This window comes from Gopherus flavomarginatus, chromosome 15 (genome assembly GCF_025201925.1).
Source record: "Gopherus flavomarginatus isolate rGopFla2 chromosome 15, rGopFla2.mat.asm, whole genome shotgun sequence".
NCBI lineage: Eukaryota > Metazoa > Chordata > Testudines > Testudinidae > Gopherus > Gopherus flavomarginatus.
The window spans coordinates 16,652,509-17,805,941 of NC_066631.1; the positions used below are offsets into that span (position 1 = coordinate 16,652,509).

General features: G+C 42.4%; 10 protein-coding genes and 1 non-coding gene across 50 annotated transcripts; 7 read left to right on the top strand and 4 right to left on the bottom strand.

Annotated features, from left to right (window-relative positions):
- Nucleotides 1–61,629: 61,629 nt before the first annotated feature.
- On the top strand, nucleotides 61,630–80,710 carry TBX1 (T-box transcription factor 1). The gene is made up of 8 exons (XM_050924197.1): nucleotides 61,630–61,869; nucleotides 63,567–63,942; nucleotides 69,763–69,864; nucleotides 72,610–72,781; nucleotides 73,751–73,906; nucleotides 76,767–76,834; nucleotides 77,081–77,181; nucleotides 80,240–80,710. The coding sequence occupies exons 1-8, from the start codon at nucleotides 61,683–61,685 to the stop codon at nucleotides 80,647–80,649; spliced, it is 1,572 nt and encodes a 523-aa protein (XP_050780154.1). The 5' UTR covers nucleotides 61,630–61,682; the 3' UTR covers nucleotides 80,650–80,710.
- Nucleotides 80,711–97,032: 16,322 nt separating this feature from the next.
- Nucleotides 97,033–153,771, bottom strand: GNB1L (G protein subunit beta 1 like). 10 transcript variants are annotated; one of them, XM_050924190.1, is made up of 10 exons: nucleotides 153,648–153,771; nucleotides 131,314–131,397; nucleotides 129,983–130,044; nucleotides 123,183–123,320; nucleotides 122,783–122,908; nucleotides 119,585–119,747; nucleotides 110,718–110,816; nucleotides 104,084–104,299; nucleotides 98,664–98,831; nucleotides 97,033–97,121 (listed from the first exon to the last, which is right to left on the bottom strand). In XM_050924190.1, exons 4-10 carry the CDS (start codon nucleotides 123,296–123,298, stop codon nucleotides 97,098–97,100), a joined length of 912 nt encoding a protein of 303 aa, XP_050780147.1. In that variant the 5' UTR covers nucleotides 123,299–123,320; nucleotides 129,983–130,044; nucleotides 131,314–131,397; nucleotides 153,648–153,771; the 3' UTR covers nucleotides 97,033–97,097. The 10 variants fall into 10 exon arrangements, with proteins under 10 accessions (XP_050780147.1, XP_050780146.1, XP_050780141.1 ...); XM_050924189.1 differs by having other exon boundaries at nucleotides 97,033–97,127; XM_050924184.1 differs by lacking the exon at nucleotides 97,033–97,121 and adding an exon at nucleotides 125,587–125,674 and having other exon boundaries at nucleotides 97,444–98,831.
- A 41,767-nt stretch (nucleotides 153,772–195,538) lies between these two features.
- On the bottom strand, nucleotides 195,539–247,849 carry TXNRD2 (thioredoxin reductase 2). The gene is made up of 17 exons (XM_050924175.1): nucleotides 247,761–247,849; nucleotides 246,007–246,072; nucleotides 245,107–245,163; nucleotides 244,408–244,552; nucleotides 244,005–244,079; nucleotides 242,254–242,332; nucleotides 241,219–241,281; nucleotides 236,661–236,731; nucleotides 227,299–227,318; nucleotides 226,815–226,906; nucleotides 223,423–223,597; nucleotides 211,185–211,321; nucleotides 205,171–205,266; nucleotides 204,817–204,909; nucleotides 202,973–203,044; nucleotides 200,988–201,085; nucleotides 195,539–198,257 (listed from the first exon to the last, which is right to left on the bottom strand). Exons 1-17 carry the CDS (start codon nucleotides 247,834–247,836, stop codon nucleotides 198,134–198,136), a joined length of 1,539 nt encoding a protein of 512 aa, XP_050780132.1. The 5' UTR covers nucleotides 247,837–247,849; the 3' UTR covers nucleotides 195,539–198,133.
- A 97-nt stretch (nucleotides 247,850–247,946) lies between these two features.
- On the top strand, nucleotides 247,947–281,416 carry COMT (catechol-O-methyltransferase). 4 transcript variants are annotated; one of them, XM_050924192.1, is made up of 5 exons: nucleotides 247,947–248,039; nucleotides 270,483–270,765; nucleotides 275,398–275,591; nucleotides 277,784–277,915; nucleotides 280,640–281,416. In XM_050924192.1, the coding sequence occupies exons 2-5, from the start codon at nucleotides 270,483–270,485 to the stop codon at nucleotides 280,817–280,819; spliced, it is 789 nt and encodes a 262-aa protein (XP_050780149.1). In that variant the 5' UTR covers nucleotides 247,947–248,039; the 3' UTR covers nucleotides 280,820–281,416. The 4 variants fall into 4 exon arrangements, with proteins under 4 accessions (XP_050780149.1, XP_050780151.1, XP_050780150.1 ...); XM_050924194.1 differs by lacking the exon at nucleotides 247,947–248,039 and adding an exon at nucleotides 251,182–251,271; XM_050924193.1 differs by lacking the exon at nucleotides 247,947–248,039 and adding an exon at nucleotides 255,118–255,277.
- Nucleotides 281,417–291,953: 10,537 nt separating this feature from the next.
- ARVCF (ARVCF delta catenin family member) lies at nucleotides 291,954–749,293 on the bottom strand. 11 transcript variants are annotated; one of them, XM_050924166.1, is made up of 24 exons: nucleotides 749,195–749,293; nucleotides 748,838–748,880; nucleotides 711,202–711,273; nucleotides 660,854–660,906; nucleotides 555,330–555,417; nucleotides 539,521–539,622; nucleotides 532,730–532,974; nucleotides 425,724–425,882; nucleotides 413,061–413,665; nucleotides 400,232–400,731; nucleotides 390,602–390,785; nucleotides 360,987–361,104; nucleotides 359,603–359,774; nucleotides 356,907–356,924; nucleotides 350,225–350,296; nucleotides 312,416–312,543; nucleotides 310,280–310,430; nucleotides 308,823–309,015; nucleotides 307,718–307,829; nucleotides 305,981–306,071; nucleotides 304,880–304,933; nucleotides 299,308–299,399; nucleotides 296,333–296,446; nucleotides 291,954–293,610 (listed from the first exon to the last, which is right to left on the bottom strand). In XM_050924166.1, exons 7-23 carry the CDS (start codon nucleotides 532,943–532,945, stop codon nucleotides 296,345–296,347), a joined length of 2,967 nt encoding a protein of 988 aa, XP_050780123.1. In that variant the 5' UTR covers nucleotides 532,946–532,974; nucleotides 539,521–539,622; nucleotides 555,330–555,417; nucleotides 660,854–660,906; nucleotides 711,202–711,273; nucleotides 748,838–748,880; nucleotides 749,195–749,293; the 3' UTR covers nucleotides 291,954–293,610; nucleotides 296,333–296,344. The 11 variants fall into 11 exon arrangements, with proteins under 11 accessions (XP_050780123.1, XP_050780122.1, XP_050780121.1 ...); XM_050924165.1 differs by having other exon boundaries at nucleotides 748,838–748,884; XM_050924164.1 differs by lacking the exon at nucleotides 749,195–749,293 and adding an exon at nucleotides 555,996–556,056 and having other exon boundaries at nucleotides 748,838–749,131.
- Nucleotides 749,294–754,274: 4,981 nt separating this feature from the next.
- On the top strand, nucleotides 754,275–837,813 carry TANGO2 (transport and golgi organization 2 homolog). Of its 5 annotated transcripts, none has more exons than XM_050924112.1 (10): nucleotides 754,350–754,366; nucleotides 774,561–774,758; nucleotides 777,181–777,300; nucleotides 787,719–787,807; nucleotides 791,779–791,898; nucleotides 792,695–792,809; nucleotides 819,316–819,386; nucleotides 822,895–823,048; nucleotides 825,908–826,012; nucleotides 833,384–837,813. In XM_050924112.1, exons 3-10 carry the CDS (start codon nucleotides 777,245–777,247, stop codon nucleotides 833,502–833,504), a joined length of 831 nt encoding a protein of 276 aa, XP_050780069.1. In that variant the 5' UTR covers nucleotides 754,350–754,366; nucleotides 774,561–774,758; nucleotides 777,181–777,244; the 3' UTR covers nucleotides 833,505–837,813. The 5 variants fall into 5 exon arrangements, with proteins under 5 accessions (XP_050780070.1, XP_050780069.1, XP_050780073.1 ...); XM_050924115.1 differs by lacking the exon at nucleotides 754,350–754,366 and adding an exon at nucleotides 775,792–775,879; XM_050924113.1 differs by lacking the exon at nucleotides 774,561–774,758 and having other exon boundaries at nucleotides 754,275–754,366.
- A 27,037-nt stretch (nucleotides 837,814–864,850) lies between these two features.
- Nucleotides 864,851–907,207, top strand: DGCR8 (DGCR8 microprocessor complex subunit). Of its 3 annotated transcripts, none has more exons than XM_050924099.1 (14): nucleotides 864,851–865,023; nucleotides 873,912–874,921; nucleotides 875,449–875,608; nucleotides 877,948–878,090; nucleotides 880,211–880,493; nucleotides 885,611–885,808; nucleotides 891,752–891,853; nucleotides 894,736–894,834; nucleotides 896,989–897,071; nucleotides 899,994–900,094; nucleotides 900,665–900,771; nucleotides 901,005–901,132; nucleotides 901,642–901,755; nucleotides 903,279–907,207. In XM_050924099.1, exons 2-14 carry the CDS (start codon nucleotides 874,199–874,201, stop codon nucleotides 903,360–903,362), a joined length of 2,325 nt encoding a protein of 774 aa, XP_050780056.1. In that variant the 5' UTR covers nucleotides 864,851–865,023; nucleotides 873,912–874,198; the 3' UTR covers nucleotides 903,363–907,207. The 3 variants fall into 3 exon arrangements, with proteins under 3 accessions (XP_050780056.1, XP_050780055.1, XP_050780057.1); XM_050924098.1 differs by having other exon boundaries at nucleotides 864,851–864,986; XM_050924100.1 differs by lacking the exon at nucleotides 894,736–894,834 and having other exon boundaries at nucleotides 864,851–864,986.
- On the bottom strand, nucleotides 880,517–930,151 carry TRMT2A (tRNA methyltransferase 2 homolog A). Of its 7 annotated transcripts, XR_007769505.1 has the most exons (13): nucleotides 929,775–929,984; nucleotides 928,426–929,055; nucleotides 927,096–927,204; nucleotides 926,302–926,483; nucleotides 924,238–924,352; nucleotides 923,536–923,651; nucleotides 922,464–922,584; nucleotides 917,603–917,725; nucleotides 916,241–916,316; nucleotides 914,997–915,113; nucleotides 914,698–914,794; nucleotides 908,324–908,423; nucleotides 880,517–880,626 (listed from the first exon to the last, which is right to left on the bottom strand). XR_007769505.1 is itself a non-coding variant. In XM_050924107.1 (12 exons), exons 1-12 carry the CDS (start codon nucleotides 929,783–929,785, stop codon nucleotides 908,420–908,422), a joined length of 1,701 nt encoding a protein of 566 aa, XP_050780064.1. In that variant the 5' UTR covers nucleotides 929,786–929,984; the 3' UTR covers nucleotides 906,607–908,419. The 7 variants fall into 7 exon arrangements, 6 of the variants coding, with proteins under 6 accessions (XP_050780064.1, XP_050780065.1, XP_050780063.1 ...); XM_050924107.1 differs by lacking the exon at nucleotides 880,517–880,626 and having other exon boundaries at nucleotides 906,607–908,423; XM_050924108.1 differs by lacking the exons at nucleotides 880,517–880,626; nucleotides 908,324–908,423; nucleotides 929,775–929,984 and adding exons at nucleotides 913,419–914,352; nucleotides 930,031–930,151 and having other exon boundaries at nucleotides 922,473–922,584.
- On the top strand, nucleotides 930,151–945,898 carry RANBP1 (RAN binding protein 1). 4 transcript variants are annotated; one of them, XM_050924120.1, is made up of 6 exons: nucleotides 930,151–930,563; nucleotides 935,403–935,539; nucleotides 937,406–937,563; nucleotides 938,470–938,598; nucleotides 941,943–942,008; nucleotides 943,203–945,898. In XM_050924120.1, exons 1-6 carry the CDS (start codon nucleotides 930,549–930,551, stop codon nucleotides 943,328–943,330), a joined length of 633 nt encoding a protein of 210 aa, XP_050780077.1. In that variant the 5' UTR covers nucleotides 930,151–930,548; the 3' UTR covers nucleotides 943,331–945,898. The 4 variants fall into 4 exon arrangements, with proteins under 4 accessions (XP_050780077.1, XP_050780078.1, XP_050780075.1 ...); XM_050924121.1 differs by having other exon boundaries at nucleotides 943,206–945,898; XM_050924118.1 differs by lacking the exon at nucleotides 930,151–930,563 and adding an exon at nucleotides 931,385–931,572.
- On the top strand, nucleotides 942,148–942,274 carry LOC127035097 (small nucleolar RNA SNORA77). The gene has a single exon (XR_007769573.1). It is a non-coding gene; the product is annotated as a small nucleolar RNA SNORA77 (small nucleolar RNA).
- A 6,229-nt stretch (nucleotides 945,899–952,127) lies between the features above and the next one.
- On the top strand, nucleotides 952,128–1,139,278 carry ZDHHC8 (zinc finger DHHC-type palmitoyltransferase 8). Of its 3 annotated transcripts, XR_007769504.1 has the most exons (13): nucleotides 952,128–952,435; nucleotides 1,092,358–1,092,479; nucleotides 1,099,182–1,099,339; nucleotides 1,102,630–1,102,802; nucleotides 1,105,197–1,105,299; nucleotides 1,109,981–1,110,072; nucleotides 1,112,021–1,112,153; nucleotides 1,113,135–1,113,252; nucleotides 1,114,156–1,114,265; nucleotides 1,117,154–1,118,190; nucleotides 1,125,578–1,126,509; nucleotides 1,132,341–1,133,457; nucleotides 1,134,539–1,139,278. XR_007769504.1 is itself a non-coding variant. In XM_050924096.1 (11 exons), the coding sequence occupies exons 1-11, from the start codon at nucleotides 952,332–952,334 to the stop codon at nucleotides 1,125,759–1,125,761; spliced, it is 2,334 nt and encodes a 777-aa protein (XP_050780053.1). In that variant the 5' UTR covers nucleotides 952,128–952,331; the 3' UTR covers nucleotides 1,125,762–1,133,565. The 3 variants fall into 3 exon arrangements, 2 of the variants coding, with proteins under 2 accessions (XP_050780053.1, XP_050780054.1); XM_050924096.1 differs by lacking the exon at nucleotides 1,134,539–1,139,278 and having other exon boundaries at nucleotides 1,125,578–1,133,565; XM_050924097.1 differs by lacking the exons at nucleotides 952,128–952,435; nucleotides 1,132,341–1,133,457; nucleotides 1,134,539–1,139,278 and adding an exon at nucleotides 1,017,761–1,017,864 and having other exon boundaries at nucleotides 1,125,578–1,129,970.
- The last annotated feature ends 14,155 nt before the right edge of the window (nucleotides 1,139,279–1,153,433 follow it).

Consider the following 1,153,433-nt stretch of genomic DNA (forward strand, 5'->3'; position numbering starts at 1 on the left):
TCTCTACGTGCCTAAAACCCTTTTGAAAATGGGGCTCAGTCTCCTAAAGGTACATCTTCAAATGTTACCCATAGTGTGGAATAGGCAGAAGGACAGGCCCTCAGATGAGGTAAATCAATGGCTTCAATGGAGCTATGTTGATTTACACCAGCTACGGACCTGGCTCAGCCTACAAAATATGCCAAGAAGAGAGGTAATGGGCTTGTTATTGTTCGTGCGATAAAACAATCTGTGATTCACGGTCAGCACAGCTAAAATATGTTCCTTTATCACATTTCCAATCTACACACATTACAGGAGCCTGCCAATGTACCAGAGGCCTAGACGTGCCCTTAAAACAAATTCTCCTCAAACCGCCTGCAACCAGCCTCCCCCACCCCTCCTCAGCCTTGATGAGGCTTTGAATAACCATCTGTGGCGGCTGAGCTGTTAATGGGGAAATCAGTCAGGCTCAGATTCACTGCAGCCTGACTCACATTTCCATCAACAGATGCATTCTGCTGCTAAGTCCCTGAGCATCAGGCAGATTTTGTGTGTGCTGCTGCTCGGCTCACACATAGCAGAGCGATGCCACACAGGGGTGCTAAAACTTCTCGTATAATGCATCGTTTTGCAAACCCCATTGTTCAGTCAGAGTTTTCTTGTGCATTTCGAGGCCTGATCCAGCACGAGTCAGAGCTGTCTGCATGGGGCCAGTGGGAACTTTCACAGCAATGTCATTCCCATACCTTTCATGTATTTCCCTTAAACATCTTTCTGCGCCGTCTCCGCAGCCTGGCCTCTCTGACGTTCCCTAGCACACGAAACACCAAGAGCTCATTTTTTCAGTTAAAAAAAGAAACTCAAGCAGCTTCCAACTTGGCTTTTCACAGAATAGCCGAATCCTAGAGGGCCAAAGATCAGTACAGGACAGGAGATGGGGCATTAAAAGTCACCAAGGCAGCTTTCTGAATAAAGGTAGATCTTCCACAATCCCTTAAAGGGACTCGGTCAAAGCCAAATAGGGCAAGGAAAGGTTTTGTCCAGCCTTAAAGGGTTAATAATCAAACAGGAAATGTCCTCTAGATTGTAAATATCGCTAGGTATAATATTAGACTAGATTTAAAAGATTCCATTACTACAAAATGTTTTAAATTGAGCCATTCTTTTGCAGATGGCTCAATCTGTCTCAAGCAATAAGCTCATGTTAACCTTAACTACAGTGGTGCTACCCCTCCACTGTCTGTCTCTCTCTGTCTAGGAACGTCTATGGCCCTTATCACTATAGCATCTGAGCACCTCACAGTCATTAATGGATTTTATCCTCCCATCTTCCTGGCCCTTACTTTCTTCTCATTGCTAAGTGCTGTTCTCCAAGATGAACCTGTTGCTGCTAATGGACCTTGACAACAGAGACACAGAATATAAATGTACAAAGAGGCATAATGCACAAACCCACAGGAACTAAACTCGCTGATTTGCAAAAGGGGACAAAATAGGAAGGGAGAAAACGGTTATTTTTAAGCTGCATACGCAGCAATGCAAACAATGGAGATTTTTTAAAATCCTAGACAAGTAGCAATAAATAAAACCCAAAGCACAACTACTTGCCTGGGGATCTGAATGTCCCAGGAGATTTGTAGTGAGCTCTGGAGCCTTTCACCTCTTGGGCTCTAGTTCAAATATTAAATCCAGCCCCGCTCAGTAGCTACCATGCAATCGATGGCTGCTCAGTAGCCTGAATGAAATGGGTAGGTGGTCTCCATTTAGCGCCTGGAAGCACAGACTTTAAAAAAAGATTCTTACAGTGCAAAAACAGCTGTACAGCTATCTATCAATCTATTCATGGTGTCCACCACCGAAGTGTCTGAATGTACCAATTCTGAGATCTGATATCATTCCATTAGTTCCCAATTCAGCAAAGCATGTGTTCAAGTGTTATGCTGAATCAGGGCTTTAGTAACTCTTAGGGCTGTTGATTAATCACAGTTAACTCGCGCGATTAACCAAAAAAAATTGTGATTAATTGCACTATTAAACAATAGCATATCCATTGAAAATTATTAATTAATTTTCGGATGTTTTTCTGCTAGGGCTGTCAAGTGATTAAAAAAATTAATCGTGCTTAATTGCATTGTTAAAGAATAATAGAATACCATTTATTTAAATATTCGTGGGCGTTTTCTACATTTTCAAACATATTGATTTCAGTTACCACACAGAATACAAAGTGTACAGTGCTCATTTGATATTATTTTTATTACAGATATGTGCACTGTAAAAAACAAAAGAAATAGTATTTTTCAATTCACCTCATACAAATAATGTAGTGCGATTTCTGTATCATGAAAGTTGAACTTACAAATGTAGAATTATGTACAACAAAAATAACTGCACTCAAAAATAAAATGATGTAAAACTGTAGAGCCTACAGGTCCACTCAGGGTACGTCTACACTACAGCATAATTTCGAATTAACTAAAACCGGTTTTATAATATCGATATTATAAAGTCGATTTTATGCGTCCACACTAGGGCACATTAATTCGGCGGTGTGCCTCCATGGTCCTAGGCTAGCGTCGATTTCTGGAGCGGTGCACTGTGAGTAGCTACTGTAAAAGAATGAGGCCAATAATGTCGATTTGCATCCACACTAACCCTAAATCGATATAGTAATATCGATTTTAGCGTTACTCCTCTCGTTGGGGAGGAGTACAGAAATTGATTTTAAGAGCCCTTAAAATTGATTTAAAGTGCATTGTAGTGTGGACGGGTATAGCGTTAAATCGATTTAATGCTGTTTAAATCGATTTAACTGCGTAGTGTGGACCAGGCCTCAGTCCTACTTCTTGTTCAGCCAATTTCTCTGACAAACAAGTTTGTTCAGATTTGCAGAAGATAACACTGCCCACTTCTCATTTACAATGTCACTTGAAAGTGAGAACAGGCGTTTGCATGGAACTGTTGTAGTAGGCATCGCAAGACATTTACGTGCCAGATGCATTAAAGATTCTTATATCCCTTCATGCTTCGACCACCCTTCCAGAGGACATGCATCCATGCTGATGACGGGTTCTGTTCAATAACGATCCAAAGCAGTGCGGAGCAACACATGTTTATTTTCATCATCTGAGTCAGATGCTACCAGCAGAAGGTTGATTTTTTTTTTTTTTTGGTGCTGCAGTTCTGTCATTTCTGCATCAGAGTGTTTCTCTTTTAAGACTTCTGAAGGCACGCTCCACACCTTGTCCCTCTCAGATTTTGGAAGACACTTCAGATTCTTAAACCTCTGGAATGGTGGTTGAAGATGAAGGAACATATGAATCTTTAGCGCATCTGGCACGTAAATATCTTGTGACGCCGGCTACAACAGTGCCATGAGAACACCTGTTCTCACTTTCAGGTGACATTATAAACAAGAAGTGGCCAGCATTATCTCCTGCAAATTATAACTACATTTGTTTGTCTGAGCCATTGGCTGAAGTAGGGCTGAATGGACCTGTAGGCTCTAAAATTTTACATTGTTTTAGTTTTCAATGCAGTTATTTTTTGTTCATAATTCGGCATTTGTAAGTTCAACTTTCATAATAAAGAGATTGCACTACGGTACTTGTATGAGGTGAATGGAAAAATACTATTTCTTTTGTTTTTTACAATGCAAATATTTGTAATCAAAAATAAATATAAAGTGAGCATTGTACACTTTGTATTCTGTGTTGTAATTGAAAGCAATATATTTGAAAATGTAGAAAACATCCAAAAGTATTTAAATAAATAGTATTCCATTATTGTTTAACAAAGTGATGAATCACGTGATTAATCACGATTAATTTTTTTAATCGCGATTCATTTTTTTAATCGCTTGACAGTCCTAGTTACTATATGTAGTGCTTGATCCTTCAAACAGTCACATGTTAACTTTACATTCCCTTTGGGACAATTCACCGTGTGTAAAGTTAAGCATGTGTGTAATTCTTTTCAGGATCAGGGCCTCAGTATCTGGCAAGGTCTTTGCACAGTCAGTGCTCTCTATAAGGGCAATACATTCTTATCTATTATTTTCAAATGCTGGAAAACAAAGTATGCTGGGATGAGGTCTGGTCCATTTCATTCCAGCCCAAATGTTACAGCTGAATACCAAGGCCCTGAAGGGTGGGGATTTACGTTAAAACAGCAGTAGAACAGGATGTGGAGGTACAACGCATTATCTTTCTTACCACACAGACTCTTACATCTTAGTAGCCATGGGCCTGTACTGGAACCTGGACGAAGTTTGGCTACTGATCAAAACTTCCTGGCTCAGGCTCATCTTTAATTTTCAGTGAACATTGTGTTTGCTGTCTCTGCCACGTACTGTGTTGCTCAGCAACAGCTGCTGCGGTCTGAGCCACAAGTAGCTGAATTCAGCGTACGGAGTGGGTTGGTTCTGGGGATGGATGATTCAGCCCTGGAATCTAGAGAGAGTTCAAGCTTTGGTTTTTTTTAAGGGCTCGGTGGGGCCTTGCAGGCGCAAGCTCTTGTGCAGGGTGCAGATCGGCAATGCCTGAGTGCGAGCTCCGGGCGGCGCTGTGCTTCGGATGCAAGAAGGGGAACGCACCCACAGCTGCACCCCTTGGAAAAGCAGCAGTGAGTGTGCTCCCCCTCTGTACTGATGAGAGAGTGCCCCTTCCCTCCTGCCCCTTTTCAGTCCTCGTGCTTAAGACAGGCCTTGCTCTCAGGGAAGCAACTGTGCCTGGCTGTTCTCTGTGCACCCTGCGTCCCCTTGTGGTACGGCCGGGATCAAGCCTTCAGACAGGATGCTTCCCTTCCCTGCTCCTTGCCAAGCCCCATCCATATTTGAGGCTTCCAGTCCATTTCCAGCACGGCCCACTCAGCTGGATGGAGTATTCATCTTCTCTTCCTGTCTTTGAACGATTGCCTGGGCCTGATGTACACACTGGGCACAGGTTTACACTTCTGCAAAGTGCTTTGGGTTCCCTTGGGGCAGAAGGTGCTGTATAAATATCAGATATAGGCTCCTACTATTAATAGCCACCTCAGGGAAACAATGGAAGCATGCAAACAGCTCTGTTCACCAAATGCCAACCCGCCTCTCCTCCCTGTGATCGCGAGAGATTCCCAGAAAGAGATCTATTTGGGGAAACGTAACATTTGCAGATATGCCTGTTGAGAGAGATGAAGTCCTGTAGGAATATCGGGAGGCCAATTCTGCCCTTGGATACCTTTTGGCTCTGAACCAGGCTCCACTGTCTTGTGTAGTTCTCTATATCTGTGCAAAAGTGGCTGTAAAATGCTGCCACATCAGAACTCTCCACTCACTCAGCCCAGTGGTAACATTTGACGCTCACATGGCATCTGCTGTGCACTGCTGCAGATGGCCACACAAGGTGCCAGGCACTAGGGACTCAGGTCATGTGTTTTCCACTTTCATTGACATCAGAGGGTGTTACACATCTTGAAGGAAAGAGGGCACTGGCCTGGGTCTCAGAAGCTCTGGATTCAATTCTTGCCACAAGCTTCCAGGAAGTTGCCAACTCCTGCATTTGTGGTGTTTTTCTTAAAGCCCCAGCTCCTGGAGTCATGTGACTCTGTAAGACTCTCCACTTTTTTTTTAGTAATTTTTAGCCTTCTATGCTGGGGAGGAAAGGTTGAAACTGTGATCTCAGCGCAGCCTAAAAGTTCAAAAGCCAGAGAGCAAATACAAAGAACCTCCACATTTACAATCTTTAACACTTTATTATTTTAAGCTAGTCTCATGATGTTTCAGGGCCCAGCTCATGATTTTTGAATGCTTGGGACTGGCAATGGGTTTGGCCAAGTCATTTAAGCTCCCTGATTGATACCAGGGCCCCACAGTGCTAGGTGCTATACATACACATAGTAACCATAGCTCCTACCCCAAAAAGCTCTTACATTTTAAATAGACAGGACAAAGGACTGGATACAGGAAATGTTATTATCCCATTGTACAGATGGGGAACTGAGGCACACAGAGTGTAAATGACTTGCCTGAGATCCCACAGGAACACAGATCCCCTACATTTCAATCCAGTGCCTTCACTACCGGTCCATTCTTCCAAGCAATGATGAGATGACAAAACAGAAAATAATGATTAGGCTTGAAGGAGTCAATGAGCTCATTATCAGTGACTCTTGGGGGAGCTATAGGTGCTCCATGTCTTTGAGGGCCAGGCCACGTCACCTGAGGTGTCTTAGTGTTTATGTAGGAGCCTGGCTGTAGAGACTCATGCCTGAGAATGTTGGCCAATGCATCTATGGCTGGTGACGTTCATCATCAAGGATCCCAAGCTGACAAACTAAACCCAGGGACCACTTCCTCTGCCACTGAAATACTGGCACCACGGGGGTGGAATGCGGCAATTGGTCACCAGCGCATGGCAGCATTAAGCAATAGCTTAGGGGAGCCAGGGAAGAATACGGTATCCACTTGAAACAGGAGAAGGACTTTACATAGGCAGAATGTAATTACCCAAGTTGGAATTTGACCAAGGCACTGGGGTTAACCCCACTCGGCATCCCAGAAGTGTCATGGGATCTTTAATGAGCACAAGTGGTCAGAAGTAGAGCTACCCAAGCAGGTGAAATAATGATTTGCTAGCTGTCATTGTGGGGTTTTAAATTAATACATTTTGCCCTGTTCATGTGCCGTTTTTGTTTGATTTCTGTGACTAGCCTAGTGAGCACGTTTTCAGGAGTATTTGCTGGTGTAGCAAGTTGTAAGCACGCGCAGCAGAATATTCATCGACAGCAGATTTCCAGTGCAGAATCACAACTACGGCTCAGGACTGATTCAAGGGGAAATGTTCCACCTGCGGAACCAGTCGCACGTTTCTGCAGCACGTAGATGCTCCTGAGGGGTTCTCCAGCCACCTGTCACCTGGACCTCGGCATATTTAGTGGCTGAGATCAGCGAGGATCAAAGAACAAGGTGGTGTGTCAGCCTAATACGCTAGCAAATCACTCTGTGAAGTTGTCATTTGCTGCTGTTTAATCATCAAGTAGAAACTAAATAGAACTATATTGGTACCAGGAAGTGTCAGTGGGACAAACCAGTTTGGCTAGCCCTTTATCTTGCCACTGGCAGTGGACTATACCTCAGGTTTCAGTGGACCCCAAAACAGCCCAGAGTGCACCTAATCAATCACGCGGTGCTTTATCCCAGACATAAAAATAATTCGCTCTTGGCCCTTGCCGGCAATCAGCTTGTGAGGTTCATGTCCCATGGAACACAGAGTGAACATTTGTAATATTCATACAGACACCTAGAGTCAGGGCCTTTATGGTTATTTTCATGGAGGCCAGAAAGGTCACGCACGTGAGGGACTTCACCTGTGCAAAAGCTCCATGTACCCTTTCTAGTCCGGAAAGGAAAGAGTGAAAGACAAGATACAATTGCTGCAATGTGAAAGCTGATTTCCTGATCGAGTTAGAGGTCTTAAGGCCAGAAGGAACCACTGTGATCATCTGCATTTCTGTTGTTCTGGCTTGAGACCTGAAAAGCATTTGCGCACCTCCCCTTTCATTTCCCTTTCTGGAGGAAAACCATGCTGCCTCACTACTTAGCAGAAAACTGCTAACAAATATCAGCATCTAAGATCACTAAAATCGACCTGTTCATTTGCAATGAAAATGGGATTTCTAGGAGAAATGGCATTGGTGACTCAGGCAGTACCAGAGAGCGAAGTGCCAGGCCATAGTAGTGCAGCAAAAGGAAGCTGGCAGTCATTTCCAAACGACAGTGATTCAAATCTGCAGGGCCAGATCCTGGAGCCCTTCCTGAGCATGGTTTCACTTTGGCCTTATGCAGGCGAAGCTGCAGGGCCTTCCCATTGTCTGAGCATGGATTGGAGGCTTTAGCTTATATGAAAGGGCAGCCCGCCCCGGTGAAGAATGAGAGGGAGGATGTGAGGAATATTCCTCTGAGTAGCTGCAGTTGTGGGGCTCCTGCGAAGCAGGGGGAGTCTCTTTACAACGCAGCTCCTTTGTGAAGAGGGGATGAGGCGAGGCTGTGTAGACCAGGGGTTCTCCAACTTCATTGCCCCACAACCCCCTTCTGACAACAGAAATTACACGACCCCAGGATCAAAGTCTGAGTCCGCCCAAGCCCAGCTGCCCAGAGTGGGGGAGGGCAATGCCCAAGCCCCACCATGCTGGGTGGGAGGGGGCCCCCCTAGGCGGGAAGCCTGTAATCCTGGGCCCTGCCACCCAGGGCTAAAGCTCTTGGGCTTCGGCTTTGGCCCCGGGCAGTGGGGACTGGGATTGGGCTTCAGGCCCAAGCCCCAGCAAGTCTAAAACCAGCTCTGGAGACCCGACTAAAATGAGGTTGTGACCCACTTTGAGGTCCCGACTCACAGTTTAAGAACTGCTGGTGTGGACATATTCAATACTTAACTCTGGTCTGCACTGGGGGAGGGCAGGAGATTCTGCTGATTTCAAGCAGGGGGGTCATCCCCCAACACCCTTTGTGCAAATCACAGCTGGGCAGGGTGGCACAACGGGTTTGCACCGCTGCCAGGACCCCAAGGGCTGGAATCCCTGGTGCCAAAAAGGCATTGGATGCCAATGGGAGCAATTCTCAGCAATTCCTTTTGGGAAACCCTCGCTAAGCTGGATCCCTTGGTCAGGAGAAACACAGAACGACACATTAGTGCCGCCCAGAGATAAGTGCATTTAAAAAAAAGAAAAGAAGAGAGTCTGAAACGCCCCACGTAGGGCACGTCTGATTCCTGTTCCCTTTGGCGCATGACAAACCCTGCTTGGGATCTAGCCAGGTTCACCAGGGAAAATGATATGCCGTTTTTTCACATTGTTCCCAATGGCTGGGCATTTCCTGAGCTTTCCCAGCATCGTGTGGAAGGGGAGAGAAAGGAAAACGGAATCTTTTTTCATTTTCCTTCCTTTTGCAATTTCTCTGTGATCACAAAAAGCCATATTGTGGCTAATTTTCCTGCCTCCATTCTCATGTACATTTCTCAAGGGGACAGGAATTCCTCTATGAGGGCCATTGGCTCTTCTGATCCTTCCCACTATTGGTCAGGAGCTTAGCAAATGAACAACTTATCAATTTCCTGCACTCAGGATCTCTCAGTTCAGCAGGCTGCCCAGCTTCTCAGAGGGGAGGAGAGAGAGAAAGGTAGCTTAGAAGGAAGTGTAGCTCCAGGAGCATTGGGCCCTTCCAAGGGGTGTGAAAGAGATGCAGCAATGGACAGAGAGATAGCCAGTGGTGCACCTCCGCCATCAGACAGTAACTGTTTGTCCATGAACTTGGACATGTTTGAGCTGGGCTTAGGATTCAGGTGGGCTGGGCATGAGGCCGTCCAAATACCACACTCCTTATTGCAGGAAAAGAAATATTAACAGAAACCTCAAATAATAAACCATGGGCCAGATCCTCAGCTGTTGTAAATCGGTGTAACTCCAGAGCCTCAGCTCGACTTCACTGGCAGTACGTCACTTTACTTGCAGTGAAGTTCTGGCCACATCGATTAATAGGATTCAGTTAGTCATGATCAGACAAACAGGCCCCCCAACCCCGTGTAAACTTCTTCTAATTTATTAATGTTATATGAGAGCAAGCTGGTGTCGTGTTCATAGCAATCGCTGTGGGATCTTTGTCTTTTTTTGTGTAATTAAGACAATAAAAACGTGAGGACTTGATCAAAAATGAAAAGCCCAGTTTTTAAAAACCCATTTGGAACTAGTCTAAATTTTGCAGGGAACAAGGTTAAGGAGCAGAACCCAGAAGACTGAAATTCCATTCACGGGGCGAAAAGCAACTTTCTACTTTCTGCCTGATTCATCATCTATTGGACCAAATTCTCTGCTGGGGTAAATAGGTAAAACTCGAGTGAAGGCAGTGGAGCTGCCTCCCTTTGCACCGGCAGCGAGTCTGACCAATTACCTTTACGTTTCCACTCTCGATTTCTGACCCAGTCACTATCGATTCGTAGCCGCTCTCATTCACAAAACCTAGCAACAAAGTAACCAGTCTAGTGGGAAGCACTGGAGTGTTCAGAAAAGACCCAACTAGTTTAATACAATTTCCATTAGCACAAACTCCAAGAATCCTTCTATTACTAGACTTCATGCCACTTACGTATTGTGTACAAAATGCTTACATTGTATTAAACACAAGAAGGTACTCCAAAAGCTGTGGGATCTCAACACTAGCCCTCCATCACCAGCTTGCAGACAGACTGATTATTTAATTAATGCAGCTTCAGACTTGAATATCTGTGGTAACAATGACTAGTCTTCCTAGTGTTCCCAAGCATTTCTACCCAATAGCGCAAACTGGAATCCATCTTCACTCGTGTATACTGTGAGAGAATTCAGCTTGTGGTTGCTGGCTTTAGCTGACACTCTATAAAAAGTCTATAGTCAACCCTTTCTTTTCGCCCTTGGAATATGGACTGGGTGGTTTACAGGCTGAGGCTCTAAGTGAAATGAGTTTGCAGATCTCAGAACAGGACCTCAGGAAAGAGGAATCCACATCATGAAAACACCACTCCCTATTTGCATCAGTTCAGTTTGGCTGCCTGTCTCTGTTCAGTGGAGGCCGAGGACTGGCTGATTATAGAGAGTGGCTGATCTCTCTTCTTTAAAGAGACCCAGTCCTTGTAGGTCAGAACTGAGACCATTGGCTGGAGAAGGCATGGAGGAAGGTTGAAATGCAATAGCCTAACTCTATTTGGTCTTTGGTTTAAAAAATAATTGATTTTTATTCCCACTACTACCCTTTTCCTATAGCATTCCCACGGACAAACAAACACTTTTTTTAAAGCAAAACTGCATTGGATTCCTGGTTTCGCCTCCTATCTCTCCTGCTGATTAGCTCTGTGGGCAAGACATTTCCTCTCACCAGGCTCCAGTTTGCCCAATGAGGATTAATAAGATGCATTTAGCTCACACAGGGATGTTTTGTGGGTTTCAAAAGTGGGAGTCAAAAGTTAAGCTCCTCAGTCCATGCATAGGCACCTCAGTCAGGGTTTGCCCACATGCTAAGTTGCACCCACGTAACTTCTGGCGTGTTTTTAAATCAGTTTAATCAAACCAGTACAAAAGGCTGGGCAAACACCCTTCCTTCCATCAGTTTAAACCTGGCTTATATTGATTTAGCTTAAATCAATTAGAAACACCTTTTAGCTAAACCAAAATGAGCCAGAATGATTACTTATCCCTCTGACCTGAAATCAGAGTGCCTACCCAGGGCTTGTGCTGTTCTAACTTTAATCAGTTTCAAAACTAGTGAAACTAGTGCAACTTCTGTGTAAAGTCAAGTCCAAAGATGCTTGATTTTCAAACGTGCTGAGCACCCAGCAGGTCTGTCGGTTATGATAAGGTCCCATTGCATTCAATGGGTATTTCACCAGTGTCTTGACTGGGAGCAGGAGTGGACCCGACGTCTCCAGTAACATCATGAAATGACAAAATGCCCATTTCACATCATCCCAGGCGTGATCCCAGTCACCGAGCAAAAAAGGGAATCCAAATAAATGAATCCACCACAGGCTAATTCCTCCAAGTTTCAGTTTTCACCTTCTTTCCCTTAGTAAGGACATTCTTTTTCTCTTTACCAACTGTAAAGCTGAGGAAACCTAATGCCAGTATTAAGAAAAATACTTTTCAAATTATCCTTTAGTTCCAAGAGCTTAATGTCCTTATACATGCTTAGGGTGAAGTTTCAGCCTCATCTGTTTGCAGCAGTCTAGGACTGCACGATTTGGAACAGCAGCCCCCCTTTCATGTTTATGTGACTGATTCTGCCATTAGATCTGTCCCTTCCTTGGCCAGCTGTTGAAAAGAAAGACCGCTTGCAACATTATTCCTTCCAGAAGGAAGCTATCTACAAGATTCAAACTTTCTCTTTCTTTTTTTTTTCCTTAAGGCACTGTCTGTTCAGCTTGTGCTGGGGTCAGAAAAGAGAGTCGTTTGAATGGTCCCTTTTCATGCCGAGCAGCCTTTTGGGTTTGCACTAACACCTGCTTTCATTTTGCCTCGTTGGGCTGGCGTGTTAGAGACGGGGTTTGGGTTTTTCCCAGACTGAAAACTAGAACGCAGAGGTAATCGCAGGAACCCTGAGATTTCAGCAGATGCAGAACCCCAGAGAGGCAGAGACCATCTTTTCGTTCTGGAGTTGCACAGTGTGAGCACAATGGGGTCATGGTCCTTGGCTATGCACCACCATGACACAAATAACTGTGGTGCTAATAATAATGGCGGACCCCACTGAGATAAAGGCAATCAAAATCAATCTCTTCTGTATAGACTGTGTAACTTCTTGTAGCGCTAGGGACTGCGGCTTTTACTAATTCCTCTCTCCTGTGGCTTCCATGTTAAAGGAACAGACACTAAACTAGAGTAGTTACTGAAGAAGATCAGCTTCTACATAGAGACAGCCAGCCTGGTCTGGAACTGTCACACAAGCAAGTTGTCTCCTTTAAGTCAAACTCATTAATGTCAATGGGTCCAGTGGTGAGTAAGTATTACTCATATGAGTAAGCGTTGGATAAATTGATACAGACACTGTGTTATGGTGATGGGCATCTTATAAATGCAGGTAATAATAAACCTCGGTCCTGCTGACTCCAGGCAGACAGACCCCCTGTTCCCATATGGAGTCCCTCAGAAGTCAATAGGGCTCTGCACCGGTGCAGGGCTCTGTCCATGTGCAGCAAGTAGCAGGATCAAGGTCATATGTGCGTCTATAGAGAGCGTGAGAAGGTGGGTGAGGTAATAGCTTTTATGGGACCAGGTTCAGTTGGCGAAAGAGCCAAGCTTTCAAGGCGACCCAGAGCTCTTCTTACACCGACTTCTCCATACAGAGACAGAGTGGCATGCAGCTAGGTCAGATAACACTGATTCAAACATATTTAAACTGCAGTTGAGCTGATAAATGCCGTGACTCTTTAAAAGGGCTGGAGTGGCACAATACACAGCTGACATACTTAGCTCTAATAATTATATATTGTGTTCTACCAGTGAGTTTAACTGGTATTGGGACATGGCCCGTTGTGTGAGTTTAAATATATTTTATAGAATTACACACTGACTGATCTGACAAAAGCTTCCTCCCCCAAGCAGTCCTCACTTCTGGGGATGGTGCCCTGGAGTTCAGTAGCCTGATAGGCACAGAAGGGTTTGCAGGAGTGGATCCTTTGATTTCACTGAACAATTCTCTGGCCTGTGTTCCACAGGAGGTCAGACTAGATTATCCTAATGGGCCCTTCTAGCCTAGGAATCTACGTAACAGATATCAGGGGTCAGCAACCTTTCAGCAGTGATGTGCTGAGTCTTCAGTCAACCTTCTAATTTAAGGTTTCGTGTGCCGGTAATACATTTTAACGTTTTTAGAAGGTCTCTTTCTGTAAGTCTATAATATATAACTAAACTATTGTTGTATATAAAGTAAATAAGGTTTTTAAAATGTTTAAGAAGCTTCATTTAAAATTCAATTAAAATGCAGAGCCCCCTAGACCGGTGGCCAGGACCCAGGCAGTGCGAGTGCCACTGAAAATCAGCTCGTGTGCCGCCTTTCGCATGCATGCCATAGGTTGCCTACCCCTGAGATAGATGAAGAATGTCTCCATGCTTTTCAACAGAGGTGGTACCAATATCATGAGCATTGATATTCAGATATGTGATGAGTCATTCCCACTGCCATTTTCTGAATATAACATTTAATATTTGTCTGCTACAGAGCTCACCCAGGGGCCTGATCCAGAGTATATTGAAATCAGAAAGTGTTTCCATTGACTTCAAAGGCAGCAGGAGCCTAGAGGAAAAGCTTGCCTTTCTTTTCTATTTTGCAGGTGTTCTATGTGGCCTAGTGATTGAACTGCCGACGGGTGACTCTGTGTGTCTCCTTGGGCATATCACTTAGCCGCTCAGGAACTCAGTTTCGCTACCAGTAAAATGAACAGGAGTACTTGTGGCACCTTACAGACTAACAAATTTATTTCAGGATAAGCTTTCGTGGGCTACAGCTCGTTTCTTCAGATGTTTCTTATAATACTTACCGAGCTTGAGAAGCTTAACATATGTCTGCAATGTATTTTAAGATCTTTAGGATGTTACTATTGTCAGTCTTATTACACACACGTGGCTAGTTGTCTTTTGTGTCCTCCCTCTCCTCTGCATGACAGTAAACAGGCACGTTTATACTGCATTTAATTAGCAAGCCTTTTCCGCTGCTCAGCTGGCATTTCAGGGGGCTTCACTGTCGTATTTATTTACAATGGTGTGTGACACATGATTCAAACAAGCTTTCCATAAATGTGCCCTTTTTTCCCTCCCTAACTCCCTATGAAATTCCCCCATTTGCAGCAGGAAGGCCGTTATCTCTGGGCCATTCTGTAAAGCTGGAACTGGGTCCATCTGGGTGTGCTCTGTTCTCCTACCAGACGGGGATCTGAGTTTGAATCCAGCCCTAGTCTTTCACTTCCCAGGCTTTGGCAGAGCTTGGGAAATGGGGGGGAAGGGGCACTTTTCAGGGGTGTCAGTGAACTTCCTTTCTGATTTTGGTTTGCACGGATCAACGCCTTCCCCTGTGTTTTTGGGTTCGGGGTGAGAACGCAGGCACGGGGATGGGGCTAGGGAAGACGCATTTACACAGCCATGCAGGAAACCAGAGACTCACTAATGAGCACAGGGGGCTGTGTGTTCAGCCCCGGGGGCAGAGAGCACCTTGCATTGCTCTGTCTGGATGGTATTGACAGCCCCTGGATGGAGTTACAGCCAGCTCCATCCCCGCAGCTAGAGGGAGAGTGGCTGAGAACTGGAGGCTGTGAGGGGTTGGAATAAAGAGGTGGGGGATGGGGGAGTTCACAGGACCACCCAGAAGGAAAACACAGAGGCAGGAGCAGTGAAGTGGAGGGCTCTGGATCTTCTTCCAGCAGCAGAGCAGGGCAAAGAATTTCTCGTGGGAAGCCAAAACATTGGCCAGGTTTGCCTTGCCCTGCTTCTGAAACCCCCTTTTAGCTGGTGCCCTTTCCCTATAAGCACCACACAGGTGGGGCCAGTGAAGCTGCCTTAGGAGAGCAAAACACCCAACCCATGTATCAGGGCAGAGATGAGAGGAAATTTGGATACTGTGACCCTTCCCTGCTAAATTGCTCACTCAGGCCATGGCTACCTCAGGGCTGAGGCGGGAAGGGAGCTGACTCAGAGAAAGGCCCAGCAGAGGCAGCAAAGGCAGGACCCTGTAATCATGGCAGAAGCACCCGGGGCAGTGACGTGGGCAGAGACGGATGCAATCAGGGCAGATGCAGCAGCGACAGGAGCCCTGAGCAAGGCCTGGGGCAGGAGCAACAGCTGCATCAAACCTTTGGCTCTGCTCACTCCCCAGAGCCCGCAGCAAGAGTTGCCACTAATCTTTCCAAACCGTGATCTGCTCCCCTTCCAGTTATCCCCGGCCACCTGCTTCTCCTGCTAGTCTGCCACCTGCCTGTGTTACCGGACGCACAGCAATCACCTGCTGACCTCAATTATCCAGCCAGCCCCTTCCTTCCGCACAATGGGCAGCTTGCATGGTGAGGCCAAGACGCACACTACTCCTCGGGCTCTGCTGGGTCCTCATGGCTCCACGCTAAAGGAGAGAAGGGAAGGAGAGCCCCTGGGTGCCAGCGGCTCAGAACGTGGCCATGGGAATTCTGAAAGCAGTGAACAAAGCTACTTACAGGCTGCCGTTTTCCTTCTGCTTTCCTGATGAACCAGTGAAGCCCCAAGAATCAAGGACCAAATTCAGCCCTGACTCAAGCAGATACAATTGCATGAGAATTGCTAGGCCAATGGTAGCAGTGAAGTCAATGGCCGTGTGAGTTACATGCTGGATAGAAGCTGGCCAGAAAACCAGGGCAGATGACAGAGGTGTGCAACTCTCCCACCCCCCCCCCCCAACTTGACATTCAGTGGCTGTGTAAACTGAGTGATGTCTAGTGCAGACCGGCCATGCAAAATGAGTGTGAGAAAATCGAGCACAGTGCAGGGAACCCCTATATTTTTATCCCATCTTCACCACTGATTTGGGCAAATCACTTAACTGCTCCACAGGCCCAATGCTGAGCTCACGTCTAGCTATTTACACCAGTGTTGTCCTGGCTTCAGGGGAGTTACTCTCGATTTACATCAGGGACAGATCACAGCTGAGCCCTGGGCCCCCATCAGTGAAATTAGGCTCCCGATCATTTCCCTCCCTGCCTGCTGAGGGGTCATTGGTGGGTGTTTGTAGATCACTTTGGAAATCCCCAGCACAACTGTCAACTCTGTGTCAGTGTCGGGCGAGAGGCCCAGGACTGAACAAATGGGGCCAGGAAGGCTGAGCACACTCTAGCCCCCTAGTGCCAGTCCCTTCAGGTCAGGTTTGAAGTCCATTGTCAGGGCAGGACACTGCAAAGCCACTGCCTGTGTTGTGTGGGGAAGGAGAAGGGGGCTATGCAGTTAACAGATAGGCCTGAGAGTCCAAACATCTGAGGTCTATTGCCAGTTCTGCCACAGTCTTGCAATATGCTGCTGGGCAAGTCACTTAACTGTTCTCTGCCTCAGCTCCCCATCACCAGTGTAGCTAAGACACCTAACCTGTCTTTTGGGCTGTTGTGATGCTTCATTCTTTAAACATTTGCAAAATGCGCTGAGATTCATGGGATGAAACATACTTTCTGGGGACTGATTCGCCGCAGCCTTACCAGGAGATGCTGGGGTGTGAAATGCCCTAATCTGGGGCTAGAGGTGGCCATCAGTCCCCAGGGCTGTCAGCCAGGCTGGCACCCTACACGAGCCCTACATACAAACACAAACCGACAGTAACATGTTTAGGAATTAGAAGGTTGATGCCAAGAACCAGGTCTGCTCTCTGTTTTGTACAGTACGTGTCATCATCATGTCATTTCTCTTACTTAATTAGACCCTCAAGCTTAGGCTGAGTTCCCAACATGAGAGTGGCTATCTGTCTGTCTGTCTGTCTCTCTGACTCTGCCCATCACTCTGTATACACAAAGGCACCTGAAAGTACTTTGCTCCAGCTTTACTTCTCAGAGGCTTCAAGCTCCAGAAAATCTGCTTCTCTGGAAATGTTTGTTGAGGACAAAGCTTCACAGCTGCCCAAGGCTTCCCCCCAGATAACTTCTTGATTTACAGGATACCAAGGGACACCATCTTTCAAGTCACACACCGACCCCTGGGGTACTGCTGAAAGAGACGTCACAGCATCATTCCATCCTGTGCTTCATGACATCGGCAGAAGGAATGATGACATTCGCTGCTGCAGCAGCCAGCCATTCACTGGACCATCCAAATTCTCCTCCACCAGATAATGTACCATGCAGGGGAGCCTGAGGACTATCAAATCAGGCAGTGCCATAGTAGGGGTATTGGCCTACTGGCCTACAATGGAGGAGAGGAGGACAGAGACCTGGTGGTGTAGAAGGAAAGGGAGGGTGAAAGGTCTCACGCACACACACACACACACACACACACTTGGACCAGTTAACTCTTTGTTTAATTACTGACTCAGGCAGCAAAGTTCACCCTGGCGTCTGGCCCTGCTGCGAACAGAATACCCACACATTTATCTGCATAGGGCCATGTGCTGCCACCACCAGAAAGGGGAAGAAAATGAGCATTACAGTTAAATTCCAGATGGGCTAGAGTCACAGAAATCACCAGCAATTCCCAGCTATCACACACCTTTGAAGCTGGCGGTACTATGATCTCCTGCTTGACTGGGACCCGTCCCCACCGAAACAGAATCAGACCTAATGGCAGCATTATCCAGGGGGCTTTTCTTCTCAGTCCTGCATGTCTGAACATGGGTGGCCTGCTGTCCTTAATAGATGCACGCAAAGGGCCTGCTTAGCCCCGGAGGTGAAGCCAAGCCGGGGGGGGGACGGAACAGGTTGTGGGCTCTGACTCCTAGAAGAACAATATTTTCCAATGGTTTAGGAAAATACCAAGTAAAGGAGGTTGGCTTCAGTAGGGGGAAAAGCCTTAATTAATTTGGGACATGGTGAGGCCCCAAGCCCATGTCATCGGTTCTTTGAGAGTGGAATGCAAGTTATTTGCGGATAAGCCAATCAGAAGAGGCGATGGCTAAGGTGATGATATCTGTCCAGGCTCTATGTGGGTGAGAAGAGAGAATCCTTTTAGAAAGCAACAGGAAAGGAAGGAGTGAGGGATACAAGGGGCACCTTTGCATGCAGTCAGCAGCAGTCATCTTTCACATTTCCTGGATTCAGCCATGACAGGAGATTAAAAAGGCCTTAACATGCAGGGGATCGTTAGCAAATCTTAAACAGAGCACATGCTTTTTCACTCTTTAAACCTTCTCTAGTTTATTTTGTGAGACTTGTTTTCCTGGGAGAAGCTGGAAAGAGAACATATAATCTAATTCCTTTACGCTGGCGCTGGTCTCTTTGGTGTGTGTCACTCTTTAATTTTTTTTTTCATATAAGAACATAAGAATGGCCATATTAGATCAGACCAAAGGTCCATCTAACCCAGTATCCTGCCTTCTGACAGTGGCCAGTGCCAGGTGCCCCAGAGGGAATGAACGGAACAGATACTCACCAAGTGATCCATCCCCTGTCACCCACTCCCAGCTTCTGGCAAACAGGCTAGGGACACCATCCCTGCCCATCCTGGCTATGTGCTGCACCTTTACATCTAGGAGGTACTGACACTGGAGCAGCTGCCAGTTTGGGTCCAGCCTTTTACTAAGAAGGGTCACCGCTTTATGGAGACTTGACTTTTGATCCTTCTTTTTCCATTGTTTTCCCTTGATCTAAAACAAAAGCCATTCTTATGTCCATACACTCTCTGTGTGCGGAACACAACTCAACTCATCTCAGTTCCTGCCCTGGGTTCCTTTCCATTCTTTCACTGAGCTGGTGGTCGTCCTTCAGCTGGGGTAGCTGGCACAATCCCGAGGACTAAGCAAAGGACCAAAACACACACCCCTTCCCCTTCCTTGCCCCTCTATTAATGTCAAAGTCAGAGCTGGCTCGTTAGAGCTCTTGCTGTCCCTGAGCAGATGAATGTGCCCTAATTTGGGGAGTATGTCACCAGGGTCCCTGTTAGCCCAATGGATGCAGAAAAGCTGCCTATGAAATCATGCCCTCTAGCAAAAACAAAGGGGGAGTTTATACCTGATTGAAAAACAAACTTTTCCCATAATGGAAAAATAGGAACACTTTGGGCAAAAAATAGTAACAGTTTGAGACTTTTGTGAATATGGCAAAATACAATTAGGCCCCCCCCTCACCCCCGCCAATGGTTTGTCCAGGAGTCCAATCTTCAGCATGTGGCTTGAACAGTCTAAAGCCACCTTGTCCTCATCATCACTAGAAATGCATCATATAGACACTATCAGTCCAGCCTGTGAGTTGAGAACAGACTATAGCAGGGGTAGGCAACCTATGGCACACGTGCCAAAGGCGGCACGGGAACTGACTTTCAGTGGCACTCACACTGCCCGGGTCCTGGCCACAGGTCTGGGGGGGCTCTGCATTTTAATTTAATTTTAAATGAAGTTTCGTAAACATTTTAAAAACCTTATTTACTTTACATACAACAATAGTTTAGTTCTATGTTATAGACTTACAGAAAGAGACCTTGTAAAAACATTAAAATGTGTTACTGGCATGCGAAACCTTCAATGAGAGTGAAGAAATGGAGACTCAAGCACACCACTTCTGAAAGGTTGCCGACTCCTGGACTATAGAAACCATTTTTACATGCTGAGCAGAGAGATTTGTAGAGGTGACATTTTGCCAAAATGTCAGGCTTTGTGTATTTTTTGTACTTTGCAGTCCTGAGGGTTTGAGTTTTGCCTTGTACTGCAAGAATAGGAATGGGAGTCACACCACCTGAACTTTGTTCCTAACTCTGATTCCCTAGCTCTTGGGCAAGTCACATCAATTCTCTGTGACTCAGTTTACCCATCTTGTGATGCTTAAATTATATTTATAGAGTGCTTTGAGATCCTGGGATGAAGGGTATTGTGCTAGTCTTATGTTTCCCAGGAACCAAATGAGGCTCATTTCAAGATGTGTTTCTAGTTGTTCGGGAAGGTCAAGGTTGAAAAGAGAGCCTCTGATGCATGATTCTCAGTTTGATTTCATTGCAATTACAATGAATTAATGAGCCAAACCTAGCTGTCCTTACTCAAACCTTGCTCAGGTAAAACTCGCCGATCTGATGCTGCACCCAGTGGCAGGCTCAGGCCATCTGGGAGATTTGTCTAATTAAGTACCACAAGATCTGACTCAGTAACATTTGTAAAAGACTTTGCCATCCTTGTTCATAGATTCTGAGGCCAGAAGGGCCCATTGTGATCATCTAGTCTGACCTCCTGTATAACACAGGCCAGAGAACTTCCCCAAAGTAATTCCTAGAGCAGAGCTTTTAGAAAACCATCCACTCGGGATTTTAAAATGGCCAGCGATGGAGCATTCACCACGACCCTGGGTAAATAGCAAGCAGGGGTGTGATTCTGGGATGTGCGGAGCACCTTCCCATTGACTTTCATGAGAGCCAGGAGACCGCTTAGGCTGGGGCTATTACTGGGCTAAAAGTTTGCTAGTGCCTGCTATCAACTTGAAGGGAGTTACTCCAGCTTTGCACAGGTATAACTGAGATGAGAATAAGTCCCCAGGAACTTAACGTTCCCTAGTTTACCCAGTATTTAATTCCTCTGAAATGTATCCTTACTTGTACACATCCTTCTGTGGTGGATAGAGGTCCCGGCCCAGGACACTATAAAACCCACCATGCTCCATCAAATGCTCCAATCATGGCTCAGGGACACTTAATGACACTCTCATTCTTTAGAAGGCTCTTTGAGATGGATGGATGAAAAGTGCCATGTAAGAGCTAAGGGTCATTGTTATCATTATTGTGCTAGGAGCTGTACAAACCCATGACAAAAAGATCACTTTCAAGCTACATACATTGGTTAAGTAAACAAATGAATATTAAACATTTGGTCAAATTAAATTTGGTTGAGAAATCTCTGTAAATGTACCTAAAAGCTTTGTGGAGTGACATGATTGTGGCAGCAAGTTTTCAGTGAGGAGACTTTAAAAATCATTCTGGATCCAAAGCACAAGGGAGTCAATGCCAAGCCTCCAGGGCCTTTGGGTCAGGCCTTAAAACAATGACTTTCCTTTGCTTTTGCAGCAAATCTGCATTTCTTATTTAGCACCATCTGTGGCAGCACCAGGCCCTTCCGCTCAGGCTGAGGTGACCATCCCGTGGAAGGCGGTTCTGCTTTCCTAGCAATTGGAGCTGCTAGACCCAGCTTTCCCAGACTTTTCCATCGGATGTGAGGCTCATTCTCTTTATCCCACCAAGTCCTCCTCTGCCTTCCTCCTGGGGTTTTTGTTGATGAGGAGATGAGTCACCCAAAAGTGCGCTCCCTCCCACCACTCCCCCCAGTTCCTGTTGAACAAATAAACAGTGGCGTGTTGACAGCTGCCAGGTTCGGTGAGAAGAATCTTGACAGAAAATTGACGTTCCGGCTGTGAAAAGAGAGCGCCAGAGAGCCATGTGTTTGAACAGGCCAGATAGCAAAGGGGATGGGGGTTACGAAAGGGAAAGAAGTATATGAGCCCTCAAGAAATATACTCAGCGTCAGAGCTAATACAAAGAAAAGCCCCATCTCATTGAGTCAAGTAACAACGTGGTCTCAGAGACCTTCATTTCCAACAAGAACATGAATTCCCCAGGTCTGATAAGGACATCAGACATGCAGTGGCAGCGTGGGGTATAATGTTCCTTAACGGAGGTACTGGGCCTGATCTTCAGCTTGCATAAATCAGTGTCACACCGCTGAAGTCACTGGAGCTATGCTGGTTTACATCAGCAGACGATCTAGCCTACCCTTTATGCCATAGTCTGACCATGGTTTCGTTATTCAAAGGAGAGCTACCAAAGGCAATAACGCTCAGTCTTTGGACTCAGTGGGTTCTGGAATTCACACCCTTCCAGGCCATTTTGCAGCCTGCTTGGAGCCAGTGATGATGCAAAGGGAAATTTCCCATGGAAAATAGCGATTTTAAAAAAATAAAAATAAAAATAGCGATTTTAAAAAAATGCTCACACTTTGCAAAAAGCTGACAGCGTCTTGAAAAACATCTTTAAAAGCCACCACGTCCCTGGGTTGTGCCTGCCTAGAAATTGAAAATGCTGAGGGATGATTACAAGTATCTCAAGTGTCCCAAACTTCTGCATGGTAAAAGGCCTGGCCTGATATTACAGTCACCTTTTTCTTCCTCAGCATCTCCAAAGTTGTGTCCTCTAGGGATAAATGGCTAATAAGGAGAGTAACTGGGGGGGAAGACACTATTCATTCACCCAGCTCTAGAAGTAGCAACTTTTTGGTATTTTGAACTCACAGGTGGAGTCAAACTCTGTGTCTGAAGATCACCTTAGCAGGCTAGAGCCTTCAAAGTCCTGTTCACTTTGTGATTAGCTGGTATATAACATCTGGGATTAATCTTTTTCTTTCCCAACTGAAGAGCAGAAACCCTGGAGTGAGTCATGTCCATTTAAATATGGAAGCACATCATCAAACCTAAGGGAGGGTCCAAAAGGTGAGCGTTAGTGGTTAAAGCTCATATAGGGGTCAAGATGGTTTGGTTTAAACATGGGGAGGTGCATTTTGAGTACACAGGTGTCCTTCAAAACCATTAAAAAGTGGTGTTAGCCCAGTACAAGCCAGCTCTATTGGAAGCTACCCCATAGTTTCACCGGATACATCACCAAGCTTCTGTGCCTATTATCAGTGCAGCAATTCTCAGACATTACCATACCATGGTCTCATGCTGCAGCAGAAAAAGATTGAGAGGCCTCTGGTCTCCTCTAGCCCTACTGAAAGGGAAGGTGGTCGAGACCCCTTGAGGATCACACCACTGCTGATCTCTAGTGGTTAGAACAGGAGACTGAGTGTCAGGAATCTCAGGGTTTTGTTTATGACTCTGCCACTGATGTGGCCTTGGGCATGTCATTTTGCCTCTCTGTGCCTCAGTTTCCCCATTTGTAAAATGAATTGATAACATTATCTACCTCAAAAGGATAGTGTGAAGCTTAATGCTTTTAAAACTCTCCACGTTCCAAAAATGCCAACTCACATTCCAGGAGCTCAGATCCTTGTTAAATTCCCTTTTATATTATAGTAAATCATAATAATATAATTAATAACAAAAAAATCCCTATCTGGCTTGATGTGAAGCTGCTGTTTGCTCTCAGAAGCATTTCCCTTGATTTAGATTAGCCTGAGCCGCATCCCCAGCTCTGAGGCCTCCTCTAGATCTGAATGTCAGGGCTAGACTGTGGCACACATTCTGAGCCCACTTACTACACCAGTGGTAATCAAAATAACTCAGCTGAAGTTAATGGATTTCCACTCTGTAGAGCTGACCTCAGAACCCAGCCAAACTTTCCCCATCCTTTAGGGTGGGCGCAATCTGGAGCTGCATGTTATGGGCAAAACCTGTTTCACATTCATTCTGGGAACAGCCTTTTTATATATAGGTAAATAGGTTCATCTTAGAGTTACCTAAGCCAGATTCTGATGATGGCTACTGTGGGGTAAATCCAGATTCACTGTGGTGTGACTCTGGATTAACCATGGTATAGCCACCATTGAACTCCAGCTCAGTTACCTTCCAGCTGAGGGGCAGTGACCTCTAGGGTGGGCTAACCACAGCTTCAGGGAGTAGATTCATCCCATTGTAACAATGCAGATACACCCACTGTAAGCGCAGTGGCAGAGCAAGAGCTCCAGAGTGAAGAAGACATGAAAATGGTGGCAAGGAGGCACAATCCCCAGAGAGTTTGAGGCATCAGGCACATGAGGTCTGTTCTGAGTCTCATCCCTCCTTTCTCTGCATTCCCCTGGCAGCCTTGTTTCCATCACTATAACAACATCTCTGTTTGCTGATTCCTAGGTTTCGTTACTGCGCCTCTACCGCTAGCATGCAGACAGGGCCGGTGCAAGGATGTTTCATGCCCTAGGCGAAACTTCCACCTTGCGCCCTCCCCCCACCGCGCCCCCGCCCTGAGGCGCCCCCGCCCCACAGCAGCTTCCCCCTTCTGCCCTGAGGCGCCCCCCTTGTGGCAGCTCCCCACCTCTCACTCTCTGCCCTGAGGCGCCCTCCACCCCAGCTCACACCTGCTCCACACATGAGCACCCCATGGCTGCTTCACTTCTCCTGCCTCCCAGGCTTGCAGTGCCAATCAGCTTAGGTGCTGCAAGCCTGGGAGGCGGGAGAAGTGAAGCGGCCATGGCGTTCTCAGGGAGGAGGCAGGGCAGGGGTGAGCTGGGGCGGGGAGTTCCCCTGCATGCCGCCCCGCCCTCTTACTTGCTGCAGGCAGCCCTCCCTGTGCTCCCCTGCCCCAGCTCCTCCTGCCTAAATGCTGGCGGCAACCAGGGCGGCCAAAGATCCAGCCACCGCGGTCGCTGCTGAAGAAAACGGCACCCCCTAAATCCTAGTGCCTTAGCCAACCGCCTAGGTCACCTAAATGGTTGCACCAGTCCTGCATGCAGAACATGGCCCAGGAATACAAAGCTCCTTCCTCACCTGCCTTTTGAATTTTCCACTATTTAATCTCCAGTTGTTGAGTCTGTTCTGGAGCCGATGACTGTCGTCTTCTGTGCCTGCCACCAGAGTCACGTAACAAGGGGGAGCCAAGAAGCACTATCAACATTCAGCACCTTCTCCCCTTCTTGGCTGGGGCCACCTTCATGTTCAGTATCACAACTGAAAGCAGCACAATAACTCTCTAGGGAGAGAACACTCATTGGAACCAAACCAAGCAAGTGCCGCAAAAGCCTGAAGGTGAAGCAGAATGAAAACAACAATCCACAAGGAATCCCATTATTGAGTGTCTCCAACCTGTGAGGACTGGTTTTGGCGCACAGATCTGGTGGCACCATCCCCTGCTCTTCATAAGCCTGTTCTGAAAGAGTTTACAGTGGATGTCGGTGGAGATGGGAGCCAAAGTGACACAGGCTTTGAACGTCAAGGAGCCTTGGGAGTAGGAATACTGCACTCTGGGTAATCTTTGACCCCTCTAATTAGGAAGACATTTCCAGGATCGCTGAAGACATAGTTATATTTAATGTTCTCCATGCTTATGTTTATGTCTCCCTTTGCCCGAGCCTAGATTCTGCTTCTTAAGCTCTTCTACTGTCTCAGATCATATCCTGCCTAGAAACTGAGAGAGGCAAGGCAGGTGAGGTAGTATCTTTTAGAGGGCAGTGGCTGGTTTGAGGGCAGTGCAGTGACCAGAATTTTAATCTCTTTTAAAACAGGAAAAACAGAAATGTTTGTTCTTATGAGTTTTGTTTCTTTCACGTTTACAGGAGGCGGGTGGGTCTGACTGACCGGTGAAGAACTGATTTAGAAGGAGTTGAGCAGTAGGTGATGAGGCACCACGTTTCAAACACAGCAACACTTGATGTGAGGGATTCCCGACTTTTATTACACAGGTATAATACTAGAGCAAGACACCACAAGATAATAGACAAAACAAGCTCCTTCCCTGATGGCTCCCAATGCTGGTCAACTAATTCAGTTTAAAGCACTCCAGCATTTAAATGTAGTGTCAAAAATGAATTGCATCCCCCCCCCCAAAAAACCATCATGTCACTCTCAGAAGTTAGATCTTTCCACTCTCTGCCAGCCTTCCCTTGCCATAACTCATGCATTGTGATTTGGAAATCCATATGCTGCAATTTTAATAGATGCTAAACCTGATTCTCTGCTCACTTGAATAGATTTGACCATGGTGCAACTGCATTCATGACTATCTAGGCTCGTGAAAAGGTCAGTAAATATGGACTTAAAAGAGAGGGGCATTGCCTAGTGGTCTGAGCATAGACCTGGCACTCAGGATTTTCCCCACACCAAATCAGCAAGCCACTAGCCCTGTCAGTCTCAGTTTCCCCATCTGGCAAACAGCCATGAGGATACAGACTTCAGGATCTCAACAAAGATGTTGCAAGGAGCACGTTAGTTAATGCTGGTGACTTGCAGTGCTTTGGAGATGAAATTGCTGAATAACATTCACATAAATGGAACCTGAACCATTTTTTTAAAGAGGGATAGAAGTCTATAGGAAGCAACCTCTCCAGGCTCCTTCTTGGCTTGCCATTCAGCAGCTAAGAGAAAGGAATAATATTCAGCAAGGGTAGCCAATGCAAACCACATTGCAGGATGCTCTAACTTTCCTCCTAGTGTCAGAGTATTTGAAACCCAGCTAAACAGGAATATAATCAGAACGCGTTTCGTTTTACACCTCCAGCCTTCACAGCTTGAAACAGGCCAGCCAGGAGCTGGAATCCAGCATGTGGCGCAGAATGAGTCCCAGCAACAAGCGCCAAGAAAAGAAGGAAGGGTTGCTGGGAACTGGGCGCTCCCACCACAGCTCGCTCTCCTTTGACAGGGAAGACTGAAAGAAAGGTCACAGCACCCCCAAAACCCAGGGGCTAATGGCACCAGCAAAAGGACTCAAAAGGCTGTTTCAGCTGTTCCCTAAATGCATGCAGCAGGCACAACCTGGGGTCCTAAAAGGAGAAACCCTACTGCCACAGCCACAAACCCTTCCAATTTGCCCCTTTCATCCTGGAATCATTTGGTCAGATTGTACGGAAGAGGAGAGTTCCAAATGCTTCCCGTGCCTAATAATATCCATCAAAGCATTTCCAGGACTGAAATGAGGATACACGCTGCAGTGTGTGCAGCAGGAAATGGGCTTGGGCTTTTCCAAAGCTGCCGCCTCCAGCCAGAGCAAACCACCAGATCACAGGATAGGGCATCAGCTCAGAGCTCGTGGTTTTCTTTGCTCCAGAAGGAATTTATTTGATGAGAAAGGAAATTTTTTTTTAGCTTGTCCTTGTGCTACTTCTGTAGAGGAAGAAGTGAGCTGAGCTATGCTGGCAAAGAAGAGAACAGCCACCAAATAGGCAGTTCTGAAATTAAAATACTCTTCCTGAAGGGGGGTGTCTGAGTCAGTGCCACTTGAATCATGCTATTTATGGATGCAAGAGTACACACTGGCCCCATTGGAATCAATGGGAGTTTTGCTAGAGACTTCAGTGAGACCAGAATTTGGCCATAGGACTTCAGGGTCAATGGGAGTTAGGCAATTGTTTTCTTTCTGATTGTTAGTGAATTCAGTGAGTTTTAATGTGTTTCTTTAAATTATTTCTTAAATCTCTGCTTGTGGGGATTGTGATGCTAGAAGAAAGATGTTCCTTGCACATCAGTGGAGTATGTTAGAATTGGGGAACTAGAGCTGGCCAACATATTTCAGTAAAAACACATTTTTGACAAAAATGACTTTTTTTCATCAAAACCAACATTTCCACAGGAAACATCCACTTTCCATTACATGTGTGGGGTTTCCATTGACACGTCCCCACATACCTTTTTTTTTTCAGTTTTCAGCAATGAAAAAAAATGGGTTGGGCTGAAATCGATTGGTTTTCCCCCAAAGATCAGTTTTTGTCAAAACCCGAAAATTTTGGGTGTTGCCATTTCTGAGTGCCCAGCTTGAGACATAGAATCATAGCCATGTAGGGCTGGATGGGATCTTGAGTGGCCATCTAGTCCAGCCCCCCATGTACAGCATCACAAGCTGAGTGACTAGCAGAGCAGGGGGTCAAACCCAGGTGTCCCAACGCACAGCCCAGTGCTCCAACCACCAGGCCATGTTGCACTGTTGGACATTATAATGTTCATTATATTAAAATGATTGAGATGAATTAGTTATAGTTGTAAACTCTTGTTTAAAATACCCCAGCTCATCTTTGCCCATCCTTATTTTAAAAAATCACATGATCAAAAACAGCTTTCTGGCTAGCGATCTACCTCCTGAGTCACTGCATGTGTCTGCCCCCTAATTCCCTGACAGCTAGAGGGAAATAAATCACATTGACACCTTTGTCACACATTGGAGGGGACACAGTCAGTCCCCGTGCCAAGCAAGCTACTCAAAGAGACTCGGTCTGGTTTGTGATACGAGGGCCATAAAATAAATATTTCAAGAAGCTCAGTGTCTTGCTGACTGGGGAACTCCAGGGGCAGAGACCATCAGAGCCAAGAGGGAAGCATACAAATGTTAAGCTTTTATGTCACTCATTACCAAGCATCTGTTCTGCAATGTCTTTCCAGCGCTAAAGTGCTAAACCCCAGTGATTCCACTCCCAGCAACAAGCCCTGGCAGAATGAGAGCTGGGGGCCTATCATGTATCTCTCAGTCTCCATTAGATGTTTCTAATGTGCCCATCACTAGTACGTAGGCATCCAATTAGTGAGCGTGGTGCCTGCTCCTATCTTATTTCACAACCCTGCACCTCCCCTTTGGAACGGGCCTCACCTTTTGGTGAAGTGCTGCACCCTCGGCAAAACTCCTATTATGTTCAATGACACCAAGATCTCACGCTTTGTATTTCCCAGTGGGCTACGGACACAACTGGACTAGGATTATGGGGGGTGACTGGGTACCCACTTTCATGATAAGTTCTTGGCCCTGGTATGATGCTGATACTCTTAGATGGCACCTTCTGTAATGTAGGGGATGGGCTAGAACAGTGTTTCCCAAACGTACAACACGTGCGTACCCCTTTTGAGATATATGTCTTACCGGTGTACCCCTTCTCCAATGAAGCTAATTTGGGGGTGGTAGCCACATTTTTATAACACACTCCTAATTTGTTTCATTCTGGATTAAATGTTTATTAGAAATAAATACAAAATTGTATTACATACAGTTGAAACAAAACTTTTAATAGAAATAATAGTTACACATAGAAATAGTACTAGAAATAATTAAAATAATAGCAGCGAATCAACAGTCTGGCAGAACAGCATATATATATATACGGTGAATGTATATCATTCTGAAATTAAAATACACTGGTTTGGTTAGGGTAGTGAAGAAAGCACTCGTTTTAATATTTACTATTTCGGTATTGGAAATTTTTCAGTACAAACCAAGCTATTCAGTGCAAGGGATGGAAGTGCTTTTGACCAGACACTATCACGGGGATATCTGGCTTGATGTTTGCAATCTTAAGATGAAAATGGGGCTCCACGTCAATAAGGCAATTTCGTTTTTTTGTTTTGATGCCAACCAGCACAGAGAATCCGATCTCCCACAAATACGAGGTGGGAAAAGGCAGAAGACACTTGACAGCTTTGTCCGATAGAGCTGGATATTCAGAGCTAACCCCCAACCAAAATGACGTCAGTGTATTTTGCTCAAATGTTGTTTTCAGGAAGCTATCTGAAGCCAGCTCCAAGAGCTGTTCTTCTTCTGAAGCAGAGAAATTATTTGGCAATGTTTGAACATTGATGATAAAAGGGTTCCTTATCCATTCAAAGGTGCAATCCGGTTCAGATTGCACCTTTGATCTTTCCGCAAGCTTTCCAAATGCTTTCCAAATGCTGCTTCATGGTTTGCAACACATCACTATCAAGTTCGTTAGTTGAGTTTATTACTAAGTCATGAAGATATGGACAGGAATCCAGTTCACGACGACTAAAACATTTATGCCACAGTTTCAATTTTGCGACCATGGAGTTCACTTTGTCTTGAACATGGAATATGGATATGAGTTTCCCTTGCAAGGATAGATTGAGGTTGTTTAAATGAGCAAAGATATCTGCAATATATGCTAGTTTGCATAGCCATTTCCAGTTGTGTATACGGTCTCGCAGGTTAAAGGTTTCATCTAAAAAAACTTGCAGTTCTTCTCGCAGCTCAAACAGGCGTTTTGGAACTTTCCCATATGAAAGCCAACACACTTCAGTGTGAAATAGGAGTTGTGTGTAATCACTGCCCATCTCATCACAAAGCTGAGAAAACAGTTGGGCGTTCAGAGGGTGGCCTTTCACAAAATGGATTATTTTCACAGCTTCATCCAGTACTTGCTTTAGATCTGCCTGCATGTTCTGGGTGGCAAGTGCTTCCCTGAGAATGCAACAATGAGTCAATTTTGCTTCTGGAGCAACAGCTTAAATACAAGCAACAACTCCTTTCTTAGAACCAATCATGGCTCTGGCACCATCCGTGCTTATTGCAACACAACAACCCCAATCCAAGTCACTGGTTTTGATAAAGTCATCAAGAACTTTACAAATAGCTTCTCCAGCTGTATGTGTTGGCAGAGGTTGGCAGAACAAAATATCATCGTAGACTTCATTATTCAGCTCGTATCTGACAAACAACAAAGGATGAGCTAAATTCACAACATTAGTGGATTCATCCGCTTGCAGTGCTTAGTAGCGACTCTTTTGTATCTTGACAATAATTGCTGCTTTACATTTTTGGCCATATCTGTGATTCTACGATGATTATTTGAAAGGAGAACACGATCTATAGCTTTGCTAGCCTTGTCTCCAATCATCACTTGCACCATTACTTTGGCTTCAGGTTTTACTAATGTCTCGCCAATCACTTCAGCAGCTCTGGACTTTGCAATTAAGTACGCCACACTATATGAAGCTTCCAAAGCGTTCATATTTTCACCTCCCGCCACATTATGAATTGCTTTCTGGGACTTTTGGAGCTTCTATTTTTGAAGAATTCTACAGGTTCTCCCTCATATTCTTTATGTTGCTATCGAAATGGCATTTTAGGTTGGATGGTTTCATACTTTCATTTGTGAGAGTCTTGTAACAAATCACTCACAGTGGAACAGCCTCCACCTCATCGCCAGTCCACAAAGATCCCAGTTTAAGATATTCTTCAAAATATTCACAGGCTTTTTTCGTTTTCTTTGCAGCTGATACGTTTAATAAACTTACAAATGGTTCACAGGGTTCACTAATTTTGTCGTCACAATTGTCTGATGTAGCCATATCACTGCATTTTTCAGTGTAATTAACACTAACATTTGTTATTTCCATCATAATTTTCTTTTGTACATTTCAAACTTCCCGTTTTTAGCCAGCGATTTGTTGTAAATGGATTTAACAAAAACAAAAAGAGAAATGTATATTAATACACACCAAGTATGTACTTGCCAGGACTAGGTATTTACTTTTATCTTTTATCCATCAGTATGACTGCGCATGCCACAAAGGCACGTGTATTGCCTGAGCCACGGTAACGCCACATGCATGGTTTGTGTCAGCGCATCAACCGATTTTTACTGCCACGCTGCTGCCAGCCGGGGTCCCGGCCACTGGCCCAGCTCAGCCTGCTGCTGGCAGGGTGAACGGGACCACCGTCCAGCAGTGGGCTGAGCGGGACAGGTGGCCGGGACTCCGGCTGGCAGGAGCCGGAGGATGGAACCCTGGGCCAGCAGCGGACTGAGCCGCTCAGCTCGCCGTGGGTTTAGGGTTCAGTCTGCTGGCCCTGCTCAGCCCACTGCCGGCCCCTTGCCACCGAGGTCCCGGCAGCCAGCCAGGCTCAGCCCGCTGCTGGCTCCTTGACAACTGGGGTGAACGGGCCTCATACCCCTTGAAGCCCTTTCACATACCACCAGGGGTACACGTACCACACTTTGGGAAACACTGGGCTAGAGCATACATTACACATCAGCTGATTCAACCTGAAGAAGATGTAGTGGATGTAAGTACCCTGTCTTGTAGCTCCTCTGATGGCTAGAGATGCTGTGACAGTGCCATCACTTTTGCTGTGGTATTTGCCCCAATGGTATCGAATGCAAAAAGTCCTGGCATGTACCCTAACAACAAAACACAGCATTTCTGCTGCCAGGGTGGGGGGGAGGGAGAGGCTGGCTGTCCCCAGCTGGGACTCTTTCAGAACAGAAAGGAGAGATTTGGAAGCCTGGCTGGTGTGGCCAGTGAATCTGCCTACACCTCTTCCATGGGGAGCAGGCAGAGCCTCAGGCCCCTGGACTGTAGTAGTGGCAGCAAAGCAGCCAGGCAACTACACCATGCCAAGTGCCAAATGCGGGGAAGCTGTATCCCTGGCATGGCAGGATTTGAGCCTTAGATGGTCTATAGCAAAGTCTAGTGAATGTGTCTGGAAGCAAACTGCAGCAGCTTTATTTAGCAACGATTGAAGTGTATCGATGAGCAAACGTGACCTGTGCCCTCAGCCCCGTGGCTTTCTTTCCTCTGCCACCTTTCACCTTGGCAGCTGCAAACACACCCTGAACTTTTAAATACCATTCGAAAGCCCAAGGCTGAAATCTTGGGCCCACTGAAATCAGTGGCAAAACTCCCATTGAGTTCACTGGAGCCAGGATGTCACCTCAAATGTTTAACTGCTTCGCCACTCAGCTATCCACAAACAGCAGGGACTTTAATATAAACCCCATGAAGGCCAAAGTCTTTAGTTATACTTGTGTCCACTAGCTACAGGTTTGAGTTCTCTAGTTCCAGCCACACAAATAGAGCCAAGAATAGTCCATGTGTATACTAACATCCCCACTCATTGTATAGCCGTTATACAGCCTGCTTCATCTAAACAGTCACACATCCACATCCTGCTTTGATCTAATCCCTAAGCAGCCATTATGTTCATAAAAGGGGAAAAAGGAATTTGTTTTTAACCCTGAAAATTAGCCTAGTGCTTCTGAGCCCTGGATGTTCCCGTCAGAAGATAAACATTGCTTCCCTGTGGAGGAAATCATGTAATTATTCTGAGCAGTCCTGCTTTGCAGTTCGGGAATTCTTTGGGTGTTGTATGAAATCTAGAACCTCTTTATACCGAGCAAAACCAGATTATGCAATGCCAACAAATCAAAGTGCAAGTTGATTGTTCTTAGCACACTTTGAAACACTGGCACTTTAACTGTTGCTCTGCAGCTATTGTAGCCTGCTCCTACTTGTGCTCTCTCTGTCTCTGTCTCACTTCCCCTCCTCATCCCCAGGGGGTGCAACTCAGTGTGTGTTCCACCGCAAAGGAAGTGCCCAGATGGAATATTCAGAGCCTTCAAACCCATGGGGATGCCAGCTGGCTGACGAAAGTAAACAATCCCTGGGCTGTCATTTGCTGGGAGTTTCAAGGGTTTGTATTGTCCTTAGCACATTTTCTGCTTGTGTTTTTAAAACTGAAAAACGTGAATTTTGAAGTCTATTTAGCTGAACACTGTGCTCCTGGCCTTCACAGACTCTTTGTTGCAGACACGCCTATGGCTTCCAACTTAGTTAATTTCCTTCATAAACTTAGAATATGCACTTCATTGTTTGCACTAATCCTTTGCGGCCGAAAGCGAGAAATCAATATCTTGTAAAGGACTCCACAGCCTGTTGTGGAGGTGCGTACCTTCCGTAACCCGTTGCACCAATAGCTAGAGGTGCAATGGGTTATGGAATCCACCTTTACACACATGTGTATGTATATTGATTCTTTCCTGGTGACACCACATTTTATTACTGAAGATTCACATAGGGTGACAAGATAGCAAATGTGAAAAATCAGGACAGGGTGGGGGGGTAATAGGAGCCTGTATAAGAAAAAGACGCAAAAATCAGGACTGTCCCTATAAAATCGGGACATCTGGTCACCCTAGATTCACATAATACTGTGTACATATGTAGCACTGTTCATTCAATGATTTCAAAGTACTTTACAGGCATTAATTAATTACAATAGAATAGAATAGAATGTAAATCAATTAATTTCTGTCCTCCTAGTTTTCAAATTCTCCAAGGCCTCTCAGGATCCCTCTGAGCTCACCTCTGCCATCTCTCCTGGTCTTATTAAATCCTGTGAGCAGGTTATGACTTAGACTGTAAGCGCTTTGGGGTTTGTCTACACTGCAGTTCTGAGTATGCCTCCCAGCCTGGGTAGACAGACTCACACTAGCTCTGCTTAAGCTCAGGTCCAAGTCTGGATGGCTTCGCCAGTGCCCCAACAGCCAGGCTGCTATCTTTAGTGTGCTAGGCCAAGCCAAGCTCATTTGAGTCTGTCTGCTGGGGCTGGGAGACACCTCCCCAGCTGCAGTGTAGACATTTGAGGCATGGATCGTCTTTTTGTTCCTTGTTTGTACAGCACGTAGCACAAATGAGGGCCTTATCCAGGCTGGGGCTCTTAGGTGCTACAACTAATAAACAGTATGCATTAGAGTTACTAATATAACCGTTTTACAAATGGGCAAAGTGAGGCAAGGTTCTTCGCACACACATAAACACCCAACACACCTGCAAATCTCTCCCTCTCTCTCACTCCATAAAACTATCAGCTAATCATGCTTTGCCAGCCTGCAGGAGAAATTGACGAAAGAGGCTGCTACTTCTATTTTTAAATAAGTGGAAGGTGCTCAGACAGTGATAATGAGGGTCATATGAGAGAGAGGAAGACAGGTAGATAGAAGAGGAGGGAAAGGTCACGCAGCCTTGGCAGAGCCAAAAATAGAATTCTCAGTGTCAATTTCCTGCCTGCTGCTGTAGCTACTAGACAACAACGACTCCCTCTGGGTAAAAAAGTCTCTTTGCTCCATATTTCACTCTCCTTATCTCACTTACTTTGCCCCAAAGGCCAGAATTTTTCTTCAAATTTGATACTCTAGGGGCAAGTAGGACTTCATCATAACTTTCCAAACTGATTTTTTCCAGTCATATCTGTTGTTTCTTGCCACTTCTGGGTCATTACTATAATTCACTCTTGCCGACACCCTGTTCCTTCTGAAATTTTCATTTGTGCCTTCATCAGTTCCCATTCTTCCTATTGCAATTTCTTCTTTGTCAGACTCTGCAGTTCCCTGCTCCCTAATCATCATGGGGTTCAGAGTGCTGTGACTAGACTGCTCCTACTTCTCGGACAGTGGCACCATGTTCTTATTTACGCCAAATCCTGAGAAATTCTTAGCACCTACAACTCCTATCACAGGTGATCAGCACCTCTCAAAGGATTGCCTTGTATTTGTTTATTATTTATTCTATACAGATTCAGAGGGCCCATCATCATATTTTCTGGGCTCTCAACCCCCATGTTCCAATATCACTGGCTTCCCACCCCCAAAAATACCCCAAAACCTACCAAAATGCAACACTCCACTACACACACTTCTCTCCATGGGAAGAGGATAACAAAAAGAACCAACCACATGCGACAGAAGTTAATCACTTTGCTTAATGCACTGTTGAAGAGTTTCTCAAACAGGGGGCCCTGACCCAAAAGGGGGTCGCAAGGCTGTTGTAGAGGGTTCATGGTATTGCCACCCTTACTTCTGCACTGCCTTCAAAGCTGGATAGCTGGAGACCAACAGCGGCTGGCCAGGTGGCCAGCTCTAAAGGCCGCACTGCCATTAGCAGCAGTGCAGAAGTAAGTATGGCATGGTCTGGTGTGATTGTCACTTTTGGGATGTGGGGGTCATCACAGCCTGAAATATGTTCAAAATGTTTGAGAACCCCTGCACTACTGGAAGGTGCTCGGATACTATGGTGATGAAGGCATATAAGACCAGAACAGACTACATCTAATTCATATCTATCCACCTGGGTTACAAATTCTTCTTGCTCACCATTCCTCTGCCCTCACCCCTGCCATCTCCCCCACCTGCTCACTCTGCTTTTCTTGGCTTGACCTCCTCTCCACCCCATCCCCTTGACTCGTAGGCTGGGGGTCCCTCAGAGCCGGCGAGCTATTTCATCTCTCCCAAGCTCACCTTGAATCCGCTCCCTTTGCTGTAGGTGCAGATTAATGCTTCCTCAATTACTATATTCTTCAAGGAAATCTCCTTTCACTGGAAAAGCCAACTTCAGCCTGTCCGCTTACCAGCTGCAGTTTCTTTGTTCTCCTTTTCCTCCACTCTATCTTCATACATCGCTTCCCCTTTTCCTCCTATACAACAATAATAATACTTAGCATTTACCTAACACCTCCCAACTGAAACCCTTTATAACCATTAAGCCTCACAATACCCGGGTAATGTACATTGTCTCTCTGTACAGTGTTTAATGGCACTCTGCACGAAGAGCTCTGCATGGAAGAATAAATGGGATTATCTAACTCAGCCTCTTTCTATAGTGTTGGATTTTACTCTAGGCTCTCCTGCCTTGGCTGTCATCTACATCCAACTGTATTGTGTCCATGAATCTGCTCCCCGCATAAACACATCCACACACGCAAGGACATGTGCAAAGCCAGCATTTCTATTTACTGCCTTCAGATCTGCATGTCATCTGAGCCGAATGCCTGCCAGCGTTCTGTTGGTGTCAGTGGAAACGAGCCATAAGTGCAGTATGGTGGTTAGCACAGGCATCCAGTATTAACCCAGTCTCCCAGAATAACATTATTTGCTTCACCAAATGCAGCAGCTATTAAACAACACAGATTCCAATAGAGGACCATTTGCTAATAAGGCTTGCAGTTCAGCTCTGATCCAAACTACTAACTTTTCGACTTTCCCCAGCATTTTTAACATGCATGCCCTGCCTGTGGTGAGAGTGGAGAGTCTGATTGCCTTGCAGCTGATTAAGCTCCAGATAATCAGCTGCATGATTCATGCAAGAAGAACATTCTCTGGGATACAGTTGGGTAGTTTTTATGCTGGATTTTGGTCCAGGAGAAGTAGTTGATGTTCACTAAGCAATCAGCTCCTCCTGGTACTGGGGTCAAGTTTGTGGTGTTTCAAATGAAATACCCATGAATCCGCTCACCGACATGTTATACTAGTGGGATCCATATAAATTGTGCTGCTGCTGTCATTTGTATTGACATGGATCAGCTGAGCTCTGCTGATCATTAATAGCCAGGTTTTGTATTAATTCCATATATGATGCAATCAGCCATGAAAAATTCTCCTGAAAATTTACCGGATCAATTGACCATGTTAATTGTGGATAATGGGGGGGATGAGGAAATTATGAATGATTTCATTCTCCCATTTAAAATGCATAGCTCACCCAAGTCCGCAGAAGTAGGATTTTGCAATGTTACTTGCAATAAGAATAGCCAACAAGAAAAGAGATTATTAATGTTTATTTCATTGTATTGAGTGTCATTTGGTTGTAGAGTACATGCATGGTTACTCTGACACAATGTTGGAACCCACAAACTAATGCTGTTTCTTCTTCGGCTGTCACACCAGAGTAAATGACAATTTTAGTGAGAAAGCTCAGACCTCAGGGTATTTATGAATGATACGTTTCTTGTACAAAGCTTCTCATGCAAGTCTCCCAAATGCCACTGTATGCTAGATATTACCATTTCATGCTCAATGAGGGCAAACTGAGGTGCAGAGATAAACTGACTTGCCCACGATCACCCAGGACATCAGTGGCACTGCTAGGAATATCACCCAGGAATGCCGGCTCCTAACTAACAACTAGCCAGCACTTCCTATTCCAATCCTGATGGAAGTTTCCCAGAAGATTTGGAATGCTATGGACACCCAGCAACTTAAAAAAACTCTTGTGTCCCCACTCCTACCCCTGCACACTAGTCTGAATTAACACCTGACATTACTGAATTTGTCTCTATTTTCTGTGTTTGTCTTTAACCTTCTTGATCTTTGTGTTCTCAGGTTCACTTTGAGCACTTGACAGAACTTTGGGTGCCGTTTCTCTATCTTCAGTTTCCTCTGCTTAGGTAGATGTTTCACACAGCAACAGGGGAGAAAAAAACATTCTTAAATTAGTCATAATTCACTGCAAAGCCACATAAACTGGCTGGGGGGTGGGGCTTCAGGAACAAAGGTAAAACCTGCATCTCCTTCTAATGTAGGATTTAGCTACCTGGAAGTGGCACCAATTTAACTCAAATCAGATGTTAAACTAATTTCGTGAAACCAGTGCAAACCCATGTGGACACATACTTCAGTGGCTTATTTTGGTTTAGCTTAAACCTGATCCTAAGGTGGTCTTAACAATTACAAGATGTATCACTTTAACTATACCAGTTTACAGAGTGGTAGCTGTGTTAGTTTGCCTCACCAAAAACAAAGAGGAGTCCTTGTCACACTTCAAAGACTAACAAAATTACTTGGGCATAAGCTTTCGTGGTCTAAAACCCGCTTCATCAGCTGCATGGAGCGGAAAATACAATAGGCAGATATATATATATACACAATACATGAAAAGATGGAAGTTGCCTTACCAAGTGGGAGGTTCTTAGAATCTGATGAACTGGGTTTTAGCCCATGAACGCTTATGCCCAACTAAATTTGTTAGTCTCTACATTCCTCATTGTTTATATCAGTTTAGTTAAAGTAGTACAACCTCCCTAGTGTGGATACAGTTATATCAATATAAAGACGCTTACACCAGGATAGTTTATTCCATTAGGGAGGAAGAAGAAGCTATGCTACTGTAAAGTGCCTTCATACCAGCATAGCTGTGTCCAAATTACAGGTTGTACCAGTATAACTGTTTTGGTTAAAAAATCTCACCCCTAACTGAAATGAACTAGAGTAGAACCTCAGAGTTACAAACACCAGAGTTACCAGCGCCAGTCAACCACACTGTTCGTACCGAACAGGAAGTATACAATCAGCAGCTGCAGAGACAAAGAAGAAAGAAGCAAATACGGTAGAGTACTGTGTTAAAGGTAAACTACTACAAAACAAAGGAAAAGTTTTTTAAAAAGATTTGACGAGGTACAGAAATTGTTTTTGTGTTTGTTCCATTTAAATTAAGATGGTTTCAATTTCATTCTGCATAGTAAAGTTTGAAAGCTGTATTAAGTCAATGTTCAGTTGTAAACTTTAGAAAGAACAACCAGAATATTTTGTTCAGAGTTACAAACAACCTCCGCTCCCAAGGTATTGGTAACTCTGAGATCCTCCTGTGTAAACCAGACATGATCAACTGAAACTAAATTGAAATAAGCCCGGTTTAAACCAAGATAAGAGTGTCTACACAGGGATTTTCACTGTAACTGAATGTGTTTAAATTCACACCTTAGGTTAAAACACTATTTTTTTTCCTCATGTAAAAAAGACCGTTTTCCGCTATTGACTAGACTTCAATCTGCTAATGTTTTGCTGATGGCCTGAAAATGATCTGCCCTGATGACATGCTCTAGCTATAACCAACAGCTTTATTTTACTGTTGTTCTCAGTAACCTAACCTGACAGTGGGATTTATCAGGAACCCGACATCCCACACTCAGGCTGAACTTTGTGGTGTCTGGAGACTGGTCCATTTCTGATACAGAAATAAGTAGGTTTGCATTTGCCCCTTTTGTCATTTCAGTGGGTAGACACTTACTTTGAAATAAAGGTGTCTCATTTCATTTAGCATAAGTCATTTTTTTCCATGCAATTTTAAAGAGAATGGAAAGGATGGAAGCTATGCAAGACAGTTTGGTCTTGAGCCAAATACAGAGACTATAGGGCACAAAGCTACAGATGGGGTTAGGCCTGAAAGGGATTTGAGTAGAATTTCTCTACACGCAGAGCAGTTCATAATCTGCTCTGTTCATAATAAAGAATGTGCGGAGAGAAGACAGCAGTGAGGGGAGACAACACAAGTTGTGGGATGCCACTACTACCATAGCAGGTGGTGGCCCACACCCAAGGTGTGTGTAGCTAGCCCTTCTTAACCCCAGGCAATATTCTCATTTAAAGACTAGAGCAGCACATTGGGACCCAAAATACTTACATTTTTATTCACTTTTTTGTCAGTGCCAGACATACACATAGCCAGGTGCTTGGGAGGCCACTGGAGTGAGTGCCTGCTCCAAGGAGAGTCTTCAGGGGGCCTTGGATCAGACTGGACATTAGTCAATTGGCTCCCCTTCTCCAAATCCTCAGCTGGTCTCTCTTGAGAAGTTCTACCGAAGCCAATGCCCACTGATATCCCGCTGGGATCTGGCCCACTCACTGCTTTAGATTTCAGTCTTATCTCAGCTCCACTCTCATCCAACGAAGTGGGTATTCACTCACGAAAGCTCATGCTCCAAAATGTCTGTTAGACTACAAGGTGCCACAGGACTCTGCTACTCTCATCCAAAGCTCTGGAGACCCTGCGCACCCCTTTGAAAACAGGAGAGCAGAGGAGAAACAAAGGACAACTGGCCCAAAGCAGCAGCAGCACTTGAGAAGGATCTGTTGTTATCCAGGTCACTTGGCCCCTGGAAACGTTGGCTTTGCCTCCCCCCGCCTCAGTTCTCTGTGAGCCAGCCAGTACTTGGGGTGGGACTCCGCCTGTGAAGACCAACAGAGAAGGGAGTCAGACCTGCCAGGAGCAGCAGGTTGGGGGGACAACCGGGCGTGTTGGACTTTCTCAATAGCCACCTCTTAGCATTACATAGAAAACATCTAGGGCCCGATCCTGGCCACACTGGAATGAGAGAGGGAGATCTGGAGCCTGGCTTCTAGCACTCAGTTAGTGACTGGCAGTGGCTCTGGACAGTGTGAACGGCCACGGGGGGGTTGCTTGTTTGTTCTTCCGCAGCAGACTCCTAGATCAGCCCAATTTGTTCCCATCTGCGAAGGGGACTTAGCTCCTGGGCTCCAATAATTACTTCTGCCAGTCGTCAGCCCTTGTCAAGCCACCAAAGGGAAGTTCCACTGCCCCGATTTAAACAAAATCGCTCGCCCTGGGGGAGAGTTTTAGAGACACAAGATAGAGCCGGGGAGTCAGGGCATTTCTCGCTAGGAGACTCCAGTGTCTGCGGTCGCCTTTGGGGGTGGGAGGGCGTACATTGCGCTACGGAAAAGGGTCAAGGTGGTTTTGTTTAAAATACCTGCCACAAATCCCAGCAAACTGGCTGCACGGTGGCAAAGGGACTTCGGTTCATTCTCCCGCTGTTGTGGTTTAATAAGGAAGCTCTGGTGACTGCTCGGGTGCAATAGCCGCTAGGCAGCCCAGCGAAAGAAACCCCAGGCCGGAGCACGAACTACACGTGCTGCGCCCTGGGGCGCCCGAAGAACGCGCTGTCCCTGCTCGTTTCCCACCATGGGCATCGGCAGTAACCTGCTGCATGGAGCCCCCAGGCCGACGCCAGCTCAGCTGCGCGCAGGGGGCTCTCCCCCCACGCCGCCCGCTTTTATGTTATTACAGCAGGGAGGGAAAACGCCGGGCTCCGGCTGCAGAAGCAGGATCGCACCGCCGTGGTGGGTGTTTAACCGCTGAGACGGCTCCCGTCATCAGCCCCCTCCTGGGCCTTGGTGATGAAGTCCGAGCCACTAGCCACCCTGCAGGGCAGTCGTGAGAAGTCCGTCCTTCAGCCCAGCCGAAAGGGAGGGAAGCTGCTAAGTGAGACAGGCCAGCGGAGTGCTCTGCTACTGACTGATCTCAGGGGTAGCCCCCACCTCCGCATCAAACCTCCTCTCACCAAGCATCAGACACCCCCTCACCCCGCACCAACCCCCCAACCCCGCATCAGACACCCCTAACCCCGCATCAGACACCCCCTCACCCCGTACCAACCCCCAACCCCGCATCAGACACCCCCAATCCAGCATCAGACACTCTCTCACCCTGCACCAACCCTGCATCAGACACTTGCTAACCCCGCACCAACTCCCCCTCACTCCGCACCATCCCCCCTCATCAGACACCCCCTCACCCCGTACCAGCCCCCTCAACCCCATATCAGACACCTTCTCACCCCTCATCAGACACCCGCTCACCCCGCATCAGACACCCCCTCACCCCGCATCAGACACCCTCTCACCCTGCACCAACCCTGCATCAGACACTTGCTAACCCCGCACCAACCCCCCCTCACTCCGCACCATCCCCCCTCATCAGACACCCCCTCACCCAGCACCAACCCCCCCTCACTCCGCACCATCCTCCCTCACCAGATACCCCCTCACCCCGCATCAGACACCCCCTCACCCTGCACCAACCCCCCAACCCCGCATCAGACACCCCCAACCCAGCATCAGACACCCTCTCACCCTGCACCAACCCTGCATCAGACACTTGCTAACCCCGCACCAACGCCCCCTCACTCCGCACCATCCCCTCTCATCAGACACCTCCTCACCCCGCACCAACCCCCCCTCACCCCGCATCAGACACGCATATTCTGTAGGGCTGCAGCTTTGCTTCGACCATTCAGAGCTAGGAACCGGTGACTGCAGCCCCGAGTTTCTGTGTCAGCCTGAGCCATCCTTTAGGGCCAGTTCCTGTTCCAGGAGCTCCATGTACCGGACCTTCCTCCAGCTGAAATCAAGGGGAGTTTTATCATCCACGCCCATGGAAACACGGATCAGGGCCTTACTCAGCGCCTAGGTCCGTGGGTGCTGATCTTGGCCCGTTTATGCCGAAACCCCGCGCCCTCCCGCCAGCTGTGTGCGCCGGGAACTAACACAACATTTCAGCCAATCGGCGTCGAGCCCTGGGCCCGATCCTCACCACGTGGAAGGTACCGCAGATTTACCAATGGGGCTCGGAGCAAGAGGCGCTGGATTTCATTTGTCGTGGTGCACAGAAAAGCCCCCCGTGGATGTCAGCGGCCCACAGGACTTGGCCCTACCGGCTTGTTTAAAATGCTTGTCCCCATCCCTGGCACCTTTCGGGTTGAGAACTCGCTGATCTACCAGGCTCGTTGGGAAAAGGAGCCAGACCCTGCCAGGCTTCGGGCCTGCGTGTCAGACAGGCAGAGAGACCTGCAGGACACTCCTCTTCTTTCACGTTCAGGGTGTCACTACAGTGGCACAGAGACACCATCCTCAGTCCAGCGCCAGCCCGTTTCAAGCTACGAGCCTGCGCCGTCCTGCCCCAGCTCCTGGCAGCATTTTAGGTGATGTTGACTAGCCAAGACACCACGAGCTCTTATGTGTGTGATGCCCCATTTGTCCCAGTCGCCGGGGATTTGAACAGACGTGGACCCCTCAAGGCGTCGAAGAGGTCGAAATACTTGGGGCTGGTTTAAACACACGGGCTGAAAATGGGGGCAGAGTGTGACAGGCTCTACGGGCCAGCCCGGAAAGAGAACAGGCCCTTCGTCCACCCGCACGTGTGGTGGAGACATTGCGGTGACAAGCCGGGGTTGCTTTTCCCTATTGTCACACCAGTAGTAACCCTTGCTACTGACCAGGGGGCGGGCGGGTGTGAAGGGGCCACAAAGACGCAGGGGCGTTAGCAAACCTCGCAGCTTTTGAGGGCAGTTCAGGGGGTTTCTTTGCTAGAGATAAAGAAACTGAGATCTGAGCCAATCGACTCTTCTCTCGCCCCTCCGCCTCCTCCCCCATAGCTAATGGCCGCGCTAGGAAAGTTTCAAACTGTGCCAAAGTAACATCTGCCCCGGACTCAGTTTCATTTGCAGGTCGAGGCCTTGTCCGGACTTTCCACCTCCCCCGCCGACCAGCCCATTCCCAACCCACTTCTCCTCTGATCTCCTGCCAAGTGTCCCGGGCCCGGGCAGCTCTCACCATGTCACACACCTTGGTCTGCGCGGGTGATAATCTCGGACAACTCCCTGAGCAGCGTTTACACGCACAGGGGCAGTGTGGGCCAAACGGAAAACAGCAACTGCGGGTCCACAGGCGCTGCGCGTAGGAGCCCGGGCTCTCATCAGGCCCTGGGTGGGGAACAGAGGGGAGGATTTGGGAGCCTCCGCGCTCTGACAGTCCCAGGCTGGAGCAGGATAAGCGCGGAGCTCAGGCGGATCGGGAACCCGCCGATGCTTCCGAGCCTTTCACACCAGGCGTCAGCAGTAACTCAAGCGCCGGCGCTGAGCTGCGGCTGACGGCTAGTGGGGAGGCTGACAGCCCGGCCGCCTCGCACCTTGCAGCCGGGGCTTGGAAGGCTTCAGCCAGGAGTAGCGGCGCGCTTAGGGAATGGGCGTTTCCGACACGGGCTGGGGTCGATCCCCTTTGGCACCAGGTGTGTTCCCAGGAGACTCTAGCACCGCCCATCACCGGGCTGCAGCGAGCCTGGGACGGGTCACCCCCCTTCCCCCGCAGCGTCCCCAGTTACACAGGGGCGCCCGGTCCCAGCTCTTCGATTTCCAGCCCAGAGCTGAACCGGGTTAACACCAAACACCAGACCAACCCCTCCAAGCCAGCCGCGCCAGCCCCCCCCCCTCCGTCGCTCTTCCCTGGCGGTGGGAGTGAAGAGCCGCCCCGAGCTCTGTCCCTCAGGAGCAAGGCCCCACAGTCCAGGGCCTGTGCCCATTGCAAGCCTCCGTGGCAGCAGGTTTGGGCCCAGACCCGCTGGGAATACGGGAGGGACTTATTCCCCCACGCCCACCCCGAGCCTGTCCCGTTTGTCCTGCCGCTGCTCCGCCCTGCAGGGAAAGGAGCCAGCTTTGGAGATGGAACAGCTGTGGATGGGGGGGGTCCTAGTTCCTCTCTGCCCTCGGTGTTTAGGACAGAAGTCAGACCCAGAGAAGACGAAAATTAACACACACACACACACCCATCTCACGGCATTGCCCCAAGAACCCAGCACTGCCCAGCCGGGATGGGGGGGAGCAGAGTTTGGACGCGCGCAGGCGGTGCGCTCTGCAGGTCCTCGAGCTGCGGGGGGTTCATTTTGCATTCGAAGCGAAACCAAACACATTCACTCCAGATCTGCCCCTACCCCCCGCTTGGGAACCCAGGTAACAGGGGCGGCAGCAAAAGCTGGCAGCCCTTGAAAAGCCCCTTTTCTCTTAGCAGAGCAGTGGGACTGGAGCTGGCCGAGCGGGTTATTTTGAATGAACCCGGCTCCAGAAACAAACTCCTGGACGATCTGGGGTCTGCTTGGGAGGCTTGGTAGAGGGAGCGCGGCGTTCGCACTTGTGCATCACCAGCTGGGGAGTGCGGGGCCAGGCGGCCGCTGCCCCAGGTCACATCCCCTCGCCCAGCGTCTCGGTTTCTTCTTCTCCTGCCCGCTGGCGTTATGAAAGCGCAAAGCTCCAACTGATCTGTCAGCGCAGACCACGCAGGGACGTTTAGATAATAAATACTTCAGCTGCGCTGGGCGATTTGGTAAAATGGTCCTTTATGCACGATTTTGTCCACCATTTAGGGGGCGAATTCCTAGAAATCTTTAGGGGAGCAGCAACATTGTGGCAAACTCCCCAGCGGCCGGTCAGTGGAGGGGAGATCACAACCCGGATCGAGCAATTATATGTTGTATCGTTTCATTCATTAAATGTAATATTCCTTTGCATACAAAACAGGAGGAAACTCTGTTCTTTGGAAAGAAAGTTACCAGGGTGTTGCCCTATTAAAAATCCGTTTTTCTCTCACACACGAAATTTACAAATAGGTAGGTAGGTAGATAAATATTTTACGGGTTCGCCTATTGACCGCGCCTGACCTACACACGTCTTAATGGCTAACACATATTGGAGCAGAAGCTTTCGTGGATGAAGTTAGTCGAAGTGGGTATTCACCCAGGAAAGCTCATGCTCCAATACCTCTGTTCAGTCTATAAGGTGCCACAGAACCCTGTGTCGCTTTTTACAGATCCAGACTAACAGGGCTCCCCCTCTGATCCTTGAGGCGTCTTAATGTGTCTGGCTTAATGTGCAGACAAACGAGACAGTTTTACCATGAGTCATTCCGGATCGTGCCCTTATGTCTCATGCGGTATTGGAGAGGGGGAAAAAAGAAAGTTTAAATCCAAATAGCAGGCTTTTAGGGTTTGATTTGACTCAGGAATTTTAGTTGCTAATTAGTACTAATTAGGGAAGCCGCAGCAAACTCTTTAGTGAAAGTTGACTCCAATCTCTCTGTCTCCAGATAGTGATTACTACAGAAGTGCCGCAGCTCCAGCAACTCGATTTCAGGCACTGGACAGTTGTATGGCTCATTTTTTCGTTCTTCCGGATCTTGTTATGTCCTGGGCATTGGCTGATTTAGCAAAGCCACTAAAGATAAGGCTATCAGGTGTGCAAACAGAGCCAGAAAAGCGCCATCAAGGCGCTCATTGTCTGCTCGATGAAAAATCGGGTTTGCACTTCAATTTCCAAACACCGCACAATATTGTCCTGCGCGGGTTTTTCTATCAGTTAACATTTTAATGGCTACAGTCATCAAAGGGAATATATTTTCCGTTACATAAGCAAAACAATAGGACGGATGAAACCCCGAAGTGTTCTAAGAAACGATCTGACACTATATCATTTCTCTGCGTTTGGAGCGGTTAGCTTTGTTCCATGGCTCCTCGCTAGATAATCTTAACATCGAATTAAAGTTTATTTCCATTCCTGACGCGGCTGTACTGATTGGGAATCAATCCATTCCATGTAATCCTCTTTCTAGGTATGAGATTCTTTACGATCCTGCTCCTAATATAGTTTTTAATACAAAGCCCCGTCCCTTCGAACGCGGATTGCTGCTGCTACCTTTCTACAGAGCTCTTGATCTGTCGCGTTGGACAGAATGCTTCTCTATACTCATTTCAATTCGGAAGAAGGCGGCGATCCTTTGGCTCGCCAGTTTCTCCCCAACCTGATTTCCAGCCGTTTCTGATGCGGGACCGCGATAAAATAGGTCACCGCGGAAAGGAATTGAAGGCATCGGTTACATACCGGCGGCGTTAAAAACCACCCCAGGACCGAACCGAGCCAGTGAAAATCAACCGAAGGTTCATGCCTCCCGGGATAGTTACAGATGTCTTTTGGTGGGGTGGCATGTGGAAGGAGATGCGGGTTTTGGATTTTGCTAGCAGTATTTAATACAAACCAGTTTGGGCTCCAATTAGCTGCCCAGGTGACAGGTCCACTCTAAAGCCTCTTTTTTTCGGTCCCGCTCTCACCTGCCACTTATCAAACTGGGTTTCCTGCCTCTCTAATTCTGGGCTAAAATACAAATATTTGCACAGTGTCGCGTTTAATCCCGGGATCACGCCCTGGCCGCGAATACAATGCGAGGCGAGCGGCGAGAACTCGGGATGCCGTGAGCCCAGCAGACATCATGATTTATTATGTGCGAACTGATCTCAATTGCCGATTAATAGCGGACCTGAGCCGGTTTAATAGCAACTAAATGATACATTTGTTAGCATTTACAGGCATGGGGGCTCTCAGCGCTCTCATCCAGGGGGGGCTCCATGCCCCAGCACGCCAAGCTCATGCTTGGGGCCGCATGCCGCCGGGGGCGCTCTGCCGGTCGCCGGGAGGGTCCGCTGGTCCCGCGGCTTCGGTGGACCTCCCGCAGGCATGCCGGAGCCGCGGGACCAGAGGACCCTCCGTAGGCACGCCTGCGGGAGGTCCACCGGAGCCGCGGGACCGGCGACCAGCAGAGCGCCCCCTGCGGCATGACGCCGTGCTTGGGGCTGCGAAATGTCTAGAGCCGCCCCTGCTCTCATCTGCACCCACAAGCCAGACAAGACCCCATTTTGTTGTGATTATTTATAGAGCAAGTTGGCTTTGAACACGCCCTGCGGGTTTTGACACGTCCCAAGGCAGCGGAATTGTCGCTGTATCCGCTGATTTTAGGGACGGAAAGGTCATATTTGCTGGCAAACTACACCAAAAAACAAAGGCGAAAGCAGAGGTGTTAATAAAGTCCTGTTAGTTTGAAACAATCCCTGCACAGTCCAGCCTTCTAAACGAAAAAAATCAAGGACTATGTCCAATTCGTCTTTCAATTAGTGGCAATATTTATGTCTGTTGGTCCGATTTTCACTCTCCATGGAGGAATCTGTGTGTGTGTGTTTGTCTACACACAAAGTTCTATTTGTCGGAAGTCTGGCGATGGTTGCACGTTCTGATCGGCATTGTCCGGCGAATGCAGACCAAGAGATGAGCTACTTGCTGGGGCGAGCAGTGAAAAAGCTGAAGCTGTGAGCTCTCGCTGCTTTCCATAGCCTGGTGTGCTGCGAGGAAAGCCAAGGATTTAGAACCAGTTTTTCCTCTAAAAAACCCGACTTCGCTCCAAAACACAATCCATATGAATGTCTATATATTGCCCTAGATAATGCCCTGTGTCTAAAGGACAGTGTACATGTGAGTGTGGGGGTAATGTTCCTGCCGGGCTAAGGGATCGGTCTCCCAACTCCCAGCAGGATCCGTTTTCAATGTATTCTCGTTTCTCTTGGCTCCTTCTCTGTCTGGCCACTGACACAGGCCTTGCGTGTTTCCCGATGAATTGCCTTGTGTTTCCCTGGTAAAAACCAGGCAAATGTTACTCCGGCTTCCACAAACCAAACTTGGCTCAGCCAAGCTGCTCTAGTCTCGCGCGGGGACAGGAAGGATGCTGCCCAGCGACAGAAACGTGCATGCAGGAGCATGCTGGGCGCACACTACTGATTCTCTGAATGGTTAGAAGACGCTGACAATGACTGCAGGAGGAACGGGTAACCCTACCAAAAAATATTGAATAACACAAGAGTGATGCGACCTAACTTACAAAAATGCCAACACCAGTGTTGTAAAAGGACAGTCTTGGGGTACCTGCTTTTTTCCCTAGTGCAATTCGTACTTTTCACCTAGCCGCTTGGCAGGGGTTTCTTTCTGTTCCTGTTCCTCATTTCTAAACCCAACTTTCCCGGGCTTTGCAGAAGAGACTTTGCTATCCACCGCCACATTGTTTTTTTGTTCGTTTTCCAAACAGCTTGTGCAAATCCAGCATCGTTACTTGATCAACTCCCTTGATTCTAAGTTGTAGGTTCGCCGCAGTTTTATAATAACTGAGTAAAAGATTAGATCCCAGCGCTTGCAAAAGTTTTGGCTCTCTCCCCACGTGCAATACTGAATAGCTGTGGGTTCAAAAACTTGAGAGCCCCGAAGAGCTAACTCCTAGCGGTTCAATCTAGCCACCATCTTTAGGTATCTCAGTGGGACCGTTTTGGAAAATCAGACCACGTACTTAACTGCGAGCTGCTGGGTGCTGTGCTGAGGTTTGAGTGGTTGGTTTTAATTTTGGGGTTGTTGTTTTTTCTGCATATAAAATGGAGGGAGGGGAAAATAGGGTCCTGCCTCCTAAATAAATGCTGAGATTTTTAAAGGGCATTAAAATATAAGGTTAAAATTTTAACAACAAGATCAAAAGTTGCAGTCCTCACTCTCCGGCAAAACTCTCTGCAAAGCCATTTAGCCATTACAGTTACATTTCGTCGCTGCGTTCGGTTTGAGCCATGTACGTATTCCACCATTCAAGTTTCTTGTTTAAAGGGCGGGGGAAGGGATTTGTTAAAAATAAAGTCTGATATTTACACACACACACACATACACCTCCTCCATTGTACAAAGCGATCGCCCAGGGAGCGATCTCCCTTGTACAGAATGCCCGAGTGTCCTAAGAAATACATCACTGGTTGGTGTGCGCCCCTATAAAAACAAAAACATTTTTTAAAACAAAAATGTTTGGCTTTACAAACATCCGGTCTCCTTATAAAAACACGTCAATAAATAAAACCTTCCTGGGGGATTGGATTTGGAAGGGAAAAAGCAATTTCCCTAAAAACACCCCTTCCCTCCCCCCAAGACCGCCGAACAATGGTCATTTATTTTCCAAGGAAGATGATGAAAGACACACACAGAATTGCCACAAAGAACCTTAAAGGGTGGGTTTTTCGTTCCCATGCTGAAACCATTCTTAGTTTGCTTTTTAAAAGTAGAACTAAGGATTAAGAGCCGGGGCTGCACAGGAGAGACAGAGATCCGGCCGCTGAAGGGGTGGGGGTGTAGAAAGATGGACTTGTCCCAAAGCCGTCTCGCTTGTTTCTCTTTCTTTTGGTCTGTGCTTTTGACGGTGACTAAATGAGGTCGAGACACTCTTGATCTGTTGGGGTACGGTGGGGGGGTTCTGTATCTGTGAGAAGAGCCCAGCATTCTCTGCAAACCTGACACTAAAACCAGTCTTGTATATTTCAACAATCGACACTGAAATGACAGGCTTCTGGTGGAAAGACGAGCGATTGCCTTAAAACAACGTGACCACAGAAGTCAAGCTTTTACTCTGCGAGGTTTTGCTTTTGTCTTTTAGCGTAACGAGAGCGAGAGAAGAAATCGGTGTAATTATATGTGCTGGGGAATATGACAGGAGGGGGAATCAAGGCTGATCGTTTTACGGCTCAGAATTCCTCGGTGTGTGACCTTTCTGGGTTTGTATCTGTAGCAAATAAGCCTCGTAGCGCAATAAAATAAAACCAAAATCCCCATAGCAAATCAAACAGAGCCGAAATTGACCAAGCGAATGTTCGCGCGAGAAATAAACACGCTATAGAATCTGTCTACACGGCTAGTGACAAACTGCCGCAGAATATTGGAATAGGGAAAATGCGCCGGGCACGAAGCGAAAAGGCTCCTTATGACAACGCTTTTATTCCATTCAGATCTTTGCTGTTGGGAGGCAGAACATCCCAGCCTAGAGAGAGCTGAGGCGTTGTCACCTGGAAAGAAGGCTCCGTGGTTAATTCTAAGCCGCTAAATCGGCGAGGAAGGGCGTGTAATGGGCTTTAAAGCACAGAGACAGGGCTTCGATGGCTCGGTCTGCCATGTGAGGTGGAGCTAGTACCTTCAGCTGCGTGCCTCGGTTTCTCCCCACGTGTGAATAAGGGAGAACACTTCTCTGCCGCGGAGCAGCGTGCAGCTACTGCCATTAATGTGCTCACAGCCCGCTGTGGACGTCAGGATAGTGATTAGTTGTGGTTATTGGTGTCCCCCCACCCACAGGCTGAGCGCAAGTTTTCACCTCCACCCAGACCTAGGCTTTCCAACCTCCCACAGCGGCAGCCGGGTCTAGGCAGACCCCGTGGATGTGACGAGCGCTGGCCCGGAATAACACGCGCTGTGGGTTTGAGCAGCCCGTGGCTCTTTCCTGAGTTTGTGCCGCACGCACAGAGAGGGTGGAGGCAGGGGCCGCAGCACTAGCGAAGGAAGGACGGGATTGCAGGGCGGCGAGCTGCGAGCCCGCTCAGTTGCGGGGCGCGCTCACTGGCCAAGCACTCAGGTGTGCTCAGGGAGCTCTCAGGTGAGCATGCCTGGGGGATCTCCTTCGCTAGGCTCTCACGCGCACGGATCTCTATGATCCTGTCCAAACTCGGGAAGAAGGGGGGATAAAGAGCTCGCTTAGCTACTCAACGGAGCTGAACTTTCTGCTTCTCACGTAGGTTCCTTTGGAATTTAACCACTTGCTGGGAAGCCCGCCTGGTCCCACCTTCCATCTGCTCTGACAGGCTCAGCACCGATCGCTTCTGCTCCTGGTGCCAGCCCCGCACGTCCGTCCTTCCCCCCAGCCTTTCCCCTCTATTCCTTGTTTGTCCTTTTCATGCTAAAGTTATTCTCAATGGCTCACTTTGTGCCAGGTACCCCGTTATCTGTTCTATCAAGGCTCCGCAGGAAACCCAAGCATCAATGAATCATTCTTGAAGGTAGCCACGTGAAAGGGTGGCTGGGTAGTGTTGATTAACACTATTACAACAGCAGAAGGGATAAACAAACACTTACTAAAAAGGGCCCATTAACTGTAGCAAATCGCGTGTGGCCCCACACCTGCTGGACTAGGGAACTCAGCTGAATGAGGCTTTTGATTTGCCCGGTGCCGTTAACAAAGCGGATAAAACCAACGAGGTTCATTGCCTGTATAGCGAGACAGAATGTGCGGTGTACTGTCCGGACGGGTGTGATTTAGATTAAAATACCCCTCAGTGGAAACAAAACCAAGAAAAAGCGGAATCTATACGGTGAAAGGTGGGAGGCGTATTTGGAGAGATTTAAGAAAATAAACGAAGGCTGATTATTCCAGTTGCAAAGCTTCACCCCGAGAAACAACGTTAAAGATCTCCCCTTGCTAATCCCTTGCACTCCCTCGATTTTTTCAGAGGGATATGCAGCAGCTCAGGGTAGTGGGGATTTCTCAGGGCCTGTCCTACATTTCTGCAAATATAGCTTAGAGCAGGAAAAACGATCGTGAGACAGATAACGAGTGGAGGCAAATAATGTTTTAAAAAAATCTTAAATCATGCACAAGAAGTGCCCGGGATTTTCAATACCTGGGATGGTTAGCAAAGGATACTGTTGAAATCGTATGTTTCCAAACTCTCCCGAGCTCGAAAAGAATGCGAAAACCCGACTCATTAGAAAGTAGGCGTCCCTGTGCCTGCTCCATAGACACTACTCGGGACAGCAAGATTGTGTTTAGCAATCCGAGCGCACGGAGAAACGACACGAACACATTATAAACTACAGGTTCTGTTAATGTTCTGGACGTTCTTGTGAGTTCTTGAGAAAGATTCGGCTTCCCACGAATTGTCTCTGCTGTTGATTGGGCAGCTGGTCATGAATCCGCTAAAAAATACTCCCAGTCCTCGGCAAAAACGACGACACGTAGGTAATAGTGATTTGGGGGAAGCCTTTAAAGGACCCCATATATTAAGTTCGATTTTAAAATAACATTCTTGGACATGCGTGGGACTTTTTGGAATCAGGCAATTTCAAATACAGTCGGGCATTAGAGGAAAATCTTTACAGTCTTTTGATCCAGGAGCTGTCTGTCGGTGTCAAAGCCGGTGTCTGTCGGTCCGAAGTCACAGATCTTCCTTCACTCGCTGAAAATTCCCTCCTGATCTTTAGCAAAGTGATTCCTACCTGAGCGTCAATTAGAAACAAGTCTAGTTTGAAACCTCTCATGCTCATCTAAAAAATACATTCCGCTTGCCACAAATTTCTAAACGCACACAGTACAGTGTTTGAGCGCAGGCTATCTGCAGCAAAACTGAGATTTATAAGAGCAGATTAGCCGGGAAGATGCAATTCTGCTTCCACGAAAATCAGTGGGAGAGTTACGCGACCGACTTAATGAAATGAGAAAGGAGGGTTTTCCCTCCGTGTCTTCCTAACAACACTAGTGGATGTTTGAGAGAGTGGGACCAGGGACTCAACTATATCAGACTAGAGGCTCTTTAATAGAGGTGACAAAGAAAGTGTATTTTATCGTGAGGAGGAATATGTAAATATCCTAAGGACCTGTCACTCAGAAGGGCTTTATGATCAGAAGCCTTGACAGAGCTGCAGCTAGATGTTTATCTACCTTTGTAGGAGAGGATTATTTAGTAGACAAAACACCTTAATTTTAATGTGTCACAGGGATCCATTAGGCAGAAAGATACAAAGAAAAATTAAACAGGTCGCTGATTAAATGACTCGCGCTGATAAAACCACTGAAAGCCAAAGAAATTATCTAGTTAACGTGCAATTCATCCCAAAGCCCTAGTGCAATCGGTCTTCTATTGGTGTGTGCGTTTAAAACCGCTTTGAATTGTATTTTCTGCATTTCACTCTCGGGTCACGAAAGATCGCCGAGCACTCAAGTAATCGAATAGTATATAGAATCACAGGACATATGCACATCTTCCGCGTGGCGGGGGGGAGTCGATGCACTGTCACATGACAGGAAATCCCCTCCTCGCTCCCTCTTAAAATGGTGGACAAATAACTCCAGGGCTACCCTCCCTTTTAGCAGAACGGCCTTACATCTTTTACTAATAGAGAAAATCAAGTCTTGAATAGCTGGGCGCCCTATGTCTGGCTGATGCTCTTTGCAATAATCTGGGACCAGGACTGCTTAGCATTTTACAGAACCAAAAACATTTGTAAATACGGAGCAAAATTATAGGTTTTAATCGTCTGTCTCTGTCATTTAATAGAGCCTTCCAGAATTGCTATTGATTTTAAAAACCACTCATATGTGCGTGAATTGTATTATTAAACATGATACACCCGTGTTAGGTGTAAGAATGTGAGCTACGATACGTGTACGTGTACGTGGTATATATAATATATACATATAACACATATATACACCGATCTGTACATGTGTATGGAGAAGGAGATCGATACGGATTGTCCCAACTGAAGACAAGCTGCGGGAGGCTAGGCTGGCCCTTGCAATGGTTCTGGGCGGAGGAGGACTAAGGGGGAGACCAAAGACTTAGGGACATGGACAGGATGTCAGCGGACCTTAGAGAGACCAGTTTGCGCAGCAGACACCCGGACAGCCGCGAGTTTTGGAAGCAGGCTAGAAAAGTCGTGGACTTTGAATAGGGAAGTGGCAGGAAAGAAGAGAAAAATCCTTGTGTGCAGGGCGCCTGTATACCCACACAAACAACTATCTATCTCTAAACCAACGTTACAGCTGAGGGCACAAACCTGCTCGTTTTATGTGGTGAATGGGATTTGACTCCTGCTGCTGGTATGGAGAATATGACTAAAACGAATCCATTTGCCCTGGACGTTTTCAAATCTAGCTAAGCCCCGATTTTTCTTGCTCTCCCAGAGCCGGGGGCTTACATCGTCTGGCTCTCCTCATCTTCTCCCCCCCCTTCCCAAACAGCCAATACCACTCTAAACAGCCAGATAACCCCTGAGCTTGCCAAAGCCTCTCACGTGGTCCTGCCTAGATATCCTGAAATGGGCAAGTGGCATTTCAGCGGGCAGGGGATTGAGTTCACGCAGCAACTGTATGTTGTACAAATAAAGTGAGGGCCCGGGGACTGACTGTTTAAAGACACACAGAGGACACCGCCAGCTCTACCGGCGGGTGAATGTGATCGTACATTCCCGCCTGTTTTACCTTCTCCCGCTCTGTTTTTGTAAGAACACATAAAACCTCTTATTAGTATTAATCCTTTCTCAAATCGCAGTTTTCTGTACTAGCAGCAGACATCTGCCCCCGTGTATTTATTTATTATTCTTCAAAATCCAGCTACCTCTGTAGAACGAGCCGGTTTCCTGTGCCAGTTCTGCACAGCAGCCAGTCTGTAATTACTGCTGCAGTTGTGTGTGTGAGTCCACATTACAAGCAATAGCTCAGTAACTTGTCCTGCAGTGTCTGATCGCAGTTTGTCTGGGGTATCTCCCGACCCCCTGCACCTCAGCTCAGCTGGGTCAGCTCCAGCATGGCTATAAATCTTCCTCTTTCGCTGGTCGGGGATGAATCTTTGCATGCCGCAGACAGCCAAAGAACCTCGGTGATGTGTAACTAAGAGCGGCGTGAACGTGGCACAAGAAAGAGTTTGAAAGGGCCGAGCTCTCAGGCAAGCCTAGTGTGGGTTAATGTGGCGTAGCCCTCTCAACTAAACGGGTTTGCCCGGCAATGGGGTCGGTAGAAGCACAGTAGCACTGACCGGGTTATGTATTCAAGAGTGAGAAGCAGAAGAGGGAAGGAAAAGGGGGTCAGTGGGGTAGAGGCCGAAGGGGGCGGAAAGAGAAGATGGGTCGAAGGAGGGAAGGGAAAGACACCACTGGATCACAACAATCCGGAGCTGGCTAAAGAAGTGGCAAACAACAGTGGGATTTGCAATAACTAGGCACTTTTCTCGGCTCGACCAGCACCACCTGTCAGAGAACAGATTCGGCTCGATCCTTTCCCATGCGCTGGCCAGGTGCCCCACTGAACTGGGGAGCCCCACTCAGTGCTACTTTGGGGATTGACGGCGCAGGAGTTTGCTCCTTCCTTTCCTCAGCCCCCGCCAGCCTGTCCGTCTGGTCCCCGGAGCGGAGTGATTCCCGTAGGCCTCGCTTCCCAGCGCCGCCCCGTCCATCCCTTTGTAGAAGTGTGTGGGTGGGGGGTCTCGTTCATCTGGGTTCCCAGCTCCCATCCAGAGGTGCGGGCGGCTGGGCGATCGCGGGTGCGGGGGGAAGTGCGCAGGGGCCGGGTTGGCGTGACACAGCTCTCGGGGCAGGCACAGAGCACCTGGCTGCACAGCGGAGAGGCGCCAGAGGCGCAGCCAACAGGAAGGGCAGGGGCTGGGGGGTGAATGGGGGGGGGGGCAGCCGGCTGGGGAACTTCACTGACAGCACTCAGGGCCCTGTGCCACTCGCTACGGCTTCGCTGTCCCTTCTGCGCCCGGGAGAGGCAGGCGGCCCGTTCTCAAGTCCTAGCCCCTGGCAGGGGCAGGGGTATATAGCGAGTGGGGCTGCAGGGGCAGGCGTGCGGCAAGCCCCCAGCCTCCGCCGGCGGGGTTTAGCACCGGCTGCTCCCTGCGGCTTAGGACAATGGGGACGCAAAAGTCCCGCCACTCTCTAGCCCAGGGGGAAGCATCCCAATAAACAGGGCAGCCGCCCGGGTCCAGGGCTCAGACCCGAAGCAGCTGCAGCGAATGCTGACCCTCTGTGAGCGGTGTCGTGAGTATCCCTTTCTTTCACAGCCGTCTCCCTCCGTCGGCGGCATTAACTCTTTCCAGGCTGGGGGAGGATCGCTGCCTGTCTTTGGAATGGCTGGGAGTTGGGGAAACATCAAAGGAGTGGGGGGCGGATTGCAAATAAAAAAAATCGGGTATTGCCTTTATCTGGTCTCCCGCCTGCCTTCGCAGGCATTTAAGCCGTGACCCCTTGAGAGGAAATATCTGGTGCTGAGTTTTTAATGATGTATTTGTGTTTCCTGCATGGGAATCTCGAGGACCTACGAAATAAACGTTTCTAGCGCTTTCTGTAAAGGCCGGAGTGGAGAATGTGCTTCACTGTGACACTGTCAATTGTTAGCTGATGTCATCAGCAGGAGGAAGGAAATGGTTAACCACGAGTGGACCTTTCGTGTGCAATTAGCTGGTTCAAGAGAAGCAAACAACTGGGGGGGGGAGGTTTATCACCTGTAAAACCCCTTGCAGTGCAATCCTGGGCCAGCTACCGAGTGATATAGAAAGTAACCGGAGGTGTCCCCTGCCTTAGGCATGAAGGCAGCCCACATCCCCAATAGCTCCTTTGCAAAGGGGAAACCCGCCAATGTCTTGGTTAAGAGACCTGCGTTGTTGTTGCTAGCTCGAGTTGCTGACGAAAGGAGCTAAGGCAGAAGCCGAGCGCACCCCGCGATCCCCCGTTTGGACGTGCCAGCCTGCCCCACTTCCGGTCCTGGGGGCACCTTTTGAAATTAAATAAATGAAAATATCTTGTCCTGGCCAAGCCGGACTCGAACGTGGTGGGGTGGGGATGGCACGTCTGTCCTCTCACGGCAAAAGGGACAGGGAACTGCTCTGACCCGTCAGATATTAGTACCTACGGATAAACTCCGCTGCCTGGCAGTCGCAGCAGAAACCAAACGAAAGTTACACAGGGAGGAAGGTGAGCAGGTAACTCTGAGCCCCTCAGTTAGGACCCTCTAATGCTAAATACTAAACAGCTGCATGCAGAATGGTTTCTACGCAAATTTTGGGAGCTCTGGTTTGCGGAGTATTTGGCACTGAAGGTTCTCCTTGCTTTAAACGCTCTCTCTAGCCGTGAACTGGCCAGGCTTCCCCCTGGCTTGTTTACGAGATCTCCGGTTGGTTAAAGATACAGAAACCCCTCTCCCATTGTGCGCATCTGCCGCAGCACCTATTTTTGCAGCGCGTAGTTGCCAATAGTTCGGAGCTGGAAAGCAATTTCGAGAGGAAACGGGAAACAATCCGTTCGGAGGGAAAGCGGAGCTCGGAAATCGCATGGGACTAGGGTGATTTTATTTTTCGGTCCTTCGCTCTCATCCTCTAATGGCGCATTTTACAGCGGGGTCCCATCAGCGGCCGTTTCAATTTTCCGTCCCGTTTTCAGAACGCTCTAAAGGCAGATCCGCAAAAATGAACAGCGCAGCGGGGAAAACCGCACTTAGCGGGCAAACGGCGAAGAGCGGAAAGCTACGGGCCTCTAAACAAGACTCCTTGGGACTAAGCCTAAGGCCACAGGGCCAGGAGGAAACCACCAGGCCAAGCTTTTAACGTGGCCTTCTTTGGAAGAACCAGTGACTTTTGCCTCGCCCCCCTGGCAGGGCCTGAAAGGAAAGTCTCTGCCGAGGAATTCACGTTGTATCCATTGGAGTCAATCTGGCGGGGATCGTTTTATCCCGGCGTGACAATTCTAACCAAAAAAAACCTCAGCTCTGGCTCATTGCATCTTTCCTTCCGTTTGACTCCTGTTGGCAAGGGGTTTTCCCTGCCCCCCTCTCCTCATGCCCTAGGCTTGACTCTTGTCTTTTATCACCGGGATAGTTCCTGGTTTAGGGGCTCTGTAGCAGCAGGCAGGTGACACACATGAAGCAGGAAGGCAGCCCCGTGTCGTTCTTATCTCAGATAAGTCTCCAAGCCCTGGGCCTGCACTCCCAGCTAGTCCCAGTTAGTCCAAGGGCCTGCTCCACGTAAGCCTTACTGAGGCTGAGGAGTGCCTGGGGACTCTCCTGTGTTTGTTGAAGAGGATTCCCTCCATTCGTCCGAGTTACAGGATGAGCAGGGAGTATTTCCCACTGAGATCTCACACCCTAGTCCTGCAGGCTCTGCTGGGAGGAACCGAGTCCCTTTGTTTTGAGGCCTGGTTCTCCTCCACTGCGAATTTACGCCAGTTTCACAGTGTTCGGCCTACAGTTCCTTGCGAGTCACCGATCTCACCAGACGTCTCAGCAGACTCGCTGCTTTGGGCAGCTGCTCGGAGAGGGTCGAGTGAAAAGTTTGGGGGCGCGTGACGCTGCCACTGTCCCGTTGTGTCACTAATCTCTGCCCAACAGCGAGGGAAGCCTCCCTGGAGCGCTGTCCTTGGATCCGGGCTTTCGGGGTTATTTAGGATTTGGGGACCCGGAGAGGGTCAACTGGGGTAAACCCTGGCCGCAAGCCCCGCGCACCGCGCGGCTGGCCAGTAGCCGGCGAGTGAAAGTATTCCACTTGTAGATAGGTTTATGACTTTTAACCTCCAGGGCATTGCTGAACACAGCGGCTTTCTCTTCCATTTCTTGATGGCGTTTTATGACTTCCTAGTGCAGCCCGGATTTCAGGGCAATCCAGTGCAAACGACTGGCAAGTAACGGAGGAAGCGTGCTCCTGTCTCTGGGCGAGGGTACATGGCTGAGTAGCTGCTCATTTCACGCGCCGGTGAGGTTTTAGGCTCATCCGTGTTGGGACATTTTCAGTGGCATAAAATAGAAAAATAGCTCTGAGGTGTCATGTCAATAATATACTAGACGTTGACGTGTTATCGGAAATCTCCTTCATCCCCTCCCCCCCCCCCCCCACAGCCACGAGCTGATTATTTTAAAGCTGAGAGAACTGCTTTGAAACCTGCGAAGAGCTGATCTTTGGTTCACCGAGGTGCTCGGCGCTGCCCGAGGGTTTGAAGACGCGGCCGCTTTCCAAGTGTAACGCAGTTTTGCAGACTTAATCTAACGATCGTGATGGACTAGCGGGGGCGGCTCGAGCCCCCCTTATAGGCAACGTTTCCATTGACAAAGTGTTCGACTAAGCAGGATTGGGCTCAGTCCCGTTAAAACAGAGCACTCCTAACTTCTACCAACACAAAGTCAGAAAGGAGCTCGCCGGACACTAGGGTGGTGCCAAGACCCTTTCTTTAAAGTGTATAATGGAAAAGGGAGAAATCCTAATAAGCAGCCCTTCCGTGAAGTTAGTAAAACAAATTACAGGGGACTCGGGAGGGGTTTGATAAAACTGCTCCTGCAGAAAAATGAAAGTGAAAAAGAGAGAGATAAAAGGAAACGCTAAGGCCCTGTGATATGTTTCCTCTTTAAAAATAGCCGGGGGTTTTGGATTGGGTGGGTTTTTCCTCCCGCACCTGGGAGATATTTACTTTTCACCTAGCGATTTTTCGACTGGATGATAAATTAGATGCTTGTAAATTCGGTTCCATGAAAATGGACATTTAAGGGAAATCCGAAGTAAATTCGGAGGCTGAAATGGATTTTTTTTCTAGGTAATAGTCCTCCGCTCCGCGCATATAGTTGAGATTCTGTTAGAATAAACGGTCTAGTAAGAGATTTTAGATTTGTTTCGTTGTCACACCAACGGTTTTACTGTTGCCGTTTTGAATCCACTTTTCGTGTACACAAAATCAGTGCGGTTCATCTCCAAAAGACATGAGGCATATCAAATATTCTGTCCCCCCTCCATGGCTCAGTTATTAGACCGGGGAACTGAAAAGCTGCTGACTGAAATAACAATGTACAATAATATCTAACATAATATAATGTAAAGCCTTAAGCTGAAAACCACAGGTCAAATATGTAACAGGATTCTGGAACTTCTCTCTGCACATATTTTACCGCATCCAAAGATAATAAGATTTCAGTATGAGACTCGACCCCTCAGGCTATGTGCAGGGCAATTATATATAAACCCAGGGCAGCACCTTTGCATTGATGGCGTTATGCAATCAGAACTGCGTTCCCTACCGGCTCTTCCAGCGACACTGCTGGCTTGTTTCTGAGAACATTCCCCAACGCTTTGTGACTTTCAGGAGTGCGCCCATGGGTCTCACGTTGGACACACACCTGGAAGCAACTTGGCAGAACTTCGGCTGTGTTCCTCAATTTGCAACCAGAGGTGCAGTTTTTGACTCTTTCGGATCCAGTGCCTCAGCCTTTTTGTGGCAGAGGAGGAGAGCCTGCTGAACAAGCTGTGTTTGCCTTGGGTTATCCTATGGGCTGATATGGTTGGAGTGAGTATCGCATTGCACATATGCTGGGTCTGTTATAGCAATGAAAGGCGATACTGTTTCCCTGCTTGGCCTTACAACGTTGCATTTGATAAAGGTGAAACCCTTTCAAGGATAACTTTGGACGTGACTGCCAATTAAGCAGATTTATGTATCTAGCTATCTAGATTAATAATCTGAATATAATCTGAAAACAATGTATTATGGAACACCTGTCTGTAAAGTCCTGTTCTAACTACGGGGTTTTTCCCTGATAGGCCTTTATTTTTTTGTTAATCAAGCTGATCTATATACCATGATACACGAAGCCGGTTCACACAGACCTTTTTGCAAACTTTCGAAGTACGTCTCCGTCAAATCTTTAAATCAACAAGACTGTATGTTAAAGAACAAACCACAGTCACACTTTTTTTCTGATTCAGCAGGGAGGAAAATAGCTTTAAATGGAAAAAAAAAACCACCAACCAAGGCGATGATTCTCTGCTAGAATAATAATAATAATCTGTACCACACATACAGCTTGACAGGACACACAGGGTTGGTTTGTCTTTGCGGCCCGGCCCATGACAATGTTGCTGATCATGATGAACGGTTGATTTATTAATTATTGTTATTTACGAATTCATTATGACGTGAGCAAAATGCTGAACGTCCTGGCTGGAGTCTGCCCGAGAAAGCGCTGCGGGTAATAACAATCGGTGCACCGTGAGCCTGATTTTCCATCCCGAGCAGAAACCCTTGCAGCTCGGGCTGGCGTGCTACCGAAGAAAGGGCTTGAGAACTGTCACTGTCCTGCGTCTGGTGGGAGCGGCGTCCAGCTACCAGCAGAGTGGCAAAGCTCCTCCTGACTGGAGGGGGCGGGGGTGGGGGGGGGCACTGAGTATTTAGCTCGACCGGACATCCGCAGTGACGTTCCGCTTTTCTCCTTTCCCCGGCTCCCTGCAGCCTGGGCGCCGTGATTGACAGGGGGCCATTTAAATACAACCTGCCCCTACCCCACCCCCGCAGCGTGCGCGCGGCGGTGTTTCCCTGCCTGTGCCCAGGAGGCGCGGAAACCGCCGGAGCCTTTTGACAGACTCTGGGCAGCGGCGGCAGCAGCAGCAGCGGCGGCGGCTTCCCCCCCGCTGCTGCAGGCGAACGCGCCAGGCTTCCAATGTGACATCAGCCACCCCCGGAGCGGGGCCGCGCGCCTTGAAGGGAGCCGCTTTCCCTGCTGCGAGCGGGAGGGGCAGGAAGAGCGGCGAGAAAGCCATCGATAAATCACCCGGGGGAAGACGCTGCGGGACCAGCCGATTTCGCCCGGGAGCCGCGCCTGGCGGGGCCCGATCCGCCTGCTCTGCAGACTCCGAAGGGATCTTGAGCGCAGACGGGCGGGGGGAAGCGCCCTGAAAACTTCTTCTGCGGCGTCCTCCTGTGGCCCCTTCGATCTTGGCGGCGCATGGTGCCTGGCTGGATGGTGTGGTAGCGGGGGGAGCGTTTGGCGAGGCCAGGGGGTGGGGGAGGCTGCTGCATCGGTCTCCTCTATGGACGAGAACAGCCCTCTGTCTCCCAAGGCAAATGCTTTCAGTATCGCCTCTCTGATTTCAGTCGCCGCCGAGCACGCAGGGAAGGAAGCGCTGGAGGAGCCTAGCTGTGGCCTCGCCAAGCACTTCAGCCCCGGCTCCCACCCGCAGAGGATGCATTTCAGCACCGTCACCAGAGACATGGAAGGTAAGTGCAGCCCGGACCTGAGCTTCGTTCACCTTGGGGCTGGGGCAGCTGCAAATCAGAGCCCGGGAGCTGAGAAGTCAAAGCCCCGCTGGAACGCGAGGGGAAATGCATTAAAAAAAAAAAAAGCGGGGTGGAGCAAATCCTGGGGATGCAGGATTTTAGGGGAATTACCTCTGAGCCGTTGTACCCGGGTTTTGTTTTGAATGTAAGTGGGGGAATGTGTATTTTGCAGCCGATTTCCCTGCCATGAGTGCGTCAAAGCGTCAAAATATTAAAATAATAATAATAATTGCAACCGGTAAACGGAAATAAAAAACTGGTTATAGCAACTCCTGGCTACTTAAAAGACCAGCCCTGAGCTGTAGTGAGTAAATAATAGAAACAGCGGAGGGAAAAAGACAGTATTTCCGAGACAAAACGAGGTGGAAAGGGCAGAGGCCTAGGAAGGCTTATCAAAGATCGGTGTTGTTTTTAATGACGTTTTGACTGCGAGGAGATTTAATCAGACAGCACAGCTTGGAACCCGTTTGTTAACGTCCCAAACCCGCAATTAAAACAATACTGTGCTCATGTCAAAGCTCTTTAGAAAGATCTGGTCACCCTCGTCTTTTTAAACGATTCTATTTCCTCCCCCACTTTATTGTAAACACAAAACTCTCGGTATCTTATCATTCAGTTATCCCGATTAGTGACCATTCTGTTGGTTTTACCCATATCCCTCGAGAGTCGTGGCTTTCAACCTGTATTCCGCAGACCCCTCGGGGTCCGCAGATGATGTCTAAGATGTCCAAAGGGGTCTGCGGATCCATTCTAAATTTTGTAGGGATCAGCAAATGAAAAAGGGCTAAAAATCGCCGATTTGCAGGCTACTGCCGCATCCTCTATGAATTCTCTCGCTTTTTCAAGCGCAGATGCAGACTTGATTGGGATTTTTTTATAAATCCTTCTCAAATATATGGGGGTTAGGGGCTAGGGGAAGGATAATAATCTAAGAAAACAAACATCCAGAGAGACAAGAGCGTGTGGCCAGGAATATTTCAGTCCTGCAGCTTATGCAAAGCAAATAATATTGTATTCCCAATTGTAGAACACAAATTCCAGCGCTTCCCGGGGACTGGGCGGTTGTTGTGCAGGCAGTGTGCTTGATTCCAATGCCTGTTTGCTGGGGGATGGAGCTCTCCCTGCACGGTGCGCGTGTAGATTGTTTATTAGTGGAGGGTCCTGTGGGCGATGCCTATTTTTTTTTTTTTTTTGTTTGGCTCGGGAGTGAAAAATGGGTGTCAGGCGGGCTATTAAAAAGGCGCACTCCTCTGTCAATCAACTCGTCAGGGCTCCAGTCCCTAGGCGAGGAAAGGCCCATTACCTGCAGCGCCTTATCTAAATAGAAAGAAGAACCGGTTCTGCGGCGAGGGGAGGCCCTCTGCAGAGATAAGCCGGGCTCTGCAGCGCCTCGGCTCCTGGCAGCGCGAGCTCAGCCAGCCCGGGGGAGCCGAGCAGCTCCCAAAGGGGGGAGGCGGGGCTGGGGCGAGGGAGGGCACCCCGGGGAGCGCAGTGAAGACGCGGGCGCGGCGGCGGCGGGCGAGCAGAGCAGGGGGAGCTGGGAGCCGGAACCGAGCCCTGATCGCCTGTTTTTGGAATGATTTCAGCCATCTCCAGCCCCTGGCTCACCCAGCTGTCCCATTTTTGCGATGTTGCAGCTTTCACGGCCAACAGCCTGAGCAGCCTGAACGCCTCCGGCGGCTACCACCTTTCCCCTTCCCCGGGGGACCCCTACGGGCAGCCCGAGCCGCCGCACTACGAGCCCTGCTCGGCCCAGCAGCACCCGCACCAGCACGGCTACCGGTTCGGGGGCGGCCCGGGCTCGGGCCCCAACCTGCCGCAGCCCGGCCCGGAGCCACCCGAGAGCGGCGGCGGCGGCGCGGCAGCTTCGGGCTGCTCCGCCGCGCCGGCGGCCAAAGCGCCCGTCAAGAAGAACCCCAAGGTGGCCAATGTGAGCGTGCAGCTGGAGATGAAGGCGCTGTGGGACGAGTTCAACCAGCTGGGCACCGAGATGATCGTCACCAAGGCCGGCAGGTCAGTGGCGCTTTCCCGCTCGCAGGGGCTGCGGCAGGCCCAGGGAGGGAGTTTTCAGCCAGTGCGAGCTTTAAACCGCAGATTCGTGCTGGGGTGTGTGTGTGTGTGTGTGTGTGTGTGTGTGTGTGTGTGTGTGTGTGTGTGTGTGTGTGTAAGCCATTTCACCCCCCCTCCGCACGCACGCAGCGCCCCAGAGCCCGCAATCCCAGAGGTGCCCCCGCCAAGGGTCCCTCTCCCGGTGCCCTGCTCCGCCCTGCACCCAGAGTTGTCAGCCCAGCGAACTCCGCTTCCATCTAATTCGCCTACCCTAGGGCGCCCTCGGCTTTTTGTTTGTGATCGATTTTACGAGCGCAGGAAAATACGTTTTTACTGCGCGCTTAAAGCATCGTAACGTTTATAGCCCCGCCAGCGGGAAGTGTCCCGGTGTGACAACGAAATAACCGAGAGCGCCCCGTGGGCTGCTCCTCGCTGTGCGGGTGCCCTGCTCCGGCCCGAGGGCTGCGGGGTTAGATCCAGACCCAATGAGCCGCTGTTGTTTTTCGGTCTCTGACTCGTGCCTTGTACACTTTAGTGCTGAGTTAAACGAGCAATGTGGGGCTCGCGTCAGAGCCACCACCTTATGGGTCCGTATGAAATGTTAGCGAGCAAAGACCTCTCTTCAGAAGAAAACAGACTGTTTTAAACAATCCCCTCCGTCGGGGTAATCAGCTTGCTAGCCCCCAACACAGTCATTCGAGCCCCGCGCTGCTTTAAGAGCAGAATCGGCAATTTTCTTGTGGAGCGAAGGGTTTGGATGTTTTGTGAAAGTCTCTACAGATACCCGAGTTAACGCCAGTGCATTCAAATGTAGACAACTCCCCAGCACGGATTCGAATAGGAAAGTTGTGTTGGGGGGGGGAAGTTATGTAACGCGTCGAAGAGTGATTACTGTACTACAACAGTGTCAGTACCATTAACATTGCCTTTGACACTCAAACGCGAGATTTAAAATCAGATTTATTTGCAGAGGACACTGTTCTTTACGAACAAGATTAGCAGGATCCGTTTAACACCCACCTCTGGTCAAACGTATTTCTGGGGCAGAAATGGATCCCCACTCGGATGTTTTTAGAGCACGCCTGAAGAGATTACAGATAAGAAGCCACGGCAGCTCTTTTTCACCTTCCAGTACTTTCCACATTTCCCTCTCTGGAATCCACAAATTAGCAGCATTGAGAATATTAATTATGGGGCCCCATCCAGCAGCCTTTTCTCCCGTAAATCTCCCAGCCATTTCAGTGGGTAGTTTACCAGTTTGAGCAAAGCCGGATCGAACCCATCCGTGTAAACCCAAAAAGGCAGCACACCCAGTTAGCATAAAGCTTCGTTGTCAAAATGAACAAAGGAAGCGAACGTTTTATCATGTTTAAAAGGGAAAGCTCTATGCTACGGCTAATTCAACAGCTACCCTTGGGGTGGGGGGGCAGGATTATGACCCTGTCTGTTAATTAGACACCATCGGATTGTGATCTCAAGTGAAATAGCTAAACTGACCCTGAGTTGCGTTGGTATTGAGCTGCTGTGAGCAAATCGTTTCCTTAGAGCATTTGAGAGAGAATAAGAGGGTTCACTGCGATATGTTCTCTTGTAAGACTTCCTAAAGCCTTGGCCCGCTGGGGCCGTGTCTGCAAACACCTTGTCGTGTCACTCTTTCTGTGCGGCCTTTTGACGCGCTCTCTGCTCTTCAAGCGGTAACAAAGACCCGCTTGGCTTGATTTTAGCCGTCGGAGTTCGTACTTGTGGCTTGTAGTCTGTTGAGTGACTCTCCCGGCCGTTACTGATGTTGTGGATCCTATCGCTTAGCAATACCTTGATGAGTAGGTTAGCAAACGGCACCCTCTGTAACTTCACCTTTAAAAGGCTGCGGAATCCAGCAAATCATTCCCCGTGTCCTTCGGGCTGTTGTCTGTGGTGAGCAATACACCAGGCAAAGATTTCAGCATCTCTAACGCACACAAGCCAGGCTGTTGCTTTCTAGGCCAGAGACAGGCCAGATGCCTCTGTTGATTTTAAGGGTTATGGCGGGGAGAGGAGGGAAAAATCAGTTTTCCAAACCCTGGTCCAGGAGCTTTGTAGCGCTCAGGCTCGTGTCGCTTCGGTCCGGTTGCAGTGCGGGGGTTGGTGGGGAGAATCCGAAAATCAGACCCCCATGTGCTTGTGCTCATGTACACAAAGCATTTTTCAGCCCAGCCCTGTACCCTCAGCGCCAGGCCTTAGACGGAGTATAGTCTCCTTCCAAGTCTTCGCGGCGGGGCTCTGGGTTTGACTAGCCCTTCCGATGGGAGATTTCTTCGCTCCGGGTTGCAGCCGCTACTATGTTGCCCAGGATTGTTCCTTTTATTTCCCCTAATGCTTTTAGTGTCACCATGACCCGCCGTCACTGAATACAAATCGCATCCGAAACTCTCTCGCTTTAATTTTTTGAACGGAAAAGGCCATTTTAGCTACCAGCTGAGCCTTTCGGGAAAACAGGATTTTTTTTTAGCTCTGAAGCGTCCCTTTGATTTTACAGACCAGCGTGGGGTGGGTGAGACAGAGGGAGAAATCCGAACTGCGGTATTATAAATAACTTGGCAAGGACTCTACAGGAGACTTTGTGAAATAACTGTCCAGGTGCGGAGCTGATATTAAAACGAAGAGTGGGTTTAAATGACGAACGGGTTAATTGACCGAGCAAGGGATGTAAAACTGGTGGTAAAATAAAACACGCAAACAGATCTGAAAGGCAGATTGCTGCTTCCAGGTAGCCCTACTGCGCCCTGTTAATGGTCTCATTGCTTTTCACCGTCGCCTGTGTTGGCCATAGGTGTTTTTTTAGCTGGGGTTTATCAAGCTAAATTGTTTGTTTAAAGCTTCATTAAAAAAAAGAAACACAAGAGTTAAGGTTAATAAGGGTTTAAATCTTTTAAATAGAGGGCGGTTTAAATGTCCGTGTTGATTTGCTAAAACAAATCAGTAACGTATGACAATATTATGCTTTCCTCGGGAGCTGGTATAACTTTAACAACCAAAGGCGTCACAACTGGCTTCTTAACTAGCTTGCTACCTCCCGTTGGTTTCTGCAGCGCCCTGTGTTTTCATGGAGGTTTGTGTCCTTTTAGGCAGTTTAGAATAAGCAGCAGTAATTGTTGTTATAAAAACTCCGGGAATTTATGGGTTTGGAACCGGGCTAAAATTTACTGGAGATTAAAAAAAATGTGTAATAGAAATAACTTGTGTAAACCGCGTTTCACTGAAGTCAAGGGAAACGGGCTCGGTTTCTTAGTCACCCTCCTTGCTAAATGTAGATTTTTACTTTTTCCCTGGAGCTTCGGTGTGGATAAGTTTAAAGGCGAGTGGGTTAAAATTCCCTGGCACACACTTTCTGGAATACCCCACACGCTGGTTGCTCGCCTTGCAAAACAAGCAAACCTACCGCAGAAGGAAAAGCAGACCAGAGCTTTGGGGTAAACAGCCCCCAGCCCTCAGCACTGGCTCTAAACGGAACAAAAGCACTTGGCGCATTTGTTCCGTACTAGGGTGGGGGGGGGGTAGATATTCCATTGCACTAGCTCCTCTGAGTTCACCTTTACCTCGCAGCCTTTGGCGAATTCTGGCCTCCAAACGCATTGCTGGGTGGTTTTGTGTGGGGGGGTCAAGGTGCCAAAGCAGAACGAGCCCCTTCCTGGTGTAAGTCAAGAAAGGGAAATGAGGAAGAGAGACCCACAAAAGCCCCTCTCCGCTTTTCTCGGTAGCCTGCCCGGGAGGGGAGATGTCCCATGCTCGCTTGCCTGGCTTGGGGACAGTGCAGCGGAGCGCTCGCCTCGCTGGAAAGCATAAAGATGCCGAGACCAGATTTGGTCAGTCGGCTGCAAAATGAGCAGAGCGCTGGTGGCCTTGCGCCCCTTCGGCGCTGGAAAGGAGCCTCTGTCACCCAGTCCCTGCGCGCTGGGAGAGTCGGAGGAGAAAGCACCGTTGTGGGAACCAGTGACTATCGCGTCAGGAAACGTAGGGAGTTGGGGGAACGCTCTGAACCTCCCCAGGACAGACACAGACTCAGCCCCATTGGCCTGGTGCGTGTGTTTTCGGTACAGCTGGGATGGAATGTCAGAAATGACACTTGGAAACTCACCTACCCCACTAGCCTGGCGAGAAAGTAAATGAGTTCAAAGGGCTCCTAGGCGTATTTCACGTGTCTTCCTTTGCCATTGTGAAGGCGACAGTACCCGTCCAGCTAGTCCCGGAGAGAAGACAGGGATATAGAGCCCGCAGCGCGCGCACACACACTTTCACACACTTCACTCCTGCTTTAACTTCAGGGAAACGAGCAAAGTGGGTGTGAAAAGGTAGAAATTCCTGGAGGGTTTGAGAGAGAAGCAGCAAAACTGGAGCCTCTCAGTTCCCTGCAGTGTGTGAGCAGCTCGGACGCGTGTTCAGACCCCACAAACGCAGCAGTTATTTAGCTCGGTACTATTCGGCTGGGAGTTAATAGGAGAGATGCGCTAGGATCAGTTGGACTGTGTGTGTGAGGCTGGGGGGGTCTCCTCTCTTGCTATTTACCCGCACAGATTTCGTCTGTTTTATTGGGTGTGTGTGTCTGTGTTGGTTTTTGGTTGGCTTGTTTTTCTTTGTGTGTGTGTGTTGTGTTTTGTTTTGATTTTTTTGGAAAGCGAGCATGAGCTGTGGAGATGTCTTGAAGGACCCCGAAAGGGAATTTAAAAGGATCACCACTCTCCCGTCCTAGTGACATTCTGATTTCTAAGTGATTGTTCACAGGGTTTATAGCTGTATGTATAATCACAGAAATCAAACTTGAATGTTTAGCTAGCGTTTTATGTGCAAGTTCACGGACAGATTTCCCCCGGGAGCTCCTCTATAACCTCCCACACACACACACACACACACATGCAGAGCCCCGGGGAACTATCAGCCGTTTGTGCGCAACCCTGCAAGAGACTCTTGAAACTAACGAGCTTTCAACCTTGTGCAAACAGCTCGCGGGGTGGGGGGACGTTGCCAAATGGCAAAGAAAGTAACCCCTAGCTCATACACTATTGAAATGGGGGGGGGGGGGAGAGACAGACAGCGCCACCAAGAGCTGCAGCTTTCTAGAGAGACGCTCGGATTGTCCGCCAGCCTGGCGCATCTCTAAGCCGCCCCCCCCCCCCCGAATAACAGCTCGTTATTAAAACACAGGAGCCTTGTGTTAGCTTCATCTAGACTCGCTAACTCATAGAGGTATTTTGAACTGAATCTAATTTCTCAGCGGTTCCCCGCTTTTTCATGTCCTTCGGCGACTTCTTATAAGACTTTTAATAGTAAAGTTTTACCGGTTCCTAGAAGGCAATTTGACATCAGTGTAAAAATACTGGGCTAACTTAACTTCATGCATGCTCTAGGGGCTGATCTTGGTGGATCTGTTTGGGGAAGGCGTTCGGGATTGGGCCCTATGTCTGTTCAGTGGAACCCCCACTCCCATTATCTGTCTCATTTTCAGCGTCCCTGCGATCTGATTCTAGTCCACAATATTGTAAACCTTTGATCTGTAAAGTCCTCCCAGCTCCCCCGGCTCCAGGGATGAATACATTGTTTCTAAACTCACCCTCGTTCCTCACCTATTCTGTGCTCAGTCCGTCGATCTGCAGCCAGAAGGGAGGAAAGGGTTTTAGCTGCAAGAGAGAAACTATCCCTATGCAGATCGAACGGAGTGAAATGTGACCAGATGCGAGTCCCCGGTTGCTGCAGGCGAGGAGCTGGCGGTTGTTCTGACACACGCCTTGTGGTTTTTCTCTCCTGCCCCAGGCGTATGTTCCCCACCTTCCAGGTGAAGATCTTTGGAATGGACCCCATGGCTGATTACATGTTGTTAATGGATTTTGTACCCGTGGACGACAAAAGATATCGGCAAGTAGAATAAGCGTTTCCTTGAGTCCTCTAGCCGGGACTGCGATGGGGAACCGAGGGGAAGAGACACATTGAAATGATATTTCCCCGATTCAGTGCCCAAAGCAGCGAGTCGGAGCCTTTCCAGTGACTTCAGTGGGTTTTGGATCAGGCTCAGCCTTGCTTTTGAATGGCGAAGGGAGGGAGAACAGAAACGCTAACACGATTCCCCCTCCCCTCCCTGCCTTGTTCTTAACCCCTGCAGCTCTCCGGTGTGAAACGCACCCCAGTGACTGTCTGCTCCGCGCAAGATGCTGAGTGAGAGAATTTTTTAATTGAAACGTATTCGAACCTGGGGTTTAAAATTACTCCTAATATTTCATACAGCTCATAAATTAGGCTTGGTTACAGCTACACGAGTGCTTAGAGTTCATGCACGACAGCTTGAGTAATTCTCGCAGAAAAAGGTTAAATATGTATTTTTAAAAAATAGATTGGGTCTAGGTTGGCTTCTGCCATTAAATCTATATCTCCTGTCCCAGCAATGGATTCACACTACTCCCCTGCCCTCCAGCTCCCCTTTTGACCTGGCTTTCAAATGTCCAGGGTCTATGACATCACCTAATTAGCCCCAGGACTCGAATGATAGACGCATGGGGACAGTTAGTTTGAATCCCGATGTGCTTTAAGTCTGGACTGAAGTTAAAAGTCTAGTGGACTCGATTTGGAATCTAAACGCTGGATTTGTTGTTTTCAATCCATTGCGGCTTCCTCACTGCAAGGAAAGATTTCTCCAAATACCACACGTGGTGGTGGTGGGGGGTGTTTTAAAATACAGTATCTGGGCTGTAATAAAATGGTGCCACCTCTTCTTTTTGTAGTTAGCCCTGGGAGCAGCCAGCCAGATTCGGTGTGATTCGCTGTAAATTCCATATCACTCCTTTGAGTTTAGGAGTGATTTCGAATTTACGTCGGTATAACTGAGAGCAGAATTCGGCCTAACGTATTTTAAAGTAAAATATTCCCTCATCCTAACAGGATAGTCTACAGGTACACACACAGTCAAAACATAGATATTAGTGGGTAAAAAAAATCCCTTTAATCCATGACTATGAGACTCTTACTTATCTCTGGGGGAAAAAAACAACTCACCCCAAATTCTCATATTAAAAAAACCCATTAAAATTATGTTCATAAACTGCATCTGCAGGGAGAAATGTCAGTCTTCTAAAACAAGGTAATTGCTGCCTGTAAAATTGCTTTCTCAGCACAATAACTATTGCCCAACGATTTTAGGAGGAAAAGTGTTTGTAGAGTTCGCTATTTGTCAATGTTCTTGTAGATTCCACGTCGGAGAGACCTCCTTTTAAGAATCACATTTCGTTTTTCACCTCGTGTTAAATAACCCCATAGGCTTTTGCTTTTGGGGGGTGATTGTGTACAGCAAGGGAATGGGTATTGCTCTGTGTGCGCGCTAACCTCCGAGACTAGTTTTCTTTCTGTTTCACTGAAAAGAGCTTGTATTGTCCTACCCTGAGGCCACTTTGGAAAATCACCAACAAAGCCAACCGCATATTTCTCCAAATTCTTTCTCTGTTTTCAGTGAGCGCATAGGAAGGCTACCTAGGAAATAGGCGGCTCACAAATCAATGATGCGGGTTGATTTGTAACACCTTTAATTTGAAGACAGTGAAAGGCTCATTATCCAATTCGCTTCAGATCAGGACGCCTAAAAGCCAGTGTGCATATGAATCTCAGCGTCGAATATATAAATATTTAGACAGATATCCAAATTCTCAAGGCGCTACAGAAATGTTTGCTTGTCAGGGGAAATGGGATATGTAACATCCAATTGAGAATATCTTTTTAAAAAAAGTAATGTTTCTGCTCAAGTCCAATGGTGTATAATTCCCCCTGTGCATACACTGGCTTTTAAAGTAAACACGTGCATAGAAAATTGCTCTCTCTGTTTTTAGTGTTACCGTTGAATATGGACTTTGAAAGACTGTAGCAAGACTGCTAAACTCTGGAGCCGCTATTAAACTGCACATAAATGTCCACTTTTAACTTAAAGCCCTTTCACTTTTTAAATTTTATTTATTCGGTAGCAGTTCTGGCTTCCATCCCAAATATATGCAGGTAGCTATAAATTTTCCCTGTCGCGCAGATTTTCATTTTTGCGAAATCAACCGGAGAGCTTAGGAAACCTTTTGTTTGTCAACAAGTCTGGCGTTTTACCACTGGCTTTCTGGGAAGGAGAGGCCACGTTCATTAGTGGGGAAACGCTCTCCTGCTGTTCCGCTAGCTTTCCAGCTAGCTTTAATTGAGTAAAAACTAGACTTTCCCCTTCCCAGAGGCTTTTATAGGGAATCCACCGACAAAAATAGTATTTAACTCAAATCTTAGAGTCTAAATGCTGATATGGCTACTCAGGCTGAGTAGCCAGTGGTTCCATTGACTTGAATGGGACTGCTCAAGTGAGTAGGAGTGTTAGCATCTGGCCTTAGCTAACTAGACTTGATCCTGCACCATTGAAATCAGTGGATTTTTACCAGTGACTTGGCTAAGAACAGGATCAGCCCTCATGTGTTCTCCTCGCCATGGTGTGGATGGGGAAAGACTTGAGAGAACCCTAGAGTTTTTGTGAGGGCTTGGCCCACGTGGTTAGTCCAGAGCAGAACTCCGATTAAACTCTGGGTTGCCAGGCACATGTTTAAGCCACTGGATCAGGAGTGCCATTGACAGAGCTTTGACTCTCCTTTGCAGATACGCCTTCCACAGCTCCTCCTGGCTGGTGGCCGGCAAAGCTGACCCTGCTACCCCAGGGAGAGTTCACTATCACCCCGACTCTCCTGCTAAAGGAGCCCAGTGGATGAAACAAATAGTATCCTTCGATAAACTGAAGCTGACCAACAATTTATTGGATGACAACGGGCACGTAAGTGTTAGGGAGGGGAACCAATCGGGGGCACTGAAAGGGGAGGAGACTGGCACCCGTGAAATCTTCAGCACGTGGATTTTCTTGAACACACGAGAAGAAACCCCCAAGGCACACGTTTAACTAGAATAAGACCTGGTGTCAAAATGCCTGAACGATCTAGAAAGGATCTGGCAATGGTGGATCGGGTCCTTTCAGTAGCTGCTCATTCTGACTGGAAACACCCCAAATGTCGTATTTGCTGCCAGCCCCAATGCTGACTCCAGGGGTTGGATGGGGCCCATAGGGAGGAGGCATAGGACACTTTACGTTTAGCTTTGAACTTTTCCCTGAGGGCCCAAGTCCCTCACTCCTTGCATCCCCACTGCTTCCACTGGCTTCAGAGCGATGGGCACTGACTGCACTGGGAAAATGGGTGTTTAAGGAAAACAGGCTGGAGCCCAGAGTTAACTAAACGTTGGTCTCTTCTGAAAGCCATTTGATCCTCGCATTCCTGTTCCATATATTGGGTATGTCCCAAGATTTCCCGCCTATTTCCATTCAGTTCAGTGCTCAGGTACATGCCCCCCTTTCCTTTATATTGAATAGTGGATCCTATGGGTTTGCAGCAGCTCTCCTCTCTGTTCCCTGGCCCCCCGTGAGGTCACCTCTTCCAAGGGGGCAGGCTCGCTGGGGAATCCCGCTCAGACGGGAGCCCCCTTCTGCAGTGCTTGTGCGGAGCGTTGCACTGCATAGCAAGAATCAATCCTTCATTACCCCGAATCAATATTATGCACCGACGTAGCCTCAGAGGAGCTGCAACCCTGCTGTTTCTCTGCCCCCCCCCCCCATCCGGAGCCCATTTCCAGGCTGCCAGCCTGACACTGTGCAGGGAGGGGTGCAATACCCATAGCGCGGTGCTCTCCTCTCAGCGCTCGGCCTGGTGTAGAATGAATCAATTATGATCTCCTTGCTCGTTTTATCATTCAGATCATTTTGAACTCCATGCACAGATACCAGCCCCGTTTTCATGTGGTCTACGTGGACCCCAGGAAGGACAGCGAGAAGTATGCGGAGGAGAACTTTAAAACCTTTGTGTTCGAGGAGACCCGCTTCACCGCCGTGACCGCCTATCAGAATCACAGGGTGAGGATCTGGAGTTCATTACTGAGACACAAACCCTCCGATACTTCATTTATCAAAACCTTCCCCTTGATGGATGGAGATCCGGGAAGGAGGGGCGGGGGTATTAATTCAGAGCAGTCAATGCTTAAAAGGTAATAGCCGGCCAATGGAAACTTTGTTGGTATACAAATAAATAGACAGGGTCTTTAGCTTCTTGGAGCTGGGTAAATGCAATCGCCTTTCAACACTCTCTCTTTTATTAAAAAAAATCGCATGATTTTCTAAATAAGGTTTTCAAGCAACTCAATGCAAAACAAAAAGTAGTAAAACAAAAATGAATTATGCTAGATCTGCAAAACTCAGATTCAGTTTCTAATCAGAGCTGCCAGATGCTCTGGGTTTAAGCACTTTTTTCATCACATTGATTAAAACACGCCCGTGAAGAGCCATATTGAGTTTGTTTGTTTGTTTTGCCGTCTGTCTCGATTAGAATAAGTAGAGCTTGTTAAAAAGGCGCACACACTCTCCCCCCCCCCCCGCAGCACTGCAAATGTGCATTTCGGATTCGGTAAGAAAAAAGTATATTAATTAAATCTATAGCAACTGTGAAGAGAGCCCTTCGGGGTCACAGGCACTGACTGAAACAGGGATTGCTAGACGGATCCCCCTTGTTACATTCTCCAGAGAATTGTGTATATCTCATATTACCATGTATAATAAAGCATAAGGAGAGTTTGAGGGAAAATCTTCTTAGCATATACACTACTATGCTATAGACTTCAGTTAAAGGGAAGAGGGGAAAATATGTATATGTGATCCAGTAGAAATGACTAAGCATTCAGTGGGAAACCAAATAAAACATGAATAACAAAGATGTGATTATAACAAAGGGAACACAGACATCATTCCATTGCTTTGGGCTGATCATTGGATCCAAAACCAATTTAATATCTGAAACGTCAGACTACAACACAAGTTAGTCTGGAATGATAATCTATAACCTTTTAAATATACAGTTTTATTATTTAAACAGTCATCTGAGTGATTTATAATTGTAGAGAAGCTAAATTGCTGTTTGTATTAGAAACACACGTTCCATCTTAAGCATTAATTTTCTCGTGTACAACAAGCTGTGGTACTAAATTATTTTATAGTCGCCCCAAAGCCTAGGAGCTAGAGCTCTCCTCCTCCTTTCAGAGAAAAAGGAGCAAGGAGACCAAATAATAAGTCTTTGAACTGCAAACCATTTAGGGCTTGATCCAAAGCCCGCTGAAGTCAATTTCACTGGGCTTTGGAACAGGCCTGAGTTAGCTTTTATGGGCAAGCAGAGCCACCGCCTACCCGTTTAACAGCGTTTACTGAGTTCTGCCTGTTTTCCCTGAAACAATCTGCTGGCCTTTTCTGCCTCGCTGAAGATTTCTCTAGGTCTGGAGCACGAGGCGGCTGGGCTGAGCTGAACTGTGATTTTTAAGTGTCAGTCTCTGAGTCTCCATTCGAGTTGTGGAAGGTGTCTAGGGAGATGTCCTTCTATCCATCTGCTAAAGCCATTCCTTGCCTTTTCATGGAATCTGATAGCTCGGGGAGCCCTGCTCCAAAGCTACATTGTTGCACTCTGAGGAAGCTGCGTGAGCTCCAGATTTGCAATTTTAACTCCATAGAAAACTTCCTCAAACCCAGAGGGACATCATTACCTATGTAAACCCGAGACCCGGGCTCGTTGGGAAACTACAGCCTTCACACTGCGAAATGTCACTCAAAATTTGTTTGGACAAATATGCTATTTTACTTATCTGCATTCGCCACCCTAGGTCTGTTCGTTAGGAACACACAAATCAGAGAACATATTTTGGGTAGCATTAAATCCAGTCGCTTTTTAAAATAACATCCATTTAGCATAAACCGAGGAGCAAATCGTGTCTATAAATAGGGTTTCAAATTAAGGATCTTTCCCAATAATGCAAGGTAAAATATTATCCAACTCCCAGAGCTGCCTGAACGCCAGAGTCCTTCTTCCCTTTGTAGCTCTTGGGTCTTGTAGGAAGGTTAGACCGCTTACTTTAGTATCTATTTGATTATTTTTATATTTTTGTTAGCAGCTAATTGTGCCTATTCCCAGGAAGCGAAAGGTGTAGATCCCACCCTTTGTGATTGTTTCATGCTTTTAAAAATAAACAAATTTACAGAGATAAAAAAATCCACAATTATTATTTGGACAACTTCCAAAACCCACGGATTCAAAGACGTCTGGGCTGAGAGCTGGGTGCTGCGCCTTTAAGGGGCTCCCCCATCCCTCCCAAGTTGGCATTTGCCTGATGGCTCAGGACAGCTGCTCTTTCTCTCCTGCTTTCTATCAGTTTGACCTCTAAGGCTGGAACTGTCACTGAGGGGCTTAAAGTTTGTTTTTCAACCCATTCCGGAAACTCACAATCACATACTTTATCCGTGGATTTGCTTAAATATAGAAAATGTCCTGCCTTCTCCCTGGCGAATTAAATAAATACATAAGTATGATTTATCCAGTGATTTGTCTTAGCTGCTCTGGTGGTGACCCATATAATGTGGCATTTTCTTACAAGTGCATTTACACAGCTTTAGCAGCAAACTCGGGCTGCCTCTCCCTTCGCCTTGAACTCATATTAGATAGCATACAATGCTGCATTTTCGAGCAGAGAGAAACCACATGTCTGTATTCCAAAGCAAAGAGAGCTCTCAAACCTGCTGGTGCCTATAATTTTTCAAGAGGAACCAGGATTGCACATACTATTTGGTGAAACTCGGTTGATTTGTCACAGAAGCCAGTTTAAAGGAGTAGGCACTCTCTAATCAGAAATATCTGCAAGTGCCACTCAAAGCCCTTTCCCCCTCCCCCCGGTCCTTTCAGATCACACAGCTCAAGATTGCCAGCAACCCCTTCGCTAAAGGCTTCAGAGACTGTGATCCAGAAGACTGGTAAGTCTGCTGTCCTTTACTAACCATATTAAGACCCCCATTCTGCAAGGAACTTAAGCATCTGCTTAGCCTCAAGCACCTGAGTAGCCCTATTGACTTCAGTGGGGAGGGATCAGGTCCTAGTTGCATACTGGAGTTATTAATAGGGCCATGCTAGTCAGAGCAATATAATTCCCTAATGTGTAGGCAGTGTCCTTCAGACTGAAACAATTACAGCGCTCTGCTGCTCGTTTCTTCCTGTTCTAGGCCCAGGAATCACAGACCAGGGGCTCTTCCTCTGATGAGTGCTTTTGCCAGGTCCAGGAATCCAGTCTCTTCCCCTGCACATCAGAATGGGACTGAGAAAGGTGAGCTTCCTCCATCTTCACAGACTTGCACACACTTTCAGTTTACATAAGGGACATATAAATATCCGGTATATCTTCTTACTGGTGTTAATAATTAATCAAAATCAAGAGGCTGAAAATTTTCATTTACCTTTTACCCTTTATGGTCAGGGGAGAGGTTGGGGGTGTTGCCTGGGTGTCTGTTGTTTTTACTTCCACCAATAAGGGCTGTAAATCTGCACAGGTTAATTTCATTTTTTATTTACAGTCAGTTTCAACTTGGGTTTTCATACGCTAACACAAGGCAGAAAAGGAATGCTTAAATCCAAATTATTTTGACACACAAAAATTTTTAAACATTTCTATTATTATTATTAACTGGGATTATATTTAAAAAAAACTTACCTTTTTTTCTTTTTAAAGAGAGCATACATTTTGGGCCTAATCTGATCTTTTAAAGAATTTCTTTTAAAGTACACCTATCACTGTAGTATCTGACTGTGCTATCTAAACAACTTGATACTGGTCTTTCCCTCCCATTTTAAATAAGATATTTCACCCTCCTTCCTAATATGCTTCTAATTCTGAGTTTCCTTCACTCAGGCATTTTGACAAAATGTTTAGTTTACAAATGGAGACATACCCACAATCACATATATCCTAAAGATGCTTTGCATGCATTGCCCTTTGGAAAAAGCAAGTTGGTTGTTTTCAGTGTAGATCCCATAATATTCAGGAGCTGTATTTAACCTAGTGCATGGCTTAAGCATACACACTGGGAACTTTTCATTGATTTTTTTTTTTCCATTACACAGAGTAAACAACTGCAAAGACAACCAGGGGCCTTTCTCCCAGCACACTCCAGGCCTATTAAAATAAAGAAAAGTCTGTATTTGTTTAGTGTTACACAATTGCAAAAATTTCAAGCGTGTACAAACTTGTCAGTCAATTCAGCTCTATTTATCACAGTCAGAATGTATTGTCCCAGGAGCACAGATTTCTGTTGAACACAATGTTTAAACACTTCATTTAAAAATCATTGCTTTTTTTCCCCTGGATTTTTCCCTCTTTCTCCCCCCCTTTAGTTTTTTGGTTTTGTTTTTTTTTTTACATAAAGTCTTTGCAGTGGCGTTAAATGGAGAAGTTCATATGGGTAGAGAGGGAGAGAAGGTTTTTCTAAGCTTCCCTGTTCCTGATTGTTGGGGCTGGTGCAGACTAAAAGGTCCAGGACAAAAAATACGCATCAGACCAGATTGTGCTACCCCGCTGATTTCAGTGCAACTACTCAGAAACAAATCCACTTTAAACATGAGTTGGGGTGACAGCATTTGACCCCTCTGTGGGAAGAAAATGCTATGGAAGTCTTACAATGTTACAGCAGTGTTCCTGTAACTGCTGAGGTTTGGACTGTTGCTGCAAAATACTGCAGCTATATATTGTTATTGAGGACATGAAATAATATAACTCCCATTCTGTACCCCTATCTTCAGAATAGTCTGTGCATCTACTGAGCTCTCTAAAAGTCTGTGACACTCATGGATTCAGATCTGCTCTGCTTCCCACTCATTCCACGGGAGGCTCTTTTCATTCTGGGATTAATTTTAAGGCCGTTTGAAAAGTTTCTCATGCTTACAACGAGCAGTTTTTGCTCGTTGTGTTTCCATGCGGCATGCACGTTCTCAATAGGATTTGTGTGAGAGAATTTAAGAGCAGCCCTCCACCCTCCTGTTTTAAGGGTAACTGAATCCCCAAAGACCCATGGATTTCTGTGTGCTTGAAATGTATTGGGTAAAGTTGGGTTCAGTGCATGTGAACACCTTCAGGAGAAGTAAGAGCTGATTGTCTAGGGCTCTTCCCAAGGCTCAGAGTGAGCGACGGGGTGGGTCAGTGTCTGGGGGAACCAACCCCCTGGAGGCTCAGGGAGGGCGCTGGGGTCTGTGGCTAGGTGTTGGGGCGGGGGGCTGTCTAGGGGATTCCCTAAGGCTGAGAAGGCGCTGGGGTCTGTGGCTAGGTGTCGTGATACTGTCGCCTGCCGGAGGCGCAGGGAGGGTGCTGGGATCAATAGCTAGATGATGGGGTCAGTGTCTGTGGGATTCCCGTTCCCCCACATTCCGGAGGCACTGGCTGGGTGACTGGCGGTGGGGGGGTCAGTGGCTGTCAGGGAGGGCGGTGGGTGTGTCAATAGCTGGGGGCGGAGGCGCATCGCAGGGAGGGCGCGGGGGGGGCTGGCTCGGTGGTTTCTTGTTAGTGGCTGGGGGTCCCTGGCTCGGTGCTGGTGTGTCAGTGGCTGGGAGGGGCTGGCTCGGTGTTGGGATGTCAGTGGCTGGGGGGGGCGCTGGGCAGGGGGGCTGGCTCGGTGCTGGGGGCTCAATGGCTCTCAGGGAGGGTGCTGGGACAGTGGCTGGGGCAGCACATCTCAGGGAGGGCGCTGGGGGCCTTGGCTCGGTGACGGGGTGTCTGTGGCCGAAGGGGTGGCGCCTGGCTCGGTGCTGGGGTGTCAGTGGCCGGGGGTGGGGGGCTGGCTCGCTGCCGGGATTTCAGTGGCGGGGGTGGGGGCTGGCTCGGTGCTTGGCTGTCAGTGGCCCGGGGGGGGCTAGCTTGGTGCTGGGCTGTCAGTGGCCGGGGGTGGGGCGGCCTGGCTCGGTGCTGGGGTGTCAGTGGCCCGGGGCGGGGGGCTGGCTCGGTGCTGGGCTGTCAGTGGCCTGGGGTGGGGGCTGGCTCGGTGCTGGGCTGTCAGTGGCAGGGGGGGGCGGCCTGGCTCGGTGCTGGGGTGCCAGTGACCCGGGGCGGGGGGCTGGCTCAGTGCTGGGCTGTCAGTAGCCTAGGGGGGGCTAGCTCGGTGCTGGGGTGTCAATGGCCCGGGGGGAGGCTGGCTCGGTGCTGGGGTGCCAGTGATCCGGGGAGGGGCGGCCTGGCTCGGTGCTGGGGTGTCAGCGGCCCGGGAGGGGCATGCTCGGTGCTGGGGTGTCAGTTACTGGGGTGGGAGGCTGGCTCGGTGCCGCGATGCCAGTGGGGGCGCTGGGGGCCCTGGCCAGGCGCTAACCGGCTGCCCTGTTCCGTGTCCCGGGCTGTGTTGCAGACGCTGCGGAGAGCCGACGGGAGTACGAGCGGGAAGCGGCCAGCGGGACCCCTCTGCACGCCGACCCCGCGCACCAGCAGCTCATGTCGCGGGTGCTGAGCCCGGCCCTGCCCGTCCCCGGCGCGGGGGGGCTTGTCCAGCTGAGCAGCACGCCCGGGAGCCGGCCCAGCCCCCCGCACCACGAACTGCGGCTGGAGCCCCCCGCCTCGGAGCCCCTGCACCACCACCCCTACAAGTACCCGGCCTACGACCACTACCTGGGGGCGAAGAGCCGGCCCGCCCCCTACCCCCTACCCAGCATCCGGGGCCACGGCTACCACCACCATCACCACCACCACATGGGCCCGCCGGCGGCCAACGTGTACTCCTCGGCGGGCGCGCCGCCCAGCTATGACTACGGGCCGCGGTAACCCGCCCGCCCCCTGCCCGCCCGGCCCTGCCCTGCATGGTGTGCGCCCCCGGCCGCCCCGAGCGCCTCCCCCGACGCGGCGGGGCCGCTGCTCGGCTCTGCCCGGCCACCCGCCCCCGGGCTCCCCGGAGAGAGCAGGCGGGGGCGGGGCCGGAGCGAGGCGGCCAGGGGCAGGGGCAGGGGCCGGGCCGGACCCGGGGCATCCGCCGACTGGCCGCGGCGCGTTGCTCCGCTCCGGGGACGAAGCCGGAGGGGGACGCGTCCCGCTCCCGTGTGAGCGACGCTCACGGCCCCTCGCACTGATGATGGTTCGCGCGCCCGGCCGCTGTGCTCCCGAGGCCCCGGGACGGAGGCCGGCCGGGGTGACTAGCCCCCGGGAAGGGGCAGTGACTCGCCCGCGGCAGAGCCAGCCGCAGACTCTCGGTTTCCCAACGCCCAGGCCTGGCCCATGTGAGAGCGGGGGGGGGAATCATGTTAACACCGAACGAGGCGCGGTCCTGTGCTCCGCAGCTGGCCCTGGGCACCTGCTGTCCCTTGGCCTGACCCTACTCCTCTGAGACCCCCCTAAGTGGGATTGTGGTGACTTACTGCTGTGGGAGGACTGGAGCTCCCTTGGCTTTAGACCTCCCCCCCCTATTTTCCAGGGGACTAGCGATGGAAGTAGGGCTTAAAGTTAGGAAATGTTTTGATGTTGCCAGGTGACCTCCAGCTAGGTCCTTCCCAGGGCCCATCTCTTCATGACTGATGAGGTTATAGGGGGCAACTTTATACACAGGCAACTGTTTGGGGCCCTGTGCTTCTCTAATGTAGCCCAAGGCCAAGAACAGTGCTACAGATTTTTATTTTTCCCAGCAATGGGTATTAAGGTCATTACAAGCATCCAGAAAAAAAGACAAAGTTTGGGCCATATTTTTATATTCTCAGAGGGGTGGTGATGGCTGGTGATGAGAACACCACCAAAGCAGCCCTACAACACTACCTTGGCTGGTGATTTCCTGGTCTCTTAATACTCTCTATTGCAGCCTGGCCTTTTAGAGGATTCCCCCCCCCCCATGCTTTTCAGGGGCTGGCCCTATATCGGACAGAGCTGCAGTCTTACAATGACCATTTTGCAACTGGCTGCTTGCTGTGTGCCCCTTCTTACATCTGGAAAGTACATTTTATGTCTTCCCTCAGGTTGCTTTTCTTGTGGAGATGGTCCACATCCCAAAATTTAGCTTCTGGCATATGTCTCCAGCTACACATTATGAATATTCAGACTACATTTTTGCTTGGTGTTCCACCACTTGTCAGGCCAGTCCTGTATTTCAGAGAAGGATTTAACAGCTAATTGACCATGTGGGTTTATAAGTGCCTCCATCCTCCTCCCCTTGCTCCACAGAATTCTGTGGAAAGAGAAGGGTTATATTTTATGTCCTCTGACTCATCCATATTTGTGCCTCTGCATTGCAAATTCCACAGTGTTCTCTTCATATCTTTTTGAAAAGGGATGCCTTACCTTGTGAAGGTGGCAAATGTTAAGATCACATAGTAATGTCTATCCAGTCTTCAGCAATAGGCTCTATCCAGAAGATACACAGGCAGATGTGAATATTTTCTGTAACTTTTTCCATTACAAAAATTTGGATCAATTGTGAAGATTTGTGCAAGCACCATGTGTTTTTATTTGACATTTGCAGTGAATTGTGAAATTTTTAGTGTCAGACTACACAATAATAACTGTTCTCAAAAAGGCTGATGTGAAATAGACCTGTGCATATTATTAGTCAACTGGAAACTGCTTTCTGACATGCCCTGTTGCTTTGTCGCTGTTATTTCAGAGTTTTCACTATGATTTGTTACCTGGACGTTGATTAGTGCCAAAGCTTTTGTTTAATGAAGTTGTTATATTTATTTTTTTCTTTCAGAGATTATACAAACGTTTTTGGTTTTGTTTTCATAATAGTTGCAGTGTAGGAAAAAGTCAAGACAACGAAAGAGTCATATCTGCAAACAGTGTAGATACTTGTAGATATTTATAGATATGTGTAGATAATCTTATTACAGTTAAATTGAAAAGACATTGGACAGTGACATTTATAAATGGTTTTCCTTCTTTTTTGTGTTTGTGTGTGTGGGTGTGTTCAATCAGTTTGTATGTTCTGAAGTCAAAACATCCCCCCCCCATACAGTGAGGTAGGTCACTTTGAAGAAGAAAAAAAAAGGCAGTGTTGGCCCTGATCTTATAAGTTGTTCTATATAACCAGACAGATCCTTGGGCCCTGTGAGGCTTCATATGGTTGCAGAGATATACCGGTGTGGAACAAGTTGCAGGATTAGGCTTTCATTTGCAAGTAACACTAGAACAATAACTCTTTTGCATGTATATGGCACCTTTCTTCCCCAAATACATACATACTGGGTCCAGTGCTGTTCAACATATTCAAACATGATCTGGAGACAGGGTTAAACAGGGAGGTGGTAGAAGTTTACAGATAATACAAAATTACTTGTGATAGTTAAGTCCAAAGCAGACTGCGAAGTTAGAAAAGGGATCTCACAAAACTAGCTCAATGGGCAAGAAAAGCAGATTAACTTCAGTGTTGATTAATGTAATGCCCATTGGGAACTGTCATCCCAACTATACACCCAAAATGGTGTGGTCTAAATTAGCATTTACCATTCAGGACAGGGGTCTTGGAGTCATTGGGGATAGTGCAGCAGCAGTCAAAAAAGATAACAGAATATTAGGAATCATTAAGAAAGGGATAGATCATAAGAAAATATTGTAATGGCATTATATAAATCCATGGTATGCCCATACTTTGACTACTGTGTGCAGTTCTGGTCGCCCCATCTAAAAAAAGATACCTTAAAACTGGGAAAAGTACAGAGAAGGGCAATGAAAATGATACGGGGTATAGAGTAGCTTCCATAGGACGAGAGATTAAAAGGACTAGGATTGTTTGTCTTGGAAAAGAGATGGCTAAAAGGGGATATGATAGAAGGCTATAAAATCTTGAATGGTGTGGAGCAAGCGAATAGGGAAGTGTTGTTTACCCAGTCACATAATACACAAGCTGGGGTCACCTAATGAAATTAATAGGCAGCAGGTTTATAACAAACACAAAGAAGTACTGCTTCACACAACTTACAGTCAACCGGTGGACCTCATTGCCAGGGGATGTTGTAAAGGCCAAAAGTATAACTGGGATAAGTTCATGGAGGTTTGGTCCATCAATAGCTATTAGCCAAGCTGGTGAGGGGCACAACCCTATGCTCCAGCTGTCCCTAAATCTCTGATTACTAGAAGCTGGGACTGGATGATCATTTGATAAATTGTCCTATGCTGTTCACTCCCTCTGAAGCATCTGGCCACTGTTGGAAGACAGGATACTTGGCTAGGTGGACCATTGGTGTGACACAGTATGGCCCTTCTTATGTTCTTACTGTAGCAGGGAAATCCAGCCAGTCCTGGGGTAGTGACTGGTAACAAACTTGTCCCTAATGCACTTAACAGTATGGGGGAGAGGAGTGAGAGAAAACTGAGTAAGGACACTAGGGTTGATCCCTGCTTTTACAAAATGTGCTTGGTTTCTATAATGACCATGCAGAACAAACAATCCATTGGTTTAACTGCATGGAATTCTATTTTATGTCCTCTAGAAGGATGAAGCCCTTGTTAAGGTTTAAACTTTTGACTCTAGGAAGCATATTTGAGCCTGAAATTTAGATCACCAAACTGCTATCCCCTCAACATTTTTAGAACAGGGACTACTAAGGTAATTCTGCATCTGAAAGGGTGGGAGAGACAATGCATATTTAGGAATGGTTAGAATTATAAAACTTAAAGGGTATTTCCACAGCTCTCCCACCCTTGGATTTAGGCCTGGAGTCAGCAAGCTCTTTAAGGCCATGCTTCGCTTTAAGCATGGGAGTAATCCAATTTGACTTCACATGTTTAAAAGTAGGCAATTTTAAACATCTTGCTGAATTGGGGCCTTTATGACTTGCGGTGCCTCATTAATGGCTAATCCCTCTGTCCATCCTATAACACAGGATTGTGTAGATGTTATAGAAGGAATTGGCCATGCCTTTCACAACAGATAATAAGGCAAGAGATTTTTAGGGTACTGCATCCCTAAACCAACAGGTACTTCTAAAGGCTAACGTATCAGCTGCTGTCCCTCTACACACTGCATGTAGTGAGCACATTGGCTTATCTAGCGCTGTCCTAGAGACCCTCTGTGCTACACACAGAGCGCATGGAAGCCTTTGTACATGGGAAATGTGGTCTGATAAAATGATTATGTGGCTGCACAACTGGTTGGAAAAAAACATACACAAAGAGATAATTATCAATGTTATCACTGTCAAACTGTGAAGCCCTATCTAACAGGGTGCCACAGTGGGTCTTTCCTGGGCCTGGTACTAGTCAATATTTTTCGCTAATGATATGGGTAATGAGAGTGAGTGCATGCATATACAATTTGCAGCTGGGAGGGGTTGCAAGCACTTTGAAGGCCAGGATTAGAATTCAAAATCATCTTGTTTTTGGACCAATTCTCCAATTTTTTAAGATCAAGTTTGATAAAGATAAGTACAAAGTACTAGTGTTAAGAAGGAGAAATCAAATATATCAATACAAAAGTGAGAACAACTGAGTAGGTGGTAGCACTGCTAAAAAGGGTCTGGGAGTTATGGTGGACCACAAATTGAATCAGAGCCAACAATGTGATGCAATTGCGAAAAAGGCTGATACCATTTAAAGGGGATGAAGTGTCATATAAGATGCTGGATATAACAGTCCTGCTCTCCTGGGCACTGGTAAGGCCTCAGCTGAAGCACTGTGTCCAGTTCTAGGCCCCACACTTCAAGAAAGATGTGGCCAAATTAGAGAAAGTCCAGCGGAGTGCAACAAAAATGATAAAAAGGTTTAGAAAATCTGACCTATGAGGAAAAGTTAAAAAAACTGGGCATATTTAGTCTTGTGAAAAGAAGATGGGGGGAGGGGCTTATAACAGACTTCAAATATGTTAAGGGCTGTTCTAAAGATGTCCAAGATCTATTGTTCTCCATGTCCACTGAAGGTAAGAAGCTAAATAATCAGTTTAATCTGCAGCAAGGGAGAAGGTATTAGGCAAAACTTTCTAACTATAGGGATGATTAAGTACTGAACTAGGCTTCCATGGGAGGTTGTGGAATCGCAGGCATTGGAGGTTTTTAAGAACAGGTTTGGCAACCACCTGTCAGGGATGGTGTAGGGCTACTTGTTCCTCCCTCAGCATTGGGGGAGAGGCTAGACTAGCTGCCCTACGATTTTATATTATGCATTGCCCTAATAATAAGCCTTTGAAATGTTATAGCAAGGCTTTGGTCTGGCGAACCAGGGACTCGTTTGAGATCACACTAGCCATGTGACCTGCTGTCTAGCTGTTCACTAGCTGGCTTAAGCAGGCTGTACACTCCAAAGGCACATGCTGAGTGTCCCCCACTATTACATTGTACTATAGAGACACACCCTATTTCCATCAAGCTGCCCGTCACTCATGCAGCTGTATGGTGCTGTCACCGGAGTCAATGGCAAAACTCTCCCAGGAGACCATGGGGACCGTTCAAAAGTGGATGCCTAATGTACATCCGTATTTAGCTGCTGCTGAGGAAATATGGCGCTGCGCAAGGCACAGCTAGGGCACGGGCCGGAGCCCTTTGGGAGGTGCCAGGCTCAGCGGTACTAACTGAGTTTGGTGGGCGCGCAGCAGCGCTGACACCCAGGTTCCCTATTTCACTGGCCTAACACGGCCTTCGGCGCTTAGCTTCAGGGCCCACTTCTGAAAAGTTTGGCCAGGCCCTTTTACTGGGGGTGGCGGGAATGCCGCTGTTTTCCGGCCGGCGAGCCCCGGAGGCTCCCCCCTGGCGGCGGCGGTTTCCTGTGATGACTCACACCAAAGGTGGCTTGAGGCCCTGAGCCGACCGCAGGCGGGGCTCGCCCCGCTCAGCCGACAAGGCCTGAGCAAGGTGTTCGCGGCTCCAGCCGAGGCTTCCCTAGCTCTGCGGCGCCCGGGCCCGGCCTGCTGGGAGCGCTGCCCCGTGCTCGGGGAGCCGCGGGCCCGGCAACGGGGCGCAGGGCCGGGCGCGAGGGGTGCAGGCCGCGCCGCAGCCTCCCTCCCCTGGCTTCCGCCGCCACCGCGCCTGGCCGGGGGGGCTGCTCCCAGCTCTGCTGTGCAGAGCCGAGCGGGCCTCGGGCAGGCGCCCCCTCGGGGCCCCCGGGTGGGCGCCGCTCGCCGCCATTCCAACCTCCCCCCTTCGCCCACGGGAGACCCTCCCCGGCTGGGCGGTGGGGGGAAGGGCCGCCCCCCGCCGAGGCCGTGTGAGGCAGCCAGGGTGAGCCGGGAGGTAGGAGAGAGAGACACTGACGGGGGTGTGAGAGCGAGCGAGCCAGACGGACACACCCGCGCCCTGACAGGTGTGTGGTTCTGCGAGAGAACCAGACAGAGCGGGGGGGGGGGGGGGCGCGAGACCGTCACAGACAGACACGTGACGGGGGGGGGAATGAGAGCGCGACAGGCTGACGGGAATGTGTGTGAGAGACAGACACTCTGCCTGACAGGTGTGAGGGGCGGAGAGAGCGACTGACAGGGCTGTGTGTGTGTGTGAGAGAGAGAGAGAGAGAAATGGTGTGAGGGAGCGATACGGGGTGTGTATGTGTGTGTGTGTGAGAGAGAGAGAGAGAGAGAGAGAAAAAAATGGTGTGAGGGAGAGTGACGGGGTGTGTGTGTGAGCGATACGGGGTGTGTGTGTGTGTGTGTGTGTGTGTGTGTGTGTGAGAGAGAGAGAGAGAGAAATGGTGTGAGGGAGAGAGACGGTGTGTGAGAGACGGGGCGAGGGGAGGGGCAGACACAGCTTTCGGGGGGGGGGCGAGGAGGTGCCAAATGCCCCTCCCCAGCAGCGGGGCGGACAAGCCCCAGGCCCTGCGGCGCGTGTCTCGGGGCTGTGTACGGGGCGCACGGCTGAGGCGGGACGCGCGGATCCGGGGACGGAAACCAGCCACGCTGCGGCGACCCGTTGGCCTCCAGCGTTTTCTCGGGGGAGCGAAGCGCCACCCTGTCCCGCTGCCGCGCACAAGAGCCCGCGGGCGCCGCCGGGCCGGGCCGCTGCTAGGCCTACCGAGCCGTCCCCATGGCTAGCCCAGCGCCTTGGCCCCAGGCGGCAGGAGACGCCGGCGAGCGCTGCGGGATGCCCGCCCCCCAGGCAGGCTGCTCCAGACGGGGCGTGTCCCTGGTGGTCCGGGAGCGCAGCAAAGGCAACGGCTCAGCCCCAGCCATGGGGCTTTACCAACACCCGCAGGGGCAGTGGGGAAGGGCCCTGTTCGCTTCAGTCACATGCTACCATGGGCAAGTCACAACCGCTTTGTGGACCCTTCTCCACCGGTGAAAGGGCGCTAATAGCCGGGGGGGGGGGGGTGGCTAGGAAGGCTAATTAATGTGTGAAAGCACCTTTCTAGCCGGTTCCACCCAAGGATCTCAGGTTATTTAGTTTTATTCTTCGCCTATCTCCTCTTCAGCCTGAGAACAGTCAACCTGGGGGTTCCTCCGCGTTCTTGCTACTTTTACTGCCTCCTGGCTCAGCCTTATAAATTGAGAATAGGTTGAGTGGCTGCTGTGGCTGACATCACTGTCAGATCTAGAACTGCCTCCGTAGCTAGATCAGTTTTGAACATCAGGTTACTTTCTACCTAGTCAAACTGCTGTCTTAAAGAAAGCGCCTTTTACACACCCACCCACCCTACCTTCGTGCTGTTGGCTGGCTCTGAAAACTGAACTATTCTCGCAGAGCTGTGGCTAAAGAGCAAATGCCGCCTACAGAGCAAGTTGTGCATTGCATCTTCCATGAATTTGCAGATGTACACGACTGATTTGAAAAAAACCTACATTTTAACAAGGTATGATGTGACACACAAAAAGATCTGTGGTGTTTCAAAGATGTCTAAGTAAGGAAATATCTTTGTGAAGGATTCCAGAATAACTCTCCATACAGTAATATTCAGCGGTGTTCATACATTATTTCATGTTATTAAAAAAATCAGAGGGATGACATCATGATTCAAATAAGAAATCAGCCCTTGATAAATTGCGCTATACAGAAGTAACTAACTTTATTTCCATTTTTAATTACTCATGTCCAGTTCATCTGTAAATTAGATACATAATTTACCAGAGGGGCTGAAATGATCTGATAAAAGCAAACAGATCTTTACCTTTCAATAGTGACTATTACTATGAAGTTAGTGTGTATTTAAATCCATCATTTGTCAATAAAGTAACCTTTGAGGATCTGGGGGCTAGTGTGTATTTAAGCTCCTAACTTCCATTGATTTCAGTGGTTAAGAGCTTAAAAACCCCGTGTGCCAAAAAAAAACACTTAAAAAACCCCAGAAATCATTTACTAAAGATACGATAGGTTAGTAAATTGGCACACACATTTGTGTAATATACTTATTATATCTCATTTCCTTGCTTTTCTGTTTTATGAAATTCAGATAACCTTGTATATGTCACATATGGTTTGCATATATATGCAAAAGGATTAGCCAAATAAAATGTTGTAAAGTATGATAAATATGTTCTTTCCATATGGGAAATAAAATGTTTCCAGATTAAAAAAAGAAAAGCTTATGAAGAGCAGTCTTAATAAAATAATTACAATAAGCAAACTCTTGTACTCATGGTAAATATATACATTTCACATAGAAAAGTGACAGAGACCAAAAGCCAGGAAACTCACACTTAAGGACTAATTCTGCAAGGGTTCTGTATGCAGAATTTCCATTATAGTCAATGAAACTTCTAGCAGGACTGGATGCTATATTATCATAGCACTTGAACTGCTATCTGACGATCTCAAGATGATAATGAATTAGGCTGCACATTGAAGCTGAGGAAATATGCCATATGCCCATACTCATTTTGGGGCTATCACTCATTTTAGTTCCATTGCTCCCTGTCTTCTACTTGAGTTTATGGTGTCCTTTCACTTTCATTGTTGAAAATGAAGGAGGGCTCAACCCTGTAAGGCTGATGACCTCCGTCCCAATACAAAGCACGGGCACATGCTCAAATATATTAAACGTGATGGGACTTCCACTTGGAAGCAGGCACTTGAGCTCTCTGGTCCCAATTCAGAGATCAGCACTTCACACCTTTCAGGAGTGAGAAATAAAGTATAATGAAACTGCGCTCAGGGAAAGTCCTTTCTATGAAGAGCTCCCACCACATTTTCAGTTTCCTGCATATCTATCTCATTTGGGGTCTTTGTCCCACAGCACATCCCAGATTTGGGCCTTGGCAGGCTGAGAACTATATGCAAATGTTTCACACTGAAGGTGGCCATAATAAATGAAGGTGGTTTCCCTAGAAGTTAGAACAGGTGATTTTAGTGGTGGAGTCATGAAGTCCTCGTGCAGCATGGTACCGCTCTGTAAAATGGGCATTAATATTTATCTGTCTTTGTAAAGTGCTCTGAGCGCCTTGGTCTATAACTGCATGCCCATCAGTTACCAAAGTAAGCTAAATCCCTATGAGCAAGATGTTAAAACTGTTTGAAAAAAGAACAGGAGTACTTGTGGCACCTTAGAGACTAAAATTTATTTGAGCATAAGCTTTGTGGGCTAAAACCGACTTCATAGGATGCATCAGGAAGTGCATCTGGAGTTTGCAACATCAATTTTTAGATGGCTTTAGTTAAACTGGTGAACCCTTCATAATATAGGCAAGACTTCTACGTTGTTATTTGCGTTTCACTCTGCTGCTCCCTGCCCAGTCACTTGCTCCTTTCAGTGGATTTCGTTCTCTATTCTGCCCCAGTACTTCAGTGCCTCCCCAACTTCTTCTCATGTAGACTGCAAAGCTCAATAGTAGTAGCTGTCAGGTCACCTGCTCAAACCCCATTATGTTTTGATGGGTTCAAAATGAGGAAGAACAAGCCCACTCCTTCGTCTTCGCCCCCTTTAAAGGGCAGGGGCAGCACTGGGAAAATGGAGTAGGGAAGCTGTTTTTTCAGCATCACTTTGCACATGTCAGCAAACATGAAGGGAGTCTCTGAATCAATTCCCTTTCCTGCTGCTGTTTGCTGCTTCAAACCAGATGGGCACACGTGCTAACCCTTTAAAGATTCACGCTCTCTGGTGAGTTTGGTGCCAAGGCTGCATGCCATCGAGAACCCAAGGCAAAAAGTAAAAGACAAAGGTTACAATAGACATTAAGTTAAAAGCAGTGTAGGTGGGGATCCACTTAAGATTTAATACCAGCAATTATAGGCTTTTTAATTACAACCAAGAGGGATGCCATGACTGCATTTTCTACCAAGTTCAAAATGATTGTGTAAAACCAACCATTAATCTTGCCTCCAACACATATGCCTGGACGTCTCTCCAGCAGATATTGCTACACAACTGGGGATTGTATGCATCATGAGAAAAGCCATGGCTTGGGCTGGTAACAGGGGCAGAAGTCTTATTTCCTGATTTTTGTTGGCTGTGCATTTTGGCACAAACTGCATGTGCTCTGATCTGGCTTCAATCCCACATGTCCACAGGTTACTTCTGCTCCTGATGGGAGCTGAGAGGGATAGTGCCATGGCTGTCCAGAATGCTGGCATGTGATTAATGCTGCTTTTTTGCAGTTCTAATGTACATACATTCAGGGGGAAACTTAATTGAAGCAGAATGTGTCCCATATTCTCTAGCTTTCATAAGTGTTGTTAAATTAGAACTTCTAAACAAAACATTCTTAATCATAAATGTGCAAGCATAATTTGCCTCTCTCATCTATTCCATATTGGGCTTTGTAACATGATGTAACAAACTGGCTACCAAATGTGTACCACTCTCTTCTACTGGAAGGCATCAGAACTGCTCAAGAGTGTGCCATAGGCCCTATACTCCTAAGAGGTAGTGGAGATTCTCCTGTAGTGCAAGTGGCTGGACCTGTGCTGTCTGGGGTAGGAGGTACGAATTCTATTACCGACATTATTGTAACATTTGGATTTGCCACTGTTTGCAGTATAGTGGCAACCACAGAGTCCTTCAGGCAGGTACAGTTTTGTCTCAACAATTTGTTAGATGTGTGTGCATGGTTTCTAAAAGACCCTTTTCAGGTTGCAATTTGCACCATTTCCTAACACATTGAAAACATTATAATAAAGAGAGCAAATGAGTATGAAGATGGAATTAGTGTACTGGTACAAAAGGACAGCTAAATTCCAGGACAAATCTCTAGCTAGACTTCTTCCCCACCTCAATGCTCCTCGTAAGGCTTGTGATCAGAATCTGGTACCTCTGGATACTGTAGAATTAGTTTGCTTTGGGAACCTTTAAGGTTTCCCAGGATCTCTGGATCACCTAAGGGACACATTTGTAGCCACAGTACTGAACTATGCATCAGATTCCTTGGGGCAAAGTCAGAATAAAGCAACACACATCATAACGCTGGTAAAACATGCACAGATATATTTCACACCATTAATCACATGGGCAAAACATTCACAATTCAGGGATTATGTTGCTACAATCCCAGCTATGTGGTTTAATAATACATTAAAGTGCCAAAGGCTGCATGATGGATGGGATTGAGAGGGAATAAACCACTAATAGCTAAAAGTTAGAATGAACCTCCTCAGGCATGTGCATTAAATATAGAGGGGTCATTTCTCTGGTACAAACTGCTCAGTCTAAGATTTTCCTTTCACTAGGCTGAATAAATGCAGCTGAATCTAAGAAGCACACACACCAACAAAAGGAGGAAACAGCTGCTTCAACCCAAATAATCCTGGTATCCGATAACATTATGCAAACATTTTTAGGGACCAACTGAAAACAAGCACCATAGCGGTGATGCAGTTGACAACCCTAAAAGACAGACCTAAAGGTGGCAATTCTGCAACAGAAAAGCTTCAAAAACAGACTCCAAAGAGAAACGGCTGAACTTGAATTAATATGCAAATTAGACACTATCAAGCTAGGCTTGAATAGAGACTGGGAATGGCTGAACCATTACACACATTGAATCTATTTCCCCATGTTAAGTATTCTCACAGCTTCTTGTCAAACTGTCTGTAATGGGCCATCTTGATTATCACTACAAACGTTTTTTTTTTCTCTTCATTAGCTTCTTAGAGTTGGTAGGACAACTCCCCCCTTTTCATGTTCTCTGTATATTTATCTCCTCACTATATGTTCCATTCTATGCATCCAGTGAAGTGGGCTGTAGCCCACAGAAGCTTATGCTCAAATCAATTTGTTAGCCTCTAAAGTGCCACAAGTACTCCTGTTCTTTTTGCGGATACAGACTAACACGGCTGCTACTCTGACCCTAAAAGACAGGCTGCCAGGGCTATTCTGGGATGGGTTGCTCAAAATCTCTTCCGCTTTGCATGAAATCCAAAACCAGGCATCATCAGCCCAGAAAGTGACAGCAAGAATGACTTTATAGCCTGGTGGTGAGGGCACTCTGGAGGAGTCATATCCTTGCTCCAATGAATATTTAATCCGCCCCCTCCCCATCTTTTGTGCGGGTGCGGTGTGCTCAGAGCATGCCTCCTAAATCAGGCTCCACAGGTCAGGCAGGTAAGGAGCCACCTGGTCTGGGAATCCCTCTGAGCCTTAGCTATAAGCTTGATGCCAAGCTGCTCAGCAGTGTCAGGACTTGGGCAGCTGTGCATACGCCCTCTGGCAGAAACGGATACCCACAGATTTGGTGCAGCTAAACAGTGGTTTCATGCATGCCAGTGGTGCCTAAATGTTGACTTAGGCACTTAACCGCTCCTTCAGGGACCTTAGTCACACAATGTCTGTGCTGTGGTGTCTGAAATGCTTTCAGTACCTCTAATGCTACAAAAGAGTGCTGGAGTTATAGGCCAACTACATCACTGGAGCAACCGCACTGGCTTCAGTGAAGGTACACCAGCTATGAAATTGGCCTAACAGGTGTGAATAATAGGAGTGAGCTGTTTGGGGAGTGTGTTGTTCTCTGTGGCTGCATACAACTATTTAATTGCTCTCAAAGGCCAAATTGATGCTGCCATGTGGCAAAGAAGATACATGCTCAGCTGGAAAAATGCCTCCAGCACTGGGACGCAGACTAGAATTTCCAAACAGTGTGTGAATAACAGAAAGTCCCTGCATTTTTACCAGCTCATCTCCATAATTCACGTGGGAGCACACTGTAAAGTCATGCTTAAAGGCTTTGTATGCATCACCGCTTGGCTGAAACACATATTGTTGTCTTAACACATCATGTCCTATTCAACCGGGCAGGACACAGTGATCCACATTTTCACACCACAGTGACAATGCTAGATAAGGAAATGCATTGATCTTCCACTCAGCAATTCTTGCATTTTGCTCAGATAATTAACCTGGCTGCTGCACTAGTGAGTTATTTCCCTCTTTCGCTCTACTGGGGACACTGAAGAGTCTTTATGAGTCTGTAGTTTTGTTTGCTAGCATTGGACAAAATCAAGTCTTGTAAGATGCATTTTAAACATACTAGAAACTATCACACGGCATTGACTTTAAAGTTATCCATCTTTAAAAAGGTAGGGATCCACAGTGTGTAACTTATGCCACTATTACTAATCACTAATTTCAATTTCAGAGTGCAGGAGGGAAGGTTTTACAATTCGCTCTTTTCACAGGCCCTCACGCTGACTAGGGCGAGCTCTCTTCCTCTTCCCTAGCTCATCTCCACTTCGAAGCAGAACACCCTGCTCACCACATTCGGAGCACAGGAAGAGCTTGGAACTAACGGATTCATTTACAGGCAACATCTGAGGGTCAGAGGTCAGCATTCATCCCATTGGTGATAAATATTCCATGTAATTGCTGTACAAATGCTAGTGTTTGGGATTTATTTCAATTAGCTTATGAATGTTGGTTGCTTCCCACTCCCTCCCCCAGGGTGACAGATACACCACTTCTTGGGAGGAAGCCTTTTTGCAACAATTTAGCTGTCATCACCTTCACTCCTGACTCCTTTAAGCCAAGTACAGGCTAGTCGTATTCCTCTCTGACAGGTGAGATTCAGGGGCTAACTCCATCAGTTTGTGGTGGTTCTTTACTCAAAACCTACCTGAAAGCAAATGAATCAGCTGAAATCTTCAGTGGGATAAACATGACCATATTACATTTTAAGAAGGAATTTTAACTCTTCTGGGAATATTTTATACTGGTTTCTTAGATGTGATCAGGTAGATGTGACATATTTATAATCCTGGAGACAGGCCCAACCCAACACTTTGATTTGAACACGTCTTTACTTTGGGAAAGTTCAGGTCTGAGACTGAAATTTATGTCTTGATCCTGAAGTAAATAACTTTATAAATTTCAGGAAAGTTGTGATCCAGATCAAGATTTTGCAGTCAGATAATGTATCCAAGCAAATCTTTAGAACCAGTAACTTAGATGGAAACTAAAAAATGCATTTAACCCCCCACAATTGATTAGGATGATGAAAAAAATATCATTGCTAATGTACAGTGCCGATTAACCCTTTTACCTATGAAGTACTCATTACTACGTGCAGGTTGAAGAGGCAAAATACAAATCCTATTCCTGCATGCCGATCTGCACATATAGGTCCTCCCTCCTCTTAAAGTTAATAACACTCCATGCCCTGATGTGTGTATCTATTTGTGGGATTGAAGTTTTGTGTTCATCTCCTTAATTTTAAATTTGTTCTTGTGCAAGATTGGGATTTTTTTTTAAACTACCTAGTCACACAAATATAAACATCTACTGCAGCAAAGGGTGATAATTTGATCATGAAGGAACATATAAGAATATTTGCAAAGAGCTAGTAAATAGTAAATATCAGGCTACTTTAAGAATCCTTTGAGCATCTCCACAACGATGACAGACAGTGAACTCTGACTACAAAGGCTGCCTTTAAAGCCAGAGAAAAATAGACCGCTGGTAAGTTTGTCAGTGAACAGAGATTAAACTACAAGTCCAGATCAAACAATACTCTCAATTAGCAAGTGCTTTGCTTATTAATCTTTGCTTGGAGAAGGCTTGAAAGAGCTGTTTATGAATAATGAATGTTCAATAAGATTAGGTGTCATGTCACCCTACAATTTCCATTGCAAGTACTGGATCAGGTTTTAAGATACTCGAGCATGTTTCAGAGACAGAAGTGCAACTCCAATTCTTTAAAAACCTGGAAGTATTTTTTTTAAAGATTCCATTGCAGATGGAATATCTTAGCACAGATGAACAAAGACTCACTCTCTATTCAAAGCAGTACTCATTGACATGGATTGAGTTCATCAACTCAAAACCAAAGTGACAGCAGCTATATAGGAAACATTAACTACATAGAGGAGAAAAATAAATTGGGCCTGAAAGTTAGGATATGTCTACACTGCTCACGTTACAGCGTGGCCGACACAGCCCTGTGACATGGGCAGTGTAGTCACACTTTATCGTCAGGGGAGAGCTCTCCCGGTGATAAAAAATAACCACCCCGAATGAGGGGTGGTAGCTTTATTGCTGAGAGCCCGGCGTTGTCTATACTGGCACTTTTCAGCTCTAAAACTTTGTCGCTCAGGGGGGTGTTTTTTCACACCCCCAAATTACTAAAGTTTTAGCACTGAAAGTGGCAGTGGAGACACAGCCTTAGCTTCACCTTAATACTCCCAACTCCTCTTTATCTGATTTGTAAATAAACAAATCAAACAGCGACTATGAGTCTGGCCCTGAATCTTTAATCTGATAAAACTCCAATCAAAACCAAGGACCTTCCTGGAGAAGGGTGATCTCCTAGGGTTTAATCATATGTAACTGGAGTCAGTAGGAGTTTTGCCATTCATCTCAATAGGTGCAGGGCCTTAATACATGTGAATTCAGCAGGAGGTGTCCTGTGGTAGGATTAGGGGAGTCTCTGAGATCAGAGGGGTACCACTGCAATTTAATATAAAAGAATAAGAAACAGTGGCTTTCTTTCCATCATAAGTCCCCATCTGCTTTGTGGGGAGGAAAACTGTGAGGTTCCTTGTATCATTCAAAGAGGACTCCTCGTTGTTTTTACTGATACAGACTAACATGGCGATCCCTCTGAAACTTGTATCATTCAGTCAGGCTTCTTGTGTATCTCAGGAAGATGGTGCTATGGAGATTGCTGAGCACAGACCCCTCTCTTCTGCCTGGGAAGTGGAAGATATGTAGAGATCCTGGCATGATCGTTTCACATACACATATACCGTCTAGATGTAATGAGCGTCTGCAACTCCCAATGACTGGCTCAAAGATGCTCAGAATCAGGCCTCCTCTAACTCACATGTGCAGAATAAACCTCCACAGAGCTGACTATAGAGAGAAAAATAACCAAAGAAATGCAAGAACACATTTCAGTGTGTGACACCAGTTTAAACGGGAAGTGCAGAGTTTTATTAGTAAAAGCCTTGTTGCAGTATATTTTATGTTCTGTAATTGGAAGAACACTGGGGCTTGGCACTTAAGGAAAATTTCTTGTACAGAGTTAGAAAGCACTTGTTCAACAAGATCATCCCTGCATGTACAGTACAGGCGCACAGCAGGTCCAGGTTTTAGATTTAGCTTTCGCATCAGCATTACACAAGTTTGGGTTTTGAACTGTAGTTCTGAAGTCTTTCAATGCTGCTGTCCAATTCATTTCTGACCAGTTCTCCTTTGATGTCCAGCCCCATAAATGGGTAGGGACAAGCATTTTCAATAAAACATCAACAGAACAGCACTGGTATCCCCAAAATCCCCCTTTGCAGAACAGACACTTTTTTTCTGATGCTAAATATTTCTGATGCCAAGAACCACCTAGCATTTCGAAATTACTCTGTATTTAAAGTCACACTGTTAATTGCTTTTATGGTGTACATATAAGTGCATCTTATTGGCAAACCTTAATTCAGTGGTGAGGTTTCCTGGCCTGCGAACAGACTGTTACTGCTCAAATATATTTGAAAAGGAGAATGCTAGTACTGTGCCTTGACTCAAGCAAAAACAATCAACTTTTGGAATGGATTTCAGCTTCCACGACCATGGAGATGACAAACTAAAGGGTAAATTTTCAGCGTAGTGCAGAAGGATTTATCCATGCTATTCCCATTGATGTTAATGGGAGATGTGTAGCCAAATCCCTGGCTCACCATACTGAAAATTTACCCCAAATCTCCAAGGAGAAGGGCGCTAATTGGATTGCTCAGTTTAAATCCTTCTGCTAGTCAGTCTATGGAAAGGCTTTAGCACTGGCTCTGAAAAAGGCATGGAAAGATTCCTTTTTCTTTCTATGATTAATTGTGAGGCTCGAGGTGACAGGGGACATAATGAAATTCATAAATGCCAAAAGCCATCCCTAGTCACATTCTTTGGCTGTTGGCTTAAGCTAGAAACTGACAGAAGTGTGAACAAATCAAGGTTGGTTTGATAGCTTTTCAGTTACGGGGAAGAAAAAGTAACTGACATGAGAAACTGCTATGGATGGTTTAAGGTTTCAAGTTCACATAAAACTGATTCTTCGCACTTACGTCCATGAAGGATCTCTACATGATTTGGAACCCAGTGTACTCTAGACCACCCCATGCCTGAGTGACAGCACCTATCTCCATTTTACAGATGAGGAAACTGGCACAAAGAATCAAAACAATTTGCCAAAAGAAGCATGTGGCAGAGGATGCAACAGAATCCATCTCTGCTAGGCCTTTGCCTTAACTGCATGATCATCCATTCTTCCCTTCCTAGCACTGGTTTTCCCTTCTACAACAACACATTTTCTATAGGGAATAGGTCTTTCTAGGGACTTGCGCTCAAACTGCAGATGGTTTAATACTTCCCCATCCCCAGATTTTAATCACACAATATCTGGTTTATCAGTCCGGCTTTCTAGTTTCCAAAGGACAGTGCAAAGCACCTGAGGTTTGATTATAGATTGACCAGATACTAATGCGGTGGTCTTTGGAGCCAGCTGCCAGCAGTCTTTCACTTGGCCTACTGTGATCTGAGAAGGATACACAGTGGACAGTTGCTGTGTGGTAGTCCAGTATTGCCAAGGGCTTCAGTTTCTTCCAGCCAAAGATTCTGATACGATGATCCCACCCTGCTGTTGCCAGGATCTTCTTGTCCTGGCGGATGGCAACATCAGCAATCCCAGCATTGACGAGTTTGTGTGTTTTCTGAACCTGAGCGATAAAGTTAAAGTTATTTAAAGTGAGTGCAAGATAACAAAATCTTCGTGATTTTAGAGTTAGCAATACATACACAGGTATCAATTTGCCTGTTAGTGGGTATCCCAACTTCTAAACCACACGTGGGAGTGATGCAATGGTCAGGATAACAGTAGATAGAGACAGAAGAGCACAAGAGACTACCTTCAGCATGGTCTCTTTAAAAAAAAAAAAAAAGTGTCCCTTGTACACTTATTGCAATTTAAATGGTTTCTACTCTGCCATCACTGAAAAACTGGTTTAAATGAGAATAGTCAGACTATACAGCTTTGCCCTCTCATTCTTGTTATTCTTAGAGATGGGCCTGAGCTGCAAAGTTTAGAGCCACAGCCTTGTTTCCAGACTTCAGGGGTATTCCTATGAAGGGTTTTTGGCCTAGTATGAAACTACCTGCTACTGGTTCCTACGGATGTGGTCCCCTGAATCACGAATATGCTGTGATGGCACTCAACATAGAGCCCTGGGAAAGGAATGCTTCCAAGAATGAGGTCACAGTGTCAGTGAATCTGTATTTCCAGCACTCATTCCCAGGAGACTTTTGATGCACCCACTAGCAAGAAGCAGGGGCAGCTCTATGTTTTTTGCTGCCCCAAGCACGGCAGTCAGGCGGCCTTCGGCGGCATGCCTGTGGGCGGTCCACTGGTCATGCGGATTCGGCAGCGGCTCTGTGGTTCTGCGCCTTCGGTGTACCTGCCGCCGAATTGCCGCCAAAGTCGTGGGACTGGTGGACCTCCCTCAGGCATGCCGCCGAAGGCTGCCTGACTGTTGCCCTTACAGCGACTGGCACGCCACCCCCCCATTGCCGCCCCAGGCACACGCTTGCTGCGCTGGTGCCTGGAGCTGCCCCTGGTGAGAAGGGGATCATGAACTAGTTACTGATTTCAAACTTGGGAGCATTTTACTGTTGTTGTTAGAGGATTCTTTGGGTTCACACTTGTGAGGTGCACAACTTGGCCTTAGCAGCAGCTGAGAGCAGTTAGCATCCCTAAGGAGATACTGAGCACTTTGCAGGATTGAGCCCTTAGGGAGAAAAAAAGTGTTTCAGTTATGGAGGGGGTGTGAGAGTACACAGAAAACAGACATAAGCTGAGTATCAAACTAATAACTATTGTGTTATCACTTAGTGCCGATACTATCATTATTTCGACAGTGTCAATATATAAGAAAGCTAGTAGATTTCAGCACACACATTGAAAAGAGAAAAAGACTTTGGGAGTATACTCTTACCACAGTGTGCTATAATTTTTATGTATATATTATATATACATGCACACACAACTCCCATTTATACTAGGGGATAACATATAAATTCCTCCATAAACTGAAGTGAGAACACACTCTTCGGGAAGTAACTCTCTTGTAAAAAACAAAATAAAACAAACACAGAACTCAACATAATTCAATTTACAGTTCACATAAATTTGTTGGTGGTAGCTGTTTTCCTAAGGGGAAAGTTGTACTGAAGTGGTCTTCAAAGTATATACTTTTCCTCTGCAAAAAGCATTCCATGATACACAATTGGTGCATTACATACAGCATGAGGTCAATTAAAAATCATATTAGTTCCCTAACAAGTCCACTAATGTAGTTAAAAATCTAGATCAATCCCTTATTTAAATTATGAAAGTATATACACAATCAAGCTGAGGACACCCCAGCACCTTCCAGGATCAGATCCAAAACAAGTTCCAGCATTTGTAAACCTCTAATAATTATTCAAGAACTAGTTTGCTGTTTATTTTTTTAAGCAGCACTCCAATACCTAAATGATATAGAATAACGCAAATTCCTTAAGAGAATGGTTAATTCAAAACCTGGCATGTGCTTTCTGCATCCACCGTACAAAATAAGACAGGAGATGGAGATGTCCTGAAACAGAAAATGAAGAATAAGGGTGGTAGATCCAAATGGAAGGAATACTGGAGGCAAGAAAGCAAAATTGGAAGTGTTACTGAGGCCTGGTCTATGCTTAAGTTTTGGCAGCATATCTATGTTGAGTAGCAGTTTGAAAAAAACCTCACCACTAATTAACATGGTTTTGCCATCAAAAGCCCTAGTGTAGATGCAGTTATGCTGGCAAAAAGCCCTTTTGCTAGCATAGCTTTTTAGTTCAGGGAATTGATCTAAGCTATGCCGCCAGAACTCTTTTGTTGGTATAAGCGTCTTTCCACAGTGATCCTTTATCAGTATAGCTATACCGCTCTAGCTTTGAACCCTCTCTAGTACATCACAAGGATTAAGGCCAGATCTACACTAGAACTACTTTTATACTATACCAGCAAAGCACTTCTAGCTGCCTGCACTTTATACTCACAAAACTGCACTTCCGCCAGTATAGCTTATTTCAGCTCCCTGAGAGAAATAAACGCTTCCAGGAAAAATACCATTTTGCTGGTATAACTGTGTCTACACAAGAGGCTTTTGCTGGCACTGCTATGTCAGTCAGGGATCACACCTCCTCACATGCCTGACCAACATAACTATACCAGCAGAAGTCTGTATGGGAGACCTGGCTTAAGTAACACAGGTTGTGAACCGAGGCATAACCAAAGCTTAGTTCTGAGAACTGCAGTAATAATGTCAAAGAAATGGACAAGATCTGTCCAGAGAAGATAACTGGAATTACATGTCAACAGCAAGTTACGAGTTGACAGTGAAGACTGTAATGGTAACATTCCTTAGTTAAGGAATGGTAAGGAAGTAACAGTATCTGCTAGAGACCCACCAGAACAAGAGGAGAGCCAGGATAAAACTCCCGGACAAACACTCAGGGAATCAGTAACCTGATGCTGTGGTCAGGGGATTTGAGTGAGCCACCTTAAAAGCTCATGGGCCATGAATGTAATCAAAAAACACAGCAGCAAAGTTTCCAAAGTAGAAAACCATTTCATGATCCAGAAAGGAAAGAATCGAACCAAAGGAGATCTGGATTCTACACTTTCAGCCAATCATGGCCAAGGTTAGTCACATATCCTAACAACTCTGGCCTGAGTCTTTGACCTGCCACTTCCTTTTCACTCCGGAGAGACTTTTTTTTTTTTTTTTTTTTTTTTTTTTTTTAAATAATCCCCCTGTAAACATGTATTCCCTCAAGCCCTGCCCTTGTTCTGGGCCCTTGTTCTAGCCATCTAGCCAAGAAGGCAGCAGCAACACTGAGCTTTTAAAGCCTAAAGAGGCAAGAAAAACAAATTTTCTCATGGTTTACATTGTGGTTTGTTGAATCTTCCTTTTCATTATATAACAAGAACAAGGTGGAGTTTATGAGCAGTAAAGAGCTTTTGCAATTATTGAATGCCTCAGCTCTGCTTTGCTGATTAATCACTCGCAAAAGCTGTTTATTGCCTTCTGTATTCCTCTGCCACAAACATTATCCCTTAATTATACTATCTATCCAAATCAGAAGCCTCATAACCAATCCAGCCATTCACTGACACTGATGACTTCAGCAACTTATTGGTACCAGACAATACGCCAGCTTCCCTCCTGGGGATAAGCCCTGTAGTTAGCTTCATCGTCTTTTCACTGCCACACTGGAACACTGCCACATAAAACAGCAGAGCAGTGCCCTCATTGCATCATTATTTCTCCAAAGGCAGATAGCTATGCACCAAGTTTAGTTATTAAAACTTTTTAGAGTAAAAATAGTGTGCCACTGAGTGGCTTTCCAAATACTACCATTACCTCAGGTACCTGGAATGTCAGGAAAAATCCCCATCTGGTTTGTGTTATTAATGCAACAGTGGAAAAAAACTTAATCTGTGTCCTTGACTATTTCTAGCAGTCGTGTGGGAGACACATTTTATTTATTTTATTAGTGGATTCACACTATGCATGAAGTGAAAAATGTTATTTATGGCTTAATACTTTGCACTTAAATAGCACTTCATCCAAGGAAAACTACTGTCAGTTAAAGCTGCAGTAACCAACTATGCATCTACTGGGAATATAGATTTGGAACTACAGCCCATTAAAGGAAACAAACCTGAAATACCCTCAGGTGAACAACTTCAGAGTTTATTCACCCCTCACATCACACCTGTAGTCTCCCATTAAGCTTAATTCATAACACATAACTGAGAGGATATTGTGAGGGAAACATCCCTTTCTTTCCTACTTGATTTATCACAGACTAATGTCAATACAGAAAATCCAGTGTAAAATAGCTATATGGAATAAAAACAAATTACTCCTCCTCCTCCTCGGATGAAATTCACTTCTCCCTCTACAGTGTGTGCACACAAATCTGCAGGAAACCCAGGAGCTTGAATAGCAGCTGCTTCTTCTCCAGGAGGCAGTATAAATGTAGCTCCAGTAGCTGCTCCACCAAAGGATCCCTGCAGACTGCTTCCCACAGGAGTTGCAAAGGCCCCTCTCTATGACCCTTCCACTCATACGTTGTGAAGAGATCCTCAGGCAATGTAGAACGCCATGGGGCCCCCTTTACACTTTCATAAATTTTATCCACAATCATCGTTTGGCTACTTCTGTACTAGAATACCAAATCCTAGAATTTCTGCCACTCAACCCCTTGGCACTGAAACAACTTTTACTAATGATGTCCAGATTAAGCCACAGTCAATGCCATTCACCATCATTAGGCTCAACTGGTTTCTTAGGCCATATCCTACATAAGCGGAGTGTTCTAGTACCTAAACTGACATTAATAACTTGTTTTCATATCTTAGATTGAAATTTTCAAAAGTGCTTAAATCCCATTGATTTTCAGTATTAGTTGGGCAAGTAAATCACTTATTCTAACCATAATCTTTTATTTGTAACTGTCTTAAAATGTTTCTCTTTCCTAAGACAAAGGGAAAACTGTAAGCACTCAAGCAAAATCCTTAGGAAAACAACCCTTTATTTCGATTTTCAATAATTTCATTTATTAGGTGCTCTGAGTATTGGACAATAATGTAATGATAAAGAAATGTATAAAAAGAGTGACTTGCGGAATGGTAGGCCTATGTGCCAGTTGCTTAAACACAGCTTTGGTAAAACCATAAACACGTGAAAGTTTTAAAAAAAAACCCACTTTTCTTCAACTATAGCCTACCAGCACAGACAGCCTTCTCCTGCATTCTAACCAGTCTGTGATTAATTAGTCAGAGATCTGCAACAACTCCTCTTCATGACTAAATATTTTTTTAGTCTATCCAACTGTTAGTGCAAAGCGGGATAAATGACACAAAGGGGCCGATGATCCTGACCTTTAAATTCTGCTGCTCATCGAGGCTCCAGACGGTAAGCACCTCCTCAGATGAGCCCGAGACCCCCTTCGTCTTTTCAGAGTCAAAGTCAAGGCTCATCACTGGCTCCTGGTGGCAAGCAAGTCGGCTTAATATTTTTCCCCCTGATAAATTCCACAGAATCACTGATCCATCCTCGTAGCCAGCCAGAAGAAAAGGACATGAACCAAAGTCAGGCTGTTCAGAAACAACAAAAATTTTTACAAGAACTGTTATTTTTCACATCCCCCAGACACCCAAGCACCAAGAAAAGTAATGAAAAAAACCTAACATTGAAGTGAACAGTGTTAGAGCAGAGAGCTCCAGAAGACTGCCATTACAGGCAACCTCTGGTGCTCCATACATGTTAATTCAGAACAATTACTGTTAAATCATTTCTGAAGTGTCCATCATTGTAGCACACAATTACTTTCCTTCCTGAAAATATAAACAATTTTCCTCTTTATCATTTGATTCAACCATCACAACCCTCAAAATGTTATTATCTCATAGTGAGATAGTTCATGGCATAAGCTTACATGGGGCTCTTCAGTAAATATTTAGACATAGTAACCAAGTTATAACCAGGCTATCAGAACCAAATTCATTTTGTTCTCAGAAAGTTATTTCCGAATTTTTAAGATAGAATACCAAACTTACATTTTCAACATTTTACCAAGATGCATGCTCCATTTTCTCACAGAAGTGGGTTTTTATACCACTTTCCAATTTCACCTAATCTCTTAGATTACTTTTGTTCATTTATCCCACTAATTAGCTTCCACTTTCATCTTACCAAGGTGAAAACACCCATGAGTCCTGCATGCAGATAATTACTCCAAATGCATTGCACTGTTTAAGACTCAACAGCTAAACCTCTATTTGAAAACCTCTTTGTTAGTTACCAAAGAGTTAACCAAGGTCTGAATCCCACTGTAACCAATTGAGAGATATTTTGATTAATGATGTCACAGGCCAAAGGGCATGGCACCCTGGGCAGACACCTAATTTATTTAAGCCTCTGAAATAACTCAAAGAAGGGAACGTTACTGGATTACATGTCACACTTAAGGAAAATATTCATCATTGCACTAGCCAAAAGGCTAATGACCCTGTAATCGGTAACTGGTTATGTGAGCTAGGATGCAAATCCCTAATGAAAAGCAACTGAAAAACAAGCATGAGTAAATGCCAACTTTCATAGGAGAAAAGCTACCAGAATAGCTTGCTGATCCTATGTGCCTACTGTGTTTGGTGTTTGATTTTACAATAAAATTCAAAGAAGTTTCCAGAGAATGAATTATCACCTACCATTCTGTGTCACTATATGGGCTTTCTCTCAAATCACCAGAGACTCACCAGCATGACACAAATCTGTACTAGCCAATCTTCACCGTCTCTATTAATTTTCCAGATTACTCTCACACTAGTTATTAAAACATTCATTTTAGGAGTAGCTAAACAAACAAATAATGGGTGGTCCTGCTAATAAGAGCTCTCCTTGATAAGCAAAGGGAAAGAAAGTGGCCTTTCATTAATGCTTGCAGTTAGAACCCTGATCTTTTCTTCATAGCCCCGAGATATATGTTCTTTCAATCTAAGGAAGTGCTCAGTGTGGGAAGGAATCCTGAAGTAAATATCAGGGCTGGCAAAACCACAGAACTGGACTGAAAGTGGCCTGTAACAACAACAAGAAAACAAAGCAAAATCCCCCGCACCTATCTCTTCTGAAGGGGCAGCGCCCAGGCATGTGTGTGTGTGATCTCCTTAGCTGATCTTGGCTCTAAGTGAAGGCTGTGATCCTGTGGATGCCACAGCCTTTACATGACAGAGTCCTCTTTCTTCTGTAAAGGCAAGGCTTGGCTTGTTCTCTGGTTGGAACTGTCCACTATGAGATGCTTATACCATGAATGAACACCAGCACATGACTCTTCAAGAGCAATTCTCTCCAAGAAGTGGATAACTTTCGCTAGTCAATAAAGCAAGATATCCATGGGCCAGCTTGTCAGGTCCTTTGTCTTTTTCATAATTTAATGAGCAAATGTTTACAGGTGCTTATCACCCTGCAGTTCCCACTGAGAATACTAGGAACTTCTGGATGCTGAGCATTTTAGGAAAATCTGGCCCCAAATTTTTGGTTTTCTTCGTGAAAATAATGACTATGAACTGACGATAGCCAAAACTGGTCTCATTTAAAAATAAACAAAGTTTTGCATGAAGAGGAGAATGTTTGTACAGGGTAATACAAATTACATGAAGTTTCATATTTGAACAAATATACATGTTTGTGTATATACAAAGTTATGATACAGTTATTGAAATCAGCTGGATTTCTAGGTGTGATCCCTTATTTACAAAGCAGTAAATCACAATAACCTATTTGCTTCAGTAATGGGCCCCATTAAAGAAAAATCTTCAGCTCTCATCTTCTGGTTTCAGGGGAAATAAATTTTTTTTTTCATAAATAAGTCATATTTTTCCTCTTAAACAGAACATTTTGTTGTTTTTGCATTTGGATAATTGTCAAGGAAGGAGGAAAAGGTGATCTGCTGTCAACTCGGCAGGAATAATTGCTATTGTTTATATAAAGCCATAACTCTGCATTTCCAGTTTCTACATGTATTATTCTTGTTCAATTTTTTTTGTTTGTCCCATTACGCAAGATAGTGCCTTTCCCAGGGAGTGCAAAAAATAAATTTAAGGGAAGACATCCTCACTCTTGCAAATCCTACCACACCCAGTTAACAATGTCTGGAAGGTGTGAAGCACAACAGACAATCACTGTGTATCATTTGCATTTATGAATATGCTCCTTTGTGAGGGGAAAAATACTGGTCTCAATCATGGATAAATATTTATAAATACAGATTTAGTAAAATGAGACCTTAATTTTTACTCTGCCCTTGACATGATAAAATATGCTGATGCCTGCTCTTTAATTGCTTAGGAGAAGCCAGTGTCTCTTAAACAAGTCTATCCTAAGCCTCAATTTCCTCCCACTCTACAGCTCAGTTTCAAAAGCTGTTCCCAGTAGGGGTATTATTTCACTGATTCACAGAGCATTTTTGAACTAGTATGCAGGAGGATAGGATACATGGAATGGTGTTCATTTAGTCTATGCTTTTACTGCAGAGGCTCACAATGAGAAAACCCATCAGGATGCTTCTAATGAAAGCACGAAACTGAAGGAGAAGTATTTTCACTATAAAAAAAAATAATTATAAGAATTAGAGTTCCTTCCATCTCAGGACTTCCAATAGTGTTATAAACACAAATGAATTAAACCTACACTCTTATCAAACGCTGAGCTGAGCATTTATTAGACCTTTTAAATCACAGAAACATAGACTTTAAGGTCAGAAGGGACCATTATGATCATCTAGTCTGACCTCCTGCACAACGCAGGCCATAGAATCTCACCCACCCACCCGCTCCTGTATCAAACCTGTATCTGAGCCGTCAAAGTCCTCAAATCATGGTTTAAAGACTTCAAGGTGCAGAGAATCTTTCAGCAAGTGACCCGTGCCCCATGCTGCAGAGGAAGGCAAACCCCCCTCAGGTATTCTGCAATCTGCCCTGGAGGAAAATTCCTTCCAGACCCCAAATATGGCGATCAGCTAAACCCTGAGCATGTGGGCAAGACTCACCAGCCAGATACCCAGGAAAGAATTCTCTGTAGTAACTCAGATCCCACCCCATCTAACATTGTATCACAAACCATTGGGCATATTTACCACTAGTAGTCAAAGACGAATTAATTGCCAAAATTAGGCTATCCGATCATACCATTCCCTCCAAACATTTATCAAGCTTAGTCTTGAAGCCAGATATGTCTTTTGCCCCCACTACTCCCCTTGGAAGGCTGTTCCAGAACGTCACTCCTCTGATGGTTAGAAATCTTCATCTAATTTCAAGTCTAAACTTCTTGATAGCCAGTTTATATCCATTTGTTCTTGTGTCCACATTAGTATGGAACTTAAATAGTTCCTCTCCCTCCCTGGTATTTATTGCTCTGATATATTTATAGAGAGCAATCATATCTCCCCTCAGCCTTCTTTTGGTTATGCTAAACAAGCCAAGCTCTTTGAGTCTCCTTTCATAAGACACGTTTTCCATTCCTCAAATTATCCTAGTAGCCCCTCCCTGAACCTGTTCTAGTTTGAATTCATCCTTCTTAAACATGGGAGACCAGAACTGCACACAGTATTCCAGATTAGGTCTCACCAGTGCCTTGTATAACGGTACTAACACCTCCTTATCTCTACTGGAAATACTTTGCCTGATGCATCCCAAGACCGCATTAGCTTTTTTCACAGCCATATCACATTGGCGGCTCATAGTCATCCTGTGATCAACCAATATTCTGAGGTCCTTCTCCTCCTCTATTACTTCCAACTGATGCCTCCCCAGCTTGTAACAATAGTTCTTGTTATTAATCCCTAAATGCATGACCTTGCACTTTTCACTATTAGATTTCATCCTATTACTATTACTCCAGTTTACAAGGTCATCCAGATCTTCCTGTATGATATCCTGGTCCTTCTCTGTATTGGCAATACCTTCCAGCTTTGTGTCATCTGCAACCTTTATTAGCACATTCCCACTTTTTGTGCCAAGGTCAGCAATAAAAAGATTAAATAAGTTTGGTACCAAAACGGATTCCTGAGGAACTCCACTAATAATCCTTCTCCAGCCTAACAATTCACCTTTCAGTACGACCCGTTGTAGTCTCCCCTTTAGCCAGTTCCTTATCCACCTTTCAATTTTCATATTGATCCTCATCTTTTCCAATTTTGCTAATAATTCCCCATGTGGAACCATATCAAATGCCTTACTGAAATCGAGGTAAATTAGATCCACTGCGTTTCCTTTGTCTAAAAAATCTGTTACCTTCTCAAAGAAGGAGATCAGGTTGGTTTGGCATGATCTACCTTTTGTAAAACCGTGTTGTATTTTGTCCCAATTACCATTGACCTCAATGTCCTTGACTACTTTTTCCTTCAAAATTTTTTCCAAGACCTTGTATACTACAGATGTCAAACTGACAGGCCTGTAGTTGCCCGGATCACGTTGTTTTTCCCTTTCTTAAAGATAGGAACTGTGCTAGCAATTCTCCAGTCATATAGTACAACCCCTGAGTTTACAGATTCATTAAAAATTCTTGCTAATGAGCTTGCAATTTCATGTGCCAGTTCCTTTACTATTCTTGGATGAAAATTATCTGGGCCCTCCGATTTCATCCCACTAAGCTGTTTGATTTTGGCTTCTACCTCAGATGTGGTAATATCTACCTCCATATCCTCATTCCTATTTGTCATTCTGCCATTATCCCTAAGCTCCTCATTAGCCTCATTAAAGACTGAGGCAAAGTATTTGTTCAGATATTGGGCCATGCCTATATTATCCTTAACCTCCACTCCATCCTCAGTGTTTAGCGGTCCCACTTCTTTCTTTGTTTTCTTCTTATTTATATGGCTATAGAACCTTTTACTATTGGTTCTAATTCCCTTTGCAAGGTCCAACTCTACATGGCTTTTGGCCTTTCTATCTTTATCTCTACATGTTCTGACCTCAGTAAGGTAGCCTTCCTTGCTGATCACTCCCATCTTCCATTCCTTGTAGGCTTTCTGCTTTTTCTTAAATCTTATTTGGCTTAATAAAAATGCAGCTGTACTATTTTAATTTATTTCTGATTGTACATGAATCATTAAACCGCCATAGGTTAGATCTACGGGCCCGTATTCATTTGGCTGAGGTCCATAACGAAACTCCTTTTTTATTTCAAGGGAAGCAGGATGGGGCCCTAGCACACTAAAGCCCCATTCCCACATGTGCTTCATAAGGCATTTCCTTCCATGCAAGTCAATGGGAATTTTGAGTGTTGAGCAATGGTAGGACCTGATTGCAAGCATTTGATAATTTGTAAATAGTTTCCAGTGATGTAGCACTAACAAACACTGTGAGGGAATGTGGTCTAAGTGGTTAGAGTAGGGAACTGTGAATCAGGATTTCTATTCCCACTGCAGCCACAACTACACTGAGACTTAGGGCAAATCACAAACTTTCTTTTCCTCAGCTGGGCTACGATACCTACCTTATAATTACAAAGACTTTTAAAAATAATTGTTTTATTTCTATTTTTCATCCAACGTAAATACAAGGCATAAACATATGCCATGTCTAGAATAAAAAATGTTCAGTGAGCTATTTTCTTAGTGGATAAGTGCAACCTATCATTAAAATTGTTATCTATTTTTTAAACACCCCAATCACTTCTCATCACCCTTTTTTATAATGAGAGATCATATCAAAAGATTGGCTTCTGTACTTCGCTCATTTTCCTCTTGACTGATGCAAAAACATCGCTTCTATTCTAAGGTTGCAAAGCCTCCAGTAAGCATTTGCAAGTCATGTACCTTCCATTAAAGCTTGGATTACTCAGAAAATTACACTAAGGATGTTCACAAGTATCTGCCTCCCCAACCCCGCTCCCTTTATAGTATATTACTTGATTGTTTGACAATAAATCAAAACCTGAGTGAAGAATGATTTATGTGCTCCGTATAAAACGAAGCACAGGGAAACATTTCACAGTTAGCAGGCCTGGTTACCTTACCTGCCATAGCTTCAGACACATGGGCATGCCCGGTTTGGCATCCGCCTCTGGCTTCAAGGTACAGACTGACGTCTTGGATGGCAGCTCCAAAACCTGAACCTGACATTAGGTAAGCAAGTTTATTTGGTCAGGCTCCAGATTACAATTTTGCTGTACAAACATAACTCTTATAAAGTGATTAAGGCTGGGTGTAAGCTCTTTGATTTTTTTTAAATACACTCTCTAGGGGGGAATTTGGGAAGGAGTCTTAAATCTAAGCAGGATTTAAGTTGTTTTTGGAAGCCTGATAGCTATAGTATCCTTATCTAGATAGACACATTGTTTTATAAGAGAATGAAACAAAGTTGTTGGGACATAACACAACTTCCTCTTCCACTTTCTGCTATTTCCTCCTTATTTTGCAATCACCTCCAATACAACTGAACGTTAATGCACGCTGATTTTATTTTTAAAAATCTTCTTTTTTCTCCCCTTGTTTCCTCTTCCTTTATTTTTGTTGTTAAACATGTTTTTTAATACAAGTATCCACTAATGAATGTATCTCATCCTCATCCCTTCCATTACAGCTACACGACGGTCATGTATGGAGGTACAGCATCATACTGATTTCACATAGTTTTTTCCTCTGGCTGAGTCTACACTAGCAAAATTCAGATCCATAATTCTCCACTGGTGCAAGCTGTAGCACTAACACGACACAGGCATTTTTATTACCATATAACCTGACCCTATTTTGAATAGGGTCAAACATCACTGTGTTAAATACTTGTCCCTTGTCTATACAACAGCATCCACCATTGCTCGCAGTGCAGTTCCACTGCAGTGCTGTGGGAAAGGCAGAGCTGTAAAATTTGGGGAGTCCAGCTGTGCAATATGTCTTGGGATGCATGTTGGGGCAATAGAAAAGACAGTTATCATTTCCGGAACCGGTGTTCTTCGAGATGTGTTGCTCATGTCCATTCCATACTAGGCGTGTGTGCTTGTCATGTGCACCGATGCTGGAAGTTTTTCCCTTAGCATATCCATAGGGGACCGGCTCTGGCGCCCTCTGGAATGGTGCCCGCATGACGTGGTATAAGGGGCGCTGCCAGCTCCCCCCACCCTCAATTCCTTCTTGCTGGAAACTCCAACAGTGGGGAAGGAGGGCGGGTCATGGAATGGACATGAGCAACACATCTCGAAAAACCCCAGTTACGGAAAAGGTAACTGTTTTTTCTTCTTTGAGTGCTTGCTCATGTCAATTTCATATTAGGTGACTCTAAAGCAGTACCCCTGAGGTGGGTAGGAGAAGCCCCATGTTGGATGCGACCCTTTTCAAAAGTTCCTGGTGCGCTTTGGCGTCATCCTTAGGAACTGGGTGAGGAGGCTCCATGATAGCCTCATCTGGCAACGAGGATAATGCCAGTGCTGCAGGGACCTCTATTTCCCTTGGTAGTCCAGCAGCTTGCTCCCTTGGGTCCTCCTGGACCCGTGGGGTCTTGCCTCCCAAAGCCTCAAGCACTGGAGGGGGACGAGATACCGAGGCCACTGGCTTCTCTGAGGCTACCAACACCATCTGGGACGGTTGGGTGAACCTCCAAGGGTTCCATGAATACCATGTTGTTGGCCACAGCGCCTGGAGCTATAGGACAGGTGTTGGTGCTCATGATGTAGGTGGCACCGCAGGTACCTGGGCTTGTCTCACAGTCAGGGAGCTTCACTCCATGTTGCAGATATAAATGGAACAGTTGGTACTGGGTGACAAGGATCAGGTGGAGCAGTAGCTCTTGTCTGACCGGTGCTGGTCACTGCGTCCCAAATCCGAACTGTCTGAACGAGATGGTCATCTTGGTCAGGATCTTGGGGACCAACAGCGTTCAGTGGATCTGCATCGGAGATCCGGCGAGCCACGCCTCATGCTACTCGACCGGTATCAGGACGTAGAACAGGAGCGGGAGCTAATACAGGCTGGTTTCTGGGAGGATCTTCCTGAATAGGGTGACCTACTCCCTAGGAGACAGGCGATGACGGCTCAGCAATCTGCAATCCCTGATCCTCAATCAGTCCTATGATTAGTACCGGCCCCTCAGAGAGTCGGGGCCGGCCCGGAAGTTCTTGCTGGGTGATGCACGCCTCAGAGGGTCTATGCCAATCTACCTACGAGGTACGCCTCAAGTCCCTCAATTGGTGCCTTCTGTGTGGTGACAGAAGAGAGCTCCACTGAGCCTGCCTCTCTAGTCCTGAGGCGTGATGGCTTCGAGTGGGTAAGCGATGGCGGGACGTCCCTCTCGATGAGGAATGGTGCTGCTGAGGTGGGGACATATGCATAGGTCCCAGAGTGGGTTTTCCCCAAGACTGGGGTACCACTGGAGCCTGTGTGGGCGACACTGGGAGTGTCAGGATCTCCTGAGCTACCTGAAGGGCTTCAGGCGTCGGCAGCACCTGAAGCAGGCCGGGGACTGCACCGCTATCTGGAGTTGCACGTGAAGCGTGGGATGGGCTGCACCGTTTGACCGGAGCTGGGGCCCAGCTTCCTGAGGGGGGGTGTTGAGCTGCCTGACATGGGTTGTGGCTTGCCCCCAGCCCTTTCCTTTCCCCGGACTTCTTGACTGGAGCCACAGAGGGGGACCAGTGCTGGTTGTGGACGGTGCCAGTGGAGCACTGTGCACGGAGGCCGTGGTGTTCATTGTGGAGTCAGACCGCTGCTCCGGTGTCAGAGTGAGTGCCGAATCCATAAAGAGTGCCTTCAGATGGATACCACGCTCCTTTTTCATCCTAAGTTTAAAGGACTTGCAGATACGGCACTTGTCACTTATGTGCCCTTTGCCTAAGCACTTAGGCAGCTGGTATGTGGATCGCTGACAGGCACAAGCCGTTTGCAGCGATCACAGGGCTTAAAGCCTGGGGACTGGTGTCCCCTGGCTGAGTCCCATTCAGGACTAACGAAGAGTTTGAGAACTACTACTAAGGGTAACTAAAAAACTATTAACTATATACAACTATATTACGAGTTTTCAAAGTTTGCAAGAACTGAGAACAAAACAACACTAGCGGAAGCAGGAGAAGTTCCAGCACTGTTACTGGTGGCAAGAAGGAACTGAGGGTGGGGGGAGCTGGTGGCATCCCTTATACCATGCCATGCGGACGCCACTCCAGAGGGCAAAAGAGACGGTCCCCTATGGACACTGTTGAGGGAAAAACTTCCGGCACTTGTGCATGTGGCAAGCATATACACCTAATATGGAACAGACATGAGCAAGCACTGGAAGAACTACCACTACATAGAATCACCAGAGGCAACTGGAGCCCTGCAGCTGAAAGGGAAGATAATAGTGGTAGAGGATGCTGCTGCTCTGAGTCTTGGGACAAGAGGAGGATTTCTTCCCTCAACACAGCTGCTCAGTCTGGAGACAGGATTTAGGGCTAACTGATTCTCACACACTGTTATTATTTGTATTGTTTGGGTAAATAACACAGAGGATTTAAAATCTGAATACATCTTTAATTTTTTTTAAAGGTATAAATCTGCATTTAAAGGGCTATTTCAAGAAAGCCTTATCCAAGCACTCTTTTCAATCTGTTTTACCATCAATATTTCTAAGTTTATAACACACAAAGCAAAACCTTAAACAGCTGCGAATTTAAGCAGAGAAAAATTAACAACACTATTTCAGTATATTTGATAATCTACAGAAGTACTGTTCTTCTTCTATGATATCTCAAAAGTTGAAAGCAGCCAAATCACTTTTTTGGGTAAAACTAAATTAACAAAAATACAAACATCCAAGAAACGCATAGAACACTAAAAAGCAAAACTCCAATTTCTTGTTACCTTTGGAGATATTTATGTTAAATGATTGTGCCATAATATTGATACTCCTGGGGAAATTCTGCGCCATTGCAAATGCACAGAATTCATGCCCCCCGCAGATTTCTTTGCTTCCGCCCCAGGGAAAATTACTTTCAGACAGGGAAGCAAAGGGAAGCTGCAAGAGCAGTCACAAACCACTCCCTAGCAACGCAGATACATTGTTTCAGGCACCCAGAGCAGCCGGAAGAGAGGTGAATCACCACAGGACTGGGGACACCCCAGCCAGTGGCTCCTACCCTGAGCTGGGATTAGCTGCTAGTTCCAGCTGGGCTGGAGGCAGGAGAGGATGGGACTTCCTCTTCCCCTGCAAGGAGTGGCTGGGGCTGTGTCAGACCAACCCCCAGAAACCTCTCCCAGCTGCAGGAAACTCAGCATCCTCCCCGTTTCCTGTCCCCATCGCTCCTCAGCTGTGGGGGGAGGGGTCACTGTATGGGGAGCTGCTCCCCTATCCGCCCAACTCCCGTCCATCTGGACCTCCCTTACCCAGACACCCCTGCCAAGCCTCACCCGGTACATCCAGAACCCCCCAAGCTCTCCATACCTGAACCCCATCCACTGAACCTCACCCTTGCATCTGGAGCCTCCCTGCAACCAGGCTCTCTGCCTCCAAACCCCCATCCCTGCACCCAGACCACCCCCCACTGAGCTCCCTGCACTAAACCCCCACCCTAATGCCCCACCCCCTGCACCACCCTAAGCCCCCAAATCCAGACCCCCAGGCCACTGACCTCCAACTAACTGCACCCAGACTCCCACCCCACCAAGCCCCACTCCCCAAGGACCCACACTCAGCTGTGGAGACCCCACATCCAGATGCCTCCACTGAGCCCCACCACCTTCACCTGGAAGCCCCTGCAGAGTCCCATTGCCCCTGCATCTAGAACCACCCCCAGTAAGCCTCTGTGCATCCAGACCCCCCGCACCTAGAACCCTGCACTGAGCTGCCTGCACCCAGATTGTCCCACACAGAATCCTCTCACCCCACAGCTGCATCCCTCCACACATGGATCCTGCCTCGCTAAGCCTGCCTGCCCCACACCTGGTGCAGAGAGGCAGGGCCCCAGGGTGTTTTTGGGGTAGGCCCAGGCTTTGTGCTGTGTCAGGGTTGGGTGCAGCCTCACCGCTAAGTCTGTGTCCTGGGGGGGCGCAGGGTGATCACTCACCTTCGTACAGCCGTGGCCTATGCTCCCCACTGTCATGCTGGAGCCTCTGCGTTTATTTATTGACAAATAAAGCTTACAGAATTTTGCAGAATTTTAAAATATTGTATGCTGAATAATAATATTTACCACAGAAAGCTAACTCAATAGGGCTCTGCAAGTGATCGGATTTTAATGGCATAGAATTAATCAACTCTTTATAAGAACTGTTCTAGATCTCGAACTATTTAGATCCTACTGCATAATTCCAGTCAGTTCAAGAGGTTTAACACTTAGGGGTGTATCCTCAGCAGATCTATGCTCATAACTGGCACAGTGGAGAGGATGGTGGTTTTAAAGTAATCTTTCTATCGCCCCTGATCCTGGGTCCAAGGAGGCTCTGAAATAAATCCCAGTAACTCTGCAGGACCCTTTAGGCTGCTCAAAATTATGCTGGCTGTGGCTGTCATAGGGACTGCTGTACTGGCCAAGGGATAGGAGCTCTGGCCCCCCTCATAGCTTGCCTTGGTCTACACCTCTTATATGGAGAAAGTGAGGAAATGGATGGTGTAAAGCCAGCATAGCCAGCTCTATATTGTCTGAGGATTCTCCTACAGTGGGGAGAATCCTTGACTGTCTGTTCAGGGCCGCTTTCCAGTCCCTTTGTGCTAGATTCAAAACAGCTGGATTAGGAGCTGAGGATCAAGCCCTTGGAATGTTCATTTCTGTGCATGTCCCATGGCATGATAAATGGGCAAAGCTGTCTATGTCAATTTGCATTGAGGTAGTTGAATTCCTACGTAACAAATATTTATTGTCAGAAACATTATTCATATTTCCCCCCTAGCACAAACACGTTTAATTACTGAGGTTACATTTAATTTTATTTAAATAAACACTTATCTGGAATCTATACTTCTGAATGAAAAAGGAATGTAAATGTTTGGTATCTCCAAGGGTTACCAGCCTGGGTCATTCTGGTATATTTTAGGGCCAAATTTTGCTTTCAGATACAAGCATACAACTTCAACTCTAGTCAATGTGAGTTGTGCAAATCCATCTGAGATACTGGCCATATGAGAGTTTCTCTCTCCTTGGGGAGCCATCAGTCAAGCCAGAGGCAGCTGTGGTCTCCTTTGATTTCCATATCTTTACTTCAAAGCCTGCCAGAACATCTTCCTCAATTCTACAGGCTGTCAGCTGGTTTGCCAAAAGCCAGCTGCTCTCCAGCATTGGGGAAGCCAGAATGTACTTAAAAAAAAAAAAGCAGGGAAGCTTTCGAAGCCCAATCAACAATGGAAGAGGAGACTATTTCCAGAATGCAGTGATGAGGAGCCATCCCCAAGAACAGGACAACTGCAGACAGCACACTCGATTTTGGCCAGCTGGGAGCTTTTGTTAACTGGAGTCAGACTATAACTAAAAATGATCTTTTCTGGGGACTCCGTTGCCACCACTGGTAACCAATGAGTTAGATATAGCAATAACTGGAAAAGAAATAGCAGAAAGAATTGCACTTATCTTTTGTCCCTGAATCTGAAAGTGCTTTATCTCATAGAGCAAAGGAAGCAAGAGACTGAAATAGCAGTGTTCAGAGAAAGAGATGCCACCGAGTTAAGTGCATCGCTGCATCTTAACATTTCCTTTACTCCCACCATAACATGCTTCAGGAGAGAATTAAACTTCTTGCCAAGGACAAAGGGCAGCAAGAAGACTAAAAGAGCTGTCTAGAGAAGGCAATCGGGCATAATCTGCCCTTGCTGGGTTGACTGTTCCAGAGAAGGAGTCTGCATTAATGGCTACGGAGCTTCAGAAATAAATACTGTTTCATGTATTTTGACAACTGTAACTTAAAACTTGAAGTTCTGTGTTTATATTGGTTTTGCTTAATAGAAGAAAGATTTGCCTTTGCCTGAGGTTAATACTGTTCCTGGGTGGCTAAAGACGGCCACAAGGAAACACATCGTTTTTCTTTTTCACATTAATAAAGCTTTTAACATGTTTCTGGCAAATTGGCAAGAGAAGTGCATGTAACTCATAATTTGTGATTTAAATGCAATCATGAACAAATAAATGCCTGTTCAGATCTTATTATTTATGGACTGAACCTGCTTTAAGACAAAATTACTGTTTTTTGGGCATCAGCCAAGCATAAACACTTATTAAGTCTCATTTTAATCATAAGCCACAAAAGTTCTTACTGTCTCACGCAGTCCTGTCTATTTGGAGGTACTATACATTATAGGAACTTATGTGAATTTAACAGGTCTAGTGTAAAGGTTCACACACACAGAGTGGAACCTTTTTACCTTGGAGGACAGCAAATCATTATCAGTTTGCAGGGTCCATGTACACAAATGTAAATCAGACAAAGATGAATTGTAAGAAAGGGGGGTAAAAAACTTTCCTCTTGTGGATTAGTCGATTTTTTCATTCTTCATTGAGAGACAGAGAGAAAAGATATGTATATAAGGACCTACGCGCCTCCCCGCTCACAACAGCAGAATATGTTCCTTTCAGATTTAAGATGCAGTTTTTGCTCTGTAGTACTTTGCTCCTATTGAACAAATATGGAACAACCTTACAGTAGCCTTGCTTACAGGCTTAGGGCTTGCTCTCGCAAAGTGCTGAGCATTCTGGCCTTAATCCAGCAAAGCACTAAAGTATGTGCATTACTTTACAAGAATTTAAAAAAAAACATGTTTTCTTGCTATCTGGGCACCATTTCTTATTTTTACCTCATATATATGTGTCTTGAAACCCAGAAAATCAACTGTCCTTTGATGCCTATTTGTGATGTTTAGCAACACTTTTTGTTATTATCTATATGTGAAGTTACATGCCATTTTCTCTGTATTTCATTTTTTGTAATATTGTAGTGTCATATGTCTGGACGAGGATGTATTTTAATATTATTCTGTTTACTACCCTCAGAAATAGAGATATAGATATCTGACTTTTGCATGCCAAACAAAATAAAAATGAATAAAAGATTTCTACAATACAACATTTATAAAATAGACACTATACACCACAAAATTTGTATCACCCAACTTAAGGTTACTTTTAAAAAGAGTTTTGGTTAATTTAGTGCTCACTAGAGATCAGAGTACAAAAGTCCAGAACAAGTACGCTGGGGCAGTGGCAGTGCAAACTACTGCACAATGTTCCCTCAACCCTGTTTTGAAGGGATCCCTTCTATAGAGGAGGGGTTCAACTTCCATGTCGATTCAGACCCTGGCCTCCTTAATGACACTACTAAGAAACCTGTCAAATAAATGGCAGTTGTGGCAATTGGTTTGAGATATGAATGTATGTCCAGTAGGAACTGGATTGAGACCGTCAAATTATGGCACACAGACTTCACTAAACATTCATCAGCTAGTGATAACTTTCAACTATTTCCAACTTGGTCTTAGTAAAACCATTAACATGGGGTGAAAGGCTATTTATCATATTAACAACTGCCTCAGCCATCCAAATCTCCCACTATAATACTACTTTAATTTCAGATGAAAGAACAGAACCTCAGTATGATGAACTATTTGAACATTAACGTTAGCCAGCAGATCACTAATTTCCCCTTACTCAGATAGCTGTATTAACAAGTTTTCAAAACTCCTGCATATATAGGATCATCAGCTGCAAATATTTAAATGTCAGATAGAACCAGGATAGAAGCTTTGTAATTAGAGCATGATTTATGGTTCAATCATATCCCTGGCAGGTCCAATTAGTAGCCACAAAGTGCTCCTTGTGTCCCTTTTCTAACAGATTAGTCTGAAAAGGGGAAACCTCATCCATGTCAGATAATTTAAGGAACAAAGCATGCTAAATGTTTTCCCTCTCCAAGCAACAGAAGGGAACAGATTTCCTACCTCATCTAGGTCTTTTCCTGGCATGGCCATTAGCCAATGTCCCTGTGCCACCTTCAGCAGTGAACTTTTGCAGAATCCCACGTTTTCAGTGAAAACAGAATCTGTCACTGTGTTCCTTCCTTCTGCCAAATCCCAGAGGCAGATCTGTTGGTTACGGCCCTGGCTTTTACAATAAAAAATATATACGTTGTACGTGATCATTTACAAATGAGTGTTTTTGCAATAATAACAATATATAAGTTATAATAATTCAAACATAATTATGAAGGAGAGAATCACAAACATAAAAAAAAGCTCATATAACACAGTTCCTCCCAGAAATGAAATAAAAACTTCTTACATGTGTCATCAAACGAACTAGGCAAATAGTAATGCCTATACGGACCGTGTAAAAGAAGGGCGGAGCAAAACAAAACAAAAACCCACCATTTACTAGATAAGGCAAACTACACACAGGTACTGCGTGCAAAGAGGTAAAAACAATGTCAAAAGATTCTAGGAATATTGTATATCCAGGGAGAGTTAATGAAAGAGAAACAAACCAATACAATGATGAGTAACAAGGGTTAACAAATTGGAGCCATAAGGTTGGAATTTTCCACGGTGTGTTGGGCCAGAACCAAAATCATGGATCTGCTGATGGAAAGGATGCACAGACGTCACATCTTCTAGGTGCTACAGACAGGGGTTCTGTGCTGGTCTCACATACTCAGACATAGAAAGTCAGAACGGAGGGGAGGGAATTAATAGTTCCATAGTGATGTGAAGCCAGTTGCCATATTACACTACACTACACTACTGGTGCACAGAAGGTATGATTGTTATTCCAGTCCATAAGCTAAAACAGCACAGTATCTTGGCCCTGGCTAGAGGGGATGCATTTCACCTCCCCTACCTTCTGCACTCCAGAGGTATAGACCATGAATATTCAAAGTTTTATGCAGATAGAATGGATTTAATCCTAGGAAGTAGACTGAGACCATTCTCATCTAACACAGGTCACCAAACCACTATCAGATGGAAATAACTATCACTCTCTACTGACGTGGAGTAGTCTGAAAATGAAGCTCCATATTCCATTATCAATATCCTGAACACCTCAGTTTCCCACCAATCAAATCTTCACATTGTTTTTAAAGATGGAACATTCATAGTCAATAAGTAAGAGCAACCACTTAGTTTATTTCAAGGTCAAGTTACAAATATTGGGCATGCAAGGCTGAAACAATGAATTCATTAAATATACTATAAGTATCCAAGTAGTTACAGTATCTGCCCTCAAGTTATCTGGAATAAGAAGCTCCCCCATGCCTCTCTTCCATACATTAAATTATACAAATTCAAGTATTTCCTACTAACATTAATTCTTACTAACAATTTTCTCACTTGACAGAAGCATTAAGCAAAACAGTGTCATGTACAATAATTCTCTGATTTTATGAACATCACTCATATGAACCATTTTTCTGCTACTGATGTCACCTTCCTGCCACAAAACATGACTTCAATCCTTCAGCCAATGTTTAAGTGACTGTACAGATTTGAAAAAGACACATTTGGCAGCAAAGAAGAGATGCTATTCTCTCAATAAAAGAAAAATTAGGCACACTATATAAATTTGTTAATGTACATTATCACTGAACAATTAATAAATTAAGTTACGCACTGTACCTACTATAATTATGAAATGTTCAATTTTATGAACTTTAATTTTATGAACTCCTCAACCCCAGTTCGTTCATAAAACAGGAATTGTATTGAATAGTTCGATAGATCATGGGACTTTACATTTTAAGAATCTATCAGGAGATGGGGAAAATGGTTTGTTCTGGTTAAATTTTAGATGAAGAAAGATAAGGAAAAATACAGGTAACAATAGCCCTGGAATTATATTAGATACTTAAAGCACCATAATGTTATAAATACACAGCAGAGAATAGATGAGGGGGAAAACTGGATAATTAGATGAATAATTTTCGTTCAATACCAAATTTCTTCAGGGTGTTAACTGAATTTAAGCAGACAACAAATATAAATGCTAATGAGCTCAAAAGTACTTTACAAGAGATGTCTTTTCCTGATAAACATGTCAGAACACCTCAAAATCACACAGACGCTCTGGCATCTGCTGCAAAGAAGGTGGATCACCTGTGTATTCCAAGGAATATAGTAACCTCTCAAACATCCCTCCTTGCAGGAGAATGTAATATATTTTGCAACTGAGTATGAATATGTAACCCAGCATTCTTGTTCAATTTTGGTGGATATTAATCCGCCCGCCATTCCTGCTCTTCCTGCACATCCTTCAATACTTTACTTTTCCTATCTCTTGAACTCACTTATTGCCTTTTTCTTTATAGTTTCCTAGCTTGTAACTTGGCTCTCTCTACACTAGCTCTTTGTTGGTATAACTTATATCACTGACGGGTGTGAAAAAGATACTCCTCTGAGTGACATAAGTTACACTGACAGAATCTCTGGGGTGGACAGCGCGATGCTGGCAGGAGATGCTTTCCCGCTGACATAGCTACTGCTGCTTGTTGGAGGTGGTTTAATTATGTCAAGAGGAGAGCTCTCTCTCATAAGCATAGAGTGGCTATATGAACACTCTTACAGTGGCACAGCTCGCTAGTGTAGACATGGCCTTATTCTGTATTTTTCTTTTTTGAAAACTATTGTGGAACATTTGTCAGTTTACACCCAAATTTACCTTCTTCACATAAAGACTTCACGTTACCACACTTCCATTATTGTACTAAAGGATGCCAGAAATATGGAATTGTGATGCTGTAGTCACAGGAAGTAGTATTTACTCTGAAGCAATTGAAAACATTATTTTAGGCATTCTCAATTTTTATTTTGTGGCTTTTAAGTTTGGTCCTTTACTGTAAATTATATCTCACTTTGTTTTGTATGTTCAGAGACAAGACTTACAATCAAGTATCAGAAAGGTAGCTGTGTTAGTCTGGATCTGTAAAAGCAGCAAAGAATCCCGTGGCACCTTATAGACTAACAGACGTTTTGGAGCATGAGCTTTTGTGGGTGAATACCCACTTTGTCAGATGCATGTTACTTACATGCACGTTACAGACATACAATGACTTCAGAAATAAGTAACACCTTCTTATCAAGTATGTTACAGCAACAAGATTAATATAAGCACCACAATTTCTTGTGCCTTTTGACTACTCCACTGACCTGAGGAGCCTGTCTCTGCCATTGATTGCTTCCACCCAGTACACAGATTTTCCTCCATGGCCATCTAGAATTGTATCCACTCTGCGTGTCTTCAGGTTCCAGACATGGATCAGCCCATTGGATGACCTGACAGAGGGAACGGATGGCATTTTCTGTGACAATCATGTAAAATTTGATAAGAAATTTTGCTGTTCTTCCGACTTCTCAGACTCTGAAGTGTTATGTATGTACATAGGCTTCATTCAATGCACCAACCACTTACTGGGAATACACTTTGTTGTTTTTCCCAGCTATAATTTACTTAAAGTATATGTTCTCTTAAAAAAAAAAAAAAGGTTTGAAGGATGCTCATCTCTGCAACAGCTTCTGGTGGGAAATTTACTTAAAGGCCTCTACTCACCCAGAGAAGAGAATGGGGTAATCAGGTTCCTGGCCTCCACAATAAAAATGTAGAGTATGGACTTCAGCACTAGTACCCCGTAGAACAAACTGTGGGTCTGGAGGTGGAAGAGCCATACCAGCAATAATCTAGAGACACCTTTCCAAGAAGAGAAATCAAAGAAAAGCACAAGATTTTCTTAATCACACAGTTTTAAGAAGCATATATTATGAATAACAGAACTGCAACTGCGCTCTGCTTCAAACATTTGCTTCGCTTAAGAGTCTATACTTTCCCTTTATAGCTAGCATTATGTTGAGGTTATTCGCCATATAATCCAAACAAAAATGTTCCCTCTTACACTTAGGGATCAAGCATCTATCAAATCTGCTTCTCACTGCTATCCATCCATGCTAAACTATGAGAAGTGCTGAGCTTGCTACGTGAATATGCACCCATCATATATTTGAATATACAAATGTGTTCAGCTATTCTCCATGCTGCAAACTGGACTGACAAGTGACAACTACAAAAGGCAAGGAATTGAACACACAAATTTGGTGGAGCAAGCACATTTATCATTCCAGTTAGGTCCTTGGCAAATTCTTTCCCCTTCCTTCCAAAATAATCCTTTCACTGTGCTCTCTCGCAATGGAATATATATCCAATGAAAAGGATTTCAGGTAAGGTTAGAGCAATAATCATTTTTACACCAGAGTTTCATTACTCCCAAGTGCTCCAACTTTTGGTTCCAGGTACGGTTATATAAAAATAAAATAAAAACCAAAGCAGCATTCTTTTTAACATTATGACCACACTACATTAAATATTGCATTCAGAGGTGGTTGCATTCTTCCCAGGATCGGGAAATGGATATCGATGTTTTCGCCTGTAGGCACTGGTTCAAATATGGCCCAGCATCAGTAGTAATAAAAAATTATCATTTGATGACTGGGCTGGGGGACTATGTAAAGCAAGTGGTTGATCACAGGCTGAGATTCAACAGTGCATAAAACTTTAAGTACTTGAGTAATCCTGTTGAATTCAAAAGAGCTATTAAAATGACCTTGTTAGGCACATTCTTAAGTGCTTGGATGGATCCAGGCCTTAGCAAAACATGTTCACAGCACAAAAATGCCCATCAAAATGAACACCTATGTAGACAATTTTTGCAAAGACGATAAAGACTGGATGGCAATGAAGACTGAACAATACTTCAACTTGCTAGAGAAGATCCTCCAGAACAATGCTAAGGCATAGCTATTAATTTAGCAGCCTTTATGAGCTCTAAGTTCACTTTAAATTTATTTGGAAAATGACACAGTAGTGAGCATTATAAGCAGGTTTTTACCAATAGTCCTTTCTGAGTGAAATTAGTGGCCAAGTCCCATATGTCTTACATTTCTATCTCTTACTTTATTGCTTGTGTTCACATTAAAAAATGAGTAGATGGAAAAGTAAGGGGGGGAGGGGCTGTCATGATGGCTCTCAATCATCACAACTCTTTCAAAAAGCTGTTTTACTCATGGGTTCCACCAGCCCAAAGAATCATTTTCTACGTTAAATAAGTGAAGGTCAACAGACTTCTTTCTCCCAGCGGGGTCACAGAAGAAGAGTCACAGAGAATCATAAAACTAAGCAGTACATGGACAAGTAAAACACTTCAGTGTTTAAGTAGATACTCATGATGCATCCCTGTCAGACTCTGATTCCTTTATTAAATGGATCCATTGAGTACTGCACTTCAGTTGAGATGAGAGAGATTTAATTTTATCTTTGTTATTTATATAACAGTGATCGCCACAGTATCTGTATTTCCTAAACAAACAACTATTTTAGGTGTAGTCATGAAACAGGCATTTACAATCTAACATCTCTCTCTTCCTCAACAGTACTGTACAGTAAGCTACAAAAATAATGAGCTCAGCGTATAACTTCCATGTTTTAATGCACTGATTCATCTGTTTTATGATGCTGTCTGATGATCCAGACTCATGACAAGCCTGGAATAAATTTTCAGATGATTACACGCTTGTACAAGGTTGTTCCCCATGGTGAGATTCAACCCTTCAGTGCCTATCTGTAATGTACTTTATCCTTATTACGAGGCTGTCCATTACAATAAGCACTTTGTTATTGAAGGTCACTTGATCGGAGCTCCATAACTGTATCCAAAACCATTCTAATCACCCTCAAAGTGACAATTTGATTTGGAACCCTCTGAACATTTAATGTAGCTAACACAAGCATGTTATAGGGAGGTGTCCCTTTTTATGAAGGAATGATTCCAAAGTATAGTTCCAAGAGAGGGAGGAAGACAAAATGGAAATGAGTCAGCCCAGAGGCTATCAGGGATTACGAGGCAGGATTTAATAGCATTTTTCTAATTACCAACACAAAAGTTTTGCTGACAGACTGTGTGTGCCTGGATGTGAGGAGGGTTTTAGCTGGCATGAAGCAGACGCTCCTAATACATGTCTTTACAAGGACAATACTGTAGAAAAATCCTCAAACTGGAATATAGGAAAAAAATAATAGTAAACATACTTTATTCACTTACGGATTCAAAGTAAATTGTCAATCTTTGGAAATGGGATTTTGCTATTATATATATCAATCTGGAAACCTGGATTTAATAGTATATGGCTTTTATCAATAGCCCCATATTGTGTTTTGCTACAGAATGAGGTATTTTCTATTATTAATTACTACTGCTAAATCATCAGAGACTGCACTTCAAGAAAGACAGTGGTGCTTGATGAGGGGTGACAACATAACAATTTTAAGTTTTCTACTGTTTTTACTAGTTGTGACATAGCAGTTTGAGCAGGAACTCCTAAATTTTAATCCCACCTCTGTTGCTAATTCCCTCTGTGAACTTCGGCAAGTAATTTAAGGAGATTTTCAAAGGTACTGTATTTAAGTGACTGAAGATGCAGATAGCCACCTAGTGAGATTTTTCAAAAGCACCTAAGTGCCTATCTGCAAAATTTTCAAAAGTCCCTAAATGCTTTAGGAGCCTAAGTACCATTTTCAAAAGTGACTAACATTGGTATGAGACCACAATCAGGCCCCAGGGCTCTAAGCAGCAAAGTGAGACCCACAGAAGGAAATTTATAATAAATGCTTTCAAAAAAGTTCTCTGTCCTAGACTATGTGCTTGACCCAGAAGCACCCAGATGTTGTGAGCTCTGGCTCCCAAGACAGGAGATTGGAGGACATTAATTAAGTTTTTCTTATAACAGTATTTGTTTGTAAGAAGACACCAGCCTTTAGAGATGCAACATCTCCTTGCTGTACTTTGGTCTTGCAATCCTGCCATTTCTTTTTTTCTTTTTTCTAGCTTTTCCTGTGCCAGTAACACTCTCCTCCTTCAGGGACCAAACTTTGCTCCAGAAGTTATTTTGACAGGGTACAATACAAACCCCAGATATATTATGTTGATTACTTTTGATCCACCACCAATTGCACATTGATTGGAAAATCCAGGTGTCCAGATCGATATTCCAGTTAGCTAATGACTGTGTACACCACACATTGTATTGTAAAGGGCTTTGCCATGCAAAACATGTTTCTACTAAAATTGGGAATTGTTTAATCTTCTTCAAAAATGTAAAGTTACATAATTTTAGAGAACAAATTACCAATAACAACACCTATAAAACTCAACTTTGTTTAGCATGTAATTAAGCAAACTTTCCTTAAGTTATTTGAGTTTCTGTGCAGTGAAAAATGCACTACTTCAGCATTTGATACCAAAAAAGAATAGAAAAAAGTAGATCTTTCAATTAATAATAGTCATTTAAAAATGTAAATGTCAGAAAGATTACCTTGGAAAAATCTCACAGAGAATTTAAAAACATTAACAGATTCCCACAGGAAAAATTCCAGCTGAATTTAACAACTCTCCTGTTCCCACTCCTGTCATTTGTATTTCCATCACACATTGAAGCAAAAACAAATTGCTAGTAAACTATCATCCAAGCACCTCCTTCCCCTGCAACCCCACAATTAAATCTGAGATACAGACAGCTTGAGCAAAGACTAAAAAAGGCTTCCTAGTCTGTAGTAGTTTACAAAGTAGCAAAATGTTGGTGCTAAAGAGAAATTTTTCAGGTATGCCAGAGATAAATCTCCCTCGGCACGTCTGGCAAACTGAGTCCGGACTCTAACTAGCAGGTGTGCAGATATAATTATGACTGCAAAATATTCGACACATCCAGGTGTGCTCATCATCAAATATATGAAATCCCTTTTATTTCTGGAAATTCCAAGCCTACCAGGTGCCAGCCTCCCAAAGAAGAGTAAGATTAAAGAATTAGTCAGTAAAAATATGAATAAACTTTTTTCTTCCCTGTTCTCATGTATGAAAGCTCCTCTCCAGATTGCACTTCTGTCTCTTCCATTTGGGTCAAAGGGTAACTTTGCTCCTTTCATGATGATTTTAAAGACGTTTCCCACATCTTATAGCTAACTAACTAGGTATGACTATATAGCATCTGCATTCAATAAGAATATACAGTATGTAATTTCAAAGAAAACTGGAAGAAAGGGCAAATTTATTAAGTTAATAGTATAAGCCACATAATCAATTTATATTACCTCCAACTCCATTTTCAATTTTAAAACATGGTAGGTAGCCCTTACAGTATGAGCTTTCTAAAGGGCCCAGAAGGCCAATCTTTTCCAGGCTTTCTGCCTATATATCATAACAGACAGTTGAGCTCTCATGGTGGGGCAATCTCCCCTTCTGCCCAGCAGTACCTATACTGCATGGCTGCATTTAAAAATTGTGGGCCTCCCCCAACTCAGCTGGCTATCACCTTACTGATTGGCTGTATGATCCATTTGAGCAGCCAGCCTGGATCAACAGAGACCCAACAGCCACCTGATTGGCCTTCCTCTAAATCTACTCTACTTGAAATGCCAGAACATAGTGGAACTTGCACATATCTCAGACACAGTAGTTGAGGCAAATGCTGTATGGATATGTGGCATTTGTAGCAAGCAAAGGATCAAAGTCCAGGATTACAAGTACCCATTTTATCCAAACATAACTAAAATACAGATGGTCTGGCAGCTTCCAGATACATCTGCAAAAAGAAACTGAACTGCTTGTTTCAGAGTATTTGAACTCAGAGATGAGTATTTGAAGTTTACTGCATACTAAGAAAATGTGCTCTAAAAGCAGATTAAGTATTTGGTAACACACACATGCCCGCCAACCTTCTGTGGTAAATTTTCAGCCCACTGCCTTTGAGTTTGACTCTGCAAATCCTATAAGCTTTACATAAAAAACACAGAAGTAGGGAAGAACATTTAAATAGGAGAAGTATCTGAGCAACAGGATGTTTAGTTTGTACTCCATCATAAGCTAAAAATGTAACAAGACTCTCCCCCCACCACCAAATGAAGCAACTTGGAATTCAATTAGCCTACAAGGAACAGGAGCTTACATTCTCATCCTGGACCTCATTTGTACACATCACAACTTCACCACATAGTTTGATATAATGGTCAATCTTTCCTCAAGTAAAACTCAGGAGAGAAACTGCACAGTATGCTGAGGTCAGAACTGAGGCACACTGGTAGAAATGGGGGGAGGAGTGAAGTTTGCCTGCACGTGACACGTGACTTGATTTTAGACATGTGAGCACTATGTTAACTTTTGAAAAATATGCCAAGAAAACATGAATGTGACAATTAAGCTTTTTACTTTATAGGTCTGTTTGATATCTTTCTTGCCATACTACTAATACTATAATAATACTAATTATAAATATTGTGCTTTAGTGCTTCTGTTTAAAAAGCTAATTAAGTAAATATAATGGGTTTCAAATAGAATGATTTGACACATAAAACGTACAAATGAGTCATTCCTTTTAGCAATGTGTATATCCAGTGCTTTGCATTAGCATTATTAGCTAATTACTTTGTATATTTATTCTTTATCTATGTTCATCCTCAGACATCGGTGTCAAAGTAGGAATTAAGAAACGACACTGTACCTTAAAAGATTCATGTTAAAAACAAAGCAAAAATAAAACCATGGCAATGGACTGGAAGCATGCACTAGTGTGAACTGAAATGTGAACAAAAAATAATGTAACCAAGAGATTTCCATACTGACATAACATTGTTGCTTTTGAAAATTTAAATTTGGAGACATAACAGCATCAAACAGGACTTGCTGATTTATATGACCAAGCTATACAATACTGTATTAGCAGATACCATTAACCTGTTGCCACACATCCTATGTTACAACTGACTAAAGGCCTGGATTTTTACAGATTGCAAAGTCAGTGCTGCCAGAGCTTTCATTCTACCTGGCCACAAAATAGTTGTTAATGACCAGTAATGACTGACTGCTCAGATGAATACTTCAAAACAGTAAATCTAATCCTGATGCAAAATAGCTCCCTTTGCCACTGAAGTAAACAGGAGGTTAGGAGCTTAACCTCCTTCAGGATCTGCCCCAAATTTAACTTCTTTCCTGACCCCATGTAGGGAACAACGGAGGTTTCCACATTTCACTGTATGAACCAATAAATAGTTAGGTAGCAAACTGATTTGTTTATCAGCCACTGGTGCAAATATATGCCAAGAAATCCAATCAAAGCAGGAAAAAAAATGGCTATTAATAGCAATACAATGTGATTTTTTTTCAATCACTTCCAATCAGAGAATGACTAGTTACAGTTTTAACACCTTTTCTCCTCTAACTAGTCATCATCTAACTGACAGAAAACAAAACACAATACACTTATGCCTTTAAATAATTAAGTTTGTAAGGAAAATGCATATAAATGTCAACATACGATTTTCAGAAATATTTGGGATTTGAGCTGGTATCTTGAGGATCACTTCCAAATACTTCAATCTGCAATTAAAAAAATTCACTATAATTATTTTCCATCTGAAAACACAGATTCAGCTTGGGAACAAAACTAAGAACACCGAGTTAGCATATGGATCTCATTGCCCCTATACATTTTAGTCACTGAAACAAAAAGCTATTAATCAATATGTAAAAGCCATAAATTAACATAAACATTAATCATTCTAATACTCCTGGTGTGTCAGAATGATAATTTTTTTTCAGTCTTTCATTCTGACATACTCGCCTTTAGCTATCAGCTGGCTGACCTTTCTTAACACAGATAAACATTTTAGGCATTGAAAATCTCACTGAAATAAACATTTTTGAGAAAGCCAAATATCATGGCTACACTTATGCCATTGCACTTGTTTTTAATATGTCAGGCTAAAATACAGCATGAAAACATAGCTGAAATTGATGAAATTTTAGTGTTTCATAAACAGGTTCATTGTCCAGATTAAGGAAAAAGAACCCCATCTGTTTTGCTTTATGAAGCCATTAATTGCCCAGTAAAGTGCAATGATAAAACTCCAGAAAGCCTTGTTTTAGGAGAAAGAAATCTGACACAAAGTACACAGTAGTTCAACTCCAAAACAGACTCCCCATATGGCTAATGCAAAAAGATATAGGACCTCTAATGCCAAATCTCCTTGAAAAATTAAAGAATGTGAAAATGCACAAAATAAATGAAAAAAAGGCTTCACACAATTGTCTCTGTATAACACAACATTCAGGCTTAAAGTTGAATTCAAGTTTGCACACTTGCTAAATCATTGCAATCTAGCAGAAAATTGATAAGCCAAGGGCCATCAAAAGGCTGTTTTGAGTAGCCTTTCAGTTCAGCCACGCATAGCAATCTGTCAGCAACAGAGATGTGTCTACCCAGCCTCCTAAATTAGGGGCGCTCCCAACTTCAGCATGAATCTCTTGCTTCCAACAGCCAATAACTAGTTAATATTGTCCTCAGACGGCAAAGATTTAATTAAACATCTTCCAGACATTTTAGCAGACATTTCCTGAAATACTCTTGTTTAGTAGCAAACTATTAAAAACAAAAATTGACAGAGAAGAAATATATCAAGTTCTTACAGCGAGTGAAATTAATCAGGCCAAACTTACATGTCTGCAATTAAGGATTCCGTAATTCTGAGCAATTATAATATATACTTTATTAGAAAACTAATTAATTCTAGACACATATTTTTCCCATGACAAACTTCTATGATTACTTGATTTATTCTCTTATAATTACTATTTAATTAATCTAACCTTGTATAATATTATACTATTTTTCTGGCACTCGACCAATAAAGACAGTAAATTGATTGCAGTTCCATTGTGCAACAGCAGACTCTGTAATGACAGTTTCAACACCACGTTTATTTATTTGTCTGTTCTATTACTTTTCTTTTCCTTCCACAGGGCACATGAACATGAAACACAATACGCACCAGATAACTTTTTGTGTTCTATAGATTTTCTCCTAAATGTGAAATATAACATAAAACTTGTTTTAATTCTATATCAATGCACACGCAATATGATACTATATAATAAAAACACAACTCTTAAGAAATGTTACAGGTCTAACATTTATATCACAAAATAGCTAGTCAATTGACTATTGACATACAGGGCCAGGCCCTCAGCTAGAGTAAACTGGGTTAACTCTATTGATCAGTAGTTCCAGCACAGAAGATTGTCCTGTGATATCTGACAATAGGGGAGGAAGGGTCAAATAAAATCTTTCATAGTAATTTACAAAGTTCATACATAATAGGACATTTATTTTAATGTCTCTGTCAGTTTTACCCGAATTAAACTTTTACTGTGTAACTTTAGCTTCCATTTAAAACATGGCGTGACACAAGTTTCAACCAATATAAGAAACCCTCTCAAACCTCACTTTATAAATAATTATTTCTGGAGTAGTAGTATCTGTTTGTGCTAAACAATGTTACAACACAAACATACTTAATATTTCCAATAGAAGTAACAGTGGCATTTTTGTTCCCCTCTTTACCACTTTAGAGGTAAAAGCTATCCATTAAAAAACCCCACAAGCCACTGCAACTTCATATTCTTTTAAATCTTTTGAATCAATTATTGGATTTTATGCTACTTTTTCTGCTACAAAATATATAACGCTGACCACAGATACCACTTATCCAAAATGATCCTGATTCTAGAAGGAACAAGTTATTTCATTGTGCACTGTAAGAAACTGTACCCAAACTATCTCCTGGTTGAGCTCTCCAAAAAGGCTCCTAAAATATTTTCTTTTATCCTTGTTCCCCCATTTTCTAAAACAGCACTGACAAAATACAAAATCATTGGAAAAGGCCACATTTCAGGATACATTTACAACAGAATACTGCATTTACTTTTTTCACATGGTTTCTGTTTTGAAGATTTATTTTATAGATATGTTTCAGAGAACAACTTTTTTAAAAAATCCACCTAAGTCACAAATAGTCTAAGTAAGCAAATAGTAAATCAGCTATTGTAGCTCCTGCTTGTTTTCATAGTTCACATTTTTGACCCAGTCCTGCAAATCCTTACTCACTTGAGCAATTCCTTTTAAGTTAGTGAGGTCTCCAGAATTATGCCCTTAAATCAAAATATTAATTATTTATAGATATTACTGTACCCATAGAGATTAAATTAATTCCGTCTTTAGAATCTTTATGTTTGTTAACTAAGCCACCCTACTGCTGCAAGGCAAGTATTATTATACATCACTTTACAGACAGAGAAACTGAGGCAGAGAGGCTAAGTGATTTGCCCATGGTAACAGAAAGTCACTGAAAGAGCCAGGATCAGCACAGGATTTATGGTCTCCCAGATCTGTGCTGAAATCCCTCTGTAAACACAATGAAAGTGAACTCACTAAAAGTTTTCTAAGAAAAGAGAAGTCTTCAAATTGTATAATAAGGTTGTGTGATGGTCCTCTACTCTGTATTAATTCATTAGGTCAAAACTTGCAAGCTTTATTAGGCAGAAGTCCCACTGGTGTCAGTGTGAGTTTTGCCTCAATAAAGACTACAGAATTTGGTCCATAATCTTTACTATTTCAAGAATCAATTTTTTTAAAAAAAAAAGGCTCAATGTCATGTATATCAACCATTTCAAATTTAGGATTCAGAGAAGCGGATTAAAACACATTTTTCCGATGTGTGTCTCACTAAACTTCAACATTAATTGGTATCAGCACCTCCTTTTTGTTCACTGTGATTCCCATCAGATACAATATATTTAGATGTTATTTGGATAAGCCAAGTTATCAGATGGCAAAGTAGTCCAAGAAATGTGACAAGAATGCACGGTAATTCAGGTGCAAACAGGAATGACATTTACAGGGTAAATATTACCTGATCATCAAATACAACAAATGTTTATTTTAACTGATTAGCCTAAACTTAGATTTTTAGATGCAAAACCACAATTGTTCTTCCATGTGAATTTGTTCACATAATTCTAGATCCATTTTTCCATGACCATGTAGGATGCAGTTGTTAAATATACGGTACTTACTTTGAGAGAGACGAGTGGGGTGAGGTAATATCTTTAAATATTTAATATCTTTGGTAATATCTGAAGAAGAGCTCTGTGCAGCTCAAAAGCTTGTCGCTTCCACCAACAAAAGTTGATCCATTAAAAGATATTACCTCACCCACCTGGTCTCTCTCATATTCTGGTACCAACACAGCTACAACAACACTGCAATATTTATTTTCCACATTCCTGAGATAACAATATCAAACAGGCAAATAGTCAAAATGTGAAGGATATTAATAAAAAGTGAGTGAACAACTGCCACACCAGGTCAATAATTCAATGACCTTCATACTAGAATTTCTACTATTGAACCTTACAGATGCCTGGAACATTCTGATCAGTTAGTTCTTTAATATTTTAAAGGGGTCATATCTTACATTAGCTGTTTATTTCTCTCTACTTGCTAAACCAAAAGTTCCTGAAGACAGTTAACATGTTTAAAGTGTTATTATTTATTTAAAGCTTCAGTCCCCTTGTCCAGTATGAACCACAATCAATCAAAAAACAAAAACAAAAAACAAAACCCCAACAGTGAAATCTAAAACTGTTTCACCATCTTAATTCTGAATCTTGAACCAGCCTGCAGTACCTGAACTTGAACTTCCAGCCTTTGAATGGGCTCTGAACAGCCCCCTTTTGTACTGCTCTTTTATGCGGGCAGGAACTGAAGTGTCAGTCTTTCATCAGATAACCAGCTTATGTCAAATTCTGACCAAATTCATTAAGAAAACCTTTACAAGCATCATTATCTCAAAGCAGAAAATCTAGATCAAAGTATAACAGATTTTACAGCACAATAAAACTGATTATAAATATTTAAACACTAATTAAAGTATGTCCATTGTTAAAAAGCACATAAATAATTGAAAGGTACCTCTCTTTATAAAACTATCCAAGTCCACCATATTTATCCACTGCTTCACAGAAAATCAAGGTCAAGATTGGGTGGAGGGTGGGAAGAAGTGCATGTAAAAGGGAGTCATTTGAGAAGATGGAGGATAGCTAGAGTTTTAAATTATTTGTCTGAAGTAAGCCACTCCAAATGTTCATTCCAGTGAAAGATTGTTAACTCTTTAATGTCTTCACTGCCTACCGACAAAGATCTGACAGACAATGTCAGCTGCTTGGGCAAGAGACTCTGGGTCTAGGGGATGGAAGTCACATAAGAAAGAATAAGGGAGGGAAGAACATTTTTAAAAAATATTTGATGGTAAAAAAAATAATTGCCAGACTAACAAAACTACACCAAAGTCGGCCAATTTTTGCTAAAATTTCCATCGTCTCGTGTGTGTGTATAAAGAGCTAGATAACTGAAATTTGGTGCCATTGTAAACATGTTTTGTTTTACTTTTCATACAGAGATACTGTGTCTACATGCTATAAACCCTCATGTTTCATGTACTAAGAAGAGAAAGTCCTAAGCAATTGCCTTTTCCTCCCCATTCCAAGTGGACATCAGCCATAGATATCATTCTTTAAGGAGAAAACAGAGCATTCATGAGAGGAAGGAATTAGGTATTGACTAATCAATGAACAACAGCAAAAAAAGTCACCAGTATTGGTTCAACTCACTTCGAAGTATAATCAGATTCTTCATCTGTAACTCAAATTTAAAAAATATAATAATTTACAGAAAAGGGACAAATTTAGCCATTTTGAGTCAAAGATTTATTTCATAGCTTCATCCCAAATCCTGTATATTGTTAGGATCCCTTTCCCCTTTGAAGACTCAGTGAATGATTGAAGCTTCTACTTTCTGAGAAACAGATAACACAAGACCAGTAATCTGACTCTAAACCACTGGATAAAGGCAGTTTGTTTCCTCTTAGCCCATCTGTCAACACCTCTTCAGTAATTAGTCCTAATTATTACAAAGGACTAGCCTCCCATTCGCATTATTAAATCAGAAATAGTATCATAGCCAGGTATCTTTCAACACCTACCAGACCAGCGACCTTCGATTTCATTGAATCTTCTATCAGTATCCGCCTTTGCAAGAGCCTAGGCAGTAATTTTAGCATCAGCTTCAAAGATGCAGATCCCACAGTGGAATTCCAGGGATGCATTCATATACACATCCACATCATGTGACAGGAGAGCAAGCAACATAATTGACCTTTGCATTGTTCCCTAAACTACGATGATATCAAACACACATTCAGGTTTATACAACATAACTTTTTTGGTGTTTATAAGACTTCCTTTGAACTAAATACAAATAGGGAAGCTAATAGCATCCTGGTTGTAAATATAACAATTTTAACATTCTTAAGGAATAATACTGAGGTATTGCTATAATTTGGAACAACCAAAGGTATTTTGTTTCTTTTAAGGAGGACTTGCACAAATAAAACAAAGGAGTCCCTTCTACCCCCAACATGGGCTTGTGCCTGTATAAAGAAGGTTTGATGGGTTCTTATTTATTTATATATATTTCCCATATATTTGAAATTCTTCTCTGGAAGGCTTTAGAGGTCTGAAAAACATATATGGTTGTAACATCACAGATACCAAGGAAGTGAAACTTAATTAGTTGAGAAAAGTCTTTGTTTTTGTTAACATATATTTAAGCAAAACTCTTGAAAGAAAAAGGTGTCTGTGTTAAGAATTCAGCACCCTTTCCCTTAAAGGCAAAGAGTGTAGTCACGATACACAGCTGAGACCACTAGTGAGGTCTTGTTTACACTGGGATTTTCAGACACCAGTGCGAACCCCTAGCTTAGACATGGTGCATTGCTATAAAGGCACTGGGGTATGCTATGACTTGCACCAAAGCAATACTAAGGGTTTGTCCTGATACAGGTACAGTAGTCCAGCTACATACAAAAACTTCAGTGTAAAGAAAGCGAGTCCTCCAACAAAAACAGGGTAAACAAGACATGATGTCCCTAATGTATTGTCTGCTCATATTTATCTTAGAAACAGTTTACGAAGGCACAAGCTCATTTCCTCATCCAGCATCCCCTTTGCAGGTCACTTTTAAAACCAACAAAAAGTTTTATAATGATCAGAAGTTAATTATTTTTACAGGAAATAGCCATTCAATTTATTTAGGGTGAAATTCTACCCAACTAACAAATAGCCTGAATGATCAGGATTTGTGGCAGGGCACTAAATGAGAATGGAAATGTGCGAGAATCACACACGTCTGCAGGGACTTTATAGCCCCTCTATGGCACTACTGAAGCCCATGGAGTGGTATAGGGGCTGCAACTCCTATGTGAGAGTTTGGGACCACGGAAGCCATGGAAGTATTAGACCCATGGCCTCTTCTCCAATCCACCTGTTGCAGTTCCCTCTAAGCTGGTCTATTTGGAATTTTCATGAAGATATCTCTGCAGCACACAGGGAGCGCGCAGGTACTCTGTGGAATTACTCCGTTCCAATTTTCCATAAACATCCCTCTATACTACAGGACTTACATGGTGCACAGGGCATCATGCAGCACATCCACACCGGGCTCAGTTTCCCCTTCATAAGTAAATCAACCTCACTGCCAGCAACAACAAAAAGCTACTAAAGCTAACATCCTCAGTCTCATATTTTTCCAATCAAATGTCATTATAACCATAATTAGCAATAGGTACGAAAAGATCAATGGATCCAACTTTGAAATGCGTATAAATATTTCAAATACCATATTAATAAGGCATCCATTAAAATCAATATTAACACGCTTAGTACAAAATACTCTTATTTCCTTTTATAAAGCTCTAATGGGCATACTAATAGCTCCAGCATAAGGTGGAGTCTTCCTCCTTGCAATGTCACTTCTATCATTAACATTTTTATAAAAATCAAAATCAGATGTGCCTTTTAAAGAAAAAAGGTGTTTCTCTATTGAATAAATATCATTCCAGTTAGTCTACCCAGCATAAGACTCTCCTGAGCTCTAAGAATTTAAAGATTTCTGTAGTAGGGCTAAGCAAGTGAGAAAAGGGTAAATACCAAAGGCGAGTACCTGGGCAAGCAGATGGTGACTGTACTGTTCAAATGCTGGAGAAATGGCACAGTAGTTTAAATACATTTTTAAAAACACTTAGATTTCCTGGAACTACCAGCTAATATCCCAGCAGAATGGCTGTTCTTCATCCTTCTACATTAAACAGCCCGCTTCCATCTACCATGTGTTTATTTTTCAGTGTAGACCTTTAAAGATTCTGTGTGTTCTGCATCAACACTAAAGAACACTCAGCACTTTTTGTGAGTTTGCGTTGGTGTCCCTGGCCAAAATCCCTATCCTTCAACCTACAGTACAGCATACCAATTGGTTACCACTCTCCACCCCTGAGTTGGCTGCCTTTCAACAGAGTATTTTACATAAGGACAGATCCTGCTCTACTTTAAGGTCACTTGGTGTCATACGAAAAGCTGGGGACGGAATGGGTATTTCTTATATGCACTTCTCATCATCTTAGTTTCCATAAAAATGTTCAATTAAATGTTTGATCAAAAAATGAGAAGTAATAATTATATGAACAGGCACATACAATGTAGCCTTGAAAAGAAAAATAGGCACAGCCAGGAAGGATCAAAGAGAAAATTCATCCGAATTCAGGGAACTAAGGAGCAGGTGTCCATATCTCCCAGTTCCTGAGGCTATGGGGACAATTCAGCCCCCAGCGCAGGCTAGGGCAGCCCTAACTCACATTCCCAGCTCTCATAGCATGTATGGGGCTTGCAGCAACAGGAAACAGCCAGGGTGCAGTAAGGCCATCCATCTTCCTCCCTTTCTTCTATAGCCTGCCTCAGAAACACCCTAGCCCTGAAATGATTACGGGAGTGATCCTGCAGTCTTCATTCGGGTTAAATTCCCGCCGAATTTTTGCACTCAATTTAATAAAATCACTAGAAATTACATATTATAGGTGTTGTAATGATGCTGACTCCATTATATGAACACCATGTAAAAAAGAAAGATCTAATGACTATATTCTTGTATAAAGGTTCTTTGAACAAATGCTAACTGGTGTAGATTTGTTTCTGATATTTACATGGCAAGGATTTGTAAACTAGCTAAAACTTCCTAAACAAAATAAACAAATAAATAGAAAAAAACCTGGAGTTTTACCTGAATAAAGACTGCAGGATAAGGCGCCATATTTCCAACACAGTTTTTACAAGGAGAAATGAGGCCCTGCTTTGTTAAATTGCTGGCGACCCACCTCTGCACAAGTTGCAAAACTGTGTATTTATTTGCATATGAGAATATTCTGAGGCAACGCCTTTCTGCAGTTTCCTCGGTGATAAAATGGCCCTATCCTCCAAATGCTGACAATACAAAAGTAACTTGACAGACTATTCATGTGAATAATGTTTGTGCAGGTTTGCATCACAGCACCATAAAATGTTCACTTGGTGACTATTTTTCAAGGACCTCAAAACACAAAAATGTTCAAAATCATATATTTTGTATACAATAGTATTATAATTTACCTTGCAAGATCTTCAGTCTCTTGCTCCTGCAAAAACTGCAAGTACTGGGTTCATGGAAGAACTAGGTGCTAAGAGTATTATATCCACCGTTGCAATAAATTCTTCATGGTTGAGGCTAGGCCCTTTTTTGACATAAGTGACCTCTATTTATGTTTGCAGAATGTTATTCTAAAGTTTTATTGGATGCTATGAAATGTGTGTGTTCATGAATGTCTTGGGGATATAAGAGGAGATAGATTTCAAAACCACATGTAAAAGATAACAGAATAGAGGGTTGTATTCTAAACAAGCGCTCAAAATGGCTAAAGCCTAGTCAGTGTTGTGATAACGTGGACAAGTCATACATCATGTCAAGCATATACCCCACTATAAACATATATACAAATGTGAATTCAGTATAACCAGGATTAAATATGAACCATATGCTTAAGCAGAGAGGTTTTTTTAAATGTGAACTTCAAAGCTTTTTTCTACACAGCACCGTACATTTAGATTGACGAAACTGTTATTCCTTGCTTCCGTTATTGGTACATGTATGGTTTGGCACAATAACTCCTTTAAGTAAACTGATTACTTTATATATTTTAAGTGCACAGATTATATTTAATAAAAGCCACTACTATAATTGTCATAAAACTTGGCTGGATTTCATTGGATGGACTTTGGGCATTTTTAAATCCCTGGAGACCTTGTGGAATGTATCTGTTCACTATTATTACCAATCTCTAATAAATAGCACTGATGACCCTCTGGAATCGAACTTGTAGGTATTCCTCATATACCCATTCAGCACTGGCCATTTTGGATTCAGCTTAAATTCAGCACTTGGCTCTGAAAGAAAGTCCCAGGCATGCACAAGAGCTGTAATTTCAGGCAATCAGCTGGAATGTTAATGGCCTTACACCATCAGGAGCCTGATTCTGAGAGCTGCTGTGCACCCACAACTCCCAATGAAGTCAGTGGTTTTAAAGTTTCAGCACTTCTCAGGAACAGGTCCGATGTCAGGTTTTTTCTTCAAGGACCCATTCACAGTCCATTCTATTCAACAGCTGCTTTCCCACTGACTGCTACAGGTGCACCCTCCACAGTTGCTCGAAGAACTAAGAAGGGAACAAAGCAGACAAAGCATAAAAATCATCAACAAGATCAGATAGAAGAAATATTACATTGAATTAAAGTAATTACCAGCAATTAGGACTTCTCTAAAATATTTGCAACAGGCTAGATTGCACCTTGAGACTCAGCCCTGTGTCAGGGCAGCAGGTAGCTGGACCACTGAAGGAGGAGCACGAGGAAGAAACTGACCTGGAGAGCCACACAATTCCTTTCCTGCTCCCTTCTTGTTCTGGAGGAGAGTAAGTCTGGGTGAAGCTTACTCACTCCTTACTCCTAGCCAGCACCTCGGGCCAGCACATAGAGGGGAGCCCACTTCCTGCCCGCTCCCCCCTTCTCAGGGTGTTGATGGTGGAAATATTAAGCATGCAGGCTTTATGGTCCCTCCTTTCCCTTCAAAGCATTCGAAAGCAGCCAAGGCATGGGGTCAAGAGGGGAGATGGTGGAATGGGACATAGGAAGGCACACTTACTTCCCACTATTCCCCTGGTAGGGCTAGAGACAAACTTGTCCAATGCTGGCATTAGTATGGCACAGAAGAAGAATGCTATTTAAGAAGAAGATACACTTCAAATGCCTAAGTACAATAACTCAAATTTCATGGGTATCATAGAGATTTTCCTTACCTTTTTTAAATATAGGGTACATTTGAGATATTTAATTACATTTTGGAGCCATCTGGTTACACAGCATTTATGGTGTAAAAGATACCACAATTAAGTGTGTGTGTTTGTTATATAAATAGGGAACAGTAAAATAGAGGTAGGTTTTCCCCTCATTATATTGATGGAGAAACAGTCCAAGAGAGATTAAAGGTCTTGTTAAGGGCTCAGAAGTCGCTATTTTAGAATAGGATCAGAACTCAGGAGTTCCTAACATCCACTCCTGTGATTAGACCACTAGACTGTGCCTGTCTCTCACAGAAATGTTTTGGTTTTTTTAAATTGTGGGAAGACAGTGTTCTCTAGTGGTTAGAGGGGGAAATAGTAGTCAGGAGGATACGAGTTCCTTTCCTAACTTGGCCACAGAGTTACTGTGTCCCCTCGCTTAGTCACTTGGGGAAACTGAGGTATAGTGATGCATGAAAATATCAAAGATCTTGAAGACTGAAGAACTTATTTAATAGTTATGAAGCATTTCAGTTCACCTTCAAATGAAATTTCATCTAATAAATGGGCTCCACATGGACACAGGTGTCTGCCTGCATGCATCTTATTGGAAGGCCACGGCTCACTTCATTAATGTTGTAAATCACCTTGATGATTATATTAAAAATCTTGCATTTCTATATTGGAAAAATGAGTTACAATACCTAACTCTTATTCATGAATACCATCCAAAATGTAGGAAATTATATACAACCCTTCCTTTGGCAAACAATTGAAATAACTGAACTGTCATAGAAAAAAGACAGAGGATAAAACAGTTTAATTCTAATGGCTCAATTGTGGTGCTAAATCACAGTTCAGGATAGAAGGTAGCAAGGATGCACAATGAGCAGGAGCACACCATCACCTACCTAAAGTAAGGAGGAATCAGATATTGCACCATCCAGGGACAGGGTGCAGCGTGTGCCCTCCTAGAACAGGGTGGTTCTGCTAGTCATTAAAGTGGAGCATGGCTCTGTCATCTCCCTCCCTATACGATGCAGCTAGCGTTGCTGTGGGAACTAGCTTAGAGCACAGCTTGCAATCTGTAAAACTCAAACCCTGCCACTGAACCAGGTGCACAAAGGTAGGTGGGTGAGGGTGCACAAAGGTAGGTGGGTGAGGAAGTTCCTTATATCCTTTCTCCTCAACTTGTGCACCCCAGCAGGGATAGGTTGAATTATAACTCATTCTGAAAATGTCCTACATTTGACAATGAACTAAAACATTTTGTAACCCACACACCTGAGTGTGCTGTTCTGTCCCGCTAGTGGCACTGAGACCGCTTAGATGTTAAGGAGTCTGCTCTACAGTTGGCTTTTAACTCATGCAGCAGAGGCTCATACACTAAGCTCCAGAGGTCCCAGGTTCAATCCCGCCCGCTGCCGCTGATAACGACCAGGGTCTGTTGGTGTTACCATTTCATGCAACAAAAAGAAAAAAAAATCCATTTTCATCCATCCCCACCGCTTTGATAAACCATCTGGTCTCGTTTCACTTAAACAATCATGGGTGCATGACGGTTTACGGAGCTGTTTGAGCACCCAGTAAAGTGTACATGGTTGATTAAGCTCTACTACCCATTTTGTTTCTCAGCCACTGGAGACTAACAAGAAAAACAAAGTATGTCAAGCAGCCCACTTCCGAGCTGGAATGGTGGCCACTTCTATGGTTAACACCAACAATCACAAATAATAATTTAAAAAAAGGACCTTCATTAGCTTCACTTGTAGGGAGGGAGTGGGAGGAATGATGTGTCAAATTGCAGTCAAGGAAGTACTTATGCCAACTGGAAAAACTGACTATGAACAGCTTTCTTACATAAACAAAGAAGGAAGTAACCAACACCCTCAATTGTTCAGTGAGGAGTGGGGGGGTCTGTAAATGCAACTAGAAAAAACAAACAAAACTGAGACAATTCCTGAATGTTCCTTCTGCGCATAATTATCCCCATATTCGCTGTTCTAATTCGACAAGGTGAAACTGCCAACAGGTGTTAGAATTTGAGGCACAAATGATAAAACTAGAAGACAAACGAAGTGCAAAGTCAAAATGGGCCAATCATAAAGAAAGAACAAATTTATGAGTGTGATGGACTAAATTCTAGTAGGCAAGGCACATAAAAGAACATCAGGAAGATTGAGAAGGGAGCAGTGGGACAGCATTAAGGAAGCTGGCTGATCTGGGGAGACTGCTATGTTGGCCCATTGCAATTTCCATTGTTGTTTATCTAAACGGTGAATAGCCATGGTGTACACTGGTTACATGCACACGCAGCCACCCAGACCAAGTAACAGTTCCTGCTCACAGGTCTCTTAGCAGAAATAAAATCTCCAACAGAGCTACATCCAAAGGAGTGGTCAAAAAATAATTAGATAAGTTCATGGAAGACAGGGCCATCAATGGCTATTAGCCAAGATGTCAGGGATGAATCTCATACTCTGGGTGTCCGTAAACCTCTGATTGCCAGAAGCTGGGACTGGATGACAGGGCATGGATCACTTGATAATTATCCTGTTCTGTTCATTCCTTCTGAAGCATCTGGCACCAGCCACTGTGGCAAGACAGGATACTGGGCTAGATGGACCATTGATCTGACCCAGTGTGGCCATTCTTAAATTCTTATGGTCTCAAGCAGAGATAAAATAAGGCAAATGTGATGCTACAAAACTACCTATGCCACTTAGCTTGCATCAGACATATTTTGGCTCATTATGTTTTTAAAAAGTCACAATCTTCTAGTTATGGGGCTGGAACTTATCAGCTGTTAATCAAAGAACAGTAGGGCAATATATCAGTATAAGCAAATTCTGTCAACCCTTGATAATTAATAGATTGTAAAACTGACAGATAGTCCTGTAGGAGTCAGGATTTCTAATGCATTGGTAGCAGCAAGGTTATGTTACTTTTACGGTTTCTTATCAGGGGTTTAATTTCAATTGCTTTCTCTATCTACCTTCTAAATCCCTGACCAATCAGAAACAGAGCAGATGTCAGTCAGCATAAAGAAAGAAACAGTATACAAAAATGTGTCAAACTGGTTTTGAATTTTTTAAAATAATCATTAAAAGCACACTGCGCTAAGTGCTCATACCACATCAGGCTTCCTATTTGCGACAAAGCTGCATCACTCTTCATCCCATTTCTCAGTCATGCCAAAATCTGTCTCATTGTGACACAACTTGTCAGTTTGTGCACTCAGATGGCTGTGGTGATAGTAAAGAGCAGAGACACAGGTATGTCCCTTGACACTATATGTGTAATATTTGCTAGAAAAAGTTAGGAGTTTTTTAGGTATGTATTCTAAAATATAGAAAATAAAATGTTTAAGAGCTATGTGCAGAGGCAACTTTGTGATAATCAGTCTGCCTTCCATTTTAAATTCAAGCTCATCTCTATAAGGTGCTACACAGTTCTGTCCCAGCTTAAGTCTCACTTCTACTATCACCTGTTCTCCCACTTATATCCATGCTCAGCCAATTCAGCTCACCTTGTTGCTACCCTGCTCTCCTTTGTTCATAGGCATGCCCATGCCTTTTTTCATGCTGCACACTATATCCGGCACACCCTCACTGATCCTGTAAAGTACAGAATCACTCTCTCTCACTTCAAGTGTCCCCTCACAATGTAGTTCTTATGGTCAACCTGGTTTTCACCCTGCTTTCACTCCAGGCACTATTCCTCGCCCGCATTTTAATAAATTAAAATGCATATATAACAACAAGCTTACCTCACAATCTTTCCCTGATCTAATTCATGCATTCCCTTACCCCCTCCCTTTGCAATCCATCCTTGCTGTGTTGTCTAGTCCAGCACTCTATTCTCCCACCTCTACTCACACTGGATAGTACTTTATTCCACAAATAGTCCCATTGACTTCAGATGGCAGAATCTGGCCCTGTAAAACATCATCCACATCTATGATGCAGAATAAAAAATAATGTTCACAGAACTGATGTGTTTGCATAATTCCTCTTTCCCCAGCCCTCAAATGATCAAATCTTCCGCTGTTCAAATTCCATTCTTAATGATGGAAACTTGCATTTGAAGGAAAGGTAGGTAGAATTTTCTGACTCACTGGATCAGCTGAGCTATGCTTCTGTACATACGCTACAGTATCTTTTCTGCAGCAGGGCTACCAACCAGAGAGGATACTGAGCAAGTGATAGTTTTGACAGCCAGAAGCTAACCAAGTGATAAATTATCAGGTTTAAAGAAACAATAAAGCAGAATCCAGCTGTGAATTTGTTGGATGAAAATCCCAGCATCTCCTATATTATCTCATACACATTTCAATTTATGAAAAGAAAACAGAGTAAAGAGAGTGTCTCCACCCTTTCTCATGCGGACCACAAAATAGATTTATTACCTATGTTATATTCTGTGTTTTCTCCTGAGGAAAGAGTATGGGAAGTCGTGGAACAATATTTTTTTTTTAACAACTGGGATTTTCTTTCTGATGAACACAAAGCCAAATTTTGAACCCTGTTCATATCACAAGGCCCTCCTATTTAATACTGTAGTCCAGGGTTTCTCAACCTTTTTGATACCAGGGACCGGCTTGGTGCCTTCCTAAACTGTATCAAGGAGATCTCAGGGACCAGCGCTGGTTAGGGTGACCAGAGAGCAAGTGTGAAAAATCAGGACAGGGGGTGGGGGGGGTAATAGGAGCCTATACAAGAAAAAGACCCAAAAAGTGGGACTGTCCCTATAAAATCGGGACATCTGGTCACCCTAGCAGTGGTCCACATTGTCGAGAAACATTGTACTAGTCACACTTTCTACCTTCTTAAATCTTGTAGCACTGCCTTTACATTTCAGTGGGGAAATCTACAACTGTTCCAGCTGTCTGAATGTGGAAAGTCTTCCCGGAGATTCCTATCTGGTACATGTTTAGAGTAGAATTCAGCCCCCACCCCATAATATCAAAGGTTTTTGGCGCCTATTGAAAAATTGTGGAGTAACTCTCATACTGAGAGCATTGGTCTACATTCCTCCTCAGCTAATTCTGGTTCAGCTTCACCTCCCACTGCACAGGTGCTCAGGAGAAGGTCTATAAGGGAATCTCTATCCTTCAAACAGACACCGGTGGCTGGCCCATGCCAGCTGACCAGGTCTTGTGGGGCTCGAGCTAAGGAGCTGTTTAACTGCAGTGTAGACATGAGACCCTCCCACCTCGCAGTGTCATATATCTACCCTGAAATTAAACAGCCCCTTAGCCTGAGCCCTGCAAGCTGGAGTCAGCTGGTACGGGCCGGCCATGGGTTTTAATTGCAGTGTAGACATTCTTAAGTAGCCACTTAGGATAAGAGTAAGGAGAGAATGTATTTAGAAAGGATGGGCTCTACACTCAGGGATCGTAGAAATTGTCAGCTGGGAATTTTTTCCTGTGTATTTTTTTCTCTGATTGTAAAAATCACCTTCTGACTGTTAAGAATAAATCATGAGAAAGAGAGTTGGCTTTTCCCCCGCTTCCTCTGAGCCTTTCCACTAGCTTATAATCTGACATTATCATTCCATTTTGGGCGCATCGAAGCTTCTATCAACACTCTAAGTCCTACCATGCTGAATGACATGCTTACAGCACAGGTTGTCCCACAACCGAGCGAGAACAGAATTCATTCCTGCAGTGTAGATTAGATTGAATCATGTTTTAAGTATGTTTCTGAACCATGCTGCAGCCTGGACTTTTGCTCAGTTTGGGAACACAGTTAACAAGTCCCCTCTACATTGCAAGGCCAATATACTTTTTTAACCATGTCAGGAACTACCCTTTTGTTACTGGGTCTCCTTACTCAGTAGGATTTACAATGTACATAGAACCTAAATGTCCAATTTTTTACAACTTAGTTCATCTAGCAACTGCAGTTTAATAGGTCATATTTTCTCCAGAAGGCAGACCTATACTAGCTTCACAGCTGTCAAAGACCCAGCTTTGCAGAAGAATTCCTTTATACATCAGTGCTTTACAGAAAGCCATATACGACTATCACCCAGTTAAGTTAAGCAATACCGAATAGAGTCACCATAAGAAGCATATAATCAAAATGCATCATAACAGGACTTCTCAACCGGGCTTTTTGTGAAGAAAAAAAAAATCTTTTCAGGAGGAAAAAAGAGGGATTTTATTCATGTTCTGAACTGTTATGTCTGAAGTACTTACATGAATAGAACGTATTTGGAAGTTTTTTGATATTAGAAATATTAGGTTTTTAGATCATTTGGGATGACCTCATTCATGGCTTTCACACATGTAAATAATACACCTATCAGAAACTCAAATTAGTAAAACTTTTCTACCATACCATCACCTGCATGTTACTTCAAAGTGTGTGTGTGTGTGTATGTACATACTCATTCACACCACCACCATTTGAAAATAAGTTTGTTTTTTTAACTATTGTAATAACATGACTGATTCCGATTTCAGAAGAGGAACAAAGCATTAAATGAGCTATATCACAGTGGCAATCTACAGCAATTACATGGTATATGACAAAAGTCTCAAGAGCCCACTTTTTGTCACATTCCAGTGTGCCAATACTAAAATCAAAGGAAGTTTTTCTTCAGCTCATAGCTGTGGCAAAAATTGAACAGCTTTTTCATGGATTTATTTTATTCTAATTGTTTTGTGATTACTTTTACTGCTCCATAGAGACCAATAATTTTGAAATTGCTCAGCAATTACAACAAAGAATCCCTGTGGCACCCTCAGAGACTAACAAGTTTATTTGGGCATAAGCTTTACTGGCTAAAACCCGCTTCATCAGATGCATGGAGTGGGTTTTAGGCCATGAAAGCTTATGCCCAAATAAATTTGTTCGTCTCTAAGGTGTCACAAGAACTCCTTGTCGTTTCTGCTGACACAGACTAACACTGCTACCACTCTGAAACCTGTCAGCAATTACAGTGGTTTTTGAGCCATTGCAATTTTAAACTCTTCATTTGTAGTACCAAATGCATTTTAATAGGTAAAACTTTAATTTTAAAAAAATGAACCATAAATCCACCTACACACATTTTCTGACCCAGAATGTTATTACTGCCATTTAAGTTAAACTACCTTTTCTTTTTTAATATACATACATTTTACTTAGGTTCAAAGTTGTGCAAAGTGCAACATGACAGCATAATAACTCAAAAGCAAAAAGTTAAAGCTCTCATTTGTCAGCATAAAAGTTTCCTTTAACACTGGCAAAATACATGCATCTTGTTAAAAGGGAATTGTGAGTATTGCTTTCATTGGCTTTTTTGGAGAAACTAGTTACAACTGACTGGTTCACAGTTCTTACTATTCCAGGGGAACTGTGTGTTGTTATGGCTGAGTTTATGGAGAATTAGTATTCAAGTTAAAATATAAAAGGCATGTGAACACAAGACATGTTATAGCCAGATATACAGCATGGTACAAAGCAGGAAATGTGTTGGCTAGGAATGTAAGAACATATAAAGGACATTGGTGAAGGGATGGGCTGCAAAAGTAATCTGTAATACTTTAAAATGCAATTATGGTCAGGGAAGTTATGAGGCAAAAATGGCATCGTCGTCTTCAGTGTGATAGCTTCCAATGCATATTAAGACGTCTGTCTGCTGATTTGAATTACAAAAACCAGTTTTCACTCCTGTTAGAACTGCTGCAGAGCCATGAGAGATTGGGAGCTAACTTCTATTCTGTTGCATGCATCTACATCATTAACAGTTCTGACTGCAGAATCTTTATCAATGACGTTCACAAACAAGACAGAAGGAGCTGACCTCCTGTTTCCAGAATGATTTGGGTTATGAAAAAACATTTCCTTGTAAACTGAGCTAATGTCATTAGGAGTCATTAATAGACAATACAAGTACTATGAGACATCATTTTCAATAATTACAATTAAAAATTCTTGCAGAGTGTCCTTTTCAGTCTAAATAACTTGGACCCATATAGTTCCCCTGGTGTGCAGTGCAGGAGAGGAGAAAACAGGGTAGACCCATTCAGAGAGGGCAAGCGACTAAATAAGATGGTGTGGGATCCACGAAAGTATTCAGACAACTAAACCCCAGACTCAGACACCCAAGCCACTGTGTTAGGCACCTAAGTCCCAACTGTAGCTCCACTGCAAGCCACAAAACTCTCACCAAACCCTCTAGGCACCTCCCAGGTCAGTGCCCTAACAACAGGTCTATAGCATCATTCTCTCTGAACCAATGACTGTTCCACTGTGGATAAATACTTAAATAGTGCATCCACCTGGAAGGGAGCAAAACCCTCATCTAGTCCCTCTGCTCCATCAACTATAATTATTTATCCACAGTGGACCAGCTTCAACAGGAGAGATTCTGGAAGTTATAAGATATGCTCCTCCACCTCTGGCTGTTTTGTGTGGAGTGAGGGAGGTGCCTAACTCATTCCTGCAAGAAACACCTTAGGGGCCTAAGCTGCCTGATTCCAGGCAGTGGGTGGCCATTTCCGGATCACTAAGCAGAGCTAGACAGCTTCCTGCAACCTGGACTTAAGCTTCTATCTCCAAGAAAGGGGAGTGGCTTAGCACACATCCCTCTCCTTAGCATCTCTTATTGGCTATTTTAGGCAGCTCCTCATCTAGTGGGCTTGCTTCTGAGGATCCCATTCTTAGATGGCTTTCTCTCCTCATTCATTGCATTGGGAACCTAGGTGCCTAACTCAGCCTTGTGGATCACCGTGTTGTTCCTGAATTTTCTAGGCACCTAAAAGTTAGGTGCCATGATGCTCACCATTGCAACGCCTAAGTCCCTTTGTGGATCCTTCTTAGTTACATTGCTCCCTCTGACTGGATTCATGGAAGAAGTTAGTAGGGTTCGGATTTAGGGGGTGGCAGGGAACAGAGGTGAGACAGGAACCAGCTGAGTTAAGAGGGCTGTTCCTCCAACACTAGAGGCTGCTCTTCAAGAAATCTTGCAGAGAGGGAATTCTGTCTGAGAATATAGGGCAACAGAGGCTGGGATCTCTTTGGGGCCATACATCCTGCCCATTTTGCACCCTGCTAATCCCATGAATGACAGCATCGGAAGGAGAATATGTGGAATCACAGACTTTAAACTTTTGTGTACAAGGGGATAAATACCAAGGGGATAATACAGGCTATTTTTTAATGAAATAAAAATATCACATATTCTCATTGAGACAAATAAAGATACAAAGAAAAGAACCCAAATTTCAGATATGGGCACCTAAATATCAGATCTAAATTCTGCATCTGTGTGCTCAAATTGGTAGGTAGGCCCATGACTTTATATAGACTTTACATTTCTATGTGATAATCTAAATGCTCATGCACGGTGTAGCCGTTTGTAGACTGGGCCTCACTTACTTTATGCATGATCTTGTAGTATATTGCTGGGTTGCTGTAGAATCAGGCAGCCAGTAGAGGGAGCAAAAGCAAATAAAGCATTGTCAAAACTGTGACAATATCAATGAGGCTCCTAATGAGGAAGTACAGCAAAGCCACTTCATTTGCATTACATAAAAACAGATGAGGGAAAACATTCTTTACCAAATGGAAGATGACAAATCTAGCAAAAGTATTTTCCAGCTTCTGAGAGGGATTAATAACAAGTAGTAAAAGTCTCTGAGTTAAATTCAATCCTGGTGTAACTAGGGGCAAATCCACTGACTGGAGTTGTGCCTGGGGTAAATTTGATACTAAAAAGCTATAGTATACAAAATATAATACTACTTTTTATGTTCGTAAATGCTTTTCATTTGAAGATCTCTAAATACTTTATAAATTAGTACTGTATTACTATTGCAATTTTCCACAAGGGGAAATTGAGGCTCATAGAAGGTAAATTACATGCCCAAGGTCACAAAGTAAATTAGTAGCAGAATTGGGTACAGAACCCAAAAGATTACATTCCACGTCCCACCTTGCTAGAGCCAGTAGAAAACACTCTTCCTCAAGCTGAAATGTCCCTTTATGGATAGGAAAATCCACCTAGGTCATCAAACTTACTCTTTAAAACCTGACAAAATACTCATTCTTGTTGGACATAAAATAAACACACAGAGATTCCTATAGAACTTGTAAAATTCAACACACTAAAATTATAAGATATATTACATTTTTGTTTGGTATTTATGACTCACTGATATTAAAAAAACTAATGTGATATATTCTAAACTCAAGGCACAAAGAATTAGCATCACAAATGCCAGTTGCTAGGAGAAAAAAATCATTCCATAGGGGCTCTCCAAAGATGCTCTTTCCTCCAAGTACCCACAACAACTCTGGAATATTTCAAAACAACAGTTTAACTGTAATTACTGAGGTCTGGTCTACACTACGCTGTTAAACCGATTTTAACAGCGTTAAAACGATTTAACGCTGCACCCGTCCACACTACACTGCTCTTTATATTGATTTAAAGGGCTCTTTAAATCGATTTCTGTACTCTTACAAAACGAGAGTAACGCTAAAATCGATATTACTATATCGGATTAGGGTTAGTGTGGACACAAATCAACGTTACTGGCCTCATTATTTTACAGTAGCTACCCACAGTGCACCGCTCCAGAAATCGACGCTAGCCTCGGACCACGGACGCACACCACCGAATTAATGTGCCTAGTGTGGACGCGCACAATCGACTTTATAATATCTGTTTTATAAAATCGGTTTAAGCTAATTCAAGTTTATCCTGTAGTGTAGACGTAGCCAAAGAGATGGATGGTAATCAAAATATTGTTTTACTCTAGTATTGTCCTAGGGTGACCAGATGTCCCGATTTTATAGGGACAGTCCTGATATTTGGGGCTTTTTCTTATATAGGGCTCCTATTACCCCTCACCCCCATCCCGATTTTTCACACTTGCTATCTGGTCACCCTATATTGTCCTTATATCGGACAAAGATACTAGGCCCTTCACAGACATTTGTCCTGTGAAGTATTTCCCCATCTCCAGTCACTTTTCCTCTAGTTTAAAATTCTGAGCATCTCTGTCAATATTATTAACTAAAAAGAGAATATGAAACAAATTAAATGTGACCACCTGTAGGGATATATTAAGGTAGGATCTAAACCATACAATCAGAGAGAGGGAACCTAGAGGGAACACAGTCGGAGTAGAAGACAACAGCCTAGTGTCCATCTCACTGTTGCCAGCTTGTCATCTCTTATGGAAGGAAGCTCAGAGGCTCCAGATTAGGAAAAAAAACTAGAATCCATCCACAGGGAGACAGGAATGGGAGGGAAAATCCATGATATTATCTGAGGAGGTGGTGTGAGACATGGTTCTTAAATATTGAGTCCTGATTTCATTTAGCTTTTAATTAATCTCTGATGGCATAATTGAGTAACAAGTTACTGTTATTTAATATTTGTATTGCAATAGTGTCCAAAGGCCCCACTCTGCATCAGGGCCTTTGTGCAAAGCATTAGGTGCCGTGCAAAGATCCTGACCCTGCTCCAAAGGGCTTATATATTAAACATATGTACAGTCAATGTGTTGCCTTGAGGAAGGGTTGCTAGACAGGAAGTCCCACAGGTTTCATTTCTGGCTCTTCCACTGACTAGCTGTGTGACTTCCCACCAGTTGCTTCACCTCTCAGTGCCTCAGTTTCCCCATTTGTAAACTGGAGATAACCGTTTCACAGGAGTGTTATGACAATTAAATTAAGTCATGCCTGAAAAGCAACATGGATCCTCTCCTTCCTGCAATTGACAGCGATGCAGACCCTCACCCACACAGGGTGCCCCCATAGCGACGTGGACCCCTCGCCCCACAGGGTCCCCCCCATAGCGACACAGACCCCTCACCCCCACAGGGTCCCCCTCATAGTGACACGGACCCCTCGCCCCCACAGGGTCCCCTCCATAGCGACACGGACCCCTCGCCCCCACAGAGTCACCCCCCACAGTGACACGGACCCCTCACTCCCAAAGAGTCACCCTCCATAGCGACACGGACCCCTCGCTCCCACAGGCTCCCACCATAGCCACACGGACCCTTCGGCCCCACAGAGCCCCACCATAGTGACACGGACCCCATGCCCTATAGAGCCCCTCCCAAGCGACACGGACCCCTCACCCCCACAGGGTCCCCCCATAGCGACATGGACCACTCGCCCAATAGAGCCCCCCCCATAGCAAAACGGACCCGTCGCTCCCACAGGGTCCCCCTCATAGCGACACGGACCCCTCGCCCTATAGAGCCCCCCCCATAGCGACATGGACCCCTCGCCCCCACAGGGTCCCCCCATAGCGACACAGACCCCTCACTCCCACAGGCTCCCCCCATAGCGACACGGACCCCTCGCCCTATAGAGCCCCCCCCCATAGCGACACGGACGCCTCGCCCTATAGAGCCCCCCCCCATAGCGACACGGACCCCTCGCCCTATAGAGCCTCCCCCATAGCGACACGGACCCCTTGCCCCCACAGGGTCCCCTCATAGCGACACAGACCCCTCGCCCCACAGGGTCCGCCCATAGCGACACGGACCCCTCGCTCCCACAGGCTCCCCCCATAGCGACACGGACCCCTCGGCCCCACAGGGTCCCCCCATAGCGACACGGACCCCTCGCTCCCACAGGCTCCCCCCATAGCGACACGGACCCCTCGGCCCCACAGGGTCCCCCCATAGCGACACGGACCCCTCGCCCCCACAGGGTCCCCTCATAGCGACACAGACCCCTCGCCCCACAGGGTCCGCCCATAGCGACACGGACCCCTCGCTCCCACAGGCTCCCCCCATAGCGACACGGACCCCTCGGCCCCACAGGGTCCCCCCATAGCGACACGGACCCCTCGCCCCCACAGGGTCCGCCCCCAGAGTCTCAAGGTGGCAACGTGGATGCAGGGTCCCTCCCGCCCCGTGGCAGCACTGACCCGGCTCCCCAGGTGCTCCCCGAGCCCAGAGATAGCGGACACACAGTGCAGGCTCGTCACTAGGCCGCCCGCAGGAGGGGACAGCGGCATCCCTTCGCTGCCTGGGCTGATTAGAGAAGGGGAGGGGGAGGAGAAAGAAATGGATCGATCACTCGACCCTCTACTAGCTACACCTAAAGGTTCAAAGGCAGACCAGACAGAGGCAGCAGAGCGTCGAGCCCCGTGATGCGAAGCGCGGTCGATACCGGCAGGGATAGACAGTCACGTGACGCGCTAGGTGCCTCGTCCCCAGGGCTGAGATCGACTTTCTCTTGGGGGGGGGGGGAGAGGTGCGCATGCGCTCTGTGGCCTGCGTGACGGGCAAGGTGGCGGGAGCAGGCCCCTAGCGCGAGCGTCGGCCAAGGCCCGGCGCTGTTCCGAGGGAACCTGCACCTGGTTCCTGCCCCAGGGGGAGGGGTTGTGGTACTCCCTGGGCAGCCTTGGGGTGTGGCTCTTTAGGGCTCCCTCCTTCCGTTAGTTTTTGTCAAGGGCCAAATTTCTTGGTCAAGGTCCAGACTCCTGAGACAATAATAAAAAAAAGTAAATGAAGATGTTGGGGTGTGTTCAAAAGCGTCTGGGTTTGGCCCAGGGTCTCCTTCTTGCCTACCCCTGCATTGGGGACTAGATAGGATATGTCTGTGCCATTTACAACAAGCAGAAGGGGGTTTGGGGGAAGGAAGCGATTCTTTATCGCTCCAACAACCTGCCACCCGAAGTTTTACCTCTTATGGTTTATAGTCCAATGTATGGACCATCACCTTATATCCCCGGAAATGCTATTTTAAATTGCACTTCCACCTGGCTGAGAGGGCTGAAGGTAAATTAAGCTGTTTAAAATCCAGTGGGGAAGTTAGTTATCCATTACAATGTTGTTAAGAGGAAAGCTTGATTCCCCCCACACACACACACGTTCTGTAGAAATAAAGACACGAGCTCCTGCCAAAGATACCAAAGTAAAACAAAACAGTTTTTCAGGCAGTCATAGGGATGAATATTATTAGTTGGCAGTATCATTAGTGGATAGTGTAGTTGGTGGGAAAAGCTTCATTTTGTGGTCCTCTGCGTTGTTTCCTTTTACAAACCAAATTCACTCCAGCATCTAAAGAAAATAAACTAACAGTTTCAGAACAATAAGGTTATCCAACGCCAAGGTGAGGAAATAAGGGCTGTGTGCAGCTGCTTGTTGCTTCTGCACAAAGCAGGCTGCCCAAGGCTTTTCAAAAGTGTCTAGTGATTTTTGGATGCCCTGTTTGAAAGGCTCAAAACAGACCCAATGTTTCAGAAAGAGCTAAGCACCTGCCTTCTGAAATGAGGCTTCTTTAAGGTGTCTGAAGTTGGACACCTTAAATCACCTTTGAAAATCTTGGCTACAGTCTCCAGGTCTGATTTTTCAAACCAGCTTCCCATTTTGGAGTTTGCACATATTTTTGTGGGCAGTCAGCTTTCAAAATCTGTCACTCTAATCAGTCACTGATGGCTCAAAATACACAAGCAACCACTATACTCAGGGTAGTTTTCTCGAGCTATATAGCTTATGGTCAAGAATTATAAAATAAATAATACTTAGCACTCATATAGTGCTTTGCTGACAATCATCCCTTACATCATCCCTGTAAATAATAGAATCACAATTTTACAAAGAGGAAAATTGAGGCAAAAGAAGTGAAGGGCTTGCCCTAAACAACTGAAGGAATCACTATCAAAGAGAGAATTAGAACTCTGGATTAGCTGACTCCTTTTCATGGACTCAGGATAATTAGACCGTACAGAAGATCAAGGTCTCAGAAAGCTTGATTGAGAGGTCATTTTAAAAGTACTTATATCACAGTGATGGGCACAATAGAAAGCCCTGAAGTAGACTGAATTCGGAGTACTGTACAGTCCATTAAAGGGACATTGCCAAAGTTATTAGACCAAGAATTAACCAAGACAGACATCTTCATAAATGTTTTCATAAATCTGCATCTATTCTCTTCTAAAGCTCTGTCTAGTAGAGGCATTGTTACAGATTCTTTGTTCTGTTAATTCTGCATTGTGCACATGCAGATATTTTATTCTTTATGTCTTTGCTGATGCCTGGCCACAACACTGACTGGTTGGGCAGTTCACAGCATTTAGTTAATCCTTGATGTCCTTCATGGATGAGGATTAGGATTTCTCCTCTCATTTTGTTTGGATTTATGATGCAATTGCCTGTAATCATGAGTCCATTTGACTCAATTGTCCATGTACCGCAGAGTAGTCTCTTGTCTCTTCCTTAGTGTTCTTTCGATACGTTGGCCAGCTGTCTTCCTGAAGTTACATGTCTGTCAAGGTTGTTTTTGTTGCTGGTGTAGTCTCTCATATTTAGCAATTGGGTTAAATGAAATTAAATGTAGCAATAGACTTTGGCATCTCAGTGGTGCTTGATCCAGATCTCTTCTGTTGATCAGGGTTACAAGCAATTTCTGGTCTGTTATCAATGTAAATGAAGCCAGTCCACACAAAGATCTGAAAAAGTTCTCACATGTCCATAAACTTGCCTGGCACTCCTTTTCAATCGGTAAATATCATTTTTCTCCTTCTATGGGTGTGCTAGAGCAAAATGCAACTGGCTTCCACTGATAGCCAACAATACACAACCTAGGCCCAGGGCCGGTGCAAGGATGTTTCACGCCCTAGGTGAAACTTCCACCTTGCGCCCCCCCCATGGCAGCTCCCCACCCTTTGCCCGGAGGCGCCCCCCCGAGACAGCTCCCCACCCTTCGCCCTGAGGCACCCCCCCTGCCCCAGTTCACCCGTGCTCCACGCATGAGCACAAGCACCCCGAGCACGCCGTCGCTGCTTCACTTCTCCTGCCTCCCAGATTTGCGGCGCCTAATCTGATTGGCGCCACAAGCCTGGGAGGCGAGAGAAGTGAAGCAGCTCACCCCTGCCCCGCCTCCTCCCCGAGCACGCTGCAAGCCTGGGAGGCGGGACAAGTAAAGCAGCCACGGCGTGCTCGGGGATTAGGCGGGGCAGGGGCGAGCTGGGGCAGGGAGTTCCCCTGCATGCTGCCCCCCCCTTACTTGCTGCAGGCGACCCTTCCTGTGCTCCCCTGCCTCAGCTCCCTCCACCTAAATGCTGGCGAAGATCCAGCTGCCGCGGTCGCTGCCGAAGAAAATGGCACCCCCCCAAATCCCAGTGGCCTAGGCGACCACCGAGGTCACCTAAATGGTTGCACCGGCCCTGCCTAGGCCATAGCTGCTTTATCCTGTCCTGACCATTGTGGGTTTGTTCTTAATTTGGCCCCCAGAGCCAAGTTGTGTTGGGCTTTAACATTCATTCAGTGTAAAAAGGTCCTGTAGGAGTCAACCAAGGTAATTTACCATCCCCAGTGTATGTTTTTGTTCTGGTACATTAGTTGGTGCATTCAGTTCTCTAATTGCTTTTACTTTCTTGCAGTTAAAGATGGAATCAGTCCTATTTGTTGTCTGTCTCAAAAATTCAATTTGTGGTAGACAGAAAATGCATTTTTCCTTGTTTTCTTCCAGTCCAGACTGACTGATTAGGCTTAGGAACATCGTCCATGAAAACTACAACTTCATTTATGTTCATCAACAGTCCTGCCGTCTTTATTTGGAAAATTTCAGGTGCCCTGGTAATCCCAGAAAGTAATATTCAAAAGCAAAATCTTCCAAAGGTTGTGATAAATGTAGTTAGTTTAGCACTTTCTTTGGATAAGGAATTTGCCAGAATTTGCTCAAGGCATCCAACTTGGAGAATAATATAGCTCCTTTCACTTTGGGGAGGAAGTCATCCAGTGTTGGGAGGATATATTTTTCTCTCACAACTGCTTCATTAAGTCTTTTTAAGGATCCACACAGATTTTTATTTTTCCATTTTTCTTTATAGCTGGTATCATTGGCGCATACCATGCTATTGGCTCAGAGATTCTCTTGATTATGCCAATCCACTCCATTCTTTTTTAACTTAGTTTCCACTTTATAAAGTAACGGACTAGGAACCCTGTGAGTTGTATCTACAGTAAATGGTTCAGCATTGTCTCTTAAGGTTATTTGTACAGGATCTCCTTTCAAAAATCCAATATCACCTTCTGTTTGCAACTGTTGTTGCTTTTTTCCTTCTGTTTCTGTTCTTAGTTTACTCCTAACACCATGTCATGTACTTCTGTACCAGATATGGACTGGTCACAGAGCTTGCTTATACACTCCAGCTGTGTTCATCATAAGATTCTTTAATTCTTTGCCAGGTATGGCAGAAATTCCTTTAAATAAGGAATTTTACAGTGTCACCTAGTGGTCAAACAGTGTAGTACAGTTTAGCATTCAGTTCTCTTCAATGCTGCTCCTATCTACCATATAGGGTTTTAATGAATAAAATTTTACCTTTTATAGCAATTTTAATCTCAAAACACTATAAAACTGCAGACATACAGCACCACTGTAATGCAGCCATCTCTAGACTGAACAGCAGCAGTCAGGAGAATAACTTGCAGTGTGGGAAGGGAAATTTTGGCCATGTACACTGGGGAAAACTCCCCTGTTATAAGAAGTATAGTGGACTTTTTCATATCCAAGCATAGCAAAGAGGTCTTTGATTTAAAGTTTACCACAAAAGACCTACATGTAATGACCTGGATGGAACTCATTTGATCTCTCTTGGAAAGATGAAAGGCCAAGGTGATGCTTTTGGAATTTAACTTTATCATTCCAAGGAATCTACGTATTTCAGACTGGTCCTCATGTAACAAACTGTGACCACATACACCAAGACACCACCATCCTAACCAAGAATAGAACATGGGACCTTTAGCATCAAAAGCCGAGATTTGATGCTTGAGCAATAGAATTTCTTTACCTTTGACTCAGTAGTAAGACTGTTATAGCCAGCAACTAGATGGCGACTTAACTGCATTCATTTACCAAGTCTTTTACATACAAGTTATTCCTGAACGTTTTTCCGATGCTTTACCAAATTCAGTTAGTGTGGACTGTGAACTAATCCTGCCTCTTCACTGTTCTTGCTGCTGTAATTTACCAGGAACTCTGTTAGGTGATTGATTCACTCACGGTTTCTTTGTAATTTTTGTTGTTTTTAAATAAAAGAGGTAATTTGCCTCCTATGTGAGGCTGCCACCCATCCTTATTTTTGTGAGATAATTTCAATTTTATGTAGGCCTTTAATGGCAGGACCATTAAGCTACTGTCGCAAAACATTTCAGTCCCGCACAGCTGCTATTAGACATTAATTTACCAATGTTGTCTCGCAGAACAAACTACTTAAAGTGTCAAGTTGACTGGTGAGGCAGAGAGCAATTAGCATCAGTTTTGTTAAAACAGTAATTAATGAACAGGTAGAATAGCTCAACATATTGGGCAGTAATTAAATGACCAGACTAGTACATTGAAATTCTGCTGTTATAGCAGAAATACTGTATGTGGGACTGTAATTGAACTCAGGGTTTCTGGTGACATTCTGAGCTATATTCCCAAAGCAGCTGTACTGGCAGTGAAGGCAGTTCAGAACCCAAGCTAAGTCCATTGCTCCATAGTTGACAGCTGTGGAGAAAGGCATACTATTTCCCCCCTCCCGCACCCCCCTCCCCAGAAAGTGAGGTGTCTCATATCACTCTCCAAATGCATTTAGGGTCACTTGAGGAGGGACACTTCCAGCCTTCTTGGCCAGAGGGATGGTTGCTATGATGCAAGGCCCAATGAAGGGCAAAATGAGACAGATCCTCAGGGCTGCAACAGGGAATAAAAAGGGAAGAAACCCTGATTCATTTGTTTATGACACCAGATCACAGAGGTGAAAACAACACCCTTGTTTTATGTAGCATCTAAGGGGTAGATTCTCAGCTAGTGTGACTTGCTATAGTTCCACGGAGGTTCAGATGAGGATCTGCCCCATAATCTGTATTCTTATAATGATGCTTTGTATTTCAGTGCAGTTTATCTAAGGATCTCAGCTTTGAAAGCCAGCACGACTGTCCTGGCGGATAAGCACTACTCTATCCTGGTTATAGAGGGGCAAAGAAAGGCCTACAGGGTAGGAGTCACAGAGATACTTTGTCATCTAACTCTCAGGTTTAGGCATCTAAGTCCCAGTGTTGGTGTCACTGTAATCCACAAAACTCTCACTGAACCCTGTAGGCACCTACATTCACTTGGCTGCTAAGTTTCTGCTTCTGCCTATGCACACTGCTGCTTCACTCTAGCCATCTAGGTGCCTGCCTCCCACCTAAACCCCAGAGCAATACATGAAGCAGGGAGAGACAGGTGTTTGGTCACCCAAGTCACCTATAGGGCCCAATTTGATAGGCAGCATCTGAGCATGCCTACTGTGTAGGGTCCCATTCAAAATCTGCCAGAGGACAAGGGGTCCACCTTATAGCTTTTATGCCAGTGATTAGAGCACTAGCTTCGGATTTGGGAGACCCAGGTTCAATTGCCCCACCTTTGTGCCAGAGCGGGGGAGAAGGAAGAGCCCTGTTCAAATCCTCTCTCTCAGGAACATGTCCTAACCACTGAGCTTTGGATATTCTGATGTGGCCTCCCACAATCTCTCCTGTTGAAACTGCTGCACTCTAGATAAATAATGACAAAGTGGCTAGAGCAAGTGGACTGGACCCAAAGTGTCCCACATGAGTGCCCTAATCACTGGTCTGCAGAGTCATTCTCTCTCCCCCACAGCCCAACAGCTGTTCTACTGTGGATAAACACTTAAATAGTCATTGGGCAAGAGGAGTAGGCTGGTAATATTTTCTATTCTAGTTGGGTGTGATAAGAACCTATCACCATGGTATTCTGGTGCAGGAATCTTGACTCCTCAGTCCAACTACTACAGCACCCTCTAAACATATTTACATGATTAAGCAACCCCACGGACATGGACCTTCTGTATTTCTCATTATGAACAATTTGCTAAATACAGACAATATCCTCAGCATTGTACAATGCATAAATAGGATTCATGTATTATTGTCTTAATTCATATCACTTTAGAAAAAAGTAAGACTTAAAACTGCAATTTGTTGCTACAAAACGTATGTATTATAAAACCAAATGGTTACTGTTTCCTGAGGTTTTCCTTTAGTTAAAAAAATAGCGTATTAGAATATGATGCAGTTAATAGTTCCCTTTCACAGCACAAAGTTAATGAGTTGTGTGGCAAGACAGTGTGATTAGTGGATGGAATGGAAGAGTTCAATTAATTAAGCATGAAATAATGTAAGTAAGAAATTATTGCAGTTGGATGCAATGTGTAAGTTAAAAGTTCCATTATGTTACAAGTTTTTACATGTTATTGATCGTTAATAAGAGACCCCAAAACTAGCTGGATTCAAAATTTTGAAAAACCATATATACATCATAGACAAAATTGCACCTGTAATATTAATATTAAATGTTTACTGTGAGCAGTGTTCAGAGTCTGAGGCATCAGTCCTGCATTTGGTCCCACTCTATGTGTTCCTGATATCAGGCCTTAATTTGGATTTTCCATAAACAGAAACCTGGGTATGCTTTGCACAGAAATATCCCCTGTAGTTTTTTTAGTGATAAGACTTTAGTCAAATAAACCCTCCAATCTATTATCTTCAAAATAAACACTCTATTGTGGATAGTCCCCAGCTTCTTAGGTAAAGCATTAGGTTTCAAATCCAAAAGACACACTGTGTCCTTTTAATAATTTAATAGTGGAAAACCTTTATTTGCCCATGCCTGTGGTGTTATGGAGGTTTTCAAGGATTCTAGGTTTAGGTTTCGGGATTAGGTGAAACTAGAGTTCCTTAAACCTCTTTAGAGGTTTGGGATTAGGCCTACATAAGGCCTAATACAGCCTTTCTGTGCAAAGCTAAATTAAACAGTAAGAATAGCTGTTGCACACTGAGGCACAGGTGTTTGGCAGAATACCAGAAAACATAAAGGAACCACTGGAAGAATCATGAAGGCAAAGCCATAGAAACATGAGCATTAGATAAGTATTGGAGTATCGCTTGCAACTGTGGGGTCTTTCAGAATGTGCTTCAAAGTGATTTTAAGGCTGGATATCATTTTTATGGGTGGCTCTAGCATGAATGTGAGTAAATTGAAGATCTATTGTGCAAATGGATTGAGAGTTTTTATTTAGGTATCACATTTGGGTAATTGCTGCCTGTTTTATAGCAAATGTATATTAAAGTTTGTCAGGCAGCTGATATCACATAAATTGTACTCTTTCTCTGAAGCATGCACAACCCTGACAGCATGTGCTAGTTCATAAGCAGAGGGACACAACAGATTTATGCTTATGAGAACATCAGCAGGTCTGATTCAGCAGTCAGAGACACTTGATTTATTAACAATAATGGATTAATTGGAGGAAAAATTTCAGTAGTATAAGCACTAGGGTTAATAAATCTAGACTCCCTGGCCTTGTCAATACTGAGGATTATCAGCACTTTGCCCACTAACCTTGTCTGCACTGGAAATATTTCTCACCATTGCCACCACCAGTTCAGCTCCACCACAGGCAATGTTAGTGTACACAGGGCAGTCAGTCAGAGATTGAGATGAGTAGATATCACTGAGATGAATAAGAGCAGCTTACTCATCTCATAGATACAGTTTCAGGCTGTCTCCAAACAGAAAGTACTACGGCAGTTTATACTCTATTCAGATTTCAAAGCTGAGGTTCAGTTGAGATTCAGGAGCGTGATTCTGTGGATGTCATATACCAGAACTCTAATGACCTTGACACTGGTTCATTATAGGCAGTGAACTGAGACTACAGTGTCATTTCATATAGGCCATCTGTCCTTATATGGTAACCACTTGATCACTAATCAACTCAAACCAAAGGTGATAGATTGGTAAAAGGATACAGAGCCTATGAATCAGCCAGCTTCCTCCCAAAAAAAAACAAAAAAACCCAAAACCCAACAACAACCACCCTTAGTTTAGAATGTATTTTTCCCCCCAAACAAATTGGTGGTGAAAAATAGTGACTCTTTGTCAATGCAATTAGAAGTGTGATCTAAAGTAGTGCTGCATTTCACAGCAATCAGTTGTGAAAGAGAGAGGCAAGTGATATGCAACCGTTTTGTTTTGTCATTCTGTGATTGTACAGGTTCTCGGAAAGGAGTTAAAGGGGTAAAAAAAGAGTTCCAAGAGGATACATGTGCTGTCTTATTTTGACTACACTGGGCTCCAGTTCAGCAAAGCATTTAAGCACATGGAATCAATGGTAAGTAAATAAGAGCAAAAAGATAAGCACTTGCTAAGTGCTGCACAGGGGTAGGCTGTTGAATTGGGGGCTTAAATTGTTATACCTATTTAAATAATGAATGCCAAGTTAAAAAAAGGAAACATGGTGGGTGGGATGTATAAATGTATCTCATTTTTCATTGTAAAAATATCTATTTTCAGAAAAATCAACTATCCCTCAAAATTACAGTAGTTGGCAGTTTTTCATCAATGCTCGCACATCTCTTAACTATTATTTGCAAGTTTTTGACAAATAATTCACTCAGATGCATCCCGTATTTTATGTTTGGCCTCCAAACAAATAAATAAGGAGAAACAAAAAAGCAAGAGACTGTTTTCCAAATAACACATCCTCTCAAATCAGAGGAAGATGAGAGGGAGGCAAATTGGAAAGATTTAACATAATGATATAAAATATTATTTATGGCATGGGAGCTGCCCTGGACTTGACTTTTAGATGCAAGTTCTTCAAATAAGAGAATTTTCCCCCTCCTTCATGGGTGTGTAAGGAAGGACAGAGGAAAATATTATCAACTATCTGGTCAAGGCCATAAGCATAAAATAAAGAATACCAGAATAATGAAAATGAAAGTATTAGGAACCAAGGGAGGCTGAGTGGGAGTCCTGTTTCATACATGACTGCTTTACTCTTGAAAAGAAAAAGAAAAACGTATATAAAGTCACCTCAGCCTTAAATTAGATGGTTATTTGAGCTTGAATAACAATCCTGTGTCAAATATGCAGCTGGTTCCACTGGAGTCTATGTTACAAAACCACAACATTCTGAGTCCTAATCTCAGTTAGAGAAAACAATACTGGCTCGGTTGCTCTGAGTCAGCACTTTGAAAGCAACCTTTGAAAATAGTAACACAGTTAGGTCTCAGAGCTGCTGTTTATACAGCTTTGGAAAACGGGGCCCCACCTTTCTTTGTTGGAAACATGCTGTAACATTTAGAATTGGTTTTTCTGCGTCTCCCTGTCTAGTGTTAGCCAAGTTGATTGAAGTTGGTAGGGACTTGGGCTTTCCTCTCCCTCCCCAACCGTGCTTCAAAACAACAGCAAAAGTGTCCCCAGCATAAAAATTACATTAGCCCCCGGAGCTTGGTGAAAATTCAAAATAAAGGGGGTGGGCAAAAGGGGGGAGGGAATCAGAAAATCCAAAGCAGAAATGAAGAATCCTTCAGCTCAAATTAAGTGATAAGCAAGGGCGTCGTTTGCGATGAGCTAAGGGAGACATTTTCATACACTGAGGCTACGTCCAGACTACCCGCCGTATCGGCGGGTTAAAATCGATTGCTCGGGGATCGATATATCGCATCTCATCTAGACGCGATATATCGATCCCCGAGCGCGCTTATATCGATTCCGGAACTCCATCAACCCCAACGGAGTTGCGGAATCAACAGGGAGAGCCGCGGACATCGATCCCGCGCCGTGAGGACGGGTGAGTAATCCGATCTTAGATATTCGACTTCAGCTACGTTATTCACGTAGCTGAAGTTGCGTACCTAAGATCGATTTCCCCCCATAGTGTGGACCAGCCCTGATATAAAGTACTCCATTTCATCCACTCTCCCCCCCCAGACTTTGCATGATATAATCACATGTAACGTCCTATATACTGACAACTCTAACCCACTCCCCTCCTCGAATTTTTCAGAAATGACACCTCCAGTGATAAGTAACTCCCATGTGTATGAATTCAGAAGTATTAATACCAACACAGTGACATTGCCTTGCCTTCAGGGTCTGAATCAGCTCTCTCGGACATGGGTGTAAACAGTTTAAAAAACCCATTGAAATCAATAATATCGCACCATTTTAATTGGTCCTTTGGTTTTGGAATGCCCTTGTCTTGGTGATGATCATGCACCTGTTTGCTTTTTGTGGCAGTGGGGAAGACAGCAAGATAAACATTACAATGTTATGGTAAAAATGTTTTTGTTTAAATATACTTTTAAGGGCCTCTCCATACTATTGGCAGCTGCCTGATGATCTCCTCACAACCTTAGCCAAGTACTGAGGTCATGGCTGACATCTTTCAGATCGAGAAAGAAAAGGATATAATTCCCTTTGGAGGGACCTCTTCAAAATGATGTTAGGGCATTCACCGTCATGGTCCTCCAAGAGCTCCCCACAGCACCTCTGCAGCACTCCCCATCACCGAAGCACAATCAGATTGGGTTCTCCCTCACAGCAGTGCCTCTGGGCCAGCGACCACAGGATGTGATGTTTAGTCATAAACATCAGAGATGGATCCAGGCTACAACTCCGGATCCGAAACTCCTGTACTGAGCGAAGAAGATGATTGGAATCCAAACCCCTATCTGGAGCCACATTTTGCGATTGGCACTTCTTTTTAGAAAAGGTGGAGCCAAAACACGATCAAAAAATCCTCAAACTTTTTAGGGGTTCAAGATCAGAGTCCAAGTGTAGTGGCTTTGTCCCATAGTGAAGATATAGCTTTACAACCCTTGATTCTGTCAATTTCATGTATTTCCCCCACCCCCCCACCCCAGAGCAGGAGTATATGGATGGCAATGGATACTTTATTTCTGATTCAAACAGAAGAGTCTGAAGGCTTAGTGGACACATACTCTGTACGCAGCAGCATGTCTTGGCGTTTAGCATTAGGAGGAAATCAAGACCTCAGCCCTATCTCCTGAGTTTAATCTTTTAAAGACTGGTCCCATGCTCACAGCTGGAGTTTATGTGAGTCCTGCCTTATTAATTAAGTGTAGCCATCTTTTCCCCTCCCTCCACCCCAAATTCCAACAGCAGCAATTAGAAAGCAGATACTTCACGCAACACCTGTTTCATTTATACCCCACCAGCCAATTCATGTCTTCTTTCCCCATCTTTTCATTTGACAGAGACAAAGTGGTAAAATCAAGGGAATGAGGTGGCAAAAACAGCTGCAACAAACAACAATAAAATTAAAAACAATAATAAAATCATTTGATCCAACATTCAAAACTGTGGGGTCAATATGGTATGTCTGTGAACCAGGAATTGTAGGTTTCAACTAACATATGGGGAAAACAGCCCTCCCAGTGTACTGCATCCTCATTAAAAGGGGAACTGTATCACAGTAGGCAGCATATTTTCTCCACCACAGCCTGTTAGTGTCATAATAGCAAGGTCTCATTTTTATTTAATGTGAGAGTTAACAGTCACATAAAGTCTGCCCAGGTGAGAGGAGCAGGAATCATTAAGTTATGCAAAGGTACACTCTGGGAATGTTTCTGGACCCAACTGAACCAACTCCAGATCCTTTCCTGCCCGTACACACTATGGCCTCAGTCCTGTAATCTGACTGATGCCAACATCCAGATCCAATTTCAAGAGAAGTGCTTATTGTTTTAAACACGTAGTCATGAGATATAATGAAGGTTAAAAAAATTACATATAATTGAGGCAATGCTGAACAACAAAAGTAGACTTTCGTCCAAAATAAGGATTCTAGAAGGGAGTCTTCAGTTGAAGGCAGGTAGGGATTTTGTGAGATTTTATCCCTTCCAGATAAAGCGAGAGTCTGAACGTATTAGTGTCAATTCTCAAATATTAACATTTATCAGGATTCATTTATGTGAAACTTACATTCCAGATGCATGCACAATGGGGCCCGGATCCCAGCTGAGCACGCTGAATGTTACAGGGACAGAAACAATAAATAATGATAAAGAGGTGTAGCCCTTCTGCCCCTCTGAGTTGGCAGCAACAAGGGCCGGGTTCAGTATCCAGGGTTCCGTTTCATTAACACAATGCATAACCGGCTCGAGCCCCCACCCAGTAACCTGGGACACTCACATACCACACCCCCCTGGGTGCCTCTAGGAGGCAATACTTCCCCTCTCGCAAGCACGGAGTCTGAGTGTAGCAAAATCTTTTTAATAAAGGAAGGAATCAATGCGGCATCCCATTGGAGAAACACCACAAACAGGGTTATAACACAAACCATAAACAAAAACCCACCTCCAAGTATGTTTGGCAATGTCCTTTTTCCCCTTAGGGTTTTAAGTCCAATCACCCTAAAGTCCAACAACCCAAAAGTCTCTGATCAATGCCACCCCAGAGTTCGAGAGTTTATCTGTAGAGGTCCCTCCCCACAGCCTGGGTAGAAAGGGGCACCTTACATGGTCCAGGGCCAACTGCCCTGCCTCTCCGTGGGTTCTGCTTCTGCCTTCTCCACGAACTGCTCCGCTTTACCAGCCACTCCACTCTGCTCCTCCAGCCGTCCTCACAAACTGCTCCGCTCCACCAGCTGCTCTGCTCCATGAGCTGCTCCAGTTCTCCCTGCAAACTGCTCAGCTCCGCTCGCTCTGTGGGCCGCTCCACCCATCCCACAGCTACTCCGCTCTGCCAGCCGCTCCGCTGCCACCAGCTGTCCCGTGATCCGCTCCAGCCATCCCCACAAACTGCTCCACTCCGCCAGCTGCTCCGTTCCACAGTATAACTTCAGGCTCCCCCACTAGTTAGCACAGTACTCAGTGCTCTCAGCTCAGTAATTTCAGCTCTTTAGTGATTTCAACTCTTAGTGATCTCAGCTCATAGTAGGGGAGCTGCAGTGCTAGTGCACCATTAGCCCAAAGTGAGTTCAGCTCAGTCACCTGTATCTAGATTCTTAAGGGAATAAAAAAATCAACTCTGACATTCCACAGTGGAGAGAGGAGGGGGTGGAACTGGTGCTTCTGGCTCCACAAGGAGACTGCACCACCAGGCACAGATACCTGTCCCCAGCCTCTCTCAATTCACTGGGTTTTGGAACCCATGTCCCTTGTCTAGCAAGTACCACCCAACTGAGGTTGAGTCATTTCTGTCACAAAGCAGTCCCACAGCTCGGCAGCCTGGGATGGGGTAGGCGTGCCTATGCAAATACACTCTCTGAAATTCTTTCCACCAGATGTCAGGGTAGAGCTCATCTGACTCTGCTTACAGAGGAAAATCAAAGTGCCCTTTTGCTAGGCTACTCCCCCATAGCTACAAATCCTTTAGCCCTGCCCCATTACAGCTGGAAACATGCCGTTATTGCTAGCACAATTTCAATTGCAGTGTGGGGAGGAGTTCTGATGCCATTATAATCTCCATATTTGTGACTTGGATCACGTAACGTGAAAGTTCCTTTCTTCCCTCATAAAGGCTTTCAGACAGGGTGTAATAGGGGCCATCAACTCATAATGCTGTTCATTTTTATAGTCCCTTTTATCCAAAGATCTCAAAGTTCTTTAACAAGTTTTTCAGCACTCGGTGAGGCAGATATCTTAATACTCACTTTACAGAATGGGAAACAGAGGCACAGAGATTAAGCGATTTGCCCAAGATCTCACAAATAGTCAGTAGGAGAGGTGAGCATACAAGCCAGAACTCCTGACTTCCAGTCTTGTTTTGTAATAACTAGACATCTCTTTCCTGGTAAAATCAGTCTCCATAACACTGTCATCTAATAAAAACGGTAAAGAAGAAACTTTTACTCAAACAAAAAGATCAGCACTTGCTAGAATAGTATCAGAGATACCTAGTTAGGATGAGTAGTGTGTTATTGTTCCTGGCATACGCCAGAGGTTAAAATAAAAAAATCAAAAGAGAAGGGCATGTAAATTGCAGCCTGTTAAGGCTTCTGCTAATGAATGGAGTAACCATACTATCGTATTTTGGGGATTTTTTTCCATTAAACACTATTACTGAAAAAAATTTCAACAAATACTATGGGAAAATATTAGTGCTGTCTCAGAGCAAAATATAAACCTATAAAGCTCCAACTTTTTTAGAATTACAAAATGATTAACAGCCCAATTAAAGACATTTTTGTTTTGGACAGGATAAATTATGCTCGGTATATCTACACCTATAATGGATTACCCTATCCAGGGCTGTGAGCTGTAATAAAAAAGGGATACTCTACATTTTTGGCCCTACTCTCGTAGGGAAAAGAACACATGCTGTTGTTAATGACAGACAGCATCATTATGAAAAAATTCCATTTGCCACCAGGCAATACGATCTAGTTCCAGCAATTATTGTGTTAGTCAAGCTGTTAAGAAGTTTCATAAAGAGAGATTTTTCAAGCCGTATACTTTGTTATTTTGGCAAGTTTTGTGATGTAACAATTAAAAACATGCTTCGGGCCTCAAAATGTGCATGAGATTGCCAAAATCAGATAAAACCCCTGAGGGTCCCAGACTCACAAAGAAAGAAAAATCAAACTGTTTACATTTCGGATAAGACATTCATCAACATTTGGCTTTTGTTTCAGCCAATGTCAGCTAATAACAGCACTACATTCTGAATCAGTTTCTAGCAGAAGAAAATCTAAGGAGTTTGATGTCAGGTCTTCTGAGGGTTAACTATGGCATTTGCTTTGGGTGTTAGCTGGAGCGAACACGAAAAGCCTCACCACAAGAAGCTGATCTTATGGATAGCGATGACGCTACCAGCTTCTGTGCCGAGTACTCATGAATGCCCTTCAGGGTGAAATGGAGCCATTTTCCACCAGCAAACAGGAAATCACTGTTGGGGGATTGGAGGGCTTGATGCAAGTCATTCCTATCTCATGCTAGAGGGGCTGAGCCTGGCAGTTCCCCAGACTCTCATGGTTCTAAGGAGAAAACAGAAGCCTCCAGTCCACATGCATCCATTAAGCTGCCAAAAAGGCATTAACAAAGACATTGTCCTTCAAAATATGAGGGGAATATTGCTATTGAACCAATTTATGGGCAAATCTATGATCTATCCACTCCCACAATTTGATAGTATTAGGAAATAATGATTTATAACAGAAATGAAGATAGAATGCCATTATGCCAGGCCCCAACAGGGAGAAGGGGAGAGGCGTCGGATCCAAAAATGCAGGCTGTTCTACCTAGCAGGCAATATGAAGAACCACTTTAAGAACAAGGTTATTGGATCCCTGGGTCACCTCTCCCCACAAAACAAGTTGAAGACTACACAGATTCTCTGTTTTACTTGGACGATGACAGTAGTTCTCAGTGTGGATTCTTCCAAACAAGTGAGCTGTGGTCTGAGCACAGGACAGGGAACCAGGATGCCATGATTATTAGACATGTGAGTTCCATATTAGCAACAATATTCTACCAGTTTCCATTTGGAACATGCAGGACCTACTATGGGCAAGTGAAAGGATGTATTACAGCCTAGTCTGCTATGATATTTCATCAGAATAGCACCTCATCTAATCTGGAAAAAGCATATTTGCTATTTTTAGGACCCGGGGTCCTAATTTTTAAAGCTGGTGAGCACGGACAACTTCCATTGACTTTCAAAGGAATTGTGGTGCTCAGCAGCAAATCAGTCCTTTAGTCGATGATGATATCTCTAGAACATTTAATGACCACACAAATCCAGCAGCTACCTTTTGGGAAAAGCAGATCTGCATTTTGGTTTACTTTCTCTTATTGGCTGACTAGTTCTCTTTTGCAGAGACCAGTTTTCTTGTAACTAGGTAACCTAGAGCTCCAGTTTCAAATGAAGCATTTACAGTCATCACAAGAGTGTAGGTTGGTGATCTCTCAGTCTTGCATATAAATAATTTCAGATGTCACTGTTACATATTATCTGCATATGAGTTACTTCATTCAAGGTTAGACCATGTCAGACTACCAGATGAGGATTTATGAAGAGGTTTTTAATATGCATTCCTTATTCGTATTAAAATTTGATTGCAGAGAAATGAGATCACATATATGAATAAGACTAACTAAGCTAAAAAAAATTACCTTCCTCATGACCTACATTTTTAATATTCTCCATTAGGATCTTTTGACTTACAGGATCTTAGAACAGTGGAGGGAAGAGATTGCAAAGATCCAGAAATCAGCAGTGTAGCATTTCTCTTGATGGAGGAATAGGAGATGTTAATGCTTTGTAGCAATCCTATATATTACTGAGGACATGCAAGGACCACTTTAAAAAAAGTTTCACTTACATGTTAACTGTGAGGGGCTGTAAGTCTGGGTCTGTGAAGAGGTACTGGTTTTATGACTCAGCCAATTTCTCAAGAGGCACCACTACGGCAATGTGACGGGTAGTGGGATTTGGATTATAAACCCTGACCAGATTGCACCCTGGCACACCCTGCTTGAACAGCAACGAAGAGTCCTGTGGCACCTTATAGACTAACAGACGTATTGGAGGATGAGCTTTCATGGGTGAATTCCCACTTCGTCGGATGCTTGAAAGAATTCTAGTTTGTAAGCAATTGCGCCTTTCCAGTTACGTCCAGATGGCTAGTGGGCTATTTAAAACATTGCCAAATGGCAAGTGTACTAGCCAGTCAAGATGCTGGGTGGCCGATTTTCATAGGTACAAGTTTAATTTAAAATATATAATCTAAAAAAACTCCCAAAATGAGAAACATACACAGTACATGAAACAGTGAACAACTCCTGCTCCACTGTACTATTATCTAGAGCAAAGAAATGACCACATCTGCTAAAGACATCAGTGACTTGGTAATACCAAAGTGTATTGGCTAGTATTTGTGTGTACCACTGCCCCCTACTGAAATGAGCAAGGACTGCTCAACTGTGTCACAGACCCTATACTGCTACCAGTTTATGAAGGTTCAACCTTTTGGAGCACAAGACTTCAACTTCTGCACCTGCCACCACTGTGAATTTCTGAATGGTCATGGAGTGCAGCATAGAGAGAACCATGAAGTCCAAGGTGACTACAGACTTGTTATAGTATTATGGGGCATTGTCACATGATCAGTATGCTGCATTCTGGAAGTAAATCGGTTTGCACACGTACACATGGTGGTCATGAAAGGAGCTGGACTAACAGTCCCTGGAGCCTGAAGACAAACTTGAATTTCCCTGCTTTGCCTTGACCTTTATTTACAGTAAATGCCTTAGTTCCAGCCCAGCATTTTATCTAGGAAAGAGTCGACTATTTTCCTGTGACCGTGTTCCATCTCATTGGTGCACTGACATATTTACACCTGGGCCAAGGCCTGGGCAGTCATGAATAAGGGGCAATATATCAAGAGAGAAAAGGGATGCCAAGATGGATTTTATGAAATATTTTCAGTTTTCCTTTGACTCAGTCGTGCATTTCGTTACGGCTCATTGGATGCTTTCTCAGCACTTGGACACTCTGTGCAATGCAGTATAGCGTATACTTGAAATTGTGTCTATTTGCAAAACTCCATGCTTGGCAACCTGACAGGGGATAAGGCACATTTTTTATTTCCTGCCCTTAGGTGGAGTGGGCCACAGGGAAGGGAGCAACATCTTAAGATTCAGAGGTTTTAAGGCTAAATCATTTAGTTTGATCCCCCTTCATAACACAGGGCAAAGAATTTTACCCAGTGATTCCTGCAGTGGAGAGAATTATTCTTCCCTGCTCTGTCAGGGAACACTAGCTAATTCAAGCTGCGGTTTAACCAAATCATAAAATAGATTCTAAGGCCAGAAGAGGTCATTGTGATCATCCAGTCTGACCTATTGTATAACACAAGCCAGAGAACGTCCCCATAATAATCCCTAGACCAGATCTTTTAGAAAAACATCCAATCATAATTTAAAGATTGCCACTGATGGAGAATCCAGCATGACCCTTGATAAATTGGTCCAATGATTAATTTCCTCACTGTTGAAAAGTTACACCTCACTTCCAGGCTGAATTTGTCTAGCTTTGAGTTCCAGCCACTGGATTGCGTTATACTTTTCTCTGCTAGATTGAAGAGCCCATTATAAAATAATTATTCCTCATATAGGTACTTATAGACTGAAACCAAGTCACCGCTTAGCTAAACAAAGAGAAGGTTAAATAGATTGAGCTCCTTGAGTCGATTGCTCTAAGGCAGGAGTTCCCAAATTTGGTTTGCAGCTTATTCAGGGTAAGCCCCTGGCGGGCTGCAAGATGCTTTGTTTACTTAAGTGTTTGCAGGTACGGCCTCTCACCGCTCCCAGTGGCCGCGGTTCACCGCTCCCGGCCAATGGGAGCTGCGGGAAGCGGTGGCCCGGCCCGCGCTGGTTCCTGCAGCTCCCATTGGCCGGGAGCAGTGAACCGCGGCCACTGGGAGCTGCAAGCTGCCGTACCTGCAGACTCTCAGGTAAACAAAGCATCTCACGGCCCGCCAGGGGCTTACCCTGAACAAGCCATGAACCAATTTGGGGAACACCTGCTCTAAGGTATGTTTTCTAGTCATTCTTGTGGCTCTTCCCTCTCCAATTTATCAACATCCTTCTTGAATTGTGGACACCAGAACTGGACACCTCATTCCAGCAGTGATGGCACCAGCGCCAAATAAAGAGGTAAAATAACCCCTCTGCTCCGACTTGAGATTTCCCGGGTTATGCATCCAAGGATAGCATTAGGCCTTTTGGCCACACTGTTGCACTAAGAGTTCATATTCAGCTGATTCACCACCCCATCCCCCAAGCCTTTTTCAGAGTCACTGCTCCCCAGCAAAGAGTCCTCTATCATGTAGGTATGGCCTACATTGTTTGTTCTTAGATTATACATTTCCATTTAGCCATAATTATCAGCAGTGCTATGTTCTCGTTCAGATCATTGATAAAAAATGTTACATAACAAAGGACCAAGAACCAATCCCCGAAGGACCTCACTAGAAACACCCCAATTAAATGATGATTCCCTGTTTACAATTACATTTTGACACTTATCCGTTAGCCAGCTTTTAATCAATTTAACATGTGCTTTGTTAATGTTATATCATTCCATTTTGTTAATCAAAATGTTGTGTAGTACCAAGTCAAAGCCTTACAGTTGTCAAAGTGTATTACATCCACTCCATTACCTTTGTCAACCAAACTTGTAATCTGTCTCATCCTAGAAAGAGATCAAGTTGGAAAATCAGTTAATACAGAGGATGTCTTTTCCAACTTGATCTCTTTCTAGGATGAGATAGATTACAAGTTTGTTTGACAAAGGTAATGGAGTTGATCTCATTTACCCTTTGAAAATATTGGTTTAACATTAGCTTTTTTCTAATCTTCTGGAATTTCATATTTAGTCTTTTGTGAGACATGCATCCGACGAAGTGGGTATTCACCCACGAAAGTTCATGCTCCAATATGTCTGTTAGTCTATAAGGTGCCACAGGACTCTTTGCTGCTTAGTCTTTTCTGAGAGGCAGAAGGGGTTAATCTAGGATGGCATTGACTTTATCCCTTAATTCTTTCCTACGGTAGGTTGAGCAATGCACTGGGCGCATTGAGCATATTTAAACAGAGAAGCTTTGGACATAATAATTACATGTGATAGAACATTTAAAAAAAACAAACACAAAGACACCTGGGGATTCTGAAGGCATCTTCTGGCCTCTCTAACCTGGCAGCACATAGTGGCCCTCCAACATTTCCATGTGGAAAAACATTATCTAGCGAGGGAGAGTTTACTTTGAGTGACCCTATTGCCTTTCAAACAATGAGATGTCAGGGTCATTATGAAGCTGACGAGATGTTTAACTTGTCTCATAAGCACAGTTCATTGCTCAAACAGCTGAAGGGGAAAAAAAATTAAAAAGGAACCCAGAGAAACAATTGGAAAGAAAAACTGGATATTTGAATGGAACAACTTCTGGTGTCTTTCCTCTGCTGCTGACCTCCTAACAAAAGCTTTGGGAGGTTTTTCCTTTGTTATTTTTCTGAGCGTGAAGAAGAGAGCTCTTGGTGTATTTTGTATTAGGGTGAGTCTAGTACAAAAGGTCACTTGGTCCAGCTAACAAGGTGCTTAGTTTCACGCACTGTGGGTGAAAGTCACCCCTCTTCACAAAGCCCGCCTAAGGTTTGTGAGCTGGAGTCATGCGGCTGACGAAGTGAGTATTCACCCATGAAAACTTATGGTCCAATACATCTGTTAATCTATAAGGTGCCACAGGACTCTCTGTTGCTTTTTACAGATCCAGACTAACATAGCTACCCCTCTGATACAAGCTTCACTTAAGCCTTCAAAGGGCCTTGTGTGGTATCTAAGCTTTGTGCAAGCCCTACGCACAGGGTCAATTTCACTCTGTAAGAGGCCTGGCCTGCACAGTACCATAAATGTGAGATGAAATAAACTGAAACAGATCAAGGATGCCCTCCTTTTGCCCAATCGCAGGGTGCAATGGCAACTTGCTGGGAGCCCAAAGCCCACATAAATCTGTGTTTAAATAGAGGTGACTGTGGCCTAGCTCACCTTCAGTACAGAGCACGGGCCCTCAGAGACACAGGTCCAGCATGTCATGTTCCACCTTGCTTCAAGTCATTTGACAGCACCGATTCCAGATGGTCACCGTGGAGCATTCTTCTTTGGCTGGAATTTGGGGTCTTCAATGCAGGGACTTGGCAGAGAAAGGCAAGGAAATAAGTGAATGGAGATCCTCAGATGTGTCCCTCTGACAGAGTGGTGGATTCTGCCAGGGAAGCAAGAAATAGATCAATGTCATGAACAAGTAGTATTTATATATAGCTCTTATCACTGTAGTATCTGAGTGCTTCAGTCATTAACAGATTTTAGCCTGGCAACACCCCAAATGAAGAGGAGGATTATTATCCCCATGTCACAGACAGGGATCTGAGACAAAAGTTAGACTAAGTCAGTGGCTCTCAGCCTTTCCGGATGACTATGCCCCTTTCAGGAGTCTGATTTGTCTTGTGTACCCCCCGCCCCAGGTTCACCTCACTTAAAAACTACTTGCTTATAAAATTAGACATAAAAATACAAGAGCGTCACAGCACACTAGTACTGACAAATTGCTGACTCTCATTTTTACCATATATTTATAAAGTAAATCAATTGAAATATAAATATTGTGCTTACATATCAGTGTATAGTAATATAGAGCAGTATAAACAAGTCATTGTCTGTATGAAATGTTAATTTATACTGACTTCGCTAGTGCTTTTTATGTAGCCTGTTGTAAAACTAGGCAAATAGCTAGATGAGTTGCTGTACCCCCTGGAAGGCCTCTGTGTACCTCAGGTTGAGAACCACTGGCTTAAGTGACTTCCCCAAGATCACACAGAAAGTCTGTGGCTAAGTTGGGAACTGAACCCAGGTCTTCTGAGGTCCAGCCCTGTGCCTTAACCACAAACTCATCCATCCTACTCTGAGTAACCCTGGTGGCCTACCCTGTGCCTGAAATGCCTTTTTCATTTATAAATCAAGCAGTTTTGACTCAGATTGCCAGTAACCAAATGGTGAGCCTGTTAAATCTCTATTCAAAGTGGGCTAACATTTCATGTAAGGCGTTACATGTGTCAGGTGGTTACAATCATCTGCTGCACAAATAATTTAAGCTTGTTTGGTACATTTTATTCTGATTTAAGTTTTTATTGGAAATATAAATACCTGTGTCAGTCACCAAACCAAATAAAACAAACATATTGAGTAGGGTCTATTATAGACAAATATGGAAACAAATCATCCAAAAGTCTGGTTTTATTTATAAACTTATTTGAGAGGGGTTTTTTTTGTTTTCTTTTGTTTTAAAAATTTAAGTTCACATGAATTGGATTTGTGGTTTCCACATCTGGGCTGCTGATGCCCAGCTTAGAGAGCAGGCCAAGTTGGACCTGGGCATCCTCCAAGCACAAAATGGAAAAAACACCCACATATTTCAGCGCTAGCTACCTCAGTGCTAGCGGAGCTCTCACAAGCGTTCGCACTGCAGTGCAGCACAACTCAGAGGGGATTTCCAGGTGCCTGGTGAAAGGCAATTTGCTTCTTCCTCCTCACTCTGCCTGCTTCCTCCATGATTCCTCTGCACAGCCCCTCTTTTCCTACATTGGAACAAAGGAATTGTGACGTGGTCCATATCAGGGCCGGCTTTAGGCCTATTCCACCAATTCCCCTGAATCGGACCCCGCGCCCAAGAGGGCCCCGTGCCCAGTGCGAATCCCTTCCCTGGCTAGACGCACCTTTTTAATTTTTACTCACCTGAAGGCACTTCGGGTCTTCAGCGGCACTTTGGCGGCAGGTCCTTCGCTTGCTCTGGGTCTTCGGTGGCATTTCGGCGGCAGGTCCTTCAGTGCTGCCGAAGACCTGGAGCGAGTGAAGGACCCACCGCCGAAGTGCCGCCGAAGACTCAGAGCACCGCCCGGTGAGTACAAGCCCCATGTGTTTTTTAACATGTGGTTTTTTTTTTAAGTCATCCCTGCAAGGGCCACCTCGAAACTGTTCGAATTGGGCCCCGCACTTCCTAAAGCCGGCCCTGGTCCATATAGGCCAATATCCTGTCTCCAGTAGTGGCTAGTACCATGTGGAACAGAGAAAGATACAGTTGGTCTCTGTGACCTTCAGAACCCATAGCCCTGTATTAATCAGATCAGGAGTGTAGTAAGCCAAACCCAATTTAGAGATACAAATTTGGCTAATGAAGCTCCTTGAGCATCCAAAATGGATTTCAGAGAGCACCGTGGTGTAGTTCAATGCACATGAACATGAGAGAGACCGTTAGTGCAGCTGGGAGCCATCATGGGTCTTAGCTACACTAGTGCAAGAATCACTAATGTAGCTACATACCGGGGTAAGTTGCCCTGATACAAGCCCTGTTCTACAGTGGTGCAATATGTCTATCTTGGCTTTTGCACTAGTGTAGCTACTTTGGTGCAAAAATCCTTAACACAGACAAGCACATAACCTGGGCAGGGTGTTGCTTCCTTTTACAGATCTGGCTCTGTATTCCAAACCAGATCCACGACACCCTGGCCCTAGGCATCTCTTGCAGCAAGGACTGCCAATATGTGAAATTGTTCATCTCTAAGTACAGAGGATGGTGGTGAGGAAAGGAAGCAGAATTAATGGTGTGAACAATTGCCTGCTAGTAACTAGGCTTGGGTAATCACATTCATTTCCGCTGTGTCCTAGTCTGGTCATCACAGTGGAAAGCCTAAATGTATAAACCCACTGTGCCATCTCCAACAGTAAACTCCTTCCTAGCAATTTGATTTTGAGACATGAGTGACGCATGGTAATGCCATAAAACATGTTTTTTCGAGTTATTGTAACATAAGAACACAGTGATTCATTTAAAAAAAATCCCAGCATGGAAGAAGGAAAAAAAAGTGGCAAGATTTAAAATAAAAAAAGGGTTTCACACATCCTCGGTGCCCCAGCTGTGCCGAAGGAAATAATTTCAGTGCCATCCATCATCCTCCTTTTCAAGAGACTGTTCTGGCCAAGCATAACTGTTGCTGCTGTACTGGCTCCTATGCAGAGGCAATCGGTATGAAATTGAGATGGCAAAAGAAACATGGCTGATAGCACAGGAACAGATCTTTCATCGGCATTGACGGCAATAGTTAATTGTAGCTGGGGCTGGCTCAGGAGACAAGGAGATGAGATTAAAAAAATAGCTTTGGTAAGAGAAGAGGAAAGTCCTTGAAAACATAGTCCCTGCTGCAGAAAATCATGCTGCAGATTTAGGAGGCCATGGTTCCAAGTCTTGGGTCCTGCCTTGGTAGATGCAGTATGTATCATGAGATGAATACAAGAGTGAATTTCTCTCATCGTCCGTTTTGGCTGGCTAAGGGAGTGGAAGTTAGCTATGGAAAAAGGCCAATCTCTCACTGTTGCCAGCAAATGAATAAAGCTTTGTAGCAATGAATAAAGCTTTGTAGCAATAATGAACAAATCCAGCACACCTTGAGTTTTTGGTTTTTAATAGGCTCAGGTACAGAGCTTTTACTTCAAGAAATTAAGTGGAATTTAGTTGGGAATTGTTCCTGCTTTGAGCAGGGGGTTGGACTAGATGACCCCCTGAGGTCCCTTCCAACCCTGACATTCTATGATTCTATTGGCAAGACATATCCTCATGTGCAGGGCTTCAGGGTCCTCCAGCGTATTCCTCTTGTGTTGGAGCCCCTAGAGCCTGATACATACACAACTCCCACGTAACTTTAGGATACTTTGCTTTCATGTGCCTGAGGGTCAAATTTGACCATTAGGCAGCAGCCTCATTCACCCACTGAGCAGAACCACCACCTGATGAACAGTGCTGGGAAAGAGGAAGCAACAGAAATACAAGCATTAGAAAGGATAACTGGGCAGCACTTCTTCCTAGACACAGTCTGCTCCACAACCTCAGTCAAATCTGGTGAAACAACACAGTTGTCCCCTAAACCTGTTACAGCAGGTTCCAATTTATAGCACAGACTGGCCCTTAAAAATGGTTTATAACCAGGGCAATGACTTAGAAATGTCTCTTAGGAACTAATTCTGAAGTCAGTGACACTGGTGGAGATAGGGTATAAATCCACTTAGCCCTGTCTACACTATGGGGTTAGGTCGAATTTAGCCACGTTAGGTCAATTTTATAATGAATAAGTCTACACAACCAACCCAGTTCTGTCGACCTAAAGAGCTCTTAAAATCGACTTCTATACTCCTCCCCGGCGAGGGGAGTCGTGCTAAAAATTGACCTTGCGCGATCAAATTTGGGGTAGTGCAGATGCAATTCGACTTTATTGGCCTCCAGGAGCTATCCCAGAGTGCCCCAATTTGACCGCTCTGGACAGCACTTTCAACTCCGATGCACTAGCCAGGTTCACAGAAGAAGCCCCGGGAACTTTTGAATTTCATTTCCTGTTTGGTCAGTGTGACGAGCTCAGCACCACAGGTGACCATGCAGTCCCCCCCGAATCGCAAACGAGCTCCAGCATGGAGCGAACAGGAGACACTGGATCTGATTGCTGTATGGGGAGAAGAATCTGTGCAGGCAGAACTCAGATCAAAAAGAAGAAATGCTAATATAAAATCGCACAGGGCATGATGGACAGACGCTACAACAGGGACATACAGCAGTGCCGTGTGAAAGTTAAGGAGCTCAGGCAAGCCTACCAAAAGACAAAGAAGGCAAACAGTTGCTTGGGGTCAGAGCTCCATACATACTGCTTCTATGATCAGCTGCATGGCATTCTAGAGGGGGACCTTACCACTACCCCACCACTGTCCGTGGACAGCTGCAAGGAAGGACTCTCACACAACAGGGAGGAGGATTTTGTGGATGATGAAGAGGAGGAGGAGGAGGAGAATGTGTAGCAGGCAAGCGGTGGATCCGTTCTCCCTGGCAGCCAGAACCTTTTCATCACCCTGGAGCCAATATCCTCCCAAGGTGGGATCCCCGACCCTGAAGGCGGAGAAGGCACCTCTGGTGAGTGCAGATTTGTAACTACACTACAGGGGTTAAAAGCAATTGTGTTTCATGTTTGATTTGCCCTGAAGACTTGGGATGCATTCACGGCCAGTACAGCTATTGGAAAAGTCTGTTAATGTGTCTGGGGATGGAGCGGGAATCCTCCAGGGACATCTCCATGAAGCTCTCCTAGAGATCCTCTGAAAGCCTTTGCAGAAGGTTTCTGGAGAGGGCTGCCTTATTTCATCCTCCACGATAGGACACTTTACCACACCAAGCCAGTAGCAAGTAGTCTGGAATCATTGCAGCACAAAGCATGGCAGCGAATGGTCCTGGATTTTGGTCACATTCAAGTAACATTTGGTCTATATCTTTCTGTGTTAGCCTCAGGAAAGTGATATCATTCATGCTCACCTTGTTGAAACAGCGGAATTTTTATAAGGGAACAGTAAAAGGACCCCAGTTATGCTGGGCTGTTTGTGCTTGGCTAAAAGGATCATCCCTAAGAATAGCCATGCGGCAGGGGAAGGGGTGAAGGGATCATCCCAGAGAATAGCCACGTGGTGGGGTGGGGGGAAGTGTGTGCTGCACATCCTCCCGAAAACTGCAGCACCTCCTTTTAAATGGCAAACCCAACTGGCATTGCTTGCTATGGGAAAGGAGGGCGCTGCAGTTCGAAATCATTCCCACAGGTAATGAAGGCGTTAGAAGCCAGCCCCGCGTACCCTTTGGCTTACCATGGCTGCCTGGAAATTGAATTCTGTTGCCCAGCCATGGTTGATGTGTCACCATACTGGCAGGCGCTCAATATAAAAGGCAAAGCTGCGACCTTGTACCTAAAGCACATGTGCTGTCTGCTGTGAATTGCTTGATTCACTGTGAAAGAGTCTCCTTTTTGTTCTTAGAATTGTATCATCTTAAATTTTACTCTTCCTTTTTATCCCCCCGCAGGTGCAAATGTTCCTATGCTCCCCCATCATCTCTGTCCCTGAGGTTATCGCCGATTAGAAGGGAAAAAAAAACGCATTTGCAATGACATGTTTTCCGAGCTCATGCAGTTCTCCTGCACTGATAAGGCACAGCTGAATGCATGGAGGCATTCAGTGGCAGAGTCCAGGAAAGCATTAAGTGAGCGCGATGAGAAGAAGCACGATGTGATGCTGAGGCTAACTGGGGAGCAAACGGACGTGCTCAGGCATCTGGCGGAGCTGCAGGAAAGCCAACAAGAGCACAGACCCCACTGCATCCACTCTATAACCGCCTGCCCTCCTCTCCAAGTTCCATATCCTCCTCACCCAGACACCCAAGAATGCAGGTGGGAGACTCCAGGCACCCAGCCACTCCAGTCCAGAGGATGGCCCAAGCAACAGAAGGCTGTTATTCAAACAGTTTTGATTTGTAGTGTGGCTACAATAAACAATGTGGCCTTGTCCTTCCCTCCTACCCCACCCCACCCCATCCTGGCTACTTTGTCAGTTATCTCGCCTTTTTTTTTAATTAATAAAGAATGCATGGTTTCAAAATAATAGTGACTTTATTTCCTTTGCCAGCTGTGATTGAAGTGGGGAGGGTGGTTGGCTTACAAGGAATCTGGTGTCTGACTGCTCCAAATCAGCCACCAGACGATTTGCCTCAACCTCCCACCCCGCCATAAATGTCTCCCCTTACTATCACAGATATTATGGAGCACATAGCAAGCAGCAATAACAGTGGGAATATTGGTTGCACTGAGGTCTAACTTAGTCAGCAAACAGCACCAGCGAGCTTTTAAATGTTCAAAGACACATTCTACCACCATTCTGCACTTGCTCAGCCTATAGTTGAACTGCTTCTTACTACTCTCCAGGCTGCCTGTGTACGGCTTCATGAGCCATGGAAGCAAGGGGTAGGTTGGGTCTCCAAGGATAACTATTGGCATTTCAACATCCCCCACAGTAATTTTCTGGTCTGGGAAGTAAGTCCCTTCTTGCAGCTGTTCAAAACAGCACAGAGTTCTTAAACATGCAAGCGTCATGCACCTTTCCTGGCCATCCCACATTGATGTTGGTGAAATGTCCCTTGTGATCCACCAGTGCTTGCAGCACCATTGAGAAGTATCCCTGCAGTTTACCTACTGGTTGGCAAGGTGGTCCGGTGCCAAGATAGGGATATGGGTTCCATCTATCGCCCCACCACAGTTAGGGAACCCCATTGCAGCAAAGCCATCCACTATGACCTGCACATGTCCCAGAGTCACCACCCTTGATAGCAGAACATCAGTGATTGCACTGGCTACTTGGATCACAGCAGTCCCCACAGTAGATTTGCCCACTCCAAATTGATTCCCGACTGACCGGTAGCTGTCTGGCGTTGCAAGCTTCCAGAGGGCTATTGCCACTTGCTTCTCAACTGCCAGAGCAGCTCTCATCTTGGTATTCCTGCACTTCAAGGCGAGGGAAAGCAACTCACAGAGTTCCAGGAAAGTGGCCTTACACATGTGAAAGTTTCGCAGCCACTGGGAATCTGCACAGACTGCGCAAGGTGTTTACAATGCTCACAACAGCACCAGGCTTCGTGAGTCGATGCTAGCCACAGTAGTGAGGACGCACTCCGCTGACTTAATGCGCTTAGTTGGGACACACACAATCGACTGTATAAAAACAATTTGTAAAGATTGACATCTATAAAATTGACCTCATTTCTTAGTGTAGACATACCCTTAGACTGGTGTAAAATGGCTGTAGTATAATCCAAATCTGGCCCCCCTTAGCAAAGGCCAATCAATGTATGTATAGTCTGCACCATAAAAAAGATGAATTATGTGACTGTTCTCAATGAATTCTATTAATTGCAGATTTTGCCAGAGGAAAATAAAGAAACACCACATTCCCCTATAACCTCTCCCTTACAGTTGTCAGAATAACCACTGTTACTGTTGCTACACTAGCAGGTGGTAGCTGATGATAAAATGCTACAGAGAGTGTAGGATAGTGAGGCTAATGCCTCAGAAGGACACTGTTTCAGGTGAGAAGGCTTGGTTTGCTTACAAAAATATCTCTAAGGGGTACCTAAAAATGAAGGGCCAGCTACTCAGCTCATGTAAATCAGTTGTAGCTCCAATGGATTTACCCTATTGGGAGATGTGGCCCTACAGAACTAATATAAATTAGCTCTAAGACCTCTGCAAACATGTTATTTAAAAAAATAATAAAAAAATACAGTTAAAATTTTTGCATTGTAAGTGAAAGAATAATAGAAATATGCCCATGTAAAGTTTCCTGGCACTCATGCAGACACCAAACATATTCCCAACCATCTCTAACATTAATAAATCCCAGCAAACTGCCTTCCATGTTCAGCTTGGCCATGACGCGGTGTGGAGCAATAAAACAATGACCATAATGCCATACTCATGAGGAATGATCAGAGTCTAAGCGAGACTCCCTAACAGCCTGTTTCTAGCAGGTCCATAGCCGGAATTTTGAAAGTAAAGCAACTGGAAACTCAAGCATCCACTCAGAAACCCACAGTCTTATAGGAAGAAACCAAATATCCTGCTTTCCGTAGTGCATCCTCCACGGGTACAAGTCAGATTCCCAGGCAAAATACAATCATTGCATAGTTCAAGAAGGACTCTCACAGTTTGCAGCTGCAGGAGACCAAACCCAGCAAAGGACACAGGACTGTGGCCTGGCGCTGACTCCAGGGTTGTCATTAGCGCTCGGGAGAGTACTTGTATGTTCTCCATCACCCTCTGTCTCACACACTGGTCTCCCCTGTTGGCTTATGCTTATTCTTCCTGTGACCTCTTCCCCTCGTCTCCCCTCTTCGGCTGTGTTACATTTAACACAGGGTGGCTGAATCTATTTGTTCTTGGAATAATTTATTTCTTGAGTAAAACCTAATTTGACCCTAATAATGTCGGCTCCAAAGAGGCTAAAAGAGACAATTCCTTGTTGATCCAGACAACTTATCCTCCAAACACAATAAAAGAGAGGGCTTGTTATCAACAGGGAGATGCCCATTAGTATTTTCACAGGCATTCTAATGGAAGGAGCTCCCTTATCAAACCAGGAGACTTGGCATGCACTCCAGGCATGTGGGGGCCGGCAGACAGTGCTTTCGCTGCTTTCAGCCTGCAAGGCCACACAACGTGGGAAATGGCCATTTGAAAGAGGAGTGGGGAGAATGACAGACGATTTGTGTCTGGGTGTTTCTTGGGAGGACACTGTGTTCCTGCCATGGGAACAGGGTGGACAAGGAAGGCAACAACCAGACGTGAAGAGTGACAAAGCAAGTCAGCCACGGACAGCCCGTGGGAGGTCAGAGGAAATGCACCATTAGTCAAAGTTGGAGGAAAAATAAAACATGATGACAAGTGGGCCATTCATGTGCTTCCCCCTTCAAGCAATGGCCAGGCCCTTTGCAGCTCAAAAGACTCAAGTATCAGCTTCTTTTCTCTTCAGCCCGGCTAATGCAGTAACAGCACAGATGGAGAAACTCCCTTGTCGTTTATATAAACTCTTCTCACGTTGCTCTTGACAATGCTACGCTGAAGTACAGAGCTAGGAGAGAGCTTGGATCAGTAAAGCAAACTCAGGTGATCTCTTCTTTGCTATCTGGCGTTCAAGCCAATAGCTCGGGGAATGTTCACCTGCTTTTGTAAAACCAGCGATATTAACAATGCTTCCAAAACCACAAAGCAAGGTGACAAACCAGCATGAGAGAAGCATCAACGCCTCACACACACGCCAGCTCACTGAAGTCCACGGGAGCTGCATACTTGTATCTGAGAGTTTACTGCTCATCAGCATGAGACCCTGGGACCTAAGATGTCACAATAACCAAGGGGGCAGGTGAAGACAAGGACTTGTGCTTCAATGGAACAGAGCAAGATGGCTTGAGCTGATGTTTTGCTCTGCCACAGAGCAATAAAATCTCAAGGCACTTTTGTTAGTTGGTGAATCAGACACGTATTGGCTTTAGGGGACGCAGCAGTGCCATGCCCAAGGCCTGGCTTTCAGAGCTTCCTCTGGTCCCTTACACTTCAGGCAGGCAAGAGGCTGAGCATACTGCCTAGGGGGTCCATGCAGCTAATGGTGGGGAGGAAATGCTTAGCATGGTTTTAAAGCTGCCCCCTCTGCAGTTGCCACATTGCGGGGTTGTGGCAGGCGTCCCATTCAGGGCATAGTTGGAAATATGCAGCCACAGAGGCAAGGGACTTAGAAGAAGGAACAATAAGAGAATCCCTTAGTGTTCGGGGGGGGGGGGGGGGATGAAGAGGATCTCCCAGGCACTCACTGAACAGGGACAATGCTAACTGACATCAAACTGAGTGACTATATGTAACTATAGCGCTAGCCATGGGCTGGAGAACTGATGGACAAAAGAAGAAAGATACAGAATAAAAGGCAGTTCCTCCATTACTTCAAAGGCTGAGCTACGCTAAAGGAGGTGATTCTAAAGAACTAGAGTACATGTAAAACTCTAAGGAGAGTAGGACCCAACTACTAAGCTAATACTCCGGTTCAACCCAGCCACTCTTAGGGTATGTCTACATTACGGGATTATTCCGATTTTACATAGACCGGTTTTGTAAAACAGATAGTATAAAGTGGAGTGCATGCAGCCACATTAAGCACATTAATTCGGTGGTGTGCGTCCATGTACCGAGGCTAGAGTAGATTTCTGGAGCGTTGCACTGTGGGTAGCTATCCCATAGCTATCCCATAGTTCCAGCAGTCTCCCTCGCCCATTGGAATTCTGGGTTGAGATCCCAATGCAAAAACAGTGTTGAGGGTGATTCTGGGTAAATGTCGTCCCTCAATCCTTCCTCCGTGAAAGCAACAGCAGACAATCATTTCGCGCCCTTTTACCCTGGATTGCCCTGGCAGACGCCACAGCATGGCAACCATGGAGCCCGTTTTGCCTTGTCATTGTCACTGTATGTGTACTGGATGCTGCTGACAGACACGGTACTGCAGTGCTACACAGCAGCATTCATTTGCGTTTGCAAGGTAGCAGAGATGGTTACCATCCCTATTGCACCATCTGCCATTGTAAATCGGCGATGAGATGACGGTTATCAGTCGTTTTGTATCGTCTGCTGCTGTCATGGGTGCTCCTGGCTGGCCTCGCTGAGGTCGGCTGGGGGCGCATGGACAAAAATGGGAATGACTCCCCAGGTCATTCCCTTCTTTATGTTTTGTCTAAAAATAGAGTCAGTCCTGCCTAGAATATGGGGCAAGTGTACTAGAGAACCAGAGAGCACAGCCGCTCTGTGTCAGAGCCCCAAGGATCCCGCAGAAATGATGAGCTGCATGCCATTCTAGGGAGTGCCCCTACAACAACCCCACCTGTTGCTTCCCGCCTCCCCCAACCCTCCTGGGCTACCGTGGCAGTGTCCCCCCATTTGTATGATGAAGTAATAAAGAATGCAGGAATAAGAAACACTGACTTTTTAGTGAAATAAAATGAGGGGGAGGAAGACTCCAGCTGCTACGATAATCCAGGCAGGACTTTAAAGGGTGGCGGGGGAGAGGAGCGCAGCCTCCCACTGCTATGATAGTCCAGGCAGTACAGAATCTTTTCTTTAGACATGAAAGGGGGGTGGGGGCTGATAGAACTCAGCCTCCAGTTGCTATGATGAGGACAGTTACCAACCATTCTGTACCATCTGCCAGGAATGACCAGGAGTCATTCTCATTTTTATCCAGGCGCCCCCGGCCAACCTCACTGAGGCCAGCCAGGAGCACTCACGGGCTGATGATGATGATGGGTAGCAGTCATATTGTACCAGGAAGGGGATGCTGGTGTTCAGCGCTGCAGAACCCCATCTACCAGCAGCATGCAGTAGACATAGGGTGACATTGAAAAAAGGCAAGAAACGTTTTTTTCCCCTTTTCTTCCGGGAGGGGGGGAGGGTGTAAATTGACAACATATACTCTGAAACACCCGGGAAAATGTTTTTGACCCTTCAGGCATTGGGAGCTCAGCCAAGAATGCAAATACGTTTCGGAGACTGCGGGGACTGTGGGATAGCTGGCGTCCTCAGTACCCTCTCCCTCCCTCCATGAGCATCCATTTGATTCTTTGGCTTTCCATTACGCTTGTCACACAGCACTGTGCTGTGGACTCTGTATCATAGCCTGGAGATTTTTTCAAATGCTTTGGCATTTCATCTTCTGTAACGGAGCTCTGATAGAACAGATTTGTCTCCCCATACAGCGATCAGATCCAGTATCTCCTGTACGGTCCATGCTGGAGCTCTTTTTGGATTTGGGACTGCATCGCCACCCGTGCTGATCATAGCTCCACGCTGGGCAAACAGGAAATGAAATTCAAAAGTTCACAGGGCTTTTCCTGTCTACCTGGCCAGTGCATCCGAGTTCAGATTGCTTTCCAGAGTGATCACAATGGTGCACTGTGGGATACCGCCCAGAGGCCAATACCGTTGATTTGCGGCCACACTAATCCTAATCCGACATGGCGTTACCGATTTCAGCGCTACTCCCCTTGTCGGGGAGGAATACAGAAATTGGTTTAAAGAGCCCTTTATATCCATATAAAGGGCTTCATTGTGTGGACAGGTGCAGGGTTAAATCGGTTTAACGCTGCTAAATTCGGTTTAAACGCGTAGTGTAGACCGGGCCTTACAAATGGACACGACTAAATCAAAGAGAGCACAGTCCAAAGCCTCAAGAAAATCTTGCTCATTTTCATCCACAGGAGCTAGGTGTGTGGCATGAATTAGATGGGGAGATTGCGGAGGCAAAAATCAAAGTCTTTCAAGCTCTAGCTAGATCCAAGCCAAGTGCAAAATAAGTACTTAAAGAAAGAGATGGGCTTTGGCAATCTAAATTGCCATTTCTCAGGTCTCCAAAGTGTCTTGTGCTCTTTAAATTGCTTCCTGTTATAGGCTTTGTAATTGCTGCTTTATACATTACTGAAACCATTCATCTGGTCTAGCCAAAGCGAACAGACTAAGAATGGTAAGATTTCCAAACCACTGCATTTAAGAACAATGTCTTCCGGATTATTTAAGTCTTCTGCCAGAGCATTAGTTAGCTACATTTCTCTAAGGGAAAAAACCCTGGATTTCCTGATGTTTTCAGCTGTGTTTGCACAACTTGCCTTTGTGTGAAGGTGAAAACTAATGTATTTCCTCTTCATCTTTTGTAAGAAAGGGACAACGCAGTATGATCAAAGGTGATAAAAAGGGCTGAGTTGCAATTGTTTAGCCTCCTATTAAAAAAAATTTAAATAAATAGTCCAGATTCCTGTGTGTTCTGAGTTTCTTTAAAGATTCCAAACCCACATAAGACAATTCAACCGTCCGAATAAACCCAAAACAGCTCTGGGAACCGGGCACAAGTTACATAAGCTTGAACGGAAGCTTGACTCACTTCATTTAAGTCTGTTTACACTTTAATAAGAAACCACAATAAAGTAACTTACTTTCAATATACAGTCTGTGGCCATTAAGCAACATGTGCTAGGGCAAGGTAGCCAATAGGTTTGGACTTTGTCTCTTCTAGGTGGCCTGCAAAGGGGACAAATGTTTGTGCCCTTGTTTTTTTTTTCCTTTGAGTTTGATGTATTTTAAAGAAGCCTGAAAGTCTGCCCATCCCCGCTTATTTTTCTTACTTAAGAAGGAGGAGGTCTTTATTTCTGTGGTTTTGCTTGAGAGCTAGTGGGGTTTTAACACCACATGAGCTAAAGACGAGCAGTTGTGTGGGGGCAGAGCTCTGTAAAATCTTGGGATCTGGTTTGTGTTGCGTTTTGTTAACACCTATTTAACTCAAACACCTAGTGAAAAGTTGGGAGAAAAACCACTGCCTGCAAAAGATTTAAGAGCACTGCCATGATGCCTAAGCACTGGGCAAGCTCCCGCACTCCACACAGGGAAAGCCACACTGGATTTTGCTGTTGTTTCTAAGGTAGGAAAACAAGCAGAAAGTGAAACAAAATCTCTTAGGCCTTCATACACGATAAAGAAAAAAAAAAAGAAGAGGGGCACTGACATGTTTCAATCTGTTTTGTAGTTAGTGGACAGAATGCAAACAGTTGCCTTGAATGGGAGTATTACTACATTGGGTGATGTGCCGTTCCCCGCCACAACACACACACACACACACACAAAATTGCAAAGAGACAATGTAACAAAGTTTTCCTTGGAGATGCTGATTGTGACAGGCTGCAAACGTCAAATATCTCTGTCGAGTTAATACAGAGAACCTTGTTCAAACAAGACTGGTCTCCATTTTCACTCTTGCCCCAGGGAATAGCCAATTTTCCCATCATCCTGTAACTTTGACTGACGCAATCGGGTTCTGGAAACCTGCCTCGTTAGTTTACATCCCAGCCTTCCAGGGATGATGTTAATTTTCCACTTAGGACCAGCAGTTGAATGTGCTAGATCTTGCCTACAGTACTTAGAAGCCATGCTTAGAAATGCACGGTCGGGACCAGTACTGGATTGGAACTGAGGTAGATCAGATAATCTGAAAAGATCTGCCCATGATTCCAAAATAAGGTTATAGGATAATTCTCAAAAGGTGTATTTTTAAGAGCCTTTAACCAGTGATTTTATCCTGGATAATTATTATTGTAAAAGTTTTGTGTATCTTTAAATTTATAGTCATCAGGAGCAATAATCTGTCATAGGGGTTGTACTAAGCACCCATAAGAGTGGGTATAGGAGCAGTGTATCAAGGGGAGCTTTCTTGGCATCCTTTCAATGCCATTGAATTGTTACAGAAATCTAGGGTAGCAAGGAGTGACAAGCTAGGGCTAGAATATCTGTCCAACTCGTACAGTAACAATGGCATATTCTTATTTGATTGCCAGTTGGTTAAGGGTCTCATGACACTTTACGTACATTAAGCCTTCACACTATTATAGAGATGGTTAGAATGAAGCACAGACACATAAATGAGATGCCAGTGTCATAAACTAGAATTTTAACTAAAAATGCAGAGTCCTGACTCGCAGTCCAGTACTCGATCCACTTCACAAAACTGCCTCAGGCTACTGTCTGAGTTCCATGTGTATTGTATAGAAGGGTCTGAAATTCTTTTAATATAAAGCCCACTGTAAGACAGTGAAGTGTAACGGCTCTTGTCTTTATTATTACGTAGAATTTAGCATGTCAGGTCCATGCTGGACATACATAAACTGTCACAAAGATGGGGGTGTTCACCTCATGCTAGCCTGGAGAGGATGAATGAGACTGACAACGGCCTAGTTAACCAGATAGCTTAGGCCATTTAATTCCCTTAAGGTGTGGCCTAACTCGTGCTTGAGGATGGAGCCCAGCTGGGGAGGAACAGGCAGGGCTAGCATAAAGCCAGGAAGCTGGTAGTAGAAAGGGGGCTACAGCAAGGAAGCCTGCGTTCTCCACCAAATTGTCCCAGGATTCACTTGCTGCAGAGGCACCTCCTCCTGGCTGCTCTGGAGATTAGCTCCTTCCAGCTCCAACGTCCCCTTCCGTCGCTTGTGTGGCACTCCACAGCCAAACTCTCTGCGCAATTCAGGCTGCTCCCTCTTTGCGATTTGGGCCTCCAGCCAGGTTGCTATGTGTCTTCACCTTCTACGAGTATCAAAGTCCCACAGGACAAACTGTCCCAGGCAGTTCTCAAATCCACTGCCCTGCCTGAACCACTTCCCAGTGGTCAGCAGGGAAGCCCTGGCCCACCCTCTACTCCAGGTTCCAGCTCAAGGACCCTCTAATCAGCAACCAATGTCTGCAACATCCTATCTTGCTGCTGTTTCCCTGAGCCTCTTCCTACTCTGCCTCTCTCAAGCTTTCACGCCATCACCCTTCTAGCAAACCCTTCCCTCAGGGCCTGGCACCCCAGGGTTTCTACTCACCCTCTGGGTTTCCTTCTTTCTTTTGCTAATGCCCAGAGTCATCACGGCCCCCCTCTTTTCTACTGCCAGCTTCCTGGTTTTATACTAACTCCACCTGTTCCTTCTCAGATGGGTGCAATCATCATTCAGGGGATACCTGGGCCACCTCATTCCCCTCAGGTGTGGTCTATCAGTTAATTGGCTCCTTCCTCAGCCTCATTAACACTCTCTAGGCTGGTGTGCGGTGAACACCCCATCACAATGACACCGTTCCTTCCCCAAAGATCTTAGAATGTAAATAAAAAGAAAAAGAGTGTGGAAATGTATTATCCCCATTTACAGATGGGGATTCTGAGCAAGAGAATGATTAGGTGACTTGCCCAAGGTCCCACAGGAAAGTTCGTGGCACAGCCAGGAATTGAATCCAGGTCTGATGCCATCCGGTCCAGTGGCTCAACAATACCACAGTCCTTCATCTTTACGACTTAGGAAAAGCTCAAACTGACTAGTTTTATGCAAAGAGATTTCTTTAAATAGGAAGTTTTAGCATGCATATTATAGATTCATAGATTCCAAGGCCAGAAGGGACCATTATGCTCATCTAGTCTGACCTCCTGTAGAACACAGGCCAGAGAACTTCCCCAAAATAATTCCTAGATTTACAACCGCATGCTGCACAAACAGCTAGGAAATTACATTATTTTACTTGACAGTGTGGGATACAGTGCTCAGCTTTAGCATCTGTTTACTATCCTAACTCCTCCCTAGACTGGCAAGTTCACTATCCTGCCTGCATGCTGCCATGTCTTAAGGGTTTCATTATACCCATTAACAATTAGATCATTTTCCTTTGTTCCCCCAGCAAGTAGGGTCCCATCCAGGGCTACAGAGCACCAGTAGACTGAGTGATGTTTTCTTAAGGCATACACAAGATTAAAGACTGTTAAATCTGATGCATAATACCGCAACATTGCCAGGGCCGCCTTAATGTGCATGTTTCTCATGGCAAGATGACTGACAAGGGCTACAACAAGGTGCTGAAAGCAATATTTCACCTGGCCCATCAAACTTCAACATAGAGGATTAGAACTAAGAAGAGCTGACAATATTGACTGAGTGCTACGATGGAAATATAATTAGCTAGCTGACATTTAATGGACAGAAGTGCTCAAAATTTTTAACCAATTAAAGTAATTATACCAGAACCTGTATGTGCTGCCTTCCAAAAACAGCTGGTTTTTAATCTCCCCCCCCCCCCCGGATAAAATTTAAATTTGGCGCTAGAACCACTGCATGTGTGTATGTTGTGGCTTTTTGCTGGAGCACCATTAGGAAATTCTTGTATGCAAAGCTGAAAACAAAAGTTTTCTTAAAACAGCGAGCAGTGAGTCTGAAAGAGCAGGAGATGTGTTTGATACAACTAATGCAGTCAAGTGTGAAGTAAACTTGGAGAGAGGAGTCTGATTTCAAAAATCCCCACATTAGGCCAATATGGGCATATTTTGTTGCCAGCCTTCAGCTGGATGTCTGGCTGTCCATCGTGCTGCTTGTGTTTTTGAACATTAATTAAACGCCGCTCTTAAGCTTACGTCTATTCCTATTTAACACCATACTTAAGCGTGGGTTTAAATCCCATTGAAGTCAATGGTTAATGTTAACTTTATGTCTATTGGTTGCATTGAGACTTAAGCATGTGCTTAAGTGCGTTGCTGAATAGGGATGGACTGCTGAGTCCTAGATTAATACCTTCCAAGGCCATAGGGAACCACTGTGATCATCTAGTCTGACCTCCCATACAACACAAGCCATGAACTTTCACCAAAAGAATTCCTAGAAAAGATACCCCCTGAACAGGGACTTGAACCCTGGACCCTCCGATTAAAGGATCCTTTGTCAATTGAGCTAGCTGGGCTCATTTCCAAAAAAGAAGCCAATTTAGCTAGGATTTGAACCTGGGACCTCTCTTATTCTAAGCAAGATACACACACCTCTAGAGCAACGGCCAGGCCTCCATTGCTGCTACCTGTGTATCTTGGCTACACTGCTCTAGTCATGCTAGTACCACAGATGTGCATACCCAAGCAGGGGAATCACAACAATTGCTTGTTGTACAGAGGCAGTCTAAATAATGCAGTATACTGAATCCCCAGGTTTAAAAACTAGCCTAGGTGCATCAGGATGTGCCTGTTCTGTTATTCTTTTCTCTATTTTAATTTGACATAGGATTAAAATTTGATGTTGAAATTAAGACCAATGGGTCCAGAATGATGCTTGCCTTGCTGCTTTTGAGCCACTTGAATTCAAGTGGTGACAAAGGGAGTTGTTTGTTATCACTAAGTTAAGGCTACAGTGAAACCCCAGGAGATCAACTTTGTGAGAGTGAAAAGGCCTTTAATATAGCTAAGTGACAATATTCCTTTTCAAGGCCACACCAAGGGCAGAATCCATACAAGAATTAATTTCAAACTAACCAGTTAGAGGTCTGATCGTCAGGTAATACTTAAGTGGGAACTTCTCATCAAGGAGAAAGACTAAAGAGATAACAGGAAGTTGAGACTGAAGCCGGACAATGTGGTTCTTTCACCTCTGATGGACAGAAGTTCATCGCATGGGCTATAACTATGTTCTACTAAAGTTAATTCCTAATTTCCTTTGCAACATGTTTTCTCCTAACACTACCCATATCACCTAGTTAGTTTTGCCATAATGCAGTTTCACTATAATCCATTTTATTTCTGCCTTGTAAACAAGGTAAATAAATGCTTTGTTTAATCCTTTGACTTCCCAGTGTTTCAAGGGAGTTTCCTCTTAGCATGCTTCTTGAAGGCACATCATCATCAACACACAGCTGAGCCAATTTGGTAGCTCTCATTACCAGGCATGAGAACATTTGAAATCAGAGCTACAGCGCGTAAGGAGTTCGTTTTAAATCTAAAATAAAACAAGGTCACCCTGCTGTGCCGTAAAGCTAGACATCCATTCAAGTTTTCAGGAGCTAATAACTATAGAGATTGGGCAGCTGGGAGATATGTCTGTGACTCCATGTTCAAGGCATTTAAATTCGTTTGGTGATTGTTTTAGTTTCCTTACCAATCAGCCTCCCACCAAGAGAAACATTAGAATAAAAAGGCCCCATTTTTAACTGATGACCACTAGGATGAGGTTTTCGGTAAGCACAGACCGTGCATGTAAATTAAGTTAAGCAAAGACATTGCAATATATTCTTTAAGAAAATCATTTATTTGTCCATAATGTAACAATAAATATCAGGATTACATATATCTATATATCTATATCTATTTAATAGAGGTCCAGCAATCCTCAGACTTGTCTACTCCACTGTGTGGTTTGACACACAAGCCATCATTAGCTGGCACCTCGAGAAGACAGCCTGACTGCATGTATTCATTTAAACCTACATTTTCATTTACACACACACAGTAAATAAATTTGCAGCATCTATCAGACTTTTCACTTGACATTAGTCAGGCTGATTTTATTACAAAAGCCTATCCCTGGAGCACACAAGGAATCCACCAAGAAAATAATATCAATCCAAGTAGTTTTCAGTTACGCTGCCTCACTCTTGGTTCTGACACATCAGTGTTTTGTAGCTATGAATGTACATCAAGATTTACTTCAGTGGACAACACGTTGTAGTCAGTGAGGACCAGAGCCAGGATGCAATTTAGGATGCAAGATCAATTTTCATGGAGTCTATAAAAGCCCATACTGTGATTCTAAACTAGTGAAAATAAATTGTTGAAAACAAAAGAAGGCTCCATTAGATGCCTACTTTAGAGAGTGATGATGTGGATTAATTTCACACCCCACATAAAATCTTGGACACTTTCCCACCAGATCTCTTTACTGGTTGCAGTACAGCAAGTTGTTTTTTTCCAATGGCAGTCTCATGATAGAAATGAAATTAACTCGTCGCACCTCCTGGGCCCCTCTCTAATGGCACATAATGCATATAAACTCCGCAGGGAGGACTGAGTACAACAGCAACATGGCTGAACCAGTGGGTGCCTGAGTAATGCATGCAAAGGGAATGAGCAATGCCACAGCGCAACGCAGAGATCATTAGAAATGCTCACACACACACACCCCTTATAGCCAACTGAGGGCTGTTTCTCCTAGCAAGAGCTCTAAAGACCGAAATAGAGCAGCTGAGAAAGATCAAATGGGTTTTGCTCTGAAATGCTCAATATTTAAATCAACTGAAATATTTTGAAAGAATTTTAAAGTTTACTGTACATTTTTTTTTAATTGCTCAAAAATGTACAGAGGTGTTTTGGCTCCAATTATATTCCCGCAGGATGTCCTCTCTTATCAAGTGAGATAGGGACGTTTTGACTATGCGTGTGTGAACATGACACTTTCAAAACATTTTTTATGAAGGGAGTAGCAACAAAAAGGCAGCACACCAAATACATTTCAGTTCCCAAAATGTTTCCTTTCACCTGCAAGTCCATAGACTTGGTCTCAGTGATGAACCAAACACACCAACAGAGGTGATGAGAAATGCAGACTGCTATATTCGTTAGGCAACAGTGTTTGACTGAACCACTCCTCTCTTTTATGAACTATGCAATACAAATCCTGGTTTGAACATGGTACTCTAAAATCTGTAATGTTAGGAGCCACAGATGTGGGAAGCAACTTATCCATAATTTGTGTGTATGGTGGTTGTTTGTTTTTTTTTTTTGGGGGGGGGGGGTAGAGAGGAAGCCGCAATAGCTGTGAATTGTACCTTGAAATTCTAGCCTTGTGAAACCAACTCAGATATACTATAACCCATCATATGCAGCTTTTACTTTCATGTTTCTTGAATAGCAGTAGGAAACCTATTTGCTCTTTCTGCACTGCTAGGGTATATTATCTGCTTCCCCTACAGTATCAAGATTTAATACTTTTATAACAAATTTAAGTCTTACAGCAGGGGTCCCAACGCGGTACCAGTGCCCACGTCCTGGCCGGCGGTCGAGCATCCGCTGAAATGCCGCTGAAATTCAGCAGCATTTCGGTGGCGATGCCTCTGGATGACGCCGCTTGCTGCCAACAAGCGACGTCATCAAGAGGCGTCACCACTGAAATTTGGTGGCATTTCGGAGGATGCTCGACCGCCACTATGGTCCTTCGTCTGGCGCCCGCCAGACGAAAAGATTGTGGACCACTGATTTAGTGTCAAACTCTGGAAATGAGGCACTTAGAACCAGTGCAGGGCTGCGGGGTTTTGTTTTGTTTTTAAAGTCAGATCCCTGAAAGGAATTAATTGTAATACCACCTTGATGGCGTGTCGATAAGTACTATTACATTTGTTTTGATAATGTCTGCTGAAGCTTCAGAGTTTTTCAATAGCTTCTGGGGCACATGCTGTACAATTCTGGTGGCAAGATATGTTTTAAACTTAAATTAAATCTGCCACTTGTCTATAGTATAACTCTCAGCGAAATAGTAAACTAACAATGTCTTAAAATGGACGGTCTAAGAAAAAAGTTTCAAAGATGTGCATAGTCAGCAAACTATTCTTAAGAACTTTGCAGTTAACAAGACTAGGATGGCTAGGAAACTGTCAAAACTCATTTGCAAAAATACTGCTGTTTAACATACAGCATGAAAGACTGATTTTTATCATATCTTTCTAAAGAATTGTAACCAACCCCTCCCCTTCCCACATGCACTGTTGTAACGGGTCGTGAGTAACTATGTGATGCACTTCTCAAAATACAGTATGAGCAATAAATTGCTACTTCAAATGAAATTCTGAGGGTTTGGGTTTTTGTTTTGCCTTTGTCAGGCTATCTATTTAACAGTATTTGGCAAAAAGCAGCTGTGCTACTGGATTTCTATCTTATTTTTATATTGCTACATGTTAGTCAGGGTCTCCCCCTTCTGGCCAATATGAATAAGAAGCAACTCACACTAGGTGAATGCTTTCTTCCTACAGGAAGTTCGGGCAATATGCTGAAAGAACAGTTTGCAGACTGGTATCTTAAAGCTGAGCTCTGAACAGGTATATCTCCTTTCTGGTTTTAGATTCTGGTTTCAGATCCCAACTGCCATAAGTTAATTGTGAGAGTTACAGGAGTTTTAGTTTATCAATGAAAATCTATTTTAAAAAACCGTAGATCATATACACCACACTCCAATTCATGTCAAATATTTGCGCTATATGAACAGCACACACAACTTTCTATGTTCAATTCCAATTTTCAGTATTGCTTGCTATTTGGCACTGGAGCAGTAATCTGTGTGATCCGCCTATTCAATCTGGGCTGAAATTAATTGGCAATTTCAAAAATGCGCAGAGAAGTTCTTTCTGTAAGTGTTTAAATGGCAAAATGTCCTCATTGCTAAAGGAATTCTATGAGCTTCCACGATGACACACACTGCCTATGCCAACAGTGAACTCAACCAATAGTGTAACAACTCTAAATGGTCACTTTATATTTTCCTCTACTACCAATTCCTGTATATGGTACCTTTCCCTGAAACACTGAAGGCTGCTTACCTACTGCTATGTGCTTTGGGATCTGTTTTCTGTCCATGAGCCTTGACTTTGAACTCTTGTGATTACCACCAACAGGGAGCCATCTTGCCAGAGCTGAGAAGGAATTATTGCCCATGTTCTGAGCCCTTGGCTCAGTTCAGTGAGATTTGGACATCATTCCTCGTGGATGAATTCCTGGGGGAGGTCAGTAGCTAGGTGTTCTATTGGGAAAACCCTGGCTACGGAAGTCACGCATATACTGTCAGAGAGCTCCAGATATCTGGCATCCTCTTCACCTCTGTCTGAGGATGCATTTCTCTGTGGGATGAAATCCAAGAGGGATTAATTTGCCAGTGGGTGGGAATGGTTAGCAGTGTGATGGCCACTGTTCCTGTAACAAAGTGACATCCATTTACATTTTACATGGCTTTAGATGCCAAGTGATGGGCAAGAAACACATTCTGATGTACAGAAAATGATGATTTTTCTCTAGCTCCTAGCAAGACAAAGGACACAGGCACTTCAGAAGTGATGCTTTTTAACATAAATCCTATTTCTCTGAAGGTTAAGTACTGTGTTGATTTTAAAGATGTGTGAGGGCAGTTCTTTAGGTAGGTACGGTATGGCTAGGATTGTAAAATTCACTTTTTGATGTCTACTGAAGGAGTGATACCTAGGAAACCTTGAGCTACAGACTATGATTACCAAAACTGTGTCAGTTCAGAATGCTCTTTTTCCTTCTCAATTCTACTGTGTGCTTTTAACTTCTGTCCAGGGATTGGACTTAACCTCAGCAACCAGTAACCTTTGCATCCAAACCAGAGCGCTTTGTGATACGTAACTTGGTTACTTCCTCAGCACAGGTAGGGTGAATGCCAACTGTCTTCATCATCTGTGCATACGTAGCGCCACATCTACCAACAAGAGAATGAAGAAAACAAAGTCATACTCTGTGCACATAACACATCTGTAATGGCATAAAGCATCAGATTGGGTTTATCTTATTCTCTTTTTCTAGAGTAATCGCCAGTGGAGAAGTTGCATTTGAAGCTATTGTCCAAAAAGCAAAGCAGGGACAATTACCAACACAACCATAGTCTATGAAGGTATTTACATGGTAACCATTCAAGGATTTACCTTCACAGCATTGCGAGGTAGGGAAGGATTATTATTCTCATTTTTATAGATGAAGAGTTGAGGTACAGAGAGATTAACTCATGTGCCCAAGATCACATAGTGAGTGTGGTAAAGCAAGGAACTAAATCCAGATCTCATGAGTCAGAGTCCAGTTTCTTAACTACAAGACCATCCTTTCAGGTATTACAACATTTGCACATGGACATCAGGTTTTCCTACTGGAAGACATGTAGAAAAAAATCATAGTTTGGATTGCAGGCAAAAATCAACTGGAAGACAGATGAATACTAGACTGCCCTCTCAGGATATCAGAGGGTGTATGGTGCTTACACTTGTAATTTCCTATCATGCAAACAAGAGAAAACTTCTCCAAAAGGTATATAGCAGGTATCCGTGGTTTCCACTTCTGCACCTGCCAATCCTACTTGCTTAATTCCTTCAGTCTTCTGACCACAAGAGGCTTAGCCCTAGATGACCTTTAAGGGTTTGCCTACACTGCAGCTAGGAGCCTGGCTACCGAGACTCATGCTAGCTCTTTGCGAACTAGCACACTAAAATAGCAGTGTGGATGCTGCGGAGCAGACAGCAGCTCAGGCTTACCACCTGAGTTCAGACCAAGAGGGTCGGGTGGGCTTGGATTTGGATGGCTAGCTTGACCTGCCATGTCCACACTGCAATTTTTAGCATGATAGCATGAGCAAAGCTAGTGCCAGTCTATCTTTCCATGCTGAGAGGCATGCTCCCAGCTGCAGTGTAGTGAGACCCAAAATGTGTCACTATTCCTATCAGGTCATTTTCTGAGAATGCTGCAACATAATCAAAGGTCTAAATTTAAGAATCATTTCAGGCTGGAAAAATTAGATGCGTGAGAAAAGAGGAAGAAATCTTTAGTAGTATCTCGTATGCATCTGAGAATCCCTGTAGGATAAAAATCAGCATAGACCACACATTGCCAGAGCACAGATTATTTTGGCAGGGGACAGCCTTTTAAACGGGGGCTAAGATAAGAACTAGTATTTGACACAGTGAAAGGGCAGTTCAGACTTTCTACACCTGTATTGTACATTATCAGCCCAAGACTAGTGAAACACAACAGTGCACCAACATCAAGATTTGACCTTCTGAAAATCTGTGACTGTGGCTAGAGGCAAGGCAGAAAAGTGCTCCAGTTTCACGTACTTCCTTTGCATTGGTTATTTTGGATGAAACTTCAAAACAATGACCTCCTTAAAAATGCAATATTGTAATTTCTACCACTGGCAGCTCATGAACTACACACATATTGGAAAGATGCATACTTGGGGTATACAGCAGTCAACGATTTCCAAGATATTCCTCACATGATACTTGTGGTCCTGCTGCCTTAGTCCTTTCTGCTTTTCATTTATGCTAGTCACTCAGAAGTAAAAATCAACAACGCCATAATAATATGGTGATGACATTTAGGACAGCTAGCTGACATTATCCTTAGGAAAAAATTTCTCAGGGACCAGAGTTTGCCTTCTTCATAAAATAGTATGGCGTTCAGAACTCTACATTTAATCATAATAAACACTTCTGAAGATGAAAGTCAATGACAAAAGGAGGAATGAAAACAGCATTAGGGCACATCTGGGACCAAGCAGTGATGTTCTGCACTTACAGAGAGGACCCAGGATTGTTCCTCAAGCTAGGAGTGAAAGAAAGGCAGGGGACTCAACCCAAGAGGAGAAAGTGCCTCAGGATCAATGAAAACAAACCCTCATACTACATCAGACCGATGGTTCACCTAGTCCAGTATTCTGTCTGTCTCAGTGGCTGGTACCAAACATTTCAGAAGGTGTAAAATCTCCATTTAATGGGAAATTATGAAATGACTCCCCCCACTTAGGAGAAGCTTCTTCCTCACCTTCTTGCTTAGCAGTTGGCTTATGCCCTGAAGCATAAAAGCTCATATAGGGCTCCAGGCAATGAAGGAGTTGTCTAGTCTCATTTAAGTCAGATGGTGGCTAGACTTGAATCAGGATCTGGAAGGTCGCACATTTAAAGGCAAGAGAAATGGGTAGAGATCCTGAAGAGACCTGACTGGTATAAGAAGGCCTCTTATGAACAACACATCAAAGTGAACTTAAAAAAAAAAAAAAAAGAAAAAAAAAGGCTTGTGCAGATTTACAAAACCATTTCCTGCCTTGTGGGTGGAATGCTGGGAAAGGCTTCTCTGTCATTCTTTGAAGAAACCAAACTTAATAGGAGGACACTCAAGTTGACTTTTTGGTGTAACAAGGTCTGGCCAATCATACACTTTGCCTCAGTTGTTCCTTAACTATACCCATTATTTCTTTAACTAAATCCAGTATATTGTAACGAAGAACTACAGTGTTTTAGTGAAAATATGGGTAATACTACATAAAAGTTACATAAGACATCGATTCTTTATAGTGTTGCCAAAATTCAGCAGGTATCTTTTATCATCTTACAATAACTTAAAAAAGCAGGCTTTAAAAGTAGAGACATTCTTTTCTACTTACTTCATTCCAAGAGCAAATCCTTGAATCACTTCACCTGCATTTGGTCCAATGAAATGAAGGCCAAGGATCCGCTGCTCTTTTTTCCGCAGGCATACCATCTGAATGCAAAACATCACAGAGAGCTTTTCTTAGAAAGTCTGAAGGTAGGGCATGAAGCTGGGCTAAATGGAACTAGTCTTCCCCAAGGCACCAGTTCAGCCGCCTATCCCTATGGAGCAAAGCATTTAAGCACTGCTTAAATCCCACTGACTTCACTGGAATTTATGCATGGGCTTAAATGATTTGCTGAATTGAGGTTTTAATCTACATTCCCAATACTTCAGGCTTCTCTGTGGCACATCCTGCAGACTTTAGTGAGCCATTAGCAAACAATGATTTAAAGTAAGTGACATTCTTTGTGGTTTATCATTTGGATGACATCCTACAAATGTCCTTGGTGCTCCAATACCCATCCTAACCTCATTTTGACCCACATTGGCCAAGTTAGCCCTTTTCTGATTGAGATATAGGGTGGTCATATGGGAATTCTTGGCAGGATTAGCTGAACTTCCAAAGATGGTCACCATCGGCCGCAGGTCATCCTGTGCCATTATAATTCAATCAAAGAACATTTATGGCAGCCTGTCTGGCTAGGTACATTTACTATATATGCGAAATGACTTTTTTTTAAAGTTAGTCAAGCCCAGGAAGGAGCCAAGAGTGTTGAATCTGCTGTGGGCAATTAGAGTGTGGAGGCCTGACTCGCTTAATGCTCACCTGTGTTCCAGAACAACATTGGAAAGTGGATTATACAGGACAGTATCTTAGCACTTTCACTCTAAGAACAGTGACAATCTCCCTATGGAGCTGAGCATCTGTATCAGGCATTGAATCGCCACTGGTCCAAAAGGCTCTGCTGCATACGTCCGCCTGGCCTATTAAAGGCATAGGGACTGTGAATTCATTCATCACCGCTGTATAACAGCAGCACGCCTGATAAGACATGGCTTAATATTGGAAAGATTGTAACCAACCCTAACCCTAACCCTCACAGAGGTTCAAAGTCAACTGCAAGTTTAATGTTTATTCACTTGTTTTGTGAGAGAATTTATAAGCATTATCTGCAAAGTGACTCTCAGCAGATATAATATCACTGCCATCTTGTCCTCAAATACTGCACTACCATTACCTCTGTCTAAATGTAATGGCTGAGCAGAAGTAATGACACTTCAATTCTTACGCTGGACAGGACATTGATAAAAGCAACCTGTTTTTGCAGGTTCCATTGGACAAAATGCATAGAGGGAAATCCCTTCACCTATCAGTGTCTGGCACATTCTAGGCATAGGATGTTAGCAGCATAACATTTTGAGATGGACCTGTTAGGTCAATACATTCATCCTATTGCAAAAGCAGAAGTTAGTCCCCCCTCGACATAAAACGTACCAGTTATTCCACAGATACTATGCTTCATCCTAGCCAAGCTTCTTTGTGACAGTCAAGTGGGCCTGAAAACCTTCTTACAATCAGAGTAAATGCACTGTTTCAAAAAATGAGATTTGCTTCAGGTCTGAAGCTCTGGTGTAAAACAGGGAGGCCTTTGTGGCTTTTTTTATAAGGACAAGTGGGACGACAATTCAAAGATTACATTTAGCTGATGAAGAACTGACTCCCTTGTCTTACAGAAAAAAGAAGGCACAATAATATCCTGATCTGAATATTCAGAAATTCCCTAAGAACTGAACGTTTTGTCTGTGGACCGCTCTATCAGCAGTGAGAACTGCTAACTCGTTAACATTCATCAAGTGCTTTGAAGATGTAAAATGCTTTGTGAGGAATATCAGAAATGTGAGACTATGGCTAGAGAAAAAAGGCTGTAGATTGGGAAAAGAACCAATCAATTTTGAGAACGTTATTCTGCAATCTGACAAACGCTTCTTGCTCCTAAAGCAAAATATAGACCATATCACTTGTTTTAATAAAAGTTAAAAGTTCTGAACACTTACTTTTATGTAACACTGAGTTGCATCTCTTTCAGCCACTGTAAATTCCAAAGGTTTATAATATGCATGGTATACCTGATTGGGAAATATGAGTATTAAGATTCCTTGTTAGACCATCAGAGGGGTAGCCGTGTTAATCTGTATCCACAAAAACAATGAGGAGTCCGGTGGCACCGTAAAGACTAACAGATTTATTTGGGCATGAGCTTTTGTGGGCAAAAAACCCCACTTCTTCAGATGCATGGAGTGAAAATACAGATACAGGCATAAATATAAATTGGCACATGAAAAGAAGGGAGTTACCTTACAAGTGGAGAACCAACGTTGAAAGCCAATTTAGTCAGGGTGGACATAGTCCGCTCCCAAAAATTGATGAGGCGGTGTCAATACCAAGAGAGGGAAAATTGCTTTGGTAGTGAGCCAGCCACTCCCAGTCCCTATTGAAGCCCAATGATGGTGTTAAGTTTCCAAATGAATTGTAGCTCAGCTGTTTAATTCTATAACTACCAGACATATGACATGACAACATCATGATTATTATTATTGTACACAATTGGTAATATACACTAGTGCTGTATTAACAGAAAAATAGACCAAGATGGGTTTTTATAACAGCGTTAATTAGTGGGCTAGATTTCTTTTTAAAGCTTACTAGATATGCAGTTACTGTGATAAAAAGTACACATGGGAAGCAAGACCAAGAGCAGAAAATATCTTTTTTCACAGAAAGCTCAGCTATTTATACAGGATTACAACCCCCCCCCAAAAAAAAAAAAAAGAGGTCAGATTACTCATTTCTAGTGTCCTGAACTCAAAGTAATCATCTGACCTTAATTTGATTCAGACCTCTTCTGACCAAAAGGTTAGGGAATTCCTAAATTTTTGAGCATATAAAAAACTGTAAGCTCTCCATATCTGTAATCATGTACTGCAGGGGAAATTGAAAGGGTAATTTTTCCAGGCTGTCTAGTAAACAACTGTGTTATTTTTTAGCTGTTAATTTTGCCTGAGGTTCCAATTTAAGCCAACCAATCTCTTTCTTGCAGTATAATGAGGTTCACCTATAGCCATAGCTAAGCCAAATGCTGTATGCAAAAATCAACTGCTTGGAAAGAACAATTGCTTTGTGGCCATTTATGGTCCTTCAGCTGATGTTAAGACCTAGAAAGCAATGAATTACAGTAGAAGTGATAAAAGCATGAAAGCCTAACACAGATTTCAAAGCATAAATTGAATATCAAAGTAATCAAGAATGTATCAGTAACTGACTGCTCATGAACTATGGAGCAGCCAATTATTGAAGTTTCCATTTTCACAATATAAAGCATTACACCTAGATGACTTTTCTCTGAAGACTGAATAAAGAGAACCCAGCATTTCTTTTGCAAAGTGGCTAACTGGAATCTTGGTTTGTTATAACAGTGCAGCAGTTGATTAGAAACAACGATTCTGAACTTCCTCACCAGCAATGGTGCTTTGCAACTCACACGCAACTCATCATAGCTTGCGTGGATGTGAATGTATTCCTGAAGCAATTTTATTCCTCAGTGTGCAGTGCATAAGTATATCAGACCAGTGTATTTTCAATCAAACAAATGGAACTATAATATAATCCTGTTTATCTGAAAGTTCTAGGGGACATCAGAAACCTTTAGGTGAATAAGGCAGCTGGACAGCTAATTTTGAAGACTCAAATCTTTCTAACCATGTGGAGTAGTGGCTTGGGGATCTAGACCAATGGCTGTACAAAAATCACTTTTACATATTACCATAGTTTCCATAGGGAAAAGTTTCTCTCTCTCCATGCTGAAACTAAGTCCTAGTTACACAATTAAAAATTTTCATACCTCTATGTTATCCAGTCCATAATGTTCCACTGCCTTTTCTTCTGACAGTCCTACACAACCGTATTCCAGAGGAGTGAAAACTGTAGTGGGTACCTGGCACATCATAAAACAACCCCAAATGTTATTATTGAACCGTATGATGAAAGACACTAACTAGGCATTTAGCAGCTACAAAAATAGGTGATTTAATGGGGAGACTTTTGCAACAGCAAGAAGAGTTCTAGTTTCAGCGCACTCAGTCTGAAAAGCTGGATCCCAAATTACAAAAAATGATTCTTGCCTATTTAGTAGCGAGTTGAGTTTTGTTTTTAAACCATTATAAATAATATGGGGAAAAAAAAAGTAACAACTCACATTGTCATAATCCATCAATTCTGAAGACTGGCCAAACAGACGTTGAGCCAGCAGCTTTCCTGCAGCTATCGCTGTAGGCGTCAGTTCAGGGCGTCCCTGAGAAGAGATTAAAAAAAAAGTTTGCTTTGGCCAGAAGTTATGGTTTTCCCCAGTGATGGCAGTTAGAGAGGCGCAAGAGTTTGCGATCCCAACCCAGCAGTCTGAAGTTAAAACAAAGAAGCGAATACCCAAGGATTTATCCCATCTAGGATAAGAGGTTGTGTTAGAACATGTGAGCTAACAAGTCCTAACAACACACCTTTAGGTTCTAGTCAAGACAAGCCCCAAGAGTCCATTCAACGTCAAGGAATCCATGAATGGAAAGGGACCGGGACAGGAAGTAGTCTGCCTGGGGTGGGAAAGAGATCAAGAAGCTAAGTGGAGAAATGATGTGAGGAAGTGAAGAGGCAGTAGGGGGAGGTTTTTTGTGAGGTAGCGCTGATGTTTTATAAAGGACCATGGCTGGTGGATTTAGGCCCCACCTAGATGTCATACTTCTCAGATTCACTCAAAGCCATTAGGTGGCTGCCCCAATACTTTCGCAATCTAACTGTGTTTCCTTCCTGGTATTCCCAACTAACCACTACCTTAGAAACGGGATTCAGCAAATATCAAAACCAATATTTCCCACTCAACCCCCTCAAGCTTTTCAAACTTTTATTGACTAGTGTAAAACATTTGGGACACCTAATGACACTTCGATTAATTCCCACCTCCCAGCTTATCCATAAGATTTCTATGTATATGTTAGTAACTGTGAATCACTTCTGCTCACATGCACATATCAGCTGAACTGCAAATTTTCTTGTAGTTTTCCTTGGCTTTTATTGTCTCCTCCACCATTCGTTGCACCTCCTTTATACTTGGATTCTCTATGTTAATACTCACTGAGTAGTGAGGGAGTCACAGACTTCCATATCAAAAGTCAAATCCAAACAATTTAGTATTGTAAGCACTTATGTATACTGTACCTGATGCACATGCTTTATATGTTAAATGAAAACTAGCCTATTTTTCTCCACAACCCATGACAAATCATAGAACTGCAAACCAATGCTTTTTTTGTTTTTTTAAAAGATCCATCAAATAATGGCTTTTCAAACACAGCATTTTCGCTTCCAAGATCTGTAAATGTCATTTACCAGATGAAGTTTGCCATTTGTTTTTTCTTACACACATTTGCCTGAAAAATGTCTGCCAATCATTTCTGTAGCAGGAAATACAGATGTTGTTTTGGCATTCCAGAAATGAATAGAAGATTGGAACGAGAGATAAAGTTATGAAAGCACTGCCATGCATTCCACAAAACCCAACTAATTACTAAACCATCCATGCAGATAAAGCACAATTTCTCATAAAACAACAGCTTTAAGATGTTCCCTAGTAAATATTTGAAGTCAACACTCACTTTACAGTCATGAGTACAACTACTCAGTTGATTATCATTGATCTGAATTGTTCGTAAGAATCCTTTCAACATATTACACATTTAAGGCCTCCTAGGAGAATTTTAAAAGCTTTGAAGTGCTGTATATTTGTTCTAACATGACTAATTTTTTGGGTCTTGTTTCTATTCAGAACACCCCATCAAAGCAACATACTGTACCTTCCACTGTTACAGTTGCTACAACACCCTCAGAAAAAGACGGATTTACAGTGGCTCCTACATATGTTAAATATCACCACAACAATACTTCTCTGTAGCATGTAGTATGCTTCTTCAGTAAGAATGATACAGGAGAGAGGATTTTAACAAGCATAACATTTATACCAGACTTGCAAAACTGTCACATATATTTGCCAGCTCAGACATAACTCAGCCTCAACCCCTCTCACGATTACTGATAATGAAGAAACTAATGAGTTTTCACTTGTCAGTTAAAAAAAACCCAAACAAAACCACTATTCACTGAAAGGGTCCTGAGACCTTTTCAAGAGTACTGGATGCACCCCTGGAAAGTTTATACAAGTGAATAGTTCAGATAAATTTAGGGTCTAATTTTCCAGACAAGAGCACAACCATGCACACACAATTCCACATTTACACTAGCCAGGTGCCTCTCTCTGAAAAGTGACAATACTCATTCTGAATAGGTGAGTGGGGTTTAATTTGTGGATAAACCTCCCCATTCAACTCTTAATATTTAGCAGCAAGTTAGTGTCTGTGCAACAAGAGTTTGGGAAATGGGGTCCGAGAATGACTTTTAAGAGATAACAGCTGTCAAATGCACCCTGCATCTCGATGTCACGAACTATACACTTACAGCTGCAAACTATGTTTGGGGGGAGCAGACTGGCGGAAAACCAGTGTGCAAGACCCTGTACAAAAGCAGAGAGAGGGGCAAGCTGGACAAAGGACTCTGCGGCAAACCCTACCTTTATAGGCACGATGTGGGGATCACTGATGTCCACATACAGCAAGAAGGACTTTGTCATGGCTTTTTTCCCTTCTTTTAAAAGGTCTTATCCAAAGGATACATACACACAATAAAACACATGGTTCTCAATTAGTATATATGCTGAAGGGCCGAGCCGACCCGGCTGTGAACCAATGGTTTTAGAGTGCATGGGGATTTCAAACCTGGTATTTGATCTGCTAGAGAAATTCAATTAAGTTGGGAGTTTCACTTCATTGTCAGCTCGCTAAGCCAACAGCATTGCCAGTTTGCAATGATCTAAATGAATCCTTAAACAAACAATCTGGTATTCATGTAAAATGATTTATATCACTTAATTCAACCACAGAAAGGCACTTCAACACTGGATGAAATTCTCTGGCCTGTGTTATGCAGGAGGCCAGACTAGATGATCCTAATAGTCCCTTCTGGCCTTAAATTCTATGACTCTGTGAACAACATACCCTCTTATGTCTTGGGTTATAGGGAGCTACTTAAATCAGGGGTGGCCAACCTAAGCCTGAGAAGGAGCCAAAATTGACCAATGTACATTGCCAAAGAGCCACAGTAATACGCCAGCAGCCCCCTCCCATCAGCTCCCCTGCCCGCTCCCAGCCCCACTAATCAGAGCCTCCCCCTCCCTCCCCACACCTCCCAATCAGCTGTTTTGTGGCATGCAGGAGGCTTGGATGGGGAGAAGCGAGGGCATAGCAGGCTCTGGGGAGAGGGTGGGAGGGGTGGAGTGGGGGCAGGGCCTGTGGCAGAGCCAGGGGTTGAGCAGTGAGCACCCCGCAGCACATTGGAAAATTGGCGCCTGTAGCTCCAGCCCTGGAGTCGGTGCCTATACAAGGAGTCGCATATTAACTTCTGAGGAGCCACATGTGGCTCCAGAGCCAGAGGTTGGCCACCTCTGTACTTAAATGAAAGCACTGGGACTGTATAGAGAGGTACAGAAATATGAGCTTAACTGAGCATATCTGGAGAGTACTGATTAAACTCCCAGAGTGTTCGGCCCAAAGTGGGCTTGACACAGTGTAAAAATGAGAAAATCATTGTTAGTTCAGAGTCCCTACACCGAAGAGCCTACAACCTAAACGAGAGACACAGCATCAGAACAGGAAAAGGAGAGACAAGAGAGAACATGAGTCACAGTAGAACAGAATGAAGCTTTTAAGTGCTGACATTTCTGAACAGTGAGACTAAGGTAGAGGAAAAGGGGGGAAGCACTCAGCCCAGCAGGGTAAGTCACATGGGAAAGAAACAATGTGTGGAAGGGGAGTGAAGCAGAGAGAGCTGAAGCAGTTGCCCAAGGTCATACTGCAGATCAGCAGCAGCATCGTGAACAGAACCCAGTCCCCTGAGTCCCAGTCCAGTGCTCTACCCACACTGCCTCTAGCTTCTGAGTTGGAGAGATTCAAGAGAAGAAAGGTTTAAACCACAGAGTTTAGGGCCAGAAGGGATCACCCGATCATTTAGTCTGACCTCCTGCATATCACAGACAATCACTACCACCCGGCCACCCACACATGAAACCCAGCAACCAAAAGTAGACCAAAATATTACACGGCCCTCAGGAGACTAAAGTATTGTGAGCCACAGGCAGCAAATAGGAGTGACCAATGGCAGGGAATTAATTAAGATATACCCAGATGATCCAGGCAATTGACTTGCGCATCATGCTGCAAAGGAAGGCAATCCCCCTCACACCCTGGTCAATGCCAAGCTGACTTAGAAGAAAATTCCTTCCCAGCCCTATCCTGAGCATCTGAACAAGAACCAGCCAGCTGAGAGAGAGAACTCTCAGTAACACCTCAGAGCACAAGCACATCCCCTCCAGTGTCCCATCTCCAGCTGTGGCCATCCCTGATGGTTCAGAGGACAGAAGCAAACCCCCTCCAACCCAGAACACATTTGGAGTGTGGGAGGGGGAAGGAATCAGGAGGTCAGGAGAGACAACTATGGCATGAACCAGGATATGACAGAGGTACTGAGTGGAAGGGGCAAACTCCTAGAGAGGTCACAGAGGGAGAACTGATAAGATATGGTGAGAGTCTGGGTGTGGGAAATCAAAGATAACCCCTAAAGGTGTGAGTCTGAGTGGTGGGGGAAGGACAGTGAAGTTGTCAACAATAATGGAGAAAGGGGGAGAGAGAGGAGGGTTTAGGAGGAAAGGAGTAGTTCAGTTTTGACAGTTTAAAGGAAGTAACAGGTCATCCCAGAGAAGACATCAGACACACACAAACAGGAAGAGATGTGAGCCTAGATGGAGGAGAAGAGGTCAAAGATGGAGAGGTAGATTTATGAGATGTGTGTCTGGTTCCAGAATCCTAGTTAGGAATGTGGACGACTATCCTCAGAACATTATGTAACCTACCATACCTCTCGGAAGAGTTGGGACAACTGTATTGTTTAAAAGTGGCAGAATCACAAATCGTTTACAGATCTTTCAGTTTATACTGTACATACCCCTTGGATGTCATCACAGTATTTAAACCTTTTTGGAAAAAAAAAAGATGTCTCAAGGACCAATCCTGAAAAGCAATGATGCACTCAACTGCCACTGACTTCAGTGGTAGCAGAGGGAACGCTGTATCTCGCAAGACCAGGCCCATATATTACACATATTGTCTATCTCAAATACTTATAAGAGTGTGTGGGAATCAAAGCAATCTGATTTACTTGTAAGAGTACTTGCTATAACTGTAAGGCTTACAAGGCAGACACACACAATTATACATTTTAGAAAGACAACTCATTTCTAGATGGTCAGTTTATCCTGGACACTCCGAGTCTTTACGTGACTGAAAACATCTGGCCTTGTGCCTCAAAGTACACTCTGGCAGGTGCAAGAAACTGTTGTCATAGCATATTTCATAGATTATTATTAGAATTGGGTTAATGCTGCAAGAATCTGTGACTATTTGTTTTGCTCATTTCGTTTTTACTAATTATTGAGTGAATTTCAAGAATGCTTGTGCCCCTTTTATGTTCTCTTGTCATGAGCTTCTGAGCAATTGAGTTTTACTTGGCATGAATGTTCAGAGAAGCAGAATCACATGCAAATATTGGGGGCAATCAAATTTTAAAATTTGCAGATGCTGATTCTTGTGCCAGAAGCATTCCCTAGCGGAGAAGAGAAAGTGTCATATGATCAATCACAATTAATAATAAAACTCAATAAAAAAATGAAATATTCACTGAAATTTTCACTGTCATTCCACAGACATATTGAGAATTATTCATTCAGCTCCAGTAGTTATGTATATTTTAACTCAACATTCAGGGACTGAATGAAGACATTTATTTGAAGGGATAAAGCATTATTAAAGATATTCTTTTTACCTTCTGCCTGGTAATGCGGTTCCTGTAATCATCAGCAATAATCTAATACAGTGATACTGCAGAAGATTTTGATCAAGGAAATTACTGGTCCAGGTGGCTGACGTAACATTGTACGAAGTGAAAAAGACCAAAACACTGCATATATGCTAGAGCATGATGACATCTGGTCACTAGTTATAAGTCAGGAACAAAGTTAGGCTTCCTGTTATTGTAAAATAGTTTATGTAGACATTGTACCTCTGTTATGTCTCCAATTGCATAAATGTGAGGAACAGAAGTAGCTTCGCTGGCATCAACAATGATCTTTCCAGTTTCAGAGCTAATTTTCACCCCAATTGTCTCCAAATTCAGAGTTTTAGTGTCAGGTGCTCGGCCTTAAGGAAACGAAGAAACTTAAGTTAAAGAAATATTTTTATCAGCTTTAATCTAAAAAAACCCTGTCATTCTCCATCAAAGGTATCCAAGAACTTGGTGCTGTTCAATAACCTAACAAGAAAGAAAATAAAAACTGTGTTGGACAGCAGTAAAGCTCTCAGTGGAAATTACTGACATGAATTTCTCTTTGTGAAAGGAAAATACCATTACGAGTACCTTAGTTTAGATTATTTTCAAGAAAGTTATCCTCTAACAAAATGATAAGACCATTGCATTATATGCAGAAGCCAGGTTTAATGTTACATATTAAATGCAGTTATCAACACATTGTTTATAACTGAAGTGTCATCTTCTCTGAAAATTGGCATTCACGCAAAGTGAAAGAAACCTTCACAATCCTATTCCTCCCTCCACGGCCTCCCACCGCTTGACAATCTTTGTTTACCCTTTCATTTCTTTCAGCTTGGATAACAAAGAAAAGCAGTGAAGTTAACTTCACTTTCAAGTTTTTAGTGGTATAATGTTTGCATCTCATATATTATATCGGAATGTTTGTGCATTTTAAGACAACTGGTTTCCCTGCATTTTTTTAAATTTGTGGTAATGTTTCTCTTGGCCTTAAGTGCTACAACAGCTTCTTTTTACAAAGTTTTCATCTGGGAACAAATTTAAGTTGATGGTGTTCCTTTAAGTTACATAACCAATCAAATATGAACATGGCCTGGAATCTAAATGGCAAAGGACTGCAGAAAGTACCCTACTTGTCAATCAAAAGCTTGCCAACATTCCACTGAGCAGTCTGTACTATGCCTAGCACAACAGGCCCTGATCCTTGATGGGTGTTCCTAAGCTCTACTGTAATACAAATAATACATTATTGTAAAGGTAACATGCAGAGTCAAGTTATCCAGTGTCAGCAGAGTTTGCAAAGGCAAACGTGATCACATAGGATAAATTAGCAGAAGAAATCCAAACGCTGAAAGTTTCTTTCTATTAAAGTCGTATCCATTTTTGGAGACTCTAAAGGAAGGGAACAGGAGCATGTGCTCTTTGTGTGGGACCCACGGTTTTGTGTTTGATGTTAATGCAAAGCAAAACAAAAAGGGAAACGTGTTTGCATTATAAAAAACAAGATCTTTGATGTTAATGTAGGAAATTATTAAACAAAAGGAAAACCTGGCTTGTCAGTGCAGATCTAATTATATGTAAACATATGATTCACTGCTTTACACATCTGCCATATCACCAGGCCCCCCAAACAATGTCACATCTGAATGCCTCAGTAAGGACTTCTGTGTATTAATTTCATCTGGTGAAACCAACACTTCCTCTGGGAGTACTGACTGAAGCTGTCGGCACTTGGCTATCTGTCTGTCTTCCCTTCTGTTGTCCCCATGGGATGTTGATCTGCTGTTCCTTCTCTGCTCGTTGCTCCACAGTCCTGATGCTATCAGGCAACAAAAATAATAAACCTCCAGGACCTTATCTTGGCTCGGATGTGAAACAACTTCCTACCGTTGTATTTCTTTGTGTACTGAGAGTAAAGCCTGGATATTCTGCAAATGGACAGCTAATGGGGTTTTCTAGTTTCCCCTTTTTCCTGCCCAGGCAGAGCCAAGAGAAAGCTTAGCACGCAACAGCAGACATTTAAAAAAAGAAAACCACCCACGCCTAACCTCATCAATAGATTAGTTTGAGGCACTGTGACAAAAAAACAACAGAGTTTATCAAATCTGCAGGACAACACTTAGCTTTTCAATTCCAATCTACCTTAACATGTGCATTTTGTATTAGCAGCTAAAGAATTACATAAAGTATGCTTTGCTGGTCATTCTGAAACTCCCTTGCATTCCCAACTACATTGCCCAAGTGCAGTTATGAAAGCAGTAATAAAATATTCAACCTAGGTTGAATTTGTATTGGCTTCCAGCCCCAGTGGCTCACAGTCACAAACTAGAATTACATTTAATAATCTTACATCAGATCAACTGCATTAGCCTTTGGCTCATGAATTCTCTCACATGCAGCCAAATTCTAATTCTAATCCCAAATTTCGGAAGCCCTAACATTTTCCCACATTCACCCACCTGCAATATTAAAGCAGTCACTAACATGTCTTCCCAATGTTAGGTAGTAGGGCTAATTGTTTTTGATAAATTACTTTTAAGTTCTCAAAGTTGTTTCAACTTTTTTCAAAGTACAGTTTTAGGAAAGTATCAGTTTACAGCTTCTTCCCAGGAAGAGGAAACCTAAGCACACTCCAAACCCCACCAATCAAAGCAGAGAAATGGCCTCTCTTACAAGTCAGCACACATTCTTTTAATCACAGTTCCAAACACTGAAGATGACCACCGCCTTGAACTCTGAAAAACAAAGAGTCTATGAAAGCACATAGGGCACAGGGCTGGCTGTAGCTTCTTTTTTTTTTTCTTTTTTTAAAATCAGAACTACAACATATTGTGCCACCGTTCTAGAAAAAGAAAGATACAGACGCCAGTTCCACCTTTAAACAATGGCTAATTGACTCTTGCCTGCCATGATCCCACCCAACCCTTCAATAATTGTGAATGAACATGACAATAGCACTTTTAATAAACACATAGGGTAACTATGTCTTCTTGAAAACCAGATATATCCCTGGCCCTATTCCCCCGCTGTCTGTATAGAAAATAATGTTTTAGGTAAGCCTTGGCAGCGTGGCTTCCTGAAAGAACTTGTCAGTCAATTGAGCTAATGAAATCAACAGATAAACCACATATTCCCCTCTGGGCCAAACAACAGGTCAGTCATACACTAAATGTTGCCACCAGAACCTACATGTCGTCTCCCAGTGAGCAGCTCTTAGAGTGAACTTTCCTCAGACAATCAGATCCATCGGCACCAGTCACTGCTGTGACCAATGAGCCTACAGGCAGCCCAGGTGAACCATCCATAGGTGCCATCTTCCTCAGTTCCTAGGTGTTCAACCTCTGCCCTGCCCCAGGCCCCACCCCTGCCCCATTCCTTCTCCCAAGTCCTTACCCCTGCCCTGCCTCTCCTCCCCCTCGTGCCTCCTGCACACTGGTGAACAGCTGATTGTGACGGGAAGTGCTGGGATGGAGAGGGAGAAGCTGATAGGTGGGGCCATTGGTGGACGGGAGGTGCTGATCCATGGGTGCAGAGCACCCATTATTTTTTTAGCATCCACGGAGTTGGCGCCTATGGCACCATCATGTTGACAGTACCACCAACTACAGTCAGGAAAAGCCACAGTAACAGGCACAGACAAGGGAAAAAAAAACCACAACACAGGTCTGTGGGTATGCCTATAGCAGTCTATTCATTGAAGATTTCCTAGTAAAGATAAAGGGGGTTGTTTATATCACCTCAGTAGGACTTTATAATAGCTCCTTTACCGCTTCCTTGGAAATTGGAATTATTCTGCCCACTACCATTTCTTTGACAGCTTCACACCAGGGACTGCCAAAGCATTTTTGCAGTAAAGGAATCCTGTCTACCATGATCACACACCACTATGCATAGGACTGGTCAGAGAATTTTGAGGAGGGCTAGCAAGATGGTGTTCTGGCATATACATCAAGTTTAACTGCTCCTTCACAACCATGTCCCTCAATGTTCACCTGCTATGGGCTCTTACTGCGTTAACTCTCTACTCAACCAGTGATGCCTGTCTTGATCCCTCAATCGTCTACTTCTCCCACAGCTTGCATTTTCTTCCACACTGTCCCTTAATGCATCAACTACCCTTCCTGAATTCATTTTTAAGGCCACTACCCTCTTCTCCTTCAAATCCCTCCATCTACTATGATGCCTACAAGAAAGTAGCCAATAATGCCCAAGGAGAGCCAGCTGGCTATAACTGACATTTGAAAGGGGAGAAAATAGTAAAAAACGTTGATTGTGTGTCAGATTTTCAAAGCACCTAAATGATTTAGGAGTACGTCCCAACAAAAGCACTCATGTTTCAAAGGCACTTTTGAAAATATCACCCATGGAGACCTGTAAGTTCTTATCAGCTCTGCTTATGTGACTTGGCAAAGGCCACAGAGTCTGTGTCAGAGCTATGATTAGCCACTTGCTTGGTTTGCTATGCCTTACGGGGGTTTCTTGTGGTATTGAACTGCCCCGGCTTCTGGGGAAGATGATATTAGCTGCTCAGCACAGGAATTAGCTCAGCAGCTGTTAAGGAGCTTGCTGCTGTCCTCATGCCAACAAAAGTAGACTGTGCAGCACCATCCACTATAGCAGTGATGTGATCTACTGTCTTGCCAAAACCAACAACAAAAATCAAAGCATCTATGGCTTTGGTTCTGCTGGACACTGGAGTGCTGGGTAACTGTATAACTGGGTGGATAACCTGTGGTCTTTAGGAATAAAATCACAAACAAGCAGACCTAGAGAGTAGTTTACATAAGTTTAAAATTTAAGGTTCTTTGCATGTCTTCCAATTCAAGGGGGCCATGACCAAGGCTGGCTCTGATATTCATGTAAAGCAATGCTCTGACTGATCACTATTAATGATAGTCGCCAGCTTCTACCTTCACCATGGTAAGGAGAATAGACTCCTTTGTTTACTTATAAGAACTTTGAAGGAAAGGTAGCATTAGTTATAATGGTGGCATGGAATTACTTTGGAGCATTTTCCACCAAACAGTGTTTTCATACTGACATCCAAGTCATGAATGTATGGATGACATTGATAATTTGGATAATACAGTAGAGTATGCTTAGAAAATCTGCAGGTTAACAGCCTGCTGGGAGGGGTTACAAGCACTTTGGAGGACAGGATCAGAATTCAAAACAACCTTGACAAATTGGAGAGTGGATCTGAAATCACCAAGATGAAATTCAATAAAGACAAGTTCAAAGTACTTTGCATGTAGGAAGGAAAAAATCAAATGCACACCTACAAAATGGGGAATATCTGGAAAGGTGGTAGGACTGCTGAAAAGTGTCAGGTGGTTATCGTGGATCACAAATTGAATAGGAGTCGATAGTATGATGCAGTCATGAAAAGGCTAATATTCTGGGTGTATTAATAGGAGTTTCATTTGTAAAGACACCAGAAGTAATTGTCCCACTCCAGCTAGCACTGGAGGCTTCAGCTGAAATATTGGGTGACATGCTTTAGGAAAGATGTAGACAAATTGGAGAAATTCCAGATCAGAGGAAAGCAACAACAACAAAAAAGATAAAAGGTTTAGAAAACCTGACCTCTTAGGAAAGGTTAAAAGAACTGGGCATGTTTAGTCTTGAGAAAAGATAATGGGAGGGGAGGGAACGGGATACAGTGTTCAAATATGTTAAGGGCTATTATAAAGAGGGCAGTGAATTGTTCTCCATGTTCACTGAAGGTAGGACAAGACGTAATGGGCTTAAAACAGTAGTAGGGGAGATTTAGGCTAGATGTTAGGAAAACCTTTACAACTATAAGGGTAGTTAAACTCTGGAATAATCTTCCAAGGGAGGTTGTGGAATCCCCATCATTGATGACTTTTTAAAGAACAGTTTTGATAAACACCTGTCAGGGATGGTCTAGGTTTCCCTGGGTCTGTCTCAGAGTAGGGGACTGGCCTAGATGACCTCTCAAGGTCCCTTCCAGTCCTTTATTTCTGTGAGTCTACAAAGCTGGAAATTGCAAAGGGGGACTGCTCATCAACTCACATCTCAGCTGTTCAAAAATGCACTCTCACACACAGATCAAAGTGTAAATTACACTGAGTTTCCTAGCTTTGACAAAACACTAAGAAGCAATTGCCAGAGCCACATGATGATAAATGTAAGAAACATGCAACAAAATACAGATCCCTCATATCTGTGCATTAAACCAAGGGAAGAAACAACATACAGCACATCTAGCATCAGCCAATTCCCTCTCACAGCTGACAACAATAAATAAATGTCATTTTAAGAACAATCCTGTCTAAAAGAGTCTTGTTGCCATGTCACTGCAATGGGGCCTTGGGAAAACCCTAGAAAGACTCCATCTATGGCTAACATTTAATGGAAGTGACATAACTTTCCAGCAGGAGAATGTTGAAGTCACATCCTGCTGGGAGATTTAGGAATTAAAATAAGCAAGAAAGACAAACAAAATGTAATGGGAATTCAGAACAAAATATCCAGGCTCTCAACAAACTACACCACATTAGTGGTAACGGTTTTCTGAGATTAACAGAGATGCATTATTTCCCACTAAATAGTTCAAAGGTTAAGAATCCAATGGCCAGCCTAGTCCCTGAAGAGGATTCTCAAGATCATCCCTTTTGCACAGAGGCCTGGCAGGGTTATACCCAGAGGAGAGCAGGGCATTACTTCCACATATGGGAAGTATCAAAGGAAAGCTCCAAAGCAAAATCTGTTTTCTTGGTTAATCCAAACTGATGTGGTTGTAACATTTGAAGAAAACTGGTATAAAAACAATTCAGGCACGCTTAACCCTTTCTTAATATGGAAAGCCAATGATCTTTCTTCAGTCATACACACTAGGAAATAGATCACCTGATGCCCACAGTCAGAAGGAAGAGTGCTTGAAGAGCATATATAACAAGGACAACCTTTTCGCTTTTAAAGAGCTTAAGGCATAAATTATTTTTATAGTAAAGGTGATTTTATTTCAAAGACATGGTGCCCATATCCCAGTGTGGGGTAAGTGCAAACATAACAGCAAGCAGAGACTTGAAAATGCTTGCTCCACTGCATACATCTGGGAGCCAATGCTCTCTTGTGTGTGGCTAATCCATAAATTTCCCACTGCTCTTGGTGCTGGTTCTGTCTATGTTTCTCATTTTGCGTCGGCAGTTTACCAGAGCACCATCCTGCTTGGCCTATGAAAATAATTTTGAGATAGTCCATAAAGTCGGTTTGTCTTTATCGATGGATTGGAACTCAAGGCATACACTTCCATGTGTGTGTTGGCAGGAGCCACTCCATAGCACTTTCCAATAGATTTAAAGGAGATAGATAAAACCTGCTCCCTAACATTTCACTGAAGTTGCTAATGAACTAGGGGAATTCATGCAAGCCCCCTGGTGAGAAAGCAGGCCTCCGAGTGCATGAAAGAGAATCTCACCCAACCATCACTTCAGTAGGGGCACAGAGATTGCACAGCATAGCTCCTCCTCCCACAATGGCTCCTAGAGTAAAGATCAAAAAGGAGGCGATGGGAAAAAAATGTTATTACAGTGAGTTAAAATCTTGCAGCCACTGGCCCTCTCTTTGCCAGTGGCTCCATGATGGAGTTTGAACAGCTAGTGTTGGGAGAGAATATGGAGCTCTGTTTCCTCTGCCCTGCAACACTACTAGCCAAGGAAAGCCCATTCTGCAAGACTGTCACCAGGCAGGAGTAACCTATCCTCCCACTAGAAGTTCCCCAAGTCCCTCAATTAAGAGAGGTCACAAACAGACTATGCACCTCAGAAATCAAAGGGGATCCATTTTCCCTAACCAACCACCCAGCCCTCTACCAGAAAGGAGCCAACTCCTGATCTGACCAACTAGCTCATAGCTAGAGGCTGTTGGAAAAATCACCCACCATCACTGTGGGTGCAAGGAGCAGCCCCAAGACAATGGAGGAACCTCCATAAGACACTGTGAAAGGGGAAGGATTTATTTTGTGGTGGTTGTTAGTAGGGTTGGGGAGTAACGTACATAGAATGCCACTTGTCATTGATTAATGCAGACATTTCAAGGGAGCTGTTTCTTAAGACGTTGGCATCACAACATTAATTTGAATGGCCAAGAGGACTCAATACAATCTCCCCCCACACTTTAAAACTAAAGCTGTTTGGTTCTTTTTTCTCTGGTCTTCTCTCTTTCACTCTGAGAGTCTCTTGCCCATCGTAGGGTTTTATAGTGGCATACATCACCCTATTATCTGAGCGCCTTCCACATAAACTCACAGGACTAGTCAAGTGCCAGAGACTCAATGATCTACATACACACATGCTGGGCTCTTCTGTCGACCTCACCTATTAGCAGGAGGCATCTAATGCTACAGCCATCTCTGGGGTGGAACAGGTAAGCTCTTTAGCAGCACACAGGAACAAAAAATATTTCAGAACAGGAAGTGAATATTAGTCTCTCCAACAGAAGTTACAGGGGAAATTTAGGTAGGGAGAATTTGACATGCAACTAGTAATCCACAAAAATATATGTTCAACTATTGTTAAAGCTCTAACAGAGGCAAATAAATATTTGCCAGGGTCCTTAACTTACCCCGTTGCACCTAGGTTCTGTAGCATGATAATACATCACTATTACGAGGCCAATACAATAGTGAGTTAAAGATGGACTAGCAGCTCTTTAGCTCAAGGATTCCTTTCTTCTGTTTAATGTTTAATTCACAGTTTTCAATAGTATAAAGATGTCTACACTGACAAGTTGTTTTATATCAAGCTTTTAACAATATATGGTGGTTTATTTTTGAAAAGGGAGAGGGAGGCCTACAAAAATATTATCTCTTTAGCAGTCTGAATGGTGGACCCACCACTATACAGTGCAGCTCCCTCAACAGGGACCATAAACTTGGAAGAAAGTGTTTTTATCTTTTATAAACACATCTGGCATAGCTGACCTACATGATTATTAGCTCCCCACCAAGATCTGCAGTAATTAAATATCTCATAACACTTTTCACAGAAGTTGGGGTGTTATCCTTGATGACACAGGCAAACGTTCTGCCTTCTTAAATTCCTCTTGCAATTTCAAATAGATAATTATTCTTCACTTCCTGTTATAAATGGTTACGAAGTGTTGCTGTATGCTGCTAAACAGCTGCTGTAGTCATCCCACAGGTTACAGCATTTCTGTGTCTGGTAAAGTGATCTCAACATGTAGGATCCGATTCTCCAGAGCTTTTCACCTTGGATCATCATTTATGCATGTATACAGTAGATATAAATCATTTCCCTTTTGATTTGGCAGCATTTTACATGCAGGTGGTGCAAGTGTAAATTACTATCTAAGGCACAAAGTAGTGATGAATCAGGCCCATATGGCGCAAGTGCTTTGAAGTCTTTCAGGAAGAAAAGGTGAGATAGAACATGTAAAAGTTATTTGCATAATACCGTGGCAGATTTCAAAAGACTGTCTTCAGTAGAATTTCATTGTCTTCTGAGCTTGTGGAAATTCTTCTGAAAGAACAGTCTTTTGATGAATGTTCAGATACTATGATAATGAGCTCTATGTAACTGCCAACACAGGTAGAATATTAATCTTCCATATCACTGAAAGTCCTTAATGCATCTATTCAGCAATGTAATGTAGTCCTATTTGAGGCCTACAAGCAAAGATTTTGAGTTGAAGCTTTTAAGTGACATTATGGAAGTGAGACAAGGTGGGTGAGGTACTGTCTTTTATTGGACCAACTTCTGTTGTGTGAGTGAGCAGCTTTCGAGCCACACGGAGCCCTGAAAGAAAGTTGTGTGGCTCGAAAGCTTGTCTCTCTCACCCAACCAAAGTTGGTTAATGAAACAAAGATAAAAAGATATTACCTCACCTACCTTGTCTCTCTAATATCCTGGGACCCACATGGCTACAACCACACTGCATACAATTCTGGGAGTCCTACAAGACCTGCTGTCTACACTAGGGCAATTTCCCCAAATATTCTAACTTGTTTAAAAACCTGGTTCAGCTCCAACAGATTTAAAACAGTTTGGGGCATAATATAGACCACTTTTGGTGACTTGAGCCATAAAAGTGGAAAAGTTGAATAATTTCAAAAAACAGCTCTACCAGGAGTGGCGAATGACTATCTAGGACAGAGGAAATCTCGTTCTATAAATTTGCAAATTATACATTTTTAGCTAAGAGGATAAACTTCATGAACAGTGCTATCAAATTTCCCTTAATAAATAGGTAGCCAGTTTATTTACCAATGTTAACACTATAAAAGAATATATTTTCTATGATTGAATAGAATTAAATTAATAAATTAATTAATAAAATTCTAGCGTTGTTGTGCCACTCTATGTGTGTGTCAACATTAAACAGTGAAATGTTTACTATGATTCGGACCACAACTAGTTAACTGTAGAGGCTAATTTCTAACTAACTCTACAAGCTGACTTTTTTCAATCAGCATTGTAATTGGCACATCTGCAGACAGGAAATCCTCAACACTACTAAGTTTCCCAGTCTATTATCTGAGACACCTGGTGTGGGTGTGTTGATACAGAGAAAATACAATGAATCATACCCCAACTGCCCAGCAATTAACCAGCTTTAACTGTTAATGTGTTTAATTCTTAAAGGGTGGAGAGAAAAAGTGAACGCTGAGGAAACTTCAGTTGTTAGTTTCCAGAATATAAAACAAATTTAGTTATTCTAACATTGCTTTCTAATACTTAGCTTTACTTTGAATCAAAGCAGTGAACTGGATTTACATTTCAGCTGACCTGCAGTACTATATTAGTCAGCTTTAGAGATTATGGTTAAGGTTAAAGACAGGTTTCTTTTATCAGCTCAATTTTAAAACAGCTCCCACTTCCAACTTTGCCAAATGTAATTCAAGCCACCAGAAATTCACAGGTGTGACTATGCACCAGGGTAGAATTTTACTGGAAAGTCTGAAGCCAATCAGATAAGATGTTTGGGAAACATGCAGGTGTGAAAAATGAAATGATCTCAGTTCTTGAACATTTTTCTAAAGGTTTCAGGCTTGTCACAACTCTAAAACAGCATGAGCTTTTTGGTCTGCACAAATACTTGTACCTTTGTTCAGTTATGGGAGAAGGGAATTAGTTATTAAAATAGCTTTTAATGGACCTTAAAGAACCCCATTACTCTCAGATGGAGAGCCACAATAGTAGCGCAACAAAGCAAACGTTGATCAGGATTTATAACCTACATCCCTCTCTCTGCGTTATAAGGATACAAAAAAGTTAGTTTAACTCAGAAGAAAAGACAACTAGGATGGTACCTGTGGTTTATCCGACAGTCCACTGAGTGCTGTAAGGACATCCAGGTCCTATCAATGACCTACGTAGTAAGCTTAGGCAAATCACAGTCTCTTTGGTTCTGATGAAGTGGGTTCTAGCCCATGAAAACTTATGCCCAAATAAATGTTAGTCTCTAAGGTTCCACAAGGACTCCTCATTTTTGCTGATACAGACTAACACGGCTGCCACTCTGAAACCAACCATTATAATGCAATATCAAGAGAGGAAAGAGTATTATAATTAGAATAATAATGAAATCATGGCAAAACTGATTTTTTTTTCCAGTGTCAGAATTCTTGAGCAATACGTTTAAATCTTATCTGGTCTGTTAAATGCAATCCGTTAGCCAGATGTCTCCCCGCTTCAGCTGATATATCCTGCCATAGATATGAATGGAGCTTTATAAAAATCGAAGACAATAGGTCCTGTACTCCAAAAAGAGTACAATCTAAATAAGGGACCACAGCAAGTGAAGGCAAATTGATAACGATAGTGATGGCAGAATTAATGGGAGGTGAGGCAGAAAAAATGTTTTCCATTCCATGTACTGGAAGCCTTATATTATACATTACTCAATACTTTGGACTCTGCACGAATATGCTTGGTATTTTCTATAACATTTGATGTAACTGAAGTGGAAAACCTGTTTCATTCTTGACTATAAAGTTTTTGGTGACTAGTTTAATGGCCTGGAGGTTGCCATGCATTTCTGTATATAGGACTGATTCAGGAGTCAGCTCTCACGCCTCAGGCAAGAGCAGTTTCGGTGAGTGGAGGACAAACAGTTGAGCTCTTCACTGGGAGAGTCCGAGATACACAAATACCTCCAGCTACCAGATTTCCTGTGAGATGTTGGGGTTCTTAGAGAAGGCTGCTTCTCACTCTCTCCTAACTGGATGCTGAGCACTCCAGTGGAGGATGTGGAGTTTAGAGGCAGCTAGCAGAAATGGCAGCCCCCTTGAAAAATCAGGATAAAAGGGGACTTTTGGACTGTAACTGAATAAGTCAAGCATAGGAGAGTGAGAATCAATGGTCAGGTGCTAAGTCCTGTAGAGGGGCAGGCTGTTTGACACCACACAACACCAGGGGTGAGGGATTTCATTTCAAGAGTGGAAAGCATTTTTAAGAAGCAGTTATTTTAAAATGATCTAATTTACCTACTGCCCACATCACTGTGTCAAAGTCATCCATTTCTTCTTTGCCTGAGTCAGCATGTTTCCAGGTAACTTGCAGTTTGCCACTCTTCAGCTTTTCAACTTTACTTGGGGTGCATTTCTTTAAAAATCTTGTACCGCATGATTCCATGTAATCAGTTACTAAGAAGGACATTTGCTGTGAAGTAAAAAAACCTAAACATTTTTTTATTTAAAAAAAAAAGCAACTTTTAAGTCTTCTCAAAAATCCACAACTCATTCGTGCTCATTAAAACGTAGTGAATATATCACCCACGTCAAGCATACTTTGTTATTTCAAACCTATGCAACCTTGTAGCTTCCTAAAAAAATCTGATCATTTTGATTTAAACAGCTGTCCCCTGAGGACCTTTTTCTTTGTTTTGGCTGGCCTTGCCTTAGAATACACCACCTCTAGCCTCATTCAAATTGCATAGGAAATAGAGAATGTAAAATATCAGTGTGTAAAAATACAATTATAATTTTTTTTCTACCATTAACAGAAAACCTAAATGTTCATGCCCTGGGATTTCTCATGCTGTGCCAGAGAAATCCAGTGAACCTGACAGAACTTGGGGATTTCTCACATGACAGACAAACTCAGGTCCTGACAAACTACAGTGGCAGGATAAAGATTCACTATAATTTTAAGAATCAGTATATTTACATCCACTGCAAGTCAGTTCTTACAGCACAGGTCACACTTTGAAACCAGTGAAATCTGGCAAAACAGGACAACTACAAGTTAAGGCCAAAGACACATTCTGACCACAGCCCAAACACTGGGCTGATCACAAAGGTAAGTCTTTATATTTATCCATGGCAAGAGCTGGTTTTTCAACAAAGCATTGCATCAAATATTCCATAATCAATTAGCGATGTGGTACGCTGTGGTATAATTCCCTTGTATACAATCAGCTTGGGGGCCTTGCTACATTTTTTAACTCCAATGTGCTACACGCTACAAGGGGCCTTAAAAGTCACCAAGGGGACTGAAAGGGCTGGAATGCAAGATCATTTTGCTATTAATCGAGACCATCTCAAATAAGATGACAAAAATGCTAGAAAATTCCTTTTAATTTCAGTTTTGCCATTTGGTGTTTACATACCTGTGTTTTTTCATTACCCGCTACAGATCTTTTGATGCATCTTTGGCCCAGTATATTACCAGTTAGGTGGTAGACATGTCATAATCCTTACTGACATGAGTGTGCACATACCAGTATGTGTCTTTTATATACAGGGTACGATTCCCAAACTCCAGTCTTGTTTACTGTCTGTACCCTCTATTTTGTTTTGTAGGACATCTATGACTACTATCTCTCTTTAATAAAGCTGCTCTTAGACAGCATTGCTTCTGCAGAAGATGACTAATGACACATTATCCTACATACACCACTCCCCTCTGGGCAAGCATCGAGGAAAAAACAAATGTCTCAAACTGGAGAACCACAGATGTGTGAGTGGACTGAATTATGTTGCTGCTTACTTTCAGATAAAGAACAATGTGTATGACAGCTCTGATGTCCTATTTACAAGCAACTATTCAGAATAGTCAGACTGGGATTTTAAAACTGTTCAGTATTGTGTAGACAGCCAACATCATCTACTGTACTGAACATGGCCAGTAAGTCCCAAGATGCAATCCTTATTCCATCAACAGACCTATTGCATAGCCTTGTGATAGCCACTTAGCCTCTGTGTGTCAGCTTCTCCATCTATAAAAAGGAAGTAAGTTACTTACCTGCCTCCCAGAATGTTAAGCGGATTCAAGCGTGTAGGCCACTTTTAAAAATGTAAAGCAAGGAGTGCTAGGTTGGTTGTTTTCCACATCATTTGATATATATCAAAAGGTTATAAAGAATCATTTAATTCAACTTAACATTGTCAGAATTTCAGTTTTTCTAGTTGTCTGAAAATTGGAAACCTTTACATAACCCAACTGGCACAGAGCTTCCTGCGGCCCCTACACCTATCATACGTTTCTGCAATCAACGTGAATCATTAAGGTATCCTGAAAAGCTTTACTACAAAAGGAAATGGTGGTTTTTCAGGAGACACCTTTGATAAATGTGTTTGAATCAATGCCACATCGCTGGCAAGCAGTGAACTGTCCCACAGACAGGTTTATTCAAAGACGTCATTGCTCTTGACAGCAGTGAGTCAGGTTGTACTTTATCATATGAGTTATTTATTACTTACAAACAAGGATATTATCACAAAACCACCCACACAGAAGAAATGCTCACTTTTGGCTTATATGTTAACATTTTATTTTCAAGCTAAGTTGTGGCTGGCAATACGGTAAAGCAAATGCCAATGTTATTTCTCTTCTGAAACCTGGTATATCAATATCATCAGTCTCTATCAGGCTCAGCCGAGTTACAGTCTGACTACACCTATCTCCAGACCTGTTTTGACTCCACTCCTACTCGTGTTTAAACTGTTATCCCATGTGTTGTTTCTATCCACATAAAACAAAAGTTCCACAGGGAAAGGATATTCTCTTAACTGTTTTGTAAAGGGCTCACACATTCATGGCACTCTATGAATACCCTAAGATTTTATGGATTTACAGGTGTAGATCTCATAGCAAGATGAGAATAAACCACAGAATATTAGCAAGTTTAGGCTATATTTTGTGCCTTCTTTCACATTCTTGAGATGTAGCCATATTTTAAAATCATCTGCCCCATTCCATTTCCACAGAAATATGGAAAATATTATTTTTAAAAAGTTTATACTTCCAAAACAAACCATAATAATATTTAACATGCAGCGATTATGCACATCTACTATATACAACTGTTTACAAAAATGCAACTAATTACAGTGAGAATGACAGCTGTAGCTAGTGTTGCATATTGGTTTCAATTCTAAGCCTCTGTTTTCAGATGATTAACTTTCCAAAGGCTTCACCTTTCCAGCTGCAATTTTTTAGGCTTGTTATCTGAATGAGAGAGAATTACTTGGAAAGTTTAAGCAAGAATGGTTCAGCCAGTACAAGAGTGGAAATTAAGCTAATTTTGGAGAGAGGGTCTTTGATGCTTTGAGCCATGGGACAATCAGAGCAAATCAAATTGGTCACTTTCCTCTTGCTTGAATTAAGCAGAAGAAAAAAAGAAGTACGGTCTAGCGGTCTGACTACAAGACTGAGTCAGGAAGAACCAAGTTCTAATGTCAGTTCTGATCCAGTTCCCTTTGTAGTCTTGGGCAAGTCACTAGACCTCCCCTCCACACATCCCCCTTTGTAAAACTGAGTTAATATTTATAACACACCTACAAGGTAATATTTTGTGAAGGAAAGTGCTGCTATTTACAGAGAAAACAAAAACACCCGACACATCTGAAAAGATTTAAGCTATACTGATGGTTACCTGATCAAACCCTCGAAGTGGGATACTTCTGACCATGACCGTGGTATCCTGTCCAATGCCTGTGAGAAAACCGGCACACTCAAGGGACACATCTTTTGAATAATCAGTTAAAGGAATATAGATTACATGATTTCAAATGAAAAACAACCAAAACAAGGATATTGCCACAACGAGACTTGGGTTATTCTAATCAATGAAATATCCATGGCAATGATGTTGCTGTTGTATAAAAGAAAGAATGAAAGCAAATTAGAGTTCATGTTACAGGAAACTTCATAGATAAATGTTTGCAAGACCCTCAGACTGCACCATCATCTGATCTGAATTCTTGTGACTGTACTGCTCAAAATGCAATTAATGTAGTTTAATCACTGATGCAGGTAAACAGTTTAAGAGTGGGGGAATTTAGACAATTGAGCTTTCACAGAAAAGACAAAATATGCCAATTGTAATCATAAATCATTACAGCTTTTACAAAGGATACAGCTGGCTCCAACCACCAACCTGTTACAGAAAAAAATATAGCAGTGGAATGAGCTTGTGCATATTTTCACACAATTGATACAAAATTATTTTCTGGTGTGTAGTATGATTATAAGATTACAGGTTTGAGCTGCACATTTGACATTGTTAGATGGAAACAGAGTGTGGTTTTCAAATTCCAACAGAAAGACAAACACGCAAAAAAGTGTCAGATTTCATTCCGAACCTATTTTATTAATGAAAAAAATGGATAGGTTTATAAAAAATGGAGTTGTTTTTATCTTGTGAAATAAAAGATCTAAAACATGTTCTGAGAAACAAAACAGATAAAAGCACACACACGCAAAGTGGGAATAACGAGGGGTTAATATGAATCATGACTAAATTCATTTATTGGGTTGCAAATTGCAGGTGAAAGCTGGCTAATAGGAGCAAAACTGCTTTTTTGCTTATGTTCCAGCATAGATGTTGATGTTAAGTTAGACTGTAAGCTTTCGGGACAGGGACCATCACTTACTGTGTATTTGTACATAGTGCAGTGGGGTCCTGATCCATACTGGGGACTCTAGGTGCTATCACAATATAATTAATAAATAGACACACAAAATGGGATTGCAACAAAAGTAGAGGATCTGACGCTCTTCTAGGCACGGATTTTGTAGGCCTCTATCATATCCCCTTTTAGTAGTCTCTTTTCTAAGCTGAACAGCCACAGTCTTTTTAATCTTTCCTCATATGGTAGCTGTTCCATATCCCTAATCATTTTTGTTGCCCTTGTCTGTACTTTTTCCAATTCTAGTATAACTTTTTTGAGATGGGGTGATGAGAACTGTCTGCAGTATTCAAAGTGTGGCCGCACCATGGATTTAGATAGGGCATTGTGAGATCTGCTGTCTTAACAACTATCATTTTCCTATTGGTTCCTACCATTCTGTTAGCTTTTTGACTGCCACTGCATGCTGAGCAAATGTTTTCAGAGAACTATCCAAAATTACTCCAAGAGCTCTTCCTTAACAGTTTATTTAGACCCCAGCATTTCGTATGTTTTTCAATGTGCATTACCCTGAACTTATCAACATTCAATTTCAGCTGTCCTTTTGTTGCCTGGTCAGCCAGTTTTGAGAGATCCCTTTGTAACTCTTTGCACTTGACTTTGAACATAACTATCTTGAGTAATTTTATACTGTCCACACTCTTTGCCACCTCACTGTTTACATCTTTTCCCAGATTCTTTAAAACACATTTTTGAGGTTGGGGGAGAGAGGAGGGAGGGATAGCTCAGTGGTTTGAGCATTGGCCTGCTAAACCCAGGGTTGTGAGCTCAATCCATGAGGGGGGTCTGGGGCAAAAATTAGTAGTTGATCCTGCTAGTGAAGGCAGGGGGCTGGACTCAATGACCTTTTGAGGACCCTTCCAGTTCTAGGAGATATACCTATCTCCAATTATATTATAGAAGATGCTGAACAGCACTGGTCCCAGTACAGCTACTTGGGGGATCCTGCTATTTATCTCTTTCCATTATAAAAACTGACTATTTCTTCCTACCCTTTGTTTATTCTCTCTTAACCAATTACTGGACCCAGGAGAGAACCTTTCCTCACCTACTTCGCTTAAGAACCTTTGGTGCGGGATCTTGTCAAAGGCTTTCTGAAAGCCAATGGATTACCATCATCCACATTTGTGGGCACCCTCAAAGAATTATAAGAGACAGGTGAGGCACAATTTTCCTTCACAAAATCCATGTTGACTCTTCCCCAACAAATCATGTTCAGCTATGTATTCGATAAGTCTGTTCTTTACTATAGTTTCAACCCATTTGCCGGCTTACTGGCCTGTTATTGCCAGGATTGCCTCTGACGTCTTTTATAAAATCAGTGTCACATTAGCCACTCTCCAGTCTTTTAGTATAGAGGGTGATTTAGGTGGTTACATAACTCAGTTAATGTTTTGCAATTTCATATTTCAGTTCCTTCAGAATTCTTGGGTGAATATTATCTGGTCCTGGAGAGTTAATACTTTTCAATTTATCTATTTGTTCCAAAATCTCCTCCACTGACATCTCAGTCTAGGACAGTTTCTCAGATTTGTCACCTAAAAGAATGGCTCAGGTGTGGGACTCTCCCACATATCATCTACAGTAAAGACCGATGTAAAGAATTCATTTAGCTCCTCCGTAATGACCTTATCTTACTTGAGTGCTCCATTAGCACCTCGATTGTCCAGTGGCCGGGATGATTGTTTGGCAGGCTTCCTGTTTGTGATGTACTTACTTTTTTTTTTTCCGTTAGTTTGTGTGTCTTTTGCTAGTTGCTCTTCAACTTCTTTCTTGGCCTGACTTACTAAACTTTTACACTTGACTTGCCAGAGTTTTTATTCCTTTTTATTTCCCTCAGCAAGATTTGACTTCCAATTTTAAAAAATGTCTGTTTGCCTTTAACTGCCTCTTTTACTCTGTTTAACCATGGTGGCATTTTTTTGGTCTTTTTTTTTTTTTTAATTTGGGGTATACATATAGTTTGAGCCTCTATTATGTTGTTTTTAAAAAGTTTCCATGAAGTTTGCAGGCATTTCATTCTTGTGACCATCCCTTTTAATTTCTGTTTAACTAGCCTCCTCATTTTTGTGTAGTTCCCCTTTTTGAAATTAAATGCTACTGTGGTGCATGTCTCTGGTATTTTCCCCCCTGCAAGGATGGTCTAACACATAGAGGTCTATACAACCATGAATGGTGCGGAGAACATGAATAAGGAAGTATTGTTTACCACTTCACATAACACAAGAACCAGGGGTCACCCAATTAAATTAATAGGCACCAGGTTTAATACAAACATAAGGAAGTACTTCTTCACATAATGCACAGTCAACCTTTGGAACTTGTTGCCAGGGGATGTTAAGGCCAAAATTATAACTGGATTCAAAAACGAAATAGATAAGTTCATGGAGTATAGATCCAGCAAAGGCTATTAGCCAGGATGGCCAGGGATGCATCCACACTCTAGGTATCCCTGTTTTTACAAATGCCTGTAACAGCACCTCATTCAGTGCAGCCCTAATCCTGACAGAGAGATACTAGCAACAGAGGGGCTGTGTCAAGGACACAGATTCCTTGCTCCATTGACAATGTTCAATGGGGAACATTTGGTACTGTACTTCGAACTCAGAATTCACAAATGCAGCTGGAAGAGCACTACGGTTTTCCATCTTCAGGGAAGATTCCCACCACCAATTCAGAGGTTAATAGTCCCCAGCCTAGAACAGCTATTTCATGCCTCACAGCAACCACAGACTGAAAAAAAAGAAAATCTTGTCTGTTTGACAAGCATGCTAAATCCTTTACTTAGAACACAGTATTTCATCCTCCTTTAATGAAGAAGGTACTGTTTAAGGATTGTTTGTGGAGCATATATCTCTGAAAGAAGTCACTCTACTACCTGTGATGTCCCTGGTCTTGAACTCTACCCTGGGAGTCCCTGGCCTCCACCCAATGGCTACTGAAACTAGGTGGGCTAGGACTAGAACTATCGCCCCAGCCAGGCCCCCATCCACGGGAACTCTGATTGGAGGATTGCCCAGCTCCACCAATTGGTCCAGCTACACTATCTAAGCCAGGAGGAGGAGCAGGAAGTTTGTCCGAGCGCTTAGATAGTTTCCTGTTATGGCTGCATTGGACCTTGCACCCAGTCTCATTCCAGCTCTGCTCCTGACTCCTCTCTTACCTGCACCTTAGCTCCTGTTCCCACCTTGCTTCTGCTCCATTCTTGATCATTGCCTTCTTCTCCCCTCCACTCATCGGAGACCAGACCCGGCTCTGACCCCAGCCTCTACCTTCTGATCCTAATCCTTAGCTCTGGTATTTGGCATCTGACCTCAGCTTTGATTCCTGGTTCTGACTCTGGCTTAAACCCTGGCTGTAATAACTGGCAGTTGACTCTGATGTGGATCCATGCCTTCATTCCCCAACCTGGACTGCTGTTCTGCCCACTAGATCTGACTCCTGCTATAACTACTAGGCAAGACTGCCTACATCCTGGTCCATAAGAGCACCTTGACAGTAGAAAACTGATAAATAGCGTAACTGTGTTTGGATTTAAGAAATAAAGTAACATAAATCCTCTCAAATAAAATTGAAAAAACCCTGCTCAACATCAGTCAAATATTGTACAGTAAATGACAAATCCTAGACAGGGAAAATTTAGTTGCGGGTGGCCTAGTGAAATTAGCTCTTTGGGGTTTTTTTTGGAAGAGGCAAGGTGATGCTAGAATGGATAATTCTAATGACAGAGCTAATCCCTACAAGTACAAATAATTTAATTACATTTTTTAAAAATGGCTACTCTAAGAATAACTTTCTGGGTGCCGTGCAGAAGAAACTCATGTTCACCAAAATCATCAGAGCTGGGTGACAGGAATGTGCCTGGAGTTATCATCTGAAACAACATGGATAAATCTTGTGAAGACAGTTGAAGCTTGCAACTGTCCAGTTAATGTAAAGTATTACTTAACTTCTATAAATAGATGGGCTCAGGGGATCAGACCAAGATTTGGTTAACTAAAAAAATCTGAAAAGGATAGACTATCCAGTCCAGGAGACTTGCAAAGCATAGGCTTCTTTTAGTTTCCCATTTAGTACATTAATAAGCACTTCTGCACCCCTAGCAACAAGCTTAATAAACTGTCGATGAGAAAATGACTGACACTCTTAAATCTCCCTTGAAAACCTGCATTAGTTACAGAATCTGGAATTTAAAATTCAGGCCATTATTCTAACACAAACAAAAAATGTAGACTAGCAGAAGTTATACCAGGGGCGAGGGGTTTCCTTAATTTGAATGCTAAGAACCTATCCGCATTCAAAATGCAGACAGGACAAAATAGAAGCACTAATTGAGCTTATAAATATTATTCAAAAGCTCTTTAAGGAGCTCATGTTTATTGAATTAGTGATTTTTATTTTTAATAAAACAGTTAATACAATACAACTGTATTGTACCACTGATTCTATAGGAGCTATTAGCTCTTTTTTATTGTTTAACTATTGTTAAAATTTTAGATTTATATATATTTTGGCTTTTACCACATTATATTTAGGTAACACTCAAATATGTAGTCTGTCTGTCTCTGAAGACTATATATATCAGGATTTTCTTGCTTTAGCTTATTATAAAGAGTTTGGATAATCATGGATTTACGCAAGCTGCCATCTATTAAACCACATCCCTTTTAGAACATGGGAGTGAAATCTGGTACTACACTCTGTTGTTGTTTTTATACTCTTAAATCCCATTGTTTGGCAATAAATTCAACCAACTCCTATAATTTAACAAAAACTATATTTAAAGAATAAAAGTTCACTTATTAAGGAAATTCCCCATTAAGGATCAAAATACCTAGATAGGTATTATATGGGATTCAATAAGGAGGCATTCAGGTAGTCTCCATTTTTTACATTGATCTTTGGCTTTACATCCAGGCTTTTAAAAGAAATTTAATGGTATCTGAAGCAGGGGTCAGAGGTATTTTTAAACATCTGGTTTGGCTTTTTTAACACCCACCCACCTTTTCTTCTTTCTGTTTCTAGAAAGATAAGGCTTTTAGAATGTAAGGAGCAATGCCACCACAGAGAAGGCAGAAGGAGGCAACAGCTGCCTGAACATAATCCATTGAATAGAGGTATTCTTCCACCAATGGTTTTCCTCAATTAACTCTAAAGCTTCAAGTGCCAGCAGAACGCTCCCTTGCTGCAAACTGTACAGACGCAACATTTAAAGAGATGGGATCATAAGACGGCCAATACATTTCCAAGATCAACCTGCAATAAAAACATCTGTATTGTTTTTTTCTTTTGCATTTTGCCTAACTGTTGGTTTAAGCAGAATTTCCCAGGATGGTGCTTGATGCAGCATATTTGACATGGAAATAAGATATTGTATTTTGCCTTAATATTAAAGATACATGTAATATAAAATGCTGGATGTAGATATACATTTTTGCATTAAAAGGTATAACTGGTTTTAAAATACTTTGAAAACTGGCAGAGCCATTAGCCCTCATGAAAACGTACTGGTTTGAATGTTTCAAAACACTAACACAAGAAAGCCTTTAAAAAAATAAAAAAAACTGAATACACATTGCCATTAAAAACAATTAAACTTTAGTGAGACAGTGTGGTCCAGTGGAGAGGGCATCAAAGTGAGGGTCAAGGAATCAGGGGCTCTGCCACTGACTTGCTATGTGGCCCTGGGCAAGTCCCATCCCTATTATCTGAGGCCACGAGGGAAACTCAGGTTTGATAGGTGCAACTCCTTCCACTTCAGGGTTTTTGTTATGGCATGAGCAAGGGTGATGCAGAACTGGCAAGGGAAAGTACATCTGATGACACCCAGGAGCCACATCTCAGGCTAACTAAAGGGCACTATCATCTGGCGAGTGGAGCTAGAGCACATAGTGTGCAAGAAAGATGGAAGCTACGAAATGGTCCTGAAGAACATCTACCTAATCCCAACTACAATTTAAACAGCAGTAAGAGGTTGCGGGAACAGGTGGCGCTAAAAGGGAAACTCAAAGTGGCACATGTCAAAGTTCAGTAAATAATTTATCACTCTCAGAGATAAATTTGCCCAATGCTAGGGCACCTGGATTTATCTCTGAATGGAAGGTGCACCTTCCTTCTCTAGCACACAATGGGCCAACATTGCCTACAGCAATTGCAAACGCTGAAAAACACAACACCGTTTCTATAAGGAAATATCACAAGGAGTAGAACTAGAACTTGTGCATACATTTGCTCCCCTCTTTTATTAGATGAGAAGTAGATGCAAGTCAGTGGCCATATATAACATCAGCAGTTAATCTAATTTACAGCCTCTCCTACCAACCAACAGGTTCCTTGACATCTTCAGTGTCAAAAAGCCAGAACACAGCCCCTTCACACCTGCCAAGTCTCTCTCATTTGGAGGAAGACTCCTTCAGTTTGGATTGATTTTATGGCAGTTTTTCAGTTCTAGCTATTGGTGTGAAGGATTTTATTGTGTGTATATATCAGGGGATTTTTAAGACTCGTTGGTTGGTTGGTTGCTGGTCTGGTTTGGTCTGGTCGTTTTTAAGTCTCCCTTAGAAAAATAATTGAAGACTGACAGCCCTGTAATTTATATGTTGCTAAATACAAGAGATATGTAAAAAATAGCAGAATAATTAGAACCCAGATCAGAATGCAAACAAAAGGCGTTAAACTGAACCTTGGGAATATTTATAAGGGAAATAAATTGGACAGAAAAAACCCTTCTGAACGTGAACAGCTCCCTCCTTCATCAGTTTCACCACAGGCTGATAAAGTACAGAAATGCTACTGTAGCCCCTCAAGGCTTATTTTGACTAAAGCTTAGGAATGCAACATATAAACACTAGACTCCCACATTACACTGTTACAACTTGCATTAACAGCGACTGGACAAAAGCCACATTTTCATAGAAACATCTTACAGGGATAAATCTTGTGTTTAGTTTTTTTTAAAAAACAATTTCCTCACATAAATCATGCTCTCCCAATTCAAGAGGTGACTGATATACTGCAAACAACTGCAGATTTAGTTTCCTTTTAAACTGTACTGAAGGGTTCTGTTTATCTGTTGATGTTTAACTGAAGACACACTGCATTTCTGAATTCAAAGTAGCCAGAACTGTGAATGGCACCTACATTTTGTTTCAAAATAGCAATTTCAGGTTCCTCAGGTGATAGAGATCTATTTAGTTCCTGAAATCAGCTCACTAGAGAAAGTTAAAAAATATAAACATCTTTATTTGGCTAGCGCACTGGCAATCACTTACTTCCTATTGTTATTTGTATTGTGGAGTCCCAGGCACAAATCAAGACCCCACTGTGCCAGATGCTATACAAACAGAGAATAAAAAGACAGTGCCTGTCCCAAAGAGCTTATAATTTAGTAGAGCAGAAACCTTTGCTACTAGTTATTTCACCCACACACATACAATTACACCATAAAGCGTTTTCTGTAACTGCCACATTGTTGTGCATTGAAATGTTGGGGTTTTCTTTATGAACACATTTTTACTATTTTCACTAATTAGTTTGCAATGTATAGATGAGTTTTGTCTAACAATGTTGTATTAAGTTACATATATCAAACTAGTATTTCTAGTCTGAAGTAGCCAAAAAGAGCAGATTAAGAGAATGAAAAACATGACGACATCATGTTCTGTGTTCTTTGATTTGCTGTCAAAGTAGCAGTACCAGTTAAGAGTAAACACTAGCAAAAAGAAACTGGACTGTGTTTTACCAACTTATTTCAAACATACACAAAAGAGTCACAGCAAAGAATAACAATACAGCATTAAATTCTAAGCACTTGCTGCCCTCTTGTGGTTTCTCTTTATAACTGCTATAAATTAAAAAAAAAAAGCTACATGCTACCTCTATATAACATCACCCGATAGAACACGATTTTGGATATAATGCGGTAAAGTAGAGCTCTGGGGAGAGGGGCAGGGCTGCACACTCCGGTGGATCATAGTAAGTTCAATATAACACTGTTTCACCTATAACACAGTAAGATTTTTTGGCTCCCAAAGAGCATTATATCGAGGTAGAGGTGTACCTTCACCTAGGACAGGGATAGGCAACCTATGGCATGCGTGCCGAAGGCGGTACACAAGCTGATTTTCAGTGGCAATCACACTGCCTGGGTCCTGACCACTGGTCCAGGGGGCTCTGCATTTTAACTGAATTTTACATGAAGCTTCTTAAACATTTAAAAAACCTTATTTACTTTACATACAACAATAGTTTAGTTATATATTATAGACTTATAAAAAAAAGACCTTCTAAAAATGCTAAAATGTATTACTGGCATGCAAAACCTTAAATTAGAGTGAATGAATGAAGACCTGGCACATCCCTTCTGAAAAGTTGCCGAGGGATAGCTCAGTGGTTTGAGCATTGGCCTGCTAAACTCAGGGTTGTGAGTTCAGTCCTTGAGGGGGCCGTGTAGGGATCTGGGGCAAAAATCTGTCTGGGGATCCATCCTGCTTTGAGCAGGGGCTTGGGCTAGATGACCTCCTGAAGTCCCTTCCAACCCCGCTATTCTATGAAATAGAATTCCAAAGACTCCTGATTGATGATGCTGAAAATTCAATTTGCTTTTCAGAGGTGTTTCTTGTGCAAAACATTCCTGTGGTAGGCACAGAAATAAAGCCACAAAATTAGGTACAGCAGTATTCAGGAAAAAAATTCAGAGGTGAAACAGAATGATAGTGAAAGCTAGAATGCAAAAGCAGTAATTTAGACCATTATTTTGCCTTATTGTAGCAAGGTAAGAATGCAAGGAACAGTGTATATTAAAGTCTTACGTTTTTCCAGGAGATTCTTTCAACCAGAATATATCATCACTTGTAATTCCATATTCCAATGCACCTGCAATCTATGAATAAAATGTATAGATAATTTTAGCGCTGACAGAACACAGGAAATAAATGAAAAATTGAACTTGAGCATTACAAGACACTATACTGTTTCCATTAGTTGAATTTCTGATTTTCTGAAAAATAAAACCCACAAAGCTAAAGAATTACGTAGATGTGCTAATAAACATTTTAGAATTTTACTATATTTGTACATGTCCAGTGGTTTAAAAAGAACCCAACAGACCTATCATATACTGAACACCCCTAAAATTCCCATTGCTTCTGTGTGGAATCAACCCTAAGTTCTCCATTGCGTGCGGTAACTTTTTAGAATGTTTAGACTCCGATCTATAATACTGGTCACCCATAGAATTGCCAATGTTATCTATAGAAAGGTAGCTGCAGTCAGCTCTTGTACTTTCCTATGTTCACTAGTGGAACAGTGGTTAACACAGATTGAAACAGAAGGGGGAACTCTTATTACAGCAGCCAAGAAGTGGAGTGCATGCTGCTTACCCAAACCAAGCACAAGAGGGGACGTTTTCTTCTTCTTTTTTCAAAGGAGTGCGAGCTGTGGTGTGCCTCTCCCCCCATTTACTTTAACACACGTGCAGGGAAAACTGCCGAATGCTTCAAAGAGTAATATTAAAGAATAATTTATCTAAGGCAATCAGCAAGTTTTTAGGTGTGATCCAGAAGCTGAAGTTCTATCCAAATCAGGACTGTGAAGCTGGGACTCTGAATTTTTCTATTCTAGTCTATGTAGGTTTTTATACCATGCTCAACAACACAGTATGGAGTACCTTCCTCTAGTGCATTAAGCCACATGACTATACACCTGTCAAGTGTTTGTTCTCTCATCCTCTCCCCAGAGGAAGAAGCATGTGCAATGGAGTTTATGGTTTTGGTAATGTGGTGCTTTTTTTGTTTTTAAATATAAATATTGATTGCTCTGTGTTTATGTTAGAGAATACAAGGTTGAAGAAATGTGCCCTGCACTTGGAGAAGGTGGTGAGGTCTGTGATTGTCCTAGTTCCTGGGGGAGTTCATATCACAGTCTTGGACCACCCCTGGAGAGAGTTCGGTCTCCCACACAGACAAGCTTTACTGGTTTTGTGGAGAGTCCCATTGTGCCAGAGGAACATAGTTGTTGATCACAGTCATCATCCTTAAGCTTTAGATGATCTTTTACATATCCTGGGCCCAAGCCATGGAGCACTTTGAAGATAAGGACTGAGACTTTACCTTGATTCAAAATTCTATGGAACGCTAGCGTAGAGAGTGAAGGACAGATCTGATGTGTTCATGGCAGGACACACACTGGAGTGTACTGCACTAGTTGGAGTTTCCAAAGAGCTGAAGGTTTTCATACTCTGATATATCAGCTTGCAGCTATCCAGGTGAGAGGTGAAGAAGGCATGAATAACTGAGGCCAGGTCTTTGTCTGCCAGGATGGGATGGGAGTTTCGTAGCCAAGAGGAGATGGTAGAAAGCATTACTTGTAGATGCTGCTATGTGATAGCTCAGCATCAGCAAGGAATCCAAGAGTATTCCTAGACTACAAACTGAACTGCCCAATTAGGGGATGTGCATCGTCAACCAACAGAGACTGCACCTTGTCTGCAAGCTCTTCAGAATACTTTTCTCTGTCCACAAGCATCGCCGCTGCCTTGCTTCAGCCAACTGTTCTTCATCTAAGAGCTGATCTCATTCAAGCACTGGGCCATCGTGTGATATGCTTGCACGTGGTGACGGATAAGTAGATCTGTAGATTATCTGCATATTGCTGGAACTTGAGTCCATGCCACCTGAACACTTCACATAGAGGTTATAAGTAGGGGTTGAAAAGGAATAGACAGAATTGATTCTAGTGGTAGAGGTGCTCACTATTCATTGTGAGCATCCTTTCAGAAAGACCTCTAACCATTTTAGCACGTATTATCCTAGGAGCCTGCCGCCTCTCTCAGGCAAGATAGCAGATTCTACAGCATTCAACACTGTTGACCATGAGAGAGTTACACCAGGATGAAAATGGATGACTGTCTTGTATCCATTGACAGGAGGAGATCATCCATCAGTGCCACTGAAGCAGCTGCCACTAAAACTTTGACAATGATGTTCATCATATCAGAGCACCAAAATCCCAGTAACCATCCATGACAAGAGAAGGAAATGGGCAGACACCTCTGACCTGGCTTACTGAACGAACATAGACCATAGGAACAGCAATGTCTACACAAAAGGATGTTCAATATCACCTCCACAACTCTTATGGAGAAACTCATTTCTTTTTTCTCCTTGCAAGAGCTATAACCATTTTTAGACATGACTATGTTATGCTTTCACCCTTGTTTCACATAGGCATTACACAATAAGGGATGAGGGAATTACACCTGCAGAAAAACATGCAGGAAGCTTATTTTTGGTTTTTACACTCTGTCAAAGGAATTTACATTATGTGCCAGCTAGTTCTGAGAGGCTTAATGTTCAGTGAGATCAGCCTTTGGTAAACAACACAGATGGGCTGCAAAATAACTAACTGCTATGGACCTTTTACCACCAGGTCATTGGTTAGAACCCTTCCCTGGTTGATAGCAACTTAATTTGAGAAAAGACCAATGGCTTATATGAAATGAGTTCAGACATCTCAATTCAGTTTCCAGTGGACAGGTATTTACCTCTCAAAGTCACCATCACAATTAAAACTAATTGGCATTTTCAGGAGAGTCCAATGAAAGTAAATCACCCTGATCCTCAGAGGTGGTCCCTCCCAATCAAGGTAAATATACATGGTCAGGACAGTCTGGGAAAAGATGCATGGCGAGTTCCCATACTTAACAGTCTGTAAAAGCAGCAAAGAATCCTGTGGCACCTTATAGACTAACAGACGTTTTGGAGCATGAGCTTTCGTGGGTGAATACCCACTTCTTCAGATGCATGTGGTGGAAATATCCAGGGGCAGGTATATATATGCTAGCAAGCAAGCTAGAGATAACGAGGTCAGTTCAATCAGGGAGGATGAGGCCCTGTTCTAGCAGTTGAGGTGTGAAAACCAAGAGAGGAGAAACCGCATCTGCTCTAACCCCTCAGACAGAGACCAATACCTACAAAATCTCCACCAAGCATTCTCAAAACTACAATACCCGCACGAGGAAATAAGGAAACAGATCAACAGAGCCAGACGTGTACCCAGAAGCCTCCTACTGCAAAGACAAACCCAAGAAAGAAACCAACAGGACTCCACTGGCCATCACATACAGCCCCCAGCTAAAACCCCTCTAACGCATCATCAAGGATCTACAACCCATCCTGGACAATGATCCCACACTTTCACAGGCCTTGGGTGGCAGGCCAGTCCTTGCCCACAGGCAACCTGCCAACCTGAAACATATTCTCACCAGTAACTGCACACCGCACCATAATAACTCTAGCTCAGGAACCAATCCATGCAACAAACCTCGATGCCAACTCTGCCCACATATCTACACCAGCGACACCATCACAGGACCTAACCAGATCAGCCATACCATCACTGGTTCATTCACCTGCACATCCACCAATGTAATATACGCCATCATATGCCAGCAATGCCCCTCTGCTATGTACATCGGCCAAACTGGACAGTCTCTACGGAAAAGGATAAATGGACACAAATCAGACATTAGGAATGGCAATATACAAAAACCTGTAGGAGAGCACTTCAACCTCCCTGGCCACACTATAGCAGACCTTAAGGTGGCCATCCTGCAGCAAAAAAACTTCAGGACCAGACTTCAAAGAGAAACTGCTGAGTTTCAGTTCATCTGCAAATTTGACACCATCAGCTCAGGATTGAACAAAGACTGTGAATGGCTTGCCAGCTACAGAACCAGTTTCTCCTCTCTTGGTTTTCACACCTCAACTGCTAGAACAGGGCCTCATCTTCCCTGATTGAACTGACCTCATTATCTCTAGCTTGCTTGCTAGCATATATATACCTGCCCCTGGATATTTCCACCACTTGCATCTGAAGAAGTGGGTATTCACCCACGAAAGCTCATGCTCCAAAACGTCTGTTAGTCTATAAGGCGCCACAGGATTCTTTGCTGCTTTTACAGATCCAGACTAACACGGCTACCCCTCTGATACTTAACAGTCTGTTGCATAAGATGACGACTCCAGTTTTAAGAACTGTTAGTCTGTCACCTTTCACCAGCACTAAGAACACTTTTCAAAAAGAAAGCTGGACCTGCCTGTTGCTCTCCAACTTCAGATGCATGGCCCTGAGATATCTCATAAAACTGGTTACGGTCTGATTAAAAAACGGGTCTTATATTTTAATTTTTGCTAGAAAGCTCACATATTATATTAAAGACAAATGTTCCAGCTCACACTCTCACAAAAGTTAATCATTTGTATCTTTATCTGTGCATTTATGTCCTTGGTAAGTCCTCCAAACATTTAGTGTGAGCTAAAGCAGAAAAAGTAAAGCTATTGGAGATGTCACATGGCAGACATGACTTACGTGTGCGGGATATTTTGGCCTCCCTCCAGTGGCAATGACGATGTTTTCTGCAGTAATGATAGTCTGCAAATAAATACACAGAGTTAGGATCATCATGATCAACAACCTCTGCAAGAATCGCCGGCTTTATTCTGAGACAACCTTATTGTCTGTCATTAACTTTTAATGACATACACATGGGTATTAAGAACTCAGAAAAACTGGTATTAGCACACGCTATTTGTGTAAACTCGTGCACAAACCAGCACTATGTTAACAAAGGTTGCATTCATCTAAAAGTGACAAATGATTTTGGGTACTAGAATCAAGACATCTTATAATGAGCGATTTTCAGAAAGTGCTGAGCATCTGCTATTTGAAAGTCAGGCCTCTTTAAAGTACCTCAAGTAATCACTTCTGAAAATTTTGGTACATTTACATAGTTTTATTCAAGATCTTTTGCTAATGGGGCAGAAGTGATTACCAACCATGACTCCACTCAGGTGCTTGAAGTTAAACTGCAATATATCTGCATTAAAAAAAAAAGATGCAATGTTTTTCCAATTTTGCAAATGGAGGAAAAGCATCTCTTAGATGACCCAGGAGACAACATAAGGAGGAAGAGTTTCGTTTAGTGGTTACAGCATAACAGAGTGAGGAGATCTGGGTTCTATTTAAACCTCTGCCATTGATCTTGGCTCTGCCAATACTATGGGACTTTGGCCAAGACAATTAACCTTCTTGTGCCTCAGTTTTCCCATCTGTAAAGTGGAAATAATAATACAAGCTAACTCAATGTTGGGAGTGGGGTTTATTATGATCAATTATCAATATTTTGATGTTTATTTAAGCACTTTGAGATCCTTGGACAGAGTACTTTACAATTGCAAAGCCCTATTAATTTCCATGTGCAGGAGGTTCTGGTTTGATAATTGCAAACTAAATTTGCAAAACAAAACCTAGATCCCAGTATATTTGACAGCTAAGAACAGACTTGAGGCTAGAGTTTCTGAGGTTCAACCAGATGAGGCTATAATAACCAGCCATGTAGCTCACCTCTTTACCTGCATTTGTCAAACCACGGACTGTGTGTGCATCCATCAAACTGCCTGTGAGGTTGAAATACTTCACTTTTCTGTTTAAAAAAATTACACCTGCTTAGTGAACAAAAATCCAAGACACGTACAATCAGCTAGCCCACTCTTTCAAGAGCATCAGGCCTAAAGTGACAAAGAGGCAGGCAGTAAATAGCAGCAAAACAGGAAAGTAAATGGAAGGGGAGCATCAGCATTCCATAGATCTATTTGTGGCTTCACCACTGACTTATGTGACCTTAGGCAAGTCACTTAAGTAAACTATGGCACAAAAGTTATCTATACAATGGGAACAACACCTATTGTAAAAGATGCTGCAAGATTTAGTGCTTAAAAAAACCCACTGACCTCCTAGATGACAGGTACCAAATAAGTGCACAGTATTACTATTTCTCTAAAGTGCATACTTAGGAACATTAGCTTTGTGACTCCCTCTGAAGTTAGCTACGCACCTCCTAAATTACCCATTAACTTCATCTTCACCACAAAGGAAACATTGCCAAATGATCTAGACAACCTTGAGAAGGCCTGAGGGCTGAAAAGTTTGTCTGTTCTTTAAATGATGTTAACTATGCATTCATTTCTATAGTTCAGCAATGTTATTTACAGGCTCACTGGTGCTGTGCGAAAATTCTACCACAGGAACCTCAGATTTAGTCTATTTTATATTAATGTCAACCCTCCTGCACACCAGAGCGAAGGTTTTCTGGTCCTGAAGAACCATCCCATTCACTCACACTCATCCTTAAAGTTACTGCAGTGCCCCTTCCAGAAGAGGCTGGGCACAGTTCCTTCCAAAGCTTATCAATATTACTTTGAGTCATCCCAGCAGAAAGATTTCTATTCACAGCCCTAACTTAAGCTCCGTGGCACTCCAAAACTAAATCTCTGGGATGACAAAACCTCACAGGACAGCTTTTGTCTAACAGTCACTCCCAATCACTTTGCACATAAGTAGGGTCCTACCAAATTAGTGGCCAAGAAAAACGCATCACGGACCATGAAATCTGTGTGTGCTTTAACCCTATACTATACAGATTTCATGGGAGGGGAGACCAAAGTTTCTCAAATTGGGAGTCCTGACATAAAAGGGAGTTGCAGGGGGGTTGCAAGGTTATTTTAGGGTGGCAGCAGTATTGCCATCCTTACTTCTGTGCTGCCTTCAGAGCTGAGTGGCCAGAAAGCAGTGGTTGATGGCCAGGCACCCAGCTCTGAAGGCAGTACCTTCCCAGCGGCAGTGCAGAAGTAAGGATGGCATGGTATTGTATTGTATGGTACCACCTTTAGAGCTGGGTGCCTGGCCATCAGCTGCTGCTTTCCAGCCACCCAGCTCTGAAGGCAGCACAGACCCTCTGCAATAACCTTATGACACCCCCTACCCCTCCACAACTCCTTTTTCAGTCAGGACCCCTATAATTACATGAAATTTAAGATTAACATAGCTGAAATCATGAAATTTACAATTTAAAAAATCCTATGACTGTGAAATTGACCAAAACGGACTGTGAATTCGGTAAGGCCCTACACATAAGAAGGAAAAAGTGGCAACATTTTTCACTCATTTAGCTGACATTAAGAAACAGATCAATAGTCTTTGATGGAGAGTTTCAGTACTTGCAAAAATGCAGCAAATGCCAAAGCTGAAACAGCAGTTCTACAAAGAGGAGAAAAGCTGACTATATGAGGGAAGATCAAATGTAGAGTTTCATTTACTTGTCCTGTAGCTGCACTCTGTGTCCCCAGTTCAAGGATTTGACATAATTTTGAATGGCTTCTGCCATCACAGGCCTATCAAGAAACAAGACACAAAGTATTAAATCATCATATTACAGATACTGAAAATGCAACTCAAAGATTGATGCACAGGTAATTGATGGAAGTTATTTATATTACAAAAATATTCTTGACACTAGAACAAAGTGCTAAATCAAAACTCTCACACAATATCTTCCTTGTAAAACTAGCAAGCCTGATTTTTTCCAAAGAGTGGCCAAAGAATAGTCCAAGTGAAATTCAATTCTGTTGCTGTCTCAGAGTGAAAAGCAGTGGGGAAAATTTTGGTACTTTTAATACACATCTACGGAAACACAAAATGCATAGGTACAATATTCTTTACCAGTCATGGCGAACAGGGTGGGATATATTCCAGCCATAATGTTGGGCATCTTTAAGAGCGCTCCCTAAAAGAGCTGCTTGATGCATAAGCTTTTTAGGAATACAGCCAACGTTCACACAAGTGCCACCAAGTCCCCATTTGGTTCCTAAAGAGAAGGTACAAAAAATCCAAACAGATAATTTTAAACTAATGCAGTTAGTTTGGAAATCACAGATGCCATTTACACAATCTGCTGCAGATGAACTTCTAACTCTTCTTATGGTATTTATGGAAGTAACTTTTTAAGTTTAAAATTAGTACTGAAAATACCTTAGATCTTTTGTGCATTGAGAAGTGTAAGACTGAAAGCACAGCAACACCAACTATATACAATCCCATTGAAATGTCTGTGTTCCTACCTCCTCATTTACATAATACACTACAGGAAAAATTCAAGATAATAAACACAAGCTGAATTGTAAGTTACATTTGCTAACAGTCATGTTTTAACCGAGGCAATGATTTTAAACTTTATCCAAATTCTGCTCCCACTGAAGTCAAGGGGAGTTATGCTATTGATTTCTTGAGGGCAAAGACTGACTCACAGTGTACTTCTACAATGCCAAACACCACCGACACCACACTGGCACTAATGTGTTTAGAAACAGACCTATTTAAAATTTCGTTGATATAAAAAGTGATCATGGCTTACTTTCATACCTTTAGGTGAAGGCTCCACATAATCAAGAACAGCCACCTTCTTTCCAAACTGAGCAGCTTCAAAACAAAAAACAAGGAGAGCAATCATATTTAGCAAAGAGGAAAACACATGAAGGAAAAACCTCATTATAGTGCTGCAGTTCTGGAGGAAAAAAATATAAGGTTATTAAACATATTAAATACAGTTAGTAAAGACAGCAATTTCCCTGACAATTCCAACAGCTGTTTGGCGCTTCTAGTTTCAGCAACTGTTTTTACTGTGTGTAAACATGCAGAAGGCAGGGCCGGCTCCAGGCCCCAGTGCGCCAAGAGCGAGCTTGGAGCGGCATGCCGCGGGGGGCGCTCTGCCGGTTGCCGGGAGGGCGGCAGCGGCTTCGGTGGACCTCCCGCAGGCGTGCCTGCGGAGGGTCCGCTGGTCCCGTGGCTCTGGTGGAGCATCCGCAGGCACACCTGTGGGAGGTCCACTGGAGCCACGGGACCGGCGAGCAGCAGAGTGCCCCCCGCGGCGTGCCGCCTTGCTTGGGGCAGTGAAATGGCTAGAGCCGGCCCTGGCAGAAGGTATAATAAAGAGTAAAGGAAAAAAGGATACCATCTACTGAAGCATTCAGTGTAACTTAGCCCTTACTTCACTGTTGTAGTGTGCTAAACGTCCAGATGGCAATGAAGGCAGAGTTTAAAGAAAGATAAGGGGAAGAAAAAAAACCCACCATACAGGACTGTCCTGTTCCTGTCTATGAATGACTCCTCAAATATAAGTGAATTAATGATTTTAAAAAAACATTCTTTGTAAGGACTGAATGTTTTAAGGAGACTAGCAGAGACAGCAATGAGGTAACTAATATAGTCATAATTTAAACAAAAAATTGAACTTTTTATTATTATTTCTTTACAGCTCCAAACCTTCTTTTGCACAAGCAAGGCCTCCAGAACCTCCACCAATCACCAGAAGATCATACTCATTTTTTCCTATGAAAAGAACATATAAAAAACAGAAGAAGAAATTAGAAAGATGGCAGAGGTACATTACGAGGTGTCAGGTTTGGGGGTTTTTAAATTAAAACAGTGTCCTATCAGTGTCCCATAACACTCTATTGTACCCACTAAAACATTCTACCCTCTAAAAAAACAATGTGCTAGTGCATGAAAACCAGCAGATAAAACTAACTAGTTTGTTTTCAGAAATTAAACAAAAAACAAACAATAAATAGCAAAAAAGTGAAAATAAATTAGATATTGTACTGACAATGTCCACCAAAAAGTGGATTGACACAATAAGTCATAATGCCTCTAGCTTACTAGATCATTATGAAATAGATTATTCTACTTATCTGCCATAACAGGGGGGCAAGTTTGTCACGTATACATAGGAGAAACGGACAGGAATTTCCACAACAATTATAACTGGAACTCTAATGCATATTTCATTGACAAGAGAGTAACAGGTCCTATACTGTGGCTGAAGTTTTCATGCATGCAGTCTCCAAAGCAACATGTTAAAGAGTCTTATGAAACTTTGGTTGAAAAAAAGTTGTTCCAGAAGTAGACATTTTTCTACCCAGACTATTTAATTTTTGTTCTCAAGCAAGCAGAAGCAGCAATCTAAATTACGAACTAGTAGTCTGCAACAACTCACTTTAATACAAAAGGTAAAAAGTGATTTCTATCACAAAGAGCCAGACCATCTGGTTTGCTAACAGCCTGATTTGTCAAGCTACCGAGGGTCATCAATTTGTAGTTAAATAAATAAGAAGAGATAGCCCTCAACAACTTGCAGGATAGGAGAAAATCACATTCCCAAGCTGTATCACCAGTTTCAACCTGGGCAGGGGTTGGCAACCTTTCAGAAGTGCTGTGCCGAGTCTTCATTTATTTACTCTAATTTAAGGTTTCGCGTGCCGGTAATACATTTTAACATTTTTAGAAGCTCTCTTTCTATAAGTCTATAATATATAACTAAACTATTGTTGTAGGTAAAGTAAATAAGGTTTTTTAAATGTTTAAGAAGTTTCATTTAAAATTAAATTAAAATGCAGAGCAACCCCAGCCCGGTGGCCAGGACCTGGGCACTGTGATTACCACTGAAAATCAGCTCATGTGCCTCCTTTGGCAGGTGTGCCATAAATTGCCTACCGTGACCTAGGGAGTTTCCTTGGTAGATGTGTATATTTCAGAATAGAGAGAGGTTGTGCACAGAACCACTGATCTCCCTCTATAATATAATGGTTGTGCTTAAAAAGTTGTTAGGTGCCTTCAGATAAGATGTCACCGCAAGTCGGGGTGTCTCAGAGCTGGAAATGGGCGGCAGAGTCCTCCCCACCCCCCAACCCAACATTTCCAGGGCAGGGGGAAATGGCCACCTACTTGCCCCTCCCCCACCAGCTTCCTAGAGAAGGGAGCCCCACCAAGAACCAGGAGCTCTCTCCCCCTCCCCCCACCCCAGAAAGGTCTCAATCACCTCCCCCAGCGGCCACTGCTGCTGCCCCCCAGTCTGAGGCCGGGTGGGGAGGCCGCCCCTCGTCCCCGCAGCAGCTCCCCCGACAGGGAGACCCCCTCCCGTCCCCCCTGCAGCAGCTCGCCAAGAGACAGAAGGCGGAAGCCATCCCCACCGCCGCTCTGGCAGAGGGCAACTGGCAAGGGGGTGGGGGCCGCCGTACCTGACAGGACCCGAGCCGTACGGCAAAGCACAGGCTCCCATTGAAAGCGCTTCCGCCCCCGGCACAGCGCCGCCATGTTGTACGGCAAAGTTACCGCTGCGCCCCCCGCCCAGGCAGGACCCCAGATGCCCGGCCTGTCTTGCTCAACGCCTGACTGAAAAGCACAGATGAGCCGCTGCTCTCATGCGCGCCTCAGGGACAGCCTGGGGCGGAGAGGGTCGGCTCGGGGCTCTGCCATTTCCCGGAGGCGGCGGCGGCTCTGCAGGGAGGCTGCACTAGGTTAGTTGGGGGCTGAGCGAGTCAGGCGGAGGGCAGCGCCCGGTGGGGAAGTACAGGCTGGAGGGCGGGCTGAGCAATAGGGCAGGAGGCTGTTGGGCGCCGCCGCCGTGACCCTAGGCTAGGGGAGGGACTGGGGTTCGAGTCCTTGCTCCGTCTGAGGCGCTGTGCCCTTGGTCAAGTCACTTAGCCTCTCTGTGCCCTGGGCACCAGTGCCCAGAGCCTGTGGGTGGGGCTCAGCTCCTGCATGAGCCATCACCCCACAAACTCCATTTACCCTGCCTTTCCCATGGAGCAGAGGGTTTGGGGGCTGAGCTCCTCCCCATGATGTGCTCACACATCTTTCCAGTCTCATGCCAACTTAGCTTTAAGACGTGGTGCTTTGTGAGGGGGTTAAACAGGCCCTCTGGTGACATAGGAATTTACTTTGTTTCAAGTAGCAGGGTTTCTTTTTTTTGGAATTGGCACACATCCCTCAGCAACCCCTCTGATAAAGAAATGGGGGGAAGGTCTCTGCAAAAAGGGGGCAGATTGAAAAAAGAAGACCACGGTACTCAGTTTGAGCAAAGAATACCTCTTAAGAGCAAAACTCATTTTGTCCAAAAGTTGACCTTTGATAGTCTGGGGGTGACTGGCGGTGTGAAGATTTCCTTCTGCTTTCCAGAGGCTGTAAAACTAGCGTATCGACACTACTGCAGATGAATGACTGGAATATTTACTGTAGCATTAGCACACCACCTCTTCAAGATGAGGAGGAGCTATGCAACATGTGCACCCCACCTTTCCTCCCATATCATGCCCCTTGGCATGGCAGCACTACACCAGTGTTACCAGTGGGACTGCCACAGTCGCACAAGTGAAGGCAGGAGAGCCTCTAAGGAACCAATCTAGTGGTTGGAGTAGGATCTAATCCTGATCTTACCACCGACTGACTATACAGTTTTGGGTAGCACTTCACCTATGTGCCTCCTGTTACCCATCTGTAAATTAACAATAATTATATTATATAATAATCCCCCTTTTCACACAGGAATTATATGATTTAATTATTGTTTGTAAAGTCTTCTGTGATCCTCTGATAAAAGATGCTATAGAAATACAAACCAGACATTAATCAAGATTATGCCAGAGGGATCAGCAAACTTTTATTCATTCAAAAGTTCTGGCTATTGTCCAGTTCTGTGGCATAACTGTAGACTAACATGTTACAATGCGGGAATCTAGATACTTTGGTGATTCATCTTGGGACTTTAAGCCCTTGGCCCTGTGGAGGAGCAGCCCTAAAAAGGGACCATCTTAGTCATTCTCTAGTGCCTCCTTAGAATAGCTCAGGAACAGCACTCATTGGCTCATGAGAAAATTGCATCCAGACATCTTGTGCTTCAAATGTGGACAGTCCCATGCAGGGCTGAGGGGTCACTGGGTGGGGGGAGAAGCAGGATGGAGGGGAACTAAAACGGGAAAAAGAAAGATTTGAGGGACTAAAGACACCACCTAGCATGGACAGAAATGCTCTGCATACACAGTAACTTTCTTTGCTCATTGTTAATTGTTGTTTCACACCCCATGAAATGAAAACTGCAACACTTTGATAAAAGGATTGAAAAGCTGTCTGGTATCATGATGAACACCTCTTTGGTATGTTGCCTGTTGAATGCTGGATAGGTGATGTGCACAAAACTAAAGATAAGAGTTCAATATGTCCAAAAGGTGGAGCAAGTTTTCTTTGTTGTGGATTTATCTTATTGGTTGTTTTCCATGGGAAAATATTGCTAGACCATTACATTCTTTCACTATTGGGAAAATACTTCTAAGTAGCAAGACACTACCGATAGCATGTCCCATAGCTAAGAATCCTTAGTAAAAAATGCTCTGATCCTCAGCCCTGGAAAAATGTGCTCTTAGGACTATCAATAGCATTTCTTTCAGTATCAGCTGCAGAGATGGGTCATGATGTGATTGGAGAACTTGTCCCACTGATCCTAGTATGATAGTTATGACTGCTGAACAAATATTAGAAAACGAACCTGAAATCACGTTCAGAAATGTCTTTTATGCTCATAGATGAATGCACATATCTCCTACTCCCAAGCTGCTTTGGTATGGAGCTGTGAAAGAACACACTCTAAGAAATCGGGGATGCAAACCAATTTCTTAAATGACATGTTATTGGACTCAGCTTCATGATTTCTGAATGTTGTCGATTGTAGCAAGACAGTTAAATGTTTTACAGTTTTATACTCTGGATGGAATTTAGTTGATTTTGCGGGGAGATTTGTTCAATACATTGTAAACAATGTATTATGAAAATGGAAAAAGGAATGACAATGTATGGTGTTTCACAAATACTTTAAAATAAATTCTACAAGAAACCAACCCATATATATAACCTCCGTATTTGTAAGACAATAATAGACCTGCCAAGAAGGAAACTTTCATTTGGGATTAATTTTCAGGACAGTTTTAAAAGTCTGTGCCTCTTTGTCATGACGGATTGTATGTCTGTGTTTTTCCAATGAAACTTTTAAAGTCTCCTTCATGGAGAGAACCAGTTTGAGATGCACACTGTGAAAAATGGTTTTGTAACTTTCTGATTGGTACGATGTTGTGTTGTTGTAGTGGTGTTGGTTCCAGGATCTTAGAGAGAGGCTGTGGGTGAAGTAGTTATCTTTTATTGGACCAACTTCTGACACACAGTCTTTTGAGCTCTATGTAAGCTGCTCTCTCTCACCCACTGAAGTTTGTCCAGTTAAAGATATCGCCATGCCCATGTTGTGTCTCTGATTGGTACAACTCATTATCTTGACTTTCCTGTTTGTTGTGGCTCTCTTCTCCTTACACCTAAGTAGTGCTTTCCAACTCGCTAGAAAGAGAAGAGGAAGAGAACAGCCGTAGTGGGTAGCTACTGTTTTTTAAAGTTACTACACTATTATTCTGTTTTGCAAAGGGGGAAGTGGGGGAATTAAAGCAATTGTATCTTACTGCAGTCATATTGAATATCCTATGAGGGTGTGGCTGGAACTGGGTTAACTGCAGTCATATTGAATGTCCTATGAGGGTGTGGCTGGAACTGGGTTAACTGGTGGAGCTAAACAGCCTTCTATACAGGACTCACAGTTGCTTTCCACATACATTGCTTTCTGTGGTCAGTTGCCAGTGTGGGTCCTGATTTTGGCATAAAGGAGGGGGTGAGGGAGAACTGGAATCTGCTGGTGACCTTGAGAAAGAGATCAAGGTAGGATATGTGATATAAGTGAAATGAATAGGATTGTCTATGGAACTGACTTGACCAGTAAGGCAGGAGTACAAAGCCAGAGCTGCAGTGGGACAGAAAGAACTAGTGACATCAGGACTGAGGTGACTGGTGGTCCTCCTGGCTGAAATCAGAAAGCTTTGGGAACAGTTAAACCAGCTAAGTGTGTGGGAAATACCTCAGTGTGGGGGCTAGCCTCATATCTACTCACCTAACAGAGATAAAAGCTATGGAAAACCAGTTAAAATGTCTTGTATCACTTTTGCACGAGACTTTTCAGTGGAAAATAATGTGGCAATAATTTTCAAGCTCCAATTCTTTGCTTTGGAGATTGCAGAAATAGAAAATTATACTCTTTTTTATAGGTGTATTGCTTTGCAGTGGTAGAAACAGAACTTTAGCTAATTTGCAGCTGAAAACTGTCCAGTATCTTCAAATTTAAAAAAATGGCCTGGATGTTAAAACTCTTGCAACAAATGGCTTGTGGAGGTTTTTTAAAAGCAGATTATCTCTGAAAGATGTCTAAATCTAAATGAAAGTGAATTCAAATTCTTAATCTTGGTTTCAGAGAGTGCTATAGTAATCAGATTTCACCATAAAGCTTCCGTAGATTCCAGGACATTGTTAAAATCTGGGAACTTTTCTGCATTGAAATGTTAGGATTTAATATGTAAGATCTGAAGATGCATCTAAAGGAATGGAATTTCACTCCAGAAAAATTTCCAGAGGAGGGTGGGAGACACACAGAATTACTCTCTTCTAAACTGGATCATAAATTAATTTCACCTGTTTTTTAAAAGAAAGTCAGCCACTCTAATGTGGCTAAGTACCCCAACAAGGGGTACTTTTGTAACTTGGGACACTTTCTTTGCTAATGATGTTTTCTGCTCTTTTGCTGCTTACAGCTTGTGGAAAAATAATTGTTTTATTTAGAAACCTTCCAGCAAAGTTTCTGGTTTTTCAGAACTTCTTTCCTTTTTTTAATACTAGAATGTTTTGGCATGTTAGCAGGGTCTTTTCGTTGTTCAGAAGTTCATTTGTTTTTTCTCTTTATTCCTTCCTTATTTGTTATTTTATGTTTGTGGCATCTCCTCAACAGTTAATTGATTTAAAAGTGAGGAAGCAGAATCAGATGGGATTGTAAGCAGCAAAGTTCTTCATTTTATGCAAATAAGTCGTTATATTAAAAAAGGGAGGGGGAGAGAAGTATATAGAAGCATGGGAACTTAACTACTTCTGAATGTTTGTTACTTTCTATGACAAATCAGTATGTATGTGTTAAAACCACTCTAAATAACTTTTTAAAATGGAGACAATTGGTTTGTAAAGCAAACACTGAATGGTTTTTTACTCTCACTAACTACTGTACTCTGCCTGTATTTCCCTGTTAAACTTTAGAGTTTGATTTTGCCGGCCATCTTGCTTGTTTGTTAACTATTATATGCATTAAGACATCTTCAGGCACTTTTCTGGTACAAATATGGCCCATTCTTACTTTCTCAAAGAACTCATATCACTTTTCTCAGCAAAGGAAATTAATGTGACTCTGAAAAAATAGAAAATACACATACAAAATAAATAAATAAAAATCCCCTGGTACTACTCTGGAAGTAGAAGGCTTGAAAGAATTGACTGGAGGAAAAATATTTCACTTGATTTGTAGGTGGCTGTAGTAATGTTCCAGCTCTTTCCTTCATTTCTCTTTGTTTAGGGTTTAAAAATCAAGTTTTGGCCAGAGTTATTAGGAAAAGAGAATGTGCTGCTGCTGTAATCTGCGTATGTGCCATCCATTGACTAACTCATCTTCTAGTGCTGTGATTCTCAAGATATTTACCATTGTGGTATGCATATGCAGCTCTCTGTGTTACGTGGGCCACATCCACACACACTAATATATATCTATATCTATCTATCTATCTCTGTATAACCAGCATGGCCCTGAGGATGTCCCATGGGCCGCAGCTGACTGAACCACAAGCAGCCCGCAGGCCATGGGTGGAGAACCACTGTTCTAGTGCCTTGTCTACACAGCAAAGTTGTACATCCAATTAAACTGGTGTATTTAAAGCTATATGCAACCCCTAGGTTGGCCACAGTAGAAGTGGTATAAATGTGTTGATATTGTCATATCTGACACTGATATAGCTTAGTCCTGTTTTCTGTAATAAGTAATCTTTTTACTGGTATAAAAGTGTGTCCATATTTAAGGGTATAATTTTTACCAGTATATTTGTACTAGTACAGTCCTAAGTGACAGTTATAATGGCACAAACGGTGGACAGAACAGGTCTCAGAGTGGAATCAGAGCAAAAGGCATTGTAAACATTTCCCAAAGCTAAAGAAATGTGTTAGAGCTTATTAGGATTTTTTAATAATATAAGGATTAGATATTTATATGGACAATAAGAACATCCCTCACGACATTAGACTGATTAAACAATTTATAATAGATGTAAACCATCAGGGCATAAGCCATTACCTCACAGTTTGGGGTCAGGAAGAAGACTTCTCGTATAGGCAAGTTATTCCATAATAGCTCATTACAGTGTTTCTTGCACCTTCCTCTGAAGCAGATGGTATTGACCACTGTCAAAGATAGAGGGCTAAACTAGTTGAACCTCTGCTCTGATTCAGCGTTGCAGATTCTATGCTTTTACATATGCAATGGAACACGTCAAGAACAGAAGGGGTTACAAGTTGTCTTACCTCATATGACATCACAGATTATCTTGATGCCTACAGTAGGGGATGACAGTAAGATCAATGTGTGGCATGAGTTCTTGTTTGACTGAGCCATGCAGTCTGAAAGTCATGCATCCGACGAAGTGGGTATTCACCCATGAAAGCTCATGCTCCAATACATCTGTTAGTCTATAAGGTGCCACAGGACTCTTTGCTGCTTAAACAGTTAGAAACTCTTCTCACCATAAATAAGGGGAAATATATTCCCCTTTAAGATAATCAACAGTGCCAACTGTAAAAGCAGCAAAGAATCCTGTGGCACCTTATAGACTAACAGACGTTTTGGAGCATGTTAGTCTGTTAGTCTATAAGGTGCCACAGGATTCTTTGCTGCTTTTACAGATCCAGACTAACACGGCTACCCTCTGATAAGTGCCAACTGTAGTTATTCCTGCTGGCACGGACCATCTTGCCTTTAGAAGAGACCATAAACCAGATTTAGTGCTGGTGTCAATGTTAAGAAATCTTTAATAGTGGAATCATGTTTAATTTTGTAAACAGGTTTTTTTCAGATACAAATGGGCAATTATTGCTGGTGAAATGAGTTTGTCATTGCTTTTTACTGGTTCTCTTTGGTGTCTGGAATATAGGATAAGATTTATTAAGCTGAAGCTCTAACACGTGGAGGGGGGACTTTTAAAGTTATTCTATATCAAAATAACGTATTGTTGTTTGTTGTGCTACGTGCCAAAGTATTCATTTACTTTTTGCTTAAAGAGGTACAAAACCACCACAGTCCTCACACATTACCCCGACCTCTCACAGTTCCTTGTTCATTTCATCCACTTGCTCTTATATTTTTTTCTTCTCCTTAAGCTCTGTGAATTAGCCCCAGTCTACTTCATAGAGCTGCATTTGCTGCCTTGTCATCTATCATAAACCCTTTCTTTGTCCCTCCACAGCATTTGGCCACTGTTGGGGTGAGAGGGTTTTCAGTTTCTGTGATAGCATTATAGAAATTTGCTCACTCCTACTTTTGCTAAGCTTCCCAGAGAGGATAAAGGGGAAGAAAACGATCCACAGTCATGTCTATTTATAGCTATATGCTGAAATGGCTTTTGTTTCTTTTCTTCCGCTATCTGAGTGAGTTGCAGTTTAACTATCTTCAGTATTCCTGCTGTGAAAGGGACAGACAGGCTTTGGATTTTATTTTAGAGCATGACCTCGCTCTCATATTCAGCCCGAAAGAAGAAGTTTGTTAGAGTGTGGCTCTTCTGATCTGTGTCTTGCAGAATTCTTTCTAAACGTAAGCTTTGAATGTTATCATATTTGATTTTCTGTAATGCACTGATCACTTCTCCCTCATTTTCCTCATGGTGTTAATGCAATTTATTATACGAAAGCCCCCAGCAGCGCTACAGTATATGGATGTGCCTGGGGCTTGTATCTCTCATTTATACATTGGTTATAATGTGATACGTCTTAACTGGAAAAAAAATATGGGCCATATTCATCCCTGGTGTAACTCCACTGAGCACAGTGGACTAACCTACCCTGAGAATGAATTTGGCTCATGAATTCACTGTGCAGTAACTAAGTAACAAGAACAGTGTCACTAGAATGTAGAGCCAGCATATATTGTGCAAGGAAGAATGGGGGAAAAGGACTCGTCTCCTTTTAGAATCTCTGTATATCAGAATGTGTAAGCGGGGCCAGTGATATGATCAAAGGAGATTGAGACTACGGCAGGCTCTTGGACTGGTATCCTGTAAAATCCATATCACTACAGCACAGGAAAAATCAGAAGGAACAGCTTCTGTTCTGTGCATGAAGGTACATGTTAATATTTTCCTATTTTTTAGACATGATATCTGATATGCTGTGCTTTCTTAGAGGCTGCCACTATTTCAGATGGTGCTGGGTAGGAGGAGGAAGTTTTTTGTCAGGTTTCTGACTGCCAGGCACTTTAGTGATGCTAATTTGTGGGCAGAAACAAGTCTTCAAAGAAGAGTAGGACATATTATATGTAATGCTTTCATATTGTATTGTCCACCACAACAGCTGATAATCCTGATTAGGTTGAAAATGTTAATGATGGATAACTATGCTGGCATTAGAATTACCTTTCAAGAAAAAGCTGAACATAAGTCAAGCTTGTATTCAGTGATGTTTGCAATGATGAACAGTGGCTCTGATAAATGTGTATCTGTAGCTATATTTTACCCTGGTTTGTATTTTGATAGGGAGTTCTCCCACAAAATGCCTTTCTTCCCTCTGAAAAGGAACTGCAACTGGCACTGTTGCTGCTCACAGGGTATCTGCTTGTTGCCCCTGGTTACCTTCCCTTAAAGGGACATTGTAAAAAAATCAAAACCCCATCTTTCTTTACCAGGCTTACGAACAACACTTCTGATTAAAAGCTATATAATGTTTAATATCAAATTTTCTTCAAGATTTCTGCATTTTAGGTTTGCTTTTTGCACTTGCTCAGCCAGGGATTACAATAATAGACTGCTTAACTTTGATTTCTAGTTTTCATGCACTAGCGCAGTGCTGCAGTATTTATCGTATACTACAACCACCATCTGGTTAATGGCTTTTGTCTGCATCCCCAGAAGCGTGCTGGTCATATTGAGCACTAACACTGTCAGCAATATGAGTGAGGTCATTCAGGTTTATTCGGTATTTTCTGTTTCATCATACTTCAGCAACCTACGGCCAGCAATCTAGTTTTACCTTTTCATTGTTGGTCCGACAGCCAGCTGCTATTGTCCGTCGACATTCTATCAAAGTCCATGTTGGAGTAAACATCGTACATTCAACAGCCAAGCAGGTCATGTATTTGACCTGCAGTGTCCAGCCATGCCTGCTAATAGCTCAAAACAGTAGCACAAAATTGTAAACAATTATGAAACAGAAATAAGGACACTTTAGAGTTTAATTGTTTTAATGATTTCTAACTTATACTTCTAAACAATTAGAAAAATGATGTCCCATTAAAGCTATTGCCATTCAGGGCATACTATAATAGATATTTCTTACATTTAAAAAGCATTTTTTTAAACAACAAACTAAGGCCCTAATACTGCAATGTGATCCCTGTGTGTGGACCCTGACACCTACCTGTATTGGATTGCTGGATGGGTGAGGCCTGGGGGAGAATGATCAACCACAGACAATCAGAATCTGTTTTATAGAGCACATGGCCACTACATAGCTTTTTTAGGCCAGGGAGTGCAGAAGAATATAGTAAAGCCAATAGAAACTACAGCAGGAGTTTTAGGAGGGCGGAATATAATTATCTTAATTGAAATCTGTCCAGTGCAATGGAGATAAACACCCCTCTGAAGTCTAATGAATGGGGATTCTAGTTCATAAAAGACATTTATTATTTTCTCTCCTCTTCTTGCCATCCAGAAAAATGAGAAGAAACCTATCTTTCTTTCCACTGAACCTGGAAAAAGGCAGAATAAAAGACAAAAGAAACAGATTCTTAAAACCCTGAAATCAGCAGAATTTTGCATTTATTGAAGATTGACATTTACGTAGTCACAGTAACCAAACTGAATTATAATACTAGGCGAGTATGAAGAGCCAGAGATTTAGATTTTAAGTGCGGAAATCCTCAGTGGAAAAAAGATGAAAAGGTCCTTTAGCTTGATAACAAGATGTTGATGGAAAAACTAATTACAGTTGTACTTTTGTACTTAACAAAAGCGAACAAAGCCAAGAAAGCATAATCTGGACATCTGATTTCTTCATACTTAGCAATACACTGGCTTTCTGACAGTAAAAGATTAAAAAAACATCGTGTTTGACTTTCAGCCTTATTTTACATCTGTCATAAAACGAAAGAGTAAAAATATTCTTTCTATTTTAAAATACCAGATTGAGGGTTGTTTGGTTGGGGTTTTTTTCCTTTAAATGTTTTTTTTTTTAATTTTGTGATTGCTGTGGCAGTCTTTGGCAATCTTATCTATGGCAGAGACTTACTTGGATGTTCTAGCCAAACTCCTTTGCTGGTCTTGCTCCATGAAAAAGACTGAAAATAAGCACCCACTGAACGCCATAGAAAGAGAGGTAGTTTTAGTCAGCTTAGTGTAGGACAGGGAGGCAGGAATTTGAATTTAATCCTGGCTTTGACACAGATTCCCTGTCCTTTGGAAAAGTAATTAACCCAGATTTTAAAAGTATGTGCAAAAGCATGCAAGTGCTTGTGCATGTGAACAAAATGCAGATGTAAAATGCCTGCCACGTGAGCCAGGCTTGCAAACACGTGCATATCCTTGACTTTCACTAGTGCAACAGGTGTTGTGCTGCACAGTTTGGGCATGAACTTTTAAAAATTTCAAACATAACCTCTCTGAGGTTATGTCTACACTATGAAATTAGGTCGAATTTATAGATTTTCTAGAAATCAATTTTATACAGTCGATTTATGGGTCCCCCCCACTTAAGAGCATTAACTCGGCAGAGTGCGTCCACAGTACTGAGGCTAGCGTCGACTTTTGGAGTGTTGCAGTGTGGGTAGCTATCCCACCGTTCCTGCAGTCTCTGCCGACCATTGGAATTCTGGATTGAGATTCCAATGCCTGATGGGTCAAAAACATTGTCACGGGTGGTTCTGGGTACATGTTGTCAGCTCCCCCCCTCCGTGAAGACAATGGCAAACAATCATTTCTCACCTTTTTTTCCTGGGTTACCTGTGCAGATGCCATATCACAGCAAGCATGGAGCCTGCTAACCTCACCGTCACTGTACATCTCCTGGGTGCTGGCAGACGTGGTACTGCATTGCTACACAGCAGCAGCTCATTGCCTTTTGGCAGCATATGGTGCATTACGACTGGTAGCTATCATCATCGTCTCCTGGGTGCTCTTTTAGCCAACCTTGGTGAGGTCGGTCAGGGGCGCCTAGGCAGACATGGCTGCTCCTGGCAGACCTCAGTGAGGTCTGTCAGGGGCATGTGGACATAAATGGGAATGACTCCAGGTCATTCTCTTTTTAAGTTTCGTCTCCTGGAGATTCAGTCCTGCCTGCAGTCGTACTGCACCGTCTTCTGGCGAGCAGCCAGGAGACAATGATGGCGAGCAGTCGTACTGCACCGTCTGCTGCCAGCCTAAGATGTATAAGAGAGATGGAGTGGATCAAAACAAGAAAGAGACCAGATTTGTTTTGTATTCATTTGCTCCCCCCACCTTCCCTTCCTCCATGAAATCAACGGCTGACAATCACTTCAGTGAGTTCTGTCACGGGCACCTTGAAAAGTTTAATGGAGATTCAGTCCTGTCTGGCATAACAGAGGAGGGATAGCTCAGTGGTTTGAGCATTGGCCCGCTAAACCCAGGGCTTTGAGTTCGATCCTTGAGGGGGCCATTCTGTGTGACAGTTGTGTTTCTCTCCTTAATGCAAACCCACTCCCTTTTGTTGATTTTAATTCCATGTAAGCCATGTCGTCAGTCGACCCTTCCACGGCGCTGCTGTAGGTCCCTGTTTTAGCCTCTGTTCTTCATGCCCTTGGAGATTTTTTTTCAAATGTTTGGGCATTTTATCTTTTGGAACGGAGTTTTGATAGCACGGATTTTTCTCCCCATACAGCGATCAGATCCCGTACCTCCCCTTCGGTCCATGCTGGAGCTCTTTTGCGATTCTGGGACTCCATCATGGTCACCTCTGCTGATGAGATCTGCACTCACCTGCAGATTTCCTGTTTGGCCAGTGTGGCAATGAGATTAAAAAGTTTGTGGGCCTTTTCCTGTCTACCTGGCCAGTGCATTTTAGTTGAGAGCGCAGTCTGGAGCGGTCACAATGGAGCACTCTGGGATAGCTCCTGGAAGCCAATACTGTCGAATTGCGACAACACTACCCCAAATTCGACCCAGCAAGGTCGATTTCAGCACTAATCCCCTGATTGGGAGAGGAGCACAGAAATCCATTTGAAGAGCCCTTTAAGTCGAAAAAACCAGCTTCATCATGTGGACAAGTGCAGGGTTAAATCAATGCAACGCTGCTAAATTCGACCTAAACTTGTAGTGTCGACCAGGGCTGAATCTCAGTTTTATCACCTGAAAGACTGGGATAATACTACTTACCTACCTCACAGGGGTGAGAGGAGGGTTAGTCAGTTAATGTGCAAGGCCTTTCGAAGAAAAACACTACGTAATTGCTTAGCATTATTACATTCTCCTCTGATGGATGCTGGCTATTAGCAGCAGTCTTTCTGCAATGAGTTCAGGCTCCATTGTCCCTGGGCACTCTTCTATTGCAGTCTGTTCATCAATACCATCAGGCCAGTGGACAGATTCTTTTGTGAACAAAGGTTGAAAGGTATAAATTTACCAAGCATTCTCCATTCACACCAGGTTATGTGAGCTAATAAAATCTAGATTGGATTATAAACCCCCTGTATTGTAACACCGCAGTACCAACTAGCTACTCAGAGACTAATAATAAACTCAGAACAACCACCCAAGCAACTGGCAGTTAGATTAAATGTATGAAAGATGATAGCAAAATTGGAGGTAATATCATCATCTTCCCACAAAGGGATGATTTATCAGTGGGACAAAATCGATTAAGGAAAGCATTTGAAGCACTGTTTGCATCCATATTTTTACCAGTTATTCATAACATCGAGAATATGAATGTGTCACCTTGGTGTTTGCTATCAAGGTGTTCCAAAATGGATCGCTTTAGTAAATATAGATAAAAAGACTGTCTTTCTCAGGTGCCATCTGTCCAAAACATATTAGTGTACCTTCCAGACCTGGATTAATTTAGCTTTACAATACCCTTTTCTGTGAATTAGAAAAGTAGCATTTTACTCATGCGTAATGGAGGCCCCCAACGGTTAAGTGACTTCCCCAAGGTCACAGGTAATCTGCTGCTAAAATGAGAATAAAACCTAGGTCCTCCTGAAGGACCACGAGGCCATCTCTCATGGAAAACAGCAGCCTAAGGGCATATAATGCCTTTGCAGCATAGGCAGTTTTGTGAGTGTTTCCAGACAGGACTACAGCAAAGCTGTGTAGTTTTATCTTGGATAAACTGATGATAAACTAGGAATCAGTTTGTATTTTGTTTTTAAATATTAACAGAGACCCGACATTTATTTCCAAGTATTTTTTTATTATCAACTCATTTCTGCAGCAGCAGATGAGGACATAATTATTCAAAATGTTATCACTACAGAACTCAACCTTCCTAAAATTTAAATAATCCTATTTTAATCTCATTTAATCATTACGTTTTTAATGTTTCATTATTAAGCATAATTAAATCCTGAGTTTCTTGTGCCAAAGCCACTAAGGCACACACTTGTATGAGCTCTCAAACAATATTTGTAAAACAAGTTGTTTACTTTTCTTCTTAGCAAATTTCAGTTTGCAGCAAATGGAGATCCTTTTTGGGGGCTGAAATGGGAAATAGATGATTACCACTGTTCACCACTTTACATCAAATCCCCCCACACCTTTCCATGATACATTTATTGTGAAGCATAGAAATTTGACAACTTTAAAAACTAATCTAATCATTTCTAGTTACCAATCTCAAAGAACTCTAAGTGCACAACATATGTTAACTGATGCAGTCTGATTGGAGAAACACCCCTAGAAAACTGGTAAATAATATTAATAAAAGGCACCTTGATTAAGGAAGTAAGAGTCACCTGTAGTTGAGTAAAATCACAGGTTAGGATGAATTGTTTTGACTGCACCTTGTACATGCAGCTATTTCCGTGTTAAAATGTGTGCAATCCCAGAGGCCTTTTTGCTTTGTTTTTATGAAACCAGTTGATCATATGGTTTATTCAGTTAATCCCAAACACAACATTTACTCTTCTTTAAAACTATAATTGTGTTACTGGATTTTGCATTGTAAAAAAGCACAGTAAAAGTCTAGATGAAAAGTTGAGTTGCATTACCAAATCAGGGTGTGATCTCATGAGATCTTTCAAACTGAGCAGGGTCAGGTGCTTAAGGAAAACCCAGATACTGCAGAAAGTATAGTAAATGATTTAATACCTAAGCCAGCACTGACTAAATGTCACAGTGTGGTTGAAGGGTGCACTGTATGTGTGGAGGTGCCATTTTTAGGATAAGAGAAATTGATGACATTGTCATTAAATGTTCCATGGTACTTTGCATACAAGCATGTTACCCTGATGTCCTTGCCCAATATGAAACTGAACAACAAATTGCCTCTAGTCTACATACCATCATTCTCAAATCAGGGAAGGTGTTCACTGCCTGTCCTAAATGAGCCCTCGTCCAGACTAACCCGCGGCATCGGCGGGTTAAAATCGATTGCTCGGGGATCGATATATCGCGTCTAGTCTGGACGCGGTGTATCGATCCCCGAGCGCGCTTACATCGATTCCGGAACTCCATCAATCCGAACGGAGTTCCGGAATCGACACGGAGAGCCGCGGACATCGATGCAGCGCCGTCCAGACTGGTGAGTACCTCGATTTTAGAAATTCGACTTCAGCTACGTTATTCACGTAGCTGAAGTTGCGTATCTAAAATCGATTTTAATTCCTAGTCTGGACGTGGCCTCTGAGTGTGGAGTGTGAATGAGTACTTCTATTCAATTTCCACCTTTCACCCTAGAAATGGCTGCACTTCAGTGTTTGGTGAAGTATTCTTTATACTGCGTAAATTCATTGGCAGGATTTGGGAAGTGCTAAAGAATGCTTCTGTACAAGATCATTATAAAGCCAAACGGTGTCAGATCTTCACTATTACTTCTTTGGTTTTAATACTTCATTTTGTCTCAACACCTTCATTATTTATTGTGGCGTTTCCGAATATCATAACTGAATAGGCTGGAAGCATTTACCTGTAATACCCTACCTGGCTAGCAGATGCTGCTGATCCTCTGTATCAAGGATAAGTGGGTATGGGCTGAGCAATCATGAGGGAGGAACTCTAGGAATAGCTACACCTGGGGAGAAAGGTTAATCTGATCTTTGGCTTTTCAAACTACAGTAGGATAAACTCAAAAAGAAAGGGCTACGTTTGCACTTTATATACTCCATGAGCTGTGTTTGTCGAGCAGATTGGGAAAAGCATCTGCTCTCACACACCAAAACTGTAAACATTACCCAGTAGGGCCAAACCTTTGCTTTATGAAGGTTTGGGAACAAAGATGAAATGAAACCTATGTGGTAAAATCTGATGAGAAACTAGTCATTTATGTATACTCTCAGATTACAAGCAAAAGAGACAGCCAATATATTGTAAATTTAGGGATACACAAGACAAGTCATATGAATGAAAGGATATGATATACTCCATGTAAAAGGATGAGTTATTTATACAGTATAATCTAAACAGGCAAGATTCTGCATCTATACCATAACATATATGAAGAAAGATTGTCAGTGCTCTGACATGCTGGGACATTTAATATCTGGTGTCCTTGAATAATCTGCTTTCCTGAATGTAGATATGGTGACAAAACTGGTTCATCATTTTACTATGATATCCCTCCAGGGTTGTGGGGTTTGCTGGTTTGTTTAATTCCCTTGCTAACATTTTATATGTTGTCTGTTATTGTTTGTCTTCTCTGTTTAGATTTTAAGTTCTTTAGGCAGGGACCATATCTTCCAAATACATTTCTAACTCAGAGGTTCTAATGCAGGGATGTCAAACTCAAATCACCATGAGGGCCATATGAGGACTAGTACATTGGCCTGAGGGCTGCATCACTGAAACCTTTTCATACAACGATACAAAAGTATAGTCAACAATGAAAAAACCAAAGAGTAATATAATATGCTATTAAAAGTCAATATATTAACTTTTTTAAAACTGTAAGGCGAAAAGTCAGTGCTAATTTTGACATCATTTCATTTTTGGCCATTTAGCTGGCAGCGTTTTGTATCAGCCAGAGCATCAATATTAGATTTGATATCCTGAGACTAAGCCAGTCTCAGTGTTGCCTGCAAATTGTACCACATTCCATACAAAAAACTACCCATAGAGAATGTTAAGCACACGTGCCAAAATTAAGGTTGCGCACACAACTTTTTCTCTGCCCCTTTGAGACTGTGTTATTTTGTGATCTTTTAATTACAGGGTCATGTACTGTTTCTCATATAATATATACCTTTTTTTCCTACACCCTTAAATTGTATAGCATCTTAGTAGAAAAATCACTGTGACCTTTATTGTGTTGTCACAGTAGCCCAAGATATGCTTACTAGCAAAGGATTTGCCACTTAGCCATGGTAAGCATGAGTGAGGGTGGTGATGAATGTGTGTTGTGATGGGAAGCTGTGTTGATTTGTGCCTGGGTTGTGTTGTGCTGGGAGATTTTGTTTGATTTGTGTTGGTGGCAAATAAGGGGTGTGTGCTGGGGTGAGGGGCTATCTGCATTTGGACTTGCTGGTTGTGTTGTTGTGTAGGTGGTTGTGCTGATATGTGAGGTGGCAGCTAGGCACAAGGCTGTGGCAGTCAGGCCAAGTAATCCACCTTCAAAATTGGTTGGTAACAGACTGCAAAACCCCCACTCCACCTCTTCCATGAGGCCCTGCCCCTGCCCTGCCTTTTCCCACCCCTTCCCTACCCCCATTCCAAACCCTTCTCCAAAGTCCCCACCCCAGTCCTGCCTCTTCTCCGCCTCCTCCCCTGAGTGTGCCACATCTCTGCTTCTCCCCCCTCCATCCTGGAAAGTCCTAAGCACTGGGAGGTAGGCGGAAGAGCAGGGATGCAGCACGCTTGGGGGGGAGTGAAGGGCTGGGGGGAGTGGGTCGTCACCTATGGCGGCTGCAGGACATACCTCCATGGCCATGTGTTTGTCAGCTGGGGCCACTGGGTCCTACTGTAATACAAGTATTTAATAATAACAGTAGCTATCTTCTAATTCTATTATGTGATGTGAGATGCACATCAGTGATTTATTTCAGTTTCTCTATAAATTTTGTGTGTTCTATGAATCCATATTAAAGCTGCAATTATAGCTGCATTTTCTAATAATGTCATAATGAACTCAGGAATAAATCTGTCCTCTTGTGCAGTGCTGGTTTTAAGTTGGTTGAATTACATTTTTAACCTTGCACATCATATATTTGTTAGCTAATGAAAAAAACAAGCTGCCTGTTATTTTGGTATGGGACTATACCATTTTAGTTTGGGGGCACAGTCAACATTTATGCACCTAACACTCTTGAAAATAAGTTGCTTTTATTGCTGAATTGATATTGCAAAGATTTTTCTTTCACACATCCCAGCAAAATAGAGTGGGTGTTTTGAGATTTCCCAAAGGAGAAAAAGAAATTAAGGTTTTTACAGAAAGCTGGTTTGCTTCTTTTAAAACCCACTTGCTCTGGAATGCAGATTTCAGGATAATGTCTTGCAAGGGAACTCAGTTAATAACTTTATATTGCCAGCTTGCCAAGGTCCCTTGGGTGGTGTACAACAATAAAAATACCCATTTGAAGTTTAGAAGTGCTTCTAAACAAAACAAATAAATCCCAAAGCAAACAGCAAGTGTGCTAGATGGCCTAAGACTAAGAGGTTTATATTCTATATAAGCTCTGGCCAGCAATCCCCTACATTTTAACTCTAGGGATGTAGAGGAAAGGATTTCTAGTCTTTAACCACTTGTAACCCTCAGGTAAGGCATTTACGCATGTAGACGTCAAACTAAAATACTATAAGAGACAAATTCTTCAAAACCCTTAATGATGTGAAGCAAGTAAAGACGAATAGTTACTCAGCAGATTGAGGTTGAGGGGTCAGGCTTTTAACACCATCCCAAAATAATAGGCCCTTTGAATTATATTAGATTTTCCTGCCAAATCTAAAACATAAAAAGAAACCATTGTTAAAAGCACAGAACAGTTTTTTACCCTAGGTTCATTATAGCAATGTGAGACAATAGAGTTATAATTTAGCTTCAAATCCAGAGTCATGGGTGAAATCTGCAGTGAAATAAGATATTACTCCTAGCCTTGATTCAGGAATTTGCTTCCCAACTTCAGGGCAAGCCTTCGGGACAAATGGAAAGTTCTGTCTGTTCATTCAACCTTCTGTTTAAGGGGTGGCTGGAGAGGATTTGAGGTTGGGTTATTTGTCGTTCAGAGAGTTTTCCTTAGTCTGACAAAAAGTAAGAACTACGTATGTTTTAACATACGAGGTATAAAATTGATGTTAGGCACCACGTGTGGCAATAGTGAGGCCAACAGGGATCAAAACAAAACACCTGCTTTTGGAAAAGAAAAGTTCTCAGTGTCTCTTAGATAGTTTCACATCACAGGGCCCACCAGCTATAAAGATATGATCACCTGCCAAGCTGAGCCACAAGAGCAGAATGCCTAAATAGAAACTGATGTCTGAATGCAAATATCCATCTGCAGGGGGCCCAGGGAGGAGGTGTTTGCATACACAGAGACTAAGTCTATATAATTAAATATATAAAAACCAGCAGAGATACTGTAAAATGAATTCACCACTTTCTAGGCAGTGAGTGTAATCTGATTTCACCCATTGATTGATTGTGCTTCCCCCAGCTTCAGGCAGCGAAGAAGCACTGTTTGAAGACCTCCTTGAAGGAACAGCACATAATAATTTCATGACAACCTTGCCAATAAACAAGGATAACGGCGTAAGAAAAGTGCACCACTGAAAACCACTTACCACCATGACCTTTCCCATTGAAAGCCTGAGGTGAATGTGGTATGAAAAGGATGCAAAGGTTCTTACCTTGGCTCGTTACCTCCAAGTAGTGCTTTGTGAAGGCAGAAGAGAGGAAAAAGCAGCCTCCTCTCCTTTTTACTTAATATGTAAATGATATAAATCAGATGAATCCAGCTGTGCAAGCATTCCTCCAGGGCAGAGATTCAAAGACTGAGTTAACAGGGTGCATGAGGCAATAGGTGTACAGCAGCTGTGTCTCATCAGCATACAGATGCTGTTTCAGCCTGTGTTTAGCAATGATCTCACCAAAAGGTCTCTCACATATGGTGAGCACCCCAGGAGAATGCTTGCATTTCTTAAAGATACAACCTAGTACTCTTCAGTTACTATCCATCCTAAGTTCCAGATGTGACTGGATCCTTCGAAGGACAGTCCTAACCATACTGGCAAAATCCATTTGTTGCGAAATCAACAGCCAATGGTTAATCTTATTGGAAGGTCCAGTGTAAACAAAATGACCATCTCTGGCAGTGATCGTGACAGTGACAAATGCATTCGCTGATCCAAAAAAGGCCTCAATGCAGACTGGATGCTACCCAGAATGTCACTGGTATCCAGATGCACCTAGATCAGCTTCTCTAGTAAAAGGGAAGGTTAGGCATTCAGTGGTAATTAGTGAGCAGTCTGGCATCAATAAATAGTTTCTTGAGGAGGGGCCATATGGCCACACCCATTGAAGAATGTTTAGTGCCTCTACAACCACTTGATAATTAGTCCACCAATGACAACCACACCACTCACTTTAAGCCACTAGAATAAGTAAGGTGGTCAAATCAAAAGAGGTCTTTGTAAACCAGTGACATGCTCAAAGGCCAAGCCAAGCTCCACCAGTGGAAAACATGAGGCTTCTTCATTCAGGTTTGGAAAGACCAGCCCAAAAGTGCACATTCTCTTCTATGAAGAATGTAGCAAACTGGCCAGAATGATCAACAGAATTACTTGTGCATGGGGGAGAATGGGTCAGATTGGTATGCATGCCTCTGGAAAACATGAGAGAAGCTTCTTGCTATCTAGGTTAAATGGCTAAGAAACATGATTTCCTCCTGCCAAATGATGCCCTCAGGCCTTAAAAAGCAGCAGCTCGGGTCAGTTCCTTGCAATGGGCATATTAGAATGTTACAAACGTGAGCGTTAACATTGCTAACTACTGGAAGCCAAAGGAAACAGACGGTAAATGTTCCAAACAAATTATATGTGCTCTGCAACTGAGATAAGTGGATGAGTGAACAAACATCAACTGTACCGTGAGTTGAGCACATCTCCATGGCAACCCAATCGTCTTCTGAACTCAAAATATGTCCTGCATGGTAATTTAAAGTTTTGAAAGTGGATTTTTCCACATGAACCATACTTATGAAGAGCAGACTAAAGAAAGAAAATGTAGGGACCCTTAAAATGTAAGAGTAATCTCAAAAGGTTCATTTTGGGAAAATGACCAGAAGTGGGACTGTGTGTGGGGCAGAGGGTTGTCAGGCTAACCCCACTCCTTCACATCTGTGAATTTAGACCAAGCCTTGGAGGATCCACTCGTAGTGGCACATCAGAGGCATGTAGGACTTTAATACAGCAGCAGCCAGAGCTGGGTGGAGTTCTTAAAGGGCCCTGAGGTAAGGGTGACTGAGCCAGAGCTGTTGGGCCTGGCTCGGAAGATTGGACATGAAGGGGTCTGATGGAAGGAATCAGCACCCTCTCAAGTTGTGAGCCATTTCTCTTCTTCCCAACTTCCCCCTGGCGTTTTAGTCTGTGAGGAGCTCTGTGAGTTCAGTGGGACCTGAGGAAATTCAGCACTTTGCAGGACAGAGCCCTCTCAAGGGGTTGCTGGCTCCTTTTAGATCACCCAGGGTGAGCTAATTTAAGGAGAGAGCCTGTCCAGGCAGCTAATTGAATAATGAACAGCAGAGCCTGACAAAAGGCCAACAGGGCTCAGTTGCAGGAAGGTGGTCAGAGAGAGCAGCTCTCCTAAGGGAGAGGAGGTCCCAGAGACCACAGGTCCCAAGGAGGAGGGTTCTGTCACCCCTGAGCCAAGGGGAGACACTATTTCCAGTTTATTTTGGGATTTAATAAAATAGAACCTCTGTAGGGGAATTTTGTCTGACACCCCTTTAGACTGGGTGGAGTTCTTAAAGGGCCCTGAGGGAAGGGTGACCGAGGCAGGGTGACCTGCAGCACCACAGTTGGTCAGGAGAGGGTGCAGGCAGGGCAGGCAGCCCTGCAACAGGCCTTTTGAGTGGAGTTTATTGGATTGAGGGGAGGGAATAGAAAGGGTTAAACAACAGAGGCTGGTAAACCATTCGTATTAAAAATGGCTTAGAGAACATTGTACTTTCCCGTGCAGAACTGTGGGGTGTGGTGGGAAAGGAAAGGAGCCTCTGAATTCCATAGATCTGTGTGCAAATCCCAAATAAAATTGCAAGGGAAAACGATTCTGGCATTCACTCAGCCTTGTCCTGACTTGTGCACATTCCAACTCCCCCATGCAATTGTCAGCCCCAGCTGAAGTGGAGGCACAGAAGTAGAGCAGCAGAGGCGTTACAGGCTGCATCACCAGGTGCCCTGGCAGTGTTGCATGGGAGAAGCTTATACAGAGCCTTGTGCAGTCAGTGTTGTTAGTTCTGCACTTCCATAAAGACTAAATTAATTCTTCATTTAAAGAAACAGTCAATAGCAGCTCTTTGGGGCTACAGTCGATTCAAAATCAATGAGTCATTCCCTACCATAATAAATATACTTTTCTGTAGAGAGTTGTCTGTGCAGGTAAATGGCTTTGGAGGGATTTATCGCTTGAGCTGTACAGGGTGACGTGCATCCCATCTGTTGAGTTTCAAGTCCTAATGCCCTACACTTGAAGAGACACATGTCTAGATAACGTACACATAGGCACCTTCAGCAAAGAAACCAAGTTTCTTGGAACAATAGGCACAGTGTCATGAGGTGGCTGCAAAACCAACCTGTCAGTGAAATACAATGTACCCTTTTGTTACATCCCCTGAATTCCTCTGCTCTGGCACAGGGATTCAGCTTTGTATTTTGTAACTGGAGAGGGGAAAAAAGAATCCATGCTTTCAAATACAAAGTGAAGTGAATTTTATGTTAGCAAAAGGTGCCCGATTGATGGCTCAGATATCCAAGGCTTTGTTAGCACAGACAGAGATTGTGGTGCCAGTTTCCTTTGACCACTCCAGGCAAGTGCCTCAATTGTGACCTTGAAGTGGGAGGGGTTAGTTCAGTCCTTCACTTCTCTGCAGAGCATACCAGCAAGGCAGGGGCTAGCTGTGCTGGTTTTTGTGGTGTGTTTCCTGGAGACCAGTATGCCTTCATTAATGTTCATTTCACATAGGACTTTGCATAATCACCTCTGATCTCTACAGATCACAGTGCTCAGAACTAAAGGTGAAAAGCTCCATATTTCTTCACCAATCTCAGCTCAACCACACTCCCGCCTAACCCAAACAAGAGAGGATGAAAATCACACCTAATACAATTATTTAGGATTTTAAAGATCACAGCCAGTCTGTGCAATGGTGTTTTGGGGTGGAGTCAGAACTGAATGGCTATGCAAGGGAGGGGAGTATGGAATGAATAAAGCCACTTGTTAACTGCCTATGAAATTTGCCTCTAAAGGAACTCCCAGACCAGTGTCTATCTCTGGATAAAACATAGCCGTTTCCAATCACACTGTACAGTAGAATTATAGTAAGTTCTATATATTCCTATCCTGGGTGTTGCTTATGGGTTATTCTATGTGAAAGATGGTTCTCTCCTGTGCCACCTTAACTAAAAACCTGTTTTGTCTCTTTTTTATTCCAGATGCTGGAGAGCTATCCGATCCTTTTGTCCATAGTTACCAGCCTGCTCTTCATCGTGCTGCTGCTTGCAGTGCTCATCAGAAACAACGGCTGGGCAGCCATTCTGTGGAATGAAATCATCGTGCAGAAAATAAACAATTTCATCATGGGTCAGAGCAAAGAAGAGAGGATTTTAAACTTCGTGCTGCAGAATGCAGTCAGAGGAGACCCCCAGAGTGTAGTGGACACCATAGATAAGTACTGCTCTCAGAAGGAGTGGGCCATGAATGTGGGGGCTGAAAAAGGTAATCACATCAGAGATAAGCTCCTCAAGGCTACTTTTGAGTTTGAGACTGGCATGATACAGGATACGTTATTCTGTTTGTCACTGAAAAAACATAGCAACTTTGCACGCCGCAACAGCGGTTATGCAAACAATCATGCAAGATGGTGTAAATCTCTTTGGAAGAATCCAGCAGGTGCACTGTAGGGTCATGGGGCCACATGTGATTTTTGATGTGCTGTGCATATTGCTTCATAAGGGAAGGAGGACAGGCATCTGGGGAGTTGAGAAACAAAAACCCCTGACTTTGATTCCTGCCAGTTTCTTGCTATGTAGCCTTGGAAAAGTCACTGCCTTGCTTTCTGTACCTCCATTACAATGGATCTTATCCTATTTCCAGCACAAAAAGTGTCCATGAGCCTTAAATTCACTGTTGTTTATGAAGCATTTTGAGATCCTCGATTGAAATGTGCAAACCAGGAGTATTTAAAATAGTATTTTTGAGGGAAGGGAGATCATACAGCTGTAATATACACAAGAAGCTGTCCTATATACTAACAGGAGAATCTGACATTACTATCACCTGGCATGTCTTAGTTTCTCTTAAAGGCCAAATCAGCTAAGTGGATAAAATTTGGCCCTTTTTAGTTTTTGGAGGCAGTGCAGGTAATTTGGAAGAAACATAGTAATCTAGGGTTAACCCTAGTAAACTTGTACTTTTACACAGTCATCAGAGAGACCCCGATGTGTTAGGCCTAGTTTATGAAAACCGTTCCTGTGATTCCATGAATAGTATGTTTAGGGTGAAAGCCGTAGTGTCTAGTACCTTTGCACACATTATTAAAGCTCTAGCCCTGGTAATATTTGGTCACGTTCTGAGGTTTTTGCTTGGACAAAATGCCCTTGGATTTCAGTAGAAATTTGCTTGAGTGAAAACCAAATGTGGATCTTAAGATTTAGACCATGATGCAGTGACTTATATAATGACACTATCTTGGATTTATTTAGCACCTCTCATCTTAAAGGTGCCAAAGCACCTGACAGGAGTGGCTTCAACACTCAGTAAAGTGCAGTTTCCTCTGTGGCTTTGAATAGCACACAGATACACCAGAGTTACCAACTCCCCAAACTAGGGGATTTTGCTAGGGCATCTGGTGGGATAATGCCTTGGGATCTTTTAGTGACCCCAAATGGTCTCAACTTTGCCTTACAGCTCATTTGAAACAACAGTTTCAACGGTACACTGCTAGGACATTGATTCAGTACTTGCTGAGAAGGACCAGTGCCACCCACTGAATCAAGAGCCCTGATCCCTGAAATGCCCTGGGTTTCTTTGGAAGCCTCCTATCCAAGTATTGACTAGAAATGACCATGCTGAGATCATATCCCAAGAAGGTACATAGCACTACACCAATTTATAACAACAAGCCATCTCTAATCTACAATAAATTGGAACAATGTGCTGTGTTACATATGACTAATTGCATTTATTAAAACAAATAATCCTATAAATAAGCATTGAAGACAAACTTGCTTTAAGATAATATACAGATTCTGTCACACAAATAATATGGGGTCAAGAGTTTCACCATTAGGGGCCCCAGTGAGTGCAAAAGCAGGGCATTTAGACAATACGGACAGAAAGGAGAGCACCAGTCATTGCCACTGAAGTCCCTGAATTAATACAAAAAATGTACAGTTGCAGCACTATACACTTACCCTGCAGAAATGTGCCAATAGAAGCTGGGTGGCAGGAGCAGGCTGAGTTATACTGTTAAGTAGGAGCCCTGGGCTAGATCAGTGAGAGCACAGCCACACCAAGAGACCTTCCAGCAACATCAATGAAAGTTTTGCAGGAGAGCTGAAGGTAGAGTATAGCATTTCGTTACTTACGTCAGTCAGTTTAATATTTGCATTATTTTGCAGTCGAATGCATTTTTCACCAGTATGAACCCCTTTTCCCTTTCTCCCCAGTTCTCTCCCTCCCTCTTTCCTGTTTTTGTGCATCTCCTCCTGTGTTCTCCGTATTTCTTTTTTTCCTCCCTCCTTTTAATCTATATACTCTTTCCTGTTTTCTGTCCTATGGCTGGCTCCCCATTTTCTCCTCATTTCTGTCTGCTCTGTCACCCTTCCCTTTTTCTTTCGCACTTCTCAACCCACCTTTCTATTTTCAGTCTGTGCAAAGCTGCTGAAGTCCTTTCCCTGTGGAAAAGCTGCAGAGGGAAACTGATAAGCTTTCTACTATGTTTTCCTCTGCAGGCTTGCCACGTGGCAAGCCTGCACTTCATGAACATAGAGAGAAACGGTCTGAAAATTGCTTGAATTGGGAGCTGACTGCACAGTGAGCCTGAGTAGATTTCTGCAGACCTAGCTGGTTTCTCTTACATCAGCAAGGGACTCAGTGCAGAAGCAAACTGACCACTCCTAGTCAGTTTACACATACAGTAATCTGAAATGAGAAACTCACTAGGATCAGTCAGTTCTAAACAGTTTGTCTTTGCAGTCCTCTCTGACCAATGCCTATAAGGGTTGTTCTACTCACTGCAATTGGCAGTGGACTTAAACTGCAGTATGATTTTTAAATTGAGGTGCCTATGGCTGGGAGTTTGAAACCCACACAGAAAATACTTCTCACTTTAGCAGTTAGGTGGGTTTTAAGAACTACAGGGGGTATTACTTCACAGTGCGCTGCGGTGACCCCTCCAGCCCTGTCCCTTCCTTGGCTGCAAAGATGGTGGTCATATTACAGGACCTTGGATGAGGCAAGTGTAAAGAATGGGAATCAGCGGGGCAGTTCTCATAACTAGGGCCCTACCAAATTCATGGTCCATTTTGGTCAATTTCACGGTCATAGGATTTTAAAAATTGTAAATTTCATGATTTCAGCTATTTAAATCTGAAATTTCACAGTGTTGTAATTGTTGGGTCCTAACCTAAAAAGGAGTTGTGTGGGGGGTGGGTTGCAGAGGTTTACTGTAGGGTGTTATTGCGGTACTGCTACCCTTTCTGTACTGCTGCTGGCAGTGGCACTGCCTTCAGAGCTGTGGAGAGCGGCAGCTGCTGGCTGGGAGCCCAGCTCTGAAGGCAGAACCACTGCCAGCAGAAGTCAAGATGGCCTGGTACGGTATTGCCACCCTGACTTCTGCACTGCTGCTTACAGAGCTGGGCCCTCAGTCAGCAACCGCCAATCTCTGGCCACCCAGCTCTGCAGGCAGCAGTGCAGAAGTAAGAGTGGCAATACTGCTACCCCCTAAAATAACCTTGCAACTGCCCTGCAACTCCCTTTTGGGTCAGGACCCCCAATTTGAGAGACACTGTTCTGCCCTGTGAAATCTGTATAGTATCGGGTAAAAGCACATAAAAGACAGGATTTCACAGTTCATGATACGTTTTTCATGGCCGCGAATTTGGTAGGGCCCTACTCATAATAGAAGGGCAGGACCCCTCCCCGCAAATAAAATAAAATAAGGGAAGATAAAAGCTTTCTGAGAACAGGGACTCCTATGAGAAATGCTGACAAACCTGGCAATATGGTGGGCACCAAGGGGCACTGCTCCAGCAAGACAGGCAAAATCCCAACATTACTGATTGTTAATTCCTAAGATTTGAAGCCTAACCAAGAGTGCTCAATTACAAACTTCAGCATCACACCAGTACAGTGCATACACAAGTGATGCATCAATAAATAGCACAGGACAAGGTGGATGCTGATAGCGGGTAACTAAGCAGCTCCGGGGGCTCATGCAGCATGATGCCAAAGGCTAAACACTTCCAAATATTCATTCAGATTCAGGTATCTAATGTGTTGGCACTACTTAGGACCATAAAAGATGGGAGAGACTTCTGCCACTCAGTCCATTTCTTGGCAAGGATTGGAGATAGTTTCCAATTTTATTTATTTATTGTAACAATTGGCTAATGGTTTCTGGCCTTTATAATACAAATAGATAGAGCCTTTGTCAGCTGGCTTGACTGTTCCTTTTGTAATGAGTATTTCTTAACTTAAAAGTCTTACATTAAGGCGACTGCGTGTAATATTATTTACAAAACATGAACTCTCTCAAAGTTTAAGAGCTCTGCATTTTCATGAATGGGGACAGATTTTGCAACTAATTTTTTTTTTTTTTTGCGAAGTATTGCATTTTTCACTCAAAGTTGGGCTAAATTTTATTTAATACAGGCCTATCTTCTCTCAAAAATGTGATTCATTAATTAATTTTTTTAAACATCTCAATGTACTTATTTTTTTGAAAATTTACAATTTGAAGCCTAGGTCAGATGATCAATTTTCACAGTATGATACAAGACAACCTATTTCCTGAACTCACCCTAGTGCAAAAAAAAAAAAGAAGTTATGAAAACATTCACAAGACTGTTTTCAGTTTCACAGGGGCCCCATTGATACAATAAGCAGCAGTTTCGTTTGCGGTATTTGTCAGTGGTTTCTTTCCAAGATTCCAGACATTTCAAAATGAATCTCATTTTAAGTAAGAGCCAGTCTGCAAAAGAAGCCTTGTATAATTTATTATAAACCATCACATTTTGAATCTCCTTATAGCTGCTTAGTAAATGAACTTGTAAGATTCCATCCACTAACTTTATTATTTGATGCAGTTTGATTTAGTCCACAGTTAACCCTTTCTCTCCCATTCAGGTTTGATTCTAGATAAGATACTGGAGGAGACAAAGCCATCAGTCTTGCTGGAGCTAGGGACGTACTGTGGCTATTCAGCTGTGAGGATTGCTCGGCTGTTAAAGCCCAGCGCTCGCTTACTGACCATTGAGTTCAACCCTGACTTTGCTGCTATTGCCAGACAGATGATTGAGTTTGCTGGAGTGCAAGATAAGGTACATCTTGATCTTCTGTGGCTGGTAAATGAAGGGACTAAGCAGCTGTTAGGTCAGAATACTGGCATTTCACCCTCTTATACTTAGGCTAACATAGCAATTGCAATATCCCAGTCTATTTTAGCAGTGAACTGAGCATGGCAATTGGGTTCATCCCTGTGGTGTATGTGTGAAGTCGGGAAATGCCCATTAGGGACTGTGGCAGGGTCGTGAACACCTTTTCATACATACTTTGTGTTTAAGATACCTGAGTAGTTAGTAAAGGTGGGGCAAAGCTAACAAGGTTGGGAATCCTTAGCAAGAAGGCAAAGATAAGACGACAAAGTATCATGTTGCCTCTATATAAATCGATGGTACACCCACATATAGACTCATAGACTCATAGGTCAGTAGGGACCAATATGATCATCTCGTCTGACCTCCTGCACAAGGCAGGCCACAGAACCCCACCCATCCAATTTTATAACAACCCCTAACCCAGGACCGAGTTATTGAAATCCTCAAAATTGGTTTGAAGACCTCAAGCTGCAGAGAATCCACCAGCAAGCGACCCGTGCCCCACGCTGCAGGGGAAGGCGAAAAACCTCCAGGGCCCCTGCCAATCCGCCCTGGAGGAAAATTCCTTCCTGACCCCAAATATGGCGATCAGCTAAACCCTGAGCATGTGGGCAAGACTCACCAGCCAGCACCCAAGAAGGAATTCTCTGCAGTAACTCAGTTCCCATCCCATCCAACATCTCCCCGCAGACCACTGAGCAGACCTATCTGGTGGTAATCCAAGATCAATTGCCCAAATTAATGATCCTATCATAACATCCCCTCCATATACTTATCAAATCCTGGTGAATCTTCAGAAGTATTATTTTCTAGAAGCAGTTCTGCTGCTAAGGATAGAGATTTCTTCTGTTTTTCTCTTTTGTTTTATATTGCCTAACTATAATATCTTTGCTTAGAAGTTCATATATTGAGCTCATTTACTGTTGTTCCTCCCCCACTCTTTTAAGTCATAAGCTTCTATTTATGATGATGCCATATTGCAATTCCAAAAAACAGGCTCTTATGGTCTGCATGCAGATCTGATCGCCCCATCTTAAAAAAAGATCTATTGGAATTGGAAAAGGTTCAGAAAAGGGAAACAAAAATGATTCGGGGTATGGAACAGCTGCCATATGAGGAGAGATTAATAAGACAGGCTTTTCAACATGGAAAAGAGACGACTAAGGGGAGATATGATAGAGATCTATAAAATCATGACTCGTGTGGAAAAAGTGAATAAGCAAGTGTTTTTTTACTCCTTCTCATAACACAAGAACTAGGGGTCACCAAATGAAATTAATAGGCAGCAGGTTTAAAACAAACAAAAGGAAGTATTTCTTCTCACAAAGCACAGTCAACCTGTGGACCTCTTTGCCAGAGGATTTGTGAAGGCCAAGACTATAGCAGGGTTCAAAAAAGAACTAGGTAAGTTTATGGAGGATAGGTCCATCAGTGGCTATTAGCCAACATGGGCATAGATGGTGTCCCTAGCCTCTGTTTGCCAGAAGCTGGGAGTGGGTAACGGGACGGATCACTTCATGATTACCACTTCTGTTCATTCCCTCTGAAGCACCTGGCACTGCCCACTGTTGTAAGACAGGGCTAGATAGACTATTGATCTGATCCAGTATGGCCATTCTTATGTTCTTAGAGTAGTATGATTCAGATCCAAATTGGGGTTTGGAAAGAGCTTGGGGCTCAAGTGAGAGCAGGGATTGCAGTTTGAGTTTCCCCAAACTGCATGAGCTATTCTCACAAGTTTCCTGCTGTCTGAGCCAGAAGAAGAATATACAGTGGCAGGCTCTGTTCCAAACTAACTTTTTAACCTCTCTTCTGTACGTTCTGTTTGCTTTGGACAAGAAGGTTTGATTGAGATGTGACTGCAATTCCAAGCCAGCAGGGGATTCTCTTGTCACCAGCAGAGAATCACTCTTCCCAGCAGAGCCAAGGTCACAGACTTCTTATAATTGCATGGAGAAAAAATAATTGAGTCAATTAATCAAAAAAGCCCATGTGATCCAAAGCTAGCCAGCAGCTGAAATTATCCACCAACGCTATCAACATGGTCATGGAAGTCTGACTTCAACTTAAAGGGTGAGGGGCATTGTGCTTAAAACAAGGTGCACAGATCAACATGAGATGAATTTGCTTTTCAGGTGAAAATTGTAGAAGGCTCTTCGGAGATAATTATCCCACAGCTGAAGAAAAAGCATGAAGTGGACACACTGGATTTCGTCTTTCTCGACCATTGGAAAGACAGATACCTGCCAGACACAATCCTGCTGCTTGTGAGTTGGAATGATTTCAGTCCTAAAACCCTCATAGTGAATATCCGGAGTCTGTAAGATCTTCCCAGAACAGCTGGGAAGTGCGTGTTTTCTATAGCTATAGCAGGGCACTCACCAGAGAGATGTTTAACAACCAGCTAGCCATGTGGTGAAAAGGGATGGAGCTTTGGGGCTGGATTCACAACAGTGCTGAGTGCCCCTGCCTCCCCTGTTATTGTTAGCACTTCCCAGGGATTGTTCAGCCTCTCTGGAAAGGCCTGAAGCTGAATACCCAATGAGAACCACCCACAGACACTGGGGCAGTACAGGTTTGGGTCTGAACGTCATGACTTAAGTCTTTCCCTATCAGATTAAGCCAGGACACCTGATCCAAATGCCCTGGATTTTGGAGAAGTTCAGACTCCAGTCCCAGCCTTCACAACACTAATTTCCTGATGGCAAACTCTGTTATCAGGGTTTGTGTTCCTGGATGAAATTCAATCTTGATAGCACGTTTGTACCTTCTTTCTGTGAACATCTGGGGCATCCTTACCATCTGATTGGCTGTAAAGCAGCCCTTAGCAGAGGGAAGACTACTCCTAGGACCATGCTAGGCTCTCATTCCAGGAAATGCCATTCAGCCTCTTTCCACCCACAGCCAGACGTGGGGACAGATTCTGTCAGCAACAAAGGTAACAGTTAATGATACTTCATTACAAAATTAGGAGGCTATAATAGCATTAGCAAATTATGGGTTGGCATTAAACAGCCAGGTAATGACAAACGAGAGCAGTTAAGGACCCCGGGGTATTTCCAAACGTCAGCAAATAACCCAGTGATAATCATAGCCTGTTTATAAAAACAGCATAAATGCACATATCATCACAGCTTAATAGCACCATTAGACCTGTGATAATTTCTAGAACTAAATGACTAATTGGATGGAAATGCCGTTTTTCAGTTACATTCTCCACAAATATCTCTTGTGTGAGCCTCTCTTGCATTAAGACCATGGGAGCCCCTGCTGACTGCTTCGCACTAGCCTCATTCTCCCTCTCTTGCATAGCCCCAGTTCACCACCCCTGTTCGGAGAATACAAGCACTCTGTCTTAGACTCCCACTCTTTCCTCCCTACAAGCAACTTTTTAAAAAGTAGAGGGTTTCCTTGGGACTTCTTTTTAAAACCCACCATTGAATTTACACATCAGTGGCTTGGAGACAGTAAATTTTTGTTCTGAAATTCCTTTGCCTCGCAAGAATGTTCACTTTAAAACTTGCTCTGTAACAGTTACTGAGTTCCCAGCTCTTTGGAGGACTAGAGCACCAGTTCCAGCTCTGAACCTTAAAACGACAAAGCAAAAAACCAGCTAAAGCAAAGGATTGAGAATCATTTGGCTCCAGCTTCTTAGTCAACAGTTTGATGCAATTACAAACCAGAGAGTTTTGCTTATTCTCATGAACATGTATTCTCATGTATTCTACATTATTCTCATGTAACATCCCCAAGGGACTTTAGATGGACCGGCTGAAGGAAACACTTTGAATATTTCTCCAGCCTGGTATTTTGAACATAGTTTTTGACAAGCATTTCAGATGACCCAAGTTGTGGTTTGAGTCCCAGACAGTTTCTCTTTCACCCAGTTCTAGAAAAGGTCTTTGATACAAAGAGCAGCTGGCAAACATCAGCGGAGTCACAGTGACACAGCAGCTAGTGCTGGAAATTACAGCTGGAGAAATGCCTTTTTCACTCAAGTTTCTGATCTGATTATTAGAAAGTACAGGCCAGAGGATATTGACATAGCTCCCAAACTGCCTCTTCTCTTCAGATAGGTGAGCTAACCACTAGTGGCCTCTACAATACTCATGTGCGGGGCAAAAGCCATTCTTGGAGCCTTATAAAGATTTAACCTTCCCATAACTGCAGGGTGGGAACAAAGCTGATAAGCTGCAGGCTTTTATTTTGAAAATTGCTGGTGTATTCAGATAAGCAATGTCTCTTTGTCAAGGACGATACAAGGAAGCAAATGATATGGTTGCAGCTTTACTTTCGTTAAATGTTGGATGCCCAGGTATATGGCAAGTTAATTATGCCTCATGAATTCTTGGTACCTTGCCAGCCTGGCCCTCTTTGGGCACTAACCGTGCTCCATGCCCTGTCGCCAAATAAAGCAGCCGAAGGTTGGATGGGATTGAGGAAGATTGAGCACAGGAAATCTCAGTCACAAATGCTGAGTTTTTCTAGTAGTGGGCCAGGGCCCCATTGAGACTTTGCTGCCCAGAATGCCATGCAGCCCCCGCTCTGGTGGCTTCACCAGCTTCTGCAAAATTTCAATATTGACCATTCCTTTTGATTTCAGATTAAGTCTCTCCATGTGTGAAGAAATCCTTCCAAATGTGAATTACAGAGTTGTCTTCTTAACCCTGCAGAGACCACCAGAAACAGTAATTTAGGCATGACCTATCGCCATTCATTTGAATCTGAATCCTACTGCCATCACTTTCTTATCAGTATTATTAATTCTTTTACTGCTGATGACATTATTAGTAAAAAGATCCAGCTTTTCAGCGGTTGCTTGCCAAACCTGTAGAGTGAGTCATGGCTATTTGTTCCTGATCAAACCCATGTTAGGAATTCACATTAGCATGAAATGTCACTAATATGAAAATGCATTGCACTAGCACTTAGCAAATGTTAGCTCCTTCTAAATAACAGATTCACCAAGCGCAAGTCTCTCTTCTTTCTAGGACCATGGCTTGCTGAGAAAGGGATCTGTTATCCTGGCTGACAACGTCATTGTCCCTGGGGCTCCAGAGTTCATTAAGTACATCCGCAATAACAACAGGTTTGAATGTACCAACTATCCCTCGTACGTGGAATACATGAAAGTGAAGGATGCCATGGAAAAGGCCGTGTTTGTGGGATAAAGGGCGTCACTGGTATCTAACTGTTGTTTCAAGTGTTGTAAATGCAACTGCACAGGTTAACTCTGTCTGTGCTTTATGTTTAGCTTTCTGTACTTTTGGGGCTGTAATTAAAGCAAGCTATAATGAAGAAGATGGGTTTAGAGAAGAGGGAAACCAAGGACTAGCGAACATGTGCACAAGTAGGGTAGCCAGCCAAAGATTAGAGGGAGAGGCCTGTTTTTTTCCTCTTTTCAGATGGCTATCTGCATCCAAGAGGATATCCACTCCCTTAAGATGATCTGCTCCTTGCCAAACAGCAAAACCAGTCAGTTTACTTTGAGTTCAAACCTTACTAGCCAAGAGTGAAACAGCCTCTCAGCTTCGCTGTGATTTTCTGTGTCCTTAAGCCAAAACAGACTAATTGCTTCTAAGAGAGAGAGAGACACAGTTTGCAGGGAAGGAATATTTCAGCAGCTCTGATTTGGCTAAATAACTGGCAATGCACAGCAGTGAAGAATCCGTCAGTTACATCGTACACATTCCTCGCTAGCTACTAGTAAAAATTCCTTATGTTCTGTGCTGGAGAAACAAACCAAAACACAGTTTGACAGTAGGAGAGGCAGACAAGATAATTAATGTGATTGTGGGGGACCGACCAGGAAGGCTACACGAAATAAATGGATAAAAATATACATTTGTGGGGTCCTTTAAACAGACAAGTAGCATTAAGGGAGCAGCTTCTTTATAGTGAACTATCAAATGCACATAAACCACCAAGACCTTGATTAAAATGCTGTTTTCCAACCCTTTGCATTGTACATAACCAATGTAAGCTCTTTGGGGACAGGATATGCTTCTTACTGTAGGCCAAGAGCTGCATAAATGTGTCCTATTTTAAATCATCAGCCAGCACCTTACAACAGGCTGTGCTTTCCTGGCCAATTATTGTATGCCCTGGGTTGTGTTCACATTACAGTAAATATTAAGGATTATTATTAAGGTACAAGGCCAAACCCAAAGTGACTTTAGTCACCCAAATGGTGCAACAGTCCACTGGCAGGGCACTGCTCAACGTGTCCCACTGCTGTCGCACAACTTGGTGGAATTCAAAATTTATAAATAAAAATGAAGGGGAAAAAATGACTTGTGCAGTTACTGAGCGTGTGACTCCATTTTATTCCACATGGACTCTGTCCAGCACTTCTGCTGTAGGTTTCAGCCAGGGAGCAGCTCTAGAAATAGACCCTGTATTCTAAAACCAGTAGATATGTACTCCCTCTCCCCTTCCACTTCGGATTCTCACAGGCATGTTATTTAGCCAGCTGCTTTTGCAGTTCACCTCCCTGAAGTGTTATTTATTCTGGCTCAGGAGAGAATCACATCTTTAAGTCAATGAAAATGAGCTTGGCAAAGACTTCAAACAATAGAACTGAAAAGGAGAGCAAGTTATCCACAGTTGTAAGATCAAATTGAAAATGGACACACACAGTTAACTAAAGGAACCCAGTGAAAAGTGAGGAGCCACTCCTGTGCTAGGCCCCAGCCAATCCACAAGCCAGAAACTGATCAGGTGACTCTCAGGGGAGGCATATAAGCCTCACAGGAGGAACAGCAGCTCAGTCTATTCAACATACTCTATGGCTTGGAACTCTCTCCTGCCTCACAGTGGCAACAGACTCCCCAAGCCTTAGCCTGCTCCAGCCATGCTCTAACTCTGGCCTCTCTCCAAACCAGCTCCGGACTCCTGATTCCGGCTCTGAGCCTGGCCCTACTGCCATGGCTCTGATCATACCCGATCATGAGTTATGACACCCAGCCAGCTCGTGGATGCATTACTTTCCAAACAGGCACAATGAGGCAAAGCTGCCATAATTTACCTTGATAAAGAAAATAGCTAAAAGTCTTTCTCAGCCTTAAACTCTACTGGATCAGATCCCTGGTCCATCCACTCCAGGATTGACTCTCCAGCAGTGGCCAATAACTGATGCCTCGAGGTGAAAATGTCATATAGTGCCCATAGGTAATAGGGCAGAGCTGTACTGTGCATGGGTGTGTGCGTCATTCCTTTCTGAGCTGCTGAGGGCAGCCATCTCACCCTGAAATAGACATGTAAACAATGTATAAGTGCCCAGCTGTAGAGATCATCAGTGATCATGTGCGTAACTCACTGGCATGGTATCAAAGCCCTTCTGGTGATTTTAAACTGTTTGCAAAACACCTGGAGAACACGATTTACAAGCCCATCTACATCGTGGGTGTCCAGTGCCCACTGTTTTAAAGATCATAACTTTAGCAGGTCTCTTCCATTTTTAGCCCATATGTGCCTTTGATTGCAATTAAGTCTCCCTCTCACCACAGGAGGTTGCTGTGATTTATTGATACTGATGAAGCCCTACGCACATCACAGGTTGCATGCTCAGAAGCTCTGTATTGTGACATTGTTGCATGTAAGAATACTGAAGCAAACCAAGTGCCGTGAGATCATTTGCATGTCAAGAAAGGTTTAGGTGCAGCTTGCGATGCAGTCCTCTGCTGTACTTTGCAAAACAGAATCAGGGAAAAGTGTTCTCATTTTGTAGCCTACAGACCCTTAAATGTGGTGTTATGCAAGGAGAATATCAAGAAAACAGGACGTGGGAGGAAGTAGTACAGAGAAGCAATTAGGTTGGTGTAGATATTACACAGAGCGGATTCCCTTCTGTGGCATGGCAGTTTTATTTGGGAAAGAGACAATGTGAGCTCTGCATGCAGTCAGAGCCACAGCCACTTCTTTTAAGGTCAAAATTAAGTGTTTTCCTCCAAGTAGAACTACAGGGCCAGCATGGCTATGGAAGAGCTCAGTTCTGTTTCGGTTCATGCATCATCAGATTGTTAACCAAGTTCCATTGCAAGGATAAATTTTGCCCTCAGCCAGACCCATGTAACACTATTTATTACTAGTGACCAAGGGCGAAAAGAAAGGACCTAGCTGAATTTGAATGACTGGCAAACAAACAGAGCACACTTTGGATTGTGGAAGCAGTGAAGGCTGTAGGCTCTCTGAATAGCCTCCTTTGTACAGGGATAGCTAGTGTCCTAAAGATCCCAGCATCGATCGAGAGTTGATGCAATATCATCCTACTGTAGTCGGTGTCAAAGACAACCCAAATATTCCCAATCCTGTTCTCAATGGAACAGTAGATCAGAGTTTGAGTGTTTGACCAAAGACCCTCAGCTTGTAACGTGCCACTGATGGAAACTACCAATTAAATAAATTCCTCCAGCCAGTTCTCCCAATTCACCTTGCAAATGATCAATTCTAAGCAGGGCCGGCTTTAGGAAGTGCGGGGCCCAATTCAAACAGTTTCGACAGGGCCCCAACAGGGATGACTAAAAAAAACCCAAACCAAAACAACAACAAAAGACACCTGTAAAAAAACACGTGGGGCTTGTATTCACTGGGCGGTGCTCTGAGTCTTTGGCGGCGGGTCCTTCACTCTTTGGCAGCACTGAAGGACCTGCCCCCGAAGTCCCAGAGCAAGCGAAGGACCCACCGCTGAAGTGCCGCTGGAGACCCAAAGCGCTGCCAGGTGAGTAAAAATTAAAAAGGCGCCTCTAGCCAGGGAAGGGCTTCGCACTGGGTGCGGGGCCCTCTTAGGCACAGGGCCCAATTCGGGGGAATTGGTGGAATTGGCCTAAAGCCGGCCCTGATTCTAAGCAATCCTAATTGAGATAAATTAGCCCAATGGAAAATATTGGGATGGCCCAGTGGTAGTGAGCTGTGCTATGTGAGAAACTAGGGTCAATTACTATGACAGTATCTCCTCACCCTCCCACCCCGCCCCCCATTATGGCTGAGGGCCAACACACACAAAAACTGGCTTTTTAAACAGGTAAGATGACAGTTGAAAGATTGGGGGAGGCGAGGGGTCAACCAAATTTGCTAACGTCCCTTTAACTTTTCATTTACTTATTGCAAGTTTGTACCACAGCCTGGCATTGCCAATGCTGTGCATTAGTTACAAACAAAGCTTTTACAGTAGGAAGCAAAAAAATACTGAACACCCACTGTGGTGACAGGAAGCTGACTGGAGATTTTGTTGAAATCAGAAACAGACCCGGGTTGTGATATTTCATGTCAATTGTTCCCACGTTAACCTTTCATCTCAGGGACTCCGTTCTCCAGTTTGGCCAGAAGATGAGCTGAAAATGAAACTACTGTGACAGCTGTAAAAGGTCAGCTGTAGAAACCACATATTTGTTTTAGCTCAGTATCTTACCTACAGCATCTACTATTCATTGCCACTTTAGTGCAGCCATAATGAAAACAAAAGTCAGTCTTTCCTGCAGCGGAATGTTGGCAATACCTACTAGGAGCCAGATTCTGAGGGTAAGAGCCACATCGCTTGTAAAATGAGATGTTCTGTCTGTGTGTACAGGACCAGCACATGATTTTGCACAACAGCTTGGGATGCATTCTAGACCTCTGAGATTTAAAGTAGAGAAGGTAAGTTGAAGATAAACTCCCCAGTACTGCTAACAAGCATCCACACCTAAAGGTCTTTGGAACCTCAAAAATGATAACCTATTAATGGTGTAATGAAGTTTGACTGGTAATATGATTTACTAATGTTTAATTTCCAGGGAAAACCTCACCTCCTCTTGCCTGCCAGCTCACTACACAGCACTATTACTGCTAGAGATTTTTGCTGGAGCTTTCCTATGCTTGATGAGTGCAGGTCAGGAAGCGTGACATTGTTTGCCACATCAATCTCTTTGTTGATCTGATCAACACTGATGAACCTGCCAGGGAGAGTCAGTCCTCAAGGGTGTACCTCAGAGAAGATCTCTTGTGCAGAGGTTTGTTCTCTGCATTGTCCAAGGTCACAAATATCCAACTCAGCCTGTGACATACAGTTATATAAAAGTTGACAGAAGTTAAAGACTGGATTAGATCAAATAAAGAGATCTGCTGATACCACCCAAGGACTGTGTTAAGATCATGACTAAAACAAAAGATGAATGGAATCAGAAATTAACTAACCTAATCGGTGGACCAAATACAGAGATGGCCTGTGCCACTCACCACCTCCTTTAGGGGATCCTTTAAAAAAGAGTCTTTGAGGGGGAATCAAAATTGTGGAAATTGGTGGACTGGAAGGAGAGAACTTTATCACTATGGCTGCCCCACCATCTCTTGAGATGCTAGGATCCACTACAACACTGTTAGGCCTTCATTGTCCTGACCAGGACAGAGAGGGAACCATCATCATCATCATCACTTCTACCGCTTTGGTTAAGTTCTGAATAGCACCTGAAATATGAGACTTTGGTGCCTGCTGTCACCCCTCCTTCACGTGCTCTTGACCTTTCTCCACCTTATTTCTCTTTTCTAACTTTCTCAAATTCCCTTCTGTCTAGTAAGTGTCTGGCTTAGCCAGACATGACTGCATCTTTTGCACCATTGGTGTAAGCTCATAACCAGATAGACAGCTAAAAGCAATGCCCTACACCTCCCAATGCTTGTAATGGTTTGCTAGGTCTTGTGGTTGGCTGATAAAACCATGTGCTGTCCTGAGTTGCTTCAGGAAGGCAGTTGCAAGTGAGTCAGCAGCAGAGACAGAAACTGAATTTTCTACCTTGGTGGTTGTTTGCTGTCATTTTTTGTGTCCATTTGTCTTGTTTGATCTTGAAGCGAATGGGACTGGTCTTTATCAGCAGCTCCAGACCAGCTCAACTAACTTCTCTTTTAGATAACTGTTCTTTTTGGGGAAAGACTGTCAAGGATTGGGGGTTCCATACAAAAACTTTTTGCTGCTGAAGGAAAATGGAATGAGAAATATTGTAAAATACTTTACATTTGAAGTGCTTTGACTGGTTTTCTCTTTCTCCTTATAAAATGTTTAATGGTGATGGTTGTCATGGGACTAAGCAGGTTGAGGTCTCTGTATTCAAAACCTCGAGCCATGTTTAACTCTTTAGTGTTGTACAGTGATAGGACCACGTTAACACCTTTGATTGGCGGGGCCCAGCTATTCCATCAAAATTAACACAACAGATCTGTCAGCAATTGGCCATGTCATGTAGTGGGAAGTTGTCTCCTCTGCTTCTGGGTGGATCTCCCTTCCACACAGCAGTAAAACTAAATGATCTAATATACCCTAAAAGCATGTAAAAAAGAAAAGTGCAAGAGAGGTCTCTCACACCTCACCCAAAGCTTGCATTTAGCTCCAGTCAATTCCTAGGATCTCTGATTTTTTTTTAAACCATACACACACACACATACTCTTACTTTACGGCCATGTGGCGTGGTGTACTAAAATATTTTATCAGCAAGCATGGGGGAAGGTCAGTGACCTCACAAATGGTAAAGCCATCAGTAAGATATGCTTGTCAATCCAAATGTGCAGTCCTTTGAACAGACCCATGCAGATGGGTGTCCCCTCCCCCACAGAAACACCCTTGTGTCTTAATAAAACCATGATCTACACTCCAAAGTCATTATATGGCTTTCTGCTACGCTGACATAAGCCATGGAATTACCGTTTCCAGCTGTAGTACATTAAAGCATACGCCAATCACTTCCATTACCAGAGGTTTTTTCGCAGCACACTGCTGGCCTGCACTAGGGTCCCACTACTCTGTGCCCTAGCTAAATTATGTTATATGGCAGAGAATATTTAGGACATCTGATGTAACAAATAACCAATGGCACACATGTTCTTTCCAGGAATGGTTTATTGAAAACACACCAAACTGTTATCCTACATACCTGGTCTCTAACAAGCATTCTATTTATCGATGTTATGGAAAATTCCTAATATACATTCTGTTATGGTAACATTTGTTCTATGAAAGCATAATTCACCTTTTATTCCCCCCATCTTACCCTTAAAATAAAATCATTCTAAGTGTTCCAATTTATAGTACAGTGTAAATACAATGCAAAACCCCACCAGACTAAACTACAGTGATAATGTTGAGTAGTATTACAGGAAACACATTGGTGATTTTTTTTTTTTTTTATTTTCCTACCATGAAAATTTTAAGGCACATGATAGTTACAAACACATTAGCTACTAATTACCAGTAAGCTTCTTAGTCTAGTTATGTTTTTGTTTTGCTGAGCAATTATATCCTCAATTGGATTGGCAGGTTTTGCAGCATATGCTCTTTCCTCCTTGTCACTCATCCCACAATTGTGTTTCTAAACATTCTACCCCAATGTAAATTTAAGACAGGAAAAAATAAGTTTATAATACTGCCCCTTAATGCACTAGACTAGTTACTGTACCGATAATCAGAGGAAAACCTTTCTGTGAAAGGAAAGGAAACATCAGCTTTTTAGGAGCAGAACAGTGAAGAGACTTTGCTAGAAACTATACCTCTATAAACACCTTTGAAAGTATGGGAGGGGGAGAGAGAGAGACACACACAGACACCCAACCCCAACAGCACAAAAGCATGGGCTGAAGCTATTAGCACATTATGGTTTTCAAAGAAAGAGTGAGGCCATGAGGAGTGTCACAGCAGGAAGTAATAAAATCAATCTCATTATTATGGCGCTTTGCCTCTGCTGTCTAGGGACTTATAATGCACCCATCCCCCTTGGTAATCAAGCCTAAACCACACAATAAGCTGCAGGTAAGTAATGAAATTGGGACACTCGCCATCCTAATGCTCTGGGAGCTGCACCCAGGTGAAAAAGTGCTTTGCATATCACAAGCCTTGTGTGTAGCAGGCCATGTGTCACCAGTTCTCATCAGTATTGGCAAGAGCTGACTGGTGGAACCACACTTGCAAACCACTGCTTCCTCTCTCTCTCTCTATCCTGGGCCAGTTCCTGGCCCCAAACCAATCCCTTTCATGATGTTTTGGAGACAGTGCTGCTCTGACAGCTGCAGGAGGAATCCTTAAGTGGTAAGGAAGGGTACGCTGGCTCTGTACCATTCACTCTCCTCTCTGTAGGGGGCATTCCTGAGAACATAACTAGGGGTGGCCAGAGCACACCAAACTCCAGGAATCTACAGCCAGCAAACCCATCTGTGGGCCACCAGTCCAGCCACTAATCTTTGGGACCCTCCAAGTTATGTAGAGGGGCGAACTGGCACTTGGCCAGCTCCAGAATCAGGAGAGCAGAAAGGTGGCTTAGCTTGGAGCCTCATATTTCCCCACCCCTCCCAGAATCCTGCACTGAGCACAACCTGGCCTACCATGAGTATCTGTAGGAACCTATTGACTTGGTACAGCTATTACTCCAATACACAGCAGCCAAACCTAGAGCCACAGGGGGCTCCTGAGTCATGGCAGCCCCAGCAAAGTTAGCGCTTGTTTTCTTCAGTGGTGACAACATAGTGCCATGGCTGCACTAGGGCTGCTTCCAGGGACAGAGCTCTGTGGGAGAACTTGAGTCCCTGAGGGATTCAAACTATCCCCCATTTTATCACAGCCCTCTAGCTGAGGGAACAGCTGTTCCCTCTTCCTCCTCCCAGTCAATAGGAAGCCTGCACCCACTGTCCTGCTAGCTTCCTCCCACAAGGACACACTAGAAACCCTGGTGTGTTTTTTCTAGCCCTTGCTCCCCTGTGGGCTTGATCTCTGGCTGTCATGGTGCAGGTGTCTGGAGCAAATGGCAGGAAGGAGGCTGCATGCTTAATCCTGAGACCTGACTGAACTGAGACCTGGAGCTGCTTCACTTCAGGCTGATTTTCTCTCACACACTATTGCTTTCCCGCCTCTACATTTGAACCCTACTAAAATGCCTAGTGCTTCCTTCATTCACATTCCTTATCTTCTCAAACGAACCCCATACATAGTTGGGAAGCCACAGGTGGGTTGTAGGGGGGAAGGATTGGCAGGGGTGGGTAAGGGGACACATCCTGAAAGGTCCCAGTAGGTTATCAGCTAGCTATAGAACATAAGAATGGCCATACTGGGTCAGACCAGAGGTCCATCCAGCCCAGTATCCTGTCCACTGACTGTGGCCAATGCCAGGTGCCCCAGAAGGCGTGAACCTAACAGGTAATGATCAAGTGGTCTCTCTCCTGCCATCCATCTCCAACCTCTGACAAACAGAGGCTAGGGACACCATTCCTTACCTATCCTGGCTAATAGCCATTAATGGACTTAACCTCCATGAATTTATCCAGTTCGCTTTTAAACCCTGTTATACTCCCAGCCTTCACAACCTCTTCAGGCAAGGAGTTCCACAGGTTGACTGTGCACTGTGTGAAGAACTTCCTTTTATTTGTTTTAAACCTGCTGTCCATTAATTTCATTTGTTGGCCCCTAGTTCTTATATTATGGGGGGAAAAAATAACTTTTCTTTATTCACTTTCTCCACACCACTCATGATTTGATATACCTCTATCATATCCCCCTTTAGTCTCCTCTTTTCCAAGCTGAAAAGTCCTAACCTCTTTAATCTCTCCTCATATGGGACCTCATATGGTATAGCTACCATACAGCGGCCCTGCGCCAATACATTTCTGTAAGAGTGCCTCTCACAGGTGAGCCCACCCTCTGCAACATGCTTTCCCTGCCACTTGATTAAATGTGATGCTAAGATTGATCCGCAGTGTCATTTTAAAGTAGAGAGTTTCCTAATTTGGTCTATGGCTGGTGGGAGGTGCTGCTAACACTGGAGGCTATTCTTATGTCTAAGTCAGCCTTGGGATCCCTCTCTCTGCTCAATGTCCAGGGAAAGGCTTGCAGGAGAGGAGCAGAAGAAAAGCCATGAAATGTACAGGATCAAATTCTTGTTATTGCTACATACTCTGAGTAAATCTTCATTGTGGTGAGTGTGGTCAGAGCCCCACTGTTCCTGTTAACAGTCCTGATATTTTGCCTCTTGGTATAAACACCTCATACTATTAACTGGGGGGAGGGAGGTGTCTTCTGTTCAGTAGCAAGAAGCCTTGCAAACAAAGCAGTCACAAAAAGACTAAGCAGGAAACAAGGAAAAAGAACAATCAGCCACAAATGATTCCAAGCATACAGTTCCATTCCTTCTAATGGGGTAGGATGGCTTCTGCTTAGAATATAAAACACGATCATCTTCTCAAACACCTCTGTGTTTTTGGTTCAGCCCATTATAAAGAGAGGCCATTTGCCCGATCTGGATTCTGATCCAGATTTTGAATATCCCTATACCATGGGTGTTTAGATCTAGGTTTTTGTTGGGGGGTCTCTCTGGATAGGAGATCATTTAAGTTTATTGTCCCTGTCTCCTCTCCCTAGGGTGTTTCCTACAGCCTTCCCCTGTTGGCACTCTCCCTCCTAACCTCTCCTTGGCTTCGGAATATTTGTAGAATAAGTACATCGCAAAGACTTAGCAGAAAAGCCTTGCAACATTTGGCTAGTTATTTGCAGTAATCTTTTGCTGAGACTGCTTTGGTAAATACAATACTCTGATAAAATTAACCAAGGACAGACTGATACCAGAGTCTCCTGGGACCTTTCCTTATGCACTTCTAATAGGTTACAAAGAAGGTTCCATTGCTAATTGCTGAAGCAAGTTATTTTTTTTTTAATCCTTTCATATACAAAAAGAACACACAAGATACAGAAACCAAAGCAGTATAAAACTCTTGTGTAACAGCCTGGTTAAAAGGGTCTCCACTTATTGGTAGAACAAGTATGAAAAGAGCACCATTGTTAGAATATACAGTAAAACTATGCATCTGATTTCACTCTCTACACTTTATATCTACATGAAGAAAGAACTCCCCGCCCATCAGAATCCAAATGGTCAGAGATGCATCTGTCCTTGCCTCCCTCAACCAGCTAAGCGTATTTGACCTCACAGGACTCTCTCACAAGGGTAAACATAACCAGTGACTGTAATCTTACTTTGCTCCCAGCAACATCACCTCTCTTAGGACCAAGATGTAACCCCTCTGTGCGCGAGTGAGATGGGAAGGAGAGCAAAGTTAGTGTTGTAGCCTGGGCATCAGTCTTTCCCTGAATCAACAGTCCTGCATACTACTTCACACGGTTTTGACAACCTATCCTCTGCACAACTATATGCATATATACATATATATATATATATTTATTTATATATATGTATCTGTCAAATTTTATTATACTCAAGAAGATACAAAGCTCTTGATGCTTGCTTTTTTTAGTTTTTTAATTTTGTACAAAAAATTAGACGTTTACTATTACAGTAATATTTTGTTTTTTGTTGGGTTTTTTTTTTCATTTTTAATATACAAAGGAAATGGCAGGCACTGAAATCCCCAAATTAAGTCTGCTTGATTCAAAAATGTGCTTTCCAGTCACACTGTATTTAAGAACTTGTAGGTGTAAACATGGCAACCAAATGACAATGATAACTAAACAAAGTAAGTAAAAGGCATCCATCCAATGCTAGGAAAGAGATTTGATTCTTGTTTTCACCCTTCTCCCTCACTGGATCAAAACCCAAAGGAAATCAGTGATTTGCATTTAATACATAGCATCACCAGATAGCGTATGTGTAAAATGTGACCGTGGGGGGCAAAAATTCACCCTTGTGCAGAGAGTCTGCCTATGGCCTACCAGGTGGCTCTGAGTAGACCCTCAGCAAGTGGCTGAATTTGACCCTTACTTAAGTGTGCAACCTCAAAAAACAAACAAAACCAGGATAATGATTTCTTTAAAAAAATATATCAGTTCCCTTTGTAGCACTTTTCATCTGGCTCGATAGCCCAAAACACGCATGGATCCAACAGAAACTGAGTCTATCAGCAAAAATATAAGGGGCGGACCCATCTGAAGATTACAGTGTGTTCTAATGGGAACTCACTAATGAGGAAGCTTCCATTCTTCCCCAGTGTGTTAACAGCTATGGGAAATAAAATTATGTTAAAGATTAAAATAATCATTAACCCAACATCAACACTTGGGGGGAGGGGGAGGGAAGCAACTCCTTTACTGCAATCATCGTGAGCAACAAAAATTAAAAGGCAGCCAACTCCATTTCTCAGCACAGATTTCTGAATTGGGACTGAAACCGTCAACAAACTGTTTACATATGTGGAAGTAAAACCAGAACCATTACAGAAGTCAAAAGGCAGAAGTATTGTACACCAGATTATAATGATAATATAACACAGTGTGATATCGCTTACTCTAATAGCAGATTATACAGCTCGCATCAACTTCGCTGTCTGCGTTCCAGTCCGTTCAACCAGCGTAAATAGTTTCTCTCCTTTCATTAAAATCCAACAAACCTACTCAACATTCCTGCATTTCTTGTGAAAAAAACAAAAACAAATAAAAGCTCAAAACCAAAAAACCCAAACTCCCTAATATAAAAATCTTTTAAAAATTAAATTCACAGTTCAAAACAAAACCCAAAAAACAAATGAAAAAAGTGCTAGTTTCCTCATGATTATACCTAAGATATATTTCAAATATTCTGCAGTTCCTCTTTCACTTGCAAAGCTGTCCTCTTTCCCACCACGTGACCTTCTCTTTTCATCCTTGGCACCATTTTCATGTAAGAATCATCTAAGAACCTAACCGGTTAGATGTAAGCTTGGATTCTTTCTTCTTTGATGGAGGAGGGAGGCAAAGGGAGGTGGCTGTGTCTAGTGGGAATGTAATTGAGTTTTAAAAAGCAAATTGTCTTGCTGTAAGGCATGGTGCTCCGGGGTTGGCTGATGGCAGTTGTTTGTTTTCTCCCCACACCCTCGTAGAATCTGCAGACTGTTCACTGATGCAGCGCCCTCCGAATCTGAATGGCAGTGGTGATAAATGAGATCCTCTGTGTTGGTTCAAATTGGTTTTTTCCCCTCAGTAAAAAAAAAAAAGAAAAAAGAAAAAAAAGTAGTTGGACTCTAGCCCTGGAAAATAAAGCCACAGCTGATTAATATATGAAATAATGCACCTTTGTTGATCTCCAACACATACAGTATGAGCTCAGGTAGCAGGACAGCGGCAAGTGTCCACCCCCCTCACCCATCCCCAATGTCATAGTTCCTTTAACGGCAGAAATTAGCAACAAAAACCAAACAACAACAACATCAAAAATTCACTCTAGGTTTAAAAACGGCTCCCTCACCCACCCTCGATGCCGTCTCCACTCCGAAGGATTCTGAACAAACGTGGGACAGTGTCCTGTCAAAGCTTTAAATCTCAATCTTCTGGAGCAAGGACCATGACTTCCTACTGCACCTAGCACCGTGAGGCTCCGATCTTGGTTGGAGTACTACCACAATACAAATAACAAACAATCTATGGCAACAGCAGAGTCCCCAGAGGTTCACATGTGTAGTAGTTGGATGGGGCGAATTTTCAGGGCAGTGCCCAGGAGATTCAGCTGTGCGAATCCCATGAATTGTGTCTGACCTTGCTCCCCTTACTCTGGGGAGACTTCCAACTTGCTTTCAATGAGAATCTCTCTTAAGGAAGGATTTCAGGGTCAGGCCTCTGATTCCTAATGCACCAAACTGAAAGCTTTGTCCTAAGGTGGCACCAGGAAGTCCAGTGGCTTTTGTGCTCTGGCTTTTCACTTTTAGAGAGCTGGACTCAAATCTTCAATCAAGTGAGCAGGAATCTGCTGGCTACACCCCAGTCCCCTGTGGGTCTGCATCATTAAATCACCCAGCTGGTGTTCTCTCATCCAGCACGACTCAGGACTAAAACAGTCAGAGCGCTGCAGATAAAGAGTGAGGTGCAGAGCTGCAGTGGCAAAGGGTCTGCTGGTGCTACCACTGCTCACAGCCATATGCATTTAATGCTCCAACACACATTTAAAGAGAAATAAGAGCTTTTCCTTCCCCATCATTTTAAGGTCTTAGAAAAGTAACAAAAAATGAATCTAAATTAGAGACCTCGGAAGGTTTCACATTTAAAGTTACTTGCCAAGAGTCACCAGGAGAATGCAAAGAGCAGAGAAGCACAGCATCACCGGGGCTGTTTACGTTCCAAAGTTACTCTGCCAGCTTCACATGTGATTTTAAAAAACATTCTCCTGGAGGTCTCCAAAGCCCTGCGAATTCATCTCATACACCCCAACCCACCCCCGGGTCTCCAATGCTGTATTTCATCTGTTACCATCAGGAATTTGTGTGAAGACAGAGAAAGTCTTCCAGGTTTTCTCAGGAGATGGAGGAATTGCTCTTTGAAACCAGCACCCAGAGGGGGTCAGCAAATCAGCCAATCAGCAATTTGAATTCTTTAAAGTAGTGCTTCTTCTAGAAGTCAGCATAAAGCCAGGGAAAGGTGCCAGACTGACAGCCCCAAGGACTGAAGTCCACAGACCCATTTGTCTCCAACACAGGCACAGGACAGACAGTGGCAGTTCTGACTCTCACAGCCTGTCAGCGATTTAAGACCAGAAGAGGGATGGTTAGGAGCCAAAGACTGAATAGGTACTGGGAGAACTAGGGAGACAACATGGGTGAGGAAATTTCTTTTATTGCACCAACTTCTGTTGGTGAGAGAGACAACCTGTCGAGCTACATGGTGCTCTTTTCAGGTCTGGGAGAATTGTCCACCTAGCTGAGAAAGGTCTGTTATAGACTGCAGTGGCCAGAGGGTTCCAGCCCTTCCCATCAAGGAAACAAGAATGTGTCATGAACTCTGATCCCTCCTATTGTACTGCACTCGCCTCGTGACTTGAGTTTCCTTCTCACTGATTAATGAGATTTCCATGTAGAAAAAGGACCAATTTTCTGCAGCGCTGAGCAATGGGAGTCATGAGTGCTCACCATCTCTGGAAATAAGACCTTCGGGGACTGGGTAAGGAGAAGCGGTGTAGTGCAATCCTCATGGTGACTAAAGATATTCTTTTAGTCCACAGCCAGCCACACAGTCTGTACCACACACAGTGCGGCATCTGACGGGCTGCCAGGAGGTGTAACATGGATAAAAGACTGGGCAGGAGGAGGCAGATTAGTGACAGCAGGAGTAGTAAAAGCTGGCAGTTTTAAGGAGCTTGGCACATAGAGAAGGTAGAGAACAAGAAGGGGACCAAAAAAAGCCTTGAACTGCAGAGAAGAAGGAGCAGGAAATGGGACTTGTGGCTCCATGTTTAAATTTCCCCCCTTGAAATGTAATTGTGTGGGGGGGGTCACCAGCTTTCCCTTGGGGGACAGGACCATGGAATTCTTGGGAGCCTCAGGGGAGATCCACAAATTATCAGGATGTACTTTTCCGGAGGGCTCAGGCTAAACCTGGTAATGAGTTGGAGGGTTGGGGGGTGCGGGGGGGGGGGAGGGAGAAATGGTTGTAAACATTTGAGATCAGTCAGGAAAATTATATTCAATTTAATTCCCATGGCCTAATAGCAGAGATCCTTCACATTTCAGCTGACAGCCCATCAGTCCAGATAGTAATGCGCTGTCTGGTTATTTGACAGGTTATTATTTAATCAAACAGCAGTGGTTTATTGAGTTTCATTAAAGATACAGTGTGCAATATAAACATCCCTTTCCCAATGCATTTTTATTTGCCTAAAAGGAACCAGTTAGCCATTAGCCTCAGACAGATTCTGCAGCGATACAGATCATGCACAATGAGACAAGGTAATCACTAGCACCAATTACCATTAAAAGGACCTACCATGCATGCAAATTAGACCCAGGAGTCAACAGGCTGGGGTTTAATGTCACGGGCATCCACCAGATTCACCGAAGCCCTGTTACTCCTGTTAATGTTTTTCCTATTTGTGTCATTCTGCAGCAAACAGGGTGAGGAGTTAAAGGCAAAACAGAGCGGATTAATCAAACACAAACAAATCAGTCAGCTCCAAAGGATTGCAAGGGGGGAATTAGTGGAGACAGAGAAGAAACAAAATTGGCAGTGGCACGAGCTATTCAACAGGCACTGACAGAAGCATTCGTGGCAGCACTTCACTTCATTGCAATCATTATTCACAAGTCCTAGCCACTCATACAGCCTAGGAGCCACAGTTATTGGATTGTTCACCAGCTAGAAATCAGCACACACATTTCTCTGGGATAGGGTAGTGCAGGGGGTATCTAGACTTTGCCCAGCTAAGGGCTGCTTCAACAACATGACATGCCACTGAGGTGCTGCCCTCGAGTTCCTACATCAGACTGTATTTGGGCTGCCCTCCATCTTTAACAGGGAGGAAGCACAGACTGAGGAAGAGACAGGTCCCAACGCAAGTAACTTCTGCTCCGATCAAGCCAAAGCATTGCACAATGGAACCACCACCTGCTTCAGTGGGTTGCACCTCAACCTTAGGAAAGATGAAGGTGGCCTTGGGCTGCATTATAAAGGCTCTGTGGGCTGTATTTGGCTACCTGTGTGTGTCACATGGTAAAAGTAATAAGCACTTGCTAATCCTCTCCCCTCCCACCCTATCCCCCTTTCCTCTGGAAGAAGCATTTTCTGTCATTCCTGCAGAACAGCATCCTAATCTTTGCAGCCATCTCCCCTAGTTCACCCTGCTGCTCAGCATCCTGCAGTGTACACTAAGACTGTGGATGGCTGGATTGGAAAGCTTATATCATTAACCTCTGGTTCAGGCTGGGCCATCTGTTTCCATATCAGAATAACATTGTGTCAATCAAATAGTATTTCCACAGTCTGAGTAATTGGGATTTAGACACCTGATTCCCATCAGTGGCAATCTCAGAGCATTGTAGCTCAATCTTTGTGTAGCACTTTGGAAATTTACCCTAAAACATAACCATGAATAATACGAAGTGAATTGCTCCTAAGCACTTAAGACAGAAATTTCCCAGTTTGATCAGGGCTACTACATAGTAAAACAGGAAAGGACAGATGACAAACAAATGAAGGAAGCAGCCACCACTTCCAAAGGCAAAGGTCAGAGCAACCAAAGATTTTGTTTCCTTTCCATGTTTACTAGTGACTGTAAAGCATAAATGCAATCAGCATTCTACATTCACACTAAAAGGTGATTGCTATCAAATCCCATTATATATAGCACAAGGGGTGCACGTTTAGGAAATGAATTGTACACGGGCTAAATAGGGCAGCTAGTTTTAAACGACAGTGGCTATTCCCTTGCAGTACAGCTTTAAGGGTCGCTGAGGTCTCCTAATCCCTGCACAGCCATAATCCTCACCCAGTTACAGTACTGGATAATGGAAGGTCATATTAAAGTAAGATCGGAGGCTAGGCTAACCCAGAGGGTAAAAAGGTCAGTGTTTCAGTCACACTGCAGTCACATGACACGAGACTCTACTCATTCAGGCCGGCTAACAACAACAAGCTTGCAGGGTTTGACACTGGAAGGATATCACAAGACAATGGCTTATATTAATGAGGTTGCTAGACAAGAAGCTTCTGACAAGGTGAAAGTTTTAAATAGCCTCTGAATGAAAGAGGAAAAAACTGTGTGTGTCTGAACAAAGTGTGGACTGTGGCTGGCCTCTGCCTTTAATAGAGAGGAGGGATAGCTATGCTCAATCCCGATGGTGAGTGTTTGTGTGCACATGTTAATATAGACAGACCATCACCACCAGGCAGGTGTACTACTGGTTCAGTCTGTGGGAAGATTTTTTTCTATCTTATTTCTGCATGCCCACATCTGCATGCCTTTGCTCAGTGCCTTGCACTAACTGGAAAGTCTTTCCTTTCCAACTGCTTGGCCATTTAACCTGGAGCATCCAGATCTTCTGGAGTTTCCACAAAACAGTGAGGAGATTTCACCACAGATGCTCAGGGCTCCCTAGCCCTAGCACTGAGGTTCCCAACATCAGCGGCAACGTTTTCTGTCTCACACTCTTGTTTCATTGTCTGGTTTTTCCCCACTGCTGACACACAGGAGAGTATGTGTGGGTTTTTGTGAGGTAGGGAGGAGTCCCATGTGCCACTGCACTGCTGGAAGCATAAAGCAACTGCTTATAAAAACTTAGCTAAAATTGTGCATGAATGTAACAAAAATTGCACAGAAGTCAATTACTTGTACGCAGCCTGTTTTGGTAAACTCAGTAGCCCACAATGGAAGTGGGAGATTCAAGTCTGACTCTTCAGGAAGAAAACTGCGTGGGAGAAGAGAGTTGGAAATTCATTTTCAAGAAGGCTCTTGTATAAGAGAGACTGACCCATATACAGAGTCCACGTGCAGGAGAGTCTGAGTGAGGGCTGGGAGCTATATACCCCACACTGCTTTACAAAGACACACAGGCTTTCAGCTACACTCCTCTATGGTTTCCATGGTGGGAAGTAATTGCTTGATGTGACTATTCTCAGAACAGAGTCTCCTGCAGACCCATACACTTTAGGGCTGGGGAATGTACCTAGATGGAGGAGCTGAAAGTGATTAAGCAAACACCTTCTTTTGTAAAACCATTATTTACCTACAGGAACTTGAGCACATATCAGCTTATAAAACCCTCTTCTGCAGTTGCTCCCTTATTAGAAAGCAGCATTTGCTTCCATTTAAGGCTAACGAGTGATCACTCATGAAATGGTGCCTTTATAGCCAACCATTTACAAGCCCCTGCTGAGTACTTGCGACACACGTTCCTTGCTGCCTGACACTGGATGTCCCATTCTGTAATGGCATTAAGCAGCCTTTGGAATAGCTGGAAGCTTACTTTTAAAGGTTCTTTCTCTGATGCATCCCCTATGTTGTCATTGGTCTTGTATTTGCGCTCTTTGTCCCGGTGATCGATGGTGGAGTACCCATCTGTGAAGGAATGACATGACAATCAGCCAGCAGCAAAACCACAGTACATTTGGCTGTTTTGCATTGTCAAAGAACTAGAGAGAGAGAGAGAGAGACACACACACACACACACAGCATTAAACCAAAGACATAGGGATGTGCCTTTCTCATGGGCTGATGCTCAGCAATTTCATTTTTTTAACCACCTTTGTTTTTAAAAAGAACTCCTTTTATACCACCGCCTCCGTATCAAATGCTGGTATCTCATTAACAAGCAGCACAGCTTCCATTCTGGCCAGCTGCAGTGTAGTAGTAGCCTGTCCAAGGAAAGCAGCAAGTGTTACTTCACACCCTGTGGCTAACAAAGTCCAAATCCAGCTGAAATCTTGTGCTCTGAGTTTAACAGCCTGATTAATTGGCTGGGTTCCTTCTCAGAGTGGCATGCAACAAATTCCCACTCCTTCTGAACCTGACTACAAGCAGGACACGACAATAGTTTGGAGACATCCCCTTTGGAATGGTAAGAAAAGCAGCCTGTAGAGTTTTGTGAGATCTCCATGCAAACCCTGCTGTGCTGGACCTGCCTCTCATTCTGAAATGGCACCTGTGGGTGATTTTTCTCCCTGACAGTTGAAAAGCACTGTGAATACATGAGTAAAGAGGGAAGAACGGGGTGCAGGGGCTTTATGAAGAAATGCTGTAATTATTTCAGAAGCCACTTTGATTCATTGTCAGAGGTTACAATTATTAATTTATTTCTCCGGTGCATCAAGTTTCCCTCATTATCAGGGACAAATATATTTTCCTGCCTGCTTTGACAGCTTTGTAATCTGGGCTAAGTGACAGTCAAATTTATGGTTCTTAATAAGCCTGTATCTCTCCATGCAATTAAAGGATCATTACAGGTTCTACTTCCTGTCTAACTGTACTCTCTCAAAAGATTTTACATAAAACGTCAGAATGCCTCATATCTTGGTTTATTGCTTGCACTCAATAGACCCTCTAAAATCAGTCACTCCAGATGTAGTTTTTGTGGGCTACTGGTGAAATAAAGAGTAATCCATTTTAAGCTGCAGCACGAAAAGCTTTGTAAATGGAGTGACTCCTGGCAAACACTCTCCTGGAGCAGCAGTTCTCAAAATAGGGTACCCAGGCTGCAATCCAGTTAATTTATAAAAAGATGTTGGCTCAGCAGCACCGGCGCTAGGGGTTTGAGCGCCCTAGGCGGACAGCAATTTCGCCACCCGCGCGCTGGTCCCGCGGCTCCAGTGGAGCTGCCGCAGTGGTGCCTGCGCGAGGTCCACCGGAGCCGCGCGAGGAGCCGACCGTCCACAGGCACGACTGCGGCAGCTCCACTGGAGCCACGGATCAGCAGACCCTCCGCAGGCACCACTGTGGCAGCTCCACTGGAGCTGCCTGCCGCCCCCTCTGGCAAAACGGCGCCCACCAATTATTATGGCACCCTAGGCGATTGCCTAGGCTGTCTAAATGGTAGTGCCGGCCCTGTGGCTCAGTAAATCAACATATGCAGAAGCCTTGCAGAATGACCAGGCATTTGAGATGGTCCATATGTTTAATTAAGATCAATATCGTATAAAAAGATAATCCATATCTATATGATTATAATGATTAATGCATGTATCAAGTACATTAGAGTTATGTGGTGCATAACTTAATCCTTGAAAACCACTGCTATACACGGCTTTACATTTCAGTTCTCTGCTGACAGTTAAGATACCTAGCATCCCTGCTTGTGCCAGACCGACAAAAAAATTCCAACCATCCACCTAGCCAACACTCCTGGAGGAGTGTACAGTAAGTCATTCAGGGTACACACACACACACACACACACACACACACACACACACAACTAGTAACTCATATGCTGATCTAAAAGCTTTTCAATTCATAGTAAAAGTCATGGGTACATGCTATACATTTAAATGATGGTAGCGCAATAGCAGTTGAAAATTGACTATTTTTTTTAGATATATGGAGATATACCTGTCTCACAGAACTGGAAGGGACCCTGAAAGGTCATTGAGTCCAGCCCCCTGCCTTCACTACAGGACCAAGTACTGATTTTTTGCCCCAGATCCCTAGGTGGTCCCTTCAAGGATTGAACTCACAACCCTGGGTTTAGCCGGCCAATGCTCAAACCACTGAGCTATCCCTCCCACCTCTTTCTCCCAAACTTGGTTGTCAACTCAGAAGCAGCCCTTTACATTTGAAAATGTATTTAATCATATTTACTTACAAATAACAGATCGCTGACATTGTGTAGCACCTTTCATCAAGAAGGATGTCAAAGTACTTTATAAACAGGTAAATTAGAAAGAACTGTTCACCCACCACTGAAATGCAATTGCCACGGAGATGATACATGTTTAATGTTTACCTCCTGTCCTAAACTGTTGTGAAATGTTAAAGAATATCACCATATACAAATGAGGGAAAAAAAGGATATATTTTAAGTAGGCAAAAAACTAGCGTTTAATCAATACACCAGCCTTCAGAATCCTAATCTTAATCAAAGTGATAAAAAACAGTCAGGGTCTTTGGGTTTACATCTGAGCTAAGAGGCATTTTGTAGCATGTATTGTTGGTCAGTTGAACGCTGACCCCTTGTTAATGGGGTCGCTCATGTCAGTTCTAACGGAGTGTTTGGAGCTAAAAACCACATGCTGAGCTGGGAATATATCAAGATAGCAACTGAGATAGGAAGTCTGTGGTTAGACTTGTTAAAATGAGAACTATCTTGAAGGAGGCTGTACCAGTACAGTAATATCTCAGTGCCCTGAAGGCAATGGCTCTGTGGTGGAATTAACAAACTCAGTTCCTTCCGTGTTTCAAGATTAATTCTAAATATCCAATTTAATTTAGTCTATATGGAATTAACAAGCAATCTGGAGTGTGCCTTAGGTAAGCCATTTGGACTCTGGCTGGCGGAGCCTGAGGAACAGAAAGTCAAATATTAATATTATCCATTTTCTTGGAGTTTAGTGGAGCAAACCAATTACCTAGCGTTAGTGCATTCCCTGTGAGCTGGCCTTTGAAGGTATTGGTGATGAGACACAGAGAAGTCTCAGTGACCAGTTATAGCTGATTTAAAAGTTTCCAAGAATAGGGATCTAGATAATTTTTTTCTAGAGGTGGTGAACAGATCTGAGTGGACTCTCCGAGGTGAGAGATTCTGTCAAACTGCCTACCTAAGATCAATTGTATATGTAATAAGGCCACATCATTATTAACCTGCGAAACAAACGAAGCACTGATTAGATTAATATTTTTCTCTGAATACTGAACTACAGTCATCTGGGTACAGAACTTCTGATCTTATGCCCCTGACAGCTGAACTGTACATAGCTATCCCGTTGTGTGATCATCTTTAAGTTATTGTCTTCCAAAATTATTTCAGTCTTCCCTTATGCAAACTACATATGAACAGTTTATTCGTGCTGGGGAGATGCTGTCAGCTGAGATCATGGAAGGTAACATCTTTCCGTTATCCTGACTTTTTGGAAACATTGCGTTTGATTTTCAGCAGTGGCTCAATCTGACTGCCAAGTTTGCAGGTGCAGATGTGAATCGTGAGTTATCAAACGATCCAACTTGCAGATACACAGACATTTAAATACAAATATTTGTAGCTGGAAAAACTGAGGCAAATCCACAGCAACACTGAGTGTGTTTATGCTGTTTTACTAAAAGGAAACAGTTGGTCTGTCCCAGATTGCTGTGCCTTTCAAATCTCAAAGCACTTCATAGAAATATGGACTCATCCCTATTTTATAGATAGGGAAACTGAGGCACAAATCAGTCACAGCGAGTCAATGGCAGAGTCAGGAGCAGAACTGCTATCTCCTGACTCTCAGCCCTGTCCCTTCATACAGCACTGCCTCCCATGCAGCATTGCAGCCTTCATGCTGAGAACCTCTTGCCTCCGAAGTGGTTATTAACAGGAAAACCCCTGATTTTCCCATACCAGAGGAAGGCCAGTAGAAATGGTTTAATCCCTGCTATTTTTTCCAATTGTTGCTGACAAAGCAGCAGCTCAGGCTTTTAATTATCCTTTGTCTCCATCAGGGCCCTTGGCCCTGAATAAGTTGTTCTCACATCCATGCCACAGAGTCTAGCAGCATTTAGAAAGAGAATGTCTTGCATGGACTCAGCTTTGCTTTTCTCTTTAGAAGTACGAGTTCCTCCTGCTGCTGCTATTCTACATGTGTAGAACAGACTCCAGACCACCCAGCTCTTCAGAGTTTATCTATCCTTGGTCCTTACTGCTTTACCTACTTATGCAAAATGGCTACGTATTTCGTGGGACTTGGGGGAACTCTTCTCTCACTGCAGATCCTGGTGGGCAGGCTGCATTTACGGTATTAGGTGGACTTGCCCCAGGGTGGAGGTTTTTCCAAGTACTAGTGAAATCTCCTCCCTCTGTCCAGTACTGGTTGCCATAAGCAAGGCAGCTGATGCCCACTTTCTCAATGGACAGCACACCACACAGTAATGCCAGTGTTATTGAGACAGATTGCATGGATTATACTATGGCTTGCAGGCCTCAAACCCACAAGAGACTCTAGAGAAGTCTGGTGAAAGGGAGCCATTCCCATAACTTGTATTGGGAAAATGAAGCCATTCTGCCTGGCTTTTGAGAGATGTCCTTGATGAACAGATGGAGCTGAGAAGACGAGGAGAAGCCATTACTTTCTCACAGCCTGCGTTTTGTATACGGAAGGAGGAATGGAGGGTTATTTCTTCGTCCCATGAAGAACTTCCATTGAGCCAATGAGGAGCAGTTTAAAGTTGTTGGATTGATCATGATCACCTGCTGTTAAGCTCTACTTTGCATACAGAAAACCCTGGCACCATTCCTATCACTCGTGGCAGATTTTTACAGACAGGTGTTCCTATTTTTTAATTTTTTTCTCTTTCCTTTCTTGTGTGAAAGATCCACATATGCCGCAGGGCTGACTAATTCTCTTACTGAATTCAGGAAAACAGTGACAATAATTACAGACTGAATAATAAAAGTACTTCTTCTAGCCTCTTTCAAGTAAGGTCATTTTTCATGCTAACCTCTAAGAACAGCAGGAAAACGTTTTCAGACAGAATATGATATTTAAATAGATTAAAAGCTCACAAAATTAGTGTCCCCTTTTTAAAAAAAAGCAATAGTTGAAATCTGATGGCTTTTGGATCTCTCACTCCAGGATGCAACCACTTCAAAGCAAAGAGATTAAAAAATGCAGGAAGTTCTTAGTATATTTACGTGATCTGGTTAAAAAGTAGTGGGGATACCGGTATATATGCAATATACACATTTAAAAAAAACCAAAAAAACAGACAACTGATCTTTTGGAAGGAAAAGTTCTGTTTTTAAATGTCAGCTTTATCCACATGAAAGAATACCTCCCAGAGAAAGCGCTGAACTTTCTCGTGAGTGACAGTGTGCTCTATTGAAGTAGACAGGGGGTCGATCCGGGACTGCATTTACCTGGACCAAGTTCATCCAGAGGAATCATATCATGACTTCCAGCCTTCTCATTATCTACAAAACAGAAGCATTGAAACTGGTTGTATCATGCTTACTGACATGAAAGCAGAACAGGCTGGGATTAATCACAGGGCTGGAGAAGTAGAGGAGACAATGATTTATTGCACTCAAGAGACTATAATGAAGACACAAGAGACTATAATGAAACAATACTAAGGTTCTGATAATTCACAAAGAAAGGTTCTGAGTTAGGCCCCCGAAGAGAATGCTAAACTGACACCCCCTGTGTCATGGCTCTGAATCACATACCTTCCTCTATCCAAAGGACGCCACAAACTTGGTGGCTGCTCTGAACCACCTATACTTTCTAGAATTTATCTCTGGACCCATCCAAGATGGGATGAGGTTCCCTTCTTTGGCCAGAGAGAAGAGCAATCAGTAGGCAATCAAAGGCCTCAAGAGGGTAATTTTAATATTGGTTTCTATTTCCATCATGATCAAAATTAAAAAAGACTAAGGAAATCAACATGGTCAGGAGCCCTGGCACCACTGGTGCAATTATTGTCAAATCTGACAAACTAAGCACAGTTGGGTCTGGGTCAGTACTTGGGATAGAATACCTCCACCGCAAAGCTAAGTGACACAGGAAACTGGGCTGGCGATTCAACAGAGGGTATGTCAAATGAATCAGCACTGAACAAGTGTCCCAGGGCATTGCTAGAGGTGATGCCCTTTGTGTGAGATATAACACCAAGATCTGATGACTTGTGGTAAGTGGACGGTATTTTTACTAACCACAATAGTTAGCCTGCTCCTTAGCTAAATTTCTGCTGGGTAGTTACTCCATGCCTATCTAAAATACTCCCTATAGGCTCCAACTGAACTTTTCATCCTGAACTGGGTAATCATACATTTCATGCCAGGGAAGTGATTATTGTCTATATAGTCTCTAATGTCAATTGCTTCAGGATCTTTGGATAAAAGGCACCATAAAAAAAAAAGTAGAAACTGATATTTATCCAACTAGAGAAATACACTTCACAGACATGGCAAATAGCACAAGGAAAATCATTATGGCCCACATCAACAAGCAGAACTGACCTTGGCTTTTATCCACCAGTGGCAGAGTACTATCATCATAGCCAGACTTGCCAGATGTACCTTTGGATCCCTTTGGTGCTGCAGAGACAGACTAGAAGACAAAATGGAAGAGTAAGGATACTCAAGGTAGTTAAGTCCAAAGCAGACTGTGAAGAGTTACAAAGGGATCTCTAGGCAGCAAAACGGCAGATGAAATTCAATGTTGGCAAATGCAAAGTAATGCACAGTGGAAAACATAATCCCAACAATACGTACAAAAGGAAGAGGTCTACATTAGTTGTTACCACTCAAGAAAGATCTTGTGGTCATTGTGGATAGTTTTCTGAAAACATCCATTCAATGTACAGCAGCAGTCAAAAAAGTTAACAATGCTAGGAACCATTAGGAAAGGGATAGATAAGACAGAAAATATAATGCTACTACATAAATAAATGGTATGCCCACACCTTGAAAACTCTGCAGAGTTCTGATCATGCCATCTCAAAAGAGATGTAATAGAAATGGAACAGCTACAGAGAAGGGCAACAAAAATGATGAAGCATATGAAACAGCTTCCATGTAAGGAGAGATTAAAAAGACTGGGACTGTTCAGCTTTGAAAAGAAACGACTAAGGGGTGATATGATAGAGGTCTATAAAATCATGAATGGTGTGGAGAAAGTGAATAAAGAAGTGTTATTTACCCCTTCACAAAAACAAGAACCAGGGATCAACCAATGAAATTGACAGCAGGTTTAAATACAAACAAAAGGAGGTACTTTTTCACACAACGCACAGTCAACCTGTGGAACTCGTTGCCAGGAGATGTTGTGAAGACCAAAACTATAACTGGTTTCAAAAAATAATTAGATAGATTCATGGAGGATAGGTCCATCAATGGCTACTAGCCAAGACAGTCAGGGATGCAATCCCATGCTCCAGGTGTCCCTAGAGATCTGACTTCCAGATGCTGGGTCTGGACAACAGGGCATGGATCACTTGATAATTGCCCTGTTCTGTTCATTCCCTTTGAAGCACATGGCACTGTCCAGAAGAAAAGATACTGGGCTAGATGGACCATTGATCTGACCCAGTGAGGCCATTTTTATGTTCTGAGAAGCTGCTGCAAACAGAGTGAAGAAGTAAAACCAATTTTCTAAAAAAGTAACAACTTGAAAAAATGTATGGAAACCTGTTCACACTCCACTCCCTCTTGATAAATTGATCTTCAGCTGGAATCTAATTTGGGATTCTGGATATTTTTCATTTCACTGCAGTTTTGCAGACAATTCCTCCTTCCCTAATCACCTGGTTGGGCAAACCAGTAGCTGCTTTACAGGCCACGGTGAAAGCCAGTTACTTTTCAGATAGAGAAAGGAGCAGCAGTTTCACATAAAGGACAGTCAGATGCCCAACATGCTACATGGACTATATCCCAAGGGAGCAGCCACAGATAAAAATTGGCCAAGTCTTTCCTTGATGTATATTTGTATGGATTGGACTTGGTACCTCTAAGGTGGAATAATGCCTAAAATGTGGAAGGCACATCCCACAGATCTTCTAGATATGTACCCAGTAACTGCATTTATGATATCATTTTATTATAATTGTTTTATCACTGGAAAACACCGACTTAGAAGTCTTGGTCTGCCTGCCATTGTCATTAGTGGGAGTAGGGCCTGATCAAGGAGTGAAGAATAAAACACCTTCATGGGGCTTTCTGTGACCACTGACCTGAACTAGAACACTGCATCTTTACCTGGAAATGGGATTTGTTCCATCCATCCTTCTGTAGGACATTTCGTAGCTCTTTGTAGGTCCAAACCATCTGAAGAACATGAGATGCTGCCTTTGTTTCCCTGGGGGACTGGCTAATTTGTGAGAGAAAATTAGAGCTTCAAACATTAGGAATGCAAACTCATTCATATGTTGACCCCTTTATGCTAAAACCCGTAACTTCCTAGCAGGTCTATTATTTCCCAATAAGTGATGCAATACGTGATAGCTCTAAAAATACATTATTTGGGCCAAATTCTGTAGTGGCTTCTATTAATGTGGGTCCATCTATCTGCATGTGTAAACACACATTTGCTCAGACAAGAGACATCTGCAAAAGAAGTAGTTAAATATGCAGATGTGACTATAACACCACACAGTAGGGCACTTTTAGTGTATGCCAGCGGAGTCCACATGGGCTAATTAGTGAGTGATACACTAACATAAACTAAAATGTATACCCCTCTGGTGTAGACAAGGCCTTACTGATGAAAAGGCAAAAGGTTAAAGAAATCTCCAGCCAGCCTCTCAACAGTTTGTTAAAAAGGCACTTATGAATGAGCTAATTTCTACTTGGCTGAAGTACAGATGGAAGCTCTTCTCCAATCAGGATACAGCTTTTCAACAGGGCTACATGGTACAAAAGCATCATTTAAATTATCACTGCTGTCCCTCAGACAGAATGATCACTGCAAATTATTAACCAATCCTCTTAACAGAAATAAAAGTTGTGTCATTAGCACTTCAGGAATGGAATGTCACAGGATAAAGGTCTCCTGCTTTGCAAACACAGGTCTCAGCTTCACTGCAAATGATGTCTGATAAATGCATGCATAATGATAAGGCATATCAAACAAAGAGAGATTGTATCCTGAGGTGACAGAACTTTTTATCTTATTGATTTTCTCTCTTAAATCAATTAAGCCCATTAAAGGCACTAACGTAAGATTTGTTTTTATTGCATGTATCAAATGCTTCAGTTACACATCTGAAAGGTCAAGTTGTCTGGGCACTATCACAAAGCATCACAGTGAGGTTAGTGTACAGTATCCTCTTTACTTTGTTTTCTATTATAGTAAGAAACTTACCTTGACTTGCTGATAGCTACCAGCTTCTGAATGCCCTGTGTCTGGATCAGGGACCTTGCATTTTCTGAACTGTCAGTAATGATTTCATGGATGGTATTCAAGACTGCAACCACTGTATCCTCTTCCAGGTTTTTAGCGGATCTCTGCTGCCTACTAGGCAAATTTCTTACCAGTTCACCCATGGCATAACTACCTAGATAAGGGGAAGAGCTACCATTAATCAGACCTGATAATCATTTCAAGAAACCGCTTTCTGTCCTGAAAGCTTAAAATATAAGGAAGTACCCAAAGTCTGAAGATTTTCTAATGTAATTTCCTTGAATCTCAAGACTATTTCATACTGCATTTATCATTAACTTTCTCAAGATGTTTGAGAACTGATATCTAAAGCAAACTCATTCTGCATAATCACTACTAAGGTATCAGAGGCAAAAAAGTTGGAAACATTTATTGACAATTTCACAGCCAACACATCACACTTTGCTGTGCCTGAGGCAAACAAGCATTCATAAACTGAGACTAACCTATTAATGCTAATGCAGGCACACAACGCCTACTCAATGCAGCCTTGTAAGAGGTCTGCAGGGGCAAGGTATGCAACAAAGCATCCATTAACCCTGCCCTGAAAGTTAAGAACGTCTATCTGGCCTTCATGCTAGTCAGTGCTGAAGAAAAGCCTAGGAGTCCTGGGTCCATTACTTCCAGATGTGTGTTTGTACCATTTGGTAGCTACAGCTCTACATTGGACATGGTTTTTATGAAATGTAGGTGTATTAAAATAGAATTTGAGATTTGTATTGATTAAGCATCAGCATCTGTGCTCTATATGCGGCACAAACATTTCCTTGCTTGGTGAGGTTACAGTTTAAACAGATCAGGCAAATTGCCCAGGAAATATACTGGGAGACCCACACCAAGGCTTTAACTTGGCGCTCAGCCTCTGCCACTTTCATTTAATGAGTAGTGAGTGCATTTTTGCTAATGTGGATTAGAGTTAGGGAGCACTGCAGGGAAGCTGAGTTTTAAGGGGGATGATCTGAATGGAGAGCACTTGGGTACCTGGCTTCTCGATACAGGGGATAGCACAGGAGAAGGCAAAAGGCTGAGAGTGGGAGGGGCGAGGCAGGATTCATTGACAGAGCAAAGGGGGCCAGAGGGGGAATCATATCAAATCAAAATGCCATTATACTTTTGCAAATTATTTTGAGATCTGCGGCAAAGTAAAGGTTCATTTCCATTAAATCACAGCATGTGCATGTACAGAAACTGGATGGGCTCAAACAGAATTTTTAGATGGCAGTTCTTCACTTCGGATGTGCAGAAGACTCCTATATAATGCTAATGGGATTTGTACGCAGAATAAACTTCAGCTTCAATACCTGACAAAAGTCTAAACGATTTTACAGTGCCCATGTGTTTATGGGGTCACACTCCTGTAAGAGAAGCTCAGAAAGTACCTATGAGATCCTTATTGCGACGATCCATAGAGAGATTCCTCAGTGCAATGGACACAGCTCTCACAACCTTGTCAGAGTCAGACTGGAGAAGCTCAACGAGGACTGGTAAGCCTCTCTCCTTTCGTACAGTTGCACGGATATACGTGGACCACTATGCACACACAGGAAGAAAAGCAACACACAATATTGTGAATTTAGAGACTTGTTTTCCTGCATTTCTTTCAGTGATGAGGTCTCATTTTTTCCAGCGTGATATTGAAGAATTTCCCCTTATGCAAACAGTTCCTCCTTACTCTCTGCACGGCGACATGTGTGTGACTTGTCCCACCGTCCATCCAAGTCCATCGTGCACCAAGCGCGAAAAGGAGGCAGACAGTATTTCACCTTATAACTGGGGGTGGGGAAGAAACATCATCTGTTCTATAAAAATTTAAGAGCAGCAGAGGAAGAGTACAGGCTACTATACAGGCCTCAATGGAAAATTTATTCCTCCCCATCAGAAAAGAGGTCACTTAGCAGGAACAGCAAGATATGTACAGCTCCTGTTAGCTTTTAAAAAATTACTTGTTTCTATTCTATGTTTCATGCATGTTTGTAAATAATTATATTTTAAAAAGCGACTGTTCAAACTAGTTCAAACTGCTACTCCACAGACTTGGTTGCTGTGGATGCAGGGCCACCCAGAGGATTCAGGGGGCCTGGGGCAAAGCGGGGGAGCTGTGTTGCTTGTACTTACCCAGCAGCGGTCTGGGTCTTTGGTGGCATTTCGGCAGTGGGGGGCCCTTCAGTCGCTCCACATCCTTGGCAGCACTGAAGGGCCCCCCCGCCACTGAAATGCCGCCGAAGACCTGGACCGCCGCCGGGCCAGGGCTCGCACGGCCCAGGGTAAATTGTCCCACTTGCCCTCCTCCTCCCCTGGGCAGCCCTATGTGGATGACCTCACTTTGTCATGTGCAGAGACATTCCAGTATTCTTTGCTAAGAGTGGACTGATTACTGTAGGGGGAGGAGGGTTTACGGGATGCAACTCCCGAGTGTTATTTGATGAATAGGACAATACCTATCCCTAGGGTAAATATGGGTACCCAGCTCTAAAAACAAGCACTGCTGAAGAAACCCACAAATGAAAGCAGCATCAGATAAGTGGTCTAAGTGGCTCCAGCCCCTGCTCCACCTCTTCCACATGGCCCCCACTCTGCTCTGCTCCAGCCCTACCTCTTCCCACCCCTGCTGCACCCCACCCCCACTCCAACCAGCCCTTCCCCTGAGGACTACAGGAGGAGTTGGGCCTCCACCCACTGGCAGTGGTAAGTAGAGTGACCTGGCTCCAGCTTGCTCTGCTCCCCTGGCTCCCAGCCGTGCCACCAGTGAGTGCTAGGGGGTGGTTCCCCCCTGCCCTTCAAGCCTGGGAGTCAGGGGAGCAGAGCAGGCTGTGGTCGGGTCACTCCACTTCCCGCAGGAAGTGGCCAGCCTCCCCACTGCCACACACACTTCCCCTGGGGCCACCCCTCAATGGAGGCCTGGGGCCCCACACAGCCCCCCCACGGGGGAAGGGGGGGAGGCTGCGTAGGGCACCAAAATGGCTAGGGACAGGCCTGTTTGTCAGTGTCTGTCTTATCTCCAAAGTTGCTTGAGTGATGTTATAAAGATGCCAGTTTGGCTTTTTGGAGTTCACCCCTCCCTGTTTACAGGTAAAAACAGAAGGTACAATTTTCACAAATGCCTAAGTGACTTACCACCTAAGTCTCACTGAAATTCAAAATCATTAGACACTTGAGATCTCTACCCAGATACCATAAAGGGGAGATCTAGTCTGTCTGAACAGAGAGTTTGTTCTTTAATTTTAGATTAGTCACGCTTGCTAACCTTCGGGATCATGTCTCTGATGAATATTTCAATAGAAGCATACATGGAAGTTATGTTATTTTTAAAAAAACCTTTTCTAAAAGCTAATTATTTACCCCACTTCATTTAAACCAAAAGCTAAAAATCTTCCAAAGGAGATTCACAAAAAAAACAACAACAAACGAGTGCAATTTGCAAGCTATCAAGTGATATCAGTCCTAGAAGGCTTAATGGGAATTTCCATTGTACCAATTTCTAACTAGGATTAAGCAAAGGAAAAGGCTAGACTCACTGTCCAGTTTCCAGCACTGAGATTCTGCAAAGCCCCTGCTGCAGCTTCCAAAGTGTTGAAGTTCTGGCTTTCAGTGAGGATCGAGAGGTAGAGCCGGACCACCTCCGGCTGGTAGAGCAATTCAAAGCCTGAAGGGAGAAAAACAGGAGAGGCAACATATGGATCAATATTTGACATGTCTTTATTTCACCATGTATGAGAAGGAACTCAGCAGTAGGACATATTAACTTTGCACTTTTGAGAGCCCCTGCACACAAATTCACTCTGCTCATTTTCAAGAAGGAGAGCCCATCTCACGGCTGAACGTTTAGAAGGCTGTGTGTTACTCTGATTCCATATATTTCATCACGCTGAGCATGTGTATGCACAGTCGGGTGACACAAGCTTGGATCTGTTTGCACAAATTCATAGCTGTATTGCTAAGCTGGGTGTGAATTCAGTTTGCACTGCTTTGTACACACAATTTCAGTCACTTTCTAGGCATGATTAATAATGCCCAAAGTGGGAGTGTACAGCATGGTCATAGCATATGCCCCACTCCCAAGCCTGCCTGCTGAAAGGTGGCTGTGGAAAGTTGGATTGATGAGAATCATCACCTGGAGAGATGGGGAGAAACACAACTTATTACACGAAGAGATATACAAGCATTGTATTAAATCTAGAGGCTGATGTAGATGAAACACACTTTAAAAGAATATCCCAGAGTTAGCACATCAGTTTTATAGGTAAGGCACAGGACTGGAGTTAGAAGATTTGGAATCTATTTCCAGTTCTGCCACAGACTTCCCAAGTGATCTTGGGCAAGTTATTGACAGTAACCTCAGTGTCTTCATCTATAGAGTTGTTATTATGCATTGTGTGTACTACAGCAGTGCCTAGGAGCCCTAGTCATGGACCAGCACCCCAGTGTGCTAGGTGCTGTACAACGTGGATGGTGTTTATTTACTTTGGAGAGGCTCTGTCATGCTAATTACATGAACTGACGTTTGTATAAGCACCCATTGAAATCTGAGGATTGCATGTGCTTTTAGTCTATGGTAGTATTATTAAGAGCATGTTTCACTATAGTGACATGCTTTTATGTAGCATATCCATATTATATTATTGCTTATTTATGAGTCAGGAATAGGCGCTCATGTAGTTTGAGGTGGTTTCTCTTCTCCGTCACCCAAGATCTAGTCATCAAGTGGAGATGATATATTACATTAATGACAGGAGATTATGCAAGTAACCAGTACAAAGGACTTGCCAACCCAATGTGACTTCAATGGAGAGTGACACTGTACATGGAATATACACCAAAGAAAAAAAATCCATGCCCCAAAGTGCTTTGGTAAGCATGGGATGATACAATACACTAAAGAGAGTGTTTACTGGAGTAAATGTGGAAAGGCAGATGGTCAGTGTGGCTGGAAAGCTTTACAGAGAATAGGTTGCTTTTCAAGCGTTTACCACAAGGGAAGCTTGGGACACATTTGTGGTGTTACAAACAACATGAGAGGTAGCACAAAGGTGGAGAATAGACAAAGGGACAAGTAAGTCTTGGCACAAGCATGTTGAATCTATCTAGATTAGTAGAATGCTAGAAAGGGCACTGTTCCCATGTAACAAATATAGCACGAGCACAATTCTCCACCAGCAAGCCCGGAAATAATCCCCCAACCTTAAATTTTACCTCCTCTCCCCACCCCTACTCCATAAAAGTGCCAGGGAAATAAAGATTTGGACTGTTGCAGACCAAGCAGATCCCAAAGCTAGTGGGACCCAAATGGCTGACAGGGAAGGGTGAAGCGTGTTCCTCTTGTACCTCTACTATGTTCTTCACAGGTTGCTTCCAGTTTTTTCATTTGCTTCTAGTGAATCTACTCAAGTTAACAGCTGATCAGAGAGAGAGAGAGAGAGAGAGAGAGAGTGTGTGTGTCCCCCAAATCAACAATGAGAAAAAAAATGCTGAAATTTAGCTTAATTTCCTTCACTGGAACATACCTGTTGGCAGCAGGAGACGCCTTCTTTGCCCCATACTGATAGCAAGGTGTAGACATTAGGCTCCATGCTTTCATAGAAAGTTTGGATTTGCTTTTCTTTTAATTTATTTATTTAACGTTTTTGAGCATTTCACTTGTACCCCAGGCTGCTCTGATGTTGTTTTAAACCAGGGATAGGCAACCTGCGGCACGTGAGCTGATGTTCAGTGGCATACTCACTACCCAGGTCCTGGCTGCGGGTCTGGGGGAGCTGCGTATTTTAATTTAATTTTAAATGAAGCTTCTTATTTACTTTACATACAATACTTAAGATATTACAGACTTACAGAAAGAGACCTTCTAAAAACGTTTAAACGTATTACTGGCACGTGAAACCTTCAATGAGAGCGAATAAATGAAGACTTGGCCCACCACTTCTGAAAGGCTGCCGACCCCCGTTTTAAACCATAGAAGGATTCACCTGCTCTGTGTCTGAATCAGTTTGTTCCATGGACAAGTGTGTCCCCGTCCAGTGGCAAGCCCTGATTCCAGCATCATTCTTGTCTCAAATAAGGACCTTGCTTCCTGGTACAAAGTTCTCCCACTTCTGCAATACCATTGCCCTTTTTATTGATGGTTAAGCAAAAAACAGCTCTGGAAAACGTCAGGCATTTTGGAGTTCTCTTTCCACTGGTCCCCTTGTCACTAACAGCTTTTTGTGTTTTCCTCCAGTCTCTCTCTCAGTGTATTTATAGAACTTCCTTCTCTCCTTTGACTGCCCCAGACAGGAATAGTTCTTTTTTGCTTGTTAGCCTTCCTTATTTTATTCTTGCATGTCTCATATCTATTTCCTCCAGTCACTACAATTACCTACTTCCCACAGGTGATCATCCTTCTTTGTATTTCAGGTCTTTTACTACCTTCTTTTCAACCACTTTTAAAAAAAAATCCTTGTATTTTTAAATTCTATTGCTATTGTTGTCCTTTCATCTCTTATACTGCATAAATTCTTACCTCTTTTTTCTCTACACCTTATACTTAGTACCACAGCTGACTTGACACTGCTCACTAAATGTCATTTCAATCCTTTCGTAGAGGTAATGTCCTAATAGGATGCAGTATCACTGAATGGCTAGAGCAGGAGGCTGGGAAAGCCAGGATTTGTCAAGAACAGAACCACGAACACTGAATGACTAACCTTATGCAAGTCACTCAACCACTCTGTGCTTTTGTTTCCCTAATTGTAAAAGAGGCTAACACTCAGCTCACAGAAGTGTTGTGAGGTTAACTAACTGGTGTGTGGATACAGTCTGCTACAGCAGGGAAAAGTACTTCATTGCTATTGTGACTTTCTACAATTCATTTGCACCACAAATTCGCTAAGTTTGTGACAACTCTCCCCCTCAATTCCCCACTACCCTCATGCCAGGCCTTGTATTGCTGCTTCCACATTTGAAATAGGGAACTATCCGACATGAAGTAAAAATATTCTTTGACAATATGTGGATTGTATCCTTTTTTCCATTAGCTAATCTCCGGAATTAAACTCTCTCACTAATCATTTATTGGAATTTTGACACCCTGTATAATCTTTTTATTGAATTTTTAACTTTAAACATACATCAGACAAGCCAGAAGGATAAAGGTAGTGTTACAACACACAAAACATTGTCATAAGGGGGATATCAGGTCTGTATATGAGCTCATAGCTGTCTGTGGTTAAATAGTTGGCAATTCTTCAGTCAGTGTCCACTTAAGAGCACTACTTTAGATGGTCCAGGCATAAATTTTACATTCTTGGAAACATTTCCAGGAGAGGTTCATCTTCCCCTGCTCCCTAGTTACATAGCTTATAATTTATCCTCCTCATCAATGCCAGGTTTTGTATCCTTTATCTGAACCCAGACACTTTCATCTGCCTCATCTCTTCACATTAGTGATTATTATTATATTATTGATACATGGTAACCACATCACCTCCATTTTCCCCCTCTACATCCCACCTACTGCAGACAGAACCTGCCTTTAGATATTTGAATTCCAGTCACGTGTCTCCCACCATGCCTCTGTCATTACTTTTCCTCCTGTTTGTTTCCCTGTATTTCCAGCATGTGTAGGAGAACCCCTTCTTTTCCTGTCTAATTTACTGTCAGCACTTCCTTTATTAATTACCAGTACATTTCTGCTCTGGGTGCAATCCTTGAAACAGACAATTTGGTGAATGACCCCGTTCCCAAAATACCCGCCCCCCCCATATTTTCATCCTCCTGCCAATTACTGCTTATTCTAAATCCCTCCCATACCAGCCTGGCTAGCTTTGTAGGACGAGGGGGGATTGCTGAAACAGGACTGCTATGAGTGCCCTTCATGAGTTGATGCACATTAGCAAAGATAACAACCTTGTACTGATAACGTTACCGTTCTTCCTCAGGGATTTTCCTCATTGGTTTCAACCTCACACTTTTCCTAAACATTATATTCACTTAAAAAAAAAAAAACTTTTGTTTTTTCTCCATCTGCCTTTCTGTCCTAATGAAGCAAGTTCTGCTATTAGAGGATAGACTTTGTCCGAATTATTGTAATTTCCTTCCAGTGCTGTGCTGGAGGCCTCACACCTTTTTTTCCTGAAGTATTTTAGTGCAGTCCTGGGAAGCACAGCTGGCCTCACCTCCATTAAGCACCTGCTTCTCTTCTAAACCTAGTTCCTGAATTTCAAGATCATCTTAATTCTTTTTCCAGGTACTTGAGTAATATATGGATAACTGCCTAAATCCATTTTTAAAATGGAATTAAAAAAAGAAAAGGATCATTAAAGATAGGTAATGAGTCAACAAGAAAAAAAATGTCAATTACTTTTCTTTTGCTTCTTTAAAAGGTTATTTGAATTATGGCCCCAATTCAGCAAGCCCTGAAGCATATATTTAAATCCCACTGAAGTAAACAGACTTTATGCATGTGCTTAAGAGCTGTGTTGAATCAGAACAAACATTTTTTTCCTGGAAAAGCATGGTATCATAACCTTAGTCCCAGATTTGGACCTTAGCGTCCAAAATATGGGGGTTAGCATGAAAACCTCCAAGCTTAGTTACCAGCTTGGACCTGGTACCTGCTGCCACCACCCAAAAAATTAGAGTGTTTTGGGGCACTCTGGTCCCCCTGAAAAACCTTCCCTGGGACCCCAAGACCCAAATCCCTTGAGTCTCACAACAAAGGGAAATAATCCTTTTTCCCTTCCCCCCTCCAGGTGCTCCTGAAGAGATACACAGACACAAGCTCTGTGAAACTACACAGAGGGACTCCCCCTCTCTGTTTCCAATCCTGGAAACAAATAGTACTTTCCTATTCCCCCAGAGGGAATGCAAAATCAGGCTAGCAAATCCAACACACAGATCTCCCCTGATTTCTTCCTCCCACCAATTCCCTGGTGAGTACAGACTCAATTTCCCTGAAGTAAAGAAAAACTTCAACAGGTCTTAAAAGAAAGCTTTATATAAAAAGAAAGAAAAATACATACAAATGGTCTCTCTGTATTAAGATGATATAATACAGGGTCGATTGCTTAAAAGAATATTGAATAAACAGCCTTATTCAAAAAGAATACAAATCAAAGCACTCCAGCACTTATATTCATGCAAATATCAAAGAAAAGAAACCATATAACTTACTAGCTGATCTTTTTGTCCTTACACTTAGAAACAGAAGACTAGAAAGTAGAAACTACTTCTCCAAAGCTCAGAGAAAGCAGGCAGACAGACAAAAGACTCAGACACCAACTTCCCTCCACCCAGAGTTGAAAAAATCCGGTTTTCTGATTGGTCCTCTGGTCAGGTGCTTCAGGTGAAAGAGACATTAACCCTTAGCTATCTGTTTATGACACATGGGTTAACTTTTTTCATCACCAAAAACAAGGTACAGCAGTCAGTTAACTGGCTGTGGTTTTTTTTTTGCTTTTTAAAGGAGGTACGAGAAACATCAGGTGACATGGCCATTGTGGTACTCAACAGGACCGGCTCCAGGCACAGTCCAGGTGGCCTTTTATTTATTTATTTTGCTTGGGGCAGCAAAAATGGCAGAGCTGGCCCTGGTACTCAAGCATTCACATGGAGTATAGAGGCGCCCCAGGCAGTTAGTGGGATTGTATGGGAACAGCTACTCAAGAATTATATTCCTTTCCCTCCTTAAAACATTTCTATTCTCCAGGCTTGTCCTCCCCTTTTCGGGGGGAATTTGAGGTTCTCTTGTGCCAGCTCCTCTTTATAATTGTTGCAGTCCCATCTTCTTAACTGAGGGGGACCAGATGAGCTTCTCTTCTGTTCTGTGACGTGGACAGAGGCTACAAAGTGCATTTCACCACCATGCATGGCCCCAAACAATCCTCAGTTCAGAATGAATGTTTGGTCACAATGAAAACCCCAAGGGGGAAGGTGCCATAATCCACCTACCAACTTCTGAACCATCCAGTTCCCTCTTTATAGGATCACTGTTGACTACCTCAAAGCACCTTTCTCCACAAATGGTAGTGGAGGGTATAGATTCCAGTACTTCTATCTCATCACAATACATGAACGGAGGAAGAGGGGGAAAACGAGAGGGGGCAAGAATCAAGATTAGGGATCACATCCTGGCCTTGTGCATAACACTGTTGCTGAGTCCTCCATGAAACCTATCTATGAGTACATGACTATGTGCAGATTGCACCTGGTCAAACAACATTCTGGCAATAGTGGAAGTGACTGTAGTGGGTATATTACCCTGGCATGTTAGTGTAATCCCAAACAAAGGTGATTATTCCCAGAGCAAGGTTGCCATACTCTCCCTTGTCCATTCAGCAGTTTAGTTGTCCCTACAGGCATGGGAAACTATGCACATATGTGCTGTGCTGTGCTGAGAGGACTGCACCCCTAAGAATGGTTATCGGAGCAGGAAAAAAAACATTGCTGGTTTATTTTCTATCATTGCATAAACTCCAGCTCAGTTTCAAAGAAGAGGTGCTTACTCCGTACAAAGATGGTGTATGGGACTCTGGCAAAGCTGTATCGTGAGCCCATCAATCTTTGAAGAACACCTAACTGTAGCTTGATGGTTATCCATTTCTGAGGCGTCTACGTCAGCCAATTCGAACAGTGCTTTTGCAATAGCTACCACCAGATGGTGCAAGAGGAATCCCAAACTGGAACTGCTGTTCCTCTGCAAGGTCACAGAAAAGTACACGTTGTAGAGAAAGCGAATGGTTCCCTAAGCTACTAGACAAACGAGCCAAAAGGAAACAATCGTGTCAGTAATGGAAACCAACATTCTTACAGATTAAAAAAAAAAAAGGGAGAGAAACTCAGCAAATCTTGGACTTCTGCCTTATTTCAGCAATTGGCTGGTAACCATTACAAACTGTGTAGGCCACTGTTTTTGAATTAAACAATTGTAAAACCAGAGTTCATGGTCATTTTCAATAGAAACTGGGCCATTTTCAAAAGACATAAGCAGCAAACCTTATCTTGTTGAACTACTAGACTTTGTTCTACCCACTACATCATTTAAGAAAAATTTCCTTGAAGAATATATATTTTTAAAAAGGACTGAACACATGATTAGCGTTTTAATAAAATTAACATCAGTGCCGTTCCATCTGTATTCTGTGCTTCACTGCATGGTCCAAAAGCAACCTGAATATCAAGAAACACTTGCAAGCTTCTCTGAACTGAAGCGGTTTAAGGTAGCACAGATGCACTCAGATCTAACAGCTAAGTGCTTAGAATGATAGATGGAAAATGCAGCTCAGTGTAGATCAATGTAGAATACAGAATGTCAAACTGGAGAGGGATGGGAGAAGAGATACCTTTTGGATAGAAAAATGCTGCTGTATATGAAGGAGAAATGAGAAAAGGAAAGTCTCGACTAATCCACACAGCCTTCACTTCAAGGTACAACAGATATCAGGATAGGCATTATTCTTAGAATAGAAGGTACTGGTTAGATCTGATCAACAGCACTATATCCAGTACAGACTGTCATCCCTGAAGAAAAAGGACAGAATAGCCTTTGAAGAATGCAGAAAGGAGCTACCAAAAATGTGGTCATATCATATCATAAGGGAAAATCAGGGAGGGACTTTTCTACATAGAAAATGAAGACCAGAGTGTCTGACTTTACTGAACATTTTAGTAAGTTACATACAACATTTCGAACACTTAAGCAAGCTCCCGAACAATTTACCCCTGATAGCCACACTGGAAACAGATATTGGCCTGGTCTACACTGGGGAGGCAGGGAGGGAGGTGTCGATGTAAGATACGCAACTTCATCTACAGGAACAGAGTAGCTGAAGTTGACGTATCTTATTTCAACTCTCTCTCGTCCTCACGACGTGGGATTGACGGCCGCGGCTCCCCCGTCAACTCCCCTTCCGCCGCTCACCCTGGAGGAGTTCCGGAGTTGACGGGAGAGTGTTTGGGGACCGATAAAACATGTCTAGATGAGACGCGATATCTTGGTCCCCAACAGATCGATCGCCACCCGCCAATACGGCAGGTAGTCTGGACACACCCGTAATAGACATACAAGGATGCTATAGGAATGTATGGAATACGATATCAGTGAGACTCAAGAAGTGAAAAGCACAAGGACAGGAGAATGAATCAGTCTGAATATAAAGCAGATAGAAAGGCATCCAGGAACTAGACAGGGGTGGGTGGGGGAAGAGGGAGAGACTTGTAGCAGAAAGAGACTGCACAGGACAAGGACACCCAGTTTTGGTTTTAGTCAGATAAAATAGAGTGTATACATTATTTAGGTAAGAGAAGTGGCAATGAAACTCAATGCAACACACAACATTTTCCATGAGGCGAAGTCTTTGAGCTAACATTGCTCTCTCTTTCCAAGTAACCTGCAAAGTAACATTAGAAGTGGGGCTTATTTCAACAATATTCTGACTGCCCACTAGTTCTCAGTGCATATTGTGAGGCCTCCTGGCTTCAAAGCGCTTTTAGCAACAACCCTCTCCCCACCCACTAATCAGGAGAGGGAGGCTTTAGGGGCTCGTAGTCTCATCAGCATATTCAGCAGGAAGAGAGCAGAACTTGAAAATGAGGGAAGTACTGAGGGTCTCCAACACAGTAGTTCAGTAAGGGAGGGTGACATCCCCCATAGCCTAGTTAGTGGGCACGGGAAGAGCGAAATTCCCACCAGTGAGGTTGGTGTGGGGAGGGGTGAGATGCTGAAGGTTCCCTTTACTCTGGTTAGGAGGAGTTTTGGTGAAATACATATATTCAGCATTCGTAGGTCACCTTTTAAAAATGTCCCACCGTCGCTACAAAACAACTGAATCTGCTTCAGTTCCAAAGTTAGCACGGAGTCTTTTGCTTGAGTGATTAAATGCACAGTTCATGTAAATCGCTTTCTTTCCCGAATAGTCCCTGAAAACTCACATCTGACCTTGGATTCTTTAAGTACAGTACATCAAATGTTCATGCTTTCTTTCTTGCCAAAGTTGTAGATTTTTAATTCTCAGTGGTAGCAAAGTTTGTTTCATGTTAAGGGGAAGGGGGAGAGAATGTGCTGCCTACAAAACAAACAATTTTAAAGTGATTATTATTTGAAAAAGGACTCTTCAAAATAAAAGACATGCCAGGGTTTCTCTCTTAGTTAACTGCATATCAAATATGATCTGTTTGCAAGTAAAGACTTTTTCCTCTAACTGAGAAGGCTGTAAACCCACCCTAGAGGTTTAAAGTCAAGCTGGGTTCTTTCTAATCCCTGCATCACCAGCAAAGAGAAAAAGATACTGTAAATAAATGGAACTAACTTAAAAATTCTACTGATGATACCTCAGCCAGAGTAGAATTCATCTCCTTCTCCCATAGCTGTGTTGATCACACAATATTTCACTATGTGAAATTGTTAGGTTGCGGAGTCCATATACCTATAGGTAAGCAGCCTAGTGAATCTGAATTAGCTTCATGCACAAAGTGGCAATTATTCCCCCACTGTGAAGAATTTCTATTTATTTTGAGGATAAAGCTGATCAGGATGGTGACCTCAATGACTGCAGATCAATGCTTGGGAGTGGGGGCAAGGCACAGGGGACAATGTTACAAATGCAAAATCTTCTGCATTCCAGCCAGTCTGACTCCCAAGTTCTTGGGAGCATCTTCCTACAACTTTTGATTTGGACCCATGCTCTTCCTGACAGCTGATAAATTCTAGTGAGCAAACTGGATCCATTAGTGGTGTGAATTGTCAATGCCTCTTTTCAGAAAGGCAAGATGACCTAGGGAGTGGCAATTTGGCCCATGATCAAAGTTTCTTGACACTGACAATTTTGCCAGTGATTACACCTTTCCCGACCCTTTTCAATCTGGCTCATGATCCTTTCCTAACCCTCAAAATTTCTTGACCCTTTTTTAATCTGGGGCCCGGCATGGAGATTAGAATGGTCTTGTTAGCTGATAATCTCCTGTTGGTATACAAAGATCAAATGTCCATGCCAATTATAAAATATACATTTTATCTATAAAGCTGTCTTTGCTACTGTTGACCCAAGGCTGTTTTTGACATATTTGTGGACCCTGGCAGGAATAGGAAGAGTCACACTTGAATGGCTCTATTCTTTTCTCCCTGAAAGGACCCAGATGGTAGCATTTGGTGATTGCTCATTTGCCCTGAAGGTTCTCGCCTCATGTGCAGTATGCCACACAGAGCTATTTTGTCACCCCTCCTGTTCAGTCAGACCCAGCAACTGCAGCAACTGTGAAAAACAAACCAAGAGTAAGAACACTGCCCGGCCCATCTGCCTTGCTGGAGTTTGGGCCAGCTACACAAGCAGAAAACCTGGGAGCTCTGACAGACATCTGCCCACCACCCTTGAGCACAAACCAAGAACACCTAGGGAGTCCATGCCAACTGAAGTCATTAGTGCAGCCTTTAAAGAAAGCAATGTACCAGCTCCCCTGAAAAATGCAGTAATCAGATAACGCTAAAAAAAATCGACACTTCATACAAATGAATATGGAAACTATCTCCCTCCTTCTTAGTGGAGGGTCCTTTAGTTTAGAATTCACTTCTCCCCCCATGGTTTGACAGAACTTAGGTTCAATGACTTTTAGGACACACTGCAAGTCCGATCTATTTTTTCAGGCTTTCCAAGGGTTATTGGATATTGGGGGGGGGGGGAGGAGGGCAGGGGTGTGGTGGAGGAGAGCATGACTGAGGAATTCTTTATTGTTAGTAGTTGATATTGAGTCAGTTGATGTGGTTTTAGAGTTGTGTCTATTTGTGTCTAGAAATCATGAGAAGATTTTTTCCTAAAGCAAATGGAAACACACTTATTTTTCCTCACAAAACCCATCAGAGGTGACTCAGAATTCACACTGAATTAGAGTAAAAAGATGCTGTTACTCTTTCGATCATAACTGCCTTTTGGTGGAAATCAGTTTGATTTGCTGATCTAACAGCGATGCCTAATTGTCCAGACTAAATTATCAAAAGGTTTACGTTCGCTACCCACTGCATTTCTTGCACAGAGAGCGAGAGCCTGAGCAGTTCTCTGAAGGAACAGCCATAAGTAAGAAAGTCAAAGGTATTTTCAGTAACAAAAACACATGTTGCTTTTAGCATCTCATCAGCATATCCAAGAACTTTATAAAAGCAGCAGAGAGTCCTGTAGCACCTTATAGACTAACAGACGTTTTGGAGCATGAGCTTTCGTGGGTGAACACCCACTTCGTCGGATGCATGTAGTGGAAATTTCCAGAGGCAGGTATATATATGTAAGCAAGAAGCAGGCTAGAGATAACAAGGTTAGTTCAATTAGGGAGGATGAGGCCCTCTTCTAGCAGTTGAGCTTCAGTTCATCGGGAAATTTGACAGCATCAGTTCAGGATTAAACACAGACTGTGAATGGCTAGCCAACTACAAAACCAGTTTCTCCTCCCTTAGTTTTCACACCTCAACTGCTAGAAGAGGGCCTCATCCTCCCTGACTGAACTAACCTTGTTATCTCTGGCCTGCTTCTTGCTTATACATATACACACACACACACACACACACATACATATACACACACACACACACACATACATACCTGCCCCTGGAAATTTCCACTGCATGCATCCGACGAAGTGGGTATTCACCCACAAAAGCTCATGCTCCAAAACGTCCGTTAGTCTATAAGGTGCTACAGGACTCTCTGCTGCTTTTACAGATCCAGACTAACATGGCTACCCCTCTGATACATAAGAACTTTATAAACACTGGAATTTCTTACAACAAGAGGCAACAGTGCAAATCAACAGCTTGAGACAGTGGCATTAAGGGTCTCTCCTTTCCTTCACTTCAGGCTGTTTGGACCTATCATTCTGATTCCTCTAGTATTTTATGCATCGTTAACTAGGCACTGGATGTTCCAAACCTCATTCTCTTGGTCTCAGACCACTGTCAATTTGCTTGCCTGCCCCCTTGGTTCTGTATTGGCAGATGCTTATCAGCTATTTTGACTCCAAGAAGTTGAAGAGCTTTTAGCTTCCTCCCCATTTCAGTTCTATAATCTCATTTGTGAAGAAATATTTATGGCAAGAGGAAACGTACATACCGTTTTGCTACAGGTGGCACATAAGTTAACTCATTTTGATAAGAAGGTTTCAGTATTGCTTGACTGTTTACATCTTTAAGGGTTTTATAAACAGACTGTCAGAAAATCGTAGTGAGCAGACAAGTATATATGAATGGTGTAACACAGTCCGTTGGTGGTTCACTGCTCTGTGTCAGCAACTCGTTTGACCTGATATACTCACTACACCTAACATGCTGTTGTCATGATATATACCCAAAAGGTGGCATGGAAAACTCACAACTCACCAATCACTAATATCCTTCGTAATGTATGTAAAGGGTGCATGCAGAGAGCTATGGACACATGCTGGAATTACATTCTTAAAATATTTGGCAAGCAATGCATAAACCCAGTCTGCTTAGGCAAAGGAATGTGTATTTGCTTGCTGTCAAACAGACAATGAAGGCACATTCCAGGGTCACCCGGAGTGGGGAGGGGCAAGCAGGGCAATTTTCCCCAGGCCCCGGGCCCTGCAGGGGCCCCGAGAGTTTTTCGTGGCCCCTGGAGCGGGGTCCTTCACTTGCTCTGGGGGCCCCGGAAAACTCTTGTGGGGCCCGGGCCCCGGAGCTTCTTCTGCTCCAGGTCTTCGGCAGTGGGGGGTCCTTCCGCGGGTCTTTGGGGCACTTCGGGGACGGGGGGGTCCTTCCTTACTGCTGAGGTGGTGGGGGCCCCCTGCTGAGGACCCAAGGCCCCTTGAATCCTCTGGGCGGCCCTGGAACTTTCACATAAAAGGTAGACAAAGCTATTAACCTAGTGAATGGGGAAAATAGCCTCGTGTGGGGGTCTGAACCTCAAATGATAAGTGATTGAATCAAATGATGGTATACTATATTTCTGTATTATAAAAATCATCAGGTAAGGTCTTTTATAAAAGCTAATGACATACTAGTGACCAATATAACTGGAAAATGTCTATATTAAACACTTTGAGGAATTATGAATACTCATTGATATTATGCTTTATGGTCTGTGACCAAACGAAAGGAGAAAAAGGGTTTCTCCCAGACAGGTGGGAAGTAAGTGATCTACCATTAAGCAAGGTGTGACCAAAACAATGGAAGCCCCTTTACATGCGAATCAGCTGGGCAATGGGAAGTCCACAGAAACAGAAGAATAGCATGAGGTCATCCTGAGTCTGGGGACAAAACACTGCATTGGGGAAGATATAAAGAGAGAGGAGAAGCTACCTTGGGATACATCACTGAACAGACACAATGGACCAGACTACTGCAAGCTGAGAAAGATGGCTCCTTCAACCAGGGAGACTGAAGTTTCTGGGCACCGAATATAGGTGAGAAACCTACTTAGGCAATGATCATTCACCTAAGACGACAAAGGAAAACCAGCCACCTTGTACTTCTGTGGAAGGTCTTGACTGACAGAAAGTCAGCCATGGTTGAGAAGAAGAAAGACTAGTTCAAGATAGATTTCTTACAAAAGCCATAGTGAGTTAAATCAAACCTTAGTCACTAGAAAACGTACTTTACGTTCAACCATTTTTGTCTTTATCCCTCGTACTTGAGCTCACTTAAAATCTCTTTTTTGTTAATAAACTTGTTTTACTTAATCTAAACCAACCCAGTACTGTGTTTGAATTGCAGTGATTGTTAACTTCAGTTAAGGCAACAAGCTGCTGTGCTTTCATCTCTTTAAAGGAGCAATGGGCCTTATTATTCCTGTGAATGAGGGCTGGACATTTCAGGGCAGATAGTTTTTGGGAAATCTGAGGATGGGGGTGCGCTGGGGTCACGTGGCCAGTAGTAGCAAAGGCAGGTGGAGATCAGGTGTGACTGCTGTGTTGTAGGCAGGCAGCTGGAGTCAGAGTGCTGTACCAGGGCTGCACAGCACACAGACACTTAGGTACAGAATGCTTTGCTGCTGGCGTCTGGGTTGTGATCCAAAGCACCAGAGCACTGAAGGCACCCTGGATTACAGGGCAGGCAGTGACTACCTTTCACTAGTCTGAATTGCACCCCAGAACGGGACAGTAGGAAAGGAGAGAGTGAGAGACACACGTGGAGGGCACGGGAAAGGGAAGAGACATTATGCTGGTGCCTCAACTCAATAGATAATCAAACTCACATGCTCACTCAAGAAGCCCACAACATGAAGGCTGAGTTTTGCCATCATCTACAAGAGTGAGCTAGAAGGACAAACAAGCATAGGGAGCCCTTCCTCACATTAGTGCGCCCATGTAAGAGGGAGGAGGCATAAACTGGCTTTCAGCCAGGAAAAGGAAAGAGGAGCAGCTAGCAATGTTGGCAGCACAAGTGACCTGAGATAGGGAGATTACAGAGAGGGGCCACAGTCTCTCTGTGCCCCAGGGTGGTTGTGTTTTGGGGAGAAATTGCTGCCTACACCTGTTGAACGGGTGCTGTAGACGGTGCCACTCCCTGCACTCTAATGGGCCTTCGGAGGCATTCTGGCTTTCAAAAGGCCCGTGTGAGGTCAATGGTTTCTGGAAGGGCACTGCAGCATGTGGTTCTGGGCCCTTGGCCTTTGTTCACAGGCTATGCTAAAATTTGATATTTGATCCCAATGTGAAAAAAATAAAAGGTCACTTGGGAATTTGGAGAAATGGGATTGTGTGCTATCTAGGACAGAACTTCGGGGCCTCTGCTCATCACATTTCAAACACTCACCGGGTCATCAGGGGCTTTCTAGTCCTATTTAAAAAGCACGTACACCCATGACATGGTACTCCGATTCCACAGTGATGGGTGCTGTCTAAGAGCCGCAACAGATGCGGTTAGACAGATGATATTTCAGCTTGGGCTGGCACCTGCCAGGATCTCACCCTGAGAGGCTGGTTGTTTGAGTTTTACCTTCAGTGCCTGGGGAAAGGCAACTTAGAAAACAGAACAGATCTTTCAAAATCTACACATCACGGCATGCTTGGCAGCTAACTTTATGGTCTGGAAAGCTTTTCTCTAGGTTACTCATGCTTCAGGGAATTCACTTTGACTCTCTCATTTCAAAACAAATATTAATTCAGTTGCTCCTGATTTCTGGAAGTTGCATCAGACAACAAGGGTGAACAGAACTCTGCATCCTTTGGCTTCCAGTGAATTGCATCGCTACCTCACATGAGTGTTGCAATTACCTACTACACAAGTGGAAAATGAAGGATAGCCTGATATGCAAATGTGGAGAAGACATACAAACCATGGCAGACCTAACCCTAATCTAAAATCATTCTCTAGAGGGAAAGCCTCATTTCTTTCCATGTTACAGAAAGCCACTAAGTGGATGACAAACTTGGATGTCTACCTTCAGTGTTGCTTTTCAGGCAATGAAGGGATCACATTCTGCCCTTCATTATCACACACTGGAGTAAATTCAGAGTCACAGTGGAGTCACTTCAGACTCACAATAGATACCAGTGAGGGAAGTGTTTGGATGCAAGCTGGAGGAAATCATTATGCTGAGGACCCTTCAAAAGATAATATGGAATTTCTGCGGAAAAGGTAGTCCTGTTTTGTGCTGGGAAAAGTATGCAACCTGAATCTCAACCTATAGTAACTCTAGGCCACTGTTGCTTCCTCATTAGGGCTAGTATTTAGTCTAAGACGGGCAGAGTGTTGTGGACATGCACTGAGAAGACGTTTATCATGACAAAAACACCATTAATCATTTTGGTATTAATGGGTACAAGTACTATGAAAAGGCCCATCTACACAATGGTATTCAAAAGTGCTTAATAATCAGATGCATTTATGGGAAGCTCCTAACTTGCTTGATGTTTAGTAAGCCACTGTATGCAGATCCAAATACATCCTCCAATCCTGTTCACTGTTTGAAACTGCTAATTAGTTCCTGCTTCAACTTCCGAAGTCAAAAATGTGTTTCAGTACTTCTCTGCATTTCATGAAAAAATGTCACACATCCCCAAAGGAAGGCCTGTGCTTCTAAACTCCTATTACATCCACTCTGCTACTGTCAGACAATGGGAACATCTCCCAATAACCAGAACAAAAACATCTTTTCAGCATCAAGTTGCTGCCAGGTCAGTGTGGAGGCAGAGAGAATACAAAACTGCCTTTAAGCTCTCTGTAGAGAATGGGCATTTCAGGTCCATCCTCAAAGTATCCTGATCAAAGAGCAATATCGGCGAAAAACAAACTTCCTTTCTCCTATAAACCTTAAGTGATTTAAGCAGTTGTGAGTGCAGGTGACTATAAAGTTACCTGTTCGATATCACAGTTTTCACTTTCTGATGACTGGGAGGCAGAGTGGTCTAAAGAATAGAGCACCAGACTGGGACTCAGGAGACTTTGGTTCTATTTCAGGCTCTGTCAATGACCTGCTGCATGACCTTCGGCAGGTCACTGTACCTCCTTGCCTCAGTTTCTCCTGCTACCCATTATCTGTCTTTATTTAGACAAAGCTCTTTGGAGGAATGAATTGCCTCAATGAGGCCCCAGTCACAACTGGAACCTCTAGACACTACTGTAATGCAAATACAAACTTGTAAGGGCACCTCTGAACCCCTTGCCCAAGTACCTTGATTACTGTAATGTTGTCACCTCCAATATCACTGCTCACACCCCACTCTACACACAATCAACACTGCTAAAATTATCAGCCCCTACACTGGCTCCAACCATATCCTCATTCAATCTTCTCACCAGCTTCTGTCTCTGGCTGTGTCAAATTCAAAATGCTTTATCAAGACCCACGTCACATTACCCTTGCCTACTTACCTCACCTTCCTCCTTCTCCCGCCCCTCCTCCCAGTTCTGTCCCATAAGGAGAGAGACCTCCTCTTGCTCCTTTCAGACAAGTTCCTTCCAAGTAGAAGGTAGATCCCAAAGCTACAAGTGCTGCCACAACTGTTACCAACAATTTCTTTTTAAATGGCTAATGCTAAATGTGACAACAGAAACCGACATGCTTGCCATTTGACAGACTTGCTGAATGCCCAAAATTGATATGAACAGCTTTGTCCATGAACTTATAGATCCCTTGGAAACAGTTCTATCTCACTGTTAAAGTTAATGTGGATAGCACTGTGGGAAGAGACCATATAATCTGAGCAAGGTAGCTAAGGCCCCAGTCCTGCAAACACACATGTGCAAATGGGTCTATTCATGACAGTGAAGTTAAGCAGGATCGGGGCCCAAATTTGTCGCTGTGGATGAGATTCTATGGTCAGACATGGAGGAAGCACAGACATTCTTCCAGAGACAGAACATGGAAATGTTTCAGAGCACCCCAAATCACAATCAGTTCTCTCTAGACTTACAGTGGCCTCAATAATGTCACGATTCAGATTCACAATCTGTCACGAAAGTCATGCCAAGAGACTCCAGAATATAAAAGCAACAGAGACTATCCCACAGCAAAGAAAGCATACACTTGGGCATGTCTACACTGCAAAGACTCTCAAAGCCCAGGTCAATTGACTCAGGCTTGTAGGGCTTGGGCTGTGGGGCTAATAATAGCAGTGTAGACATTCCCGCTCGGGCTGGAGCCCCATTCTCATGAGGTTTCAGGGTCCGAGCTCCAACGTGAACATCTACACTCTTGTTTTTAGTCCATCAGCCTGAGCCCTATCAGCCTGAGTCAGTCCACTCGGGCTCTGAGACTCAGAGCTGTGGCTTTTTCTTTGCAGTGCAGACACACCCACACAGAGCAGCATCTGGGGTTCTGATAGATGCTTAAACTACTTCACTTCCCCACAACTAAAGATAGATATAAGAACTCCTTTGTGGAAGCCATATGGTGAGGGATAGGATTTTTATTTAATGTTTTTTTTTTTAAATCTGATAAAATTATGCAATTATATAGTGATGTTTTGGATTAAAAGATGCTAATTTTTAAAATGACATTTTATAGACTGTAGGTAAAGGCGGATAATTGTACGCAGACACTACTGATATTTGTGTGGAGCTTGAAAAACCAACAGTGCAGTGAACTCTGCAACAAGCATCATCAGATGTATGTTCAAAGCATTTCCCCATCACATTAGCACCTACATCAATTTTTAAACACAAACACACAGCTGGGAGGCCCTAACAGCTCTCCATTGGGCTGGCCTCGCCGGCTAGCTGGCTAACAGCTGGATTTAGAAATTGGAAGCACTAGCTTTCAGGCAGGCTGGGTGCACCATGTCATCAGCACACAGTCTAGGGAGGGTCGTGTCTGGCCATGTGTGAAAATGCGTTAACATTTCTCACCACTAGATTCAGTTTGTTTTTTTTTTTCAGGGGGTGAGTGGGTAGAACTCAGAAAGGAAGCTGGTTGTTGCATTAAATTCTAAAACACACAGTCCCTACTCAGGAAAGCCTTACAGGGCTGCACAAATCTGGACGTCATATATGCCCTCCTGAGCGTATTACATGGTATAACCTACCCAGAACTCAAAGGAAAATGTTCTCCTTCTGGAGTAGACCTCATTTAATTGAATAAGTGGGATTAGGTCTCATGCTCTTAACATTCATAGTTGTTCTTTCTTGCGAAGTCCCAGCACACATGATGCATCCAGCACCACAGTCATCTTTGTCACTGATCTCAAGTCCTAAGCCCCTGTTGGCTGTGTTTTCATGCTTATGGCTAGTGTTGCCACAGTTTATAACTCACGCTTATTTGGGTTGCACAGAGTACCACCAAGAAGGGGGACAGGAATCCCACATTTTCAGGGGAAGTCAAAAGCCTCCACTGCTAAGTGTTTAAAAGTCATTTGGGAAACTAGCTAAAGCATAACCCCTTCTCCAGCTCTTTTCACGTTCCTGTCCTTGCACATGTGTTACAAGAGTCTTAGAAGCAGCTTTTCCCTCATCATTTTTTAAGCTCTCAGCAGGACATGATGTAATTATGTGCTTGATCATGATCACAGCTTTGACGATTGCGATTTCAAAGGTCTCAGAGCAGAACTCATTAAATATTCTTTCTGGTATTGTATTTGAATGCAGTGTCAACATGAAAAAATGACAGTGTCTTGAATGGGGAAGGTTATCAGGATGTCTTCTCAGCATGGTCTAGGGTGCTGGTCTGGGAATCAGGACACCGAGGGTCTAATCTCAGCTGTGCTACTGACTTGCTGTATGACCTTGGGCAAATCAACTCACCCTTCTATGCCTCTGTTTCTCCTGCCACCCTAGGTCCACCTCATCTATTTAATCTGCAAGCAGTTCAGGGCAAGGACTGTTATGAAATGTCAGACACTTCCATCCAATGTAGCCCAGGAGTAAAAGTTCGAAAATTTGAACTTGCCCTAACCTTTTCTTGCAAAGACAAATTCTCTGAACTGCTTTTAGAATTTCTGACACTCATTTAAAACCATCAGCAATGCTTTGGTAAGACTCACTGTTCTCTGGTGGGGTTTCTACTCAAGCTCCGTGTCCCTCCCATGCCATTATTTACCCATCAGGAAATACACTACTCTCCATGCTAGCCCTGATGGATTCTTTTCAAACAAACCAGTGGGGTGGGGGAGGGAGGGGGATATTGAAGCAATGGGATGGATGTGTCAGAGCCACGGTTAAAGAATATTTCATGCAAGTAAAAGTATATTCTTTCACCTGTGTGTCCAATGGGGTCAATAATTCAAAGATGTCATTTTAGAAACCCACACACTTTCTTAGTGCCCGACTGGGCTATTATTAACGTTGGGATTTCTGCAGAGCTGCATTTCCCATGGAGGGAACTTAGGAGGCGTTGTGCCTCCTGGAGAGTTCTTTGGCATGGATGGCGTATGTGTAATGTGCCCCCTTCTTTGGCTGGCCAGCTGCTTGATGTGGAGGGAGGGCAAAGCTAGGGCCTCACCTCTTGCCCACCACTTTTGGTGTGATTTGTGCCCACAGCGGGCAGTCCCTGTGCCCTGGAGACCATAAAGACAGCAATTGTGGCCAACCCTGGCCTGGGGGAGGATGCCTCATTCTGGGCAAGCACGAGACACAGTTTAGCCCTAAATGAACATGTGGCATTTCAAATATTGCCAGCTTCTCCTGAGAGAGACATTCAGCCACATACTAATGGCTTAGGAGCCTGAAGTAAAAATGGTTTTGCTTCCCTCTGTGTAGCAATCACTGTTCATGCTGATCGTCTGAAACTAAGTTGGTTAGTGATCATCTTCTCCCCGGCTCCAAAGCAAACAACAGTTGGACTGATAATAGATTTCAAACTATGCGGAGGTGAGGTTGGTTTTTAAGTTGACAGGCAGCTTTGAATGGCTGTTGTATTATATACAATTTCTGTCTCTCAAAAGTTCAAGGTCATTTTTCTTTAATACACAGTTAGACATTGGTATATGGTACCATCAGTCATATCATTCCCCTGCCAGAATGGAGGAGGGGGCAGGGAAGCTTTTAAGCCTGACTAGAGCACTCAAAAGTTTTACAACCGAATTTGGTTTTATATAGCACATTTCACACAAAGTATCTCTCAGCACTTTACATAGTAACGAGTCACATAATAGGACTGCAGTGGCTGTGTAGGCAAATGACTAGCTATTATTAATAAAGAGAAAACAGAAGTTTTATGTTTTGATCCTGTTACTTACCCTTCTGCAAACAAGTCCACGCATCTTAGTTTTAATAGTTTCATTCCTTATGCATCAGTGATTCTTGAGGTACAAAGGTTATTTTAGATTCCAAGTTATCTTTTACTTCTTTGGTTAAGATTCACCTGTAACACTTGAAAAATTGTTCTTGTTGAACTGATAAACCGCTAAGACCTTGGTGTATGCATTGCTTCTCTCTTTGTCGGGTTAGAGCAAAGGCCTCTCTGCTGGCCTCCTGTTGTCTATTCTCTCCTTTCGTAATAAGCTCAGAACCATAAAACTATTTTATTTTGCACTGTTCTTGGTTTTCTCTAAGATTTCAAGCATGTTCCTGAAAAGCGATTTAAAATGGTACTGTGAGAGTTCTGTGTTGTACTGTATTATGATGGCTCCAGATGAAATGTGCTCAGATCACAGTGAAAATAAGTTATTAACTCCCTTGAAAGTCAAGCTGAGACCTGATAGTCAGCAGAGTTTTTTGCACATTATGACTCAGTAATACAAATTCTGTGTCCTGAATTCTGCCCTAAATTAATCTGAAACTTTGTCCATGCAATTGGAATTTAGTTAAGAAATTCAGCTCCTTCCGCTGGCTCTGAAGGGCTAATTGATGTGAAAGGCAATAAAAACATATTTTTGCTGCTGACATAAGCAGTTAGATCTGTCCATACCACACAGAGCAGATCTGGTCTCCTCTGTAGACATTTGCCAATTCTAACTAACTTTGCCAACGTCATCCCTTTCAGAAGAACTCTCTCTCGGGAAATCGACACTGAGTTTCATGGAACCAGTTTCAGATGTAGCTGGAAACATACTCCCAAGGTAAGGCTCCACTCTCCATTACAGCTGGAGGGGGGCACTGTGAATGGCAGTTCATGCAGACATACCCAAGCTAGCTCTGTACTCTTGGTAGCTCAGTAAAAACAGAAGTGAGGCCACCACAGCATCCTGACTTCTATTTGTAGGGAGCAAGCTAGATCACTAAAGTGAATACGTCTACATGAGCTGCCAGTGCCCCAGCTGCAGTGGCTCAATACCTTCAGTGGCTGTGGTGAGAAGAGAACCGAAGTATCCTGACTCCTCACATCCATGTCCTAGCCACTAGACCACACTCTGTCTTTACAGTGCAGAATTGCTTAGTGTGCAGCCATACTTCATGTAAAACTGTGGAACATGTCGATCAGGAGTGTCCTATACTCTCTAGAGAAATGTCACGAGATAAAAATTTTTAAAAGGATTGAAGAGATTTAGGAGCCTCGGACCCACTTTCAAAAGTGCCTGAGTAACTCAGACCTTTGGAAAAGATTATCCAGGATGTTCTATTCCCATCTGGACAGCCAGAGGACTCAGTTTACCATCTTATCCAGAGTTTTAACTATTTCTTTTGCTTATATGCATAGTATTTCTGATAATCTGGCAGGGCATCCATGGCAGCACTGTCATTCTGCCTCAGCTGTTCTGAAGCTTTCTGCCAGTCTCAGAGTTTGACAAGTGCTGCAGAATTGCTGATGGACAGTAGGAGACACCCCTAATTTTGTGCAACGAGGTTTTTGTAATGGACTTCAACAAGTCAATTTAATCTCCACATATTGGCCGCAGCAGTGTGGTGCGTATTTCTTGCTCTGTGATAATGTTGGCTAGGCAACCAGACAACTTCTTGATATTCACCCTTCTTAGAAGCATCAACTCCATTGTTTTGCTTTGTTTTTTAAATACACTTATACTAAATGGAATAGTCTTCTGTATATCTTTTGTTGTTGCTGCTTAATTGAAACTGAAGAAATGGCATGGCAGGAATCCTACTTAATCCAACAGTTTTGGATGGACGGGCAGAGTTTTTCACTGCTGTGACTAAGTCCCAAGACTGAGACAGCTGCAGTGATGCAGAAAATGCACCTCCAAGTCCTCTGTTCTCATTCCTGGCAGGCTTGCTTGGCACATTCTCATTTTATAAACAATTCTATAAGAGCATCTGCATAATGAGCTGGACTCTGTAATAACAATCATTGTATTTTACAGTAACTATTATAATTGCTTGTAGAATTGAAGTAGTAAATGAGACATGCAAAAACACACACACACAAACCAAGGAAGAGGAAAAAAATATTAACTCTTCTCAGCCAAAGCAGGCAGCGATGCACAACACAGGGTAGTTTGGGAGGAGAGTAGAAAACAGAACAGCCACCAGTGGCAACCTGACAGCTGTCACTTTCCAGTGGTATCTGTTTTATTTTCAGAAATGGCAGCCACGTATCTCAATCTCAAGCGAAAAGGAACTGCAAATACACATTAGTGGTTCGAGTTTTAAAATACTGTCACTTATCTCATAATTGTAAGGCAACATATGTTGCTATAACATTGCCTGGTCAGTCAATCTGCTGAAGATCTAATTTTACTTATAGATTTACACACACACAGAGTAGAGCATCATAAATTACACTCACTATTTGTGATGGGGTGCCTGCCCCACGCTGTGCTCTAAGGAGTTAATAGAACCTTCAGAAGGCTGTGCAGGAGGCAGCCAATCAGAGAAGGGCTGAAGGGAGCCGCCAATCAGGGCCAAGCATGCCCATACTAAAAAGGGAGCTGCAGGGCTGAGGAAGGCAGTTCCTCTCTGGGCTCCAGCAGAGAAGACTGTCTCTGGAGGTCGGAGAGAACTGCCAGCACCCTGGACAGAGCAGTCCTGTTAGCAGGGACTGGGGGAGCGAGATACAGCTCCTGGCGTTTGCAGGCTGAGGCCCTGAGGCAAGGGCAAAGCAGATGCTGGGGCCACAAGGAAGTGGTCAGACAATTTGGTGCAGTAGCCATTAAGGGAAGTGGCTGAACAGCAGACTTCAGGTCCCCGGAAGTGGGGAGCACAGAGTGTGGCACGGCTGGAGGGCTGTGTGGCTGAAGAGGACACCACAGTCCTTGGACAGACGTGGGTCCTAGAACAGGAGTGACAGCGGCGAGGCACCTCGTGAAGAGGGCGTACTAACATGCAGAGCTAATCCCCAGGACAATCAGCAGGAGGCGACAGAGTGGAGAGTGAGCACCCTTATACTATCCATAAAAATAGAGGGACAAAACCATTAAAAGCCCAAACAGTAAAAATACTAAGCACTTTATAACATTTTACATTTTCAAAACACTCCATGTCCCATAAATTACTCAATCCAGCCTCAACACTTGTGTGGTAAATAAGCATCATCCAGGACTGACCAAGACTGGGTCAATACTGAGCTTTCTATTAACATTTCCCACCATTACAGTACCAGCAGTGCACAATGGTGGGAGTTCTACTACAGATAAACCACTGGCAGCTGCTTCTGTTTTTACTATCATGTCATCTACCTACTCTGACAAGGTTTGACAACATCAGCAGCCAGTCTAATGCAATAGCACAAAATGTTTAAAATATGCTTAATACAGACGTAGCCTCTGAAGTCAACAGACATGCCCAAGGCCATTCAGCAAGTCAGTGGCAGAGCTAGTATCAGAACTCAAGAGTTTCTTTGCTGAACACTATATCATACTTCCTCCCTTATGGCACCCATAATTACTTTGTGCTGCAGTGGAGCACCTGCTGTTTGGTTACTCATAGGCTCTCTTATTCCATGAGTTTATTTGTGCCAGGCTAGTTTAAGATGTTATAAGCACATGAATTATAAATTTAGTTTTCCATGAATTTATAAGTTGTCCACAAATTTATGAAATTTACCACTGGGGATCCTTGCTTCTCTAAAAGTACTGCTAGTTATTATACTAGAGCTATATTCTTGGGTATCAGCCTCAGGCATGAGAGATTGGGGAACTGACTTGTGAAGGAAAGTAAGTTATACAGTCCCCAGAGAGCCACAGGTCATAGAATCTGAAGAGGCTGGGGCAATATCTAGTCTCAGACTGCCAGGTTTTTCCCCACTAAGGAAATGTTAATGTTTAAGAATATGGGAGAAGATGAGGAGTGTAGATGTACCTTCACTATCACTGGTTGTTCTATAGTCTTCGTTGTGAGTCTGGAGAGGAATTTCAGTTGGACATTAAAAGCCCAACTTTGGAAAAACCTCCTGCGGATGGAAGAGTGCTGCAATTTGCATCTTTTTCAGTCCAGCCACCTTATTTCTTGTGTGCATCCGAAATAGCTTTGCTTAGTATTTCTGTCAGAAGGGGTTAAACTCTTATTCCTTAAGAGGCTACAATCTGGGCCAGATTCTAAGGGCATGTCAACATAAGCACTTACTGTATGGCAAACTGGAGTGTAGATCTACAGCACCCCAGATCACCACACACTTAAACATCCATGCAGACCCGGCTGAGGTGCACTAAATGTTCCCTACTGTGCACTGACCTACTGCAGTTTAAAACAGCAGTACGTAAAAGTGCACTAGGAACTTGTAGGACACATCAGCAGGGTCCTCACATACACTTGGTGCGTGGCACGCTGGAGCGCTGCAGATCTACACCCCAGCTTGCTGTGCAATAAGTGCTTATGTAGACATGCCAAGAGGAGACACACTCAGAATCTCTGTCCCTGAATATATATGCACAGTAGGTAATTTTGAAAGATTAACACCATCTATCTGGTAAAATGAAGAACAGAATCTAAATACTCAACAAGACTTTGAGAGAAGAAGAGGAGCTAGGGGACAATAGCAAGCAATTCTAGTATCCATTCTCAATGGCCTGCTTGGAGATTTCAGTCGAAACCCTAAGCCCATCACCTTACACAAACACGGCAGGCTTCAGTAAGAATGAGAAGAAAGAATGCTCACACCTTCTGATCATAAAGGAAACAACAGCTGCATTGTTAAAAATGTAGAGGCAGGCACTGTGAATGACTATTGGAGCTTGGTGAGCTATTCTGCAAGGGACAAAGGTACGAAAGCCTGCATGAACTGGAATAGATCATCTGCTATTTCTCTGTTATTAAACATTTATTGAAGCTGCATTTCTAGAATGCAGCCACATTAGCCACCTGCCCCACCTCCCCCTGGGTTTTTCTGAAGTAGCATTAATAGGAAGTGTCAGCTGGGTTTTATTTTTCTCCTAGTTTTCTTCTGGCATCCAATGGCTGAAACACATTTTGTAGAAATCACAGAATCGCAGCACTGGAAGGGACCTCAAGAGGTCATCTGGTCCACTCCCCTGCACTCATTTCCTTTGATCTGTGTATTCCAGGTGCTCTGTATCAGGCCCTCAGCTCCCACTGACTTCATTTGGAATCACCTCAGCACCTTGCAGAATAGGACCCTGGTGATCATGCTCTCTGTTCAGTGGTTAATAGTTTAAAAACTCTTCAACCTCATGTGAAAAAACACAAAAACCAAAAAAGCCACTTTGCAGATTTGCAGTTTCTGGAGTGGTTAAAGTCTGCACTGTATTCTGAAATGAGACTGGGGTCAGATGCCACTTTGTGGTTAAGGAAGAAAAGGGCTTTATTTGCAGTCTGTGAAGGTTAAAGATAGAAAATGTTATTCTGAAAAGCACTTTGCAAGGGCAGAGATGGCCAAGAACAGCGACGCCCAGCAAGAGGCTGGCAACCCCCTGTGGTCTCCCAGCTCAGGAACAGACACAACCGAGCATTAGGTTATACAAACGGAGATGCCAGGGCAGTGCATTTTCTTGCTGAGTTCAGCAGAGCTGAAACCCCAAGGGAATCCTTTGCATGGGGATTCAGCGGCAGCAACGCCACATCGGGGCAGAAAGGAAGCAAGATTCTTACAGCACTGCTGCCATGGCAACTGCATCAGTCACCTTTCTGAAGTACTTGTGCTCTTGCCAGCCAGAAGCCTCTTCTTGCTGCCTCTCCCAGTCCCCTCCCAACCTATATTTTTTGTTGCTGAAAGTGTATGAGAAAAACCAGTTGTTACTCTTATGGTGAAACAAGCCACTTGGGGACAACCAGCTGTTTCCAGCTAGTTAAACATCTGTTTAAAACAGGTTGTTGGGTTGTTGTTTTTTTAAACCTCTTGCTTCGAAGCTGATCTACGTGGAAAATGGAGGTCATCCCAGGGACGCCACGCTTCAAAGGCCAAGCTATTCGGTGCTTACTACCTGCATAAAAGCAAACAAGCAAGGAGGATTTCTTTTAAGAGCTGTGCTAATGATTTATTTTATGCAACATCTGTGTAGCAACAGGAGCTCCCTGCAAGACAAGACTGTGAATTAGTACCCAGGAAGATTGTTTTAATGATGAAGCTCAGCAGCCCCGTATGATTAAGATGCAGTCAGAAATCTACCACAAAACCTACTAGCTAATATTGACACTGTATTGTAGGACAATAAAGCATTTAGAATAACAAATGTGACAAGGGATGTCACGGCAAAATAATGGCATTTTCCATCTCAAGTGATGATATCTGTGCAGTCGGGAAGATAATCCTAACAAATTAGCCTAATAAAAGCTACAGTTGTACTAGTGATTTTAAAATCCATTTATGTCAGAATACACCCTGAATGGAACGGAAAACAACAGTGTTGAGGACAACCATTTGCAACATACAGTTACCCTATTACATGGTAATGGTGAATTTCGATTTCATGGCTATAAGAAAAATGCTTGTTTCAATAGATTTAATAAATTCCTACTGAGCAGCTGATCCTTCCACACATACTCAGCCAACTTCTTCTGCTGTGATTTCTCTCTGCCCCTTTGCCATCACCAAAGCAAGGGTCACAAAACATTTAGCTAAAAAAATACAGCTTTTTTTGCAGGTAGGTGGCTTGGGAGACAAGGAGGAGTATTAGGTAAGGCAGAGAATAGAGAAGCATCTTTTCAGCATGCAAGTGAACACATCTCTGGTGACTACTAATAGGGCTGGACAAAATATTGGTTACAGAAGAAACTGATCATCAACATTTGCCTGGCTCTGAGTTCATGAAAAGTTTGTGCAAGTGGAACAATTCTATGCAACTGACTTATTTATGACATTTTGTTCATCACGTGAACAGAATGTGAGATCAAGGTGACTGAACAATTTGTGACCAACTTAATCCCTGCTAACAGCATGGTTGGTACCTACCTGAGGTAAAAAGGTATCGGAGTCATTTGCCGCTAAGAGGTAGGGTGGGTGGGTGGGTGTGTGTGCGCGTGCGCCACATTATGTTAATGTAGGTTACAATTTTTGTGGTGCTTCTTTGAATTTTGAACTGGGCTGCCTGCAATGAGTCCAATAAGTCACATGGTATTAGTCCTGGCTCCTTGATTACCTGAGGGTGAATAGAAGCTATTTAAGACTCATTCAGTTGGAGCAGCTGTAATTTGCATATTCCTCCCTAATGCTTTGTTGGGAAAAGAGTCTCATCATTTGAGGTGGACTATAGCTCTGTCCAGTGGCCTCTCAAAGACACGGGAAGGAGGGTGGTCCACCCACTAAACTCCAAGGGGGAGATGAGTCCCACGCCAGCCCTGGAAGAGCTATGCAGGAACTTCTGGCCTGATAAGAGTCTTCTGTCGATGGAGATATTATAGTTACATGTCCAAACTCAGCACCTTTTTGGTTAGTATATCATTAACCATTATATGATTTGACATATTTTTACATGTTGTTTGGCCATGGTGAGGAGCTAGAAATTTGAGGACAGAAAATCACGTGAAATCAACTGGCAAAAAAAGTTATTAAAAAAAATCAGTTTTGCCTAGCCTTTATTGCTAGTGAGCGCTTGGTGTGTCTGCTCCCGTACATGAAAACGGAAGGTGAACACCGAGGTGATAGTGCCAAATAACTTAGATATTCTCTTCAAACTAATATAGGGCCTGATGTAAAGCCCATTTAATTCAATTTGTTTGGAATGCAGCTAATTGAGTTGGACCCCCACACGGTAGTCTACACCCTCCGGACTCTTTAGAACAGTTTCAGTCATATTTATGATTCATGACATATGTAATTATTTTTAGAGACTCTGAAAGGTCTGCAAAATAATTAAAGTTTCCATCGGAATGGCAATCCATACCCCAAGCTCAGTGGGCCAAACAACAATTCATTGCCACATTTCAAACCAGTAGTGAAGAAAAGAAGTCAATGGAAGCATTCCAAAAGGCGCTGAAAAAGTGAAAAAAAAAATCCAGAATAAATCAGCCAACTTTTAAATTACAATCAATGGGTTAGCCGAATGAGTTTTGAGTAATGAAGCACAAACCAACTGGTTCCCACATTCTAAATTCCTGGCACATGAGGAAAGATGAGAATTTAAATGTATCAGATTGGAAAAAAAGTTTTATCAAGGGAAGGCCACACAGAGGATTCTCCTATCCAAGGTAATAAAAGTTCTCTGATACAAGATACTGGAAGACAGATGAGCCTGTCTTTCATGGCTTTGTAAATTATGAACAACACAGGGGACTAAAATGAACATTGTACTTAGAAAAGCAACAGAGATACGAGATACATAATTCTGATTGGAATTCTCAATTTCATGTGCCTAATACTTAGAAGATGTTAATGTAATAACATGTTACATGTTCTCATGCTGAGGGATTGAGAAGAACTTGCCTTACAATTTCCACTGGCAGGAGGAGGAGATGTGGGGATAGTACCATTATCAGTCAGTCAGTCATTTATTCACAACACTGCAGTCAAAACTAATGATTGAAAGGAGTCAGAAAAGGGCACATGAACATTTGAATCAACTTGTAAGGTTTCAAAGAAATCAAACGAAAGCGACAGTAAGTGCTAGAGCAGTGGCTAATCTTATTCACAAACCCATAATCAAGATAAAACTGTTAGTGAACTTTCTCTCTCTTTCACCACACACAAACACCTTTAGTCAAAGAGAAATTATTAGCCTTTTTGTAATATACTAGCTTAGAATCATTACCCTGACACTACCAGGAAGTCTAAATTCAGTTGCTTATTGGCAGCAACACAAAAGATTTATTAGCCAGTTTCAACACTCACCTTCTGGAACAGAAAATCTGTTCCTAGTATCAGACTGGATAGAAAGCAACTGGTCATTGTGATATATATGGAGAAGACATTCATCTGCTAGCAAATTGATCCAAAATCTAATCCACCAATATCCATAAATTTTCAGGGTAAATGCACATGCACAAATTTAAACTCGTTTTCAAATACACGCAGCATTTTCACAAACAGCCAGCTTCTTCCAGCAGCACCGACTCGTTAACAGGACATCACGGATTTGTTCCATTCCTAAATAGCTTTAGTTTCAGGACCTAGGTTATATATCTTCATCCTACTCTATAGGCAACTGCTGCAATTAAATGGCAGTTAAGAACAAAATAATCATATGGATGGACTGGACCTCAGGAGGCAATCTAGGTTATGCCCCTTTGCTGAGCAAGATTAAGTACCTCTAAAATTATGCCCACTAAGTGTTTATCTAACCTGTTCTTTAAAAATTCCAGTGACAGAGACCACTCTGGAAGCCTATTCCAGAGGTCAACTACCCTTATCATTGAAAAGTTGTTTCTAATATCTAACCTAAATCTCCTTTGCTTCCGATTAAGCCCATTAACTCTTGTCCTACCTCCCGTGGATATGGAAAACAATTGATCACCGTCCTCTTTATAAGCAGCCCATAACATATCTGAAGACTTATTAGTCTCCCCTTGGTTGTCTTTTCTCAAGTCTAAACATACCCAAGTGTTTGGGGGTTTTTTTGTTTGTTTTTTTAAAACCTTTTCCTCACATGTCAGGTGTCCAAAACCTTTTATTATTTTTATTTCTCTCCTCCGGACTCCCTCCACTTGGTATTTTTCTTAAATTGTGGTACCCAGAACTGAACGCAGTCCTCCAGCTCAGGCCTCGGACTAGTGCTGAGCACAGCAGCACAATTACCTGCTGTGTCTTATATCTGACACTCCTGTTAATACATCCACGATGATATTAGACTTCTTTGCAACTGCATCACGTTGTTGACTCATATTCAATTTGCTATCCACTATAGCCACCAAATCCTTTTCAGCAATACTGCTGCCTAGCCATTTATTTTCCATTTTGTATTTGAGAATTTGCTTTTTCCTTTCTTTGCACTTATCTTTATTGAATTTCACCCTGTTGATGTCAGAGCACTTCTCCAATTTGTCATGGCCATTTTAAATTCTAATACTTTCTGCCAAAATGCCTGCTACCCCTCCTACCTTGGTGTAATTCACAAATTGTATAAGCACACTCTTCACTCTGTTATCCAAGTGATTAATGAAAATTTTGACTAATACCAGACACAGGACAGATCTCTGTGGGACCCCACTAGATACATCCTCCCAGCTTGACAGCAAACCATTGATAATTACTGCACTCTGAATACCATCTTTCAACCAGTTATGTACCCATCTTATAGCAATTTCATCTAGATCATATTTCCCTAGTTTGATTATAAGACTTGTGTGGGAATGTGTCAAAATCAAGATATATCATGTCTACTGACTAGGCCAGTAACTCAGTCAAAGAGGGAAATTAGGTTTGTTTAGCATGACTTCTTCTTGAACAGTAGAGATAAGTGGACAACAATTTCATCCGTTAGTTCATGTATCAGGTAGAGATGGACCTGAACAAATCCTCTTTTGTCCAAACACTTCCAGTCTCCATAATGGGATGAGCCAAACCCCTGAGCTGCGCCCATCTCCAATACCCAAGTATCTAACAGCAACCTATGTTATGCCATTATATACATGAATTAAAAGCTGATAGTTTGTAGTTTTCAATTTAATTATTAACCACCAGCTTTGACTGCATAGAAAAGCAAATTAGAGACATTTAACAAATGGACAGGATTTCCCTGCCTCTTGCCCAAGAGATGGACGTTCTAAGGACTTAACCACTCCAGGACAACAAGTGTCACAAACTTTAAACCAACTCTAGAGGGCTTAAGGCCATCAATAGATTTCTTGGAAAGACTTGGTTACCTCATCAATCTGCTATTCTGACTACAGCCTTCACTGACAGAATGACATCGGGTACGGCTACATTTGGAATTTCAAAGCGCTGCCCCGGCAGCGCTTTGAAGTGCGAGTGTAGTCGGAGCGGCAGCGCTGGGAGAGAGCTCTCCCAGCACTGCATGTAAACCACATCCCTTATGGGTGTAGCGTGCAGCGCTGGGAGCTGCGCTCCCATCGCTGCCGCCCTGATTACACTGACGCTTTACAGCGCTGTATCTTGCAGCGCTCAGGGGGGTGTTTTTTCACACCCCTGAGCGTGAAAGTTGCAGCGCTGTAAAGTGTGAGTGTAGCCATGGCCATCGTATTCTTTCCCCCCGCCCCACACACTTCTTGTGTTCTCCTCTTTATTGTCTGCTCAGTTTATTTTCACCTTAACACCAGTATAAGTAAGGGCTCTAAAAGCTAAGCAAAGGCACCATGCTGTGCTGTATTTACTTTTTTTTTTTTTTTTTTTAAGTTTTGCACAGGAGAAATCAATACTTGCATTATTTGTGATATTCACTGCCAAAGAGGACATTCTGCAGAGGAGACAATTAGCCAATAGAATTTTTGTCAACCTACTTTAGAATGATGAAGGATTTTAGCAACATCGTTTTTCTAACGATGGACTAGAAATGGGCATTTTGCTCACGACCTGCCCCAGTTTAACAAACATGTTTTCCCATTAGCACTCTATCCCATTCCCTTCCGACTCACATGGGATCTCCTCGGTTCCAGCAAACAGAAGCTTATCTCCCCACCCTACTTGTCAGAAAGATGAGCCACATCCTTCAAGGAGGAGGAAACAGGGAAAAGCTGCTCTTCAGACTTCTTTTCCTACTATGGACAGAGCACTCTGGACAATGCCACAGAAGACTTGTTCTATTAGATGGAACCATTTCTGAAAACACTGTGCACTGTCCCACACCATGCTAACAGATTTATCCACAAATAAGCAGCCTGAAGCTGGAAGCGTGGCAGGGAAAGGTCACAGATGTTCAATGACACACAAGGCTAGGCAAACTCTGTCCTTTCAGGCTAGTCTGATATGCATTTAAAAATGAACAGCCATTGGCGAAAAGCAGCTCACATTTTTAAGACACTAGATCCTTGCTTGAAAAATTGCATCTCACCAGTTCCATTCCACATGGCAACCAAATGGTGTTATCCCAGGGCAGAATACACTAACAAAGCCAGGCAGTCACCTCGAACCTGCTTCTCTCTTTTAAATACACCAACTTGTTTACAGGACACTGAAGAAAAGGTGCCAAAACCTATGCCTATTTCCATTTAATGACATTCAGCTGTTCATTAGGCAGAGATTTGTGATTAAGGTCCTATGGACACCAATTTAACTTTCTAGAGATATCTGCAAGTAGAACTGCTCCTCTTCTAGTTCACAGTTTCTTAAAGCCAACATGAACACTGGATCAACTGAACCCAATGATCACATTTATGACATTTCTATAAGGCAGTGGTTTCTCAATGGAGGGGTCTGGGGCCCCCTGGGGGGCTGCGAGCAGGTTTCAGGGAGTCCGCCAAGCAGGACCAATGTCAGACCCGCTGGGGCCCAGGGCAGAAAGCCGAAGTCCCACTGCATTGGGCTGAAGGAGAAGCCTGAGCAGCTTAGCTTCATGGTGCCCCAGGCAACTGCCCTGCTTGCTACCCCCCTAACGCTGGCTTTGGCTTTTATATGCATAAAACCAGTTATGGCACAGCTGAGCTGTGGAATTTCTATAGCATGTTGAGTGGGGGGCCTTAGAAAGAAAAAAGTTGAGAACCCTGTTATAAGGGAATCATGACCAGCAGTTTTTAAGGCTGCTCCTTAGCTTGCCCAATGAACCCTAGGGAAATTGACTAAGGGCTTGTCTACATCACAAAGTTGCAGCGCTGGTGAGGGGGTTACAGCGCTGCAACTTAGGAGGTGTACACATCTGCAGGGCATCACCAGCGCTGCAACTCCCTGTTTGCAGCGCTGGCCGTACTCCCGTTTTGTCTCGGGTGTAGAGGATCCAGCGCTGGTAATCCAGCGCTGGTAATCAAGTGTAGACACTTACCAGCGCTTTTCTTGACCTCCGTGGAATAAGCAGGTATCCCAGCATACCTGAGGAAGCCTCTGGTAATCAAGCTGGTCTCCTTCCCCGGTTTGCTCTCGCGTTCCCCGAAGCCCGAGCAAGCAGGTCTCCTTCCCTGCGGTTTGCAGGGTGGTTCGGAGAACGCGAGAGCAAACCGCGGCGAAGCTGGTCTCCTTCCCCGGTTTGCTCTCGCGTTCCCCGAACCCCCGAGCAAGCAGGTCTCCTTCCCTGCGGTTTGCAGGGTGGTTCGGGGAACGCGAGAACAAACCGCGGCGAAGCTGGTCTCCTTCCCCGGTTTGCTCTCGCGTTCCCCGAACCCCCGAGCAAGCAGGTCTCCTTCCCTGCGGTTTGCAGGGGGGTTCGGGGAACGCGAGAGCAAACCGCGGGCAAGCTGGTCTCCTTCCCCGGTTTGCTCTCGCGTTCCCCGAACCCCCCTTGAAGCCGCCCAACAGCGCTGCAGTGTGGCCACATCTAACACCACTTGCAGCGCTGGTTGCTGTAAGTGTGGCCACTCTGCAGCGCTGGCCCTATACAGCTGTACTAATACAGCTGTAACAACCAGCGCTGCAAAATTGTAGATGTAGACATACCCTAAGATTCAGAAAACCTAACAGCACTGCCTCCCAATAGTCTGTTAACTACCGCAATGTTCATTTGCTGCTCTGCATGAACAGCTCTTATTAGCTACTGTAGTTCCGTTTGCTCACATAAAGATTCCCATAGACAACTCACTTAATATGGCTTTAATAATACATGAAATAGATTAATCTATAATTGTTGGTTTTTGAAAAAGCACTTCCTTGTGTCACTCAAACCAAATGCATTTGATCATTAAAACTTGCATGATTTTTCAACCTTCAGAATGAGATTCAGCCTCAGCTGAAAGCTGATTTCATCAGAGTCAATTATGCTCCATGGCCCAGATCTGACCTGAGCTGTTGAACTGTTTTGAAACTGCAATTTTATTTTGCTTATCTTTGCTGCTTTTTTGAATTCTTCAGAATCTTGTTCGTTTCTGGGTCCTAGCGGTTCTATCGGGTAAACGGACTGTTTTGCAGGAAACTTAAGGAAAAAAAGTCGTAAACGTTAATTTGTTTTTCCTCAAGTACACTTCAGTAAAAGGTTTTTTCGTGTCCCTCGTTTCCCAAGAGGTATCATCCATCAAAATGCTGATGGGATTAATCTTTTGACCTAATCCAGTATGTGATATGTAGTCAGACTAGCATTATCCATATAGATTAAATTTGGGTTCCTCAAAATCAAAGAAAATCTCTTGAACAACATATAATCTTAGCAGCCTAGCTGCGCAGGCAAGGAGATTAGAGAGACAGGGTGGGTGAAGTAATATCTTTTATTGGACAGAAGTTGGTCCAATGAAAGATATTACCTCACCCACCTTGTTTCTTTAATATCCTGGGACCAACACAGCTACAACACTGCACAGGCAACAAGACATAGTCGTGACTCCCAGCAGGCACATCCACAAAACACTGTTGTCAGCAAAGTCCACCCAGAGTGCGCTTTTTTTTTTCCCTTTAAGAAAATAGAATGTTTGCACAAGATGCATTTCTCTATAGAAGTCTTGTGTGTCCATTTTTCTCTGCCTGGCACCCACACTGCAACCACATTTAGCAGTAAATTAAAGGGCTGAGGCCTGCCTTATGCCATACATGTAACGTTCGTTCTACTTTCATTTTTTACTTTGGATTTCTGACTCCTCTAACAAGTAGTTATCAAGCCCATTTGTCCAAAAAGTAAAGTGCTCAGTTAAGCACTTAAAACCACCTAGAACATATTTCAGGCCCAGCCTAAATTTTTTATCCTTAAAAGGCCTCTCTGCTCTGCAACTTAACCATGGGCCCACCTCTGAATCAGTACGTGTGTGAAGGCTCTTTGCATCTTCCGGGAGCGCTGAGTATCCTGCATGATTAGACCCAGATCAAAACTGGTACTGAAGCACAAGTCTAGCAAGATACAACCAGAGTTTCCTTAGCAAAGAGAGGCAACCTGTGTCTATATAGAAACCAGTATACAGACTGAGGCCAATATGTCAGTTCATAAACAACTCATTGCCCATAAAGTACTAGATTCCTAGTTAAAAATTTAAGTGTTTCACTATATACAACATCAACCTAATCTTATATGGTGCTTCAATAGCTCTCAAGGTGCTTCACAAAGGAGGTAAGTAGCAGTATCCCCATTTTACAGATGGGGAAACCGAGGCACAGAGAGGAGATGAGACTTGCTCAGGTTACGCAGCAGGTCAATGGTAGAGCTGGCAATAGAATCCAGGTATTCTGAGTCTCAATTCCGTGCTCTATCCACTAGGCCACATTGCCTCCCTATCCACAGTATAAACTATACATGCAATGTGGGTGAGCTAACATTTTTTTTATTTATTTTCCTTACCTTTTTTTCCCTTTTCCTTTTTTAAATAAAGAAGATGAGAAAAATGCTTGTGTGTATTAATTTTTTTTTCATTTAGACCCACTTAGATCTTGGCAGTCACATCTCATTTAGGTGAATGGTGCTCACGGAAGAGAGTTTTCTGCAGGGCACAGTTAACAGGGCAGCATTGCATCGGTTTGCATGGGAAAGGCTGTATCTTTGCAATGGAAACACAAACATTTTTATTTTAAATGAAAGCTTGAGATTTGCAAAAAATGGAAGTATGCAGTAAAAGTCACAGGAGATCCCCAAATTATCCCCTAAATTACAGCTGAGAAGGAGTACTCTATGCACCAAATGTTTGTGAAGAGATTTCACTTCTCCCAACAGCTGAAATACACACACAATGCTAAAGAAAACCAGAGCACAATCCATCAAAATCTCCCTCTGGACCTCCAGTCTCTGGATGCCCTGAAAAGCTACAGGGGCTGCTGACTGCAGCAGGCAAAATCATCATTATCAGGGGACGGTCAACCAGCAGTGGATGACACAAAACTCCCAAAAGACCTAAACTAATGTGAACTAATAGTGAACTGTAAAGCTGACAGTGAAAAGCGGATTACGAGGAAAGTGAAGAAGGGAAGAGGAGAGCTCTTGTAAATAACCTCCTATGTCTCCTGCTCTACCCAACACCCTATGCTTGTGTCTATTGTGGAGAAAGTGCAAAACTGAGAGTGGATCCCACGTTTTGTCTCTGGATGGAGACACTTTCACCCAACTCTAGGCTTAATTAGCCCCTATTATCTCCCGTGGCCAGTTTAAACAATAGAAACCTACGTAAGAACAGCCATACTGGATCAGACCAAAGGTCCATTTAGCCCAGAATCCTGTCTTCCAGCAGTGACCAATGCCAGGTGCCCCAGTGGGAATGAGCAGAACAGGTAATCATCAAGTGATCCATCCCGTTGCCCATTCCCAGCTTCTGGCAAACATATGCTAGGGGCTGGGAATGAGCAACAGGGAATGGATTACCTGCTCTGTTCATTCCATTTGGGACACCTGGCATTGGCCACAGTCACAAAACAGAATATTGGGCTAGACAGACCTTCGGTCCAACCCAGTATGGCCGTTACGTAGGTTTCTATTGATTAAACTGGCCACAGGTGATAATGGGGGCAGATTAAGCCTAGGGTTGGGTGAAAGTGCCTCCATCCAGTGAAAAAACATGGGATCCATTCACAAAATGAGTAGTCGAGTATTGTACATGGGAAGAGAAGCAGCACACTGACATGCATCTATTATTTCAACTGAGTACAAGGTATAAGCACTGTATCTTGCTCATTTTGCAAGTCCCTTTAAAAATCCCCACCTCCTGCATTCCTTATTTTCAAGAGCACATACTCAGATTAGTGCATTACCTTTTGCTGCTTCGGACCGCTTGGGCAAATCAAGTGTATCAAAGTTCCTGTCCAGATCTCCATTTTTCTTTCCTGTACATAAAATAGGACCATAAATGACAAAGGGTTTCAGTGGATGGATAGAACAGTTACTGTACTATGCATCTACAGTATGAAAGGTGCTAACAGGACCAGAATATAGCCTTTATTTGTACATATTCAGCCTTCAATCCGCACGTGTAGCCATTGTGCCTGTATAAGCAATTTAGGTACAAAACTGCACACCTCCTGGCTTGATTTACAAAGGTTCTGACTATCTGCAGTTCCCTTCAATTCAGTGAGTCTTGTGGGTGGCTCAGCTCCTCTGAAATTCAGGCCATTTAGCTGCATTGTCAAGTTATTTTCCTCACTCATAAATCCAGTGTATTGTGCCCTTATAAACAATGTAGACAAAAATTCTTGCCTCATATCTTCCAGCTGCATGAGGCTTTTTGTCTGTTTTTCAGTAGAAGATATATCTTGACTACTAGATTCACTGTGCACTGCTATATATTGGAACAAGGATGAGGTGCAGAGACAAACAGAATGGGCCCCCTTTTTAGTGCTATTCGCTTAAATGGTTCTGCAGGAAGGCCTGGATTTAATATATCGCAAAGACGACGGCAAATAACCTTAAACTGTCCTTCAATCACCGCAATGTAATTTTGGCTGCTTATTAGTAACCAAGGGAAATGATTTTGTGCTTTACACACTTTGCTAAGGGACATGGTCAGATTCATACCGTTACCTTAAATTTAAAGGAAGTTTAATTTAGCAGAAGGTAGCCCATTGGACATTTTGACAAGATCCATGTAAAAATCGGCTTGCTGGTGCATGCATGAATTCAGGCTTTGAATTCAGGGCTCTGAAAATAGAACATAAGAATGGCCATACAGGGTCAGACCAATGGTCCATGTAGCCCAGTATCCTATCTTCCGACTGTGGCTAGTGACAAGTGCTTCAGAGGAAATAAACAGAACAGGGAAATTATCAATGATCCATCCCCTCCATCGTCCAGTCCCAACCTCTGGCAATTAGAAGCTTAGAACACCCAGAATCGCCATTAATAGATCTATCCTTCATGAACTTACCAGATTCTTTTTTGAACCTAGCTACAGTTTTGACCTTCACAACATCCCCTGGCAATGAGTTCCACAAGCTGATCGTGTGTTGTGTGAAGAAGTACTTCCTTGTGTTTATTTTAAACCTGCTGTCTATTAATTTCATTGAGTGACCCCTCGTTCTTATTTTTCCCTTCACATAAAACATTTCCTCATTCACTTTCTCCACACCATTCATAATTTTATAGATCTCTATCACATCCCCCCCTTAGTCATCTCTTTCCAAGATGAACAGTCCCAGTCTTTTTCATCTCTCCTCATATGGAAGCTGTTTCATCCCCTAATCATTTTCGTTGCCCTGCTCTGTACTTTTTCCAATTCTAATTTATCTTTTTTGAGAGGGGATGATCAGAACTGCACACAGTAGTCAAGGTGTGGCTATACCAAGGATTTATATAAAGCAGAACCTCAGAGTTACGAACTGACTGGTCAACCACACACCTCATTTGGAACCAGAAGTATGCAATCAGGCAGCAGCAGACAGACAGAGAGCAAGCAAGCAAATACAGTGCAGTACTGTGTAAAACAAATACAGAGGAATTTTAAAAAAAGAAGATTTGACACAGTAAGGAAACAGCTTCTATGCTTGTATCATTTTAATTAAGATAGTTAAAAGCAGGATTTTTCTTCTGCATAGTGAAGTTTCAAAGCTGTATTAAGTCAGTGTTCAGTTGTAAACTTTTGAAAGAACCATAACATTTTGGTCAGTTAAAACCCACTCCATTCCTGAGGTGTTTGTAACTCAGAGGTTCCGTTACAGGGTATTAAAATATTTGTCTTATTATCTATCCCTTTCATAATGGTTCCTAACATTGCTAGCTTTTTTGACTGCCACTGCACATTGAGCAGATCTTTTCAGAGAACTATCCACAATGACTCCAAGAGCTCTTTCTTGAGTGATAACAGCTAATTTAGACTCTATCATTCTGTATGTATAGTTGCAATTATGTTTTCTACTGTGCATTACTTTGCATTTATCAGCACTGAATTTCATCTGCCATTTTGTTGCCCAATCACCTAGTTTTGTTAGATCTCTTTGCAACTCTTCACAGTTTGCTTTGGGATTAATTATCTTAAGTACTTCTGTATCATCTGCAGATATTGCCACCTGACTGTTTACCCCTTTTTCCAGACAATTTATAAATACGTTGAACAGCACTGGTCCCAGTACAGATCCCTGGCAGACACACAGCTATTTACCTCTCTGCGTTCTGAAAACTGACCATCTATTTCTTTGTTTCCTGTCTTGTAACCAGTTACTGATCCATGAGAAGACCTTCCTTCTTATCCCACGGCTGCTTACTTTGCTTAAGAGCCTTCGGTGAGGGATCTTGTCAAAGGCTTTCAGAAAGTCCAAGTACACAATATCTACTGGATCAGCCTTGTCCACATTTGTTGTCTCCTCAAAAGAATTCTGATAGATTCGAGAGGCATGATTTTCCATTACAAAAGCTGTGTTGACTCTTCCCGAACACATTGCATTCTTCTGTGGGTCTGATAATTCTGTTCTTTACTATAGTTTCAACCACTTTACCTGGTACAGATGTTGTGCTTACTACCGGCCTATAATAGCCAGGGTCACCTCTGGAGCCTTTTTTAAAATTGGCATCACATTAGCTATCCTCTAGACATCTGGTACAGAAACTGATTTAGGCAATTGGTTATGTACCACTGTTAAAGTTCTGCAGTTTCATATCTGAATTCCTTCAGAACTCTTGACTGAATACGATCTAGTTCCAGTGACTTAGTATTGTTTAGTTTATCAATTTGTTCCAAAAATAGCAAGGTGGGGAAGGATGGTTTAATTTTCACCATTTTTCTCCTACTAAGAGGGAGGGAGGAAACAGTCTGCTCTGGGGCAACCACACCTTGATATTGTGTTGGACTTCAGGGCTCCTTACCATCAGAAAAGCATTGACAGATTGGGGAGAGAGAGAGAGAGAGAGAGACTGAGACTGACTTTAAAGGAAGAGCAAAAGGCTGGTGGACTTATGAGGAAATATTACAATATTTACAGTTTAGCTCTGGTTGACAACTAAGTGTGGGGACAATTGCATAATTACTTTTCACAATGCATAATAATCAAGACGGGAAAGAAATTATTTAGGATGGTACAAAGCAGTTGAACTAGGAGCAATGGGATGAAGCTTGGAACACCACAATTTAAGCAAGCTAACAGTGCATCTACTGGACTGCAGAATAATCTCCCACATGAAAGGCTGAAAGCTGCATCACTTGAGACATTTTAAAATATATAGGACAAAGCTCTTGAAAATATAATGTAGTGAGCAATCTGGCTGTGTTGTAGGACTTGGTCGTGAGATGGGAAAGACCTATGAGCCTGAAATGCAAGAAGCATCACTTGCTTGTAAATATTTTGGCTCCAAAATAAACTAACAGCTCCCAAACCATTTAGGGCCTGTTTCACCTTCCACTGGAGTCAGTGGGAGCCCTTCAATTTACTTCAATGTAACTGGACCAGTCCCTTAAAAAACATTTACCAACATGACAATTGCTACCAAATTCATCTTGACGGACTACAGTTTGCCCCTACACCATTGCGTATGGCTATCCCTTTTGTTCTGCATCAGACACTGGAAACATGCATCTAAAGCTTTGTTGGTTTGAAAAGTACGTTTTCTTAGTTGTACCAGACCATAAAGTCCCGTTTTCTTATCTGCCAAAAGTTCATACCCCCACATTTTGTTCCATTCCTTTTGAAAAATCTCTTTTCTAATATGAGGGATGGGAATTAGTGATAGCCGTAAACCCTCACTCCAATTCTCGGGCCATGTAAAAACTCAGTCATATGTTGCTTGGGGAGCTACTGACACACAGAGGAAGACAAAATGTCAGGCATTATGATAGGATGCTACTTTTTATGGTGACAGTTGAATCTGGCTGTTCAGCTGAAAACCCTGCTCTGGTTGTCACTGCTCGGAGAAAAGAAAAATCCCACGACAGAGGGAAAGAGGGACAATGAAGGGAGGGTGGCTTAAAATTATAGTGTTGGGAAAAGAAAAGCTCTAACTGAAGACAGAGGAACTTGCCTCCATTTTATCTACAGAATTTAGTTTAGGCAATAATTTTACCACAGGCATTAAGTTTTGGGTTCCTGTCACTGGCAAGTTTCAAACTCAGGGCAGTTTTACTCTGAAAATAAGCTTGTTAAAAGCAGTACCTTACTGAACAGATCTGTTCAAAGCCCTGTCTATTTACTTTAAAATACGGTTTGGTTCTGTTATTCCTATTAGCCCTGCTGAGTTAGTGTGGTAAGAAAATGAGCTCAATTCTTCTCCTTCTTGTGCATCATCAATTGAATTGTTAATTAAATTCAAATAAGATACTCTTGTGCATAATCTCTGAAGACCCAGTTTATGCAGATGGCACAGAGCCTATTTTAGGCTGCAGAGTGCAAGTGCCTGTTTATTAAACAGCATTTCACACAGCAAAAGCGTTCTACCTGTCCTCTGTGATACTCATTGACTGCCATTCAATTTCTGGGTAAGGTATAGGTGCTGGCTTTCACCTACGAAGCCCTCAGTGGTTTGCCTCATGGCCACATGAGAAACAGCTTCTCTTCTCATGTAATAGGACAGCAGTTGTAATTAGCTGGCAGTTTAAAAGGAAAGCATTATTTTCTCAGTGAGGAGAGTCCTCAGTGAGTACTTTTCCATGCTGGTTCACCAAGTACCAGGGTTGGGAAATTGCAGATCATGTTGCAGGGCATCTAAATTCCCAAGATTTTTCCTGTGGGAGGAGCGGATTAGGAAGGAGAAATCTGTGATGCAGGGGAGGAGCCAAGAGAAGTCTGCGTGAGGATGGGAAGGTTCATACAACTATGGCCTTTTTTGAACCATTGAGTTGTATTGGTTTAAATTCGTTTCGGCAGCACCCACATGAGAGGACGGGCACTTGTAAAAATGGATTAAATTTACCAATTTTAAAATCCATTCATAATTTTATCATAATTGCAAAATTGAGTGACATGAATCTCTTCCCCAACTGATGTCATGCAAAACTTACAATTTAAGATCAGCCCTGTCCTACAAAAGTTCAGTCCTAAACCCCTAACAAATTCAGCCATTCCTGCAGTGACAGTCATGGAGCATAGTGATTCTTAATGATTCCACCAGCAGATGACACCAATACGTTTTAAAGTGCAAAGTTTCTGCTTATAGATTTTTTTCCTTTCCTACCCTGGCACGTAGAAGAAGATATTGTCAGATCTGAAGCCCTGCTCAGAACCTCACCAAAAGACGGGCAGCTTTTAATACAGCTGCTGAGAGGCATGTTTTATGGGGCTGGGCTATAGTAGCTAGCACAGTGTTTTCGTGTGGGAAAGCAGCCTGGCAGGAAAGTTGCTTGTGTAATATATAATTATAATTCATGTAAACCGTGAAATTAAAGCGTCTTCCTTCACATAAGGACTTATCAAAAACATTACTCTGGCTCACGTACTGTCATCCTTACTGGATCAAATGCTTTCTAAAAAGTTGGTGAGGACTTCAGGATGTGACCCTGTGTTCTATGCTTCCCCGAAAAAGCCCAAAGGATATCCCATGTCCTCCTTCCATTTCACACCACACTTCCCTCAAGGGTAAAATCCCCAGCCAGCATCTTTCTGGGTGAGAAGAACTGAAAGGGAAAGAGCCCCATAAGGGCCAGTTAACAACATGGTGCTAATTCATCAGCTAGAAAAATGCCCAGTTAAGTGACATGAGGCATTTGCTCCTCCCAGGGGCTGAGTACCACCTTCGCAACATTCCTGTTCCAGGGCCTGATTAGTGGGAAGCTAGAAAGCGGGGCCTCCCTAATGACACTGCAGACCACCACTGGCTTTTCACCTTAGCCCTCTTCAGTCCATTGCGCCAGCAGCAACTATCACTCGTCATCACCTGAAACCCATCCCATTCCAGCAGCCACCATCAAATCAATGACAACAAACAGAACAGCATTTTTCATCTTCAAGCCACTGTATGAAGTGACGAAGCCTCAAAACTACCAGGTGAGGGAGGGAAGCATTATTCTCATTCTGCAGAGAGGGAAACAGATGCTCAGGTAGGTTAAGTGATTTGCCTAGGATGACAAATGGAGTTAGTAAAGAGCTGGGATAAGAACAGGGATTTCTGGTGCCCACTCGCCTATGTCTTTCACTAGCCTTGGTGAGAAAAATTTGGCCATATGCATTTTCCTGATCTCTTAGCACATGAATATAGGGCCAAATTCCCACGTGAATTCCATGCACTTAGTGGGCTTACACTTTGGATGAAATGGCCCTGTATTCTTTACTGAGTGTGACCCCTTCCAAATAGCACCAACAAGACTGGAAATAGCCCCTTCATCAGACAGGCACTTTGCGTGCACCTACGAGATCTCCAAGTGAAAGCAGCAGAAATGAGCATCAGGGAAACACAGAGCTAACCCCTGTATTGCAGTAGTTGGGTCAGTGAGCCCACTGTGCCACCTCTAATCCTTGCATGTAAAAGGAGAAAGGAAGGAGATTATGGCAATGTTGGAAAGAGTGTACTGGAAGGACTCACCTTGATTGAACCACTCCTCTAATTACCAGAAAAGCAGTAAAGGAAAAACAGAAGTTTACAGGAAGGAAGAAGATACAAAGGAACAATCACAAAGAGGCAGAATTTCACAGCACAGAATCAAACCTGAAATTTACAGGGCTCCCCTTACTCTCACTAAAAAGAACACTTTCTCCTTCCCTCTTGTTCCTGCTGAAAGTGTGTTTTTACCCCTGAAGATTCTTTTCCTTTTCAGTTATTTCCAAAAATGCTGAAGGTAGTGGGGGAAAGGAGGCAGACTAGCCCTCTGCAGAGGTGTTTGAAATGCTATGATCAATGACAATGAAATAAAATAATAAAACATCACAAGATTTAGAAAGAAAGAAAGAAAGAAAGAAAGAAGAAAGAAAGAAAGAAAGAAAGAAAGAAAGAAAGAAAGAAAGAAAGAAAGAAAGAAAGAAAGAAAGAAAGAAAGAAAGAAAGAAAGAAAGAAAGAAAGAAAGAAGAAAGAAAGAAAGAAAGAAAGAAAGAAAGAAAGAAAGAAAGAAAGAAAGAAAGAAAGAAAGAAAGAAAGAAAGAAAGAAAGAAAGAAAGAAGAAAGAAAGAAAGAAAGAAAGAAAGAAAGAAAGAAAGAAAGAAAGAAAGAAAGAAAGAAAGAAAGAAAGAAAGAAAGAAAGAAAGAAAGAAAGAAAGAAAGAAAGAAAGAAAGAAAGAAAGAAAGAAAGAAAGAAAGAAAGAAAGAAAGAAAGAAAGAAAGAAAGAAAGAAAGAAAGAAAGAAAGACTCAGTCTATTTTCAAGTGCTAGACTGAGAAGAGTAAGGAATTTTTAGTCTAGATTTTCATAGAAATTTACAAGTAAGAGAAGCATTATTTTAGTCATGATTTTAAAAGCAGACTTACTAATGGATTTATTTTTCTTTTTAAATACTAAGCCTGCGTGTCCCTCTCAACCCTTCTGATCTGCACATCACCAGCTGGGAGCTCTGCATTGCTACTAGTCAATTACATCCTAGAAAATAGCATGAATTTTTACAGCTGAGAGCTGCATAGGAAAAAGGACTAAAACATGCTTCGGAAAAATAATTGGGATTTTCTCTGAACATTGTGAGCCAAAATTGAGAGGCCACCAAGTATCTGCATCTCTCACTCAAGTCAATGGCAGTTTGTCCTCAATGTCCCTCATGATTTTGGCTGCAACTTTCCCCAAAACACAACCTCAAAATTTTTGGCTGATAAATTCAGAAACCCTATACAGACAGAGAACATATATAGGGCTGGGTCCTACGGGAAGTGGACCGACATCTGACATACAAGAGCAGTGCAGTCATTTAGAAGTCCTCAGGCTCTTCACTCATCAAGATGAAAATCATTAGAGCTCAGCAATCATGCTCTCACTCTCTACACAGGGAATCTATTTCACCCATCAGATGTATTTTTCACATGCTTCCACCCCAATGGCATTGCTCTCAAGTGGCAGGATAATATAGACCCACAAAGGAAAGAGCAGATGGCTCAAGTGAGCATAAGTTAATTGTTTGTAAAGAAAATCATATTACCTTTTCCCATATACACTGTACAAGTCCTGGCCAAGCAAGTGATGTTTTCTGCCTCCTCAAAGAGATCTTCCAATTGCTAAAAAGACCTATTTTTTTTTTATTTAAAATTACATTAGGTCAAGCTGAAGACAGACTGTGGTTACTGTGATACATACTACAATAACTACTGTAGTATACTGAACTAGAACAACTTGACACCAGATATTTAAGTTCAGTATATGTGGGAGGACTAAATTTTTAAACCTAGGACTGTAGGTCAGGGCCCTCAAATTTGTGCACTCAAATTAGAGCAATTTCATACCTGGCCAATTATCAGCATAAAAAAAACCCAAACAGTATTTGGCTACCCATAGTGATCTGAGTACACACTAACAAAGAACTGGGTGCTCAACTTGGAAACTTTAAGAGAGAATTGTCTGGAAGTTGTATTTCCTAAACTAATGAGGAACTATAGAAGTTGAGTGTCAGTATTTGAAAGGAAGATAAAAGGAGGTTTACTGAGACTTTATTAATCCCCTCTTGAGATGCAACGTATTTGTGACACTCGTGCCCAACAGGGAGAGAACAGGTCTAAAGTGACTGACAATTAAAAGCTACTAGAATCACATTTGCAATTTAAATGAATGTACGAGTGACAGCGTTGTGCTTTTTATAAAAAATGTGATAGATTAAAAAATATGAAACAGAACAACCATGCATGGAAATTAGCGTGTACTTGGCTTGTTTCCAGATAAATCAGCAAATGCTATGGAGCAAGATGGATGGAACGAATGTGAGACTTTCAGGGGATTTGATGCATGAGGCAACACTGGCACATGATGAGATGCTGAAATCATCAGCCTTCGCCAGCAGTGGACATGAAGGAGCTGGTCATACTTCAGTGCACATAACCACTATTGTTACACATACATATCAGTGAGAGAATAGTTCCTAAAATAGATAGTAATAATGAACAGAGAAGATAAACACATGCCCCAATCCTGCAAACATAGAATCACAGAATTAGAAAACATGCAACTGTATAACTCTGCTTAGTCCCATTGGTGCCAACGAAGTTACTTATATTAGTAAAATTACACAAGCTTGCTTGCAGGATCAGGGGTATACACAGCAATGTGACTCCAAGAATCACTCTTATTTATGAGACCACTATATGACACAAACCTTTAGCTTTCTTCCCTCCAAAGCAGCCAGCGTCCTCTTTCTTCTTCTTCTGAGAGCCTCCTGTGCTGGTAGGCTGATTTGCATCCAGCTCTTGGTACTTGTCGGCTCCTGGGACCTCTTTGTGGACGTGATATGAAAGGTTTCGCATAATGCACACACAGTTCTCCACGGACTGTCAGAAGAGATTAAAATTGGGAAAAAACCAAACAAAACACACCCTCATATCTGCAAACTTTTACATGGGGGAAGAAAATAAAAATTCTTCCTGAGGGAAGAATGAAGTTTTCAAAGTGGATTTGATCAAATAAGCCTTAATTTGAGGTTCTATTAAACCAATGTTTTAAATTTAACTCCCTTCATAAATAGCACCTATGCAAGACACAGGCTCTCTGATCAAAGACACCACCAGATCTTGTTTAAAGAATATAGATTTGACTATAAAAGATGTACTGGGCAGTTACTATATCATCAAACATTTTCCTTTTCCGATACACCATTCCCCTCCATATCAAGAGACCCACTTAGCTGAACTTCCTCTAGCCCAAACTTCAAGTTTGCATTGAAATCAATAGGAATACAAGCAGACCTTGTAGTAATAGTTAATCCTTAACAGTTCTCTGTAGGTTGCAAAGGAAAACATCAGGTGGTTTCAAAATCAACTTACAAAATGGTCTGTGATTAAGTGACAAAGCTTTCGAGTGCAGTTTGCTTCTGCAGGTCTCATACAGACTGAGACTCAGTTTGAAAAAAATATAAAGCTAAGACATTTTATATAACCAACAAAGCATTCAGAGTTGTAAAGTTCTACTACATTCCCTGATTTCTCAAGTACATGAAGGTTTTTGGCCTTCTGCCTTGTAAGTTACTCTCATGTCATGGGATGTAGTAAAACCATATGGGCCAAGTTGTACTCTTAGAGAGCAATCAACACTTGCTGACTTCAGTGGGAGCAGCATGAGAACAGAATTTGGCCTTGGAACAACACGTACAATGTTGTCTCAACAAGACTAAGTTCTCTTGGGCAGGAACTGTCTCCTTAACTAGATTTTATACAGAGCCTATCACAATGGGGCCCCCATTTTGACTTAGGGCATGAACATAAAATAACTGAAGAGTAATTATAATAATAAAATGCTATTGCATTTACTGTAGTATTATCTTTCCACTTGCTTCCCCCCACAATATGCCTTGCCCGTATCAGACAAGCTAACAATGTTATCATTCTGATGACCCAATTTATGACACTAGATTATCCTTCCAGAACGTCCTTAGACAAATGCAGGCCTATTTTGCAAGAGCAAACAAACCTCAGCTTCTAGTGAAGTCAGAGCTCGACCCCTTAACTAATGCAAACTCTTATCCAAATTGTGATATACAAGATCACCTTGTTATCTGTATCCTTCTTGCCAACTGCAGATTGTAGAGCATGAAGGAGAGCGTCCACTAAGCCATCACACTCTCTTAGTCTTCTCCGAGCTTCTGCGCCATCTGAACTTACATTCCTGACAAAGAACAATACAAAAGCAACATTTAACACCGTAACCTTTACAATAAAAGGTCAAATCTACGCTGCTTTTTTCTACATTTTTGAGGAACCCAATACATGTGGATCAACCCTGGGAGTTTTCTGGTAATGAAAAGAGGATCCGCTGGAGAAAGTCTGACAAACCATGGAATCTTCTTTGCCTAGTGTCTGAAAAGCATGGACCACAAACCTGCAAATTATTAACTCTGAATGAAAACTGGATTAGATGGTTATAGGAAGTTTGATCTGTTCATTCTTTTGAGCTTCCATTGCAGCTCAAACCTCATGTGTCACAGCTACATTCACAATACTTATCCCAGTTATTACACAGAAGAAGCCCAATCTTGTAATCCCGGAAAAGAGAGAGAGTGTGTGTGTATTTGTGTGCGCGCGCTTGCAGGCATTTCTCTCTTGGGTGAATGCTTCTACTTCTCTAGAGAGACAATGTGGGTGAAGTAGTTTTTTTTTTTTACTGGACCAAGTTCTGCTGGTGAAATAGACAAGCATTTGACTTACACAGAGCTCTTCCTCAGGTCTGGGAAAGGTACTCAGAGTGTCAGACCTAAATACAAGGTCGACCAGAGAGTTTAGCATAAGTAGTTAGCAAATATTCTAATGGACCATTCAAGGTGAACTGGCCCATTAAAACTCCTTAGTCCTAGAAAAAAACAGGGTGTTAGTGGGTTACAGATTGTTGTAATAAGCCATAAATCCAGTGTCTTTATTAAGACCATGATTTTTAGTGTCCAACAATAATGTGAATTTAAGCTCTCAGATTCGTCATTTGAAAGCGTTGTGCAGATTTCCTTGGAAGATAAGGACTGATAGGTCAGATATAGAGTGATCACTCTGTGGAAAAAAGTGTTCACTCACAAGTTTTATCATTTTCCTGAGTGAGTTCATTCAAGAGTGCAGCATTTAGTGCACTGGCTAAGGGACAGCACATGTTGTGATAGGCATATGTAGGACCCATGAATCTTGAAAGGTGTATTTTGCAGGGTGTTGATCATTGTGGCAGTGGAGATATGTTTGCAGGTTTTGCATCTCTTGGTCTGGTACCACTTTGACTTGCTGTGTCCTGGTCTGTTCAGAACATGCTTCTGGTGATGAGCTTGGAGATGATGAGGGAGTTCTTTGTCTACTTCTATATGTAGTTCTTTATGTTGGCTCAAATTTGACTCCATTCCTGTGGAATTATGCAACAGAAAAGACAATTACTCACCTTTGTAACTGTTTTTCTTCGAGATGTGTTGCTCATATCCATTCCAGTTAGGTGTGCGCGCTGCGCATGCACGTTCGTCGGAAGATTTTTACCCTAGCAACACTCGGTGGGTCGGCTGGGCATCCCCTGGAGTGGCGCCGCCATGGCGCCAGATATATACCCCTGCCAACCCAACCGCCCCTCAGTTCCTTCTTGCAGGCTACTCCAACAGAGGGGAAGGAGGGTGGGTTTGGAATGGATATGAGCAACACATCTTGAAGAACAACAGTTACAAAAGGGAGTAACCGTCTTTTCTTCTTCGAGTGATTGCTCATATCTATTCTAGTTAGGTGATTCCCAAGCCTTACCTAGGCGGTGGGGTCGGAGTGAGATGTACAGAATGCAAAACTGCTGAGACAAAGGCTGCGTCATCTCTAGACTGTTGAACCAGAGCATAATGCGAAGCAAAGGTGTGGACCGAGGACCAGGTAGCTGCGCGACATATTTCCTGGATTGGTACATGGGCCAGGAAGGCAGCAGATGAAGCCTGAGCCCTGGTAGAATGTGCAGTGAGATGGCCCGAGGGAACATGTGCCAAGTCATAGCAAGTGCGGATGCACGCCGTGACCCAAGAGGAGATCCTCTGGGAGGAGACAGGTAGGCCCTTCATTCGGTCTGCCACTGCGACAAAGATGGACGATTTATGAAAGGGCTTTGTCTGTTCGATATAAAATGTGAGTGCCCTACGGACATCTAGGGTGTGTAATTGTTGTTCCCGTCATGAAGAGTGCGGCTTCGGGAAGAAGACCGGGAGGAAGAGGTCTTGATGGGTATGGAAGGCCGATACTACTTTAGAGAGGAAAGCTGGGTGTGGTCGCAACTGCACCTTGTCCTTGTGAAAGGCTGTATACAGTGGATCCACTGTGAGCGTCCGAAGCTCGGAGACTCGTCTGACGATGTAATGGCTACGAGGAAAACTGTCTTCCAGGACAGGTATAGCAGCAAGCAAGTTGCCAACGGCTCGAATGGTGGAGACATAAGTCTGTTTAAGACTAGGCTGAGGTCCCAGGAAGGGGCAGGGAGGCTACTTGGGGGTATAGGCGCTCCAAGCCCTTGAGGATCCTGGAAACCATAGGGTGTGAAAACACGGAGTGGCCACTTTCTCCTGGGTGGAAGGTAGAAATGGCCGCCAAGTGCACCCGCAAAGATGATACAACTAGACTGTGTTTGAGAGACCAGAGGTAGTCCAAGATGGTGGGGCTCGAGACCTCAATAGGAGTAACATTTTGCGTTTCGCACCAGCAGGAGAGACGCTTCCACTTGGCCAGATACATAGACCGAGTGGAAGGTTTTCTGCTACCCAGGAGTACTTGTTGCACTGGGGCAGAGCAACGTAACTCTGACTGAGTTAACCACGGAGGAGCCATGCCGTGAGGCGAAAGGAGTGCAGATCTGGGTGGTGAAGTCTGCCATGGTCCTGAGTTATGAGGTCTGGATGACGAGGCAGAGTGATTGGGTTGGCAATTGACAGGTCGAGCAACATGGTGTACCAGTGTTGCCTGGGCCATGCAGGGGCGATCATGATCAGGCGAGCCCTGTCCCTGCGGAGCTTTAGGAGGACCTTGTGAACCAATGGGAATGGTGGAAAGGCGTAAAGTAGATGGCTCTTCCACAGAATCAGGAAGGCGTCCGAGATCGAACCGTGGGAGAGACCTTGGAAGGAGCAGAACCTCTGGCATTTCCTGTTCTCGTGGGAAGTGAAGAGGTCTATGTGGGGAAATCCCCACTTCCAGAAGACAGAATGTATAATGTCCAGGCGAATCGACCACTCATGAGACAGGAAGGATCAGCTGAGTTGATCTGCCAGAGTGTTCCGAACTCCTGGGAGAAAGGACGCTACCAGGTCTATCAAGTGGGCTAAGCAAAAGTCCCATAGTTGGATAGCCTCCCGACAAAGGGGGGAGGATTGTGTCCCTCCCTGCTTGTTTATGTAGTACATGGCCATTGTGTTGTCTGTAAACACTGAGACACAACAGCCCTGTAGATGTTGCTGGAACGCCTGGCATGCCAGGCGGACTGCTCTTAGCTCCCGAACATTTATGTGCAGTGCCAGCTCCTGAGACGACCAAAGGCCTTGAGTGCTAAGATGCCCGAGGTGAGCACCCCAGCCGAGAGATGACGCGTCCGTCGTCAGGGACATGGAGGGCTGTGGCGGATGGAACAGCAATCCTGCACACACCAGGGAGGATATCAGCCACCAGTCGAGGGAGCCTAGGATGCTCGGGGGGAATGGTGACTACCATGTCTATGGCATCCTTGCCTGGGCGGTAAACCGAGGCGAGTCAAGTTTGAAGGGGATGCAGACGTAGTCTGGTGTGCTTGGTCACGAACATGCAGGCAGCCATGTGACCGAGGAGGCCGAGGCAAGTGCAAGCTGAAGTTGTCGGGAAGTTTCGAAGGCTTTGTATAATCGATACTATTGCTTGAAAATCGGGGTTGTGGTAAACTGGCCCTTGCGAGATTGGAGTCCAGGATGGCCCCAATTAACTCTGTTCTTTGTGTGGGCACTAGAGTAGATTTCTCCAGGTTGATGATTAGGCCTAGTCGCATGAAGAGGTCTTTGACTACGCCCACATGATTGGTGACTTGGGCCTCAGAGGTCCCCCGAATGAGCCAATCGTCGAGGTACGGGAAGACATGTATTCGACGCCGACAGAGGGAGGCAGTGCCTACAGCCATGCACTTCGTGAATAAACGAGGGGCTGAAGAGAGGCCAAACAGAAGGACCGTAAACTGAAAATGCTGATGGTTGACCACAAACCGGAGATACTGTCTGTGTGGAGGGTAAATGGCAATGTGGAAATATGCGTCCTTCACGTCGAGGGCGGCATACCAGTCTCCGGGATCCAAAGATGGGATGATTGTCCCCAGGGATACCATGTGGAACTTCAACTTTTTTATGAACTTATTCAGTCCTCGCAGGTCTAGGATAGACCTGAGGCCTCCTTTCGCCTTGGGGATTACGAAATAGAGGGAATAGAACCCCTTGCCCCTTAAGTCCTCTGGTACCTCCTCTATAGCTCCTATGGCAAAGAGCATCTGTACTTCTTGCAAGAGGAATTGCTCGTGAGAGGGGTCCCTGAAGAGGGACAAGGACGGGGGGTTGGGAGGGAGGGAGTGAAATAAACTAGAGGTGGTATCCGAATTCTACCATGCATAGGACCCAACGATCCAAGGTTAATTGGGTCCATGCAGGGAGGAAAGGCGGTTGTAAAACTGAAAAGGATCCTGGGAGACAACTGGTATACCGTCCTCAGGCACACCTTCAAAAGTTCGGTTTGGATCCCGTCGTTGGCTTGGAAGAACTGTTATTGTGACCCCCTTGGGGTCCAGACTGCCGTCTGCAGTTGCCTCAACCTTGCCTCCTGCCAAAAAGTCCTGTCTTGGTCTAGGCAGGGGGTAAGGGTGTTGAGGTTGGGTGCAGAAGGATCTTCGTTGAGTCTGTGGTATATGCATCCCGAGCGAACGCATGATCACCTGATTGTCTTTCAGACTCTGTAGCCTAGGGTCCATCTTCTCGGAGAACAGACCCTGGCCATCAAATGACAAGTCTTGGATAGTGTGCTGAAGTTCAGGTGGCAGGCCTGACACCTGGAGCCATGATATACGCCTCATGGCAATTCCAGAGGCCACAGTTCTGGCTGCCGAATCGGCAGCGTCCAGCGAGGCCTGGAGAGAGGTTCTCGCCACCTTCTTTCCTTCCTCCAATAGTGCCTTAAATTCTTGGCAGGAGTCTTGCGGGACCAGCTCTATGAATTTTCCTACCACCTCCCAGGTGTTGTAATTATACCTGCTAAGTACGGCTTGCTGGTTCACTATCCTGAGTTGGAGGCCCCCCGCAGAGCAGATTTTACAGCCCAACAAATCCATACGCCTAGCCTCCTTGGATTTTGGGGCAGGGGCTTGCTGGCCATGGCGCTCCCGTTCATTTACGGATTGTACGACCAGTGAGCAGGGTGCACGTATAAGTACTCATACCGCTTAGAGGGCATCATGTACTTCCGTTCCACTCCTGTGGCCATGGGCGGAATAGATGCCGGGGACTGCCAGATGGTATCTGCCTTAGCTTGAATCGACCGAATGAACGGTAAGGCCACTCGAGTTGGTGCATCCGCCGACAATATATCTACCACAGGGTCCTCAACCTCTGGAACCTCCTCCACCTGCAGGTTTATATTCAGGGAGACGTGCCTCAAGAGGTCTTGGTGTGCCCTGAGGTCAACTGGAGGCGGGCCCAATGAGGATGTCCCCACTACCGCTTCATCCGGGGAAGAGGAAGATGAAAGGCCCGGGACAAGAGGGTCCTGTATGGTCTCCTGATCGTGGGGGATGTCAGGGACCTGAGGGTCCGGAGTGTGGGTGGAAGCTTCCTCCATACCTGCAGGAGGAGGGCAGCTGACAGTGGCCTCTGGCACTCAGTGCTCCGATGGAATGGAGTGTGATGTCACTGCAGGTCCACCTTGGGCTTGGTGATATGCCCAAGGTGTCCAGAAGGACCACTGGTGAGGTCTCTGGTCTGGGCCGTGGGTCTCTTGGAAGACTCGGCTGTGTGTATCCGAATCGCAGTAGTGTGTGTAGGAGGCACTGTCCGAGTGTGATGATACCGATGTATGGCGAGACGGCCACGGAGGAGCTGAAACCATTTGGGAAGAGTCTCTGCGTCTGGTTGATCCGTCTCCACGCAGCACCGGAGAATGGTACCGGGCGCCACACTGGTACCGGGAACGAGACCAAGACCTGCAATCGGAGCGGTGCTGGGAGGTCGACCGGGACCTCGAAGCTCTACGTCGAGAGCGACTGCGAGAGGTGCGGTGCTGTAAATGGTGCCGGGAGCTGAATCGGTGCCGAGCGCGATCTCGAACAGTGCCGCGAGTACGACTGGTACTGAGATGGAGAGCGATACCAGGACTGCGAGCGGCATCGGGACCGGGATCGGTGACGGGACCAAGCGCGCCAGTGGGACCTCGATCGTGATGGGTGCCTTTCAGCGGTGCCGAGCGAGGATGATCTCATGAGGGGAGACTTGCCCATTGATTGGATAACCCGTACTGGCGGTGCCAGGGGTTGAGGTAGCGCAGGCTCTGTCAGGGCAATCAGCTCCCTTCTCGTAGAGAATGTCTCCGGCATGGAGAGAACAACAAGCTCAACCACGGCGCATGCTGGGGAGCTGTCAGGCACTGGACTCGACGGCTCTTGCGAGGCCGGAATCAACGGTGCTGAAGTTGTCAGTGCTGCGACAGTTGTCGGTGCCGGGCGGTCCGACTTAGGTGGGTGCTCTGACAGCGACATAGGCACGGGAGTGGCAGGAGTCTTGTGCCTCTTGACCCGTAGGGAGAGAGAGCAGTGCCAGGCAGGCTTCTGGGCCAGCGACGGTTGGTGCCGAGGGGCCTTAGCAGTGCCGGTGCACTCCAGTGCTGAAGATGCACTTGTCCCCGGTGCAGACTGTCTGGCGCTCGGTGGCGAGGGCAGAGGAGTAAGGGCTGCCTCCATCAGGAGCTGTTTGAGACGAAAGTCCCGCTCCTTTATCGTCCGCGGCTTGAAAGCCTTGCAGATGCCGCACTTATCTGCGAGGTGGGATTCCCCTAGGCACTTAAGGCAGGAGTCGTGAGGATCTCCTGTCGGCATCGGTGTCACGGAGTTACCGGGCGATGCTCTGGAACTGCTCCCCACCAAGCCAGGCAGGACTTTGGGGAGCCTCCTCTCCCTTGGAGCAGACTTGTTTAGGGCAAGAAGCTCACACGTCTTCACCTCCTGGGTCTCTCCTTGGAGCATTCAGCATCCTCTGCCCCTCCGTGCGCTTCCCACAGCGAGCCTGCCTCAGTGGGGTCCTGGGGAAGCCACCGGGTCCTGCACCCCCACTTCGCAGTCAGACATGACTCTTAGCCAGCCAGTAAAACTGAGGTTTATTCGATGACAGGAACAGGGTCTAAAATAGAGCTTGTAGATATAGCGAACTGGACCCCTCGGCCGGGTCCATTCTGGGGGGCAGTGAACCAGACCCCCCACGTCTGCACTTCACTCCTCGACCCCAGCCAGCTCCAGACTAACCACCCCTTCCAGCCCCTCCTCTCTGCTTGGCTCCTTTCCCGGGCCAGGAGGTCACCTGATCCCTTTGTCTCCAACACCTTCAGCTGGCACCTTTGCAGAGGAGGGGGCCCAGGCCATCAGTTGCTAGGAGACAGAGGGTCAGGCATTTAGGTGCACTGGCCCTTTGCTCTGCCAGATACTTAAGAACTGCCATGGGGACACTGAGGCACCATACCAGTATTCAGAGCAAACATTAAGAACATTCCTAGTTCGTCACAATCGGCTTGCGATAAACCGAGCACTGTTTGAAACCCAGTGAACCGGTCATGGGTCCCGGCCCTGGGTGAGGGGCAAGGGCTAATCCCCAACCTCTCACCTATATACAATAATTACGTTAAAGAACTAATAAAACTAAGTAGAAATGTAGAAAATTGAACTATATACAGAATAACGATCAAAGAACTACAAGAAGCTAGGGAGGTGGAGACCAGCAAAGCCGCGCTCCACTGTTCCAATGACCGACACGGGCGGTAAGAAGGAACTGAGGGGCGGTTGGGTCGGCAGGGGTATATATCCGGCGCCGCCACTCCAGGGGGCGCCCAGCCAACCCACCGAGTGTTGCTAGGGTAAAAATCTTCCGACGAACGTGCACACGGCATGCGCACACCTAACTGGAATAGATATGAGCAATCACTCGAAGAAGAACATCTCATACAGCAGGGTATCCAACTGGTCTCTTTGTGTCAAGTTTTTAGGCAGGGCGAACTTCGCACAACCTCCCTCGTATCTCACTCTTCACTATCAGTCATTAATTTGCACCAATCACACGATGGCGAAACAGCTTCTTGGCCTATATCAATGATTTTGCTTCAGAGGTGTCTCTTCCACCGAGAAATCTCCAACAAATGAATATCTTCCAAATCCACTGCAGTCTGAAAGTGTTAAGAACATAACTGGTACTGTTCTGCTGCCTCAGGCCTGCCCCCACCTCCACAAACCATTTTTAAGGGTTAGGTTTAAGAATAGATGCAAAGCCCTTGCCATTGTTAAGATGGCCAACATCCCTGGAATCTTACCGCTTCAGAGGGGAAAGTTGGGTTATGGAAGGGAGCAGATGCCACTGAGAAAAAAGTTGCAACTTTTGCCTAGCTGTGAAGCAAAGTCAAGGGGAAGTAATGTTTCTGTCATGAGCAAAAGAAAAAAAAAAAAAAAAAAAAAAGCAAAACGACTTAGGGCTTGTCTACATCAGAAAGTTGCAGCGCTGGTGAGGGAGTTACAGCGCTGCAACTTAGGAGGTGTACACATCTGCAGGGCACCACCAGCGCTGCAACTCCCTGTTTGCAGCGCTGGCCGTACTCCCGTTTTGTCTCGGGTGTAGAGGATCCAGCGCTGGTGATCCAGCGCTGGTAATCAAATATAGACACTTACCAGCGCTTTTCTTGACCTCCGTGGAATAAGCAGGTATCCCAGCATACCTGAGGAAGCCTCTGGTAATCAAGCTGGTCTCCTTCCCCGGTTTGCTCTCGCGTTCCCCGAACCCCGAGCAAGCAGGTCTCCTTCCCTGAGGTTTGCTGGGTGGTTCCGGGAACGCGAGAGCAAACCGGGAAAGGAGACCAGCTTCGCCGCGGTTTGCTCTCGCGTTCCCCGAACCCCGAGCAAGCAGGTCTCCTTCCCTGAGGTTTGCTGGGTGGTTCGGAGAACGAGAGAGCAAACCGGGAAAGGAGACCAGCTTCGCCGCGGTTTGCTCTCGCGTTTCCCGGAACCACCCTGCAAACCGCAGGGAAGGAGACCTGCTTGTTCAGGGAACGCGAGAGCAAACCGCGGCGAAGCTGGTCTCCTTTCCCGGGTTTGCTCTCGCGTTCCCCGAACCACCCAGCAAACCGCAGGGAAGGAGACCTGCTTGTTCGGGGGTTCGGGGAACGAGAGAGCAAACCGGGAAAGGAGACCAGCTTCGCCGCGGTTTGCTCTCGCGTTCCCCGAACCTCCCTTGAAGCCGCCCAACAGCGCTGCAGTGTGGCCACATCTAAAACCACTTGCAGCGCTGGTTGCTGTAAGTGTGGCCACTCTGCAGCGCTGGCCCTATACAGCTGTACTAATACAGCTGTAACAACCAGCGCTGCAAAATTTTAGATGTAGACATGGCCATACTGTTTGTTTCCTTTATAGGCCCATCTGCCAGAACCTGAGAAGCAGAAAGAGGACAAGGGAGAACGTTCTGATGGAGATGCATAGGGATTTTGGCAAAAGACCAGGCCTCCTCTCCGAGCTACACAGGAAGGTGCTAGAGCAGGAATGGCAATTCCAGGCTGCAGCTGAGAGGATGCTGGAGAGGGAGGAGGTGGTGGCTGAACACATTGCCCATGAGAGAGCAGGACCACCAGTAGCAAAGTGAGGAGCACCAGCAGCAAATGGACATGTTCAAACACATGCTGGGTATTATGGCCAGCAGGTGCGTGAACAGCCAGGTCCTGGCCCCAGCCCAGGTTCAGGCCCAGCCTCTGTCTGCTGCCATCACCTCCTGACATGCTACCATAAGCTTCAGCCATGCTACCAGACCGTTCACTCAGTGCTTGTGATCATAGTCCAGAACTACAGGCCTGCCCAGGGACATTGCACAGATGTGGTTGCCCCATCTCAATCAATCAAATACTGGAATTGGAAAAGGTTCAGAAAAGGGCAACAAAAATGCTGAGGGGTATGGAATGGCTTTCATATGAGAAGAGATTAACAACACTGGGACTTTTCAGCTTGGAAAGGAGACGACTAAGGGGGGATATGATAGAGGTCTATGAAATCATGACTGGTGCGGTGAAAGTAAATAAGGAAGTGTTATTTACTCCTTCCCAGAACACAAGAACTAGGGGTCACCAAATGAAATTAATATGCAGCAGGTTTAAAAACAAAGTATTTCTTCACACAACACAACACACAGTCAACCTGAGGAACTCCTTGCCAGAGGATGATGTAAAGGCATGGACTATAACAGGGTGCAAAAAAGAACATGGAGGATAGGTCCATCAATGGCTATTAGCCAGAATGGGCAGGGATGCTGTCCCTAGCCTCTGTTTTCCAGAAGCTGGGAATGGGTGACAGGAGATGGTTCACTTGATGATTGCCAGATGCCCTAGAAGGAATGAACAGAACAGGTATTGCCCACTGTCAGAAGACAGGATACTGGGCTAGATGGACCTTTGGTCTGACCCAGTATGGCCGTTCTTATGTTCTGAACATCAGCATTATGTGTGTCCACTCCCCCATCATGTCTGCAAGCAGCTTGCATGCTTGCCTCAGGAAAGCATGTCACCACTTTCTCAGGGTGACAAGCCACTGCTGAAAGGCTGCTTCACTGCATCTTGTACCCAACATGGTGCTTGTGTGTCCAAAACGACTGTTGTATGAAGATCAGCATTTTGCAAAGCTCATAGTTTAGAATCGGATTCATGGCTTCCCACTGGAGTGCAGACAACCACCACCAATGGAAACGGTGCACTGTAATAAATTGCTGGGCAAACACTACAATCCGTTTGCCCACAGCTGACAAACATTCTCCTGAACTACACTACGGGTTGCAAAGGAGCAATATTGTGACAAGTGTACAAGGAGGTACTTGAATATAGCTTAAGTCAGTGGGGCGCGTGGCAGGAGGAGCGCTTCCCTCCCCCCACCCCCGCTTCAGCAGTTCGAGCAGGAGTCTGAGCAGTTTTTTTTTTTTTAAATTTGGCAAAAATGGTAGAGCCAGTGTGGCAGGGGGTTCGTGCTCAAAAACTTTTTACTGATAGGTGTGCGGGATCAAAAAAAGTTTGGAGACCACTTGCTTAAGTCACTTTTTGCAGTGTGGCCACTCTTCTTTGAGCTAGGCTAGCTGAAGTGCAGCTCCTCAAATATACTAACTTGAACTAACAATTCAGCGAAGACAAATCCTTGGACTGTAAGCTCCCCGAGACAGGGAATCTCTCTTTTCTGGATCTTATACACTGAAAGAATTAACTGCTAGTGCCTGCCAATTTCATATGACAATTAAATTTTCCAAGCATTGGAAGGGAATTTAGCTTCCCTACTTCCACTGAAATTAAAGGTAATGAAATGGCAAAATGCTTCTGCACCGCGCTTGAGTACATTCTTTAGAAACGTCTATCCACACAATTGCCACCGAAGACCGACATTTACTAATATCAATAGAAACACAGCCAACGTGTCAGCTTCAGGGTCTTCGAATTTCACAATCCCTTATTAAAAATGTTCTCTCTCAAAAGTCCAAGTTATGGAATCACTGCCTTTTTCCATTTGGACTATGCAGCCAATTTTTCTTCAAGTATAAGTACTGCCAATATTGTTCAATATAATTAACAAATTAATCATTTTCCACATCTTTATGGGCAAATTGAGATGTTAATTAGACAACTAAAAGGAAACATTTGCTCAGAGACCTTTCAAAATATGAATACACATTTAATTGTAAGTTGCATGTTACAGCTTATTAACTCTCTATAATTAGAATGCACGTAAAATGTAGTGATAAATAAATCCCATTCTTAAACCATAACATACATCTCATACTGCCGATAAGGGGTGGGAGAAGTGAATACCAAGGATGAGTTTCCATTGGATGCATGGATAATAGAATTCTGTAAGATATTTTTTCTCCTCTTGCATTAATCCAATAGCATAAACTGTGAATTCTAACTTTGTGAGACTGAAATTAGGATTCTAGTTCTCTATGGTACCATGCAGCAGTTATAAGAATGATGATGATGATAGGTGCTCTGCCTTCAAGTACATTAAAATGGAACACTACTTGTTAAGCTGAAGAGTGGCAGATATATAATGAGAATGGACCACCTGGAGTTGCACGTCCTATTTCCTATTCCTCTATTATATATTTTAATTTTTTTTATTTCTAAACTTAAGGAAAACAGACAGAATTGTAATGAAGAATTGATCAGATTACTCCACACTGAATTTTTTCCCTCCCCCATCTTCTCATCACTCATTCAGAAGAGAATTTTAAATGGCTCATTTATGACACCATACTTACAATAATGTTCATTTCATGTATTTTGTGCTCAGCAATGTCAGGGATTTTCTATTTCCCTTTTCTTTATACATTTTAGGATTAACATTAATGTAGACATGCAGAGACATATTTTTCAAATACATCAATAAAGAAAAACTCAAATTGTCAATATTAGAAGTCCTTTGTGTACCTTGATTAATGAACTAACATTGAAATTTAAGCCATAATTGCATTAAAAGTGATATATGAGGATTTACAAAAGGATATTAGCATATAACGAACGAAAAGTAAAAAGAAAGAGAAGATGGGTGAGGGTAAATGTCTTTTACTGGACCAACTTCTGTTAATCAAAGAGAAACTTCTGAGCTACACAGAGCTCTTCTTCAGAGTGGAACTGGAATGTTTGTCTCTCATCCTAACAGAAGTTGGTCCAATAAAAGATATTACCTGACCCCACTTTGTCTTTCTAATATCCTGGGATAAACATAAAATAAAAAGAATCAGATTAGTAGATTATTAATGCTGTGAAGAAAATGGACCGAGCATCACCAGATGTCAGGGTTTTAATGTCATCACTAGCACACAGCAAGGTTACTACAACTGGTTACATTCCACCTTCCCTCCTGGAACACTATTGCTAGGATAGATTCCCTTTTCATAACTAACTCATGGAGATACACCTGCTTGTGTAGATACCTGGTGTTTGGGACTGTGCCCAGTGGGGTCACCAGGTTTCTGCACATTGTGGGGGTTGGACAGCCAGGGACAACACAGGTGTAGGCATGAAACAGGGTTTATTCCAGCTCACAGCAAACATCCTGGCTCCCGAGGGGACAGTGCACCAACAGCTTCATAAGCAGACTAATCCACAGAGTCCAGATCCCTCCCTACACTAAAGGCTCTCTGTGCAGCTCAGGCAGTGCACATAAAAAGTGGAATCTCCAGCAGCTTTTTAATCAGGGAATGATTGGATGACTGCACTATGTCTCACACAGCTGGACTCCCCAGCATGGGGGGTTTGGTGGGGAGAGAAGAGCCTTGGCTGAAACATGATGTGCTCTGGCAACCTCAGTATAATAGCTCATAGGGGCCCTTACAAATCAGAGCAAGTTAGAGCAGCCCTGAGGAGTTAATTTGCACTGGGACTGAAATGCTCCTCAGCTGATTCCAGGACTGGGATAGGGAGGCCTGAAATGTAAGGAAATGCCACCTTTATGGCCCATCCACAAGGGTGTAGAGAAAAAAGTCTCCTCTGTGTAGCATGGCCTTCAGCACTAAACCCTAGAGGCAAAGTTCCTCTTGGCTTCTCTTCTGCTCTCCCCAGTTCTACCTCCTCTTTACCTATCGTACCTCTGCACCCTTCTTCAGAGGCAGCTCACCAAAAAGCATCCCTCAACCTTGTCGTTCTCAGTCGGCTAATTTCTTGTCACTGTCATGAGAGAAGCATATCTTCAGGAGAGATTTGAACACGGAGAAGGAAATGACTGTGTGGACCAGACCATAGTAGAAGCTACAAGAGCAATCTTTAAGCTCATAATAGTAATTCTCTATTCTCTCTATGGGCAGGCACTAGAGGACACTACCTCTCACACCTTAATACGTTGCACCACTCCATTCTCTGAAGGGCTTGCAACCTCAGTTATGCCTTTGATGGAATTATACGTCAAGCACTCCAGTTGTTGTTACAGTTCAGGGATCAGCAACCTTTGGCATGCGGCCTGCCAGGTGGGCCGGGCTAGTCTGTTTACAATGGGGGCTGAGAGAAGCGGCGCAGGCTGAGGGATGTGCTGGACGCCCTTCCCGCAACCCCCATTGGTCTGGGACGGTGAACCGCGGTAAGTGGGAGCTGCAATCAGCCGAACTGGCAGACGCAGCAGGTAAACAAACCAGCCCAGCCCACTAGGGGCTTTCCTGGCAGGCCACGTGCCAAAGGTTGCTGATCCCTGTTATAGTTTAGGACTCCAGAAACTAACAGAATTATGTTATACCACACCCCATATCATCATATTTCCTTTTCACTGTATATCTCATCTTATAAAGGGGAAGATGGCCACTTGAAACTGACATGGGATTACTACTTCATATCTCATCCTCTTTCCCATGCATGTACATGTACATTTTCAGCAAAACATACACAGATTTAATCCCACAGCTCTTTGCTAAAGCAAGCTGTGCAGCTAACCTTCTATACTGAAACTTTATGTTGACGTATCTAACGATTTATACCATGTGGAGAAAAATCAAAGGATAGTCAATCTCTGCTCAAAAAGAAAGCCTCTAAACAGAGCTTCTAAAACGAACTCCTTTCAAGAGAGCGATAAAAACTAATGAATACTCCACAGTATCCAGTAGACATAAAAGAGGATTTGTACACTGCTTGGACAGCACAACATTCCAGAGAAAGAGGAGGAAGCTTCACCAGGGCTTAGTGATTACGGATCCAGAAGTTTCTGAACTGTGTGCAACAGACATGTATGCAACATGTGGCAAACAGATTTGTAACAGACACAAACACACCTTTACACATCTAACCAAAGTCTGTGTTCATGGGGTATGAGAGTAAACAGGATAAAATCTGGGGCCAAAAGTTTGGCTGGGGCATATCAGTGTATATCTGTTAAGTTTGATAGGGCCAGGATGATATACATAAGCTGAGAATCTAGCCCAAGGGTTCTCAAACTGGGGGTCAGAATCCCTCAGGGGGTTGCAAGGTTATTACATGGGGGGTCATGAGCTACCAGCCTCCACCCCAAACCCTGATTTGCCTCCAGCATCTATAATGGTGTTAAATAATTTATAAGGGGAGGGGGCTTGCTATGTGAAAGGGGTCACCAGTACAAAAAAGTTTGAGAACCACTGATCTAGCCCATGGTATTTTGGCTCAGAGGTCTCAACTGGCTTTCTGTTGTTGAACTTAAAGGCAGAGAGAGCTCTGAGCCCTGTGTGACTTTTCAAACATGCATGAAGGGGAAAATATTGTTACAGATGAAATAAATCTGACTGTGTGTCCAAATGGATGGGTACAGAAAAAAAAAGATACTTCAGCTTCTTCTATATGCCAGCGTGACTAACTGGTGAAAAGAATCCAGCTGCTACATATCTGACTGGCTGCATCCTTGCTCCTAGCATCTCCGTGGGACTTCTGTTTCCAGTGCTGTTCATGCAGCAACTTTTCACCAGCATGAAAATTGATTTTAAAAAATAAGGAAATATTTGGGGGGGGAAAACTCCAGTTATTAAAATCTGGTGAGGAATCTCATTGGGCTCAATACATGTTCTAATTAGAAGAAATTCTATGGCCTGTGCTAAACAACAGCTCATATAAGGTTGCCAAGCCTCCAGGATTGCCCTGGAGTTTCCAGGAATTAAAGATTAATCTTTAATTAAAAAGGATGTCATGTAATGAAACCTCCAAGAATACATCCAACCAAAATTGGCAACCCTAAGCTTAGGCTACATGATCTGATGGTCCTTTCTGACTCTAAGCTATGAACCTCCTTAACCCTTTGATACCAGAGGAGTTCTCATCTTCAGAGTTCTGCACAGAGATACTGAACAGTCAGTTTGTTCTCAATACTTTGCTCTTCTCTTTCCCTGTACAAGGAACTGTCTCCTTGTTGATTCCTGCTCTTCAGTCTTCCCCAAAAGAGGGCTACAGTAGTATAAATAAGAAAGCTTCACACATAGGCAGCTGCAAACCAAGGGCCCTGGGCTGCAGGGAGGGATAGCTCAGTGGTTAGAGCACTGGCCTGCTAAACCCAGGGTTGTGAGTTCAATCCTTGAGGGGGCCACTTAGGGATCTGGGGTAAAATCAGTACTTGGTCCTGCTAGTGAAGGCAGGGGGCTGGACTAGATGACCTTTCAGGGTCCCTTCCAGTTCCATGAGATAGGTATATCTCCATATATTATACATTACACTTCAAAAATATTCATAGTATCCCTTTAAGCTATATTGGAATACACAAAGGACAATATGAATCTTAATAAAGATGCTCTTAGGACCAACAGTGAGTGATTCTGCTAGCGGCAAAATCTTGAACCACCTTACACATTAGTGTAAGCGCATGACTGATTTCATGTAAAAGCAGAAAATCACAAAGAGTACTGTACAGAATCTCACACCTGGATTTGACATTCCCCCCTCCCCCACCTTTCTGCTGTAGGAGAAAGTGACCTGGATTCTCTCTCACATCTCAAACGTCTTGCACACTGATCTGTAGGCACGACTAATGGAAAAGGATTTGTACGGCTGTTTAAATATCTGCTTTCCCTACGAAAACAAAACAGAGGAACACTGAGTAAATGTTAAATAAAAGTAAACACCTACCAGCGTAGAAACTCATCAGATTAGGAATCTGGTCTGCTGGTATGAAAGACTATAGGCGAGAAGTGAGGAGGATGTGAGGAATCCAGCCTTGATTTAGATATGAATGTAATGACAATCACATAGGCCTCTAAATTATATGCAAGTCTCAATGTAACATTTAAGTCTGCAGTAACAGGGTTGACTTCTACCACCTCTGGGATAGGTGTGCAGCCTCTGCTATCAGAGCCACACACAAATCATCCTCAACAGCAAGATTTTTATAGTGATTAAATGCATGGCACTTATTTTTTTACATTGAAAGAACACAAATTATCTTTTTTTTTTTTCTTTAAAGAGAAGCAACCTCCCTGTTTCATTCTATCCCCCGGCAATCTGAAAATTCATAGGGCAAGCAGCATGTTTCAGGACAGTTAAACAGGAACATGTGAAAAGGTAGAGACCAAAGGGTCACAGAAGGACTTATAATTTACAGAGACAAGGCAGGTGACATAATATATTTTATCAGCTCAACTTCTGTTGGTGGAAGGGACAAGCATTTGAGCTTCACAGAGCTCTTCCTCGGGTCTGGAGAAAGTCACCAGAGTTACAATACATAATGTGCTTTAGTAAAGCTTCTATTTCCAAAATGACTGCTGGTGTCAGCCATCTTGCTGAAAAGTAATCATTTGTTATGTAGAGCTGTCCAAGAAAGAGGAGAGCAGAATGTTAGGGAATAACACAGTCACGATCCTACTTCAGCGCTGGTTCATCAGTCATGAAAAATACTTTGTTTAAAGTGCCCTCGTGCCTCTCTGTGTGGAAAGGATAGTTTTTGTGAAGAGAAAGTTAAATTGTTTTTCTTTTTTGATGCACTCCAAGGAATACTTTGATTTTTGGCATAGGTATGGCATATTGGACACTCATTTGTTGCACTGTTTCTTTGGGAGAATTATCCAGACCTAAAACAAGAGTTGAAGCTACTGGCTTCATTGTGCCTGGGACAGTGCATGAGTTCTGTCAACCAGTTTAGGTTACTGTCTTTCTGCTTCTCCGAAAGCAGTTTAAATTAGTCTTGCAAAACTCTTCTTGCTTGACTGGTGAGGAAAGTATCATTAGCTCCATTACTTCTACCAGCGCAACATAGGTGGCTAAATTCCAGGCCTGGCCTTATAAGTTGCCACGACTTGTGACAAAGTTCCTCCTCTAGCTTGGTGGGTCCCGCGCTTATTGGTGGATTTGCTCACCTCAGAGATCTTCCCCTCTGGTGGAACCCATAGTCTGGGTCAACTCCTCCTGTGTCTGATCAGGAGTTGGGAGGTTTGGGGGGAACCCAAGCCCGCCCTCTACTCCGGGTTCCAGCCCAGGGCCCTGTGGATTGCAGCTGTCTATAATGCCTCCTGTAACAGCTACACAATAGCTACAACTTCCTAGGCTACTTCCCCATGGCCTCCTCCAAACACCTTCTTTATCCTCACCACAGGACCTTCCTCCTGGTGTCTGATAATGCTTGTACTTTCTCAGTCCTCCAGCAGTACACCCTCTCACTCTCAGCTCCTTGTGCCTCTTGCTCCCTGCTCCTCACATGCACACCACAAACTGAAGTGAACCTTTTTAAACCCAGGTGCCCTGATTAGCCTGCCTTAATTGATTCTAGCAGCTTCTTGATTGGCTGCAGGTGTTCTAATCAGCCTGTTTGCCTTAATTGTTTCCAGAAAGTTCCTGACTGTTCTGGAACCTTCCCTGTTACCTTACCTAGTGAAAGGTGACCTACCTAACCTGGGGCTAAAATATCTGCCTTCTATCACTCTCCTGTACCCATCTGGCCTGACCCTGTCACATACTGTTTTGCAAGGCTGGGTTTAATGTACTGTTTGTCCCACCCATCAGCTCTGAGACTCAATCCCAGTTCACAATCCTGTCAGATGTTTGCCAAAGATGACCTGTAATTATTAAGAACACATGTAGTAAATTGTGCTGAATTTCTTTGTGTACTTTTATTGCAGAATGTCCCAAATGGCAAATGCTATCTTCAGCACATAACTCATTTCAAGCCAACCTTTTTTTCAATTTCAGACAGAGATCTGATCAATTCCACATTTCACTTCTCACTGAATCCCAAGCAATTTAAACTTTGAGATTCAGGGGATATGGATCCTAATAACCAAAAGAAAGTGAAAAGGAACCTATGATGCAAAAGAGGTCCTGGTATCAGACAGGGTGAGCAGGACAGAGTCAGTCAGCAGGAGGTGGCATATGACACAAGGAAGCTGGCTGGCTGTAGAGAGATCACTGATATTAAAGAAGGCTACCTAATATTAGCAGAGGACAGTAAGGTCAGGATCTGAGCAGTCTGAAGTCAGGTGATGGTTAGAAAACCAAAGCCCAAGGGTGAGAGCAGGAGGTCTACTTGAAGGGGGAAGCTTTGCAGTAGACAGCCATCCAGAGTGGAGAATGGATCTGGGCAGAATTTACTGCAGCACATAAATACTGGGGTAGTCCCAACAGAATGCAGCTTCAGCAGCAGTGGCTGCCCCATGTGGCAGAGGCCCTTTCATCTATTCAAAAATTGATATTGTTTTTTAATTGGTCAAATACTGTTTGTATAACAGCCAAGTGCTGTAACAAGGAGTTTAGTCTGTGCTCTGGAGAAACCTACATAGTGTAGACACAATCAAGAAAGCTCACAGTTGCCTTCCTCACTTTCAGTTCTTTGATTTAAGGAGCTCCTTGTGATAACCAAGGATGGAATAGCCAGCAGCATGGTTTAACAATGTTGTCATAGAATATTAGGGTTGGAAGGGACCTCAGGAGGTCATCTAGTCCAACCCCCTGCTCAAAGCAGGGCCAATCCCCAGACTTAAGCGATGGGTCCAATGGTCGGTTGGATGGAAGAGAAGGGTACTTGCCTCATCAACATAATTGATGGGCGCCTCCTTCAGCAGGCTGGAAAGAAAGGGATCATTGTCCTTTTAAGGCCATCCTCTCCAGCTCACAGCAAGGGAGCAAAAGGAGAAAGAGACATTGGCTGTGGTGAGTGGGGAGGAGCAGGACGCTGCACAGCTAGCCTGGGGAGGGGGGCACTCCCCCAGAGGAACAGAAAAGAGGAGGTATTTATGCCCTGTGTAGTTCCTGTAAAGCCCTTTATCACCGTGAATGGCCTGGCGGCATCCATCTTCCCACTCACAGAAGCAGTTAAAGGACTGGGTTTCATCATGACCATGTCTGGGTATTATGCTAGCCACCCCTTTTCTTGGAGTCTGGAAAAGAATTTTTCCCTCACCGCCATATTGGCCAAGGCAAAGAGGGTTTAGGACCTGGTGGGATGGGGCAAGTGGATTAGGCTATAAATGTCACAGTTTATGTAAAGTTTGTGGCAGATGTGCAATGCAGGTACTTATTACGGAATGGATAAGGTGATCTGATAAAAAACTTATTGGTTGACTCCCTGCCATACCAGACATAGGCACCTTGAACCCCCTTCCTCAGCAATTTTAGTGGATGCTTCCTTTACCACTCTCCTTTCTAGGCCCCTTAACCCTCATATGAGGGGAGAGTGGCAGGTTGCAGCAGCAGCAGGATGGCTGGGACTGGACTGGAAAGAGAAAGGGCTCACAGCAGCCACCCATGTATATGGAAAAGATTCTGGAAATGATGACAACCTGCACTGTACAATTTATTTGCTGAGATCCCATATGTTCCAGATAAAGTTGCATCCTAATTTAAACCACATCCATTGCCTCCTGTCCTTCCAGCATAGCTGGACAAAGTTCAGTTGCAGCTGAGAGATTTGCCCGTTGCTATTTGTGGCATTCAGCACATAAAAATACATGTACTACTTCTTTTGTAAAATATTTGCTGGTTACTTTTAATATGACCTAATTCTGAGAGCCTTGTTTTGCTCTTCTGTAACACTGAGCTGCTCTGAAACATGCTGCAAGAGAATACTGGAATGGCTGGTGGCTTCTTAGCTTCAAAATTATTATTCCATTTTTTGCTCTGAGAAAAGGTAAGAGGCTCTGTTCGTCCAACCATCTGAAAAGAATCTCTGAATTACTTTGTGTAAAAACAGAAGCCCTCTGTATCCATTAGGTGTACGGAATAATGCAAGCTATGCCCCCTTTCCACATCAACCCCATTCCAAAAGGTATTGGTGAGTTTTGTTGTGAACTCACTTTTCAAACATACATAGTAACATACATTTTCTAGTTCCCTTCATTTAGAGCCAAGAGGTAAGGGACCTATATTCCTTCCTAAAGAAATGACAGAAGGCAATAAGCAAGCGTACAACTTTAATTTATTCCTTAGACTTGGCTGTAAAGCATTAAGGTTGCATGTAACTAGGCTATGTCTCTGCTACTAAAATCTATGCATAATTTATTTATATTACAAGCTAAACATCAGGAACTGTCAGGCAGAACTCTAACAGCTCTTCACTAGCAGGAATTAAACGCTCTACTCATCATATAAGCCCCAGGACCGCCATATGCTATGATCCTGTACAGTATCAGTAAGCTAATTAATAAACTGCCTTAGCTCTCTCCTCTTTATTACACTTCCTTAGAAGTCTGTCTGTTGTTTTTTGAACCTGCACTCTACAGATAAACCTCACCCTCTTTCCAGTTTGTTCAGTGTTTACTGTCCCTAAAGAGAAAGTTGCCTGGAAAAGTTGTTTTAATGTCGTCAATTCAATCTCTCTCACTTTTTGAAGTTATTTCCCTGAGGAAAGTGCAGCTCAAAATGTACCTGCTTCTTAGCAAAGTCTGATGTATATTTTTTGAACTCCATTTTCTACTACACTGACTGAGACACAAGGTCAGGCAACTAACCCAATGCCTCTCACAATCAGTAGCATGTGTGAAGATGAGGAGATGACAACAGAGGCAGTGGGACACAATAATTCAGTGGCACTGTGTGTCACTCAGACACTACTCTTTTGTGTGACTGTAATGCAATATGTTATGTTTTGAAAGAGGCCCTGTCCAGTCTACCTGGGTTAAAAGAATGCCAGTTGAAATATGCTGTCATAGTAAATGGAGAAAGATCATCCAAAGGGCTTTGTCAGAGGATCCCATTTCAGAGTGGGGGGACATCTTGGACCCTTTCCTAGCCCTCAGAGGGGAGTTATGGAACGATGCTTCTCTGTATAAAATGTAGACTACTTACTTAAGCTTAATTATTTATTCACTGTCATTTTAAGCAAGCCTGCATCTGAAAACCTTCATCTAAATACGTTCTCTGTCCTGTCATGCTTCAACAGGCAAATTACTCGATGTTCCCCTAACGCAGGCCAACGCCACCTTGACAGTATGCAGTGATCTCCCCAGTCTCACCTCCCATGCCCTTACCTTCACCAGACAGAGCTATTTAGAAGAAGCTCATACAACCAGCTCTCTCCAATCCAAGATTTACGCTTCGTTGCCTTTCCACTTCTGTCAGTCTGAGTTCAATGCTGCCTCATGTAGGCGGGAGGGTGGATAGGGGAAATATAATGCTACTGTTATGTATTTATTATCATGCTTGCAGTATCGGAAGACAGATAAAGCTTGAAAGTAATTCATCTTGAAAACTAATTCCCAGTCACTTCTCTTTGGAGAAAAGATGTACATTAATCATTATTAATAGGCATAGAGGGTATAACTGTTGCATTTTTACACAGCTTTTTGCCTTTCTTCCTTGGAATTCAACATTCACAGACATCAGGCTCTGGAAAAGGTTACAGAATGGGGCTATCTGGGTGACTGAGCATGGTCCCCCACCACCAGGAGTGGGAACACAGCACGCTCAGCCTCTGGCAAGACAAACCTTCTGTGACATTCTAGCATGGGGTGGCCAACCTGAGCCTGAGAAGGAGCCAGAATTTACCAGTGTATATTGCCAAAGAGCCACAATACATCAGCAGCGTCCCCCGCGCCATCAGCTCCCCCGCCCCACTCCCAGTGCCTACCACTCACCAGCAGCTCCGCTGATCAGCACCTTCCCTCCCTCCCCGCACCCCCCAATCAGCTGTTTCGTGGGGTGCAGAAGGCTTGGGGGGGAGAAGCAAGGGCACTGCAGGCTCAGGGGAGGGGGCAGGAAGGGGCGGAGTGGGAGCAGGGCCTGTGACAGAGCCAGGGGTTGAGCAGTGAGCACCCCCAGCATATTGGAAAGTTGGCGCCTGTAGTTCCAGCCCCAGAGTTGGTGCCTATACAAGGAGCTGCATATTAACTTCTGAAGAGCCACATGTACCTCTAGAGCCACAGGTTGGTCACCCCTGTTTAGCACCTATCCCCTTAGTTGGTCAATGCTGCAGTGCTGCCCAACTCCAGAGAGAGGTAGGTGTGGGTGAGTAAAAGAAATGATGTGATCTTAGAAGAATCCTCCTCTCCCCCCCCAGAAAAAAAATAAAGTAACAGAATAACTAATTAGGACAGCCACATTATAGATCTGGCCCCTGGTGAAAACATGCCTTCACTAGGCAGCAAAAGCCAAGCTACAGAGCGGATCTCAAAGGGATAGGAGAATACACACTACAGCCTAGTTTCCAAAATGGCTACATGTTAGCATTCCCACCCAGGAAACCTTAAGTTGAGCACTTGATCCCAGCTCCTCATTATACAACGTTACTTGTATAGGCCAGGCTTCCGCATTTAGTGGGGATGGTCCTTGTTACTTTTCCAACAGAACAATTGGAGCAGGATTTTTCCTTTGAACAGGTGGAGAGTTAGTGCCACCATGACTTGGTAACTAGTGATCTCTGAACAGAGCTTTTCTTCAGGTCCACACTGTAAAGGGTCATGCTGGACCCACTCCCCTCTACAGAAGACTAGACATCACCACAGAGCTTTGTAGCTCAATATGTTCCCCACACCAAGAAAAGTAGTATAGGAAAAGGTTAAGGCAATGGTACAGGGTTCACAGATTGTATTCTGTATTACCACTACTCTTCCACTTGTTGGTCCAAATGGTAATGAATTAATTCTGCTGGGCAATCTTCATGTACTACAACATGTTCTGGCTTCTCGAGGAAGACTGTTAAACTGTCACATAGTAAATATATACCTGGAACAAAATATATCCACAATACAGAATTTATGACATTCCACTGAGTCCCCTTTTTCTCAGGACCATCTGAAACACTGTACACGGATTAGAGTATTATTTACACACACTCCCATATTCTCCTGTGTATTTTGATTCCAAAGCAGAGGGCTGTCAACATTTACCTGCTTTGGGTACTTAGAAAGCCCCCATCACCATAGGATCCCAGTGCCTCATAATCTTTAATGTGAGAAAGTATTTCCCTATTCATCCCCATTTTACAGATGTGGAACTGAGGCAGAAAGACACAACATGGTTTGCCCAGCGTCATATAGGATGTTTGTCGCGGAGCACGAACTGAACCTGGATCTTCTACAGCCCAGGCTAGGGTTTTAACCGCTGGACCATCCTCCCTCCATAACTTCATGGCAAACAGCCATTCTGTGCAAGATTGTTTTATAGAGAATTCATTTTTTGGTGCATGGCAAGTAGGCAGGGTCTCTCCTTATGCACTAGTACATCCATGGCCAGGCTTTGAATTCTGGGGCTTTTGGGAGCAGGAATCTCTATGTAGTAGAAGGATTAACAGGAAAAGCTGCAGATGGTAACCTGGAAAAGTAGCACTTTTCATCTATTTACTATGCAAGTGAACTAATTTAAATATTTGTTGACATCAGGTCAGTTTAGCACAAAAGATCCATGCTATAAAATCAGCAATTTAGGAACTAAGTTTTACTCTTTTTCCCTTCAAAACTGAAAAAACATCTGCAATGAATGCTATTTTAATAGAGGGGAATGGTAATTAAGCACAGTATTAATTACATTTTTTAAAGCCGTTAAAAGCCTTATTGTTTCTATAAGACTCAGTGTCATGATATATAACTGTACAGGAAATGAAAAGGAAGTGATTGTGACAGCATTCTTTGACCGAAAGGTCTCACATTTCCACCCCTGACCAAGAGCAAACAGTGAATTATCTGAACAAGCCAAAGAGAAACAATTCAGCACAAACATGGAAGGTCTCTGTCACTGAGTTAACGAGTGCAGGTTAACCTAAATTTCATCTCTCTTATGGAATGATCCCATTAAGTGTACCCTTCCACTAATGAGCCTTAATGTCTTAGTCAAAACTGAAGGAAGGATTGCTAAATGGCCTTTTTAAGATATGTCAAGTCAGAACATTATTTAAACTGGATTATAGTATAGTTTAAAAGCAAATGTTTCTGGATTAGAAAACCAGGAAGGAATTAAATAATAGAGAGATAGACAATAATTAAAAAAGAGACATCTCCTTTTCCACACTCCTAAAAGAATAAAATCAGTTTGAGGACATCAAATTTGCACACCAAATGAAATAAGAGAACCATCTGTGTTTATTACTGGTTCTATTGGCAAGTTCCCTTCTCCAGCCCCATATATCAGAATAGTTTCAGAAAAACCGTTTTTGGGGAGGAGAGTTGTACATAGCTTATTGCAGCTAGGAAAAGGACAGCAACAGATCGGTGGTTTGCTGGTTTATGAGCAAATCAGGCTGATGTGGCTCAAAGAGGGAGGCTTGCAATGGGCTGGTGATTATATTTCGGTGTTCTACAGCTCAGATCATCAAGTATGTTTAAGAAAGCTGGAGATACTCATTCACAAACAGCACATTAATAGATTGATATCCCCTATAATAGAACCTTCTCAATAAGGAGTGTTGCTCAGATCATTGGGACTTGGTTCAGACTACTTATGGGATCACCTTGGGCTTTCCAAATATACACTGACAAAATGGAAACAACATCCCAAAGTCTAATGCTATGTAAACTCAAATTCCTTAAAACTGAGATACAGCCTCTGAAGGTCAAAGGTCCAGCAAAAACACTCCTGGAAAAAAGTTAAGCACATCTTGCATTCCCAGATTTTCAACATTCCCTTATCCTGGTGGCCATGTTGAGAGAGAAAGGGAACTACCAAATTTCATGCAACTTCCTGATTAGCATCAAAAGGCTTATGACTATTCTGATCTGTCAGATGATGATCATCCCTCTCTCAGGAATCAGATATTGAATCTGACCCAATAAGTGAAGCTTGACAAGGGAAGGGGCCATTATCATTCCTTGGACCAGGAGGAAGATTAACAAAACGGAATTGAAAAATCAGGATCATCTCCACAAATACATGAATATTTGACATAGTTTCCTGGTGAAATAGGCGGCGTGCAGCAACCCCAGTTACTGGCCACAGTGTTGTAAACTGTCCAGTTTTGCATTAACAGAATGAAATCTGAGGTTTTCCTTCTCATCATTTGAAGACATAACTGTTGGCAGGTTGCATACAGAGTGAAGATGGAGTGGCTAGAATTAAGGTGAGGGATAGAACATGCTTTTCATATTTCACTCTAATGTTGGGATACAAACAATATGAACTTGCCCCATGAATGTAAAAGCGGCCCCCCAAAACACAAAATATCTGTTTCTAAAGTCAACAAAAGTGTTGATAGGAAGCCCTGTCTTCCTCTGGTCCCTACTTGGCATTTCAAGATCCTGAGTATTCCCTGGTAGCTCAGAGTAGTGTTTCATCTGGTTACAGGCTGTCCAGGAATTATGTGTTCTTGCTGGTCTCAAGTTGCCAGTTATCACATCCCGTGTTTCTTAGCACCACCATTTGGGTTTTCTTAAACCCTGACTTAGATTCAGCAATTACAGCAGTCATGGCTAACATTAACATCAAGCTTAAATTAAGCATTTCTGCCAGCTTGGTGAATGGGAGGTCGAGCACTAAATCGTAAGGCTCCTTATCTTGGTTTGTTTTGTTTTTAAACTTTACAAGGTTAGAAGAAGTAGGTAGCATGTGCTGCAAGGCCTAAATAAAAAGCAGCTCCAGCAGTGGAATCACAGTGACAGCTGAGACACTAGCTCTAGTCTAAACACTGGTATTCAACCACAGCATCCTTCCTTCCCTCACACAATGCACATATCATGCACAATATCACTGCTAATACCACCAATCCCCCAGTCTCTCCATCTGTGGATCAGTGCAAGGTAAATAACATCAGGAAAAGCATGGACTAACATAGCAGCAATTCACATAGTGAAGCAAGGAGTTTGATGCAAAGCCACCCACACTTGTTGGTAAATTTCATTAACACTCCTGAAAAATACTGAAATAAAAGCAGCTGTGCATGTGTAATACGCATGCTGTGCACTGGCACTGCTGAGCCCACGTGATCTTAATTACTTTTAAAAGCTCTGTCAAAATAGTTGCTCATTTCTCAGTTACTTCATTCAGAGAGCAGTGAAGTGTTCCCTTCAGAATCACCTGCAGAGAAGACAAGGTGGGCTTGGCAAATGATCAAGAGGAATAAACTCCGAAGTACAAATCACATCACGTATTTTTGCAAATGGTAAACATGTGTCACAGTTTGTAATTAGCTCTATTCACCAAAAATTGAATTTCTATGACCAACTGCTGTGTCAACAGAAGAGCGGGCAAAGGGGCTTTAACATGGATGTCAAACAGATGGCTGTAGCGTAAGCCAGCTAAAACATCACAATTTATTGCTGGCGTTAGCCATCTTATGTTGGTGATACATTTAATGATGAGCTGCAGAGAGTTTTATTATAGATTCTAACAGATTTCCAACACTCTGCTCTTATATAGCCCTTTTTACCCATAGATCTCATAGCACTTTACAGAAGATAGGTATCATTAACCACATAATACAGAAGGGGAACCTCAGAGCCTGGAAAGAGCCCACGTCTTCTTACACCCAATCCTTTGCTCTATGTATGGATCATCCAGCCACTCCTTTAATGCCTCCTGATGGCAATGGGATACCAATGGTTATATTATCACAATAATTCTCTCTCCGCACAATGGCTATTCATTCCAATACCAATTTTATAAAACAAAAGATTGATAAATTGCCTTCTTTGTTGCAGATTTTTCCCCATTTACCTGAACAAATTCTCTGGATCACATACTCAGCATTCTCAAAGACTAGCTCTTTCTGAATTAAGAAAAAGGATAGACAAATATTACCTCCCACCCACCTACACAATAGTGATAAAGAATGACTACAGACATGAGGATTGCAACACGTTTTCATGCGCAGCTCTTGCAGTAGGCAACACATATGTTTATTACCGAGTTCCATCACAATGCAATTCAAGTAGCTTCTTAAAACAGGACCACTTTAGTTATCTAAAAAGTGAGGTGAAATTCTGCAGCTAGCAGATCTTAACACTACACTAGCTCTGTATGCCCATGTTTATTATGCTGAAGAAAGCTGGGTCCTGTAAATAAAATTCTTGGGTTTTTTGCCTCCAAAAGCAGCACCTTAATTTAAAAACCAAAAACCACACTTGGAATGCAGAAGTTCAAGTAGATCAGAGCATTGCAGGTGCTAATAGAAAATTTATGACATGGATCAGGTTAATCTATTAACGATCAGTTTTTTGTCTGCAATCAGAGAATCTCATACTTGTTCAGATAATCCTTTTATCCTCACCATAACTAATTTCTTCTAGCAAAACCATTAGAAAGGGAGGCACTGCTAAGGAAAAATTATGATCTCTGGATCCTGCTCAAAGGACCTCCATTTCCAGTGGGACTGCAAATAAGTTCAGTAATGGGCCCTTTCAGAACATTTTTCATTACTTTCTGCATTCATGAAGTTACTCATGGGAATAGCCAGTGCAATTTAGAGCCCGCAAGCCCAAGGAATGGAAACGAAGCAACTTTTTGAAGATAAATTAATCAGTAGAAATGTGACAGAAGTACACTTCAGTGCAGCAGAAGGTGCAATACGGAATCTTGATTAGTTTTGTTTGAAATATTAGATCTCACCATAACATTGAAGAATTTAACAGTGTATAATCTTATAGACTATTTACAAAAACCTCAAGGAAAAACATCAAAATGAAAGTCAGTCACTCTATACAGAAAGTCGGTACCTTAGGTCTTCACAGCCTGTGCCGAGGGCTCTTTCAGACCCTGTGTTCTAACACGCATTGTCCAGTTGTGGATGATTTAAGAAATGCAAATACCACGTAATCAAAGGTCTTTTTTACTGGGAACACTGGAAACTGGTTCTTTAATGCTCAGCAGGCAAATTGTATCTAAAGCTAATACCTATGAATTACATTGAATGTGCATCTCTGACAGGTTCAGAATATATATCCTATAGCTCCTCACTCACTGCAATTTGAAATCAAGTTAGGCAATATCTTCACCTGGGGTGTTTGCAGATAAATCTGAATCAGAAGTCTTCTAGATTTAGCTTATATCAATAAAAAAGAGCTAACACTGATATTATGCATTCCCTCACCAGCTGGGAATAAAAGTCCACTTGTGCAAGAAGAGCATCAAAGAACTGAATCATTCAGAAAACTTGCATAAAAACCCCCTCAAATGGGCAGCTAAGGAAAGGACTCGACAAATGACCAGAATCAGCCTACTGACCCCAGCACACCTGATTAAAGCTGGATTCCTAGCACCTATGACTATGCTTACAATGGCACATTTTCTTCTTGGGATACAACTCAGGAAAATCACCATTCTTTAAGCACTGCCCCAACTAAGGGACAGGCTAACATTTATATATATTATATAAATAATGTTCCATCTTACACAAATGGCCAACCACTCACAAATGCGCCTGGAACGTCAGCACTTACAAGGCTCTAGTATAAGAGAATCTGTGGCAAAATGAGAGCGTCCCATAGTGCCACACTGAGCACCTAAGTGCACCTATGTAAAAAGAGAGGCAGGATATTTGATTTCAAAGTCAGGGTAAATAAACCACTTTTTTAAATGCATGTTAAGATGCTAAAAAAACAGAAGCACAATCCATGTTCCCATCTTACCGCAAGCAGCCAGATGTGTTCTTGAAGACCGTGGTCCATTCAGCATCCCGAGGCTTAGAGTCCTCATTCGGCTCACTCTCCCATCCGGAATGGGGGATAATCACCTCATTTGTCAGTGTCTGAAGGCCATGGTTAATGATCACCATCTTCAGGGGCTCATACGATGATAAGTTCCAAAGAGTGCCTTAGATAGAAACAATGGTTATTAGCCAAGTTAGAGTAGTTTAGGGGTACTGCTCATGCAGACTAACATTTCCAAAAGATTAAATTATAAAACAATATGAAGAGGAAATTACTCACCTGACAACATTTCTGAGAATCCAATATAACCACATGGTTAGGACTCACTCAGCAGTTATCAAAACAGAAAGCTATACCACCTTTTTAAATGCAGTTATATTTAAAACAGGTAGAGCGGCTGAAACTGCTGGGCCATATAATATACAGGAATCATACGATATGTGTTCATTAACCATCTACATAAACTATAAGTATAAAGATTCAATATGATAGTATTCATAAACAAAGTGTTAATATAATTAAACTTGCAAATCTACTTATGACCAAAAAAACCCACCCCAGTGCAGAGGGCAATGCAAGGCCAAGGCAGCACATAAAACCTCAAAATAGGGCTTCAACTGGATTTAAGGGGCACATAGCCCTGATGTCAACTCTCTAAACAGAGTTGAATTTCACCCCAGACTTATTCCATTCCATATTTACTTTCACATTATTCACTATGTCACAGGCACATATGATGCAGTGAGGGCATTATTCCTAGGGGAGACTGAGCACCCACAACCCTCTTTGTCTTATCACCTCACCTTGATTTTGAATCACAGCTATAGAAAGAAGGTGAATACCAAATCAAAGCAGCGGGAGTCACAAATGAAGGTTGTACATGATAAACAATGCAAAATATCTTAGGGCAAGTCTAGTCTACACTTAAAAGTTTTAACAATGTAGCTATGTAAATTAGGGGTGTGGTTTTTTGCCAACAGTTATCCTGGTAAAAACCCTACTAGATGTAGTAGATGTAGGAGATTTTTGCAAGGACTTAATGGAAAAATGATAGACACTTTCCTAAATATCCAGAGACCCTTTCCTAATAATATGTACCATTAATATGCATCCAACGTGCATAATTAGGTCTACGCATTTTTGCAAACTAACAACTTAATTGCAGATATTTGTCTTTAAACACTTCATGTTTAAAAAAATCACACGGAACAATATATGGTCATGTCAGGACTTTTGTTTCAGTCACACATCAATCTCTTAAAGTTTCACGGTTACAATGCCTGCAATTTTCTTCTTCCAAAACTCCTTTTTAAACTATCTACCAGATATTGACTCACTGGACTCAATTATGCCCAGGTATACTGGTGTTAATCAGGAGTAATGTCACTGAAGTCAGTGACTTCTACCAGTGCAAAACTGGTGTATGTGAAAGGAGGACCAAGTCCGCTACACCTGTCCGTAAACAAACAGAAAAATAAAGTTGTAATACTGAATCCTCCCTGATGTAGGCTGGAATGAAAACTTAATGCTCACGCTTTCATTGAAAAAAAACAAGAGATGGCAAATGTCTTTTGTCTTATTTTAATAGAGTGTGATCCATATAGGGTCATATTACATACTCGATTGGAAAGAGAATTTTATCTCCACTACCAGTAGCGGGTGGCAATTATAACCTAGCAGACTGACAACTAACAGAGTTTTAAAACTGACACTTTATGATGCCTCCGATTCAAAGTGGCATTTACAAAACCCAGGCATCTGTCTAGATGTAATTGAACACATTAATTATTAAACAAATCCAGTAGTAAACAAAAGAATTTACCTCAGATGTTAACACCCATCTTTCTTTACTTTAATCTCTTTCTGGGTACATACATTAATAATATTTACTTGGCACACTTCACTTACTCTACATACACAGCACAATACAAGTTGTGTGTGCTTTTTGGAAGTTATTTTATTTAGCACTTAAATAAGATAAATGACAAATGTAAATTAGCTTTCCATTGTTACCATCTTTATATATTAAACAAACATATCCTCATTGTTACAGAATCTGCTAAACACCCTGGGAGTTAAGATAAAAAGGAAACCGAGAAAGAAAAAAAAGCAGCTGTATCTCCACTCAATTCTGAAAAAAAAAAAAACCAAAAATAATTCAATACTAATTTTCTTCTACTTCAGCTTACACAGATACATTGTAAAGAAAGCAAAATCAACTATGTAATCAATTTAAAATATTTATAATCAGGTGATACAGAATTGTTCAATAAGTTGTCATTAAAATCATATCAAATCCTTTGATATAACAAGTTAACCATTCTTTATTCTCATGCTTTGCTGGATTGCGAGTAGCCCCACTGACTTCAATGGGACTACCAATGTCCTTATAATATGCGCTTACAGTATGAATGGGGGGTTGAGGAAAAAAAACTTTGTAAAGATCTGGAGAATGGGTGGTCTTGCCAAGCGGTCACAGCTGGGCTTAGGTCTGCCCACTGGGAATGGGAGTCACTGGGCAGGAGTTGGAGGAATCACAAGGCCAGGTCCTGTAAACAAGAGTCAGGCCAGGGTTGAAGACCAGAGATCAGAGGCAGTACAAGCCTAGAATCAGGTGGCAGGAGTGGGGGTCTAAGTCAGGATGGAGTCAGAGACCAGAAATCAGGAGACAAGGTAAAGTCCGGCGTTGCAGCAGGCCAATATCTGTATGGTTGCCCAAACAACTTCCTGGAGTTAAGTGGGGCACATGGCTAATCAGAGGGCTGCAGGGTACTCTCACTCTGGGTCTTGTGGGCAGTACTTCCTGTGGTGCCTACAAACTATTTCTGTGGGCACTTTTATTGCATAACTGTTTCTTATACTTTCCTCGGAAGCACCTGGTACTTGCAACTAGCAGAACCAGGACACCAGAAGAGATGGATCACTGGTGTGATGCAGTAGGACCATTCCTATGGTTCCTATATTTCTTCTCGCCTATAGTTGTTCTTCACCAGAGCTAGTAAAACATCAATTAAAAAGCACGTTGAGATTTAACAAAACACATCTTTAAATCAATCATTCTGAGTTTGGAAAGGGACAATATATGAAAGCTTGGTAGGCCACAGACACATTCTGAATAAAGTTTGAGTGGTTTCATTGTTAGAGATTCACAAAACTTTCTTCCTCTGAAACAGGATGTTTCCACTCTTTACCTGCCCCAGACAACTGACAGTACACTGAATACAGTACACACAATGCTACTTAAGTAAATAATTTCATTTCATTAGACTAGAGAAGAATCAACTAGGGAAATATTTTAAAAATCTGAAAGAAACCGGAAATCTTCCTAATATTGGAATTAGGACAGGACCGTCCCAATTTAGCAACAGAATTCAACACAGAACAAAAAAAAAAAAAAAAAACTTATCAAAAAGTTTAACTCCCTTCTCAGACCTCAGACAAACCAACCGACCTTTATTAGAGGTTTTTGCAAAATTCTCCAGTGCTTGGGTACCACCTTGAAGACATCTGTGTATAGATTTTAATATGCCCTAGGTCTGCAAAACAAGGATATTATCTCCAAATTTCTTCTGTGCTGTCAGTTACTGGTAGCTATTTCTGAACACACTAAATCCTATACGTATTCAAGAGAATCACATCTGGATTGCAGAGAATGGCCACAAAAAGAAAGTCCAGTCCAACAAACATGTAGTATGTGAACAACTTCACTCATACCGGTTCTCCCATTTAAACCAACAGTGGGACTACTCGCATGAGAAAAGGTACTTATGGGCAACTTCACCAATAGTTTCTAAAGAAAAAGTTGCCTATAAAACGCTAAACAAGACCTTAAAAACAAATACCCTCTTGGGCAGCCAAACAGCTGCTCCTTGTAGGAGTTGCAAGACAACAATTTGACATCAAAGAGAACCTTCCCCTACCCCCCATTTCCTCTGTCCCTTTTGGACTCAGGGATGCAACTATGATTGCGAGGTTTTCCATTTCTCCCTCTACTGTACAGCCTCTCTCTATGCTCCAAAGGAGGCATCGCTGAACTATAAAGAGAGAGACAAAAAGATACCCCATATTATACCCAAAATATGCAAGTAGGATCTTTAAGATGTTCAAAAGAAATAAATTACAAGGCTCCAGTAGCTGGCTATATGGGGGAGATAGATGAAAATAATCCTTCTGTCAAACAGTACTCAGAGAGGGAAAACTTAGAAGATATGCAAAGAGTGGTCCAGGATAGGCAGAGCCTTGGTCATTCCCTATGCAACATCTGAGGACGTGGGAAGGATTTAGATTCACGGCTGGCCATGTAGGGAAGAGAGACAGATAATAAACAGAACAAAAAACTCTCTTCTTTTCAAAAGGTGCGAATCAAGAAGGGGATTACATCAGAACTTTACATCCCAGCAGCCCTCCAGTGTCTTGGGGAACCAAGCCCAGGAAATGGTTCTCATGGTGGCAGCCGTGATTTTAATCCCTAACAACTAAGTTCACTCTACATTTTTTTTTTTAAATTGGACATTAACCCTGGGTGAGAACAAAGACAAAGATTAACATCATGGTAATTTGACCTCTGCCCTTAAAAGTTATTCACTGCATTTATTAGCATAATTAACATGTTATCTAATAAAAGTTAGTTTAAAAACTCCTGTCAATTTATCAATTCATTAAAATTACCCTAAAGATAAATCAAGTCATTAAAACAGTAACTGCAAGACAAATTCATCCATCAACGTTTTCCATGTGCCGTTACTAAAAGAATTTGCCTTTTTGAGCATTGATCAGTGGCTGGCATATATTTTAGGATTTAAATAAGAAGATATAATATTGCCTTGCAGAAGATAATCAAGCTAGCTCTTATGAATGAAAGAAAAAATGAATATACATGCAGGTTTCAGGCTACCCAAGGCATCAAGCATAGGCAGAAGCAACAAGGTCCTCTTTTTTAAATAGTTTGGTTGATACAAATTGTAACAAAGAAAACAGAAGCTATAACTGTTTTTGCAAATCCTCACTTCACAGCATCTAAAAGCAATTAAGCCCACAGTTCCAAATGCTGTGGGCCCCACCTTCTAGCAGCTGCCTATGACCGGCAGGTTTAAAGAAAGCGTGTCAACCACAGACATGCTGACATCTTTTGAAATCCAAAAGAATCTTTTTTTTTTTTTTTAAACTCTGCTTAGTTGCAGAATCCAGTGTTAGTATTTAATTAAAACAAACCAAAAACCTGTTTACTCTTTCATCTATGCAGCACACTGAATCATTTATCATCTAAAATAAATTGCATATATTCGCTGGGTGCTCTTGATGTAAGTTGATCTTGGAGTCATCTGTCTGACATGTATTATATTATATATGCAGGTTTTTTTCCTTTTTCTTTTAAACTGAGCTCTGGTGATGGGAGTTGTGCATCCCAAGTTGAAAGAGGCCAAGCACAGGTCCCGAAGATAAATTAGTGGGTTACAGAGCGCGCCATGAAATCTACACACTTTTGACAGGTTTCCCCAACAGAAAAAAGGAGTAAATTCACCCGTAATTAGAAAATATGCTGCTCATATTAGTGGACTTCCAAAAAGAGTTAAAGCCCGCTGAAATGAATTCTGGCTAACTGCTAGGCTTCTATCATACATTAAAATGTCCACAAGAAATGGTTTCTGATGGGCTGCATCAAACAGCAAGTTTCTACATAGAACATTATTAGATCAAAAGATTTTGTCCGTAGAACATTTATGGTCAATCATTTTTCAATTAAACCCAATTTGCCAATACGGAGTGTCATGAGAATAATGTTCTGCACCACTTACAATATCATGCAGTGTTATTAAACAACAAAATTACATTTCAATGAGCACACAAAGAATGAAAAATTCATTAAAGCTACTAACTTCTGACTGCTTGTCAAAAAAGAGTGTAATAGAATTTCTGTCTTGCATATCTGATGGGAACATTTGTTCCACATCAAACCTTATCGTTCAAGATAAAAACCTTTGCAGCTTTCCCAATCAGAGCAAAATTTCTCTCTTTACCAGCTCAGCTCTCATTTCTGAAGTCAGAAAATGATCCATTGAATGGGTAGCTTTGCACAGTCCCAAGAGGATAACTGCAGACTGATTCAAGGAAGAGCTCCACAAAGAAGCATTTCTGATTGCAGCTCAATTCATGGTGTAGCTGTGAAAGCCTTAATAAACTGAGATTTCTGCAGTACAATAGGTACAGGCTGTTTGTGCAACCTTAGGATTTAAAAGAGAGAGAGCTGGAAGATACAGCATGACTATATCTTTGGGGATTGGTAGGTACTTTTCAAATGCCTAACAGGCCTGATATGCAGGGCCTCATGCTCTAACACCATTCTCAGATTTACCAGAAGTTCTGTGTACAAGAGCTATGATGTCTAGCAACAAGAGGCTTTCAGTTCTGAGGAGAGTAATACCACCAGACGGGAAAAGCTACATGGACTTACCTAATTTAGCAGTAGTGTGATATCAAAATACTGAAACCCGACTGTAGACTGCTGAGTGACACTATGAGTAATGTCTACCCAGCAACCTGCTCTCGCCCCAGCAGCAAGTCTCACTGCCAGGGCCAACTGACTTCGGCTTGCAGGGCTTGCACTGCAGGGCTAAAAATAGCAGTGTAGATGTTCAGACTCAGGCTGGAGCCTGGGCTCTCAGACCCTCCCCACCTGCCAGATCTCAGCGCACAGGCTGCAGCCTGAATCCGAACAGTTACACTGCTATTTTTAGCCCCACAACACGAGCCCAACTCAGTTGACCCAAGCAATCAGACTCACCACCACAGGTTGGGGGGGGTTGTTTGTTTGGTTTTTTCGGGGTGCCATGTAGATGCACCCAATGATTGTTTAACCTGTGTCCTTTCAGAGTTAGTATCCTAGGATATATATTGATATATACATCTAGGCTGCATTTTGGTTTTGGTTTTAGAAGAGCTAAGAGAGTCAGGTGCCGAAATTGCAATGGGATTTGGGGACATAACTCACTTAGACCCTTTGGAAATCTCAGCCCTATTTTAGAATACAACCACACCTAGAATGACCAATTAATGGCTGGCCACAATTCAGATCTGAATAGCAATCATTACTGCAATCAGTCTAGGTAACATGTAACAACTGGTTTGAAGTTGCAGCCTTTTAAAAGAAGCAATTAAGCTTATTTTCTTTACTTCCATCTGAACCCGAAGAAACTTCTGTATAGTGGCAAAAGTTATCAGAGGTTTCATTCCAGACAGAATCAAACGCATTCATGGCAAACAGATACTCTGATCCACTGCAGTGGGAAGGTATCCCGATATAAAAGTCAACTTATCATGAGAGCTCCAGAACTATAACCAGTGTATAGAACACCGCATAGCATGCAGTCTTTGCAGTAGCATTGGCTGAATGCGCTTCTTGTATTGTTTTAAAGATTTGACTCCTATTTCTCCCTGGTCTCATCCCTCAGAATTCCTTTTTGATGAGCAGTTCATTCTCTCCGATGAGTCTGAACATCAGCTGTGATTCCACCAGCCTCAGCCCACACAAATGTTGTTGGAACTCTGTTCCCTTCTACATTACTGCTTGAACGTTTAACACCCTGTCCTGACACTATTGCTTTAAGAGTAGAATTAAACTCACTCTCACATAGATGGAGATTAAAGAATCATCATCATCTATTTCTGGACATCTGTTTAGGTTAATACCTTTAACATTCCTAGGGTTTCTCAGTAGAGAAAAACAGCTTAAAATAGCAAGCAGGAACTATACCTACATAAGGACGCAGAGCAAAATTACTAATTTTACTGCTGCGATAGGATCAAATAGCACATACTTACACTGTGAAATTAATTCATCAGTCGGGATTCAAAGCAAACACCATTCAGAGGGAAAGGGGGCAAACTCCAGTTTGTTTTCGCCATCTCTGCGATGACTGATTACCACTTAACATTATAATGATGTTCCTCCAGAGTAAATTATAGACTAGCTTTTTCTTTTTTCAATCTGACGAAATAAATGTATTCCTTGGCAGACCTCTGGAAATGAGTTTTGAACAAACCAGAACTGCAGAGAAATGCATTTTACTTATCCACAATTTATTTTTTTTTTTAAAAGGACAAAATACAAAGTCAGCCATCCTGCTGAATCAAATACTTTGGCAAAAGGCTCCCCTTTCCTAGCTCTATGGAGAAAGACTGAGGGGAAAGGAGGGAAACTAGTTTGTGGATTGCATGGTTAGACCCAGTTTGCTTTAAAAATGCTCAACGTAGGACAAGCATTTCAGTACCAATATCCATCTTAAAGGACGATGACTGGCAAAAGCCTGGAGAGTTGCCATGAGTTCTGCAGTGATTATAGCATCAAATGTATTATGCCACATTTACGATTGAATTTGCTTGGCAGTTCCTAATACAGATAAGGTAGCTAAACATTTCAGCCATACAGGCCTATTTTCACATGCTCAGAACTTTCTGAAAAACTATATTGTTGGAGAAAATCCTCCATCTGGTGTCCATCTAATTGTCATTCTTCCTCCTCCTCCCCCACCCGACTCTCCAAAGAGGGGAAAATCTATGTTCCTGCTTTTGAGTTATGGGAGGCTGAAGAAGAATATGTCTCCACAATGTAAAGAGTTGTGGATACACTTTCCCACTCCTCCACATATATAACTCAATGACTGAACTTTGAAACCTGGCATGTAATTCACTACTCATTTTGGAGTATGTCCAAGGCTAAGTTCAAACAAAAGCTGGTTGAATAATGGAGTCACAAATAATTGAAAAAAAAAATTACTGCTAAGTATATACCAGCAGTTAAACCAAAAAAACCCCAATAGTGCCTCCTTTTCTGATCTTGTAATGAACATTCCCCCTCCCAAAACTGTCTCAGCAGCAGCCCCTGTGCCTATCAATCCGAACATTTTCCAGCCTTCAGTGTTAGCCACACAACCTCACCACACATTCACAGCACCTTGGGTTTTCCCCTGAATAGATAGGTGCTTGCAGTTACACTATGACACACTTAATGCAGCATCATCTAGTGGGCTCATAACACCAGGTGCCTAAGGGCATGTCGTCACAGCACAAAACTTGAGTTTTGCCCATAACCCGACTGCCAGCTACACACACAAATCTCTAGTTTGAGTTAAGTGGTGCTCTTAGGGCTCTTGATGCTGTAACTAGTAATGTAGCGGGGATGCAACTCACTCTGTGCTTCTAATCCAATCACTCTGTGTAACTCGTGTTGTTGCTCTCACTCCAACTAGGCTTGTTGGAGTGAATGGACTTGGTGTGTTACATATATGTAGCCCTCTTAGGGCTTGTCTTCTCTGTAACATTCTGGAGGGCCCAACGCACCCACAAACCTAGACTTATATGGTATAGAGTTCCCTAGTGTACTTTGAACTTTTAGTGCCCAGCAGTGGGGTCCACACAGTGCACAGCCTGCTGCAGTGCCATAGATTTACACCCCCACATGCTGCACGCTGCACACTAACTCATCATATAGATATACCCTTACACAAAGGACTGCAGCCAGTGGTTCATAACTCTTAGACAATCTTGTCACCTTCAAAAATTCTTGTTCCCGAAACCAATAAAGTCTTCCCCTGAAAAAATACAGATACTGACCTGTAATGAGCTCTCTGACTTCCATGTCGTTTGTCTTCCGCAATAACCTGATCAGTGCCGGGATCCCATCACAGTTCTTTATAGCCACCTTGTTCTCATTATCCTTCCCGTAAGAGATGTTTCTGAGAGCCCCACAAGCTTTGCGATGAACTTCTGGCTTTGGGTGATCTAGCAGACCCACCAAGATGGGAATCCCTTTCAGATGCCTCACATCCTTTTTTATTTTATCGTTCTCATAGCACAGGTGCTGCAAGTATGCTGCCGCGTTGGACTTGACTGGATCGATGGGGTGACTGAGCATGGCAATCACTTCAGGGAGGTCAGGGTCCCGCCACCTGGGGTCTTTGCGGATGCTGTCAATGGAGGGGGAACGCTTGCCCAGGCGTTCGATGCTGGCCATGCTCCCTCTCTCTGGCTGTGCTAATGGTGCTGCGTAGCCACCATGAAGGTAAGGGATCCTCTCATCAACCATCTCTGACTCAACAGGGTCATCGTAGCCCCTGCATAGGGAGGAACATTCCAAATTTAAAAAAAAAAAAAGTGTATTTAACATTCAGTGCTGCTGAGCCAGGATTAACATCTGGGTAATGATCAAATGATCAAATCTTTTTAACCTCACATATGCAGTAGTGGCAGGATATTTGCATTTTTCAAATAGTTTTCCTGGCCATACAAAAATTAAGCAGCATTAAACATCACTCAGCAATGATGAGACCATAGCATAGTATTTGTTTGGTGAGCACAAAAATGACGACAGGAATTGTAAGTCAGCGTCGCTGCTTTCATTTCAGTCATTTACCAAAGCAATTATGATATAACGTGTTTCCCACTAAATGTAACCCCTAAACCTCATTAGTGACAATCCTCTTATGATGAGCTAGAAATCTAATTAAAGGCATCCAGGGTATGGCCAGAAAGCACCTCTAAACTACCTGTAGTCCCTCCCCAAACACTGCACCAACACACACTTTTTAGCAAGTATAACAAGGTCCATTACATTTCCAGTTCAGATCATGTGTTACTGGGGCCAAGACAAGCTCCCTCAGTTCATCAATGATTGTTTGCAAAAGGTGGTGGAACACCCAAGTTCTGGAATCGGAGCTCATACCAAACAGATCTTCTGCAGAGTGGTCCAGGATTGGGGCACTCAACTGATAGTGAGGAGGTCAGGGTTTCCCAGCTTTGCCCAGTTCCCAGTTGAACTGCCATGTGACCTAGGGCAAGTCACTTCACCACTTTGTCACTTCCCTCCCAGACAGTGGCTAACTCTGCATGCAATCCCCCAGCTGCAGTCATTCTGTGCATTAGGACAACTGTACTGCTCTCTCTCTAACAGTGCTGTAATTTATTGTATATAGTTTGTGAAATAAGACCAGCCACAACCAACCAACATATTTTTGCCCTCCGTAGAAAAGCCCCGATTCTAAGAACAGTATACGATTGCCATTAAAAAGTCAGTTTCAGCTGCTATCACTGTAATTCTATCCTACTTTGAAAAGGATCGTATCTTGAGCAGCCAGTTGTGAAGTTTCTTCAATATATTTGTAAGGAGGTGCATTTTCAGCTTAAGAACTTGTTACTGAAAGAGACAGATAGATATAGTTTATCCTTTTGTTCAAAATGGCATTTGGGATGGGGGAGGGGTTTACCTCTCACATCCTGTAGGCTCAGCATTTCACAAACTATCTACAGCACAGGTAAAACACAGTAACCAGTGGGGCAATGGGTAAAACCCCACCACTGCATAACGTACTCCATAGTAGTGGCGTGAAGGGAAAAAACCAGCCACGGATGCAGGGGCCACCAATCCTGAAAACACATGAATATTCTGAACTTTATGAACATAAGTGAACCCACTGGCTTACAGAATGACTCATGTATAAAGTTACAAATGTGCACAAACATTTTCAGAATCAGGGTCTTGTTTATTAAAGTTTCAACCCAAAGCCCCACACATAGTAAACTCAGTTTATCTGCCTCTGAAGGATGAAAGGCCGAGTTAGTCCTACAAAGGAACTGAACCTGTGTTCCAAGGAATCTAACTGTTTTAAATCAGATCCTTAAGATCACTAAGCCATCCACACAGCTACGGCGTACAACGGGGTTTTTAATGCCTCTCTTCCAATTAAAGCGTTTTTTGTTTCTGCTAAAATAAAGGAACTTCTTAGAAGTTAATTATATTACTTCTTTCACTGCTCAGTAAAGCTGACAGATGGGATGACTATCAATAGAAATTAAGGTTACTATTTAGCAAAGCCCTGCAGAATCCAAGACAACACAGCCTTTCCCACACAGTGTGCATGCGTACTGCAATTTTAATTTTAAAAACACAGTCATGAAATTGCAAGTACAGCTTATTTGCTTTATTTAAACAGTAGAAGCCTTTGCCAGCTGCCATTGTTCTGGGCAGACTGGAACTGTGGCTCTCTCAGTCAAGCAAGCAATTTTAATTGCAGGAAAGAGGTCCTTAAACTTTTATTTTAGGCACACATTGTGCAGTGCTGAAATATTCCTGATGTCATGCAGAAGGAAATATAGACTATTACAATTTTTCAAGAAGGAACACAGTATTATTCTAAGGGACTGCTAATTAAATTAGAACCCTGGAGGAGAAGAGCAACTGGGGACAGGGTCTGAACTCAGAGTAATACAATTAACGTCTATATGTTAAAACCATCTCTTCCAACTTTAAGTTACTTTAATTGCTGATCTTAACCAGAAGTGGGGGGGGGGCAAAAGGGAAGAGGATATAAATGGGCAGGTGTTCAAAACACTCAAAGAAACTGAAGAAAATCCTTTTATTGATGTAGTTATTTGTGCATGCATAATTCATCACCTTCTTTAGGCTGTAATGTACAGTGTCTGAACAGCCATTACATTTCCCGTTACGTAACAAAGCTGTTTTCAGTCTTCACTATAAGGGGAAGTAATATTAAAATGATTTATTCCCATATAAAAGACAAAAAGGATAAAGAAAACACCAGAACTCTAATGCAATGAGCAAGATTTTGTTTTTACATACACAAACCGAGTACAACCTGCACTCGGGATACAATGAAAACACGCTAGCTCCTTGCCTCAATCTTGCTCTTAATGCTGGATCTTTGTTGTGCCTGGCAAAGCAGTAGAGGGGACAGAATAAGTGTAAACAGCCACCCTCTACATGGCTGCTGTTGTGACGAAGTAACTTGTCAATCACCACGCATCAGTGAGATCAACTGTCTACAGGGTAACTACCTATAACTTCAACTGAACTGTAAAATTAAGTAAGTATTATTCTCTTCCCACTAGGCATGGGGTTTCCATGTATGAAGATGAAGATAATTAGTGTCTAGGGATGAGGCCTGTTTGACTCACCACAGTGAAACTTCTCTTCAGCTCAGAATTGGCCTTGCTGTTCAAACTGCATGGGCAGTCCGCCGTATGCCCAAACATAGTCCTCTTGATTTAATCAAGTCTGCCCAGAGGAATCAAACTGAAGACCGTAATGGTGTTGAGTCAAGTGAAAGCACCATGCCCTCTTGTATGACACAATGCTAAATTATATTACCACCAATTATTATTAAAGCGTAAAATATTTAAAATAAATTAAAATTCTTGTAAAATATATTTACAACTAAGAAAGGCTCAAATCCAGTTTTAATACTTTGTAGAACCAGAATGGGGAGAAAAGATTTTTGTGCCTTGGATTACTCCTATTCAAAGCTATGGATGCAACACAACGACCTATTGATTTTGCTGAGGCTTGCTGTAAAAGTTTCATTCCCTGATGAAATCCAATCATTTCAGCACAACCTTGTGCTCAATATGAGAAGCTATCAAATGCCTCATATTCCCTGAGGGGGGATGTTTGCCTGAGCCCCTAAGCCAACAAAAGACTGTGCAGATCAAAGTCAAGAAAAGCAGATGAAGAAAAAGGAAACTCCTTTGTAGCCATCAGCAACAGCTCTTGACCCGTCAAGCAGCGCCACATAAGCTGCCAGCCCATAGTCAAACTAGAAGCACAAACTGACAATGAAAACACGAAAGCCCAAAATGTTGGCGGGTGCCTAGTGCTATTAATTCTTGATCCTCTTATTAAGTCTGATTCCTGCACAGGCTTTTCAGGCTTCCCTCAAACTCTGTTCCTTCCAACCAAAGCCTTCTTCAATGGGACAGTTATTGTAGTGAAACAAACAGGATTACAAATCTGTTGCCATCCCTACAGTACATGCAGACATTTGCCTTCAAACAAGATCAACAATTACTTTAAAGCATTTTCTGGGGAACTATTAATATGCTGTATGCAGTGTTAATAAGCAGGCACAAACTTTGGCTCAACACATCTCAGCTGAATGAAAAAGGAAGTTTTTCTCATTCAGTGCTTGGATAACCGATCAGGAACAGTCTCCCCATCCAGCACAAGTAACATCTGGTCGTTTGCCATGCAGGGCAATGAGTTAATATCTGGGAATCCAGAGCTGCTGCAATGGAACTAAAGGCATTAGAAGAGGGCTCACATGTTTCTGTTTGAGCCTAGGTTCAAAACAGTGATAAAGCCATTAAGTTGGGAAAAGAAAAAGAAAAAAACCAGCAGCAATTTAAAAAAAAAAGGAAAAAAGTTTGTGGGATTTTAAGTGAGAAACTCGAAATGTTGATTCTGCTTTTCCTTGATAATGTCAAAAGGCAGGAAGACATAGCCAACGAGAACAGGTCATTTCCCACCTGCTAAGAGTGCACAGGTGTTCATGGACATCCACAAACATGGAACAACCACAAAGCTCCCTGGTGGCTAATAAGAAAAACAAGCTTGCTTTGCTGAGGTGAAACCTTAAAATTAAAAATAAAATAATAAATAATAATAATAATAATAATAATAATAAAAAGACAATTCTGAACTAGCAGCACCAGTGTGTTCTTCAGTCAGCCTGACTCTGGCCAGGCATCTCAGTACACTTCCATCCCCAGCAAGATGATGTCTCAAGGTTAACTGCATTCTGCTGTAATTTTGTATGCTTACCTGCCCCAGCCCTCCCCTTTTAAATAAATGGACCTGCACTGAAAGTACTTGCCTGTGCATTGCTATGAAATCAAAATCCAATAAGGATGTAGCCCTGTTCAAAGCAAAAGGCCTAGAAAATTTAATTTTCAAAACACAAAAGTCTTTTTATTCAGTTTAAAAAGTATCAAAACAAAGATACACATTATTTATCTCCCAATTTCAAAGTCCCACAAACCCTAGGGACACTGTCATAGTTATTAGAACTTAAAATTGGCTTGCTTGGGTATTTGGGATGTTCCGGACTATCTTTTACTTTACACATGAGTTGTAAGGTTTTCTTGTGTTTTAATTGGGCTTGTGCCCTTTTTTATTTACTCTTTCAAAATACATAAAAAGAGGCCTGAAAATGCTTTGTTTTATAAACATTAGAAATTCAGGTTCTATCTAGCCTAGAATGCTCTATGGCCATGAACACAACAGGGGATTTTAGCAAACCAACAATACCACTGATACTCCACCAGCGGAATGCTGAGACTAGAGAAGACAAGAGTGTGAAAGATGAGCAACTGAGAGGGAGAAGAGATTTAGAATTAGACTGTTCACAAAAACTAGCAAAAACCAGAATTGTAAATATCCATTTAACTTATATAATCAAACAACAGTGTGGGGAATGGAGGCCTTTGTTAAAATAATTTAGCATTTCCTGCCCCTCAATTAAATTGTGTAAGGTCACAATATACATCCTCTTAGACCCCAACAAATGCTCCAGTAAAATTAAGAACAACATAGCTGATAGTGCTGATACTTCCAGCATAAAAAAAAAGTAGAAACCCCTTGTGTATATATAAAAAGTCATAAAAGAAGCACATAAGGCACAAATCAAATTTAAAAAAACTTTTACAAGTCACTTTTAAAAGCAAGCAGATTACTGAAGAATCTAAGTGCATTTTTCTCACCCCAGCTTACCGTGGAACCCATTATAAACAAACTTGTGCACATTCCTCATGAACAGAACACAATAAGTCAGTTTGCACCTTTTAATAGCAATTCATCTTGCAGCAAAGACCAGGTAAAAAGAAAGTCCATCATTGTTTTTATCTGCCCTAGTTATAATAGGGGACAAATGATAAAGATTCATTTTTAGGTCAATACATTTTTACAGTGTCCCTTTATGAACGAAGGCTTCACTCAATGCACTAGTTTGTGGAATGCAGACAGACGTTAGTCTTGTATTTGACATACTTTGGTGATTTAATTCTTTTTTTTGAAATATGTGTTTTAGACATACAGAAACACAGTCAAAGGGGCTTTAGCATCGGTGTAAAATTCTGCCAGATCTCATTTGCCAGGAAAAATGATCAAGTGACAATCATTCATAGGGATGCGAACTTTATACTCACACAAAACCGAACACTCTTGCTCAGCTTCCTGCCCTAACCTGTCCTCCAAGACTGCACTCCCCACTCACTCCATCCCCCCTCCCTCTGTCACTTGCTCTCCCCAACCTTCACTCACTTGCTCATTTTGACCTGGCTGACTGAGGGGGTTGGGATGCAGGAAGGGGTGACGGCTCTGGCTATGGGTGCAGACTCTGGGATGGGGCTGAGGTGTAGGAGAGTGCACCAGGCTGGGACTGAAGGGCAGGAGGCGGATCAGGGCTGGGGCACGGTGTGAGTGTGAAAGAGAGAGATGGCTCCGGCTGGAAGCGTGGGCTCTGGGGTAGGGCTGGGGATGAGGGGTTTGAGCTGCAGCAGAGGGAACCAGGCTGGGCAGGGGGTTGAGGTGAGGGCTCCAATTGCAGGTGTGGGGCTGGAGATGAGAGGTTTGAGGTGTAGGAAGGGGCTCCAAGCTGAGACCGAGGGGTTCGGAGGAGGATCAGGGCTGGAGCAAGCAGTTAGGGCACAGGGGGTGAGGACTCTGGGCTAGGGCTGGGGATTAGGGGTTTGAAGGGCAGGAGGGGAACGAGGGCTGAGGGAGGAGGTTGGGGCAGGTGGCTCGGGGTGCAGACTCCAAGCAGCGCTTACCTCAGGCAGCTCCTGGAAGCAGCGGCATGCTCCCCTCTGGATTCTACGCAGAGGTACGGCCAGGCAGCTCTGCACACTGCCCCAGCTGCAGGCATCACCCCCGCAGCTCCACTGGCCGCAATTCCCAGCCAATGGGAGCTGCAGAGCTGGCACCTGGGGTGGGGTACAGCGCGGAGCTCCCTGGCTGTCCCTACGCACAGGAGCCAGAGTGGGGACATGCTGCTGCTTCTGGGAGGAGTGAGGAGCCAATGCAGGCAGGGAGCCTGCCTTAGCTCTGTTGCACTGACAACCAGATTTTTAACAGCCTGGCCAGCGGCGCTGATAGGAGCAGCCAGGGTCACTTTTCGACCAGGTGTTCTGGTCAAAAACCAGACACGGGCAGCCCTAGTCGTTCACTAGTCCAAGTGATTGTGCATGGAGAATTGCACTCATTACTACCGGCCAGGTTTTGAAAATTTTCCACCTGATGCAGTTAACGTTTCTGTTTTACCTCCCACAAGAGAACGCAAACTAACTGTTTTGTCATCTACGTTCCAGTGTCGGGGACATGGCGTTAATATCGATAACAAAAAGTTGCCTGAACTCTAAATTTTACAGACTGAAGGGCCCATTCTAAAAATGCGTATGATCCAAACAAACACTCTCAATATGAAGTGCCAGAATGGTGGACTGACTTTACAAAACAAACACAGCCGCATGCGCAGGAGTGCAAACAGATGGAAAAATTGCCCGGGTACACTCCTTTATATTTGAAGAAGATCTGAATTTTTTCTTCAATTTATTTTCAAATACAACTGGTGTAAATTAGGCCAGCGATGAGAGGAGAGTGAGAACACTGTCAACAGTTGCCTGATTGGAGAGTGGATTAAAAATTTCCACCAACTGGGAAAGGCAACGTGCAGATATAACCCGCCTGACTGGGATCCTCTACTTATAGACTTAGATCACTTCAACACAATGCAGTAGACCTAGATCACTAGCTTTTATCCAAGCTTTCTGGGATGGAATGGAAGTAAATCCAATAACTTTGGCACCAGGGATAGATAGCAATGTTTATTATTTTAAACTCTAGTAACATCTTAATGCAGCAATAGCTGAGAAGAAACTGCATTTAAAAAAAAGTCTTACATTTGGATGTCTGCCATGATCTGAGTAAGCATCCAAACAAGAATCCAGCTCATTCCCAACTCCACACAATGAAGGAGCAGATAATGCTGTGGCACACAGTCATCTGTTCTCAAACATTCGATTTCGACATGCTGGGATTATGTTTGTCATGTGTAATTTATTCCTCGAATTATCTACCTTTACTGAAAATGACATGGAACAAAATAAATCTGCTGGTCTTTTCCAAACTCCAGGGAATATTTGTTGACACCTGAAAAAAATCGCCACATGCAATTCATCCCTTGCACAATTCATCCCTGCTTAGGAAAGTGGATGTTGGAACTGGAGCAGATAGAGGGTTGTCAAAGCCAGGGCAGATCTGAGGTATTTCCACAGCATCTGTCACAGGCATGTTTGAATTCAACTCTCAGAGAATACCAAGGTCACTGCCAAATGCAAAAAGTCCTGTGCCTGGTTCAGGCCCAAAGCCAACAGTCTTAAAGAAGCCAATTCAGAAGGGTTAGATTTGTTCCAATTTCCTCCTCTGTACACAAGTTTTTATAGTTTCTCTTGCGGAAGTGATTAATTCCAGGTCTACTTTGGTTTGGGATCACCCATTCCCCTATTTAATACCCCCTCCCTGGCATTCCTCTGTGAGCAGTACCTTCCCTGAAGGTATTGATGACGATCATTGTATGTCTTGTGCTCATACAACACTGTGCTGAGAGAAATCTGGTAAGGAGTGTGTTAAGAATAGGTACCACCAACCTCAACCTTCTTTATTCTACCTGCCGATGAAGATGAATTGCTCACGATGTCTTTTTATCCTTTAATTTTTCCACTAGTTGCAACATTGCGCCAGTAGCTACATATTACCTTGGAATTTGCCTTCCTCTGAAGAATCAGGGATGGGTTATTGCCAAAGACTGGCTATTAAAAGTGTTCTCAGACACTTCCATCACTACTTATTTAGGCCTAAATGGAAAGAGGACTACTTAACATCTCAGGGCCAATCAGTGGCCTGTATAAAAAGAAGCTTGACCTTGCTCCTATTTCTAGAGAATAAATATCCACAGCACAAATTGCCACCATAGTCTGCAATCTCAGGTGGTAGTTTCAACAGATAGTCTAAGACTGAATGGGCATGAAAACTAACCTGACATCTTTTCTCAAATTTAAAAGGATCCCTCTAAGTCGTCTTTGAGGCACAATTGTTGAGCTATGCGAGGAAGTGTCTATTGCTGTCATCATCCTATTCTATGCTTAGAGAATTTCAGCTTCAAGTGCCAACAATTTATTAGCTTTTATGGGCACTGTGATGCTGGTAAACCAGTGCCAGCTCTTACCTAGTCTGCAGGCATCAGTGGAGCACTGACAAATTCATAGCTGGAAACCAGACCAGCTCACCTATAGGATAATATTGTTCAAGATAGGTGTTAGGACTTGTAAGAATGCATTTAGAGTCTATAAAATGCTTGTAAGTTGCTACATGCATTAATCTTACTTGTAATGTCTGTTTTCCATGCTACAAGATAAAATATAAGTTTGTTGACCTGGGTTAAGCCCTAAACAGACATTCAATGCTGACAGATTACTATATCTCTGACACTTTTTGAATAGCAGACAAACTCATTCACATGTATATGATTGCTTGCTTTAATCTGTAAAAATAGCTCTCACTTCTTTCTCCTACTTAATAAACCTTTAGTTAAATGTATTACAGGACTGGCTACCAGTGTTGTCTTTGTACCTTAGATTTCACACCAAATTGATCTGGGGCAAGTGACTGGTCTTTGGGTCTGGAAGTAGCTTGAATATTTTGTGATTTTTGGTGTAAGTGACCATGAATCACAAAGTCCAGCTTGCCTGGGTATCAAGATACACTGAAAATCTCAAGGGGACTGTCTGTGATTCCACGATAAGACTGTTTCAGTGATCTAGGAGTTCATATTTGTTACTGGGTTGGTGAAAACTAATAGAACGTACCACCAGTTCGGGGTGTCTGCCCTGAGGTTGGCACTCTTGGCTGTGAGCTACTCCAGACAGCCTGACAGGCAGTAACTGTACTTGTAAGATGAAAAGACTGAAGAGAATTAAAAAGCTGTAATCACGCATTAATTACTTTGGGGCTTCATCATTAAACATGAAGCACTATTTGTTGTTGCTAGCTTTTTCTAGATCAAGGGCATACCTGAGACGTAGGTTTAATTGTTTAAATATTTCTTTGAGCAGTTGTCAATGCTTAAGAGCAACCATTTTATGTAGACGACCTCATTCACCCCTCTTATGTTTTCATGAGCTAAACTTTACTGCCACATTCAGATTAATTGCTTGTCAAAGCCTCTTGATCATATTAAAAATGGAAAAACAACAAAAGAAATGCAAAACAAAAACTGTAAATTGGTCCTAACAAGACTGTTGTGGAACAATAAATCAAAGGGGATGTTTCGAACTTTTGAAAATGCAAAATTGATAGGTTCTAAAAGAGTATTTAGATATTCATGCAGTTTGCAATGTGGTAATAAAAATTAAAGTCCTCTGTTGCCTGACAGCTTTTAACAAGGGCTGTAAAAAATTTTTTCCCTCAAGATAAGAGAGGTTATTCAAGTTTGGAAGATCATTTCATTTCAACCCCCAACATATGCAAGGGTATGTCTACACTACCCACCGAATCGGCGGGTAGTGATCAATCTGATAGATTGATCACATCTCATCTAGACGCGATAAATCGATCCCCGAACGCGCTCCCCATAGACTCCAGAACTCCACTGCTGCAAGAGGCAGAAACGGAGTCAACGGGGGAGCAGCGGCCATCGATCCAGCACTGTGAGGACGCGAAGTAAGTCAATCTAAGATACGTTGACTTCAGCTACACTATTCTCATACCTGAAGTTGCATATCTTAGATTGATTCCCCTCCACCAGTGTAGACCAGGCCTAAGTGTGAGAGAAAGAGCTAGTCTGAGAGACTGCAGGCTGCATCACTTAGAATTTCCAGAGGATCCTGTACAGCTCTGGCTTCTTTTCTCTTTTTTGGTTTGCTGGTGCCAGTTTGGTGGCATTTGCTTGTGTGTGTCTTCAGAAGGAATCTCCAATGGAGGGACTGATGGAACTAGACCCAGGTTACTGTACTCAAGATTTTAAACCTATTTTAAATAAGAAATAATGGAAATTAAGCACACATCCTCCAGAGATGGACCAGGCTTGTATTCTAACTAGGACCTGGTCTACACGGGGAGGGGGGGATTGATTTAAGATACGCAACTTTAGCTACGAGAATAGCATAGCTGAAGTCAACGTATCTTAGATCGACTAACTTCGTGTCCTCGCGGTGCTGGATCGATGGCAGCTGCTCCCCCTTCAACTCTGCTTCTACCTCTCGCAGTGATGGAGTTCCAGAGTCGATGGGGAGCACATTCAGGGATTGATCACTAGCTGCCAATCTGGCAGGTAATGTAGACATACCCTAAGTCAACCCAGAAAGGGGGCGGGGAGGGACACAACAAATGAGAAGTCAGTATATATCATAGCTAGAAACGACACACACTTTCAAGGTTTAGAAAGCGAATGAGTGATTTCAACTGAAAAGAAATCCCTTGCTCCCAAGCATGATTCTTCTCACAAGAACCAGTTTCTGCAAGCTCCATGTGGATGACAGGAGTTCCAGAATGCTTAGCAAAACGTGGGCTGAGAGAGAAAGCAGAACATCTCCCAGGAAAGTGGCTAGAGCAGAAGCAATTTGCGACTAGCCTCTATAGTTGTGTTAAGGGTAATACACATGTTGTCTTCTTCCCTTCGTGTGATTTGACAGTACTAAATAATGGCCCAATTTACATGCACTTCCTATGAAGTGCTGAGCACCCTTATCTCCCAGTTGGGTTCAACTGGGAGCAGAGAGTGCTGCATCTCTCATCGGAATGTACTTATCTGAAGAGGTATTCCTTCAGCAACAGGGAATGACAGGCCCTAAATCTCTTAGAACGGTAACCAGACAGTTAATTTTAACATTCCAGTTTGGGAGACTGATACATTCGGGCCCTGTCAAAATTCTTACAAACGTACCAGTCCATTTTCCCCCTGGTTCTGGATGGGGGAGACAACACAATAGAGTCACAAACTGTCTCTTTACAAATAAAAATGCAGCATAGCCCTTTATAAGAGTCAGCACTTTTTCTTTCTAAATATAATTTAAAACTAAGCTGCCCTGCAATTTGGGGAAAGGATCCTTACACACAGAGCATACATATATCATTTTTTACATAGTGTTTGGTGACTTATGTATTGCAGGGTCTCTATCTGGTTTGTGGTAAGCAAGCTGGTCTTCCCTAGGAAAACCCACTGCCTCATGGGAGCAAACTTTTCTCCAAAGGAGCCCACTCAACCTCCCTGTCCCTCAGGATTCCAGGGAACGACTGTAAGAACGTTGACTGGGGGAAACAGAATTCCTTTGGGAAAGTCCATCTCCATATCCAGAACTGAGTTGGAAACCCAAGCTAGAGTTTTACACTCATTCCTTTTTTTTGAGTATGTCAGGTCATTGTGATTATAAAAGGTTAGCTGTTCATGGAAAGACCACACTGACTGTAACTGTGGCTGCTTTTGCTGCTCAGTCACTCTAGAAGCTTATGCAGATTATTAGACGTTAACATTTTAAGCTTAAAATAAATCATTAAAATAGCTGCAGACAGGATAGCAACCATTTGGCCGCAGGATTTTACCTTCCTTTGTGAGGTCTCCCCCTCTCTGGCACCCCTGCAGATGTCCTTCGGTTCACTGTGGAGTAATCTGGGTCCAGTTCATATCCTTCATCATCTACCCCGAGGCTGCGGTTATCGTCCTCCAACCCATAAGGCTCTGGCTGGAAACGTTCTGGCTGGGAGCGATTCAAGTCAATGTTGCTGCCTGTTGGCACTTGGGGCTGGGCGATGGGACCATAGTTATCCCTCCTGCTTGGCAAGGTGAAACTACCATCCTCTGGCCGGTAACTGTTTCCTGGCATGTAGGCATAGCGAGGACGGTAGTTGATGCCACGGGACAAGCTGCCATAATTGTCAGCTAGGTCTCCATAGCCATCGTGGCTGATAAAAGGGCGATACTGGCTGTCGTGGCCGTCAGGGTAAGAATCGTAGCTATTGTAAGATCTGGTCAACGTGGATGAAGCTTGTGGTGTGATGTAACGCTCACCATTCTTCACGTATCTTCTGTCTATTGAATCTGTGTAGCTGCCCATAGGAGAGGAGCTGTCCATTACCGGCAGGCCATCGGGACCCAGCGGGACCTGGCGTACTGTCCTAGTGGTGACTGTTTTGACCATTTTTGTGACCTGTGAAGCAGAAACCAATACAGATGTTAATGTTTTCCTTCTGTCTGGCTCTAAGTTTTAGGATGAGCACAAGGGAAATTTCTAGTGAGATCTAAAACTAGACTAGGAAAGACACTGGAAAACATACTGCCCATGAAATCCTGGCAGGCGCTAGGTTATCTAACTGACTAATAAGATTCCATACCAGCCTTAGGATGCTGTTTTAGCAATTAGAAAACTGATCTTATATGAAGGTGGACAGAATTTAAGGTTAATATTCTAGTTATAATTAATATAACTTTTTCTCCCTTAAGCTCCACTCCTCTACCCCTCACACCGAACCCCTACAAAAAACTATTGACTGCTCTCAATTACATGGAGTTATTTTAGACTGCCATCAGTGTAAGACTTTCATTATTGCAGCCATCCCAAACCATACCTATCTAGCTGAACTTTTGCAGAGTTTCAGACGCTTCTACTGAGGTTATGTTTATGCACAATATTACTTTTGTTTTCACATGATTTTTTCGTCATTATAAATCCTGTTTATTCCAACCCCAAGTGGGTTTAGACTGTTTGGGTATTTCACACTGATCATCCAAAAAGACATTAAAAAATAAATAAAAGGAGACCAAAAGAGTCAAAAAGGTATAGACATGACCCAGTCACAGTCCAACATTAAACTGTTAAACAAGGTTCAGGGTTTGGCATATAGAAATTTCAGCCAACGTAGCACTATGCCCAACACACTAAGAACCTTCATTAAAGGAACAGAAACACTTATACATTTCAGATGCCTTAACTATTAAATAAAGCTTTCATTTTAACAATATCCCTTCTTCTCTTTAGCTGGAGAGAGTATTTAGAACAGGAGTGGGCAAACTTTTTGGCCTCAGGGCCACATCTGGGAATACAAATTGTATGGCGGGCCATGAATGATCACATAATTGGGGTTGGGGTGCAGGAGAGGGTGAGGGCTCTGGTTGGCAGTGCGGGCTCTGGGGTGGGGCAGGGGATGAGGAGTTTGAGGTGTAGGAAGGTGCTCTGGGCTGGGACTGAGGGGTTAGGAAGGCAGGAGGGGCAGGGTGCAGATTCCGGATGGGGGTGCGGATTCTGGGGTGGGGCTGGGGAGGAGAGGTTTGGGATGCAGGAGGGGAGACTGAGCTGGAATCGAGGGGTATGGAGAGCGGGAGGGGATCGGGGGTTGGGGCATGGGGAGAGGCTTGGGGTGCAGGCTCTGAATGGCACTTACTTCAAGCAGCTCCCAGAAGCAGTGGCACGTGCCTTTCTCTAGCTCCTACACAGAAGCGCGGCCAGGCAGGCATGCTGCCCCATCTGCAGACGCTGCTCCTGCAGCTCCCGTGCATCATGGGAGGGGCCGTTAGAGCATGTAGGAGCCAGAGCAGGGTCATGCCATTGTTTCCGGGAGCCGCATGGTGTGGCCCCTGACCCAGCACCCCAGCTGGAGTGCCGGAGTGGGGCTGAACCACATGGTGTGGCCCCCGACCCAGCGCCCCAGCTGGAGCACCGGAGTGGGGCTGAACCACATAGTGAGGCCCCCAACCGAACGCCCCAGCTGGATCGCCAGAGCGGGCCAAGCCCCAGAACTTGCTCCCTAGCGGGAGTTCGCAGGCCGGCTTAAAATTGTTCATGGGCCAGATACGGCCCACAGGCCATAGTTTGCCCACCCCGATTGAGAAGGAAAACAGAGTTTGATACCATCGAAGAGACTGTCTGACAAAGATGGTAATAACTGTCCTTGTGGGAAAAAGAAAAAATTAATTGAGATCAGCAAAAGCAGCAATGACAGCTTTAGCCTAAGTCCAATCTTATTTCCTAGAAGACAAAACAAGACCCACACACATAAAGGGGTCAGAAATAGAACAGCAAAGATGGAAAAAACAGTTTCTGTCTCCGGTGTTGATTAATTTTCTACCTTATTGGTGAAAAACAGCAGGCACATCACGTGGTCTTGTCTTAGCCACCCTGAGACCTGACAAACTTATACCAGCTTCCAGCTGTTTAGCGCATTGCATCAGCTGCCTCTTTCTGGTCATGGGCTTACAGCTGCATTGCAAAATATAGTCTTGTCAGCTAAACCAGACTTTCATTATATGGAAAAAAGAGAGGGCTAGGAGAGAGAAGAAATATAGTGGGGAAAGGAGGGTAGGAGTCAGAATAAAATCTCACATCCCAAGTGGTGTTTGGGTTTCAGCTGGAGCCCATGCAGATGGCAGTGTTACCTGGGACCCTCTCTCTGGCCCAGTCTGCTCAGGACATTTTTCAGCATCAGAATGAAGAAGCGCCAGACTCCCAGGAGTCAATGAGCATGGCAGCTATGATGGTGAAGCCTGTTCCAATAGCCAATTTTTCTCCCAAGGTCTTTCTTTTTAAGAACTCCAGAAGTGAGCGTCGGGCAGAATAATCCATCTTCCCTTATTTTGTTCCCCAATAGGCCTAATTTCTGAGACACGAGTTTTGGTTTATTGATTCCAGGTCCCACACTCCTCTTGTTCATGGTCTTATCATAAACTCTGAATTTTATCAGTTGGTCTTTCTGTTTGGACTAATTCAGTCTGTCTCACTTTTGCACCTTTTCTCATCAAACGTTTCTCATAAGTTATTGTGACATCTTATGAACTTTTACTCACTTTTTACAGTGGAGCTTACCACGAAGATGATGACCTGTGGTCCAATTATCAAAATAGACCAATAAAAGCTGCTTCAGAGGAGATGCAAGAAACCCTGCCATAAAAATGAGGGCATAATCTGTCCCTAGGGAAAGTTTCCGCCTAACCCCCAACAAACGTTGGTTTAAGCTCAGAATATGGGTAACCCACAAAAAGGAGAAAGCGAAAGACTGTTGTTAGACCTGCAGTAGCAACTGGCTAATATACACTATTCTGAAAGCTATGCTAGCATCAAGGAAGGTATTGTTGTTCATATAAGGAGATTATAGAGTCATGTTAATTTCTGTCATCAGAAATACTGGGGTGAAAGAGAGTACATACACTAGCTTGTATTACCCACTGGAAAAGAACAAAAATAAATGAGAGAGTTTTTAAAACCAAAGTATTAGAAACTATGGAGAGAGTTAAAAGGGTAAGTGTAAGTATGTTACACTTTTCTTACTCTAAACTGCACAGTGCTGTGTGTACATGGAGTAAAATGGCACATATTAAATCTGTTTCTGGTATGTTCAATGGCTCAGAAGTCCAGATGGAGAGATTCTGATCTACAGCCTTTGATTAAAAAATAATCGATCACTGACCAGATTAGCCAAGCCACTGTTAAAACAATACTAGAGCACATCTTTTGAAGCAGCTCCAGACATATCCTCCAGCCAGATGTTTTGACACAGAAAGTGTGAACAGGAAAATTTCACCCAAACAGCGTTTTTCCCAGAGACATCTGCTATCAAATGATACTTCAACCTAATGAAATAATGAAGTCCTGTAAGTCTGTAAAACAGCAAGAATGGCTCCCCACCAACAGCATAATTAAATAGCATCACGAGCTGAATGATGCATAGTCAGATATCAACATGATCTTTTCTGTCATTAGAACAAAAGCTGAAGGAGATTTCCTCAGCATCCTGAGGGTTTGCCTTAGTAATTAGTATCCTCCTTGAAGCTTAGTCTTTGTGTGTTCTGGTAAGCTAAAAGAAAGAGCACCACGCCTAAAAGAGAAATAATAGTTTCACTGAATTAATAGGATCTGGCAGTTCATTTTTTGTTTCATGGTATTTGTATAAACACAATCAGAAGTCTTATTAAGATCAGTGTCATCCAATTAAAGGAATTTCTACAGAAAAAAAGAGCGCGAGTTAAAATAAGTACCACAAATAACTTAGGTGGCTGTTAGTATCCGGACATGAAAATAGGCACCACATTTCAGTACCATTCTCTTCAACTCCAAACACAAAACTACATTAAAGTGCTAGAAAACCATCTCTCAGGATTGGTGCATGTGGGGACTTTTCTACAGCAGCAACACACTATGTTACAGTTTTTGGTGGTCTTGAACCTTCAGAGCAGAATCCAGGAACAAGATATAGTGAGAGAGAGGGTAAAAGTGGTTTTTAAAAGATTTCTGAATATTGAAAGACAGCAAGGGCAATCCTACTGGGTGCAAAAAGTGGGGTTCCCTCATACTGGTCAGCCAATTGTTCAACCCTTATCCTGGAAGATCTACAATTCATACTATGTGAATGCCTAAAGGCTCCACCCAGGAAGACATTCAAATGTAGTTTTTGGATAGATTACCTAGTCTAGAAGTTTTTAGCTTTTTCCATACTGTGAATCCATGGTACAACAGAAAAAGACTTTGGGACAATTCTCCATAAAGAAAGGCTAGTTTCAGCTCCCTAGAGCTTGTTCGCAACCTCCAGGCTGAGAATCCCCGATCTAATCTAGGTTTGATTTAAATTGAAGCGGGGGTAGAATTTTCAAAAGTGCCTAAACTCCAATTTCAAAGGTATTTGGGTATTGCTCTGCTCAGCATTGACTAAAGAAGTCTGACAATCATTGCCAAAAAGGAGCTCCTGAATCACTTTCAAAAATGAGCTTTAGGCTTTCTAAATTAGGGCACGTCTAAATTATGAGTTGGTGTGAAGCAAACTGGGATGGAAATCTACAACACTCCAGTGCCACATACTCAGCTGTCCATGTGAACCCTGCTGTTGTGCACGTAAAGTTCCCTAGTCTGCTGTCCACGTGGACAGCTAGTACACAGCATGCTGGAGTGCTGCAGATTTACATCCAAGCTTGCCATACAATAAGCATTCATGCAAACATCCCGGTGGGCACTTTTGAAAGTTGTATTTCAAATCCACCTAGGTAATATTTTCTTTAAAAAAATCAATTAAATTGTGTATGTGTCAGCCTTGACACTATTTACAAGGTGAAAATTTTTGATATTTAATTTGAGGCCGATGTAGTGTAACAATATTTCCTCCAGTTCTTTCTGGAAATGCATTTGCCAACAGAACCATTTATACTTCAAAAACCTGCATGTTATCCTTTCCTTCTTGTTTTACTTTCCTGCCTTGAAGTCACAGGAACAGCAAATGAGAAAAACTACCACAATTATTGTAAATGACCCCAAAGTAGAGGTGATTGGATAGATAAGTTCACAGTGCATATCAGCTCCTCAAAGTGTGTGAAGTGCAAACATTAATACAGAGGAAGATCCTAGCAGGATTTTGTTTAAATGGTTTGCCTTTGTACAAACAAACCCCACTTGATTAAGTAGTGCCTATAATTCCTACATTCCATGTTGTGGGTTTAACAAAAACACAGCTCAGATGAATTAAATATCTTATAGAAACTGACAAGACACGAGATTTTGCTGAAATTGTGTCATAAAATACAAACAGGAAAGAAGAAAGCACTCAAGGATAAACACATTTTGACATTTCCGAGTGCTTGTTTTTGAACTGCAGACTGTAAAATCATCATCAGGTCAAATGGGTTCAAGGCTTTACCTTTTTGTTAAATGCTGGGTAAGAACCGACCCTGCAGAGTTTCAAAAAGAGGCTCAAACTTTCCTCCTTTTCCACTTAAACTTGAGTTTCAAAGAGGCCTATGCGAGTGAAGTACTCAACTCCTGCTGAAACTCATTCCAGCTGCAGTGCCCACCTCCCCTTAAAGCCCTTTCAAACAACTCTGCTTAAGTGTATGGCTGCACTATGGGGTACGGCTGCACTATGGGGCTAAGTGGCACCTCAGAAATCTCGGGCTTAAATCACAAGCACTTTCAATCCCTAAAATGGGAGGAGCAGGTATTCAGCACTTTGCAAGATCAGGCCCCTGGTGAGCACTGAAAAGCATGAGGCAGAGTGTGCATGTTCTCAACAGACAGCTTTTATTTTTAAACAAAAAAACAAACAAAGAAGCCTATTTAAAAACATAGGTACATTGTTTTATGCAAAAATAGGATCAAAATCTCTCTTGGAAGACATTTAGCATTCCAATGCTGATGAGAATAAATATCCAGAAATAGAGAAAAGAACACACATACACACACACAAATAATTTGGCTTACTTTATTAAGTGCTCTTCAACCACTGAAGAACAGGCTTCACTTAATCTGCTGCAGTGTTCCTATGCTAGAAACTAAATGTGGTAGCTTCCTCCCCAAGGTGACCTTCACTGTTTTAACATGCTAGATATTTGCCTTCCAGGAGAGACTGTAAAGTTGAGATGGAGTATATCAGATACATCCTTTGTGCCGTGAATGAGATGCAAAGACCAAGGCAGCAAGGTACATACGTTAAACAACGAGAAAGAGTTTGGAGAGCAATCACAGAGAGTACATTTCAAGAAGAGGAATGAAGGGAGGTTTTCTCCATTTAAAAGATGGCAATTATTGAGTTCTATTAACCCTTCTTAACACAACTCACTGCAATAGAAGGTTTTAAAGAAAAGAAGAAGAAGAAAGGAAAAGCACAGTGTCAAATTTCAGTGCCTATGAGTTGAGGCTGTTTACTTTAATTATACTTTGAGAAAGACAGTAGCGTATTATGTCTCTGAAACAGCAGGTATAAAAGAAAGCACAAGGGAACAGCATTGTGCAGGAGCCACTACATTTCAATTCTAGCTCCAAAGTCTCAAATGCAAAATTAAAGTGAATAAAGTCTTCAACTACCAGAAGGGGGATTCCAAAGAGGATGGAGCTAGGCTGTTCTCAGTGGTGGTAGACAACAGAACAAGGAGCAATCATCTCAAGTTACAGTTGGGGAGGCCTAAGTTGGATATTAGGATACACTATTTCACTAGAAGGGTGGTGAAGCACTGGAATGGGTTACCTAAGGAGGTGGTGGAGGTTTTTAAGGCCTGGCTTGACAAAGCCCTGGCTGGGATGATTTAGTTGGAGTCGTTCCTGCTTTGAGCAGGGGGTTGGACTAATCTTCCTAATCTTCTATGAAAACGAATCCAAAATCTAAAAGTAAAAATGCACTCTCAATCTGTGGAACCCAAAAGCATGTTCTAAATAGCACATCAAATCAAGTAATACCAGTGTGAGTTAGTCATGCAAGTCACAGAAACACAGCCGAAGTAGTCTTCGAAGCGGTATCCCATGGTAGGAAGTGGGACCCTGGAAAGCTCCTCGAATGCATTTGGCTGGTGGAGGTGCAGATCATTGGGTTCTCTGGTCTTTATTATGCTGAATGCAGTGTCTTAGTCAACCTGGCATGGCTGCTCCCTTGAAGGAAAGTCCAGTTGGGGGAAGTGGCTGGCCTGGAACTTCCCAGAAAAACATTCCCTGCTGTGAGGGTGAAAGGAAGCCTTGCCCCAGGTATGAGGGCTCAGCCTAAGGCAAAGAACAAAGGGTTGTAGTTCAGAAAAAACACTGTAACATGTTAACTATTGCAAGCTCACTGGCAATCAATTAACTCCAGGTAAAAAGCCTAGTGTAGACATACCCTGAAGCTCCTGTCTAATGGAGGAAGGCACCAGAGCCTCCAATTGGAGACCTACACTGGGGGGGAAAAATGGGGCAGAAGTGAACTAGAGACTGATGGTTTGCCTGGAAATCTGGAGGGAAATTGACTGGAACATGGGAGGAAAGTAGGCTTATAATGCATGAGATGGTGAGTGGAACACGATCTGTACCAGTGCATGGTAGGAGTAAAGTCGCAGATGAGGGAAGGGTTAAATTGGGCTAGAGCCCATTTTGTATAGCATTTGGGGGGAGTTGCAAGGTAAGGTAATGAGCTGCTGGCTAACAGACAGAGGTGTGGGGAGCGGGATACGGAGCATGTATATATAGACCTAAAACAGGAACCATGTCAATTTTTAATACCACTTTTATTAAAGTAATGCATTAAACATTACATAAAATAGATTTAACATGTGTGTCTGAAGACAGTCCTAATTCTAGTGTAGGAAATACTGTTCTTTTAAAAGAGGTGCAAAAAAGTGAGCGCATACTTGAAGCAGGGCTATAGCCACTATTTTAAGCCACTGGGGTGACAGCAACTCCTTAGGAACCTTGCTAGTGGTAGTTTTCTAGGGGGATGTACTAAATTAGCATATCCATACACTGTCATATCCTCTCCCTATCCAACACCACCCTCACTTGAGGAGTTATATTGGCCATCTGAGAGCTCCCGAACACAGGGGAAGAGTAATGATTCCTTGCACTGCTGTAACCACTCCCTCCAGCCTGATTTTCCACTTCTAGGAGTCCTGGGCCAGGATGTGTGAAAGCAGCTCTGGGTGAATCTATGTCAGCTTTTCATTATTATTTTATTACTGTAGTACTCAGCATACGCGCAATGTGCCCAGCCATTTGAGAGTGTCATCAGCCAGGTGGAGAACGGGCAGGCTGCCATCAAAACAAGTTGGCACTCATCAAGGATATGTGACAGTGTGAATTGACTGCAGCTGCATCATGGGTAATTAGAAAACCCCCGTTTAAAGAGACTGGCCCAACAGTTGTCCTGTCCTGTTTGAAACCGGTTCAGAGATGACCAAAGGTGCCTTGGCAAGTCAAACCCCGGTGGACAGATGGTTGGGCCAGTGACAAGAGAGTGATTAACGGTCATCGCTGACCACTTGTTGCGACAAACAGATTCCACTGTCACAAGTGACCATAAAGGGCATCTCGAAGACAGGTGAGCTGGCGGGTGGTACTACCGTAGTGCCCATTGCGTAGTCTCCAAGCCCTTCACAGTCTTTAAGGTACTTATCTTCACCACAGGAGATAAGGAAGTCCCATTATTTCCAACTGACGCACAGAGAAACAGACTGACTTATCACAAGTCACACAGGAGGCCTGCAGTAGAGCAGGGAATCAAACCTGGGTCTCTGGAGTCCCAAGCTAGTATCCAAACCTATGGGATGAAGGACAGTCTTATGGTACAAGACTGGGAGCGAGTCAGGAGATCTGGAGTCCAGCACACACTTCCTGTGTGACTGTGCCTCCACCTCCTCATCTGTGCAATGGAGACAGTAATTCTATACTTCACAGAGGTAACCATGAAACAAAATTTCTTTGAGAGATGCTCCAATACGGCAATGACAGGATCTATAGAACACCTAACTAGACTAAGGCCAATCAACTTCCAAAGAAAAGCACTAGCAAATGAACTGCAACTGTCTCCATTTTTGCATTTGTTACTAAGCCAACTATAAGCTGAAGACCAGCTGGATTTCCATATTAAAATATAGAATTAAGAAGTATATACTTTCAAAGACAGAGGTGATCCCCTTTAAAACCACGTTACCTTTTCTGACCAAATTACAAGTTTTTTGGCCAACCTGCTTTTTGGACATTTCAACATCACTTCTTGAATCAAAACTGGACTTTAACAGAACTATTCCTTTAGTAAAATGGCTCTTCTACGTTCCTAAATTTCCCTCAGTTTAGTACCTAGACTGAAGCAGATTTAACAGTGACATAAATGAAAAGACCACGCAGAGTCAGATTAGGGTTTTGTGGGGCCCTGGGCCAGATAACTGAGAGTCCCTCCCCAGCCCTTCCACCTGCAGTCTCCACCACTTCTCCAGCACTCCTCTGGCTTGCACCGCTACACTCACTCGGCACTCCTGAGGGATGGAGCGGGGTTGGGGCACAGGGGTTTCCCCTGCCCGCCTGATACTCCTGCTGGGGGAGAGTGGGGTCAGAGTGCGGGGGCTTGCCCTGCACCATCTGCCTGGAGCTCCTGTGGAGGGGCGGGGGGTGCAGGAATCAGAGCACGGGGGCTTCTCCCACTCCCTGGCAGGAGCGCTGGGTGGGCGGAGCGGGTCAGAGCATGGGGGTGCCCATTTTTCCGGGTCCCTCCAATTGGCAGTTGGACTAATCCACCACTGGACTATGTTCCCAACTCTTAAAGCATGTCAATTTTCTACTCAATTTTATAATGCTTGGGATGTACCTGAAATAGGTTTATTATTTGATATCATGTGTTAATTTAAACATCTTTTTCTCCATACGATTTTCTTCAGTGCATGGGAAAAACAGTGTGTGTGAGAGAGAGAGAGAGAGAAAAAGAAAGAACAGGTACAGTATTTGTTTAAGGTATGTGGGAAAGACGGTGAAATAGCAGGTATATCATGTAAGATAAGATTACATTCTTCATGCTATGAGAACGAACATGTTGCTTATCAGCAGCATGACTATTTTGGACAAACTATATCATCCATGTGGTACCCTAATCTAACAGCCATTGTAAAAATAGCAGAGGCCTCCTTTCCATACAAACTCTATTACCCTTTAGGTCACATCTACCATTGTATCCCTTTGCAAGGCTTAGGTTAGAGTCTCAAAGCTATGAATTATAATTAGTTTATTAAAAAAAAGTTGCTCCATTTCATCAGCATCTAAATTTATTACTTCTTCCCTGTATACTTTTCTGCTAGAAAAAAGGTATAAATATACTTAGTCCCTATAATTTAAAGATGTAACATACTGTTTTTAAATCTTAAAATACTGAACTATCAATCGCTCAAATAAAATGAGAGGAGGCTGAAGTGGTTTTTAAATCCTATATGCAAACTTACTAGGAAAGTCCAAAAAACCTTCCCTATCTAAAGATGCATTTAGAAGAGCCAAAAGAACATACACACAAAGATCCTCAAACAGTGTAAACGTGTGCAACTCTGTTGACTTCAGTGGAATTGTGCTCCTTTAGCTTGAGATCTGACACACTGAACTGATGTCTTAAGCGACTGCAATTCTGGAATGCCAGTAAACACAAACACAAACACCAACATGGTGACTTCTGTACAACTTTTTTTGGCTGTCCATTTATGTCCAATCTAAGGGGGAAAACAGCTGGACAATATCATTTTAACGAATACTGTTTAATAATTTTAAAAATAGAAACACGTTTGACCCTTCACTAGACCAAACCCTAGTAAAGATGTCAGCGTAACTGCTGAGGTCCAGAACTGCAGGTACAAAGCATTCTAAGAGCTCTGCAAAGCTTGCCAGAGAGCGCCAAACATACAATACTTGTCCCATGGAAAATGGAAACTAACCTCATACAAGACAACATGAGAAGAGTAAACAAGAGCAGAGTGAGTGAAGGGGAGGAAGGCCAGTAGTAACATCTATAATCATAATGAACCTGATAATCTACCTAAATGGTATTGACAGAAACAATACTGAAATCACTCATATGTAAAGCCCCCGTGCTTGTCACAGAGGCCATGGAAGTCACAGATTCCGTGACTTTCCATGACCTCTGCTCCGTGACTTCTGGAGAAGCATGGTGCAGCTGGCCCGGGAGTCACCTGAGCAGCTTGGGCAGCCCTGAGCCAGTCGCACTGGCTGCTGCTGGAGCAGTCTCAGGACCTACCGCAGCAGGAGTTTGGGTGTGTGAGTGGGAGGGGCGCTCAGGGCTCGGGATTGGGGTGTGGGGCAGCACTTACCTGGGGGAGGCTTCCCAGAAGGAACACAGGAACTCCCATCCCTCAGCTCCTAGCTCCATGTGCTGCTGCCACCCATAGCCACCGCTCCCACAGGCCATGGTTCCCAACCATTGGGAGCTGCAGAAACGGGACTTTGGGTGGAGCAGAGGCAGCACATGGAGCTAAGGTCACTGCTTCCCAGGAGCCAGATAGGGCCTGCCCCAGCCACCCCCAGGCCACACCCCCTCTCCATCACTCACTGTGCCCCCCATACACCCTCCAGCATCTACTGCGCCCTCAGGGCCCCCCTCCCCAAGCCACCCCTCTAAGTCATGAATTTTTGTTTACTGCTCATGACCTGTCCATGACATTTACTCAAAATACCCGTGACTAAAACATACCCTTACTCATGCACAACTGTGGTGATATTTGAAACAAAAGCTGTGGAAACTGGAAAACTATTTTCTGAGGAACAAAGCAATAGGTAGAATCACACCATTATTGAGGATTGTATATAGTTTGAGACGGAGAGAGACATGATTATGATACTGCTCTATTCTACATGCCACTAATTTTTTTTTTTTAATTCCTGTGTGAGGCTGACGTTTTATCATTTCTCCCCAATGGACCTCTTATGAAAAAGGAGAGCAAACCCTACCTTTGAACTAACCCTTTTAATGCCCCTAAAATCATACTCAGCATGGTCCAGAAATTCCTACCTTAGTCTCAGTTCTCCTTGTGGTTCCATCTTCTGAAGTCACAATAGACACATGGGAAGTAGGGGTACCCGGGTCTTCCTCAACAGTAACGGTCTCCTCTACCATCTCCTGAGGCTCTTGCATCATTGTTATTGATGTTTGGTTGCTGGGGCTTTGCTCCTAAGAAATAAAAATGGAACATGTTTTTCATTTATACTGTCACTACCTAGAAGGGTGGGTTTGTTTGTTTTTAAACAATGTATAATGTCAGACGCCTGGAAATATAGATTCAGAAAGGAGGGCTTTACTGACCCAAGAATAACTAGCTCAGGGTAGGCTGGCCTGACTGAATAACCTACATAAGTGGAGATCAAGGACTCAGCATTTATTGCCCATTTACAGGAGACTATTTCTTCATATTTACACTTGATTGGCACTTTCCCTGCTATGCCCAATCTAGGATGAGTGGAGTACCTGTGCATAAAAAACAGCAAAACCAAAAAAAAACCCATCGTGCTCCACAGTAAAAAGGACCATTTCTTTTAGAGCATTTAATCTTATTTAGTGTTCGAAACTTATTTCCAACCGATAAAATACACTCTTCAGACCTGAGTAGCAGTGTATAACAAGGCTATAAATAATTTATCAAGGCCTTCTAGTTACTCAGTACGCTAACACATATCTTACTTGGTCAAAGTGATGATGATAATTAAGGAAATATGGTTAGCCAAAGAATCGCACAACCGAACTGGTGCTAGCAGTAGTGGGAGTTTTTCGCTGCTGAATATCCTACAGTATAGATAAAGCCTAACTGGTTACAATCTCAGTTAAAAGTTGTAGTATATACACAACATAGCCAACTAGGGCTGCCAGGCATCTGGTTTTTGACCGGAACAAAAAGGGACCCGAGCCGCTCCAGTCAGCACCACTGATAAGGCCATTCAAAGCCTGGTCAGCGGTGCAGCAGGACTAAGGCAGACTCCCTGTCTGCCCTGGCTCTGCGCAGCTCCCAGAAATGGCTGGCATTTTCTCTACAGCTCTTTGGCATAAGCGCAGCTGCAGGGGCTCCGTGTGCTGCCCCCACCCCGAGCGCTAGCTCCCATTAGCTGGGAACAACAGCCAATGGGGAATGGCAGGGACAGCAGCAGCATGCAGACCCACCTGGCTGTGCCTCCACCTAGGAGCCACAGGGACATACTGGTGGCTTCAGGAGACTCCCGAGGTAAGTGGGACCCAAAGCCCACACCCTGCACCCTCTCCCGCACACCAACGCCCTACCCCAGCCCTAAGCCCCATCCTGCACTCATACTCCCTTCCAACACCCCAACCTTATGTAACAGCCTGAAGCCCACTCCTGCACCCCAAACCCCTCATCCCTGACCCCACACCAGAGTCCACATCCCCACACATCCCCCAGCCCAGAACCCCCTCCCACATTCCAAACCCCTCATTTCTGACCCTCCTCCAGAGCCTAGACTCCAACCCCCTCCTGCTCTCCAAACCCCTCATCCTCAGTCCCACTCCAGAGCTCACCCCCCCACCCAGAGTCCCTCATCCCCTTCAGCACTCCAACCCCTTGCCTCAGTCCAATGAAAATGAGTGAGTGAGCAAGGGTGGGGGTGAGCAAGCAACAGAGGGAGAGGAGATGGAGTGAGCAGCGGAGGGCCTTGGAGACGGGGCAGGGCAGGGCAAGGGTATTCAGTTTTCTGCAAATCAAAGTTGGTAACCTTGTATAGTCCACTGTTGAACAGAATGAAAATTCTCTACAAAAAGGATGGTTCTCTTGAGGAAAGCTACCTGAAGATGATTCTTCTGCCTCCCAAGCAGACATTTCTGTTACATTTTTCCTTGTGCAATTTGTGTGTCTCACATAGCAACAGAAATCAGAAGAGATATTCCTGATGGATGAATGAATTTCGGAAGTGTCGCAATACATGGACAATGAAACACTGGTTTACAGCTTGAGAAATAAGACTTGTCCAAAACACTTGCAATCCTTAGCTAGGGCCAGTGGTATAACAGTTCCTTTCATTGTACTCCCTAAAGCCAGTGGGCTGTGCACAGGCGTAAGAGTACAGAGCCGAAAGCAGAATCGGGGCCTATGCTTACAAAGGGAAGTCCTACTAGATGTAAGAGGAATCTGATATATTCTTTCTACACTTATTTCAATAATAAAATGTTTAAAAAATAGCAGTGAAGTATTGTACACACGGCATAATCAATTGCAATGCCAACTGATCCTGTTAAGAAATGATTGTGGGTAAGTCAAGATCTGTTTTCACCGCATATGGAAATAAAATGATGGGGATGAAACTGTTCCCATGCAGCTGTTGAGTTTAATTATGTTAAGACTTAAATATCCTGTACCTGTGAGCAGTGTCATCACTAGGAAAACTATCGTGTATTGTTTTATAGCATTTCATTTAGGAAATTATATTTCATCCCCATGGTATCTGGCTAGCATCCTAGGTGGTGACATGCCTTCTCTTGAGTCCTGAAGGACAGATTACTTTCAAATGGACTTTGTGCAGATGAACAGGAGCAAAGCTTTTGAATTCTCTTCTTAGACTCCACAGGAGAAAAAAAATATTTCATTTAATCCTCACATGATCTGTAATCTTCTTTGAAGCAAGTAGGGAAGGTTCCCTTGTTCAGTTTGCTATATTCTGACATTCCAGATAATACCTGTTATTGCAATTTGGGCTTACATTTTAACTAGTGATTATTATTCATGTGTACCTGGACACGAAAACTAACTAGGGTGATCAGACACCAAGTGTGAAAAATTGGGACGGGGTGAAGAGCAATAGGAGCCTATCTAGAAAAAGACCCAAAAATCAGGCCTGTCTCTATAAAATCGAGACATCTGGTCACCCTAATATTAACCCTGTCACAGACTTCAGTACAGGCATTAAGCTGGAGGTGGATCTCTTGACCAAACAGCAAAGAGAGCAAATCATAAAAGGAACATGCACACTGGACCAAATTCACTGGTGGTGTAAGCAGGCCCAACTCCATTTCCCATTGAAATCACAGCATAAATTTTGCAGTATTAATTATCAGCCTGAATATGCTTAAATCCCACAGGAAATCACTCATTTCAGCAGTTTTCAAGCTTTCATTTCGATAATCACTACTGCCAATGACTTGTAATACATGCTGAATCTAGCAAGTATTCTGCAGTTTAAGAGTCATTTTATGTGTTATCACCATAGACTAAAGGGGAAACTAAGTCCTGTGGAAAATCTATTCAGGGTTGCATATTTTTCCAGCAAAAACAAAAACAAAACAAAAATCATCATATGCTTTAATTCCAACCCCTTATAGTAAAGCCATTGTCTCCAATCGACAGAAAAGTTTCACCTTAAGTAGAGGTTCTCTATAATCAGAAGGCAGTTTACACATTGTAATGAACTGAAAATTCAGGACCATCCATTATTCTTCACTGTAAAACTGAATTACACAATATCCAAGCCCATTCAACATAATCCATTGTATTCCCTTCTCTGTAACCTTCCCTGCCAACTTGCAGATGGTATAAAAGGTATGGGGATTTGAAAGTTGAGGATTTCTTGTGCACGCTCTCTCTTTCTCTCTCTCTGCTGCGTTTTGAGGCCACTGGATTACCTAGGGTATGGCTACACTTGAAATTTCAAAGCGCTGCCGCGGCAACGCTTTGAAGTGTGAGTGTGGTCGGAGCGCTTGCACGTAAACCACATCCTCTACGGGTGTAGCTTGCAGCGCTGGGAGCCGCGCTTGCAGCACTGATTACATTGAGGCTTTACAGCGCTGTATCTTGCAGCACTCAGGGGGGTGTTTTTTCACCCCGAGTGCGAAAGTTGCAGCGCTGTAAAGTGCCAGGGTAGCCAAGGCCCTAGTTTCTCTCCTCCTTTCCTAAAGTTTTGTGAGGCAAACCATGTTTAGTGATAAACTTAGGAAAACGGAGAGAGGCAAAAAATAGTTTGTCCTTTTTTGTGATATGTTTACTTAAAAATAATAATAAAATCTCCCTTTGTATCCAGGCTGCCTCTGGGCAAAGAAAAATCTTTAAAGCCTGGCACTTAAATATGAGCGAACTGCAGACTAGAGCACGCTGACTTTAAATGAACACTAGTGCTTGTTTTTATCCTCTCGCTGCTTCTAAAATAATGATCCTGAGAGATGTGATACGGATTTGCATTCCTAATGCAGCCTGCTATCAGCTGGAAAAAAGTGTCCCCTGCGCATCAAAAAAGATTAAAAGCCTGACTAGTTCAAGGTAGATTTCCCAATGCAGACAGCTACCCAGGTTGCATTTGCATGGATCTGCCTTCTTACTGCACGAACTACCCTGGGACATGTGAGTGAAAAGGGTGGAATGTCATCCAACCTTCAGTTCCCCAAGTTGACTTCCAAGAGGCTGCTCTTTGATCTCCAAAAACTTTTTAATGTTCTTGACTCAAGTTTTTGGTAAAGTAACAACAATGGGAAAAAATAAATGTTTAGTTTCAATTATGGCTTTTGTGTCTCAATCACAGAACTCAGGACTCAATGCTACTTTCAAAATTCTTCAGAAGGCATCAAATGAATCTCTCTGCATAGCTCAAAAAATATCCTGCACACCCCCCTTGCTTAACAGGATTCTGCATGAAGCCAATGTTTCAAACATTTAACCAGTTCAGCTCAATTATTTAAGGACTTAGTACAAACTTGACTTGACGGACATTTTGATATTTGTTAGTCTGTGCAGACTGGTAAGGGTTCAAATGTGGTTCCCTCAATGGCTAATCTTAGTGGCGGTTTCCTATCCTTGTCATGCAGCAGGAGACTCCAGTTTGGACCCACATCCCATTCCTTTGCTCACTTTGCTAGGGCACTAACCAGGCAAACGTGAGCAGCCTGTGAGAGGTCATGCTTGGTGTCACTCAGTATAAGACTTCTCATTCTGGGGATCATGAATAGTTGTCAGGAGTTGTGGAAACCTTACCCTTTCCATATTGTTAAATGGGGGATGGATCCCAATATGGGAAAGTTGAGACTGAGCCATTGCTTTACAGCGATTAAGCAACAGCACAGTCGGTCTCTGAAGAGGGCTCCTATCCAATCCTCGTCAGTCGGAAACATGTTCAGGATTGTGACAGCTCCAGCAGGAGAGAGATGTTACTCTCTGCCTTGCCTTCCAGAGACCACAACATCTCATTTAACCTTTCAAGCGTGATGGTTAGACTACAGAAATGTAAAAGCGTTTACATAAAATCATGGCAAGAGTTCTCTTGTGATAAATGAACATATTTCCAAGGTGTCACCGAGAGAAGTCACTGAGTGTAATGTATGAGGCATTATATGAGTCATCATATGTCTGGTTCTGTCACAAGAAAACCAGAAGTCAACGCTACTTTATCAAAAAAGTAGGTCCCAATCCAGTTAGTGAGAAAGCGTATCAATACTGAAGGCTTTTTGTCAGTGGATGAATCACATCCCTGTTTAGCTGTGCTTACATTTCCAGCAGCCTCTAAAAACAAGCCATTGTTAAAAAAACAATCATTTTATCGCCAGCCTGTAATTTAGTGCAGTTGAAATATCTTTAGACATTTCAGGCAAGAACCGTAAAATAGTAATTCTTGTTTTGTTAAAAGCAGAGTGATTTGCCATACAGAAATATCTCAGAGAGCCTACTTTGCATTAGAATATTTAAGTCCCTAGAACCATCATCATTTTGATTCCTAGAGTTAGCTTTCCATCAAAGTGATTATTTTACATCTGTTTAATAAAAGAATAAGCTCCCCTAGAAGGATCACACATCCTGCACTGAGACAGAAAAGTTGTTTTATTTTATTCTCTGCTTATGAAATCATTTAAATTACAGGAGATTACCTCTTCCCACCAAAACAGGTACTCTTCAAAAACATTCAAAGCATGTCCATCTAATAACCCTCCTTCTGTTTAGTGGATTGCAGTGAGGCTATAAGCAGGTTACTGCTTACTACAGGTTACTGTTAGCTAGCAGGTCTGTAGGTTTTATCAAGACAGCAAGGCTGTTTACACCAGTGGGACATTTGTCCAAAAAAGCCTAGTGTAGACAAAGCCAAAATGTTTTCATTACTAGAAATCTCAGCATACTTATATCAGATGATATTTCTAATTGAATAAAAATGAGAATAATTGCTGTCTCCTACCCTGTGTCTGACTTTTCTAATGAAACCCTAATCTTTGCAATGGCCTTATATAATAGGACTACTTATGTGTGTAAAGTTAAGCGCACAAGTTGTTCTTTGCAGGATCAGATGTTCAGGATCAGTCTACTCTTGAACAGATACTTCAGATTAAGGTAGGGAGTGAATTTAAAGTGCAATAGCTATTGCAGAATAACTCCACACGTAGACAAGCCTTAACACTGTAAGTAGGCTCTTTGGAGCAAGGACTATTATATCTGTATAGTTTCTAGCACAACAGGAATCTATACTTGGTTGGGGCCTGCAGGTCATACTGAATTACTGCTAATAATAAACGGAAACTTTATCTTTTAAGTGCTCATGTTCAGTGCATTCTGCAGTTAATGCAACTGTCACGATGTGGAGCCCAAGCCAAGTTGGGTCCTAGTTAAGGCACTTCTCTATTCTGTGATACAGGAGGTCAGGTGATGATCTAGTGGTCACTTCTGTCCTTCAACTCTATGACATGGGCACTCACAAACGCCACATCCTCAAGTCAGTCAAGTCTTCACAAAAGAAAAATGTTTCCCCGAATCAACAAACCAACAATTTCACTTAGCACATGATGCAATAATGAACTAAGCTGTACACCGCAATGCACTAGCTGTTCTCGGAGCAGTTTCACACTCTCCTTGCCCTTCAGACACAAACATGATAAACAGATGAATAAAGAATGTCAAAGGCCTTTAAAAGTCAGTGTTAAAAACTGGACTTTTCAATCACTGGAAAGTCATTTTGGAAAGAGTTTTCAGCCACAAACAAAGAACAATTTTGTAACAGACCAGTGCAATTCATGATCTGAGCTCTCCACAAGACACCACACCTTTCAGGGAAAGAAAGAAAAAAAAAATCCAACAGAACAAGAAAAGAAGTAGTAATATTCATCCCTGAAGTGCAGCAAAATACACTAGGGCTCTGTTCAGCCACAGGTAACTGCCCATCAACAGGGAAATCTACAATCTCTCCCCAGCAGTCTACAAAGAGGGCTTTCATGCTATTTGAACAATCTGAAGTGTCTCAGTTAATGGAAGACTGGTCAATTGGCCCTCAACTATTTCTAATTGACTGGAATGATGGATGAAGCTAAAGGGGAAGATGACCCACTGAACTTTTCCACAAAGCTAGAAAACTGCAGGAGATTGTAAACAGTGTTTTAAGGATGGAAGTTGGGGGGGAGGAGGAGAGACTGATTCCAGAGGCACTGCCTCCTTCTTAACCTGCTGGATGACCCAGGTAAATTATAGGCCTGCTGCAAAGTTGTTTCTGGAGGAGAGAAAACAAACAACCTGAACCCAAGGCAGTAACAAAAATGCCCCATTCATTGCGCTCCACCTCAACATTTTCCTCTTCCATTCTCCCTCCATTTTTCCATTAGCTGAAGGCTAATGTACTGCACAACTCTATCACACAAGCTGGCCCTCTGGATTAGAAAGGGCAATTTGTCACTTTCACAGGAAAGATGTCTTGGTTCTTTACCATCTTGTCTTGCCACAGCAAAGATTTTTTCAGATCATTTTGGTGCTAACTGAATATGCTGAGACTTTAAATCCCGGCCATCTTCAAAGCAGGTAATGTTAATCACCCCACTGCATTAAAAGTAATGCTCAATAACTATGCTAATGATGGATGCTCGGTGACCTTCAGAACACTATAATTACTGATAACCTTTAAATACGGAAAGGGCTGCACAGAACATGTACTGGAGCAAATGACCTAAACCATCCCAAATCTGTTTTGATGAGCACTCAGTTTAGACTTTGAATGTTGCATTGGGAACAAAATGAAACATCTATAAAGTAGGTATGATTGTGGTTCATATCCAACTAAGGCTCAAAGAGAAACTGAAGCTGGTGTATTTATATAGGGAGATCAGACACTGAATCGAAAGAAAAGAAACAGAAGAGCCTTTCCCTTTGTGACTCTTGGCAGAGTAAGTTGACTCTGCATCAAAGAACATGAATCTTCTGACCTCTACAGGTAGTAGTATTGGGAGATGCACTAAACACTTTCTGAGTAGTGCAATGAAAAAAAGTGTTTCTTTCGGTATGTCTACACAACACACAAATCAATCTGCAGCAGCAAGTTTCAGAGTCTGGATCAAGTGACTTGGGCTTATGTTGGGGGGCTCAAAATAGCAGTGTAGACTCATTCAGGTTGGGCTGGAGCCCAAGCTCAGACTCTCCCTGCTCACCAGGTTTTCAAGCCTGGGCTCCAGACCGAGACAACACTTCTATTTTTAGCTCCAAGTGAGTTGACTCAGGCCCTGAGACTTGCTGCAGCGGGGGCCAGGTTTTATTTATTTTGCTGTGTAGACACACCCAGAGACAAAACCTTTACAAGAGTAAGTAATTAATGTTCAAAACAAAGCTTGGCACTCTATAGTGCCTTCCACCCATGGAGCTCAAAGGGATTTTCAGACAATGAATTTAGTTCAACATTCCTGAGAGGGAAGAAATTAGGCAGATGTTATCCTTACTGTCCTGATGGGGAAACAAAGGCACATCACGCTTTAGTAACTCGCCCAAGGTCAGAAGTCTGAGACAGACCCCAGAATTGAACCTAGGTGTCCTGACTCACTCTTCAGTGCCTTAGTCACAAGACCATCCTTTCTCCTTAATGGTCCATCAGCTCAGCTTCAGGAACTAAACTCAATAGAGCGTTTTTTCCAAACACGATTTCTTTTAAAAAGAGGACATAGGACAGATTGCACTCTGGGTAAATCATACTTCTCTTGAAATGCCGCTTATGTTGCTATAGCTTAGTATTTAAAATCGGGAAAAACTGTCCACTATGAGATCATATTAAATGAATGGGAAAACACTGTATCTTACTGTGATTGCATAGCCATAGATAATGCTCTTTTTCCTTTGCACTACTGTAGACCTGTGCTATGAGCAAGCCACATGCTAAATGAATACTACAGAGAGATTTACTAAAAAAAAATAAATCAGTAGCTAAACACAATACATGCTAGAATATCTAATATTTGACTAAACAAACAGCAGTTGTGTTCTGAGCTCAACACGACACAGACTCAGACTTGCTCTCTTCCTGGGGTCTTCAGATGAACTAGCAGAAGCTGAACTGAGGGAGAGTTTTCCTGGGATAAGGTTATATCACAATCCTCCAACAGAATTTTCTTCTTCTCTACCTGCTGCTTATTTAATGTTGGCATACAGGCTTGTGGGAAGGACGAGCCCTTTGCACACATTCTTAAATGCCTGTCTGACAAGAAAAGGAAACAGTTCTTCTCCCCTCATTCCCTCCCCAGGTTTTGATCAGGAATTAAGATGACACACATTAGTATATACAAGTCCACAAACTTACATACACAGGGAGCGCCCAAGGTCTATTATTCAGCTTGACAGATTTTCCTCTTTTTAGCCACTAACATTTTTTAGCCAATCACTAACATGCATGCACACACAAAACACCAGCATATTGAGTCATATAGAGCCCAATAGTTACACTTGGATGACTACCAGTCCAGCTGAAAGCCAAGAGACACAAGCAAGCCAGGGGCTGCTTTTTTACTGTAAACCTTCTTTAAAAAAAAAAAAAAAAAAAAAAGATTCCAGCAGAAAGTCCATTTTACCAAGTGAAATGGGAGTTATTGCATTATTGTAACAACCCAAGAGACTTCACTGACAATTGTTCATTTTCTTCCTTTGAGGCCAGTTTATCCTGCTTATTTTCATTCACCTTGAAATATATAGTAAACGGCTGATCTTGCAACCCTTACTTATACCAGCGGACAGTCTTTAGACACACACGAGAGATTGCTTGAGAAAATAAAGATGGTTCATATAAGGAGAGGGTTGCAAAACTGGACCCCAAACTAGTAACATGGACTGACAACAAAAGAAGAGGCTGAAATGGGGGAAGAAATGAACACTCATTTATAGCCAAATGACAATGTGGAGGGGAGAGGGGAAAAAAAGGTAACTGAGGCACCAACGGATGCAAAGATAATTAATTATTTAATTACGCATACCCAGGCTCTTAGAATAGGTGTAACAAACAAGAGGAATTGTAATTGCCCATTTATGAAGCCTGGGGAAGCACGCGCCTCCTCCGCCCCCCGCCTCGCTGGGACAAACAGCTGAGCCCAGCACCAGGTATGAGCCACCAGTCAGGGCATGTCCCAGCCCTGGGTGGGGCTGGGGAGGGCCAGGTGCAAGGGGTGAGGCTCGGTGGTGGTGTCTGGGTGCAGGAGATTTCTAGATGAAGGGGGTGAGGCTCAGAGGGATGGAAGTTCAGGTACAGAGGGCTCGGTGGCGGCATGAGGCTCAGTGGGGGCATCTAGGTATGGGGTGGGGTCTAGATGTATGGGGTTGGGTAGATGGGGGGGGATGTGTCTGACCCAGCCCTAGACGGGTTTGACCCAGCACCAGTCAGGGCGTCCCCAGTCCCGCCCTCCCCCCCCCCATGATTTACCTCTCTTCTGGCTGCTCTGGGAGCCCAAAACAACGTGCCCATGTGCTGCTGGGGAAGGGCACATGACCACTCTTGCAGCTTCCCTTTGCTTCCCCATCAGAAAGTCATTTTTCTGCGGGAAAGCAAAGAAATCTGCAGCTGACATGAATTCTGCATGCATGCAGTAGCACAGAATCCCCCTAGGAGCAAGTTATGGAGTAAACTGCTTGGCTGCCATTACCATTTATCCATGGCTTATTCCATGGGTATGGCACAGATAATTTACCCGAGACCATACATCAAGCAGAGTTAACTTTATTCGGTTTTGAGCTGTCAGACTGCTACTCTGTTCTTAAAACAGAATGGCACTTACTGATCCATTTCTGGAGTCCCTACAGAGTATATATAAATCATCACAGCTCAGGGCAACTGCACCCATTTTCCCCCCTTCAAGGTCCACCAAGGGCACCCAAAGGTTTCCAGTTTACAGCCACTAATTTCTTGGCTAGAGACCTGCCTCTCACTTCCTCTTGATGAGAGATTTGAAGGCTGCACAGCTCCCTGGATTACACTGCAGTATCTCTAGCAAGACAGTCAGCCTAAAAAGGTCAGCACCTGTGCTTTGCTTTCTCCCCAAGTGCTATGGCCAGCATATTGCCAGTAGTTACAAGCTACCACACAGCTCTTTTTAAGCAAGCACATTTATTCCTCTGATAGAAACACTGAGAACAACTCACATTCCTATACCCAAGCTAACAGCTAACCAGACGTCACCCATCAGTCCCATGCGGCCCCAGAAAGCGAAAGTCTTTCCAATCTTTTTGCCAGGCTTGGGGCCTCCCTTGGACTGGAGGGCCTGTTTATTTACTGGATTAAAAAGGAGACCATGAGTTATTTTAAACTCAGGCTATTTATCCTTCTTTGTCATCTGACCTCTAGAGAATCGAGTTTGAAGCATACATGCAAGCCTCTCCAGGTGGTTCTTCTCTGGAGGTGTTACAACCTGAATAAACTTACCTAGTCTCACCCACACGTTTTAGTTTCTGGAGAAGCTACAACCAACCTTCCCCTTACAATTACATACAGTCTCTTGCTCACTGATACATAAACTTAATACAGTAACATCACCCAAATATACGGTAAGAAATTGACATATCTAGCACATAACTTCTGCTTAAATGTTGCTGAACCATGATTCAACTCCACTGATCTCAAGCCAAGCTTTCATTCTTCGGAATCTCATTAACTGGAAACATCTTTAAAAACTGAATGATGGAGCACCAGTGGGATGAAATGAGGACAGAAATTCAAATCTAAATTACTGTTTCCTTGCTATAGTGGAAGACAAGCAAATGCAACAAGAGATTACAGACTTTACTGACAAGGCATGAGAACAAAATATTTCTCTTATGTTTATTTTTTGTAGGAAGGTCCCTTCCTTTATAAAAAGGGGAGTCATTCCATCCATCATGCTGATCAGGAACCCAACCAACAACAGGAGTTGCACAAATATAGCAATCATGCTATTATCTTCTGTCAGTTCCTTGTTTTTTTGGCAGCGGATACAAAAGGCTTCCCAGTTCTTATTCACAGAAGGGATCTAGACATGTTCTGTTTGACCCACACATCAATGGCATTCAATGAGACAAGGCCAAGTGGCCATGGAGTCATTGGAAAGAACTGGCAGATCAATGCTCCCAACAAAACCTCACACTCTAGTGCTGTTAAATAAGGCGGCTGGCCTTAGCTTTGTCAGAACAGAAGAAAACAAAACAAGCTTGAGCGTCTGCCATGTGTTTTTGTTTTCACTACTTCATTAACCTTCTTACACTGAGCCCATGGCTGGCATCTGTAGTAACATTACTGATTCATACTGTCTACTAAAGCCACTGCTTTTTATTTTGTTTTTAATATGGGACAAATAATCAAAGCACAACAGCAATACAGTTCTGCAGTCCAGCTTGTTAAATCAGACGGTGGGATAATCACCATCAGATTGGAACAGAGCAGGAAAGAAAAAGGGGGAAAAAAGCAATTGTGAGATTACAAGGGAGAGGCCAGAAGAGAATACGGGTCAGTTAAGAAGCATGAAAGAATGTGAGGAGTCAACATGCGGGCAGGGGGGAGGCGGCGCATGAGAGAATGAAGATGTGGAGACTGAATGCAAGAAGAAAGTGGTGGAAAAAGAGGAAAAACTAATACATCCTTAAAACTTCCATTTTTTCCTTATTTGTTAATGTTCCTTTTGTTATTTTAATTTATACAACATTGGCCAAACTGCACTAGCAATAGCTTCCCCTCCCGCCCTCAAGGTCTCCAAACAATTCAAGTGCTATTCTTTGCTTTACGTATGGTTTGCCTATCTTATTTTTGTGTTTCTAATCATTCACTAGGAGCGTATCATGTACTGGTGTTCCCAGAGAAGGAAGAGATTAATGACAAGAACCTTGAACACAAGTCCTGCTTTCAACATCATGCAACACTGAGAACAAACAGGAAAATAAGAATAAATAAGCATCTCTCAACAAATCAACGTGCCTTTTTGTCAGTTAGCACCCAAGAAAAGGCAAAAGAGCCATTTCAGTAAGAAGTAATCACTGATATGTAAATACTGAAGTCAAGATTTCATATAGTTAAGTAGAGTGGCAAGCTAGAAAATTAAAAGGTAGTGTAAAACAATTTACTCATTGTAAGAGATTTTCTTTTTGTTAAGAGAGATTGAGGCTTGTATTATTTCCAGTCTTTTTGTTTGAAAATGCATTAAAATGGCACAACGCCCTGTTTATACTTTTATTTTAAGTTTGTGTACAGGCACAAAGCATGTACACATGAACTGTGAAACTTGTCTATCTTGTCACGCCAAGAAAGTATTACTGAATTGCACTGAAGAGTGTGTGCATGTGCAGATATGAAAATAAAAACAAGGAAAACCATTCTGCTCCTGCACTGGTAGCCAAGGATGTCTCAGAAGGGTTGTGGGCATCTTCGCACTAGGCTCAGGAAGTCATTACCTAGCCTCATGCTACCACGATCTCTCCAAATCACATCACATCTTTTCATGACTGCTGGTTTTCCCTCAAAATCCACTTTGTTCTCTTGATCCAGATTCATAAAAACAATTAACGGGATTCTTCTAGAGTGGGAGGTGACTGAATGCAGCTGTAATGTCCCATTTAACTGTGTAAGTAACTCTCTAAGGAAAGGAAGGAAACTGCCCTTTAATCCAGTGATTTACAACCTTTTTCAGAGTACGACCTCTGGTTGTACCACCCAGCTAGGCTTGCAGCACCTCAAGTTCCACAAGCACACAAATCTTAACTGGGAAAAGAGACAGCAATGACCCTCAGCTCAGCACATGGGATCATCATCAACAATGGAGGGAGAGGCTGGCCTACTATATCAGGGTTCCACATAATTGGGTCTCTGTATGTGCCCCATTCTCCCCTTCTCCCCCCACTCCACACCTCATGCCAGGGTCCTCTGTGTTTCCTCCACACCACCGCTTCCCCCATTCTGTATCTCTGCTTGTACATTCACCTACTCAATCGCCCACTTTCTGGGTTCCTGTTTCTCTCACCACCACCACTCCCCACCCTTCATTCCTTTGAGGGTACCACGTTTGCTCTCTCACTCCCAACCACCCACTCCTCCTGCCCCTTCCAGGTCTCTTCTTTCTCCATCCCTCTGGCCCCTGCAGGTCCCCCCTCACTCCATTTCTGGGTCTCCACTTCTTCCACCACTCTATTGCTCCCGCTCCAAACAAGCCCTCCCTGTAAGTGTCTTATTTCTCTTACAGACAAGATCTTCATGAAGAAAGTTGAGCACACGCCTCTAATGTCTAGGCAGGAGAAGCAAAAAGATTCTTCTGCCTCATGCACCAGGAACTGATTTTGGTCGGGAGGGGGGTGAGTCAGACTTTTCTATTATTCCGGTTTACACCAAAAATCAATAGGCTTATGCCCAGAACATCCCTGGAAATTCTGGAATAGATACGACGCAGTATTCTGCCATCAAGTTGAAAATTAGACCTCACTATCCCCAGCCAAAAAAATACTTGGTTCTTTTTTAAAGCTAGATTTTAAAAAGTACAGTATGTTTCTATTTAAAAAAACCACCAGATGATCCAAGTTTCGGCACACAGAGTGGGAACGCTTGCAGTAAGAATGTTCTCTCTTGTTGCACAGCTGCTCCTATAAGCAGCTCATAGAAGGAATTGCCAATGCAAATACAAGGCACCCCGTTACATGCTATGCTTTGGAAAGCTACAGCAATTTCATCAGATTTGACTCTTCCTGATCTAAACAAGAAACAGAATTTCACAGAGACAGCTCAGTCAGCTTGGATGAGAGAGAACCAGTAGAGAAGAATAAATGTCCAAAGTCAAGATATAATCAGAAGTCAACATGCTGAAAGAAAACATCTATTAATACATTTTTGTATTAAGCAGAAACAAATAATGGAGCCTTCTTCATTTCAAACATAAAAGCCTGTTAAAAGGAATGGTTTGCACAAAAAGTTACAGCACCAATCATGTATAACTCTACCTCAATGCCCTCTTATGCAAAATATCTGGAGTTTCCTTTCACCCACACAGGAAACCCAGCCTCTCTCATTTAATTCAATGTTCTCTGTGAACCATGATTCCCACACTTCAGTATTTACAGGGTACCAGTGTTTATCAATTGCCCACAAGCAGAAATCAAATTACTTTATTCAGAAAAAGTCTAGTTAAAGTTGCCCATTAATAAATTAGTTTGCAGAAAACTGGCAAACTATTTGCCAAGAGCAAGGAGCATTACAAAGCATATAGCTCCATTTGGTAAATTAAAAGAAATCGTCCGGGTAATCAGATCATTCAGTTCTGATTGTAAACCACAATATTGTAACAGACGCTCGGTATACTCTTATAGCAGTGTTTTGGAACTGAAGAATATCAGATAACCTGTTCTATGACCCTGGTGGTAGAAGATGTTACAGCTGTTCTTAATCCTGGCTTTTTAAATCTTGTCGAAATAATTCATTGTGCTTTTAGATCCATATCATCTTGCAATGCTCTGCAGTTTGCTGGTTTATAAGCCTGCCCTGCCTATTCACTGGGTCAAAAGATTTTTGCTGACTTCATGTATCATCAGTTGCAATCATCAGGGACTAATAATTTTCACTGCTAAGGAGTTAGGTTGAAAATAAAAAGTAGAAAAAATATGTACGTGCCTGAAAGAGATAGAGTAATGTATTCATGCTATCAAAATGTCGCCTGACTATTGAAGATACTTGTAAAAGTATATATTCTACTAATGAAAACTGGGGAACTTTAAGCAACAGAAATAGAGGTATATACATCTACAGAACTAAAAAAAAGTTATGTAGAATACTGCATGACAGTTTGTGAACATTCATTCAGGTTCTGAAATCACTGATTCAGTCATGTTCATGCCACTTCATTAATTTACCATTCACAAAACACCTATGGGCATCGGTTTTTGTTTGCACAACTATTTGGGAGAGCTGTTCTCTCATACAAATATTCATTCACACATAAATGTGTATATTTGTGCATGAATACAAATATTCATTACTCACTATTCTAGTTTGAAAAGTCTCAAACAAATCAAGGATCAGAAACAATACCATGTGACCCAGATGACCAATCACACTTTAGAAAATGAATAATCTAAATGAACAGTTGGTTAACATCCAGTAAGCTAAAAATTGTTTGTCCAAACTATTACAAATAGTTAGTACTAACATTTGCAGAAATCCATTTCAGTTTGCAAGCTATTTGCGAACAGAAAAAGGGCTGTGTTCACAATAAGATTGTTTAAGGAAGTCAATTAGCACACTTGTATTAATAATGGATCTTTATGCCGTCCGCTTCTCTCCAGGAATTTTCAGAAACCATATGAGCATATGCAATGGAGATACACTGAAGACGCATTTCATTATTTCCAAATAAACAAACATATAATGAAGTTAAATTATATACATTTCAACTTTCATCTTTTGGAAGTTATTTTCATTTCTTAAATTTCAAGATTCCATTCTAAGCACGTAACTGAAGAAAAATAGGTTGAGTCTCAAATACAATGCTGCACTTTCTTCCTATAGCAAAACAAGTTGGTTTGTTTAAAAAAAATAAAATAAAAAATAAAAGATGGCGCTGCACACCAGATGTACTTCCAGATGGGCATTGCAGGTATTGCACGAAGACCTCTCTCCTGTTCTCCATGCACACAGCCAAGCTCTAGCCACTAAAAACTGACACACATCTAAAGAATATTTTAAATCATAAGCAGAATTTAAGAAACCATGGAGGGATAAACTAGACATTCCTGACCGGACCCTGTAAGTCAGGGAAACTTCCAATGTTCTTCAAGTGAGACAAGGGCAGAATCCATCTTGAATTAGTAAAGACAACCAAAAGTCACTAGCTGTCTTTTGCTGATTTTGGAAGTTCCCTGGTTTTATTTAATTCAATGAGAGCTTTGCCAGCATTAAGATTGCAGGGTCAGGTCTTCGGCATATTACTTATTCTGAAGTGTCCCTTTCGGGCATAAGCAGGAATATTTTATTATTATTATAGGTGATCCTGTAACACAAGCTATCTGCATTATAATATTCGGTTCATATCTTTAAACTAATTAAGAAATATAATCAAAACATCAGTACAAGTTCACATACTTTAGTTTAGTTTGATTTTACAGTTAAATAAATATCCAAAACAAAGCGCTGAAAGAATTACTCTGAGAACATTTGCTGTATCTCAACAGCCGAACTGTAACAGAGATTTTGTGATCATCTTTCCTTTCTTAAAGCTTTAACCTGTAGTTTTGGATATTCAGCAAATTAAGATGGTCCGGCATAAAATAGCTTTTGTAGCCATTTGCATCTGATTATCGAGAACATCTGCAAAAAAGCAAATTAGCTGTCAGAAACAAGCGCAGATTTTAAGATCTTTACCGTCAACCATCAAACCAGAGCTTGTGTTACTTTAATATTCTCTTTTTAACAGCAGCATATACATCGATTTGCCATCATTGTTTCCATGCTGTGAGATGATAGAAATTAAATTAAATTTTTTAAATCCATCCTTATAATGCCTTCCAACTCAATGGGGGTCTACTTTTTAATCCAGCCTGCAATACTTGCATCATCAATATATATTGCAAACACAGATGCTTGATACTCAAAAGAAGGCTGACGTTGCTATCTTATGCTGAGACATGGTTTCCTTTTCTTTAAGTACATAAAATGCATATATTCAAAATCTGACAATCGCAATTTACTGTATACAGTAAATAAAAATCTGACTACTAGAGAAGCTCCTAAAATGATCAAGAAAGAGGTAGCTTCTTTCTTTCAAGAAGAAAACAGGCAGCAAAGTTAACAAATGTTGTATTTAGTATGCAGAGAAGCATACACTACCTGTGAGCCAAGCATGAGGTGGGCCTAAAAGGTTTTCCCTTAGAGCAAATGTATTTGTTAATTGATCTACCGCATTAATTGCCATGCTGCCAGAGGCTGTGGACATCCAGATAGCACTGAAACGTGTCAGGGTCTGGCCCCTACTTAAGAGGCTCATGAAGGCACTAAATTCAATCCCAAAACCTAACAACTCAGTTTACCATTTTTGCTAAGTACAAAGCATTCCTTCTATATTTGAGAGAAAATTAAAAATTCTGTAAAGAAAATCAAGACAAACTACATCAAAATGACCTATGCTCTTCCTTCAGATACAAGTACAGCCTCTGGATGGGAAGGGAAGGCATTTTTAGGATGGAAGACAGAAGAGACTAATCTGGATCCATCCCCTTCTATGAGTTAAGCATCCATCACGAAAGAGGGCTTCTTTCCAAATACTTACCTTTATACTCCTTATAAAAAAATAAAATAAAAATAAAGAAATCTATTTGTAGTAGCTGTTCCTACCGCTATCCAATTAAGCTTTAAATCCAATGTATCCTTTCACTCCCACTCCCTTTCATCAGCATGCAGTGTAGGAGGAATATTTTTGGATTCTTACAATGCACCTGGCACTAGCATATATGGTGACATCATTTTCCAGTGCTATTGGTTTCATTCAGAGAGTCTTTTTTCCAATCCCATACATGTCTATAAATAATGTCATCTGGCAGGTTCCGTGACTTTTCATTTACTGATGTAGGAGTTTTCTTCCTTAAACAATCTGTCTATATCAGCCCAGACTGTGGGACACGGGGCACAGAAATCTGTCTTAGAACTGCCCTTGTGTAAACACTGCACTAGCTCAGGGAGTGTATATTCTCACCCATATGCAGAAATTCTTCTCTAGAATAAAGTTCAGCTCAGAGGCTTCTGCCTTAACCCATCTCTCAGTCTCCTGTATGTGACTATGTATAAGAGCAGCTAATCACACTTTGATAGTGAAAACCATACTGTCACAAGATCTCTAGTGCAAGATTGTAGATGTTAATTTAGTCTAACTCTAATGTCAGCTTTCCCTCACCTGGGCAGCATCCACTTAGCCCAATTCAGAAACATGACAAACTACAATTACCACACCCAGTGGACGACTCCAGTTGCAGTGTCTAGAGCTCAGTAGACAGAGCTGGTCTCCATGTCTTCTTTTCAAATGTATTTTTAGAGTCAATATTTCTGGGATAGAAATGTCATCTTAGCTAAATAAGCACATCATATTTCAAGATTTGACTACTCATTGTCACTATAATAATATACTGTTGAAAGGAAGCTGTCCAGGCCGAGACCAGATGTTAGACCACTGCTTAGACAGATAATTGTATCGGCGTGTCCAGGAATCTCATAAGTGTAGCTACACAATATCGTATAGCTCAGTGGTTTTCAAACTTTTCTTTTTAAACTGGTGACCCTTTTCACATAAACCTCAGTGCGACCCCCCCTTATAAATTAAAAATACTTTTTAATATATTTAACCCTATTAGAAATGCTGGAGGCCAAGTGGGGCTTGGGATGGAGGTTGACAGCTTGCAATCCCCCATGTAATAACCTCGCAACCCCCAGTTTGAGAACCCCTGGTACAGCCAGTTCATCTCAAGACATGTATTGTCAGTAATAGTTAGAGATATTTCTTTAATCAGGCGGATTGGCCTAGGTCAGAATGACACAGATCTCACTTAACTCATCAACAGCATGAGTTCACTAAGTATTGGCCTCTGCTCACTGCTTAGTAACAAATAGCAAGAACATGGACACATTGATGAAGGCAGATATCACACGAAACAAGTTGAGTGGTCTCACACACTGACTGCAAACCAAAAACGCGGGAAGTTGTGATAAAATAAAGGCATTCCACGTTCTGAGTGGTGGATGTCCACTAATACGCCCCCCCACCCCACCCCACATTTGCAACTACATAAAATTACACGTGGCTAAGACCTCATTTGTTCTAGAGCTTGCACACTGAGGTGCTTACGGAACCTCATGATCCCTTGGTCATCTAAGAGTCCTGTACGGGCTTACTCAAGCCACCTGCTGATTACAGATGTCTACAGGAGAGCAAGATAGAGCTCCTGTATATGGCCCTTGCAAAATCTAGGACCAGTCTTGACTGAAACCACTGCAGGTAGGTTCAAAATCTTTACACTGTCTCATCAAGCTACAGTATATCATGCAAGTTAAAATGGTGATGATCTGCTAACCAATAACCGCATATGATTCCAGGGGAAGAAGAAAGGGGGGGGGGGCGACAACCCCAAAACCACACACCACCAAGAAAGTAGTTCTGAGAACATCCTCACTTAAGACCTGGTCAGGAAGAAATGTAAACAAAAGGATCATATGGATAGCACAGCAGACCTGTGAACTTCCAACAAGGCTTTTTGCTGTAGTCAACGAGGTGAAAGTGCTCCAAAAATAAATCTATTAATTAATCTGGGAAGCTATGTAATGTGCCTGAAAATAGCCCTCCTGCTGAGGAAACTGCAGTAGGTCGTGCTCACAAGAAATGAAGGGGGCTGAGGAGACACTTATGTCACATTTTTAATCAAAGTTCTTACTAATCACTGCACTGTTCCCTCTCGCACATCATTAAATTTAAAAAAGGTAAAATATTCAAGCTAGTTGTGGTGAAAGTAATATTTGCTCCTCATGTGGGCTACAAACTGGAGACAAAGTAGGCTTGGTGTGACCTGCCTGGCAAATTTTTTTTTTTAAAATGCTGGGTACATACAAACTATGACTTTTGAATTTATTTATCAACATGGAGCATTAGTGTACGATGCAGTGGCTAGTAACACAGCCAACAACAAGGTGACAGGATTTCTCTTCAATGGGATGAAAGTTTTTGAAAGATTTGCAGCATGCCACATGGAACTGGGTATGGCACTTTAACTTTCTGAGAGCTGGCAAATCTCTTCCAAATCTGTGAACCGCTGCTCTTCAAGTCAGACTTTCTGCCCCTTCCAATGATTAAATCCTCTGACATACCATTTAGGAGGGAATACTTCTTTCAGATACTAGCTAAAAAGCAAGATTCAGGAACAGACTGCAGAGTCTATGCCTACGATCAGCATATCTAAAAACCAGGCGTTCAGCAAAGTGTTTGATGAAGTGCTGTGCAGTAACCATGGTGCTCACAATGCCACATCAATATATGGCTCAGTAACCACTTGTGTACCTAAAGGTCAGCCATTCATAAAGGTACCTGCTATTTTCTGCACAGGGACCTGTAGTCAATGGATATCTTTCTTCTGACTTCAGGGGGCTCTGGATTATCCTACATGTTGACAGAGCCATGCTTGGGTCTATATTTGGTGTCAATCCAGAAGTCCCGAGTGGTTAATCTCCAAGAAAATCAAATATAAACAGCTGTTAGGTCTTCTCTCTCTCCCCCCTCCCTCTTTTTAATAAAATAAGAAGAACATGGTGTAAAATCCAGCCGGAGACACTGAGTGACAGGAACAAGTCTTGTGGTATTTTTTCATTTTCAGCACAATATCTGGGAACTCAAAGGTTATAATGAAAAAATATTGTTTCTGAGGAGTATTTTTACATGGACATAACACATGCCAGATCAGATCACAAAAGCAAGATTCCTTCTTGGCATGCGTGCCACGCAATATAATCATCATACAGCAAGAGCAACTTGCCTTCCCTACACCTAACTGGATTTATTCATAACAGACTGGGCAGAAAGTGTTAAATAAGCCCTTGCATCATCAATTTACCCCTAGAGTATAACTATCCTATGAGCAATTCTGAAGTCGACACACAGGAGGAGATGACACCCCATATACATAAGTGATTCATCTGACAGAGCTTCCATGTACTATAGCATAATCCGTTTTACATATACTGCAATCCACGTTCAGAAGAAAAATAGCCCTAGAGGGATGTCACACTTTGAATGCTCAGAACCCACCAGTTATTTTCATGGATGCAACCCTGGTGAGTTACTAAAATCACCCAAAGGTCAACTTTAATGACAGAATTCACTGCACGCTTATTTCAATGAAAGCCAACTCAGCACCTCTCACTCTAAAGCTATTTCAGATAGAGTGACTCAAGTGGTCCACCAGAAGCCAAAGCCTTTCAGACTGCCAAAATTAGAGTATATGAGGAAGATAGGAGGGGAAAAAGGAATTAGGAACTGGGGAACAAGGGGAAATGACAATTACATTTACAAACATCTATATATCCACAGATTGTGTAGCCAGCAGAACCAAGCGGCTGGATTTAGATTTACTGCACCTACCAATTTCCAGGCACTTATAAAAAAGTATATAGAAATAAAAAAAAAGTCTCCCTAGACCTAAAACCAAAAAACAGTCATTGCATTACTGCAGCTGCTCCCTGCAGGATACAAACACACCAAAAGAATCCCTCAGGAAATCTCCTCAATTGATCTTTTGCTTTTATCGGCCTGGTCTACACTACGCGTTTAAACCGATTTTAGCAGAGTTAAACCGATTTAACCCTGCACCTGTCCACACAATGAGGCCCTCTATATCGATACAAAGGGCTCTTTAAACCAGTTTCTGTACTCCTTCCTGACGAGAGGAGTAGCGCTGAAATCGGTATTGCCATGTCGGATTAGGGTTAGTGTGGCCGCAAATCGACGGTACTGGCCTCCGGGCAGTTTCCCACAGTGCACCATTGTGATTGCTTTGGAAAGCAATCTGAACTCTGATGCACTGGCCAGGTAGACAGGAAAAGCTCCACAAACTTTTGAATTTCATTTCCGGTTTGCCCAGCGGGGAGCTATGATCAGCACAGGAGGCGATGCAGTCCCAAATCCAAAAAGAGCTCCAGCATGGACCGTACTGGAGATACTGGATCTGATCACTGTATGGGGAGACAAATCTGTTCTATCACAGCTCTATTACAGAAGACGAAATGACAAAAAGCATTTGAAAAAATCTCCAGGCTATGATAGACAGAGGTCACAGCGCAGTGCTGTGTGACAAGCGTAATGGAAAGCCAAAGAATCAAATGGACGCTCATGGAGGGAGGGAGGGGGTACTGAGGACTCCAGCTATCCTACAGTCCCCGCAGTCTCCAAAAAATATTTGCATTCTTGGCTGAGCTTCCAATGCCTGTAGGGTCAAACACATTGTCCGGGGTGGTTCAGGGTCTCTCTCATCAATTTACTCCCCTGCCCCCCGTGAAAGAAGAAGGAAAAAAATTGTTCCTTGACTTTTTTCAGTGTCACTGTATGTCTACTGCATCCTGCTGGTGGACGCGGTGCTGTGGAACTGAACAGCAGCATCCTCTCCCCTCCCCTCCCCTCCTCGGTGGGGGATGGTACAGTACAAAATGACTGATAGCCATCATCATCATCCTGTGAGTGCTCCTGGCTGGCCTCGGTGAGGTCGGCCGGGGGCGCCTAGGTAAAAATAGGAATGACTCCCGGTCATTCCCGGCAGATGGTACAGAACGGCTGGTAACTGTCTTCATCATAGCAACTGGGGGCTGAGCTCCATCAGCCCCCCCATCTTCTATGTCTAAAGAAAAGATTCTGTACTGCCTGGACTATCATAGCAGCTGGAGGCTGCCTCCCCCTCATTTTATGTCACTAAAAAGTCAGTGTTGCTTATTCCTCCATTCTTTATTACTTCATCACACAAATGGGAGGACACTGCAATGGTAGTCCAGGAGGGTTGGGGGAGGAGGGAAGCAGCGGGTGAGGTTGTTGCAGGGGCACCCCCTAGAATGGCATGCAGCTCACCATTTCTGCAGGATCTGACATGGAGCGGCTGTGCTCTCTTGTTCTCTGGTACACTTGTTCTCTAGTACACTTGCCCCATATTCTAGGCAGGACTGACTATTTTTAGATAAAACAAAGGAGGGAATGACCAGGGGAGTCATTCCAATTTTTGTTCATGCGCACCCGGCCGACCTCAGCGAAGGCCAGCCAGGAGCACCCATGACAGCAGCAGACAGTACAGAACGACTGATAACCGTCATCTCATCGCCAATTTACGATGGCATGGCAGACGGTACAATAGGGATGGTAACCGTCTCTGCTACCTTGCAAAGGCAAATGAATGCTGCTGTGTAGCACTGCAGTACCGCCTCTGTCAGCAGCATCCAGTACACATACTGTGACAGTGACAAAAGGCAAAACGGGCTCCATGGTTGCCATGCTATGGCGTCTGCCAGGGCAATCCAGGGAAAAAGGGCGTGAAATGATTGTCTGCCGTTGCTTTTACGGAGGAAGGAATGAGTGACGACACTTACCCAGAATCACCCGCGACACTGTTTTTGCACCATCATGCACTGGAATCTCAACTCAGAATTCCAATGGGCGGGGAAGATTGCGGGAACTATGGGATAGCTACGGGACAGCTACCCACAGTGCAACGCTCTGGAAATCGACGCTAGCCTTGGTACATGGACGCACACTGCCGAATTACTGTGCTTTGTGTGGCTGCATGCACTCAACTTTATACAATCTGTTTTACAAAACTGGTTTATGTAAAATTGGAATAATCCTGTGGTGTAGACATACCCATAGTATGGGATTGTCAGAGGCACTCCCTCTTTTCTGTACTGAACCCTCATTTCCAGTTGCCTAGTGGGAAAATAGCTATAGCTAAATTACACAAGAATTGCTATGCCAGAATAACTTTCTCCTCGACCCTCCCCACATACACGGACATACTATTCTGAATAAGAGCAACTTTAATCCAGATTAACTAGTTTGCTGACTCTTCAGTGTATTCTGGAATATCTATGGCGGTCCATTTCCCCTATGCAGACAAGGGGCCCCTGAGCAGAGTACCAGTACAAAGCTTATGCACCTATAAAATGTAACTAAGTTTTGAGGGTGTAACTGGGAGTTGAGTGATGCAAAGGAGTGCGTTTCACTCTTACGTAAACCAGGGTTTGATTTGTATTTTTAAAGTATTTCCAAACACAAGAATTAAGGGAAGAGGGATGGTATGAGGATTAAGTAGCTGCATCTCAAGTGTGAGCAAAGGTTCTCTCTCTGTTTGAGATTTGCCTTCTGGCGGAATGTTCGGTAAAGACAAGTAACAACTATTCCTCATCATCCAATTAGCATTCTAGATTTCCTACATGTTCTGGGAGCAGCAAGATATAACAATCTTAGCAAAAACAATCAGAAGACTGGGGAATCCAGGATACCAAATGGCTGGAGCACAGATAATGTTTCTTTTACTTATGAAAGCCAGGTGACAGAGTACACCTAGCATACAATACACAGATTTATCAAGGCACACTTTCTTTCCCTCAGACTTAACACAGACACCAATTTACGACTGAAGACACTTAACTCTCCCTTAGGCTGGACTTCAGGTGGCAGCTTCACTTAACATCTCTAGTAACACTTCTTTTTCAACTCCAAAAGAGTTCATCTACTAGCAACTGCCCACATGACTGGGTTATGCACTGCATTCTGTGTCACGAAGAGATTTCACCTCTGCTACATGTATTCAAAGAAAACCTTCCAAATGCAGCTAGCTTCTCTTGTCGCCTGAATCCCTTTGCATCATTAGAAAGTGTGCCTCCCTCCATTATATAATCTCTTCTACAGTATTTCAAAAGACAAAAACCTGCAGAATCGACATCAGTGATTTTCAGGCTTTGGCTTTTTTAGGCCAAAATTTATTATTTGTATTACTGGTTGAAGCTCTATAATCTGGCACTCCCTGGTCCTGCAATATCCGTGGTTCGAGATGGGCACAGACTCCGTGGGTGCTCCTGGGCTGGAGCACTTATAGGGAAAAAATAGTGGATGCAGCCCCCCAGCCCTCCTCACCAGCAGCCTCACACTTACCAATGCCGCCTCCTCCCTCCCAGCGCTTCCGGAGCGCTGAGAACAGCTGATTTGCTCCCAGAGGACCTGGGGCCGGTGGCTGGGATCTTGGGCAAAGGGCCAGTGGCTAGGACCTGGGGCTGGCATCGGAGACCCCAGGCGGGGATCTGGCAGCCGGAACCCCACACAAGGGGCCATGCTCAGTGCAAAGGCTGAGGGTGCTGTAGCACCCTTATTTCCCATGCCTATGGAGACCTACCTGCTGGCACTCTGCACCGACCTGCTTGCAGAACACACAAGCAGAGCTGGCAATGTGATGGCAGTAAATGTCATGTTAGTCGGGTGGGCTTACTAAGGAGATGATCAGCTAAATGGAGGGAAAAAAAAGGAATGGGAGGGGAACATGTCAGAGGAGGAGAGGCAGATATGGGGTGAAGCTCAGGGGAGTACATTATTTTTTGCAAATCTTTTGCAGTTACGCTTTTGTGTGTGTGCGCGCGCGTATGTTTGTGTGCGCGCGCATCCCAAAAGAAACAAGTGGCAGAACAAGGAAGGTCTGGCAATTAGACAGGTTCAGCTAAATATGTACATTAGACTGAATGTTCTGAAGTAGCAGATATAGTCCCAGCCTGAAAGATCTTAAGTATCGGGATTTAATCTTCAACTCCTAGGTAGTTTAGGAACTAATACTGCAAGGTGTTAAGCACTTTGAACTTCTATAAAAACCTACTGCAGTTCAGGACTAATCAGATGCACCACCAACAGCAGGTCAGAGGGTGGCAGAATACAAATCTGAGCTGCATAGATGCTCCTAACACTATTTGCCTAATCATTTTATGGCACTGATAACTGCTGTATGTGGAAAACTATTTCAGTGAAACATCCACATTTTACTATTTACTGCATTGTGGTATCAGAGATGCTGCAAGATTTCCCATGCTTGAAGCATGAAAAGGAAGAGTATTTTCAAAAGTGCACCCAGGAGTTGGGCACCTAAGTCTTTGAAAATCTTCCTCCAAAATAAGAAGGCAGCTTTTTAATGGTGACCATGGTGCATTTTCTGTATTTGCCATATAGTGGTCTATTTTTTTTTTAAATAAAGATCAGATTTTTGATAGTGTGATGCATCATTAACTAAAGAAGTGAGCTGCCCCCTTCACCTCAATGTCTGTTAACTTTAAAGCCCAGTGACCACAATTTTAATTGATTTTCCTGCTTATTAAATTCAGTAGTGTGAAGAGGTGCCCATTCCACACCTGAAGGTGTTACGGTGGTTAGGTGGGCTAGTTAACCACCTTCAGATGCAGCCTAGGAGAGCCAGGGAGCAAACAAGACTAATCAGAGATGAAGCTCAACGGATAGGAACACGAGGGGCCTGTATAAAGCCCAGTAGCCGAGAGAAGAAGGGAGCTGCACAGAGAGAGAGAAAGGGTACAGTCCCTCTCTGGGTGAGAGAAGGCCAGGCAGGAAGCAGCCCAGGGATATAATCAGTAAGGTTTAGGACTGTGCAGACCATGACTGTTTGTTGTAAGGTCCCTGGGCTGGAACCCAATGTAGAGGACGGATCTGGGTTCCCCCTACCTGCCACTGGGGAAGTGGCACCTTTAAGGGACAGTGAAAGGGAAGACTGCCTGGGACACTGGGTTCTGAGGGCGTTCAATGCACACAAATCTTCTGGAAAGGGAGAACTACAGTGTCTTGGCTAGAGGACCATGCCAGGAAGCAGCAGCAGTGGAGTCCCGAGAGAGAGAGAGACTGACTAAGTAACTGCAGGAATGGGGGGTCAGACTGGCAGAGGTAATCCCCAGATGTGGTCAGGAGGAAGTGCTCCAGCAGTGAGCAGAGCACCCTGGGACAAGTGGAAACAATCAGCTAATAAGCACATCCAGCATGGGTTTAGATGAGAGAAGTTACAGACTGAAGAGATCTGCTTGAGTTACCTAATCTGTCGCCCTGCCATAGCAGGGTTGTTCAGTGATTTATTCTGTCTACAAATGTCAGAAGCAACTGGGTTTCCATCACCTCCTTCAAGCAACTATTCCAGTGTCTAACAGAGCTCACCATTAGAAAGGATTTCCTCATTCTCTTTTCAGTCTTATTTCTCCTCTCTTTGATTTTCGCTCATTAATCCTAGTTGTCCGTGTAGGTGCTTACACTGCAGCCCTCACTGTGGTATCCAGTTCATATCTCAGGAGTACACCAGGAGGAAAGAGAGCAGCAGTGACCAACCAAGTGCGCACAAGAAGAGTTCCATCACCTCGACCTCTGACTGCTTTAGATCCAAAGAAAAACAGTTTCGCTGACAGCTGCTGCCCTAAGAATTAGGGCTTCTATGGTAACTATGAAATACTGAAGAAGCTCCACTGGGGAATGAGCACAAAATAACTACTGAGAGCGCCCTGGGAACCACACTTAGGCTTCCCCTCCTCCATGAAGACTACAGCACTCCTGATTTCTTAGCACAAAGATGAAAAAAACTCATTTCACCTTTCTATTCTTCATTTTCGTTTTGCATTTATATCAACTGGGAAGATGGCTGCAGATTTGCTGGCAACTTTAAGGTATTATTTAATGTTCACTGAATTGTGCACTTCACCTTTCTTCTAGATAGTAACTGGAGTTAGCACATGTATGGACTGAGGTGCTGTACTGACAGCTCACGAACGGTTGCTGCCTTCAACTATTGCACAGCGACCTAATCTCCAGTCACAGTACACCAGCCAGAGTCCTGGATAAGAATAAAAACAGAGCACTTCAACAGTCTACTGCTACCAGGTTGACAATCCTAGTGGCAACTCTGGTGATGACGCAAGCTGATTTTGAGCTGGTAAAACACGTTTTTAAAAAAATCTGAACAAAAATCTATTTACATGCAAGTTCCCATCAAGAGATCCCTGCTCACTTCAAATCTGGTTTGTATTTTCAAGGAAAAATTCAGTCAACACTTTTCAATAAAAGCTGTTTGTAAAGCAGCTGTATATCATCCTTCCCTGCTCAACACTTCTTAGGAATGGGATCATCCAAAATCTGATGAGTACCCTGAAAAAAGGAATAACCATCTACTCATACAATATTCAATTAACACACACAGAGATTACCACCAATAACTCCACAGAAAAATGTTTAACTTTCTCTTCTTATACTTAAGAAATAAATATTTCCTAAGATATTAATGAACCAAAACATTAAAAAGCAATGAAGTTCATTTAATCCTCCATGGTTACTACACGGAACTGCCAAACAATTTACTCAACACTTTATCTAACACCTGAGATGATGCGGATCGTTACCTCCGAAGAGCACCAGGGACATTAGCAGTAGGATTTATGGACAAGGTGGAAGAAAGTTACAATACAGGAGCTGCAGAAGCACAGCTGAATAGTGTCCCTGGATTTTATACACAGCCATACATTTTTGGGAAGACATGACAGGAGCGGGACAGCAGGAAGGAGAGAGAAGATAAAACACAGCAGAATACTGTTAGGACTCTAAGGAGAATTTACACAATGCAGCACATGTCAATGAAAAAATACTGCCAGTCCTCTTGGCCTGTAAATTTTGTATTCCAATTTCTGTTCTGGCACACTGTTTCAGGCAGCTGTGTTATAAAAAGACTTCACACAGAATCCATAGGATGATTCCAAGGCCAGAAGGTACCATTGTGATAATCTAGTCTTACTTCCTGTATAGCACAGGCCAGAGAACTTCCCCCCAAATAATTTGGGGAGCATAACCCTTTAGAAAAACATCCAAGCTTGATTTAAAAATTGTCGGTGACAGAGAATCCATCATGACCCTTAGGAAATAACCATTGGAGCAATTTCCCTTCACTTTACAAATCTACACCTTATTTCCAGCACTGGATCATATTATACCTTTCTCTGCTAGACCGAAGAGCCCATTATTAAATATTAGTTCCGTATGTAGATACTTACAGATTGTAATCAAACCACCCCTTAACTTTCTCTTTGTTATACTACATAGATGAGCTCTTTGAGTCTATCACTACACGGCTTTTCTTCTCATCCTTTAATCATTCTTGTGGCTCTTCTCTGAACTCTCTCCAATTTACCAACATCCTTCCTGAATTGTGGGCACCAGAACTGGACACAATATTCCAGCAGCAGTCACACCTGTGTCAAATACAGAGGTAAAACAACTTCTACTCCTACTTGAGATTCCCATTTATGTATTCCAGGAGCACATTAGCTCTTTGGCCATAAAATCACACTGGGAGTTCATGTTCTGCTGATTATCCACCATGACCCTTGACTCTTTTTCAGAGACACTGCTTCCCACGAGAGAGAGTCCAGCCTGCAAGTATGGCCTGCATTCTTTGTTCCAAGATGTATACATTTATGTGTATCCATATTAAAATGTATAGCGTTTGCATGCACACAGTTTACTAAACAATCCAGATCACTCTGTATCAGTGACCTTTCCTCTTCATTATTTATGACTTCCTCAATGTTTGGGTCATCTGCAAACTTACCAGTGATCAGTTTATGTTTTCTCCAGGTAATTCATGAAAGTGTTAAATACCATAGGGCCAAGAACCAATCCCTGCAGGACCTCACTGGAAACACACTAACTTGATAAAATGTAATTGTAAACGGAGAACGGTTGAGACCTATCAACCAGTTTTTAATCCATTTAATGTGCGCCATGTTAATTTTAGTTTGGTCCAGTATTTTAAACCAAAATCCCTCAGTCTGCTTGAAGTTTCAGTGAAGGAATTATCTTGATTTTAGGGTACTACACTTATTTGATCAAATAGCCCAGATTTAGCACTGGGGGACAAAATTCATCTCTAACACATTTGGATTGATTTCAGTGAAGTTGCATTCACTTAAGTGTTTATTGCAAGATTAAGTGGCAAAAGAGTGAGGGTTCTTGGGGGGGGGGCAGAAGACCCTAGATCAGTGATCCCCAACCTTTTAGTCTGGTGGGCACCAGATAAAGGACCTTGGCAGCGCAGGAGCATGTGCCAAAATGCCGCCGAATTTCTGCAGCATTTCAGCAGCGACGCCTCTCGAGGATGTCACTTGTCAGTGGCAAGCGGCGTCATCGAAAGGCGTTGCCACCAAAATGCCACAGAAATTCGGCGGCATTTCGGTGGATGCTCGACCGCTGGCCAAGATGGCGGGCGCATTCAGATGCCCCCATGTGCGCCATGGTGCCCACGGGCACCGCATTGGGGACCCCTGCCCTACATTGTAATATTAAACCTTGGATGACAACCCAAGCTGACAAGATCTTCTATATAGAGCTTTACAGTTATATATCTTTAAAGCATTTCACAAGTGTGGGTAAATATTGTCTCCCATTTTATAGTGGGGATATAGAGAGAGAGCAAGGTGAAAACAGCTTGTCCAGCGTCTCAGAGAGCCAGTGGTAGAGATGGAACAGATCTCAAGTCCTCATTCCTGTGCTCCAGATACTGGACCATGCTTCCATCCCTCCAAAAAAATTCATGTGTGGGAACCTGAACTGATGTATGTCCAGCTATGACATACGTTACCTACATTCTTGTTTTAAAGCTCTCTCAGTTATGAAAAATTCTGATCTAGTTCCGAATTACTCAACTCAGGCACATCTTCACCCAAAACAAAAAAAAGCTCAACAGTTTAACTATCTAAGTAGCATGTACAGTAATGCAGAATAAGTTTCAGGATGAGGCTTTGCTTGGCTTTGCCTTATGCTGGTGTAAATCGGGGACATGGGATCGCTATGTGGATCATTAACTCCACTGAAAGTAACGACATTCCACCAGTGCAAGTGAAAGACGACCCAACCTCTTGTGCCTGCCAGGAAAAATGGAAAAACAAAAGCATCTTAAAAAAAAAAAACCAACAAATCTAAGTAGAAGCTTTTAGAGATTTTTCCTGATTCCTTTACATCTCTCTCTCAAAAACAAATAATAATTTCAGGATGTCCACAAGACACGACACATGGTGTATGAACTCTCAAACACATTCAAATCCAAATATTTGAAAAGATCTAAGCGGATAAACACAGTTTATCCTGGAGACATAGAACAAAATTGGGTAACATTCTACTTGCTTGGGCCAACACAATCAGGGGAAAAATGAAGTTTTGATTGGATGACACCCATGCTGGTTCCATGCTACATGGACTGTAGCACTAAAATGCCCTGAGCAATAACACCGTCATACTGCACATTTCAGAGAAGTGCTTGGTTTCACCCCTAAGTGCACACACATTTTAGGAGGGAAAAAAAAGTGAGGAAACAGCAATGGTGATTAATGCCAGTCTAACTAAGTGCAGATATGATGTGCCCTCCATGCTCCCAGAGCCACACTAACTCCCCGCACTGCCAAATCAGGTGGTAGATTTGGGAGGTACATAAAGGCTTCTGGCTAGTTTTCATTTTTTTTTTTTAAACACTTAATCAAGGCATTGACATTAACCAAGTAGTCTACGTGCTACAGGATTCACATTTCTCAGGTACTGCTACTGCTACTGCTGTGAATCTTCCAAGTATCTCCTAACCTCCACCTACTATAATTTGCTTTGTGGTCCTTTTCCCTTAATTCTTCTCCACTGGAAATGGAACATGGGTGCGATTTCTTCGCCAATTAATTGTCATGTTACAGGAGAGCTGGGGAACAAATAATTTAAAGAGCAGCAGGAAGATAGGAAACTTGAAACAAGGAGGAGAAAACACTAGGGTGGGACCCTGCTGGAAGCCAGCGCAAAAGCTATTAACACCACACAAGGAAAACCACATTTAGACAGCCCATCAGGATACACATCTGGAGGATATTAACAGAATGACCCTGGTAAGAAGCAGGGAAAAGAACAGCTCTGATACACTGCAGGAGATGTCCCAGACCAAACAAGGGCCCTGTTTTCATTCATACTGTGCAACTGACAATATTTCTCAGTCCCTTTCAATAATATTTCACAGTTCTAGAGAAACTGCCTTCCTAGGACCTCAGGGCTCATAAAACATTGACAAGTATTAGCCTCAACACTCCTGCTAAGTAGTATCTCCATTTTACAGATTAGTAAACTGAGGCACGGGTTGGTAAGTGATCTACCCAAGGCCTCACAGAATTTATCTAGATTAGGAGAGAGGTCAACTTTAGGCTGAGTGTAGCTAAAACGTTAACTAATCACAGTATAACGTTAGCCTCTTACTACTTACACAAAACACCAAAAAGGTCAGTCAGCCTGTCTCACAACCAGGAACAGAACCCAGGTTTTCTCCTGACTCTCAGTCCTGCACCTTAATCACACACAAATCTTCCAGGCTTTTTGCAAAATTAATTAATTCTTCTCAGGAAGAAAGTTTTGTAAAATGATACAGAAAAGGGAGGTTAAAAATGTAGAACTAGTCACCTCCGAAACTCATTCGTTAGGAATTTCAGAAATGCTCTACCCAGATGTTGCACATCAGCTTATGCGCTTGTTAAAACAACATTTTATTGGGCTGTCTCACATCTGAAGGATTAGATTAGTGGGGAGTTAAATGCAAAACTCCCATTAATGCGGATCATAATTCCCTCTGCACACTGATGAGAATATGAAATCCCATGGTCTTTAAATGGCCACAAGTTGATTCAACATGGCCAGTCAGGGTGGGGCCACTAAGCCCTATACTATCTTGTCTTTTTCTCTTCGCACTCCTTCCACTGCTTTTTTACAACCCAGGATTTTGCCATTTGTAGTTTTCATAGGCATTCTTTTCCCTACAGGCACCCACTGCCCTTGATAGTCTGTTGATTCTTAAATTCTCAACACAAGTTCCCATTTCAGCAGCACAATAGTTATTATCTATTTAGACATTTTCAAAGCATTTTCTGTTTCTTTATTGCCCATTCTACCTTGGCATTTGATGCGCAGCATTCATCTCTTCAGTGCATGTCTGAAGAGTTCAGCCTCCTATTTAGCAACTCTGAAAAGCCAGCTCTTTGACCAGTAGGCCATCACGAGTGGCTCCTTCTTCCCCTTTCACAGCAATCTTTTAGAACCATCAAATACAAGTCACAGGAGTTCTGCTGAAGTTTTTATTGCCATCCCCTTTCAATCTGAACACAGGACCAAGATACATACTCACTCAGTAGGCTGGAGGGAGTAGAAACTATCCATCGCAGTTGGTATTGCTGTACCTGCCTTCTTTTCACCTTACCAGAATGTCCCTCATTCTGCATACTGGACAGAGTACTAGATAGGGACTCAGAAGACAGAGGGTTTATTCCTAGCTCACCCACAACTTTGCTGGATGACTGTGACTAAGCCATTTAACCTCCCCGTTCTTCCATCTCGTCATCTGTAAAATGGGGCTAATGATACTTATACCCTCCGTAAAGCGTTTTGAGCTCTATGAACAAAAAGTCGCTATGTTAGCATATTACTTTCCTACATAAACACCCAATTTCACCCAATTTCTTCAAAAGCTACATCGCATACATAGTTTAACTCCTGCTAGGAAAATATCATCTGTGTATTGAAATTCACTAGAGCCAGATCTCTTTCCAATTATCTAATATTAGCCATATTTTTTCACATCACAATAATGGGAGATGAGCACGTGAAGGCTAGTTTAATCCAATCTAGCAAAGTTCTGCTCATCTGCTTGATTGGGGAAGAGCAAATGTTTCTGATGATCAAATAAAGCACCAATTAGTTCTTCACAAGGGTAGATCTTAAATACTGAATAAACATTCCCATCCCCAAAATTTATTTCTACATAGTGAGAGGACTCAGTTCCATAAGATTACATGAACTGTGGGTTTTTAATCACCATACTACGAATTAAAGTGTGCTTTTAAAAATATTTTTCTAATAGTACATTCATAAATGTTTTGAGAATCGATTTTCCCCCACAGAAAAAAAAAAATCTTTCTTCAGGTCTCCAAATTGAAATCAGTTGTATATCCACACCCCCAGGTCAAACCTCAACTCCTGGTTATGTCTTGTTACTGGAATGAAAGAGAAATGTGGCTGGCATAACAAGTACAGCACATTAAAGAATGCTCTCAGTCAAGTGAACATACATCCTGCTTAGAAGTACAGTTGCAAAATACAGCACACTTCCACAAATACTTCTGCCTCATTGCAAATTCTAAACATCTACAATGAAGTGTTTACCGCTCATCTGCTTGATTGGGGAAGAGCAAATGTTTCTGATGATCAAATAAAGCACCAATTAGTTCTTCACAAGGGTAGATCTTAAATACTGAATAAACATTCCCATCCCCAAAATTTATTTCTACATAGTGAGAGGACTCAGTTCCATAAGATTACATGAACTGTGGGTTTTTAATCACCATACTACGAATTAAAGTGTGCTTTTAAAAATATTTTTCTAATAGTACATTCATAAATGTTTTGAGAATCGATTTTCCCCCACAGAAAAAAAAAAATCTTTCTTCAGGTCTCCAAATTGAAATCAGTTGTATATCCACACCCCCAGGTCAAACCTCAACTCCTGGTTATGTCTTGTTACTGGAATGAAAGAGAAATGTGGCTGGCATAACAAGTACAGCACATTAAAGAATGCTCTCAGTCAAGTGAACATACATCCTGCTTAGAAGTACAGTTGCAAAATACAGCACACTTCCACAAATACTTCTGCCTCATTGCAAATTCTAAACATCTACAATGAAGTGTTTACCACCATTTTTAGCATCTCTAGCTCATCATGTGTCTACCTGACAAACCTACAGCTAGCCTTTTTGATCAAATTAATACTTTTTGAATTCTAACTGCTGAAATATGTAATCTGAAATCAGTGGATTCTGATTTGGTTCACTGCAAGTGTTCATTCTTTGCTATACAACCACCAGAGCAGTGGTCTTGCCATCTGGCACACTAGTGATGGCAAGCTTGTGTAACAGGATCTGCTGGCAGTTTGTGAGGCACACAGCCAAATGGGTTTTGACTGCACAATTTTGTCACCATTCTCCATCACAAGCACCATGGGCTGTTGGAGTATTCTTCCCCATGATGCAGCAAGTTCTCTCTAATTAAGGCATTCAAACTACTCCCTCAGCTACATTAGCACGAACACACTTTCAGAAGGGTAGAAACTTGAATGACTTTGGAAGGAAATGAGGGGTTCCCCATAGACACCCAGATACGTGAAGACAATCCTGCAGTATGGTGCTCGGCTCTAACTGATGATACTGTGTCAATGTGAGACACAAAATAGCCTCAGACCAGTCACTATGGCAGTTTAATTCTCTAGTACCAGTTGTCTATGGTAAAAAGCCATTTGGCTGCTCAGTAAGGGAACCATTACCAATATTTAAGGTATTAATAAATGATGCTAATCTATGTAGTAATTGGGTACATACAAGCGGTTCTTTGGACTACACTTTTTACTGACTTCGTTTTTCAGTTTAAAATTTCATCCAGCGTTTTATTGGATAAAACTACTCAAAAAAGTGCCTAAAACGCTTAAAAGCTTGAGTCACGCTGACACCCATTGTCTCCTAAGTCAATCAGGTGCTTTGGAAAATTTTACCCGTTGTCTTTACCAATTAAAATAACTTGTTTATCTAGCCAGGTACCTCCAGAAAGAATGTCATTCTTTCCAGTGCAAACGGGATATTCTTGGTCAGGTTCATTTACTGACAATCACTTATGACAATGGGATATTTCATCACCCATGCTGGGTGGTGCAGAAGTAAAAGCAAGGAAAGGGACCAGCTAATTGTGGCCAAAAAGTAAGTGAAAGAGGGAAAAGAGAGCCACTTTAGAAGCATTTTCCACTCCCCTCACACCACAGGAGCCCATCTGTATGATCAGTGAATAGCTGGAGCCTTAAAAGTCCTAGGAGCAAGGATGGATGAGGTGGAAACAGAGTCATGGAGCAGTTACTCTACATCACATCATCACACAGAAAACTAGCCTCCCACATTCAGTGGGACTATCCCTGAGATAAAGATGAACGCCCTCCTCCCTTCCTCAGGTGATGGTGTAAACAGGTATAAATCTGGTTCCTTCCCCATGGCAGCACATGATATAACACATGGAGGGATAGGGATGATATAACACTGGATAGGGATGTCCTGAGTTCTAGGACATTGTTTAATGGATTTGGGGCCTATCTATTCTGGTAGCGGGTCCATGTCTCCATGCCACATTCCCCTTGGTGTAACACAAACTACTTCTTGATAGAGATGACATTTCAGGATTTCTATGAGATTTGAGTTTCTCAGCACAGTTTTTCCCCATCTGGAGAGTTTTTCCTTACAGAAGGGGATGGATTTAGGGCAGGCTTACCTGGCTGGATATTTTGGAGAAAGTTTTTTAGTTTTTTTTTTTTAAAAAACATTCTGTAAATTCAGACCAAAGCATACTGGCGTTGTGGGAAAACCAAACAATTTCATTTCACCAGCTCATCCAAGCTTATGTTAAGTGAGCCCTCCATTAGCCTCAGAAAAAGCATAAGGCAGACAAAAAAACCAAAACATTTATTTAAAATTTATTCACTTGGCCTGGTCATAGATTTGATAATACATTTGCTAGTTGTATGGTAAATGGAAAAAGAAGATTAAGCTGCCCAGCAAAAACAGGTATACAAATTTTTAATGGATCTTTTAAAAACTCCAACTTCTCTTAGAGAAATGCACTTCAAAGCATCTTCCCATTAACTACATTTTCACATGAGTGCCTCCCAGAGATAAGAAACAGTCTCAAAGCTTAGGCAGATGTACAGACCTGGCCTTGTCTCCATGAGTAGTGCTGTAGACCTTGTAACTGCACTGCACTCCTTGCTAGGTAATTATGTGCAACAGCTTGAAAGGGTCACTTCACGGGATCTACATTTCTATCGTTAACTGATGCAGTGCTGGAAAAACTGAGAATTTTTGCTTTTTAGTTCCTGATATGACTAGGCAAAGAAGATCTCATCATCCTTCCAGCCCAGGCAGTCTGACAGGTAAGTCCCATTTAGCATTACCACTACTTGCAATGGTATCACAAGTCATGCAATATTTGGTGTTTTTCTTAAAGCACCAGCCTCTGGAGAGAAGTGATTACATGAAACAACTTTCATTTAAAAAAATAAATAAATAAATAAATAAAAAGGCTTATAGTCCTTGTGATGAGGGAAAAAAAGTTTGAAAACAAACTAAAGGCTCAACAACCTGAAGGCAAATCAGAAGATTCCAAATGTTTAAACACTCATGATTTTTAAATCAAATTTTTATAGCATGTAAGTTTCTGCTAGAGTTTATGTCCAGGGAGACGTATTCATACTGGAGAAAGCAATCAAGTCACTTACAAGAAATAAAATGGATTACAAGAATTACTGAAAGCCCCTAAAAGTATGAAATGCAAAGTTCTATTGCACTCTAACCCCTGACTAAGGGTTTGACTGAGTCAGGACTCTATTTAAAAATGCCAACACTGAAAAAAGAAGCCTCACTATGCACTGCAAGAGCAGCACAACAACATACAATATGCACTTTCTATGCATCACTCTGAGAAGGTGCCAAGTACTCACTGTCAATGGACGTGACAAGTGCTCAGCACCTCATAAAAGAGGAGGGCTTGTCTACATCAGAAAGTTGCAGCGCTGGTGAGGGAGTTACAGCGCTGCAACTTAGGAGGTGTACACATCTGCAGGGCACCACCAGCGCTGCAACTCCCTGTTTGCAGCGCTGGCCGTACTCCCGTTTTGTCTCGGGTGTAGAGGATCCAGCGCTGGTGATCCAGCGCTGGTAATCAAGTATAGTCACTTACCAGCGCTTTTCTTGACCTCCGTGGAATAAGCAGGTATCCCAGCATACCTGAGGAAGCCTCCGGTAATCAAGCTGGTCTCCTTCCCCGGCTTGCTCTCGCGTTCCCCGAACCCCGAGCAAGCAGGTCTCCTTCCCTGAGGTTTGCTGGGTGGTTCCGGGAAGGCGAGAGCAAACCGGGGAAGGAGACCAGCTTCGCCGCGGTTTGCTCTCGCGTTCCGCGAACCACCCTGCAAACCGCAGGGAAGGAGACCTGCTTGTTCGGGGAACGCGAGAGCAAACCGCAGCGAAGCTGGTCTCCTTCCCCGGTTTGCTCTCGCGTTCGCCGAACCCCCGAGCAAGGAGGTCTCCTTCCCTGCGGTTTGCAGGGTGGTTCGCGGAACGCGAGAGCAAACCGCGGCGAAGCTGGTCTCCTTCCCCGGTTTGCTCTCGCCTTCCCCAAAACCCCTTGAAGCCGCCCAACAGCGCTGCAGTGTGGCCACATCTAACACCACTTGCAGCGCTGGTTGCTGTAAGTGTGGCCACTCTGCAGCGCTGGCCCTATACAGCTGTACTAATACAGCTGTAACAACCAGCGCTGCAAAATTTTAGATGTAGACATGGCCGGAGACAAGTCTTCTGCGCTTTTGCAGAAGGACGTGGCAGGGAATTCCATATCATGGTCATTGTTTAACTCACACATATGGCCACAAAAGCGTGTCTAGACAGCAAGATAAAAACAGAAGAATGCATAATCTGATACAAAATACCTAACTTTTGCAGATTAAAAACACAGATTACCAGAGTAACTGAGATTAGCATTGTGCGAGAAAAACAAAAAAAATGAATGCTGTTTTGGTTTCAAATTTCTTAGCAAACGTAGGCAGGAGCAATTAATATTATACCCAGGCTAGGGACTGTGCGTTTAAAAAGCACTTATCCATACACAGTAGTTTCATTTATAACCGATTACATGGCTAATACTCTATTTAGGATCAAATTATAGTCCCGCTGAAGCATGAGGCCCTGTGTAAGAAAACCAAATAAAATTCAGTACTAGTTACAGATGCAATTTATTCTTTCTTCAGTTTCAGCACTATGCCCAACATATATTGTGGGTTTTTTTCTGAAATTCAGGTAATAAAAGGAGAACCACATGACATGAGAAGGGACAACAACATTTGAGGCACGTAGCATTACTCTCAAACTGAACACCACACTGGTTTTTTGACTGAGCCATGGCCAAGATGCCAGTATATTATATGCCTCTCCTGTCAGTGGGCAGGACGTCACAAGCCATGAAACGTTGCATCTCGGCTGCAAAATGATGCAGAAATCACTGACCAAGTATATGGTAGTAGCAGGACTATTTATGGATTGCAACATAAGTAAGTTATTAGGGGAAAAAGAAGCTGTTTATACAGCTTTATCACAGTGCGTGGCAATTTACCGACGTGCTAGAAGATCCCTGTCCCAGTGTTACAAATTAAAGAAAGACTATTATGGTTACAGATGAAAACACTACATATGGATGAGTACAATCTTGTCAAGACTTTATGGACTTAAAGTCCCCCTCCTCCTCGAGTCACATATCTGCACGATGTCCTGAAGTACAATATTTTGCATTCTGATCTTTGAGCTGAGAGATGTGTGAAATTCCATGCAGACAGGCATCTCCCTCTTGGCTATGTATCTGAAGTGGCTTGTATTCCAGCAAGCATATTATATATATTATGAGTCGGAAGCATGCTTCCAATACTCTAAATTCAGACCTAGTTTGCAAATACTTTGCATGTTACCTAAAGCCTCACACTTGTGGTTAAACCTCACTGTGTTTTCCTTATCTCTGAGCATGGGTGCTTTAGACACACACAGACCCAATGTACATTTTTGGAAGACTGCAGCATCTCTGGGGAAGAGAAGAAGTTTTGTGCTGAAGTTGCTATGAGCCCTTGACACCCTGGTTATTCCACTGTTTGGTGTTATGAATCTCTGGCTAAGAATCATGACCTGAAAGTTCCAGGACTAGCCCCCAACTGCTTGACCAACAAAGGCAGTTTGAGGACCGCAGCACTCTAAGCGGGTGGGATGTTTCAGCGATTGAGTTGGTCAAAAACAGAACAGACTCCTGTCATAAACAGATAGCTAAGGGTTAATGTCTCTTTCACCTGAAGCACCTGACCAGAGGACCAATCAGGAAACCGGATTTTTTCAACTTTGGGTGGAGGGAATTGAGTGTCTAAGGTCTTTGTTTTCTGGCTGCCTGCTTTCTCTGAGCTTTGGAGAAGTAGTTCTACTTTCTAGTCTTCTGTTTCTAAGTGTAAGGACAAAGAGATCAGATAGTAAGTTCTATGGTTTCTTTTCTTTGGTATTTGCATGAATATAAGTGCTGGAGTGCTTTGATTTGTATTCTTTTTGAATAAGGCTGTTTATTCAATATTCTTTTAAGCAATTGACCCTGTGTTGTATCATCTTAATACAGAGAGAACATTTGTACTTATTTTTCTTTCTTTTTATAGAAAGCTTTCTTTTAAGACCTGTTGGAGTTTTTCTTTACTTCAGGGAAATTGAGTCTGTACTCACCAGGGAATTGGTGGGAGGAAGAAATCAAGGGGAGATTTGTGTGTTGGATTGCTAGCCTGACTTTGCATTCCCTCTGGGGGAATAGGAAAGTACTTTTTGTTTTCAGGATTGGGAACAGAGAGGGGGAGTCTCTCTGTGTAGTTTCACAGAGCTTGTGTCTGTGTATCTCTCCAGGAGCACCTGGAGGGGGGAAGGGAAAAAGGATTATTTCCCTTTGTTGTGAGACTCAAGGGATTTGGGTCTTGGGGTCCCCAGGGAAGGTTTTTCAGAGGGACCAGAGTGCCCCAAAACACTCTAATTTTTTGGGTGGTGGCAGCAGGTACCAGGTCCAAGCTGGTAACTAAGCTTGGAGGTTTTCATGCTAACCCCCATATTTTGGACGCTAAGGTCCAAATCTGGGACTAAGGTTATGATATGGTGTAGCAGTGGTGGGATGATCTAGACAGAATCCAGAAGCCAGTAGGAATATTATATTTTTCTTTTCTCTGCTAAGGGCTTTTTAGCAGAGAGAAACAGTTGGTTTTAAAAGGGAACCAGAGAGAATTTTTTTTTCTGCTCTCTCTGGCAGTTTGTGGCTTGCATGTTAAGCGAGAAGCCATTAAGAAACTGTTGAGGGTCTTTTGTCATGCAATAGCCCTCCCATTAGGAGGCAAGTACCAGCACTTATATGCATGCAAATAAAGTGGTTTTTCTGGTTTCCCTTCATTGAACATTAGCTAGAGAGAGAAAGGGAAAAAAGCACTGTTGCTAGGCAGACTTCAGGAGGCAACAGAGAACCTGCAGTTCAGAAGATAAACACCGGAGGGCACCCCAACACAAGGAAACAGGAACCATGACTTCTAAGGCAAAAATTGACGCCGAAGAACAAATCAAAGAAGCTGAACACAGGCGACAGATGGAGATGAAAGAAAAGGAAGAAAGCATCAAACTGGCAGCCTTCCAAAGAGAACAGGCGGCCCAAGAGGCAGCACACAAAAGAAAACTAGAAGAATAAGAGGTGGCCCACCGCCGAGAAATGGAAAAGCACCGCCGAGAAATGGAAAAACAACAAAAAGAAATGGAAAAAACAACAAAAAGAAATGGAAAAACAACAAAAAGAGAATGAAGAGAAGGAAAAACAGAGAAAACATGAACTGGAATTGGCAAAAGCTGGGCTGCATGTGCCAGCCAACCCTAACAACCCGGTGCCAAATATTGCTCCACAGCACAGGAAATTTCCCACCTACAAGGCAGGTGATGACACCGAGGCCTTCTTGGAAAATTTTGAAAGAGCCTGTCTTGGGTACAAGATCCCCGAAGACCAGTACATGGTAGAATTGAGGTCACAGCTCAGTGGACCTTTAGCAGAGGTGGCAGCTGAAATGCCTAAGCACCAAATGAATGACTATAAACTTTTTCTAACCAAGGCCAGATACAGGATGGGGATAACCCCAGATCATGCCCGTCGGCGCTTCAGAACCCAAAAGTGGAAACCAGAGGTGTCATTTCCCAAACACGCCTACTACATTGCAAAAAACTATGAGGCCTGGCTAACAGGAAACAACATTCAAACCTTGGAAGAACTGAACCTCCTCATACAAATGGAGCAGTTCTTGGATGGTGTTCCTGAAGACATCACGCGGTACATACAAGATGGAAACCCCAAGAATATCGCTGAGGCGGGGGAGATTGGAGCCAAATGGATGGAACTGGCAGAAAGCAAGAAAGCTACTGTCAAGGGGAACGATTACCCCAGGGGGCACACAGACCATAAACCCTACAACCGAGGACAGCCAAAGACCCCACATACCACCCAAGTAAAGCCACAGATACCCTACCCTTCAACCTCACCAGTCTCCAGTAACTCACCTCGGCCCAGTGACCCATCAGATGGAAGATGCTTTAAGTGTAATGAACTGGGACATATCAAGGCCAAGTGTCCCAAGAACACCATGCGAGTGCAATTCATTACACCACCATCACACCAAAGATCCCCAGGCCCGGATGCCTCTCAAATACCCTTGGAGCGAAGGGAAAATTTGAGAGTGGGCGGAAAGAAGGTTACTGCGTGGAGAGACACGGGGGCACAAGTGTCAGCTATCCACCAATCCTTCGTTGACCCCAAATTCATCAACCCAAAGGCCAAAGTTACAATTTACCCCTTCATGTCACAAGCTGTAGACTTGCCTACAGCTCAACTGCCTGTCCAGTACAAAGGCTGGTCAGGAATTTGGACTTTTGCAGTCTATGACAATTATCCTATTCCCATGCTACTGGGGGAAGACTTGGCCAACCAGGTGAGGCGGGCCAAGAGAGTGGGAATGGTTACACGTAGCCAAACCAGGCAAGCTTCCAGACCCATTCCTGTTCCTAAACCGTCCACAGAGGCCCCGTCTGTGTTACCAGAGACCCAGACAGAGGTAGAGGACCCGGATTCCATGCCTACCACTGAAACAGCCACAGCATCTCCAGTCCCAGGCCCGGAACTGGAACAGCAACCAGCACCAGCAAGTGCAACTACATCTTCAAACTCAACGCCAGAAGGCGCCAGCGAGCCAAAACTGGCAGAAGCAACAGACAGCCATACCCAAAAGGCTCAGCCAGAGCCTGAAATACCCTCAGGTGCACCAGCGGAAAGCGGTTCACCAGCAACGGAAACAACCCCATCACCTACAGCGCTTCCAGAGGGACCAAGCCCAAGTCCACAGTCTGAGGAAGAACTGGTGACCCCAGCCTCAAGGGAACAGTTCCAGACTGAGCAGGAAGCAGATGACAGCCTTCAGAAAGCTTGGGCGGCGGCACGGAGCACCCCACCGCCTCTCAGCTCTTCTAATCGATCCCGGTTTGTTATAGACCAAGGACTTTTATACAAGGAAATTCTTTCTGGTGGACACCGGGAAGAATGGCAGCCGCAAAAACAGTTGGTGGTTCCAACTAAGTACCGGGGGAAGCTCTTAAGCTTAGCCCATGATCATCCCAGTGGCCATGCTGGGGTGAACAGAACCAAGGACCGGTTGGGGAAGTCCTTCCACTGGGAGGGGATGGGCAAGGATGTTGCCAAGTATGTCCGGTCTTGTGAGGTATGCCAAAGAGTGGGAAAGCCTCAAGACCAGGTCAAGGCCCCTCTCCAGCCACTCCCCATAATTGAGGTCCCATTTCAGCGAGTAGCTGTGGATATTCTGGGCCCTTTCCCAAAAAAGACGCCCAGAGGAAAACAGTACGTACTGACTTTAGTGGACTTTGCTACCCGATGGCCAGAAGCAGTCGCTCTAGGCAACACCAGGGCTAACACTGTGTGCCTGGCCCTAACAGACATCTTTGCCAGGGTAGGTTGGCCCTCTGACATCCTTACAGATTCAGGGTCTAATTTCCTGGCAGGGACCATGGAAAAACTGTGGGAAACTCATGGGGTGAATCACTTGGTTGCCACCCCGTACCACCATCAAACCAATGGCCTGGTGGAAAGGTTCAATGGAACTTTGGGGGCCATGATACGTAAATTCATCAACAAATTCTCCAATAATTGGGACCTAGTGTTGCAGCAGTTGCTGTTTGCCTACAGGGCTGTACCACATCCCAGTTTAGGGTTTTCACCATTTGAACTTGTGTATGGTCACGAGGTTAAGGGGCCATTACAGTTGGTGAAGCAGCAATGGGAGGGGTTTACGCCTTCTCCAGGAACTAACATTCTGGACTTTGTAAGCAACCTACAAAGCACCCTCCGACACTCTTTAGCCCTTGCTAGAGAGAACCTAAAGGATGCTCAAGAAGAGCAAAAGGCCTGGTATGACAGACATGCCAGAGATCGGTCCTTCAAGGTAGGAGACCAGGTTATGGTCTTGAAGGCGCAACAGGCCCATAAGATGGAAGCATCATGGGAAGGGCCATTCACGGTCCAAGAGCGCCTGGGAGCTGTAAACTACCTCATAGCATTTCCCAATTCCTCACTAAAGCCTAAAGTGTACCATGTTAATTCTCTCAAGCCTTTCTATTCCAGAGATTTACAGGTTTGTCAGTTTACAGTCCAGGGAAATGATGCTGAGTGGCCTGACGGTGTCTACTACGACGGGAAAAAAGACGGTGGCGTGGAAGAGGTGAACCTCTCAACCACCCTGGAACGTCTGCAGCGGCAACAAATCAAGGAGCTGTGCACTAGCTTCGCCCCATTGTTCTCAGCCACCCCAGGACGGACTGAACGGGCATACCACTCCATTGATACAGGTAATGCTCACCCAATCAGAACCCCACCCTACCGAGTGTCTCCTCATGCCCAAGCTGCTATAGAACGGGAGATCCAAAACATGCTACAGATGGGTATAATCCGCTCATCTACCAGTGCATGGGCATCTCCAGTGGTTCTGGTACCCAAACCAGATGGGGAAATACGCTTTTGCGTGGACTACCGTAAGCTAAATGCTGTAACTCGTCCGGACAACTATCCGATGCCACGCACTGATGAGCTATTGGAGAAGTTGGGACGTGCCCAGTTCATCTCTACAATAGACTTAACCAAGGGGTACTGGCAAGTACCGCTAGATGAACCTGCCAAGGAGAGGTCAGCATTCGTCACCCATGCGGGGGTGTATGAATTCAATGTCCTTCCTTTCGGCCTTCGAAATGCACCCGCCACCTTCCAGAGGCTGGTAGATGGTCTACTAGCTGGACTGGGAGAATTTGCAGTTGCCTACCTCGATGATGTGGCCATTTTTTCTGACTCCTGGCCCGAACACCTACTACACCTGGAAAAGGTCTTTGAGCGCATCAGGCAGGCAGGACTAACTGTTAAGGCCAAAAAGTGTCAAATAGGCCAAAACAGAGTGACTTACCTGGGGCACCAGGTGGGTCGAGGAACCATAAACCCCCTACAGGCCAAGGTGGATGCTATCCAAAAGTGGCCTGTCCCAAGGTCAAAGAAACAGGTCCAATCCTTCTTAGGCTTGGCCAGATACTACAGGCGATTTGTACCACACTGCAGCCAAATCGCTGCCCCACTGACCGACCTGACCAAAAAGACCCAGCCAAATGCAGTTAAGTGGACTGATGAGTGTCAAAAGGCCTTTACCCAACTTAAGGCAACGCTCATGTCTGACCCTGTGCTCAGGGCCCCGAATTTTGACAAGCCATTCCTAGTAACCACAGATGCATCTGAGCGTGGTATAGGAGCAGTGCTCATGCAGGAAGCAACAGATCACAACTTCCATCCTGTCGTGTTTCTCAGCAAGAAACTGTCTGAGATGGAAAGTCACTGGTCAGTCAGTGAAAAGGAATGCTATGCCATTGTGTACGCCCTGGAAAAGCTACGCCCATATGTTTGGGGACGGCGGTTCCAACTACAAACTGACCATGCTGCACTAAAGTGGCTTCATACTGCCAAGGGGAACAACAAGAAACTTCTTCGTTGGAGTTTAGCTCTCCAAGATTTTGATTTTGAAATTCAACACATCACAGGAGCTTCTAATAAAGTTGCTGATGCACTCTCCCGTGAGAGTTTCCCAGAATTCAGTAGTTAAAAAGTGTTCTTAAAATGTAGAAGTCTGTTAGTTATATACTTAGGAGTATATGTAAAGGTGTATGTGTTGTATTAATCTGTTTATTTTCAAGTTCTAGAAGGAAATCGCCGCCAGTGAGCTTCCCCACTGTCTGCAATTTGGGGGGCGTGTCATAAACAGATAGCTAAGGGTTAATGTCTCTTTCACCTGAAGCACCTGACCAGAGGACCAATCAGGAAACCGGATTTTTTCAACTTTGGGTGGAGGGAATTGAGTGTCTAAGGTCTTTGTTTTCTGGCTGCCTGCTTTCTCTGAGCTTTGGAGAAGTAGTTCTACTTTCTAGTCTTCTGTTTCTAAGTGTAAGGACAAAGAGATCAGATAGTAAGTTCTATGGTTTCTTTTCTTTGGTATTTGCATGAATATAAGTGCTGGAGTGCTTTGATTTGTATTCTTTTTGAATAAGGCTGTTTATTCAATATTCTTTTAAGCAATTGACCCTGTGTTGTATCATCTTAATACAGAGAGAACATTTGTACTTATTTTTCTTTCTTTTTATAGAAAGCTTTCTTTTAAGACCTGTTGGAGTTTTTCTTTACTTCAGGGAAATTGAGTCTGTACTCACCAGGGAATTGGTGGGAGGAAGAAATCAAGGGGAGATTTGTGTGTTGGATTGCTAGCCTGACTTTGCATTCCCTCTGGGGGAATAGGAAAGTACTTTTTGTTTTCAGGATTGGGAACAGAGAGGGGGAGTCTCTCTGTGTAGTTTCACAGAGCTTGTGTCTGTGTATCTCTCCAGGAGCACCTGGAGGGGGGAAGGGAAAAAGGATTATTTCCCTTTGTTGTGAGACTCAAGGGATTTGGGTCTTGGGGTCCCCAGGGAAGGTTTTTCAGAGGGACCAGAGTGCCCCAAAACACTCTAATTTTTTGGGTGGTGGCAGCAGGTACCAGGTCCAAGCTGGTAACTAAGCTTGGAGGTTTTCATGCTAACCCCCATATTTTGGACGCTAAGGTCCAAATCTGGGACTAAGGTTATTACAACTCCTCAAGGTTATTTCCCAAGGGTCTCAGAATGCAACAACAAATACTGGCAGAAACAAAACAAACAAACAAAAAAAAGCCCAACAAATCCCAGTCTGGGTTAATTCTTGAGCCCCATAGCAACAGGGTGTGGAGTTCTCCTTGCTGTAACATTGTCCTGTATCCCAGGAACACAACTGGCCATCAGTCTCGAACCCTTCCTTCATTATCCTCCCCAAGCATTTGAGGGAAGGAGGAAGCAGAGCTGAAATTAGGACCCCCCCATTTGCCAGCAACAAGACAGCACCTCAGTTAGGGTTCCCAATTCTCCAGGATTATCCTAGAGTCTCTAGGAATTAAAGAGTATGTAATGTGGTGAAACCTCCAGGAATATGTCCAACAAAAACTGGCAGTCCTAATCTCAGCACCATGTGTCACTGCCAGGGCTAGGCGATTGGCAGCCTGTGTGCAATGGTCAATTGCCAAGTTGCAGTCAGGAGACCAGTAGCAAAGTCATGGCTGAGCCAAGTCAGGATATCAGGGGGTCATGGTCAGGCACTAGGTCACAGACATCAGGAAAATAGCAAAAAGTCTGAGACAAACCAGGGTCAGAAGTTGGAGACTAGTGTTCACATCAAAGCCAGGTCTGAAGCAGAGGCAAGCACAGTTTACATTATTGCCCAGATAACTTCCCTTTGGGGCTTCCTAGTTTATATACCCGCATGAGACAACCAGTCAACTAGCTCTGAGGGGTCATCAATCAGGGCCTGCTGAGTGGTACTTCTCTTGCAGAGTCTAGCTGCACAGGGTCCTCCAGGTGAAACCCAGCCTAAGCTTACAACACAGTGTCAACAGCTCAGAACCCCCATGATTCCATGTTCTAATTCCACAGGTTCTTACCCACACACTCTGACTAAAAGGCAAAGTCCTAAAAATTTCAAAAGTGACTAATGATTTTGGATGCCCACTTTGCATCATCATCAAGGTGTCAGATTTTCAGAGGGCAAATGCTCAGCACTTCCTCAAAATCAGGCCTTAACATGTCAAAAGTTGGGCAGCCAAAAACTGAACAAACCAAAAGTAACAAATTACTGTTCCTTCTCAAGATGAAGCAGGAGCTTTGGCTGCAAAGGAAGCAATACATCATTTTTGATAAATCAGGAAGGAGAAAGGTGTGGAGAACAGGTTAGGTCTGCTTCCAACAGCAGTAGGAGGTGCCATTAATACTTCAGGGGGATTTAATTTGTTCGTTTCTCAAGTTGGGAAGGCATGGAGAAGTTAAGGAAGTGACAATGGCAGCTCCTGGAGAACAGCGGGCATCTCTTACTGCACCCGTGTCCTTTGCTAGGTGTTCAGAAATAGGACTCTGTCTACACTTTTGGCATACAGCATGAACACTAAAGTGGGCCCTGAGGAAGCTCATCCTGGAAATGACGACTAAAGCACTGCTAAGCAAGAACCACTGCATGAAAGGAAGGAACCATGGGCCCCTCTTCCCACACTGCTTTGGCCAAATAGCCTGTTTTTCCCATAAAGGAACTGCTTGCTTTGTGGGACAAGAACCTTCTGTCCAGAAGACAAAGGATAGGAAGCCAGCAGGTGGTTCTGGGAAGATGCCAGGAGAATAAGTAAAACCTAAATTAGAGAAGGAACAATCAATTGCAAAAATAAAATTCAGCTGGTTCACACAGAGGGCAGAAGAATATTTTTCACAAACCAAAGAGCTTTTTGCGCTCGTTGATTTATTAAACGGGTTTTCCTCTTTCTGCTATTACCTCAGGCAACGGTTGAATTATTCACTGAGTTTTAGTTGGCTCTGTTGTTTCTAACACACTTAGACCACCTCTGGGGAAATGAGCAAAAAATATATATATGTTTAAGTTAACAAAACAGAACTGGGACCTGTTCAATTAAGTTTCAAAAGCACAAGCACCAGTTCAAATTTCCCCTTTTCCTAAACCTTTGACAGATGCAGCTGTGTGACATTAGGACACAGGCAAGGTCACAAGCAAAAAACGTCATGCATTTGAACTTAGAAAACTGGTAAAATGGAAGCTAACTGGTTCTTTTATACATAAGGACAGTGGTAGCAATCCCTCCTCTTTCCCTAATAATGAGGTTGAACTCGGTCTTGCATGGCTTCACCCTTGGAGATACGTGCACATTTTCAGGAACAGTTTTTCCCCCTTAAGTTCCAACCCCAGCCATTCAGACTGTATTGGATGCTCCTTTCAACAATTCACCACTACTGCACAAGACCACTAGGCAATAGGTATGTAATTTAGAGGTCACCATCCTCCTTTGCCAACCTAAACCTTCAGAGTTTAACTGTTCCTCCTCCACACTGAACTTAATCTACTGGCAGAGATATGGATGTCAGGTTTTGAACCGGAGTCTTCGGTACCCTTGCGTGCAGAGTTGACATAAATAAATCAGGCTAGTGAAAAGAATGCTCCCTTAGAAGACACAGGAGGTACCATTATAGCACTACTACTGTTTCCTGCATTCAGCTCCATTTTACCTTTACAGCAAGTTCAGTGTGGCTGTCATAAACAGATAGTTAAGGGTTAATGTCTCTTTTACCTTTAAAGGGTTAACAAGCTCAGTGAACCTGGCTGACACCTGACCAAAGGACCAATCGGGAGACAAGATACTTTCAAATCTTGGGGGAGGGAAGCCTTTGTTTGTGCTTTTTGGGTTGTTCTTTGTTCTCTCTTGGGATTAAGAGGAGCCAGACATGCAACCAGTTTTCTCCAATCTTTCTGAAACAGTCTATCATGTTCAAAATAGTAAGTACTAGATAGGAGGCGAATTAGTCTTTATATTTGTTTTCTTGATTTGCAAATATGATTTTGCTGGAAAGATATTTTAGCTCTGTTTGCTGTAATTTATACTTAGGCTGGGGGGAGGGAGTCCCTCTGGTCTATGTAAAGCTGAGACCCTGTAAACATTTTCCATCTTGATTTTACAGAGATAATTTTTACTTTTTTCTTTCTTTAATTAAAAGCTTCTCTTTTTAAGAACCTGATTGATTTTGTCCTTGTGTAGACCCAAGGGGACTGGGTCTGAACTCACCAGGGATTGGTGGGGGGAAAGGAAAAGGGGAGGAAGGTGAATTTCTCTCTGTTTTAAGATTCAAGGAGTTTGAATCACAGTATCTCTCAGGGTAACCCAGGGAGGGGAAAGGTAGGGGAATGGTTTATTTCCCCTTGTTTTAAGACCCAAGGGGTTTGGGTCTTAGTCTCCCCAGGGAAGGTTTTGGGGGGACAAGGAGTGCACCAGACACTGAAATCTCTGGTTGGTGGTAGCGCTATAAGATCTAAGCTAGGAATTAAGTTTAGAGGGGTACATGCAGGTCCCCACTTTCTGGACGCTAAAGTTCAAAGTGGGAATGAGACCTTGACAGTGGCATTTAAATTCACAATAAAACCTGTATGATGCTGCTGTGATTGGTAGCTAGCTAGTTTCCAGACTTCAGCTGTGGAGGGATTTGGTTGCGAAAAAGTAAGTAATCAGGCCCACAAAAGCTCCCACTGGCCTAGGAAAGAAGGAAAGTCCACACCAGGAAAAGCATTTTCAGGCTAGCTCACAGCAAGCGAGAAACCAACCAACTGGGGACTGAAAAGTGTACAGAATTCTCTTTCCATCAGATGCTTTCATGTGGCTATAAAGAGTATGTGGACATGTACAAGACAGAAAATGGAGCATTTTTGATGCAGCTCATCATCCTGCTAAAACCTGAAGTCTTTTGTCATTCTTCCAATTTCCCTTTAAAAGCCCTTCAATCTTTCTGGGAACCATGATCCTAGATCTTCATTTACTCAGGGTATTTAGCTTGAGCCTGAAGCAAAGTCCTACAAATATCCATAATCCATAGCAAAAAGAATGGAATGGGAAAGGGCAGAATGAAAGGAGCTAACATTTTGGCTACAGAAGAAAAACAAAATTTTAAGTGATGTGGCAATATTATAAACAAAGCAAGAGAATTAACAGACCCTCTCGCTTCCTGTTGAAAGGGATAGCCCTACCTACTAAAATCATTTCACTGATACCTTAGGAAGACATGTCAGACGCATTAGAGCTACAGTCATATCATCATGCATTTGTACGGTGCCTGAACATGCATTGGCTTAATTTACACAATACTGATGTTTCCAAACTACCTTATTTACACCCTAACAGATGTAATGGTAGCTGCATTATTGTGGAGCACAGCAATCCAGTGGTTTACTAGGCTCTAACTGTACTTTCCTCTGTGGAGATCTCAAGCAATACAACTACGACTGCCTTTAAATAGAAGCTGTTAATAAGGAGAAATAGTCTGAGCATCAACAGCTATGTACTGAAATAGAGGTTCTGTGGCACATAATAGAAAACCTCTTCAAAATCAATAATTCACTACATATGACTAAAATGACCTTCCACCAAGATGATTACATCAGTATTTATTCAAGTAGTCATCAGTTGTGTGCTGAAGATGACTGACTTAGCAAGAGATTTTGTGGACTCAGATTGCTGAAAAGTTCAAGTCTTGGTTTACAGCTCTCCCCCTCAGGTCAGAAAGGGAAATACTAATGCTAGCTCACTGTTTCACTCCTATTCCCTTTCCTTATGCAAAGTCCCTTCTCTGGCTGTTGACTTACATCCTGCAACAGAAATATTCCACAACAGCTATTATTTTGGCTTGCCAAATGGATTTGTTTGCTGCTTGTTTCCCATATGTTACTAGCAATGGCACAACAGAAAAAGTTCTTTTCCAGGCGTATTTTTATTTCTCCCGCTGTCTGCCTCGATCTTTTACTCATTAAAAGTTTACCATGTAAAAAAAAATTTGGTAAGGGAGGGTGGTGAATTGCCAGAGTGGCAATGAAGCTTCCGCATGGATGCGGCTTGTCCATTCCAGCAAATCTATTGCTTCAGTGCTGGTTGTGGAATCTCTTTGCGAGCATACAAATGCATTTTGGTTTGTGTGTGCTGAATATGTGAATATTAGTACAGAGTAAGAATAAAATTATCCACTACAGTGATACCAAAAGAATGTCCTAATAGCCATTAGGTGATAAGTACTCCAAATCTCTCAATCACATGTGTAAAACAAACAATCCAACCTTTTTTTATTTTTGCTCCTAAAATTTTGTCTTTTTTGTTGTATTCTAATAAAGCCTCTTCATTCTAATCCACACACTTTATAATGCCAACTTTCAGGCTCTTGTCTCATTGGGAAATTTTCAGTTGAGTAACTTCCATTCAATCCTAGCCAAGAGTATTAGAATATGTATTAAGCTGACATTCCATTATCCATGAGCAGCACCCTAGCTAATCAACTTAAAACAAACTATCAACTTTATTATGTGGGTTCAATAAACCCTAATATTGAGACCACATCTTGAAACAAATCAAGACAAACAATCACTGGTATAAAAGTATTCATGGAAACAAAAAAATGTAGCTTCCTTCCATATTAGAAGTTTTAAAAAATCTGCCATTCCCCTGTAAGATATTAGAGATGGTTTGACAGACAGTAAAAGAGAGTTCATATAGTGCAAATAAGGGGGTCTGTTTACAACAAGCAGAGCACATTTGACAGACATTTTTCAGTATCTTTATTGGATAAATTAATTTTTACCAGAAATTTTCAGGCAAGTATTCAATCTCCTTCTCAGCCGGCTATATTACATGCCAGTGCTGGGCATGAAACTGACAGAAAGTGGCACAAATTGGACAAGGAGAGGCAAAGAAACTGAAGATAGACTGTAAAAAATGGTGCATACAAGTTTAGGCAATGTAAGAGAGGCAGTGAGTTTGAAATATATTTAGTAAATTTACAACAGAGTTAGCAGATTTACAGGTTAAAAATGTTTTCATTCAAATAATTCTATGCATCTAAAGTCTGTTTTAGAGATATAACTCATTCACATGCCCTTGAGGCAGCCCCAAAAAGAAGTTGAATCACATTAAACAGTCACACAACGTATACGCAACTCAATATTGATGTTACTGTATAACAGGTGATCTTCAGATATTTAGCATCTGTTCATTTTAATGGAGAGTGCATGAGCAGAGGTCTGATCTCAATGCTACTATGATTAATTGGCTAAGCAGGAAACTAACATTTAACTCCTTCCACACTGATCCATTACCCTGCAGGATGGACACACAAGCACATCCCTTTTCCCTGGCTAGTAAGGGCAGGAGATAGAATCACTATGAAAGTAACCTTGCTCAGGGGAAGCAGCAGCAGCCTCATGAAAAACTTGGAGCAGCAGGGAATATGAATGCAGGGAAAACTGCTGGGGAACTGCATGCAGAATCTCCCTAGGTGAGCAAATAGGAACCACTCTTGTTTTACCTTAATTTGCAAGCTTTAAACCTCTACACCAAAATTATTTGTCACCTTCCCCTTTCTTCCAGTCCTAGTAAAATACTCCTTTCATTTATCTTCATGCCTGAACTCTTTTTAGGATCCATCATGGCTGGCTGGACCTAGCATTTGGAGTGCCTTCAGCGTTTGCCTGTGAGTTGTGGTACACCTGGCATGTTACCAGTAACTTAGAAGTTTGGCGTACCAAACCACTGAGATGCTGTAACACCACCACCACCATTTGTGCTTTGATGAAAAAAAGATTCCTATCTACCATGATATACTGAATTGCCAATTTGTGTTCTTAAGGGGGGGGGGGAGGAGAGAGGGAGAGAGAGAGAGTCAGTCACATACCTGTGATTTTGATCTTGCTGATAAAGTCAACAACCCAAAAAGAAATGCATAAAAGCTCTATAATATTCTGTTCTAATCCAGATGCAAGATTTCAAACCAAAACCCCATCAGCATTTTGATGGTATCTTCAATAAGCTATTTTACAACAATGTTGCAAAAAACAAGTAATTGTAATCTAAAATTATATCTGTATTAGAAAAAACAAAATAGCAGTGTACATGAAGCGTACTGCTTGAACCAAGAGGCTCTCACACAAATTTTATATATCGTCTCAGAGCACACCCTCCACAGCGTCTGAACAATCTTGTTTTCAGACCTGCCTAACCTTCAACTTTCACCTCTGGTCCCTGTCTCCCAAACTCCCCACAGAGACCCCTAGCTTTTGGATGGTTGCCATAGTGGGGTCAGTGACCAAGATATACTCCCCTTCCTTTACCCAATAAACAGGTTTGGAAGAATCAGATATTTAGTCAGTAAATGGGGATTTCACCATGCACAAACAGGCCAAAAATATTTCCATTGATAATAAGAGATTTACACATAGGCAAAGAAAGAAAAATGCTGCTTGAGAACAAGCCTGATTTAACAGATACTTACTTTGCATACTTTGACATGTGACACTGAATATGTGTTTTAACAGTTGGAGAGCTTTAACTTTTTATGGAATTGAGGCACCCACTCTGCAAGTTTGATGCATATTTTGTGCCTACTTCATGCACATTTAATGTAGATTGTCTGCAGCCTTTCCCCAGGCATTCTGCCTTAACAACATAGGCAGGTCTGACTTTAATACATCGGATACTTTCAAAAAAAATCTTCAACATCTGCCTTCTGTGGATGATGTTCATAAGCAGCATTTCATCTGACACATCTCGCTCATGTGTCCACTTGGTGAAGCATTGTCATCATTGGTCGCGACATGGAAACTGCTGACGGGCCAGCCTTCAGGCCCACAGACCAGTGGTTTTCAACCTGCAGTCCGCAGACCCCTGCGGATCTGCAGATGATGTCTAATGTTGCCAAAGAGGTCTGCACCTCCATTTGAAATTCTTTAGGGTCCACACGTGAAAAGAGGTTGAACACCATTGTCACAGATAATCTGCCTGGCACTCTGCCTGCTCTAATCTAAGATTGCTTTGCCAAACATCCCTGGGCATTTGATCTGCCCATGAGGCTGAAACCTCATTCACTTGCTTTCCCTCCACAGGGAGAAGAGAAATAGCCCTGGTTCTGCTGCTTCTAAGCTTTCATTTTGTTGAACAGGGAGGGAAGGAAGAGGCCATGCAGCCCCTTCTCAGAACCAGGGAGCAGGATCTGCTGGTGATGGCTGGTCTTCCGAAGAGACAGTGCACAACTCCCAGATGCCTTGGAGGGAACAAAGGAGAGAACAATCCTTCACCACTCAATGAACTGGGTTGATGGATGAGTGTTTAAAAGTTGAGTGTTGGGTACAGGTTTTAGTTTTACATTTCTACGCTCTTGCCAGTTGGCTCAATAGAAAAAAAAAAAAACCTGCAGATTTTCTACTTACGGGTGCAGAGATTTTGCACAAAGTTCTGAACAGAGAGGGTAAAAGATGGGATCGTTTTCCAGACTTTAGGGTGACACCTCTTCTGCTACACTATGATGGCTCACATTTTTATTTCTCATAAAATTGGCCAGCAGATATGCATCATGCAGAGTCCCACTTCAACCCTTAAGTCAGGGGTGGGCAAACTATGGCCCGTGGGTCATATCAAGCCTGCGAGACCATCCTGCCCAGCCCCCGAGCTCTTGGCCCAGGAGGCTCGCCCCTGTTCCCTCCCCTGCAGCATCAGCTGGCCCCAGCACCAGCGCAATGCTCTGGGAAGTGGGGCTGAGAGCTTCTGGGGAAGCGCAGCTGCAGAGCCCAGTCTGATCCGGTGCTCTGTGCTGCGTGGTGGCAGTGGTGTGGCCCGGCTCCAGCCAGGTGGTGCGGCTGTAGCACCGCCAGCCACCAGTGCTCCAGGCAGCATGTTAAGGAGACACGGAATCGGGGTGGGTTGGATAGAGGGCAGGGGAGTTTGAGGTGATGGTCAGGGGGCATGGGTGTGGATAGGGGTCAGGGCAGGAATAGGAGGTTGAATGGGGGCACGAATCCCAGGGGGGCAGTCAGGAAGGAGTGGGGGTTGGATGAGGCAGCAGAGGGCAGTCAGGGGACAGGGGAGAAGGGGTAGTTGGATGGGGCAGGGGTCCTGGGCGTGGGGGGAACATCAGGAATGAGAGGAGGGGTTGGATGGGATGGCTGGAGTCCAGGGGCGGTCAGAGGACAGGGAGCAGGGGAGTGTGGATGAGGCAGGGGTCGGGGCAGATAGTAGGTGAGGGCCGGGCCACGACCCTCTCCCCTAACTGGCCCTCCATACAATTTCCAAAACCTGATGAGGCCCTCAGGCCAAAAAGTTAGCCTGTCCGTGCCTTAAGTGGTGCACAGAACTTGTGCTGATCCTTTAAAAAAAATCCTCTGTGTATAAAAGTATTTTAAAATTGAATTAAAAAAAAAAAACAAAAACAAAAACACAAACGGAGAAGGCAGCTTAACAGAGAAAAACAAATCCATGATCCAAGATTCTCTCTGTCAGACTCCTCCTTTGGAAAGGACAAACTAAAAGCACCAAGTTTCAGAAGGATCTCAGTGCATTTTGTGGCTATTCCAAGTAATGGAGAAAACAAAATGAAGACATTAAGATAGGTGGCAATGATGGCAGTAAACATATTCCAAGAACTTCAGTGCAGGTACGGTACCTTGTTAGGTCAGGTGATGCACGACCTGTGTCTACGTGTCAAATAAGGAAAGTGAAGTTGGAAGTACTCAAACCTGTATGACTAGGAAGCGCATATCAGTTCCAGGAACAAACGAGAACATTTCTGCACTTGAACAGCATCTGTCACATAACACCACACACAGTTCTCTCTGTCCCTTTAAATGCTAGATATTTCCTAGGAGCCTTTCCCAACAATGATTCTCCTATACTTGGCTAAATAATTTGTTGCCATTCCAAATGCCTCTGGAAACATCAGCAGGATCCACATACCACAATTAAAAGCTGGCGAGTGCTCAACCCCGCTGCTGAACTACCAAACAATGTTTGTTCTGCAATTACCATACAACAACTACTCCCTCTCCAAAAATGCCCCTCCAGCACTCCATTCACCAACTGGCAGAGCTAGAACTTTGGGACAGTTGCACTGTCATACATTCACAGCGTAATTTTGTTGCAGAAAGTCTATAAGAGCTGCTTCTGCACACTGTAAATCTATTGAACTCTTCTGCTCATGGAGAAAGTGAGGGCCTTCCTTAAGACCATTTTTCATCTCCAAGCCCCCTTCCTCCCTGCTCAGTTCACAAAGGCACCATATGTTGCTGTGTCCCCAACTCTAACACTCAAAGAAGGATGAACGAGAATGTGTTTGACTTAGAAAATATGTCTAAGACCATGTCTACACTACAAAGCTGTATCGGTACAGATATGCCGCTGTCAGATCACTCATGTAGCCGCATTATGCCGACAGGAGAGAGCTCTCGTGTCGACATAATAAAACCAGCTCGAAAGAACTGTGGTAGCTATGTCTGGGCTAGAACAGAGGATTTGGGGAGCATGAGGGCTCCAGCTGGGGGTGCAGGGTCTGGGGATGAGGTGCTTGGGATGCAGGAGGGTGCTCTGGGCTGGGATCAAGGAGTTTGGAGCCCTGGAGGAGGATCAGGGCTGGGGCAGGGGAGTAGGAGGGGGTCACAAGAGCACACTCCGGGCAGTGCTTACCTGAGGCAGCTCCTGGAAGCAGCAGCATGTCCCCTCTCCGGCTCTTACGTGAAGGTACAGCCAGGCAGCTGTGTGTGGTGCCTCGGCTGCAGGCGCCACCCCCTCAGCTCCCATTGGCCGCGGTTCCTGGCCAATGGGCTGGGAACCACGGAGTCAGCACTCTGAGAGTGGGAACAGAGACAGTGTGCCTGCAAAGCTGCCTGGCTGCACCCACACCAGCAACAGCAGGGACAAAGAGCCACTTGCAGGGAGCTTCCCCAAGCAAGAACCCCAACTGACCTCCAGATTTTTACCACAGACATGTTATCGGCCCCTGCACTAGCCTAAAACAGGAACACTTAAATAAATAAAAAAATATGAATATTAGAAGCATAACAAACAAACCAAAATCTTGGTTCTGAGAGTCCATGATAATTCTGACCCAATTTCAGCCCTGGAGAATAAAATTCAGACATTTTCAAATTGAATGAAAATTTAGCCATATCATTTCACACAAATTAAGGGTCCGTAAAGGTTTTTAACCTGTATTCCTATTGACCGCCCATATCAAAAGCACCCCCGCTGACCTGATAGAACCTAATGGTGTAAGAAATTAAACACAAAGTGGAACCTTTTTTAGGATTCTCAAGGGAGATGAGCAAAAGCAAAATATTGTATCTCCGCTAGAGAAACTGCAAAGTTAATTTATAAGTGGATCCAGAGAGCCACAGAACAGTGACCTAACCACTATTTCACAATCAATTAAGTCAAATTAGATTTCCCTGAGCAAAAACAAAAAAACATTCAAGTAGAAATGGTAAATAGTTGAAAAGACCACAAACAGTGAACGATGACAGCTATCAATACCTGAAAGTGGACATATCTTACCATGTTTCTCCTCCCATAACCACAAGGGTAAGGCAAGTTTACCATTTCAAAAAGTATCTGTGATTCAGTATCCCAAGAGATTTGATAATGCCCCAGCCATGTTTGGTATAGTATACCCAGTAAGGATATATAAAAAGTTTTGCCCTTATAAATCTACTGTAAAACAAAACAGAGACAGTCGCTGTGGGATGTATAGCTTCTCTGAAAGATAAGGCCTTTTATTCAGGACACTGAAGATGCATTTAGCTGCTTGACTTTAGACACTGAAGTTTGAACATTTTGGCCTGTAATTTAAAATTGCTTGCTGTTGGCTTTCAAAAGTTAAAATGTGCATATCTAGGAAGGGAAAATCAGTTCCATTGTTTCAAAATACTGATGGATAAAATGGGATGCTTGCCATGACGCTGTCTCTACAGTTCCTAGCACAATAGTGTCCCGGTCCAGGACAGCTCATGGGCACTATAATAATAAATTATTAAGTCAGTTATGAAGAGGGATCAAAGAAAGATGTCAAATAAGACAGTTAGGTTTAAGCTGGTAAATCTGGTAGAAGCTGGACTGTAAGGACTTGAGGCACAGTGCCTTAAGGAAAGTAAGACTGCCTTGGACAACTTTTCTAACTCGTATTTTTTCTGCTGCACTAATAAGGCTGCTTGTTGACTCTAACTTCATTGGTGTCAAGTATCAGAGGGGTAGCCGTGTGCCACAGGATTCTTTGCTGCTCTAACTTCATTGTTATCTAAATAAATAATGAATGCATCATCATCCGCTAGAAGTCGTCCCTTGAGTGTACTGAAAATTAATTCAGGCCCCAATCAATCAGTGAGACTTAAGCAAATGCTTAAGTGCTTTACTGACCAGGGATCTCAATTATCTTTTTTGACGTTCTTGAGTCAGTCTTCAGATAAAGCCACGTGTTACCTAAATGTAAGAGTGACCAATGTATATAGTGGGGCATAAGTAGAGCCAGTGATAGAGCAAGATGTGATTATGTCAGCTCCAGGTTAGGTCTGAGACACAGAACTGAACCAGGGGTAAGCTTTCATCTCACATGGAAGAGAAGAGAAGAGAAGAGAGGTTTTGGAAGACAAAAATACCTCCATAACTACCATATTTTGCTCCAAATCATGCCAAACAAACAAGTGTGTCATTCCACAGAAGCTCCTAAACTATAATATAACCTGGGTAGTTTTTCAAAACCATTTAACTTTTAGGAAGTAATATAGGATTTTCTAGGCTACACGTAAGACTTGCTGATTTTTGTTGGCATGTTCAAAGCAGGCCTGGGCCATCACCTAAAAATAGCATCAAAAATATGCTGAAAGATGTTTTAGCCACTGAAATTGTTAAGCACAAGCTTTGTTTTTTACAAGTATAGATCTGAATCCCCTTCCTCTGTAGAGTCTTCCCACTTGACAGACACCAAGAAAGAAAACAAGCAAGGACTCTTAGGCCATGGCTACACTAGAAAGTTGCAGCGCTGGTGAGGGGGTTACAGCCCTGCAACTTAGGATGTGGCCACACTTGCAAAGCACGGCCAGCGCTGCAACTCCCTGGTTGCAGCGCTGGCTGTACACCCGGTCGAGCCTCGGGTGTAGCGATTCCAGCGCTGGTGATCCAGCGCTGGTCAGCAAGTGTGGACCCCACCAGCGCTTTTATTGACCTCCGGGGTATAAGGAGATATCCCAGAATTCCTGTCCACAACAAACCGGAAGAAAGGGAGAGCTCTGAGTTCAGCCAAACTGCTTATTTAAAAAACAAACACAGCTCCTGTTTGCTGAGCGAGCGGAGGCAGGCAGGGGAATTACTTTGGAATGTTCACAGCTGTTTGCTTGAAGAGAGAAACAGCATGCTCACACCGCAGAGGGGGAGGGGAAGTCCATGTTGAGCAGATGCTTATCTGGTCTGATGGCTATTTAGGAGTACATAATTTGCATTTAGTGAATGAGAGAGGGGTGGGAGAAGGGGGTCAGAACTTTTAAAATGATTGAAGGTAGGCACTGTGTGTCTTCCAGTCCTTAGAACTTGCAAGGCAGGGAGCTGAGAACAGTGTCAACTCCAAAAATCCATTCTGTCTGTCTCCTCCACGCTCCCTGTCACATTCCACCCCACCCTCCTCTTTTGAAAAGCACGTTGCAGCCACTTGAATTCTGGGATAGCTGCCCACAATGCACCATTCCGAACAGCGCTGCAAATGCTGCAAATGTGGCCACACTGCAGCGCTGGCCCTACACAGCTGTACGAACACAGCTGTAACTACCAGCGCTGCAGAACTGTAAGTGTAGCCCTGGCCTTAGAATAGCCTTCAACTGCATTTAGACCTGCAGTGACTATAAATGCAAGGGTAATACCAGTGATCTTTACTCAGGACTAAATAAAGGGACTTTCCCCAGTCTGACATTCTTATTGTAACACAAGACAATCAGCAAAAACAAAGACAGGAGTTTTGTGTTGGCCTTCAAGATGCCAGCAGATGCAGATAAAAAGAACATTTCAGTAGAGTCCGTCTACTAGACACCTGCTGATTTCACAATACAGCTGTCCAAAAACACAAAAAAACCATCATAAGAAAGCATTATTTAAGGCAAGAAGGAAAGACTTGAAAAGATTTTACACCCACACAAAATACATTTCAGAAAAAATTGATCAGTGCTCAGAAGCAGACTTTGTAAACTAGGAGATTCTTAGCTTCACTCAAAACACAGAGAACAACAACATTGTCCAATGATTAATAAACTTGATATTCGCCTGGTCCAAGAACACCCGATTGCTCAGAGTTTAAAGATGTGAAGTTTGATGGTTAAAACATCTCTCCCTTCTTTCCAAAAAATTCTCTGTGTCAAGAATAAAAACACCCCAGAATTAAAACTGTTGTGCTACCGTTAGATTCTTCTAATGCTTGGTAAATACAGAGGTTGTCCCCTATATAATCTCAAGGTCATAGTCACCTCATTCCCTTTTGCACAGCATGTATTATATCTAACATTCTGCTACTTACCTTGAGCACAATACATTTGTCAGAGTTGCCAAAAGATTACAGCTCTGAAGTGCATTTTCACTATCAAGTAAACAAAAAATCTTTTAACAATGTATTTAAAAGCTAGCCTAAGTACATGTGATCTGCAGTATATATAAACTACATCTCTTTCAAATATCCTCTCAAAAAAAATCAGCTATTCACACAGGCCCTTCTTCTCTTCATCAGTAATCATTACATATCACCCCTCTCTTTGCAAATGTGCGACTTGTCTAATTAAGATTATATGCTCCTGAAAGCAGGAAATATGCATCATTGATGGCCCTAGACCTGTAAAATCAGGTCCACGCAGAAGACCCTGGTGTACAAGTCATTCCAATTTCAGGATCTGGAACAGAGCTGGCGCTAGGCATAAGTAGACTAAGCAATTGCTTAGGGCCCCCAAGCTGCTCAAGAGGGCCCCCTATTCGCTTTTTATTATGTGTTGGGCGGGGCAAATATTGCTGTTTAAGGCTCCCAATGGGCTAGCACTACCTCTGATCAGGACCTATCTTTGTAAAATGCTGTGTAAACTTATGGCACTAAAGAAATATTGTATAACATGCAAAATATTTCTATGCCAGAAAAATGGCAGCTGTGTCACATCTGTGTGTTGCTAACTTTGTCCACATTGTTTTTCTACAACTAATTCCACCTCATTTCTAACACATTACCCTACCACGTAGACATGACTTCTCAGATTACAACAGGTTGACGTCCAGTTTCTCATGAGTTGTTTCCTGATTTAGATTGAAGTTTTAGAGTTACATTATGTTCTAATATGCCTCACACTAATCCATCCCCTGGCCTTGTCATCATCAACCACGGAAATGTATCCAATATGTTGCATGCTGCAATACGGGCCAGATTAACCCATAGGCTAATAAGGCTATAGCCTTAGGCCCTCCTATAGGCCCTCCATTCCATATTGAAGTAACTGCTGACCAATGGTAGCAGGGCCATCAAATTTTGTCTCATTAGATATTGCTTTGTACAAATTAATCCATCAGGATTGTATATTCAATTTATGGTGGTTGTGATTTTGTCTTTGTGGGCTAAGTGAGTGTTTGTGGGCTCAAGCAATATTGAACTTTGTACACAAGGCAGTCTACATTGGACAACAGAAACCATGTAGAAGAAAGGAGGATGGCAGAAATTGAAGAAGGCTAAAGACAAACAGCAAAGACAAGATGTAACTCTGAAAGGTACTCCTTTTCTAATGTTTTTTTCTCCTACTAAGTCTGGTGATGAGGAAGTTCAGGCGAATACCAGCCCAAGTGAACCTGCTGAGCCTGATGAAAAGGAGCAGTCTCCTGTGGACTTTTCTAGCTGCAGTCTTGCTCCACTCCTTTGAAGACTTCACCAGTGATAGTAATACAAACATATCCTTCTCCAATGATCCAGGTGAGTGGGAGGTGACTTCAAGATCTCATTGCATATTGGACTGAGAAGAGCCTACCAAAATGCCAGAATCTAGATGCTGACTTTTCACTGACAAAGCAAGAGTACGTCAATCAGAATCACTCTGACCAAATCAACATTTGAATATGTGAAGCCTAACAAAGAGATTGACAAGCGAGAATGACTCATCTATTCGCCTTGTAAGAAGAAAGTGCACTGTTTTTATTACTGCTGTTTTCTGATATCAAAAAGGTGGAGAATGTTCTGTGAAGTATACAGTATTCTTCCAATCACTGAAGCCATTACCAATCGTGCAGTAAGTGAGTGGCATACATTGCCAGGTAGCAGCTACCATGCCCAAAAGAAGGTTAGTGGCAGGATTGATACCAAAAACTGATTTTCCATTTGGGAAGCTTGAGCTGATTGGAAGAATTTCTCAGATGCGTAGTTGAAACCACGGTTTTTCTTGCGGAGCGTGGGCTGCCATTCTGTGGCTCAGATGAGACACTTGGAACAAAACACGATAGCAATTAGCTCTAGAATGCCAAGGTAATTGCTAAGTTCAACCCTTTCTTAGCTCAGCACATCCATGAACATGCAAATCATGAAAAAGGCCATACAATAGTCTTTGATAGATATGTGAGGAATTCATTGCTCTGCTGGCCAAGATGACACTATCGGCCATTGCAGATGAGATCAAAGATGTGGAATATTTTTCAGTGTCTGTCAACTCAACACCAGATGCATAACATGTAGATCAGCTGACTGTCATCTTGTGTTATGTGCTAGCCAGCAGACCAGTCGAGCAGTTCATGAGCTTCGTGAACGTCACCAACCACACAAGGTAGAAACTTGCCTTGTACCTACCTGATTTCCTCACCAAAAAGGGGATTGACATCAGCTTTCGTCATGGCCAAAGCTATGACAATGCACGTAATCTAAGTGGCAAATATTCAGGGATGCAGGCAAAGATAAAAGAGTACAATGCTTCGGTTGATTACATACCATGTGCTTCACACTCACTCAACCTTGTTGGCTAGTCTACCGTGGATTATTGTGTTGAAGCAGTTTCTTTTTTTGGATTTGTCCAAGAACTGTACAATTTTTAATCTGCCTCAACTAGTCATTGGATGATTATTAGAGATTCACTACCAAAGGGATGCCCAGTGCCCAAATCACTCTCAGGGACACGGTGGAGTAACAACGCTGAAGCTGTGAATGCAGCTGTGTTGGGATACCCCAACAACCTTGAAGCACTGGAGAACATCAAGGATGATGAATCTCAAGAATCAGCAACAAGAAAAGATGCTAAGATCCTGAGTGATGCAACTGCCTTCTCATTTCAGTGATAAGGAGACCTTCAGCGTTAATACCTTCATCACAATCACTGACAAACTGAAGAGTTCATTAGAACATTGAATCAAGGCTTATGAAAATATTGACAAAACCTTTAGTGTACAGACAAATTTTTCGCCTAGCATTTCAAGTTCTGAAGTCAGTGAAGGTATCAAATGTCGGTGTCAGAATTACCCAGACAATTTCCTAGTAGATTTTCTTCATTTTGTTGAATTCACATCACTCTCAGATATCGAGAGAAAAGATGACGAAAGCAAATTTATTTGGATGTACTGAGTTATCATTGAACCCAATGTGATAGAACATTTCCCAAATGTTGAACTTCCTTACAGCTGTATTTATCACTAATGATCACCAACTATAGTGGAGAATGTTCCTTCCCTCTTCTAACAGGGGTCAAAAATGTCCTCCAATCCACCATGACTCAAGAGCATCTCAGTGCTTTGTCCCTCTTGAGCATCAAGAATGGAATCAGTGTCTGAATTATGCTATCATTCATGACTTTGCCACAGCTAAAGCTAGGGGGCAATAATTGTTTGAAGAATTGAGTGTAGTGAGTAGAATAAATTTGTTAATTTTACATGAATAAATAATATGTAAATATGTATGTAGATAAAGTATTTCATGATTTTTTTTTGCAATATGTAATTCACACTTGGGCCCTTCCCTCCCATTAGCCTTAGGCCCCTCATAACCTTAATCTGGCCCTGGCTACAATCTTCATTCCACACCAGAGGGCCCCAAACTGTGCAGTGCACCCCACTGTGGGGAGAGATGCAAAAGAACGTTCGAAGGGATGCAGCAGGTCCAGCCAGCCCCCATGGATGGTGGGAAGGGAGCGCCAGCCAGATACACCCTGCCCCCAGCTCTGCTCCAACACCACTCTAAGCCTCTGCTCTGTCTCCCAGCCCCACACCTGACCCCATCCCCAGCTACAGTGCAGCTCTGCACCCCACTATGGGCATGGCTGCCAGCCCCCAAAGTGGCCCGGCTGTGGTTTTGCTCCCGCCCCAGCCTTGGCCACTGACTGCAGCATCACTCCTGGCCATGCGCCCCAGCTGCCAGGCTGCAGCTTTGTCCCACCCCCAGGCCGAGGCTCTGGCCCCAGACCCCGACCCAACCCCAGCTGCAGCCCTAGCCTGTGCTCCCTTACCCCTGTTTGTGTTCCCCCTCCTGGCCCTCACTCCAGAAGGGCGCAGCCAAGGAGAAGGGGGGGTGTGACCCTCAAAAGTTTGGGTACCACTGTTCTACACATTACAATTATTGGAGGTTGTTGGGTTTTTTTTTTTTAAATGGACTGATTTTAAGATCTAATGAAAGAGGGAGCCTAATATCACTAGCTAGAGGATACAACATAGCACATGTATGTACTGTAGAAGGTTTTCAATATAGCTCTTCCAAAGGACCTGAATCCTGATCTGCCACAGCCCTGCTATTCCAGTCTCTTCTGATTGGAGACAGTCAGCTGTGCCAAGCTGTGTGCTGCCAGCTGCAAAAGCACAGAAGCCAAAAGAAAATATAGAACCGCAAATCTACCGTGTCAGTGCATGGTACTATCCTTAGGCTGGCTATTTAAGAAGCAGCATTCTATGGGGTACACAGTACATCTTAAAGTAGCTACAGGGAGATGAAACACCAGAGGTGGTTTAACCACACCTGTACTGCCCAGTAATACCTAATTTCCATACTTGTTTCCAAGATTCTCTACAGAGTGGCAGTGACCATTCAAAATGTGCTGAATTCTAGCTATTGGTACCAGATGGCTCTCTGCATCAATGGCCAGAACATAAACAAGGGAGCAGCTCTCCGAAGACTTCAGCACTCTCTGCCTTGAATGCCCTAGCCACCTTCCCTTTGCATGCTCCTGCAGCAACCCATGCTTGCCGTTCATACAGCATCTCTACCTGCTGCAGCAGCACAGAGTTCAAGAGAGGATGAGCCTCCAAGGAAGGAGAGGGCTGCATCCTTCTGTCTCGAATGCTGGAGAGGATGCTTGCCACTATTTGAAAGTTATATATAAAGACAAGGTGACATTTTCAAGAGTGCCTAAAGGTCTTAGGCACCCATTAATTTTCAGTCCCTTTAAGCACATCTGAAAATCCCACCTACTCGTGGAAATGCAGTGGACTGGAAGAATTTTTGCCCTCTCTGCAGTACCTGAATGATTTCAACAGATGAATACAATAAAATGTTACCGTAATCATTTATCACATCTTTTAAGCAGTAATTCCCCTCCTTTCCCCATCCCCAATTGATTCTCTTTTCTTCAGGTTAAATTACTCATTCAGATCTTCCTCATGTATATCGTACAAGAAACTGTCTATATTTGCTGTAAATTTAACTGCCTTTTTAGAGATGCTTTTGCTCAATAAAGCACTGAGATTCATTTGATTGTGCATGCCTGAAGGGAAGGGGTGCGGAAAAGAAAAAGAAACAGAAATCAGTCTTGTGAAAGTAACAATTTGCATTTTAAAAGTCTGGCATTTGACCCGGGGGGGGGGGGAGAGAAACAGTACCAGTGTAGTGGCTCTAAAGATAATTATGACCAATATTTCTTTATCAGCCCAAGCAAAAGTGAAACTCAGCACTGTAAATAAATCACGTTCAGTGATGGCGAACTTCAGTCGCCACAGGCCAACACCCAAAAGTAAGTTTGTTTACTCATGTAGATTTCATGAATCTTCAAAACAAAGGCCCGATCCTATTCCAGCCACACTCAGTGGTAAAACTCCCATCCACGCCAGTGGTACAGGATTGGGCCCTTAGGCAGGAAAGCCTTAAGAGTAGGCTCTCTGCTGAGAATGCCTGGTGCTTCCTGCTTCAAGTCAGATCAGAAATACCAAAAGAGCAGTGTCTCCTGTACTTCACTTCAGCGGTTCCTCCCAGAAGCAGAAAGTGCAGACTCATTCAATAAAATAAATAAAATATAAAATGAAAAACCCAACCCACCACAAAAAGGTTACTTGGCGTCGGAGACAGGAAGTGAACTAAACTTTCCACACCCCAGCCTCAGAAGAGGGCTGCTTCAAGTGGTTCCTTATTTTTCTTGGAACTACTTTGTCCTTCCCTTAAAAAAAGGAGACCTTGTTTAGGGGCCTGATCCCAGGAAGTGCTGCACTCAAAACTTTCTGTAGCTGCCAAGCGCTCAACATCTCTCAGAATCAATCTCTAGACTGAAGCAGCAGTAGCATCATCAAAATGTGTGCAACTGAAAGACGCTCTCTTGCTCGCCCTCTGAAAAACAGATGCAGATGGATCCCAATGCAAGTCCTTCTCTTTTCATGCATGGCAGTTTAGAGGAGGAGTTCTGCACTGCTTTCTAGCTATCTCCACAATCTGTATAGGGGACAGAGACAGCTCAGATACTAGGCTGTTGTAGGGTGACCAGACAGCAAGTGTGAAAAATCAGGACAGGAGATCGGGGAGTAATAGGAGCCAATATAAGAAAAAGACCCTAAAATTGGGACTGTCCCTATAAAATCAGGACATCTGGTCACCCTAGGCTGTTGTCATGTGAGGATGAAGTGAAGGAGGGAAGTGCTGGTGTGATCACAACTTAATACCTAGGTCTGATTTCCAGCTATGGCTTCAGATATTTTTAAGGGCACAAGAGGTTTTTGGGCATGTGGTTACAGAAATACATATTCTTACCTGTACACGGAACACTGCTCGGGGGGGGGGGGGGCAGGATTTCATCTCAGCGGGCACTGGGTTTAAATCCACTATCTTTATGCCCCAACTGGAGTTGAAGTAGAAGTGGTGAATTTCACCTCAAGGACACTAACACACTTCAGATTGGTTTCCGCCTAGATTCGCAGTTCGCACAGCAGGACATCCCTTTACAGATGAAGTGTTATATCTGCAGCCTGCAGCATAGGAGGCTGAACAGTCTCTATTATTCATTCCCGGTTTTAGTCATTTGAGCAGCACAAAAAACTAGCTGTCCCAACAGAATATCTCCAAAACCTAAAATCCTCTAAAAACTGTACTAAAAATAAACGGTAAGCCTATTTAAACTAATCGGAGCATGTGGCAATGCAGAATCACACAAAACAAAGAATGCAGAACAGTTAGCCTGCAAGCCGCAACAGATCTAAAATCCTGTTGACCATGAACAATAGATAATGTTTGACTGTACAACAAGCTGCATGTAATAACAACGTTCTTCCAGGTTATTCACTTATAAGAACCCTAGGGGCAGGAATGACCACCTTTCCCCTCAAAAAAAACATACATAGGGATGCATCCCCTGACTTTACTGTACATGCCTAAGAGAGATGGGGGTGTGTGTGCGCGTCACACAAACACCCCCTCTATAACATTTACTTAATTTAAAAATAGACCAACTTAAAATGTGTTACTATTTAGGCAATATATGCAGGTTCTGAAGCCATAAGGCTTCTGAAAACTATACCAGTATGAGTAAGATGGAGCACATGAATAATAGAAATTTAAAACAGAACTTGTGACACCTGCCTCAACCTAGAACCTAAGCAGCAAGGGTCCTGGTTTGAAGCTGGGCAAAACAAGCGTGCCTGAATTTACTTGTTTATAAAGCCCTGTGCTCCCTAGACATTCTGTGGTATAATTAACATTAAACTACAACAAAACCAGGTTTTAAACCCAGCACCTTAAAACTCAAAAAGATAAAGCCAATTAGCTGATACAAAAGCAGGTTGAAAACTGGAAATGGGGAGCAAGGTAATAGCCACAAGGAACAAATCTAAGTCTATCATAAACTGTAGTCACCTTACATAACCTATACAGAAACACAGCCAAGGACATAAAACTTTAGACAGGCACTGTGACTTCCTTCATCTTCCAAAACCAAAACAGCAGCTATTAGATGTGGGACCAACACTGACCATGGTTTTTAATCAGCCCTCCAGAAGGGGAAAAGAGTGTTCAGGTGCTTCATTGTTACAGACGGAATTCCGGGAACAGGGAGTTACACAGTATCCACCGTAAAGGCATAAGTCACTTGCCTCCTTCATGGAGCCAGATAGTGGGAGGTATTCTGAGTGAAGGTACCTGACAGGATGAGACTCATGGAGGTCCTATGCTCTGGCTAGGATTTAAAAACAAGGACTGCCTGCTTATGGGACAGCCAGTCATTTGAAAAAATAGCCACGCTCACCATTGCACTGCCAATCAACCACTTGGAATACTGCATTCAGTGGCACTGATTCTTTGTTATGACTGCTCCATTGACCAGGATAATAGAAGGCAGAGTTTTGTCTTATGCCACTCTTACTCATACATCCTATAATCTGAAAAAAAAACTTCCCCCATGCCTGCAAGTTCCCTTTCCTCTTTTTTCTCCCCTTAAACTTTTAACAGTGGGGCTACTACCCCACACTGTGCTACCTGTCTGAAAAACAACTTCAATTTCTATCATGAGAATTCTTTATGAGGGGATCTACATGAAGACTTCAGGGGCACATGCTCTATGAAATGGGTAGCCAGCAGAGAAGCATGCTACCTTGGGTTCTGTTTTCTTGATCCATTTTCCTCTACCATATCAAGATGAACCATTTAAAAAAAAATGCCAATTTTAAAAAACAGATAGATACAAATCCCATTTATGCCTGGGAGGGGGAAAAAAAATCACTTAATTCTAACTGGAGTTCACTATGTCATGACCTCTAGCTGTCATTTTCTATTTAGTCTACGCATGTCATCATTGATCCATCTTTCCGGAAGCTGTGGGTGGCAGGGAACTTAACTGAAGAAGTCGCAGCCTTGGGAAGACTCCAATTACTGTCCTTAATGCTACGTGTCTCCCTTAAACTACTTGCACAGTAGTGTAATTGTCTAAACAAAAACACTAAAAGATATTACACTTTGTAAAATGGATGCGTTATGTTGTGCAAAGCTTTGAGAGCCCTTTAAGAATCTATTCTCCAAAGCTCTGCATACTAGCACTTTGATATTAGTAAAATACTGTAATATGGGACAGCTAGTTTGAGCAATCTTGGGAATAATTTTAAACAATTAAAATGTTAGGGTCTTCCTATGTTATCAAAACAGGACTGGAGACTGGCCTGAGTCAATAAAATTCAGTTCTAGACTCTCTCAAATTTCCAGGGTGTTCAGATCTGAAATTTTGGTTTAACCCCAAGGTGGACAACTACAGTTCAGATGTAGATAAAATTTTAATATTCAGAAGTATCCAGAGTGTGTGTGCATGCGCGCATCCATCTTTAAAACAGTTTAAAATAAATGAGCCAATAAATGCAAAGTTGTTATTTAAGCAAAAAGCTCCCATTATGTGTGTGCGCCCACACCCCGCCCCAGCAACTACAACGAATACTGTATCATAATTTATCACTCACAGGACATAGTGTGGGCAAGAGACCATATGACAAGGCTTAAGGAAAGTGACTGGGATAATCCTGTTTAAGAACAGCAATAACTTAGTTTCTTTGGACTGGGGTAATAAACACTTTGTAAAACTCTACATGGAACTGCGAGTGCCTGCATCACCCCTAATTTCATTAAAAGGAGCTGCTACTATTCTGGTTTAGTTATAGCTTATAAACTTGAATCAAGTGCAGAAGAGGAATGAAACAGGTGTGCTATTGCCAGAACAAGCTGTTGAAAGGTGCAACCCTGATGTCACTTTTATAGCCAAAAAATATATATAATTTAAATATTCTATTGTTTAAACCTCCACAATTCTGTGAGTCCCTGCCACCAGCCACAGCAGAAAAAAGCTTTCATTACTTTAGGGTTGAAGCAAGCTGAAATCCCAAGAGATAACCACCTTACAACTAAGCCTACACACTTGTAAGGTTGTTAGAAAGGACTTTGAAGTAAAAAATGGAATCTCAGTTAAAACTGGCAAGCAAACATATATTCCTGAATCACACAAGCACCCACATTTCAGAGCAGGAGTTCCAAAACTTCAAAACTAAACAAAAACCCCACTTGTCAATTTGTACTGTAAGTACAAGGGACCGCTGAGGTTTCATAAGGGAAGGTTGCATTCTGGGATATGTCAATTAAAATTAAGAATGAAATAACTCTGTGCAATGGTGCTGAATGGCACTCTCTCTCTCTGAAGAGACCACAAACCCAAAACTGTAATCAGATCTGTAATCTTATGTTTATATTCTTAACTCTTCATTTTCCAACAAATTGATTTATCAGCACAAGTCATAATTCCCTCTGCCACTTCAATCCCTCCACTTCATTCCAAAACAGGTTATAATGATATTCATATTTGCCAGCCAGAAGGGCTAGATTCTAATTTCACTTCTGCAAGCATAAATCAGGAGTACACTAGCACAAAGGGTTGAAAGGTACACGAGGTACAAAAATCACTACAAATGACATCAGAATTGGACCCAAAATCTCTGTTTAGAAACTGAACACACTTTGCAATTCACAGTAGTTCAGTTCAGTCCTTTGTTATAACCAGGGCTTTGGAGCTGTGCTACGGCTTCGCTCCAGCTCCAGGCAAAAACCTGCAGCTCCACTGCTCCGGAGCTGCTCTGTGCTCCAGCTCCACTCCAAAGCCCTGGTTAGAACTAAAGTTACATAAATAAGGGGAGTGTGCAGATAGGTTCTTGAACTAGTACTCTAGGAATATTTGTTATTAGGAGACCAATACCCCATTTTGCTAGGTATGTACAGACACAAAATAAGAAAAGATAGATTGGAAACTCTTGGGGGCAGGGACTAAGTATAAACACAAGAGGCAAAAAGATGGATACAGACAGATGTGCAAAAACAAATGAAAAGTGAGACCGTATTGGTCAGTATGACAGGTAGTGGTCTCTGCACATCAACAATCTGACCATTGTCAAGTTTTTTGCATGCATCACAGCAAAGGAGAGTTTTAAGGAGGATAATGAGTTAGTTATGTGAATGTTTATGAGGAGCAAACCTCCCAAACACATGGGAGAAAATACGAAGGTACCTGTTCGAATACTGAACAGGTGGGTGGTGAAGGCTGCCAGCATGAACCAACTGGAGGTGAGCATCAAAGCTGATAGGTAGAGTGGGGATTGAATGAAGAGCTTTAAAAGTAAAAACAAGCAGTTTATGTTTGATGCTATGAAGAAGGAGCCGGTGGAGGGATTCAGAGAGAATGGTGGTGACTGTCAAAGCAACGAGCTAGGATAATGATCTTTGCAGTAGCATTCAGAATGCATACAAGTGGTATTGACAAGCAAGATTGCATTTGTCAAGACCAGAGAGAAGCATGCTGCAGTAACTGAAACATGAGATCATGAGCGCTTTAGCTATGTGGATGAATAAGGCCATATCTTAGGGTACCTGGGAGGTATGATTATGAGCCTGGGTAGACATACATGTGCTAGTTCTGCTTAACCTAGCAACTAAAAATAGCTGTGTGTCCAAGGCAGCATGGAAGGTGGCTCAGACTAGCTGCCAGATTACATACGCAGGGTTGTGTCAAGTGGTATTGTACTCAGTCAGATAGCCCGAGCTGCTATCCATGCCACTTTGGCCACGATGCTATTTTTACAGCTAGTTCAAGCAGAGCTAGAGTGTTTATGTCTACCCAAGCTCAGAATCATACCTCCCAGATGCTGTGTAGACATTCCCCTAGAGACCTTATGCAGAAAGAACATTTGAACATTCCTTAGATCCTACCATCTAGGCTGAGGTCTGAGTCAAAGGTTACAGGCCTGACGACAGACAGGATAGTGGTTTTGTCCACAGAGAATCAAGAAAGGAGGTCATGGGAAGATTAGGAGCTCTGCTGAGCTTGAGCTGGCAGCTAGACATCCCCAAGGAGATGTCAGAGAGACAGGCTAAAAATTTTAGCTTGGACCGGAGACAGATCTGAAGTAGAGAGGTAAATCTGTAGGTCATCAACATAACATGGTACTTGTTTTGTGTTTGCAGTTAAGATTGCCCAGAGGTAAGGGTAAAGAGGAAAAAAGAAGGGGCCCCAAGTACACAGCTTTGTGAACCCCACACAGAAAGTTGGTGGGCAAGGAGGATGAAGAGGATCCCAAAGAACACACTGAAGGAGCAATTAGAGAGGTAGGAGGAGACCCAGGGGAGGACAGAGTGACGGAAGCCAAGCGAGGACAAGATTTAAGAAAGAGCACATGGTCAGCTATATCACAGGCGGCTGACAGGTCAAGGAGGATGAGGATGGAGTACTGGTTCTGAGCTTTAGCTTGAAGGAGACTTTGGTGAGAGCAGTTTCAATGAAGTGCAAGGGGCAGAAGCCACACTGGAAAGCATCTAGGAACTCCAACTCTATACGGTGATTGTTGACACTGTGTTCAATGAGCTTAGAGATGGAAAGGAAAAGGAAGATGAAGCAGTAGGTGGAGAGGCAAATGGGGTCAGGGATGGGGTTTCTTTGGAAGGTGTTTGTTTTAAGATGGGAGAGACTAGAGCATGTATGTATTTGAGAAGAGCTAGAGGAGGGTGAGATGTTAAGCAGAAGAGTAAGGGAGGGGGTGACAGTGGGCATGGGGGGAAATCAAGAGATGGGATGGATGGGATCGGGTCACTGGGGTTAGCAAAGGTGTTAAGAGAAGGGGAGCAGATGAGAAGTGTCTGTCTGTGATGGGAGAAAGAGGAGAGTTGTAAGAGGGAAAGGGGGAGAAGAGCACAGCAACATGAGTAGAGGACATGTTCTGATGACATTTACAGTCTGATGACATTTACAAACAGTAGTTTGGTAGAAGACACAGACGTGCCAGGGCAAATATATTGCAGCTACATTCCTATTCATGAGAAACTGCAATCTGAAGTGCCAGGATTGAAATCCCCCTTGTTAACAATTTGAATACTTGTAAAGAAACATGAACACACTGTCATTAATGAATTTTTATTGTCACAACAAGCATATTGGGCACAAAACTATCATCTCTATTTTACATATGGGAAATTAGGCCCAGGGTAGGTTAAGTGATGTCCAAAAGTTTTTAAAAGTCTGTGGCTGAGCCAGGAATTGAATCTACATTACCTAAGTCCTAGGCTAGTACCTTCACCAGTTTGATTACGTCTTTCTAAAAGATATATTCCAGCTCAACCAGACATTCTGAGCTTGATGCAGGAACCACCTGGTGAAATCCTATGGCCTGTGTTATTCAGGCTGTCAGATCAGATCATCAAAATGTCCCTTCTGGTCTTAATCTAAATCTCTGAAACACAAGGCCATCCTTCCTCTGTAGATGAACATTGCCCATTATGGACTCCTGTGTCCCAGAAACACACATTATGGAACATTTTAGAAGAGTTAATTACCCATTAAGAAAAACTTAGAGAACCATACTGATCAAATCGAACAATTGTTATCATCAACAGCATGTGCTTGGTCTGAAGCTTTTTTATTTCAATAGAGTTGCACATGTCTCTCACAGCTGAATGTGGCCCCGAACAGTACACAATATCTTTAGGTTAACTCATTGGAATATCAGTAGCTGCCAATATAAACAAACCTGAGAACAAAAGCTCTTAAAAGATAGACACATTGATATGGTCAGAATAAAGAAAGGAGCCTTGTAGGAGGCTTCTCTTAAACAACTTAAGTGAATTTCTCACACTAACCCAACAGTTTGTATGGTTGCTGCTAGAATTTAAACCATACAGAGAGTTGGTTTAAGTGGGACTAGAACATGTCAATGTTTAACATACTTTGCCCAGCAACAGTCAGCCTTCACCAGCTTGCACTGTACTGCACACAATGTACAGGGGTGTGTGCACATGCGCCATATCAGCTTACTGCAATGGTCAAGACCTCATTCAAAACAGGTACCTCCAGCAGCACAATGCTCTCCTAACACCAGACTACACAAATTGCTCATTTTCAAACGAGCAGAAAATCATCAGTGAAAGTAATGACTACTCCACACTTGCCTACAATGGGAAATTGAAAAGTCTGAGATTTTCCTTTTGCTAAACCCTACACATTTATCCTTCCCTTCTTTCTCTTGGGTAGTGGGGACAAAAGTGAACCTGGAGAATATCTGTCCTCTTTGCAGCCTGCTTCCAAATCACTCCATTTTCCCCTCTAATTTTATTCAGTATAACTTTCATGGTTATTGCTGTGGCTTCTGACAGCTGTGGCTTCTGACAGCTGTGGCTTCTGACAGCTCTGAGATGTTGGAGGCATTCCAGAAGACCTCAGAAATCACCCAAAAGCCCGACATTAAACAGGAATGTCAGAGCCTTTTTTTTTTTTAAATGGCAAAGAGTGTGCTGTATGCATATATTTGAGGAATTAGACATACATGACAACCCAGAATCAAGGTCACTGCGTGGGGTTATTCTGGATACATAGGCCCAGTTCTGATCTCTGTTATATACGATCACATAAATGATCCTCCAAATGGGAAACAAGTTTGTAATTCATTAGGGGTCTGGTGTGAGACAGGACAGCTCAGTTTGTTTATGTATGGCAGAGCCCTGAGATGCAAATGAAGTTACCATGCATGCTCAGGATTATTCTGGCATTCAAAAAGTAAACTTTTATAGAAATTAGCAAATTTTGCATCTTTAGCCATTTAAATTTTTTCTTGATGATGTGATTGCCAAGGGAATTTACAGTTGTCACTTTCAGGCACATCAATATGTGGGCCTTACTGGCTTGTTGTCTGATGCACTTAAAGAAGGAAACCGTAAGTACAGACGAAGATGGGAGCTTTACGGACTTGAATGAAATGGAGTTATGCAGTTAAAGAGCTTAGCAAAGGCTACTGCCAGCATGTTCAATGTTTTTAAGTAGCTGTGGAGAAGAATTTGAAAGGGAAGTAGGTATAAAGCTATAGTTCCCACTGTATTGAGTTACATCTACTCTATGTATTAAACAATAGATGGCTGAGGGTGAAACACATTCTATCTTTGATCTATACAGAAGGAATCACATAAACTTGTTTATAAATTGGTTATACAGGTGGCTGCATTTTTTTATTATCCTCTTTATGAACTTTTATTCCCCATTAGCAGAGCATGTTCTAATTCCATAAATTGAAATGGTGGCCTTTTATTTTTTAGGGTGTTAGAACTTCATCTGTGTAAATTCAGTCTTGTATAGTCCTCTCCAACCCTCAACCCCTTATCCCCGGGGTAGGAAAAAATTATTAGGATTTTGCAATATCCTCTGGGGAAGTTGCCTCCATAACAACTGTTACACTCAGTTCTGTTTTCCTTAACTAAACTGAGAGTTTAGGGTCCCCAAGGAACGCAGTTCTGCTTCTACTTGTACATTACTTTCTTGCCCAAATGAAAACATTCCTATCATCACATTTAAGAAAATGAATATTAACACTTTTGTCAGCATAGACTTCTGTTAGGGCCTAGCTCAGGCCCTGATTCAACAAGTTACTTAACTGCATGCTTAGTTAGGGCACATGAATAGTCCCATTGAAGTCAATGGAGCTACTTACAAACTCAGAGTTAACTGTGTGTTTCAATTATTTTACTGACTTGTCATAAGTGTGCTGTCTGTCTTAATCCTTCTTGCTAAAAGAGCCATTCTCCCATTGCTCTATAAACTTTAAATTAGGGGAAGAACACTATCTTTGTAACTTGGTTTAGAATACGCTCTATTACTGGCCTGAATTCCAGATGTGCTCAGCACCTGTGAAAATCTTGCCATATTCTTTGGGACACCAGTGATGCCCATTTTGGTGATCTTTCCCCCATTTCTAAATCTCTTACGAACCACAGATGTGGTTTTCATCAGCCTTTCTTCCAAGCACAGCTTCTTTTATGGATTATATATTAATATGCAGCCCATTTAAATGATATTTTTAAAATAAGGGCAACAGTAACACATACTATTTCTTCCTCCTTTTCTAGGATTTTCAGTATTGCACCACAGTACTAAATGTTGTATAAGGATATAGCAGCTGTAAGTAGTATTTCTGGGGGTTTTTTGTTTGTAAATAAAATATGGCAATATTGCTACTACTTATAGAATTTTACTCTCATGTCCATAAATTATTTCAGATCCTCAGCTGGCGTCAGGTGGGACTTAAAACTTCCCCACTAACCCCAGTATTTTACAGTTGATTTTTGATAACATTAGTGAATTGTATTTGACGGCTTCTCTGTAATAAAATGGAATTGTATTTTGTACATTATAATTTCAAAAACAATTCAGCTTTATCAGTTCACTTTACTATTGATTGGTTTGTCTGTTATCATAGCGTAGCTGTTTCTGTTGAGTTGATAATATTTGAAATTGCTGGAATACAGCCAAAGAAATTCTTTACCCGGTACTGCCTTATCACCTCTCTCTTCTCTTGCTGCCAGTTCTTATAAAATGCAGCCATAAATCAGTATTTGAGAAGAAAGGGGCTTCATATCTCATGAGCGCTGCATGAGACCTGAACACTCCAGAAAGAGAGATGATTGGACTTCATGGGTGAGATATTCCACTCTACTGGATGCTTCAGTTTGCTCATTCACTGCTCTTCATGTTTTTGTATTTGGGGAAAGAATATGAACTGTACATGTAAGCACCTCCAGGAAATGATAATTATTAGATAATATACTGTACCTAATCAGCAGAAAAATTCATCTTCCCTACGTTAATAGGTGGCATAATGGCAGTATTTAAAATGTTCCTTCCAAAACTTGGAAATGCAGTCAATATGATTGTAAGTCAAGACATTGTGCTCTTAAGCCTAAATTCCCTCCATGATAGCTTCAAAAGACTTTTGCATGGTTCACTTGCTGTACTGGTCACTGCAGGAGGAGTCAGAAATTCTAGTGAAAGTTTGGCACTTTTTTTTTTTTAAGTTAAACTGGTTTATCTATTAATAACAGCATATTGACTATTAAGCTAAGCACATTAAGAGCTTCCGGGATGCATTTCAAAGAAAATCACATATATAAAGCTGTCTTATGTTAGAAGCCTTTCCCTGCTGTCTAGCACTGACTAGATAACTTCGTGTATATTTAATAAAGTAGATTGGGTCTCTCTTACAGATGCCAGTCTTGTTATTTAAAGCACTTCTGAAGACATTGGGGATCATGGTGATGCAACCATGTAAGAACCCGAACAGAATTACTACTTGGTGGTGGCTATTCAAATATCCATAAAAGTACAATAAAATATTTTCTGTGAACAAGTTGGTAAGAGAATGGACTGAAGACGTTACAAGATTGTAAATAATAAAAGTTCACATTAATATTGGTAAATGTATGCACTAAGAGGAACAACTGCATTTTATATTTGTCCTTTGCAGCTTCATCTTATCTGGGTGGTTTGTCCCCTTCCCCTCCCTAAATTCTGTTGTATTTCCAGGGGCTAAACTGCATCTTGGTCAAGGCTACATATTTATCTTTTATTTTATTATGTGATCCTATCGCATCCCATTTCTCTACTCTTCACTGTCCTGACACCAGCTAGGGGTACAGCAATACCAGTGCTGTGTATTACTGCATACAGCTGGCAGCTTTTAAGGATGGTAAGCCTGCTTCTGAGGTACAATATGCTTTTTATCAGGTTATTTCTGGAGGGGAGAAACATTTGTAATTACATCAAAAACACCAGCCATCTATCACTTTTTGCAACAGGAACAAGCAAAAAGGCCTTCTTTGAATGACAGATAGGAAATATGAAGAAAAATGACGACAAAAAATGACTTTTTTTTTTTTTTTACTGAAAGAGTAAAAGGAGCAAGGGAATTCTAATTCTGTTTATTAGGTATCAGGAACGACCTTCATATTGTACTGCATCCATGGTTTAGTGCCTTTATTTTCAAGTTTTTTTTGTTTTTTGTTTTTTTTTTACTTAATGTTGTTTTTACCAAGCTGATGGAGAACATTAGCATGGTAGAGGGAATTCTATATTTACATAAATTCCTGCCTGAAGACATTATGAAGGGTTTAATCTGCAGAAACTGAAGGGGTTGTTGTTTTTTTGTTTTAAAGGAAGAGCTCTTCTGCCACATAGGCAACTAAATAAAGGCCAGATTTTCAGAAGAGCTCTATACACTCCCAATGTGATGCTTAAATCAGATTTTTCAAAAGAGTGCTGAGCACTTTTGGAAATCCTGCTACTTATTTTGGTGCCAAGTTAGGAAAAATCTGGGTCCAAGTCACTTGAAATCTGGTATACTTGATTTTGATCTCCAGTATGGTTTTCTCCCCATCCCCGCCCCTTTTTTTTTTTTTTTTTAAACTGAGGCTCAGCAGCCGATTTTTTTTCTTGGGGGTGGATGGGAATGATATTGCATGAGATGAGATTCTTCTTTTTGTTTTTTTCCGGTAGCAAATGTGACTTTTTTTAAACTCTAGCTAAATAATGCCAACACAAAAAATTTAAGACCCAAATAAAATATAATCTTTCTGCTTTGCTGTCTATACCAGAGGCATGACAAATATTGTATAAAATTTCCTGAGTCTGGCTCCAGTCCAAAGACTTTCTAGAAAAAGAAACATTGATAAAATCATCATCTGTCATGTACAGCAAAGATAGCTACAGAAAGACTTGTGTCCACAGTGGCTCGAATGTGTATATAATAAATTATATACTTAAATGTGTGGGTGTGTTTCTAAAATTACTGCTCTTTAAGCTTTCTTGTGTCCAAAGACATTTGGCTTACGAGCATTTTGTGGATACTGTTTTGGCAGCTGGAACCACAAAATTGTTTACAAAAGACTCGGGTTCTTCCACCTCCTTTCCCACCCCTTCCTGTTTTTAAAATAGAATGTTTGAGGGAATTTTACTCCTCCCTGAGGTATCTGAAATCTAAAGGTTATTTATTCTAAAGAAAATAGACTCAAACTGGGTTTCTTGTGGGCATAAGCTATAGATAATTTAAAACTTCTGAGATTCTTACTCTTTTCAAGTAGAGTTAGGGACATAAAAGTGACATTAAAAACATTGTATGCAATGTTTCTGGTTCCTCAATGGCTTCCCAAGCTTGTTTTCTTTGAATACCAAAGAGAAAAATGATATTTTTTCCCCTCTTCATAACTTTGTACTTCATGCTCTGGTAACCAAAATCAAGTTGTTTTCTGATTCATGCTATGCATCGTAAACAGCAGTGAAGTTTTGGGAATTAGGGTGGTAGGGTTTCTGTATTTTTTTTTTTTTAAGTTATGGACTATAATGCAGCAGGCTCACTCATATTTTATCTGTTGATGGTAGTGAAAATGTGGACTGTCATAACTCCACTAACTGCAGTTGAGTTTTGCCAAAGATTACAATGGTCATGTCTTGACCACCAGTAGACGGTCGCCTTCAAGTGCTGACCAGTTACATTATGGTAACCATTTCAAGTGCCATTGGTGGCACTGGTCAGGACACAGACAAATGACAGATTGACAAAGGAATGGATCCGAGTGACAGGTCACAACTTTATTAACTTAACAATGGGAAGGGACACATATGCTCATCCCTTCCCACATCAGGCATTTAACTGGGTCCAGAATGAGATGACAGAACTCCCACCACATAACCAATACCTCAGGTTAGATCCCCTTCAGTCTACTCCTGGGACTAAGCTCAGCTTACTTCTGAACCCTCTCGCCTTCCCTCCCACCAGGGGAGAAGTAGATACCAAGGAGGATCTAGGTCTGCATAAGCTTCAAAACTCCCTTTGTCACTACAGGAACAAGATGCACCAGTGAAATCCCAGGTCTTCTTTACCCTCGGGACCTAGCCCTGTTAGCATGTATCTGCGCCTGACATCCGCCTAAACTAAATATTCTCATATTATCTCCTGATGTGAGACTTCCTGTTCCTACTCCTTTGTCTAACTGTGCCCCCACAACCCACCAGACCTCTACCAGTTTGGCACAATGAAAAATAAATTCCTTCCTGATCCCAAAACAGGTGATCAGTTAAACCCACAGCTCAAGATACTACCAGTATGAGAGGGAGGGAACGAGGGGACAGCTGTGGGGCAAATCAAAAGGACCTCCGGGAAAACTTTAAATTGGGAAGGAAGAAGCGTAAGGGCCAATCAGCACCACTATTCCTTGCCAGGCAGCCAGTGGAAGGTGAATAAAACCCCTCTTTTACCTGTTTCACAGGTAACCAGAAAGCACCCAGCATTTCTGGGTTCATGAGCTCTCTCTTTCCCTCAGCCTTGTTAGGCATTTGGCTTCGTTGCTGCTAGTCCCATCGAACATTCTCAAGGCCCTGTACTTGGTTAAATAGCTGCCACATACCATATCAGAGGTAGCAGCATTTCATTGGTGGGTAAAGTGCTTCCTGTATACAGCTTCACTAAACACACACACACAAAAATCTATGTTAATAAGTTAAGGTTGAAAGTGTTTTTCAATGAACTCTTCTTGTCTCCTCAAAGTTTTCCCAAAATCTACAGGTTGAAAAGTCTGGGCATGAACAGTTAAAGGATACAACCAGTTCCGACAGGTATGTATTTCGATCACCATCATCCCACTTGTGCAACTTTGCCCCATAATACTTGCTCTATATATATATATATATATATGCGCGCAAAGGTCAAAACAAGTTATTGTGGGGCAAAGTTAAGATTTCTTGGACTGAATAAGTCAGGTGGGAGACAGGAAAGAATAGCCATTTTCAAACACTTCAGGGCACTGTTCTTCGGAAAAGCTAACCAAACCAAATATATATTTGGAGTTTCTAGGCCACACCCTTTGGAAGATTTAATGCACCAAAAAGACTTAGGAACACTTCAGAGAAAGAAAAGGAGGGGAAAGCTTTTTAAAATAGCAATGTCCTGAACCTTATTTTCTTATTTATAATCAAAATTCTGAGGAAGACTTTACTATGAAATAAGTGGTCTCTAAAGCTTCAGGGTGGTTTCTTTTAGGGGAAAAAAAGAAGAGTAGGAGTATTAAAAAGTAAGGCTGTAATTGGAAGTTGCCTTCTATCTTTACTGCAAAGTTGCTACCACCAACTTATTGCTGTTACCTATATACACATGTTAATCCCGCTTCGTATGTGTTAGGCATTATGGACTTTGCTATCCCAAAAGTTATCAACTGTCCAGGATACAATACTTCATAGAAAAATCTTTAAAAACAACATTTTATTTATAAAGCACCTCCTCCTTCAGAACCCATGCACACTTATTTGTATTACCATAGTGCCTAGGAGCTTTTTACAGGACCTTGTTGGCATATTCCTATCCCTTTCTCCAGCTACATTAACACTATTTAATTACAACAATCACCGCTAACAGTAGATCCAGCATTCACTACAGGCCAAATCCTAAGGTTTTACCTGAATAAAAACTAACCTCAGCAAGTCCTGCGTAATTAAGGACCTCAGGATTTGGCTTTAATAGATACTGAAATTGTTTTTTTAGGCACAATCTACTCTGAGATGTTAAACCCATTTATGTGGGAGTGTTCAATGTAGAGAAGAGCAAATCATGTTTAAATATGCATGCTAGCCTAGATAAGGATCTATGCTAGAAATTCAACCCCCTTTCTAGCTTTGTCCACAGTGGCCAAATCAAGCTAGAAAGCAATTTAGTCAGAAAAATGTTTGCAATGAGTTTAAAAACAAAAAGCACCTAACTCAGGCTGCGTTTCCAGTAACATTTTCTTTCAAACTTCCCACTACTTGTCCAGGTCCACAGCCAACAGTGCTATGCCAACAGGTCACCAGCATTGTAACCACTACATCACCTGACCCTGCTCAGAGCAGGTCTAAGTTACACGGCGATTGAAGTGCTGGTGAATGTCAATGGCCTAGTTACAGTAGCTCGCACGCCAATACCACCAACTGTGGAGCTCCATCAGCGTATGAACAGCGTTGGTAAGTCCGAAGGAAAAAGGCCAGCGAAAGCAAGGTCTAAAAGGACTCAATCTACTTCAGGCTGTTGCCCAAAGGGGCGTTAGAATTCACGAGAGGCAGAATTTTATTTTCTTCTGATGAGTAAACCTATCAGAGTCACTGGCTTCTGAAATTGAAGCATTTGATGTGTTTGATGCCTCTGATAAGAGCATCAGCAGAATGTCTATTTGCTGAGGCAGAAAGAAGAGGCAAGGTACAGGCCCGAATGGGATTGTGGCAGAAGAAACTATGGGCTGGTCTATACTATCACTAAAGTTGATGTAACCTCCCAGTGGAAAAACATCCAAGGAGACAGGTTTCTGTTGCTAACTTGGTGTACATCAACAACCAATCACATGTAATTCAACAGCCACAATAGTTTCAGGTCAAGCAGTATAAAAAGGTAAACTACCATGCTTTCCTCTCTGAAAAGTCCACAGGTGGTGTACAACACAAGAAATGCAGACAAGGAAGCACCTAAACATGATAGGAATCCTACCATCACTAGCAGAAAGGTCAATGGCTGCAAGAACCCTCTGTGTATTACTAGTCATTCCCACAGAGCCCAGGAAAAAGAGTGACTTTTTGATACCCTGGTTGCTTTGAGAAATCCAATTCAACTGTGTTACTAAGATGCATGGACAACTTCCAGCTGAGATAATCAAAGCAAGCTAAATCACCACCACTTTGAACATGCTAGCCCATATTAACACACGAGAGTGTCATCTGCAGGTTTTTGCTCTTCTTATTCCAGAAGAGCAGGAGTCTACATGATCTTGATTTATATTTATTTTGCAAATGCTTTGCCCTGCAATGCCCAATGACACTCCAAGGTAAGGTAGAATGTTTGAGTTTATCCACACTAGTTCCACAACATTTTCTAACATTATGGGCCAGAAGGGTTTGTTTAAACCAACTTCACTCTATTTTTGATACTGAATGTACCAGAAGGTTGTGTTAAAACAAAAGAGAAAGCAAAGGAACACAGAGTGGAGAACAAACCTTTAACAAAGGCAGAGGTTTTTGTTTGTTTTGTTTTGGGGGAGGGTAGGGAGTAAAGAAAGAACACTGTTTCTAGCTATTCAGCACCAAAGAGTGCCCTGGATTTGCTGAACCTTGTTGAAGGTCAAAGTAAACAATAGCTTGCTTTTGGGGGGAGGTTCAACAGTTAACACAAGAGACAAGAGCAAAATCTCTCTTCAATACTCCGTTAGAAAAGCAGCTGGGATTTCTGCTCTAACCCTCTGATTTAGAAAGATAAAACCCCAAACCTCCTCCCCTCTCTACCAGACAGACACTCTAACAAGCCAAACAAACATACATGCAAAAATACAGAAGATTTTTAGAGGACCTGTGATAGGAAGAGGGAAGCAATGCAAGTTTTGCACTAACCTGTTTGAGTTCTGCGGGCATTCATGAAAGGTGGCAGTTTTACAGTCCCTACTAGGCAAAGATCCGGATTATGGCAGGCTCTCTGTGGATCCAGATCTTTAGTTTGACAGCCCTGTTCACTTGCCTTCCGAGCCTCTTTTCTGTATGACCCCCCACGCGCACACACACCCTTTGTAATCTGATCGATTGCAGTGAGGCTGCCGAGAAACTCTCAATCTACACACAGAGCCGATCCAGAGAAGAGAACCCACAATCAAAGTTGCTCTGAAGAAAAACTGGGGAGAGGAGGGGCTTCTTCAGATGGTTGATTTCTCTCCCAGTCCCCTGAAGAAAGCAAACCTGATCTCCGCGTGCTGCTGCTCCTACCCTTCCTACTGCAGCTCCCAGTCTCTGAAAACTCAGTCCTCTTTGGGGGCGGAAACTGACAGACAGTCACAGCTGGAATCTCCAATAAAGCAGCACTAGCCACACCCAGCAAGCAGCAGCCCGAGAGAGTGAGACACAGACTGGAGCCATCGTAAAACACCATGGGGTGGGGGCTTGCGTGGTACTGCTGGGATCCTGCATGCAGTTCTTCCAAGCGCCACAACCTTACAGAAAAAACCGGCTTCCCTCTCTTACTATAAAGGGATCGTGGCAGTTTGAAATCTTTAATCTAATCAGTTTTTCATAAAACAGTTACAAGTAGTTTCAGGTGCTGCGCCTGCTTCCAAGCGGCCCCCGCTAATGTTTTAATTTAACAGTCACATTTTCCTAACTTAAAGTGTCCCCCCCTTTGCTGCTATGCAAAGGACCCACACAAACACGAAAAACTGTGAAACGGTTAGACACTAACTGGAGTAATAGCACGAAGTTAACCATTCAAAAATCCCACCCACACCCTATTTTTCCTTTTATTTTTTTCCTCAGTTATTTTAAGAGGTTACGTGCAAGAAGAATAAATACAAGTTGTTTCCAGACAGGAGGGAGATTGTTAAAGTTAACGGGGTCTCAGCCTCAAAGTAACTTCTCCAAAGAATACCCCTGAACCTGAAGAGCAGCTAAGCGGGTTTCTTTGTGAACTAGGAGAGGTCTCACCATTTTATAAACTTGAGTAGAAAAATCCTCCTACTTGTCTGCAGTTCGCTCACTTTGGACCGTGAAAACAAACAGACTAGCCAGCACCCACGCAGTAGCACAAAAGCAAATTCATCCATTTTTAATCAGAGTCTCCTCCCCTCTTAAGATTCCCAGCACAGGAAAACTGGGATTTGCAATTAACTAGAGTCCTCAAATTATTTTTTTACCATTTTACACACAAACGGGAGTTGCTATGAGGCACACCCATAATACACACGTATGCATGTAAAACAATAATTTCGCACTCTTTGGGGTACTTTATTTCAGCAAAGAGCATTAGCTGTGCTATAGTTCATATTTTATCTGCTCCGAAAAAAAACTTTCCATCCAGCTATTGCATGATTTTGATATCCTTAATGTAAACAAGCTAATTTATACACCTGCTGTTTAACAAAACATCTCAGTTGCTTTGGTGAAAGCAGTTACTGAAAGGAGAAGGATCCTCCCATACCTCTCAGGACTAGACTCTGGTCCCTCTTCCTGCACCTTGCAAGAAACAGCCAGAGAAATATACATTAATATACGTCAAAAGCACATTAAGGCTCCTTCCTTGGAAACCTACCTTAGCTAGTGTGACCACTTTATCACCTGCTGACCCACAACAGGGAAAAGGGACAACACTTAACTGGCGTTCTGACCCTGCCCTTCAGATGTTAGCAATCAATGGGGTTTGAGTCAGCCAGCTAAGCCCTGCCTCCAGTGCTAAATAGCCGGCATTGCTCTCAGTGACTAGCCAATAGGTTGAGGATATTTTTCCTCTTTCATAATAGCTTCCTGCAGCAAACAACCCGTGCAAGAAATAAATCCACCACTCTCGCAGCCACTGGCCTGAACAATGGTAATTAGGGATGAACTGCTAACTGCACGGCAGGGCACCAGGCCCCAAATTAGGGAGTGATCATGGCAAATAGGGACAGCCAACAACAGCCTCTGGAGCCAGCTACCAAACAAAGACTGAGAAATTAGGGTCACACTTAAATATTTTGCATTTTCAGAGCATGCGTTTTCACACAGCAAGCTTGCTTACCCCCACAGTTTCTCACACATCTCAGCCTCAATTCTAGAAAAAGCTTCCAGTGTTATCAATAGGGTTACTGCCTTTGAAATAAACCCCCTATACACACAAGCAGACCCCCCCTGCAACCCCAAACACAAGTCAACTCTGCAACTCCCCCCCTTCAACAGCCACTTAGATTACCTAGAGAGATAACATATATAGGTAAGATTGATAACACTGCACATCACTTCACTTTCCTGTGACTCAAACCTTATCCCATATACATGCTGCTGGGCAGACAACTGCTGTATTTTCAATAGTTTTGATCTGTTATTGCTTAAACTGCAGAAGTGGGAACACTGCAGTAGGTTTAACTGGACACAGAAACTTCTAACGTTAGATATCCCAGTGCATTGGGATAATAATGCAAATCTTTAGACCCATGTAAAAAAAATCCTGGCAGGTTAAATTGTTTTCTGGCAACTGGCACATCCATTAAAAAAAAAAAAAAAAACTGGCCAAGCTGGTCAAATATTGGCAAAGTAGTAACCCTTGTTACCAACCTGTTAACTAACATCAATTGTAATCTAAAAATCAGAAAGAGGTGTCTCCTAGAGTGATGTTGTAACTTCAGCTTTTCTCTTATATCAAGAAATGTCAGAGTTTCAGCTGGCTACTAGCGCTATGGGACAACTGTCTTTGGCTTTGCATTTTAGGGGCCAGAGACTATAGCAGAACTATGTAGCTTAATTTTGATATTAGTAATTTTAAAATAAACATCACAAAGGCTCCTCTAGTTGACAGCAATGGTAGATGCTGTGCAAAACTTCATCTCAATCTAAAACTCTTGTTATCTGTGTCACCCTAGTTGCTCCAATAGGTGAGAAATGTTCAGAGTTCATCTAACATGGAGCAGTTTAGATTAGAGGCAAGTTGGTGATGGGCTTTGAAAACATTCTTAAAGGTCATGGCAAGGCAAAAGAAGGAATGCATCTTACTAGCACAGGAGGGACAGGAAGAGACTATTCCTTTAGTTAACTAAATAAAAGAGTTCAACTTCTGCTGAGGCCAGCCTGGTGTAGAAAAGTGCCATTCATGTCAGACACATGCAGGGATATGTGCCAGGGCCTGGGCCTTTATAATTGTTTTCTTTTATTGAGTGTAAAGTCTATATTCATAGAGTTACTAAAACAGTTACTCTTGCACAACTGAAAATTTCAGGCATGACCCTGGCAGCTCTGACTCAGTAAGCAGTCTCCCATGTTGTCTGATCTGAGATATTTTTGCAGGTCTTGTGATATTTGGTGTTTTTCTTAAAGTCCTTGCTCCTGGAGTCTTGCTAGTGTACAAGAATCTCAGGGTTTATTTTAAAAAAAAGTTTGCCTCCCTTACAGTTCTGGAGAAAGTTTGAAAATATGAATCCTAAAGGCTCAAAAACCAGAAGGCAAATCAAAAACCCAAAATGTATTTCAGATCTCATGATTTCTAAGCCAATCTCACGATGTTTTGAAGGCTCAGATCATGATTTTTTAAACACCTAGGGTTAGCCAATACTGAGTCTGATGCTGAGAACAGTGGAACTACTCACTTGAAGAAGTGCTTGCAAAATTGGGCCCTTAAAGGGGACTCCTCCACTCTAGTCAGCCTTTGCTGTCAAGGTATCAGTATACCATGCATGGCTATTTGGGAAGGGACACCTATGGATGTAATCCTTAACCAGGTTTTGGAGATCTGGTAACTCTACTTCTGCTGTGGAGTGCCAGCTGGCTTTAAATCAGGATTTCAGGAGGCACTGATTGTCCAGTGCTATATTCTGAAGGGCAGCTTGAGACTTTTTCAGGCACTTTCACTCTGGTAGAAACCATCTCACCAGAGACATTGCTAAAGGGCAGCTGGCCTTCTCTGAGATGATTTGAAGTGGCTTTTTAAAAATGAAAATGGATAGGAGAAAGTAATCACAATAATAGAGAAGGCATTAATAAACTTTCCCTACTATTTCTTACTCTTGGACTAGTAACTATTTTTCATGTTAAATGCTATTGCTTCCCCCCCGCCCCCAGGAGAAGGACTTTACATTTTGGCAACAGGCTGCCTGTCCTTTGCCATCTCAGTGTTGATGATAGCTCACCTCTCTCATTCTAAAGGTTGCTTTTTGCCCCATTCTTTCTTTCTACATTTCTTGGAACTTTATTTTTTTTCTTTTTAAGATACCACCTTTCTTCCATCTGCAACCTTTTTTCTCTTTTAGAAATTAGAGGAAAAAATAGGAGATTTAAGCTCTATCCCAGTGCAGGATTTTTTTCAGTATTTAAAGTCTGTCTAGGTTTTTTCTCAGGCTTGTCTTAAATGTCACAGAGAAAGAGGTTTCAATCACTTGATCAGAGACTATATCGCAATAAGATCTCATCATAATGTTTTTCCTGGCCTATCAAACACCAAATTGGGAAGACAGATAACGCCATAGTTGCCACTATGGAGGATAATGCTATGATAGGAATTGTTCTTGGGAGAACAGTGGCAGAGGGAAATGGAAGGGAAGTTTCTGTGTGGCTTAGTGTTCTGGCATGACATACTGTTTGAAATAAACGTTGTAAGCAAGAGACTCCAAGGTATTGACCTTTATATATCTGGAGCAATGAAACAACTGGACAAAGCAAAGTCATACCTACAGTCTTATCAGTCAGATGAGAGATTTCAAAAGTTCTGAAAAGTGCACAGAAGCTGGCAGAGGAGCTTCACAATGAAGCTATATTCCCACCCATTCAAGAATACAAGAGTCACCAAAGAAGACAACATTTTGATTACGAGGCACGGGATAATCCCATGAGACCCCAAATAACAATTCAAAGTTGAATTCTTTAACCAGGTGCTAGATTGTGCAATACAGTCAGTTGAAGAACGTTTCATGCAGCTCAAGGAAGACAGCAGTATATTTGGGATGTTGTATGATAGTCCAAAACTCCTCGCTATACCTGAAGAAGACCTACACCAGCAATGCAGGTCACTAGAGACAGTGTTGACACATGATGACATGCACAATATTGATGCGAGTGATTTAGGTGATGAACTGAAAGCCCTTTCGAGATATATTTCAGCAGGATCAACTCCAAAGGCTGTTCTGGAATATATGCAGCGGCGGCTCCAGGCACCAGCGCTCCAAGTGCGTGCCTGGGGCAGCAAGCCGTGGGAGGCACCCTGCCGGTCCCTGCAAGGACGGCAGTCAGGTTGCCTTCAGGAGCTTGCCTGCAGGAGGTCCATCGGTCCTGCCTGGGGCAGCAAAAAAGCTAGAGCCACCTCGAATATATGTGCACAAATAAGACGACCACCCTCTTTCCAAATGCTTTTGTTGCTCTGCGCATACTTCTAACACTTCCTGTAACAGTTGCCAGTGGAGAACGGAGCTTCTCCAAACGAAAGTTAATAAAAACACATCTACGCTCCACAATGACACAGGAGAGGCTGGTCAACCTTGCAACCATCTCAATAGTTCTCCTTTATTGGGGTAGGTAGCAGAGCAGTACCATGAGAGGAGTAGAAAAGGAAGAAGGCAGAATTGAGACCTTTCAAAGTTTTGGCCCAAGTGAAGTGCCCACCTCAGGTGCCAAAATGTTGTGGCTGGCCCTGCTGGAGTCACAACATATGACTTCAGTGACATGTAGATTCCATAAAGCCAGCAGAGCAGGAGCTCCCAAAGCAGCTCAAGAACCCTAGTTTCCCATACAGACAGAAACATCAGGGTTGTCTTCATAGCACTGAATACCAGTCAGCCTTTTTTCATTTCTATAGTGTCATGGATAAACCGCTTTCTTTGTTCCATTTAATATATACAAAAAAGCAGTAAAGAGAGTCAGAATGCTAAGTATTGGGGTATATTTGTGTGGGACATTGCTCAGGTGATGGGTTTTTGTGGGATATCTTCAATTTGTCAAAATTAAAAGTTTCATTGGGAGAAGGTTTGGTTTATTCCTCTTCAAAATGCTAAAAGCAATTAGGCATGTTACTTGCTCCTGATATACTCTAAATTTCTTTTTATTAAAAAACAAAACCTGGTTTTGAATCATAAAGGCAAAGAAAAAAAAAGAACCATTTGAAACAATTCTACATGTTCTTTTTAAAAGAATCTTTTGAAAATAGGGTTAAGGTTTCCTGGGTAAAGGCCCTGTGTGCCAAGTTTTAGTTCTGGGCAAATTTCATGCACTTTAGATATTCACACATGAAAATAGACTGGCAAAGGAAGAGAAGAATAAATGGAAATTCAAAAGCCATCTTTAACTGTAATGGCCTAAAAACACCACTATGTCTTTGGCTAAAGATACATCTTCATTTTAAGTCTTGTTCCTAAAAAGCACTTAGGCAGCATTATGTAGCACTTTCCATCACCACAGCTATAGTTAAAAGAATATTTTGTTCAGCCCAGCAATTTGGCAGTTTAAAAATGACAGAAGATTTTTACCTGAATAAACTGTGCTATTTATTTTAAAATAAAGAGTGTAATTACACTTGGTACTCAGCCTCAGGCTGCTGATGGCCATCTTCAAGCCTGCTGATGGGAGGAGGGCAAAGAGGGCAACTGCCCCAGGGCCCAGGTGATTTAAAAGGGCCCGGGAGCCCCAGACCCTTTTAAATTGCCCGGGTGGCCACATAGCTCCTAGCCATGTGTGGGGTGGTGCCAGCGTTGGTGAAGTCAGCCAGGTGGGAACGTGGAAGTCCAGGCCGTGCTGGAAGAGCGCACTCAGCAGCACAGCTGGCAGCTCACTGGGCACCAGCAATGCAGCTGGTAGAAGCTCACTAGTCACCAGCCAGCACAGGCACAGCACACGCAAACGTCAGGCGGACCTTTCTAGGGTTCTGCCCTGGGGGCCCGGAATTGCTGTTAGCAGGCCTGGCCATCTTTGGCCATCCTGTTCTGAGTTACACCAGTGTAAGTCCATTGACTTCAGTGAATTATTCCAGACTTGCTACAGTGAAACTAAGGGCTTGTCTTCACAAAGATGCTATTACATTGACAGGAGAGCTTCTCCCATCGGCATAGTTAATCCACCTCTCTGAGATGTGGTAGTTTTCCTGTCGACATAACTCTGCCAACCCGGGGGGGTTAGGTCAGTATAACGATGTCACTGAGGGGTGTCGATTTTTTACATCCCGAATGACGTAGTTATACTGATATAGGTCTGTAGTGCAGACTTGGCCTAAGAGCAGAATCACTTTTAGTACGATGACCTAGGCTAGCAACAGATTCAGTAATTTAGCTATGGCAGTAACCCTCAATTTCATTTTATAAACTCCTTTCAAACTATAGGTACTTTTTGAGCTTTCAAGACAGCAGAACTGAACCAAATCGGAGACGTGAAGATTTGAGAAAACTGGCTATACAAATTATTTATTCTGGCTGATAATATGAAGTTGTTACTATAAAAATTGTTCTATCACTGAATGCCTCTTTATAAATGTGGACTCCACCATTGCTTAACAGGGCTGTATTGTGTCTTTGGCAGACATGGGACAACAGTGAGTTGCTAGATTTTAATGCTGCCTATCCAGGTGGAAACAATTGAATGACAATGGATTAGCTGAAGCCAGAAGATACTTTCTCCACTTCTCTCCTTCCAGCAGATATGTTGGTGGGAGTGGACGGTCACTAGGAGCAGAACAAAGACACCAATGTGGTGATTATAGTCTTTAAAAAGGACTCAGAGGGGGAAGATTCAGAGCCATAAAGGAAGTTTTCGGGCAGGAGACAGGAAGGGAAAAGACCAGTCAAGGTCCAAGAAGACAAACTGGGGTCTGAAGGTTCCATGTTTCACAAAACAAGCCATGCACTGCAGCAGAAGGACTCTGGATGGCCCAGACAACTCTAATCCCAGGACAAAGAATGCTGTGGAGTGGTGAGTACAGCAGGGAAATGCATGCAGAGTTTATTATTTTTGTACAGATCTGTGTATTTCATGTGTGATTAAGTGAAGAGTAATGCTGTTAGAATCCTGTGCAAAGTGTCCATGTGTTTTATCCCTGTAAGCCTGAAGAGTCAACCTGTGAACCCAGAACACCACACTGCTGGAGTTCTAGGAGAGGAAGCATTTAAGCTACAAGGAATGTCTGAGGGTCAACCCTGGGTTTAAGGGCCTGGCAGGGGGACTGTATGGTAGCAGCTCTCTGGAGGAGATGCCATAGAGAAATTCTGCAGCCAGGGAGAGGCCCTAAAATAGCAGCAGTGCCTGGATTTCCTTCAGATTCTGAGGGTTTAACACACGTGGTGATTCAGCAGCTGGATCCACTCGTCCATCCCCCAGCAGTCTAGTGAGTGGTCAAGAGTGGGTGCTCAACAGGACAAGAGGGTTTGGTTTTGGGGAGAGAGGGTGTGTTTCTTGTTTAAAAGAAAGACTGATAGTTTGGATTCTAAATTCAAGGGTTTGTTTGGTTGAAGTCTCTACAAAACATGGTCATGATCCTGCAGGTGGATCTGCAAGGGCAGATCCTTACAGAGCCGCACTGGCTTCAGTGAGACATCCTGTGAACACCTCTGCCTGCATGATCAGGGCACAAATTAATAACATGTTTTCATGAAATTAAAGGAGATCCAATGCAAACAAGTTATTGTCAGGATTTAAACCTTTCCCCATCAGCATCCCAGCTGGAACTTTGTAGAATTGTGCTTGAGAACCAGAAAGTGGAAATGACCAAAAAAAACCCCCAAAACCCCAAAAAACCCCACAAACACCCCCATGCAAATTGCCTAGTTATTTCCATGGTCTGCATTGAAAGAAATGCAAAAACTAAACTAGCACCACAAATAGTGAAAAATAAATCACATTTTTAAAATGCAAGATGCTTTCTGTTTTAATTATCTAAGGTAAATGTCAGTAGCATGCTATTTTAAAAAATAGAGCCTGTTTAACATAATAGTAGTATTTAAATATTTAGTTCTTAACTCTGTTCCCACTTTTGCCAGTTTGAGACATATTTAATAATTACTTGTAGTTTTATCAAAAGATCCTGCAACAATCAGAGATATGAAATGGCATCTGGCATCTTGCAAAGGAAGACAATCAAGTGTCTTGGTTTCATAAGGTTGGTATTGTGTGTAAAATTATGCTTGGAAGGGTCTCACCATAGACGCCCTAACAGGAAACATTGTATTTTTAGCAGAGCTATCTGAAATTTTGGCAATAGAAATGGAAACACTGGAAATTTGAGTGTTTAGATTTTTTTTTGCAAAATTTAAGTGTTCTCCCAGTTTTCTAAAACTTCCAATTAAACTATGCAGCTAAAACAGTCCTCTAAGCCAAAAAAAGTTGTGGGTTTTTTTTTTAGCAAAATTAGGCTCATTTTTAAAGGTCTTTGCACAACAACAAAATCCTCACTCTCCCCCATTGGTTCCAAAATCCCAATCCACAAAGATTTACAAACACAAATATCAAAATTTTCCAACTGTGAAGTCCTACCAAATGAAACTGCAAAAATGTTTTCAAAAAGTGTAGGGAGAATGTGGTCATAGTTTTGAACAGCTATAACTGTTATCATAAAGACAGCTGCTGTCCTTCTGACAAACACTGGACAGCATTTTGGAATTGAACAGTTGCCATATAAAGTTGCAGGATACATACTTAAGAGATGAAGAGTGAGATGAAGCCGCACAAATGTGAAAGTGAGATAGGTCCTGGTGACTATGGAGAACAGCAAGGTATTTCACAGTAGCAAGGGAGTCTAACAAAAGGTGCCTATTTTCAACCATTGATAGAACCTGTATGATTAAAATGTGATGAATCAAGATGAGAATCAGACAGGCCAAACCTGCTTCAAAAAAATGCAGAAACTGGACTTGTTTTTGGCTTAATTGGCTTGTGAGTTGCTTGTTGCCTAGTTTTGGCTTGCAGCTTGATTGGCTTGCAGCTTGTTGCCTTTTTTTTATTATTGGCTCCCGGAAAGCAGGGCAAGGGGGGGGTGTGGCGGAAGTCAGGGGTCAGCAGCGGGCCCATCACAGTCCCAGACTGCATGGCAAGGGGATCTAGTCACATAGAGTGTTGGGGTTCTTAGGGATTGGCTTGTTTGGGCCTTGTTTTGAAATGGGATTAGCTTGATTTTTGGCTTATTGTAAAAGTCAGGGTGCTTATTAACCGCATGAAAGTTGGCAATTATGATGAGAATATGTCCTTGAAATACTAACCACATAGGAGCTAGCCTTGTCATAGGAAAATGAAAATCATCATTCCCCTTCCCCAAAATCATCATTCCCCTTCCCCAAAAAGACAAGGGCCAAGCTCTCAGCAATTTAGTTACTAACTTTTTTAGTTTAAAATACTTTCTCCAGAAGCAACCTACTATTAAAAATTCATACAGTGACTTGACTCAATACAGGCCATGCTCACACTCTGATGCCCATAATTCTCAATAGGGAATGCACTTGATCCTAATGAGTTGTTCCTGCAAGGTGCTGAGTGCTCTCAACTCCAGCTGACTTCAGTAGAACTTAAAGTTTTCATACTGGTAACCTCTGTGCAGAAGGCTTTTTATGTGTCATGCGCTCTGTCTAACAGGTCCAATTCTGGTCCTTCTGAAATCAATAACAACGCTCCCATTGATTTTTTGGACATGCATTTTCACCATCTGACTTCTTGCATTAATTTAGAGCCCACTCCTGTGGGGCTAGATTCTGCCCTGTGCAGTGTCAGGAGTGCAAAAAGGATTATAAAAGAGCAATGCAATCTTCGGGGTCCCCAGGAGGAATTCTAACTGACTCAAAGGGCCCCAGGGAGTACACACCAGCACACCTACCGCACCACCTTTGGCCTTATGATGACCTCATCTAGGGTGACCAGACAGGAAATGTGAAAAATCAGGATGGGGGGGGGGTGTAATAGGAGCCTATATAAGAAAAAGACTCAAAAATTGGGACTGTCCCTATAAAATTGGGACATCTGATCACCCGAACCTCATCCCATTTCAGACACTACCAGCAGTGGTGCCCTAGGAGGAAGCAGGCATTATAAACCCTGTTGGGATTCTGGCTAGTCCCAGTAGAGGGCCAGAGAGTGTGACTTTCCTGTGCATCCATGCAAGAGGTGATCAAAATCTGATCCATATAATTTCCTAGAAAGTCAATGAGATGCCTCTCATGAGTAACAATTGAAGGATCAGCCCCTACATTTTTAGGGTGTCAGCTAAGTTTAAACTAGGACTAAACCCTCACTGGAAAATTCTATCACATTTGACAGTCTGCTGAATACCAGCGATAATGCAGTCAGCTTATCATTTGCTTGAACCCCAGCCTCAAAAGGAATGTCACTTTTGGCAAGAGCCACAAAGGCACCGCAGTATTAATATGGAACAGAAAAATACTGACACTCGATTACAGACACAAAATACGGCACGCAGCAAACTTCCTTATCAAAAAATAAATTAAGAAATCCACACTTGCTTATTTTTAATTTCTCTGTTTCAGCTGGATCCAGAAAAATAAATGAGCAGAATTTTAAACTTGAAACATTCTGTAGCTTTGTTTTCGCAGGTTGGTTTTTCTTGAACAGCCAGATGTACGTTTGCACAGTGGAAAAAGATTGGAGTGGGGCTACTCTTAACTTGGTTGATTAATGGCATTTTGAGCTGGGTTTTCAAGTTGTCCTGACAAAGACAACCAGTTTGGGATCTCTCAAGTCTTTCCTCACTCCTGTTCCCTTAAACCTCCTCCACACTCCCTAATGCCTTGTTTAAGTTTAAAAAAAGGCAAAGCAAGAACTAAAACTATTTACTGATTTATGGATGACATAGGATATGGACAAGCCTATGCTGGTGAAATTTATTTAAAGAGTTCTCACTAGTTCTAAGGCAAAAACCCTAGTGTGGCAAGAGTCTGGACCTGTTTTACTACCATGTAGTACCATGTTAGTTAAACCTGCTAAAAGGCAAGTCTAATCAAGTAACAAAAGATCCTCGGGCCAGAGCATTGACAATTGAAATGGTGGGAAATTTTTTTATGTTTTTTTTAAAGAAATAGCCTGATCTACACATAGCTTTTGTACTGCTTTACCTTCTCCCCCACCCCCCTCCAGTTTGGAACTGTTAAAGCAGTACAATTCCCCAAATGTGGATGCAGTTAGACCAGTCTAAGGCTCTTTTATACTGGTATAACTGCTTCCAATCCATACTCAGGTTTGTACTAATTTAAATATTTCAGTAAAAAAAAAAATCAGAATCTGTGATGAGGTATACAAACCCCACTCTGAACAACAAGGGGTTAGCTTCTCTGGGCGTAGCTAGCTCCACCCCACCACACCTGCAAGGCACGCACAGATTGGAGGAGTTGTGGAAGAGCTCACTTGTGGGCAAGAGAACAGACCTTCAATCCTCTGCTCCTGAGGAAAGGGCTGACTGAAGGCAGGAGTTTCCCAGACAACCACTGCCTGAAGCCCCCTCCTTGAGGGAAGGATGGGCCAGATTGTGACACACCTGAGAAGGAGTCATTCCCCTCTCTCTTATTAATTCAGTTTCTTTGCATTAATACCCCTTACTTTTTTGTTTATGGATTACCCTAGAAGGAGAGAGACTTTTGAAGTGACTTAGCTGGAGGACCAAGTCACAGGAAGAGGCAGGCTAGCACAGGTGCCAACTCTGTGGTTGCTCTGGGGCTGGAACACCCATGGAGAAAAATAGTGGGTGCTCGCCCCCCACCCCCTTGATCAGCTCCCTCCATGGGTGGCGGGTATAATAGGCCAGGGAAGGCTGAGCCTTCCCTGGTGCAGCCACCCCCTGAGGAATACCTGGGCTGTGGTAGCCCCACCCCTTCCCTAAGGCCCTCCCACGCACCACCTGTTCCTGTTGCCGTCACCTGCCTATCTGCACTCCACCTCCCCCCTGCCTTGCAGGTCCCCACGCTGCTTGCCATGTCGCGTCTCCTAGGGACAGGGGAGTGAGGAGGGATGTTGCGAGCAAGCAGCAGGTGTGGGGGTCTGGTGGGGGAGTGAGGCAACTTAGCTCGGCACTGGGGCTGCTGGCTCGGATGCGGAGAGGTGCGCTGGATCTAGTGTCTGGCATTCGAGTGGGTGCCGGCTCGGCCTCAGGCAGGGCGAGTGGCCTGGCATGGTGCCCAGCCTGGCTCTGAGGGGTTGGCCTGAGGTGGGCAAACTGGGGCTACTCTGATTGGGGGAGGCTTCAGGGCTCCTCCTGTTACGGTGGGGTGGGTTGCGGGGCTCCGGCATGTGGGGAGGCAGGGCCTCAGGCAGAAGGGGTGGGGCTGGCTGGCTATCCTTCTCAAAGTGGGGGTTTCACCCACCACCTATGGCTCCCACCCACTGGTGGGCCTCATGCATCAGTTCCTTCCCTCCACCCCAGCACCTCCTGCCTGCTGGTGATCAGCTGTTTAGGAGTGCAGGAGGCAATGTGGAAGAAGGAGAGGAGTAGGGGCAGGAAGACGTGAGGGAGGGGCCAGAATGAGGTAGGAAGAGGTGGGGCAGGGGTGGGAAGAGGCAAGGTGGTGGCTTGAGGAAAGAGGTGGAGTGTAGGCGGGGCATGGAGCACAGCAGGAGTCAAGCACCCCTCGGAAACTTAGGAAGTCAGTGCCTCTGCAGGCCGTTGCAGAGGTGGAGCAGCCACGGGTTGGAGATCCTCAGCAGAGACAAAGCTGCTATGTCATGCCTGGCAATGAGTCAACCCATTCATAGAGCCCGACGTGAAATAGTTAAATCTGTATGGAAACTGTGCAGACCTGGCCTTAGTGACTCTCTAATAACCCTTCACAAACAGGATAATCACAAACTCTGCTGCAGAGAAATGCTTCATTCAGTTAGTGATGTCTAAAAGAGCAAATTACTCTGTGCTGTACAATAAAAGTTACAAACAAGAGACTCAGTCCTACCCTCAAATGTACCGGCATGCAATGGTACTAATGCTTTTGCACAATTGCTCAGCAGTGCTGATTTTACATGACAGGCATACAGATGCTCAACATTGGCCTAAGTGCAGGATCAGGCACTTAGATGAACAAAAGCAAGAATAAAATCAGATGTGAGGTTTAGGTAGTAACTTAAGTGCAATGTGATTGGATGCAATTTGCTCTCATACACTAATTCAATTAGAGGGATGCTTTCAAAATGGTGCACAAGGATTAGTTTCTTAACTCCCATCAATAGCAAGAGCCACACAACAAATCCTAGAGCACTTCTTTGAAGATGTAACTCATTGCCCATCTTTGCACCTCTTCCCTGAGTGTTGGGTTTTTTACATGGTGTGATCACAACACCAAAAGTTTACAAGATGAAATAAATCTTTGAAGCTGTGGAGCTGCTGGACTAACACTGAACCAGACAAGAGTTTAAGGTTATTTGATCAAAACGTGAAAAACCCAGTGTTTGTATTTTGTGTTACTCTGCCACTGCACTCAAGGGAAAAATAGCCATTGAAAACAAAAGCAATGTACTAATTGTATTTATAGTTTCCAATCCTAGGTCTCCTAAGAAAGCTCATCATGAACAAAACACATACTGGGAGGAATAGGTATAGAATCACCACACAAGCTCCTCTACACCCACTGTTCAGTCGATATTCACTCCTTAGCAATGTAAGCCAATGTATGCCAACACTAAATCCGGTTTTCCTTCCCCAAAGGAGCTATTATTTCCCATGAAAGAGTATTCCATAAAGCACAGCAGAGATCTACAGAACTCACAGTAATAACACCATCAGTTTAAACAGCAAGAATGCAAATGGGTGAGAGAGCATTAACATTCTAAGACACAATGCACCGCACAGTAAATTCATGCCGACATTTCTTTTAATACCAGGTTTTGTAATTCTATATATTGTATATGCACATTCCATGTTGGGTATAAGCTACCTGCCGGTGCCCTAGCCAACTGTTAAAGAAAATTCTAAGCTCTATTGGTAGAGAATTCACAAAATAAAGATTAAAAGAATGGGAAACCAAGGTCAAAGCCATGAAATGCAGTGAATAGTTTAATTCAGTAGGTAATTTTGTCAATTTTAAGTCTTTTCAGACTCAACTTTAAAAGTCTCAATTTGAAGTTTAGGAGGGACAGTCCTGTCGGTAAGGCACAGGACACAGAATAAAAAGATCTGTGATCTACTGCACATTATGCCACAGACTCTCTGTAAAACCCTGGGCAAGTCACTTAGTTTTCATGTCTCATTTTTCCATTCTGTAAAACAAGGGATACTTGCTTACCTTACATGAGCATGAAAACACTTTCAAGTCCTCATATAGCACTACAAAATCACTGGAAAGAAGACCGGAGAAATCAAAGTATTGTTGTGTTGTATTCATTGGGATAAGCTAGCCTAACTGAGAAAATGGTGCTGTATTTTTGTTATGAAGCATTAACATGAATGGAAGTAGTCAGTGTATTGATAAGGGCAGGAGCCTTTGAATGTGAACATTTTTGGTCAGATCTCCAGTTGATGTGAATTGCCACAGCTTCATTGAAGTTAATGCTAATTTACACCTACTAAGGATCTGGCCTTTTATTGTAATAAGTTTCACGTGTGTGAGCTGTTTTTATTAAAAAGACCCTTCTTTAATATTAAAATATAATATGCTCTAAATGGTTAGCCATGATCCAATGACAATATTGCTGCTTTTTGCAGTTCACGGTGCTCTAGTAAAGACCCTAACACATGTGCACTTTCCTATCTTTTCTCTATCATACCACTCCTCACAGGAGGAACTAAGTTGAAGTTTGATTTGAAACCAGGTGAAATAAAAGCAGGCAGATTAAATAAAATCCCTCACACATGAAGGGTTTTAAGGCTTATCGAGCTTATAAAAAAATCACATCATCATTGGAGTCTTTAACATTTGTGAAAGAAACAAGATATGCTCTATTCATAAATGCCATACTTAAAAGGTTATTGTGCTATGTCTGCATTGGTAAAAGAATAAAATGGCCAAATCCATCTGTGCTGCCAGTACTCTGACAGCTTTGGACATCAAACGACAGAGTCACCTTTTTACATTCTTGTCTTCTACAGCAACATGTAGGGAAGCAAACAAGGATGCATGGACAGCTGGCTCTGCTCATTTGAGGGCAACTGGGTTTCAGTTTCAGTAATATAGCCAGGGCCATCCACATAGCTTCTAGTCGCCAAAGCTACAGAAGAATACACCAACCTGAATGGAGCTAGAGGTAGTATGGGTTTTAGCAAGAATTTCTATTAGCAGAATGAACACTGTAAGATTAATGTGCACTTAAACTGTACATTATTAGCATGTTATAGGGCAGGAAAGGTTTCCTATGCCATTTTTAAGGGTGGCTGTGATGCTGGCAGACCAGGTGGCAGCTCATGCCAAAGCCCCTAAAGAGTGAACGCAGACCAATGCATAGCTGGAAACCAGTCTGGGTTAGCTGTGTGTTAGTATTGTTAAAACAGGTATTAGATTTATAAAAATGTGTTTAGACTCTATGAAATGCTTGTAAATTGCTGCACGCATTAATTTCACTTACAAAATCTGTATCCCAGATTAAAAGGTAATATTTAAGTGTTTGCTCTGTGACTGTGAAAGTTTTGCTCTGATACTATAAACCCCCCCAGTCAGGGGGGAAGCATTAACAAGTGTGAAATATTATAGGGATAGTCTAGATCGGGGTGGGCAAACTTTTTGGCCCGAGGGCCACATCTGGGTATAAAACTTGTATGGCGGGCCATGAAAGATCACAAAATTGGGAGTTGGGGTGTTGGAGGGAGTCAAGGCTCTGGATGGGGGGTGGGCTCTGGGGTGAGGCCAGAAATTAGGAGTTCATAGTGTGGGAGGAGACTCCAGGCTGGGGCAGGGGGCTAGGGTGCGGGGGGAGGGGTATGAGGGCTCTGGTTGTGGGTGTGGGCTCTGGGGTAGGGCTGAGGATGAGGGGTTTGGAGTGCAGGAGGGTGTTCTGGGCTGGGACTGAGGGGTTCAGAGGACAGGAGGGGTATCAGGGCTGGGGAAGGGGTTGGAGCTCAGGGATGAGGCCTCAGGGGTGGCAGGCTCTGGGTGGCGCTTACTTCAAGCAGCTCCCGGAAGCAGCAGCATGTCCCTAATCCGGCTCCTATGTGGAGGCGTGACCAAGCGGCTCTGCGCACTGCCCCGTCTGCAGGTGCCTCACCTGCAGCTCCCTTTGGCCGAGGTTTCTGGGCAATGGGAGCTGCAGGGGATGGTGCTTGGGGTGGAGGCAGCAGGCAGAGAGCCCCTTGGCTGCCCCTAAGCATAGAATCTGGAGAGGGGACATGCCGCTGCTTCCGAGAGCCGCGCAGCAAGCCCCTGACCCTGCTCCCCAGCTGGAGTGCTGGAACAGGGCAATCCCCTGATACCACTCCCAGCGGTGGGAGCTTGAGGGCTGGATTAAAAGGCCTGACAGGCTGAACGCGGCCCACAGGGTGTAGTCTGCTCACCTCTGGTCTAGATAATACTTAGTCCTGCCATAAGTGCAGGGGACTGGACTAGATGAACTCTCGAGGTCCCTTCCAGTCCTATGATTCTATGATTAGTTTACCACAGGAGGTGTCATCTCCTGCCCAACAAAAGAAGGCCCATAGACACCAGACAAGTCATGTATAACATTAGTGGACAAAAGACTTTATGTGCGCAAACCGTTGTCCCATCATCTTGAGCTCTAGGGGAATGGAATAAAAGTCCCTAAGAAACTGTTATCTCTATGATGCTTGAACTCTGAGGGGCAAAGATTTCTAAGTAGAAGCAAGGGACCCCTGACTGTTTAGCTTGGGATAGCCCTAAAGAACAGATAGAGCTTGCATATCACAGCAGCTTCTATAATCTTTTGAAACCTAACACTGCAACTCATTTGTGTGAGTATGTTAACCTGCTTTAACCATGTAAATATCTCTCATTTCTTTTCCATGGTTAATAAACCTTTAGTTAGTTTATTACAGGATTTGCTACAAGCCTTGTTTCTGTCTTGAGATCTGAGTTGCAACTGACCTGGGTAAGTGACCGGTCCTTTGGGAATGGGAGCAACCTGAATATTGTGATTTTTGGTGTAAGGGACCATCTATCACAGGGGCAAGCTTGCCTTGGTGGCAAGATAGACCAGAATGCTCACGATCTGACAGCGTGCTCTTGTTTTGACTGCTCTTGGCATCTAAAGTGGTCTAGGTAGTCTACAGGGTCCTTTTTCCAACAGCATCTTGGGAGACTTCCTCTTATGCTTGTTGCCCCTGCCATTGTGATCCATGGCTTTCTGGATTTCTGGAATGGATTACTGCAATGCCCTCTACATGAAGCTTCCTTTGGAGACAACTTGGAACAGACACGTGGTATAAAATGCATTTACCCAGGTTTGTTTAACAGCATTAACTACATGAACTACATGGAACTTGTTACTCCTCTCTCCAGGAATCACACTTACCAGCAGAGCTGGCTGCCCACATGGAGTTAGTTAATCATCCCCCAAGGAAGGATAGTAGCACACCGCCTCTGCACACCCAGGAACTTTGGCAGGCGTGCTGCCTCCAACAAAGGATTGTGCAAGCCAAGCACAACTGAGCCGCCTCAGTTTTACCTCAGGCAAAACTCACTGAAGTCAATGGGAGTTACAACTGTATCAGATCTCAGGGCGGGTCATAGCAGATTAACAATATTTAAGCAGATCTTCCCCTTCATGGTATATCATAGGATTTGGTTCTGTGGACAAAAAGACTTCAAGTATCATTCCAGACCTTTCTAATTAACATGTGAACAAACTTTTTCTGCAGTTTTTACAGTGGGAGAGGTGGTGAAATGACTTCCCTGGACAGCAAAACAAATATTTTTAAAAGTTTTCAGCAAATCCCCCTCCCCATGTTTCCCCCCCCCCATTTACATAGCTACACTTAAGTAAAAATCTTCTTGCAATTAGAGAGCATCTCTGACATCATTTGCCCATTTGACATTTCCTGGTGGCGGTTAAGAGATGATGTACACGGCTAAATAATGCCTGAAGCATATGCAGCAAACGTAGACAAATGGAGTACAATTTGCTTGTGCTGTTTGTGCGCTCCAAGCCCATGCTGAACAGACAGAATGACATAAGATTATTTTTCTTTCCATTTAGTGAAATGGCTAGCTGAGCTGCTTGCAGCCTAGAACAAGAAGACACTGTTGAGATAACGAAGGAGCTTAAGATTGGTGTAAAAATTAAAAAAAAAGGAGTGCAGCTGACAAGGTATCTAGAATGAATTAGAAACAACATTTGCATAAGTCCTTGATTTTGTTTTTAAAGGACTTCAGGAAACTGTTACAATTCTGGCACACTGCCTCTGTCCTCTTCCCTTTACTAAAAAAATTTTTATTTAAAAAAAAATAAGGTAAGAACGACATCTGGGAGAAGCTTGGGAGTGTGTTATTACAAGGAAAAGCACAGAGTCATGCTGCTGCAGGCATACAGCAAAGCTTTACCTACTAATACTTCACTGAGCAAGTCTCTTGGCCAGTGTCCACTCCAACTGTCAGACAAGATGTAAAACAGAAGCCCTGGTCACGAGGGTCATTACAGATTATATGGCACTTTCCAAAACAACAGGGTTGTTAATCCTCATTTCTTGTCCAGATTCCAGATGGGATAATTAGATTCTGTATATAATTCCCTTTGTAGTTTCAAATAGAAAAACTCTAATATTAGCTACAAAGTTATGTTACATGAACATAAGAACGGACATACTGGGTCAGTCCAATGGTTCATCCAGCCCAGAATCTTGCCTTTCAACAGCAGCCAGTGCCAGATGTTTCAGAGGGAATGAACTGAACAGAGTGATTTATCAAGTGCTCAATCCCCTGTTGTCCAGTCTCAGCTTCTGGCAGAGTTTTAGGGACATCCAAAGCATGGAGTGGTGTCCCTGATCATTTTGGCTGATAGCCATTGATGGACCTATTCTCCATTAATTTATCTAATTCTGTTTTGAAGCCAGTTATACTTTTGGTTTTCACTACGGCCCCTGGCATTGAGTTCCACACGTTGACTCTGTGCTGTGAGAAGTAGTAATTCCTTATGATTATTTTAAACCTGCTGCCTATTAGTTTCTTTGGGTGACCTCTGGTTCTTAAGTTATGAGAAGGGATAAATAATACTTCCTTATTCACTTTCTCTACACCATTCATGATTTTATAGACTATCACATCCCCCCTCAGTATTCTCTTTTTCAAGATGAATAATCCCAGTCTTTTTAATCTCTCCTCATATGGACGCTGTTTCATACCCTTAAACATTTTTGTTGCCCTTCTCTGTACCTTTTCCTGTTCTAATATATCTTTTTTGAGATTGTTCAGTACAGAGATCTGTCACCCACCAATGAACTTCAGCCATTCAGAAATGGCTGCCTTTCAGTGATGAGTGACAGATCCCTATATACTGTAGCATATAGCCTGTAAAGTGCTGGGTGTGTCCTTCATGACGAAAGGCACAGTGAAAGTAAAGTTACTGCATTTGCAATCTCTAAATATTCTGTATGAGGCTGTAGGGGAAAATTTCACCCCTGGTTTAAACTCTATTAAGGTCAGTGCTGTTGCACCAGGGATTAATTTGGCCTTCACTGTTTTCATGTATTTTACATAAACGTTAACCACACATTACTATGAATTCCTAATTGTGCACCTTTAGCTAACTAAAAATTTTATTTCAAAGACAATAGCATTTTTTCTATACAAACTACCTGAAAAAGCTGAATGCTAATGATTTACAAATGAAGCATTTCATGTCTAGCCCCCAGAAAGGCCAAGAATTGAACACACATGTAGACTGAACTCTGGTTTCACTTATATGGGCGGTCCCTTCCAAAAGAAGAATAACTTAGGGCTTAGTTACATCAATCCTTCTATTGATTTTAATAGGAGTTGATTGGGCTTTAAACATGGCAGTGCAGGAAAGCTCATACTGTACCTGATCTGGCACCTTTCACAAAGATACTCAAAAAAGCGAAGGTGCAGATGTACCATTCTTCTAAAATGTATGCAGCATCCCCCTCTAGTGGCTAATCATCAGGATAACAACTTACAACTGCTAACAGCTAATGGAGTTACTCCTTTAGCCCAAGCAATAAAGGTCAGTTCTTTGCTGCTGAATGTCCTAATTGAAAACAGATGGTAAGGATAATTAAACAGTGACTACAGGGAGTAACATGGCAGCCATTTTTTGTACAGCTGCCTTTCACAAAATAAATTCCTCTACATCTACCCACTGAATTTGTAAGCTACCGAACACCCAGATAGAACTCTCTGACTTGGACAGCTTCCATGAAATACTGCCCACCAAAAATGTATTAGCATAAAGCTGTTCTGACATCACATGAACTCTACTCATGTACTGATCAATGCAAGCATCTGGTATGATTGAGGCAAGCTCTAAAATCCCTAGCAGATCAGGGTTTCATTATGGACCAGAACCTTCCCAGTACTACTGTTGCTGCTTGCCACAGGCTTCCAAATAATTTGCTAGTTTAAAGAATCAGTTAGAAATACAACTGGTTTGTCATTTCACATTAAAGGAGTAAGGAGCAAGCAGGAGGCAAAACTATGGCTGAGATTTATAAACAGACAAACATACAGATCAGAGCTTGTAACTTTAGAATAAAGTCCTTTATTTGAATAAACACTGTGTGCCAAATCCTGAAGTCCTTACTCAAGGAGTAGGCTTGCAGTCCTTAACAGAGGAAATCCACCAACTTCACCCAGTCCCTGTTCTATCAAACTCCAGTTGACTTCAAAAGAAAATTTTACTTGACAAGGACATCATGGTTTGGCCCCATACTTTTAAAGGTATATAGTGATAGCTCCACACATGTAGCAAGCACATAGCTATAAGAGCTGGCGTGAAGGTCTTTATTGGGATTTAATTATCAGAGAGCTCTCATTTTTAGGAAGCATCCTTAGGGGTAAAAAGAGATGAGAGTAACATTTTATCCTAGGTGCTATAATCCATGCTACATTGATCAAACAAATATGCTGAGTTCAGTGTTTTTCTGTTCTGTAATACACACTATGGAATGAAATGCTGATGACAAATAAGTTGGGAGAGGCTCTTTACTTTCTGGAATGGGATATTCTGGGATGTGTGAATTCTAGTGACAGGTAAGATAAGCAGGCTGTTACCTGCAGGACAAGTTGCTGCCATGCGGTTGCCAGTGGCTGACCATTGCCAATGTTGCACATGCTCATTCGTTCTGAGGGCTGATTAGCACGTTCAAGCTGCAAGGAGACATTGCGTCGCTCTTCTTCAAGTGCACGGGTGAGCCGCTCGAAACGAGCCTCTTGCTCTTTAACAGATGCCAAAATGCTGGCAGCAGACCTGATATCATAATCATCCATGATTGTTCTCAAATGTTCCTGCCTGTTAACTGACCAGGGCAAATGGAAAGGGTTAGGTAAAGGGGCAGGAGGGCACAGGTCAGAGGTTAAGAATAAAAAATACATGTTAATTACTCTATTAAATAGCATTCACTCTAAGACACAAACTCCAATTCCTCTTTGAAAAGACTTCATTGCCATCCACTGATTTTATTTTAAATTACCCCAAGGCTTTCCTGTTTAAAAAAAATGCTCACCTTAGATACAATTGTTATTTAATTCCTTTGATCTTTCTTTTAAAACTTATATCTCAAGAGATTTTCATGCCTCTTGCAAAACTTTCAACTCTGCAAATAATAATGTATTTTTAAAAGGATATAAAGATAATATTACTTTCCTCTTTTTTTGCTGGAAGAACATATTCTTTATAACTATTCATCTGGCATCTTTGTCTTTCACAGCAAGGACAATAATAGTTAAGGCTTTCAGATAGTGAAGCTTCATGCTTCTGGACATCAAATGCCACACTCTTATTGGTTTTATACTTCATTTGTCCTAGCAACGTCACTAATTGGGTACACATTTTGAAGGACCCTTGTAAAATTAGGAAGTTGGATGAAAATATGTTCATGCTATAATGAGAGAAAGAGGTGGCAAATTATAATACAGAACATGCTTTTTAAATGCAGACTGAACAATTACAGATGAAGCTTCTCTAAGCCATGATTTCAGCATCTTCTCTTGGATTGTATTACCAGGGTATTTGCATGCATGATAACCAATGAGAATTTTCAAACACAGCAGTCAGTCATGCAGCTGCTTGCTACTAGTGTAAATGAGGAAAAACAAAAGGACACCTTCCATGGAAAACGTACAGGTTTGCTTGTCTCCACATGTTGGAAAAACACAGTAAATCAATCAAGTTTCTTTTGAGATGTCTCTGCATTGCCTATGTCATTTTAAAGATGTTCTCCATATTAAGCCCTCTCAGCATGTGTGTGATGCATGAAACTCAACTTCCCACTGACCTTGCAAATGTATAAAGTTAATGGGGAATCAAAATATTTTGATATAAGAATTATGAACATTATGTAAAGATGCATGGTAGTTTCAATTCAATCTCTTTCCCGAAACTAAACTATAATGAGTAAACTATTTACAATATCTGGAACTCAAGTGCTCACAAGACAATATTCTCTGCTTCCCCACAATTCAAGCAAGTTTCCTGTCTTGTCAGAAGCTACAGTACTTAACAAAATTCTTAATGTGTCCTTTCAAAGGGCTTTATTCCATTTCTATGTGATTCAGAGGGTATAGTTACCTGCTCAGCCTATAAGCCATTAGTTCCTTTTGTTGTCTATCTACAAAAAGCCCACCATGAACTCTCGCAGCTCTGCAACTTATTGTTAACTCCTAAGGAGTAGCCCAAGATCCTTTTCGGTATGGAAGAGCGAAGGAATTAGGCACTTCTCTTCAGTCTCGCCTGAAAAACAGAAGACCTCGACTGTCACCATAACAAGTCTAATTTCTTTCAGTGGCTTGTTTCTTCTTTTTCAGCATTTCACAACAGAATCTTCACGGTATTTTGTAGACTTTGGGCTGGATTCTGTCTTCAAGGCATAACCCTGCAGTAGTGAGGAGGGAAGGGGCTCAAGTTGCAGCTGGAACCATGGAAGGAATTCTGGCTAACTCAGATCCACCAATCTTTAGCAGGTTGCAGGCATGCACTCTCCCCTCCAACCAGCCTTCTTCACCGGCTGATGGAAGACTGCTACCACCAGCCATGCTAGTCTTACGGATTGACTGTGCTCCTAAGGTAGTCTGTAATGAGCTGCTGTGTCAGGGTGCCGCGGGAAGAGAAAGTTTTTTGTTCCCTCTCCCACATCCCTTCTGCACCCGTGCAGACCCAAGGGGTATGTAAACATTCAAAGTCTGCATTAATACTGCAGTTTATGAACTGAAGAACATTGAGGAACGCCATATGCGGAAAGCAGCAAATCATTCCTTTCTCCTAGCTCAATTAAATGTTGTCAAATTGCGATATAGTAGCAGAGGTTAGGTTGATATGCAGTGCACTTGCTGCATGTAGAACAAGGTTTGTGTAACTCTATTCTGTAGCTGTGCTATTCATTTCCTCTTCCTACTTGTAGGACTTCTCATCTGTTAGGACTGAACTTCCCTGGTTGTTGTCTGCAGCTCTCACTTTTCTAATCTCCCATCATTGCAGTGCAGTTTGGTTCTATCCTTTATTTGGTACCCCTCTAATTTTGGAGCCATCCACAAGTTTGATCATGGCTGAATTTATAGCAAAGGAACACCTGGCAGAGACAAACCAGGGTTCAGACAAGCTTCTTATTAATGTATTGATCCAAAAATCCTCTGGAAATCTTAGGGAGTCCTGAACTTGGTTAAAACATCTCTGTGGAGGGAGAAAAAAATCACTGTTTGAAAACTGGCAGATACCTCCCCAATGTAAGCAGCTCTTCAGAGCACCCGGGAGTGGTTCGTGGACTGTACAATGGTCCGCAGACTATAAATAGAGATCTACTGCCACATGTGATTTTAACAGGAGGAAAATAGATGTGATCAGTTGCAGTCCTGGTGTCACCTCTCCAAATGTTCCCCTACATTCCTCAACTCAAGAGCAGGTTGAAGCTGAGTTCCTGTGGAAAACTCAATACTACAAAACTTACCATACTTCTTCTAACAGCCTCCAAGAGAAAGCACAGTAAACTCAAGATCTTTCTGAAGCAGAGCCTCCAGAGTCTAGCAGATGACACTACCATGAATTAAAGATCATTCAAAATTTAGGGATTCAGAAAAGTAATGACTTTGAGTGATCAACAAGCATCTCTCTTGGCCTGAGCTAACAAAGCTTTTCCCAACACACACAATATATCACTTATGATCTGTTTCTATTATCTCTCTGGTACTCTGGAAATATTCCTATAAGAATCTAACTACAAAAAGGGAATTAGTTGGAAGTGAGATGGAGAGGACACCAAAATGGAGTATAAACTACTTTAAACAACTTACAAATCTACTTTCCCCTTACAGTATAAAAATAAAATGCTAGAGAATTCACATTGTCTTTCTCATAAGGAACATCTAACAACTAAAATTTGAAAGGTGAAGAGTCCCCCCCCTTTCTCCCCAACTTATGACTTGAAGCAATGGTGTCATTAATACAAAGGAAAAAGACATGGCTGATCACTGAGCTGCTGTATACTTTTCAAGCCATGCTCTGAGAACACGTGACAAAGATTCCCCTTTAGAAAACCCTTGAATAAATGTAGATGGCTTCTAATGCCACGCAACTGAGAACCTCTTCCCATCTACAAAAATGAGATGATATAAATAATCATCTCTAGAGAATCCTATAGCTTTCCATGAAGGAAATAACATGTGAGCCTCTTTGCAAATATAAATATTGCGTTTCTTTTCTTTGTGCAAAGAGAAACACAGTCAGAAAATAAATGCACAATTAGTGACCATAAAAATCCTGATTGCTATGCAGAAACAGCAGCAGAACCACTAAATAACTTTTAAGAATGGTTGGACAAAGATAGACTTATGCATTTCAAATGATTTATTAGTAGATAAATACTTGCTTGCTGTTGATTGCATTTCCAATTATTTACCTAGTATTTGAACAATTTACACTATCAGCAGTCTAGACTAGATAAAAAAAATTACTGACTTGTGAAGTTAGTTACACAGCCTGCGACTTGCAATTTGCTACCATTTGTAAATAAATCAAAGTGTGCTGGAAAACCCTATAAATAAATGAAAAATATTCAAACTATAGCAGCCAGGTAAAGATTATTCCTTAAACACAGCAAACAACTGCATAAAGAGTGTCAAAGGCTATGCTGACAAAAGCAAATCTATTTTGTCCTACCTACGTGATCCTAAATGTACTATTATGTTGCTAGAATACAGACCAGCAGTAAATTGATCTGTCTTTTCTGATTGCTCATATTTAGAATCAATGCACCACGCTGCCTCATATGGGTCAACATAAGCAAAACTAGTTATTTAATCAGCGGTTCTCAACATGGGGTCCCTGCTCCCCAGGGGGTCCCTGAATCATTTCAGGAGGTCCACAGCCAGAGCCCCAGCTCCAGCACCTCTCGCGGGGATGAAGCCAGGAACTGCAGGGTTAAAGCCCTGATGCTTGGCGCCCCCCGCAGGGTTGGAGCTGGGAGCAGCAGGTCTGAATTCCGGAGCCCTGAGCCCCGGTGCTCACCACAGGGCAGAAGCCCTGAACCAATGGGCAGAGATGGGGGACATGGAGGTGTTTCCCTGCCTCAAACTGCAGTGCAAGAACAGGGCAGTCCCAGGACACTCCACCCTCACCCTCCACCTCCTTCTCTCCCCTTCCTGTGGCCAGGTCAGAGGCCAGAAGCCAGAGCCGAGTAGTGCAGGACAGCTGCCATGGAGCAGGCAGCCACGGTGTTCCCTCATTTCCCGCTGCTGCAGGGGGTTGAAGCTGCTCCCCAGCTCCCAGCCCCCTTTGCTCACACAGACGGTAAGAGCCATCTGGGTAGGGGGACCCAGCTCTGTGGCTGGCAAAGCCCTCGGGGAGCATTTACCACAGGGGGAACCCTCCTGGCACACACCCCTAGCTACCCTGCTCCCTGCACCCTGAGCTACCCTGTCTGCACACAGCCCTTAGGTACCCCCCTCTCTGCACCCTGAGCTACCTCCTTTCCACATACATCCCCTAGCTATCCTCTGCACGCACTCTGAGCTACCCCCTGCCCATGCAAAACCCCTAGCTACCCCCTGCCTGCACTCTGAGCTACCTCCATGCCCACAAACAGCCCCTAGCTACCCCCCTTCCCTTACTGAACCCCTAGCTACCTCTCTCCCTGCACCCTGAGCTGTTTTCAAACTTTGCGAGCTGAGCCCACCCACCTTTGAGTTATAATTTTTGGTTGCGCACCCCCACCCCCCGCCAACCCAGACAGGCTGGGTGGCCTGCTGAGGTGAGTCAGGGGGTGGAGGTGGTGCTTCCTCCCGAGACCCTGCCGTGCGGAGCTGGTTCAACCCCTGCTGGCCCCTGCCCTCCTCCAAAATAGATGTCCAAGTACACCTATGCCTGAGGTCCCATCTCCCCCCCCAGCACAGAGCCCCGAGCCCCCCCACTCTCCTGCTGGGCCGTGGAGTTTTTGTAGCATGTTGTGGGGGGTCTCAGAAAGAAAAAGGTTGAGAACCCCTGGTTTAAGTGAACACTAAGGGTGAAATTCCCCCTGACACAAAGGACCAGCTATGCACCACTTATATCCAACTCATGTCCTGTTTTAAGGTATGTATCTTTTGAGATTTATGGAATGCACAGGCCTTTTGCTAGTCTTCTGCAAATGGGAGATTTATCCCTAAGAATTTTGTCCTACGAAGAGTCAAAGTGCTAGTGAGCAATCCTCTGTGTTTGTTCAGGATTTGTGCAGAGAGACTTCCAGATTGTCTCTCTTTTGTGTACTTATCTCTGCACTGTGCTCAGCAATGTGAGTAAAGCCCTAATTGTTCACTGAACTGTGCACTCTGGACTAATGAGAGAGTGGGTTTGGTGAGGGTGGAGGAAGGGTGTAGCCTGTGGTTTTCAAAAGAGCCTGAGGGAGCGAGGCACTGATCTCTAGGAATATGTTTGCACTGCAGCTGGGCGTCAGCCTCCCAGCCCTAGGTAGACTCTTGTGATAACAGATCACGAGCTAGCATGCTAAAAAATAGCAGTGTGGACATTGCAACTCCAGCAGAGACTTGGGCTAAGCAACCAAACTGAGATCCAGGGCTCAGGCAGGCTTGGGAGCCTGAGCTGCAGTCCAAGCTGCCATGTCCACACTACAATTTTTAGCACACTAGCTTGAGCCCTGCCAGTATGAGTCTGTCTACCCACATAAGAGACTTACTTCCAGTACAATGGAGACATACTCTAATTGAAATTCAGTGGGGCGCCTAACTCCCTGACAGTGCTTTGAAAATCCTAGCCTAAACACTCCAGTCGATACAGGTATAGCATTCACAGTTATTCCTCCTACAAATGAGAAATAGAGGGTACTTGAGCGAGCTGCAGCTAGAAACAGAGCAGGGTCTGTCAGTTGGTGGCAGAGATGTGTCAGAACCTTCTCCGGAAAAGGTGCTTCTCAGAGAGCTCCTCAGTATCCCATGGCATGTGACTGTTTTCTTGTGTGCCCAGTAGCCTGCATAGCCTGTTCACCTAATGAGTAACAACATACTATGCACCACAGCCCCTCCAATGGTTTGCTGCTGCTTTCACAACCCAGTTTGCATCCAAGCAGGAATGAGCCCTTCTAACAGGGAATACTCCTGTGGGAAGTAACAAGAAACATCCTGAATATGGACAAATAAGAGAAAGCAAAACAGAACGTGAGATGTATGTGTATGTATGGGCATAGTAGCTATGTGCGTCTGAAGGGGAGAAAGAATAACATAACAGAAAACTGGGATTGAAAATGTCTATTGATTCACAGTCTATTCACTAAAAGTTGCCAGAGTATACAAGCAGCATTAGAGTGAATGCTATCTCCCATGCAACATTAGAAATCATGCAGTGAAAACCGAGCAATACACACCTAGTAGAGTATTAGGGTCTGAATGTTAAAGATGCTGTAACATCACCCACTAAGACTAGAAAAGTGCAGAGAAAGCAGGACAGCAGCCTCAAGCAGAATCAGCTACAATAGAAGGAAGAGGAAGAAAAGTTAGTTATTGAGGTGTTAGTGCTCCAAGAGCCTCTTTCTAAACATGGTCATTCCATATGTCCTCCTTTCCATGTGGTATGAATGTCACAGTTCAAATATACATATATATCATTTTCTGCATAACTCAGAAGAAAAAAGAGAAACCACATTTATAGAAGCCAATCCTGAGAGCCAGATTGGCCAACACGTTGTCAATGGAAATACTTACTTGTTACTGGAGAAATGTATTGCTAGTGTCTTACATGGGCTGAAAATTCTAGATCTCAGGATTCAGAAACTTGTACAACTTGGCATTATGTCCAAAGTGTTCAAGACATCAGGGTCTAATGTCAGGCACTCAGAGTCATATTTAGGCACTTGAGTTACACAATTTTCAGAGGTGTTAATATTCCACCTCCAAATGGAGTTCCAGGAGGATGGGGATGCTCAGCAAAAATGGAAAACAAAAAACACCAGGCCACTTATTCAGGTGCTTATCTTTAGGCACCCATGTTGGAAATTTAAACCCAACATAACATCCATTGATGTTGGTCAAGTTTTATGATACACACTATGCTACAGCCTACAACCACAAACTACCTTAATCTGTTTAAAGTAACCACCTGAACTCTAGTCCTACAGGGAACCTGAATGAAGGCAGATCTTTGGAGCTAACAACCTACATGTAGCTCAAAGAATCTTTAATCTGCCCTTTATAAAATTCTGCCTTGTAGAAGGACGCAGGGCCGAAACTCCTTTGGTCGAGGGTTACAAGTTTACTACAGTATAATCCCAGTGAAGATAACAGAAAATCCATCTCACTCAAACAAGTAGTTTTCCTTAAAATGATGGAAGTTCAACACTAATGATCAACAGCTCATCAGAAAGGACACAAATGTCCTAAGATCTTTGCAGACAAAGATGAATGTAAGGAGATGGGCCAAAAGGTGAGTCCTCAATGTAAATGACCATGAGGAACAAACTAAGCAGAATTCAGCCTGTGCATATGAAAAGAGCATTTTGCAAAACCAATATATAATGTATGTGATGAACTCCAAGTAAACAGCTTTTCAGAACTTCGAGGGGGAAATCTAGCTGGAGGCTGGCTCCACTCACTGTCGCCGCTCTGGTTGACTGAGTTCTAATTTGACCCTTAAGCAACAATCGCCACCCATGAATAGCAATGAGAAATTCACAAAGAAAGCTATTTCAATATAGGTCTCTCATAGGCACAGGCTGACATACTGTGTTGGTGTCAAAAGAAACAAAAAGGCCGGTTAGAGTTTTTTTGTTACTGGGGATAGAAGCAGTGTGTGAAACAAGGCTTCAACTGGGGAAGGAACAAGGGCAGTGGAAGTGCTAACAGGAAGACTAGGCACACACTTCCTTGGGAAGGAACTTTGGATTTTTTTACAGTTTGTATTGCATGGATAAGTCAACAAAGCTTGCAGCTCACCAGTTTCATTATTGCCAGCAGGAAAAATAAAGTTTCAACACAAGACATTCAAGATTTCTACAGTCAGAAGGTTCAAAGGTTCATTAATTCAGTTAGTGGCAATTTAATAGTCAGGTGTGAGACATCACTGGTTTCCCAGTGAGTTTTAAAATTAATTTTTCCCTAATAAACCTCTTAAATTAAAGGCAGAGAAATCACATATTAACTCATGAAAAGCTGCAATGGCTAGATCAACAGAATTAGTGTAACACATAAACATGCTTGGACTCACATTCTTACACAGAGGGGGCCTGTCTAGTGGATAAAACAGGGGGGTGTGCACCAGAATTCTTGGGTTTTATTCCTACTTCACCCACATACAGGCTGTGAAATCTTGGGTACATTACTCAACCTACTTATCTGTGCATCAGTTTGTCTGAGTACAATAGTAACGCTTACTGACACCTTCTTCAGAAGACAGGAATTTGCATTTACAAAAGCACTTTGAGGTCGCTGCATGAAAAAGGCACTGTGTAATCTTAGCCATTTCATGAATTGTAATATAGAAATTAAGAACAATTACTGTACATCACTTAGTCAATCCCCTGCCAATACAGGGTTGTCCGGTATATCAGCGGTTCTCAACCTTTTTCCTTCTGAGCCCCCTCCAATATTCTATTAAAAATTCCAGGGCCCAGCAGGGGCGGCAGGGGGAGAGGGGGCTTCGGGGCAGGGGCCCTGGGCTTAGGCATAGTTTGACATCTATTTTTAGGGGGGGGGGGAGAGTGAGGCTTAAGCCAGCTCTGCATGGCCAGATCCAGGGAGGGAGCACCACCTCCAGCCCCAACTCACCTCAGCAGGTCACCCGCCTGTCTGGGATGGGGGTTGGGGAAGGCGCAACCAAAAATTATAACTCAGTGGTAGGGGGCTTAGCTCAAAAAGTTTGAAAACAGCTCAGGGTGCAGGCAGGGGGGTATCTGAGGCTGTGTGCAGGCGGGGGGTAGCTCAGGGTGCAGGGAGGGGGTAGCTCAAGATGCAGAAAGGGGGTATTTGGGGCTGTGTGCAGGGAAGGGGGTAGCTAGGCAGTGGAGCTGGAATGCATTTTATAGTGGGAGTGCTGACAGCCAGCAAAACTATCCCCAAACTTTTTACCTCGTGCCCCCACCTCAGCTGAGGCCAGGTGCAGGGCCGCGTTGCCAAGAGGGGTGGACACAGACAGGGATAAGGGGGCCGAGGCTGGGGCAGGCACGGGGCAGTAGCGGTCCCCCACACTTCTTCTTCCAGTGCCTATGTGGCTAGGGGCTGTGTGTTGGGCATGGGGGTAGCTCAGGGTGCAGGGAGAGCATAGCTCAGGATGCAGGGGCTGTGTGCCGAGAGAGCTTCCCTGTTCCCCAAGGGCTCTGCCAGCCATGAAGCCAGGATCCCCCGCCCAGGCGGCTCTTACCAGCTGTGTGAGCAAAGGGGGGGTGGGAGCTGAGGAGCAGTTTCAACCCAGGGCACCAGCAGAAGATGAGGGAATACTGTGGCTGCCTGCTCCAAGGCACCAGCCAGGGCAGTAGCTGCCCTGACTCACTGTCCGGCTCCAGTTTCCCACCTCTGACCTGGCCAGGGGGCGGGGAGGGAAGGAGATGCGGAGAGTGTGGAGGCAACCCCAGGACTGCTGTGATCTTGTGCTGCAGTTTGCGGGAGGGGATGACAACACCCTCCAGGTACCCAACTCTGCCCATGGGCTCAGGGCTTCTGCTCCATGGGGAGCACCAGGGCTCAGGGCTCTGGGATTCAGCTCCATGCCTCCCAGCTCCAGCCCCCAGAGGGCACCGAAGGTTGGGGCTTGTTGAGTCTCACGCCTCCCGGCTTCAGCCCCATGGGAGGCACCAGAGATCAGGTCTTCAGACTCTTGCCTCCCAGCTTCAGCCTCACGGGGGCGCCACAGATCGGGGCTTCAACCTCAGCTCCTGACTTCAGTCCTGCAGGGGTGCTGCAGCCTGGGCTCTGGATTTCAGCAGCAGGGACCTAAGGCCTTCTTGAAAGGATTCGTGGACCCCCGGTTGAGAACCGCCGCTGTATAGAATATATTATCCAGTCCAGTTTTAAAAGTCGCTAGCCACAGACATTCTACTACTTTCCTTGGGAAATTATTCCGCAATCCAACAGCGCTCATTGTTAGGATTTTCCCCCCACTGTTTTTCAGACTAAATTTTCTTTCATGCAATTTAATTCCAATGCATCTTAAGGCTTGTCTACACATAAAAGATATATATGTTTAATGATACTGGTATAGCTAAAGCAGTACAACCTCCCTAGTTCTACCAGTACAGAAGTGCTTATTCCTGTACAGGAATATACTAACTAAACTATACTAACATAAGGCACCATTCTACCATTATAACTACATTCATACTAAGAACTGTACCAGCATAACTATTTCAGTAAAAAAATAAAATAAAAAATACAGCCCTAACCAAAACAGTCAGATTGATACAATTTTAAAGTGTAGACCATGCCTTATTTATACTCTTGGGAATACCATCACAATTTATATCTTTTCTTAATATTTACACACTTTATGCAAGACTCTGACTGAGCTGGTGCATCATACCAGCACTTCTCCAAAGTTGAGATCTTGTTCTCTGGAATCTCAACTTTCATGAAAACATACAAAAACAACATAAAGTAAAAGCTTTTTTATCTGGCATGTTGAGGGAATGTGGGGTGCCGGTAAGTTGAAAATTCCAGTTAACTAAGAGGGAGGGAATTTGGGTGCGGAAGGGGACTCAGGGCTGGTGGTTGGGGTGCGGGAGAGGGTGCGGGGCATGGGCTCTAAGCGGGAGTTTGGCTGTGGCAGGGGGCTTGGGTCAGAGGGTTGGGGCGCGGGAAGGGTTTTGGTGTGCCGGATCCAGGCAGCACTTACCTCAGGTGGTTCCCCACAAGTGCCGACATGTCCTTGCTGCTCCTAGGCAGACGTGCAGCCAGGCAGCTCTGTGCAATGCCTCTGCCTGCAGGCACTGCCCCCGCAGCTCCCATTGGCCATGGTCTCTGGCAAATCGTAGCTGCGGAGCCAGCACTCGGGGCAGGGTAGGGGCAGCACATGGAGCCCCCGTGGCCGTTCCTCTGCCTAGGAGCAGCAGGGATATATCTCCACTCGGTTAGAGTACTTAACCTGTGCAGTGAGAAAAACGCTTTGGCCTTCACTGCATCTAGATAGGATCCTATGAATTCCACATGTTGCACTGGAGTCAGAGTCGATTTTTGAGTGTTCAGTTGTAGTCTTTTGCTTGACTGATAGGGTGTCATCGAAGGATCATGCCTTGAGTAGGCAATCATCTAGAAATGAATATATCATGATTCCTAATTTGCGAAGATGGGACCTAATTTACCACAGATAGGACCTTTGAGAACACACTGGGTGCTCACGAGAGGCCAAATGGAAGCACTCTGTACTGAAAATGGTCTTGACTCAGGGTGAATCTCAGGAATCTCCTGTGGGATGGTTGAATTGCAATATGAAAATAGGCATATTGTAGGTTGAGGGCTGAGAACCAGTCTCCCTGGTCCAGCAATGGAATTATTGCTGCCAATGTAAACATCTTGAATCTTTGTGCCTTTACATATTTGTTTAGTGATCTCAAATCCAAAATGGGTCTTGTTTTCTGTTTTTTTGTTTTGTCTTTTTTTTTGGTATCAGGAAGTATTTGGAGTAGAAACCTCTCCCTCTGTGCTGAGTAGGAACTGGTTCTATCGCACCATGATTTAGAAGAGGATTTATTTCCTGACGTATAGGCATTCGTGAGAAGGGTGCCTGAAGAGGGACAGGGAGGATGGAAGGAGGTAAAATGGATTGAATAACCACTGGAGATGATTTCCAGTACCCACTTGTCTGATATTATTGCATCCCCCTTTTGTCGAAAAATAACAAGGTAGTGTCTGAAAGAATGTAGATAATTTGAGTTTTGCAGCAACTGATGGTGAGAGTGGTAGCTCAGGTCCTCGACCAATGTATCAGAATTGATGTTCTGACTTTGAGGGCTCTGCAGTTGAAGTTTGGGGTGCTGTCGGTCTTCATTTTTGCACCCGTTGTCTTTTCTGCTGTGGTTCGTAGTGTCTCTGGGGTGGCGGGAACTGGGCAGCTTGGGATCTTTGTGATGCCTGAGATTTGCTGTATTTTCTTTTTTGAGCAGACATGTAGACCCTCAAGGAATGCAACGTGACTTGAGTCTTTTAGTGTGTGGAGTGAACCATCTGTTTTCTCTGCACAGAGTTTGGATCCTTGAAATGGAAGGTCCTCCCCAGTTATTTGGACTTCTTTTCGGAGGCCCAAAAGGTGAAGCCATGAAGCTTTCCTCATTACTACCGCAGTTGATATGGAGTGGGCAACTGTATCCACAGCATATAATGAGGTCTGTAGTGCTATCCTTGCCAGAAGCTGGCCCCTGGCAGTGATGGCTTGGAACTGCTTTCTTTGATCATTTAGGATATGTTCAATAAAGGCATTGAGTTTTGCATAATTGATGTAGTTATATTTAGCCATCAAGACCTGATAATTGGCAATCCTAAACAGCAGGGTTGCTGATGTGTACGATTTCCTGATGAATAAATCCAGTTTTTTTAGTCCTTGTCACAGGGTGTTGATTTAGCATGGTGCTGCCTGCCACATTCATTTACAGCATCTCCCACAAGGGAATTTGATGATGGATGGGAAAAGAGAAAGTCCACGCCTTTAGAGGGGACATAATATTTTTATTTGCCCTTTTATATGTGAGAGGTATCATGGCAGGTGTTTGCCAGATGATTTTGGATGGGTCTAGTAAGGCCTCGTTGATCAGGAAGAGTGCAATACGAGCTGATGAAGATGTATGGAGAATGTCTAGCAGCTTGTGTTGTGACTTCTTTACTTCTTCAAGGGATATCACTCTCTTGGTGAGGTCTTGAAATTGTTTGAAGTCCTCTGCCTTAGTTGGTGGAGGAGGCATAACAGCTTCATTCTGGAGAGGATGATGAAATGTTTGTTGCTGGAGTAATTTATTTATCCAGTCTTGCTTCCTGTTCCTCAAAAGTCTCCTCTTGGGGATCAGGGTCTAGAAAGGGAAGCTGAGGGAGATCGTTTTCCTTTATCCCTATGTGAAACACTCAAGGTCCTAGAGAACTAGTGTCTATAGGCTGCCCAGGGGTCCCAATACAGTCACTGGGGTCGAACTCAAGGGTGTCCATACAAGTGGGTGGGTGTGACATTATCTGATTACAATATGACCATATAGAGCATTGTTGCAACCACTCATATATTTGCAGCAAATCTTGTACAAAGGTTGTCAAGTGAGGTGTCTACGAATAGGTTACGATTTGCTGGTTATGGTTATGCTATCTGTATGCATGTATCATTTTTGTATTTTAAGTTATAAATATTGGCTCTGTACTTGGATTTAAAATGTTGGCTCCTGGGGTACCACCCACAAGGTAGCTAGACAGCACATCTTGGAGGGACTATTCAAATTAAGTGGCTCATCAAGAAACACTTGGTTGACAATGGACCATGGGAGACGCCTATCAGAGTGGACTGTCATGTAAACGTGCTATCTGGAATGTAAGTAATGGCTTCTTCAAATAACTAAGCAAAATTGGGCATGAACATGTGACTTGCCCACGAGACTCCAAACTCCATCTTGTTGCTGTAATTTTCCACAGTAAGAACAATGGGGTGCCCTCCACACGGGTAAAAGCTACAAAAGTCCCTGGAAACACCTCCATTTTGTCTTCAATCCTGCTTCTTACCTCTGGAGGAACTTTGCTACAAACTGAAGCTCTGAACAAAGGACTGAAAGACCCATCCAAGCTGTGGATGTATTCCAGAGACTTGACTTAAGCCAGCAGTTTATTCCATCACTGCTACAAGCCTGAACCCAGAACTTTGCCATTTTTGTACGTAATTGATTCCTTTAACCAATTTTAACTCACCTTTTTTTTCGTTCTTTTTATGAATAAACCTTTAGATTTTAGATACTAAAGGATTGGCATCATTGTGATTTTTGGGGAAGATCTAAGATATATATTGACCTGTGTGTGTGGCTGGTCTTTTGGGATCAGAAGAACCTTTCATTTGATGAGACCAGTTGTAAAGAACCACTCATCTCTGAAACCAGTATTTTTGGTGGTGATATAAGAACTGGAATGCCCAAGGAAACTGCTTTTATGACTCCTTGTTAGCCAGTGCGGTGAAAAATAAGTTTACTTTTATTTTGTTGCTGGTTTGGTATATCCTATGGGGTATCCTGTGGGGATATATCCCATGGTATATCCTATGGGGGATTAGCCACGAGTCTTGGTGTGTATCTGCCCTATTTCTCAGCAGTTCATTCTGAATTTGGCATCCTCAGTTGTGATCCACTGAGGCACGGTTACAGTGAGAACTAGTGTCTACAGGCTACCCAGGGTCCCAATACGGTCATTGGGATGGTACTCAAGGATGTCCATATAAGTGGGTGGGTCTTGCCTGTCATGTCAATATTGTGGCTCTGCAAATGTTTCTAGGTAATTGGTCCCTTGACATTCCCCTAGGGAGCTTTGCACAGAGAGAAGATATGTTATCATCATTGCCCTCTTCTTCTTCGTTTGATAGAGGTGCAGCAAATAAGGGGTCCAATGGTGAGTGTCTCGGTACCATGTGGATTTCAGGAGACCAGGATGTGGTCAGTACCACGATGCTGGTACCGAGTAGCGAGGATTCCAGTGTTTCTAAGAGAAATGGAATTCCTGTGGTACCATAGTGGTAATCCATACCGACAGAGTCAAGGGAGTCAGCAGCACCTGTAGTCGTCTGTGGTTCAATGATCAGCCAGAAGATGGTGCTTTGGTTTTTTGCGTGGAAGTGCAAGGCTCCACATGCGTTACCTTCTGTAATGCCTCAAAATGGTAGGCGCATCAAACAGACAAATTGAATAAACTACTGTTCTACGGTTTCACTAGAACATTCTCCTTAAAATAATTATATACAATAAAAGCAATGCAGGGAACATTAATTCTGGAAAATGTTACATTAAATTAAAATATGCCATCTGCACAGATGGTCCTCTCTGATAGAACGTGCCCTGGTTCTGCAACCTTTACTCATGTAAACAGTCCTATCAAAATCAACAGGTTTACTCCTGGAGCAAGTGTTACTCACATGAGAAAAGATAACAGGATCAGGCTCTTAAGTAACGTAGCCTTTAGTTCACATTGCATTTCTTTCACTTGTATCCGTCAAGACTCATGCACTTTAAGGACTATTGATACCATGGAGTCATTAATATTGTGTGCTTGTGGTCAAACTGCTCTTTATAACTTGAGTAAGGTGTGGTTATATTTAGAGAGAAATATTCTGATAAAAATCATAAGACTGTATAAATAAAAAACTTAAACTAGTGTCTCCCATTTGTCTTGGCTTTAAGACTTGGTTGTATTAGAGGAACCACAATTCCAAGGAGAAATGCTATACTAATATTTCTGTCATCACGGTCTGGGGTTCACTATAAGTGGTGAATTGCTAGACTCCAACCATCTATAGTTAATCACTATTTTGAAAAATTCAAGATCCAGAGAGTAGGCAAGTAGGGAGTGATCTCAACAGTCACAGGCAAAGGATACCCTTTCTGCAGCAAAGTATAGCAACGAAAACATTGCAGCAGGCTATGGAAAGCCTGCATGCTCATCCTTTCATAGAAAAGGTGATTATAATGCAGTGGCAGGGATAAAGGAAGCCATTCAGTTACCTAGACCAGCTTCACAGAATACAAATAGTGCAATAATAATGTCAACAGGCAGGTTTTTAAGCTAATAGATACTATTAAAAAGTGGTTATTTTGAGGGGAGAGGAAGAAATCAAACTGTGACCCTGCAGAGGAGTGTGTGTCTGAGCTCAGCAACAGATGTGTCAAACGACTTATCCCAACGATGAGGAGTTAATTGATTCTATAAATAGTATCATGTAGATAGAAACACAAAGCTACTTAATCTCAGATCCAAAGAACACAGTCTAGCTTTGTTTATCCATAAAATTATTTGCATTCAAGGGAGGCAGACTGGTTCAGGTGTTCTACATGTAGATAAACACAGACCTAATTTGATTTGAGGCTATTGAGATATTTGCTTTCTTTTATGTTGCAGAAGTTTAGAGCTCTTCGCGATCTGTAGATTACAGTGGAAGAAAGTCTAGTTCCAATAAAACTGTGTACATACATTCTTGACTAACAACAAATGTCTTGTAGTTCTAGTGCTCTGTTCTCAGTGAATTTATAAGGGCAACTCCCATTAATGCTTATGAAAGTAGTGCAAATAAATGTATCAAAGCAGAAAAGATTTTTTTTTACAAGTCTGAATCAAATAAATATCTGCCATGGTGTTTCTCCCCCATGAACCAATTTGTATTGCCAGAAAAATTGTTGTCCTGCAGAGTTCAGAACATGTTTTTCTAATGGCTCTTTTTGCACAGAGGAAAAAATATATCCCTTTTTCTGTTTCTCTGAATGCGTATCTTGTTTTTTAAATCTCTCCCCCACCTTCCTATGGAATGTGTGGCTTCTTCGCCACCTCTTCAGGGGGTCTGAAAAAACAGGTACAAATAATACCTCTGACAGAACAAAAGTCAATATTCATGCTTAGAATTCCTGAAGCTACAAAATCAAGCCAACCTTAACTGCTTACCAACCACTCCTGCAGCGATAGTCTCCCTTATGGCAGCTTCTCTCTCACTGAGAAATAGGAACAAATTGAGATCTCATGTTATTTTAAACCAGGCAAATGCCACTGAAGTCAGTTACATCAACATAAAGTTAGGGTGAAAACAGAAGGAGACCCAATAGCTCTTATTCTCTTCAGGAACTGTCTGTCCCATTCTAAGGGACACATCTACACTGGAGCTGGAGGTATACTTTCCAGCTTGGGTAGACACATACAGATCAGTGCTTTACTTGTCTTCCATAATCTTATGGGCCAAATTCAGAGTTGGGGAAAGCAGTCAACACAGATGCATCTGTTTACCACACATCTCAATTTAGCCATGTAAATGTAAAGTACAATCTAGTTCTCCCTGGACAACACTGCAGCTTTTTTGTTTCACAAGGCAAATATATATTTGAGAACTAATGAATAGTATGTGCAAGAAGCAAATGTACTCAGCTCACTAGACAACTCAAATAATCAGCCTGTTCATGCACAAGCATTCAAAAGCAGGAAAAACAGATACATTTTAATAACACTCAGAGACTCATCATTTTATATGATGGATTCTGGCACATAAATGTCTTGTTAACACTGCCAACAGAGTAGACTTTTGTTACAGACAATGACAACATCCTGGTCCAGAGTCTAGCTGCCTGTCAGAGGAGCAGAAACAGTGTCATGAATCCTGCCAAGTAACTTCTCTGCTCTGGGAAACAAGACATTGGTGGCTCCTGGAAGCAGAGACTTAGCACTTGATCTTCCAAGCACAGGGCCACAGTCTGCTCTACATACTGATGCACTGACTTGAGTGTTGCACCAAAAGCAGAATTTAGCCTTCAGAGAATAACGTTATGCCTTGTTCGTACAATCTGGCAAGTCAAAGAGCCATAGTGATCTCACAGATCAGTATAGGCTCGAAAAAATGCCCTGAACTTCCACACATCCTTCATTAATGCAGGATGTGTCTGGTACTTGAGTGAAACATAGGTATGCTCCAATGCTTAGGCTGAAAAATATTACACTCAAGACACTTAGCCAGAAACAATTTTTATTATAGGCAGTGCAGGTAATGATTCCAGTAGTTAAAACTGCCTGACACTTTCATTTTAAGACCCCTTTTTTAAGAGCTTCTAGCTTTGCCAAACTTTATGCATTTGGACAGAAGTTTTCCATGCCAAGTGTGTGCCTCAGGACAGGGTTGCCAGGTGTCAAGTTTTCAAACACAAAATCTAGTAAAAAAGGGGACCTGGCAGTGTCCGGTTACCAGAGTTACTGCAATCAGTCTCACCGCAAAGATGGTGGGAAGAGCAGCAGCGCTGGAGGTGCTGCTCAGCTGCTGATGGAGAGAGCTGGCTGGCTCCTGGACCTGGTCCAGCCTCTCTGGTGGAAAGGTAGGAACTGGGCTGCCACCACCTGTCCGCCCTCCCCGCCCCACCGCTGTGCCCTGATTTCCCAGCCCCGCCCCTCACTCTGAGGACTGACACACACCTGCTCCATCCTGCTGTGCCCTTAGAGGAAGGTGCAAAGAAAAAAAATCCCAGTGCACTTATGGGGTTCCCAAGTAGAGTCAACAGTTAGAGGTTTGCTCATGCCCCAAACCATGAAGGTTCATAGCCTTTAGATATCCCCTCCACTGGGCTCCCAGAGACGTACAGATTCTTGCCACTCCACCAGAATGAACAGAGTAAAATTGTCACTTATCTCCAACATGGCCAGATCCCCACATTATGCAGAAGAGTGCAACATGCTTTGAAGATGCAATTGAGGATGTAAAAAATCCAAAAATAACCCCACAATCCATTTCTCTCACTAATTGGATCAGGAATATTTAACGCAAGTTTGACTTTTCAGACAATGCCCAACTGCATTTTATTAATCCATCTGATTTTTAACTCAATTTAAAACCAGCTATCCTTATAGAGAACATCACTAGAAATATGTAGAATTGAATTTGTAGTATTGTGGGAAATAGCCTTACTCTTTTTATAAATAACGTTTTATAAATGTCTTAAGCCCCACTTGCCATTGTATAGTACATAATAATGTAATTGCTGGTCATGTTGCCATGAAGAAAATGGTCCTTCCGATGATGATTTAGTGTGCTGAACGAACCATGCATTTTGGTACTCCTGTTATACCTGGTGAATACGGAGGTGGGGCAGGGCCTTCTAGTTTTCAGCAATTAAAAAGTTGGCAACCCTCACCTCAGGCTGAATTTTTTTGTTTGAATAATTTCAGCTACCGTAGTCCAGGCATTTCTCAGATTGAGGTTAGAGGGAAATAAGTTGTTTTGCCCATGCTAAACTCCTACAGCCATTTGTTAGAAGCTCTGGTGCCTCCACACTTTGGAACAGGGACTTCAAATTTGGAGGAGGTTGCCCTAGTGTCAAGGATGTATCTTTTTTTCTGTCTGGGAACACCTGCCCAAATTTGGCCAAATTATGAGCCTCTGAAAATCTCAGTTCACTCATGCTCAGTAGAGACTAGTTGGAGCTACCTTCTCCCAGTATTTCACTTTCACTGGGCATGCTCCCATGCCAGGGCAGCAGGGGCTGAGCAGGACCTTTCCCTGCAATTGTTCCTCCTGGCTATCAGGCACCATTGGGGTGCTAAACAGAAAGTGAGAGACAAAAGACTGTCTCTTCTGCATTCTCAATGCTCCCGCTGCTGGCACCCAGGCAGCAAAGACAAGAAGGGGGAGGGAGGGGTAGGTAACTAAAGACTCTCACAGTCTCATAACCACAAGGTTGTATGGGCAGCCTGAACTCTAGCATTTTGTAATGTTTGGATGCATGACTTTGCAACCTAATTGTTCTTTTAATGTCATTTTTTGTATGTAATATACATATAAACGTGTATAAACATACGTTTATAAATACATACACAAATTTGCCAGGTTTATTTCTGGCTACATGTTTGTACTCTAGGCAAACAATCCTAATCCCTCCCATACTTACATACAATTAGTCAGTTAAAATTGGGATATATTTTAAAGAATCACCACAACAACCTTTCCTAAATGCACAGGCCAGCCCTGTGCACAGTGGTGTGATCATGGTGGATGTGATTGCCACATTCCTGTTTGGGATGTGCAATACATGCAATGTGGGGAAATTGTTCCTGGAGAACTCCCACAGTCTTAGACCTACATTTTCTTTTAGCTTTGGGTGGCTCAGTATTTTCAAGTTGAAATGTGTAGGTTCTCTCTCCTGTGGTGCTGAGCACCCAACAGTTACAATTCACTTCTGGGATGAAGTGGCAATGTTCTTATGTTTTCGCTGAATAATCTGTGTGTGCCTCAGTCTCCCCTCTCTTTCCCCATGTCCTCTAAATTACTCAAGTATTTAGGTGGTGGGATAAGAATATGTGATCACTGCAGTGACCCTATTACCTGCTGGATTGGCAGGCAACAATCGGTCCAGTGGGGTCGATTTACCGCATCTAGACTAAACGCAATAAATCGACTGCCGAGCGCTCTCCCGGCGACTCCAGTACTCCACCAGAGTGATAGGCACAAGCAGAGTCGACAGGAGAGCGTCAGCAGTTGACTCACCACAGTGAAGACAGACTCACTGCGGTGAGTCGATCCAAGTACAATAATTTCAGCTACGTTATTTGCATAGCTGAAGTTGCATAACTTAGATCAATTTCCCCTCCCCCCCCACCTCCCCAGGATAGGCCAGGCCTTAGTTTAATGGTTGTAAGTGCTATGTTTATAGAAGCTCCTGTCACTAATAAATTGGGAGCATGGACCAAAGTGGGGATCAATTATAATTAAACATTGGCCTGAGCCACAGAGTTCAGATCCCAGTCCAAACCACTCCAAATTTTCAGAGGCGGGTTGGATTAGAGCCTAGCTCCACTTGACCTTTTGGAAAGCTCAATTATTTCCTTCCAGGCTAATGTAGCCATATAGTGCCCTCTTTCCTTCCATAGCTCCGTTATTTGTGTATCTTAATCTCGAGGTCCTTTGATCTCTCAATGTTTTTCACAGCTGAAGCTCCCCATCAGTGGGTTGTCTTCCTTCCAGCCTAATATTTCACTAATGCCTAACTGCAGCTGTTTAGAAGTAGAGATATTTAGCTTCTGGGTGACTACCTAAGATCTGCTTGAAGAAACTAGCTTTTGATTTAACCATCCCTTTTTAATAACTACTCTGTTAATGCTTATGCTGAGGAGTGGGAAAAGTTTTACATTTTGCTTTTACTGTCTAGCCACTTCAAATGTTTAATAATAAATTCTCTCCACTATTACACCAAAAACCTAGGCTGTTTAAACAGGTTTTTAGCTATAATAAACATATATTTTAACTCATTTTTATTAAGTTTACATAAGTAATAGAGATAAGTGGCAAAGAAAATCCAAGCACCAAGTGCAAAATAAACTCCTCAGAACCCTTCCTACAAAGAATTTGAGAACTTTAAAATGAATTACATACATCTCCAGCTTTGACACATAAACCAAAGATAATGTTTAGCAAAAATAATAATCAAATGCGAAGGGGAAGAAGTAAAATCAGAAATGTGATATGAAACTTGGTAATTTAGAGAACTGAGAGAGCTATTTCAGAGTCAAGTTATTTTTAGAAGAATGTTTGGCTAAGGCTTTAATTCACCTAGACAGAGACAAGGAAAACAGTGCATAGAATGGAATAATATTTCAGGAAAACAAACAGAAACTGCTTTAATATTTGATGTACTGTTGTTGCTGAATAATCAAATTTTTGAAGCACAAACACTGAGATTAAAAACATACAGGAAGCTGAAATCACAGTAGCTGAGAATGTTAGTGCTACTACTCTAATTAGTCTGTTGAACAAAGAGTGTGGCTTTTGATTTCTTTTCTACTTGTTTCAACTCTCACACTAATCAGAGTAGGATCCTGATTTCAAAACTATCATTTTGGGATTGACTCAGCAACAGTTTGGAGCTCTGTTACCCTACTTTTAGATGACTTCACCAGGGCCAGGTTTAGGCACAGGGTAGACATCTCTGTGAAGGGCACAAGAAAAGACCATCTTGCCTAAGAGACGCTGTACTTCACCCCCCTGGAAGCATGGCTGCAGGAGGAGGTCACACAGGCAGAGGACATATTACCACCCTAGCAAGGGTGAATGTAAGATAAATGGGGAAGTTTCAGAGGAGAGAGGTAGGAAACTGGGAATGAGAAGAGATGGGCACTTCAGAAAACCAGCCAGGGTGGAATCAAGGAAGAACAAGCTGGTAAGGAATGTTCTTGCCTAGGGCTTGAATTTCATCATCTCCCCTGGCTCAGTTACTACAGAGCTTCTGCACCAAAAATTGAAATTATAGTCTATTTTGTTTGTCTCACAGATCTTGGATTCTCACCTTCACTAGAACCTCCCCTTCCTCCTCTCATCCACTTTTACAGGGCTGCCCTGGTAACAGATTTAGGGTCTTTAATTGTGTAAGAACTAATGAATTTTAAAAAGGAACAAAAAGAGAATTAAACTTAAAACTAAAAAAGGTCATAATGAATTAAAAGCCTTAAATGGTATAAAAGTAGAAAATTATACAAGAGGAACAGAGTTTAATCAAGTGCAGAAATGAAATACCTTTTGTAGTGTCCCCTTCTTGTAGTTGCTTTAAAAGAAAAGTTCTCCCTTGGTATTAAGGCCAGGGAATATCTGATGATAACTGTATCTGTCAGAAAAAGAAAGATTTATTATTCTATGCCAGGAGAGGGAACAACTATGTTTACATAATGAATGAAATTTATGTAGTAAAAACCTTTCAATTTTCAGCCTCCTTGATTCTCCCTGCTTTTGTGCACAAATGTGAAATGGTGCTTCTGAATTACAGGGGAGGGCAGGAAGCACAGGGGAGGCACAGGAGGGAATGTTGCCTCAAAAGTCTGTTTCCCTCAACCCTGGACTCCATGGAGTCTAAGCTCAGTAGAAGGGATATACTTGGGGAAGTAGGTAGTCAAGCTCCCTTCAATTCTCTTACAACATACGATAAAGTGCTGTAGAATAAGTCTGTTGTGATGTAGGCTGTTGTCCCCTATCCTGGGGTGGAAACATCAGAAGATTTCAGGAGCACCTGGCACAATAATTCCTGCAGGAACCAGACTGTCAAGCGCCTAATGGAGCCAGGTGGCAGGATATTGGCTAGGAGCCTCCAAGAAGATAGATATCCCTTTCTTCTGGAGGATCTCTGAGATTCATTGACTTGGGAACGTGAAAATGTGGGTTTCACAATGGTGGGAAACAAACACCAACCTCCTCAAAACATGAGAGTTCTAACTTGGTTTTTCTACTCCATTAGATGAGTTGTTCCCACCTAGGAGAAAACAGCCCACTTAAAAACCATGTATCAATATCAGCAGCTTTGAAAATATCTTTTATAGACAGTACAAGCCTAACAGTGTTTTTCATGGCTGTGGTTAAACATTCCTGCTGTCCTGTAAAGGACGTGACTATGACTCCATTGCACTGTAATGAAAGATTCTTTTCTTCCTACCTGAACTGAAAACATTAATATCTGGCTATACTGTTTGGAAATTCTAGTTTGTGCAAAACTCAGACACAGATCAAAAAGGCCATGTATCATTTTAATTTCAGGAAAAATTTACCTTGGTTCAGTATCCCAATTCTGAGAAAGCTAATTTAGAACCAGTATGGAGGCAAGCAGCTACTCCAATAGTGCATCAGTTCTTCAGCTACTCAATTTACACGCAGGTAGAAGAAAGAATCCCAAAAAAGGACGGAGCGGAGGGTCTCAGTGCTTTCTGATTAAACGTTGTACAGTAATTATTCATTTGTAGCGCAGTAACACCACGTGGCCCCCAACAGAAAGAAACTCATTCTTCTCAATGGGGAAAGGGCTGGGCTTTGAATGTTGATTTTAGACAAGCTTTAACCTCTCTCCTTTTGTTTGAACTTAAGTAGTATTTATTTTATAACTAGACAATGCCCAGGAATTTCAGATGTAAACAAGTAACTCACACCAAGCCTCCTTGAGAACTGCATCTCCATTCTCCTTCCCTGCTTCTTCAGCCAAGTGCACTCAGACTAGACAACTCCCCAGACCACCCTTCCTTGATTTCTCACATTCTACAGCCTATCCTCAATACCAGATACACACATATGCTCCTTATAGTTCCATTCTATAGCCACCTCCTTAGCTTTACACCCTGGCTGCAATCTGAAGGGAGGGAAGGTAGGTAAGTCGATTAAGGCCTGGTCTATACTACATAGTTAGGTCGATGCAAAGCAGCTATGCCGATTTAATAAAACCATCTTCTCCAGCAGCGTAGAGTCAGAGTGAATGTAGTTTGGTCAACAGTGCAAGTGTTGACACTGGTTACTTATGTTGACCATTATTGGGCTCCAGCAGCTGTCCCACAATGCCATACACCAACTGCTCTGAGATCAGGTAGACCCTACTTATGGCTCTGTGAACTTTTGAAAATCCTTTTCCTGATTTCCCAGCTTGGTGAGCACACCTAGCAGCTCTCCATTGTTGTTTATAGCCACCCAGCTGACCATGCTGGTTATATGCTCCAGATGTGCTCCTGCCAGATACTGGATCTCCTGGGCCTGTGGAGAGAAGAGGCTGTGTAGGCACAGCTCTGAACCAGCCGTAGAAAGGTGGACATCTAAGAGCAGATTGCTTGGGGGTGGAAGGAGAAAAGCTATGACAGGAACCAGCAGCAGAGCTGCATGAAAGCAAAGGAGCTGCAGCAGATATACCAGAAGGCCATGGAAGCCAACAACTGATCTGGTGCCGAAACACAGACCTGCTGCTTTTACAAATAGCTGCATGCCGCCCTCAGCGGAGACTAAAGTACCATCCCCAACAGCACCATGGATACTTTCAAGGAGCCCAAGTCACTGTCTCCTACTGTGAACAGCAAGGAGGAGGAGGTGGACAAAAAAGAGGAGTATGGGGAACAGACGACCATAAAATCCAGCTGTGCAGCAAGCTAGGACCTGTTTTTGACTCCCCCACAGTTCAGCCAATCCCATCAGTCTAGCCCAGATGAGCCAGATGCAGAGGAAGGACCTCTGGTAAGTATGCAGTTTACTTTGAAATTACAGGGATGGCACCCACAAAGCAGGAGGACAAGTCTTTTGATGCACTCGTTTTTATTTGTGATAGAAGAGGTAGAGGAACAACCAAGAGAGGCAGAGTTGCTACCTGCTTTTCATTTCCCTCTACAGTTAGGCAGTGGGGGCCATACAGAGCAGTTTTCATATGTGCACCAGGAGGTCCCAAGAATCCTCCGTAGAGATCTCAATGAAACATTCATGGATGTACTCTGCAATCTTCTGCCAAAGGTTTCCAAGGATGGCTGCCTTCTTCCTTCTGTTGCAGTAGGACGCTTTTCCAAGCCACTCAGTGATTATGTCAGCAGGCACCACTGCAGTACACAGGCTAGTAGCATATAGGCTATGCGGCGTTGGGATGCCAGCAGCAGCTATGCGCTGTCTCTTACCCTCAGGATTGAGGTATCAGCTAAAATCACCACCATCTGTGAAGAACAGTGCCCTTCCCCTGTACAACTAGAATCATGCAACTGAACTATTCCCTCCTCATTTCCCCAACCCCTGGAGGACCACACTGGCGCTGTGACTGGTGCCGTGCTCAATCAATCCCAAGAAGTGAGCATGTAGGTTACAACTTTTGGGGAGCCAGGGGAGTGAGTTCAGCATCCTAAGTTTTTATTTCTGTTGTTAATACACTGACAATGGTACCTCTGTGCGTTGTATCTGCAGCTGCAGCCATTACAGCTTTCATGGTCCCCTCCACACACACCCACAATGCTTGAGCCAGATGAGGAGAAGGAAAAAGAGGACTCAGGATGGCATGTTTCAGGAGATCCTGCAAGCCAGTGCTGCATCAAAGAATGAGCACAGGGCCTGGAGGATCACCCTTGCAGACAGCCTGGAGAAGGATAGGGTGGAGAGGAGAAAGAAGCAGGAAAAGAAGAGGGGCATGCAGCAGAACAGAGAGCAGAGATGCTGTAGACTCTGGTGGACTTGCAGGTTAAACAATCCCATGCTCGCCTCCATCTGCAGCCCATAAAGGACTCAATATCGGGACCTCCGTATACCCCTCTCAACATACCACGTGACATCAGGGGTCGGTGCACTACTCCTACTACTGCATCTGGAGGGGACATTAAAGACAATTATAGCTTCACATACACTGACCTGTGAAAGCCACGGTTGGTGTGGGTATACCTGAAATCAATGTTCTTTCCCCTTCATAAGTTCTGTTCCCTTAATTTATATATTTATACATTTTATTACATTTTAAATTATTATTTTTAATTGCCTGGTTTGTGTTACAGAATAAATTCTATTTTTTTTAACAAAATTCATCTTTATTAGTTCACAGCATATGCTGGCTGGTGCTGAGCAGGTCTGACAGCACCTGATAACCCGTTACTGCACTGTGTCACACAACTCATATCATCATTCACAAACAATATTTATAGGCGCATTGACAATGTTATATTCCTACATACACAGCAATCAGAAGATTCATATTGGGTCACAAAAGAGCAAGGCCAGGTTCAGCACACTACTGCAACACACACAATGCTGGCTCACTATTAAAATGGTCTTTCAAAGTCTCCCTGAACAGGATAACTCCTCACTGAGCTCTTCTAACAGCCCTTGTATCTTGCTGTTCAAATTCAGCAGACTGCTACTCCACCTCTCCAGAAACTTTTTCCCCTTTGCTTCACAGATATTATGCAGACACAGCACACAGCTATAAGAATTGGGATATTTTTCTCCCTAAGGTCCAACCTTATAAGTAAACCATGCCAGTGACCCTTCAAACAACCAAAGCATATTCAACTATCTTTCTGCACCTGCTGAGCCTATAGTTGAAGCGCTCCTCAGTGCTGTCAAGGGTGGCTGGTGTATGACTTCCTGAGCCATGGAAGGAAGCAGGTAGACTAAGTTGCCCAGGATCACTATTGGCAGTTCAACATTCCCAGTGGTAATCCACCCATCAGAAAAGAAAGTCCTTACTTGCAGCTTTCTGAACAAGCCTGAGTTGTTAAAGATGCATGGGTCATGCACTTCTCTGACCAGCCCACAGTGATGTCAGTAAAGCATCAGCACTTGCATTACCACAGACAAGTAACCCTTTCTGTTGACGTACTTGTCTCGAGGTGATCTGATGCCAAAATAGGGATGTGTGTGCCATCTATCACCCAACTGCAGTTTGGGAACCTGATTGCTGCAAAATCATCCAGTATGTCCTGCACATGACTGAGAGTCACAGTTCTGCGTGGCAGAAGGTGACTAATGGCTCTGCACACTTAAATGGTAACGACCCCTGTGGTGGATTTCCTGACTTCAAATTGATTCCTGACTAACTGGCAGCAATCTGGTGTCGCAAATTTCCACAGTGCAATTGTCACTCACTCTCAACTGTCAATGAAGCTCTCATTTTGGTGGCCCTGCGCTGGAGGGCTGGGGCAAGTTCAGCACACGCATTCAGGAATGTGGTCTTGTGCATCCGAAAGTTCTGCAGCTCCTGCTCATCATCCCAAACATACATTACGATGCGATGCCACCAGTCAGTGTTTTCTTGGGTCCAGAACCAGCACTCCACCACCTCCAGCTGCTCTGTGAATCTCACCAACAACCTTGAATTGTTTCCCACAGCAATCTAGCCTCCAAGGTATTGTCATGTTCCTGTGGCTCCTCTTGCGGCTCTGTAAATCCTGCAGGATCATGTGCCCTGTGCTAGCAATGCTCATAATAATTGCACAGAGCTAAATAGCTCTATGCTTCTGTCAGAGATGACGGACACTGAGGAGGACACGCAGGTTTCTGGGATTTTGAAAAGAAGGTGCAAAAATTATGGGATACAGGTGAAATTATGGGATTGAGAACACTGCATTATGGGAAGTTGGCCTCATGCTCCCAGTCACCTCTGATTGACTTGTTTCGGTCCCATCAGGCATTGCAAAAACTTCCCAAAAGTCCCTGCGCTGGCCAGTGGCCAGTTGCACAGTGGAATACCTACCCATGGTGCACTGCACTCTGCATCAATATAAGTGCTCCTGGTGAGCACATACACCTCCAACACAAGGAGCCAAGTATGTGCATGCACAACGATGTACTAACTGTGGCGGCTGTATGCTAAAGTAACTTAGGTCAACATAACTTTGTAGTGTAGATATGGCCTAAGTTATCTTCATCTGAAAAATCTTGAATCCTATAATGCTGGATGTAACCAAGTAAAGATCAAAGAAAATTAAAATGATGTCTTCCATTGAATTAGTTGGTTTATTACAGTCTACTCGCAATTTTTTAAACAGGAAGCCAAGTCATGGTTTGTCTTCAGTGTAACCTATAGCAGCACAAATAACTGAGTTAACAGATTGCTTATTTCCCTTCCCTCGCCTTTTTCCTTTTTTTGGTTGCTAGATGGGTCAACAGGAAGAAAGATACAGTGGTTTGGGCACAAGCCTAGGCCTTGGGAGAACAGGGTTCCCATCCTAGCTCCACCATGGCCTGCGTCACTTAGGGAACTGAGGCACAGAGAGGCTATGTCTACACTGCAATAAGACACCCAGAATTGGCTTATGTCAGCTGACTCATGCGCAAGAGTCTGAGCCTAACTGTCCACACTGCAATTTTATAGCCCCATGAGCCTGAGTCAGCTGACACAGGCCAGCCACTGGTGTTTTATTGTGGCGCAGACACACCTAGAGATAATAGCACTTCCCTATTTCGTAGGTGTATTCAATCGCTACATACATTAAAGATTGTGAGGCATTCAGATACTATGGCAAGGGGGGAGCATATCAGTATCTAAAAAAGAAAAACTTCTAGTCATCATCAAATTTATACAGTCTGCAATGTTCTGCATTTTTTTAAAAGAAGACAATTTATGTTGTTTTAAATACAAGTCTAGTTAATTGTTATGGTTTCTTTAAGCATAAATGTAGGCCTATGAATCTGATAATTAGGTATGGTAAAGACAGGTTTTACAGGGAAAGCAAGTATCCAAATGTCCTTCACTACTGAAATACTTACACACTACATCTTCTAATAGTGTTAGATTCAGGGTAACAATATATTATATTTTAGTGTAGTAATAAGTAATGTGGCACCAGTATAGCAATAGTAATGATATCCAAAGTAGATATTGCTGTGCTATTGGCTGGCTCCCTGCTTCCTATCCCATCTTTGGGAGATTTACCAGACATAAGCAGAAAAGAGGAGGTTTCTGATAATTCAAAGGTAAAATTTAATGACATATATTGGCAACTAAAGTAATAAATAATCTCAGTTCCCTGGCTGCGTAAGATGTCCAGCAATCCAATCGTCTCCTTTGCAAGAATCCTCTTTCAAAAGTCTCTGTGTTATTTCCACTCCCAGAGAAATTGAGCTCTCTGATCCTGGAATCAGTTTTGAGAGAAGTCTGACTGGCGTTCAATCTCACTTACACTACTCTCTGTTCTGTTCTCCATCATTTAGTTATTTCTCCTCTGCTTACTCTACAGTCCATAGCCTCTGCTGAATAACAATTTAGCTGATAAAATATTCACTCCAACCTAACATAGCATTCACTTTAGTGGGAACTTGATCAAGCCCTAGAGGAGGAAGTGGAAAAAGCAAGAAATGTCTAAAGTAAGAGAAAAGCATGGATTCAAGATGACAAGAGACACGGGTGCCCTGTATAACACCCAAAGAGTTGAGGGATTTTTCTTTGGGCCCATCTATCTCACAGAATAACATTAATATAGGGAGTATACTCTATCATGGGTCAGAATTAGACATATGGACAGCTCAAGCGTAGGGAAGGCCAAATTGCCATTGCATGTGCTGCACCCATCCTGTGGATAAACAGAGGACATCAGTCGCCAGGACTCCCAGTCTGGCAGTTTAAAAATCAAACCATACTGAGGCATATTCTATTATGCTGGCTGCAACAGCACATGGCTTCTTTTGGGAAAGGCATTTCCTCACTTCCCATCCACTAGACTGAAAATGTAGCTAGTTGTGTCTACAGAACACCTGTAACACCAGTGACTTCAGAGGAGTTCCTTGTCATTTACACTGCTGTAATGTGAGGGGAGAAATCACTGCCAGCCTGGAGCTTGTTGATGTTCATTATAGCTTGGAGTCCTTTTTCAATTCTTGGCTGCTGTCCATTTTAATGTGTGTGCGCGCGCACACACACACACACCCCGCAGCTCAGAGCATATGACACTTAATAAAACAGAATCTGTACTTCATTATCAAAATGCTATACTTAAAATCGGCAATAATATCAAATATCTTACAGCACTCAGATAAGAAAGGTGGAGAAAAACGTGTAATGGCTTTTCTAATTGCTTGTTCTCTCTCACTCGTAACTAATTACCACAGTCACATGTTACAAGATCCTTAGGTTTTTTACATTCTCTCAACCACAAACATCTACAGTATTAAAAAAAAAAAAGAAATTAGAGACAATTAAACCATCCTTGTGACAACTAATGCAAATAAATATTTTCAGACAGAAGAAACTATGAGAACATCAAAATGCCTCGAATTGCAGAAAGGATGGGCAAATAAACATGTATGCATTAAGAACTTGTTGTCACCTTCAATGCTCTGTCCCAGCCTAGACCTCTGCCTTCATCTCCTCCTACAACTCCTTACTTTGTCCATGCTTGTTCCCTATCTCCTGTATATGGTTGCATTTATATTAAAATATCAATAAAACAAGGAAGAACAACCGTAAGGCCTATAATACAGCCAAACGTGTGAGTAGCGTGGCCTCGGATGCAGGCTACAGCTGAAGAACATACAAAATGGTAGCAAGAAGCTAGATCTCTCTATTTAAAGGTACAATATACTGAAAATAAGTCACAACAGACACAAACTATGTATTCTACACCATACAGATTATAAATTGTAATACCTCACACATTCATATAATGCCTTTCATCCAGAAGAGGAAGACTTCAAGTTGCCTGATTTGCTAATACTTGTTTAATTACTGTTAAGAATTAATTAAAAAAAAACATGTATTTTGTGCAACTCATGATTTTGAACTCCCTTGCAAATTTCTACTCAGTTAATTATAATGTAAATTGGTGAATTAACATAGAGAAGGTCATCATAAATTCAATCAACTGATATAAACCTGGGCAAAGAATAGACAGAAAGCAGGGGCAACACACCTAGAAGATTACAGGAAACCTTAATAGTGCTTCATTCACCAGGTAAAAGTGCCTGCTTGATAGATATCCACACTTTCCAAAATAGATGTTAAGGGTGAGAGCTGTTATTACCAGTAAATTGTATATAAATATTACATAAGAAGAGAACAAAAGCACATCAGCACGTATATATGCCATAAACAAGAACCATGGCTTTTTAAAATGTCAGGACTTAAAATGCACAGCGGCCTATAAAATGTCACCCAAGTCGTTACAAGATGGCAGTGATGTAAATCATGTATTAAGGAAATGCCATCTAAATTAAGATTGGAAAACGAAATGCACCTATTTTCTAATGTGTATTCATACAGTAATTTGCTGAAACAGTATTTTTTAGTTTAGCATATTTCTACCTTCAAGGAAAATTAAAAAGCCATCTATAACTACAAAAGCCAACACAAAGCAACGTTTCACTTTAACTTAATATGACACCAGCAAGAAAATTTAAACTACTCCTAGGCACTAAAGAAATTGTCAAAAAAATTGTGCATTTGTAATTAAGAAGCCAAAACATTTTTGTGCTTTTTAATACTAGATCAGGAAAACTTCTTCCCAACATGGAACAGAAAGCTACTCTACAACTGACAATTTCTGGATATTTTCATATCTAAAAGGCAACATTTCCAAGTTTTGTTTTCCAATATGCCATACAGATTAGCAACTGTACACAACTTTGAGATTTGCAAAATCCACTGCGTAGCCATAATTTATAAATTTCAAACTATTTAATGCTAATATACAATAATCTTTCTGTGAAGAAACTGCTGAAGGCTGAGATTACCATCTTTGGAAGGTTACTGATTACAAACAGAAGACATCCAGAAATTGAAAAGCAAATAGATCTTTCATGCATAATGTCCATGAGACATAGTAATGTTTTAATAACCAAGTTCAAATAATTATATATAAAAACAAAACTGTGTAAACAAGATTCCTAAATAAATCTTGAGGGAGGCAATTAAATTATACTTTAATATATTTTCTAAGAAAATGTAATTTAAATTTTACAACCTAATATGCACAAGGGTTCATCAGGCCAATTAAATTAAAATGTAACATCTGATCACCTTTTATGCAAATTTTTAAAAGAAGTTTAATTATACTATATGCTAATATTAAGTTTCATTTAATTTAGTTGATGAATTACCCAATTTTGATGCCCAGTAAATATACCCCAATCCAGAAATATAATTCTTTATGGTATAAACAGATCCTTCTATAGAGGTGTGCAAAAAATGTATTACATTTTCTGGAAGGATCACTTTTCACTCTCATTTAAATTATAATCAAATTATAACCAAAGACCTGTTGTTATTTCAGTGGGAGTTTTGCCTCAATAAGAATTGCAGGATCAGGCCTCTAATGATTACTTAGCAAGTTCAGGCCAACAACACTGAACATCAGCAGCATTCATACATGGAATTCTTTTTCTCTTTACCGAAAGACGTGTAAACAGGAGTTTCTCAGTCTGTATGAGCGACATTCTGAATTCCTGCCCAGCTCACAAGTAGGCCAGCCTTGCACAGCATGGATGTCAGCCTGGAGTGTGTAGCCCATAAAGGGAACATACACTCCTTGAGGGGATTTTGGCTACTGGACCTGAGTAGTTAAGGACCCAAAGGTACTGGAGGGACTTCAAAAGTCATGGGGCAAAGCAACCAAAATGGGCTAAATCTGAGTGGCACTGCAATCCTGTGCACCAGGAGGCAACATGATTCACGCACATCTGGACTGGCCACCCTTCCATCACGACAGTCACCCCTCTATTGTAACAAAGGTGTGGCCAAGCCAAATTTGAGTGAGTGGCATTGCAACCTGGTGCCTTTGGGTCATAGCACTGCTCAAATTTGGCCCACTCGCCCCTCCCTCATGCCAGCAGGTAAGGGGTTCCATTGTTATGCCACCCAGTTTTATTGAGGTGCCCAGAGGAGAGCCCAGGCTCCTGTCTCCCACCCCATCTCATTGTGCCCATCACGGGATTATGTTCTCAAAAGCGTTATGGGAATGTCCTCTTTTAAAAAGGAAACGGGCAAATGCTCTTTACCCTCACTCCCCCCCCAATATATCTCCCTCTGCCTCTGTTCCATCCCAAACCCAGCTCCCACCACAGCACAGACATTCCCATGGAGACTGCTCCCAGGCAAGCAGGGCATGCACTGTAGTACTCTGAGCTAACTTCAAAAAAGGTTGTATCTTGGTTTGAAAGAATATTAAGATCTATCAGACTCCCACTCCCTCTCTGTACTCCAGTGAACCCCTGCCCTGAGCTTCCCCTTCCTCCAGCAAGCCAAGATCCCCTCTTTACACAGCTATTATACTCCAGTAACCACAGGCCTCCCCTCCAAATGCTAATGCACCTACTCCAACCCTTCATACCTTTGAAGATTCCACTGCAGAACTTAGTAGTTCTAGCTGACTTTTTGCTAGGCCATGCCCATCGTGCTCAGCACACATTGAGCCGTAAAGGAGAACCAATGCGTAATGGACAGATATGAGGAGGGCAACAAGGCATCCTTGAGAGGTTGTAATGGGGAAACAGTGTAGGTTCATTCAGGGAACTATTAAGTCTGTGCTTGTATAAGCACACCCATTCCTAATCCAGTGTTTTTTATCTGAAATGAACTACTCATATGCCAAAATGTTATTATAGAAACATCACCATGTGGAAGTTTTAATAAGTAACAACTTCCAAACAAATTAAAAAATATACTTGCCAAGAACATGCAGCACTGAAAATCATTCCTCTTGAATATGCTCTCCAGAGAATGTCACATTCAATAAGATATTGTCATGAACAGTTAGTCAATTAATAAGATGAATTTAACCACTTGTGAGAGACCTGAGTATAAATGTTTAATTTTATCTTATTTTAACAGCTTACATATTTCTTTGCTCTTTTCAACAAAACATCATTTAAAACAGCTTGCTCAGATCTCAACACAAATATAACACTAGGGCCATAAATTTAAATGTCAATATAAGAATTATTATAACTTTGTATAATAGAAATAACAAGTCATGAAGTAGATATATGATTCATGGTGCTCTGCAATAAAACCAATCATTTACTAAAAGAATAATAATTCTAGCAACTTTTCATCTTCAAGATAGACACACCAATACACTGTCTCATAAGTGAGAGAAACAGAGTTGCTTTACATTATCAAACTCAATTTGAAAAGTTTCTGCTGATGATCAAATACCACTTTAAAAACATTGTTTTAAATTCACTGTGGAAATTGCACAGCTTCTCAATTACCCCAGTAGTATCCCACTCATCCCCCCAGCAGGAAAACCCTGCTTTTTTTCATGGCCAGTAGATTTCTGGGGAGCAAAGGGCTTTTAACTCCACCCCTACTCAGCTCTTCAGCCAATCCAGAAGCCCAATTGATGTTTAGGGGAGGGAAGTGGCTTCAGAGCCTGTCTCCCTAAATCAGGGTTATTGCCTATGCACGCTGACAGTAGCAAGTGCAGGACAGATAGGGAATGAGAAGGAGAGAAAACTAGAGCAGAAAGAACCAAATAAAAATGTCAGAAGTGGACATAGGAGGGAGTGAAAAGGAAAAAAAAAGTTGTTTAGTTTTAGGGTGGATGTCCAAGTTCACCACTGACTGCAGGAGGCAAAGCTCCACTGATTCCAGCAGTGAATTCTGCCCACCAGTGTATTTGAGTTTCTTGCAATTAACAAACCAATTCACTGTAATTTAATTAAACTGGTAACCAAATGGAATCATGGTGGCCATTTCAAAATGTTTTGATAAGGAATAGTAAGATTTCTCCTAGAGAAAAAGGGAAATGTAATATATTTGTGTCACCAACTATTCAAATAATTGCTTTGAAAGATTTACTGTATAAGTAAAGACAAAAAGTAGGAAGAGGCTTCAGATATCTCCCCCAGAAGACAGATTTCTCAAAGCAATCTGGATTTTTCAATAGTAAACTGTAAAAAGGAAATCTTTGCAACAATTTTAATTTACAAAGAAAACTGTGATTTTCAATCCATTCCTTATTGTATTCTTACAACCAGATTAGCTGCTATAAAACCATACAATGCTGTAACAATTTCATTATAATTACAATAACTAGAAGCACTCTACAGTCAACATTGTCAGATGTTTCTGTGTTTATCTGACATCCTTCTAGAATTTTAATTATGCTGTACTGGCTGCCAGTGGCTAACATCTACCAGCTTAGCAATTAAGCTGGCAAGGTCTCAGCTCTGAACAAAAGGCAGCTACCAGTTATTTTATTTGGCTGGATTTCTTCTTGCTTAAAGTATGTACTAAAAATATCAAGTTCTTTTTTTCCATAGACAAAAGGAAGAAAGGACTCCCCAAATTATCTTGGGTGTGTGTGTGTGAACATTTGACAATTAACAGCATTTTATGAGTTAAATTTAAAAAGCCTGTCTTATCTTAAGAACTGTATTCTGTTTCAAAGTTACATTAGGACTAAGTAATATTAATAATTATAGTCTACAACAGCATTAATTACTGTTACAATAGTACCTAACAGCCCCAATTAACTTAGCTCCCCCCGCCCCATACAATACATCTTACAAAAACATAGTAAAGAGGCGGTCCCTACCTTCCCATTGTTTTCTAAACAGACAAGAGACAAAGGGTAGGAGAAAGGAATGCAACATAGAAGCAGAAGTATGGAAAATTATGCAGAGAGATTAAGAAGGTTGCTGAAGGTCAAAGAGAGGCATAAATTTAACCCAGATTTTCCAATTCACAACCCTGCCTTAATCACAAAACTATCCCTTTCTCTCTTATAAAAAATGAACAAGGCCTCAGCCTCATTGCCACCTCTTATAGTTATCTATGTCAAGCAGCATTTTTTAGCACAATTGAAGAAAACAGGAAATTAACAGTTACAAAGCTGTTATCAAGGCAGTGGAATCCAGCTCACTTTTTCAAAGGTCAACTGGCCTATGTTTAGTGCTAAGAGTGAGTGACGGTGTGTATGTGGGGGGACAATGGTCAAATCAACATGAGCATCTCCATGGAGGAGAACAAGGAGTGCTGTGCTTGTCACAAGGAACTTTATAGAAACATGTCCCAGTTGGAACAATTGCAAACATGCCAGAAGTAACAAACACTTATAAATCCAAAGACAGTATTGATAACTGTGAGTTGGATCATTTCAAGTGCCCTTTCCAAACTCCCCGTAAAGTGTTGCCTGATCAATCATCTTACTATCAGGGGAGGATATTCTGCCACTGAATTCTGGGCAGATAAACGTTGCAAGCATGTGAATGTTGTCATCCAAGGAACTGAAAGAGATAATACTAGTTTCATTTATTTAACACTATATATTTACTGACATTGACTGGAAAGGTGATGTGACGTTCACATGAAGGGACGCAAGAGGCAAATTCTACCTTGGACTTCTTCAGTCATATGCACAGAGCAGCATTATATTAGCAAGATTAAAATCACTAATATAAACAGTCCCACAGAGAAAGGTGAAAATTAAAGATGAAATGCTGTAGGACTCTACACTGAAAAACAACTGCCAGAAAAAGGAGTTCTAAATATCATCCAACCACTAAGCTCTATGAATATAAAAGAAATGGCTAGATGGATACATAAGGAAAGAAGAAATGAATCATTTATAGTTGCTATATATCAAAGTTTACTAACCCTTACTGACAAACTAAACCACATACACAACAAAAGAAAGCTTACTAAAAGAGAATACACGAAACATATTAGTGTTCCAAGTCCAGAACGTGTGTAAGCAATATGTTTAATTTCTAATATGATCAAACTGCTGGGCAGTTACTGTAGGCTACTTCAAGGGAAGCTATCACATAAAGATATTTGGCATAGCTTTGTTCAACTACTTTTTATAACAGAAAGAGTTACTAAAATAGATCAGGATATATTAGTTCCCAGGTATGCAAATATCCAGATCTTAAAGAAATAAAATATGGAATCACTGAAAATATGATGTTGATTGGACTGTTAAAATATATTATCTACTGAAAAAAATACATAAACATTTCTGGTTTTCTAACACAGGGGTTCTCAATCTTTTTCTTTCTGAGGCTTCCCCACTCCATGCTATAAAAACTCCACAGCCCAGCTGTGCCACAACAACTATTTTTCTGCATATAAAAGCCAGGGCTGGTGTTAGGGGGTAGCAAGGAAGGCAATTGCCTGGGGCCTCACACCAAAGGGGGCAACACAAAGCTAAGTTGCTCAGACTTTAGCTTCAGTCCCAGGTGATGGGGCTTGGGGCCCCGGGCTGCAGTCCCACATGCCGGGGTTTTGGCTTTCTGCCTGGGCCCTAGTGAGTCTAACACCAGCCATGCTTGGTGCACCTCCTGAAATCTGTTTGTGGTCCCCCAGGGGCCACCAGACCCCTGGTTGAGAACCACTGTTCTAACAGATTCTCGGGTTACGAAGGGCCGGTGCAAGGATGTTTCGAGCCCTAGGCGAAACTTCTACCTTGCGCCCCGCCTCGCCACGGCAGCTCCCCCCCTCTGCCCTGAGGCGCCCCCCTCAGGCAGCTCCCCCCCCCAGGCAGCTCCCCTGCCCCAGCCCACCCCTGGCCCACCTCCTCCTCGAGCACGCCCTGGCTGCTTCACTTCTCCCGCCTCCCAGGCTTGTGGCGCCAATCAGCTTAGGTGCCGCAAGCCTGGGAGGTGGGAGAAATGAAGCAGCCATGGCGTGCTCAGGGAGGAGGTGGGGCAGGGGTGAGCTGAGGCAGGGAGTTCCCCTTGTGTGCCCCCTACCCACTTGCTGCAGGCAGCCCTCCCCACGTTCCCCTGCCCCAACTCCCTCTGCCTAAATGCTGGCGGTGACCGGGGCGGCCGAAGATCTGGCCGCCACGGTCGCTGCCAAAGAAAATGGCACCCCCCAAATCCCAGTGCCCTAGGCGACTGCCTAGGTCGCCTAAATGGTTGCACCGGCCCTGGGGTTCGGAAGTTCAGTAGCTAAAGAATTATGCACATTTGTTGGGTTAAACAACAAAAGGAGTTCTAACCATTCATTTAAAAGGTCAAAGCAATATTACTATGTGTACCATATGTGTACAGAAGCAGGAATCTAAATACCTTGAAACAAACGTAAGCAGCGGCATTTGCTAAATTATCTCATCTACGTATTGTATTATTCATTCTGTAATAAAACTCAAAGGAAATTCACACTAAAATCAAATTACAGAAACACCACTACTCCACTTGGGCAGTGCCAATAGATAAGCAATGCACACATCAGCATACACTATATTCAATGGGTGAAAAACAGGTCATCCTTATCCTACCTGTAGTACCTTGTCAAATGTATAAGCTGAAATTTTTTTTTAAAGGACACAGCCTGAAGTCTGGCTTATGTTAGTATTGTAAGTCAATGGCAAAGCTGGAATAAAACCCATTCCTCCTGATGCCCAGTACAGTGCCCTATCTATTGCACCATATTTCTTCCTTTCCCTTGATGGTGGATGTTATCTGATATTTATTATCTAGTTTACCTTTACAGATGTAGGAAATTTATTACATTCTTGTTGCAGATATTTTTAAACTATTTTCATAGGATCTACAAGGTTCTGTGTTCATTTGCTGGGCCAGCTATGGGAGAATAAATTAACATATTCTTAGAGCAGTGCTAACAATAATTAACCTTATTAATGTCAAGGGTTTGTTGATTTCTTAAAAAAAAAAAATTAGGAGGAAAATCTATCTGCCAAATTGACAGAACTGATAAGGAAAGAATGTGTTCCAGGTTCTGAGAGGATACAAAGAACAAGAGTAAAAAAACAGAGTTATTAGAATACTTGCCAGTTCTCCTTTAACTATCAAATCACAGATCACAGGAAAATTAGCAATTATAGCAAACTGACTGTAGCTACCTTCAATGACAGCCTGATCTCACTCTGTCCTTAACATTGCATTTTATTAACACTGGAGGCATGAACAAGAGATCAAAGACTTTTGAGAGACCAATCTAACATCCAAGTAAATATCCAGATGCTAATACTGAAAAGTGCAGCACATGCCAGAAAACCTAGCATATGAAACTTACTGATACAAATTCATCTTCTGAGTGGGAAGAACACAATAAGACTGGCAAGGAATGAGCCTAGGGGATCCACGCTTTCATTCATTTCAACAGAAGCAGCAATGCCAAGTGAGAATTGGCAATATATGCCTATGCCAATGTGCATTTGGAACTAAAGGTGAAAATAGTGTAAGTAAGAGCCTGAATCGTTGTATTTATCCCTTTGAGTGCATTTCTGTTGTGTGGCTGTTACAAGAACTTGCCTAGAAAGAGTATAACAAGGTTTGAAATAAATAATTGAAACTAGAGAACTTCTGAGGATATCACTTAGGTACCTGATTCAGCTACTACAGAGACCACAGCTAGAAAAGAATACACAAGTAGGAAAAATAGCCAAGTGGACGGCTATGGCAAGATGCAGCTGATGCCATCCTATTCCACAACTCTGATAGGAAAGAAAAGAGGTGATTGCATAAGGAAGATCAATCGGAAAATAATTCTTAGAAAAATCCACACCCTAACAGATGAGTTCTTCAAAGATGCCTAGGGTTCTAGAAAACCATTAATTTCAATACAAACCAAGCATTCAAATCACATAGTTTTTTTAAAATCTCAGCCTACAATTACTAGGAACACTTCCTTCATACCAGTGAGAGCTGGGCATGTGGATGAAGAATAGCGTCTGGCACTTGGGGAGGAAGAGGACACAGAGAGAGTGTTAAAATTGCACATGCTCCCATGGCATAATGACCATATTTCTAATGATGAGCCAGTTTCTGCAATGCTTGATATTTTTTAAACTTCCTAGTTTAAAATAACATATAGACATAGAAGAAGTTTGTTTTCAAGAAGCTGCATGGGTTTTAAGCCACATGATAGTTATCACCTAGAATTCTGTTCAATTCCTGCTAAGTGCTCATATAACGACAAAAATCCTGTTTGTCTTAATTATACAAGCAGTAACAGAGACTGAGAAAGGAGTACTTGCTCAAGTGAGGTAAGCACGATTCAGCCTATTGTCTAGGAAGGCTATAGGTTAGTCATTTCTGGTCTTCCCTGATCTGTGATATCCATGGGTACTTAAACGTTAATGTGGATGGCTAGATATTTAGAACCATTTTTTCAAAGTCACCTCTTATTTGGGGTGCACAAATTTAAATAAAAATTGGGTCCAATTTTCAGAGGAGTTGAGCACTTGCAGTTACCACTGATTTCAGTCAGCATTGTGGATGCTCAGCACTTCTAAAAGATAAGGTCACGTGGGTGTCTCCAGCTGGACACTCAAAATCAGAGGACACTTTTGAAAATGGGTGTCAGCACATTACATGTGGGTTTCTTGCAACTGGAAAGACATCTCATGGCAGAGAGACATTGAATACTGAAAGGGGAAAAAACCAAATAGTTTAGCACTACCAAAATTCAGAACCGATATGGAAACAAGCTTCTGATCAGTAAACATACATAACTAATTTGCCTATGTATGTGCTAGTAGTTTCATTCTGAGATTTAACATACCATGGTTTGGGCCCAGAAAGTAAGCAAGGTCTAATTTTCCTTGTAAAGGCAACAGATCCAGATCCATTCTGGAGCACACTTTTTAAAACTAAATTTTAAATGATAAAACCGTATTACAGCATTTGCAAAAGTACATGCATCAAATATCAAAACAGACTAATTGGGTTAAATTCACTGTTGGTGTAAATGTGAGACTCCAGTGGAATTAATGTAAAGCAGAGTGAGTTTGAGGAGGATGATTCCATACCTAACCCTGATTTCTGCCAAAAATCATGGCCTGTCCACATTCCCCCCCATGACAAGAGCCATGGAAGGGCATTCTAGGGTAGGACTTGGGGTCAGGAAGCATAGTCCACATTTTAATGCACACACACTGAGCTGGCAATGACCCCGCCAGCTGTCTATAGAGACTATTTCATCTAAGCATTTACACCACATTCATCACCATAGTTCCTAAGACTGGTTGTGATCCTGGCAGGCTTAATATGTATGGAGCTAAAGAAGGTCTGAACAAATACATGTTAGCACAGCTTGAAGATTATATGTGTTCATCAGTCTTGAGGTCATTGACCTTACCTGCTGGCCCAGTATTTAGTACCATGAATACATACATACTAGCTCTTTCCTTTTGTTCCCCTAATAAAATAAAAAGTTGAAACAGGTCGAAATAACAAACAAAGACATGGGATTTGTTTGAAACTGTGGGCACATCATGCTGCACTGCTGATCTGTCTGCTCTGATCTCAGAGGCAAGCAGAATATTGAGATTTACAAAAGCCTTGCTGTCTAAGCACACTACTCATTACATTTCAAACCCACTCCTTGCTCACAAGAATGCAGCAGGTAAAACAGAGGCCAGTGCGAACTGAGTGCCCACAAACCAGAAACAGAAGTGGCAGATCTAATTTTAGTTCTGCCAGCCCTGACAGCGTCCTTTTAACAAGCATCAAGTGTGATAAAACTGATGAATAGGTCTAACTGTCAAAAGTATGGAAGCAATAATTCTGCTGCACAGATTTGATTTGCCTCTTAAATATTTATAACCTTCAAATTTAAGATACAATATGTGGCTGCACATCTGTTCTTTTAATCTGAATGAACACCCATTATTATAAACAGGTAAGCAACTTCAAGTAATAGTGTATAGTTTCATGACTGTGGTGGAACTTTGCAAGCAGGTTTAAAATATCTCTAGCAACTTCATCATTAGAAGACTCCATCAAGCTATTAATGTGCAGATGCAACTTAATGCAACTCTCTCACTACTCCTACCTGTTACTGTCCATTTTTTGTGGCATCACAGGTGACCTGCAGTGAAGGAATTATGAGTCCAGAGATATTGGACTGAAACCTCAACCTGACAGGAAGATGCTGATTAAAATGGGGAAAATATCTTCATGCAAATAGCTTGGAAGTCAGGGAGATAATAAATAATAATTTTTACTTACAGCCAAGATGATGTCACAGGCTTTAGGTGCTTTACAAGTTTTAAATATAGAAAATAAAATGGATACTATGAGTACAATATATAATATAATGATAACATAACAGTACTGCAAAATTGACATGAAACTTTACCTCCCGAGGCCCAAAATCTGCCCGCCTGCATTTTACCGTGATGACTGATGGTAATGTGGAAACTAATGATATTTTACTTGCCTGTCAAAAAAAATTTAAATCACCTTAAGTGAGTGGGCACACAGAATTTTGCATGGCTGCAATATATTGGACTGCCCATACAATGCCACAGCGCTAATATTTACCCATCACTTGCTGGAGGAGTCTCTGCAGCTTGAGGTCTTCAAACCACAATTTGAGGACTTCAGTAACTCAGACATAGGTTAGGGATTTGTTATTGAAGTGGATGGGTGAGATTCTCTGGCCTGCATTGTGCAGGAGGTCAGACTAGATGATCATAATGGTCCCTTCTGACCTTAAAGTCTATGAGTCTATAAAGCAAGCTGCCATAACCTCTAATCCTCAACTCTCTCCCTTCTCCAAAGGACCAATGGGGGAAAAAGTAGATGGGCTTTGCACTGTGCCTGGAAGAAATGAGGAAAACAAGTCACTGAAAACATGTTTATACCAGCTGGCTCTGTAAGTATAAGTATGTGACCATTCAACAGATTTTTGATAATTCTGAATAAATTTTGGCAGTATCCTTTAAGCATGCATTAGGGTTTCCACTCTAAATATCTATTTTCTGTAATTGAGAGGTATAGCATAAATTCCCTTATAGCTGGTACATGCACCATAGTTAAGAATACAATTTAATCACGGAGGTCACATGGATTCCGTGACATTACTAGACCTCTATGACTTTTTTGGCTTCAGCTGTCAGTGGCTGCAGCTGGGGCCGGAGCAGTGTGCACCCACTAAATGGTTTTGGCTGGGGCTGTGCCTCAGCGGGGGCAAGTGGGGCAATTTGCCCCAGGCTCCGGGCCCTGCAGGAGCCCCCAAGAGAATATAGTATTGTATAGTATTGCAACTTTTTTTAATGGAAGGGGCCCCCAAAATTGCTTTGCCCCAGGCCCCCTGAATCCTCTGGGTGGCCCTGGCTGTGCCCCTCCCTTCCTGCCACCTGTGGCTGCGGCCAGGGCTGGAGGTAGGGCTGTGTATCTCCACCCCATGGCTTCAGACAGGGACGGGGCTGTGTGCTCCTTCCCGCGTCTGGCGGTGGGACTCCAGCTGTCATTCCTCCTCCCCTCCCACATCCCTGTTATTTTTAGTAAAAGTCTCAGACAGGTCACAGGCTCATGTGAATTTTTGTTTATTGCCCGCAACCTTTCTGAGACTTCTAATAAAAATAAATGTGACAAAATCTTAACCACAGTTATTACAATATCATTGACATTTGGAACCAAACACTGTTGTCTTCCCCCAATTCTTACCTAGATAGAAGTCCCACTGAAGCCAATGGGAAATTTACCTGTCCAAGGATGGCATGCATTGGCTCTGAATGTGAATTCAAAGAAAATTCACCCAAAGCACTATGACTTATACCAATAAGAGGATGGAAATTCCAAGATAAGGATCAAAATTCTAATACAAAGGCCACAGTGGGCCCTATCTTAATATTACTCTACTGTGCTCCACTGTGTTAAAGTATTAGAGATTTGATCCTTAACTGTGAATTTCAATCCTTTTGTTGGTTGGGATCAGAACCTTAACATTCCTTTAATGGAGGTATTTTTTTTTAAATGTGAATTAATATTTCACAGTGAGCCTTTGAGATAAAAGGTTCAGTAGGAAGGCTTTTACTGGTTCATCTGCCAATCATGGGGGATCCAATGTTCAGCAAATGAAACTCATCCAACTGTCATGGAAATCCAGAGCCATTCCAAAGAGTCAAGAATTAAACTACAACTTGGCTTCCTGGGAACAAAGGTTTTATTGGTGCAATTTATTGAAACTGTCAAGTTTGCATAAATTAAGCTGAATGGAATCACAGTAATGGCCCTGTTGCTTGACGCAGTGCTCTGCCAAGATTTTGAAAGGATTTAATACATGAATGTCTCTAAAGAGAATAAGCATTATTTTGATATTCTTAACCTCTTAGGTCCCAGGCTATGCTTTCAATTTCATAATAAACTCATACTTTTGTCAATTTCTGTTCAAAGTACCAGGCCTTTCCTTAGACAAAAATAGTGCTGTAGCTTAAATGTAGTTTACAAAGCTCATTCAGACTTCACACATTGTATAATTACGCATCTGCATGAAGATTGTTTAGAAAGTAAGAAATGGATTATCCCTCAACATTTGCTAGGTAAGCCAATCAGGAATTTGCTATCCAAAACAGGCGGTTTTTTGCCTAACAATCAAATTTGCTGGATCATAATTGGCTCCTCTCCACCTCACACCTTCCTGAAAACACTATGGGCACATAAATGTTTGAGCACAAAACTGTTTCTTGGCCTACTAGCCATGACCTGACTAGGATACTAGACTTTTTGCAGTAACTCCATGAAGGGATTATGTGGGACCTACTACATGAGAAATGTTTTAGAGATTTGCTATGTTTTTTAAACTGCTCCACGGGTACAGTTGCTGCAGAGTTTTCCATAAGCCAAATTATAGCAGTAGAACTACAGTACGGCAGAATAGTCATTTGCCGTCTGCGTTCTCCAGCTTCTATGCAAAGAGCTAGGGCACTCAGAATGCTGGGAGAGCAATTCAGTCCCCAGGCAGCTCTGAATCTCCTTCTGAATCCCTCCTCCATCCAACACTTCCTGGGACTGGCCATCAAACCACCTCACTCATCCCCTCAGGGCACTCTGCAAAAGCCCTCATCCCAACATGCTGCCCAAGAGAAGGAAACCTCAATACTGCTGCACTTTCTCCTAACCTGCTGCAACAAGCATCCCACTGCGGGCAGGGAGGCTCTTGAGAGCAAGTTAGTTACACCTCTGAAAGTCACTAAAGGCAACAGAGTTGTACAAATGTCAGAGAGGGCAAAATTTGGCCTACAAAATCCATATTACTGGTGATGTGCAAAATGTTAAGAACCCAGCCTGACTTTCAGAGCATAGGCTCCGTTTCCAGGGGCTCACAGGTGAACATTTTTATGTGTAATCTGGATATGACTGAGGCACTATAAACATGAAACTCCAAATTTCTTCTTAAACCATCACTTTTCAGAGATAGCTGTACTTGAGTCCATGCTTGTGAATCATTCTGAGGTGAAGAACACAGTAGAATTAGAAGTAGTATTAGTTCATAAATGTCCAAGTGTGATATCCTCCCCTCAACAAAGTGAAAATGATCACAAGAGCAGATAAAATGTTTTTGTAGGGCAGATTGTAGCACAATAGTAAATAGCACCTACAGTTCTACCTTTATTTAACTGCAAGTGTGAAATAGGATAAAAGTGTGAAGTAGGATAAAAATAATGTAGTTCACCACTTCTGAAGTCTGTCACCAATCATTTCACACCTGGGCCAAAAAGCAAACATAGCTTGTAAAGACAACTGGCATTTTGCTAGCATTCCAAACTGATAACTCAAGAGGACAATCAACTTGCTGAATTCTTTGTCGAAGCCCCCCCTCTCCCCCACATAGGTTGCTATCAGAAAGGCAGGTACTAAAAGGCAAGTTTAAAATACTTAATTCGAAAATATCATGTGATATGGCACATGAGGTACACTCCACACTTGGGAGAGTGGAAGGACATTTATGATTCCATCCATGTGGGAGAACCTAACAAGTGAATTTTTAGATAGATAGATAGATAGATAGATAGATAGATAGATAGATAGATAGATAGATAGATAGATAGATAGATAGATAGATAGATAGATAGAAAGAAAGAATAAAACATTTTGCATTCAGAGCTTTTTCCATCCAAATATCTCAACACATTTTACAAAAGTGAGAAAGTCATCATCCCCGTTTTACGACAGAAAACGGATGCACAGAAAGGTTAAGTGACTTGCCTCAAGGTCACGTCTATAGGAAAGCTGGAACTAAAATGATTTTGTGATCTTCACTTCCAGGCTGCAACTCTGCATCACACTGAATGAATAGTATGATCCCTAACTTTTGTAATGAAAAAGCATATTTATATGTAAAGGATTCCTAAGGCAGGGACCATGAACATAAGGGAGGTCATGCAGTTTGAGTGCTGGACTGTAGGTCAAAGGATCTGGGTTCTGTTCCTGGTTCTGACCTGCTGTGTAACATTGGGCAAATTACTGCACCAATAAAATGGGGGTTACTTACCTTCCTTTAGGCACTTTGAGGTCTATTGGTAAAAAGCACTATTTTAGCACTGAGTATTATTAAACATGGGGGAAATGTCAAAGGAACAGATAAAAAAGATGCCTGCAAAATTTGCATTAAAATTCAAACTCCTGAGTAATGGTACACATGAGCCCATACAATTATGGTTTCTTACATACACAATCTGCTCTGCGCATGAATATAGAGAAATGTAAGTGGTAGCTAATTTTGCAGTGTGCATTGCCTGAACAATCCAGAAGTGAATCTGAATAAAATGGTTATAAATATTATAACTTTGGAGTAACCATATGAGATAAACATATATGCATATATACACTAACTGATATATTTCAATTTACAGCGATATTGCTATCATGTGCAATTTTAGGACAGGATAAGAATCAAGACGCCTCATATCCTGAACATCTTGGTATTTGGTTATTTAATCTCTAATTTGTATGTTATCTTGTACAATTCTCATCCCATAGAAATGAATAAAATAATAATCTGATTGTGTTCTGAAATCAGATTCTTTTCCTTGTCTATAAATAAATAAATCAGGCTGCAGAAACCATACATACTAAATCTGGAGAGCTGGGGAAAGAATGCCAGGAACATCTTGTTTATTGGAACAATAGAACATAAACAGCATAACTCGATAAAACACTCTATCCAGTGCAGTAGTAGATAGTGTCTTGTTTTAAAATGTGAATACTGTATGTAAAAGGGTAACAGTGAGACCACATAATTTCAGTGATCTCTGGAGAGAACACTGAATCAGTAATGCAAGTTACCATGGAATTACCACATAGTGAATGCATGGTTAGTGAAATACAGCATGCTATTTTGGATTACACAAGGAAGTCAGATATTGTATGCAATATGGATAGTGGCTGCAATTAAAAAGTCAACAGTTGTCACACAGATATTACAGTATTTCTCCCTACTTAGAACAGGAAATAATTTTGGTATTTGAAACCATGATGTGGTAACTCTGGGTAAAAGAAAGCCCTTGATGAATTCTACCAGGATTTCAACAATTTCCACCCCACCATCAACCTCAGCCTGGACCAGTCCACGCAAGAGATCCACGTCCTGGGCACTACAGCGCAAATAAGCAATGGTCACATAAACACCATCCTACACCGGAAATCTACTGACCGCTATACTTACCTACATGCCTCTAGCTTTCATCCAGACCACATCACACAATCCATTGTCTACAGCCAAGCTCTAAGATACAACCACATTTTCTCCAATCCCTCAGACAGAGACAAACACCTACAGGATCTCTATCAAGCGTTCTTAAAACTACAATATCCACCTGCTGAAGTGAAGAAACAGATCGACAGAGCCAGAAGGGTATCCAGAAGTCACCTACTACAGGACAGGCCCAACAAAAAAAGTAACAGAACACCACTAGCCATCACCTTCAGCCCCCAACTAAAACCTATCCAGTGCATCATCAAGGATCTACAACCTATCCCGAAGGATGATCTCTTACTCTCACAGACTTTGGAAGACAGGCCAGTCCTTGCTTACAGACAGCCCCCCAACCTGAAGCAGATACTCACCAGCAACTACACACCACACAACAAAAACACTAACCCAGGAACATATCTTTGCAACAAACCCCGTTGCCAACTCTGTTCACATATCTATTCAAGGGATACCATCACAGGACCTAACCACATCAGCCACACCATCAAGGGCTCATTCACCTGCACTCTACCAATGTGATATATGCCATCATCTGCCAGCAATGCCCCTCTGCCATGTACATTGGCCAAACCGGACAGTCTGTACGCAAAAGAATAAACGGACATAAATCAGACATCAAGAATTATAACATTCAAAAACCAGTCAGCGAACACTTCAACCTCCCTGGACACTCAATAACAGATTTAAAAGTGGTAATCTTTCAACAAAAAAACTTCAAAAACAGACTCCAACGAGAAACTGAAGAACTGGAATTAATTTGCAAACTGGACACTATCACATTAGGCCTGAATAAAGACTGGGAGTGGATGAGTCACTACAAGAACTAAAAAAAACCTAATTTCCCCATGCTAATTTGCCCCTACTGTTACTCACACCTTCTTGTTAACTGTTTGAAATGAGCAACCCTGATTACCACTACAAAAGTGATTTCTCATCCGGTTGATAATAGCCCACTTTAATTGATTTGTCTCGACCCCCCACTGTATAAGACAACTTTCATCTTTTCATGTACTGCTATATATATCTTCCTACTGTATTTTCCACTCCATGCATCTGATGAAGCGGGTTTTAGCCCACGTAAGCTTATGCCCAAATAAATTTGTTAGTCTGTAAGGTGTCACAAGTACTCCTCGTTGTTTTTTCTGGGTAAAACTGAATTTTTTAATGGTTTCCACCAAACAGGTAAAAAATCTGATTGACACAATGGTAGCAGTAAACAATAACACGGTATTTTTGTTTCATATACTGTATGTACCTAAAAGCGAATGGCAGCAGAAAAAAAAGGTCACTACTTCCCCCATCATAAGGAGAAGAGGAACAGTGGAGTGCACACATGAAACATGCTCTAGTCCACACAATGGTTTTCTGATTTACATTCCAAGATAGAACCTTAGAATACAGTTCTGTTTTGAAAAGGGGATTCTAGATATGGCATTAAGAGGTTCCTTCTGTCAGGCTTTGTCTAGATTAGGAAAAAATGGCATGTGTTTTTTTAAATACAGTTCGCTCAACTTAACTAGCTTAACTCAATGGAAATCTCACTTAACATCAATGTCTAAGATATAACTTGACCTGCCAAAAATCAAGCTAAAGATGTTAAATTGTGTCTACAATGGTGTTAAGTGGAATTTTCAATAACGTTAAGATAGATCAATTGAACTAAGCTAATTAAATAGGTGCTTTTCCCCAATTATCTAAACAAGACCGCAGCAATTCCAGATGAAATTTGCTCATTTTACAAATAAAAGGACGTTCTAATTTCAGCCCTACAAACTCATCCTGGGATTTTAAACTGTGGTCTCTGGTTCGTAATCACTCCACCAGTAATAAAAGTTAACCAGGCATAACTTTAGATTCCTGCTCTGGCTCCCACCATAGCTGTGTTGGTTCTGCAGGGTTAATAAGCGTAAAGGCTCATCTGATAAGTAAGAATGTGCCAGTACTATAGTATCTTCTGAGCATAATCACACTTTAAAGTCAGATGGAGAGAGAGGTCATTCTGCTAAACTTTTCTTCTTGTTCAAGAGCCAAGTGAACAACAATACTAATATACGAATTTTAAATGTTAATCATTTCCCCCTCTCTATTTATTACATGAATTTATACAATTTCTTGGATCATATTTGGCCCTTGAACTTTTATATTCCTCCATTCTTCTTTCTATGAGCTTCTGCAAGAAAAACTTAATGGCGAATATGCTTCCCAGGACAATAGCTTCTAGCTGAGATTCTCATTCTCTAGGGTGATGCACCACCCTTTCTAATGGAAATGTGTTCAAAAAAAGAAATGCTGTCAATATTGACTACAAAAATGAGCCACATGAGTAAAGAAATAGTCATCAAATCATGAGAAAATGATGGATGTAATTCTGCAACCCTTACTCATCCAGCTAGTTCCATTAGAATCAGCAGAACTGTGAGAAAAGGCTGCTACACTAAACCCAATGTTTGTGGATGTGGCTAAATACCCACTGAATATATTTTAAAACTGTATGTACTGGAACAAATCCAATCCTAGTGTAACTCCACTGAAGTGAATCATGGAATCATAGAGAATCACATAAATGTAGGGCTGGAAAGGACCTCAGTAAGTCATCCAGTCCAGCTTCCTGCACTGAGGCAAGCCCAAGTCAACCTAGACCATTCCTAACATGCATTTATCCAATCTATTCTTAAAAACCTCTAGTGATCGGGATTCCACAACCTCCCTTGCAAGACTGTGCCAGAGCTTAAATACCCTTATAGCTAGAAATGTTTTCCTAATATTTAACCTAAATCTCCCTTGCTGCAGCTCAAGCCCATTACTTCTTGTTCTACCGTCATGGTAGTACATGGAGACCAACTGATAACCATCCTTTTTATATCCACCCTAAACATATTTGAAGACTGTATTGGTTCCTCCTCAGTCTTCTTTTCTCAGGGCTAAACATGTCCAGGTTTTTTAACCTTTCCTCATAGGTCAGGTTTTCTAAACCTTTTATCTCTTTTGGACTCTCTCCAATTTGTCCAAATCTTTCCTAAAGTGTGGCTCCCAGAATTGGACACAGTATTCCAGCTGAGGCCTCACCAGTGCTGAATAGAGCAAGACAATTGCCTCCTACAACTACCTACACATGACAATCCTGTTACTATACCTCGGAATGATATTAGCCTTTTTCATAACTGCATCACAATGTGGGCTCATATTCAATTTGTGATCCACTACAACCAGATCCTTTTCAGCGGTACAGCTGCCTAGCCTGTTATTCCTCATTTTCTAGTTGTGCATTTGATTTTTCCTTCCTAAGTGTAGTACTATGCACTCATGTTACACCAGTACAATCTAGCCCACTGAACTGCAGAATCTGAAGCCTATGTGCTATCACTGTACAGGGCAGCATTTGTAACCGGAGGCCAAGGAGTACTGAAATGTGTAGTGAAATTTTTCTCAACACCTCACAGCATGGAGAGATGACCCTACTCTTTGCAGATTGACCCTTTTAAAATACATATATATATATATATGGAGATACACTTATCTCATAGAACTAGAAGGGACCCTGAAAGGTCATCAAGTCCAGCCCCCTGCCTTCACTAGCAGGACCAAGTACTGATTTTGCCCTAGATCTCTAAGTGGCCCCCTCAAGAACTGAACTCAAAACCTGGGGTTAGCAGGCCAATGCTCAAACCACTGAGCTATCCCTCCCCCAAACATGAGTGCTTAGACATTCAGTCAGGTGTTTATATTTTGCCATTCTAAGATGAGGAAATCTGTAAACAGTAAATTAATGCTGCTCAGTGCACTGTAAGTTAGACATCTCTGCGGCACTACTTGTAAAGGTTGTAGGATTACCGAATGCAGCATCACTTTGCTGTATATTTCCTGCAGTGATGTACACCAGATTTCCCATGAGAACATATGTAATATTTTGGTATTACCCTGTCTTCATCCCACCACAGTAACTTTGAGTTTGTGGATCTTGTTTTGACCTTCTTTGTGGCACTGTGCTGTAAGTTCCCATGATGGCACACCAATAGGAAACTTCTGAAGCAGAATTTTGAGTAGATAGTTACATTTTCAGCAGCTAGATGTAGGAGCATATGGCCATACATTTGTAATTTTAAGTGGATGTCACTAAAACTATGATTTTGTTGAAAGCTAGAGTGGGTCTAGCTTTCAAACTTACATTAATTTGCTTAGGAAGTTCTCTAAGACAGGAAACAAGTTGGAACACTCAGAGCATAATGAGGCAATGGAAGCATAGCTGTTCAGAGTTCTGGACATATCTTCATTCCAATAAACCCTGAAGGGGACTAACATAATCTAGAGGACTCTCTAATGAGTAAGGCTGCAAGTCTGTCATGGAGGTCACGGAAGTCACAGATTCCATGATTTTCTGGGACATCACTGACTTGTGCAGCCTTCAGATATGCCTGACCCCAGGGCTGCCCAAGCACCTTGGCAGCCCTGGGGCCAGCTGCACTGTCCCCCAGCAACAGCAGCGAGTCCTATGCCCCCTCCCCCCCCGCATGCCTCCTCCAGCAACAGCAGCGGTCCTGGGCCATTTCCCACCAGCACTCCCAGGGCTGGTGGCGGCCAGCGGCAGTGATCCTGGGACTGGTGGTGGCCAGCAGCAGTGATCCTGGGCTGCCCCCCACCAGCAGTGGGAGCAGCAGTCCCAGGTGCTCCCTGCCAGCTCTGGTGGTCCCAAGATGCCTCCCGCCAGCAGCAGCGGTCCCGGCACCCACAGCAGCAGTGGTCCCTGATGGCTCCCACTAGCAGCAGCAGTCCCAGGCCATTCCTCCATCCCCGAGCTCCAGTGGGTGCCCCAGAACACCCCCCCAAGTGCCAATGGGCACCCTGAAGTCCCCACAAGCATCAGTGGACACCCCAGAGCCCTCCAGCACTAGCAGCACCCTCCAAGTCCCCAGAACACCCAAGTTTTAGTGAAGGGTATTTTTAGTAAAAGTCATGGACAGGTCATCTGCCCATGAATTTTTATTTATTGCCTGTGACCTGTCCATGACTTTTACTAAAAATACCCATGACCAAAATGTAGCCTTACTCATGAGGTATCATTTTATGAAGATTTAAAGTATCAGGCCACATGAAGATCCCAATTTTCCCCTCTCTGTTTCTATAAATATAGGAGAATTAGGCTTGGAGGAGCTGGCCTGAGAGTACGAAGTCTGGGTCTGAAGCATAATTTACCTCTCAGCCCACTTCTTTGATTTCACTGTGGAGGGTGAACTTGACAGTTCAGAGGGCAATGGAGAATAGAAAGATGACCGCTAGGTGACTAATCTCCCTGTGTTCACCAACACTTTGCAGCCAGATTATGGCTGCCTCTTTCATAAGTACAGGGCAGAATGAACCCACATAAGGCCAGTCATAAAGTGACCCTTATTTGAGTTGTGAACTCCATTAGTATAGCCAGTTTTATATTAAGATTTACAAGTCTTCCATAGACAGCAAAAATGGTCAACAGTTAACTTCTCAATCATTTAAAATCCAACCCAAGTATAAAAATAGAGAAGCAAGGTGTGTCTGCTGAGGCACAGAATATTCCCCACTATATTTCCTGTAATCTGTCCCTCACAGTGTAACTTCAGAGTCAGAAGCTACATTTTGGGGAGGGGCTATCAGTATGTCTCTCCAAGAACATAAATATGGTCTAACCCATGACTGGGATGCCAAGCCTCTACTGCAGTGCAAATAATAACTAAAATGTTTCCCAGTGTTGCCTACTGAATGCAATCAAAATGTCAAGCCTCGTTCCCATTTCTTTAAATAAAATTGGCCAAAATAAAACAAAATAAAACACCACTTCCTGTGGTAAACAGTCACATTTCCTAAAGAGGTTCGTGAGAGGCAGTATTCTCTAGTGGTCTGTGCACAGGGCTGGGAGTCAGTCCTTCCAGCTCTAACACAGGCTTGCTGGGTGGCCTTGAGCAAGACTCTTTCCCTCTGTCTCTAAAACAGGGATAACTGGAGTATTTACTTATTTTGCAAGGGCTATTGCATTAATGTTTCAGTGTTTTGAAGATAAAGTACCAAGTATTATTTAATTATTAGAACTGTCTACTGATGAATAAACTACTGCTATAGAAGCAGCATCAAAAGCCTAAAGCTAAATTTCACTTGTATGATTCATTTACTAGAAAGATTTAATTGACATACCAATAGGTTGTTTTGCTGAATTTGCTGTTTGTATTCAGGTTCCTCTACTAGGTAAATCAACTACATTCAAATCTTGTTGCCTTCCTATGTGGCTTCAAAACATCTGACTGGGCAGATTATTATTTTATCCCTTATAATTTGGTAGGATAGCTGTTTTCTGCACAGTATTGTCACAGCAGAGAGCTATCTCCAACTTCAGCAGTTCAATATAACCTTGAATGAAGAATTACTTATTAATATCAGTGTACCTGTGAAGCTATTAACCTCATACAGCACAAAAACTAGACCTGCAAAGAGCCCAGGAAACACTGGTATATGACAAGTAAATGCTCTTTCAGTTCATCTTAAATTTCATTTTGTGGTGGCCACCACTAATCATTTAAGATGATTGATCAGGAAGCCTTTGGGTATGAAAGCACTTGGCAATAGCCCATTCAGTTGTCCTGGAGTCCCAATCTCAGAAACTTAGTGGGAAATTCCAGGCCCTGCTGTGGGCTAATGACTGAGGTTTCATTAGTTATAGAGCCACAGTAATATATCACATGGGGAAGGGCTATGTGGGATGTGTCACACACTGGATTGAAGGTGCCCTCTGTTGGTAGATCCCTGCAACATTTTAGGATGCCACCCTGAAGGATGGACCAACCCATGGAAGAGCTTTGAGGATGGGGGATAGATGTCTGGATAAAGGAGAAAGAAAAATGACAGCCTCCTTTTCTAGTAATAAGTTGTACATTAATAAAAAAGCACTAATGTGTATCACTAAACACTTTTCTTTGGAGAATTAACAGAAAGTGAGTTGTGGCTAAAGTCCTAACACAACTGTATAGAAATATCCTACATATTCTGGCATTTCAATGAAACTCCCACAAAGGTGTGACCTTAAGGAGCACACTGGGGAAAGGTGATGTGTAAATTAATCTCTCACAGGAGAATATGCAATAGTAATTACCAAACAACATGTGAGAGCATAGGAAAGTATCAGGGGACAGGTATCCCTAGACCAAGAGCTATGACAACAGAAAGAGCCACCACTGATTTTTTTCTAGCTTACAGGACTATCAAGATAGTCACTAGATGAGCATGAAAGAGGAAGAGAAGGTAAGAACTAGAGGACAGTCTGTGTTTCTAATATTTTTAATTAAACACTGGAATTGTTCCATAGGGTTCATATATCTCACCCTGCTAGACAAGCCAAGCAATCTTTTCTATTATCTAATTCCGTACTTAGCCACAAGGCTCCTGCCAATCTGAAGGGCTGGCTTGCTCTATAATTTTCTCACTACTGTAGGAGCAGGCAGAACAGTAAAAGCAGGTTAGGACAGAAGAGTCATTGTAATATAAAACATTTTATAGATTTATTGACTAGTGCCTTGACGCAGTTCCACTGAGCAGCCCAATAAACCTGAGTGGAACTGCTTCAAGTTTACGTGCAATGAGATTAATACAGAGGGTAAGAAGAACCTGTACTCTGCTTTTTAACATTACAGTTACAGAAGGGTGAATACCTCCAAATATTTTCTATGAATGTTTACTTAAACAGTTGAGTGTATCTGAATGGTGTTGACATAACCTCTTTCTATATTCCTCAAATATTTACGCGAACGAGTTTTATGAACATTCCTGTCAGTAAAAGCTAACTTTAAGTAAATATTATAGATACTTATGGATAGCAAATTTTGAATTTGTGAACATATTTGCAACAGAAGCACAATTTTAATTATGTGACCTATGTTCCCAATCAAAACTAATGTTTGAATTTTGAATATCAAACACGTTGTGACAGAGGGTCTGTAATCTGTCAGTTTACATTTCATAGTAGAAGCAAATTTAAAGAGTCAAATCCATGCTACTGCTGATCATCCAAGACACATTCACCATGAGGATATGATTCAAAACCTATAGCCAAGAAAAACTGATCTACAAATCAAAATGTCAATCACCTTGACTGGTGAGGAGTATCAAAGGAGCGGCAATAAAATGGCCTGTGAACTTAAGAGATAGGAAGGTGGAGGAATCTCCTAAAGCTAAAAAGAGGGCACAATAGTCCTTACATGAGGAGGGAAAAGACTATTTCTTCCATATGCTATTCCTGGATCAAAGACCCCTTTGTGGAAATGTTAATGTAAGCTCACCTGTTAGTGAACTCTAACACCTGGACTTGATAAACAGGTCTGCTACAGAGAGGGACTTCTAGACACAGCAGCGGGAAGCGATGTGTGGATTGATCAGGGGGATCCGACTTTGAGATACGTAAGATTCTTTCCCCTGGAACTAAGAATTTTTTTAAAGATTTCTAGAGGTGAATGGGATCATAGAAACACAAAGTGCCAAGCAAACACTTATTCAGGCATAATAGGAACACAGCTCTTTTTCTGTTGGTTGGACACCGCTCCAGCATTTGAAAGCTATGATCCTGCATCTGTTGTAGCAACTGCAAATCTGTACGAGTTCTACCCATCATAGTTTGCTTTCTCTCCTCACAACTTCAATATAGTCTGGTTTTGTCTCTATTTTTACAAAATTATTTCAGAAGTTCCCTGGGGACATATTTGTATGTTTTCTCTAAACAGGATTATACATGCCGCTTCATTCCATCCACCAAACAGCACTAATGTGTACATCTATGCAGACTGTGTAACTTGTTGCTATGAGGTGAAAGGGGCATACATCCTGGCAAGACTATCATGATTTGCCATTTTCATGTATCCCCATTTCTTCTCTCATTTGTCTGCAGTTTGTGCAGAGCTCTGCAGCCAAAATTGTCACTAGGCCCAGCAGTTCAGACACATCTGAACTTTAAACAAGCTAAATATCAACTGTTTTGATCCACAGCCCCAGCGGGGCAACTCAATCACAGAGGCCTCAGGTTAAACTAATTTACCATCCTGATCTGTAAGACTTGCCTAACCTGCGAAGAATGTAAGAAATAACTATGAAGCAGATTGTTTATTTGCTTCCATTGGGCAAAATGGCACAAAACTCCATCTTCTTAATGATCACATATTCAGTGTATCACTTGGCCCATCCAGACTTTTAATCTAGGATCCCTTCACATAGGTGTCAAGCAAGGATGTCTCCATAGAGGAGTGAATGCTATTAGTCTAGGGAACATTATAGCATTTTTCTCTGGCATCTGTTCAGGAGGTAGAGCATTAGGCAGGTTCCCCAATTCAGGTCTTGCTTTTAAACCGAATCAGTAGAAGTATTTCATATCAATATAGTAAATAAAGAGTCTAAACTATCTGAGCTCTCAGGAGCTTAAAGTGATGCAGATACATGAATCCAGAACATTTATATTACAATCTAAAAGATGCAGTCTGGTGTATTTTAAATTACTCAGACCAGTTTGAGTTGTATCTGACACCACCCAAATGGTGGTGATTAGATAGTACTTCTCTGCCTGGCTTACTTTTACATAAAGATTGAGACCAAATTCACTGTGCTATTTAGAGCAGAAGAAAAACTGAATTTGATGGTCATTTATCTGTACCAGACACCGTAAAATGCAGCACAACTGACTGTCCATTACAAAGCTGATGGAGGTAGATGTGAGGCAATCTTTCCCAAAGGTGCCTGGGTTTCAGCCACTGCTGACAGTTCCTCACCTACATGAGTGCCAAATTCACTTCCCAAAACCAAAGCGTCTGATAGTAAATTCCAGTTACTCGATATTGCTGTTATATTTCAGTAGCCTGGACTGTCTCATCACTGAATGAAGCGGGCAGGAGGAAAGTTTCTGTTACACAGAAATTTTTAGAATCAGATACACTGCTACCTCGATATAACATGAATTTGGATATAACGTGGTAAAGCAGTGCTCTGGGGGGGGGGGGCACTCCAGTGGATCAAATCAAGTTCAACATAACACGGTTTCATCTATCACGCGGTAAGATTTTTTGGCTCCCAAGGACAGCGTTATATCGAGGTAGAGGTGTATAAAGAAAAACGATTGAGAAACAAGTGATAGCTCAAAAACTAAATCACATGTTTGAGACTCTGTACTCTCTTAGTGTTGGGCACTTCTGAAGATCCTTCCTTAGCACTAATACCTCTTGCAAGAACAGCGCTTCCCAGTATGAACAACTCAACAGTGTTTGTATTAAAGAATCGAGGCTAGTCTTTACTAGCAACAGCATTGTTATAGAAACTGTGGACCAATAGTGCCCCCAGAGTTATAAGTGCAGGCCCAGAGTAACTGCAATAACTTCCCAATGTTGTCATCCAATAGTTGAAGAGAAGAGTCAAGGAAGGCCAGCTACCCATCAATAACAGTCTCACCTGTTGCCTGACAGGTTCTGGAGAGAGTCCTAGACAGACTTTTCAGGCATTTAAAAGTCAGGGCTGAGCTAAGAAATTTCGATCCAGATCCAAGCTTCTCCAAAGTTAAAGGGGCTTCAAGCCCGCTGTTCTGATTTGAGCCACTCTTTAATAAAAAGAATGAAAATGTGGTGAGATGGGCCATCCATGCTGGGGGGATTCAAAGTGAGCAACCTATCTTAGTTCTTATCTCCTGGGACATTAGGTTCTAGGCGTTTTTGCCAAGTACCAAGTTCAATTTCTGGCTGGTAGTTATAATTTGGGCTCCTTCTATAGGAAATCTGTCAACGTACATGGTAGAACTCAGGAAGCTCAGTGACTCTAGTAAATTACAAGAATACCTGGGGTGACAGTCCAAGCAATCAATGGAATTCTGTGCCAAGAATGCTTCATGCTTAGTAGACAAAGCATCCAATCAGCAGAAGCCCATCTTCCACCTCTGTTTTGGAGAGTATACTAGTAACAATGGCTGAATCTTAAAATTGGAGAAAATACACATTGGTGCTAGAATGTTGAGAAAGTCACATTATTCTGCCACACACTCCAAAACAATAGCCCTAGGACTTAGACATATGATGAATTCACAGTTCACATGAAACATTACCACACCTATGTGTTAGAAATTTCCTGCATATCCTCTGTCTGGTTACTTTTTGCAGAATAGTGAGGGGAGTGGCATTCTGAAGTTCAGCAGAAAATGCGCTGAGGTCACAATCTTTCTTCTCCCAACCTTCTCCTCCCCTCTCGCCAACGTAACTTTATGCTTCATATTTTTCTGCATACTACAGTAGATTCAAAGTACTAGCTAAAAAAATTAATACAATTTTCTAAGAACCATTTACAGCTTAAAACATAAGGGAAAACAAATTAAATTAAATTTAAACATAGCAAATTATTTATTTTCCCACTGTCCCATTATAAGAGATTTAATCTCATTCATTTAATTCTATGCTTATGCATGTCACCAACATTATAACAACAGCCACAATTCACAGAAGTTAGCCCCACCTATGCTCTGAGAGATTTATCAAAAGAAAGTGAAATAAACCCCATGATCCAGGTCATTAGGGATAAGACATTAAATTCTTCATATTCTGATAAATTCAGACACACAGGCCCACTTCTTATGTGTGCATGAGAAGCAGGACATAACAAGCTTTAGTTCACATTCCTAGGTCACTGCATTTGTGAATAAATTCAGGGAACCATCCAGTTTGACCTCCTTTGTTTTTTATTTCAATATAACGTGCTACAAGAGCCAGCATTGTGCACAATAGGACAAATCTATTGCACAATGCAGGAAATCTCCTCGTTAACAGTGAGGATGCTAACAGTAAGGGCAATAAGTCATTTGGCTGCTGTTATCATCAATCAGGCATGAAGGCTCTGGTATTCTGCAGTCTGAATTCTTTATCTAACTGATTAGTCATACAGGCCAACTGTATTACAGTATTGCTTCTCCACTCTCATTACAGATCTCCTCCATTTAGAGTATTAAAACCCTGCTGATGAGCTCAGCTTTGCATGGAACAACTGGCTTTATTACAAAGCCACAGACCTCTCTTTAGAGAGCGAGTGGAAGCCTGCAAAATCAATCCAAACACAAATAAAGCAACAAGAAACTACCCAGACAAGCAGTGAAAAGATATTTTAAGGTGAAGAGAGAATGAAGTATGCAAAGAAATGAAGTGTAACAAGAAGGCAGAAATTTTTATTACCAAAAACTTAGTAATTTCCATGATGATCACTGAAGAGCTGAGAACAGTATGTTAGAGTAGCAAACGTATCACTAATAACTAGTTTTGAATTCCCAATATAAAATTGTGCAGGGAGGTTATACTTGTCACAGGGCCACAAAAGCAAGACCACTGAAGAATTTGTTCCCTGTTCCTTTTCATGTTACATCCTAACTAGGGCTGTCGATTAATCACAGTCAACTCACATGATTAATTCAAAAAAATTACTCACAATTAATCGCAGTTTTAATTGCATTGTTAAATAATAGAATATCAATTGAAATTTATTAAATATTTTGGATGTTTTTCTGCATTTTCAAGTATATTGATTTCAATTACAATGCAGAATACAAAGTGCACAGTGCTCACTTTATATTATTTTTATTACAAATATTTGAGCTGTAAAAATGATTAAAGAAATAGTATTATTCAGTTCACCTCATACAAGTCCTGTAGTGCAATATCTTTATTCTGAAAACAAGTTACAAATGTCAATATTTTTTGTTACATAACAGCACTCAAAAACAAAACAATGTAAAACTTTAGAACCTACAAGTCCACTCAGTCCTACTTCTTGTGCAGCCAATGGCTAAGAGAAACAAGTTTGTTTACATTTACATGTGATAATACTGCCCACTTCTTATTGACAATGTCGCCTGAAAGTGAGAACAGGTATTCGCGTGGCACTGTTGTAGCTGGCATCACAAGATATTTATGTGCCAGATGCGCTAAAAATTCGTATGCCTCTTCATGCTTCAGCCATCGTTCCAGAGGACATGCTTCCATGCTGATGACGCTCATTAAAAAAATAATGCATTAATTAAATTTGCAACTGCCCCCCCAGGGGAGACTTGTACGCTTCCTGCTCTGTGTTTTACCTGCATTCTGCCACATATTTCATGTTATGGCAGTCTTGGATGATGACCCAGCACATGTTGTTCATTTTAAGAACACTTTCACTGCAGATTTGATAAAATGCAAAGAAGGTACCAATGTGAGATTTCTAAACATAGCTACAGTACTCGACCCAAAGTTTAAGAATCTGAAGTGCCTTCCAAAGTCTGAGAGGTGTTGACCTGAATTTGATGGGTTAGTTGTTATGGCTCACCACTGATCGCATCCGACCAGAAGATTTATTAGGTACTTATCCAATTCAGACTACAGAGTTCAAGAACTCAGAGAGTTCTATATCGAGAGAGGATTCTCGAGGTGCTTGGCAAGATCACATACACTGAGGACAATACCAAACTGATAAAATCTTTATTGACATTAACATAAAAAGAAGAAATGCAATGAAACTTATAACTGCAAAACAGTAAAAGAATTCCAAAACTCCTGGTGGTAACATTTCTATTATAAGTACCTTAACCTAACATAACTCACACCCTTTTTTGAGGACCTGGTAATAGGAGGTGAAGGACCAGACTCACTCCTGGCATGCCCGATGGTGCTGGCTTCTGCAATGGTTAGGAAAGTTGAGTAGTTATACTATACTGCAGAAGCTGAGCTGACAGCGTGATAGAAGATAGAATAGAGAATCGGAGAACTGGAAAAAGCACTCCAGAAAAACAAAGCTTCAGGAGTTAGAAGAGCAAGAATTTAGAAGAGTTAACACCCTTAGAATATAGAATACAGCAGACGTTAAGAGTTCTCTCTTACAGGGTATTTTATAGGATCCTGACCTATGTAATTTAGGTCCAAATCTTATTTCCGTACCCTAAGAAATTTATAGGTACCCTTCTCCTATAGGTTAGTAGATGATGACACTTACTTTCTAAATATATTAATAGGGATTATCTCACTCCAAAACTGCCAGTCTAGGCTCTCCTGATGACCTCCATGTTGTGGTGTACCCTGCGGTTACCAACCAGTTGTAGATGCCGGATAAACCTGTGATGTATGTGGATAGTTCCTCCCGTTGGTTCCCCAAAGTTCAGGGACCATTCTTATCTGTGCCAAAGGTTGCCAGCTTTTATGCTAACATGTTCATAACTGATTATAGTTTTTGCTATATAGCAGATCTTACCGGATCTTACAGGCCGGTAGGCTTCTTGCATTTCAGCAAAACGTATTATTAGGAAACACCTGCCTCAACACATCCTAAATTCCAAGGAATTAATACTGATAAAATATAAGAATAAAATGGATTAATTTCAGAAAAAGAAACATATTAATAGATACTGCTGGCTGGATTAGTAGGATATAATAGTTAGTAAAATAATCCTATGGGGTACAGAGGGATGAGGTGTGGAGCATTCTTTCAGAAGTCTTAAAAGAGCAACACTCTGATGCGGAAACTACAGAACCCGAACCACCAAAAAAGAAAAAAAGACCATCTGCTGGTGACATCCAGCTCAGCTAAAGAAAATGACCATGCATTGGTCTTCACTGCTTTGGATCATTACTGAGCAGAGCCCATCACCAGCATGGACGCATGTCCTCTGGAAGGTGGTTGAAGCATGAAGAGACATAGGAATCTTTAGCATCTGGCACATAAGTATCTTGCAACACCAGATACAATAGTGCCATGTGAATGCCTGTTCTCACTTTCAGGTGACATTGTAAACAAGAAATGGGCCGCATTATCTCCTGCAAATGTAAACAAACTTGTTTGTCTTAGCGATTGGCTGAACAAGAAGTAGGACTGAGTGAACTTGTAGGCTCTCAAGTTTTACTCTGTTTTATTTCTGAATGCAGTTATTTCTTGTACTTAACTCTACATTTGTAAGTTCAACTTTCATGATAAAGAGATTGCACTACAGTACTTGTATTAAGTGAACTGAAGAAGACTATTCCTTTTATTTTTACAGTGCAAATATTTATAACAATAAATGAATATAAAGTGAGCACTGTACACTTTATATTCTGCGTTGGAATTGAAATCAATATATTTGAAAATATGGAAAACATCCAAAAATATTTATATAACTGGTATTCTATTATTGTTTAACAGCACAATTAATCACGATTCTTTTTTTAAATCTCTTGACAGCTCTAATCCTAATGCATTTGCTACAGAGGCCTCAAGTCACGGGGGGCACCTCTTGGCTGAGAAATGGACAGGGCTACCTACAGAATTTGGCAATGCTGCTCTTTGATTCAGCAGGAAGGGAGCTCGGAGTTCAGTGATATGAGGCACTTCCCTCCAGCTCCCTTCCTCAATACTAAATACACTGGTACTACAGCACCTGCAACACTTTGTACCCAGAAATGGGACACTGAAGCAGTATTCTCTCTGCTTTCATATACTGACATGCCTGCAGACCTACTTCTGAGAAAAATAATAGCACAAGGAGTCTCAACATAAAGCTATCCTTACTGCAGCTGTATTCCAGCCTCCATTTCCTCTTCTTTCCCACTCCCAAATCCAGTAGCTGTCCACCAGGTTCCTAATGCATAATTTCTTCTGACTCACAATTTGTTCCAAAAAGCCTTGAATACAGTGTACCATCTAATCACACTGCAACCAACATCTTAATATAAAGAATGAACACTTCTCATAGTAATCTACACATTTATATAGCATCTACTCACCCACAAATGTCCATAATTAATAAACAAAATCACTCATCTCACTTCTGTGCAAAACATTTTTTTTTTTAGGATTGGACCTATCAGTCTCAACAGCTGAACTACCAGTCTAGAAAAGAACCTTTTTTCTCTCATTTTCAGAACTATGCGAGTTACCATTCACCTCTACTACAGTCAGATACAGTCCACTACACACTGCATGCCCTATGGGTCCTAGTTACCTCTCCATAAATAAATATATCATAGTAAGTGACCTTCTGAAATTTTTTTCCCATTGCACCATAGACAGCACTGGGTATTATAAACTGCACCAAGCTTCTCTTCTGCTTCTTTCCGGCTTGGTTTAAAATATTCAATTCCCAGCATACCTGATGGTTTCTATATTCAGGAGTCAAAGCACTGCTGAGCTGGCACCCAGTGGGATTTCAGCACAGAATGTGGAGAGGAATTACTCACAGAAAAAACCTGCAATGATGATGAAGTCCTGCAGCCAGCAACCGCTGCCATTCCCAAGCCCCCCCTCCATCCCTTGCACAATACTGAAGATATGAGAAATAAAAGAGGATAGAAACATCTAGACCTGCCACCTACTCCCAGTCAGATATTCTGCACAATGTGGACACTAGGAATTGGTTAGGGAATGCAGTTTTGACTGTAGTCTGTTTTACATTAAAAAAAAAACCAGTCGTTTTCAAAGTTGAAGTCAAGTAAAATGAACATGCCCTCTATTTGAGTATTTTGGACTAAGTTCTTCTGCTGTCTCCTGTTGTACATTGATACTTATATCAAAGACAGCAGAACAGAAATATTCATATTTTGTATTGTGTATTCCATATAACAGGTGTTGATTTATCATTTTAGGTGTGCATACATACAGGACAAACAGCAACTGTCATCACATCTAATCTTTACTAGACTGAGTTCTGTGGGGAGAGAACGCTCTTCATTTTACTCATCTGTATGGTGTTTAGTGCAGTGGAGTCCTGATCGTAACATAAATAATAATTAACAAACAAGTGAGGCAATGTGCTCACTGCAAAATTCTTCAATCTTAAGAAACTGGCGACAGTCTGTCATTGATCAACATGCTGAAATGAAATTAAACCACTGAAATATTTGGAAACAGAGTAATAGAAATATTGAGAGGTCCACAAATTTTATAAGCATACTCTCCAATCCATTACCCAAGTCAGGGTTGAAAATGTTGACTAGTACAGACCCAGAAAAGACCCTTGTCTATTGAGTATGATCTTTCAACCAGTTATGCCCCCACTGCATAGTAGTATCATCTAGACCACACTTCCTAGTTTGCTTATGAGAGTGTCATGTGGGATTGTGTTGAAAGCCCTATTAAAATCAAGATATGTCACATCTACTGCTTCCCCCTATCCAGTAGGCCAGTGGTTCTCTACCGTGGAGTATGCAGAGGTCTTCCAGGGGGTACATCAACTCCTCTGGATATTTGCCTAGTTTTACAACATGCTACATAAAAAGCACTAACAAAGTCAGCACAAACTAAATTTCATTTAGACAATGATTTTTTATACTGCTCTCTATACTATACACTGAAATGTAAATACAATATTTATATTCCAGTCAATTTATTTTATAATCATATGTAAAAATGAGAACGTGAGCAATTTTTCAGTAATAATGTGCTGAGGTACTTTTGTATTTTTATGTCTGATTTTGTAAGCAAGTAGTTTTTAAGTGAGGTGATACTTGGTGTACGCAAGACAAATCAGACTCCTGGAAAGGTTGACAGCCACCACACCAGGCCTGTCAAAAAAGGAAGTTAGTTTGGTTTGGCATGATTTGTTCTTAACAAATCCACATTGGTTCTGGTTCAGTCATGGGTCAATCTTTATTTTTTAAATGAATTAAATTTTATTTTCACTGTCCGTACCCTCTCCAACTCTTCTGTTACTACCCTTAATTAAGTCATGCCTGATAGATTGTGAGCTCTTGGGTCTTGAATTATGTATTTTTATGTATCTGTTCTCTAAGATCCCTCGCACACTTTCAGGCACAGCAAAACAATAACTATACACAGTGGAATGGCTGGATAAAATGACCCTTCCTTGGGCATCACCACTGAAAGAAATGGCTGAAACATTTTTTTGCAAGGAGTATAACACAAGTAACAGTACCGATGTTAGTCTTGAGACTTAACCCAAAGGCACTCCATAAAAGCTCCCCACGTTTGCTTCCCTATTTAGGTTTATTCAAATTTACTTCCACCGTCACAGAACTGGTCCTATTCTGCCTTTTATTGTTTACATTAGAAATGGTGAATCATAGAACTGAGGTTACGTGAACCTACACTTATGTTAAAGAAAAATCATCCCACACCTTTTCAAGTTCCCTTTCCTACTATTTCTGTGGTATGCCTCCTGCTGAGTCTAGGAGATTGATTCTCTAGCAAGAGCTATATGCAAACCCCTGACTCCCGCTTTACAGACCTTCATATTCTCCTGCTGATTTAGAAGAAGTGGTTGCATTTTCTATCAGACAGAACCTAAATGATCAGATACAGGAACACTCACATAAGCTGCACCTGTAAGCGACCAGGTAATTCCTTCACACAGCCAATCGAGAGTTCTATTAGTGTTGTCCCAAAAATAAATGCGTGTGCCTTGTTTGGGCTATCAGGACTGCTGGGGATGATGACAGAAACATAAAAATGAAGTCACAGTTTGCAGAACATAATACCTGTGCCCACCTCCAAAAACAATTTCATTTTATAATTTATTTTACAATACCGGAAAGGAGTCTGAATCTTCCAGCAAAACTTAGAGCCTAGGGGAAAAAATATCCAAGATAGCTGTCCCCTGGAGAAACAAATGGCCTTGCTGTATCTGCTTTTTGAGCATCATTCAGTTTCTAAAATGATGTAAATGGAATAAAAATACAAAGTATATGATGAGTATGTGATATTTTCTCCTTGTATCTACATAAAATCATAGAACTGTAGGGCTGGAAGAGACCTTAAGAGATCAGTTTTGGGGAGGCTGTACTGGTTTGTGGTTCAATAAGACCAAGAGCATTGTCGGTAACATATTCCAAGGGGATAATGAAGGGGTGGGCAAACTACGACCCATAGACCGGATCCGGCCCCTCAGGGCTTTGGATCTGGCCTGCAGGATTGCCCCCTGTGGCTCCGTGGCTCCCGCGATGCTCTCAGAAGCAGCCGGCACCACTTTCCCTGCAGTCCCCAGGGGTGGGGGGGCAGAGGGCTACATGTGTTGCCCTTGCCTCCAGGCACCACCCCTCGCAGCTCCAATTGGTCGGGAAGGAGGACCGTGGACAATGGGAGCTTCAGGGGAGGTACCTGGAAGCGCTGCAAGGGCAGAGCACACGGAGCCCTCCACCCACCCTCCCCCAGGGGCCACAGCACTTCCTGGAGCGTTGTGGTGCTGGTGACAGGGAACGCAGCCAGGGAGCCTGCCCCAGCCTCAGTGTGTGCCACTGCCACCCCAGAGCCACTTCAGGTAAGCGGCGCCAGGCCGGAGGAGTCCGAACCCCTCCTGCACTCTACCTCCCAACTCCCTGCCCTAAGCCCCCTGCCTGCACTTCGCACCCCTCCTGCACCCCAACTCCCTGCCCTGAGCCCCCTCATACACCCCACACCTTTCCTGCACCCCAATCCCCTGCCCGGAGCTCCTTGCTGCACCCCTGTGCATACACAACCCCCCTGCCCTGAGCCCCCTGCCTGCACCCCTCCTAGCTGCCTCCCTCTACTCCTGAATTAGCTGCATTGCAGTGGTGCGATATAAATGGTTGTAGAGTGCTTTGGGGTGAAAGACACAAAGGCTTTTCACTTGAATTTGTTACTACACAGCAGTATTTGTGGTAATTAGATATCACAATCAAAGTTAAAAAGAGCGACTACCTTATGTAAAATGTAAATTATTCACAACTCTTTTATTTAATAGGACAATTTTTGAGAGGGGAAAGATTTCCTTTTGTAGACTATGCAGTCACACAGAGCTGAGAGAGATTTATACACTTAGATTTAAGCTTCTACAGTTTAGACAGTAGGATTTTTAACTTGTACAAGTTCTTTATTCATTTTAGACATGATAAGCAAGACTGATGGGATGAAAGACTGACAGGAAGCAAGTGATGCTGGTTTGGGCTGCAGGTCTGATCCAGAATCACTACTCTAAGAAGCCAGACAACCAGAAAATGATATCTGATCAGATACCCTGCTTGCTTTCCTCTGCAGACACTAGGAGTGGAGGCTTGGATCTAGAATGAACTCTGCTATACTTTTAACATGCTTCTGTTGAAAAAGAACTTCTGCTACACCCTTGTTAGGCTAACTAAGGAGAGAAGGTGGGCTCAGGAGATACAGTCTGATTATTATTCCTTCTATCAGAAATGCTATTACCATAGCCATTATATTGGTTAAAGCCTTGAAGACAAGAGCCATCCAAAGGAGATTACAGTATGCAGATTGCAATTCATGGTAACCACAATCTTGAGGACTGCTGTTTATTCATCACTGGAGGCACATGTCTTAGAGATCTAGGGATGCTCAATCTCTAGGCTGACTGCTGAAACAAGTTCTCAGTTGCAACAAAGTACACTCGGCCTTTGTGTCTTCCTACAGGAGGCCCCGCAGTCCTACCACACACCCAGGAAGCAGCCAAGTGACAGAAAGGAGGAGCAAACGTGGATCCTCCAGGCCAGCCTAGAGATGCCTCATAGAAGTAGCCAATCAAAGCCCAGACAGCTCAGATAAAAGGAGCTGTCTGACCTTAGCAGGTCAGTTTCTGGCTGGGACCACAAGAGTGAAGAAGGGTGCTCCCCTCCGGTCAAAGGAGCCCGCTAGTAGCCAGAGTTTATGGTGGGCTGAACTTACACTGAGCTAGTGGAGTCCAGCAGGGTCTGTTTTGGGTTCAGGACTATTCAATATTTTTACTACTGACTTGGACAATGGAGCAGAGAGTATGCTAATAAAATCTGTGGATAACAACATATTGGGAGGGGCTGCAAGCATTTTGGAGGATAGGATCAGAATTCATAACAACCTTGACAAACTGGAGAACTGGTCTGAAATCAAGAAGATGAAAGTTACTAAAGACAAGTGCAAAGTACTACACTTAGGAAGGAAAAAAACAAATGCACAGCAACAAAATGAGAAATAACTGGCTAGGTGACAGTACTGCTGAAAAGAATGTGAGGGTCACAGTGGATCACAAATGGCATATGTGGTGCAGTTGTGAAAAAGGTTAACAATGTGGTGCAAAAAGGGTAATATCATTTGGAGGTATATTAACAGTAGTGTTGTATGTATCACATGGGAGGTAACTGCCCCATTCTACTCTGCTCTGATGAGGCCACATCTAGAATATCATGTCCAGTTTTGGGTATCAGACTTGAGGAAAGATGTAGACAAACTGGAGAGAGTCCAGAGGAGAGCAACAAATGACAGAGGTTCAGAAAACCTGACCTATGAGGTAAGGTTAAAAAATCTGGCAACGTTTAGTTTGAAAAAAGAAAATTGAGGGGGGATCTGATAGCAGTCTTCAAATATATCTTAAAGATGACAATGATCAATTGTTCTCCATGTCTTCTACAGGTAGAACAAGAAGTAATGGGCATAATCTGCAGCAAGGGAGACTTAGGTTAGATATTAGGGAAAACATTATATTGTAAGAGTAGTTAAGTTGTGCAACAGGCTTCCAAGAGTGGCTGTGGAATCCCTGTCATTGGAGGATTTTAAGAAAAGGCTGGACAAACACCTATCAGAGAAGGTCTAGGTTTACTTGGGCCCGCCTCATCAAAGGGTGCTGGACTTGATGACTTCTTGAAGTCCCTCTCGGCCCTACATTTCTGAGGGTATGGCTACACCTGCAGCCGTACAGCGCTGCCGCGGGAGAGCTCCCAAGACAGCGCTTTGAAGTGCGAGTGTGATTGCAGCGCCAGCGCTGGGAGAGCTCTCTCTCAGCGCTGCAGGTACTCTACCTCCCCATGGGGATTAGCTTACAGCACTGGGAGCTGCGCTCCCAGGGCTGGGGCAGTGTTTACACTGGTGCTTTGCAGCGCTGTAACTTGCTGTGCTCAGGGGTGTGTTTTTTCACACCCCTGAGTGAGAAAGTTGCAGCGCTGTAAAGCGCCAGTGTAGCCAAGGCCTGACTGTATGAACATTAGCCTTCCATTTTCAACTTTTCATTTGACCACAAAATGGCTCAGTTACCTGAGGTCCAAAACTGGACACTTCAGACTTATTACAAAATGCCAAATCAAACTGATCCTTGAAATATTCTAGGAAAGATAACACATGCTCAAGTTCTTGTTTTCTACTTTCCCCACTGTGTCACTTACCTTGCAATGTACAAACTAAAATACAGAACTACTGCAGATGACAAATATGTCCTTCACAATGTCAAACTTCGATGTCACTGAGCTATCCCAAGTGTTTGGCCAAGATCATGTCCTGGGCACAAGCAATATGGAGGTTATACTGGTTAGCAGAGGAAAACACTTGGAGTTTTTAGCCACACTGCAGTCTCCTCCTGGTGAAGATGCACACCTGCAACTGATTAAGGCAATCTGCAGCTCAGCATCAGTGAGGAAACCAGGAACATAAAGCTCTCACAGCAGTGACCACAACTAACACATTCTAACATCTTCAGCTATCCAGCAGATCTAGCCTCCGTAATAAATGCCTTCACCATCCCAGCTGGAGTACAACTATACAATCTACCTAGACAGAAAGCAGTCAGCCCTCCGCAAATGACAATGAGTATAACCCATCAGCATACCTGTACAGACACACAAGTTACCATGAATAGATCAAACCAGATTGAAGTTCACTACAGTGGCTCGCCAAAGAGTATCACATCAAAATCATGGGATCTGGCCTTGTCTTTAATGGACACAATAATCTGAACCCAGGATACCTGAAAGGCCATGCATAGCTCCAAGATGAGGACAAGTTGAAAACTCTTCCTCTGGCATAGCGGAATTGTTTACAAAGTAAATCTCATTTGTGCAGGACAAAGCTTTCTTGGAGACTTGCCCAAGACTATGGAATGAACTCCCAGTAGGATATAAGAACCACTTCAAACCTAACTATTGTCCTTTCCAAATGCAAGACATACTCCTTTGATCATACCTTCACTAAAAGCACAGCATAGCACACAAAAATGTAAATACATTAAAAAAAATAACAATCTTATCCAAAGAGAAAGAACGACACATGATAGATGTGTAATCACATAATCTAACACAACTCCGAAAGATGATCAGGTACCATGAAGATGAAGAGGGCTTGAAGAGAAAAGAATGTATATTTTCAGAGCATAGCCTATGAAAGATCTGTTATTTGGCAATATAAAAAGGAACTCTAGCATCTGCAAAGCCATTTGATTAAACCCGGCAGAAAAGAAAGACAAACCACTCGGCAATTCTTGTTGTAATGTGTTCTACTACATGGAGGACTCAGTCTCAAAAAAATATTCCAGCAAGGACTCAAGCCCTCAAGCATGGTCCAAGATGCTCACTTGCATCACAAAGGTGATATATGAAGAAGAATACATTTAAGCACTATATTTCAAATTGGAGATTATATGTCCTAACCTATTCACCGAAGTAGTCCTACTGAAGTCAAAGACAATAAGGATTTGGTTCCTAAACTTGTTTTGCTTTTGCCTGTTTACTGAATATCAGACCAGAAAACAGAATTTGCCCCCCTTATGTTCTGTACATGTGTGTATATATACATTTTAAAGCATCCAAAACTTGGATGGCCAGCAAATGAGTTTCAATTCCTCTTATTCAGTAAAGCATGTGTGATTATTAAACATTAATATCTGTAGTGTCCGATGGCCAACACAGACTAGGAGCAGTCCTCAGCAGTGGTCGCATCGGTGGTCGGATAGCCAGGAGGTCAATCAGTATCAGAGCCAGTCTGCAGCAAGGGACAGAGTTCTCACAGGGATCCGTAGCCAGGAGATTCAATCCAAGAGGCCAGGTCAGCATCTTAAGGAGGCAAGGTCAGGTGGCAACAAGACAAGGTTAGGTGACACAGTAAGGCAGGGCCAAATGAAACATGGACAGGCGAGGCAGCAAGGTGTAAAGGCAACGTTATGCAAAGGTAGGAAGGCAAGGTAGTCTAGGCAGAAACCAGTGGGCAATGGACTGTTGCTCAGACAGCTTCCTCCTCCTGTTGGGGATCTTTTCTTTGTATAGCCCAGGTACCCAAGGAGGTTGGCTGGACATACAGCAACCAGGAGTCTGGGGCCTGGCTACCGTAAAGCAGCAGGCCTTGAGCACTAAGGCTGTTAGCAAGAGGCAATGACTGAAGATACTTCTGTGGTTCAGAGGCTAGGGATGCCATCTAGAGACCCGACAGAATGGGGTTCAGTACCAGGGTCCTGACAACTTCTTAATGATGTGATTAAATGTAAGGATAGCAACTGTTCTGCAAAAAAACATGTTTATAACTATAGTAATCTTCCAAATCATAGACCTTTTCTTCTCTATTTTTACATGAGGATTAAAGCAAGACCAGAACAATGGCTCGAGCAGAGGCCCATGCTTAAATTACTAAAGATAAATTAGGATTATTGCTCAGCTTCACATTTCATGCTTTTCTGTAAAGTGAAAATTAAATGAATTTATTCCTAGACATCATAGCTCAAATATATGGCATTAGGCATCTGTATTTCCTTCACACCAGAAAGGTGTACAAATTCAACTTTGCAACACATGCAGTGTGTGTCAGATAAGTAACTGATTAGGAATTTGTTCTCAGATCCTCTGCCTTATACTTAGGTATTGTCTTCAAGCATAATTTTTAGCACATATTTCCTCCCGTTATTTTTATGGTAGTTCTCCACCATTTTTGATTCCCTCACTCTAAGAAAAAAAAATCAAGTTGTTTATATATCAGATAGAGAATAGAACATCAGCCTTTACATATATTCTTTCAAACTGTCCTGAGATCTAGCATTTTAATTTAAAGACAAATATTTATTCAAAAGTTATAATATTAACAAGTATTTTTGAATACTATATAATGGTCATTATTCTTTTAGAGTATCCGTTTGCAGTGAGTTAACCTATTGCTTTTAACCAGCTTTTTCGTAGAGTTAAAACTCTTAACAGAATCTTAGACCTTGTGCACAGCCTGATTCTCTGTTGCCATGCACAGTCATTTACATAGCGGCTAAAATATAATATTGTCAAAATGGTGCCATTTTATAGCCACTTTGCTTTGGCGAAAGCGACTACAAGGTGTAACCCAACGGAATCAGGCCGGCAGTGTCTATGGTATTATACATCACTGCTCTGTTTGAGGCCAAACACACTTAATTAAATCTGTTCACTATCCAGCAAGGACCTTGATGCTGCGTTCTGTTCTTCACCTCCCTTCCAGTTCTAAGGAACACTGGTTGGTTCTCCTGTGTGTGAACAGAACTCTAGTCCATGTCTGTCCTATGTTATGCTATTTAGTCCAGTACTGTCTACACACAACATCAAACCATCCACATATGCACAAACTTACCAGAAGGATCTAGATGTTTCCAGAATACAAACACAAAGGTGCATCTATTAGGTGACCATAGATGAACACATTCCTGGGACAAAACCTGCAGATAATTCGTAGTAGGGACCCAGTCTTGAAGCCCTTATTCTTGTATGAAGTTTGAGGCCAAATCCTGACGCATCCGCCTGATGAGCAGCCATTGACTCAGAGGAACTCTGAAATCTTGACAGATATTGAGCAGCTAGAATTCCTATTAAAATCAATGGATTTCAGTGCTCAGTACTTCAGAGGATTTCACTCTGTCTACAATGAGACTGCTCATGTGAGTGAAAAATAAAACATTGGGACTTAGAGCAAGGGAATGTCTCCATGGCTGACCATGCTGCTTCTGTATCACTCTGAGCTCCTGCCCATCTGAGCAAGAATTTATTTTTATAGGGAGTTTCAAAGCCATGTGCAAAACTGTATGCCCCTTTTGAGAGAGCCCGCACACATCCTTGGCAATATAGCTACCAAAACCCTATGTACTCTTTTTCTCAGAGCTAGCACTAACACAGTAATCTCTCCACTCCTCCTGTGTTCAACCAGGCAGAGGAGGTGAGCAAGTGAACTCAAAAGACCTTTCATTTTAGATGGCATTTGTTATTTTGAAGCTTCATATTTAAAAAAAAAAATAAGAGGAAAAAATGAGAGAAAACCTATCAGCATTATTAATTCCAAGCCTAGGTTTGCATAAAGTGATAGTTTTTCATTCTAAAGCAACTTATCTCATTACAGTAGCAGTTTACGACACTTAAATAACACGGACATCAGGAGAAAGACATCTTCTCCAACAGCCTTTTAATTGATATATTGATTTTTTTTAAATTTAACTTGACATGAAGTCTGTTTACAAACCAGTATGCACTTGCAAAGTATTTCTGCAACACCGTAGAGACAACTGCTCCTTGCCAAACTGCTCCCATGAAAGGAGGTGCTTTGCTGGGAACTGTACAAGGGGAACTTAGTGGATTTTTCTGGCTCCCTCCCATGACTTGTTTATTTAATGCTTACAATAGAAATAATGACATGCTACCAGCAAAGAGTCCTGTGGCACCTTATAGATTAACAGACGAATTGGAGCATGAGCTTTCGTGGGTGAATACCCACTACATGCATCCAACGAAGTGGGTATTCACCCACAAAAGCTCATGCTCCAATACTTTTGTTAGTCTATAAGGTGCCACAGGACTCTCTGCTGCTTTTACAGATCCAGACTAACACGGCTACCCCTCTGATACTTGACATGCTACCAGTGATCTTGTCCTTTAAGATGAGCTGGGAATTGTCAACAGTTCCATGCTTCTTTCTTAGAAATATTTGTTAAAATGCACTTGGTAAAGAATAACTTCCATTGCTCATTATTTATGGTTCCATCTGTCTTGACATGAGAACAGCAACTATTTTTATAAATAGATTGGAAGGTTTAACCATGACTGTTTTTCTGTATGTACTTTATCCTCTGGAAAAATGATGTTTTGTACCTCCAGCTAAATTCCTTTGAATCACAAAAGAGCATGGTGTGAAGTCTGAAGTAATTAACTATCCCTGGATGGTTAGCTCCTATGTAGACTATAAAATGGAACTGTCGCTTAACCACGTTGGGGGATAGCGTTGCATTATTGCATCTGTAGTGTAGACAGGCCTTAGATAATAAGATGCAATCAGTGACTAATGAATTTAACAAATGATATGGAATACATTGTTTCCATGTTACCAGATAAGGAAGCACAAAATAGGAAGGCAAAGCAATAACTGTCAATAATCTAATTAGTCACATTGGGTTAAGGTCAGATAGATGAAGACTTGAACAATCTTATTTTAGGGACTACTAAATGGTAAAGGCATTTTAGCCTTTATGGATGGTAGGAAGAAACTACCATGTGGTACCTAAAGCTTACCCTGGAACAAGTTATCATGTCATAGTTTTTCAATCAATAGAGATAATGCAAACAAAACACAGTAAAACAATATGATATGGATCTGGGGAAAATGTCAAGTGCTTTCATTATGTTTTTAGTGCATAATTAATGCTGTGCAGAACTTCCTCTGCAGCTGGGATATACTGTGACATCTCCGAAGAGGTAATCATGGGAATTGAGGCTCTTATTAAGTCTGTTTAAGAAGTACTGTAATGAAACAAGGAAATTTAGAGGCTGAAGGATTTGAACATGAATTAAACATCACCATTAACGCAGTCCTGTGTAAAATAAAAACATTCGTTCTTTATGATGATTTCAGCTGGTGCTGTATGGTAGCTGCAGGCTAAATATATATCCCTCAGCAGTGTTTTTATTTGGCAATAAGTATAGATGCAATAGATAGCTCAGTCTCCAGGCATAATTTATAGTTTATTAAACTTCACAGCCAATTTACATTATTTCTCCAGGCCAAATCTGTGGGCATAATCCTTAGTAAAGAATAAAGGGAGATGCCCCATCCCAGAGGGAGCACCAGAAGACCTTCTGCCTCCCTCAACTCCTCATGTAGAGATATGGCCCCACTCCCCTCAAGAACTTAAGACACCATACTCAGCTTACCTTTTTTTCTGCTAAACTCTGTTCATCTTGTCACCCTCCCACCCACACATTCTGTCCAACATCTACATTGTAAGCACTGTGCCTATACAGCACCTGGCATAATACAGACCTGATCCTTAATTGTTATCATATTATAAAATAAATATTGCGGATAACAATACTATCTAGCTGTGTTTCCATACCATTTGTGCATGTGAATGGAGCTTTATATCCACAATGTCTTTATTTGATTAATTTTTTTCTATTTCTGAAATTTCCTAATAAAAATCAGATTTTATTTTCAATCTGACCCAGGTTATACTTTCTGCTCGCCCAAGACAATCACTGAAAGGCACCTGAGCTCCTCAACTGCCCTCCATAACAGGGGCAATAAACAATGGATAGTAGCTTCAGTGCAAGGTCCCACACAAAAGGAGTAAATATTCCCTCCCCAAATCGTGCCACAAGGAGATTGGTGAAGGCCAGCAGAGAGGCAGGGAGAGCTGAATGATCTGAAAGTGCAGTTGGAACCACCAATTCCAAAGCCTCCACGAGAGAGTAATTCATCAAAAAATGTGCTGTATTTATAAACTGAGCCATTCATAAAAGAGCATTAACAACTATGTGACTTCAAGACTATAGAATCATAGGATTCATCCCCAGGAGGAAAAGCAAGAGAAACATACAGAGCCTAAATGACAATGGAAGATGCTGCCAATTATGCATATTGTTATTGTGATCTAAATTATAGTTAAGCCTTCAGAGCCTATAAAAGATGCTCTATCATAAGTCATTCATTATTTATGGGGGGCAGGGAGATGATAGCCCCTCCTGTTTCCCTTCTTCACACAACTGACATATACCGGGGTTGTTTCTTGCCCTTTTGGGAGTCCTGTGCCACATGCCTTCCCTAATACCACATCCCTTGACCAAATGGTATTCCCTTGTGTGTCCATCTAACCCACTCCTGCAGGGAACTGCTTTTGAGGGATGGATGTCACTCCTCAGCCTTCCTGGGACAAACCACTGGCTCTGCAGCAAGAATCTTTCGATTAAGTGAAAAATTCTTGTATTGAGCTGAATAGTTATTTGTTTCTCTGCTATGAGAGTTACTGCTGAAGACAGGCAGTTGTTTTGGAGAGGCATAGAAACAATTACATGTTCGCTATATGAATCCTAGAACCTTGTCTTGTTACAGTTTTCTTTGCCGCAGATCAGTTTTTAGTGTAACAAGGCTTCAAACTGAAGGGGAAAAAAATCAGTAAGGGTCATTTCAACTCTAACATGTCCAGGTAAAGCACTAGATTTCAGCAGCAGCAGGTTTCATACCAATTAATTTTAGCAATACCCACTACAATCAACATGATGGCGTTTTTCCCTTACATTCATTCCTAACTGATCCCTCATTTACATGGGTGACCTTAAGAATACACGTTTGTATCTAAAACATTAGAATAATATTAACAGTGGTCATATACACTGATAAGGATTCTGCAATCAATAGTGGTGAACTATCGAGAACTTGGAGAGAAAGTGAGACTGTTAAAGCCAAAATTGCTGACATATTTGTAAAGATTATTTTCATCTTGTGGGTTTTCTGCACTCTTCAAAACACAGAAGGATCCACCTGTATTCCTCTCTACCTTTTTATCTCCATCCCAAAAAGTTACCATATGTAACAGTACATACTTCCAATTCATGGTCCCTTCAATCACTGAAGAAGTCAGGTGCAACAATCCTATTTCCACAGCACCTATTCCACCAGCCGCCATGCAGGTGAAGAATTGTTTTAACCCTTAAATTGTAATGTTGCAATGATAATACAATATGCAAGATTACTGTTAGACTGTGTAACACTGGTCTACTGTATGTCTCCCTCAAGTGGCTGGCTAAAAGTATACTGCTTGAAGAGCTAGTGTACATATTATTCCTCCAGCTTAAGAGATAAGGCCTGGTGCTTTTGGTGCTGATAGCTGTAAGCTCGATCCTCACTGATTGCTGTGTATAGCCATGAGTGGATCACAACTGTAAAACTTTTGTTAATATAAAAGCAAATTAGTGTGAAATACTAATTAAAAGCCAAATCTGATCTACTTTATAAAGTATTTCCATTTAATAAAATCCTAAATCCACCTTTGCTGCCAATAAATTAATTTAAAAAAAGTCTCAAGGACACAGACAAAAACCAAAATACAATGCCCTTATATTCTCTCTGCTGGCCCTATAACAACAAACAAAAGCCTACATATCCAGAGCTGTGATGCTAGCATCATTGATTATAATTATGCACAAAAGAGGCAACAAATAAAAGCCATTTTAATATTAAGCTCCATGCTTCTTTGGATGGAACATACACTACTAATTTCAAGCTCTGTTGTAAATACAGGAAAAACACAAACCTACTGACAAATAAAACAAGACAGAGCCCCCTACCCTGCAAAGTGATCTGGGTGCATGCTAATTTTAGGGGACTCCACATAGGAACAAGACTCTGCATATGGAGACCCTTTTGCAGCATCAAGGCCAAAGACAGTAAGGAGGGAAAGTTCGAGAACTGCTAACACTGAAAAGTAAAATAAATAAATCTAATGATGCTAATTTTATGTTTACACAGCTACTTTCATTCCAGAGAATCCAAATGTAAACAGATAACATATGCTAGTATGTGAAAGAACAGTTATGCAGGCTCTGTCTTGTTAAATAGGGTGTCCCAAAAGGATCACACCACACTGGTCATTGTTTAGGATCTGCATTACCTGCTTATTGATTGTGGGATGAAGTTTAAGCCGGGAACTTTCTCATCATTGGGACCACATCTCTCCCCATGCAGTACTGCTACAGAAGTGATTAGGAACACAATTGAACTGGAGCCCCGTCACTGCAAAAGGGACAGGGCTACAGACAGGGATCTTGCACATGCAACCCACGTATCTCCCCTTCATCTCATGCTCTAAGAATCACATATTTTCTTGTATGTCCTAGACCAGGTGGTTTCAGAGTGATTTGGTTTTGGAGCGAGTGAGGTATTTGTTGAATTTCATTGACTGGTTGTTTGTATTTTGTGAGTAGGCTATTTGCTGTTATTTGTTACTTTAATTGTTTTTCTGAATTATTTTTATTTTGTGAATAGCTAGAGTTTAAGATAGGCACCCTTTTATAAATCAAAATAAATACAAATATTTAATATAAACGACATCAGAATAAAATAGCTCTCATTGGGTAAGAATAAAAATGTTTACTATTGAGTGCCAGAAATTTGCTTTAATAGTAAAGAAAAATTAACTTCTCTTTCTAAGTGGTTGCCTCTTGCCTTCACCCTAGACAAAGGCAAGGCAGACATTAGCAGTTCATCTGTGATGCTGGAGGACATGAAAAACCAAGGACTTGTGGGCAGTGATCCTGTATCATAAGTCTAAGAAAAGAGGCGTTAAGCCTGATGTCAGGAGCAAGTTTCAACTCAAGTAGTCATGTTCTCGCAAGTGTAATTACCAGCCCACATTAGCTGTCAGTGGGCACTGCACTTTTGATCTTCGACATCTTAGTAGAGACGCCACATCACATGAGCTAAAGGATGAATTCATTTAGCTGGAACCAGTAGTAGCTTTTTATCCACTATGCAGACCAGTCACCAGAGAAAGTACATAACACACTTAGCCAGCATGTTAGACCAGCTAAATTCCTCTTGCAGTTTCAAGTGGAGAAGGTATCTTCACTTTCTGCCCTAACCTATTGTGCAGTGGTGCTATTCAACTTCTTCCATATTTCACCTCATGGTGGCTGCAGTTCAACTGTAGAGGATTGATCACAATGTACTGGTTGCACATTAAAATGATCAAGAACCACAGTGATTAACTCAACATTTTTAGGCACATTTTTGCCTACAAGAAAGTGGTGCCTACTCACTTCATTTATGTTCATCATGAAATGATTAGTTTTCTACAGTATTAGTAACTACCTAGCAGTACCCAATACCCATAGTCTGATACAGATTCTTTACTACGGAATGGAAACTAAAGTAGTTAAGGTAGTGGTGTGATGCTGGCAGAACGGGTCATGCTAGAATGTATTCAGGTCAGTCCACTTGTGTTTTAGTATAGATCAGTGGTTCTCAAACTTATTTGATCTGCCCACCCCCCTTCTTTGTATCTGTAGTCATTTACACTCCCTGCCCAAGTACATATATTGCCACCCAAGTCTGAAGGCAGAACGGAGAGCAGCGGCTACTGGCCAGGAGCCCAGCGCTGAAGGCAGCGCCAGCAGCAGTGCAGAAGGGTGGCAATGTGAAAAGATGATACTTGTCAATATCATTTTTCACAGCAGATTTAGGGCCCTATTGCCACCCTTAACTCTGCGCTGCTGCTACCACCTCAGGGCTGACAGCCAGAACCCCGCTGCTTCCAGGTAAGGGATTGGGGGGAAGGGAAGGAGAGCCTGAGCCTGGGCTACCTCCTGGTGATAGAATGGGCCGGGGAAGGAGAGCCTGAGCCCAAGGGGTGGGGCTCCAGCTGTCAGCTCTGGGGTAGCAGTGCTCCAGCTGTCCCCTTTATCCCTGCCTCTTGGGTGTGCCTGGCCCTTCTGCATGAGCTCCAGCCACCCAAGGCTAACAGCCAGAGCTTTTAAATTTTTTTTAAAAAGCACACAGCTCGCACCTCCCTTAACACATTCCGCCCCATAGTTTGAGAACTGCTGGTATAGATCAAAGTGTTTGTTGAATGTATAAGTGTGTATTTGACATTTAAACTTCATGAAAACTAATGGGACTTAAGTTGCATTGTTTTCACTTATCTGCATCCTGTTATAATCCAATAGCAAACATATACCCCTGTAACTAAATAACCCATCAAAGAAGCCTTATGAAATTCTATTTTCAAAGCAAGTGTCCATTGTGTATGAGGAAAGGGGAGCAAGGTTCAAAGTGCGTTCCTTGCTCATCGTCAAAGGAAAAGCCCACGTGGGTGGAGACACTTTCAGCTTGCTTTCTGTGTGAAGAAGCTCTAAATATGGATTCTAGGAAATCCATCACTGAACTGTTTGGACTCTTACAGGAAGTGTAACAGATGCAAAGCAGAGATCCCCAGGGATAATCTGAGTACCCTGAAAAGACTTCTGGGGAATTGGCAGTTTATTACATCACTGCCACCATTTGTAATTACAAGCTGTGATTCACCTGTTAATATATTTTACCTGCTATAACCTCTCACTAACCCTCATTTCCTTTTCTTAGCTAATAAACCTATAGTTAGTTTGCTACAGAATTGGCTGCCAGTGTTGTCTTTGGTGTAAGATCTAGAGTATCAATTAATTTGGGGTAAGTGACCGGTCTCTTGGGACTGAAGTGGTGTGATTTTTGTTTAAGTTCAATTTGTCTGGGAGGCAAGATCAGACTGGAAGAAGACTGTCTGTGACTTCATAGTAAAATGATCCAGGAGTTCACATCACCACCAGCTTGGTGTCTGCCACACATCACCAGCTTGGGTGTCTGCCCTGAGGTAGGCACTCACAGTTGTGAGCCTCTTCAGACAGCAGGGCAGGAGCTAACAAAGTATGAATGTAATATATTTAAGATATTTTTGTTTTAGATGCTGCTTAAACTCTGTAGTTAAAACTATTCCTACAGCAATGTTTAAAGCTTGGAATTTTTTAAAGCCAAGAATTTCCAGGTCAAAGGTCATAGTCACTCTGACAATTACTAGATAATCATCTTAAGCGATTACTCATAAATGACAATGTTCACATTATTTTTAAAGATATTGGGAATATAATTTATCAAAATGATCACAACTGAATTTCTCAATACTAATCTAAACTGAAATGTTTCAGATTTTAATTGAGATAGGAAGTTGCTTGTATAACTGAAGTTAACATGGGCATAAACATTTATGTACAATGTAAGCATAACCCCCAGGTAAATTGATTTATTTCCTATCTGCATAGGTTGCATAAATTACAGTATTCATCAGTGAACAAACTGGTAATCTAGTATTTTGTGACACATGAAGATTAGGTTGCAAACCCTTTTATAATTTGCAGGATTATTGATTTCAAATCAAATACTACACACAGAAGTCAGGAATGCTATTGTTCTACCAGAAAATCTGTTTACCAGAAAAGTAGTTTGGGTACTGCAAGTTGAAAGCAGTCTATTGGGCCACTAGGATACAAAGTCACAGACAGTGCCCTCTGGTATACATCATTATATCATCATTATTTCTCAGTTTTGTTCTAACACAATAGCATTGATAGTCAAAAACGATTAAGGCTGCAACAGAAAATGCAAGGAATTGCACACGTGATTCTTTGAGATGTGTGTTCCTAAGGGTACTCCACTTCAGCTGCATATGTGTATCTTAAGCCATTGATTGGAGATTTTCCATTAGCAGCACCCATTTTGGCCCATGCATGCACTCTGTGCAACCTTATGTCACACACTGAGGGCACATAAGGCTGCAAAGGCTAACTGCCCACAGTTCCTTCTCTATCTGAATGTACTAACAAAGAATAGTTCGAAGCAGAGGTGAAAGGGGGACACATCTCAAAGAACAAAGGTTTCTGCACAAGGTAAGTCACCTCTTTGTATTCTTCAAGCAGTGTCCCTATAGATGCTCCACTTCAGGTGACTCCCAAGTGTTGGGAGTGAAGGCATATTTAGGCCTGACAGAAGCCTGCTGTAGATTTTAAAAAGAGTCTGTTCTGATGTTTAACAGCATAAGCATAAGTAGAACTGTGTACATGTAAGAAATTGCAGAATAATCATGTTTAGTATTGCACGTGTAAGAATAGCAGAGTAATCATGTTTGTGAGAACAAGAAAAGATACAGTAACTAAATAACTAGAAAGGAATACTTTGAATTAACACTAAATCTGTAATAATGGAGGAGGAGTGTTAACATGGAAACAAGAGGCTAATCCATATACAAAAAGAGCTAACAAAAAGTTATAAAAACAAGTTTGTGTGACAAAGGGAAGTTGAAGCTGTATTGTTGGGTGCTGGAGGCGACTGTGGTGAGATCATCTTAATGAGCTTCCTCCTTGTAAATAACTGATCACTACTTGCTGAGTGTTTTGCCTTAATAAATATTTGTTAGACCCATTTGTTGAGTACGTGAACCTCAATCCAATAATAAGCAGCATCCCCACATGGAACAGGGAGCTTCGGAATCAAGTCCAAGATTGACAACAGTACAACAGAACCAAGTGATGCCTCATATCGCACAGTGTGAACCAAAGTGTAGTGTTTAAATCTATGGTAATGTGCTCCTTGCTTCATTTATTTTTCTAGCCTTTCTAGTAGCTATGATGTCAGCCCACAGGGCTGAGGAGGTTGGGGCCTTGATGTCAGACATACACCCCTCATTGTTCAAGAACAAAGGCTCCTTATGGCTGCACCCAAAATTCTTACCCAAAGTGCTGTCACGGTATGTCTACACTACAGGATTATTCCGATTTTACAGAAACAGGTTTTTTAAAACAGATTGTATAAAGTCAAGTGCAAGCGGCCACATTAAGCACATTAATTCGGTGGTGTGCGTCCATCTACCGAGGCTAGCGTTGATTTCCAGAGCGTTACACTGTGGGTAGCTATCCCATAGTTCCCACAGTCTCCCCCGCCCATTGGAATTCTAGGTTGAGATCCCAATGCATGATGGGGCAAAAATAGTGTCGCGGGTGATTCTAGGTAAATGTCGTCACTCGATCCTTCCTCTGTGAAAGCAACGGCAGACAATCATTTCGCACCCTTTTTCCCTGGATTGCCCTGGCAGACGCCATAGCATGGCAACCATGGAGCCTGTTTTGCCTTTTGTCACTGTCACCGTATGTGTACTGGATGCTGCTGACAGACATGGTACTGCAGTGCTACACAGCAGCATTCATTTGCCTTTGCAAGATAGCAGAGACGGTTACCATCCCTATTGCACCATCTGCCATTGTAAATTGGCGATAAGATGATGGTTATCAGTCATTTTGCACCGTTTGCAATTGGAAATTGGCGATGACAGTTATCAATCCTTTTGTACCGTCTGCTGCTGTCATGGGTGCTCCCGGCTGGCCTCGCTGAGGTCGGCTGGGGGCGCATGGACAAAAATGGGAATGACTCCCCGGTCATTCCCTTCTTTAGGTTTTGTCTAAAAATAGAGTCAGTCCTGCCTAGAATATGGGGCAAGTGTACTAGAGAACCAGAGAGCACAGCTGCTCCAGGTCAGAGCCCCAGAGATCCCGCAGAAATGATGAGCTGCATGCCATTCTAAGGGGTGCCCCTGCAACAACCCCACCCGTTGCTTCCCTCCTCCCCGAACCCTCCTGGGCTACCGTGGCAGTGTCCCCCCATTTGTGTGATGAAGTAATAAAGAATGCAGGAATAAGAAACACTGAGCTTTTAGTGAGATAAAATGAGGAGGAGGCAGCCTCCAGCTGCTATGATAGTCCAGGCAGGACATTAAAGGGTGGCGAGGGAGAGGAGCGCAGCCTCCCACTGCTATGATAGTCCAGGGAGTACAGAATCTTCTTTAGACATGAAAGGGGGGTGGCTGATGGAGCTCAGCCTCCAGCTGCTATGATGAGGACGGTTACCAAGCCTTTTGTACCATCTGCCAGGAATGACCAGGAGTCATTCCCATTTTTACCCAGGCGCTCCCCCCCCACAAACAGTTGCACCAGCCCTGTTCACAGAGGCTTTCAGGGTGGATCCCTGGATAGAATTACTGCTTCTATGACACAGCTGGTGCTTTATCTCCCCAAAACATAATAGCACACACTACCAGATGACAAGCAATTTCCACAGCTCTACTCAGAAGCATTCCAGTATCTGAGATATGCAGAGTTGCTACATGGGCCTGAAGAGGGATGGGGAATGGCGGTGGGAGGAAGAGAGAGAGGGACAAAGTGGATGATGTAGCCCAATGTTATAACCTCCACACCAGGCCTCCTGGAAATGGGAAAGACAATCTCCAAAAGTGGAAAGGTGGGTGAAAGTTTTCATCTTGCAAAGTAGAGATGAGAAAGGAGTTGAGCCCTCAACCAACATGGCAAAATTGCTGTTTTCAATGATGACTGGGTACTTATTGAAGAAGGGTGAAAAGCTCTTTTCCTCTGGAATGTCTGTCTCTAGAGGGTTCAATGGTTCTATAAAATCCAGGTAGCCAGGCTGGGTGCAATTTCTGCACAGTTTGAGACCTGCTAAATCTCCTCCTGTTCATAGAAGAGTATATATCCAGAGACCTCAACATGGCTCTGGAGTGTTTTTGCATGTGCAGGACTACCTATCCACAGTCCCCAAGAAGAGGTTCTGACTGTCAAATGGGAGGTCTTCAGGAGTGTTCTGTTCCTCTCTCAGGAACCCCAACAGCTGGAGCCACCACTGTAGAGATGGATCTAGTGGTAGTGTCCGTGGCATCTAGGGATGTTTGGAGAGAGGCTCTGACTAATAACTGACCCTCTTAACAATGGCCTGGAAGTGCTCTCTATGCTCCTGTGAAAGATGTTTAATAAAGGTTGCATGCTTGTTGTTATTCACCAAGTCACAGTTGGCTCTGATTGCCTGATAGTTTGCAGTCCGAAATTGGAGGGTCGCAGATGAATACACCTTTCGCCCAAATAGGTCTAACCTCTTCTAGCCCTTATCATAAGGTGTAGACCTGGAGTAATGCTGCTTACCTTTCTCATTTATGGCACCCACCACCAGGAAATCAATTGGTGGGTGAGAAAACAAAAATTCTGAGTCCAGGATGGGGATGGAGGAGTCATAATATTTCTCATCCTTATGTTCAAAAGTCTGTGGGATGGTCGCAAGAGTTTGCCACACAGTCTTTTCAGGAACCAGGAGCACTTTATTAATGGGTAGTGCAATCTGGATGGGTGCTACCGAATGCAGAATGTCCAGGAGCTTGTGTTGTGAAACTTCAACCTCCTTAGGAGGTAGCTGCAGGTGTCAGCCAACTTCTTCATAAGTAGGGCCTTTCCAAATTCACAGTCCATTTTGGTCAATTCATGGCCAGAGGGTTTTTAAATTAGTCAAATTCATGTTTTCAGATGTTTATCTCTGAAATGTCAAAGCACTGTAACTGTGGGGGTCCCAACCCAAGAAAGGGTCATGAGGGGTTGCAAAGTTGTTGTAGGGGGGTTGCAAGATTGCCACCCTCACTTCTGCAAAACTTTCAGAGCTGGGCTCTGAAGGCAGCAGCCACAGAGCTTCTTGCAGCTGGGGGAGGTACCTGGAGGCGGGTCTGATCTCCCCCTTAAAGCAGCTATGCAGGGGAAGAGGAAGTTCTGCCCCTCCCCAGTCCAGCTGAGACTAACAGCAGGAGCCCGGTGCACCATAGGAGCTCCCAGCAGAGGCGCTTCTAGCCCCACGCCTTTCCTTCCCCTCCAATAGCTAAATTTCACGGGGGAGATCTGATTTCACGCTCCTTGACATGTTTTTCACAGCTGTGAATTTGGTAGGGCCGTATTCATAAGGTTCTGGAATTGGCAAAAATCAACCATTGACAGTGGTGAAGGCATGACTGCCTTGTCTAGAGACAAGGACAAAATGGGAGTTTGAGGGGTGGCCTCTTTGTCCACCCTAGCCTATTGTTCTTCAAAGGTTTCCTTGTGTTGGGGGTTTGGTGGAGGAGACTGTGAAATCCTAGTCTCTCAGTGGAATAGAGCTGGAGGTCTGGCAAATTGCTGTCAATATGCTGTGCAAGGATCCCAGTATGGGCATTGGGGGGCCTACACGAGAGAGGCTGCGGTATCCAGAACTGATACCACCATCCCTGACGTGGACGAGGAACCTTGTTAAAAAATGGTTCCTGAAATGATGAAGAGGGGAAACATACACTGAGAAAGATGAGACTGATTGAATGTCGCCTTCATTTTCCTCAATGCGGGGCCTCACTAGAAAAAGATGGAGAACCCTTTGGTACCAGGAAGCAATGGTAATCCAGACACCAGGGGCTCAGCACTGAGAGTTGTTCAGTACCAATAAGCAGTAGGGTCTCTGGCTCATCTAGCACTTACAAGTCCCTGGAGTAGCAGAATTCCTGCTGTTCCAAGCGGGTCAGTGCCAATGCAGCAGTTGAGGTGGATGGTAACACTGAGCTGGAGCACGTAAGTGCCAGAGCAAAGGTGTCTGGCACTTGGATTTTGCCGTGTTGATGCAGTCGACTGCAAAGGCACCATTGGTAAGTCTGATGTAGATGGTGTTTTTCTAGAGGAGTTTATGTCTAGGCCTCCCTGTCCTTCACAGATGGTACTGGGGGCCTGCTGGAGCTGTACTTCTCGCAAAAGCTCTGGGATCTCCTGGCCCAACCGGTACCAGAGGAAGAGTCCTTTGCCTCCATAGTACCAAGCTGAGAAGTCACAGCCTCCAAAACAATAGACTACAGGAGATTGGGGCCTTTCGGGAGCTGGCTCCTTGTGGTAGAAGACTAATCTCTTCTTTGGAATTTTCCCTGAGCCCTCCTAAGTCTTCCACCTCTTAGAGGAGACCTTAGCCAAGGTGGAAGAGGCACTGGATCTGCCCAAAGACAGATGTACAGGATGAGAGGGTCCTCCTGACTTGACTTGGAAGCAGGTCAAAGGGAGCACACCATCATCAGAAGCTTCAATTTGGTCTCCAAAGTCTTCCATACTCTAGATTTGAGAACCAGGCAAAAGTTACACTTTTGAGAGATAAGGGACTCTCTCAAGCAATGGATACATGCAGAGTGCCTGTGGCTGAGTGGGATAGCCTCATGACAAGAGAGGCCGCATTTGAAACCTGGGGAACCAGGCATACCCTACCAGGTCAAATAAGCTCTCCAGAAAAATCCAAACCTCTCACTACTATCTATCTAATTCTATACTAACAAGAACTAACGCTAACTACAAAACTATTGTGAAACACACTGAGGCACGCCCAAAGTGGACATACTACAGCTCCATCTCAGGCTGAGATAGTAGAGTAGGAACTGAAGGTGGGTCGCCCATGTAGCCTTATATCCCTCAGTGTGCAGCACAAGATTGTATAGAGTGAATGTGTGGGACAAATGAACATGCTAATGGCAAACCTCGGCTCAAGGCGCGCATGTGACCCGAAGTGGAGAAACCACAGGGACACTACTTGAAGAACTGTACTCCTTGGCAAAAATGTGAAGGAAGAAAGATCTTTATTTTACCCTAACTGTCCTTTGAAAATAATGTTCTAACAGATTACCATTCCTATATACCATTCTGTATATTTGCACGCAAGATTGGTGGAAGTTTACTAAAATCAAAGTTCTGAATTCAGTAGCAAGTTGAAGCACAGAGAGCATTGAAGTCTCAGTGTAATTCTGTGATGGATACACTGGAACTAGCTCAACACTTGGCAGGCATGGAAGCCATGCTAGGAGGCCTCTCCCATGCCACTGTAGAGGGCACTTATAAAGTCTCAACACCCCTGGCTCACCTAAGTGAGCACCATCTAAGAATGGTTTGCATGACTGGGCCCTTATATTGGTATTTTCCTAGAGTAGGGATTGGTCTTCAACATTTGGCACAGCACTGAGCACACTGATGGCGCTAAATATCTAATGGTCAACTTGCATTTCTCACTTGTTCTTAGTCACAACCCTTAAGGCAGTGTCTGATGTCACCCCACATTTTCCTTCAGTATTTTTGATTGTAACCACTTAAAATATTGCTCCTCAAATGTCTCCCAAATATTATCCAATAGCATCACAATATTGATAGCCTACATATAATTTGTACCACAAAGTTATGAACTCCCAAATAAAATCAATCAGTAACACAGCTCTTGCTGTCTAACTGACATGTTAATCTGACCTGAATAAAACTTGTATAAAGAATAAATTTACACCTTCCCAAGGGGCACAACAGCAACATATTCTGTTATCCCAGCCACTTAGATCCAGAAAATAACAGACAATCCCACTGCTGTGATAGTCACCACAGGATTACTGTTAGAGACTTTAGCAGCATTTGAGAACGGGCCAGATATACAAAAGGATTTAGGTGCTTAAAGAGACAGGTACCTTGTGAGATTTTTCAAAAGCACCTAAGCAGGTTGGGCACCTAACTCACTTAGGCACTTTTAAAAATCCCTCCAGGTGCCTGTCTATGTCTTTAGTCACCTAAGTACCTTTCAATATAGGTTTACAACCACAAATCTAGTCTTTCCAGCTATAGCATCTCCCTTCGCAACAGATTACAGCTGCCTGAGAGAAAGCTATTAACAGTTGACATCTGCTACTCTGTTCTTGCCACAGAAGTTAGCTCCAAGGCTTCCATTTCCATTTCCAACTAGGAGTTCCACCATGACCTGTTAAACACAGAGATGCCATGTTGCCTTACAGGACATATTATATCAACCATGACAACCACACTCGCCTTGAGCACCTACGTGAATACTACCAATGAAATCTGTGAACAAAATTCTGTACAGCAACTCAAGTTCTATGCATTAATAAAGTAATTACTGCTAAATACAAATACCACATTTTTATGTAAACATTTGAAGTGGCCATGAACACACATTTGGATGACAGCTTTGTAGTCCAATGAGTATTTCCTAAATCAGTGGGCCTATCTGCATCCATAAGCCTCTTTCCACAATGAAGAAGGGTTTCATAACCACAACCCACATCAGCAAGGTCTTTTAGGAAGTAGGGGTTTGCTAACACAGCTGGGATGCTACTGCAGAAGGCACATCATTGGGACCACTGCAGATGGAGACTCAAGAAAAAATGTGGAAATTGCTGCAGGTAAGACTAACGATGAGAAGAAGTCTTTCTAAATTAGGAGATGCTCAGTAGACTAGGAGACTTGTTTTCAAAGTGCACAGGATCATTTTAAACATGTACATAAAAATATGTAATTCATATCTGGTAGTAACTCTTTTACTGGTGCATCTATTTTAGTTGTAGTACAGACATTTATACATGAGAGGCTATTTTCAACAGCATGGTTTCAACATACGGTGCATATAGATGCCACCTTTTATAGTATCATTTATTGTAATTTATTATCCTAAAGCTCAGAATAGAGTTTTGTCCCCAAACTAAAACAGGTAGAAAATTAGGAGAGCTCTCTCAAATAAACACAGGTTAAGAAGGAATGTTTGCTGTGCATCTAGTCTTTGCATTTGATGCCTGCATATATTCACACACAAGTGGCATATATGCATATTTTCCTACGTTAGCAGGAAGAAAAAAATACGTCTTCCAAGCAGCCTCAGCACCAGAACATTACAGGCAATAATAGCCTTATTTAACAATTACGTTAGGAAATTGGTTAAAAAAAAATCCTACCAGAGCCACAAGCTCAGTAGCTATAGCAACATGCTTAACTTCTCAGGAGAAGAAATTTTTCCCATTGGCTCAAATAAGATAACCTGCCCTAAAATGGATTCAAAATAGCCTTCACTGCAAATATACAGTTTAAGAGATACAGAATACAATCACGAAATAGAATTTTGGAATGCACAATGCTTTATTTTAAGGAAGCCAAAAAACTGCCCTACAGGCAGTGGTTATGAATAGAGTTTAATTCTTTTACTCTCACTGTTTTAAAAGCTAAATCATTTATCTCAAAGCTTAATTGTGCCTTTTAACAAATTGGGCTTCACTGGAAATCATTATCTGTGTTTTTCGCCCTTTCTTTTTACAATTCAAAGGCAGCATCTGTTAAAAGAGCAGAAATGAACCATTTCCCCTTCATTACACAAAGAGTAAAAAGTCATCCCAAGTTCACATTACTTCAGAAGGTAATTTCTGTTCATCAGAACAATTTGGTATGTGTTCATTCCTTTATGTTCAGTCTTACAGGCTTATTTTCACAAATGTTCATATTAAATTTGGCTTGAAGGTATTTTCTGTAGTCATGTTGAAAAAATTGCCCATTTAATGACTATTCTGTATCACAACTAAAAATACCATATTACTATGCAATATATCATATAGTATACTATATTTAGGATAGCCACATTATACAAAATGAATGATTTCCAAAAGCCTTACAGACTCATGAGCACTGGAGCAGTTGAACCCAAGCAAGGATTCTCCCTCCCACAGGAGGAGCGCAGGAAGTCCTCCACCACAGAGATGGCTGGAGCACCATAGGAGGACCACCAGCAGGCTGCCTGGAAATTCACTGGATTCCCTGGCCTTGTGCCCTACCCACCAACAGCTGGCCTGCTGGCAGAGTGATATCTGGTTGACTTGAGTCACTGAACCAGGCTATGAGCTTACTTCCCACCACCAGGGACCACAGCCTAGAATCAAGCCCTGTATATAGAGGGATCGCAGCCACCGCAGACATGAAACCCACTCTAAAGTGCAGCTATTCTTTAGCAAAGGAAAGTGTCCCATCTTGCCTTCTAAATATCACTCTTCCATATCAGTCTTACTTCACAGAATTTCAGGCTAGATGTGCACATTCACATAGTCCCACACTGTTTACAATAACCTTACAGATACAATGTTGTCTGTTTTTACCCTTTTGTATTACAACTAGGCTGCTAGCATGTGATGGCACAGTCACTGATTTTCTACTACAAGGGACAGAGTCCAAACAATTCAAAAGTAATGCTGCCTTATTGGCATTAGAAAAAGAAAGTTAAAACCAAGAAGTGTTAGGAAATTCAAAGTTAAAGCAAATCTGGCTCAGAATTTAGGTTTAGCAAAAATAGGATCTACAAGAAGATCAACAGAATGTTTACATGAGTTTTTCAAAATTGTTATAGAAATAGCTTTTTAAAATATATATTAATAGATTCCAAGGCCAGAGGGGACCATTGTGATCATCTAGTTTGACCTCCTGTACAACACAGACCATAGAACTTCCCCAAAATAACTCCTAGACCATTTCATTTAGAAAAATAACCAATCTTGCTTTAAAAATAATAGTCCACCATGACCCTTGATAAATTGTTCAATGGTTAATTACCCTTACTAATAAAAATGTACACCTTATTTCCAGTCTGAATTTGTTTAGCTTCAACTTCTAGCCATTGGGTTGTATTATACCTTTCTCTGATAGACTGAAGAGCTCATTATCAAATATTTGTTCTTCGTGAAGCTACTTACAGCCTGTGATCCAGTCACCCCTTAACCTTCTCTTTGTTAAGATAAAAGTTTTTAATTGCCAAGGATTCCCTCCCTGTTCTGCTTCCTTTTTTGTTGGTCAATGAGTAGAATACCAACTCTGTAGAACACTGTTTTTATCTGTATTATAGGAATAATCAGATTTACCCACTTTTGAAAAGCTTTGAGATCCCTAAATTAGAGATGCTATTTAAGTGCAAACTCATTAATAAAGAGCATGGAATTCATATTATGCTCTGTCCTCTCTGGTAAAGACATGGATTTTTTTGGCTGTTAATAACACTTGTCTTTGCCCAGTGAATACAAATGCTTATGAAGTGTGTCTAAATATAAAATTACCATAATTAAAAAAAAATCTGTTATTTATCAAATTGATGGGAAAGATGCCAAGGAATCTATTTCAGTTCAGAGCGTAAACGTGTCTTGGCTCAAAATAAATTTTTTATAATTTCTTTGGAAAACTGCTGGCATTAATGCCAGTCATTTTTCAACATTTACTGTGCATCCAATTTTAAATTTTAAAACAGTTCCAAAACCAATATTACATTATTATGGACAGACTGCTTGCCACATTTTAATATTTAAGTCAATCTATTACATAGGCATGACAAGAGTCCAGAACTAGTGTCTCCTGTATAAGAAAAACCATAGAAATGTCGGACTTGAGAGGACCTTGACAGGTCATCAAGTCAAGACCCCGGCACTGAAGCAGGACTAAGTATTATCTGTACCATTACTAACAGGTGCTTGTCTGACCTGTTCTTTAAAACCTCCAATGACGGAGACTCTACAACCTCCCTAGTTAATGGTTCCAGTGCTTAACCACTCTGACAGTTAGGAAGTTATTCCTAATATCGCACCTAAATTTCCCTTGCTGCAATTTAAGTCCATTACTTCTTGTCCTATACTCAGTGGTTAAGGAGAACAATTTATCCTCCTACTCTTTATAGTAATCTTTTATGTAGTTGAAGATTGTACCCCCTCAGTCTTCTCTTCTCCAGGCTAAACAAGCCCATTTTTAAAATCTTGCCTCACAAGTCATGTCTTCTAGACCTTCAATCATTTTTGTGGCTCTCTTCTGGACTTCCTCCAATTTGTCCACATCTGTCCTGAAGTGTTGTGCCCAGAACTGGACAGAGTACTCCAGCAGAGGCTTTATCAGTGCTGAGTAGAGTGGAGGAAGTACTTCTCACACTCCTGCTAATACATTCCAGAATGATGTTCACTTTTTTTTGCAGCAGTATTATATTATCTTTTTTACAACAGTATTACATAGCTGAGCCATATTTAGTCTGTGATCCACTAGACACCCTGCCCTCAGATCCTTTTCTGCAGTACTGCTTCCTAGGCACTCATTTCCAACTTTGTATTTGTGCAACTGATTATTCCTTCCTCAGTGTAGTACTTTGCATTTGTCCTTATTTTTTTCATCTTATTTACTTCAGACCATTTCTCCAGTTTGTCAAGATCACTTTGAATTCTAATCCTGTCCTCCTAAGCACTTGCAACCCTTCCCAGCTCAGTATCATCTGCAGACTTTATAAATGTACTCTCTGTGCCATTAGCCAAATCATTTATGAAGATACTGAATAGAACCAGATCCAGGACAGGGCACCTTGGAACACTTGATATGCCCTTCCAGCTTGATTGTGAACCATAGATAACTACTGTCTGACTATAGTTTTCCAGCCAGCTGTTTACCTAGCTTATAGTAGGTTTGTCCAGGCTATATTTCTCTAGTTTGTTTGGGAGGTCATGTGAGACAGTAACAAAAGCCTTTCTAAAGTCAAGATATATGACATCTACTCCTTCCCCCTTATCCACAAGGTTTGTTAACCTGTCAAAGCAGGTTGGACTAGATAACCTCCTGAAGTCCCTTCCAACCCTGATATTCTATGGTATTAAGTTGGTTTGCATGATTTTTCTTGACAAACCCACATTGACTCTTACTTATCACCTTATTATCTTCTAGGTGCTTACAAATTAATTATTAATTATTTTTCTGGGTACTGAAGCCTAGTTGACTGGTCTGTAATTCTCTAGTTTGTCTTTATTCCCCTTTTTAGAGATAGATAGATACTATGCTTGCCCTTTTCCAGTCCTGTGGGTTCGCTATCATAACTTCTCAATGGGATTCACTAATGGCTTAGAGATCTTTTCAGCCAGTTCCTTAAATATTCTAGGATGTATTTCATCAGGCCCTGCCAACTTCAAGACCTCTAACTTGTCTAATTCTTTACTTGTTCTTCCCCTATTTTAGCCTCAGATCCTACCCCATTTACAGTGATGTTAACTATATTAGTCATCCAATCACTGCTAACCTTTTTGGGAAAAAACTGAAACAAAAAAAGCACATAACACTTTGGCGATTGCTGCATTTTCTGTCTTTCCTTTTGTTTTTCCTTCCTCACTTAGTAATGGGCTTACCTTGCCCCTAGTCTTCTTGCTTCTCATGTATTTAAAAATGTTTTCTTGTTATCCTTTATATCCCTAACTTACTTAACCTTGTTTTGTGCCTTGGCCTTTCTAATTTTGTCCCTACATACTTGTGTTGTTTTTCACATTCATCCTTCATAATTTGACCTAGTTTCCACTTCTCCTCTTTTTTGTTTCAGGTTGTTGAAGATCTCCTGGTTAAGCAAGAGTGGCCTCTTACAATACTACTAATCTTTCCTATGCTTTGGTATAGTTTGCTCTTGTGCCCTTAATAATGTCTCTGTAAAAAATCCCCAACTCTCTGAACTCTTCTGCCCCTTAGACTTGCTTCCCATGGGATCTTACCTACCAGTCCTATGGGTTTGCTCAAGTTTGCCTTCTTGAAGTCGACTGTCTTTATTCTGCTGTTTTCTCTTCTACCATTTCTCTTCTACCATTCCTTAGAATCCTGACCACTTTCACCCAAGCTGCCCTCCTCTCCACCTTCAGATTCTCTACTAGTTCCTCCTTGTTTGTCAGAACCAAATCTAAAATAGCCTGTCCTCTCATTGCTTTCTCCACATTATGTATAAAAAGGACTTGTAGGAGACCTTTACAGCATGGCGCACAAAGATTCAACCTTCAAATTGTCATGCTGTTAACAGGAGTGATGCAGATAAATGACTATATATATCACTAAAAATGTATCCCTGGGCCCTATAACTAGCCAAGCTGAGTTTTTCAGGATTTTTACTTATAGAAAAATGCTCCTAGATTGAGGTATTTTCCCTCCACATTTTAGCAATAGTTTACAGTCAGATTACAGTTCTTTAATATCGGGTTACAGATTACGTGATAAAGCACCTAGAACTGTTTCAATCCCTCAGATTGGCGAAACAGTCTTGATTTTTCCCAAAGAGATGAAGCCTTGAGCAGGGACTGGGCCACCTGTTCAGTGGAACTGATGGAGGGAGGAGGCAAGTTTTTGTTTGGGAAGGAATTCTTCTCTTCACTGCACTCAAGGTTGAAGGCCAGAGAACTGCTTTCTACTCTGTGTCACTCAGTAAGCCAACATACTTCACTCTGCTCTGGAATAGGGCCGCAGACGGCTTGTCTATGCTAGCTGGGAATAACAGGAGACATGCCTTCTTCATCCCTGTACTCCAAGTCCCCTCCTCTGGGCTGGTACTTTGTAACATATGTCAAACAGCTCCTATGCCTGCCTCTTCTGAGTAGTATAAAGTACTTTATTCACTGTTTAGGAAATACCAAGAACCACTCACATGAAAATTCACTGTAGTTGGAATCATTCAGACAGCTCATGAGAACACTTTATAACATAAGACGCGGAGCTCTAGAAGAGGAACCCTTAAATATACATAACAAAAAGGATGAAACACCTTCAATTATAGATGCTATAGCTTCCCGCTTCCCTGCCAAAAGTAGTTTAACAACCTGTTTGAGTTAGATTTGTCAGCTATTAAAAGTAATCTTCATATGCAATGTTACAAATCTGCACTAAGAAATAACTATGGTTAATGATAATTATAAATTAGACAGAGGTCTTTGTAAAGATAATTAATCTGGAATGAGGACATCAGTATGGTTCACACTGTGTTTATCAAAATTATGAAATCAGCAGAAACTTGTTAAATGCCTGATCTTGACACAGAGGGCCTGATCCTTGCAGAATTCCCATTAAAGTTAACAGGTTTGGGCCACTCCTTATTAGGCAAAAGTAGAGAAACCTCACTGCTCATGCCTGGATGATGAATTTTAGAGGTTCTCTCTTTAATCTACCTTCCAATGCCAATCATATTTACTTGCTCTCACTTGTGACAGAAATTCAGTCACCTGAAAATGGGTTCAATCTGGCCCTGCTCTACCATCTCCTCTAGAGACGACAGGGATACAGCATCCCATATTTTCCCTCTACCCATTTATAATGTCCTCCAGCTACCATATCCTATTGTGTGGAGTGGCTCTCATTATCATATAAGGATGTGAGTATGGCAGCAGAGTTTAAAAGTCAGGCTCCATCTTAAACAGCGGAACTCTGGACTGCTGGGTGCAGATTCAGAACAGATTGTGGCAGGCTGAAGTTTACAGCAGGCTCTCACTGCCATGTTAAGTATATTTAAATGAAATTAGTTTAGTATACAAGGTCTCTGTGCCTTTAAGAACACCACCACATGTCTACAGTTAGAAGCTATTCCTCCTTGATAACCACAAATTTGCATTAATAATCATGAAACTTTTAAAGGGAAGACACTGATTTAGTAGCCACACCTTTGCCATTCAAACAATAGGAAGCAGTAACTGAAAGGAAATCACTACTCTTTAAAGCTGGAGGAAGGAAGGAAGGAAAAGGCTAATTATGAAATGTTGCATCATCTAAATGAAGACATACAGAGTCTATTTAAGAAAGAAATCTACTTAGATTTTTTTAAATTAGATACTATTTTTGGAATTCATCTAATGCTGGCAACTGTAGTTTTGAAGATTTAAAAAGCAACAACAAAAATCTACACTACACTACACTAGTGCACAGGGGAGCCCTGTTAAATTCAACATTTGCTTCCTGGTTTATGCAACAGTAATTTCAAATTCAAAAGGTAAAAGGAGGAATGACTTAACAAAAATGCCACAATTATGTTAAGGAAATAAATGTTTTCAGATATTGTTTTCAGTTTAATCAAGACTTTAAAAAAAGAGCCGGCCCTGCAGAGTCATAGGCTTTTTCAGTGCTGAATGCCTATATTTAAAATTTCTTAGCTGCAAATCATTTACAAGAGATTTAACAGCATCAACAGCAGAGTGAATGCATGAAGCAACTTTATTTCCCATTTGGAATCTAAACTACACCTTGGGCAATTTTTGAGGTTATTTTCTCTTCAGAAATACATTAGAATTCCTTGACCTGCTGTTGGGGAATATTGCAATTTTGCCTCAAGTTAAAAATGGGAATCCCAGCAAGACATTTACAAGTTTGTTTTGCAGTTTAGATTTTACTTTTGTGGGAGAGGAGGAACAGGACAACAAGTTGCACCAGAATTTCTACAGTTCCACCACAAGTGGGTTAGCACCACACAAGTCCAGTGGGGGGTGGGGAAGAGCAAGAATGTCTGAAGTGGGAGAAACTAGCTAACTTTGCTGTTGCAGTTACTGTAAATGACAGTGAGATTTGTAGTTCCCTTCCAGCCTCAGATCATAGTAGCTAACTGGTCAAATAATTTTTTTTTAAATCAAACCCTACTTTTACCACTGATAGGAGAGGGTGTCTCCTGCGAAGAGCTTAAATCTTTGAAAATGTTTCTATTTCAACACATATTTGAGAATGGTTACATTTCTCTGCACCTAAGGAGACGATTTTGACTGGAGCCACACTTTACCAATTTTTTTTAAAAGTCACAAAGACATGAATGGTCTAGGCAGTGAGAGAGAGTATAAGACAAGCAACCTCCTGGCCCTGCCTTGTATTTAAGACTTTTATCACAGGTTGATTGGCAGCTTTCATTCCTAAGGTAAACACTGACTCAAAGACAACTCGAGTTCTGTACATTTAATCAGAATATCGGTTGGGAGTAGAATCAAACTGCCATAGTTCAGAAGAGGCAGATAATTCTGGATGAAGTTGGATTTTACCAAAAAATGCATTAAAGTGGAGTTTATGCATTTTTTATTCTAAAGGGACTTTCTCCAAAATTTTCAAAAATATTTAAAGCCTGACAAATTCTGAGACCTGGCCTTTTTCCAATTATCTTATGCAACTAGCCACACTTCTGGATGGTTTATTTAGGCTGTAATAAAACAACTAGCATTGACCTCCACAGAGTATTGTCCAGAGTGGGAAAAGTGCTCTTCTCAGTTACACAGACACAATCCCAGTTGTTCTGTTAAACCTAAGGAACATGGCTAGTTACACTGAGTGACCCAGAGGTTTACTAATCTGGTGGTGGTGTTTGTTGTGCCTGTCATAAATTCCAGTTTGAATTTCCTAACTAAGTCCTGTTTTGTCTTAGCACGCAGTAAGAGCAAAAATAAGAACTGTGGCTATAGTTTTGTTAGTCACATTTACACTTTGTGCCAGTTTTTCCATATTGCAGATTCCCTGGTCTTGGGCAACAAATCAATTGAAGGAAGGCACTAAAAATGGACACATTATTGCCATGGTGCTTACTAAATTAAAGGTGTGTGTGAAGCTTTACAAAGAGAGTACTAAATATTCTTGGGATCTCTTCATCCAAATATAGTAAAAGGGATTTTTAAAAGGCAGCACTTTTACATTATAAATGATTTCAATGCCTTGTACTGTTCTGTAAGAGTTATTTGTTTAATTAAATTAGAAAGTTATGCCTACAATGCCATAGCCTAATCTCTTTAAAGTCAATGGCAAAATTCCCATTGGCTTCAATGGCCCATGATCTGTTCCTTAAATGTTTCTGTAAGCAGCTTTTCAGAAAACAAAATGATTATCTAAGTATCTCAAGGGCACTGATGAAAAGTAGTAATCTTAAAGCAATACACTTCCTTCCACACTCCACCCCATCCCAAAAACAATGAACATTTATTGATATTCTAAGAGATCTAGTTTGGCATCATCCAGCACAAGTATTATTCCTAGATTTTTTCCCCTCAACTAAGATAACCTGGCAAGGAATAAAAGAGTTTCTCTGTACTGGAAGTTTTTTTCTTAGGGGAAAAAAAAGAAAAGGAACTAGCGCTCATAATTTAAGTTTCTACAATATGCCTAGAACTCATGTGGGTATTGCAAAAATAAATATAATACAAACACTACAGGATTCATTATTCCTGAATTTTTTACCAAATATTTATTCTTGCTTCCTAAGGGTGTTGGGCCTACATGACATCCATCTCCTGTTTGAGAGGGAGTAAATCCAACTACTAGAATCCAAAGAATGGTAATGGCTATTAAATCCTGGTATTTCATAAACCTCTAAGCTGTGTTCCTAGCACAGCAGATGATTTTATAACATTCCTTTTCGAAGAGCTGCTTGAACTTGCAAACAGGAGGAAATGGTTCTTTTACTGAAAACAACTAAAACAAAACATACTCAGAAGAAAACAAGCAAACAGAGGTCAGCAGCTCAGAAGAAAGTGGATCATCCTGCATAGTATTTATTGCACTGTGTCATGAAAGAGGACTCTAGAATCACTGTAGTTACCACTGATATCACAGTTACAGCTGAAACTGCAGTAAACACCCATTCCCAACGTTTTCCCATGGTGGTTGGGTGCCACATTCCAGCTCTCACAGAAGCTGACAGCAGCAGCTAGAGTCAGGTATAATATGGAATAAATTTCTCTGAATTCAGCTTTGCCAACTATCCTCCAAAGCAGAGTGAAGTCCAAAAATTAAAAAACTGTCCCCCACCAAGTGTTTCTCTTTCATAAAGCCAATTCTTAAGACAATTTACACATACAAAGAATTATAGAAATGTAGGACTAGAAGGGACCTCGATAAGTCATCTAGTCTAGTTCCCTACTCTGAGGCAAGACTCAGTAACACCTAGACCATCCCTGACCAGTGTTTGTCTAACCCAGGGGTAGGCAACCTATGGCACACATGCCAAAAGCATCACACGAGCTGATTTTCAGTGGCACTCAGACTGCCAAGGCCCTGGCCACCACTCCAGGGGGCTCTGCATTTTAATTTAATTTTAAATGAAACTTCTTAAACATTTAAAAAAACTTATTTACTTTACATACAACAATAGTTTAGTTATATATTATAGACATAGAAATAGAGCTTCTAAAAACATTAAAATGTATTACTAGCACACAAAACCTTAAATTAGAGTGAATAAATGAAGACTCGGCACACCACTTCTGAAAGGTTGCCAACCCCTGGTCTAACCTATTCATAAAAACATCCAACAACAGAGATTCCATAACCTCCCTAGGTAATTTTTTCCAGCGCTTAAATACTCTGACAGTTAGGAAGTTTTTTCTAATGTCTCACCTAAATCTCCCTTGCTGCAATTTAAGCCCCTTACTGTCCTCAGTGGTTAAGGAAAACAATTTATTACCCTCTCTTTATAACAACCTTTTACATACTTCAAGACTGTTATCATGCCTCCCTCATGTCTTCTCTCCAGACTAAACAAACCACCTTTTAGACTTTTCATCATTTTTACTGCTCTCCTCTGGACTTTCTCCAGTTTGTCCACATCCTTCCCAAAGTGTTGTGCCTAGAATTGGATACAGTACTCCAGTTGTGGCCCTATCAGGGCTTGTCTACACTACTGGCCGGATTGACGAGCAGTGATCGATCCAGTAGGGGGGTCAATTTATCGTGTCTACTATAAACGCGATAAAATCGACCACCAATCGCTCTAGTGTCGACACCAGTACTCCACCTCAACAAGAAGCGCAAGGGGAATTGTTTGGAGAGCATTTCCCATTGACACACTGCTGTGAAGACACCGTGGTATGTTGACTTCAGCTACATTATTCACTTAGTTAAAGATGAGTAACTTAGATCGATTCCCCACCCTCCTGTAGCGTAGACCAGCCCTCAGTGCTGAGTAGAGTGGAAGAATTACTTCTTGCATCTTGCGTTCACTTTTTTTGCAACAGTATTACATTGTTGATCCATATTTAGTGTGTGATCCACTAGAACCCCCCAGATCCTTTTCTGCAGTACTCCTTCCTAGGCAGTCATTACCCACTTTGTATTTTGTGCAATTGATTATTTCTTCCTAAGTGTAATACTTTGCATTTGTCCTTATTGAATTTCATCCTATTTATTTCAGACCATTTCTCCAGTTTGTCAAGATCATTTTGAATTCTAATCTTGTCCTCCTAAGCACTTGCTACCCCTCCCATATTGGTATTGTCCAAAACTTCATAAGTGTACTCTCTCTATGCCATTATCCAAATCATTTATGAAGATATTGAACAGAACTGGATTGAGGACAGATCCCTGCAGCTCCCCACTCAGTATATCCTTCCCTCTTGTGTGTGAACTATTGATAATTACCTCTCTGAGTCTGACTTGCCAACCATTTATGCACCCATCTTATAATAGGTTCATCTAGGCTACATTTCTCAGTTTGTTTATGAGAAGGTGATGTGAGACAGTAACCAAAGCTTTACTAAAGTCAAGATATATCACATTTACTGCTTCCCTTCGATCCATAACTTTTGTTAATCTGTCAGAGAAGGATATTAGGTTGGTTTGATATGACTTGCTCTTAACAAATCCATGTTGACTATTACTTGTCACCTTATTATCTTCTAGGTGCTTACAAATTGATTGGTTATTTGCTCCATTATCTTTCTATGTACTGAATTTAAACTGACTGATCTATAATACCCTGGTTTGTCCTTACTCCCCTTTTTATAGATAGGTACTATATTTGCCCTTTTCTAGTCCTCTGGGATCTTTCCTGTCCTTCACAAGATCTCAGAGATAATCACTAATGGCTCAGACATCTCTTCAGCTAGTTCCTTAAGTATTCTAGGACGTACTTCATCAGGGCCTGCCAACTTGAATACATCTAATTTGTCTAAGTAATTCTTTACCTGCTCTTTTCCTATTTTAGCCTCAGCTCCTACACACTTACAATGATGTTCACTATGTTTGTCATCCGACCACTGCTAACCTTTTTGGTAAAAATTGAAACAAAAAGGGTATTTAACACTTCGGCCTTTGCTGAGTTTTCTGTTACTGTCTTTCTCTCCTCATTGAGTAAATGGGCCTACCCTGTCCTTGGTCTTCCTTGGCCTTTATCTTATTTCTAACGTATTTGTAAAACATTTTCTTGTCGCTCTTTATGTCCCTAGCTAGTTTAATCTCGTTTTGTGCCTTGTCCTTTCTAATTTTGTCCCTATATGCTTGGGGCGGGGGGATTATATTCATCCTTCATAATTTGACCTAGTGTCCACTTTTTGTATGACTCTTTTTTGAGTTTCAGGTTGTTGAAGATCTCCCAGTTAAGACAGGGTGGTCTCATCTTCCTATCTCTCCTATGCATGGAGATAATTTTTTTCTGTGCCCCTAATAATGTCTTTTTATAAAATCCCCAACTCTTGTAAACTCTTTTTTCTCCTTAGACTAGCTTCCCATGAGATCTCACTTACCAGTTCTCTGAGTCTGCCAATTGATATGGCATAGCAATACCAATGTATCCAGGTTTCTCTAACACAGTTTAAACAGAGCCCAAGGTAGTGATTAACTTTCATCTGTGAAAAAGAAAAGACTACCTTGGAATTCTTGAAAAACTGATTAGTATACTAAAGAATCTGGCCAAAACTAAGTACAAATTAATAAAATGACAAAGAGTCCTGTGGCACCTTGTAGACTAACAGAAGTATTGGAGCATAAGCTTTCGTGGGTGAATACATGCGTCTGATGAAGTGGGTATTCACCCACAAAAGCCTATGCTCCAATACTTCTGTTAGTCTGTAAGGTGCCACAGGACTCTTGGCCGCTTTTTACAGATCCAGACTAACACGGCTACCCCTCTGATACTTGATACAAATGAATAGGAGTTAAGGAAGAAATATGGATCTGTAAAATGAGACCAATGGGTCTCTATTTGAGCACTGCAGTGTTCTAACTAATGGATTAGTTTTCATGTGTGTGACGGGAGGGGAGATACTGCTTTAATAGTTGGATAATATGAACAATATTATGAATAATTTTTATTGTTTTTCTGATAAAAATCTCAATTACATGAGCCAAAACTAGTTTCTTTTGCAAGTCTTGCATTCTTGTCACATAGCATTTGACCATATAGCATGGAAACTAATCCACAGCTGTCCAAGAATGATAGGCTGTCTATATTTAGGTATGTTTGACATGGCACATTTTACAAATTTGGGGAAAATATTAAGACAGTTTTCTCTAAATAAATGGTGCTGAACTCAATATATCATCAATTTAATTTCTTTTGTATTTTTCATACACAGCATCTACTGTAGTTCAAGACTTAACATTATCAGTAAGATCTTCCCTCCTCCCCACCCCCGCTGCCCCTCCAAGAGATTTGACAGATAACCAAGGACTATAATTTTGCAATCTTTACAAATGTATTTCATAGCCAGTTAAAGACAAATTGTAATTTGCTCTGATGTTAAAAATAGATCCATATGATGTTAATCACTGCAAGGCAAACTTCTTATTATTCTGCACTCTAAATCTTACTACGGTCACAATGGCAAGGTCAGTAACATCTCAGTCCTCTGACATTATCCTTGTTAACAGATAGTCTTAACAGTCTTGCTTAGTGGTGTAAAACTTTTTATCCAAAACATGTTGCTGAAAGAAAAACTTCACAAGGTATTTCTTTGCAGCGCTGCTGTAGCCGTGTTGATCTCAGGATATTAGAGAGACAAGGTGGGTGAGGTAATATCTTTTATTGGACCAACTTCTGTTGGTGAAAGAGACAATCTGAGCTTACACAGAGCACTTCTTCAGGTATTTCTATCAGCTAGAATGCCACAGAATAACTACTAGAATGTCCAGGACAATACTTTTACAATGCATATATTTTATGCAATTAAACACGAAATTAATTAACATTAGAAGCTGCTCCTGCCTTCACCAGGTCTTATATAGCCCTCCTTTCTATAGTAGCTGAGAACTTACACCATGTTTTGCTTCCCGGGTAAGTACTGTATTATGCACTGGCAGAGTTAATTACAAAGCTATTCAATACTAAATATGTGAACACTTACTACTTTTAAGTATGACTCGAACTTACAAAATAATTACTCTCTCACCAACAGAAATTGGTCCAATAAAAGACATTACCTCATATATCTTGTCTCAAAGTAATTATTTTCAGATTTCAAAGACCCTGTTCTAAGTCTTTTTCCTCTGACTTGAATGTACTCTAGGCTTGTCTACATTTGGAAATTTACTGAAATAACTATTTCAGAATAATTATTCCAGAACACCTGTTTTCTATTTAAGACCCTTAGTGAACAAACTTATTCCAGAATAAAAGTGCCTTTTTCTGATTTAGCTTAATCCATTCCTCTTTTTTTCACACAGCAATGTACAATCAATAAGGTGTTAATGTCTACCATTTAGAGTTTTGGTTTGGTTTTTTTCAGGAATTGGCTTGAATGTGGATTTCAGAGATATTACTAAGGAATATGAAAACACTTTGGGGTTTCAAGTTAGTTTAAAAGGGCTATACTATTTCATATGGTTTCTGACCTGACTATATTTAAAATATAATGGAACTCCATAGATGTGTTATCTATTTGGGAACCTGGATTATGCTAGCTCATTAGGCACTCATACTTCCTAGGACTGAATCAATTAAGGAAGTGACAAGGGACAGACCAGGAAGTAGTTCCTAATTGGCAATAAATTGAGAATTCTATGAAGCAGACTCTTTGGAGGTTTGTTTAGGTTTTCTTGGTCTTAACCTCTGTAAAGCACTGTAAAGCACGTACAAAACGTGAGAAAGCATACCGAAGGAGAATTTGTTGAGGGGAAGAGAAGGAAAGGGTAAGAAGAATCTAGATTGGAAGGCACAAAAGTTATACTCTCAGAAGTAAAATTTCCTCAATTGGAAACTGTGCTTATCTCTGCAGTGATGTTCCACTGAAGAACCTCACCTCCAGGCAGATATAAAGGGGTATTTTCCAATTCTAACCTCTCTTGCAAGTTTAAGTTTAATATATCCCTCAGCATTTGCTGCCAACTAAATACCTGGGAAATGTGTGTGTGGGAGTAGATATCCAGAGTTATTAAACTTTTGTTAGTTTGCTAGGACTGACACCAGGGCTACACAATCAGTGCTGCATTGAACGTAGTGGGAAGACCTGTGTAATAACGCCTGTTTTCTGGGAAACCATGATAAACCTTGAGGAGCTACAATTACCAGATTCTATTTCAATTTTAAAAAATTTCCATGTATTTGCAACAATAGAGAGGTTTTAGTGTTCTCAGACAAAGACTGGCTGGAATTTGAACTAAATTACCTTAATCAAGATATACTGAAGAGTATGTTCTTAAATAATTTTATGACACACCTATTCTATTTTAAAGTATGTTTTTTTTAAAGCACATTTGTTCAGCAAATATTGGTCACCCAATAACTAAGATAACTGGAAAACTTCATTAATACTTATTACCTGTCTACAGTCAGACATAAGTAGAACAATGATGATGGTTCATAGTGCTGTTGAGGCTTACTGCACACATTCTCAAAGCGCTTCAAATGGTGGATATATTTGAGTGTCGCAGGGTAACACTGATCCTTTAAGAGAGAAGAGGCCAGTGCACCTGTGAATCATCAGTTGACCCCAACTGGGCTTAAACTGGGCTCTTTTAAGAGTGGCCCTTGAGTGGTGAGAGGCCTGGTGAGAATTGCCTGAGAGAGAGAGATAGACAGACAGGTGCAGGTGAGAGCTGCCTTAGGAAGAAAGGCAAGACCTAGCCAGCAGATGCAGAGGAAAGCTGGTACAGAGAACCATTGGTAAGAGCAAAAGGTTGTTGGTGAGGACTGGCCAGAGCTGAGGAACCCCAGCCAAGTTACAGGAAAGCTCCTGCAGAGACCCTTAGAAAGAAGGGGCAGAACCAGCCTGGTTAGGAGAAACTGAGCTCAAAACAGGAGAGCGGATCCCAGGAGCAAACGTGGGACTCATAGGAAAAAAGGCCTGGGTGAGTGGAATACTGCGGAAAGCCCCCTTTGCAGAAGACCTAAGTGGAAGGCTGCAGAAAGCCAACCCAGAACAAAGGGTTGGTCTTGGAGTGATGTTCCCTGACCAGGGTTAGGACTTGAAGGCAGGTAGCTTGGCTGAAAGGAACACTGGAGCAAGTTCTGTTGCTCGGAGACCTGACGTGGGGATACAAAAGAAGACTTGTGGGAGAGAAGCATGTCCTGGAACTTTCAGGCAGAAGGCCTGGAGAGTGGGGCCCTGGTACCAGTGCTAAAGGAAATGTAACTGAGTGGCTAATCATATTCAGGTGTGGGACCTGGGAATGGTGACCTTTGAAAGGGATTGAAGAGTTGCTGTGCTGTAATCCTTTTTTACTTTGGGGATCTGAGATAAACTGTTTTTACTATGAGGGATCTGTGGGCTATGGCACTTTATATTAATTAATGCATTTGAATATGCTGCTATGAGACAATATTCCTTTATAAGGATTAATTCCAAAGGGGTACCGAGGCAGGTTCACCAGTTGCGTCATGGCCTTCCATAAGAGGGCACCCCAGTGGAGGCTGCCTTGTTACACTCTCTGACGTTGCACTCTATATGATTTTATGAAAATATGCTAATAAGTGTGAATATAATGTAACTGGAATATGCTTCATGCAAAGGGTCTCTTGTAAGGTATCATTACAAAGCTTATAATCTACTGAGTGTGGCCATCCTATCTGTATAAATGTATCACTCTTGTATCTGAAACTAGAAATATGAAATATAACTCTGAGGTCCTATTGTGGTTATGCAAAGTGTGAGCCATTAGTGGTGGTTTGGAATCTTGATGACTCCCTTCAACCGGACAATTGACTGTGGATGGCTCTGCTTGCTTGCAGGCCTTCCTGGGAGTCAGGCTGGGAGGAATGAGGGCTTGAAGTCCTACAGTGACATGTGATCATGTCACCTGAACTGGAATCCATCTTTAACTTGGTGCTTTTCCATTTAGAAGGAGAGGTGGGAACCCAGAGAGGGACAAAGTGTTCCCGTCTTATACAAAAGATATATATGGGAGTGGAACAGAACAAAGGGGGCTGCAGTCATGAGAAATCCCCTAGCTACCAACTGAGCTGAAACAAGGACTCTACCAGGGGAAAGGATTGGGCCCAGACTGGGAAGGCATCAAGTCTGTGATAGAAACTTACTGGAACATCTCTGAGGGTGAGATTTCATCTGTAATCATGTTCTTACTGTATTAAACTTAGACTTGCATGTTTTATTTTATTTTGCTTGGTAATTCACTTTGTTCTGTCTGTTATTACTTGGAACCACTAAAATCCTACTTTCTATATTTAATCAAATCACTTTTTACTTATTAATTAATCCAGAGTATGTATTAATACCTGGGGGGGGGGGACAAACAGCTGTGCATATCTATCAGTGTTAACAGAGGGTGAACAATTTATTAGTTTAACCTGTATAAGCTTTATACAGGGTAAAATGGATTTATTTGGGGTTTGGACCCCATTGGGAACTGGGCGTCTGGGTGTTGGAGACAGGAACACTTCTTAAGCTGCTTTCAGTTAAGCCTGCAGCTTTTGGGGGACGTAGTTCATACCTGGGTCTGTGTTTGTAGCAGGCTAGTTTGTCTGGCACAACCAGGCAGGATTCTGAAGTCCGAAGCTGCCAGGGAAAACAGGCTCAGGGGTAGTTTCAACACATCAGCTGGCAGTTCCCAACGGGTTTTCTGTGATCCAACCTGTCTCACACTCAATTTTAGAGACTGGTAAAACGACACACAGAGGTTAAATAGCACATACTAAATCAATGGCAGAGCCTTAAATAGAACCCCTCATGTTTCCTGGCTCCCAATTCTTTGTTTTATCAATTGGACCTTGCTGCCTCCCTGCTAACTGAATACCCGGGATAGAGTGATTTCTGCCTGTTAATAAAAATTTACAATATATTGCTTAAAAGTAGATGATCAAGTGGATGTATTAAACTGCACATCTCTGCTGGCTATTTTCTGATTAAATATGTTATACTTACCTACTGTATTGTAAGTATTGATATGCAGTCTATGATTTCTAAATAAACAGATGTTAAAATATGCAATAAAAAGTCCATTTAAGTGAAACACCATTTTCCTAATAATTTATTATACACCTGAAGTATATCATCTACAGCAATGTTTACTATTTATTGACAGAAATCAAGGCATCTTATCTTTGGCTCAATAGACAACTTATTATGATAACCTTCCAAAACTACACATTTCCTTAACCATGCTATTAACAGACTACACTGTTAAAGATTTCAGCTACAACTGGGTATATGAGAACTTTCTCCTCTATTTCAACATCCTAGGGTAAATTACGAGTTAAGGAAGCTTTGAGAAATCATTAAACTAAAAATTCATCCATTTTAAATAACTTTAATCTGTCAGAGGTAGACACTGTCAAAATTCTTTTTCATCTAAAAATGTCTCTTTCATATTCCCATGGTACTATACGTACATACAGAAACTATGGTATCAGTCGTAGGAAAACCTGATATTAATATTCATGGGATTCCTCACTTTTATGTTCCAATAATAGTGCCTTGAAGACTGATGGAGTAAAACACATAGGTATCTTGAATAAAACCATCTCTGGAGGCAGGATTAATTACTATAACTTAATGTTTGGTGCTATAGTTGTTTGCAATACCGCTCCAAGTGACTTGGTCCCTATGCTGAGGATTTTACAATCAATGGACATGGATATTTCATTCACAGTAGTGAGCAGAGTGCCTAGAATTATCCCCATTGGAATTGGGGAATAGTTTAGATCCATGATATGATGAAGTGAAATGGGCAGAGGGAAGGAAGGGAGGCTTACACCAGTGGTGGGCAGCCAGCGGCCCATCAGGGTAATCCGATTGCGGGCAGTGAGATATTTTGCTGACGTTGATCATCCGCAGGCACAGCCCCCGCAACTCCCAGTGGCCGCAGATCACCGTTCCTGGCCAATGGGAGCTGCAGGAAGTAGGGCAGGTTGCCAGAGCAGTGAATCCAGACCTATGTTGTTTAAGGCCTTTATTACCATTCCCACAGTGACTCATCATTCTCCTCACCCACCTCACTTGTGCAAGTGTCTTTTTATGGCTCAGCAGCTGCATTATAGCACATCCCTGCAATCAAGGGCACAAAGGACTTATGTCCTTTGAACAACCCCAACACCTTATTCCGCTTGAGAAGAGGGAGACTTAAGGTCATTCAAATCAGATATCCAATCTGAAAGGGCATCATGCTATTCCTTGCAATATTTGACTCCCCATACATTATTCTGAATACTCATTCTGCAGCCTACTGTCCAAATTGATGTCTTTTGTGATTGTTTCACAGAATATGCAGAGGTCAGTAGAACTCTGACTTAACAACAGGAGACTAGAAAGTTGACTTTCTGGAGGAAACGTAACTTGCAATCTTCCCTTATGGCCAAGAAATCATTATCCGTTTGAAAGAGCATATACGAAAGTTAACTTACCATACCAGCACACTATTGAAGAGACAGGCAGCAACACATTATTGTGTGGCTGACCACTCACAAGTTCATATGACTTGTAGTAATATAGTATTGGATTTTACTTTTGCATTGTGCCATGTACTTTTAGCTTAGAGGTGGTTGATTTACTTTTCCAGGATCAGAAAATGTAGATAAGTAAAAAAATCATTATGCAGTAGTTTGGAACACCTTATCACACTTCTACAAGTAGACACTAGCTCCTTCAGCACAAATCAAAAACTGAGGAGTGTCTCTACTGCATTGATATGAATTGTTCTTTCTGAGGATTGTTTAACAATTCCAATTTATGTTGGCTGTCAGCCATCAAGCTAAAGTGGTAAACATACTAAACATTTTTGTTCTACCATTATTATTTTGTTCTCTTCCTATTCATGGTGCACATCAAACATGTAATTATTTATAGCTAGAGTATGGTAGAGCAAAGAATGACAGTTTGCAGAGTTTTGTTTCAACGAGAATCTCTGAGTGCCTTTGGAAGAGGAGTGTGGTGCATGTTACAACTCTCAGTAACAATATTTGGTATCAAATAATTTATCTACATTTGATTTTAAAAAGTCAAATTTATGTTTCACTAACTTGAAGATAATTCTTTATTCAGTGGGTGTATTTCTGTTCCCAAGTGCACATGGACCTGCATGGATGCAACAGAAGAGATTTGACCCAATATATTAATAATTTTTGCTTATTTATGTGCATTTATACTCTTCTTTATAACATAAAATATTTATTAAAAAATCTTATAGCTCTTTTTAACCATAAAGAAATATAAAATGTTTTAGTAAAAACAAAGCTGTTTTGTTTCCATATTATCTACTCTCAAGTTTAATTTATAAAGCAATTAATGGTGTTTCAGCCCCTAGCATCTATCCTACTAAACTGAAGAGCAGCATCCAGTATTCTTGCTTTGGAACCAAAACCAACATGTTTCTTTTTCCATCTACCTTCGGAGTATCTTTTGCTGTAATTATATATGTGTGAGTAATGTCAAAGTTCTAAATTAACTTTTAGATTGAGAAATGAAGTACTCTGGCCCAGATCCAGCAAAGCACTTAAGTGTGTGCTTAAATGCCATTCAAGTTGCGGGGACTAATGATTGTGCTTAAAGTTAGACACATGCTTTGCTGAATCAAGGCCTCAAAAGTTGGGTAATACAATGAGAGACAAGTTGGGAGAGGGAAAATCTTTTATTGGACCAACTTCTCCCTCCCTAAACTGAAACTTTAACCCTAACTATGCTGTTTGGATGCTATTACTATGATACAGTCCCTTCTTCCATCTGTATAAACTGTCTTTTATTACACTTTGTATTGACTGACAAACAAGAATTTCTTATACCACTTTATATGCTGTATATATGCATGAAAATACATGCAATTTTTAGTTTTAGCTTACCTTTCAAGACTTGATGAGATCTACAAAACAAGTCAAATTTCAAGAAAATTCTCAGGAGGGTGTACAGTCATAAAGGATTCTCTTCTCTCCAACAAAACCACTTCCACCCCTATCACCTTACTCCCTAGTTCATATCCAGGCCTCTTAACTAATCATACACAATGCATACTACCAAGCTATCCTCCTCCCCACTTATCCAGTGCAAGCAGCCACCATTTTTTGCATGGTTTAAATGCTGGTTCCAGCAGGTAATAATCCTATGGCAGGGCTACTACTGGTGGAATAATGGCACAAAACTGCCCCAACACTGGGTGCGCTTATGGTAGCTCCACTCCTAGCAGTTAGTTGCTTCCTTTGTAAGGGAACAGAAGAGACTTGTCTAGCACATGACTAAAACTCTCCTGGAAATTCCATCAAACTCCTTTAGGACTCTTCATCTGGCTTCTGCTCATTACCACTAAGCTCTGCTGGTTTCCAGTCAGACCATGCATGGTCCCAAAACCTAGTTGTACACTGAAATCAGCTGAAAGATTGCAGTTGGAATTTCCAGTAGCATACTTATGCCTGGCTGCACATAATTAATAATTCTGCCCAGCTAAGCAAAAATACGGGTCACTTAGCCAAACTACGATGCTTTCAGCCTCAAGCACACTGGCATTCTGCCCCAAAAAACCTCAAAAATGCCAAATGGAATTTAATAATTTTGAATTAAATTCCCCCAAAAAATAGCAAAAACTGTCTCTCCCTTCATACTTTATCAAAATACTACTGCTTAGCAAATGGGATCAGTTTCCTTCACATGGGTGCAACTGTATTAGCCTTTTAACTTCAGCCCTCAGTAATGCTATTAAACACGTCCCTCTCCTGAACAGGGCACAGAAAAAAAAAATCACACTTTTTGCCATTCCCCGGTTTGTGAAACTTTGAGAAACCTAAAACTCTAATAAGATAAAAGAACCCTAAGCTCTTTTTGGTAGCCTCACATCTTAAATATGATACATAAATTATGACTAGACTAAGAATTTAATTTGCACCCTGAGATAACAAGCAATAGCAATTAATTAGATAATCTAAGCACATATGACACGTGGCAGTGTAACATATGAGATTACAAAGGCATTCTTGGGCTGGACATGGTCCAGTAATAGTAGACCAAGGATTACATCTTAAACGGACACCAGATTTTTATTTGCAATAAAAAGACAAACAGAATCTGCAACGGACTTCTGAACAACCTCCACTTTTTATTTCTTTCTGTACTTAAGGCATGTTAAAATAATCTAGACTAAATTGCTAATTAAATGTAATCGTCTATTACAGTGGTGGGCAACCTGCGTCCCGCATGCAGACCATCAGGGTAATCTGATTGCAGGCCCCCACAAGGCATTTTGTTGACATTGACCACCTGCAGGCACAGCCCCCTGCAGCGCCCATTGGTTTGCCATTCCCGGCCAATGGGAGCTGCGGGAAGCTGCAGGCCGCAAGGACATGCTGGCCACCACTTCCTGCAGCTCCCATTCACCGGGAACAGTGAACCGTGGCCACTGGGAGCTGCGTGGGGCCATGCCTGCTGCGGATGGTCAATGTCAGCAAAATGCATTATGGCCTGCAATCAGATTACCCTGATTGGTCGCATGCGGGGGGAAGAGGAATTCCTGTCCTCTTCTGCCTCCAGCCCAGGCAGGACTAGCAGCTAATCCCAGCTCAGGGTAGGAGTCACTGGCTGGGATGTCCCCAGCCTCACGGTGATTTACCTCTCCGCTGGCTGTTCTGGGTGCCTGAAACAATGCACCTGCACTGCTAGGGAATGTTCTGTGACTGCTCTTGCAGCTTCCCTTTGCTTCCCTTTCAGAAACTCATTTTTCTGCAGGGAAGCAAATAAATCTGCCGGGTACATGAATTCTGTGCATGCGCAGTGGTGCAGAATTCCCCCAGGATTACTGTGTGTGCCTTATTTTCAATAATAATCATTATGCTCATGAGCACATAATGTAAGTTCATAAATAAATGGCCAGTTATGTATGTATTTGCATAAACACTTTTCTGAGTTGCAAATGCAATTGTAGTACTGTAGCTATATACAGTATTTTTGAATGTACAACTGCATGCCTGACATTTGAAAATCGTACTTTATTGTTCATGATTCCTCTTTTATTTTGCTAGATTATACCCTTTTAAAAAACATATCTTTGTTTTAAACACTCATATTAACTTTTAAAAACAGTATCTCTCCTTACCTTTCCCTTTGTCATCTTTCCCCTCTGATGTCTCATTTAAACTAATCTGAATCTTTTGTCTGCAAAACATATACTGTAGGATAACAATATATCTAATAGAAGACTCGTTATTCAAAGTAAATTCACAATATAAAATTACTTTTGAATGACCTTAAACTCTCTAATCCAGGAAGGATTACTTTAGGAAATAAATTGGCATAAATTATGATATGGTAAATTCCAAATAAAAAAAAATTAAAACATATTGCTGTCTTGGTAACTAAAATAATTATTTGAGTATTAGACATCAGTGAACTTAATTTTTCTGTATCTGATTGCAATCTGTACAGTTAACAAGCATTTGTTCATAAAAATCTTAAATCAATATGAGAGTTTTCTAAAATTATATACTTGATTACATACCAAAAATAGTTAAGATAAAGTTATTCGCATTGCAAAGTCAAGCTCTATAAAGTTAGGAAATGCCAAAACTACTGTGACTCATTTACTCCTAATTCTAATTTACCCATTGTGCGTCTACAATGAATGAAGCAGGAGTCAAAAGGAGAAATGGCATGTGATGACATTAGTCCCTTCTGGCCTTAGAATCTATTAAACACTGTAATGTAATTAAATATTATCATATGCACAAGGAGACAGAATTAAGGTTGCCAGACATTTACAGCTGCCTGTGCATTTCCTAACTTTCAAATTAATGACTTTGAAACTTAAATCTATATTAAACAAAAACAGTTATTGATGTGACAAAGAGTCCTGTGGCACCTTATAGACTAACAGAAGTATTGGAGCATGAGCTTTCGTGGGTGAATACACATATGGGTCTGATGAAGTGAGTATTCACCCACGAAAGCTTATGCTCCAATACTTCTGTTAGTCTGTAAGGTGCCACAGGACTCTTCGTCGCTTTTTACAGATCCAGACTAACATGGCTATCTCTCTGATAGTTATTGATGTGTAATTTCCTAGGCGTTTTAATTTTTAAAGGAAAAAATGGTTAAAAAATGGTTAAAACAATGTAACTACACCCCTATCATGAATCATCAGCGTGGTTTGAACCCCATACCTTCAATATCACAACACAGCTTGAGCTACAAGACTAACTACGTTAGTGGGCAGCAGGAGGAAACAGTTATTCTGGAGGTATGGATGGACTGCTGGGTCCTAAGGGTGGCTAAGGAAAGCTCAGTCCTACCCAGTTCTCTTTCCTCCCCCTCCTCCTGCCCCAGATCATGCTTTCAGATAGGCTGCTGACGGTCCATGGGTGTGGTCAAGGCCAGCTGTCCCAACAGTTCCCAGACATTCCCAATGCAGTGTGCTGTTGTGGTGGCCTGGCTCTTTAGAATGTTTGTCTTCATTTATGCTGGAGTACTGCTAAATTGCAACTGAGAGATAGGGTTACCAACTGTCTAATCACACAAACCCAAAAACTTTTGCCCCGCCCCCTTCCCCACCTCTGCCCCAAGGCCCCATCCTGCACACTCCATCCCGTCTCCCTCCGTCGATTGCTCTTCCCCATTCTCACCCACTTTCACCGGGCTGGAGCAGGGGGTTGAGGTGAGGGAGGGGTGTGGGCTTTGGGCTGGGTTGGAGGAGTTTGGAATGTGGGAGGGGGCTCTGGGCTGAGCCTGGGGCAGGGGATTGGGGTGCAGGAGGGGGTCCAGAGTGCAAGCTCTGGGAGTATGGGTGCTGGAGGGGGCTCACAGCTGGGGCAGGGGATTGGGGTGTAGGAGGGGGTGAGGGGTGTGGGCTCTGGGAGGAAGTTTGGGTGTAGGAGGGGGTTCCGGGCTGGGTAAGGGTGCAGGAGGGAGTGGAGGGTGCAGGCTCTGGGAGGGAGTTTGGGTGTAGGAGGGGACTCAAGGCTGGGGCAGGGGGTTGGGGTGCAGGTTCTGGACAGGAGCTGCTTACCTCGGGCAGCTCCCAGGCAGCGGCACAGCATGGCCAAGGCAGGCTCCCTGCCTGCCCTGGCCCCACGCTGCTCCCAGAAGCAAGTCAGCACATCCCTGTGGCCCCTAGGGGGGCAGGGGACTCCACGCACTGCCTGTACCTGCAAGCATTGCCTCTGCAGCTCCCATTGGCCGCAGTTCCCAGCTAATGGGAGCTGCGGATCGGCACGAGGGCATTGTGCAGAGACCCTCTGCCTCCCAGCCCCGGGATTCCAGGGATGTGCTGGCGACTTTCGGGAGTGGCATGGGGCCATGGCAGGCAGGGACCCTGCATTAGCCCCGCCCTGCCGCCAGACTTTTAGTGCCTAAAATCTCCTGGTTTGGCTTCAGTAGCCTCCGGGAGATAGGGTCTGATTCCTGGAGACTCTCAGCAAAACCAGGAGGGTTGGCAACCCTACAGAGATGGAGGAAATTGTGATTAATAGTGTTCCTCTTTTGACATGAGTGATTAGTCAAAGTTCAGAGACCTGGGGATGTTCCAGTTGGAAGCAGAAATTGATGGAGTCTGGTATTTTCTTTGATGCAATGTTGTTTATTTACAAAGAATGTACAAAGTCCAGTGTCAGAACACAGAAAGAATCCACACTGTGACTGAATGCATCCCTGTATTCACACCCTACACACCACTGTTCACATTCTTTTTGTCTTACATGGGGTTTATGCTTACCGTTATGTTAACTAAAGGGTGAGTCCACACCTATCTATCTTCATCACATAATAAGGTTTCACCCAGCTCATAACTATAGTTTATAACTAGCAAAACTTGACCAGAATGTCATGGGACAAGGCATATCTCTAGCCCCAGAGCTTGGTTCCTGCTGCATTTTAAAAGCCTACTGAAAACAACAGAGGTATTAGCATTTCTTTTTAAAATGCCGCAAAAATCTTAATGGAAAGCATTAGGCAAGTTTAAATATGGGGGTTGCTACCAGCTCCCCTTATAATGACTTTAAAAATGAGTAGCTGTTCAGTCACATATGCAACATTATGTGCTAAATTAGTAGCAAATGAAATTCAAAACATTAAGTTCACTTTTGATATTTAACTGCACATCTCTTAAAACCTTTAATGACCACCTCTACTTCACCCTCTATGCCTGCCTTAATCAAGTAAGCTTTTGATTTCAATCTAATTTTCTTCATATTAGTATGCCTCCACCTACCAAACCCCCATCCTTCAACCATTGCCTATTGTATCAGTGCTTAACTCATGCCTCCCATTTACCATCACTGAGGCAAATTTGTCCTTTGTTTAAATCTATTAAATTCAAGTCTTACACCTGTGATGAATTCTACCTCCAGCTTACATCAGTGATGAATTTGGCTCACTTGACTGATTGTTATCTTCCACATCTGTTTTTAAGTCTCCTTGTCATTGTCTCTACAACATTGTGTGTATATGATACTGCCTTGACTCCACGAGCTCAGCCCAAGATACAGGTGATACATATAGGTGTAAGGGGAAGTTGTTGTTTTGTTTTTTTAATGACTAGAGTGTTGACTTTATTCCAACAGAAGGCACCGCATCCAATTTTCAAGGTGGCGTGCACCCTTAGGGTTCTTCTGTAGTCTTTACTCCATATCTTACTGAACTGTAGTTACTCAGTTAGAAAGCTATTTGCAGTCCTCTGCCTAAAATTACCTTAAAGGCAGCACTCACTAGAGCTGCTGCCCACCTCAGTCCTCTGTTACACAGGCACAATTCTCAAAAGGAACTGTACCCATGTAACTGAGAGCAGAATTGGGCCAAGAGTCATTATGAAGCTTAGGGGTGTCGTGTGCTTAAAGCTAAGTTACTCTCATTTTGATGCAATCAGTAGAAAGGAACCTTTAGTGTGATGTGTTGGACCTCCCTGCTTGGATGCCACCTGATGTACTGGGATTTCACTGAGCCTTCCCTGCTCGATCAGTCTGGGTTCACAATCCCTGCTTTGCTGAATGACGCTCTCCGGCCTTTTGCAACACGCACGCGCGCACACACACACACGCACGTGCGCACACGCACACACCCCGCTGCAGACACAGACTGAAGTCAGCTCGGTGTGAGAGGACTCCCTCAGGGCCGGTGCAACCATTTAGGCAACCTAGGCGGTCGCCTAGAGCACTGGCATTTGGGGGGCGCCATTTTCTTCTATAGCGACCGCAGTGGCCTGATCTTCGGCCGCCCCGGTCGCCACCGGCATTTAGGTGAAGGGAGCTGGGGCAGGGAAGTGTGGGAAGGGCCGCCTGCAGCAAGTAAGGGGGGGGTGGCGGCACACAGGGTAACTTCCTGCCCCAGCTCACCCCTGCTCCGCTTCCTCCCTGAGCACACCATGACCGCTTCACTTCTTCCGCCTCTCAGGCTTGCAGCGTCAATCAGCTTAGGCACCGCAAGCCTGGGAGGCGGGAGAATTGAAGCAGTTACGGTGTGCCCGGGGTGCTCATGTGCGAAGCAGGGGTGAGCCTGGGGTGGGGGGGTGCCTCAAGGCGGAAGGTGGGGAGCTACTGCAAGGGGGGGTGCCTCAGAGCAGGAGGGGGTGTTGCCGCGGGGGGGGGCTCAAGATAGGGGTGCTGGGGGGAGGGCGCAAGGTGGAAGTTTTGCCTAGGCTGCGAAACATCCTTGCACCGACCCTGACTGTCTTGCGCTGTATAGAAAAATCTGCACAGCGCAAGCTCATAAGAATCTGCCCTCTTCTTCAGTGTGAAGAGAGATGTGTACAGTTCTTGCCCCCCACTCAGTTAGAAATTGAATAAACTGGGTTTTATTATAAACAAGAAATAAGTTTATTAACTACCAAAGGTGAATTTTAAGTGAATATATGAGATTACAGACAGAACAAAGCAGATTACTAAGAAAATTAAACCAAACATGCAAAATAAGCTAGTTTCACTAAAGAAACTGGTTACAAATAGTATTTATCACCCTAGATACAGTTGCAGTCAGATTAGAGAAAGTCTTGAAAGGCAGCTGCACTGGTTTTCCTCTTGAGACTTTAGGTATTATTACTCACAAGCTAGATACCCTTCCAGCTTGGGTTCAACCCTTCTTCCCTCATTTCAGTTCTTGCTTCCAGGTCTTTCTTCAGTGTCTCTTAGGGTGAGGGGTCAGGGGAGAACCATGATGATGTCACTCCCCTGCCTTATATAGCTCTAGAGTAAGATGGGAACCCATTGTCTTCTAGTGGAAAACCACTGGCATTCCAAAAGGGGAGGAGGGATATCCAGTGCCAGGTGATGCGGACCCATGACTCTGCAGGGTGGTTGCAGCCATTGTTCATAGGCTGTCTCCAGAGTCCACAGGAAGACTAAGCTCTTTCACAATCCATTGTCTCTGCTAATGGCCCATTAGCTTTGCCTGGCTAATGGCCCATTAGCCCTGCTGGTTGGGGATGATACCCAAAGTAACACATTTGGAATACAGAGACATAGTTAATATTCCTAACTTCAGGTACAGAAATGATACAAGCTTACAAATTAGATAATCACATTCGTAAATAACAACTTTTCCAATGATACCTCACATGAGCCATCTTGCATAAAGTATAGCTCAGTTATGTCATATTCACATCATAAGCATATTTTCATAAAGAATATGGAGTGAAACGTCACATTTAGGCACAATCTACCTCTGGATGTGCATGTGCAATTCCCAGATGGACAGAACCTCACACATGCCACAAAAGGCAGAATTTAGCCCTTAATCTCTGACTATTGCTGGTCTTGAGGAGTCCAGTCTTCCTGTCCCTTCACAGTTCTCACTTCTCCTTTGACATGTATACACACTTGAACTCCCATTAATGTTAATGGTGATTTCGTTCAAATCAAGAGAAGAATTGATTAGGCTATAGAACTAACACAAAATAAAGATAGACCACACTACAGTAGCACCTCAGCTGTTCTCATTTAATATATAAAACCCAATAATTCTCACAAATAATCTGGCAGCCTCACTGCACTTCTCAGCAAAAATGTAATAGCACAGCTGTAGAGAAGTCTCGTGTTACTAAAACTTCATTACATTTATGGAATATCCTGATATACCAGAAGAATCATAAATAATTAAAACTAAACTATGTTTGTCAAAATAAAGAGCTTGAAGTACATTTTGTGATGCAATGTCCTTGATTATTTTATGGTGTCAGTTCACTTGCTAACTCTCAGTAAACCCTACTTATTAGTGTGAATTATCAAGGTTCTGCTGTGTTACCAAGATGTGGGGTAATTTGTGTCAGATATTCAGATATTCTTTTAAATGCCCACCAGCAGTTTCATTCTGGGCATAGGACAGTTTCAATCTCTCAATCTCATCTCAGATTTCGATACCATGCTTATGAAAAATTGAACTTTGGTGTCAATTTAAGGCCAAACAAAGACTCTCCATATAGATGTACTGACAATATTTTAAGATTAGAATAAATTGTTTTAGAGGTAAAATCATAGCACATAATACACATATCATATAACTCAGGCTTTGATAACAGCACAGGCACTATGCAACTGGGTCTCATGAATAACCCTGTAGCTTACTGGATGATCGTATAGTCATGCATCAAAGTCACACAATATAATAAATACTTAGGTTATAACTTTAGCACCACAACAGACCTTCTGTGCCAGCTGACATTGTGACCTCCATAACAAGGTTAGGAAATTATCAGCCAGGCACACAAACCAATTTTTAAAGCAGGTCACTATAGGCAGAATTCTGTCAATCTAGATAACATGGCTACAGCTCTCATGCACAGTTTAAAAAGCAGTTGGAAGTACGTTCCCTCATTCTTTAAAAACAACTTCATTTCTACACATTTTTATTTAAAGAAAAAGCATTCTCTTTGCATTGAAAAATAATACATCATGTGTTGAAGGAAATGAGGGGCATTCAAGGGGGAAAAAATAACTTGATAGATTCCACCACTTGTACAAAATGACATAGGTTCCTTACATTAAATGTTGCCATGTTAACAAGACTAATTTAATGCTCAGACTGAAAACAGGTACCATGTATTTTACTCAAATTTATTTTACTGAACTATAATCTTTGAACTGTATTTTTTTTTAAAGCTACAGGTTTTATTTTAAACCTTTTACATTGGCAAATGTCACTTATCCTTCCAGAGTAGCCATCCGGTCACAGGGACTCAAATCTGCAAGCTACTGAGCACCATGTAGTCCCTGGGAACTGAGGGCAATGAACACCTTCCAGGTTCAGCCGCTTGTAGGATCTAGCCTGAGCATTACTGTCTGACGTCGCTTTGGATCCTATTCTTCCCCTTCCCACCCCAGATACAAGTAATTCTCACTAAAGCCATGCAGGAATCAAATGAGCTAAATGAAGAGTAAAAATACCTGCAGTTCAATGTAGTAACAGGAGTGAACCTATTAAGCTCTTATAGAGTGCATAACTAGAGATAGGTCTGAATCAAAATTCCAGATCCAAACTCATCTCTAACAGCCTTATAGTTTAAATGTGGATTTGATTCTATTCCCTGCTGAACTGCAGACTAATGAAATTTCAGACTAGTATAAAATCCTGTCATTCAACCTTAGCAAATTAAAAACAGATATAAACTTTCACTGACATCACATTCCAGGAAAGAGGAAGGGCTTGCTAGTGAAATTAATTAAGACAGAAAATTATTGGTATTTATAGGTAGGGTTCTCAGAAAATTACAGTTTTAACTGCAATTTTAATATCCCAGAAACAGAAGGCTACAGAACCCCTCACCTGGGAACATGAGACTTCTTGCACAGTCCCCTCAAAGGCCTCTGCAGTTTATTTTTATGCAAATATTGAAAGAGAACAGCTACCAATGTACATAGGAAAATGTAGGCAAAGCCTGAGCCAAAATTGGGAAATTTAGAAAGAATGTATCCATTGGGAATGGAATGGGAATTTTAGTTGGCTAGAAATAAAATAAGCATAATAGTATAAAGCAATCCTGAGATGTTAATTTTAAGTTTACACTTTGGTCATAAACATTATATTTTTTCCAGATATTTCAGTGGCTGAATATAAGCAATGTCTTTTCAAATGTACAGATTTTATGAGAGAGCCAACTAATTGTCCTAATATCTATTAAGTTAACATTATTAGTCAGGCTAGTTAAGGGAAAGTTTTTACACTTTGTGAAGCAACTTTTAATACTGCCTCACAGTCAATTTAACTTTCAATTTCACTCTAGGCAATCTCTTTGCAGCATGGATGCATCCAGACATCTCCCCGACCATACTGCACTATCCCCACATATCACTTGAAGACTACACTGGAGAAAGTAGGAAAAACTGTCTCACAAACAAAACCTAATGAGATTACAGTTTAAACTACATTTATGGTCAGAATCTTGACAGCCATAATCTTACATTTATATATTTTTATCATTAAGTTTTAAAGCAATTTACAAATTTAAACTGATGTACAAGCTACTGAATATACAAGGTCACTATGTCCCCCTTTGAAATATAGCCTTTTCTCAGGGTGTGGCGTGTGCACAATAGCAGCCAAACAACAGCAAAAAGTAAAGCCACAGATTAGGATAGGAAAATATATTTTGCTGTTAGGCTGGTAGAATACACTAGCTTCCAACTGAATTCGGTAACTTCAACAAGCTTAATGCTTTATACTAATTAAACAAGTTACAATAAGGAATAATAAAACTATATATTTATCATTTCTATAGAAGCTTACATCTGAGAATCTTAAGCAGTCTACAAACATTAATACATAGTTCTTTTTATGAGATAGTTACAGAAAGAATTCACCACCATGACTCCCCGCCCACCTTTTTTTTTTAATTTATGAGGAAAACCAGAGCCACCAAGAGATTAAATGAATTGTGCAAGGTCATACAGCAAGTCTGTAGCAGAGCCAGGAGCAGGGCTGGCACTACCATTTAGACAGCCTAGGCAATCGCTTAGGGCGCCAGAATAATTGGTGGGCACTGTTTTGCCGGAGGGGGCGGCAGGCAGCTCCAGGGGAGCTGCCGCAGTGGTGCCTGCGGAGGGTCCGCTGGTCCGCGTTTCCAGTGGAGCTGCCGCAGCCGTGCCTGCGGACGTTCGGCTGCTCGCGTGGCTCCGGTGGACCGCCCGTAGGCACCACTGCGGCAGCTCTACCGGAGCTGCGGAGCACCGGACCCTCCGCAGGCACCACTGCAGCAGCTCCACCGGAGCCGCGGGACCAGCGTGCGGGGCGCCGAAATTGGTGTCCGCCTAGGGCGCTCAAACTCCTAGCGCCGGTCCTGGCCAGGAGTAGAATCTGACCTCTTGGCACTTCATCCTGTACTTCAGTCACCAGACATCGCCTAAACAATTCATAAGCAGAAGTAGTTTTAAATCAAAGCTGTGACAGCTCGCAATATAAAATTTTACATGCTGAAAGCACAGGCAATCTGCTTCCTCTCAAGTGGATTCTAAAGCTAGTTCACAGCTTGTCAGCCAAGAATGTTGCAGAAAGGTACAGCAGTGTAAGCCCAAGCAAAGGTGCTCTCTTGGACCCTGTCCTGATGGCCAAAAGGATGTGTTTCAATTGTGTCACCTCAATTAAGTTAGCTTAACACAATTTAAAAGTTTCACTAAGATACATGTTATGAAGCCATGTTAGCTGGCCACGTTTTAGCCTACTAGGGAGCCCAGGCTAAAACATGACCAACCCAAAAACCGCTTCATAAGTCTTAATGGGGCTCTTCAATTGTGTTTACTAATTCCAGAGAGCTGACACAACTGAAACACACCCGTCTTGCCCATAAAGCCTTGAAGACAGGGTAGCTGATAGTCTCGTCACCACTATTCAGCATTCACAGTCATCACTAGCTCAAAGAATGTGCATAAGTGCTCCCAAATCAGAGTTTCTACATCAGATCAATTTAGAGTGATTGCACTAATAATTTTGCTTTTACCACCTCTTCATTAAAAAACAGACGCAAATCAAATTTTAGATAGTGCTGAAAATTCTTTTGCTAACTTTGATGACTTGGAAGTGCCTGGGGTTTTATCTTTTAATTGGATAACCACTAGACATTAAAATAGACCTGTTATTCAGAGCACTCAATTTAAGACATTCTGAATATATAGCACTAAGTGGACATTACCAGGGAGTGGGATTAAGAGCTGTTCCTCCCTGTCCCCTGTCTATTAAGTGATGGAAGTAAGGAGGACTTCTGTCAGCATTACTGCACACTAGCACTATTAATTTTATATGTCCACCCCAGCTAGGTCAATAAGTCATTGTCTACACTGGGATTTAGCTACTGCCGTAGTTATATCAGTTCAAATCTGTAGTGTAGAGATGTTTTACACTCAAACAGCATAACTTGCTCAAGTGCAGCTTATACCTGTTTGAAACTAGGCATTGTGACATGGTGCAATGGGTCACAGTACCACTCATTCAAATCTGGCCTGGCTGTCCCTTAGTCATCATGACAGTGTGGTCATCATTATAAAGGGGCGATCAGGCCAAACCTGACTGGCGTGTGACCACATTCGCCTGGTCACAACGCCCAGAACAAGGAGCTGGGCCCAGCTGCGCAGGACAGTAGCTGCTGCTGCGAAGTGAGTTCAGAGTGGGCTCACTTTGCAAAATTCAGATCTATGGAAGTACATAGGGAAATACTTTATCACAGTGACTTCTCTTGAAAATGTATGTCAGCACCGAACGAATATAGCTTTCTCAGGATTCTGGGGAGGGAGACAGAACTGACTGAAAGTTTTTGGCAGTCAAGTCATGTAAACATAACTTGATCTCACCAAAAAAGTCAGTTTGCATATGCAGTCTGGTCGATAAGGAACGGCTACACAAAACCGTTGCCCAAGTTCTAGGGCAAGAATGATTGTTTAGCGCCTGAATTTTGATGATTATTTTCCCTGAGAAACTGTCAATTAGCATAACTTTGAAACCAGCTCAACTCTTTCTGACTACCAGGCTGTAACTATGACAACAAGATCCAGGAACCTACAATAAATATGGTAAAGTGTCAATAACCCAGCCTTTTACATGTAATTAGATAAAGAATAAGAAAGACAGAGAAGACCCCTACCCAGGCTTTAGCTTCAGTTTTTAAATTTCTTCCATGCTGAAAATGCTATCACGTCCCCACTTCCCACTAGAATAACTTAAAAAAAAAAGAGGGGAAGAGAGAAAAAAACCCTTTTGGAAAAATCCTTTAGAACTAGGGAGATTTAGGTTAGATATTAGGAAAAACTTTCTAACTATAAGGACAATTAAGCTCTGGAGTAGGCTGCCAATGGAGGCTGAGGAATCCTTGTCAATGGCGGTTTTTAAGAACAGGTTAGGCAAACACCTGTCTGGGATGGTCTAGGTATGGTTGCTCCTGCCTCAGAGCAGAGGGCTGAACTAGATGGCCTCTCAAGGTCCCTTCCAGCCCTACATTTCTGCAATTCTATAAATACAGAATTTTTAAACAAAACTATGAAATTCTGTAACAGGGATAAAATCTCTATTAAAATCTACAAGTTGGTTTAAAAATCCTGCACACAAGATCTAATTCTTTATTAAACTGTATAGATTTTCTGAAGTAATTTCAGAAGAATCTTAGAAATGAAGCTGAGAGAAAATAAACCTTAATCAAGGTTTTGGCTACCTTTTCCAGTTGTATTTGCATTTTCATATACACGGTCACTTATAGGTCAGAGCTGTGCATGGAAGATCACATGGTTATGGAACATTAACCAGAGACACTGTAAGACTTGCCTCAGCACTTAGAGTGGCGATTGGCAAAGATGCCAAAAAATTGCTTCTCTATGCCCCATTCAGCAATCTGGAAGCAATCCCTGGAGAAATCTGGTGCCTCCCCTTTCCACATGATAATATATAGGAAGTGGCCCACAATGCTGATATCAGATGGTAGCAGCATGCAGTTCAAGTTCATTATCACTGAAAGCTGGAGAGGAACAGGCTCTTTACAGCTGACTGACAGCAATTCTGCAACTAATAGGCTATAAGGAGCCTTAAAATCAGGTAAGACTTGGTATAGTGGCCTTCCGCTATCTAAGAAAATAATCTAAAATTCACCAGAACACTTCCACTGAGCTATCCATCAGCTGGAGCTGGACAAACCTCAGACCTCATGTTTACAGGAGAAATGACACTATGTGGAAAATACTACAAGAGAATTAAACACCGGGAACAGAGGAGAAGAGAAAAAGACTGAAGCCATGGGAGTGAAAAGGGAACAAGAAAAAAAGGGAGGAAACAGAGAGGGAAAGAAAGAGACGAGGAAACTGGAGGTGAGAAAAGAGAAGAGAGGATTGGGAGAAAGAATCAAAAATAGAAAACAAAAACAAAATAAAAAACCAAAATCAGAACGATATATGGAGACAAGGGGGGGAGGCCAGCAGGCTGAAGACAGAGTGAGAGAGAATGGAAAAAACATAGGTGAGATATAGCAATGACACAAGGGAAATGAAGGCCTCTGAACATGCCCAACCCAAACATGAGAGCTCCAAGCTAACAGCTACAAAGTTGCAGCTTACTCAGTGAATCATAATTCAAATACCATTTCTGCCTTCCATTATAAAAGCTCTCCAGCTGGTTCTAGCTATGAATGGCAGACGCCAACCTAATCTAAATACCTTGAAGCCACAGGACTTAAAGGCAGCAAAAGCTATTAGGAGCACACACTAGCCTAGGATAATTCAATAAGAGTAATAAAGATAATTCAATGCTCCGGATTGATGGGTCATCATGAGGAGACATGAAGACAACCACTTTTCAATTTCTTGCTAACTATTGTATCTATTGAACTGTTCACAGAAACTTGCTAACAGAATCCTTGCAGCCACTAATGCTGTAGAGGACTTAGAGTTGTGTTATTATTACCGAATAGCTGTTGTACTATTCCCTACTTAGCTTAAATATTCCTTTAGGGTATGGACCGCTTGATGCAACTGGAAAGCATACAGAGACTGCCTTAAGAGACTGCCATCCATTCATAATGAATATTTTCAGAAAGCAATAAAGGACAGGAGCTAAAAATTTAAAAACCTGCAGCATTACATCAAAGTCAACCCCAGATTTGACTTGGTAAGAGCCTTGTTTGTTAGAATATATACAGTAAAACATTTTAAAAATTCTTGCTATTAAATAAGCTATTTTATAATGGGGAAACAGACAATCAATAAACTAAAAGCACATTTGTCTTGATGTTCTGCTAATGCACACATGCCCAGCAGCCACTGCATCTTGGACCACGATCTCATCAGATCACACAATCTAAACAGCTGTATGCAGTTTTGTAGCCATGTTAGTCCCAGGGTATTAGAGAGACACATTGAGTGAGGTAATACCTTTTAATTAGACCAACTTCTGTTGGTGAAACAGACAAGCTTTCAAGCTTACACAGAGCTCTTCTTCAGGTGTCAGCCTCCCTCAGTGCTTAGAAGGAAAAGCCTGTAGGAAATGGTATATAGGGTATTCAGTAGATATCACTCTTCCCTTTCAGTCAATACATCCCAGCATGGGACAGTACACTTTCAGCACTCATGGTTAGAGATCCCACAAAACTCCTTGGAAGAATAAGTGTCCTGCCTAACTTCTCTGTTGTTTTACTATTTCGTGTTCTAAATTGTCCTGGAGTAACATGTTATGCTTTAAGCAGCATTCCACCCCAGAGGTGGCTGCATTCTACCAGTGGATGAAGTGTGTAAGCAGCTAGTATAATAAGAATACTACATATTGGGATATTGCTTTTTTCAGGTCCCACTGTAGTTTCCCGGAAGAGCCGAAAGGAAGAAAAATAGCTCAGACTGTAACTGCTAATCTGACAAAAGACTCAGCTTTTAAAGAGGGGGGCGGGAGAAGCTTGCTAAATCATCAATGCCAGAATAGCCATCCAGAACCTGCTTCTGTCCAAGAAAGGCTCATCTAGATGATATAAGGCTGAGAACTGCTAGCGCAGCTGACAAATACCAACTCTATCTGGAAATGGGGGAGTTTGAAAGTTTCTATTTTTACATTTTTGAAAGTTTCCTGCTGTGTACTTCCTCTGGAGCTTCCCCCACAATTTTTTAAACCCATCTATGTCTTTTAAAAATACCAATATTGCTATACCCGTTCCATGCAAGGTTTATTTAATACATTGGAGTAATATCTGGAGAACCCAATGCAGGATTGGGGACTCCTCGTTCTAGACACTGTGAAAACACATACAAAGACACAGTCCCTATCCCAGAGAGCTTCTAATCTAGGATCTCAAGGCACTTTTACAGACATTAAAAATTTAATCTCCTAACACTTGTGAGGTAGGTATTATCCCCATTTTATTAATGGGGGAAATGAGGCAAAGAGATAAGCGAATCACCCAAGATCACATAAGTAGTCTGTTGCAGAGTAAGAAATACAGGCTATGTCTCAACTACCAATTATGTGTTTTAACTGGTAGATGTTCTTCCATATATAACACAACGGGGCTTTGAAGAATTTGACTGATATTTAGCACATTCTGATATGACAAGCTATGTCCCCAAACAATCCTTCAGTGATAAGCAATGAGAAAACTATAAACTGTTCTACACTCTCATTAATTTTCTGTTAATGGGAGACATTTACCAAGATGATTATTCATGTCTCCGAAGTAAAAGACAAGGAACACTGCATTTTTTTTTTGTTTTTAAAGTGCCACTGCTCTACATTTTAAACAAAAGACGAACAAGACATTATGTGGCTTATGAACAGTTGCCACTATTACTAATGCTCTTCTTTGAGCACTCACTATATAAAGGACCCTGTATTAATTATCCTCTGTCTTCCTAACAGTATGTTGTATGCACAACATCTACCTCATTATGATCAAAACAAAACTGTCAGACTGAACAGAAGCAAATACACATTTTAATCTACATGGTAACACTTTTCAGATTTGTGGAGTGCTGCTCATTTCTGTTTGAGCATTCAGGGACACTGGTATGTGAAGCTAAGTTAGAGCATTAGCTAGTGGTAAAAAAGTACCCATGTGAAGAGTGGGAAAACAAGGCATCCCTCAAGATGCATTTTTAATCACCTATTTTGCTTTCTTTATAATCCCGCCTGTTCCCTTCTCTACCCTTCCCTTGCCTACACACTGGAAGATAAGCTCACTACAGTGCAGCATGGGAAAACTATCACCAGTCAGAAATGAATCAACTGATGCAAAGCTTTGTATCAATGCCTGCCATTTGCATTACAAGGAGAGTGTGATGGTATCCCTTCCAGCTTGTGGTCTGTACTGAACATAAATACTGAACCAACATCTTGCTATACATAAACGAACAGATCCAAAATGAGGTCTTCTTATGGCTACCACAAAAAATGTTGCTTTTTTTCTTTCAGGTCATCTTGTCAGGATTCCCTGTTATATTGTACTTTTCTAATACCAAAGAGTGAGGTTATTTACTCTGGTAAATAATGTCTTACCTTATCAGGTTTCTAACTTGATGCTAGTTCCATGTAACACGTTATTGAGAACTCTGTAATGATAGGTCAAAACATAATCAGTATCTACCGAGCCAGATTCGGAAACTGTTAACAACAAAATTCAAAATATATTTCATCACATTTTAAACTCAGGGTATGGCTACACTTACAGTTTTGCAGTGCTGGTAGTTACAGCTGTGTTCGTACAGCTGTGCAGGGCCAGTGCTGCAGAGTGGCCACACTGACAGCTACCAGCGTTGCAGTGTGGCCACATTTGCAGCACTTGCAGCGCTGTTGGGAGTGGTGCATTGTGGGCAGCTATCCCAGCATTCAAGTGGCTGCAACGTGCTTTTCAAAAGAGGGGGGTGGGGTGGAATGTGACAGGGAGCGTGGAGGAGACAGACAGAATGGATTTTTGGAGTTGATACTGTTCTCAGCTCCCTGCCTTGCAAGTTCTAAGGACTGTGCCTACCTTCAATCATTTTAAAAGTTCTAACTCTCTTCCCCCACTCCTCTCTCATTCACTAAATGCAAATTATGTACTGCTAAATACCCGTCAGACCAGATCAGCAACTGCTGAACACGGACTTCCCCCTCCCCCCCGCCGTGTGAGAGTGCTGTTTCTCTCTTCAAGCAAACAGCTGTGAACATTCCAAAGTAATTCCCCTGCCTGCCTCAGCTCGCTCAGCAAACAGGAGCTGTGTTTGTTTTTTAAATAAGCAGTTTGGCTGAACTCCGAGCTCTCCCTTTCTTCCGGTTTGTTGTGGACAGGAATTCTGGGATACTTCCTTATACCCCGGAGGTCAATAAAAGCGCTGGTGGGCGTCCACACTTGCTGACCAGCGCTGGAATCCCTACACCCGAGGCTCGACCGGGTGTACAGCCAGCGCTGCAACCAGGGAGTTGCAGCGCTGGCCGTGCTTTGCAAGTGTGGCCACATCCTAAGTTGCAGCGCTGTAACCCCCTCACCAGCGCTGCAACTCTCTAGTGTAGCCAAGCCCTCAGGCATACTGTAGTTCATTAGCATGAAGGCCCTCTTCATGGTATTGCTTAGTCACTATTGCTCCAGTAACTCATAAAAGGAAAAAATGTATGATACATTTTGTCTGGTTCTAGCTTCAGCAGCTTAAAAAAACCAAGAACCCATGAAGCAAAGATGACCAATTTAAACACTGCAGAAAAATTCTATCAGTACCCAAAACAGTGCCCCAAAATCCTATCACTACTCTAAACAAAGAGTTTTTGTTACAACAATGCTGGTTTCATGCCATTTTAGGAAAAAAAAGACTTGCTCCCAGATGCAGCGTAGACATGCCCTAAGGTTGATACTGCATTTTAATAGCCCACTTTATGTTAAAACACTGATTCTCCTTCTTGTATGGTAGGTGTTGGCAATTTTATTCTGATTGATTTGTACATCTGGAATGATTTCCCTCTGGTTTTAGTTTGCATGGATTGTATATATATATGAGCAACACTGCTCTGCTTGCTTTTATATTTAATTTTGTCCCATTTTGTTAGAGAACACCGACCTGATTTTGATCCCATTGAAATAAATAGCAGAACTTTCATGGATTACAAAGCAAGCAGGACTGGGCCCCATTTCTGCAACATGGGATTTGTGTTGCCATGGTAAAAGGCTCAAGCTGTAATAAATTGAACTGTTAAGATTTGTACAGCACGTCAATAACTAAGGCAAAATTTTCACACTCTACCATCCTACATGGGGGAAGGGAAAGAGAAAAAACTACATAAACATTTTAACATGTTTATATATTAAGCATTTTCATACAATTCATGGCTCCTTTTAAAAATATGGAGCCAATCCTGCTCCCTTTACTCGTATGAGTAGGCTAGTAGCCCTATTGATTTCAATTAGACTATTTATACCAATACAGAAAGCAAAATTTGGACCTCTGGTCCTTAACAAATTAAGTGAAGTGATCAAGCATTATAGCATGTACATTATGTACAGCAAAGTTTGCTCTTTTTAAATACTATGAGTGACATTAAGGATAAATTTAGGAATTGCTCTTTATATAAAAATTGTACAGGAAAGTATCTGAAAAATGATGTCTATGATGTACATTTATACCATCTCATCGAAGGGGTCCAAAGCATTTTACAGATGTATGTCTAGATTCAGCTTTGCATACATTGGGGCATCATTTCAGAAAAAAATTTCAGGGGGAGGGAGCAAAATTGTGTCAGCATACAGAACATTATAGATGATTATATTACATCTTGCAAAGTCGAGAAGGGGACAAACGTGAAAGACAGAATGGAGCATACAGACTTAGGAAAAGTTGAGAGGGGCAAACCAAAGTCTGATGCGGGGAGACAACTCTCCCCATTGCATATGATGCTCCTGGCATACATTCATACATCCTCATCCACATGATTATTTTAAATGTATCACAGCAGAAATGTTAGTCCATTTTTAAAAAGTTCTTTAGCATTTCAAGGGACATCTGTCAAAAGACTCTGTGTGTCAATACTTATTTATGCAAGTAACTCTTATCTAAATAGTTCCCCTGAAGTCACTGGGTTTACTTGCATAAGTCAAGGTTGTAGGATCAGGCCCAAAACTGGTACAGTAGCCCCTGATTTAACCAAAACTAGCCCATAATTCACACTTCTTAAGCACAACTATTAGGAAAGTTTAATTCCTTGTTCCTCCTTCTCCCTTCACAAACTGACTTTTTTTTGTTCTTTTCTGTTCACAAAATGTAAGCCCAGTAGCCTCACCCCTGTGCATTACCCTAATTTGTCAGTATGTAAAAGTGAAGAAGGAAAATGCATTTTGGTAAGAAAGAGGACCTTAATTTCTTCTTTCTAAAAGTTTATACAAAGGCCCAGAAAAATATTTTAAAGTAATTGCTTTAGTGTCCTTTGAGCACAAGTCCAGAAAGTGTTTTTTTTTATTTTTGTTTTTTTTTAAACAAGGATGACCATTACGCTAAAGTCAAAACATATTTTTCCACCATCTGGAATTAGCAAACAGAAATTCCATCCAGGAGAAAAGGGATCATATTTGAAATTCCTTTCATTCCACTGGAGCAATCTCCCAGCTTTTACAAATTGTTCAAGCTCTGGAAGATGGTTCAAACTAAGATTCCCAAAGGGATTAAGAGAAACGGGAGGGGAGCCAGCAGGCTGAAGACACAAGCTTTATATACCAAACATTCTCTTCTATAATTCACGAGGCATGAAATTGCCTCATATATTATTTGGCTTTGGACCAAAACAAGTCTAGTTTGCCAGTTCAAGAGCAAAACAAATCTATGTGTACAAAAGTGACATGTGTAATGCGCTCACTTCAACGATTTTAGAATTAAAATACTTAAAAAAAAAACAACTTTATATAACATCCTAGTGAGTCTTACATTTTCAGATAGCACCTTCCTAATTCATCCACTTCCCAGGCTCCTGAACAAGGCATTGTGCAGTGTACTTCCTATTTTATGCACTCAATCTTGTATGCAAGGGGTCCCCAATGTGGTGCCCGTGGGCGCCATGGCACTCACCAGGGCGACTAACTGCACCCATGTACTGGCCAGCGGACGAGCATCCACCGAAATACCCCTGACAAGCTGCATCATCCAGAGGCGTCACTGCCAAAATGCTGCCGATTTTCGGCGGTATTTCAGCAGCGACACCTCTGGATGACACTACTTGTTGGCGGAATTTTGGCGGATGCTCGTCTGCCGCCACAGTCCTCCGTGGCTTGTCGTCTGGCGCCTGCCAGATGAAAAAGGTTGGGGACCACAGCTTTATGCCCTCTGCATAGAATTCCCATTAAGAAAGACATGCAGAAGGAGGCCCTATAGGAGCATAATGAATCTCCATGCCAGTGCATTGTTTTTTGCCTGCCTGTACTGTGGCATAGGCATTTCATTTCAGCTATTTTATAGATGGATCCTTACGGGGCTAGGCTCCTGAGTAAGGGCTGAAGGATCAGGTCTCTTAAGTGAGTATGTGCTCAACTTTTTAATAATTCTGTATTTGGGAAATAAGATGCAAAGCTGTGGAGAACTGCTCCAGGTACATCTACAGCTAGGAGTGAGATTCCTAGCCTCTGTAGACAGACCTGCACAGCAGTATGGATGCTTGAGACCTCAAGCCCACCTTATCCCCTAGGCTTGACAGCCTATTGAAGTGAAATGTTAAACCAGTGCAACTCTGTTTAAACATGGCTTATATTCCTTTAGCATGCTCCTGTTAATTAAATTATTATTTAAACAAATTAAACCTATGTGAGCCAGGTTTAAACTGGGGTAGTATCTACTCACAAAGTTGCACTTGGTTAACAAATATAATGCAATATTACACTTTTAATTAAACCAGTGCAACTTGTGTTTTGACCAAGCCTAAAAGGGTGCCATTTTTGCTTAGTCACTTTTCTGAATAGAGCTGCCTTTAAGTACAAAATAATTCCATTAAAACAAGCTTCCTAATGTGAATGCACTTTAAAAACTATCTTTAAAAAAGTGCATTAAGTCTAACAAGTTATAGACCATGTATGATGCTATTTGAAATGCTACAGCTATCAAAGCCTCAGCAACAGAGCTTCCATCACAGAAAGCATACCTAGCCTTTTTTAACTGTACTTCATTACCGCTATAATTATTTAAATCGAATGTATAGGCAACCTATAGAACCACATGAAGCTCATACTCAAGTCTTACTGTTATTTTTAAAACAGACAATTTAGCTTTTTTAAAATTTACACTTTTTTCTATGCAGATTATAATGCAGAAGCTTTACCATCTCAGTGTATGATTCAATATCAAAATGACAGTATATCAAAATGACAGATATAAGTCCTCAGTGAATTCAGGGGTTGTTAATCAGAAAATAGGTTTTCCCCCATGGAAAATTGACAAAAATAAAAAGATTCTATTTGAAAATGTCACCAGGATGCCGCAAGTTAGTCATAGTTCAGGTGCTTCATGCCCAATTCTCCTCTACAGGCCACATTCACTGGCTGGATAACACTTCCAAAGATGCACCAGGGGGATCCTTCCTGCTGATCCACCACATTGCATTGTGGGACACTCTATACCAGTGGATCTCAAACTTCATTGCACCCTGACCTCCTTCTGACAACAAAAATTACTACATGACCCCTGGAGTGGGGACCGAAGCCTGAGCCTGAGTCCTGGCTTCAGCCCTGGGTAGAGGGGCTTGGACTCCAGCTTCAGCCCCAGGCTCCAGCAAGTCTAACGCCAGCCCTGGTGATCTCATTAAAATGGAGTCCAGACCCACAGTTTGAGAACTGCTGGGCTACACCCTTATATTCATTCTTTTTACAAGACTATGGTAAATCTTATTCAGAGCATGCCTTGTGAGGTATCACTTGAAAACTCATAATTTACTGATCTCTATTGGCCTGATAAAATTACTCCTACGGGAGTTCCGTGCTACTGTGCATGTGCAGAATTCATGCCCAGCGCAGAACTTCCCGCCCCCAAAAATACATTCTGCCCAAGAAGTGCTGCAATTCTGTCTTTCACCTATCAGAGGTCACTGTGGCACCAAAACAGCCAGCAGGAAGCTGCATTCATCACAGTACCCTGCCACAAAGCCAGATTAGGACAGACAGACTGGGGCACATGGTGTTGTAGGAGGGTCACAGACTGGGGTTCAGAAGAGCTAGTGGGGTGAGAGCAGACTGGGGCACAGGCTCAGGAGCTAGTAGGATGACAGCACTGAACCGGGGGCTGAATGGGAGGGAGGCTACAAGGACACATGGGGATAGGGGGTACAGGGATGCACAGAGACGGGGTAGATGTCTCGACTGAATGGGAGAGGTATGGGGGAGGCTCCCCAACTCCCTAATGATCCCTTCCCTTCCCCCAAAAAAACCTGTTCCATACTTCTACCACCCTCATCCAACAATCCTCTAGGTTAATTCACAGACTCCTTCCCTCTCCCTCAGCTCCTCCCCCAAGCCTTTGCATTGCTTCTGAGAGGTGAGGGAAATATGCTCCTGTATTGTAATTTCTATATTAAACTATTTGTCAAAAAAAAATTACCTGAATCTTTTTTTTCTATGTATTGTTACAAATATACTTGTTGACAGGTATTTTGAAATAAATTACCAAAATAATTGAAACTGGCATGATTATATTATGTGATTTTGACAAATAAAATACGCAGAATTTTGCAGAATTTTAAAATGTGTGTTTAGCATTCTTAATTTTTTATTTTTTGGCACAGAATTCGCCCCCATCCCACCCTCCAAATATAAAATATGTGTGGCGACATTGTATGTAAAGTCATAAGATTCACCTGTATGACTTTACTGAGACATGATTCAAGTTTAGAAAAGTAGGCACAAACCAGTTCCTCAGAGACAAAAGGCAACCGATGTCTCAACCAAGTGTTAACAAAATGAAATGGACTATTACCGGGTTAAGTGGCCATTCTTTTGCAGGAAGAAGGGTGTGAGTGAGAAATTTACATCTTGGTAATAGAACAGCTGGAGGTTCCCATGTAAACAGACTGGCTGTCGCCTGAACCCTAGCTGGAGATGATTCTCGAAGAGGAGGAAAAGATATAAAAATGAGAAAAGGAGGCCCCAAATCATCTCTAGTCATGTCATCAACCATGTTTGAAAGACAAAAGAAGCATCACTGAACCGAGGGAGGCGTCCTGGTTGAAAGCCAGCCAGACTGCTGTGAGCATGTGGTGAGAAAAACCGTTTTTGCTTTAAATTCATTAAGCTTGTAAAGTTGGGTATTAGTTTGCATTTTACCTTTTATTTCTTTGTAACCAATTCTGACTTTCATGCCTCATTACTTGCAATCACTTAAAATTGATCTTTATGTGCTTAATAAACTCGTATTATTGTTTTAACTAAACCAGTGTGTTTGGTTGAAGTGCTTGGAAATCTCCATTTGAGATAACGAGATTTGTGCATATTGTTTTCTATTAGTGAAATTACAGACTTTTTATGAACTTGTATTGTCCAGAAGTAAAGAGCTGGGTAGCACAAGATGCACATTTCTGGGGACAAGTCTGGGACTGAGAGTTTGCTGGTGTCGCTCTGCAATATAATTCAGGACCGGCTGGTTAGAAGCACTCATATAATTTAGCTGAAAGTGATTTTGCATGCTAGAGGCTATGTGTGAATAGACCACGAGCAGTAGTTCTCACAGAAAAGCAGCGTAAAAGTTGAAAACTGAGGGGACACAGGTGTTCAACATTCCAGATTGTACCCTGGGTAATGTTATGGGGAAATCTAATCTGTCTGAGGAACCTGGCTTATAGAAGAGAATGGGGTAGGAGGGACCCATACCACAACTTCCATAAGGTCCAATGGCAGCATTGCTTAAATGAACATTTTGAATGTTCAACCCAAAACTTTTCAGTTTTCCAGTGTTCAATTTTTTCATAAAAGTCTAAATTCTCCAAGTAAAGCAGATGCTTAATGGAAATCTTGGTTTAGTCAAAAGACCAATTCTGTAGAAAAGTTGTTTCAGTGGGAAATTTCAGCCAGCCCTTGTTTCCACTGTAAAAATTTTCCCCAACAAAAGTGAAGTCTCATCTCCTTTTAAGCTGTTAATTTTACAACAGGGTGAATAATAAATTCATCTGCTGCAAATCCAAGTAATTAAGGCAACGTGAAGGGAAAATGGAGAAGGAAAACTCCAGGATAATCCCCTTGCAATTTACTCATTGCACAGTCTGACTACATTTACAGCAGAAGAAACAGCAGGTTCAGACTCCAGATCCCACATTCGTAGGAGAACTCACTGGATGTATAGACCATACACCTGAAGGATCTGCATCTATGCACTGGCCTGGAGTCCTCCTGTTCCTGTAGCCCAATTCCTGCCTTGGAGCTCTGATGTCAGGAACTCTACATACAGGATACAGGCAAGCGATGAATTTACAATACTTAAGTAGGCAGATAATAGAATGAAAAGTATTTGCCTCTGAAGATCCCACTTTTCCAAGCAGGAGGAGATTTTGTTTCCCCTGTTTCCTGCACTCCATCCAAAGTCTGATCTCCCTGTATTCTACCTACAAAGCTCAATTACTCTGCCTTATGACAAAGTTAATTTCATCCCACACCTAGAAAAGGGAACTTACAAGTCTAACATCTATGCTACGTACTTGCAAAACACAAAGAACTTGAAGAAAATGCGGAACGCAGTCCTGGGTAAAGAGGTGATAGGTACTTAGAACCCTTTATAGTCCTCTTCCCTACATGCCTCATTTTAACATTATGAAGTTTGCAACAACCAAACAGAATAGCTAAAAGGAGCTATTCTAACACTTATGCCTGTCAAAAACCAATAGCCTCTCCATCCCATTAGGTAAAAACCCATGCAAACTGCTACTGCTGCAGTGAAAGAATATATAGCTGGAAGCTCTGCTCCTCTTTTCCTGCCTCTGTAATCATAGGCACAAGCCTTGGGAGCTCATTAGCTGTATTTCCCAGACTGATGTCAGTGATAGAGATAACCCCTTGGCCAAACTATTGACTTTGAGAGTAAATCTGAGAATTAGAAGTCAATTTAAATATGTTCATTCACTCATTCCTTTTTGTCAAATTCCAGATTCCATAAGACTAAATAGGCTATTTTCAACAAGGGCCAAATGCTGCTCAGCAACTCACTACATGTTTCACCAATGACCCTGTACACAAAGCATAAACATTTACACACATGTAAAGTGGCTGTAAAATGCTACCAAACCAGGTTGGTGGCATTTGATATCCACTTTGTACTCATACACCTGACTGTGCAAGGTGAGAGGCAGTGGAGACTGAGGCACAACTTGCAAAAGCAAGTAAAGACTCTGTACCAGGTCCTGCTCTTGGATATACCACTGTGAATCTGAAACAACTGATTTCAAGGGAGTTGCATGGCCTCAAAGGTATTGTGCTGCAGCTTCCCACCTTGGCTGGGATGTGAAAGTACATTTTAATCTCGCCCCATTCCTCCTTCATCCACATTAGCCCCAATTACTCAGTCTTTATAAGAATTAAGTATGGTTGCCCTTCTGATGAGTGATAGATGTGAGGGATTCCTAGTGAAGAAGAAATCAATGACATGGAGTATGGATATATTCCGAGTTCTGGTTTTACTTACACCAGTTCTGGAACAGCGGTGGTCAAAAACTGGCAGAGAATCCCTCTTTGCAGGAATCGCTGCCCTTGCCAATTCTGGGTCCCAGGAAGAAACTCTGCCTCAAGAATCAACTCCTATTAGAGACCCAGGCAGAAAGCCAATGCTTTTGCTTTGTGCACAGTTCCTGCTACTCAGACCTTGCAAAACAAAGCTCCCATCCCACATGGTATTTCTTCCAAAGATCACTAAGAAAAGCACTCTGAAAAGTATATGTAACTGCACTACCAGGTGATACCTGCTATAGTGTTGTTGTTTGTTTAGTTGTTGGGTTTTTTTTATGATGGCAAAGGGATTATGACCATATTGTACTTTTGGTGTTGTGACAGGCCACTCAAAAAACTGTGCCTAATATGTTCAGATTTTATTTCCAATTATGTGACCAGTGAGAGCAAAGGTTTATGTTGAATAGGTTATTGGAAGATCATAATGAACTTAGCATAAGTCACTGATCCTGACAGAATATACCTGCCTTTTACCACTCAGTGAAATCAGTGCATTTGTTTCATTGTTCTTCCAAACAAAAGAACCCAAGGTCATTGCACCTTAGGAGCGTACAAATACATATGTGCTTGTTTGAATTAATTTATAAGGAATTAGTACATTTTTGTGGGTTTTTGAACTTAAGGTATTATTGCCAAGATAAATAAACTTAAAAGAATAACCTTTGGGGTAAAACCAAAATATGCAGACCAGATTTTTTTCCTCATAAATAGTGTACTTCCAAGGACCTTAGAGATTTGTAATCAACAAGCACAGACATTCCAAACGTGTCTGTAGCCTTCTGGGTCACCAAACAGCTAAAACTATCAAAGTAAGGCATAAATTGGGAAGCATCCTGAATTTGCAGCACACTCACACACGCACACAATATAATGCTATACTAAGGCCAAGAAGGGCATTCCACTCTAAGGGTCAATATCTCATCATTTACACCAATACACATGCAAATTAACTCCACTGATACTACTCTGTTCGCCTCAGTATTTAGCCCCACATCTCTTTTTTTAAAAATAAATAAATAATTGGAGATATACCTGTCTCCTAGAATTGGAAGGGACCTTGAAGGGTCATTGAGTCCAGCCTGCTGCCTTCATTAGCAGAACCAGATCTCCAAGTGGCTCCCTCAAGGATTGAACTTACAACCCTGGGTTTAGCAGGCCCATGCTCAAACCACTGAGCTATCTCTCACCCCCTCCCCCATTTTCAGGCTCTCTCAACAAATGTTTTCGGGGTTGAGATTGCATCTGTCTGATCCTCAGCCCAATGATTCATATTTTTTAGGTGAGTGTAGAAGTCTGAGTACAAACCTCCTTGGCCATTTGAATTAGATGACCACATTAAACCTAGAAAGTATTAGAATTATCTCTCCTTATATACATTTTCAAGGAATGCTGAAGGTTCAGAAGAGAAGGTTATTCACCTTGTGCAGGAACTGAGGCTCTTCGAGATGAGTATCCCTGTTGGTGATCCATTCCAGGTGTTGGTGCACCCCTGCATGTTCGCTTGCAGAGTTTTACAGCAGTACTCATAGGGGGTGTGCACACGCAGTGCCTACCTCACGTGCTGTTGTCTGTTGAAGTGTCGCGTGCACGACCTGGACCCCTCAGTTCCTTCTCCATCTCAGAGCCTGTATCCAGCTCCAAAGTAGAGAGGAGGGTGGGTAGTGGAGCACTCACAGGGACACTCACCTCGAAGAACCTCAGTTACTACACAAGGTGAGTAACCTTCTCGTCTTCAAGAGAGATGTCCTTGTGGGTGCTCCACTCTTGGTGACTATAAAGCAGTGCCCTTTAGGAGGCTGGGGGTTTGGAGTAGGAAACAAAGCAGCGGAAAGTACCGCTTGGCCAAGCTGAGTATCTATTTTAGTGCCTTGTGTGATGGCGTAATGTTTGGTAAGTGTGTTCGGATGCCCAAGTAGCAGCCTTGCAAATGTCTGTCAATGGGACATTGTTTAGAAATGCTGTGGAAGTGGAGATGGACCTCGTAGAATGTGCCCTGACCATTGCTGGAGGCTGAATGCCCTTTAGCTGATAGCATAGTTGAATACAGAAAGAATATCCATTTAGAGAGCCTCTGTGTCAATACAGGCGTTCCCTTGCACCATTCCGCTATGGATACAAAGAGTTTAGGAGACACCTGAAATGGTTTTGTTCTGTCCAGATAAAATGCCTGAGCCGTTCTAACGTCCAACGTGTGCACGGTCACCTCGAATGAGTTTGCATATGGCTTGGGGAAGAAAGTTGGGAGCTGCAGAGGTTCGTTAATGTGGAAGGATGAGTGCACCTTGGGTAAGAATTTGGGATGGATGTATAACGTAACTTTGTCTTAAGAAAGATGGTATACGAGATTTGGCCATAAGTGCCCCTATCTCCCCAACATGTCTCGTGGATGACTTCTAGGGCCCATTTGTAGGTGGTAATAGCTGCCCACGTGGTATAAAAGGGGCGTAAATGGTCTACAAAGAACTGGATGATAGTACCATGCGTTGGAACCAGCAAGAGGTGTCTTCTAGGCCCTCGACCAAAGCTTCAAATTTGTTTATTGGAAGAAGGGGGCTGAGACACCATTGCTGGTGGCGGGCGACGGCATTGTGGCCTTTGTCTTTGCCTGTGTTGTTGCTGTTGCTTGTATAGTCTCTGCTGAGTGTAGGAAAGGTATCTGGGGCTTTGGTATGGTTGATACCTGTATTCATGGTCGTGTGGGGCCCTGGGTAAATCTTAACATTTTTTATATAGGTGAAATCTGGTTAGAGTGAACTTCAAGGGCAGCTGCTGACTACAGGTTAAATATTGATAGCGCCCAGCTGTATAATTATGTTGTTATATTGTATTTCTTTTTTATTATTATAATGAAGTTCATATAATTAAAAAAAAAACCTCATCAATCACAATCAGTGTCGCACCACTTACTTTCTGAAATCCCCCTTCCTGGACTTCCTTGCAGCAAACTCACTTCCCAGGTGTATATGGTCTCGCTACCCTCAGTGGATTTTTAAAAAATGTAATTGACATTCACAACACTGAGAACCCATGTCTCCAGAACTGGGTGTTCTTGGAGGGCCTATGTGTGCCCTAGTGCAGGGGACTCCACGACCCTCCATGATGGAGGAGGGCCTCTAATATCTGTTTTCTCTGGGGCCTGGGAGAGGGACGGGAGGTGGAAAAGCAGATGGATGGGGACCCCAGGGTTGGTGGGTGGTGGAGAGCGCACAATTGTGGGACCCTGGTCCTGGTACTACAATGAGGGGGGCCCCAAATCTGGAGAGCTGAAAGGCAAGGAGGACCCTGAGGCAGGGGGTCATGAGGGCTGGCCCTGGCCTTGAGTGGCCTTGGAAGACCCTACCCAGTGCTGGGAGAGGGGAGAAAGGGCAATGCAAGGGGGAGGTGTGGGGCACCGGGGGGACACCAGTGCTGGGCGAGGGATGATGAAGACTACTGGCTGGCACTCACCTGCACTAGGGGCCCTCTGTGCTGGTGGAGGGTCCCATCGGAAGAGGGAAGGGTCTTTCCGAGGTGGAAGGGCAGGGGCAGGGTCAGCCTCCGTCAGCCTGCCCTGGCACTAGTGCAGGGGGGCGCTCAGACCCTGTGGTGGCAGGTGATGTTGGGAGCCAGTGGAGTGGAGCAGGTTGGGGACGGGTCGCTTGCTGCTGCTGCCACAGAGACTGAGCCCAAGCCCAGGGAGCTGCGAGCAAGAAAAAGAAATTAATGCCCGGGCTGATGAGTGTGGGGCGCGGACCTGACTCCTGCTGCCAGAGTCAGGCCCCCCGCTAGCCTCCCAGGCCGCCCTGCTTCCCCACCCTGGGCATCCCCCTGAAGCACGGGGCCTCCCAAAGTGCGGGGCCCGGGGCAGTTGCCCCAGTCCATCCTATGGACGGGATGGCTCTGTCTGTACTGTCTTCTCCTTGTGGCAGGTGTTTGGATACCAAGAGACTGGAGTGTGGCACATGAGTCCTTCATAGTGTGAAGAATCTCATTCGTCTTAGCTGCGAACAGCCTCTCTCCATCAAATGGTAGGTCCTCCACTGTGTCCTGTATTTTGTGGGGGAATGTGGAAGATGTGAACTACAAGGCCCTTTGCATGACTGCAGCTGTGACAGTGGATCTGCCTGCAGAGTCGGCGGCATCCTGAACTTGCAACACCGTGTGGGCGATGCTTTGGCCTTTGGAGACTAATAACTTGAACTGTTGTCTCTTTGCTTCCGGAATATCATCAATAAAATTGTTAAATTTAGCTTAGTTCTTGTGGTCATACTTGTGGTCATTCAGCCAGTAGGGCTGAATAATTGGACACTCTGAACTGGAGTGTAGAGGAAGCATAGACTTTTCGTCCAAAGAGGTCTAGCCTTGTCTGAAGAGGTGGATCTGAAATGTTGTCGCTTGCCCCTCTGGTTGGCCATCTCTGCCACCAGCAAATTAGGAGCCAGATGTGTAAATAAGAATTTGGATCTCTTAGATGGGACATAGTATTTTCAATCAGCTTTTTTAAACAGGTAGGTGGAATTGTGGCTGGTGTTTGCCAGACTGTTTTTGCTGGGTCCATGATAGCATTACCCATCAATGCTGCTATCTTAAAGGAGGAGGAAGTTTGTAAGATGTCGATTAACTCATGCTGAGTTTCCAACACCTCCTCAAGGGTGATCTTAAGTTCATCAGCCACTCTTTTAAACAGGTCCTGAAACTGGGATAAATCATCCACTGTTGTTCATGGTGGAGGCATTATAGCCTCAACAGGAGAAGAGGAGGAATTCGTGGGTGGCGAGATGTCTGGGGCAGTATCTACTGCCTGCTCTGCCACGGGGTCTTCCTGTATGAAAGTGGAGGTGGGGATTTTGATGCTTTCCTATGAGGACTAGTGTGTCTGTTGTGGCGTCTTCTATATGACTCCCATGGGAGGTCCCAGCCATAGGTGTCCATACCAAGGAGGGATGTCATGATCAGAGGATGATTGAGATCTGGGTAGTGCAGTGGCCATGGGTGTTCTGACAGGGGAAGAGTGATGAGGGGAGAATACCCCTTGAGCCTCATCGTCCTCGTCACTGGAGAATCACGATGGAATTGGAGACGGATGCTGATGTGGAGCCAATGGTCTCAGAGAAACATCAGTACCCAAGAGAGGAGACTGCGGAGTGGATGAGAGAAGAGAACCCCTATGGTGCAGGAACGGATGCAGTACCGATGGTATGGGTGCCCTGGGAAACAGTGTTATCGGTGCCATCAGTGCGGAGGTCTGTGTGGGTGCCGATGCCGCTGGTGTTGGCACCATGATTCCAGAGGTCTTTGGAAGTAGCGCCAAGGCAGGAGCAGTCACTGGTGTCGTCTCCATTGGAGGTGCCCATGGTGCCATGGTGTAGGCCAGCAACTTGGAGCCATTCACCTCAGTACCAGGGTGGTGGGTGCTGGCGGTGGCCATCTTATAGACGGTGCTGGAAGTGCTTGGGGATTTGTACATGCTGAAGCACAGTGCAATTGACACTGATGAGAGCGATCTCATTTTTTACTCATTTGCGCTCTCTGAGACAATGCAGGAGGTCACTTTTTGCTGGTCCTGTTGATGTTGGGGCATAGGTGGCGAAGGAGCCGGTGACCCAAGGGGCTGTTGTCCCAGGTCGAAGGCCAGTCTCAGGGACTTCACCATGAGAGTGAGTTTGAGCCTCAGGTCCCTGTCTCTTTATGCCCTCACTTTAAGTTTGCTGCAATGGGCACACTTCTGGGGAACATGAGATTCACCCAAACAGCGGACCCATTATGAGTGTCCGTCTGATACTGGCATCACTTCTCCACACGAGGTGCACTGTTTGAAACCCGGTGAGCCTGGCATAACAGGGCGAGTATCTAACTATGGGTTAAAAAAATATTTTTGTTCTTTCAATAAAGAAAGAAACTAAAAAGAACTAATTGTCTAAACTGGCTAACACTAAATAACCATTAACTAATCAGACCGAAAAACTAGGTATGAATGGGACTATGGAGCTCCGTCTCAGGCCGGGGATGGCTGAGAAGGAATTGGGGGGTCCGGGTCACGCACGCAGACTTCGCACACTTCAACAGACAACGAGGAAGGCATCACATGTGCAGGCCCCGTACGGGCACTGCTGTAAAACTCTCTGAAGGCAGAGGGGCACACCAACATCTGGAGTGGAGCACCCACAGGGACATCTCTCGAAGAAGAATAAATAATATCACACTAAAAGGGCCAAGTGCCTTCATCTCTCGTTATAATAAAGGTTACTCTGTCACACAGGAGTATTGGTATAAGGCTGATTTTTTACCTTCCTGTCCCAGTCACCTGACTCAGCTCAGCATTACTGTTACACCCATTGACATCAGAAAATGTTGTGAGAAGGAAGCTCCTTTTGGACTACCGTAAAAACAATTTCCTCATTTCTGTTTTAAATTGGTTTAAAATGGTGATGAGAGAATAGCGTGTAGGAGCCCTTCAGTCTTCACTGGGGAACAATCCTGGGCCAGAAACACCTGGCCCTGCTTTCTGTACCCTTGCATATCAAACCTCTCCATAATTCTTGTGAAACAGGTCAGAATGAAGAGAAATTATGCTGCTGCTCCTGGAGATGCAGGAAGATGTGTAATGAATCCTTCTTGTCCTTGCCAATTTTTATGGGTCCTCAGGAGGGCAATTCCTAAAAAGCCCATGAAAGGGGTATTCCTCCCTTTCCAATTTGCCTGGGTTTACATGAAAACAGCTTAAGTTCACTGGTGAGCTAGGCAGGTAAGGTGATCTCTTACTTTAACCAGCCCTGCTAAGAGAAAGGTTGTGGGTTATTTTATTTTGATTTTGTTGGTAAGTCTGATTTTTGGGAGGGATGGACAAAGGCCCAGATCCACAAAGGTATTTAGGCTTGTAACTTCCACTGATATTCATTAAAGTAAAGAGTCTAAATATTTTTGTGGATCTGGGCCTCAGTGAATAGATGTGGGAGATTCCTGGAATTAGTTCTTTCATGTTGTTCTTTAATATTAAAGTGTTTCAACTCTTTATAAGAAAAAGTTAAGGTTTATGCATAGGACTAAGACAGGAACTTCTGGATTCTAATCCCAGCTGTGGTTCCATTTTATGCAGCAAGTTATTCATCATTTTGTGCCTCAGTGTCCCCTTTTGTAAACTTGGGGTGAAAATACTTAATTCTCTCCTATTGTGATGCAAACATGAACTTCCAAAGTGATAGAGGCAAAGTTTAGTTTTCTGAGGTCGACCTTTGATTTTAACGAGAATTGAATCCCAGGGAGAACTAGGACCCATAATAACTGACCTGTATTATTGATCATCCCATATAAATACCAGAGTCAGTGTGTTTGGATGCTTCTGGTGACTCACCTTCTAGTCACAAGAGACAAATATATAACCCTAGAAAGGGCATCTTCCACCTCCTGTGAGGTGTGCTGCTTCAAGTACACCGGAGGATAGGCTCTTTCAAAGATGAGTATTTCATTTAATAATTTTTGTAAGCAATCTGTCCTGAGTGGACAGATCATAGTTAGGAGGCCTGATTGTGCAAAGATGCCCATAACTTTATTCATGTAAGCCGTTTCAACAGGATTACTCAAATGCGTAAAATTATTAATGTGCACATGTTTTCAGGGTTGGGCCCTAATATGTGTATTATTTTGCATAAAAGAAGGGTCTACTCCAACTCTTCCATAGTTCTGTGCCTAGTTCTACTACTGACCTTGCAACAAAAAATAATAATAGAGTGCTTCTGTTCATCCATCTGTAAGATAAGCCATTTTACTTGTGAAATGCCGGTAGCAGAGTGGACCTCTGTTCCTGCCCTGAAGGGGTTAAAAACAACCCAGGGAAGGGGCTGGGGCTGGAGAAAGCAGCCTTTAAGCTGGGCTGATTGAGGAAGTGGCGGCAGCTGGGGCCACACCCCAAACTGAGCAACGAGGCCTAATAAGAAGGCCAGGGAAGCCAAAAACAAACAGTTTCTCTCTGACTGGAGAGGGAGACAGGCCTGGCTGCTCGAGGACTCACCCAAGGGACCTAAAGGAAGGCAGGGCTGGGGAAAAGCCTTAGGAGCTGGGAAGCCCTAGGCCAGCAACTCCCCAGGCTGCAGGGCCTAATTCTAGGCCTCCAAGATACTGGGCTTGCAGAGGGGCAGCTGGAGGGAGGGTAAAGGCAGCCAGGCCAAAACCCCTTTGCCTATGATGAGTGGCTGATACTGAAGTCTGCCCCAGGGTGTGGGGGCTAGATAATGACTGGGCAGTAGCCAATAATGAGACAAAGTGGGGATAGTGGGGTGGGGTTCCCCTGGGAGGGGGGAGATCCAGTTAAAGGGGCACCGAGGTCCAGGGAGGGGCCCGGGGCCAGCAGAGGACAGGTGGATCACCAGCCTGCAGAGGGAGCTCCGTAGCTGGAATCGAGCTAATTCCCTGAAGTAACCAGCAGGAGGCGCCGCGGGGGTGAGTCCACACGTTTACAGTGCCCCTTCCTTCATTTCCATTTCTCTTGTTTTCGAAAGCCCTTCAAACATTTCTAAATAAGCCTTAAAACAAATGCTTTCAGATACACCGAAAACCTTGGAAGTTGAACATGCACTTCTGATACCAGAATTTTACCTTTTATTTTTTAACTATTTTGTACTTAAAGTAAATAGGAGATACTAAGCAGACAGATTAAATGAAGCCCTAAAGACATAGCAATTTGAGTTACCAAATAACTTCAAGTTACCCTACCCTATCCCCAGGAAAGTTTAGACACATTAAGGGCAAAATTCAGAGCTATTGTAAGCAGGTGCAACTCCATCCTCTACAATTTGGTCTTTATGCTCTTAGAAAACACGAACAATGATTTCATGACACTCCCCATCTATCCTTGTTTGTGCCTTGTGAAATAATCAAACTTCCATCCCTTGCTTTGGGAAATAGAGAGACTAGAAAAAAATGGCTTGGAAAACACATGCAACACAAGAAAAGTATCAAGTCTTCTACTGACACCAAATTTTCCTTTTTAAACTTTACTTTGTGGAAAGGAAAGGAAAGACAGACAAAGAGTTAGAGCTTCCTAACATGATCCCTCCTTTCCCTCAGAGAAAGGAAGCAACAGTCAGCAGAAAGCCAGGCCTGCAATTTAGTAGTCCTCATTCTTTTAGAGAAAGGAAGTGGTGACTGGTGGAGATGCCGGAGCAGAGCCTGCAACTCAGTCCTCCACTTCCTCCCAGGGACAGGAGCAACAGCTGGCAGAAGTGTGAAAAAACTCTTTGGAAGTTTTTTTCCATATTTTAAGCCTTGTCATGACTTGTGAAGCACATCATGGCAGAGACTGGAAGTGATCCGGCACTGAACCTCCTTATTCCACAATTTAGAAATGTCCTCTTAACTAAAGGACTAAAATAGGAATTTGGCACCAAAGTCTAGAAAGTCCAGGAATGCAGAACAAACTCCGGCCTCATCACCCAAACCCAGAGGAATGGAAAACCAGCAGGAATCTGTAGTTTAGCATTGAAGAACACAATCAAGATTGAGGCTTTTAAGAAGCATATCTGAGAATATTTCTGAATAAAAAGCTAGGGAAATCCATGCCAACTGTGAAACAACCCAATAAAGGAGGGCCAAGGGGCTCTATGCAGCAAATCCTAATTCACAGTTCCTTCTACTACCCCCAGGCACTGACTTGGAAACAGAGAGGGTACATAGAATGCTGGACCAAAACTTATGCCCACGAAACAACCAAAAAAACATTAAAAAGGCATATTTACATCTTAGCTATAAATCTTAAAGCTACTAAAGAAACCAAAAGATAGCTGAAACAGGGCAACTTACCTCAAAAAATAAATATATTGCAGGACTTCAGCAAAGATATAAATCAATTTACAATATTCCAAACAGCCACGGGTATGGTACAGAACAAGGGTTTGCATGGGTGCATCTGATTTCCTGTTATCTTCCATGTGAGAAAAGAAAAAGCACTGCAGTTTTCCAGCAGCAGAAGAAAAGTCCTATATGCCAGGTATTCAAGAAATACATCATGAAGATACTACATGAAGCCTAGAGGCCATCCTTGCAGAAAATCACCACTGACAGGATACATTTTCAAAATCTCTGCCAGGTAAAGGAATTTTTTTCAATGATTATCTTGACTGTCCCTTTAATTTCCTTTTCATTGCTTCTGGCAGTAAGCCTTACAGATGTAAGACATATAGAATACATCAAAGACACAGGAGAAAGCAGACACTTCAAAGCCCAGCCACACAGTTTTAAACATTTTATCTGCCAGTTTTAAACTCAATGCAGAAACACTTACTGCAAAATTAAAAAGGGATTAAAAAGTGACTGGGAAGCAAATTCCAGCCAGTGTTTTACTGCAGTACTTCATAGTTTTAGAATGCACCTGCACACTCAATGTATCTTGTGGCAGTATTACAAAGAATAATTACATTCAGTTGACCTTTATTTATCTGTTTGGAATTAAATTGTATTCAGCTGAGGAGTATTTACATAACCAGTAAAATTAAAATCATAGTTTGTAGGGACTTGTAGCCTTTTCCTTTAATAGACTAGATATCAAGTGAAGAGTTTCATAAACTCCAAATACCATTACTGTGCTCTACTCACTCCCAACATAAGCTTATGATATTTAGGGTATGTCTACACTACAGGATTATTCCAATTTTACATAAACCAGTTTTGTAAAACAGATTGTATAAAGTCAAGTGCACGCGGCCACACTGAGCACATTAATTCAGCGGTGTGCGTCCATGGTCCGAGGCTAGCGTCGATTTCTGGAGCGTTGCACTGTGGGTAGCTATTCCATACCTATCTCATAGTTCCCGCAGTCTCCCCCGTCCCTTGGAATTCTAGGTTGAGATCCCAGTGCCTAAGGGGGCAAAAATCATTGTCGCGGGTGGTTCTGGGTAAATGTCGTCAGTCATTCGTTCCTCCGGGAAAGCAACGGCAGACAATCATTTCGTGCCCTTTTTCCCTGGATTGCCCTGGCAGAAGCCATAGCACGGCAACCATGGAGCCTGTTCAGCTTTTTTTTTACTGTCACTGTATGTGTACTGGATGCTGCTGACAGAGGTGATACTGCAGTGCTACACAGCAGCATTCATTTGCCTTTGCATGCCAGCAGAGACGGTTATCAGTTGTTCTGTACCGCCTGCTGCACCATTTGAAATGACAGTTCTGTTGTTCTGTACCGTCTGCTGCTGTCATGGGTGCCCCTGGCCGAGGTCGGCCGGGGGCACAAAGACAAAAATGGGAATGACTCCCCAAGTCAATCCCTCCTTTATGGTATCTAAAAATAGTCAGTCCTGCCTAGCATATGGGGCAAGTGTACTAGAGAACCAGTGTATCAGAGAACCAGAGAGCACAGCTGCTCCGTGTCAGATCCCGCAGAAATGATGAGCTGCATGCCATTCACGGGGAGTGCCCCTGCAACAACCCCACCCGTTGCTTCCCTCCCCCCCAACCTTCCTGGGCTACCGTGGCAGTGTCCCCCCAGTTTGTGTGATGAAGTAATAAAGAATGCAGGAATAAGAAACACTGACTTGTTAGTGAGATAAAATGAGGGGGAGGCAGCCTCCAACTGCTATTAGTCCAGGCAGGATATTAAGCGGTGTGAGGGAGAGGAGCCCAGCATCCCGCTGCTATGATAGTCCAGGCAGTACAGAACCTTTCCTTTACACATGAAAGGGAGGGTGCTGATGGAGCTCAGCCCCCAGTTGCTATGATGAGGACGGTTACCAGCCATTCTGTACCATCTACTGGGAATGACCGGGAGTCATTCCTATTTTCACCCAGGCGCCCCCGGCCGGCCTCACCTGAGGCCAGCCAGGAGCACTCAGCAGATAGCAAGCATATTGTACCGTTTGCCACCAGGGAGGGAAGAGGAGCGGATACTGCTCTTTACTGCCGCAGCATCGCATCTACCAGCAGCATTCAGTAGACATAGAGTGACACTGAAAAAAGTAAAGAAATGATTTTTTACCCTTTTCTTTCATGGAGGGGGTAAATTGACGAGCTATACCCTGAACCACCCCGGACAATGTGTTTGATCCTACAGTCATTGGGAGCTTAGCCAAGAATGCAAATGCTTTTCGGAGACTGCTGGGGACTGTGGAATAGCTGGAGTCCTCAGTACCCCCTCCCTACCTCCATGAGCATCCATTTGATTCTTTGGCTTTCCGTTACGCTTGTCACGCAGCACTGTGCTGTGGACTCTGTATCATAGCCTGGAGATTTTTTTCAAATGCTTTGGCATTTCATCTTCTGTAACGGAGCTCTGATAGAACAGATTTGTCTCCCCATACAGCCATCAGATCCAGTATCTCCCGTACAGTCCATGCTGGAGCTCTTTTTGGATTTGGGACTGCATCGCCACCTGTGCTGATCAGAGCTCCATGCTGGGCAAACAGGAAATGAAATTCAAAAGTTCACGGGGCTTTTCCTGTCTACCTGGCCAGTGCATCCAAGTTCAGATTGCTTTCCAGAGCGGTCACAGTGGTGCACTGTAGGATACTGCCAGGAGGCCAATACCATTGATTTGTGGCCACACTAACCCTAATCCGATATAGTAATACCGATTTTAGTGCTATTCCTCTCGTTGGGGGGGAGTACAGAAACCGATTTAAAGAGCCCTTTATATCAATATAAAGGGCTTCATTGTGTGGATGGGTACAGTGTTAAATCGGTTTAACGCTGCTAAAATCAGTTTAAACGCGTAGTATAGACCAGGCCTTAGACTTTGGGTTGTTAGATCTCTCTCCCCATTACAACCTTTCTGTCAGAAACCGTTTGTGACTGGTACATCAAGATCTTTTGGGACAGATTCTGCAATTTAAGAGGTTTGTGCTGGCTAAACTTGAAATGGCAGGTATGAATTACAATTAGAGCTGGTAGGAAAAGTAAAAATATTCAAGAAAATGTAAAAGGAAAAATTCTACTAGCTCTAGACGTAACAGAGAGAAAAGCTGCAACAATATGGCTTGATACTTCAGTAAACATTGGATTCTTCTTCTCTAGGGTCCTATTCCTTTGCCTTTCTATTGTTACCTCTTCGCCAGCATACCTTCCTCTTAACCATAAGCTTGGGTTTAGCAGGCCAATGCTCAAACCACTGAGCTATCCCTCTCCCCTCCAGTCTGTACAAGAATAGTTGTTAAAATCTTGTCCCATTGAATCCCTTCACAGGCTTTGTTTTGTACTTTGTGTTGCAACATGCTGTGTACATTTCTGGTGCTTTTACATTGCAAACTTGTTGGGGAAGGCGCTGCTTATATGCTTGGCAGGCTTCACCACTTGCCCTACAAAATCACAGGCACTGACAGTGCTAAGTAAAAATAATCGAGAGAAGGGTGGCTGTAGTGAAATAATCAGACTTATACACTGTAGGGAAGGGCTGGTGGCCTAGCACCCCATTAACAATTTTCTCTCAATGACACATAAGAGTACTTAAGTAAATGGTTAGCAGTGAGCAGATGCTATAAGTTGGCCGATATTACAACCTGATCTTGCATTTCAGTATTTGAATCTTTCTATGGTTCAAATGCTTTTTCCCTTATTCCCATGACATACAGCCAAGTGCCAAGGTTATTTAGTGCTTTAATAGCATGAAAAGCCATTTGCAATCTTCTTTGTTTTTCCTCTAACCAGTCAAGGACCTAGCTCTTGAAGAAACAATGCTAAACTAGCTGCTAGTATCACTGAAATTGCTCAGGAGCAAGCTGCAGATGGAGACAATTCCCAGGGACCCAAATATTTCAAGACACCCAGTGAAGACACTGATCCAGGCAGAAAAAAATTAAAAAGCCATGACAGTCCTTATGCCCAGTAGTGTGCTCTGCTCCCCTGGTCTTCTCTAATGGCTAACTAGTGTGCAAAGAGCTGATAATACTCCATAGATGCCTCAGGGCCCATCCTCTACTGCACTGCCTTTGATTTGCACATTGCTCTCTTCACTGAGTGTAGCCAGTGTGTCACTGCAGAGCAGAGAGCACATGAATACATTGGCATCAAAGGATGATTCTCATCACTGCAGGTAACATCAGGCAATGGCAAGAGTGAAGGCTACTGTGTGCAAGCTATACCTGAATAGATTTTAATTTGTTCTTTAATGAAGAATAGGGAAAATGAGAGAGAGGTGTTAGAGATCTGTGGATGGAAAATGGGCTCAAGTATTAGAGTTCCTTAAGCCTAAAATTCTAACTAATGGCCCTGAATGGGAGTCCTGCATCTTTCATTTTAAGAACCGTATCCAGTTGTGATGTTTCATTTAAAATAGTCTTCCCTCTTAAACAAAATAGTCCACAGTGATAAATATCCATCCCCTGTCATATCCCAAGGGAACTAGACAATAGCATGGAGAATTCAAGGTTAAATCGCAACCATGTTTTCCAACTAAGTTTTCTGACTCCCATCTGGGAATGGCTCCCTAAGCTAAAAATAATTGGAGAAAGGCCTGTAGTCCTAAGCTACAACTCTGGTAACTGATAACACTGGGTTCATTTCAGGGAGAAAACAGAGCTTGCCTAGATGTCAAGACAAGGAGCTCTGGAAATATAGAAGGTGCTCCTTTTACAGCTTGAGCTTGAAGACCCTTGGGCTTGATGAAGTGAATGTGGCTAGATACTTTACTAAACTATTTTATTTTGCTTGCAGAAGTAAAGCTATAACGTTAACCTGAAAGCTCACAAAGGGATTTATTTGTTTGACTCAGGACTCTGAAATGTGTTTCTGTTCAGCTATGTAGATGTTGGCCCTCTTACAATCACCTTCAAGAATCAAATCTATACAACTGGGCAAAGGGTACTATAGACTGAGTGTGATACATTGTCCTGCCAAGGGGATACAAATACATTGTGTTCACAGCAGTAGGGACATACAGGATAATATTTTCAAAAGCACCATAAGTGACCTATGAGTCTAAATGCAAAAGTCAATTTTGAAAATGGGACTTAAGGCGGTATTGAAAATGTTACCCACAATGCATCATCCTATCTGTAACGTATAATTCTTGACACTGAAACTACATGGGTGCTGCTTATGTTAAGTTTTTAAGAGATGTCTTCCCAGGTGTTTTAAGTATGACTTTATGAAAGACAAAATGGTAGTTCATGAATATTCTACCAAGACACTCACTGCTATTGTGTTATGTGGAATAGATGCTTGTTAGTACTTAGCACTTATAATGCAACCTTTGGAGGATCTCAATACACTTGACAAATATCAATTAAATAAAGCCTCTAACATACCCATAAGTATTCTCACTTTACAGCTTGGAAAATGGCATAAAGAGATGATAATTTGGCAAAGGTCCCACACATGCAGTAAGATTAAATGTACCACAATGAGAAAAACTACAAATTGTGCCTGTTACCTTATCCAGAAACCTAGGTAGCTTTCAATAAAAGATGGTCTTCTAAACACACAATTGTCATATTTCCATTTAGTAATTCACAAATATTGTAAAGATCAGTCCTTTCCTAAGCATACAGTGTGGTATCATTGGATTGATTTCATCACCACTGAGGATGCTGATTCTTTGTTTTGTGGCATTTAAAGTAGGAGGGCGGGGTGGAGATCTAAGACAGCATATTCCACTAGGCAGGAAAGCAATAGTTAAGATGAATTCTTTGCTTAAATCTCATTACCTGAATAAAATGCAAAGTATGGCAATTATAGTCAAGTGGGATGAATACCGTCATTATAACTTCAGAGGTAAGTGGAAATATTTTGAAAAGCAATAGTTCAACTAAAGCCACATTTAAAACATGCAAAGTTACACTAGACCTTTATCTATCACAAAGACTTGATAGATTAACATGAAACAGTAAACTTTTTTATTTTTAAACTGCTTAGGTTGCAGTGCTATTAGTACAAATAGCTTCTAATACCAGCATGTCAAATACATCATACTAACATTCACTATTATGATGGTATACGACGCTCTTTCCTCCAGGGATGAACCAACACACCAGTGTGATACTAAGGAGCACTTTGCCTTCTTTTATTAGAGACACAGAGCTGAGGTCTTCTTTAGCTGTGGCAACTATGGACTATTAACACAGATTTTCAGCACATATTAGTCCAAGTACACCTCTACCCTGATATAATGCAACCAGATATAACACGGTAAAGCAGCGCTCCAGGGGGGCGGGGCTGTGCACTCCGGTGGATCAAAGCAAGTTCGATATAACGCAGTTTCACCTATAACGCAGTAAGATTTTTTTTTTTCCCCGAGAACAGCGTTGTATCGAGGTAGAGGTGTAGTGAATCCACTCCACATAATAAAAGTCACTTCCCATAGGTGTCATTGAAAGGAGACATTTTAAGCATTTATTCTCTGCTTTAGGTAAAATAAAAACTAAAAAGCAGTTGCTGTAGAAAAAAAGTAAATTTTTACATTCAAAGCTCTTCCTAAAAAGTAACAGAGAAAATTATATAACATACACAGAGCTGCTAGCAAGGGGATAATACTTTAATCTTCACAACTGAGGGGAGGGAGAATAAGTCACAAGAGGCCAAAGTCATTTTCAGTCACTGCAATATTTATGAAAAGGGAAGATTAACAGATGTTTTTGTTTGTTTTTAACATTTCACTGTATGGAATTGCACAACAGTCGTGTTGTGAATGCCGCTCCTGACCACTAACAGAAACTTCCATAACTAGGAAATCCTGCCACTTTGAGTAACAGTGACAGCATGTTTTAATATTTAGCACCATGTGCATTCATGGAGTTTTACAGGAGTAAAATGAGAAATCCTGCCCAAAACAGCTTATGATCTAAGGGCGAGTTTATGAATGATTTATGCAAAGGTTGGGGGAGGTGTTGTTTTGCTTAATTCACAGCAAAGACTGCATAAAGCACAGCTAGGGTGTAAGAGGAGACAGGGCCATATCCTACCTCTATCCCAAGTGACCTGAGTTTGCAGGTTGTGGAGAAGAATGCCTAGGCACACCATTTTAATAGAAGAGCAGTTCTCATGTTCCTCTGCACCAAATTCAGAACCATAAATTACACAGAGAAATTAAGAGAACCAAAATTAATGGAGGGATGAGGGTTACAACAACAAATATAGATGTCAGATTATATTATAAATGCAGTTTGTAAGATCTGATTCTTTAGTTATCTATTTTAAGTGGAAGGCCATAGAAGAGAGGAAGAATAGAGGTCAAAAGTAGGAAGTGAGTTTTAAGAGGGAATTGTAGCAAGAGAGTAAGTAATTGGTGCAGCACTTGGAGATCTATGTGGTTCATAAAAAGAAACAAAAAGCATATATATGACCATGAACAAGGCCATCAAAAGGGCAAACCAAATGGGGGACATAAGGGAGAAAGAAGGCTGAGATGTAGGCACAGCAGTTATTCAACTCCTACAGGTGAGAAAGAATAAGAGTTTGATTTTTATGCAGAGAAAGACAAGATAATAAGGGACTTGAAGAAGGAACTGGTTAGTGATGGCAATGTGACAGCCTGCACCCTTATGATAAATTTTGTAGAAGTATGCCTTGTGAGGTATTATTTGAAAATTCATAATTCGTTGATCAGTATTGTCCTGGTAAAATATGTGTGGCAACGTTATATGTAAAGTTATAAGATTATACTGTATGATGTTACTAAGGTACATTCCATATCTAGGGAAGCAGCCCAAACCAGTTCCTTAGAGACAAAAAGGCAAACTAACGCCTCAGCCAGGTGGCAAGAAAAATTAGCCGGACTATCACCTAGTTAAGCAGCTATTCTTTGGCAGAAAGAAAGGTAGGAGCAAGAAATTTACACCTTGGCAGACAAACCTGCTATCACCTGAACCCCAGCTGTAGGTGATTCTCAGAGGAGGAAAAGATATAAAAATGAGGAATAGAGGCCCCAAATCACCTCTCCCCTCTCATTTCAACTCTCCACATCAACAATGTTTGAAAGACAAAGGAAACATCAGTGAACTGGGGAGTGGTCCTAGCTGAAGGAATCCAACCAAACTGCTATGAATATATGGTGAGAGAAATCCATTTGCTTTAAGTTCATTTAGCTTGTTAAGTTAGGTATTAGTTTGTGTTTTACTTTTTATTTCTTTGTAACCAGTTCTGATTTTTATACCTCATTACTTGTAATCACTTAATCTATTTTTCTGTAGTTAATAAACTTGTTTTATTGTTTTATCTAAGCCAATTTGTTTGGACTGAAGTGTTTGGGAGCTTTCATTTGAGATAACAAGATTTGTGCATACCATTTTCTGTTAATGAAATGAGGAACTTTCTATGACCTTGTATCATCTAAAAGGACAAAGCTGGGTAGTACAAGATGCACATTTCTGGGGACAAGTCTGGGACTGGGAGTTTGCTGGTGTCACTCTGCAATATAATTCAGGAGTGGCTGGCTAGAAGCACTCATATATTCATTTGGGAGTAATTTTGCACACCAGAGGCTATGTGTGACGGACCAGGAGTGATTGATCTCATATTGACGCAATGTAAAAGGCACTCCAGATTGGAGAGTTGAGGGGACACGGCTGTCCATCAGTCCAGATTATACCCTGGGGAATCTCACAGGGAAGTAAGGGAAAAAGAAGGCAAAGATGTAGAAACAGCAATTGTGCAACTCCTTGAAAGAGGTAATAAAGAATAGGAATTTGAATTCTGTGCAGAAAAATACAAGGGAATTGAAGAGGGAAATATTTGGTGATGTAGTACAAGTGGGAGGAGAGAAGAGCATTTAACATCATGTTGGATAGACTAAAGAGGGAAGAGTCAGGGAGGGGGTGAGGAACTTATAGGAATTCAGGTGAGAGCAAAGCATGGGATGAACTATGGTTTATGTATTTGAGACTAAAAATGCATTTTCCAAATAAAGATGGAGAAGCACCAAAATGTAGTGAGGGCCCGGTTGTTAGGAGAAAAGGAAAGAGGCGATGTAAAAACCAACCACAAGGGGCATTAAGTAGGGACAGCAGGGCTGACCAACAGCCCCACTTTCCTCTTCTCAGATCCAGCCAACAAATAACAGAGAATTCCAGTAACTGGAATTGACAATGACATTTTAAGTCGGAGAATCTATTTTACTCTTCCTCCCACAACACAAACTAACTGTAGTGTTAATGAAATTCCATTGCTAGAATAAACTGAAAACACAATCCTGCAATTATTCCTTCCAGCAAAATCTACCTTTTAACAAACTCAAACTTTTCTGACATTTTCACCTGTTACCATATAACCAAACAAAATACCAGCATCTTGGGTTTTGTTTTTTTCCTACTCTGTTCCAGTTAGCTTTTGACTTTAGGGGACCAATAATTACTACTGTATTTTATGCTTCCCGATTAAAAGAGTCACATTAAACACTTACTATTTTATTCACAAGGTTTAAAAGCTTTAATCATGCTGCATTGTCACACTTCATCAGATGCTTCTCAGCATCTGGATAAATTTTAAATTAATTACATCAGATTAACTTTGTTCAAGAGATAATGAAAAACTGTGGCCACTGGTTTCAAGTGTTGTTTTTTCCTAAGTGCCAAAGAGGCGCACTATATGCAGAAATGAGGAAAGTGTTGACATAACAAACATTTTCATTATCTTGAGATTTAAATGCAAGGTTTAATCATTATTATTCAGAAATGAGGCAGGCTACAGTTAGAGCAGTCTCTTTAAATTACTTTCCTCTGAAGGCTGGAGGACCTTTTTTTCCTTTTTTAAGCGCAACACAATGGAAAAGAAGCCCTTCTGTGTTTATACTGATCAGAAATGCACATTAAAATAATTCCATTTCTTAAAAGACAAAAAAGTGGTCACAGTATTTAGAAAGGAAAATTTTATGGCATTACGCAAGGTCTGGCCGGGTTACTATGTGGATGGGACACCAAACACACAATGGATAGTGTTCTGATCTCTGGTTCTGTTATGGAACCACAGGGCAGTGGGCTGTTGGATCTTTCACCTTTCAGCTAAGATATATGGTAGAAGGAGCATTAATAGATCCATGGCACTTGTTAGGGCTTGGCTACACTCAAAACTCCAAAGTGCTCCCGTGGCAGCACTTTGAAGCGCGAGAGTGGTCCCAGCGCCAGCGCTGGGAGAGAGCTCTCCCAGGGCTGCAGGTACTCCACCTCCCCGTGGGGATTAGCTTGCAGCGCTGGGAGCCCCGCTTTCAACGCTGGGGCACTGTTTACACTGGCGCTTTGCAGGGCTGTAACTTGCTGCGCTCAGGGGTGCGAGAAAGTTGCTGCGCTGTGAAGCGCCAGTGTAGCCTAGGCCTTAGAAGGATGTTTGATAAATTCCATTGTGGGTAACTGCACTGCATCTACTGTACTTTTCCACTGCAGTTTCCAGTAGGATGTGCTCTTCACTTCTTTCCTAAAATATTTTAAAACACTGCTGAGTGCTGTTAATTGCTACCTTCTACAGGGGTTGAGGTGATACTTATGGTAGCATATCACTCTACATTCTATAAAGCATACTGGAATCTGCTGGGATTGAAGAACTGGATAAATGCAATATACCTCATCCTCCAAATCCAGTGTGTTTTCCGTATTCTGTTTTCTGTGCTTCTTTTCTAACTTCTCCATATATAACGCAAAACACGGTTTTTGTTTTTAATCACAGCAGGCTAAAATGATTTATCTTTGCCTTGTGTGAATGGGCTGAGTCCTTGCATCATTTCATCTCCTGCCTCTACTCTCCTCCTGATACACAAACCATAGGATATTGTCCAAACACTCACTCCTTTTCTGAAGTTTGCTTTATTTTTAAAATCAGCTAGCAGATCCCTAAGAGAATGTACTCAGTAGCTTTAAATGGGCTTCTCACCCAAGTTTCTTGTCACTCCCTCAGAGAGCCACCCAGCCTTTAATACCCCTGAGTTGGAGCTAAAGAATTCCACCTACTATGCCATCAAATTGAAAATGCAAGTAAGCTTTGCAGCTCCCTATGGGACCTGACAGTCTGACACGCAATCATACCACAGTAAATAGAGAGAGATCCAACCCAAAACCACAGATCTGAACACACTCAAATTTTACCTATGTTCAGACTTAGATCTGAGCTTTCCAGCTGAGATCAATGTCTAATAAAAATTTGCTTCAGTACTCCAAGTTATTTTCAGTGTAAAAAAACAAATTACAGGAATCAAACGCTAATCCATGGTATTTAGTGGGCTACTACAGAGCGGAGAACATTTGCTAAACAAAAGTAATGAGTTCCCTTTGCAGTTGGGTTTTTATGCAGGTGCACACAATCTAGGTAGAGAAAGAAAAACAAACATTCTTTAGTTAATTACAGAGTGAACTTTTCTTTTCTTTTTAAGTCTTTGGCTTCACAATTAAAAAGATGGTGAACCTTGTTATTAACTGAACTGTTGTGACCAAAATCAGCTCTTGCACGTGTGCAGAGCTCCCAATGAAGTCAAGCAAACCAGTATTGAAATACTAATTGTTAAGTGACCAAGGCCTGGTCTACACTATGATTTTAGGTCGAATTTAGCAGCGTTACCTCGATTTAAGCCTGGACCCATCCACACAAAGCCCTTTTGAATTTCATTTCCTGTTTGGCCAGCGTGGCAAGCTGATCAGCACAGGTGACCATGCAGAGCTCATCAGCATGATGTGCACATTGTCTGGCCCATACTTTGTACACAGTTCAATGTTCCGGAAGTCAATGCTAGCCTCAGTACTGTGGACACAGTCCGCCGACTTAATGCACTTAGAGCAATTTGTGTGGGGACACGCACAAACAACTGTATAAAAACGATTTCTAAAAAACCGACTTCTATAAATTCGACCCAATTTCACAGTGTAAACATACCCCAAGTGTAGTTCCATAACAGCTATCAGATTTAAAAAAAAAAAAAAAAAAAGGCTTCACAAACAGTCCCATGAAATTTAGCAAAGGCGCAGTGAATAACAGATACCTTAAGCATGGTCCATTACTTTGCAAGTTTAACTAATATAGAAGTACATGTATTCAGGTGTTCTTTCCCATCCAAAGACTCAGGAGTCCCTACATTTCTATGAAAGAAACCTCTTATAACCACTATTACTAACCCATGTTCTGTCTGTAATATCAATAAAGTCAATCCATAACAAACATGTCATCAAAATAGAACCAGAAGGGATCCCAGATTGACAACTGTTTACTACTAATAGTTAACTACTATTGCCCTGTATTAGTGAGTTAATTCTACAATAGTTAAGATTATATTGTACAGATTTTACCTATGGGGTCCTCTTAAAAGTTAATTTCCTCTAAATTGCAGATATGAGTTAAATTTCAGTGAGGTGAATAAGGATTAATGACAAGCTGGTTTAATGCTGCTCTTGCTACCAATTAACCAAGTTTAAAAGGTTGCTGGAAAGACACTGACCCTTCTTAGGTATTTCTGTAATTAACTAAAGGATGTTTTCCTTTCTTACCTAGATTGTGTGCATCTGCATAAAAACCCAACTGCAAAGGGAGCTCTTGCTACTTTTGTTTAGCAAATGTTCTCCATTCTACAGCCATAGTGCCCACCAAACAAGAGAGACCCTGATCTTCATATAGGCATGGATCTGCTAAGGGGGAACTCACTGAAAACTTGGGGATTGATATTGTAAAATCTCAAATTCTTTGAAGGCAGAGAACTTTTTTCACTCTTTAAAAAGTGGTGTAAATTTACAGTGCTGAGGGAATCATTTGTTAATATTATTAAACTATTGGCTTGTTCTTCCCTGCAGTTGCTTTATTCATAATGTATAAATTAAATGCATATTCCCAAAAGGAAGGCTGGGATCACGAATGCTGATTTTACCATGACTATAACAATCAAATGACCTGTTCAAATACCGCTTTCATTAATGTTGCTGCAACTATTAAGAATTGCAGGACAGACATTTACGTGAGTGTTGCATGTGCACTTACATTCTTCCTTGCCCTAACCCTTTTGTCTCCATTGCATGCTCAACTCTGTGCCTTATTCCACATGCCTAAAATAGTGCCCCTGTTTATATAAGCTCCCTCCAATAAGAAACTTCTGAAGACACATGAAGCATTCAACTATCATTGCCAAACTTTACTAGTACGTTTTGTCATGTATTTCATTTGTGCCTTTAAATTATAACAGATTCTTGTCTCAAAGAATATACGTGTGGCATTGTCCTCAGTATACATCATGGACATTTGTGGCCTCATTTAAGTTTATTTCATTGATTAATCCAGGACTACCTACCTCAGTCTAAAGCAGAACACTTCATTATACAGGTAGGGAAACTGAGGCACAGATTTTAAGAGACTTATTCATAGATTCATAGACTCTAGGACTGGAAGGGACCTCAAGAGGTCATCGAGTCCAGTCCCCTGCCCTCATGGCAGGACCAAATACTGTCTAGATCATCCCTGATAGACATTTATCTAACCTACTCTTAAATATCTCGAGATGGAGATTCCACAACCTCCCTAGGCAATTTATTCCAGTGTTTAACTACCCTGACAGTTAGGAACTTTTTCCTAATGTCCAACCTAAATCTCCCTTGCTGCAGTTTAAGCCCATTGCTGCTTGTTCTATCATTACAGGCTAAGGTGAACAAGTTTTCTCCCTCCTCCTGATGACACCCTTTTAGATACCTGAAAACTGCTATCATGTCCCCTCTCAGTCTTCTCTTTTCCAAACTAAACAAACCCAATTCTTTCAGCCTTCCTTCATAGGTCATGTTCCCAAGACCTTGAATCATTCTAGTTGCTCTTCTCTGGACCCTCTCCAATTTCTCCACATCTTTCTTGAAATGCGGTGCCCAGAACTGGACACAATACTCCAGTTGAGGCCTAACCAGGGCAGAGTAGAGTGGGAGAATGACTTCTCGTGTCTTGTTTACAACACACCTGTTAATGCATCCCAGAATCACGTTTGCTTTTTTTGCAACAGTATCACACTGTTGACTCATATTTAGCTTGTTGTCCACTATGACCCCTAGATCTCTTTCTGCCATACTCCCTCCTAGAGAGTCTCTTCCCATTCTGTATATGTGAAACTGATTGTTCCTTTGTAAGTGGAGCACTTTGCATTTGTCTTTATTGAACTTCATCCGGTTTACCTCAGACCATTTCTCCTATTTGTCCAGATCATTTTGAATTTTGACCCTGTCCTCCAAAGCAGTTGCAATCCCTCTCAGTTTGGTATCGTCTGCAAACTTAATAAGTGTACTTTCTATGCCAACTTAAACAAAGTTCATACAGGAGGTCAACAACAGAACTAAGAACATAACCCAGTTCCGACGACTCCCAGCTTAATTCATGCTTCCTCTCAAGAACCATCATTACCTGCTTTTTGAGCCCTGAAATTTGTGAGTGTCTTAAAGTAGGACAGACGCCATGCTGTTCAAACTGGAGAGACACAATATATTCTTTCCATTGGCTCATCTCTAGTAAGTACTAATATTAATTTTGGTAACTGATCACTCACCAACCTGACAAGCCACCAATCCACATGGAAAGCTGCCATGAACAACTAGAAAATTTCTGCTGACAGTTCAAAATGCCTAAATTAATTACTGCTTCCACAGTATGTCACATTCCGGGGTCCAATTCCAGATCAGTGAGGGGTTGTGTCACCACTAGCCCTGTAACCTTGGATGTCTCACAATGCTTTGCTGTTATAGCTCTCAACCTGAGCTTCTCACAACCAACATACTAGAAAACAGGTTACACCCTGAATGCCTATGCCGGGGGTCGGCAACCTTTCAGAAGTGGTGTGCTGAATCTTCATTTATTCACTCTAATTTAAGGTTTCACGTGCCAGTAATGCATTTTAACATTTTTAGAAGGTCTCTTTTTATAAGTCTATAATATATAACTAAACTACTGTTGTATGTAAAGTAAATAAGGTTTTTTAAATCTTTGAGAAGCTTCATTTTAATTAAATTAAAATGCAGAGCTCCCTGGACTGGTGGCCAGGACCTGGGCAGTGTGAGTGCCACTGAAAATCAGCTCACTTGCCGCCTTTGGCACCCGTGCCATAGGTTGCCTACCCCGGCCTATGCGCTAGACAGCCCTCGTTCAGCAGCTCTAACCCCAGCAGCCTGTCCAGAGTCCCACTCTGGCTTCAACCAGCATTGGTTACCACTTGCAGGATGACCCCCAACACACTCCAGTCCCAGTTTTTCCCAAAACTGTGTCCAGAGAGCAATGTCCAGCTCTCTCCTGAACAGTTCAGAGAAATAATATGGTTCATTTTTTCTTCTCTAAAGACACAAAAACACATCACAGCATATTAGCTTAACTTGGATGAATACACCGTTCCCGTTAAACACTGTACTGAGCAGGTTTATAGTGAAATAAAACAAACTTATTAACGATAGCACATAAGTTAAGTGAAGTCAACTAAAAGTAATAAAGTTAGAAAGGGGTTACCAGCAAATCAGAGTGAAAACATGCATCAAAAGTCTAAAATTTTATCTAGCAAAATACAGCCTTTGTTCAAGACAATTTCTCTCACCAGTCATTCTACCTTACAGCCACGGACGACTTTCCCTCAGACCGGAGGACCTTCCACAGAAGTACAAGGTGTTGGCCTACCTTGTTGTCTTATGTGAAAGATCTTTGCCAAACCAGGTTTCTCACCTATATTCAGTTCTAGAAACTTCAACCTCCGCTTTTGCTGCAGGACCCATCTTTCCCAGCTTGCAAGAGCTCTGGTCCCTTGTGTCTGCCTAGCGATGGATGACAAAGACAACTTCTCTCCTTGCTTATATCTTCCAAAGTTCAATGAACTTGTTTCAAGAGGCCTGAGGCATGATGACCTCCTGGTGTCCCTCCCTTCCTGTGAGCTTCCCATTCCCCTGCATGATTTTTATATAACTGAGGCTTCCATTGTTTCTGATTCCACCATGCTTCATTTACATAGGAGACATGTAGATAGCTTTGATATTCTCACCTGCCTGGGCAGAGTATACAGCCTAATATCAACGAGTATCCATAATTCCTTTCATAGTGTTAATAAATATTTCACAGTGATATCAATCACCAGTGTGCCATTAGCTTTCAGAAAAGACTTCACTCCATACTCTCTTATAACACAGTAATATTAATGCACAACCAATTAATTCAGCTGCTTATAATTTGAGGTTAAGCCTCCCCTCCCACCCCCACCCTGTCTTTATAGACCAGTAAATCGTTTAAATTGAGTCTTCTGATGGTTACCTTTCAAAGTAAAGTTTATTCAAGCTATGACTATGGGAACATGCAATCTGGTGGAGAAGGAAGCTCCATTCTTTCTTCCCCCACTTGTGTTTGCTGAAATGCAAATTGTTCTGTTTCTTGCCATCTCCTCCCCCTAATGTTTTTGAAAGTCCAGTTTCTGCTTATACGTAAATTGAGTTAAACACACATTCCTTTCGTTAGGATAAACCTGTTTACCAACTCTCTCTGACATTCCTGGTTTATGCATTGTTATTGTAGTTGTGTGGGTCCCAGGATATTAGAGAGGTAAGGGAGGTGAGGTAATATCTTTTATTGGACCACCTTCTGTTGATGACAGAGACAAGCATTTGAGATTACACAGAGCTCTTCTTCAGGTTTGGGAAATGTACTCAGTCCTGGTTTACACTACAGAGTTAGGTCAATGTAAGGCAGCTTACTTCAACCTACCTCTGTAAGCATCTACACTAAAATGTAGCTCCCACTGATGCAACTTGCCCACTACACCAACTTAATAACTCTACCTCTATGTCACAGGTAAATTCAAGGTGGAACAGATTATTTGGGATAAGTAGTTAAAACATATTTCAAGGGACCATTCAAGGTAAAGTGGCTCGTTAACACCCCTCTAGACATAGGGCAGGGAAGGGGGAGCAGGGGAAAGGCAACTAGGGGTGGGGGGTTGTTACTGAGTTATAGATTGTTATAATAAGCCATAAATCTACCCTCTAATCAATCCATGATTTTTAGTGTGTAGCAAAGTTATGAATTTAAGCTTCCAGGCTCGTCTTTTGAAAGTGTTATGCAGGTTTCCTTTGAGGATGATAACTGATAGCTCAGATCTAGTGATCATTTTGTGAAAAGTGTTCACTCACAGGTGATATGCTGCTTTTATCTTTATCATTTTCCTGTGTGAGTTCATTGAGTGTGTTATTGTCTGGTTTCAACAGGCCACTTGACTCTGTTCAGCCTAAGTAGTTAACACTTTTCAAGGGACTATTCCATCTGTTCTACCTTGTATTTAGCTGTAATACTGAATACATTTCCCATACCCAAAGAAGAACTCTGTGTAAGGCTACGTCTATGCTACGCAACTTTTAGTGACAGGGCCGTGTCACTAAAAGGTGTGCAGTGTGGCCGCTGTTGTTGGCTCTCCTGCCGACAAAAAAAAGTCCACCCACAGCGAGCGGCATTAGTGTTGTCGACACGAGAGAGCTCCTGCTGACAAAGAACTGTTCACACCGGCGCTTATCATGAGCAAAACTTTTGTCTTTTGGGGGTGGAGGTGTTTTTTAACACCTCTGAAAGACAAAAGTTTTGTGGTTCAATTGCCAGAGTAGACATAGAGACAAGCTTTTGATCTTAGGCTATCACCAACATAAGTAGGTCCACTAAAAGATATTACCTCACCCACCTCTCTCAAACAGCTGGTTTACACACATTTCAGAGGTAATTCCAGTATATATTTGTAACATTTAATACCCATTGTGTATGTTCATCACAATAGAATATTAATGATCAGTGAGTAATTCGTTTTCAAATAATACCTCACAAGGCATATTTTGTACAAAGATTATTATAATAGGCAGGGTGTGAATCAAGAGGTGCTCTGTACCACAGGAGGGGAGGGAACAAGAAATAAAACATACTAGTAGGAATCTGGCATTGACTTTCTCAGAGCAGACTTCTAATCTGTTCTAAAAACAGAGTCCTCATACTTTTTGGAGGCGAAACTCACTAACACCACAAGGTAAGAAAGTACAGTTCAAGCCTTCTCCCCAAGCCTGTCTGCTCCTCCTGGGGTTCTTGTCTTACAAAATCACAGAGTCGAGTTGGTCAGGAATTGAAATACACCCAGCCCAGAATAACTAAAAGCCCAGTGGTTATGGCACACACGGGCGGGATGGGTCTCACTCTCTCACAAAACTCAATAAGTCTTTGTTTTGCCCCCATGCAGAATGGGGGGGGGGCAGAAATCAAACAATTTGACAATTTTCACAAGACAGGAAAACCATTTCCCACCCAACTCTACTGCTCAGCCAACGCCCTAGACATTCTTTCCTCTTTTCATTCCCTCAAGGCTTGATATTGGGTCCAGGTGGTGTAGGAGAGGGCTATTTCAGCCACTTTCTCCTTGAAAAATCATTAATCTCTTCCTACCTTGTTCCATTGTGGATTTTGTGCACCCCTGCTTTTCTGAAAGACAGTATTGCTCAAGTCTATTTATTTATTGTATTAAAAAAAACTTCCGTGGATAGACTTAGGTGTATTGCACAGCCTTTTATGTTGCCAGAAAAAAGTCTACACTTACCAGTAGATCAGCACTGCTGTAATCGATGCAGCAAGTGTTGATTTAGCGGGTCTGATGAAGACATGCTAAATCGATGGGAGAGCACTCTCCCATCGATTTGTGTACTCCACCTCCCCGTGAAGTTTAAGGGAAGTCGACAGGAGACACTCTGCCATTAACACAGCACAGTGTAGCCACCATGGTAAGTGGATCTAACTACATCAACTTCAGTTACGTTATTCACATAACTGAAGTTGCGTAAGTTAGATCGACTTACCTTGGTAGTGTAGACCAGCCCTCAGTGACATAGCATTGAGTGGAAGAGAAGGTACATCCAACAGGCCCCAAAGCAGCTAGTCACCTGTAAAAAGGATACACTCATAGTTCTGATGAAGCGAGTGCCAGCATGCTGCAGGTGTTATGCAGTAATTTCACAAATCTACAAATTCAGTAATTAGAGGGGAGAGAAATCAACCTGACAAAGACAAACCAATGAAGCAGTTTTATATGAACAGAAAACGTCCAGGGCAACAACATGCTCTTATTTATTGAATTTACTCCAGAATTAAACTAGTATAAATCAGTGGAGTTACTCCAGGTTTGAAATAGTGTAACAAAGAAGAATTTGTCCCTACTCTAACTGGCACACAGATTGTCACAGAAAACCTATTTATGAAAAGGTTGTATACTTCCAGATCTGGATTCCCAGTGCTAGTCAAACTAATGAATAATGTATATGTGAAAAATTAATAACCGAGTGCTACCAATATACGCTGCAGTTTCCAGAAACCACATAAAATAAGCTTTAATTCCTAACCAGAGACAAATCTTGAAGGCCTTAATCAGGTACAACTCTCACCCAAGTCAGTATCTTCTGTGGGTATCTGCTGAACTCAGTAGGTGCTGCACCTGATCAAGGACCTGCGTATTTGCCAAACAGTGCATACCACTAAATCATCATTAATATGAAACTGACTATTCAAATTCATTTAAGACCTACTACATGAAAATCAGTGTTGCCAACTGTAAGAGGCGCTTTTCAAGACACCACAATTTTCCCCTAAAATAAAATTCTGATAAATAGAGCAGCTGGATCATTGACATTCTGTATCATATCAAGAACTGGAGCAGCCATGCTCCAGTCTTCACTGGGGATTTTCCTGTGTTCCTTCCATTGCTCTGTGTGTTCCAAACTTTCATCTAATCCTATTTTTTCTGCTTTAGATTAATCAACCATGGTCAGTGGGTTTGCACCAAATATATTCCATGTATTTTTAACATTGAAGTCTCAAACAGCAAAGTGAGCCACAGTCATTTCATGGATAACCATAAGGGAAACTGTAGAATGCATCCCTAATATAAGACTGTTCAATTAACATTAAAAAAGTCCTGGCAAGTACTTTCATGATAGATGCATTCAGTAAAAAGGACCTATGTGTTAATTCATTGCTTCTTCCTTCATCTTCCATGATGACAGCAGATGTGACCAAAGTGTTTTCAAGCTTCTGTTCATTCACTTTGTTTTAGGAGCAGGACTTTACAGATGGTGATTTATACAAATAAGTTATTTTTTCCTTCCTCCTACCCCACTATGGACACCTAAATAAGAGGATCTCTTCTGGATATCAAAAAAGAGGCATTGGCATTTTAGCCACCTCTTTGGGCAACTTTTATATTTCAGAAGACAGATACAGTACAAGTGGGTTGTTAAATATTTGCCCCGTATGAGAAATGCCTACAAATTTAGACTTGTGCAAAATATACTGCTTTAAAAATTAGCATGCATTAACTGGGGTGGGAAATATTCTAGCCCACGTACTGCCCTTTCCTACAAAACCCCCAGAAGTTGCTATACAAACATTTTATTAAAAACATATGAAAAGTGAAAAGATAATGTATACTTTAATATATTGATTCTTTATAGATTTTTTGCAGCTCCTCAAGACACAAATTTCCATTAAAGAATGAAATCTGTACCTTAATAGTCATTAAAATCCAGCTCAGTTCCCTCCAAACAAAGAAGGAGAGAACCACCCTTCACACACCCACTAAACAAACATTTGTTTTTAGATCAATTCACAAATTCTTCTCTTTGTGAAGACTGTGGCCATTCAAGGTTCCTTCCTCATCTTAGGAAGACCTAAAAACTCTTGAGAATGACAAGAGGGACGCTTTTCACCAAGCTAATGTGTCGGAAAATAGATTAGGCTGATTATTATGACCTTAAGGAGGAATTGCAGCTTTCAAGACTACATACAAGCCCACCTTTTTCCCTATGCATTTGAGAATGTAGTGGGGGTGGGGGTGATGGGTTACAGTGGTGTCTGTTTGTAGACATTATCAGTGATTTATTAGTTTGTATGGTAGTGATGTACAGATAGACTTGTGTTAGATGGCAGCTTTTTTTTAATAAATAGTTAATTAAAGTGTTGTAAAGTGCCTAAGGTTATAAAATGTATGTAAATATAAGGCTGTTCCATATCACAAGAAGTAAAGGCATTCTCAGTGGAAAGGCCAGCTTGTGGAGCTATACAATGTGGAAACAAGAAGTTTCTATGCACTCAAGGAAACTGCTGTTTCTGAAGAGTACGTGGGGGGTGGTGTCTGTTTTTCAGCTTTTGGGGGTTTTATGATGTAGCTCTGAAAGCTTTCAGTCTGAGAAAAAGGCACCAACAGTCCCTTAATGGCAGAGAGACAGTCTAGCATTGGTGCAAGAAATGCAGCCAAAATCCAACGTTAGGTATCAAGCTAGTCCTTGGGAAGTCTCTACCACATCTCAGAAGTGGTCATTTCTGCTCAGGAAAAATCCAAGACTGGAGTAATTGTACTTGACTGAGTTGCACTAAGCTCTGGGGTGGAAGTTGGTAAGGCACATGTGCATGCTTTCAAGAATACAGTAGTCAGTTATTTTCATGAATAATAAAGTCACTGAAAAGCAAAAGCCAAAACAAAATCCCATCTCTAACTGTTGAAACCTGAAGTTTCTTACATTAGGATTCCACATATATATTGGAATAACTCTGAAGATATCTCCAAAGTACTCTTACAAGTTAAAGTAACTCTACAATATCATCAGATATATGCAGCCTTAAAAAAACCCATAAAAGCCACTTACACTCTCTGTGTACCTCATTTCCAATCTCTTGAGATCAGGGTGGCCAACTTGAGCCTGAGAAGGAGCCAGAATTTACAAATGTACATTGCCAAAGAGCCACCCTAATACATCAGCAGCGCTCCGCATCAGCTCCTCTCCCAACCCCCTGCTCCCGGCCCACCAGCAGCCCCGCCAATCAGCGCCTCCCTCTCTCTCCCTTCACCAACTGATAAGCTGTTTCGTGGCATGTAGGAGACTCAGAGGGGAGGTGGAGGAACAAGGGCATGACAGGCTCAAGGGAGAGGGTGGGAAAGGGTGGAGTGAGGGCCGGGCCAGGGGTTGAGCAGTAAGCAGCCCCTGGCACACTGGAAAGTTGGCATCTGTAGCTCTAGCCCCAGAGTCAGTGCCTATACAAGGAGCTGCATATTAACTTCTGAAGAGTCGCATGCGGCTCCAGAGCTATAAGTAGGCCTCCCCAGTATTGAGACATGAACCTTCCACAACACAACTCCATTTATGATTTTTTTAAAACAACATTTAACTCCCAGGTTTAATATATACACATCCTGGGTAAGGCACTTGGAGCGAGTGCTGGATTCCTATGGATAGGGCACTCTGCCTTAGGGTTAGGGTTCCTATGGGTAGGACACTTGGAGCTCAGGTTAGGGTTCCTATGGGTAGGGCACCCCGCCCTAGCATTAGGGTTACTAAGGGTAAGGCACTTGGAGCTAGGGTTAGGGTTCCTATGGATAGGACTTCTCATCCTAGAGTTAGGGTTCCTAAGTGTAGGGCACATGATGTTAGGGTTAGGATTCCTATCGGTAGGGATTCCCGCCCTAGGGTTTGGGTTCCTATGCGTAGGGCATTTGGAGCTAGGGTTAGGGTTCCTATGGGTAGGAGGCACTGCCCTAGAGTTAGGGTTCTTATGGGTACAGCACTTGAAGCTAGGGTTAGTGTTCCTATGGGTAGGGCTTCCTGCCCTAGGGTTAGGGTTCCAAAGGGTAGAGCACCTGGAGCTAGGGTTAGGCTTCCTATGGGTAGCGCACTTGGAGCTAGGGTTCAGGTTCCTATGGGTAGGGCACTAGTAGCTAGGTTTAGGGTTCCTAAAGGGCAGGGCACTTCGAGGTAGGGTTAGACTTCCTATGGGTAGGGCCTACCACCCTAAGGTTAGGGTTCCAAAGGATAGGGCACATGGACCTAGGGTTAGGGCTACTTTGGGTAGGGCGCCCTGCTCAAGGGTTAGGGCTCCTATGGGTAGGGCACTTCAAGTAATGGTTAGGGTTCCTATAGGTAGGGCACTTGGAGTTGGGGTAGGGTTCCTAAGAGTAGGGCACTTGGAGCTAGGGTTAGGGTTCCTACAGGTAGGGCTTCCCGCCTACAGTTAGGATTCCTATGCATAAAGCACTTGGAGATAGGGTTAGGGTTCCTAAGGGTAGGGCACTTGGAGCTAGGGTTAGGGTTCCTATGGGTAGCGAACTTGGAGCTAGGTTTAGAGTTCCTAAGGGTAGGGCACTTGGAGCTACGGTCAGGACTTCTATGGGTAGGGTTTACTGACCTAAGGTTAGAGTTCCTAAGGGTAGGACACTTGGAGTTGAGGTTTGGTTCCTAAGGGTAGGGCACTTCGTGCTAGGGTCAGGGTTCCTACGGGTAGGGCTTTCTGCCCTACGGATTTGGTTCCTAAGGGTAGAGCTCCTTCAGCTAGGATTAGGGTTCCGTTGGGTAGGGCGCCCAGCCCTAGAGTTGCGGTTCCTATGGGTAGGGCACTTGGAGCTAGGGTTAGGGATCCTATGGGTAGGGTTTCCGGTCCCAGAGTTAGGGCTCCTAAGGGTAGGGCACTTGGAGTTATGCTTAGGGTTCTTATAGGTAGGGCACTTGGAGCTAGCGTTAGGGTTCCTATCGGTAGGGCACCCCAAGCTAGGATTAGGGTTCCTATGGGAAGGGCACTTGGATCTAGGACTAGGGTTCTTATGGTCATGGCTTCCCTCCCTAGGGTTAGGGTTCCTAAGGGTAGGGTACTTGGAGCAAGGGTTAGGGTTCCTATGGATAGGACACTTGGAGCTAGGGTTAGGGTTCCTATGGGTAGGACTGCCTGCCTTAATGTTAGGGTTCCTATAGGTAGGGCACTTTTATCCAGAGTTAGGCTTCCTAGGTGTAGAGCACCCCGTCTTAAGGTTACGGTTTGTATGGGTAGGGCACCTGGAGCTAGGGTTAGGGTTCCTATGGGTAGGGCTTACCGCCCTAGGATTAGGGTTCCTATGGGTAGGGCACTTGGAGCTAGGGTTAGGGTTCCTATGGGTAGGCCTTACCGCCCTAGGGTTAGGGTTCCTAAGGGTAAGGCACTTGGAGCTATGGTTAGTATTCCTGTGGGTAGGGCGCCCCACCCTAGGGTTAGGGTTCCTATGGGTAGGACACTTTGAGCTAGGATTAGGGTACCTATGGGTTGGGCTTCCCCTCCTAGGGTTAGGGTTCCTAAGAGTAGGCCACTTGGAGCTAGGGTAAGGGTTCCTATGGGTAGATCACTTGGAGCTAGGGTTAGGGTTCCTATGGGTAGCCCTTACCGCCCTAGGGTTAGGGTTCCTAAGGGTAAGGCACTTGGAGCTATGGTTAGTATTCCTGTGGGTAGGGTGCCCCACCCTAGAGTTAGTGTTCCTATGGGTAGGACACTTTGAGCTAGGATTAGGGTACCTATGGGTTGGGCTTCCCCTCCTAGGGTTAGAGTTCCTAAGAGTAGGCCATTTGGAGCTAGGGTAAGGGTTCCTATGGGTAGATCACTTGGAGCTAGGGTTAGGGTTCCTATGGGTAGGGCTTTCCGCCCTAGAGTTAGGGTTCCGAAAGGTAGGGCACTTGGAGCTAGAGGTAGGGTTCCTAAGAGTAGGGCACTTGGAGCTAGAGGTAGGGTTCCTATGGGTAGGGCTTTCCGCCCTAGAGTTAGGGTTCCTAAAGGTAGGGCACTTGGAGGTAGGGTTAAGGTTCCTATGGGTAGGGCTTCCTGCCCTACAGTTAGGTTTCCTATGGGTACAGCACTACGAGCTAGTGGTAGGGTTGCTATGGGTAGGGCAGTTGGAGCTAGAGTTAGGGTTTCTGAAGGTAGGGCACTTAGAGCGAGGGTTAGGGTTCCTAAGGGAAGGGCACTTGGAGCTAGGGTTAGGGTTCCTATGAGCCAGGCATTTGGAACTAGGGTTAGGCTTCCTATGGATAGGGCACTTGGAGCTAGTGTTAGCGTTCCCATGGGTAGTGTACTTGGAGCTAGGGTTAGGGTTCCTATGGGTAGGGCTTCCCGCCCTAGGGTTAGGGTTCCTAAGGGTCTGGTGCCCTGCTCTAGGGTTAGGGTTCCTAAAGGTAGGGCACTTGGAGCTAGAGTTAGGGTTCCTAAAGGTAGGGCACTTGGAGCTAGAGTTAGGGTTCCTATGGGTAGGACTTTCTGCCCTAGAGTTACGGTTCCTAAAGGTAGAGTACTTGGAGCTAGGGTTAAGGTTCCTATGAGTAGGGCTTCCTGTGGGTAGGGCACTTGGAGTTAGGGTTAGGGTTTCTAAGAGTAGTGCACATGGTGCTAGGGTTAGGGCTTCCTGTCTAAGGGTTAGGGTTCCTAAGAGTAGGGCTCTTGGAGCTAGAGTTAGGGTTTGTAAGAGTAGGGCACTTGGAGCTAGAGTTAGGGTTCCTATGGGTAGGGTTCCTATGGGTAGGGCTTCCCGCCCTAGGGTGATGGGTTCCTAAGGGTAGTGCACTTGGAGTTAGGGTTAGCGTTCCTATGGGTAGGGCACTTGGAGCTAGGGTTAGCGTTCCTATGGGTAGGGCTTTCCACCCTAAGGTTAGGGTTCCTATGGGTAGGGCACTTGGAGCTAGGGTTTGGGTTTCTATGAGTAGGGCTCCTAACCCTATGGTTAGAGTTCCTAAAGGTAGGGCACTTGGAGCTAGAGTTGGGGTTCCTATCGGTAGGGCTTTCCGCCCTAGGTTAGGTTTCCTGTGGGTACAGCACTACAAGCTAGGGGTAGGGTTTCTAAGGGTAGGGCAGTTGGAGCTAGGATTAGAGTTTCTAAGGGTAGTGCACTTAGAGCTAGGGTTAGGGTTCCTATGGGTAGGGCACTTGGAGCTAGGGTTAGCGTTCCTATGGGTAGCGTACTTGGAGCTAGGGTTAGGGTTCCTATGGGGAGGGCTTCCCGCCCTAAGGTTAGGGTTCCTGTGGGTAGGGTGCCCTGCCCTAGGGTTAGGGTTCCTATGGGTAGGGCACTTGGAGCTATGGTTAGGGTTTCTATGAGTAGGGCTTCCCACCCTAGGGTTAGGGTTCCTAAAGGTAGGGCACTTGGAACTAGAGTTAGGGTTCCTAAGAGTAGGTCTTCCTGCCATAGGGTTAGGTTTCCTATGGGTACAGCACTTTGAGCTAGGGGTAGGGTTGCTATGGGTAGGGCACTTGGAGCTAGGGTTAGGGTTCCTAAGGATAGGGCACTTGGAGCTAGGGTTAGGGTTCCTAAGGATAGGGCACTTGGAGCTAGGGTTAGGGTTTCTATGTGTAGGGCTTTTCACCAAAGACCCTTGTTAAAAAAACTTAACACCTCTGCCCTCAGGCTGCTATCCGAGCAGCCAGAAAGGAGAGAAAAAACACTCACTGGCTTTGATTTTTAAATCCCAATCCTCTCAGCCTGCTTTCAAGCAGCCAGAAAGGAAAGAAAAAAAAACTCACTGGCTTTTGGTCCCAGGTATCCCACCGCTGTATACCATGTCAAGGTATTTTTCCCACTTTTAACTTTAGCGTCCAAAAAGTGGGGACCTGCATGTACCCTTCTAAGCTTAATTCCTAGCTTAGACCTGATAGCGCCGCTACCAGCCAAAATATAGTGTTTGGCACACTTTCTGTTCCCCCAAAACCTTCCCTGGAGAACCCAAGACCCAAACCCCTTGGGTTTTAAAACAAGGAGAAATAAACCATCCCCCCTCCTTTCTCCCTCGCTGACTTTCCCCTCCCTGGGCTACCCTGAGAGACTACACTGATCCAAACTCCTTGGATCTTAAAATAGAGAGGAATTAACCTTCCCCTCACCAATCCCTGGTGAGTTCAGACCCAATCCCCTTGGGTCTTTAACAAGAAAAAACAAATCAATCAGGTTCTTAAAAAAGAAAGCTTTTAATTCAAGAAAGAAAAAAGTAAAAATTATCTCTGTAAAATTAGGATGGAAAATGTTTACAGGGTATTCAGCTCATATAGACTAGAGGGACTCTCCCCCACCCCCCACCCAGCCTGATTCAAGTTACAGCAAACAGAGGTAAAAATACTTCCAGCAAAATACACATTTGCAAGTTAAGAGAATAAACATAAGACTAATCCGCCTTTCTTAGCTAGTACTTACTATTTTGAACATGAGAGACTGTTTCAGAAAGATTGGAGAAAGACCTGGTTGCACATCTGGCCCCTCCTAGCCCCAAGAGCGAACAATGAACAAAACAAACAGCACAAACAAAGACTTCCCTCCACCAAGATTTGAAAGTATCTTGTCCCCCCATTGGTCCTCTGGTCAGGTGTCAGCCAGGTTCACTGAGCTTCTTAACCCTTTACAGGTAAAAGAGACATTAACCCTTAACTATCTGTTTATGACACAGGGTTATAAACAAATTTACCATGAAAACCACATATGCCAAGGATGAATCAGAATACCTGAAGTCAGGCAATCAGGAAGACTTTTTTTCCTCCAAATTTTGGTAAAATTTTATATATTATCAACCTATTAGAATACATAGTGCCAGAACCAGCCCATTATGTATTTACCAGAAAAGTGTGGGACTGCTTTTACAGGTCATACTTGTTGATCACTGAAACCACACAACTACGGTCCCAATCTTACTTCAGTTGGTTTCAGTGGGTATAGGATTAGGCCAAACTTGAATTCAGTGAAATCAACAGGACTGTATTCATGTGTCAGAGGCCAGAACTTGGCCATTAAAACTCCCAGATTTGAGGTCAATGTCTGATACCAAACACTTTACTATAATTCAGATTATAGTTTTGAATCATCAAAGCAAAGACTAGCTTTGACTACAGGCAGCTAAGCAACAAATAAAGGATTCAGAAAAGAAAAAAAATCTTTTTTACCCAGTTCAGCTTAAATCTTTATTTCATCTGACAGACCTATATATTTTAAGCTCTTGAGGAAGCAGCAATGTTTATTCTTTCAAAGATCATTCCAGGATGAACACTGGCAGGAGACATCTATAATACAATTGTTACTTGTAATGGCACCTTTCCTTCTTAAATATTTAATAGAAGTTATTACTATATAGTCAATATTTCTTGCCTGCCAAAAAGTGCACACTTTTAGAAAATAACTGTCTATGCAAGAATGAGGTTAGGACATATGAAATTTTTGTTTTCATAATATTGGATTGAAAGACTGCAGAGCTGAAATAATATGCAGTTTTAGAAAACTCAAGACCTACGGTTAAAATTGAATTCCCTCTTTTAATTTTAGCACAGTACTGAGATATGTAGAGCGGCTTTGAAGCTCTCTCTTGAATGCCTGAGGATGTGACCAGTGATGTCTGGTGCTGCAGAATTTAGCCATTAATGTTCACTATATGCCTGATCCCAACAAGTGCTCAGCACCTGCAAATCTCACTGAAGTCAATCTAAAGAGGGTGCTTAGCACATGTATGGATCAGGCCCTATATGAAGTAGAGAAATGGAAAAACAACCTGAACACTTAAAAGCAAACTACTTTCTTCATCCCAACTGTATAGATGGTTACACAGCTTTTTGTGGGAGTCTAGCTGTAGCACATGATTATAATTGTGCTTGAAATAAATGGCACAATTTTTACACTTATAGGACTGTTACTGCTCCTACTGAAAGCAATGGAAATTAAACCACTGAGTGTGATGGGAGTATGAGCAGGACCAAAATGGTTCTGGCTTTTAAGATTTTCTATCAAGTTCTCTATGGCTTATGGAAAATTCGATAAATTTTCAAGATCAGTATCATCCAGTCAATGACCAATTAAAATAAGCCTAAAACTATTTTAAAAATAAACTGTCTGAACACGCAGGCTACACTTCGTAGAGAAACTAGCCAACATGCTCCCGGGTCTGAGAAGCAATCAGCTGAAAGCATGATCATTCAGAAAATGAATGGTTGTCCTGATTAAAGGTGACACCGTCTTTAAAATGAGTACAGAGCACACTTAACTCCTGAAATAAGCACATCAGTTTTAGTCACAAACTCTATTAAAAAAAAAAAAAAACTTTTGTAATGATCCTACAATTACTGCCTGTGATGAGGTACATAAACTTCACACTGAGATAGAAGGGGTTAAGGAGCCGTTCTGGGCTCAAACAGCCCTACCCCACTGCAGCTGCAGAGTCTGCTTTATCAGAGGAGGACTTTAAAACAGAGCCAGACAGTCCTTGTGAAGATAGCTCCTCAGTAGGGCATAGTGCAGTGGTTCTCAACCTGCAAGCTGCTTACGGCCCAACCAGCACACAGCTGCAACCCATGTGACATCCCCAAGCCATACAGATAGCATATATATCTATATCTATATAGCGTGGATATTTATCTATCCATAGTGTATATATATCGTGTGGATGCAGCCCACATAACACATACAGAGCTGCATATGAGACCCACAATGGTAAATAGGTTGAGAAACACTGGTATAGTGGTAGACTGTGGTGGAGGGGCGTGCAAGTAGCCGCAGCTATCCTAGGTGCTGAAGAAGGGACTAGCTTGTCCTTAAGGATTAAGAAATGCTTCATACCATTTTGTCTTGGAATGTTTGTGAGACTGTGACCATGTCCTGGATTGGGAAAGGAAATAGTAGGAAGTGGTCCAGGGAGGCAGCCTCCAAACATTCCTCGGTACTTGATCTTAATGCTATTTGCAGGGCCCTAGGTCGGAGCTTGGTAGAGAAGAAGGACCGGGGTTCCCCTACCAGCCAGCCATTTTCTAGTAGCTTTCTAATAGCTCTATGTATTAGTGAACTCATGTAGGACCAAAAACTATAGTAACAAGATTTCCTCCGAACTCACCTGCCTCCCATATGTTACTTATGTTAAGAAGTCATAACTCTTAGCCTTGCTTCCATCCTCCCATATTAATAGTATTTCCTTTTTATCTCGTAATCTGATTATTCTAAGGATAATGTTACCAAGAGAACACTTCAGAAACACTGGAAAATTGAACAGTTTAAAAACTTTGGATTTGTGTGACTAACTTTTTCATTTTGTAAGCATAGCTTTCTGCCTTTAGTCATACTTAAGACTAGTATTTTAAATTACACCTATAGCATGACATGTACCTACTTTATGCCAAAGGACTGTGTTGCTTTACCTAGTGTCAGAAAACTTCTGTTTGGTGGCAGGGTAGGTTAGCTACCTTAGGAATGGTTCCCTAAAATTAAGGTAATCACAATGAAATGTTTGGCCTTCAACTCTGCTGCCTGCACTGTTCTAGTGAGAACTATTCATTGAACACTAGTTAAGCAGCCTGGGGGCCAAGTACTCCAAGAAACCATACATCAGGGGTGGCCAACCTGAGCCTGAGAAGGAGCCAGAAATTACCAATGTACGTTGCCAAAGAGCCAGAGTAATATGTCAGCAGCCCCCCCACCAACTCTCCTCCCCGCAACAGCACCTCCCACCCACTGGCAGCCCCACCAATCAGCACCTCCCCCTCCCTGCCTGCACCAACTGATTAGGTGTTTTGTGGTGTGCAGGAGGCTTGGGGGTGGGGGATGGGAAGGAGCAAGGGCATGGCAGGCTCAAGGGAGGAGGTGAGAAGGGGTGGAGTGGGAGCAGGGCCTGTGGGAGAACCAGGGGTTGAGTAGTGAGCAGCCCCTGGCACATTGGAAAGTTGGCACCTGTAGCTCCAGCCCCAGAGTCAGTGCCTCTACAAGGAGCTGCATATTAACTTCTAAAGAGCTGCATGTGGCTCCGGAGCCATGGGCTGGCCACCCCTGCCATACATGCACCTCACAAGTAGGTAACTACCATCATGATATCTGTGTAACATCCATGTGTTGTAGAAAAATACAAATACTAGGTAAATGACACCTACAGAGCAATTACTAAAGCAAGATCTTTTTACTTCACAAACTTAGGTCTCTACCACTTGAACTAAAGATTTCCCCTAGCTGGCAGTAGTAGTAAGTTCCTTTGCCTTGTTAGGGCATAGTCACACACAGCCAGTACCATTACAACTGGACATAGAACTGCAGGGTTTTTTAGGTCAATTAAGATTATAGCCTAGATGAAGAGGCAGGAAACCAGTTCACCTCTTATCCAGAAGTGGGAGGCCAGCAGAAATACTTTGAAAGGATCCATTTATAAAGTTTTGAAGGCTTTATTATTATTGTTACAATAGTCTGTTAATTAACCAACATTTTGATTAGCCTGGCATTTGTTTTTCCATAGTATTTTTGCTGTGTCAAGTAAATTGATTCAAACTCTGGCATATCTTAAATTTACAAATATACTCAATTCAATGGCCCTGTTGTTTGATGAAAAGGCCACTAAAGATTTCCAAAAAATGAATTTAGTCTTTCACTGCTTTTCTTGTGAGGCAAAGAATGACAATTGTCATACATACTGGAATACTCTGAATACTGGAACAGTAAGGGGTAAGAGAGAGAGGGAAGTAGCAGTTTTGGATTTTAGATTCCACCGCTGTGAAAATTTGTGTTAATAACAGAAAAACATCCTTGTATTTTGAAAACTGTGACAGCTCTTACCACTCTTTCAGCCAATTTGACAACCTTCTTCCGCCGTTCGCAAAGCAGAACTTAATAAGCATGTGGATGTCCCTGAAAAACACAAGAAGCAGAGAGACCATTGTTCCAGAAACTGTGCCAATAATGGACCTACTGTTGTATGGAGCTGAGTTCCAACATACAGCTTCTCAACCTAAAATGGCTTTTAAAAATGCAGTGTTGTACCCAGGGAGTAAAGCTGCAATGATATGACTTTCAGTGATCTTCAGAGTCACTGTTTATGACAAGGCAAGGTCACAGAAGGCATTTCTCATTTGGTTCAGATGCTGCTAGGCAACTGAGTAGGCTTCTGCTGAAACCTCTTTACAACAAAATTCAAAAAAATCACATGCATGAAAAATATAACGGCAAGATACAGTATAACAGACTCCTCTCCTATTCTTTTTATTAAATATATATTGGAGAATGGTAGGCCTGTACTTGAAATCAATGACCTAACACATGATGGCCTGTTCAATTATTAGTATTGTTACCGGTACATTAATCATGATGTCTTAAAAACAAAAATCCAATGCCATGTAACACATGCTAAAATAGCCCTGTATTACAAACAAATAACTAAGCTTGCCTACAAAAATACTCAACTTTGACATTTCTCCTGTAAGAGCCAGTGGTTGCATGTACATCTGTCAGAGACGGTGTAGAGAATACTTAGTCCTGCCTCAGTGCAGGGGCCTGCACTAGATGACCTATCAAGGTCCCTTCCAGTCTTACATTTCTATGATTCTATGATTATTCAGTTTGGCTGGAATTAATATTCAGAAGAAATATCTTGCTTAATTGTATTATTTCATCCAATTCATTAAGGATAATTTACCACAGGAGAGAGAATAAGTCAGTCTTTCTGAAGTGAGACTGGAAAATATACCAGAAGAAAAAATAACAGTGCCCCATGGTAGATTACATTAACCACATAATTGATTAAAACTACCAGAACACAGCCATCAAACCAATCTTCTTGAATCACATACATAAATAAAACTTCAGATATGCTAAGGAAGGCTTTAGCTGCAGGAAATAACAAAATTGTATGTCCTCATATTACACATACTTACAGAAGCTACAAGACAACTTCTCTAATCTACTTACCAAAGTGTCTGAAATTCTTATTCCAAAACAGGCGGAACAATAATACAAACAATCCAGAAAACAAATAAAAAGCATCTTGGCAGACTGTGGCTTGTGCTAGACAGAAAAGGGGATGGATTTTACTCTGACCTTACAAGACATTGATCTAAAAAAGATCACTCTTCATCCCTGAATTCAAGCAGGGGTCTTGGACGTCAGTGCCAGAGAACTCTTGATCAACACTAATACATCTGACAAATTTTTGAAATTTCTCCTATAAAAGTTTTAATCAATCTGATGGGATGAAAAAATAGAAAAGGAGTGGATACACTCCCAAGTATCTCCCCAGTGGTCTTTACATATGTTGTCCTTGCACACATAGAAAAGGTAGAAAAATTCTTTACTTAATTTTGAAGCAATATTATGAATTCAAATCATAGAATAGTAGGACTGGAAGGACCTCGAGAGATCAAGTCCAGTTCCCTGTACTCATGGCAGGGCTAAGTATTATCTAGACCAAATAAAATATTTTTAAATTGTATTTGTTCTCGGCATGAGTGGAAAAATTCAGTCTTGGTGCTCTAAGTTTTGCACCGTTAATGCATCTCTATAGTGCTAACAAAAAAATATCTCCACTTTCTCTTCTATCTTATAGAAGACTGGTTAGAACTTTAATTTCATAACACATGTATTTTGGAAAAAAATCCAGCTATCAGTTACAAGCATGTATAAAATATACACAAAGTATATGTACATAACTAGATATATTTCCACATAGACAATGTGTCATTAATCTATGGCATGTTTACTATTGACCAGACTAAACTCTTACCTCAGTAACACTAGATTTACACCAATGTATTATTAGAAAAATTAATTCTGTAACTGATATCAGAATTCAGACCAATGTGGCTATTTCTCATTGCTTAAATAACATGAGGCCTAATACTTCAATAGAAAAAACATCGATGTGAATGACAAGGATCAGACTTATAGGTGTATATAACTTGAATAAAACACAAAATCAACACTTGTATATAACAATTGATAAACACCTTTTAAAAGAACTAGCAATAACAAACAGGGCTCTTTGTGCACAGTGATACAAGGTTCAATCCTGGTTTTGCTATGAACCGAATTATAATATAGTGAAGCCACATATGGTCCGGTTTTTTCCATTCTGACAGGCCAGTCAGAATTTGGCTACCATACAGCATTTGAGTGTCTCAGGGTGCAACTACTTTTCCTTTAAAATTTTCTGTCTGGTTTGGTAATTTATAAGTACAGGGCAACATCATGTCTTAATATAGCAACTTCCAATAACTACAGGAAGTCATTTGATGCAGGTTTATTTGATGTAATTAGTAAACAGGTTGCTTTGTTTATCTACATTAGCTCTGATAAATAAGTGCCATTTAGTCCCACATCATGTTTAGCAAAAGGAGAATGGAGGAAAAAATCTCATTACAAATGAAAGAAACATACTGACAAGTTAAGCACATACACAGAAAATATATTTGTCACAAAACGAAAGTGGTTTAATAGGGTCACTGTGTTCCAGAAGCAGCACTGAAGGGAGCTGGTAGTCAGAGAAATTTGTTGAATCTGTACAAAGCCAACCTTGGGCAAGAATCTTCTCCCAAAGTATCATTTCTATTAGCAATTCAGACTTCACCTGCTGAGCAATTCAATCTGGAGTTCAGGGGCAGAATTCTGGCATTACTTAGTTTAGAACATCTTGTTCCCCATTAACAAACCTTCCAGAAATAAAACATACATACACTCCACTTCTTTTAGCCAAAGGAAAAAGTAAACAGTGAAAACAAATAAGAGATAGGACTAAAAACAAAGACTTCGGTGGAGCAATGTTACAGGTGGGAACCTGCTAAAGTTTAAAAATGTTTATTAATGTTAATTAAAATATTAAGAAATACAAAACAAGAGCCACATTGCATGATCCACTTTTAAGATGCTCTCACAGTTCTTATTTAAAAAAATGTCATGTGTAGCCTACATCAGTGGTTTTCAAACTAAGGCCACCACTTGTTCAGGGACAGCCCCTGGCAGGCTGGGCCGGTTTATTTACCTGCCGCGTCCACAGGTTTGGCCGATCGCAGCTCCCAGTGGCCGCAGTTCGCCGCTCTAGGCCAATGGGAGCTGCAAGAAGCACAAACACAAAAGCCAGCAACCACAGCTGGTCCTTCCTTGATATTCTATGTAAATCTCATCACAGAAGGGAGGAATTTATTTCAGTGAGAAATTCATAGTAAATATAATCATGGCTTTTCCAGACCATTTTCGAGGTGTCCCCATCATCCTCTTAGTACAAGAATATAGCTCCTAGAACAGTGTGTGGCTGGAAATCCCTTACTCTCTGCAGTGTAGCATGCTAATGGCCAGAAAACTGTCCATTTGCTCCCTACTGTACAGGCATCCCCAATGGTTGGGTTCAGAAGGGAGGTGTAGGGGTCACCTGTAATTTCCCCAAACAGACACGTCTTTCATTGTGTTCCTAGAATCTGAAACCTTAAAAAGGTATCCTATGTGCAGTAGGGAAGGAGCAGGCCAAACTACTCAGTGGCATCAGCAGCTGTTGCTGCTCTAGCCCCATTTTGGAATGGAGTTATGTTCACCGGCCTTGCAATTCTGGCCTTACCAGTCTGTATTTAAGAGTTCTTGCAGTTCTTTTGGACAATAACTCGTGCCATTTTAGTGGGCTCACTCTTCCATCCATGAATGGGGCAGTCTGGGGCCCTTTATACCCAAGACCTTAGTCCACTTCACGCAGATTGGAGAGACACACACATAAGGAAGCTTGTGCTGGTTAAATTCAATTATTCCACAAAATGCTAAGATAGCTTTAATGTTAGTTATATGTGGGCTCTCATTTCGTTGGTAGGGTAAGTCTTCACTACTTGTTTTGCTGATGCCACTCATCAGTATTGGAATCAGTGTGCTAGTTTGGGGGAAAACTTCTAATGCAAACAAGGACGAGCTTCTGATTGTGCCAACTGTATCTTCAAATTACCAAATGTGCCTTCCTCCAATTAAACTTGTTTTGTCAGCACATATGATATATGCAGTGTTTAGTCTATTCAAAAGATAAGTAAATGAATATTCTCATACCAATCTGGGTAGCTCTCGGAAATGACCTTTTCCAACCAGAAGAAATTCAGTTTTCAATTTCAAATAACTAATTACAATACTTGTCCGAGAATCAATACAAATCAAGAACAGGTTTACCCTCATGGAGAGATAGAGTGACCCTAGATCTCTGGCTATAGTTTGTTGAGTCCTGAAATTATGTCTAGAATTAAGCGGAGATTTGTAGATTGCAAGTAAATGAAAAAAAGGAAAAAATGTAACAGTCTGAGGTGGGGGGAAAAACATCCAAGTGCTTGGTTTGGCCTAGAAACTTTCCAATTCACAGACAATATTAGATGGCATCCCAGAAAGACTGATACCTCCCAGATATTTAATCTGTAGCATAAACCTTGGAACATGGCTGGCATAAAATGCAAAGAATGTAAGGCCTCTCAATGTGATGGATATTTCATGTCTGCTTATGACTTCTAACAGTGCATTGAAAAACTCTCTGTAACAGAGTGGCTCACTCTTAAAGGGCTAGAGCTAGTCAGCACTGATTACGGAATGAGCCACACCTGGGAGAGGTCAGGATGACTCCACCATATAGAGAGCAGCAGGAGGCTGCAATGAAGAGGAGAAGCTCAGAAAATAGTACGGAGACTACAGATTGTGTGAAAGGCTCCTACAGGGAAGGACACAAGAAGCTTCTGCTAGAGACTGATTGAGAGAAGGGTTTAGGCCTGGAAGCAGAACCAGAAAGCTGAGCTTCAGCCAAGTAAAGTCTGGGAGTTAGAGTTGCTAGTTTTGGGTGGACGTATTCCAGAAGTTTCATCATAATCTTTAATTCTTGGAGACACCAGGACAATCCTGGAGGGATGGCAACCCTACTGGGAGTATTGGAACCAGCATCTACTAGACCGCCTGACTGGGAGAAGGGCTTGGTGACCTTGAAGCCAAAGGGCTGGGCACCAGTCAGGTGAAGCCTTGAGATGTTTTGATTTGAGACCTAGTTCTTGGAAGAAGGTTTAGGAATTCCCTACCTAAAAGGGAAAAAGTGAATGAACTTGGGTTGAAGCCTGGGGGTGCAGTATGTAAGGACTCCGTAATGAAACCCCAGGAGGGCAATGTTTTAATTACCTGTGGACTCTAAGTTAAAGGGCCCCTGATGAGGGGAGAAATTGGTAGCAGTGCACCACAGAGTGATGTCTGACTACAAGCAGGTACACAGGAGGCAGCTGGCCCTGATTCACTTTCATCTGAAGGACTGCTAACTTTAGAAAGGAAAAGAATGAAGGAACATAAGTGTATATAAAATATCAAATGGTATGTCTCCTAACACAAGAACAAAGGGATAGTCTGTGAAAGATGGCAAGTTCAAAACTGACAAAAGGAGGGGAAAAAAAATTACACAACGTCTAAATAAACCATGGAACTCAATCATGGCCTGTGACAATGAGGCCAAGAATTCAGCAAGATTCAAAGATGATCTGGACACTTATGTGTAACAGGACTATCCAGGCATTTTGGAAGGGATACTAAACATGTTACAGGGTTTAAGCCAGTCTCAGACAATTGGGTGTTAGGATGAGACCCTCCAAGTGGGGAGGGGAAGGGGCAGACCTTCTTCCCACATCAACCTACTGTGAGGCTTCTTGCATCTTCCTCAGGAGCATCTGGTTTTGGCCACTGTCAGAGGTGACATACTGGACTAGATGAACCATGGGTCTGATCCAGAATAATTCTTGTGTTCTTACCGTGACATGGGTTGGACTGTTCTGTCATTGTGTGTGAAATGCACATAACATTTTTTCCCCAAGGAAATAAGCATGTGGGTTCAGCACAGCTGTAAACTAGAAATAATCAACCAATCAGAACCAAAAAACCAAGAAATTTCAAAGTGAATTTTTGCACATTAATATTTAGTCACAAATTTATATTAAGATCCCACTAACAGTTTAAAACAAGTTAAATGATTTAATAAAGATCAATTATAGATTGTTATAAGTCCAAGAAATCAATAGGTTGCTTCTAAGAATGGTTAGATAACCACCTGTAACACTTACAAGGTGCTTATGTGCTTATGGCTGTCTGTAACACATACTACTTATGCCTGTAAGTAGTTCATAACTTTTATTAACCCTTTATACTAGGTTCTGTTTATAAAGCATGACTGATTGTCTCTTACTTTGCTGACAAGTGGCCATCACTGGGTGACGCCACTCAGGATGCCCTCCTGCAGCATGGCTGCCTCCATTTCCCCTTTCAGTTACCTCAAACTCTATGCTAGGCGCTCTTGCTTAATTAATCCCCTTCATGGGGACCACTTTATTATCAAACATACTGCAAATAGTCTCTAACAAGCCCTAAGATGTAGTCCATACCACCACCCGGGTATATAGTCCTTAAAACCCAGTCCTTCACAGCCAGAGCCCCCACAGGCTCTCTGCTGGAAGAACATCTTTACCAGTAGAGCAGCCCTCATTCCCCTAGCCCTCTCTCTGTTTCTATGGGTACTGCTCTCTAGCCCTGGACATATCAATGGTAAGCTTCTCCACTGCTCCCCTGCCTTCAGCCCTCTCCACTTTAGAGCAAGAAGGCAACTTTCTTTGCTGCTCCTCCAGCCCTGGCTCAGGGCCATCAACTTCTTGTTGTTTTCCTGCCCTCAACCTTCTCCCAGGAACCACACAGTCTCTGGATTCCAGCAGCTGTTGCCTCCTGGCTGACTCAGTCTAATCTGACTCACTGAGCCTCTCTTTCACTAAGCCTTTACCGCTCCCCCTGCTGCCCTTTTGTCTTAGTTGGCCAAATAGGAGTACCTGTTCTGGCACAGAGGAGTTGGACCTACTTTACTACTAGGCCAGCCATCCTGTGAGAGAGCCAAATAGCAAAATCTTAGCTCTTACTGAAGCATTAGTAACTTGCATCTGCAAGTCTAATCAGGACCTGGCCCACCCAATCAAAGCACTGTTACCAGTCTATTAAAACAGGCTAGTTTGATTCTGCTTTACAAAATAAACAGTATGTGAATTACACAGTCACAATCACCTGCTGATAAAACTTGCATTTAGCCTTTTGTCTCACCAGGTGTTAAAATTATACGGGGTATACGTCAGACATGTTTTTGGACCTCCTTTTTCTGGCCCTCTTGTGTCACACTAAGCAAGTCAAGCAGCAATAGAGGCAAACAAACCTTCCAGTCATCATTTACAAGCTTGTTAGAAAAGTTTAGTCTGCCAAACTGCAGCTCCCAAAAGGTATGGATTTCTTAGGAACCAGGCCAAAACCAGAAGTACAGCAGGAATAAAAGTGGAAATGTAATTTTAACTTGCTGAATAAGTTAAATTGCTTAACACCATTAATGAAAGAAAAAATGATGGAAAAGAACACCTAATCTAGCGGTATATCATAAGCTCTAACAATCTTCTAGCACAGCACTTATTGGGAAGTAATGAGTATAGTCACTGAACAACTGCCCTGAAAACTAGCTTAATAAGTCTCTTATTAATATTCAGAAGCTCCTCCGTATTAGCTGTTCTCAACACACTAAAGGATGAATGTCTCTTATAGAACAGCTCTAGACATAATCCAGAAAACTTTGACTGAAACCTTAGTTCCATGACTATGGTCCCTTCCAATATGATTGTGGAAGATGGTACTAAATACCTCACAGAAGGCACTGAACCCCTTCACAGAATCAGTCACAGCATCATATCAGCTCCTGTGGCACTTGAAAAACGTGCATAAACAGGGGGGAAAACATTTTCAGTTTGTTTTATCCACCCTAAAAGACAGGAACATTGTGAATTACTTTAAACAATGTTTTCCGGCTTATCCAAAACATTAACTTTCCATTGTTCTGATCCTCCCAGTTGTACACATGCCAACAGACAATATCTTTTACAATCAACTTGGGTTTACCATTCTCAACAGCCGTTTTAAATTTAGCCTGCAAAACAACCCTAAACAAGAAAGGGTGGGGGAAGGAAGAGAATCAAAATACCACACAAGCAGGCAGTTATTTCTTACTCTGAATGTAACAGAAGACCTCCAAGAGGCCAAGATATTCCAAATGAGTTAACTAAAAGTTCCTGCCGCAGTCACTAAGAGTACTGTAGAAAAGCAATGCATAATGTTCAAGATGTGGAGAAATATTTGATAGAAACAAAAAAGATTATGGAAGATATATCTACTGGTGGACCAAAACACATTAAAAGATCATATTCACTATGCTTTATAACCAGCTCTATAAAAGGGCAGCAGGAACTTCTGCAACTTTAGAAGAACCTTTGTGAACCCTGCATTTTGCTAAATGCTAATTTGTAGTTTGTGTTAAATAATTTTAAATGGTACATTTAAATGGTAAATAAGTCTACTCTAGAGGTCTTTCTCTCTGCACTCATCCAGATAATGTAATTCTCTCCAATATACCCTTAGTTGGGGACATGGACTCCAAACTTTTGAGCCAGTGGAGTTCCACTCATCAAGGATGCTCATGGGATGCACCAAATCACTGCCTACACCTTTCCTAGCCCATCAACCTGTCCAACCAGCCCTCCTTGACTGGCTCTGGCTATTTTGGAAGTTGCATTAGTCAGTCATATGTCACTCATGGGAGATGAAAATGGTTTGTACCACTGAGACCCCTATCCTGTGGGCTTCACAACTTGGATTCTCCTAGCAGAAGACGGCATAACCCAAAGGTGAATAAACACCTTCCTACACAACTTTTGGGTTAAGACTTCTCCACTTTGTATCTACCAGCTGCTTCCCAGAATATTTGGCTAAGATGCCTACTGTAGTATCTTAAGTTATTGGGAACTTCTTATATCAAAGTATTCAGACATGAGAGTGAGGCACATAAATATGAACTGAGTATGTCTGTATCACATTAGTAGCCACAGCCCATGCCCTAAGGGTCCAATCCTGCATGGTGCAGGCTGCCTTCATCTTTCAATGACAGCCCTAATCTCTCAACGGCCAGTTCATAGATGCACTGAGCAGGTCTCTTTGAAGGAATAACCCTAGAATATTATACATCACTTGTACTTGTAGAGCTTGGTCTTGACATTTCCCCCTACCATTTCATGTTTCAATTTCATAACCTCAAAAGTATTTTACATAGCTTTCCATAAAGAACTGACTCTCAGAAGTTCCTTGCACAAACAATACATGTTAACAATCATAATTATAGAGGAAGAAATCTCCAAAAACTTGATATTTTGACTTATCAGAAATCAGTCACTTGATTTTATCTGAAATGACAAGAGTGCTCAAATATGTTTTTTGTCCTTTATTAGAAAGTCTCAAGTGACATTTGCTCCAAGAAAGACAATGATAGCAGGCAATGAAATGTCAAATGCCTCCCCTGGAGAAGTAAACTTGGTGTATGATTCTCTTAAACACATCAGAACTCCACTGCATCCAATGAAGTTAAACTGGTATAAATCAGTGGTAAGTTAGAGGAGAAACAGGCTATGAATTATTAATATTTGTGTAATTGTTTTATTCCTGCGTAATTTCCTTTATTATAACTTCTCTACAATCAATAGAGGAAAATTCCTTTCCTGATTTATTTTCTCCCATTAGCACTCTCCAACCTGGTGCAAATATTTTTCTTCAGTGCAACTACTACAGGCAGTAAAAACAATCAATCCTGAACTCTAGAAAAGAATCTGCCTATTCCAGCCTTCCTGCTCATCTGATTATAGCTGCTCTCATTCTGGACTCTTGTATAGGTAAATTCTACCCACATAAGTTTGTGACCCAGATGAGCCAATAACTGTGTTGTGTCAGCAGGCTTTTGAGCATATTTGATTCTACTTTAGTTCTTCAGGCCAGCAATAGCTATTCTATACAGGTTCTTAGAACATACTCATCCCTATAGTATCTGAGAACCTTGCAGTAGTGCATTAAGTAGTATGATCGACAGCTGCCATGTGGTGTTTGTTCTTTAGTCCTCTACCCAGGGCAGGAGAAGTGTATGCAGTGGAGTGTCTTGTTTGGGTTTTTTTTTTTTAAATATACATGTTCCTATGATATTAGAGAAAGCAAGGAAGACACCTTGCACTTGGAGTAGAAGGTGGTGAGGTTTGTAATGATCCTTAGTTCTGGGGAGGCAGGTTCATTTTACAATCTCAAGCCAGCCACTGAGACACGTCTATCTTCTAACCAGATGAGCTTTACCCTTATTGTAAAGTTCCGCTATGCCAGAGGAGCAAAGTTGCTGACCATGGTCCTCATCCCAGAGCTTTAGATGGTCTTCTAAATATTCTGGGCCTAAACCATTGAGCACTTTAAAGATAAGGAAAAAGTCCTTGAACTTTATTCAATAGTCTATGGGATGCCAGTATAAAGAGCAAATTAAAGTGTAGAGAAAGGGCTCTTAAGCACTATAATACAAATAATTACTAACAGCTCTCTACTTGTTTAAGTTGAGAGATATGTGCAACTGAATGTTTTTGAAAGCCATTTCAATTCTGAGGTATAACCTTGGCTCATTGCTTCCAAAAAAATCATTCTCTCCTTTATGAGCTTTCCCATTTGGCTGCAAAGTCCAGCTGATTTCTCCCAGATTTCAACTCTTTTGCATTGGGAATAGTTGTGTTATTCTGGAGATTTTTATTGCTATTGGTCACATTGTGCTAGGCACCATATATAGCTTTAGAAAGACATTCACTGCCCTAAGATTTTATAATCTAAACAAATTAGATGGACAAAGGGTGAGAGGGGAAACAGAGATAGAAATGAGGTGAGTTGCCCAAAGTCATGGAACAGGACACTGGCAGAGTTGGGAATGGAACCCAATATCTCCTCACTCTCAGCACGAGTAATTACTAGACAACAAGGACTCTCCTTTCTTGAGGAAGGGAATCCATGTACCATGGGGAACATTCTGTATTTGCAAAAGATGGACTGTATTATCTAATGGGTCACTTCCACCTGTAACTGCTATGATTGATCTTGCATTGACTCACTTGTCTGCAGTTACTCTGGTTCCAAAGGATTATCATACTTGTACCCCTATTTGACTTGAGCACTTACTCAAAATTCAAGATCGTCTGGGTTGTTTTGGTGAAGAGAAATTGCTGGTGGCGCCAGGCATTACTTTGGCATAATCATTTATTTACAAAGAATGAATAAAATCCAGTTTCCTTGAACACAGGAAGACTCAAACAGGAGATTCTCTTTGCTCACACCTCCAAGCCTCTTTCAATCAACACTCAGTCCAAAAAGCTTTCTCAGAACCATTCTCCCAGTGCTTGCTCTACTGTCTCCTCTGCTTTTTTCTTCTTTTCTGTTTCTTTGGTGTTTCTTGCTGTTTCCCACTGACACATTGATCCAATTTAATCAACCCCCCTGCCCTGGAGTTTCAGATTACAATGAAAGCCCCCTTTGGAGGCATGGCTAACTCCTATTCCAGCCTGCCATGTGCCTTTGTTTTGGACAGAGGTACTATGGATTTATCTGTCTATCCCATAAAGGAGCTCAATTGCTTTTTACATTTATTCTGAATAAATAGCTGTTATGCCCACCAGTTTCAGTGAGATTTAATCCAATCCATAATAATACTGTAGCCTACTTATTCTCAAATACTTTTGCAGTAACAAAATCTATGAAAGAGCTATCTGGTTTTCTTTATTTTCTTTTGAAAATTTGACAATAAAAATTTTGTTCTTGCTTGCTTCATCTGCAAAAGCTACTAGTTTTTCTCCAAAAGCATTCCCCATCTTTCAAATTTAATACAGTAGGTCGTAACACAATCTGCATCGTTGTGTCCATCTTCTAGGAATGGAGCAAGAGAAGTTTACTGAATAACATGGTTAGAGCTACAGCTGAAGATTCAGCCCTAGGTATCAATGTTGACTATTTCATTACTGTTCAAAGCACATAAGGAAGGAGATTAATCTCATGAAGATCTATTCCAAGTAGAGTCTTGTTTTGGCACTTCATGAGCGGAGCTTGGAAAAAGTACCACTGTTTTTAAAAATTACATTTCAACACCAGTCCAGAACTAATAGTTCTGAGCTCTCCCACTAGTTACAGCTAAGAATAGCCACTCATCGCAGTACGGCAGATGTGATATTAAAAACATATAAAATTTTACAGTTGAGGTCAGTCGTCACTCATAGTGCAGGAAATTCTTGTAGATTGCAGTATGAATTTGTTGGGATCTTGCTACCTTACCAGCTAGAGGATAAATTTCTGACACCTGCTTCAAGGATCCAGCAGTCAATAGTAATAGCAAAATCTAAAAAGAGCAGATGCATGACTCAATTGGAATACCTAGACAAGTTGTGAATTCCATACTCTCTATAGATAATACAGCAAGCTTCCCCACTAAATTAACAGAAGGTATGGAAGGCCCAGCTTTAATGGATTGACCCATGAATAGAGGTGAAATATTGGACATGGATACCTCAGAACGTATATTCCTGGTTCCTAAAATAAGATTTTGTTGATTTTTCCCCATACCTTGGTTGTGTCCTTCACAACCTATACAACATTTTAACAGTGAAACTTTCAACTTCTGCCCAGATAACATTTAATTGCCCTTGTGACATCCAAAACATGAAGAGCTGACTTTTTATTTATTTGTAAGTTCAGTCAAGAAGATTGGAAGGAAAGCTCTGAGTTATTACAGAGTAAAACAGATATAACCCAGGAAAAAAGAGAAACCTAGCTCAGAGTACCAAGAGGAGGAAAGGCTTCTGGCAGAACAGGATTTGATGCACACAGTGCTACATTTATCAGAAACACTGCTCTCCTGCAGAGAAGGAAATAAAAACAGCTTGCTCAATCTGAAAAGGAACAGTTTGGAAGGATGCTTATCCTTGTTTCTAAGTTTACCTGTTTAACTGTGGGTAACCTAACTTTCTAGGCAGCCCTAGACAGGAACAGATTTCAATATTCTTAAAATGGTACCGTCTTAACTGGAGCCTGAATTTAGACATGCAGCTTTCATTAATATAAACTGAAGTACCTGTGGCACCTTAGAGACTAACAAATTTATTTCAGCATGAGCTTTCATGAGCTACCGCTCACTTCTTCGGATGCATAGAATGAAACACACAGACAGGAGATATTTATACATACAGAGAACATTAAAAGGTGGAACTATGCATACCAACAGGAACAGTCTAATCAATTGAGATGTATAAATCTCTCGTCTGTGTGTTTCATTCTACGCATCCGAAGAAGTGAGCTGTAGCTCACGAAAGCTCATGCTGAAATAAATTTGTTAGTCTCCAAGGTGCCACCAGTACTCCTGTTCTTTTTGCGGATACAGACTAACACGGCTGCTACTCTGAAATCTATAAATTGAAGTGGTATTTAGAGTCTCTCCAGCTATAAAAAACCTGCAAATGGATTTTTTAGAAAGCCTACAAATATTCTCAGTGAGTAAAAATAAGCTGGCTAAAAAGGGGCTTCATATTTTTCACTATGCAAAACTGTGCACATAGTTAAAATTAACATGCAGGGGGAAAAAACCTATAACGTGTTGCCTTCAAGCTTCCTTGAGGTTCCATGGCTAATGTGACATCACCAACATAGTGTATGTTAAGGTGTGAGAGAACCTAAAGAAAAAAATAAAGTAAATTTAGGCTACCAGTATGCTAAATGCTCCTCTTAGCCTGATTGTCTGGGGAATGTGGCACATATTTATAAAGTTAATCTAACAATGGACTTTCTGAAAAATATCTTTAAGAATTTAATTCTATTAAAATACCTCAGATCTCAGTAAGTTTTACCAAAACTACATCATTTTAAGGGTCATATCCTAATGCTGGAACCTTCAGAAAAGCCTATAAATCAAGTCGATGGGAGTTGGTCCCTAACTCCCTAAAAACCTTATAAAGTCCCTAGATCAATCACTAAGAGGCTCTCATATATTCCTTTTATTCTGAATTCAGCTATTAGAACATTAAAACAACCGTACTTGGTCAGACCAATAGTCCATGTAGCCCAATATCCTGTCTTCCAACAATGGCCAGTGCCAGATGCTTCAGAGAGAATAAACAGAATAATTGTCAAGTGATCCATCCCCTGTTGTTCATTCCCAGCTTCTGGCAGTCAGAGGTTTAGGGACATCCGGAGCATGAGATTGCATCCCTGACCATCTTGGGTAATAGCCATTGATGGATCTATCCTCCATTAACTCATCTAATTATTTTGGCATTTACATCTCCTGGCAACGAGTTCCACAGGTTGACTGTGCATTATATGAAGTAGTACTTCTTTTTATTTGTTTTACACCTGCTGCCTATTAATTTCATTGGGTGACCTCTGGTTCTTGTGTTGTGAAGGAGGAAATAACACTTCGTTATTCACTTTCTCCACACAACTCACAATACTATAGACCTCTATCGTATCCCGCCTTAGTCATCTTTTTCCAAGCTGAACATTCCCAGTCTTTTTAATCTCTCCTCATATGGTAGCTGTTCCATACCCTTAAACATTTTTGTTGCCCTTCTCTGTACCTTTTCCAATTCTAATTTTTTTTTTTGAGATGAGGCGACTATTACTGCATGGAGTGTGGAAGTGTCATGGATTTAATAATGGCATTATGATATTTTCTTTCTTATTACGGATCCCTTTCTTAATGGTTCCTAACATTCTGTTCGCTTTTTTGACTGCTACTGCACATTGAATAGATGTTTTCAGAGAACTATTTGTAATGACTCCAAGATCTCTTTCTTGAGTGGTAACAGCTAACTTAGAGCCCATCATTTTGTATGTTAGTTGGGATTATGTTTTCCAATATGCATTATTTTGCATTTATCAACACTGAATTTAATCTGCCATTTCATTGCCAAGTCACCACTGATCTTCCTTCAACATAATACTGAATTATCTGATCAAAATGAATTACATCCTGCTTGTTCAAAGTCAAGTATAGCTGCAAAACTTGTAACAATTCTCAGAATTGAACTTCTCATTAGCTGGAAGGTACATCACCTAAGGAAATGCCTCTATCAGTTTGCTGTCTCCTCAGTCAATTTCAGTAGAATTGGAGATAGTTGTCAAGAGACGACAACAAGACTTCTCATTTTAGAAGGTAGTAAATCTTTTCAGTGTAATCAGGAAATATCCCCTGGAAAAGAGAACCCTGTGCTACTTCCTGTTCAGCTGAATGCAGGTATTTGTTAAGCAATAAGTGAACTCGCAGGTTATCCTTTCAATCCACAAGGATCAATAATACTTTGTGTTTGTGTTGATTTCTAATTTTCAAAAACATTAACTTTTTTAAAAACAGGAACAACAACAGTGTCTAGCATATCACTTTCAGCCCTGGTATTAAAACCTCCTTGAGAAGTCTTATAATTCCTTCATTCTGAATGATGTAACAAACCACAATTCCATGGTAAGACATCAATGACAATGTAAACATCAATCTTTCTGAAATTCAGTAGAACCCAGTATAATGGCTCTCTGCTTTGAAACCGTGGTGAACACTTTCCCTGCATAAAGTTAAATGCCTTGGTTGTTTCTTTGACTAGACAGACTTGCATGGATAGGGAATTCAATAATCATCAATGCAATGAACGTTTGCAGAGGTTGAAAAGTACATTTATCACCTATTAAACATGTCAGAGTGAAGGACTAGCAGGAAAGGCTAACATGGCAAAGATTTTTCCAATAACGTATCTTTCTTTTGCACAGGACACAATATGAACAGAAAATATGTTCCCACATGCTGGTGGGTGAATGTGACGTACCAGGGTACAATCTAAACTAATAAGCAGCTGTGGCACCCTTTCCCTGCAATCTTGGGTGCCTTATGATGCCTTGCTAAGAGAGTTCCCACTTGTCTTCCAGCATGTAAGACACACTCTGAGTGTCTATGTGCAACTGCAGCCTGCCAACCACACTCTGAGTTACATTCTGGCTCTCGCCAGCCTGGGTTATACTGCAGGGTGACCCCAGCACACCCTCCATCCTTAATAGAAATAATATGCATACAACTTGGCACCCCAAATGGAGTTTCCCAGACACTGGATTAGATAAAACAATAAAACAAGTTTATTAACTACAAAGAAAGATTTTAAGTGAGAACAAGTAATGAGGCATAAAGTCAGAAATGTTTACAAGAAAAATAAAAATAAAACACAACCGGTACCTAACTTAACTAACTAAAATTCAAAGCAAAGTTTTCTCACCACATGCTTTCAGGAGTCTTATTGACCAAACTTCTTAGGTTAGGACCCCTCTCAGTCCAACAGCTGCTTACTTTGTTCCTTCAGGTGCAATGACTCTATGGGTGTTCATCTTTCCCTTTTACAGTTTTAGTCCCCCTCTTGAAAAATATTGCCACAGTTGAGCCCACTACAATTACAACTTCAGGAGCTACTTCTGAATAGAAGATAGTCAACAAGAAGATCTGGAAGTTAATTGGTCATCACTTGAAGCAAATTGTGGATGCTTCTGGTGCAAAGACCTTATTAACATTATAAGTACAGTACCAGGTTTACAATGGCACCAGGCCCAAACTCAGAAGAGGCCCTACCCACCCCACTCTGCCTGTGCTCTGCCCCCTCCCTGCCTCACCTTCTGCTTATTCCTCTCCAACCCATCCCCCTGTGCAAGTGGCAAGCAGGGCCTTGGGAGGAAGAGGCAGAGTGGGGGTGGGGCATGGGCGGTGCAGGAATAGGCACCATAAAAGGTTAATCCAGCCCTGTATAGGTAGTAAAGGTTTTACATCTACAGGAGCTAAACTATTGAGTGGATTACTAGCAGAATGGAATACAGATCTGAGTTTTCAGTCGGAAGTTTTTCAACCAGTTTTAAATGCAAAGTCTACAAAGTACCCCTGAAACTATATGGACCATTGTATCTGCAGCTGAGGGAACACTTCACATGCTGAGATTATCCACAATAAAACTTTAAAACAAGTTTTCTTTTCAAATTCTTAAAGCCCCTAAGATGATTCTATTCCATTTAATAAATCTGTATGGTAGCTTGCCTACAGGCTCACTTGCCTAATCAGCTAAACAGTAAAATTAACCAGGGATTGGAGGGTAAGGATGTGTCATCAGTGGCCCTACATCTTGTTCTCAAGAACATTGGAGTTTCTGGCATCCTGGACATAGCTCGGACCTCCTGTTGAATTTCAACAGTTTTAGGCATAGAAGAGGTAGTTAGAGAGCAACAATCTTTTAAAATGGTTTCCTCTTACAAGAGCTTCCTCAATTAGTGAGTGTCAAGGTTCCTTCCCCACTCTGAACTTTAGGATACAGATGTGGGGACCTGCATAGACACTTCTAAGCTTAATTACCAGCTTACATCTGGTATCGCTGCCACCACCCCCAAGCACTACTTTTCTTCCCTGGGTAGTCTTGAGAAACTTCACAATTTCCTGGTGAACACAGATCCAAACCCCTTGGATCTTAAAACAAGGAGAAATTAACCATCCCCCCTCCTTTCTCCCACCAACTCCTGGTGGATCCAGATCCAACCCCCTTGGATCTAAAAACAAGGAAAAAATCAATCAGGTTTTAAGAAAAAGGCTTTTAATTAACGAAACGAAAGGTAAAAGAAAACCCTCTGGGAGAGATTAGCATACCAGCTACTCTCACAGACAACAGATTCCACACACAGAGGATGTTCCCTTGGGCAAAAACTTAGTTACACAAAAAATACCCAAATATCCAATTCTGATAATTCCCTTAATTGTACCAAGACAAGTTACAAAGGAAATAAACATAAACCTATTTATCCCTTTCTAAAACTTACTACTCTGATAAGAGGCTGGTTCCTTGATCTTTTTCACTCTGGCTGAAACTGAAACTCTAAACAAAGGAAAACTTCCCTCCTTCCTTTTGAAACATCTTGTTCCCCCACTGGTTCCTCTGGTCAGGTGTCAGCTAGGCTAGGTGAACTTCTTAACCCTTTACAGGTAAAAGAGGCATTAACCCTTTACTATCTGTTTATGACACGCCCCCCAAATCTCAGACAGTGTTGAACCACACTAGCGGTGATTTCTTCCTAGAACTTCAGAATAAACAGGTTAATAAAACACATGCACCTTTATATATACTACTAATTATGTAAAACTACAAGATTTTTCACATTTTAAGGACAATTTTAACCAGTTAACTCTGGGAAACTTTCACGGGAGAGTGCATCAGCTACTTTGTTAGAAGCTCCTGAAATGTGTTGAATTTCAAAATCAAAATCTTGGAGAGCTAAACTCCATTGAAGAAGTTTTTTATTGTTTCCCTTGGCAGTATGAAGACACTTTAGCGCAGCATGGTTGGTTTGTAGCTGGAAACGCCGTCCCCAAACATATGGGCGTAGCTTTTCCAGGGCATATACAATGGCGTAGCATTCTTTTTCACTGATTGACCAGTGGCTTTCCCTCTCAGACAGTTTCTTGCTGAGAAATACGACAGGATGGAATTATTGATCCAGTCCTTTCTGCATTAAAACTGCTCCTACACCACGCTCAGACGCATCTGTAGTTACTAGGAATGGTTTGTCAAAGTCTGGGGCCCTTAGCACAGGGTCAGACATGAGTGTTGCCTTAAGCTGGTTAAAGGCCTTCGGACACTCATCAGTCCACTTAACTGCATTTGGCTGTGTCTTTCTGGTCAGGTCTGTCAGCGGGGCAGCGATTTGGCTGTAGTGTGGTACAAATCGCCTGTAATATCCGGCCAAGCCTAAGAATGATTGGACCTGTTTTTTTTACTTGGGGATAGGCCACTTTTGGATAGCAACCACTTTGGCCTGTAGAGGGTTTATAGTTCCTCGACCCACCTGATGTCCAAGGTAAGTCACTTAGTTTTGGCCTATTTGACACTTTTTAGCCTTAACAGTTAGTCCTGCCTCCCTGATGTGCTCGAAGACTTTTTCCAGGTGCTCCAGGTGTTCTGCCCAGGAATCAGAAAAAAATGGCCACATCATCGAGGTACGCAACTGCAGATTCTCCCAGTCATGACAGGAGACCATCCGCAAGTCTTTGGAAGGTGGTGGGTGCATTTTGCAGCCCGAAAGGAAGCACATTAAATTCATACATTCCTGCATGGGTAATGAAGGCTGACCCTTCCTTGGTGGGTTTATCTAGCGGTACTTGCCAGTACCCCTTGGTTAAGTCTAATGTAGAGATGAACTGGGCACGTCCCAATTTCTCCAATAGCTCATCGGTGCGTGGCATTGGATAGTTGTCGGGATGAGTTACAGCATTTAGCTTACGGTAGTCCGCGCGAAAACATATTTCCCCATCTGGTTTGGGAACTAGAACCACTGGAGGTGCCCATGCACTGTTAGAGGGACGGATTATACCCATCTGTAGCATGTTTTGGATCTTCCGTTCTATAGCAGCTTGGGCATGAGGAGACACCCGTTAGGGTGGGGTTCTAATTGGGTGAGCATTACCTGTGTCCATGGAATGGTATGCCCATTCAGTCCAACCTGGGGTGACTGACAACACTGGTGCAAAGCTAGTGCACAGCTCCTTGATCTGTTGCTGCTGCAGACATCCTAGGGTTATGGTGAGGTTCACCTCTTTCACACCACCATCACTTTTTCTGTCATAGTAGACACCTTCAGGCCACTCCACATCATCTGTTCCCTGGGTTGTAAACTGGGAAACCTTTGATTCTCTGGAATAAAAGGGCTTAAGAGAATTAACATGGTATACCTTAGGCTTTATGTTGAAGGTGGGGAATGATATGAGATAGCTAACAGCTCCTAGGCGCTCCTGGACCGTGAATGGTCTTTCCCACGAAGCTTCAATTTTATGGGCCTGGAGCGCTTTCAAAACCATGACTTGGTCTCCTACTTTGAAGGACCGTTCTCTGGAATGTTTATCATACCAGGGCTTTTGCTCTTCCTGAGTGTCCTTTAGGTTTTCTTTAGCAAGGGCTAAAGAGTGTCAGAGGGTGCTTTGTAGGTTGCTTACAAAGTCTAGAATGTTAGTTCCTGGAGAAGGCGTAAATCCCTCCCATTGCTGCTTTACCAACTGTAATGGTCCCTTAACCTCGCGGCCATACACAAGTTCAAATGGTGAAAACCCTAAACTAAGCTGTGGTACAGCGCTGTAGGCAAAAAGCAACTTGTGCAACACTAAGTCTCAATCATTGGAGTGTTCATTTACGTACCATGGCCCCCAAAGTTCCATTAAACCTCTCCACCAGGCCATTGGTTTGATGGTGGTAAGGGGTGGCAACCAAGTGATTCACCCCATGAGCTTCCCATAGATTTCTCATGGTTCCTGCCAGGAAATTAGTTCCCGAATCGGTAAGGATGTTGGAGGGCCAACCTACCCTGGCAAAAATGTCTGCTAATGCCAGGCACACATTTTTAACCCTGGTGTTGCTTAGAGCTACTGTCTCTGGCCATCGGGTATCAAAATCCATGAAAGTCAGTATGCACTGCTTTCCTCTGGGGGTCTTCTTTGGGAAAGGACCCGGAATATCCACAGCTACGGGCTGAAATGGGACCTCAATTATGAGGAGTGGCTGGAGAGGGGCTTTGACTTGGTCTTGGGGCTTTCCCACTCTTTGGCACACCTCACAAGACCGGACATAATTAGCAACGTCCTTGCCTATTCCCTCCCAGTGGAAGGACTTCCCCAACCTGTCTTTGGTTCTTTTCACCCCAGAATGGCCACTGGGATGATCATGGGCTAAGCTTAAGAGCTTTACCCGGTACTTAGTTGGGACTACCAACTGTCTTTGAGGACGCCAGTCTTCCTGGTGTCCACCAGAAAGAGTCTCCTTGTATAAAAGTCCTTGTTCTACAACAAACCGGGATCGGTTAGAAGAGCTGAGAGGTGGTGGGGTGCTCCGTGCTGCCACCCAAGCTTTCTGAAGGCTGTCATCTGCTTTCTGCTCAGCCTGGAACTGTTCCCTTGATGCTGGAGACATAAGTTCCTCCTTAGACTGGGGACTTGGGCTTGGTCTCTCTGGAAGCGATGTAGGTGATGGGATTGTTTTAGTTGATTTTGAACTGCTCTCCGCTGGTGCACTATGTGATATTTCAGGCTCTGGCTGAGCCTCTTGGGTAGGATTGTCTGCGGCTTCTGCCACTTCAGGCCCACTGGTGCCCTCTGGCGTTGGAGTTGTAGATGGGTTTGCAAGCTGGAGTCAGTGCTGGCAACGGTTCTGGTGCTGGTTGCTTTGCCAGTTCTGGTTCTGGGACTGGATTCACTACGGTTGTAGCATTCATGGGTAGAAGATCCACTTCCACCACCTCTGTCTGGGACTCTGGTAACACAGACAGGGCCCTGGTGGACGGCTCAGGAACAGGGATGGGTGTAGAAGCTTGCTTGGCCTGGTTGCGTGTGACCATTTCCACCCTCTTGGCCAGCTTCACATGGTTGGCCAAGTCTTCCCCCAGTAGCATGGGGATGGGATAATTGTCATAGACTGCAAAAGTCCACATTCCTGACCAGCCTTGTACTGGACAGGCAACTCAGCTGTAGCCAACTTTAAAGATTTTGACATGAATGGGTGAACTGTCACTTGGGCCTCTGGGTTGATGAACTGGGGATCCACTAAGGATTGGTGGATAGCTGACACTTGTGCCCCAGTGTCTCTCCACCTGATAACCTTCTTTCCACCCACTCTCGAGGTTTCCCTTCACTCCGAGGGTATTTGAGAGGCATCTGGGCCTGGGGATCTTTGGTGTGATTGTGGTGTAATGAACTGTAATCGGTTGGGGTTTTTGGGGCAGTAGGCCTTTATATGTCCCAGTTCATTACATGTAAAACATCGCCCAGCTGACTGGTCACTGGGCCGAGGTGGGTTGCTGGAGACTGGTGAGGTGGGACAATAAGGTGTCTGGGGCTTTCCTTGGGTTGTAGGTGGGGCCTTGGGTTGCCCCCGGTGGTAGGGTTTGGTTTCGGTTTGCCCCCTCTGATATTCGCTCCAATTGCTAGTAGTATTTTTCTTTTCTGCCACTTCCACCCATCTGGCTCCAATCTCCCCAGCCTCGGTTACAGTTTTGGGCTTCCCATCTAGGATGTACCTTTCTATTTCCTCAGGAACACCCTCTAAGAACTGCTCCATTTGCATTAAGAAGGACAGAGCTTCCACAGATTCAGCACTTGTTCCTGATATCCATGCATCCCAATTCTTTCCCATGTGGTAGGAGTGTCGGGTAAATGACACATCTGGTTTCCACCTTAGGGCTCGGAACCGCCGATGGGCATTGTAGTGGGGCGGACTGCCCCACGACCTGGGAGGATGGGCTGCTGCAGGCCAGGGCACCTGCGCAGCCTGGGAGCCAATCAGAAAAGGGCTTATAGGGAGCCAATCAGGGCCAGGCTCACCCATATATAAAGGCTGCCCAGAGCAGGAGTGGTCAGTCTGTCCCAGGCCTTTGACAGAGGAAGGTTAGTCAGTCAGTCTCCAAGGGGGAGACTAGCACTGTGGACAGCGCAGTGCTGGGCAGGCTTAGGGAGGCTAGAAGGCTCTAGCCCATAGCCGCCAGGCTGCAGGCCCTGAAGGGAAGGGCCTAGCGGGTGCAAGTGGCAGTTGGGGAAGCGGCCCAGGGGAACAGACAGAGGAGGGGAAAGAAAGAGGACAGCAAGGCTGATGCCAGAGGATCCCTGGGCCGGGACCCAGAGTAGAGGGCGGGCCTGGGTCCCCCCTTTCCTCCTTGAAGTACACCCAGCCATTGGCCATAGGGAGCGGCCATTATAGACTATGCCCGATCCCTGACACAAGGGATTAGACTTTGGGGTGTGTGGTTGCATATGGTGGCTGGAATGTCGGACTGCTGATCATCAATCCCTGGAAGGGGTCCAGATGGACTAAGGGACACTGCCGGAGGGCAGTGGCCTCAAAGAGGATGCTGCTGAGCAGGGAGCAACGTGGGTCCAGCGACAGCAGCAGAGGGTAGAACAATGGACGGGACACCACCAGGAGGGGGCGCTCCACTGGAATCAAGCTAATTCCCAGAGTCACCAGCAGGAGGTACCCTGGGTGGTGAGTCCCAAACCGTTTGCAGGCATGCTCAGGTGTTAGCCCCATTCTGATTCTGGCCTTGGGTTGAAAAAGTTTATAATCGTTCATGCGTTCCTTAGGCATTTCAGCTGCCACCTCTGCTAAGGGTTCACTGAGCTGTGGCCTCAGCTCTATCATTTACTGGTCTGTAGAGATGCTGTACTCAAGGCAGGCCCTTTCGAAATTTTCTAAGAAGGCCTCAGTATCATCACCTGCCTTGTAGATGGGGAATTTTCTGGGATAGGAAACAATACCTGGAGAAGGGTTGTTAGGATTGGCTGGTACATCCTGCTTAGCCCTTGCTAATTCCAGTTCATGCTTTCTCTCTCCTTCCCTCTTCTCCATCTCTTTTTGTCTCACTTCCATCTCTTTTTCTCTCGCCTACATCTCTTTTTGTTTCTCCTCCATAGCTCTTTTGTGGACAGCCTCCGCCCTGGCCATCTGTCTGAAATGTTCCTTTTGGCTCTCCTCAACCTGGAGTTCAGCTAATTCTAGTTGTTGTTGGATGTTTTTTTTTTTAATCTTTGCCTGACATTTTCCCCCTCATCTACCTTAGCTATCTGAGTGGGGGTGGGGGGAGAATAGCTTGGAATCTTTGGTTACTGTAATGTGACTCTTTAGGAACAAAAACAAATAAAACAGGTTTTTGTGACTCACCTTGGCAATGTAAGTGACCCTCCAGTGATCACAGCTGGAGCTTCCCTTCTAACAAAAAGCCCTCTGTTTGAATCTCTTACCCTGAAGGCAAACAGATATCTCTCCTTCACTGCTTCCCCAGCATCTCAAAGGAGGGGAAAAAAGGAAATCTAGCTTTTGGTTCCTAAAAAAATCCCTCATCGCTGCTCACCATGTCAAGGTTCCTTGATCTTTTTCACTCCAGCTGAAACTGAAACTCTAAACAAAGGAAAACTTCCCTTCTTCCTTTTGAAATATCTTGTTCCCCCATTGGTTCCTCTGGTCAGGTGTCAGCTAGGCTAGGTGAACTTCTTAACCCTTTACAGGTAAGAGGCATTAACCCTTTACTATCTGTTTATGACAGTAAGAAACAGAAGAAAAAGGCGAACAGTGAAGTTAAGGAAGAGGGAGTGTACACATGTGTGTTTAATTTTAATAGGAGGTGTGTCATAGTATATTTCCCCAATCTGAACCTTAGAGTCCAAAAAATTGGAGTACCAGCATGAATTCCTCTAAGCTTAATCACCAGCTTAGATCTGGTACATTGCCACCACCCAAAAATATAGTGTTTTGGGGCACTCTGGTCCCCCCAAAAACCTTCCCTGGGGACCCCAAGACCCAAATTCCTTGAGTCTTATAACACAGGGGAATAAACCATTTCCCTCCCCTTCTCCTTTCTTCCTCCCAGATCTTTCCCGCCCTGGGTACACTAGGAGATCACCGTGATTCAAACTTCTTGAATCACAACACAGAGAAATCAGGTTGGTTACCCCCACCCTTCCCTCCCTCTCCCTGGGTTATTCTGGAGAGAGAGACAGATTCAAGCTCCGTGAATCTAAACAAAGAGATTCCACCTTTCTCCCCTCCCTTCTCCTTCCCTGTTAAGTACAGACTCAATTCCCTTGACCCTCAACAAGAGGAAAAATCAGACAGGTCTTAAAAGCAAAATTTAATAAAAAGACAGAAAAAAAGTAAAAGTTATCTCTGTAATTTAGATGGTAAAAGTACAGGGTCTTACAGCTTATAGACACTAGAAAGAAGCCTCCCCTCAGCAATATGCAATTTAAAATACTTCCAGCAAAATACACATTTGCAAATATAGAAAACAATCAAAAGACTATGACCGCCTGTTCTACTTAATACTCACTATTCTGAATACATAAGAGACTAGCAGGGAGATTGGCAAGAAACCTGGTTGCACATCTAGTCCCTTCCAGGACCCAGAGAGAACAAAGCCAAACCCAAAAAACACAAACAAAGGCTTCCCTCCACCGAGATTTGAAAGTATCTTGTCTCCTGATTGGTCCCCTGGTCAGGTGTTTTTTTCCCTGTTTGTTAACCCTTTACAGGTAAGACATTAACCCTTAACTATCTGTTTATGACAAGGTGGGAGCTAGAGTGTGATAAGGAAATCTTACCAAGGTCCCAAGCTTAGTTCGGACTATTTGATCGCGAAAAGCCATTTAGTGGCTTCCATTGTCACAAACTCCATTTAAAGCACTGTCTAAATACGGCTTTGCATTTACATTATCTTGCAGGCTGTAGTAAGAAAGCATTTGGTCCTGAATCAGAACCCACAGGAATTAAGTGGTATTTCTGTTTACAGTGAAATCTTTATTGTGTAATTTACATCTGGATATTCCATCATTTCTTAGTATTTAACTCTGTAACAGCTTGTCTAAAGTAGAGATTTTGTTGTATAAATCAAGGAAGTAACAATGTGGGGTAACTGAAGGAGGCATAGATTTCTGAATCAATACAAAATATGTTTCTGGTGGTAGTTGTTGTTCTGAGCAGGTGGATTATTGATTAAAGTCATAATGGTGTCACTTTAGCTGCCATCAATAACTCACTACTTGTATTGTCACACTGAATTAAAGAAGAGCTGGACTAAAAATTTGTGGAGTAGTTATACCAGCATGGCATGACCCAGCCTGCAGCACAAGGAAGCTGAACATTGCCACTTTGTCAGGAGTCATATTTGACACTACACTTGGCATTATATTGATAAAATAAAGTTATACGATACTTATCAAGGACAGAAAGAGATTACATCTTTGGCCACGTCCAGACTAGGAATTAAAATCGATTTTAGATACGCAACTTCAGCTACGAGAATAACGTAGCTGAAGTCGAATTTCTAAAATCGAGGTACTCACCAGTCTGGACGGCGCGGCATCGATGTCCGCGGCTCTCCGCGTCGATTCCGGAACTCCGTTCGGATTGATGGAGTTCCGGAATCGATGTAAGCGCGCTCGGGGATCGATAAACCGCGTCCAGACTAGACGCGATATATCGATCCCCGAGCAATCGATTTTAACCCGCCGATGCCGCGGGTTAGTCTGGACGAGGGCTTAAACTTACTGGAAAACTCTTACATTTATGGGTCTTGCCTACAGTAAATTTTTTCTTTTGAAACCTTAGGAGCATTTTGTGTTTATTTACATAGTTGCAAAACTGGCACAGAGCATGTTTCATCACGGGCTACAGCTTTTTTGCAAATTGGCATGAATAAAGCTTTCTTGCATCACACTTTTGCCTTAGAGCTTTGTCCACAATGTTAGGCTGGTATTTACAAGGGGTTCCTTTTTAACAGAGTTTACTTACTATATATTGTAGCAGATTACTATTTGCTAATTCAAGTGACAGAGTAAGAACAACTGAAAAGTTTAATAGAGATAAAGTGATCTGATCATAAGTGTAGTAAACACACACTTAAGCACTCTGCACCTAAGGATTTTACAGCTGACCTGAATCCATTACATGTAGCAAATAAGAACGATTGTGTAGTGGTGACAATTCAATGTCACTCTGGTCCCAAAGAGGAGGCTGAGGCACAAGAAGGAAAAGGTTTTATACTTCCAGCAATTTAACCTTTAAAAACAGTTTCAGTCTGATATACATAGTTAGAAAGACTTGCTAGATGCCTCAAAGTGAAGAGCAGGACATCACTAAAAATAATTAAACTAATACTTACAAAGGGTTCTTCTGTACAAGTTCTAAAGGGATACTGTCAAGTTACATTTTTAAAACTTCAATTTTCTACAAAAGCATCATTTAAATAGCCCATCATTCATTTTTTAATTTCTTCTAATAAACATTTTTAGGGGGGTTTCTGTACATTGGTTGATGTTCTGGGGCTTGCAAGAGAACCTTTTGAATAGTAATACTAACAATGCTTGGGATTACTTTCCTCTCCGTGCATACTCCTGCCTAATGCCTCTCAACTTTCAGGTTCAGCTTTACTATTACTGGTAAATGCTCTCTTGAAGAAACATGTACATGAGTTCCCAGGTTAGTACGAGTGATATTGTCATGCTAGTGCACATAACAAGAAGTTAAACTATCAATTAACATGAAACTGACAGTGTTGTCCAATGCACAAAATAACCAAAAGGATTTTTTTCTACAATCTTTTAGATTAATTAATCTTAGAGGTAGGCTTTACGTATAGCTGCTAACAACTCAAGTGAACGTTTTTCAAGTACAAACAGAAATCCACGTAATTGCTATCTTCACACTGAGATTCTCAAATCCCAAGTTATCCCACATTTTATTAACCATCTTTAGAGCGGGCTGCCAGGAGTTTGAGGTATTTTGGCATCTCCAACTCTTGCTACTAAAATGTGGCTTATAAAGGATTTCATTTTTGAATTTTAAAATACTAAAAAATAAGTTAACATGATTCTCTTATGTACATTCAGCTGTTTAACAAGTCAGATAGTTACCGAGCAGCACACCCAGCAATGGTGGACATTCTTGCTTAATTAAATCACACAGTAGTAACATCTGTTACTCATAAGTAGGGCCCGATAAATTTCACGGTTCATTCTGGTCAATTTCAAGGTCATAGGATTTTAAAAGTCATAAATTTCAGATATTTAAATCTGAAATTTCAGTGTTGTAACTGTAGGGGTCCTGACCCAAAAAGGAATTGTGGGGAGGTCACAAGGCTATAGTGTGTGTGGAGGGGGGGCGGGGGGGTTTGCAGTACTGCCCAGGGGGGCAATTTGCCCCGGGCCCCACAGGGGCCCCGCGAGCTGCTCCGGGTTTTTGGCGGCACTTCCGCAGCAGGCCCTTCACGTGCTCCAGGTCTTCGGCGGCAGGTCCTTCAGTGCAGTGGAAGACTCGGAGTGAGTGAAGGACCTGCCACTGAAGTGCTGCCAAAGCCTCGGAGCGCCGTCCACTGAGTACAAGCAGTGTGGGGGGGGAGAAGCCGCGATCGGTGGCACTGAGGCTGCTCTACCGCCGCCGCTTCATTCTTCAGCAGTGGGTCCCTTTCGGAGGGAAGGACCTGCCGCTGAAATGCCGCCGAAGACCTGGCCCTGCCCCAGGCCCCCTGAATCCTCTGGGCAGCCTTGAGTACTGCTACCCTTACTTCTGCACTGTTGCCGGCGGCAGTGCTACCTTCAGAGCTGGGCAGCTGGAAAGTGGTGTCTGCGGCCAGGAGCCCAGCTCTGAAGGGTAAGTTACCATCAGCAGCAGTGTAGAAGTAAGGATGGCAGTACCATATCATGCCATCCTTAATTCTGCACTGCTGCTGGCACGGTGCTGCCTTCAGAGCTGGGCGCCCAGCTAACAGCCGCTGCTCTCTAGCCGCCCAGCTCTGAAGGCAACACAGAAGGGTGGCAAAACTGTGACACACCCCCCTAAAAAACCTTGAGTCCTTCCTTCAACACCCATTTGGGTGAGGACTGCTAATTTGAGAAACACTGGTCTCCTCATGAAATCTGTATAGTATAGGATAAAAGTGCACAAATGACAGATTTCACATTCCGTGATGCATTTTTCATTGCTGTGAATTTGGTAGGGCCCTCCTCATAGGATTACTGTACCTAAAGGAGCCCTTCCATTGTTGTCCATAATCAGAATAATTCAATGCTCAAGGACTTAACTGCAAAAAATAAAGGTGACACTTTCTCAGTGCATAACCTCCATTAAGCAGGAATTGTGTATTGTAATGGAAAAAGCCCCATGGAGGAATTACACTGATATGCTTCCAAGTCATGTGCAGAAATTATGCTGCCATAACAATTGATTAAGAGACTATTAAATCCCTGGCAAGAGTGGCTTTGGTTTCACTAACTTGTTTAACACTGAAAGAGAGGAAAAAAAAAATAAATTAAGCGAAGACATCATTACAGTGATAAGTGATGTATTCCCCCTACAAAGAAATATCTTCAGTGCAGCTGAAAGAAGAGTATTTGTTTATATTTGAATGCATATATCAAATCAGATGAATTTCTAACACCTAAGAAACATCTACACGGTATCTGTTACCCACACTTAACCTGGGGCTGTTTTTTGCAAGGATAATCCTTTATCTAGTTTATATATTTAAAAAAAAAATCCCAGTTCAACTAACTCTGCTCTGGACTGATTTAATATACCTTTCTGAACTTGCAGTATTCCTAGTGGGTAACACATTTCCAATTAGACAGTTCAAAATGGATCCATTTGGGAAGTCTCCCTAAATACATTTTTTAAAGCATGGTCAAGATTTTAAACATTTCTAATACATTTTTCTATAGGTCTGAATCTTGAATTTTTAGATTCTGTTTTAACAAAACATTCAGAGTTCTGAACACTGTCAAAACTACCAAGTGGGCATGTCATGGTATAATTCCCCAATCTGAACCTTAGAGTCCAAAAGTTGGGGTACCAGCATGAATTCCTCTAAGCTTAATTACCTGCTTAGATTTGATACGCTGCCACCAACCAGGAATTCCAGTGCCTGGTATACTCTGGTCCCCCCAAAACCTTCCCTGGGGACTCCAAGACCCAAATTCCTTGAGTCTTACAACAACGGGGAATAAACCATTTTCTCCTCCCTTCTCCTTTCTTCCTCCCAGATCTTTCCCGCCCTGGGTACACTAGGAGATCACCGTGATTCAAACTCCTTGAATCACAACACAGAGAAATCAGGTTTTTTCTCCCCCTTTCCTCTCCTTCCCAGGCTTTCCCTCCCTGGGCTATCCTGGAGAGAGAGACAAATTCAAGCTCCGTGAATCCAAAACAAAGGGATTCCACCTTTTTCCCCCTCCCTTCTCTCTCTCTGTGTTCCACCAATTCCCTGGTAAGTACAGACTCAATTCCCCTGAGCCTCAACAAGAGGAAAAAATCAAACAGGTCTTAAAGAGAAACTTTTAATAAAAAAAGAAAAGAGTAAAAGTTGTCTCTGTAATTTAGATGGTAAAAGTTACAGGGTCTTTCAGCTTATAGACACTAGAGAGAAGCCTCCCCCCAGCAAAATACAATTTAAAATACTCCCAGCAAACTACACACTTGCAAATACAGAAACAATCAAAAGACTAAACTCGCCTTGTCCTGGTACTTACTAAAATTAGAACAGAAGAGATTTTTTCAGAAAGATTGGAGGAATCTGCTTACATGTCTAGTCCCTCTCAGAATCCAGAGAGAACCAAACAAAACCCAAAAAAAACACAAACAAAGGCTTCACAAACAAAGATTTTAAAGTATCTTGTTTCCTGATTGGTCCTCTGGTCAGGTGTTTTTTGTTTACTGTTTGTTAACCCTTTACAGGTAAAAGAGACATTAACCCTTAACTATCTGTTTATGACAGGGCACTTCTATTAGCTCTCCAAAAGTGCACTTTGTAATATCAACAAGCATACAAGACAACAATGTACAATGCTGTACCACGTCTGTGACCACCTAGAACCTTGTCATTATGCTGCATACCGCTGCCGCTCAGAACTTTATGGCAACTACAGGGATTAATTTAGATCATCTTATTCCAAAAGCACAGGTCTCATCACTTGGGCTAAAGGAGAATTTCCAGCCCTTTGCATGGAACCTTCCTGAGCTCATCCTTCAGATCTCTTCTCTCTCCATAATGAATTCCTTCACTGAATACTCTCCTCTGCTGAGGTAACTATGAGGAACTTGAAAAATATTCCTCAAACTTATTGCCAAACAGTTAATAAATCATATTTAAACTATATATTAACCTACATTAAAAATGTAATGTAATAACCTTCCTCTCATGCCACTTGTCTTTAGATTGTAAGCGGCCTTGGGACATGGAATGTGCTCCCTTTCTGTTTGGAAAGTACCTTGTGCATTTTCTGTGCCACCAGAAATAAGTTTAGAAAAAATCCATTCCTGAGCAACATAAAGTGCAAGATATAGAGTGAGGCCTTGATCCTGTGGAGTGTTCTGCCCAGGACGACCCCACACCTGCATGGAGCCCAAATTAATTCAATAGGACTGTGTAGGTGTAAGGATCCATGTGGGTAACACTCAATTAAGTATCTTAAAATGTATCTAACTGAGAACGAAGGTCTTAGAAGTCCATTGATAAGAATGTCAATTCATGACGTTGTGGAATCTTCAACACTGGAGATTTTTAAGAGCAGGCTAGACAAACACTTGTCAGGGATGGTCTAGATCGGGGTCTCCAACGTGGTGCCCACGGGCACCATGGCACCCACCGAGGCATCTATGTATGCCTACGTAATGGCCATTGGACAAGCATCCGCCGAAATGCTGCCGAAAAACGTTGTCATCAAGAGGCGTCGCCGCCGAAATGCCGCTGATTTTCGGCAGCATTTCGGCGGCAACGCCTCTTGACGTTGCCGCCTGTCAGGGCATTTCCGCAGATGCTTGTCCACCAGCCACGGTCCTCGGTGGCTCATCATCCGGCGCCTGCCACCCAGAAAAGGTTGGGGACCCTGGTCTAGATACCACTTAATCCTGCCATGAGTGCAGGGGACTGGACTATGTGATCTCTTGAGGTCCCTTCCAGTCCTATGATTGCATGAGGAGGAAGCGACTTCCACCATACACTTTCAAGACTAATAAATGCACAGTTCTAAAGGGGAGGAGGGGAGAGAGAAAATAAAATACTTGAGTTTTACCATAATTAAATAACGTCAAAGTTCTATGAGCCAAAATTGATCTAGTTGCTTTTCCCCTTTAAACCAAGTTGCAATGTTCACCCTTGCAATGTAATTCTTCATCAGTGTTTTTCCTCACACACTAAATGCTTCAGTATTCTTAAATAAATCATCAGAAGCCACACAGTAAACCATTGTTCTAGAGGACGAATTGGTTAGTAAGACTTCAGATTTCAAGCTTCCAAGGTCATATGACAGCAATAAGTATACAAATAAAAAATTAAATTGTGAAAGATACCTCAACAGTGTCCTTTTAATCTTTAGCCAACTTGAAATGTCATGTAAGCACTGAACCAGCAAAGAGATGACACTGCTTCGATAGCAAAATCTCAATTTCTCACTGACCTACAAATCAGAAGCTAGTAGATCAGTGGTGCACTGGCGTATTTCAACACTGTAGCTCATGGAAACATTGTAAAAGCTTCTGAGATAAAAAAGCATGTGCACAAGATGCAGGGAAACCATAACGAGAAAAAATGGTAGCAAAGGTGCAGAAGATATAAAACAGTATAGTCAAGTGCCTTATGGAATGAAGATCTTAAAATGTCTAAGGATGCTGTCATATTTGGTGAGACATAGCATAGTCCCCATTTTCCAACTTCACAAAATGATTTTCCAGTACAGTATAAAGTGGATAAATGAAATAAGAGACACACCATACCATCTTCCCCATGTTTTCTTAATTAATCTTAATATCTTGTAAAACTGCCACCAGGTAAATTGCACAGATAAAAGACAACGGGATTAAGTAGTTTTCTGTTACAGACACCAAACACACAAATCAGTCACTTAAACCAAAAGACAGATCTCAGTGATGAAAGCAGCAAAGAATCCTGTGGCACCTTATAGACTAACAGACGCTTTGGAGCATGAGCTTTCGTGGGTGAATACCCACTTCGTCAGATGCATGTAGTGGAAATTTCCAGGGGCAGGAATATATATGCAGGCAAGCTAGAGATAAGCTCATGCTCCAAAGCGTCTGTTAGTCTATAAGGTGCCACAGGATTCTTTGCTGCTCTTACAGATCCAGACTAACACGGCTACCCCTCTGATACTAGTGATGAGATCCTTTTACCATTACACTTTTATCTTACCTGAGGATTACTGATTACAGTGAATGCTGTACAAAATAAAAGTATTATCATCACTAGCTACTAGACATTTTCTGTGGGGGAGAGGGCAACTTTTCAAGAACATTTCTTTTAACCAACTGAAATATTGCCTCAATGCAATCAAATTCTTCAGTGTTTTAAAATAATGGGTTTGTGCCACAGTCTTCACGGAGCTGTAGCAATAGTCCCACTTCACATGTATCTAATGATTCTAGACTATTTTGTTACAATATAATTGCATCGTTTCCCTCTATTTTTAAGTGGACTAAGTGCCCATGAATAGTGTTATTTACAATATTGGAGATTGAAATCTTCTAACCTCAAAACCAGTGCACCAGCAGTGAAAGCTTCCCACTGGTTGCCCCAAATCTAAAATGGAGGAACTATCTCTTAGGACAAAACTCATTTATCTCCAATTTCTCCATGTCAATGCAGTCCATGGATCTCTGAGACTGCTACATAGGTGAGCACGTGTGCACCAGAAAATAGATTAAGACCAACTTCTCATTTCACTAAGCCATTATAGAGGTGTTGCAGGGTAATTACTTTTTAGTTATAAGCAAATCTAGTCAGAATTGATCCTAAGACCTAGAACCCTAACTTTGCTTTGTAAAATTACAAAAACAAACAGTCTGAGCATCAAAATCCTTACTCAAGTTGTCTCACTGCAGGACATAGCAACTGATTACTCAGGAACTACACTAGTTAGGTGAGTAATGCTTAGATGAGTGAGGGATAACTGGATTAGTAGAGGGATATTTAGAGTGATGCTGCACTACAAAGGTTTAGAATCACAACGGGTGCTGTTATGCTAAAGAAAGAAACTCAGTATTTTCTAGCCGAAACAAAAGTTCACACTTCTAAAAATGTACACACTTAGATGAACCTCTTCAAAGGTGTCCAGCAATTTTCTGTGCACAGTTTGGCAAACATGGGGTCCAGATTTTCATAGGTGCTTGTCATCTGGCAGCATTATTGACTTGAACTAGAATTGTGGACCGTCAGCCCCTCAAGCCTTGACAACTCAAGATGGAAAAATTGGAGTTTCCATTAGTTTGGGAGCACTTGACTCTTTTGGAGTTCACTCTAAGAGAAGGAGGTGATGAGATCATAAACCACACAATTCTGTATTCATCAAAGCAGATTACTTACGTAAATAAGAATGTAAACTTGAGAAAATATGTTCAAAGAGAGCACCTGAATCCTTTTGAACATAATTTAAGACTACAATAATGAGTTAAAATGGATACGTTGATAGGCGAAAATACACAACGTTTAGTGGTATGATAATGCCTTCGGTAGTTAGATTTATTTTCACAGGCTGCCCACTATAGTATCAACAGTGATACGCTACCAGTAATGGTAAGTCTTACCACAAGCTGTACTCAGTTAGTTCTTAGTAGGAGTAGGAATTCAGTAACTAGATTAAGAAAACTAAAGTGTCCTTTATAATAGATGAAAATAATTTGGGGGCCCTCATTCATTTTCCCAACAGTTCTGCATTCTTCTCTCCACCATTTTCAGGCATATTTGTGGGTCAAAGTAGAAAACTTCAGTGAAACAATCGCAGTTAATGAATGTAACCAAGACTATGTGAAAGACACTTTGTCTCATGTATTAACTAGGTCTATAAAGCAATGAAGGGTAATAGATGCTGTTCATTTAACATTAAATTATAAGCTATTTGTGCACACCAAAAGGCCACTTTGTGAAAATCTGATTGCCAAATGGCTGTCTACCAGCCTTTCAAAAAATTGTAGCTTACTACATTTTGCTGCCTGCTCCTAAAACATTGCAAAGAAATAGATAACAAAAGGAATATGATTCATTTACATATCCCGGTCTTATGGGATACTTCACACAGATTCATCTCTGAGCTAGATCACAGAAGTTAGAACCCCAAAACCCTGAAGGGTTTTTGTTCCTTCTCTGGTTTTGGTTGTTGAGGAAGTGGAAAGGGCTAATAGAAAATGAAATGCATGTGCTACTGTTTTTCAGATTTATTTTGGTTTCTTTAAAATGGATGGGGAAAGACCTATTTTTAATAAGCAGGTCAAGTTCCACTGCTTTCCAAAGATAGCTGAGATACATGCTTGTGCTTATCGATAAGGCTATGAGTCAGTCACGGAGGTTACAGAGTCCGTGATTTACATGACCTCCGTGACTTCAGTCCTGGGAGACAGGGCTCCAGCTGTCAGCCCCAAGTGGTCGGGCTCTGGCTTCCATGAGTTATTGTTTATTGCCCATGTCCTGTCCCTTGCTTTGACTAAAATTACCCAGGCTAAAATCTTAGCCTTACTTATCTATTACATGACATATGTAAACCATACCTAAACAGGAGACTACCTCAAGATATCTTTTTTTCTTGTTCTGAATGTTATAGCAATACCATATTTCTATCTACTTTTTGGAGAAAATACGATATTTGTCTAGTTGCATGTGTCCTAAGTGTTTTGTGTTAGGAAGATAAATTATATTGGGTCACTGACTCTTCTGAACTGCATGGAGATGTGAATTTAGAATAGAGACTAGGAGCTAGATTCTACTTTAAATGAGACTGGTGTAAACCCAGAGTGATCACTGAATCCAATCTATACTAATAACAGAATTTGGCCCTTGATCTTCTATGCAGATGAGAAGGGCAGGAGTGCAATATTTGATTGGAACTTCTGCTTTGGAGATTACACTGATAGTTATTACTAAAGCAATCCACTGTATAACATAATGGCATACTTCCCTTAAATTGGAAGGGGATAAGCTAAATGCAGTCTCACTCTTAGCTATAAAGGCATTTGTTTACAGCGTTTGCGTCAATGATTTATACCCACATAATAAAATATTAAGAGCAGCAAAATATAGATCTAGTACTACAACAGTTTTGACAGGTTTTCTGATAGTATACAGTTTCATACGCAAATTTATATCTACCGGAAACAATGCAGATGTGTTTATTGCATTACATAAAATAAGATGTAGATGCTTACATTTATATAACTGTAATATGCATATACATGAACTTCTAGGATAAGATGTCGGTCTTCACTATAGCTTGTACAAAATATAAAGTACAACTAAAATGAAGCATTCTACTCTCTGCCAGTGCACTACTGACAAACTCTATATCCTGTAAATAACTCTGCATTTTGCTAACTTATTGGTCCTTTCAATAATAAAGAATTACTGAAACAAAATTCCACTGCAGGAATTTTGAATGAACAGATGAAAACCGCAAGCAACGGGAAACAATTTTTCATCGGTAACCTCTAAATATCAGCTCAAATCTATGGTTAAATCCGCTGCTTTAGTTATTTATGTTGAGAGAAACCATGTAGTAAGAATATCAAATCAGGAAAAGCAACTTTTGTAGGGATAACAACCAATGTCAAATAAAACAAAGCCTAAGCATCATTAGACAAAACATGGGGATATAACAATACAGTCAAACTGTATTGTTCCTCTCAACCTTGCCCACCAAATACATTCCTCTAGCCTGGCAGGGGAAAGAAACCTATTTGCCTAATGGGGCATAGAATTTAAATATTTCTGACAACCATTTACAGAGATGTTGCTTAAAATAAATTTAACAACCATGCATCTAAATATCTTGCATTATTGAGATCATAATGTAGATCACAAGTTGTCTTCCTGTAGAAACTATGAATTATCCAGCCTCCCAATTTCTTCAGACATCATACATATCCACAGCTAGTTTAATATAACAAATCCTAATTTGCTCCAAAGCAGACTCAATATGAAACTGCATTTTTTCCTTACTCCAGTTTCTTCTAACATTTTTAGAGACAATAAAATGTCAGGTTTCATTCCTCCACAATATAGAATTTCTGCAGTTTTGCAAGTAAGATATCTCTTTAAATCAATAGAAGCTGAAATAGGTGCAGACTGCAGCATTGCATCCAGAGGAAGATACAATCAGCCAATGTCAATATTCTGTCACTTGGGATCAGGAATTTTACCATAAAAATCCTCACTACCTTAAGGAAAAAAATATGTATCCACCAATTTCTGGATGTCATACAGTCAAGGTTTAAAAAAGATTAATAACATTGGAATGTGAAGTGACATGTCTTACGCAAAATTCAGCTCAGTATTTTTTTGAACATCCTAAGAAGAAAAACTGGAGTTCACCATAATTAGGCACAAAAGTACATTGTAAAAAATGAGAAATAAATGTTTTAGAATAATCCATCTAATACAATACAATATAGGAAAAGAGATGGTCTCTGCCATTTATATGCTTGATCTGATCATTTTAAAGAGTTGCTCAAGATTTGGAAACATGAGATTATAACTATGCAAAGTAATAGTGCACAGAAAAATGCTAAGTAAAAATAATTCCTTTGGCTGGTAAGATTGTAAGAGGATTTAATCGTTTCACAATTTAAAATAAAAAGGCTAGTTTGACTTGTTCTTTGCTGCAAAGCAAGAGGCTCATCTCCTATGCAAGCCACAAATAACCTGAGCAATGACTTCCCTCTATGTTAAGAGCTGCCTATCAATTGCAGAATTAACACAGTATTGGTTTATTTACCATTTGCATGTGTGTGTGGTGGCTATTTGTAATTTTAGCTATTCACATATATCAGCTCCTTGCTGTATATCACAAGACAAACAAATATGTATTATTTCAAGCCTAAACTGCAACTTTAAGCACACAAAGCTAGTCTGCAACCCTGATGCAAAGTCATCCTAAATTCACTTCACTCTACAAGATCTGTGATACAAGACTGTGATAGTCCATTCACTCCCCCAAGCCCAATGATCTACTCACCATCTCTTCTATTTCTGTCCTCAGCTTATTTTCCTTGCCTCTTCTGGCTTCACACGATCACAAGGAAGCGGTGTACCAAAAAACAAACAAACAAACAAGCCCTCTTAAATAAAATACTCAGCAATTGATCAGCAGTAGATCAACCAAATCTCTTCCTCTCTCCCTTTTCATTTTCCAGAAACAGAAAATATCTCTAAGATCACCACTGCCTGTTACTCATTCATTCCCCGACCCCAGAAAAAACGCTGTAGGTGCATTCGATTTAAATTGCATTTCCTTCCATCCCCCAACTCATAAATTCTTCTCCAGAGATCACAATGGTACGTCGGATTCAGATTCAATTTCGTTCTTACCCACCAAGCCAACGTAGTAGATGCATCCGACTCGGGCTGAATTTCCTCCCTCCCACCTCCAAATTCCTCCCTCTTCATTTACAAAGGGTATTCAAGGAAACCTCTTTATCTAAAGAAGGGGGGAAAAGAGCAGTGTTTAACCCTTTTTTGCATTTACCTTTTGCTGCTTTTCTTTTAAAAAAAACCACAGTTAGGATTCCTTCTCTTTAAAAGACAAATAAACTTGCTGCCATTATCTTTCTATAGGGTCTTCCACTCCCACATCCAGGGTCTGGCGCGCTTCATCTCTCACGGAGAAACAACCTTCCTTATAGTCCTCCCCAGAAGTCTACTCCCCCCCGCCCAAAAAAGAGGTTGAGGAATAATGTCTTTTTAAAAAGGGGTTTTGTGCACACACACAAACACACTCTTAGGGCATACATTTAAACAGTCAACTGTAAAGTTTGTATAACGCCTAATTTCCCCACGCCCTCTCAAAAAGACCCTCGATAAGATGCCCACCAAAGATGCAGCTGGATCTTGTAAACTAGCGTGTACAGTTATTCATCCTTCCAACTCTATTATAGTGGGGGGGGCGTTAATCCTTTCTCATTAGTAAAACTTTGGTGGGGGGTAAAAATACTGAGTGATGGAAACAGGAATTCAGGTTTTACCCTCCCTCCTTTAAGGACAGCAAGGCTGGTTAGTGGGTCTGTCCTGGGAGCAGAGGAGATAGGGGTGGAAAATAGCTGAATTGTGCTCCAAATCCAGAAAATGGTCCTGCCACTGCTGATTCTTACCCCCTAGTTCGCAGCTGTTCGCCTGCAGTCAGCAAACAAAACAACGCAGTCCTCGCTAGCCATGGTTTTTCCCATTGGGCATCTTTGTTTTCTTAAACCCAGCAACGACTATCTCATTGGTGAAGTTCCTCTAGTCTGGTCACTGGCTGCTAGCGCAGTTTGGCATTGGACAGCATGCGTGTCCGTCAAAGTGGAATTAACCTCCCCTAGGGGTGAGAGAGAAGTTCACTGGTCCCATTCCGTTTGGGAATATATTATGATTTAATGCTTTTAATTTGTTTAATCACTTGAAATACGATGGTGATTAACAAAAAGATCAAAACAAAACATGGCACTGAAAATCCTTCTGAAGCACCATAGATTTGCACTTTGTAGATTCTAAAGCACATGTAACAAACTGAAAAGGAAACAAGACATCTGGATAGCAAGAACTTTTAGCCCCGAAGTCCAAGCAGCCAAACAAATAGGAGCCTGATCTTGCATTCAGATATCTCAAATCTGCACTGATTTCAGTGAAAGTCTTGAGTGCCAAGATATAGGATTGGGTTGCACAAGGATTTATGGCACCAGCATAATACATAAACTCAGCATCACCAAGTCCAAGCATTCACATATTTAGAGGGGCCGAAAATCAGTCTTTTAAAAATTCATGATTTTTAAACAAAATTAAGATTGTTTGCCCTTTTTTAAGTCTTGAAATTTCACTTATCACATTTTCAGGTTTTTTCTCAATCTGACACCCCCTGAAAATCAGGCCCTTTTTTCCTGCTCTCAGATTGGGCAACCCAAAATGGAGGTACCCAAAATCACTAATCACTCTGAAAATCTCAGTCTTCTTGATAAAACCCTTGTGAGATACAACAGTGTAATTGTATCAGAGGGGTAGCCGTGTTAGTCTGGATCTGTAAAAGCAGCAAAGAATCCTGTGGCACCTTATAGACTAATAGACCTTTTGGAGCATGAGCTTTCATGAGTGAATACCCACTTCCTCAGATGCATGCAGTGGAAATTTCCAGGGGCAGGTATATATATGCTAGCAAGCAAGCTAGAGATAACTACAGAACCAGTTTCTCCTCTCTTGGTTTTCACACCTCAACTGCTAGAACAGGGCCTCATCCTCCCTGATTGAACTGACCTCGTTACCTCTAGCTTGCTTGCTAGCATATGTATACCTGCCCCTGGAAATTTCCACTGCATGCATCTGAGGAAGTGGGTATTCACCCACGAAAGCTCATGCTCCAAAACGTCTGTTAGTCTATAAGGTGCCACAGGATTCTTTGCTGCTTTAACAGTGTAATTATAACTTTGCCGATGGGCAAACTCTGTAGTAAATAATGGGCCTGATTCTGTAAGAGCCCTCTATCTGGAATTTCCCTTGGCTTCAGTAGGACTTATGTACATAGTGCTTGTAGGATCTGGCTAACTAAACCATCAGTGTCAAGTAACATATTCAGCAGAAGCCTCACAACAGCCTATAGGCCATGTCTTCTCTAAATCACAGTTGTTTGAAACATTTCCCCTCACATTCACAATTATGTAACACCGTTGTGGCTATAATTTTCCATATAGGTAGTTACTGTAAAATTAGGAAAGTATAATGTATTCTTTTAGTTCTTGCAATGTAATGAAACATCTAGAAATAATCAGGAAGAGCCAGTACCATGTGACCATTCAGTTCTGTAGACAACCAGCAAGTGCTTCACAGACCACCAGTGGCCTATGAACCCCTTCCTCAGAATCTCCACCACTTCTTTCACTGAATGCACTCAAAACAAACACGTGATCAGTATCCACTTGAGAATGGACTATTGTAATTTGGTTAGTAATAGAAGCTACATGCAGTTCCTCAAAAGATGGAGGTTGACAAAGGACATAATAGCAACTAGGGCTTTTGAGGGAGAAAAAAAATACTATAGGCACAGGAAGTAGAAGCAGGGGATTAAATGGGCAATAGCCTCACTAAATCTAGTAGAGTGACCAGATGTCCTGATTTTATAGGGACAGTCCCGATTTTGGGGTCTTTTTTTTATATATGCTCCTATTACCTCCCACCCTCTGTCCTGATTTTTCACATTTGCGGTCTGGTCACCCTAAAATCTAGCTACCGTTACCGGTCTGCTTTTGGGAAACCTCCTTAAACAAAGTCTTCAAATGCCACAGTAAAACTAATCAAATTTCTCAAACATGTAGAAAACAGGCAAACATGTGGCTTATCAGTGAAAGACAACACAGTTATCTACATTCTCAAACTCAGAGAGAATTTGCCTCTTCCTCTTCTCCAGGGATGCAACTTCTACTGATGACATGCAAAGCCTTAACATCTGAGGATTTTTAATAGGTATCAAGCAAAGAAGCATTTCTAATTTGGTTAAATACTTTCAGCAAGAAAGAACTGCTGTCCCAGATTCCTTAACTAAAATACCTTATTAGCATCTTACAAAAACATAGTCTTATTATGGGAAGGGATACCACACCAAAATGCTAAAATAGAAGAACATGACCAAACTATCACAAAGACAAAATATCAAGTTTCCATGGAACACAGTTCATTCAAATTAAATTCAAACTTATTCAAGGTACCATCCTTATTAAGAAACCTCCTGTCTTAAAAGATCACCCTTAAGTATCTCAGCATATTTTATTTGTCCTTTATTATAGATCCACCTCTGGTAAACAACCAATATGGTTGGTCTCTCGAGTGATAGCTTATGACATGTTTTACTGTACTCTAATCAACCGTTCTAAAGCATTTTCTAAGACATTACTTCCCAGTAGAGATTTCTTCTGCTTAATGTCAAAATGGTCTGCTAGATCTCCTATAAATGTGCTAAATAAAACCCACTAGAATGCAATAGATTTTTTCTAAACAATCTTTGGCCTTAATGCTGCACGTTACCGTGTAACTGCTGTCAGGCACTGTGTCCTCTCACCTCTCCTTGACTTCAAAAACTGTACAATTAACTAATCAGCTGCAGAGTCAGGCACCTTGATAGACTTGTGTAACTTGCCTTATGTTAAATTTGGAAAGCTGTGTTTAAATAACATCTTCGAAATTCAAATCTATTTTTCTCTACATTTATGCATGTTGAAGTTTTATTGTGCATATCAGCCTAACATCCTGGTTTAGATCTAATAGCATGAATAGCTCTTGCTATTTTGGAAGCTCTTTTCCTTTCATAGTGCTTCATATTAAAGAACTGTTTTCATACCTTCTGTATACTGGGCTTGATTTATCCTCACCGGATAGGTATTAGCCCTCGGAGAGAGAAGTCAGTGTTTCTACTACTACCTTCCCCTGGAGGCTCTGCCAGAGGGCAGTTTGAATTTACAGCTGAGGTTCCGTTGAAGCCATGCTATTGCCATTCTCTGCCCAGAAAAGCAGGCAGAACCTAAGTGTTTAAGATCTTGTTTGAAACCCCACATGGTAAATTCCTTGAGCCACTATTTCAGTTTGGGCAGGTGAACAGCTGAGTTGACCCCATCCTTGTTTAAACCTGCAGTTCTAGGTAGACTTATGAAGGGATTAATCAGTTCTGGCCATGCTGTGTTTGACCAAGTAACTGAGGACAAAACCCCCTCTTTATTTCCCCATTCTGGGATAAACCAAGGTCCTACCCAGCACCCAGCTCAAAGTAAGTTCAGGGCTCCTCAAATGTGACTGGGGGATGTAAGGAGCCTTTCTGGCAAGTGAGACTAGCTGGACCACAGCCATCCTGGCCACATGCCACTGAGGGAAGTGCGGCAGGGGTGTAGAGCCCTGAAGGGCCATATCTGCATGCTGAGGTGGCATAGAAGGGGTATCATGCAGTGGACAATGAGGCCTGGAGGGCATCACACCTGAACAAACTTCCCCGCAGTCAAAGTTAGTCAACACAGAGGCGTGTGACGTGACTGCCAGCAGCCATGCTCCATCTGCCTGTGCTTTGCAACCCCCACCCTCCCAAACAAGAGGGCACCTGACCAGGGCTGTTGGGCTAGGGGCTACCACCGCCCAGGTAACCCCTGTCCTGGGTCCGTCACCAAGGCCCACAAGGGCGGGAACTGCTACGGAGAGAGGACACGGGGGAAACCGTTGGCGAAGGAGCTGAGGTAAGCGGAGCGAAGATTCGTGCGGGGAGAGAGCCCACAGAACGGAAGAGCCGCACCAAGGCCTGCGGCGGGGAGGGGCAGACTGAAGAGAAGAGCCGAGATTTGGAACCTCGCAGGAGTCCTACTTGAGCGACACGGGAGCGACCCAATGAGAGGTCGGGGGAAAAAAACAGAGGCTTACGTTCCAATAGCGTGCGAAGAAGGAGGGGCCTATGAAGCCAATGGGTGTGTCTGTTCTTACGGTGTCGCCTTTTCCCGGAAGTGTGTAACAGCCCGAGGAAACGTCGCTGTTTCGCTGTGTGTGCTGGGTGAGTGTGAGAATATCAGCGTCTCGCTGCTCCAGGGGGCGTGGGGAAGACCCTGGAGCTACCGGGCTGTGAGACTACAGGGGCCGTTAAAACTCGCCGTCCGGGTAGCCTGTCGAGTCAGAGTTGAGGGATAGGAGCTTGGGTCCCGTCCGCAGCGCCCTGTAGGCGAGCCCCCTAGTCACCGCAGCTTCCCCCATGGGAGGAGTCCCTAGTGGTCTCCCACAAGGGTTTCAGGCTCAGAGAGGCCCTGGGTGATGTCCTCCAATAAGACATTGATTCTCAAACTTTTGTACTGGTGACCCCTTCCACACAGCAAGCCTCTGAGTGTGACCTCCCCCTTATAAATTAAGAACACTTTTAAAATATATATTTAATACCATTATCAATGCTGGATGCAAAGCGGGGTTTGGAATGTAGGCTGACAGCTTGTGACCCCCCCCCCCCACACACACATAATAACCTTGTGACTTCCTGGGAGGTCCTGACCCCAGTTTGAGAACCCTTACGATAAGAGAAGGATGGTCTTGTGGTTAGGGTCTTGGGTGATGTGGATTCATTCCTGGCTCCACCACTGTCTTCCTGTGGGGCCTTGGGCAGGTCACTTAAACTGCCCTGTGCCTCAGTTCGCGACCCATAAATGGGGCTGAGATCCTTTTCCTACCTCACAAGGGTGTTGAGGATGCAGACTGGCAACATTCATGGTTTATCACAAGTCTTGTTCTGTGGCTCATAAAGCTCCAGCTACTGGAGTCAGATGGTCACCTGAGGATTTTTGCTTTGGAAAAACAAATCATTTAAGGAAGCTTGTGGTTGCAGAGAAGTCTGAACTCTAATGAACTTTGATGACTCAAACACCAGAAGGCAAATAAAAAGGACCCCAAATTATTTTTTTAAAATCTCCTGCTTTACCTAGTCTGACTTTTTTGGTCTTGCCTCATGATTTTTGAATGGTTAGGGTTGACAGTACTAAGATTATTGAATTAACTTTAAGTAATGACACTTATACTCTGTTGGTATATACAGTAACTCCTCACTTAACATTGTAGTTATGTTTCTGAAAAATGCACTTTAAGCTAACGATGTTAAGTGAATCCAATTTCCCCATAAGAATTAATGCAAATAGTAGGGGTTAGGTTCCAGGGAAAAAAAATTCACCAGACAAAAGACATTATATACGTATACAGTGTAAGTTTTTTTAAATAATTTTAAACAATTTAATGCTGTATTCACCAATGATGATTGTGAAGCTTGATTGAGGCAGGGGCGTAGAGGACTTGCCCCGTTCCACCCGCCTGGTTCTCCTGCTGGGGAGCGGGGTCAGGGGCTTGCCCTCTCCCTGTCTGGAATGCTGGCCAGGTGGAGTGGGGTAAGCCCTCACCCCTGCTCCCTGGCTGGAACACTGGGCAGAGTGGGGAGAGCCAAACAACCTTATAATGGAACATTGCACAACTTTAAATGAGTATGTTCTCTAATAGATCAACAACCTAATAATGAAACAATGTTAACGGGGACAACTTTAAGTGAGGAGTTACTGTAATTATCTAGTTAGATGGTGTTTGAGTACAATCCTAGCTGGTATTGGTCTGAGATTGTGTCTTTTATTTTCTGTTTGTGCCATGGAGTTCTGGGATGTTTATTTTTCAAGCAAGTTGACTTGTATCACAGTGTGTCATTTTAATGCCATGTCATGACCCTTATATTGTGATATAGTGATATTGACAGTTTCACACTGAGTAAAGTAGTTGACAGCAAATAGTTAACGTACAGGAGGCTTTACAGAAAATCTTTGTAGGTACCACTATTTATTGTGCATCCAACAAAGTGGGTATTCACCAACGAAAGCTCATGCTCCGAAACATCTGTTAGTCTATAAGGTACCACAGGATTCTTTGCTGCTTTCACTATTTATTGGTTGACTGTATTGTTTGGTCAACCCTTCTATAGGCATTGATGTTATTGTTTCGACAGACCGTTCTATGGTTTAGAGTGAATGACAATATAATTATACCTGAGGGAATGATGGTATAATAATGTTCTGAGACATAATTATTTGCTAAGTGGTTCATTGTCCATTGATGAATCATGTTGTTTACCTTGAATAACACTTTAAACTACTTAACAGGCATCAACATTACTTCAGTGGGGATCCACCAATATCTTTTAGCTTATTAGCTTGCATAAGTATAGTTCTGAAGTGACCCATGAGCCTCATCAGTCAATAACATTTTGGATCAGATTATTACCTCAGTTCAGCAAAAGGATCCAATCATGCAGAGTCCAATTAAAATCAATTTTGTAACAGTAACCTCTGATTATTATAGATGAAAGAATAAGGGATAAATATTTTCTTTTCAGTTTTCGATGCCCTTGAAAGCACTTCTCATAGTAAGTTTCTACTTTGGTGCATGCCCTTTCTGAGGCACTCGAGGGATGTCTGTCGGTAACAGCAGCAGCATAGCCAAAACTGAAACTAATAGGCATATTGTGCACAGAGAATCACGATGGTAGTTCTGAGCATGTTTGGCATTCTTCTTGAGATGGCATGTACAAATGATGCTACTAAATGCCAACAGGGAGCAGAAAAACATTAATTCTAAATGTGCATGAGTAGTCAACAAATACTAATAAAATGTTCACATGTGTAAGCACACAGTGAAAGTAGTAATGATATAACAGCAAGCTTCCAAGTAAGTCTGGCTATGTAGTTGTACAGAAGTTAACAAGAGTAACTATGGAAATGGAGTAGCAATATTATCACTCCTACTGGGAAATCTAGCATAATTACAACATCTGTTTGCTACACAAGTAATCAGAAAAGAAAACTGTTGTCTTTGCATGAATTGTATTAATTTATTGTTTTGATGATGACCTATTTTGATTGAATTGGACTCCTGGAAATCTGTAAGATAGTATTTTAAAAATATTCAGGTTAAAAGGAAAATCTAGAGGAGAAAATGATTACAGTACACTAACTGTGATGAGCTTCGTAGTGGGGAGGGGAGAGAGCCTGCCATAACCAGAGCACTACTTTTTTGAGACAAAACCTTTCATCAGCATCACAACTGTATGTAAAAAGAGATATTTCAGGGGTGGGAGGCAAATCTTAAAATTAACTGAAGGTGAGCTGCAGGCATATTACACATTATTTTGAATAGCCTCTTCCAAGTTTATCTGACATTGCCAGTTCCAAGGGTTCAAAAATCATGAGTCAGGCCCCAAAAAATCACCACGGGGTTTTTTAAATTTGTGCGTTTTTTTAAGTCAATAATAATGTTTGGGTGCTTTTAATTTACCTTTTGATTTTTGAGCCAGTTGTGTACAGTTGGATTACGTTTCCAAACTCTTCTCTGACTGCAACTTGAGGGCCAGAAATTTTTTTCTTAATTGAAAACTGCAATTCTCCCCTAATTATCTGAATCCAGGATCTGAGGCTTTAAGAAACAACAAATATTGAGACATGATAAAGTCATGAGTTGACAACATATTGGTCATCTCATATCTTTAGAACAAACGGCAAAAATATATTAAAGCCAGCCACTATTCTGGCAGTATACGTAGAGATAATAAGTGGAAAGACATTTGGGCTCTCACTGAAGAAGACACAATGAGTGTGAAAGTCAATCTATAGGGATGCTTATTAGAATCTGTAATCTTGCCCTATTAGTGATAGGTAGGCAGAGATTTGAATTCCAGCCAAAGGCAGATTTCATGCTGTTGCTTTGTTATGCTGAGTTAAAACCCACTGAACACCTACTTTTGTAAAAGCAACAGTTGATTATTTTTAAGTAATTTTATTAGTGAATTAATACAATAAAACAGGATATTAGTTTCTTCTGTTTGCTTTTTAATTTTAAAGGACTGTCTTCTAAGATGTTAGAAAACTCAGCAATGTTGGCAACATAAATAAATACAAGTTCGTGGTCAGGGTCAAAATCTTGCCAATTGACCCTTCCACCATTGACTTCCACAAAACAAACGTTGCCAAACTGCTGTATCAGAAATCTGGTAACTTTTATAGCAGCTGTGATATAAAGGTTAAACAAAACTGTTTCTGGACCTCTGCATTTCTATAGTAATGAAACTAAGTTACTTTCAGTTCCAGTAGTGGATTTTAGAAAATTTACAGTGGCAAAACCCCAGTCTTCCTATGAATACTGTGTGCCTGAGTCTACCAGTAAAATGATTAATGAGTGACGATCTTAGTCACTGTCCCGAAGTAGCATGAAAGCATTTTCTAACACTTTTATTAGGCTTCCATAGACTATAAATGGTATTGTTATGGGTCTGCTGAGAGTTATGTTGGAGCATGTGGTATGAGGCACAAAGACAAATTGTCCCATTTCTATTGTCTGAAATACTACATACTTACTGTTTCTGCCATCATATACTGCATTGTAATTTACTTAAGCCTGATAACTTCTCATTATACTCCATGTTCTGGGTACATGTGCTCTGTTCTGGTATATGGCTCCTAAGAAAAAACATATGTGCGCACACAAAATTCTAAGGTCTTATCTTGTTAGCATTAAACTCAACACTTTTACTAATATAGAAAGTAGGTTGCTGAACTGCTTAAGGGGCCTATCCAGGTTAAAGGATCTTCTTTGGCCAGTTCCTAGTCTATGGGTACGTCTACACTACGGGATTATTCCGATTTTACATAAACCGGATTTATAAAACGGATTGTATAAAGTTGAGTGCACGTGGCCACACTAAGCACATTAATTCGGCGGTGTGCGTCCATGGTCCTAGGCTAGTGTCGATTTCCGGAGCGTTGCACTGTGGGTAGCTATTCCATAGCTATCCCATAGTTCCCGCAGTCTCCCCCGCCCCTTAGAATTCTGGATTGAGAGCCCAGTGGCTGATGGGGCAAAAATCATTGTCGCGGGTGGTTCTGGGTAAATGTCGTCAGGCATTCCTTCCTCCGGGAAAGCAACGGCAGACAATCATTTTGCGCCCTTTTTCCCTGGATTGCCCTGGCAGACGCCATAGCACGGCAACCATGGAGCCCGTTCAGCTTTTTTTTTTACAGTCACCGTATGTGTACTGGATGCCGCGGACAGAGGCGATACTCCAGCGCTACACAGTAGCATTCATTTGCTTTTGCATGATAGCAGAGATGGTTATCAGTCGTTCTGTACCGTCTGCTACCAGTGTAATTTGGCAACGAGATGACGGTTATCTGCCCTTCTGTGCTGTCTGCTGCTATCATGGGTGCCCCGGCTGAGATCGGCCGGGGGCGCAAAGTCAAAACTGGGAATGACTCCCCGAGTCAATCCCTCCTTTATGGTTTCTAAAAATAGAGTCAGTCCTGCCTAGAATATGGGGCAAATGTACTAGAGAAGCAGTGTATCAGAGAGCACAGCTTCTCCGTGTCAGATCCCGCAGAAATGATGAGCTACATGCCATTCACGGGGGTTGCCCCTGCAACAACCCCACCCGTTGCTTCCCTTCTCCCCCAACCTTCCTGGGCTACCGTGGCAGTGCCCCCCACCCATTTGTGTCATGAAGTAATAAAGAATGCAGGAATAAGAAACACTGAGTTTTTTTAGTGAGATAAAATGAGGGGGAGGCAGCCTTCCGGTGCTATGATAGTCCAGGTAGGACATAAGCAGTGTGGGGGAGAGGAGCCCAGCATCCCACCGCTATGATAGTCTAGGCAGTACAGAATCTTTTCTTTTCACATGAAGGGGATGGGGCTGATTGAAGCTCAGCCCCCAGTTGCTATGTTGAAGACGGTTACCAGCCGTTTTGTACCATCTACTGGGAATGACCGGGAGTCATTCCTATTTTCACCCAGGCGCCCTCGGCCAGCCTCACCTGAAGCCAGCCAGGAGCACTCAACGGGTTGATAAGAAGGACGGTTACCAGTCCTACTGCACCATCTGCCACCGGGAAGGGGAGAGGAGTGTCTCCCCTATGTCTACTTCACTGCTGCAGCATCGCTTCTACCAGCAGCATTCAGTAGACATAGGGTGACATTGAAAGAAGTCAAGAAATGATTTCTTTCCCTTTTCTTTCACAAAGGGGGGGGGAGTAAATTGACAAGCTATTCCCTGAACCACGCCGGACAATGTGTTTGAACCTACGGGCATTGGGAGCTCAGCCAAGAATGCAAATACTTTTCGGAGACTGCTGGGGACTGTGGGATAGCTGGAGTCCTCAGTACCCCCTCCCTCCCTCCATGAGCGTCCATTTGAGTCTCTGGCTTCCCATTATGCTTGTCACGTAGCACTGTGTAGCCTGTAGATTTTTTTTTCAAATGCTTTGGCATTTCATCTTCTGTAACGGAGCTTTGATAGAACAGATTTGTCTCCCCATACAGCAATCAGATTCAGTATCTCCCATACGGTCCATGCTGGAGCTCTTTTTGGATTTGGGACTGCATTGCCACCCGTGCTGATCAGAGCTCCACGCTGGGCAAACAGGAAATGAAAATCAAAATTTCACAGGGCTTTTCCTGTTTACCTGGCCACTGCATCCGAGCTGAGATTGCTGTCCAGAGTGGTCACAGTGGTGCACTGTAGGATACTGCCCGGAGGCCACACTAACCCTAATCCGATATGGTAATACTGATTTTAGCGCTACTCCTCTCATCGGGGAGGAGTACAGAAACCAATTTAAAGAGCCTTTTATATCGATATAAAGGGCCTCGTAGTGTGGACGGGTACAGCATTAAATCGGTTTAACACTGCTAAAATCGGTTTAAACGCATAGTGTAGACCAGGCCTATGATGTGCTATTGCCTTCTTGTACTCCATGAGCAGAGCATGCTACTGATTCTGAGGGGTTGGGGAGCATACCCTTGACACTATCTGTGGAATACCACAAGCTTCTCAGATGAAGTGTGTTTTACAAAGATTGGGTATGTATTAGAAGTCATCTTCAGTTTACAGAGAAAGAAATTGATATACAGAGCAGTTAAAATATGTCTAATTAACCTAATTTGAAAATATAATTTAGGCCTCTGCTCTAACCACTGAATAAATGGCCTCACTAAGCATCATGCAGCCCCCTATGATCATTTTCTTCCCTTTGCTAGATTAATTTTACTGGCAATCACGATTATGGATCTGAGGTTGACTGAGATGTGTTAGTGAATTTACTAAATATTTAGTGATCTATTTCTATTTTTTATCCCAGAGCTGTACTATGGGGCTGTTTCTCTTTTGTCTGATATGTTACTGGAGGGAGAAATCTTTAAGGATCCATCTCTCAAAACAGCTTCAGCTAATTTCTATTCTTCAAGGAGGAAGAAAACAAAGGGGTGGGATAAACTGAAAATTAAACAATCAGTCCTGCCAAAAAGAGGGGCAAAAAATCTGGTGAAGGAGATTGCAGCTCTCCAGAAACACAAGGTTGATCAGTGGAGGAGGACTGGCAGCATTCCTGAGAAATGGGAGCAAGAGAGCTTTCCCCATCCTTGTCTGCCAGTTTTTTAAATGCTTTCTTCCTACAGGTCAGGTTTGTTGCACTTTGCCTTCTTGGAGTGGGGGAGAGGCAGTATGCTGTGGATTTACCTCGTAGGATAGGGTAGTCCCAGAGGGATCAATTGATAAGCTGAAGATAGAAAGTATTAATGTTTACATCTTGTAAAGGAGCCCTACACACATCTTACGTACCACAGTCCTGTCAGTGGCAGTCTCTTGCTTTGTGCAGCTAATGTGGTCTTCGGTGGAGGGCTGACTTTTTCCCCTGTTTTGATAAAATTGTGAAGGGGCCAACCGCTGTATTTTTCCAACTCTTGAGCAATCTGGAAGCCTGCTGATGTGGTCTCTGTTGTTGTATTTTTTTGTTTTATTTTTTCCTCTTTATGGCTGACTTGTGCAAGCAGGGAACTTGCAAAATAAAAACCAGTGGTCAACAACACATTGTCTCATGGAATAGACCTTCTGTTTCCTTGGTAACAAGGCATCCAATAACTAAGCCCACTATTGGAAAACATAATCCTAACTGTACATATAAAACGATATGGTCTGAATTAGCTGTTACCACTCAAAGAGATCTTAGAGTCAATGTGCATAGTTCTCTGAAAACATCCACTCACTGTGCAGCGGCCGTTAAAAAAAGTGAACAGAATGTTGGGAATCATTAAGGGATATATAATAAGATAGAAAATATCATATTGCCTCTATATGAATCCATGGTACGCCCACATCTTGAATACTATGTGCAGATGTGATCACCCCATCTCAAAAAAGATATATTGGAATTGGAAAAGGTTCAGAAAAGGACAACAAAAATGATTAGGGGTACGGAATGGCTTGGATATGAGAAGAGAATAATAAGACTGGGATTTTTCAGCTTGGAAAAGAGACAACTAAGGGGGAAGATACGATAGAGTTCTATAAAATCATGATTGGTGTGGAGAAAGTAAATAAGGAAGTGTTATTTACTCCTGTCCATAACACAAGAACTAGAGGGGCTGGTCACCAAATGAAATTAATAGGCAGCAGGTTTAAAACAAACAAAAGGAGGTATTTTTTCATACAACGCACAGTCAGTCTGTGGAACTCCTTGCCCGGAAATATTGTGAAGGCCAAAACTATAACAGGGTTCAAAAAAGAACTAGATAAGTTCCTGGAGGATAGGTCCATCAATGGCTATTAGCCGGGATGGGCAGGAATGGTGTCCCTCACTTCTGTTTGCCAGAAGCTACGAATGGATGATGGGATAGATCACTTGATGATTAGCTGTTCTGTTCCTTCTGTCTGGGACATCTGTCGTTGGCCACTGTCAGAAGACAGAATACTGGGTTAGATGAACCTTTGGTCTGACCCAGTAAGGCTGTTCTTATATTTGCTCTTTATTAAATATCTTCAGTTACTTAAACAAATTGAGAAATTATATTTAGTTTAATTATTTGAGATGTACCTAAATAAGACACCTGCTGAGATCTGAACACTTGCAAACTTTTGGGAATTTAGGCTTTCTCCACGGAAATGTGTACAATAAACTGGATTGTTTCCGGTATTCTGTCCATCATGTAAATCAAGATGTTGAGATGGTCAAAGGCTCTGTGATAAGAAATAAAATGAGGTTATGAGAGGCCTAATGCAGGTTGCGTCAATTGAAGACAAGCTGAGGGAGGCTAGGCTATTGTGCTATGGGCATATTCTGTAGAGATCTGAAAGCTGTATCTGTTGGATGGCTCTTGAAATGATCATGGATGGAAGGAGACCAAAGACTCAGTGTGTGGACTGGACATCAGCTGACGTCGGAGCAATCTGCATGACAATCTGGCATATGATCATGTGTTTTAGAAGAAGGCTGTGAAAGTTGCTAACCAGAATAGGAAAGTGACAAGAAAGAAGAAGAAACTGGATTGTTTCCCATGATCCTAATTCAGTGGCTTTTCAGCTTTCATTTTTCAGACCACTTTTTAGATGTCCATTTAGGGAACCACCTCCATTCACACCAAACTCAAATCTCTCAATGTTTGGTTTCACAAACAGTTTAATGCTTGTGGACTGCCGTATAGTTCTCCATAAATTACAGGTGATCATTGACAACCACTTCTCTTACTGTTTGGAGTATTTCTGGACAGAAAGGTATTTTGTAATGGGACAATTTCTTCCAAAATACTGGACTGGAACACCTTGCTTTCCCTTATCTGTTACAAACAAACTTTTCTTTGAAAACCTGACTATTCTAAATGGGAAACCTCATTCTATTCCTAGTTAGATTCAGTGCTTTTTGCATATTGCATTTGGCAAGTAATTGGTCTCCTAAGTTTTTTGACACATTACCTAAAAAATACCTAGATGGATGTCACATTTTCCAGAGTTTAGAATAGAGGAATAAGATCAACACTTGGGGTATGTCTACATCTACAATTTTGCAGCGCTGGTTGTTACAGCTGTATTAGTACAGCTGTATAGGGCCAGCGCTGCAGAGTGGCCACACTTACAGCAACCAGCGCTGCAAGTGGTGTTAGATGTGGCCACACTGCAGCGCTGTTGGGCGGCTTCAAGGGGGACTTCGGGGAACGCGAGAGCAAACCGGGGAAGGAGACCAGCTTCGCCGCGGTTTGCTCTCGCGTTCCCGGAACCACCCAGCAAACCGCAGGGAAGGAGACCTGCTTGTTCGGGGAACGCGAGAGCAAACCGGGGAAGGAGACCAGCTTCGCCGCGGTTTGCTCTCGCGTTCCCCGAACCACCCTGCAAACCGCAGGGAAGGAGACTTGCTTGCTCGGGGGTTCGGGGAACGCGAGAGCAAACTGGGGAAGGAGACCAACTTCGCCGCGGTTTGCTCTCGCGTTCCCCGAACCACCCTGCAAACCGCAGGGAAGGAGACCTGCTTGCTCGGGGTTCGGGGAACGCGAGAGCAAACCGGGGAAGGAGACCATCTTCGCCGCGGTTTGCTCTCGCGTTCCCCGAACCACCCTGCAAACCGCAGGGAAGGAGACCTGCTTGCTCGGGGTTCGGGGAACGCGAGAGCAAACCGGGGAAGGAGACCTGCTTGATTACCAGAGGCTTCCTCAGGTATGCTGGGATACTTGCTTATTCCACGGAGGTCAAGAAAAGCGCTGGTAAGTGTCTACACTTGATTACCAGCGCTGGATCCTCTACACCCAAGACAAAACGGGAGTACGGCCAGCGCTGCAAACAGGGAGTTGCAGCGCTGGTGATGCCCTGCAGATGTGTACACCTCCTAAGTTGCAGCGCTGTAACCCCCTCACCAGCGCTGCAACTTTGTGATGTAGACAAGCCCTTGGATACCTACTTGTCTGCATTAGAGTTCTCGCTGTTGCTATCACCAGTGTAGTTGCATTGGTGGGAAGTATAATGAAAAAAACAATATAGACCAATATATCTTTCATTTCTCATCACTTCTACTCCCCCAAGGCATGTAATTTGATCTGTGCATCCTTTATTTCAGCTGGAAATTAGGGTGAAAAGCAGGAACTTCAGGGAGATCTGGGTTGTGACTATGAACTGAGCTTTTCTTGGTAAATACCTAAAATATCAAATGTGAATATCTTATCTTGCTTTGTCTTTTATACATAGCATAAAAATATTTTCATTGTTACCCTTATATAAAATAACCAATGTTGTGGTTTAATTTGAAAACAGTATTTATGAGAAGAGTTGCTTTTTACCTGCATAATGCTAGGTGCTAAAATCAATGTATATTGTTTAAGTTAGTTTAATTTACTATTATCAGTGATTTAAAATGTTCTATCTCACAATAGGCTATCCTTTTCTTTTAACTCTTGATTTAAAGGGGAATTTGGGTGGATTTTTTTAATCAATATTTCTAGGCATATAATTGGCAAATGCCAGAAAAGATAGTACAAGCAAATTGGTCTGGGTACCCCAGTTTGTAAGTCTTAGATGGCTGAACTTTTCTTATTAGGAAAAGATTGCTTTTAAAAACACATCCCCAAGTGGTGTATAGAATATGGATGAAAAATAAGACTATTGTCAAAATAGGTCAGCAAGCTCACCTGCCAAGGCTGACAGTTTTTCTTTATATTTCCACTGTTTTTAAAAAAGTTACTGAAGACAGTAGGATTACTGTGGGGCGGTAAAGTCAAAGATCCTGTAAATGCTTGAAAAATGAGCTGCTTTTGAAAATGGTGCTCAAATGTGTTTGTTCTCTATACTGAATTTGAACATGTTAAGATAGTCTGTATAGAACCCAGCATATTCTGTTCAATAAACTGCCTCTTGAGATGGGAGAAATATTTTCAAATCCACATCTTATTTACTTTACCATGGTGCCACCATATTTCTGTGGCTTAAAGCATAGCTTTTTGTTGCTGGTGGTTTTTATAAAAACAGCTCAGATCTATCTTGTCCAGTTTGTCTCTGTACAAACCACTGGGCTCAAGCCAAATGCAATTGAAACTGCTGTCAGATAGCTGCACAAAAGGAATACATGCTACATGAGAAGAATGCAAAGGGGAATTATTGAAATGGCTCAAACATAAGGCAGCTGTGAGAAGGGCTTTCTTGGTTGAAAGTGAATAAATGTTTTTGAATCTTTGACTTGTCAAATAGAACATACTTTCATAGTGTCTGAATTATATTTCAGTGTGCATTCTCATGGCACTAAGAATGGCACTGAAAGAAAATGGAGACAAATAGATTCTTCCTTGGGTTAGTGATATAGTGGTCAGTTAAGGCAAATTCAAAAGAGTGAGTAAAATAGATTACGTATTTATTGTTTACCACATAAAACTATCAGGATCTAGTAACTAATGAGTTTTAGCTGTCCATTAGTATGTAGCTTAAAGAACAGTTTCAGATCAGTTGTGTAGTGGTTGACATTGTAGTGGTAACTGACAGATGTTATTTATGATGGTTTATTTACAAAAACATGAAGCCATTTGTTATGCATTCTATTTCAGACATTTCTGTTGACAGTTCTTCAGAGCAAGATGGGTATACATAAAGTTTGTGAGCTAATTGTTCCTAATCAGCCAAATGGGTCTCAGCCAAATGATACTAAACCAAATGAAAAGAGAATACATATTTTGTGCATTTACCTTTTGAAGTGCGCCCCTCCTCCCGTGCACACACCCTTTCTTTGCAGACACCAGATCATGCATTTTAACAGACCCCTTGCAATAGAACGGCACACTGTGATGACTGATGACAGTCTGACAGCATAGAGTAATGATTAGTATAAGAATGCCAGTTACCTGCATTGTCACTCGTGTCACTTTCAGAATCAGCAGTGCATTTTGAAGCAGAATACTTAATTGCAGAATATTTGCAACTCTTGTTTGACTATCTGTTTTTGTCTGTTTGTAATAACCGAGTTCAGTGGTAGAAGAAAATTCCATTGTAGCAGTAGAAGGCTTTTGCTATCATTCCAACCTTAGTATCTTTCCTTTTGCTCACTAAAGACAGTGAGATTAGAGCCAAATAAACTCATTCACTCTTTATTTATGCTGAAGACCTTAAAGAGCCATCTTCAACTTTTTAATATTCATTCATTCTCTAGCAATAATGGGCCTATCGAACAGCGCAAATACTCTAGGATTTTTGTTAGAAGAGAATGTTAGCTTCATCTTTGTATCTTTATTTTGATTAACCTTTTCCCATTAAATTCTCCCCACAAACTGGAGAATGATTTTGTTTTGCACAATGAGGCATCAGTTTCACGTTTTCCTTTATTTTTGAGTGAAACTGGGAAATATGCTTCTGGGTGGCCTTACAATTTGTAATGCTTGCTATGGGATCTGGTTGCAAGTATCTTCCTGTTCTGGTCCCACTGCTGGAGGGAAAAGATTGGGCCAGTCTATAGAAGATAATGTGGTAGCACACCAGACAGGGAGCTGAGATGACCCCCCTCTCCAAGTTCTAATGCCAGCTCCATCAGACTTGTGACCATGCACAGACAGTTTTTCATGTGTCTGATTTTTGGGTAGCCACCTTGAGACACTTTGGGCTATTTAACTTCTCAGTGGAATCTTACTCAACATTTCTGCTCCCTGCATATATGCATATATAGTCTCATGTGCTGTACTAAGTGAAAAAAGTAATTTTTTTTTCCACTGTCTTAAATTACAAACTAACTTCCAGTCAAGATGGCAGGTCTGTGATGGGATAACTAGTGGAATGGTGATACCACAAGAGGCTAAATACTAAGAAATTGAGAGAGGAAGCAGCAGTAGTCTGGTTTAAAACCTTTTGTTTAACTTCAGTGAACAATATGTTGGCAAAATAAAAAAGCAGATGACTATTGGTGAAGTTACAGAAATATACAGCAATGAAAGGTACTAAACACTAACCCAGGCAGATAGTACAAAATCTTTGTTACGTAGAATTAAGCCTAGGATCTATTTTTAAGAGATCATCAGTTCACATATGGTAGAATGAAAGTTTGCTTTCCTGATCTAAAAAGTGGCTGCTATAACTTAGACAAGCCCCTCCTCACTTACAAGGAACAGTTTTTATATAACATCCAGAATTTACTTGTAGCTGTAGAAACGTAGACCAGAACTCAGCCCTAAAATGTTTACAGGTGAAGAGGCCCAACCTGTGTTGTCTGCTGAAATCAGTTTTATCATCTGTGCCTCATTCTCACTCCAAACAGGTATAGGCAATCTCCTGTCTTTAATATACACTTCCAGTCTCTATTGTATATCACTGTAAAATCTTCCAATAAACATGATTAAAGTATATGTGGGGCAGGTGCCTGGTCAATCTGAGCTGGAAGGTTGCAGAGCAGTGATATATCAAGATCATTCATATTACCTCTTAATTCATGCCTCTTCATATAGCTGTGTGTCAGACTGGAATTCATTGCCTACCAGAACTGTTATAATTCATCCTGAAAGCAATACCTCAACTTCTGTCTTTCCTGCTATTTAGAACTCCCTCCTGTTACACCATTTGCCTGATGAAAGTCACATTCCTTAACTGAGTTGTTTTTCAAGGCTCTCAGCCACACATCTCAGCTCTGTAGTTCTGTATTGAAACTTGAGTATTGATTCCTTATTTTCATACCCTATGTTTCCATAATTCCATAATTGTCTTGTAATTTTAGTTCAAAGCCCTTAAACTTTTATTGATAAGAAGCTTGTGGTCTGGATTCTGTTGAATTGATATCTAAAATTATTTTGAGCAAATGAAATAAACCTATATATCTATTCCTTCTCTCTTTCCCCCCCCCCTCCCCGCACCCCAGGCTCTTTAGGTGTGCCTACACAGAAAAGACAAACTCACAGTTAGCCCATGCCAGTCGACTCAGGTTCGTGGGGCTCGGGCTGCGGGGTTATTTCACTGCTATGTAGACTTCCAGGCTCAGGCTGGAGCCCAAGCAGGGTCTTAGAGCTTGGGCTGGAACCCAAGCCCATTTCTTAGCTGTATAGACATACCCTTTGTGCCTGAAGAAGTAATTTAGGGAGCTAAAAACACTTTGTAGGCTAGATCTCTTGATTTGGCTTCTTAAATGGATCCCAGAGGAACATAAAAAGCCCATCCAAATTTGTAAAAATAAATGCAAGTAGTAGAAGTACTAAACTAATGGCTCACACCAATTCTGTACCTCCAAGATCTGGAAAACACAGTGAATATTTGTTTCTTTGCCCTGCTTGCAAGAACAGAACAAATATAACACGAAAGCTTATGACCAAATAAATATGTTAGTCTCTAAGGTGCCACAGGTACTTCTCGTTCTTTTTGCTGATTCAGACTAACATGGCTACCACTCTGAAACCAGCTAGGGCAGTAACTGATCTATAGTGGTACTTCAGGATATGCGTATTGCAAGATGTGCAATAAGCCAGCTGCATTGAAGACCATCGTAAGGTAGAATGTTATGTAGAAAAGTCCATTTTTTCAAATGTAACTTAAATTATATTTATATATTTCTTTTAAAAAGCACTTCCAAAAAAGTGTGTAAATTCGTGTGTTTTGGTAAATTTGGTATTTTAGGCATGTAAGTAGTCCTATTGATGTCATAGTTAGTGTTCACAGGGTTGTCCCTATTAATCTTAAAAACATTTGTAGAAAGCTGTAACTGTCACACATTTAGATGAGACCCCACTGTATATATTTAAATGTACACATTTAGATTCCCCCCCATATTTTGCTTACAATATCAGACCAACTATGTAAATATCTAGCGTTTTTAAATTTCTGCTTAGACCTTTTGCCCACATCCTCTTTTGTTCTCCAGTAAACAACCAGAATTTCACTTCCTTCATCCAATAAAATGTTTGATTCTTAGACACAAGACACCCAGTTCCTCTGTGCCATAGCCTGACTGTCTGTGCTAGTTGCAACTTCCACTCTGCTTGGAGTCAAGCAGGTCAGTTCTTGTCCAGAGCTAATGACCTGAATCTGAATTGTGACCTGAGTCACAAGTTGGTAAGTAAGGCACCATTAGGCTTCGACGATGTTATATTTTGATAGCTTTTGTTTGTGAATTTTTCCCTCAGGAACTAGGTTAATCTTGAGTCAAGTCAGCTGCCTTATCCACTAACTGCCCCTCCCCCAACTATTTGTTCAGAAAAAACTATGTTATAATGTCTTGAATGTTGTAACAGTATGTGTATTAACTGCTATTAAAGATCAGTAAAAATGCTTTACAAACTAAACTGATAACTATACAACTGATACCATTTGCATCAGAGTTCAAACATCGCCTATTAAGCCTGTTCAGTCTAGTTCCTGTATGTATGAAAAGATTTCCAAATACCTTCAGCATTGCCTCTCTACTTCAAAATCTGACCTCCCTGAACTGTTATGTCCATTTCAGTTACTTTAAAGTCACTTCTGATCAGAGTGGGTGGCCTGGATTAGTGGTGTCTCTGGAATACAGGTGGCATCACTGCAGTGGAAGGGTCCATCGTGAGTTCCTACCCTTCTCTAGATTGTATCACTGTAAAAAGTAAGGAGGTTGGTATTATAACATCCATATTAGCTTTCTTCAACATCATTTTTTGTAGTTTTAATGCCATCAGCCATAATGGTTGCTATATTATGGACGGAGGTCAGTCTCTCCCGAGTCAAGGATTGACAAAAGACTGACCAGAAGGACAGGCCCAGGAAGAGGACCTGAAGTACTTGCAAACTTGGCAGGCTCTTCCTATGGAAGATGGCAGGGTGACACCTGGAAAGTTAGCCGCATGCAAGCTAGACTTGCATATTGTTCTTAACGTACGTTTCCTCTAGTGCTTTTGTTAATAAATAATACTTTGCTTTATGAGTGCTGGCTGGTCACTGGTTAACCCTTTCATTGCCCCTAACAACAGATGCTGAACTAAAGTCAGAGTAGCTAAGGTGATCTCAGTGAATTGCAGGAGAAATTGCAACTAAATCCTTTGTTTTGGGTTGGAGAGTCACGGGGCTGCTAGAAGCCTGTGATTTAAATGGGGTGCCCTCCAGGAAGCCACAAAGAGGTTAAAGTTGTAGTTTTCTTGGGCACTGCAACAATGAATAACTTTTACTTTCTAAAGTCATTACTTTTATTCTAGTTGTTTTTCTGCGGCATGCTACTACAGTGTTGAACTTCATCTTAATCCAGCAGTCTTTGCTTAAATTTTTAAAATGATATTTATACGAATTATTTTTTAAACCCACTCTTTCTACTTAAATTTTGGGTCTGAATTGTCCAGCACGATGTGTAGCAAATGTATTGATTTCTGACCAAAGAAAATGCTACAATTTTTCAGTTCCGTTTTGCACTGAATTTATTTCTTAAACGAATAAGTCTCCTCACTGCACTGAGGAGGATCTGGACTTCAATTCTTGTGGTTTCAAAAGTGTTCTTGATTCTAAAACTTTATTTTTACATCCATAGCTGTCTAAATAATGAAAGACACATAACTATGTAGGACCTACAGAAGTTTATGCTGCTCTGTTTCAGAGCCAGCAAGACATAGCCTGTTTTAGGAGGTTGGTATCAATTGTTCACAAAAGCAGCAAGTAAAAGTCCTGTTAATTTCAAATTACATTAGAAACAGAGGTGGGGTGAGTGAGAGACTTCTGTCAAATGAGCAAAGTTAATATGGAAAACAGTTCATATCTTCTAGAAAGGTATTTAAGTGAAGAGTTGAAAAATGATGTCCCTTCAAATAACTATAAAATGCATTACAAAACTACAAGGAGAAAAAACCTACTCTCTCGTTGCTATTTAAAGATCAAGGTTTGTTTCATGCCATGCATTTTTATTTGAGTCTTGTGTTGGCCAGTGGCTTGGTACGAACAGCTAAATGTTGTTATATTGTAACAGAATTTATTGTTTTATTGATCAAAATCAACTCTGCAAATCATCTAATAGAGAGACTGAAACCTCTTTATAAAATAAAGAGTAGTTATGAACAATCAACTGTCAATAGGCTTGTTGATTGACTAATCCAAATAATGAGCTGGCAGGACACCGAATGAAAACTGTGACAATTATTGCTCTTGCTGCTGATGGAAATCTGACATGTCTGTTTTAAAGTATTTTATACTCCTTGCCTTCAATCAGTGGGCTTCCCCATTCTTCCAAAAGAAGTCCCAGGGATCTCTGCCAGTTCTCCCTCCCTCCCTCCACCCCCTTCTAACTCACGTGCTACCATGTATGGACTATTCTTCATATGAGGACTGGAAGGGGCTTCCTTCTGAGTCATCAATACTGTTCCTCAAATTAGCCGATATATTTTGGTGTAGAAGAATGCTAGTCTCATAAACTCACGCCGGGTAAAGCGCGGAGAGGACTGATGCCATCATTCTTCTAGCCTGGAGCAGGGATCAACTGTGAAACATTTTGGTTTGTCCCTGAGCCAGCCAGTTAATACATTTTTTTAACTTGGTGTTTTATGGACAGTCTTCTATTGCACAGGAACCTGTGTGTCACTTTTGGTAATAAGGACACATCTTTAAAATCCTTTGCCTCTTGAAAGACTGCAAAATCTCTCAACTCACCTGGCAAGTTTTAATAAGTGCACAAAGTGCAAATAAGTTCTTCCACTTGTACAGTGTAACAGTTGCCCAACAAAAACAGGGAGGACAATGCCCAGTCCTGGTCAGGGCAAGCTCAACTTTCCAGCTCTTCTCATTTTTAAAACTTTTGGGCATGTTTTTGTTAATGTTCTTACCTTTATATTTTTGTGCTGTGTACAAACAGATTAAGATTGTGTTCACCCTTTTTGTCCATATTGCTGAATATTTTTTTCCAGACTCTGTGAAAATAAAGCAGAGAAGGCATCTGGGAGAATAGCAGAAGGAATGCTTGTAATGAGGTAGTTGGACTGTATGAAGTTAGCATGACAGTTGGGAGAACAAAGACGACATATTCCTTTCAATCTTGTATTTCCTCTTCGCTGACTTCCTATGTTGTGGCAAACTCCAAATCAGGAAATAATGTTCCTTAATTGACCGAGGGTGACTTGCTGTTTAGATTATGGAAAGCTCAGTTGTGAACAACCTAAAATTTGATAATTGTCTTGTTGTTTTTTGTTAAAAATGCTCAAATCCAGAGTGCCTTGTACTAGTGAAGTATGCAGCCCAAGCCCCACAAAGACCCTTTTAGATATGAGACAGGAATGGAAAGAAGTTGTTGAAACACTCTGGCAGTGCATAGCACTCCTGTTTACTGTTGTCCATGAATTACATGATTCTCATTACCAGAAATCTTATGTTTTATACTCTTTTAATAAAAAGGAAGAAAAACTTCTGGCACTTTTTTTTAACAGAGCTTATGAGGATAACTTGCAATTAACTGTGGGTCCTTGAAGAATTGAATATATATATTTTTTTAAATAAAACAAAAAAAATCCCAGAGGTTTGAACCAGCCAAATTCAATCCTATAAATATCTCTGACCGCAGACAGCCCCCTCTTCCTCTCCCCCCTGGAATTTGAAAAAGAGAGAGAAGACTTTTTGCCCAGCATAAACATGGGGCTGGACAGTTGCCATTCATTGTCTTTTATTTTAAGTATCGTATTCAATCAAGGTATTCTCAAGGACTGACTGCCAGTTAAATTAAATTAAGGCATTGTCTGTGAGCACAACAGTTGAAAGAAATGGTAGAAAGCTGTCAGCTAAGGTAAATCTGTTCTTAGGCTGTTTTTCGTTAGTGTTACAGTAATATCTAGTGAGTTGAAAGGTGGTTTCTATCCTAAACTCAATCTTCAGTCAGTAATAACTTCAGCTAAAATATTCCTTTTGTGCTGAAAACTCCATGCTAGGTCTCAGTTTATGGACTAAATATGTGAGTCATAATGACTTGAGAGACCAAGTGCTGGAGCAGGTCAAGAATGAGGAACAATTTGTATTACAAGAACATATCTCCCCACTGTGCTAGATGCTGTGCACACAGACAGGTAGACTCAGTCCTTCCCTCAAAGAGCCTGCAATCTAATTAGTATCTCCCTTACTGGTTAAAGCTTGAGGGCCTGATCCCCACTTCCATCAGTGGGGTTATGTTTGTCCCCTCTCCCCCATCCCCTTGAGTGAGTATTGGACTGGGCCTTGAAAGAGAGTGTCATGGTGTAAATAAGTGGCCTCCTACCAAGCATGCCCTCAGGACAGCCTTGCAAGTGGCCCTTCACCTCAGTTGCCCTCTTGAGTAACCCAAAGGACTCTGCTTCAGACTCTTAATTAAACTGGTCCCCAGGAGAGGCATTGTTTATTATGAAAGCCTTGTGCAAATAGTTTTGTAACAAAAATGCCAAAACGTAGTCCATGTCTATCACCTCAGTACATACAGTTCTTGTTCTCACCATACTTCATTGTTTGCGTCACAGGCTCCTTATCTGTCTTCCGCCATCCCTCTTCCAGGACAGTCATCCCATCCCTTCCTACTTGGTTGCCACTCTGCTCTTCCTAGAGGGAACTCGCATAACCTCTGTGCTGGGAGCATCCTTGCCAGAGGAGCATCCTTGTTCCTACAGTCCTCTCACTGTTCCTCAGCAGCTGGCTCTCCAGCAAAGAGACATCATCTGGTAAGCTCCTCCACTACTCCCCTTTCCTTCAACTCTCTCTTGCGCTTGACTCTGGCTTAGAGCCAGTAGGCATCTCCCTTTGCTAATTCTCCAGCCCTGGATCGCAGGCTTGGAGATGCCAGCCAGCAAACCTCTTTCTGCTCTCCTGCCTTCAGCCTTCTCCTAGGAACCACCTTCTGTTTCCAGCAGCTCTCCTCTCCTGCCCTTCTCCTGACCGAAAGCTTATAGCCTCCCAGGTAGTGCCCTGCCCTCTTAATTGGCCCACTGGGAGCATCTGGAGTGGAACAGGCACTCTGAGCCTAGGTTCATTTAATGGGCCAGCTACCCTGTTTGATATACATGGCTAGAACTGACAGGTAATGAAGAATCTCTGTAAGCTTAATAGTTACCACTAAATTCCGAGGTTCAAACAATTGTTATTCCACCCAATATAGGGCAGTAGTTAATGACATAAGTATCCCTTTCAACTGTAATGAACTGGCTACTGTGGGATATCATCAGTCTGCAATCTTATGTCTCTTCTCTTGACGTGTTTGTTTTCTTAAATTAAAAAATAAAATTGCTGTTGCTAGAAGTGCTGGAGTCCTATGATGTTTCAAATCTCTACCTTTTAAAAGAAGATATTCTATACATGCATTCCATTCAACACCTGAGTACTGAGTCAGTTGTCCTATTTTTACATTTTATTTTCCCTTACACTGAAGATTTTTTCATTGTCACTATGTGACCTATTTTTGCATGGATTTTTGAGGTGGAGAATCTACTGCATGACTTACTTCTCTCTTCCACAGTGCCAGCTGGACAGCAATTTAGTCACTAGTTTATGGTATCCCATCTTAACAGAGAAAATATATTCCATATAGCTAAAATATCACAGTCCTTATCTAATAGAGCCTTAAAAATCAGAACTTTTCAAGTCACTGCCTGAAAGAGTAATTACTTTATGTATAGGAGCAGAGATTAAAATACTATTCCCCCCAGCCTATCTTTCTGTCCCCTCACAGTTCTGTCCATTGTATTGGTTCTATTTCAGATTAAATAATCTGCAGCAGCAGAGGAGTCCTTTGTAGAATATTGGTGACTGGAAGGCTGAATTTGTTGTGTCATGATAGTGACAGCAGGTCAGTTGTGATGCTGAACTGTGACTTTGGAGAAGCCAGCAGCTTGTGTCAGGCTGCTAATGTAAATCTGTAGAAATGGTGTGCTCATAGCTCTGCTTTTGATGGTAAAAGTGAATTAGTGTGAATTGTTGTGGAAAAATCTTGCTTCTGTTGAAATTTAAAACATGGGAGAGCTTAGCAACGTGGTATAAAAGAAAAGACTGAATTAAAATCAGTATGTGTATCAAGAAATGAAAGAATAATTATTTCTTCAACCATATTCTTGAGTTTATAAAATCTTTAATTTATTTTGCTGTGGTGTGCAGTGACTGAAGTGAGTTGTACTAAAAATTAAATTTAATCACTCAGAATGGTTACAGAGTTTAGACTTTGATTTCATTCATCCCCATCTCTGTACTCTAAAAACTTTCACACAGGGGAAGCTGTCCATAGCAGTGGAACAGGCTAAAGCATGCTCAGTTAATAGGATTCTAATAATTGTTTGTTTCAGCTGTGACAAAAAATAAGGTCATGGTGCAATTTTATTACCAGACAAGTTTCCATTGGGTCAATGTAGGAAAATATTTGAAAGCCCTTACGAGTATCTGATCCGTAAAGAACATTTGTCATGCCTCTAAACGTGGTCAGAATTTTAAAAGTTACTGGAAATGCTGGAAACAGTGTTTATCTAAATGTACTTCTGTTCCCACTGTATTCAATATATATTCTGCTGCCACTGATATTTTTCCCCTCTACTACACTGTCTCTCTTCTCCTGGTTTTTAATGGGTAGCGCTACAGAAAAGATAAGGCTTTTAGTTTCTCATCAAACGCTTTTGGTTACACTTTTTCCAGCTGCTGCTGCAGTATACATGAGTGTGCTTCTCTAAGTTTGCTTTTTAAAGAAAAAACATTGACAAGAATGTCTTGTCAGATTTGTTGGTGTAGACCAAAGAGCATCACTGTTGCACTGTACTGGCAGTGAGTAGAAAATTCTGAGATAAAACCTTGGTCTTCTTTGCTTTGGCAGGAAAGTTAGTGCTCTAGGTACTGCTCCTAGAATATATCAGTATTCTCCTGTCACTTGTTTCTTTGCCAAAGTTCTGAATTGAATTCCTATTTAAGTAACACTTGAAGTTGCAATAGTGAGGAATTTTGCAGACAAACCGTCCATTAAGACAAACATGCCATTGAAATCCTGTTGATTTCAATATGCAATGCTGTTAATGGTAACTGCAGGAACTTTTACTCCAGAATGGATGTAAGCTTATGCTTCTGTAAATTGCAATGTAATTTCCTTTATTGCATTTATTTTGTTCACAGGTTGTTGCAGTATGACCTTCCACTAACCCTTTTGGAAGAAGCAAGTTTTCACCAGCTGTTACCCATGTGCATACTTTTCTTCAAGTTTGATCCTCGTCCAGTTTCAAAAAATGCATACAGGTAATCATAATTGTGGTTAAAGCAAAAATGCTTTTCTTTACAACCTTAGTTTGATACTTTTACTTTAACCCTGGGCAATAGTGTCTAGTCTCAAATCAGAGTCAAGTGCTTCAAATTGTGCTGGTATAATGCCAGCACTCCATGATGTTGTTTACATTTCTCAAGTGGAAAAAGTCAGTCTGCTCTGAGCTGCGTTCAGCGCAGTTTCCATAGCCAATAATATGCAAGAGAGTGATGTAGCTATGCCACATTTGACTCCCCTAACCCAGTGAATCCAGGTACCCATTTGCAGCTGGGTGCTGAAGCAAGGAGGTGATGAAGCAAGACTCCAACCAACAACTTCTAGGGTTGGTTCTGAGCACCTGAACCACTCTGCCACCATGCCTACTAGCATTGTATTATTATTATTATTATATTTATTCGTAATGTATTGGTTCCACTTGACACTAACTGTTGCATATAGTTCCTAGAAGCACAAGAACTTATATGGATCTGTTTACTGTATGTAGAGTCAAATATTGGACAAATAATTTTAGACTTGTATGTCTCTGCCTGTCTTATGTTGAAAAAAAATGACAATAGCTCATTGGTTTAAGTTGGTACAAGGGAATTGAGATCTAAAAGCATAATTATCCATCCAGTGCTCTGTCTGCATCTTGCATACATCTGAATTTTTAAAAGTGAAAAGGATTGTCAGGAATTCCAGGACTTGTATTGAATTAATATGTCCAATCCATTTAGGCTGTTTCCTCTATCCATGCTAATAGCAAAAGGCAGATGTGTCAATTTGATGATGCCTCCAGGGCAATCCCCCAGGCCTATGTTGTAATCATACTTATTTGGAATGTGATATGACAAGCCAACTTTATGCCACAATCTATATTTAAAGTAATATTTCTTATTTGCTTGCTATGAAAGTTACACCAAGTTTGGAACTATTGATTGCTGGCAGGAAAATTACTGGCTTTCAGTGTCAAAATAGGAAAGAACTTTTGATCCATTATGGCCCAAATTCTGCTGAGTTATCTAATGTTACTGAAATCTTTCTCTCTTGGGTTGCTCAAACTTTTGACTAAACTGCCACAGATCATCCTTCCATTTCAGTAACATCGGTCAGCTGGAGTACTCAGTATAATGTAGGGATATCCAATATATTTAATGATTATATAAATGTGTAGTAAATAATTTTAGGCTCAAAATATGCAAGACCTTGGTGTGATGCTACACCTCACATTCTTCACAGAAATATTATTATGAATATGGCATAACTTAGATACCTTACATGACCCATCTTGCATAAAATATATAATTGGAAAGGTTATGATTTGCTGAATGTGATTATCCAATTTGTATACATGCATAATTTCTGTATCTGAAGTTAGGAATATTGACTATGTGACAATTACACCTGTGTGAGTGCTTGGGGGAACGCCCACCAGAAAGTAGGCAATCAGCCTGGATGAGCTATTTAAGAAGGCTAATAGAACTTCGAAGATACTAATCTCCCATCTTCCTGAGCAGCTTCCTGGATGTTGCTTTTGACACTTCAGGGTCATCTAATGGTGTCACCAAAGTACAACCTTGGATACTGCTGATATTTTTCCACTGGAAAAAAGGATTCTTGCCTTATGTAAATCCTATTTAAGGCTGGGAAGTGAGTCAATCAGGGCTCTTCACTGCTTCCCAGCCCAAGGAGGAAGACTGCTGAAAGCACCTGAAGAGACAAAGGGACTAAGCTGGGGAAAGGCAAGGGCTGAGTCCAGGCTGAGACAAGGGTCTCATCTGTAAAGAGAAATAACTGGCACTTTATGCTACAGAAACTCTGTTACCTGCCAAAAACAACATTTAGGATAAGAAATTACGTTTTGTACCTGTTTCCTTCGTGAATTAATCTTAAATTGTATGTATTTTTATTTGCTCAGTAATCCTGCTTTGTTCTGTTTGCTATCCCTTATAATCACTTAATTTACCTTTTATAGTTAATAAACTTATTTCTTGTTTATACCAAAACCCAGTTTGTGCAATTCATATCTTGGGGTGGGGATGGGGAGCTGTGCATATCTCCCTCCACGTTGAGGGAGGGGGCAATTTTTATGAGCTTACGGTGTACAGATCTCTCTATACAGAACAAGACGGTATAATTTTAGGTTTACACGCCAAAGGAGGTGTGCACATTAGTGCTGAGTAAAGTCCTGAGCTGGTTGTAGTCTGTCTGCAGCTGGGTGTGGCCTTACCTGTATTTGTGCTAGAGAACTCTTGAGGGCCTGGCATAGCAAGGACAGGGTGAGGAAGCCCAGGCTGGTGGAACAACGGACTCGGTGGAACAACGGACTCAGTGGAACCGCAGCACATCAGGTAACATCCTGGACAGAGGGTCCAACCATCACGCTTGGCTCAGTCTTTTTTTTTACACAAAATGTGTTTTTAATCCATTTAATTTTGTTTAGTGAGAAAAGGATGGAAGAAATACTTTGTTTTTGTCACCAATCTTTAATGTTCTTGGGCACCTTTAAATAAAAACTCTATGCAGAATTTTGATTTTAAATATGATGAACAATAATACTCAGCTCTTATGGTATTTTTTTATCCCTAGATCTCAGTTTTACAAAGAACAGCAATGTCATTATCCCCATTTTACAGGGACAGGTCACTTTATCTCACGCCTTGGTTTCCTCTAGGTCATACCCTGTACATGTCAAAACTGGGAATAATAGATCTCCTGATTCTCTGTGCATTGCTCTAGGCCCAGATTACCTCCATAACACCCTTTCTGGAGAGGTCATATGTTTAAATTTCTTATGTTAAACTGATAGTGTTGGATAAATTAAAATGCTTAACTTGTTTTGCTTTCTCCACGCTCTATAATACTTTTTTAAAAGCTTGAATCAAAATATTCCTTGCCCGTCTTGTTCTCTTGCAAACAAATAGTTTTCCTTCTTCCTTGTGTTCTGAATAGAGAGAAAATGCACTTTTCATAATTCCTTTGTGCCAGAAAACTTTTCTGTGCATTAACATAATTAATAGCAGTAATTGTACAGCCAGAAGGGGAGCACCAAGTATTTTTTCTGGTGAAGTGCTAAAATTTCCACTGCATTTTTTTTTTTTGTCTACAGTCTTTTTATATCCAAGCTATTTTGTTCTTTTACTGTAACTATGAAGCACTGTATCATATGCTAGGGAATGGCTACCTGGACTATAATAAAAAATGGCATGCTGGCATCACATCTTACCTTACTACACTATGCATGTCTTATGAATAAATATTACAGGTTTCAGGCTTGAAAGCTATAATCACATAATCTTTTTTATTATGGAATTGAATTATATCACAGGAAATTGCTTTAATGGAATGATTTGTCATGTTTTCATCTCCCTGCCGCCACATTAAAATGTTACATAATCTTAAAATAGTTGAAATATTTCGTTATTTTTAGGATTTATATAATTTATTTGGTCATAAGGGTCATTTAAGTTGCTCCTTTGTCATATGATTACTGTGTTACAGGAGACAAAATGAACATGTTTTAATTTTAGCAGCACTCTGCAGTGTTTAATTTAAACTTTTAGTTTCTATTATATATATTGATTTATTGGTAAGTCTTAAGAGGTTTCATTTTAAATTGCATTTCAATTTAACAAACAAACCATAGTTTTATGTCTTGAATTTTTTAAACTAGCTGGAGCGTCAGGAAACCACTGCTTCCAATTTAGTTTTGAAAGCTAGATATGTTTGTTTATTTTTATATAAAATACATTTTTATGAATGTATGTAAGATAGTTCATTTACACCTAAGCAAGGTGACAGAAATTCTAAGCTAGGATTCTAGTGTAGAAATATCCAGAAGAGAAGAAACTATGCAACACTAAAGTCAAAGAAGTATCATGGCAATTAAGTGGCATTCAAAGAGGAAAATACATATACTTTGCACTTTTCATCAGGGATTTCTAAGCTCTCTGTAAATAATTGTGTCGTGCTCTGATTAAGGACATCACTGTAGTATTAACTTACAATTTCTCTGCACATCCTAGCTTGTCTCCATTTTAATCTTTCCATGTAGTATTTTAACACAGAAATTGACTAGCAACTCATGTTCGGGATTTAAAATATTGTGAGGTCCAGAAACTTGTTACATATAATGTCAGTAAATTTTTACACAGAACAAACAAGTGAGATCTTATTGAGATTTATTTTGAAACCAGTTCTGTTTCATATATTGTGAAGTGACTTTGAAAATGAAACTAGATGCATAAGGTCAAATTCATTTTACACTAGTTAACTAAGCCTCCAGTGTACAAAATTTATTGACCCAAAGCTAGTAGCAAGGTGACTGTAAAGAAGATAATGAAATAGGAATATTGAAAAGACTAAGGAAATGTACATTTACCAAGAAGCTAGCATTTCATTTTTCATGAAATGTCAAGTGAAACAGTGGGAAAGAATGGGGTAAGTACAGTCTATACCAATTAAAAAAAAAAAACAACCAAAAAACAGGCAAAATGGCTGATGGTGAGCAATAATAGGAAGATGCTATGTGTCGGGTCACAGTCCACAGCTACAGCATGGAAAGTCAGCAGTGGTAATGTACATGTATGTGTAAAGGGAACAAGTTTTGTGTGGGGAGGAGAATTCCAAAACCTTTATACAGAACTTTAGGAATGGTTTCAAGCACTTAACTTAAAGGTATTCAGGTGAAGCAGCGTGATATAGTGAGGGGTAGCTAGATTAATTCATGGTGAAGTGTTCATACATAAACCTCTTATACTTGGTTGTTGAGGTTGCAGAAGAGAAACTGTCACAGATAGGGATGTGATCTAGAGTGAGAGAATATAATGCAAGGTCATTAAATGAACCAGGGAAAATTATTATTAGTGGTTCTAGACTGTGCCACATTCCAGTAATTGTCATCCATTTGATATAGAGGTAGATAACTATTTTAAAGCAGAGGTCAGTATGTAAAAATATATATGCGCAATTGCCTAAGTGCATTGTATCTGATGTAAAGGAAGGAATGGACTACGTGGGCCACTAACTTTCTCTATAGAAAGATCTGACTTTATATAAACTTTTACAAACAAAATGGGCTCCATTCTTTTAAATATGCAAGTACATTTACTGTTTATGAAAGTGAAGCACCAATAAATAGCCTACAGATACAGAATCAGCAAAAGTGCAAGGGCCATCCACCTATACGAGGCATGCAAGAATCAATAATTCAAGATTATTTAATGCAAGGATTGTGTGTAGGTAAGAGCACTCTTGTACATTCCATGTAAGACACTTTCACTTTTGCTGGAATGGGCTATATCGGGGGTAGGTAAACTTTTTGGCACAAGGGCTACATCTGGGTATGGAAATTGTATGGCAGGCCATGAATGCTCACAAAAGTGGTGGGTGGGGTGCAGGAGAGAGTGCAGGCTCTGGCTGGGGTTGCGGGCTCTGTGGTGGGTTCAGAAATGAGGAGTTCAGTATGTGGGAAGGGGCTCCAATCTGGCACAGGAGGTGTGCGGGGGTGAGGGTGTGGGCTCCGGGGTGGGGCTAGGGATGAGGGTTTGGGATGCAGGAGGGTGCTCCGGGCTGTGACCAAGGGGTTCGGAGGGCAGGAGGTGGATCAGGGCTGTGGGAGAGGGTCAGGGGTGCAGGCTCTAGGCGGTGCTTACCTCAAGCAGCTCCCAGAAGCAGCAGCATGTCCTCTTCCGGCTTCTATGCGGAAGCACAACCAAGTAGCTCTGCATGCTGCCCCGTGCTCAGGCGCCGCCCCTGCAGCTCTCACTGGCCGTGGTTCCCAGCCAGTGGGAACTGCGGGGGTGGCACTTGGAGTGGGGTCAGCGTGCAGAGCCCTTTGGTTGCCCTTATGTGTAGGAGCTGGAGGGGGGACATGCCAATGCTTCCAGGAGCCGTGGTACGCACAGAGTGGGGCAAACCCCTGACCCCCGCTCCCCGACTGGCGTGCCGGATTGGGGCAAGTCCCGGACCCTGCTCCCTGGCTGGAGCTCGAGGGCCAGATTAAAATGTCTGAAGGGCTGGATGCGGCCCCTGGGCCATAGTTTGCCCACCTTTGGTCTATACTCTTCTCACCAAAGGCTTGAGTTTTCAGCAGAATATGTTGTTACTACCACCATAGTGGGAGCCTTACGTGGATCTAACAACTCATAATTCCGTCTTCCCTATAGTGCCATTTACTTAGAATTACAGATTGCTAATTGCACGTCTTCTACTTGTAAGGTGTTTCTGTATCTGTTCTAGATTTTCAGAATAAAAAGGTTCTTTTCAGAATGCTACTTTTTGGTAGTGCAAGTGCTCGATACGTTTTAAAACTAAAATGAAATTTTAAATTGCCCATTGACCTTTTTTTTTTTTTTTTTTTTAAATGAAGGGAAACCAAGATGGTGTGCTCCTCTCTCTCTCTCTCTTCCTCTGTGTGACCATTTCAAGATACCACAGATTCCTACAGGTCTGCTTATGGGACCAACACAATGCTAAAATAAGTGCAGTAAATAAGATTTTGAACCAAAAGCAAATACACTGAACCTACACAGTACCAATAAGCTGCCAAGAGAATATTTATTTTGGTGGGTGAAGGAGAACCATGAATAATTTTGATTTTTCTATGTCTGAGAGAAATTAGCTAATGTTGTTGGCAAACCAAATGGCAATTGATATTAAAGCTACAACGCTGATCATAGAACTGGCTTAGATAAATGGTTTACAAACATCAGTAGTCATTGTACCTATATTCCAGTGAATTAATTGCTTTCAGAATAGAGGACTCTTGTGGATCACTGAAATTACTTTAGAACGAACAAATACTTTTTAAACCAATTATTTTTAATGTAACTTGTCTCTGAGATCACCTTTAAACTACTTAAGAACTTGCTGCTTCTTGACTAACTTTTCACACTAAACTTATTGGTCTTTGTTTCCCCTCATTCTTTGCTTTGGCATGAAGAAGGCAGTTATTTGTGGTCATTTAGTGTTGTAAGCTTGTGTGGGCTTTTTTGGTAGGTGGGTAAACACATTATGAAGTTATGCTTAAACAGTTACTATTATTTTAGTAAGCAGTGACACTTTATTTTTAAGAATCTCCTATCTCACATTATGTATATACATGGGAAGTCTTTTAGATATTGATTTTTCTGCTTAACAAAACCAGTTCTACTGTCAGGATGATACTTTATTTTATTTGTAGCAGAAAAAAAATCATATTGGATAGGTAGGTTCCTACCAAATTCATGGTCCATTTTGGTCAATTTCATGGTCAGATGATGTAAAAAATAGTAAATTTTATTGTTTCAGCTGTTTGAATTTGAAATTTCATGGTGTTTGTAATTGTAGGGATACTAACCCAAAAACGTTTGGGGTGGCATGCTTGCAAAGTTATTGTAGGGGGCAGTCACAGTACTGCTACCCTTACATCTGCGGCGCTGCCTTCAGAGCTGGGCCCCTGTAGGAAGTTTGGATAATCTTAATAGCCTGATTCTCAATGTAGACATGTAGTAACTATTGCCAACTCCAGTTTTTTATTCTTGAGGCTCGTTAGTTTGTGTATCTGTTAGTTTGTGTAGTTGTTGCATTAAGACAATAGGCTGAGCTTCCAATGCTGACTGCCAAAGATTTGTAGCAATAGCAAGTCTTGTTGGCTTTTTGTAGAAAAGATGTTGATGCACAGACACAGAAGCCCAAACTTTCATTTTGTTTCCAGAGCTTCACCGTTAGCAGGGGGATGAAATGGCAGTATGAGATGAACCAGTGGGTATTGGAATGCACTATACATGAGTGTATTGGTTTAATAATTGTGTTGTGAGAAGTCCATGTTTTTAAAGCCAGAATACTTGTTCTGGATTCCTCTGAGGCAATCTAACCATATTGACTTTTCATGTCCTACCTGCTTTGTGTTCACACTCTGCCTGACATGAAATTATCTCTCTTAATTTGGCTGGTTTGTGTTCCCACAAAGCCTAAAACATTTTTAAATGCCCTTGCTGCATATGTTTCTTGCATATCCAGCCATATTTTAAATGTATATGAGCTTGCCTGTTAAGTCTCCAAGCACCAGTTATAACTACATAAATCCTAAAACAGAAGACAGTGCATGTAGCTAGAAAAAAATTCTTATCTTTATATTTTCACTAAGCCCTAGTAAAATCCAGCAGGGTTTAATGAAATTTGTTTGACTTGCTAAACTTGTATAAGTTAAATTTAGATAATATGTGAAGAGCTACAGCACAGCAGTCTGAGAGCTTGCAAAGTGAGAAACGCTTATTACCAAATATAAAACAGAGAACTTCATCTGACAATGTTTTTCAGTTACGTATTGTATTTCTTAACCTTCTACTAGCCTTTGATTATGGAGCCTTCATAGACCTCCTGCATTTTGTTTGCTGCAGTGGCCAAATCTCAATAAGGATTAAAATGTTTCTCTATACTGTTCCTAGGAACCTCAAACTCTGCCCTCTTGTAACATTTCCTGGCTGACATGAAACAAGGCTTTACTCTTCCGTTTCACTTCCCCTTATCTATGAAAGATTAGCACATATCAGTAAAGTAAGACTCAGACAAATGATCTTGATGCTCAGTTTTCACTTTGGGGATGGGTCTAAGACAGAATGACCATCCCATCTATGCCCTGAATATTTAAAGGTGAATGGAAGCCAAAGAGGCTATTTCCTTCCTTCCTTCATTCTATATTTAAATAAATTTTATATACAATAATATATTACAAACTACATTATAAGGACATGATTAAGGCTTCTAAGTCAAGTTCTCTGAAGTTAAGAAATGCCAGAATTAAGGTTGCCTGTGTAACCTTAATTTGAACTGTGCATTATGTACAGTCTTTAGTTACATGACCATAAACTACTTTTTGGTCCACAGGACACCTGCCTTATTCAGTGCACTGGGTGGACTTGCTCTGGGGATGAATCAGAGTTTCGCCATAACTGAGGCGTTGTCTGTAAGATCTCTACCTCATTTATTGCAGAAGTTGGAAGGTGTATAGTTAATGAGGCAGGGGACTTCAGCCAAAGAAAGGATAGTCTGTTGGTTATACAGTTGAATGCTGCCTGGAGAACTGGATTTTATCCCTGTTTCTGCCAAAGTTTTCTTATATGATGCTAGGCAAGTCTCTTTCAACAGACTTTTCTCAGGTGATCGCTAATTGTGTGTGCCTCATTTTTTGGATGTCCAGCTAGATTCCTTAGGATATGATTTGCAGAAATGCTGAGCACTCACAATGGTGGCTGAAGTCACTGGGGTCTGTTCCTGAATACATAAAATGCAGTATAATGTTAAGTACTCTGAAAAATAAGGTCCTGGTTATCTCAAATTTGGCGGCCAAAGTTAGTTGAAACTTTTGACGTTAATCTTCTGTGCCTCAACTACCAATCTGTAAAATGAGGATAATACCACTCCTTAATCTCAGATGAGTGCTGTGCAGATTAGTTAATTAATCTTTATGAAGCACTTCGATAAGTGCCATAAAATAGTACATGAGTAAATTAATAATTCTGTCTTCAGAGCAGGGTTTGAATAGTGTGCAGTAAATAGGGAATGGGGCAACACTTCGAACAATGTGGATATAATAGCTACTCTGAGTGAGCAGCATCTATCGTGAGTACTGAATGAGGGAGTGGTACTGTGGGGGAAAAATAGTACATGTCTTATAACACACGTGCACATATCCAGCCTCCAGCATTAATGTGTTTTAATTTCTCTGTTCCAGAGCTTGCTTCCAATGAGAACGAAGACTAAACTTTCCTACCCCAAAAGAGAAATGGGTTTTAATTTTGCCTTATTTTCAGTTGACTGCCTGTGACTGTTTTTCTGGAAGACTTACCTCCTTCTCAGTGGCAGGAACTCTTGGGTTACAAATTTACTCGGTATGGTAGCATACAGTGGCCCACAGGAGCTTTGGCTTACACTGTATCCTCCCATTATCACTGTCTCTAAGGGTCCAAAATAATAAACAAACCAGTCTAAAGAGTTTTACCAGTCTCAGGCTAAACAACTGAGTGAGGAGTGAAAGACCTGTAACGTATCTTCACAGAAGCAAACTTTCTCTCTTTTTCTTTAATCTTTCAACAATACAAGAAGCTATTTGTAACTAAGTACAAAATCATTAAATGGAAGTGTGATTTCCCTCAAATTCAGCCATTTGGTTCTGTTTTTGGTGATCATACTAATTACTTAAATTTTATCTGAGAAATTGTGTGTAGTGTGTTAAATTCATTATTGGAGAATCTGTATTTCCCGCCTTCTTGGAAGAAAGATGCCTTCATGAGCAGCTCCTCTAGCTGCAAAAATGTACTGTTTTTTTTGTCTTGTTTTTTGGGGGTGGGGGGAAGGCAGACAAAAAATTACAAGTAGTGCACAGATTAAGTCTGCAACATCTGAAATTCATTGTCTTCCTCTTGTCCTACAGACTTATCCTAGCAGCTAATAGAGATGAATTTTACAACAGACCATCAAAATCAGCAGACTTTTGGGATAGCAGCAATGAGATCCTTAGTGGTATGTAACTTTTTAATGGAATTTTGTCTTGAATCTCTCTTCCCATGTACTTTTACTTGCAAATCTACAAAAACGTTGTTAGAAATAAAAGAACATTTAAAGGTTATGAGAACTTGTCCACTGTTGAAAACCAGTTTATGGGCTTGAAAGAGGCATAGGCCTTAGTTGTATTGCTATCTTGTATGTTTTCTTTAATCTGTACTGTAACTTCTTAAAAACATTTAATGTGTGGTTTGTAAACCTTAACTCTGGAATGTAGTGATTCAGAGCCAAAGTAAACCCACGCAATGGATACTTGGACGACAATTTGTAAATCAGCTGTCACAACTCATGGTCACATTTTGTATAAAGTCCACTGAGTTTTGTTGCATTTAGGTGACTACAAAAAAACTTCCTTGAATGTTCTTCACTCTTCTTCATCATATGTTCTCCAAAAGCCGCAGTTCAAGTTGTGTAGTGAAAATACATTATATCTAACATAACTAGTTTATTTAGTACCCTGAATAACTCTCTGGAAAATGGAATTGCTGAATAACAGTCAGTGACTTAAAAAATCATTAAATGGAATAAGGCTCAAGGAAATGAAATATTAAAAATGTATGTCTCATTTCTAATCAGTTTGAAATTTTTTGACTAATGACCAAAGTTGTTTTGGTTTATTAGCTTTCTGCCTGGGTGTTGTTGCTAGGCCAGGGGTGGGCAAACTATGGTACGCGGGCTGGATCCAGCCCCTCAGGGCTTTGATCCAGCCTGCAGGATTGCCCCCGTGGTGCCGTGGGCCCCGCACTACCCTTAGAAGTGGCTGGCCCCACTTCCCTGTGGCCCCTGGTGGGGGGGGCAGAGGGTTCTGTGTGTTGCCCTTGCCTCCTGGTAACGGCCCCTGCAGCTTCCACTGGCCGGGAACAGGGAACCGCAGCCAATGGGAGCTTCGGGTGGAGGTACCTGGAGAAGTCGCAAGGGCAGAGCACACAGAGCCCTCTGCCCACTCCTCCCCCAAGGGCCGCAGTGCTTCCTGGAGTGGCGCAGCGTGGGGCCAGGACAGGCATTCAGGGAGCCTGCCCTGGCCCTGGTGCATGCCGCTGCCACCCCAGAGCCACTTTAGGTAAGTGGCACTGGGCTGGAGCCCGAACCTCACGTGCACCGCACCCCCCAACTCCCTGCCCTAAGCCCCCTGCCTGCACTCTGCATTCCTCCTGCACCCCAACTCCCTGCCCCTCATACACCCTGTACCTCAACTCCCTGCCCTGAGCTCCCTGCTGCACCCCACACCCCAGTCCCCTTCTGCAGCCCGCACCCCTCCTGCACCCCAACCCCCTTCCCTGAGCCCCCTCATACACTCCGCACCCCTCCTCTGTCCCAATCCCTTGCCCTGATCCCCTTTCTGCACACCGCACCCCCTCCCGCACCCCAACCCCCTACCCATACTCTGATATAAAAATGTGAGGCTCAAGTAGACAGAGCCTTGTTTAAATAGAACATTCTGACTCTGCAGAGTTTTCATTGATGTTATGTGGTGGTGTAGTCATTGGCAAAGAGGTCTGTGAGGATAAATTACTCCCACTGCACTGCAGCTTCCTCGCTTTCTGAAATTCTGGCTGACATTCCAAAATTCCTGCCAGACATTCTGGATGCTGCCTTCCTTGTTACGCGGCGGCCAAGAGGGAGGAACAAAATACTTAGATGTTGAAATCATAACATTAGCTGAATACTAGCCTGTAGCAAAGTGGAAAGATGATAATCCATTTTTGATGTTTTACTCTTTTCCTCCACCCCACACCACCCCGAGTTTTATTTGAGGCAATTCAGTGCAAGGCGCTTATCTGTGCAGATCTGATTAGTACACTGTTTGAATTAATAATACACTTTTTTCAAATGAAAGTAGCGAGGCAAAAAAGTTAATATATCCAATTCATTCTTGCCTGTTGTCACTTAATATTGATGATCATTCTTGACACTTAAAACATTGCTACTTGTTCTTTACTACCGTACTGTAACTTACAGGCATTGTCCATCATAGCTACAATAGCTGATATTCGTTCTTTATTCTTATGATTTGAGTGGAATGGAGTGTAGGGTTGCCAACTTTCTAATTGCACAAAACCAAACACCCCTGCCCCGTCCCCCACTCTCTCCATCTCCCCCTCTCTGCGCTCTTCTTCACCCTCACTCACTTTCACTGGGCTGGGACAGGGGGTTGGGATGGGGCAGGGGGTATGGATTCTGGGTTGGGGGTGGAGGCTCTGGGGTGGAGCTGGGGATGAGGAGTTTGGGGTACAGGAGGGGGCTTGGGGTTGGGCCAGGAGGTTAGGGTGCAGGGGAGGAGGTGTGGGGTCCCACTGGCATTTACCACCGCTCTGAGGAAGTGGCTGCCAGGTACCTGCACCCTCTAGGCACATGGGCGGCCAGGTGCCTTTGTGCCTGCAGGCGCCACCCCCAACAGCTCCCATTGGTCGTGGTTCCCAGCCAGTGGGAGCTGTGGAGCTGGTACTTGGGCTGAGGGCAGCACAAGGAGTCTCCCAGTCCCTGGCTGCCCCAGTGCCTAAGGGCTGCAGGGACCTGGTGGCCTCTTCTGGGAGCAGCGTGGAGCCAGGACAGGTAGGGAGCCTGCCTTAGCCCTGGGCCCCTGCTGTGCCACCGACCAGACATTTAACGGTCGAAAATCGAAGCCTGGCAACCCTAGTGGAGAGTAGTAGTAATGCCTTGTGTGCAGATCCTACATCAAGAAAACTATTACATGCCAAGGGCATAGCTACAGGTGGGCCACAGCCCACTCAGTTAGCACCCAGGCCCGCACAAATCTGAGCTGGGGTGTAGCAGTCCAGTGTGTCACTCTAGCACCTGAAATTTAGGGCAGAGCTTTGCTGCAATGCTTCAGAAAGCTATGCTCTAGCGGCTCTGCCTTGTCATTTTCCAAGTCGCCCCTTGTGCGTGCCCATCTGGGCAGAAAAATTACTTTCTGATGGGGAGGCAAAGGGAAGCCACAAGAATGGTCTTGTGACCCTCCCCAGCAGTATGTTTCTGGTGCCCAGGACAGCCGACAGAGAGGTCAATCACTATGGGGTAGGGGGTAGGCCTGGGGAAGACCCGGCTGGTGGCTGCTACCCTGCACCGGGCTCTGGCTGGGCTGGGGAGGACAGGCCTTCTCTCCCCCTGCATGGCATCCGGGACCAGGTCAGACCCACCCCCAGATTTCTCCCCCAGCTGCAGGAAGCTCTGTAAACTCCATTCCCTTCCTCCCTAGCTTCCTGCACCCATCACTCCTCAGCTGCAGGGGGAGGGATACCTGTAAAGGGAGCTGTTCCCTCATCCACCCAACCCCGAGCATCCAGACCCTCCTCATACCGAGACCCTCCCACCAAGCCTTACCCCCCTGCACTCAGAACCCCCTTCCCCTTACTGAGTCCTATTCTGTGCACCTGGACCACCCTGACGGATCCCCACCCCACTGAGCCCCAGCCAGCTGCACCTGGATCCCCACCCCATTGAGCTCCACTCCCCCAGCATCTGGACCTCCCCATTGAGACCCCCCACCACTGAGCCCCAACCACCTTCACCTGGATCCTCCCTGCAGGCATTACCGTTGCACCCAGAACCCTCCAACAAGCCCCTATGCTTCCAACAGCAGCTAATCCTTCCCTGAGATTTGCATTTGAATTAATAAATATTCTAGCTCTACATAATCTGGTTATATTCCTTTTAACACCGTTGAAATATTTTAAATCTTGGTTTAGGTTAATTTACTGACTTTTTTTCCTATCATCACTGTGATTTCATTAGATGATGAATATTGTACAATTGCAAAATACTGATTTAGTTTTAACAAACAAAAAAGCTTGGGACTCTAGGCATCTATCCAGCCCTAGCTAAACTCAATTTTTATTAAGGAACAGTGATTTAGGGCTTTTGAAATGAGATGAAGCAGCAAAGTAGTGAATCTGGCTTATTTCTGCTTATGCCACTATTTGCTCTAGGTTTGGATATGGAGGAAGGAAAAGAAGGCGGGACATGGCTTGGAATCAGTAAGAAAGGCAAGATGGCTGCCTTGACAAACTACTTGCAGCCAAAGATTGATACAAATGCAAAGGGAAGAGGTATGGAGTCACAATGAGAAAATGAAAATATGAGTGTCTATATAATGGAATGTTTGTTACAACCTTAACTCAGTGCTGTTTTAACCCCCTTTTTTCATCCACTGAAGTGGTAATAATAGCTATTAACAAGGCTTATAGAAACCTTTTTTATACACTCTATCCTTCTCCTCTGAAGAGTTTTGAATATGTAACAAGCTCTTACTTGAAACTTCTTGTGGTTGAGCTCTGTGTTTTAGATTGCTGCATTCCTAGGACACTTTTGTGAGCGGAACATAATATGAAATGGAAAAATGTGCATTTTTGTCTTTTAGGAGACTTTTTCTCATTATATTTTTATAGTAAAATAAATAAATCAAATAGGTCTGCTTGTAAACTCAGGGTCATGAGGTCCTCCAGTGAAAAAATATGACATTAAATAGATCAAATAAATCAGCCACATTAATTGTATACCAAGCCAGGGCTACAAGGAACATGTAGGGGAAATGAAATAAAAGACTGAGGAGAGTGGTAATATGGGAGAACATCTAATACAGAAGGCTCGGCAAACATAAATCCATTGCAGTTGAGCTAGAATTGGGAGTTCTTCCTCAGAGCAAAAATAAGTGTCATAATTGCTATATTGGTTTAATGTGAGCAGTATAGAAAACCCTAATTTCCAAATTTTGTCCGTTATCAATAACAAGAATCCTAAGCCTTGTGTTTTCTGCTTGTTTTACTGAATTTGCCAGATTAGCTATCCTCACTTTCCATATGCAAGTCATTCTAACTAACTCTGAATCCTTCCTCTTCTTCTTAGGTGCCCTTGTAAGAAACTTCTTGACTACAGATCTGGACAGCTTCTCTTACTTGAAGAAAGTTTCATCAGAAGGACACCTTTACAATGGATTTAATTTAATAACAGCCGACTTGAGGTAAGTCTATAAAACTTTACAGATCAAAAGGCGAAGAGGGAGAAACAAGAAAGCAATGAAGTGCATAGAGTTATTAGCACTAAATTATCACAGTATAGTGACTTGTCACAGGCAGAAGCTATAGCTCTTGTGCTTTAACTAACAGGCATGGGTATTCAGAGTTCTGAATATTACTCTATTTCATATACTTTCTACAGTTCTCTTTTTATTTCTTCCAGAAACCAGAGGACTGTCTTATTATCTAGTAATTTCTCATAGTGCATCTTTCAGCATCTCTTTCTAGAAGAAAGGAAATCTTTTCATTGAAGTATCTCTAGCTCAGTGGTTTGAGCATTGGCTTGCTAAACCCAGGGTTGTGAGTTCAGTCCTTGAGGGGGCCACTTAGGGATCTGGGGCAAAAGTCAGTACTTGGTCCTGCTAGTGAATTTAAGGGGCTGGACCCGATGACCTTTCGAGGTCTCTTCCAGTTCTAGGAGATAGGTATATCTCCAATTATAAAGTTCTTCCACCCTTATTTTGTGATGCATTTTTTGACTGCCAGACTTTGGACAACTACAAAAATTCTAATTCAGGATTTGATTTGCCAATTCAATGTGAACAAGTACTGTCAATCTCCTGACTTAACAAAGCTAATAAAGACCCACGAATAAAAACCCAGTCAAATACAAAGCATTGTCTTGACAGTACAGACACCATTATTGTAAACAATACACTGACAGCTACCAGAGCATAACATCAAGATTTGATTAGTGAGCTGCAGTAACTTAGCTGAGAGATCAGGGTTAAGATTTTTAGCACTGAAACCAAATAAGAACCTAGAAGGAAGTCAGTGTGACGGGGCAATGGAGTGATGGGGAACAGTGTTCAGAACCTGGAAACTTGATCAATGCAGCAGAATATATTTGATGGAGTCTGGCAGTATCAATTAAATGAGATGAGTAGTGAAAAACGCTAGAAAGCTAATGGTTGGACACTAAGATCTTGTCTACATTGCCCCGCAGTTCAGACTGCGGGGATGTGACTAGCAGTGCGCACCGAAGTGGTGTGCTACAACTCCCCCATGTGGATGCTGCAGGCATGAACTAAAAGATTGCTAATTTGCATTAATATAGTCCTGTGATTTCACATCTGCGGCATCCACACAGGGGAGTTACAGCACACCACTTTGGTGCACAATGCTAGTCACACTCCTGTAGTCTGAACTGCGGAGCAGTATGCACAAGCCCTGAGTATCTGAAGATGTAACTGATGAAAGGCTGTAGAAACACTAGCCATTGAAAGGAAGTGCTTTTGGGAATTAAGGGCTAGATGATGTGATATAAGATTTTAGAACTGCTGGAGATATTGAGTAAAGTTCACAAGCGAGATGAAAGGATGAAGATAAATGGGAGTGGGAGATGTAACTGGAATTACTTTACAACTGAAAGAAATAGTTGAAAGCTGTTCACATTGGTCACCAGGTCACGTGAACAGGGAGAATTCAAATAAGTGGGGAATGAGGATGGTAATGAGGACTTGAATATCATTTGAATAGTAAGCTACCTGAAGATGTGCATCATAGGAATCAAACAAGAATTGTCAGTGATCAGAGGAGAATACGAACTGAGACACAGTTCATATGTCATCTCAGATGGTTGCTTAGCACTCTCAAGAATATGAATTATTTCATAGCTATTATTGGTGTATATTGCTGAGAGAAAGTGGAGTTAATACCCAGACGGAGAACAGGTATGACTGAGATTTCAGCAGTTCTTAATAGAATTAACAGTATCCCTGGACAATGACCAAATAGACACGGTGGGGAAACAATAGATACTTTAATACTTTATTGGGAGACTGTTAAAATTCTCTGTGTGTTGGCATTTGGTTGTGTTTTTGCTTTGTTTTTTTAATGCAATTAAACAGTCTTTCTCCTTATAGATATCTAGTAAGAAAAGTTGGATCAATTCTGCCCTTTGAGGGTAATAAATAATAGTAAAATGGAAACATTTTGTACTGGTGATCAGTTCTTTTCTTTGAGTGTCAGAGCATGTGTGTTGGTATTGGACCACACTGAAAGTTGAAGATAAAAAGAAGTACCAAATAACTTCCTGTCCACTGAATAAGGCAGGGGTCATACATGAGAATGTAAATAAAGACTGAATCATAATGTGTGTACCCACAAGGAGGCTGGATTAAAGTTGTAAAAGAATTTTCTAACGGCAGTGCTTGTCTTTGCATCCTTAATGGTTTTTTACCCTAGTGGTTTTGGATGTAATTTCGTGTGTGTGTTTAAACAAAAATTTGAAAACAAAAATTACATCTAGTTGAAACCACATTGATCCCCAGCTTGTGTTATCTGGGTTTGGACCTTCAGATCCACAGCACAGGCTTCTGCTACTTGAGTTAACAGAGTGGCATTGGTAGTCTGTTTATCCTCTGAGTGGATTGGTCACTTGGGGGGAAGGATGTTATGTCTTTGCCAGCGAGTTTCACGGCTATTTGAGGATGCAGAAAAGTGTAGAGACAAAACTCCTGGGTTTAATTCCAAGTTCTCTAGGGTAGTGTTCTATAGTGGTTATAGATCCTTATGGACCTGCATCCCTGCCCTATCTGCCCCACCCTGGCTTCTTGCCCCCAATTTCTCAAACCTCCTCTGCATTCTAGTGTGACTGCTTCCTCCTCCTCCACAGTGCCTAGATACCAGCTGGGGGAACATTGAGAACTTGCTTCTCAGTTGTGGTCCCTAGCACTGCAGTAGTCAATAGCGGGAGGAGTAATTGCAGGAGAAGCCTGCTCAGCCCCAGGATGCAGCATGCTCATTTACTCCAGGGGATGGTACATTCACAGCTCAATTGAACTGTGAAGAGATGGAACATGTCCAGTGCAGATAAATTCTCTAAAGATTCTATCTGCTAGAAGCTGCTTAACCTCTACTGAATATGTGCAAACTGGGATTTTTTTTCAAAGTCTTAAGACTTGGCCACGTTTGGGTGGATTCTCATGGACTGCGGAAAGCACATTCCTGACACGAGGCTGAACCGTTACCCAATTTCAAGTCCCTGTTCCAAATCATTGAATCTTTAGAACGTAATGGAAATGATTGTGAGAGTTATTTTTAACCTGGGCAAAACATATTTTTCCTGATCTCTTTCTGAGAAATGGATGAACTGTTATCACTGAAATTTCTCAAACCAGCCTGAGGCAGATCCCTGGCATGGAACATTTCAGCCTAAATGGTCAGTTTGGCCAAGTTTTAAGCAATTGAGAACAGGGTCTTATAAGTATTGATCAAGCTTAACCATAGGTGGTGCCATGTGTTAGGTACAGACAACCTTAACTGATACATAATGTGTACATGTACTTAATATGCCTATCACAAGTGAGAGAGGATATAAAAAGTTAAGGTATCTAATAGTACATGTCCTCTACTCCGTTCAAGTGTGCTCCTTGCTTCTAGAATCACTAGACACCACAGATAATGCACCACAACTGTAATTTTTCCCCAGTAGGGACAGCTAGCCCTCCAGCACTGTATTCCCCAAACTTCCTACCACCTACAGATCAGAATACTCCTCCCCAACTATCCTTTCTGCACAAGTTTGGAAAATCACTCTTATTTGGAGAAGAGAGTGCTGGAATTAAGTTCATTATACCTTTCTAGAATCCTACCAACAAATGTGACGCTGTTAAAATTATTGTTTCATCTATTGAACTGACCTCCACTGGTCATAATCCAGTCACCATCCTCACTCCCCCCTCCCCCTTTGAAATTTTTAGATAAAGGATTAGGAATAAAACACTTGCCAGTTTAGGCTAGCTATTTTCGTTTTAGAAACTTCTGTGATAAGGTGGGGAGGGAAAATGGAACTCTTTTTAGCAGATCGAAGTTTAAAAGGAGAAACATGTTTTATCAAGGCAGACTCACTCCAGCTGCAAAGATACCAGTAGTCTTTCAGTGCTTCCTGCTCCTACTTAGGGATAAGTGACCTGGCTCTAAGAACTGCAACAGCAGAAAGAGAAAGTGAGCACTTCAGATATGTGTGAACACCAAACCAATCCCCCACATTGCTGCTCCAGGGAATAGATGAAGGACCAAATAGCCCCCAAGCTCAGCTGGAGTGAGAGGAGACGGTGTTTTACGGTCTGCTGGTATCTTCAGCTGAACTCTAACAAGCATAATCAAGCAGTAATTTGAATGATCTAATTAATAAAAACAAAACCAAAACCTAGGAGACTCAGTATCTTTATCAGGGAGTCAGTTTTCGGCAAGATTGATGCCCCCCACTCCAACTTCAACCATACTTTGGACTCTGCTACGTTGATTGGTTATGAAGAAGGATTTTGTTAACCTGCAAATCAGGGCAACTAAATCCGCAGCAAAAGTAGATTGCTGTTTACTAAAGCTGAAACTAGTGAACTGATTTGTTGTGGCTGAGATAATGCATATATTGCTCTTTGAACACACACTAACCGGCCCAACACAGAAACCAAGCTGGATACTTAGTGTGTGCTACTCCTTCCACCGCTGGTGTGATCTACTCTGCAAAGTTCATTATTCCATACTGGGGCTTCCCCACGTTTTTAGTTTTAATTGCTTCGTTTAGCTGTCCTGTATTTAGAGTTGCTGACCTCTTTCTTCCTGCACCCTGCCTCACCCCCGGCTCGCTGCCATCTGGCTAGCTTTCAGCTAGAATAGCTGGCTTTATTAAATCTGTTGCTAGTTTACCCCAAGAATACTGATAGGTTATGAAAGACTCTCAAATTACAGACTGTAGTGACAGCCTCCTGAATTGTACTTCCAGACAGAGCTGAGTGAATAATAGACTTTTCATATTTCAAGGGGGCATTGCAAGTGACGTGACCAGTTAACACTTTTCCAATCATAGAGGGGAAAGGGGGAAGACTGGTGATGGTGGGGTTAGTGGTTTATAGATTGTTGTAATAAACCATTAATCCAGTATCTGAATTCAGTCCTTAATTTTTAGTGTCTAGCAAAGTTTATGAATTTAACCTGCCAGGCTTGTTTTTTGAAGGTGTTGTGCAGGTTTCCTTTCAGGATGAGGACTGAAAGGTCAGATATAGAGTGATCACTTTGATTTTTTTTTTCCAATGTGAGTTCATTTGAGAGCACAGTGATCAAAGATTCCAGCAGGCTATCACAGGCCAGGCAGGCGGGGAGAGGCACCCCTCACCCCTCCCAGCCCAGCCCTGTTGGAGAGGGGAGAGGCATCTCTCCCCCAGCCCAGCTGGAACTGCCAGGGCGTGGGATGGGGGCTACATGCAGTGGAGAGGAATTAAAACCCTGAGCCAAGCGGTCGTCCGCGCCCCCACCCATTGTGCTGCAGCCAACTCATCTGGTGAGTTTAATGAGCAACTGTGAGTTAGTGAGAGGTACCTGAGCCGCCACCCCGCTGCATCCCGTGGGATGGAGTTCCACCCTGTCGCAGGCCCCCCACAGCCACTGCCCCCCATTCAACAGGGCCTGCCCCTGAGCTTGCCCAGCCTTGGGAGCCAGCCAGTGGGCTCGGGGAGGCGATGGCTGATCGCCTATGTGGTCCATGGGACGTGCGTCCACGCACGGAGCTCGGCCGGGGGCATAATTCCAGTGGCTGATGCAGCTGAGGGTGGTTTTACCCCTCCCATGAGGGGTAGGGCGAAGAAGGCAGAGCCCCCTCCTGTGCAAAGTTGCCCATTTGGCCGGAAGCCTGTGAAGCTGAGGTGCCTGCCATGGTGTGGGGTCTGTGCCAGGGGACGCCCCATTGGCAGCTTCTTCCCCTGAACTTTGCTGGGCTGGAGGGGCTGCGGAGAGGGGAGCCGCATGTGACCATGGGCTGGGGCGATGGTACTATTTCTCCAACCCAACACAGAGAGGCACCCCTCCCCCAGCCCAGCCCCACCCCCGCCACACATCACCTACATATTGGTGCACATAACAAAATTCATTCCGCACATGGATGTAAAAAATTAAAGGGAACACTGATAGAGATTGTCTTGTTTCACCTACGTAGTTGTTCTTGTGATATTTAGTGCACTTGATGAGGTACAGCGCATCTTGTGATGGGCATGCGTAGGACCTTTGGATCTTGGAAAGGAGTGTTGTGGGTGGTGGTATATCTACAGATTTTGTATCTGTTGTTCTGGCAGGATTTGGGCCGCTTTGAGTTGTCGTGTCCTGGCCTGTGGGGAGTTTGCCTTTCATTATGAGGTTCAGAGGGTTCTTATTTGAAGACTAGAAGAGGGGATTCAGGAAAGATTTCTGTCGGGATATGGTCCTCATCGAGCATGCATTGTAGCTGTTTGATATCCCACCTGGTTTCCAGTGTGGGATGGTAAGTGATAACTTTGGGGTGTGTGGTCAGATGGGATTTTATTTCCATATTGAAGGACATTCTCTTGCGGTATTTGGGTGCCCCATTCTTTGATGCAATCTACCTCTCTGGTAATCTGCTTCTCTGGTGTAAAAGAAATAACCCCAGGGAAGCTCCATGTACAGGATTTTCTTTGTTGATTTAATGAGTTGCAGGCTTGTGCTGGATCTGCAGCATCAAAGGATATAGAAGAAATGCTTGATGAAAAATCTGCTTTGTTAAATGGCTATACTTGAGAGCTAAGACTAGCGATGCTTTAAATGTGAATGCATTTTGAAGCAGAGGCTATAAGCCATTGTCTGTATACTACATGGCAATAGAGTGACAAGGTTTAATGTTCAGGATGGACTTCAGCTATTGCTGACAGGATCAAAGGTCACCCATGTTGCAAAGGTGGTATGCTTAGGTATTTAGGGTGGGTGCTGGAGACAGGGATTCTGACTGCATTCTTTCAGCCAGTCCACTAGTCATATGTAATGATACCATTGGAGAATAACAACAAAATGCCATCATCTTCCAATGGGGTAAAGAGAGTGAAAAGCCAGCCCCCCCTCCCACCTCAGTATCAAAAGCTATCGCACGTACTTTAACTCCTGAGGAATCCTGCTAGCGAAAAAAAATGTAAATGCCAAAAAGAAACTTCAGATGAGTTAAGAGGCATCTGCCATAGGCTTACTATAGCCTTGCACGAATCTCAGGATTGGCTCAAAAACTACTTCCCCACCTTTTACTATGATGATTTGAGGGGGAAAGCACACTTTGCACCCACCAAATACTTCACTTGTCCAGAGAAAGTTATTGTAGTAGAATTTTTGCAAGGCTGCCTTACTACATAACCACTAGCTAAATAGCAATTTTAAACACTACAGTGCTTGATTCTTTTCATTATTTTTATTTTTTAACTGTTTTTGAAGTGCTGAGTAACCGCAGATCTATCTGATGTTGACTATTCAGTACCTCTGTACATCAGGTTATACAACATCTGTAACTGAAAAGAGATCAGAAAGAATACCTTCTTGTTTGTTATCAAATACCTAAAATGAAATTCAGATTGATCGAGCAAAGCCTTAAAATAACTCAGTCAGTTCTAATGTGTGTATACATTATACTTACGGAAGCATTTATCTATTAGCATAATCACATTAAGATAGTTTGGAAGGCTATCTTCAACTAATGTTAGCAATAGGAGTGAAAAATACAAAGAACTACACTAGGTCAGTAGGTAACTGTCAAACTATTTGTTTTTGTGTTTCGGGTCAGACTTCCATGAACTAAGGGACAGGTATATCCCTCTGAAAGATGTACATGTTGACTAATTTTTTTTCAGTGTTGATACTTCTTCAACACTGAGTACTCTGCTGAAATAAGATTCTTAGTATGTTAATGGTGCAAAGCCATTCCTATCAAATATGTGAACTCATTATGTCATGAAATTAGAAGTAGTCATGAAAGAAATGTAGTATATAAATGTAAATTAGTTTTCCATATAAACAACAAACATGATTATTATTGCAGTTGCTGATATAAAATGGCGCAGCAAAATAACCATTAGAAGAGAGAGAGAAAACTATTTTGACAATGCTTTCTGCTGTGTAACCAATAAATAGTAAACAGGAACTGCAAAATAATGCTATCTTTACTATTCATTTCATTACACTCTCTAACAAAGGGAGGGAAATATCCAAGCATGTGATGCTACAAACAATGTGAAGTGCATTTATAGGTTGATCCACAACATGCTGAAGGTTTGTTCACATGCATATTTCAGTCTTCTCTACCCTGGCATAATGACATCCTGTTAGACTGACACAGGTACAAGCATGTGAGGAAAGAATTGGATGAGAAACCATGAGGATTTTTAAAGCCTGGATTGTTTGCTTCCACAGCTTTGTCTTCGCATCTTCATTTTAAAAACAAATTCTTTGACATTTCTAGTTTAACCCAATTCTCCATGTCATCACAGGTGTTTGTCACCTTTAACGTTATTGATTTTTTAATGACAGAGCTGCATGCTGAAAAAAAATACCTTGTCGTTTTTAGTTTTCTAACCTTTCGTTAGTGTTGCTTCCTAAATATACCACTTCAAAACAGTATGGAGTTTGCTAACCTCTTCTCAGCCTGTTTTCCTGTTCTGAAGTGGTATATTTAGAAAGCAGCACTCTTCTTGCTGACTTGGAGGAAACTCTATGTGGATAAGCACATTTTAGTACAGTGGGGTTTGGCATACAGCAAACTCGGCCCTTTATTTTGTTCCCTTGGTGAGGAGTCAGGGTCTCAGAGCCCGAGCGCCCTCCCAAGTCCAAACATTTACATTACTTATTTTTAGCCCCGCAGTGAAAGCCCTGTAAGCCTGAGGCAGCTGACCCGGGCTCTGAGACTCACTGCCATGGGTCATCTTTTGCTGTGTAGATACAACCATACATCCCACTAATTTTCCCATTGTCTCTGTAATGAAGGTAAAGGGATTCTAGGAAGAAGGGTTGGCAAGTAGTCATGAGAAGTGGGTATCTTCTTTAGGTGCTCCATTCAGACCTTTAATTTAGTAAATTTTGAGTAGGTTTGATTAATTGGGTTTGTTGTTGAAATGGTGATGGGTGGGACTGAATTCCATGAGATCTGCTGAAACAGCAAATGGCTGAAAAATCAGACTTTTTATATTGAAGTCTAGAAAGTTACTTGGTCATGACCTGACACTACTGCACAAAATGTAACAAAAAAAAGCAAACTGAGTTAATCTGAGAAATTGGTATCCATTAGAGAAGTTATGGAATCCTCAAAATATCTTGGACACACTGTCCTGAGTTTACAAAAACAACGAGGAGTCTGGTAGCACCTCAAAGACTAACAGATTTATTTGGGCATAAGCTTTTGTGGGTGAAAACCCCCACTTCTTCAGATGCATGGAGTGAAAATTACAGATACAGGCATAAATTTACTGGCACATGAAGAGAAGGGAGTTACCTTACAAGTGGAGAACCAGTGTTGACAAGGCCAATTCAGTCAGGGTGGATGTGGTCCAGTCCCAATAACTGATGAGGCGGTGTCAATACTAAGAGAGGGAAAATTGCTTTTGTAGTAAGCCAGCCACTCCCAGTCCCTATTCAAGCCCATATGAATGGTTTTTAATTTGCAAATGAATTGTAGCTCTGCAGTTTCTCTTTGAAGTCTGTTTTTGAAGTTTTTTTGTTGAAGGATGGCTACTTTTAAATCTGTTATTGAATGTCCAGGGAGATTGAAGTGTTCTCCTGATGGTTTTTGTATGTTACCATTCCTGATGTCTGATTTGTGTCCATTTATTCTTTTACGTAGAGACTGTCCGGTTTGGCCAATGTACATGGCAGAGGGGCATTGCTGGCACATGATGACATAGATCACATTAGGGGATGTGCAGGTGAATGAGCACCTGGTGGTGTGACTGATGTGGTTGGGTCCTCTGATGTTGCTAGAGTAGATATGGGGACAGAGTAGGCAACGGGGTTTGTTACAGGGATTGGTTCTTGGGTTACTGTTTCTGTGGTGTGTACTTGCTGGTGAGCATTTGCTTCAGGTTGGCGAGCTGTCTGTAAGCGAGGGCTGGCCTGCCTCCCAAGATTGGTGAAAGTGAGGGATCGTTTTCCACGATAGGTTGTAGATCGTTGATGATGTGCTGGAGAGGTTTTAGCTGGGGGCTGTAGGTGATGGCCAGTGGTGTTCTGTTATTTTCCTTGTTGGGCCTGTCCTATAGTAGGTGACTTTGGGGTACTCGCCTCACTCTGTCAGTGTTTTAAAAAGGCTTGATAAAGATCTTGTAGGCATTTGTCTCTGTCTGAGGGATTGGAGCAAATGCAGTTGTGTCTTAGGGCTTGGCTGTGCGCAATGGATCGTGTGATGTGTCCTGGATAAAAGCTGGAGGCATGTAGATAAGTATAGCGGTCAGTAGGCTTCAGGTGTAGGATGGTGTTTGTGACCATCACTTCTTTGCACTGTAATATCCAGGAAGTGGATCTCTTGTGTGGACTGGTCCAGGCTGAGGTTGATGGTGGAGTGGAAATTGTTGAAATCCAGGTGGAATTCCTCAAGGTCCTCCTTCCCGGGAGTCCATATGATTAAGATGTCATTAATGTAGCACAAGTAGAGGAGGGGCGCTAGAGGACGAGAGCTGAGGAAGCATTGTTCTAAGTCAGCCATAAAAATTTTGTCATACTGTGGGGCCAGGCAGGTACCCATAGCAAAGCCACTGACTTGAAGGTATAAGTTGTCCCCAAATCTGAAATGGTTCTGGGTGAGGACAAAGTCACAAAGCTCAGTCACCAGGTGTGCTGTGGCCTCATCAGGGAGACTGTTCCTGACAACTTATAGTCCCTCTTCATGTGGAATATTGGTGCAAAAAGCTTTTATATCCGTGGTGGCCAGATGATGTTTTCAGGAAGATCACCAATGCATTGTAGTTTCCTCAGGAAGTTGGTGGTGTCTCAAAAATAACTAGGAGTGCTGGTAGCGTAGGGTCTGAGGAGAGAGTCCAACTAGCCAGATAATCCCGTTGTAAGAGTGCCAATGCCTCAGATGATGGAGCTTCCAGGATTTCCAAGTTTATGGATCTTGGGTAGCAGATGAAATGGCACTGGTCAGTGCTCTAGGGTGTGTCTGTGTAGATTTTGTTCCTGTGCTATAGTAGGGAGTTTCTTGAGCAGATGGTGTAGTTCGTTTTGGTACTCCTCAGTGGGATCGGAGGATAGTGGCCTATAGAATGTGGTGTTGGAGAGTTGCCTGGCAGCTTCCTGTTCATAATCCGACCTGTTTATGAGGACTACAGCACCTCCTTTGTCAGCCCCTTTGATTATAATGTCAGAGTTGTTTCTGAAGCTGTGGATGACGGTGTGTTCTGTAAAGCTGATTTTTTACCTTCAGTCCATTTGGTATGATGTTCATCTGTTTGCACTTGGAGAGGAAGATGATGTCTGTCTGTATCTGTCTGATTTTTTTTCATGAAGTTGATGGATTTCCACTTCATACAGCTAAATTCAGTGCCTTGCGTGGTGCCAAGTATCAGAGGGGTAGCCATGTGAGTTTAGAAACCCAGGATGCCTTTCTCAACCTGGTCATCAACAGAGAGATTTCACAGGTGGGATTTAGTAACTAGACCAGGCAGTAGTCCAGGAGGCTTTGGTATGTAGAATGGGATCAGTATGGGAATAATACAGAAGGCTTTGGGCAAGTGAAAGGAGAATCAGATGTTGTGCATGATTTTCTGTATGCTTTCTTACATTCCTCATCCTATCCCCACCTCTGCACAGTAAAACCACCTGGCCCTGTGGTTTAATGATGAACACAGGGACCCAGCTGTCTGTGGTCCTGCTGTGCCACCCTCACTGAATTGTTCACCCTGATGTTTGAGCGCTCAGTTAGTTGAGAGTTTTATGAGATTTGGAGCATCCCATACACTAGTTTGGGTAGGAAGAAAAAGGTTCTGAAATTGAATATGAAAGAAATTCTCTCTCTTCTCCCTGGCCTCAGGCTTTTCCCCCCCTTTCTCCTCCCCCCCCCCCAAAAAAAACACCAAAAAAACAGAACACCACCACACTAGTATTATTTGAAACTCTGCCAGGAAAATCACTGAGCAATTTTTTATGTGCTGTGAATATCTGACCAAACTTTCTCAGTCATCTTATTTGTTGGTAGTGTATGTACAGTAGTGTACAAAAATGCCAAGTATTTTTCAAAAAAAATTCCAAACAAAAAGGGAGTATTCTGATTACCTCATGAACATTCTAAAGAAACAGATTAATCTGTGTGAACCACACAGCTCAGCTGAAATTTCTGTTCAGCATTTTAAACTGCCAACTTCATCTCTTTTTCCTTACACAGAAAATATGCATTCACACTGTTATATTAGCTGTAAAAGAATCCAAGCTGCATTGTTACATGTAAAATATTCATCTTGTTAGAAGATTAGAGCTCATGATGTCCCCGGGGTATGGTTATTTCATGATAACCATGCCCTGTGTTGTACTTCATTTCCTCATTACATTTCACTGTTACATTACTGTTGATTGCAACAAGGAGCTGCCTTGAGTGTGGAGGCAGGGTAGATGTGCAAAAGGACACACTGTTAATATTGTGTCAGTCTCAGGAAGTAATTCTGAACAATAAATTCTGAATAGCTTTCAGCTGCTATGCAGCCATACGTCACTTTAAGATTTATGCTCTCTAGAATATTTGTTATTGCTTATATTTAAGGAGGGAGGGAATCTAAGGGTATGTCTACACTACGGGATTATTCCGATTTTACATAAACCGGTTTTGTAAAATAGATTGTATAAAGTCGAGCGCACACGGCCACACTAGGCACATTAATTCGGCAGTGTGCGTCCATGGTCCGAGGCTAACGTCGATTTCTGGAGTGTTGCACTGTGGGTAGCTATCCCGTAGCTATCTCATAGTTCCTGCAGTCTCCCCCTACCCTTGGAATTCTGGGCTGAGGTCCCAGTGCCTGATGGGGCAGAAATCATTGTCGCGCATGGTTCTGGGTACAGCCTCACCCCTCCCTCCGTGAAAGCAGCAGACAACCGTTTCGCGCCTTTTTTCCTGGGTGAACTGTGCAGACACCATAGCACGGCAAGCATGGACCCTGCTCAGATCAATACCGCAATCGTGGACTTTGTAAATACCTTGCGCATTCTCATGCAGTCTATGCTGAACTGGGACCTGCAAAGCCAGGCGAGGAGGAGGAGGCGGCTACGGCAGTGCGGCGACGAGAGTGATGAGGACATGGACACAGAATTCTCTCAAACCACGGGCCCCTGTGCTTTGGAGATCCTGCTGGTAAAGGGGCAGGTTCTAGCTATTGAACGCCGATTTTGGGCCCGGGAAACAAGCACAGACTGGTGGGACCGCGTAGTTTTGCAGGTGGGACGATCCGCAGTGGCTGCGAAACTTTCGCATGCGTAAGGCCACTTTCATGGAACTTTGTGACTTGCTATCCCCTGCCCTGAAACACCATAATACCAAGATGAGAGCAGCCCTCACAATTGAGAAGCGAGTGGCAATAGCCCTCTGGAAGCTTGCAACGCCAGACAGCTACCGGTCAGTCGGGAATCAATTTGGAATGGGCAAATCTACTGTGGGGGCTGCTGTGATGCAAGTAGCCAAAGCAATCATTAAGCTGCTGCTACGAAAGGTTGTGACTCTGGGAAATGTGCAGGTCATAGTGGATGGCTTTGCTGCAATGGGATTCCCTAACTGTTGGGGGGTGATAGATGGAACCCATATCCCTATCTTGGCACCGGAGCACCAGGGCACCCAGTACGTAAACCGCAAGGGGTACTTTTCAATGGGGCTGCAAGCACTGGTGGATCACAAGGGACATTTCACCAACATCCACGTGAGATGGCCAGGAAGGGTTCATGACGCTCGCATCTTCAGGAACACTACTCTGTGTAAACGGCTACAGCAAGGGAATTACTTCCCAGACCACAAAATAACAGTTGGGGATGTTGAAATGCCTGTAGTTATCCTGGAGGACCCAGCCTACCCCTTGATGCCAGGGCTCATTAAGCCATACACAGGCAGCCTGGACAGTAGTCAGGAGATGTTCAACTACAGGCTGAGCAAGTGCAGAATGGTGGTAGAATGTGCATTTGGCCGTTTAAAGGCACGCTGGCGCACATTACTGACTCGCTCAGACCTCAGCCAAACCAATGTCCCCTTTGTTATTGCTGCTTGCTGTGTGCTCCACAATTTCTGTGAGAGTAAGGGGGAGACCTTTATCGCGGGGTGGGAGGCTGAGGCAAATAACCTGGCCGCTGATTACGCGCAGCCAGACACCAGGGCGATTAAAAGAGCACACCAGGAAGCGGTGCGCATCAGAGAAGCTTTGAAAACGAGTTTCATCACGGGCCAGGGTACGGTGTAACTGTTGTCCCCCTTCGATTACAGCTTGCTTAAGGAAATAAAGTCACTATCGTTTAAAGATCACGTATTCTTTATTAAAAAGTCATTATAAAAAGAGGGAGAGAAATGACAAGGTATCCCGGGTGTGGTTTGGGAGGAGGATAGGAGGGAAGGAAAAGGCTACTAAAAACATTTCAATGTAATGACAGCCTTTTGGTTGGGCTATCCACAGGGGTGGAGTGGGCGGGTGCGCGAGGCCTTCCCCCACGTGTTCTTACACATCTGGGTGAGGAAGACATGGAACATGGTGATTGGTGAGGGTGGTTACACAGGGGCTGCAGCAGCACTCTGTGACTCCGCTGCTCTTCCTGAAGCTCCACCAGATGTTGGAGGATATCAGTTTGATCACGCAGCAGCCCCAGCGTTGCATCCCGCCACCGCTGATCTTCCTGCCTACACCTCTGATCTTCCTGCCACCACCTCTCATCTCGAGCGTCTCTCCTATCCTCACATTGGTCCTCATGTTCACTGGCATCTTTCCTGTAATTTGATACCACGTCCTTCCACTCATTCAGATGAGCTCTTTCATTGCGGGTCACTTCCATGATTTCCAAGAACATTTCGTCTCACGTCTTCTTTTTCCTCCGCCTTATCTGAGATAGCTTCGGGATGGAGTAGGGAGACTTGAAAAATGTGCAGCTGCATGAGGGAGGGGAAAAAGGGAGAGAAGTATTTAAAAAGATACATTTTACAGAACAATGGTTATACTCTTTCACAGTGAACAACACTATTCACCTTACATAGCACATGTGATTTCACTACAAGGTCGCATTTTGCATCTTAATATTGAATGCCTGCAGCTCTGGTGTTACAGATCTCACAGACGCAGGCCCGGGCATCAGAATTCAGCTTGCATGCAGCCATGGTAAGCCATTGTCTTTCGGCTTCTGCAGCCTTCATATACACAGTGCCCTCCTTTCCCAAATACCAAGCAAATCCCGTTCAGTGATGCTTCTTTCCTGTTAACATGCAGCAGCAGAAGCCACCACCCCCCTCCAATTCTGTGGGATGATTGCTTTACCCCTCCCCCACCGCATGGCTGGTATCATGGAAGATCACTGCTAATCACCCCCCTTATCCCCCCACCACGTGGCTGGAGCAGGGAAGATCCCTGATAGCCAAACATGAAAAAGCTCAGCGCTATTCCCCTCCCCCCGCTTGGCTACGTGCAAGAAAGGATTTCTTTTAAGCACCAGGCAAACAGCCCAGTAGGAATGGCCATCTCTGTCCCCTTACTTAAATTCCTGAATTTCAACCAGGTTACCATGAACGATATCACTCTCCTGAGGATAACACAGCGAGATAAAGAACAGATGTTTCTTGAATGCCAGCAATCACCGGGACCATACGCAGCTATGCTTTGTCATGCAATGATACCCAATTACTTGCTACATGCATGGCGTGGTCAAGTGTCCTACCATGGTGGACGGAATAAGGCTGCCTTGCCCAGAAACCTCCTGCAAAGGCTTTTGGAGTACCTCCAGGAGCGCTTCATGGAGATGGCCCTGGAGGATTTCTGCTCCATCCCCAGACATGTTAACAAACTTTTCCAATAAACTGTACTGGCCGCGAATGCATCCCAAGTCCTCAGGGCAAATCAATCATTAAAAAACGCTTGCTTTTAAACCATGTTTTATATTTACAAAGGTGCACTCACCAGAGGTCCCTTCCATGGCTTCACTGTCTGGACTAGTGGCTTGGGAGGGCTGGGAGGGTAATTCCGTCTGGGTGAGAGAAAGCTCCTGGCTGTTGGGGAGAACGGAGTGCTGTGTGCTCTCGGCAAGCTTGTCCTCCTCTTCCTCCTCCTCATCTTCCCCGTCCACAGAATCCTCAGCCATGGCTGAGATTACCACCCCCACCTCGGAATCTAGGGACAGGGGTGGAGTAGTGGTGGTGGACCCCCCTAGAATTGCATGCAGCTCAGCGTAGAAGCGGCATGTTTTCGGCCCTGCCCCGGACCTTCCGTTTGCTTCTTTAGTTTTCTGGTAGGCTTGTCTGAGCTCCTTAACTTTCACTCTGCACTGCACTGAGTCTCTGGTGTGGCCTTTCTCCATCATAGCCTTGGAAATATTTTCAAATATTTTTTCATTTCATCTTTTGAAATGTAGTTCCGTTAGCACAGAATCCTCTCCCCATATAGCGATCAGATCCAGTACCTCCCGTGCGGTCCATGCTGGAGCTCTTTTTCGAGTCTCAGGAGACTGCATTGTTACCTGTGCTGATGAGCTCTGTGTGGTCACCTGTGCTGATCAGAGCTCCACGCTGGCCAAACAGGAAATGAAATTCAAAAGTTCATGGGGCTTTTCCTCTATACCTGGCCAGTGAATCCGAGTTGAGATTGCTGTCCAGAGCGGTCACAATGGTGCACTGTGGGATACCACCCGGAGGCCAATACCGTCGATTTGCGGCCACACTAACCCTAATCCAATATGGTAATACCGATTTTAGCGCTACTCCTCTCGTTGGCGAGGAGCACAAACTGATTTAAAGAGCCGTTTATATCGATAGAAAGGGCCTTGTGTGGACGGGTACAGCGTTAAATCGGTTTAACGCTGCTAAAATCGGTTTCAACACGTAGTGTAGACCAGGCCTAAACTAGCATATGTTTTGTGGGGGTTTGGGTTTTTTCTTTTTTGTTTGTTTTGCTACTGTCAGATCTGAGATTTATAAGAAATGTGGCTGTCTTGCATTTTGAGGTTGCGATCATTTTAATTGCATCATTATTGCTTCCCTAGCACAATTGTTACTGATATTTGTGGAGCTGGTGGGGAAAAGGGGAGACAGTTTGAGGATTCTTGCCCTGCGGAAGCCCTGTCCAGCATTGGTGCTGTGGCTTCTGCCACTGGGCTCCAGTACAGAGTAGCTGTAAACCGTAGGAAAAGAACTGTCAGAGCCAAATGAGAGTAGAAAGAATAGCTGACTGGCACATTGAGCTAAACTTTGGAAGCATCTCCATTTAAGAACTCTCCTGGAAGACCTCAATCTTATTTTATTTGACAAAACAATTCCCCTTATAAGGCGGCAGCAGCAGCAGCTTTATGGTTGAGGTATGTGTAATAGAAAATGCATGGCTGGGAAAATGTGGAATGTAGAAACGAATAAGATACAGATGTCTTGAATTAGTGACCTTGTGGTTCATATGCACTCCCCATCTTTTTTTGTTAAACTCCAGGGAGTCTTATTACTGCATTGCTCGGTCACAAGAATCTCAGAGCAGATGGTAGATATTAATATTCTTTTCACACAAAAAGCCATCAGTAAAAGAAGGCAGTAGTGACTTCTTATTCGGCAGGAGGTCTCATTTACAATAAGGCTTATCTTATAGCTGTGTTTAAGGGCTGTTTTCTGCATTTTCATCCTCTTCCATTAAAACTTAGTTCTCTTCTCCTGTTCAAACCTCTGGGGATATGAATAATTTTGACCTTTTTTTCCTGAAAGCCCCTCTACTACAGTTTACAGGTTTGGTAATCTGAAAATATATTGTGTTTATACAATAATAAAACAGCCATTAAAATGGTTGGTGCCTTTTAAAAAAGACATCATACCTTCTTGTACTTTTTGATCTATGTACTATGATACTACACATCATAATGCTGTGATCTGTACTAATGAATTTTGCCTTATTCTCTTAGCCCATGAAATATTTACAGTATAAAAAAGTGTAATAATCCAGTAGCCCATACAAAAAATCTCCAAGGAGTTGTAAAATAGTCCAAGAGATTCTGCCTTTTTATTGAGCACTACATTTATTTATGTTGCCTTCCAGGGGAGAGCACTGTGCTTCTCTAGCTGAATTCAAGTTTTTTTATTAACAGGATCTTCTACTGTGTCCAGCATTTCTTTGTAAGGAATTGATATTTATACAAAAAAATAGATATACTAAATAGCCAGAAAAAAACCTATCACAATGAATAGTGGGATATGCATACTCAAATTCATTTGTTTCATTGCTGCATCTGTCAAATTTGAGTTATTTTACATCAAAAATAGAGAAATAAATAAAAAGAAAATATATTTGTTTCTCATATTTTCTTGGCTACATAGCAATTTCTGTAGATGGCAAATTCGTCAGTTCTAGTATTAATGTAGCCTATGGCACGCCTATTACTTATCTTTTAAAATATCATCTAACAGTCTGCTGTAGTAATTTGTGCTTCCACTGATGCACAGACCCTGTTAATGGGATGTGGGCATCAAGTTCAGGAATAGTGCTATATAGAAAAGGTGGTAGTACAATGTGTTTGCACTGCTTTTAATAGTAATTTTGAATTAAAAATTCCTGGTTTGAGTTCATCATATTGGTTAATGCAGAATGTGTGTTTACTGACTAAAATTGACCTCACTGAATGTTACTGATTGTCGATCATGTGCTGACACATGCCCACCCATTTGCTATGGTTGGACAGCTCAGAAGCAGCAAATGCAGGCTGCAGAGGTGGATTCTTCTTGGTGATACAATGAGCCATTGCAGAAAGAACATTTTTAGAAAAAATAATTGTGGTCAGAATACTATTGAGGCTCAGGGTACATCCAGACTACCCGCCATATCGGCGGGTAGCGATTGATTTATCGGGGATCAATATATTGCGTCTCATCTAGACGCAATGTATCAATCCCTGAACCCACTCCCCGTTGACTCTGGAACTACACCGGAGCGGCGGTAGCGGAGTCGGCGGGAAAGCCGCAGACGTCCATCCTGCGCGGTGAGGACGGGAGGTAAGTCGGAATAAGATACTTCGACTTCAGCTACGGTATTCCCGTAGATGAAGTTGCATATCTTACATCGACACGCTCCCCCATCCCACCCCAAGTGTAGACCAGGCCTCAGATAGTAACTGAGAGATGTCTTCAGACATAGAATAATCCTCTCCTTTGTCATGTGGGGATTCGCTACTCTTACCTGTATGCTAGGTGACTTTTTTTCTGTACTTATTAATAGGCTGTGTTAGTTTGGATTTGGTTGTTTTATATGCATTTGATTTTTTGCCAAACATTTTATTTAGTTATGAAATACCAACCCTCTAAGCAATAACAGCTTTTTCATAAAACATCACTTTAGTGACATGAAAGCTAAACTAAATGGTATATTATAGTATTCCTTTTTCTAAACAATTGAAGAAGGAAGATCTAATGACTAGAGCCAGTGGATACTGTTGGAGGTGTAACAGTTTGAAATCCTGGGCCATGCCATGTGACTTGAGTCAGGAAATGGAGGCTAGTAACCTACTAGCACTTGTGTGTCAGACCCATATTACAATTGCCTTCCAAACTAAGGTCTGGTGGTAGGTTCCCTATAAAGTATCATGCAGTGTAAGACTCACAGGAAGGTCTCAGGTACAATGTAGACGTGCATAGTTAAGGGCTTTAAAAAGTGTCAGTTTTAGCCAATCCATTTGTTAAAGACAGCCGATATAAAGAGTGCAGGTTGGATGTAATATGATCAGTCACTCAAAGCTGTGCACAAATGAGCTAATGTAAGCTGAACGGGAAGCACTGCTAGGAGTCTTTTTAGGAGGGACTTGCAATAATCTGGTCCTGTGATCATGAGGATAGGTATTATAGTTGAGAGAAATACGGCTTCAGTATTTGCATATTCCTTAACTGAGTACAAAATGCTTTGTAGATGTCTGATTCAGGTGAGGTTTCCATGGAAAGAGTGTGTTTGATAGTGAGACCATAAAACTTGACTCATCCATTCATTCTCCTCAATAGCCGGGGACATGAAATTTCATAGAATTCCTGCTTAGAAATGATTATTTTCCTAGGCTTGAGAACAGGCAATACTATCCAAGCATTCCTCCAGGAGGCAGATAAATATGCAGTATATATAGGGCAAGAGTTATATATCAATACTAATAACCCAGCCACATGTTTAAAAGGATTTCACTTGCAAGGTTTGAGTATGTGTATTGAATCATCTTCTAAGGAGTTAGGAGATATCCTTGGAACACCATAAATCAGATTCCTCTGTGATTGCAAATGCTTGTCTGTCACCATTGACTGACAGGAGCCAATCCACTAGATATGACTTGAGTGAATTCCAGACCCACCACAGTATTCATTAGATTTTGTCTTTTCAGTGAATGTGGTCAGTCATATCAAAAGCTGCTGAGGTCTACTTTGGCCCAAATGGCGAGCTGGCCCTAATCTAAAATTAACAAATGATGATTTATAGTCCCATGGAACATGGAAAGTCATGGAATATTTGGATTTTTAGATTTCTCAGGGAGATAAGGGGAAGAAGACCTGGAGAAGCATTAACTTGATGCTCAAGTATAAGTGGCAATGAGCAAAGGCACAGAGTTGGGAGTCAGCAAAGACAACAAGGGAAAGTAGTCAAAGAATGGGAAAGGATGTAAAAGAGGAGTGGGGCAGAAGAGTAGTTAGGGAAAGAGTAATTGAAGGGCTTAACTCAGGGTATTAGTGGTGGTGTTTTTTAAATAGTGTCGTAGTGGGAGCACATAGTGTAATCGAGATTTTCCTCTGCAAAATCCCTCAAACACTTCAGTGCATGGTAATACTAAGTGCAGCCTCTTACTACTTGTATAGTGTCTAACCTAGAAAGAGAAACATGGAGAATCATAGCCTATAATCTGTCCTTTGCCTCACAAAAATAATGCCTAGTTTTCAGCAAATACCCCCAAAATATTAATAACTAGATGCAGCGTATAGTCTAGATTGAAATGTGACACTACTGACCTCCACTGTTGCATTTCCCTATGGGCTTGTCTACATTACCTGTTGGATGGGCAGCAATCAATCCAGCGGGGGTCGATTTATCACATCTAATCTAGATGTGATAAATCGACCCCCACTGGATCAATCGCTGCCTGTCGATCCAGTGGGTAATGTAGACAAGCCTTAAATTACTTCAATGTGTTTCTGTGAGTATAAAAGCCCTTTCTGGTATCTAATCTGTATTTCATCTTAGGCCTATTTCATCTCTCATAGTATGAACTGATTCCTACCCAGTTACTTATGGGGTCTGCTTCCATTCAGGTGTTTATAAACCATAAATCTATTTTCTTGCAGTTTTTTTAGGTTAAACATGTTAAGTTCTTAAAGACTTCTTGTAAAGCAATCCCTATATACACCTCTACCTCAATATAACGCTGTCCTCGGGAGCCAAAAAATCTTACCACGTTATAGGTGAAACCGCGTTATATAGAACTTGCTTTGATCAACTGGAGTGCAGAGTCGTCCTCCTCCTCCCTCCTCTCCCCCCGGAGCACTGCTTTACCGTGTTATATCAGGTTGCGTTATATCGATGTAGAGGTGTAGGTCAAATCAATCTTGTAAGTCTGAACTCTTAACTCTTCAATGTCATGTGGTATAAAATGTTCCAGATGAGACCTGACAATGGTTTTCCATCAGATGCAGCTGGTTATTTCATATTGGGACCATCGCCATAGTAGAGGAATTCTCATTTTTTCATGTCTTGGTGTTAGTTGAATCAAACTTTATATGAAAGCATTGAAACTGTTGATATTACAGAAGTTTCTAAGTTGCTGTCAGTATTGAAGTAATTTGTAACAGGTAACAAAAGTAATTTATCTGATAATATGCTAGAACTTGAAGACTTAATAATTTACTATTAACATGTATTTAATATTTATATAACCGCAGCGCCCAGAAGCTCAATATGCTGGGTACTGTCATGTCAGCACAACTGGACACAGTATTGAGCTCAATTTTAATTTAACTTTCCTAGAGTTCAATTCTAGAGAAGCCTTATTAAGTTGGAAGTAGTTGCCCATAACTGTTTGTTGTCAGGAAAATAAATGTTGTTTGTATTATCTGTCAATAATGTAAGTGGAGAGGGAGTTCAAAACTCCATCTGGTTTTGTCAGCAAGTTTTGAATGTCTTCTGTTAGAATTGTAATTTAAAAGCCTAGTATTTTGTTACTTAATGAAATCCATATATTAAAAGGAAAATCTCTAGCGTTAGAGACAGTATTGAGGTTGACCACAACATTTAAAGTTGCTACAACTGAAAAAGTTCTCTGTTCCTAATAGCCGGGGAGACCATTCTGTAGCCACTCTTCATGTAGAATAACAACAGATTCAAACTTTAGATTTGGGTTTTTTTGGTCATGTCAATATTGCAAAATTAACCTTGTATAAGATGGGCTGTGTCTATGTTCGAGTTCTTTAATTTCAATGGCATTTTTGCTACTGTTGTCTAGACATGTTCTAAGGTGGGTTAGGTGACAGTGGTAAAAACACAGGAGCCCTGGCTGTACTAAGGATCATTATTACTGTTACTAATGGAGCTGCATCAGTGGTTGTGACCAGATTAAGACAATCTGAAAACCCAAGCACACCACAAATGTGGGGGGTCACTGTGTCCTCATTGCCCCCCGGGTGTCAAGAGTCATACACGCAAACCACTATCTGGGCTGGTGGTGGCCCTATCTACCTCATTTTGGGCAGACTAGGCATCCCCACACCATAGATCATTTCTATTTAGGTGGGCCAGAATCTGTCCAAGAGAAAAGGACTCAGCCCTTACCCAAGTTAGCAGAGGACTTGAAGTGGTGGTAGGGGCCCTACTGACACATGAAGAGTGGTGGTAGAGAGCCCTCTTTCCATAGTTTTCTGCTGAAGGGGTGTTGCTGGAGAGTATAGGGAGGACAGAGCACAGATTTGAGTTTACCCACTAAGATGAATGGCAGTAATTTATGCTTCTCTACAGACTTAGGGAGTCATCACTGCTTTGGTTTACTCCACATTTTTAAGGTTTTCCTTAACAGCCATGTGGGCTAGAAAACATTTTCTTTCTTTTTTAAATGAAAGCTAAGGTTCTGAAATAATCCTGTGACTCCAGGAACTGTGCTTTAATCCAGCCAGTGGTAGTGAAATGATGGGAGACTACCCAGGAATGTCTAGTACACTTGAGTCTATGGTTATGGCCAAGTCAAGTTATAACATCACTTATTTTTCCCTGTATGGACAGAAAAAAACCACACTGGAGTGATGATTTAATTCCTGGTAGATACACAAACTTAGGACTTATCTATACACAGAAATTTACCAAAATAGCTATTCCAGAATAAGTGTGTTCACATGAACTATTTTGCAATAGCTATTTTAGTAAATTTTTCAAATTGTAAACAAGCCCTAATGCATGATTCCCTAAACTAAAGCATGGTTCCCTAATATGGTTTAAGCATGTTTTATGTCCATAAAAGTAAGGAAAAAGAACTGTTGTGGGATGGTCCGACTTCAGATATCCTCCCACTAAACAAATGACTTTGTAAGCAGGGAATAAGTTGAGAAAACAGCTATGTTAATTTATAAATGGAAAAGTGTGAAGTTTGAATTTAAATGCAAAAATACAGAAACTTCACTCTGGCACATTTTACAAGCAATGTATTCCTTAATCTTTTCTAGCATTTTTCATGCAAAGTCCTTATGCACAGCATGGGTGCAGCTTAAGTGGCAGCAGCGCTTCCACAGGGGTGAGGGAGTGATCAATTGGCAATGCTATGCTGAGGCTCCCAGTTGTCATGTCTTTGCGTTGTGGGCATCTGTTTGCAGAGAACTGGAGTGATCCTCAAACAGCCATGAGATTATGTTAACTCTTTTTCTATCAGCCTGGGCTGGTTTTGAACTGGCATCTTAATGGTGAAAAGAAAAATGCTGATTCTTCTTCTTCATATGACTGCTATAAATACAGAGCAACAACTATAATTTTACATTAAGATTTAGGTTAAGCCAGATAATTTTGTCTAGAGTAGCAGAGTGTATTGCTGTGATGCCTCCTTCGTATTTGTGAATTGAGCATTGATTGGTTATATCAGGGGTAGGCAACCTATGGCATGGGTGCTGAAGGCGGCACACAAGCTGATTTTCAGTGGCACTCACGCTGCCTAGGTCCTGGTCATTGGTCTGAGAGGCTCTGCATTTTAATTTAATTTTAAATGAAGCTCCTTAAACATTTTGAAACCTTATTTACTTTACATGCAGCAATAGTTTAGATATATATTATAGACTTATAGAAAGAGACCTTCTAAAAACATTAAAATATGTTACTGGCACGCGAAACCTTAAATTAGAGTGAATAAATGAAGACTCGGCACACCGCTTCTGAAAGGTTGCTGACCCCTGGGTTATATTTTCCATGGTCCATTCTGGGTGACCACAGTTGCACACTGGAGAGTATTTAATTTTCCATTTTTGCAGCAAGTATCTGCATCTGGCATGGTTTATGCAGACACAGTTTAGGGTTGCCCATGAATTTCATGGGAGATCGAAGCCAAGGATCGTCTGCATTGGGTTTTTCACAAGGTGTTTATTTGTGACTTTTTGTGCATTCCATTTGGCTTTTCAAGCTTTGTCAGGTTGTAGTTTCATTGTTGAAGGTTAAATGCATGCGTCCAAAAAGGGCTTATGCAACTTCAGGCGGTGGTGAGGGATGTTGTTAAGCTATTAGTGCCTGTCTTTTTATCTGATGGAAAAACAAGGAACTAGAAATGGTTCATAGGCTGTACTATACTGCCTCCTACTCATACAATATTCAATTTTGCTGAAAGTTCTTAATCCAAAAAGAGAACTTGTCTCAGGGGATAATGTTTGAGGTTTGTATATAATAAATTAAAGCCTCCAGTACAGTTGTAATTTATTTATTGGTGACTAGAGTAATGCCTGTTTTCATGGTAAATAAGAAGTAAATCACTGGAGTGAAATACAGCTTGATATGATCTCATAGCTGTGTCCAGGCCAATAAACTGATAGCAGTTTGAGGAATTGCTTTTACATGTCAGCATAAGGGAACAAAGGATGCTGAGAGTGAACAATCTAATGGTAGCTTATGATCTTTTTTCCTTCCCTTTCCTATAAGAGATAAAAATTTTGAAAATTGATAACTTGTCTGATTTCCTTGTCACTTGACTTGAATTTGACATGCTGCCAACATCGGCTAGGCTATTTAAAATTCAGATTTGTTCAGGCAGACTCGAATTCTATATAAATATGCTGATCTCAGCCCTGCCAAGCAAAAGAGTTCTCATTAGCTATGTTGTAGGACTGCCCTGAAAAGTTCTAGTCTGGACACTATTTCACGGTGTCTACTAAACTGTGCATCCAGTGATATTAAAAATATAGAGAGTTCACACATCCAGTAGCTGCACTTCATTGAAAGGAGCCTGCAGCTGCATTTCTCTTGAGACAAATATTATGTCTTATCATATTTCTAATGAGAGGGTATAAAAATGATTTGTCAAATGGCCCACAGTAACTGGCTTTCTAGAACAAACTGGAAATTTAAATGAATTTATAGAAAAGTGCTGCTGTTTGCCTCAGTGGATTGTTCTTTTGAAGTCAGGCAGCCAGAAAACAAACAAACACTTTCCAAGTAATGGAATCTTTACTTTCAGGAGTCTGATTTGTCTTGTGTACCCCAAGTTTCACCTCTCTTAAAAACTACTTGTTTACAAAATGAGATGAAAATACAGAAGTGTCATAGCACACTATTACTGAAAAAGTGCTTACTTTCTAGTTTTTACCACATAATTATAAAAATTAATCAATTGGAATATAAACATTGTACTTGCATTTCAGTTTATAGTATATAGAGCAGTATAAACAAGTCATTGTATGAAGTTTTAGTTTGTACTGACTTTTAGTGCTCTTTATGTAACCTGTTGTAAAACTAGGCAAATATCTAGATTCATAGACTTTAGGGTCAGAAGAGACCAATGTGATCATCTAGTCTGACCTCATGCACAAAGCAGGCCACAGAACCCTACCCATACACTTCTATAACAAACCCCTAACCTATGTCCAAGTTATTGAAGTCTTCAAATTGTGGTTTGAAGACCTCAAGCTGCAGAGAATGCGTTGATGTACCCAGTGGAAGACCTTTGAGTACCTCCAGGGGTATGCATAACCCCTGGTTGAGAACCACTGATTTAGAACATACACACTGCTCACTAAGCCAAGTTACAAAGCATCCTGTGAAGTATTTTTGTAGTTTTTATTAGCTTTTTTACAATGACTTTTAAAAGTGAGATTGATGCAAGTATTTCATGTGTGATTGTAAAGGGAAGGAGGTTGATTATAACTGATCAACAGATCTCTGAGCAGTATAGCCAGATAATAGTAATAGGGAAAATGTCTTGCTGTATTGAAGGTTGCAGGAAATTAGAACTTAATCAAAGATATGAGTTGTCACTTGGCAAGGAGAAAAAGTTATTATTTATTTTTATTTTATTTTATTTTTTTAGCACCGCCAAGGGAGATGTAATTTGCTACTATGGAAATAAAGGAGAACCAGAACCTATCTTCCTAAATGCTGGTGGGTTTATTTTATAAAGTTTTGAACATTATTGTTGCCCTTTTTAAAGAAGTGAAATGTGTGTTTATTTGCTCTAAGTTTTTAGTTATAAAGAGGAAAAAATCAGAGAGGATAATACATACTTAAGTAATTAATTTTTTTAATTTTATGGCACATTCTGTTATGGGTAAAATGTATTTTTTGCCTTTTTATTTTAAATCCTTTTTGTGAAAACTCATAAATAAAGCATTAGTTAATAAAAAATTCATGTTATGGCCCAGTCCTACAATTTTTTCTATGCAGGTGGAGCCCCACTGCAGTCAGTGGGGCTATTCCCCATGCTGATATCACTGCAGAACTGAGGCCTATGTCTTTATGGGTGATATTTTCAAAACCACTCAGCTTTGACTTCTCATAGAAATCAGTGGTAATAGTCCCACTGACATAAATGGAAGCAGAGTTTCTCCTATTGACATCAGCTATCATTTCTCACTTACTATCAAGATGTTGACCCGTAGCTAAAATTGGCATACGATGCCAGCCTGCAACGCCCACTTGTTAAATTTTGAACAAGCTGCTACTTGCAGTTGGGAGGAATGAGTACCCCATTAATATCTACAAAATCATTATCCCCTAAATCTCTTCTGTGCCATGATGCTTACAGAAAAACTTGACAGTTATTAGGCTGCAGGTGTGCTGAGACCACTGCATATCATGCAGAACAACAGTGTCTCATTGTTTCTTTGTACTCCCCACTTGGCCTGTCTGTCTCCATCTGTTTGTTTTATAATTAGATTATAAACTCTTTGGGGCAGGGACTGTCTTTTTGTTCTGTGTTTGTACAACGCCTAGCACAATGTGGCCATAGGTCATGACGAGGACTTCAAGGCCCTTCAAGTACTAAGTAACAGTATGTTGGGAAAATGCAGAGCACTTTTGAAAAATCCCACCTTTAGTATAGTAAATTCAAAATTAATTCTCTAACTTCAAATTCTCACATTTACCCCCCCCCTTTTTTTGTGATTTGGCATATTTTGTCATAACAATTATGTCATAAATAACATTTCTTTTTATTTGAATCCTTAGATTTGCTGACAGCACATGTACTCATCCTTGCATGAGTAAACATTACAAAACATGAATCCAAAATTCCAACACCAAAAGTCTGAATTTTTTTTTGAATGGTCAGAAATAAAACTTTCTGAACAATGTAGCTTTTAAGAACAGTTTACTGTGTGTTGTTTAATGCTGATGGCATCTTTATTTTGCCTTTTATAAGGTTAATGGGATACTCTCAGTAAGCAAATAGTTAAAATGGGAATTATAACTCCTTTAAAACACATCCTCTTGAACAGCAACAAAAAAGGCTGATAATTCCTAACCCTTTTAAATAAAGATTTGTACAAACAAATTTGCTGGCAATCTGCTTGCCCATATATCTTTCACACTTCATGACCACCATCTAGTTTGACACAGTTCAGAATGTTTGGCATGCTGTGCACAAGACGAACCCAGAACCAGATTAACAAAACTGTTGCAGGCCAGGATTTGGAAAAGCATCTGCAGTGCCTGCCTTCGCTATATGTCAAGCCCCTGCCTTCAAGAGCACAAAATTTAATCATTAATCATAATAAAAACCGTCAGGCAGGATGGCAGTCATGCTGTTTGGGGAGAGAACTGGAGGTCATAGTCCAGGTGCACATGGATATTATGTGTAGTGTGGAAGTGATATGCATGGTCTCCAGTGACTGCTTTTGTTGCATTCTGTGTAATCCCTCTGTGCCAATCTCTGGCATGTTCTTCCAGATGAAAGCATAACTGTCATAGTGGCAGCTGTTGACGGAAAAGTTAGCATGTAGAAAGAAAGCAACCCAGGATGATAGCATGGGTAAAATGTATATATAATCTCTTCCATTTCTTTGATAAACCGCTTCAGAATCTGGGGTAACCTGCCAGTAATAAAAGTGGGGACTTGACACACTTAATAGATGCGGGTGTGTGTTTGTGTGTGTGAGAGAGACAGAGAGAGAGAATACTGTTCTGAAAGACTAGCAACTTTTATTCTTGTTGCAGTTTAAAAAATAATTGCATTACAAAAACCAGGTATCTGTAGAATGTAGCAGAGCTATTCCTGATCTCCACATATCAACAAAAAATTCATTCTCGATAGATCTGGCCTCCTAAGAGAGAGCTGAGTTTGGGAGGATCTTTACATTGTTCAGCCAGTGCTTTTTCTCTTGGAATGTTGCCAGGAAATGTAGGGCACCATTGAGGAGCAACTTCCCTGCTGTCATCAGTGAGTGCAGAATTATTCAAGAGTCACGTCAGAGAGAAAAGTGAATTATGTGATTAAAAGCAATAAACTGGATAGACTAGATTGCAAAATGTACTAAGTAATTCTAAAGATACCTTGCCATAAATTACCAAACCAGAGGTTTATGGTAATTGCTGCAGATGAGGATTAGAATAAAACTGAGAAACAAATAAAATCACTCTTTTTAACACTGTGGAATACATAACCAAACCCTAATGTGTGCTAGGAGAGCTCCAGTCTCCTGCCTAGTACCAGGACATACGTTTTATAAGCATATCTAATTATAAAGATTAGCTAGGGAATCATTTGACTGAGATTAAAAGTGATGAAATCTGTACGAGAACTGTAAATCGCCAGAAAATCCTTTCTAAGGTTCTGTATGCTAGCAGCTGTAGAGATAGAATGCTGCTGGAAGTGATCCATAGGGATTCTTCTGTGAATGCATGAGACTTTTAAAATCTAGAACAGTTAACACATCGCCTCTTGTTAATGATGCCTTGTACCATTTATTTGATGGAGTTCAAAGCTGGAAGGATTGTTGGTTTTATTTTTGTGAAGTAACTGCAGTGTCACAGTTATGAGGGTTTTTTTTTTCAAGTTTAGGTTATACAGTATACTAATACTTCCGTTACAATGTCTTCCGCCTGAAAAAGCCTTTTCTTGAAATTGCACCTGATTTCACATCTCTACCTACATTTCATTAATAGCTGTGGCAAAATCCTGTGATTCAGTTAATATTTAGTATCCTTAGTGTGATGATCCATAGCTTTTTTTTTTTTTTTTTTTTAGTAAAACTGTCAGACTAAAATTTTGTGTTCCAAAACAAAGAGAGAGCTTTTTTTTTTATGAAGAGTTAAGCATCTGGAAATGAGACTTTACATTAACTGATTTTTTTTATTAGAATACTACGTTTCTCTTTCCCACATGAGTTAATACTTTCTACAGTATTGGAGGCAGAAATGGTGGGAGGGTAGGTGGGAATGGAGTAAGTGCTGAAGATAAGCAAATTTGCATGAGAAAAGATGACAAAAGGTCTATGATTTTTGCTGACAGGGCTTGATTTATTTCCTCCTTCAAACCCTGAAGGATGAGGCAATGTTACGTTTTTGGCTGTGTTGCATATATGTTAACTTTTTCACCCCACAGAAATGCTTAACAAACATTTTCTCACCTGCCCCCAAGTTTTTTTTAATATTTATTAATTTCAATATTCAGGAATCTATGGATTGAGTAATTCTCTGTTGGATACTCCATGGAAGAAACTTCAGTATGGAAAGCAGCTTTTCACAGAGGTGATCAAGCAAAGTCAGGACCTTGCCAAAGAAGACCTGGTGCAGGAGCTCATTAAAGTGCTGAATAATCAAGACCCGTAAGAACATAACCCACATTTTACTTAACATGAACTACAAACATTTTAAAACTCACCTACAAAAGCTGTGTTAAAGTAATGCTAAAGCTTCAGCTTATATTTAACCAAAGCCAAGTAAAGGTAAAATAATATACTTCCCTTCCCCCTTGGAACAAATTCCAGCCCTACTGATTTGACTTTTTGTGTTTTGAAGGCAGATATAGACCTACATGACATTATCACTGCAAAAGCAGCATTAGTGTGGATCTGTATTCTGACTTATCAGTACCTTATTCCTTCAAGATTACTCCTGCCAGGGCAGGAGTAGAGCATGCAATATATAGAACGGATAAGTCATGATAAACTAAAACATGCTTACCATAACTCCTGATCGCAGATGTTGCCCTAGCTCGAGCCACAGGTTTGGGGTGGCTCAGGACAGGGGTCAGTAGTGACTCTGTTTAGCTGCCCCTCTTGACACATATGTAATAAATACAGCCTGATTTTGGCCCGTAGGTGCAGTGTATGAGTTTGCATAAAACACTAGTCCGAGCCCACATATCTGGCTCTAAGACTAAGCTTGATAAGTTTATGGAGGGGATGGTATGATGGAATGGCCTAATTTTGGCAATTAATTTGGCAATTGATTTTTGATTATCAGCAGGTAAGTATGCCCAGTGGTCTGTGATGGGATGTTAGATGGGATGGGATCTGAGTTACTACAGAGAATTCTTTCCTGGGTGCTGGTTGATGAGTCTTGCCCACATGCTCAGGGTTTAACTGACCACCATATTTGGGGTCAGGAAGGAATTTTCCTCCAGGGCAGATTGGCAGAGGCCCTGGAAGTTTTTCGCCTTCCTTTGCAGCATGGGGCATGGGTCACTTGCTGGAGGATTCTTCAAACCACAATTTGAGGACTTTAATAATTCAGACATAGGTTAGGGGTTCATTATAGAAGTGGATGGGTAAGATTCTGTGGCCTGCTTTGTGCAGGAGGTCAGACTAGATGATCATAATGGTCCCTTCTGACCTTAAAGTCTGAGTCTGAGGACCATAACAGTTATCTTACATAAACACCTACCTCCGCTTGAATAACGTGCATTTTCTTGAATGCAGATTTGAAGTTCCCTATCTTTTGTCAGCTTAATCTGGTTTTTTAAAAAATTAAGTGTTTGTGTGGTATTTCCAAAGCTTCAAAAGAAGTGAAAAATTTCTCATGACAAGATGAGGGCTTTAGAAAACTGAACTGAGTGTTTAAGTTGTGCATCTGTTCTGCTATTTTTACTATGCATTCGATATTACAGATGAAAAACACTGATGTGCTTCAAAAAACTTGCTATGCTGTACTGTTAATTTAGAAAAGAGAGTCCTCGTGGCACCTTAGAGACTAACAAACTTATTTAGACAAATTTATTGGGGCAATTTAGCAGTAAGACAGCCAACTTTTAGGGTACTACACAACTCAAATGCACATGCACTCAAGATCTTGCAGTTGTGCTAATAGACATCAAGAGTATCACTTTGGTTTCAAAAGGGGAGTGTCTTAAAGGTAACTTTAAAGTTCAAAACTTGAAAAATAAATGGCTGAGATTTTTTCAAAGAAGCCAACAGGAATTAAGAACTAAAGATATCTTTCATATGAAATATTTGGCACTTCATAAGCATTAATTCTGTGAGCTATCTAATAGGTTTATTGGATGAGATTTAATTCTCACAACAAGCCCACCTTAGGATCTCTTCCTCTGTTGGTACCATGCATGATATGCTTTTAGTGACTCCCTCTCTCTACACTTTTGTATAAACAGTCTGACTTTGTGCTATTTCCCACAAAGAAAACTAGTGTGATCTGGGACACTGTGTTTTAATAACAGTAACTAAAGTCATGTCAAACTGCATCCTCTTTGTGGCGCAGGAAAAACTCTAGAAAAACAGGACTGAATCACTCAGTCTCCTTTCACTCTCTTCTTTGGCGCTCCAAGTGCCTAACTGGCTTCTGAACTTCGTCTCGTTTTGATAGACACTGACACAAGCTGGCCTGTGGTAGGAGGCAGAAACGTGAGCAGTGATGGGGATGAAAGAGGCAGAGAACCACGCACAGCGATAGGGTGCAGAAAATAGTATTTTAAGTTTGTCTTTACAAATTTCAATTTGATTTGTCAGTCATTGACATCATGAGCTATATTTTTTTCCACATTTGTGGGACCATGATCTAGTGTTAAGAGTGAAAGGCAGGAAAACTAGGTATCATTCCCAGCTCTGCTATGGACTCTGTGACCTTGGACTCTTTCTCTGTAGGGTGTTGAGGTTTCATTAATTACAGTTTACAGATCTCAGTACCACCTTACCATCGCAATACACTTTACCATGGCAAACTTGTTTACTTTGGAAATTTATTAAGCATTGTGCAATATAATTTGCCATTTCCTCCAACTGTTTCTTGGAAGTTGCAGACAGGTTTCTGTCCAAAACAAAATAAATCTCCATGAGTCCATCTTGAATAATACTTGTTTTTTACACTTTGTATTTTAAGTTACTTGATAATAAAAGAGGTATTCTTTTATTTCAGAAGACACTACAAATACGGAAAGAAAGGAATAGCAATGAAAGGAAAAATCATTACAAATATTTAATTAATAGAAAGCTGATTAAATGAAAGGTTAAGTCCTTGAGACATTTTCTCTTGGAAACAGCTGACAAACCTTTTTATCTTTGGTCCCTTCTTTTCATGTTTCTTTTTTAAAAATCACATTTTACTTTGACATTTTGCCTTTTCTTTTTTATCATTATCATCAAGCTGTGTGTTGATTATAGTTAGTACGTGTAGGAGGGTTTGTTTTGTATTAATTCTGGGTAAGAGTAATAGTGCTATTTATTTTTCAGTCAGCTACCGGATCCTGCATTGGAGGATCAAGGAAAGGAGCATGTGCAACATGTACTGAACGAATATGCCGCTTTGTGTGTTCGTTGCCCTGGATATGGAACAAGGTAAAAGAAATACTTCAAGGCAAAATAGGCAATTGTTGTATCAAGACATGTATCTAAAGTCAAATGTTACCATAAAATGTAACATTCTAGACCATAAAATGGGTTTGTTCAGTCAATTTAATATCTATGCATAAGTTTAGTCACATGTAATCCATAGATTATCTTTTTATTGTGATCTTTTATTCCTTAGCTTTGTGTCTGACATTGCTTGAAATGCCCATCAGTACCTGCTTTACAATTTGTCACACTTACTAATGATGCTAGCTATAACTTCCTTAAAGTTAAGTAGCTTTACCCTTTCAAAAATGCTCTTTTTTTAATATCACACTTCTTCCTGTTCAGAACACCAGCTTCAGAAAGTTTTCAGTTTTTTTTCCAGTTTGACTGAACCGAAAAAAAATTGGAGGAGACTCATTTCAGATGGCCCCAAAACAGAATTTTTTCGGCGTTGCCTAAATGAATCATTTAACCAAAAAAAAATTCATTTTTAGTTTTAGTTTGATTTTGGGTATTTTTACCATTTTTTGTTTAAATCTAGCTAAATTTGGAAAAGAAACATCATTTCAGAATCAAGTCAAAATACTTATTTTGAAACTGTCGAAACAAAGCATTTCAACTCTTTTTGGGGAAAAAATTGTATACTTTCAGCTGAAAACAATTGCTGACTTCAACCTGAATTTGGGAGTAATTTCGATCAATTCAGATCTCCATTTTTTGGCAAGCAAACTACTTACCTGAAAGATTTTACCCTGCGCTACTTGTCTCAGCTTTGTCTATTACTGCTCTGCTCAGCTCCATGAGCCAGCATATTAGCAAAGTGACAGATCTGCTAGCAAGTGATGAGTTATATTGAACATCAGAAAGTATTGGTACATTATACTGACCCGCTTCAACTTCTGATTCCAAACATGAAGTAAACATAGCGCTGTATGGAAGAATATAACCCTTTTTATTTGTCTCTTCTACCTAAGTAAGTGGAGAAATAGACTTGATTCTAAAAGAAAAATGTATACTGTATGCCTAGCTATATTAGGGGTTTATTATAGTCAAATCACTATAATAGCTAGGTGCCATATTCACAGATTAAGAACTATTATGATCAGCAGAATCCTGGTCTGCTCCATCTTCTCCTAATTTGTGCTTGCTTTCTTTAGTGAGGTATTTTCACTTTCTCTCTCCAGGAAGAAAGCAGTAAACATGAATCAGTTATTGTTATGAGAAGGCTTGCACGATATACATCTTGCATCCTAACCTGAAGATTCCTAGAGGCAGAGAATTCCTCAGCTAAGGGTCTGCCAGGGAGAATAAACTGACTTCCCCACAATCACTGGCTCAGTCAATCATGGCATTTCCATTGCTCTAGCTGTCTTAGTGCATAAATGAGTGAGAGGTAGTCTCTGAAATGGCTGGTCCTCATTTCCTAGGGGGTTTTAAAAAATAACATCAGAACCTTTAAACAGATTTGGAGAGAACTGACTGAGAACTAACTGATCTGGAGAGAACTGACTGCATTGCAAAATGCAGAGCACTGCTTTGATGTGTAATAAAATACATGCAGAAACATGGCCAGTTTATTTATGTACTGGGTACAAAAGTTCTGAAGGAATAATGGAGAGAAATACTTGTTTTTGTGTTTCATTGGTTGTACTCTGCCAATTTTAGGGAAAGGAGAAATGGCATTCGATGTTCATAGACTAAATATTTAGACATAGTTTTGACCTATTCCCAATACATCAGTGTGATGAAGTGGGAGTCTTCTTAATGTTTTCTCTGAATACTGTGTTGGTGCCTCAGTGTCCCCTATGCAGTTCTTAAGTATCTAGGTGGTGGAATAAGGGTGTGTGATTGCTGCAGAGCAAGAGGCCAGTGCACCTAAATGCCTGACGCTCTGTCTCCTAGCAACTGATGGCCTGGGCCCCTTCTCTGCAAGGTGCCAACTGTAGGTGTTGGAGACAGAGGTCAGGTGACCGCCTGGCCCCAGGAAAGGAACTGAGCAAAGGAAGAGGAGCTGGAGGGGGGTTTCAGTCTGGAGCTGGCTGGGAATGAGGAGTGAAGTGCAGACGTGGGGTCTGGCTCGCTGCCCGCCATAATGGACCCGGCCGAGAGGTCCGGTTCGCTGTACCAAGCTCTGTTTTAGACCGTGTTCCTGTCATCGAATAAACCTCTGTTTTACTTGCTGGCTGAGAGTCACGTCTGACTGCAAAGTGAGGGTGCAGGACCCTGTCGCTGACCCAAGACCCCACTGGGGCGGGCTCCCTGTGGGAAGCACATGGAGGGGCAGAGGATGCTGAATGCTCCAAGGGGAGACCCAGGAGGTGAAGCCACGTGAGCTTCTTGCCCTGAAAACAGTCTACTGCAAGGGAGAGGAGGCTCCCCAAAGTCCTGACTGGCTTTGTGGGGAGCAGTTCCAGAGTATCACCCAGGGACTCTGTGACAACTGGTGGCAGGGGTGGGATGTACTGCACCCCATGAATGGTGATTCTTGCAGTAAGTGACTGGGGAGCAGTAAAACCAAGTGGGGATACCGAGGGCCGGACATGCTGAAGGCTCAGAGAGGGACGGTCTCAGGGGGCAGTTAACCTCTGGGAGTGTGTGACCAGCGAGAAGGACTGTTGAAGTAACGGGGTCCCCCTGAGGACTGCAGCTAGCAGTCTCAGGGGAGGAGGAGCTTGCAGCTCGACCCTGGCAAAGAGGTGGTGATCACGAGAAGGGCTGGCACACCAGGGGTTCTTCCTGGAAGTCATGGGGGAGCCAAGAGCACACAGGCCTGTGAGTCCAGAGCAACTTAGGCCATCACTTCACCGTTCCCATCACCATCTCCTTAAGAAGGACATTGTGATTCTGTGCAAAAAGAGAGGGTTAGGCGTTGGGAAGTTCACCAAGGCACAGTTAATCGTGCAATTGGAGGAGGAGGACCACTCTGAGGAGCAGATTCCTGACCCAAATGGGGCTATAAGAGGATCTGGGAGCAGCAGCCAGGCATCCCCCAGAGTCTGGTTCCCAAGCAGACAATGGTCTTCACGATTGAGTTCCCCATCAGGGGATCACAGACGGATGGGATTGGAGCAGAGCCCAAGAGAGCGAAAGGACCGTGAGAGAGAGCAGGAGCCCGAGGAAAAGCTGCAGGAGAAGCAACAGCAGCCTGGACTGGCGATGGTGGAGTGGAGAGGCATGGGGGCTTCCCCGGGGTCAATGGGGAGACACACTTGGGGTGGCGAGACCCTGGGACAGAGAGGAGTGTGGTGGTGCAGCCGCAGATGCTGAGGGGCTGTGGGACATGGGTGAAAGTCCCCGGGGTGAAGCCCCTCACTCTGCCTATATCCCGGATCCCTGTGCAGACCCAGGAGGGGTCGGGCTGGCTGGTCGTTGGGGTTCTCCAGGATATCGGCTGGGAGACCCTGTTGGGGGGTGACTGTGTCTCTTTGGGACAGGATCCAGGCCCTGCTCCTGCTCCTGTAATGGCCGAGGATTTGAATTTAAATCCAGGAAACCAATTGGCTAGGATTGAAATGGTCGGTGAAAATGCAAATGACCTGGCTGGCACCGGGGAGGGGCTGCTGGGGTCCAGATACCTGCAATCCTGTAACCAGAGCCCTGGGGCTGAGTGGGACAAAGGGATGTTCCCCACCCCACTGCACATCGGAGAGGGGGCTCACACTGGCTCTGATGCTGTGACCAGAGCAGAGAGCTCGCTGCCTGCCCCCACTGGGACAGCAAGGGCAGTGCTGAGCAAGGTGGGAGCTGAGACCTCAGCTGAGTGGGGGGACACCCAGGCAGGGCAGGTCTGCTGCCAACCGGGTTTGCCTGGTCCAGACGTGCTGCTGGGAAGTGATTACACAGCAGGGAGGGAGCTACCAGGGACAGGGCTTGGGGGGCTGTGACCTCAGGCCCAGCCAGCGAGAGGAGCAAGTCCCACTCCCTTCCCCAGCAGCTGAATTCCAGACCAAGCTGCAGAAGGATCCCTCCTTGGAGAAGCTGAGGGAACTTGCTGGCCACAGTGCTGCAAACTCTCTTGGGGAAGTATCAGAGGGGTAGCCGTGTTAGTCTGGATCTGTAAAAGCAGCAAAGAATCCTGTGGCACCTTATAGACTAACAGACGTGCATCTGACGAAGTGGGTATTCACCCACGAAAGCTCATGCTCCAAAACTTCTGTTAGTCTATAAGGTGCCACAGGATTCTTTGCTGCTTCTCTTGGGGAAGGCTGCAGGGACAGAGTCCTGCGGGAGAAGGGATTCCTGTATCGGGAATGGGCTCCCCAAGGGGAAGTAGAACTGGGGGGAATTGGGAGGCAGCTGGTGGGGCCCCAGGAATCCACAGGATTCTTCCCTTTCGAGCTGCTGGATGGGAGGAGAGTGAGGGGACCCCTAGACCTGAAAGGGGAGGATTGGGAGGAAAAGGGAGAAGACTCCCTGGTGGATCTCTTCCCTGAGGTGGGAGCCAATCTCTCCATCAGGTGTTCCCCCATTCAGAGTCACTGGGAAAGCAGCCCAGAACCCGGAGAGAGAGGTCAAGGACATGCTGGCTTTAGATGTGATCCAGCTGTTCAACAGCCTATGGGCCTCACCCGTGGGGCTGGTCGCCAAGGGAGACAGGATGATCTGGTTCTGTGGGGACTATCGGAAGCTTAAAGTCATCACGGTGTCCAATGCCATCCCCATGCCTAGGCCTGGGGAGATTCTAGACAAGCTAAGGGAGATGGAGAACTTGGCCTTGGTGTACACTGATAACATGTGCATCTTTAGCCAGACCTGGGAGGAACAGGTGTCCCAGGTAAAGAGGGTGCTGGGCTGCCTCAAGGAGGTGGGACTGATGGTAGAAGCTGGAAAGTGTAAGGTGGAGACGGCAGAGGTGTTGTATCTGCGCCAGAAGGTGGGGAGCGGCTGCCCAAGCCCAGAGCTGGCCAAGGCCAAGATGGGGGCTCTTAACCAAGAGAGCCTGAATTGCAGACCAGAGTGTTGGGAGAAGACCCCATCCCAGTTTGAACCCCAGGGGTATTGGGGTGGCAAAAGGGTTTGGGCTGCATAAACCTTCGCACATGCGGCCTGCAAGTGCCATCAAGCACACGCGACCTAAGGGAGGGCGTGAGACTGGACTGTCCTGGTGTAACTCACACCAAGGAATGGGAGAGATACTGGGGCATCCAGGGGGACATCGGTGGGTTCGAACTTCCCCAGGTCACTGGCTAAAGTGACCTTGCTCAGTTCGGTCTCGAAGGGGGGAGAGATGTGACGAAGTGGGAATGTTCTTAATGTTTTCTCTGAATACTGTATTGGTGCCTCAGTGTCCCCTATGCAGTTCTTAAGTTTCTAGGTGGTGGAATAAGGGTGTGTGATTGCTGCAGAGCAAGGGGCCAGTGCACCTAAAAGCCTGACACTCTGTCTCCTAGCAACTGATGGCGTGGGCCCCTTCTCTGCAAGGTGCCAACTGAAGGTGTTGGAGACGGAGGTCAGGTGACCTCCTGGCCTTGGAAAGGAACTGAGCAGAGGAGGAGGAGCTGGAGGGGGTTTCAGTCTGGAGCTGGTTGGGGATGAGGAGTGAAGTGCAGATGTGGGGGTCTGGCTCGCTGCCCCCCAGAATGGACCCGGACGAGGGGTCTGGTTCACTGTACCAAGCTCTGTTTCAGACCGTGTTCCTGTCATCGAATAAACCTCTGTTTTACTTGCTGGCTGAGAGTCATGTCTGACTGCAAAGTGAGGGTGCAGGACCTTATGGCTTCCCCAGGGCCCTGCTGGGGCGGGCTCACTGTGGGAAGCACGGGGCAGAGGATGCTGAATGCTCCAAGGGGAGACCCAGGAGGTGAAGCCGTGTGAGCTTCTTGCCCTGAAAACAGTCTGCTGCAAGGGAGAGGAGGCTCCCCAAAGTCCTGACTGGCTTTGTGGGGAGCAGTTCCAGAGCATTGCCCAGGGACTCCGTGACAATCAGTCCCTTTAGCTCATCATGCCAGGTCTAGTATTTCCCAACTCTCAGCATAGGGAAACTTAAATCCTCAAACTTGCTGGCTTAATTATCCCAGACACTCAAAGTTGTCTTGCGTGAAAATATCAGATGCATTTTCGTCTGTGTTGGAATTACTATACACGTACATTGAAACATTGCTGCTGACAATATGTATCTTAAGACATCACTAGCCTTAGGAGAGAACACATGGAGTCACACCGTTCACAATTAATGGTTCTGAATGTGGGAGTCAAAGTGGAATAAACCCCCAATATACGACAGAATAGGAAGTGTGTGGCAAACATGTAATGATATGTAAGCAGAATTAGTCTAACCTATTTTTTACCATTGCTGTTTCTTTATTTAGGACTTCAGTTCTAATTAATACTGCACAGGTCATCTCATCCAGCAATCTCCAAACTCTTCAGAAACATTATGCCTTACATCCCATTCAGGCAGTTGTACCCATTTTGCAGATGGGTGAGCAGGGGTGATTTGACCCATGTCACAGAATTAGTGGTAGCATTAGGCATGGAACTCAGAAGTGTGGACTGCCAATCTTTTGAGTGAATTGGTAGACTAAATTGCCTGTGTGAAAATGCAATTCATGTAAAACAGAGGTCTGTTGACCAGTACGTAGGTGTTCCTGAACATCTGTGATTTATGGCTATACTAATTAGTGCTGGTAATCAAGGCTAAAGTGGACTGCAAGTTCTCATGCCTTCACAACGAAGCCTGATTTTTTTGGCTGTGTAAATCAGAAGTAGTTGCACTGAAGTCAGTGGAGTTACACATAGCAGTTTTACATCTGTATGTGAGCAGACTTGCATCTCAGTGTTCAGAAATTGCTCTTTGGAGATATTGTGCTCCTCAGGAGAGAAACGGAGAGGTTCTTTGTATGACCTTGTGTCCTCAGGTGGTGATTAGTGGTATTCTGGGCTGGTGAGCAATATGGCTGAGGAGATTTGTGTGGGCATTTGATACAAAATAGAAGAATGCAGAAGTGAGTTAATATAAATAAGCAGCAAGAATATGTGTGTCTGATAATATTCATGCCAACTAAATGCTACCAGGTAAAATTTATTTTCAGGCTGGAACTGACTTGAACATATTCAGCAATTAAAAAGCTTATCATTAGTCTTTTCTGCTATTTATTGTTCTCCTTATCTGTCAGCCTAAAGCTTTGTGTTGCCTTAATAAGTGCAGCAGTGAAGCAAGATAGTACAGAGTTTGATTCAGTGTAATGTAGTAGGGGGAATCCAAGTTAATCCTTCTTCAAATCTGAGTTTTTATTGGTGTTTTTCAGACCTATTTCTATGTGATACTATTGTGGTCAAGCGAAATTAATGGAAAAATGTAGGTTTAAGTATTATTGTGCAAATGGTTAACAAAAATAAAGTTTAATTTTTTTTTCTTCCCTTATTTTCTTTCAGAACTAACACAGTCATTCTCATTGATGCAGAAGGACATGTAACTTTCACAGAGCGCACCATGCTCAATGCAGATATCAGCCAATGGAAAACAAGCACCTATCAATTCAAACTGGAAACTTAACAACTTTCCATTTGAATGGATCATGATAAAAGAAACGAGAACAAGCCATTGAACTCCACTGAAGGCTTTGTACCAGTCTCCAGCACCCAGAGATGGAAAGGAAAAGCTTATTAAATCCATAGCATACCCTAGAAACTACCAAAATCTTTTGCACAAAACCAAGGAAAGAGAGGTTTTTACAGTAAAATTTTGGCTGGATTAAAAATGTGTTGCTTCTTGTGCAAGTCTTTGTTTTAAGTTTAAAGGGACACAGTTTATTTTCTAGGCATGATTTTTAAACTATATTGTTAATATCTAGGGGATTGGTCCTACAAGCTGTTGAGTGTTTCTTACGAGGTGCTAAGTGTCCTTAGCTCCTTTTGATTTCAATCAGAGCTGAAGGTATGCAGCACTTGGGAAGATCAGGTCCTATGTTAAAGTTCAAAGATTTTCAGAATCTAACTTAAACCTTCAGAGTCAATTGTGATAACTTTTCGCACTTCACTCCACTTGGACAAGGACAAACTAGTCAGATGCACATTTATTTATGGTTGATTTCTAGTCACTTTGTGAACTGGCACAACTATGTAATGTGACTTCTGGAAGTGATCCCTAGGAATGGTAGTTATGTGAATTATAAAAAAAAAAATTCCATTGGAATTTTACAAAAAAACATTTCTATTGATCTTAGAACATAAAGTTTTTAGAAAATCTGTGTCTGCCTTTTCAACATATGTTTGTAGGGCAGAGGTGGGCAAACTTTTTGGCCCAAGGGCCACATCGGGATTGCACAACTACATGGAGGGCCGGGTAGGTAAGGCTGTGCCTCCCCAAACAGCCTGGCCTCTGCCCCCCCCCACTTCCTGCCCCTGACTGCCCCCCATAGAACCCCCAACCCATCCAACCCCCCACTTCTCCTTGTCCCCTAACTGCCCGCTATCCAACCTCCCTGACTGCCCCAACCCTTATCCACACCCCACCCCTGACAGCCCCCCATGGGTCTCCTGCCCCCTATCCAACTGCCCTCTGCTCTTTGTCCTCTGACCACCCCCTCCTGGGACCCTCCCATCCCCTTATCCAAACCCCCCTGCTCCCTGTCCCCTGACTGCCCTCCTGACCCCTATCCACATCCAGGCCCCCTGGGACTCACTCCCAACCGTCCCTGTTCCCCATCGCCTGACCGCTCCCTCAGAACCTCTGCCCCCTCTTCCCTGCTTGTCTCCCAGGACCCCCTGCTCCTGTCCCCTTACCAGCAGCATGAGCTCGCAGCCACAACACCCGGCCAGAGCCAGCTGTGCTCCCCATGCTGCCCAGCGGGAGCGGCAGGTCAGAGCGTAGCCTGCGTGGCTGCGGGGGAGGCGGAACCACAGGGGAGGGCCCAAGGACTAGGCTCCCCAGCCAGGAGCTCAGGGGTCGGGCAGGATGGTCCTGCCCATGGGCTGGAATTTGCCCACATCTGTTGTAGGTTTTTTGATCATGGATGTGGGCATCAGTGAATGTATGTTATGTTTGCAGAATTGGTTGTTTTTAGTGTAATATAACCATTTTTCAGACACATACAATAGTGTTTGGCATAGGGAAAAGGGTTGTTGTTCTTCACAAGTCTGTTTTCCGTTAAATAGCACAGGGTTGAGTAAAGTGATTTATGTTGTACTGTCTTTCTCAGTTTTATCCCATACTTGTTTCTGATGAGGGAATGAAACTGAAGTTTGGGTCTGTGCTCTTTAATCTCTTGCTGAGAAGAGATTAAAGCATCCTGGAGTGTGATGGACTTATCTCTGAAGTGAAGGGATCAGCTGCTCTGTATTATGGCACCTTGTTGCCTTCAGTCTAACCAGCAATGTAGGCCTCTTTTTTTTTTTTTTTTCTTCTAGACTGATAACTAGTAGGATATGTTTGCAAACCAAAAGTGAACTATATGAAGTATATACTTATGCTTTTTTGTAAGCTTTGGTTTTAGCTTTATTTCTGTACTGGTGTAATTAAAAGCTGGGAGTGATTGCTGATATTTTATGATAGAAGAGAATATGTGTTACATGGTGACATGATTACAATATTAGCGTGCTGGAAAAAATCAGGTGTTAAATACACTTCCCGTGTTCCTGTAAGCTGTAGATTATAAAGCTGGTTATTTAAATGTATGTTTTCTTTCCATTAGTCGGTGCCAATGGTGGGTGATGGAGAGAATCTCTTGCTAATGTCAAAATATTTTAAAATCCTAGATTATTTTGCTGCCATTATGGTTGTACTTTATTCCAAATGCCAAACCTTAAATACTGATTTGACTCATTGACGCTCCCTTCCCCCCGCCTTTTCATTGAGTGTGTTCTTTACTGTGATGTTCAGAGAGTTGTAGAAAGGATTGCAATATAGCAGTATTTCCTCTATTGCTCACACAGAGGTTCAGTTGTTTTCTCTACTCAGGGCCTATATTTTGTATTGAAATGCTTAGAGGAAACTGAGGCCTCTTAAGGTGTTGTCTGTGGTGTGAGTGGAAACCAGATTTCTCACTGGGGATATATTAGGGTTGCAAAAGGCCATTTCCAAGGTAATGACTGTCTGGAGATTCCAAAGCAATAGTCTTATTAGTTATTTCCTTCCCCTGATCATTTTAGATAAGAGTTTTGCCTGTTTAAATATTTCTAGCGGTACCAGGCTACACTTGCATGCTTACCTGAGCATGTGCTTAAGTGCTTTGCTGGATCAGGGCCACACTGTGTAACAAATGTACAAGTGCACCTTCTGACAAATTTTAAGTACCAGACTTTTACCGCAGCTCTCACAATCACAGTTGCACCTGTTTGTGACTCATGCACCTGGCTGGTTGGCATTGAACTTCGTTTCATTGGGGGGGGACTCCCAGATTTCCTTCTCCTGAGCTGTGAGAGGAGTTTACTGTTTCTTTATGTGGCTGGTTATTCTATCAAATAAATTCATGGGTGTGTGTGTGTGTGTGTGTGTGTGTGTGTGTGTATATGTGTGTGTGTGTGTGTATATACATAGTAGTCTGCTGTACTTGCAAACATGATGAATCTAAACACAGAAGGCCAAAAATAGTCCATAATCAGGAATATAATGGAATTACTTTACAATTAATGGTAAAAAATATCTCATTCAAACAGATTCTATAACCCAGCCAGTTGGTATTCCGTAGTGGTGAAGGATTCTGATTTAGTCCTGTCAGTGTTTGGTTGAGCCTTGAACCTCTAAGCTTTTGTCAATGTAGTACTAAAAAGCTGCTTTTAAATTTGAGATTGACAACTGGCAAGTGTGTATTTAACTTTTGTTATTACTAAAAGTATTTTAACTAATCATTCACAATCTATTTCTATATGTCAGAAACACTGCCAAAGTATGAATGGCTAAAATTTGACCTACATCTAAACTTGTTACCTACATGGAAAGTAGAAATACTTGCAATTGCTTTTCATCCTCAAAATGTTTTACAAACATCAGTCTTCAGAACAGCCCTTTGAATTAAGTAAGTATTAAAGTGAAGTATTAACCGATTTTACAGATGAGGAAATTGAGACAGAGGCTTGTCACTTTATCCAGAGGCAAATTGTCAGTGTCGGAGCTTGGGTTCGACCATAGGTAATCTTAACTTCCTTTCCTGCAATTTAAATCAGTCTCTTGATGGCTGGGTTTTATTTTCATTCAATATATCCAACTTCTAATTGCTGAGAGTTAAAATGAAGACGACCATTGTTTCTGGGGGACTCTACAAAATATGTTAAGTTCCTCTGCTGGCTTTATCATAGCAGTTAATACAGTGACCCCAGCTTTTACTCTTGTTGAAGTTTATGGGAGTTTTGCCCTTGACTTCAGTGGAAACAGGATCAGGCCCTCTGTTCCCAGAGCTGCACTGATATCAGGAATGGTACCAGAGCATGGAAGTGTTCTGGTATAATTAATTGTATAAGCTGATGTTCATTGCAAAGTGCTAATTTTAGTTGCATTCAATCACTGGAAAAAGTCAACTGCAAGCAAGTGACAAGACAAAATTGACAGAGGAGGCATTTTATTTTTATAAGGTATTTTAAAAAGAGGGAATATCAAATGTAAAACTACAAATTGCATTATTGGGTGACATGTTTTTAGGTTTCTTGCTGTGAAATTAAATTGTGTGGGGTATCTTTTTCAAGTCAAGGTTACAGCAGCTTTTTCTCCTACCAAACAGTTTTTTCCACTTTGATAATAATGAGAAGGATTTTTAAATACAATTTATAATTCTTGATTCTATTTTTTGCCTTTTTAAGCTATTTTAAATTTTGTCATTTGTATATCTGTATTCAAAGCCAGAGTCAGAATAAATTGTTTGGTGACCAAATCTTTGCCACCCTAATAAATTGTGTATGTGTTTTGTACTTGTGTGCACATGAGATGGGATAAAGAGACACTCGGATTAATAGGGAGTAGAAATAAAAGATAGATGTAGAATGACATCTCTTTCCAACAGTTTTTTTTCCTTTTAGGGTGCGTTTTCAAAACTGCTCAGCATTGACCTATCAGTATGGCCAAAAAGTTAACATACAACAGAATAGGGGGGAAGTTGTGGTCACGTGCCAGTGTTCAGCTGCACAAGTTTGACACTTTTTCAGTAAATTTCTCTGTGGATTGTGGGAATAAATGCTCAAAATTAAATGCAAAATTCTTTTGGAAATGGGGTGGAAATTGCATATTGTGTTTGAGTAGATGAATGGATACAATAGAAGAGGAATGAACTGAGTGGCTTCCCCCACTTCAGCTCAGAGGCAGGCATACACACACATTGCTTTTCTGGTGACACCAATACATCCCTGCGAAAGCCTGTTTGATATCTTTCCCTCACTCCTCCTTTCTCTGCAATAGAGCTGTAGTTTGGGGTAACTTTCCTTTTTTCCCCCTCCTCTCTCATCTCATCATGAGCATTTTTGTCATCTTCTGTCAGCTTGTGAAATTCTCTCTACATTGTGCCATATTCTTCAGCCTGTACCTCCTCACACAGTGTGGAGTGGGAGAGGTACTGGAGGCAGTCTTCCTCAGCAGAATCCACCTTGCATCTAGCTATTACCAGTGACTTCTTGTGGCCTTAGCCCTCTGCTGGTACTTGCTGCACAGCCCTCCTTGCAGCTTCTCAGGATTCAGACTAGTCCTGCGCCACACCTTTTGCCAATGTCTGTCTTCTAAGCAGCTGCCCCTTTTCTCAGCATGTTTAACAAATGCCACTCCATGCACAGCGGGACCAGATGGAAAATGTGAAGGCCCTTTAACAGCCCATGGCTATCTCCCTCCCTGTCGCAGCCTCTTGTTCCTCTTGGATCGTTCAAGGAAGCATTGGAAATATAATTACTAATCCTCACCTAGATATGTAGGGAAGTCATAAAGTGCTTGCTCATATATATTTCCCTGTTGGTGTGCAGTCACCCCATGCACTCAAGTTTGGATATTTTTGGCCAGCACTGTCTGTTAAGACCCACACCTGCACCCTGAATGTCTTAGTGACTCAAGCCCAAGAGCATAAATGGTGGGACAACCCTACCCATCCTTCAGTTCCTTCTCACTACCTGTGGCTGAGTCAGAACTTCGACAGTATCCAAGCCTCCTGCTCACTCTAATCCCTTCCTGTTTTTTGTAAATAGTTGTTGTGCCACAGATGGTAGTTTAGGATTGCTTTGTACATAATGTTTCATTTCTTTTTTTAAAAATAAAACCCTGTTTTTTCCCTGAGACTTCACTCAGTATTGGTCCACCCTTCATGGCGGAACCGAAGTGTCAAGGATTTACGAACTCTTCTTGTAAGCTAATAATATCCATTACTGATGGGCATATGAGGTGTTTGTTTCCCCTGGAAAGATTCTAAGCCACAGCAGATCATCAGTTATATACAAGCCCATTCTCAGACCTTAGTAAGAGCTTGCCTCAGACTTCTGGGACACGTGGCCTCCTGCACAAACATTACTCAGCATCCCAGATTTCATCTTCACTGCATGCCAGAGAGGTTGAAATCTGTATATCAGTCCAACAGACATAATCCAGACATGAAGGAGCGTGGCCCCTAGAAGTCTTGCTGGCAGTGTCCTCTAAAAGTATGCAGAGGTGTTCTCTCCACTATGCCCATCAAAGACTTCGGTGAGAGACACCTCCAGTCTTGAGTGGGGAGCCCACTAGTTGGTCTTCACATGCAAGCCCTATGGATTCCGCAGGAAAACTTTCACAGCATCCCTCCCAATTCTGAGAGGTCTAATGATTCAGATCATGATGGACAACACCTCAGCAATGTTTTATATCAATAGGCAAGGCATAGTAAGATCCACCCTTCTTGTGCATTTGCCATGAAACTACTTGAGAAGCACTTCACTTACCAGGCTTGCAGAATGTTCTGGCAGACCACCTCTGCAGGTAGTTTACAAATGCCCACGAATGGTCAGTGAAGGACACCATCGGACAGGTCATATTCATCATATGAGGTCAACCCTCTACAGACCTGTTCAGTGGAAGAAAACAAAAAATGTCACCTGAATCTCTGTCAAATGTGTTGCTGATGCCCTGAGCTGAGTGTCTGACCTGTGTGTACCTCTGTTTCTATTAATTCCAAGAGTCATCAGAAAACTCAGGACTCTGCCAAGATCATTATATTGGCACTGGCTTGGCCAAGGCAGTTCTGGTTCTCGGACCTGTTAAATCTCTCCATTCGACATGCAGTCCAATTACCTCTTCAGCCAGTTGTGATTTCCCGAAGGAAGGGACAGATCCTCCATATGCACCTCACAGCATGGATGCTGGCTGGTTAACAGGAGAGAGGATCCGCTCTTTGGAGGTACAGAATGTTCTTATCCGTATTAGAAAAGATTCTACAAGGCTAGCTTACTCTGCCAAGTGAAAGAGATTCACTGTATGGGCCCAGCAACTTCAGTTTATCCTAATCTCTAAATCAGATACCTGATATACTAGAATACGTTTTGTCCTTAAAGAATTCAAGACTATCCATGAGCTCTATAAGGGTCCCTCTAGCAGCCATTTCAGCTTTCCATCTTCCTATGCAAGGTCATTCAACGTTCTCCCACCCTAGAGTAGCTAAGTTCATCTTCTGTGGGTACATACCCCTTTCAAAGAGGCTTGTCCTCCTGGAGATTTCAACATAGTGCTGACAGGATTACTGGGGCTTTCCTTTGAGCTCCTAGCTTCCTGTCCCCTTTTCTACCTATCCATTAAAATAGTCTTTCTAGTAGCAGTGGGCGAGAGAAATATAAGCTGTCATGGAGGGACCTCCATACCCTGTGTTTATGAAATACAGTGTAACCCTGAGGCCTCACCCAATGTTTTTGTCAAAGGTAGTCTGACTTCCATCTCAACCAAGTAACATACCTGCCTGTCTTCTTTCCCAAGCCACATTCCAACAAAAGAGTAAGCTGAACTTAACACCTAACATGTAGTTAAGAATGTATGCTGTCCTTTTATCTTAAGACCTGCAGGGACACTCTGAAAGGAATAGTATTTGTAGTTAATGCATAAGGGCTGAAAAGTGAGAGGCTATGTCAGCCATGAGAGTACCTAATTGGATTTCTACATGTATTAAGTTATGTTATGAAATAGCTAGCTTAGACCAACCATTGAGGGTTATAGCCCACTTCACCAGGGCTCAAGCAGCTTCCGCAGCATCTCTGAGAAATTTTCCACTAGTGGAAATATATAGATGAGCAATTTGGGATTTGATGCATACTTACTCACCATTACTCCACAGTAAAAGCTTCAAGATTTGATGCTTATTTTGGCAGAGCAGTTTTACAATCGCTGTTCAGGTAGGCTCCTAACAGTTGCCTCCTGTGATCACGTTACTGCTTGTGAGTCTCCACAGTGAAGAAGAAATGGCTACTTATCTTTACAGCAATTGTGGTTCTTCTTTATGTGTGTCCCTTATATATTCCATGACCCACCCTCCTTCCTTGCTACTGTGGAGTCCTATACCATCTGGATCCTGCATTGGCAAAGGAGCTGAGGAATGTTGTGGGGAGTAGGAGGTTCATGCTGACCTTTATACCTTCAGGTGAGAGGCACAAGGACAATCAAGGTGTAAGCTTGGCCCCAGTGGACACTGCTGGCTAAAAGAATCCAAACTTGGGTGCACGCATACTAACAGTGAAATATATATGGTGAATACATCCCAAAGAAGATCATACATCTGTGAAGTTAGCATTTATTTTCCTCTTCCCTCTCATCCTGAAAACAGGGTGTGGCAACCTTTTTAGACCACCCCAAAGTTAAAGCTAATTATGTTTTTTCCCTTTCTCTTATGCTATCTGTGTAGTCCTCTCCCAAACAAAGGCCAAGAAAAAATATTAGGATGGAGGCCAAAAAGTCTTAGAACCTGGCACTTGCCTTCCTTTTGAGGATTTATTCCTCTCATCTTCATTGTCCTCACAGTCCAACTCAAGAAGGGCATATCTAGGACCCTAAGAACCTAGATAATCTCAGAGAACAGGTTCAGTTGATGAAAGTGAAGACCTACATGAAATGAGTTTTTTCTGTAGTTTTTCTCCCCCAATCCTAAATTCCCTAGGGAACAAGCTTGGTGACCTGAGTGGTTTTAGCTAGATCATAAGAGGTCCACTAATTTGCACTTGTCACAAATTATGTAATCTCAAAAGATACCTAAGGAGATTGACTTCTGTCCCTAAAACAGGTGCTCTGCACACAGGTTCCCAAGAAACGCAATGATTCCATTTGTGGGTCCTGCCTCTCTTAAAAACATAACTAACATGTACAGCACAATCCTTTGCTAGGTTTTCTTTGCTTTTATAGAAGACGTGGCGTACATGATCACCTGCAGGTTTCACTTTCCTGGTTCAGCCTTCATGAAGTCCTAAAAGAGGCTTGCTCTCCTACCTGTCTCTTGTCTGTGACCACTCAAGCAAGATAACCTGCCGCTACTTGATAGTGAGAGAGAATATATGGCTTTGAGCAACAGTTGCAGATTTGAGACCTGATTCTGTGATCTTTTACATCAGTTTAACTCCACTGATTTCAGTCAAGTAACTGAGAGGGGAATTGGATCCAATCAAAATGTGCCAAACAAATTCATAAAGTGATAGGAGCTTCTGCCAAAAGAGAATAAACTTGCTTAGTCTTGCCTCTAAGATGAAGTGGGTAGAACTATCCAGCAGTGTTGAGACTAGCAGAGGTTGCTCTGAGAAGACCAGCTGTTAAGACAAAATTATCCTAATTTTGCTCAATGAGGTGGCATGTTAAAAGGAGACACTGAGTTCCCAGATATAAACCCATGACTAACATGCAATCAAGAAGCATTATTTGACCAACTATGAAGCCACTCAAGTAAATTTTAAAGGATGTTTGAGAAACACCTTATTAACTGTTCTAAAATAATTGTCACCAACTCCCCCTCCCCTCAATCCCATCCACAGAGGAATGTTGGATCAGATCCACTGTCTTTGCAGCTGGTACTTTGCACTATTATGCAAGAAACTTGGGGTAGTTCATGAATCTGGTCTCACTTGTGCATCAGTCCTTTATTTCGCACCTCAGGTTGCTTGGATGCTTCAGGTAATGTAAGGCTAATATAGGAGTAGCATAGCTGGGTTTTGAAGAGTCCCATACAAAATGTTTTTGGTCATGAAGAGAGGCTGCCAAGATCTGGGGCCTTAAAGGGTTGGGGTAATAGAAACTTAGGTGAAAGGTGCTATGGGTGCTTCAGGTTTCTGATAAGCAGGTAGCCCATCATTCCCAAAAATGCAAAAGCAACTGATAGGAAAAAGCAATAACAGTAGTTCATGGATGTCTCAACGGGGTTGTTGGTTGCTAGGATGCCATGTCCCTTTCCTCTTTCTACTAATGAAGAGCAAGAAACCAGGCTGAAGATGGAATAGCTCTAAATCTGAGACAGATAATAGTTATACCATCAAAGACACATACCATCTTGTCTTCAGAAGATTAGATAGTATTGTAGATGTCTGAGATAATCCATTGTGTATGGCTTTTTAAATTATTCATCACTGCAAGTGAAATACATCAATAACTAAATATTGAGACAATATCCTAAAGAGATGTAAGTTCTCATTTACAATGGCACAAAAAGATAATTTGCCAAGGTCTCAAAACAAGAGAGTCCTTGAAATATCTAGGGAGTAAATAGGAAAGTTAAGCATCTTAAACTTGAAATTTAGCCAAACAATTTAAACAATAAATATTGCGCCTCTGGTTTAACAAATATCCTTATTTATACAGAATATTAACTGCTAGAAATTAGTTCCACATCATTCAGATTCAAGTAACAGAGCACTGGATAATTCTTCATCTGCTTCATTTTCCACAGAGACATCTTGTTGATGGATTTTGAGGGGTCATGAAAGGCTCTAGACTTGGTGGGAATAGAATCTGTATTGTAATCAACTGAAGAGGAAGCAGAACAACAAATTATGAGAACTAAACAACTCATCTGTGTGAATTTATGCTGCAATATTTAAGCTTTACAAGGAGAGCAAAAAGCTAAAATTGAACGTAGTTACACAGAGATACTATCTATCTGGTACGTCCTGCCTCCTGCCTGGCGAAGAGTTTTAGAAACTGAATGAAAAAGCAAGATCAGATTAGAGTGCGAAAATCTCCTACCTTTAAAGCTCAAGATCAAAGGACTGACTATGGAGGTTATGGTATATGGATATTGGAAAAAAAATAGTTTACAGCAAACATAGAAAAAGTGAAGGTTACAGTGGATAGACAAGAACTTGAACCTGTTAAGAAGAATGGAAGACCATACAAAATAGTAAAAAGCAATCTCCGTTGCTGGTTCACATAAAGACTTTGACATGTTTGTAGCGGCATGATAAATGGGAATAGAATGTGAGTGCTCTTCTTAAAAAAATATATATATATATAGCTCAAAAGCCTGAGGAATGAAGCAGGAGAAAATAGTTGATTCTGCATAGACAGAACGAATAAAATGAAGAAAAATTATTATGTTGAAAGGTGTTGTAAAGATGCTGCAGAAGCTCAAGTGGAAATGCACTGGTCATACGACGAGAAGACTGAGAGTAACTCTAGAATATCTGGACTGCAACAGGGATATTTGGTAGCGCTGTAGTGATATCTTCATACAAACAGCTGTAAATCACAATGTAATTTAACTAGTGATGCCTACTTGTTGACAGTGTATGTACAAGAATATTGTCATCAACAGGAGATGATTTAAGATATAACAAACTAGTTTGCATCTAGAATGGTACATACATACTAATGCCATTTTCATTTTCAGTAGAGGTTGGAGCTCTGCACCAGTTATGTCAAAAAGATCCCTAGAGCTAGGTAAGAATTATGTAACGCATGGAAAGAATGAGTATGTTGTAAAGCGTGGGTATGATGCTGAATAGTCATCAAGAAGTACAGCTACTAAGTCAAAAAATAAATTGATTTTGGCTTTCATAGGTGGGAGTAAGTTTAATAGGGTAGGTGGGGGGGGGGGAAATAAGTTCCTCTCTTTATCTCAGCTGGACTTTTCAGAGTGGCCTGGAAGCCAAAGGGAATTGGGTGTGCAACTCCCTTAGCCCTTTGGAAAATCTCAGCCCTTACCTCTTCACCTAACCCATATATTCAAAACGTTACTGCTAAGGTGGTGGTTCTCCTTCCATTGTTTCCACCAGATCATCCCCCATCTCAAATATGTTCAGTAAGAAAATTCCACTGTTTTTCTGATAACAGCAATACATAATCAGATTTCCTTTTATTCTTGCTTTGTGGTTTGAGTATAATTTTGTTACGCTAGCTGTCTGTACCTAATGTTCACCTGAACTATCTTGGTATTCAATAAATTAATTTGTTTATAATATTTATATTACTGCAGTGTCCAGAGCCCTATTGTTAGGGCGCTACGAAATTCACAGTCCATTTTGGTCAATTTCATGGTTATAGGATTTTAAAAATCGTAAATTTCATGATTTCAGCTATTTAAATCTGAAATTTCACAGTGTTGTAACTGTAGGGGTCCTGACCCAAAAAAGTTGTGGGGAGGAGTCACAAGGTTATTGTAGGGTGGGCGGGTTGTGGTACTGCTACCCTTACTTCTGCGCTGCTGCTGATGGCCAGCACTGCCTTCGGAGCTGGCAGATGGAGAGTAGCAGCTGCTGGCCAGGAGCCCAGCTCTGAAGGCAGAGCCGCTGCCAGCAGCAGCGCAGAAGTAAGGATAGCATAGTGTGGGATTGCCACCCTTACTTCTAGGTTGCTGCATGCAGAGCTGGGCCCTCAGTCAGCAGCCACCACTCTCCGGATTCCCAGCTCAGAAGGCAGCAGTGCAGAAGTAAAGATGGCAATACCATACCATGCCATCCTTCCTTCTGCACTGCTGCTGGAGGCGGCTCCGCCTTCAGAGCTGGGCTCACAGCCAATAGCTGCTCTCTGGCCACCCAGTTCAGAAGGCAGCATAGAAGTAAGGGTGGCAATACCATGACCCTCCCCCTTCCCCCAAAATAACCTTGTGACCCCCCCGGATCGGGACCCACAATTTGAGAAACGCTGGTCTCCCCCATTAAATCTGTATAGTAGAGGATAAAAGCACACAAAAGACCAGATTTCTAGGGGGAAGACCAGATTTCATGGTCCGTGACACATTTTTCGTGGCCAGGAATTTGGTAGGGCCCTACTGTTGTTTTTTAAGCATTGTAAAAATGCATACAAAGACCTGGTCCCTACTTTGATGATTTGTCTTTCATAATATGGTCACCAGTATATTATCTGAAGACCATATCGTCTATTGAAGCTAAAATAAATGTACAGGTGTGTGGTTTGAACTTGCTTCCATCTGACTGTTTTAACATTTTTTAACAGAACAGAAATAGCCACACTGTAGAAATTATTGTTATATTTAATACTCCTTAACTATTAAAATGTAAAAATATTGTACTGCAAAGAACCAGCCATGGCACCAAACGTTTACTCTGTATAGTTCTGATTCAGGAAAGCACATAATCAGGCTACTGTATTCAAGTGAGCATTTAAGCACACGCTTAACTTTAAGCCTGGGCTCAGGTCCATTAACTCCCATTAATTGAAGTCAATGGGACTTAAGCATGTGCTTAAAGTTTAGCACATGCTTAAATAGCCTCCTGAATAGGAATGCTTTCCTGAATCTGAGGCTATTCCATAATAGCTTATATGCTTCCTCTGTGTGTGATATCTGAAAAGGCCACATGTCTGTTAGCATAATAAAGCATCTTAGAAGCTTGTCTCTTGTGACAAAGGAAATGCCTTAAGTGATTTCTCACCTGACATGCTAGCCTTTATAGGCAGTGAGTCAACTCTTGGCCAGTAACTTGATCAGATTATAAACATGCATTGATTGCTTCTGCTTGGGTTCATTAAGATAAATTAGATAATAGACTGGATCTGTGTTACGATCTATGCTTATAGTGACTTTTCTGGTGGTACAGTGCTATAGTGTAGAATAATTGAGAGCATTCACCACTGTGCAGTTGGGGGTTCCAGATTCAGAAATTTGCGCTGTTAAAAATCACTGAAAATTTGAGATTATTTTTCCATCTGTGCATTGGTGGGGTGGTGAAGGGGAGGTTGTTCTAGAGTCAAGGCACAAGAAAAGTTCACCCTTTCATCCTACATCTGGCATTTAGGAAAAAATTGCCATCCTTTCAATGACTGACTAACTTTTTACAGCATCGTAATAGCTCTTCCTTCCATACTGTCCTTCAGAAAAAAAACATTATCCCCTAGATGATTTGTGCATGCTTTCCAGAATCAGACCATCATTCTTTCAGAATACCAAACAAGCTTTTAGGAATGCTTTGGGAGATTTTAATATTTTAGTTCTATTACAGAAGTATTGCAGAAATCTAGTCTTTTTTCTTTTAGGAAGAAAACAATCTTTGGAAACTTTATTTTGATCTTGAGATGACTTTCTAGTAGCAGCTGACACTTAAGGGAGATGGAAGTGATGCTTAGAAAACAGTTGTATCGGTTTTTGTTGACGAATATTGTTGGCTCTCTTAAAAGTGGTTCATCAGCACTTTAACTTTTTTGCGGGGTATGAGAATTCTAGAGGTATATTGAATTTGTCAGTATCCTTTTGAAAGCCATATCCCTCAGCTTTGTGTTTGTAAACTTAAGCCCAACATGTACTATAAGGAGACATAATGAAAATATTTAGGAAGGGGACAGAAGGCTCACCTGTCACACCATATTACCACTATGTGACACTTTTCCAGGCTACCCAGATCTACATGATATGGCGAAGTGGTGTGCAGTCTGAAAATCTGAGTCACTTGCCTTGCTCATCTTTACACTTTTTAGAGCATTTACAGGCAGCTTCCTGCAGCACCAGAAATGCTGGAGTAACACTAGAGAGGCTTTTCTTGGGAGATTTGTGACCTATTTTACTGAATAAGTTGATTTACCTCCCTCCTCTGCTCAGTGGAACCACACCAATTCCAACGCAGGTCAAGCCCTCTGTACTTATGGAGTAGGGGGCAGGATTTGCTTCCCTGCACTTATACTATATTTAATCACTCTAAAAATTGTCATACTCTGATGAGAACAACTTCAGATATAGAATGGGCAGTGGCAGCAGGTAAACTCTTAAGACAACTTGACTTTGTTACCATGCAAAAGAGATTAGTAATAAAGGACCCTGATCTGATTGCTACTGAAGGCAATATAAAGACTCTAACTTCAATAGGGTTTGGATCTGGCCGAAAAAGACTCATTAGAAATACATGGGGAGGTGCTTTCAAAGCCTGCTGTCTACACAGTAATTTTCTGGAGCTTAAGTGTGTAAAGTTCTACACTGGCAAGAGCAAACAGCAGCTTAGGTTTATTCTTACCAGATGTTTGTGATCACACATGTGGGGCTTGTATATGCTGTTTCAACGGACGCCTCTGAAACTTTGTTTCTATGCAGTCTGTTTTTTCAAATTTTTCCATAAGGTACGAATTTCATGGGCAGGTTCCATTACAGTGTTATTTTTCTAGTTGCTATGATGAGAGAGCCTGGCCTTCTGGGAATACAGAGGAAAGCTTAGAGAAGCATGACTTGGAGCCACCCAGAAGCAATAAGATGACACTATGTTAACAAAAGTGCAAAAAAAAAAGGGAGGGAGAGGCTTATGAAAGGTGCTGGATTCATAGGGCTGGAGACCAAGGTCCTCTGTCCATGAAAACTGGTACAGCACAGACTGCCACAGTGGTGGAAGCTTCTCTACACTGTTGCACCCAAATCCCAGCCTTGGGAGACCAACTCTAACAATGAGGGGATCATTCAGTGCCCATGGACCCACTGAATTCCTGGCCTCTCTGCTAAGCCTCTGAGCAAGGAAGCTAGCCCTGGTGAGTTTGTTTTTGATGTGACCATCTGTCCGTTGGAAATGGGACTGAGACCCAGAAGAGCTTACTTCAGACCTCTGACTTCTGAAAATAAGCTGTTTTTTTTTAAGGCACAGAAAGAAAAGACAGGCACCGCTGAAGACAAGGGCAGGCATAAGCTGTTAAAAATTCTCCAAGTTGTTATTCATCCCATGCACTTCCTTTAATGATTTCTTTAAAACTCTTCAAAAGAAATCTCTGGCTTAATAGACTTCTCCCTATCCATCAGATGAAATTATCTTCACTACTCTAAATCCATTTAAGATTCAGTTATGATTCTGCACTTGCTCACGAATGTCTCCACTTCCCTCGTGGAATAGATGCTTTACATGTACAAATGTGAACCCTGGTTACTAAAATTACCTTAGCTACACACAACAGAAGTGACCTTTTAGGATCCCAGAAAGGTTCACCGCCTGTGACCCAGCCTGATGTTCTTTGTTGCCCTTTCCAGTATCTGAACAGGGAGAGGAGGAGGGACCAGAAAGAGAGGTGACTCAGGATGCTGCAGATTGTGAGATTGGGCCTGATGGTGAATGGCCAGGTGCTTGAGAGTTGTAGATATTCCTAGCACTGTTATCTACACACACACCAATCAAGTTGGCTCTGTTGCTTGAGTATGTAAACAAAATATTTCAGTATGAATGGGTGGATACTAAGCCTCCAATAGTGATGCAGAGAATCTCATCCATTAGATAAAGGAAAGGGGGAAGGGACTGAATCTGAATTACATAAAGCAAGTGTGTTTACTAGCTCCTGTGTATAGGATTCTTTCCCAGGCATATTTTTAATGTAGCAACCAAACTGAGTATGTGCAGTCGTTGGATACCATGCTGTGTGCATCACTGGGACAACACATGGGTCAAGATTTGTCATCTCCTTTTTGATATGCATTTAAGTCAAATAATTTCCCACCGTACTGATTGACTAAATGTGCTATTAATCATTTTGGTTTTCGTCATCTTGAAAATAATGTCGAGCTTGAGACGCAGTAAAAACAAAATAAAACACAAACATCTGAACAGCTCATCAAGTGATTTTTGTTCCTAAAAAATTCCACAGTGCATTCTACTTGGAGCCTGACTGATGCCATCACAAAACAAAGGTTTAAGGCAACAATAGTAAAAGGATGGAGTTTTAAATGTGCCAGGCAACTTCTGGTGACCATTCAACAGTAAACAGGTCTACACTGGGCGCACTTTGCTACTATGGCTGTACCAGTATACTATACTGCCAAAGTGCTCCGAGTTTCAATACATCTTATATTGCATTTTTGCTGATTCAGCTTATTCCACTCCCCATGAGCAAAATAAACTATACCAGTACCAGCACAATTTGTCCCATGTAACTGTCCATGATAGGGGCTTTTGCTGGCACATCTATGTAGATCAGGGAATTACACCTCCTTACACGCCTGACTAGCATAGCTTTGCTGGCAAAATTTGTACTGCAATTTACAGAGATAAAATTTACAGTGGATTTACAGCGATAAGATACCAATATGTGGTTATTAATGGAATGTAACAGCTCCAGCTCTTGAGAAGCAATTAGTTTTAAATTATTAAGTCTTTCTTTTACATTTGAAAAACTGCTTATGTTAGGAAATGGAGCAGCCACTAACTGGTGAGGAGAACTGTTGTCCTTTGTGCTTAAGTTTATCCCTCTGTAAAAATGGAGATAGTATTTATCCACTTTTGGAAAGTGCTTTGATCTATTGAGATGAAAGGACCTATATAAAGCAAAGTATTATTAAGACTGGTATTCTTTCCCTCATGGAAATAGTTTAAATACACTACATTCACCTATGGGAATAAAAGAAGTATTTAAGGGTTGCTGGATTTGAAACACTGGAAATTAGTCTATTTTTATCAAGTACAAGCAAGGGCAGCCTCAGTTGCTATACAACAGCACCACCATTTGCTTAGCCCTAACCCTGTCGGGACTCCCTCTCCGGCTGACACATCTCTAGTGCAGTGTGTTTGCTGACTTCAAAATTGGCAGCTTTAATGATCTGAGCAGTCTCCAATAACTGACAGAAGTTTTGTGTGATTTGGGCATCATTAGGAAATGAATCAAGACCACCAATTTAAAAGCCACTGAATAACTGTTATATATGATTCATAGATTTTTACAGCCAGAAAGGGACTGATGGCCATGTAATTTGACTTCCTACATAATACCAGGTAATAAGGTTTCCCTGAATTAATTCCTGCTTCAAGTGAAAAATAAATAAATCCAATCTTGATTTAAAGATTTCCAGTAAAGAAGAATCCACCACAACCCTTAGTAAGTTGTTCTAATGGCTGATTACTCTCGCTTAAAAAAAAGTGTCTTATTTCTAGTCTGAATTTGTCTAGCTTCAACTTCTAACCATTGGTTCCTGTTATACCTCTATGTGCCAGACTAAAGAGCCCTCTACTATCAAACATTTGTTTCCCATGTAGGTACTTCTAAACTGTGGTCAAATCACCCAGTAACCTTCTCTTTGATAAGCTAAAGAGATTGAGCTCCTTGAGTCTCTCACTATACCGCATGTTCTCTAATCCTTTAATTGTTCTCGTGGCTCTTTTCTGAACCCTCCCCAGTTTTTCAACATCCTTCTTGAATTGTGATTCCACCAGAACTGGTCACAGTGTCCCAGGACCAGTTGCACCCATTGCAAATGCAGAGGTAATATAGCCACCCTTCTTGCTTGATATTCCCCATTTATACATCTAAGGATTGCAGTAGCCTTTTGGCCACAGTGTCACACCGGGAGCTCATGTTCATCTGACTATCCAACATGACCTCCAAGTATTTTTCAGAGCCCCTGCTTTACAGGATAGGATTCCCCACCCTGAACATATGGCCTACATTCTTTGTTGCTAGATGTCTGACCTTAGATTTTGCCATATTTAAATCATATTGTTTGATTGTGCCATTTCCCAAGCAATCCAGATTGCTCTGAATCTCTGACCTGTCCTCATTGTTTACCACTCCCCCAATCTTCGTGTCCTCTTCAAACTTTATCAGTAATTATTCTGTTTTTTATTCCAGGTCATTGATAAAAAATATTAGTGTTGGGCCAAGAACTGATCTGTGTGGGACCCCATTAGAAACACACTTACATGATGATGATCTGCCATTTACATTTTGAGATCCTATCAGTTAGCCAGTTTTTAATCCATTTAATATGTGCAATGTTGACATAGTTGTGCGGTACAGAGTCAAACGCTTTACACAAATCTATTGCATCAATAATACTATTTTTATCAAAGAATTGAGTCAACTTAGACAAGATCTATTTATTATGACCCCTTTTTTTTCTTTGTTAGCATCTTGCCCCAGGTCACCCAAGAAGTACATGGCAGAGCCAGGAAATCAGATCTCCAGTGCTATAGCCACAGAATTATCTTTTTTTCCTCCAAGTAACTTTGAATGCCTATTCATTTGAGGTATGGGGTTTTTAATTCCATGAACTGAAATCTCATAAGCATTAAAGTCAATTATGTTATAGGTGGATGTTTTCCAATGAAAAAGGAGGTCAATTTTTGTTAGATCTTTGGCGCTTCTGTGGACCACATCACTCCACAGCAACATAGCCCAGGTCACCTTAAAATTGAAACCAGAGGGAGTGCCACATGCAACATTAGTCATTCCCCTGTAGCACAGAGACAAAGGATGTGTCTACTCTGATTATCTTCTGTAGCAATCAGACAACTTTGTTTGACATTAGAGGACTGACCTAAGCATGACCATGGAGTCTCCTTGACATCTCTTTCCATGGACATGGACTTTCCACACCTGATATAGATGGTACTTGTCAAGGCCAGATAAGGAGAGCATTCGTGTTTTACATTATTTTTGCTGAAGAATACTGGCCTTCAAAGGTATTTGGAACTTGAATTGTAAAATTAAATCTGATGGCGGCAGGGATACATTTGCCTTCCCCGTCACCTTTCCAAATAGCTTTGACGTCTCATGCCCCTCCCTCAGAACATGCTAGCAGTTTCTAGCTATTGAACATTTATATTTTGCTGGCACATGTGACCTTACACACCTAGTACGCTGGGGATGAAGTCCTAACCCTATTGAATCAGTGGGAGTTTTGTAATTAATTTTAATGGGGTTAGGATTTCATCCTGGGACATGGATTATATTTTGACATTTTCCAACTTAAAAAAAAAAAAAAGTGACTTGTTCCAGGCAGCGCCCCCACAGATGTGGTCTCTCATGTCTGTATATGCAGCTTGCCTCCAATGCTAGTATTGGATGGCTGAAGGTTAGAATTTATTTTTGCCAGGGTTCTTTGACATCCCTGCATGAAGATCTCTCACTTCCTACTATCAAAGCCTCAATTCTACCAGCAGAAAGACAGGACAGGAGTCACTTTAGAGCCTTTCAAATGATGTCAGATTCTATTTCCCCACTCTCCCAGTGCCTGTGAATGCTGCTTGCACGTGCCTGGTAGCTCTTGTTGGCCTGGGAAGCAAAAAAAACCACACAGGACAAGAATTTGGATTTCCCCACAAAGCTTTCTAGAACTGGGTCAACATCATACTCATTCCCCATTCTCTGTTCTTTGGAAGCCAGATACTACTGGCATGCGCTATATTAAGATATGATCCAAAATACAGCCAGGCAATCTGTGTATTATGGTGGTGCCAGTTAAGGTTGTCCTGAGATTTGTGCTTAGAGCCTGATCTGATGCCCATTGAAGTCAATGGACAGACTCTTGTTGATGTCAGTGAAATTTGGATCAGAGCAGTCATACCTGGCCACCTAGGGATTTGGGAGCACAGACCCTATGCCACAGGTGCAGCATAGGATGAAATATTCCCCTGCTGCTATTGCAGTGTTGTGCCAGGGCACAAGAACCAAAAAAAAGAATCTGACTAGAAAATATTCCAGAATTGACCAGTGTCTTTCATTGTCCAAGCTAACTGATGTGTAAAGGTAGTTCATTACAAACTGCACAAATGGTAAACATTAAACTTGACTTTAAAACATTATTTCTGATTCAATAACACATTCAATAACAGTTTGTTTTGAAATATCAGGCCGGATTTGCAGCTGGTGTAAGTTGACATAGCTCAGTGGGCTTCAGTAGTACTACATCATTAACAGCTGATGATTGGGCCTATGTTTTTTTGAAACCTCACAGAAAAATTATTTTGTAAAATGTACACAGATTACATGTCACAGATACTAAACCTATTTTAATGGCTTTATGTAGCTAGCATCAATTCGATATTTTAAATGCTTGATTTCTTACAGTAACTTTTCAAAGTAATTGTTTTGTTGGAAGTGATTATAGTTTAATAAAACAAGAATTCCTACACAAATAGGGAGAACTGCATGTTCAGTATACAGCCTGGATTGAGCAAAATCAGTCTTGCAATATATGATTTCACTGCCATTCAGATGGGATTGTGCTGTTGCATGCTGATAGTACACTACTGTAGATATGAAAAAGGCACTAGCTCCACCTAATTCTCAATCTGATAAAATGCAGTCTTGCCAACTTTATAGCAAGCCTGTAACTCCTGATTTTTTTAAGGCTAGTTTTCTTTGACTATATTGTGGGTGGGTGGAGGACAGAGTAATCTGGAGTCATTATTGCCTTGATTTTTTTTAAATGCGGTGTTATGCTGAATTGTGGGTGGATGTTATAAAGTGATTTGTTTCTACCCGTCACTTCCATGCCCTGCATATGATGAGCTCTGTGGCATTAGGAACTGAGTTTTGCCAGTGCTAACTGTTGATTAAATTTCCTGATGCTACATCCTTAAGCTCTGATTTTTAAAGCAAGCTGCTCCACGTTGGTGGACCCCTTTGTGTGCACTGAGCAGTTTGAAGGGTCAAGGATTTAGTGGTAAAGGGTTTGGGTGTTTGAGAAATCTTGAATCTGGCTTCCAGAAGTCCTTAAACATAATTGAATTTACAGCTCATAAACAGTGACAAATTCGTCCCTGGAGAATGAAATGTTCTAGTTACTGTCTGTGACAGATCCAGTGGTACAAGCTTCACTACAGGGCCTCCTGGACTGCAGCAACCCCCTCAAAGGGATCTCCCTCTGCACAGCCCACTTAATCCTTGGCCCCTCTTCTGAGGCTTCCAGTTCTGGTGGTATTTTTTGTGATGGTAATAATACTTATGCAGGTGCCTTTTCATTGGGAACTGACCTGGACCCACCTAACACAATTCAATTAAGTCATCTTAAAGTCATCAGGTGGCAACAACTTTCATTTTCTCCTAACCTGGTCTGCAGTTGAGTTGGTGACCTAGAACTGAAAACACTTGTCTAGCTAAGGCATTTGTATAGCATAACCCCTCAGTTAGTTATTCAGATTAATATCTGGCCTGTAGGCATGCAGCAGTTAGTCTTCATTCAGGTTAGTGGCCAGTTTCAGACAATCCTGAGCCTAATTTTTTTTCACTCTTTTGGAAGTGTTAGGTAAGTGTGATGTGTTTAGTTACACTTACAGAAGTCACTGTTGGAGCTAGTCCTCTGTATTTCACGATTGATTAGTTTTACTATATATACACAGACATCGCACAGTTGAGCTGGAAAGGTATATTGAGTGGGGTCCTGCAGGGATATGGCCTGGGTCTGGTTCTAGTCAGTATTTTCATAAATGATTTGGCTAATGTCATAGAGAGTACACTTACAAAGTTTGCGGGTGATACCAAGCTGGGGAGGGTTGCAAGTGCTTTGGAGGACAGGATTAAAATTCAAAATGATCTTGGTAAACTGGAAAAATGGTCTGAATTAAACAGGATGAAATTCAGTAAGGACAACTGCAAAATATTACACTTAGGAAGGAATAATTAATTGCACATACAAAATGGGAAATGACTGACTAGATAGGAGTCCTGCAGAAAAGGATCTGGCGGTTACAGTGTATCACAAGCCAAATAGGGATCAAGAGTTCAATACTGTTGCAAGAAAAGTGAACATCATTCTGGGATATCTGAGCAGAAATGTTGTAAGCAAGACATGAGAAGTAATTCTTCCACTCTACTCAGCACTGATCAGGCCTCAACTGGAGTATTGTGTCCTGTGCTGTGCACCAGGCTTCAGAAAAGATGTGGACAAATTGGAGTAAGTCCAGAGAAGAGCAACAAAAATGATTAAAGGTCTAGACAACATGATATGGAAGGAAAATTTGAAAAAACTGGGCTTGCTTAATCTGAAGAAAAGAAGACTGAGAGGGGGACATAAGTCTTCAAGTACATAAAAGATTGTTATAAAGAGGAGGGTGATAAATCGTTCTCCTTAACTACTGAGGACAGGACAAGAAATAATTATCTTAAATTGCAGCAAGGGAGATTTAAGATAGAGAAAAACTTTTGAACTGTAAGGGTAGTTAAGCAATGAACAAATTACCAAGGGAAGTTGTGGAATCTCCGTCATTGGAGGTTTTTAAGAACAGGTTAAACAAACACCTGTTAGGGATGGTCTACATAATACTTAGTCCTGCCTCAGTGCAGGGGACTTGATAGATGACCTGCTGAGGTCCTTTCCAGTCCTACATTTCTATGATTGTATTTTCGCTTTTGAGGACAGATTTAAGATTTTAGGTCATATAACCCTGGTGCAAACACTAAGGTATGCAAAAAAACAGGGAAAACTCCAAGTTAACAACAAAAGCATGAGGTAAATACTAAACAGAATGCTGCAACTCAAGTCATAGGCAGTGAGAAGGAACTGAAGGGGATAGCTGTAGCACTGTCCTTAAATAGCCATAGGAAGGCTAGATGATGTGAGCACCACCCTGACAGATATTGCTAAGCAAAGTTTTCAGGCTTTGGTGTGCTGGGCACATGCACATCTGAATGGAATGCACATTTGCAACCATCAGCCACTGTTTTGGTAACAATGTTCAAATTAATTGAACGTAATCCTGATGTACCAGAGGTGGCAGGCAGAACTCTGCAGAATTAATCTCCCCTTTAACTTTGGCCACACCTTTCTCAGGAACATGTCCCTTTGCATGTCTGGGGGCTAAAGTGAGTCCTATTCTGAACCAGGTTAGTGGACCAAGTTTTTTACCCCTTTGTTTCCTAATGAAATGAAAACACAACACCGGGAATTTTCTTCTGTCTTGCTGGAGTTGAAATCAAAACTTTGCACATTTTCTTGTTTTAAGGTCCAGTAACAGTTTGGTTTTTTTTCTTTCACCAGAGGACGACTTAAGAATTTTAGTGTAATGAAGGGAACTGTGGGAAGAAAAATCTATAGAATTAGTCAGAGGAAAATCGTATTAATCAAGAATACAGGAGGCTTCTCATTCCTGGTGGGTGTTCACTGCTTGAGCGCCTTGGGGTGATGGTACTAGACTAATTGCCCCTGCCACACATCCTCCCACTTTTATGGGGACGACTCCCTTTACAATCAAAAGCGGGGGAAGGTTAAACAGGAACCTTTAACTAAAGAGAGTAAGAGGTTGCTGAAATTAGGTTAATTTATTCCTCCTTTGCCATAGCCATTTTGAGTACTGTATGAAAGTTATTTTTTAAAAATTGTCGTCTGTGTAATATGGTATACCAGCCTAGTTTGCCTTGTAAACTTGGCCAGCATTGAACGCTTGTTTATTACTGTACAACACTTAGCTCCATTACATGATATGATGGATGTTGTGCCTTTTGTATCTGGTATAGAAGACAATTAGTTTTCCCTCATCAATCTAGTCAGGCTGAATGCTTTAGAAACTCAATAAATATAGACTTAGAAAACATGAGACAAAATAGCTACTGTAGAGTGAACAAGCCACTTTTTAAAACCCAAATATAATAGAGATTCCTAGTTTATGTTCCCTACTCTCTCCTTCCCACCCCCACCCCCATGAGATAGGACCATATGTTAGGGCGCAGAGATGATTAAGCTGTTGATTATAGAGGGGGATTGAAGTCAGAAATCCTTCATTATTTTCCTGGCTCTGACACTGATTTGCAATGTGATCATGGGTAAGCCACTTAATTTACGTAAACCTCCTTGTTTATTTCCTGTTAAGTGGGAGGTGCTTATGTCCTTCAAAGGCTTTTGTGAGGCTTAGTGTTTATAAAAGACATTGTGATCCTTCTATAAAATGTTATATAGTGCAAAGTTCTTATTAATCGAGTATATTAGCTAGTCACCTGCCATATTTATTTTTTCTAAGTTATTATTTTCTTTAATTACTGGAGTGCAAACAAGCATGCTAAACTGTTCCTGGTTGTTTTTCTTCCCTATGGTTTATAATTTTAAAAGAAAAAACAATGTAAAATTACACAATTTTAGAAATATATTTTCCCTCATAGTCTTACTCTCCCCTACCTATCAGCCCATAGCAAATGTCTACACAAAAGCATGGTATTATAACCTTCCTTAAAGAGAGAAGTAGTCAAGAAATGGTAGCATATATAAAATTGTACTTAGCACTTAAATAGTGATTTTCATTGTCAGAGCACTGTGCAAATATTAATCCTTGTGAGGTAATTACTGTGTTAATTTTTTATGAGTCAGAAGTTAAATTATTTGTCTAAGGCAACAAAGAGAGCCAGAGCTTGGGTTAGAATTCAGGACGTTTTAGGCTCCCAAGTCCAGTGGTCAGACTACTTATTCTATACAATTCAATATTTATATGTCAGAATTCACTATACCCATAAAATTTCAGTAACTTCTTGTATTTGAAAAGAAAAATATTCGTCTTCTAGTGCTTGTTCACGTCCATTCCACATTAGGTGTGCGTGCGTCGCATGTGCGAGTGTCGGAAACTTTTTCCCTTAGCGGCTCCCATCAGGCCGGTGGGGGCCCTACCAGAGTGGCACCACTGCACTGTGCATATATACCCCCGCTGGCTTGACCCCCTCCAGTTCCTTCTTACTGTCCATGACGGTGTTGGAACAACCTCTTGCTCTTGAAAGAAAAGCAATTCCCTTAGCCTTAGTGTTACATAGCTGTTATCAGTTAGTTAGCGTTTGTTGTTGAATACTTAATAGATTACATGCTTGGAGGACTCCGGCACCCTTTGCGGGGCATGCCACAGGCCCACGGATTTAAGGCTTGCGCCACATGCCACAAGCCTATGCCCGTTAGTGACCCCCACGACTCCTGTCTACATTGCCTGGGGGAAGCTCACCAGAGAGTTGCAAGATTTGCAAGGCCTTTAAGCCAAAAACAAAGAAAGAGAGAGACTTTCATTTAAGGCAGCTGTTGATGGAGGCCACGCTGCAGCCACTGGGCCCAGAAGGCCCGACGCCGGCTCCAGCCTCCTCGGGGCAGAGCGCCCTGGAGTCGTCAAGGCACCCGGTACTGGCCAAGCATCGTAAGCCGTCGGCCTCGGAACACCAAAATAGGCCCCGGCAGCGCTCATCCTCCCCAGTGCAGCTCAAGATAAAACCAAAGGAGGGGTGCGGATGCTCCCTGCAAGGGAGACAGGTGCTATCTCGGGCACCAGGAAGAGCGGGAAGGACGCTGCACCCACTCTGGCACCGGTGACACCGGCTCCACAAGTCCCATCGAGTCTAGCTTTAAGTGAGCTCAGTGCATGATGGATCAGCTTTCTATGCCTTACACCTTTGAGGCTGCAAAAGACCTCATCGGGTTGTTGACAGCGAGCCCCCTCCTGGCCAGGGAGAAGCCTCCAGCACCCAGACCCAGGGCGCCGTTGAGGGGAAAGCCGGCAATGGTGTGCCGTTTGAGGCCACCGCCCCGGCACTGCTCCCAGCGTTGGTCTCGTTTGAGCTCTGAGTCTGTGGTCTCCCAGCTACCCTTGACTCAGATGGAGGTCTTTGTGCCGGAGAAGAGTCAATGCACGGGGTTAGTGCAGGACTCACGGTGCTCCCTTGTGCCCCCGCCCCAGACCGGCACCAGCAGGAGTCAAGCCCGGAGTCACCGAAGGCGCCCAGAAGGCACCGGTCCCGGTTTTGGGGGCATCGGCACCAGTCCCGGTCAAGAGAGCAGTGGTACCGGTACCGGTACTGGTCCTGGTCCTGATCAGCCAAAAGCTGGTCATCAGCCTCCCACTGGCACAGATCGATGGAACTGTCGTGGCCCTCGCGCTTGGTATCACCAGAGTCCGGCGCCAACTCAGGCTGATACAGCTACCCGCAACGGGGCCCGGACAGCAGGGAACAACAAACTGGCTGGCTAACACAATGGGAACCACTAGGACACTGGCCCTTCTGGACCCCTTGGGCCTACCATCAGCGTCAAGGTGCTCCCTCTAGGGCCAGCTTTTCGGTACAGCGGTCCCAGTCCCCGCGCCAACGCTCTCCTGTAAGGGAAGCTATGCTCTCCAAGCCACCTGAAGCCTCGTCAAGCGAGAGACTGGAGAGGCCGGCACCGCACCCAGTGCTGTCCCAGGACCATCGACCCTGGCTCGAGCCAGAAGCCCCTCCCCTGGGGGAGAGGGACCAGGGAGACCAGCAGGAGGAAGCTGAGCAGCTGCTAATTTCCTCCTCATCCCCAGATGAAGCAGTAGCAGTCACTGTGGTGTCAGGACCTCCGCCATGAGACCATAAGGCACACCAAGAACTGCTTCGTAAGGTGGCCCATAACTTGGGGTTGCAAGCTGAGGAGATGGTTGAGCAGCAAGATCCCATGGTCGACATTCTGAGCCCAGAAAGTCCTTCCAGAATAGCGCTTCCACTCATTAAGACCATTCAGTCTAATTACACGACTATATGGCAGACTCCGGCATCCAGCGCACCAACGGCCAAAGTGTGGAGTGCAAGTACTTTGCCCTGTCAAAAGGTTACGACTTCTTGTTCTGTCACTTGAGCCCATGTTCACTGGTAGTCTCAGCAGTGAACAAGAGAGAATGCCATGGGCAACAAGCCCTGGCCCCCAAGGCCAAGGAAGCAAAACACCTAGACCTATTTAGCAGGCAGGTGTATTCGTCAGAGGGCCTACAGTTGAGGATTGCTAACCAACAGGCCATCCTCAACAGGCATAACTTCAATTCCTGGGTGGCGGTGGGGAAGTTTAAGGGCAACCTCCCACAGGGCTCCCAACAGGAGTTCATGGCCCTGGTGGAGGACAGTAAGGCCATAGTAAAAACCTCCCTCCAAGCGTCCCTGGACTCAGCGGACATGGCGGCCAGGACAATCGTATCGAGGTGGTCATGCAGTGCTCAGTGTGGCTTCAGGAGTCGGGTTTGCCGCCTGAGGTCCAGAATTTGATCCAGGACCTCCCATTTGAAGGGTCCGGACTGTTCTCGAACCAAACTGATTCAAAGCTACGTAGCTTTAAGGACTCTAGGGCCACATTCAAATCCCTGGGTATGCATACCCTGGCAACTTGGAGGAAGCCCTTTAAGCCACAACCTCCTCCCCAGCGCCAGTAGCAGCCTCGTCCTTGGCAGGAGCCTTACCGCAGGCAAGGCGGAGACAATAGGAGATGGTGCAATAATAACAATTCCAATAGGCTAGGCCAGAACCAAGGCCAACATAAGCCTCAGACGGGCTCTAAGCCAGGCTTTTGAAGGTGCGCTCAAGGACAGAGTACCAGATCATCCACCGGATCCATCCCTGTGTTTTCTCTCCCGTGCATGGTCCAGCATTACGTCAGACCATTGGGTGTTATACATGGTGCAAAGCAGGTACAGGCAACAGTTTTCCTCCCAGCCTACTCCATACCCCACTTCCTGGTCCCTCTTCAGGGACTCCTCTCACGAGTATCTCCTGGAAAGGGAGGTTCACTCGCTCCTAGAGGCGGGGGCGGTTCAGACAGTGCTCTTAGACCTAAGAGGGAAAGGGTTCTACTCCTGCTACTTCCTCATCCCCAAGGCCAAGGGGGGCCTTCGTCCCATCCTAGACCTGTGCGGGCTCAACAAGTTCCTGATCAAGGCCCAGTTCCACGTGGTCTCTCTGGGCACCATTATCTCTTCTCTGGATCCAGTGGCACCACTCTGGAGGGGGCCCTGACGGGAGCCGCTAAGGGAAAAAGTTTCCGATGCTCGTGCACGTGACGTGCGCATACCTAATATGAAATGGACATGAACAACATATCTCAAAGAACAACAGTTATGAAAGGTAAGTAACTGTTCTTTACTAAGTAGCTAAAAAGTGCCATTTATCAAAAGATGCAAACATTTAAGTGTGATACTTTCTCTGCAACTTTTAACTCTTCCACATGGCTGCATGATATATATAATCTGGATGTCATGCAATCATTCTGATACCAATAAGCACAGCATTTGTATTTTGTCATACACCCAACAAAAGACTGCCTCCTTCTCTTCTGTCAGTGAACAAATTGGCACTGTTATGTAGATTATTAACATGATGGGTATAGTTCATTACAAATTCTCATGTCAGTATAAATTCTACAATTAATAATGTAACTACTTGTTTTTTGACACTGTTGAGGCTGAAATAGTCAAAATATGACCTACCCATAGGTATTTCTTAAAATGCATGTGTTAAATATATACTTTCAGGTTGCTTGTTTAAAATCAGTGATAAAAGCAATCACTTATGAGCCACCCTAAAATAACAAATTTGTGTGTGCAAACCTATGTGATAAATAAAGAGACTGGAAATTTACTTCAGATTTAAAGATGGCTTGCAAAGATAAGGAACTAAATTTCCCTATCATATCTAATTGATCCCAATAGTCAGGCTAAGAGGGGAATTCAGCACATTAAAACCCCTTTTTTCCCCCTTCTTTCAGGTCCTTTAACATCTAGCTTTGCTCCTGCTTAAAGGGACATCGATAGCAGGATGTCATAGGTACCGTAAAACTCCACAGAAGCCAGTGCATCAGGAGTTAAATAAGTTCTTTATTTTGTGTTGTTTGTTTGGTTGGTTGTTTAATTTTTGTAGATTTTGTTTTTGAAAAAGAAACTTTGAAAAATGGGGGAAAAAAAGTGTTCCATGCTCCAACCTAATGCTGTTGAAGCCATGATATCACAAGTCATGATGTACAGGGCTGTTGCATCAGAGCAAAAGACAATAATCATGGGCTTAGAAAGAAGGCAAATGATAGCAATGCCTTCTTCCTACTATTTCTATAGTTGTCTTTTGTTTTTATCCTGACATCCATACCCTGGCAAATACAATACTACAAAGTGTCCTGAAATAACTTTTGAACTCCATACAATGCAATTGTGGTTTTGTGCATTGCTGGGTGATGATATTTTGACATGATGTGAAGATATTGCATCATGTTGCTACTCTACATTGTAAGGCACCAATGTAACATTATGATATTGTCAACATAAATGCCACAACATTATTAGACATGATTTAATCCAATCAGACAAATTCCTGTGGAAACCCCTACTAAAGGAAATGTTTAGGGGTTATCACTCATAACAGTCTCGTTAGGAACCTCAGGACTATCCCATGACAAATTGCCTGATAGATGCTCATGGATCCTAAAATCACTAGTCAGTCTTATGAAATGTCATTGCATCATGGTGCAATGACTTTCTGGTGCACCATTGTAAAATTATGTAGCATCATGACATGCATATGTAAAATTATTGCAAGCTGATAACAAATCACAGAACTGGTGTACATTGTACATCAAGGTAAAGTTATTGAAATTTGATATCTGAGTATGAGCAACTGTGAGGTATATATTTTAAAACCTAATTTTAAAATAAGAGGAAGAACCATAACAGTAAGTGTCCATTGACTGACTAATTGTATTGTTGATATAAAATGGGTGTGTATGATATCTTACTATTATTTATTAGTGGTTTTGTAATAGTACCTAAAGACTCCAATGACATTCAGGCCCCATTGTCCTAGAATCCCTAGATGCTTTACAAATACTGCATGAAATATAGTCCCTGCCATAGGAAATTTATAATTTAATTTATTAATTAAAGACAAGAATCTGTAGGTAAAACAAACAGTAAGAAGGTAAACATGTGTCCATGTAAACCAGTTTTGTATGGGGATTGAGATTGAGTCAAGCCTATTTTTAATTATAAAATGCAGAAAATGGATGAATGTCTTATTTTGTATTTCTGATATTTATTTCAAAGTCCCAGACTAGAGAATTTTATAATCTAGTGTAAATAGGTAACAAGTAAATACTGTATCAACACAGCAAGTGAATCAGTGCACTGATAAAACAGGGCAAGGAGAAATCTCCTGTGGGAGAAATTTTTTCCCTTTGTGTACAGGGAACTCTTGGGTAGTGATCATTGGACCTCTCACAGGATCTCTTAAGAATAATCAGAAGTGGAAGAGTCAGCGCGGGGTACCAACACTGAGGCTAGTTAGCATAAGCTAAGTGAGAAAGGTTTTGAACATGCGGTTGTTAAGCTCACAGGTTATTTCGGGGGTAGAGGCCTGTCTCTACAAAGAAGTACACGAACTACAGTGGCAAGAGGACCAAGCCTTCTACCATCTGCTATCCTATAATGTATACCGTAATTTGGGTGACTCTGGGTTTCAGGCCTGTGAGGTGAACATTTAATAATTCACTCTGTCTAGTAATTCGTGGGCCCTGGGCATAGCTGGCTTTGGGCACCTAGTACAGCAGAATCCAGAGCAGCCACCCTTTGTGGTGAACTGCTTGGCTCCCTCACTCTCAGCAGACTCCCTATTAGCTGAACTCCCAATTCGCCTGCCCTATTTCTGGTTGCCCTAGTGGGGGAGATAATTGGGAATTCCCTGAAACGGACTCTGGGGCCTTGATGGTGCTTGGATACCATGGTGATGGTTGCCTTGGCAACACACGAGCCAAACAACTCCCATCTCCTGACAGGGCCCCCCGAGGGCCTTCTGCACTCATCCTCCCTTGGCTTTAAACAGGAGCCGCCGCACCTTGGCTTAGGACTCTACCCATTCTTGGCTCCTGAAACGGCCCCTTTCCTCTCCCCCCGACTTTCCTAACTCCCGCCTCCACCCTTCTCCCATTGGTCACATCTACGGAGAGCGTCTCCTGGGTGTGTATCTATTCGCTGAAGAAAATGACATAATCGAGAAACTGCCAATAGAGCACGAGGCTTGAAGTGACTGGCATATGGAAATGCCAGTGTGATTGGTTCAGGGCCCGCATAGTCCCGCCCGCGGGAGCAGGAGCCCCCTTGAAGCAGGCGTTTCAAGATGGCGCCGGCTGGGCGGGGGAGGCGGCTCCTCTGAGGAGGCGGCGGCCGAGGCACTCCCTCCACTCCCCCGGCCCGGGAAAGCGGAGCGGCGGGGACACCCGGAATGGCCCAGGTGGGTGCTGAGCCCACAGACTCCCGCGTCGAAGGAGGTGGGCAGGAGTGGGGCCTGCGGCCCAGCCGCTCGCTTGGTGCCGTCCCCCGGCCGGGGTGACGGGGAGGATTTCTCTCTTCTCCTAACGCCCCGGGCGACAATCCTCTGCCTCCTCAACCCCGCCCCGTACATCGAGAGACGGGGACTATTCTACCTTCTCCCCAGATCCACCATGGCCGTGTGGAGGCCCCGTCCTACCTGCACCTCCTTTTGAATCCGCCCCCCCCTCGCCCTGAGCGCGGGCAGTGAGGAGGCGCCCGATCTCCCCCCAGGATAATGGCGACAAACAGCCCGGGGGGGGGGGGGATTCTCTCTGTTCCATTACCCCCCACTCGCCGCACATCCCATTGCCCAGCTCGCGGGGGGTGATGGGAGAGAGTCCCCCCATGCACTTCCCCTGCCCCCTCCCCCGCACACACTCACTGGGAAAATGGGGATGGGGGATATTCGCCCTTGCACATCCTCTCTGCGCGCGTCCCCCTCCTCTGTGTAAGGGGAGGAATCTCGCTCGCTCACACTCAAGGTGATGGGGGAGACGGGCAGTTCTCTTCATCTCCTTTTGCATAATTCACAGGCTCGGTCTCCACAATGTAAGGAGAACTCCGCCCACTCCTCCGCCCCCCTCCCATCCTTCTGGTTCCCTTCACGCTGGGGTACTGAGGAGAAGCCTGCACATCCTCCTACTTTCCGACCCCCTCACCTTCACTTCTCCTCCTTCACTTTGGGGTAACAGGAAAGATTTTTCTTGGACGCTCTTTTCTTCTGCTTCACTGGAGTCATGAAGGTTCTTCCCTGCACCCCTTCTATTCCTAATTGTGGATTAATGGGGTGGGTTTCCATTTGATAAATTACCAGAACAGTGTGTATATGGGGGGGAGGTTACCCCTAATTCTTCTTTTACTGTCTCTTCTGTGGTCAGGGGAATGGAGACGCTTTCTCCCAATCCTCTCCTCCTTTAAACGATGAAGATTCTTGCCCTGATCTGTTTGTGTGAGCAATAATGAGCTTTCTCTTGGCCCCAGCTACTAGGGATCCCCCAACACCTTGCAACTCCTTCCTGACTGGGAAATGAGGATTCTGTACCTGATCACTTTCCAACCCAATAATGGCTCCTCCAGCCATCCTCTTGCCCCAATATAATGGCATGTATCTAACATTTTCTCTGTAACCCCCTTTTGCCAACCCAGGCAGTGGGCACAAGTCCTCCTACCATTAGATGGAGACAGGAAGCTGGCAATGCTGTGTGCTGTCATTTCCCATCCCCAAAAAGGGGTGGGCTGGCTGGCTGAATCTTTTCAATTCCATTTCTGTCTCCAGCAGGTGGGAGATACCTAGCCAGCCAAAGAACTTAGAACATACTTTTTAGGGTTTTTTTCTTTGAAATTTCTGTTACAGTTAGTTAGTTTAGGGATTTTCATAAAAAGTATGACTTCTTTATATTCACATGAACACTATATTGGGAGGTGGTCCTTTCGCTATGATGTGGTGTTTTTAACTAAATGGGAGGGAGTTTAGGTGGGGGGGGATGCAGGTGCAGGCTCTAGGAGGGAGTTTGGGTGTGGGAGGAGGCTCAGGGCAGGGTGTTGGGGCATGGGAGGGGTTTTGGGGTGCTGGATCCAGGAGGCGCTCACAGGCAGCTCCCTGCAAGTAGCAACCTGTCCCTGCTATTCCTTGGTGGAGGCAAAGCTAGGTGGCTCTGCGCACTGCCCCTACCCCGAGCGCTGCCTCCATTCCTGGCCAGTAGGAGCTGCAGGGGCGGTACCTGTGGGCAGAGGTAGCAGGCAGTGCCGACTAGCCATGTCTTCGCCTAGGAACAGTAGGGACAGGTGGCAGCTTGTGCGGAGCCCCTGCCCTGAGCCCCCTCTCACAGCAAAACTCCCTCCCAGAGCCCATGCCCCACACCCCCTCCTGTTCCCCTACCCCCAGTCCCGCACTCCCTCCTGCACTCCAAACCCCTCCTGGCATTCCTCCACCTAGGAGCAGTAGGGACATGTTGCTGTTTTCTGGGATCCACGTGGAGCCAGATAGGGAGTCTGCTGGCCCTGCACCAACCGGACTATAAACTGGATTGTCTATGAAGATTAGAAATGCCGATTTATAGAGCTTTCTGGTTGCTACAGGGTCGGATAACACAGGCTTTATTGTAGATAGGTAGGATATGAATTAGCAAATTCTCACCCTGAGTGATACACCGGCCTGCAGATTCTTAAGGCACAAACTGCCTTTGCTTTGCAGCTTGGGTTTCCCAGGTTTTCGTACACAGGCTAGAAATCCCTTTAGCCTGGGACCATCACTTTCTCCAGTTCAGTCTTTGTTCCTCGGGTGTTTCCAGGTGTGTTGTAATAGGGATTGTGAGGTACCATTGTGATGTCATTTCCCCCTTTTATATCATCTTCCCACTGGCTGGAAAGCTCTTTTGCTGTGACCTAGGTCAAACAGTTCCCATTGCTATCTCTGAGAGGTTTTTGTTGTGCACAGCTCTTGGGGTAATCATTGTGCTTGTGTGCATTTCCTCAATAAGACATTAACATTGTTTGGCCTTTTTACTGTTGTACTTGAAAGGCTGCTTGTGGATGTTTTAAACCTCAACATGTTTCAGTAACACATGCATAGCCAAAGTTCACGTACGATGATGGCACATATAATCCAATGAGATATTAATGGCTAACAGATCAAGACTTTTAGAATGATATTTCACAAGTAATATGTTGTGCAAAACATATCCTGATGATATGACAGTGGTGAATAAGGGAGTGCCAGGGGTCACAACAGGGATGTGACCATACTGGACAAAATGGTGATCACTGACTGGCTGCACCAGTGCTCCTAGTGTTTCTGTGTGACCTTACTATCTGTTTTGCATATGTATGTTTTCTTTCCTGTATGTGGAGAAAATCATGGCTGTATCCCTGTTTGGCTTTTTTACTTTGGGCATCTTGATGGCCTCCAGAGATTATTCCCTACCTTCAGACCGTGTTTCTCTATGCCAAGACTGGTGACATGAGGAAGGTGAACTGTTCTATGCGGTGGTGATTTATGGGGCCTTCTCCTTTAGAAGCTCAATTCTGATTTTGTGACAATGGTTAATTCAGCCTTTTTCCTTCAAAACTGAATCTTCTTTATTTTGTAAGCAGAAAAAACCTTCTCTCCTGAGGGCAGTGTTATCATGCGGCCATGGTAGATGCTGAAGACAGATGATCCTGAGTGAGAAATTCCTTTTACGAAAATAGTCTGTAGAGTTTGGGTTGGGTTTTTTTGGGTTGGACTTCTAAGCTGCATTGATTATACAAGTGGCCTGCACTTCTATTCTAAAACATAGCTTTCTGGAGCCAGAGGATGAGAAGGAGAAACCCTGGTTATGGTTAGCCATAGAAAGGGCTCAGGTTTCTTCTGAACCACTCATCCTTTCTGGACATTTTGGGCAGGGAATGTACGGTTTCTAGCAAGAAACTTGATTTCCTGAAGACCTTTAGGGCTTTGCCTTTGACTGGACCTGTTCACATTGCTGGGTACTAGATATTTTCATGTCTCGTGGCTACTCTATCAAGTTTATCTTGTAGCAAGAATCTGTCACCTTCAAAGAATATACTCTAAAAGGCAGCAAAAATCAAGATGGCTAGTATGTTGTCTTGTGATTCAGTGCTTGTTTTGCTATTCTTTATAATCCCTGACAGCATCCTATATACTGTCCCATTAGAATGTGATGAAAGTCAACTCCTTTCTATGCGCTCCTTCCAGATGGAGGTCTAGCATTCCATAATTCAGATGGTCTGTCTGATGGAGTTAGGTGTCCTGTAGATCAATAAGACACAGACCTACATGTCTATATTCCCTCCAGTTTATCAGAAGTTCCTTTAATTTTTTTGTTCTGAATGTTCAGGGTGCTTAATTTCCACTTGACAGTAGCACTCCACAACTTCCCAAAGGTACTCGTAGTTCTTACTACAGCTTTTCAAAAGGATGGTGTTAGTCAGATTTACATAGACAATTTTTTAGTATGGTCATGTTGGTCATATGGCTTAGCAATCAGCATGAATCTTCAGAGAATCCAATGTCTGGATGATAAGTAAGAACCTGTCTCTACCGTAGGAATTAATGTCTCTTGAGGCCAGTAATTTAATACATTGATAGGTAAGCTGTTCCTTTTGAAATATTTTAATAGTGAAGCTGCAATCAAGGTGAGTTTCTTGATCCATTTGGCCTTTGTAACAGCTGAGGGTCATGTCTTGAGGTTCTGAGATCCATAATGGCATTACTGGATCTAGTGTGATTAGCATGTTGGCTATCTTGATTCAGGCTCCATTTGGCTCTGTTTTTAGCAGAGGGCCCTCCAAATCATCCCCTTAGAAAACAGGTAGTATAAAGGGGGTAGAAAGAGGCCCTTAAAAATACTCTCTGTATAAAGGGGTTTCCCCATTGACTCTTTATAAGTCCTCTCTCCGCTCCTGATGTTAGAGGTGGGGGTGAGGATGTGAGTGGGAGTGCTGCTGTGCCCTGCCTAGTCTTAGCTTCCCATGGCTCATGGGGAGCCTTGAGAAGCAGAGGATAAGTTAGGTCAGACTTGGGGTAGCTCTGTTGCCAGCAGCTAGGCACAAGACAAAAAAATGCAAGAAGCACAAAGTTGGCTTAAAGTTGCCGTGGACCTTCTTAACCGCGTTCCAGCTGAAGCAGATACCAAGTAGCAGACAACTTGATTCCCAGTTCATCACTTCAACTTTGATGTGAAGAAAGGACTAAGCAACAATAATTTTATAGGCAATAATGTCCAGACGAAACAAAAGGTGCCAAATCATAGCGGGTAAAAAGGAAGTTCCTGTCCTCTGTTATTCCCATTGCTGTAAAACTCGGCCCAAGAATAAACTTTTTGAGCTGTAGCTGGACACAGCCTGGGAAAGGGAAAATGCTGTGATTAGTATTTTTGTTATATGCCTTAAAAGATGATCTTTCTAGTTGGATCTGAGAGCTTACTGATCAGACAGGGAGGTAAACTGTTCTTCAAGGTCAGGAACCTATTAGATCTTGGAGTGGGTACGTCTTTCATCCTTGGGATTTTCAATTTGTCTACATAAATTTATACTCCTTACAGCCAGCATCCTTCTCAGGAATCCCTCTGGAGAACCTGGACCATTTAGGAGGCATTGGTTCCCAAATTTAGTGAATTTATGCTGAGATTATTGGTTTTATCTTTCCTTCGGCCAGAACTTTCTGATGAAAAGCTTATTTTACCATGGAGAACGTAGGAATGTATGTCATTCAGTCTGGCCATTATGTGGGTGTATGTGATGAGAATGGGTTTTTGTAATGGATGCATTCCACAGAATCTAGGGTGTTTCAAAGCCTGGTGAAAAATAGCAAATCAGATCACTCAAAACATTAATACAACAGTCCTCCTGCGTTTTTAGGATGGGATGGATAAACACTTAGCATCAGCACCCTGAGAGTCCAGCTATCAGCTCTTTAGGTTTTACAGCAACAAAATTAATTAATTTCTAGTGGCTTTCCATCCAGAATAATGAGATTATTTTAGAGCAATTAAATTGAGGCTTTCACAGATTCATAGACTTTATTTAAAAAAAAAGGAAAAAAAAGTGAGTGGGCCAGAAAGGAGTACTGTGATCATGTAGTCTGGCCTCCTCTTTAAAACAGGCCGGAGGACTTCCCTGAATTAATTCCTGTTTGAATTAGAGCATGTCTTGCATAAAGCATCCAATCGTGGTTTAAAAATTGCCAGCAATGAAGAATCCATCACAATCTCTGGTAAATTGTTCCAATGGTTAACTACCCTCACTGTTAAAAATTTGCATCTTGTTTCCAGTCTGAATTTGTCTTGCTTCAACTTCTGGCCATTGGATCCTTGTTATACCTTCCTCTGCTAGACCAACGAGCCCATTATCAGTGTTTTGTTCCGCATGTAGGTACTTATTAATAAGGCTGATTCTGTCACAGAGGTTGTGGAAGTCACGGATTCTGTGACTTTCTGCAAACTCTGACTTTTGCAGCTGCAGTGGCTGGTGCTGCTGATCCTAGGGCCACCAGAGCAGCCACCGCTGAAGCCAGCTGCTCGGGTGCCTCATGGCCAACCACACCGTCTGCTGCTCTGCTGGTCCCAGGCAGCTGGCCCTAGGGAGTGCCTGAAAAGCGGTCCTGGGGGCAGCTGGAGCAGCTGCTGTGTGCTCTTCCCCCCCAACTGCCAGATTTAGTCATGGGTATTTTTAGTAAAAGTCATGGACCGGTCACAGGCTGTGAATTTTTGTTTATTGCCCGTGACCGGTCCATGACTTTTACTAAAAATACCCATGACTAAATCATAGTCTTAACTATAAGGCATGTTTTCCAATCCTTAAATTGTTCTCGTGGCCCTTCTCTGAATATTCTCCAGTTCATCAACATTCTTCTTAAATTGTGGACTCTAGATCCAGACACAGTGTTCCAGTAGTAGTCTCACGAGTGCCAAATACCTTTCCCCCTCCTCCTCAATATTTCCTTGTTTATACATCTAAGGGATTGCATTAATGCAGCTTTTGGCCACAACATCTCAGTGGGAACTGATGTTCAGGTGATTATTCATCATGACCCCAAGTCTTTTTCAGAGTCACTGCTTCCCATGGTAGTCCCCCTTAAGTATTCCTTTTTGTTTCTAATATAATTAAACAAAAAAAGCCTACCCTTTAACTCCGCTGTCCATAGATTTTTGCATATGTCCTTTGGTTTCAGTTAACAATTTTCTGCAATTCCTTCTTCTGATTTTATATTAATTGCTCTCAGCTTCCCCTTTCTTCTGTTGGTTCATACACGCACGCAGCCTTTCTGTCTCACTTGTGGGATTATGGCTATTTGGGCATCTAATAAAATGTTCTTTAACAGTTCCCAGTCGAGCTTTTTTCTCTTTAAATTTTTTCTTCCAACTGATTTGGCTTATAACTTTCAGCTTTGTGAAATTGGCCCCATATAATAAATGTGATCACAATTGTACCTTAGCTTACTACTAATTTTTAGCTTTGTGCTCAGTTCCTTTTTGTGAAGATGAGGTCTTTTATCAAATTCCCCTGTGTTGGATACAATGCTTTTTGATTTAGGAAGTTGTCATCTATAATATTGAAAAGTTTGGAGGATGTTGTAGTACTGAGAGCATGAGACCTTTAGCATATGTCACTCAGATTGAAGTCTCTGATCACACAATTTTTTTTCTTAAACGTTTTAGATAGGTGCTCATCTTGTTGCCTAGTTTGATTAGACAGTCAGTAGCCGACCCCATCTAATAACCCATTATGTAATTAAGTGTTAAGATATTGATCTGTAAGCATGCAACGTTGTTTTCTTGTTAGTGACTTGGAAACAGGTAATGTAATTTTTGACTGAGTGTCACTCCTCTTTTTCTTTACCCATGATTTGATCCTTCCTAATTAGATTATAACAGTTGATTTTAACGTTCAAATCATGCTTTGTTCTTTTTTAGTCCATTGGGACTTCAGCCTGGTGCTACACATTTCACAGTTGCTTTGAACTCAAAACTGCCTATTTTGTGGCCAAGCCAAGCTTCAATTCTTTGTTTTTTATCTTTCATCTATCTTTATGTGGGTAGGCCTGACATGTTGTAATCTATTACATTTTGAATGCTTTAATTACTTGTCCTGTCTGTTTTGTAGCTTGGATACTGTTGTTGAAATTCACTTAGCCTGGGCTGGCATAGAGATACGTTAGAGAATTATAATTCGCTTCTCTAAGTCCCCCTATGGTAACCCAGACATCTTGCCCTTGTTTCTTCATATGTTGCCCTATGTTTCTTCATACTACTGACTAAGACTTCTGAAATGTTTGGGTACAATTTCTCTATTGTCTGGCAAGTTTTTGAACAGCGCGGACTCAGCCAGCTGACTCTCGTAGGGGGCGTAACATCGCTTTATTTCCTGCTGGTAGGAGGACTTACACCCACTGTATGGGGTGGCACAAAGGGATTGGAGAAACAAAATTAGCAGGTAAGAGAGAACCATAAAAGAGTACCTGGGAAAGGAAATAGGCCACAAGGCTCTGCGCAGAGAACAATTTACCTCCTTCCTTCTCTCCCCATTATATAAAATGCAAATAAAATGGTATTAAGAGCCTATTTGATGTAAAATTACATAGACTAATTGAATATGTTTGCCAGTCTAAAGTACCTAAAATACTTTGGCTAGTAGATGCTGTTCAAAATTAATAGTAATGATTAAGACTTCAGTGTTAGCACTCTGGATTTATGTTCTAAATATCTGTCTTGAGTAAGGCATCCTAGTGACCTGTAATAGTCATGGATATAAGACCACACAGCTGCTAGCCCCCCCTACTTAGAAAAGCTCTATTCAGGCTTTTTAGTAAGTGATCAAATTTTCTGTGTTACAGTATCCAGAGAGTAATTTCTGATTTGTTAAATCTATTCTTCAAAATATTGCAGATAGTTAATTGAACATTGAAGAAAATAATCTACTGTACCTTATAGTGAAGGTAAATAGTGAAGACTTAAAATCTGACCTGCTTTAACATTGCCAACTATTTGTTTTTCAATTATATAGATAAGTAGCATTCTGTTACTAAGCTACTTAATACCAAAACCAGCTGTTTTTATCTGACCCATTTAAAAATCAATGCTTTGTACCTGCTGGTCATGCAGCAGTAGTTACCAATTGGTTTTCCTGGAATTGTGCTGGCGTAATGTGATTCTGGTGCACAAACAAAGAAGCAATGAAAACTCTTAATTCTGATAAAAAGAGCATTACAGTCAGTTGGAAGTTAAAACAGATGTTCAAGTATCCTTTTTGAGTAAGAGTTTGGGATGGAATTCCATTTTTACCTCTGATGAATGGGACAGTTGGCTTTCAAGCTCTTCTGTGACAAATCTTTTTCTTTTTGTAGGTTGAAAGAAGAAAAGGAGACCTGCTTGTCCAATGAAGATGCGCTCTACTTAGTCTTCAGCTATTTAAGCTGAATGCATTGTGATTTCCAATAATTGAGACAGTGATTCTGAAAGCTGTCTACATTAATGAAAAGAACAATGTAGTCAGCTTAACTGAATCATCAGTGTTGCATATTGAATAGAACATGATAAACCTATCTTGATGGACTTGTGCATGTTAGGAATATAGATTATATACGTTTATTTAAAGCTTTGTTTTTTAAAACAGTAGTTTTACAGTTTAAATATGGAGAAAACTGAAAATGCACCTCCCCTCCCCAAAGAACCTGCAAGAGAAATGAATGTGGAAAACCAGACTTGTCCCCCACCTCTGCCGCCTAATGAACAGCCTCCACCACCTCCCCTGCAAACGTCCAGTGACGCAGAGGTAATGGACGTTGGCTCTGGTGGTGATGGACAGTCAGATACCCCTGCTGGGGACGCGCACACTGTCTGCAGAACACAGCTTCTGACAAAGGGATCTGCTTGCTACAAAACTCGTCTTATAATAGACCCTAACAATAGTGACCAAAGCCCAAGAACTGCTCGTCATGCACCTTCAGTTCGAAAGTTCACCCCTGATCTTAAGTTACTTAAAGATGTAAAAATTAGTGTTAGCTTTACAGAAAGCTGCAAAAGCAAAGACAGAAAAGTTCTGTACACTGGAGCTGAGCAAGATTATAAACCAGATACAGATTTTAGTATTAATAATGTCAATGGGGATTTGTATGTTTGTCCTTTTGGTGGTAGTAATGGTAAAGCTGTAGGTGTAGGGGGTGAAAATGATGACAAGAAGGATGATGAAAATGATATTGATCAGGAAAAGAGAGTGGAATATGCAGTTCTGGATGAGTTAGAAGATTTTACTGACAATTTGATGGAAATTGATGAAGGAGGAGGAGGGTTCACATCTAAAGCAATCGTTCAAAGAGATAAAGCAGATGAAGAAACCTTGAATTACTCTTATGAGGTATGTAAATATTTTTTACCAAGTGATTAGAAAAACTTGTGCGAAGATGTGTAAGAAAGACAAGCTCTAAGAGCTTGTAGTCTTGAAGACAAAAATGCAAAATTCTTCGACAGAAGAAATTCTATTATACACAACTTTAATTAATTGAATAAATTAAAGGATAATTTAATTTTTCATGGTAACAATTTTGGTGATTAAAATTTTTGAATGATATAGCAAAAGACTTTAGAAGGTGCTGAATTTAGTTCTGAATTGTGATATATTGCCTTTTAACAGACTCTTTAAGGGCTGCCTGGATAAGTAGGTTTCATTTGGTTCTTTTCAGATTGTCGTGAAATATCAGTTGCTGATCCAGTGACCATTTATGAAAATTTACCTCCTTGTTTTTCAGTCTCCTTACCATGGCCTTGGGAATCTTTCATCCAAATCCATAGGCAAACTATTTATAAATAATTTGTACCTTTTCTTGACAGAGCAAGGGACAGTAGTAGCTATAGAAGGATGGTATTTGACCGTGTCTTTTGCAGGATGATTTTGATAATGATGTGGATGCTCTGTTGGAAGAGGGCCTTCGAGCTCCCAAAAAGAGGAGAATAGATGAGAAATATGGAGGCGAGAGTGACCACCCATCTGATGGAGAGACAAGCGTACAGCCAATGATGACCAAAATAAAAACTGTACTTAAAAGTAAGTTACTTTTCATTAAACCTCTAATTTTTCTATGGTGCCTGTATGTAGAATTGTGGGCAATTCAGTATTGGAATTTAGTAAAGACAGACTGGTATGGTTCTTACTGTTCAAGGGCCTCGCTTCATAGGCTATGACCGTGACACTTCTAGGTTTGAGAATTTTTGTGTTCAGTCCTTCTCCATAATGTGCAAATTTATTCTATGGATTTATGGAGGTGTGATGAGGTTCCCAGGGTGCAACCTGGACTGTGAGACTGCTGAGCTCTCTATCCCACCCACTTGGGCTCCCTCTCTCACTGTGATACTGTTGGCCAGCTACAGACCTCTAGCAGGTACTGCACTTACACAGACATCCACAGGCAGGGACACCCCCAACTGAGTTACATGAGTGCTTCTCACAACCACTCATGAATCAACAATAGAGAGGCTCTAGCCAGTTCCCCCCAGCCTTGCACCCTGGAACTGTACTGTCTTGCCCTGGTCAGAAGCCTGACTATGTAAATTCATTACCCAGTCCCTGCCCCACTCTTAATATGGGGAGGACACACCCAAGCCTTTGTACACTCAACTCAGATTTCCCAAGCACTTCAAAATACATTGTTTTAGGTAAAATGTAAAACAGATGTATTAACTACAGAGAGATCGATTTTTAAGTGATTATAAGTAGTAAGCATAGAGATCAAAGTTGGTTATCTAAGAAATAAAAGTAAATTCATAATGTGATTTCTATAAACTAAACAGGATTTGAATCAAGTAGTGTCTCACTCTGATGATAGAAACAGGTCACAGATCTTCAGTACACTGCTGGAACTGCCTTCCAGCCCGGGACCACACTCCTCACTTCAAAGTCTTTGTCCTCCAGAAGTGTTTCCAGGTGTTGAGTTGTGGAGGGAAAGATGCCAAGTTGTGATGTCATTTCCCTTTCTTTTATAGTTTTTCTTCCAGCTTGCTGGAAAGATCTATGCTTGTGACATGGGGATCTGCCCCCACTGGTCAAGCAGCCTCCATTGTCTGTGTGCTCTCTGAGAAGTCTTCTTCTGGGATGGTTCCCTTTAATGGGCCATCAGCATGGTTGGCTACTCCACTGTTGTATCTGAAAGGCTGGTTGTGAGTGTTCCTAACCTCACAACATATTTCAGTAACACATACATAGCAAAACTTCATAACTTCACATACAATCCAACAGGATATTGATGTTCAGCAGATCAAGACTTTTAAAATGATACCTCACAAGGCTTACTTTTATACAAAACACATAATTGTATGACAGTGGTGAATATGGGGGTTCAAGGGTGCCACTCTGAGGTACAGAGTGCCATGGGAGAAGTATAGGGAACACTTCTGCATAAGCAGGCAGATGAACAATGTAATCTACTTTTTCTTCCATCTTTAATAACATGGCATGGCCAAAAAGTGGAAATGTTATTCTGCTTCGGTCACTTAAATTTTGTTGTTGAAGTTATCTTATTTTACAGGGAATATTTTGTGTATGAAGAACTATTGAAAGTCAGTTGCTTGCATTTATGTAGCATTCCCTATGTGAACATCGCAAAGCCCTTAAATCAGAAGTAATACAGAAGAATCCAACTGAAAATAGTCTAAATTAGATTTAAACTCAGTCTAATCTTGAGGAGTGCATTTTTAAAAATGCATCGTATTGTATATAAAAGAGAAAAACCCCTTTAAAAAAAAAAAACAAAAAAAAACAACAAAACACTGTCCTAACCGTCAATTGGCATAGTCCGTTCTGTGATTTACAAGGTAGGAAAAATGAGACCATGCTGCCTTAAATGTGAGCATAAGTATCTTTCCCTAATATTGTTTGGAGTTGTTGCCTTTATAAAAAGATAGCTGATCTAAGTATGAAAGATTGTAGGATGAAATCATGTTTGGGTTGTGTCTTGACTGAGGGTGAAAAAGTAATTCCTAATTAGTTTTTGATAGCTACAGAAATAACCATTTAGGAAAAGGAACGGTTGGCTATAGAATCTATTGCGATTAAAATTCAGAGTTTTTAGTCTAGTTAAATTAGGCTAGGTCATGGCTAAATTACCTCCTGCTTTTATCCACCTACATGTGGGAACTTGGGAGGGGCACAGTATATGGTGGTGGGTGATATGTGATAGCACTCCAGTAAAGAACTAGATACTGTACAAATACTTAAGAAGTAATATCTGTGGAGGATAAAAGTACCTGTAGCATTTCTTAGTTTTGTGATGAGCTTTTAGGTGGATGAATGTTCTCAGGATATAGTATCAGAAATTAATTTTTAATAAAATCAGATTACATTGAAAAATGGTGAACCGTCTACATGAGTTTCTTTTTCCTCTCATAAAGGTCGTGGCCGTCCTCCTACGGAACCATTGCCTGATGGATGGATCATGACATTCCATAACTCAGGCATTCCTGTATATCTGCACAGAGAATCCAGAGTTGTTACCTGGTCCAGACCTTATTTCTTGGGAACAGGAAGCATAAGGGTAGGGGTCTGAGCTGCTAATTATTATTTTAATGGTTGAGTTATTTAAAAATATTAGATATCCATTTATGTACTTATTTGTAATTGGTCAAAACAGTTTTGGACTTATGCTTTGGGGAATTTTTCAGACCTCTTAGATATGGTCAAATAGGGAAGTTTTGTTTTTCAAACAGTTTTATCTGTGTTCTTAGCATCTTATTTCAAATATGGTTTATTTTTTCACTATCCTACAGTTTGGGCAATTAAAATGGACTAGTCAGTCTTACTTTCTGGTTCCCTTGTTCTACCACAATACTGCAAAATTGTTTTTTTAATACTGCAGAGGTATATCTAAATTGTGGGTATTCGTTCTGTTTAGAGGGTCAAATTATAGTTTAAATTATGGCCCGGGAGTCTCATTCCCAGAAGTAGACATGTGCTACCCATATACAGCACAACCTCCACAGATTACAATGGGAGTGTGCAGAACCTGAGTTTAGTGGTGTTAAGGCAATTTAAATCAAAACATTCACTGAATTATCTGAAAGCTTTCCCGTTAAGCTTTGTAAATATAAATATATTTGTAATTTAATAAAACCTTGACTTTTCAGCCTTAACTATCTTTTTCCTTTTTAAAATCAGAGCTTTCATCAAAAGGAGTCTTGTTTTGGAGGGGGGCGGGGAAGCATAGCTCTACCTAGTGTTTATGACAGTAGGGGTGCCCTGGGGATGAGTGAAGAATGGGAGCCTAAATGGAATTATGTAATTGTACTGAAAGTTATTTGATAGAAACTTTCTTATATTATGTTTTAGTTTGAGTGAAGTACTATATTTTATTGGACCAGCTTCTGTTGGTGAGAGACACAAACCTTGATCCAACAGAAATTGATCCAATAAGAACAGCCATGGTGGGTCAGTCCAATGGTCCATCTAGCCCTGTATCCTAACTTCTGACAGTGGCCAGCTCCAGGTGCTTCAGAGGGAAATGAACAGAGTAGGTAATCATCAAGTGATTCATCCCCTGTCACCCATTCCCAGGTTCGAGCAACAGAGGCTGTGGGCACTTCAGAGCATGGTTTTGCATCCCTATCCATCCTGGCTAATAGCATTGATGGACCTATCCTCCATGAATTTATCCAGTTATTTTTGAACCCCGTTATAATCTTAACCTTCTCAACATCCTTTGGCAAAGAGATTCACAGGTTGACTGTGCATTGTGTAAAGAAATACTTTTTTGTTTGTTTTAAACCTGCTGCCTAATGATTTTATTTGGTGACCCCTAGCTCTTGTGTTATGAGAAGTAAATAACACTTCCTTATTTACTTTCTCCACACCCATCAAGATTATCAAATCCCTCCTTAGTCAGCTTTTCCAAGATGGAGTCTGTTTTGTTAATCTCTCCTCATTTGGAAGCTGTTCCTTACCTCTAATCATTTTTTGTTGCCCTTTTCCACTTCCAGTATATCTTTTTGGAGATGGGGCAACCACATCTGCATGCAGTATTCAAGATGTGGGCATACCGTGGATTTATATTGAGGCAATATGGTATTTTCTGTCTTATCTATCCCTTTCCTAAAGATTCCCAACATTGTTGTTGTTTTTTTTTTGTTGATTGCCACGTCACATTGAGTGGATGTTTTCAGAGAACTATTCACAGTGACGCCAAGATCTTTCTTGTGTAGCAACAGCTAATTTAGACTCATCATTATATATATAATAGAGAGAGAGAATAAATTAAATAAATAAAAAATACATGTTTTTTCTAATGCATTTATCAACTCTGAATTTCTGATAGTACTTCAACCACCTTGTGTATCTAATATTCTAGGACTACCACGATTACAACTACACTGCCTGCAACTGTTTGTTCATTTGACAGCACTTTGTAGTCTGTTTCATTGTTTCTCCTTTCCCTTAGTTACCCTTCTTTTACTTGCTTGCATTCCCCGTAGGGCAACGGGGGAGAGGAGCACTTAAAAATCAGAAAATGTGACTTTAAAAATGTTGGGCAGATTCAGAGATGGTTAGCGCAGATTTCTAGTATCACAACTACTTCTATCGCATCTTAAAACTGACTAGATTTGTCTTTTTGTAATTTCATGATACCTAAACTTATAAATTCTTGTATAATTATACTTACAGAAACATGATCCTCCCTTGAGTAGCATTCCCTGTCTGCATTACAAGAAAATGAAGGACAATGAGGAAAGGGAACAAAACAATGACATAACCCCAAATGGGGAAGTATCGCCTATAAAGCACATAGACAAGTCTTCGGAACTGGACCGCCAAACAGAGGAGCCGGACTCCACTGCTGCTGATTCTGGGCCTTTAGATGAGAGAGAGCCTTCAGGGGGTGATGCAGCACCAGGAGCCTTAGGACAAGTTAAGGCCAAAGTTGAAGTGTGTAAAGATGAGTCTGTAGGTAAGTGCTGAAAGCCGTGCTTACTACTTGTTAGAGGAGAGGGGATTGGCAGTCAAGATCCCTGGATTTTATTCCTGATTCACTGCTTGACCTTGGGCAAGTCATCACATTTCTCTCTGCTTCAGTTCCTCATCTGCAAAAGAGGGGGATAAATACCCACTTCAGTAAAGCAATGTGATCCTTAGTGAATGGAGGTATATAACTGGAGTATTTTTGAGGATTGCTGAGGGTCAACATGAAAGGATCTTTTAGCTATAGAAATTTGAGAATTATCAGAATATAGTACTGTAAACTTGTATTTTATGCATTTAAGGACTATTTAGAGGAGACTTAAATTATAGAATAAATAAAAACTACCACCACTTGGGTCATCCTTTTGTAGAGTATTATTCCAATTACTCATCTGAGGAATTGTCTGCACATTTGCTGTACTGATTTAACTATACTGGTTTGCATCCAGTTTTCTTGAAGCACAGCTTGCAGTTAAACTGGTATAGCCTATTAATGTATATTCAGGGGAGTAAGCTATCCCAGTATAATTGCATGCCCACTAGTGGTTATATCATTTTACCATTTTATTTATTTATTTATTATTTTGAACAAAACAGAAAATTACATCCATATCTGAAATAGTTTTTGTATCTATGAAGACAGGTCTGAATCCCTTCCCTGCCAACTTCCAGTCAAGCCTCACTATGCGCTCTGTCAGTGATTTACCTTGGTGGGTTAATTAATGTATATTGCTGTTTCTCAGAAGTACTGCTGTGGTTTAAAGGCTAGCAGTGGGCTGCATTGTCTTTTTTAAATTGGAAGCTTACCCTTGGCTTTAGACTACAAGACTCCTTATGTGTAAAGATTAAATAGATTGACCATATAAGCCATCATAGAATTGTGGAATCATAAATAATATTTCCAAACAAAAGCAATATCCACAATAAGCCTTTACTATCCTCTGTACATATTCCAGCAGTCAGCCCCTCCTCTAAAATCCAGGAAGTGAAATATGGGTTGTTCAGTGTTACTGGAAAGCTAACAATTCATGTTCTGACAGAGCAAGAGGAGACCATATTTGGAATTCATCATTAGAAAACACCCTGCTAGGAGCTTTCAACTACATCCTTTTTTAATGCATCTTGAGGGGATGGGAACTCTGTTGCTTCCACTAATTGCATCTGCAACAGTATCCCAGAAAGGAGGAGGGGCTGTGCCTCAAGTAACCAGGTCTTAAATTGTTTGTTTCATGTTTATAGATTAAAATTAACACCTTAAACCAGGGTTTAAACTGGCCCTTGAGCTCCTGCTGGGGAGCAGGATCTGAGGCCACTCTGCATGCGCATGCTGATGCTCCCAGAAGCAGCAACATGTCCCCACTGTGGCTCCTATGCTTAGGGGCAGCCAGGGGCCTCTCCATGCTGCCTCCGCCCCAACCGCCACCCCTGCAGCTCCCATTGGTTGGCTGCTGGTGAGCAGGAGGCGCTGGTGGCGGGTGGAGCTGATGAGGAGGCTGCTGACATATTACTGTGGCTCTTCGGCAATATACATTGGTAAATTCTGGCTCCTTCTCAGGCTCAGGTTGGCCACCCCTGAAACAGAGTCTTATTAAAATAGTATAATTATTCAAGATGTTGTAGTGAATGGACTAAAGCTTTGTCTACACTGGAACTTCATCGGCATTTTGTCATTCAGGGGTGTAAAGCTCCTCCCTTTCCCCTCTCTCCCCCCTCCCTCCCCTAATGACAAAAGTTTTACCAACAAAAATCGCTGGTGTGAACAGCACCACAGCTGCCGCTCGGTGGGGTGGGGATGGAAGTTTTTGGTCAGCAGGAGAGCTTTCTCCTGATGATAAACAGCAGATACACTGCGTGTCATTTAGTGGCATGGCTGTGGCGGAACAGCTGTGTCGCTGAAAGCGAAGTAGTGTAGACAAAGCCAAATTGTCTACACTGGAGATCTTATAGTGGCACAGCTGTACTGCTGCAACTGCACTGCTGTAAAGTCTCCCATGTAGCTGCTCTATGCCAGTGGGAGAGCTCTCACACCAGCATAATTAAACCACCACCAATGAGCAACGATAGCTATGTCGGTGGGAGGGTGTCTCCCGCCAACACAGTGCTGTCCGCACCAGCACTTTTGTCAGGGAAACTTGTCGGTCAGGGGATGGGTTTTTTTTGTGTGTGTAGGGGGTTTTTTTTTGTTTGTTTTTGCTTTTTTCTTTCACACCCATGACCGACAAAAGTGCTAATGTAGACATAGCCTACGATAGGCTCTGTAAATTTCTTAAGCAACAAGTTAAAATGGGTTCTTTTTTAAACTTGCTTGAAAACTTAAGTTTAGTACAGAACTGTGGGGAAAATGCAGATTATTTCTAATAATATGGAATAGTGCAGTAACTAAATAAGAATACATGAACTTGAGCTCTCCGTTTCCCCCAAAGTATCTTTAAGAAATACCTGTTTAGTATTTCAATGTTGTGAACTGTTCCGATGGTCTTTCAGTGAACTGCCATTTTATTGATGCTTCATGGTAAGAAGTACATAATGCTCAGGTAGCTTGTGCTAAATGAAGTGGCTGCCGAGCCGACAGACAAGGAAGCTGAACTGTAGAGAGAACCTCTATGTTGCAATAGTATAGCGATTGTAAATGAAGGTGGTGGTTATATCTTAATAACGTCCAGGGCATCAGTTGAGAGTAGAATAAATAAGGCTTGCTTTTACAGTTACATGGTGAACTGCATTTTAGAACCTTTTGCTGACCTTTTCAACAGCCCCCCTCAGGTTGCAGGCTTGGCTTCCTGCACCTCTCGAGGGTGGAATACTATGGTTCAGCCACTCTGGGGCTGGATCTCTGGATCTCCCTATTTCCCAACTGTGTAAATGTGACTGGCCCAACTGTATTTGGCACCTGCAAGAAAGTCTCTCTCCAGGGGCCTGTGACCACAGTCAGATTAAAATTACTCGAGTTCTATCAAAACGTACTGTTTGTTCATTCAGAGGAATATAACAAGAAGAGAAATGGGTTGAAAGAACAAAAAGCCTATACAACAAACGTCTTACCTAAAACTTTTTCTTTTCCTTGAATTTTTTTGATAAGTTCCAGTCAGCCAGGTGGTTAAAACACTGGACCAGGACTCAAGGCACGTTCCTGGCTCTGGCACTGGTAACCTTGGGCAACTCACTTCACCTCTTTCTGCCTCTGTAAAAAATAGGTTAATGATACTGACTTCCTTTGTAAAGTACTTTAAGAAATACTAATGAAAAATGCTATAAAACCTAGATGATGGTGGTATTATTAATTCTGAGATGGGAGAAATAGTCTGAGTTGCTGCTTTCTCTGCATTTCTCTGTCAGTCTCTCTTCCAAAAGTGCTCCATTCCTTCCTCTGTAGCAAGGGGTTTTTAACAATTTAGTGTCCCTAGGCTGTGGCCTGGGGAAAATTCAATCCTGTTAATCTGGCAGGAGCCAGAATGGTAAGCATTTTCCATTAATAGTCCCCTCCCCTTCATCCCTCCCACTTCTTTTAAGGATCATTGGTATTCTCTAGAGGAATCTTACCTTGTTATTGTTTTGTTTTCTGCTGGTTCTCCCTAACAGCTTCCTTTTGTACTAATGTAGTTAGTATAATATCATAGTAGTAAACTGAGGTACGTATTATGACGTTCCGGGATGCAATCCAGACCAGTGAGGGGCTGTCACCCCATCCTGCAACCTGGCAGGGCCGGCTTTAGGATGTGCTGGGCCCGATTCAAAAGAGCTGCCACCGAAATGCCGCCGAAGGCAGCTGCAATTTGGCAGTAGCTCAATTGGGTGCTGCTGCTTCCGGCGGCACGTCGGCAGAGGGTCCTTCCTCAGCAGCAGTTGTCTTCTGGGGCCTTACCTTGTGGGGCCTGATTCACGGGAATCGGGGGAATCAGCCTAAAGTCAGTCCTGCAACCTGGGGGTCCCTCAATGCTTTGCTGCTGTAGCTCCCAACCTGGGCTCCTCACAAAGAGCATGCAGGTTTACACCCCGAGTGTCTGTGTGATAGATGCAGTCCTAGTCCAGCAGCTCTGACCCCAGCAGCCTGTCCAAAAACACCAGCCACACTTTGGCTTCTAGCAGTCTTGGTTACTAATTGCAGGACAGTCCAGATATATTAGGTTCATTTCCTCTCTAAGGGGATCATTATACAACAGCTTGCCACCATAAATGGAGATTCCCATACAGTTCACAACATGTGATTAGCTTTGTTTAAAGAATAAAACAAGTTTATTTAACTACAAAGAAAGAGATTTTAAATGAGTGCAGGTGTAAGGCATTAAAGTCAGAAATGGTTACAAGAGAGAAGGATAAAACACTTTCTAAACTTAAACTAGATTGGTTCATGGTAAAATTCTTAACACAGGTTCCCAGTAACACTGCTGACCCAGTTTTCAGGTCAGGATCTGCTCTCGAAGTCCATAGGCTGTTTCTTTTGTAGTCTTAAGTGGAAAAGAGAGAGAAGGTTAGGGAGAGAGAAGGTGGTGTGCTGCCCTTTCCTTTTATAGTTGTCTCTCTTTGAAATGCATTTTCCTGAGGGTTACCCATAGATAAAGTTCCCACCAGCTGTGGAGATGGAGATATGGAGTCTTGTTGTGAAAGAGGTTTCATGCTGCTGTTTGCTGAAGTGCAGGTTTGCCTTCTCTCTTTTGTTGTCTCCAGGACCTTGCTTACTACTTACATGTAAATTGAGGTAAATACACATTTCTTTAAGACCTGGTTGACTGATTGTGCCTAATCACGGATGAGAATTTGTAAAACTTTGTTTTTAAAAGAGGACTAAGCTGAAAATTGTTTTATGTTAAAAATAGACTTGAATGATAGGAACAAGTATAGAAATTATGTTCTGAGAAAGTTTTGTAAAGCCTTGAACCAACAAAACTGCACTTTCATTGAAAATATATAAAATATTAAGTGTTGGACACAGTGGAGGGTTAGTCTTTTTTTGGCAAAGGTACAACAGTTTCACATGTAATAAAAGGAACAAGTGATTGTACAAATTAATTACATGCAATTTTTCATTAATCTTGTCCTTGAGAGTCCGCAGGCGGGTCTCTTGCATGGGGAAGTATAGGAATAACTGGATTTGATTATTTTTCGTAGACCTTGAGGATTTTAGACACTACCTTGAAAAGCGTTTTGATTTTGAACAAGTTACCGTAAAAAAATTCAGAACCTGGGCTGAGAGACGACAGTTCAACCGTGAAATGAAGCGGAAGCAGGCGGAGTCTGAGCGGCCTATTCTGCCAGCCAATCAGAAACTCATTACCTTGTCTGTGCAAGATGCACCTACAAAGAAAGGTAAGTTTCATCTAACTGAAGTTAGAATTTTTGAAATTTGTCATGTTCCGGTATTAAATTTGACTTAAAGTATAGAAAGTGTTGATTTTCTATAGGGTTCCATGATTTTAGGAAGTACTGAAAGTTTATAGTCTTGGTTCTGTTTTTGTATCTACTGTGGTCATGGAAAAAGTATTGTCAAAACACACATTTACTATAGAAAACATTGTGTAGAAGGTACCCATTTTTGCTTACGTTGTGAATCGTTAATGAAATGTCATCTTCACAGCATCTGTTCTGAATCAGTTAATGACAAGGATTATTTTTTTTAAGCAAGTTTGTTTAAAAATCACCAGCTACAGGTAGTAGGCTGTTTGTAATTCATCTTTAAGACCTTTTATCTTTTTTACTCAGTCATTCCTTTTCCACTGCTTTTATGCTGTATGATGTAATGATATTTATTGTGCAGTTTAAATTTGCATCATACTGAACAGAAAGTTCTAAAGAATGGTTCTTTCAGCCTTATTGAACTTAATCATAGTTGGTACGTACTTTTCTGACAGCATGCACTTTCGCTGCAAAAGCTGGGAGTCCTACAACACACTAAAGGCTAATAAGCCTGCTGTCCTGCATGGAAAACTCTGCTTGACTTAAGAAAGATTGTAGGATGTACTCTAATTTTATTTATACTGGTTGCTCTGGACTTGGAAGCTGGTGAAGCTATTTCTTATGCTATCGGGGAAATAACTGGGGATCTCCTTGTAAAAGAACTAAGTTCTTTTCTGTTGCATGTAACGCCTGCACTTGCAATTAAAATAAAACAGAATTCTACAAGGGAGGATTTTGATTGACTTCTAACCTTATTTCAGGTCATAATGCTGTGGCAGTGCTGAAATTTGTAGAATATTCTTGTTATAGCCAGATGATGCCATGTTTTCAGCATCTGTTTTTATTCATCAGGAGAGAAATAGCATGTGATGCATTTCTGAAACTGACTTTTAAAAACAGCTCATTTAAAAAAAAGCTAATTTGTACTGTGTGCTTGCCAGAAATAGTTCGAGAAGTAAGGATGGGCCAAACGTATACATAGAATATTAGTGGAAGAGATGTTGTTAACTGTTGCCTTAATATGGCACACAGTTTTCTTCTTTGAATAGATGCAGTCGTGTATTCCCCTCAGGTGTGTGCATGCCAGAACCAGAGAATTTTGTCTAGCAGTACCCGTAGAGGTAAGAGTTCCTTCTTACCACCCATGGCCGCAGTCTGAACTCTGCATGGCTTTTGCCTCACACTCCCTCTATTTTAGTGATTTTTTTCTAGTTGTATATAGTTAATTAGTATAGTTTAGTTTGATTTAGCGTTATCTGTAATTTAAGTATTTCCCTGGTGATGCCTTCACCAGAGTTTAGCATTGTCCATCATGTGCGGGGGGGGGGGGGAAAGGGGGGTGATCCTCAACAATTTCCACCCATGATGCTTGCTGTAGAAGCCCCTATCAAGGAGCAGTGTTCAATTTGCAGCTCATTGACCAGACTGACAGAGGTGGTGAGGTATCTTTATCTGAAGCAGCAACAGCTCAAACAGGCCATTTGGCCTTCTTTGGTGGTGAGGCCCTTGTCAAATCAGAGGTTGCCTTCACTTTTTGAGAGTGCTGCTGCTCATGTCCGGAAGCTGGCACTCCTCCAAAGAGACAGACGAGTCATTCCCTGTTGAGTGTGCTGAGGAAAAGGTTGCGTAAGACTGACCTGAGACAGCTCCCGGTTGCTTGGGGACTCCTGTGCATGCTCTAGGAAGAGCGCAGATCAACACAGGGTGAATGCCAATGCATGGGTTGGAGCAGGTACCATCATCTGCAACCCAGTACCATGCAAGGAGATCAGAGACCCCCATAGCATTGACCCTGTTTCCAGCCCCAGGGCATCTGTTGCATCTGATACAGACGAGGTCACTAGCACCAACTGTTTTTGCGTCAGCAGTGTCTCAGGCAGCAACAGACCACCTCTACCTTTGTCCCAAGCTAGCCCTTGGTGCACAACTTTAACAGGGCTGTGGCTTTAATAGCCCCGTTGACTGGGCAGGCTGCTGAACCTCTGAGTCTGTCAACACTGTACGCTGAGGTTTCTCTTTTACAGTTAGTGGAAGTGAGGCTGGTGCTGGGCTTGGTGTAAGGGACCTCCTTGGCACCAGGAATGTCTTTGGCACTCCTGTAACTGGCACTGCCGATGTTACCCTGGCAGCAGTCACTACTCTGCACTTCAGCACTATCAGTTACTTTGGCGTGGCTACTGTCTTCAGGGTCAACATCGCTTCCAGCAGCAGAAACAATGAAGGCATACTTGGTGTCTCTAGTACCATTTCCACCATCAGCGCCGGCTTCCTCACCATTCTGGGCTATGGACTCACTAGTCAGACCGGTTGCTCGCACCTGCAGGGCTTGCTCCACCTTTATACCCTGAAGCCTGGGACTCTTTGGCATCCAGGGGCTATTCATAGAGTGCTGTGGGTACTAGGATCAGCGCTCTTCTCGCTATCGGGTTGGGGGTCCCTGGCCTTGCGCCTACAAGCCACCATTAGCCTCCATGGGAAGAGGAGGTGCCACTCCTCTTCTCGCTCAAAGGTGAGATCACTGAGCAGATCTGTAGCATTGACTTGATCCACCACAGGCACTGGTGAGCCTCCAGCATCATTCTGTCCAGGCCCTTCAGTCCTAGAGCAGGATTCCACACAGTTAACCACTTCATCCCTGGACGAATCTGTGGTGCCTGGTTCTTCCTCCTCTTCATTATTTCAAAGTGTACCAGTACCTTTTGCAGTCTATGGCTGCTTCTCCTTCATGAACTCCGCTTAAATACCTAGAGAACACCTACAAGTTAGTGGATATCCTACAGATGACTGCCCCTGGGAGAGTTGCCCTTCCTATTAGCCGGCTCAAGGAACACATTGTTAAGGTTCTCTAGAGCATGCTAACTTCAGTACCACCTGTGGTAAAACACATGGAGAAGCGCTACTTTGTTCTGGTGCAGGGATTTGAGAGTTTTCACTCCACCTAGCGTCAGATTCGCTGGTCAAAACCATGGTGAACAGGGCAGGTTTAAATCCGCTCCCAAGGAAAAGGACTCTAAACAAATAGACTTAAGGGCAGGAAGATTTACACTTCCTTTTCCTTGCAGATGTGAATTGCTAACCAGCAGATATTGCTGTTAAAGTACAATTTTGTGAACTGCACAGCTGTGTCTTAAGTTTGCAGACCAGCTGCCTGAAACCTCAAGAGCAGAATTTCAGGCATTTGTCACTGAAGGGTGCTTGGTGGTTAAGACATTGTTGCCGTCCACACTGGACATCAAGGATACTTCAGCCACAGTGATGGTCTTGGCAATGACCATGAGAAGGGTTTTCTGACTGCGGAATTTGGGTATCGCTCCCAAAGTGCAGTAGGCCATAGAAGATTTGCCCTTTGATGTGAAGCACTGTTTACGGACAAGGCTGATTACTCTGCACTCCTTCAAGGACTCCTGGGCTACCCAATGATCTTTGGGGGTGTACATGCTGGCAGTGCAGGGGGGCCATTATGTTGGTGGTTAGCAGCAGCAGTATTTTGTTCACAGTGCATTTAGGCAGCCTTTCTGTCCCCCAAGACAGCAGGACTACCCCAAAAGGGGCATATATCCCATAGGAGGCAGTAGTTGGAGCCAGGGTTTGGCCAGTCCACCAGTCCTCGCCTGGTACCCCCGCAAGCGCCCATTTTGACTCCTTGGTCCAGAGCAGTGTTTCAGGTGTCATTCCTTTCTCCCATCAAGAGAAAACTGTTTGCTTTATGTATTTGACAGCACTTTGTCTAGTTAGTTATATCCTAACATCTCTTGCATTAGCGTGGTGACAGCATGCATATACTGCACAGGATAGAGCTTGTGCATGGTCTTGTAAGAACCTGGAAAAGGGTGTTTACTAGTAATTGCAACAGCAAAGCTGAAACTGAATAGGCATACGGCAGGCCTATGCACTTAAAGCAGATGTGGAGGACTGGCCTGAGTATGTGTACATATTGCTTTTGGGTCCATCTACTTTCAACCTTGCTGAAAAAAATATTACAAACATCAGCAAGGGAGCAGAGAAGACATTAAATAAATAAACAAACAAGCCTCTGTGTGTGCACGCGTGTGTGCGCTTTATGAGAAACTTGAACTTTCTGAAATTAGTTAAAAAAATCAACTTGCATATCCCTCTAAGAGTTGGATCCAGTCCTTCTAAATTCTAATTTGATTGGTCTCAGAATCCTTGACCATTGTGGTGCTCTGTCGTCATCTTGACATCTTAATTTGGCAGGCTTCACATCCCAAAAAAATACCAGGGCACCATGCTTGTCAGGTTAACAGGATTTCTTTATTGCTCAGACTTTCTGGAAATGGTTGGCTTAGTTCATTCTGCCTTTTATTTATTGTAATAGTGTCATTGTTCTTTAGTAAAATACAGTTTCTCTAGCTCTAGAATGATTACACAGTCCCTTCATCGTAGTGACATTAAAGCAGTTTGCCTCAGTGGGTATAAATGAAGCAGTTTCTTTGTTTCAGGGGATGATTAACAAACAGAAGTCTTTGGGGGGTGGGGCTAGAATCAAATGTGATCTCCCTTTCTAGGATAGTTCAGGGATAGTGTGTTTTGTGTTTCATGCCTAGCAAACAGTTCTCTCCAATGTGGAGAAATATTCTGCTTCTTCCCATGAGAAATAAGTGCAGCCTTCCAGTTGGACCTGGCAGATCTTGCAGGCACATTTCTCCGGGGTAGGACAAGCTCTTTTCACTTTTGTGAGTTGGATCTGAAGCCTACACCCACCAGGGAAAGGAATGGATTCATACATATAACCCATTTTATCTTGCTATGAGAAGATAACTTTTCTGTGGTCATTTGAGGTGTTAGGTCTGATAGGAAGGAAAAATCAAGTGCACAATTACAAAATGGGGAATATAACCATCTAGGTGGTGGTACTGCTGAAAAGGATCTGGCGGTTATAGTGGACCACAAACTGAATGAGTCATCAGTGTGATGCAGCTGCAAAAAGGCTAATCTGATTCTGGGATGTATTAACAGGAGTGTTGTATGGAAGAAACAGGAGGTAATTGTCCCACTCTGCTCTGCACTGGTGAGGCCTCAGCTGGAGCGTTGTGTTCAATTACAGGCACCACAATTTAGGAAGGATGTGGACAGATTGGAAAGAGTCTAGAGGATAAAAATGATAAAAGGTTTAGAAAACCTGACCTATGAGGAAAGTTTGAAAAAACTGCATGTTTAGTGTTGAGAAGAGACGACTGAGGGGCGACATAAGTCTTCCAGTATGTTAAAGGCTGTTTATAAAGAGGACTGTGATCAGTTATTCTCCAAGTTCACTGACGGTAGGACAAGAAATGGGCTTAATCTGCAGCAAGAGAGATTTAGGTTAGATATTAGGAAAAACTTCCTAACTATAAGGCTAGTTAAACTATGGAATAGGTTTCTAGAGAACATCGTGGAGTCCCTGTCATTGAAAGTTTTCAAAAACAAATTGGGCAAACCCCTTTCAAGGATAGTCTAGGTTTACTTGGTCCTGCCACAGCGCAGGGGGCTGAACTTGATGACTTCTCAAGGTTCCTTCCAACCCTGCATTTCTGTCAGGAAACCTCAGTGGCTACAGAAAAGTAAGTATTTAATAAGGCACGTTACAATAATTAGTGTATTTTTCAGTCTTCTCAGGACTTGCTCTGAGATTTATTTTCTTAGTAATTGTTTTAAAAACTTTAAAAATGGACTCGGGGGTTTTAATAATCCATGTTTGAGGAAACTGCATTTATCATAATGTTCAGTTTCATGCATTTGAATAAATGATTGATAAGCAGGGCATTTTTAATCTCAGCTTGCAGTTTGATGGGTTTTTTTGTAGACAGTTTTTCAAAAGCCTGGAATTAATTAAATGGAATGACTTTATTTTCACAGAGTTTGTTATTAATCCCAATGGGAAGTCTGAAGTTTGCATACTGCATGAATATATGCAGCGAGTCCTAAAGGTCCGCCCTGTTTACAATTTCTTTGAATGTGGTAAGTCTGCATGAATTCTAACTTCAGGACAATATTTTTGTTCAATGATACTTATTTTAATGCTTAGGTATTCTGAAAAGCAGCAAGAAATGGAGACTTTCCTACTGAGCATCTTGAGAGTATACTGTGGGCCAAATTCTAGTTTGTACAACAGAAGTAGCATAATTTTCTGCCGCCTTTTACCTCTCCCTTACACGTGTGTGTGTGCGTGCGCACTACAAAAGCAGTGTTACTATGTGCCTCTGATCTGGAAAAATACTCTGAAATGAAAACTGATTTTAGTAATTTATTAATTTGACTTTCATCAAAAAGGAAGCCCCATTGAAATGTGGTAATCATAGCTTTTATTGTCTGACACTATTAGTCATAAGGGTAGAGTTTGATTATTTCACTCACGTCACTTAGTACCCAGAAGATTTGATTTGCAGCTAATTGAGTAGCATGTCATGCACTATTATTGAACTGACTAGTGTTAAAAGAATACTTTTTAAAAAATAAACACAAATTGTTTCCAAAATGGCCTTACATTAAAGTTAATGTAGACCTTTTAATTAGGAAATGTTTCTTAAGGTGCCTCTGTACAGGGATAAAAGACCTGTGAAACACTGTGGCTGGCCTAGGTCAACTGACTCATGTTCCTGGAGCTTAGGCGGTGGGCTGAAAAATTGTTGTGTAGATATTTGGGCTCCAGCCAAAGCCCAGTCATCTACACAGCAATTTTTTAGCCTGCAGCTTCAGCCCCATGAATCTGAATCAACTGCTCCAGGCCAACTGTGCGGATTTTTTATCCCTGTGTCAACATACCTTTTAGAATTGTAAGGTTTCACTTAATATATTATATATTATGTTACACACAACACACACTTATGCTGGGATAGCCTCAGTAACTTTTAAAAATTAATTTGAATTTTATTGCTCTCAAAAATTAGATTGACTTTGACTAGTCAAAGTTCAAATAACTTCATTACAGCTCTTGCATTTTATGTTGAAGTTGCTCCGTATCAGTCTTGTCAATATGACCTGGGGTTCCTCCATAAATCTGGTAAAATTATAATTGTGTACATACAAATTGACCCCTGAAAATATATTAATGGATACTGAAAATGACCACTGCCCTGTGGTAAATGGATCTATACTGAGTGGCTGTTCAATGCCTCAGGCAGTTGCTGGAATTATAATTTTGTTTTTTCCAATATGGAGAGGAAAAAATAAAGTTGGTTAGGTATAGATTATAAAGTTTCCATCCAGTTAATAAGAATAGAAAGAGTGTAAAGATTAACTATATGCGTCCCAAAATGATAAAGGGGTGGAATGAATTATGTGTGTGGCTAACTGGCTGAGTTCCTATTGGAATTATTATTTCAGAGCTGCTGGGATTTCATTATATTATGTAATTATTGAAGGTATTGGCGTGCCAGGAGCATTTTTTGCGTGGGCATCTTATTTTATAATTTTAAATCTAAATAAATACATGAAAAAAGCAACAAATTATCATAGGGTGATGGACCATATCCTAAAACCTGCTGGCTGAGTCTTTAAACTTCCTGCTGGGTTTATCTGCCATATGAGAGGCTCCTAGTTGGACAAAGATCCAGGGAAGCAACTGTCCTTAGGATCCAACCTTAGAGATAAGGGTTGGGGCTGAATGAGTTAAATTACATTATCTAACAAATGCAACCTAAAAATGACACATAATTAGCAGATCATAGTTTATTATACCAAAACCATCTACCTCTTCTGCTGGTATCTTTCAGGTTTTCCTTGCTTCATCCAGCCACACTCCAGTCAGCCTTACCCAAAGGCATACATAACTTCCTCTCCTCTGCTTTTATCCATTTCATCACATGTATATTGGAGAAAGAACTCATACCTTTGCAGCTGTGTGGTGGGCACATAAACAAGCCATTCAGCTTCTAGACCATGTTTGTTGAAATAAGACCCTTTTCTTCTCTCACCCATTGTGTTAATCCTCTTGGATTTATATTTCAGTATCAGATTATAAAATTTAAGATCTGATATTCAGTATCCAGGTAACAAATAAAAAATTGTAATTGTGTTACACACCTTACTTTTACAATTTGGGAGCTTTAGTTCTTCAAAAAGCACGTTGATACTATGCTTCACTATAAAATGCTTAGTTTTTGTGTTAGAACACTCTGTAAGTGACTCCAAAACATCATATGGAATTAAAACCTTAAAGCTGACAGAAATTCCCAAAACATTTGCTCACAATGTAATACAATCACAGTACTTTAATTCTGAACAAGTACATGAGATAGTGATGATTTCATGGTTGAGATGTCCCTTCTAAGAAAAGATTCTCATGTTTTGTATATAAATGGGTGAGCGGTGATTGCTGTTCTCTAGAGCAGGGATTCTCAGACTTCATTGCACGGTGACCCCCTTCTGACAACAAAAATTACTATGTGACACAGAGTGGGGGTGAAGCCAGAGCCTGCCCAAGCCCCACCACCCCAGGTAGGGGGACCATAGCCCAAGCCTCACTGCCCCTGGTGGGGAAGAGGGGTGCAAGCCCAAGGGCCCCACCACCCAGGGCTGAAGCCCAAGGGTTTCTGCTTCAGCCCTGGGTAATGGGGCTTGGGCTTCAGCCCTGAGCCCCAGTGAGTCTAAGCCAGCCTTGGTGACTTCATTAAAATGGGGTCACGACCCACTTTGGGGTCACAACCCACAGTTTGAGAACCCTTGCGAGGAAGAACAGTTATTTTTCAGATCTCTTGAGGTTCAGATGAAGGAGAAAACCAATATCCAAGTATAGGGCATTCTCATATTCTTGATGGTTTTATTTTTAGTGTATATTTTTAATGTGTGTTTATATTTAAAAGATTGGAATTTTGAAAAGCTTTTCTCTCCCACATTTTAAGAGAACCCAAGTGAGCCTTTTGGAGCCTCAGTGATTATTGATGGAGTGACTTATGGGGCAGGAACTGCAAGCAGCAAAAAACTCGCCAAGAATAAAGCTGGTAACATACATACTTCCTAAGTACCAGCCATTAAATTGCTATGCTTGCCTGCTTGTACCTCTGCTTCGGAGATGATTGGTTAACAGCAATGAGTAGGATTAATTTAAGCTTTTTTCAATACTCTATTGAGAGATGTATTTGTGTAGAAATATATTTTTGGTAGAAAATGGTTAACAATTGATCTGGGGAACACTGTTAAATTTACAGTGAATCCTGTCTGAAGCAACTAACTGGGGGATTTAGAAACCTTGGATAAACTTCAGACACTAACATAAATAGTAATCTTGGATCTTTAATCCACAGATATGAAGTAATTCTCTATTTCTAGAAAAGCCATAAGATTTCATGAGATTTAAGATCATAAAGGGTGAACATAGAAATGTGAAAGGTAAAATATAATTACCCAATTCTTGGCCTTCTGTGAAATTCTCTGGTCATTTTGATCGTTTTGCTTGGTAATAAAAGCAGTCTTGCTTGGTAGTGTAAGCCATATGGAATTTAGTCTTTGGAAATTGGAATAATACCATTTGCTCCTTATTTGCTTTCAGTTGTTTAAGATGTTGACTCTGTTCGGTAATAAATCTCTGCATGGTCTGGCACGTGGATACCTTAAACTTTGTACCTATCCCTAGGTTTGAATGTTTTGGAGGCCTGCTGCTTTCAAACTCTGGCTTAAGGGCTCAGAATAAAAACAAAGTATATTTTAAAGAGTGCCCAAGTGATTTAGGAACCTACAGCCTTGGCCATGCTTTAAAGCCATGCCAACTTTAGAGCTATACCAACAAATCTTCGTAATGCAGATGCAGTTATACAAGCAAAATATGATTTTGTTGATATAGCTTAGACTGGTTTAGCAAATGAAATAAGATATACTTGCAAAAGCACTTTTTTTTGGTATAACTGCACCTGTACTTGGGCTTTTTCTGGCATTGCTATCATAAAAGCATCACACTTCTAACCATCATAGCTGGCAAAATCTTTTAAAGGTAGACCTGGCCTTAGTCCTGTTGACTGTCAGTGGAACTTGGTCTTTTGTGTCCTTTTGAAAATAGAATTTAAGCACTTTTGAAAGTGTTTAATCTTGTGACTCAGGCTTTTGCCAGCAGCAGTTGTTCAGGGGTGAGTGTACAGCTTAATAGTGATGAGTCTTTCAATATTGACTCAGTCAGTAAGCTTAAATACACTTCCTTAAGTAAGTCAATGTTCAGAGACTCTGTACTTATAAATTAATAAATTGTATGCTACATAGAGGCTTGGAAGGATTAGATTTTTATTGGTAAATGTCAATTTCACCATACATGCACAAACCAGCTAAGAAAATTACCATCGATGATGATAAAAATTTACATTTAGACAGTTAAAAAAGTGCTGCTTGAACTTCTTAGAGTTTGATTTAAGGATATTTACTTTGTATATTTTAATCTGATGTTGACAATTTGTGTGTTAATGGTTATAAAGCTTTAACTCTTTGAATCTGTATGTCTACAGACAATTATTTAATGACAGAGCTCCCCATAGTTACTGACAACTGTGGACATTTAAATTGATAAAAATGGAAAAAATGCTTAAAAATAAACATTCAGATTATCTATATTGAAATTATTCTTAAAAAAAAAAAATCCAATTCCGCCAAGCCTCATTATAAAGTAGAAAGCAGTTTTACTTATCTGTGAACTGCATCTCTGAGAATCTTTCATTCTAGAACAGCAGTCCCCAAACTTTTGAGGGTTGTGGCCCCGCTCCTTACCCCTGTCTGCAGCCCCTTGGGGCCGTGGCTCGGGTGGAGGAGGGGATGCGGACAGGGTAAAGGGACAAGGTGGGGCAGCAGCTGGGGCTGGGAGTTGGATTGAGGTTGGGGGCAGAGCCACAGCCAGGGTGCAGGGGCGGAAGTCAGGCACGCGGCTGGAGACAGGACCGGAGCAGAGCTGGAGGTGGGGAAAGGATGGGCGGTGCTTCCTTCCCACTCCTGTGAGGGCTGGCCTAGGCCCTGCCAATCACCACACCCCATGGTCCTCTGCATCCTCTAGGGGGGCATGCCCCACACTTTGAGGAGCTCTGTTCTAGAAAGAAGTTATGTTTCCTTGTCATAAACATGCCTTTGTAGAATCTTTGTACATAGTAAATGTAACCAAGACATTAAATCATTTTCCACAGCCCGAGCTACACTGGAAATCCTCATTCCTGACTTTGTTAAACAGACCTCTGAGGAAAAGCCCAAAGACAGTGAAGAACTTGAGGTATAAGTTAACTTGGCCTTCTGATATAAAATATCTTAATTTAAAAAGCATTAGATGCCAAAAGGCAGAGGATATGTGAATGCTGACTACATAGTCAGTTTCCTGTTCAGATGGAAGATTTTAGTTTAAAGTCTTGAAATCTATAGTAACTACCTAATAGCCAAAAAGTGATTAAAAGGTGTGAAGGGTTCTCTCTAGCAAGATCCAGCATCAATACATTGTGGGAAATGCAGATCTCTCCGAGCCTTGGCTGCTGGGATTTCTACCACAGTATTGTCTTTAGAGCCTGCTTGGTGGCGGAAAAGGAGACCTCTGATCTTCTTTCATATTCATTCTGATACATTTTGAAGTTCATCCAAAATCTGCTTCAGCTGCTAAAAATGACAAAGTTGGCAGCTTTATTCCTCTGACCAGAGTCTCCTGGTTGATACAAAAGGAAGTAGGTCTCTGTTTCTCAATCCCCTCCCTAGCCTCCATTTTGTGAGGCTTTCCTTACCTGCGAGTAACTTTTAGTGCTGCCTCTGGTGTTGCTCGTAAATTTCCTGAGCAGCATCATGAAGCTGACATTCTTGACAATTTTACTGCTGTACACAAGCCTCTGAATAGCAGATGTGAAATGTCAACATAGTGGTTCATTTAAGCAAAGCAATAGCAAAATGGCAAATTGAAGCCATTAGTTTGCTGACTTCATAAGACAACACAGAATCCTCTTAAATTTGTTTCACATTTGGAAGGCTGTCAATGAAAACTTAAATTTTGCGGAAACTGATGACTTGGCTCTGATTGGGATTTGTCATGGGGAACTGGATTTTTCCAGCCCTGAACACAAGACAGTATTTTGTTTGGTTGTAGAGTGTTTTGTTTTGTGTTTTTCTCCTTCAGCGTTACAAAGTGCTGTCCTAATGTAGTGAAGGAGAGTCCTTCATGTTTTCAGGAAGAAACTGTCAATACTTGTGATTTTTCTTATATTATCAAATACATGGTGCTTGGAATTATGGGGAGGGAAATCCAGTCACATACAGATAGTCTAAAACTATCATGGTAAACAAATTTTGGGTGAGAGGGTCTTAGTAGGGATGAGGTCTTTTTTTCCTTGTCCTCTTGATGATTTGTGAAAATGATAGTTATTAATATGTTTGACTTTTTCCACATGCTTAGAGTTGCTGAAAAGCACATTGGATAAATAAAATGTGTAGAAACTTCAGAGAGAGACCAGACTTCAGTTGCCAAGCCTATTTTGTCCCTTACCTCTCCCAATTAGCTCTATCCACCAGGTTAAAGCCAAGCTCATGGAAGTGCAAGCAACAGCACAAATAAAAATTTACATAAAACCTTTAATAGTAGCTTAGAGGTAGATCACTATTTAGACTTTGGCTATTTTAACCAGTACGTGCATTGGAAGCAACTTCTTGTGCATTAACTAGTCCAGGAGTTTCCAAACTCTTTCAGTGTAGACCATTGCCAACATTGTGGCAATTACAGCAATTGCTTGCAAAAAATTGATAAAATTAGAATATTTAATGCATCTTTTAATGTGATCAAAGGTTAATCACTGTCTAATTTTGCTCTTAAATACATTTCCCTTCATATTTGTTTTTCTCCCCGTCTTTTTCCCTGTTTCCTGGGTCTCCTGTCACTTGCATATACTGCCTAGCCACTTGCTTTTCAATTGCTTCACTCGAAATTGTTGGCCTGCCTTGTGTCCCCTGCATATTCCTCATATGCTAGTGGTTCCATTCCCTGAGGCTGGCTCTTGTTTGCATTCTTTCTTGTTTTTAGCCGTTTCTGCAGGCCTCCAAGCTCTGCATTGCCAAGAGCACCTCAAATATCTGTAGAGAGAGCTAAAAACAAGGAGAGCCAGCTCTCCATGGACCACCAGAGAGTGCTGGTGGCCCACATGTTTGGGAGTCACTGTTCTAGTCTGCCCTTCTATATCATTCCTGGTGAGATTGAGCTCATTATTCTTAAACTATCCCTAAAAAACGTGTGTCCAATCTTGAAATAATCGGCGACAGATACTGATTTAAAATAAGACCAGGAGTCACACTAGAAGGAACACTTTGCTGGAGTTTTCTGAGCCTGAATTCTCTGGGCGTGTTCATATAATAGAAAGTGGATAGTAGCTCTTCACTGTAAGAAGCTAATAAATCTCCAACCTCAAGCTGAAACTTTGGGCTACAAACCCGAAATCATGGAAAGTACTAGAAAGGTGGTTTGGAGGAATGACACCAGGGCTATTTGATTAAAGTAGAGAAAATATTATTTTAAATTTCTGGTATCTGCCTAATTGAATACTTTCAATAAATACCCATAAATCATGAGTAGAAATTAAAGAACAGTCATCACTTGAGCCCTTTGTTTTTGCCCTGAAAAACCCTAAACAGAACAGGCTACCTAGAAAGAGAAACTGAGACAACACCACTCAGCAGATTGAAGTAATAAGTATGGGAGTTGGGGGAAGCTTTTATCTTATTATGGCTGACAGCCCAAAGATTTTTTTAACATGTAATATAAAAGCATTAAATCACAGCTGAGAGTTTCATTGTATTAGGCAATGATGTTTTCATTATGTATGAAATTCCAATAAGTAGAACTGAGAATTACATCTTTTGTGGAAATGGGGGAGCTTAAAAGAATAAGGTCAGAAGCTCTTTCTAATATACAGTAGAGGATCGAGTACATTTTTCTCATTGTATATTGGAATCTGAAGAAAATGGTCTGTAGCATTGCTTGCTAAAATAGGACCAATGCAGTAATTCTGATAACAGAGATCTAATGTGCAGTTTAAAATGCTCTGTGATGAAAAATATAAAACGTAATTTGTTTACAAATGTAAATATAGAAGAAATTGAGAAGTAGGAGACTTTCAATATTGTGCTTGCTTGACGAGTAGCTAAAGAACATCTCTCAATTCTTTTGCAGTATTTTAACCATATCAGTATTGAGGACTCACGGGTATATGAACTGACCAGTAAAGCTGGACTGTTGTCTCCATATCAGATTCTCCATGAGTGCCTTAAAAGGTAGGATCACATCATAACCATGCTAAAAAAGTTACTGAGGGGCAAATTCTGCAGTTTGTTAGATGCACTAAAGTGGGAAGGGTACAAGAGTTCCTCTGTTCCTTTCTTCCTCATCTACGCCTATTGTGGCACCAGCAGGACGGTATACCTTTCCAGCACTTGTGAATTTCAGTGTGGCCGCCCACTTACTCTGCCTGCTATGACCCTAAGGAGACATGAACTGCTGTTTAGCTATGGTTTGCACCAGTATATATACTGCAGCATTGTGCCTTGCTCCATGTCTGGTATTGCTGCTCCCCCTTTGTAATGGTAGGATCTGGTCCTTAGAATTTTGTATTTATTTTTGTCTGTCACCTGAGAGGGAGTAATGCTGTTTTTTTTGCAAAGCAGTACAGTCAAGTTACTGACGTAGAAAATGAGACTCCCTGTTAGCTTGCTTAATTTTTAATTGAAATTTACTGTACTTTAAGTCCAGATTCAATTATGTTAACCTCACATTGTTCAGTTCAGTTTGTCTTTCTATGCAAGTTACTTGGTTGACCCTTACAATATTGAGTTTTTGTGCTTAAGAAACCATGGAATGGGTGACACATCTATCAAGTTTGAAGTGATTCCTGGTAAAAATCAGAAGAGTGAATATGTCATGACTTGTGGCAAGCACACAGTGCGAGGCTGGTGTAAGTACTGTTCTTGATTTTACTTCCTATGCTTGCCTACAAATTCTTTTTTCCTGCCCTCCTCAACACTTACCTTGCATGAGTATTTTGTTGGTACATGCGTATTCCACCCTTCAGTGTATACATCTTGAAGAGAATTAGAAATATTAGTTCATTGATTCCCTTAATGTAGTTTTTATGTATACACATAATGTTCTAGTGTGGTGATTGTGTGTTGGTTATCATTTGTACAGGTAAGAACAAGAGAGTTGGGAAACAACTAGCTTCTCAGAAAATCCTACAGCTCCTGCATCCGCACGTGAAAAACTGGGGCTCTTTGTTGCGTATGTATGGTAGAGAAAATAGCAAGATGGTCAAACAGGTAAGCATGATTTTGTGGTTGCTTTGTAATCTACCCTGTAAAAAGTTGCTTTTTTCTGTTATGATAAGGAGCAGTTAAAAATGATAAAAACCAACTCCTCATTCCTTTCCTTTTCTTGGCATAGCTTTCTAGTCCTAACACTCTTATTCATCGCATGTTACTTCTCTATATTGATAAGTAACCCTAAAGGATCTTCTGCTTTCTGAACTGATTCTTGCTATTGTCATGACAGAAGGTCAGCACTCTTTCAGAAAGGCAACGTTTTCTCAAGCTCACGTGTGTGCTATAGGGGTATAGGCTAAAATGGCTGGCTAAAACGGTAACGCCAGTTTTTAGCAACTAATACACAGTTGACTTGTTGCATGTACCTTTTCACTTAAAGGAGGGTGGGGGGAAGAAACTCGACCCTGCTTAAATTCTGAAAGATGTGACTATTTAAAAAATACCCGAGACAGTTTTTTTTGTTGGGTAACTTTTTTTCTGCTACAACTTACGGTCGTATTGTGCAGGAAACCTCTGATAAAAGCGTGATAGAACTTCAGCAGTATGCCAAAAAGAACAAGCCAAATCTACACATTCTGAACAAGTTACAGGAAGAAATGAAAAAGTTGGCACAAGAAAGAGTGAGTGCATACTGCAGACTTCTTAAAAATACATGTTAAAAATTGTGTTGTAGGGCCAGAACACAGAACAAAGTTAGTTTATTTTAGTGAAGACTAGACACTCAAAATTGGAATTTTACTGCTGGAGGAATTCTGCGCCACTGTATGCATGCAGAATTCCTATCCCCTGCAGATTTCTTTGCTTCCCTGTAGAAAAATGACTTCTGATGGCGGAGCAAAGAGAATGCGCAAGAGCAGTCACGTGCCCCTGCTGGCATGTTGTTTTGGGTGCCCTGAGCAGCCAGCAGAAAGATAAATTTCAGGGGGGGGTCTAGGGATGCCCTGGTTGGTGGCTCCTAACCTGCACTGAGCTGCTAGTCCCAGCTGGGCTGTGGAAGGGTGGATTTCCCAGGTCAGACCCCCTCCCCACCCCCAGTTTCAGGAAGCTCGACCCCCTCTTTCCACCTCCATTGCTCCTCAGCTGCGGGGGTAGGGGGTCACTGTAATAGGAGCTGCTCCCCCATCCACCCAATCCCTGTGCATCTGAATGCCCTTCACACCCAGACCCCCTGCTGAGCCTGCCAGCACCCTGATACCTCAACACCCCCATGAAGCCTTACCCCCTGCATCTGGACCCCCACCTTTGTACCCACACTGCCCCCTGCCCTCAAACTCGCACCCTGATAAGCCCCACCCCCTCCCATATCTGGACCAACCTGATAAGCCCCCATCCTGCCGAGCCCTACTCCCTCAGCACCTGGGCCCCACTGTTGAGCTCCCAACACCCAGACCCTCCCTGCTGATCCCCAGGCTCCTTCACATGGACCCCCCCGCATAGTCCCATTCCCCCTGAATCTCCCCAAAAGCCTCTGTGCATCCGGTCCCCCTCCCCCCACACACACAGAGATTGCCCCGTGCAGAACCCTCTCACCTGGATTCCTTCCACACTAAGCCCCTCCACTCTTCAATCCTGCTGGGCTGAGCCTGCCCGCCCCCACTTGGACTGGGGCTCAGGGCTGGGCATGCGTGCATACAAGACTCACTGTCCCTTTTTCTACCTATCTTGGTGACCCTGGCATGGAGGGGCAGAGCTCTGGGGTGTTTCTGGGGCAGGCCTTGCCATTCTGCTGTGTTGGGTGTGGGTGTGAGTGCAGCCTCACTGCTGAATCTGTGTCTGGGGCAACGGGTCTACAGGGTGATCTTCCTCCTCTGTGCATCCAGTGGCGTGTGCTCCTCACTGCCATGCTGGAATTTCCAGAGTTACTTATTGACAAATAAATTAAAAGTGCAGAATTTTTAGTTTTTTGGTGCAGAATTCCCTCAGGAGCAAAATTTTTCCATTTTAATGAAATTCTTTTGTAGCTACCAGATTTTTTTTATCATGAACTAAAGTAGTCATTCACATCATTTGAATTCATCAAGTCAAACTGAATTGATTTTTTTTTTTTTTTGCCACTAGAACTAACTAGTTGCTTAGTTTTTTTTTTTTTTTAAAAACAACCTTGTTTTAACCTTGGGATTTTTTACTTTTTGTTTCTTTAAAGGAGGAAACTCGAAAGAAACCCAAGATGACAATAATAGAATCAGCGCAGCCTGGTAGTGAACCTCTGTGTACTGTTGATGTGTGACCAGTATACTTATGAGTGGGGAGCAATAACAAATGGAGAAACTACTTTCAACAATTATTTAAGAATCTATTTGCTGCAGAATGCAAGATAACTTTACAATCCTGGCTGCTTCAGTTATGCATTGTTCTTTTGCATCATCAGGGCAATATTACTTTTTTTTACCTCCTGAGATATGTATGTTTAAATGATTGATCATAAAGATCTCTACTTGGGCAAATGCACAGAGGATAGGCATGTTCACACAGGATACATTTAAGCAAGCACTTTTTCCTTGAAAGTCATCCATGTTGTCTCGAATGGATGTGTTTAAGGATCAAATTCAGAAAATCTATGTACAGGTTGAAGCTGATATATTATATATAAATTTTTATATATACACACTCTTGTATGAACATGCCTAAAATTATTTTTGTGAAAAGTTTTGTTGCATTTCAGCACATAATAATATGCACTGATAAGACACTTTGACAGATACATGAAAAAGTGATGAGCGATGTTCCTAATGTCATAGGATTAGGCCAGTAATGCTGTTTTTATTTTTTGTACTGCCAGGCTAAGGTTGGTTTGGTTTTAATTTTTTTTGAGATCACAGTATGCAGGGTGTTTTAGGGTTTTTGTTTTTGTTTTTACTTGAAAAGAACAAGTGTACCTGGTAGTGTTAAGAGCAACAAGTTGGATATCCCAAATTGTTGGGCTTTATTTTAAGGGAAAAGTTATGATTGTTTACAAACCAATTGGAAGGGAAAATATTTGGCCCTCTATTTCAGTGTTTCCCAACCAGTGGGTCGTGGAATTTTTTTGAAAAACGACATGTGAGAATGGGTGGGGGGAACTGCCATCTAATTGGCAATATGGCTCACTGTCCCATCACCTCCAAGGATGGAGCAACCAATCAGAGCTCAATCTCCTTCTCCTTCTCTCCTGCGGCTCCTTATCTGGGGTAGTAGGAAGAGTCCCTGGAGCTAGAGATGTGCCACGGCAGAGACAAGGTTGGGAATCACTGCAATTAACGTAGCCACTTGAGAGGCTACCTACAGAGCTTGAAGGAGAAATATAACTGAAGACTGTTGATGGGTATTCTGAAATATATTGCCAGTGCATTGTTTAAAGAAGCTCCACCCTTACTCCCCTGTAATATAGTGATTTTAATTTGTTTGGTGTCTGGCCATGTTACTTGTTAAGTTTTAGATAACTTGCTTCATTAAATGAAATATTTTTTAAACAATTTCTCCTTGTGGCCTGGCCTTTAGAAATGCTAAATTAACTGATTGCAGCTATCTTACATTTAAAAAAAAAAAAGTTGTTACTGGCTTTTTACTTACGTTTTTCTTCAAATGCTAAAAAACTTAACTTCTGCAATGGAAATTAGAACGTAGATTTGGGATACAACATAGAAAAGACTAGACTAAGACCTTAATAAAGTGTACTGATTAAGATGAAAAAGGACATGAATATGCAAGCATTTTTGAAATACAATCTTCGAAAACAGGCAGTACTTACTGTATCTGCTAAGGCTTTAATAAGTTATGCACAGAAGAAATATTTTGGTTGTAGTGAAAGCACTGCTTTTTCCCTTTATTTAGGGTTTTTACTTTGACTAATGCAGTAAATTCCTCAGATTTGAAGTGGGAACCATTTTGTGCTTAAAAGAAGGGGAGGGAATGGAATGGCAAGAAGCCTGTTTGGTGGTAGGGGTCCAGTGACTTTTCTAGGAGTTGATATTAGTACAGCCATATTTTACGGTCCCCAAATAATTGGAGGGACAGAGAGCTACAGTTCGTAATCCTTATAAATGCTGCAGGTCTGGTACTTGTCTGGACAGTTGTCATTCTTGAAATCTTGAGTACAGCATACTGCAGTATAGTGACTGATTGTGCCAACTGGATTTTAACACCTTTAATATCAGCCCTGCTATTTTGGAAATTAGAAAACTTAAATTTTTGTTGCCAAGTTAAAGTTCTGTAATTTATTGCTTCTGATATTTGAGATCAGTCTCATCTGTTTCTGTATTTTCATTGTTGTAAGTGATATGCTCAGAGGTGTCTGCAAATAACTCACCCAATCTTCATTATCATATTCAGCTTTTGAGTTCTGTGAATTGTAATCCTGTTTTCAGTACAGAAGGATAGGTGCAGGATGACACATTATTTTTAAAGTGACCTATCTAAAAAGTACTGCCTCTGCTTATTTTCTTTTAATATAGCTTTAATCTACATCTTTGAAAGATGTGTAACATTGGTGCAGTACTTACAAGCAGTAGTTGCTGCTTCTCTCTGACTTTGAAGACAGGGCTTATATCTTTGCCTAAATGTATTACTGTGTAAGTAGGTGTTTTTTCAGTTTGTGTGTTTTCTAGCAGAAAAATCTGTCCTTGGCCAATACTGTAAAAGACAAATCATCCCTGTGGATCTTTGTCCAAAATCAGAATGTCAATATTTTGCAGGCCACCTGCAGATTATCCATAGATGCCTCATTTAGGAATTTGTTTTTGTGTTCTAAGAGGATTGCTGTATTGAGCATTTTGCTTTAGTCTTACCTCAATCTGCCACTATCTGAATCGTAAGGTGACCATTGCCCTTAAATAAAACATCTAGATATTTCATTGTGAACCAAAGCCTCTCACATATTATGCATTCTTTAAAAGGATGGTATTAGACCTTGCTGCAGCCTTCAACTGGAGAATTGTCCAGAAAATAAAGCGCAATAACTGCTGGAACAAACAACTTAACTGCTGTTTATTGTCATTGTGAAGTATTCTTGTGTTTTAATGTTTACTATTGATTGTAGTGTAACAGTCTTGCATTTGCACATAAGCACGAGCTGCTGTGATAGAGGATAGGTCATTGCATTAATTTCAGCTTCTGCATGAACACTAAGGTGTGATTCAAGATGTACCCTACATTTGTCTTGTAACTCGTGTGTTTTTTAGGTAACCAGCTGTAAAGGTTTAGATCTTGATTGTATGAATGCATAAAGCAAAACTACTGCTTTTGTCAGTGATCTTTGTTCCTTATCCTAGGAAAGGTGGATATTTTTATGGGGATGGAATGAATTAATAAGAACTGTTCCATCCTTTGGAAATTAGACCTGTTCTGCTTTGCATATTATGTGCTTCTTGACAGAAGTGTGGTGTATTGACTTTAAGGGTTAAATTAGCGTGCATTCAAATCTTTATGGTACTGAAAGAAAAGTTACTGTGACTTCCAGTGAAATAGTCAGATGCTACCTATTTAAACACAAGTCATTCAGCTTTAAATATTTATTAAACAAGAGATAAAGTAGTTGGGTTCCCAGATGCTTAACATGGCTCTGTTATGCACAAAAACTCTTGCTGTTGTATGTAAACTCCTGCTGACACTGTTAGGCTTTACATACAATGCACACTTGTAACATCTAAGTATTTCTTTAAAAGCTTGATTACATCCTACCCATACACTATATTTTGGTTCTGGAGCAAAGTTCACAAAGATAATTGCCTTGTCAAACTTCCTGTGGGAAGAATTTTAGATTAAGTATCAGAAAAGTCCAAGAACTAATGCCATTATCAACAAAATAAAAGGTGAACAGTATTCTGACATGTATTTGAGAAGGGAAAAGTGAATAATGCATTCTTATGTGCCCAAGTAGATAACAATGGTTGCTATATGAATTGTATTGAGTGCAGTTGCTTGATGCCAGTGCTAAATTGGTACAACTATAAAGCCTCATTTTCACTGAGCCTCTGCTTTGCTTTTTTTTTTTCTGCACAATCATATAAGCCTTTGTGTTTGGTCTTTGAGTACTACATGTGTATTTTTCCAGACAATTAGTTTTAAGCAATAAAGTTTGATATTACATTATAAAAATGCTGATTTTGTTTGTCTAATGTCGTCGTATTGCAACTGTCTGTTTTTGAGTGGGAACCCTCTCCTTGAGCTGTCTCCCACCTTGTCTTTTGAAATTAACTGAAGTCTACTTTTGTTATGCAAATATCAATACCTCTTACCACATGTTGACTTAGTTTTTCATGGTAAAACTAGCCCCTTTTCATAAAAAATGAAAACCCTTTAGCCAGGTACACTGACATTCAAGTGCTTGCTCATGTCTAGGTGCGTGTGCACCCATGTGCAGAGTTGGAGATTTCTGCCAACACCCTATGGAGTACCACGCTCATGCATCAGTATATTTAGACAATACCGGCCCTACGCCCTCTCAGTTCCTTCGTACCGTGATGGTTGGTCGGAGCACCTTCCCCTTGCCTTGCAAGTGGATAGCGGTTTTCTCTCTCATCATTAGGTTTTTGGACCACCTTCTACATCTTAAGGGTCTAGAGCAACTCTTTCCCCCCCCCCCATGTCCATGACCCCGTCCCTTGGGACCTGAATCTCATGCTGCTGCAGATCATGCCTCCCCTCTTTAGCTTCCTGCTCCCATCTTCTACTCTCCTGGAAGGTTTCTTTCTTGGTGGCAATAACATCTGCCCACAGGATCTCTGAGATTAGGGCACTTACCTCAGAGCCGCCCTATACGGTCTTCTACCAGGAAAAAGTCCTACAGCAACCATACCTGGCTTTCCTGCCTAAGGTAGTTTGTTTCATACAAGCCAGGACATATACTTACCTGTCTTTCCAAAACCTCGTAAGTCAGAAGAAGAGCATAAATTGCACTCTCTGGACATCAGGTAAATGCTAGCCTTTTACATGGAAAGGACCAAGCCATTCCATAAGTTGACAGTTGTTCATCAGGATGGTGGACAGGATGAAAGGTCTTCCAATGTCCACTCAGAGAATATCATAGATCATCACCTACATTCATTTCTGCTATGATCCAGTGAAAGTGCCTGCACCAGTGATTGTAACTGCCCACTCGACCAGAGTGCAAGCCTTGATGGGAGCCTTCCTGGCCCAAGTGCTAAATCAAGATATCTGCATAACCACTACCTGACCACCCATCCACACATTTACATCTCATTATGCACTTACCCAGCAGGCCTGTGACAATGCTGGCTTTGGTAGAGCAGTGTTGTAAGCCACAGGACTGTGAACTCCAAGCCCATCTCCAGGGATACTGCTTCTGAGTCACCTAGAATAGAATCAACATGAGCAAGTACTTGAAGAAAAAACGGTTGCCTGTCTTTTGTACTGTTCTTTAAGATGTGTTGCTCATGTCTATTCCATTTCCTGCCCTTTAGTTGGAGTTGTCAGCAAGAAGGAAGTGAGAGGGCGCAGGGCCAGCAACTACTAAATATACTGATGTATGAGTGCGACACTCCAGAGGGTGCCACTGACAACCATACAGATACTGCTACGGCAAAAATCTGACTCTGCACGTGGATGCACACACACAGATGTGTTGTTCATGTCCATTCCCTTCTAAGACCAACCGTTACAAAAGTTAGGTAACTTTTTTTTCCCCCTATCCCAAATCAGAGTGAGGTTTAGTTTTTCCCTGCTTACTTATTAATGGAGAAGTTCCACACAACCTGAAACCCTGTCCCTGCATAAATCATTACATCCCCTCTTTGTATTCTGTATATAAAAGACTCTCAGTACCATATGTGTAAGCTTTAGGATAAATTGCCTGTATTAGATTTCTTCAGAAGTTGATAAATCCATTTTTACTAAAAGTTATTGAACTTTATTGATGTTTCCATTTCTTACATTCTGGACTTGGCTTGAAGTAACACCACCCCTCTTGATGTGCTTTGAATGGCTTGTTCAGTATCTAGAGAAGTTTGAAGTGTTAATGTTACTGACCAGCTCACTGAAAATAGCTTGATGTAGAGGATCTAGTCAAACACTAGCTCTGAAAAAGAATAGTTCACATGAGCTCTTGAGTTCATAGTGTTATGTCTAGCATCACCAGGGTCCTAGTCCACAACTGAGGGCTCCCAGGTGCTATGGAAATGTAATTGTACTGCTTTAAGTCCCCAGTCACCTAAATTGAGCTCCTGTGCATCAATGGAGGGAATTAATTTTAAGAGGGGGGGTGACAGACAGCACATTCATTCTGACAGCAGCTACTGCAACAGTGCGAGGTGTTCAACAGTGCAGGGGTGAAATCCTGGCCCCATTAGTGAGTGAGAGTTTACCTAGTATCTTTATAGACAGTGTTTTAGGTTCAGTTGCAGTGAACTTAGAAAGGTAGCATGAATCCCCTGTTAATATAGTCAGGTCAACTAGTTCCACATGGGAGAAGCAGCTATTACTTCTGGGGCAATTCTGTGCTAAATTTTGCATGTTTTGTCAAAACAACACTATCATCATGCCTATTTCAATTATTTTGGTAATTTATTTCAAAATACTTGTCCTAATATGTTTAACAGTACAGATGACAAAAATGATTCCCCTGGGAGTGGAGTGTTAAAGAAACCCCTATCACAAGCCACTTCCTGTTATGCTTTTGTCAGGTGCCTCAGTCTGGGTGTGTCACGTGCCAGCTGTGCCTTGAGGGGGTAGGGGGGAACTACCCCTCCAGTCTTGTCAATTGTGTGTTTTTTTTCCACCCTGTACCCTTAAGAGTTACCGTATTTCAGGTTCCCAAATAGAAGATAATGCAAGGGAGAACTGGAGGGGTGCATGTACTGGGAGAGGGTAGTTAGGGGTACTGGAGGGGAAACCTGCACCCTTCCCCCTCCCCAAGCCATATCACAGGCTCCATGTAGCTGTTACTGTCTTACCACTCAGAGATGACCCATACCTGCTGCTGGGGGGAGGGCCCCCCACAATTTAACAGTTTGTACCTCTCCTGGAAAGCAGCAACCCCACCCTGCAAATCCCAGCTGTTGCTCCAACAGCTGCTATGGAGGGGAGGCGGCCCAGCCAAGGCTGTCCTTAGCCATAGGCAGAGCAGATAGCCACCTAGGGCACCACTAGGTCTAGGGGCACTGCTCTGCTGGGAGCCCAGACAGATAGGAAGCAATGGAGCATGTAAGAGCAGGGCTGCTGGGTCCTAGAGAGAGATGAATGCAGCACAGTCTGAGGGAGGGGATTGTCTGCTGGGGTCTCTGAGAAGGGGTGGTGGAATGAACTCACCTGCAGGGTGACCAGATGGCCCAATTTTATAGGGCCAGTCCTGATTTTTGGGTCTTTTTCTTATATAGGCTCCTATTCCCCCCCCACCCCGTCCTGATTTTTCACATTTGCTGTCTGGTCACCCTAGCTGGGGGTAATTGGTACCTATATAAGACAAAGCCCCAAATATTGGGACTGGCCCTATAAAATCAGAATATCTGGATCTGGTCACCCTAGCTGGGGAGCGCCTCTCTCCCCTGGGCTGGCAGCAATCCATCTCATCTGAGAGGGAGCTGCACAGGGCAGGATGAGCTGCTGTGGCTCCATGGGTGCCCCGTCCCTGAGATCAGATGCTGTGCTAACTTCACCAGGGTCTGTTGGGCTGGCGGTAGTGCCCATTGGCATGTAATCGGACGTGAGAGTTTGCTGCTGCTGTTGCCACTCTGCACCCCAAGAGGTGCATTTTGGGGTCCTGCAGTTTTCCACCTCTCTCCTGCTCTACTGCAGCTGTTGGACCAGCAGGCTGGGGGGTGAGTCAAGCATGAAAGCAGTACTACGTTGCCATTTAGATTGTCATTTAACAAATTTGTTCGCCAAAAATGCTTGCTAACAATCCTGAATTCAATTTCAATATTTTTTTTTAAAAAAAAATCAATATCTCAGCCAAAAACAGAAAATTAAGTTGTTGACAATTATTTGTGACAAGTTTGGTATGGGGAAGGGAGTGGGCCAGTTTTCATCAGAGAAACAAAAAATGTTGACTGACTTTCCTATAGCCTGTTACTGTTAAATAGAGTCCTCCAACAACTGTAATATGCTCATCTCCTTACTAATGTATAGAGCAGGGGTTGGCAACCTACAGCACATGTGCCAGAGGTGGCACGTGAGCTGATTTTTGATGGCATGCAGCAGTGGGCTGAGCGGCTCAGCCCGCCACTGCCCTGAGGTTCTGGCTGCTACCCCATTGCCACCCTGGGTCCCGGCCACCAGCCCCACTCAGCACCCACTGCTGGCCTGGGGACCCCCAAGAAACCCCAGGCTGGCAGCTGATACCCTGGCTGAGCCACTCAACCCGCTGTTGGCCTGGAGTTCCATTCACTCAGCTGGTAGGTGGGCCGAGCAGGACTAAATTCAACAAAATAGGAAAACAAGAGCAACTAATGACAAAATACAAGAACCTAGAGCAGTGGTCTCCCCCACCTTTTTCGTCTGGCAGTCACCACACGAAGGACCGTGGCAGTGGACTAGCATCCGCCGAAATTCGGCAGCATTTCAGCGGCGATGCCTCTGGATGACGCTGCTTATTGGCAGCAAGCGGTGTCATCCAGAGGCGTCGCGGCCAAAATGCCGCCGAATTTTGGTGGCATTTCGGTGGATGCTTGTCCGTTGGCCAGTATGCAGGTGCACTGAGAGGCCCCTGTGGGCACCATGGCACCTGCAGGCACTGCGTTGGGGACCCCTGATCTAGAGAACCTCCTAAAGCACGGCCATCGTTTTGATTTAAATGGACTTGAACTGTATGAAGAATTGAGTACACTGTCCTCAATGTTGCCACAAGCAAAATCAATAATGGACATTGTACAGTTTACTCATACCAGCAAACTAGTTGACATATCCTAATGTGTACATTGTCACTCGTATTCTACTGACAATTCCTGTAACAGTAGCATCAGGAGAACGGAGTTTCTCAAAACTAAAGCTCATTAAAAACTATCTTCCCTCTACATGGAGTCAGGAACACTTGACTGGTCTTGCTATTCTTGCAATCAAACAAGACATCACTTTGTCTTTGTCATACAATTACATTCTTACTGATTTTGCAGCTGAAAAAGCCAGAAAGATTGCTTTTAATTAAAAACAAATCCTTGTTTCAATACCTTTTCATAGAAATTTCCAATAAAATGTTGACAAATTAAAATATTATTTGCATCATTCTGTCAAATCAGAATTTTTTCTTTAGTGCTAGTCCATCAGCATTACAGTGTGCTTCATTAAGTTAAACTGGTTTTAACAACATGCATGTGGCAAGTTTTCCAATAATGTAAGCTTATGTTTGTGTTGCTACGAGCAAGACAGGCTCAGGGGCACCAGTTTAATAATCCCGCCTAGGGCACCATAAATCTTAAGGACAGCCCTGGGCCCAGCCATACCACATGCCTGAGCAGGGCCTGCAAACCCAGAAACCACAGCCTTCCCATGCAGCCACACTGCAAGTTGGGCTGTGATGGGTTTCACCATTCCTAGCAGTGGCCAGCAGCCCTGCACTGCCAATTCTGCAGGGGGGAAAAAATGGAATTCTGCACAGAACATTAATTCTGCATTGCACAGAATTCCCTCAGCTGTAAGCTATGCTCCGAGTCAGATAAAGCTTCCATGTGGTCAAAGTATGCCTGAGAAAATTCACATTACAGTACTCTGGGCTGAAGGTGCTGGAAGAATAGTTAACCACAGTAAGGTCCATAGTTTCAGTCCTATCCTAGCCTTATACCCATGTATAAATTATTCTGTTGTGGAAGTTAATTCTGCTCTGTCATCGTCCTCCAACATCTCTGGAAAAGAGTATTTTCTTGTGCATTTGTCTTGTTCTGAATCTTTTCTCTTTTTGAAACAGGAGTGGGGTAGCACTGAGTCCAGTCCTACTTTCACTTTATTACAGAACAAGAAAATCTCTCTCCCTTAGAAGTTGTATTGGATCTCAAACATCAGGTTCAGTTTGGCTCATAGCTCCAGTTTAACTCAAAACAATTACACTCTTGGAGGGTGATCCTTCTGCTGAAGGGGGCAACCCATTGTCTGCACCAAAACCACAGAACAGAGGTCCATTTTCTACTAAAAGTATGTAAGCTTCATGTCTTTTTCAGATTACAAGCACTTTGAAGAGGGAGCTTAGAATCTCTCTCCCAATAGCAAAGACTTAGTTTATGTACCAGAACAGCTGGAAAGTCTTTACAATAGTAACTAAAAATCAGGCTTGCTTTAATGTAGGTTTATAATCAACTATTTGCAACTGCCAACTCAAATCTCTTTAATTCAAACCAACATCCAGGCTAAGGAAAATTCAACAGTCTTTTAAAAATCAAATTTATTTAAACTGGTCTGCAAAGCAAATGTCTCCTGTTCAACAGAATTGCCCATTTGCCAGATAGGCATTAAATGATGTTCGCTATCAGCTATTTATCACTCATCTTCCATACTATTTTCAAACAAAGAAAATTTCTTGGGCATAAAAAACAATGCTACAATCACTCAACTTTTGGAGGAAATCCACATGTCTGACTCCTAGTACTATACCTGGACAGAAATTTTATGAAGAACATGCAAAATATTCAGTTCAAGTCATGCTGGCCTTACACTGAAGGCATTGGGACATCTTTTCAGGAGTATGTGTGCACAAGTGAAAATAGCAGGTTTTGTTCCAAGTTGTGTGTAATAAGGTTATTTTCCTTGTAGGAACTGGATTGTTTTAAGCATCCAGTTAGTTAAACTAATCTTTGTTCACTGAGTTGAAAACTGCTGCTGTCACTATACTTAACTGAAAGCCTTCATCAGTTGGAAGTCAGGTAATTATTATGTTGTGCAGAGGTTAACTTGTATGGTATTTCTGCTGATTCCTCAAACTGCAACATTCTTTCACTATCAAAAGTAACTTCTACCTCTTAGAAGGAAATCAATAGGTTAAGATGGTTGCCTGAGTATATATTATATATATGCACGTGCACAAACTGCCCAGCCTAGCACAACATTAGGTGGAAGACAGAGTTCCTACTTTCTCTTCAGGTGGGTAAATGCTGCCATCTTGGGTAGAATCTGCTGCATTTGCATTCATGACCTGAGCTGTGTCACAGCTTGCTTCAGTAGAGTTTCCATTTGAATGTTCTACCCTTTCAAAGAATATCAGCAGCTCACAGTGCATAGTCTGAGGGAACAGATCCACTGCCATTGCTTTAACTGGACGGAAAGGGGCTCCTTTGACACGATTGGAGGGGGCCCGACAAAGACTTAGGAGAAAAACAAAGTATAGTATTAATTTTCCTGGACCATGAACATCAGTCTACACTTTCTAGGAAAAGCCCTTGCGTTGTTGTTCGCTCCCCTTGCCTCATAGGATGATCATACATTTCAGATCTACTACTTAATCAGCTACTGGAGAGCAAGTCTTCCTCCCTCCTGCTGGGACAGTCTGCCACCACCCAATCAAAAGTGGGTCTTCCAAGGCAAGGTCAAGTACTGCTAAACAATCCTATAGCTAATATGATTAATCTATTTGTATGCAAAAAGGGAGTTCAGCCTCACTTTTTTCACGAAGCGTATTTTGCCTGTACCTGGCCAATTCAAAAACTTACTCCACAAAGTTGTTCATGGCAGCTCTGGGATTGCAGGATACATAGATGAGCTTCTTCAAGTGTTCAGCTCTTCGGATTGCAAGAATGACTTTAGAATCTAGGTGACAAATTAAGAAAGTTTTTTGCCAATAGTGTATGTTACCATATTTGCAGAAAAAAATTTAAACTTGTAATATTAACAGGACAACCTTTATGCTCAAGCCTATTTCAAGTTCTCTCCCAACAATCAGCTGATTTCATTCGGTTAAAACCATTCTACTAAAGTATCCGTTAAATAAGTCTTAAGTAAATAAACTTACGTAGTCCTGCCCGAGGTGGATCTACAATTGTAATCAAGTTGTGTGAAGCTAATAAGTTAATTAAAGAAGGAACAATGTCTTCAGCCTTTCCACAGTGAAATTCAATGTTATTCAGATCTGAGAAATGTAGATAAAAATAAAAAACTGATGTGAAATTTCTGTATAATCAAAACATTAGTGTGCACACATAAATAGGTAGAGTTACTAGGTAAATTGTTCTTACAGTGTTTTGCATATAGAAATGCCAATATTTGATGCCTTGGGACAAACTATGGATTTACTTTTGCAGGTGTTGCCATCGGTATAATATTCAAGCAGACATACTAAAGCTATTGTGTTTAAATAACCTATTGTGCCTGAGAGCTAATATACAACTTGAAAATCACTATAAATAATGAATGACTATTGTAATCATGCATTAAAATTCTTTGTCAAGGAAGTTCTCCCTCTTTAATGTGCCATCGTTAAACGTTATGGTACATAGTGTTAAACAGTGTTGTCAAATGAGCAATTTACTGATTAAGTATAACTGGAAAATTATATTGCTTAAGTTATTTTTAAAATTCATCTTCATCACTCCCATAACAGCACTGGTCATTGGGGCACCATCATTGATGAGCAACCAACCATCTCCACCCTTGACGATTGTGTTTCAGTGCTTGAGTCACCACAAAGTCCATTCTTGTCCACTCTTACGTTGTCAATCCATCTCTTCTGTCTACCTCTTCTTCTCTTCCCCTGTACTGTCCCTTGGAGGATGATCTCAGATAGGCCAGATGATCTTGTTACATGGCCATATCACTTCAGCTTGCACTTCTTCATGGTCGTCAGGAGGTCTTCATTTGACCCAGCGTGTTGGGTGATGATGTTGCGGACCTCTTCATTAGTGATGTGGTCCACGTAGGAGATGCCCTGAGTTTTACAAAAGTATCATCTCCACTACCTGTATTTTCCATTCATGTTCTGCCATAAAGGTCCATGTCTCATGTACATACAGAACAACAATACACCTGGCACCTCCTGGGAATCTCTGAAGTCAGATTTTTAAAATTAACCTATTAACTTCAGTGGATTTTATCAATGGGAATATCTGATAGAAATAATTACAGCTTTCAAGTAATTAATTCAGGCTGAAATTTTCAGATGAATATAAGGAAGTTAGGCAATTTCAATGGAAATCAGGTGCTTAACTCTTATTCCTCATAAACAAAGAATCTAGCAGTTACACACACAACTTTACCAACCATTAATTTGAGCATTCACTTTGGCATCCTCCACAGCTTCTTGACAGAGTTCGATTCCAATAACTTTCTTCACTTTCTGTGGAATCAAAGAAAAAAGATCAATGGGTCCAACAGGGTGTGACACATGCTTGATGACACAAATACCAGACTGGAGGAAAACTGAGGGTGATTGTCATGGATCAGTAATACCTGCCATAGCACAGGCTTTAGAAATTTATTTCTTCAGTTTACCTGAGGAGGAAAAAAGCACTACTTTTACAGTGTTATAAAAATAAAATAAAAAAAGCAAGTGGTAAGTAAACTAGTAGAGTATCTTCAGAGCTTGTCTTGATGACCAAAGAGTGCACAGCAATCGGGGGTATAATCTACAGCACACAAAATGCTAGTGCGCTGTCTGTGGACACTGCTCCTGTGCACTAAAAGTTCAATATTGTGTAATGATCTACTCATTTCAAAGCAGAATGGATCAATGCACACAAGGGAACTAGGCACCTGCAGTAGCAGGGTCTACACAGACAGGGCCCAGCATGCTACTACGGTGTAGATTTACACTAATTTGCTGTGCACTAATTGTTCCTCTAGACAAGCCCTCAGACTATTCAGTAGATAAGGATAGGTGGAAAAAGACTTCCTTTGACTTCCCCACATCCACATATAGGCAGACATTTTAGTCATGCTCAATTTATTCTTAAATATATATCTCCCTCACTGCCAGCCCTGCAAACTCTGCCTTAGAGTGAAACAGAATTCTTTCCACTGTGTGCATAATTACCAGTAATAAGAAATTATGATGACTAAATTAGGCTCTCAATTATGTGTGCACAACTTTATAGCTCTCATTGGTTTTCCACAGATGTAACTGAGTAGGACTTAGTAAATAATTATGTTGCTGCACAAAATGGGAAAGAGTCCAGCTCAGTCAGTTTTAGCTGTACTGTTTCTAGAAATATTTAAAAAACTATCACTAAAGTAGATCTGTCTTTGAATATATGCAGAGACAGGGAAAATTCATGAATAAAGCATCCTTTTTACAGTCACTCTTCAAAATATGAACTACACCTTCATGTACTTTTGACAATGAAAGTTGTCAGTTGCTATGAAGTTAATTGAAATTAAGTTATGTGGGACTTTTCAAATCTAAGGAAATGTAGCCAGAATATCTAGCAGAGAAATATTTATGTCCAGAATTAAGTCAACTTCCTAAAGCACTGGCAATAGCAAAGTGCAATACTTGATTTAAGCATTTTCCTCAGTTAAATGCAATATGAGAGATCTGCAACTTAACTTTCAAGTTCATTTTATGACTCAATGTATTAATTTAATATGATTTGCTGAACAATACATTTAAGGCAAACGGCTCACCTTTGCCAGTGAAATTCCAATTGTTCCTGTTCCACAGCAAATATCAAGTACAGTGCTATCTTGGTTCAGCTGGGCCCAGTCTCTAATGGCTTTATATAGAACCTCTGCAGCCTGTGTATTTACCTATGGAATTCCAACACAAATGTTCCCCTTTGTTACAACAGCGAAGGTAGTAAAACCAATACTGTACTTAAACAATATTAAATCCCTTTTATGAAAACATTCTTCCCCCTTCCCCATCTCTAACATGCTTATTAAAATAAGCCAACTTTTCATATAAAGTTCAAAGCAGAATTGTACTGACAGCATGAGATAGCAAATCAAAGTTTAGCTCTAGCAACAGCAAGATATACAACTGGCCCAACAGACCAGGACTTATTCAAGACTTCAACCAAAGTTACCGAACTTGACCAAAGTTAAAAAAACCTATATAACTCCTTCGCATATTTGGGTGTTGCTTTGGTATAAATTCAAACATGTAATACAGCATACGCTTAACGCATTAAAATAAGTCGTGTTTGTTGGACATCAAAATTAGAGAGGACAGCAAACTGCAGGCAAAGAAAGGACAAATCTATGTTAAAGGTCAATTCCTACCCAGGGAGAGGAAACAAACGAAACAAAATATACTCCACATACAGAAATAGGAGGACATACCCATGTAACTACATCAATCACCTTGTCTCATTAATGCTGCCTGCCTTAATATTACTTTTCCTGTAACCAAGTGTAGTTATGGAAAGGTATGGAACCGGGACTGGAGTCAGGAAAAAAAGAGTTGTCCAGGTCAGTAACTTTAACCTAGAAAATGGTCTACATTAAGAAGGTAAGAACTTACTAGCTTAAGATCTCAAGTGAGGAATAAAAATGCAACTATAAGATCTCCTTAAAGCACGTGTCATTCCCAATTTCTAAAGGAAGTTAGTTACATGCAATCTAAAGTGAAAAATATTCTCCTTCCCCTAATGCTAGCACTCACTTTATTTCCCCTCCTCTCCAAATGTTTTGTTAAACTAACATTACCTCTTCTGTGTTTTCAGACAAGCAATTTATTTGTTGAGGCTTAAGTGTTTGCTGGAAGAAAATCTGGAATACAACATTTGTAGTATATTTCCCAACAGGCAACTGTATTACTACTTCAAGGAGTGTCCATGTGGGTGCTCCACTGTAGGTGAATCGGCATCCCTGCACCTGCGATTGGAGAATTTCAGTAGCAGTGCCCGTTTGGGTCACATATGTGCTGTCCCTGTCTCACGTCATCTCTGATGTTTACACAGTGCTTTGTGACCAACGCCCACCTCCACAGTTCCTTCTCTACCACAGAGTCCCTAGCAGGAAATTCCGAAGAAGAAGGGTGGACAGTGGAGCACCCACAGGAGCAATGATCTCGAACAACCTCAGTTATTGCACTCCGTGAGTAACGGTCCCTTCTTCGAGTGTCTTTGTGGATGCTCCACGGAGTGTAGAGCAGTGCCCCTCATTGGAAGGAAAGAGCTTTGGAGTTGAATTTGTGAAGGATGATAAAACAGTAAGTCTCAGCAAAGCATCTGATGTCGAGTTCTGCTCTATTGCATAGTACTCTGTGAACATGTGGGCTGATGTCTAATAGTTGGAGGCAGGTCCTGGCCAATGTCTATGGGCTGGTTTGTGTTTAGTGATCAGATTAACTAGATCAACAAATCTGTGTGGTAGGATGGAGATTAATTGGACTGAACAGCCAGTCTCGATTTCTAATACCAACTTGTCTGATATGATACTCTGCCACACTGGGTGGAATGGGGTCAGACAGTTTCCAAAAGGATGGATGGCTGTAGATGGTTCCAGCACTTGAAAAATGGGAGAGGCATCTTGGGTCCTCAACCAAACCCTCAAAATTGCTGTTTTGAGCGGGGTTGCTGGGATGGCTGAGATGGGAGAGGTCTATGTCTTGTAGCCCTCTGTCTATGCCTCAGTGGTTGTACGTATGGCACAGATTCGTATGGCATAGGTTGTTCGTTGCAGTGAGTAATATTTCCCTTGCTTCTTTCTCTGTGTGGGTGTATAGATGCCTACAGACCAAAGAGTAACCCTTGAATCTTTTAGGGTGTGAAGCAACTTGATCTTAGCTGGGAACAGCTTCAGTCCCTCGATTAGGAGATCCTCCACAGTGGGCTGTATCTCTTGGGGAACCCAGAAAGGTGGAGACAGGAAGCTTGGCACATGACTATGGATGTAGCAATGGATTGTACCACTGTGTCTGCCGAGTCCAGTGAGGTTTGTAAGGCTGTTTGAGCAAGAACGTGGCCCTCCAAGATGACTGCTTTAAATTGCTCTTTTTTGTCCTAAAGGAGATGAGATAATAAATTTGGACATTTTTGAAAAATTTGAGTGGTTTCACATTTGGCTAGGAGTGCCTCATAACTGGCAATTCTGAATTGTAGGATCGCTGCTGAGTAGGTCTTAGGCCAAAAGAGGTCCAACCACCTTCAGTTCCTATGACACAGGGTGCATCCGGATTGATGTTGTCTGTCCTGTTCATTCATACCCTCTACCACCAGAGAGTTTGGTGTGGGATCTGAGAACAAAAGTTCCATTCCCTGGGAGGGGATGTAATATTTTTTGTCTGCTCTTTTACAAGTGGGTGGAATTGTTGCTGGAGTCTGCCGATGGTCTTGGCTGGATCTATGCACCTCGTTTATAAGGAGAGCAATCTTGAATGAAGTTGACGTTTATCAAATGTCCAACTGCTTGCGTCAAGACTCTGCAACTTCTTCCAGTGGTATTTCTAATGAGTTCACAATCCTCTTAAAACTCCTCTTGGAATTGTGTAAAATCATCACCCGTCGTGGATGGTGGGGGCAAGACTGCTTTGTCCAGAGGAGGAGAAGAAATTAGTAGCTGAGGTGACCTCCTGATCTGAAGTCTTCTCCAGCCCTTCGATCACCTGTTCCGCAGGATCAGAGGGTCCAGGTATTGAGGGTGATGAAGAATGTCTCTCTCTCCCTGTAAGTACTAGATGGCTTAGAGCAGGGGTTCTCAAACTGGGTCGAGAACTCCTCAGGGGTTCGCAAGCTCTCAGCCTCCACCCCAAACCCCGCTTTGTCTCCAGCATTTATAATGGTGTTAAATATATTTAAAAGCATTTTAACTGATGGGGGGGGGGGGGAGTTGCACTCAGAGGCTTGCTATAGAATCACAGAATATCAGGGTTGGAAGGGACCTCAGGAGATCATCTAGTCCAAACACCTGCTCAAAGCAGGACCAATCCCCAGACAGATTTTTGCCCCAGATCCCTAAATGGCCCCCTCAAGGATTCAACTCACAACCCTGGGTGTAGCAGGCCAGTGCTCAAACCACTGAGCTATCCCCACCATGTGAAAGGGGTCCCCAGTAAAAATGTTTGAGAATCACTGGCTTAGAGTAACATTGTCAGTACGCCGCCCATGGATCGCAGTTGGATCACTGTGGCAGGAATGACATTGGTGGGGATATCCTTGGATGTGTATACCACCCATGGGTTTCGGTCATGGGATGGTATTCAGGATGTTCTGGTGGACTCAATCTGGTGGCTGTCTGCATGGAGAAGAAGTGGTGTGATGAGTAGATCTCCCCTTCCTCCTCACCACTGGAGAAGAGAGGAGCTGATCTGGATGGTGGTGTAACTTGGCATTGTACCGATCATGCTGGAGCAACATCACTAGGAATTGGAGAGATTTCAGTGCTGAAGAGACTAGCAGGTCTTTGTGCAAGAGAAACTATCGCAGTACCGAGTAAGTTGTTGGTACTGATGAATGCACGCTATGCATTATAGAGGCAGAAGGTGGCGCCATAAACAGTCGTGCTTCTGAGATGCTTGGTGATGATGCATGTTTGAGTGGCTCAAGCACTACCGTGGAAAGGGAGGATAAGTTTCCCTCTGCTGCTCCTCTCCAAACCTGCCCACTTAGGGTCTTTGGCTGTCACAGTACCAGTTTTCTGAAGAGTGTTCTTTGCTCTACGAGGGTGATAAGGAATGTCTGTCAGATGCTGTCGCTGGAGACTGATGTCTAGGAAGAGTCCATAATCCTAGATTGGAAGCCAGGTGCAGAGACTTCTCCATCAAAAGAAGCCTTGGCATAAGGTTCCTTGCTTTTCTGGTGCAGAGTATTAAGATTATGACAATGGAACTCTTCTGCAGAACGTGTGAGGAGGATATGTGTACTATACTAAGGGGTAACTAGGAATAATGAAGAAAATACCTAATCTACTAAAAAAAAATTTTTTTAAATAAAGAAAAATAAACAGGGAAGAGAAAGTAGCTAAACTGAAAAGAAACTCAGAAGGGTTTGGTCGCACAGTGCTAGGTAAACACCAGAGATGGCGTGAGACAAGGACAGTGCATGTGTGCCCCAAACGAGTACTGCTACTCAAATTCTCCAATCACAGGTGCAGGATACAGATTCATCTAAAGTGCAGCACCCTAGGGACAACCATCCTGAAGAACTTCAGTTATTGCACATGGTGAGTAACCAGCCTTCTCTTCTGTTCTATTCAGACTGCTAACACAGAATGTGTCAGATACCAAAGTAGTACAAAAAAATCCCATTAAACATTCACTTCAGCTAAAATGCTGAAACTAAATATTTAATATAGCAAAAACTGGTATTCATCCATTAAAAATTATTTTCAGTTACGTCAGATTTATGTAATTATGGAGTTTAGATTCCTCAGTATATTTCTGCAGCCTCTTTGTCCATGCAGCATTTTTTCTGCAGTATTAGCCATCTTACTGTTCTTAGCCAAATATTTTGTTAAAAATGTTTAAAAACCTTAATGCAGTAATTTAAGCAGTCCATCTTATTACTTCAGCTCTAATACAATTTAATTTAGCAGAACTCAATACCAACATTACTTGGAAAAATGCATGGGGGGAAATTCTAAACTTTAGACCAAGAAGCTCTTCATATATGTACTTATCACCAGCCAAATGTTGTAAGGGCAAGTCTTCACGATTGGGTGATTTTCTGAAAGAAAAAAGCCACCAAACACATTACCGCAGGTTTTAGCCATGGCCACTTATAGTACAGACACATTCAAAGGGGGAAGGAAGAAGGACACTATAAGCACGTTAACGGGACCTTTAAAAACAAAACAAAACAAAACAACCACCAATCCACACACAACAGTTTTAAAAACAGAACTTTGTTGATTTCTGACCTTACATTTGCTGATTTTCTATTTTTACTAGTGAGAATTGGGCATCACTATTAACACACATAGGAAACCTAGCAAAGTTACTGAAGAATAAATTTAGTTGGACATAGAGCTGATTGTACAATAATTTTGCTTCACTGTAACAGGATGAGGCCTATCAATGCAACAATTAAACAATTCACAGGCTGTTGTTAAGGAAAGTTGTAAAATATCTTAAGACCAAAAGTTTTGTCTTACTGTCCAATTTCTGTTCTCAGAAGGTATATCTGCCATTGTACAGAGGCAGAAAGAGGAGGCATTTATTGTTTCTGGAAAAATAAAATGTGGTCCTCAGGCAAAAGAAGAGAGATTGCTCTGTGAAGGACAGAGATGAAGAGAGCAAAAGCAGACAGAAGCTGGCAAGGAAGGAAGGAGGTGGGGAGAGCAGGAGAAGTGTCCCAGAAAATTTCTTCCTGGGTTCTCCACAACAAAACAAAAAAGGTATCCTCTTCCTGTGACAGCCCCTAACTAGCCAGGTTTATCCCAATACAAAGCTCTAACTGCCTTTATCCGATTAAAAAAGGGCACTTAATCCATAAGTAGAGAAACAACAGTTATGACGCAGAAGACCATAAAATATTAGGAGTCTTCTGCATGGACAATGTAAATACTTTTAGCAATAAAACAACAACACTGCTACTCTTTCTATATTCATTGCTATGCAGGGTGGTAGTTACAGGAGAAATGCCACTTAAGGTTTCTTTTACAGGTACAAAACTTACCTCTGCCCTTCCTCTACAAAGTAAAGAGAGGTTACCCCACTCTCCTTTCCAGTTCCTTCTGTAAAGTATTTTGCCAGTGAGGTTTTCAGGTCAACAAGCTCTTCTTTACTTAATTTCTAGACATTCCAATTGAAAGGAAGATGTGATTATTATATGTTTGGTTATTTTCCAACACTTTAATTTAGTATTTGTTCTGTTCAGTTTTATTTATTTGCTTGTGTATTGAGAGGCAAATATTTATATATGGAAGTGTTGACTAGAAACAAAAAATATCGAACAATGATTCTAACTACTGTATTATTTTCTATGGGACATTAATTGTAGATGTTGCTACCTGTAACACCCTTATACATAATACATGGTCATGCTTTGCCTAATTTTTATATGTCAAATCTAAGAGTCCTGCCCCACACAGGGATTCCATATACAAAATAACATTTCCCAGAGACATGACTATGAAGAAGAAAGTCATCAGATAATTTATAGTTTTCAGACAAACTGACTGAACTTTCTTTAAAAAAAAAAATAAATCTATAGGCTTTGTAATTAAGAGGTAGAGTAATTATGAACAACATTACTCATATTTAATCTGATAATATATAGTACTACTATCAGAGAACTTTGCTTGAGAATCAGCTAATTCATTAAACAAGTGTCCATTGCATTCAGGGTTTTTTCTTATATTATATAAAGTTTCAGTACCTGAGGATTAAAATAAACAATTGCCATGATATGACCATTTTTGCTGGTGCGGACCGTGAGCTGTTTCCAGTGACCTTCATAGGTTTCCAGGCTGTACACTGAGTAAGGGGTTGTCCTGCAATTTTCAAAAGTTCAGTTACTGAATAGAAGAGCAACTTCTGAATAATGTTTAATAATTCAGATAAGTAAAACAACTCCACCATACAATAAGGTAGAAGAAAATAAGCTGTTATTAAATTCAAAAGATTAGTTTTACCCTTGTTGACATCTGCAAAATATACTTGTAACTGAGGGAGCTCTGGCCTGTAGTACACTATGGTGTCTGCCACAGAACTGTGGTTATCCCTGCCTCAGTTTCACTTAGTTCATTCAGGAACAGAACCTATATCTATCAATCTTCATCAGTAACTCCAGTCCTCCAGCTGGGTTACTTGTCTCTCCCCCCTTTTGGGACCGAAAGGAGTCTTATTCTACCCAAAATTCTTCCAACCCCTTTAGCAGACCATTGCTCGATAGTCTTAGATTTGGCCCTTTGTCTCAGGGCGTCTCCTAGTCCCTTTTCCAGTGCTATCCCCTTTATGGGTTTCTTCCCTTCTTTCTTCAACAGGACAGAAATAAAGTCACTTGAAACAGGAACACAAAGCCATAGTTCAATATGTCTGTTATTGTTTCCACTCAGATCTGGGTTCTCAGCAGTCCTACACTCCCCTGTATGAAGGTGGTAGGGGACCCAGGCCCACTCTCTCCTCTGTATCATAGCCTGGGTGGTATGGTCAGTGGCTTATTTGTTTAAATCTCTTGATGCTTCCTAACTCAGGGCCTTGCAGGTACCTCCTGCCTGGTAATCTTCTCTGATCCCTTCTGGAAGAAATGGGTTTCTCTGGATGACTTCAGGTCTCACCCTGTGGAGCCCCTTCACTGTGGCTCTGTCTGTTTTGGCAGGGCTGCAGCCTTTTATCTCTATTGTTGTTAGCCTGCCCACAGACTGCAAGAGAGGTCCCTTGAAGCATCTATACACCTAATCGCAATACTTTAAGGCTAAAACTCAGATCCAAGCCTTGATCATCTCTCCTCTAATGAATTCAACCTCTTCCTCCTCTCTGGTTTTCATGATTCTCACCTGTCACCCTTCACTTAATCAAAAATACAGATACAGGTATCTTTCTTTCTCAATGTTTAGATCATGTCATTGCCCTTTAAAACGTCTCAGTTTTACCTTCAGGGTTCTGCCACATCTCTATTCTCATTTGTTCAAAATCTTTTTTTGCCCTTTTCCTAACTGTTTCTTACTCAGGAGTCTCATAATTTTCATCTTTGTGCCCGGGGCAGCTCTAGGTATTTTACTGCCCCAAGCACGGCAGGCAGGCAGCCTTCGGTGGCTTGCCTGCGGGAGGTCCGCCGAAGCCGCAGAACCAGCAGACCCTCCACAGACATGCTGCTGAAGGCAACCTGCCTGCTGCCCTCGCGGCGAACAGCAGAGCACCCCCCGCAGCTTGCCGTCCCAGGCACGCGCTTGGCATGCTGGTGCCTGGAGCCGCCCCTGTTTGTGCCTTCCTTCAGGCTGACCTTACATGTGGAAAAGTCCCCCATTTTCTTGTATGCCAAAACTATTGCCCTCTGTCATTCAAATTCCTCTTTAAAACTCTTTTCTCTGTAAATCCTTTCAACATCAACCAACCAATTACAATGAGAACATGAGAAAACTTTACATGAAAATATCTGCCCTATTTTGAGATTGGGCCATTTAATACTTTGATTTAATACTGCCTGTCCATGTTAAATCCAAATACCTTAAGGCAGTAACTGTCCTCCTCTATGTATTGCATAGTGCTGAACACACTGAAAAAGCTCAATAAAAGTAAGTAAAATAAAACAAACATATGATGAGCTGTGTGTAAAAACAAACTATAAAGGAGTTGCTACAGAATGGAACCAATTTACTTAAGTTTCAGTTCTAAAATAACCATCCAGCTCTTCAAAATGTTTCATTTTGTACATGTTTCAAAATATTTAAGACAGAAAAAACCTTTCAGGGTAAGACATTCAGCCTAATTTAGTTCTCACCTTATGTAGTCTTGAAAAGCCTTCACTACCTTTTTGGCAACAGCAGGAATGTGAATAGTCTCAAATGGTTCCACTACAGCACAGCTTCCACCCTTGTATTTGCCAAGGCGACAACCCACAGTTTTGTCTTCTTGATTTAAACTCATTCCAATCAAAAATTCACATTTGTTGCGGTATTCAGTCTAAAATTTTAAAATAAGAAATAAGATTACCTAAACTATATACATAGAACCTTGCATATCAACTGCTCCTGTCCTGAAACATCTGTTGTAGCACTAGTCTTAAATTTTAATTTTGTAATATTAAAGTTTAGTTAGTGAATTAATTTCTTTATCGATGGCCTGAGACCCAGAATACCAAATTTCAGCCCATATGGAAATTTTAATTTCTGAAGAAGGGTCTAGTAATATTGTTGAAAGAACTTGAGTTATAGTTAGGAGGTTTTGCTATATCTGGGTAATAAATGCAAAACTCCTTTGAAAAAATCTGAATTTGTATTACAAACTAGTAAGGAAGCCTATGGAGAAAAAGCACAATCCAATATTTTTCATTTTTGTAAGGTTTCAATTCATTTATAGCCTTTTTTGTTTTTTTACTCCTGATTAGTAGTGCCATTATGGTATTTATGCAAAATGTAGTAAAGCACGAGCTTCTGCACAGTTACTGTGGTAGCAAAAAAATGTGTAGGTTGGTATTACCCATCAGATAGCCCCCTCATCCTTTAGACCAACAGTTTACTTTCAGAGTGTATTACACATTATCACTCCATGCCCACAAGATAGAGTTTGAGGTACCTGTAATGGTGATGCTTTCACTCCCTCTACTGGGCAACAGATTTTATTATACTTCTGCTTCTGTACAAACAACCAAGGTAACAGGGCTTTGTTGTTGTTTCCTATTTCCCTGCAAAAGTTAAACAGATTTACAGAAGACAAGCCTTTCAGTAAATATATGTATTTAAAACAACTGAATCAGGTTAGCTGGCTGTTATACAAAACAATACAGGACCATTTACAGACATCCAATCAGGGCTTTGGGGTGGAGCCCGGAGCAGCTCAGGAGCAATGGAGCAGCAGGTTTTTGCCTGGAGCTGGAGCAGAGCCGGAGCACAGCTCCAAAGCCCTACATCCAATTTTATTTTTCTTGTCTGAAAGCGAGTTATTTAATACCTGAAGGATATTCTTCCACAAGAGTCTTGTCAATGGGAAATCTAAACTGTATTTACATCTTACTGCTACTAAATGCACATTTTAAAATCTATATAAATACATAAAATAACTACAAAGTTCTATGATAATGCAACTGTTGATTTGTCACCCCTTGGTTGGAATCACTGTAAAAAGGGAAACAATAGAGTCCTGCAATTTTCTGTAACAACCTCCCTGACTAATTAAGGAATAATGTTGACAGGTAAAGGGAGTCTCATCTAGTCCTGCTCAAGTGAAATAATGGCTGCTGCAAAGTAGAATCTTAAGATGATGGGACCTGGGTGGGTATTTAAACATGGAAGTGGGGAAAAATAACCTTGTCTGCTTTTATTTTTTTAAGTGTCTAATGACTATCAAGGTTAAATGTTTTATTTATATAGATAGTTATATAACTGAATGAGGCATAGATAAAACTAATTTTATATTTAAAATATTTTCTTAGGAGTAATTCTTTAAAGACTAAATAAAGTGTGAGAATTAGAGCAGAAGGGTTGATAGAAGACCATCAGAATGATGTGTCTGAAATCTTACATCTCACCACCTAACAGAGTTCATCCCTTATATCACTGAGAACCTGCCAATTCTAGCTTGTCACCAATATAAAATCTTTTTTAACCTTGGTGGGTTATGGAATAATTTTCCTTAAAACCACATCCCTTAATTTAGCAGGGTCTTTTCAAACAGATTAAGTACTACAAATATCAAGTCCTATACATTAGACCAATGTAATTTTCAAGATCTGGGGTTGAGGTGGTAATTTAAGGAAAAGCATTCTTACATATTAAAAGAGACTTACTTATACTGTTCTATTTGTGTAGGGAATAGGGAAAAGGTTTACTGGATTTTAGCTATATTAATACAAATTTGTATTAAAGCTCATGAACATTAGTAAAGTACCATTATAAAAAGAAATTACTTTGTCAGTTTCTGCAGCACTTGTTCACACTCTTGCTTCTTCTTTGTCAGCTGTTCTTCATATGGTATATTCCACAAAGGTGTCACCACATCTGCTATCTGTTTACTGAGAGACTCCTCTTCACTGTCTTTTGCTAAAGCTGGACGCTTTGCCTCTCTCTGTTCAGTGTCCTCCACTTCTTTCTTCCTCTTTTTTACAATGGGATCAGCTTTAGGCTTTGCGAGCCTAACACTCAAATATCGGCTCTTCCACATGGCTCCATGAAGGACTTTCATAGCTTTGTCCCTTTCCTCTTCACTTTTAAATGTCACAAATGCAAAAGTTTGTTTCCCAAAAAGTTTTATCTTGTGAGGGTTAAGTCCATATTTGGCAAGAAATTTCTTTACATCATTAAAGCCAATATATTTTGGAAGATTCTGAATTTCTACTTTATAAATCTCTGATGTAAACAAATCTCCTTTGATATATCTGTACATATCAGGGCAATTTTCTGTATTCTCTGCATGGCTACTATCTCCTTTGTCTTGCTTAATTTCCACCTCAGTCATACTTTCTTCTTCTACAGAAGGGGCCATGTTTTCTTCTTCAGGGACACAGAGACTACTATTTCCTTCCATCACTTCTTCAGTCCTGTAAAGATTTCAGTTTTACAGATTTAATACTCTTTGAACGAGAACTTGTTGAAGTTAGAAAATGTTGGGAGTTCGAGCCGCAATGCACCCCACCAGCCCCTGCTACCAATATGTCACAACATGGTTTCATCACAACACACGCCCTGGGCTATCACCATGTGTAATCATGGCCACGCCCCTCCACTCCAAACACACCACAGCATGCCATCCCCCATTACCAGCGTACCGATGCCACAATGCTCACGTAACAGGGTGTGATGCCACTGCAGCCTTCCACTCCATGCTACCCCGGTGCCAGGGAACCATCACGGCGCACTCCCCCACGTGCCATAGCAAAGGGCCATCAGCGTGCCCACCCCACTCGAGGCCGGGTGCCAAAGTGCACAGCCCTGAAGCCACACTCCCGTGTGCCGCAGCAAAGGGCCATCACCGTGGCCCACCACCTCACCCCATGTACCATGGTGCAACGCCGCCGCCGCCACCACCAGCGTGCAGCACTATCACTACACAGCCCGGCACCAGGAGCGCACCCTCAGCCACGCGTGCAGTACCCAGCGCACCAAGACACTAGCCTAGGGCATCCCGTCCGCGCCCCCCAGGACCACACCAGGCTGCCACCGCATCTCAGCGCGGCTCCCTACGTCTGCGCCTAACAAGCACCTATGAGGCGAGCCTCGGCTCGGGCTCCTCCGGGAGCGCTCTCCCCATTACACTCACCTCCCGCCCATCTCCCCGCACGACCCGTCCCCACCTCATACCGCACACATACACGAGGGGGAGGGCGGGCTTCAAGGAAGGGCTGGGTCTTGCGTGACGTCACCGGGAAACTAAAATGCCCGCGGAAAAAAGCGAATTTTTTTTCCACCCGTTTCCACAGATTCTGCCACGGAATCCGCCCATTGCATTTATAAAATCCTCCAATCCTAATAATACACGATTAAAATAATCCCCCCCCCCGCCTTCCAGCACACACGCAGGCGCCATCTTGAGAGTAGAGAGACGCGGGATGGTCGCCGCCATGTCGCAAAGGCTGATGGGAAACAGCTCGGGAATGGGGTAAAAAGGTTTAATTGAGGGCATCCACTAGAGCTTTGGAGATGAATTTTCTTTAGCATCAGCCCGCGAGTGGGGGATGCTGTACGTTTCTGGGGAGAATTCGTGCTGCTTCCAAGACCTCGAGTGGGAGCTTGGAGAAGTTGCCCGGCCGGACGCCTCGGCGTGGGTGTGATTTAGGATTATTAAAAGGCTAATATCAGGTGGAGGGGTCACGCTGCCTCCTGTAGCTAGCAGCATTATAAGCGATCAAGGGAGCGAGGTAAAGTAGGCGTTTCCCATCAGGCCTTGCGGCAACGGCGGCGCGGGCTGCGGGAATGAGGTAAAAGCTGGAGGGGGCGGGGAGCTTCTAGCAGGAAATTCAGCGCCAAAGCTGCGGTGGGGGGAGAGAGCGACGCGAACGAGTCTAGTCTAGGAGCAGCGCCACCTCCCAGCCCCATGGCGGAGACCAAGGTGAGGATGCCGACGCTTCCCTTAGCAGTCTGGGGTGGAGGGGCTCCCTGGCGAGCGCTGGGGCGGCCTGGGGCTCGGGAGCAGGAGGTGGAGCGGGGCGGCCTGGCGCTGAGGGAGCGGGCTAGGGTGGTCTGAGGCGGTGGATGGGGGGCCTGGAGAAGCAGCGGGCTGGTCGGGTGACGGGCCTCGGGGGGTAGTGAGGCTGTCTGGGAGAGCAGTGGGGTTTAGGGGACTCATGGCGAGGGACCCGAGGCCGAGCGAGCAGATGAGACCGGGGGCCGCGGAGGGAGATAGGAGGGCGGCCTTGTCTTGGCGGGAAAGGGGGCCTGGGTGGCTTTTCACCCAGCATCCCCAGCTGCACGTGGGGTCGGGTATTGACCCTGCTAGGGGCTGTCCGGGCCCACGTGCATCCCGGTCTCTTGCTGGGGCCCATCGCTTTGCGGCCGGGGCCGAGACGCGGTGACATCCCTGCCCGCCTCACTCTGGCTCCTAGCCCTGCCGCGAGGTGGGCTCTGCCCCAAGCGGGCGTTTGAGCCTCCGCAGGCGCCACAATCTGGTTTATGACTCAGGAGCTTTTGAAGGAGGCCCCCTTCTCCCCCATGTTACTGGCAGGGCCGGGGCTAGTCATTCTAGACTCCCACGTGCTTTTATATCGCGAGTGGATGGGATTTTATCGCAGCCCTGTGATTCGTTTTCATTCACCACCTCTCACACGTGCTTATTGTGACTTACGATTTTCTTGTGGCGCCTGCAGGGAATCGAACTGGGGGCGGAATAAAGGGATCAGTTATCTCTGCAATGAGGCTTGTTTATCTCAGTGCTGGAGTCTATCAGTTCTACAAGCCTGGCCTGTGTTCTCTCTGGGATGCTTTCCCCCTTCTGTTGGAAACAGTCAGGTCTTGGTGCAGTGCACTGCAGCCATTCTTCTATCGAAGTTGTATTACTATGGCTGTTCTCCATTTTCTTGTGTGCTAGAACACTGATGACATTCAACAAGTGTCACCAAAAGGTGTGTTGTAGCATCTTTGAACTAACCCTTGTTTCCTGTTGAACCATTACTTGTATTCTTGTAACAAATAAAAGCCCCAACCAAGTTGAGGGCCCTGTTGTGCTGTGTGTTGTACTTACACTTAGTGAGAGACAGTATCTGCCCAGAGTTTATAATGTAAATTGCCAGTGGTGAGGAAGAACAGAATTATTATCTTAGTTTTCCAGATAGAGAACAGGCACAGATATTAAGTGATTTGACCAGGATCTCATAGTCTGTGGCAGAGCTGGAATTGAATTAAGATCTCCAGAGTCCCTTGCTAATGCCTTAACCATAAGACCATGCTTTCTCCCTCCCTGTATGACAAAGAAACTGTTTGCTAGACTTCTGGAATATTCTTGTGGCTTCTTTGGCTATGGAAGAACCACACTTCATTTCTTGGCTTCTTAAATGAGAAGGCTCTTAGTGATTCATATATATTAAAATAAAGTCAAGAACAAAGACAACATAGCTGCACGGTAAAGTGTTAAATTGGAAATTCAGTTGTATAATACTCTTATTGTATAAATCCATATCTAAAAATCTCTCTACATTTTATGTGTGTATGAAAGGGGTACTCTCAACTTTTAAAACATTCTGATAGAGCACTCTAAATGGTATGTGCTGAGATCTTGGGTTTTCTTCTCTCAATGACATTTATAAGATCTTTTCAGTAAGATAAACTGACCATATGTGCACTATTGTGATCTTAGGTGTTATAACTGAATTTAAAATTGCTGTATGCATTTTAAATTGATATAGCATCCCACTGTGTATCTAATATTTTAAATGGAGTTTTTCAGGAAGGCCATGAATGGTTTTTACAGAACTTCACGCCCCCCCCTCCCCCCCCCAAAAAAAAAAGTTACTTAGGCTATATTAGTAAATGTCCATTCTCTCATTTGTCTAATCTATAATATTGGCTCAATCATGTATCAAAATATTTGAAGAGCTCCTATTGCAGCTGTCAGTCTACTTGTTCCCTATTGATATTAAGCTACCATATTAAATTGCACATATGAAGTCAAATAATTTGAAAACACTAACTGCATATCTGAACCCAACATTTACATTAAAAATCTCACTTTTCTTAAATTTCACATGTGCCACGATAATTTAATTTTGAAGGTTTTTTAAATCTCTATATATCTTAATATTTCCTTTAATATACAGATCTTGGTCTTTTTATAATAACCTGCTTTGAGTACGCAGTGTCTTAAAACCAATAACTTAAATGATAAAAAATGGATGTAATAAGTATGCTCCTTAACTTGTCTGGGATCCTTATAATGTAGAAGACTCTGAACGTAAACTTCAGCATCTGAAGTTCACTGTAAATGGAGACACTTGTAATGAATACCCCTTAAAAGCCTTAATTTGTAATAACTATTCTGTCAGAACTCTAAGCCTGTATGAAGGAGCACTACTTCAGTAATTTAAAACATAAACCTTTACCCTGCTAAAACACAAATTTGGCTATAACTCAGTAAAGCAGCACTCCTGGGGGGGGTTAGGGGGGGCTGCGCTCTCTGACAGATCAAAGCAAGTTTGATATATCGTGGTTTCACCTATAACACGGTAAGATTTCTTCTTTTTTTTTTTTTTTTTTTTTTTGCTCCCAAGGACAGCGTTATATCGGAATAGAGGTGTATTATCCAAAACCAATAATAGGGGAACCATTTTTCCTAGCCTTAGGCTAGTTTGCTCATTCTAGGTTTCCAGCCAATACTTTAATCAAGATTTAAAAATAAAACCAGTGTAATATTTAAATACTTCTAGCATTGCATGAATACCAACATTCTCTTTAATCTGAGACATTTGGATGCCGTTCTAGTGTTACAAGATTGGGTTATTTCTAAAAGCCAGACATAGTGCTGTTACTTTAGATCTTTTGATGGTTAATTAGTCAGCTTAATTTTTTAAAGGAACATTGTAGCTATGTGATCTTAATTGTTTGTTAGTGTGAGAATACTAGGGAGGGGGGATCTTTTGCTTTCTGTTGGCAGAGCTAATTGCACAAACCTGGGAGCTCTTTGTGTTCATCTGTTCTACCCCACAAGCTCCCTGTGTGCCATGCTCCCATCCTCTATTTCAAGGGCTTTTGAACTCCTCCGTCTATTCCCTTATGCCTAGGACTCTGTGCCCCCTGTTTCTCCAATAATACATCCTTTCTCTTTTTTCATGGCAGGGATCTACAATATAAAAGGAAGTCTTGATTTTTGTTTTCAGAGAGCTAGCACAGTGCTTTATGACATGCAGACCAAAACCTTTTTATTTTCAAAAAACTTTTAGAAATTTTCTGCCCTCAGGGTAGGGATGGGCAAACTTTTTGGCCTGAGGGCCACATCTGGATATGGAAATTGTATGGCAGGCCATGAATGCTCACAAAATTGGGGTTGGGGTGAAGGAGGGCAGTGAGGGCTCTGGGATGGGGCCAGAAATGAGGAGTTCAGGATGCAGGAGGGGGCTCTGGGATGGGACAGGGAGCAGGGTGAGGGCTGAGGATGAGGAGTTTAGGGTGCAGGAGGGGGCTCCGGGTTAGGATTGAGAGGTTTGGAGGGTGGGAGAGCGATCAGGGTTGGGGCATGGGGAGGGAGTGAGGGCTTCAGCTGGGGGTGCAGATAGGGCTGGGGATGAGGGGTGCAGGAGGGTGCTCTGGGCTGGGATCGAGGGGTGTAGAGGGCGGATGGGGCTCAGGTGCAGGCTCTGGGTGGTGCTTACCTCAAGCAGCTCCCAGAAGCAGCGGCATGTTCCCCCTCTGGGTCCTACACAGGGGTATAGCCAGGCGGCTCTACGTGCTGCCCCATCCGCCATCCCTGCAGCTCCCATCGTCCGGGAACTGTGGCCAATGGGAGCTGCTGGGGCAGCGCGTGGCACCCCCTGGCTGCCCCTAAATGTAGGAGCTGGAGGAGGGACCTGCTGCTTTCGGGAGCTGCGCAGAGCGGCTGCCAACCTCGCTCCCCAGGTGTAGCGGGGCAAGTCCCAGTCTCTGCTCCCCAGGGACAGATTAAATTGCCTGGCGGGGTGGATGTGGCGTGCGGACTATAGTTTGCCCACTCCTGGGTTAAGGAAGAAACTGGAAAATGAGTTGATTTTATTTTGTGACAGTAAGAGATTAGTCTTAATATACATTGAAAATATGGCAGCTTCTGATTTTTACTAATACTTAACTTTAAGGCAGTTAGTTAATTATAAATGCTGTTATGGTTTGTATGCATGATCAAAGTTGCTGAAATCAGTAAGCAAAAAAGCTTGTCTTCAGGCTTGTTTACGTGGTGCATTCATGTGCACCAGCTGGGATGTAAATGTTAGTGCTTTCGATCATGTTGTTCTCTAGCAGGCCTGTGGACCCTGCCGAAATGCACTAAAAGTTCCCTAGTGCATGTCAAACAGGAATACATCAGTTTGTGTTAGAGAATTTTTAGTGTCCACCAGCGAGATCCACACAGTCAGTCAGTGCACCATAGTCTGGTATATGCTAGAATTTACACCACAGCTGATGTGCACCTGTGCAGTATGTAGACAAGCCCTTAGACTCCTGGATGAGTGTTCCTGTGTTTCACTAATGTGAAAGAAGTTTCTTCTTTCCAAGAGAGAAGGTTTATACTGCATGTTTTAAAAGGCTGAATAAAATTTAGATGTATGGAGTTCAGATTCTGATGTTGTACTACTTACATTTTTGTTAATGTATATGTAGTTGGAACATTCAGACTAGTTCCTCAATATCTTTTGGTAACATGTTAAATACAGATGTAGCGACTGCAGAACTGTTTTTAAAATTGCATTATTGCAATTTGGAATTTTTTTCGCAGGAAACGCATGAGGAACATGACACCTCAACTGAAAACGCAGATGATCCTAACCATGATCCTCAATTTGAGCCCATAGTTTCCCTTCCTGAACAAGAGATCAAGACCCTTGAGGAGGATGAGGAAGAACTCTTTAAGATGTAAGTAGTATGGCACTGGGTATGTATCTAAACACTAGTTGCTTTTAAACTTGGAAAAACATTAATAAAAGGTAGGAAGGTATCTTGTTGCAAAACACCGCACAGGGGATACTGGCCTAAGACAATGTAATGCTAGTAGAAAGAAAATGGCACATGATATGACTAATGTCTGTGCCCCTGGAGTGTTGGGGCTGATATAATGTAACATGATGAAATCCTGACTCTCTAATGATTATCAAATTGATATTGGAAAAGTTTGGGTTAGAAACAACTTTAACTTGTTAACTTGAATTGTACAAAAATGTTGGGTCTAGAGATGTGTAACTGTGTCACAAAGTAGGTTTTTCTTTTTTTAAAGTTAACATGCCCTACTCTGCTTAAATATTTGGGTCGTCATGACACTACTTCCCCCCCCCCCCCACACACACACACACACATACATGGTAGAAGCTGTTTTACTTACTGAATCAATATTTTGCAGACTGGAGGTGTAAATGCCCCACCCTCTCTAACTCTTCAATGGTTCCCTTCTGCCATCATCTGGAGCAGTCATGGAAACACCTCTTGCTCTTTCCATAGTGTTGGCAGACATCAAATTTTAATAGTTATATGATTAGAAAACTGGGCAGACTGGCTTAATCTGAAATGTTTAAATTTTGTAGAATGCCTTGAATTTTTCCTAAGCTGGAGATCTCTTTAGAGAGAGAAGTGTATATAGCACAGGAGTTAAGATGCATTCCTCTTGCTTTGTGATGCTCCTGCTTCAGATAGGCATGAAATGCATTTGGGAAAAGTCAGATGGCCAAAAGTAGTAATTTTCAAGCTTTGTTCCAGCTTTGTGCTCCTGTAAAGGACTCTGATAACACATGGTTCTACAAGAACATTTCCAAAAATTGACCTGCATGAGTAGCATGATCATTAAGCTTTTCTGTGTGCCAAGTGATGTGCAGTCCCAGATGAAAGAAGCCATTCTCTTATAAAGACAACCCTTGAAGAAACACTGGAATAGGTTCTGCTATCGAAGGATCAGAGGGTCCTTTTAATAGAGTTTAAGAAAGTTCTTCTTAAGGTGCCAGCAGTTCAATAGGTTGTACAGCAAAAGGAAGTGTTTTGACAAAAATTTGCTGAGATCTGGCTGGATGCCAGTGCTCTGGGCTTTCCTGAACCCTAAAGTTCCCCAAAAAAAAAGATAAGCCACCTTGAATCCAGGTAGTTGATCTGCAGGGAAGCAAAAAGAATGTTGGAGGACGGGGGGAGAGGAGACATGTTTCTGCACATCTGGAAAAGAGTTTGGGCAACTACTTTTAAATGTTGGTCTCGCCTCTAACAAGTTTGTTAATTAACAAAACTGAAAGTAGGCCAACACGTCTGGCTTCGTTTGTGTTTTTATTGAATCACTGGTTGTAATTTCAGTGCATTAATTGCATTCCAAATATATGGAACAGTAATGCAGCTCTTCTGTAACTTAAATTTGTGTGCCCTCTGATTTAAAAGAAAAAAAAAAAAGCATGAAATTCAATTTTTGATGGAATAAATTCAGTGCTAATATGGAGCTGTTTTGGAATTAGAGACATTATTTCAGCAAAATTTTGGTGGGGCAGTGAACCTGTTTTTTAATGATTGCATTCATACAGTATTCTGTCCTGAACTAGTTCATTGAGTACTGATAGCATGGTGCTCAATTTGCCTACAAAATCTGTCATCTTGTACTCTAACTTGTTGATGAGGACTCTGGATTTATTTTTTCTCTCCTAAAAGCTCTATGGAATCTTAACTTTCCACTTAAGATATGTGGGCTGAAGGACCTTTTATTCAGCGTGGTTTGTTCTTTCATACAAACTCTAATCTCTTGCTCTTTTTCTCAAGGCGTGCAAAGCTGTTTCGATTTGCATCAGAAAATGATCTTCCAGAGTGGAAAGAACGAGGAACCGGGGATGTGAAACTCCTGAAGCACAGGGAGAAGGGAACAATTCGCCTTCTCATGAGGAGAGATAAAACCCTAAAAATCTGTGCAAATCATTATAGTATGTTTGTTCCATTATTTCCCATAACTTCCTTTTGGCTGTCAACTATATTGCGCATAAAAATAGATATCAAGTCTAATAGGATTCATGCATGTTTTGTTTACCCTAAAAATGGCTTTGAAGAATGGGCCAATGTTCTAACAGCAGCATATTGACAGGTGCTGTGTATGCATCGAGCTTGATGCCTGTTTAACTTTATTGTGCACAGTTCCATAATACTGCAGATGCATATATTTACAAAAAGGGTAAGCAAGTGTAACAAGGCAGTTAAAAAGATTCTATTCTATGTTGAATATTTGTAGAGTTTGTAGTCGCAGGATACTGACACAGAATTTTACGATGCCATAAAGGGAAGAGGGAGAAATCACTTAAATGAACAATCTGAGAGGAAAGCTAAGTGCTGTCTATAATACGGAAGATTACCAGCAGTAGAAAGGGAGAAACTTTACTATTTTATTTGGATGCTCTTGTACCTTCCTTTTGAGGCATCTGCATTGGCCACTATCTAAGAAATACTTTTTAGACCATTGGTCTTTCAGTAGGGGAACTTTGCATTCTAAAACTGTATTAAATTGGAACTGATTGGTTGGTTTGAGGGATGAGTTGAATAGAGGGGGAGTTTAATAGAAGTATGTGGTTAGCACTCTGTTGGTCAGTATTGACCTCCCATTGCAGATTGTTCTAGGACATGGGACAGAACAACATGGGCAACATCTTTTTCCTCCCTCCCCCTACCTCTCCAGCTAGAAATAGCTTTGCATTACAATCCCCTGTGAGGTATAACATCTTTTATTTATTTCATGATACCAAGAGCTAACTTTCTTAAAGGTACTTGTGGGGCTTATGTGGAAATGTGTTTCAAAATGTTATCTACAGCTGGACTAATCTGTTCTTTTTTCTTTGTAGTTACACCTTTAATGGAGCTGAAGCCTAATGCTGGAAGTGACAGGGCATGGGTCTGGAACACACATGCTGATTTTGCAGATGAAAGTCCAAAACCTGAACTTTTGGCAATCCGGTTCCTAAATGCAGAAAGTGAGTTATGGCACAAGATCAGTTTCTTCTGATATTTATATTATGTGCCTTAGTAAGTAACTTTGGGCCATTTAATACTGCACAGTATTTTACAGTAAATGTATGAAAGTAGTTACCACTACCATTTGTAGCTCCCATGGTAGAAAAGAATAAATATTCTCTTTATTTTTAAAGAATCTATCCCACTGGCTGTAAGCACTCAAAATGGGGTAAGCGGGGAGAGAGAACCTCATTTGCCAATAGAAAGGCACCCTAATATTTGTCTGTAAGGACAGTCCCTTCTATCTAAATAGTACTGCAGCAGAATTAATTCAGAGTGCAACTAGTTAATTAGTAATGCTCAGAATATGTAGATAAATAGAGTAGTTATGCTCCATCTCCATCCAACACCATCTTTATAACTTTTTTTGTCTTGATAAGTGTGCTGACACTCTGTTTTCAAGAGAGCTTGTTAGTGTTTCCTAATAATTTTAATGCAATAAAGCTCCAGGACTTCAACCAGTGTATTCACCTTGCTTTCATTAATTACCTCAACTTCATGTTTTAATGAGGATTAAATTTGTGGCATTACAAATACTGTATGGAAATCCTCACCTTGTATTAAATCTTCCATTCAGGTGCATCTCCCTGAGAATCCCATACTTGACTGACTGCTACACTGAACAAGTACTAGGTGTTAATATCCACTTATCTCTTCCTTCTAACATATCAAATGAAATTTCCACTAAGTGGTAATGGTAGTCCTAACAACCCCAGATAACTTGGACAATAGGTTATAGTAAATCTTTCTAGACTAAAATTTTTTTTAAAGTTTTATATATTGTTTAATATAATGCTCCCAAAGTTGGCATAGTTTAACTCTTCATAGAAATGGTGCTAGATTGTGGTTCTGTTCTTTTATGTTAATGAAAGGCTTTGAGCAGTGTGGAGGAATCAGTATCTCATATCTGTGGTCAGAACAGGCAAATTCTCACATCTCTTTGTTCAAAATATCAAACTAATTTGACTGTGCAGTATCTCCTCTAGGTAATTTAGGGTAATAGATGCCATGATTTAGGGAACTGGATGTGAAATTATTTGTATCTTGGTAGCACCTGAGTACCCCAGCCGGGAGTGGTTAGGGACTATACAGATATAGAATGGAAGCCACTCTCTGCCACAAATATCTTACAAACAACAAGATAAGTGACAGATTGTAGTGGTTGGTCTGGAGTTCCCTCTGTGGAATGCCAGACTGTGCATTCATTCCTAAATAGAACAGGCAAAAACTAACTGAATGAGACTTGGAAAACAAAATGGCTGCCGCATTTCTTCCCTTCTCACCACACCCCTCCTTCCCCCCCCAGTGGCTATTAGGTGAGTGACTTGCTCTCTGGGGTTGCTGAAACCCCTTCTGCCTGTGACTCAAGCATCCAAGGAAAATACTGTAGTGGCTGCACAACCAGCTTGATTTTTCGCTTCCAGTTCCTGTCTAGTCTAGTGGTAGCTCTTGTAAGGGGAGAAGCACTTCTAGATCCAGCTGTTCTCACTAGCCCTTAAGTAGTTAATGCAGCAAACAGTGTATGACTGTCAAAGACCATCATAACTTCTGGCTTCTTAATTGTGCATCCCAGATAGCTTTCAGGTTGCATGCTACTAGTTCTGTGTCAGTGGGTTAGCCAAATTAAAATGTCTAGCTTGGCACATAGGAGGAAGGTAAGATGGTAGTAAACACAAATGCTACCAACATGTTCCATTGCACAGTTGGGACCTTGTGGCAGATCCATATTAACACATGTTGGCAAACAGCATTTTCTTCTGTTTCACCTTTCTAATACAGCATCCTTTCTTCTTCAGGCAAACTTTCACTGAAACCAAGCCTTCTATTTAAACCCCTGAGTCCCCTACAAAAAAGAGTCTACTTGGAGGAATAGCATTAAAATCACAATCCTAAATTTATCTCTGAGTTTGGGGGTGAAGGAGGGCTTTCATTGCCTCCTATATCTATATCTATCTATATATGAAGGCCTAGAAAGCAGACTATTAGTGGAGTTCCTTCTTGGGTTCATAGATAAAGAATTAAAGTTCAGTTTCTGGTCCTGTCAAGGGATGTCACTATGCATGGTGAACTCCTTTTCAAAGAAGCTCTTTTTAAAATCCATTAGTGTGCACGCTAAAAAACTTCTCACTTCATACTCAGTCTTTAAAAATGTGCATTTTCCTGTGGAGCAATAGTGACCTCAAGTGGCCAGTCATGCTAGCCTCAGTGTGGGCTTATCAAATTATCCTTTCTGGTTCTGTTTTGAGAGTGACTTGACCATGGTTATCTGCTTCTAAAATTATTTCAGGTAGAAAGGGTTGGAGGGATGCTTATGGTACTTGAACTGATAGAAACTTTCTGATAATAGCTGCTATCTTTGAAATGGAACTGTTCAGAACCAATTGCTTAGACTGAAATGTATTGAAGTATGTTGTCTTCAGAAGAATTCTGGTTAGCTGTAACTTGTGTGCCATGTTACCTGCATCTTTTTACTTCTGGCATTGTATGTTGTGGTTTTTTGTTTTTTAATAAGTATACAGTTTGTGCTCATGAAACAGATTGGATTTTCAACTCTAGAGACTGAAATTCTCCCTTCAGGTGCAGTATAGGCAGTGATGGTGCAAACTTGCCATTCCTCCTTAGTTCCACCAGGATACAGCTATCTCTAGGTGTGAGAAAATAAATGTCTATGGTCCTCTCAGTCCCCGGCCTCTGTGAACAAGAATGTGTGGTAGGCTTCTGATGTGAATGCCTAGTAGCTGAGGTATGGATAGAAGTTCAGCTAGCTTAAAATAGCGCTTAGTAGCAGAACCTTAAGACGAGAACTTCGCAAAAAACCACTCAAAGGTGCAACATCCACTGCTTTCCTTGGAGAGTATTTAAATGAGAAATAATTGAAGCCTGTATACTTAAGATCACTTGAACTAAGATGAAATCCACTAAGTACATATTTCTTGACAAGAAAGGCAGTCAAACTGAAATGTAGAAATGAGTTTGTTTCAGGATAAATGTCTGTTTAGAGTAAAAAGATGTAAAGAATAGAGGCATTGTAAATAATTAAGGCAGGGGTTCTCAAACTGGGGGTCAGGACCCCTCAGGGGGTCACGAGGTAGTTACCTGGGGGGTTGCAAGCTACCAGCTTCCACCTCAAATTCCGCTTCACCTCCAGCATATATATTTAACACCATTATTAAAAAAAAAAGGTGTTTTTAATTTATATGGGGGTTGTACTTAGAGGCTTGCTATGTGAAAGGGGTCACCAGTACAAAAGTTTGAGAAACACTGATTTAAGGTAATAAAGAAACATTTTGTTTCCTCCAAACAGATGCACAGAAATTCAAGGCAAAATTTGAAGAATGCAGGAATGAGGTAGACAAGAAAGCAAAGAAGGGTAAGATGGTAATCTCCTCGTGGAATTTAGATGAGCACTTCACCTTTTTGTCCTCTTCTTCTTTTCCAACTTTTTAATGCCTATGGTGGGGACAAGGGAATATCCTTAAATTGCTCACTGTAATATTTGGTGCCTCTTGGCAGACTCACTCTGTGCCTGACTGCAATCTTCAGTCCAGGGGCTTTTTCAGTCTGCTAGAGTAATGGTCCGGGTGTTGAACTCTTCTTTCCTTGTAGAAGACTTGCAGTTGCTCCTGGGACATAATTTTTAGGGTGGTTATTATAGAAAGGCTTTTCATTATTTATACAGAAAACATACTACAGTTGAGTAATAGTTTTACCATACTGATTTTTTTTAATCTTCCTGTGTTCACAAGTAAATACCCCAGTTGCAGGATTACATTTCAAACTAATTTTTGAAACTTGGTTCATTTTGTTTAAATTGAAAGTTACTTTACAAATTTAATTTGATGGTTCTATATGACACTCACAACACATATAATGGAGAGAAGCTCTCTGAACAAATATCTTCAATTTCATATAGAGATTAAAAATTTAGAATGGAGTTCTGAGTTTGGATCTACTAAAGGAGTAAATTATAGATTCCTACTGGTCGGCAATTCAAATACTTCAGGAAATCTGAGTGGTTTAGGCAATGCAGGAAACTGAGTTTCCTTGTAAACTGTAGCATTATTTCTCTCTCACTCAAGCAAAGATGTTGGAGTGGCGGGAGAGAGGAGGTTAGAGACCTGAATTGCAAATAACTCCTTATTAGGATAAGGATATTCTCTAAGGAGCTCGAAGTTGTATGGAACTAGCACATCCAATTCCACAAAATATGCCTTGTGAGTAGTTACCCTGTAGCAATCAAAAAAACTGTTCATGAGGGCACTGAAAGGGGTACTAACCTGTTTAGTTGGCAAGCTATGGCCTAGTGGTTGTTGTTTTTTGTTTTTTTAAACAACCCGGAGGGGGAAGGAGTGAGTCTACATTCATTTGGCATGGGATGGATCAGCAAGGGAAAAGAAACAGTATGAATCATCTTAGTGTATGGCAGAGAGTTCAGAAAACACCTTATCCTATCTCTAAAGCCAATGACATTCTTTCTTCAGTAAAACAAGTTAGCATAGCCTTCCCATTGTTAATTAAATCTACCATACTATGTGTAACTTCTTTTTCAATCAATCTCTCTTAGCAGGCACAGAGAAAAATGATAATGCTGACAAAGTTGCTGAGAAATTAGAAGAGCTTTCTGTAAAGGAAGAGAGCAAAAAATCTGAGAAGAAAGAAGAGACCAAGGAAAAAACTGAAGAAAAGCAATAAATCATCTTGGGCCTTGTGTTTTTTCCTTAATTTTTTTTAATTTTTACAAGGGACTTTATAAAGAACTGAATTCCGACATTCAGGTTTTTTTCTAAGCTTTTGCCCTTTGGAAGATGTCTTCAGAAAATCCATTCCCCAGTCATGAAAATGTACTGTGCTAACTTTCTTTTCCATAGTGGAAACACTTATTTATAGTCATCCAAAAGAGTGAATAAAACAAATTTGAAAACAGCATCAAAGGACAGAACTGAGTTTTCTATACACTTCAAACACTTGTGATTATAATTCTTGCACTTGGTGTTTACATATTTGAGGGTGTGTATCTTCATATAAGTGATGTAATCAGATTAGATTAAGTGCATTTTAATCCTTCCTGTTGGTAAAATTATGCAGACATTTCTTGTATGGTATGTTATATTAAATTAGTAGATTTAAACAGGCCTCTTAAACCAGTTTTGGGTGTTTGTGTTTGCTAATTGAGGATTGTTCCTGCTTGATGGGGTACATACAGTTTTCTTTAGCAGACCAGTATACCTATTGCTTCCTATGAGGCTATAGTGCCACAGATTTCTGGATGGTAGAACTTATAATACTCCTGGCACAACTCCACTGGTATGATGGCCACTTATGGCAGACAGTAGTGGGGAAAAGGCATCCTTTGACCTATCATTGGATGTAATTTAATACGGTCTCATGTAGGTTCTTTCATTACAAAAAATAAGTAGGAAGCAGCTTTTTAAAAGTCTTAATGACTTTCAAAAGCTTTTAACCATTCTAAAGAATCAAGAGTACTGTTTGCGTTAGAAAAAAAATTATAAAACCTACTTTATATTGTAGATAGGACCATACATCACTCATGATGTGCCATTCACTGACTCTTAAGGACCATCTGTTTACCAGAGATAATTAGTGGGGTTTTTTGTTTTTTTGTTTGTTTTCATGTATCTACTTAATGTTGTTATGGATGAATCTAACCTTGTTAGACAACATGCCATGGAGCTCCTCAAACCAGAGTTTCCCATGGCTTTTGTGTTTTGTTTTTTGCTGTGTGCCCCACCACCATCATTTGAGTGGCATAAGACGGTCCCCTACTCCTGCCTATCCAGGACAGAAAGTGATTCATTGAGACAGGCAGATGGCAGGACCCAGCTCGGCCTCCCTGCAGAAGTGCATAGCCTCCCTTTCATTCCTGCAGTGTTTAAAATAGACAGGGTTATGGCTTTCTGGTTGAGTGCAGTGCAGCAAACAATGCTCAAGAAGACTGCAGTGGTCAGTGATGCATGGGAAGGCAGCAGGCTATGGGTGGGGTTGCATGTGCTTTCCTGCCCCCAAACCTCCCTGTACGCTCTTCCTAACTTGGACGCCTGGAGCCCCTTGCCCCAACTCACACACCCCAGATAACCATCTCCCACAGTTTGAAATACAATGGTGTAAGCAATACACTCCAACAGTCACTTCCTAAATTTGGCACTGATGTGTTCAGAACTTGGAATCACTTAACCAGAAATTGTGGAGTTATAAAATACTTGCATTTTAGAAAAGTATGAGGTACTAATACTACTACAAACATTAAACCTATAATTTGAATATGCAAGATGGAATATAATGTTAATATGCTCCTAAAATGGGAATAAGTAGTATGGTTCAAGCTGCTCCCTTAACAGTGGTTATTAGCAATGGATCTACTTAGTTTCTAACTACTGCTAGAGTTTTGGAAGACTTAAACCAGGATAGAAAACACAATGTAAAGCCTTTACATTCAGTAAATGTTAATTTTCTGGTGGACAATTTCCTTGTACAAAAGTTAACACAGCTGTCAGTAAAACAATTATTTAAAAATAAACTCAATCTAGTCTTTCTAAACTGTAAAGATGTGCTGACCATTAATATCTAAAGGGAACTGAATATTGATAGAGGGTCTAAAAGCCTGCTGACTTCCCTCATGTAGACGCCTCCATTTATGAAATTCAAAGTCTCCAAGACAAAGTACATGGAAAATTAGCATTAAATATGCTTTAAATTTATGTAAATACCTTTTTGATGTTGTAGTAAAATTGATCAAATCTGGAACTATAAAGAAGGTACTCCATTTTATATTAAAGGGAAAAAATTAAACTTTTGGCATGAGCAAAGTTTATGTCTCTTCCCCATTACTAGCACAACAGATTTTCACAAGTCTTACCTGGTGTAGGATTTGCCCCTTCCAAACACCAGATACATAAATCAACTGTTCTAGAATTATAAAGCTCCTAGGGAATAAAACAAATACCTCAGCTGTCTCCTCCGTAAGGGATCTCAGCAGCATGATGTGTTTGATTTGTGTTTTTGATTTAAGATAGTATTGTATGTTTCCAAATACTTAATTTTACTGCCATCTGAATGTAAAAGCCAAAATGTTATGTATTCATGAAAGCCACTGTAGATTTAAATGGAAGCTGACAAGCAATGTTTTTAAATTTGTTAAAGGGGAGGTGAAGTTTACAAATCTAATTTCAAAATAAACTATGCGTTAAATTTTTTCATTTAAAAGATTTGCTTTTTTATTTAAAAAAAAAAAAACAACCAAAACCTTGTGTTGGAAATGCAAACACAATAGATTATGCTACTGCATAAGAAGAAGAAGAAAACAGGCCATTCTAGTTTTGCTGTTGAGCCTGACTGAAAAACATTAATACTCATGTACACTTCATTTATTTTAAATCTGTTAATCCCAGTTATTGTTGCAATTAAAATAAATTGTCATTACTTCATTGTATGATTTTCAGTCACTCACACGTGTGTTTAGTTTTATTGCCTTGATATTTTTACCCTAGTGTTCAGATGAATTGATTCGGGCTTTTCTTCATGGGCCATATTCATCCTCAGTGAAAGTCCCTTGGTATGAATTTTTCCCTAGGCCTTTGTGTAGTGCTCATGTCTTGTTAGTATTCACATTGCTGCTTCTGTTTTTCAAGTAAAACACCTAAAACCGTTTCTGTGGAAAGGCATTTCAAAGAAAAGTTGTTTTTTTTTGGTTTTTAAGTTAAACTGAAACATTAGTACTTTGTTTTTTTTAAGGCATCTCAATCTAATGGGCAGCTGTTCTATAACTAGAAAAGCAAGAAGTGGTTTTAAAAAAAGATCTTAACATAATAAAAATTAGACTTGAAAAAGAATCTTCAAGTTTTGTATAGAAAACTTTGTATAGTTCTTTTCAGAAACTAAAAACGTTGACTACCATGTTATGTTCTCAGGATGTTTTTCAGTTTGATTTATTTCCCCTGCCCTTTTTATGACAGTATTGCTCACTGTTGGTAGTTTTCAGGTTCCATTTAGGGATATATTCTGATGTATTCACCAGGTGTGTCTTGGACTTCAATGGTGTATATGTAACATTTATGTGAATCATTCTACTTTTGCAGAGTCTTCAGTGCTTAGTGAAGAAGAGATACTCAGTGACAGAACCAAACTTTTTTTCCCCTTGCCAGTCTGAAAGTATTCCCCGAGCTCAATAAGGGAAACCTTTTTCTCTTGATAAAAGGGAAGATTTTTTTTTAAATAGAATTTTGTGAAATCTTTACAACTGCAGATCTTGAATCTTACGAAAAGTGTTCTAGATTTGTTTATATTACCCACTTAATGAGCTTCTAAAAGGACAGTATTGATAAAGGCTTGTATAAATGTTTTCACTATGTGTCTAAGAATCTGCATCAGAGGACTTACTCTACATATGGTAGTAGTATAGTAATATGATGTATGAAATTTAGATATCTCAGACATCTGTTCTTGTGAAATTCTTAGTATATGCTGGACAAATATACTGGAATTGTAACTCAGTCCTATATTTAGAGAGGTATCTAGTTGAATTACCATATCAAATTATCAGTTATGAAACTGCAGGTATGGAAATGGGAGTAACACAAATTTGCTAAGGAAGTACTTTTTGAAAGTTTGAGATAATTCAGTGGTTACTTCTATTATGCTTACATGCTCAATCCTAGTGAGGAAATTCACAGGATTCCATTTTGGTATGTTACCAGCTATTTACTCATTTCAACCACAGCTTTCCTCCAGAATTTTTAATCTTATGACAATATATAATATATTGGGGGAAGAGAGGAGTCTTTAAAAATAATGCACCCAAAAGCTACATTAAGGGCAGAATATGCTTTAATTTGTAACTTACAGAATTCTTGCTTGCCTGATTTACAGAAATTATGCTGTCAATATGAACAGAATGGTGACATTTTTCTTGTTGGGATATAGTGATCAGCTGTTTGGGAGAATGGAGAGAATTAAGTTGTGGGGCTAGTGATAACCTGTGTCCAATTTAGGAACCGCTGAATCCTCTATATGGATTATGAAGCCCTGAATAAATAAATACATAGGAATAAGCAGGTGTGTGTGTATATATATATATACACATGCACCTTATTTTTTTTTAAATGCTTTCAGTGTACTTGTTTAAACTTGACCTTCAATTATTTTGAGGTCTGCACTAATGGGTGAGTTTCTGTAGAAGAAAATCGTATTCAGTAAGTCTTATGCTCTAGACTGTGTTTTGCATACCTTAAATAAGGTAGGTACATATTAGAAAATTGCTAATACTGAGCTTCATAAGGAGATTCACAAGATTGCATAAAACAAGCTATTTTAATATATTAAATACTGGATGCTTAATCATTACAACACAACCCAGACCTTTCCCAAAAAAACTTCTCATTATGCCATATTGATGAAAGCTGCTAGCTTATGTAAAGCAGACACTTGCCCTAGTGTCATCTGCAATTACAATTTTTTCTACATAGGGTGATGTATCGTGTATCCAACATAAATGTAATTAATTTTCTGAGTTTGGAACGTCACTGGGAAATTTTCAGAGCTCTACACTCAATGCTGATCAGATATGAGAGTTGCAGATTGAAACGACTACAATGCAGGTCTGTTGTGGGGTTTTTTGTTTTTTTTTGGAAGCAAACCGTTTAAATACGAATGCTATTTTCAAAGCAGCAATGTAATGGTCATGGTTTTTCCCCTGCCCCGAACTCTAATTTATGTTTAAATTTGCCTAATTTAGAACTTTTCAGCAGCCACCTAGAAGATGGACACTGCATTTTACTAGTAGTGGCTGTCTAGGTGGAAGTCTGGAGACTTCAAAGTACTTCTTTAGAAGATTAAGAAATACTCCTACACTGTTCACCACTTCCTTCTTTGTCAACACTCACTGGATTTTGTTGTTAAGTGAAAAAGACCTGAGTTATTTTAAAACTAGGTCTGTCAAGCGATTTAAAAAATCACAGATAATCATGTGATTAAAAATTGTGATTAATGGCAAAGTTAATAGAATACCATTTATTTAAATATTTTGGATGTTTTCTACATTTCTCCAGCTAAATTGATTTTAATTACAACACAATACAAAGTATACAGTGCTCACTTTATTTTTGATTACAAGTATTTGCACTGTAAAAAAAAAATAGTGTATTTCAAGTCAGCTAATTACTGTAGTGCAATCTCTTTATCATTAAAGTTGAACTTACAAATATAGAATGATGTACACAAAAAGCATTCAAAAATACAACTTAAAATTCTAGAACCTGCAAATCCACTCGGTCCTACTTGTTCTGCCAGTTGCTCAGACAAACAAGTTTGTTTACATTTAGAGGAGATTATGCTGCCTGCTTCTTTAGTGTCACCTGAAAGTGAGACCAGGTGTTCTCATGGCACTGTTGTAGTCGGTGTCACAAGATATTTATGTGCCATATGCGCTAAAGATTCATATGTCCCTTCATGCTTCAACCACCATTCCAAGGGACATGCGTCCATGCTGATGAGGGGTTCTGCTTGATAACAATCCAAAGCAGTTCATGTTCATTTTCAGATTCTATGACACATGTTCATTATCTGCGTCAGAGGCCACTAGCAGCTGGTTGATTTTCTTTTTTGGTGGTTCGGGTTCTTTAGTTTCTGCATTGGAGCATTGATCTTTTAAGACTCATGAAAGCATGCGCCACACCTCGTCCCTCTCAGATTTTGAAAGGCACTTCAGATTTTTAAACCTTGGGTCAAGGTTGCTAACTGTAGCTAACTTTAGAAATATCACATTGGTACCTTCTTTGCATTTTGTGAAATCTGCTGTGAAAGTGTTCTTAAAATGAACATGTGCTGAGTCATCATCTGAGACTACTATAACATGAAAACAGAGAAGGGTCATACAATTCTCCATGGAGTTCAGTCACAAATTTAATTAACACGTTTCAGTATTTTTTTTTTTTAACGAGCATCATCAGCATGGAAGCATGTCCTCTAGAATTGTGACTGAAAAATGAAAGGTCATATGAATGTTTAGCATAGCTGGCACATAAATTTCTTGCAATGTCAGCTATAAAAGTGTCATGCAAATACCTGTTCTCAGTTTTTGGTGACATTGTAAATAAGAGGCCTGTAAATGTAAACAAACTTGTTTGCCTTAGCAATTGGCTGAAGGAGAAGTATGACTGAGTGGACTTGTAGGGTCTGAAGTTTTATATTGTGGTGTTTTTGAGTGCAGTTATGTAACGTTATGTAAATCACTTTCACAACAAAGATTGTATCATGGTACTTGTATGAGGTAGACAAATTATTTTGTTTACAAATGTTTGTGAAAATGATCAAAAATAATATGCTTTGATTGCAATTGCAATAGCATACCATATATATTAAAATGTAGAGAAACTTCCAAAATATTTAACAGTGCGATTTAAAACTGATTAATTGCAAAAAAAATGAGTTAATCATGTGAATTAATTGCAGTTAATTGACAGCCCTAATTAAAAGAATAAAAAGATGTAAAATCAAATTGTTTTAAGAGGGTGCAGAAAGAAAGTTGCTAGCTGATATTCTGAGATTTCATAGTTGTACATGGTAGTTATAAATCAATTTCTCAAAGTAGAATTAGAGGACCTGGTTGCTAGTGCTGTATGCTGCCATGTAGCAGTCTTTGGTTTAATTTCTTGTCCTTGTTCTTATTCCTCAGACTCCCATGGGCTTTGAGTGCTGCATAGATACACAGCAAGCAAGTTGCTTTAAAGCTTCCCTCTATCCAATTGAAATGTGACACTGAGAGGTGTGCAGTCCCGTTTGCCTGTGTAGCTTCATCTCAATCTTATCTGATCAAATTGATCTAGTTCTGAAGGGGGAGGATGGTAAATTTTGAAATACTAGTGATAGATGGTATAGGTCTCACCAAAGGGAACCTCTGGGTCATTACACTTCCTCCACTCATCTCATGTCTCTAAAAAAGAGGGTTACAAATTTAGCCAAATGAAGGCTCCAGGAAAAGCTTATACTCAAGGAAGAGCTTCAGTTCAGGTGTGCCGGGAGGGCAGGTTAATTGACTGAATTACTTTAAGCTGCTGCACCTTATTTGTAACCAAGAGCAAGCTTTTTTTTTTTTTTTTTTGTTAAGCCTCTGGGAATCTGCTCTTGTACTTACTGGGAAATCAGGTATGTATTTGGCCTCTTACAATGAGCAATATTAATATTCACCTGACCAAAATTGGACATTTAGTTTCTAGCTGCTAATGTAGCTGTACTAGTGCTATCCTGTAATGTAGAGAAGGAAAGCTGTTGTTTGTTGTGGTGCAGTGTACTCCTGGTTGAAGCAAGGTACGCTCTAGCAGTATACATTATGGTCTATAGGAAGGGTATGCATTGGCAAAGCTATAACTTTAGCTGGCCACTGATGACTAGAATGGGGGGCAAATATCCCGTGTAAACAAGACTTTAGATTTTTGTTTTTTTCTGCTTATAAAAACCTAAATGGCCTTGCATCTAACACAGACCACCTCTCTCCCCATGTGATACTGGCTCCACTGTGACCAGTGAGGGTACTTGAGCTTGATCTCCTTTAATAGGAACCAGAAGGAGCTGCTCACAGCAACATTCTCTGTATAGAACCCTTTGGCAAACTTTCTGCTGTCACCTTAAATCACATATTGTTTGTGCCCCCTTACTGGCCTGGATGAAACTCCTTTAAACAACAGTGGAGCAAACAACACAATTCTGGGTTAATTAAGTCAGTAATGCAAAAAGTAATTAAACTTCCAGGACACTCAAACAACTAGCAGAACCTAGCAGTTGTTTGAATGCTGAAGACCAGGATTCCTGGTTTAATAGTCGCTCAAACTTGGGTCTGTGGTGCTGGTGTTCTTCCTTACAGGCCCTAATCCTGCAAACTGTTTGGCACAGAAGGACCCCTCTAGGCAGAGCCCTGCTGAGTTCAGAGGCTTGTCCATGAGCAGCAGCTCACAGTACCAAGGCAAAAGTATGTGATATGCAAGTCTGGATTGTGTTGTGCACTCTGATAACTGACTAACTTTTGAATGTCATGAAAAAGTCCCATAGAATTTAAACCAATAGGGTTCTCTAGAAATCGACCCTTCCCACATTGGTTCCAATAGCCTCTCCATCCCTATAGCAGGAATGTAGGTGTCTACTGAATTCTAAAGGAGGGGTTAAAAAAATTCTATAGAACAATTATCAATTCTATAGCACGTTAGTGAGAAGCGTGGTAGGAATTTGCGTATTTTTTTTCTAATCCGTAGCTAGATGCCTGCTTGCTTGTATTTGTCCATAGCACGTTTGTAGCTTGTCTGTAGCCTCTATTGTGCAGATCATAAAGCTTGTGCATTGTGCTGCCTCTATTTGCACTGCAGTTTTGAAGGTACGTGTTTGTATGCTAAGCGCTTGTGGTCCTGTATGACTTAATTCTGCGTGGAGCGGGTGCACGCAATGTCTCGGTGCAGTTCTACCTTAAGGGGCTCGTTGACATCAGCTGAGTGGGCTGGCCTGTGTGGGTGGGATTTCCTGTGCTGGAGGTCAGCTGTTCTCAATCCCTCTTTCTCACTCCCTTTCTCTCTGTCTCGTCCCTTCTTTCCCCCTCTCCCTGCCTCGCCGGGGTCCTCGCATCTTTCTCTCCCTCCCTCCCCTCCCTCCCCGGTGCCTCTTGGGTTGGAATACATAGTGATGTGTTAACTACAGGATGCCCAGCAGCACTGGAAAGAGGTTTAAACCTACTAAATACATCCCTGTCTCCACAGCAGCTGCCTTATTAGTGGGTTCGACTACTTTATTTTTTGTTTTCACGTAAGTAAAGCCGGGCTTGTCTCTGTGGAGGGTCTGGAATGGGGGACTGGCTGGGGCTGGGCTTCCACTGTCTGGCTTGCTGGGGGGAGAGGGTTCGTGGCTTGACAGCTTCTCGAGGCCCTGACGCTGCTGCTTCTGCTCTCCCCACGCCTTTTACTGTCCCTCCCCTGGCTTCAGTCTGCAGAGGTTGGTTCTATTTCCCAAGCATAAAAATGTGTCTGACTGTTAGGGGTTTATTTGCCATGAAATGGTGGCGCTCTGAGACTCTGGCAGCCGCTGCCTGTGCACACCAAAGGCACCAATTAACTACCATCCTCTCCCCCTTATATGCAAATAGAGTCAATTTGTGTGTGTGTGAGAGAGAGAAATATATCTGCAGAGGTAAAATGCTCTTGTGCCATTAGAAATTAAATCTGGCCAAAGTCGGAGGGGGGGAGTGAGAAGTGGCCTTTTTGTATTGAAAAGCTCATGGCTTTCTGGATTTTTGTTTTTGTTGGTTGGTTGGTTTTCTTTATCAGCATCTCAGAAGAATCCCGCCCCCTCCTCAGTAATTGATGTATCTTTTTACATAACTATCTCTGAAGCTTCAGAATCTGATATACAGGCTTAGGTTTTGGTTTGTGTTGTTTCTGTCCCCTCTCCCCCCCCGCAAATCTTTCTTTTGCTCATTTCTTCTCCCCTCCTCCCATTAGATGCAAAATTATGCTCTGGCTCTGAAGACACTGGCTTTCAGCTCTCCAGTAGTCATATTAATATGTGAGTCGTGTCCTGCTTTAGCTCTCTTCCCTTCTCTTTGTTAAATTGATTTAGAGAGTATTAACCCTATTTTTGCTTGAAATACTGGAGTTTGCTTGCAAAGGTATTGTTGATATCTATATTTTTTTTGTATAGAAGAGGTGTCAGAATAACTTAATTCAAGTGTTTATGTTCCAAACTGTCTTCATGGGTGGGTTTGTAGTTGATTGAAATGTGCTTCGATGCATATTCCCGGTTTTTTCTATAAATGAAAAGCTTCTTCTTACATGGATATGAAGTAGAAGATTCATACTTCATTGCTTTATTTTGAAACTTTGTATGTATGATGTTTTATCATGGTTGAATTTTAAATTGATCCCAGGAAAACTCAGCACTGCAAGATTGCTGTTTAATGTTAGGAGTATACGCTTGTGTCTGCTATTTGGATTGGCTGTGATACGATTTTCAATACTGTACTGTACCAGCAGTTGAGGGTGTTCATTAGCCTTTGAGTAATATTAATTTAGAATTTCAGAATAAGATACAATATAACCAACATTTGTATTCTAGAAGGAGCTTTTGATGCTAGCACAAATGCCCTCTACCATAGCTTGCTTTCTTTTTATTAGTGCTTGCAGTTAGAAGAAATTGCCAGCTTTAATACTGTCCTTCCTTGTGACTGGCACTCTAAGAATTGCTGCTAGCTTTACAGGCCTGCCATTCATCATTTGAGTATCTAATTATAGTTGATTGTACACAGACTGACATGAGACAAAGGTTGTTTTATGTGTTAGATTGGGTTCAGATATTTCAGACGGACGTGTGGCTTTTAAGAAGTCTTCATAGTTCCATGCCCTTGAACCGTACATACTAATAATCTCTGTGATGTTCAGTTCTAATTATTGAGCGTTTGGGGGAAGAAAGCTTACAGTGACTTTTGTGCAAAGTATGCTTGCAACTTAAACGATCTCTCGGTACTACCATAATGTTTCACAATATCATAAGCAACAGATGTGTATAGAAAGGGATATGACCACTGCTTTGGAAGTATGAGTATTTATTTATTGGGTTGAATAAGAGACTTGGAACATAGTGCTACGAACAGTCGATGACTAAGTCTTCCTCAATCAAGCTTACTATACTGTATTTAATATATACAGTCTCGTAGCATCTAGTTGTGCTAAGAGGGAAATATCCTTATTTTTCCATTATAAGAGACTGAGTTGTTTTTAAAGTCACCTTTACTCTATTATATACATCTGCCTGGTTATTTCTACTATTATTGAACAAGTCCATTCAGATAAATGATTTTTAGGCCCTCACCGTACTGCAGTTTGAACCAAGCCAGCAACAACTTAAAAAAAAAATACAACCACATAATTGTTACAGTTGCTAGAAGGCTTCCAATGCACTTTCCTTTTTCTGAGCATAGTTCTAGTCCCAGAACACCCTTGCCTGCTGTTCTTAATTCAAGACTTCATGGAGTAGCAAGTAGGTGTGACTGGACAGGGCCTTAGATTTGTCACTTGTCAAACCAGCATGTGCACAAACAATTTCAGTTAAATAATTGGTTTTCTATCTTCCACTAGCTTTTCAATAAATATTTTTCTTGGAATACAAACAAGTTTTTTGACTTGCATTGGATAAGTGAAGGTAGAGTCCATGTTTGGCTTCTCCAACAACTCTCTCTCTTCACCTTTAGTAGCTTATTCTATAGTTTTTGGCAGTATCTCTGCAAGGCTGGGACTGTGAACCATATCTTCTTTTCCATTGATTTTAGTGGAGCTCTGATTTACACCAGCTGAGAAACTGGTCCTAAATGGCTAAACCTTAGCAGGATTGAATTGGATTTATGACAATCATAACATGAATGTGTGTGTCAGCTGGAAGGGTCCAGTTTTCGGATTTATCAACACTTCATTATTTCCTTATTTAAAACTTTCAGTTCTTAAGGCAGATATTCCTGTGACATGAACTTCGGTGCCCTGGCAAGACCGACTAATTGATTGAGGTCAGAAAGCAAATGTTCTTGTGTATTACACCAAGTTAACATATAAATCTGTAGTAAATGGATTTTCTTTTGTAGAGAAGCAACGTTTGTGTTGTAAATGTCTCTTCTAGTTTTTGTAAAGTCTATCCATGAGGAAGTTTGTGTGGAAGGTTGGTTTTTCATGAGTATCCAGTTTTGAAATCTTTCCCTGTTTGCTGTATAGGATGTTGATCAGGTGGTTTCGCAGTTTCTTTGAGTGTGTGTGGCACAATCTCTCAGCATAGTCTGTGTGATATGTAGATTGTAATGGATTTTTTACTTTTAGTCCTTTTGGTATGATGTCCATCTGTTTGCATTTGGAAAATGTAGGACACTCTAATCAGGATCTTAATCTTCCTTATGTTGGGAATCTAATAATTAAGATAATCTGACATTGGTTAAACATGAGAATACTTTACCTAGCCATCTATCACTTCCAAGCCACTTACTGAACTACTATACAGAGAATACTGGAAACACTTGAGAGTAACTTTACTCTTATGAAAAGTGCTGAGAATGTGAATGAGACCACTCAAGTATCTAAGTGCTTGCAAGTTTAAGCCTTACATCGTTAGTAAATGTCGTCTTCCACATGAAGAGCTCTTTACATTTAAAAAATGAAAGCCAGTCTAAGCTTTTTACTAATCGAATTTTTATTTTTAGCTTTTCTGAAAACTTGGCGAAATCAGAGATTGGTAGCAATTAAAGATCATTTAAAATACACACTACATAGACATTGGCATTAGCGTTATTCCATGGTGCTGTTCATCAATTGTGCTCTTATGCTTTAATTCAGGCAAATTCCATTATGGATTTTTGTCACTACTACTTTTTCACCAAGACATGTAGGAATGTGTGTGTGTCTGTCCCCTTTGGCTCTTTTGGGAAGAATTAAATTTGTTAGTAATCAAGGAATTTGAATATTGCACTTTTGTGCCCTTAATTCTTCAAAATATAGTACTTCAGTAATAAATAGGAGCATTCCAAAAGATCTAATTCAGTCCCATAAAAGACTGGTACAATGTAACAGTTATTCCAAAATATTAGCATTCAGAGTTACTTAATACATCTTTTTCATCCATTAAAGTAATTGCAGCAGGGAAGAATTAAGGGAAAATTGTTTCTATGTTTAGAATTCCAAAAATCTAGAGTGACCATTTACTTTGTAGCAGAAATTCTGTTACCTCTTTCTTCAACATGCTTTCTTCAAATTGCTGTCATTTTTGGCAACAGAATACAATATTTTTCTTAACTTATCTTTCATGAAGGATGGGGGTTTTATGCCTCTGACCACAGACTATCACGATGTAAACATGGAGATGTTCATCCAAAGATCCAGACTTCTGCCATGAACTCACCTCTTTATGTATTTTAAATTGCACAATTGCACTTATACAATTAAGGGTTTGTACTTTACCAAAGTGTATGTGCTGTAAATGCACAACTGTATACAGTGAAATGTGATTCTGTAGTGAACAGAATGGTTATCTTCCTCTTTTTCCAATCTTATTTTTGCCACTTGTTGCAGTTTTTAGTACTGAATGATTTGAACTTGTGGATATTTAGTCTGGTAGCTGTGATAATCAGAATTGCAGGTAGCACAATATGCTAGGAGTGCAGGGTCTTAAACAAAATAAGGTGGCGATACACGTAAGTGCAAAGAAGTTAGGAAAAGCTTTGAGTTCTCACACTGAATAGTAAACATCAGAAATTTCTGGTGGTGCCACTTACTGAAATGGAGTGAGGAGTCATTGTGGCACCTTGTTTAATCCTGGTTCTAGGAACATTCTGTGACTCAAACACCTTTTTTAAATCATGGCAGGAATGTGAACCTTAATAGAAAGACGTTGCAGAAATGGTGGCACTGAGATCATGGGAGGCAGCAAAAAGTCCCTTCTGCAATAAAACTTGTATATTGGAGTTTAAACAAAGTTAATAAAATGGGAGAACTTTTAGTAAAGAGAATTCAAAAAGTGGAAACTCATTCAATAAATGTCAAAGATAAGACTTCAGCTTGGATTTTATTGAGAGGAAATAAATGGAATGTACTCATAGGTGTATGCAGCAGACATTTTGGGGCTGCAATCTGTGGCTCGGACTTTTTTTTTTCTTTTTACAAGACCATCCCAGAGAAAACAGAGTTAGACAAATGGGGAGGCAAGGAGAGAGAAATTGAAGATTGGGTCACAGTAGGAGTGAAAAGAAAATAGTGACCATCTGAGTTAGAGATGGAGGGGAAACACTGTTAAAATGTGGAGTTCACTACCTCTAAAATCTGCTTAGGGTGGTTAAACAAACTAGTGGCTTAATGTTCTCAGTGAAAAGTCCTCTTGTGAAATTCACTTCTCCCACTGGTCTGAGAGTCTGTCTGGTCAAAAACCTAGTAATTGCTTTTTGCAGAAAACTTCAATTGTTTTCTAAAAATGTATTGTGAAAAATTGATTTGGTTTTCCTCCCTCTCCCACTGGCAAAATGAGAAGAAGGGGAAAATACAATTTTGAACAAGTCTTTCATAAATTTTCATTTGACTGAAAAAATGATTTAAGATGTTTTGAAATAAAAAATTTCACTCAGCTCTGACAATTTCTAGAGGATGGTGGAGGATGTAAATACTGGCTTAGTGTGTAGTTGTCTCCCTCTAGTGGATTGGCCTCTGCCTAACAGCTTGTTAGCTGCAGCTAAAAGGAGTTCTTGGGTATTAGCTCTCCTTTAGCTCACTTGGTAGCAGCCTGTGGTTTTGGTGCTGAAAGTTCCAGATTTACTGCAGCATGGGTGGAAGTTCTTTATCCAAGCTTTTTGTGTCATCTTTCTTCTTTGTTGGAAAAGATGATAGCTGTTTGAGACACACAAGCCACATTTTACAAACCTAAAAATAAAAAATGGTTGTCCCCTGCTACCGCTGTACCCCCAAGAGGACATCTGATGTTGGTTATATGATGCTTGATGAACTCCTTTCCTGCCTCACACCACAAAATTTCTTTCCAAAAAACCCCCCCAAGATCCTGGCACCCTGTGCTAACAACCTCAGAACTGTTTTGCCTGTCTGCACTGGATTGTGAACTCCTTGAGACCAAGAGTATGTGTCCTCTAAATGTACATGGGGTGCCTCCCACCTGGTTAGCACTCCATGAATAGTCATACAAACACTTCTGCAATACAGTGATTGAAAAATGGAGGGACGCTGTTTTGATGGGAATAGACAAGGGGAGTTAACAGGCCCACTTCTAAATGTGTTTTTTTTGTTTGTTTTTGTTTTTCACCACCCTTGAAGAATTGCTGTTCTATGAGCAAGTTAGCTATTAGCTTTAACTTCAAAATTGCAACCGCCTCACCCAAACAAAGCTCATCAGTCATTAATCTTGAGCAGACTGTTTTCTGCATCTTCTGAAGAAAGCATCAAGGGTGCTGACTGGAATAAAGTTAGCTAAATGTTTAAAATGCTTAGTTTACTGGCTTGAGAGCTGACTTCTAGCATTCACATTCAGGCCATATCTATACTAGGAAAACCTGTGTTAGCAGTGTTTAACACGAGTTAGCTAACATGTTCGTCTGAGTGTAGACAAGGTAGTTGTAATTGTAACATGCTAGCTGCTCAAGGGGGAGTTAAGAGTTTACCTTGATCAGTTAACACACATTAACTACAATTTGCCTTATTGACACTAAGATGCTGACATCTTAAAACACCTTTTCCTAGTGAAGATAAGGCCTCCTTGTAGAGCAGTATGGAGGTTTAGTTGTTAGATCTGATCTTTGAACCATGTCAACCACTACAAAAAGTGTTCTTACATTGAGACAGTTATCTTGTCTCCATTAAGATTTTATATGAAGACCTCTCAACTAATGTAGTAGATGCAGATGCTGGTTAGGGGGCATAGGGTTAATCTCTAGTTTTTTACCTCAATACAGCTATCTGTTCTGTGTTTCCAGTGAAATTTTAAGTTGTGATCACTAGATGAAAAACTCACACCCTCTTTTTGCAGTGAAGACTGTCTCCTATCTCCTTCCAAATAAATTTTCTGGCACCTTTGTCACTTCAAAATCAGTAAACAGATACTAAATAATGATGGTTTCCTATCCTCTGTCCTCCATTGTTTACTTTTTAAACCAAGAGGTTTGGTAACAGGAATGTCCTCGCATTCCTTTCTTGTCTGAATATGGTTAATTTCCAGAAGCTAGCTTCTGCCACACCCAGTTAGCTTTATTTGTGTAATGTCATTGTCCTATTTATAAGATCATTAATCTTTCCAAAGAGTATAAAATTCTCTAGCAAGAGTTTCCAATATTTCTTCCCATTTTTTTTAATTTACAACATTGACTTAAAATTCTGACTCCAAGCCCAAATATTTGTTTCTGAAAAAGCCACACACTCCTGCCCATTGAAGCTGTGCCAGACAAATCCCTAATATAGATGCAGCTTGCTGTGCTGTGGAGTGAGTGCACCAAGGTGTCTTGGCATCTCTCACTTTGCAGTGTGCACAGCAGAAAACAGCAGGAATAGGGGACTCACCAGCTGCCTTGCTGACCCCACAGCCAGGAGGAGAGTCATGCTAACACTGGTTTGGGGGGAAAGGCTCGGATCAGAAAACAACTAGATCCTCTCAGGTTGGATGGGCTTGGATGTGATCTGGGCCTAAAAATTAGGCCTAAGTTGCCTTTTCTCCAGCGCTAAAAACATGCATCTCTACCACTTGAGCTAAAGAGTCCAATTCTCCAGCTGTGGGGGTAAGGGCATAAGACTCCTCCTCTGCAGATCAGGTACAGAGGGAGGGCCCAGTAACATTCACCTGAGTTACTCCGATCCTGCAGGCATGGAGAGTGAGATTTCAAATTCAGTTGACATCAAAGTGCATTTGTAAAAGTGTTCTACATAGTTGAAAACAAGATGAAAACAGTCTCATACCTGTAGAATGGATTTATCTGCACCACAAGTTGCACTAGTTTAACAAAAGGTGCGATATACAAAATTTAAACGGGTGCAAACTACTGTGTGGACACTTGTATTGGGTTAAAACTGGCCATAGCAGTACAGCTTGCAACTGTGAATTTAGCGATGCAAGCTAAACTATTATAAACCTGGCTTAAATTAATTTAAGAGTATCCACAGCTAAAGCTGCACCAGGTTAACTAAACTGGTGTAAAATAACACCTTTCCGTTAAAATGGTGCAACTTCCTGTGTAGATAAGCACTGTATTTAAAAAAAAAAAAAAAAAAAAAAAAAAAAGAAGACCCAAAAGGATTCTTGCTTAATATGAAGTTGAACTTGAAACTAACTCTCCGGCATAATTGCTAAAAGTTCTAGCCTGAGGTGATACTGAGTCATGTGCATCTGCAAATGTATTGTAAGAGCTTTTAATCTCTTATATTCTGAAAGCCTCTTTGGTGGCAGGTTTGTTTTTCTTTTCTTTTTCGTGAGAGAGAGAGGGAGAGAGAAATGGAATGACTCTGGAAAAGGTAAGGTCTTTCAGATGGAAATAATCAAGGTGTAAATTTTAAGGCGTGCCAGTGTCTCTGACATATGTTTGTTTATATCAACCCAAAGAAGTGCCCTTTTTAAAAAGGCAAAATAGTGGCAGTTTTATTGTGGGTTTATAGGTTCTATAAGATGACACTAGCCAGCACTTAGCCTGGATTTGTGTCTCACATGACATCTCAGTGGTAAAATCCATTTACCTAGAGTGTGAAAGGTGATTTTATAATGGACTATAACATGGTTTTATTATAGCCAGTTCCCATGGATTCTATGGCTCTTACTCATGTGCAGTCCAACCGATCTAGCATGCTTGGTTTTCTTTTTTAGGAGCAGAAATCCATTCACGTGCAATAATGAACAATGTCTATGATCAGTGTTTATATGCTCTTGTGGACTAAGAGGGAAATGGACAAAACATTAGAGCCTCTAAAGGTAAAAGTTTTATCCACAGTTGAAGTCAGTATGCAGCACAGACGTTTAAATTCCTCATTGACAGTAACAAATAGCTAACACTTAACATGGTACTTTTCAGCCATAAACTGTGTAATCAATATTATCCCCATTTTATAGGTAGAGAGTTTGAGACACAACAGTGATTTTTCCAGTGTGTCACAGTAGAGGCTTGTCCACACAAGGGAAAAATTCAGAATAGCTAATATGGAATAGCTATTAAGCTAAACTGCAAAAAGGCTCTTAGTATGGAATAAGAGACTATCAGAAGTTGATGTGGAATAGCTATTATGCTTTAAATATACATCCTAGCTTTTTCACACCAACTTGCCTGTAAATTTTCTGTGAAGACATGGGAACACTCAAGAACACTGATCCAAATTCACTTTTAAACTATATAAACCTCATCAAACCCCTGTTTGGATGCTCCTATTCAGAATTAAAGTGACCTTTGGAAATGTATTGAGCTAAACTGAATTAAGGCTACTTTAATTCTGAATAAATGTCCACATTACATTTACACCTTTAGTTAATTCATTATTTTTTCTTAGTACACAAACCCTTTAAGAAGCAGAGTCAGTCTTCCTATTTATGCAGATTAGGTCTTCCATCATTTGTAGAACCTAGTTACTTGACAAGACTATTGCCTATGTGCCCTCTTATTTTAAGTGGTGTTTTTCTCTTCTCTACCACCAAGAGATGCATGTGGACTGAGAAGAGACTATATTAATCTCCTTTCAGTAGCTATTTTTAATGCAATCCTCACTGTGGTATTGGAATGCTAATCTAGTTTGAAAAGTCAAAATAGCTAATCTTATGAAAGTTATCCCTACATGTTGACTGCGACTGTGGCTGACCAACAAGTGCAATTTATTCCAGTAGCAAGTTCCTTTAATTTTCCTAATGAACAGAGATTAGGAATCTTGAGGCATACAGAAAGAGAGAGAGTAAAACACAGTGCTGTCTGAATTAGATGAGTGTAAGCCTCTAGTGTCTGTACTTGGTTATACCAAAGACATTTTTTGGCTTAGGGTCTTTTTATGGAATATTAGTTGAATTACAGTCCGTGTTTGAAAACTATGCTGGGCATGCTCTTTGAACATTTTCATAGAGATTGTTTCTATTTATAAACAGCCTGGGAACAAGCTCCTTTGGTCTCTGGATAATGTAAACTACAAGGGTTGCTCATTCAAAACAAAACAATTCTTAAAAATTGTAACTAATTCAGAATTGCAAGGTCCCAACTGCCTTAAGGTTTGTCTACATGGGACAGTTGCTAGTTTTACGGTTATGTCCTCATGTAAACATTGAGTAGCTTTTCAGTGTAGCTTATACCCTTTTCCCAAGTGACTTGATGAAAAAAGTGTCCATGTAATGCTGTGCCTGTCCTATATATCTGTTTGAATTCACATATTGGATTATGCTGAACACTTTCTCATGTAAAAACAAAAAGGCCTTAAAGTTGAATGGTAGCATTACATTGCTGCAAGAATTTTGGAGCTGAACATGGGGAGTGAAGTAGTAGTGATGCAGCAAAACTTTAGTGTCACTGCTCCGGTGTCTGTTTTTATATTTTTCCCCCCATCAAGCAATGACAGGTGAAATTGATCTAAGGCTAGACAAGTGGAGTTATTACACTCTCAATAGGTATCTTAAATTACACTGAGAAAAAACCCATTTGGTGAATTTAGTCGCCAGAGAATATATAATTATGAATAAAGATACATTGACATTTTATCCACCTCTGCCAAAAAAAACTTACAATCCATATGGTGGTAAAGCACGTAATAGTTTGACAGAGTACAGATAGCCTGCTTCCAATTAAAAGGAAACCCACTTAGCAATGGGAAAGACATTTTTGCGAACGTCTGACTTGGTGATAATAATCAACTCGGATGACTAGACAACAGCATCATGCATGTTACATAAATCTTCAGTTTGCAATATATATGTCCAGATGGAATATTTCATTAGCCCCAGATTGCTCTCCTACTACTGCAAGTAAAATATGCCTAAACTAAGGTAACAATTATTGTTTACAGGGTCGTAAACTACTTATTTATAGCTGGATGTTAATGTACACAGCTAGTGTAGATATCACTGGGAATGCTACCCTTTATCTCATCATGTGTACTGGCTGCAGAAATCAAATAAAACTTGTATTAACTCAATTTAGGAATTATCTCAGTTACTTTCAATCATAGCTAAATAGTAAATACTTATTTATTTATTTTGTTAATAGATTCCAAATGTGAAATCATTATTAACTATTTGAGATTTACTCTTATGTTCTGAGGCTTCTCAATGGCCTGGATCATACTGGAAATAGTGGGAGAGTCTCTCAGGAGTTCTAAGGCTAAATCCTTGTACATTAGTGTGAGAACAGCTGCTTTATACAGAAACTTCTTATTAATTATTTTACCATACCTGTTAGTGTCTACACTAAAATGTCACTTCAGCCAATGTAAGTTGCCCACTACACCGACTTAGTAACTTCACTTCCATGAGAGATGTAGTGCTTAAGTCATTGTAGTTAGTTCAAAGCAGTGTCTGTGTATACACTGCATTGCTTACATCACCTGTTGCTGTCTGGGCCGTAGTGTGAGATAGAGGGGAGAGGGTGTGAAGGAGAGCCCTGGCAGCAGGGCTCCATCTGTCAGTGACCTAAAATGCCAGTTAAATCAGTGTAAGTGCTCTTGGTTGGGATGCGCACCACTGCCAGAAGGAACGTAGTGTGGACATTAAAAATTAAATTAATCACTGTGGTGGCTGTATGTCAACTTAATTTTTCAGTGTAGACATGCCCTTCGTCCAATAGTGTTTTTTTTCAAACACTTCCCAGTAAAAATAACCTTGCTTTGTCTTAGTACTTAACATTTCAATGCTAAGGATTAATTCCCTTATCATGCACTTCACTAGACAAGCCTCTTCCACACATGCCAAACAATCTGAATTGCAATTCACAAGGTGGTGCGCACTTGATTATTTTCAAAGTAGGAGCATCTTCCTCCATTTGGAAATGGCTTTAAATTTAACTGCTCCTTTCTATGTAGTAGGAGTTAACTGCATTTTGCTACAGAATTATCAAGACTTGACTATTTAGGGAAAAGTTACTGATACCTTGTGAAATAACAATACTTTAAGCGGCTTCAGTCTGTTTTGGTCACACATTTGTTTATGTTCAGGATTGTTTCAAATATGTTATTGAGGCAGTTTGCTGTTCAGGCAAATGAGAAAAGCCTGTCTCCTGGTTTAGATCTGTAGATAATCTATGCAAGAAAGCCATTGTGAATTAAGAGGCTACATACCATGAAACAGTCCCTGGCCATATGTATAGTGAGAACAAAAGTAGAGTTGGATTATTCTCGTTTTGGTTGTTTAAGGCTCTGATTTCACTTTGGGGAGACCGTTTGATATAGTATATGCAATCCAACTCTAGAACATCCGGTTCCAACATTTTCCTACAGATCAGGATGTAAGTTTAGTGTGCTGAGCTTGTCTGCTGCTACAAGCTCTAGATATTGTACACACCAAATCTGCTGCAATGAGTCACCTGCTGTTGCAGATGAGAGTAAACTACTACTTATTTATTTTTACTGTTATCTCGTTGCTGATAAACCCTTGCAAAATAACTTGAGACAAGTGCTTTTTTAACAGACTAGTGAAAGATTAAGGATCAGGGTTGGTCTTGGTCTCTCTCTCTCTCTCTCTTTTTCTCCCCCTCTCCCTCCCCCTGTCCAATCCACTCAGGCAACCTGGAAAAAGTCAGCAAGGATGCTGCTGTTCTGAAGTATGAGAGCAGAATGGTGCTGCCTGTATGCTCAGTAGTGAGCAGAGCCACCTCTTGCAAAGATTACTGTTGCCAGCTTCTTGACACTTTATTGCAAATCCCATGAGATTTAATGATTTTTTTTTCCTCTTAAAGCCCCAGCTCCTGGAGATAGCAGAGATTCTCACATAAATGACTTTCATTGAAGAGTTGAACACCCTTACGATTGGAGAGGCAAGTTCAGAAGTCTGACCTGAGTGTAATTTACAGGGTTAAAACCCAGAAGCCAAGAATCTAAAGCTTATTTTTAATCTTGTATTTTGGTGTTTTTAAAAACAAACAAAAGAACCCACCTGGGTATGGTAATACTGATGTTGTCAGGCCTTCTTTCCATGGGGAACAGGAGAAGAATCTGCCATCTCAGTGTCTTATCTGACCCCATTTGGTTCACTGTCTCTACGTATTCAGCCTGCAGGGAAGCAGTGGCCTTATTTGTGTGTGAAAAGTGGGATTTGAACCCATGGCTCCATACGGACACCAGACTGCTCAGTAGAGGGGAAGACAAAGCCTGGAGTCTGGTGCCTTACACCACTTGGATATTGTATACCTTGTAGGGGATTCCGTATGCAACCTTTTCTGCACCACGCAGGCAGTGAACAATTCGACGGAGCCAGTTAGAATGTACTCAATTTGCATATGCATCTCAATTGGCTAATATACTACACTTTAGTATTACTGGTCTCTGAGGAGCTAAATAATAAGACAACAGAATATGATATTTTGATAAAATGTTGAGGCAACTCTGTGCACTGCTGACAACAAACTAGGATTGACCACTGAGACCCACCACTACTGGATCATCATAGATCTGGGAGTGTTCGTGCTAGTGTAAAACATTAATTTTTAAGAGAAAAACAAACATGCAAAATGAGAGCTCACTCATGAGCAAAATTAAACTGAAGTGAGGTTTTATATATAAGATGAAAATAATCCCATACAACTTTTTAAGTTGAATTTGCTGAAAAAAGGAGGGGTTTTCCAAAACCAGGCCTGCCTGACAGCCAGCAGACAGGGTTGATGGGGAAGCAGTAACTAGCCAAACTTGTACATTTTAAGCATCACATTGTTCAAAACAAACTCTTCCTTTAAAAAAAAAATTAAATGCTTATATAAATCAATTTTCCCTATACTCAATGTACTTCACCTGTTCTGATATAGATATTACATAAATTATTTGACAAGGACACGAAAGAGGGAATGTAAATGGCAATTTAATTTAAAAAACTGACAGGAGACTGTTTTGTACAGGCTTTATAGAAGAACAATTTAAGCAATCACATTAGTGTTTAGAGTCTATTAAAAAAATCATAATTTATTCAAGAATATTTTGCTATTAGTTTAGTCCTTGTGGATTTTTTACAGTGTGATCCTAGAGAAGGCAAAATACAAAACATTGTTTGAGAGAGTTTTATTGAGCAGTTATTCCACAGTTTTCATCCTGACACCCATGCTTGTCAAAGATGCCTTATTCCTCTCAGCACTCTTGACAACCCCATATAGCCAGTTTTACCAAATCTATTTCTAATATTCCTTTCTCTATGGTATGTGGCTTATGGAATGTTGTCCCTCATCCAGGGTAAAATATTTTGCAATGATATGACTTTGTACAATAAAATAGGGAAAAGTATGGTAAATATTTTTACCCAGCTGCCTTATGTCGACTTAACTCTAGTGAAGACCTGGCCTAAACGTTGCACTCCAGCTACAGACATACAGAGGTACCAGAAACTGTACTTCAAGCGCCAGATTTTGTTAGAAGCGTTCAGCATCCAGCTGCACCCATTTAGGCACCTAAATAAGTGACAATTGGAGCTGCTGGGTCAGAGTGCTATTGAGAATCTCACCCCTGCTGTAAGTACTGAGCACACTTGGTCTATGTCTACACAGCAGTTAAGATGCCTGCAGCTGACCCATGCCATCTGGCTCTGGCTGCGGGGCTGTTTCATTACTGTGTAGACTTCTGGGTGCGAGCTGGAGCCCAGGCTTTAGGACCCTGTGAGGTGGGAGGGTCCTCGAGCTTGGGCTCTAGCCCACACCCAGAAGTCTACACAGCAGTGAAACAACCCTGCAGCCTAAGCCCCGCAAGCTCAAATTGGCTGACGCAGGCCAGCTGCAGGTTTTTATTTGCTGTGTAGATGTACTCTTATAAATCTAGCCCTGGGGAAAAAAGTTTTCACACTTAACGTGCTGATACTTATGTGCAGAAGCATTCAGCATAGAGGAAGTTTTGGTTTCTTTTAAATACAATGTTCTTCACATTTTGCTAGGATGTGTCCTAGCTAGGGCATGGTGTTTGACAGGTGAATGTCAGTGACTGCTGTCTACAGATTCTTCCAAGCAGGTTCATGTAGTTACTGCCAGTGGATACAAATGCCATTTTAAACAAGTGGGAAACTCTCTGCACTGCATTCCTAACACATGAACTGAAGAAGAGTAAAGAGAGACTGCACTGAACCCCTTCTACTTGTATGTGTTTATTTCATGTCTAAGCCTCTGTCCTGCAGTGAGCTTCACCCAAGCAGATTCCAGCATGTACCTGCATGGAGCTTTGCTGATTTTAAATGGGAGTCTGTGAGTGCAGGGATCTGCCAGTGCAGGACTGAGGTGTTAATCAGGACAGCTACCTAAACAGGAAGACAAGACATCCCATGGGATATTTCAATTACAGGGACTCTGTGGTGTGTGTATATTGGTCATCTTTTAAAATGATGAAGCAGCTGGTTATGGCATCTTTTTCAAAGAGCCACATTTCAGTGTGCTGATATGGTTCTTATGCATTCAGATAGGTTGATTAGTGTGGACACAGAAGACTTTCAGGGGAGGCTTTTAAATTCCTCTGTAAGTGTTGGGTCATTTAGCTAGTTTGTCAGTAAGGAATGAGTCATTATCACCTCTTTTCATTGGCTGTGAAATGAATTGTGGTTGCAGTCCAGTTCCCACGGGACAGGTGTTTAAACCAGCATCATCCTTGGCACTAATTAGCAGTTTCAGTAATAATGCTTAGCACTTGTACACCGTAACTGCAAATGTAATCAAAGGGAATAATTCTGAGTCAGCCAAAAGACAGTCTTGATGAAGCATTTTTAGAGAAGGACGGTCTTTTGATTAAAGCACTGACCTTCACAGGATCAGGGTTTGAGTCCTGTCTGACCTTAGGCAAGTCACTTAATCCAACTTTTGAGTTAAAGTGAAAATAAAAAATAATTCACCTAAACTTTTATTCCTTCTGTGATTGCCTTCTACTTTAGTAGTCTATTGATGCACAAACGTGTGTCACTGCCAGGCTTTTTGTACAGCTGATGCATAGAGTCCTGGCCAAGAACCTGCTATGAGAGACTTTCTTCCAAAGGCTCTGATCTGCATCCATTCACTGTGTGCCAGAAGCCAAACAAGAGGGCCATTAGTACATCTTTCTGCTATGATGCATCTGGGTGTTTTGATTTTAATGTGTAAATCTACATGGACATATGAATGGGGAGATGCCTGTATCAAAATTTCACCAGCTACCTTTAAATGTTTTATGTTGTAAATCTGTAGTCATTAAACATTCATTTATCATTCTAGACTGGTTAATTTTCCATGCCAAATTATGTTTCTTGCATTGTATTACAGGGCTAGTGGGACAGATTTAATCATAAGATCTGTGGTTCAAGAACAGCAAAATTATGATCCTTTTCCCTAGTCCGTTGTATTTGATTTACAATTCTTTTCTGATAAAGGGAGAAACAGTTCTCTTAGCTGGATTTTATATCACTACATACGGGGATCCCCAGTAGCGGCTGGGTTGTGTTTGGAGGGTGGGAGGAGAGGTAATGAGATCAGGTGGTGTTGATAACTTAGTATAGGCTGTGTATATCCAAGTAATGAGAATAATGGACGTCCCAGTTCCTATAGAAATCCTACTTTTTTCTGTAGGAGTCAGGGATGTGAAGTCCTAAACCTTATTTAGTTTATTCTCAGACATCACGAGTCTGCACTGTAAGAATTTGTTCTAGTGTTAATTTCATGCAAAGGACTGGCATTCTGGCCCATCCTACTGCGAGTGAAGGTGTTATGCTTCACAAGCTGGACACATGCTGACACCTCTGCTTTTGTCCCTTTCCCCAAATCTGTCCTATCAAACAAGGTAAAAGTAATTTAAAATACGTGGACACAAACATCTCGTCTTTCACTTGCGTTCATCCTTCCCATGCATTCTCCACCATCCCCCATCTCTTGTTTGGTCCCTGATCCTGCAACTGGAATCAAGTAGATTGATCTCTGTGCCTGCCTAGAACCAACTGCCGGGTCAGAATGTCAGACTGTAAACTGTTGTGGGCAGGGATCTGTCTTTACTTGTTACTTCCATACATAGGGTGCTAATACCATAAGAGAGAATCCTTGTGTAGTGGGAGGTCTAGGGATATTTATTTATTCTTCACCAAATATTAATGGTAAGTTACAAAATAGCATTTCAGCAAAAGATGTAGAAACAAGTACTTTGGAGCAGCTTTAGTGGTAAAGCTGGAGCCTCTTTTAGGTTCTCTTTATCAAAGAGGTGCCGTTCCCATTTCAAAGCAGGTGAAACAATCCATTAAATACTGTGCAAGAACAGTCATTAGGTATAAACCATTGAGTGAGTAAGTTACGCTCTGAAAAGAGCTAAGATCTCAAACAGAAACGAGGTACTTATTCAAGAGACCCAAGTGAAAAGTCTAACTCCATGTATTGCACCAGGACTATTTTACCATAGGTTGAACGAGCAAGCTTTCTTTTCCCATTGTAACAATAGCTGCTGCAGTCAGTGAGTACTGACCTCTCCCACCTGAGAGAGAGAATCTTTTGTAACTCTGACCCACAATCTGTCTCCAACTAGCATTCCTATGTCTCTCACCACTGTAGGCCATACCATCTTGGGCTGAGATCTTGTTGACTCACATAAGTAAAGCAGGATTGGGCCTGGTCAACGTGAGGTGGGAGACCACTGAGAAAATTGCTATGCTTTTTATAAGGTGTTGAACCCTAGAGGATAAACTGCAAGAGAAAATAATGCATTGTTAGAAGCACTGACACGATGACTAAACCGGGCCGTGTGTAGACCAACCTACAAATAGGCTACCGTTCTCCTAGTTTGACTCTCAAGTATGTGCAAACTTTTATCTTCCCTGACTCACCAATACTGGCATAATCATCTTTTAATTGTATGTAAAGTTTCAGAAAAACATCCTGGTAGGGTAGAGAACTTTCTTATGCCTTGTCTACGCACAAGAATTGCAACAATTTAACTACTTCAATTCAGAAACTAATGTTAAATCGGTGCAAATCTCTTATGTGACCACTTAAATTGCTTTGAGTCCCTTATGTCAGTTTAGCCTGAGGTCTGGTCTGTGCTACAAATTTAGGTCAATGTAAGTTCACTGGTGTCCACTGAGTTTTATGCATGTGTCTGCAGCTGACATAAGCATCCTGTTACAGTGGTGTAGTAAAACCCCTCTCCAAATGAAGCAGAGCTATGGTTGACCTACTTAGGTTGACACAGTGAGTGCAGACCATGCATCACCTGTGTGGACTCTAACACTCCTCCAGCAGCTGTCCCACAATGCCCTGTCCTGTGACAGTGATGTCTCTGGTCAGGTTTTAACTCCATGGTCCATAGGTCATAAAGATGGAAGCCACCTTCCCTTTTAAAATCCCTGTATTGTGGGTTGTTTTTTTTTTTTTTTTGAAGTGCCATTTCCTCACATGTGTAGTGTGTATCTGACTGCCAAAGTGACCTTGCCTGCTCCACACACAGAGAGAGCTACTAGAGGCCCTCCTGCCTGGAGCAGGCGAGAAGTATTGGATCTCCTTGGGCTGTGGAGAGAAGAGGATATGCAAGCAGGCTGCAGACCAGCTGCAGGAACATTGACATCTACAAGTAGATTGCAGGGGAGATGCTGGCAAAGGGACACGGCAGGGATCAGCAGCAGTGCCATGTGAAAGTGAAGGAGTTATGCCAGGCTTACCATGAAGTGAGGGAGGGGACAAGAAATCTGGTGCTGCTCTTCAGAATGGTTCCTTTTACAATGAACTGCATTCCACACTGAGTGATGACCCCACCAGCACCTTGCCAGTGACTGTGGATACCTCAAAAGGGCCTGAGATGAAGACCCTTGCTATGACCAGGGGTGGAGGGGAGATATGGCTGGGGATTCAAACCATGTGGTGAGCCAGGACTTGTTTGAAACGCCACAGGAGTCTATCCAGGCCCGCCAGGCAAGCGCAGATTAGCCTGTAGGTGAAGGGGATGGGAACTCAGGTAAGTGTGTATATGCATTATTCCTTGCAATGTGTTTTTTTTTTTCCTTTCCCTCAGACCTAATCGACCCCTCTTCCCCCCACTCCCCTCCTGCCTTTGTTCCCCATTTAAAAAATGGCACAAAGCTAAGACACAAGTATTGACTTTTATTGTCTATTCTTATACAAGTAAAGCAATGAAAAGTTCAGGGAATAAATTCAGAGAAGAGTTGTATGACATTCTGGTTACACAGTCCATGTCCTATCAGTGCCCTGTGCTTGGGTAAAGCTAGAACAAACAGAGGTAGGTTTGATGTCTGCTTTTCATTTCTTGGGCTAGGTGGGAGGGGCTATGCGGAGCAGTCTATTCACCTGAACAGGGATGTCTCTTTTTTCCTCCTGAGTTATCTCAATGGAGCTGTCATGGAGATATGCTGCACTCCTCTCTCAGCTTTTTCTAGAGGTGGCAGCCTTGTTTCTGTCACTGTGATCGGATGCTTCCCCATGCTACTCTGCAGCGAGTTCAGCTGTTACCATTGCAGTAAACAGGCTAGCAGCACACGAGCTGGGCCAGCTTTGGGATGCCAGTAGCAGCTGAGTTCTCTGTGCCTTTGTCTGTTTCTTACCAACTCAAGCCAAATTAATGATCTAAGGAGCTCTTAAATCAGTTTGAGTGCCTGTACAGGGGCATAGCACCGATTTAATCAACAGGTTCTAAATGTAGGTAGTTAAATTAGTACAATTTTTGTGTGTACACAAGGCATTAGTGGTTTGTAGCGTGTGTGTGTGTAATTTCATTGTTTTGTCTTCCTATCACTCATGGATTTGTTTTTTCTCCATCTTACTTAATTTTCTCTACATTATAGTTTGTAAATAGAAGTTTCAGCAGGACAGACTATACACAACTTCTTCAAACATATTTTGCAAATAGTTAAACTATTTTCTCATGTCAGAGTTCCCTAATGTAAACCTATTATGGACCTAACCCCAGAAAGGCTCTAGAAGGCAACCCTTTCTTGATAAACTATAAAACAGGAATGTGGTTTTTGTGGATGTAAAATGTGTAGAGATCAGATGTCTATGAAGTTACTAATTTTGGAGATCCCTTTTCTGAACACATTAATCAGCACCATGCTTACAGAAGTGATGCAATGTGTCTTACATGCTTGCAGTGAATAAAATTTTGTTCGTGACAGTGAGGTTGTCAAGGTTGGTGCTATTCCAACTGCTTAAGAAAAGGTGAGGAACAGATGTACTGTAGAAACAGTCTACTTAGGAAATGAGAAAAGGCCTTTCTCATTTAGCAAATCAAAAAAAGGTAAGAGAACCAAAAATATGCCTAAACTATGAAAAAGACTGTATAGTGGGGGATATCCTAATTTTTAAGTCCAGTGTCTTTTCTAGGATTCTGTGTTTATAAAATCTTTGCCTCCTCCGAACTTGGGTGTGCCTGTGGCACTCTCAAGGCTGTTAGAAGCAGGCTATGTCAAGAGTGACACATGCACAAAATAATTTGCCCTACCAGTTGTTGCTCCGTGGCACAGTAGCCTTGAAGGGATACATCTTTAGAAAGCAGGAGCTGGCAAGAGTCAGTAGGTCTGCAGTGAATTTTTAAACTGTCTATTAATGCTCTGCATACAGATTTAGCTTTCTCTTCTCACTGCTTATGTTTCATCTGCCCTGAAGGAAACTGTAAGGTTTTTGATAAATGGAGTTCAAAGCCATCTAGTTTTACTATGTCTTCTCTAGCTTTCTGGAAATAACTTCTTGAAGGAATAGGCAGTGAATCAGCACAGAGATTTTCTGAATGCCCTGCTGTTGTTTTTCCACACTCAAAGTGCAAGCATGTTTAATATCTAAAAGACTTTAGCCTAAGGGAAACAACAAGTAAAGCAAATTCAACAAGAAAGCACTGTGTGTGTCCTCTTTAACAACCTGCAGCAAATTTGAGAACAAAATGGCTGGTGTCTGTGCACATAAGGAAAGTTTAGCTTTATTTTCAGTTTACTGCATTCAGATTTTGTAACTTCACAGTGATGTGTACCACACCCACAACAGCAATATTAGGGCTACTTGTCCTCTCTCCAGCAATGCAAATCATTTATGTTCCAAACCCATGGTAAATCCAGGCACCAGTCCTTTATAGATTGCAGCTGATAAACTGTGTGTTTACAGTACAAGCTTAGAATTTTAGTACATCTTTGAATTTTTGTTCGTATCAAGAGTCCTAGGAAGGAGAAACAGATACATTTAAACACAAGTGACAGGTGGGATCACAACTGTGAATTAGCCACGGGTTTGTGCCCAGATGCATTGGGAGTGGGGAACATTATTCAAGGACCAGTGCACCCATTCATCCTCATTACCCTTGCCATGTTTATCTTCCACCTCCATACCAAGAACCTCATAACATACCTATTGTAGTTGGAGGGAATCTCTCCTTGGACTTAACAGGGAAATAGAACAGCCCCAACTACCCCAATTATACTTGCCTGAGGAGATAATTTGTAGGTTGCAAGTGTATCCAGTTTGTGGGGCTGATTTTAAATTTATTTTATTTATACAATAAAATAGCATTTAGAAAAGTCTCAGCAGATTGCCAAAGGGACAGGAAATGATCAACTACAGCATGTTAATAAACATACAATACCACTCCTTATTACTACATGAACTGTGCAGTTTGAATACAGCAAAATTTCTGATTTTACTTCTTTGTTCATTTTGTTGTCAACAACATGCCTTGTTTGTTTCTGAGTTCAGTGCACAGTGACACGTCAAAAAGCTTTTCAAATGTAAATAGTCTTCAAAAGACATTCTGGGTTTTGGTTTTTGCTCTGCCCTCTATTTCATTAATGATGTAAAAGCCAAATTAATTTAAATGATTTTAAAGCAAACTGCTTTAGTTGAATTTTTAAAAATGTGCAAGGCAAAACAGCTTTCTGTGTAACTTTAACAGGTTTTTGGCAAAGATCACGGAAGAAAGTGCAAGTCTCTGTAAATCATCGTTACAGATCTTATGAGCACTTTCAGGATTATCTAAATCTGATCGGCTGCTCTTGGAGGATTTTTCTCCCCTTTGTCTTTGAGGTCTATGAGTGTCAAGTTCATACACTACTGCTTCTTCACATGCTGGACCTGCTTCTTTTTTTATTGTTCCTTGAACAGTTTTTACATGAATACACTGTCATGATATGGAATCTAGATGTACCAAAGTCCAGTAACTCAAAGTTAAAATGACTACTGGAGCTGTAACCCTGCGCCTTTGCAAATACGTAACTCTTGTTCTCTCAAACTGAACTACAGTAGTGACTCTCTAGCTAAATCCTCAATCTTGGAAAGTGTGGGTAGACCTGGGTGCCAAAGTCAACCCATGCAGAGCAGCTTGAAGGATCGAGGCCTTAGGTTGTAAATGTTTAGAGCTGTAACCCTTTTGGGGTCTAGAGAGCATAGCCCCTTTAAGTCTTTTTCCTGGGCAAGGGGGTAAGAAAAAAGAAGGGAAACTCCAGGGGGGGCGCTGAAGCTCCAGGGATGGGGAGACAGTCAGCAGGCCCTGGAGAAGTGAAGCAGAGAGGACCTGCCTGAGGAGGACAGGCCCGATTGGGGACACCTCAGGACAGGAGCCAGGAGGAGCACTGTGCCGAGAAATCGCCCGAGAAGGACAGGCCGGAGCTGGACCCAGTATCATGGCTGCCCAGAGCTGCATGGGGCTGTGAGTACTGGGGCTCGTGACTCTGCACTGGGAACAAGGAGGGAGGCTGTAGCTAGTTAAGTAGGGAGGTGGTCGCTCTGTGGGGCTTTGCAGAGTGCGGCAGAAGAGGGCATCGGAAGGGTCTGTTGGGGGAAAGTTCACTGGCACCGAAGATGACCAGGAGCCCCCAAGACTCACCACTGGACTGGAACTTTGCTCAGGCCTCCTGAACTCTGTGTGCAGATGCATTTCTCCGTGACTGCCCTTCCAGACTGTGCTACCGCTGGGCCCGTGGGGCCTTGGTTTGGATGCAATCCTGTTTTATTGCTCCCCTTATATTTCCCCTTGTTGTATTTCTCCTCTCATCCCTCTGTAAATAAATTATCTCTTTGTTATAGCCATTGTACTCTTCCTGTGGGTGGGTGTGTTCACTCTGGGGGGTTTGGAACAGGTGCCCCTGGGGTGGAAGGGATTTCTCCAGCCGCATTCCTGCACGTGCCTTCTCTTGGCCAGAGCTGCCTGCAGAGCAGACTTCATCTTGGCCACGAGGGCGCTAAAATTACATAGCGTAAGTCAGATTTCATTAATCCCCACTTAATGTGTTTCCCTCTCCCCCTCAAAAACAGGAAGAAAAAACAGCTGCTTTTTACCTCAAATTTTAAGGTGTGATTGCTGCCCAAAGGAGAATTTATAAGGAGGAAGTGGTGATTGGGAGAGTTCAGGATTAATGTGTGTGTGTGTGGCGGGGGGTGAATGGAGGGAGATTTGGAAGTTGATAATGCTTCAGACTGAGAGATGCTACATATGTAAATTATGTATAGTTAGATAGTGTTTCTATAGTAGTAAGACCCTTATATATAGGCAGAGCTAAATTTGTCATGGAAGAGGTGTCAGGGCTCAAGCAATTTTATTACTTTCATAACCCAGAGGTGCCAGGGCTATGAACTGCCAAGCCAGAGCATTGTATTCTCCTCCACTGCAATCAGACTGGGAGGAAGGGAAGATTCAGGAAATGTGTCCTGGGAAGTTTCTTTTACCCGGGAAATATTTTCATGGTATTGCATACAACAGGCTTGTTCTGCTGAAATTGTTTGGAAAGATGGTCTTCCAGGCTTTCTTCCATGGTACTTACAGATAGAGCATTGGAGGTGCTCTCCTTTTTGCAAGATTCATTGTATGTTGGAGAAAAAATTAGAAAGCTGGACTGTTACGTCTTATATACATAACGTATGTATGTAAGACGTAAAGCACCTTAATTCTTAATAAACTGCTCCATTTCTCCTCTTATCTCTCTGTTACTAGCGAATGTTGTCTGGCCAACTCTCATGACTCTACTGTTAGTCTAGTAATACTTGTGGGTTTTTTTACTTAAAACTCCAGCTTCTTGAGTTCTGTGATTATGTAAGAACCTCAGTTTTCTCATTTAAAAAGGTATGTCACATTTTTAAGCATTTATTTCAAACATGAGAACTAGAAGCTTTTTTAAGACAGGCAAATATAGTCCCAAATCTATTCTTCATTAAAATGTTACTTTTTAAAGGTTTGGCTCATGATTTTTGAACGCTGGAGGTTGACAATATTGTGAATGAGGCATCATGAATCATTGATACTGCTGGTGGTAGGGGCAAGTCATCGTTGTTATAGATACCATAACTTTGAATTGTTTAACGCATGTGCATTTAAATTCTTAGCTGTACTTCTGCACTGTTGTAAATTTATTTGGACTCTTAATTATGCCATTTAATTTCTTTCCTTTCAAAGTAGATATTCAGATTCTCAGCTTTAGAACATCAATTGCATCTCTACTGCCTGCTTGTTCTCATTTAGAAAAAATGAGAAACCGATTCCTTCTGGTAATGCTATCATAAATAGCTTATTCTCTCTTGATGTTGGGTTAGGATAATATCAATGTACTGTGGCATTTTTTTTCACACGAAACACTAAAAGTATGGAATCTGTACTTAGCACTCTAGATTGAAATAATTTCTGCAGCTAATTTAAGGCAAAAAAAACACTCATTTAAAGTAGAGCCATAAAACTAGAAGATTCTGCTCCAAATGGCATGTCTTTTGTTACCCTCTGTGACTTGGGTAACGTTTAAATGTTTCTTTATATCTGTGGTCTGTCTGGTTTTTAAGCTCATGGTAATTGCCATAAAGTTACTTACCCCTCTCTCTCTCTCTCAAGTTTTGGTGGTTGTACAACTTGGTGCTTTGAAAGGAGGCTATTTTTGGTACGAGAAACTTAAGTGCTCTTCAGGACAGTTTTTTAATGTGACTGCAATAGTGATGGCTTGTTTTGGTTTTGAAATTCTGGAAACTTTTCATTTGGTACTCCAGTGTGGACATCCTTTATTTATAGAAGTTCTTGAATGAGTTCTCTTTTTTTTTTTTTTTTTTTGGGCCTGATGGGTGCCTAAATTGGGAATTGTACTAGAGCACAGAACACCAGCTTGCTTTAGTTCTCATTTGTAGCCAAACTCCATCTGACTAAACCTAGTACTTCATGGTAACCTCATCAAAGGTGGTGCGGCACCCTGGAAATCTCAAATGTGGGTCTGATGCCTGCAAACCCTTTTGTAAAGACCTTCACCTGTGGTAATGCATTTCTGAAAATCTAAATATATAAATGGAGTCCTCTGCCAGTGTTGGCTGGATGTATAGCTCTTAACCTCAAAACTCCAACTGTGTTTAGCCTGGAGCCTCACTCACAATTTTAAAAGCCTGGTTGTTTCTGCTAACCTCAGGGAAATACTGTGTAGGGTTTTTTTTGGGGGGGGTGGGGGGAGGTCCCCATTGAATGCTGCATTGACTGCATGGTAAGGGTTTGAGAACTTCTTCAGTGCATGCTGCCCTGACAGTATTTGCTACTAGTGGGGAGAGGAGGGCTCACAGTGGGAAAGGCTGTGTTATTTTGACTGACACAGGGATAGTGTAAGTGCCATTAGGATAACAGGATGGATAAGGAGGAAAATTGTTTTTTTTAACAATTAATAAAAACATAAGGCCCTTTCAGTGTCAGCAGCAAAATGGCTATTTGAATCATGCATTATGAGGAGGGAATGCTGCCTGGTGTCATGTTTCATGTGACTCATTTCATAGCATCAGGGCTACCATTTACTGAATGGAGTCAGGGGAACAGAAAACAAGACTCTGCTTTCATTTTAGAGCTGTTTTAAAAGCACCAGCCTGTAATGAGCAATTGCCTCACAAGTACTGAAAGGGAGAGAGTGAGACCTAGTGTGTGGGTGAGGTTTAGCCACAGAGGAGCATCAATACTTAAATCTCAACTTCCAAAGCTTATTTCTCAGCAGAGAGTTTGTGCATCAAGGCCTTATCTACATGCAGAAGATATTTGGTATAACTTACCTGTTTGTTAAAACTGACATAGTTATTCTGACAGGTTTCAGAGTGGTAGCCTTGTTAGTCTGTATCAGCAAAAAGAATGAGGAGTACTTGTGGCACCTTAGAGACCACATTGGGCCATCCTGATTATAACTACAATTTTTTTTTCCTCCTGCTTATAATAGCCCATCTTAATTGATTAGTCTCATTATAGCTGGTATGGCAACACCCATTTTGTGTGTGTGTGTGTGTGTAATCCTTCTGCTGCATTTTCTACTGCATGCATCCCATTAAGTGGGTTTTAGCCCACAAAAGCTTATGCCCAAATAAATTTGTTAGTCTCTAAGGTGCCACAAGTACTCCTCATTCTTTTTATAGTTATTCTGTTATAACCCCTTGTGTGGGCACTCATTCTGCTCCTTCCCTCACAACATAAGCTAGCTCCTCTTCTGCAGGAATGAGAATATCCCTGTGGGTGGGCTAGGGGTAATGTTACACTGGTATAACTAAATTAGTTTAAGTTCATACCTTGGGCTATACTGGAACTTTCCTATGTAGACAAGGCCTAAATTTCATCCTGAAACCAGTCAAGTGTCTATATCATAAGTTCTCTGGAAAACTGGGCTTTGTGTAATGGAGTCATCAAGCTAGCTGTAACTTCTAGCAACACTGCAATGGTTGTTATGGGCCACATGGGAAGACAAGTTTTGCGCTGAAGCTCAGTCACTGACAGCTGTATCTGCTGAGGGTGAGGGCTTTGGGAGCAGTGCAGAATTTTCCCTTTCAAAGAACCCCTTCCTCAAATTACCCTTCTTCCCAGTGGAAGCTTCTCAGGAAAGATGGGGCCAACTTCAGTGGTGGTTGCCAACTACTTAAAAGCAGCCTTTTAACAGTGATGATGATCTTGAGACAAAGCTGCAGATGTGCATCTTGCTGGAAAGAGGGGTGAGAGGAAAGGTTGGCTCCTCAAAGGCTGAAAGAACAGAGGGGTGATGGTTGGGTGATCGCCATGCCTGAAAGTAGACTTTAAAGATGACTTGCAAAGAGAAAATAATTGAGCTTGTGCCCCTTTTAGAATTTTTGTTCTTTGTGGAGAATAGGGATCCTTCATATCTTTTTGGTATTTGTGACGGGTTGGATCACAGAACCCCCCTTGAGAGCTGCCACCCGATGTGTCAAGACTACTTCTGCCCCCTCCTTTCCCTGTCAGCTCGGGACCCCAGCACCCTGTCTTGCTGAGCCAGACACACCCGTCTGCTCCAGCAAAGACCCAGGGTCTGAATTACTTGCCCCAAAACTGCAGGTTTACCTGAAAGCACCTAACAGAAGTGTACTTGTCTTTAACACCCAGATGCACAACTCCCAATGGGGTCTAAATCCAAACAAATCCATTTTATTCTGTATAAAGCTTACACAGGGTAAACTCATACATTTTCTGCCCTCTATAACACACAGAGATGCACAGTTGTTTGCTTCCCCAGGTTTTAATACATACTCTGAGTTAATAAGTAAAAAGTGATTTTAATAAATACAGAAAGTAGGATTTAAGTGGTTCCAAGTAGTAACAGATAAGATCCTCAACAGTTCCAGAATGCTCCCTTTTACAGGCTAATCTCCTTTTAGCCTGGATCCAGCAATCACCCACACCCCCTGTAGTTACTGTTCCAGTTTCTTTCAAGTGTCCTGGGGGTGAAGAGGCTACCTCTTTAGCCAGCTGAAGACCACGTGGAGGGGTCTCCCAAGGGTTTAAATAGACTTTCTCTTCTGGGTAGACACCCCTCCCTCCCCCTGTGTAGAATCTAGGCACAAAATAGAGATTCAGAATCATATGGGCAAGTTACATGCCCATGCATGACTCAGGACTTGCAGGTAGCAGCCATTACCCACATGCTACCTTGAACATCCTCAGGTAGACTTCTTATGTGGACTGGAGTCTTCCAAGCTCTTTAAGTGCTTCCTGATTGAGCACTTACCTTGCACATTCCTTTGCCAAGAAGTGACCAAATGTTCTAACTAAGGCTACTTAGAAATCAAGCAAGTATACAGCCAATGTTCATAACTTTGAACACACAAATGGTGCCAGCATACAACTAGGATGAACATAACCAGTAGATCATAACCTTTACGTAGATGTGTTACACGGCATATGTAGCAAAACCCTATTCCCGGTATCTCATACATACATTTATAAGCACCCCCCCCCCATAAAGCCTTATGGGGTACACTGTCACAGTATTTTTGTCTCTCCCTCTGCCCTCCAATTCAAAGTCTCTTGTCCAGTCTGAAGGATGCCATAGTAGCTGCTTCTGTCCACACTACAACTTTCAACAAAGTGTAGCCAGTTCATAATATGGTTGGCATTAACTGTCTTATACCCATACGCCACGTGGTTAAAATTCTGTTAGTAATGGTGTCCCTTGTCAGAGATGGAGTTGGCACATCATTGCCGCCTTGTAACTGGCTTGGCATACTTTTTCCAGCACAGAGGTGACTCCTAACCAGGTGTTCACTGACTTTTGAGGAACAGGACATACCATAGTGCATTGATTCACATGCTATTGATGCTGCTCTGTGTCGATGTCTTTCTGGCACTCTGGCTCCTGCTGAAGCACTCAGTGCTGGCATGACATCCCAGAATGCACTGACATAAAGATGACAGATAGGGTGGTAGATGTGAACAGGTGAACTTTGGTTGTGAGGCCACAAGTGTTTGGACTGGATACGAACTGAATCATGTTATAACTGGGTGAAGTGAGAGTGCTCCTAATTTGTCACAACAGCATGGTTAAAAGTTGTAGTGTGAGCAGGGCCTTGGTGAAATTATACCACAGGAGACTGAGCAACAGGGAGGGGAAGAAATTTGTCAGCCTCTTAAAGTTTTGAACGCTTGTTTGATTCTAATGATGAATGAATACTTGGGGAAAATGGATCTCAAGGATTAAAACTCCTTCTTTTCAGCTACTGTGAGTTTACCCTGGCCACGTCTACACTGGAGGAAAAAAGGAGTGTCAACTAACATGTTAGATTCCACCTGAGGATTTACCTCAAGCAGCTAATGTGTTCAAGCTACAGCTTGCTCAGTTTATGTCAGAATATTAATGTGATAGTTAATGCATATTAAAAACTGCACCTCTTTTCCTGGTGAACACAAGGCCAATAACTGTTAGAGGCAGGGGACAGCAAACCAGAGAAGAACAGACCTGGCATTTATGGATGCCTTTTAAAATATTTTTATTTGCTAATTTTTAAGCTTAATACAAAGATAAACTTTCAGGCTTTATGCATGCATCACTAAAAAAACCAAAAAGGGTGCACACCCCAGTTTTATCCTCCTTTTGCAGGATCGTTTAAAATACAGTAGAACCTAAGGCAGTATTTCAAAGCAGTGTCATGTGCAGATTATAAATGTACTTAAGTTTGACTTTATTACAGTGAAGTGTGCGAAGACTCCATAGTAAGATTCCACTGTATTTTATCGGCAAATGCTCTCTCTAAAGCAAGGACTGGCATCAGATTTCTGAAATTGTATGGAGAGCCGGTTAGGGGAGTCTGTGCCTTCCCAAACAGCCAGGCATGGCCCAGCCCCCACCCCCTATCTGACCCTCCCCCTCTGGCTTCTTTCCTCCTGACGTGCCCCCCCCCCCGCCCCGGACTCCTGCCCTATCCAACCCCGTTCCCTGATGTCCCCCCGGGGACCCCTGCTCTCTGTCCCCTGACCACCCCTGGACCCCCCACCCCATCCAACCCCTCTCCTTCCTGATTGCCCCCTCAGGACCCCTGCTCCCATTCAACCCCCCCCCACCCCTGTTCCCTGACCCCCTATCCACAACCCTGGCCCCTGACCACCCCCCGAACTCCCCTGCCCTCTATCCAACCCCCCGTTCTCTGTCCCCTTAACATGCTGCCTGGAGTACCGGTGGCTGGTGGTGCGACTGCACCAGGACAGCCAGCTGTGCAGCACAGAGCACTGGGTCAGGCCGGGCTCTGCAGCTGGCTCCAGGAGCTCACAGCCCCGCCACCCAGAGCATTGCACCGGCAATGTAGTGACCTGAGGCTGCAGGGGAAGAGCTGGGGTGAGCCACCAGGGCCAGGAGCTCAGGGGCCAGACAGGATGGTCTCATGGGCCACGGGCCGTAATTTGCCACCTCTGCTCTGAAGTGTTAGTCACAGACACTATTTTGAACTAATGGCTAATGCCATGAGTAGGCAGCTACTTAATACTACTAAACTGAAGAGCTTGAGCAGCAATTCTGTTTTTAAGTATATGATCCATAATGCTGCCAGTTACTGATGCATTTAGTGCTGCCACCGATTCATAATGCTATAATTAGCAACACTTGGCCTATATAAATGTTACTAATTATATTATTATGAAGTCATTTGTATTTAAACTTAATGGCTTCACGTAAAACCATTTTAGTCCCATGCCTGTAGCTATGAAGCAGTAATTCTCGGCCAGTTTTTTTGTCAGCATTCAAGCTTACGTTCCAGCTAACATGCCTTGAGTTGACACAAAAAACATGGACACCTGACAATGCTGGTATTCCCGTTGGCTTGAGTACAGTTGTGCAACTAGCTTCAGGAGAAAACTGAGGCTGGGAATAAGCTGCTACAGTAACTCCTCCCTTAACGTTGTTGTTACGTTCCTGAAAAATGCTACTTTAAGTGAAATGAAATTAAGCGAATCCAATTTCCTCTTAAGAATTAATGTAAATGGGGAGGGGGGGGGTAGGTAGGTTCTCTGGAAAAATATTTCACCAGACAAGAGACTCTCTCTCTCTCTCTCTCTCTCCACACGCATATACAGTACACGTTTAAAAAAAACAATTTAAGACTGTACACAGCGATGATGATGGTGAAGCTTGGTTGAGGTGGTGAAGTCAGAGGGTGGGATATTTCCTGGGAATGCCTTGCTGCTAAATGATGAACTAGCTTTTGGCTGAGCCCTCAAGGGTCAACCAGTTGTTATTAATGTAGCCTTACACTCTACAAGGCAGCAGGAATGTAGGGAGGGGAGACAGCGTGGCAGATAGAGAGAGAGACACACCCTGTGTGAGAGGGCAAGAGAGATGCACATTGCCCCTTTAAGTACACTGCCTTGTTAAGTAGATCAGCAAGTTGAGACAGCAGCTGCTCCCAGGAAGCTCCCTCCATCCTGAGCCCTGTCCTGTCATCCTCCCGCCCCAAGATGGGGTAAGTGGGGCGCAGGAGCAGGGGAGAGAGGGACACCCTGACGTTTAACCCCCCCCCCAGCACAGCAAGCAGGAGGCTCCCAGGTGTGCAGGTCCAAGGCAGAGGACAGGAGCAGCATATGGCAGCGCAGGGTGGGACAGCTGAACTGCTGGCAATTGCTAGCCTGCTGTGCAGCTGCTGCACAGGGAACTTAGGGGAGTGGGGAGCTGATGGGGGGCTGCCAGTCCACCCAGGTTCCAAGCCACCACCAGCTAGCTTTAATGGGCTGCTCTTTCTGCAAGCAGTGGACAAAGCAGGCAGCTGCCAAAGGACATTGTAAGGGAGCATTGCACAACTTGAAACAAGCATGTTCTCTAATTGATCAGCAACATAACATTAACTAAATCCAGGGTTGTGAGTTCAATCCTTGAGGGGGCCATTTAGGGATCCGGGTCTGGGGATTGGTCCTGCTTTGAGGAGGGGGTTGGACTAAATGACCTCCTGACGTCCCTTCCAACCCTGATATTCTATTCTATGATTGACTTTCAGTGAGGAGTTACTGTACTTAACATGTTTACTATTCCAACTGCAGCAGTGTTTACCTTCTGCCCATCTCTCTGTGTGTTTCAGTGCAGTGTGGTGGGGAAGGGTAAGACTTTTTCTTGAGAGAGAACATAGGTTACAAGAAAGATTAATTCCATAAAGGTAAATTGATCCATATCTTGGAAAGTATTAAAAAATTATGGGTTTCTAATATTAATTTAGTTCAATAGATGAGTGAAATATAAGTACCTTTTATTAAAGTCCTGGCAGCGTGCTAGGCACTGAATTGATAAGCTTGAAGTTGTAGTCCAAAATATTTGGTCTTACATAAGTGGTAGCTTGCGATGATGGCTTTGCATTGTTTTGACATTGAACTTGAGGATGGAGAAATTCATTTCAATGAGTACCTATATCTGTTAGAAGAACTGAATAATGCTGTTGTCCAATTTATCTATGAAGATAAATTGTTTACTTTAAGACCTGTCTGTACTATAAAGAGAACAATGTTTAAAACTGTTATTGAAACATGGTTTTAAACCAACAATATAATTTCATGTTTGTACAATAAAAACATCTTACAATGGTTAGGAAATGTTTAGCTAAAACATACCTTCCTTAATGTTGGGGTTGACTGGAAAATGGAAAGACGTCAAGAAAAACATTTTTTGTCAGCTTGCTGATCAACTCTGCTTAACAGGATTCTAATATTTATTTTTTTATTGGCCACTATGGGGAAAATTTGCAAAAACATCTAAGCCCTATTGATTTTTTTCAATGGAGCTTAGGCTCCAGAATCACTGAGATGCTTGTGAAAATTTTATCCCTTTCCTATAATATGCTTGGGCCATAATCATTTTACGATAGTATTTAAACGTAACTATTTTTGTAATGTAGGTGGACCCAAGGTGTGGAGAGAAGCAGCAATGCTCTTCAGTGTACATGGTGATGCATTGTATGTGCATGATGAGTTACTGGCAGGAATATCTTGGATTTTAAAGCCCAGAACTGAGTACAATTATACTCTGTGCAAGTAGGCTAGACTACAACATTGTTTGATCCTCTAGTATAAGATAAACAAACTTCTTAGCAATATTAACAATTGTGCTTTGGCCGTAAAACTCTTACCGAAGCTGTTCTAACTTTTTGTCATATCCAATACTGAGAAGTTACAGAGTTGGAGTGTGCCTTGCTAATGCAGCTGCATTCATAGCTTGTTAAGACGGTAAACTTTTTGGGGCGGGGACTGTCTTCATCTGTTTTGTACAGCACTGGACATACTTCTGGCACATAAGTAATAGAGCCATTATTGCAAATCTCTTGCCAGACAATCTGTGATTTATTTTCATTAAAGTGTAAAGACCGTTTTTCCTCATTACCCTGCTAAGCTTTCTCTTTACAAATGGAAGTTACTTGAAGAGGGGCAGATACAGCCAGATGACTGGCCTTCTGGTGTCGCCAGCTGAAAGTGGATGTAGGACTGCAGAGAGATGACTCAGGACAAGCTTACTGAAGGTGCTTACAAATATAGATTATAGCTTCCAGAAACGACCTGGAGTACAACCTACATCTAGGACTGCAGCTCATGAAGCTTTAGTTCAGTTTTTTTGCATTCTTGGAGCACCTTGTCAAAGGACCCCAGGCCCTAGGTTTCTTATACAGCAGAATTGCTCACATTACCTCAATTTCTGCTCCTGCCCTTCTGACTCACTCTTTAAACTAGTCACACCTGGACTGGATATAGATGATCGAATAGCAGCATTTCCAGGGAGTGGCTGACCCAGTGGTTCCCAAACAGTGGTCCATGAATAGCTGGTAGGTCACATGGTGCTGGCTATTCCTCATTTCTAGCTTCTTTGGCAGGTCTGTAGAAGGAGCTAGAAACAAGAACTAACTAGCATAGGCTGCTGCTACAGAAGGAAGCAGGAGCCAACTCTTGAAGGTGACAGCCACCTCCTGCGGAGAAGGAACAACACAGCTATTCCAAGGGGTAAAAGGAAATGAGTTGCAGAAGAAGGAGGTACAGGGGGTGAGGAGGGTTAGGGAACAGGACACGGGCAGGAAGGGAAGAGCAAATGAAGAACAAAATAATTAAATGCCTTTTGTTATCCAAAAAAGACCATGCAATTGAATTTAAAATGTCAGAAAATGTTTCCATGTAAGAATTGCTGTAGCTGTCACAGATTTGGATGAATAGAATTGTGGGGATTATGAACATCTGCAGGTCCTAGGGAAGAAGGACAGGATCTTTGCTCTCAAGAAATGTGACTGGCTTTGTCCAGAGACAAGTAGAAGAAATCACTGAGACAAAAGGAGCTGCTCATCAAAATTCTACTCCTAACTCTTACACATTTTTACACGTGTGCCAAGCTATTTTAAAAAATCCATCTTTTATTAGCTATTTTAAAATGCATTAGAAAATCAAGGCATCTCTCAAGCATCTGGTGCTGACATCAGCTCTTTCCCTAGAAAAGCAATTTCACTTAATATAAGTTAATGTAAAAGAGCATTTGAAATTTGAGTGGAAACCACTGTTCAGGCACAAACATACTGTAATTCCTTCAGGATTATTTCATGACAGAACTGCAGCATCATGTCACCAGAAGAACTGAAGGTGTCATGGAACTTAATCTTAACATAAAGAAGAGAAAAGATTGTAGTTGTCCTACTTTCTGTTTATATGGTATATTTGGCATTTCAGGATGCAGCCATCCTATTAAAACACATTTGGTATAGAGAACAAAATTAGCCCAAACTTTTAGAAAAAGCGATCTTATTTCTAATGTAGCCTATAATACAATGAAGTAAATCTATCGAGTAACAGGCTGAACAAACAGCTTCATGTCTCCGTGACTACTTACGGATCTGGCTCTGTGAACTACTGTTGGGTTGGGTGGTTTTGCCAGCAGTTCACTGGTGCCAAGTGACTGTGTCTATGGTTCCATTTTCACACCTGTAAAATGAGTAATTCTTCTTTAGGGAAGTAACTTCAGGAGTGTTACTGTATGTCACTGTCTAACTTGACCATTTAAGAATTAGTGTTATCTCTCATCCTTGCATCATGGTGAAGAGGCAGAAGTGCTACGAGATCCTTTAAGATGCTCTAAAGTGCCATGTATTCTACTATGGACTTTACAGATTAAAAAAAAAAAGTAAATATTCTCCTCCACAGTAATTCCAGAGCCATCTAGCTCAAGGAGCCAAAAAGAGGACTTCAGAGTAAACCCTGATTTTCCATACATCACTGCAGTTTTACTACTATATTGGAGCATTGAAAAGGCTAGGCAATCTTAGTTTGAATTCTTAAGCACCAGAATGTTCTTAGTTAATCAGTAAAAATATTTTTAATCTATTGATGTGGAAAATGGAGGGCCAAATGGCTTCATTAATCCAATTCTATATATATTACAGTAATCTTATTGATCTGCATATTTTTAATTAAAAAGAAGACTCTAAAAGGACACTTTATACTACCTTGGCTCCTTACTCACCAAACTGGGGAGAATTTCTCTGGTTTAAAATTCTGATGTATAAAGCAATGTTCCTGTTGCTTTATTTGGCAGACATAACATTTGTGAAGCCTAGGATTCATTGCTTTAAGGGACTGGATTATAGTCCCCTTCATACATGTGAAATTTGAGTTCTAGGAGTTTACTAACTTGCACTAGTTCAGATCTCCAATTGATTAACAAGCTTACTGGAAAATCAGTTGGTTAAGATTGTATCATTAGTTTCTGTTACTTCTAGCAGATTGCTTTAAATATATACTTATATTTAAACTAATTGGTGCAGATTACTTTCATATTGTGTTAAGTGACTTTTGTGATCCGGCCAACAACAGGGAGACAGGAATTCCAGAGTTTTAATTCTAGCTTTTTGTAATTCCCTCTCTGTCATGAGTCATATTACCTCTACATTGACCTCACTGTCTGAAAGTGGAGAAGACTACCTAACACAAATGGGAGGTGGTAAAGTTAGCTAAAGTGGCACCCTCCACTTGAAATCTAGAATTAGTCTAAACGGGGAATGTGCCTTGATTCCACTGACCTTCCACCAATGTAGCTGAACTGGTTAAACCTCAAATGCAGACAAAGAAAAGTTACTTGCACCCGGGCAGTTTACTTTCGTTTCAAGTAGCTCGAATTGGAGTTGTCCTTGTCTGCACTGCTCACCTGTCTAAATTCTCAGTCAATAATTGTTCCTGTTTCTTAAAAAAATTTCCAGTTGCTCTAAGAAATGTTTACATAAACAGAAAAAATAAATTTACATATTTTGCGCGCACACATACACACACACACACACAAGGCTGTCTGTTATGCCAGGGGTTCTCAACCTTATTCTTTTGGAGACAGCCCCCACCAACATGCCATTAAAAACTCCACAGCCCACCAGTGCCACAACTGTTTTTATGTATATAAAAACCAGGGCCAGCATTAAGGGTTAGCAAGCAGAGCAGTTATCAGTAGCACTGGCAGCAATTCCTTATAATGGAAAGTGTTAGGCCACCTTAAAGATAAGGCCCCGTTTTCACTTTATAACATTGCCAAACTAGCCATTTGGGCTGAAAATTTCCATGCCGGGGATCAGCCTTATGCAGAATTTTTTGGGAAATTTTTAGCTAAACAGAATGAGGTATGGGAAAAGAAATTTGCCATGGACAAAACATATTTCAGAAGATCTAGCACCTCCATGCTTTGCAGCAGGGACTTGAAATTTGTCAGGGGGAACCAGACTGCTTTGGTGTCAGGTTCTTTCGGGGTCTCTGTGAAAATCTGCTCAAATTTGGTCAAGGTATAAAGCTCTCAACATAGATGTGGTTTTGCTCGGAGGTTTTTCAGAGGCTGACAGTGAAACTCTCCGAACACTCCAGCTTCAGTGAACATGTTGTATTCCCCACACAGCTACTGTGTGCCAACCAGCATGCATGCGTGCCATCCCGAGAGAGCAACTGAGTATGCTGCATCCTAGGGGTGCCGGACTCTTCCTTCAATTCCTCCTCCAACTGTGGGACCAGGCACCAGAACTGAGAGGAGGAAGATTCTCTCCTGTGCTTTCATTGCTCCCATTGCTGGAACCCATGCACCGTGGTGGAGAAAAAAGCAAACTTACTTGCATGAATGAGGAGAAGCAAAAGGAAGACATAGGTGGGATGGACAGGGACAGGCCCTGGGGTGCATGCAGTAGGCAGTTGGAGCAGAGGAGGATGCTAGGCGATGGGCAGATGGGTAGAGCATGAAGTATAACCCAGGATTCCTGAGTCCTAACATTCTTCTGCTGCCAGCAGCAACTATGAAACCTACTGGCAAAGTGTCTCATCCCCTGTTATATCAGTTTAGATGGAATAAATGAGCCAAAGGCCTTAACCTAATCCAGTCACCGTCCAACATTAAACAGTGGGCTTGTCTACATCAGAAAGTTGCAGCGCTGGTGAGGGAGTTACAGCGCTGCAACTTTGAAGGTGTACACATCTGCAGGGCACCACCAGCGCTGCAACTCCCTGTTTGCAGCGCTGGCCGTACTCCCGTTTTGTCTCGGGTGTAGAGGATCCAGCGCTGGTGATCCAGCGCTGGTAATCCAATGTAGACACTTACCAGCGCTTTTCTTGACCTCCGTGGAAGGAGGAAGCCTCTGGTAATCAAGCTGGTCTCCTTTCCCGGTTTGCTCTCTCGTTCCCGGAGCCCCGAGCAAGCAGGTCTCCTTCCCTGCGGTTTGCTGGGCGGCTCCGGGAACGCGAGAGCAAACCGCGGCGAAGCGGGTCTCCTTTCCCGGTTTGCTCTCTCGTTCCCGGAGCCCAGAGCAAGCAGGTCTCCTTCCCTGCGGTTTGCTGGGTGGCTCCGGGAACGAGAGAGCAAACCGCGGCGAAGCGGGTCTCCTTTCCCGGTTTGCTCTCTCGTTCCCGGAGCCCAGAGCAAGCAGGTCTCCTTCCCTGCGGTTTGCTGGGTGGCTCCGGGAACGCGAGAGCAAACCGCGGCGAAGCGGGTCTCCTTTCCCGGTTTGCTCTCTCGTTCCCGGAGCCCAGAGCAAGCAGATCTCCTTCCCTGCGGTTTGCTGGGTGGCTCCGGGAACGAGAGAGCAAACCGCGGCGAAGCGGGTCTCCTTTCCCGGTTTGCTCTCTCGTTCCCGGAGCCCAGAGCAAGCAGGTCTCCTTCCCTGCGGTTTGCTGGGTGGCTCCGGGAACGAGAGAGCAAACCGCGGCGAAGCGGGTCTCCTTTCCCGGTTTGCTCTCGCGTTCCCGGAACCCCCCTTGAAGCCGCCCAACAGCGCTGCAGTGTGGCCACATCTAACACCACTTGCAGCGCTGGTTGCTGTAAGTGTGGCCACTCTGCAGCGCTGGCCCTATACAGCTGTACTAATACAGCTGTAACAACCAGCGCTGCAAAACTTTAGATGTAGACATGGCCAGTGTTTAACAAGGTTTGGGGCTGGGTTTACAGAGACTTTAGCCTGCTTAGTACTATGGCACAAACAGCCTTATAATTCCTTTGAACTGTTTGTTACAGATATAGAGAAGAGGGAAAAACAGTTAAAGCACTTGAAGTGTAAAGTATTAAGTAAGGCTTTCATTTTAATAACATTCCTTGTTCCCTTTCTCTTGAGACAGAAGAGAGAGTTTTTAGAAGGGAAAACCCCTTTGTTTGATAGTCTTTTAGAAGGTGTTAAAGAAGGTAATAACTGTTTTTGGGGGGGAATAGAAGTTTCTGGAGCTGCTATTGCTGCTGTTAAAGTTTTATTGTATTTTATTCCAGGTGGTGTTTGGGATTTAGCTGGAGCCAGTAGAGATAGCGATGTTATTTTGCTCTTACTCACCCAGCCACCCCCTCTCCCCCCTTTTTTTTATTTTGGCCTGCTCTGGTCAGGATGTATTATAGGATTAGAATGAAGAAGATGGTCCAGGGCTTTAGGAGACAATGGGGGTGGCACCCATGGTGGTGAAGCTTGCTTCAGTAGTCTTTGTTTTTTCCTATTTTTTCTTCCATAATCTCTCTTTGGGCCATTCTAAAAAGGGGGACCAATTGATGGAATAGCCCATCCCCTCAATATTTTGTCCACCCATTAGGCCTAATTTCCAACATGCCAAGTTTGGCTCATTAATTTCTGGTTCCACATCTTCTGTTTTCACTAAGCATGATTTCAACCTAGTGACAGTCCTAGAATAATGTCAGCATGGCCTTTTTTTGTTTGGAATAATTTAGTCTCTGTCTGGTTCTGTTGCGTCTGTCTGTAACATTACTTATTGAAAGCAACTCAACTTACCCTAAATGTTGATGGAAAGTTATGTCTACGCAGCCGACGTTAAAGCACTTTAACGTGGCTGTGTAGTTCCGGCTCCAGTGCTGGGGGAGAGGTCTCCCAGCGCTGTAATAAAGCCACCTCTGCAAGGGTAATAGCTATTATCTACCCTGCCACTTTACAGCGCTGAAACTTGTATCGCTCGGAGGGGATGTTTTTTCACAGCCCTAAGTGAAGAAAATTTCAGTGCTGTAAGTGGCAGTGTAGACAAGGCCTTATTCTTATAGGTTATTTTATCATCTTATAAACTTTTACATACATTTACACTTAAGATTACTATTAGGGTAAATTTGTAGTCCCAATTATTACAACATAATCCCTTTTTTGTTTATTTTATGAACCAGTTCCACATAGGATCAGACATTTGTTCATAAAATCACAATTACAAAGAAAATCCTTATTTTAATTTCAGCAAATAAAGGAAAGGAGGGGGGACTACTTGGCTATATTTTTAAGCTTGCAAATTACCTATTCCAGAATTGGTATTTGTAAATATTATTTGATTGTACAAAATTTACAGTTAAACTTTTTAGATGTTAGCAAAGCTTAAGAACTTACAACATGCTTTATTTGTAGTTAAAACAAAATTTAAAACTGCTGCTGCTATGTTTGTAAGATGTTTAAGAACAACCCATCTTTTATTACTACTTTGGCTGTACTCCCAGGATGAGCAGAAATGGAAAATACGTCCCGTGTTTTTGCTGTTTACACAGTTAAATCTGTGTATTTACATAAACTATGAAAATTTTATGCATTAGTGGATAAGCTTGCTTGGAGAAAAACTTCAGCCCTGATGACATTTTTACCCAAGTGTGTTGCCTTCTTTAAAAAGAAGCAACAAAATGATGTGTTTTGGAACCACTTCTGCATTTATGAGCCATTTGTGACACTCGAAGGTGGCAAAAACAAGAAGGAGAAAAAAATGTTTTATTTTTGACTGTAAGAAAAAAATGCTAAAACAGAATAATCACCAAAAAGTTTGGAATTGCAAGAGTCCTTGATTCTGGTGGTTTGAGTCAGTCAGTGCAGTAGCAGCCCTGAATTTGCTGGCATTTTGTTAACAAGGGAGAGTTACCCAATATGTTGTTTTAATAGAAGTCTCTGTTAGCAACCCAATGTTAACAAATATAGAGCACTTTATTTTTACCACTTTTGATTTTGTTAAAAACACTTTTTTTCCCACTAAACCTTCAAAATTATTACCAATCACAAAAACTACAAACCTCAAAATCAAAGAAAAAAATGAATAAACCACTTAATTATTTTAAAGTTTTTAAAAAATATTTGCCTCTTTTAAAGGAGAAGGTTAAAACCATACACAGTTTGCTTTGTATTCTTATCTCAAACACATTCAAGACATTTATGAATTTCATAACCAGCTTTGAAAACAATTGGTGAATTGTTTGCCAAGGTATCAACTTCTGAGTATGTATTAAACCTTTAAGCCCTACATTGGGTGCCAAAAATATTGCATTCATTTAGATGGAATAAATGAGCCAAAGGTATTAATATAACCCAGTCACTGTCCAACATTAAACAGGGTTAAACAAAGTTTGGTATACAGAGATCTCAGCCTGCTTTGTACCATGACAAACATGCCGTTATCAATTCTTTGAACCTTTTATTAAAGATATAGAAAAGAAGGAAAAACAGTGAAAGCATTTGCAAAGTAAAAGTAAGGCAATGTTTCTTGTTCCTTTTCCCTTTAGCTGGAGAGAGGTTTTTAAGAAGGAAAACCCCCTTTGTATGACAGTTGACTTAGATAGTATCAAAGATGGGAATAACTGTCCTGTTGGGGAAAAGAAAGGAAGATAGTTGAGATGAGCTGCTGCTGTTAAAGGGCTTGTCTACACTACCGGATAGATTGACGTGCAGCGATAGATCTAGCAGGGTTCGATTTATCATGTCTAGTATAGACGCAATAAATGGACCGCCGACTGCTCTAGCGTCGACTCCGGTACTCCACCTCAACAAGAAGCAGAAGGGGAATCCATGGCAGAGCGTCTCCCATTGACATCCCAGAGTGAAGACACCATGGTAAGTAGATCTAAGTATGTTGCCTTCAACTACATTATTCACATAGCTGAAGTTGCGTAACGTAGATCAACCCCATCCCATGCCCCTGCCCCATAGTGTAGACCAGCCCAAAGTCTCATCCTGTTTCATCCCAGGTGATGGTTGGGATTCAGCTGGAGCTGGTAGACAACATCACCACCTCTAAGTCCCTCTCTCTGGCCTGGTCTGGTCAGGACATCTCTTATGATTAGGGTGAAAAAGGCCTGCGGTCCCAGGATATGGTGGGAGTGGCAGCTGTAATGGTGAAGCTTGCTTCAATAACCTCCATTTGTTCTTCACTCGTTTCCTTCCAAAGTTTGGTGTTTTTTAAATAGGGACTCAAAAAATAGGAGTGATGAGTGTAACAGCCCATTCTCTCATTATTTTGTCTTCCTATTAGGCCTAATATCTAATCCACTGATTTTTGGCTCATTAATTTCTGGTTCCACATTTTCTGTTTTTACTCAGCATGATTTCAACATAGTCCTTGAAGTATCTCAATGAGGCCTTCTTTTTGTTTCTGGAGTAATTTAGTCTCTGTCTGGTTCCCTTGCACCTGTTTATAAATTTAATTAATGAAAGCAACGACCTATTTTTCATCAACACTTTTTATCTTTTTACAGTTAAGCTTACAATTAGGGTAAATTTGTATTCCCAATTATTACTACACCCCTCTAGTGGAGAGCTGATACTCAGCTCAAGTGATAGAGATGTTTGCTGTGGATCTAAAGTTTCCAACCCTGCTGATGCCCTCTGTATACATGGAGAGGTGAAGGGGTGGGAAGTAAGGTTCCACGTGGTTGAATTTCTGACTTTTGAGGGGGTTTTTTAAACTTAGAAAATTACAAAAAGCCTATATTAAAAGAACGTAAGGATGCAAAGCTAAGCACTCAGAAGTTTTGAAATGCCACAGTTAACCCTCCAGACTCATAAAGTTCATCATCAGAAGGAAATTCCCCATGGCCAAGGACACACCAACTCCAAGTGGCACCAGACCCTGCCATGGTAACAGATGCAAAACCTGCAGAGATAGTGCAGAGTATGAGTTACACTAAATGCCCCAATAACAACTATGTGGGTGAAACCAGACAATTGCTGCACTCCAAAATGAACTCATACAGAAGAATTAGAGAGATTAAAACACTGTATCAGCCATGGGCAAACACTTTTCACAAATGATCATTCCATATATGACCTCTTGGTCCTTTGTCCTCAAAGGAAAGCTGCATAACAACTTTAAAAGATGAGCCTGGAAGCTTAAATTTATAACTTTGCTAGACACTAAAAATCATGGACTAAATAAAGACACCGGATTTATGGCTGATTACAACAATCTGTAATAAGCTAACCCTCCTGTGTCCTATGACTGCAGATCTGTTAACTGCCCACTTCATCTTGGATGGTCTCTTGCAACATGTTTATGTAACCCTCACACCTCCTGGGTGTGGTGTTCTGTCCCATCTAGAGGCAGCAAGACCACTTAAGGAGAGTTAAATGAGTCTGCTCTACACTTAGGCCTGGTCTACACTGGGGGAGGGTTTCAATGTAAGATACGCAACTTCAGCTATGGGAATAGTGTAGCTGAAGTTAACGTATCTTATTTCGACTTGCCTCTCATCCTCATGACGCGGGATCAATGGCCACGGCTCCCCTGTCGACTCCGCTACTGCCACTCGCCCTGGTGGAGTTCCAGAGTTGACAGGAGTGCATTCAGAGATCGATATATCATGTCTAGATGAGACGCGATATATTGATCCCTGATAAATCGATCGCTACCCGCCAGTCCGGCAGGTAGTCTGGACGTGCCCTTAGCTAAGAGCCAGTTGGCTTTTAGCTCATGTGTAGAGGCTCATGCACTAAGCTCCAGAGGTCACCAGTTCAATCCTGTCCACTGATGACCGGGGTCTGTCGGTGTTACGTTAACTCCTTATGCTGTATTTACCTGTGCACTGAGTACCTTTTCCAGATCTAAAGAAGAGCTCTATATAAGCCTGAAAAGTTGTCTCTTTCACCAACAGAAGTTGGTCCAATGAAACCTATTACCTCACCTACCTTGTCTCAACAATTAAGGTTGCTCATGCAACTTTAATTTACCCCTCATGTACATGCATTATGATAGGCATTAATTACACAATCATATAGTATTTTTTCCACAGGACCCCCGTCTTCTTCAGTGCACAAAATGGACAGTGCTGAGGGAATGAGTCAAGGTTGTGTAGTGAATGAGGCTATTGTCTGTAGGAACTGTTGGGGGTTCCCCATGCAGAACATGGAAAGTGTGTAGTGAATGACACAAAACACTACAGGAAGAGAATGATCTTGTGGTTAAAGCAATTGAGTGCCATGCTGGGGAACTAGATTCTATCCCTGCTTCTGCCACAATGTTTGTAGGTGATGCTAGGTTAGTCACTTCAACCAAATTTTTCACAGCTGGATAATAGCTGTGTACTTAACTTTTGGGTTGTCCAGCTTGAGACACATGGGGTCTGATTTGCAGAAGTTCTGAACATTTGCATCTCCAAGTGAAGTCAATGGGACCTGTGTTCTGAACATAAAAAAGACTAAAAAATGCTAAGAACTCTGAAAAGTCAGGCCACAGGGGTTTAAGGTGGGCACTTGACAAATCTGGCCTTAATCCCAGTTTGCAGATGGGGAATGGGGGCAGAGAGAGTATCATTTTACCACATGAGGTGTTATAATGATAAATATGTTAATCATTTTCGTATGAATATTTCACAATCATAGAAAAGCCCATGAGGAACTAATTCTATGTTCAGTGCAGGGTTTAAGTGTATGTAATGAATAAGATGTAGGGGAACACAATGAATGGTGAGGATACGAAGAAAATGTGAATCGTTACCAATTCACTGAGCATGATACATCCTGGGTGCTGAATGAGGCAGCAGTCCTGTAGGAAAGAAGTGTGATCATGGAATTAAAAACTATTGTAATGTATATGTACAAAGAGGCCAAATAAGGTTGCTCATGGACCTTAATTCTGGCACATGCCAAGGTCTGAGTGCTTGACTTTCTAACATTAATATTCTTAATTTCGTGTGTGCAATAGTGAATGTATACTGCATTTTTTCATAGTTGGTATCCAAAGCAAGTTCTTGTCCTGTTAGGACTCAGCACTTCTTGAGCTTTCTAAATTAATGGTTTGGGGTAGAGGGTGAGAAATCCTATATCTGAAAATCAGAAGAACTTCAACATTTGAAAGACGGTTTGGCTAGTGTGACATGTTATGGAATGGACTTTCACTTTGTGATGATTTCAGACTACTGGCTGAAAATAGCTGTCTGCATTGCAGGCATGAAATATTAAAGCATGCAAACATGGTTTTTTAATTCCCTGTAAATTGTAATAAGGTCCATTGAACTTAGGGCATGGTTTTGTGTTTTTTTTTTAAGGGCAGTTATGGGATTCTAAAACTTCACTTGTCCTAGTCTCACTCTTTCAGTTAGGATTGGGCAGTTCCAACACCCCCCCCCCCCAAAGAAGGGCAACATGTGACACATCAGGCATTTGATGATTTATAAGTTTAAGTCTTTGTACTCTTCTGTGACTTGTAAATTGTTGTATTCTCTTTATCTTGACGATTTATTTTATATCCTGGATTAATTACATTTTCTCAAATCTATTTTTATTATTCCTTTGAAATAATTATGAGCATAGCTACTAGTCAAAGTTAAATAGCCAAGATTTCAAGTTATTGTATATGAAGTTATTCATCCATTAAATAAATTAATCTGTATTATAGAAAGTCTACACAAATGTGTCCCACAAGAGCATGGTGCTTGCAAGAAACAAGTGAGGTACTGTATCTTAAAATTCAAGTTGCTACCTACACACACATTTCTAAGGGTTTTTAATTTTTGTTTGTTATCACAATAAATGGGTAATAAACTGTAATGATACAGAAGCAGCTTTGTACCCTATTCCCTCATGCCAAATGGTTTAGTCCTCTTACCTAATTGTACTTTGCCATTTTTGTAAAGTGTTTTTTGAGATGTTTGGATTAAAAAAGCCACTATATAAATGCAGAGTATTTGGTTACCTACAGTTCTGGCCTCTTTGTTCTCCAGGGTGAGAGGTAGGTTGGTAGGGGTGTGTTATAGCCTGAACTATAGTTTAGTTTATATGAGAATCTAACACTCCAAAAGAAGTTGCCATTACTCCAGTGAATTGGATGCTTAACCAAAAAATTCCTTTTTTTTTTAATAGAAGAATGAGGGTTGAGAGTGAAGAAACGAAATGTTTAAATGTTCAAATTGTGATACAAACCAACAAAGCGAGGAGATCTGAAGTGAATTGAACTACTTCAGCCCTGATTCACAGCCTAGCTTTTCTGTTCACCCTCATAATGGTGCAAGTTAAAACCTCAACGTTAAAATTATAGTGTGGTGCAAACAGGCAATAGTCAGGAAATTCAAAGAAACAGCTCATCATGTTTAATGTAGTTGTGGAATTGGAACAGAGATGGCAGTTAACTAAGGTAAATGTGGTGAAAAGACTGACTTGCGTCTCTTGCAGTTTCAAATCTATGAACATTAATATTCTGGTGGCAATTCCACTCCATTACCCAAAACAAACCTAACAAAATAACCTAGTTCCATCTCTCAGCTGCTACATAAACTGACATTTCAGTGACTCATTGCCTTAGCCCCAGTACTGAAATTAGTTATGTAAGAGTAGCATACTTATGTACTTAAACTAAATAAAATAAGGCCATTTTAACATCAGCCGTAATGCAGAGGCACAGATTATTCCCTCCCCCCGCCCTCTTCCCGCAGCTGCTTGGCTTGAAGATAACAACACGAATAGGGTAACAACTTTTTTGAAGTGCGTATAGGAAAGGAAAGACTTTAAAATGGTTCACAGACGTTTCTACCATTCTGCATATTTTGTAAGCTATGTATCCTAGCTATTTGAAGGACCTGGTTAATTGTACAGTCCACTTAACTTGCAGCTTCTAGTTCCTTTTCTGGATAGAGGATCCAGGAGATGCACAAATCACCCCTCTTGAGTTAGCATGCTGAACTGTTTAAAAAACACAACTTTTTTTTTTTTTTAAGGCAGTGACTTACTTTAACAAAATAAGTAGCTCTTTAAAGGCAGGTGCCCCTTTTCAGACCGTTGTCCTGTGACAATGGTAAAGAATCAGGGTAACGGTCTTCTAACACTGAGTAAGGAACTTTAGTAGAATAAGGAAAATGGTAATTCTAGAATGGGGGGAGGATGACAACGCTACGTTGTGTGACCACTTTCAAAGTTGCAAATTTTGTTTTTGTTCCGCATCAGAACACACACGTCAAAAGTTTTCCCGAAATGGAATTGTCAAAATGTCCATTTTGGAAAGAAAAGTTCAGATTTTTGATTACTCTCTCCCCTCTCAGAAGTAACCAGAGTTCAACCTAGATCTCAGAAATCTTCGTGTTGTAATTGATGATGTCTCCATGAAACATCTTGGCTTCAATCTAACAGCATATTTTGACAAAAAGGTCCTGACCAGCTTTAACTGAACTGAGCTAAATTAAGAAGTGACTTCGTTTTTTAAAATACAGTATGTAATGGTCTACAAATTTAAAAAACCCTCCACAGATTTATGCTTGTCTGGTGCAGGGGAGAAAAAACAGTGCATGTTGTGGGAATCTTATCAAAAGAAACTTTTTTTTTTTTGATGTGTCTGGGGAAAATCTGCTATCACATCTTATAAATCCTCTCCCAGACGTATTTCTTACATATTTGGATCTAATTACACATGCATAGCTTCTTTTCTCCCTTCTTCCCCTGTTCCTTGACTACATGGTACTAAATATGTAAAGGTGTTTCAGAGTTCAGCACAATAAAAAGAGCAGTTACCAATTTTTTATGAAGTAATAAGTCACAACAGGATGTGGTGATGCTGTCTAGAATCGCCACGCCTGTGCTGTGCTGCGACACAGTGACTTCATTCACCGTAAGTGTGGTGATTATTAGATAGCTAATCACCACACCCTGGAGTATTTTATTGCTATTATAAAGTGGCTTGGTTAAAGGAAACACTACTTTTTCTAAGAGAAAAATGCTAACTCTTCTTTTGAAAATAATCCAGTCCAGGGTGATATAATGTAAAGATTCCTCAGTCTGGAATACTCAATGAGCGTGTGTGTGTGTGTGTGTGTGTGTGTGTGTGTGGAGAGGGAGACCAATATTGCTTTTTCCACTTAGTAACGGTGCCATATTTTCATAACACCCCAATAAAATAACAATCTCCGCTCTTATGCTTAGTGCTTATACATGTTATGTAGAATTGTTTAAGGTCCCCAATCCTCCCCCTGTACTCCAGCCCCCATTAATTTGGTGGTGGTGGTATTTTTTGTTTGTTTGTTTTGTTTTCACTAGTGCTCGACAAAGCCTTGGCATAAGGAAAGATTAGTTTCCCTAGGGTCATATCAGATGTCTCTTTTAATTAGTTCCAGAAGGCAGTATAGATCACTTGGCTAGACAATAAAGATAAAATGTAAAAATTCATGAAGGCAGTTTCTGTTGGAAATTACAGGGACTGGAAGTCACAATGTAGGGCTTCTGCACTGAGAGGGCACATACAAGCAGGGATGCATCTAGTTTGTTTTCTGTAAAGAGACATGCTCTGGAGCCATTGGCTACCTATCATAGCCTCTCTATTGGTCTCCAAAACTGTATGAGCAGAACTCCTAGTTGGAACCAAATATGTACAAGACTTTGTAAATACAAGTTTGAGCCAGGCTCAGTTCTAGCAGGAGTGACAGCAACCCCAACAGCTTCAAACTTAACCTTCCACTTGGACCTAAACTGCTCTGAAAGACCATTTGTTTTGCCTCGATGTTGCACACGTAATACCTAATGCTACCCCTCAAGATGCCTTATGCTAAACGTGCTCTGCTGTGGGGTGGAAGTGGTGGTAAAAGATGGATAGAGCCTTACTCCCCCGCCTCATTTCCTTTTGTTCCCCAGTAGTGGGACTTTGAGGGCAAAGGCACCTCATGCTCTCCTCCCTGACAGAACTGAATTTGAGGGTGAAAACTGCATGCCTCCCCTCATCACCAGTGGGGCAGCAATTTCCTATTTCAGAGGAACATTTCACGCAGGGACCGTGAGGTGTCTCAGAATCTGTCCCTTGGATATTTTATGTTGTGGTGCCACTTGTTCAGTTGGTTCATAGCTCTCATCAATCACTGCATGGTCTCCCACCTCCTAGTAACTGCCTCTGAGCATGGTATTCTAACAAAAGGTCAGACTCTGAAGAAACTGACAGTGTGGGAGCTGGAGGAAGCTTCTTTACATACACAAAACAGAAGTTCAGTCAGAATTATCCTTAGGAATTAGCCTTGGAGACCCACAAAATTAGAGGCAACCAAAGTTTAGACTCCATGAAACAGCAGAGTGTACATGTAACCTAACAGTGTGCATAGAATCGAACACAAAATGGCTGGCTGTCCCTGTGTAATGCTGCAAGGGGTGCACTTCATTAGAGTCCTTAGTTTGAACATTGCAGTACTCAGAAAAGAAAGACACAACTGTTAAGTAGCCAACTGTGCCACTAGCTGGAACTGATGTAGCCAGAAGTCGTCCTCACTCACCCTCTGGAGTTTAGAGTGGTGCCTCATTTTGTTGTGTAGACTACTGCCTGAGCAATCCAGAAGAGAGACTGCTGGACTCCAGAAGTAGCAACACCCACTTGCCTTGGCTGGAAGGATGGAAAAATTGCAACTGTATTTGGGCTCAGCATTGACTTCCGGGACTTGACTTGAGCACATACTGAAGTGCTTTGCTGAATCAGGAGCTACATGCAGGGGGCTTTCCACTCGGCTGCAAAATGAAACCTTCAGCTTACTCTGAGACAATAATAAACTATTATGCCCTGCAAATACCAGAAATATGGCTGATAAAATATCAAACCTCCATCTAAGGCATTTGTAAATGCAGCGAATGTTGCTGAAGGGAGCTGGATTGAAAACTGTTTCACCTAATTATTTTAGATGGAAAGACTTCAACACCGTCTAAGGAATGGACCATATTAAGACATTATTTAAGTAACTTTATTGCAAAATTTATTTACACTAATGATTTCCCTTAATTTATCATTGGGGAAACTGGCTAATGCCAACCTGCTGCAAGTATTTTGTCCCAAAATAGGAAAGGGTTTAAAAAAACAATTTAATATTGGCTCATATCAAGTTTTAAAAAAAATCATAAAAGTTAGATGGATTAAAAACCTTGACCATCCTGCTGCCCATGCAGGATGGCTTTCTATAGCATATGTTTCACTCCATTGTCCCATCTAGTTATAAATGACTCAATGATGGGGCGCTCACAGCTTCTCTTGTGAGACTATTTCATAACTCCTTAAATCTGCTGTCTTGAAACCCTCCCTTCCCCAACTGAATAAGTTTTGAAGCTTGTGGGAGTGGGAAGTGACTACATCTCAGATGAGAACGTGGTCAAACTGCCCCTTCAATTCTACAACACTGTTAAAAACTGGGGGAGTTCGGGGGAATCACTTTTCATCTGGACACTTCAGTTTCTCTTAAATCAGCGTAGTAGAAAAAGGAAGGGACGTGATACTATGTGGAGGGATACCATCTAAAACCTTCTGCTATGATGTCTTCCAGTATTGCAATAATTTAGTCTCATTTCAGGAGGGGCTTGACAGCATAACAAATCATAACTTAGTCTCATGACAGTACTCTTGTGGTTTAAAAAAAAAAAAAAAAAGCAGAAACGAATCCTGTGGCACCTTATAAACTAACAGACGTTTTGGAGCATGAGCTTTCCTGGGTGAATACCCACTTCGTCAGATGCATGTAGTGGAAATTTCCAGGGGCAGGTGTATATATGCAAGCAAGCTAGAGATAATGAGGTTAGTTCAATCAGGGAGGATGAAGCCCTGTTCTAGCAGTTGAAGTGTGATAACCAAGGGCGGAGAAACTGGTTTTGTTGTTGGTAAGCCTATCACTGCATCCAAAACATTGCTTCAGTTGATGAAGTGCAGAATATAACTTCTGTAGCTCTCTCATTCATCTTATGCTTCCTACTGTCCTCCCTAAGAAACTTACTTGGGAGGAGCATGCTAATTTTGACATTACTGATATCTGTGTCAGTGATCACTTTCACCTATTCATTCCTTGGCTATAAAATGGAGTATGGACGCCAAGCCATATTAGCTGTGCACGTTTGGTTTGTTTTATCTCTAAAAGTATTTGACTTTTCTTGTGACTAGGATATAATAGCAATCATTTCTCAAGGTGGAATGTGCATGGAAAAAGTGAAATCTGACAGTCTCGGTATCAGTTGTCTGTAAGAGGAGAAAACTCACAACTCAGTGCCAGCCGTAGCGAGTGCTAGCGTAGACCAGCTGCTGCTATCTTGACCACTGTCTAGACTTGCTTTGAGCACACTGAAATGATATGATTAAAATGCCAGCACCTAGTCTCATAGCAGTCCCATCATTGCTAGCATGTCTAATCTAGATTTTTGGCCAAGATCTAGTAACAAGGTCCTCACACTTGGAAAAGAATAATCTTAGCAAAATGTAGCTCTTCCATAGTGCATTTCATGCATAGATCTGAAAGTAATTGGCTAAGAAAGTCAGGTATTAGCACCATTTTACAGATGGGTAAACTGAGGCACAGAGGTGAAGGTCTGCTAAGCAAAGTCAATGGCAGCACAGGAATAGAACCCAGGTTGTTTTATGGGCCAGTTTTCTATTCACTGGACTTTCTTGTCAGTAAGTATCTGGAATGATGGTGGGGATTTGAATGACTACCCTTAATTAGAACAAATCTGAAATCTAATATTTGAAGAGTGTTATGTACTGATGTGGATGACTGCCATTTTTTCTCCCAACACAGTAGATCCCCCTAAGAGAAATGTGTGTAGTGTAATCTGAGACAGATTGATTATGAAGCTAATTCTTGGCAAATGTCTCTTCACTTAGTTTTAATGCTCCATAACTGTGTATTGTAGCAATTCCCACAACTACGAACATTTAGTTTAATTTAAAGCTTTCAACCTGAATTTTTTTAAAGTGTTCTGTTACTCCTTATTTATTAATCAGTAAGACTACATCCCTGGAGAGCAATAAAAAAAAAATCAATGTTACTATGCTTTGCCTACAGTAAAGCAGGAAATGGTTCTTATAAATGTGTATGCGAGTGTGGCCATAAACTGCTTGAACACTTTTCAAAAGGGGTTGTTCTTCTGTAGCTGGAAATACTGGAGAAATGGGATATTTTGGAGCTGAGGGAACGCGAAGTGTGTCATGGGGTTGCTTGTGGACTGGTGACTTTGCGTCTCTCATCCTCCAGTTTGTCTGTGTCTCCTCAAATCAACAGATTTTAGGGTACTATAAGTGTGCAGTGTGTATGCACAGATAGAATGTCCTCTTCTCTCTCTCCCACTTGTGTTTTAGCCCTGCCCAGTTCAGCAAATTACATGCCTAAGACCTTTTCTACACTACAGGGGAAATTTCAATCTAAGCTACGCAATTTGAGTTACATGAATAGCATAACTCAAATTGATGTAGCTTAGCTCTACTAACCACGGGGTCCACACTATGCAATGTCGATGGTAGATGCTCTCCTGTCAACTCCCCCTACTCTTCTCAATCCGATGGAGTATAGGAGTCAACAGGAAAGTGATCTGGGGCCGATTTTAGTGGGTCTTCACTAGACCTGCTAAATTGACCTCCGATGTATCGATTGTCGCTCCTGATCCTCCAGGAAGTGTAGACAAGCCCTAAGTCTGCTTGTGAGCTAAATCTGGGAACACCTTTCCTGGAGTTGGGCAGCTCAAGTGGCTAAGTTGTTTCTTGCAAGAATGAGCTAGGCACCTGCCTCACTCCACCTTGGATCAATAATTCTGTCTTTGGAGCAGGGGGAGTGAACCCAGGTCTCCTGCCTCTCAGGTGGGTGCCCTAACCACCAGGTTTAGAGTCGGTCTCTCTCCTTGGCCCAATGACTAGTTGAAGTGTTCCACTGTATACATATTTAACAGGAGAGACTGAAGGATCCTCACATCAAAATGTCCCATAGCTGAAGGGAGCTCTCTTGAGAGGTTGGAGAGCCCTGTTCAGATCCTTTCTCCCAATTGGGGGGGATGAGTTGAACCTGGGTCTCCCTCTCATCCCAGATGAGCGTTCTAACCACTGGGTTAAAGGTATAAGAGAGGAGGCTCTTCCTCCTCCTGCATTTTGGACAGACACTGCAGGCCAGGTAGGTTGAGGAGCACTTATCTACCCTGATTTGTGGATTGCACATGGGGTTAGGCCAGAGAGAAGCATCCAGACTCCTAGAATAAGGCAGCTGGGCATGTGCCCAGAGGCAAAACCTTAGGTCGATAGAGGACTTTTATAGTGAAAATTTAGGTGCCCACAGGGTTAGGCAGCAGCCTAGTGGGGGTTTTGTGGGTCACGGTGATGCCTAAAACTGGGGTTTAGGTGCCTAAATACATTTTGTAGATCTGGGACAGTAAGACCATATACCTCAAGATAAATCCGTCCACTACAAACTTCATTGTCCTGTAAAAGCAGCAAAGAGTCCTGTGGCACCTTATAGACTAACAGATGTTTTGGAGCGTGAGCTTTTGTGGGTGAATACCCACTTCGTCAGATGCATGTGTCGTCAGATGCATTCATTGTCCTGCATCTTTATGCAAGCCAAATAAGCAGCTTGGTAGAGATTTTTGTCTATCCTTTTGTACTTTGCTTAGCATATGGAAATGTTATTGCTGCTGCTTGGGATAGGCATGATTTAAAGCACCACCCTATTATTTTGATATGCTAGCATAAAGAATATAATTTTAGATAAAGACCACACTTTAAGATTGTAAATCCAGTGAATAGATGGAGTACAGGGAGGCAATTTTTCAAGAACTTTCTAGCACCTCTGTTGTAAAACATTATGAGCACCTAAAGATGAAACTTCAACAATCCCTTTTTAAAAGTAATAATTTCATACTTTTTTTGTTCTTTGGGCTAAATTTACTCTTTTTTTTTAATGTGACCATGTTTTTAATTAAACAATTTCTGATTTTACACCATGTTCCTTTCTGAAAGAGTTTTTAAACAAGATTTTACTTATCTACTAAATTGAACCAATAAGAGAGGCTTAACGCAAGAATACATTAATTAGAAGAGAATCTGTCATGTTCAATTTATGATTAGAAACATGCATTGAAATAGCAGTATGTGGTTTTTGGCTCCCTTTAGCCTATTTGAGCTAAATAATTCTGGCATAAGGTGCCAGGTGTTTTGTCCTTTGCAAAAGAGACATCTCACCTCTTGCTGAGCTGCTTTAATCAGGGGAGTCTTCATTTATTCACTACTCACCGAGGACCTGATCCAAAGCCCATTGAGCTTAATTGAGGTTTTTCTAGTGATTTTAATAGTCTTTGGATCAGGGCCTGTGAAAAAAGTAATGCAGGTGATAGCTAGCAACAGATATCTGGCTACATTCAAGGGAGCTCTCAAACATTTGCCAATTCTTTCTGACCGTCTCCCATCTGGGTTTTCTCTTCTAGTTCTAGTTCTACAGTATGTCATTATTATTATTTTATTTTTTTAGAGCAGTTCCACCCTCTATGGTGCAAGCTTGATTCCTCTTATAACCATCACCATGCAAGCTTGATAATACTATTGTAGCCTGTAATATATAAAGCAAGAGTACATATAGCAATCAGAATTTATGCATGGGGGATATTTTCCTAAACTTAACCCATTAAAGATTTTGTCAACATCTGGCTTTCAAGCTGGTGTTAGCTGCTTTGACATGAGGGGGAAGCAGTTTTTAAAGGCATCCAAAATATAGCTACAGAACTGACAGACATGGGCGCCGGGTTTGTATAATTTTTGGTGGTGCCCAAAACGGGTCCAAGCAGAGCTGTCCCGTCCCTATGAACGGCTCTGAAAATATATACCCAAACATTGGTGGAGCCGGGCCCATGTTCCTGAATATTGGTGGAGCACGGGCACCATGGGCCTATATAACTCGCTGCCTATGCTAACAGATACCCTCATTTGCAAGCACAAAGTCCTGCATCTGCTTGCACAACTGGGAATTTAAATATGCAGTTTACCCATCTACCCTTGTAAATGCAAGTTTTTGCAAATATGCAGTGAATGGGTGCACGTGTTCTTGAGTACATATTTTTGGAGGCCCTTTTGATGGTATGGCCAAGAATATACAGGATTGAAGGTAGTCTTGCTAGCCATGCTCTGCATTTGAATGGCCTTGGGTAAACTAGTGTAAGTATGGGATCTTTTAATCTGCATTTGAGGATTAGACCTAGGTTAAGGGCTGGTCCACACTAGGGGGGGGAAATCGATCTTAGATACGCAACTTCAGCTACGTGAATAACATAGCTGAAGTCGAATATCTAAGATCGGATTACTCACCCGTCCACACCGCGCGGGATCGATGTTTGCGGCTCTCCGTGTTGATTCCGGAACTCCATTGGGGTTGATGGAGTTCCGGAATCGATATAAGCGCGCTCGGGGATCGATATATCGCGTCTAGATTAGACGCGATATATCGATCCCCGAGCAATCGATTTTAACCCGCCGATACGGCGGGTAGTCTGGACGTGACCTAAGTGTGGGACTGGGAGTCAGGATGTCTAGTCACAGCTCTGACAGACTTTGAATTCTGAGTTCTGATCGTTAATGTTTGTAAAGTGCCCTGGAGATGCAAAATGTTGCATAAGTATTGCTTATTTATACTAATTTGCAGCTCGACAGAGATTACTTCTGAATCACTAAACTCACTAACTTCTCAGAAAACTGTTGGAAAGATTTAAGGTAAATTAGGCCTTGTGACGCATTTATTGTTCAGGTGCTATAGTTTTGCTGGAAGTGGGGAAGGAAAAAAGATTGAGGATAATACCATAAAGTACAGCAGGGAAAGATTATCCACATCTATCAAAACCTTTCCAGTGTTTACTGCAACACCAGCTGAAATCCCTCACTGCAGAGCTCAACTTCAGATTCCCTCAATATCACTAAAACAAAAAATGCTTGTGTCCTTGTAACTGTTGACTCTCTTCTGACTTTTTGAAGAAGACTGATAGTGTCCATTAGCTTTAATGGACCACCAGTAGTGCCAAACATTTTTTGTATTAATGCCATTTGCACTAAAGCATTTACAGCAATGTCTTGAGGTGCATAAGTGTCATTCAAACACAAGCAAGGTTTTTAGGTGATTATGCTCAGATTTATGAAAGTCAGCTTCTTTTAAATATTTTCTATTTATTAGTTGCATTGTGGTAGGGCTGAGGACCCCCCAGTCACGGACAAGGTGCAATATACATCCACACAACAAAAAGACAGCTCTAGCCCCCAAAAATTTACAATTCACTTTCCTTTTCTTGACTCCAATTAGGGTTGCTAACTCTGACTGAAGCTATTCTGGGAGATTTTTTTCTGACATGATTAAATGTTTTCTTAAAATATCCTATTAAAATCTCTTGAATTGCTTTCAATAGTCACTGGGAGATCAATGCCAATTTTGGGAGACTTCAGGCCACTCCTGGAGTGTTGGCAACCCTAACTCCAATGCAGGAACCACTGTCAGAGAGTGTTTCAAGCACATATCAACCATTCATTTCTTTCACCTCCTCATTGTTCACAGTGAACCCATCATAGAATATTACAGTTGGAAGGGACCTCAGGAGGTCATCTAATTCAATCCCCTGCTCAAAGCAGGAACAACCCCCAGACAGATTTTTCCCCAGATCCCTAAATGGCCCGCTCAAGGATTGAACTCACAATCCGGGTTTTAGCAGGCCAATGCTCAAACCACTGAGCTATCTCTGCCCCTCATAATTCACTCTCTCCTGTTCGTACTATAGATAGATATTTTTAATAACTTACAGCTCAGGAACAGGCAAGAGAAAAGTAATATCTGAATAACAGATTGGGTTTTGAACCTTTCTGATGTCTGACTAGCACTATCTGAAGCTGCTTAAGAAACATGACTAAAACCACATGGCTTTAATAAGAAAGCTGTACATTTATCCTCGATTAGATACTCTGGGTTCTGCTGTTAATAATGAAAGTGCTGTGATGATTCCAGAGGTTTGAGACTTAACTTTCTGCCTTATTACATCAAGCTCGGCTGTGTTCCAGGATTGCACCAATGCAACTTGCACCATTGGGACTGGGTGGGCAGAGCTGCAACAGTGCAGTGAGGCCACACTAGCCGTCCTGTTGTGTGTGCATATGGTGCATTGTATCCATGCACTGCTTTGACGTTTTGTGAAGAAACCCTGACCTTTCCTCTCCAAACTGAGCTGCTGTTCCTTCAGCAACCTTCACCTACAGTGGGGCATGTAAGCAGCATGTTTCCATTGGCCTGGCACTGGCTAGTGTCCTTCATAAAGACACATGATGTCATCCTCTTCTGAAGCCGGGCAAACCTCCCTAGCTACCCCCTCCCTGCACTCTGAGCTATCCCCCTGCCCTCACACAGCCCCTAGCTATCCCCTCCCTGTACCCTGAGCTACACCCCCTGCCTGCACACTGCCCCTGCTACCCCCACACACATACACCCTGAGCAGTTTTAAAACTTTTTGAACTGAGTCCCCCCCTTTGATTTATATTTTTTGGTTGTGTCCACCCACAGACCATACAGGCGGGGTGGCCTCCTGAGTGAGTCAGGGGGTGGAGGTGGTTCTCCCTCCCTGGACCCTGCTGGGCAGAGCTGGCTCAAGCCTGCTAGCTGTTTCCTCTTCTCCCGCCCCCCCCGCCACCAAGAGAAATAAAACTATGCCTATGCCCCAGGGTCCCCCTCGACCGGGAGCCCAGAGTCTGCCCCCTCCCCACACCCACTGGGCCCTGGTGTTTTTATAGCACGTTGACGGGGGGCCTCAGCAAGAAAAAGGTTGAGACCTCTGCTGTAAGCCCTGGGCATGTAGCAAAGGCAGAAGATACTAGAGTAGTCTGGGCTGACTCAGACTATGCTAATATTTTCAAAGTGACGGCTTCCTCGTCTTGCCCAGAGCTAAGGAACTGTATCTTCTCTGCTCCTGGCAGACAAGGCACTGGAATCTTTTTCTACAGTAGCAGAATCAATGGTCTTTATCCAGCAATAGGGAAGCAGCATGATAGGAGGACTGGTTGGATAAGAAAAGGCACTGGTCCTGGGAGGTGGGATGTTCGCTCAGGGTGAAATGAGTGTGCCTGCTGCACAGGTGACCATGTGCCCCACATGGCTGATTCCTCCTGGCTCCTCCTACCCTGTGTGTGATTTATTTTATATTTTTTAAATGCACGCAGTTTCCTAAAGCATTTGTCAGACTTTCTTACATCTCTATGGCCATGACTCCTGCCTCCTGCTTTGTCCTTCTATGGGCAGAATGTAATTACAATCTCTTCTGTCATAGCTCCAGTTGTGGATGGGGTACTCATGTTGGGAGTGTGGGGCTGACTGGGGGGGACAAGAGAGATGCTCTCCTTGGGCAATTCTTGCATCTCCTATGAATACTTGCAGGAAGGGCTATTCAGACTTCAGCAAGGACTCAGCATTACCTATAAATATTTAAGTGGGGTGAGCTAAATCAGAGCATGTATTTCTGTACTGATAACACATTTCAGCATGTTGTGCTGCAAGATAAGACTGAAAAGACTTGGCATGAAAACAGCCCTGGGCATCAGATGCAGGGGAGCATAAAAAAACTGTGAATCTGGCAAATATAAGGGCCACTTCACCTTGCTATTTCATTTGGGAAAGCAGTTCTTAGGTATGCGGGTTAAGGAAAACACATGGGTTTCTGTGGGGGAGAATTTGAATGGATTTCAAACTACACAAATAAATAAATACAACTTAAAGGATTTGTCATTTTATATTCTGTAGGGAAGAGGCATTATCTAGTGTTTAAAGCATGGGGCTGGGAGATGTAAGTTCTGTTCCAGACTCTGTTCCATTCTTTGTTATGCTTATGGTTATTTAACCTGTCTGTGCCTTGAGAATCAATTCCACTTTTACTGAAGAATATCGATCCACCTTCGAAGCAGTTTGTAATATGAGATGACAGGCATTATAAGAGTGCAAATAAATGTTCTCTGACAGCAAAACACATACCATGTACCCATATGCATGGACACTTAGCTTTAAAATGAAAAACAAAATCTAAACTCAGGCACGATAAAATCTTGGCAGCAAAGCAAACCCAGATGACTACATTTTGTATGCTATGCAAAAACTGATTAACTCTTTCGCCTCTCCTCTGACTGGCTAGTTGTAAATTTCTCCATGGCATGGATTTATCTTTATTATTTTCACTACAGTTTGGGATGTAGTTTTACCTTTACAATTTACATGCAATATTCTATTGGTGTTAAAATCCCCCTGACACCTGCAAAGCAGCATCTTGAATTCTTTGGATTTTCCTTACCAGTATGTAGTGATGTCCTTCAAGGAAATGTTCTTGGCTAAGATTCAAACGGACTACTGTGATTCCTAGAAGTTGCTAATACGAAAGTTGCTTACACAGGACTATTAATTATCGGAGAGATGACAGCATATTATGAGAGGGGTAGTTTGTCTTCTGTACTTCTTAGATTAACTAATCTGACATGATCCTCTTGGATCGCTGAGGATCGATCCCCTATTTTCTTCAGAAGGAGTCAGAATCTTGGCTAGGTTATTAAAGATTCCATCACGCTTTTCACAAAGGTAGAGATGTTCTGAGTGAATTTCAGTTTGGATGGTAAAATTCTGCCTGTCTAAATACCTGCCTTGCTATTTTGATTAAAAAACGAGAATGATATAAAATTAACATGGCACACGCAAAATGGATTAAAAGTTGGCTAATGGACTGATATCCAAATGTAATAGTATATGTGGAGTTGTCATTGACTGGATGTGTTTCAAGTGGGGTCCCATGGGGATCGGTTCTTGGCTATGTGCTATTTAACATTTTTATTTGTTACCTGGAAGAAGTCATAAAATCATCACTGATGGTTTGCTGTTGGCTCAAAAGTTGGGGAGTGGTAAATAATGAAGAGGACTGGTTACTGATTCAGAGCAATCTGAATTGCTTGGTAAACTGGGTGCAACTAAACAATATGTGTGTGTTTAGTTCAGCTAAATGTAAATATTTACCAGAGAGAAAGTTAAGGAGTACTGTAAGTGCCCACATGGGGAACAAATATTTAACAATGGGCTCTTCAATCTAGCAGAGAAAAGTATAACTGGATCTAGTGGCTGGAACTGGAAGCTAGACAAATTCAAAGTGGATATAAGGCATACGTTTTTAAGGCTGAGAATACCTAAACATTGGAAGAAGTTACCGAAGGTTGTGGTAGAGGCTCCATCACTGACAATTAGAAAAACATCCAGTCTTGATTTAAAAAAAATAAAAAAGACCTGCTGTAGGAATTGTTATGGGGAAGTTCTGTGGCCCATGTTATACAAGAGGTCAGACTAGATGATCTCAATGGTCCCTTCTGGGCTTGGAATCTATGAATTTCAATTAGGTAGCTGTGTAAGATGAGTTGTCAGACAGCAGCAGTGTGCCAGCCCAGATGTGTCTGTAATTTGCTGGTGGGTGAAAATATTTGCTGTTTTTGTGTGTGTGTGGTGTGTGGGGGGGTGTTAAAGTATTTTTAAGAAGAAATGTTTTATAGCATCAGGGTCTGAGAAATCCACTTTCCCCCAGAAGTACTTGGGTGAAAAGTGCTAAAAGAGCTAAAACGATCTCAAATAAAATAGGAAGCTTTCCCATGTACATATCACATTAGTAAAACTCTTCAGCACATTTCAATCACATTAACTTCAGTTGGATTTGAGCATATGATTAAAGACATGTACTCTTACATGCTTTGAACTTTGGCTCTGAGGTATAAAGAAACTGGGAACTGAATGAATGTCTCCTAAATGGCCCAGAAATAGTTACAGTAATCCAGTGGGATCATGTGGGGTTTTAAGTCATAAATGACCACGGTTTTGGAATTTACAGAGACTCTATATTCACAGTCTGGCAGAGATCTTGTATGTCGTGTGGATCGTTTTTTTGGCAAGGGAATGAGGCGGGGAAAAGGGGTTGCTATGTGGGAGAAAGGAGATGTGATAGCTATGGAAAAAGCTTAAAACAAATGCTGGCAGGACTAATCCAGGTCCTGCTAGTAATTTCTTGAGTCTTAATTTTAACCTGGTAACTAGATAACCTCTTTTTTTTAATTAGCGGTTACAGAAAACAAATCTTTAAGGTAGTTAACCCATCTCCTCTTAAAAGGTGAAGAAGGTCAACACAAGCACGTACAACACACAGAACAGGACTTGGTGTGTTTGTATGTGCCTTAGGAAAAGGACCAGGAAAGGGGTGAATTTCACCCCAAGATTTGCCCCCACCAGGCACTCAATAACCAGACAGCATCTAAATAGGTCTTAACTGTTCAGTATCTCCAGCAGCAGCTCCGTCCAACTCTAAGGAAAACAACCTCTTTAAATGCCCTTCCAGTGCCAGGCTTCGTTCTTGCTAAAACTTAGAGGGATTGGAGGGGAAGAGAGAAGAGGAACATCCAGCTGTTTCTCCAGTGAGTATCTGAATCGGATTCCTTCATTTCCAAAGGGCTACATCTCTTCTGTCTTTAAAAAACACAAAATACTGACTTAGTGCTTTTGAAGCTCTGAGATTTGAGCTCTCACTTCCCCTCCACTTTCATGATACTGAACAGTCTTATTAAAGGCATAACTGAATGCTCTAGTTTGGAAAGTTAGGCCCACACAAATGTGGAATCAGGCTCCCTACTTTAGTGTCGAAGACTGTGAAGTATTGAAAGTTTGGCTACCATTTGGAAGGGCAGACTTCTGCTTTTTAATCTGCCATTCTAAAAATAATCTTCCATTATTTTATGGACAAGATCTGTTCAACTGCAGTTGCCTGTCTTCTAAGGCCTAAAATTACAGTAGAACCTCAGAGTTACGAACACCAGAATTACAAACTGACTGGTCAACCACACACCTCACTTGGAACGGGAAGTGCACAGTCAGGCAGCAGCAGAGACAAATAAATAAACAAACAAGCCAGTACAGTACTGTGTTAAACTACTAAAAATAAAAAGGAAAAATAAAAATAAAGATTTGACAAGGTAAGAAAACTTTCTGTGCTTGTTTCATTTAAATGAAGATTGTTAAAAGCAGCATTTGTCTTCTCCATAGTAAAGTTTCAAAGCTGTATTAAGTCAATGTTCTGTTGTAAACTTTTGACTTATTAAAAGTTACAAAGAACCTCCATTCTCAAGGTGTTTGTAACTCTGAGGTTCTGCTGCATCTCCCTGCTCCAGATGTTTCCTTATAGAGGTGCATTGGATGGGATGGGAGTGGGGTCTTCATCCCCATATCTCCTCCCAAAGATTAAAGTGCAGAGAACAAGTTTTGCAACTTTAGTCACCCAACACCAAGAATAAAACGCTATGCTAACTGTTCATGAACTCACTGGCCCCTCTCCTAGCATAGTTTCCAAAAGAAAAGTGTACCCATACCGGTATGCAATCTAGTAATGAAGGTCAAATTATAACATGAGAACTGTCAATAGCTACAGACTGGTTTCTACTGGATACTTGAACCTTATGCCAGACTGTTTTAATATATCAGCTAGTGGCTAGCAGACTTGTTGTTCTTGGATCCTCTAATACAAGCTGTAATATCTTGGTTTATTTTGTTATACTGGCAAGAAGGGAAAACTACCATTTTCAGGGGTTGGGAAATGGAGATTCTTGAAATAGTCATTCTGTTTCTTGCTGAAAGCCAGACTTCTTAAATCATGATGGAATCTTGCTATTAATAAAGTAGATTATGCTCAACATAAAATTAGCTGTTACCAAGCTAATATCACTTCAGAGTAAAAAGCTTCTAGTAATTTACTACTGATGTCCTGAAATGTTCTATTTTTACATCTCTGAAAGCACAAAAATTAAAGGCAGAGCCAGCGTTTGTCACTCAAAAAGTCTGGAATGAGACCTAGTGACAAATCAGGAGGGTAGAACTTGCTGGACAGGTACTTGATAGCATGTCTCTTGTACCATAAATTGAAGACAAGTGTTAAGGGTGCCTACGTGTCTTTCTAGGCCTGTGGGCTCTAGCACCTGGTCAGTCCCAATAAACACTGATGTGTGGCACAACCAAAAGAATGATTTAGTACAGAGGTGACCAAATTGAGCCTGAGAAGGAGCCAGAATTTACCAATGTACGTTGCCAAATAGCCATAGTAATACGTCAACAGCCTCCCATCAGCTCCACTCCCCTCTCCCAGTGCCTCCTTATCAGCTGTTTCGTGGCATGCAGGAGGCTCGGGGTGGGGAGGGGAAGGAGCGAGGGCATGGCAGGCTCAGTGGAGGGCACGGGAAGGTGTGGAGTAGGGGCAGGGCCTGTGGCAGAATAAGAGGTTGAGCAGTGAGCACCCCCCAGCACATTGGAAAATTGGTGCCTGTAGCTCCAGCCCCAGAGTCGGTGCCTATACAAGGAGCTGCATATTAACTTCTGAAGAGCCACATGTGGCTCCGGAGCCACAGGTTGGCCACCCCTGATTTAGTTGGATTGGCAGAAAATGTTGCAAATATGCTAGACTCCATGGCTTAATCCAATAACTAAGAATACAGTTCCTTGCTTGACCCTTAGGGGGCAGTTCAAAAGGTCTTTAATACCTGGGCTGCTGCTTCTTAGTCCTTCCCTTCGCTAAAGGTATTTAAGTATCTGCGCCCCCAGCAATACATCTTGTTGGGGTGGCTCTTCTGTGCTGATGCAGCAGTTCTGTATAGTTTACCCTCTGTTCTCCAACTCTGCTTGACTTGGTGTCCAAATTCGGGGCAGCTGTTCCAGCTCAAAGCTCCATTGACTTCAAAAATCCTACTCCTGTCCAGATTCCCTGACGCAGTCCTAACCAACAGCCCTCCCAGGTGCCATGGAAGTGTCTCTCAATTCAGCAGGCCCATGATCCTGCAGGGGTGGAGGGAGGAAAGCTGCAAATCTGCAAGCTTGTTTGTTCACTGAAGTTTTATGGCAGGGAGAACCTGCAGGATAGTTCCAAATAACTCATGGAACTGAGACACCTGTGTGGGAGTAGAAGGTAGAGAGTGAAGAGACTTGAGATTGGGAGGAGTGGGGCCAGCCAAGGAGGAGGAATGCCAGAGAACTTTGTCAGAAGGCCCCAAAGGTGAACAGAGTACTAAACTGGGACTTGAGACCTGTTTTATTTTCATTACTCTGTGTCACTGACCTAATGTAACCGTGGAGAAGTCCAAATATAATTAAATGAAACCTTGATGTTGGTTGGCCATTAGGTGTTACCATAATACAAATGATAATCAGAAGCAGACTTAACACAAGGAATATAAGGTCACCCAGTCTGCAGTCCTACTGAAATACAGGATGGCACAAGTCAATAAGCAGATTTTGGTCTTTTCATGGGAATCAGAGCTTTGCTTTAGGAGAACTGGGATTGAATTGGCTCAAATTCCTATGCTGGGGTAATGCAGACTTTGACTTCAAGGATGCTGGTGAAAGGCTAGATGGGAAAGTGGATATCTACTAAGAAACCTTAGTAGAAGGACCCATTTTAAAGTAGCTGTAGTCTGGTCTTTTGAGTCTGTAAATATGACACCTCTATTTATGGTTCAGAAATTTTGCTTTTGGGAAGGTCATTTGACCAAATGAAACAAAATTCCCCAGTGAGTCCCTATTTCAGAAGGAAAACCTGTTAAAGAGCAGTGATTTGATTTGATTTGAAAATAGCAGGCACAAAGCCTACTTTCTCTTTGCAGCATATAATCACTCTCTTACGTACATGTGTTATGTTCGGAACTCTGTAATAGTCACATCCTATACAAATTAAGTTGGCCACAATGGCCTGCCTTGCAAAGCTATGGACAAACAAGAATAAACAGATTTCCTTTCACAGTCCCACAGACCTCTCGAGCATACAGGTCCCCACTGAAAAGGCTGAAGCTGTCCTCGCTATTAATTAATGTATATACTTGAAACAGTTCTCTGAAAATCTTTGCAGTCAGAACAAATATGTTTCTTTTTGGCTGGTATATTATATCACCATATTTTGATCCAGTAGCCTACTGAAGATTCATCAGGCTAGGTGCTGTCCAAACACATAGACAATCTCTGCCTCAAAAAATTTAGTTAAATCATCAGAGAGAGGAAGTTTTATTCCTATTTTACATTTGGAGAACTAGGGTATAGTAGATGATTTGATCAGGGCTAAAGAAAATGTGCCAGAATGGTGAATTTAACCCAAAGTCCCAGTCCGATTCCTTAATTTGATTTGCAGAGGGTGTAGAGGAAAGAAGCCCTCTTGTAGAGAGAGGTTCAGGAGCATCCTAGTTTGTATCCTCTTTTTTTTATAGGACGAGGCACATTCCAACTATAAAACATTTGCTCTTCAAAGCATCTTTTTGAACTTTGGGATAAAAGTCAAGCCTGTAAGGGATGAATTAAAGGTCTCTAGAGCGAGATTCCCTCTTCAATTTAAATGCTATCACTCCTCCCCCTCTAGCTTTTTTGGGTTCAAAAGTAAGGTAAAATGCAGAGGAATTCTAGGTGGGTGGTTAGCCATATATTTATCCTCTCAGTGGAGGACTTACGATTTTGAATGAAGCATGGTGAATAGATTCCATTGCCTATATAATTTTTCCCTCTTGCCTGTCCAGTGAACACAAACTATGTAAACAAAGTGGTATCATCCATTATCATCACTGGATTCCATTAGGCATTTAGAGCCACTTACAAAGATTCTAGCAAAAAAACATTTATATCTGGCAACAATTTGTTTCCCATTTACTTGAAATGCTGTTGTGTGTGCTCGCAACCCTCTTATCCCTCATCTTAAAGATGATTTTAAATACCTTAATTTTAGAGGTAAACTACAATTTGTCAGTTTTGTAGAATATTAAAACGTTTTTTCTAAAATTTAGATGTCAGACATCCCATGTAAGTGAAAAAGCTAAAAGGTCCTGTTTGGCTTTTAGGGCACACATTTAATAGCTTACATTATGGAAAATCTTGACTTAAAAAAATACCAATCTTTTACATTATCATAGGAAAGAATAATAAATAGCAAATAAACCTAAATAATTCTGTACTTTCGATGATCCAGGGCCCACATCCTGTAGTCCTAGAGAGCACACGCAACAATTCATGGATTTTTAAGGCTAGAAGGACCACTATGGTCATCTAGCCTGACTACGTGGATAATACGAGCCAGAGGTATCACCCTGACGCTTTGGTGGACCTGTGAACTTGAGGTTGTGTGTTAAGCTCTCTTCTGGTGCAATTTGATAGGGAGAGGGTAAAACACCACAGGTGGCCCCAACAAATTTAAAATGACTACATAAATTTAAAGCTGGATTAAATTTTTTGGGGCCTAAACTTGACAATGCCCCTTTTTAACATTATTATTATTTATATTGCGCTTTACAACAGGTAAAATATGCTAAACAAAAAACAAGATCCCTGCCCTGAAGAACTTACAGTCTAAAGGCACAGGCGGGTACAGTACAGTGAACAGAGGCATGAGGACGTTATCGCTGATACACCGTGTGGAACAGGTGGGTTTTTAGAAGGGGGTTTGAAGAAAGAGAGGGAGGGCTTGGTTATGCTCACTTGGTGGCTGTTCCCAAGTAGCATAAAGGGTCAGTTGGGAGGAGAACAGAGCACATGGAAAGGGGCTTGGGCCACAGAAGGAGGTGGACAGAGGGTTTCTCTCAGAATGATCAACATCCCTCAGCTAGCTTCAGAACTCAAATCGTGTGCAAAACTAAAGTCCTTCCTTTGCTGCAAGAAATAGAAAGAGTTAAATGTACAGAACAGTAAGTACACTTCGCTGGCATGCAGCGTTTTAAAAATAAAATGAGGCAGCACATGGTACCGAACCAAGAGTCGTGATCATCTTCAGCATTACTTGACTGCAGGTAGCAGACTGCTCTGAGACTGACTGACAGTACTTTAATCTCCTCTTTGTATATTTTTAGGGTTGCCAATTTTGGTTGGACGTATTCCTGGAGATTTCACCACATGACATATTCTTTAATTAAATATTAATTTAATTCCTAGAGACCCCAGGACAATCCTTGAGGGTTGATGATTCTATATATTTTTGACTGCCGCTGTGGTTTCTTTTAAAGGAGGGGAACACAAATACAGGGAAATTACAGATTTCAAACAATATGAACTTGAAAGGGTGAGTTGCTTTAGACAATAGGAAAGATGCTTAAAGAATCACTATAAGGAATATGACTTTTTAATTACTAGGAACCTTTGGAACATGCAGGAGAATGTGGTGGTCATGTTCAGTTCTGTTCCAGCTGTGCTCTTCAGATTGACTAATACCTCAGGGTGCACTATACTTATAAAATCCCTAGTGCTTATGCCCCAGAGTGCACGGGCCGCTGGAGTGGAGTCATGACAGTGAGACTCAGCAGGGGGAGAAGTGGGTCCCATCTGTGGTGGTAGATCACTCCTTCAGGCACCGCTTCCTGGTTCCAAACCCAACTTTTTAAAACTGTGTTAGAAGTTACTGACCACTAAGTGCATGTCACTTAAGGGGTGGGGGGAGGCTTTTCCTGCTCATTGCTCACCTTCCTTTGACTTTCTGCCACAGCTGTGGGTGCAGATTGACTTACTGATATGCTACTTGCGCCACTCTTTGCACCATCTGCCAGGCATAAAAAATAAACTTTCCTTTTGGTTCTTATGAGATACATTTTCCTAGAGGTGATACCTATGGGGTTAGCCAAAAACACCATCACGTCAATGGGCTTTCTCGGCCCTGCTCATTCTTGGCTTCTCAGGATACTAAATACTGTTCTGAGCATGAAATTTGCCCATGGCTTCTGAAGAGCAAAACCTTAGCTACTTAAACACTCTGGTGATGACCACAGGATATTAATACCGTTTGGCTTATTTTATTAGGGATAGGCAAATAGATGGAAGTTTGCGATCCAATACTGGAAGGAAGGCCTATCTATTGGAGACCCCCTCCCCAAAGAAGGATCCTCTGAATATTGTTTTTAGTGGGCCTCATTGATGCTGCCATGTCTGAAGCTGCCCCCTTTCTAGAGCTGGGCTCACTGCTGCATCAAGGTCTGGCACCTATCGCACGCAGTTCCTGTGGGCCTTGATGCTGTTCTTGGGTGGTGCTTCATTACCTCATTCCAGCTGCTCATGTCTGGATGGCTGGGGAGGCTCATGCCAGGTCATGATGATAGGAATAGGGGAAAATAGCAAAATATGCTTAATATTGACCAATATGGCCAGTTTTCCCCCCAAATCCTGGCTTTCTAACTTGCTAAACTATTTATTTTTTTAATCTTTTTTTATACTGAATAATACCTATTATTGTGGGGTATTGTGTAATAGAACATGCTATGCAAACATGGATTAGGCACAAAGTCACCAACAAATCTGCTCTTAGGGAGCAAAATAAATAAGAAACAAGATATCCCTGAAACAATAAGGGGAAGGATCTTGATTTTGTGGGGTAGGGCATATCTTATCTATTGTCGCCAGCATTTCTTACTCTATAACCAAGGTAGATTGCCTTTTTTTATAGAGGCCGAGAGATGAAAAATCTTGAGTCAATACCACTAAATTCTTGCAAGCACAGAAACATTACATTGGCATCTAGTGACTCATCATGAGATTTTTCTAGCTTTGTTGGATAAACTAGATAAACTAGATAAACACACATAAAACCAGAAACTCTAATCTAAGCCCCAGAACCATTGTAATTTAGTGACGTCAACAGTGTTATTTCTGGATTACACCATTATGAGAAGAGAATCGGGTTGAAGTCAGTATATAAGCAGAATATTTTATCTAGAATTTGCGTATGTTACATTTGTTTCATGTGGCCTCATGAGGCTGAAATCTTATGGGACTTCTGCAGTTGTGGGTGAAGTACCACAGGATTTTTGGCACCATCCCAAACCCTAGTCCTGATTTGACAGGGTTATAAAGCCTTATCTGAACTGTGTGCAGATGTAATTGCCACTTTTGGCATCCTTCTCTAATGTAGCACGTCTTCCAATATGTCCCAAACTTTGCATGGTAATACTTTCTATTCCATTTGTGAAGCTGTGAACAGGATTCTTTTAAAGATGGAGATGAGTGTGTGCTACAACTTTGAAAAACATGCACGAACACACACACAAATTGCTTTAATGCTGGGAGCTGACTGGCTCTACAGAGCTACATGCTCTGAGTGCCTCTCTGCGGTAGTATATACCCTTATCTGACCACTAAACTTACAGTCAGTCAAACTAAAACTATCTTTCTGCAAACCCTTTGGATTGCTCATCTTACTTATGGAGCTGTTGCTCTGCAATCTAACTGTGACATCACATCTGCCAGTCACTGAATACTGGGTGAGGATCTCTCTCCTGAATGGGCTTTGTAATATTGGCATTTGAATTTCAACCTTTGATGAGTCTGGTGAGGTTGAAATGGAAGATTATGTTTAAATGGATTCTATTAATAGGAATGCTGCTAAGAGACTGCAGAGCCTGAATTCCTTGTATAGCAGCTGGTGTGAGTTTTAAAATGCAGTTGGTGTTGATGCTTGGGATATAGGTTTGGAGGCGAGAGAGAAGCTGAACAAACAGATTCTTAATGATGGAGTCTTGCTTACTAGTTCCTCTATTTCCAGGTCTACCCCACAAAACATTTGTTACCTAAGAGCCACTGCCTAATGCTTTGCCAGTAGTGATGCTCATACATTACAGAAATGCTATACCTAGCCTAGGTGGAGGAGGGGTGTACGGTGTTCTTTGGAATGGTTGGCTTAAAAAATAATCTAAAGCTCAAATGTAGCTAAGTGGGATGTGTATCTTAACCAAGTGCTATGGGGGGTGAAACAGTAGACAAATGTGAATGCAGCGCCCCCTCTCCAGCCAACATTAAAGTACTGGCTTTTCTTATCTCCCCTTTTTAGAGCAAACAGAGAACTCCATATCAGTCCCATGTGGGAGGATGATGAAATGTAGTTCTGTGCTTTGTTCTGGGTACATTTCCTAGTTGTCTGTTCAGGCTTAATCAATGACTCCCTCAGTACTTTCCAGCTCAATCAAAGGAACGGATATAGTATCTGCCAAAAGGATAAACCACTAGAGATTAGTGAAGTTTTAGGAGAACAGAGATTAGTAAAACCTTTGATTTTTTTTTTTACATCCTTGTGTAACACCAACAGACCCCGGTCGTCAGTGGGCAGGATCGAATCTGGGACCTCTGGAGCTAAATGCATGAGCCTCTATTACAATATTTCTCAAACTGGGGTCGCCAGGATGGTTTCTTTACCTGCCCCGTCCACAGGTCCAGCCTATCGTGGCTCCCACTGGCTGCCGTTAACCTCTGCAGGCCAATGGGAGCTGCTGGAAGCGGTGGCCAGTATGTCTGCATCGCTTCCAGCAGCTCACATTGGCCCAGAGCAGCGAACCGCGGCCAGTGGGAGCCGCGATCGGCTGGACCTGTGGACGGGCCAGGTAAACAAACCAGCCCGGCCTGCCAGGGGCTTTCCGTACACAAGCGGCGACCCCAGTTTGAGAAATCCTGCTCTATTGCATGAGCTAAAGGCCATATGGCTCTAAGCTAAGGCTGTATAGCAAACTCATTAATCTCTCTCCAAGTGGTCTCAGTGCCACTACATGGGACAGAGCACCACATGCAGGAGGTGTGTGGGTTACACTTGCACAGTTTCTTTCAAGTAGGGGACCATGTCCTGCACCAGCTCTGTGCAACTGGACTTTTAAATTGGGGCCTCTAGCAAGTATATAGTATGCATGACTGCCAGATGGACTCAGAGTGAAATGTACCCAGCACAAAGGGGTCTTGGGCCATAAGTGGGGCTCCTAGGTACTACAAGAATACAAAATAATAATTCAGAAACTGCCTACTTCATTATTAAACTGTCTACAAAATGTGAAATCATGAGCTACCTTATTTTGTTGTTTAGTGGGTGTGAAAAGTGGTGGAGGTGGCTTGTTAACAGCATTTGGCAATCCAGGTATGTAGGCTGCACAGACCTCACAATAGCTGGATTTAACGCCAGTACAACTGTCCCATTGTAGCTTGCCTTGTATATCTGCATCTCCTCACTAAATCAAAATAAATGGAGAAAAATCTATCTTTAATTTAAAATAACTGACCTGCTAATGTAGCTATTTATCATAGCTAGCAACTCTTGTGGAACAGTTAATGCATGGAAAGGTCACAAATTACATAAATTGATGTGTCTTTCAGGAGGACTATATTCTGCACTTGAAGAGAGAGAGATAGTGGGTTTCATCTCTAACTGTTACAATCCAGTGTTGCTTTCCTGTTGGGGAGAATAATGGGTTTTCAGCTCTGGCATTTAATGTGATAACATTGGCGGCTATTTTGCATAAGTAACTCTTACATACAAATCAACGGAACAGCATCTATTTGTGTAAAGTTGCATAATTTATAGTATACAAACTAAGCTATGCTTTTATACCAGAAAATGGAAATGCCAAGAGTAAATACACAGGAATACCCTAAATTAGTGGTGTTATGCTAGCAAAGCACCCTGGTTCAGGGTTATATTTTTCTGTGCCATTAGCATAGGGAGGAACTCCTTAAAATGCTTCAGGTCAAGCTCAGACCTTTTGACTGAGCAAAAGAAGTTGCACTGGATGACCTGTATTTAAAAAACTTTGTTAGTTGGGGTTCAGAGCAGTCCCAAACCCAGTGGAAGTTAATATACGATCAAATGGTAGCTGATAGGCAAAGGGTGGTACAGTAAAGCTCTCTCTAATGAGGGCAAACAAAAGGGTGGGGCTAGAACTGGTCAAACTTAACATGTTATGTTTCCTTAAAACTTTATTTTGTCACTATTGCCATACACTAACTTTCCATACATGTATTAATAAATCTTATTAATAACCTCACCTTGGTACCTTTTAAAGACATATTTGTGTTTCATCACCCTCATATCTCTATTTTGTTCAAATACCAAAAATGGTAACCATACATTATAAAATATATTTGATCTTCATAATGCTGGCTGTCCTTTTTTCTGGTGATAGAATTTCCTAGACTTCATTTCTGCATACCACTAATGTTGGGGGATCTGTCCATTTCCAGAAACAAGCAATCTCACATCTGGTTGCTAGTAGCCATTGTGTTTATCAGTGGATCCTTACCTGAGTCAGCTTCCTTTTGAATGCTAACCTAGTAGAATCACTATGGCTTTTGGGGAAAGCCTAACTTTAAATTCTATTTGTTTTGCTCCAGAAAATAGTATTATCTTAAAACATTCCCACCAGGTACACAAAAAGTTTCCTATTCATCAACCTCCTATCCAGCATTTATCTCCCTTTACACACACGCATGCGCACACACACACACATGCGCACACAATTATAGTTTCCTTAACTTAGTGAAGTATCATTGATAGTGTCTTGTAATTTTCCTTAGTTACACAAATAGATGAAGTTTTGGCCTTCCTCCAGGTATTTTGCCATTGTTCCAAAGTAATGAGGTTTTAGATCCTTTTCCCGTTTTTTTCATAAAGTTAGTTTTATCTTCTGGATCCATCAATAATGATTTGTTAAACTATGTAGCATTCAGGCCTGCTGAGGTGGCCTTTCCCATAATTAGTGTTTCTGGTCTTGATAATGGGCTCCTAAAACTTGGGATTCCTACATGGGACTTGATAGAAGGTTTTAGTTGCAAATAAGACCAAGCTGATGTATTAAGATTACCCATTATATCAATTTCCATAATTTTATCATTACAGAATAGCTGCTATACCTTCTTCCTCCAATATATTATGTATTTGATAAACCAGCTGAAATTCTGGATTGTTTCTGATGGATTTAAGTGAGGAGGGGAAGTGGCTACCTCTTCGCTGTGTCAAATTCCATATCCAAAATGTAGTTAATGATACCTGGATTGTTTCCCTTTTGTGTTGGTCTAAACCTTTTTTTTTAAAAATATTTGATTACAGTGAAGTTACAATAAAAGATTAACATTATACATGACTTGTTCAGGATCAGGTTAATGATCTGGCTTGCCAGGTGGGGAGCCCTCATTAAGTGACCAAATTTCTAAATACCTGTCTTCTTTTTAGCCCTTCTCTTGTGTATGTACATGGAGTGAAAGCTTTTCCATTACAACAGTAGTTCATATTTTATTATACCACAAATCCCATAAGAGGAGGGGGTCACATTTTTCCAGTAATGTGCAATGTGGAGTCTAGCTGCTAACAATAAGAAGGCAATTAATTTTTTGTTCTGTTTAAAATGCAGATCCTTTACTGGAGTATTTGTTGGTCTAAATCTTTTGGGTTGGGGGGGAAAAGTGCAGTGCTGTGCTTTGATTCATAGATCTTATTAGAGGGAAGGGACTTCATGGGTGATCAAATCCATCCCCATTCAGAAAACTATCAAACCTAGACATAGCTGATTGAGAGGCCTGCCTGTCCATCCAGTCTTTGAAAGCCATCAAAGCTTCCTGCAGTTCAGCATTCAAATAACGGAGCAGAAGGATTTTATTGCAGGTAGTACATAATGGCCTCAACTTTCTGCTTGCATGATTTTTCAAAATGCGGTTTGTTTCTCTCCCACTGTCTGCGTGGGACATAGAGGCATAGTACTGTGCCTGCAAAGACAGACCACTGTACTGCATTGTGGACGTGCCAGGGAAGGAGGCTGTAATTTCTAAGAAAACATCCATGTTTTCCTCCTGAGTAAATGCTTGATGGTTGGTTGCACATTGTTCTTGTGTTTGCACACACTTGCCATTTTGCTTATTCAGGCGGCCAGCTTTGGCAAATGTTCTCTTCCTTCATTCTGCTCACATATCAAAGAGAAACTATGGAAATGAAACACTAATCCATCACAGTTGTATTTTTAGGAGAGAACTGTAAACTTCTACTGGCAAATGGACATAAGGTAAGAAATCTTGACACATGACCCTTGCTCTGTTCTCAAGCTTTGCAGAATAATCCATAGCCTAAAATGGTTTCTGCAGTGTTTCAGCAATCTCTGCCTCATAATAGAAGGGGTTGATCAGAAATGCGGAGGGTTTGATCAGGACTGACATGTACCATGTACACTGCAGGTATTTTGAAACTCTAGACGTTTAAATCTATCATCCATAATATCCAGAGATTACTTGAGGGATCTCAAATTGCTGAACTTCACTCATCGTGCTCTGTTTTTTAAAAAAACAAACAAAAGAAATCTTTGATGGCAGTGCAATAGCAGATAAAGATTTTTAGGTCTTTCAGTCCCTCCAGTAAAAAACTAAACTTGCTGCCCATTTCTCTTTGTGTCTGCTCTGGTTTTTGTAATTGTGATCAACTGTGCACTGACTGTACAGTGTACTGTAAGCACAGCGATGCTTTGCATTCGGAGGACGTTATCCATACAAGCCTGTTCAGCTTTTCGACAGTTTTGCTAGCTGGCCTCCCTTTCATATTTTTTAACTTTGGAAGCATTAAATTATAATTTAAAGAAGCTTTTTGGCACTAAAGCTTTGTAAGCAATGATACAGAAGATGAATGGAAATTTTATTACTTCGTTTTAAGAGGATGAGGGAATGAACTTTGATACGGATTTAAGGAGGAAGTGGGGGAAACAGAAACTTGTAATCGTGTCCGCATTGGGTAATCAGAGATGGGTAGGATAATCTTTTTGTGAAACCTCAATTTCTTCTGGGCATATTTTCCATTTTCTTTGGTTTAGGCTTTAAATTCTTCCATGACATCCTCTTTGGGGCATGTAGAACCTCATACTAAGGGTTACACAGTGTTCTGTCCTCAATACACCTTTTGAGGACGTGACATGCCCACCTGTCTTACACGTGCTCAGATAATACAACGATGAGGTTTAGATTAGGTAACCTTTAATATACTTAGCTTGGTTTGTGTTGGTTCTTAAATAATGAATTAGAGCTTGGTAGTGCAAATACTGAGGAATTGGTTTGAATATAAACAGCTTGTCACAGTTGGGAATGACTGCAGGTAATTCTGCTGAAGGAAAATACGAAGACTTTATACCACTTATGCAAAATATGAGACAGTAGATTTTTTGGATATGCAAAGCAAAAGGATTTTTTTATAGCCCTTTTACTACTTAATTTTAAGCATACAAGAACAACTTGAAAATGTCTATTGAGAGGACACAGTTTATGAAGCCTTCCTAATTTAAATTTGGCTGCTTTTTGCAAAATACGAAGTTATTGAGTTCTGTATTTGAACCTACAGAGCACTTAAATATTAAATGAAAGGAAAAAAATATTAGGAATAAATAAATAATAATCTGTACTTGTACAAAATATTACTCTAACTTTGATTCTATTTTTGGCAGTATTGCCAGAGACTGTGGACCAATTATAGAGCTGGTTGAATAATGCAAAACATATTTGAAGAATTTACTTGCTAGATGATGTCAAAATTAATTTAATATTTGATGAGGCAAACAGGAGAGACAACATCTTACATTTGCCTAATTTAGCTTTGTCTAACCTGACTGCATTATCTAAGTACTGACATGGTACCTGTCAACATAGCATCTGGGCACTTAACAGACATGGGTCCTGACCACACTAGTATATAGTCCCATTGATTTTAGTGCAGCTGCATTCACATGAGGATACACATGGAAGTGTTTTCAGGATCAGTAAATAAAATGTCCTTTATTCCAAAGAGCTTATGATCTAATGTAAACGGAATTACCCTCTGCCCTACTGATGGTGGGGTGTCAAGACATAAAATAAATAGATGGCGTGCTGGGCCAGAACCTCAACTAGTATAAATGACTTGAGTGGAGATAGGCTGACTGTCCCATATACTGTAGTGTCTTTAACCCAAGGCTGTTGAAGCATTTACATCTCAACCCATTTCCATGAAGCATATAAGTATTATCCCTATTTCATAGATTGGAGCTGGGCGGGAAAACGATAGGATAAGTCTGACAGCCAGAAATCTAACCAGGACCACTCTGGCTCTTGCCCCTGTGCCTTTGCTTCAAAAAACTATAATCAAAATGGTGACTAGGTAGCAGGAGCTGATGAAACCAAAACCCATGTGGATGTGACGGAGTGTCTGCCAAGACTGATCAAGCTCTTGGAATGCTACCCCTTCCTATTTCTTTCACATACTCACAGACTCAGAGATTTTACGTCAGAAGGGACCAATGTGATCATCTAGTCTGATCTCCTGCACAAAGCAGGCCACAGAACCCTACCCATCCACTTCTATAACAAACTTCTAACCTATGTCCGAGTTATTGAAGTCCCCAAATTGTGGCTTGAAGACCTCAAGCTGCAGAGAATCCACCAGCAAGTGACGCATGCTCCATGCTGCAGGGGAAGGCGAAAAACCTCCAGGGCCTCTGCCAATCTGCCCTGGAGGAAAATTCCTTCCTGATTCCAAATATGGCTATCAGCTTAAACCCTGAGCATGTGGGCAAGACTCACCAGCCAGCAGGAAAGAATTCTCTGCAGTAACTCAGATCCCATCCCATCACCGACCACTTGGCATACTTATCTGCTGATAATCAAAGATCAATTGCCAAAATTAAGCTATCCCATCATACCATCCCTTCCATAAATTTATCAAGCTTAGTCTTAAAGCCAGATATGTCTTTTGCCCCCACTACTCCCCTTGGAAGGCTGTTCCAGAACTTCACTCCTCTAATGGTTAGAAACCTTCGTCTAATTTCAAGTCTAAGTTCTCTATGTGGGTACCAGTGATACTGCCAAGAATGACCTTGAGCGGATCACTGCAAACTACATGGCTCTGGGAAGAAGGATAAAGGAGTTTGAAGTGCAAGTCATGTTCTTGTCCATCCTCCGTGTTGAAGGAAGAAGCCGAGGTAGGGACCATGGGTGGCAACTCTGTGGGTGCTCCAGGGCTGGAGCACCTGCGGAGAAAAATTGGTGGGTGCTCTGCACCCACTGGCAGCTCCCCATCCCCCTGCCACAGCTCACCTCCGCCTCCTCCCCTGAGGATGCTGCTTCTCCCCTAGCTCCAGTGCTTGCCGTCATGAAACAGGAACAGTCAGCATGGATTCACCAAGGGCAAGTCATGCCTGACCAACCTGATTGCCTTCTGTGATAAGATAACTGGCTCTGTGGATAAGGGGAAAGCAGCAGACATAATATATTTTGACTTTAGCAAAGCTTTTGATACCATCTCCCACAGTATTCTTACCAGCAAATTAAAAAAGTATGGATTGGATTAATGGACTATAAAGTGGATAGAAAGCTGGCTAGATTGTCAGGCTCAATGGGTAGTGATCAACGGCTCGATGTCTAGTTGGCAGCTGGTATCAAGCGGAGTGCCCCAGGGGTCAGTCCTGGGGCTGGTTTTGTTCAACATCTTCGTTAATGATGTGGATGATGGGATGGATTGCACCCTCAGCAAGTTCACACATGACAGGGGGGAGAGAGAGATACGCTGGAGGGTAGGGATAAGGTCCAGAGTGACCTAGACAAATTGGAGGATTGGGCCAAAAAAAATCTGACAGGGTTCAAGAAGGACAAGTGCAGAGTCCTGCACTTAGGGCTGACGAATCCCATGCACTGCTATAGGCTGGGGACCGACTGGCTAAGTGGCAGTTCTGCAGAAAAGGGCCTGGGGATTACAGTACATGAGAAGCTGGATATGAGTTAACAGTATGCTTTTGTTGCCAAGAAGGCGAATGGCATACTGAGCTGCATTAGTAGGAACATTGCCAGCAGATTGAGGGAAGTGATTATTGCCCTCTATTCAGCATTGGTGAGGCCACATCAGAGTATTGCGTCCAGTTTTGGGCTTCCAACTACAGAAAGGATGTGGACAGATTGGAGGGAGTCCAGCGGAGGGCAATGAAAATGATTAGGGGGCTGGGGCACATGATTTATGAGGAGAGGCTCAAGGAACTGGGGTTATTTAGTTTTGCACAAGAGAAGAGTGAGGGGGGATTTGATAGCCTTCAACTATCTGAAGCGGGGGTGGGGGGGGGTTCCAAAGAAGATGGAGCTAGGGTGTTCTCAGTGGTGGCAGATGACAGAACAAGGAGCAATGGTCTCAAGTTGCAGTGGGGGAGGTCTAGGTTGGATATTAGGAAACACTATTTCACTAGGAGGGTGGTGAAGCACTGGAATGGTTACCTAGGGAGGTGGTGGAATCTCTATCCTTAGAGATTTTTAAGGCCCAGCTTGACAAAGCTCTGGCTGGGATGATTTAATTGGTGTTGGTTCTGCTTTGAGCAGGGGGTTGGACTAGATGACCTCCTGAGGTCTCTTCCAACCCTAATCTTCTATGATTCGATGTGATATGTTTTCCCTTCATAATAGCTAATAAATGGGGGAAGGGAAATTTGGAAATAATACAACATACATGCTGTGTGAAGAGAACAATATCTAAATAAATCAACAAAAAAGTTGACTTCCTATGAGGCATCAGCAAGTCCTGTAAAATGCTTGTCTGTCTTCCAAGTGTTAGGCAGAGGTCAGCCTCTTGTCTCCATTAAAGCCAGGGTTTGTGTTTGATGTCATTGCTTATAGGTTGTTTTACAAATCTGCCTTCTGCTAGGATCTTTTTCCTTGGTAGAGAAAGCTATTTATAACTATTTCCAGCTAGATCTCTTAATTGCAAATCAGCTTATACTTACCCATAGGTTAACAAATCTTGGAACTCCTTGGCTGACATACAAACTTTCAGTTAGGAGGCTAGTGTAAATAGTGTTCTATTACTAAGGATTTCAGGTTGATCTGTTATCGGGGTAGCTGTGTTAGTCTGGATCTGTAAAAAGCAACAAAGAGTGCTGTGGCACCTTATAGACTAACAGATGTGTTGGAGCAAAAGCTTTTGTGGGTGAATACCCACTTTGTCGTCTGATGAAGTGGGTATTCAGCCACGAAAGCTCATGCTCCAATACATCTGTTAGCCTATAAGGTGCCACAGGAGTCTTTGTTGCTTTTTAGGTTGATCTATGACACTGTTGGTGCAGATCTTCATGTGTAACAGCTGTTGCAACAGCTGTCCGGGTGCCAATGTCTCTGAGTGGGGACGTCATTGTTAACAGCTATTGGTCTCAGGAGTTTGGGAGGGGAAGCAGAATTGATTAGACTCAATTGCTTTGTTTTGCTTTTTGATGCAGAATACAGTTGAGATTCTGGAATATCCTAGGGCTCGTCTGCTTGCAGAGCTGCACCGGTTTAACTTGGGATTGAAGGTGGATTTTTTGTTGTTTGTTTTTTAACTGTTGTTAAACTGGTGCAAAAGGATGTGTGGACTCTCATTCAGGGGCAGCAGGTTTGTATAACTTTTGGTGGTGCCCAGAATGGGTCCACGTCCGGCCCTCCCTGCACACCTGCCTAATGCTCTGGGAGGAAGTTTGAGTGGGGGGGAGGGGTCAGGCTCTGGGAGGGAGTTTGAGTGCTGGGTGTAGGCTCTGGGCGAAAGTCTAAGAAGTGACTTATGCTAAATTTCAACAAAAGTAGTTTCAACACAGGAGTTTGCACTGGCTTAACTAAACTGATTTGTGTGTAGACGAGGCCCTGGGATTTGAAGCAACATTTGACTCACTGAAGATCATTACGGTGCACTTTTCTATCACAGTGGCACTGTGGTGGTTAGTAAGGGTATTCTCCTAGAAAGGTGGAGAAGAGGCATGTGTGTTCAGTGGGAACAGGACGCAGGGCACAGAAATATATATATTTCACCGGCATTTTGGTAAGAGAAGGATGGAGCTAAATAAAACTGTAAAGTGTTAACAATGAATAACTATCTTAAAACTGTAACATGGATCAAATCTTCATTTCAAGGTAAAAAGCCTCTATTTTCATAGTTTAAAGATTATTTTGAGAGATTGCTAAATCTTTTTATAATTTTGTTAGCATCCTTGATGTCAACGAGAAATGCTGTGTATGCAACAATAGCTCCTGGTTTGCTATTTTTGTTCTTATGACTTTTCTGACTTCATTAGTAACAGTGAAACAGCAAATTTGCTCAAGGGTAAAACTGGGCTCTGAGAATCATTAGTGCCGTTAAAAAATTTTTTTTAAACTAACATTTTTCTGTATTGTGCCAGATAGCTGAAATTTAACCCTGTAAAGCAGAATCAGTAAAATGGGCCATATGAATTTCTGCTGATAAGGAGGTTTTGAGATAATCCCTTTTTATACAGACCTGTGCCTGCAAAAGTTTAAGAATATTCATCACAGTAGCTGATTGATTGTTTTCCAAGTAATATATCCTGATGGGCTGTGAAGCCTGTCCTTTTCTTACGATAAATACATTGCAGAGATTTTGCTTAACTACAGGTTTGAGCTACTCCATCTTTAATTTCTGCTGCTCAGTTTTTAAGTTGGCTTTGGCAGTGTCTGGCTGAAATATAGTAGCATTGACATTGAAATCACATAGTGTGAGGTGGGAAAGGGGATAAGAGGAGATTCAGTGTAGTTCACATCGTGTTTGAAAAAAAAAATTTTTTCCTGAATATCCCTGAAACACTTGTACTACTTAGTTTACCTCCTATGCAGAGGAAAAGTCAATCTAAATTTGAATGTTTGGGTGACTGATAATGTATAGCAAAGTATATGCAACTGTAATCCCCAAAGACATGATAAAACGAAACATCCATGCTGCATAAACAACTGGAGTAATTTAAATATTAAGCCCTTTATGTCATTCAGAAAAACTCTCAAATTCCACTCTTAATTGTTTGCACCTGTAGCTGTGCAAATGAAATCACTTCCAGGTGAAAATACCTAGCTATCTGATTGCTTCCAAAAATCAAAAGTATTCCATTACGTGCACCTGCAGGTGCAGATAGTTGCCAGTGTTGCTTCAAAGGCTAGCTTGAGTCCTCTTGAAAACCATGGCCAGTTGTATGCAAGATTTAATGCATTATCACAAACAAGAGTAAAACATTGTATGGCAAGCTCCTCCTTTACTTTGGAAGGTCATGTGCTCTTTATCTTGCGAGAAAATCATTCAGAAACTTGTAGCATTAAAAAGGAAACTTAACTCTTGAAGTGACAATTGTTTTTCTGACAGAAAGAACAGTACTGTGAGAAACCTGAATACAGACCTGACATCCTGCTGGTCTTATCCTGACTGTCTTTTCATTTTAGAAACATGAAGCTAGTGAAAGCAAATATTCTTATTAATATGGTATCCCAAAACAGCTTGATAGTTTGATAGCATCAGTCTACTGAGAGGTGTTGCTTATGCACAATGCCCAGCCACTTCATTCAGGAGACTGCAAATATAAATCTAACCTGACCCAGTGTTTATCATCTTGCCTAAGATACGCAGAGTGACTTCAGCTCAGACAACCTAGCTCCGTGCTTTTGGCTCAACCAGGGGAAAGCTTCCTTTTAGGCTTATCTATTAAAGCTCCTGGCTACAGACCAAGGTTCCTGGCTAGTTCTGAGCTGTATGATGTGTCGACCTGTAGTGAGTTCAGCCATCAGAGAGTGATTAAGTACATGATAATATCTAGTCATATGCTGGTTGACAACAGTTTGGCTGTGCACAAGATACATAGAGCAGAATTGAGAATGCGAAGTGATAATAAATTCTGCAGTTCTGTTATGCCTCAGCTGTCTATTTAAAAAAAAAAACTTTCCCTAATATCAAGAGCCTGTAAATATTACCAGCATGTGTTGATGAATTGCTATGCAGCTGTAAAACTTGATTTAAATATACACTCAACCAATCCCTGGACCACCCAGATCAGGATTTGCCATCCAGCTCTAAACTGCTGGTGAGGGAAAGACTTCAGACCCCTGCACTCAACACAGAATAAAACTTGGCTATGGAGAAAAAAGGCACAATTACTTAAGAATGCTGAACTTTAAGAAGAGACAGCACAAACTCTTTTAAAGGCCCTATTGATGATGCACTGCTCCCTGGGGAAACCAGTCTTCCTATAGGTAGAGGAAGCCAAAACTGCAGCCTTTTTTTTTTTTTATATAGAGAGGGGAGGATCGGAAGGGATCGGAAAGGTTGCATGAACCTTCTAGGATTCCCTCAGTGGACAGCCTAGCTTCCCGGTACCTAACACTGAGCTTTTAATCATTTGATTAACAACTGTTTCCTATTGGTCAAACATATTGTTTCTCTGGTCCACTTAGGGTTGCCAGATGTCCAAAATGCCCAGTCAACTGAGCCATTAAAAGTCCAGTTGCCTGCCCTGGCTCTGTGCGGCTCCCGTAAGTGGCTGGCATGGCCCTGAGGCCTGGGAGGCACCACAGGCTGCCGCGTTTCGCGAGCTGGCTCCACAGCTCCTATTGGCTGGGAACCATGGCCAATGGGAGCTACAGGGATGGCGCCTGCCTCTGGGGGTGGAGGGCAGAGCGCATAGCTGCCTGGCTGTGCCTCCCGCTAGAGGCCGCAGGGACATGCCGGCCACTTCCAGGAGCTGCCTGAAGTAAGTGCCACCTGGAGCCTGCACCCCATACCCCCTCCCATGCCCCAATCCTCTGCCCCAGCCTAGAGCCCCTTCCTTCACCCCAACCCCTTGCACCAGCTCAGAACCCCCTCTTGCACCCAAATTCCCTCCCAGAGCCCCCCACTCCTGCCACACTCTAAATCCCTCTGCCTGGAGTCCCCTCCTGCCCCCAAACTTCTCATCACCAGAACCCGGAGCCCTCACCCACGCCCGCACTTCAACCTGCTACCCCAGCCCTGAGCCACTTCCTGCAACTAAACCCATCATCCCCGGACCGACCCCAGAGCCCCCACCTCCAGCCAGAGCCACCTCCTCGCACTCCAACCTCCTACCCCAGCCTGGTGAAAATGAGTGAAGGTGGGGGAGATCAAGGGAGGGATGGAGTGAGCTGGGGCAGGGCAGCGGGCAGGATAAGGATGTTCAGTTTTCTGCAGCCACAAAGTTGGCAACCTTCAGTCCATTCCTAAAGTGTGTACATACAGAACACTTATTTTTCAAAAATACAGTTTACAAGTTCTTACCTCTGGTATTAAAATCGAGTAACTTATTAGCGAGAGTTCTCAAACTGACTTATACACCATTTTGAGTAAACATTGCACTTTAAAGTCTTATTACTCAAAGGAGACATGGATGCTATGTGATCAAGAGAGCCTCTTCCAATTTTTTGTATTCAGGATTTGTCCTACAAGTATCTCCCCTCTTTCCTCATCACTGTCTGCTGTGTAGATGTACACATTGTTTCAGGATTTTCCAGTATTTTTATTAGTTAGGAACCCTGTACAGTACATGGAAACTCATTTATTAATATGCTCCATTTGGGGAAAAGTGTGGTGTTAACAGAACTTTGAATATTCACACTGTTGACTTCTCGTGGACATTACCCATTTAGGGGGCTGAGCAAACATTGTCTTTTATCCCAAATATTGGGACAATACTAATTTTTTTTGAACAGTTGTCCTAAGTCCTTATATATGGGACCAGGTTCTGATCTCAGTTACTCCACTGTATTTGGGGTCCTTTATCTCCTTTAAATCCCCCCCGCAAAACAAAACAAAAAAGGGTTTGTTATACACACGCATTTAAGTGGTTCAGCAGACTTACTGAAGCAGCAATATCTTAAAATGTGAATATTTCTGGATTCAGTATGGTATCCTGTGATATAATTTTAGGAGGTGAGGAGACTGTAATAGGCTGCTCTTACTAATTACTTCATCTGAATAGAAAACTATCAAAGTACTGTTTAAGTTCCATACTGGGGCTTATGAATCCAGCTAATCCTCAATTCTTCTATTAAAAATGGAATCTCAGATTCACTCATCTAGTTGCAACTAACTTTTCTGCGCAATACTGTTAAAAAGTTTAAAAAAAAAAAAAAAAAAAAAAAAGACTATTTGGTACAAAGTAACATTGGTTTCTTCAGGAACGTTTTTCAGCGTGGATTTTGTAATATAATGACCTATTTAAAATTTACTCGAGAGATGCAGAATTTGCCCTAGGATTGTAAATGACTTGATGTTGACTATGTGTATATTCAGTGTCCACTCTTGTGTAGTCATGAGTTAAGCTTTAAATCTGTCCAGACTTAGACTGACCAAACCTACCCGTGGCCCACTCTTCTCAGGCAGGATTAGTCATATTTTCCTGAAGTTTCCATTTAATTAATTCCTCATCATTTGCTGTCATCCAAATCGAGCTGCTCCTAGAATATGGGGGATTATAAATCAAGTAATAATGAAATGAAGTCATCTTCAAGTGGGTGTCTCTGGTTTCAGTTGTACTTGTTGCAAGTGTTTGGGGAAATTAGTCCACCTCGTGTTTTTTCCTTTGGTAAGAATGTAAGTGAAAAGAGAAGCTTTATCGTGGTGGATGGTTCTTTAATGGGGGGAAGGGAAAATGAATTGTCTCATAAGGGTAGAATAGGATGTGCTGTGGAGTCTTGATAATTTAAGAGTGGATTGCTCCCTGCCCGCTCCTTTAAAGTTAAAGTATTTTGGTGATAAATTCACAATTTAAAATCAGTTCAACTCAAAAAACATTTTTACTTGTCAACACAGAACTTAAAATGGAATGACTGAGATCAACAAGACCTTCATGAGATTTCAGGTTTGAGTCACATTTCATACTGGCAGCCCTGTAAACACAATCCAAGATCTGAAAATCAAGCTGGGCTCATCCCTTGTGGCCCACCATCACCAATAATGTACTGCAGGACAACTTATGTCCCAATTGACATGTAAGAAAATAACTTGCTTTGATTTTGCACCCCTCCCCCACCCTTTTTAAAGTGCATGTCTCGACTCTATTATTCTGTGCTGGAAATGATCATTCCTTGGTTATTTATAGATATACGTTTAAAAATTCTATCCCTCTTTTCAATTCAAGGGATCCAGATACGCTTTGCATACTATATGCAGTTTTTAGTGGGCTGCAGCAGCAATTGCAGGAGGTGAGGAAGGAAGTATATGGTTACACAGACTGGTGCACAAAGGTTGTGAACATGCACAGGTAATTTTGGTAAAGGACACATATGCAAAGTGGGGAGGGGAGGTCTTTTATCTAGTCAGAACAGAGAAGAAAATCAATGTGTTTTAACATGGCTAAATGTAAATGTATCTATCTAGGAACAAAGAATGCAGGCCATCCTTGCAGGATGGGGGATTCTGTTCGGGGAAGCAGTGACTCTAAAAAGATTTGGGGGTCGTGATGGATATTCTGCTGAACGTGGGCTCCCAGTGCAACCCTTGTGGCCAAAAGAGCTAATGTGATCCTGGGATGCATAAATGGGACTCTTAAGTAGGAGCAGAGAGGTTATTTTTGTGATGGGTTGGATCACAGAAAACCTCTTGGGAACTGCCAACTGAGGTGCTGGGACTACCTCTGAGCCTGTCTTCCGTGGCAGCTTAGGACTTATGAATGATACGTACATACAAATAGGATGACCACATTCAGTAGATTATAAGCTTTGTAATGATACCTTACAAGAGACCTTTTTCATGAAGCATATTCCAGTTACATTATATTCACATTCATTAGCATATTTTCATAAAATCATATAGAGTGTAACATCACACCCTCCTCCTGAACTTACTGCCAGAGACCTGGGCACTGTCCATGGCAGAGGCAGTATACCTAAAATTCCTCTTTGGGCTCCCCTCTGAGGCAGACACTCCTATGTCCTCCCCAGAAAGGAAGGAGACCCTAATCCAGCTGTGGGCTCACAGCTACCAGCTATGACAGACCTTCACTGACCAGCAAAATCCCTCCCCCCTTCACTCAGGTTGGGCTTGCCTCCAGCTACAGAGTCCGTGGGGTCTGTTCCCACTGCAGTAGTCACTAGGACCCCAACTTCCAGCTCCAGGATACATGTCTCTGTGCACCTCTTCCACTCCATTACAGCCAGTTCGTGCTTCTGGGTCTCAATTTGCTTTATCTTTTAAGTCCAAGGTTTGCTGGTGGGCATCCTTTTCCCGGGCAAATTTCACATCAATTTCCATTTGTCTTCCCTTGAGACCATCACTCGATGAGCTAGGATACCACAGAGGACCCCCTCCTGCCAGAACAGGCACCCCTCCACTCCTGTCTTGCTAAGTTAGACACTTCATTCAGCTCCAGCACAGACACAGAGGTTGGGCCACACCTGTCTGCAGTTCACTGAAACTGAGATGCACTCAGCTCAGGGGCTTCTTAGTTAACAAGAAACTTTCCCGGCACCCAGCGTTCAGCCTTTCTGGGCAGTTTTCAACCTGTGCAGCTCTAGCTTCTTCTGATCTTCAGTCTTACTTATTTTGCTTATCTTTCTGTCCTTATTTCCCTTACCAAAATAAGCAAACAGAAAATAACAAACCAGTAACCACTTTGTCTGTTCTCCAGGCACGACACCCAAAACTCACTTAAAATTACTACCAGTATCTCAAAGCAATCAGCTGTGCACAGATCCTGCTTGACTACGCCACTGTGACAGTTGGATCACAGAAAATCCGATGGGAACTGCCAACTGATGTGCTGAGACTACCTCTGAGCCTGTCTTCCCTGGCAGCTTGGGACTTCAGAACCCTGCCTTGTTTGAGCCAGACACTCTAGCCTGCTACAAACACAGACCCAGGTCCCCAGGTCTGAATCACGTTCCTTGAAAGCTGCAGGCTTAACTGAAAACAGTTTAAGAAGTATTCCTGTCTCCAACATTCAGGTACCCAACACTCAGTGAGGTCCAAACCCCAAATAAATCCATTTTACCCTGTATAAAGTTTATACAGGATAAACCCATAAATTGTTCGCCCTCAGTAACACTGATAGAGAGAGATGCACAGCTGTTTGTCCCCCCCCCAGGTATTAATACATGCTCTGGGTTAATTAATAAGTAAAAAGTGATTTTATTAAATATGAACAGTAGGATTTAAGTGGTTCCAAGTAATAACAGACAGAACAAAGTGAATCACTAAGCAAAATAAAATAAAACACACAAGTCTAAGCCTAATACATAAGAAAACTGAATACAGATAAAATCTTGCCCTCAGAGATGTTTCAATAAGCTTCTATCACAGACTGGACGCCTTCCTAGTCTAGGCCCAATCCTTTCCCCTTGTTCAGTCCTTGTTCCAGCTTAAGTGGTAGCTAGGGGATTTCTCATGACTGCAGCCCCCTTTGTTCTGTTCTACCTCCTTATATATCTTTTGCATAAGGCAGGAATCCTTTGTACTTCTCTGGGTTTCCACCCAAATTTCTAAATGGAAAAGCACCAGGTTAAAGATGGATTCCAGTTCAGGTGACATGTGTCACTGTAACACTTCAAGTCCTCATTGACTCCCAGGAAGGCCTGCAAGCAAAGAGAGCCATCTACAGTCAATTGTCCGGTTGATGGGAGCCATCAAGATTCCAAACGACCATTAATGGCTCACACTTTGCATAACTACAGTAGGCCCTCAGTTATATTTCATATTTCTAGTTTCAGATACAAGAGTGATACATACATACAAATAGGATGACCACACTCAGTAGATTATAAGCTTTGTAATGATACCTTACAAGAGACCTTTTGCATGAAGCATATTCCAGTTACTTTATATTCATATTCATTAGCATATTTTTATAAAATCATATCGAATGCATCACAATTTTACATCTATATTTGGCTCTGATTCGACCGCTACTGGACTACAATGTCCATTTCTGGTACCGGTAATACAAGAGAGATGTTGATAAATTGAAGAGGGTTCAGAGAAGAGCTACAAAATGATTAAAAGATTAGAAAACATGCCTTTATAGTGATAGACTGAAAGAGCTCAATTTATTTAGCTTACCAAAGAGAAGGTTAAGGAGTGACATTATTACAATCTCTGACTAGCTACATGGGGAAAAATATTTAATATTGGGCTCTTCAATCTAGCAGAGACAGGTACAACCTGAGCCAATGGCTGTAAGCAGATGCTAGACAAATTGAGACTGGAAATAAAATGTAAATTTTGAGAGAGTGAGAGAGAGAGTAATTAACCACTGGAACAATTTACCAAGGGTTGTGGTAGATTCTCCCTCACTGACCATTATTAAATCAAGATTGGACGTGTATTTCTAAAAGATCTGCTGTGGGAGTTATTTTGGAGACGTTCTATCGTCTTCGTTATAAAGGAGGTCAGATCACATCACAATGGTCCTTTCTGGCCTTGGAATCTATGAATAAGCCTCTAAAGTCTCAGCCCTCCATTATTTTGGATGTGGGTCTCTATGATGAGTTGACCTGTTGGGATTTGGACCTGTGTTTCCACTGAGCTGAGAGTCACAAACTCAGTGCTCAAACTACTCCCTAGCTTGAAGTTCATAGTAAACTAATTGATGCACAGTATCTGTACACCAAAGTCTCCTCCCATCAGCGTTAACGGCACAGAGATCTGGGCCATAAGTTGCATCTGTTTAACTTGTTTTATCATGTCAGGCATTGGATGGAAAAATCCTGCCCCTTCCATAATGGCTTCATAAGGTGGCCTGGCAGTAGAGTGGTGTGACTCTGCTGTGCAAAGGGTGGCAGAACTTTGCCAGAAGGGACCGGGCAGGTGGTGCAGACCCTTCCATGAGACCCCTGCTCTGTGCTAGTTCCCTTTGCAGAGGGTGAAGCCAGAGGAGCTACTGCTATAGAACCCGCCCCTGCAGAGAGAAGCATGTCTAAGGGCATGCGTAAGCTATTTCAGTCGCTATGTTAGAATAGCCTCCATGGAGGCGTTTGTAGCTCCTCCCTGCTTATCGTCCAACCCTGGTGCAGTGCCCCACACCTGAACCGGCTGCTCAGACCAGGATTTGCCCCGTTAGGCACAAGGAATAAGTTGAGGGAAGGGGAAGAGAAGAGAGTGGTCTCAAGTTAAAAATAGCTATTACGTTTGAGCCAACTCCATTAGAGCTAAACTCTTGAGCAAAAGTATGGAGACCACATAAGTCAAAGACCAGCTCTTTCAAGAAAAGAACAATCCAAAAGGGACTCTAGCTGCTGTACTCTAGTACTTGCTGCTCTCAAGTGAGCAGAGGTGGATCTTGGCATTGGATGGCATTTTAGATTGTTGCTTTGTCTCTTAAGGCTCCTCCATCCCTAGAGGGTGGTGGGATTAGATGAACTGCACTTCCTGCACACAGCATCATAGCTACAAGCTTAAAGAGCCTTTCACTGTCCCAGACTTTTGGCACAATATCTTGATCTGTGTTGTACAATCAAGTCTCAGTTAAAAACTTGTCGTGAAGGCCTTTAGATGGGTGGTGTGTGGGCTTGCTTCAGTCTTCTCTAAAAAGGTTTTGTTCAGAATGTTCCGCTGCTCAGCATGTCACAGCCCTTGCATGTTTAAAAAATGTCAAGTATTCAACTCTGCTTCATTTCAATATCTCACAAATATCTTTTTGTTCAGTCCCCCTTCAGAAGCAGTCATTATGCATTGTAGTGCAAATTGCGGGCAAACTGTATCTTCAGTTCATTCTCCTTAAGCACTCAACTATTAAGCTGGTTTCTCTTCTCTGTACATGCATGTGGTCCAGGATTGCCAAAGTCAGAGGGCAATATGATCTCATGCTTACCCAACCATCTGGACCTAACCTTGTGAACAAGATGTTTGAAATACAGAGGAAACTTTTTCGAGGGAGTGGAACTGAGACCTCAGTCGGAAAATCATTGTCCCGTTACACACTAGGTTGCTAAGAGAATTATTAATATTAGGAAACACCTTTTATTTATACTGTTTACTTTTAAATATAAAAAGTCCTACACAAAGGCAGAGGAAGTAGGCACACTGTTGACACTCTGTGGAAAGGGTGGTGAGCAGGACGGCTTCCTGCTGCCTTAGTGTCAGGAAAAACATAATGGAAAGAAGTGTCAGCACTCGGGACTTTTCGCTGTCTATTTGTTTTTATGATTAGTAACCTTATGAGTGTGTCTGGCAAGCAAAATTGGCTTAATCACACAACCAAGCCCAATGAGACTCTTCCTTGTCACTGCAGCATGCTGCATAGCTGCATCTCCATATATAGATGATGTATAGTTAAATAGAAAATCTTCCAAAAGTGTTCCTTGTGTTGGTACATCTACACCAGTGAGAAGCTGTACAGGTAGATGGAGAACACAGTGGGACAATGTGTATATTGCCTTAATAGTAAGAAGTGTCATGGCATATTGGTTTCGAAACTCACTCACCTCCACTCTAGTCAGCTTTTGCTGTCAAGGTATCAGTATATACCGTGCATGGCTATCTGGGAAGGGACACTTACGGCTGTAATCCCCAACCGGGTTCTGGAGATCTGGCAACTCCAATTCTGCTGTGGAGTGCCAGCTGGTTTTAAATCAGGATTTCAGGAGGCACTGATTGTCCAGTGCTATGTTCTGAAGGGCAGTTTGGGACTTTCTCAGTCACAGTCACTCTGGTAGAAACCATCTCACCAGAGACATTGCTGAAAGGGCAGCTGGCCTTCTCTGAGATGATTTGAAGTGGCTTTTTAAAAATGAAAATGGATAGGAGAAAGTAATCACAATAATAGGGAAAGTTTATTAATGCCTTCTCTACTATTTCTTACTCTTGGACTAGTAACTATTTTTCATGTTAAATGATATTGCCTTTTTTGGGAGGAGGTGTTGAGCAATATATCCTAACAGCAATAAGCCATCCTAGTGTGTGCATTGATGAGTGCAAGCGATTAACCTGTAGCATCAACCAGTACCTTACTAATTCTAACTCTACTAATATGCTTGAATCAAGGATCTAAGGGTATGGCTACACTTGAAATTTCGGCAGCGCTTTGAAGTGTGAGTGTGGTCAGAGCGCCAGTGCTGGGAGAGAGCTCTCCCAGCGCTGCACGTACTCCACATCCTCTACGGGTGTAGCTTGCAGCGCTGGGAGCCACGCTCCCAGCACTGCGGCACTGATTACACTGAGGCTTTACAGCGCTGTATCTTGCAGCGCTCAGGGGGGTGTTTTTTCACACCTCTGAGCGCGAAAGTTGCAGCGCTGTAAAGTGCCAGTGTAGCTAAGCCCTAAGAAACTAAGGTCAGTGCTCTCATGTGAATATATTTTAGTTTCTAAATGTACCATGTCTATACTGCCCCCTATAGCTGGAAATCTGGGGAGAGGCCGAGAAATAATTTGTAAACGTGCTGCTAGGTAGGGTTCTGATTTTAAAATCCAGGCACAGTGAAAATGTAAGGTTAATGTAGCATTAATGGTCCTATGGCATCCAAACTTGATGAGCTCAGCGACCATTGCATATATGGTAATGTACACCATGTATGGAAAGAAGATAAAAAAAAAAAATCTTGAATAAGATGTTCTACACTGTGCAAACCAGGTAACAGGCAGTAGATTTCAATTCCTTGGTGCGATGGCTGCCAATCTTAGGGAGAAGAATTTAGTACTGTAATTTGTGTACAGAGCAGAACTAATAATGTCTGCAGTGCAGCTGGGGGTATCGTTCCCAGCGGATGGGTAGATGGACACACACTAGCTCTGCTTGAGCTAGAATGCTGGAAATGGCAGTGTAGCTGTGGTAGCGTGGGTGACTGCTAGGGCTAGCTGTCTTGAGTGCATACCCCGGAGATGTGGGAGGGTTTGTACTCAAGCAGCTAGCCTCCCCTCCTACCCTGGCTACACTGCTCTTTTTAGTGTGTTAGCTTGAGCAGAGCTAACATGTCTGTCTACCCACCCTCCAAAGCACACTCACAGCTGCAGTGGTAGCTGTATCCTAAGAGATAATGACAAGTGGCTATTTCTCTTGTACAATTGGCAGAGAGATGCTCTTGAGTATCCAGCTTCCTCTGGAGAAAACTCTGGTGGACTAAATTTGCTGCCTTACTAACAAAGCTGCTAATTTCTAGTCAGAAACAGGAAGCAGATTTACAGGCAGAGCTGTTTTGTTTTTTATTATTTTAAACATTCTGTTGCAAAAATAGCCAGGTGTGGTGTATGTACTGTTACCAATGACACTGTATTGGCAATACATTCAGCACAAGTAGAGAGATGGCACTATAGATAAGTGAGGTCCAAACTAGATCTGGCAGTACATTAAAACTTACATATTTTTGTGTATGCATTAATTAGATTTTAAAATTGCAGCCTGTCTTATATCAAGCCAATGCATCTAACATCTTTGTCCCAACTTGTACATAGCAGTTAGAAATCTCAAGGTTTAGCTCTTCTCCTTGGCTTCTAAGTGAGCAATGTGCCTTGCTAATAAGACACTTGTGCACTTCAGGTGGTTCATTGTGTTCAGAGTAAAATCCACCCTCCTCACTCTGAGTCTCTGTTTCAGCACCATTTCCCGATCTGTGGCAACTACTTTAGCTTATGGGCTGTGGACCATTGGGAAGATGGAAGGATCTAAATTCAAGATGCTATGTAGATTGGCCCCGAATCATCCCAAGCCACTATAAATGGGAAATTTTTACAATAAAAAGGTTTGTTCCCATAGAAAACAGATCCAGAATAATTTTGAGAAAACAGCTTTCTCATTGGAGCTTAAAACTAACAAAGGCCGAGCTAATCAAATACAGATAATGAATCTAATAAGACAGATGGCGTCTCTTCTCTTCTTGTTTTTCTGTAGTCGTAGTAATGACCATATCTTGCTAGACTTGTGATTTACATTAAAACTACTCAGTGAGACCTTTGACTGTGTGTTAGTTTCTCAAATCCAGGAGGCCGAGGAAGATTGCACAAAGGAAGAATCAGTGCTAAGCTAGATGTAGGCTGTATTTGGTGTTAATTCATAGATTTGTGGTGCTGAACCTAATGGTCTAGAAGGCTGAATAAACATGGTATTCATGGAAGGGAACGTGGTAAGGGGTCTGGCAGTTCTGTAAGCTGCAAGAGCGATGGGGAAAATGGAGGGGTGTATGCGTGGTTTGGAGGAGGAGGTAAATTTGAATGCTTAAGTACATAAGTTGTAAAAGATGGTCTGGAACCAAGCACCAGTCCCTCAACTTTGAGGTAGTTCAGATTGATGTCAGAACCTCACAGATTGGGCCTATTTCTAATACAGAATGAATAAAATGGTCCACGGAGGATACTTCTCTATTTGAATATTGTGAATTTTTAATTAACAAGACATAGCAAACAGTGTGGGGTTGTAACATGCTTACAAGACACCTAGCTAGATGCAGGAAATTTGGGTGTTTATATCCACAGTGGGGGAAACTAGGGCATTTTCGGAGGAGCCTTGATTATTTAAAGTATCCTTCTCATACACTGTCACAGGGTTCACTCAACACTAGCAGGGCCTCATGCTGGGAATTAGCTCCGTCAGGCATTGCACTCCCCTTCCCCCATGCCCTGTGTCCATCCTCACTCTAGGGACTGCAGTTTCCTCTCGGTAGCTTGGGCCTCTGGCCAGGTCACTAAGGTGCTCCCCTTCTGGGGGATTCAAAGTTCTTCCAGACCCACCACCTGGCATCTCCAATGCCTTTGCTGCTTTCCCGTGGCTGGTAGGAAAACCCAGGCCCTCTCTCTACACTGAGTTGCAGTTCAGGGACCCTATAGCAAGCAGCCATGGTCTCTGCATGGTCCTACCCCTTGCTGCTGTTTCCTGTGGCTTCTTCCTACTTATTTATCTGGCTTCCCATCTCCCTCCACTCAGGGAGTGGCTGCAGCCTACTTCCTTGCCTGCAACCCCACACACACATCTGTAGCCAGCTTCCTGGCTTTGTAGGCCCCACCTGTTCCTGTAGAGGTGAGCCTGCCTACAATTACTTAGTTCCCTGCTTCCTGGCTCTTCCTCCAGGTGCAGCCTAGGGAGTTAATTGGCCATCTTAACTCTTTCCAATCCTTTGCGGGATGGATACCCCACCACATACACACACAGGCCTTGTCTCCACACAGCTGTTTAAATTAAAGTTGTAATGTTAAACCCATTTAGAGCTTTCCTAAACAAATGAAAGATTGTGTGTAGACCTGAACTTAGTTAAATTGGAACAACTTCCTTGTGTGGAAACTCTAAATCTATTTTAGTTTAAGGAACCTCTTATATTGGTTTAAGTCTGTGTTTTACTGATTTAACCTCAATTGATATAGGGTAATCTTAATCCTGAATATGGGCACACACATACAAAGGGTTGCTTCAATTTAACAATTAATTTCTAAACCGACTTAGTCTAATTATTGCACATACTGTTTAGACTAGATCTCAAACATGCTTTCCACTCCTTTAAATCCTCCCATGAATGACAATTGTGTCGGTGCGCTGGGGGACCCTAGGAGAGGTAAAATAAAAAGTCTTCAAAAAAGAGTTATTGGATGACCCAATGATCCTAAAAGTGATTCTTCTAACTCTCCTCAAACCAGTGACACACCTTGCCATCATGGGGCTACTTTGCATTCATGTACTTTTCAGCAAAGTCCTTTGTGGAGGGAATTTATTTGAAATAGTTCCAAAAGTTTATGTAAAAACAATACCAGAATATTAAGTCTGATTATTGATGGGAAACACATTTTTGCTCCTATGGTTCCTAAGTCATTAGAAGGTAGAACAAATCTGGTAGCACTCAAATACGAGGGGGAAGGGGATTGTTGGCACCAAAGAAGTGTCCAGGCTGCCAGGCCCAATGAGTCTTACAGATCTGATGCTGATATTTAAGCATATGTAATAAAGTGTAAGCTTTTAAGAAATAGTTTGTCCTTCCTATTCACTTGTACATTTGTGGTCCTTGACTCTTCCTAGTTACATAAAAGGAAACAGTATTAAGTTAAGCCTCTTCCAGGCTAGATCTGAGTTTCCTTTGATATCTGGCAGGTTTTTGTGCTTAAGAAGATTAATAATTTTTTCCCTCTGCCTAGTTTTACTGAAACTAAAGATTTTCCAAGCGTGTAAACACAACTGTGTACAGGAGAGAACATGTTCTTGTATTTTCTTTCCTCTTTTTTAAGGACAGAAGCAACCTTATTGAAATGTGCTTCCTTTCTAGCTACTAATGGTTTTTTCCTTCCTTCCTTATTGCAGTAAGCTTAACATTCTCCCTTCCCATTGGATGTAAAACATTTCAGCCTGGACTATTTTTCCTGTTAAGGTGTTGAGTCACTGGCCCTAAAAGGGAACCTGGATTCAGCAACGTGACGGCTAGATGTTGGGTGGGTGCAAGGTCTTTGTTAATCTGGGGACTCAGATAATAAGGTTAATGGGGGAGTGCTGTTCATCTATGTACAGGGCTGCTCCACATTTTCTTTCTAGCTTTCTTTCTGGATGTTTTTCTTACATTGTATCTGGATAAAGTCCAGGATGTTATACACTCAATATCTGCAGGAAAAACAGTTCCTGTTAATCAGCAGTAGTGTTCCATTTTACGCCAGCTCAGGTGGGAACTGCCATTTCAGTGGGGTGCTCTGCACTCCTGAAGGGAACCTTAGCCTCCAAAGCTCTGGCAACACAGAGATGGGAGGGTTTGGAGACCCCACCCCCACCCTCTTCCAGGCCTAAGGTTGCATCTTATCTGAAAATTGAATTGCATAAACTCACAAGCCCATGTAAAAGGTCACTCATCTGCCCCTAGGCAGATTACTGAGGCTATGTCTACACTATAAATGTACTATAGCAGCATAACTACGGAACCACAGGTGTAGTGTAGATACTCCTACAGCAACAGAGGGTTTTTTTCCCCCGCTGTCATTGTAGGAACTTCACCTTCCCCAACAACAGTAGCAAGGTCAACAGCGGCTAGATCCACATTGCCACAGCACTCAAGGGTGGAATTTTTCACACCTGTGAGCCCCATAGCTTTGTTGACCACACTTTTAAGTGTAAACTAAGCCTAACACTTAATATTTGATGCTATAGCAAAACACCTAACTGTCAGGCGGTTAGGGATACCACTTGAATTTGGTCAGGCAAATGGTGTCAGTCTATATTGCCTATGTGAACAAGGTCAGTAAGCAAAGCTGCTGGAACCTGCTTTTGTGTTCTGGTTGGACTGCTGTCTCATAATTTACTGGCTTCTTTTCTAAATTCTGAGAGACTGCCTGGGAGTTTTGGTACTGTTACTGTGTTGCTTTCAGATGAGTCATGAATTACAAAATCAATCTATTATCTGTTAAATGGGATGTAAAGGTGAGTTGCTAATAGTTCTCTTGCCAACTGCTTTTGTATAAAGATGTCTAGTTGTAATGAATCAACACTATCAGTCTGATCCTGCTTCCATTGAGTTCATTGGGAACAGGTTTCTAAAACGTAGTGTAAAGGGCTAGTGGGTGTTATCCTTATATCAGGAGTTTGCTTCTGGTGGACTCTGGCTTGCCATGTGACAGTTAAAGATTGTTTTTTCCTCTGATTAAGAGAACTCCAGTCTCTTGGCTGATTCTTAGGGCAACTCTACACTAGAGACTGTACTGATGCAGCTGCATCGCTGTCGCGCATCTGGTAAAGACGTGCTGTGCTAACGGGAGAGCATCTCCCGCCGACATGGCGCTGGGGTGGACAGCGCTTAAGTCGATGTAACTTATGTTGCTCAGGTGTGTGTGTGTGTGTGTGTGTCTTTTTCACACCCTTGAGCCACGTAAGTTGCATCGACTTAAGCAGTCGTGTAGACCAGCCCTTAGTAAAATAAATTCACATTCACAGCAGGGTTGGAGCTAGTGTTAGCAAAACAGCTGCTGATAGGCACCGTATTACTTGTTTGTCACTGGGAGTGCTTGGGAATCTTGCTAAATACAACACCAGAGTCTGTTCTGGGAGGAATGAAAAGCTCTGAACAAAAATGGAGGCAAGTACCTGCTCCCCAGCTTATCATTCTCAACGTGTTAGCGACGATCCAGTCTGTAGTCCAGCCGTCTCTTCCCCTGTGAGTCCTGGGTGCTATGTAGACTAGTCTGTAGTATTCAGCAAATATTATATCCTTTCTTGTGGTGCAGTCCACAGGAGGGGACTCTTTACTAATGATTCCCTCACTAAGTTGTTCTTGCATCATCCAATGTGAGGGAGCAGGGTGTGTCCCTATATTTTGGGGACCCTTGGGAGTCCAGAGATATCTATGTAGCTTTCCCCATACCCCTGCCATCTTTTGTCCCTGGCAGCACCCTAGCAGCCTTGCCTTATCCACCGCTGGCTGTGGATTCCACTGATGGGGGGGAAAGTTTAAGCAAAAAAGGCAACATGAGGCTGAACAGACTCCTTCAAAGAAATTCAGTGGGGATAGTACACGTCCCTATCAACCCACTCTGCAGTGTTAAGAAAACACCCTTCTGTGCAGAGGGGAGGGAGATTAATGAGTGGAGGGATCTCTACATGTGCAGATCTCTGTGGAGCAATGCTCTGACCATGTGAGATTGATCAATGTTATGTATTACAATGTTCTGGTTCATGATTATAAAAGGGCAGTGGGGTTGATTAGAGTCAAGGAGTAGTCTCCAGCCCACAAGGGGAATGACTCGGATGTGTCTGAACCCCATCTACCTTCTTTGGGTAGGTCAGGGTGCACAGGTAGGTTTGGTGTTAAACTCTTAACTGAGAATTTCCTGAGACAAGGTGGGCGAGATATTATCTTTTTATTGGACTAACTTCTGTTAGAGAGAGAGGGACAAGCTTTCGAGCCGCACAGAGCTCTTCAGGTCTGGGAAAGGTACTCTGAATGTCACAGCTAAATGCAAGATTGCACAGATTGTTTAGCATAAATAGTTAGCCTGTATTCTGAGACCACTCACTCTACCTTGAATGGGATTAGCAGATCTGAGTCATGCAAATTCCAATGCTGAGACCATGTTCTATTTATTCTTTGGTCATTACAAGGAAGGGTCTAGTGCTGGAGTCCAGCAGGATCTCTAAGAGGAGCTTTGTGCCAGTACAACTAAAATATGGCAATTGGGCAAAATTATCATGGTCTCAAACAGCTTTTTTTAGTTTTAAACTTTTTCCCCCAAAAACTTTCTCTTGGGACTGACTCAACTTTCTCCAAAGAAATCACTTTGGACTGATATCCAGAATGATATTAGCAATCATAGGCTCTAGAAGTTGTGTGAAAGCGTGTTTTCAATCTTAAATATAGGATCACTAAAGATAAAGTATATGTACTGGTCTATGCTTATAATCTGATAGTTGCAGGGAATAAAACTAGGATTTGTGCAGCAAAAAAACTTCCGTGAAAATTGACGAGAGTTTAAACATGGGGGGAGAATCAGGAAGTTGGTTACAGTTCCTGCATTAACCGTAACCCCATCCTTCTATTTCTGTATCAGAGTTAGTAATAGATGAATTAGACAGATTAAAATAAGTATTTTTAAAAAATCAACCCGTTACTCATTCCCTAGAACCAAATCAAAAATTCTTTTAAGGAAATTGATCCCTCTCTCTAATTGGTAAGGTTTGTACCTGTTGATGCGATGGCTTTTATCTTCTCCAGTAGTGGCATCCTATAATACAGGCCATGCGTGCAGAACCCCAAATCTCAAGGGTTCCCACGCATTCTGTACTTGCTAGCCTAAGCTCCAGGGAATCCTCTGGGAAGACTACACTTTAAACCCACAGCACCAGTGCTGGGTTGCTGGGGGAGACAATATGCCTCTCTCTGCTAAAATACTCTTTCAGGAATGGGGGCTTAGTCCCTTGAAAACTACTGCTACCAAGACAGTCTCCATCACCTCCAAGTTACCAGCTCCACGTCAAGTTTTTACTTATTTAAAACCATTTGGCTCCCTTGTTCTTAATCTCAGCAGAGACCAATAGAATGGGCCTAGAGGCCTCATTATGTAGAAGCACCACTTCCCTTACTGCCCCCAAGCAGGGCAGTGGCACACTGGCAGAGCAATGATGTGAGGAAATCTCGCTGTTGCTCTCTATTCTACCTGTTTTAAGAATACAGAAATCTTCAATTTCCAAAGCTGTGAATCCAATACCTTTCGCAAGCACGAAGTTAAACAACTACTTCTGCAAAGACAAGTGCCATGTAAAATAACTTCAGGAAAGCCATCTTGTTATTGGTAGTATAATAAAATCATATATTGCAAAGTTATGAAATCTCTAATGCCTTAAATTATCACTTAGTATCGTAATTAACAATTCAATTCTGATAGGAATTTTATTTAGGTGAAATTTAGACAGCTGGAGTGTGACCAACTGTAGAACCTCCTTAAAGGTTTTCTTGGTTAATATTTCTTTTTTAATACTGAAAACAATCTCTTTATTTTGTTGTAGATGAAGCATGATTCTTTCCTTAAAGATCTAAAATAGAGGCAGCAGCTTACCAGCAAGACAGACAGGATAAGTCTTCAGCAATCCAGGAACAGTTTCTTGGCAAAACTTTTTTAAAGAAGTTTTGCCATAATTTCATTGAAGTCTGTTTTTATGCCTAGGATGAACTTGGCCCAATGTCTTAGTGATAGAAACTAGATAACAGTATCAATAGAAATAAGACATCCTCTGTTACAGTAGTTTGTAGATGCAAAAGATAGGATTTATAAAATGAAGCATACAAATATAACACAGTGAATAGATACTATTGTAAAGAGAAGTGTATGTAATAATAAACCTGAGTCAATCATGCAGTGCACTGACTTACTGCAGTGGGTGTATGTAGCCCTCTTAGTTCACCAGAATTTATTCTGTGTGGTAGGATAACATTGTTTGTGGCTTGTGTGCATTGTTACTGAATTTGACATTCTGTGTGAAAGAGGAACCTCACACTGCAGCAAAACATTGGTTCTGTAGTTATACTTCAAACTAGCTGGTCCTCTGTGGCCAGTAGGCCCACCATGGCATTCTCTATAACTCTTTTGAGTAACATCTCATAATGGGAGTTCATTACTAAGGTAACTTTGAGATCAATCCCAAGCAATTAGGTCCATTGTAAAGATTGAAAGGGCTCAGTTTGGAAAAATTTCTTTAGTCAAGTACAAACACAAGTCCACATCCCAGGGAGTGTGGGTCAAAGGATATTTTCTCAGGAGTGGAATTCCTGTTTGGTGAAAGCTCTCTTTAATAGGTGCAAATGACTTAGGAAGAGCAGGCTGCATATTGTAAAAACTTGGTACAACAAACAGACAATATCATATTATATTGCCAATGGGGAGAACCTCAGGAGTGGACTCCAGACCTTAGACATGACTCCAGTGGAAACACAACTCTGCCGGATGGACTTGCTTAGTATAGAATGTGTGGTTTGTGTGGAAGGGACTAATGAGCAATTCGTTCTGCATGAAATCCTTCAATCTATAGAGCTAATGTATTTTAAGAAAAACAACCTAACCCCAGACATCATCATTAGACTCATTCCCTCTTGTGTACCAGGTAGTAAGGACTGACCCTAAATCTAGCCATCTAGAAAGCAAGATTGTTCACTCCGCCACGGTTACCTTAGCAGCAGCAGCAGCAGCCGCCAGCACCCATTGCTGAACATGGGCGACTGTATATCAACATTTAGCGTCTGAGCTGCAGATTTATCTTCTACCTGCCTTCCCCTCTGACTTTAAGATCCATCAGTGGATTTGTAGGGGCATCAGCACTCTAGAATCATATTAATTGGGTAAGTATTTATTTTTGCAAATAAACTTTGAGATGCCAACTTCAGACTTGCAACAAAACAGTGAAGTGTTCCTCTGTTCTCTTGTAGGTGTAGGAATTCTAGCTCCAGCAGAGGTAAGTGCTCCTGTTTAGACATATGAAGTTCTACATTAAGTAGTTTTTGCTTTAACCCAAAAACATCTTCCTCAAACTCCTTTCAATCTAGGCTTCAAATAGCCTTAAAGTAACTTCTCTTGTAAACCTTTTTCAGTCGCATGATACAAACTTCTTTATTGCAACATGTTAACGTATTTATTAGAATGCAACAAGGCATTTTGTTGTTTAGCCAAGTAGGATTCAGAGCAAATACAGATTTTTTTTGTACCCAAATATCTACATTTTGTTATCCAAAATGGTAACTTGTGTATCCATCAAGCAGCGATTTCTGCCTTTTTGATAATTCTTGGCCTCCATCACCCATAGGTTGGCCTTGACTTTCACTGAAATTAATGTTTGACTTTTACTAACACAGAGTACTAGGATTCTAGCTTCCTGTAACTTAAACACATCATTATCTTCTGTGAGCAAAAAAATCTAGGACAATTATAAGACCTTTAACTGCAATTTCTTTCTTTGCAGCCAACCAGACGGTCATTTGGAATCACCACCTGACTTACCCTGCTCAGCACGTCCAGCCTCCAATTTCATGTGCCTGATCTCTGAAACCTGGCTCCATTGACATGACTCTTGGTTCGTTGCTGGTCCTGGTTCGCTTTGCTCATGGCTTAAACAATTTCCCCTCCTACCTGTAGCTGTACACTAGACTTCTCCCGGTCCTTAACATCTGTCTGAAAGGGAATGTGATGAGAATGGGTCAGACTACCAACTGGTGGCCTTGTGCTTCTGAATTCTTGGATCCTGTAAACTCTCGTGCTTCTCCAGCATACGTGACCCCTCAATTGCTCCCATTTTGACTCCAGGGTAAGAAACTTCTCTCTTGGATGGCAGGTCTTCCTGTCCTATTGGCTTCTGATTCTGGCTCTCATTAGGTCCCCAACTGTCTCTTCATTTCATCTACCTGTATGCATCTTCAGTTATAAAACTATCTGCCTTTCCTCCACCATTCTTTTCCAAATAGAATTCCACACCACAGTGGCACAATCTGCACACGGTCAAACTCTCTCCAGCAGCAACGTGTTTGTACATTACCTATCACAATGGGGCCCTGATCTCTTCTGGGGCTACTGGAATACAAATACACAAACAGTACATTAAAAGAACATCCATAAGATTCCAAAGTGTAGAACTCAAAAGATAGGAAGTGCCAGAATTAAAGTTACCTGTGCAACTTTAATGTGACTGCCTTCTTGTGCATTATGATAGTCTTTAATTACATGACCACATACCCCAGTACCCCCTTGCCTCATTCAGTGCATAGGGTGGAAGGTGCTTGCTTTGGCCATGTCTGCACAAACACTTACCAAACAGCACGCTGCTTGCTGTCCATGTCGACCCTACTGCTGTGCACTAAAAGTTCCTAAGGGTGCATTGACAATAGAGAATTTTTAGTTAACAGACAGTTAATGTGCAGCGTGCTGGAATGCTGTAAACATACTCCCCTGTTCCCTGTGCAGTAGATGTTCATGTAAACGTGCCCTTCACTAGTGTTTCCTCGTTGTTCACTGTGTGGCCCCATGTTGTATCAGCTGCACATTGTCCAAACAGTGATCTGAAAACAGAATTTATTAACTCCTCGTTGTCTTGTCTGTGGCGCACGTCACTATAGAATCGGAGTGTTTCACAAACATTCATTTATTTTCACGCACCCAAATGAGTGAGTATTATCCCCATTTTACAGATGGAGAACTGAAGCACAGAGATTAAAGTCAAATGTTCGCTACTTTTTGGTGCCCAGTTTGACACTTAAGATCTGACTTTTCAGAGTAGTAAGCATTATGTAGCCTGGTATGTGTTCAAAGCACATCTCCCATTGACTTCTGTTGCAGTGGTGAGAGTTCTGCACCTCTGCAAATCAGACAAGTCCAACAAAGCTAGTAATATATAGCCAGTGTTTCAAACTCTGACTCCACCTATACTAAGAAAATAACACCATCAGACTTTCTCTGCAATTATTGTTAAAGAACTTAGCTGCTGGTGAGGTGCTATGATAATACCGTGGCGGCTCCAGGCACCAGTGCTCCAAGCACGTGCCTGAGGCGGCAAGCTACGGGGGGCACCCTGCCGGTCCCTGCGAGGGCGGCAATCAGGCCGCCTTCGGCGGCTTGCCTGCGGGAGGTCCCCGGTCCCACTGATTTGGTGGCAATTCAGCAGTGGGTACGCTGAAGCCGTGGGACTGTCGGACCTCCCACAGGCAAGCCGCCGAATCCATGAGACCAGGGACCTCCCGCAGGCAAACTGCTGAAGGTAGCCTGCCTGCCGTGCTTGAGGCGGCAAAAAAACTAGAATGGCACCTGGATAATACGATTGATGATAATATGGACGATTGTTGTTAGCATCATTGCAGAAAGCATGACTGTGAGATATTGTCTTAGCCATGCTAGTTACTAACCTGCCTCTTTAGAGGAGCTGGGGAAGCCACTGCCGACATGTCTGCAACATTATCTGGAGGGGAATGTTAAGCATGGAAGAAAATGTAGCTCATCTAGGCAATTCCCCACAGTTAAATTGGCAGCTGCATCCCAATGGTGTGCAAGTTGTTACACACTTGCCCTGGGAACTAGCAGCAAACTGAAGGATAAATATATACATAAAGGGGGAAAATAGAAATGCTGCTTCTACTCTGTTAAATTGTTCCACATCTGATTAACGGATCAAAAGCTACATAGTCTGACAAACTCCCCACTTAACTGTTGTTTAACTTGCAAACGAAGACCCAAGATTTATATGTTTGTGACATGAGCCATAACTCTGGCTGTTCTCCTGGTCTTCTACTCTAGACGAATTGCTTATAGAGGAAATTGTAGTGGTTTGAATAAGTCTAGGTTTCAGAAGTCAGTCTTCTTAGGTCAGATGGGCAAGAAACATCTATAATAAATTTGTTTGAAGAATCTGGCACTAGATCTTTTACTTAATTCACATTTTCCCCTTTGAAAGTAAAGAATGTGTATATATATTTGACACTAAATTCAGACACCTGCACTTGTGGGATTAAATGGGGTATCAGCTTGCTGTTGCCTTGCAATGAGGAAACAAGTCAACCTCAGGTTAATCTAAATCTAATTTTTTTTCACTCCCCACAATAAAACCCAATGAAACACATCATCCCAGTTTTAAGGGGAAATGGGTGTAAACACTAGGCTCCTTTAATCTGTAGAACTACTATATGTATGGAGGCTAGAACTCACTACTTAGTTTGTATTTTGCATATGACTAAAGTCAAATCTTCCCTATAGTGGAAACTTCACAAATCCTGCCCCTCCTTTTCCAGCCAAAACTGCTAGCTGACACATTTTAGGCCTCTAAGCATGGTTCATGTACATCAGTACTTAGCCTGCTGTCTATAGTAAGGCCCTGATCCTGCAATTAGCATCATATGAGTGCAGGCTGTATTAAGGTTATTGCGTTCTTTGGTCCTAAGACAGCTTGAATGCAACAAGGGCATATTGCCCCAGCCAACACCTTAAGAAAGAACTATGCCAAAAATTAGGCTCAACAATTTGTGAAACAAGTTTTTGATCCAGTCATTGAAAGCAGGATTTGAACAATAGACCTCAAATACAGGTTAAAATTGAGTGTGCTTTATGTGATTGTCTTAAGGAGGCAAAATAAATAATCTTTGCATTATTTGTTTCAGTACCATTGCTTGTGCCAGATGCTTCTTGTCTAGTCCAAGCAAATAAAATATATAGCCTGGCTATTGATTAGCAAACTACTTTAAGTTTTTCAAGAGTCTTATAATATAAACCGCTCAGGGTGGGACTGTAGTCTTTGTTCAATGCCAACTCACCAAGCCTTTAATATTTTGAGAAAGTGACTTTTGTTTATGGTAGAAAGTCATGAAATTGCACTGGTGAAACCAGGCAAAAAGTTAGAGCCTGTTGCTTTAACTTTGGACAAAATAGTCTCCTATTTTACAGCCTCCTGCATCTGTTTGTGCCAGTTCCTGTAAATACTGAGTGAGTACAGTCACTTTTTTTCAACTTGCCAAGGAGAGAGTTAGTTTTTGGAGCAGACTGTCACAAGTTCTATTCTTGATGCTGCATGTAGGCAGTTGGCTGCTGACCAAGGTGTCTATATGTATAAAGCAGTCACTGATGTAACAAGAGGTCAGGAGTGACCAAGCATTATAGCTATCAGCTGTTTGGACTCATCTCAGCTCTTAGTGGACAAACAGACATACATAGTTAAAAACTAACCCACAGCAAATTTTACCACTGATCATTACTACTGAGAAAGACTAGTAAGGGCCACAGACTGCATGGACTGTTGCGAGACTAAGCAACCCCTCTGGCCCCTAGAGCTGGTAGTCAGAACGTTGGGGGTGAGTGAATGTGGGGAAGTTGCCTATCCTGCTGATCACTGGCACTTGCTTAGAATTTGGGCCAAAAGCAGTCTTGGGACACCTCCCAAGAGCATGCTAACAATCGGTGTAGTAGGGTGATGCCAAGCCCTGCCGTACACAACAATCTGCTGCATTCTAATGACAAACTTCCTTGCTCTTCAGTAGTATCTCTGAGGCAGTGATACATCCTGCTGGAATGGATGCCCCTTATAGACATAAACAGTAGCTCACTGCACCCTTAAATATGGAGTAACTTATTACTCCACAGGACTTACTGACACATTATTCTGCTGCAACACTTTATACCTTCTCCTTTTCTTTTGTTTTCCTCTTTCCTTTTTTCCATCCTGTACACTGTCTCCAGCTGTTATAAGCTACATGCTGTTAGCGTGTCTCGTCTCAGGCTTCTACTTCACGCATTCGTTCTGTTTCTCCCCATGTTGTTATTCATATTCTCATTCCTGCTTTCTTCCTCTTTCTAATCAGTGTCTCATCCTAATCAGTCCTCTCTATTCCCATCCATCACCCTCCCTCTGCCCCAAAAAATCCATATCCCTTACGTTCGCCTGTAGAAAATTGAAGCCATCATTCTTTTCTACCACCAGCCTAGCTGCTTTTCTAGCCCCGTCACTAACTGCTCAACACACAGTGTGCCAACCTTGCTGCTTCACATGCAGAGGAAGGGAGCTGATGTATGCCGCATTCAGCACATGTGGTAGCCACATCCAGGGAAGAACACCACTTTGTTTTATGTTTTTATGCAACTCCATTGGCTTCTTTTCTGCCTTAACCACCGCCTAGAATCAGGCAAGTCTGGCATCGTCCATGGTCGCTAACTTTCTCTTTTAAGGATATGGATTTCCTATTCATGTAGATCTGACACAACTAGAAGAAAGAATTTTTACAGCCTCTGTGGAATATATATTAGTTTTTGCATTGCAGTCATTCTTACCACACCACTTGTTAGAACTGCTCAGCATTTATCAGCCACTAGTTATACGTCTTCGACTTTCTTCTCTGACAGGTTGCATTACTCTGACACAGTCCTCTTGAATACAGCAGGGATCAGTGCAGCAATTTAGCTTAATTGCTTATGGAGGTGACTGCAGGATTGTAATGTCAGAATACTGCTAAATCCTAGGGGATTTCTTCGCATTTTGCTGCCACAATACGGGCATAGCGGCAAAGAGTTCTGTGGCATCTTATAGACTAACAAATGTATTGGAGCATGAGCTTTCGTGGGTGAATACCCACTTCGTCGACGAAGTAGGTATTCACCCACGAAAGCTCATGCTCCAATACATTTGTTAGTCTATAAGGTGCCACAGGACTCTTTGCCGCTTTTACAGATCCAGACTAACACGGCTGAATAAGATTATAGTTGTCATAATGGCTTAGTACAACCACAAAATGTCCTTACACTTATTTATGTAGCTTGAAAAATGTAATGCAACATAAAATTTTGCATTTATTTATCTGAGGCTTGACTCTTCTTACACCACTTTTACTCTCTGCTGTATGCTTTAAATAGATACATTGATATTTTACATTTGTAATGGGGTTAGGGAAGCTGAGTCATGTGCTGTGGGGTTGGTCACATTTTTGAGGCCTTAAATACCATCCTGCTCTGGGCCTGTTCATCAGCTGCCCTCACTAACCTGGAGTTACTACAGTTAGTTACGTAAATCCATATCTACGAGGCATTTCTGTTCCACTCTGGAGCTACTGTTGTATTGTTAGTAGATATGTGTAGCAGATGGCCTGAAAACAAGGTACTGAGCATGTGCAAGCAGTCTGCCGCTGAGTTTACTTTATAAATATAAAAAAACTCAGCTAGTCTATGCTATGGAGCATTTTCAAAGTAGTATTAACAGAACCCAGAGCTGCTGTGAATTACGGAAAATAAGCATTTGACTCACACATAAGCTTGCATTCTTTTGCAGTGTGAATTTAAAAAACTTTCCTTGCTTGAAGCTTCAGGGGATCCACTTTTTGTCCATGTCAGTAACTGGGAGTTTCACATTAAGGAAAAGAATATATTTTTCAGTAGGCAAAAAGTTAGCCTGGAGCAAGATTTTATGCCCAGGTTTATGAATTCCCAGGAGCAGGTTTTTCCAATAGGAACACTCTTAACTGTAGCAGCATGAAAAGCTTTTTTCTTTCCTTAATGTTTTTCCCCCCTTTCTCAAACCTATAACCTTTGCAACTGTTCCTCTCTCATTTTCTGCAAGAGACCACAGACAACAGCATTTTATAGAAACCAAGTCACTGCAGCAGTATGGTTCAGTCAGAGAAGCAGCAGCAGTAGGGGCGATTTGAAGGGTCCTCCAATCCACTGTTTTACCTGTATTTATGGGCTAGATTAAATTGAGTCTTGTGCCTGCAAACATGTGTTACTGGGTATGGTGCTTACTGATATGAATAGACAACAATGGAACAACACACAATAGTAAATACTCTGGTTGGTAACATTTGCAAGATTGCACCCAATTGCATCAGCACAATAGCTATAGCCAATAGGGTGCTACCTGAAGAGTTTTCCTATTGCCCCAATGTGTGTGTGTGTGTTTGTGTGTGAAGTCTGTTCGTGTTTCTGCTTCCCTTCGTTTGTCACAGCCGTAATGCTCTTATTTGCAGATAAGATTTTTTTAAGGATCTCCAGTTCTTCTTTACCAAGATCTGTCTTTGAGAATTAACTGCTTTTTCTAGAAATCAAACTGTGAAGGGGAGTTAAAGCCACTCTTGTAGAGTTGATTTGAGTTTAGCTTATTGGACTAATCTAATATAAAGCAGGCTTTGGCGGAAGTAATCTGAAACCAATCTGCTGTCCATTAGAGGCACATAAATGCAGTAATTGTCTCCTGTAACAGAAATAGCTTGCATGCACTCATCCAGGAGAGTGGCAGAGAATTCCCCTAGAATGTGAATCACCTTTCCATGTCATTGTTGTTAATTAGCTACTGAAACGAGTGTGTCCATAAACATGGTGTTGGGGCTGGTAGAGATCTGAGCCGAAAAGAATGACTGGGATGGGGAGAAGGGGACAGGTGAACAGAATACATGGAATGTAAGCAGTGTGGCTTTAGACTATGGTGGAAGGTGACTCTGGGGTGGGGTAGGACAGGGCAGGGAGAGCTAGGTTGTAAATTCAGCATCTTTGAATGTGAGTTGTAGGCATGCTTAGTAATCTCTGGCTGTATTTCACTGGGGCTACATAGACAGCAGGATTATCAGTCAACCATATATATGCAGCAGCCAATATACTCATGACCTTTGCATCAGCACGTACAGGTGTCTACCTGGTGAGCTAAGGAACAGCTACAATTTATCCCATATAGAAATCATATACAAATGAACAAGTGATGTTCTGCTTAAAATGCTCTGATTTATGTACACAAGCCACGTTCGTATTCATATGGGCCATAAAACCACTATAATATACAACAGCATTTTAAATTCAAGCTATTGCTCTTAAAAACCACTATTTAGTGTTTATTTTTATTGAAAATCTTCCTTATGGCCAACATAGAACAAGATTGAGTTTTGTGACCCATTCATCAGGTTTTCCCACTGTCCACTAGCATAATTTGAGTATTTTAATACACTGTGCAAACAGAGATGTTCTTACAAAGACAGTATTTGTTCTGGGAAACTGTGATATTGTCAGGATTTATTAGTAAGAAATAACTGCATCACCACATTTGTGTGGAGACAGCCCTGTAATGTTGCCAGAAAGAGCTGTCTTTTAGGAGCAGCAAAGAGTCCTGTGGCACCTTATAGACTAACAGATGTATTGGAGCATGAGCTTTTGTGGGTCACCCACAAAAGCTCATGCTCCAATACATCTGTTAGTCTATAAGGTGCCACAGGACTCTTTGCTGCTTTTACAGATCCAGACTAACATGGCTACGCCTCTGATATTTGTCTTTTAGGAGGCCATTTTGTAAGTATAATTTATTACACTGAGCCAGTATAAAAATATACAGACCTGATTCTGCAAACCATTAAAGTCTGCAATAAAGAGAATTTTAGTCACTTATTTGAGCAGGTCAACATATTTAATTTTTCTTGCTGCAATTCATATTGGTGGTGCTATTCACATCAGTCCTTTGTGCTTTGACTTGGATGATGACTCTTAGGAGGAGGGAGGGTGTTTGATAGGCACAACTCACTTGAAATTTAGAACTACATTTTGAGTGTAAAGTAAACTGAGTTTGTGGCCAGCCAAGAGGAATGTTTGTGGCAATTAGAGAATGTGGGTAGAAAGAGGGCAGGGGTTACTAGTAAATGGTTTAGGACCCTCATAGTACCATTTCAGCTCACTGGGATTCGTGTTATATCTGTATTACTGCTGGATGAATGGTGATGAGAGAAGAAAAATCCTACAAGTGTTCATTTGAAAGTGAGCTCTTTACTTTGACAGTGTTGATGATCCTTGTTCTGGTTTTCTGCAAACATATAATCAGTCAAACTTCGCTGGAAGAAAAGCTCATCAAAAGTTTAATTTTAAGCTCCAACGTTCACTCGGAGGAAACTGTGAATTGTATAATTTGGTTATAAAAGTCACAATTCACACTGATGTTTAGCTATGTTTAAGTTCAGGGTACTGAAACAATACTCCTTTGCTTCACTAATCATCCCAGCACACCCACTGCAAATATTCACAATGGAGAAGAAACTCATCTCTTTGCCAAGGCCAGCACAATGTTATACATGATTCATAAGCCTGTGTTAATGCTTTAAGTACCATGGAGGCCCTCTGTATTCATATTAGCAAATGACCTGTAGTCCAAGAATTGGCTGCTGGACTACTTTGCAAATAATTGTGATGAGATAAGCTTGAGATTACTTTGCTTTGTTTGGATAACTCTCAGACCAGAAGAAGGAAGGAGATATTTATGGAATAAATTCTTCACTGTAAATTGTGGTGTGTACACGTACAGCTCTAGTCTTTATGCTTTGCAGAAATTTTGCAAAAGAACTGTGTTCTGATTTCCTCTGGGTCTGGAAATGGACAATGTCAGCTTCACCCCCGATGGACCAAAGCTTTTATTGATGGCTGGCCAGCTTTTCTTGCCAGGCTACTCAATTTAATCATTCATAGCAAGGGAGCTATGGTGTTTGGTAATCACTCTGGGTTCCAAGTGCTCCCTTATTCAGTAATGCATTACCAATTGCCTGTGCATAACAGCAAGGCCAGCTTTAGGCCGATTCTCTGGAATCAGGACCCGCGCCTGCACCTAAAAGGGCCTCGCGTCTTAGGCGCCTTTTAAATGTTTTTTACTTACCCGGCGGCAGTCCAGGTCTTTGGCGGCACTTCAGCGGTAGGGGTTCTTCACTCGCTCTGGGTCTTCTGCAGCACTGAAGGACCCCCCGCCACCGAAATCCCACCGAAGACCTGGAGCGAATGAAGGACCCCCCGCCGCCGAAGTGCCACCAAAGACCCGGACTGCCATCGGGTATTTGAATCAGACCCCACAGTTCCTAAAGCCAGCCCCGCATAACAGAACAGGGGCTGCTGCAGTGCCCATGCCCCAGACTTTGTCTGGGAAGTTAAACCATGTAAAGTATCAGAGGGGTAGCCGTGTTAGTCTGGATCTGTAAAAGCAGCAAAGAATCCTGTGGCACCTTATAGACTAACTTATAGCTCCAAAACGTCTGTTAGTCTATAAGGTGCCACAGGATTCTTTGCTGCTTTTACAAACCATGTAAAGGTACAGTTCCCAATACCACGGGACCCTGAGTTTCTAAAATAGTCCTTTTGGTGGTAAAGACAGCAGACAGGGGTGGCATGTTGCCAGTTTCAGCAGCCAGCAAAGGGTGTTGTGTTTAATCACTAGATTAAATATTCCTTTTATTGGCTTTTCCTTTCAATACCACAGAGCATGACGTGTTATAAAACAGTGCTACTAGTTAAACAAGTGTTGGCTGGCACCACTGAACCCTCTGGCTATGTAGATGGCAAAGTGAGCATTTGGCTGACAAGCAGCCAATAGAGACTCCCAGGAAACCAAGCAGAGAAAGCAGACTTGTCAACGAATGAGCAAAGGATTTGCCATGTGCATTGTGAAGAACCAAAGGGGCACGATGTACTTGCTAAGAGAGCCCCCGGCACTCGCTTCATTTCTTATAGTAGTTACTTACTTACAAAACAAGTCTGTAGCAATTTCAATAGTACATTAAGGGGTTAAAAGCTGTGGACCCAATCCTTCATTTATCTGAAGGATTAATGAGTTCAGTGGGGCTCCACAGAGAGGTCTTCACAGAGTTGCTTGTAGGATAGGGGCCTGTCTCTAGAACTGCACAAATGCATTATACAAATTGGTTTTGATCACACAAGTGCTTAGTAGTCCCTGATTTGGAACTTAAACACAGATGAAGTGCTGTCTTAAATAGGGATGCTTTCCTGAATCAGGGTGTGTAGTGCTTACAAGCAGGAGCAATATTATGAAGGTAAATTGGATTGCTCTTGGTGGTGGTAAGCACAATGCCTGGTAGTAAGTGTAATCAAGACTGGACTCAAGAGTTTAAGATTAAAATATTTAAGACTATTTTCTTCATTTCTTTGTGTATTCAGCTACTTGAAAATAATGCCACATTTTAAATCAACTATATTCATGCTCTTTTGTTAAACTAAACCCTGTTTCATGCCGTCATTGATGCACATGGAAGGCTCTCCATATTTATGGCTCAGGTTAAGTTTCATTTGCCTTTGTGCTGAAGTGACCTTTCAGTCAGGTTTCTAAGAACAGGATGTAGTACAGCCAGGTAGATTTAAAGCTTTGTACTTATTTTAATGTATCAGGATGGCCAAGGGAGAGGTGTTTTTACACTGTGACTTTTAAGGATTTAATTATTTTAGTGTTTTTGCAAGGTTACACTCCTAGAGACAATTTGGCGACAGTTAGGCTGCCATGCACTGACATCAGCACAGCCTATCGTGCTAACCGATATTGTCTCATTGTTTCCTTGTGCTCCCCATCAGTCTGTGTGTTTTTTGTCTTGTCCTTAGATTGTAAGCTCTTTGGAGCATGGACTGTCTTTGTTCTGTCTTTGTACAGTGCCCAGCACAATGGCATCCTTCCTGGTCCATGACTGGGGCTCTGAGGTGATACAGTAATATAAACAATAAAAGCTGGAGACTGCAGTGCTACCTACAGACACTGCAGCACTGCCCGTGTCTGCTTCCTCAGCTTACCCTGCTAATGCGCACGAACATGGCTGGGGGAGAGGCTAGTTCTCTCTCTGTCCCCTCTGAAGTCTGCCAACAAAAGTGCCAGTTAATCTTCACTCTGGGGACCTCTTTGGGGAGGAGAAAGGAAAGATTAGTAGAGTTCATACATGTGCACAAATGGCTAAGCTCTGCTCAGTGAGCCTGCTCTTCCGTGAAGGCATTCTGATGATTCACAAACCAGTGTATTGAAAGAGTTTGCACTGGGTAGCAAAACTAGTCTTGTGATGTCCCAGAACCCTCTGTTTTGATGGACTGTCATGTATTTTAAATCTTAAATGGGCATAATCCCCCCACATTCCTTGTTAGTCCAAGATGTAATATTCACGAGTCTCTGCTGTTAAAGCCGGGGTTCTCAAACTGGGGGTTGGGACCTCAGGAGGTCACAAGGTTATTACATGGGGGGGTCACTAGCTGTCAGCCTCCATTCCAAACCCCGCTTTGCCTCCAACATTTATAATAGTGTTAAATATATTTTTAATTTATCGGGGGTGGGGTCGCATTCAGTGGCTTGCTATGTGAAAGGGGTCACCAGTACAAAAGTTTGAGAACCTTGTCTTAAAGACAGACAATGGAATTGTTTAGAGTGGAACGATAATGTGCTTTCAGTTTAACATTTCTTCCATTCAAATATCTGCTTACAGATTTAGCTTGCTGACTTGACATCAATGATGTCTTCAGCTTAATGGCATAGATCAATAAATAGCATGTTACGCCATGGCCCTGTTTCTATAGCTTTCCAGCATTATTAGAAAGCAGGGTTATTCCAGTTAACATACTGCTCAGATAGAACAGTTACTAAAAGTGAAAGGACCAACATCCACCGTGAAGGATACTGTATAGTAAATTGAGATGTTAACACCAGCGTATCAGGCTGGCTTCCTTAGAAAGCAAGGGTTTCCCATTACAGTCTTGATTTGCAGTTACTGTCTATGCCCATCATTTTCCTGGAGTTGTGTCCATCAATTATATTTTTAGACAGACATCCATGTTTAACACTATAGCGGTCCAATTAAAACCTATTTTAGGACTGATGTTCTCTCCGTATGTGTGGGAGACTCCCATAACTCCAAGCAAAAAGGACCCAAATGTGTCCTATGCACTGTGAGGCTGCTGGTCACCAAGGCTAACGCTTTCCTGTCTGGTTGCCTAAACCAGGACTCTTTGCTCCACATGATAGCACCTAAATAAGTGGCCTGATTTTCAGGTCAAACTTACATGCTGCGAAGTTTCTCATTTTTCCCAATGCTATCCCTCGTCTGAATCCTAAAAGTAAAGTCAGGCAAATTATGGCCTTGGGTGTTGTAAATATGAAATAGGATTGCAACTTTGCAGCTGGAGACTACCTGCCATGAGGAGTTTTGTAAACTTTGTGATTTGTGAAAGATCAGCAATGTTAAATACCTTATTGTTTGAAGGATTTTTGCCTGTTTAGACTGGAGTGTTGGCTGAAAATAATTTATTGACCCCTTTCCACAGGGCAAGAGGAGGGGGGTGGGAAGGGACACAAAAGATTAAGTGGATAAATAACAGTTCCCTTTATTTCAATCTGGCATTGGTATATGTTCCAAGCATCTGCTCCATGCTCTAGCTAGAACCCAGCTCCTAAGGTGGCAAGTTTTCAGCTTGCTCCTGGACTTACTTCTCACTTCATTCCCCACCCTGATTGTGTTTCACTTCCATTGTGCACAAACAGAATCCTAACTAGCTTTGTCCTCCATTTCCACTGGATTTCATGGACTTGCATGGCTGGATCATATTCTGCCTTTGTTGATCTTCACAGCCGCTTATGCCCAACTGGGAGCTTCTCTGAAACTTCTGGTAAATAGTGAGAAATTTCAAAAACACATTTCCTACACAGACAAGGGTATTTGCAAATGCACTGTAGGTAGGGGAAGGGCCCTTGGTGCACAGTGCCATAAAATGCTGGTCAGAGGAACTAGAAAGTTGAATGGGAGGAGGGAGGGGGAGTCTTCAGTCAAAAGTTAGAGGAAGTGGCCACTGAGGGAGCAGTAGCCTTCCTGACTGATGAGAGCACAAATAAGTGACCCACTGCGGTGAGGTGACCTGCAGAACACTATCACTTGGAGAAATTTTACCCAAAATATAACTTGCTGTTTTATGCCCTGTACCAACAAGCAAACTTTTACATCTATAAGATTGCTCCTGAGGGAATTTTGCGCCCCCCCCCCCAAAAAAAAATTCTTCACACAATATTTTAAAATTCTGCAAATTTAATTTTTCAATAAATAAATGTGGAGGCTCCAGCATGGCAGTAGGGAGCTCAGGCAACTGGCTGCACAGAGGTGGGAGATCACCCTGCAGCCCCCTCCCCCAGGACTTGGCAGTGAGGCTGCACCTGACCTTGACACAGTGAAAGGGCTGGGACTGCCCAAGAAACACGCTGGTGCCCTGCCCTTCCACACCAGGCATGCTCAGGCAGGCTCAGCTTGGCAGGATCCAAGTGTGGAGGGGCTTAGTGTGGGGGGATTCTGTGTGGGGTAATCTGGTATGGGTGGCTCAGCAGGGGGGCTGGGTGCTGGGGGAGTGGGAATGTGAGTGCAGCTGGTTGAGGCTCAGTGGGGTGGGGGTCCTGGTGCAGGGGACTTGTCCAGGTATGGGGGTGGGGGGCTTGTCAGGGAAGAGGTTCAAGTGTGGGAGACTCAGCAGGGGGTGGTCTGGGTGCAGGAGTAGGAGTCCAGATGCAGGGGTTTGGGGTTCAGAAGGGAGGTGATTTTTCTGCAGGGAGGCAAAGAAATCTGCAGGGGACATGCATTCTGCCTACACAGTGGCGCAGAATACGCCCAGGAGTACATCTAGCAGACTTCTGATCTGTCATCCTGAAAACATTTGGGTGAAGCCAACACCCTCTCACCGAGGGTCTGTAATCCAGGCAGCTCTAACCAACTCTTGCTTGAAATATTTACTTTGCTTCCTAATAGAATCTGACATACTGCAAAAGATCATTGATTCAACTAATTCAGTTTCTTGACTCCACTGGATGCAGAAGGAGAAGATATACAAAAAACCCTCATGGCTCTTACCATGCTATACTGTAATATGGGGGAAATTTCTTCCTGTATCCAGTTGGAGTTTAACTTATGCCATGAACCATGAGGAATGGTAGCCATTGGGCCCAGTTCTCCACTGTCTTGCAATGTATTCAGTCCTTTACACCTGAGTGAAATGGGTATAAAAAGCCACCAACAGTGTAAGTGGAGAAAGCCAATATGGCAGCAGTTTATGGTTGTTTTGCACAGGGTAGTGGAGAATCTGGCCCCTTATTTTTATCATTGCTAGCTTCAGTGCAGATGCTATTCTTATTCCTGGTAATGTTTAATCTGTTTTTTAAATAACCTACTAAGTTGTAAAATAGACAAATAAAATACAGCAAGCAAAATGCATTTCCTGGGAAGCAAGCTTTCTGTCATCTCCAACAGGACTGTTGACTCGAGTCACAAATGGAAGGGTGTTTTTTGTGAAAAAGACAAACTGCACCTATAGCTGTCTACCTTCCTGCTGCTGCCGCTCCATACATGGACCCCTTCATGTAATATCACAGTTTAGAAAGAAGGACTATTCAGGGCCCCTTTTACCCACCACCCTGCAAGTCTTCCCACTTTTTGCCTTTCCTGGAGGTAGCATAATCAACTCCAAAATGTTGGTCCCAATGACCTCAGTTTGGTGCATCTCTTCACCTCTTTTAAATTAAAATTGAATTCCAAACTGTACAACTATCCATTTTAAAAACTAACCCAGGGTTGAGTCTTAAACGTGAATAGTCCCTGCAGCATGGAATTGCAGCTGCTCATGCAAGAACTCTGAAAGGCCATAGTTTGGCTGGCTATGGTACAGACCGATATTAAGGTAGGAAACAGTCAAGAATATCTGAGCGCCTAGGGAGCTGCTTTTAATATCTACAATTGTGCCATTATCATCATCATTATCATCCCTGATTACAGCTTTGCTGTGGGCAGATGAGGTGCCATACAGCATTTAATATTCTATTGAAAAGAATGCAATATTCTCCACTTACATAGCACATTTCATCTGGGCTCCAAAGCAGTTTACAAACTGCTTTCACAATACACCTCTACCTCGATATAACGCGACTCGATATAACACGAATTTGGATATAACGTGCTAAAGCAGTGCTCTGGGGGGCCGGGGTTGCACACACTGGTGGATCAAAGCAAGTTCGATATAACGCGGTTTCACCTATAACACGGTAAGATTTTTGGCTCCCGAGGACAGCGTTGTATTGAGGTAGAGGTGTACTCTGAGGTAGACAAGCACTGTCCTGAATGAGGAAACGAGTCGGAGGATGTGAGTTGCCTACAACAGTGGTAAAATATGAAGGAGAGTCCTTGCTCCTCTATCCTAATTCCTAGTCCCTAGCTAAACATTGGAAAAATTACCAAATGAATCTAAACTGCTAAAAACTCTGCGTAAGTCAGTTTGTGTCCCTGCGTTATGGGTTTGCACTGCTCTAAATAGATCAATGTTAGAGTTAGTTACACTAGTGCAATTTTTCTAATTATTGAGTGCTGGACTGATATACCCTTACTCACATGCACTACTGCTCAGGTAGTTCCACTGAAGTTAATGGGAGCAGTGATAAATGCCTGCCTAAAATGTGACACTTTAGAACTGGAAGATAATGCAACACACATACTGTACAGCGTGTCTGCCTTTCACTGAAGACTTAGAAAAAGCCTCTCATGGAAAGAGCGAGAGCTGGCCCTTTTCATCCTCATTAAAATGTCCAAGTGATAAGAAAGAAAAGAAAAGGGTCCTTCACCTATTGGACATCCTTTGAAAATGCAGAAGTGACCAAAAAATGCAATGAAGCTGCCACTGAAGAAGACTGGCCCAGATAGTTGCTATTTCTCCCTCTCCTCTGCAAATCTTTTACTGTTCTTTTGATTCAAGTCTTGACAAGGAGCCTGATTCTGCTCTTGCACAGAGTTTCCATCCTGTAACTCCACTGATTTCAATGGAATTATTCCTGATTTACACTTGTGTAAGACCAGATGCCAGGGCAAGCAATTGTCCATGTACAGCATTTCTTGCATGTAAAGCAAGATATAAATATTACACAGGCAAATTATGCATGATAGCTTTTTTTTAAAAAAATAGTTTGCTGGCTGGACAAAACTATGCCATTAAATTAGAGATTATAAACTACATCTTTCTTGCTTATTGCCAGGTCCGTACATCAATCTGCAAATCTACCATTCATAGTTTAGGCCCGTTTAAGTCAGTGGAAGTCTTCAGGGAAGTAATGTACACATATACACAAAAGTTTGCAGAATTGATGTCTTAGAGCAGTCTGTTTGCCTGAAAGTTACTTGTAACATCTTAAGATTTAGTCAGCTACTACACCTTAATACAGATCATTGATCAGACGCTGTACACAGAGTTCCTAGAAAGCTCTCCTACAGACAATGGGATATGTTGTACTGATGGCGGAAAAATGAATGACTGGTACAGCAGTTAGCCACCACACTCTTCCTTGCTGTTTGAAGTGAGATGAATGTGGTAAGCCCTCATTCTTAAAACAGGCTGTGCAGTTCTAAATGAACAGTAAGAGCTTTTTTATATGTAACAGGTTTATTTCATTCCTAGGCATGCACTGTGAATTGTCTTACAAATGATCTAAAAATTCTTGTTCGAAAGGGGGCTTGTTTCTCTTTGACCTCTCACCCCTGCTAAAATAGTCTTTCTGCACACCCAGCTTGGATGTAAACAAGACAGCACCTTTATTAACAGTTTCACTATACAAGTGCCATGCTGTCCATTGGCCAATTAGTGGCACTTGCAGTGTGATGTGCCTGTCTTTGTTGGCTGCCAGAAAGAAGGAAATTTCAGAAAACAGGTGTTAAACAAGACCTTAAAAGAGAAGACTTTCTCCACTGTTTGTTTTTAACATGTATTAAAATGCTCTCTCTCTCTGCTTGAAATGAGAGCTGTGTTAGAAATTGCAAGTAATTCAATAAATAAACTTGAAAGTTTGTCTAGCTTTGCAAGAATAAAGTGAAGAATGTAATTATTTTCTGATGTAATGCTTTCCTGGTATCTGTTATTACTCAGAAAGAAGACACTCAAGGAGACTAAATCCTCTAGCTTGCATATGTTTAACCTAACTCAATACCATTATTTCAAGGAAATCCAAGTGTGTCTTTTCTGTAATTGTTTTTCAAGTCATTCACAAAAGCCCTAGAGAAACTAAAACTCTGATTAAATGGATTCAGTAAAAAGAAGTAATTTAAATGTTATTGCTGATGGATTACTTTAAAATGTGGTAGAAAGTTGATTTTTTTCTCACTACCAATCAGCTGATTTGTACAATTAACACAGTAAAGAATCTCTGCTTTTCCTTTTGTATCTGGCTAAAGAGACTAATTTAAATCCTGTTTAACCTCTGCAAGAACTGGGTCCTGTTGTCCAATTATACTAACAATTCATAAAGTTCTATTGATCAGTGAAAGTATTACATTGCATTTACAATTCATTAAATCAGAGGATCTCCAAGTATTTTGAAAAGAAAGCTTCACAACCCCAGACAGCAGATTTAATTTTACATGTGCGTAAGATGAGGTGCAGAGAGGGTATCACTTAAACTCACATAGAATAGGTAGCTAAGGATCCTCTGATAGACCTTTCCTCAGCTGACCATAACAAGTTGCTCTTTATTTAAAATGTGCATGTGGAAGCAGTTGCTCTTTTGGAATTCAGGTGTATGCATTTGAGCTGACTATTCATTTCATACTTTTTTAATCTTTGACAACTTAGCTTAATTAGACTTTCATTTCTTTCTCCCCTTCTCCAAGTGCTCTTTTTTATGGTTTCCTTTCCCAAGAGATGGTTTCAGTTTCCCTATATTACTATGCCCAACTCCAGAAAGCAAAGTCCTGTCATTCTCCCTCAGTTCCTTCTCCTGAAAGGGAATCTCCAAGCTTCCCTTCTAAGGAGAATTTAATGTGTTCTTCCTACTCCTACCTTACACTTATGAATATAAGTTACAGATTTATATCTGCACTTTTCAGTAGTCATTTAAAGCACTGACATGAGAGAGGAAAGACTTGGAGCTGTTCATGCTACATGTTATGATTATAAGCAGCCATAGGAACCTATGTGAACAAATGGAGTGTTATGTATTTCAAAATAGAGGAAAGGAAAGTGCTGCTTTTCTCTTGCAGCGTGTGCGTATGTCTGAAGGATACATTTTCCGCAGTTAACATTAATGGGAGTCGTGGCTAAAATCTGCAAATTTCAGCTGCATATCTATCCCCTAAGCATTTCTGTAGATGCCAGACTTCCACTGAAGCTGGCTATAGGGAAAACAAGATATCCCACGGTTGTAGAAAAATTCCAGCGTTGTCCAAAGTACATTTGTCTGTGGTATAAGATTTTTCAGAAAATATGGATGGATTTTTCATTCAGAAAACGCAGGATAGCTATTAATCATATCCCACTGTGACATCTCTTGTAAAGCTGCAGTTTAAATAAAATAAATTTTCCTTTCAGTCCTAAAGGTAAAACCTTTTGATCCAACGCTGTCATTTGTAAAGAATTAAATTAAGTCAAGAAGCAACAAGCGAACCTCAACCAAATTCAGGGATTGGCAGTTTCCTAAAAGATTTAAGCAGTGACCTAACTGCTCCCATTGAAGTCAATGGTAAAACTCCACATGCTCTGGTGGTGAGTACCAGTATGAAACACACTAAAATTTGGGTTGTCCGCCCCCAAATCCGCTGCCCACAACATTGACCTGGAAGTTTCCTAACGGAGTAAATCATGAGCTATCTGATCTTTCTAATTCTAGTCCTAGATGTGAATTTGGAAGTTATAATGCTGAGCTGAACATTCCTTTAATCATCTGCGTTTGGTTCTAGGAAATGGGTGTGAGTTTCAGCAGGAAGTTTGTTTTTTTTCCCTTTTCTCCCCTGAATTGGTTTTCCCATTCCACATCGTTAACAGCTAGTGGACAGTGCTGTGGTGACAGTTTGCATAACTTTCTGTGTCTGTAATGTATCTGCCAAAGGTCCCATTTGGTTTGGGACTGCACCAGGTTTTGCTCGTCCAGCCTGGGAAATTGTGATTCTGCCTGATGTTCCAGGATTAGGGCAGTATTGCCGACGGGCCCAGGAGGCTTGTAGTGCTGCTGCTGTTAGAGCACAATTGCACCTCTCCTGACAACACAGTGACCCTTTCAGAAAACCACAGGCCTATCCTGCATGTTCAGATATGGTGGTGAATGTGATTAACAACCTACCTGACCGATCAAATAATGGATTCAAAGAACAATCTCCACTAGCCATTTTAGGGTATGTTTACACTTTGTGCTGGGAGGAGTAATTCCCAGCTCATGCTGCCTCTGATCAAGCTAGCACACTACAAATAGAGTGTAGCCTCAGGAATACAAGCAGCAGGATATGCTAGCTGCCCTAAATACATTCCTAGTGTCTTGCATGGGTGTGTACTCAGGTCAGCTAGCCCTTCACGCTGCAAGAACTACACTCAATTTTTAATGCACTGGCTTGATCAGAGCTAGCACATGTATGTCTCTTAATGCTGGGAATTACACCTTCAGCTCAAAGTGTAGACGGACCCTCAGTCTATGTCCAGGTTTCCCAACTTGTAGCTTACTATAGTACAGGAGTTCTCAAACTAGGGGTCACGACCCCTCAAGGGGTCGCAAGGTTATTACACAGGGGAGTTTGTGAGCTGTCAGCCTTCACCCCAAACCTTGCTTTCCCTCCAGCATTTATAATGGTGTTAAATACGTCAGAAAGTGGTTTTAATTTATATGGGGGGGTTGGACGCAGAGGCTTGCTATGTGAAAGGGGTCACCAGTACAAAAGTTTGAGAACTACTGCTATAGTATATAAGTAAGCTATTCAGCCTGATCTATGGTGCTTTTATTTATATTTTGCAAGATAATAGAGTGGGGGTAGAAGATACTGTATACAAATAAAACAATTACACTTCTCTCCTGCCACCTAGCTCCATCATGGAGATCCTCACATTGCCACACTACAAAGTGTCATTGGCAAGGTGCAAAATCACTTGTGCCATATGGAATCCCATTCCTGTTCATTTTAATTAGGATTGTATCATCTCTTAGGGCATTATCTGGGACAAGTAGTTTCATTTTCAGACTGCCAGAAATTATACCTCTCCAAGCGTAACAAAACTGAAGTACAAGAGAACTCCCTTTTTATATTTGATTACAGTGACAAGTATTTGAACCTCAGATAACACAGCTCAGCATAATAATTTTTACAGTTAAAATATCCATTCCCGTTTCACCAAAGGAAGGATTGAAGATTTTGTCACTCCTCACTGCAGATCAGGCTGTTTTTCTTTTAAACAAGAATTTTTATTTGAGGAAAGAAAGTGACATGATTTCAACTCCAAGAGAAGATGCTCCTAGGAGCTCGTCTTGTCTCCGTTGCATGGGCAGACAGAGACTACCGTTATTGGCGTGCAGGCATGGAAAGCTTGGGGCCCACAGCTCTGTTGCTGGGGTTAAAAAACAGAAACACAAACTAGGCCAGAGGCAGCATTTCTTTTAATAATTTGAGACCCTACTGTGAGTATCAACTTCCACCTCAGTGCCCCATGTGAGCATTTGCTTAATAAGCGTCCTTAAACACAAGTCCTGTTGGTAGCAGCTATAAGTCTGCTGCACATCTCATGTCTGGCTCTGAGCCTCAGACTTCTCCCAGCAAATGTGCTGGAAGCTGCATGCATGCCTGGAGTCAGTCAAGAACACCATTTTGTCTAATAACGGAGCCTGTTGCAACAGTAGCATGGGACTCTTGCAGCAGGAAAAGGTTTATGCAGCAACTGAACGAGTTAGTGCAGCAACTAGGTGACAGGAGATGGTGAGAAAGCACAAGCAAAGATTTAGCAAAGAAAGTAGTTTAGAGAGTCCCCAAGAGGCCAAAGGAAAGGGGAAAGTTAAGAGTTTTGGGAAGAGAATAAGGGAGACAGGCTCCCAGTGGAGAATTGCACTTTGCCTGCCAAACATAGGCAGTTCTGATATTGCCACTGTCCAAGCACCTCCCTTTCCCAAAACTCTACAGAAAGGGACAGGGAAAGTAGTTGGCTGAAGATCAAGTTAGGAAGGAAATTAGGATAATAAGGACCAAAAAAAGAAGCAGCAGCTAGTTTCAGCTAAGATTTTCCTGCATCTTACAATGTGAATGTATTGAATTTTGTAACATTTTCACTGCTGTAAATAGCTTTGCTTATTGTTTTCTTTAGTATTGAAACCTTGGTTTTCTTCAACTCTCTCATGAGTTAGGAAGAATAGATTGTAATTTGCTGGCTTGTGTATGTCTCACTGCCCTCTAGTGGATGGAATAGGAATTGCTTCAGTGTCTCTGTAACACCTATAATGGTAACACACAGTCATTTTCCTTTAGCTCAGCTGCCTGGGCTTTTGAAGTAGGAGGACCTGGGTTCTATCCCTGATGTCACTGTGAAGTTCCAGGTTGGACATGGTATGCAGCATAGTAACAGCCATGAAATCCTCATTGGCCACATATTAGTTACAACTACACAAGCTACAACTGCTCTGATTTAGGAATACAGGAACTGCCAATCTGGATTGGATCAATGGTTCTTCTAGTCTGATATCCTGTCTCAGACAATGGCCAATACCTGATGTCTTATAGGAAGGTGCAAGAAGCCCACAGAATGGATAATTGTGGAATAACCAACACTTCCGTTGACCTAGTTACCATTGCCTGGGGATGTGGAGTTCCTACCTACGATGATGGAAAATCCCCCTTCTTTTGCTGTAGTCTGCATCTACACTCCGGGGTTATAGCGGCATAGCTACAGAATCATACCTATGCCTCTATTGCGCCTGTAGTATAGACGTGGCCTCATAAACCTGCAAAGAGTCTTTAAGCACTAAAGCACACACTAGGAGCAGCGTCTCTTTCCCACACAAGCCTATTACTATGCCGATAAGGGATCTCAGATAGCAGCACTTATGCAGCTTAATACTGCTGAGATCAGGTATTACTTTCCAGACCGGAAAAACAATTTCTGAGGAATCAGCAAGAAACCTTATTCTCATTTAGTTATATATTTCATGAAGAGCTCGCTCAAGCAGGGGCTCCCTGGAAACTTTTCACACAGTGCGCACAACTTTACCACACTAACTTTAACTTACCAGGATGTCAACACACACGTTATCTTACATTAGGCAAACCTTACTCATGTCCACCCCTCGAGGGCTCTCTGCTCCCCCACTCCTGGCTGGCTCCCCCATACAGGCACTCATTGTAGCTGCACTTTTAGCAGGTCTTGAGGCTGTTGCTGGGTGAGTCTTGTGGGCAGAGCCAAGGAGACACAGGCTGCAGGAAGAGGGATGAGGCCAGACTGGCCACTATGGGAAGCACCAGCGTAGGAGCCAGTCCCAGACAGCGGCAAGGAGGAGCAGCACTGGCCACCTCCTGCCTTCTTGCAGTAGGGGAGTTGGAGGTGGTAGCAGAGCCAGAATTGAACCAAACCTGAGCCCCATCCCCTGAAGCTCAGGTTGTGCCATCCTCCTACCCCTGAATTGAGCCCTACATTGCCTATGCCATAATCAGGCCCTGCCAGTGGTACACACTGTGAATGCAACTGCAGGCACCACTGCATACTAGTCAAGAAAAAACTTTAAATGCCCCTACGCTCTTGCAAGGCTTTTTTCCCTCTGTATCTAAAGCCACTGCATGTTACCAAAACAAAACAAAAACGTGTGGTTCAGTGTACCAGTCTCATCTCCCTGACCATACTCACTGGGAGCCACCTAAGCTAGACAATGAGAGATGCCAATTAGAGGGATGTATCCTAATGGAGATAGGTGGCTAAGCCTAAAAGCAGGCTGCAGGGAGGCACCTATCTCTGCTTGCCATCCACAAGTGGGGAAGATAGGCACTGGGCTGTCTAGGTCACATGCAAGGCCTAAAGTAACAGGAGGCTGCTCTCCCTTATATCCTTTAGGCTAGTTGGTAGGGTACTCCCCTAGGAGTTGAGAGACCACCTAGCTCAAATCCCTCCTTTTTCTGAGGGAGAAATGGATTTGAACAGGTACCTGCTACGTCTCTCAGTGCTCTAACCACTAGGCTATAGAGTCATTCCAGCTCTTTCACTTGCCCAGTTAATATTTAATTATTCAATTCAAGTGAAACAGCCTCAACAGGAGGGAGTGAGGGAACCACATATCAGAATATTCCATAGGCTAATGGTTAGGGCATGCACCTGACAGGTGGCCCATCGTTGTTCAAATCTCTTCTTCCCTCCATAAGGAGGAGGAGGAGGAAGTTGACCTGGGAAACCTCCCCCATCCTGGGCTCATTCCCTATCCACGAGGCTAAAGGGAGGTTCCTCCTGGCAGTTTTGTGTGAACTTGCTTGGAGGGACCTGATCTGGAAAGCAGCCTCTAAGCACACCTACCAGATCAACCCTCTCCTCCCATGTGACCTAGACATTCAAATGCCTATCTTTCCTGGTTTGGGAATCGCTCTGGGGCTTAGGGCATAGGTGTCTGGATGCCTATCATGAGTCAGCAGCAGCACCCATGCTCAGGCAGGAGGTAGGGACACAGGCACCTAGAATGAAGCTGCAGTGCACATGGCATAAACTTAGGTGCCAAGTGAGTTTAGGTGCCTGTAGGATTAAGTAGCAGGCAGGCTAGAGTTTGGTGAATCACAATGGTGCCTAAAAACAGGACTTAGGTACTTAAGTACCTTCATAAATCATATCCATTTTCCTTACCTCAGAGAGAGAGACAAGCCATAGTACAGGGCACTTTCTACACACTAAAATAATGGGAGTAAGGAAGTCTGCTTACTAGTTTCCTTGTCACAGGGCATGCTGGGAATGGGAGGAATCCAGGGCCAGCTTCACCTTCTCAGTTAGTGTTAGAGAAAGTGGTGTATGTGGGTGATAGCCTCTGGGTTTTCAGTCAGCTGACTGGAGGGGGTTGACATTTTTTCAATGTTTATCAAATCTTGAAATTGGAATTGAAATTTGAATTTTTTTGTAAAAAATAGTAACTTTCTGAGTGGGTAAAGAAATGGCTGAAATGTTTGGTTTTCAAAACGTAGGGAAAGGAGGGAGCCAATTTTTTTCTTAACCTACAAAATATAATTAAAGCTGGTATATAGGTAAGGGCTTTCTTGTTTGTAAATATCTAGGATTCATTTTAAGGGAAACTTTAGGGCAGTAGGGGGGCTAGATTGTATGTAAGTCTGCATGTGTCTGCTGGTGCAATAAACATCTCCATATTTAAAGAATGCTCTAGCTTTGTTCTCTCTTATCCTATCAGTCTGAAAGAGGTAGGGTATTCTGACTAACACCTGTGACCTGGTGATGGTGTCTGTTATACTAAATGCACTCATGATAGATTTATATTTTCAAGAAAAAAATCCAAAGGAGCAATACTGGCTGCTGTTCCTCTATTGGTACTTCAAAGCCGAATGGTTACAGGGGATTGCAGAATTTCTCTGAATCTCCATGAACTTCTAAGAGGGTATTACACACAAAGAATAGTAAAAGAAGTAATTCTATAAATATGGATATATAAAATGTCTCACTTGTATGCAGCAGCTGTGTCAAGAATAGAATCCTGTTTTGTTTGATCTATTAGAAATCGCAGCATGCAAAACAGATATTCATCATGTAGCGATGCAGAGAGTTAAGTTTTGTTTCACAGGTGGTGGTTATATCATAGCCTGCTGCACGTTATCCAGCCTACAAAGCAACTTTTCGTGGCTGGCTGACCATTTTGATGTGTGGGACTTAATTCACTTTACTGGTAAAATGTTGCCAGGTCATCTCATCAAACAAATTATTTTTTATAAGGCCTGGCAGTGTCTCAGTATTTGTTATATAAATGGTTTTTATGTTTATAATGTTATATTTATATATACACACAGGTTTATTATTTTTGAAACTTATATATAAACTTGGGTCTTGTATTAATTCTCTTGGGAGCCTGGAAACCTAGAACCAAAATCTATCCTTACTGAATTTGTGGTTTTCCCCTTGATTGTGTTGTGGTATCCTTGCTCATTGCTAATGAGCTGCTGATCTTAAAAGTCTCTTAAACTAAAAAAAACAGATTTACAGTTCAGATTATATCAATTCCAACACATATGCATGCTCACATCTGTGTAATTAATCTAATTGTGACATACCATGCAATTATCTCAGAAATGTGACCCAGATATGTGGAGAGATGGGACTAAAACCATTTTCCTTCTTCAGCTCCAAAAAGTACTCCAGTGCCCAAGGGAAACATGCACTCCTGTTGCTAGTAGTACTAATAGGTCATTTATCTGCTCTGTGAGCCAGCCATTCAAGGGTATTATTACTCACCCACTGATTAATAGAAAGCCAGTAGTTTCCTGCTGCAGTAGGTACTACAGAACACAAGATCACCCCACTGGGCTGTAATCCCAGCATCCTCTAATCAAGAGGGGATGAGTGAAGGATGGAGTGACTATCTTGCTTCTATCACTTCTGTAGCGGATCTGGCATTAATTCAATTATTCTAATATTTTGTAAGTTAGAAGCAGGTGTTTGTAAGTCTTTTCCACATAGGTTCTTTGCAATGCTTAGAAAAAACTAGAGCATGTAATAGAAGTGCCCACTGAGATGCTGTAAAGAATGTTCTGATCTCTTAGAGGCACCATTCTGGCAGGCTGGGTTATGATTAGTGTGACATGCTGGCTGCAGACAATGCAGTTAGGAGGATGGAAGGCGGATAATGCAGCCACCTGTATTGAGGACTCAGCTGCATTAAGACTTGTCAATGCACACTGTGTCTTATGGATGTCATTTGCTGGTTTCTCATTTTGCTAGATTCCTATTATGCAATAATTCCTTGTGTGAATATTTGAGCTAAAACTGGCTGAAAATTGTTCTGAGAGTCCCTTCAGCTGTTGTAATGCAGAAGTGCTGGTGCCTAGCCATATCCAGACTGACTTGTAAAGGAACATGGTAAGGAAGCAGTTTCTTCTTTTTGTATCCCTGGGAATTTAGATCTACTATGGCATAAAGTGAGATCTCACTTATCTCCTGCTCCCCATTTTTCTCTATACTGACATGAATGCCTCTAGTACACAACTCCTCATTAGTTGTCCTAGGTGCTGAAAAATTGGACTTTGCTTCTGACTTTTGATCTCTTGTCAGAGCACAACACTGATAAAAAGTGGTATGTTTGCTTGGGAAGCCTGTCGTTTTGGAGTCTTTGGCCCAGATCGACAAAGGCTTTTAGGCTCCTAACTTCCTTTAATTTCATAACCTCTTCCTGTTCACATCCCCTTTCAGCATTTGATTCTGCCCAGGTTTACAACAGAGATGGGGAGTTATGGACTTAGGATTAGATCCTCAAAAGTATGTAGATGCCTCAGTGTCTTTGAGGATCTGGGTCTTAAACCCCAGATTTGGAATTGAATGAGTGTTGTTTTTCCTATTTCATGTTGGTTACTTTCCTAAAAACACTGCACACTGTGGCACAGATCAGTAATGTCTGAAGAGTGTGAGGGAGTGTTGCAGATCAACACTGAGGTGCACTGGGAGAGCTGGGCTGGGAAGCGCTCAAAGTACTTCCTGCATTTTATCTAGTTCAAGTCAGTGCAAGGAGTCTCTCACCTTCATGAGTGGTAAATGTGGTGTTAAATGTTATAAAAGGTAATGAAGAGGACTGCACTGTATGCTTGGGCATTGCTATGTGAGTGTGAGACAATTCTTCCTTGCCCAAAATGCAGAGAGTCCGCAGGTGGAATAAAAAGGAGATCTAAAATGACAAACATTTTGCTCATAATTAATTTTGAAACGATCGCCCTCCACCCGCAAAGTACTTCAGTCAAATACTCCCCTAGTCTAACCTCAGTGAGAGTTGCCAATGCCAACCATCCGGTTTTCGACTGGAACACCCGTTTGAAAAGGGACCCTGGCAGCTCCAGTCAGCACTGCTAAGGGAGGCTCCTTGCATGCCCTACCTCCGCCTGGCTCCCGGAAGCGGCTGGCATGAGTGGCTCTTAGGCTCAGGGATGGCCATGGGGGCTCCGCGTGCTGCCCCTGCTCAGAGTGCCAACTCTGCAGCTCCTATTAGCCAGGAACCGTGGCCAATGGGAGTTGTGGGGCAGCACCTGGGGGCACAGGCAATGCACAGAACCCCCTGGCTCCCCCACCTGGAAGTCAGACATGCTGGCCACTTCCGGGAGCTGCTTGAGGTAAGTGCCGCCCAGCTGGTGCCCACACCCTGACTCCCTTCCCGTCCCCCAAGCCCCTGTCCCAGCCCTGAGCCTTCTCCTTCACCCTAACTCCCTCCAGAAGCCCACATCTCCTCCTGTACTCCAACCCCCTGACCCAGACCATAGCCCCCTCCTACACCGCAAATCTCTCATCCCCAGCCCCGTCCCAGAGCCCACACCCCACAGTCAGAGCCTGCATCCCCTCCCACACCTCTGCCCCAGCCCTGATCCCCCTCCACCCCAAACCCATCAGCCCCATCCCAGAGCCCACATCTCCAGCCGGAGTCCTCACCCACTCCAGCCCCAGCCTGGAGCTCCCTCCCACACCCTGAACATCTCATTTCTGGACCCACCCTAGAGCCCACATCTCCAGCTGGAGTCCTCACCCCTCCCGCAACCCAACCCCCTGCCCCATCCCAGTGAGAGTGAGTGAGGGTGGGGAAGCATGAGCGATGGAGGGAGGGGGGATGGAATGAGCGGGGGTGGGGGCTCAGGAAGGGGTCAGGGCAAGGGTGTTTGGTTTTATACGATTAGAAAGCTGGCAACCCTTAACCTCACTGAAATGAATGGATTTATGGTAGGATTGAGTTTGATTTCCCCACAAGGGGCAGTTAATTGGTTTATAAGTGAATACTCCCTGCATGGTTCTGTGTACCAGAGCTTGAGTACAGCTTGCATTCAAGGACAAGCAGAGCCCCAAGTGGGCTAAATCTTTCTCTATACATGTGATTAGCTACAATCATCCCTAATGTCCACTCATAGACTGCAATGGAAGTCCACTGCCCACTGAGTTCACCGGGATTACTCCTATCAGTTAGGCGGGCATGATCTGACCTTATAAGGAAAACATTTGAATGTCACTTATTAGGGCCCTAGCCTTGCCTTGAGTTATGGGCTTTAAGAGGACAAACAGCACAAATGCACCAGAGTATTTGCTAATTTGCAAATATGCCCTTATTGTCCTTAGTCCCTGATTTTTCAAGGGTGCTGTAGTTCTAAAGGGGCATTTCAAGAGCCAGACACAGAGTCAACAGATTTATGCCCAGTTTAGCTGGTAGTTCCCTGTGAGCTGCTAAAGGACTATAGAGGGAAATATTTTAAAAAGATAAAGGAAGAAAGGAGCATTGGTTTCTGAATGACAGCTTTAGAGGTAGATCTATTATATATTTACAGAAACCATCTTGAGTAGAGAAATATACATCTGAAAAGCATTAAGACTGTCTCCTCTTGCAAGAGCTTTAATCATGACATTATTTTAAATGCCAGTTAAGGCATGAGATTCATCCAGCCTGCGAAAAGCATGTGTAATCTGAAAAGTCATCCTCTTTTTCCACCCCAGCCTGAAGGCAGGCTGCCCGGTCTGTCTGCAGATGTTTCATTACCCCATGGGCTGGTATAGCAGCCGATGCTCCTCTGCACCTGACCTCACACGGAGGATTTAGATCACTGGATATGTGGACTCAGTCCATTCCCCACTCCTCCAGGTCTGTTTCTATTTGACTGTGGGCAGCCCTAAGCTCTGTTCCAGGTTGCGTGGGAGGAGCTGGAGACTCTGGTTCACTGCTGTTCCATCTGTGGCTCACCAGGCAGCCCCCACGTGAGGCTGTAAATGGTGTGAACCTCCACTGCTTCACTTACAGATAAGAATTGTATCACGCTCCTGTGTTTGGCTGTGAAGGTCTGATTTATACATGTCATAGAACCTGAGTACACTATAAGCCTTCAGCGCATGATAAAATTAAAAAGCTTCACTTTTTAAATGGATAAAGGGAAATACACTTTTACAGCACATTGTTCTTCTTATAGCGCCAGCTGTGTCTAGAGTGCTTTACAAATACAGCAAAGGAAGGTCACTGCCCCCAAAGAGCTTACAAACTAAGGTGATTACCAAACAGAGTCAAGCAAGATTTTCTCCTCCTGCCTTAGTATTGCACAGTCAGGTGCTTTATGATGGCTTTCAGCCTTCATTTGGAGTAAGTATGGTTCTCAATTGCTGAGGAGAAGGTACTGTCTGTTTCATCCTTTTGTTGTATAAGAGGCAATACAAATTTCAAAGTGAAAAGGATAGAGTGCACTCCTTACCTGTGATTGCTTGTTTATAGTCTAAATAGATTCTAGTTATTTCCATGTTTCAACCACATCAGCTCATATGGCAGTCATTGCTTTTCTCAGATAAACTGAGGGCTGACTATTTAAAAAGAGGAAGGAAGCAGGCTATAGAATTTTCAAGCAGCGGTGTGAGAAGCCTTTGAACATATTTTACTTGGTGATGGTGATATATAGCCCTGATAAGAATGTCCACCAAGGGGCATTATATCTCAAGTTGACTTTTTAATTGATTTGGCTCCTCTGATCTGTACTGTAGTAGACGTGCACAACTAGCCTCTGGAATGAGTCCAGGGTGTAATGGAAAGTTCACTGAAACCCCATCAGCTCTTGTTAAACCTCAGTGAATTTCAACCTAGCACATTTCCTTTGAATAATTAAATGTAGTTAAGCTGGAGTTGAATTTGAACCTCTGGCTCACAACTATATTTCACAAGGAAAGAGATGATAAAAAACCCCCTTTTGTGATGGATAACTGCACCTGGCAGTTCAAGGTGGATATTTTTGCAACACCTCTCACATTTCCAGGTTCAGAGTCCATTCTTCATCAGTTGCAATATTGGTAAATTCTCTAACTTCTACTTTTTCTGGCCCCAACCCCCTTTCTTATGTAACACCCCAAATGTTTTATACTCTGCATTTGTATCACCTTCCATCACTAATTTACCTCTTAGCAGTGGGTAGTTACTGTATTATGCTAACTCTTACAAATGAGGTACAGAGATTTGGTAATTTATCAAAGTAAGCCTGGGAGAGCTGGAATAAAGCCTAGGTCTCCAGAGTCCTAGGCTTGTGCTTTTGACATGAGACCATATATTGTGTATGATGCTCAGACATACTCTTTTATCTCAAAAAAATTCCAGACACACCTCTTTATATAGATAGATAGTTATAGGACTTTACAGTTCCAGATGCTTGGCACCTTTGATTATCAGGTCCTATGTATTTAGATGTACAATAATCCCCCAATATCTTCAGCAGGGGCCAAAAATGGAAGATGGCTTCTTGTTGTCACTGTATGTCATCAGAAAACTGCTTCACCTGTGACTTTGGGCAGGAAAACAGTGTATGAACTGAAAAATCCCTCCTGGCCTCAGCTATGTAAGAGGTGCATCAGGTCTTCAGCACTTATGGGTAAGAAGGCTCTGCTGTGTTTCCCACCATGAGGTGCAGACTGTGCAGTACACATCAGACTTTTCCCAAACAGCTCTTGAATGCTTAGTCTTCCAAATGCTTTGCTCTGTTTAATAACAGAGATGGGCCAGGCTTCCAAATTCAGATCCAGGTCTGAACTTTTTCAAAGTTTGTTTGGTTTGGTCTGTCTCTAATACAGGTGCTACTAAAAGAAGGAAAGCAGCATGGATTAGTGGCTTGGCCGCTGGTCTGAGCGTCAAGAGGCTTGGTTCTGGTCCCAGCTCTGTTGCTGGCCTGCTAGGTGACCAGAGGCAAATCCCTTCTCCTCTCTAGGTGTTCCCTTTCCTAACCTTTGTCTCATCTGTTTAGACTGTAAGGGATTGTTTGTACAATGCATAGTGTAATAAAGGTCCCAATCTTGGTTGGGGCTACAAGATGCTAGTGAAGTATGACTATATGTCAAACTATTTCCCAGATTCCAGTGATGTTTTACTTGTACAATTTTTTGGTCAAATGCTGCCCCCAAGTAAATATTGGTTTTTAATGAAGAGAGTATAGGAAAATAAACTCAGAATTTATCAAATAAGAACAGGCTGGTACAACTTAAGAAAACAGCTAATTGGAAGGTTTTAAATGAAGTTTATACCAGTGATTATCAAATTATGCTTTCTTGTTGGCTCATCTTATTATCTAATTAGGCTCTACCTTGCTGAGCTGCTTATGTCTGCATGGCTGAACAGCACTGAGCCAATTACTTCACATTATTGTTGCATTGCCCTAATACTGTGTAAATGGATTTGGGTTAAAAGTTATTCTCTCTCTGAACTGTAAACCAGCACCTTGTGTTTTGTACAGAAATTAATTTTTTCATTCCACCTGAGGAAGGGGGTGTGCTGAACTCTGATCAAACATTAGCTACAGTTCAGTAGTCATATAAGCAAACCTCAGAAGATTCTGATTTGATTTGGATAAGCAGCTCAAAGCTTGGATGTTTGTCTGAACTTTTGGGGGCTCCCTGTGAAATTCTCCCCCTCCCCCATATTATTTTTTGGGAATTTTGAATTATTCCATTTTATCTGTGTGTGTTTGGGTCCTACCCCCAGGGAGTGAGCAGTGCTAGCGGGTGTTACAGAGTGAGCCTGCCCTGCACTCACCCCACAGCTTGAGCCTAACCTGACCCTCACCTCACAGCGATGGCTCCTGTCATGCAGGGCTGGGCCCAGCTCCCTGCTCTGGGCATTGTAACCTGGCATGCAAAGTCGCAATACCACTCAGGTTTGGCCCGGCTGCCCCTCCATCATGATGATGGAGGGGTAGTTGGGCCAAACCAGAGTGGCACTGTGACCCTGCATGCCAGGTTGCAGCACCTGGAGTGAGGAGCCAGGCCAAGGACCATGGGACAGGAACCACAGCAGCTGCCTCTGCCAAGTGAGTTTGTCATTTTATACGTTGTTTTGCATTTTATTTCATTTGTCAAAAAAAAAAAAATCAGGCTTCTGCTTATCTTTCTGCTCCCCATGAAGCAGTGGAGGCTTCTTAAGACAGCATTCACCTACTCTGGTTTCTGTTACCAGCAGCAAGGTTATTGTTGCAGGCTACTGTAAAACAGTTCTGAACCTACAACATCCAAGCACCCCTGAATTCTGAAGAGTTTGGATACAGATCTTACCTGCTTGTCTTGCTCTAAGTGCACCATAAAACAAAACCCTTCCCTACCGTACCAGATAAATCATACATTCTTCCTCACCCAATCAGCCATTAAGAAAGAACAGCAATCACACACACCGCTTCTGTTCTTCCCTCTTGCAAACCCTACCCACTCCTTAAAAGCTTGGCAGAATACATTGGCCTTTCAGTGTGTCCTGAAGGTCAGCTGATTCATTGTGTCAGGTCCAGCTGGGAAGCAAATTCTAGAATCCTGGGCCCCACCCTGAGAAATACCCTGCAAGTAGTTGCCTCTTGTTAAAACCAGGGAATTGTCATCTCAGGTGTCTCTGCTGATCACTTGCTAAGATATCTCATCATCGGAGAGGAAGTCTGTCAGATCACTAGGTCTGAAATGATCCCCCCCCCCTTTTTTTTTTACTCTCTCAAATCTATCAAGACAAGAAGTCTGCCACACAACAGGCCAACCCAAAACCCTAATACAAGCCTCCTTAATTTTGGTGGGAAGGTTGGGTTTGGATTCAAACTTTGTGACTCAGACCCTTTTCCAGTACCTGTGTCTAATTAATTATTTAATTATTATTATTATTATTATTATTATTATTATGTGTATTACCATACTGCCTAGGAGCACTAGTCATAGACTAGGACCCCTCTGTGTTAGAAGTTGTACAAACACAGACCAAAAAGACAGTTTCTGGCCTCCACTGTATCAAAGCTTATTCTGTCTTTCACATGGTGACCTTGGAATTAAACCTAGGTCTCCCACCTGCAAATACAGTGGATTCATATTAGGTTTAATTGTTTAAAAATATGTTTCTTTGATGTTCACTATGCTCCTTCATTTGTATTTTTTTGTCTTGATGTCCACAGGATTAAATAAAACTTTAATTTGGTATTGGAACAAATAATCTTTTTCAATTATCTAAAAACAAGTGAACTGTAATTGTATGAGACAGATGAGTCCTACTTCTTAGCACCAAGTGAAAAGGATTGTCTGCTGTTTAATTTAGTATAGGAAGTCACTTGATAATGCTTAAGTGTGTCTGACACCTAGTAAGTTTTATTTGTTAATCTTTTTACCTTTTCATTTTATCCTGACAGGGTTCTGAGAGCAAATAAGATAAATGAGATTAAATCTGTCATCCTGAATTACTCTGCAAGGAGTTATGTGCAGAACTGCTCTATGCCAAAGATGTATAATTATGCAGAAAATGCTGCCTGTGTAATTGTGTGCTTAGTTCAGAGATTCATAACTATCTACAATATGTGCTTCTGGTATGTGCTGGCTCTAATTTTTGTAGTAAACAAAACGATTAAAGGGCTCTTCTCTTGGTGAATTTCTCCTTCTAGCACAGCTGAGGAAAAATAATAGCGGTAGTCTGCAGATTTCCTGGTTTGGGTTAGAGATCTAAATTAAACTTGGAACAGGTGGCTTATTGTGCCCTTTATTTCCAGTTAACTTGAATTTAAATGTTTACTGTTATATGAGGAATAGCTTCTTTAGGAGGTAGGGAGTCTTCGAGGCTGCAGTTGTGCCAGGTGGGGCATATCTGGTTGCTTTGTACCAAAACCACGTGAAGTAAAAAAAAATCTGGCATTGTCTCCCCTCGCTTATCTTTTGCTTTGTCTAAAGTCACTCACTCTGGTTTCTCCAATGACAGTGTTATAGGTGTTTCTGAGAAGACAAGGAGGTAGAGCTTCCTCTAATAGGAAACTGACTAGGATTTAGGAAACAAAGATGTCATGCTGAACTTCATCGTTCCACTTCTTGGTGTCAATCCACATCAGAGATGCCTGGCTTTATTTTCTACCACAGAAAAAACTCTGTAATGCAAACTCTGTCAGGGGCCTGTATGCTGGTCTTGCAGGCAGTGTGCTGATGGGTCTTTCTAAGTGCTTTTGATCCTATGACACTAATGGTACCCAAATTTTACACAATTGCATTTTGTACAAGACATCGAAGTGGGTGCTACAAAGGGCACTGCCTGCAACTTATCATTGGGCTTGGTACTCAATAGTAATGTATCAGTATAAATGTCAGAATATCATCACTGCTTAGGAGCATTTTGTGTTGGAATGAGGCATCCTTCCACCAAGTGTCCTAGAAAGGCAGCTTCCCTAGAAGTTGGTTCTGCACACTGCTTGGGTGAAATCGTGTCTTGCAGGCAGTCATTTGTGACACCCTGGGAGATGGAGAAGCCACAACAGCATTGAAGCAGCAACCTGAGGTAAACAGGGCATGATAACACATTTAGCAAATAATAATTCAAACCACAGGTAAATGTTTAGATGTGTGTTAACTTGCTCACCTCACAGGGATGCTGTGAAGAATAGATAATGTTGGGAAAGTACTTGAAAATGTATGGTGCGAATTGGGCAACACTGCAGTGGCTTTGGTTTTGCAAAACTGTGTCTGTTGGATTTAGGTTTACAATCCAAAGCCAGGGATGGTTTGAATCCAGATCCAATTTATGTGAATCCCTAAAGTTTTTGAGAGGGCAATGTTTGAACAAATGCACCTAGTTTTGGCCTATACCTTACTGATATTACTGCCGAAAATCTGTGTACTGGAGATGGGGTGTCTCCAAAATAAAAACGGTGTGAAATTAAAAGAAAACACAGTAACTGTAATACAGTGAATTTGGACAACTGAACTAGATAGCAAATTGGGCTGGCTTCTTCTGAAAGTGAGGGATGAGAAATACAAGGCAACAACACATGCAATGGGCTAGTTCTGTTTCCGTGGGACTCCAGGCTAAGGGTGAAATAATGACCCCATTGAAATCAAAAGCCAAACAACACCCAAGAAGCAACAGGTGTGGCAACTCACCACGTAAAGTTGTACAATTGCTGCCTTTGGCATCACCCTTGGTTATCCCTTCTGTGACTGTCCATGGTAAACTAATAAAATTACTCTTTTCTTGGGTAGCCTAACTGGGAATAGTTCTGTAGTTCCAAAAAGTACACACCTGTTGCCAGGCAATTGGCATCATTCTAATATAGTTAATCTGTCTGGGGACATATTTTGTAGGATTGCAGTTGTAGGAAATTACTTTTGCAGTTCTGCTGCACTGGGCTGCAAATTTTGCAGAAATCTCCAACTTAGTGGTGTTGGATTTGGTCCATACTTGAAAGTGAGACCATACTGATTCAGTTCAGGGCTGTGGTTTAAAATACAAAACCACTTACTCTGGGAGTCGCCATAGCTCCAAAAAGTCCTTGGTCAAGTACCCAGATGCCAAAGTATATAGTTAACTGGAAGCTTTTCATCTCCAAACTAAGCAGGAGTTTGTGAAGGCACTGAAATATTCTGGACAGTAAGCAGATGGAGGTGGAGGATGGCAGTTAATGCCACAAATGCATTTTTATTTGTACCTTGGCCTAGACTTGAATCCAAGTCTCCAGAAGAGAAAGGCATCTCTCTTACGGAATCTGCACAAACATGACTGTGAACTTCCTCTCTTGGCATAAAAAGTGCAAGGTGCCAAAAGTCATACTTGTTGCACAAAGTATTAGTAGCAAAAGAAACTTCCAAACTTTGTTTAAGGCTTCTGTTATTTTTTGCCTAAAAATGGGAGTGAAGGAAGAACAGTTCGAATGTGCTGTTTCTAGGGAATCCTTTGCCCACCAAACTGTACTTTTCATCTGATTTTTTTCCCCAGATGTTCTCCTTCAAAGAGGCTGAGATTGTTGCATGAAAGTTTCAGAATAGCTTTGGCTTCTTAAAAACATATCTTTACTGAGATTGGTTTCCTCCTTTCTACTTTTTCCTTCCAGAATTTTTATGTAGCATGAAATATTGTGTAAAATGAGATCTTATGAAAGGGGCTTCTGAGCTTTTCCTCTGTAAATTAGAATGACAAGTAAAAGCAGAAACTGGGATCAAGCCAAAACCAGAGTCTGGCTAATATTTATGATGACTCCTTATACCCTTTATTTCAACTTCCGTGAAGTCTTTCAGTTGTGCTACTCATCCAGTAAATGAACAGCTTAATTTGTGGTTATAGTTTTCCTAATGTTATGCTGTGGTTGCTGGGAATATGACAAGATAAATCACAAACAAGAACTTTAACAGTTATCATATTAATCATCCAAGGCAGTTTAACTCATTAAAAATCTGCTCTGTGTGGCCAATTATCTGTAAGAATGACTTTTCTGTCCTTTGGTTTGCTGACTTGTCCCTTCCCTGCTTGACAAGTGAGGAGCAACTTCATAATCCTTGATTGCTGAGATGTCTTGTCTCATTCACTGGGGAAAATGGATTCATCAGTAGCTCGATGGAATAGAATTATAACAGATTTAGAGAAGGAAGTTCCCTGAGCAAAGTTTATCCCATAGCTGCTTACTGCTGGGTTTCTTACACTTTCCTTTGAAGCATCTGGCCAAAGTCCGTGACAGGATATTGGTCTCTTCTAGCATGACAGTTCTGCAGTCCAGTCCCAAACAAATCCAGCAAATATCGGCTGACTGAAACAAATAAAGGTGAATAGGCCTCTTTAGCTTAGTTGTTAGTAAAGAATCTTACAGGCATTCTGTGATGTAAAATGGGGGACGCCTCATACTGTTATAGTGGTCGGGGAGGGAAGGGGAGTGTAGGACAATCTCTGTGTATTGCTCATTCACTAGCAGACAGAACATGTAAATGGCTCTGTCATTCTAATACTAGCCACAAGGGCCTCTTTAATGGTCTTTCTCCAAGGTCAACAGCACCATTGTTTAAAATGATATGTCTGGAACAAAACAGTTTGAATTAGATTTGGGGAAAGGTTGGCTGCTTTATGAGTATTACAGTCTGGCTCAAACATAGGTGTAAGTAACAGCCAAATATTGGTGATGATGAATGATATACACTAATGGGGGCTGCTGTGGGCATAGGGTAGTGCCTGACTGTCAGGACTGGTACAGATTAAAGGTGCCCTGCCAGTTGTGAGGACTCAAACTTTTTGGTTCTATAATTTTTCTTACTTCTGTTTGCAAAATCCATGTGACTTTTTAATATGCTTTTTCTTTTTCATAGAATCATAGGACTGTCGGGCTAGAAGGGATCTTGAATGGGCACCTAGTCCAGTCTCCTGTGTTGAGCTAGACCTAGGCCGTCCCTGGCTGGTGTTTGTCCAACCTGTTCTTAAAACCCTTCAATGGTGGGGATTCCACAGCCTCCCTTGGAAGCCTATTCCAGAGCTTAACTAACCTTATGGCTTAACAGCCCTTAGCATATTAGAGGGGTAGTTGTGTTAGTCTGTAGCTAGAAAAACAATGAGGAGTCCGGTGGCACCTTAAAGACTGACAGATTTATTGGAGCATAAGCTTTTGTGGGTAAAATACCCCACTTCTTCAAATGCATGGACTTCGTCAGATGCATGGTCCATGCATCTGAAGAAGTGGGGTTTTTTACCCTAGAAAGCCTATCCCCAAATAAATCTGTTAGTCTTTAAGGTGCCATTGGACTCCTCGTTGTTTTTCTTAACATATTAGAAGACTGTTACCTTCTTTTCTCAAGACTAAACACGCCCATTTTTATTAACCTTTCCTCATAGGTCAGGTTTTCTAAACCTTTTATCATTTTTGTTGCTTTCCTCTGGATTCACTCAAATTTGTCCACATCTTTCTTGAAGTGCGATGACCAGAACAGGACACAATATTCCAACTGAAGCCTCTCTAGTGCTGAGTAGAGTGGGAGTTACTTCACATTTCTTACATACGACACTCCTCTTAATACATCCCAGAGTGATTTTAGTCTTTTTTTGCAACTGCATCACATTGTTGACTCATATTTAATTTGTGATCCACTATAACCTCCAGATTCTTTTCAGCCAGTACTAATGCCTAGCCAGTTATTCCCCATATTGTAGTTGTGCATTGGATCTTTCCTCCCTAAGTGTAGTACTTTGCACTTGTCTTTATTGAATTTCATCTTGTTGATTTCTGACCAGTTCTCTGATTATCAGGGTTGTTATGAATTCTAATCCTGTTTTCCAGAGTGCTTGCAACACCTCCCAGCTTGATGTCATCTGCAGATTTTATAAGCATACTCTCCATTCCATTATCCAAGTCATTAACGAAAATATTGAATAGTACCGGACCCAAGACTGGCCCCTGCTGGACCCCACTAGATATAGCCTCACAGTTTGACAGTGAGTCATTGAAAACTACTCTTTTGAGTATGGTCTTTCAGCTAGTTATGCACCCATTTTATAGTAATTTAATCTAGACCATATTTCCCTAGTTTTCTTTTGGGACTGTTATGTGAGACTGAAGCCTTACTAAAATCAAAATATACAAATTCTATGGCTTCCCTTCATCCACTAGGCCAGTACCCCTGTCAGAAGAAATTAGTTTGGTCTGGCATGATTTATCCTTGACAAATCCATGCTGTCTATTCTCCATATCCCATAGGTGCTTACAAACTGATTGTTTAATAATTTGTTCCAGTATCTTTCCAGTTATTGAAGTTAGGCCGATAGTTCTATAATTCCCTGATCCTCTTTGTTCCCATTTTTAAAGTAGGTACTTTCTTCAGGAATTTTCTTTAGGAGGTAAGCTTCCTAGGAACCCTACAATGACAAACCTCTATATACACAATGGAGAAAAATAAACTTGGTTTAGGTTCAGAGTCAAATTTACAAGGGCTATAAATTCCTTTATCAAGGAAAATCATCTTAAGTATAGTCTATGTAGCAGGGAAGTTATTTGTGTTCTGCTCTGGTACTCCCGTCCCCCTTGGTGCAAGAGCCTTCTCATTTGCAGGTAGAACAGCCTTCCTGTGTCTTCTTGACTCATTAGTTATAAACTCTTTACAAATCTCCTTTCTTCTGGAAAACAGTTTACATGGCACATGCTATGCACAGTATTTTAAGTACCATGCTTGCATTCTGTTGGCCCCTGCAGAGCTAACACGAGTTTTAACTAAAGCTTTTTACCCTGTACTTCCCCCCACTCCCCTCCGCCCAGCTCCAGGATTTTTGCCATACCAAGCAGTGGGGGGGGATGCTGCGATTGTGATCAGTGGCAGCTTCACCGCGCTGCTTTCTTCTTCGGTGGCAATTCGGCGGCAGGTCCTTTCCTTCTGAGAGGGACCGAGGGACTCGCTGCTGAATTGCTGCTGAAGAGCCCGACATGCTGCCCCTTCCGCTTAGCTGCCCCACACACCTGCTTGCTGAGCTGGTGCCGGAGCCGGTCCTGCTTCCCTCATAGAAAGAGGTTTTGCAATGATTTCCAGGAGTGATATTTACAGACTTAAGGGCTCTCACTGGGGAGAACAGAGTAGGAAATAAAAGAGCTTGATGGAAATTATTTGTTTTCCTATTTGTACATCCTCTGGAGATTGAGAGATTCAGTTCTAATTAACATCAGTGGGAATCAGGAGTAACCCCAATTGAAGGCATAAAGTTATTCTGTTTTAGTGACTGAAAGCAGAATCTTTGCCACTGATTACAGAAGTTCCATGTCAGGGTGCAGCAGTGACACAAAAAGGAAAATGTGAAGTCATTAAAAACAAAAAAAGATTACTCCGTAACACAGGAACCCTACAAATAACAATTCAGTCCTTTCTGCCCCATAGAACTATGTTGCTTTACAGAGGGCAGATAATATGCACTGCAGATCATTGAAACCAGCTGTAATAGTTGTTCCAACTCCTAAGTAACAAATTCAACCACTGTATGACCTATGGGGGGCTCGTAATGGTGTGTCTCTGCTTGCACGCTGTGAACAGGAAGCTGCCACTTGTTATATCATAAAATGTCCTTATCTGTAATTCTTTCTCTCTGCAGGTGCCCCTGGTTAACAAGAGCCATCTCCCCAGCCATCCCTGTGTACAATGGGCTCGTGTTCTTGTTCGTACTTGCAAACTTCAGCATGGCGACGTTCATGGACCCTGGAGTTTTTCCACGAGGTAATGGGGGATGGGTGTAAAAAATAAGCCAAGGCAAACAGTCAGGTTTCCGAAGCAGCACATATGCCATTTGTTTCGTTCCCCCTCCCATTTTTATCCTCAGCTGGCTGTAAATGCGAGGATGTAGCTAAGTTGTGGATACGCTCCGTCAGTTTCTGAAATGGAAAGGGTCTTTTTTTCTCCTTGTACTTGCTTGAATTGGTAATCTGGGGCCTGGCATTGGATAACGTGGCTCTCATTGAGAAGATAGCCAGACTGATGTGATTGCGATTAGTATCCCCTATGTCATGCTGGCACATTGGATTTACGTCATTGCCTTCACAATAGGCAGCTGAGCACGGTGCAGTAGAGGGCTGAGCTTCTGAAAGCGGCTGCATTAAAACAGTGATTCACTCCAGCAAGCTTAAAACAAACACAGTAGCAGTGAACACTAAAAAAGATAATGATTAAGGCCTTTGTTAGAGTGGGTTTTTTAAAATATATTGTAAGAGAAATGGCTGTTTAATATAGTGCTGGTGCATAGCTGATTGAACAGGATAAGAACTGTTTGTTTATTGTTATGGAAACAACGCCGTGGCTATTTCTTTTAAACCATCAAAATGAGAGAATTACTGCCTCACTTTGTCCCTGTTCCAATAGTCATTCACACACAGCTTGCAACAGAGCCTGTTTTAGGGGAGGTCACAAAACAAAAGGCTCCCTGCCCCTTGCAAAGTGCATTTTCTCACCTGCATTCAGTACCTTCTCTTCATTATTCCCTTGAACGAGCCAAGTAATGTAACTGCTCATGCAAGTGATGCTATTTCTTCCCAGACAGGAGCCAGTGATAAACATATTCTATTTATATAGCTTCTTTCAGCTGCCGATCTCAGAGGCCTTTACAAACACTGATTAAGAGAAATATTATCAGGGCTGCCCAGAGGATTCAGGGGGCCTGGGGCAAAGAAATTTTGGGGGCCTCTTCCATAAAAAAAAGTTGCAATACTATAGAATACTATATTCTTGTGGGGGCCCCTGCTGGCCTGGGGCCTGGGACAAATTGCCCCACCTGCCGCCGCCCGCCCCCCCCCCCGGGCGGCCCTGAATATTATCATCAAGTTTAAGTGATTAAGGTAAATATTATTACCAAGTTTAAGGGTTAACTCACAGTGAGGTTAATAATTTGCCTCCAAGGTCATATGGGGCCAAATTTTCAACCATATTTAGGTTCCTAAAGATGCAGATAGGCAACTGCTATCTCCAAAAGCACCTGGGGCTTAACTCCCATTTAAATCAATAGGAGTTAGACGACTAAGCTCTTTTAAAAAGCCATAGAAGCAGGATCCGTGAAGGGACTTAAGATGTTGCAATGCTCAGTGTCATGGCACTTAACTTTTAGGCATCTAGAAAATCACAGGAACAACACTGCCATTCACACAGCCTGAGTTAGGTGCCTATACAATGAATGAGGAGACATAGGCACCTTAGACTGCAATCCACAAAGTCAGTAGGCTAGGTGGGGAGCTGCCTAAAGTAGCTCATGGGAGATGCAGACCAGAGAGGTGATTGCTAAGCCCTGCCTCTAAGCATGCCTACTGGATCACGTCCCTGCATGTGATTTAGGTGGCCGAGTGCCTGTCTTTTTGAGTCTGTGACTCGCTCTGGAGCTTAAGTGGGAGATAGGTATCTGGACACCTACCACGAGGCACGTGCGCAGGCTCAGGTGGGAGATAGTTGCCCAGATGCCTAGAGTGAGACTGCCGTGCATATACCCAGAGGCAAAAACATAGGCACCAAATGAATTTAGGTGTCTACAGGGTTAGGTGGCAGCTGAGTGTGAGTTTTGTGGATTGCAGTGGTACCTAAAAAACAGGACTTGGGTGCCTAAAAACAAGAGTTAGTTGCCTACCTCCCTTTGTGGATCCCACCCTAGGTTCCTATCTTCCTTTTGGTGCATGCATATCTTTGAAAATTAGACTCATGGTGACTAACCAGGAATAAAATCCAAGACTTCTCTATTCAACTTTTCTACACCATTCATGATTGTATAAACCTCTGTCACATCTCCCTTTAGCCATTTCTTTTCTAAGATGAACAGCCCTAATCTTCTTAGTCTCTCCTCCTATGGAAGCTGTTTCATACCCTTGATTGTTTTTGTTGCCCTTCTCTGATCCTTTCACAGTTGCACTATATTTTTTTTGAGATGGGCAACCAGAACTGGACACAGTATTCAAAGTGTGGGCGGACCATGGATTTATATAGTGGTATAATGATATTTTATGTCTTATTTTCTATTCCTTTTCTAATAGTTCCTAACATTCTGTTAGTCTTTTCAACTCTGCTGTGCATTGAGCGGAAGTTTTCAGAGAACTATCTACAGTGATTCTAAGATCTCACTCTTGAGTGGTAACTGCTAATTTAGAACCCATCATTATACATGTGTAGATGGGATTATTTTTTTCCAATGGCCATAAGTTTGTACTTATCACCGCTGAATTTCATCTGCCCTTTTGTTCCCCAGTCACCCAATTTTTTTAGATCCTGCTGTAAGTCTTAGCAGACGGTTTGGAGTTAACTATCTTGAATAATTTTGTACCATCTGCAAACTTCGCTACTTCACCGTTCACTCCCTTTTCCAGATCATTAATGAATATGTTGACAGCACAGGCCTCAATACAGATCCTTGGGGAACCCTGCTGTTTACCTCTTGCCATTGTTAAAACTGATCTGTCTGCATAGCTAGTTCAACTCTTGTTCTCCTCTCAGATGAACCACAAGTAGTGGGAGTTAGAAGAGTTGGTTACCCTTTCCCACAATAGAGATACCTGGGATCACTCAATGAAATTAATAGGCAGCAGGTTTAATACCAACAGAAAGAAGTACTTTTTCCATACAGTGCACAATTAACCTGTGGAACTCATTGCCATGGGATATTGTGATGGCCAAAAGTATAACTGGCTCAAAAAAGAACAAGATAAGTTCATGGAGGATAGGTCCACCTATGACTATTAGCCCAGATGGTCAGGGATGCAACCCCATGATCAGGGATTATGTTTTTAGATGTGGAATTTTCAAAAGTACTCAGCACTCACTGATGTCAATGGGAGCAGAGATAGTCCAATGTTGAGTAATTCTGAACATCCTACCCTAGAAGTCCAATCCTACTCCCATTTTAAATCCATGGCAAGGCTCCTATTGATTACTGGTGCAAGATTGGATTCCAAATGTGCTGCATGATCAATTTCCTTGTGCTAAAGCTGTTGGAGACCCAAGCATCCCTGCCTAGGATGCCCAATCACTAAGGCTACGTTTTAGTCATGGGTATTTTTAAAGTCATGGACAGGTTATGGGCAGTAAACAAGAATTCACAGCCTGTGACCTGTCCATGACTTTTACTATATACCTCTGATTAAAACTTGGGCTAGGGGCCACAGGTGCTGTGGGGTGGGTGGCCCAGGACCCCAGCTGGTGCTGGGAGGAGGGGCTGGGCCATGGCGTGCAACCACTGCTGGTCCTGAGGGAGGCTTGGTGGGGCTGGCAGGCTCTCTACCCAGCTCGGGCTGGCATGTCCATGAAGCTGCTAGGGGGAGGGGCGGCCAGGGGGGCTCCACACGCTGCTCCCTCCACAAGTACCAGCTCCGCAGCTCTCATTGGCTGGGAACCATTGCCTCGCTCTGCTCACTGGGCGTTGCAGCTGGGGAGCAGAGTCGGGGTGGGGGCTTGCCCCATTCTGCCCATGTGGCACTCCTGCTGGGGGGTGGGCTCAGAGCACGGCACTCCCTTGCCCACTCCCTGGCTGGAATGCTGGGTGGGTGGAACGGGGCATGCCCCCACATTCCCACCCAGTCCCTGGCAGGTTCACTGGATGGGTGGAGCGGGGGAGCCAAACAATGTTCTAAGGGAACATTGCAGGACTTCAAACGAGTATGTTCTCTAATAGGTCAGTTACTGTAATGACTCTGGAGTAAACAGTAGCTCTGCGGAGATGGATACCATTATATATGTATAAGTCAGAAGAGCACCAGGCATTGTATCTCAGTGACGGGAGGAATTTAAGCCCTGCTTTGAACACTCAGAAACTTAGTTTGAAATCTGGACCTGATTTTGGGGTATTGATTAGTGAGCCAAATACAGACACCAACCTAGTTTCCTGTAAGCTGCAAACTATCAAGGGCCACTCGGGGGGGGGGAAGGTGCCCCTCCCCCGACCCAGCCCAGTCCCGCCAGAGTTGCTGGGGAGAGGAGCCCTTCCCAACCCCGCTGGAGCTGCCGCATTCGGGGAGAGGCACCTCTCATCCGTCCCCGAGCTACTGAGTGAGAGAGTCCTCTCTCCCTGCCATAGCACTGGGGCAGCCTGCACCCCAAACCCCTCATCCCCAGCCCCACCCCAGAGTCCACACCCCAATCCTCTGCCCCAGTTCTGAGTCCTGTCCTGCATCCCGAACCCCTCAGCCCTGGCCCCACCCCAGAGCTTTCACCTCTAGCCAGAGCCCTCACCCCCTGCACCCAACCTTCTGTCCCAGCCCTGAGCCCCCTCCTGCACCCTGAATCCCTCATCACCAGATCCACCCCAGAGCCTGCACCCCGAGGCAGAGCCCTCATTCCTCTAAACCCCAACCCTCTGCCCTAGTCCTGAGCCCCCTCCTACATGCTGAACCCCTCAGCCCCACCCCCATCACACATCACCTCCATATTGTTGCACATAACAAAATTCATTCCACACATGGATGTAAAATGTTAGAGTGAACAGTGACACCAACTATGAGCAGGGAGCCAGGGACCCAGACCTAAGGTTTGGGCCCATTCAGGGGCGGCTCCAGGCACCAGCGCAGCAAGTGCGTGCCTGGGGCAGCAAGCCGCGGGGGATGGCCTGCCAGTCGCTGTGAGGGCGGCAGTCAGGCAGCCTTCGGTGGCATGCCTGAGTGAGGTCCACCGGTCCCGCGGCTTCAGCGGCGGGTACGCTGAAGGCGCGGGACCGGCAGATCACCCGCAGAAATGCCGCCAAATCTGCATGACCAGCGGACCTCCCGCAGGCAAGTCGCCAAAGGTCGCCCTTGGGGCGGCAAAAAACATAGAGCCACCCCTGGGCCCATTTCCTGACTATTCAATTCCAAATGTAAACCATTATTCAGAAACATGCAGCTTTTTTTTGTGGACAGTAATAAGTATTCTTGATGGTTCTGTGCGTGTATATAAAGTGCCAGCTTTCATCATGAGTTTTTCTGAAGGACAGGTGTGTGTGTGTGTGTGTGTGTGTGTGTATATATATATATATATATATATATATATATATACTGTATGCAGATTCTTGTCTGGATAGGTTAGCATCTTTACAAGCATTTACCCATGAGCCATTAAGCTAGGGGCTTGTTTTATTTCACACTGAAGCTTTTATAACAGGGATGGGCAAAGTACGGTCCGTGGGCCGCATCCGGGCTGTCAGATGTTTTCATTCAGCCCTTGAGCTCCCATTGAAGAGCGTGGTCTGGGGCTTGCCCTGCTCCAGCTGGGGAACGGGGTTGGGAGCTACTCCACTTGGTTCTCAGAAGCAGCGGCGTGTCTTCCCTCCAACTCCTATGCGTAGGGGCAGCCAGGGGGCTCCACTCTACACACTGCCCCCACCCCAAGTGCCAGCCCTGCAGCTCCCATTGGCTGTGTGTTCATCATTGTAGGAGGGGGGACATGCCATTGCTTCTAGGAGCTGCTTGAGGTAAGTGCCGCCTGGAGCCTGCACCCCTGAGCCGCACCCCCGTGCCTGAATCCCCCAACCCCAGCCCTGATCCCCCTCCCACCTTCCAAACCCCTTGGCCTCAGCCCAGAGCACCCTCCTACACCACAACCCCCTCATCCCCAGCTCCACATTAGAGTCCGCATCCCCAGCTGGAGCCCTCACACCCCCCAACATCCAACCCTCCCAGCCCCAGCCCGGAGCCCCCTCCCGCACCCTGAACTCCTCATTTCTGGCCCCACCTCAGAGCCCACCCCCCCTCAGCCAGTGCAGTCACCCTCTCCCACACCCCAACCCCAATTCCGTGAGCATTCTTGCCCTTCCATACAATTTCCATCCCAGATGTGGCCATCCCATTCCCTCCCCCACCCCCAGAGTATGTATATAGCTCCTGAATGAAATGTTTCATTGATCTGAATAGTATGCTAGGCTATGCTGGAGAAGCAGATTTCTGGGTCAGTACTGTTGAGTCAGATAATTAATTTCTCAGGGATATCTTGCTTGGATTTTTGTTTTCAAACTAATTCGGTCTTTCCTTGACAGTCTTCATTGCAATTGCTGTTGCCTGACCAAGTGGTGGTCAGAGTTGATTCAATCTACTAAAGTATGCAGCAAACCTCTCACAACAAGGTGCTTGGGAAGCATTGTAGATTTCCACCCCACTTTGAAACTATTTGAGCTCTAGTTATATTCTTCTAGGAGCAAATGCTGTCTAAAACAAGAATCAAATAAGATCAGTGGGCTGGCTAGCAAGGCAATAAATGCACTAGGATTATTCTCTTGGCTAATAAAATGAAGTCTGGAGTATTTAATCCTTCTGCAATCAGGACACCCCTTTCTGACAATACATCACTTCTAGCACTCTTTATTGCTCTGAAAAGTACCTGCGCACATGTAGTGTCCATGTATCTGACCCTGATAGTATTAGATCTTCCACCTTTAAACTGTAATCTGTATTATTTTTATTTATTTATTTATATGTTTACATCGAGCAGCAGATGAAGATGAGGATAAAGATGATGACTTCCGAGCTCCACTCTACAAGAATGTGGAGATTAAAGGAATCCAAGTACGGATGAAATGGTGTGCCACCTGCCATTTCTATCGCCCGCCCCGCTGCTCCCATTGCAGCGTCTGTGACAACTGCGTTGAGGTAAGTCTCCTTGATTAGCTGATCTTTTGGCTTGGATTTGGGTGGTGAACCTGTGAACAGCTAGATGACCCAGGTGAGTGAATGCTCCCTATCTTTCACTCTTTAAAAAAAAACGAGCAGTAAAGGGACAAATTCTCAGCTGGTGTAAATTGCTATAGCTCCACTGATGCTGACAGATTGCCTAGGAATCCTACCCTGAATCTGATTAAAGTCACAAGTGAAACAGAGTTTGGTGTCATCCTTGTCACTGACTCTTTCTCCACCCAAATGCAGTGCATGATTTGGTATTCCTAGCCGTCTCTACTCAGGAGTAGCCTAGGGCTTATGAAACTGGAAGCATTACAAGGGAAGGTTATGATGCCTTGGCAGAATTTAGGAGGAGGCTGGGGGAAAGTCTGCTTGCAACATTCCTGATCCCTCTGCTTTGTCTCCTATTAAATATGTAAATATGAATTGCAGTAGGAGTGTGCTTTTTTTAATTGTAAATCATAACACTCAGTAGCATGTGAATTTTAGAAAGAATAGAATAAGAATTTCTGAGCCTAACATTAAAATACAACATACCCATTTATAAACTTCAGTTAGAGTCCCATGACCATTACCGCATGCATGCTTCTAATTCCTCTAAATTATGAGGCTTGGACACATGTTGATAAATATGAGGTCATAGTGAAGCACATAGTATATTTAAACAATAACCCCAAAGTAATGGAGTATGTTACTGGGCCATAAACATCTCCCAAACTTATAAATACAGTGAACTATAACCATAGTGTTTTATTGCCACGGGAGCTACAAATTCCACTTCTTAAGGATCGGTGCTATTGTAAGGTGTATTTTTTTTAATTAGAATGATTTAAATCTTTAATGCATTTTAAAATGTATTCAATTGTATGATTAAAATAATGGGAATCTCTAATTGGCAATAGGCTAAAACTCTCCAAGTGAATTGCAAAGTCAGCCAGAATACAATGTATGCCATATTGGGCCAAAGCCTCTTTGTCTTAATCATATGAATAGTCACAGTGGAGCTAGTCATGTGAGAGAGGCAATCTGGGGTTGGTTTATGTCATTTGCTTTATCCTTAAGAGCAGATTCCTAAATTATAGCCAGCTGAAAGCTATGCTCAGCCTAATACCCATTAATAGATAGGACAACAGTGCCCAGTGCCCTGTCATAGGGAGAGTCAGCAAGGTGCGAGAGCTGAGGGGATATGGGGAGAAATAAATTGCTGGAAGAAGCAGGTCTTCCAGAAAGGACAGGGGCTGCCATCACAGCCATTTTGTTGGGCTGATGTAGGCTGTTGGATGGAGCTGGCTTTTTCACTAGAAAACTGGACCACATATTCAGAGTTTTGAGTTAAAACACTAACATTTGTCACTGATTCTAAATGTGTTTAGGTGAAGCTAAATTTTGAATTGAAATTTGAACTCCTTCCCCCACCCCTCAGTGTCTGTGTGAAAACCCCATTTTCAATAAAGGAAGTGTTGCCAACACAAGATTGCCTGAAACTAGCAGGTGTAAACGCTTGCAATTCCATGCAGCCCTAATGTCACCAGTGGCATTGAGGCCACAATATTCCAGGGAAGTCAGAGAGGAAAGTGGGAGGGAATCCCAGAGTAACTTCTCGTTAAAAATAAAATGGCTTGGAACTCAGAGCAAGTCAAAATGCAAGACTCCACTGCAGTGGGTTCCAGTTCTGAGGAGTTTTACTTGTGCCTAGACCAGCTGAGCATTACTTGCTGTTCCGATGGGCTAACAGGGAATCTCTTGCTATATAACTAAAATGTGATTGCTTACTGAGGTATACAAGCAAAGGCATTAATGGCTCATTAATCAATAAATTGCAGTCTCAAGTTAAGTTGCTTATAGATTCTTGTGACACTTTTTCCCTGGGATACCTGTACATTCTAGTAGTGCCTGGACATAGTTATAGCAAAAAAAAGTCTATTGGCATTTCTGTTAGGATACTCCTTTAGGAAGAGATTGTAATTTGTATCTTTTATTTCACCTTTGGGTTGCAACTCACAATAAAAGCTCGTAGCCTAGAGACAGACTTTTTGAGCACATCTGATTTCAAACAATCAGATTGATTCTGACTCGAAGATGTGCAAAGCGATATACAGCTTCCAAGCTTTCAGAGACAGGTGCTCTTTTCTATCACATCACTTAAAAACAAAACCAAGTGAAATATAACACTTGGTTTGACCAATTAGACCTGAAAATGAATTTGTGATAGAATAATATTTCAGGACAAATTTTCATGGAAGTGCCCAAAGCTGAGGTTTCAATATATCTTTATTTCCAAATATTTTGAGCTGCACACGTCTCTCGCACACCATAGTTATAGCTAATTTACAAGTTACTTTAAAAATAACACTTTGCCATTAGTGGGAGGTATTTATCTAAATATAACAGTATTACAAAGAAAAGGATAAGTCACTATTTGATAGGAATAAAGGGTATACTATACTGGGTGTGAAGAAAACAGAACAGAACAAGTTTGCTCACTCCAGGCTTGAGTATGCTCAGATTTACGCTGGTGTACATCAGGAATAACCCCAGTGAAGTCACCAGAGTTACAGCCATATAAAACTGGTGTTATGGAGCTTTAAAGGGGTCTATGGCCTCATTAAATGTATCTCCTTAATCCAGCCTTGTGGCATATGTGAATTCTTGATCAGGAAAAACTGGGTATTTCAAGTGCTTATTTTTTTTAACTTCATCCAGAATTTTCCCCCACTTATTAGCCAGATATTGCTTTCTGCCGAGCTTTGCCAAAAAATACTTTTTCAAGAGGCCAAAACCTCAAAATAAAAAAACCCTGGATCCTTATTGAACTTTTACATATATAAAGTGGGGGTGTGGGGGAAGATCTACAGTTGGCAGGGATGTTACAGGTTCAAGACTCTGCAATTTATGATAATCTTACTCTGATAACTATACAATGCTACAGGAGTCAGAGAAGAAGAGAAACTGTCTTTGCCCCACAATGTGGCATATACCTCTGTTTCCTTTTTAAACCTATCGGTGTGTCTTCATCCACAGTCAGAAGAATCCCTCAGTCCCAGGAGAATCTTACAAAGAGCGTGTAGTATGTTGTTTTTGCCTGGGCAGCCAGGCAATGTCAGGATAGAGCCAATCTGCAAAGGTCCAAACCTAATCTGATTCTACCTGAAGTTCAGGGGTTTTTTGGATGGTCTTAGCACAGTGGTTCACATTTGTTTCTAAGGCAATGTTTTTCTTTCACTGCTTGGATATTATTCCGTGTCTCTCCATCTCTTTACAAGGACTTTGACCATCACTGCCCATGGGTCAACAATTGCATAGGACGGAGGAACTACCGATATTTTTTCCTCTTCTTGCTGTCCTTAAGCACACACATGGTCGGAGTGTTCACTTTTGGGCTGATCTATATTTTAAACCATATGGAAAAGCTGGGGGTAGCTCACACCACCATTACGTATCCTTCCTTTTAATCTTTAAGAAGTCGAGGTGCCGTAAGGAAACTGTTTGTATAAGATTTGCCTTTCAGGAAATGATGGGATTGGCTCCCTTTCTCTGATACCCATGTTCTTTTGTAGTAAAACCCAACCCAATTTCTCCCCAGCATTTGCCTGACCTACAGAAGCCTTAATTGCCTCAGAAGTTGCTGCTTAGCATCTGTATATCTCTGTCATTCAGCTGCCATAACGGAAAACAACATCTTGCTTCATTAAAATCCTCCCTTTAATTTCAGTTGGATATGGTTCTCCTACTTATATTGGCCAAGACTGTTGGGTAATATTACTGTGTTTAAAACAATTGCTTTGCCCCAGAGGTGGTTGTATCCCTCTACATGTTTTGTAAAGTGCTTTGGTATCCTTCAGGAATAAAGGTTTCTATATAGTTGTCTTGGCTTATAGAAAAACATTTCCTCTTTTTTTATTTATCTGAATGAGATAAAGAGATGGAAGAAGCAGAGTTAGAAGGAGAGGGGATACCAGGTGAGGATCCACTAGCCTGTGTGGTGAGGACTTACCATAAAGCACTATATCAATTATAACATTATAATTAATTAAGGGGATTGAAGAAGAACAAAAGGAATCTTCATAATTCTATATGAACTGGGGACCATAGTTGGAGTCTGATCCTGAGAAGTGCTGATCCCCAGTAACTCTCATTGACTCGAAGCGTATAGAGCCTTTACTGAATAGTTACAACTAAAATCAGTGAATCAACATTCTGTTTATTTGAGCATAAGCTTTCCTGGGCTACAGCTGATTGACCTGGCTGCTGTGGAAGATTTGCATGACATGCTGCAACCTGGCGTTCTAGCTCTGCCGGGATCCAGACATTCTTGTCAAATGACTATTTATACCTATCTCATAGAACTGGAAGGGACCTTGAAAGATCATCAAGTCTAGCCCCCTGCCTTCACTAGCAGGACTAAGTACTGATTTTGCCCTAGATGCCTAAGTGGCCCCCTCAAGGATAGAGCTTACAACCCTGGGTTTAGCAGGCCAATGCATTTACACCTCTTGATTCAATAGCTTGCGCTAAGCATTGTACCAAGGTTCCCACAAGAGTATACTGTAGTATTTGAGTCAGTTCACAGCATCCTATGCAATACAGGGAGTTTTAGTCTCACGCTAGAAAATAGTTTTATGATACTAAAAATGCCAATCAATATTTTCTCAACATGCTAGGAGGTTGGGATGTAAAATTTAGCATTGCCCCCCCTAAAAAAGAGACCATTAAATTCTAGTTTAGCTTCTGTCTCTCAAAATGCTTGGTGAAGGGACTGCTTTTTCAGTGAAGAGGAAGCTGAACATCTGCATTTACCTGAATCTACATCACATGGGCCAGATTAGTACCTAGCGTAAACACAAGTAACTCCATTGAAGTGCTTGTAGTTACACCATCTTCCACCACATATAAATTTGCCCTAAGCCACTGGGCGATGATAATCATTGCAGGTCTCCATGCACATTTTTGTTGAGGATCCTGCATCTTCATAGATCATGGATTTTCACAATGCTATATGTGCTATAAATTCCAGTGTGCATTTTAAAATGAGAGGACAGCTTGGAGAAATGCAGGAGAGAGATCACTACTCTGCTACCTTGACATTCTAGGACCTGGTCAGTCCCAAATGATTGTATTCCTCTGTCTTGCAAAGGAATGGACCAGCTGACTAGTTCCTTGAAGCTACTAGAGCAGGGATAGGCAATTTATGGCACACGTGCCAAAGGCGGTACGTGAGCTGATTTTCAGTGGCACTCACACTACCTGGTCCTGGCCACTGGTCCGAGGGGCTCTGCATTTCAATTTAATTTAATTTTAAATGAAGTTTTTAAAACATTTTAAAAACCTTGTTTACTTTACATTCAACAATAGTTTAGTTATATATTATAGACTTATAGAAAGAGACCTTCTAAAAACATTAAAATGTATTACTGGCATGTGAAACGTTAAGTTAGAGTGAATGAATGAAGACTCGGCACACCGCTTCTGAAAGGTTGCTGACCCCTGTACTAGAGACTGTAGAATGAATGAAGTGAAGTAAAGTAAAGTAGTAAGGGAGGCATGGGGACCTTATGGCTTCCAAATACTCAATATTGTGTTGGACACTGAGGAGCAGATAACTTTAAGACTCTTGTTAAACAAGAAACTAACAGCTCTGATAGACTGAAGTAATTTCTAGTGCTTAATTCCAAGACATACTTCAATGTGTAATTTTAAAAGAACACTAAAGAAAGGTGGGGATTACTTACTAGATTTCTAGTTTAGGGAATTCTCTCTCCTCTTCCATTCCCCTGACCCCCGATCTCCCTTTTCCCTGTCATTGAACAGTTTCCTTAACTCTGGGATGTAGCATGGCTGTCATGTGTGTGACTGGACTGTTCTTTATCCCAGTCATTGGTCTCACAGGTTTCCATATTGTTCTAGTGGCACGAGGGCGTACAACCAATGAGCAGGTAAGAAAACAATTTTACCTCCATGTTCCTATTAGAGGTGTGAGAGTTGAGAAGGATCCCTTTCCTGGGGAGGATAAAGAGAAGATGTAGTATCTAAAGATGGGCAAATCAGGTTGGGTAAAGCGGCAGCTGACTAAACCTTAACACTAACACTCAAACTGTTGCTTTACCGAGGGTCTAAAAAGGTTGGGAAACATTTCTTCTCAAATATCTGTTTGACTAAATTCTGGGCAAGCTCCCGGGCACAGCGGAATGGGACAGGCCTATGTAAGTCCTCAAAGCAGGGTGCATGGAATATTGCCAACCTCAAAAGTTCCAAACTCATGAGTCAGACGCAAAAGAATTGTCACATTTTTTTTAAAAAGATTAAATTGCATTCTGTTCTGTCTCCTGATTTTGTTGGTTCTGTCAGCTGCCCCTGCCTGCCCACAATGTGTGTAACAATGAGCAGCTTTGAGCTAGCTCATTGCCACATGCACACAGATTCAAGCTCATTTTGCTGCTCCAAAACCTGTGCTGGCCAACATCTTGTGACAAAATACCCAATGAAACTTGAATTGCCACAAAATTATTCAAATGTGTAGAATGTGCTGCCTGATGATGCAGGAAATCTATCAGCATCTTCCCAAAATGCCAATTAATTAATATAGTGTCTCCCAAGCCACACATCGGCACACCTAACAGTTAGCTTTGTGCCCCGCTAACATTTGCTCCAACCCTCCAGCCCACATCATTTATCTGCCCTTTGTTCCCCAACACATCTCTTCTCCTCCTGCAGCTCTGGAGATTCTTCACCCATACCCTCCCAGGGTGGAGACAAGAGGGCAGCTCCAGTAGGGTCCTCTATTTTATATGGATTCTAATACTGCCCTCCTCACTCCCACTATCTTCCAAGAATGTATTAAGTGATGTGACTAACCGTCTGTCACACGTGGTTCATCCTCTCTCTCAGCCTCTCCACACATGGAGAATTGCATGTGCAGTGATTTTGTTTTGGTAGAGGTTTGTTGGGGGCGGGGAATTCTCTTTAGACATATGTGCTGCTCTGTGTGTGTCAGAGAAGGCAGATCGATAGAGTGCACCTTTCACTTGGAGCAGAAGGTTTGTAATGGTTCTTAGCTCCTGAGCAAATTTATGCCACAGTCTCAGATCAGCCCTGGAGAAAGCTTTGTCTCCGGCACAGATGAAGCTTACCTATGAGGTGGAGAGTGCCATTGTGCCTAAGGAGCGAAGTGGTTGACCATAATGCTCATCCCATAACTTTAGACAATTGTTTTAGCTATCCTGGGCCCTGGCCATTGAGCACCTGGAAGGTAAGGACAAAGATCTTGAACTTGATCCTATTCTATGGGAAGCCAATGCAGAGAGCAGAGGACAGGTTTGATGTGCTCACTGTAGCCCGTGTTGCTGAGAAGATGTGCTGTACCATTCTATACTAGTTGGCATTTCCTAAGGGCTGATGACTTAATGTTCAGGTACATTGCACTGCTGTTGTCCAGACAAAGTGCTGAAGTGACAAAGGTATAAATAACTGAGACCAAGTCACTGGCTAAGAGACTCCATCACATCCTGTGGGCAGTCAGGCATGTTAGGAAACATTACTTGCAAAGCTGCTATATGATAGCTTAGCATCAGTGAGGAATCTAAACCAGTTGTGGGTCTTGTTTTCAACCAAAGGAAACTTCATAGTGTCAGTAAACTCTTTAAACTGCTTTCCTTTGCCCACCAGCATCACCTCTGTCTTGGGGTTAAGCTCCAACCAGCTGTTCTTCATCCATGAGCTGAACTTCTCCAAGCTCTGGGCCCTCTTGGTGGCAATGGTATAGTCACCTGTGGTGAAGAATAGGTAGAGCTGTGTGTCAGCTTCATGCTGCTGGGAACTGAATCCATGTTGTCAGACCAGCTCACCCAGTAGCTGCTTGTAGACATTGAATAGGACTAGAGAGATAATTGATTCTTATGAGACTCCACATCTGACAGGTCTAGTGGCTGAGGTGCAATAACCCATCACCACTCTTCTAGGTGACACTGCTTGGTTTTTTCTGCTTCCTTCTCCCTTCTTGTGAAAACGGTATGGCTGTTTTTTTCACTCACCCTCACACCCCTTACCTGAAAACTCATGTCACTTCCAATGGGAGGGGGAAAATGCTTTGCTTAATGCATGTTGGGATTGGCTGTCCTTCCCTTGGGAGCTGGGAAATGGCAGCCACTCAGAGGGGGCTTTCTCCATGGCAGCCTGAAAATTGCATGAGGCCTAGAGCTTTGTGCCTCAGTGCAAGCCTGTCTGTATCGGGGCTCAAATCGTGTTACAGGACTTGGTGGCATTGTGCGTAGGCCTCATGCTAGCCCTCTGCATCTGGGTGAAATAGTCCTTCTGGATTTCATCTGGGCCAGAAAGAAGAAATACTAGAAAACTCTAGTCTTCTTGTATTTCAAGTAGTTTGAAACTGAAAAGTGTCAGACTCACAGCAGTCCTTTGGTATGCTTACCTGAACTGCCAAATCTCTTGAGGTTCACCTGTCTGTAATGGTGTTCCTATCTCTCTGTGCCATTTGCCCAAGACTAAATGTAGCTTTCACTGAATATCACAGCTTCTCTATCATGTGGACTGTCCAACCCTGATTGGAGGATGAGGTCCATGATCCATCAGGTCTTTTCCAGAGGAAGCTCATTCTAGTAATTAAAGCACAGGCCTGGGAGGGAGGTAATGTGGATTCTGTTGCTAGCTTTGGCACTGACTCCCTGTGTTAAAGCATTCACTTTTCTCCTGCAGCTGCAGTACTGAATCGCTTTCCTCACCAACTGAAATAATGAACAAGCAAAATGTGCTCAGCTGCATTTGTCTCCCTTTTTTCCTGTTTTTTTTAATAGCCAAATAGTGCAGATTTCTGGTGGTTTGCTAGAAATTCTTGTTTACTGTGTCCATGCCAGATTTCACTGTCTCTGATTATTATTACTAGAAAGGGTATGATTTTTGGAGTGTATAATAGTTGAGTTTACATTTTTCATGAGCTTTTGGAATGACTCAGGAACTCATTTATGGTATCAAATTAACACAAGATGTCATCTTATCACTGTATTTTTAGTTCCTGAATAGAATGAACAATACCCTTCAGTTCCACAGCACCCTCCACCTGGAGGATATCAATTTTGTATCATCTCGGGGCTCTTATCTATAAGGCTAGAATCTGAGGATCTCAAAGTGCTTTATACATAATTCATGTAATTGACAGTGTAGTTTGTGAGCTAAGGAAATATTATTCTTGTATTCCAAATGGGCACAGATACATGAGGTCCTTTCTCAAGGTCTGGCATCAGGTCAGTGGCTGAGCCAGGAATACAAGCCAGAACTGCTGATTCCCAGTACTGTACTTCAGCCATTAAGCCATTTTTCCAATCTCTGGAAGAAAAGATCTTCTATATTGGCCTTGTAAATAGGTTCCTGTTGCACTAAAAAGGCCAGCAACAAAATATGAACATCAAGACAGTGTTTGCCATTTAATCTTTACACTTGTTGCAGTGCAAGTAATTAGCAGGGAGGGATAGCTCACTGGTTTGAGCATTGACCTGCTGAACCCAGTATTGCAAGTTCAATCCTTGAGGGTGCTATTTGGGGATTTAGTAGGGGATTGGTCCTGCTTTAAGCAGGGGGTTGGACTAGATGAGGTCCCTTCTAATCCTGATATTCTGTGATTCTATTCTAAATTTACAGCAGTTATATGGGGCTCCCTGTACTATACCATGACTAAAAAGTGTTACTTGCAAATGGCAATTCTAATTATTTTAATGGCAACCACTGTATTGAAGGATCTGGCTTTACTGAGATATACCCAAGTATGACAATTTTTACCTTTTTGGCGTCCCACGCTGTGCAACGATGGTATGATTGCATACCCTCTATAAGTAGAGCCCTGCAAATACAGATATCTGCAGATCATTTTTGCAGATCGAATGAGGATATCAATTTTGTATCATCTCGGGGCTCTTATCTATAAGGCTAGAATGACCCTTATATGAAACTCTGTCCCAGGCACACAAAGTTTTAAATGAATTCCACCAGTCTAGAGGGGTTTAACCATTAGGAAAATAGCTAATTCCCAGGCAGATGTTATAATTCCATAACTGCCCATTATGGGCTTCCTGGTGCCTTCCAGATAAGCATTAGGATTGGCCACTGCTGGAAATGGAATGCTGATCTAGATGAACCATTGGTCTCATCTAATATTAGGAACATAGGAAGGGACATGTCTGTGGGATTTAGGAGCTACTAGAGTATGTCTTGCTAGGGCGGAAGAAAGGGAAGCAGGCCAGATCAGGCAGCCAGGCTGAGGGCAGACTGAGGACTCTGGAACAGGAAGAATACGGTGGGATGGAGCTGGTGCCTGTGTATTGCAGACAGGAAGCCTCGAGTTCTCTGGATTTTGAGGCAGGGGCCTTTAGCCTACATGCAGATGGTAGCATAAAGGGGCTAGGAAGTTGTGTTAAGGTTTCTTATGTTGTCGGGGCTGGCAGAGCGAGGGAGCATCACTTACAAGAAAGAATAACCTCCAGTTGGGAAAAGTGAAGTGCGATGGATATACAGAACAGCGAGGACTGGAATACTCATTCTTGGGGTTCTAAGTGTTAATGGGTGCCTCTTCCACATTTAGAGCATTGATCACTGCAATGAATATTTTTCCAGGTGACGGGTAAGTTCCGTGGGGGGGTGAATCCTTTCACTCGAGGGTGCTGCGGTAACGTGGAACATGTGCTCTGCAGCCCTCTGGCTCCCAGGTAAGGAAGAATGTTATTCTTAAACATGGGTCACAAGGTAAACAAAACTCAATGTTCTGAGCCACCCCAGAGTCTGGCCCCATTCATCCCCACTAGTAGTATCTGCTGAGGAGAGGTACGGTATGTCAAGACCTTGGCAGAGCTGAGGGGAAGCTTGTACAGTGCCTTCACTGTGCATGGCTTTTAGTCTTGCCATTCTCATTTAATATAATTCACAATCTTCACTCCCAACCCAAGTATTTATGGTTAGCAGGCCGTATCATATCGACCACTTTTTCTATTTACTGAGCCATTTTATAATATGACTAGATTTTTCACAAAAAAATAATAATTGGGATTGATAGCCTATTCCTGCTCCCTGCTTTTCTCTAACATGGCTTCATTAAGTTGCTTATCCAGTGAAATTCAATAACTGGATAGATCCGTGTCAGCTGTAATCTTCCTAACGCAACATATTTTCCTGTGTGGTGCACTGCCCTCCAAAGTACACATTAAAGATTCTAGTCAGTGCTGGAAAGAAATGAAGTATCTGAAACCAACTTTTTGCCCCTTAGGTTTATAATTAATTCAAGGCAGCTGTAGCTTTCAATCTCACAGACACCTTTCATCATCATAAAACAGATATGATTTCCTACCTGGTGCTATGGTTTGCAATTTTGGATTTTATTTATGGTTCCTTACTTTTCAGCAGATATTTGTCCCTGTGCCATTTGAAACAATGGTCATGAACATTAATGTTGCTATAGAACAGAAAAGATTGAACATAGATGTCCAAGGTGCTGAGCTGTCCAGCAGAAACACACATACTTTTAATTGTAGTGGGAGTGGGCTGAATGTACTTTTCAAGGTGCTGAGCTGTCCCAACCTACGCACGCTATTATCTCTAGTATGTGGTTTTTCTTGATTAGACAGCAAGCAAAGCTTAGCAGGCTATTCCTAGTGTTAAAGTGGTAGCACTGGAAGTGGAATCTAAATTTCTTGAACTGATCAAATCATGAGCACTTGAATTAGGTCAGTGACTTTAGGAGAGCAGGATGTTAAAACCGATTAGGCACCTAAACTGGACAGTCATTTTTCCTTTGCAGTCTCTTTGGTAGGATAGAGTGTTGAGTAGTATCTTTACTTTTAAAATGCCATTACTGTACTCAGAATTTTAGGAAATATCATCCTAGTGTTTTATCAAGGCCCATTCAAACTGTCACATATCTTCTCCCTCATGAACTTGTCGAAATCACCAAGCAAACCATCACTGCTGAGGTGTCCTGTCCACTGTCCAAATTAGAAGAAGCTAATGCAGATATTTTGATCTCATGTCACTGGGTATCATATGGTGGTGCGGTCTCCTTTAAGTTTATCAAATTGTTTTACCTCCATTTATCGGTCCCCAAGCAGTGAAAAACTTTTCAACCAACTCCCAGGAATGCCCCTTTCACAATAAAATTTGGGGGTTTGGGGAAGGAGAGTGATATGAAGAGATCCACCAGCTTAAAATCATTCCTGTGTTCCAATTTTATCATCCCTAGAAAGGGTCTAACTTTCCCACATCTCCTAATATAACTAAACTCTTCTAGGTGCTGATAAACCAAGTCCTCTTCCAAAACACAATTGGCATGGCACATTACTACTCACATCTCCTACAGATCTGGCAAAATCCAGGGGAAATGCTTTTACTGGTTGTGTGGCTGTGTGCTACCCTCTTGCCCCTCCTCACCTGAACAGCATTGGATACCACTGTATCAAAATTGCAGGGTTTTTTATTGGTGATATCTCCTATTCAGCTCCTGATTCACTTCAATCTTTGTACCTGCTGGACAAGCATCCACTGAGATAAATGTCCTTTACTCATATAGATTTTGCCATATCTCTTAAATCATACACTGCAAACATAGGGTTTTTCTTGTCTGCATGCCTAGGGTTTTTTAACAATTATTATTGAATAATCAATCAGGTACATTGTTGAGCCAAAGAAAAAGCAGGCTGTGAGTGTGAAGCCTCCTTTCTTCAGACCAGATCTATCCGAGCGACAGATCACAGTGAAGATAAGTGACAATGGGATCCAAGCCAATCTTAACCGAAGTAAGGTAAAGCAGCCTCTGTCAATACCCTCTGTCTATGAGTACAACTTGAAAACTAGGCTGAAAATAACTTTCGTTATTGGGATACTCTTAGAGATAATACACCTCTGGAGGACCATGAAGGAAGTCAAGTACTCTTCCCTGCATTTTGAAAGTAAATTAGGAATAATAGTGCCAAGAGCTATTGACCCTTTGAAGGTCCTCCTATAGCACTCTAATGGGAGAGCAAGAGAAGGGTGAGCATTGGTTCTTTATGGCAGTTAGTTAAGAGTTGGCACAGGACTTTTCACTTCCTGGCCCTTGTTCTGGTTATTGTGCTGATCGCAGGAGTTCCGGCACCATTAGCCAACCTGGCTTACTTGAGGCAAGCAATGAGCCCCAAGCCTTCAGCAAGCACTGTGATCCAATGCATAGAGCATAGAACTAGCACCCAGGAGAATTGCGGTCTGTTCCTACCTCTGGCAGTGCAACCTTTGCAGATCATTCTACATCTTGGTATCTCACTTTCTATTTGTATATAAAGGGAATAATGATGCTTTTACCTTAGTAAAGTGCTGCAAGATTTATGGTGCTAAGCTTAATAGACATGAGAAAATATCTCTCAAGCTTTTATATAGTGAACTCCTGGAATGGCCTTCTTGGTAATAAAGTAACACTAGTTGCTGATGACTTCTCTGCACGGGGAAATGCCAACAGTGGTATGCTGTGTGTTAACGAACATGAGGTTAAACATGATCTGTCACTCTGTGTAGATAAGGACTGTTAGATTTAAAATCAGGTCAATTGGCAGCGTTTAAACTAGGTTTTAGACATAACAGGCCTATGTACATAGAGTGTTAGATTGTGTTTATCCCCATGTTCGTTAACACATAGTATACCACTCTGGCATTTCCCAGTGTAGACAAGTCTTTAGAATCTATAATACTTTAGCACATGTTGTTATCTAAACCACTTGAGGGAAATGATTGATTCCATGGTTATTTTCAGTCTAAAGTTAGCCTGGAAGGTCTGGAGGATAAAACCATGGACATCCAGCCACCTCTGCCTCCCAAAGGAGATCCAAGCAAGTACTCTGAACTGAAGGGGCAGCTGGGAACCAGTGAAGGTATGGTAGCCTGATCAATACTTTATTTTTGATGCTATGAAAATATGTTGGTGTCCGTGCATTGTTCTTCCAGAACCTTCATGGAATGTGGATTTCTTTGTGCTTTTGGGGAAGCTCTTAATTCTCTTAATTCTTAATTTGAGAGAGAATTTGATATAAGTATAGAATTCACTGCAGACAGTAAGAGGAAAACACTACACTTATTTCAGAATATATCACTTTGATACTGGGTAGGCAAGTGTGTGTGTTTGCATTTCAGCTGGGATGAGATCCAGCAAAGGACCTGGCAGAGGTCATTTGGAATTCCAGAAAGAGGGTTGTTTGGCTTTACAGTAGAGATAAACCCCTCGACTCAGAACTTGGATCTGGATCTGGATCTGGATCTGACCTCTCCCAGAACCCAAAGTGTTCTAGTCCAAGTCTATGGTTAGGCCAAAGGAGGCAGCTGAGAAATTCAGATCCTGATCCTAACTTTTTAGATCCAAACACTCCTGAATGTGAGGATATTTAGTTTGGACCCAACTGTATTTTGCAATTGGGGGAAGATGTAAGTTGGCAACTCTGGCTTTAGCTACCAAGGAACTATTATGTCTTATGTTTTCCTTGTTTTATTTAGATTGTAAGCTCTATGGGCCACAGAGTGTGTCACGTATACGTATCCAATCCTGCAACGAGTTACAGCCATGCATGTAGCTACTTCCATATGGAGTTCATTGACTTCAGTGGGACTCTGCGCATGAGTACAGACACACAGAGTTTTCACCCTTTGCAGGACTGGAGCTCAATTTGTAAATTGCCATGTTTATTTATGGGGTTTATATACAATTCTGTAATCTTCTTTATTAACATGCCATTTTAGACATACTGTTCATGCCCACGGTCTGTTGACATTTGTTTTTCCAGAGAGTGGTCTTTCACCTAAATTGATCAGTCCCCCAACTCCTGCCATGTATAAGTATCGACCAGCTTTCAGCAACAATTCCAAAGTCCACTACCACGCTGCAGCTGAGCAGGTGAGCATGTCATAATGGTCGAGAAGAACCTGTTCCAAACAAGCAGTAGACTACTTCAACCTGATGGTGAACTCACCTCCAGGCTGTTGTGAATGTTCCAGTACAGAAGTCAATATTTGTACAGGTTGGTGTTTCACACTTGGAATGTACAGTACTTTCTGTGTGAAACCTTTTTATTTTCAGTACTATTGCAATTGTCATGATGCCCTACTGAAAAATGTGCCCATTTGCTTTACCACATTTTGAACCTGATCCTGAGAACTCTCAACTTCCATCCTTCCATGGACATGAAAGTCAGTTCCCAGCATGTAAGCTCACAAAGCAAAAAAGAGCTTTAAAAGAATTCCTTGTGGGTATATATTGTTGTTGAAATTAATATAAGATTATGTACATTTGAACAGCCTTAACACACTTTTAGTGCTTGGGTTACAGTTTTTAAAAAATGACCCTTCATATTATCTGTTAACAGAAAGAAAATTAAGGTCCTAACAGTTAAAGGGACACTCTGTCCTGGAAAATAGGCTCAGAAGTTACCAGTTTGTTCTATCATGTATGTTGGCAAAATCCATGCAAATGTTTATATATGGATGGATATTTCCCCTTAAACAAATACCCCAATGCTATTTCTTTAAAATTAATTTCAGCAGCAATTCCATCTTCCACCCTACAGTAACATCCAGGGTATACCTGCAATCAAGGAAATGAATGTAGTAGAGATATGAAGCAGAAGTCAATTTCAAGCTTCCAAGGGGTTGTTCTAAATGGCAGTGATGGGGATAGAGACAAAGAGGGGCTTTGGCAATGTCCTTTTAACTTTGAAAATGAAGGCCGTGTCTGCTCGTTGTAGATATCACTGATTCTTTACCAGCTTTAAAAACTTAAGGTTTTAGTCTTACTGCGTCATCTACTTATAAATCATGCTTTCCAGATCTGTCCCCAGAATGAGGCAGAAATTGCCTTGTGAAGGGGAGCATTTCAGAATGTGAGTTCTGCACCAAGCTGGCTGTATCAAAATCTTATTATTTCATCTTCACTTTATTACTCGACAAATGGATTGCCAGTGAGTTCCAAATATATTTACAGGCATTAGCAAGTGCTTAACCTGAAATGTTGATGTGTGCAAGCAGGGTACTACAGTACAGACAGTATTCCAGGTCCAGATGCAGTGCCTGACATAACCTCCAATGGATAAACTTTTTTCTCCATTTGGGATGTACTGCAATATAGATTCTAATCAGACCAGGGGAGCGGGGGGTTCTGGTAATTGGGTATAGCGTCTTTTAACTGCTAGGTTTCTGGTTCAAATCTAGCCTAAGATGACAAAGTCACCTTAGGCTGATTGACCTGTGTCAAATGAGGTTAGTGTTCTTTGTAATAGACAAGTGGCCACATCACAGAAATTGGTACCAACTGGCAACTTTGCTGGACTTTTAGAGGACTGAATAGATGTGGTGACCAAGCCATATCTAGGTGGTTGGGCATAACTGTCCTCTCGCTTCAGGCTTGAAGTACAGTAGTGGGCTAGTGTGAAGATTGTGCTGCTGCTTCTGAGCTGTTCCTGGTCTTCAGCCTGTCAATCTAGCACCATTCATGAGCAATAAAAACAAATGAGGGGAGGGAGAGCGGAACACCCAGTGTGGGGAAATAGGCCAACCACTTGCATCATTTCTTCCCCATTAAGCAGAGTCCATCATTCCCTTTTCCAGAGAAGAATCCAGTCTATTTCCATGGTTGAGGAAGGTAGAGAACTATCATGCACATTCTCTACCTTCCAGCCCAAAGACACAACCTTGAAGTAAAAATGAGTATAAAAGCACCTTTCTCTCAGTTATGCTTTTTTTATATTATTTCCTTTTCTTTTTAAAAAGAAACCTGAAAGGAGAAAATACAAGCAGTATTGATTGCCTTTCTGATTAAATAAGCATACACTAATCATTCTTTTTTTTTTGCAGAGTTCCAATAACCAATTCATTGTCAGTTGTGGTGAAACCTATCATAAGGGACTAGCCAAAATCAGTTGCTTAGCAGAGAATGGCCTTTAAGTAAAGTTTGAACAAAATTAGAGGCAATCTTACATATACTTTAAAGTAGATGCTTACAACAGAGGGGTTTTCTTCATGGTTTTGATGTATATAAATAAAACATGGGGTTTACGTTTCCTTGTCTGATATAGAACTCTCTCCCACACAGCACATGAAATGGGAAAAACTCCCCCACATCTGCATCAGAGCCACAACTTTTGAAAGTGACCTTTGACTGAGGGTGGCTCAGTTTGTGGCCTCTCAACTTCAGTGAGCTTTGGCCTATATTTCAGAATCATTCAGCACTTGTCACATCATTCGATGTCAGTAGGAATCTGGGATGCTCAGCACCATTAAAGTTAGCCCAAAGTGTGTGTGGCTGGGCTCTCTGAAATGGAGGCTCCAGAAACTGGAAGCTACTCTTGGAAAATTTTATTCTAATCTGTAGGGACAAAGTTTTTCAAGGTCAATGTTGTCCAGTCAAAATCTGACCTACTTTGACAGGGGTTTGGTCTGAAAGGGGTGGTCACCTTTCTTTGCAAAGGGCTTTGTTGCAACTGTCAGTGCTCGCTCCTCGGCCTATTTATTACAATCAGTAATACTTACCATGTAACAAATATGAGTTAACCCTTCTCACCTCTGAGGTAAATTATTATCACTGTGTTGCAGGTAAGGAATCTGATGCACCGTTAAGTGACACTTCTAAACACATAGAATGAATCTGTGTCAGATATGGGCTGAGAATTTGAGACAACCTGATTCCCAGCTCTGTTCTCACTATGCACTTCTCACTCACCAGGAGAAGCAAATCAGTGCTGTGTTCTGTCATAGGGTGCCTTCCCTCTCTCATACTCATCTCTGTTTTAGATCACCATGCAGGAGGGACACAAGCAAGGTGTTTTGATTGAAGAGAATGACCAGAGTCTTGATTATCAATCGGAGCCCAACCTGGACATCTCGAACTACAGGAAGAGCTCGCTTCACAAGACTTATCAGTCCTCTCCACTCCAGATAGACTCCTTCGCCGTCAATTCGCGATCCCTGAGCTTGAAGTCTGCCAGCAGGAGAGGGACAGACAAAGTGCCACTGCATCCAATAAAATCAGAAGGGGCTGCTTCCACCCCCTACAAAAGCATCTTTTCCCCCAACTCCCTGTCAAACAGAAATGGAAGTCTGTCTTATGACAGTTTGCTAAACTCCATGTCCCCTTCCGGGAGGAAATGCATAGCCCATTCTGCTGTTGGCTCCGTGGGGTACCATTCGCCATATTTGTCAGCCAAAATGTGCCACCTACGGGGGAGCGAGCTGCAGCGCCAGGCTCCACAGAGTTTCAGCCCGGTGCTGGGGGGCCCAGCGTCGCACCAACGGGACCCCTCTCCTGTCCGTTACGACAACCTTTCAAAAACCATCATGGCATCCATCCAGGAGAGGAAAGAAATGGAAGAGAGGGAGAAGCTCCTCCTGTCACACCCGGATTCGGTGTTTGCAGACTCGGGTGTGTATGACACCCCTAGCTCTTACAGCCTTCAACAAGTCAGCGCGCTGTCTGAAGACCCTCGCAGCATGGTGATGAGATATGGCTCCAGAGACAATTTGATGACTGCGACCAGTTTTAGCACAAGGAACCCTATACTGCAGTCCTCGGTGTCTTCCCTCTCAAGTGCAATGGCCAGGGCACCAAGGACTTCCACAACTTCCCTGCAAGCCGATCTAGCCAATAACAATGTCCAGTCCCATCAGGCACTACAAGGCAGGGTGAGCAATGGCTCCTACAAGTCACCAGGCCATCAGGTCCCATCATCCCCTACAGGGATGCCTAGGTCACCCTCTTATGGAGGTCCAAAGGCTGTCTCATTTGTTAACACTGTGGAAATAACGGAGGTGCAATCTGTGGGAGCACAAAGGTACGGATTGCTTAAATAGCTTGTAAGTAAAAAGGTCGTGCTTGCAGGCGAGTACAATAGCAGTTATTAATTGTCAGGACTCAGCTTACTTGTTTGCTTAAAAAATAGCAGGCATTGAGATGTGCGTGGGTAGCTCTTTAGTTCTGGGTCTCATAACAACTTTACCATCACTGAACATTTGTTCATTTGTTATTACTCAGGCTGTAGGTTGTAATAAGGAGTTTCAGTAGACTGAAGTGCTTTGTTAAAAGGTCTTCGTCTTTTTCTTGATAACATGTTCCAGTAATGGTGGAGTATTGACTCTAACATTTTATACAAATGATTGAGCTTAAATAACACTTTTTGGTGAAAGAAGAGTTTAAATTTTATAATGTGGAATGTCTTGATGATTAAATGAAGTTGTAAAGTTTTTACAGAGTTAGGCATAAACAAGTGTTTAATTAAACAAATTAGATAATTAATTGAATGAATTAGATAATTATTTTAAAATTATGGGGCTGATTCTGCCACTCGTACCCACGCTGAGTATTGCCTTCTACTTTAGGACTGCTGGCAGCATAAAGTGTTACTCACTGTAAGTAAGGATTGTAAAATCTGGCTCTTAATGATTATTCTGGGGGCCCAATAATATGGAATTGGCGATTAAAGAGCACTGGTCAATTAGAATCTACCCACACCTTGCTGTATCTTGCTGGCATAAGGAAGGAAAAATTCTGTGTCAAAACTTATTTATTTTATTATTTATATATGTTACAGTTATACTTTTAGCTATATCCCATAAATTTTTTGGATTGTCCATAAATAGAGAAAGTGTTTCCTCCCCAAAGCCATTCCTCTTTTAATTCAAAAAATATTTTCCTCTTGATTTACTGAACTGTTAATTCTCAGTTCATTCCTCTTGTCCACAAATGGATTGTTCATTATTAATGCTGCGAGTCTGTCACAGAGGTCACGGAAGTCACATATTCCGTGACTTTCTGAGACCTCTGTGACTTTTGCAGCATCTGGCACCAAGGCCACCCGAGCAGCTCAGGCATCCCCTGGGCCAGCCACACCAGCTGCTGCTGGAACACTGTTGGGCCATGGTGCCTCCCCTCCCCAACAGCTGCAGTGGGGGTCCTAGGTTGCGCGCCGTCATCCATCCCACCGCGGCAGCAGCAAGGGTCCAGACTCGCATGCTGCTGTTCCCCTCCCCCCCGCAGCACCAGCGGGGGTCCTGGGCCGTGCACTGCCACTCCCCCAAAGCACCCATGATGCCCCCAGGCTGCCTCCCTCTCGAGCACTCAAGCCACCCCCTCCCAAATCACCCTCAGAGCCCCCAACTGCCCCCATCCCAGAGCACCCAAGATTTAGTCAGGGGAATATAGTACAAGTCATGGACAGGTCACTGGCCCATGAATTTTTGTTTACTGCCCATGACCTGTCCGTGACTTTTACTAAAAATACCTGTGGCTAAAACGTAGCCTTATTCATGAAGGTGGGTGCAGTGATTGATTGGGCCAGTGAGGTCCAAGCAATGATATTAAACTCCTATAGCGGTGTGACTCTTCATTCAAGTCAGATAATTTGCCCAAACTGTTTTGTAAAATCTGGTTTGCATGTGTAGCAATTTAAAATCAGATTGTTTTATATTGCTTGTATGAGCTCTTAGATACAGATGATGGTCTTGTTCTCTTCTGATCTATAGTGGAGATACTGGTCTATTTCTATGTAAAAGTATGTTTTCATTCGAAAACGGACTAGGTGAAATTGGCCTTCCTTCACTTTCTTAGTAGAGATGATTTAACAAATAATGGAATAAATTAATCTAGATTGTTCTGAATTGGGGAATATCACTGAACAGATTATTGATTGAATTTCCTCACGTATTTATTTGAACATATTTGAGCTCTTTAGAGAAGTCTTTTAAAAATATGGCTTGACTATGAACAGTTGATAACCTCTTTTTATTGTTGTGATTAGTCAGTTAACTCCATAATATTGTTTCTGTTTCCTGATTGGTTGACTATGCGAGCACTTGCAGGTGAGAATTTATAATTTGGCTTCCTTGAATACTTGTAGTTATCAGTTTGAAATCTGCTTTCTGCAAACATCCTTGCCAGTAAATCTGTTGTACAAATGCTCCCCCAAAAGGAAAGAATAAGAGACAGGGAGCATGGCAAAGAGTGAGTTTCTTTAAAAATACCAAGTAAATGCTGTTTTAATAAATAAATCAATCCCATCTTTTTTGCCCATCACAGCTGTCACCTCATGATGAGTTTCAGCAGAAAGACCCAGAAATGAACAGCCCTGTAGCCTGAATTAATTTCATCATGGAGGTGGTCCTTGTAAAACAGAATTGACGCTAGCTGACAGGCAGCATCTGGGAAGCTTGTAGCACCACTTCCCATGCTATAATGGTTCTACAGAAGAAGGGAGGGTTTCAGATTGGGGCTTGATATGACTAAGAGCATGGATAACTGGTATCTGAGCAGTTTCCTGAAATGCTAGCATCAGTCACATGTGGTTCTCTCTCTTCCTTGGGGAAAATATGCGCCTTGAGTTTGAAGGTCTGAAAAGACCTCACAATATGCAGCCCACACTGTAATCACTTCAGCTGAGTCTCAAGTTGCAGTGGGGGAAGTTTAGGTTGGATATTAGGAAAAACTGTTTCACTCAGAGAGTGGTGAAGCACTGGAATGGGTTACCTAGGGAGGTGGTGGAATCTCCTTCCTTAGAGGTTTTTAAGGTCAGACTTAACAAAGCCCTGACTGGGATGATTTAGTTGGGAATTGGTCCTGCTTTGAGCAGGGGGTTGGACTAGATGACCTCCTGAGGTCCCTTCCGTTCCTGACATTCTGTGATTCTATGAGTGCATGATGGAAGGATCTAATTCTGTGCATCAGAGAAGTACACCTTTTTTCCATATCTGATGCTTTGTGCCCTCTGTCATGCCCTCTGGTTAGTTTCCAGATTACACAATCCAGCACTAATTTAAAGAAAGCCATTGAAACAGTGCAGAAACATTACTGCCCTTGCCCTAAAATCCCGTGTTTCTCCAAAGCCTATTAGTGAATTGTAGTTGTCAAAATGATTTTCTCAGTGGCAGAATAGTGAACATTCAGCAAGAAGACACTTCTGTCCTTTTCTCTTCTTTTCATATATATTAAGCTAATGGTTTTATTTTAGTGACAGGAACTGTCTGTTTTCCCTTCCAACTCTGCCTTCAGTTTGAGCCCCAAAGATGCCAGTTTCTGCTTTGGAATTAGTATACGGGGTGAGGAGGGAAGATGCTGATACAACAGCTGTTTGCATCACATTAGTCTCTGTCTCTTGTTGATCACACAGCTGTCACCTTATGGGCAAGTGATATAGTTTCTGTAAATTCACTCCAGGTCAGATCTCTGCAGTTTTCAGAAATGCTAAATGCAGTACAAGTGGCCTGACTAATTTTTTTTTCCAAATAGGTGGAGCACCCATAACTTCCATTTGAGGTTAAAGGGAGTTACAGGTACTCAGCACATCTGAAAATGAGTCATTTCCATTTAGGTGCCTAGGTGGTGCCCAAAGTCAAGCATAAAAATCAATACATTTGAAATTTTTAGGCTACAAGAGTCAAGCTGCAGCAGGAGTTCTGTGTTAGTAACTCTGCATACATCTAATGCGCTACTTCTCATGACAGCAGCACTGCAGATACTAATGCCCCTCCTTCACTTTCTCCCGACTCCTGTCTCTCATGTTTCATGAAGGAGATCCTCAGATCCCTTATGCTACATGATAAGAAGAAACTGGACTACTGAGACCAAATTCAATGCTGATTTAGGCCCTGTGTAATCCTTTGGATTTCAGTAAGATTGAGCATGGTGTAATGAATGCAGAATTTTGTTTTTAAGTAGCTTGCACTAAAGTTGGGAATACAGATTTTGGGGAGCAAGAGATTCAGATGCTGACAAGCAACTTTAAGGAAAATACATACTGGGAACATCCCTGATTTTCCCTTAGGAAGCAGCTGCTTTGTGTACCACAGAGAACCCACATATTGGGAGGAGGTTCTCTGGCCAATATAAGACTGGAGTAACGGTTCTATGCTGGTCCCCTCATCCATTTTTATTATTGCAGTAGCTCTTAGAGGCGCAGGGCCCCATTGTGATAGGCACTGTTCAAACAACACAAGGAACATGTCTTGAATGTACTGCACTCCAGCTATTATTCTCTGCCAGTGAAATGGCCCACAAAGGGTCAGTCAATACAAGCCAGTCCATTTTAGAGCAACCATAGGGCATTAATTGCATCATAAGATCAGGGCCAGAATCAGGGCAGTGCAAAGATGGCTTAAAGCTATGCCTAGAAAAGAAGGAATGAACAATCCAACCTATTTTGCCTTACTTGGCTTTCCTCTAACATACTGCTGGTTCAGCAGGAGGTAGTGATAGAAAGTGCCCAGTGATACTGAGTGGAGGAAGAGGGAGCAACTGGGAATTACTAAGCTAAAATCTATCAAGGGACTTAGATCAGAGAAATTAAGTTCTCAGGAAATACATGATCTTGTGCACGTGAGCAGTTCATGTTCCCTCTATTTTCTTTTACCATTTCATTTCCTCTGGGGCTGTGCTCCACTACTGAGCTCCACTGAGCAGGTGAAGACTTTTGTGTTTACTTTTTACAGAAGATCAGGGACATTGGCCTTTAAATCACATCTGTGTTTCTGCAGGAGCTTCTGATAAGCTTTTTGACAAGCAGGAATCAGGAGCAAATGTTCAACCTGACTTCCATTTTTAAAAAAGTAACAAGAAATAGCTTTGGTACCCAGGGACTTACAGGAAATCTTCCATAATTTCCTGGGCTCCCAGAAGCCTTTTAAAATCTGTGAGGAGCCAGTGCTTCAGGGAGCTATTCTGGGAACTGTGAGATACCTGGAGGGTAGTGAGACTGCGATGGAGCATTGCAGCACTAATGTGGACAGAACTTCCGTCAAACCTGCATGGACACTTACGCTGGTACTTACACTTGTGATGTCCTGCCAGTTCAGTTACCTATAGTTTGGTTCTTTAGTGCAGGCACAGCCTAAGTGTGTAGCAGAACTTAGGTTGGCATGAGGTATTGGAGCCGCTTCTTTAGCTCCAAGGCAGAACATCCATACCAGGTGCCAGATGAATCCCTGCTTCTCCATCCTGGGGAACTTTGGGCCAGTTGAGAGAACATATGGTGGCAGTGTGACGTTAAGGCTCATCAGTTGGGTGCAATAAATTCTACCTTGTGCTGCCATCTATATGTTTTGCTTCCATGCAGAGTGGGCCATGTTCTAAACCAATTAAAATTATCTTGGCTTACAGATTGTCCCGCAGTGTGAATAGCACATTCCTTTTAAAATATATTCTTGACACAAGGTAGTTTTGCTACAATAAGTACATGTAGTGAGCACATATGTAGTAACCTAGCCTTAAGAATGGGTCAGATGAAACTTATGTTCCATCCAAACTGATAGCATATATTACAAGAAGAAATCATGTTGAAAGAGTCATGATTATAAAATTGCTTCGAAGCAGAGGATGTTTTTGTAATGTAGCTGGGATCTAAAACCAGGGCCGGCTCCAGGGTTTTTGCTGCCCCAAGCAGAAAAAAAAAAGAAGCCATGATCACGTTCTGCAGCTCTACTGCTACTGCTTCAGTCTTTGATGGCCATTCGGCTTCTGGTCCTTCGCTCCGAGAAGAACTGAGGGACCCTCCACCAAATTGCTGCCGAAGACCCAGACTTCCCTCACTGTTGGCCGCCCCAAGCAGCTGCTTGCTGGGCTGGTGCCTGGAGCCGGCCCTGTCTAAAAGACTCCAAGCAGAGATACCAAGGGGGTGATCCAAAGATTACTGAAGTCAGTGTAACTAGTCCAGTTCTTGTCAATGGACTTTGTATCTGGCTCTAAGTGAAAATACTGATGAAAGCAAGAAAAATTCCTCCATCTCTGTTTTGGGAAGGACAGTAAGTGTACACACCATCACATTATACAGCCTTAGCCACAGGTCATCAGCAGAGTTTGAACCTGGGATCTTCAACACCATTTATAAATATCTCTCCTACTTGAGTTAAAGTAGTAACTCAGTGAGCTGGTAATTGGCTGTTATCCTCTACATAAACTAGCCATTAGACGGGGACAGGAGAAAATACTTTGTACGCATGTTCAATATCGTTGACTTTTTAAAAACAGCACTCCCTATTGAAATTAGCTGGGCGTTCTCTTTAAAATTCAATGACACAATCTGGTCATATACAAGAATCAACCATTTCCTTGCCCGTACAGCAGTCTCATCTGCTTCCTTGTCCCTGAAAGGTAGTGTTGAGAAACTGATAGATTGATGGGACTGACATTAGGAACAGCCAAGTAAAAGAATCTGCCTTAGAGCGCAAACTAACCCTTGTTTATTTCAGCATACTCCATTCATGCTCCATTTATGCCTTACCTGAGGGCTACTGGATTGTGATGGACAAAGGATTTACACCCTACTTTGACATATGTTAACCTTTTCAAAATGGTGATTTCTTTCATAAAGATCCTTAACCATATCTGTCATAATTGCTCTTAAGGGCCAGATTCTACAGTGCAGCCTTAAAGCCATCTTACACATTGCAGGAGGGGTCAGCCTGATGGAAGGGTGATTTTCTGTTGAGTGACACAGGAACTCTTGTACTGCTGCTGGCACAGCTGGAAAAAGGGGCCTGGCTCATGCACCCTGGGCTATGTTACCCTGGGTTGTGTTTCAGCTCCCTTGAGGCCTTTGCAGACCATCATAAATTAGAGCATCCCTTAGGCTGCTCTAACATGATAAATGGAGTAGAGAAAGTGCAGAGGTGAGCATTGGTTAATACGGTACCAGGATCAGGGGAATGGAAACGTGAGCTTTAAGCGACCCTTCCTGACTTGCACTCTGCGTTTCCTCTGTAGTTGAGGATCTGGCCCTAGAAGCTTATGCTTTACTTTTATTATGACATTTAGGGATTAGTAACAGCATTCTGTTCTTTCACAAGAAGTGTTTTGCTGCTGCCTTTCCTTAGGTGATTTTTCTGAGTTCTTGTTTTTCTTCTGAACATAAGTAAAATTAAGTTTGAGCAAAGGCCAGCAATGCAAAAGAGACCTTGCAAAAAAAAGCAACTTCTTACGCAATAAGATCCAATCCAGCAAAGCATTTAAGCATGTGAATAATCCCAGTGGGCCTGATCCAAAGTCAAAATTAAGCTACAGTCTCTAATTTCAGTGTGCCTTGCATCAGGCCAATTGACTTCAGTGGGGATACTCACATGCTTAACTGTTCTGCTGTTTCAGGACATAAAGTAACAAGGACAATTGCTTGTCTAGCTAGCTGGCTGCCATTACTTTGATCACTAACCCTGGATCGCTTTATATTTATTTTGTTGCAGGGAGGACATGCAGTTGAAGACACCTCACAGTAAAATAAATGGACAGCCAAAAGGAATTTCCAGGGCAGATTGTCGACTGGGTTCAACGGCAAGTTCCCAGGGGGCCCCGGTCAGTCCTGCTAGACATTCAAACGTTAAGAAGGTGTCTGGTGTTGGTGGAACAACCTATGAAATTTCAGTGTAAAATAAAAATTAACAGTTAAAATAAAGAGCCATCCATTAAGCCAGCCATGAAGCTAGGTGCACTGTGAAGACTCAAAGAACATCAACCACAAAAGAAGCAGCAGCTGCCAGTGTCCCTTTTGGGTTTTTTTCTGTTTGTTTGTTTTCATCTTTCTCTTTTGGCCAAAAAAGAGCTGCAGCCTTATTCTTGTGGGAATAAAATTGTACAGTCCATCAGAAACTGTCTCGAACTGACTGCGGAAACTGGCTACCACCTAGCACCACAACCATAGAGATTATTTCTTTCATGAAAGAGAGTGAAAAAGCCATTGTGTATTTGTCTGTCAAACAAAACTGTCATATAGAAGTTGTGCTGTGATGACGAATTAATCTGGGGTCATGTTTTTCCTCACCACAAGTTTTCTGGCCAGCAAAATCTCGGGACAAGCCACTGGCCTGACTCTTATTTTCTTATAGACATGGAGACCAGACTCCTTGTTTGCGTCTGTGTGTATGAGAACTACCATTTGTCCCCAAAGCATTGTTGGTGTTATTCCTCCTGCTTTAAAAGAACCAGGCAGGGTGCAGTGGCCCTCAAGCATCATGTAGTGTTCTAAAGTCTCTCTCTCTCCTCCCCCCACCCTCACCCCTTGCTCTAGGTGGAGAGGAGAAAGAATAGCAGCAGCTTCTCACTGTCCATGATTTGCCTCCCTGTGTGTGAAAATGTGTGTGTGTGCATTTGTGTCTTATGGAATCGGACTGCCACATAAGTAAGGATTTATCATTCCTCCCTGTTGCTCCCTCTCCCTCTGTTTTTAAAGGCTTCTTACTCTGAAAAACAAGCCTCTAAGACATAAAAAAAATTCAGATGGGAAAATATCTCTCTCCTCCTTTTTGTTTATGGGATGTATGCAGTAACATGGTTTATTGTCTTGCAGTGGTGCAGTGTGTATAATCTGAGAGGAAAGTTATCATGATCTGTTGAATTTGCAGTGTGTGTGACTGAGCCAAGCACATGCCTAGAGGATATAAATTTGCTGCCTGCCTAATGACCACCAGCCCTTAATATTGCTGGGCAGAAAGTTTTTTCCAGTCAATAACTTTTTTCAATATCAGTTATGTCCATTTAGTTCTCTGGGCATTCCTCCTCCTGCCCCCACAAAGCTATGTTTCTCTTGTTGAGTTTTGAGGCAACATTATTTTAAGAACCAAAAAAAAGCCAGGCAGATAGCATATGGAATCTCTGCCTTCTGTCTGGCTCTTCAGAGGCAAATAGTGTTTGCTGGACATCTAAATTCATCTCCCCTTCAGGATGCTGGCTTCAAAGGGGTTAATGTTTTATCTACATGCCATGCTGAAAATGGAGAGATCTCCAGATATTTGATAGTCAGAATTTATGTAACAATACAGAAAGATAGTTTGTTTTAATGAACACTAAGATTTATTATCCATTGAGGAAAATACTGACCTCAGCTTTGTCTTAGTTAACATTTGCCTCATGATTCAGTAAATCTTGACAGCCACCTCAATATCTGCTTATTATGTCCCTTGTATATCACATCTCTTTTTGAGAGGTCAGATAGAAATGCATGGTGGGGTTAAACATGCTTCTGAGTAATGTTCTTGGCTTGAACCAGATCATCTGAAGAGAGAAATTTGGAAAGTAACATAGCAGAAATAGACCCAAACTAATAGTGGACAGCAAAGTAGATATAAGCTTGCAGTGCTGTATGACAGCAAAAAGGCCCAGTGACATTTTGAACTGCATACACAGAGGCATCACAGAACTGAGAAGTAATAGTCCCTCTATATGGCTTTGGTATAATTTTATCTGGAGTATTATCATTAGTTACAGGCACTTTATTGCCAGAACTATATTGACAAATTGGATCAAGTTCAGAGGGGAACAATAGATATAAACAGAGAGCTGGAGAGGCTGATTTAAAAAAAGATTAAGAGCTAAAATGTGTAATTAATTGGCTGAGCAATATTAAGGGAAGGGGTTATGATAAGCTTACAGATATGTAATTTAAAGGATGTAGTCCCAAAGGTGATACAAGGAGTTATCACTGGTAGCAAATATCTTGTATTTAAAAGGAAAAACATTAAACTGAATAGCAGGTGAAGGGGTTGTGGAATAGTCTTCTAGTAGGAAGCCTGATCACTTAGAAGATTTAAAACTAAATTGGACAAAGTCTTAGAAAACTTTCTACAGGGATCAATTGTGTACTGACAAGGGGCTGGTCTAGATGGCCTTATAATTCTCTTCCATCTTTAATTTCTACTCATCTGCAATTCCAGCACGAATTTAACTCCTTGAGGGGTGAAATTCATCTCTGTGGAGAGAGTAGCACAAGGCCTATGTATCACTTAAGTATCACTTAATGTCACACTTAAGCCATCAAAAGAGGGGTTAAGTGGAATGTAGACTTTGTATTGGCAGTCTGCACTGGGGCAGATTATATCACTTGGAGTGATTATAAACCAAGCCATCCAAGTAAGGCTTTTATACTGCACCAGTGTAGCTTTGAAAATATGCATCCCATGGCACTACACTGTGAACATACTTTATGATGTTAGAAAAGAACAATCTACATATTTTAAGGGCAAATAGGCCTTTGAAATTACTACATAAACTCCTGAGCAAGAATGACTCAATAAGACTAAACACAGTACTATGTGTACTATATGTGTAAACCTTTCAAACACTTATAGCCAGGGTTATTTAGCTATAACTCGTGGAGAGAGGAAGAAAAATAATTGCATTGGGAATACAAATAATTAGGTTACAGTGCAAGTTCTATATACTTTTTCTGAAGGTGACTTAACTAGAGTTGAGACTCATCTGGCACGTTAGTAGGCTTATGATGGTACTAAAATTCTTTTTTGAAGTTTGCATATAGAGTAGTGTGAATGACTGGAGATGGAAGTAAATTTTTCAACTCTTCCTGGAAGTAGTATTCTAAGAAGTAATTTGAGATTGCACACAGCGAGTTCAGCCCCATTCCCATCTAAAGCCCCAGTCCTGCAATTGGAGCCAAATGAGCACAAGCACCTGCTTTCATAGTTTTATTGGAGGACTGGGGATCTACTCATTAGCAAAACTGCTGTTGACTTTGGGAGCAACATCTGGCCCGTGTTATTTTTTCCAGCTTTCCAAAATTACAAGTTCTTCAAGCAATTTACAAATTATTAACGATGTGCTACTTTTACTCACATAGTCCTTCAGTTTTTATAGACAGTAAGGCCCAGTACTTCAGATGGTGTGATTTGGTGTAGCTCTCTTTAAATTGGCTAGAGTTATGCCAATTTACATTTCATTGAGGATCTGATCCCCTGGATCGTAACAGAAGATCCACTGCAGGTTAATATGTTTTTTAAGTAGCCTCTTGTTTTGTCTTTCTTAATTTGTACTTCAGAAGTCTTAAATCTTTTTAATATGTTTATTTTTTTAGCTGTAGATTGTATATTATATCTATTTCTTATTTAAGAAACATTGAGTTTTCATTGCAAATCCCATTTTATTAGCATCATTTCACTGTTCATTCATTCCAGTTTAACACCCAAGTTTCATTTTAGTTCAGTATGTCTTGAGAGAGCTGACACTCTGTAGCTTTAATGAACTGTATAATAAATAGAGTAACGTGATATTAAATGAACCTTACTCCATGAATGGGTGAGAAGAGGAGATCTTTTTACGTGAAGCCTTACAATTTTTCTTTTTTTACTTCTTTGTGTTTTGACTTAATCAGAAGACCTGCATAGCAATGAATTTGAAATGGTGGGCCAAATTCTGCTCCGACTTACAACTATAATTTGGCTCTGTATGTTGAAAACCGGATGCAGAAGTAACTGAGTGAGCAAAAATGTTGTGTTGTCTGAAGGGGAAAAAAACCTTAGGGTTCTGTATTTTCATGCAGCTGGGTAATAAAGTTTCAGAGAATTGCAGGCCTGTGATAAGTATATTAAAGAAACCTCTGCCTTGCATTATTGTGGGCGGCTATCACAGGAAGCTCACAGCCAACACGTTTGTAATTACTTTTTAAATTAAATAAAACCCAAATTCAATAATTTATTTTGGTTAACCTCAGCTGTAAGAGCTACCCAGGCCTATGCATTAATGTTCAATATATGATATGTGGCAAATGAGCTGTTTGTGTTGCTGTGTTGAAAATGGAAGCCAAGTATTATCTGAACTTTGCCTATTATAATTGCATCATGAATACTATAAGGGAGCCTCTTCAGATGATGGCTGCACTCTATAAAGCTTAAATGATGTGGAAATTGCAATGCAGTTTTCTTTGTACTATACCTGTGGTCCAGCCTAGAGATATATATTTGAAGAGGGAAGGGTGGGGAGGATCAATGTTGCTGTCACATAGACAGTTTGGGAAGTTTATGTTGACATGTTTTTACGGTCTATATTTCACATGTTCTGCCACCTTGAATTGTTGGAATGAATCTGTGCAGGCTTTGTGGAGCTCTGTCTGTAAAACGTTTTTGTGGATCTGGTAAAATATATATGTGTGTGTGTGTACGTGTACACACACACACACACACACACACACACACACACTTTGGTATTTTAAGGTGTTACATTTTCCTGGTGTTTCTGCATCAGGCTATATAGCTTCAGGATTGTCCAGAAGGCTCATATGTTCTTTCTACCCCTTTTCTGAGGCCTTGTTAATGTTCCATTGACTACATCACAATCCATGGGCCAAATCCTAAGTGGCATGGAGCATCTTCAGCGCCCCCTGACTGTACTGAGAGTTACAGATACTCAGCACCATCCATGGGCTGGCCTCCATGTATGTGTAACACGTAGAAGTGTGTGAAATGTGGTAGTCTTGCATGGCACAAAGGTCAATCTGGATGCAAAAACCTCCGGTGATAGAACACAAAGGGAACTAATTGAATCTTAAATACCTTCTTCTAGATGAGGGTGGAAAACAAGGTGAGATGACTCCCTTATAGTAATCTCTGAAGGCACTAGTATTGCCAATGATTAAGTGTGGTATCGAGGACAGCAGGATGTGTACATCTGACAGATAGCTAAATTCCAGTCTGTCTAACCACCTATGTCAACCCGTTTGTTTCTAGTCTGTGACAATATGCCAATTAGGTCTGTGCTAGTAGTTTATAGTTGATACAGTTGCCAAATCCTCTTAAGAGCAGCTGCTCTGGGATCTTAGAAGCCATAATGTGCAGTATGCAGACTGGTGACACTGAGAAAGGATTCATTCATGAAGAGTGTTCATTGTAAATGCTTGTCATGCTTGTGTGCTGGAGTGTCTTTGAATGATAAAGATTAGGCTATATATATATAAGGATCAGATCCTCAGCTGGTGTAAATCAGCATCGCTCCATTGATTTCAGTTTAATCAAATGGCTGAGGATCTGGCCCACTGTATTTTATATAAAATCATACTGGCTTATTCAGATGTTTTCTATAAGACACAGCTAAATTTACTAAGTTAGCATTAATTTCTCTGATTTCTTTTTTCAGTTCTGTGGGTCAAGTTTCGACTCACTTTTAAAACTAGATACGAGAACATAATATTTGAAAAAAGGAGAGACAGATGGGAACTACTTGTGCGGGTGAAAATAGCTTTTAGAGGAAGAACAATTACATACTAAGTGGATTTGAATTACTGTCAAAATAATTTTTGTTCGTCTTATCACAATAACTGGAGTTTTTAAAGAAGACATTTCACAGCTGGTAAATCCGTATCATCGAAACATTTAAAAAATGTCTCAGTTAGACATGTCAAACTGTATGGTGAAATATGATTTACTTCCATAGTTAAAAAGAATTCTAAAGAACTGAAGGTACATTTGACTGTGCCTTATAAAGATATATGATATGTGTATATATATACATAAGTGTGTACATATATTCAAAGAAAACTGGTTACAGATTTGCTCATCTGGTATATTTTAAATGTGCAACTGATGTTTGTTTACAGAAACAAAATTAGGGGCGGTGTCAGCTGCAATATATATATATATATATATATATAAAAAATATTTGTTGAAATACAAGCTGAAAATACAATAGAAGGTTAGATCATAGTTAGCATCTCTGCCAAAGGGTCAGGGGCGGCTCTAGCTTTTTTGCCACCCCAAGCATGGCAGGCAGGCTGCCTTCGGTGGCTTGCCTGAGGGAGGTCCGCCGGTCCCACGGCTTCAACATAACTGCCACCGAATTGCCGCCAAATCCACAGGACCAGCGGACTTCCCACAGCCATGCTGCCGAAGGCAGCCTGACTGCTGCCCTCGCAGGGACCGGCACGGTGCCCCCCCCTCCCGCTCCCGACTTGCCGCCCCAGGCACGCGCTTGTAGCGCTGGTGCCGGGAGCCGCCACTGTAACGGGTTCTCTTGAAAGTGCTGAAAAAGTAAAATCAAGTAGATGGCAGAGCAATTTTAGACTCTTTTGAGGGACATTTAAAAAGAGGGGTGGTTATGAAAGCTTGGGGAAAATCAGTGTTATTATCTTAGACCTTGTCCTTCAGCCTAGTTCCATATATTTATTTTCACTGGTATACCCTTCTATTGCCCCATATCTTATGTATTCACCTTCTTTCAAATCCATTGCAGAAAGCAGGATACACAGGACCTGATGATCTTGCTGTGGTAAATCCTTTGTTCCAGTTCTGTTCTATGCATATCTCCATATCCCTAAGTGTGTGCAATATGGCCGTCTTGTTAGTATATGATGTCTATTAGCATACTTCCTGGACCTGGATCTACAAAGAGGGGAAACATGCCTGGTGCTCAAAGGAATAAAGCAGGGTGAGTGTGGAAGGGTGGGTTGCATTTCCTAAAGGAGGATAAGAGGATAGAAAAATTGAAGTAATTCCTCAAATAAAGCAGTCTTGGAAAAGCTGGCTCATGTACAGCAGCAAGACACCTTGTTTCTCATTGACCTTGGCAGAATTTCATTAGCCCTTTAATGTGAGCAAACTGACCTCAAACAATTTCTTCCTAAGTAGACACACAGCCATGTACACAGCTATGGCTTAAGCATATTTTTGGACATTAGATCTTGTTTCAGAGTGAGATAAGTGAGTCTTGGTATAAATGATTCATTCTTTCTGGTGACTGTGAGGAAGAACTTACATTATCCATGTTATCTTTCCCCTACACTTTGTTTCCCTCATACTATCTCATACCATGTAGCTATCCTGTTACATTTTGTTCACATTCATTCCTTTTTGTGGATGCTTCAGAAACTTGTACCATAGAACTGGGGTTCTCTATTGTTCTTCTTCAACAGTAACTGTGTGTGGGAATTAAAGAGGATTAACACTAGCTGTCCTTCATGTATTAGATCTAGTGTGTAGATCCACTCCCGGAATATCTGGCCTGAACAGGAATAGCAGACATGGAAACACTGGCTGTCTGGTCAACATGAAAATGATCAGCATCTGCAGATATTCCAGCTATCCTTTCCTCATTAATCAAAGTTGCTCAGGACTTCTTGTGCACGACCTTTTAAGTGGAGAAACCCAGTTTGTGGTCCAGTGCTATAGCAGAAGAGTATGTTATGATTTATGGGCCAGATTCTGCTTCCAGTGGGCCTTCCAATAGTCAAACAAAATCTGAAGATTCCTCATGGGAGAAGAGAAGTACAGCCAACACAAAAGTTCAAAAATTGCTGTACTGTTCTTTCTTTTTCTCTGCATTCTTCTCTTGAGCCTTCAAGGCACATCTGGTACGTATTTTCAAGCTTTTCTTCACAACCATAAGGACTTATTGTTTTAAAATGAAAGCAGTGATTCTTACATGATCATGACTCCAGGAGCTGGAGTTTTAAGCAAAACATCAAATATTCTGAGACTTGCCATAAAATCCTGAGAGTTGGCAACACTATAATGTAATTTCCTAAAAAACAACTTCGGAAAGTCCTATTTGCATAGTGGCTGTTCACAGAGCCTGACTCACCACAGCATTAAGCCAGTGTGACTCTATTGATTTACACTGGTGTAAAACTGGGGTAACATCGTGAATTAGCAGCAAAGAATCCTGTGGCACCTTATAGACTAACAGACTTTTTGGAGCATGAGCTTTCGTGGGTGAATACTCACTTCGTCAGATGCATGTAGTGGAAATTTCAGGGGCAGGTATATAAAGGCAAGCAAGCTAGAGATAACAAGGTTAGTTCAATCAGGGAGGATGAGGCCCTGTTCTATCAGTTGAGATGTGAAAACCAAGGGAGGAGAAACTGGTTTTATAGTTGCCAACTACAAAACCAGTTTCTCCTCCCTTGGTTTTCACACCTCAACTGCTAGAACAGGGCCTCATCCTTGTTCTCTCTAGCTTACTTGCATATATATACCTGCCCCTGGAAATTTCCACTACATGCATCTGACGATGTGGGTATTCACCCACGAAAGCTCATGCTCCAAAACGTCTGTTAGTCTATAAAGTGCCACAGGATTCTTTGCTGCTTTTACAGATCCAGACTAACACGGCTACCCCTCTGATCGTGAATTAGAACCCCATAGCCATCTCTGTGTTGTGACAAGCAAAACTCTTGGCTCAAAATTAATCCTTTGGCAATTCTGCATTTGTTTGTTTGAAAAAAGAATATAGTTACTTTCCTGCCTACCCTGACCAAGAAACCATCTGATGGTATGATATGGATTCTGTTGGCTAGTATATGCCCCAAATTTGGGACTTTCAAAGCCAGATTATGTGAATTGGATGTCCAGTCCCTTTGACAGCTTTGAAAGTCCCATCTTAAATTTAAGATTCACTGAGACAAACAATGGTAATATTCTTTCTGTCTTTAGAATTCCAGCCAAACATGTCCTTGCTTGGATTTCAACATCACCATGCAATCCTTGTGCCAGTGCATGAGAACCAGATGAGGAAACTGACTGGAAACAAAAATGAAATTGTCCCATCTGTTTTCAGTCTGAGATCTGGTTGGAGTGCAGAAAGCAAGCAACGAGTAAAAAGGTGACTAGATTTCTTAAATTATTTCAGTTTTAAATGATGTAAGGTGTCATTGTTAATTACTCAAGTAAGACATTTTGTATTTTAAAAATTTCCCCTTTGCAAAAAACTGAAACCAAAAACTAACCACCTGTCATAACTATAAAGGGAAGGGAACAGCCCTTCTGTGTACAATACTATAAAATCCCTCATGACCAGAGACACCAAAATCCTTTTACCTGTAAAAGGTTAAGAAGCTCAGGAAACCTGGCTGACACCTGACCCAAAGGACCAATAAGGGGACAAGATACTTTCAAATCTTGGTGGGGGGGAAGTCTTTTGTTTGTGTTCTTTGTTTTGGGGGTTGTTCGCACTTGGGACTAAGAGGGACCAGACATCCATCCAGGCTCTCCAAATCTTTCTGAACCGGTCTCTCATATTTCAAACTTGTAACAGCCAGGCAAGGCGTGTTAGTCTTATTTTTGTTTTCTCAACATGTCAAGGTTCCTCCCCCACTCTAAACTTTAGGGTACAGATGTGGGGACCTGCATAAACACTTCTAAGCTTAACTACCAGCTTAGATCTGGTTTCGCTGCCAGCATCCAGATTTCTCAGTCTGGAACACCCCCTTTCCTTCCAAAACCTTTCCCTCCCTGGGTAGCCTTGAGAGACTTTTTCACCAAGTTCCTGGTGAACACTGATCCAACCCCTTGGATCTTAACACAAGGAGAATTTAACCATCCCCCCTCCTTTCCCCCACCAGTTCCTGGTGAGTCCAGATCCAATCCCCTTGGATCTTAAAACAAGGAAAAATCAATCAGGTTCTTAAAAAGAAAGCTTTTAATTAAAGAAACAAAGATAAAAATCATCTCTGCAAAATCAGGGATGGAAAATACAGGGTAATCAGATTCATATAGCCCAGAGGAACCCCCTCTAGCCTTAGGTTCAAAGTTACAGCAAACAGAGGTAAAATCCTTTCGGCAAAAAGGAACATTTACAAGTTGAGAAAACAAAAATAAGACTAACACGCCTTGCCTGGCTGTTACTTACAAGTTTGAAATATGAGAGACTGGTTCAGAAAGATTTGGAGAGCCTGGATGGATGTCTGGTCCCTCTTAGTCCCAAGTGCGAACAACCCCCAAAACAAAGAGCACAAACAAAAGACTTCCCCCCACCAAGATTTGAAAGTATCTTGTCCCCTTATTGGTCCTTTGGGTCAGGTGTCAGCCAGGTTTCCTGAGCTTCTTAACCCTTTACAGGTAAAAGGATTTTTGGTGTCTCTGGCCATGAAGGATTTTATAGTATTGTACACAGGAGGACTGTTCCCTTCCCTTTATAGTTATGACACCACCTTACAAATTTAAATGGTTTAAAAGCCCTTCTTGTAACAAGGCGTGTAGGGTACCTGCCACGTAAAATCCTCAGGACCCTATTGAAATTTCCAGGGTTTATTTAATCTCTTAAAAATCCCGCCATTCCATATCAGTGCTCACTTACTGGAATGTTTTTGCTCCATGGGGTCAAGAGTACCATTCTGAGGATACACTTAAACTATTGCCTGGACTTGATGCCTGCTGGGAAAACTCTCATTGAGAAGGTTTAGGGAAAAGATTAAGGGAGTATACCAGGTTTGCCTTGGAAGTTGATGCCTGAGTAAGAGGTGAAGGAAAAGTTAGGCTGTCATCTGAGTAATGTATCACTTTGGAATTACCATCCATGTTTTGGAACCAAAGTGTCCGTAAGTGAGTGTGTATTGAGCCACAGCTGCACACATAGTCATCAGGAGAGACTGACTCTAGGGCTTTCCACACCAAAACCACAGCCTTGGCCACCTGAAATAAACAAATAATTCTCTTAGATACGGCATAAGAGAGTACCTCTTTCCAGAGAGACATGATACCACACAGTAGGCCCGTGAATTACATGTGCACAGCTCCCAATTAAGTGGTGAAATCCTAACCCCATTAAAGTGAATGAGAGTTTTGCCATTGACTTCAGTGGATCTTGGATTTCATCCAAGGTGTAATTCTTAAGTGGCAACTTTAGGACATAAGTTATCTAACATTAGAACAACATATAGGGCTCCTAATTAGAACTGGTAAAAAACTTTCAATAATTTTCAACAAAAAAGGACAATTTTTTGTGAAAACTTTCACCAATATTTCCCCATTTTTTGACTAGCTCTACTTCTAAGGGCTCTGCTGCAGAACACCCACAAAGCCTGTGTAAAAGAACTCTATATGGGGGATCTAAGAGGGCCTGGGATGAGGACGGAATCCTTCATCCACAAGCTAGGGTTTTGGTAATGGAGCAGCAAAGCAGTACTCAGCGTCTTCCTGCATCCACCTCCATGGGAAATTTATAGCTGTGGATCATGGGCCATGGCTGATAGGTCAGTTCCCATACCATGTCTCCAGACCACCTGCACTGTAGCAGAGAAGCACTGTGCCTATTGAGGTGAATAGATTCCGTGTGTTCACATACACTGGAACCACAGCAGTTCTACTGTGTTGAAAGACTCCTTCACCCATTTTAGAAGAGTGACAGCATATTGTCCTAAGTTACTGAATATCTTCAAAACGCTTCAGGATCCTTGGATGATGGGCACTAGGGGATCACAATTTTATATTATAACTTCTATTATGGCAGACAAAGCCCACAATAATAATAAAAAACAAGGCATTGGAGGGAATAAATGTTGTTGTCCTGATAGTTCCTCTTGTGAGATCGCACATTAAATGACTTCATGCTACCAACAAAAATCTTTCCAAATATCCCTATCCTTTTGCTCTTGTTTGTTTTAAAGCTCTGGAGAAGGATTTGATATAGGATTTGTAGATACAAGTTAATGGTCTGATCCTGCAGCCTTAATCAGGAAAAACTCCCATTGCTGTCAATGCAGCATCTGAGTAAATTCAATGAATTTCACTGTGGGCTCAGTCCTGCAACCCATACCCTTCTAGTCCAGTTGGTCTCAGGATCAGGCCCTAACTGACTCAGTGAAAGATGTTTAAAAGTATAGATTTAAAAACAGGGTTCCAAATGCTTGTAAATAGATGGGTTATGGTATGAACAGAGTGATTTTTCAGAGAAGTTTTATAACAAAATGCAAATATACAGATTCTTTCCATGTAGTAGGTCACAATCTAATGTACATTAGATAACAAAATGTGCACATTTTGCACAGGTATCGTATTGGCATTTTCCCAGTATTAGGTTTTATGATTTGCAGAAACCAGTTATATGGTAGTAGTTATATGGTCAATATGAAGGATGATCTGGTTGATAAGGCACTGGAATGGGCTCCAGAAGACCTGGGTTCAGTTCCTGGCTCAACCACAAATTTTTTTGTTTGACTTTGGGCACATCATTTAGTTGCTCTGTGCCTCGGGTCCCCCTGTGTCAAATGGGGGATACTGCCTCCTGACCTCACAAGGGTGTTGTGAATCTTTGCAAGGGTTCAGATCCTATAATGATGAGGATTAGATAGATACACCCCACAGGTATCCAGGAGCAGTTTTATAGCTTTGTGCATTTTCAACTCCAAGCTAAAGACTTTTTAGCATCTTTTTAAACCACTTCCTTGGGGATGGAGTTTTGAGGCTGGTTGTCTGATGGATGTTGTTTATGGGAATCTAGGTCTCAAATGCCGACTTTGAAAGACCAGTTTAGTACAAATCCGAAACAACTTTCTGCCTTGATTCTTTCTTTGACCTTTTGAATATTTCCTTATAATGTTTATCCCTCTGCCAATAATACCTGCTTTACAGTGTCCTATTTATTCCAAAAGGATATATGCATGACTGCCTTAAGCAATTTAGCTCTCCTTTCCCTGCTTATTGGGATGATTGTACATATATATTTTTTTCAAACGAGCAGAAATATAGTAGAATAAACTGCAGTAGATTGAGTGGCCTTAGAAAGGGGATACTACATCTTACTGAACTGTGGGTTTGTAGCACAGAATACAGAGTGACAATGGGCTTTTGGAGCCACGGCCATGGTGTGAGTTGCTGAGGAAATACAACTTTTTTCATTTTTTCTTGAGAGCTAAAAAGCTACTATGTTGTCATGACAAAAAAAGTTATTACTTCCTGTCTTTTTTGTGTCCATTTTAATGTTGTACAGAAATACATATAAATATATATCTGATGCCCAGTATTCATAGCACATGAAGGATATCAAAGAAGGAATAAAATCATATTGGTGTAAAAAATATTTCCGTTGCTAAGATGGTCCTTTCTCCAGGATCCTGTTTTTAATCATAATTTGAAAGTGGTTGGGAGGGTTAGAAATAATAACTCTTTGGATGTTTAAGATATGAAAACACACCCTGCTTTTAAGGGCTCGTTGGTAGGCGTGTGTGTGTGTGAGAGAGAGTGTGTGTAAATACAATTTGCATGAGTTTATTTAAATGTAAAGGCAAATTAAATATATTTATTTTCAATTGTATTAAAGCACAGAATGGCTGCCTTTTTCAAAACCTGTAACCCTAAGTAAGAAAATATATCATGGTAATTTACTGTATTTCTCCCTCATTTTTTTACCGAATTTATAATACTGTTCTCTCTGGGTATTTTACTTTTCATTTAATTTCCAAAATAAATTTTTTTCTTGTGTTTTATCTACATGAATTCTTTAGATATCTATACAGACTCTTTTTATATATATCTAAAGTGCTGGAGATTGCAGAGTCCCATTTTAGCATCATGTCATGTGCTGGCGAAGGATTTTTATTTAGGCTGTGAGGGGTTTTGTTTATATACTTGCAAAGATAATGTGGAAAAATCACACACAAATCAGTTTCCAAAAGAAAAGGAAGAGGGGCCAGAACAATGGCTCCTTTTCCTGCCCTGTTCTCCCTGGGACTGTAAGGGTGCACCCACAATCACTGTTCCCCGAGGAATATTCTCTCTTCTTCCATAGATTCATAGAAAGACAGAAGGGACATTGTGATCATCTAGTCTGATTTCCTTTGTAACACAGGCCAGAGAACATCTCATAAATAATTCTGACAGCAGGTCATTTAGAAAAACGTCCAATCTTGATTTAAAAACTGTCCGTGATGGAGAATCCACCATGACTCTTGGTAAGTTGTTCCAACGTTAAAAATGTACATCTCATTTCCAGTCTGAATTTGGCTAGCTTCAACTTCCAGCCACTGGAGAGTGTTATACCTTTCTCTGCTAGATTGATGAATCAAGGCCCCCCTAAACCTTCTCTTTGTTAAGCTAGTCCAGGGGTCGACAACCTTTCAGAAGTGCTGTGTTTAAAGTTTCACGTGCCAGTAATACATTTTAACATTCTCAGAAGGTCTCTTTCTATAGGTCTATAATATATAACTAAACTATTGTTGTATGTAAAGTAAATAAGGTTTTTAAAATGTTTAAGAAGCTTCATTTAAAATTAAATAAAATGCAGAGCCCCCCAGACCAGTGGCCAGGACCCAGGCAGTGTGAGTGCCACTGAAAATCAGCTCGCGTGCTGTCTTCGGCACCCGTGCCATAGGTTGCCTACCCCTGAGCTAGTCTATCACTATAAAGGCATGTTTCCTTTAATCATTCTCCTGGCTCTTCTCTGAACCCTCTCCAATTTATCAACATTATTTATTTATTCATTCTTAAAGCAGACCGCCTCCCATTGTTCCCTCTTGGGCAGGGGAGCTCTGCACAACCCCTTACTATGTGTAATGTGCATCATCAAGCCTTTTATGAGTTGTCCTTTTGACAGGGTGTTGTAAGGAGCTGGGCGAAACCTTATGTGCTGAATTAAAAGCCATTGAGCCAGATAGCTGTGAAATCACCCTTCAGTTAACTTAACTGAAAGCCTAAGCCCCCACCTAAGACCAAAAGTGTGTGTGCACCGACCCAAGCACTTTTCATTCAATATTGTTTGGGGGCGGAGGTGAGAGAGAGAGAGAGGTATTCAGTAAGCACCAGTCTTGTTACAAACTGGCATTGTTGGCAGAATCCGATCCCCCCTCCCACCAAGTAGGGAAGGGGATATTGAAGAGGTAATCATAAAAAGAGATGGAGGAAATTGTCTGCCTATTAGCCGAGCAGCGGTAAAAGATTCAGACACTCCTCCTGCAACTTTTGCTGAGCCAACAAAAGCAGCACACGGTACAATTTGCCACGCAGCAGCAGTGGCAGGGGTCTCAAAAGTCAGCAGTTATTTCAGCCATCAAGGGAGGTTGGGGTCCGTCTGAAGAAGATGACCCCATCAAGGACAAAAACTAGCCCCTCTGAGGTATGTTTCCGGTATGCAGGGGAGGCTCTAGCTCTTTTGCCGCCCCAAGCACAGCAGTCAGGCATGCCTGCGGGAGGTCCTCTGGTCCCGCTGCTTCGGCGTACGTGCCGCCGAATTGCCGCTGAATCCGCAGGACCGGCAGATTTCCCGCAGGCGCGCTGCCGAAGGCTGCCTGACTGCTGCCCTCACAGCGACCAGCAGCGTGCCTCCCGTGGTTTGCCGCCTCAGGCACGTGCTTGGAGCGCTGGTGCCTGGAGCTGCTGCTACCAGTACAGGTTGGAAAGTCATAAGTGAAATACTTGCCCTTTTGAAGGTTGGCATTGTGGGAGGGGATACAATGGTCTGAGGAAGGCAAGAAAAGACCAGTCTTGACAGAAATGGGACATGATCTTTGGAACAATCCATTACATTCCAATGTATAATTTGTTAGCTGGAATTTTTAAGCCTCCTGTATGTGAAAAGGGACAGGAAGTGGAAGGGGCTCTGCACCACTCTGGATATCACAGACAATTTAGATCAGAGTACCAGACCGCCCGAGGAGGATGAGCATAAGATAGATGAGGTAGAAGATGTGCCAAAGCTAGAGTTTGAGGTACCCCTGACAGAAATGAATCCTGGGAAGCAGGTGTGGGTCCAGGGGACCATCAGAATGCAAACTAGGGCCCAAAGGGAGGAAGCTGGCACCCAAATGGTGCAACAGAGGGTTGCTGTAGAGCCCCAGATAACACGAGGAAGGGGATGCTCGAATGGGGAACTGTGAGGTAACAAGGGAAGTGTGAGTAGCTCAAACCCCTTTTCAGGGTGCCTGGGAACAACTGGTTGAGGAACGTCCATCAACCTTAGCACACAAGAGGCTGCCTGCTAATTATGGTGAGCAAGCTGGAAGGGGAGCTGGAGACTCTGAGAGCCCAGACCATTCAGGCATGTAGCTGGCCACACCGATGAAATGGCCAGGGAAAAAAAGGGTGCAGGTATTTTCTCTAGGAGATCTTGCCCTGGTGTGGGCAAAGTTCTAAAGGGGGCACGGTATGTAATAGGGTGGCTTGTCCTATGGGCTGGAGACCCTGGGGCTTAGCGAACCCTGATTACAGAATGGACCCTGCTTGAGGGGAATCGGGCAATTCTTTATAAAGAAAAGAAGGTGGATCCAATAAAAGGGAGGAAGCCCAGGGAGGTGTAGCTATGCTGTTGGATATTGCAGGGAGAATAAAAAAGACTCCTGCAGGACCATGACACCAGGTAGCTTGGAAGGTGAATCCTGATGAACAGGAGGCTCCTGGAGGATGGGAAACCCTGACTGTATTTGGGACCAGACGTCAGAACCCCAGTGAGGTAAAGCTGGGAGATCACACCAGGATAGAAGATGAGCCCTGGAGGTGAGAGAAAACCCCCAGAGCTAAGTATGCACTTTTTATTTGTGTTGTTATAAGAGACTTTAGTTTGGGACTCTGGGTTGTTATAAACTGGTTCTGTTATTAAACAAGCCCCAAACCGGGGTATTTTTAACCAGACAGAGCCTCCTGTGAGTTCATAAAGGGCCCCAAAGTGAGGAAGAACAGAGGTAGGGAGCATGCAGAGACACCTCTGGCCAGGAGGGGGTGCTCACTATGCAGCAGTCCTATTACAGAGCTGTAAGGTAAGAAACTTCTCCTTGTGGTCTTGGTTCTTTCTGTGTTCAGACGCACAGGACTTTGTACATTCCTTGTAAATAACCAAGATGCCATCTAAGAAAATAGCAAGACTCCAACAATTTCTGCTTCCAACTGGAAAATCCCCAGGGCTCTGAACTTTGACTTAATAGGAATACAACTGGTGTAAGAAGAAGGATCCAGTTTCCAAGGAGAGAGATTGTCAACTGGTATTCCTGTTGAACCAAAATGGAACTAATAATGGAGGTGCTTGCAGAAATAAAAAATGGCCAACGGGATTTAAAACTTCACAAAGGAAACTTAAAGCAGCATCTGGAGCGCTCCCAGAAAGAGCTGATGGCTGCTGCCTTGCAGGCAGAGGACAAATCTTTGTTGGAGTGACACCAACTGCAAAGTTTCTAGGCAGGTTGGGAAGCCCAGCTGCAAGCCCTCAGGCTGGAATGCAAGACAGATCAAAGATGTGACTAGCAAACTGACTGCCATAGATCAGCAGTTTTCTCCTGAAATAGTGGAGACCGTGCAAGCTTTAGCCAGCATGGAACTTGCCAGCGTAGATGAACTGCAGCAAGGACTTAGCGAGCTGAAAATTCAGCTCCAGAAGGAAATCCAAGAATCACAGGTCACAGTGGAAAGCAGCTGCTTAGCTGAGGAATTGAGCTACGCAGGGGACTTGAATAAGACTGAATATTTACAACCGTTTTCTACCCCAGTTGTAACCCACAGTGGCCCAGACAGGAGAGGTCAGGCTGTTCCAGCCTAAATAATGCAAAAGCCTCACTATCTTTGAAGGAAAAACACCCTGGGAACATAGGTGCTGGAAGTAGGGGTGCTGGTGGTGCTTCTGCACCCCTGGCTTGAAGTGGTTTCCAGTATATACAGAGTTTACCGTTTGGTTCAATGACTCTCAGCACCCCCACTATGAAAAATGTTCCTGTATCCCTACCTGAGAGGCTCAGTTAGCTCAATTCAACATGATAGCTTCAAATGAATGGCTGGGAAGAAGGACAGAAAGGGAGTTTTCTGGCAGCCAGATTGGTGGCCCAGCTCCGGTGGTGCTACAGAACTTACCCCTAGGAAAGAGAATGAGTTATGCAGACCTGATACGAGCCCTTGACTTGCAATTTGGAGCTAGCCATCAATCTCAGCTGGCCAGCACGCAGCTAGGAGCTAGAAGAGGGAAAGAGGAAACCCCATCTGAACAGGAGAAGGACAAGAAGAAACTTGTGTTCCTGGCATACCCAGATACCCCAGAACCCTTCCAGAATAGGGTGGCAATCGACCAATTTATAGATGTTTGTCTGGACTTGTAGATCAAGATCAGCAAAAGGAGGCCAAAGGTACTTCAAGAAGCTGGGGGATTTTGCCACAGAAGTTGAATCTTTTCTTGCAGCAGAGTGTTGGAAGAGGAAACAGCTGCTCGTGAGGAAGATGGAAGCTGATCACCATGAGCCCTGTAAGTACAGCTCTGTGTCTAATATGCATAATAAAAGAGAGGATTCTAATTTAATTCATATTGAATTATAACAGAGTACAAATTTGATTTGTAAAACAAGGGAAATTGGCAGTATTGCAAAAATGTAAAGGAAACAGTTCAGTTAAATGCTGCTACTGTGACAAAACTGGGTAAGAAAGGATTGTTATAGGCAGGCCAAGACCGACTGCTGCAGGTGTCTAGAGAGATACTTTGAGAAATGGGGGAATGCCAAGCTGAAGGGGCAAAGGTATAAGGATCAGCCCTACTGTTTTGTTTAGATCCGTGCAGTTAAACAACAATAATGGGAGTTTGGCTATTGGGTATGTAATAGGACCTATGATATGTATAGGGATAGCTGACACAGGCTCAAACATAACAGTTTTTAGACCCGTCACACTAAAAAGGCTAGGGAATAGGGGATCCAGAACTGAATCACCTAATTCGTCTCAAATAGAGACTGTGACTGGGGCAAGGGCACCCATCTGAAAATATGGTTTTGGACCTCTGCAATTTGAGCAAGAAGTCTGTGTGGCTGAAATAGTGGATGAGCTAATAATTGGCTTGGATTTCAGTATGGCTAATAACTGTGTAATAAGTGTCAGGAAAGGTTCTTACATATTCTGTCTGTGGAAATTCCCTTTGGAGAAATGATCCAGGTGAGATAAATGGTTTGTAGTCAGTTGGTCTGCAGTGAATGAATTGCCCTGCCCTGGAGGCACAACCATTATAACAACTACATGCTGTGGTAGCTATCCAGCAAGGGAAAGATGGGGAGTGGGTAAAACCTGTTTTGATATGCAGGCTCTTTGATATGCAAGTGGGATCTTAAGGTACATCTGCACTGTGATTGATTAAAAAACCTGTGGTACTGAGTCTCAGAACCCAGGTCAGCTGACTTGGGCTTGCTGGGCTCTGGGTAGATGTTCAGGCTCAGGCTGGACTCTGGATCTGAGGACCTCTCACAAGGTCTCAGAGCCTGGGCTCCAGCCTGAGCTGGAACAGCTACCCTGCAGTTTTATAGCCCAGCAGCCTGAACCCTGGGAGCTTGAGTCAGGTGATCTAGGCCTGACCATGCTGCGGGTCTTTTATGGCAGTATACACATACTCTTAGCTGTTAAAGCTCTTGTGGATCTGAATCAGGAACCAATCTCTGTTCGTTTGCTGAATGTTTCTGACAGGCAGCACGTAAAGAAGGGAAACCATTTCAGCAGTCAGCAGAGTGTGATTTAGCATTTTCAGACTCTTGTGATTGATCCTGACTTGGCCTATCCATGTTTCAAAACACCTTTCCTATTGGACACAGATGCTAGTGCTTGCAGTTAGGTGGACAAAATTTCAGCTTGGCTGCCCCCTGGGAATCTGAGAATATAGCTGTGGAAGTTAAGGCGGGAAAAGTTGTCAGAGGTGAATCCCTCATTCAGACAGAATGGCAGACCAGCAAATTCTACAGAAACAATAGGGTTCCTCACGGGCTGAATGAAAAGAGCCTCTCCCTGATTGTTGAAGGCAAATCTCTGGAGGGACAAGCCCCAGATTCGGGTGTGAATAAAATTTTTGTATGTTGGTGATATGAAACTATTCTGACAGAAACACACTGTCCATAGGTAAATAATGAATCTTCTATCATTTTTAACTTAAATTATTTCTTTTCTTTCTGTTTGGGTTGGGTGGTTGGGGGCTCACTATTTTAGGCCTCATCAGGATAGTGAGTGTAGCTGAGGTGGGGAGTGTTGTTATGAGCTGGGTGAAACCTTGTTATGGATTAAGACCCCACTGAAATTGATAGGCAGGAACTCAGCTTTCAGTTAACACAACTGTATGCATAAGCCCCCCACCTACAACAAAAAGTGTGTGTGAACCCACCTAGGAGTGTTTGTCTGAATATTGCATTGGGTAGGGGTCATGTGGGTGAGGGTGTGTGAGAGAGAGCGTGCGCACGAAGACAGATCACACAGAAACTGAGAACAGACAAAAACAGCAAGAAAGCCAAGCAGGAGGCAGTAAGAACAGTGTGATGCTGGAAAAAGAGAGAGAACTTTTTGGCGAGGTGTTGACTTCAGAAGCTTGGGGGCTGTAAGCTAAGAAACTGCTACTTTTTTTCTTAGCCCCTTCAGTGTTCAGAGACGCAGGACTTTGTACATTCCTCATAAATAAAGAAGCTGGCATCGAAGAACATTCCAGTCTATAAATTTCTACTTCCAATTGAAATATCTCTAGGGCCCCGGACTTCGACTAGCCTCTTGGATCCAAAGGGGGCAATCGTATGTTACATGCTGCGTCAGTGGAGTGGACTGAACACAGGCCCAGGGACCAAGAGACCTGGGTCCTACTTGCAGCCGTGCCACTGATGCACTTTGTGACTTTAGGAAAGTTACATCCTCTCACTGCAGCTACTTCTGAAGCATGATATTGACTGACCTTTGAATAGGGCTTTGAGATCATCTGAATAGTAATTTGTTAAGTAAAATACAATTTTATGTCATCCATGGCTTTTCATGCAAGCTGGATCCCAAAGTAGTTAACAGTTGGGCAGCATGTAATATAGACAGTGCAAACATCGGTGGAGGCACGCTGTATTAGGGAGTGGAACCAACCATTCTGTCCATGATCAGAAACCCAGGGGAGAGAGAAATGAAGGTAAAGAGAAGGAAGAAAAGAAATATCTTAAATTGACAGGGAAGGGAATATATAATGTCAAAATAAAACCAAGGGCAGAAGGGGTTCATTTCTGATAGATAAAATGGATAAAGAGAACCAGTGCTACTATTTTTTATAAATTTAAGCAGCAGCCAATAGTCATGTGTCACTGTCTGTCAGGTTCCTTTTAATTAGAGGCTTAGATGTAAAGCTGTGTGTATGGGGGAAAAAATACAACACACAAAATTCAGAATACCCACAATTGGTGTTCCCGGTCATTTTGCAGCCCCAAAATTGTGTTTTTGTGAGATAAGCATGAAATGGCAGCATTCAAGTTTGAAACATGCGAAATTAACACTGATGTAACTGAGCACAGTCCTTGGAGTAGCTCTTTCATTTTTTTTTAACTATAAAAGACTCATAAGACAATCTGCCATTAATGATCAAAAGACTCGCTCAAAATGTTCAGTATTTTCTGGTTATAGTTACAACAAGTACTGATTACTTTAGGTTTGACAAATATTTGGACAAGGCCATTCATAAATTCCTATTAATGTCAATGAGTATCACACTTGTCTAATCATCCTATTTTTAACTAGACCTCAAATTATACTCCCTGTCTCTATGAAACAGACTCACGGACAATTCATATTGGATTATAACCATTTGCACAATATGCTAGTGGTAAATTGCTTACAGTGGGGAATACCTCCAGCACAATGTTTTTTAAAAAAACAAGACATCGAGTCTGAACATTTTTTTCAAACTAACTTTTTTTTCTTAATTTATAATAGATTTGCTTGCTTGCAAGAATACCACACTGAGAAATTTGGGGCAGCAAGGTGGAGATTTAGACTCTGTAAAAGTTATTGGATTTTTCTCCCATTATTTATGCTAAACGTTTTTGACGATTCAAGGGATTATATTTGTACACGGGGACTGGTTTGTTTTTGGCAGCCATCTAAGCAGGGCCGGCTCCAGCTTTTTTGCTACCCCAAGTGGCGAAGCGGAGAAAAGAAAAAAAAAAAAGATAAAACCACGATCGGCAGCACTTCGGCAGAAGCTCTACTGCGCTGCTTCATTCTTCAGTGGCAATTCAGCGGTGGATCCTTCGCTCCGAGAAGGACTGAGCAAATTGCCGTCGAAGACCTGGACGTGCCACCCATTCCCATTGGCCACTCCAAGTACCTGCTTCCTTTGCTGGTGCCTGGGGCCGGCCCTGCATCTAAGAGGTCTGTACACCCAATTCCTATTAATGTCATGGTAATTAGGTGTCAATTAGACAGCTTTAGAAATCTCAGCCATGCTTCTTTATTACCCAGTCTTGCAGGCACAGATCTCACCTAAAAAAGAGACACTGCTTGGTGTGTAGAGCAGTTTTCCATTGCTCCAACTCAAAACAGCAGTTTTTTAAACCTGTGCCATAAAACAACTACCACATTCCAGTTAATAAACAGTCTAAGAATAATTCAATGCAAATTGCTCGTGTACATGACAAACATCCATGTAAATAGCAAACATTTTATTTTACGGTTTCACTGACATCTGTGACAAAATGTTAAAGAATAGAATCTGCTCATACAGTTCTCAGCTCAGCAAAGCACTAAAGCTTATTCTTAAATGTCAATGGAAGTATTTGTATGCTCAAATTTAAGCATGTGCTTAATTGCTTTGAAGTTTCAGGGCCAAAGATGGCAGAAATTCATAGCATGTGGCAGTCATTTCAGCACAGTGAAAATCATCCTCCCCCCATAACAAATTCATGTCTTGTTTATACTAGGGAATGTAAGGAAAAATTCCCAGAGCACCAGTGTTACCAGTAGTTCAGCTGCAGTGATGTTGGCAATGGGCAGAGGCCTGGTCTCAGCAAGGTTTTTTTTTATCTCTGGCCTTTTTACCAGCATGTTCCTCAGTAGGCTTAATTATTATGGTGGTAAATGCTAGAAGTCACTGACACCTTGATCACAGTTAGCTCCCACAGATACTAATACCATTGCAACTAGTGGCACCAGAGTAGACAACGTGATGTAAGCAGTAAACCATATAGTGAACGGTTATCAATAGGGAGGAAACACTGACCACATAGTGAGTGTAAACACGGGCACCTCCTGGACTGCTAGTTCTCTGCACAAAGACATGGGTGGGGCGTGGAGGGCAGCAACTGAAGAAAACAGCGTAAATGCTGCTGTCCTTCTTAGCCACATTCTGGTCTGAAGTACACAGGCACAATGCTCTCTTGAGAGGGGGTCAAATTAATTCATTTTGAGCCTTGCAACCCTGTTAAATATCACACTTAATTTTCACCTTAGTGTGCACCCTAATGGCTAAATTATGTGCTCAGATAGACACTCACAGCGTTAAATTCACCCCTGTGCTGAGGGCTACCTCTTGAGTCTTACTACTTAAGGCTATGTCTACACGACAGCTTATGTCAGCAAAACGTATGTCACTCAAGGCTCTGAATAAACCACCCTCCCTGAGTGACATAAGTTACACTGACACAAGTGCTCGTGTGCACAGTGCTATGTCAGTGGGAGAAGCTCTCCTGCCGACATAGCTTCTACCATTTGCAGAGGTAATTTTATTATGCCGACAGGAGAGCTTTCTCCGCTGCAGCACTATACATGTAGACATGTCCTAAAAGATTAACTTAAGCCTGTCCTCTGAGGGCTTAAGTTGGTGTGTAAACCCTGTAGTTGACTTAAGCTATTGATGTGCACCACTGCGTAGGACTGTATTGATGTTCTTGCCCTCTGTATAGCGCTAGTTTTTCATCCAGAATTCCCACTGATGCCATATGGAGTTGTGTGAATATATCCGAGGGCAGAACTTTGGCCCAGTAAGGGCAGCAGCATAATTTAAAACATATGTTTCCCTTTCAGGGGGGCAAAACTCTATGTGAGTAAATTTGGCTGTGTTGAGAATTCCATCAAAGCTGCATAAAGTGTTAACCTTGGCCAGCAAAGATACTCAAATCAGACTCAGTTTGAGTCCAAATGTTTTTTTCTTGTGACTTTATGATACATTTGGCAAATATTGCATAGAGTTTCCAAGTTGCCTTCAAAATACAGCTATATATATTCAGCAACCAGTAACCTTCTCGTGTGTGCTGTGATTCATCAGCAGCAATTGTCTTTGGCAGGACATAATTTCAAATCTTCTACCTGGGATGTCTGCCAAATTTTTTGGAACAGAGATGGGATGAAAAAAGTTATTTATAAATGGGAATAATTATGCCTTACACTTATTATACTTGGGAGTGAGCAACAGATAGACGACATGTGTAATAATGAGTATTTATAACAAAAGAAGCTTGTCACAATTTTCTAGTCGCTGACAAAAAAAATCCCCAAAAAACAAGAAACCAACAATCCTCAGCTGAAATGACATTAGTGGGACACAAACAGACCAAAGCTAGGCAAATCAGATTTCAGAGGCAGGACAGATCTCTGTTAAACTGATGTACGTTTGTAACAACTCCACAAGTTTTAATGGAACTACTCTAGGTTATCACTGGTGTACCTGGGATGAGAATCTGTCCTTAACTTTGGATTTTGTGTGCAGAGGTCAGAAACTGAATGGACATAGAAACTGCACTAACACTTCACAACTGAAAACGATCCCCTCAAGGGTAAGCTGGCAGGAGCAGTGTGGGGAAGCTTGCAGAGCTGAGTCGGATGCAGTGTCCTGTTCTGTAAGTAACTAGAGGGCTATTTTCTGTTCTGAAAAGATTTATACAAATGAATCTGTTTTCACTAATTCTCTTACCACCAGTCATATGTAAAATTCCTTTTCTGCTGAGAAACCCAGATCCACCTTAACAAACACTGGACCAAATACATCTCTCTGTAGTTATCCCCATTCAGGTGCAGAGGCATAGTTCCTCAAGGATATTTCAGTGCCTAACTCCCATTGATTATCAATACCTTTAAGGATGTGAAACTTGTGCTTAGAAGTACTGGTGGCCCCATTGACTTTAATGGGACTACTCATATGTTTGAAGTTGGGCATATTCTTAAGCACCTTGCTGAATCTGGATCTTAGTCTCTTGAAAATTAAGAGCAGTGTTTGAAAAGCTTGTCTGGCTAAATCCTATCTGCAGATGCTGTTTTTTTCTGGTGTCGCCAGCCGAGAATGTCATACATGTGGCTGCATATTTTGCCATTTCTCCAGGTTCATAATTAGCATCACTTCACTCACAAAGCAGTTCATTGCAGGGTTTCACATATAGAATTTCATCGCAGCTTGAACGTGAAAAGAAAGGACTTAAATGTTTGTTCCCAAAAGAGACACAGCAGGATTTAGAGATCCCGAGTCGAGCTCATCCCTGGAGTCATTTAAATGAAGTAAAGAAGTGAGGGATATCTTCTGAACTAGCCTTGGAGATGGGGCTAGGAAGAATGGAACGAGTGTAAATTCTTTGGGGCTGGAACCTTGCCTTCCTTTTTGTCTGTAAAGCATGTAGCACACAATTGACCCTACATAGACTTATGTAGTGCTTTTCATCTGAGAATCTCAAAATGTTTACAAACATTAAGCCTCATAACACTGTGAAATAGATATTAGTAGCCCCATTTCATGAACTGGGTGGCTGAGACAGATTTTAAGTTACTTGCCCAGAAACAGAACCTAGAATTTCTGATCCCCAGGGTACGTAGTCTAATCACAGACCCTCCTCCTAGGGAGAATACCACCTTCTCATGCAGTGCACCAGAATCTAATCATTTTCAGCCATACATACCAATACACACAGCCATCAAAAAGTTATTTGTTTCTGAAAGAAAAAATTCAGTAAAGATTAAATATCTTACTTGCCCCAACTTTATCTTCTTTCTAAAAGGGAAAAAATAAATATGCAATTAACAAAGAGTTGTCAGCCCAATATTTTGATTTCTGAAAAGTTAACAAATATTGTTGCAAAATCTAGATCTTGCTTACTAATCAGGATTTATAAAATGCGTAACCATTTTTATACCTCTCAATCCTGCATCATAATTAGCCATCAGCAGCACCTGTGCTTAGTTAACAAAATAAATGTTTACTGTTGATTGAGGCCATATAATCAAATCACTTTTTCTCCTCCTGGAGAGTGACCACACTAAAATGCTTTGCTTATGTTTCCATTCATTAGGCCATCTGCTCCTAATTACGCCCTCCTGATGTGACACACCATTATTTATTAGAGCATTACACTGGGTAACATACTTTCAGCATCTTTCTAATAAACCTTTAATTTCAGGAGCAAGGTTTCAGAAGCAGAATTGGATGTATTTACCTAATGAAAGGTCTAATCAAAATAAAAAGATTAACAGTTGGGAATTGTTTTATTTTTGCACCTGTATAACTTAAAGAGAGGCTTTCATTTCACAAGTGTAACTTGACAAGCCCTTTGGTTCATAATTGGTAGATAGAAACATTTTAATTTGAAATGGCAAAAATCCAAGATGTTGAAAAGTAGCTTATGGCAGGAGCATCATTCCATGATGATTTCACTAAAAGTTTTAAGGCTCCAGTCCTGCAAACATTTATGCACGTGAATAACTTTCCTGATGGGAGGAGTATCTTGCATTCCATGCATGAAGGGCAAACATTCAGCCTCATACTCTTGAACCTCTCTGCAGCAAGAGGGTCAATCACAGGATGCTGGGGGCAACCGGACTTCTGCCACCAGAGTCCTCCCTCGAGGAGTTCTGCAGGGTTCCATTCCTGTCCTATTCAGTAGACTGTATTTACATGCAGCTGCTAGAAGAAGTAGCTTCATGGCTACCATATGCAGAAGACACATGATTCTCTTGGTCATGCCCAGTCTACAGTGAGATCACTTGTCTCTGCAATCTTGGTGTCAATAAATACAGGACAGTCTGGGGAGATCTCTTATTCTCTGGACTAATGGGGTCTAGGTGTGCGGTAGAGGTGACAGGCTCAGCCCTTGGAGTGCCTCACATCAGTTGTTAGCAATTGCTTTAGTTGATTAAGGATGTTGCTAAAGAGAGTGCCTTCCAGTCCTCCTCAACTGGAAAGACAGTGGCTCTGACATGGAGCCTGGGATTTTAAAGCAAGGAAATGGTTGAATCCTTAAAGCAGAGAAATGGAGTCTTCCAGTCCACTGAGAGATGGTGATGCTCCTTTGTTATAAGTAAGAACACAACTTTACACTTATATAGCATCTTTGTATTCATGCATCTCTAACTCCAGTAATGTGCATGGGGCCTGCAACAATCATCCAATAAGGCAGTGACTCTAAGAGGGGTGCTCTCATTGGGTAGTCCTGGTCAATGCAGTAGCCTCATGGGTTTGCTGACTGGGACACAGAGCAGTTCATATGAACAAGGAAGGCACAAGAGGACACTTTGCAGCTCAGCCCTCTGCTTCAAATTAAGATGTTGCCTAATGATGGTCAGTAGGAATCTCGACTCACAGTTGCTACACTACCTTTGTCTTAAAGAGCTGTGAGAATGGCTCATATGGAGTAGTACATACATACACATTCTCTCATAGTGCCAAGCACCATACAGTCACATCATAATGAAAGGTAAACACAACACACGAGAGTTATTGGCTAGCAATCTTCCTCCACATTTCATGATCTTCACACAGCCTCGAGAAGCAAGTCTTACCACATCTCATCCAGTCAGCCTCATCACTGGCCCACACTTGCTGCAAGTACCCCCGGGCACCAGTCCCTGCAGAACTTGCTTTGGCAATTTTCCTCCACTCATTTGACCCGTATCTCCTGCAAAC

Bases quoted from the DNA above. Each gene is read 5' to 3' on its own strand.
- COMT (XM_050924191.1), top strand. The intron at 275,592-277,783 runs GTACATCTTGAT...TTTGCTTTTCAG, and splicing joins TTGCTGGAGTGCAAGATAAG to GTGAAAATTGTAGAAGGCTC. The intron at 277,916-280,639 runs GTGAGTTGGAAT...TCTTCTTTCTAG, and splicing joins CAGACACAATCCTGCTGCTT to GACCATGGCTTGCTGAGAAA.
- TRMT2A (XM_050924108.1), bottom strand. From the start codon at position 930,137: ATGCCCTCAATTAAACCTTTTTACCCCATTCCCGAGCTGTTTCCCATC. The intron at 929,056-930,030 runs GTGTGTGCTGGA...AAATCTTTACAG, and splicing joins ACTCTCAAGATGGCGCCTGC to GACTGAAGAAGTGATGGAAG. The intron at 926,484-927,095 runs GTACCTCAAACT...TTAAAATTTTAG, and splicing joins TGAAAGCATCACCATTACAG to ACTGAATACCGCAACAAATG.
- TANGO2 (XM_050924113.1), top strand. From the start codon at position 777,245: ATGTGCATACTTTTCTTCAAGTTTGATCCTCGTCCAGTTTCAAAAAAT. The intron at 777,301-787,718 runs GTAATCATAATT...CTTGTCCTACAG, and splicing joins GTTTCAAAAAATGCATACAG to ACTTATCCTAGCAGCTAATA. The intron at 819,387-822,894 runs GTGGGTTTATTT...TTCAATATTCAG, and splicing joins ACCTATCTTCCTAAATGCTG to GAATCTATGGATTGAGTAAT.
- ZDHHC8 (XM_050924096.1), top strand. From the start codon at position 952,332: ATGCCCAGCAGCACTGGAAAGAGGTTTAAACCTACTAAATACATCCCT. The intron at 1,099,340-1,102,629 runs GTAAGTCTCCTT...TCTCTTTACAAG, and splicing joins TCTGTGACAACTGCGTTGAG to GACTTTGACCATCACTGCCC. The intron at 1,112,154-1,113,134 runs GTAAAGCAGCCT...GGTTATTTTCAG, and splicing joins CCAATCTTAACCGAAGTAAG to TCTAAAGTTAGCCTGGAAGG.
- TBX1 (XM_050924197.1), top strand. From the start codon at position 61,683: ATGGACGAGAACAGCCCTCTGTCTCCCAAGGCAAATGCTTTCAGTATC. The intron at 72,782-73,750 runs GTAAGTGTTAGG...TTTATCATTCAG, and splicing joins TATTGGATGACAACGGGCAC to ATCATTTTGAACTCCATGCA. The intron at 76,835-77,080 runs GTAAGTCTGCTG...TTCCTGTTCTAG, and splicing joins GACTGTGATCCAGAAGACTG to GCCCAGGAATCACAGACCAG.
- DGCR8 (XM_050924099.1), top strand. From the start codon at position 874,199: ATGGAGAAAACTGAAAATGCACCTCCCCTCCCCAAAGAACCTGCAAGA. The intron at 894,835-896,988 runs GTAACATACATA...CATTTTCCACAG, and splicing joins ACTCGCCAAGAATAAAGCTG to CCCGAGCTACACTGGAAATC. The intron at 900,095-900,664 runs GTAGGATCACAT...TTTGTGCTTAAG, and splicing joins CTCCATGAGTGCCTTAAAAG to AAACCATGGAATGGGTGACA.
- RANBP1 (XM_050924118.1), top strand. From the start codon at position 931,429: ATGCTTTCCCCCTTCTGTTGGAAACAGTCAGGTCTTGGTGCAGTGCAC. The intron at 937,564-938,469 runs GTATGTTTGTTC...TTTTCTTTGTAG, and splicing joins AATCTGTGCAAATCATTATA to TTACACCTTTAATGGAGCTG. The intron at 942,009-943,202 runs GTAAGATGGTAA...AATCTCTCTTAG, and splicing joins AGACAAGAAAGCAAAGAAGG to CAGGCACAGAGAAAAATGAT.
- ARVCF (XM_050924166.1), bottom strand. From the start codon at position 532,945: ATGGATGATTATGATATCAGGTCTGCTGCCAGCATTTTGGCATCTGTT. The intron at 304,934-305,980 runs GTCAGTTCTGCT...TCTGTTTTGTAG, and splicing joins ACTGGTGGATAAAAGCCAAG to ATAATGAGAAGGCTGGAAGT. The intron at 299,400-304,879 runs GTAAATGCAGTC...ATTCCTTCACAG, and splicing joins TCTGGATGAACTTGGTCCAG to ATGGGTACTCCACCATCGAT.
- GNB1L (XM_050924187.1), bottom strand. From the start codon at position 123,298: ATGGCTCTTCCACCTCCAGACCCACAGTTTGTTCTACGGGGTACTAGT. The intron at 119,748-122,782 runs GTCAGTGGAGTA...TTATTGTAAAAG, and splicing joins GGCAGAGACAGGCTCCTCAG to CCAGGGCCGTAACCAACAGA. The intron at 110,817-119,584 runs GTAGGAAATCTG...ACCTAATGTCAG, and splicing joins CAGGAAAAGACCTAGATGAG to GTTCAGGTTTTGGAGCTGCC.
- TXNRD2 (XM_050924175.1), bottom strand. From the start codon at position 247,836: ATGGCGGCGCTGTGCCGGGGGCGGAAGCGCTTTCAATGGGAGCCTGTG. The intron at 241,282-242,253 runs GTGAGCTACATG...ATTTATTTGCAG, and splicing joins TGACAAATGCAGGTAAAGAG to ACTATCATTACTGCAGAAAA. The intron at 227,319-236,660 runs GTAAGACTTTAA...TTTCTGTAACAG, and splicing joins AAAGAATCTCCTGGAAAAAC to GTTGGTGGTTGGAGCCAGCT.